Source organism: Myotis nattereri (assembly GCF_964212035.1).
Source record: "Myotis nattereri genome assembly, chromosome: 11".
NCBI classification, from domain to species: Eukaryota; Metazoa; Chordata; class Mammalia; order Chiroptera; family Vespertilionidae; genus Myotis; species Myotis nattereri.
Genome location: NC_138086.1, coordinates 68,988,156 through 70,141,588, shown reverse-complemented (window position 1 = coordinate 70,141,588; position 1,153,433 = coordinate 68,988,156). Strand labels below are relative to the sequence as shown.

Sequence of the window (1,153,433 nt, the reverse complement as noted above, 5' to 3'; positions counted from 1 at the left end):
ACACTGAAATGATCAAAAATCTTTTGTTAGCATTTATGTCATGTTAATCAGCCAGCAGAGGGAGACATGGCTATAGCTTTTAGCAGCTCTATTTTTCATCCAACAATAAGAAAGATACCTGTCTACAAGTACTCAGATACTCAAGATCACACTATTTTCAGATAAGGAAATGAAACCCAGAGCAGCAAGTTGACTTGAGCCAGAGTGAGCAACCTTTGAGTTCTGTGCTTTTTCCTCTATACCTGGGTTCTCAAAGGAGGCAGCACCGTCCTCTCAGCGTTTTGAAAATGTATAAGGATGTCCTCAATTGTCACAGTGATTGGGCAGTATTACTGGCATTTTAATGCATGGAGGCCAGGGACATTCATGCCAACTGAAGTCTTATTCTTCACCCCACACGACTTTTAAATGTCCTATGAGATCTGGGTAGAAAACCTGTTTATATATCTGAGCCTAGGAAAAAACCCTTTATTTTTCAAGTAAACACGGGAATTTTTAATATATCCTGAATTTTCCAAGAATGCAATAATCATGTATATGAAAGGAAGATTTGACTGTTACATTCTGAACTCCAACAAGAGTTTTCACCATTTCAGAAAACCATCTCACCTATGTCAGCACTGTGCCGGGTGTTTAACTCACCACACAACACACCTATATTACTCTGCTTGTAGCTGTTACATTTACTGTGGTTCTACATGAAGATGCAGGAATCTGGTTATTTCCATTTTTTAAAAACAATTATTTATTGTTGAAACTATGACATATGTCCCCTTTTCCCCCACTGACCCCCTCCAGCTTGCCTCCACCCCCACCCCAGGCCTTCACCACCTTATTGTCTGTGTCCATGGGTTATGCATATACGCATACAAGATCTTTGGTTGATTCCCTACCACCCACCGCACCCCTCCCCACCTTTCCCTGCCTTCCCTCTGAGAAGGAATCTGATGATCTCATTAGCCTTCTTGTATAGTCATGTCTGGACATTTGGATATTGAAATGCCTATTTTCTGTATTTCTGCTTTATAATAGTGGGAGCATTATATTTATCCTATATGAAATTATATTTGAGGAGAAGTTACATAGTCAATGATTTCATTTACAGAGAGAATAATAAAGCAGACATTATAAAATATTTGTAATAACAACATTGGGCAATAATCCCCAAATAGATTACAGATCCAATGTAATCCCTATCAAACTTCCAATTGCCTTTTTTGTAGAATCGTAAGCTGTTCCTAAAATGTATATAGAGTCGAAACCGGTTTGGCTCAGTGGATAGAGCATTGGCCTGTGGACTGAAGGGTCCCAGGTTCGATTCCGGTCAAGGGCATGTACCGTGGTTGCGGGCACATCCCCAGTCGGAGATGTGCAGGAGGCAGCTAATTGATGTTTCTCTCTCATCGATGTTTCTAACTCTCTATCCCTCTCCCTTCCACTCTGTGAAAAATCAATAAAATATATATTTAAAAATAAAATAAAATAAAATGTATATAGAAACACAAAGGACCCCAAGTGGCTAAAATAATCTTGTATGAGGGTTCTATTTCCCTCTCCTTTTCTCTCTGAAATCAATACAAATATATTTTAAAAAATACATGCATATATGTAAAAATAATATATTCTAAAATGGCAGTGTTTTTAAAAATCTAATTTTAAATATTGTAATAGGTGAAGTTCTGTTCTCCAACTACATTTATTTAAGGGCAGATAGTCTTTATAATCTTCAACCAAGACAACATACTGCAACAGATTGAATGCGAAAGCAGATATGAGAATGCAGCTATTTTCTATTAGACCAGACAACAAAGAGACGTGGAGAAATGTAAAACAATGTGATTCTTCTATTTTTTTTTTTTTTTGTCTTGGAAAAGAGGGTTGTTTCCACACAAATATTATATGCAATGGGCTTATTATTATTTTTTAATTTAAGGTAAAATTCACCATTTTGAAGTGTACAATTCCATGGTTTTTATTTTATTCACAATCTTGTGCAACTATTACCATTATCTAATTCCAGAATATTTCTATCACCCTCCCCCCGACAAAAGAAAAACAAAAACCACTATAACTTCCAATTTTCCTTTCATTTATTTCTGGCAAACACTAATATACTTTCTACCTCTATGGACATTTCATTTATTTATTTTATTTTATTTTTAAGTATATTTGATTGATTTTTTACAGAGAGGAAGGGAGAGAGATAGAAAGTTAGAAACATCGATGAGAGAGAGAAACATCGATCAGCTGCCTCCTGCACACCCCCTGCTGGGGATGTGCCCACAACCAAGGTACATGCCCTTGACCGGAACCGAACCTGGGACTCTTCAGTCCGCAGGCTGATGCTTTATCCACTGAGCCAAACCAGTTAGGGCGACCATTTCATTTAAATAAAATCACACAATATGTGTGGACTTTGGTGTCTGGCTTCTTTCACTTAGCATTATGTTTCCAATGTTTATCCATATTGTAACATGTAACAGTACTTCATTCCTTTTTTTTTTTTCTTTTTTTTTTCTTTTTTTGAGAGGGGGAGGAGAAAGGGAGGAGATCACTTCATTCCTTTTTATGGCTGAATACTATTACACGTTTGAATGTACAATGTTTGTTTATTCATTGATCTATTCATTGGCATTTGTGTTGTTTACACTTTTTGGTTGTAGTAAGTAATGCTTCTATTAAAATCATGTATAAGGGTTTGTGTGAACTGTTTTTTCATGTCTCTTAGGTATAACGCTAGGAGTGGAAAAGTTGGAGGACTTATACTTCCTTATTTCAAAACCTGCCACAAAGCTACAGCAAAATACCACACAGGCAAGTGTGGTATTGGCATAAGGACAAACATATAGATCAATGCAATAGAATTCAGAGTCCAGAAATAGGTCCATTCATCCATGGTCAATTGATTTTTGGCAAGATCTCAAGCTCATTTAATGGGAAAAGAAGAATCTTTTCAAAACATGGTGCTGGGACAACTGGATACTGACAGGTTCTCTCCTTGACCTAACTCCAGTTTTGGGGAGCCACCCATTGTCTTCACAGAGAGGTGTGGACAAGGAGCCCGGAATGCTGGTGAACTTTGAGCCCTGGCAAAGGTCAGAGCTATGCACCCACTGTTTAGCGGAGACAATGGTAGCTGAAGCAACTTCCCCACGAGATAGTCATGTAAATCCTTACTGATAAGATAGTCTGTTACTGGAAATTGCCTGCCTAAGGGCTCTAGGTGTATCCCAAACCGAATAAAAGGATGACAAGGCCTGAGCAAAAGTGGAGTCCTTCTTCTTGTGTAGGGCTCCCTCCTGGCCCCCCAATTTCCAAATTATTATTTCTTGTCTCATCTCTGTCATTTGCGCGCGGCCCTTCTCCAGAGCCCAAACCCTGAACCACAGGGGACGTGGGTCATCACATCCAGTCAGGCTCCTCTGATCCTCTAGGCCTCAACTTTCAGTGTCCATTTTTGTCGGGTCTACATTTCCCAGTTTTAGCGATAATTTGTCCATTCAGTTTAGAAAGAACCCCTGAAAGGGCGAGGACTACGCCCTCCATCTTACCCTGGATCCTCCATTTATGGGCAGCCATGTGCTTGGCAAGGCTTCTTCCCGGAAGCCCAAGCCTCTGCTAGCCACACCCAGGACTTCTTTAAACTAACCAATGACAATCAAGGGAAGTGCACACCATAGATATGACCACATCCTGTGTAACAAGACACGGACTTGCGCCTGGCCAATCGGCAGGGCCCACAGTCCTTTCCTCTCCCCTTACTCCAACCCCCTATAAAACCCCTTTTCCCACAGGGCTAGCTCTCTTGCCACTTGCCGCTGAGTCGGTAAGGAGGGTAGGGGAACCAAACCTGGGTTTGAATAAAAGACTCTTTGCTTTTGCACCGAATACGGCTGGCTTCCTGGTGTGGTCTCTTGGGGATCCTGAAATCTGGGCATAACACCCCCACTCCATATCTAATCAAATTCCTCTTTCTCCATCATTCAACAGGTAACATCTTATCACTTGGCCTGGCTTCAGCAAGAATCACCCCTTTCCCTTGCAGTTTCCTTTTAGTAATGTTCTTTTCATTTTTAAAAATAATTTTTTATTTTTCAATTACAGATGTCATATGATATTATATTAGTTTCAGGTGTACAGTGTGGTGGTTAGACATTTATATAACTTACAAAGTGATCACCCCAATAACTCTAGTGCCAATCTGGCACCAAACATAGTTATTACAATATTATTGACTATATTCTCTATATTAGTACTTTACATCCTCATGATTATATTTTTTTTAAGAGAGAGAAAGGGAGAGGGAGAAGGGAGAGAGAGATAGAAACATTGATGAGAGAGAAACATAGATTGGCTGCCTCCCATGTGCTCTGACCTGAAATCGAATCAGCGACCTCTTGGTGCATGAGGTAACACTCAACCACTGAGCCACACTGGCAGGGCCCTCATGGACTATTTTGTAACTTCCAGTTTGTAATTCTTTTTTTTTTTTAATATGTTTTTAACAGCGGAAGGGAGAGGGATAGAGAGTTAGAAACATCGATGAGAGAGAAACATTGATTACCTGTCTTTTGCACACCCCCACTGGGGATGTGCCCGCAACCAAGGTACATGCCCTTGACTGGAATCGAACCCGGGACCCTTCAATCCCCAGGCTGATGCTCTATCCACTGATCAGGGCAACCAATTTGTAATTCTTAATCTCCTCCCTCTTTCTACGCCCCTCCCTCCTGGCACTCCTATCTGGCAACCATCCGTCTGTTCTCTGTATCTATGAGTCTGTTTCTGTTCTGCTAGTTCATTTATTTTGTTTTTTAGATTCCACAAAAAAGTGAAATCATATAGTACTGTATTTGTCTTTGTCTGACTTATTTTACTCAGCATAAGAGCCTCTTGGTCCATCCATGTTGTTGTAGATGGCAAGATTTCATTTCCTTTAATGGCTGAGTAATATTCCATTGTATATATGTACCATTTCTTCTTTACCCATTTATCTTTTCTTTTTTTTTTTTTTTTAATTTCAGAGGTGAGGTGTTGAGTAAAGTGGGTGTGGATATAAAATGACTATATGAGGGATCCTGGTGGTGATGGAAATGACCTCTTTGTTGACTCTTATCAATCACTATCCTGGCTGTGATATTGTACTTTAGTCCTGCAAGCTGTTACTGTGGTAGTTGTCAGACAGACATGAGCGTATGGGCCAGGATGATGGGCCAGGTACAGAAGGTCACCAGGGCGGAACGCCCCAGGGGCCTGGCAATGGGAAAAACTGGGAAAGCAAGAACCTTGCCCCCAGGTAACCTTTCCTCCCCTAGCATATTGCTGGCCATGCAGTTTAGAACCCCTGACTTTTCATAACGATAGTCATGCTCTTTGGAGCTCCCCCTGACTTTTCTTCCCCTGGCATGTTGCTAGTCATGTGGGTTAGACCCCCTTAGCGGGATACTGAACAAGGGGTCCAGGGAATAGTCCTCAAGCATTAAGTCTCAGGACCAGGTTCTGACCTGCATCAAATGCATTTAGGCTGCAGCTCCAGGCTCAGAAAAGCAGCAAAGCCAGACAAGCAATGGCATGGCCAACATCAGGACCAGCTGCACTGATTAATGACCTCCTGCCCAGGTGCTGACCAATCCGTGGACACCACAACCCTGACAGGACACACGTGGAAAACTGATGAATATTCTATTGAGATCCTCTCCTAGGACATCCCCTAAAGTCCCCACCCTCATAAGGCCTTAAGATAGAGGACCCGGCGTGCTCTCCCTCAGGATAAAGCCTAGCCTTTCCTGACACTCTCCTCTTCGTATCAGGCGTGTTCCTTTACCCTTCTCTCTCCTGAACTCCAAGGGTCCCTTTTTTTTTTTTTTGCCTTGGTAACTTGTTCCCTGAGTCCATTTCTTCTAAGACTCACTTCCATCTCTGTGACTTTCTAAGTATATTTTCTCTTATAGTTTGAGTCTTGGCTCTGAATTATTTCTTAGTCAAAACTCAAGAACTGAGGTGGCTGAACCCAGGTCCAGTCTGACTCTACTCTTCTGACACCTGGTCCAGTCATTGCTTCCAACATTACCATTGGGGGAAGCTGGGTAAAGAGCACACAACATCTCTCTGTTTTATTTCATAAAACTGAATGTAGAGGTGCTTCGGGAGCCTGGAGTAGCAGAGCCTGCCAGCGGCCTCTTGCCTCGGGAGCCATCCAGGCCAGAGGAGCAAGCTAGCCTGGTATCCTCGGCTCTTGTGAGGATGGTGGAGTAGGTGGAAGCTACACTCACCTCCTCCCAGGATCAAACTGGAAGTACAACTAACATATAGAGCAATCAACCCGAGTAACCAGCTGAAGACTGGCTGAAGAGAAATTTTATAACCAAGGATTTGCAAAAGATGCCACATCGAGAGTGGTAGGGCCCTAACTGGTTTGGCTCAGTGGATAGAGCATTGGCCTGAGGACTCACGGGTCCCAGGTTCGATTCCAGTCAAGGCATGTACCTTAGTTGCGGGCACATCCCCAGTAGGAGGTGCGCAGGAGGCAGCTGATCGATGTTTCTCTCATCGATGTTTCTAGCTCTCTATCCCTTCCCCTTCCTCTCTGTAAAAAATCAATAAAATATATTTAAAAAAAAAAAGGACTGGTAGGAAGGGTGGAGACGTGAAAAGGGCTGGCCCCACTCCCACATGGTGGCTGAGGTTCTGGATGGATAGCTGAGCTGTGGGAAAGTTCCCCCTGATAAGTGTGGGGTCTCAAGCCCAAGCTAGCTCTCCAGCCCAGAGTATCAGAGCCTGGAAGAGGTGCCCACATAACATCTGGCTGTGAAAAGCAGTGGGGAAAGACAGGAGTCCGCTAAAAACTCAGGCACCTTCTTAAAGGGCCAACATGCACAATTTCATTTGCAGTCACTTACCCTGGGCTCCAGTGGAGAGAGGGAAGACTAGAGTTGTAGTTTTTTGGTAGAGTCTTTAGGGTTTTTTCTATGTACAATATCTCACACCAGCAAATAATGACAGTTTTACTTCCTCCTTTCCAATTTGGATGCCTTTTAGTTTTTCTGATCACTGTGGCAAGGACTTCTAGTATTTTGTTGAAAGCAAATGTCCTATCTTTCTCCTGCTCCTAAGGGAGACACTTTTAGTTTTTGCCCATATAGTATGATGTTGGCTGTGGGTTTGTCATATTTGGCCTTTATTATGTTGCGGTGTGTTTCTTCTATTCTCACTTTGCCGAGAGTTTTTTGTTAAAAATGGGTGCTGGATTTTGTCTAATGCTTTTTCTGCATCTATTGATATGATAATGTGGTTTTTATCCTTCATTTTGTTTGTAATGTATCACATTTATTGATGTGTGAATATTGTACCAGCCTTGCATCTCTGGAATAAGTCCCACTTGGTCGTGGTGTATGATCTTTTTACTGTATTGCTGGATCCGATTTGCCAATATTTTGTTGAGGATTTTAGCATTTATGTTCATCATGGGTACTGGCCAGTAATTTTTTTCCTTTGTAGTGTTTTTATCTGGTTTTGGAATTAGGATAATGCTGATCTTGTAAAAAGAGCTTGGAAGTCTTCTCTCCTCTTGAAAACTTTGGAATAGTTCGAAAAGGAAAGGTACTAGTGTTTCTTTGGATCTTTGGTAAAACTCATCTATGAAGCCATCTGGTCCAGAACTTCTGTTTGCTGGGAGGGTTTTATTTTTATTTTTATTTTTATTTTATTTTTTTTTTAATATATTTTATTGATTTTTTACAGAGAGGAAGGGAGAGAGATAGAGAGTTAGAAACATCGACGAGAGAGAAACATCGATCAGCTGCCCCCTGCACATCCCCCACCGGGGACGTGCCCGCAACCCAGGCACATGCCCTCGACCGGAATCGAACCTGGGACCCCTCAGTCCGCAAGCCGACGCTCTATCCACTGAGCCAAACCGGCCTTGGCTTATTTTTATTTTTTATTACTGCTTCAATTTCATTAGTTATTATCGCCTTTTTCAGGTTTTCTGATTCTTCCTGATTGAGTTTTGAAAGATTGTATGTTTCCAGGAATTTGTCCATTTCACCCAGGTTGTCCAGTTTGTTGGCATACAGTTGTTCATTCATGTTGTCGTCTTTAAGTAATATGAATAATATTGATCTTCAGGCAGCTTCTCAATTTAGAACTCAATTCAGAATATAGTCCTGTTATATAGTCATTATAATTTTTAAATGTTCACAACCTTTATCCCAAACTACCTGCTGTTGATGTAAGAATATCCAAACCTGTAGAGAATTTTTATAAGAATTTATTTGAGCAAAACTGATGCATCGCCAAGAAGTGTAATTTTTTTTTTTTTTTTTTTTTTTTTTTTTTAATTAAATCTTTATTGTTCAGATTATTACATTTGTTCCTCTTTTTTCCCCCCCATAACTCCCCTCCTCCCAGTTCCCGCCCCACCCTCCGCCCTCACTCCCCACCCACTGTCCTCATCCATAGGTGCACGATTTTTGTCCAGTCTCTTCCCGCATCTCCCACACCCCTTTCCCCCCCAAGAATAGTCAGTCCATTCCCTTTCTATGTCCCTGATTCTATTATAATCAACAGTTCATTCTGTTCATCGGATTATTTATTCACTTGATTCTTAGATTCACTTGTTGATAGATGCATATTTGTTGTTCATAATTTGTATCTTTACCTTTTTCTTCCTCTTCCTCTTCTTAAAGGATACCTTTCAGCATTTCATATAATCCTGGTTTGGTGGTGATGAACTCCTTTAGCTTTTCCTTATCTGTGAAGCTCTTTATCTGACCTTCAATTCTGAATGATAGCTTTGCTGGATAAAGTAATCTTGGTTGTAGGTTCTTGGTGTTCATCACTTTGAATATTTCTTGCCACTCCCTTCTGGCCTGCAAAGTTTCTGTTGAGAAATCAGCTGACAGTCGTATGGGTATTCCCTTGTAGGTAACTGAGTTTCTTTCTCTTGCTGTTTTTAAGATTCTCTCTTTGTCTTTTGCTCTTGGCATTTTAATTATGATGTGTCTTGGTGTGGTCCTCTTTGGATTCCTTTTGTTTGGGGTTCTCCGCGCTTCTTGGACCTGTAAGTCCATTTCTTTCACCAGGTGAGGGAAGTTTTCTGTCATTATTTCTTCAAATAGGTTTTCAATATCTTGCTCTCTCTCATCTTCTGGCACCCCTATAATTCTGATGTTGGTACGCTTGAAGCTGTCCCAGAGGCTCCTTATACTATCCTCGCATTTTTGGATTCTTTTTTCATTTTGCTTTTCCGGTTGGGTGTTTTTTGCTTCCTCGCATTTCAAATCATTGACTTGATTCTTGCGCTCCTCTGTTCTGCTGCCGGGAGTCTGTATGATATTCTTTATTTCAGTCAGTGTATGCTTAATTTCTAGTTGGTTCCCCAATATAACATCGAGGGTCTCATTAGTTTTCTTGTAGATCTCATTAAGTTTATCGGCGGCTTCTAAACAGTTCTTGAGAGACCTTAAAAGTGTGGTTCTGAACTCTAGATCTTCCATTGACAATTTTGTCCTGTTTCTTTGTCTCTGCATTTTGTTATGCTTCCTTGGTGCACCCCCTAGTGGCCTTTGTGTGCAGTCTTGTAGCTAATTCCAGGGAGGGTTTGCCCTCCAGGCCAAGTGGCTATGAGAATCAGCTGTGTCAGCAGTGAGAGAACTTCTGTCCTCTAGGGAGGTGCTAATCTGGCGTTTGCCTGAGGCTATCCGGCAAATGCCTCGGTGCAGGGCTTGGGCGGGGCGGGTCGCACAGGATCAACAGGGTGGGCCAGAGAGAGCAGTTATGGCCGCTCTCAGTCCTGTCCCCAGGGGCTCTGCCTCTCTGAGTCCCAGCAATGGCTGCAAAGCTCGGAGGGAAAGCTGCACTCGCTCTGACTGAAGCCAGGCGGTCCCGCTTCTCCCGTTTGAGTCTGGGTCCCTAAAGACTCGCCCGGATCTGGAGCTCAGAGTCTGCGACTCCCTCCCGATTGAAAACGCCAACCGCACCCTCCGCCGCCAGCCCGCTCCGCGCGCGCACTCCGCACCTCAGAATTTGACTTCAGCACTGCGCCTCCTCTGAGTGTCCGTGTGCGTTTCTCTTTACTCCTAGCTGTAGGACTTCCACTCAGCCAGCGTTCCAGTGGTTCTGGGTGATGTCCCTCTGTCTTTTAGTTTCACTTTTGAAGTAGTTGTTCAAAGCAGCAAACTCCGGCGTTAACCTATGCCGCCATCTTGGTTCTCTCCTCCCAAGAAGTGTAATTTTAAACGTTTCAGAGAATGACAGTTTTTCAGGTTTTTAATTTTTAAATATTTTAATTCACTTATTTATTTTATTTTTTATTTATTTTTTAAATATATTTTTACCTGCCTGGTGTGGCTCAGTGGTTGAGTGTCAACCCAGGCACCATGAGGTCGCTGGTTCAATTCCCGGCCAGGGCGCATGCCTGGGTTGCAGGCTCGATCCCCAGTGGGGAGCGTGCAGGAGGCAGTCAATCGATGACATTTCTCTCTCATCGATGTTTCTATCTCTCTCTTTCTCTCCCTCTTCCTTCTTCTCTGAAATAATATATATATATATTTAAATATGTTGTATTGATTTTTATAGAGAGAAAGTGATCTCCTGGTTCATAGGTCCGTGCTCAACCACTGAGCCATGCCTGCTGACTTAATTGACTTTTTTAAAGAGAGAAAAAGGGAGAGGGAGAGAGATAGAAATATCATGTCTGGTTAAAATGTTTTAGGCCTCTAAGAATTATCTAAGTATGTATCCATTATTTATTTATGGCACAAAGAAGGTACATTTATGGAGCATATTACTAGTAGGGATAGTTTAATTATCAAAATTCCATATAAATTTAAGAATTCAGGGAAATTAACTAATAAGAAATCCCAAACTTTAAACCTGTAAATGTGGCCAACCTTTTGGTGTAAAGTCATGGCAAATGTTTCATGTAAAGGTTTTGCTGCCCACTGTTAGGAAAAATTTTCTAGCTAGCCAAATGAGTCATTGCTCTCAACTTGTATGGCACTTTAGGAATTCACATCTTGTCTTTAAGCTTTACTTCTAGTTGAATTATTACTGCTATTAATAACTTCCTATTATTGACACTTACTATGCGTTAAACACTGTGCTAATCCCTGTCACATATTATCTTTATTCTTTACAAAACCACCAAAGCCCCATGAAGTAAGTAGTATTAGTCTCATGTGACCAAGGAGGAGCTTAAGACCTAGAAAGATTCACTACTAGGGAGTAGCAGAGCTGGGATGGGAAATCAGTTGGCCTTCTACAAAGACCAGGTTTCTGACACAGTGTTGAATTCAATATGATTGTTTAAATGACACTTTCCTCCTAATTTTAACTATCATTTTATTATGAATATACTTGTGCTATGAACTTATTAAGTAAATATTTAATGCAGTATAGACTTAAAAATGAACAGAGCAACAACTACTTACAGGAACTCATCTGAATTTACTTACCCTTTTTACAAATATTTTTATTGATTTTTAGAGAGAGAGGAATGGATAGGGCAGCCGTGGGCAAACTACGGCCCGCGGGCCGGATGCGGCCCGTTTGAAATTAATAAAACTAAAAAAAAAAAAGACTGTACCCTTTTATGTAATGATGTTTACTTTGAATTTATATTAGTTCACACAAACACTCCATCCATGCTTTTGTTCCGGCCCTCTGGTCCAGTTTAAGAACCCACTGTGGCCCTCGAGTCAAAAAGTTTGCCCACCCCTGGGATAGGCGGGGAGAGAGAGAAAGAGAGAGAGAGAGAGAGAGAGAGAGAGAGAGAGAGAGAGAGAGAGAGAGAGATATCCTGCCACCAGAGATGGAGCCGGACACCCAGGCAGGTGCCCAGACCAGAATGGAACCGGCCAACCTTCTAGTGCACAGGACAACCCCCAACCAACTGAGCGACACTGGCCAGGGCTTATTTATCCTCTTTGACAAAAAGTTTAAGCTTAACTGCACATAAAATTATCAGAGATTTGGTTTTTAAAAACCTTTTTAAAGACTTAGTCCAGCTGGTGTGGCTCAGTTGGTTGAGCATTGGCCCCAGGAGGTTGCTGGTTCGATTCCTGATCAGGGCACATGCTGGGGTTTCAGGCTCCATCCCCAGTGTGTGCGGGGGCATGCAGGAGGCAGCCGAACCATGTTTCTCTCTCATCAATGTTTCTCTTCTTTCCTCTCTCAAATCAATAAAGACACACACACACACACACACACACACACACACATATATATTTAAAAATTACACTTAGATATGATATATTCTAAATAATGAAGTCATTTAAACCATTTAAGCCACTTTGAAATGCCCTAAGGAAAAAAAATAATAGGTAAACATTGTTATCAGGTGGAAGTGTTTGTACTCAATTTTATTGATTAAAAAACCTTAAATTAAGTCAATAAAAGCCAAGTGGATTCTCTAAGCTGCAGAAATATAAGGCTCGCTGTGATATGGATCCTTTAGAAGACTTTTCTTATCTCTTACATTAATTTATTATCTCTGTTACATTAAACAAATATTTCCTGGGGCCCCACAGTTTTGGAGAGTCACAACCGATATGTTTGAAATACATAATAAAGAATAGATTTTTGTTTAGGAGCTGACAAATAGAAGCAGGATAAAGTGAATAATTAGTAGATAAATTATTAGTAGTGTCAAAAAAATAAAACCACTTTAAAATGGAGTTGGAACTGCCATCTTCGTGGAACTGCCTTGCATGTCTATGCCTCAGCTCTGTGGAATGTGAAGACACCTTTGGACTGGGCCAACATTGTATCCCAAAGAATTGTGTACAAAGATTATGAGAAAGCAGATATGACCAGCAGACTGATAACAACCAGACTGAAAATTAAAAACATTTTTTAGAATAAACATCACGATGTCATCTGCACCAATAAAAATACCTTCCTTCTATTGTTGTAATCACTCCCCTTCCCTCTCTCATAAATATTCTTTGCCTTCATCTCCTAATTGAAACACTATTTGGGCTTCTGCCTGAATCAGTGCTTCCAGAATAGCTCTCTCTCTCTCTCTCTCTCTCTCTCTCTCTCTCTCTCTCTCTCTCTCTCTCTCTCTTGATCTCAAATAAATGCTAGTTACCTCTCACACTTTTTTTTCCCTCACTTTGAAAGGCCTTGTATTTTTAGGTTAACAGTAGGATAAAGAAAATAGAAAAATAGATTATTAATATTAGTTGCTCAGAATGTGACATAGAATTAGGAGTTGTGCCAGTAATAAATCTTGAAAAGCCAAACTGAAGAACAGTGCCTGAAATTTGTCTCCCCCGGCCCCTGTTCAGAATTTGTTCTCAAAGACTCAAAAGACCTCTTTAACCAGGAGCCCTTTACTTGTTTCCTAGGGCTGCTGTAACAAACCGGGTGGCTTAAAACAACAGAAACGTATTCCCTCACAGGTCTAGGGGCTGCAAGTCCAGAGTCAAAGTGTCGGCAGGTCCACGTAGCCTGTGAGGGCTCTAGCGAAGGGTCCTTCCTGGTCTCTTCCTAGTTTCTGGCATTTATTGGCTTGTTATGCTCTAGTTCAATCTCTGCCTTTGTTGTCACGTGGCCTCTTCTCCAATAAAATATTGATCCCATAATTTAGGTAATAGTTGTATAGAAATAAGTAAAGGTCATATTGAGAGTAATCTGTTCAAATGTTGTTTATTGATGGGATGCAATATCAAAAAATGTTCGACTATCAAGTTGGGTATTAAAATACTCATCCCCCAAATAGAACCTACTGAACAAGGTTGGGTTGGGGCCTGATATATTGCATTTGAAGCTAAACAATATGTGCTTCTAATTAAAGTGTGAGAGTCTGAGCCAGGGATGGTAAACTCAAGTGCTTACAGGAGCCCGGAAAATGATGCTGATGGTGATCATGATGATTACAAACATATACAAATATATAGCCCTTACTATGTGCTCAGCACTCTTCTATGCACTTGAAATATTTTGACTCATTTAATCCTCTCAATGACTCATTGCTCATTGACATAGATACTGTTGTAATCCCCATGTTATATAGATGAGGACATTGTGGAACAGAGATAATGAATTACTTGTTCAAGGGCACAAAGTAGTCCATACAGGATTCAAACCAGAGCAACCTGGCTCTACTATCTATTCTTACCGGATGTTGCTGTCTGAAGCAAGCTTTGTGAGGTTCTGGCAAACCAGAGAATGTACGTGCTGCTTGTGGAGATGAGGTTCCAATGTGGTCAGATCTTATGCCCTTAACAGAAGGTGAATATCTGAATTCATTTACATAAAATCTTTGCATGTAGATAAAATAACTTTATGGATATTAGTACACTCAATATACATTTTAGTTATCTTCTATTTAGAAAGCGAAAACCATATTTTCCAGATTCCTTGGCAGCTAGAATTCTGGCTGTGAATCAGGTTCTGCCAACTAGATGCAGTAGAGAGAGGACAAGGTGAAAGAAAGATGGAAACCATTTTCCTGTCACTGAGAAGGCTGAAGTGGTGAGTGCTTACAATGGAGTCTCAAGTCTCGTCAGTTTTGTGAGAGGCAGTTGTGGCAGCTTCCGAATCTTTGAATTGCAGCTACAGGGATGTGATATTGAGCCAAGTCCAGTGGCAGCCCCTGACATCTGCTCTCCAGCCCTTTCAATGACTTTCCAAGCATCTCATATTCTGTGTTAAATCCCTTTATGTTTCATATACTTAGAATAGTTTCTAGTCTTTTTTTTTTTATCCTCACAAAAGGATATGTGTTTTTCCCCCCACCAATTGAGAGAGAGAGAGAAGAGAGAGATTGAGAGAAACATCAACGGGGATCGATCGGGAATCAAACTGGCAACCTACTGGTGCATGGGTTAATGCTCAGCCACTGAGCCACACCACACTCTCTCTTTTTAAGGGCAAAGAAATCTTTCCCAAAAGCCCTCTAGAAGCGGTCCCTTCATGCCTCAGTAAGAACTAGGTCACATGCTTTCCCTGAGGGCTCACCATGACTGGGGCGCTCTAGAGGCCAGTTTAGGTAGTCTAGACAATTTTCCTATTTTCCTTTTCATTCTCATTCTCTCAGGAGTGGACAGTGGAGGCTTCCAGAGGTCACATGATATGGCATAGCGATGGCTTGACTGTAGATGTAGATATGAGAGGCTGTCCTCTATGAAGTCTGAGATTAGAGAGAGTTGGAGAGTTGCAAAAAATGTAAAAACAGTGCCACTTTTCTGATATTTTATTTTTGGAAAACATTTTTTTTTTAAAATATATTTTATTGATTTTTTACAGAGAGGAAGGGAGAGAGATAGAGAGTTAGAAACATCGATGAGAGAGAAACATCGACCAGCTGCCTCCTGCACATCCCCCACTGGGGATATGCCCGCAACCCAGGTACATGCCCTTGACCGGAATCGAACCCGGGACCCCTCAGTCCGCAGGCCGACGCTCTATCCACTGAGCCAAACCGGTCTCGGCTGGAAAACATTTTTTAAATATATATTTTATTGAGGTTTTACAGAGAGGAAGGGAGATAGAGTTAGAAACATCAATGAGAGAGAAATATCGATCAGCTGCCTCCTGCACAACCCCTGCTAGGGATGTGCCCACAACCAAGATACATGCCCTTGACCGGATTCGAACCTGGGACCCTTCAGTCCGCAGGCCGACTCTCTATCCTCTGAGCCAAACCAGTCAGGGCGAACATAGTTATTTTTTTTAATTACAATATGTTATTTCAATTAACACATAGTGGGTATACTGTTATTTTAAAATAAATAAACATTTTCTGGTTTTAATTTCTAATATGAGTAGTGATAGATAACACAAACTTTGAAGTTCTCAACCATTTTTAAGAGTATCAAGAGATCCTGGAACTTTGGAAACCACTGGCTCAGAGCAGTCAAAATGTCCTCAAATCCTGGAGGGACGGCGGACACAGAAACAAACACTAGAGCCCTGCCGGCATGGAGGCAAAGGAAAATGGTTTCCGGGTAGGTGTCCAGTGATATCTGCAGCTGGAGGGAGTTGTTGGGATCTGGTACAGGACAAAGGAGCGGAATTGTAAGGTGGCTCAAGGGAAATAAGAAGAGGTAGCTTTTTCTTCCACTAGGGCCAAGGAAAGCAAGTTTCTAGAAGGCTGTGATTCACAGTGAGAAATCTGAAGCAGGGAATGGGAAAGTCTAGTTCTGGTGTTAGGAGCATCGGATAATTGTAGTGAGGAAGGCTGGGTATTAGGAGACTAGCTACCCACTGAGAAACATTCTAATCTTGCAACTTAAGTGTGACAATGTTTTTACCTGTTTTCCCTGGCTTAGACATTGACATTTTTAAAAGCCTTAAGTTTATATAATTGAACAAAACAATCGAGGGGGAAAACTGCTTAGAAGACAGTTTTTCTTTGAGGTTTAAGATGAAGAAGTGAAGGAGCATGTTCTTAAACCTTGTAGGGTCTAAGAGAATCCTAAGCAAGACTCCGGAAAGCTGCCGAGGCTAACGGGAAAACAGAACAAAACAAAAAGTAAAAGTCCTAAGTTCTGTCCAGGGTGCTGCAAGTGAGAGAGGCTCCCACTGCACTGGAAGTGAAGGTGCAGGGTGATGCTCTGTGACTGCAGCTTGTCCGCACAGATCTACCTTGTTTGTACTTTGCGAAGACATTGATCTGCTCTTCAGACCTTATCCCACTAAAAATATTCATAGTCGGCATTTTTTTGTTTTGTACATCTCAGCATAACTAATTTTCTGGACACTTCCAGCATCATTACCTCCACTAAATTGATTTTAATGCTTGCCAGGAACTATTAGCAGATAAGTTTGATCTCAGGATATTCAGTTTATTTGTTTTTAGGAAACTTGGGTACCTCATTTCCAGCAGCACTTTATGTGTATATATAGAAATGCATGAGTGTCAGCTCAGTTTTCTCCTTGGAACTGGGGATTGGGTTATCAGAGCTTTGATTCCCTCCAGAAATTGTTGCTGCAGCTGGAGAGTCTGCCTACTGATGTGGCTATGTTGAGAACTCCCAGCTTCAGATACCATTTGCAAGTCCAGGAGAGACCACATGTGCTTTTGGCTAGCTATAAAATAGGGGTTCCCAAACCCCCTCCTCAGATTTGATAATTTGCTAAGACAGCTCACAGAACTCAGAAAGACATCTTATTTGTTATTATAAAGGATACAGTTCAGTAACAGCCAAGTAGAAGAGCTGCGTAGGGCGAAGTATTGGGTGGTGAGGCATTCAAAGCCCCCATGCCCTCTCTGGCACACCAACCTCCCAGCACCTTGATGCTTCACTAGTCTGGATGTTCCAACCTTGTTCAAGGGCTTTTATAGGGCTCAACTCTAGCAGGTCAGTGCTAGGGCTCCAAGCTCCCACCTTCTCATCACTTGGTCTTTCTGGTCACCAGCCTCATATTGACGATATACAGGGGCCCTATTCAAAATGGGCCAGCTATGATCTAAAGGGGCTTATTATGAATAACAAAAGACACCCTATTACTCAGGTAATTCCAAAGGTTTTAGAAGCTCTGGGCCAAGAACTGGGAAATACAAGTCAAATATACCTCTTGTTATACCTCAGGAACATATACCCTAACCCAGTGGTTGGCAAACTGCGGCTTGTGAGACACACGCGGCTCTTTGGCCCCTTGAGTGTGGCTCTTCCACAAAATACCACATGTGGGCGCACACGTACAGTGCGATTGAAACTTCGTGGCCCATGCACAGAAGTCGGTTTTCGGCCTGGGCGAGTCTATTTTGAAGAAGTACTGTTGATATTTGTCTCTGTTGACTAATGACTTTGCCAACTACTGCCCTTACCTATTTCACAAAGTGGTTTTAATCCTCACTGCTGGATATGTTTTTATTGATTTGAGAGAGAGAGAAAGGGGTAGATAGGTAGATAGATAGATAGATAGATAGATAGATGATAGATAGATAGATAGAGAGACATTGATCAATTGCCTCCTGGCGCCTCAACTGGGATCAAATCTGCAACCTAGGTATGGACCCAGACTGGGGAATTGAACCCACAACTCTTTGATATATGGGATGATGCTCCAACTGAGCCACACTGATCAGGGCTCACAGGGTGTTTTTTTTATTTTTTTTTTAAATATTGATTTGGGCCCCAGCCAGTTGGCTCAGTTGGTTGGGTATCATCCTGTATACCACAAAGGCTACAGGTTCAATTCCAGGTCAGGGTACATACCTATGTTTTGGGTTTGATTTTCAGTCAGGGGACATACCTACGTTGTGGGTTCAATCCCAGTTGAGATACCAAGAGGCAACCAATTGATGTTTCTCTCTCACATGCATGCATCTCTCTCCTCTATCTCTCTCTCTCCCTTCTTCTCTCTAAAATCACTTAACATATCCTCAGGTGGGGATTTAAAAAAAAATAGATTTGGCTGGTCTGAGTGCAGTGGTGCCTTACAACTAATTGATCACAGCCAGTTACAGATTTCTTTGTTCCTTCTCCGTTCCCACTGCTTCACTTGACTAGCCTTTAAAAAAAAAAAAAAAAGATTTGTGTCCTGGCTGGTGTGGTTCAGTGGTTGGAGTGTCAGCCCCAGCACCTAAGGGTCGTGGGTTCGATTCCCGGTCAAGGGCACATATGTGGGTTGCAGGTTCAGTCCATGGCTCCAGTCAGATCTGGTGCACATGCCGTAGACAACCAATTGATGTGTCTCTCTCACAGCAATGTTTCTCTTCCCTACCCCACTCTCTCTGAAGATCAATGGAAAAGTATACTCAGGTGAGGATTAACAACAACAACAAAAAATAGATTTGAGCCCTGGCTCGGTAGCTCAGTTGTTAGAGCATCATCCCCATATGCCACATTTTCGGGTTCAATCTCTGGTCGATGTGCCAGACACAAGGCTGCCCTAGTCCATAAGTAAACCCTCTGCCACTATGGTGTTGGATCTATTCCTGTATCAATTCATTTAAGTGGACTGTGAGGAGAGAAATCAGTCTTGCCGGGCAGTAGAAGCAACCTACGGACACTGAGGCCTGTTAATTCACAGCTGCCCAGGGGAATGTATGCTGGGATACTGAGTGTCTCCCAGGTAAGACTGACCCAACTTACATTACCATTTCACGTTAGTTCAAGAGAAGAGATTTAAACTTTTTATTCTTTTTTAAGAAAATATATTTTTATTGATTTTTTACAGAGAGGAAGGGAGAAGGATAGAGAGTTAGAAACATTAATCAGCTGCCTCCTGCACACCCCCTATTGGGAATGTGTCCGCAACCAAGGTACATGCCCTTGACTGGAATTGAACCTGGGACCCTTCAGTCTGCAGACCGGCACTCTATGCACTGAGCCAAACCAGTTAGCGCTAAACTTTTTATTCTTATTATTTATTCAACATCACCTACTATGTGCCAGGTACTAGAGGAATTAAGGATACAAAGTATGTCCTCAAGTAACAGAGTCTAGGTTTTTTTTTTAGCATTGCAACATAAACACTTAAAAGTAGAGGTTACATTACAATAGCGTAATGTAATAGCGACTTTAACCTACATTTTAGAAGTTCTGAGAATCAGGTGTGAGATCCTGGGAATACCTTAAAATCAATGTAATTATTGTTACAGCCACTCTGGGAAGCTTTTCAGCAGTATCTGCTAAAACTGAACACACACATACCCTATAACTTAGCAATTGCTTTATTAGGTACATAATACTAACCAAAAGGCACGAACAAGAACATTCATAGCAGCACTAGTCATAATAGTCCAAACTGAAGACAACCCAATCACCCATTACTGGTAGAATCATGTATCTATTACAGTCTAGAGAGAAACAGAATTTTTAAACTTTTTTAGTGCTGTTAGCTCGGTTACTAAAAGCAAGCGCATATACCTATACCCTCATTTGGTTGAATAGGTACTAGAGAACTAAAAAAGAGCCAAGGGGACACTGAAGTAATGGGCCTGGAGAACAAAGTACAGAAGTGGGTTTATGGGACCTCAGAAGCATAGAGGAGGGACGCAGGCCCCGTGTGTCTGAGGAGAAGTGCTGTCTGGCATTGACTGTCCTTTTAAGGGGACACCTGAGGCTGGTTTGAGCAGCACTATAAAACCTGAGACTGGAACAAACTGCAGCTATAAAGGGCCTGTGCTGAAGGGATGGTACTGCCAGCAGGAAGGAACAAGTCCCTTCGCACTTGCCCAGTCTTCAGGTCTCTGTCTAGTGCCCCCAACTGGCAGAACTAATTGGAGAAATGTTAGCTGGATCACACAGCTCCCTCATTACAAAGCTGAGAATAAAAGTGTAAATTTGGGGTTGAGAGACAATAGTGTAATACATGGAATCAGTGGGTTAAAATAAAGTGGTATATTAATACAATGGAATACTATACAAGTAAAAACATTACTATACTCAGCACCTCGCTCAGTCTCACTAATATCGAGCAAAAGTAGCCAGATGCCAAAGAGTACCTAGTGTATGATTCATTCCCACAGCACTCAAAGCCATGAAGCACTAATCAGCTGAGTCAGAACAGGAGTTCCTTTGTGGGAGTAGTGAATAAGGATGGACCAGGTGGGGCTTTTGAGATACTGATAAGATATAATATTTTATTTATCTATTTACTTATTTATTTTTAAAATATATTTTTATTGATTTCAGAGAGGAAAGGAGAGAGAGAGAGAGAGAGAGAGAGAGAGAGAGAGAGAGAGAAACATCAATGATGAGAGAGAATCATTGATTGGCTGCCTCCTGCACACCCCCTACTGGGGATCAAGCCTGCAATCCAGGCATATGCCCTGACTGTGACCTCCTGGTTTATAGGTCAATGTTCAACCACTGAGCCATGCCGGCTGGGCAAGGTTTGATATTTTAAAACACAGCTGTCTTTCCTTTATTATCGTATCCTGATGATTTATGCATGTTTCTAGATAAATATTATGTAACAATAAAAATGTTAAAAAAGAAATACAATTAAACTCTTTAGTAAAGATTATAAGGCTGATTTTAAATGGTAAAGTATATTTTATCTCCATATGTAAGGCCTATACCTACCTGAAACTTACAAATATACATTTTTGAAGAGCTGATTTGAATTATGCTAGAACAGAATACATGTGGAACTGTGAGCAAAATTGTATTCAGTGGCAGTTAGTACATTTATAGTGTCACCACCATGACCTCTATCTAGCTCCAAAACATTTTCCTAACTACAAAATAAAACTCTATGCCCATTAAACAGTTGCTCCTCACTTCTTCCCCCTGACATTGGCCACCAGCAATTGGCTTTCTATGGATTTGCTTATTCTGGATGTTTCATATAAACAGACTCCTACAATATGTGGCCTGACTTCTTTCACTTGGCATAATGTTTATTTTTTATTCTTATTGATTTTTTAGAGAGAGAGAGAGATCCATTATTCCACCCATCTATGTGTTCATTGATTGACTCTTGTATGTGCCTTAACTGAGATGAATCAAACTTGCAACCTTGCACATCAAGATTACAGTACCCCAACCAAGGGATCTACCTGGCCAGGGTCATCACTTGGCATAATATTTTTGAGGTTCATCTACCTTATGGCTTGTATCAGTACATCATTTCTTTTTATGGCTGAAAAATATTTCATTGTATGTCTCTATCATTCATTCACTCATGGATATTTGAGTTGCTTCTAACCTTTTGACTACTATAATTCATGCTACTCCAGAAAGTTGTGTACAAGGATTTGTCTGAGTACCTGTTTTCAATTCTTTTGGATATACACCTGGGAGTGGAATTGATGATAATTCTATGGTTAGCTTCCTGAGGAACCTGAAACTATTTTTCCACAGTAATTTTCCAAAGTGATTGCACCATTTACATTCCCACCAGCAATATACGAGGATCTCAAAATCTCTACATCCTTGCTATCACTTATTTTCCATTAAAAACATTATAGTCATCCTAGAAGATGTGAAGTGGTATTTCATGTGGTTGTACTTTTCTCTAATGATGTTGAGCATATTGTCATGCCCTTGTTGGCCATTTATTTATTTTCTTTGGAGAAATGTCTATTTCTTGAGTCTCTTGTCCATTTTTTTTCACACAGATTATTTTTTAAATACAAAGGAAAAAAGGTGCCTTCACCATGAAATGATTAAATGTAACATCACTGATAATGAACAAACTGACATGATACCCGTCCTGACGCAATGTAGCAAGAAAGACACAGTATCATCTACATGTGTAGTGTACCCGACACAATTATTTAACTTGAATCTAATGGGGAACAAACTGAGGAACATTCTGCAAAACAGTAGAATTGGATTTTTCAAGGTAGTTGATGTTATAATAGAAAAAAAACAAAACTAGTAATTATTCTAGACTAAAGGAGTTTTAAAATACATGACTACTAAATGCAATGCATGATCCTTGATTGTATCCTGAATTGGAAAAAAAAGTCAGCTAAAAGGAACATTTTCAAAATTTGAATATGGCCTCAGTATATTATAGATAATAGTATTGTATTAATATTAAATTTTCTTGGAGTGATAATGGAATGCTGATTATGTAGCAGAATCTTTGTTCTTAGGAGATACTTATTGAAATACAATATTTAGGGATAAAGGGTAATGTCTGCAAAAAAAACTAAAATGATTTAGTAAAAACAAAACAACCCCTCACCCCTACATTTACACAGGGAAAGCAAATGTGATGAAATGTTAAACTTTTGTGAATAGGGGGTTAATATGGGTATTCATTATACATTATATTTTTCTTGTAACTTTTCTGTAGGTTTGGTATTTTTGAAAATAAAATGTTGAGAAAGTAAAAATCTCTTCAAGTCTAATTAGTGCGTTCTGACTTGGTGTATTTAGCATCTTTAGAATAAAGACAAGCTACTTTGATCAGTTAAGAATACAGTTGTGTAACCAAAGTGAGAGTAAATGGTCAGGATGACTATCTTTCAAAAATATTATAATTATTGCTGAAACCGGTTTGGCTCAGAGGATAGAGCGTCGGCCTGCGGACTGAAAGGTCTCGGGTTCATTCCGGTCAAGGGCATGTACCTGGGTTGCGGGCACTTCCCCAGTGGGGGATGTGCAGGAGGCAGCTGATCTATGTTTCTCTCTCATCGATGTTTCTAACTCTCCATCTCTCTCCCTTCCTCTCTGTAAAAAATCAATAAAATATATTTAAAAAAAATATTATAATTATTTAAAGAAACAAGGGAACATTGCAGTTCACATTTTGTCCTACTACCAACTTGATTCACATCTTTATTAGGAAGCATGATGTGTGAAAAGAGTTTGGGGTCAGGTAGGCCTAAATTTGAATCATACTGGGCAAACTGTTTAACCTCTTTAGGACTCAGTTTCTTCCTTCCTTCCTTCCTTCTTTCTTTTTTCTTTTTTTTTTTTAATATACTTTTTATTGATTTCAGGGAGGAAGGGAGAGGGAGAGAGAAAGAGAAACATCAATGAGAGAGAATCACTGGTCACCGGGGAATCGAACCCATGACCTCCCGGTTCATAGGTCCCCGCTCAACCACTGAGCCGAGCTAGCCAGGCAGGACTCCGTTTCTTCACTGTAAGTTGGAGAAAATAACTACTTGTTGGTCTTGATCGTTGTACTCATGTATCTACTCAATATATTTAATTCAGGTGCACAAAGCTTCGTTCTACTTTGCATGCTATTGGCAACTTTTCCTTTCTTTAAATCCAAGCAATCCTGTGGGATATCGGTACCGGTGAGATGATGAGATGACTTCTCCAAGGTCACACAGCCAGTGAAGGACCCGGGTCTCCGGGCTCTGGGGCCGGTGACCTTTCCACACCCGCCAGACGGGAAGAAGCGGCGCTCATGGGCATGCAAGGATGCAGGGGACCCAAGGGGGAGAAGAGGCCGCGCGAGGAGCAGCGGTGTGAGCCCCGCGGAGGCGCGGGCCACGGCCAGGCGCATGGAGAGGCGGGCGGCGCCCCCGGCCGGGGTGCGTAGCGGTGAGACTGTGGCCGGAGGGAGGGTCGCGCGGGCCGGGTCCCCGGGAGAGGCTGGAAGCCGCGGGGGCGCAGGAGACGGAGGCCCGGCCGCGGGCTGGGGCGGGGAGGCCGAGGCCCGAGCGGCGGGGGTCGAGGCCGGGAGGGAGGTGGGGGCCGTCGCTTCTGCACAGGTGGGGCGGGCAGGTGGATGCGGGCCGCGCGGGAGTCGCCCGCCGCCGGGGTCTGGACCCCACCGGGCCGGGGGGGGCGGGGCCGGCCGGGGGCGGGTCTTGCTGGGACCCCGCGGGAGCGGCGGCGGCGCAGGCGCGGTTCCCGCCTCCTCCCGGCCGGCGGAGCGAGTGGAGGCTGCAGCCCGGCTCCGCTCCGGCGTCGCTCCCGTCGCCGCCGTCGCGAAGACCCCCGTCCCGCTTCCGCTGCGGCGGGATGAGCTCCCGGAAAGGTGAGTGGCCCGCGGCCGGCCCGTCTCCCGGCCACGCGGCCCCGCAGGCCGGCCGGCCCGACCGTTAATGTGTGTCTCCTCTTTCCCCAGTGCTGGCCATTCAGGCCCGAAAGCGGAGGCCGAAAAGAGAGAAACATCCGAAAAAGTGAGTCCACCCTGGATCCCCGCCCTGGCCCGGTCCGGGCAGCTCGGGACCCCGCTGGGGAAGTTGCCCGAATTCCCGGGCCGGCGGGCGGGCTGGTCCCCAGGGACCCGGCGCTCGCCGCCTGCGCGCCGGGCGGGCGGCCGGGGGGAGGGGCGGCTTTCGGGGGAGGGACGCGCGCGATCCCGGGGCCGGCCGGCCAGCTGCCCCCGGCCCCCGGAGCCCCGGGCCCCCCGTCGCCGTGGCGGTCGGGGCGGCGGTGAGGAGGCGCGGGGCGTGCGCGCCGCCCCTGCGCGCGGGGCTGGCCCTGGGGTCGCGGGCCCTTTCTGGGAGGGGCGCCGGCTCCCGGCTCCCGCACGCCTGGCGCGGGGGAAGGCGGCCTCGCCGCTCTCACCTGGACACGGGGGTCCGAGAGGAAGGGGCGCCGAGCGTGCGGGAGACGAGAGTGATTGTGCGCGCGTGTGTCCGTGTCGCCGCCCCTGCTCCCCGGCTCCTGCCTCTCGGCTGGTCGGCGGAGAACCGGAGCGGGTGGGCGAGAGGCTCGCCTCGGGCGTGTGCCCGGCGCCAGCTCCGCGCCGAGACCCGTGCGCGCGGGCCCGCGGGTTTGTGCGGGAAACTTTGTGTGCGGGCCGAGCGTGCCCGCCGCGCGGGGCCGGTGGGCGTGTGCGCTGGCGGTCCCGGCGCGGCTCCCGGCCTCCCTCCCTCCCTCCCGGTGCCCGGGGCCGCCGGGGAGGGCAGTGATGTTGTAGACGTGCCCGCGGCCGGCCCCCTCCAGCCTGGCCGCGGCCCGAGCGGCAGCGGCGCCGGGGAGCCTTTCCTGGAGAGCTGCTCCGAGACCGCAGAGCGCCGCCACCTTCCTCTTTTCTCTTTTCTTAAATTAAAAAAAGACACACACAAAAAACCTGCCAGCGTTCTACACACCTCCTCCTGGATTTGGGACCTTGCTGTCCCCTTGGTACTGTGGGGAATGGTAGTCCACGAGCATCTCTAAATAAAACCACGAAGCATCTGTTGGTGGCTTCCTTTGGGGGACTACCCGGCAACATTTCGAGGCTCTTCTGCCCTGGTCACCTTGGTCTCTGCCGAGGGAATTTCGTACTCACTGGTGGCATCTCTGAAAACTGCCTAAGGCATGGTATAGCATGACAAGATTTTTATTCATTCAGAATGGAGTATAATTTGTAAGTTCAGGATTTCACAAAATGTGATATCGACATGATGCTTTCCTTAAGAAGCTGGGGGGAATGGAATATTTGGTAGTTTTAGATTTTTTTTTTTAAATTAATGCTAGCTTGCAAGTCAATCAGAACCTCAAATTTGGTATTTCCTTTGGTGAACAATGTGAAAGTTTAAACAATAAGGAGAACTGTAATGTTTAGGATCCTGAGTATTGGGTTTTAATCATAGCTGTTATTTCCCCGTAGCCCATTATGTTCAGAAATGTGAAAAGGAATTGAAAAAAGCATGCCCTGGGGCTGGGGGGTGGCTCTGGATGTGTGTGTTTTCAGTAGATACATATATTTATGTATTTATGTATATGTATATATGCACATATAAATAAGATATGTGTGTTTTATATATATGCATACATGTGAAAAAGCAGTTTGTTAAGTAAGTCAGTGTATGTTTCATATTTTCATACTTAAGGATATGACTTTCCTAATGGCCAGGAGCCTTTTTTGGTGTACTTCGGTTTGGATTTATGTGTTATGTTTATAAAGAATTAGCATACATCCACAATATTCAACGTTTACTCCCACAGATTAATCAGTCAGTTTCTTCCACTGTCTATTGTATTTATGTGTTAAGTTTTGAGGCCAGAACTCCCAGCAGTGCCTAAAGAACTGGTTGATCTGCAGGTAATTAGCAAGATTAGATCAGCCCAATTACATAACTGTTTAGTTAAAACAATGTCATTTTTTAACTTAATTCTTTGGTTCAAGACATTGTTTTAAAGGGATGCTTCATATAATTTATTTATGCATGTATTCAACAGCATTACATGCCTTTCCTAGGGGGTGGTGATAGCTTTGAATAAGAACAAACCTCCATTTATATGGAGGTTTGGGGAGAACCCCATAGAAGATGCCAAATAAAAATGCCAATTTCAGATAGTGCTAAGGCATAGGGAGAAAATTAAGATGGGGTGCCTGAAGCAGTAGTGATGACATTTGAACACTACCAGTCACTGTGCTGGTGACTGTACATGTAGTTATCCCTTGTGATAACCCTAGGAGGTAGACGTTGTTATCACCATTTTACAGACAAGGAAATGGGGACACAGCATGAGTAAGTAACATGCCCAGCTGCTAAATTGAATCAAGGCAGCCTGGGACTAGAGTCCACACACAGCTGTTGGAGGAGGTGACATTTGAACCAAAGCTCGACTTAAGAGGAGGAGATGGGAGTGTGGCAGAGGCCCTAGGGTGGGCTGGGCTAGGAATGTTGGAGGAACCCAAAGGTCAGGTGGCTGGGGTGCTATTGAAGAAGATGGTGAGGGGGCGGGCCTGGCCTTTTTTTAAAACCCTCACCCAAGGATGGGTGGGTAATTTTTTTTAAATTTTTAAAAAAGATTTTAATTGATTTTTAGAGAGAGAGGAGGGGAGGGGGAGAGAGAGAAACATTGATTGACTGCCTCCAGCACTCCCCCCACCCAGGTTTGAGCCTGCACCACGGGCATGTGCCCTGACTGGGAATAAACTGACCATCTTTCAGTGGCCAGGGCTCGAGAATATGTTTTTATTGATTTTAGAGGGAGAAGGAGAAGGAGAGGAGAAGGAGAAGGGGAGAGAGAGAGAGAGGGAGAGAGAGAGAGAGAGAGAGAGAGAGAGAGAGAGAGAGAGAGAGAGAGAGGTGTGAAAGACAAGAGAGAGAGAGAGAGAGAGAGAGAGAGAGAGAGAGAGAGAGAGAGAGAGATGTGAGAGAGAAACATTGATTGGTTGCCTCCTGTTTGTTCCCTGGCTGAGGATCGAACCCACAACCCAGATATGTGCTCTGACCGGGAATTACACTCGAAACTTTTTGGTGTACAGGACAACACTCCAACCAACTGAGCCTCTTGGCCAGGGTGGGTCTGGCCTAGTAGGCCCCTGGGAGAATGGGTTGTGTAGGGGCAGGCAGGGGAAAAGTAGAAAATAGGAGCTGGCCCATTAGTATGTGGGAGACCATGGTGTCTTGGTTTAGGGTGCGTTGAGTGGCCCTGGAGGGAAGAGGTGGTGGAAGGGGCTTTAGTGCCTGGGAGTCTCAGAGGTATACTCCTCATCTTACAGGCAGCTCTGACAGAGGTTAAGGCCACACAAGTAGCTTCGTTTGCATCTGAATTCAGGTTTCCTGATGCCCAGTGTTTTTGCTTTTAGATGAACTCTCTAGAGGAGGACAAGGTGTACTAGGGCTAATTTTAAATTGTATTAATCTAATAACTGGCAATATTGAATTTTACTATGTGACTACATGGTCCTGGTTTGATGTAATATAATCTACTTTTGTCATAAACTACTTATATGTGCAAGCTGGCTCTTCATTTTAATTTAGTTTAATTCTGTGAGCTTTTATGAATAAAGCCAGTTCCATTTTTTAGTATTGTGGAATTTGTAGTTGTCAGAAATAAGATTAAGATATCTCTGATTAGCCAAGTCAAAATTTTAATCTAGTTAAAATTGTTCCGGTGAGTTTAGTTTGCCAATTATTAATTGTGCTGATTGTGAGTAATAGGCAGTAGGGAAGGACTACAGTGGCATTCAATTCTGAATCTTAAGAATTGGCTAAATCTCTTTTTAGTTTTAAATTCGAAATAATGTGACTCAAGAAGTTGTAAAAATAGTAGTTTCTTGTGCACCCTTCATCCAGCTTCCCCTAGTGGTGATATCTTGCATAACCACCAGGACATTGTCAAAACTGGTAAATGACATTGGCACAATACTATGAACTCAAGTAAAATTTCACCAGTTTTTACATGCACGTTTTGTGTGTGTGTGTGTGTGTGTGTGTGTGTGTGTGTGTGTGTGTAGTTCTGTCAAATGTTACCATTGTGCAGATTCATGTAATCATTACCAGGACTAAGGTTCAAAACTGGTTTATCACCACAAAGAATCTCCGTTTTGTTACCCTTTAATAATCCTACCCTCCCCTCAACCCCTAACCCCTGGCAGGCACTAGTCTGCTCTCCACTAAAATTTTTACCGCTTTGAGAATGTCACATAAGTGGAATTATACAGCATATAACCTTTTGAGATTCAGTTTTCACTCAGCATAGTGCCCTTGAGACTCATCCCTGTTGTTGGGTGTGTCAGTAGCTCATTCCTTATTTACTGAGTAGAATTTCATGGTGTGAATGTACCATGGTTTCTTTATCCATTCACTTGTTGGAGGACATTTGTGGATCATTTTTAATTTTTACAAATAAAGTTGCTGAACATTGGTGTACAAGTTTTTATGTGAATATATTTCTATTTCTGGAGGACAGATATATAAGAGTATGATTTGGAGGACTTATATATGTTGTTTGATTTCTAGCAAGTTAGCAACTTGGTATCTTGGTGTCTGCCTGCCCCTCTCTCTGCATGATATCTGTGATCTGTGTTTGTGCTGTTGGTGCTGAGGTTCTGCACTGTATCCTTTTGGGCTCTTGACTTTCTATTGGTAGGTGGACCCTGTAGGTTATTGCTTATCTGTTTTCTGTAGTGTGGGTTCTGACTGCTGCAGAAATGGGCATGCGATTGGTGGCACTGGGTCAGTGAATCACAGATGCAACAATTTAGGAATGCTGTGGTACAAGCTGATATGTTTATTAGGTAAGCCTCAACTGTTCCCTATAGTATCAACTCAAGATCACAAGCCAGTGACTTTGAAATTCCTCCCTCAGAAGGCAATCACTTATTTTTGACTTACTGTTTTGTTAACACGTTTGTTTATTCAATAAACATTTGTGCTATCAGCAGTGCAGTTCAGTACAACAAAGACATATGAAGCATAAGCTATGGCACATATCTAGTGCTAGGCAGTGTGTTGGATGCTAGGAAGATTAAGATAAGCAGAACTGTACTAACTGGCAAGTAGGAGAGATTGCCTGGTCGACAGACTTGCAGGACAGTGTGATGAGTACTGTAAGACTTAGGTACAGTGATGCTTTGATTAGAAAGGCAAGGCTTTAGGAAGAGACCTTGTTTGATTTTAGCATTAGTCTTATTTTAATAAAATAGCTTTATTATTTTATTTTTTCTCTTTTATTGAAATACAAAATGATTTTAAAAATCATGTTGAACTGGCACATTTACTTCAGGAAGTATATATACAAGGGCTGAAGACTCCTTGAGATTTCTAATTTGAATTGCCTGCAAAGAGGTCAAAATATCTGGATGGATGGATATATATATATTCCAAAAACACCATTTTTCTTCTAAGGAGGTCATTTTCAATAAAAGAAAGGCTAAAGGGAGAAAACCAAGATGGTGGCATAGGTAAATACCAGAGATTGCTTCCTCGCACAACCACTTCAAAAATACAACTAAAAGACGGAACGGACATCATCCAGAACCACAGGAAGGCTGGCTGAGTGGAAATTATACAACTAGAAGGAAAGAGAAAAGCATACCGAGACTCAGAGGAGGTGCGGTGTGGAAGTAAAATACAAAGGTGCGGAGGTGCATGTGGAGAGGGCTGGCGGGTTTGGACACAGTTGTCTTTTTTCAATTGGGAGGGAGTCTCAGGCTCTGAGCTCCAGTTCTGGGTGCGTCTCTGGGGACCCAGACTCATACGGGAGAAACGGGACTGTCTGGCATCGGTTGGAACTCGAGGGCAGCTTTCTCTTGGAGGTGCTCGCAGAGATTGCCGGGACACTGAGAAGCGGGGCCTCTGAGGGCAGGACTGAGAGCAGCCATAACTGTTCTCCCCACCCTGTTGATCCCCTGGGACCCCGCCCTGCCCAAGCTGTGCATGGAGGCTTCTGCATATGAAAGGCAATCTGAAAATTACTTAACAAACTGCAGCTGGCCCAAGGCCCCAGGGCATCTTGCATTGCTCCCCAGCTGGCTTCTGCAGGGTAGCCTCAGGCAGAGGCTAGATTAGCACCACCTTACAGATCCAGGAGCCAGTGTGCCCGGTGGTCAGAGTGGGACCATCCAGATTGCAGCTCTTCAGATCCATAAAGGACACACTCAGGGGGCAGACTCAGTGAGCACCAAAGCCCTATTGAAGCAAGTCTTGTCCCAGAGGGGTGTCTCTAGCACAGAAGTCCTCCCACTGCAGAAACAGCTGATTCTCACAGCCAATTGGCCTGGAGGTCAAGCCCTCCCAGTGTTACCTACAACAATCAAGGCTTAACTACAACAAGACTGTGCACAAAGCCCACAAAGGGGTGCACCAAGAGTGTCTACCTTAGGTATCTGGGGAGGCTGAGCCACTGGGCCCTATAGGACACTTAGCACAGAAAGCCACTCTATCGACACAGCGAAGCATAAAAAATGCCGAGACAAAGAAACAGGACACAAATAACAGAAATGGAGGAAAGCAAACTACTGAATATAGAGTTCAAAACCACACTTTTAAGGTTTTTCAAGAATTTTTTAGAAACCGCCGATAACTTAATGAGACCCTCAAGAAATCTAGTAAGACCCTCGAGGTTGTGTTAAAGGACCAACTAGAAATTAAGCATACACTGACTGAAATAAAGAATACTATACAGACTCCCAACAGCAGACCAGAGGATCGCAAGAATCAAGTTAAAGATTTGAAATACGAAGAAGCAAAGAACACCCAACTGGAAAAGTAAAATGAAAAAAGAATCCGAAAATACGAAGATAGTGTAAGGAGCCTCTGGGACAGCTTCAAGCGTACCAACATCTGAATTACAGGGGTGCCAGAAGAAGAGAGAACCTACTTGAAGAAATAATGACAAAAAACTTCCCCTACCTGGTGAAAGAGACTTACAAGTCCAGGAAGCGCAGAGAACCCCAAACAAAAGGAACCCAAAGAGGACCACACCAAGACACATCATAATTAAAATGCCAAGAGCAAAAGACAAAGAGAGAATCTTAAAAGCAGCAAGAGAAAAAAAGTCAATTACCTACAAGGGAGTGCCCATACGGCTGTCAGCTGATTTCTCAACAGAAACTTTGCAGGCCAGAAGGGAGTGGCAAGAAATATTCAAAGTGATGAATACCAAGAACCTACAACCAAGATTACTTTATCCAGCAAAGCTATCATTCAGAATTGAAGGCCAGATATAGAGCTTCACAGATAAGGAAAAGCTAACGGGGTTCATCACCACTAAACCAGTATTATATGAAATGCTAAAAGGTATCCTTTAAGAAGAGGAGGAAGAAGAAAAAGGTAAAGATACAAATTATGAACAACAAATACACATCTATCAACAAGTGAATCTAAAAATCAAGTGAATAAATAATCTGATGAACAGAATAAACTGGTGATTATAATAGAATCAGGGGCATAGAAAGGGAGTGGACTGACTATTCTTGGGGGGAAAGGCGTGTGGGGGATGCGGGAAGAGACTGGACAAAAATCGTACACCTATGGATGAGGACAGTGGGTGGGGGGTGAGAGCGGAGGGTGGGAGGGGAACCGGGTGGAGGGGAGTTTTGGGGGAAAAAAGAGGAACAACTGTAATAATCTGAACAAGATTTAATTAAAAAAAAAAAAGAAAGAAAGGCTAAAGACGGAAAGATGAAATGAGGGAACGTTATTTTTTTTTTTTTCTTTTTTTTAAAATATATTTTATTGATTTTTTTTACAGAGAGGAAGGGAGAGAGATGGAGAGAGTTAGAAACATCGATGAGAGAGAAACATCGATCAGCTGCCTCCTGCACATCTCCTATTGGGGATGTGCCCACAACCCAGGTACATGCCCTTGACCGGAATCGAACCTGGGACCTTTCAGTCTGCAGGCCGACGCTCTATCCACTGAGCCAAACCGGTTTCGGCGGAAACGTTATTAAAGAGCAAAATAACACACATACACACACACAGAAAAAAGAAAGAAAACAGAGAGAGATCCCTGCCAGTAGAAGAACCTTAAATAGCTTTTCTCTTTATTCTGGTGTAGACCTGAAACTGTTTTGGTAGTAGATAGTATACTTTCTAGAGCTTTGGCTATCAATATCAAAAGTGCAACAATTCTCTCCAAAATTAGGCTGAGAATATATGTGCTACATAGGATGTTACTAGATATTTAATTATGCCTCCCTACTTTTAAAGCTAAAAGTTGTGGCTAACTTTTGGCTAGGAAGGAAAGTTGTTTCAGATATCTAAGTTTATTTATGTGATTTGGGACAAGGTAACTAGAATTTTAAAAATCTGTTTAGCCTGGCCAATATAGCTTAGTGGTTGAGCATTGAGCCCGGAATCAAGAGGCCACCAGTTCAATTCCTGGTCAGGGCACATTCCCAGGTTGCAGGCTCAGTCCCCTGTCAGGGGGCATGTAGGAGGCAGCTGATCAATGATGTTCCTCTCTCATCGATGTTTCTATCTCTCTATCTCTCTCTTTTCCTTCTGCTCTCTAAAAAATTCAAAAGGTCAAGAAGCAATACCAGCTTAATTTATATTTTATCTATTTTTTTAAAATATATTTTATTGATTTTTTACAGAGAGGAAGGGATAGGGATAGAGAGTTAGAAACATCAATCAGCTGCCTCCTGCACACTCCCTACTGGGGATGTGCCCGCAACCAAGGTACATGCCCTTGACTGGAATCGAACCTGGGACCCTTGAGTCCACAGGCCGACGCTCTATCCACTGAGCCAAACCAGTCAGGGCGATTTTTTTTCTAAAATATATATTTTTTAAACTGTTTAGCCCGGCTGGTGTTGCTCAGTGGTTGCACATCAACCTATAAACCAGAGGTCACAGGTCTATTCCTGGTCAGGGCACATGCCCGGATTGCAGACTTGGTCTCTAGTGGGGGTGTGTGCAGTAGCAGCTGATCAGTGATTCTCTCTCATCATTTATGTTTCTATTTACTATCTCTCTCCCCCTCTCCCTTCCTCTCTGAAATAAAAATATATTTTTTCAAAAATCTGTTTAATGAGAAGCACTGAGGGCCTCAAGATATAGCAGAAAGAATACTGCCTTAGAAGTCTTGGCTTGACTTCAAAAGCAGGTAGGAGATCTTGGGCAAGTCTCAGACTTTCCTTATAAGATAGGGAATGCAGAGCAGGTTTGGGAAAAGCTAATGATCTTTGGTCAGGCCATTGGAGTTGTTTTGTGGCTGCCAGTTAGTGATATCAGTCATTGTTTGTAGCTGAAGCATCTGCCCTGACCTGGCATCGAACCAGCAACCTTTTGGTGCCCGGACGGCGCCCAACCAACTGCGTTACACTGGCCAGGGCATGTTACACACTTTAAATTTATACAATTTTATTTGTCACATACCCCAATAAAATGGAAAAAGTTATCAAAATCTTGAAATTGCAGTATCTGAGTAATTGGGGATTCACTATCTTCTCTGCTTTGTCTGTTTATAAAAATAAAGTTTTAAAACATGTTAATAATGCTTTTTGAATCAGTTACTAGTTTTTCAGAGCACATGATACATGTTTTTAAAAGCTATTTCTTCCCCCACCCCAGTTTCATTGAGAAAAAAATTGACATCACTGTATAAGTTTAAGATGTACAACATGATGGTTTGACTTACATATACTGTGGAATGATTACCACGGTAGGTTTAATTAAAATTTGTCATGTTATATAGATACAGTAAAAGAAAAAAGAAAGAAAATTTGTCTTTGTGATGAGAACTCTTAGGATCTATCTACTACTCCCTTAATTTTCCTATTAATCATACAGCAGTGTTAGCTATAGTCGTCATGTACATTACATCTCTAGCTTGTACCTTTTGACCACGTGCTCTAATTTCCCCTCCCCCATCTCTGGTAACCACAAATCTGATCTCTTTAAGAATTTAATTTTTAAGAACCATTTATTTTTTTTATTTTTATTTAATATATTTTATTGATTTTTTACAGAGAGGAAGGGAGAGAGATAGAGAGCTAGAAACATCCATGAGAGAGAAACATCGACCAGCTGCCTCCTGCACATCTCCCACTGGGGATATGCCTGCAACCCAGGCACATGCCCTTGACCGGAATCGAACCTGGGACCCTTCAGTCCGCAGGCAGATGCTCTATCCACTGAGCCAAACCGGTTTCGGCAAGAACAATTTATGGAAAAGCTGTGAAGATAGTACAGAGAGAATACATGCTGTTTATTTTAGTCTAAACTGAGATGCTTTATTTTTGAATCTATATATGATATTTTGTCCAAGCTATAACTAATAGTTTGCAAAAACAATGGCACATTACCCCCAGTTGTTATATGGAATTACATTTATTATTGCAATCTAATGATTTACTTATTTTTTAAAAATATATTTTTATTTAATTCAGAGAGTAAAGGAGAGGGAGAGAGATAGAAACTTCAATGATGAGAGAGAATCATTGATTGGCTGCCTCTTGCACGCCTCATACTGGGGATTGAGCCCACAACTAGGGCATGTGCCCTTAATTGGAATCAAACCTGGGATCCTTCAGTCCACAGGCCGACGCTGTATCCACTGAGCCAAATCAGCTAGGGCTTTACTTACTTTCAAAGCAATTTTTAAAGTATATTTTTATTGATTTCAGAGAGGAAGGAAGCGAGAGAGAGAGACCGAAACATCAGTGATGAGAGAGAATCATTGATCGGCTGCCTCCTGCATGCCCCACACTGGGGATCGAGCCTGCAATCCGAGCATGTACCCTGATCGGGAATTGAACCGTGACCTCCTAGTTCATAGATCCACACTCAACCACTGACCCACTACGGCCGGGCTAAAGCAATTTTTTAAAAAGGCTCTCTGCGGCCTTAATGAGGTCATACCTTGAGGAATAATCCCATAAATGTGTTGAATTAATTTGCCTCCTTTGAAATTGATTTAGTTGGCTTGAAGTCTAATTAGTATTGACTTCAGACAGTTCCTGCAAACAGTTCTCAGTCAATGAAGAACATTTCATCCCTTCTTCCCTCTTTTCTCAGTCTGACCAGGACTTCTCTGGGCCATGCTCCTCTAGGAATGTTCTTTCTCTTTCACATTACATAGGTCACTTTTGTTACCATCTGTCATCAAGACTAGCTTTATTGTTCATTTCCTCTTGTCTTAAATAATTTTTTTGCCTTATATTAAAAATAAGATAATTGAGAGAGCAGACTATCATAATAAAAGCTTTGTAAGGATTAGAATATAAGGAAATGACTCCTTTTTTCAGGGATAATTTTGGAAAAGACTATGGCTTATATTTAGGCATATATGATCTTTTATATTTCTCCTTAGCCTTACTAGATAAATCCTGAAAAATGTATATGTAATGTGTTGCCTCCAATATTTAAATTTAATTCCACATTGAATATCTTTGCAGTCAAACTGCTTTGTTAATAAGTTTAAAATTAATAATTGGTTTATTATCTCCAGAGTACATTTATTTCAGTTATCTCTTGTATAAATTAATGTAAATATTTTTAGGCATTATAATTCTCAAGTCAGGGTCTTAGAATGTGGAGATTAAAAGGATAGGGATAGAAGGGAACATCAGGATGAGGTTGTAAAATGCTTTAAACTTAGATATGTTGTAACACAAGACTGTTATTCACCTTAGGTGAGCATAGAATGCAGATGCCTGCATCCCCAGTACTACTAAAATTTAGTACATGTGACCCTGGACAGATTGTGAGAACTCTGCAGATTTACTAGGCAGGGTATGAGAGGGAGTAAAAAGAGACTTCAACTCGGGTACCATTTTAACCTCAGGGAGCAAAAGTTTAATTGAGATATAAAAGATGGACAGTCGGAGGACAACCAAGATGGCAGCATAGGTAAACACCTGAATTTGCTGCCACGCACTACCACATTAAAACTACAGCTAAAAGACAAAATAAATACCATCCAGACCATGGGAAGGCTGGCTGAGTGGAAATTCTACAATAGAAGGAAAGAGAAAAGTGCATTGAGTCCGGTAGGAGGTGCAGAGGTGTGGAGCTATGGAGGTGCGCGCGAAAGGGGCTGGGTACGCTGTTGTCTTTTTCAATCGGGAGGGAGAAACAAGCTCCTGACTGCTCTGAACTCCAGTTCTGGGTGAGATTTTGGGGACCCAGACTCATACGGAAAGAAACTGGACTGTCTGTCATCGGGCCGGAATGTGAGGGCAGCTCTCTCGCAGAGGTACTTGCAGCAGTTATTGTTCCTGCACGGGGCCCCGGGACACAGACCCCGGGACCTCTCCAAGCCATAGCAGACTGGAAGCCATTGCGGCTTGCTCCTCCCTGGTGATTCCCTGAGACCCCAGCCCATCCAGTTTATACAACCCCACCCAAGCTGTGCACAGAGGCTTTTGCATATGAATGGCCTGGCCTAAAAACCTGGGCAGACTCAGTGAATGCCAAAGCCCCACTGAAGCAAGTCCTGCCCCATAAGGGTGTCTCCAGCACAGAAGTTCTCCCACCATAGACAAAGCTGATTCTCACAGCCAATTGGCCTGGAGGTCAATTCCTCCCAGTGATACCACAACAATCAAGGCTTAACTACAACAGGACTGTGCACAAAGCCCACCAAGGGGTGCACCAAGAGTGTCCACCTCAGGTAATTGGGGAGGCTGAGCCACTTGGGCCCTATAGGACACCTAGCACACAAAGCCACTCTATCAACACAGGGAAGCAGCCAAAATGTGGAGACAAAGAAACAGGTCACAAATGACAGAAATGGAGGAAAGCAAACTACTGGATATAGAGTTCAAAACCACGGTTATAAGGTTACTCAAGAGTCTTCTAGAAACCTCTGAGAAATATAGTGAGACCCTCAAGGATATGAAAAAGGACCAATTAGAAATGAAGCATACACTGACTGAAATAAAGAATAATATACAGAGACCCAACAGCAGACTAGAGGATGCCACGAATCAAGTCAAAGATTTGAAATACGAAGAAGCAAAACATATGCAATTGGAAAAGCAAAAGGAAAAAAGAATACAAAAATATGAAGATAGTGCAAGGAGCCTGTGGGACAACTTCAAGCGTACCAACATCCGAATTATAGGGGTGCCAGAAGAAGAGAGACAGCAAGATATTGAAAACCTATTTGAAGAAATAATGACAAAAAACTTCCCCTACCTGGTGAAAGAAATAGACTTACAAGTCCAGGAAGCACAGAAAACCCCAAACAAAAGGAATCCAACGAGGACCACACCAAGACACATCATAATTAAAATGCCAAGAGCAAAAGACAAAGAGAGAATCTTAAAAGCAGCAAGAGAAAAACAGCTAGTTACCTACAAGGGAGTACCCATATGACTGTCAGCTGATTTCTCAACAGAAACTATGCAGGCCCGAGGGAGTGGCAAGAAATATTCAAAGTGATGAATAGCAAGAACCTATAACCAAGATTACTTTACCCAGCAAAGCTATCATTTAGAATTGAAGGTCAGATAGAGTGCTTCACAGATAAGAAAAAGCTAAAGGAGTTCATCACCACCAAACCAGTATTATATGAAATGCTGAAGGGTATTCTTTAACACATTGTATGTGGGAAACGTATTTATACGTTTTACTTATACATTTTACGTTGACTGGTAGTAGAGTGCAGGACACGTATTAATACGTTTTTTATAGACTAGCGGTAGAATGTGGGTAACGTATAAATACGTAAACTAAAGTTATCGTAATTTTACTGAACGTTGCCATTTGCGCAAAAAATTAGCAAACATGGCCCGTGCCACCTGTTCGTGTGCCATAAAAACTACCCGCAAACAATGTGTTAAGAAGAGGAAGAAGAAAAAGGTAAAGATGAAAGTTATGAACAACAAAGTGACAACAAATACATATCTATCAACAAGTGAATCTAAAAATCAAGTGAATAAAAATTCTGACGAACAGAATAAAGTGGCTGATAGAATAGAATCGGGCATAGAAAGGGAGTGGACTGACAATTCTCGGGGGGAAGGGTGTGAGGGACGCGGGAAGACACTGGACAAAAATCGTACACCTATGGACGAGGACAGTGGGGGGTGTTAAGGGCAGGGAGTGGGGTGGGAACTGGGTGGAGGGGAGCTGTGGGGGGAAAAAGAGGAACAACTGTAATAATATGAACAATAAAGATTTATTAAAAAAAAGATGGACAGTCCTCTTAGAAGAGATTCCTGACTCTCTGGTACTGTCACTGCTTTTGGCATCTAGGGAACAGAGTTGTAACTGCTGTTTCTGCTGCCCGCTAGCTATTGCAGCCACTTATCTAGAAATTTTATCCTATTGATTATTTTTATTTCTAGAAGATCCCATTGAAAGTTTTTTTTGGGGTGGCATGGTATATTTTATGATAAAATAGGGTATAACTGAATGTTAATTGCAGCATTAATGTAAGATTGACTACATCTTTCACAGAGGACATACAGCATAAGGCTGTGGTTCTGAAAATGCAATAAAATGGCAGGGACTTGAATGAGCACCTAGACAAGTGTTTTTCACCCTTACTTTGTAGTAGCAGAATGGTTTTAAAATAAAATTTTACATAATCTCTGTTACATGTAAAGTGGAAAAGTGGCTCCATTCTGGGAGAATTGGCAGGTGAGTGCTTGGCCCTTCCCTTCCTCTGTCCTAAGTTCTCCCAAGGCAGCTTCTTGGGATGCAAGTTAAAATTCTTTAGGCCTTCATTTATCCATCAGTGGAGAAATTTCAGTCAAAGAGAAATGAAGGCCTGCCTTGGGTGGTGTGTCTCAGTTGGTTGAGTGTTGTTCTGTGCACCAAAAGTCGCTGGTTCTATTTCTGGTCAGGGCACATGCCCACGTTGTGGGTTCCTTCCCCATTTGGGGTGTTTTTGGGAGGTAAACAGTAGATGTTTCTCTCTCACACTGATACTTATCTCTTTATTTCCCTTCCTCTCTCTAAAATTAATAAAAACATATTTAAAAAACAGAGCTCCCTTACTGGTTTGGCTCAGTGGATAGAGCGTCAGCCTGCAGACTCAAGGATCCCGGGTTTGATTTTGGTCAAGGGCATGTACCTTGGTTGCGTGCACATCCCCAGTAGGGGGTGTTCAGGAGGCGGCTGATCGATGTTTCTCTCATTGATGTTTCTAACTCTCTATCCCTCTCTCTTCCTCTCTGTAAAAAATCAATAAAATATATTTAAGAAGAAACAAACAAACAAAAAAAACCGGAGAGAGAAATGAGGGCCTGAAAAAGTAAAGCTACTTGATTAAAGTCAACTATCTGTTTAGTGCCTGAGCCAGTTTAGAGTGCTGGCTTGAGAGTCTTGGATTCTGATTCAGTCTTTGAAACTACTATTTAATCTGCAGAAAGATAAGCCATTCTGGGGCTGATGCAGAACATAGAATTTTTAGCCCCCAAAGAGGTTATTGCAAGAACTTTTTATTTATTTATTTATTTATTTATAGTACATTTTTATTTCAGAGAGGAAGGGAGAAAGAGAAAGAGAGAGAAACACCAATGATGAGAGAGAATCTTAAAAGAACCTTATTTTTTAAATTCTTCCCTTTACTGTCAAAAGAAAAAAGTGAAACCTTAGCCGTTTTGGCTCAGTGGATAGAGCGTTGGCCTGCAGACTGAAGGGTCCTAGGTTCAATTCCGGTCTAGGACACATGCCCAGGTTGCAGGCTCGATCCCCAGTAAGGGGCATGCAGGAGGCCACTGATCAATGATTCTTTCTCATTGATGTTTCTATCTCTCCCTCTCCCTTCCTCTCTGAAATCAATAAAAATAAGAAAAAAGAAAAAAAAGTGAAAATATTCTGTTTCTCTGAATGGAGACTACTCTTAACGTGTCACATGGTCTGGACTGTTTTATCATGTGCATATATGGTAAGAGTGGGATAGAAGGTGCTTTATGTAGAAAATTTTGGCATACAGTAAGTCAGTTTACAAAAAAGATGTAATTGTTTTGTCTTAGCTTTATAAAAACTTATTATATATATATATATATATATACATATATATATATATATATATATATGTATATATATTTAGTTGCTATAAGGCTAAGGCTTTCAATATCCTTTACATAGTTACCAGCACCCTATAGGTATAACAGTAATAGCAGAACTGTTCTCCTCTTTCCCTTAGCTCCACTGATGCCTGCTACTTGCAGTGTCTTTGCTATCAAGTTAAGGGACATTCGAGGATTAAGTTTACCTTTTAGAGGATATTAGGCTTTGTAACTTTACTCTCTTAAAGTTTGAATACTGTTACTTTGTGTGGGTAAAGGCTATTTTATTTTCTGAACTTACCAGAGAAGCTGTAATAGTTTTCCATCTTTCTGAAGTCTGATTATCTTTGAATAGTCTTTGGTAAGGGTGACTGATATTCCTCTCAGAGGCAGCTGACCAGGGTTCAAGTTTTTTATTTTTGTGTGTATGTGCTAATCCTCACCCGAGGATACTTTTCCATTGATTTTTAGGGAGAGTAGAAAAGAGAGGGAAAGACAGAGAAACATTGATATGATAGAAACATGTCTATTGGTTGCCTCTTGCATGAGACCTGACCAGGGCCCAGGCTGGGGACGGAATCTGCAACTAAGGTATGGGCTTTTGACGGGAATCGAACTCAAGACCCTTTGGTCCGCTCTGTCCACTGAGCCAAACCGGCTAGGGCAGGGTTCAAGTTTTGAAGGCATCACTTTTATCAGTTGTGTTGGATAAGTTATTTAATTTTTCTAAGGCTCAATTTCTTCATCTTAAAATAGAACTAATAGTATTTACCTCTCAGAAAGTGAGAATTAAATGAGGTGATACTTATCCTCTGGTGGTGTGGCACATAACAAACACTCTTTAAGTGGCAGCTATTAGTTATTTTATGGTGTTTCAGTTGTATTTTAGGATTTAAAAAAAATATATATATATATATATTATTGATTTTTTTTTTTTTACTGGGGATGTGCCCGTAACCAAAGTACATGCCCTTGACTGGAATTGAACCTGGGACCCTTCATTCCACAGGTCAGCGCTCTATCCACCAAGCCAAACTGGTTAGTGCTTTAGGAATTTTTACAATAGGAAAACAGGAAAGCAATGGATTTATGATAAAAATTTCTCAAACATCTAAATGTGCCTTTATTTACTTTGGCCAGCATAAATCTATTTTTCCTCAATAACTTCTGTAAGTTATTTATAGGAGATATGTTGTCTAAGCATAGATCCTAAAGTTAATTAGAAATTACCTCAGATCTAGAAATCATGCTGGAGATATTCATTGGTGATGGCAGATGATCTCTATTCGGTCTGTAATTTGAAACTAGAATAAAGGGACAGGGAGGAGACTATCCTGTATAATAAAGAGGTAATATGCAAATTAACCCTTATGTCCTCACAGGATGGCTGCCTACTACCAGGCTGGCAGGGGGGTTAGTGAAGGACGACCAAATGATTGAACAGCAGGCTGTGTGGGGCGACCAAGCCAGTGGGGGGGCCATGAGGGGTGACCAGGCTGGCAGGGGGGTAGTTAGGGACAACCAGGCTAGCAGGGGGGGCCAGTTGGGGGCGACCAGGCTGCCAGAGGAGGGCAGTTGGGAGTGACCAGGCCAGCAGGGGGGGTAGTAAGAGGTGACCAGGCCGGCGGGGGGCAGTTAGGGGCGACCAGGCTGGTGGGGGGGGCAGTTAGGGGTGATTAGGCTGGCAAGGGGGGCAGTTGGGGGCGATTAAGCTGGCAGGGGGGCAGTTTGGGGTGACCAGGCCGGTGGGGCGGGCAGTTAGGAGAGACCAGGCCAGCAGGGAGGGGGCAATTGGGGGAGACCTGGCCGGCATGCAGTGGCAGTTAGGGGCAACCAGGCAGGCAGGCAGGTAGGTGAGTGATTAGGAGCCAACAGTCCAGGATTGTGAAAGGGATGTCTGATTGCCGGTTTAGGCCTGATCCCCGTCAGACATTCCCTAAGGGATCCCAGATTGGAGAGGGTACAGGCTGAGCTGAGGCGCCCCCCCCCCCCGTGCACAAATTTTGTGCACCGGGCCTCTAGTGATGCAATGAAAGGAATGAGTGATCCCAGTAGTAGTTTTTAAAATTTACTTTTTATTTTTCAAACATGTTTAGGCAGAGTCTAAGAGGGATATAAACATTTGGTATCTCTTATTGGACAAAATAAATGTATTTAGGGCATGATTGAAAAATCACTTTTTGTAAAGGCAATTCTGGCTTCCTCTTACCTTGTATTAAAAACTCAAAAGATATTTTCTCATGAAAAGATTGACTTGGGAACTTTGACTAATAAAGGAATAAGGTGGCTAGCAGGCCTGAACCAGAGTGATAGGGTAGGAAATGCTTTGCAGCACTACTGGTCTCAGAGACCTCCCTCTCCCATACTTTGCCTCTCATGTTTTCTATAAGACCAAAGAAATCACTCTTAAAGTAGGGATCCATGACTCTATACCTGAAGTTTTAAATATTTTGAAAATAAGTCTTCCTTCCTTCTTTTTGATACAGATGCAGTCTTATGTCTTACTGTGAAAAAGCAAGTGGGTTAAACATGCCTTGATTTTTAAACTGAGCATATATGACATTGAGCTGTATAAAACTAGAGGCCCAGTGCATTCCGTGCACAGGTGGGGTCCCTCGACCTGGCCTGCAGGGATTGGGCCGAAACTGATCTCTGGGCCCGGTGTGCAAGTGAAGCAGATTCCGGGCTGACAGTGCCCCAGCAGCATCCTAACCCACAGCCCATTCCGCAAGGAATCAGGCATCCTCCTCTACTGGTTCAAGTGTCTGCCCCCTGGTGGTCATTGCACGTCATAGTTACCAGGCGAATGGTCGGACGGTTGCTTAGGCTTTTATATATATAAACTAGAGGCTCGGTACACAAAAACTTGTGCACTCGGGGGGGAAAGGGGGGTCCCTCAGCCCGGCCTGTGCCCTCTCGCAGCCTGGGACCCCTCGGGAGATAACGACCTGCTGGCTTAGGCCTGCTCCTGGGTGGCAGAGGGCAGGCCCAATCCCTAGGTGCAGCCCCTGGTCGGGCTCAGAGCAGGGCCGATTGGGGAGTTGGGGCGCCGCCCCCTGTCATGCACAGGGCAGGGTGGATCTGGAGGTTGCGATGCCACCCTCAGTCACGCTCAGGGTAGGGCCAATTGGGGGGTTGGGGCACCGCCCCTGTCACACTCAAGGCAGGGTGGATGGGAAGGTTGTGGCGCCACCCCCTGTCACGCACAGAGCAGGGCCGATCAGGGAGTTGGGGCGCTGCCCCCTGTCATGCACAGAGCAGGGCCCATCAGGGGGGTTGGGGCTCCGTACCCTGTCACGCACAGAGCAGGGTCGATCAGGGGTTGGGTAGCTCCCCTGTCACTCACAGAGTAGGGCCGATAGGGGAGTTGGGGCACCGCCCCCTGTCATGCACAGAGCAGGGCGGATCAGGGGGTTGGGGCGCCACACCCTGTCACACTCAAGACAGGGTCGATAGGGAGGTTGCGGCACCACCCCCTGTCACGCACAGAGCAGGGTCGATCAGAGGGTTGGGGAGCTCCCCCCTGTCACGCACAGAGCAGGGCCCATCAGACGGTTGGGGCGCTGCCACTGTCACACTCAGGGCAGGGCCGATGGGGAGGTTATGGTTCTACCCCATCACACACAGAGTAGGGCCCGTGGCGGTGGGCGGGGGTTGGGGCGCCACCCTCTATCACCCACAGAGCAGGGCCGATCAGGGGGTTGGGGTGCTGCCACTGTCACACTCAGGGCAGGGCTGATGGGGAGGTTATGGCTCTACCCCGTCACACACAGAGCAGGGCCTGTGGGGGGCGGGGGGGTTGGGGCGCCGCACCCCATCACACACAGAGCAGGGCCGATCAGGGGGTTGGGGCACCGCACCCTGTCACACACAGAGCTGCAGGGCGATCAGGGGGTTGGGGAGCTCCCCCGTATCAGGCACAGACCAGGGCTGATCAGGGGGTTGGGGCGCCTTCCCCTGTCATGAACAGAGCAGGGCCGATAGGGAGGTTGTGGCCCCACCCCCTGTCACACACAGAGCCGCAGGGCGATCAGGGGGTTTGGGCACTGCCCCCTGTCACGCTGATCCCTGTGCCGGGAGGCCTTGTGAATCCGCTGATCCCAGTGCTGGGAGGCATATTACCCTTTTACTATATAGGATAGAGGCCTGGTGCACATGTGGGGGCTGTCTGGTTTGCCCTGAAGGGTGTCCTGGATCAGGGTGCGGGTCCCCACTGAGGTGCCTGGCCAGCCTGGGTGAGGGGATGATGGCTGTTTGCAGCTGGTCACACACCCTTCAGGGTGGGGGGTCCCCACTGGAGTGCCTGGCCAGCCTGGATGAGGGGCTGAGGGCTGTTTATAGGCTGGGACTGAAGCTCCCAACTGCTCCTTTCTTTCTTTCTTTTTTTTTTTATTCTGGGCCAGCTTTAGCTCTGAGGCTCCAGCTCTTAGGCCTACGCTCCTGAAAGCAGGTATCTGGTTTGTTTTGGTTCTATAATCGAAACTCTGTATCAACTCCAGCTCTGAGATCCCGGCTCGCTGAAAGCAGGTTTCTGGGGTTTTGTTTAGCTTCTATATTTGTTACAATGTTTCTTAAACTGCAGGCTCAGAGGCCGGCAAAGCAGGCGGGGAACGTTGGAGTCCTCTGTCACTGAAGCAAGCAAGCCTCATGTTAGTTTCAAGCTGCCTGGCTGCCGGTGGCCATCTTGGCTGGCAGTTAATTTGCATATCTCGCTGATTAGCCAATGGGAAGGGTAGCGGTCCTACGCCAATTACCATGTTTCTCTTTTATTAGATAGGATATATATATATATATATATATATATATATATATATATATATATAGGCTTTTTTTTCCTTTAAAGTTAAATTCCATCAAATTTCACATGCTTCATCTAATACAAATAATAGCTAATATAGTTGCTAACATTCTACCAGATGCTTAATATGCATTTATCATTTTTAATTTTCAAAACAGCCCTTAAATTGGGCTTTTTGTGTTTTCAGTTGTTTGAAATATCTCTTACTGGAGAGAGTCCTCTGTTTTTATTTGGGGATTGTCTCCTGTCTTTTTTGGTTCACGTCATTGGGGTCCTTCCCTGTTTCCTCTCGCCCTTCAGGGGTGGGGCCTAGCTTGTCTCAGACAGTACTTTCACCAGAGCTAATCCCAGGTCTTTCGCTTGAGGTTCTGGAAGAGGCTTTTGCTTCTCCAATTGGCTTGACTGTGAGGATGTGAAATGGAGTTATCAAAGCCATTTGTCACCACACAGATCCTGAAAATGAACAGAGAATCAAACCTAGCCAAGAAATAGAGAAAACAGTCTTGATGATGATGTTCAAACCCTGACTGTGCTGAAACAAGGGCTACATCCTGGACTTTTTAAGTTATTTGTGTAAACCAGATTGAGTTGAATTTTCTATTACTTAAAACTGAAAGAGCAGCATTAATCATAGTGGCTAGGTGGAAACAACCCAAATGTCCATCAGCTCATTACGGGATTAACCAAAATTTAGTATATCCACATATTGGAATATTATTCAGCAACAAAATGAATGAAGTCCTGTTACATAGTACAGCATAGGTGTACCTCGAAAACACTGTGCTAAATGAAAGAAGCCAGTTATAAACAACCACATATTATTCCATCAATATGAAATGTCTAGAATAGGCAAATCCATAGGGATGGAAAGTAAGAGTAGTGGCACCTAGGGCTGGGGAGAGGGGAAATGGGAGGTAATTGTTGATGAATATATGAGTTTCTTTTTGGGATGATGCAGATATTCTAAAATTGTGGTGATAGTTGCACAACTCTGAATATACTAAAAGTTAATGAGTTGTATATGTTTAAAAAATATCTCTATTGATTTCAAAGAGGAAGGGAGAGGGAGAGGGAGAGAGAAACATCAATGATGAAGAGAGAATCATTGATCAGCTGCCTCCTGCATGTTCCACATTGGGGATTGAGCCCACAGCCTGGGCATGTGTTCTGACTAGGAATCAAACCATGATCTCCTGGTTCATAGGTTGATGCTCAATCACTGAGCCACTCTGGCTGTGCAAGTTGTATACTTTAAGTAGATGAATTATATTTGACTAAAGTTGTTATTAAAAAATAATTAAAAAAACTGCCCTAACTGGGTTGGCTCAGTGGATAGAGCGTCAGCCTGCAGACTCAAGGGTCCCAGGTTCGATTCTGGTCAAGGGCATGTACGTTGGTTGTGGGCACATCCCCAGTAGGGAGTGTGAAGGAGGCAGCTGATCGATGTTTCTCTTTCATTGATGTTTCTAACTCTCTATCCCTCTCCCTTCCTCTCTGTAAAGAAAAAAAAAATATATATATATTAAAAAAAAATAAAAACCTGAAAGAATTCTAACGGATAACACTTCTCATTTTGCAGATGAGAAACAGGCACTGAAATTTCGTCTTATTTTTTACTAGAGGCTCGGTGCACAGATTTGTGCACAGGTGGGGTCCTGCTGGCCCCCCTGATGCCGATTGGGCTGGGGTAGCCAGGGGGAGGGGCCAAGGGAGGTTGGCAGTCTGGTCCCGCCCCCTGGTTGAACTCCCTGTGGAGGGGACAATTTGTATATTAGGCTTTTATTATATAGGATTCTTATATTAGTGTTTTTATTGATTTGAGAGAGAGAGGAGAAAGGGGCAAGGGAGATTGAGGTGTGGACAGAGATTGAAGATTTGGAGATAAGTTTTAGCATTTTGTCACAGTGATCCATGTGTGAGAGGATGGGTGATTGTGTTAGGAATGGAAAGGAGGGGATGGATATGTAAGTCTGCACAGGTGGAATCATTAGGACTTGGCAGGTGACTAGAAGCATGTAATCCTGGCACCCGGCACAGTGCCGAATACATTTGTTGAAAGCAGAAAGGGGAGGATTTAATATGATTTTGGACATCTCATTCTCTGACTTTGAACATTTTAGTCTGTTAATGACCATAGAAGAAGCAGGGTTGGGTATAGGAAGAAGGGGGGGAAAGTAAGAGTAAGTGGGGGAGGCAAAACATTCAGATTTTGTTGAGTTTGAGATACTTGGTGAGACACTCAGATGGGCTATTGAGCTGGGAAATCGGGGTCTGTGACTCGCAGAGAGGGAGAGTCTGTCATACATTGAGGAAATCTAACAAGTGATTATTAAAGTTACGAGAACTAAGAGATAAGGAAGGAGCAAGGAGAAAACTTCGAGGTTAACCTACATTTTGAAGGGGCAGGGGAAGTAGCAGCAGTAGCAGACCCTGGAGAGAACCATATTACTAGTTTATTCTCTGAAAGCAAAGAAAGGGGGAGGACAGTTTTAGATGAGTGTTCTGTGCAGCAGAGTTTGAGTAAATGAAGTAAGTGGAGAAGTTAAAAAGACTCGGACAACTTAGGTGGGTAGTGGAATGTTCACTGTTAAGAATTGTGAATTTTTTTTTTAATACATTCTATTGATTTTTTACAGAGATGAAGGGAGAGAGATAGAGAGTTAGAAACATCGATGAGAGAGAAACATCGACCAGCTGCCTCCTGCACATCTCCCACTGGGGATGTGCCCGCAACCCAGGTACAGGCCCTTGACCGGAATCAAACCTGGGACCCTTCACTCCGCAGGCCGACGCTCTATCCACTGAGCCAAACCAGTTTTGGCAAGAATTGTGAATTTTTAAAGCATGGCTGTATATCTGGGGTAGGCTGCTGATGAAGAGCAGATTAAAGAAATAAGGTAACAGTGAACATTTATTGAACCTTCAGTGCCTGTGAGGCATCATGCCAAGTTCTGGACACGTTCTTCCATTTAATCCCAATAGTGACTCTGAGAGTTAAGGTAAATGGAGAGAGTGTTGTAAAATGTGGAGGGTACTTAAAATGGAGTTATTATCTGTCATAGATGACAAAACTGAATCTGAGAAATTGCTCCTTAGTTCAGCTTTTAAGAGGTGATCTGTGGAGCCTATAGTCTTTAATGTTAATTTTGATGGCATAGTGGATTAATGTCTAGGATGTGCACTTTAAATATTTTACTCATCAAGCTAAAAAACCAACAGCACCCAAACAAACCCCATAGTGGCTTAATACAACTAACATTATGAAACATGATTTCTGAGGTTTAGGAATTGGGAAGCAGTGCATCTGGGTGGTTCTGGCTCAGGGTTCAGCCATTTGAGACTGCAGGAACCACTTCAAGCTGGCTGACTTACCTGGCAGTTGGCAGGAGGCCCTACTTCCTCATCCTGGGGACCTCTCCGTGAGTGTCCTCCCAACACGCAGCTGGCTTCATCCAGAGGGACCATCCCAGAGAGCCAGGCAGAAGCTGCAGTGCTTTTTATGACCTGTTCTGGGAAGTCTCACACTTGTCACTTCTGCCACATTTTATTAGTTAGAAATGAGTTACTAGGGGAGAGCTTAGGTTCTGCCCTTTGAAGAGAAGCATATTAAATCATTTTGTGAACCTGTATTTAAAATCATTACACAAGTCATATGCAATCAGGAGGAAAAGCACCGGGTGAGGAGAAGACTTGGGTTCCAGACCCAGCTCTGCTGCTTGCTCTCTAAGGGACACTGAGGATGAACTTTATCCTCCTGAGCTGTTTTCTCTAGCAGCATAGGGGTCTTGAAACTGCAGCTTACTTCACAGTGAGTTACGATAACCCCACTGATGGGCTCGTAAACGTTAAAGTGGCATGAGCTTTGGTGACAGATGCAGCCTCTTGTCCCAGTCCTACTGCTTAATAGCTGTGTAATCTTGAGCATGTTTTTTTAAACCACATTTGTACCTTAGCTTCCTCATTTGTAATACAGGATTAAAATGTCTCATGGAGTTATTGTGATGATTAAATTAGAAGTTATGTGATTATTTAGCATAATACCTGCACTTATTAGGCCAGGCATCCTATCTAATAATAGCCAAACATGGTAATTGACCGTACCTTCGCTACGCCTCCCATCGACTAATCAGCGAGATAAGCAAATTAACCACCAACAAAGATGGCAGCTAATTTAAATACTGCAGGCAGGGTGGGACAGCACGAGCCGCCATCCAGGCCCCCGTGGGCGACGCCAGAAGCCACTTGCCTGCTGCCCGGAACCGAATCCGGTCCCAGGCCACAGGCACGCCAGCCCCACAAGCCCCCGGAGCCGCCTGCCTGCTGCCTGGATTGGATCAGTCCCGGCTGCTAGCGGCCCCGGAAACCCCAGAATCTGCCAGATATGGCAGTAATTCTATCAGTAAGCACTCTGAAAGTCAGTGGCATAAATGCACCAATTAAAAGACAGATTATGAGGGTGAATCAAAAACAAAACCCACTTTAAATATAAAGACACATATAGATTAAAAGTAAATGAATTAAGCTGCAGCCTGTTTTGCTCAGTGGATAGAGCATTAGCCCTTGGACTGAAGGGTCCCAGGTTCGATTCCAGTCAAGGGCATGTACCTCAGTTGCTGGCTTGATCCCCAGTCCCTATCAGAGCATGTGCAAGAGGCAACCAATCAATGTGTCTCTCCCTTTCCCTTCACGCTCTCTAAAATTCAATGGAAAAATACCCTTGCGTGAAGATTAACAAAAACAAAGTAAATGGATTAAGTAACATTAAAGAGATTACAAGAAAAATATATTCCAAATTTTGTTAGTTGTATAATGGTTATGTTTAAGTTAATAACACCTAAGAAATTGGGTGAAAGGTACATATAATATGCTGTAGTATTTTATAGTCTTTTTTACATGTATGAAATTATTTCAAATTAAAATATTAAAAAATTAAAAATTAAAATATTAATTGAAATATATCTGCATTACATGAAAAATCTAATTGCTTCTAGCAAAATTTATTAAATTGTGCTAAAATTTACAAGGGTTCAATTAAAAAAATCTTAATTCTAAATGATATAGTAGAAAATATATATTAGTGCAGTTATAAGCACTTATCTGAAAATACAAATTTAAAGAAGTGAATTTAAAGAAGGGATTAGCCAAAGAAAATATATGCACAACCCATGGACACAGACAACAGTATGGTGATGGCCAGAGAGAAGTGGGGGGCAAGAGCTGGGTAGAGGGGGCCAAAGTGGGGAAATAGGGACATCCTATATCCTATATAATAAAATGCTAATATAAAAATCGAATGAACAGCAGAGCGATGGGTCGCTGACGTGTACTGACCACCAGGGGGCAGACGCTCAACACAGGAGCTGCCCCCTGGTGGTCAGTGTGCTCCCACATGGGGAGTGTCGCTCAGCCACAAGTCAGGTTCACTGTGGGGAGTGGGCCGATGCCCTCAGTCAGACATCCCCTGTGGGCTCCCGGACTCCAGTGCACGAATGTCATGCACCGGGCAGATGCTCAATACAGGAGCTGCCCCCTGGTGGTCAGTGCACTTCCATATGGGGAGTGCCACTCAGCCAGAAACTGGCTCATGGCTGGCCAGCGCAGAGGTGGTGGCAGGAGCCTCTCCCACCTCTGTGGCAGCACTAAGAATGTCCAACTAACGGTTTAGGTCCGATCCCTTGGGGGCCTAAGCCTTTAGTCGGACATCCCCCGTGGGCTCCCTGGCTGCCAGAAGGATGTCTGACCGCAAGCTTAGGCCTCATCCCCCGGGGAGTGGGCCTAAGTCAACAGGTGGACATCCCCCAAGGGGTCCTGGACTGCAAATGGGCACAGGCCGGGCTGAGGGAGTACCCCCCCCCCCCCGCACAAATTTTTGTGCACTGGGCCTCTAGTTACTTAATAAATAGTAATTTAAACCTCTTTTCTTTCTGATAGTATTTCTTCTGTTATTCCTTTCTTGGGCTTTAGCTAGTACTTGGTCCTAGACTTTCACATGGATATTTATGTAGGGTTCCTGATTATATAGGGCATTAATATATGATTATATTTTACTTATTTATTTACTTACTTATTTGAGAGAGAGACAGACAGACACATCTATTTTTTCTACTTATTTATACATTCATTGGTATGTATGATTCTTGTATATGCCCTGACAGGAGATTGAACTTGCACTCTTGGCATAGTGGGATGATGCTGTAACCCAGTGGTCGGCAAACTGTGGCTTGCGAGCCACATGCGGCTCTTTGGCCCCTTGAGTGTGGCTCTTCCACAAAATACCACATGCGGGCTCGCGCATACAGTGTGATTGAAACTTCGTGGCCCATGCACAGAAGTCGATTTTCGGCCTGGGCGAGTCTATTTTGAAGAAGTGGCATTGGCGTGCGATTCATGCACAAGTTGAGGATGTCGGAGAGTTGGAAGGGGTCAACCTCAGCGAACGTACCTCAGTCAGGTTGAGGACGTTTTTAGCAAAGGCCAGCTTAGGAGTACCCTAATTAAGTTAATAACAATGTACCTACCTATATAGTTAAACTTTAAAAAATTTGGCTCTCAAAAGAAATTTCAATCGTTGTACTGTTGATTATCTGGCTGTGTTGACTAATGAGTTTGCCGACCACTGCTCTAACCAACTCAACTGATTACCAGCCAGGGCATTTAAAAAATATATATATATTTTATAGATTTTTTTACAGAGAAGAAGGGAGAGGGATAGAGTTAGAAATATCGACGAGAGAGAAACATCAACCAGCTGCCTCCTGCACGCCCCCCACTGGGGATGTGCCCGCAACCAACGTACATGCCCCTGACCGGAATCGAACCCAGGACCCTTGAGTTCGCAGGCCGACGCTCTATCCACTGAGCCAAACCATCCAGGGCCAGCCAGGGCATATTTTAATGGTACTGTTATGCTCAACCTGTACACCCCCCCCCCATTATTTTATATGTTTTTGGCAAGCTCAAATATGTTTATTTTTTTTCTGTATTTTTAAAAATCCTCACCTGAGGATATATTTTTATTTGAGAGAGGGAGAGAGACAGAGAAACATCGATGTGAGAGTGAAACGTTGATTGGCTGCCTTCTGCACACCCCCTACTGGGGATCAAGCCTGCAACCCGGGCATGTGCCCTGGACTGAAATCGAACCCGGGGCCCTTCAGTCCCCAAGCTGACGCTCTATCCACTGACCTAAACCAGCTAGGGCAAAAACCTTTTGTTTTTAAAAATATATCGCCTGATTGTACAGAACTATTTTGGTTAGAAAATATTTCAAACTATTCTGTACCAAATAGTGACATCAGATTTGTCAAGCAGTTATAGTTTCATACTATTAATACACTAGAGGCCTGATGCACGAACTTTGTGTAAGAGTAGGCCTTCCTTCTCCCGGTTGCCGGCACCTGAAGGATGTTTGGAATGACATCCGGAAGGAAGTCTGGTCTAATTAGCATATTACTCTTTTATTATTATAGATGTCCTTTGTATGGAATCATTTGAAAATGTTTTAGTTTTTCTAAAGTTACGTTTTCAAGGAAAATTTTCAATTGTGATGTAATTTGATATGTTTGGGAAGAGTTTAGTTAGTTGTCCATGGCAGGCAATAATTGAATGATACTGTATCATATATTCTTCAAGTTGTTTACTCTAAATAAGCATACACTCAGGAAGGATAGCCTTTGGAAAGAGATCATTTAATTATGTCTTAGAGTCCAGGAAAGGTTTGATAAAGAAATAATTCAATGTGGGTGCTGTATGTGCTAGTAGTTTGGCAAGGTATATGCCTAATTACATCTCTGCATGGTAATTAGAAAGAAAGGAGGAAATGGAGGATTGCTAAGAAATTGCACTGCTGTCTACTTTCTCTTGTGTCACATCTTCTTGGTGTGGTTTTAATGTTTTAGGTCAAAGATTTTGGATGTCCAAGATATCAGTCACAAAAATCGTCTGTTTCAAAACAGTAACTTCACAGGTGGGCATGTGTTGTGTCTTTGCTGTTCATCATTCACTTCATTATTTTTTGAAAAGAACACCCTAATTTCATTTTTTAAAGCATAGATTATTGTTCGAGAATGCCAGTGGAAGTGCCAGTAGTGGGATGGAGAATATCCTCTGTTCTTCTTTAGTCAAGAGGCGGGCACCTGACAGTAAACCAGTAGTTTCCTTCCTGGGATTTGAATACTGTGCCCAGTGATTGGAGAACCGCCCTCCAGGAACGGGGTCCAAATGAGGCAGTGAAGATGATCTGGAGCTATTTATACTTACCTCCTAGCCTTTTTTTAAAAATATGTTTTATTGATTTTTTTACAGAGAGGAAGGGAGAGGGATAGAGAGTTAGAAACATCGATGAGAGAGAAACATCGATCAGCTACCTTTCAGTCCTACACTCTAACCATTGAGCCACACCGGCTAGGGCCCTGCGGCCCCCCCCCCCCCTTTTTTTTTTCTGGATGAGGTTGGCTATAACAAATAGATGTTAACCTTTCTCCCAAGTAGCTTAGGTAAAATGTGTGAAGGGTCAGAATTGTTTGAAAACTGATATGTAAGTGTGTACTTTTCATATATGTTATTTTGATTGTATTTCTTCAATTTTCTTTCTAGTGGAGGGTTTTGTGAATATAAGTCAGGTCTAAAAAATGTCATTTGTTAATGTCCATCCTCTTTGAGGGAATTTTCATGTCTGTTCTTAGTGCTAGCAGCTTTGTAATTTTAACAGTAATAAGCCAGAGAGTAGGAAATGTTTTTTTTTTTTTTTAAAAAGAGGGGTTTTTTTGGTTTGTTTTTTTAAATATATTTTATTGATTTTGTACAGAGAGGAAGGGAGAGGGATAGAGAGTTAGAATCATCGATGAGAAACATCGACCAGCTGCCTTCTGCACATCCCCTACTGGGGATGTGCCCGCAACCAAGGTACATGCCCTTGACTAGAATCGAACCTGGGACCCTTGAGTCCGCAGGCTGACGCTCTATCCACTGAGCCAAACCGGTCAGGGCAGGAAATGTTTTACATTCTACAAATCTTCACATTTCCCAATTTAAAAAGCTGTTGTTCCCTCCTAGTCGAGAATAGTTTTTGTATGTTTAGTTGTAGGGATGAGCATTTTTATTTTTAATTTGAATACCATGCAGATGTGATAGAATTCCAGGGTTCGCCATGTCAAACTGACTGGGTCATTTTCCTCTCTGTCATGGCTGCAAGTAGCCTTTCCGGATATTTAGGAGATTCATTATGATTGCCTGATGAGAATCAGGCCCAGAGATAGTTGAGGAATTGCAGTCTTGGAAAGTAGATGAAGTTAGGTAGAAGTTGGTGGGCTCAGTCTGGTCCTCTGCATATTAATTAATTGTCAGGTTTCACATACTACTTTATTTAGATGAGAAGTAAAGTACAGTACTGTGCTTAAAGGATCATGTAGCAAAAGATATACTTAAAGCTTGCTTATTAGGAAGACACTTTATTGGTGTTAGGAAACTAGCATTTAAAGTGTTAGTGTTTCATCTATTAAGATTATACACTGAATGGCCAGATTATTATGATCACCTGACGTTTGTAGGCAAATTAGCTATAATTTTGCGCTGAAGTTGCTTGAGGTCCAGACCATTATCAATAGGGAAGCAGGTTGTTTACCATGACAGTAGAAGTGATTTTTTTCTGAAGGTATGGGTAAACAACGCGATTTAACAGCCTTTGAACGTGGGATGATTTTTGGTGCTCGGAGCCATGGAGCGAGTTTTAGCAAAACAGCTGAAGGCCTGTTCGAACACCTTTGCTGTCTGCAGTTACCAAGATAAAACGTCTCCAATTCGCACAGGAACACAAGGATTGGACAGTCGAGCATTGGAAAAAAGTCATGTGGTCTGATGAATCACGTTTCCAGTTGCATCATGCAGATGGCAGAGTGAGAATTTGGCAGAAACAGCATGAAAGCATGTACCCCACACGCTTGAGTACAACCCTTCAAGCTAGTGGGGGCAGTGTTATGGTTTGGGACATGTTTTCCTGGCATGATTTGGGCCCTTTAATTCGTGTGGAACAACGTCTGAATAGCACAACATACCTAAGTATCATTGCTGATCAAGTTCATCCTATCATGTTGATGGCATATCCCAATGGAGATGGCTTCTTCCAACCAGACAATGCGCCATGCCACGGTGCTCGTATTGTGCAGGAGTGGTTTCAAGAACATGAGGGAGACTTTACCTTGCTTAGGTGGCCCCCACAATCACCAGATCTCAATCCAATTGAGCATTTGTGGGACGAACTTAAAAGAGCCATGAGGCAGCTGGTTCCACAACCATCAAATCTCACAGAACTGGACAGTGCTATTCATCTGGCATGGTGTCAGGTTCCTCGCATCACCTTTCAACATCTCGTGGAGTCAACGCCAAGAAGAATCGCCGCAGTATTGAAGGCAAAGGGTGGCCCAACGAAGTACTGATGGGGTGGTCATAGTAATCTGGCTACTCAGTGTATAGTACAGTTTTAACTTTGTTCTTTAAAATATAACTGTACTTACACTTTCATTTATTTAGTTAATATTCATCTGAGGGTATTTTTCCATTGGATTTTTTCTTTTTAAAGAGGGAGTGGAAGGGAGAGGGGGAGAGAGAGAGAGAGAGAGAGAGAGACAGACAGACATTGATGGGAGAGAGACACGTCCATTGGTTGCCTCCCGCATATCCCCCGACCAGGGCAGGCATCGAGCTTGCAACCCAGGTATGTGCCCTTGACGGCCGACTCTCTATCCACTGATCCAACTTGCTAGGGCTGCCTTTACACTTTCTTCTGTTCACAGTGTAAATGTTTATTTAATGTTCTATAACATCCTTAGAAATTTTTCACCAACATCAAGGTTAATTTTTTAAAAATTTGGTTTGTTGCCCTAGCTCAGTGGTCGGCAGACTGCGGCTTGCGAGCCACATGCGGCTCTTTGGCCCCTTGAGTGTGGCTCTTCCACAAAATACCACGTGCGGGTGCGCATGTCCAGTGCGATGGAAACTTTGTGGCCCATGCGCAGAAGTTGGTATTTTGTGGAAGAGCCACACTCAAGGGGCCAAAGAGCTGCATGTGGCTACCGAGCCGCAGTTTGCTGACCACTGGCCTAGCTGGTTTGGCTCAGTGGATAGAGTGTCAGCCTGTGGATGGAAGGGTCCTAGGTTTGATTCTGGTCGGGGGCACATGCCTGGGTTGCGGGCTCAATCCCCAGTGGGGGGCATGCAGGAGGCAGCCAATCAGTGATTCTCTCTCATCATTGATGTTTCTATCTCTCTCCCCCTCTCCCTTCCTCTCTGAAATCAATAAAAATATATTAAAAAAAATTTGGTTTGATTTGGTTTACGATTGGGAAATTAGCATTGAGAATATAAGTTTCCTGAAAATATCATCTATTGTAACTTTTTAAAAGGGGGTGGGGTTGTTGAGCTTTGCTTATTTATTGATTAGAACTATCTGGAAATCCTAAGATCATCAACAGGTGATCTCACTAGAATACGCCTACTGTTAAAATTCAGTTATGCTTTTATTGATTTTTAGAGAGAAAGAAGAAGTGAGAGGGAGAGATGGAAAGATTGGTGAGAGAGAAACATTGATGGGCTGCCTCCTGCATGTGCCCCTACTGGAGATCAAGCCCATATCCCGGGCATGTGCTCTGACTGGAAATCCAACCTGTGACCTCTTGGTGTCACACTGGCCAAGCTAGCCACTGGGTTTTAAATGGACACCTCACGATTGTTTCTTTTATACTTTATTAGGGCCCCAGTGCACGAATTCGTGCACTTTGAAAAGAACTGTGAGCCGTGAGGCTGCGGTGGGCACAGGGGTGGGTCTCGGCCCACCACTGTGCCTCCTCCAAGCCCCTCCCACCATGGCCTCTGGTCCCCTGTCTACTGGCAGCCTTGCAGCTGCTGCTCCCATGGGATATCGGCGTCAGCTCTGCTTGCACCCGCTAATGGCGCAGAGCAATTAGGGCTCGCGCCAGCAGTGAGTGCAAGCAGTGGCTCTGGCAGCGGGTGTGGGTGGGGCCGTTGTCAACAGAGGGTGTGAGAGGCTGCTGCTGGCCCCGATTGCCTCTCAGGAGCAGGGGGAGGTGGAGAAGCCCTCAGGGGCAATAGGGGCTGGCAGTGAGTGCGAGCAAGGCTGGCGCTGGCAGCAGGTGTGAGCACTGGGAGGGACCCTGGTGCACAGGAGCAAACAATTTTCAGTAAAGGAACCGTGGGCCGCAAGGCTGAGGTGGGGACAGGGATGCGTCTTGGCCCATCCTCCGCGCCTCCTCTTGGCCCCACCCACCGTGGCCCCTGGTTTTCTGTCTGCTGGCAGCCCTGCTCCTGCCACTCCTGCTCCCATATGCTGACGGTGCCGGCCTTGCTTGAACCTGCTGCTGGCGCCAGCCCCAATCTTTCTGCACCATTAGCATTGGGTGCTAGTGGGGCCAGCGCCATCAGTGGGTGTGAGTGGCAGCTCCAGTGTTGGCAGCAGGTGTGAGTGGGGCCGGCGCTGGCAGCAGGTGCAAGCACCAAGCTGGACCGTGGTGCGTGGGAGCAAAGAATTTTCAGTAACTACCAGAGGATCGCCCCAGTGACAGCGACCAGCACCCCACTTTGGTCTGGTACCCCTACTCACCTCCACTATCCTGCCACGGTTGATGCCTGCCATGTTCCACACTTTGCCGCCTGCTGCTGATGCCTGCTATATTCTGCGCGTGCCCCCTGGTGGTCAGCACACATCATAGCGACTGGTTGTTTGGTTGTTCCGCCGTTTGGTCTATTTGCATATTAGGGTTTTAGATATAGAGAATAGAAGCCTGGAGCACGAAATTCGTACACTCTGCGTCCCTCAGCCTGGCCTGCGCTCTCTTGCAGTCCAGGAGCCCTTGGGGGATGTCTGACTGATGGCTTAGGCCCGCTCGGAGGGACATCCTTAGTGCTGCCCTGGAGGCGGCAGAGGCTCCTGCCACTGCCACCATGCTCGCCAGCCGTGAGCCCAGCTCAGAGCTTCTGGCTGAGCAGTGACTACCTGGGGGCAGCTCCTGTATTGAGTGTCTGCCCCCTGGTGGTCAGTGCACATCATAGCAAGCAGTTGAGCAGCCTTAGCATATCACTAGCATATTACACTTTTATTGATTGAAAGGCCAACCAGACGACCCGACACTTAGCATATTAGGCTTTTATTATATAGGATAGGATTATTAGCCACATATTAGATCTGTGGAATGTTGCAGAATGGTTTGGGATGGCTGGGGATGCATGTACCAATTACAATGAAAGATAGAAAAACTGTTCTCTGTGTGTTGTAACCTGTATTTGAAATTATTTTACTTCTTTTTCTTTAGCTTGTTATCAGCACCACGCTCTAACCAACTGAGCTAACCGGCCAACGTCTTTAGCTTGTTTAACAGCAATTCTCAGGGTCCCTTTTGCACGTTAAAATTTATGGAGGACTCCCAAAGAGCTTTTGTTTATGTGGGTTATACCTATCAATGTTTACTGTATTAGAAATTAAACTTAAAAAGTTAAACATATTTATCAGTTTATTGTTAATTAAATGTGTCTCATAAATAACATTTAAAAAAATGAAAAATAGTCTTTTCCAAAACAAATATTTGAAAAAAAGTGTCATTGTTTTACATTTTTGCCCGTCTCTTTAATGTCTAACTTAATTGAAGACAGTTGGATTCTCATATTTACTTCTTCATTAAATGTCTTGTCATGTCTTATTTAAATTTAAGTATGTGAAAGAGATGTGGCCTTGGACAGTTATGTAGTTAGAAAAGAGTATTTTAATATCATTTTCAGGTAATCATAAATATCTTTTATTACTACACTAAAACTTGGCAAGTGTTAGAAGAAAGGTTGTATTGTGGAACATGAACCCATATTGATGAACTTCTTATACTTTAGGTGACTCTCCCCTTCCTCCTACATGGTTTTGTAACATCATGCATTGGTCATTTAGAAAATACTGGCTTACAAGAGTTACTTATGCAGGTCTTCCAAATGTTGATGCAGGTCATTATATAATATCTAAAAAATAACTCATTAATATCTCATCAGGAAAATTTTTTTTTTTATATATTTTATTGATTTTTTACAGAGAGGAAGAGAGAGAGAGAGAGAGAGAGAGAGAGAGAGAGAGACAGAGAGAGAGAGAGAGTTAGAAACATCGATGAGAGAGAAACATCGATCAGCTGCCTCCTGCACATCCCCCACTGGGTAAGTGCCCACAACCCAGGTACATGCCCTTGACCGGAATCGAACCCGGGACCCTTCAGTCCGCAAGCCGATGCTCTATCCACTGAGCCAAACCGGTCTCGGCAGGAAAATTTTTAAATATTGAGACCTGCAATGCTTATGGTGGTAGACAAAAGTTTTGCAAAATTTGAATGTTCTCTTGAATTTTATTATTTTGGCAATAAATACTTTTTTTAAAAAAATGGTTTTATTGATTTTTTAAAAATCTTTAGTGTTCAGATTATTACAGTTGTTCCTCTCCACCCCCCCCCTCCCCCCACAGCTCCCCTCCACCCGGTTCCCACCCCACCCTCTGCCCTTACCCCTCCCCCCCCACTCTCCTCATCCATAGATGTACCATTTTTTTCCAGTCTCTTCCTGAACCCCCCACACCCCCTTCACCCCGAGAATTGTCAGTCCACTCCCTTTCTATGCCCCTGATTCTATTATATTCACCAGTTTATTCTGTTCATCAGATTATTTATTCACTTGATTTTTAGATTCACTTGTTGATAGATAATGTATTTGTTGTTCATAATTTTTATCTTTATCTTTTTCTTCTTCTTCCTCTTAAAGAATACCCTTCAGCATTTCATATAATACTGGTTTGGTGGTGATGAACTCCTTTAGCTTTTTCTTATCTGTGAAGCTCTTTATCTGACCTTCAATTCTAAATGATAGCTTTGCTAGGTAAAGTAATCTTGGTTATAGGTTCTTGCTATTCATCACTTTGAATATTTCTTGCCACTCCCTCTGGCCTGCATAGTTTCTGTTGAGAAATCAGCTGACAGTCATATGGGCACTCCCTTGTAGGTAACTAGCTGTTTTTCTCTTGCTGCTTTTAAGATTCTCTCTTTGTCTTTTGCTCTTGGCATTTTAATTATGATGTGTCATGGTGTGGTCCTCTTTGGATTCCTTTTGTTTGGGGTTCTCTTCGCTTCCTGGACTTGTAAGTCTATTTCTTTCATCAGGTAGGGGAAGTTTTCTGTCATTATTTCTTCAAATAGGTTTTCAATGTCTTGCGCGCTCTCTCTTCTTCTGGCACCCCTATAATTCGGATGTTGGTACCCTTGAAGTTGTCCCAGAGGCTCCTTACACTATCTTCATATTTTTGTATTCTTTTTCCTTTCTGTTTTTCTGGTTGGGTGTTTTTTGCTTCTTCGTATTTCAAATCTTTGACTAGATTCTTGGGATCCTCTAGTCTGCTGTTGGATCTCTGTATAATATTCTTCATTTCAGTCAGTGTATGCTTCATTTCTAGTTAGTCCTTTTTCATATCCTCGAGGGTCTCACTACATTTATCGAGGATCTCACTAAATTTATCGGCGGTTTCTAGAAAATTCTTGAAAAACCTTATAAGTGTGGTTTTGAACTCTATATCTAGTAGTTTGCTTTCCTCCATTTCTGTCATTTGTGACCTGTTTCTTTGTCTCCACATTTTGGCTGCTTCTCTGTGTTGATAGAGTGGCTTTGTGTGCTAGGTGTCCTATAGAGCCCAGTGGCTCAGCCTCCCCAATTACCTGAGGTGGACACTCTTGGTGCACCCCTTTGTGGGCTTTGTGCACAGTCTTGTTGTAGTTAAGCCTTGATTGTTGTAGGTATCACTGGGAGGAATTGACCTCCAGGCCAATTGGCTGTGAGAATCAGCTGTGTCTACAATGGGAGAACTTCTGTGCTACAGACACCCTTATGGGGCAGGACTTGCTTCAGTGGGTCTTTGGTGCTCACTGAGTCTGCCCCTTATGGATCTGAGGAGTTGTAATCTGGATGGTCCCACTCTGACCACTGGGTACACTGGCTCTTGGATCTCTAAGGAGGTGCTAATTTAGCCTCTGCCTGAGGCTACCCAGCAGGAGCTACAAGGAGATCTGCAGATTCCTCTTCTTTGTTTGGGGTTTGGAGGTACCCAGATGAGGCCCAGCTGTGAAGCAATGCAAGCTGCTGTGGGGCCTTGGGCCTTCTCTTGGAAGTTCTGGGTCTCTCTGACCCAGCTGCAGTTTGTTAGGTAATTTTAGATTGCAAAGCACCAGCCTATTCATATGCAAAAGCCTCTGCCCACAGCTTGGGTGAGGCGCGGTCTCAGGGAATCAACAGGGTGGAGCAAACATCTGTGGCTGATCCTCAGTCCTGCCCTAAGGGGCCTCTCTGGTCTCAGTGTCCGGCGGTGGTAATCGCTGCAAGCACCTCTGAGAGAAAGCCGCCCTCGAGTTCCACCTGCTGCCAGACAGTCCAGTTTCTCCCCGTATGAGTCTGGGTCCCCAGAGACTCGCCTGGAACTGGAGTTCAGACCAGTCAGGAGCTTGAGACTCGCTCTCAATTGAAAAAGACAACCATGTCCTCAGTTGCCAGCCCTTTCCACGTGCGCTGCATCCTCAGTTGCCAGCCCTTTCCGTGTGCGCCTCCGTACCTCTGCATTTTACTTCTGCACCTCCTCTCTGAGTCTCAGTGTGCTTTTCTCTTTCCTTCTAGTTGTAGAATTTCCACTCAGCCAGCCTTCCTGTGGTTCTGGATGATGTCCGTTTTGTCTTTTAGTTGTATTTTTGAAATGGTTGTACAAGGCAGCAATTGCTGGTGTTTACCTATGCCGCCATCTTGGTTTCTCTGGCAACAAATACTTTCACCTGTTTTTCTTTACACAATAGTCTCCCTTTATTATTTTTTAGAAAATGCCTGCCACATACCCAAGACTGAATAAGCATTGTTTGCATAACTGCTGTTCTTTCAAGTAAAAATGATGTTTTGTGAGAAAAAACGTGGCTAGTTTAGCTTACAACTCTTTCTAATCACCCAAGTGCTTTTTCTTGAGATAGCCATCATATTTTGGTGTGCAGCTGCTGATCTTTATGCTCATTTCTTATTTTGTCACGAAGAATTTTAAAGAGATGTATGTTTAAGGGTGGAGATTAGTAAAAATAATTTTTACTTCATTAAGGTCATTCTTAAGCGGAAAGGGCTATTTCTTTTTAATGGTGAAGAATACCACTTTCTCCCTTTTTCTCTCTCTTTGTTACCCCTCCTTACTCTCACAATCAATAAACTTATCCTCAGGCGAGCATTAAAAAGCCGGGAAACAAAGCTATTCTTTAAAGAAACAAAACAAGCCCTAGCTTGTTTGGCTCAGTGGATCGAGTGTCAGCCTGCGGACTAAAGGGTCCTGGGTTTGATTCAGGTCAAGGGACATGCCCAGGTTGCTGGCTCGATCCCCAGTGGGGTGGCGAAGAGCATTCAGGAGGCAGCCAATCAATGATTCTCTCTCATCATTGATGTTTATCTCTCTCTCCCTCTCCCTTACTCTCTGAAATCAATAAAAATATATTAAAAAACAAAACAATGAAATGTTATATATAGAATTTTTTTTGGATTCTGTTTTGTAAAAAGATGTCAATATTCTAAGTTCTGAAATCCCAATATTCTGGAAAACTGGCACATATAAATATTTGAATTGTAAAGAAAAACAGAACAACATTTTGAAAGCATTTTGTTTATTTATTTATTTATTTTTAAAATATATTTTATTGATTTTTTACAGAGAGGAAGGGAGAGAGATAGAGAGTCAGAAACATCGATGAGAGAGAAACATCGATCAGCCGCCTCCTGCACATCTCCTACTGGGGATGTGCCCGCAACCCAGGTACATGCCCTTGACCGGAATCGAACCTGGGACCTCTCAGTCCACAGGCCGACGCTCTATCCACTGAGCCAAACCGGTTTCGGCTTGAAAGCATTTTAATTAAATATTTGTTTCTCAATAATGATATTTTAGTTTTAAAACAGTTACAATACTAGTATATTAATGAAAATTTTATGTAGGGTCTTGTTAAAAGTAAAAATATCATTAATTCATAATGTAGTTTAAAAAACCTCTCCAAAGCTGCATTTATCAAAATAGTGTAGTAAAATTTTAATGAACGGCATTCATAACATTTCTGACTGTTTTATGTTAACTGTAGTTGATATTAGATATGAGATGATAATGTGCAAATATGATTTTAACCAGTAGGTGGCAACAAATCAATATCTGAATTTATTTTTAAGAACATTTGAAGAAAAATAGTATAAGTCATAAACAAGGTACATTTCATTCCTTACAAAAATAAACATTTTGTGTTGATGCCCTTTAGATATACTTCTTAACTTGAAAAGTTGATAGATTTTATTTTTATGATCTTTATAATTCATTTAAAAGCTATAATTTAGTTTTGATAGTTGGATGACTAATTTGTAGTTGTAGTTAAAAACCAAGTGATTTGGTTTATTACAAATAATCATTATTTGGGGAATTATTTTTTGCCTTGTTTTATTATAAGTTTAATAATCATCTGGTTAATAAGTAGTAGTATTTAACTTAATAAAATAAACTAATACTTGAAAAATACCCAGGCCCTGAGTGGTGTGGCTCAGTTGGTTGGTGCATCATTCTGGTACACTGAAAGGTTGAGGGTTTGATAACCGGTCCGGGCACATACCCAGGTTGTACTTGTGACCCTGGTCAAAGATAGAGCAGGAGTCAGCTGATCGACGTTTCACTCTTAAATCAGTCTTCCTTCCTCCCTTCCTTCCTTCCTTCCTTCCTTCCTTCCTTCCTTCCTTCCTTCCTTCCATCTGTCCATCTCCATCTCCATCTCCATCTCTCTTTCTTCCTCTCTCTCTAAAGTCAGTTAAAAAAAATCAAACGAACCAGTAACTTTGTAGCACCATATTGTAGAAAAAAATTGGGAAAAAAACCACCATTTACAATGTGCTTTGTATGGGCATGTTGTAATGTTATAAATGCATTAAACCCATTGGTATTTATGTCAACTAGACAACTTTACCCCAGAAAGTTTGATAAATGATAAAAAAAAAAATACTGTTTGTAAAAGTTTTCCTGTGCCACATATTGTTGGTAAATGTGTACGTCTTCCTTTCCTGCTTTCTTTCCCCTTCTGCCTCCTCCCCCCTTCCAGCGTTTAATTTTCCCTAAGCGCCCGGGTTCGGAATCTTCTCTAAGTCTGCCTCAGTCCAGGAGAACTTCTTAAAATGACTACTCTTTTTCCCCCTCTCTCTGTCACACTATCAGAACTATTTTAGTAATGCATGAGATTTTATTTCCTTTATCTTTTCAGATCTATTTGTATTTTATTGATTTTTTTTTTTTTTTAAGAGAGAGGAAGGGAGAGGGATAGAGAGTTAGAAACATCGATGAGAGAGAAACATCGATTCAGCTGCCTCCTGCACATTCCCCCACTGGGGATGTGCCCGCAACCAAGGTACATGCCCTTGACTGGAATCAAACCTGGGACCCCTCAGTTCACAGGCCGATGCTCTATCCACTGAGCCAAACCAGTTAGGGCTATTTGTATTTTAAAAAGAGATTTATTGTAAGGTGAGGGAATAAATTAGATGACTAAGCAGTGTGACATGATGAAATATGTAAAGAATCAGGCACTGTGGGAAAAAAAAATTTTGGAGGGGTTGGTTGAAACTGGGGAGCAGTCCATCCTGTAAATTAGTATTATGTAGATTCACACCTGTGCTTGGGACCCTAAGTTATTCCTGCTTTTGTTGTTGTTAATACCTTTTACTACCGGGTTGCAGATTAATTTGAAGCTCCCCCCCACCCCTTCCCCTCCTAATTCTCCTGTCCTGGACTTAACCATTTTGTATGATGTTGAGGTTTATGAGCTATGAGCCAAGAGAGTTATTTGTATGACTTAGAAGTCTGATAATCTGTATTTCTGATGTCTTCTGGAAGAAACTCATAAGCTCAGCTCATCCAAATTTTGTCCCTCTGACCTTTCCTTTGCTCAGTAGTACTGGGCACCTAGTATAACTGCCCATTGCTAGGCACTGGGATATGATGATGAGCAAGCCAACGTGGGCCTCACCCTCCATCTTGTAATGTAGTTGTGGAGTCAGATATGTAACATACAGTTATACATCTCAAAGTGATGGGAGAAGAATCGAGAGCTACAGTCAGGGTGAAGATCAGGGAACGTTTCTTGGAGGTCAAGATGTTGAGCAAAGGTGCAACATCCGAAAACTATGGCAGTATTTGAAAAACTTTCCTGTAAAGGACCAGATAGTAAATATTTTTGACTTCTCTGGCCACATGATCTCTTTCGCAATTATGAACTTGTAACCCTGCCATTGTATTGCAGAAGCAGCGTGGATAGTAAATAAATGGATAAGTGTGACTGTTTCAACTAGACTTTATTTATGGACACTGAACTTTGAATTACTTATAATTTTCAGGTGTCATGAAATATTATTCGTTTGATTTTTTTCTCCTAGCTATTTAAAAATGTAAACATTTTATCCCATATATTTTATTTAAAAAAAATGTTTTTATTGATTTCAGAGTGGAAGGGGGAGGAAGATAGAGATAGAAACATCAGTGATGAGAGAGAATCATTGATCGGCTGCCTCCTGCATGCAGGAGGATCAAGCCAGAAACCCAGGCATGTGCCCTGACTGGGAATCCAACCCTGACCTCTTGGTTCATAGGTCGATGTTTAACCACTGAGCTACACTGGCTAGGCTAATCTATCTTAATTTTCTTATCTTGATGATCTTGTAGTTAACTAGACCATTTTTGTTTTTAGCCCTTGGTGATGATGATGCAACAGATTGGCAACTAATTCTCAGGTAATTTTTGGGAAAAAGTTCCTTGTACTATACTTTTCTGCAATTTTGTTGTTTCAAAACTGAAAAGAGACAATGGATTGTAGAGTGGCAGGAGTGAAGGCGTGCAGACCAGGGAGGTTGCTGCAGCAGTCTAGTAGTTTCAGTGGAGTGTGAGGTGGTTTGCCCGGAGGAGGTGAGGGTGATCAGATTGGGACTTATTTTTGAGGTTTGTTGACTGAATTTACTGATGGGGTATGAGATAAGGAAGAACTAGGGAAAGATGATGCCATTAATAATATCATGAATTCATTAAAAAAAAAAAAAAGACTTGTCAAAACACCCGGTTTCTAGTCTTAGTTCACCCCTTGAGATGGTGTGTGAACTTAACTTCTGTCTTGACATTTCTGGCTCTTGGTCGCCTCACATGGACAGCATGGTGTAGAATCTTTACAGTGGGACCAATGTGCTACTTGAGCCGTACCAGGTCTTTTAGCAAGGCATGTGATAGACTCATGACACTTTGTTGAAGAGCTGGAGAAATGTTCATGTAATTGCATATCTAGATACTTTAGCATCTGTTCTCCAAAAGTATGAACTAATTACTAACTTCCAAAGAGCTTCTTAGTGGTGAGAGAAAGTACTTTGTCTTTGATCCTATTTTGTTAAATGTTTTTATCATTGACTTGGATGAAGACATAATAGATCACTTGATTATCACTTTAGTATCTGTAGGGACGTTGACAGCTGCCCTTTTAGGAAGGATACATTTGGGATTTGCCAGTCTCACTTGAATGGAACCACCTTTAAATAATGGTTACTGATGAATAGCTTAGTTAATTTCCTAATTAATATACCTACTTCAGTGTACAATCACAGTAATGGAATTATTGGGTATTAGTTGGTAATAGATGTGAAAACTACAGGCGTGATGTCTGATGGATGTACCCTGTAAATGTCAGAAGCATTCCTCCTCAGTCAAAGGGTGTACCAGCCTTGCTCATTCATGCTGCACATTGATTTAGTTTTTGAGTTAGGAATTGTTTGGTCAAAGTACTTTTAAGGAAAGATAGTTTGAATCATTTAAAAAATTTGTATCTGTTGTGCATACTTTGAGTTGACATTTCTTACCATTTAGAAAAGCTTTTTTAGGTGAAGTTTTCAGCCGGTTAGCTTGGCTCCACTGAGGGAAAGGTGTGCGTGATGTGCCCTCAAATCATTAATGTAGTGTTAAAGATATAGTTATATAATATTGTACACACTATAGATATATTTCTACTTTTTGGAAATTAATGTACAGTTTTCAGCTTTGTCTTTAAAATATTCACTCTAAAGGCAAGAAACACTGTTCCCCAAAATTCTTTATTATATAACATCTTGTACACGTTGTTGCTGAATAAGTTACATTATAACTGAGAAGAAAGACTTCATTGTTCTTAACATTCTGAACAGTGCCAGTATTATAATTTTATTTGCATTAAGACCCAGTCCTTGAAAAAGTAATAGACTGTCTGTAATGTTTCAAATATGAAATATAGGTCGGTGTTCCAGAGAAATTTCAGTGCAATTGTGACTCGTGGTTTGAAGTTTGAAACTTACAGGAGGAAGTTGTTTCTAATGCCTGACATTTTCTAATGTTGGTGGTGGTAATTCAGACTTCAGTATTTGTCACTGTTTGTGTTCACAAAAGGTTTCACCTTTATTTGTTTTTAAAATTTTGTTAAGGGAGTTTTAGTATATTCTTTTCTCTAGTGTATCCCCCCCACCCCCCAGCATAAAATTTCAGTCTTTATGTAAATACTATGTAAATGCACATTCTTACTGTTTCTTTTCATAGGTCATTTTTGACCCCGTGTTTTGTCTCTAGCTGTATCCAGGCTGAGCCAAAGAGTCCTAAGATGTTGAGAGGGGACCACTGAGCTGAGAAGAGCATCCCTGGCTGAAATGGAGATGTATAGCATAGCAAATGAGACATCTGTGCAAACTTATAAAAAAAAGACATTATTATAACATGAATCACTTTAAGGTGAACAGTTTATTGGCAATTAGTACATTCACAATGTTGTGTAGCCACCAGTTCTGTCCGTTTCCAAGATGTTTCATCACTCCAAAAAGAGTCTTCATCCATTAAACAGTTGCTTCCCATTGCCCCTCCAACCCCTGGTGGTACACTACCGATCTGCATTTTGTTGTCTGGATTTGCCTATTCTGGATATTTTATGTAGTGGAATCACACAATATGTAATCTTTGCGTCTGACTGCTTTTCACTTTGCATGTTTCTGAGGTTTATCCAGTTATAGCATGAATCAGTACTTCATTCCCTTTTAAAAAATAGTATTTATTTTTATTTATTTTTTAAACATATATTTTTACTCATTTCAGAGAGGAAGAGAGGAGAGAAAGATAGAAACATCAATGATGAGAGAAAATCGGTTGCCTCCTACATGCCCCCTATTGGGGATTGATCTGAAAACCTGGGCATGTGCTCCCACCTGGAATCTCAAACCATGACCTCCTGGTTCAGAGGTCGCTGCTCAACCACAGCCACTGAGCAACACGGGCCAGGCCTTCATTCTTTTTATGGCTGAATAATAAAGCACCAATTTGTTTATTCACTAATCCATTGATGGCTGTTTGGATTGTTTTCACCTTTTAGGTATTGTGAATAGTGCTTCTGTGAACATGTGAATATGTATTTGTTGAGTACCAGTTTTGGGCTGAGTCATATTGTGATGCTACATTTAACTTTTTGGGGAACTACCAAACTGTTTCCCCCCAGGCAACACCATTTGATATTCCCTCCAGCAATGCGTGAGGGTTTCTCCACATTTTTGCCAACACTTGTTTCCTTTTTCTTCTCCTTAAAATTGTAAAAATTGAAGTTCAATTGCTTTGTGTTTTCTTTTGTTGCACAGCCTTTTCTTTGTATTATTCAAGAACCTGTTTCCAGATTTAAGGCCTGGGTCTTTACCCCTAGGTTTTATTCTTATAGCATTATGCCTTTAGCTCTTATATTTAGGTTATCCATTTTGAGTTAATTTTTATATAATAAGTGAAGTATTCATTACCAACTCTTTAACACCAGCTCAAGAAAATTTGACTCTCTAGCCTCCATAGTCTTACATTGCACTGGTCCTGGAGGTCGGCCAGGGGTGAGAGCTTAGGCCTTTGTCTATCTTTCCTGGGCATGCAAATAGCCATACACATGCCTGTGGACTTCTATATTCCCTGGAATATGTCAGAGCACTTCAAAGTCCCTGTGAATTTTCACCCACCAGTGTTTCTTTCTAAATTATGGCTGAATAATAAAGCACCAATTTGTTTATTCACTAATCCATTGATGGCTGTTTGGATTATTTTCACTGGAGAGCCTTAGATTTACTTATGGCCAGTCCCAGAGAAACCTGTCTTAACTTACAAGAAGAATGTTGCACCCTAGCCAGTTTGCTCAGTGGCTAGAGCTTCGGCCTACGGACTGAAGGGTCCTGGGTTCTATTCTGGTCAAGCCCGGGTTGTGAGCTTGATCCCCAGTGGCAGGCGTGCAGGAGGCAGCCAATCAATGATTCTCTCACATCATTGATGTTTCTATGGTAAATAGGGACTTTTCATTTGAATGCAAAATTAGTTTTGTAAATATAACTTTATTTTAAATTAAATGGTTAAATTATTGCTGATTTTATTTTGGCATTTGAGTCCTTTATAAGGTCTGTTATTTTGTTCCCTGTTGTTAGTTCAATACTGTGGGTTTCCTGGTTGCCTTTTCTGAAAATTTAGAGTTTATTCTGAAACTTACTCACAAGATAATGTATTTTAAAAAATGAGAAACACTAAAGAAATATTGTTAAATTTGCTTTGTATTGTTTAACAAACATTTTGCATGTATATTTTTTTTTTCTTTTACAAATGATTAAATTGGCAAAATTTTTATGTTAGAGGAATTAAGGGAATCACGGTGAGAGGTACTGAGCAAAAATGAATGTTTGCTTCCAAGGTTTATTCTTATACCTTGTTAGGGACATGTGTGGGTGTTTGTGTGATTGTGAGAGAAAGAGAGAATGCGTGTGTGTAGGTATTGCTTTTACTCTTTTGAAATTAATTTGCCTTATAAATACAGCAAAACCAACCTATAGACAACACTGAAGCTCAAAAGAAAATATAACTAAAGATGTGATGAGCTGGATTACTAGAAAAAGACCCCTGATTATTTGGAAAAATAACTGGAAAAAATTAAAAAGCAGCCTATGCTATACCTCTCCCCCCTCCTCTCCTGGATTAAATGTAAGAGTGGGTATTTAAAGTATAAACTAAAGCTTGTTAATCATTAATATATTTCTTAAATAAGTATTCTACATTCAAGATTGTATACTAGAGAATAGGAAGGTAATTTTAAGCCTTAGTAATTTTGCTAATGAATGTTTTAAAAAAGTTCAGAAAGCCATAAATACCTGGAGGCTGTTGTACTTAAGCCCCTATTTTCTGAGTGAATAATGTTTAATAGTAGATAATTCTCTTTTGATTGTAACTCTTTGCTTATTGAAAAGGACATTTGCAGTAATTAAAAATTGTGAGTCTTTAGTTAGCAAGTGTAGAATTTTAAAATAGTATAATATATTAGTAACATTTTCGCAGAAATTAGCGATGTAAAGGGTGATATTGTGAACGTATGTTTTTGTTAACTAGGACTGCCAGTCAAGTTTGAAATATTGAGTAAGCACTATTTTATGACATTTCATTTTCACTCTTTTGGATTTGTGTTTATTTTAATTTGGTTGTGACTCTGGATCTTTGGTTTACTTAAAAATATTTCCTGGGTTTTGTTTTAAAACATGAATTGTACTCATGCATACAGATTAATGTTTTATAAGTTGGCTTATAATAATTAGACTTGTGGCTTTCTTTGGAGTACAGCACATAGATAAAAACTAGACACACTAAGTACTGAAACCTCAGTGCTCTCCATTGCCAGGATTTGTTATTTTATTTTCCTTTTTTGTTAATCCTCACCTGAGGGTATTATTTCCATTGGTTTTTTAGAGAGAGTAGAAGTTAGGGAAGAGGGGGAAGAGAGAGAGAGAGAGAAAAAAAAAGAAACATGGACGTGAGAGACACACATCAGTTGGCTGCCTCCAGCATGCATCCCCCCCGGGCCGGTATGGAACCTGGTATGTGCATTTGACCAGGAATCAAACCTATGACCTTTTGGTGTGTGGGCTGAGGCTCTCACCATTCAGAGTTGTGGGTTTGATTCTTGGTCAAGGGTATGTGCTTGGGTTGCAGGTTCGATCGATCCCTGGCCCTGGTCAGGGCACATGGGAGGCAGCCAGTCGATGTGTCTCTCTCACATTGATGTTTCTGTCTCACATGGATGTTTTTCCCTCCCTCTCTCTCTAAAACCAACTAAAAAGTATTTAAAAATTTATTGGGGTGACATTGGTTAATAAAATTATAGGTTCCAGGTGTACAGTTCTATAATACATTATCTGTCTGTTGCATTGTGTGTTTACCACCCAAAGTCAAATCTCCTTTTTATCACCATATATTTGATTCCACCCTTTACCTTCTACTACTTTCCCCCACCCCTACTTCCCCTGGTAACTATCATACTGTTGTCTGTGTCTATGAGTTTTTGTCTTGCTTGTTCATTTGTTGCTTTCAGATTTATATCCCACATGAGTGATATCATATGGTTCTTTTCCATCTGACTTATTTTGCTTAGCATGATATTCTCAAGATACATTCATGCTGTTGTAAATGGCAGTATTTCATCTACTAAAAGACACTTTGGTCGTTTCCATGTCTTGGCTACTGTAAATAATGCTGCAGTGAACATGGGGGTACATATAACTTTACGAATAAATGTTTTCAGTATTTTCAGGTAGATACTCAGAAGGGTTTTTTTTAAAAAAAATATATATTTTATTGATTTTTTTACAGAGAGGAAGGGAGAGAGAGAGTTAGAAACATCGATGAGAGAGAAACATCGATCAGCTGCCTCCTGCACATCTCCCACTGGGGATGTGCCGGCAACCCAGGTACATGTCCTTGACCGGAATCGAACCTGGGACCCTTCAGTCCGCAGGCTGACGCTCTATCCACTGAGCCAAACCGGTTTTTCAGAAGGGTTTTTTGGTCGTATGGTAACTCTATTCTTAATTTTTTGAGGAACCTCCATATCGTTATAGTGGTTGTACCAGTTTACATTCCTACCAGCAGCGAATGAGAGTTCTTCTTCTTCACAAACTCCCCAACACTTGTTATTACTTGTCTTGCTGATACTAGCTATTCTTACAGGCATGAGGTGGTAACTCATTGTTTTGTTTTTTAAAATTTATTTTATTGATAGAGGAATGGAGAGGATAGAGAGTTAGAAACATGGATGAGAGAGAAACATCGATTCAGCTGCCTCCTGCGCACTCCCCACTGGGAATGTGCCCGCAACCAAGATACATGCCCTTGACCGGAATTGAACCTGGGACCCTTCAGTCCGCAGGCCGACGCTCTATCCACTGAGCCAAACCAGTCAGGGCATGTTTTATTCTTTTTTAATTTATCTTTATTGTTGAAAGTATAGCTCTCCCCTTTTTCTCCTCATTAACCCTCTCCACCTTGTGTACCCCCCTCCCCCAGGTCTTCCCCACACTATTGTCTGCGTTCATGGGTTATACATACATGCATATAATTTCTTTGATTAATCTCTTCCCCCCACTCCCAGCATCTTTTTATATATCTGTTGTCCACTTATATATCTTCTTGGGAGAAGTGTTTGTTCAGGTCTCTGCCCATTTTTTTAATTGGGTTGTTTGTTTTGTTGTTGTTCTCAGGACTTTTTTAAACACTTAAAAATTATTGAGAAGACCAAAGGACTTTTTTATGTGGTTTATATCTATTGATACTGTATTAGAAATTAAAATAGAGAAACTTAAAAAATGTTAATCACGTCATTTAAGAGAACAATGGTAAATCCATTGCATGTTAACATAAATAACATCTTTTTAAATAAAAAAGTATGTTTTTCAAAATAAAATTAGGGGAATGGCTTTGTTTTATATTTTTTGTAATCTTATTAATGTCTGGCTTAATGAAGCCAAATTCTTATATTTGCTCTGCCTTCAGTCTGTTGCAATATATTATTTTGGCTGAATTATGTGAAAAAAAAATTTTTTTTTTTTTTGCTTAACTGCAAACCCCCGCCCCCCCTAAAACTCCTTAAACCCATCATGTGTCCTTGCATCAGCTGTGTTCTTTAAAGCAACAGCTTCATTTCATTCATCTTGAGAATATGTCTGCCAGATACCAAGTTGGAATAATCATGGTTTATCAGTCAAATAAGAAAGGTGTTCTCTGGAAAAACATAGTTCTGCTCACAGCTGAAACAACTGTACACGTGTTTTTCCTTGAGATATACAAGGATGGGCAAAGTAGGTTCAGAGTTGTGAGTACATAAAATAGTTTATTCTTTTATTTTTATTTATTAATTATTGTATTATTTACCATAAGGACAACTGTAAACCTACTTTGCCCACCTCTGTGTATACATTGTATGCAGCAGAAGTCCTTCTTATTTTATCAGATGGAATGTATACTCAGGGCTGATAGTTAATAAAACTATGTTTTACTGCTTTATCAAGAACTAGAGGCCCAGTGCACGAAATTCTTATATGGGTGTGGTCTCTAGGCCTGGGTGGCGAATCGGATCGGAGTGCGAGTGTCTGGCGTTGAAGGGCAGAACCCAGATGACCTCTGGGCCCTGGGCAGCACCTGGGCCCCTGGGCCCCTGCATACCCACCTCCGCCTGAGTCATCAGGCCCCCACCCGACTCCCTCAGCGCCTGGGAGCCAGGTGGTGGCCCTGCCCCCCACTGCTGCTGCTGGTCACAGTCTGCAGGGCGATGGGTGGAGCGATCAGGCCCTACTTGCACCCACCTTGGCTTGGTGCTGCCCGCTCAACTGCTCCACCATCCCACCATGGTCCCGCTTGTTGGGGCCCACCGGGCCTGGCAGCTCCTCCACTGCCACCTGCTGCCAGCGCCGTGTCACCAATGCCCACCATGTTCCGGGCCACCCCCTGTGGTCAGCGCACCTCATAGTGAGCAGTTGAACTCCTGGTCTTTTTGGACAATTTGCATATTAGGCTTTTATCATATAGGATACTCTTAAGTGAAACTGGCATTATCTTAACTGCAAGTCCTTGTCAATACTGCTAGTTCAGTTTGGGCCACTACCTTGATTAGTGTTAAGGTATCAGCACTTTTATCCACCATTACTTCCACATTGTTAGTGCAAATGTCAACACAGTGAAAATGGCAGATAAAGCCTTTGAAAATAGTTTTGATGTTTTGAGATTTGTGAATCATACTTTGAATTTCTGGGAGGGATGGACACTCCCACTATTTAATTGCTGCTCGAGCTCTTCTTCCCCTCAGATGGGAAAATTAAATCAGAGTCAAATTTTCAGATAAAATGGAGGAGAGGGAACAAATGTTTAAATTTTTCCTATTATTCATTCTCATTTAAGCCTCATGACTGCCCTGTGAGCTAGGTAATTGTTGTCCTTTATTTGCAAACAAGTTAAATAGATCCTATGATGTTAAATAGCTTGCCTAAGGTAAGAGAACTGGTAAAGAGTGGCTTGTGGCCTGGAACTAAAATCTGCATGAAATCAAAGTCCAGATGCTCTTTCCCTAGCCACACTTGCTTCCAGATGGATGTAACATCCTGGAATGAGGAGTCTAAACCAAAGGTCAGGTTAACTTTTGCCTTGTCCTTGTATAGCCTTTGTCCTTGAGGCAATTTCTTCCTTATCTTGTCACTAATCTTTTGCTATTGAGAATAATAGGGGAGCCCTAACTGGTTTGGCTCAGTGGATAGAGCGTCGGCCTGCAGACTCAAGGGTCCTAGGTTCAATTCCAGTCAAGGGCATGTACCTTGGTTGTGGGAACATACCCAGTGGGGAGTGTGCAGGAGGCAGCTGATTGATGTTTCTCTCTCATCGATGTTTCTAATTCTCTATCCCTATCCCTTCCTCTCTGTAAAATATCAGTAAAATATGTATTAAAAAAAAGAATAATAGGGGGGAGGAGAACCAAGATGGCGGCATAGGTAAACACCTGTACCTGCTGCCTCCCACAACCTTATTAAAACTACAACTAAAAGACAAAACAGATATCATCCAGAACCACGGGAAGGCTGGCTCAGAGGAAGTCTGACAACTAGAGGGAAAGAGAAAAGCGCATCTAGACTGGTAGGAGGTGCAGAGGTGTGGAAGAGTGGAGGTACTGAGGTGCACGAAATGGGCTGGCAACTGGGTATGCTGTGGTCTTTTTCAGTCGGGAGGGAGATACAAACTCCCAACTGCTCTGAAATCCAGTTCCGGGCGAGACTCTGGGGACCCAGATTCATACGGGGAGAAACTGGACTGTCTGGCATTGGGCCAGAACGTGAGGGTGGCTTTCTCTCAGAGGTGCTTGCAGCGATCATTGTTCCTGCACAGGGCTGTGGGACACAGAGACCCAGGGACCTATCGGGCAGGGCTGACAGGCAACCATTGCTGTTTGCAGGGATGCGTGATTCCCTGAGATCACGCCCCACCCAATTTACAACCCCACCCAAGCTGTGTGCAGAAACTTTTGCATATGAATGGTGTGGCCTTTTGCAACCTAACCTAACAAACTGCAGCTGGGTCAAACCCCAGAGCTTTCAAAAGAAGGCCTAAGGCTGGTCAGCTTACTGCATTGCTTCACAGCTGTGCCTCATCTGGGCACCTCCAAACCTCCAAAAAAGAGGAGGAATCTGCAGATCTTTCTGTACCTCCTGCTGGGTGGCCTCAGGCAGTGGTTGACTTTGCACCTTCTTGGAGATCCAAGAGGTGGTCAAAGTGAGACCACACCAGATTACAACTCTTCAGATCCATAAGAGACACACTCACGGGGCAGACTCAGTGAGCACCAAAGCCCCACTGAAGGAAGTCCTGCCCCATAAGGGTGTTTCCAGCACATCAGTTCTCCCATTGCAGACAAAATTGGTCCTCACAGCCAATTGGTCTGGAGGTTAATTTCTCCCAGTGATACCAACAGCAATCAGGGCTTAACTACAACAGGACTGTGCACACAGCCAACACAGGGGTGTACCAAGAGCGTCCACCTCAGGTGACTGGGGAGGCTGAGCCAATGGGCCCTATAGGACACCTAGCACACAAAGCCACTCTATCAACACAGGGAAGCAGCCAAAATGTGGAGACAAAGAAACAGGTCACAAATGACAGAAATGGAGGAAAGCAAACTACTAGATATAGAGTTCAAAACCACGGTTATAAGGTTACTCAAGAGTCTTCCAGAAGCCTCTGAGAAATATAGTGAGACCCTCAAGGATATGAAAAAGGACCAATTAGAAATTAAGCATACACTGACTGAAATAAAGAATATTATACAGAGATCCAACAGCAGACTAGAGGATCCCAAGAATCTAGTCAAAGATTTGAAATACGAAGAAGCAAAAAATATGCAATTGGAAAAGCAAAAGGAAAAAAGAATACAAAAATATGAAGATAGTGTAAGGAGCCTCTGGGACAACTTCAAGGGTACCAACATCCGAATTATAGGGGTGCCAGAAGAAGAGAGAGCGCGCAAGACATTGAAAACCTATTTGAAGAAATAATGACAGAAAACTTCCCCTACCTGATGAAAGAAATAGACTTACAAGTCCAGGAAGCGAAGAGAACCCCAAACAAAAGGAATCCAAAGAGGACCACACCATGACACATCATAATTAAAATGCCAAGAGCAAAAGACAAAGAGAGAATCTTAAAAGCAGCAAGAGAAAGACAGTTACCTACAAGGGAGTACCCATATGACTGTCAGCTGATTTCTCAACAGAAACTATGCAGGCCAGAGGGAGTGGCAAGAAATATTCAAAGTGATGAATAGCAAGAACCTACAACCAAGATTACTCTGCCCAGCAAAGCTATCATTTGGAATTGAAGGTCAGATAAAGAGCTTCACAGATAAGAAAAAGCTAAAGGAGTTCATCACCACCAAACCAGTATTATATGAAATGCTGAAAGGTATCCTTTAAGAAGAGGAAGAAGAAGAAAAAGGAAAAGATAAAAACTATGAACAACAAATACATATTTATCAACAAGTGAATCTAAAAATCAAGGGAATAAATAATCTGATGAACAGAATAAACTGGTGAATATAATAGAATCAGGAGCATAGAAAGGGAGTGGACTGACCTTTTTTGGGGGGAAAGGGGATGTGGAGGATGCGGGAAGAGACTGGACAAAAATCGAACGCCTATGGACAAGGACAATGTGGGGGTTGAAGGCATGCGGTGGGGTGGGAACCGGGTGGAGGGGAGCTATGGGGAGAAAAAAAGAGGAACAACTCTAATAATCTGAACAATAAAGACTTATTTAAAAAAAAAAAAGAATAATAGGAATCTTGCCCTGGCTGGTGTTCTCAGTGGTTAGAATGTTGGCCTGTCCACTAAAGGGTTTTGGGCTTGATTCCCAGTCAAGGGCATGTACCTGGGTTGTGGGTTCACCCTGCACCCCCAGTTGGGACATGTGCAGGAAGCAACCAGTCGATGCATCTCTCACTTCGATTGGCCCCCCCCCCCCGCCCCCCGCCAAAGCAATGGAAAAAAAATCTTCAGATGAGGATTAAAATACAAAAAAAACCCCAAAAAGGAATCTTGCCCTGGCCGGTGTGGCTCAGTTGGAGCATTGTTGTCTCATGCACCAGAAGGTTTGATTCCAGGTCAGGACACATACCCAGTTTGTGGGTTCAGTCCCTGGTTAGAGCGCATTTAATAGGCAACCAATCGATGTTACCTCTCTCACATCAATGTCTCTTTCTCTCTCCCTCTTATCCCAACCCCCCTCCCCTCTCTATCTCCCTTCCTCCTTTAAAAATCAATAATAAAAATAAAAATTGGAATCTTGATTAGAAAGATGGTCATGGAAACTGATATTTTCTTAATGTTGGATCTCATCTGTGAAATTGGAATAAGGTCAAGGAATAAAAATATTGCCAAGCTATCAGTCAGGGACCTAGTTTATTTGGTGAGCTCTATGGTTTTAGGATTTTTTACTAGTTTGCTGTTGAAATGCTTAGTTGATTTAATATAGAGGGTAAGTAGTACACGTGAATCAAGACTGCTTTACCTAGTCCTTAAGAGTGTCTTGATTTAGTAGTAGACTAAACTAAATTATTGCTACTTCCCTGGCCTTTTTTGTTTGCTTAAATCCTCACCTGAGGATATGTTTTTGAAAAAATTGATTTGAGAGATAGAGAGAGAGTGAGAGAGAGAGAAAGAAACAGGGAGAGAAACATTTATCCGTTGCCTCCTGTACGAACCCTGACTGGGGATTGAACCCACAACCTAGGTATGTGCCCTGACTGAGAGTCGAACCTACACCCTTTTTGGTGTGTATTGGACAACACTCCAATCAACGGAGCCATCCAGCCAGGGCTCCCAGGCTTTTTTGAACAGTAATTTAAGAGGTAGTTTCTGCTGCTTAAAGAACTCTTTCCCTTCAAGTTAAAAGGCACATTTTTAAGGTTACCTAAAAGATGTCTTTTCATTCAGTGCACCATTTTGCTTTGTGTAAAAAGGCTCAGCCCATGCCAAACCGGTTTGGCTCAGTGGATGGAGCGTCGGCCTGTGGACAGAGGGGGTCCCAGGTTCGATTCCGGTCGGGGGCATGTGCCTTGGTTTCGGGCACATACCCAGTAGGGAGTATTCAGGAGACAGCTGAATCGATGTTTCTCTCTCATTGATGTTTCTAACTCTCTACCCCTCTCCCTTCCTCTCTGTAAATAATCAATAAAATTTTTTAATCAATAAAATTATTTTTTAAAAAAGGCTCAGAGTTTCAGGATATCAAATAAAAAGTAATTTCAGAAAATGTTTAGTGACTCATATCCATAATTTGAACATGGGTTAGGATGAAAACAGTCTATTATGTAGTATATTAGAATCATGCCAAATACAGTTAACCTTGATAAATCATTTGTGTTCACTGAGAATATTTCTAAACTTGTGAAAGGGATGAAGATATAGATGTGTAATATTTAGAGTGACATAATACTGCAAGGGACTTTAGGGACCATCCAGTCAAGTAGTTCTAGAACTTTAAAATGGCAGAACTTTTTTTTTTTTAAATTGAAATAGTATCCTGGAGTCTAGTAAAGCATAAAAGGTGAATGGTTGAAATGAGAGTTGTAGATCTGGACTTCCCCTGCTTCCTTGGTAGGTTATGTTTGCCATTGCTATGAGCCCTGGGTTAATAGGAATAAACAGCGTTAACATGTGTTGCATGTTCATTCTGGTCCAAGTACTAAAATACTTTACATGCATGATTTCAGTTTCAAAAACACTCAAGTAGTTCAGCTTGCGAATTTTATCTCTGAAGAAACAGGCCCAGAGTGCTTAAATGAGTTGCCCAGGGTTTTGGTAGGATTAATGTTTTTAAAATCTGTTTAGTCAGTTTAGCTAATGGCATGTGTGGTGTGTTATTTTTCCAGATGCAAAAGTAATACGTGTTCATGGCAAGAAAATGTGAATTTACAAAGGAGTATAAAAGGAAAAACACAACTTCACTAGTTGGGGATTGATAATATTTTGGTGTTGATTTTTCTAGTTTCCTTTATACATCTTTATTAGAAAATTTACATACCCTATTTTGTTAGGAGTCTTTTTTAAGGTTCCAATATATTCCAAAGTGTATTCCATTTTTCCTGAATATTCTTTGTGAGAATGATTATTTGGTGAAATCTTACTGAATTTAAGTAGTTCATTTAATGTTTCACATTGTTGAACATTTATGATTGTTTTCAGGTTTTTTTTATTAAAGAAAACATAACTATTTTATTGATTTCAGAGAATAAGGGAGAGGGAGATAGACACATCAGTGATGATGAGAGAGAATCATTGATCAGCTGCCTCCTGCACGCCCCCTATTGGGGATCGAGTCACCAACCCAGGCATGTGCCCTGAACGGAATCGAACCCGGGACCCTTTCTTTAGTCCACAGGCTGAGCCCTCTATCCACTGAGCCAAACCAGCTAGGGCTCAGGTTTTCTTTTTCTGTTTTATTTAATGCTTTAATAAACACTTAATGAGCATAAAATTTCTGGAACATGAACTTCTAGATTTCAGATTACTGGATCAACAGGTATTTGAAAAAAAAAATATATATATATATTTGATTTCAGAGAGGAAGGGAGAGGGGGAGAGAGATAGAAACATCAATCATGAGAGAATCATGGACATGCCTGTGTTGCAGGCTCAGTCCCCAGTAGGGGGCATGCAGGAGGCAGCCAATCAATGATTCTCTATCCACTGAGCCAAACTGGCTAGTGCTAAAGTATATTTTGAAACATTTCCAAATTAATCTTTGGAAGGTTTTGCCAGTTTATACTTTCCCAAGTCATGTTATTAAACTCTTGTGAGTTCTGGACAGTGCAGGTAAAACAAGTAAGTCATTATTTTAATTTACTTTTGTTTGATTATAAATAGCTCAAACTTTGCCCTTTTATATTTTTTAGCTGTTTCATACCCCCCCCCCCCCTTTTCATTTATAAATACCTAGTTTCTTTACTTTGCCTGTTTTGGTATTTGCATTATTTTTCTTTTCTTTTTTTTAATTTATTATTTTTTTAATAACAATAGTCAAGAAACACATTTACATGACTCTCCACTCTGCACCTCCTCCCACACCCACAGTCCCTGTTTCACATGTTGTCACTTTTTACTCAGGTTTTAAAAAGTTTTAAATTTTGGGCAGAAAGAAAGTTTAACTTTCTTATCTTTCAGTGAGTATAATGTCTGATCATCTCTCTTGTGATGTTATCGGCCACTGATGACCATTGCGTACAGGCGTCAATCCATTAGGTGTTCCAAAATGTTGTTACTGTAATTTTATCATTTCTTCTTTTCTTTATTCATTTCCTGGCATATTTTGTAGAGAAGCTTCCCCATATCAGCTTTTTGGGTACTTCAGGTGCAGTTTGTGTAGGAAACTCAGTGTACGTGCTTGATTCTTTCTTTTATTTAGAGGATTTTGTAGTTGATTTACTAACTTCTTCCACAATGACTTAAACAGTGATGGCGTACCTTTTGAGCTCGGCGTGTCAGCATTTTGAAAAACCCTAACTTAACTCTGGTGCCGTGTCACATACAGAAATTTTTTGATATTTATTTGCAACCATAGTAAAACAAAGATTTATATTTTTGATATTTATTTTATATATTTAAATGCCATTTAACAAAGAAAAATCAATCAAAAAAATGAGTTCGCGTGTCACCTGTGACACGCGTGTCATAGGTTCGCCATCACTGACTTAAAAGTTACTTAGGGATTTAAACATGTTTGTGCTATTGTCCTTTCAGATGCATCGTAGTTACAGTTCCATCTGTGGCCAGCAGTATTTCCTCCAACAACTGCTAATAATAAATGACAGGGCTGCATGCACTGCTGGACCTCAGCTCATGCACATGCACTCTGTGGAACTGAGCCCTGTATCCTGAGGTGCCTAGAAGAGAGGGGAGGCTCACTGAAGATTTCTGGGGAGTATTGTTAATTATTTTGTTATTGGTCAGCACCACAAATATTTGATTAACTTTTTATTCAATGTGCTTAGGGATACAGTAGTTACCATGAATAAATAATTTTAGATAAATGCTCTGGAGAAAGCAAAACAGGGTGATATACTACTGGTGAAGGTACTAACTAGGCATCAATGAACAGAATAGTTTGTACCTGGCATCTTTGTAAAATAAAAATCTTGCCTTTGGATTATGGACCAAAAACAAACCATGGAAGCATCATGTGGGCCTGAGTTACCTGAGTTTATGGGTAGAGAACTACTATCTCCTGAAAGAGGAGCTCAGATAAGGGCTTAATACTTTAAGATGGAATTAATTTTATTAAGATTTGGGAGACTGTGCACATGTGATAATAATGCTGTGGTTCAAATGGCAGCCTATCCTACAGTGACACCTGCAGGAAAAGGTACTTCTTGCTGTGAAGTAAAAGCTTCCAAATTTTCAATCCCAGGCGTTTCTGGTCTTTGAGGAAGCAGCCCCTCCTGCTTTCTTCCCTGAGATGAGGGCTGTAGAACTTACTGGGGGTGAGAAAGGAGCATGGTGTGGTACCTTTTCTGGGGGAAAGAAAAATACCTTTTTTATCATTTGGTGGAAACATCACTTGTCTTGCTACGTCTGTATCTCTAACCATGAAGAGCTGAAATTCCTTTTTAGAAGTAGCATGGTCCCAGACTCATGCCATGAATTACAATATACATTTCTAAAAGCTCATCATTGGCATTTTGGGCAGTGCCTGAGTCAGTGGACTAGGGCTCAATACATTTTTTAATAAAATTACTTTAACCCTGCCAAAGTGGATTCTGAAGTTCACAGCTTTAGTCCTCCCCTCCCCTCCCCTCCCCTCCTCTTCCCTCTTCTCCTCCCCCCCCCTCCCTGTGGAAGAGAGAGGGAAAGACAGAGAAATATCGATGTGAGAGAAACTTATCGATTGGTTTTCTCCTGCACATACCCTGACCAGGGAGGAGACTGCAACTGAGGCATGTGCCTTTGATCAGAATCGAACCCAGGACCCTTCGGTCCTCAGGCTAACACTCTATCCACTGAGCAAAATTGGCTAGGGCTAGTCTTTCCCTTTTCATTGGCTTTTTTTCTTCCCCCCTGTTCCTGTCTTCTCATTTAAAAAGAAAACTAAACCCAAGAATCTTTGTTTCCTTCCTGCCTTGTACCCTGTAGTGACTGACTCTCTCACTCCCTTCCTTGTCTTGACGAGGATAATCAGATGCATACCTTTTGGGGGATGGGGTCCACTATTGTTTGCTATATAATTGTGCTATATTTTTTCCTCTTTATTGAATTTTATTGGGATGACACTGGTTAGTAAGGCTATACAGGTTTCAGGTGTACAATTCTACTACATACCATCTGTACACTGTATTGTGTTTACCACCCCAAGTCAGGCCTCCCATCACTATTGATTCCCCGTGTCTCCTCCAACTCTCCCCTTCCCCCAAATCACCACACCGATGTCCGACTCCATGAGTTTTTTTCATTAAAAATAGCTGTCAGCCTGCTCTCTATCTATGAATCTGTCACTGTTTTGCTTGTTAGTTTATTTTGTTCATTATGTTCTACATATGAGTGAAATCATATGGTACTCATCTTTCTCTGCCTGGCTTATTTCACATAGCTCTCCAGGTCCACCCATGCTATCACAGAGGGTAAGATTTCCTTTTTTTTTTTTTTTTATGTATACGTAGGGGTGAAATTTTTGGGTCATGGGACAGTTCTATGTTTAACTTTCTGAGGAATTGCCAAACCGTGTTTTGCAGTTACTAAACCATTTTGCACTCCCACTAGAAATATATAAGGGTTCCAGTTTTTTCACATCTTTTACAACACTTACTTTTTATATTTTTGATGATAGCCAGCCTAATAGGTGTGAAAGGAGTGTCTTGTGGTTTTTATTTGCATTCTCCTAATGATTAATGATGTTAAAAGAACTCTGTAAGAGTTCTTTATATATTCTCAATAGTAAACCCTTATCAGATATGACTTGTGAATATTTTTTCCCATTCTATAGATTGCCTTTTCATTTCTTGATAATGTCCTTTGATGGGTAAAATAGCTCTTTACTTTTATTGAAGCTACTAAAGTCAGCTAGAGCAGTCAAGCTGGGTCATACCCCATGCAGAGTCAAGCCCCTTCCACAGTGTGGGTTCTCTAATGGAAAAGAATGGAGGTGTCTCTCTTTCTGGCCTGTGCTATATGAAAAGGCTGAAGCATTTGACTCAATTATTGTGTATCTGTGAAAGGTGTGTTTGCTTTTTATTTATTTTATTTTTAAAATATATTTTATTGATTTTTTTATAGAGAGGAAGGGAGAGGGATAGAGAGTTAGAAATATTGATGAGAGAGAAACATCGATCAACTGCCTCCTGCACAACCCCTACTGGGGATCGAGCCTGCAACCAAGGTACATGCCCTTGACTGGAATTGAACCCTGGACTCTTAAGTATGTGGACCGATGCAGTGTGGATTGAGGTTTAGAGAAGTGAGAGATAGTAGGGGCCAAGATGGTGAGGGCTTTCATTAGAATGAATGATTAGGGAGGGAGACATTTTCCCTGTTTGTTTTTGATGATGTTATAAGTCATCTTACTTAGGTTAATTATGAAACTACTTTTCAGGTAAAAATGAGTGACTACTGGGAATACTATGGTGGATAATAAGCTGCCGGGCAGATTGAGTAAAGGAAATGGTAAGATACTCTCAAGTTTCTATGTAGAAAAAGAATTGGTTGGTTGAATAAGCAGAAACTCTTTCTTGATTACCCTTTTCTCCCCTCTGATATGTTTAAGATACAGATTTCAGGTGCTTTGGGCTCCACAGAAGTGGTCCTGCTGATCTATCCTATCTAATAAAGAGGAAATATGCTAATTGACCCTCACACTGTCGCAAAGATAGCGACGCCCACAGCTAATAAGGAGGGAATATGCTAATTGACTGCCACACCCTCAAAAATGACAACGCCCACAGCCACAAGATGGCGGCGCCCAGTCCCCTCAGCTCCGCTAGGGCAGCAGGCGCGCGACAAGGCCAAGCCTGCCCCCAGGCAGGCCCAGCCAGTCCTTGTCCCTGCCTCTAGAGAGTCCCCCAGTCCCCTCAGCCCCCAGCCGCCCAGGGCTGGCTCGAGGCGCAGGCAAGCCTCGGATGGCAGGTGCCCAGCTGCCCAGGGCCGCTGGAGACTCAGGTAACCAGGGCTGGCTAAAGCTTGCGCTGCCGGTAGTGGCAGCAGCAGAGGTGTGATGGGGCGTCGCCTTCCCCTGATCTCTGGGTCGCCTCCTGCCCCTGAGGGCTCCCGGACTGTGGAGGGGGCAGGCCGAGCTGAGGGACCCCTCCTCCAGTGCGTGAATTTTCATGCACCAGGCCTCTTGTTTATATATAAAAGCCTAAGCGACTGTTATGGCAGAATGACTGGAATGACTGGTGGCTATGACACACATTGAGCAGGCAGGCAGATGAGCGGTTAGGAGCGAGCAGGCAGGCAGGCGAGTGGTTAGGGGTGAGCAGGAAGGCAGGTGAGCAGTTATGGGAGAACGGTCCCGGATTGTGAGAGGGATGTCTGACTGTCTGATGTCCGACTGCAGGGATCAGGCCTAAACCAGCACTTGGACATCCCTCGAGGGGTCCCATATTACGAGGGGACACAGGCTGGGCTGAGAGACCCCCCCTCCTGGGCAGGAATTTCGTGCACCGGGCCTCTAGTAGGAAATAATTATACCAGCTATCAAACTGAGGCTAGCCTGGTGGTTAAAAACAAGAGATCATTGTCTGGGTTTCAGTATGAGATTAAACCACTTCCCCTTTCCATACTTCAGTTTTGTTAACTGTACCTGGGAATCCTAGAACCTTAAAGGGCTACATAGAGTAAATAAATAATATGTAATGTTTATAATGTCCGGTATTTATTTACTCTTACTGACTTTTAGAGAGAGAAGAAGGGAGAGGGCGAAAGAGAGAGAAAGAACCATCAATGTGAGAGAGAAACATTGAACAGTTGCCTCCTGTACTCGCTCCGATTGGGGATCAAACCTGCAACCTTTTGGAGTACAGGACAACACTCCAACCAGTCGAGCCAGGACTAATGTTTGGTGTTTAGTAAGTACTTGGTACACATTACTTCTGCTATTACTACTTTAATTAATGGAGCTATTCATAAGAATTCTTAGGAAATTCCTGTTATCTTATGTTTAATTGTTTTAAGTAGAAAACTTCAAAAATAGAAGGGTACCATTTAGCTTCACATCACAATGAGAATTTTGCATTATAGCTTTTTAGGTGGTCATCAGAATGAAAATTAAATTCAAGTCTGCACAGTTAAATGAAAGTTAATACATGTCTACCATTCCTTAAGCTAAGCCCCTGCCCCTGTTGGTTGCCGTGAATAGAAGTTCTCATATATAGTACTTTACATATAAACTGTATGAACATTTTTACAAAGAAAAAGAGACAGCATGGGTTTTCTAGAGCTCTCTGAGAACATGAATGCTTGAGAGGTGAAATGGGAGAAGGGAGAGCAAAAGAAATGTTAAGCTGCCATCTCAGTCTGTTTCACAGCTGGTTCTTGGCAAAAGGAGAACAGGGTTTGTTTGTAGTGTATTTTTTTATTCCCTTTGGTGCAGAATTTTCTATGAAAACAGTATCATAAGCTGTTATGACCTCCAGGTAGAGCAACAAAAGCCCTAACCCCAGACTTCTAACTTTGGGACCTGTTTGACCTGTTCGGGTGATAAGGCTACAACTGCAGCAGTGTAGCTGTTAGCTGTTAGCACGGCCTTCCTTGGCCAACCACTTTAAAGCACTTCTGCATGTATTATCAAGTGTCCTTTGCACTGCAGTCTTCGGGGCTATTCCGTTTTGTAGGTGATGGTTGGGGGTACTAAGTAATTTGAATTTTAGGGACTGTCATTTAGGTCTAGGCCCTTATGGCGAACCTATGACACACGTGTCAGAGGTGACACGCGAACTCATTTTTTTGGTTGATTTTTCTTTGTTAAATGGCATTTAAATATATAAAATAAATATCAAAAATATAAGTCTTTGTTTTACTATGGCTGCAAATATCAACAAATTTCTATATATGACACGGCACCAGAGTTAAGTTAGGGTTTTTCAAAATGCTGACACGTCGAGCTCAAAAGGTTCGCCATCACTGGTCTAGGCAGTTAGCCAGAACCCATACTTTTACTCACCATGGCATATCCCACTTTATTGTTAGATTATTATTTTGATTATAAACAATAGAGTATATATTCTGATTATAAAATGTACATGTTTAGCTCTATTAAAATAGCACTAAATGTATTAGTTTAATTGACTACACATAGTCACCAGCCTTATTGGGGAAGTTATGGTTAATTCTCCCTCTAAGGTAGTTAGTTATCTGTTTGCCATTATACAATCTGACCCTTAAATGAAAACCTTTTGAGCTGAGGCCTTTGTGTTTCCTGGCTATGTTCTGTTGCACCTGTCAGACCCAGTCTCTTTATTCACTGAGTAGAGTTGTGAAATAAGAGAGAAATGATTGTATTTCCTTTTCAGAAGTAAGGTGGTTTGAGACCGAACTGTAAATGTGAGTTTGCACTTTCATAATCAAGTTGTAAGTTTGTGCTCAAATGTTACTGTTTTCAGTGTTGTAGTCATAGCTCCCCCTTCCTGGTATTTTCTTTTACATAAATGCTCCTGTGATAGTGTTTTAGTTCTGAGATAGTTATGACATTTGTTCCTGATTTTCTCCTTAAAAGTTGTTCTCTACTTAAGCTAGAGATGTATACAACACTAAAATGGATTGCAGATAGCCTGGCTGCTCTGGCTCAGTGGTTGAGCGTTGACCTATTAACCAGGAGATCAAGGAATCCATCCGCTCAGGGCACATGCACACCCCCTACTGGGGATTGAACCCACAACTCTGCCATGTGTCCTGACCGGATTGAACCGCAACCTCCTGGTTCATAGGCTGTCGCTCAACCACTGAGCCACACTGGCCAGGCTAGCTCTCTGCTTTCTTACTTTGTGTCTAAAAGCAGGACATAAGTTTTTTCCTTTCACATGTCTGGAAGAGGAGAATGACTCTTACCTGAATAAAAAAACCTACCAAGCAATTGCTCTTCACTGTACATATCGTAGTCACCTTTTCACAAATTCTTCCAACCTCCCACCCACAGAAGCCCTAAACCCCCTTTCCTTTGGTTAGCTGTTTGTCCGTACTTTATCGCCTTTTGTTAAGATGGTATATAAGCCTGACATTCTGCCAACCTTTTTGAGTTACTTATCACAGTTTTCCTGTGTATATGCATGATGTATGTGTGAGTAAACTTTTTTTTCCCTTCTGTTAATCTGTCTTGATCAGTTTGATTTGCAGGCCCCAGTCACTGAACCTAAGATGGTAAATGAGTTTTTCTTTTCTGCAGTGTACATAATCTTCTTTTTTGTAATTTGGCACTGACTCTCTGCCAAATTATACAAAAGACAATTAAAATAACACAAGAATAGGGAAGAGAGCATAGTTTATCTGGAAGAGACTTTATTTCTCTGAATAAGCTAAGTATTAATTCTTTTTCATGATTTTATGTATACTGCTATACTGTGATAAAGTAATAGGCAGCAGGACTTTTTGTAATTTATATTCTATCCATCTACAGCTTTAGAATCCCAGGGAACATAGAAATCCAATAAAGCAGGTACATGACCTAAAGCATTTTGAGCAATAGTTATTTATTGCCATAGTCTACTTGTAGAGTCTATACTGGAGTGATACTTTGTATTTTCAGTTGGGTCAGGGATTTTCTTTAGGTATGTGGTGGTAGTTTGGTTTTAAAATCTTATACTTTCTGATTTGTCTTTAGGAAGGCTTTTAGTTTTTCTTTTAGAAAGGAGGTGGCATAGTCTTTGAGGATCTGTAGGCAACATATAGCCATCAGTAATAGCAAGCTGGGGCCAGGGAGGCCCCAGGTGCCCAGAGTGGATTGCTCTATATGTCATTAGTCTCAGGATTCGTATAGTCACAATACTAAAATGAAAAGTTAGATCAAATATTTTGGTTCGTTAGTTTGTCAGTTTTTCTATTAGTCATCTAACTAAGGGTTAGGATATTACTTAATGAGAAAAGAAGGGTTAAGACAAAACTCAGGCTCAAGTTTTTGGGCAAGACATTTTTATTTACTTTATTATGCATGCATATCCTGCCTTGCTCCAAAAATAATGTAAAGTGGCACTTCTTTGCAGTTTTTGTAGTCTCAGTAAATACTTCTTTATAAACACACTTCCCAGTCTCAAGTAGAAAGGAATCTGGCATTTAAATGGTGTGTATTTACTCCAACAATGCTGCCATTGTACCTCAAGGTCTTTATACCTTTAGGGCTTGAATATGTTCACTGGTCATACATTTTTATCCTTTGATGTTAGAATCAATTTTTGGCATTGGCCAATAGTCCTTGAGTGCCAGGTCTGGTGAATAACCTGGATAGGCAAGCTGGGTTGTTGGAGCTTTTGGTTTATTGTGTTTGACGCATGGACTCTGAGCCAGAATGTTTTCACGATGATGAAACCAGTTTCTGAGCCACAGTTAACTCCTTGTTACATCTGGCTGACTGGAACAATGGGCCCAATTGACTCTTGATCTTTGTGGGATACTCCTACGGTGGCAGTGCCATGGAAATAAAGTAAACAAGTTAACATTGTCCTCACATGTGCTTTTGATATGGGTGTTTTCTTGGGTTTGTACTGCAGAGTTTTCCATTGCAAACTTCATGTTTTCAGGTCACAATGAAAACTTTTATCATTAGCTCTTCTAATTTTCTCAAAAATGTTACTTTTTTAGCTATTCATGAAAGACCCCAAACAGAGAGCAGGTTCTTACTGGTCTTTATCAGTTAGTGAAAATGTTTGAAACAATCTTCACAAACTTTTCATATATTTCTTTGCCGCCTCCTCTTAACCACCCAGTCCTTGCCAGCTTTTCTTGTGGTCTGATTTTCCTGCATAATCATTCAGTTGGATGAATCAAGTTATTATTTAACAGCACTTTATAGATGAGGAGGCAGACTTATGGAAGATGAGACAGTTACTTTAAGGCAGTGGTTCTCAACCTTCCTAATGCCGTGACCCTTTAATACAGTTCTTCATGTTGTGGTGACCCCCAACCATAAAATTATTTTCATTGCTACTCCATAACTGTAATTTTGCTACTGTTATGAATCTGATATACAGGATGTATTTTCATTGTTACAAATTGAACATAATTAAAGCATAGTGATTAATCACAAAAACAATATGTAATTATATATGTGTTTTCCGATGGTCTTAGGGGACCCCTGTGAAAGGGTCGTTCGACCCCCAGGTTGAGAACCGCTGTTTTAAGGACTCAAATACTAAGGAGTCAGTTTAAATCTCAATTTTCTGGCTCTAAGTTTGAGGATTTTTTTTAGTACATACTTTCAGTCATACTTTCTTTACAAATTTTATGTAGTAATGTAAAACTAAGAGCTCCCCCTCTTTATTTCCATTATATTTCACTTGTGTATTTAACACCACAAAATAAGATCATTTAAAATTTTACATCAACATGGTGCTTATACACTCATTCATCTCAACTGCGATTGTATTTTGACCTTGAAAATAGTGTTGCACTTGAAAAAGTTACAGCACATTCTTCCTGTGCCTGTTCCTTTGTTTTCATAAACGATTCCTAAAAACTTACATTTTATAGTCACATTTCTGTTTGTGTTGAAACATTAACTTGTCCTAGAAATGATGTAAGATGTAACTATAAAAGTCACATTTAAAAGATTACTATTAGTTTGTATTCTAATATTTTTGTCTCTTAATTTTTACATTTAAGTTAGGTTGAAACACAGAGTTTCTCTTATTTTTAAAAATTATGTTTTTATTGATTTTTAGAGAGGAAAGGGGAGAGAGAGAGAGAGAGAGAGAGAGAGAGAGAGAGAGAGAGACACACATTGATGTGACAGAGAAACATCGATTAGTTGTCTCCTACACATGCTCCACTAGGGATCAAGCCCAAAACCTCCTGGGTACATGCCCTGACCTGGAATCAAACTGGCGACCTTTCAGTGCCTGGGATAACACTCAGCCAACTGAGCCATACTGGCCAGGGCTTTCCTTTATGATGGTATCCTCATATACCTAATGGCTTGAAGAAGTGATCATTTTTACTTTTGAAGTATTTTATTTATTTACTTTATTATTATTTATTTTTTATATATTTTATTGATTTTTTTTACAGAGAGGAAGGGAGAGGGATAGAGAGTTAGAAACATCCATGAGAGAGAAACATCGATCAGCCGCCTCCTGCACACTCCCCACTGGGTATGTGCCCGCAACCAAGGCACATGCCCCTGACCGGAACCGAACCCGGGACCCTTGAGTCCGCAGGCTGACGTTCCATCCACTGAGCCAAACCGGCTAGGGCAGTATTTTAGATATGTATAAATGTTTGTGTAGTATTCTAAGATTTATTCAGATGGGAGTAGCTTAGGTTATCTGCTACTGAGTTCATTCCTTGGGGGATGTGATATAGGCTTTCCTTGGAAGTGTGAGTGTTGGAGAGGAGTGGATCCCTGCACCTCCTCCAGCTCTTCACTTAGAGGATTCTCCTCAAACACTCCATTATTCTACACTGTGGATATTTTAAAAAATGTCCCCTTGTTGTGGGCTAGGTATTCCACTTATAACTAGAGCAAACAGAAATTGTTCTCTGAGGAGAGTTCCAGGAATTGTTAGATCTTGTGGGAAAGGGGTTGGTCCAGACCACGAGTTTCCTATGGCCCATCATCACTGCCTGTTGATATGCAAGCGTTTACTAACTGAGCTCCAGGTTATTATCAGCAAGTCTCACAATAAACTCTCCTCCACACACAAACTCTTAAAAGCTCAGTGGAGCCCTAGCTGGTTTGGCTCAGTGGATAGAGCATCGGCCTGCGGACTGAAGGGTCCCGGGTTTGATTCCGGCCAAGGGCATGTACCTGGGTTGCGCGCACATCCCCAGTAGGAGGTGTGCAGGAGGCAGCTGATCGATGTTCCTCTTTCATTGATGTTTCTAGCTCTCTATCTCTCTCTCTCCCTTCCTCTCTGTGAAAAATCAATAAAAAATATTTAAAAAAAAATAAAAGCTCGATGGAAATAAATGTTAATATGAAGGATTGCGTGATGGGCATGCAATTCATTCATCCTGCCGTATTCTGAAATTTATGAATATATTAAGCTAAGCCATTAAGGCAACTCACATTCTTGGAAAACATTATATCAAAATGGGTTATACTTCTTGTAGGATGAGGGGACTATTATATCTCTCTGTGCCATGGTGCAGTGTAACAAAAGTTTAAAAAGCTCCTCTTTACAGTAATCAAAACGTGCTAATTTTTCTTAACTAGAAGTAAATATATTAGGTGTAGTGTTTTTTTAGGTTTCAAGTTTTTGGGTCAGCCTTAAAAATTGAGGAAATAAAGGGTAATATCAGAAAGAAACATTATGATTTAGTTAAATAGAAAAACTTTAGAATATTATGGCACCAAATCTCAAATTTTAAAGGTCAGAAAACAGGCTTAAACAGGTTTCAGCATATTTCCCACAGTTTGCAAAGCTAACAGGGGCTTGGGAGTGGACCCAGGCTTTAGGACTCCCAGTCCAGTGCTGGGCGCCATGTGTTTTTACTTTCCATGAAGTTTTAGGATTCGGAGATTATTATTATTATTTTTTAAAATATTTTATTGATTTTTTTACAGAGAGGAAGGGAGAGAGAGACCGAGAGTTAGAAACATCGATGAGAGAGAAACATCGATCAGCTGCCTCCTGCACATCTCCCACTGGGGATATGCCCGCAACCCAGGCACATGCCCTTGACCGGAATCGAACCTGGGACCCTTCAGTCCGCAGGCCGACGCTCTATCCACTGAGCCAAACCAGTTCCGGCAAGGATTCGGAGATTATTGAGAGAAGACGTGAAAGGAGGAATAAGAGCCAGAGGAGAATGGTGTGTGTCAGATGCTACGGAATTTAGGAAGAATGGTGACAGAGAATTACCCATTAATCTTCATAGCAACTTTCATTGAGTGCCTGCTGAATCAAGGGCATTTATTGTGTTTGAGGAGGACCTTGCCATCAAGGGCTGTGGCAGGTAAAAGGTAAGGAAAGATGGATCTTTGCAAATATAGATGTGATGAACAGGATCAGATAACCTCTGAGGTCTCCTTCAACTCTAAAAATCTGTGATTCTTTAGCAAACTATCACCAGACTATCTCCTGGGCAGAAACTGTGGGAGTATGTTTTGGGTTGTGGGCAGAGGGATAGGTGAGGTTTTGTTCAAAGTTAGGGATATGATAGAAGAAAGTGGTAGTGTTTGAGTTAAAGAGTTATAAACAACAAATGTGAAGCTTTGCTGTGATAAATATAGAGTTTCATCCAGATAGCAATTGACTTAAGCTTATTATCCTTTATTCTTAATTTCTGAAAAGTTAACTCACCAATGCATTTTTTTCAAAAAGGTTAATAAACTGTGAAATTCTTAAAATAGAAGTTTTATCCTGAATCCTACCTGTGAGCTATATGGGAGATACATCACTTATAAAAATTATGTAGGTGGAAAAATGTTCTTCAAACCATTGAGACGGATGAAGCCTTTAGTTGAAATGGAGAGTTATGGGGACCTTGAACTTTACTTGGGAAGTATCCGGCTTTCCTTCAGGAACCCTCTTATCAGTCTTAAGAATGGGAAAGGGAGACTGTGAGGACATGAGCATAGTCACCCCCCTCTATCCAGGCCCTGCTGAATGAGGGCCGTTAAAGGGACAAGGGCCCCTGTTCCCACGGCCCGCGGGAGAAGTCCTGTCCTTGGGCAGCCTGTCCAATTAGGGCAAGAACAGCCCTTTGCAGACTGGGCTGTTGATACAGAAGGTGGGTAAGCTGTTCAAGCTGAAAGGTACTGTTGCTGGTTCTCTTGGCGAGAGATCAGTGTGATGGAGGCCAGGTGAAGGCCTCCAGGAGGTAACAGGCTATGTTGGGGATGGGCCTGTGCCTCCTCTCTCTCCTGCTGGGCTGGTGTGGAGTTAGGTGGCCAAGGGCCACCTCTTCTAGGCTGGGAGTTGGCAGCTTATGCTGAGCACAGTATCCTAAAGGCCATTATATTGCAGTATAATGGATTGAGTTTTGTTCTTACTTGTTTAGTGGGCTTTTTAGCTTTTTCGTTCCCTGAAACATTCTGCCAAAAATGCTAGCATGCAAAAGTGTCTTCCATGAATATAAAGTAGTCAAAAAGAGTCCGCGCCCCACCCCCCAATTTCCTGAACAGCCTTATGTTTTCACATCTTTGCATATTGCTGTGGTATTTCCTCTTCCTACAATGTTATTCTCTGCCTGGGTAACTGTTGCTGCCTCACTGTTAGCTGCTGAGTCCCTTCTCCTGCCATTATATACTGGACTTACTTTGTTTTTACACTGTTCAGATTGCATTAGTGAGTTGAGTATGTTGCTGTTTCCTGTATTAGTCTATGTCCTTTTATTTACATTTACATCCCTAGGCCAAATATAGGTGCTCAGAGAATGCCCAGCCTTTTCTAGGAGTGCACAGCCAAGGACTGTGCGGCCTCAGGGAACATTATTTAACTCTCTGTGCCTCTGTTTTCTTATCAAAGAACAAGGGTGATAATGACAATACTGACTCCATGGAGGGTTTTGGATTAAATGAGTTAATAAGTGGAAAGCCTCCACAGCAGGTAGTATACAGTGAGCTCAATATCAGTGTTAGTGGCTATTACTATTCTTCTGCATCAGGGAATAACCTCACAAGCCTTCCTTAAATGTTTAAATACAAGAATGACTATGATGTGCTTCTCCTTTGGCTTCCTGAGACTAGATTTTTTTACTTCTTGTAATGCCATTGGACTTACATATTTTTCCCCTCTCGCTTGTTTCCCTGTAATTCCTCTGTCTTATATTTATTGGGTGTTTGATTTTTAGTAAATATGCTTGATACGTGTGGAATCAGTCTTTTGAAGACTCACAAACTAATTGGAAGTCATTTGTTACAACATACCCTCTTTTATGTTCAGAAGTACAAAACTGTTTCATCGACAAGAAATACGAGACAAAACTAAATGTATCTCTTAAATTAGAAGTGGGGTGGTGTGGGGTGGGGTGGTTATAAATTGAGATTTGAAATCCTTGGTAAATTTAGAGGACTGAATGTTCTAAATAAGAAAAACCGTCACCTTGTTTGCTTTCTGTGTACTATGATACTTTTGTGAAATTGTTTCTTTTATACAGGGAAGTGCTCTCAGCACAAAGCTTATTGTGCTCAGTAGAATATTTTGAAGATGCTTGTTAAAAAGCACTTGTGGAATGGTTGTCAGAAATGACTGTGAGGTATAGAGCGTTCTTGTCATCTTCAGATTCATTCTTTAGTAAGAAAAAATAAGATTTGTCTTTTAAGCCTGATATACTTGACTTTTCTCCTTGTGTGGTTAAATTGGGTAGTGTTCCTTAGAGGTGATTTATTAGCAGTGTTTATCTGTATACTATAGGCCCTCTGCCCAAATTTTGTGCACCAGTGGGGTCCCTCGGCCTGGCCTGTGGGATCGGGCTAAACCGGCTCTCCGACATCCCCTGAGGGGTCCTGGATTGTGAGAGGGCGCAGGCCAGGCTGAGAGACCCCACTGATAATAAGCAATTGGGGCCGGGGAGAGACTCGGGAGGTTGGCCAGCCAAGGAGAGACTTAGGGAGGGCTCCAGGGCGGGTCTGGCCTGTCTCGCTCAGTCCCAATTGGCCGGACCCCAGCAGCAAGCTAACCTACTGGTTGGATTGTCTGCCCCCTGGTGGTCAGTGCATGTTATAGTGACTGGTTGACCGGTCGACTGTCTGCACCCTGGTGGTCAGTGCATGTCATAGCGAGCAGTTGAGCAGCCTTAGCATATCATTAGCATATTACGTTTTCTTTGGTTGAACGGACGACCAGACAACCAGACACTTAGCATATCAGGCTTTTATTATATAGGATAGTGAAGATTTGAGGTAATTTTTGCAGTCTCTCACTACTTTAGGAAGGTTCCTTCACCTTAGAACCTGAACTGTGACTCCCATTTGCCCTTCCCACAGCCCCTGGTAACCTCTGTTCTGTTTTCTGTCTTTATCAACTTGCTTATTCTAAGTACTTCATGTAAATGGAATTAGACAATATTTATCCTTTTGTGTCTGGTTTATTTCACATAGCATGTTTTCAAGGTTCATTCATGTTGTAGCATGTGTCAGAAAAAAAAAATTTCATTCTTTTTTTACAGCTGAATGTCTCATAAATATAATAATATATTTAGCTCAGTATGTAAAAGATAGTAGCCTATAAAAATATAATCTGTATGAAAATATTAATGAAATACTTTTCATTCTAATTTTGTTCTAGCCCTGTCTCTGGAATGTCCGTTTTTTTTTTTTTTTTTTAAAATATATTTTATTGATTTTTTTTCTTTTTTAAAGAGAGAAAGGGAGAGAGATAGAGAGTTAGAAACATCGATGAGAGAGAAACATCGATCAGCTGCCTCCTGCACACCCCCCACCGGGGATGTGCCCGCAACCCAGGTACATGCCCTTGACCGGAATCGAACCTGGGACCTTTCAGTCCGCAGGCCGACGCTCTATCCACTGAGCCAAACCGGTTTCGGCTGGAATGTCCGTTTTAAGTGCTAAGGAGCTGAATATGACTAGTGACTACTGTACTGGACAGTGTAGGTCTGGAATTAGGGAAGAATTATTTAAAATTATTAACAGCACTAAGTTTTTAAAAAGTAATAATTTGCTGAAAGACAGAACTATCGTCATCAGCCATAGTAAGAAGGAATTTAAAAATGAACAAAGATACAAGCATAGCATTTCTCTTGTTTCAAACTTCACAAGCAATAGGAGCCTTCAGAGGAAGAAAATTTCAGTATGAATGTCTCTTCACCACAGTCTCTGATGAGAAGACCACAGGAACTCTTTAAAACAATGTGTGTTTTTTTAAATTGATTTTTAGAGAGTGAGGAAGGAAGAGGGAGAGAGAAACATTGATTTGAAAGATGTGAGAGCATAACATTGATCCGCTGCCTCCTGCTCCCCCCATGGGGGATCGAGCCTTCAACCCAGGCATGTGCCCTTACCTGGAATTGAACTGTGACCTCCTGGTTCATAGGTTGATGATCAACTACTGAGCAACACCGGCCGGGCAGGACTAGAACTCTATATATAAACCTTGATGTAAGACTCATGAACATTCAAGTGTTATAGTTTAAGGAAAACTTTATGTACAGTGTAGGAAACTGTCTGTTTATAATTTCCTTAGCTGGTTAGAATGAGTCAATTGGTTGTGCTCAATATAGAAACATATGGCTGACTAAGGGACAAACAGAAAGCTAATACCAAGCAAAAAAAAAGTCCTAATCTGGAGCCCTTTGTGCAGAAGCAGACCTTCAGCTACCGTTCAGAGGCCCTGAGAAAATTGAAGTAGCCAAGAAACTTCAATTATGCTTACATTACTTTCTCTTCAAGTGTGAATGCTTGAGGCCAGTCATCTTTCAACTGTCATGAACACATACTTGACTGTCCAGAATCACTCATTCCTTGAAGTCCTGGTAGCTGAGGTTTACCTGTAGTTTAGAGGAGGAAATGAAGAGACCATGTGGTGAGAGTATTGGAAATCATGTTAGCATAAACAGTGTTCCATTTTTGCCCTGGCATCTCTCTCAGTTATTCTTCTGGTTTAAAATATATTTTAAAATTATGAAATATATTGTGTACACAATGCATGAAATATGAATGTAAGTTTAAAGAATAATACAATGGGACCTGACTCTCTAACTCAATAGAATACCAGTCCAAATAACTCCCCTCCCCCACCATGTTCTTGTAGCCTCAGTCCAAATTTTAGGCAGTTAGTCTTAGAAAAAGAAAATGTTGGGTACTTCAGATGAGTTAAAGGCTTGTATATTTCAGTATAAATCAAGAGACCATTTTGTTATTAAAATAGGTAATGATATGACTGGAAGGAAGTTTTTCGTTTTTTTGTTTTTTTTTTTTTTTTTTAAGCAAGACTAGAATTTCTGAAAGCTCTGATTTCTCGAGCCATTTTATACTTACCTCTTTATTGCTGTGGTTCTTTTGTGGGAAGTGTTTCTTGCTATGCAATTGCCCTGGCATTTGATGCTAGCAGCTAGCTTCTTTAAAAATTAAAAAAAAAAGTTGAAATAAGAGAGAGGGAGGAAGGGAGAGAAACACTGATTTGTTGTTTTACTTACGTATGGATTCATTGGTTGATTCTTTTTAAATGATTTAAAAAAGTTTTTATTGACTTTTTTTTAGAGAGACAGAGGGTAGGGAAGAAGAGAGGGAGGTGAAGAGAGAGAGAGAGAGAGAGAGAGAGAGAGAGAGAGAGAGAGAGAGATCGCTCTGTTGTTACACATATTTATATATAATTCATTGGTCACTTCTTGTATGTGCCCTGATCAGAGATCAAACCCCATAACCTTGGCATTTCAGGGTGACACTCTTAACAAACTGAGTTACTCGCCAGGGCTGATGGTAGTTTCTTGAGTACATGTCTTTCTCCTCTGTAGGATCTGACGAAAGAACCCTAATATTCTGATGGCACGCACTATTTACAAAATGTAATTTTTATCTTAAACTCCATCTATGGGATTCTCTTTCTACAGCATTTGCCTATCTTTATTAAGCACACTCAATCCATTAGTTGAGACTTAATCACTTTTGGGCTGCTAAATTAATACCTATAGGTGTTTTTTTCCCAAGTCCACCAATTTATTTCAACTATTTAATTTTGTTCTAAGAGCCTAGTCATGATGCAATTGAAAGGGGCAGACTGAATTTAGTTTTTAAAGCTAGTTTTAAATGCCAGTTTTACAACCTCCCTTACATTCCCTTTCTTATGATAGAACAGTTAGAAGAACTTAGCTATTCTTTTTTTCCCTTTTTCTGTATAACTCTCTCAAAATTCCAACAGAACATTGCGTTGACCTTGATTAAACTGTGAATTTTATTTGAAAGTGAAAATCGGCATTTTAGAGGCTATTTATAAAATGGTGTGATGGCAGTCTTTTTGCATTTGAAAGCTGCTTAACCACAAAAGGAATTTGTTTTAAATGGCGTGTCCTTTGGTAACACTTAACTTTATTTAAGAAAATTACTTTTAATTACACAAGTAATACCTATAAAAAATATAGGTGCATATAAAGGTAAATCCCCTCTGACTACCATTCTTCATTCCACGCCCTATCTCCAGAAATAAGGAAGACCTCTTTCCAGTTATTTTGGAGTTTCCACCCCCCCTCCCCCGAACTTTATTTTTTACTTATGTGTGTGTGTCTCTGTATATATGTATGTATATATGTGAATGTACCTATGAAAATGTATATAACAAAAATAGTATATTGTGTGGATAATGCAAGTTGCAGTTTTTTCTTAGTTTTGGAGATCAGTCAGAATATGTAGATAGATCTACCTCATTCTTTTCAAATGTTGTGTATTATTGCCCTAACTGGTTTGGCTCAGTGGATAGAGCGTCGGCCTGCGGACTCAAGGGTCCTAGGTTCGATTCCGGTCAAGGGCATGTTGCGGGCACATCCCCGGTGGGAGTGTGCAGGAGGCAGCTGATCCATGTTTCTCTCTCATCGATGTTTCTAACTCTCTATCCCTATCCCCTCCTCTCTGTAAAAAAATCAATAAAATATATTTTTAAAAAAATGTTGTGTATTATGAATTACCATAGTTGATTTAACTGTTGGGTTGTTATCCATTATTTGCTGTTGCATACAGCATTGTGATGAGCATCTTTGTGTGATTCTCCTAGGACACATGTGAATGTTTTTCTGGCTTAGATTTGGAAGAAGTGGAATTACTGGATTGTAACTATCTAGTATGCCCTATATTGAAGTCAATAAATAGAATATTATTTGGCATGATTGGCTAATTAATTGTGCTTGTGAAATGAATTATGTGTTTGAAATATTGTCATTTTAGTTATATTGGGAGAACAGGGGCCAAGTGTAAAACCAGTGATTCTCAATACTGGCTTGTACGTCAGAATTACCTCTGGGACTTTTTTGCATTATCACCTCAAGATAGTGATACAGTATGTCTCTGAATCAGTACAAATGGCCTTTTGTAGGAAGATGAAAATTAAATACAAGAGACACATCCTGAGATTTTCTTAGCGTGCCCAAATTGCTCAGTACCAGTCCGGCACCTAACTTATTCTGTAAAATGTAGTCAGCTATAGCAAAATAATTTAATTTTCTCTAGACGCTTAATGTAAGTTAATGACTTTCTTTTTAAGTTAATGACTTTTGATTCCTCTCCTCCCCCAAGCACTCAGCACAGTGTATAGGTGTAATAAATATTTGTTTTAAGGTTGATAGAGAGGAAGAAAGATATTTTTAGGGAGAGGGGACAGCAATATTATAAACATGAAGTCTGAATAGGACTCAATTTGTAGGATTGTATTATAACTTTTATAAATATTAATATAAATGAGTGTTTAAGTTCTTTATTTATGGAAAAATTTGAGAGCATTCTAAATCAGAAACCCATAGCCCTGGCCAGGTAGCTCAGTTGGTTAGAGCATTATCTCCAAAAGCCAAGGTTGTGGGTTCGTTCAATCCCTGGTCAGGGCACATACAGGAATCAACCAGTGAAGGCATAAATAAGTGGAACAACAAATCAGTGTTTATCTCTATCACCCAACCCCTCTCTTAAAAAAAAAATTTAAATCAGACATGCATAGATCATAATGGTTGATGGGCCAGACGCTATGCATAGGCTTTCTGAGTGCAGATTCCCTTTTTACCAGAGTGGTTCTATGAATCATGGCAAGTTGTGTAGCCTCTCTGTACCTTAGTTTTCCTTTCTGTAAAATGGTGATAATAAGAGTATTTATCTTATAGGGACATGGGAGTATTAAGAGAGTTATATATAAAGCAAATAGAAGAATGCCTGACACATTGTAATTGGTATGAAATGTTAGCTGTTATTGTTATTTTTGTTGTTGCTATTTATTACAAATAGAATTATTATTATTCCTAATGGCTTAATCTTTTGGCATTATTTTATGCTTAAAATGTTTTCTAAGTGACCAGAAACCAGCAACTTAATGCATGTTTAAAGATGATATGGATAAAGAACTTGTGCTCTGGAGTATCAAAATCACTTTGATATAACAAAGAAAGCTAAGATATTTTTTTGTATGTCCTTGCTATGTTTAAGGCCTTGTATGTTGATTGTTGCATATTATTATGTTTTGATTGTTGCATATTAAATGGAGAACTAGTTCACATTTCATGTTTATGTAATTGGTGGGAAAATTCACAGACAGCAAGACAAGAATAAAGTAGCTTTAGTCACTTTTTGCTAAAGTGTTTGCTGTACTTCATAACATTTTATAAAGCAACAAAGCCTTGAAAGTAGACTTTACTATTGCTTGCTACTGTTAAAGATTTTTATAGAAATAAGGGATGACTGATGCTTGAAATGAGACTTTTAGGATTTATAAATGAAAGAAGTGATAATTGGCAAAGTTCCTGAGGGGATAAATACTGTGTGGGTGTACAGACACAAAATGAATTGTGGAGAATTAATGAGCCTTATAAATAGCTCCATGAAGTTTAATATTTCCTCCTCAGCATGATAAAACATTTAAAAAATTTGCTTTTAAATTCCATTCACCTGCTGAATCTCTTATTTCAGCTTTGGCTGTATAGTTGGTCATATTTCTACTCTGTAAACCAGGACTTGTGTGGCATGTAGATGCTCCAGGAACAGACCCTGCCAGGATCTCTGGCTTCCTTTTCTGTTGGTACCTACCTCATTCCTGCCAGTCACCAAAACAGCTTGGGTGGCCCACATGATAATGTTCTCTATAGCTTGTGCCATTTTCTTGTTTGGAATGGGGCATTTCTTCACTTGGCAAAGTCCTCCTAACCCTTGTAACCAAGCCCAAATACTTTCTCTGACCATTTCCTTTCTCCAGATGGACTGATTACTTCTTCCTTGCAGGCTTTGCAGCATAGCTGTGGAGCTAGGCTTTGGAAGCTAGACTGCCTGGGTTCTCATCCTGGCTCAGCCACTGACTAGCTCTGGAATCTTTTTTATTTTTATTTTTAATGGAAATAAAAATCACTTAAGTCACCAGTTTACCCATTTAAAAGTGTACAATTCATTGGCTTTTAGCATATTTATAATGTTGTAAAAACATCCCCATTTTCAGTTCCTGAACATTTTCATCACCCTAAAAGGAAACAAACATTTTCATCACCCAAGAACTGCCAGACTGTTTTCCAAAGCAGTGGTACCATTTGACATTTCCACCAGCAATGCATGAAGGTTCAAAATCCTCCATATCCTTGGCAGCACTTGTTAATGTCCTTTTGATTATAGCCATCCTGGTAGGTAAAAAGTGGTATTTCATTATTTTGATTTTCATTCCCCTAGTCCTATCTAATAATAGAGAAACATGGTAATTAACCATAACTTCGCTACCCTCTCCCATTGGATAATCAGCAAGATATGCAAATTAACTGCCAGCCAAGATGGCGGCAACGGCCTCAGAGCTGGAGCCGGCTCTCAGCTCCAGTGACAGCTATAGAAGGTAAATAAATCCCAGAATAAAACAAAAAAAGAAAAAAAAAAGAGGCTGGGAGCTTCAGTCACCCACTAGCCTGAAAACAGCCCTCAGCCCCTCATCCAGGCTGGCCAGGCACCCCAGTGGGGATGCCCACCCTGAAGGGGGTGTGACCAGCTGCAAACAGCCGTCAGCACATCATCCAGGTTGGCCAAGCACCCAAGTGGGACCCCCACCCTGATCCGGATCACCCTTCAGGGCAAACCAGCCGGCCCCCACCCGTGCACCAGGCCTCTATCCTATATAGTAAAAGGGTAATATGCAAACTGACCCTAACAGCAGAAAGACTGGGAATGACTGGTCACTATGACACACACTGACCACCAGGGGGCAGACGCTCAATGCAGGAGCTGACCTCTGGTGGTCATTGCGCTCTCACAGGGGGCAGCTCTGCTCAGCCACAAGCCAGACTGACGGCTGCCAGTACAGCGGTGGTGGTGGGAGCCTCTCCTGCCTTCTCAGCAGCGCTAAGGATGTCTGACTGCATCTTAGGTCTGCTCCCTGCTGGCAAGTGGACATCCCCCGAGGGCTGCTGGGCTGCCAGAGGGATGTCTGATTGCCGTCTTAGGCCCAATCCCCCTGGGGAGCAGGCCTCAGCCAGAAGATGGTCATCCCCCGAGGGGTCCCAGACTGTGAGAGGGCACAGGCCGGGTTGAGGGACCCCCCTACCCCCAAGTGCACAAATTTTTGTGCACCGGGCCTCTAGTCTTTATATATAAAACCCTAAAATGCAAATAGACTGAATGGCGGAACAGTTGAACAACCGGTTGCTATGACATGCGCAGATCACCAGGGGGTGTGCACGGAACATGGCAGGCATTGGCAGCAGGTGGAAGAGTGCAGAACATGGTGGGTGCTGGCTGTGGTGGGATGGTGGAGCAGGTGAGTGGGGGGCGCCATACCAAGATGGGGCACCTGTCGCTGTCATAGGGGTGAGCCTCTGGTGGTTACTGAAAATTCTCTGCTCTCTCGCGCCAGAGTCCCACCCAGCGCTCGCACATGCTGCCAGCACCGGCCCCGCTTGTACCCACGGCCGGCGCCAGAGCTGCTGCCCACATCCACTGCTGGCACCAGAACTGCCGCTCACACCTGCTGCTGGTGCCAGAGCCACCGCTTGCACCTGCTGTCGGCGCCTGGCACCAGCCCTGATCACTTGAGGCCATCAGTGGGTGCGAGTGTCGGCTGCTGGCCCCAGTTGCCCCCCAGGGCTTCTCCACCTTCCCCTGCTCCTGAGGGGTGATTGGTCCTGCTAGCACCCACAGCCAGCGCCGGAGCTGCTGCTCACACCCGCTGACGGCACCCGGCTCCGGTCCTGATTGCTTGTTGCCGACAGCGAGTGTGAGGGGCGGCTGCCAGACCCAATCACCCTGAGGGCTTCTCCACCTCCCCCTGCTCCTGAGGGGCGATCGGGGCAGCAGCTACTGTTCATACCTGCTGACAGCGCCAGCCCCGCTCACTCCTGCTGCTGGCGCTGGCCCCAATCTCTCTGTGTCATCAGTGGGTATGAGCAGGGCTGCCAGCAGACGGGACCAAGGGCTGCTGTGGGAGGGGCTGGGCGGGGTTGCGGAGGATGGCACAAGACCAGCTCTTTTGCCCACCGCAGCCTTGGGGCCCACAGTTCCTTCCAAGGTGCATGGATTCATGCAGTGGGCAACTAGTAACAAATAATGTTGAGTATCATTTCATGTGCAGGAGTACCTTTTCATGGCCATTTGTATTTCGTTGGAGAAATATCTATTTAAATCCTTTGCTCATTTCTAAATTGGGTTGTTGGGTATTTTACTCAAGTTGTAAAAGTTATTTATATACTCTGGATGCTAGTCCTTTATCAGATGGTTTTGCAAATATTTACTCCCATCCTGTGATTTGTCTTTTTTCTTGACAGTATCCTTTAATGTACAAAAGTTTTAAATTCTTATGATGTTTAGTTTATCTATTCTTTTGTTCCTTGTGCTTTTGGTTTTATATTTAAGAAACTCTAGTGTATGTAATCCAAAATCATAAAGCTTTACAGCCATATTTCCTTTCAAGAGTTATAATTTTAACCTTTATAGTTAGGTTTTTGATCCATTTGGGTTAATATTTGTATTTGGTGCTTGTTTGCACAGGAATGTATATGCAGTTATTTAGCACCATATTTTGAGAGATTGGTCTTTTCTCATTGAATGGCTTTGGCACTCTTGTTGAAAATCAGTTGATTGCAATGTGAGCTTATGGACTCGAATTCTATTCTGTTGATGTGTATGTCCTTATGCCAGTTCCACACGGTTTTGGTAACTAGCTTTTAGAAGTTTTGAAATTGAGATGTGTGAGTCCTCCAACTTTGTTCTTTAGTTTTGGCTACTCAGGGTCCCTTGCATTTCCATATGAATTTTAGGGCAGTTTGCCCATTTCTACGAAAAAGGCAGTTTTTGGTGGGGGGAGTATTGCCATCTTAATTATAGTAAGTCTTCCAGTCCATAAGCACAGATGTCTTTCCATTTATTTAGCTCTTTAATTTCTTGCAATTGTGTTAGTCTCTCACTTTGGTTAAATTTATTCCTAACCAAATAAATTTATTCCTATTTAATTTTACTTAAAAAAAAAAAGGAATTATAAATGGAATTATTTAGCTCTGGAACCTTGAGCAAATTTCTTAAACTTTCAAACCTTCAGTTTCTGCACAGGTGAGACGGAAATTAAATGCCCATTTTCTCCAGTTGTTGTGAAGATTAAAGGAACTCATTCATTTAAAGGACTTGACGTTTCAAGCTAAATGTTAAATGTGAACTCTCTGAGTGAAGGGATTTTGTCTTACATATTTTTGTGACACTCTTCCCCTTGCTCAGGTATCACTTAGCTGAGTACCTGTTAGACTGAGGGAATGTAGAAGGGCGGAAAAATTGTAGTATATCACATCAGTTTCAGTTCTTCAGTTTGAAAGTTAATGTGAAGTGGGAATTAGGGACATTAATTCCTCTTTATACCCACATATTTTGATATGGATTGTTATACGTGTGAATAAACCTTGCATAATAATTTTGCCTCTTAACATACTGAAGTTTCTTTTAAGATGGTGGAGTGGTGGGCCTTGACTTACTAAATGGAAAGGAGGCATTTATTCATTGCCTAGGTCAGCGGTTCTCAACCTGTGGGTCGCGACCCCTTTGGGGGTCGAACCACCCTTTCACAGGGGTTGCCTAAGACCATTGGAAAACACATATATAATTACATATTGTTTTTGTGATTAATCACTATGCTTTAATTATGTTCAATTTGTAACAATGAAATTGGGGGTCACCACAACATGAGGAACTGTATTAAAGGGTCATGGCATTAGGAAGGTTGAGAACCACTGGCCTAGGTGAACTCAGTCTTTTTTTTTCTTTTTTTTTAATATACTTTATTGATTTTCTTTTTTACAGAGAGGAAGGGAGAAGGATAGTGAGTTAGAAACATCGATGAGAGAGAATCATCGATCAGCTGCCTCCTGCACACCCCCAACTGGGGATGTGCCTGCAACCAAGGTACATGCCCTTGACAGGAATCGAACCTGGGACCCTTCAGTCTACAGGTCGACGCTCTATCCACTGACCCAAACCGGTTAGGGCGAACTCAGTCTTTTATATGCCAGAATTATACATGAAATTAAAACATCTTAATTCATGAAATTGTCAGTCACAATAGTAGAGAGCTAAGTATTTCAGTTGTATATTAACATCTAGTATGAAAAATCATCTTAAGTTAGAATTGTTAAAATACTTCCTTTTGCTGAATATTCTGTGATGTGATTTCTAAAATCATATATTGTTTCAGAAAATACACAAGTGGCATTTGTTTCATAATGTTAAACAGAGATAGCTTTAAAACTTGGCCTCCTGACGAGCAGAGCGTTGGATCTCACCCTGAGTGTAACAGCAGCTCGGTTATCTAAGAACCTGTGTCACTTCGCTGTCCCCCCCACAGCCTGGGCAAGAGCGTCTTTGTTCTGTTCAGTGGCTGGTTAACTATTAATGACACTGCTGTGGTGAGAAACCTGTACACAGTTTTCAGGGGTTAGTTTCATTACATTTCATTGCTAATAGAGGGCAGTGATGTGAGGCTAATGAAATTAGGAACTTATTTAAACATTCGTATTTTCATACTTCAGTGCATTTTTGTATTTAGTTGTTTCTGAACTTTTTCAACATCAAAATAAGAAAACTACGGCAGTACTGTATGATGAACTGTAAAGTTTTCACATGCTCCCTATGGTGATAGGATGGGTGATCTGGGGTCTTGGGCCTAAACAACTGTCTCTTTTTTTCTCTGCCTTCTTTTTGGCTGGCTTCCAGCGGGGTGGGTGAGAACGGGAGTCCCAGTTCGAGGGGATTGACCCACTTTTTGCTAGAATTTGAGAATCAGTAACAAACCTTTTTTTTTTTTTTAAAGACTAGTTTTTGTGATTTTTAGAGAGGAAAGGAGGGAAACATCGATGTGAGAGCAAAACATTAATTGGCTGCCTCCTGCATGCCCCCCACTACGGAAGGAGCCCACAACCTGGGCATGTGCCCTGACCTGGGAACCAAACTGGTAACCCTCTGCTGCACAGGACGGCGCCCAACCAATTTAGTCACACCGGCCACGGCAACAAAACTTTTTTTTTTAAAAAAACTAGTGTTTCTTTTGGGTAATAAATTGCATTCAGAATAATGGTTTAAAAGGTGACAGAAGGAAAACATTTCCTCTAGTAAATGAACTTCCTGAAAAGTGGCAGCCGCAGCTACCTGGAAAGCTCTAAACCGGAAACATAAGCAGCCTGAGGTGACCTCTTCCTCCTTCAATCCCCCTCCCCACCTCCGCCCCATTGTGGACTTCGGAGTGAACTCATTGTAGTCGCCTGGCACTGTACTGTATTCAGGAACATAAGTAGTTCTGTTTTGGAATTATGGCAGGAGGAAATTTGATACTGGGAAAGACTACTCTTAAGCAAGGGGGAGTGAAATTGAGATTTTTATCTGGGGATATAAAATTAGATTCTGGAAGTAAGCTTAAGTTGTAATTGAAAAATATGTACTGAGTTTTAGAATGAACAAAGAACGTATCATGTTGATTGTTTTTGGCATACATTTTTATACTAATTATATGATTGGATAATTTTTAAGTAATAATGCAATTGTAATGAAGGACATTTTTGCAGACCATTTAAGAGTGTTATCCCCCCCCCCATTGTCTTTGATAATAAAATAATTATCATTTTTGAGACACTTAGCATATTATTTTCTTATTGATTATTCTCATTAGTTACTAACTTCTAACTCCTTCTATATCCTCATTTGTCAGTGGGTTTACTTGAGATTCAAACTTTCTTTAGTATCTTCCATCAACTTTGTCAAATGTTGCATCTTTTTTATAATCCTCACCAGAGGATATGCTTATTGATTTGAGAAAAAGAGAGAAAGGGGGGGGGGGAGAGGGGAGGGAGAAAGGGGGAGAGACTACAAAGCTAGTTATCAAAACTGTGGAACTAGCATAAGGGCAGACATACAGATCAGAGAGAATGAGAGCGAGAGAGAGAGAGATATCAATTGGTTGCCTCCCGTCCTTCCTCTCTCTAGAATCAATAAAACATATCCTCAGATGAGGATTAAAATAGAGTATAATGAGAATAAAAAGGTGTCATGAAGGTAGATTGGATAGAAAAGAATTACTGGGGAAATCCCAGTGAATTGATTTTTCTTTCTTGGTATATAAAGTAATGAATAAGAGTTACCAACCAATTATTTTAATTAAGAAAGCCAATTAATAGTTATGATTTGAATTTATTGGAGATAGGAGAATATAGCATTTAAGAAATTGACTTAAAAGAAGGCTGAAATTTGCTTGGATTACTAGGTCCTTGGAAATTTAGCTATAGGTCTCAGAGACAGTAATCTTTTGGAGAAGGTAATGTTATTGCCACCAGTTTATTTTTCTCCTTTAAACTTCTTCTTTATAAATTCATGTAGTTCATCTAGGTGATGGCGTGTATCATTTCAGCTCTGCAGTTGTTTGAATCTCTGATTAACTGTACCTGGAAATATATATTTAAGGACACTAACTCTGCTAGGTTGTAACTTTAACACTGGCTAGACTAGAATAGGCTAAGATGACTATAAAAGTAGCAACAAATAAGTGTGAATTGAAATGAAAATTCAGCTACTAGTTCTTAAGGAAGCTATGGTCTCAGTGGGCAGTCAAATAAGTAACATATATATTTTAGTAGTTCTGTAATGTGTGTGGTCCATAGAGAGGCAGAGGCGGAGAACTGTTTTTGGTCTGGGAAGATGTCAGGGAGGAGGTAACAGTTGGGGTGAGATGAGGGAATTGAGTTGGGTGTGCAAGGGAAACAAACTGGACATGGCATTCTAGGGAGAGGAAACTGAGTAAGAAAAGACTCGGTAGTGTGAGAAAACATGATGTGTTTGGGGAATCGCAGAGTAGAGCTCAGCATTTCCAGAGCATAAAATATAATAAAAAGGAGAAGGGCAGTAATGATGTTTCAAATGAGGCAAGGGGATCAGTCTAGGATCCTTCAGAAATGCCTGGCGTGGAGGGGCGATGCTGCTGCTGCTCACTGAGAGGAGGACAAAATGAGGCATCAGAGCAGCGGTTCTCACCCTGTGGGTCGCGACCCGTTTGGGGGTCGAACGACCCTTTCACAGGGGTCGCCTAAGACCATAGGAGAACACATATATAATTACATATTGTTTTTGTGATTCATCACTGTGCTTTAATTATGTTCAATTTGTAACAATGAAAATACATCCTGCATATCAAATATTTACATTACAATTCAAAACAGTAGCAAAATTACAGTTATGAAGTAGCAACAAAAATAATTTTATGGTTGGGGGTCACCACAACATGAGGAACGGTATTAAATGGTCGCGGCATTAAGAAGGTTGAAAACCACTGCATTATATGGAGAAGTTGGTGAAGTTAGTGTTAGTTAGATGTTGCGTTTGAGGCATGTAGGGACCATCTAGGTCAGTGGTTCTTTTTAAAAAAAATATATTTTATTGATTTTTTACAGAGAGAAAGGGAGAGGAATAGAGAGTTAGAAACATCGATCAGCTGCCTCCTGCACACCCCCCACTGGGGATGTGCCCACAACCAAGGTACATGCCCTTGACCAGAATCGAACCTGGGACCCATGAGTCCGCAGGCCAACGCTCTATCCACTGAGCCAAACCGGTCAGGGCGGTCAGTGGTTCTCAACCTTCCTAATGCCGTGACCCTTTAATACAGTGCCTCATGTTGTGGTGACCCCCAATTTCATTGTTACAAATTGAACATAATTAAAGCATAGTGATTAATCACAAAAACAATATGTAATTTTATTTTTTAAAAAATATATTTTATTGATTTTTTTTTTTACAGAGAGGAAGGGAGAGGGATAGAGAGTTAGAAACATCGATGAGAGAGAAACATCGATCAGCTGCCTCCTGCACACCTACTGGGGATGTGCCTGCAACCAAGGCACATGCCCTTGACTGGAATCGAACCTGGGACCCTTCAGTTCACAGGCCGGTGCTCTATCCACTGAGCCAAACCGGTTAGGGCAACAATATGTAATTATATATGTTTTCCAATGGTCTTAGGCGACCCCTGTGAAAGGGTCGTTCGACCCCCAAAGGGGTTGCGATGCACAGGTTGAGAACCCCTGATCTAGGTGAAAATGTCTAGTGGGGTCAAAGGATATATAGTTCTGTGGTGCAGAGGAGAGTATTGGGCTATAAGTTCAGATTTGGTCATCACTGCCCTTATGGTTTTGAGTTTCAAGGGTGTAGATAGATGAGTCAGTGAGTCAAAAGAGGGTCATGCCAGAATCACCAACATTTGAAGGTCTGGTGAAAAGAGATGATCCAGCAAAGGACCCAGAGTTAGCAGGAGAATCGTAAAAACAAAAAAACATTTAAAAAATCCTTATGTTGTTTTGTACTATTATTTAGAAATTAAAGCAAAATAATGACTAAAAATCAAGTTAACCATAATTTTAAATATGCTCTTCAAATTACACTTGCTTATTTTCTTTGTGAAATAAGGACCTGTGGTCTCTTTTGGTACTCATTGGCCTGAATGTATGAAATGGAGATAGTGGGTGTTTGAATAAATATATATTTACAAGGTTGTAAGTACTGCTGCTTTGGAAGGACTGAGGAGTGGTGGTGAAGAGTAATTGAGAATTGGGGGGGTATGGTGGGGTATAAGGTTTTAAAATGTGACCATGAAAAGCATACTGGAAGTCTTCATCAATTTATAGACAAAAACAAATTCTGGAAGGGTCCAATATTTACATGTAAAATAAAATTACAAAGCATATTAGAGGACAGTATGATGACAATTCTAAAAATTTTGGTGTGGTAAAAGACTTAACAGGAAGACATAATTCATAAAGGGAAAGATTACTGGACTTAATTGAAGAAAAATAAAGTATAGGGTCCTGGATACTGTGAATAAAATAGAAAAACAACCAGCTAACTTTGGGGAAGTATTTGCAGTGTGTGTAACAGCATACTACATGTGGTCATGATGTAGATGATTCAAGTGATCAGAGGTTCAGGAGACTACGGGAACTGCTGAGGAGGCCACTGTTCTTAGCCAAGGGTTTTCAGAAGTCACACCAACATGGACATCAAAGTTGCCAAGGGTTATGGAGGAATTGTGGTGGAGTGAAACTCAGTGGCATAGCTTTTGGAGTTCTTAAAGAGACTGTAGGAGTAATCAGACCCATGGTGGTATTGATAAGGCATCCTATATAATGAAAGGCTAATACAGTCCTCAGGCTATGTCGGACTTGATGTAAGTTGTTTTGTGGTTACTTCGCCGTCTCCCATTTATTTAAAAATAAAAGTTCGTCATTTTGATGTATGTACATATGTGCTTTATGTTTTTTATTATTTACCACAAGTAAAGGCCAGGAATTGTTATCTTTCTTTTAAATTTTTTTTACTGTTTCACTTCATTACTGCTGTGTATGTGCTCCATGTGTGTGACATAGGTGCTTATGTAGGTGGGTTCTGACTTACAGCGAAAATCGCGTTACATTGTGCCGATGTAACTCAAGGACCTACTGTATGTAAATCGACCGATTGGTGGAACGACTGGTCACTGTGATGTGCACTGACCACCAGGGGGCAGCTACTCAATCCAGAAGGAGCGCTGCTCAGCCATAAGCTGGGCTTATGGCTGGCAAGCACAGCGGCAGTGGCAGGAGCCTCTCCCACCTCTGTGGCAGCGCTAAGGATGTCTGACTGCAAGAGGGTGCAGGCTAGGCTGAGGGACCCCCCTGAGTGCATGATTTTCATGCACCGGGTCTCTAGTTGAGTAGGTAGTAATGTAGATGGAACACATGGGCCTGAAAGGATGTGGTGTTAACACAGTATTTGTGAACATTCTTGAACCTTTCAATCCTTCTGGAGCTATAAATAAATCTGAAGGTTTGATGAAAATGTGAAAATGATTTGAAACGATTTGGTTTGGAGATCCCAGAGTCACCAGTCAGAAAATGGTTTAGAGCTTTAACTTTTCTTTCTAACATTACAAGGTGGGCATAAACTTCATTTGAGCTGTGTAGTTTAATCTTGAGGGTTTTCAGGTTCAGCGCACAGCTTTTATATAGATACCCTGAAGTGTCAACTTTTTGCAATGAAGAATTGCTACCATGAAGACATTCCGGTGTAAGCTCATTTCTGAAGTTGCTACTTGATTAACTGGGAATACTTCTCTAGATAGGGAGACTGAGATATAGGTTAAAGTTAAATTTCCACATATAATAACACTCTAGTGATAAAAAGGTAGATGTTGAGGCTTGGTAGTAAGAGAGAAAGGGTGGATTAAAGCTGTGGAAAGGCTATTTAAAATGGGACACACCTAGTATACCTCATTAATACATCCAGCAAATATTTAGGATGACTGTCCTCTGCTAGGCACTACCTGCCTCGTAATAAGCACAGAGGGCTTATGTGCCAAGCATGACACTACACGACTTCCATGGATTATTTCATTAAATCCTCACAACAGCCCCTCACATAGGAATTATCACCCCCATTTTACAGGAGAGGAGATAGAGGCTTATGGTTTTTGAGTAATTTTCCCAAAATCATATGGCAATTAAAAATGATGGAGGTACCTGCTTTTGAATCCAAGGCTACTTGGTGGCAGAGCCTGATTGAGCACTTACACACTGGCTCTTTTTAAACTGGAAGGAGGGACATCACTGAGCATTCACTCTGATACCAGGTGCCAGGCTTTGCCACACACGTAAGAATCCTCAAGGTAAGTTTCATTATCATCGTCTCAGTTTACCTCAGTACTGTGTGCTCTCCCCCGTGATTAGCCGGCTTGGCTACAGCCTGTGGTAGGTTCTGTTCTCTCGTTAGACATTCATGCCAGTTTTATAGTGCTCATTGGGTGAAGTAAGCTTAAGCAATTTAGAAAAATCCTTATTGTAACAACATGAAGAGGATATTCCTGTATAGGTCCATTGTGTTTTATGCAACTAATTTTTATTCCTTTTTCCATTATATTTTTCATATTCCTTTGGTTTCCATAGTCAAGATTTGTAAAAATTAAAACTTGTTTTACACTAAAAAACAAACAAACAAAAAAACAAAACCCAAACTATTGAAGTATATTTTGAAATCCTGAGACTGCCTAAAGCATTTCAGTGGCAGTGAGTTTTATTTTTGGTGTGTGGACTTTTAATTAGGAATAGGAAAACCCATTTACAAAAGGGGAAAAAAACACCAAGTGTACATGTGAAATAGTCTGGGTAATAAGACCATGTCAGTTTTATTCATGTAAAATTATGAGCATTAGGTTAATCATTAATATTTTAGTGGAAATGTGTTAGTTTGCCTTTTCTTTTCCCATCTCCCTCTTTTTTTTTTTTTTTTTACCTCTTTTTCCATTTTAGTCTGTTATCTTTTTTGCCAAATTAGTATCAGGCAGTTATTGTTTAATTGAACTGAATTGGTGTGTACCTTTCTGTTTGTGATGGCATTGTCAGGCCTTTCCTAAAAGGAGAAGTAGATTCTGTGCTAGGTAACTGGGTGTTGCTGTTCACTTGTGCTGTATGTACTGGGAAGGAGGAGGGGGAAATTAAGGTGTAAAATACAAGTCTTTCTCTAAAGGAGTAGGGAGTACATACTACATATATCTTTAATTAAAGACAACCAGGAAATTATAACAGGAATTTATAATCTATAAATTGGGGTTCTGGTTTACTATTTCATTCTTAAGTGACAAAAATGATTCACTAAGCCATATTTTTCAGGACTGGTGAAATAGAAGTAGCCAAGGGTTTTATATCTGTTCATTACAGCCTGTAACTTTATTACCCAGGCGTCTCAAATGATCTAGTATGTTGGATCTAATTGTTAGCACTTCTTGTTTGTATTTTAATTTGTTGCCTTTAAAATCTCCTTGTAGGGCCAGCCTAGTTCTACCTTAAAAAAAAACAACACACCCCTCTACTTAAAAGAAATGGTACTTCCTGCTTTCATAAACAGTCATGTGCATAGTTTAGCAAGGCCTGATGCCTCTGGAGCGTTTTCCCTTTATAGCACCATTGAATCCCAGTCCTAGCAGAAGTGCTGCGAATCTTGTGGCCTCATTTTGAACAAAAGGGATTAGAGAAGAAAAATCTCTTGATATAAGGCTTGAAAGCAAGGGCAGGCAATCTTGGTTGTGAATATTTTCTGATTTTTCCAGAAATCAAGCAGAAGATTGAGCTGCTGATGTCAGTTAACTCTGAGAAGTCGTCCTCTTCAGAAAGGTACAGCTACATCTCTTGCATGAACAATTAATGGTGTAGCATTGCTAAGAAACAAACCAGGACATTTTATTTTCTTGTTAAGTTTGCTATATAATGCGTTGTACTGCATGCTGGTCGTTGTGCTGTATTGAAGATGTGTATTTGGGCAGGCTGTTCTGCTTTTACAAAGGGTAATTGATTTTTTAAAAAATAGTGAAGCCTGATCAGCTGCAGCATGCACACCATAACACAGCAGACCACGGGTTCCTGTGTGACAGCTGTTGAAGGCTTTAAAAATAATTTACTTAGCTAAAAACAAACAAATTGTGCTTGCTTTAAGGAAATGCTAGCATTAGATTTTCTTCCTATATTTTGATGTTGCTGTAACACAAAATTACCGACACTATCTATAAGATCTAGGTTAAAAACATTTGACGTTGGTTGTAATAAATATTTTCTTATGTGAAAAGGGAGTGCCATTTGTAAATAGCTTAGGAATTGCAAACCCCCAGATTAGTCACATTATGAGAGAGAGATATGATGCTTCTTCAAGTCTGTGCTAGGAGATGGAACAGTCACTGCATGCAGTAATGGTTCATGCCTGCAGGTAAGGACAAAATGACTCAAGTATTTTTAAAGCAATTATTTTATATGTCAATCAAATTATTGTACCTGTAAGGCGATATTTCCTTAAAATGGCTACTTACTTAATACATAGAAGTAAAGGTATTTTTATCTCAAGTCAGAAATGAGGCTGTAGTTGCCTATTTTGCTATGTAAATATTGTGTTCACTTCTGTTTACCAAAATTTTGTATACTATATAATGTTTTAAATTGGGGTTCTTGGGTGTATACCTTGATGCTTACCTTTCTCTTGACAACCTAATAATAGTTTATACCTAACGTTGATATTTTGTATTTTAGGTGTGTTGGTTTTTCTTTTCTGTGGTTTTCAGGGTTATCTTTTTTGTTCATAGATTTAATATTTAGGAAAACATGATGGAGAAATAATTTGGTAGTAAGGAATGATATAGGAAAAACACCGGGAAAAAATATGTGAAGAACCTAACATGGTAAAAGGGATTTAATTAAAGTACACTAGTGTATGGAGGACATGATCTGATGACAAAATGATGACATTAAATCGATTTATTAATATAATTAGGTGAAAGTCTCCTGGCTATAATTCAGGGCATTGCAAATATGGAAGATGTTACTGCTTTCTTTAGAGATTGAAAATAGAAAAATTTAGGCACATTTTGTTTATTTTTATGTAGCTAATAACTTCTGATTTGGGCTAGTCATCCGTTTTTAAGCATTCTGTTTGCTGAGATGAACATAATCTTCAGCCTTGTGAATGTTCTGCCAGTAAAATGGTTGTGATGGGAAGGGGAGAGGGTGGTGGTGTAAATAGTGAACGGTCTGGGTGCCAACTGTAACCTTTGAGTTTTGTTCCTAAGAAGAACGTTCTTAATGAGATGACAGCAATAATTATGTTGGCTTTTTGAGAAGCATGAATTCTCTATTGATAAATTGAGGGTTGAATAGAATGGACGCAAATTGTTGAGAAATTAGGAATGGGTGAGGTTTTTAATGGTTAAAATACATTTTATAAGGGAAGATTCTAAAATATTTTGGTGATCATATTTACTTATTTTATTATTATTTTTAATTTTTTACCTAAGCTCCTGTGGTTAAATTTGATGGAAAGGGAGGATGTATGTGGCCATGATTTTAAAGTTCAGAAATCAGCTGCTGTGCTTATAACAACTTTGTATACAGAGTTTTACCAGAGCTTGCTTGTTTTGTTTGTTATTCTTGCTTTGCTTGATATTTCAAATGTCTTACATATATATTTGTAAGTTAAGATATGCTGACTTAATGGGTGATAAATGTGGTTTATGGGTCAGCCAACACTTTGCAAACATAGAAAAATTGTTTTACTAATATAAATACGTTAAATATAGAGGTCACCCCTTTTCTTACCCCCTTTTTAAAGTCATATAATGATGAATAGTCAAATCATTTGTCTTTTTAATTTGTTTGGAAGAACTTGAAAAACACGAATCCCATGTTAAAAAGAAAATTTGGGCCTAGTAACACTATATTCTGCCCAGGAGTTTAATAGCTTGTAGTGCCATGTAGCAATATTTTTTTAATTCTTTGTTTTAATTTTTTAATTCTTTGTTTACCATTTACCTAAAATTTATAAGTCTTTGACTAGCATTTTAAAAAAAGTTGCTTGCTTGAGGCATGACCCGAGTCGTAAAGATATTTGGAATTTACGAATGGTCAGTATTGCCATTTATTTTTTAGTGGGAAGGATGAAAAAGAAACCCGGTCTTCTTTCTTTAAAGAGAGGAAAGCTACTTGTTTGTAAGGAACCAAGTTATCATTCGCCACAGCTGATTTTGCTCACTGTGTGCAGTACAGAGTGATCTTTAGGTATTTCAGGAAACCAAGTGGAGAAACAATACTTCTAACAGCAGTTATGTGATGTTCCTAATAATTTTTCCATGTCTTATATGTGACCCCCTTAATGGGAATTTCTAGTCTTGTGACAGCTAGTATTCATTGAATTATTGTTTTTTTCTAGACAATTTTGTGAAAAGCAAAACAACAAAAGAGAAAACTTATTTTTGTAGACTCTTAAAAATCTGTCATTGAAAAATACAAATATGATTCGAAGTAATCTGATAATGGAATTTTGAAGGTTTTTATGTGGGGCCTAGATTAGAAAATGTTAAAATAATAGTTCTCAATGCCACCATGAAATTTAAAATTCTATATTTATCTTTAATAGAATAGTGGAGGTCCCAACGAATGTCGTTTTGTAGGGGAGGCATGGAATACTACTGTTTTGTTTAGAATGGCTGACTCATAGGACAAAAGCCAATGGAAGAACAAAAGGTTACTTTTTTATGGTTTTATATTTTGGAGAGAAATGAAAATCTCAACTTAAGCATTTGTAAAATTAGGAGCAGAGAATATTATTGAATGAATTAAAACAATATGATGCCTGATTTGTATGTTATTGCCAGGTAAGAGGAAGGCATATCTGTTTCAAGAGAGTATCCTTCTTACAGATTTAATTTAAGAGTAAATTTTACTATTAGTATATTGTTTTTAATTGAGTGCCTGTTGAATGAAGCAGTGTATTCATCTTAAATATGATAGGGACAGAGCCATGCACAGCTTTATTTCCTCATCTACCCCATTTAATGTAAAAAAAAGCGTATATTTATTTGATGCAAAAACTGGGTTTTCAAGTTTTGTTCTTTTCCAATCTAGAACACTCCTGGGATTTGGAAATTTATGGGGTAGAGTAGATGGGGAAGAGGAATAGTAATAATAATAGCTAGAAAAAAGGTATTAATAATTTATTAAAATTTTTTTATTTTTAAAAACTTTTTACTATTTTAAAATTTTTTATTTATTGATTTGAGTGAGTGAGAGAAACATCTGTTTCACTTATTTATGCATTCGTTGATTGATTTTTTTGTTAAGACTTGTTTTTATTGATTTCAGAGAGGTAGAGAGACATAGAAACATTAATGAGAGAGAATCATTGATCTGTTGCCTCCTGCATTCCCCCTACTGGGGATTGAGCCCATTACCTGGGCATGTGCTCTGACCAGGAATTGGACCATGACATCCTGGTTCATAGGTCAGTGCTTAACCACTGAAACACACCAGCTGGGTTGGTTGATTCTTTTATGTGCTCTGACCAGCGATCAAATTCGCAGCCCTGGCAGATGGGGACAGTGCTCTAACCAACTGAACTATCCATCCAGAGCCTTATTGAACATTTTTTGAATTCCAGTTCTATGTGAGTAGAGAGAGTGAGTGCACACATTTTGTCCACGCTGGGTGGCTCAGCTGGTTGAAGCATTGTCCTGTACATCAAGAGGTTTCGGGTTCAGTCTCTGCTCTGGGTATGTATGGGAGGCAACTGATTGATGTCTGTCTGTCTCAAAATCAATAAACATATCCTTGGGTGAGGATTAAAAAAAAAGGCTGTTGGGAGGATTCAGACAAATCATCTCAGAAAGATCCTGAGTGAACAGAAAGCACTTTGTTGTACTGTAATTATTGTCAGACTGTACTAGTACTTCTTCAGTTAACTTCTTCAGTTAACTCATGAGCAAAATTGCTAACTCTCTTTTTAAAAATATTTTCATTAATTTCGGAGAGGAAGGGAGAGGGAAAGAGAGATAGAAACATCAATGATGAGAGAGAATCATTGATCGGCTGACTCCTGCACACCCCACAGTGGGGATCGAGCTGGTAACCCCAGCAGTTGCCCTGACTGGGAATTGAACTGTGACCTGGTTCACCAGAATTGAACCGTGACTTCCTGGTTCGTAGGTTGATGCTCAACCCCTGAACCACACCGGCTGGGCCAAAATTGGACAACTCATTATACAAGTGGTGAGCCCAGAGTGCACAGACCCACGGTTCCTAACCCATCTAGACTGACTGCAGTGAGGGCTGAGCAGTTTGCGAAGTGAGGGTCCTGAGAAGCTGAGGATCTACATTCACATTGAGCCTGCACCTGCTATGCTTTTATGTAAATGTATATGGATGTTTTTGTAATTAATAAGCTTCACAGTCAAAAGTTAACTAAATATTAGTGCCTACGACGTTTGCATTTTCTCAGGGAACAGATACTAAAAGGAAAAGGGTCCATATATTGGAATAAATAAGAAATGATAGCCTAGGTAATTAGCATCCCACATAGCTAGCATATATTTGAATTGACAAATTGCTAGCTACCTTTTTTAGGAGAAGGGAGAAAGGGAGAGAGGGAGAAAGTATAAAAATATTTATGCTGTGGCCTATATTTTAACAATGCTGTATAATCGGGGTTGGTGTGAAGTAATAAAGATTGTATGTTGTCCCTCCCCCAATATAAGGATATATGAAACACGTAAAGAACCCATGCTATTTTTGCATGTGTATTTTAATTCTTTTTCTTATTTTGGATCCTCTTAAGTGAAGAGAAAAAGGGCGTATGATAATAATGCGTGGTTGCAGAAAGCAAAAGGAGAAGCCTGGAAGAATAAGGAGAAAATAAAAAAATAGGGATGGGAGATGAAGAGGGGAGGAAATAAAGGATATTCAGTGGAAGAGGATGTAGGACGAAGGTGTCTTTTATTTGCTCTTATGTTCAGTGTGCTTTCCTCCGTATCTCTGTGGTGAACGAAGTAGTCTTGGGAAGAGTCAGATTTTATAGAAGGGTCTCCATTGTCCTTCCCCCTCCCCTTCCAGCCTGAAGGGTAGGGCATTTACTGATAACTATGTTTACCTTTTCCGGCCCCCCACTCTGCCTCTGTTGGCTTTGTTTCTTGGTTTGTAGGGTAATGTATTTGAGTTGTATGTAGTTTTCCTGAGTGGTGAGATGACAGTGGCTGATTATGTTGTCTTCCCTCCTTATGCTTTATTTTTTTAAAATTTAATTTTTAGTAATCTTTTTATTGAATACATAAGGGAAAGTACACAGATAATGTAAATCATTATGAGATTCAACTTATTGATTTTTTTTTTTTTTTTTTAGTAGTTTATATTCTGTGTGTATCTAAGAAATCTTTGCCAAGCCCAAGGTCACTAAGGTTTTCTGCTAGGTTTACTTACAGGAGTTTTTGGCTCTTAATATTTATGTACGTGATTCATTTTGGGTTTAGTATTAAGGTAAAGATTGTGATTATTTCCACAAATGACTTCTGAGTTGTGTCTGTTTTTGAACATTATATATAAATAAACTGTAGAGGCCATTATATATAAACTATTCGTGCACTCGGGGCGGGGGTCCCTCAGCTAGACCTGCACCTTCTTGCAGTCCGGGAGCCCTCGGGGGATGTCCGACTGATGGCTTAGGCCCAGGGAGCCAGCCTGTGCTGTCAGTCAGACATCCTTAGCACTGTTGTGGAGGCAGGAGAGGCTCCTGCCACCGTAGCTGCTCTTCTGGCTGAGGGGTGTTCCCCCTGTGGGAGAGCACTGACCACCAGGGGGCAGTTCCTGCATTGAGTATCTGAACCCTGTTGGTCAGTGCACATCATAGTGACAGGTCATTCTGCCGTTTGATCAATTTGCATATTAGCCTTTTATTATATAGGACTAGAGGCCTGGTGCACAAAAATTTGTGCACTCGGCGTGGGGGGCGGAAGGGGGTCCTTCAGCCCGGCCTGTGCCCTCTCGCAGTCTGGGACCCCTCAGGAAATAACGACTTGCTGGCTTAGGCCTGCTCCTGGGTGGCAGAGGGCAGGCCCAATCCCTAGGTGCAGCCCCTGGTCGGGCTCAGAGCAGGGCTGACTGGGGAGTTGAGGCGCCGCCCCCTGTCATGCACAGAGCAGGGCGGATCGGGCGGTTGCCATGCCACCCTAAGTCACGCTCAGGGTAGGGCCGATTGGGGGGTTGGGGCACCGTCCCCTGTCACACTCAAGGCAGGGTTGATGGGGAGGTTGCGGTGCCACCCCCTGTCACGCACAGAGCAGGGCCAATCAGGGGTTTGGGGCGCTGCCCCCTGTCACTCACAGAGCAGGGCCCATCAGGGGGGTTGGGGCTCCGTACCCTGTCACTCACAAAGCAGGGTTGATCAGGGGTTGGGGAGCTCCCCCCTGTCACTCACAGAGCAGGGCCCATCAGGGGGTTGGGGAGCTCCCCCCTGTCACGCACAGAGCAGGGCCCATCAGGGGGTTGGGGAGCTCCCCCCTGTCACGCACAGAGCAGGGCCCATCAGGGTGTTGAGGAGCTTCCCCCTGTCACTCACAGAGTAGGGCCGATAGGGGAGTTGGGGCACTGCCCCCTGTCACACACAGAGCAGGGCGGATCAGGGGGTTGGGGCGCCGCCCTCTATCACCCACAGAGCAGGGCTGATCAGGGGGTTGGGGCGCCGCCACTCTCACACTCAGGGCAGGGCCGATGGGGAGGTTATGGCTCTACCCCGTCACACACAGAGCAGGGCCCGTGGGGTGGGGGTGGGGGTTGGGGCGCCGCACCCTGTCACACACAGAGCAGGTCCGATCAGGGGCTTGGGGCGCCACCCCTGTCACACACAGAGCCACAGGGCAATCGGGGTTGGGGAGCTCCCCCCTATCAGGCACAGAGCAGTGCTGATCAGGGGGTTGGGGCGCCTTCCCCTGTCACGAACAGAGCAGGGTGGATAGGGAGGTTGTGGCCCCGCCCCCTGTCACACACAGAGCCGTAGGGCAATCAGGGGGTTTGGGCACTGCCCCCTGTCACGCTGATCCCAGTGCCAGGAGGCCTCGCGGCTCCGCTGATCCCTGTGCTGGGAGGCATATTACCCTTTTACTATATAGCATAGAGGCCCTGTGCACGGGTGGGAGCCGGCTAGTTTGCCCTGAAGGGTGTCCTGGATCAGTGTGGGGGTCCCCACTGGGATGCCTGGCCAGCCTGGGAGAGGGGATGATGGCTGTTTGCAGCTGGTCACACACCCTTCAGGGTGGGGGTCCCCACTGGGGTCCCTGGCCAGTCTGGGTGATGGGCTGAGGGCTGTTTTCAGGCTGGCGGGTGACTGAAGGTCCCAACTGCTCCTTTTTTTCTTTTTTTCTTTTTTTTAAATTCTGGGCCAGCTTTAGCTCTGGCTCCAGCTCTGAGGCCTCTGCTGCTGAAAGCAGGTATCTGGTTTGTTTGGGTTCTATAATCGAAGCACTGTTTCAACTCCAGCTCTGAGATCCCGGCTGGCTGAAAGCAGGTTTCTGGGGTTTTGTTTAGCTTCTATATTTGTAACAATGTTTCAAACTGCAAGCTCAGAGGCCGGCAAGGCCGGCGGGGAACGTTGGAGTCCTCCGTCACTGAAGCAAGCAAGCGTCATGTTAGCTTCAAGCTGCCTGGCTGCCGGCCGCCATCTTGGCTGGCAGTTAATTTGCATATCGCCCTGATTAGCCAATGAGAAGGGTAGCGGATGTACAGCTAATTACCATGTTTCTCTTTTATTAGATAGGATAGGATGAAAACTCTCTGTATACTCTCTTGGTCTGTCTTCTTCCTTCATTACCTATGTGGGATTCATCATGTTTTTGTTTGTAGGTGTAGTTGATTTAGTCTCATTGCCGTATTCATCATATGAATATATCTCATTTTCTTTTCCATTCTACTTTTGATAAGCATGTGGAATGTTTGCCATGTGTGGCTATTAGAAACAGTGCTGCTAGGAGCATTTGTATACATGTCTTTTGGTGATTAGACCTATGCATGCATTTCTGTTATGTATATTCTAGGAGTGCAATTGCTGAGATTTTGTGGACATTGCATTGCAACTCTTCCAACATGAATGTGCAAATCTACACTCCCACCAGCTGTGCTCCGGGTCCTTGCCACCTTGCCACCCCTGTATTCTCTCTTCCCTTCTCCCTTCTCCCTTACCTTATTCCCTCCTTTTTTCCCCTTTCTCTCTTTTAGCATTCTGCTGGATGTGCCAGTGTGACTGAGAAGTGGAACCTTTTTGAGGAGGATTAGAAGCAGATAGGGGCCTGTTTCTGAATACTGACTTTCATGAAGGAGATCAGAATTAGAAGTTTAGACCAAACAGGAACCATATGGTGTAGTCCTCTGAGGCACTATGGTCCCACCAAAGGATTCTGATCTCTTAACTGGTTTCTAGAGGCTGCAGGTGTTTACACTGGTTTTCTGATGTGTGGTTTTAATAGCAAAACTATTTCTTCAGTTAAACCTATTAGAAGGTTATCATGTAAAACATAAAAGAAAGCTTGGGTTGGGAAGCGGTAAGTAACCAGAGCCTCAGTTCTTGGTACTCAGCCATCCACCCTGGAGAACTCCTTCAAGAGCTCATTCCTCTTTACTCAAAAGCCCTTGAGGTAGGGAGGCCACCTGACGTATAACCAAGAAATTATGACTTTTCTGATATGTTCCAAGGATTAAGTTTCATATTGTTCATAGTCTATAAAATGTTTGTATTATATACCTAAATAAAAGTGTAGTGTTATCTTTTGATTTTTGCTTTAAAACCAGATATTTACTTGAGCTTCCTTCCTGTTGATCATTATTTATTTGGTATAGATTCAGGAGTTTCTCAATTATTTGTTATTAATTTAATTTTTGGTTCTGTTTTCTGATTCCTCTTTGGTGGGTTGCCACATGGTAGCTAGAGCAAACCTTTCAGAACACAGATCTGACCAGGAGGGTTGCTCTGCTGTGAAAGCTCTTCAACTGTCTTCCCATTGTTCTTGGCATAAAGGTAAACTCCGTATCTGTGACAGTGAGCACCCACACTCCCCAGCCCAGTCTCAGTCTTCTGACTTTGGTGATGTCTCTTGTACCTTGTTGTTTTGCTGCTGACATCCTCTCATCACAAGGAAGCCTGCCTAGGTCAAATTACGCCTATTATAAGCCCTTACAAAAACATGCACCTCTCCTTTGTAGCATTTGTCACAGCTGCTGTTTGACAGTGGGGAGTATCAATGACATTTGGTTCATTTACTGGTTTACTTACTATTAGCCCTAACTTATGATTTTAAATATAGAAGTGCTTTCATCACAAAATATTTTTATTTTATTACCTTTATTTGTTTTTGCTAATCTTTACCTGAGGATATTTTTTCTATTGATTTTTAGAGAGAGTGGAAGGGGGGGGGAAGAAAGGGAATGGGGGGAAGAAAAGAGAGAGAGAGGAGAGGAGAGAGAGAGAGAGAGAAAGAGAGAGAGCGAGATAAGGGGAGAGAGAGATTGCCTCCTGCACACACCCCAACTGGGGCTGGAGATTGAATTTACAACCCAGGTATGTGCCTTAGACTAGGAATTGAACCTGCAACTCTTTGGTGTACAGGCCAACACTCTTAACCACTGAGAAACACCAGCCAGGGCAAAATATTTTTATATTATCATTTAAAGCTTACAAATTATGAAATCTGTGGTAAGACTTTTTGGTAGTAGGGAATTTTCTATTTTTATGGTATTGGAATCGGTTAATAAATTATAGCCATATATAATCATAGTCTATGTACATAAAATTGTATGTAGTCAATTATAGTCATAAGTGAATTTAACTGTTATAAGGTGTTAAGGTTACAAATCGTAGGGTTTTTTTTGTCACCATAAAAATGCAGTTTGTTATTACATATATTTTTTACATTAGTTTTAATGTAAGATGGAAATTAAATTTGAACACTTTCTATCTCTGTGCTAAACTAGTGATGCCATACCATAGCCATTTATTCCCCAAATGTCAGTATTTTCTATATCACCTTGGTGCTTTTGGTTATGGCTGCATTCCACCCTCCGCTATTATTTACTTAATACCATGCTTTTTTGTTTACTTTTAATTGTGGTAAAATATATATAACAAACTTTAATAATGCCTTCAAAAATTTTCTCAATTGCAGTTAACTTTTAATATATTAATTTCAGGTGTACAGTATAGTGGTTAGATATTTATATAATTTATGAAGTGATTCTACACCCCCCAAAAAGTCAGTTTCCCTCCTCATAATGCCTTGTAAAAGTTAATTTTCTTTAAAATGAATATTTGTATCTCTACCAGAACTGAAGAATTAGTATCATTTGCCTTAAAAAACAATTACTATTAAATCCTGTCTGGATTCTGTTGTCTGATAAAGGCTTCAGCCTTGAGCCATATGCTCCTCTGTTTACAAGGGAAATTAAATTGGCAAGTTTCATAGAGGGGCTTAAGAATGTGTTAGCATCAAAGTGAGACCTGTTCTTTGATACACCCAATGGAAAGAACCTTGGGAAAGAAGTAACTTTCTCATTATGTGATTCATTGTAATTCATTTCCAAGCCCCAAGTACAACCTAAGATCATTTTGTATACCAGCAGTGGCACTTTCTTTTTTTCAGTTGGGGGGACCCCCCCCCCCCGCACCCTCCCTCCCCTCTTACCACAAATGGTAGATCAGGGAAGTTTTGAACAAATATGAGCAGGTAGGTATAGCAATGGCTACAATAAACACACACACATTCCCTCCCTCCCTCCCTCCCTCCCTTCCCCCCTTCCTCCCTTTAACTGTCATATTGCAGATTTCCTTTGTAGCAGAATTCTTTATCTCCTAGTAGCTGGAAGGAGTTAACACTAATTTTAGTGTAGATTGCATTTGTCATCCATCCATCCTACATTTATCAGCAGTTGCTATGCGCTAGCCACTCAATGATTTGGAAATTTGGGAACAATAAAGGCAGCACAAAAACGTAGGATCTTTGGTGGATGGCTTACCCCTGATATTATTTGACCAATTTCTTGGTATGAGTGCTGAGGTACTGTATCATTGGCACTCTACAGTGGGAGGCCCTTGGCACTCCTTGAAAGAACTACCCATAACTAGTAAGTTGCATTTTGGGGAGCTTTCATGGAGACTAGAGCTGTGGTGAAAGGGTTACAAATACAGTTGCCTGCCAGAGGCCACTGTCAATGAGTGGTGTGGTCCAGGAAGAGACTCTAGAAAACTGGAGTCTCTCCATCCAAAAAGGTGGCTGCTGATGAGCTCTTGCTGTTTACTGCCATGTCAGATACAGGCCAAGTGTTGCCAGCTCTTGTGATTTCTGGAGCTAGAGAAGTTTTGTTGTTTTTATGTCAGCTCTCTCTTATTTTACTAGTAAACTAGAGGCCTGGTGCACGGATTCATGCACCGGTGGGGTCCCTTGGCATGGTCTGTGGGGATCGGGCGAAACTGGCAGTGCAGCACCACCTGCTGCTCTTGCTCATCCCGGCCCCGCTGCGCCTGCCACCGGTGCAGTCTCCAGACTGTGGCGGCCAGCCATGAGCCCTGCGTCTGGTATTTGTTGGTCAGCTGAGTGACACTCCCACTGTGGGAGCACACTGACCACCAGAAGGCAGCTCCTGCATTGAGTGTCTGCCCCCTGGTGGTCAGTGTGCGTCATAGTAATCAGTCGATCGGGCATTCGGTAGTTTGGTTGCTTAGGCTTTTTTATATGTAGGTGACGGTGCAAATTAAACCAAAACAAAAAGTCATATGAGCCTTAAAAAAAAGAGTATCTGCTATCTAAATTCAGCTCATGGTAAACATTTTCTGCTGTACTATAGCACATTGACTCACAATTTATAAGCCACAGTCCTTTGCAGACTTAAGACTTACTGTAAAGGAATTTAAAATCCTAAGAGTACTAAGCATTATCTATAGATTGAAGGTATACAAATCAAAGTTTATCATGCTAAAGAGTGGGTCTCTGGGTTTTTGTGACATTTCAAATATGCAAAAACATGAGTGATGACTGCTCTAATAACTACATACTCCAAAACCAAAATTTAATAAGATACCAATTGTGTGGAATAGGAAGGGCCCCCCAAAAGATACTCATTTCTCAGACTGGGAAGTTGTTATTTTTATTTTATGACTATTTATTAAGTATCCACTGTGGTAGAACTTAAACTTTAATAAATTATCTGAAAATAACAGAGGTGGAACAATGTTCTGTTTGCACAACTGCCACCTTATCCTTTTTCTCCCTTTCCCTTCTTTATCCACCTTTCTTCCCCTCACCCTCCTTTACATACCTCTTCATAAAATTTTTTTCAATCTAGTTAGAATATCTACAATGCAATAGCAAATGTGTCAGACACAATGCAGGTCAGGGTAGAAGGCTATGATGGAGGACAGCCAGGTGCACACTCAGAGCTGCATTTGCCTTGCAGCTCCTGAGGGTGACTGACAAATCTGGTTTTCACTTTTCTGTCGGCCAAACTAAAGGGAAAAAGTAACATTGCTCTTACTATCTTTAAGGAGAAAGCACACTAGTTTCTGTAGGAGACTCAAACCTTCTCTCTAACTTAATTAATGGTTATTTAACAACCTTTTTTCACATATCTTAGAAGGTGTGTTAATTTTAGAAAATTCAGATTAAGAGAAAATAAAAAAACCATGCTTTTATCATGAGAGGCCAGACATTATTCTTACTTTTTTGTTTTAGTGTACGTAGATATATAAAAATGGAGCAGCTTATACTGTAACATCATCACCAAAGAAAACTCAGAATCATACTGACAAATTATTTTAGAATTGGTTTTTTACCCTTAGCATATGCAATTTTTTAATTAATCTATAGCATCATTTAAAAAATAGTATCATTTTTAAAGGCTGAGTAGGATTGAGTCCATGCTATGGATAGATGTACCATAATTTTATGTATTGAGTCTTAGTCTTAGACATGGAATCACTTGCAATGACAACTTGTAAGTCTTTTGATAAGGGTATTAAATTGCCTCCAGAATAGTACAGTTTTACACATTCACTGGCAGTATATAAAGGACCCTTTTGCTTACACCCTCAACTGGGATTCTCAAAATAGTCTCTTTTTGAGTGTTATAAAGATGACACTGAAAATATGCTAGACAATGTTGACTTTATTAGTCCCTCTGCTCCTTAGCTCTTCCTTCTGATAAAGCCAGATGCCATTGTGGTACCTTCATTGTTTCATTGAGTATGTATTAATGACAGCGAAGCCAATATAATCAACTTTAACAAGATACAAGGCACAGTAGATTCTGGTCTTCAGTCAGGCATTTATGAACTGCCTAAGGTGTACTTAGTGTTTATACTGAACTAATGAATCTTAATTTTATAAGGTATTTCAAGAAGTTATATGATCCAAACTTCTCACACCAGACAGATGACAAAACATTCAACATAGGTGGCTGGTTTCCTTTTTTACTAAAAATGTGCAGGAATTAGTATTCACTGACTTTATTGCAAAATTTAATCATCTTTTTAGTCAAGATCCTCCTTTTGGCAAAATACATTTTTCTTGCTGGATTTTGAGTCTTTTTGGAGGGCATGGTGGCAGAGGGTTGTGTGCTTTGTACACAGGAGGACTGGAATCTTAAGTCCAAACTCTCAGGTTAGCATTACAAGCTGAGGAAACAGCACGTAGGAGAGTGAAATTCCATAAGGGTAGGAAAGAGGTTGATGAAAGGATGGGAAAATAGGTGTGAGAGAGATGTGCCTGTGGCAAGGATTCAGTGGTAAGGTTTTGAACTTTATGCTGAAAATTTCCAAGAGCCACTGAAAGGTTGTAGCAAGGGAGATATTACGCCCATGTTTAAACATGCACATGCTCCTGTGCATGAAGGAAGGTCTTTCAGGAAAGCCTTAGCCAACTGCATTTTCCCCTCTAGAATGAATGGGTTGCAAGACACGCTGCAGAGTTGGTGGTAGAGTGTTATTCGTTTGCTCTGGAAATGGGTGGAAAAATTATGGCAGTATTTCTTTACCAGTTGAATGACAGAGGGCAGATGCATTCTTTGGTGCTGTATTAAACATTGAAGGAGATTACCAAGATAGGCTGTGAAATGTATTTCTCTCCCAGGCTTTAAAAAGAGTGTGGCCCCTTATTTATTTGGATGGATAGAGATGCTCCTTTGGCTGCCTCCTGCACGCCCCCTACTGGGGATCAAGCCCGCAACCCAGGCATGTGTCCTGATCAGAAGCGAACTGGGGACCCTTCAGTCCCAGGCCGACGCTCGATCCACTGAGCCAAATTGGATAGGGCTACCTTCAGTATTTTTTAATGTTACATATGCATAATCATGACAGGATTCCCCATTTACAGTTAATAATTTGAAATGTTTGTCTCAAAGTTTCCTATAAACAATTTGTGATAAGTCTCTGCTCGAATATATAAAGTATTACTTCTATAAATTGTTTAAAATATTCTAGGCCAGTGCTGCACCATAGACTTTCTGCAATGATCTGGAAGGGTCTATAATATAGACAGCCTACTGAGCATTGGAAATCTGGCTACATGACTGAAGAGCTACATTTAAACTTAAAATTTAATTGTAATTTATAATTTAAAAAACATTGACTTTCTTTTTGAAATAGGAGAATGCCACTGAACAGTTACTTTAACCTTTTCTTATTTACAAAAGAGTACTGTTTTTTTAAAAAATACGTTTTTATTGATGAGAGAGAGAGAGAAAAAGAGAGAGGGAGATATTGGTTGCTTCCCATATGCACCCTGACAGGGACTGAACCCAAAACCCGGGCCTATCCCCTGACTGGGAATTGAACTGGTGATCTTTTAGTGCATGGCACGATGCTCAACCACTGAACCACACCAGCCAGGGCAAGAATTGTTTTCTTCTTTTTCTTTTTTTTTTTATTTCTTAAAGTATTGCAGAGTATTACACATGTCCCCTTTTTTACCCCCCTTGACATTCCCCTGGCTTCCCCCACCCCCCAGTGTCTTGTGTCCATTAGTTATTCTCATATGCATGCATATAAGTCCTTTGGTTGATCTCCTACCCTCCCCCGCCAACCCTCCCCGAGTATTGTTTTCTTTTCTTTTCTTTTTTAAAAAAATATATTTTATTGATTTTTTTACAGAGAGGAAGGGAGAGAGATAGAGAGTTAGAAACATCGATGAGAGAGAAACATCGATCAGCTGCCTCCTGCACATCTCCTACTGGGGATGTGCCCGCAATCCAGGCACATGCCCTTGACTGGAATCGAACCTGGGACCCTTCAGTCCGCAGGCCGACGCTCTATCCACTGAGCCAAACCGGTTTCGGCTTTTTTTCTTTGTAGTTCTTTCTCTTTCCTGAGCTTCACCTATTTCATTTAAAAATTATTTTTCTCTTCCTATGCTGACAGTATTATACTGTATGAGTAAAACACTTGATTTTAACTCATATTGGGTAATTTGAAGGGAATTGTATTCTGTAGTTATTTGTCCTTTGATAAAATTGTTAGTTCTCCCCTTTAAGGGAGAAGAATGCTGCTTAATTATCTGCCATCACATCACTTAATGAATTTTAAATCTTTTTAATGTTCTGCTAATTTAACAGCATCTATTAATTATAAAAACAATTTAGTTTTTAAATTTTTGCTTTTAAAGAAAAAGAAAATGATATAGACAAATTTCTAAGTGTATTATATCTGATAAAAAAAAGATAGTAGCTGAATTATAGTTTATGGTATTCAACATGTGATTGTATGTGTGTGCGCGCGTGCGCACACACGCGCACACACACACACACACGCACACGATTATTCTCACTTTGTTCTTCTCGTCATCCTGTTTTAGCCAGAGCACACAAACACATAAAATCCAAATACTGACTTGAAATTCAGTTCCTGTCCCCTCACCAACCCTTTTATTTTTTTTCCTGACAGTTTACTAATAATTACTATTACACTCTTTGGACCCAGAATCAAACGGACACCTTGTTCTTGGGGCTAGGATAATCCTTAGTCTGCTGGAGGAGCCTCTTTAATGCAAGGCTAAACAAGGTTCACACAGTTATGTTGAGTTTTGTTATATTTATTTATTGAAAGGGAAGTCTGATGGAACTAAACATAGAATTGAGAAAGAAAAGTTTTGTTGTTGTTTAACTCAATCATTTTCATTTTCTTTTCTTAAGAGATTAAAAATGCTTTCCTTTATTTTATTCTTACTGGGTATTCAATTATAATTTGACGGTCTGTTTGAATAAATGAAAGACTATTTTAGATGAATCCTTGGCTGCCCATTCCTATATAATAAAAGCCTAATATGCTAATTGCCCGGTCGTCCGGTCGTTCAACCAGTCAAAGCGTTGAAGGCTAATGATATGTTAAGTCCGCTCAACTGCTTGCATGTTGTGCATTGATCACCAGGGGGTAGACAGTCGACTGGTTGACCACTCACTATGACATGCACTGACCACCAGGGGGCAGATGCTCCAACCGGTGGGTTAGCTTGCTGCTGGGGTCCAGCTGATCGGGACTGAGCGAGATGGGCTGGACCCGCTCTGGAGTCCTCCTGCGGCCCCTCCCCAGCTGACTAACTTCCTGCATTTCTCTCCAGCCCCGATTGTGCACTGGTGGGGTCCCTCGGCCTGGCCTGCACCCTCTCACAAATGGGACCCCTCAGGGGATGTTGGGAGAGCTGGTTTCGGCTGAATCCCGCAGGCCAGGCCGAGGGACCCCACTGTTGCACGAATTTGTGCACCGGGCCTCTAGTGATACAATGAACACCTTGTACTGTTGAATGTGATATCCTGCTCAGCTTAGGACTGTCATTTTTTCCCTGGGCTTTTGTAGTTGGAGCAAGAGAGTGTATTGATTTACTGCTGTGGTGATATCTTGGTACACATCCATTTCAAAATAGATGCAAGTGTTTATTTCAGAGTAAACAAGTCAAGAAATTGTGTTTTGGTGTAATGAGTTGTGCACTGTCTGGTGGTTCATCCTTACATCCAGTCCCTTCACTGCAGTAGCTTCTGCTGTGGTTTCTTCCCTGCTGTCAAGCATGGTCCCAGCTGCAGCTTAGGTCCTTCTTAGCAGTCCATTTGGCTCCTGAAGAAAAAAACAGTTGGTTTCCTCTGCTTTGCTCAGAGTTGCTATAAAATATTTAACAGCTAGTGACGAAAATTAAACTGTATCATAGTAGTAAAACTTCCTGTTTATCCAACCAATTGTTTAATGAAATCAGATTTTATAGAGAATATTAAAAAAGGTCTTTTTCTGATTCTTAGGATAAGATTATTTTGATGGATTTGTTTGTAGAAATACTTCTATTTATTTTTTAAAAATTTGATTTTAGAGAGCGGAAAAATGGGGAGGGAGGGGAGAGAGAGGAGAGAGAGAGAGAGAGAGAGAGAGAGATTGAGATTGGCTGCTCCAACTGGGGATTGAACCCCGTAACCTGGGCATGTGCTCTGATAAGGAATTGAATCCGCTACCCTTTGGTTCAACATAAGTGAACTTGTTCACACCAGAGGGACAATGCTCCAAACAACTGAGCTACACTGGCTATAAAAATACTTTTAGATTAATGTAAATCAAGCATTTCCCAAGAAATTTATTTAAAACTTAATGTTTTAAAAGTGGATCTTCTAAAGTTAACTTTTTCTAAAGATGAGGTTCTGTCTGGCGACCTGATTTGAAAGGGTATTTTTTGTAGTTTTGACCTTTAAAATTGCCACTAAGGGTTCAGTGGCACCACGCCTTGCCACTGGTGTATCTCCAAATGTGACTGACATTGTATTCCCCAGCAAGTCCAGCATAGCCAGCCTCTCCCCAGTGATGCAGCACATCAGTGTTTTGTTTTGTTTTTCTTGCATTTAAGGGCATGTGATAACAAAATAACATATATTTAACACTAGGAAAACATTTGCTCAATTATATGGTGATTCCTTAAAAAAGCACATGGGCAGCAAAAGCTTTTATAAAGAAATAGAAGATTTACATCTTGTCTCATACCATTCACTAACCATAGCTTTTAACTAGTTCTTTTGAACAGGCATATATAGATGAATAGATGATAAAAACATCACAGCAAGACTGGAATTTGAAGGTCCAGTTTGCCCCCCACCCTTGTTTATTCATGATGAAAACTGATACCCCAAATAGTGAAGTGATTCCAGATAGGATTGAAATTTAGAGTGTTGGAGCATTGGTTTGACCAGCTATCTTTCTCTTTAAGAAAACCAAGAATGGTTACTTTAAGTTATACTGGTATTGTTCTTTTGGCACTGCTCTAGACAGAGCATGGAAGAAATGCCTTTTGTTTTATAGCGTGTTCTCCTGTTCACTACTAGTTTAGTTTTTTAAAAACCCTTGCAGGTGTATAGGATAGATGTTTCTAGTCCCACTTCATGGGTAAGAAAAACAGTATGTGCATGATTTTATAGTGACACATACCTGTTACTGGTCAAGGTACCCCAAAAGCCATGTTTTGCAGCTCCTACCCCTGTGCCTCAGGTTCTGGATACCAAAAGATGTCGAGTGTTTTCACGTACAAGGTGTCCTGAGTCAGGCTTGCATGCATTTAATGGGCCTGTGCTCTTCAGGTCTTCCTCCAGTAACTTCAAGGTGTAAGCGTCAAGAAGGCAAAGAGATGAGGAGTGCCAGCCTTGGCCTTGAAACAGAGTAAATATAACTAGCACACAAGGACAAAATTCCCATTTTTTGCTCTCTTATACCCTTTTCTCTCTTTATTTAAAAAATATTTTTATTGATTTCAAAGAGGAAGGGAGTGGTAGTGAGAGATAGAATCATCATTGATGAGAGGGGATTACTGACCAGCTGCCCTACTGAACCTCTCCCCCCTACTGGGGATCAACCAGCAATCTGAGCATGTGCCTTGGTCAGGAATTGAACCATGATCTCCTGGTTCCTAGGTTGATACTCAACCACTCAGCCACACAGGGCAGACTCTTCTACCTTTTTCTTGCCCATCTTGGTTTGATATAAAGATTTTTAATCCCAAATCTCTGTTTAAGAGAACTATGCAATTTCTTTGACAAGAAGACCAGGGTTTAGATATAAATGTGACTCTGATCCCCTGGGATCACAGTATCTGCTTCCTTTACGTAGCAGCAGCCTTTTCAGGAGATGCTACAAAAGGTCAAAAGCACAGTCAATTCAGATATTAAGAATTAAACTTCTTCATTTTATTTGCTGTTTAATACATTTTGTTAGTTAAAAACTTTGAACAATTAAACGAGAGACCAACAAAAGGTTAGCTTTTTTTGTGTGTATGGCACTTGTGATTTTTATAGCTGTGTAGACATTGATGACACTTTGATATCAGTGATGTAGCTAAGAAAGATTATCAGCCCTGACCGTTTTTTCTCAGTGGCTAGAGCATCGGCCTGAGCACATAAGGGTCTAGGGTTCGATTCCCAGTCAAGGGCATGTACCTGGGTTGGGGGTTTGCTCTGCACTTCTAGTTGGTTGTATGCAGGAGGCAACCAGTCAATCAATGTGTCTCTCTCACATGGATGTTCTCTCTCTCTCTCTCTGTCTGTCTGTCTGTCTGTCTGTCTCTCTCTCTTTCTCTCCTTCCCTCCTTTCTTTTCACTTTCTCTGAATACAATGGAGTAAATACCCTCCAATGAGGGTTAACAACAACAACAAAAAAGGGTTTTCATCATTTACTCCATATCATCTCCTCTTCTTTCCTCATCTTTCATGAATGCCTAATGTTCACTGAGTCCAGAGCCTTTTTCAAGTACTCTTTCAGTTACTCCTCATAGCAATATCATCTCTGTTTTACAGATGGATTAGAGATAAGTTACCCAAAGTCATAGAGCTGATCAGTTTAAAAAGTGCCTCCTTTTACAACACAGTGTATTTACTTCATCTGTAGAGAAAAATGGTTAATGGCAGGAAGAAAGACTTTGGTGATATAAATTTAAAAAAATATGTTAGCATGCCACCTTGTGCTATGGTTATGAGCTCATGGAGACATGGGTTTTGATTCCTACTTCACATGATATTGCTGGTACCTGGGCTTCTGTTTTCTCTATAAAACACACTGAATTTGAAAGCCCATAAGAGAGGCACAGGCCTACTCCAGTAGAACCAAGACACAACGATTATTGTTATGCATCTTTTTTTTTAAAATATATTTTATTGATTTTTCACAGAGAGGAAGGGAGAGAGATAGAGAGAGTTAGAAACATCGATGAAAGAGAAACATCGATCAGCTGCCTCCTGCACATCCCCCACCGGGGATGTGCCCGCAACCCAGGTACATGCCCTCGACCGGAATCGAACCCGGGACCTCTCAGTCCGCAGGCCGATGCTCTATCCACCGAGTCAAACCGGTTTCGGCTGTTATGCATCTTAATGCTGCACACTCACCTAGCTGATTCTTGATGGCATTTGAGCTGCAAAACATTCACATACAGGGAATAACTTCCTTTGTCTGGAAATGTCCTTCATCAGCAAATGGCACTTAGGTGCAGTCAGTCCCTTTTTTCCTGATAGTCCTAGGCACATGAAAGATGACTTCTTATTACCAGTTGAAATTGGTAAAATTTATAGTTGTTTACAGTATTAAGGTGATCTGGCACTAGAATGCATAGGTCTGGTGAATACAAAAGGTTTTTTTTTCTTAGGAAAGAAGTTGGGATAGAAAATAAACTGAAAGTGATCCTTCAATTTCTTTGTTTGTCTATCTTTTATCCACATATCGGCACCTCCTCAGGGCCTCTGTCCTAGGTCTGCTGCTCTTCTCCATGGTATTGAATATCATTTGTGTGCTGACGACTCCCAAATTTATATCTCCAACTCTATTCTGAGGTACAGATTATCCAGCTGCCTAAATATCTATTGAGACCTTAAATTTAACCTGCCCTAAACCAAACTCATTATCTCCTTTAGTCTTTCCTGACTGTGCTAATAGATGGGTTATATGGCCAGTCTGTCCAATGGCTAGTTATAGTAGAGGGTGGGAGAGAGAATAAGTAATTCCTTTGGTTTGTGGCTACCCTGAGGGACTCTGGGCGAAGGACAAAAATTACCCTTGTATAACCTGCCTCTGTGGATTTAAATAGGCATCTTAAATATCTTCAAAAGAAAGTAGAAGGTAACAGGAAACTTTGTGAGGTCTCTATAAGGATAGAAAGAAGTTCCCTTATCTAAGTCTAGCAAATAAGTGAGGATTTTTGCTGATGTGTATTTGTAACCTTCAAGCTTTCTTTTGCTGCAGCTGCTGGATCCACTGCCATCTCTGGGCCAGACTCATTGTTTATTTTGCTTCTTCCCCTGCAGGCTCTGTAACAGTGGGCCCCACCACACCTGGGAATGGCCCTTCTGCCTCTAAGGGTCAATCTGCTTCTTTTAATTTTACAAAGTGAATGTTTACTAGTAAAACTCTATAGACCAAGGGTCCTCAAATTTTTTAAACAGGGGGCCAGTTCACTGTCCCTCAGACCGTTGGAGGGCCGGACTATAGTTTAAAAAAAAACTATGAACAAATTCCTATGCACACTGCATATATCTTATTTTGAAGTAAAAAAAACAAAACGAGAACAAATACAATATTTGTATTTGCATGTGGCCCGCGGGCCGTAGTTTGAGGGCCCCTGCTATAGACCCAAAGCCTCAGTATTACCTATCTCATTTTTCCTCTCAGTTCTCATCTACTTGATCCCTAGGTCCTATTGACTCCTTTTTAGAAGTCCTTCCCAAATCTGCCTGCTCTGTTCTGAATTTGTTGTACTGCTTTTATCCTGCTATTCCTCACTTGCAGCTGCCAGTGCTGCTCAGCCTCTTTCCTGACTGCCACTAACCTCTCCCCTTTGCATTAGGAACACTTTCCTAAAAGAGCCTTATTAAGTGTAGCTGAGAGCTCCACAATCTGGAGCTCCTAATCTGGAGCTCCAACTGACCCACCATTGTGGGTCCTATCAACCTTTTTATCTTCATGACAGGCTGTTCCCTCTGCTTGGACCTCACTATCTCAATTTTGTGCGCTGGCTCCCACCCCCCTGCAGAGGGCCCCTCTCCTGTTTTTTGCCTCCCAGTATGCCATTTATACATCTGTAGTGAGAAGCTACCTGTCACCGTGCATAGTTGATACAAATGTTTATTTGTATAAAGGCTTTTTGTTCTTTCCCAATTGGTGTGGAAATTTTCTTTAAGAAAAAATTATGTCTTGCCCAGCTGGTGTGGCTCTGTGGTTGAGCATTGACCTATGAACCAGGAGGTCATGGTTCGATTCCCAGTCAAGGCACATGCCCAATTGTGGGATCAATCCCTAGTAGGGGTGTGCAGGAGGTAGCTGATCACTGATTCTCTCTCATCATTGAAGTTTCTACCTCTCCCTTTCCCTTCCTCTCTGAAATCAACAAAAACATATTAAAAAAAGAAAAATTATATCTTTCTATTTGAGAGAGAGAGAGATGAGAGATGAGAGAAAGGTGAGAGAGAAACATAAATCGGTTGCCTCCCACACACACCCTGACCAGGGATGGAACCCACAACCTGGGTATGTGCCCTGACTTGGAATTGCATTCATCACCTTCTGGTGTACTGGATGATGCTCCAACCAACGGAGCCACACTGGCCAGGGCTATTTGTCTTTTTTTTAAACAATATTTTATTGATTTTTTTACAGAGAGGAAGGGAGAGGGATAGAGAGTTAGAAACATCAATGAGAGAGAAACATTGCTCAGCTGCCTCCTGCACACCCTCCACTGGGGATATACCCACAACCAAGGCACATGCCCTTGACTGGAATCGAACCTGGGACCCTTGAGTCCGCAGGCTGACGCCTCATCCACTGAGCCAAACCAGTTAGGGCTGTCTTTCTTATTAGAATACTAGAGGCCCGGTGCACGAAATTCATGCAAGGAGGGGTGTATCCCTCAGCTCAGCCTGCACCCTCTCCAATCTGGGATCGGGCCTAAATGGGCAGTCAGACATACTTCTCACAATTCAAAACTGCTGGCTCCCAACCGCTTGCCTGCCTGCCTGCCTGATTGCCCCTAACCACTCCCCAGCCAGCATGATGGACGCCTAACTGCTCCCCTGCAGGCCTGGTCCCCCCCAACTGCCCTCACCTGCAGGCCCAGTCACCCCTAACTGCCCTCCCTTTCAGGCCTGGTGCCTCCCAACTGCCCTGCCCTGCTGGCCTGATCGCCCACAACCGCTTTCCCCTGCTGGCCATGTTGTGTCCACATGGGGGCGGCCATCTTGTGTGTTGGAGTGATGGTCAATTTGCATATTACTCTTTTATTAGATAGGATATTGGGCAGTATCTTTCATTCTCTTCTGAAAAGCTTTGCCAAATGATTATTTTTGTAGCTGTTTTACCCAACCTGCTTGGGATAAGAAAGTTTAAAGGACTCCCATTGCTTTCATTGGGGCCTCCAGCAGCTTCCTTTTGGTAGTACTGTGTCCTTCTAGAAATACCTGCCTGATGTTTGAATTGCCTGTGAGCCATGAGCCCTGGAGCCTTGGAGGCGCACGGCCAATTAATGGCGGAGTTGGGACTTCGGTTTGTCTAGTGCTCTTTGCCTTGCATCTGAGTGATGCCAGCAGCTGGAATATTAGGCAAAACTCCCTGGATTGGGTTGAGAAAATTTTGTTTATACTTGTTCTCTCATTTAAATTTAGGTAGTCTGTTGAACTGCAGGTATTTATTAATGTGCTGTAGTTTAGAGATAATATATTCTTTACAATTAAAATTGAAAACTTTGTATCTTTCATCAGATTTAGAGTGTATTAAAATTCTCAACTTTGTTCACAGCCCTAAATTCACCATTTATTACTTAAGGTTGTTTCACAAGTGACTTTAGGAGTTTAATTTTAATCTTGCCAATTTTGTTCCTTTGTCAGGTTTCTAAACTGTAAAATGAGTCATCTAGACTTGGAGAATTAAGATTAGAATGTGAAGATGTCCAGGCTTTTTTGAGCCTTAGCCATACGTTCTATCAGAATCAGTAACATACTAAAGTAGAATTATGTATTTGAAGTGCTACTTCCTTGGCATGCGTTAAGCCTTCATAGCTTTCTGTCCTTGTATTCAATTTATTTTTGTAGTCAAGCCAAGGTTACTTTTAAGGATAGGAGTTCCAGTTTGCCTGAGACCTACCAGTATTAGTGAGCCCATACTACAGACCAGTCTTCTTCCTCTCGAGTGGATTTGAGCTAAAAATAGATGATTCATTTTGGGATGGCAAGGTATAAACTCTGGACTGCTTTTGTTGCTTGTTTCAGATAGGACTTTGTGTGTGTGTGTGCTGGTGAGTAGATCTTTGTGTATACACCAGAACCTAATGGTTACTTTGCTTTACATACTGTGGGGTTTTATCTACTACTCCCTAGCCCCTTGCCCAATAAATTTCCAGCACTTCCGCACAAGCAGGCAAAGGAAGAGCGGTGTGTGTACATCAGATAACTGAGAGCTCTAAAATGGAGGGTCATTCGAGAGCATGTTGTTTATTTTATAGATGAAATGTCAGACCTGGAAATGTTGCTTGTCATCAATCAGCTGATAATGACACAATATGGAAAGATTTAATTTTTTATTTTAAAAAGATACCAAACTTGATTTGGTGTTTGGGTTTGTAGTAAGATTATGCAGAGTATGGCAGATTGTTGACAGTGGTCCGGATGACTACTTCCTGGGGGGCAGATTACCTTCTAATATTTTTCAGCTTTTTCACTTACCTGTTTGAAAGGGATTGATCGTAGAGGAAGTGACTGAAAATAATGTAAATCCTTGAGGGGTTGTCTGCCTGGGGGAGATGACGGGAGCATGTGAAGGGTAACAAAAGATCATGTCTGACTTGATCTTCATCCTGTACAGAATCACTGTTTCCTTCAAAGGAAGGGGTCATCTTGTCATGATAGAATTATAGAAATATAGAACAAAAGTAGCATGGTATATTGAAAAGAATATGTATATGGATTTTGGAGCCATGTACCAGAAGCTAAATCGTGACAAGCTACCTGCTTAAGTCTTAGTTTGCCTTATCTTTAAAATAAAAGTGATAATGCTGACCTCATAGGGACTGTTGAGGACTTAAGGAAATAATGTATGTGAAATGTATGTTCAGGAGGTGGTGGGTGGTACTGTTTTGTGAGAGGGAATTTGGCATAGAGAAATGATCACATGCTTTGGAATCAGACCAGATTTTTGAATGAGCTGGATCACTCAATTGCTTCGTTTACCTTGGGCAAGTAGGCAATCTTGTCTGGACCCTAGTTTCTGTATCTGTATGAAGCAAATATATGATAATGCATACAAGATGGGTAATCATGAGATTTAACTGAGGTAATTGTACATAAAGTTTTTAGGACAAGATAACCATTCAATAAATGACCTAGGTAGATGCTGCAGCGAAGGAATGTCTAAATTTAGTCCAACAGTCCTGTTTGTATCCCAGTTTGTCATTATCTAATTTTGGTATCTGAATTAAAGTCCTTTAGAAGTAAAATTGCAAGAAGAAGTTTGCATTCCTTCCTTACATACCATCTCTTCTTAAAAGGTTAATTTCTTTTGTATTCTGACACCATTTTTATATTTTCACTTAGAATTTTTACATCTCTTTGCCTTTAAATTCTTCCAGTTTGGCAAAAAGGCAAACAAACAAAATGATAATAAAAATTCCAGGCTGTGAACTGAAATTGTATTGACAAAGGTTACTTTAATTAAGCATCTGAAACACGTAGGTAAATATTTGGTAAATAAATATGTATGGTTAAAAATATTCAATAAATATTTTGGTAACTATCAGGTAGATATTTTTATTTGTGGCAATTAAAGGCCTACAGTAAATAAATCAAGAGCATATTTAAAAAACAACACATGGGAAAAATACATTTTCAAAATTGCTCTTTTAAAGTAGTAGTTTTTCTCATTGCCCAGAAATCTTTCCATTTTCAGAGACAAGTGGTGTTCAAAGGCCAGCTGCTAGTTCACCCTATACTTTCTGAAACTATATCTCTGTTTTGGCTTTTAAAGTTAAAAAAGTTTTTTCCCCTCCCTCCCTCTCTGCCTGTTTGTGATTTCTGTCCAGGATGTATACATAGAGAACTTTATAAACAAGGAATAATATATGGCACCTCACATGACTTTTTAAAACCCTTCATGGGACTCAGTTTAAAGAAATGTTTTAAAATATGATCATTCCACACTGTTTCCAGATATAATTATTTCACTATCATTTCATAAAAGGATAAAAATAAGTTTATAGGGTATTTCCTTTTGACCTTTTTATGTTGCACTCAATGTATTTGATCTAGAGATTGAATTTAGTGTACTGTAGGTGAAATGCAATCTGTAGAGATGAGGAATGTAAGCAGGATTCATCTTAAAAAAAAGTACTACTATTTTTTTTTTTTTTGAGAAAAGAGGTGAGGAAATAAAGCGCAGTTGGTGACTAAGGCAAAAAATATGATCTTAGTTTAAAAGGTGGAAAAAAATTAATCTCAGGGAACTCTGACTTTCTTATTCTTATCACCATATAGCACTGCATTTAAATCTGTACTGTAATTTTCATACTTTAAAGGTTTTTCTGTTGTTGCTTTATATTGTAGAGTACTATTCCTATATCTGCTTCTAATCAGATTTTGTTAGATATAATTTTAATTATTGCTCTCTTCTCATCACATGTTCTCTAATCCTAAGAGTATATTTGAAACGATATACAGGGGTGGGCAAAAATAGGTTGACAGAGGTTAATATTTGAAACGGTTTATTCTTGTATTATTTATTAATTATTGTATTATTCCTTTATAGTACAACTGTAAGCCTACTTTTGTCCACCTCTGTATTTTGATATTCAGGCAGAGGCCACTGTCGTGCTGCTGGAACAGTCTTGGGACATTGTGGCTACTGGAAACACCCCAACACTGTAGCCAGGGTCCCTCTCCCACTATGAGCTTGCTGCCTGGCACCTCGAGTGACTCCTTCAGATGGGAGTCATCCAAAGTGAGCCTTGGCTGTGGGCTTGGGCCTTGGTCTCCCACGAGCAGGGATAGACCACATCTCCATTTCAGGATGCTTTATGCTTTATTACCAACTTTATCCTTACAACTAAGGGATGAGAAAAATAATGATGGTCTAGTTACTTTGATAGCCACCTATTAGGAAATTGGATGAGGCAAGCAGTGCCTCTAAAGGGAATCTGCTTTGACTTAAAAATGGTGTTAATTGCCACTAGTTAGAATCCTAAAGAATATTGCTTTGCTGTTATTTACCCAGCACAATTCAGCCATTGCTTAGAACCTCTTGTCATTTGTCTGGTTGGGGGAATAGTTACTGACAGAGGGGTTGATTTAGCTATGTGCCTTGCCTTTAACTCTGGGTTATTTTGCTCATAAGCTATGTCAAACTGAAAAATACTGTGGCTTTTTTAATGCTTTAATTGTCAGAATGTACCGCTATTGTTATTGGCTGTTAACATTTAAATGCTTTTCCCCGAAATCAGTCCAAGACTTTAACATTTGTAATGAATATAACACCAAGCAGTCAAAATAGAAATATCCTGGTCAGTTGCTCTTGGTGTGCTTTCTTAGGTTCTTCAGGTTCGACCTGCAACCTTAATACAGCACCTGCGGGTCTCACATCTGGCATAGACACCACCTGTGACAGCTCTTTACTTCAGTCAAGGAAGTCAAGTTTTTAAACATAGATGAAGGTTACAGCAAAAGTTTGTGGCCACTTTTAAGACAGTTTGCATTTTTCTAGTCAGAAGTTGAGTGAGATTTAAGTAGTATATTTAGAGTTCCTTTCAGAGATGAAAACTATTTGGGGCCCAGGGTAATTTATCAACTCAGATAGTTCTCTCCTCAGAATGTTTAGTTGTTTTAGCAAGGGAGGTTTGTTTGAGGAAGAATATTTGCACAATCCTAATAGATAATCACGATTAGAACATTTAAACCAGCGGTTCTCAACCTGTGTGCGCTACCCCTTTGGTGGTCGAACGACCCTTTCACAGGGGTCGCCTAAGACCATCCTGCATATCAGATATTTACATTACGATTCATAACAGTAACAACATTACAGTTTGAAGTAGCAACGAAAATAATTGTATGGTTGGGTCATAACATGAGGAACTGTATTTAAAGGGCCAGAAGGTTGAGAACCACTGATTTAAATGATCCAAGTAAAGGTATAAGTATGCTTTCCAGGATGTGCTGAGCAGATTGCATGGTTTAGTAGATCTTTCATTAGTAGTCTGGCAATAGGGAGTGGAAATATATAGGATGTTATGACAAATAATATTTGTTAGATTTTTATTCCCCTTTATGTTTTAGAGTTAAAAACTATATTAGCAGCCTACAGAATGGTATTTCAGAAAGTTACACCTTTTCCAACAAATGTGATCAAATGCATACAATAATTTGTTTTTTCTGAGAGTTGCTGCTGTTGCTAAAATGTCGTGGGTTTCTGGTAGTCTCTTAGAAAGCTGATGGTGCATGGCATTCTGGGGGCTGTTCCATCAGGCCCAGGACCCATCTTGGCACAAAGCTGATTTCATGGTATCACCTACTATTATTTAAAGTGAATCTTGAAACCATTGCCCAGCTCATCAGAGACATTATGCCATCTTTTGTATCTTGTAGCACTGTGTGAAGCAGTGTTCCTAAACTGCTATTTTTTTTTTCTTTAAAATATATTTTATTGATTTTTTACAGAGAGGAAGGGAGAGAGATAGAGAGTTAGAAACATCGATGAGAGAGAAACATCGATCAGCTGCCTCGCGCACATCTCCCACCGGGGATATGCCCGCAACCCAGGTACATGCCCTTGACCGGAATCGAACCTGGGACCTTTCAGTCCGCAGGCCGACGCTCTATCCTCTGAGCCAAACCGGTCACGGCCCAAACTGCTGTTTGATTCTATCTCCACATGTGTGGAGGTGGTACATTTGGTGATTTTCATTTATTTATAGTTTCTTTTCTTTTTTTAAAAAATATATTTTATTGATTTTTCACAGAGAGGAAGGAAGAGAGATAGAGAGAGTTAGAAACATCGATGAGAGAGAAACATCCATCAGCTGCCTCTTGCACATCCCCCACCGGGGATGTGCCCGCAACCCAGGTACATGCCCTTGACCGGAATTGAACCCGGGACCTCTCAGTCCGCAGGCTGACGCTCTATCCACTGAGCCAAACCGGTTTCGGCTATTTATAGTTTCTTAATAAAAATCTTGAAGCGATTCATCTTAATTGCTTAAATTTGGTATTTTACACCTGGTACCCATAAAATCTTTTCTTGGCTCCTGTTGAAGTGTTCTGTTTTGTTCTCATTTCCTTCCCTTCTTTCTGCAACCAACCTACAGAACATTATTGTAAGCAGTGTCATGTTAGGCTTATTTGTCAAAAATTTTGGATTTATAATTTTGGACCTGTTGTTTACTAGCCATGTGATCTGAAACAGAGGCTGGATCTCTTACAATGTCTAAAATGGAAGTAAAGCGTGCTTTCCCTCTTACAGTAACATTGTATAATAATGATATTGTTTTTTAGTGAATTAGCCATCTGTAAATTATAATACACACCATTATTTTATTTACCACTGAGAAAGAAAATTCACTGCCTATTAAACTATGAAACACCATTGGTTGCAAGATGTATCCTGCTATTAGGAATTATACATGTGAAAAGTACACATATTAGAATATATGAAATACATTATATGTGAAAGCTCCATTGTCCATATTGCTGTCACACTGATATATTAAGAATCACAAATCTTGTAATATCATTTCCCAGCTTGAAATTTCTCAATGACTTCCCATAGCCTGAGAATAAAATCCAAAACCTTAACATGATGAACAAGGTCTAGAATAATCTGGACCAAAGTGAGGTCTCCGGGCCAGCAACATCATCACTACCTGGAAACACTTCAAGAATGCCACTTCTTGCCGGAACCGGTTTGGCTCAGTGGATAGAGCGTCGGCCTGCGGACTGAAAGGTCCCAGGTTCGATTCCAGTCAAGGGCATGTGCCTGGGTTGCGGGCCATCCCCAGTGGGGGGTGTGCAGGAGGCAGCTGATCGATGTTTCTCTCCCATCGATGTTTCTAACTCTCTATCTCTCTCTCCCTTCCTCTCTGTAAAAAATCAATAAAATGTATATATATATAAAAAAAGAATGCCACTTCTCAGACTCTCCCTGTTCCGTGGGATCAGAAACTTGGGGCAGGTATCCCAGGAGTTGGTGCTTTAACAAGCTCTTTGGGAGATTATGATACACAGCAAATTTGAGAGTCACTGGTCTAGGTTAGACCTTTTTTTTACCATCCCCCCCCCCCCCCCCCCCCCCGCATAGAGAAGTTAATATAGAGGTACTGTGTGATTAATGGAATATAAGGTGAGCACTCTCCTTCCTAATAAATCATCCACCGGAGAAAAGCATGTAAACATCTCTCATCTTAGAGGCAGCTATCTCAATGGCTTTTTTTTGAATAGCCAAGAATTCTTCGTGATGACATATTGTAAATAAACGTGATTTTCCATCATTGTTTAGTTTCAGATATTTTCAGAATTCACTAGTGGAAGTAATAGGAAAGGCAAAGGCATTTTTAACACCAATTTTGTAATTATGTTTACCAGATCATGTGTGCGCATAAAACCAGTGCACGTAAAATCAAATGGAAAAACTGACTTAAGTAAATAGCTTTTTTGCACTGGGGATAGGTAACAATTCCAGTTGCAGTATCATGTATATTTAAATAAAAACGATAATTTATCTCTAACAACCTAGAAATGAAGATGCTGTTTTAGAAAACTGACTTTAGACTAAAGAAGTGACTCTACTGATGAGTGGAGTGTAAAAAGATGTGAGTGAATCATTTGAATGAATCATTTGAATAAACTTTTTTCACAAGATTGAGAAAAACAGTCTTTCTAAATAATATTTGATAGCATGGATTTAAATATATACTTACATTGAAAATGAAATATTATAGCCCAGCCGGCATGGCTGAAAGGTTGAGCATCAATTTATGAAGCAGAAGGTCATGGTTTGATTACCAGTCAGGGTACATACCCAGGTTGCGGGCTTGATCTCCAGTGTGGGACTTGCAGGAGGCAGCCAACCAATGTGTCTCTCTCATCATTGATGTTTCTCTCTCCCTCCCTCTTTCTTCCTTTCTGAAATCAATAAAAGCCTAAGCGACCGAACGACTGGTTGCTATGATGCGCACTGACCACCAGGGGGGAAGACACGCAACGCAGGAGCTGCCCCCTGGTGGTCATTGTGCTCCCATAGCCAACCTCCTGCAGCCGGTCAACCTTCTGCGGTCCCTCCCCCTGGCCGGCCGCCCCGATCAGGACTGGGCGAGAAGGCCCTGATCACCGGCCAGGCCAAGGGACTCCACCCGTCCATGAATTCATGCACCGGGCCTCTAGTAGATATATAAAAAGAAAATTAAGTATTATTAGTAAACATTTGACTGTCTCATCTCTATACCTAAAAGTTCACCAGTTGTTAAATAATATTTGTAGTTTCCAAAAACTACATTGTCATCTCTGCCTTTTTTTTCTCCCTATTAGGTTCTCGTGTTCTGTGGAACTATTATTACCATCTTCTCCCCAGGTCTGCCAGACCTATTGTCTTTCTCACTTTGAGGTTAAGACTACCTTTTTTTTTCTGCCTCCTGAAGCACTCAGTGCATACTACATCAGTGCACCTCTTTTCATTGCTTTGGTGCTTATTTCTTCTAACGTATAAGTTATTTTAATTCTCTTTAGGATAATGCATAACTAAATATAATGAGGATGGGCTTTGTAGACAGTCTTGGTTTGAAGGATGACTTATCTATTATTTAGTTTTCTAACCTGGGGAAAGTTACTTAATCTTAGTCTCCAGAAATTTAAGATAATTATTAGGTTGTGGTTTATATTATGTATTGAATGAAGTGACATATAGTAAGCATCAATAAAACTTATTATTCAATTTTGTCTCAGCACATTATAGGGATCCAGATATATTTAAGTGAGATAGAGGTATTTTTATTTAATTTGACTCCGTTATCTCTAGATGGGTCAAAAAGCAATAGTAATAGTCCTAGCTGGTTTGGCTCAGTAGATAGAGTGGTCAGCCTGCGGACCAAAGGGTCCTGGATTCGATTCCGGTCAAGGGCCTGTACCTTGGTTGCAGGCCCCTCCCTGGCCCGGGCCCTGGTTGGGGCTTTTGCAGTAGGCAACCAATCCATGTGTCTCTCGCATATCAATGTTTCTCTCTGTCTTTCCCTCTCTCTCTTCCACTCTTCCTGAAAATTAATGGAAAAATATCCTCCGGTGAGGATTAACAACAACAACAACAACAACAACAACAATAATAATAATAAAACAAAAATACTTGGGAAAAAATTATATTGTTATGTGACTTATGTAGTTCGGTCTACAATGATTGTGTCTGTGCTGAACATATACATACATGTTTTTCTTGTCATTCCCTAAAAAATACAGTATAACAACTGTTTACATAGCATTACACCATATGAAGGTATTATTATATAACAGAAATAATTTGAAGTATATGAGAGGATGTGCATAGGTTATATGCACATAAAAGCATAATATGCTAATTAGATCAGACATCCTTCCAGATGAAGCCAGGGCTGCGAGGGAAGGCCTGGGTCCCAGGTGCCTGCTGGCACCGAGAGGGAAGCCCGGGTCCTGGGTGCTTGCTTGTGCCCGGCGGCCGGAGGGAAGCCTGGGTGCCTGCAGCTGGGGGAAGGAAGGCCTACTCTTGCACAAATTTCGTGCATTGGGCTTCTAGTTTTATATAATGGACTTGAGCATCTGGGGATTTCAATATCTGTTGGGTCTTGGAACCCATCCCCCTCAGATACCAGATACCTAAGGACCCCGTACCTATTTGGATAGTAATGGAAGTACTTGAAATGATGATGATAGAGAATTGGATTTGCCTCATAACACAATTTATAAATGTTGGCAGAACCTTTAGTTGTACCATTAGGTGTTGGTTGTTGTTTTTTCCTTTTATGAGTTAGCTTTCTGAAAATTTAAAATAATTTTTAAAGTAACACCACCATTTCCTAGGTCTACAATTTTAACTTCTTTTTTAGTTGCAGCTGCATTCAGGAAACCAGCTTTGCGTTTATTCTTTCCTTTGTTGTCTTCCTTTTCACATGAAAGATATTTGATAAAACCCAAAGTTGACAATTCCAACTGACACCATAAACAAACCATTTTCCTTTAAGAACATGCTGGATATGTATCTGCTAGTGGAATGAAAACCTAATTTGCTTCTCTATATCCGTCTTTATATGTTCTAGCTGTTGCTTAGAGATCTTGAAAGAGGGAACATGTTAGTAGTCATTAATGCAAACAAGCATGGCTGTCCTATGTTTCATCATTGGAGATTCTGTACTCTTATTTCTAAATCAGTATAGTGCCCAGCACAATGCATGGCACATAGTTGGTTTCTAATAAATATTTGTTGAATGAAAGTATTTACCAACATATTGAATATTTGAATCCTTTACAGTTTTTAGTACTTATGAATGTCAGTTACTCCTTTGTGAAGATAAATCATCACTCTTGGAAGATATTTTTGTAAATTTAATTTGATATTTATTTATTGATTTTTGCAAAGAGAGAGTGAGAGAGAGAAACATCAATGTGAGAGCAAAACATCAGCTGGCTTCTCCTGCATGCCCCCTACCGGGGATTGAGCCCCACCACCTGAGCATGTGCCCTGACTAGGAATTGGACCAACAACCTTTCAGTGCACAGACAACGCCCAAACAACTGACCTGCACCAGCTAGGACTTAGAAGCATATTTTTACATAGAATAAGAAAGTAGTGTTTCTCTGTGTGCAGGATTAAATTAAGTGGTTTGGAATGCTCCTTAAAACAGTTTATGTGTTGGCATGAGCTTTGTTTGTGTTGAACCCTTCACTCATCAGGCACTTTTATAAAGTACTGATGGGATTTCCAGAAAAAGCTTTTTACTTTTTAAAATTCACATATATGCTCTGTCCAGTGTTGATTAGTGGTTAGAGCACTGAAGGGTCAAAGGTTTGATTCCCGGTCAAGGGCACATACCTGGGTTGCAGGTTTGATTCCTGCCCCAGTCCAGATGCATTCAGGTGGCAACCAATCGATGTATCTTTCTCACATCAATGTCTCTCTCTCTCTCTCTCTCTTCACCCCTCCCTTCTTCCTTTTCTCCCTTCCACTTTCTCTAAAAATCAATGGGGAAAAAATATCCTTAGGTGAGGATTAACAACAACAACAACAAAAATTCAAAAAATATTTCACTTATACATTATCCAAAATTATAAGGTAAATAATTTTATTGTGTTTGACATTTATTTTTAAAAATTAAGGTTAGAAAAGGATTTAGTGGCTATTCCTTTAAAATAAAAAAGTAATTTCATATATAGGAGGGGCAAAAGTAGGTTTACAGTTATAATACAAATAATACAATAATTAGTAAATAATAATACAAGAATAAACTTTGTATATTCACAACTGTAAACCTACTTTTGCCAACCCTGGTATTTAAATTAAAGAAAATAGTTAAATGTTTGAATGTTAGCTGTCTTCTTTATGTTACAGATTAAATATCTGTTTAGCAGGAACTAAGTTTTCCAGAGTTCTTTTGTTCTTCATTTCAACTATCTGAAACATAGGCAGCAGTAAGAATACAGAGTTTTGAAATTTTGTAGTGTGCAAGGCACCGAACCAGGAATTGGATGGTGTGCAGGAGGTGGTAAAGCCTGTCGGTGAAAGAGGAGAATGTGTATGCTGTTAGTCAAAATGCACAGGGACTGCAGGAAGTGTTGTAGCCACTATTTGTGGAAGACAGACACTTCAGAGGACAAAGAGTGTAATTTGGCGAGATAAGAGTAAGGAATGGCATGGCTTTTATGAGGCAGAAGAGCAAGGTTGAGCTGAGATGAGAGATAAATTCGGGCAGGGAGGTATGGCAGGGAAGTACTGAAGGACAGGCTTCAGTTCTGTATTCTGCCTGGGTTATGAAATGTGGATGGAGAGCCTGTGACCAGCCAGCATGTTAAAAGCCTCTTCAGAAGAAGCTTTTTCATTTTTGCTGATGTTACAGAAGGATCTGGAAGGTGATGGCAAAGATTAGCTGTTGGAGTTTTTTTATTTATTGTTTTAAACTGAAGAGATTCACAGATTTTTTGGGAATTGCTGCCTTTGAGCCTATTCTGGGCAGGTGGAGTCAGGTTGTAAAGTCACCTTTTCTGTACTGAGAGGCCCTGGGCTGTCAGGTGCCCTGGGCGGTCTCTGTGTAGTCAGTGGCAGGCCCACCACTTTATCCTACACCTGGGTTATTTTCCCCAAAGGATAATTGCATTAATAGCGAACATTTATTCTATGTCATTTGTGCCTTTAAAAATTTGTTTAAAGTTTTTATTTGAATAAATGTGAAAGCATTTAGATAGTCTGGCTCATAGCAAGAACCAGAGTTGAACTGGCTTTTTCCACCAGTGCAATTATAAACTTCCCTGTTCTGATTTCAGATTCATTCCAACATAATACTTCATGAGGTTAGGGGTTATATCATCACTCTTGTTCATGATGAAACAAACACAGAACTATGTAATAGGTGGCAGCAAGGTTATAGTTGCACACAAGTGCAAATATTTTGGAAGTATGTTTTAAAATTCAGTTATTATTGATTCAATTCAGTACTTACACCAGCATGCTCTTTTTAAAAAATGTAACCAATGATGGGAAACTTACAAGGAACGTGTGGGATAACAGGATTTAAAAAGTTAGCAATACCCAGAATAGTTACTGAAGTAGGTAACTAAGAAAATAGACATTTTTTAGCTTTTAATTTTGCTGTTAAAAAAACTGTCTGCTTACATTGTCTTCAGTTATTGTTTGATCAAATCTTGAGATTTTAAGTTTCATACTTGACTCATTATAGTGAATTTATTAATTTATAGCAAGGAATTAGTAAACTTATGAATCACAGTAAAGAAAGGATCCTTTCTTTGTTGCTGGGATGTTCCTAGTATAGAGCATGCAAAAGCCCATCTTAAGCAGTTAAACTACTAATAAAGGATAACTGGCACAGATTTTTGTATAGCAAACTGGCAATATGCTGGCTTTTAAAAACAATGTTCACCAAATGCTTATTGACTTTTATCTTTTTAAGAAAGGGAATGGGGAAAGGGAAAAAACAAGTGGGGATTGGAACCTCAACCTTTTGCCGTTCTGGACAATGCTCCTACCAACTGAGCCACTGGCCAGGGCATATGTTTGGTATTTAAATGTGTATAATCTTTGACCTGCTAATTTATTCCTGAGACTGTGTCCCAAGAAAATAATTTGTAAAATACAAGCAAAGATGTGTGACTGAAGATGTTTTTCATAATATTATATGCACTTTCCCAAGACTGAAAAAGAATGGTTAATTTTGGTAGTTCTGTATGATGAAGTCATCTTTGTCTATTAAAATGATACTTAGAACCTGGCCAGCGTGGCTCAGTGGTTGCGTGTCGACCTTTGAACCAGGAGGTCACGTTTTGATTCAAGGTCAGGGCACATGCCTGGGTTGTGGACTTGATCCCCAGTAGGGGCATGTAGGAGGCAGCCAGTCATTGATTCTCATTATGGATGTTTTTACCTCTTTCTCTCTTCCTCTCCAAAATCAATAAAATATATTAAAAAAATATAAAATGATACTTAGAGAAAAATGCTCATGAAAAGAACTATCTCAAATTATGTGAGATATACCTGTGTAAAAATTGGTAATAAACAACATGGAGATAAAATGATATGTCTCTGGACACTAAGACTGTAAGCAATTAGTTTTTTTTTTTTTTTTAACGTACAACTTTTTTTTTAACTTTTATTTTTTATTATATATTTATTGATTTCAGAGAGGAAGGGAGAGGGAGAGATAGAAACATCAATGATGAGAGCGAATCATTGATTGGCTGCTTCCTATACACCCCACACTGGAGATTGAGCCTGTAATCTGGGCATGTGTCCTGACTGGGAATCGAACCGTAACCTCCTGGTTCATAGGTTGGTGCTTAACCACTGAGCCACATGGGCTGGGCTTACCTGCCTTTTAAATGAGGAATTATATGGAATAAGAATAGTATATATTTAATAGTGTACACACACACACACACACACACACACACATATAGTATAAGATATGTATTATATAATAATACATAATTTTGTGGTTTCTTAAACCTCTTTCCGTGATTTGGAGTAATATGCTAATTTATTGAAAGTTTCCAGGTACCTTACTTGGTCTCACTCTTCATCAGAACTGTTTCTCGGACTCTCATAGCCAGTTGGCCTGGAGGTCAAATCACCCCCAGTATTGCCGACAACAATCAAGGCTTAACTACAACAAGACTTCGCTCAAAGACCACAAGGGGGTGCACCAAGAAAGCATAAAAAATGGGGAGACAAAGAAACATAACAGAAATGGAGGATATAGAGCTAAAAACCGTAATTTTAAGGTCTTTCAATAATTTTCTGGAAACTGCTGATAAATGTAGTGAGATCCTCAAGAAATCTAATGAGACCCTCGATGTTGTGATAAAGAACCAACTAGAAATTAAGCATACACGGACTGAAATAAAGAATATTATACAGATACCCAACAGCAGACCAGAGGAGCGCAAGAATCAAGTCAAAGATTCGAAATGCGAAGAAGCAAAAAACACTCAACTGGAAAAGCAAAATGAAAAAAGAATCCGAAAATACGAAAATAGTCTAAGGAGCCTCTGGGACAGCTTCAAGCGTACCAACATCAGAATTATAGGGGTGCCAGAAGATGAGAGAGAGCAAGATATTGAAAACCTATTTGAATAAATAATGACAGAAAACTTCCCCCACCTGGTGAAAGAAATAGACTTACAGGTCCAGGAAGCGCAGAGAACCCCAAACAAAAGGAACCCAAAGAGGACCACACCAAGACACATCATAATTAAAATGCCAAGAGCAAAAGACAAAGAGAGAATCTTAAAAGCAGCAAGAGAAAGAAACTCATTTACCTACAAGGGAATACCCATACGACTGTCAGCTGATTTCTCAACAGAAACTTTGCAGGCCAGAAGGGAATGGCAAGAAATATTCAAAGTGATGAATACCAAGAACCTGCAACCAAGATTACTTTATCCAGCAAAGCTATCATTCAGAACTGAAGGTCAGATAAAGAGCTTCACAGATAAGGAAAAGCTAATGGAGTTCATCACCACCAAACCAGGATTATATGAAATGCTGAAAGGTATCCTTTAAGAAGAGGAAGAAGAAGAAAAAGGTAAAGATACAAATTATGAACAACAAACATGCATCTATCAACAAGTGAATCTAAGAATCAAGTGAAAAAATAATCTGGTGATTATAATAGAATCAGGGACATAGAAAGGGAATGGACTGACTATTCTTGCGGGGGAAAGGGGTGTGGGAGATGCGGGAAGAGACTGGACAAAAATTGTGCACCTATGGATGAGGACAGTGGGTGGGGAGTGAGGGCGGAGGGTGGGGCGGGAACTGGGAGGAGGGGAGTTATGGGGGGGAAAAAGAGGAACAAATGTAATAATCTGAACAATAAAGATTTAATTAAAAAAAAAACTGTTTCTCATCTCAATACCTTACTGTACGCTCTGTGTCTCATGTTTCCAAAATGTCCAGTCTTCACTTCAGGGAAGATGCATTCTGACTGCACTGGGGGTCGGGTGTGTGGAGAGGGAGCCATGGCTCCATCCAGATGAGCTCTGTGTGTTCAGCAGCATCCCCATCCCCACCCTGGCACCTCCCCAACCTTTGGGTGTGCTGTTGCGGCTCTGGATTCCAGGGCGGACAGTTTCTGGTCGGTGTCTTCTTTCTGTGATCATTGAGCTGCTTATGTTCTTCCTAGCTGTTGTCTCCTCCATTCACTTTGTTTTATAAATATTGTTGAGTTTCTTGTTCCTTGATTTTAACTTTCCAGTCATCTTTGAAGTAGCTGACTGAAACAGACTGTGATTAGTGTAATAACTTTTTAAAAGAAACATACATTTATTAATGTGGAGATCTTAATCCTGCAATCTTTTGGAGCATTAAAAGTTCTAATTTGTATCTGCATATTTTTGCCTTTGTCTGTTGTATCTGCTTTTCTTAGTTCTATTTGAATCACAACCACACTTTAGCATATTTCTGGATGTGTTCTTTTAGAGCTGGTAATGACTCCCTTCTTACAGCCTTGATTCTTAACCATGGGTGTGTATCAATCTCCTAGTGCCATGTTCCCAAGCTACATTCCAGATCTACTGAGTCAGAATCTCATGGGTTTTTTTTTGTTTTGTTTTTTAAATAAAAGCTTCTATATGATTATAATATATAGTCCTTTTTAAGAACTGTTGTGTCATGGCTTCTAAAATAAATTAAAATTTCCATGGCATTTTGTATGCTGCCAGAAACAAACTCCAGATTTTTCATTCAAAGGTATCCAAATCTGGTCCCAACCTTTTTTTTCCCTGGCATTTCTGCCAATATTCTCGTGATCTACCTTGTATAGGTCAGCAACACTGGACAATCCCTTTCCAGCTGCCATGCCTGTGCTAATTCATGCAGTTCCTCTTGCTTCAAAAGCCCTTTCCCAGATAGAACTTTTTCTTACTCATAGATCAACCTCAGTAGTCCCTTTTTCTAAGCAAGCATTTCTTGGAACTCAGTTAGAGAGAACATTTCTGCCTTTCTGTGTATTTTTTTTTCTTGTTATTGTATCCTGTGGACGTATAACAGTGCCAGAAACTGTATACCTATAATAAATGTTGAGTTAATTAAGGAAGTAATGTTTTCAAGCTACTGTCTGCCTTGTTTTCCAACATTTGTATACCTCTCTGACCTAATCTGTTGGACCCCTGGTTCCATGAATGAAGACCCATATTTTACTCATTTTAGCAATTAAAATAGTGTTTGGTAAATATTTTTTGAACAAATAAGTGAGGTGTCATCTCTGTACTTGGGTACTGAAGCAGAATTTGGAACTGTAGGGTAGAATAATAAAATTTATGACACAAAGGAAGGAGAGAATGTCAGTCTCTGAGTTCTCTTTTCCAGAAATTGGTGGGATACTCGGGCTGGTAGATTACTTTGGTCCCTGGCCCTGCCAGAGAGATGGACTTGGTGTTTCAGGACAGTCTTAAGTTGGCAGATAAACTTGCTTTGACAGTATTGTGTCATCTGTGAATGAAAGAGTAATTTGCAGTATTGTGTTTCATGGGTGCTAGTCTGAGTACCAGCATAGGCCTTGAATTTCTCTTCCACCTTAGGTAAGGCTCTTTTTATGTTCAGTTCTAAAGCTTTTGTTTTATCACCTGTTCAGTACTGCCCTTGAAAGGTAGTGTGTGGTTTAAAACTAGGCCATAAAGATCAGGACTGAATTTTTCATGTGTTGTTGTATTATCAATGACTTGAGGAGGGGTTTGCAGGGTTTTACATTTGATAGTTGAAAGTATTGGACCTTAACCAATTGGAATATGATGACAGCATGTATTAAGAGCACCTCACAGGGGAAAACTCACTAGTGGCTATAATGGTCTTTTTTTGAGTTAGCTTTATTAACTTATAATTTACATAAATAAAAATTCACCAATTTTAAGTATACAATTCCATGAGTTGTGACTACACACACCTGGTGTAACCACAGCCATAATCACAAGGTAACATTTGATCAGTACCCAAAGTTCCCTTATAATCAGTACCCTCCGCCCACTCCTTAGCACCTGGCAACCATTGATCATTCCATCACTGTAGTTTTGCCGTTTTTTCCTTTTAAAGTTTTTATTTATGTTAGAGAGAGAGAGGAAGGGGTTGGGGAGAGAGAAAAAGAAACATGATGAAAGAGAGAAACGTCAATGAGAGAAATATCGATTCATTGCCTCCCATATATGCACCCTGATTGGGGACTGAACCTGAAACCTAGGCACGTGCTCTGACCGGGAATTGAATTGATGACCTTTCTGTGCACAGGATGATGCTCAACCCACTGAGCCACACCAGTCAGGGCAGCTTTGCCTTTTTAAAATGGACACCTACTGTGTAGTCATTTGTGTTTGACTTCTTTTACTTAGCACAATGCTTTTGCCTTCATTCACATAGTATTTATTATTTGTTTTCTTGTTATTGTTGAATAGTTAATACATTGTTTAACTACAATTTATCCTTTTTACCATCATTTTTTTGGAGAGCTTGAAAGTGGCACATTGTGTAAACATTTTTTTGACACCTAATATGCGAACTCTACATGACCATGATTTTTCTTGTTAAAGCTCATTAAAGGCAAATAGAAAATTACACTTAAGGACTTGTATGTAATGGTTATAATGGTTACATGTGCATGTAGAGTCATTCCTCAGTATTGGGGGATTGGTTCCAGGACACTGTGGTTACCAAAATCTGAGGATGCTCAAGTCTCTTATATGTAAAACTAGAGGTCAGGTGCATGAAATTTGAAGAGTTTGCTTTTACAGATATTGTTCACAGAGGGGTTCACAGGAGGGGCGGGCGGGGGTCCCTCAACCTGGCCTGTACCCTCTCGCAGTCCGGTACCCCTCTGCGGACATCCCTCTCGCAGTCCGGTACCCCTCTGCGGACATCCCTCTCGCAGTCCGGGACCCCTCTGTGGATATCCCTCTCGCAGTCCGAGAACCCTTACTCCTTATCACCTGCCTGCTCGCTGCTCCTTACTGCTCAGATCGCTGTTCCTTAGCGCTGCTGCGGATGTGGGAATGGCTTCCGCCACCGCCACTGCACTCTCCAGTTGTGAGCCTGACTTCTGGCTGAGCAAGCTGGGCTTGCTGCTCCTTAGTGCTTCTGTGAAGGTGGGAGAGACTCTCGCCACTGCCACTTTGCTCGCCAGCTGTGAGCTCGGCTTCTGGCTGAGTGGCGCTCCCACAGGGGGAGTGCACTGACCACCAGGGGGCAGCTCCTGCATTGAGTGTCTGCCTCCTGGTGGTCTGTGCGCATCATAGTGTCAGGTTGTACCGCCGGTTGTTCCGCCTTTCAGTCGATTTGCATATTAGGGTTTTATTATATAAGATAGGATGGTATAGAACAATGCACTTAGTAGTAATGTTTCTTCAAACATAGCTTTTGGGGCTCCTACATCAGAATCTCCTGGGGTGCTTATCAAACATGCATATTCTGGGCCTTCTCTCAGGCTTAGTGAATCACACTCGGTGATCGGAGAAGTCTGAAGTAGATATAAGCCCAACAGAGGACTCCTCTCATGTCAATGGGTGTGCTTCCTAAATGTTTCTTTTTCAAACTCACCTCCATTGTCTGCTGTCTACCACCTACCCTTGTTCTCTGCACTGAGTACTAGTGCAGCAGGAGATTTAGTCCCATGGGAATGTTGGGTCTCAAAGTATTTCACTGCTTCCAATTGCTATCCAGTAGGGCAAGTTTCCTTTTGGCTCTCCACTCTCTGGGTGTGTGAGTTTGAACATGTTATTTACCCCTGTTCCTCATTATCCTCATCTGTGAAAATGTGGTCAACAATAGTACTTATCTTACAGTTGTTTAAGGAGTTAAGTGAGTTAATATGAGTAGAGTGCTCAGAATAGTACTTATATTGAAGAGTTTGCTTTTACAGATATTGTTATTTTAAGTCGTGTATTTATTGCCAGCTGGAGCTACTCATGCACTATTTGTTCTGATTTACTTATGTTGACCAATTTGTTATGAATCACCATTTTCTCTTATAATTTAGACCTTCCTAATCATTTTCTGTATTCCTGAAATATAGAAGTTTATAAAGAAACATTTATAAAAAAGTTTATAAGAAATTTAGAAGAAGTCTGTTGAATGGTAAACTTAAGTTTTTATTGGTTTTAAAGTATTTTTATTTGCTTAATATATATGTATTTTCCTTAGCCAGATATATAGCTGAGAGTGTCAGTTATTGGTCCTCAGTACTATAATGATTTTAAACTCCAATTGTTCGACTTCCATTCTTTCTTTTGAGCGGTCCAGTGGTAGTGTAATTGTCATTTTTGTATAGAAAAATCTGGTTGTTCTCTATACTCCCCCCCCCCCCCACCTATTTTTTTTCTATTTACTTTGGAGTTCTTCAGTTTTGCTGTACTGAGTATTTCTCTTTATTTGGCATATTTCATGTTCTCAGAATTTGAGACACATGTTTTTCATCAATTCTGGGCAGTTCTTAGCTATAATTTCTTCTAATAGCCCTCCAACCCCATTTTATACCTTCCTTAAGAACCCTAAATAGTAGCTACGTTAAATCTCATTCTGTACTTCAGTTCTTAATCTCCACCCCCCCCCTCCCCATATTTTCAACTCTTTATCCTTCTGCACTACATCCTAGATGATTTCTTCAGGTCTATCTTACAGTCTCTTATTTGTTGTCAAATCAACAAATTTCAGGTCTTTCTCTCCCCCTCCCCCCTCAGGCTTTAATTTTCACTTCTATCAAAATTATTATCATACTTATTTTGTAATCTATATTTCATATACTGATATCTTTATCTACCTACCATGTGCACATCACACTCTTTTGAGTTTTACTAGAGTCCCAAAGAAGTTGTCACTGGCTGGAGTTTTCATGGATTTTTAAGCGATAATTTTGCTGTTTATTAATTTCTTTGGACTTGCTCAGAGGGTGGTGTTTCCTTGTTTATTTGGTAATATGAAAAGACATGTTTAAATCACATTTGCCTGCTCTCAATTGCTTAGATTCCCAAGGAGCTCTGATTGAGAATGTATTTCTCCTAAGAGGGTTTGCTTTTACTTCTTCCAGAATCTGTGGGATGGCAGTGGCCCAGAAACACTTAAATTAATTTCTTGGCTTGGTGGGGGAGCGGGGGGGGGGGGGGGGGCGGGAGAGGGCGGAGGCAGTTCTCATTATTATTATTATAATATGTAATAACATAATAAATTCAAATGCTAACTCTGCTTGAGGGGAAGCTTGAGTTAGAAAATTCTTAGGGCAGATTTCCCCTTCTCCATTCTGAAGAAGTACAAGTCTGACTCCCTGGCTGGCCCTGGGTGCCTGGTGCCTTAGTCGAGCCTGTCCTCGAACACCAATTCACTTATTTGGACTCTAACCTGCTCTCATCTTACTCTTTTTTTTTTTTTTTTTTTAAATATATTTTTTATTGATTTTTCACAGAGAGGAAGGGAGAGAGATAGAAAGTTAGAAACATCGATGAGAGAGAAACATCGATTAGCTGCCTCCTGCACATCTCCCACTGGGGATGTGCCCGCAACCCAGGTACATGCCCTTGACCGGAATCGAACCTGGGACCTTTCAGTCCGCAGGCCGACGCTCTATCCACTGAGCCAAACCGGTTTCGGCTCTCATCTTACTCTTGAGTTCACCCTCAGTGGGACTGGATTTGGCGCTTCCAGATCTTTCTCATTTCCTTAGAAAATGTTTTCCTAATGGCTCTGCAGGTCGCCACCAATCTCTGAAAATGGCCACTCTTAGAATAATACTAATGTGTTTCAGCTTCTTGGAAAAACTATGTACACAATTCGTATAATAAGGTTGGCATTAGTGTTAATTGAAACAACAATCTCAAAAAAATGAAGCTGTTTAAAATTTAAGAATATGACCCTAGCTAGTTTGGCTCAGAGGATATAGAGTGTCAGCCTGCAGACCAAAGTGGTCCCGGGTTCGATTCTGGTCAAGGGCATGTACCTCTGTTGCAGGCTCCTCCCCGGCCTGGGCTCTGATCGGGGTTAGTGCAGGAGGCAAGCAGTTAATGTGTTTCTCTCTCATCAGTGTTTCTCTTTGTCTTTCCTCTCTCTTCCACTCTCCCTAAAAATCAGTGGAAAAATATCCTCGGGTGAGGATTAACAACAACAACAAAAATCAGTTAAAAAATAAATTAAAATGAAATTTAAGAATATGGATGAATGAAATTTGAAAGTTTCCAAGAGGCAGACTATGTTGCAGAGGACTAATAAATCTTTAGTTGACCAAAACTCTTGCCAGCAATTACAAGTTTTGTTAAGATGGGAACAGTTTTGTTGTGTAACACCCATTCTGTGAAACCCTAGTTCACAAAAAATTCTTTGAAGACTGGGCTTAACTTTGGGCTTGTCAAAGAAAGACCTCGTTAGAACAAGTCATACATTATTACAGAAATTTTATTAAGCTATCTACTTGCTTGTTAAGTTTTTAAAAATCCAGGTTAGCGAAGGACTTGTCTGCATGCATATAAGCATAACCAATGGACATAAGACACTGGGGGGGGGGGGGTAGGGGAGGCTAGGGGACTGTCAAGGGCGGGGGGGGGGGAAGGACACATATGTAATACCCTTTGTAATACTTTAAGCAATAAAAAAAATATATATATCAAAAAAAAAAAGAATATTGCAGGAGTTGGCGGGGAAGGGGGCCTGGGCCTGGAAGTCATGTGGCTCCCATCCACCCACATTGCACTGGTCAGAACCCAGTCACGTGGTCACAACTAAGTAGAGAAGAGGCTGGGAAACATAGGCTAGTCGTCTGCCCAAGAGGCAACAAATGGATTTGGGTGGACACACAGCAATTTTGCCACAAGTCTCTATAGCCTTAGCAGGAACATGAGAGATTATCACTTTTTTCTTTAAATTGTATAATAAATATAAACGCTATGTAGTAACACTTAAAGAACTATTCCAACTAAAAGGTATTATGTAACCAAAAGCAAATATGATGTTTAATTGTCTTTGTTTTGGTGCCTCTTCAAGGAACATGGATTCTGTTTTGTTTTTTAATAAAATTTTCTGAATCTCTGAAAAAAAAAAAATCCAGGTTAGATACACTTTTCTTCACCCATGTTGTCATATTGCCTTATGGGAAATAGGTGATAATGAACAATAGAGATCCTTGTGAAACTTAAATTTCTTAGCTAAAATAAGTGGGTTTAGAAACAGAGGGGTTAGGGGTTAGAACTGATGTTGACACTCACAGATGGCCAGAGGTCTGGGCGTATTATGTGTGATCTATTACCGTGTACTCATTAGTCATAACTGGAGCCCCGAGGAAACAGATTCATTGTAACCACACACCAGGATGGAAAGGTGAGGATTAACCTTTGTTGACTGCCTACCACGTGCACATCACACTCTTGAGCTTTACTAGAGGCCCAAAGAAGTTGTCACTGGCTGGAGTTTCATGGATTTTTAAGCGATGGAACTAGTATTCAAACCTAACTCATAGCCTTTCTAGTAGAAATTTGCATATTGTTTGTATTTTAACTTTTATTCTAGCTCTCTAGTTCCAAAAATAGAGTTAGGTGTGTTTTGTTATATCCTAGGCAAGCGATTTTCAACCAGTGTGCCCAAGAATTTTTAAAAGATTCAGTACCTGACTATTTAGGGAGGGGCACTGACCTCTTTCCCCTTAGATTGTCATACCAAAAATTGACAACAGCCCTAGCTTGTTTGGCTCAGGGGTTGGAGTGTTGACCCACATATGGAAGGGTGGTGGGTTTGATTCCCAGACCCTTCAGTCCGTGGGTGTGTGTGGGAGGCAACCAATCAATGTGTCTCTCACATTGATGTCTCTCTCTGTCTCTCTCTCTCTCTCTCTCTCTCTCTGTCTCTCCCCCTCCCTTCTACTCTCTAAAAGTCAATGGGAAAAAAATATCCCTGGGTGAATATTAACAAAACAAAAAGAAACAGCTAACAAAACAGTAGGTGCCCAGTGTGAATAAATTAAAATTATATCTAATTTTTTTCAGGTCAACAAAAATTATTATTTTTTGGTCTGCCACAGAATTTTAGTAGTTTGTTTGCCATGAGATGAAAAAATTGAAAATTGCAGTCCTAGACAGCTTACTTTGTTGTTCTTTAGTAAATTCTCCCTAGGTGCTGTGGGAGATGGGGGTTTGGGGGTTATAGATAGGAACCACTTTCCCAGAAGGTCTTTTCTCTCGTTTTCCTTTCCTGTCTTTAGAAATTAATTTATTTCAGCACTCATACACATGTACTAAATTTAAAAAGTATGATCACTAGTCATTGAGTTTGTTTTCCTGAAGAGCATTATTGTCAGTTTTCTTACTGCTCCCTAGAGATATGCTATGAACATGGTGCACATGTGTTGTGTGTCTATAAAACAAATGATACGTGCCATACACAAATGCTCTGTGTCTTTGTATTCATTGGTGGTATGTCCTTTATATTAGTACATAGAGAATGGCCTCTTTTGTGTAACAACTTTATTGACAAAAAAATCCGCATTTCATATAATTTACCCATTTAAATGTACAATTCACAGGTTTTTTCAGTATACTTACATAGTTATGCAGATATCACAACTACTCAATTTTAGAATATTTTCATCACCCTCAAAAGAAATTCTGTACACCGAGTAGTCACCTTCATTTCTTTCCACCCTCTTGACTATAAGCATCTATTAATCTGCTTTTTGTCTATTCTGGGAATTATATAGTGTAATAGAGCCATACAGTATGATCTTTAGTGACTGACTTCTTTGATTTACCATATTTTCAAGGATCATCCATGTTGTAGCATCTGTCAGTACTTCATTACTTTTTATTTTTATTTATTTTCATTGTTGAGTAATATTCCATAATATGGATAGACCACCTTTTTATTTTTATTTATCTACTAGAGTCCTGGTGCACAGATTCGTGCACTGGTGGGGTCCCTTGACCAGGCCTGTGGAGGTCAGGCTGAAACTGGCCCGGTGCATGGATTCATCCAAGACATGTCTGGCCCATCTCACCCAGTCCTGATGGGGGCCAGCCAGCCGGGGAGGGACCACAGGAGGTTGGCCAGCCGGGGAAGGATCATGGGAGGGCTCCAGGGTGTGTCTGACTGTCTCACCCAGTCCCCATTGGCCGGACCCAGCAGCAAGCTAACCTACCATTTGGAGCGTCTGCCTCCTGGTGGTCAGTGCGCATCATAGCGATTGGTCAAATGGTGGAACAAATGGTCAGACACTTAGCATATATAGGATTAGTGGCGCGATTTATGGATTCATGCACATTGAAGGGAAATTAATTAGAAGAAATATTTTAATATCACTATTCACCCTTTCTCTATAATAGAAGTGTCAGATGAAAGAAAATTAGTAAAATGTATATGAAAATAATATATAAATTGGTTAATAAATAAACAATAACAACATGATATAACAACAACAAAGACATGATATAAAAACAACAAAAACATGATATAAAAACAACTTTGATAAAAACAATGGCTGATAAAGTGATTAAACTTATTCTAATACCTCTGTGTATACCACATTAAAAGTAAAAACACTTTCAGAGTGCTTGACTAATTTACCTTGTGATGAAGTATTTACAGCTTTAATTGTAATGTCACATGCTCTTCGAACTCGAGAGAAAGCAACATATAACTGACCATGACTGAAAACGGGTTCAGGTAGGAATATTCCTACTCTGTGTAGAGTTTGACCTTGTGATTTATTAATAGTCATTGCAAATGTTGGCATCACAGGAAACTATCTTTGATTTAATTTAAATGGGAGGCCAGTGTCCTAGGGGGTCAAATCAATTCTTGGAATCGGAACAACCTCTCCTTCCACAGATCCTGTTAATACTTCAGCTTCGATTATGTTAGGTTGCAGTCTTTTGATAATAAATCTAGTACCATTACAAAGACCCCATTTACTATTAAGATTTCTCAGTAGCATGATGATTGCACCTACTTTCAGTTTTAATTTATGACACGGCATTCCTGAAAGAGTGACACTATTAAGAAATTCGATGGGAGCTTTATATGTATCGCGCATGTGTGAGTCAACGTTTATTTTTAAATTGCCAGTGTACCGGCCTATCGGTCAGACAGTCGGATGTATGTAAAGTTGGTCATATGTATGGTTGATCACTTAGCCTTTTATATATATGAATTCCTTAGTTAATGGGCATTTGGATTGTTTCTACCTTAGACTATTATGAGTAATAATCATATAAACATTTATGTACAGATTTTTATTTTGGTATATGTTTTCATTTCTCTTGGTTATAGACTTAATAGTGGAATTGTTGGTAACTGTTTAACCCTTTAATACACTATCTCAAGTTTTTCAGAATGATTGCACCATTTTCCTTTCTCATAAGCAGTGTATAAGCATTCTGATTTTTCCATGTCCCTGCCAAAACTTATGTCTTTTTTATTATTGCCATCCTAGTGGGTGTGAAGTGGTATCTCATTATGGTTTTGATACTTTCTTTTTCTTTTCTTTTTTTTTTTTTAAATATATTTTATTGGTTTTTTTCAGAGAGGAAGGGAGAGAGATAGAGAGTTAGAAACATCGATGAGAGAGAAACATCGATCAGCTGCCTCCTGCACATCTCCTACTGGGGATGTGCCCGCAACCCAGGTACATGCCCTTGACCGGAATCGAACCTGGGACCTTTCAGTCCGCAAGCCGACGCTCTATCCACTGAGCCAAACCGGTTTCGGCTATGGTTTTGATACTTTATTTTTCTGATGGCTAATGGTGTACATCTTTTCTGGTATATATAGTTTTAGCTTTTAACATTTAGGTCTGTGAACTATTATTAATTAATTTATGTATATGGTCTTAATTAAGAGTCCAATTTTATTCTTCCGTATGTGGATATTCAGTTGTACCATTACCATTTGTTGAAAACACTATTCTTTTTCCACTGAATGGTCTTGGCACCACTGTAAAAAAAAAAAAAAATCAGTTGACTGTAGTGTAAGCATTTATTTCTGGATCTTCGTTTCCCATTGATCTATATGCCCATCCTTATGCAGTACCACATTGTCTTGATTACTATAACTTTGTAGTAAGTTTTGAAGTTAGGAAGTGTGAGTTTTCCAATTTTCTTCTTTTTCAAGATTGTTTTGGCTATTCTGGGCCTTTGCATTTCCACATGAATTTTAGGAATGGCTTGTCTTTTCCTGTAAAGAAGCCAACAGGTATTTTGATAGGTGGTGAATTGAATCTGTAAGTCACTTTGGGACATATTGTCTTTTTTTGTTGTTGATGTTAATCCTCACTGGAGGATATTTTTCCTTTGATTTTTAGGGAGAGTGGAAGAGAGAGGGAAAGACAGAAACATTGATGTGAGAGAAACACATCGATTGGTTGCCTCCTGCACAAGCCCCCGTTTATCATTTTACAACTTACTTTAAAACTTCCAATAGTGATCTGTATAGAAAACTGTTTGAAACTCTTCAGTTAATCTTATTTACTATTAAAAGTAATGGATGCCCTGACAGGTTTGGCTCAGTGAATAGAGCATCAGCCTGCAGACTGAAGAGTCCCGGGTTCGATTCCAGTCAAGGGCATGTACCTTGGTTGCGGGCACATCCCCAGTGGGGAGTGTGCAGGAGGCAGCTGATCGATGTTTCTCTCTCAATAGAACTTTCTGTGATTATAAAGATGAACTGTATCTGCACTGCTCATGCCACAGCCACCAGCTGCCTGTGGCTTTGAGCACTTGAAATGAGGCTACAGTGACTGAAGAACTGAATTTTAAGTTTTATTTAGTTTTAATTAATGTGGCCAGTGGTCACTGTATTATATAATTATAGTTGCTTTTAGATTTGAAACTTGTAGAGGTTTACAGAAGCCTTGTTCAGAGGGGAACATTTTGCATTATTTCCTGAGGAGCATGAGGCAATCATTAGTGGTTATAGTAAGTTTCATCAACATAGAGGTCTCAGTAAATAGTTCTTATTTTGTTCAGTATAACCTGCACCCAGCTGTCTTCTGATGGCCTACAAACAGAGCTTTTAGATAGAAACACATATGGTCCTTAGTTTGCTAGTTCTTTGTTTTATGGCCAAAGCATCTTTAAAAGAATTTTTATTTACTTATTGATTTTAGAGAGAGAGAAAGAGGAAGGAAGAGAGAAAGAAAAAAAGTTTTGTGGTTCCACTTATTTATGCATTCATTGGTTGATTGTTGTATGTGCCCTGACTAGGGATTGAACCTGCAACCGTGGTGTGTCGGTATGATGTTCAAACCAACGGAGCTACTCGGGGTGGGCACTAGTTCTTTTTATATGTATATCTCATCCTAATGTAAAAGGTTGGCTTACATGAGATTTTATACATACATTTCTCTAAAACCTGTATTTGAAATTCATGAATCGATATTGGTGTTTATCACATGAATCATTGCCTGTACAGCTTAAGCCAGGGAGTCTAGATTTTGTTGGTGGCTTGAATAACCTTGTACTTTGGCTCTGAAGGAGGCTCTGCCCTTGGCCATTTCATTCCTTATTTCTCCTGGGCACCCAAACATGATTGGAAAGGCTAACAGCTGCTTGCATATGACCTCTGCTTGTATTTGCAGCTCAAACCTCTATTTATTAGCTATAGATTCCATATATCAAGCAATTAATCCATGGTATTTCTACACTCCTGGGAGTCCCATATGCTCCTCAACTCATATCAGCTTAAAACAGAAGTTAGGTTTTCTCTGAAAACCCTTCCTCCTCCTCTTGCTTTGTTCTCTGTCCTAATTAATGATAACACTATCTCACTACCACAAATCTAGAAGATAAGCACCCACCTCCAGCACATGAACTACCAGGCTCTGAGTTCAGGCTCTTATCTCCTTCCTAGCCTCCTCACTAGCTTCCCTGCTTCTGCCTTATTTATATCCTTTCTACACGTTCTCACAACAGTTCCATATATTCTTTCCAGAAATCAAATGTAGTCCTAAAATTGCATTTCAGTAGCTTCTGCTTGCCTTCAGGATAGAGCCCAAACTCCTTGAAACTGTGGGTCATTCCTTTGTGAGCTGACTGCTGCTGAATGTCTTACTGTCTCCAGGCACATCAGGCAATTTGAGGCCTTCATGCTTCTGGTCACATTGTTTGTTTCCTGGGCCTTGTGTTTACTGGCATTTCTCTCCTCTTTACATCTCTTGGTGCTGTGCTCTTTTGTGCCCTGGTCCACTTCCTGGTATTTAGTAGACACTATTTTGAGTGTTTGAAATCAGTGGGAGTCATTTTCATGCCTTAGAGCTCTTTGGTTTAAACTTTTTTGTCGATCTTTCTTTCTCCAGTTGAGTAGTAGTAAATTTACTGCCAGGTCTCATAACAGTTTTATAAAGTACTAGGGGCCCAGTGCACAAATTCGTGCACCTTGAAAGGAACTGTGTGCTGAGAAGCTGTGGTGGGCACAGGGGTGGGTCTCGGCCCCTCCTGTGCACCCCCGCCCAGCCCCTCCCTCCATGGCCCCTGGTCCCCTATCTGCTGGCAGCCCCGCTCCTGCCATTGCCGTTCCTACGCGCTGATGGCGCTGGCTCTGCTCACATCTACTGATGGTATGGAGCTATTGGGCTGGTTTCAGCAGCAGATGAGAGCAGGACCGGCACCATCAGTGGGTGTGAGCGGTGGCTGCTGCCCTGATCGCCTCTCAGGAGCAGGGGGAGGTAGAGAAGCCCTCAGGGGCGATTGGGGCCGGCAGCTGCCGCTTGCACCTGCTGACGGTGCCAAGTGATTGGGAGCGGCACCGGCTGCAGGTGCGAGTGAGGCTGGTGCTGGCAGCAGGTGTGAGTGCCAGGCGGGACCACGGCATGCCGGAGCAAAGAATTTTCAGTAACCACCAGAGATCACCCCGATGACAGTGACCGGTGCCCCGCCTTGGTCTGGCACCCCCACTCACCTGCTGCACCATCCTGCCGTGGCCAATGCCATCCATGATCCGTTCATGCCCCCTGATGGTCAGTGCATGTCATAGCGATCGGTTGTTCTGCCGTTTGGTCTATTTGCATATTAGCCTTTTATTATATAGGATTAACAGTACCAGTGGCATAAGATATAGCCATGTCATATATGTGTTGTTAGGAGATTAAGCAGTAAGCTAGTCAATTGTCTAAAATGTAGGTCAGTTGGGAAGCAGGTCTGGTTTACTTACATCTTCACTAACTTTTAATTGGCTATGTTCCATATTCAAAAAAACAATGCAGTTTTAGAAACTAGGAAAGTCTAAAATTCCTGTCACTCTGTTGGAATTTGGGGAATACTTTAAAAAACTTTTTTTTTACCTTTTTGTGCTCAAAAGGTATTTGTCTCTCAATCCTGATTACCTAGCTTCTTAATTCCTCTGAACAAAAACCCAAATTGAGATCCCACTGCTGAGGCCAGAATCTGCTAACTTAACATGAACTACTGTGTTACTTATTGAGAACTTGATATCTGTATTTATTTTCTATTGTTGCGTAATAAATTACCACACATTTAGCAGCTTAAAACAGTACCCATTTATTATCTCACAGTTGTGTGGGTCAGAAATTAGGGCTGCATTATGTGGCTCCTTACTCACTAGATAGAAATGAAGCCGATGGTGGAGGCTACGTTCTCATTTAGGGCTCAGAGCTCTCTCCCAAGATCACCTGTCATCGACAGAGCTAGTTTCTTTCATTAAAGTCCTTGCTATCCAGCCCTGGCCTGATAGCTCAGTTGGTTAGTGTCCCCATATACCAAGGTTGTGGGTTTTTCTCCGGTAAGGGTGCATAAAAGAAGCAACCAGTGAATGCATAAGTAAGTGGAACAACAAATTTCTCCCTCCCCTCCCTCCTTTCTCCCTCCCTCTCTCTATCATATCAATAAATACAATAAAAAAAATTTAAGTCCTTGCTGTCCTTAGCTGTTGTCTGGGGCCCTTTCCCACTCCAGAGCCAACTTGCTCTGTGGCCCTAATGAATGGGCAGTTCACACATGGGTGTTTGCTTTCATCCAGGCGAGCTGGAGCACATCTCTTTGACTTCTGTCACCAGTCTGAGAAAACGCTCTATTTTTAAAAGGTTTATGTGGTTAGGTCAGGCTCACCCAGTGTAGCTGCCCTTTTGCGATATAACAGTATAATTATGAGAGTGATATGACATTCACAGGGTCTGGTCTACCCACACTCAGAAGAACAGGGGATTAATTATACAGGGCGAGGATCATTGGGGTTCATTTTAGAATTTTGCCTACTGCAAGCAGACACTGCACATTTAGGTTTGATTTACACAAAATTTGGAAATTCTCTTTTCATTAGAGAGGAATGCAATAAATCATTGTGACTTTTCCCTCCCTAGCTGTGTGGCTGTACCTAGTGTTATAGCAAGCCTTTTGAGAGAGAGTATATATTAATTAATTGATTCTATCCTTAAGTAGAAATGCCAGATTATATATTTCCCAGGTTAACAGTTACCATCAAGAGGGGGACAAGGAGGGAGGAAGGGAGGGAGAAAGAGAGTGAGTTCTAGATGAGGTGGTGGACATGTGGAAGAAATAAAAAGAAATTAGTTTATATGAATGTCCCTAGAATACTACCTGAAGCGATTCAATTGGAACTCCTTTTCTTTTCATTTTGGTTAAATACTAATTGAATGAATGAATTTGTGTCAGTTGCCATTTAGGCTGTTAATAAAGGAAAGGACTTTTTCCCCTGCCAAATGTGAAGTTTACGTGTCCCTTTCTCTGCTTGAAAGAAATAGCAGCTGGAAGGGAATCAGAACTCCCATTCGGCTGCCATGGCAATTTAGAGCCGATGATGCATGCATTTTGTTAGGGTTATTTAGGTTTTCCTCCCTTTTTTGATAGAGTAAATGTATACCAGAGATACAGTATGAAGTAGATAAGAATGATAGAATAGTCTTAGTAATATTTATTTAAAGAAAAATATTTTGTGATCTTTTTTAAATTGCAATTTTATGCTAGCCCTATTTGGGGTATTGATTAGTTGTGTTTTTTGGGGGATAAAATAAATATAGGTCTTTGTGAAAAATATAAACAACTAGTTGGAATTTCGCTTTCTAAATTTTTCATTCCAGTAGCTGAGGTGGTATATTTCTTGTTGCCTGAGAACATGTTCTGAAACTCGTGCCTTGTATAAACTTTGGTCTATTTTATACAAAATTGACAGAACTTGGTCATCGACAGAACTAATTTCTTGCATTAAAGTCCTTGCTATCCAGCCCTGGCCTGATAGCTCAGTTGGTTAGTGTCCCCATATACCAAGGTTGTGGGTTTTTCTGACAGAGCAGTTTGTCAGTCTGCTTTTTACAGAACTATATACTACTTCCACTGTGAATATGGTTGAGGCAGTTGTAAAGGAGACTCTATGCATACAGATTGCTTAAATCTAAATGTAGATATTTCTATTTTTTTCTTGGAAACATATACTTTATAAAGGTATAAAATGGCCATTAAAATAACATAGTTGTATAAGCTTTTGCTTTTTAAAAACAGCCTTTTGAGGTATCATCCACTTACCATACAACTTACATGTTACAATGCTTTTTTTAGTATGTTCATGATGTTTTGTAACCTTCACCACATTAGAACATTTTTATCTCTCTTAAAGAAACCCTGTACCTATTAATAGCCACTCCATTTCTCTCCTTTTTTCTCATAACGCCAGCCCTAAGCCAGCACTGATTTATTCTGTCTCTATAAGTTTGCCAATTCTGAACATCTATAATAATAAAAGCGTAATATACTAATTAGGCTGGATGTCCTTCAGGATGAAGCCGGGCATGTGAGGGAAGCCCGAGTCTCGAGTGCCAGAGGGAAGCCGCTGCTGGCAGCCGGGGGAAGGAAGGCCTTTCTTGCATGAATTTTGTGCATCAGGCCTCTAGTCCTATGTAATAAAGAGGAAATATGCAAATCGACCCTCACCCCCTCACATAAGATGGCCACCACAAAATGGCTGGCAGGGGAGGGCATTTGGGGGGAACCGGGCCTTCATGGAGGGAGAGCAGTTGAGGGGACCAGGGCAGTTGGGGTGACCAGGCCAGCAGGGGAGGGCAGTTGAGGGCGATTGGGCTGGAAGGGGAGCAGTTAGGCGTCCATCAGGCTGGCAGGGGAGTGGTTAGGGGGTGATCAGGCTGGCAGACAGAAGTGGATAGGGGCAATCAGACAGGCAGGCAGGCGAGCGGTTGGGAGCCAGCAGTCCTGGATTGTGAGAGGGATGCCTGACTGCCCGTTTAGGCCCGATCCTGGTGGGCAGTGGTCCCAGATTAGAGAAGGTGAAGACTTGGGCTGAGGGACACCCCCGCACAAATTTCGTGCACCGGGTCTCTAGTTTCAATATAAAATGGAATCATATAATGTGGTCTTTTATGACTGGCATTTTCACTTAGCATGTTTTCAAGGGTGATCCATCTTGTAGCATGGATCAGTACTTCATTCCTTTTTATTGCTGAATAGTAATGCATTGCAAGGATATACTACTTTTATTTATCAGTTGTTGCATATTTGGGTTGTTTCTGCTTTATGTCTGTTACGAATAATGTTGCTATGAATGTTTTTGCACAACATTTTGTAGGGACATAAGGGGTAGCAAAAGTAGGTTTACAGTTGTTTGTACCAAAAAAGACATTACTAAAAGATGAATCATAAGTAAGGATACAAAATAATAAGACAAATAATACAATAATAAATAACAATACAGTAATAAACTGTGTTTCGCGTACTCACAACTATAAACCTACTTTTGCCCACACTGTATGTTTATTCTTCTTTTGGGTATATACCTATAAATCAGTGGTTCTCAACCTTGGCTGCATATTAGAATCACCTGGGAATCTTTTTTAAATCCTGATTTCTGAGCCTTATCCTCTGGAAATTCCGTTTCTATGTTATCGGGTGGGGCCACAACATTAGTAACAAAGAAATAGAATTTCCGGAGGATGAGGCCCAGAAATCAGGATTTTAATAAGATTCCCAGGTGATTCTAAAGTGCAGCCAAGGTTGAGAACTGCTGCTATAAATGGAATTGGGTCACATGGTAACTTGGAATTCATACTTTTTAGGAGCTGCAAGATAGTCCAAAAGAGTAATGTCACATTACACCTACTGTGACATATGAGGGTTCCAATTTCTTCATTCTTGACAGTGGTGTCTCATCACCGATTTCCATTTCCATTCCAATGACTAATGATATTGAACATCTTTTCATGTGCTTATTGGTCATTTGTATATCTTCTTTGGGGAAACGTCTATTTTAGTCCTTTCAAAAATTTTAAATTGTTTTTATTTTTTTTTATTGTAAGAGTTCTTTTTATATTCTAGATACAAGTTCCTTATTGTATGATTTGCAGATATTTTCTTCCATTCTGTGGTCTGCCTTTACACTTTCTTTTTTAAAAAATATATTTTATTGATTTCAGAGAGGAAGGGAGATGGAGAGAGAAATAGTAACATCAGTGATGAGAGAGAATCATTGATTGGCCGCCCCCCACTGGGGATCAAGCCTGAAAACGGGGCATGTGCCCTGACTGGTAATTGAACCGTGAACCCCTACTTCATAGGTTGGCACTCACCTGATGAGCCACACAGTCCAGATTGTCTTTCTTTCTTGATGATGCCCTTTGGAGCACAGAAGTTCATAATTTTGATCAACTCTAGTTTTGTCTCTTTATTTTTAATTTTTATATATTTTAATATATCTTTATTGATGTCAGAGAGGAAGGCAGAGGGAGGGAGAAATAAAAACATCAATGATGAGAGAGAATCATTGATCCTCTGCTGCGTGCATGCCCCCTACTGGGGATCAAGCCCGCAACCCAGGCATGTTTTCCGAACAGGAATCGAACCCTGACCTCTAGGTTCATGGATCACCCTTCAACCACTGAGCCAAGCTGGCTGGACTAGATCATATCCTTTTAAATTGCTCATGCTTTTGGTGTCATATCTAACAAACATTGTCTAACCCAGTGGTCGGCAAACTGCAGCTCGCGAGCCACACGCGGCTCTTTGGCCCCTTGAGTGTGGCTCTTCCACAAAATACCGACTTCTGCGCATGGCCCACGAAGTTTCAATCGCACTGTACGTGCGCGCCAGCACGTGGTATTTTGTGGAAGAGCCATACTCAAGGGGCCAAAGAGCCGCGTGTGGCTTGCGAGCCGCAGTTTGCTGACCACTGGTCTAACTTATAAAATGATGAAAGTTTACTTATGTGTTTTTTTTCCTGCAAGGTTTATAGTTTCTATTCCTTTATTTAGGTCTTGAACTAATTTTTGAATCAATATGTATGTGTGCTCAGTTGGTTGGAGCATCGACCTGATGAGCCAAGGTTGCAGGTGTAAGCCAGTGAATGCGTGGATGGGTGGAGCAAGAGGGCGATGTTTGTTTCTCTCTCCTCCCCCCCCCTCTCTCTCCCCCCCTCCTTCCCTCCCTCCCTCCCTCCTTCCCCCCCTTCTTTCTCAGGTCAATACATAATTTTAAAAAAACCACAATTTAATGGTTTAAAATATATGCGTGTGTGTGTGTGTGTGTCTGTGTGTGTGTGTGTGTGTGAGGTAGGGTTACAATTTTAGTTTTTTGCATACTGATACGCATTTTTCCCAGTACAGTTGAAAAGACTAGTCTTTCGCCATTTAATTGTGTTGGCACCCTTGTAAAAAAATATTTGTGGGTTCTCCTCCTATGATGTCTTAAATGCTTTTAGTAATTCTTACATAAGATAACTTCTTAAAAAGATTGATTAAATATGTTTTATGAGTACGTACTTGGTAAGATAACCTGTCACCTCTTGATTTTTAAACGGTTGAGATTTAATCAGGCTTTGAAGTATTATAGAAGCTCCCAGAAACCACTTTGAAGAAGCCAGCCTTAAAGATGGTGTGGCACTGTTCGCTCCTGCATACATATTCCCTAATACAAATTTACTTGTGTTTCTCCTGTGTGGTAGGCAGTAACAAGGATGGATAGGATGAACAAAAATCGGTGATTGGGATTATAACACTTGACAATTACATTGTATTGAATCTTACTAGGATGAATTGAGTGATTTGAGAGTTGACGATAACGGATGTGAAGATTAGTAGGAGAAGCCTTGGAAAAAATAATCATCACTGGTGTGACCAGGTGTCTCTGATTTCTGAGGCCAAGCTTTTCCTTTTGTATCGGTGGATCTGAAGAGGCTAGAGTAGTGCTATCCAGAAGTATAGTGTGAGCCTCCAGAGTATTCTAGTAACCACATTAACAAAAGTAAAAAGAATCAGGTGAATTAAAATTTAGTAAGATATTCTATTATATTTAGAACATTATTTTTAACATAATACATATAAAATTATTAATAAAATTTTGCATTTTTTCTTAGAAATTTTACACTTAGAACATATCTCAATTGGGACTAGCCACATTTCAGTTGCTCAGTACCCACATGTGGCCAGTGGCGCCTGTGTTGGACAGCACAGTTCTAGATGTTTTGATAACCAGTTGAAATATTGCATCAACATTACTCAACTTCCTGTGCACTTCAAGGTACCCTGACTCATCCCTTTGACTTGATACATGTGGCTTTGGGGGGAGCTTTTTCCTGTTCATTGTAGCCCTCACAGGTGGGATAAGTGCCTGCTTGCTGAGACAAGATGGTCTGGGAATTTTGTTAAGCGACATGGGCAACTCACTAAATGGATAAAGAATACTATTACTTTGTTAATCCTCTCATGAGGATATTTTTTCCATTGCTTTTCAGAGAGGGGGGAGGGGAGGAGGGAGGGAGATTCTAGAGAGGGAGAGAGATAGAAACATCAATGATGTGAGAGAATCATTGATTGGCTGCCTTCTGCACGCCCCCTACTTGGGATCTAGCCCACAACCTGTCATGTGCCCTGACTGGAATGGAACCATGACCACCTGGTTCATAGGTTGATTCTCAACCACTGAGCCAAATAGGCCAGGTTATTTCAGTCACCTTTTGTGAGCTATCCAGGATATCTAATCATACTCCTACTATTTCTGTGGGAAAAGAAACTCTGATTTTAAAATAATGGAAAATAAGCCCCTTTATAAGTACAGGACTACTTTCACATGTCTTTTTATAATCTCTGTGGGATGTGTTTGTATATCATGGGGAAGCACTCTTTTATTTCACTTGTATTTTATAATATTGTCATGAATTAAAAAATATTAAAGCTCTGGGTGAAAATGTGCCTGCAAGAATATGCCTTGGCTATTAAGGATAGTCTTCCCTCCTGGCCTGTATGTTGAAACATCACTTGAATTCAGTTAAAATGGATGCAGTGACATTACTCATCGTTTCTTTTTAGTGTATGACAAGTTCTATTTTTTTCCATATTAAGAAACTTTCAAGAATATCCACAATGCAAGATTTGCTTCTAAATAAGTACGAATTTTCCTTCTGCTGTTTCAGGCCGGAGCCTCAACAGAAAGCTCCCTTAGTTCCTCCACCACCACCTCCACCACCACCGCCACCTTTGCCAGACCCCACGCCCCCAGAGCCAGAGGAGGAGATCCTGGGTTCAGACGATGAGGAGCAGGAGGACCCCGCAGACTACTGCAAAGGTGCCGTGCTTGCCTTCCCACTGAGCCATCACATAATTTGTTTTGTGGAATAGACAAGAGGGGTTAATGATGCAGATTGTTTGGTCTTTATTAAATTAGCCTCTTAGTGTCATTATTGTTTTAAATTCTTAGATCATTAAATATAGAATGATCCCAGAAACTGTAAGCAATAGCCGAAGGAAAATTGTAAGAGATAGAAAACATACATAATATGTACATGCATAATCTGGGTACGTTCAAGAGGATTGGAATGTGATCATAGAATTAAAGCTGGACAATCCGATATAATAAAGAGCTAATGTACAAATGGTCATCACGCCCTCATGCCATCACACCAAAATGGCTCAGACATTCAACACTGGGGAGAGAGGAATGGGGACCAGCCAGGCACAAATGAGCTCACGAGAGAGGAATGGTGACCAGCCAGGCTGCCGCCCGGGAGAGGGATAAGCCACCCGCCCCATGGTCTCAGGTGCCAGCAGCTGTGTCTGCACCTGCGGCCCAGGAGAGGGACAAGCCACCTTCCCCACAGTCCCGGGTGCCAACGGCTGTGCCTGCGCTTGTGGCCCAGGAGAGGGACAAGCCGTCCACCCTGTGGTCCCTGGCTCCTGTGGCTATGGCCCGGGTGAAGCTGGCCTGGGACCTGAGTACCTGCAGCTGGTCAGAGGGAGGGAAGCCCGTGTCCTGGGTGCCTGTGACTGGCCGGAAGAGGGAATCCTGGGTCCCAGGTGTGGGGCAAGGCAGAGGCGGTTTGGGTCAATCAGGCCAGCAGGGGAGCAGTTAGGGGCGATCAGGCAAGCAGGCAGAGGTGGTTAGGGGCAATCAGGCAGGTGAGTGGTTAGGAGCCAGTGGTCCCGGATTACGAGAGGCAGTCAGACATCCCCGAGGGGTCCTGGATTGGAGAGGGTGCAGGCCGGGCTCAGGTGGACCCCCCCGCCCCCCCCCTCACGATTTTCGTGCACCAGGTCTCTAGTTAAGTATAAAGGTATAAAGGCCTGGTACTCGTCCAAGAAGAACTTAGAAAGTAGAAGGTATCAGGCTCCTGAGGGGAGCCAATGTAATTATTGTTTACTGAATTTGACTTTAACTTTTCTGGCTGCTAAGACTAACAAGGAACTGCTCCTTTGTCTGTATAGCATTGAATTACATAGTATTCATTGTCTGTGGAAAGAAAGCCTGCCCATTTGTTTATACAAACAGACTGTTTCCTGGCATTGTACTTAATGAAAAAGACTTTCTGTAGGTTCTGCTATTATGTGACATAGTGGGTTATGTTTTCACAGAAGACATAGAAATTATTCTGTTGAAGTGCTCTTGTAGTGAGGATTCATAAAGACCAAGAGCATATAGTTAAACTCCTACAAGGCAAGCATGTTGTGTGGCAAAAATTGAGAACAGTATGATCCAGACTCAATACTCTGTGTAGACAGGACTCTGAGAGTCCATGAGGAAGGAAAGTAGATGTGTCTAGTCAGCTGCCTCTTTGTTATTTAACTACTCCTTTGGACTTTAATTTGCTCTAATAGAAAATTATCACTATCTGGAATTCTGAGGTTCTAAACAGTTGAGACATTTATTTACCACAGATTAAGGAAAATGAGGTCATATTCTGTACAGCATAAGATAGATAAGTTGGCAGGAGATGCACACATTCAAGCCATAAAGCACTAATGAATCTTTGACTCTCTAATATCTTGGTATGAATTTATTTAATGATTCCAGGCCATTTGTGTGTTGGTTAAGGAACAATAACTTTTTAGATACATGTTAAGAGGGAGACAAAGTAATCTTCCACTCAACTCATTGTCCCATAGGTGTGGGTTTCTACACACAGAACCAATGTTGTCCTTAGAAAAGCGATTGCAGATCTTTAGCATTTGTATGAATAGTGATTATGACCTTAAAGGTCTATACCACGGGTGGGCAAACTTTTTGACTCGAGGGCCGCAATGGGTTCTTAAACTGGACTGGAGGGCCGGAACAAAAGCATGGATGGAGTGTTTGTGTGAACTAATATAAATTCAAAGTAAACATCATTACATAAAAGGGTACGGTCTTTCATTTTTTTAGTTTTATTCATTTCAAACGGGCCAGATCCGGCCTGTGGGCCGTAGTTTGCCCACAGCTAGTCTATACCATCTAAAATGGAAAAGAAGGTATTGAGATGAAAAGATGTTTTCCATCCTCCCTGTTAATCTGCATTTCTTGGTTCCGAAATTAAGTTGTTTGAAGACAGTTGTCTTTTGATTTTGCTGCTTATGCAAAGCATTAGGGTGGCCTGTTATAACTGTTTGTTATCTTAAGCACAAAGGCTTCACCATGTTGGAATGAGCACTGTTTGCTTCAAACCTGGTGGGAAATGGGTCAGGAAATGTAACTAGTACTCTCACCCTTTACCACCTCTGCAAATCAGCCCTGTGGATGCTCCAGACCGAAATACAGGGCTATGAATGAAGGATTCCACAATCAGGCTGATTCTAGGTAACACTCACTGAACTGTAAACATCTTGAGAGTATTAAAGTCAGCCTCAGTAAGGCATGTTATAGATGGTAAGGTTCTCTTCTTACACCGTCTCTCTCACATACTCACGCTTCTCTCTAATTTTGTGACGGATTTGTCCCTCTAGTCAGCATTACAGTCAACAGATGCCATTCTCTGAATTTTGTGGTTTCTATCCTCCTATATAATAAAAGGGTAATATGCAAATTGACCGAATGGCAGAATGACCAGTCGCTATGATGCACACGGACCACCAGGGGGCAGGTGCTCAATGCAGGAGCTGCCCCTTGGTGGTCATTGTGCTCCAACAGGGGGAGCACCACTCAGCCAGAAGCCCAGAAGCTGGGCTCATGGCTTGCAAGTGCAGTGGCGGTGGCGGGAGCCTCTCCCACCTCTGCAGTAATGCTAAGGATGTCCGACTGATGGCTTAGGCCCGCTCCCCAGGCCTAAGCTGTCAGTCAGACATTCCCTGAGGGCTCCTGGACTGTGAGAGGGTGCAGGCCAGGTTGAGGACCTGGCCCCCCCACCCAAGTGCACAAATCTCATGCAGCGGGCCTCTAGTATATCTATATATATAAAAGCCTAAGTGACCATTACGACTAGTTGACCAGTTGCTATGATGTGCACTGATCACCAAGGGGCAGGTGCTCAATGTAGGAGCTGCCCCCTGATGGTCACTGGGCTCCCACAGCCAGTCTCCTGCGGCTGGCCAACCTCCCAAGGTCCCTCCCCCCGGCTGGCCTGCCAACCTCCTGCAGCCCCTCCCCCCAGCTGGTGGCCAACCTTCCACAATCCCTTTTCCTGGCTGGCCAGCCACCCCAAACGGCCCCGATTGCCTGCCAGGCCGAGGACCCCCCCACGCGTGCACGAATTCGTGCACTGAACGTCTAGTACAGTGGTTCTCAACCTTCCTAATGCCATGACCTTTTAATACAGTTCCTCATGGGGTGACCCCCAACCATAAAATTATTTTCGTTGCTACTTCATAACTGTAATTTTGCTACTGTTATGAATTGTCATGTAAATATCTGATATGCAGGATGTGTTTTCATTGTTACAAATTGAACATAACTAAAGCATGGTGATTAATCACAAAAACAATATGTAATTATATATGTGTTTTCCGATGGTCTTAGGCGACCCCTGTGAAAGGGTCGTTTGACCCCTAAAGGGGTTGCGACCCACAGGTTGAGAACCGCTGCTCTAGTACATATATAAAAGGCTAATATGCTAAGTGTCCAACCATCCGACTGGTCACTATGATGCGCACTGACCACCAGGGGGCAGATGCTCAACACAGGAACTGCTGAGCTGCAGTTCTTGGCAGTGGTGGTTATCAGGTGACGCACGCCAGAACCAGAGAGGCAGGAGCCCGGTTTCTCACGGGGCCGCGTGATCCACCTTCGGCTGTGGGTTATGTGTTGCTGGGGCACTGTCAGCCCTGAATCTGGTTTACTGCACACTTCCATTTGCGTTCCACACCCTGTATGACAGCAACTTTGCAGAGTGCCCTCTCGCACTCTGAGGCCCCTCGGGGGATGTCGGAGAGCCGGTTTCGGCCCGATCCCTGTAGGCCAGGCTGAGGGACCCCACCTGCCAGAGGGTTCCCGCTCACTCTGCAGAGGCCCTTCGAGTGGCCGGCCAGGGAGAAGCCTCGGGAGGTTGGCTCCAGGGCATGTCCAGCCCGTCTCACCCAGTCCTGCCCCACTGGCCACCTTCTAATTAATTTTCTTTCAATGTGAACAAATCTATGCACCGGGTCACTAGTAAACCATAATAGTTTGTCCAAGATAATGAACATAAATGCATTTAAGGAGTCCATGGAATTGGGAATGTCTGATTCAGGAACTGTGGCCATCTTCCTCCTCTCCAATAGAAGAGGTAACTTTCCCACCTGAAACCAGTTGAGTTTAAGTTACCAACAGGATGCTCTGTCACTCCTGAGTACTTCAGTATATTTTGCCTACAATCAAGTACATTTCTCCTTTGTAATCACAATACAGCCATCAAGATCAGGAAGTTAGCATTGATATATTTCTACCATTTAATCCTCTGACTCTATTCAGGTTTTTCCAGTTGCCCAATAGTGTCCTTGATATGAAACAGAACCTTTGGAAAGTCTTGTTACTTTTTTGTTTGTTTGTTTCTTTAATCAGTTCCTAAGTCTTTTCTTGACTATCACAACTGACATTTTCGAACATTGTAGGCCAAGTTATTATTTTGTATAATGTTTCTCAATTTGGTATATAAAAAACTCTTTTCAGGTAGTGTATGGTTTTGATTTATACTATTACAGTTGATTTCAGTCGCTTGTTTAAGATGGTGTCTGCTGGATAGCTCCATCCCAAAGTTATCCTTCCCCTGGTAATTAATGAGAATTTTGCTGGGAGTTATTTTGAAACTATGTAAATATCCTCTCATCAACAAGTTTACTTCCTTCTTCCTCTTCTTTCTCTCCCTCTATCCCAGCGGTTCTCAACCTGTGGGTCGTGACCCCTTTGGGCAGGGGTCCTCAAACTACGGCCCGCGGGCCACATGCAAATACAAATACTGTATTTGTTCCCGTTTTGTTTTTTTTACTTCAAAATAAGATATGTGCAGTGTGCATAGGAATTTGTTCATAGTTGTTTTTTTTTAAACTATAGTCCGGCCCTCCAACCGTCTGAGGGACAGTGAACTGGCCCCCTGTTTAAAAAGTTTGAGGAACCCTGCCTTTGGGGGTCGAACGACCCTTTCAAAGGGGTCGCCTAAGGCCATCGGAAAACACATATATAAATACATATTGTTTTTGTGATTAATCACTATGCTTTAATTATGTTCAATTTGTAACAATGAAATTGGGGGTCACCACAACATGAGGAACTGTATTAAAGGGTTGCAGCATTAGGAAGGTTGAGAACCACTGCTCTATCCCATCCTTCTGGTCCATCTTTCTGTCTTTCTGTCTATCTCAGATGGACTCTTTCATGGATTGCCTCCCCCCCTTCTCCCACTGAGTTATAATTCATTATTTTCCTTATTTGGCTTGATGTTTAGATTTTCCCCAATTTGGTCATTAGGAATCCCTTCAAGTTGGTTCTATGTCTGTTCTTTGAACACTTTATTACTTTTAAATACAGTCTTGAATTTTCCCAACTCCAGCCCTGGAATCAGCTCTTTTCCCAAAGAACCCCTTTTAGTAGAGAATAATATTTAGTATGATACTAAGTGCAAAGCATTAGGGTGACCTGTGGGAACTGTTTGTTATCTTAAGCACAAATTACATGTGATTATTACTATTGGAGTGTCATTGCTTCCAGATCCCTCAGAGTGAGGGATACACATACACACACCCTTTATGTTTATATGTATTTCTCTATAGTTATTTCTATATTTATGTATATATTAAAATCCATGAGCTTAATCTGATATATCTAATTCTACTCTAGTACCAGAGGATTCATCCCAGTTTTCTCCCTTTCAGTATTTGTAGTTTCTTTGACAGTGATTAGGCTCTCATTTTCCTCATTATGTTTACTGATTTGATTAGTTTCTTTGTATATAATGAGCCACCTGTTGCTGCCACTGTCATGTTGGGCATCTTCCCCCTGTCCTCCTCACCAAGCTGTGCTCAGACATACTTTGTTGCTTGGCCCTGTTTAATGGCTGTAGACTGAATTGTTCAGGAAGGGGGAAAGGGCGGGATGGCTTTCACAGTTTAGGGGTGTGTTTTACTTGTCTCTTGAGGTGTCTTACCTGTCACTTTATCTGGTTTCCTTGACCTCATTTCTGGAGAACCTTTGCCCCCCAGCCACTTCTCAGTACTCCCAAAGTAGAAAACAACAAAACACATCATATATTTTTTAAAAATATATTTTTATTGATTTCAGAGAGGAAGGGAGAGGGATAGAGAGGTAGAAACATCAGTGATGAGAGAGAATCATTGATTGGCTGCCTCCTGCATGCCCCACACTGGGGATTGAGCCCGCAACCCAGGCATGTGCCCTGACTGGGAATCAAACCATTGACTTCTTGGTTCCTGGGTAAATGCTCAACCGCTGAGCCATGCCGTCCAGGCCACACCATATTTTATTTCTTTAAAAAAGAAATATTTCTTTATTATGGGAAATATAGGTATGTTGGGGGCGGAGTATGGAATCCCAGGCCCACCAATAGCTGCAGAAAGCATTTGGGGCACTGCCATCTGAATCCTCTATGACCAGCTAATTGCATTTAACTTTTTACCTCTTTATCTTTACAAGTCTCTTCCTTTTAAAACTTGTGAAACCTCAGGCATTTTAACAAAAAGGCCACTATTTAGAGTTCTAATATTGCTAAAGGTTGTTAGCTGCTTCTTTCTACTTGCCTTGGCTTACCCTTTGGCGTGGAACTCTTCCTTTCTTCATAGCCAGCTAGTTCATGCCCATCTTCCTTTTGGCTCTCCCACTGAATCCAGGAGGATTAAGGACTTTGGTGTCTGAGAGAACGGGGTTCAAAACTGGCTTCCCAACTCTGTGTCCTTGGACTAGTTCAGCCGTGGGCTAACTACGGCCGGCGGGCCGGATTCGGCCCGTTTGAAATGAATAAAACTAAAAAAAAAAAAAGACCGTACCCTTTTATGTAATGATGTTTACTTTGAATTTATATTAGTTCACACAAACACTCCATCCATGCTTTTGTTCCGGCCCTCCGGTCCAGTTTAAGAACCCATTGTGGCCCTCGAGTCAAAAAGTTTGCCCACTCCTAGACTAGTTCTTACCCTCTGGCCTTTAGTTGCTTCATCTATGATGTAATCTCTTTAATATAATGTATAACAACATCTTACCACCTAAGATTTTTATGAAGAATAAATAAGACAAATATGTAAGTTTGTGGCATACTTCCTGATGCATAGAAGCTTTTTAAGAAATAGGAATTTTACTTTCTTCTGTGCTGTTTTTGTTCCATTCTCCCCTCAGCTTTGTTTCCATCTGTACTTTGATGCTACACCTGTTCATGCTTGCTCCCTTCCTGGTCTAACTGCCTCCCTTGTGTTGGGTTTGTTTCCCCGAGCCTCTGCAAGAGAAAGCGCTGTCAGCATTGCTTTCCTCCCTTTCTGTGTTATTTCCTTATAATGGCCTTCATTTAATCCCTAATCCCACTTTAAGTAGGCTCCTCCCTTTATCACTCAAATTAGTATCTACCACAACACCCCATGTATAATTATATATCTTTGTGTTCATTAGTGATTTCTGCCTCAGTCTGAAAGATTCCCCGTGGTCATGTGCCGGGAGCCGGTCCATGCTTGCTGTTTCAAGGGACCTGGCATATATGGCATACTGTTCTTAATATGTTTGCTCACCTTCTTGGCACTATGTGTTTTAACCAAGGTCTCTGAGAAAGGTTGTTTCCCCAGGTAGGGATTTTCCCCTGAAGTTAGGGAAGGAATAAAACCTCTTAACTAAGTGCCAGGTGGGAAATTAATCACTTTAAGTACGAACAATCATGCTTAAGCTACATAATCTTTACTCCCTGGAATGGAGATAAGAAACGCCCTAACCTTTGAAATAGAGATTGATAGGATTGGAATCAACTGGTATAAATACAGATGTAAGAAGACAGAACGGAGAGAGACAGAACCTAGGCACAGAACCTACACAGAACGTTCTCTAGAGACAGAAGAACTTCGCTGGAGAGAACATGGCAAAAGATCCTGGACAGAAACTGGCCTCAGAACCTAGCGAGAGAACCTAGCGAGAGAACATGGCAAAAGATCCTGGACTGAACCTGACTACAGAAATTGGCAAGAGAACCTGACTAGAACCTGGTGACTGAACCTGGCTGGAGAACCTGGACAGAACCTGGCTGGAGAACCTAGTAAGGGAACTTGGCTACAGAACCTGGCTAGAGAACCTGGAGAACCTGGCTGGAGAACCTAGCAAGACAACATGGACACAGAACCTGGCTGGAGATCCAGAGCAGAACCTCTCTGGAGATCCAGACCAGAAGTTGGCTGGAGATCCTGGCTGGAGATCCTGGCTAGGCTGCTGATCAACTGAACACTGTCTCCGTGTCCTTCCTTCTTCGCCGACTCCATCCACACCTTTGGGGACCCCTGGACCCGCTGGGGTTGGACCCCGGCAGTCATGGGCTGTGTATTTTGTTAACCCCACTGCATTTGAACTATCCACAGTGCAATAAGTGTTTTTCACGGGATGAAAGAATTATCTCTAGAAGTTGGCCAAAACTGAGGCATGGGCAGCGCTGATCCTGCCTGTGTGTCTGGAGGGCATGTCAGGTGAGGAGGTTGATATGCCATGAAGAACACAAATCAGAATACAGATCCTTTGTTTCTGCCTTAAAATCATCCATAATGCTCCAGATTTCTAACATATATGTTTAAGTGGACTAAAGTTTATTTCTTTCAAAATTTAGGTACATTTTTAAAAAAAAATTTTAAAAAATATATATTTTATTGATTTTTACAGAGAGGAAGGGAGAGAGATAGAGAGTTAGAAACATCGATGAGAGAGAAACATCGATCAGCTGCCTCCTGTACACCTCCTACTGGGGATGTGCCCGCAACCCAGGTACATGCCCTTGACCGGAATCGAACCTGGGACCTTTCAGTCCGCAGGCCGACGCTCTATCCACTGAGCCAAACCGGTTTCGGCAAAAATTTAGGTACATCTTCTTCAAAACATAACATAATCAGTATGAATGTTCACACACTGTCTGAATTTTAACAACTCAAAATGTAAAGTTCTCCTTGGCTTTGTCTTTAGAATCTCTGACTTATTACTGTTTTATAGCTTACTTTTTTTCATTTTTAAGAAAAAATACACCTTTGCAAGGTTGTCTCCGCAACAGTGTCATGCCCCTCACGTGTTTTATGTAGTCTTTAGTATCAATTCTTTTTGATATGAAACAGATAACCTTTATTCATTCATAATTATTTCCCTTAAAACTGCTAATGCTGTATACATACTTAATTCATTATGTTGCATGTGTTTTTAAAATTAATTGGCTTAATTTGTCTTCCTTGAAGCCTTACGAAGAAACTTTCTGTGAACGAAGTAATAGATGCTCTTGAATTAATAAGGCCTCATTACATTTCTTTCATGGAGACTGAGGAGATTCTGACTCCTCTTGGTGCTCAGAATTGCTTTTGACTCAGGTATTGATGGATTGGGTTTAGTTAGCATGACAGGTGAACTCTTTGAGGCTTTACTGTGTGTGACTCCTTGGAAATTACCAGAGGAGTTAGAAAGGTAACTGAGAAACAGTCCTTACTTTCTGGGAGCTCCTGGCCTCATGACTTTGCCATTAGCATATGAACTACCTAATGGCAGAGTCTTTCCCCCCTGGATCTAGTACCTGGATAGGACAGACAGTCTGCGGCCTCTTGAATGGTGACTGAATGATAAATAGACTGGATTAAGAAATTACTTAAAGATATTGCTACAACAAATGTCTGCGATTTTGCTGCCTATGGCTTCTACTAAGACCAATACAGCTCCTAGGGCAACAGAAACTAAGGAGAAAATAAACAAATGGGACTACATCAAAATAAAAAGTTTCTGCACAACAAAAAGAAACCAACAAAACAACAAGAGAGCCCTCTGCATGGGAGAACATATTTGCCAATGCTATCTCAGATAAGGGTTTAATCTCCAAAGTTTATAGGGAATTCATGCAACTTAACAAAAGGAAGATAAATAATCCAACCAAAAAATGGGCAAAGGACCTAAATAGATACTTTTTGAAAGAGGACATACAAAATGCCAAGAGACATATGAAAACATGCTCAAAGTCACTAATCATCCCAGAGATGCAAATCAAAACGACAATGAGGTATCATCACATATCTGTCAGAATGGTTATCATCAACAAATAACAAACGACAAGTGCTGGAGAGGATGCGGAGAAAAAGGAACCCTCTTGCACTGCTGGTGGGAATACAGACTGGTGCAGCCACTGTGGAAAACAGTATGGCGTTTCCTCAAAAAATTAAAAATGGAACTGCCATTTGACCCAGTAATCCCACTTCTAGGAATATATCCCAAGAAAACAGAAACACCGATCAGAAAGGATATATGCATGCCTATGTTCATAGCAGCACAATTTATAATAGCTAAGATTTGGAAACAGCCTAAGTGCCCATCAGCAGATGAGTGAATTAGAAAACTCTGGTACATCTACACCAGCCGTGGGCAAACTACAGCCCGCGGGCCGGATCCGGCCCGTTTGAAATGAATAAAACAAACAAAAAAGACCGTACCCTTTTATGTAATGATGTTTACTTTGAATTTATATTAGTTCACACAGACACTCCATACATGCTTTTGTTCCGGCCCTCCGGTCCAGTTTAAGAACCCATTGTGGCCCTCTAGTCAAAAAGTTTGCCCACCCCTGATCTACACCAAACTATGCTTGATCTACACCAAACTATGCTTGATCTACATAATGGAATTCTACACTGCTGTAAAAAAGAAGAAATTCTTACCATTTGCAACAGCATGGTTGGAATTGGAGAGCATTATGCTAAGTGAAATAAGCCAGTCAGAGAAAGATAAATATCACATGATCTCACTCATATGTGGAATATAATGAACATCATAAACTGATGAACAAAAATAGATACAGAGACAAAGAAGCATCGAACAGACTGTCAAACTTCAGAGGGAAGGCAGGGGAGTTAGTGTGGGTAAGAGATCAACCAAAGGACTTGTATGCATGCATATAAACATAACCAATGGACACAGACACCAGGGGGTGAGGGCATGTGCCCAGGGCTGGGGGTGGGCGGCTGGAGGTCAATGGGGGAAAAAGGAGACATATGTACTACTATTTGTAATACTTTAAACATTAAAAAAAAGGAAAAAAAGGAAATTACTTAAATATCCCCCTTTAACCTCTATTGTGTTATTAATTAACTATAAGAGTAAAAAAGAGGGAATTTGTGAGGACTTAAAAGGAACGAGGTTGTATTTGGTCAGAGGTAAAAGAGAAGACTTCATAGAAAATGTAATGAGGGCCTTGCCACTTAAGATTAATTGGAATTTGGCTAAATCCTGGAGGCAGAGAAAGGGGTCTCTGAGCAGCTCTAAGTGCTTTTGTTTTCCTAACAACTGGGCTAGCTAAAAACTGATGATGGATTAGGTTAAAGAGTAGTTTGGGAGCATCATAAAGAAGACGGATATGAAGATAAGAAATTAAAGCATCCTTAGTAATATACATTTTAAAAAACATGCTCGAAATAAAACAATAGTTTAATAGACTTTAGATTTTCTGCACACACATCATTTATCATTTCAGTGCAAATAGTTTTTCCTTTACATTTTGTGTGATTTCTGTTTCTTGCTTCATTGCTCTGTGCCCAAGGTTGAAAGAAATGATAAGGTGGACATCCTTGTCTTGTTTCTGATCGTACAGTAAATGTGTACATTTTTAAAGGATGTCTTTACCAGGTTGTTATGGGTCACAGATTTAAATGTACAGCTAAAAGTATAAAGCTTATAAAAAGAAAAACATAGAAGATCATCTTGACAACCTTGGAGAAGGGGAAGATTTCTTAGAGAGTATACAAGAAGTATTAACTGTAAAATAAGAAAATTAATAACTTGCACTTCATAAAAATAAAAAAAAAGCTTTGCTATTTAAAATACTTTTTTGGCTGCATTTTCTGTTTATAAATATTGAATCAGCTTTACCTTGAGAGAAGCAATTATATACTCTTGGAGTTTATGGTATTTGAATTTTTATCAAAGCATTGCATTCATGTATCTTAAAAATTGCCACTTTAACAGTGCTGGTGACAAAAAGCAGTTAAAAGACGTTTTAGAAAATGGAAAGACCACTTTAGACCAGGAGACGTGTGTATGTATCGCTGAAAGAGCATTCCTGGCGGAGAACATCAGGGAACTCTGTGAGGTGCTGGAGAAATGTTTTCTTGTATTGATTAGAGCAGCGGTTGCCATCCTTTCGGACCTCACGGACCACCAGTGGTCCACGAACCACTGGTTGGCGACTGCTGGATTAGAGCATAGACATTTGTCAAATATCAGGGAATTGTGTACATAAGATACCTGACTTTCATTCTGTGTAAATTTTATTGCAGTTTAAAAAACTGCAGTAGCTACCCCTCGCTGGTGTGACTCAGTTGAGCGAGCACTGAAAGGTCTCCAGTTTTATTCCAGGTCAGGGCACAGGCCCAGGTGGTGTGCTCAATCCCCAGTAGGAGGCATGCAGGAGGCAGCCGATTGCTGGGGTTTTTTTTCCATTTCCCTTCCTCTCTGACTCTAAATTCAATAAAAAACAACAACAAAAAAACATACAAAAAAGTGCAGTAGGTAGTTATATCTAGATTATGGGATTTTTATAATGTGTGTATACTTTTATCTCTGTCTTGTTTTCATGTTTTCTCTGTTGAGCACATACTTCTTTGTAAATAAAAAAAAGAAATGTTTAAAAAAGAAAAACTTAGCAGTGAGGAAACACTGTAGATTTTGAACAGGGAAGTGATTTATTTAAGAAAGATTAATTTGTGAATCTTGGCCGGAACTGGTTTGGCTCAGTGGATAGAGCGTCAGCCTGCGGACTGAGAGGTCCCGGGTTCGATTCCGGTCAAGGGCATGTACCTGGGTTGCGGGCACATCCCCAGTGGGAGATGTGCAGGAGGCAGCTGATCGATGTTTCTCTCTCACCGATGTTTCTAACTCTCTATCTCTCTCCCTTCCTCTCTGTAAAAAATCAATAAAATATATTTAAAAAAAAAGAAAAGAAAGATTAATTTGTGAATCTTGAATGATTGGCTTTGGAGAGAATATAGATAGAGATAGAGATAGAGATAGAGATAGAGATAGGAGAAGAGGACAAACAAATTAAACAGCATCACAGCGGTAGCATTTTATCATTTGATAAACAATTGAATGTAGAGAGTGACAATGAAAAACTTAATTCTTGAACCCTGGGGTGACTAGAAGAAGGTAGTGATGTCTTCTGTGAATCTTTTATTAAAAATAGACTTTGAATTTTTAAACTGATGATCATTTCTTTTTTGTTTTGGATATTGTTCAGCTACTAAAAAGCTCAGAGCCAAATGTACAACCCACCTCAAACAAGTGGACAATAACTTACAGCACTGAATTCTTCGTCCTAACTTCCCCACAGCGTTGTTCCATTTTATTTTTGCTGGGCTACTTTTTCTTTTTGCCCCAATTTCCTTCTAATTTTGAATCTTGTATTGTGGTTGTATAAACTGCCTCAGTTCCTTATTGGAAAGAAATAGATTTGGCACTATTAACAGGGACAGTGAAATCACAGTTGGTCTGGGGAAATTTTGATGAGTTTGACTTTATTTATTAGAGTTTAAAGAAAATGGTGATGATAGGAAAAAGGCAGCTAGAAATATGAATCTGGGGCTCAGAAGAGAGGACAAGCAAATGGTGTCGTAAAGAATTTAGCATTGCTTCCAGATAACGTCCTTGGAAGTAATCTCGAAGTCCTTGAAATTTCCTGCCTTTTAAGTGTCCTTTTTAAAAATATTTTTTTATTGATTTCAGAGAGGAAGAGAGAGGGAGAGATAGAAACATCAGTGATGAGAGAGAATCATTGATCTGCTGCCTCCTGCACTCCCCCCACTGGGGATCAAGCTTGCAATCCAGGCATGTACCCTGACTGGGAATCAAACCGTGACCTCCCGGTTCATAGGTTGACGCTCAACCACTGAGCCACACTTGCTGGGCTTAAGTGTCTTTTTTAACCCAAGGTGGTCATGCCAGATAGTCTAAAAAGGTGATTTGTGGTAGGGGCTTTTGGACGGTGTGTGGACCGAAGTCAGCCACGTTGCTAGTCCACTCTGTTACATAATGGAACCCCAATAAGAACTGTGGACTCCACGGCTGGGGTGAGCTTCTGGTTGGCAGTACTCCGTGTGCACTGTCATATATCATTGCCTAAGGAATTGACTGTCCTCACCTCACCTGGGAGAGGAGGACTGTCTGCTCCACATTTGGGACCCTTCTGATCCTGCTTTGCATCTCTTCCCTTGACTGATTTTAATCTGTAATTCTTATGCTATAATAAACTGTAACCACGAGTATAACAGCCTTCGGTGAGTTCTCACAGATTATTACTGATTGAAACTGAGCATGATGTTCAGAACCCCCAAACTTGCAATTGGTGGTCAGCAGTGAGGGTAGTTCTTGGGACTCCTCAACTCTTTAAAGCCACAGTTATTTTGACTTTTGTTACAATAGCCAGACCTGTTTACTAATGAATACCAGTATCCATTGTTATACTCGTTGTGCAATGAGAATAGAGACTCAGAAGACAAATAATTTGCCTGAAACTGCTTATGGAGCAGGCTCTTCAAGCAGCTCAACTATGATGCTTTCTCTTAGCATTCCTCTCCAATATGAAATCATTCGGCTTTCTCCACACCAAAGGAATGCCCAAGTCTGAACCAAGTGTGCATCCTGGACCATCTGCCTGGCTGAGCAGAGGTTAACCTCCTTTTTGGGACTCCAACCTCATCAGAGGCTGAGTTAGTTTGGGATTCATGTAACCTATATGGTAGGTCAATAAATCATAAAAATACTCATCCTCAGTACCAACTTGGTTACTAGCATTTTGCATTTAAAGGCTTATGTTTGAAACTTTACATATTTAATACAACATTGTTTAGCATCAATACAGAGGATATGTTCCACGCTATTTTATTTGTTCATCTAAAATTTTTAAATATTGCAGTTCTGTCAGAAGTGGGGTCTTGTGGACTCTTCCTGAACCGTACACAAGTATTACAGATTTGATAGGAAACAAATCGTAGGTAAGGGCTGGGTATTAAGTGAATAAAAGAGATGCAGAGAGGCTGTTCAGTGACCAGCCTTTGAGAAATTTGATGGAATACAAGAGGAGAAAGAACAAGTTGAAAGAAACAGACCTAGCAGTCAGGGACCCAGTCTCTCCAGCCACCCCACAGCCCTTCTCCCTTCTCCACTTTTCCCTGCAATCTTTGTTTTTTGTTTGATTGTTTTCATTTTTAAGTCATTTTTATCTTTCAGTTACAGTTGACATACATTACTGTGTTAGTTTCAGGTGCACACCCCAGTGACTAGACATTATATAACTTTAGTGATCATCCCAATCAATCTTACACCCATCTGACATCGTATGTATTTACTCGAACATTATTGACTATATTCCCTGTGCTGTAATAAAGAAGTTTCAGATTTTATTAAGAGTCTGTTTTTTGGGTTTTTTTTTTAAACCTGGCCTGGGGTGAGGGAATGGGGTCCATTTATATTGACTAGGCAGCAGTAATTGAAAACTTGCTATTTTCCCCCTCATACAGTTTTTTTTTTTTTTTTAAATAATGGCCATTCTCAAGATCATTTGTATTTATTTATTTATTTATTTATTTTTTTAAAAATATTTTATTGATTTTTCACAGAGAGGAAGGGAGAGAGATAGAGAGAGTTAGAAACATCGATGAGAGAGAAACATTGATCAGCTGCCTCCTGCACATCCTGTGCCCGCAACCCAGGTACATGCCCTTGACCGGAATCAAACCCGGGACCTCTCAGTCCGCAGGCTGACGCTCTATCCACTGAGCCAAACCGGTTTCGGCCATACCGTTTTTTTTTTGTTGATTATGTGAAATTAAACCCTTTAAAATGTACAGCTCACTGGTTTTTAGTATATTCAGAGAATTGTGCAACTACTGCCACAGGGTATTTTTATTACTCCCTCAGGAACAACAACAACAGCAACACATGTTCATTAGCGGTCACTCCCCATTTCTCCCTCATCCCAGTCCCTGGCAAACACCAACATACTTTCTGTCTCTATGAATTTGCTTATTCTGGACATTTTATATAGCTAGAATCATACAATATGAAGTCTTTTGTGGGTGAGTTCTTACCACATTTTCATATTGTCCCGTCTTGCACCATGTATTAGTATTGAAACCTTTTTATACTGAGTAAATTGCTATGGGTGGATATATCACATTTTATTTTATTTATCTATTTATCAAATAATGTACATTTGGGTTGTTTCCACTTTTGGCTATTATGAATGTGCTATTTATGAACATTTGTGTATGAGTTTTTGAGTGGGCCTGTTTTCATTTTTCTTTGATGTTACACCCAGGAATGGAATTGTTGGGTTGTATTGTAACTCCATGTTTAACTTCTGGAGGAAATGTTTTCCCAAAGCAGCCACATCATTGTATATTCCATTATCTATATGTGAGGGTTGCTTTCTCAAACTCCTTACCAATACTTACTCTCTTTTATTTTAGCCATCCTAGTGATATCTCATTGTGGTTTTGATTTCCCAAATGATTATTGATGTTGAGTAACTTTTAAAATGCTTATTGGCCTTTTACATATCTTTTTTGGAGTTGCTGTTTGTGGTATGTGTGTATGTGCATACACACACATGCACATACATACAGACTCACATGCTCTTATTGCTGAGGTTGTGGTTCATGATAACACACGTTGTTTTACTTATGAGGTTCCATGAGAGAGAGTTTTCCTCAACTCTCAGCACCTGGAAAAGCGGTACTGCTCCTAATTTGTTATTAATCTTCTTAACACTGTGAATGCTATGTGCCACTATTTCCTTGTTGGCATAGTTTGAGATGGGTAAAGGCTGAGAAAGGGCCAGTGAACCTATGTATGGGGAGGGTTCCTAATGACCCATCAGTTGGGGCCAGTCATGCTAATATCAAGGTGTATTTGAGAAAGCATAATCGATTCTTTGGTAAAGTTTAGCAATGGAATGAAAACTGTAGCTTGAGGGGCGTCAGAGATGGACAAGGGAGAGTTGGTGTTAGGGCAGGATACCTGAGCTTATTTCTAGGCAGAAGAGAAGAAATCTGATGAGAGTTTGAAGGACTTGCAAGGGAAGGAATTAAATGAGTCGGTTTTGGAGATAATGGGCTAGTCTTGAAAAAATTGAGATCACATCTTTTTTAGAGAATGATGGAGGAGATTTTGCATAGATGCTGTGGAAAGTAAAATAAGGATTGTTCTGGTTATTGTTGCATAATGAATTATCCCAAAACTTAGAAGCGTTAAGCCAACTTTTCATTTTGCTTATGATTTTATGGATCAGGCATTTAGAAAGGGCAAAGTTTGTGTGGTTTACCTATGCCTCATGATATCTGGGGCCGCCACTGAGACCTCTCAAAGGCTTGAGGTGACTCAGTGTCTGGGGACTAGCATGATCTGAAAGCTCACGAACATGTCTGGCCCTGGGTTTGAAGGGCTGGAAGAGTAGGACTGCCAACCGCAGGCCCTCCTTACGGCTGTGCTTCTTTACTGCATGGCGTCCTCAGAGTCAGAGCCCCAAGTGGATGCTTTGCTGCCTTTTACAACCAAGTCTCAGAAACCACAGTCGCTTCCACTACATCCTGCTGGTTCGAAGCACAGCAGAAGCCCGCCACATCTACAAGGACGAGTGCAGTCCTTTTTTCAGTAGTAGAAATCCAGGCTTCTAGGAAAGCAAGTGGTTTGGAAGATACAACAGTTGCGGCCTTCTTTGGAGAATACAGTCTGTCAGAAGAATGTCACAAGAAATTAATAGAAAGATGTTGCAGATTCCAAGTATATTTAGGTATGTTTAATTTTTTGTATAATTATGTCACTGATTTTCCTATTAAAAGTAATTACCTGTAATACTCTTCTTGGCTGGCATAGATTATGTAAGCCCTAAGACCAAAGTTCACTAGCTGTATCTAAATTGCTTTGTTGGGTGCCTAACATAGGATTATGCACAAGTTGGTACATGAGTTACACTTTCTGATGATGATTAAACTGGAAAGCTATAATTACTCTTGGATTGTAAAACTAGGTGGGGCTTTAGAATGAGGCTCAAAAGTCAGTTTTAATTTCCATATATATATATGTAGGAGACCTTTACTTACTGCATTTGTAGTCATTTCTCTCTAAGACCTGTGTTCTTTTACCATTTTTTTTTATTTCTTTAGAATAATTGAGAATTGGATTATTGACAGTGGTATTATTTTTCATTTTTATAGAAGATGTAACATACCTGGGAACGTGCCTGTAATTGTGTGGTTGAATAAGACATTGCTATGTGCTGTGATACACCCTTGTACCCTCTTGATCCCATGGGAGCCTAAAATTACAATAGGTCTTCACTTCTTGAAATAAGTTAATCTTTCAGTTATGTTTTTATGTCTGAGTGTGTATAATTATGGCCTTTGGTTGTAAGTAGCCAGTGAACTTCTTTCAGAGTTCTTTTAGTTTAGCTACTAAGAGAATTTTTTTTTTAGTTGTAAAAGAGATCTCAGTATTTTTCAAGTGTCTTCTGACTTCTGAATTTTCCATATATCCAACTAAGACTTTCTCATTCTAAGATCAATTGTTTCCCAAGTTTATAATTTAATATATTGTACTTTTACGTATCCAGAATATATAAGAATCAGGAAATGAGTCCCAGTCCTAGCTGGTTTGGCTCAGTGGGTAGAGCACTGGCCTGTGGACTGAAGGGTCCTGTGTTCGATTCCTGTCAAGGGTACTTGCCCTGGTTGAGGGCTTGATACCCAGTAGGGGGCATGCAGGAGGCAGCAGATCAATGATAACCTCTCATTGATGTTGCTATCTCTCTCTCCCTTTCCCTTCCTCTCTGAAATCTATATATATCCCAAATCTTTGAATACAAATGAACACTGTCCAAGTTCATATACTGAAGCTCATGTTTACTATGGAGAGAACCCCCATTTAAAATCTTAGATGTCTATTTACTCTTCCCTTGCTCACAAAGCAAGTAGAAGGCTTAAAACAAAAAAGAAGAGCATGTTCTCCCTCCTAGAGCACACCTGTGCCTTTCCCTCCCCCCTCCTCTTCCCCCACAGGCATCTCCTAAACTCCAAGGGTCCCCACGAGACTTGTAACCAGAGGAGCAATGGGCAGCAGCAGCTTGTCTGGGCTTACCCCTGAACCTGTCTCCAAGGCTCCCTTTTCTCTGACTTTCCGGTAAGCTGAAGGCAGCCCCACTTTGGCTCACTTCTGTCACCGTGACTGTTTCTCAGTGAGCCAAGGCAGTCCGCCTAGGCTCTCTCCTGTTGCATCTTCTGTCCTAAGCCCTTCCTTGTTTCACCATCCCCAGCTTTAAAGCTGAGTCAATATGTTTGTATTCATTCAAACTGACCTTGATTTCTAAACGTCATATATGTCAGTGGTCTCCAACTGATGGTCCATGGACCACTGGTGGTCCATGAGGTCCGAAAGGTTGGCGACCACTGATAGGTATAACTAACTCTTATATATATGAAGCCCTGAGGAATATTTTTCTCATGGGCCCACTGAGAAATCTGTTAAAAAAAAAAAAGTTCATACAATTAAAATCAATGCAGTCACTGATATAAAGACTGATTTTAGCCCTGGTCGGTGTAGCTCAGTTGGTTGGAGCATCGTCCTATACACAGAAGGGTCTCAGATTCGGTTCCCAGTTGAGGCACAGACCCAGATTGTGGGTTCGATCCCTGGTTGGGGTGCATATATGAGGCAACCTCTCAATTAATGTTTCTCTCAGATCAACAAAAATATATCCTTAGGTAATGATTTTTTTTAAAAAAGGACTGATTTCATTAATAGGCAAAATTAAATCTCTGGAATATTTATTGTACAGCATACTATTAAGTAGGAATATTAATTAGACAACCAGATGGACTTTAAACAATTTGTGTATAGTTTCGATAGACTGCATTTTTTCAGTTTAAAGGTAAAATTTTTATAACAAGTGATTTTAATGGAGCAATGGTCTAGATTCTTCTATCAAAGATATACCGAAGGAGCAAAATGGCACTGTATATTTAAGAAACAATGCAGAGTGTTGGTAATGGATACAAAATGGGTCCATTATCTCTCTTAGTTGTGAATTCTGAGATTTGTAGGGTATTAGTATGTTCAAAATAATTTCAGTGAAATTGGACTTTTAGTTGTTGGTATATGTATGAGAAAACTTGTGACCCAGGTTACAGAGTCAAGTACATCGAGACTTGGTCTCCTGAAAACAGCCACTAGCCCCTTCTGATCTGATGTTAACCTCTATGCATTTTAAGGACTTCACTGCACACCCCCCCTCGCCCCCCCCCCCCCAGGTGCATTTAAACCAGATTGAGAAATGATTCAGGCTTATTCTAAAATATAGAAATTAGGCTTTTAGATTCTGGCTTGCCCCAGAGAGTAGTGTGACTTGCATTTCCACTGTGGGCTCAGTCAGTCTTGAGGGAATCTTCTAGAAAAATAGGAATGTCAACATCAGTATATTTTAGAAAAATTTTGCTGTAGCTATAAAGTTATAGTACTAAAATGACAAGAAACCTTGATTATTGATTATAAGGCAGAAGAATTCCTTTATTTTTATTTGATTTTTGTTTAGAATCAGATTCCAACTTTGTAAATGTATGGAGCTATCAGTGTACTTTAATCTCCTAAATGTTTGTGGGTCCCATGATTGCTGTGTTCAGTATTTTATAAACATTCCTCTTCTTACCAGCTTGCCTTAAGTACACACATTTTAATTTTGCAGTATAATAAAAGTATAATTGTTCTGTGCACTTCCCTTAGCAGTGTTTTTATATGATACTAAAAGCCCAGTGCACGAAAATTTGTGCACTTGGGGGTCCCTCAGCCCAGCCTGCACCCTCTCGCAATCCAGGACCCCTCGGGGAATATCCGACTGCTGCTGAGGAGGCGGGAGAGGCTCCCACCACTGCCACTGCACACGCAGCTGCAGCCTTCATCCCAGCTTATGGCTGAGCGGAGCTCACCCTGTGAGAGCGCACTGACCACCAGGGGGCAGCTCCTGCATTGAGCGTTTGCCTCCCTGATGGTCAGTGTGCGTCAATAGTGACTGGTCGTTCCTGATCGTTCTGCCTTTAGGATCCATTTGCATATTACCCTTTTATTATGTAGGATTACTTGAGTTGCATTTAGATTATTAGTTCACTTTTTCCCCCATCTGGACATGATAAATTAAGGGAAATTGTCTTAAGGATATACTGTATTGTTAAAACTTTTTCACAATTCACAATGAAAGTCTAAACGTGAAACTCTCCAAGCTCCTCACAGTTAGATCCCAATGTGCTACTGTTCTTGTTTTCTTTCTTAGCATCAAACAGAACTCTATATTTTACTGTAAACATGCTTTCTCACTATTATAATTTTCCTCGTATTATCTTTTTTCTTTTGTTTTTTTCTCTGTTTTTCTGTTAGAGTTAACGTAGATTAATTTTAGCCCACATTTTACACAAGTAAAGCCTTTCCCACTTCTCCCTCACATCCTACCACGGAGTAGAGAACCACCTACCTCACATTCATTTCTGTCTGTCTTGTGTCATGTTCTTGTGCTTTCTTGTGTATTTGTTGCGATTCAGGTCCTATATGCTAGGAATACTGTCCCTCTCCCCAAAGTGCTTATAATCTCCTGGGAAAGACAAATGAGAATATGAATAATTAAAATACATTGTATGGTGTTGTGTAACAGAGCATAAGGAGGCATTATGGAAGTGCATAAGAGAAGCACAGGAAGGAGGGAGGCTCCTCCTCAGCCAGGAAAATCAGGAAATGTTTTCCAAGAGGGAGCCTTGTTTGAGCTTGTTTATTGTGAGGGATTAGTACTGTTATTTGTATCCTAACACTTTACATACTTGAGACATTTTACAAATAAATATATAGAATACAATAAACAAATAGATGAGGAAAATATATAGTAGAAATAATTAAGTAAAATCAGATTAAGGTTAATACATACAGATTTAGTCATAAAGATATGTATAAATTGGGAGTGTTGCAAATTTGCCTCTGGGTTTCTTAGTCATCAAAGCAAGGAAGGAAATGCAGTGATTTTAAGACTTAAGAGTTTTCATAAGATGAAAACAAACCAACCACTCTAAACAAGACTGATTCCAAAGATAAATTCATCACAAACCAAGACTTTTCTGAGATTTTTAACCTTCTTGCAAGCCAATAAGTTAGTTGGCCACAGTTTTGTGGGTGCTTAGATGGGAAACTCCTGGGTCAAAGACAAAGGACTTGATTACTCACAGCACCAGAAGCAGCCTGAGCTTCATGTTCATACTGGTTTCCCTTGCCCTCCAAATCCAACAAGAGCCATGTGGAGGCAGGCCTAGGTGGGTGCTTTGCTCACCGTGGGTTTGTATTGTAGCTAAGGCACTCTAAACATAGGAAATCCCAATCCTTTATGAGCCAAACCTGCCCACCTTTATTCACCAGGGAGATGTTTATTATACTGGACAGCAGACCAGCCTCTTCTCTTCTCTAGAGAATGATAGTATGTCTCTTTTCCAAGGTGATTCACCTTAGAAACCTTTGAAAAATCATTTGTAACAAAGGCCATCGATGTCTCTGTTTAAAAGATTTGCAGAAGTATGGTGGGTTCTGGATCAGGTTCTCTCCTGAGGTTACAGTCCAGCTGTCAGCTTGGGCTGCAGTCCTCTGAAGGCCTGACTGGATCCGAAGCATCTGCCTTCCTGCTCATACTGGTGGTTGTGGGTTCCATCCCTCACTGCTGTTCACTTGACCCTTCAGCGCCTTGCCACAAGGGCCTCTCCATAGGGCAGTCTGCTCACAGCAAGGCAGCGGGCTTATCAGAGAGAGCACCCAAGATAGAAGCCAGTCTTTATCACCAGTCTTTGTATGTCTAGGGAAGTGACATTAAATTTGAATGTTGAAAAGTCTTGATTCTCTTATTTTAATGTTTGGCTAAATCATTGATAAAGAAAAGTTAATTTCTTTCTCTTCATTGATATTTGACAACTAAATCATTATCGTATGTGGAATATCAAAAACCTTTTGTTAATTGGGCTATCCTGATTAATTAGATTACACTTTGGGACAGTTTTACTATTTTAAATAGGAATAGCCAGTACTCTCAACCCTGGCCTGCTGACCCCTTAATCACAGTGGGGTGGGTAATGACAGAAGAAGAGTAAACACTTATGAGGGCACTTAGTATGTCCAGGTATGGTTCTGAGTGAGGTAGGGGCAAGTACCCAGAGAAATAAAGTAATTTGCTCAAAGTCTCCTAGCTAGTAAATGCCAATGCTACGATTTAAATCAGCATTCCTGAATTTAAGTACCAGTCTGTATAAGTAATTGACAGTTGGCAAAAGCTTGAAATTCTCTGTTGGCCTTTATTAACATTTCAAATATGCAAAGTTTCTCAATCTATGAATTGAACTTAAATCTCTGTAGCCCTCCTGCAAAAGTTGTTTTTTGCATACATGATATTTATCTTATGTTCAAGTGATTTTTGTTGTTACTTCCTTAGATTCTAGATAATGGGAATCCTGTCTTTTGGAGCATTTCCCTTTGCTCTGGTTTTTCCCCTAGAGCTCTCTCTTACTCATTAGTGTTACAGGAACATTAGATGAAGGAGAGATTAATTTACACGTAAGAATTTTCAATGACTATTTTTCTGACTGACTGCTTTTACCCCCCCCCCCACCCCCCCCCACACACACACCACCCCCAAGCCTCAGTCCTCTAGAGTTTAATAGTTGTGTCTGAGGATTCATTATTGCTAATTTTTTTTCAGTGGATTGTAGGGCTTTTTTCCCTGCTTTTTTTTTGTATTTAGTATTGTTAATGTTTCTACTGGGGTGTGTGTGATTTAAATTGCACTTTAAATTACTAATAATGAGAATAGTGTATTCTTAGATTTCAACATTTTTATTTGATCTACAAACATTTTTCACAACTTGAGATATGGCTGTCAAATTTTAGGAAGTATATATGATAAAATTTTAAATCTACAACATATCCTCATATTTGTTTTGTAACCTAAATTTTGGTTACTGAAGACTGGTTGTAAAATTTTGTTTATGAAGGCCAATTACAATAGGTTCTTATGAATCATTGATAGTCAAACCATTTTCAACTTAAGCAATACTTTAGCTGTTTTCTTTTTTTTTAATCTTCACCTGAGAACATATTCACTGATTTTTTAGAGAGGGTGGAAGGGAAAGGGGAGAAAGAGAGATCAATGTGAGAAAGAAATATAGATCTGTTGCCTCCCACACATGCTCTGACTGACCAGGGCTAGGATTGAGCCCGCAACCTAGGCATGTGCCCTGACAGGGAAATTAACCCAGAAACTTTGCTCCAACAAACTGAGCCACCTCTCTCCTCCCCGCCCCCTCCCTCACCTCCCCATAGGTATGACCACTTAGTTCAGTTCCATTTGTTCAAAAGTCTGTTCTTTTCCAATTTAACTGCCTTTGCACCTTTTAATGAAATTAGTGCTTTATATTTTTATATGAGTATTCAAATTAGTTGTCACTTTCTACAACAAACCCTGTTGGAATTTAGACTGAAAATAAAATGAATCTAAAAGTCAGTTTGGGGAGTGCCGGGAGCCGGTCCGTCCTTGCTGTTTCAAAGGACCTGGCATATATGGCATACTGTTCTTAAAATGTTTGCTTACCTTCTTGGCACTATGTGTTTTAACCAAGGTCTCCTCTCTGAGAAAGGTTGTTTCCCCAGGTAGGGATTTTCCCCTGAAGTTAGGGAGGGAATAAAACCCCTCAACTAAGTACCAGGCGGGTAATTAATCACTTTAACTACGAACAATCATGCTTAAGCTACATAATCTTTACTCCCTGGAATGGAGATAAGAAACGCCCTAACCTTTGTAATAGAGATTGGTAGGATTGAATCAACTGGTATAAATACAGATGTAACAAGACAGCAAGAGACAGAACTTAGAACACAGAACTTAGAAGACAGAACTTAGAAGACAGAACCAAGAAGACAGAACCTACACAGAACCTAGAGACAGAAGAACTTCGCTGGAGAGAACATGGCAAAAGATCCTGGACTGAACCTGACTACAGAAATTGGCAAGAGAGCCTGACTAGAACCTGGTGACTGAACCTGGCTGGAGAACCTGGACAGAATCTGGCTAGAGAACCTAGCGAGGGAACATGGCTACAGAACCTGGCTGGAGAACCTGGAGAACCTAGCAAGAGAACATGGACACAGAACCTGGCTGGAGATCCTAACCAGAACTTCGCTGGAGATCCAGAGCAGAACCTCTCTGGAGATCCAGACCAGAACTTGGCTGGAGAACCTGGCTGGAGAACCTAGCAAGAGAACATGGACACAGAACTTCACTGGAGATCCAGACCAGAACTTGGCTGGAGATCTTGGCTGGAGATCCTGGCTAGGCTGCTGATCAACTGAACACTGTCTCCGTGTCCTTCCTTCTTCGCCGACTCCGTCTACGCCTTTGGGAACCCCTGGACATGCTGGGGAGAGTTGGCATCTGAACAATATTGAGATTTCTAACCCATGAACTCTATTTATTTAGGCTTTCTTTAATTTCCTTTAGCAGTGTTTTGCAAGTTTTCATTGTTCAGGTTATTCTCATATTTTTGGTCAGGTTTATCCCTAAGTATTTCATATTTTGTATGCTATTATAAATGATATATTTTTAAGATTTCAATTTCCCACTGTTTATTGCTGGTATGTAGAAATACAATTGGTTTTTATATCTTGAGCTAATATTTTGTTACCTGACTTTACTTACTTATTAGTTTAAGTAGGTGGTTTTTTTTGTTTTGTTTTTTCTTTTGCAGATTTCTTCAGCTTTCCCTTTTAGACAGTCCTGTTGTCTGTGAATAAAGATAGTTTTATTTCTTCTTTTCCAGTCTGGATTATATTTATTTTTTTTGCCTGATTATACTGCCCAGAACTTTTAAGTACAATGTTAAATAGAAGTAGCTTCATTCCTGGAATAGACCTCACTTGGTCATGAAATTTTATCCCTTTTATATGTTGTTTAAATTAGATTTGATGAAATTTTGTCTAGAGTTTTAGTATCTACATCATGTGGAAAATTGGTCTATAGCTTTCTTAAAATGTCTTTGCCAGGCTTTGGAGTAAAAAGTAATGCCAAGTTCATAGCACGAGTATGGAGTATTTCCTCCTCTTTAGTTTTCAGGAAGAATGTTACTACCCCCCTCAACCCCCCAGTAAATGTTTGGGAGTCCTGCCCAGTGTTGCTTAGTTGCTTGGGTGTTGTTCCATGCACCAAAAGGTTGCCAGTTCAATTCCCAGTCAGGGCGTATGCCTGAGTTGAGGGCTTCATCCCCAGTAGGGGGCATGTAGGAGGCAGCTGATCAATGATTCTCTCTCATCATTATGTTTCTCTCTCTCTCCCTCTCCCTTCCTCTCTGAAATTAAAATAAAAAATAGTATAGGTAGAACTTTACAGTTTTCTTGGGTGTGCTAGGGGACTAGGAGTTGGAAAAGTAGCCAGGGCAGTGAACTTAATGATTACTTAACAGTCCATTCTTGTTCTTTCTTGTTTGTAATGCAATCTAATTTTTATTCTTTAAGAAGAAAAAGAAAACTTATAGGTAATAAAACATCAACTCAAACCCTAAGTCGTCGTATTCTTCCAGTGCTTGATGCTTTCTGGAGTTCTGCCTGATGCCCTGAGCAGTTCCGGGCCAGCACTGTGGTTGTCCTGTGTCCTGTACTGCCCTCTGGTCCTGCAGGAAGGAGAGGAGGGGGTCTTTGTCTTGTCTGTGACTGTTCTCAACGTTCCTTATGTGCTGGACACTGTGGTGGGCCAGGGGCTGTCCACTGCTAATAGTCATTCTGATGTACATTGTTTGCTAATCTCAGGGGATTGGAGAATTTCTGAGCGTGATTGGAGTGTCTGTTTTCTCTGATTTCTGGGGTGTTGGGTACTTGTGTGGTCTGCCCTGGTAGCATGAGTGTTCATTACCATTCTGTGAAAAGAGATTGAAAAATGGTCAGAGGAGACTTGTTTTCTGTTGTGATATGTGAGTTTAAATATAAAAATTATAAAATATAAATTTGTATGTCAAGTTTTCAAAATAGAAGGATATTTATTTAGCACTTTGAATTGTTTTTATATTTGTATTTAAAAATTTTTATGTTTCTCTTGTTTAGTTGTCCTATTTTTAGGCACAATATTCTTAGCTATCTTGTGGGCTTCTGAGGTAACTGGACTAAGTAATTTCTTTTGTTCAACTTTCAAAGTCCCATTGAGAAAAGGAGCATTTGTGTGATTACATTGAAAAGAGTGCTCTTCTATTTTTGTTCACCTCTACACACTGTGGCTGTTTTAGAATTCAAATCTGAAACATACAATAGTGATAGAAGTTTCTTTTCTTTATGTCTAATTAAATTGTTTTCACTCATGAGTGGGGGATGTGGGGGCAATGGGGGGATAAGGACACATATGTAATACCTTAATCAATAAAGAAATTTAAAAATTTGTTTTTAAATTTAGACTGTAATGTTAGCAATACTATACAGTTAAGTATTAAACGGCTTTTAATTAAGCTATCAAGTGTTCCTTGTGGACTAAGACTGTCCTCCAGTTGTTAAATATGTAGTGCATTTCTTTCTTTTATTTTTTAATCCTCACCCAAGGAAGAAAGAAACATTGATACATCGATTGGCTGCCTCCTGTATGTGCACCGACCAGGGATGGGACCTACATTTGGTATATGGGACGACTTGCACTAACTGAGCCACTTGGCCAGGGCTGGAGTGCATTTCTTACTGGTGAACAGGCCATGGACTTAGGAGTCAGCCATTTTCCAGCCCTAAACTATTGCTTACTGTCTCTGAGATTGTGTGTACTGCATCAGTGTAGAAATAACACCGTCTGCACTGGCCAGTGTAGCTCATTAGTGTGTCATGCCTTGCACCAAAGTGTTGTGGGTTTAATTGCCAGTCAAGACACATACCCAGGTTTTGGGTTCAATGCCCCGTTGGGGCATATATGGGAGGCAGCCGATCTCTCTCTCTCTCTCTCTCTCTCTCTCTCTCTCTCTCTCTGAAAGACATATCCTTGGGTGAAAATAAAAGAAGGAAGTAGGTATTATTTCCTATTTCTTTGTGCTGTGAAATGTTACTAGTTCTTTGGAGAAATGGGTTCATTAGCAGATATGTCTGGAATTGGCAGCCCGCTCTCCTCTCAGAGGCTCCCGCTGTGTGTTAAGTGGCTCTGAGAACCACTTTGGTCAAGAAATCTGCTTTGTTTAAGTTCTTTCTCATTTCCCAAACAATTTCTCCTTTCTTCCTTTCCCCTCCTCTGCTTCCCCTGTGGAATACCTACAACATATTTTAGTTAATTTCATTATTATTTTTTTCAATCTCCACCTGACGATATGTTTTTATTGATTTTTAGAGAGAGGAATGCAGAGAGATGGGGAGAGAAAACATTGATGTGAGAGAGGAAAACTATTGGTTGTCTCCCCCACACGCCCTGCCTGGAAATTGAACCGAAACCTTTTGGTGTATGGGATGATGTTCCAAGAAAGTGAGCCCCAGCCAGGGCTATTTTAGTTTCATTGAACTTGGTTTTGTGTGCCTAGGAGAGTGCTCCTAATTCATACTTGAAAATGATAGTTTACTTTTCTTCCCTCTTAGTATTAATTTTAATGGTTTAAAAACTGTAAATTCAGAGCCTATTTTAATTTTAGTTTAACCTTCTAAGGAGGTAAGCCATTTTTTCTTTCAGTTTTATTGAGATACTAGAGGCCCAGTGTACGAATTCATGCACAGGTGGGTTCCCTCAGCCTGGCTGGCGATTGGGGCCAATTGGGGTATTGGGGGCTGGCCAGCCAAGGAGTGTCTGGCACTCTCGCCCAGTTCCAATCAGTCAAGACCCCAGCAGCAAGCTAACCTACCGGTCGGAGCGTCTGCCCCCTAGTGGTCAGTGCACGTCATAAAGACTGGTCGAGTGGTTGACCAGTCAACCGATTGGTCGGACACTTAGCATATTATGCTTTTATTATCTACATATATATAAAAGTCTAAGTGACCATCACAACTGAATGGATGACCGAACAGGCTGCGTGGGGCGACCAGGCCGGCAGGGAGGTTAGTGAGGGGACGACCAAATGACTGAGCAGCAGGTTGCAAAGATGGCGGCGCCCACAGCCAATAAGGAGGGAATATGCTAATTGACTGCCACGCCCTCAAAGATGGAGGTGCCCAGTCCCCTCAGCCCTGCCTCCAGATCCACCCAGTCCCCTTAGCCCCCCAGCCGCCCAGGGCCGCTCGAGGCTCAGGTAACCAGGGCCGGCTGAGGCTTGCGCTGCCGTCAGTGGCAGCAGCACAGGTGTGATGGGGTGTCACCTTCCCCTGATCGCCTGGTCGCCTCCCACCCCTGAGGGCTCCCGGACTGTGAGAGGGGGCAGGCTGGGCTGAGGGACCCCCCTCCAGTGCATGAATTTTCATGCACTAGGCCTCTAGTATAGGATAATTGACATACAACATTGTGCAAGTTTAAGGTGTAACAGCTTAATGACTTAACATGTGTGTATATTGCAAAATGATTACCACAGTGTGTTCTGTTAACACCCACCCTTCCATTAAATAATTTCCTATTTTCATGTATAATTTACTACCTTTTAGTTCATATTTTTTTTACCCAAAATATTGTTATACACTTTGATATTAAAATCCAAGGAAAACAAGTACAGTGGTATGAGAGTAAGAATCTTAGAAAATGTGTCTACTCAAATTTTTGCTTCATTAATTCAACACAATTTAAGTATTTATATTCATAGTATTTCTTGAAGTATTATTCCTAGCCCTGTGAAAGTTACAGATGGATTAAAAGAATTGGCTTAGGTACTTCCTGCACCTGCTTTGAGCTGCTCAAAAATAGGCACAAACCATCTATGTCTTCTTTTTAAAATTTGTTATTGAATTTATAGGGGTGACATTGGTTAATAAAATTACAGGTTTCAGGTGTACAGTTCTATAATACATAATCTGTATATTGTATTGTGTGTTCACCATCTAAACTTGTTTCTTTCTGTAACCGTTTATCCCCCCTTTATACTCTTCTATCCCCCTCCATCCCCACCCCTCTTTCCACCATACTGTGGTCTATGTCTATGAGTTGTTGTTTTGTTTCTTTTTGTTAGTTTGTGGGGTTTTTTCCATAATCCCTTCATCGTTTTCATCCAGACTGTCCTCTGATAGCTGTCAGTCTGTTCTCTGTACTTCTCTGTCTTAGTGATTTATAAGAATTTTGCAGATTTAAAAAAAGGAAAACAAATTTAAAAAGGGAAAATAGCATCTTTGCAATAAAGAAGTGGTAAATGCTAAGAGAGTATAAAATAGAAAAGTATTATGTTTGTTTCAGAAAAATATTGAAAAAGATACAGAGAATAAAATATAGATTAAAAGAGTGAAAGCAATTTTATATCAAGCTGTTTGTTGCTAACATCGTCCTCCTAGTTTTTTTTTTGTTTGTTTCACAGAAATGCTATATTATACATGCTACTTTGTAGCCTCCTTATTTTACTTACAAATGCAAAGTGAAGGCCTTTTTATGCCAGATGTCTGTGAAGGACCCTTCCCTCCCCAAAAGTCTACCTTAACATGATACAGCCTCCCTCACTCTCTAACCTATTTCCAAGGCAGGAGTTTGAAGTTGGAGGAAGAAGGGCGAGAGGAGCAAGCTATGTTGGAGGGTGAATTGCACCAGTGGGGTCCCTTAGCCTGGTCTACAGGATCAGACCGAAACCGACTCTTTGACATTTCCAGAAGGGTCCCGGATTGCAAGAGAGTGCAGGCCAGGCCAAGGGACCCCACTGGTGCATGAATTTGTGCACTGGGCCTCTAGTGGACGATCGAGGCTGGGAAGGGATGCGGGAGGTTTGCCAGCAGGAGGGGGTGGTGGGGGTTGCGTGGGAGGGTTCCAGGGTGTGTCCCGATCAGCCGGACGCCAGCAGTAAGCTAACCATTCGGTTGGAGCATCTGCCCCCTGATGGTCAGTTCACATCATAGTGATCAGTCGACTGTCTCCTGGTGGTCAGTGCACATCATAGCAAGTGGTTGAGTGGCCTTAGCATATTATTAGCATATTACACTTTGATTGGTTGAATGAATGACCAGACACTTAGCATATTAGGCTTTTATTATATAGGACTCCTTGTTAGTGTATGCAGAATTATGGAGGATACCCAGCCTTTATTTTGGTGAGTTATATTGTACTGACCTAACAAGATTGGTGTTTAACTTATAAGGTTGTTTGGAAATGTCAGGAGCTAGTGTGCATATTATTTACACCTAGACTTAAATATAAAACCTTAAGTAAGTGTTATGAAGTGCTGGGTGGTTTCTTGCCTTTCTAATTAACTTAGTAGAAAGGCAAAGGACACTTTTGATGAAAATTCTTGAAAAATGTTACACTATTAAATATATTTTAATCTGATTTTATTATTTGCAGCTTTCTTTAATGGTATCAAGAACTGACAAAAGAAGAGATGATATTCTGTTACTATTTTTTGAAATTATTATTTTTTTTTTAAATAAAAGGTGGATATCATCCAGTGAAAATTGGAGACCTTTTCAACGGCCGGTACCATGTCATTAGGAAGCTAGGATGGGGACACTTCTCTACTGTCTGGCTTTGCTGGGATATGCAGTAAGTGTTCTTTGTCATTTGTTATCTTGATTCCTGGCGTATTTGTCATCTTTATTTTACGACAAGCTATGGCTGAGGGCACAGCTGCTTCTATTGTGCAGTGTTAAGTGCTTCGCACAGGCCTGCCCTGTCCTAGCTAAACATTTCCCCCCTCAGTTTGAAGTTCATTTTCCTGTTATCTTAAAATATTAACTTTCCTCTGCCTTTATATCTGAGGCTTATTCATTGAAATTATAGCAGGATCATAGTTTTTCCCAAAAATTTATCCATACCAAAATACCCCACAACTCATTTACATATAAATTAACATATAGACCTTCCAAATCAGTGGTTTCTGATTCCTTTTTAAAGCTATGACCTATAGCATGAAACGCCATTGCAACCCAATATAAATATGCATTTGTGTTTGTGTGTTTTGTTTGTTTTGTTTGTGTGTGTGTGTGTGTGTGTGTGTGTGTGAAGTGAAACTAGTGTTACAAGATACTTACTCTCATTATATGTGATGAATGACATTTTCTAGTTTACCTCATTTTATGAGGAAAAAAACAGAAACAATTATAAGGGATTATTCTCCTGCTGAATTATTGATCCACAATTTGAAAAGCACTGTTTTAAAGGAAAGCTTATTAAAACTTTGAATATATTGGGTAAATTTCATTATAATGATCACTTCTGCTTATATTTTTTAAATTTGCATTTTCCAAAGGGGGAAAAGATTTGTTGCAATGAAAGTTGTAAAAAGTGCCCAGCATTATACGGAGACAGCCTTGGATGAAATAAAATTGCTCAAATGTGTAAGTACTGTAAAATCTTGAATGATAGAAGACAAATTAATAACTTAAAATTTTACAAAGGGATTTTTCTGGGTTTGATGAAATTAAAATTGATTTTATGTTTTATAAGTTCAAATACTGAATATTTTGTTTTAAAAAACACATCACCTACATTAAAACCATTTTGGTTGGTATAATGGAAATCATTTTCAGTCATAAACACTTCTGTTTTTGACTTATTTTTCTTTCCATAGGTTCGAGAAAGTGATCCCAGTGACCCAAATAAAGACATGGTAGTACAGCTAATTGATGACTTCAAGATTTCAGGCATGAATGGAATCCATATCCTTTCTGACACTGCTGTTGCTTCCTAATGGCTGAATTATACTGTAGTCTTTCTTATTGCTTTTGAAAAATTGGAATGTGTAAGCCCGCTTAAACTTGTGCTTGCTCTGCTTTGTGGTTCTCCGCATAAAGCCTCTCATATAGTCCCGGAGGGCTGGACAGTGATATGTCTGGAGTGCTCTTCTAGGGCTTTCGCGGGTTTTGGTGTAGTAACATTTTATAAAATTATTTTACATCACTTGACCTGATTCTTGCATGGAATTATTAATCTTTTTTAAATAATTCTAGTGAACTTTATTTTTACAGTGGTAGGTGGAAGCATATACCAGCATTTCTTTTTGCTTGAAACTGTAAAAAATTCCATACCCAAGGGCTCGGTATCCTTCAGAAGCTGCAAAGAATTCATTGAGGCACTAGAAGGAAAAATGCTCCGCTAATGTCAGCATAGCAAAGTCACACCTGATCCTGCATAGTCTCATCTTTCTGCCAGGTAAATAGGGAAATATGTTGGTTTTGTTTAGTTTAGTTTGTCTTCTTTGGAAAAGTCTGGTGAAAGTCAAGTTGTTACTAGATAGTGGACCAGCCTGGAGCAGGTCTGCCTCGGGCCGACCTGTAGTGTGTGTTCTTGATTTCCTTCAGGAAAGATTTCACAACACAAGTGTGTGTGATTTTGAGAAGACATTTATTAAAGGTGGGGACAGTGAAACAAGGAAGGGCTTAGCATAGGAGAAGCAACAGGAGAGCCTGGGTGGGGCTGCTTTGGCTCTCGAGCAACATAATAGGAAAGAAATTAGCCTAGTTGGGGTGGCTTTGGCTCACTGGAAAGTCAGAGCAAATAGGGCCTAGGAAAGAGGTTCAGGAGGTTAGCCCAGGACAGCTGCTGCTCCCCTGGTTGCAAGTCTCATGAGGACCCTTCGAGTTTAGAAGATGCACACTGTGGGGCAAGAAGGGCATATGCCTGCTCCTGAGAGGGAGAGCGAGGCCTGGGTCCTTTGTCTTGAGAGTGTTAAAGGCTGGGTGTTTAGGGGAGGTCTTAGGAGGCTCTCAATACAATAATCAGTTTTATGCTGATGCTCCAGAATTAGATTCATTCCCTTTATCTGTCCCTGGTCGAGCTCCCAGTTGAACTCCCGGTTGAACTCCTGGTCAAGGGGACAATTTGCATATTAGCCTTTTATTTTTATACGACGGGGAGAAATTATAGAATATGTGGGGTTTGGTACTGCATGCAGTTTCCAGCATCCACTAGGTGTCTTGGAACATATCTCCTCGGATAAAAGGGACTACTGTGTCCTTATTTCTCAGGGTTCAGGAATATTTGGGCACTGCTCAGTACCCTGTGACTTATGATTGCCAGGGTGTATCAGAGCCAGGGTTCTCCTTCCCCATCTTTAGCTGTTTGCTTTATATCATCTTTGGAACAGATCCAACATTTTGATACTTGTTCTGCTCAAGCTCCAGAAGCCTGAGGACAGAGTTAAATTTCAGTTCAAATCCCAGAATAACATCCTGTTCATTCACTCACTAAGTCTTCATTTCTTAGGGAAGCACTCTCCTCATACTCTATATTTTTGAGGTTTTTATACAGGCATACCTCAGATAAATTGCTGGTTCAGTTCCAGATCACCACATAATCTTTTTGTTGGTGGAGGAAGAGTCTTGCCTCCAATTTATAAAAAACTGAAACATCTATGAAGTGCAATAATATAGGTATGCTTGTATTTCCTCTAGAGTGGATTTGGAGGTACTAGCACACACCCTTGACTGCTAAAGCCACCTCTCTGTTTCTCTCAGTATCATTTCTGCTAATTGCTGAGTGCATTTTCCCTCGTGATAGATAGGAAGGTAGAGCTGGTCCTGACCTGCTCCTGTTCTCCAAATGACTGATGGTTTATGGGCACGCAGGGCAGCCCCTCCTACATCAGATCTGCATGGCAGCTCCTGGGACAGCTGACAGGGAGATGGCTTCTTTGGAGAAACCGGCTGATTTGTAGGTAAATGGAGTTTTGAAAAATACTACATATACATTCTAGTGACTATTTTTACTGTTAAATGGTAAGAAACCATCATAGTTCAGATTTGTCAGTGATGTAAAAATCATTATGTAGAGATCTGGGTGTTGCTTTGTGTGTTCATAAGTACAGTTTTTGATTTTTTGTAATATGCCTGGGAAACTGGTTTTACATTATCTACGCATAAATCTGTAGCTCACATGTTCTCCAACACTGTAGAAATCTTTTTCTTAATATTTAAAGCAGTAGTTATTGTGATGATGTGGTAGATGCAGATATTGTAAAATATATTAAGTCAGCCCTAGCTGGTTTGGCTCAGCGGATAGAAGGTTGTCCTGCGAACTGAAAGGTCCCAGGTTCGATTCTGGTCAAGGGTACGTGCCCAGGTTTCGGGCTCCATCCCCAGTAGGGTGCTTGCAGGAAGCAGCCGATCCATGATTCTCGCTCATCATGGATGTTTCTGTCTCTCCCTCTTCCTTCCTCTCTGAGATCAATAAAAATATACTAAAAAAAAAAAAAAAAAAAAAAAAAATATATATATATATATATATATATATATATATATATATATATATATTAAATCAACTAACCTGTCTATAGGCCTCCAGGGGTGAATAAAGTATTCTCAGATGGTTTCAGAATCATTTTAAATCTTCCAGTAGGAATGACATAAATATATTTATATGATGGGCCATCGTTCTGGAGTGTTGGTGTTTGACTAGAATTTCTGTGTGTTTTTTTTTAAAAACCACCCAGATTCCTGAGACTTCATTATTATAGGTTGGTCTTAATGCCATGTCTTATATTGTGATCATATATTCTTGAAAACTGCCTACAATATTAAAATTGATCTATTTACACATTTGAAGATATGAAGGAAAAGATTAAATATCTTCACTGAGTTTGTTTAATTTCTATTTTATAAAGTGTTTTATGTAACCCATGAAATAGAAATTTAGGCAGGCAAATAGGACACTTTAGACAGGGTAGTTCTTTTTTCTCGTTAATTGCTCATGAGGTTCTGGTCTTGCTCATTTTCATTAAGACTGATCATCAAGGAAAAGTGTGCTAAAATGAGTGAAAGCACAGATAAGTGTGGGATCGAGTCCTGACACTGCCACCTTTGGACTGTAACGCAGGATAGTTCTTTACTTGGCTCTCCCCGTTTCTGTGTGGGGATACATATATTATTTTCTAAGGTTGTTACAGGTACACATTAATAATCTGTGGGACTTAATAAGTACTTAGTAAATGTTCCATCATTTTATTTAGGTGAGAAATAGGAAAGGACCACTTGGGTATTATTGATAGTATTAGAGGCCTGATGCACAAAATTCATGCACTTGGGGTGGGGGTGCCCTCTCGCAGTCCAGGGGCCCTTGGGGGATGTCTGACTGACGGCTTAGCGTTGCTGGTGAGGCAGGAGAGGCTCCCGCCACTGCCGCTGCGCTCACCAGCTGTGAGCCTGGCTTAGGGCTTTTGGCTGATTGGTGCTCCCCCTGTGGGAATGAAGTGACCACCAGGGGGCAGCTCCTGCATTGAGTGTCTGCCCCCTGGTGGTCAGTGCGCATCATAGTGACTGGTTGTTTTGCCATTCAGTTGATTTGCATATTAGCCTTTTATTATATAGGATTGTTGCATGTTTTGAAGAAGTAAATGTTTTGCCACGTGCCACAGTGCTGCTGCTTTTAGTAATTGCATCACTTCAGGAAATGTATGCACAAGTGATCCTTAACCATGTCCCAGATGTCTGCATGGTCTTCGAAGTGCTTGGCCACCATCTCCTCAAATGGATCATTAAGTCCAACTATCAAGGCCTTCCTTTACGTTGTGTGAAGAGTATCATTCGACAGGTGAGGCTTATGGGGCAACCCCCAACCCCTAATACCTAACTGGCTAGGCTTTCAACATAAATTACTATTTTGTTTTGTTCTTTCAAAAAACACAAACATATACATACATGTTTCTTGATATATACTAGGTGTACTGGTTAATAAGGTGGATTTTTTTCAATAGATGGAGTTACACATATGTTGATACATATGCTATTTCATATGTATGCTGTTTTATTATATTGACAATAAGATTCAAAACTTCATATATCAAATTTGCTAAAGGTATTAACATCATGGATATTTTTACACTTAAAAATGTTGAATTTCGTGCCCAAAAAAAAGAGCATTTGCAGGAAGTTTTAATTCATTACTTTATTTTGAAGAAAAGTGCTGCTGAATACTTCGTGAAGCTTATGGTGAAGATGCTCCATCTCAAGATACGTGTGAGTGCTGGTTTAAACGCTTTAAAAGTGATGATTTCGATGTGAAAGACAAAGAACGTCCAGGTCAACTCTAAAAGTTTGAAGACCAACAGTTACAAGCATTATTGGCTGAAGATGCGTGTCAAACTCAAAAATAACTTTCAGAAAGATTAAACATTGCTCAGCAAACAATTTCTGATCGTTTACAAGCAATGGGAAAGATTTTAAAGGAAGGAAAATGGGTGCCACATCAACTGAATGAAAGGCAAATGGAAAACCGAAAAGTCATCAGTAAAATGTTGCTTCAGTGGCACAAAAGAAAGTCTTCTTTGCATCGAATTGTGACTGGCAATGAAAAGTGGATTTATTTTGAGAATCCCAGATGCACAAAATCATGGGTTGATTCAGGTCAACCATCAACATTGACTGCAATTCCACATTGCTTTGGAAAAAAGACAATACTCTCTGTTTGGTGGCATCACGAATGTGTGGTGTATTATGAGCTTCTAAAACCAGGTGAAACCATTAATACTGATCACTACCTACAACAAATAATCAATTTGAACCACGCTTTCATCGTGAAATGACCAGAATGTGCCAGAAGATACAGCAAAGTAATTTTGCTTCATGATGACGCACCATCACACACTTCAAAACTAGTTAAAGACACGTGAAAAGATCTTACCTGGGAAGTATTAACCCACCCGCCGTATTCACCAGACCTTGCTCCTTCAGATTACCACTTGTTCCGAACGATGGCACACGCACTTTCTGAGCAGCACTTAAAAACATACGAAGACGTGGAAAATTTGGTCTCTGAATGGTTTGCCTGAAAACAAGAAAAGTTCTATTGGGACAGTATCCACAAATTACCTGAAAGATGGGGAAATGTGTAGCTAGCGATGGACATTACTTTGAATAAAGCACTTTTGATGTTTCTCTTGAAATTACCATGTTTTCTTTAATTACAAGATCCGCATTATTAACCGGTACACCTAGTATATAATTTTTGTTTTTAAAGCGTATGCATATGTTACAGTATATAATAACTTGGAACATTTTAAGTCAGTTTTATATTTAATACTATGCCATTCTGTTTCTTAAGGGAGCAATATGTAAATATCAGGCATACATTTCTTTGGGCATATTGAACTTTTTAAAGTAATGATATGATATAGTGAAAATTTGTTTTATCTGATATTATTATAATAAAATGTCCTCCTTTGTTTCTCAGAAAATAATTCAAAAGAAATAATTTGTGTTTATTTGCTGTTTTTAGGTATTAGATGAAGGGTAAATGAACGATATAATGAATGTTTGTTATATAGGGAGTATTGTATTAGAATTATGCTTTGTTCATTTGTCTTGACAAAAGAAAATGGGTCTGGCCCTAACCGGTTTGGCTCAGTGGATAGAGCATCGGCCTGCGGACTGAAAGGTCCCAGGTTCGATTCTGGTCAAGGGCATGTACCTTGGTTGTGGGCACATCCCCAGTAGGAGGTGTGCAGGAGGCAGCTGATCGATGTGTCTGTCAATGTTTCTAACTCTCTATCCCTCTCTCTTCCTCTCTGTAAAAAATCAATAAAATATATTAAAAAAAAGAAAATGGGTCTGGGTCTGGTTTGGTGTTCATGTGGTAGCAATTATTTATAAAATGAAAGTATACCTACATGAAAGATCTCTTTCTGATTAGAAATGTTTACCGGATTTCATTTTCTGCACGGAATATATTGCTTTGTATCCCACTATTCCCTCACAGCCTAAGTTAGGAATGTTGCAGATATGACTTATTCTGGGTTACCTATTCTGATAGAATGACTGTGGGTATTTCTTCAGAGTAATTTATATATCAAGGAGATTATTTGGTTTTCTTGCGACGAAGACTGAGTGCTTGGGAGCCTTGCCCTTTCCCCTGGTCCAGATCTTGAACTAGATTTGCCTGAGGGTTGCAGACCTGAAATATAAGCTATGGTCCAGAATTCTTAAATAGGAAATAATCAGGGAATTGAAGAATTGTACATCCTAGTGATTGGGGCCTGAAAAAGAACCTTCCTACCAGTTGTATATAATAATTGCATACATGCAAATCAGTAGGTTCTAAAACCATTTCATAAAAAATTTGATGTTTATAATTGTTAGATTTTCCTTTGAAATTGTGTGTAGTTAACTTAGTTTATTCAGCCTGTGTATTTATCTCTTCTTTTACCTTCATCCTCTTATGGTGCAAATTGACAGCTCATCTTCTAATATTATAGACCAACCCAGCCACCATGGCTTAGTGGTTGAGCATTGACCTGTGAACCAGGAGGTCACAGTTTGATTACGGGTCAGGGCATGTGCTCAAGTTGTGGGCTCGATCCCCAGTGTGGGGCGTACAGGAGGCAGCCAATCAATGATCCTCTCTCATCATTGCTGTTTCTGTCTCTCTCTCCTTCTTCCTTCCTTCCTTTCTGAAATCAATAAAAAATATTTTAAAAATATATTATAGATGTTATTTGAGGAGAGAGGTTGGTAAGAGAAGGGCTTTCTATAGTGTCTTACACATGAGATACTATATATTTTTTTAAAATATATTTTATTGATTTTTCACAGAGAGGAAGGGAGAGAGAGAGTTAGAAACATCGATCAGCTGCCTCCTGCACATCTCCTACTGGGGATATGCCCGCAACCCAGGTACATGCCCTTGACCGGAACCGAACCTGGGACCTTTCAGTCCGCAGGCCGACGCTCTATCCACTGAGCCAAACCGGTTTCGGCGAGATACTATATTTTTACGTAGTATTATGTTAGGTATGCATATGTACCATGTATGGGTTTCTGGCTAGCTTTTATTTAGTATATTTGTTCTCTTTTAGGTTTTAGATAGTAGCATTTTAACTCATTATTTTAAAATGGTTAATTTTTCATGTGAAAAGACAATGCTTTTCTTTAGAAGATAGGTGATGAGGGGGAAAATTAATACGTTCATTGGAGTTATTTGATTCCCAAATGCTGCTTTAGTATTTATATCTTAATTATCTCTGCTAAATCCTGAAAATATAAAATGACTTACATATTATAACAAAAAGTAAATAATTTCAGAAGTACCATTTTGCCTATATTCCATACAGGTTCTGTCATTTCCTTTGACCCCACACTTTCAAAGATGTAGGCTGTTGCCATTGTTAACTGACCATGTCAGTACTCAGGTTTGGCCATGTAAGGGCATTAGCAGATGAACCATTGACATTTATTTTGTATTTCAGAATGGGAAAACAAAATCTAGCCTTTCTTAGCGAGTAAAAGAGTCTGTAAATCTAAAGATGAAATCTAGCAATTTAGTTGAACTTTAATGCATACTTGATGATTGAAGAAATTATCTTCCGAGTGTATTATCCTCCTGTTACACACATACACTGAGCTTTGGAAATTAAAGAGCTCTTATGTTTTATTGTTCTAGGAAAATTTCAAGATGAAATCCTGATTTTATATGGTCTGTACTTTGTTCTTTTAGGTTTTGTGAGTAGAAGTTTTGTTTTAGTGTGAAACCTGTCTTTAAGTTTATTTAAGAAAAATGTTATCATGGAATCTGGATTTTTTCTCCCCTAAACTTTTAACTTTTAAAAGTAATAGGTTATTATATATCCCAGTTAATAGCCTATGTACCTGAGTTTCCCTTCATCCCTCCGAGTCAGCATATGAGTTTAGTATTTTTGACTTGTAAATAGTACTGTGAAGATCCTTGATTAACAGACCTGCATAGTTACATCCCTCCCCGAACAAGACAGGCAGGGCCAGCTTTCTAATATTCTTGCCGTGTGTCCTCCTTCACCTTCATGGTCAGGCATAGCTGACCTTGTTTCAGTCATCCCTGTGGCTCTGCCACTTGCTGTCCTTCGCCAGTCACCTGGCCTTTGGTCCCTCCTGAGCCGTGTCTTTTGCTCTTGATGTCCCTTCCATTCTGGTGCCACTGTCCTTGGTCCACAGGCTCCTCTCTGCTCTTTCAGAGTCCAGCCCAACTTCCTCCCTATTCCAGTTCGTTCTCCTTTCCATTAGCAGTTACCTCTCTAAGTAAAGCTTTGCTTTAATAATTTATATTTTCATTTAAACCTCTAGTGTTTTTCCATTGCTTATTGCCCAAAGCTTAACATTGTTGACTTTCATGAAGCAATAGATATAGCGATAAAGAGCTTAGATTTTGGCGACAGTTATACCTTAGTTTAGCTAAAGGACTTTGGCCAACTTAATTAACTCAGGCCACAATTTCATCATAAATAAATGGGAATAATAAGGGTACCTTTCTTATTAGATTAAAGGGATACTGCTATCAATAAATACAAATATTTACTCAGTGCTTACTGTGTGCCAGGCATAATTCTAAGTACTTTGCAAATTTTAATTCATTGAATCCTCATAGTAACCCTATGAAATAGCTGTTTTACTCTCCTGATTTTATATAAGTGCAGCTGAGGCATAGAGAGGTGAAAGAACTTGCCCCTGGTCAGGAAGTAACTTAAGAAGGATTAAGTGGTCTAGCAGGAATTCAAATCCAGATAGTCTGGATTGGAGCTCATGCTTTTACTGGTTTGCTGAGCAGCATGTAATAACTTTGGAATTGTACTGGGCTTATATCCAATAAGAGTTAAATCATTGTTGTTCTTCCTTCTGCCATCTGGTGTCAGCCCATATTTTCCCCTTACAAACCTTGATTCACCTCTTAGGTCCTGTCAGGTAAATTTTTGTCCGTTAATTAATTAATCTTTTAAATAGGTAATATACATAACTGTTCTAAAATATATGTCTTTCAGGTACCCACTTTCCCTCGTGGAGTCAACCAAGTTACTAATTTCTTAAGAATATCTAAAGATGTCCCTAAGCATTTATGAACATGTGCTTATTTACCAGAATTTTTATTCATAAATTTTTACTAGTTTTCTTTGATAGGTATTTTATTTATTTATTTATTTTTATTTATTTATTTTTTTTAAATATATTTTTATTGATTTTTTACAGAGAGGAAGGGAGAGAGATAGAGAGTTAGAAACATCGATGAGAGAGAAACATCGATCAGCTGCCTCTTGCACATCTCCTACTGGGGATGTGCCCGCAACCCAGGTATATGCCCTTGACCGGAATCGAACCTGGGACCTTTGAGTCCACAGGCCGACGCTCTATCCACTGAGCCAAACCGGTTTCGGCTCTTTGATAGGTATTTTAGAGTGTACTTGCCTTGCTTTTTTTTTTTAGCTTCACGTCTTTGATCTTTCTTTTGTCTTAGGCTGCTGAAAAGACCCTGCTTTCTTTTGTACCCATGTTTTAGCTAAAGACCCAACCAAAATACTTCTATGATGAAGGCTTCTCATACTCCCCCAGTTAATAGTGGTGTGTTCTTTCCCCTCAAGATACCTGCGGCCTGCATTTGGTTCTTTCCTAATGCTTTGCAGGGTCTTATAAGCCAAAGTTTCTCAACCCTGGCACTGGATTGATATTTTGGACTGGATAAATCTTTATTGTAGGGACCTGTCCTATGACTTGTAGGATGTTTAGCAGCATTTCTGGCCTCTACCCACCTCCAGCCACCACCACCTCCAGTTTTGACAAAAATTACTCTGGCCCTAGCTGGTTTGGCTCAGTGAATAGAGTGTCTGCCTGCAGACTGAAAGGTCCTGGGTTTGATTCCTGTCAAGGACACATGCCCTGGTTGCTGTCTCGATCCCCAGTAGGGGGTGTGCAGGAGGCAGCTGATCAATGTTTCTCTCTCATTGATGTTTCTCTCTCTCATGCTCCTTTCCTCTCTGAAATCAATAAAAATATATTTAAAAAAATTACTCCAAACTGTATCACATGTCCTCCAGGTGGCAAGATTCCCCCTCACTGAGAACCACTAGAATAGAGGAAAGTACAATGGGTGCATGACTTGATTTAATTTTAAATTCTAATTTTGGCACTTAACTGTTTGATGATGATCAAATTCCTTAGCTTCTGTGAGTATGTTTCCTCATTTGTAAAATCGGGATGATGATACATAATTTGTGGCTTTGTTGTGGAGATGCATTCTGAGGGACGAGGAAGTGAGAAAGCATCCAGCATTGTGAGCAATTTTCGAGTCTCCCATCTGCACTGTGAACATTGCGCAGGTACAGGTCATGTATCCATGACACATTTTCTCGCCACTTCCTTCATGTAGTAGCTGATCAAGAAATGTCTTTTCTTAAGTGAAAGAAGAGGTTTATGTTCCTCTTAATCTGACTTTGTGATTTGACTGACCTATGGTTTGACAGGCTTGAAGGTAATTAACACTTGTTTATTTTCTAAAAGTACTGACAATCACATTTCTAGGGTTTCCTATACTTACACTATTATCAATCCTTTGGTCAGGTCTCAGCTGTCCTCACTTAGCCATGGTGACCTTGTGCCCAGTCGGATAAGGGCATCCTTGTTGCCTGTGGGGAGGATGCTGAGTGCTGCAGCAGTGCACCTCCCCCACTCTCCGCACCAGGCTGCTTCTCTCGCCCCAAGAGTGGAGTCTTGTGGTTGTCTATTTGACCCACAGCTTTCATTTCTCTTTTTTTTTCTTTTGAAATCAGCTTTATTGAGGCCTATTTTATGTCTAACTTTTATTTCTGAAACTGAAAGAAGAATAATGGTGCTTGTTGGCAGTATTTGTTATTTGTGGTGCAGTTTTCTTTAAATGTCTTGCTGTTCTTTAAACATAGCTTTGACTTTCTTATGTAATTGAAAGGGTGGCTGACATCTCACATTTTAAAACTTTATGGTTTAATTTATTGCCCATTACAGAAAACTGGTAAAGAAGGACTTCTTGCCATTAAATGAAGGTTGTTAAGAGCAAGACCCTAATTTTGGTGACTTTTCTAACTGCTAGTTTTCCAGTTTTGTAGCAAAGTCACCAGATTTTTAAATTATTCTATTCTGTCATCATTATTGTCACTGACATTGATTATCCTCTTTTAGGCTCTCACTGTTGTAAGTGCTTTTTTTGTGTGTGATGCTGTCTAGTCCTCATCACAGCCTCAGGAGGTCAGGGCGGTTGTTATGTCCACTCTACAGAAGGCCTTTCACAGATAGGATAAAAACTTCCCCAGGCCCACAGTTACCCGTGTGGGCATCGAGGTCCGAATCCAGGTGGTGTGATTCGGCTCACCTGCAGGGTATGAAATGTCTGTATAGAAAGATTTGGGAGCATTTCAAATTGTAGCATGTCTTTATGGAAGGTGTGCGTTCAGGTCTCTATTTGTAGTAGGTGGTTTGTTTTTATTTTTTCGCCTTAATAGAGATGACAATTAGATTGTTTAAAAGTATAGCCATTGGGTTTTATTTAACAGGGAATTTATAATTTGTAATATGTGCTGCAATATATGTAAGGGGACTTTAAATGCAGTACTTTTCACACCTGCCTCTGTGGTGGCGATCCCGTGGGCATGCTAGGAGTGGGGCCTTGCCGGCAGGCTGACTCAGCAGTCCCTGGACCACGCTATCGACATTTAGTATTTATTTACCATTTTAATTATTTCACTTCTCCTAGTCATTAATGCATTCATTATGGTCACCCCAGTATGTTGAATTTTAGCTCAGAAGATTAATTTTAAATTGGTAAACATTAATATTCTTGGAATTGTTTGGTGTGGTGGTGCACATGATTGATTCTGTATTAACTTGGAATTATCCTCAAAATGTTGGGTCCTCAACTCGGAAATACAGTGACACATTTCCAGGTAGTGAAGCCTCTTTCCCAGTTCATTACTCTGTGCATCTAAATGCAGGGCACAGAGGATTTACCTTTTGTCCTGACTGTATTCAGAAGTACAACTGCCGGGTTTTCTCATCAGTTCTCACTAGTCACTGTTTGAAAGAGCAAGGAGCCGGGGCCTATTTCAGTCCAGGGTGGATAAGGACAGTGTCTACTGAGACTGGTTTGAGTATCCAGTTCTTTCCCCACACTTCTCCATTCTGCTTATCGTTGTGCTTGTCAGAAGCAGTTATAGGATTTGCCTCATATCTGTCTTAGTGAGGAGGAGAAAGCCAGTGGGAGTGTTCGTTTCCTAGTAAGAGAGATTCTGGGCTAGAGAGAATCCCTTTGGTGTCACGTCCACACTTACAAGAAGTCTGTCTCAGGGAAGCACCCTAGGTCAGGGCCAGCCCGCTCCGATCTGCCAGCTCGTCTGGCTGTGGTGGTTTCCCTTGGAGCTGCATTAGCAGGGCCTTACCCACAGAGAGGGAGGCAGGCGAAGTCTTCACACCCTGTGTCCTTTGTTCAGGTGGGAAGGAAGAAAGTCCCCGAGTTGTGACCGGAGTCATAAAATAATTTGGAAAATTGCTCTCATTCTGTTTCTCTCTTTTAAAATCATTTATTTTTCAGTTACAGTTGGCATACGTATTATATTAGTATTATATTAGTTTCAGGTGTACATCCTGGTGATTAGACACATGACTTTCTAAGGGACCATCCTGATATTGTACCCACTTGACACCACAGTTATATTATTGACTATATTCTGTCTGCTGTACTTTACATCCCCATGACTATTCTGTAACAACCAATTTATAATTCTTAATTCCTTCACCTTTTTCACTCATGCCCCCAAACCCCTCTCCTCCCAACCTGTTTGGCAACCACCAAAGTAGGCTGTGTATTTATGAGTCTGTTTCTGTTCTGTTTATTTTGTTTTTTTATATTTAATTGTCAAGAGATAGGTATTTATTAACATTTTGTTGTTTGTATTTTTATGTGTTTTTCTTCTTTTTCTAATCCTCACCCGAGGACATGCTGGCTCAGGGGCCACCTGGCACAAGCTACAGAGCAATCTGCAGATTGCTGCTACTTGTGCTGGGCTTGGAGGTACCCAGGAGAGGCCAAGCTGCCAACAAGACAGACTGCTGCTAATGTTGGGCCTGACCAGGCCACTTAGCAAGAGGTATGGGGTACACCAGGCCAGATGTTTGTTTGTTTGAGAGATTTTTAGGAAAGTCTAAAGCATGAGGCAAGAGAGGTCATTTGTGTGGAAAAGCCACTGGAATGGGCTTGGGGTGGGCCCACAAGGTGTGTTGTGTGGGCGTCTCAGAAAAGGAGTTGGGCCTTTGCCAGCACTTCTGTCTTAGAGAAAGCTGCCCCTGACCCACCTTCAGCTCTTGCCGTGATGCTGCAGAATTCAGTTCCTCCCTGTATGTCTCTAGCGCCTTACAAGCTGCTGCCCCAGCTCTGGAGCTCAGAGTGAGTGAGTCTGAGTAAGTCTGTGAGCAGGCCCTTTAAGAGGAACTGCCTGGGACTCCAGCTGCCGTGTCTTCCCTCGCAGCCTCAGTGCCTGCTGGTTTTTATAGCCAGAAGTTATAGGGCCTTCTCCCCCTGGCCCTGGAATCCTGGGCTGGGAGGCCTGGTGTGAGGCTTGGACCCCTCGCTCCTCAGGGGGGACCTCCACAACCGAGATACCCCTTCTGATGTTTATGTGAGTATGGGTCCCGCCTGCTCCACATCTCTGCCCCTCCTACCAGTCTCAGTGTAGCTTCTTTAATTTCATAGTTGTAGGATTTCCATTCAGCTAGATTTCAGGTGGTTCTGAATGATGGTTCTGTAGTTTAGTTATAATTTTGATGTGGTTGTGGCAGGAGGTGAGTACCGTATTTACCTACACTGTCATCTTGACCGGCAGTCTTCATTCTGTTTCTCTTTGCAGTTTAGGATTTTGGGGACAGCATCAGTGTGGGTGGTGCATGCGCAGGGCCAGGGAGATGCCTTTGAGAGAAGTCTCCACATTACTGAACTCTCAACTTCTATTTCCAGCAAGCCATGGTGGATAGGAACGCCAGTAATAGATGAGCTCCGACATGTTTCATAGGTGTACAGAAAAAAGTCAGAGGCAGTCCTGACCAAACCCCTTACTTTACAGCTGAACTTGAGAGAAGGGAATTGCTCTGAGCCATGGGTAGTTAGTTCCTGACTGAGAACTGGGGCTTCTCTTGCTCTCAGCCTTCACTTCTGTGCTGCTGCTGACCTGTGTGCCTGACTCCTGTGGAGAAAACTGGCCCCTGCTCCAGGAGGGTGTGTGGGCTCCCTGAGTGGCTGCAGCCCTGTCCCTGGCCCATGTGTGGCTAGATGGAGCTCAGCTTTCAAAGAAGCCCAAGGATCTGTGCAGCCTCTGCTGCCTCCTGCTGCTGAGGCCAAATGTGTGTGTGTGTGTTTTTTAAAAAATATATTTCATTGATTTTTTTTTTTTTTTTTTTTTTTTTACAGAGAGGAAGGGAGAGGGATAGAGTTAGAAACATAGATGAGAGAAACATCGATCAGCTGCCTCCTGCACGCTCCCTACTAGGCATGTGCCCGCAACCCAGGTACATGCCCTTGACCAGAATCGAACCTGGGACCCTTGAGTCTGCAGGCCGACGCTCTATCCACTGAGCCAAACCTGTCAGGGCAGTATGTGTGTTTTTTTAGGCAGGAGAGAAATACTTAAGATTTGACAAATGAAGGCAACAGAGGGGAAATTAGTAAAGGCTCCTTTTAACTATTTTTCAGAATATGCAAGGGGAGACCTATCCTTGAGCAGGAAGCTTGCTTCATAGATTTGTATTTTATTTTTTGCATCATCATAGTAACTCTGCACAAATGGTTGTAAGATTGCCATTATTGTTGGATTCTGGGGTGCTTTATTGCTTTAAACCTCAGTGGCTGAGAACAGAAATGACTTTTTTTTATATATACATTTCAGAGAGAAAGGGAGAGGGAGAGAAAGAAACATCAACGATGAGAGAGAATCATTGATCGGCTGCCTCCTGCAAGCCCCCCACAGGGGATTGAGCCCACAACCTGGGCATGTGCCCCTGACCAGAATCGAACCTGGGACCTTTCATTTCGCAGGCTGACGCTCTGTCCACTGAGCAAACCGGCCAGGGCAGAAATGACATTTAAAAAAAAATAAAACTATTGTTCTTAGCTTGCAGCTAAAGGTTTTAAAAAATAGTAGTCTAGAATTAAAGGAAACTGCAGAATCAGATTATGTAACTTTATTACCACAGAGAATATCAAGTAGAGCCCATTCATGTTAGCTATGGGAGAATTGAGCCTAGAGAAGTTTAAGAAATGACTTAGTCAAGTTTTAGTTATTTAGTCAATAATACAAGTCTTCTGGCTTAGTTCAGTTATATCACTTATTTTTGAGCTTCCTGCAAGCTAGATCTTGTTTTTATGATTTCCACAGATTATTTCTAATTCTCACTATGTTTTCTAACAGATATGAAAATGGAAGCTCAGATACCTTGCCCAGTGAGTGAGTGAGTGAGCAGTGTTTAGTAACAGTGTGACCCCCGAGGTTGTGTTTTAATGCTTCATCTCTTAACCATTTTCTTTCCTTTAATGACTTACATAATCTTAATTAACTTAATTTGTTCCAGTGGTGAAGTCTTTTGCTTATTTTCATAGTCAGATGTTACAAACTATGCTTCTTAAAGAAAGTTAACCCAGATGTGTGCAATAGCAACATTTAAAAAATCTGGACTCTTAACTTCTTTCTGAGAACACTTTGCTCATCTTGATAGCCTCATTGTCATGGGGAACTCATATGAACACATTTGGGTAGTGAATCTCATGAACTCATTACCTGTGCAGCCTCCCACATGGTAAAACAACTTGAGAATGTGAAGGACCTGAGGTAGAAAGATAAAAGCTACTTGAGGATGAGATGGTGGTGAAAGATCTTTTAGGAAAAGTGTTGACATTTACTGGTACTATTACTAGGAACTCGTCCACATTCTAAATTGTGTTTACTGTCCCCATGATTCAACTTGGTTTCTCCTTGGCCAACCCTTCTCTCCCCTGGCATGAAGCAGTAAGCTCTGTGATAACATGAGGACGATGTAAGCCCATGAAGCCAGGGGACTTTGTTTATTGCTATGTATCAAACACATAGTCTACTGTGTGGCTAGAAAAGAGGGGTAAGACTCGATGAGGGATTTTCATGCTACTTGAGAGACAGTCATTCTGTTTTCTCTTTTTGAAATCTCTGTATCTGTACCCTCACTTCCTGATGCTCTGTTGTCTGCTAAGGTCGTTTAGCAGATTCTCAAGGTAAACAGAAGTGTTAGGTTTTTACTGCTAACTTTCCAGAGTTGAGTGATATTATATATCTTCTGCTTGTCTTTTCCCCACTTGTTTATTGTGGACAAGACCCCTAAATGACTTAAAATGGTTTAATGATATTTATTAAATGTTAATATTCATTGGGCATATTGAATTTCTAATGTATAGGAACATGATCTGTATTTTAAAAATAATTGCTTATGGAAATAATTTATAAAATTCCTCTCCCATGGAAGTAAGTCCAGAAAAACTTTGACCTCCTTTCCTGCGTAATTAAAAATATATGCACATTATTATTCATCAGTGAGATATACCCTTCCTATCCACTACAGTCACTGAAATGAAAAAGACAGAGAAAGCACTGGCTATGAGGAAGACATCAGAACCCTCACATGTGGCCACTGAGAACGGAAAGTGGTGTAGCCACTGTATAAAACAGTCTGGCAGTTTATCAAAGGGTGGAACATAGAGTTACCCAATGATCCAACAGTTGCACTCCTAGGTATATACTCAAGAAAAACAAAAACATATATCCACACAGAAACTTGTATGTGAATGTTCATGGCAATTTTATTTGTAGTAGTCCAAAAGTGGAAAAACCCCAAATGTCCATCGAGTGAATGGCTAGACAAATATGGTATATCCAGTGGAACATGGTTGAACAATGAAAAGGAGTGATGAAGTGCTGATACATGCTATATTTGGATGAACCACTTACAAAAGACCACTATGTATGATTTCACTTATATATAAAACTAGGGGCCTGGTGCACAAAATTTGTGCACTGGGGGGTGGGGGTAGGGGGTCCTCTCAGCCCAGCCTGCCCCCTCTCACATACTGGGAGCCCTCAGGGGATGTCCTACTGACGGCTTAGGTCCGCTCCTTGCTCCCTTTGGGGAGTGGGCCTAAGCCGCAGTCCGGCATCCCTTTGTGGGAGGCAACTGGGCTAATCAGAGGAAGGCACCAGCCCCATCACCCCACTGCTGCAGCCACTGTTAGTCACCACAGCCACCAAGGCGTTTTCATCAACACAGACTCCAGTCCCTTCACCATGAAAAAATGACAACTTTCTAAGCCCTGGCTGGGTGGCTCAGTTGGTTGGAGCATCCTCCTGTACACCAGAAAATGACAACTTTCTTATAGGCATTTTCAAGATGTGTGTTTCATAGGATATGACATTTCTTTCTTTCTTTTTTTTTTTTTTTTTATCCTCACCTGAGGATATGTTTCCATTGATTTTTAGAGAATGTGGAAGAGAAAGGGAAAGACAGAAACATCAAAGTGAGAGGAACACTTTGATTGGTTGCCTCCTGCATGAGCCCTGACTTGGGCCCTGGCCAGGGAGGAGCCTGCAACCTAGGTACATGCCCTTGGTCAGAATTGAACCCAGACCTTGCGGTTGGCAGGCCGAGGCATTATCCACTGAGCCAAACGGCTAGGTAAGGATATGACATTTCTTAGCACTCCAGCAGCGGATCTGTGTTTTTTTTCTCCAGAGTGTGGTGGAAAAACCCTAGGTCACCTTCTTGGATTCTTATTACCCAAGTTACTTATTACCCAGTGGCATACAGGGAGCTTAGCCAATGAGCGGTCAGAAAAGGTGTTTCCTCTGTAGTTCACACTGATCCCTGGCTTGGCCCCTGCCCAGGCCTAAAGCTTTGGGGCCTGGGCAGGGGACCCCCAACTCCCTCCGATTGCTGGCTCTGCCCCTGCTTCCCTCGATCACGGGCTCCACCCCTGCCCGCTCGGCTCTGATCGCAGGCTCAGGCCCTGCCCAGGAGCCTCCGGCTCAGGCCCTTCCTAGGCTGCTCAGGGCCCACACGGGGCCTACCTTGGAGTGACCTGGGTGCCCGATGATGTTCCTGGGACCCAGGCCGCTGGGCGCCTATGTATGCAAATTAACCACCATCTTTGTTGGGTTAATTTGCATACTCTCCTGATTGGCTGGTGAGCATAGCTGAGGGACGGTCAATTTACATGTTTGTCTATTATTAGGTAAGATTATTAGTAAGATGTCCAGAATAAGAAAGAAAGTAAGTTAGTGGTTGCTTAAGGTGGTTGCTTAAGGCTGGAGGGTTTGGAACATAAGGAGAATGACTGCCAATGAGTAGTGTTTCTTTTTGGGTAATGAAAGCGTTCTAAATTAGATAGTGGCTATGGCTGCACATCTAAATACCATAGACTTATACACTTATAAGGGTGAATTGTTTGGTATCGAAATTACATTTCAATAAAGTTATTATAAAAGTATATATAGCCCTGGCCGGTGTGGCTCGGTTGGGCATCATCCCAGGCACCGAAAGACCGGTTCGATTCCTAATCAGGGCACATGCCTGGCTTGTGGGCTTGATCCCTGATGGGGGGCATGCAGGAGGCAGCCAATTGATGTCTCGCTCTCACATGGATGTTTCTCTCTTTCTCCCTCTCCCTTCCTGTCTTTCTAAAAATCAATTCTTTTAAAAATGTATGTATAGATGTATGTATAGATGCATTTGTTTGCGTGAGCATAAATTATCTCCAGAATGATACACATTGGTTGCTTGTGGGAGGAGATTTTTACTAAATATCATTTTTTGTCTTTTGAATTTTGTGCCTTGTGACAATATTACCTATTTTACAAATAAATATTAAGTAATAACGGTATAAATAACTTATCTCCTCTCTTAATTTCATTGTGATCAGGTACTTCAGGGGTTAGATTATCTACACAGTAAATGCAAGATCATTCATACTGACATAAAGCCGGAAAACATCTTGATGTGTGTGGATGATGCATACGTGCGCAGAATGGCAGCCGAGGCCACGGAGTGGCAGAAAGCGGGTGCTCCTCCTCCGTCAGGGTCTGCAGGTGAGGGCCAGGCCAGCTCTGTCTCAGCCAGTTTGGGAACATTGAGAGCTTGCAGGGTTGCATGCTGAGGCAGCTGTGTACGTATTAGGAACTTTGGTAAGAACCTGATGGATAGAAATAACTATTTTTTCTTAAGAAGGAAGATGCTTCAAATTACACTTTCACATTTGAGTTCTTTGTTCTCGCTTAAAAGGTCATTTCAGTTCTTACCTTTGCACATTTCCTTCTGTCGCCCACTTCTCTGTAGAAGAATATACAGCAGCAGGGCCTATGTAGCTGACGTGTAGTCATCAGTTTTTTCTAGCTTCAGGCTTGTTAGCATGCCTCCTAGTCTCCAGTCAGCATAGTTACATCAGTCATAGTCTACCTAGTGGATTTGGAATCAGTTACAGACCCCAGGGGTGTGGGGGAAAGACCAAGTGACTTGAGTATTAGTATATCAAATTTAATTTCTGGTTTTCCCTGACTACAAAGGTGGCAGTGAGGGGTTGACTGTTCTCTCCCGTCCCCTCACAGTGTGTGTGCCCCAGGCTGCCAGGCAGGCGAGTAGGCTCAGGGCTGCAGCCCTGTGACTGACGGGGGCTTGGGAGATGCAGCACCTCTGAATCTGATTTCTACCATCTGTGTTTTCCTAGATCATGGACTCTTTTAGTCTTTCAAGCTTTTGAGACTGGCAAGGTCTGGTCATTTGATTTGTAGAATATTTGCTGCAATATTTGATTTACTTTAGTTGTACAAACTTGCTAAATAATTTTCAAACATCTCATCTAAATTGTTTCATTGTTTATAAAACAAGTTGGTTCAATGACTTCATTTGTGAATCTTCCATTTTCTTAAGTTATTAGTCAGTGCTTTTGGATGGCACTGAAATGGACTTTTGGATATTTCTGAAATGAATGGTTATTTCATTTCATTTTATTTTTAAATGGTTATTTAATTTTAGATAAACAAGAGAAATGGTTCCATATTGAACAGCTATTGCTATGATTTTTAAGAACCATTCATTTGAGTTGGGTAAACGTTCTTTAGACTTAGATCTCTTTGATTCAGAAGCTCTAGTATTTAAATTGTTGAAGTTGGATAGCCATTAAAAGACAGTAATTATTTCATTTTACAATTTAATAAGGATATGTATCAATTTCCCTCTAAACTGTCGTTTTTTTGTTTGTTTGTTTGTTTTAGTGAGTACGGCTCCACAGCAAAAACCTGTAAGTACTAATCTTAAAAGCATCTGCTCATTACTGAACTTTTCGCAGTGTAACAGTAGTTTGTTTCTTTCTGCAACAATTTTTCATTTAAGGGTAGGTTGAGGGAATTGGTCATATATTGTTTTGGTTCCTTTCTCAGTCACAGATGTCCTAATATATAGTAATGTAATGCACAGGTACGTTTACAAATGCTGTGTATCCTGGAATATATAAGACTTAAGCTGTTTTGGTCAGCTGAACCGAATTTCAGACTTACAAATAGTTAGAGCGGCTCCAAGTTTGATCTCCATCTTCCTTGCGTGCTTTCTGGAGTGCTGTTGGCCGAGCGTGGTGAAATAGGTGATAGAAATAGAGTTTAGAGTGTGATTATTCTGAAAACACTTCACCTTATTTCTCATTGGCTTCCAAGTTACCTGTTTCTCTAATGCAGCTCTAAATTTTTTCCCCTCGCTAGCAGTTAAATATGGGAGGGATGATCTTTTTTGTGGTCCTGAGAAACCACTGAGTCCAGTCAAATGAAGCAGGCTGCCGGGAAAGAAGCCCTGCCCAGCAGCCCTGACCCCAGCTGGGTCCAGGGGACGATTGAATGTCTCTCTCTCGTCGCCTACAGATTTTAGAGCTTTGAAAGGAAATGCCCAGGAATTCCGGGTGCCGCCACAGCCCTCAGTTTGGAATGGAAGTCCCCGTAGAAGAGGAGTGGTGCTAATTGCGCCACCTGGTGGCCGTGCCGTTCTCCGTAGTTCCCCACGACTCGAGCGGCTGGCTGGCTTTGCTCTGTGAAAACTGGAGGCTCTCATGGCTAGTAGCTTCCAAGTTAGATGCCGATCATTGGAGGCGCTTTTCTCTTTTCTCCTTTCCTTCATGGGCTCATTTCCGGCGTTCGTGCAGTCTTGGCTGTTGGTAACAGCTCAGTGTGTGAGACCCAAACACAAGCAGTGCTGTTGACGCCCATGAAGGAAACACCTGCTTTGGCAGGCACCTTGGTAAGGTAGGAAGGAGAGGGGACTTTGTTACTTTGTGTACAAGCAGCAGCACATACAACTGGCAAGTGGTGCTTCTTGTTTTCTCAGCATATTCAGTACTTCTCAGAGTTTCAATGGAAAAAACTTAATTGGATTTAAGCTACATCCCTCTGAGGGTAGGACCTATTATTTGATATTACATTGGTTCCTTTTTTCCTGGTTTGACTGTAACCCTAGCCACCAGGTAGGTCTCAGGTCTGGGCATGTGATTTTAATTGAATACAATCGGAAAAAAAACCAGACTTCGTTAGTATTTGCTATACTTCCAGGCTTTATACTATTGCATAGTGCTTTCAAAAGAAGCAGAATGACCTGTGGTATTTTCTTACCATGTTGTAGATAGGAAAAATTTCTAAAAACAAAAAGAAAAAACTGAAAAAGAAGCAGAAAAGGCAGGCTGAATTACTGGAAAAGCGCCTGCAGGAAATAGAAGAATTGGAACGCGAAGCTGAAAGGAAAATAATAGAAGAAAACGTCACATCAGCTGTACCTTCTAATGAGCAAGATGATGAATACCGCCCAGAGGGGAAACTAAAGACAGCAGCGCCAGAGGAGACTGCTGAGGGAGAGCCTGCGCTGGACAACGGTCAGTCGCTCGGAAGACGGGCTGCAGAGAGGGCCCCGAGCCTCACTAACAGGGCCCTCCCCCGGGCACCACAGAGGGTGGCTGTGCTGCCTCAGAGTGAGGAGGGTTCTCTTTAACTCCTTACTCAGGAATATGGGGAACTGTCTGGTAATTCATTTGTAAAATGGATGCCAGAAATATGTTAATATTTTCACAAGTTTTTTAAAACATGGGAAATATCTGAGAAACTCCATGTTTCTATCATGCTGATGATTGTCTTTTATTTTGTAATTAACCTTTTACGTAATAGTACTATACCCACAAACCTTCCCTGAGGGTTACAGAGGAGACGGTAGAAATGGAAATGCAACTATTAGATCATTTTCCCCCAGGAGCTAACTCTTTCTAATAAGAGAAGGCCAGTTACTTAATAAATGCAAATTAAGATTTCGGAAACCTGAGAGCCAAGCGGTGTTTGCTATGTAGTGCATAAGTTGAGCACATTTAGAGTTCTCTCTTGTTGGAGGAGATAAGTGCTCAGTGCCATTGTGGTAAGGAGGTAACAAGTTCTAATTCTCCATTCATCAACCTTTGAAGGTGAAGCTGAGGACCAGGAAGAGAAAGAAGATGCTGAGAAGGAAAACATTGAGAAGGATGAAGACGACGGTGAACAGGAGCTCGAGAACATAGACCCCACGTGGATAGAATCACCCAGAACCAATGGCCACATTGAGAACGGCCCGTTCCTGTTGGAGCAGCAGCTGGATGACGAAGACGATGATGAAGAAGATTGCCCAAACCCCGATGAGCCAAACGCAGAAAGTGATTACACGTACAGCAGCTCCTATGAACAATTCAATGGTGAATTGCCAAATGGACGACATAAAATTCCCGAGTCACAGTTTCCAGAGTTTTCCACATCATTGTCCTCTGGGCCCTTAGAACCTGTGGCTTGTGGCTCTGCACTTTCCGACGGATCCCCGCTTACTGAGCAGGAGGAGAGCAGCCCGTCCCACGACAGGAGCAGGACGGTTTCGGCCTCCAGCACCGGGGATTTGCCAAAAAGTAAGTGTCCCTCCCCATCAGGTACCTGCCTCAGTGGTCTGAGTCACACTTGACAAAGGAGGGAATTGGCTGGAGGTGGGAAAGCCATGTCTGTCTGCTGCACCACTTCCATTTTATCTGTGTGCTCGTGAATAACTAATGTGACATAGAGTATAGTCTGTGCCACTTTCTCTTGCTCGCTACGTCTCAGACCCATTTCTTTTTTTTTTTTTTTAATTTATTGCTTAAAGTATTACAAAGGGTATTACATATGTGTCCATTTTATCCCCCCGCCCTAGACAGTCCCCTAGCCTCCCCTATCCCCCAATGTCTTATGTCCACTGGTTATGCTTATATGCATGCAAACAAGTCCTTTAGTTGATCTCTTACCCCCCTACCTCCTGCCCCCCAACCCTCCCTGGCCTTCCCGCTGCAGTTTGACAATCTGTTTGAGGCAGCTCTGCCTCTGTATCTATTATTGTTCAAAAGTTTATAATGGTCTCTATTATCCATGAATGAGTGAGATCATGTGGTATTTTTCCTTCATTGACTGGCTTATTTCACTTAGCATAATGCTCTCCAGTTCCATCCATGACGTTGCAAATGGTAAGAGTTCCTTCCTTTTTAGAGCAGCATAGTATTCCATCGTGTAGATGTACCACAGTTTTCTAATCCATTCATCTACTGATGGGCACTTAGGCTGTTTCCAGATCTTAGCTCTGGTGAATTGTGCTGCTATGAACATAGGGGTGCATATATCCTTTCTGATTGGTGTTTCTGGTTTCTTGGGATATATTCCTAGAAGTGGGATCACAGGGTCAAATGGGAGTTCCATTTGAAGTTTTTTGAGGAAACTCCATACTGTCTTCCATAGTGGCTGCACCAGTCTGCATTCCCACCAGCAGTGCACAAGTGTTCCTTTTTCTCCACATCCTCTCCAGCACTTGTCGTTTGTTGATTTGTTGATGATAGCCATTCTGACAGGTGTGAGATGGTACCTCATTGTTGTTTTGATTTGCATCTCTCGGATGATTAGTGACTTTGAGCATGTTTTCATATGTCTCTTGGCTTTCTGAATGTCCTCTTTTGAAAGGTGTCTATTTAGGTCCTTTGCCCATTTTTTGATTGGATTGTTTATCTTCCTTTTGTTGAGTTGTATGAGTTCCCTATAAATTTTGGAGATTAGGCCCTTATCAGATATGTCATTGGCAAATATGTTTTCCCACACAGTGGGTTTTCTCGTTGTTTTGTTGATGTTTTCTTTTGCTGTGCAGAAGCTTTTTATTTTGATGTAGTCCCATTTGTTCATTTTCTCTTTAGTTTCAAGTGCCCTAGGAGCTGTATCAGAGAAGAAATTGCTTCAGCATATGTCTGAGATTTTGTTGCCTTTGAATTCTTCTAGAATTTTTATGGTTTCCTGTCGTACATTTAAGTCCTTTATCCATTTTGAGTTTATTTTTGTGTATGGTGTAAGTTGGTGGTCTAGTTTCATTTTCTTGCATATATCTGTCCAATTTTCCCAACACCATTTATTGAAGAGACTATCTTGGCTCCATTGTATGTTCTTGCCTCCTTTGTCTCAGACCCATTTCTGAGCTGGTCCCATTCTCTCTATATTTAGTGACATCGTCTAAGAACCTTCCCAGTTTAAGAACTTACACCTGTAGCTTTCTAGAATGTGTAGTTTAATTTATACGTCCATCTGTAATATTTAGTTTTTGGTTTGTTTTGTTTCTATTCGGAGGTAGGTGCCTGTTCTTTGTCTGATTGAGAAGGGGTGCCTTTATTTTGATACTTATTCCTGATTATAGGACTTGGTTGCTGCCATTTTAAAGGCAGTGGCAAGGATTTCAATGTGAATGCCACGTGACACATCTCTGCCGTGACCTGCCAAGGGACTTCAGTAAGAAACCCTGGGCACCATGGCTGGTTCCATTCTGGCCTCACAGACCTCCTCTGCTCCCCCTGCTGACAAGTGTTTAACAGACAGTCCGTGGGCGCGCCAGCCGCAGATAGCTCAGCCAGGTCTGCAGCCCTTCCATTTCAGCAGGTGGGAAAGGCCTGCAGAGCCGCCTTGCTACACACAGTCTGATCCTGTTTACCTTTACTCCGAGCAGAACCTTTTAAAGGGACTTACAAGGTGCTTCACCTGGGATGTCGGTTCATCCAAGGACGCACTCACCTCTGCGTGTCGTACTCACTCTCAGGCTGCCAACACTGCTGACTGCTGGGCACCAAGTGTCGCATAGCCCCTTCCCCTTTATTTTCAAGACACGATAACGAACATCTGTGTGCACCAGGCCTGTTCGCTCGTGCTCTGTCCCTTCACTATGCTTCCCGCTGGCCTGGAAGGTTTCCTCCTGTTTATCCATTGTCCATGCTTTTGGCAAACTTTCGTTGTTTGGTCAGGTAGCAGCTCAAACACGAGTCCTGTGTTCCCCCGCTGGCCTGATCCTTTTCCCCTCTTCCCTACTGGTCAACTTTCCTTAAGTGCATGGTCATTGTTCATCTCCATTGTTTTTCTCTTCACTAGGATGTAAAATCTCTTTGAAAGGGCTATGTATTTTCTCTTTATATCCTCAGCATCTAACTTGATTCTAAGATAAACATTTGTTGAGTAATGAACAAACAAATCAGTGATACTTGGTTACATTCTTCTACTCTTTCCTTTCTCCCACTTTTTTCTACTCACAATCAAAATTTTACTCTGTCCAACAACACACATTCCATCCATTCCCAGCACCCTGTCTGTTGCATGAGTGCTGGGAGAGGCAGGGAGAACTATTAGGTCTGGTTTTTCCCCATTGATCTTTTAGAGAGAGTGGAAGAGAGGGAAAGACAGAGAGAAACATCGATGTGAGAGAAACACATCAATTGGTTGCCTCCTGCACAGGCCCTAACCCGGCCCAGGCTTGGGAGGAGCAAGCAAACAAGGTACGTGCTCTTGACCGGTATTGAACCTGGAACCCTTTGGTCTGCAGGCCAACGCTCTATCACCAGCCAAACCAGCAAAGGCGAAGTTCTTTTTTTCTTTTTCTTTTTTCATTGAGCCTAGTCTCTTCTTACCAAACAGACCTTTTGAATATTGTCACATTCTAGGGACATAGCAGAGACAGGATCTCCTCATCAAGGCATGTGATGGGAGGTCCTCATTTTGGTTTTCAGCTTGGCTGTTTCATAACCATGGCCAGCACCCCACCGCTCCCCCTATGGGAGGTGTTTTCTGCAAGAAAGGGGTGTGATCTAGAGGCTGGTGGGTGCCACTTGGTACTTAATGAATACGAGGCAAGAGAAACAAGCTTTTATGACGAAGACGATGATGAAGAAGATTGCCCAAACCCCAAGGAGTATAACCTTGATGAGCCAAACGCAGAAAGTGATTACACGTACAGCAGCTCGTGTGAACAATTCAATGGTGAATTGCCAAATGGACGACATAGAATTTGTTTAGATCCTTTTCATTACGGCAGAACGTGGTTGAAGAGGCCAGGCCAGAGTGAGAAGTCTGAAGGAAGGCACACACACCAGGCTGGAGAATGTGGGAGCCTCGAAGGTGGAGGGAGGAGGCAGGATTCCTCTTGGGTTGTTCGCTGCTGGATCCATAGACTAGACCCTGGCTCATCACGGCCGAGGGGCGGAGACTTGAGGCAGCGTGGTGTCGTCTTTCCCTTGCAAGTATGTTGGTCTGTTTTGGATCCTTCCCCTCTCACCTAATGGTGACCGTGTCAGTCCTGCCTAGGCTGGTGTAACTAACACAGGTCCTCTGCCATCTCACTTTGCTCTCACTCCCTAGCCATTCTCTGGAGAGCAGTCCAAAGAGAGAGCTTGTTGAAAGCTTATCCCGTCCACTGAGCATGGCCCCAGAGGCACAGTGCTAACGCTTACAGCTCTATGCAGTCTGCTCCCTGCCTGTCATTTCCCTAACATCCCCTGGGTCTACTTCCTGGGCTCATTCTGTACCTCCCACACTAGCTTTGTTCTGAAGTTTCTCAGAAGTACCAGCAGGTGTGTTGGTGCCTCTTTGCACTCCACCTCCCTGGCCTAGAGCTCCCTTCCCAGACTCCCTTTCCTCAGGCCTCTCCTCAGGCCTCCCCTGAACACCCTCCATTATCCAGCTCCTTTCTTTGCTTTGCTTTTCTTCACAGCATAAAGAGCCACCTGACATGGTGTGTGACCCATTTTATTTGCTTTATTGCCCATACTCCCAGCTGGTACATGAGTTACCTAATTTGGGGTGTGGTGGGTGAACCTCATTTGTCTTGTTTATGCTGTTTCTTGTGCCAAGACAGCACCTAGAACAGATAATGGGTCGGGTTTGGGCACTAAATCTCCTAGTTTTGCTCCTTGCATTTGGTACTGAATCTGCATATCGAGAGGGCATTCATGCCTCCTGTTACAGATACTTTAAACTAAAGTATCAATGTGGTTTTTCCCAGTGGTTAGAGTATCGACCCATGGACTGAAGGGTCTCGGGTTCAATTCCCGGATTCCCAGTCAAGGGCATGTACCTTGGTTGCAGGTTCCCCAGCCCCAGGTCAGGGCATGTGCAGAAGGCAACCAGTCGATGTGTCTCTCTCACATCGATGTTTCTCTCTCTCTCCCTTTTCCTCCCTCCCTCCCTCCCTTCCAATCTCTCTAGAAATCGATGGAGGAGATGTCCTTGGGTGAGGATTTAAGATGAATGAATGGATGAAGTATTAATCTGGGCCTAGAATAGAGCCTTGCAGTGCAGTGATGGCGGCTGTTTTGTCACCTGTAGGCCCCCTGGCTGTCGTCTTACTAGTTTCTAGGATGGTTTCAAGTGGAGGGAACACAGTGTCACCCTGAGACCAGTTTATCAGGAATGGCTTCAGGACTGCAGCCCTTCCTGGAGTGAACTCTTTCCACTTGCCACTCTCTCCTTGGTAGCAGTAAAATGGGTGTGACTGTGCAGCAAGCATGATTGTACCTGTGTTTGAATGACTTTTTGTTTAGCATAATTCTCTCCAGGTCCATCCATGCTGTTGCAAATGGTAAGAGTTCTTTCTTTTTCATAGCAGCGTAGTATTCCGTTGTGCAGATGTTTAAATGACTTTTTGAATATTACAGTCAGGTACTCAGAAGAAAGTTCTCTTTTACCTTCTCTGTGCTTTTATACAATTACATGTTTAAGGTAAATTCCATAGTGCCGTTTGTGAGGTGGTCATTGCCTCACACCTGAGCCAGGGATGTGGTCCCTGGAGCAGGCCCTTCCCCCGCCACTGGCAAGGGGAGCCCCAGGCTCTACAGGCCAGACACTGCCCGCCTCCGGTTTACAGTCTGTGTGTGCATGTGTGTGCGGGTGCGGGGAGGGGTGGTCCCTTCCCCTCCCTTCGTTTCACTGAGTCTCAAACAGCTTCAGTCATTGGCCAGAGTCTTAGAACTTGTAGGTGTTGGAACTTAGATTTTACTCCAGTTTTGCAGACCTCAGATTCCGGTTTCCTGCCTGCTGCCTCTCCTGTCAATGCCACACGGACTTGTCCAGCCTTTGCGTGCTGCCCATGCATCCATCAGGGCAGCATTTTTGTTTCTCCTGGAACTCTCTTCTCAACCCATTCTCTGTTCGGGGTGTACATTGTGCCTTTTTATGGGCTGCTTTCCTTCTTATTTTTCTGAGTTTCCTGTGTTTCTTCTTAGCTCAGATCTGGCCTTTGATGGGGCCCATGGTGATCAGTCTTTTTATAAAGAGGAACGTGGGCATTGGCAGTCAGCAGGAAGGGAACATGTGAGTCTGCCCGCCCCAGTGACCCACAGCCTGAGGAATGGGTCTTGAGGGTCAAACCAGAGCGCTCTCCACCTCCGCTGGCCCCTCCTGAGGCGCTGTGTCGGTGTTCTGGGTTCCAGGCACCTCACCTACCCACGGCCCTGTGAACAGTGAGCACGGCCGGCCTTGCTGCCCTGGGTGCTGAGGCGTCAGAGCCTCCGTCAGTGCCATGGCTTCCTGGCACAGATGCACCCACAGGAGGTTTGGTTCATTTCGCAGTGCCCAGCTTTGCCTGAGCAAAGGGTATTTAATGTTGTGTTTAGTCTGTAAAAACCATTTCAGAATTCTACAGTAAAAGCCATGGCTGTACCTCATCCTTTCCAGAATTCCGAGCTTGTAGGTCAGTTGAGGTTTGCTGCAGATGCTGACTGAGCTCCAGGATTTGCTGTCTGGGCCTCACCAGGTTACTTCCGTGGTCACTGGCCCGTGGTCACTGTGCGTGATGCAGGCATGGTCTGGACTTGTCTGAGACGCTCTTCTGTCCCGAGCCCTGAGGAGGCTGGCCCTGTGCCGACCAGGAGGTTCTCTCAGGGTCACCCTGGGGCTGAGAGGGGCCGATTATTTGGCAAGACCATCGTGAAGGACCTCAGAGGTTGAGAGGTTTGCCTTACAAACCAGGTCTTCTCAGGAAATCTATCTTCTGCAATATTCCTTGTCCAAGGCTAACCAGGCTGATGAGTCCTGGCCTTTAATCTGTTTAACCATCATCTAACATCCCAAGCAGAGGGGGGGCGGGGGTGCAGGGACAGTGACGCTCAGAGTGGCGCTCTGCTGCCATGCTCTGTAGTAATGCACAGATGGGCTAGGTGGGGCCCACCAGGGAATGTGCCCTTACACAGTGAGCAGCCAGAGACACGCAGGAGGGAGCCGCGCGGGGCTGGTCCCTCGCACAGGGCTGACCCGAGGGGCGAAGGAATTGGAGGCAAAGGAGAAAGGGCGGGGCGGTGCCCGAGGGGTCTTGGGCAGCCTAGTTTGTTCCTTTTTGCAAAATGTTTTCCAGAGATAGAGACCACAAATGTTAAATTCTGTTGAGTTCAGCTTACAGGGTTCCAGGCCTAAATGACCATCCTATCCCTTTTCTGGAAAAGGAGGCTCTGTGCCCGGCAGACGTGTGTGCACACCTGCCAGCCACTTCCCCCATGCACTAACTGTCGTGCTGTTTGCTCATGCCAGCCAAAACCCGGGCAGCGGACTTACTGGTGAATCCCCTGGATCCACGGAACGCCGATAAAATTAGAGTTAAAATTGCTGACCTGGGAAATGCTTGTTGGGTGGTAAGTAGAATTTTCTTTCTAAAACATTTGGTTGTGGCCATGTAGAAGACAGGCTGTTTTCTTTTTTTAATGTGTCCTCCCTGGTAATGCAGTCTGTTCCCTTTCAGCACAAACACTTCACAGAAGACATCCAGACACGTCAGTACAGATCCATAGAGGTTTTAATAGGAGCAGGTTACAGCACCCCTGCTGACATCTGGAGCACGGCCTGTATGGTAAGAGCGGCGTAGGGCGTGGCCACCTTCCTCCCGGCAGAGGCTCATCACCTGGGTGCCCGTGACGGGCAGGGTCTCGCTGGTGCTGCCGTCCGCACCGTCCTGACCATGGAGGTTGTCCACTGTGGGCAGGGGAGGGGCAGGTTGCAGCCTTAAGTGTCCTAAGAATTGGAAGAACCCTTCTCGGGCATGTCCTGGGCGTGGGCTGGGTTGGGTCTGGTCTTGTGAGAGAGGTGTCCTCTCAAGACCCTGGGCAGCCAGCCCTGAGAACCAGACCTCCACTGTGGTGGCAGCGACTTCAGCTAATTCCTCTGGTTGCTGAGAGCCTGCAGGTTGTCTGCAGCCTCATGCTTCACTCACACTGTGGCCCAGGGGATGCTTTTCTGAGTGTGGAGGCCCCTGGCCGACCCTATCTCTTTACTGGAGAGGAAGGTCAGCCATCTACCAGTGTTTTGTCTCTCTTTTTCTATAAAGTCAAATCTAGAGAATGTCCTGGCTTCTTGTTCAGGGCTGTCCATTCGCTTCGTAGACAGCAGTAGCTGCATACGCTCCTGAGACCGGGTCTTCCGTGGGGGGACCACGGTGAGCTTTTCCTCGGGCCTCAGGAGTCCTCTTCCACCCGGTGTCCAGTCCTTTCCCGCGGCCGGTCTTGTGCATCAGGAGTTTAGTGGTGTCTAAGCTCGCCCCAGGCCCCACCAGGGCATCTCTTTCTCACTCCCTACATGTGAACTGATGAACGTGAACGGTCCGTCATCCATAAGCCGGTTTCGGTTTCTCTTTCTTGGCCCTCTCTCCTGGCCAGGTCAGCACCTTCCTCCTCGTGGCTGTACTGGGGAGTCCTGTGTTGGAAATGGAGTGGGTGTGTGTTGGTTAGAGTGGTGGTTCATGCTTTCCTTATTTCATATCCCCCCCTCACCCCCCAATTCTCCTCTGACCTTGAAATGCAAGGGCATGTGTGCAAAGCTAGGCACTTGTCTCATTGAAAAAATGCTGAATAATTAGATTTACTGTTATTCAAAGGTGAATGTAACAGTTGAGTTTATTGGATTATTTGTTACCGCTGCAGCAAAAGCATTGTTAATAGCACTAAAACGATATGAAAAAAGTAGATGTTTCAGGTTAGCATGATCTGAGGCAACAGATACGGCAAACAGAACTGAAACTGTGCCTTTCTATTCCCGCGTGGCTCTGATGGATATTTCCAGATAATTCTGAAAATTTAGTTTCTCAGTAAGTATCAAAAACTAAGGCATTGCTGTGACTGGGTATGGAAAAGAATGGTTAAAAGACTTGGTGGAAATGTGGTGGTTCCTTTGAAGCTCGAGATGCTCTGTGTGGCTCCCGAGGGCAGGCGGGGGCGGGCGGGGGCCGGGGGGGGGGGGGCTGGGGCAGGAGAGGGGAGGCTTTGAACAGTGGGAGCTGCGGGGGAGGATGCTTCAGGACGGGCTGAGGTCAGGCCTTGCTTGTCCCAGCAGCACAGAAGGGGCCACGTCAGAGCCGCCCTGAAGAGACTCTGAGAACTTTTTTAACTCTGATATCCTGTGCTTCTAATTTTGGATGTTAAATGTTGGTGATATAACCAGAAAAATAGGACAAGATCACAGATATGGCAGAATAATGGCAGAGCAGGCAGTACAGGCCATACCAGGGTGTCTGTCTTCCCTCCATTAGAGAAGAATTGGTCCGTCCACACAGTCTCCTGCCCGCTGACTCCTGCTGCTGCTGCTGTAAATGGTGGCCTCAACTTCAGCCACCCCTGGGGAAGAGCATTCACTCGTCTCCTTCCAGCAGCTCTCCCCCGACCTTCTCGCCCCTCCTTTCCAATAAATTAAACACACTCTCCCTCAGCACTTCTAGGGCCACTTATGAGGCTATGAAAATTTTTGCCAACGGTGATTTTTCTAGGAGGTGCAGTCTTCATTCTCTCCCCCCCTCCCCACCCCCCTTGTCCCCGAAGGTCGTGACTGAGAGCTCCCTTTTGTTCTAAGTAGAGAACCTGGTAAAGATGAGGCAGTGTTTCCACATGCCCATCCTTTTATCAAAGTTTAAAAATGTAACAGTGTATTACATTCATAATTCCAAGCTGCGTTAAGCTCCAGCATTCTTGGAGGAGAAGCCCAGAGTCCTCTGGGTGTTAGGTGGCACCAAGCTCTGCGGAGACTGCAGTGGGGGTGGCGCTCCTGCGGGGTGGCCGCACCATCCTGCTCATGAGCCCTCAGGAAAGGACAGCACAGTGAGCGCAGCAGCTGGAGGTGATCAGGTGTAAGTGCATGGACCTGTCACACTGTGCGGGTCGAGGCGTGGCTCCTCTGTACCGGTCAGAGCCCCCGAATAGGTAGCTTTGTGTGGACGCCATGGTGAGTTTGAGTCTGTGCTCTAGAAACAAGAAAAGCCATCGGACAGATTTCACTAAACTTCTTTAGCACTGGTCACATGGCAGAACTAACAGGTGTCCTTACCTATTCAGAATGGGGCACTTTGGCATGAGAGGCGTTTCAGGAAAGAGATCTCCCCAGAATCTGAGAACAGAGGTTGGTCCAAGGGAGGCCCTCTGAGGCATCAGGCCACGTACAGAGGAAGAATCCAAAGTTCCCAGTGACTGAAAATAAATAAGAATTATGAAGGTTGTGTTGGGAGTCACTTAATGAGTCAAAGGCAGAAGCCTCATGGTTTCATAGCTACCGGCAGGTAAGGAAGTCGCAAAGTCCAGATGTTGATGTTTTCTTGGTCGTGTGTGTTTGCCCTGTTATGCATGTCTTGTTTGTTAAGAAAATCTCGTCACTCTCCAGAGAACCAGGACCAGATAACATGAGGAGCCCCTCTTCCTTTCCTCTTGTGAACCATTTCATCAATAGGCTTGTTTGACTTAAGGATTTCCTTGGAAACATGTGGGTACTATCAAATAGCCATCTTTCCAGGAACACTCAGCGGATATACCCCAGTGTTAGGCTGCACGCAGTGCACACAGCTGGGTTGAAATATTTTTGGAAATTAGTTAGAAAAGTGAGGACCTAAGGGAGGGCCAGGGGCAGCTGGCACTCTCCTTGGAGCTCCCATCTGCAGCCTCGTGGGTCTTCCTGTGAGGGCTTCACCGCTCCCTCTGGCCTTGTAGGTACTGAGTTGATTGTGTCCTGGTCTTCCCCAAGTAAGGCCGTTCAGTGTGAAACCCAATTGTTCCTCTTGGCACTTGAGGCCAAATGTGAGGTTTTGTGTCCTGACCTGGGATCGGTTGTTTACTGGCTGGAGAGGAGAGGCCCCGTCCTCGGGCACTGCAGCGCTGGGGCAACGCTGTACTCCAGGTCCTGCTCAGACCCAGAGCTAGTTTGGGCAGGGACCCCAAGTTCATGAACTAGTGGTTCCAGGCTGAGTAGGCCAAACTGTGGTTTTGAGCGTCGGGAGAGATGCCCCAGCCGCAGGCCAACAAGTCTTCCCCAGGTTGCCTTCCCCATGGTATGGTCATTGACCCAAGAAGATGGGTCAGTGCAGTTGGCAGCTCATTGAAGGGGGAGTGGGGAGGGCAGTGCCTTGAGACAAGTGGGAGTTGTGCCACAGTCAGATCCACAGCACCTTTCAGAGCAGCACAAGCTAATACAGAATAGAAGTAAGTATGGTAAAAACCAAAAATGGGATTTAGCTTATCCTGTTTTGTTTTTAAAACATGTGTATTTGATCAGCAGAGCAATAGTAGTTGCTGCCTTTATATATTATTATCACACTAGAGGCCTTGTGCACGAAATTTGTGCACTGTGCGTGCGGGGGGGGGGGGGGCCTGGGGGGGTGGTCCCTCAGCCTAGCCTGCACCCTCTCCAATCTGGGACCCATCGGGGGATGTCTGACTGCTGGTTTAGGCCCGATCCACTAGGGATCGGGCCTAAACTGGCAGTTGGACATCCCTCTCACAATCCGGGACTGCTGGCTCCCAACCTCTTGCCTGCCTGCCTGATTGCCCCCTAACCACTCCCCTGTCAGCCCGATCGCCCCCAACTGCCCTCTCCTGCTGATCATCTTGTGGCTGTGGGTGCTGCCATCTTTGAGGGCAGGGCAGTCAATTAGCATATTCCCTCCTTATTGGCTGTGGGTGCTGCCATCTCGGTGGGCGGGGCAGCCAATTAGCATAGTCTCTTCTTACTAGCTGTGGGCGCTGCCATCTTTGAGGGCAGGGCAGTCAATTAGCATATTCCCTTCTTATTGGCTGTGGGTGCCGCCATCTTTGCGACGGTGTGAGGGTCAATTAGTATATTCCCTCTTTATTAGATAAGATTATTAAACTCATAGTTCTGAGATGGTGTGTGTGTGCACGAACCTGGTGGAAGTGGGAACAGGTGGCCTCCTCTACACAGGTGTGCTAGGGGCAGACAGTGGCCACCGAGGCAGCCAGCTCTCCTTGCCCTCCTCGGAGGGCTGCACAGGGATCAGGTTCCTCCCAGCCCCAGACACAGGGCAAGAGGGGCTTCTTAGGTTCTAGGTCAGTGATGGCAAACCTTTTGAGCTCGGCGTGTCAGCATTTTGAAAAACCCTAACTTAACTCTGTTGCCGTGTCACATGTAGAAATTTTTTGATATTTGCAACCATAGTAAAACAAAGATTTATATTGTTGACATTTATTTTATATATTTAAATGCCATTAAACAAAGAAAAATCAACCAAAAAAATGAGTTCGCGGGCCTGAGTGGGGCGGCGGAGCCGGGATGGTTCTGCTGGAGAGTGAGCAGACGATGGCCGAACTAAACCCATTCCGAGGAAGGGCTCAGTGGAGGGCTTCAAGCCCTCAGACAAGTGTCTGTTAAGAGCCACTGATGGGAAAAAGAAGATTAGCACAGTGGTGAGCTCCAAAGAAGTGAATAAGTTTCAGATGGCTTATTCAAACCTACTGAGAGCAAACATGGACGGGCTGAAGAAGAGGGACAAGAAGAGCAAGAGTAAGAAGAGCAAGGCAGCTCAGTGACGGTCCGGGTTCCCCGCTTTCACCAACTCACCACCACATTGCTGTTTTCCTTCGGTTTTTACTTTTGGCCACAAAACTAGGTTTCTGGTTCCCCGACATTAACTGTTTTCATGTGAGATTATGTTCGTTTTGGACGGAAGAAGAGCTGTGATGTTTACAGGGTAGTTATAAGAAGCCAGTTTATTTTAGATCTGGCTAATTGGTCTGTGTTGCCTACTTGTGTATTCCTGGATTTTAGTTATAGAATCTGTAGGCATCTGTGTGAAGAACAATGCATCATTAAACCTGTCTATTTATCAAAAAAAAAAAAAAATGAGTTCGCGTCTCACCTCTGACACACGTGGCATAGGTTCGCTATCACTGTTCTAGGTGTTCCTTTGGTTGAGTCAGAAATGAATGACATGATGAGATGTTGAAAATAGCCCCCTTAGTTACTAAGACATGAAGGTCTTTGCTTCAGGAGAGTGGCAGCAGCCAGGGGCCAGGTTAGCCTGCTGGTTGAGTGCAGGCTCTGGAAGCAGAGAGACCTCGCCGGGATCGAGTCCTCCTACCACTCGAGGCTGAGCAGTGTTCTGGCCAGCCCTCCGCACAGCTTGTGGTGCCAGGGCATGTCTGTTTACTGCCAGTAAAATAAGGACAGTGCACAGCCCTTTCGTCTTCCAGCAAAGGAGGTGCAAGATTACTTCTGGGGCTTTTTTGAACTTTTTGAAAGGGAGAAAAAATTTGGAGTTGAGGCCTTTTAAGGAGGCTTTTTGGTTTGATTGAGATCCTTAAAAAAATGTAGGTCTCTGTACAAGGAGGAGAACTTGGGGCCAGTCTCTGGAGTGCTTAGCCTGTCATCTGTTGTGTTTTAGGCCTTTGAGCTGGCGACCGGAGATTATTTGTTTGAACCGCATTCTGGAGAGGACTATTCCAGAGACGAAGGTGAGTATTGCTGCCTGCTGGTACCGTAGTGTGGGGCTCCTGCCCGCGGGTCCTGAAATTCTGGAGAGTATTATATCTTGTTCTGAAATAGAACCATGTGTTGGTGTTTGAACACCAAGTTCAGATGATTTTCTTTTTGAGCTTGAAGCCCCTTCAGTGACAGGGAATGGGCAGAGCCTCCTGGAGCGCCTTCCCTCCTGCTGCCCACAGGCCCCGCCCCCCCGCGCCCCAGCCGCCGGGAGAGGACAGGCTGCACAGAGCCGGGGCCTCTGTTCCTTTTGTCCGCTGATCCGCTACTTGTTTTCCTCTCCTGTTGGGGAGCTGAGCTGAAACCCAGGGAATTCGAGCTTGAACCCCATCTGTGAACCTGGCCCTCTCTGTGCTGAGTTGCTTGTGATGCTGGGTGGTCTGGGATGTGCTGGTGTTCATGACCGTGAATGCTCCAGATGGTGCTGAGGCCTGCCAGTCCCAGAGCCTCTGCATGGCTGTGCTGCAAACATTGTTGATTTGAATCTGTTTCTGAGTTTTTACTAATTTGTTTTTTCCCTCTTTTACCCCCTCCTTCCCTCTGTCCCGCCCATTCCCATCCCTTTTTTCTCTCCTTTGTAGACCACATAGCCCACATCATAGAGCTGCTAGGCAGTATCCCAAGGCACTTTGCTCTGTCTGGAAAATACTCTCGGGAATTCTTCAATCGCAGAGGTAGTACCTCTTCTTTTTGGAAAGCGCCACGATGCAGACAGAAACGGAATAGCAGCTACTGGTTTCAGCATTCATGGTGACAGAGGCGTTTCTCCTAAATTTATAAAGCAGCCGGCAGAACCCGGTGCTGGTGTCAAAGCTGGGAGGGAAGTCACGTGGCCCAGTGCTGCGTCCCCTGTGCACCAGCTCCTCCGAGGTGTCCTGGGCCCGGCGCCTGCGTCCAGCACACGGCGGAGCCAGTGCTTTTGTTGCTCTGGCCGCTCGGTTTCTGTCTGCACAGGCGGTGGCCGTGTCTGCATGCAGCGTGCTGATTAAACTGTCGCGTGTTTCTGTTTTGCTGGTAATGTTTCCCAATGCAGATCACATAGCATTGATCATTGAACTGCTCGGGAAAATCCCTCGAAAATTCGCTATGTTGGGGAAATATTCCAAGGAATTTTCACCAGAAAAGGTAACAGTACTATGCAACACTAATTTCAGCATAATCCTCTCCCTAAAGGAGAAATTAGGCTTTTGCACTTGGGCATTGGAGAAAAACCTGGACTTTCACAACTGGGGAATTCTACTGAAGGAAGCTCCCAAGAAATAAACATGAGTGAACCATCTGATACCTGTGGAATAAGAATTTTGTAAGAGACAACCTTCCTAAAATCTTTTATCTCCTCCACACCTCCTCTCTCCTGCTCTGAGTACCAATCTGTGTATTAAAGTATTTATAAGAGGAGTGAAGTGATCGTTAGAAACCAGCTAAACTTACCTTTACATTTTCTGTGCTGTTCATGGAGCTGGAGTGACCTGCACCGGAGCAGCGGCAGACCAGAGCCTTGCCTTGTGAACGCCCACTGCTGTCCTCTGGGACCTGTCGGCGGTTCATGCAGTGGGCAGGCCTGTGACACCCATTGAGCTCCATTCCTGCAAACCCGCCCCTGTTCCCCCATTGCCGGATCTCACACTGTATTATAAGTGATTTTATTTTAATATTATTGTTCTGATTGATCCTTCCTTGGCATGACCTGTTTCTTTGCCCTGTATAGTCAGTCCCCTTATTAATGATCAGTTTTCAAAAACTCCAGGGAATTATTTTTAAAGAGTCCCTCCCCAGTGCTATAGTCTTTTGTGTGAATATAATTCTCTTAATTCATGATTTTTCAGCTTAATTTTTTTATTGTTGTTAGAACCTTTAAAATTGGTGTGAGCAGGACATGGAGTTATAGAAATTCCTGAAAATCTCAGATACTCTCTGCCCCCTGCCCTAATCTGATTTGTTGCACCAATTTGACATTTTATTTTCCTATGAGATAAAGGAATTCTTAGAGTAGTTACCCCCCCCCCCTTTTATTGTTGTTAATTCTCATCCAAGGATATTTTCTCATTGTTTTTTAGAGAGAGTGGAAGGGAAGGGGAAAAACATTGATGTGAGAGAGGCACATCGATTGGTTGCCTCCTGCAAGTGCCCTGATCAGGGCCAGGGATTGGGGATTGAGCCTGCAACCAAGGTACATGTCCTTGACTGGAATTGAACCCAGGACCCTTCAGTCCACAGCCGACAGACGCTCTATCCACTGAGCCAGACCAGCTGGGCTAGAGTAGTTATCTTTTATTATACACTTGATGCTCAGCTCACCAGCCTTGTTTTGTCCTGTAGGTTTTATTTCCCTGTTAAATATACGGGAAAACCGAGAACTAACCATGGGAAGGTGTTCATGTGTTCCACTTCCTGGAGCACATTGACCACAACCGATCTTTTCTGGGACCACCCAGTGGGCAGCCTGTGACATGTGAAACCAGATGCAGTTGTTTTTTTACTACCTTTTTACGGCTTATCACAGGAAAAAGAATTGCCAGGGAAAACGATTTACCAGTCAACCTGTATTAATTTTGGTTCTGAGATTCTGGTCTTCAAGTGTGGGTCACAGGAGTGAGATGGAAAGTTCCCCTGCCTCACCAGCAGGCTCACACCCAGGACCCTGAGCAGCCTGAGGCCACCTGTGCTCGGGGTGGTGCTGCCCTGAGGCGCCCCGCCCGGCAGGCTCTGCCGCAGGCCTGAGTGTCCTCCAGGCACCGCACTGGAGAAGACCAGGCAGCAGCAGCTGAGGGCCTGCACCCTCCTCACCTGTGTGGGTTGCCTTCAGAGGGCAGGCTGATGAGTGCTGCCTTGTGAACTGATGTCAGATGGTGGTGGGTTTCAGCTCAGAGCTCTCTGTTCTGGGGCCCTTCGTGCTGGAAGCTGGCTTTCTGGTTGGCCTTTGCATCAGCACCCCGGCACCTGGGTGCTCCTGGTCTGTGCCCTTCCCTGCCTGCGCACAGGCCAGTGTAAGTTCTCCATTGTCCCGGCTGCGCTTAGGGCTTGCATACGCGGTTCTTTTTGAGGCGCTTGTTTCAAGGTGACCTGTGGAGTCTTTAGCATTCTTGGTGTAAAAACTCATGCTTGTCCCAGGATTTGCCTTCATAGTCCCCGTATGTGGTGTAAAAACTCATAATTCTGGAATATTATAATTTTATGGACAGAATAACATATTTGCCTTCACAAATCACTTAATATTTAAGAGACATAATGGAAGTACTTCACTTTTTTTCCCTAAAAAGTCACTGGGACTGGCAGATACAGTCCCAGTCCCAAAGCCTGCACTCCGGGGGAGCGCTCCCGCAGGCCTTTCCTGGCAGCTTTCTGCGGCTCTGTCGGGGCTGCCCTGGGCTGGTGAGGGCGGCCTGTCAGGGCTCCCATCCAGAAAGTAGCCTGGCTGGTGTTCTGTTTGCACACACAGTGTGTGAGAGCGGTGACGAGGAAGGGAGAAAGGCTTCAAAAGTGAAGACCATCACCATGAGGTGTCATTATGTCCGTACTTGCAAAATTTGTTTCAGCAAAACCTATCTTGGTATATTTTCTTCAGAGAAAAAATTGTCAGGGCAAAAAAATTCTTTTTTTTTTTTTTAATAAATCTTTATTGTTCAGATTATTACATTTGTTCTTCTTTTTTCCCCCCCATAAAAAAAAATTCTTTAACTTATGTGGGAGCCACTTATGTTCTTACTTTATTTTTATAGTGAGTGGTGGCAGTGCAGGTGCTGTTTCTTGTGTTTTATATGCGGGGCTGGAGCTGGTAAGGGGACTGGAGGCCCTGACTCCTCCGATGAGCCTGGATTTATCGTTTCTGCCCGAGGCAGATCTGCAAGTTTGGGAGCTGAGGGTTTGTTTTTAACCTTCGTCAGCTGGTTATCAGACAGCATTTCTTATTGTTGAGTTAAATGCAAGAATGTGTACATACAGTCATAGGGCCTGGGCGAGTTTATTTCACGTTTTTGTTGTAGTTTTTTGGCATCATGTATTCTTTCACCTAGCCACATAATCCACATGTTCTTTTTAGAGGCAGTTCAGTACTCTGTTATATTGCATTGTTCTTCTGTCTTCATTGCCTAGGATTATTCTGCATATTCTTCATTGTTTAGGATTATTCTGCATATTTCCCTGTTATAGGCCATATATTTGCACATACAGTTTTTTATGTGCGATTTACCTGGTCAAAGTATGTTAGATATTTTAGACTGGGGATATTTTTATCAGTTTGTGATACTAGTTAGGTCTGAATAGTTTTCACAGCCTTTCAGCACTGAATTGTTATGCAGACTTTAAGTCACCTTTGGGGTAATCCATATTTTCACTAAAGAGTGTACATTCATGCCTTTTGATGGATTTTTGTTTGTGTAAAAACTGGCATCCTCGGGACTACATGTCTCGGTTGTTCTGGGCAGACAGTGCCTCTGGGTAGTTTCATTCATTTCCAAGCCTGGAAAGTATTTCTTCCAAGTCAGAATAGATGAGTGTAAATAGAGTCCGTCCCCCCCCCCCCCCCCCCCCCCCCCGCTCCCAAACAGCTTGTAATAGCCTGTTGTGTGTGAGCTTTCTCCCCTTGCTTGGATGAGATCAGTAGTCACTATAAAATCAGTAGAGCTGCATTATAGAAAATACAGGAAAAAAACAATCTTATTACAACACTGATGTGTGGGGGGCACCTGTTATATCTTTTTTTTAATTTTCTGTTCCCATAGTCCCTTTTTTTTTTAAAAAAAACATATTTTATTGATTTTTTACAGAGAGGAAGGGAGAGGGAGAGGGAGTTAGAATCAATGAGAAAGAAGCATCGATCAGCTGCCTCCTGCACACCCCCCACTGGAAATGTGCCTGCAACCAAGGTACATGCCCTTAACTGGAATTGAACCTGGGAACTTTTAGTCCGCAGGCCAACACTCCATCCACTGAGCCAAACCGGTTAGGGCCACCTGTTATATCTTTATGAGCACTTTGAAGATAACTCTTGTGATCAATGTATAGAACATAGTTTTCACATTCATTCTTTTACTACCAAACATTTTACCATATAATTCCATGTTATTAAGTAGTATTAAATAATATTCATTCAACAAACCACGGTTGTTGTTTTTAAACACCATTCTCCTATTACTGAGCATTTGAAATACTGCAAGTATATATACTTTTGCAATATGCATATTTAGGAGGTATGTGTGTGTGGGGTGGGGGGAGGGAAGGGTGCCAGGGTTTATTTTCTTAGGCTGGCCCCTAAAACTGGAATTTTGGTTTAAAGGAGATGAACATTCATGATTGCTCAGACTTTGAGGGTGGCTTCCCCTGAATCAATAGACCTGCCCGGCAGACTGGAGGCTCCACTCCGTCCCCAGTCCTCATAAGGGAGCCAGAAGCTGTAAGAAACGTGTGGATAGATATATTTTTATTGACTTGAGAGAGGAAGGGAGAGGGAGAGAGATAGAAACATCAGGGATGAGAGCGAATCATTGATGGGCTACCTCCTACACGCCCCCCACTGGGGATTGAGCCTGCAACCCCGGCATGTGCCCCGAGCGGGAATCAAACTGTGACCTCCTGGTTCATAGGTCAACGCTCAACCACTGAGCCACACCAGCTGTGCTAGATGTTTTTATTCAGAATTCTGTGCACATCGTGGTTACAACTCTGTAGACATAGCAGCTCATAACAGTGTACATTGAAAGAGTATAGACTAGAAGAAAAGGTCCCTGTGGGTGGGATTACAGTCACTTCTGTGTTTATAGTTTTTTGAGATGTTCTTTTATTTTCTTTACGATTAATGAAAGAGGAAGAGTGTTTCTAAATTGAGTTGAATAAGTGGGTGAAATAGACGAAGCCTTCTAAGACCTCTGTAAGCACAAAACTGGATGTCTGTTAATGCATATCATGAGAAAATTCACCATGTTGGTTAAACTGTGAAAGGGGAGAAATCGTCCCTGGCATGAGGTGTGCCTATAGGGTGCCCGCAGGACTCTGGCTTGCCGTGGGCCTGAGAGGGTGTGGGGTGGAGTGCAGCTTGTCTGTGTGCTCAGACGGGCGCCCACGGAGGCCTCTCTGTGGGCAGGGGTGGGGTATCCTGTGAAGATTTCTAACAGGTGGAGAAAACAAGTTAATCATAATGTAAGCTTTCCGAGGGCAGTTTGGCTTAAAGGTAACTTTTTCTCCTATTATGAAAAAGGCGTTTACAATTACTGCCCGTTTACTAGCTTTTTAGTCATTCTGTTATGTCCACGGGGCTGCTTGGGTTTATACTGCAGCCAGCACAGTTTGAAAAGAATAACTTCAAAGTTTATAAATGTATGCCCTGATATCTTAGATTTTACAACAAGTGTGTAGAAAGGAATGGTATCTGATACAGGTTGGCATCTAGAGCTGTGCTGCCCTGTAGAGGAGCCACAAGCTACTTACATTTAAACACATTAAAGCTGGAATTCCTTCGCCACACTGACCATATTTCAAGTGCTCAGAAGCCATAGCCAGCCTGCAGCTGTCCCCTGGAGTGCAGATGAAGTGCATCGTAGGCTACCATCACAGGGCATTCTCAAATCGCACTGTTCTAAAGGAAGAGATGCCTTTTTCTTTTGCGTGGTAACATGTAAAATAGTGGCCCAAAGTGTTTAAATAGTATGTATCTTAAAGCTTTTTCTAAGCAAATTTGCAAGTTGCAAAAAATTCCAAATGGCAGTGGGAGTGCCTCCATCAGTTTTGCAAATGGGAACCTCTTAGATGCACTCACCAGGCCCTCCTCATGTAAAGAAACCTAGAATCGATGTGAACGAACTAGTCCCTGTTAAATTACTGCCTGTTTACATTGGCCAAGCTTACTTGTAGATGACACACTCATGTACATTTAATGATTATTCTTGAGGAGAAAAGCTGGCCTTCTTTGTTGTTTCATAGTGTTAAGCAGGTAGGTATCTGCTCATTGAAAAGAACCTGCCTAGAACAACAGTAGGAAATGCACACTTGGGGCTTTCTTGACGTGTCTGTTCTCCCTGCAGGAGAGCTGCGGCACATCACCAAGCTGAAGCCCTGGAGCCTCTTTGATGTACTTGTGGAAAAGTATGGGTGGCCCCATGAAGACGCTGCACAGTTTACAGATTTCCTGATCCCGATGTTAGAAATGGTTCCAGAAAAACGAGCCTCAGCTGGCGAATGCCTTCGGCATCCTTGGCTGAATTCTTAGCAGATTCTACAAATATAGCATTCTGAGCTAGCAAATGTTTTCCAGTACATTGGACCTAAACGGTGACTCTCATTCTTTTAACAGGATTACAAGTGAGCTGGCTTCATCCTCAGACCTTTATTTTGCTTTGAGGTACTGTTGTTTGACATTTTGCTTTTGTGCACTGTGATCCTGGGGAAGGGTAGTCTTTTATCTTCAGCTTAGTAGCTCACTGACCCACTTTCTTCTGGGAACAATACCATGTCCCTCAGCATTGATTCTTGTGTTGTGTGACATTCAAATGTCAGGTTTTTTTTTTAAAGAAAAATACTTTCCCCCTTGTGTTTTGGCAGGTTTTGTAACTATTTATGAAGAAATATTTTAGCCGAATACTATATAATTTACAATCTTAAGAAATTATCAAGTTGGAACCAAGAAATAGCAAGGAAATGTACAATTTTATCTTCTGGCAAAGGGACATCATTCCTGTATTATAGTGTATGTAAATGCACCCTGTAAATGTTAATTTCCATTAAATATAGGATGGGAACTCCAATTTCAGAAAAGTTACCAGGTCTTGAGTGCTTTATAGCCTAAGTTGCATGTAGTGGACTTAGCTCCAAGGAGTTGTACAAACTTCATTCCATAACGGTCCTTTATCTGAGGATTTTAAGCAGAGTGGCTCTGGGTTATGTCATTCCCTATATGGCACCTAAAGAGAGAAAAAAACATAGTTCCCATTCTAAAGTACGTTTTATAGTTTAGCATTCCTTTTCCTGTTTTTGCATATTTTAAAAGTACTTTTAAGAAGAAAAAACAACAGCAGTTTCCCTTTAAAAATGAGATGGCCTGGTACCATGTGGTGTTGCCTCCTCCAAACACTAAGTTGAAGTCTACGTAGATTAAACTGGACAAGAGAAACATGTTCAGTGTGTGAAATGAAAAAAATACATATTTTTGGAAAATCTTGCTTGTGTTTGTCTAGAAACCAAGGTATGGTATATGCAATTTGCAGTGTAATGGGCAGAATATTAACAACTCAGAGGTAACAGTGATCATGTTCATTCTGTAGGCATTTTTTATGTGTGACTACAACAAATTTTACTAGTTTGTCTTTTCGTGCATTGAAGTTGAGAAATTGATTTTCCCTTTGCAGGTTGTACACAGTTTTGTTTATCATTTCTTTAAAATTGTAGAATCCAGGACACAAACCATAGTAGGCAATACAGTTTTAGGATATAATATACAAGAGGTCTATTTAGCCTCTTTTAGAAGTCAGTGGATTGAATGCCAGTTTTTAGTTGTTTTTTTTAAATTTTACATTTAAGGTGCCTCCTTTTTCTTGACTTTGTCTATTAACATTTATCCATATGCCTTTGCAATAACTAGATTGTGAAAAGAGAACAAGTGTTGTAACAATAATCCATTGTTTGAGGTGCTTGCAGTTGTTTTAAAAATTAAAGTGTTTTTGGGTTTTTTTTTTTCCCCCCCAGACGCCTTGGTCATTGGCCTATATTTGAATCCATAGAATGAACAAACATTTGCTATCCTTTTAGTGTAGTGTACCCAAAACTAAAGTAAGTATCAACATTCCTGTTGCAGGAAATGTAGTTCTATAACATGAATTAAGGCTTTATACAAGGAAGTCACTCATTGTTTTGTAAGGGTATAGAATATGGATTCAGAGAAGATGCTGCAGTATGGATTTAATACCTAGGATCTCAGTGATCCCTTTTCATTTATGTTTAATGAAAAACATTACTTATACTTTGAGTGAGGGAACAATACATATAATTCTCTTTGGAGTGAGCATTATATCACCTATTACTGTGAGGTGGAACATACTGTTCATTTATGAAATGTGCTTGTACGTTTTTCTAATGAGGCTATAGGTTATCATACAGGTTCTATGACAGATGGTGGCTGTAGACCAGCGATGCTATCCAACATTTCCATAGGAACCATAATAATTTTTATCAGGGCTATAGCACACTTGAATGAAATTTCTCTAATGCAATTTTGGCTGTTTGAAAATTAACTAAATTATGAATTTTGGAAGGATCTGTCCCTCATGATAAAATAGTCTACCTAGTTTACAATGTAAAAAACAATTATTCTTGCCCTGGCCAGGTGGCTTGGTTGGTTGGAGCGTTGTCCTGTACACCAAAAGGTTGCAGGTTTGATTCCTGGTCAGGGCACATACCTAGGTGTGGGTGTGATCACCAGTCAGGGCACGTACAGGAAGTAACAGATGGATGTTTCTATCTCACATCAATGTTTCTCTTCCTCCCTCCCTCTCTCTGAAATCAGTGGAAACACATTTTCAAGTGAAGATTTTTTAAAAATGAAACAACTGCTCTGTAAGGAATATACATTTGTTTTAGGTACAGTGTGGTTTTTAGCAGATTCTTGGTGGCTTAATGATAATGTATACTATAAGCTAAAGAACTGCCGGTTATGCAAAACACTATAGCCAGTGATTTTAGTTGAATGTTCTATCTTTTCCTCTAGTCCATGTAAAGTCTTCATGGAAAAATGACAAGCAGTGGATTATAGCAGATTCAGAAGCTGGCTGTCTGGAAATTAGAACTTCCCAAAGGCAGAGAAAAGGTCAATATAAGAGCTTCAAAAAAGTATACATTTTTAAAGGTGAAAACTGATTTACTAACTTGCTTCTTCCTGTACCTGGATCATATATATATAGTTAACATAACTACTGGTTTCTGCTGGGGTAGAGAGCTTTAGTTTATATCTACAGTTGAAATTAATTCCTAAATTCCACCTTTTTCTTCAATTTTTTTAACTTTAATGAAATTTTGAGTATTTTGAGAGTGTATGCATCCTTCATTATCAAGTCAATTAATTATATAAGATTCTGCAGTTGACAGAAAAGATTCTATATACATTATTTAGTAGACATCCATGAGGAATTAAAAATCCTTTAAAGAGATGAAGGTGTTTCACTATGCTTAGTTAACTTTGTTCTAGTGTTTGAGACTGTCGGGTTGGATAATGTGAAGCCATTTCTCCTTGGACAAGTGTTTCTTTTGGTAAAGTAGAATTTTGTTCGATAAAGGCAAGGGTAGTAAAGTTGACCCAAGTTCTCCTAAAACTTGAAGCTGATTAGGATTGATCTCTAAACGCAGCTGTGTTAATGTACTATCATTAGCTATTTGGAAATGGACATTAAAATGTATAACATGACTTACAGTATTGCCAATTCTTAGTCATTTTAGTCTGTTCATGTTTTTCTTCAATGCACAGAATTTGTATGCTGTGCCAAATTATGTCAATTGGATGATGAAAAAAGTGTTGACAAATAGTGTCATTACTATTGGTTGTGCTTATCAGTTGCCTGAAAGGTAGAGAACATAAGAATAATTTTTTATTTTTCTAAAATAACTAGCAGTTTATATTTCAGCAGTAAAATGTTCACTTTGAGAGGCCATTTTCATTTTACTTGGGAGAACTAAGAATAATGCCTTTTTCCTTTAAATTTTGTACACCCAAAACAAGTTTTTTTAATTTCCTATTTTCTAAAATTCCAAAACAAGACAGTAAATGTTAAATTAACATTTTTCAAACAATTTTGATAAATCAACAGGACATTGCAATCTTGTTGTAAAATGTACAAGTTAGATGCTCCTGTGTGTTTAGGCAAATACTCAATATTGTGAAACAGTTGTAAATTACAGTCTACTAGAGGCCTGGTGCATGACATTAGTGCACTAGGGGAGGGGCGAGGTGTTGTAGTCTGGGACCCCTTGGGGAGTGGGCCTAAGCTGGCAGTTGGACATCCCCTGAGGGGTCCTTAGCACTGCCACAGAGGCGGAAGAGGCTCCCACCACCACCACTGCACTAGCCAGCGGTGAGCCCAGCTTCTGGCTGAGCAGTGCGCCCCTTAGGAGTGCACTGACCACCAAGGGGCAGCTCTTGCATTGAGCGTCTGCCCCCTAGTGGTCAGTGTGTGTCATAGCAACCGATCTTTCCGGCGTTTGGTTGATTTGCATGTTAGCCTTTTATTATATAGGATAAGGGTATCTGTGCAATGCTTTCATGGTATGGGTTCAGTCTGTGTGAGATCAGATACAGTGTACAGAGCATTTACATAACCTAGTTTCCTGTGGCTCCTGCTCCTGAACACTGACCAGCAGAAGCATTACAGGAACAACCTTTACTGCTGCTTGACGCTTGCTGCAGTCCCCCTGAGGTAGTATTTGCTAAAGAAAACGGAAGGCTCCTTATAAACTATATAAAAACAAACTTTTGTAAAAGCACTTGTTTAAACAGACCCCAATCTCAGAAGTTGTACAGGACAATTTGGTAAAACGGACATAATTGTGATTTATTAACATGAATTAAAATGCCCAACCAGTGCTTCAATGTGACAGTATATTTAAAATAAAAAAGAAATTAAAGGCCATATACTGTACTACTTTCACGAAGATCACACAGTTTTGCGAAGACTTGTAATATGTACAATGCTATATATCAAATGAGAAAAGCTGTAAGCAATTATATATGCAAAAGAAATGCAGTATTTACAGTTTGTCAGGAGACATTAAAAATCATCTATACATTAAATTACATTTTGCTTGCAAATAACCATAAAACAAAATGAGCCATGTCCACATCAAACTATAAAAATCTGTATTGCATTTTTTTATATCTAAGATGCACTCACAGAACTGCTGACAGGAAGAAAAAAAATAAAATCCTCGTAGTGCCATTGCTTAGCTCTGTACGTAATGCCTATGTATAAAATAATATAGAAAACATTCACTAAATGAATTTAACTGCAACAATAAAATTTAAAGATCATGTAGCATCAATTCTGCCAGAAAAACAGCTGGAATGTTCCACTTACAAAGTAAAGGTAACTAATACTGGCTTAATAGCACATTTTTAAAGGAATTTTTAAAAAGCAAAGGTGGGAACGATACAATGAAAGAGCACTGGTGTTTTTTTGTTTGTTTTTTAATACAAAGTTTCATGTACAAGCTTTAAAAAGTACCTTAACAGGTACATATTATACAGTTTATCTTACAGAACATTTTAAAAAATGTTTTGGGAGTCCATTTTAATGCCACCCTGAACCGTGGTAATTGTTCTGAAACGTTGGCGGCACCTGTGCTCTGTGAACGGGAATCTGTCCAGGCACTGGAGATGCCTGCTGAGGTCCTTGGACCCCGTGTGGCAGAGCCACAGAGCCAGGGTGAGGACAGAACCCGGAAGCAGGTGTTGGAATACTGTTTGGTCCTTGGGGCTGGAGATGAGGACCTGCGACTGGTAATGGACAGTGTGGCCCTGTTCCAGAAGGCTGGTGTTGGGCTCCCGGTCCCAGAGCGGTGTGATGTGTAGCTTGTGAGGGATATGGTGGTACAGCTGGATGAGCACTTGAAGGAAAGAGTGGAGGTCCTTGATGAGGTGGATGGTGTAAGGCTTGAGCTGATGTGTTGTGATGCCCAGAAGCCAAAACACTGGAAGGTGGAGGTGGTGGAGGTGGTGGAGGTGGTGGTGCTGAATTTACAACATGCTGGTGTTGTGCTTGTAGACCTTGGAGTCCTGTGGAAGGATGGGGCGGTGGATGGTGATGAGGGGCAGGGGCAGGAGGTGGAGGGGGTGGTGGCAAATGGTGTCCAACAGTTTGGGCATGAATATGTGACCCGGGGGTGACAGCGTGAACAGGTCCTACTACATGTGCCACAGAGTGTTGCTGATGGGAACTTGGCTGTTGTACAAGATGTGGTCCTGGAGCAGGTGGTGGTGGAGGAGGGGGTGGGACGACAGTAGCAGAAGTTGGATGATGAATAGTAGGGTTCTGAGAAGGCAAAAAATGCCCTGGAGTAACATGGTGTCCTGGAACTGTTTGCTGGCTTGTGGTGCCAGGAAGTGCTTGATTTGGTCCTGATGTAAACACAGTCTGTTGGGAAAGACTACCTTTAAGCTGATTATAATTTTGAAAGTTTGCAGAGGGCTGCTGGTTTTGATAATAAGATGAAGAAGAAGGAGGCGGAGGGGGCGGAGGGGGTGGTGCCGCACTGTTCAGACTTTGTTGGTTAAACTGACTGTATGTTGCCGAAGATTGTCCTGAGGGTGTCTGTGTAAATAACGCTCCAGGAGGTGCCTGCTGAGTACTGGCCTGAAGGTTCTGTGCTGCTGGGTAAAAGTTTCTCTGAGGTTCTCGCTGAGGTGTTCCAACTTGAGGTGACTGTGAGTGGTGAGGCCTATAGGGAGACCCTAACTGCTGTGAAGGAGGCTTTGGTGAAAGATAGCCATGCTGGACAGGCGTGTGCGGCGTCGACGACTTGGGAGGATTTTCTATGTGAGGTGATGGAGGACAGTGTAACTTCACTGGTGCAGGAGGCAGCTTTTGTGAAAGTTGCTCAGATGAGTTACGAACGAGTGGCTGAGGAGGAGGATTCTTTGAAAGTGCTTGGGGGTTATTTAATAGCTGTTTTTGTTGGAGTTCTGTTTTCAGGTGAACACCATTCTCAGCTTCTGACACAATACCTGTTGCCTCCCATTGGGAATCTGGTTTTGTGAGTTGTTGAACAGGAATTATAGGTCCCGGTGAGTTAGGCTATGAAAAGAAAAACAAATCATATAAACTATAAATTTAAGAAACAGACACACACATATATATAGGCTTGTTATATTGGTATTTATTGCTACTTAAATATCTAATGCTATTTTAAAAAGAGGTAAGGAGTAAGATTGGTTTGAGGACTCAATTTTAAACTGAATCCCTTCAATTAATTTTTATTCAAGACAAGTTAAGGAAATAATGATCTTTAAATTTAATCTGCTTTTCCCCTAAGTCAGTGGTCAGCAAACTGCGGCTCGCAAGCCACATGCGGCTCTTTGGCCCCTTGAGTGTGGCTCTTCCACAAAATACCGACTTCTGCGCATGGGCCACGAAGTTTCAATCCCACTGTGCGTGTGCGCCCACACATGGCTCGTGAGCCGCAGTTTGCCGACCACTGCCCTAAGTAATGAAACCTGTTTTTTAGCCCCATTATGAAAGAACTCTAATCACACTAAACACTTAGCAAGTTTCAATTCCATGATTGAAATTTCTACACCCAATCTAATAATAAATAGGTTGGGTAAATAAAGTTGCTCCCCCAAAACGATTGTGGTTGTAACACCTTTTACATTGCTCAAATATAATCTGAGTTCAAGGCTACTTAAATAATATATTGATGTTAAGGACAAAGAAAAAGGAAGTCAATCTCAGATGCCTCCTTTTTAGTTTCCAAAGTTACTGCCACATTAGATGATCACCTCTATGAATTTCCTAGATGCCAATCGAATAGGGGTGGGACTCTTAGGGGAAATGTCAGTTACTGTAGTGTATTTAGCACATTAGATAGTTTGGTCAAATTTTTATAGGAAAAGTGTCCAGAAATCATAAGCTGGTATTTGATACTGCAGAAAAATCTCTGTGTACATTACCACCCACTTTTCTGAATGGCCATGTTCGAAGGTCAACATTATTACCTTGCTCATTTTTGAAGGGCTTTTACAAGCATCTGGGGATGGACATTCATTTGTAGTCATGGGTTCTAGATTTTCAGGATCAGGATCTATAATGCAGAAGAAAAATATAGTAAGTGCAAAATTCCACTATATATGTTGCCTTTTACTAACCTTCCAAAGTAATGTGCATTCCACTATTGAAACCAACTTTTTATAAAGGCTCTCTTCTCTCTGATTTAAAAAGGTACGATAGGTCATCTGCTTACTGACCTTCCACAAGTTCACTGAAAGAAGGGACTGGGCCCTTGGGTTGCAACTGGGGAATGTGATTTGAATGAGATGGAGGTGAAGACGGAACATGACTCGGTGAACATGGGACACATGGTGATTCTCCCCCTAGAGATGAAGCAGAAGCAGACCCAAAGAGAACATTAGAACTGCAAGAACAAGGGTGCAGAGTGATTAGCTGACTCCACTTTTTGGCAAAGGAACAAGCTCACTTACCAATATCTTTATCTTTTCGGTGATCACTGAGAAGTAAAGCTCTCTGGTAACTCCTTTCTCTCACCTGCTCCACTGAAGTTGAGGCAGTCCTTTCAAATAAAATCATATCATCAATTCAAAGAAGCTACTACTAGCCAGACTTTTCTTTGTCACTTAATAGTCAAATATGTCCTCTCAGAGCAAGTCTTTAATCTTTTGGGAAACCACTTTGGTATTAAGCTTTGGGAACAGTTTTTTTCCCCCCTTTCTTTTCCTCACAGCTTTCAAAACAGATTTTTTTTTTATCCTCGTCTCTCCGAAGTACTCAATTGGACTCGATTCCTTTGTCTTAAGCAGTTTCTTGGTGAAAATGAAGGGGGAGTTGGAGGGTTGTGTATTAACATTCAGAATGTTACTTCAGATTACCAAAGGTACCAAATACACCCTTTACAATTTACCTTGTGTCCGGATTGTAAGGTTAGCAGGAAGCTCTCTGGGGCAAGGGGACCAAGGAGCAATGTCAATGTGGCCTCCTGCCCTTTGCCAAGACCCATCCTATTTCCAGCTGCTTATCCTACTGAATAGTTGATGATTCTTTCCAGGTAACTGGTAAAGAAATTGGAGGATGTTGGCTATGATAGAGGTTCTTTGGAGAGGAATATTTATGTGAAAACTATCAAGGAGTGACCACAATGGACCTTTAACAACACAGGCAAATATATAGCTGTTTTACAACTCATTTGCAGAGAGGATCTTTCAAAAGTTATGTCCACAAACCTCTATCGCTTAGCCTTGGGAGAACAACAAAAATGAAGACAGTTTATTAACAAAACCTTGTTCTTATCAGGTTAGCAGACTTCAACACTTTACAAATAACAAAGACTATTTTCATTATAAGGTATACTATTTGTAGTTATAAAGCTACTAATTAGGTTTTTAGACAGGCTTACCATTGAACTGGCTCATTCTTCTCGGTGGCAGAAACTTCCTTAACAGGACAGTTATTGCTGGTTTCTTCCGAAGAAGCATTATAACCTGTAGCTGGTGTTGCTAAAGGTAGGCCAGCAGTGCTTTCTACTGACTCCCCGTTTTCACTCCTGTTGCCACACCCATCACCATTGTTGCTCAAGTTTCCACTTGCATGAAGTGACACACTGACCAGTGGGAAGTGTTCTGTTTTAGAGCCACTTTTCCTCGCTTCACGTTGTCTTTTACGGTATTCTAATAAAGAAACCTTAAGAAAGGTAAGGAAAAGCAAATCTTTTATTCTTGTTTTATATGTCAGAGTCCATCTATTCTTTTTTTTCTAAAGAGAATTACTATATTTATATTAGGAAAATTATGTAAAATAATTTGATTCTGAACAAATAATTACCAAATGCCTACTATATACTAGGCATTGTATTTAATGATTTACATACATTATCTCATTTAATCCTCACAACAACCCTATGAAATAGGTATATTATCATCCCCATTTTACAGATGAGGAAATTGAGTAACTCACTCACTCAAGGTCACACAGCTGGTGAGTGTTGGAGCCGGGATTCGAACCTAGGTCTTACTTGAAAGCCCGTGCTCTTTCCACTATACTACATTGCTTCCCACAAAGTTGCCAACTGGATTCTGTTATAAAAATTAAAAGCACACATCACTAAAATTCTTTGACTTATAAAGCAATAAGCCTATTAAACAAATATAATAAGTGTAGTTTCTCCCATTCCTCTGAAATAAGGCATTCTAATCGTCTTGCTATGTATGCCAAATGAATAATGGTGGTAAATCAGATAATATTATTTATATAATACTTATACTTTGCAAAATACAAATACTGAGGAAAGGCATTTCTATGTAAGGCTACTTATTCTATATAAAATAAGGGTAGTAACAAATATACAACTTTGTTTTTTTGGTTGGGAAGTGGTTATCATTTTTAAAAGTTACTCTTTTGGTGAAAATAATCATCTCGAGGTTTTAATCTCTGAAACCATGCTTCTTATAAGAATTTTCCATATGACTAGAGTGTTTGTTTTACTCCTTTGTCAACATTTTCTAATTAACTTGGCATTTACAAAAGATATGAAAATGTACATAACAAAAATTCAACTTGAATACCTATATGAATGCCTTACACATAATACATACTATACCTACTAATTACCCTCAGGAGTATGAAAAAAACACTATTAAAAGGTCTATAAATCTTTAAAATTGTAACCTTTTTCTTTTGTGGTGGATTCTGGGGTGTGCAACTTCCGTCGATCAAACTGTCATTAATAGTCCGTCCGAAACCAGATACAAGCCCATCTTCTGAAGTGCAAAACACAGGTGTTTTCATAAACATGCCTCTAGTATCATCCTGCATCAGGCATTTTGACTCACTTATTCGGAAGCCTCCTCCAACCTCCAACTGATGCGAGGGTGTCAGGTCCCTCAAGTTAGAGTTTACTGAGAAGTTAACACCTGTTCTGTCAGGACTCTTTACCCAGGAAGAATATATTGTGCCTCGTCCAGAGTGAGTACATTCCAGTTGGCTGTTAGAGTCAGTCCTGTCATGTGTAGGTGTTTCCATGCTTTTATGCAAGGCAGTTTGCTCGGCGGCATCGAGTCCCAGGTGAAGGTCTGCGGCAGAGTCCTTTTCTCCAGGGCACTGCCTGGTGACTTCATTCCTACTCCTAGGGCTGGTATAACCAATAGTCTTTATTTCTTGCAGACCCAGTTCAGTTAAATTAGAATTTCTAAAAGGCCCCAATGTTAACATGGTTGAAGATCTTTCATATCCCTGTTTAAAGAATACAAACAAAATTACACAACCACATCTTGGGACTAATTTTGAAGTCTACTAATAATTGTTAAAGCAAAATAATACTAGGAAAAAGTCACCAATTTAACCTTTTTGAATAGTTGAATAATCCCTTACCTCTTGACTGTAAGTGCGTCTCTTAATTTCTGGAGAACTTTCTGGGGAAGAAATATTCTATATAAAAACATAATTAGAATTGAAAATTAAAATATGTGACTAAATCCATGGTATTTATAGAAATGAAAACTTAAAATGAGAAATTAATTACACAGAGTGTGGTTTTAAACTGTCTTTTTTGTTTTATTTCCTTTCTCATATAAGGTCATTTGCTTTAAGGTCAATCTGATATATAGTCATTTAGTATAACTCATAAAATTGAAGGTTATGCTCATTTAAATAAAAAGTTCAAATTATATAAATGCATGTTCCAAAATATTTTTTAGTTTCTTAAAAACTTCTAATCTCAGTAAACCAGTTATTAAAGGGGGAAAAGAAAAGCTATTAAAGTAACACCATCCCCATGAGGTTTGTTTTTGGGGTTTTTTTTGCATTTAAATTTCTCACCTCAAAGTGCATGGTATTTCCTGGTGTGCCAGGAGTTACTGGGGTAACTGGTGAGTATATGGGCTTATAACCATTTCTACAAGCTTCATCATCTGATTTTATTCGTGGAGGAGTGGCAAATGATGGGTCCGTAGAAGTAATATCTATGTGAGTTGGTGTAGCATATGGTGAAGGAGTAGGAGTGGAGGTTTCTGAGTAAGCAGAATCTAGCAACTGATAAAGTCTTCGTTTTTTTAGTGGTGTCGTTAAATCTGTTGGGTGAAACAATTCATAAGAAATTTTACTGCTGGTATTTAATACAAAGCTCAAAATATCAACTACTACTAATGAATTTAATCCCCAAACAATTTCAGAGTTTTTAAACGTATTACTAATATAAAGCATTCTCTCTCCATCCTACCCCACCCCACCAAACTTAATTTCACTATTAGCATGCATTATCTTGCCAAAAGGCTTACAGACCTAGGGCTCTGAAGAAATCTTAGAAGTAGATATGTTAATTTAACTGAATTGTAAGAGCCCTTTTGAATCTGTTTGAAAAGCAGCCAACCCAAAAGCCAAAACTAATCCAAAAATTCAACCATTCTCACCAACATGGCACTGCAAATTAAGGTTTTCATTTCTATCTTCATCCAAAAGGTTGGAGGACAGAAATGAGAAAAAAATATGTAACGAAGTACTTCTTTTGTAAGGCATGTCATAATAACTAGAATATTACTTTGTTATATACAGTGGTACACATCTGGCCATATTTTTCACATTAAAACAGTCCCAAAAAAAATGATACCTGGAAGGGAACAGCTTTCGTTTAATAGTAGAGGACTTTTATTTTCACCATTGATTATAGGACTTCTGGATCTTTCTTGACAGGGTAAAATAAATCTATGTAAAATTGTTGAGTTTTCTTCTTCTAGAGCTTGTTTCAACCATCGCTGAAATACATCAAACAATAAATGAACAGAAATCAGTTTGTCGCTGTTTATGGAGCCTATTTATGTAGAGCCGATTCCAAAAGCATTTCACTACCAGGAATGGTAGTAAGCAATGAGATTGACATTTGGCTCAGCCTAGATTTTTATATCCAGAAAAAGTTTACCTTCTTGCATGAGCCAGAAATGTTTTCAGTAGGTTCTTTTCTCCTCCTTTTTTCTGAAAGGAATGGTGAAGTGAATCTAATATAGTGCTTAGGAGTAGAGTACACATGGGGGCTGTAAGTGAGACCTGGCAAAGAATTTAGTTGTGTAGCTAACACTTCAGGATCTGTGGTTATGCGCAGAGGCCTTTCGGAAAGGCTATCTGAAGGTTTTCCTGTCTTCTCATTCTTCTCACTTAACCATTCATTGACCAAGTGCTAGAGAAAAGAAAAACTTTGATCACTATATATGCCATTACAGATTCTCCTATAGAACATTCTAAGACCCAATTTATAATTGGTGTATTACCTAAAATGATAAATTAAATAATTCAAACATTCATATATGATTCCCCCCCCCCAAAATCAATGTCATTCTACGTTTCCTTGGTTATCACTAGTTTTATGCCTAATTTTTTTACACAATAATACTTTGTAAAGAAACACCATAACTTTTGTAAAATAATAAAATCTAGGAGATTTCAGCACCATCTTATAAACACAAACACTAAATAAATTTAGGTTACTGCTTCTATTCTAGGTATAAAACGTTTACTTTGTTAGAAAAATGTGATTTGGGGCAGTGCTTTTCTACCCTGGCTGTTCAATATCTTCAGATGAGACCAGTGCATGTACATTAAAAAAAAAAAAACGGTCAGCATTGACAATCACTATTGATTTGGCATTTGACCAGGAATTTAAATAAATTTATAGCACTGCAATCATTTAGTCAAGTAATCTATAATAATAAAAGTGTAATATGCTAATTAGACCGGACAGCCGAATGACCTTCCGGACGAAGCCGGGGCTGCTAGGGCCGAGGCAAGCCACCGAGGCTGCAAGGGCCAAGCCCCTTGCACGAATTTCGTGCATCGAGCCTCTAGTACAGGGGTGGGCAAACTTTTTGACTCGAGGGCCACAATGGGTTCTTAAACTGGACCGGAGGGCCGGAACAAAAGCATGGATGGAGTGTTTGTGTGAACTAATATAAATTCAAAGTAAACATCATTACATAAAAGGGTACGGTCTTTTTTTTTTTTTTTTTTTTTTAGTTTTATTCATTTCCAACGGGCTGGATCCGGCCCGCGGGCTGTAATTTGCCCACGGCTGCTCTAGTAACTAATCAGGGATGATGTCATATTTGTAATCAAGAAAATAGGTTCTTTTTTAAACATGAGTTTTACCTTTAATCAAAATTACAAAGATAGAGTTGTATTATTTTTGTCCTTCCAAAGTGGGCAAAAATAACTGCTCATTCTTAAGGCAATGGGTTGTTTGCTCAAGATCTCACAAATTTCAAATTAAACAGAACTGTGTTTCAATCTTATCTCTAACTAACCCTCGGATTCTCCATTAAAGTATACTCCAGGGTCAGTCCTAGATGTTTACTAGGTGTACTTCTTATGGTTTCACAGTACTGGCAAACTACTGAATGTGTTAAGAACAAAGACAAGATAAATTAAATTTCAAAGCATTTTAAAAATATATTTTTATTGATTTCAGAGAGGAAGGAAGAGGAAGAGAGACAGAAACATCAATGAGAGAGTCACTGATTGGCTGCCTCCTGCACGCCTCCCATTGGGGACCCAGCACCCAATCTGGGAATGTGCCCTGACCGGGAATCGAACCTCGACCTCCTCAAGTTTCAAAGTATTTGGACGTAGAAGTTATGAAAGGATACATTTATGATCTACCCCCTCCCCAAATTGCCTAAAGATTACTACTTTAGGATCTCTGCTCCATCCAGTCTGCTGTACTATATTCAAAAATGGGAGGAAAGTCCTAACCAATTTCACTCAGTGGTTAGAGCATCCATGCGCTGACTCAAGGGTCATGGGTTCGATTCTGGTCAAGGGCATGTACCTCAGTTGCAGGTTCCATTCCTGGCCCTGGTCAGGGCATGTGTGGTATGTTTCTCTCTCTCTCTCCCTCCCTCCCTTCCCTCCTCTCCCCCTCCTTCCCCCGCTCTCTAAAAATCAATGGGAAAAATATCCTCGGGGAAAGATTAACAACAACAATAAAAGTGGGAGAAAAACAGAAGCTTCATTAAGGATGTTCTGTTATTTCTTAATTCAGGTGGGTTTATCTCAGTGAATAGTTTCCCATACTGCTTCATTAAATTTAATGGTAGGTTTTCAAAGATTTTTATTAACTGATCTAAAACTATCCTTATGAATTTTTACACATTCTATGGAAATCCACAATTTCTTCACATTTAATTCTTATAATCTGCCTATAATGTGGAATTCATAAAAAAAAAAATACAAGATCAAAGAAAGAATAACATCTAAAACCAGTTATTTTTCTCAAGTGTAAACTTAGTACATAGAGTACGCAAAATTATTTAAAGAAATCCTAAATCACAATACTAAAAAAGTAGGTCTTGATAGACTCAATTGTTACTGTTTTCATAACAATAAACATTTATATTGACTAATTTTATAGTCTTGCAATTCTTTAGTTAAAGTATAAAAACTAGCAAGTATAAAAACTATGCCTCTTATTCTGTTCCTTATGAGGTGTTACAGGCTGAATTTTAAAAATAAGTATATTTCACATAAGACAGGAAGCTGTTCTTACATTCATTAACTGCCATACCTTCTTTGTTTTGGGGTACTTTGTAGGACATTTATTAAGTGCTGGAACTTCAGATTCGGTAATTATTTCTGTTAGTGCAGTTTCAGTTTCCGGCTCTACTGCAGGTACAGTATTTTCAATATCATTTTGTTGTGAAGTAACTTCCAAATCAGGAGAAGATGGCTGGATATCTGAACACATGCTGACAGTTCTGTGTCTCCGACGCTGCTGTCCAATGTGAGTCCTACTGCGAGAAAAACTTTTTCTCTGTTTAGTTCTATTCACTTTGGCAGGGGTTGGCTTGCTAGCAGTTTCTTCTTTTACTTGTTCCTAATTCAAAATACAACAGAATGGAACTTTTAATACTATGTTTACATAAGTGAGAAGTTGAAATCTAATAGCGCTAATCTACTTCAGAAGCTAACTTCCCCAAGTTTCTTTATGAATTCCAATATGTACTAACTGACATAATTAAAATTTTCTTACTAAAAAACAAAACAAGTAGAGTCTTTATCTCAAGTCTAAATTCTCAAAGGATTTGAGAAATGCTACTGAAAGGCTAATATCAGACATTAAAAATTCTTTATAAATGTAATTAAATCGGGTATAAAGAGTTTAACGGTGGAATATAACTGGACCTGAATAAGAATGAATACCTGAATAACTTCAGCATCACTGACAATCTGTGTATCTTTACATTCTGTTTTAACTTCAGTTTTGGCTGTGCTGATCCTTTCCAAAGCTTGTTCTCTTCTTTTCTCTCTTTTTTCCAGTCTGGCAAAAGCTTGCAGAATTGCTTCCATTTTCCTTTCTTCTCTTGTCTATGAAATTTAAATTTTAAGTGACATAAATATCACAGCTCTAAAGTAAAATTCAAAAGTCCCAATGTTCATGGCAAATTTAGAAAAATTTTATGATACTGTTAGCAAAACACTTCTGATGGTAGATAATGGGGGAGCACAATTATATTTATTCGAGATCTTTCAGAATCCCGAACATCTCGGTAAGCCTGACATTACAAATATATTTCATGAAAGGACACTTGGATGATTATGGGTAAAGCAAAACAAAACCAAAAGGCTCAAAAAATAAACTATATTTTGCTTTAACAAAATAAAAACGTTTTTTCTCAATAGAAAAGTCAGCCTTTTAAAATATGAATCAAAAGTTCTATGATGAAAAAGTTAAATTCATATAACCATAAGGAGTGAATATATTACTGACATGTGACAGCAGGATATCCTGTGGTGTGGTCCTGGGTTCAAATTATGACTCCACCAGTCATTTACTATCTCCGTGACCCTAGACAACTTAACAACCCTAGTTAACCTTTATTTAGAGCCTCTTATTACAATACTTACACTTCAAATCATTACTGATTTCAAATAGAAAATAGCTGTTAAGGTTTTTAGCAGTACTTGGAAAATGGTAGGCATTCCATGAGTGTTAATTATTTCTACTTTGGCTCCATTGCCCTCCATTATAGTTCTTATATGGCATTCCTCTACCTTCTGCTCTTCCTGTCTTACCCTGACATTCAAGGCAGGGACTGTGGAACAGCAATAGTTCCTGTGAGCATGAATTCTTTTTGGAGAGAGAACATTAAAACCAAGACCTAGCGCCTTGGCCAGTGGGTCTGGCAAATGCTTCAGCTTTCAGCCAGAAACAGGAAGTAAATCCATCAACTGTTCATTTCTCCAAATCAAAGAACCAGGCCATGAGGCTCAGATCCGTTTGTGTTTCCTTCCCTATTGCCATCGATGTGGGGGAAGAAAGAAAAATCAGAAACTCGGGGTCTGGCTGAATGGTCTTTTCAGTTGGAACTTTAGTTCCAGTAATAAGCAAACACCTACACTCTGGAATCTACTGCTACTCTTTCCTGTATTTGTTCCCTTACTGAATATAACAAAGGAAGGGAAAAAGTAGTATGTCAACAGAATTTCTCAGGGCATACTTATACGTTTCTAAGTAGTTAAAATTGCCATACTGTGAACGTGTCAGTCTCACAAAATGTGTTATCCTCACCCTCTTTATTTTACAGGTAAAGAAACAGGTCCAAAAAGGTAAGATTACTTGGTCATAGATACATTATCTGCATCTTTTTACTAGAAATGGGAGTTTTAAAGCTGAACTTTTTCCTTAGATAATTCATCCCTAGTCTTTTTAAATCACTTCACTCAACCCCCTTTTATCTACGGCTCTCTATAAAAACCCTGGTCTCCGTATTTCAGGGCTTTTCTAAAACCCCACATTTAGAAATCTGGAGCAACTGGAAAATATAATTTTCATAATTGCTTCACCTGTTCAACAGGGATGGGCGGGGAAGGAAAGGATAATTATTAATGTGTTTATTTAAATTTTAAAAAAAATAAATGTGGGAAAAGTACGTTCTTTGAGAAGAAACAAACTTAAACTTGCCTTAGCAAGGATTGTTTTGTGTTAAAAATAATTACCCATAAGCCAGGCACCCAATGAAGATACATTCTATATCATGATTATAGAGGGTTTTCTAAAATGAATATGAATTTATGCCTAAATAAGTTTTCTTTGACATAGTCCAATATTCACTTGTTTAGGATATGGTGTGAGGGTCAGAGATAAAATTATTTGATGTAAAGACTAAATTCATTCAATTAAAAACTGAACTCCCTTATAAAGAATACAACTACTTGATAGTCAAAGCAAAATCCTTTATTTAGAGATGACTAATAATCTTTCTGAGCTGGTCAGTATCTTAAAAAATAATCTAGTGCTTTGCTGCATAAGAAATCTAAGCCCAGTCCGGCTGGTGTGGCCAGTGATTGAACATCAACCTGTGAACCAAGAGATCCCTGGTTCGATTTGCCGGTCGGGGCACATGCCCGGGTTTCAGGATTGATCCCCAAGAAGGGGCTTGCGGGAAGGCAGCCGATCGATTCTCGCTCATCGTAGTTTCTGTCTATCCTGTTCCCTTCCTCTTTCTCTAAAAAAATCAATGAAATAATTAAAAAGAAAAAGAAATGCAAGCACAGGTATATTAAGTGACTCGCTGAAAGGCAGTACTATAATTATTATCCAAGTTTCCTAGTTCCTGATTCACTCTTTACAATTAACCACTGGCATTCTGCATAAAGCATAACTGCTCCTACATTTACTACAACTGTTAAATATCTTAATAGCTTTAACCCAGCTTCATCTTAAAACACAAATGTTGGAAATGTACAGTGTCTGATATTCTACATGAGAAAAAAATCAGCGCAGATCTACTTTTATTTTAAATTAGATTCATGTCATTCAGCTTTTATATTCACCACTACAACTAATGCATTCTTTGATACATTAGCCAGCTATGCAGTATTTAAAGAATGAAAATTTACTAGCCATGTGAAAAAGTAACAATTTTGTGTATAGCTTGAAGCAGTGACAGCTGTTTAAGGGATTAGAGAAATTCAGAGTCCTAATGAAACCCAGCAGACAGTCAATAGACTTTAACATCTGTGCTTGATATAGTTTAGATCATACTTGTCATATAAGGCTACTACTAATACATGTATATTCTATAACCATGACTCATTCCAGGCCTATGTCTCTCCAAACCTCAAAGTCATAATCTGTGAGCTGGACAATTGATAAGACTCATCTATAATTAGAATCAGAAAGGGTTGCCTTTCAGGAATATTACATTATTTCTAGTCACACTATTAATGCTGGAGTGTCAGGTGCTAAGCTAAACTATGAGGGATCTCTGATGAGATCTACCTAGATAGCTTTTATTACATACTAGAGCAGTGGTCGCCAACTGGTGGTCCACGGACCACTGGTGGTACGTGATGTCCAAAAGGTTGGTGACCGTTGAACTAGAGGCCTGATGCACGAATTCATGCACAGGTGGGGTCCCTTAGCCTGGCTGGCGATCGGGGTGGCCAGCCAGCCAGGGGGAGGTACAGCAGGAGGTTGGCTGTGGGAGCGCACTGACCACCAGGAGGAGCTCCTGCGTTGAACGTCTGCCCTGGTGGTCAGTGTGTGTCATAGCTACTGGCCAGTGGTCAGGTCATCCAGTTGTAACAGTAGCTTAGGCTTTTATATAGTTTCTAGGTATACAAAAGCAAATATAGAGTATGCCATTTACCATAAGCAAAAGAAATGCTGCTTAATGTCTCCATAGGATTTTATCACTCGAAAATTTTGAGAATTTTTATTTCAACTTTCTGCTTCAATGAAAAACACATTGATATAATTTGATATCTGGAAGAGACTATGGAGATCTTGTCTAAGCCTCCTATTCAAATGTGGGAGACCTACTGTCCATATAGTTCAAAGCTACATAATAAAGAACATGAATTAAAATTTTATATAATATTGCAACTAAAAACATGCACTTCACTGAGTAAACTGTTATTATTTACCCCAATTAGAGATATTGAGTCATTTAAATTGAGTAAATATAAGCTTATAAACTGTGGATGCTCCATCATAGTAGTTTTTGCAGGAAATTTGCTAATCTAGGGACTTGTGACTTAATTTTTGCTAATCTGGAGACTTGTGACCTTGCTATCAGGTAGGAAGGGGCTTTTCTTAAAAACAAAACAAAGAAAATCTTGTCTTTTAAAGGAAAGGGGAAGGGTAGAGCCAATCTGCCACCCTACAGCTTTGACTTAGAGAAATTAAAATATTCCTTACTGCTCTAACTGGTTTGGCTCAGTGAATAGAGCATTGGCCTGCAGACTGAAAGGTCACGGGTTCGATTTCTGGTCAAGGCACATGCCAGGTCGTAGGCTCGATCCCTAGTAGGGGGTGTGCAGGAGGAAGCCAATCAATGATTCTCTCCCATCATTGATGTTTCTATGTCTCTCTCTCCCTCTCCCTTCCTCTCTGAAATCATTAAAAATATATTTTAGGGGAAAAAAATTCCATACTCAAGTAACTTTCCTTATCCTTTTGAATAGGAATTAGAAATTATTAAAATTTATTACTTTAAAAAAAAATAGATAAGACTGGTTACCAATAAAATCATTTCAAAATAGCAAGTATGGCTCATGGTGATATCAACATTTCTTCTCTACCACACGACAATTTCGTTTATCCTTATGTATTGTTTCGTACTTGATTTTCACATATTTCCTACAGTCTATCCTCCAAAAGGACCTTTGTCTTCTTTTTTTTTTGTTAAGTGACTAAGAATTGTGTATACATTATATAAAGCACGTGCCACTGTTATTTGAAGGCATATAACTTGAAGTATTTAAACAAACTTTTAGAAATCTTTATTACAAGACAGCTAAAGCTAAATGTCCTTATTCTGTTTGAACCTATAAAAATAAAAGAGGTTTCCTTTTGCTCTTCCTACAATATCATTAATTACTCTTCTTTAGAAACATAATTCCTAAACTATGATAAGAGAAAAAAGGACTTCAGAAAATTAAAATTAGTAATCAACATCAATTTAATCATGCTATAAGGAGAGGAAAGTGAGGTGGATAGTATGTCATCAGATAATTTTTCCGGCAATAAATTTACTCTCCCTAATTTTACTATTAAAATTTCTTTTGCATCTCTGATCTTAAGTCACTTTCTAGAGGCATTAGTAACAGCATGGAATCTGTATAGTGTTTTCTCTGTATTCCATGGAATAAAAATCTGGGATGTCAATATGTCACCACAAAAAGTTGCAAGGGTGTACAAGTTTAGGAAATGCTAACAGTTTTGTTTTGTTTTTCAAATCCTCACCTGAGGATATGTTTTTATTGATTTTAGAGAGAGGAAAGGAGAGAAAGAGAAACATCAGTATGAGAAACATTGACTGGTTGCCTCCTGTACACACCCCTGACGGGATGGAACCCACACCTTGGTATGTGCCCTAACCAGGAATTGAACCCGCAACCTTTTTGGGTGTATGGGACAATGCTCCAACCGAGCCTTGGGGCCACGGCTAACAATTTATTGAGTTTTTAAGCATGGCATGTATACTGGGAATCTCAAAGTTTGGGACATGGTATGTGGTTTACTAAACTCAAATGGCCACAGAGATTTTTTTTTTTTCACAAAACATCTTTTACTTTAAAAATATTTTTTTATTGATTACAGAGAGGATGGGAGAGAGATACAGAGATAGGAACATCAATGATGAGAGAATCATTGATTGGCTGCCTCCTGCACGCCCCACACTGGGGATCAAGCCAGCAGCACGGCATGTGCCCTGACCAGGAATCAAACCCTGACTTCTTGGTTCATAGGTTGATGCTCAACCACTGAGCCACGCTGGCCAGGCCTTCAAAAACATCTTAAATCTGAGTTCTGTGGAATACTTTTATGTGAAGGATGAGGGCTGAAAGAATAATGAGGGATCCTGTATCCTGGCAAGGTCTTCAGGGCACAACTTGAGCTATAAGGAAGCCTTTAGTTCATACTCATGAACCTATATCTTTCCTTAAATGCTTGTCATAAAACACTTAGTAGGCTCATCTGTTGATCATCTACTTTTATAAAAGGCAGGCCTTCCCCTCCCCACCTCAGGAGCTGGATCTATGACAATGAAAAACTGGAGATTCTTGCTCTTCCATACTTTTATATCCTAGTGATATGTAATTCTAGATTATCCTAGCTGCTTGACAATTCAAGACTCTCATACCTAGGTGACTATCCTTTCATATCCCTTTTGTTTCTGTAATTTCTATCCTCCTGAACCATCTTCCACAGACTCCAGTTAAATCTGAGTATAATAGGCCATGAAATATTAATAAGACTCTATATTCCCAAGATAGTCTTTTCATAAGATTATGGGAAATTATTTTGAAATTTGAAATATACTAAAGATATTTAAAGATATCATATTAGAGATATTTAATATATTAAAAATACTATAAAGGTTATTTTCATGAATTTTAAATGGGGAGGGGGACAAGCCTCCTTTTTAATTTAAATCTTTCAATGGCTTTGTATTTTAATTGCTCACTTGTTAATTCCAACTAAATAAGGTGACCTTCCCAATTATCTAATTCCCTTCTGGCACACTCTACCTCTGACAAGGTTATAGCCACTAACCTCACCTCACAGCAACTGTCGTGTACCTGGGTGAGTCTACTCAGTAGTGTCCCTGTTTGGACTCAGGTGAGTATAAACAGCCTACTATGTTTCAATTGCCATAACTTAACTGGGCTGACTGTAAGAATCTCCCAAATCGATCCCAACCTACTGCCTAAGAAGTACTTCTCATGAACTAAAAAGGAAATGTCTAATACATTTATTCAGTTACATACCATTTAGCCCTAAGTTTGATTTTATAAGCAGGTAACAACTTTGGGGGGTGGGGGGAGACAAAATAAATGGAGGAAAAGGGAAAATGTTAATAATTAAGAACAGCTTTCTACTTGGGCCCCATAGTAATATTTTAATAAACTTTCTTGAAATCATCAACCAACCAACCTTATCTCCCTTCCCCCCAAAATAATCAGCCTATAATCCTATGTAATAAAAGGCTAATATGCAAATCGACCGAACAGCGGAAAGACCGGTCACTGACGCACACTGACCACCAGGGGGAGCGCCACTCAGCCAGAGCTGGGCTCATGGCTGGTGAGCGCAAGGGTGGTGGTGGGAGCCTCTTGTGCTTCCGTGGCAGCTCTAAAGACCCCTTGCAGGATGTCTTAAGCGGGCAGTCGGACACCTCCCGAAGGGTCCCGGACTGCGAGAGGGATACCCCCACCCCACCCCATGAATGTCATGCACCAGGCCTCTAGTACCTAAATATGATTTACCATTTATCACATTTATAACTACCTCCAGGCTTTTTCCCCTGGAGAAATAACCATCCATTCAATTCCATACAATTTAGCTATAAGCTAATCTGCACTTTATACCCTATTCATAAGGTCCATCATGAATACTACCTAGTTCGTGAATGGTGTCTGATCCCCCCAGCTGTAAGCTATATTTCTAACTCCTATACCACACTTCTTGCTGCATTGCAATTGTTTTGTAAATGCCCATGAAGGCAGAGACATTGTCTTTCATTCTCACCAAAAGATCAAGCCAGCAATGAAAATACATAAATCCCCTGGTGCAATTTTTAGAGACTGGGCAAAATGCTAAATAGTAGGTTGTATATAAAATTGCCATCTGTGTAGGTAAAAAATGGTCAAGTCAGTAATTTCACATGGTTCAAGCTATACTTCAAAAGGCTGTGCTCTAGCATATTTGAATTTGGAAACTACGTGGTATTTATCTGAGAGGAGAATATGACTGACTCCTTTTTATATTCCAACTTCATGAACACACATAAAAACTAGTATTTCCTATTATAAGGATAAAGTTTGACCTGTCACAGAAGAAAATCTAAATCAGTTTGCCATAAGTTCCTCAGGAGTTAACTTTATCTTTCCAACTACTGATGTTAACCTAACCAATATATAAGGTAAACAGTAGAAAAGTAAATGCTAATTAGTCTTTAAACTTTTCAAAACCAACTGTTTTGTCCTCACAAATACTAATATCTTGGCAGTGGGAAACAACCATACCAATTAGAAATAGCAACATTGCAATTGACTTTGAGGTCAAAAGCCGAAGATTTTAAAATATTTCATATCCCTTTAAAATACCAGACAAATTCTAAACATTTACACTTTTTCAATTTTTCCACATTTTAGTCCTATGAAAAATAACCCAGCTGCACAACTGAGAAGTTAAAATGAATATGCTAAAATTGATATAAAAATGAAGTATTCTTATATATTAATATAGCATGCTAATAGGCAAAATCAGTACCAAAAATGGATTTCTAATAAGCTTTTTTGTCTGTCTATCCAAAGTTCTGCCATGTTCAACATCAGCAAAAACATATCACTATTTTCTTCTGGGTCAGAAAATGAGGATGTTCTAAGTATCATTACCTCTCTCAGCTTTGGTAGAAGGAGATATTTTTAAAGTAGCCCATAGTCATAAAATTAGAATGCAATCTGAAAAAAAGTATGGGCACAGAACCAACCTCCAGGTGTTTTTTGTTTTTTTAATTTAATTTTTTTTTAAAGCAGTTGTAAGAAAGGTCCTCCTGCCAGACACATACTTCATATAGAAATCAGTAATGCCCTAAATTGGCATTCTGAAAGTTTCCGCAAAATTACTGCAAATACAAAGCTGTGGAATTGTGGAATGAACAGTCCAATATGAAAATCTAGTCAAGAAAGGGTAATCTCGTTAGGTACAGGTAATTTAGATAACTGAATCTTACAAAAGGTTCAATATTGATTCTTTTAGGTAAACGCAGAACTTAAAAAAAAAACAACCTCCAATATTTTTCTTTTCTCCCATCTCTCTCTGAAATTCTGAAGCTATGAAAGAGTTCTACATTTCTTTCACAATTTTGAAGATCACTAATGAATCCTAGAGAAATGATCAAGGCAATGAAACAGACTTACATTGAGTAGGCCTACAATGATCTGATTCCAAAGACCTGAGATTCCATGGAATATACCATGTAAATCAGTAAAACAGGAAATAAGGGAGTATATGAAATAAAATGGACTACAGAAAACCCACACAGATCTTTAGTTGTATAAAGTCATTTTCAAATCTTAGGGCAAACTATATAATACTTTCCTAAGTGGCCTAAATATTGTATCAATTGCTAAATTAGCATGGATGGTAAAAATAAATATTGTCCTAGTTTTTACACAGATATTAGAGGCCCAGTGCATGACATTCGTGTACTGTGAGTGTGTGTGTGTGTGTGTGTGTGTGTGTGTGTGTGTGGCGGGGGGGGGGGGTGGGTGTCCCCCCCCTCGTGCTGTTGCGGAGGTGAGAGGCTCCTGCCACCGCTGTTGTGCTCACGAGGCTCCTGCATTAAGCGTCTGCCCCCTGGTGATCAGTGCATGTCATAGCAACCAGTCATTCTGCTGTTTGGTCAATTTGCATATTAGCCTTTTATTATATAGGATTCTATAGGATTTACAGATATAGTACAAGGAATATAAGTATTAACCATTTTAATGAAAACCTTATTTCATGATAGCTGTATGAGATACAGAAATAGTAGCTACCAAACAGTAGTGGTTTTTGTTTTCATAAGCCATTTATTTGATGCTATTATAAGCTTTAAAATTCCATTTTTGTTTTACATTAAATTATGAAGAGAAAGGATACATTTAACTAATGAAAGACATTTTGCAACAGTAATTCTGGCATTAAAATTTATTAATAGTTCTCAGCTTCAAAAATGTTTAAAAAATAATTTCTTAAAATTTCATACATTCTAAAATGTCTAATGAACACACAGTAAAAATACAAAAGCTTAGTATAATTAACCTGAATGGTAATGACAAAGCCAAGCAAATGCTCAGTGGCACATGGTGTTTGGTAACTTCAAACAAAGAACAGGGTAAAAACCCTCCTAAAGGCAGCAACAATTACTATGAGAAGATCAGCTATCACTAAGCCCAAGTGACAGCAAGAAGCAGCTACTAGCTTCCCAACTTACCATCTTCCTTTTCCTTTCTGCAATCTGTTCCTCTGATTCCATTTCTACTTCATTGCTAATGGGAGTTTTTTCTTCTATATCATCAATAAAATCTGGTTCCTGAGAGATGGAAAGAGCTGCTTTATGAAAACTACCACTCCACATATAATAGGGGCACTGAACTATTTTAAATGTCTTTCAACTACAATTAATTCAACATAAACATTACAAGCCTACAAGTCCATTTCAAATAAAACTGGTTTCCTAATTCAGGAAACTTTCCAAAATCAATTTTGCTAAAGATCTAATGAATAGTGTTCTTATCCATACAGCCTAAAACAGTGGTTCTCAACCTTCTGGTCCTTTAAATACAGTTCCTCATGTTGTGACCCAACCATAAAATTATTTTCGTTGCTACTTCATAACTGTAATGTTGCTACTGTTATGAATCGTAATGTAAATATCTGATATGCAGGATGGTCTTAGGCGACCCCTGTGAAAGGGTCGTTCAACCACCAAAGGGGTCGCAACCCACAGGTTGAGAACCGCTGGCCTACAAGGTCAATATGGGAGGATAGCCTTATGTTTATATTCTTCCCAAAACATAAACATAAATTATTTCACAAAACCCAGTGCCTACAAATACCAAGGGCTCAAAAAATTTTTAATTTGAAACTTACAGAAAATTATTCCTAGAAGATAAGGTATTGGAGATGACTAAAATGTTAATTTTTATGATTAAATGGTCCCTCCTAATTTCCATTTGTTTAGAGGACATACAACAAAGTGTTTCTTGGAAGGGCAAAAGTATAGGCCAAACCTTTTCCCAAAGTTATCTTGTATTTTTAAGACAATTTCCCCTCAAAAATATTGTCTGTCATCCATATATAATTAATTTAACTATGTCCCAAATATTAAAGGAAAGGAAATTTTACAGTTTAAGACTTTGAATAAGAACACTTACTATGAATACAAGGACAGTGCAATCTGGAAGAATTGTTAAAATTACCCAGCCTTAGGAAAATCTTATATTCAATTCTGCAAAGATTTGCTGGGTGAGTAGTTTCTTTGTAGTTTAACAAATACTGTACAAATTCTAGCAGAACCTGTATTTTATGTGTATAAGTACTTCATTAAATAACAGAATGGACTTGACTTAGAAATTTTACACCATTTTACATAAAACATTTATAAAAAGAGGCTAATATATGCCAAATTACTTTTCTTTGTTAACTTATTAAGAACCAATAAACCAAAGTTCAGTACCTGATTATTTGATACTGACAGTCTCAGTGGAGAAAGCTTTCTCTGTTTAGTTTCTGGGCTCTTCATTTTATTTGTTGTTCCTTCACAATCCAAAGTAATATTCTGATTTTGCGTATCTTTGTCTTTTGAAATATCCTTTTCTTTTTTTCCTTTTTTCCTTCTTGTCTCATAACCACTATTGATGTTTTCCGTAGACTCAGAACTACGTTTTAGAACAGGGCACTCTGGATTTTCTTTGAGGCATGCGCAATCCACCTTGTACTTACTGGAAAAATAACCAGTTAAATAGTTATTCAAGACATTTTTAAAAACTTGTAAAATTTTATAATTCATTTTAAGCTGCAACTCCACAAAACTGTATGCTATTACTAATTATAAGTAATCCTTACTTTTCACAAATTTGCATTCCTAGTAACTATCTCAAAGAAATTTTATTTTCTTATAAAAACAATGTAATAAAAGTTCATTTCTAGGCCTTCAATCACAAGGATAATTAGTAACAGTTTGCAGAAAAAAAACTCCAATAAAAATTTTTTAAAGTACAAAGATACTGTGGCTCACATTAAGACAAAAACTGTATTTACTTGAGAGATTGCAAAGTGTTTTAAAGTATGTATACAAATAACAAATACCCTAAATCTGACCTAAATAAAAAAAAAATGCTAGGTATAATAAATATCAAACCTTAATTAGTTTCTCTTATACTTTACAAATGGTCTCAATGACCAGGTTTCTTTAAAAAACTACACTGGAAAAACTTCAAGTAGTGCTTCCTTTTGCCCTTCAGTGTTCCCTCTTTCAAATGGGAGCTTGAAAAATAACTATCTTTCATCTTCACAGTAGTGATAATTATTGCTCTCATTTTACAGATGAGATTAAAACTCAAGAGAGAAACAGTATCTTGTCCAAAGTCACACAATTAATAAGTGGTAGGGATGGTATCCAGATTCAGGTCTGTAGGAGTTCAAAGCCCACATTTTTCATCTCAATATTTCTTAATGTTCTGATCTCTTTATCTCTACCACCAAGATTTAGTTCATTTCTAGGATAAATGTCCAAATGTAGGTTAAATAATAATAGAAACTTCCCACCTTGAATGTTTTAAGTAGATTCAAAATTGTTCAAAATAAAAATAATAATTTGCTAAGTTTCTAATACTCCTATTCATTCACTTTCAACACCAGCAGAAAGGCACAGGTCAAACTGCCTGACTGCCTAATTCTCTGAATCGGGTAGAATTCAAATATTAATGGTCTACCTCCTACCTCCCCAAATCAGGTTTAATAGGAACTAGCTTGAAACTCTTTCTAGATGTCTTCTTTGATTTCAGGATAACAGAATTGCATATAATAATGATGGCAACACTAAAGCGTATTAAGTACTTATTTTGTGCAAGGAACTGTTTTAAACACATACTACTCATTGAATCTTCAAAAAATTTGTTAGGAGAGTATTATTATTCTCATAGTATACAGGAGGTACTGAGGCACTAAGAGATTAAGAAACTGCCCTAACCGGTTTGGCTCAGTGGATAGAGTGTCAGCCTGCGGCCTGAAGGGTCCCAGGTTCGATTCCGGTCAAGGGCATGTACCTTGGTTGTGGGCATATCCCCAGTAGGGGGTGTGCAGGAGGCAGCTGGTTGATGTTTCTCTCATCGATTTTTCTAACTCTCTATCCCTCTCCCTTCCTCTCTGTGAAAAATCAATAAAATATAATTAGAAAAAAAAAGAAACTGGTCCAAGGTTATATAGCTAATAAGCGATCAAGCTAGGATTGGAAACCAGTCAGGTTATTAAAAACTTATATGCTTAACCACTGTGGGATAGTGTCTCTTAAAGTAATGAGCAAAGAGCCATTTTTGCAGTATTTCCAACTGTCTTGGGGAGAAAGGACCAAAAAGGAAACATGTAAAGTATCACGATAAATCTGACTCAACAATCAAATAGAAATGCATGCTAAAGTAAGAGGGTTTTCATTGACAAAAACCAAAATGACCATTAAAAACTTCTGCATTTCCATAGGGTACCACACAAAATTTAAAAAGTAAAATACAGAATAGGAGGAAATGAACTGAAATACAACAACCCCTCTCCCTTTAAAAAAGTCAGAAAAAGACTACCCAACAGAAAAAATGAACAAATGATTAGGCAATTCATAAGAAAGGAAAGCCAAAATCACAAACACATTAAAAGATCCTTGGCTCCATAAAACAATTAAGGATAATGTAATCTATAATAATAAAAGTGTAATATGCTAATTAGACCAGACGTCCTTCCGGATGAAGCCAGGGCTCTGAGGGAAGCCTGGGTCCCAGGTGCCAGAGGGAAGCCCATGCCGGCAGCCAGGGGAAGGAAGGCCTACTCTCGCATGAATTTCGTGCATCGGGCCTCTAGTTAAAATATAAAAGGGATGCCATTTCACATGGATTAGCATCAATTTTAAAAAAGATGTGGTACGTGTACACACACACACACACACACACACACACACACACACTGGATTATCACACAGTAATAAAAAGAATGAAATTTTGCCATTGGCAACAACATAGATGGACCTAAAGTCAGAGAGAAAGACGAGTCAAGTGGAGCAAGGAAGTAAAACGGAATACAAACTGGTTATTCATCTATGTTTAATATAAACTGAGGCTGTGCACATTCTACAACACAGCAATTCTACCCTTAGGTCCCTACGATGGAGAGAACATGTACACATGAAGACATGCTCATAAAGTCATAAAAGCCTTTTTTGAACTCTAAAGCTCCACCAATGGAATAGATAAATACCATCAGTGAAAATAAATGAACTGGAACTACACATAACAGAACTGAACCTCGAAAAGTAATGACAGAAAAGATGGAATGCAAAAATCATACAGATTCTAATTTACATATAATTTAAAAATATACAAAATACTAGATCCTATTTAGGGACAAAGGAGGCAAGAATATAAAATGGAGAAATGAAAGTCCCTTCAATAAGTGGTGTTGGGAAAACTGGACAGGTACATGCAAAAAAATGAAACTGGACCACTCTCTTATCTCATATACAAAAATAAACTCAAAATGGATTAAAGATTTAAATGTAATGCCTGAAATCATAAAACTTCTGAAAACAGAGGTGGTAAACTATCTGACATCAGTCTGAATGTTATCTTTTTTAATATGTCCACTTGAGCAAGTGATACAAATCAAAATAAACAAAGGGGACATCATCAAATTAAAAAGCTTCTACACAGTGAAGGAAACCATCAACAAAACATAAAGACAACAAAATGGGAGAAGATATTTGCAAATGACATACCTAATAAGGGGTTTATATCCAAAATATATAAAGAACCCATAAAACTCAGTAACAAGAAAATAAACAATCCAATCAAGAATGGGCATTAGAAAGAAGATATACAAGTGGCCATCAGACATATGAAAAGATGCTCAACATCACTAATCATAAGTGAAATGCAAATCATAACCACAATGAGATAACACCAGTCAGAATGGCTGCTATCAAAGTCAACAAGTAACGTGTGGGAGAAGATGTGTCGGAAAGAAGGACCTTTACACTGTTGGTGGGGCTGCAAACTGGCACAGCGACTTTGGAAAACAGTATGTAAATCCCTCAAAAAAACGTAAAATAGGTCGACCATAACAATCATAAATACACTGAGTATCAGAGGAAAATGAAAACACTAATTTGAAAAGATACATGCATCCCTATGTTCACTGCAGCATTTACAATAGCCAAGTTATGAAAACAACCTAGGTGTCCATTGATAGATGAATGTATAAAAAAGATGTGGTACACACACACACACACACACACACACACACACACACACACACTGGATTAACACACAGCAATAAAAAAGAATGAAATTTTGCCATTGGCAACAGCATGAATGGACCTAAAGGATATTACACTAAGTGAAATAAGTCACAGAGAAAGACAAATATTCTGTGGTTTCACTATGTGGAATCTAAAAAACCAAACGAATGAAACAAAAACAGACCCAAAAGGGATGGTTCAGGGAGAGGAGGAGGGTAGAGGGATAGGTGAAAAAGGTGAAGGAATATAGAAATATATTTGATATTTGCATGATAGATATTAAAAGAATTAGTGGGGTAATTAGGTTGTAAGGTATAAAAATGTAGAATCACTATATCAAACTGAAACTAATATAACTGATATAATATTGCATAGCAATTACACAAATAAAAAATAAAAGTGTGGGGTGCGGTTACGGTGTTTTGGCCAGGTTCAAGCCTCGGACTAATGAAAGGACAGGGTCCTCTCATTGCCACGTGCAAGTCCCAGCACAATTATAACCAACGGCTGTGGTTGTAATCTTGAACCTATGGTCCAAACACGTAGCCCCACGTGCACTGTGCTAGAATTCAGGTGCATATAATTGAGTGAGGTTGGAACTCACTAGAATGCTGTAAACAACGTGATCACGCCCCTACTTTGCCTCGTGGCATCTGCTATAAAAGAAAGACACGGCTTGTGGACGCTGGCGCTGTCTCCTCATCAGGGAGCAGTGTCCCACCGAGACCCAGCTTTCATTCTCTTGTCTGTCTTTTCTCAATGCTTTCACACACCCCTCCCCCCCAACTCAGGGTCACTGAACCTGGCTGAGCTGGCATGGCACATAAGGCGCCCTGGGGCTGAGTATGCCATGGCCGTGCCAGCTCACCACATAAAAGAAGGGGAAAATTCTTACATAAACAAGGTCAGTGTTGTAGTTTTAAAAAGGGAAAGTTTGTTAAGTATATTTTACTACCTTTTACAGAATAATAAAACAACTGCATATTTAAAAAAATAAGGTCAGTGTTGTATGGCTGAATCAGGATTACTAGTCATAATTACTATTAGCATTTTCATTACAGTAGTAATTAGGAATGTATGGAAAAGAACTAAGCAGCTTTGCTGTAATGGAAGCTGATACCAAAATGCTTGTAAATAAAAATAAAAAGTTGTGGACATTAAGGAAATATTTTGAAAGAACAGATATCTTATTTACAGATTTGAACTTACCAATTCCCATAGTCAAAATCAAAGGCAATAGTAATTTCAGTTCCCTTTGGAATATTTTGTATAGAATAAATGTAAAGATGTATGGTTCCATCTTCAATTTCATGCCTCACCTATTAGTTAAAAGAACAATTTTATATTTCTATAGATTACTTTTTACCTTTAGAAGCATCTCACCCTACCATTTTGAAAACCATTCAAAGTAATTCACAAATACAACATGGAAAATAATGGCATTTAATTATAAGACTTGTAACTATAAATCAGTGGTTATCAACTGGGAAAGTGGTACATCAATGAAAGTCTGATGCAAGCTCTACAGCCCACCATGTAGTACTGAAAAGAAAATACCGTATTTTATCAATTCTACAATGCAAATTTTTTCACCTTTTAGCATCTCTGAAATAGGGAGTTTTTAAAGTGATGGCATCTTTAACCTGATGAAATGTAGTAATGGTACAGTTAACACTGTAGTTTTTCTATGACAGACACTGCTCTAGGTACTTTACATGACCACTTTAGTTCTCATAACACCTTTTTACAGATAAAACTGAAGCACAAAATTATAAATCTAGCTGGTCAAAGAGAAGACATGAATCTAGTAAGTCTGGCTTCAAAACTTACATAAGTGTAACATTATATAACAATAAAATTAAAAACTTTTATTTTTCCATGAAAAACAACAAAACCAGAAATATACTCAAAATTAAAACACAATTTTATCGTAGCACATAATAAAATCATTTTAGCTTTCAGCGTTGTCATCTACCTTGATCAAATTAAAACATATATTTGACCCATATATACAGAATCTTCTAGGATAAACAATCTAATATTTCCTCTTACGAGAAACATCAAAATTTCTTCAATGTGTAATTTTTAAGACCTCAAAGCAATATCACCTAAATTTTCACAATGGAAAGATGCTGGAGTATAAAATGCATCAACAGTTAAAAACTGCTTTTAGGCTACCATACTTCTGTGGTTAATACTCAAATTCCACATACCCCTCCAACCCCTGCCTCCCAAAAAGATTTCTATAAGCTTACCTCTGCATTGGGTGTACAAGAACGCCTGATGAACCGAGCCTCATTCCCAAAAGTCCTTGCATCAACACACATTTCTAGCCCATGAAATTTAGAATAGAATAAAACAAAAGGGTATGGTCTACAAAGAAAGAAATGCATTATAAACCATTAACATTTTGAGTTTAAGAAACTTCTAAAAGACTTACAGTAAGTAGTGAAATCAAGAAACTGAATATAAAAAAGCTTGATACCAAAACCTACTCTTAACCACTAGGCTAGTTCAAGCTAATAAGGTTTTTACCTATTCCTATATCCTTACATAAGTCGAAGATAATTAACTGGATATGGAAATTCAAGTTTACAAAGATAAGAAGGGAGTGATTATTACCTTTACAGGACTTATAATTGGACTAATTGGACTAGAAGCCTGGTGCACAAAATTCGTGCGGGGGGGGGGGGGGGGGGTGCGCCATGTATGTCCCTCAACCCAGCCTGCACCCTCTCCAATCTGGGACCGGTGGGATCGGGCCTAAATGGACAGTCAGACATTCCTCTCACAATCTAGGATTGCTGGCTCCCAACCACTCGCCTGCCTGCCTGCCTGCCTGCCTGCCTGATTGCCCCTAACTGCTTCTGCCTGCCAGCCTGATCACCCCCTAACGACTCCCCTGCCAGCCTAATCGACACCTAACTGCTCCTCTGCTGGCCTGATTGCCCCTAACTGCCCTCCCCTGCAGGGCTGGTCCCCCCCAGCTGCCCTCCACTGCAGGCCTGGGTCCCCCCCCAACGATCCTACCCTGCAGGCCTGGTCACCCTCAACTGCCATCCTCTGCTGGCCCAGTCACCCCTAACTGCCCTCCCCTGCAGGCCTGATTGCCCCCAACTGCCCTCCCTTTCAGGCCTGGTCCCTCCCAACTGCCCTCCCCCGCAGGCCTGATCGCCCACAACTGCCCTCCCCTGCCAGCCATCTTGTGGTGGCCATCTTGAATGTTGGAGTGACAGTCAATTTGCATATTACCTCTTTATTAGATAGGATGCTTTGAAAGTCCCTATCTCTTTGTGCATTTAAGTGTTTGAGTTGTAGCTCTGTTTCAGTCAAATTTGCTATATAAAAGGGAAGGATTCACATATATCTTTTGTATTTTAAATAAAAGCTCAAGTTATAAACAAATATTTTTAATAATTATAGCATATAGACTGAGAATGTTATCTCTCTAGAGATACACACATACTTCTAGACTTCAGGGAAGCAATGGCTATGAAGGAACACATCAATTTCCTCCCAAAATCACAAACCATAGAAGAGGCCTCCAAAGCTATTTCATACCTAGAGTGTGGGAGTTTATAATGGTGGCAATAATGTAAGATCAAATCTATCATCTAATAAAGAGGAAGAGGTTTTGCCGGTGGTAGGCACCAATGGTCTTTTCAGGTTCTAGCAATTATATTACAAGGAATTAGGAATGGTGCTGGATGGAAATTACCTTATAATCTCAGGTAATCGAGTTTTTAATTAATATCCACCTACATTGCTATAGTTTATCTTTGAAGTAGATTGTTTTAGTGTCAGCAAGATAAAAATGGGTAAGAGACAGGAATATATCTGCATTTTTATATTTTATTCTAGTTCAAAAATTATTAGTTACTGTTCAACTACACTACTGTTTTAAATACTAAAATGATCACTTAGGAAAACAAAATACATATAAAACACAGCATCCTGGTTAAAAACAGCAAAAAATTCAATACAGAACAATAGAAAATATGGGAAAATAAATGCATATACCTCTTAAAGAAATATCCATTTGCTTCAAATTGTTCTCTTAGCATAAATTTTCCTCTATATTCAATGATAAGTGCATCAGGAGGCAAATCTTTTGCAGATTTCAGAATTTTCTTATTTTTTTGTATATGGCTCTAAAAATTAGAGAAATGTTGAGATTAATTAAACCTTAATGCTTTTAGTCTAACTACTTTAAGATATAGAGTAGAAAAAATAAGGTTTTTGTTTTATAACATTTTGGCAAATGATATATTTACCTCTACAGGAGGCTTGAAGAGCGAATTGTTGGTATTCAAATTTGATTTATTTATCTCTTTTTTGTCATTTCCATTGCCTAATCTCAGAGCTAATCTTTGTGCCTCTCTCTGAACACCCTCGCTATACTGGTTATTATTTGCCTCTTCATATCGATCCATCCATGCTTTGATTTTTGTCTCCCATCCAAAATTTGAACCATCAGATGAAGGATCAATCTCTGGAGCTGAACCCTAAAATCACAACAAACTAAGCATTAATATCTGGACTTCAAATATTTATACATACATATAAATACAAAATCAATGACTATATAAGATATAAACTAGACATTAATGTTAGGCTTTTCAAGTTGGTCCTAGTAAAAAATAAAAAGAGCGCCATAAATGAGCGGTTTACTACATTTTTATACTACATGCCACACAAATATGAGTTAGAAAACTGAAGGAAGCCGAGTTAAGTCAGAATAGTAGAAATTCAAGTTTCACCATCACAACTGCAGTTAAATGAAGGCTATCAATAAAATTGCAACTACCCAAATGTTTGGAGTCATTGTCAGCTAATGTTTAAAAAAAGAAAGCATATGAAATTTTTTATTTTAGAAACTGCCAATATCTACTCTGTCCTCACAGCTCTATTTAACCAGAATAAATGGGATTATTATGTAAACTACACATATTACATATTAAGTATAAACATTTTATATACACTAAAATTTTAACAGTTTATAACAAAAATATTCTTGATATCTTAATTAGTATAATTCCAACTGTCCCCATAATAAATCTGACATGAGAATAAAATGTTTCATAGAATGTGAAATACCCCAATGGTCCATGGCCTAATTTCAAGGGTCATAATGAGGGCAAGAACTTTCAAGCTGAAGTGCTTGCTCCTCTATAGCCCCTATTAAAACCTGTAAGATAAGATTCTAAATGCCAAGTAATAAAAAGTTAACACCTCTCTTCTTAATGTTACAAAAAAAAAAGAGAGAGAGACATTTTTTTCCCACTGGAATGCAATTTATATAAAAGCACAATTACCATTCATTTAAAAAATTTATTAAAATCTGAACTAGGTCAGGATTCCATTCCCAGTCAGGGTACATGCCTGGGTTGTGGGCTCGATCCCCAGCAGGGGGTGTACAGGAGGTAGCTTATCAATTATTCTCTGTCACCATTGATGTTTCTAGCCCTCTCTACCTTCCTCTCTCTGAAATCAATAAAAACATTTTTTAAAATTTCCTGAACTCCTACAATTTTTATTTGCAATCTTAGGATGAAAATCAATTAATGCAGATAATAAGAACAAATATTTTACCTTATCATTAGAATAATTCAAATGTATAACAAATTTAATGTAAAATTTCAATTTAGTTGTAAATGCTGTTCTTTGTTTTCTTTCTACAATATTAAACTTTGATAAAAGATTTTGTCCATATGTACAATCTAACAGAACTGAAATTTTATCATATATAGATATAATAAAAATCCTTTTATGTCCTGTTAGACATGTAAATGTATACAGAAACACTAAAATTTACCATCAGTCAACCTTCCCTATACTTGTCTACAATAAAACAAACTACAGTTGAACTGTGAACACAGGTTTGAACTTCATGGGTCCATTTATATGCGGATTTTTTTTCAATAACTACCTGTATTATTTTCTATCTGTGGTTGGGAGTCCGCAGATAGAGGCCTAGCTGTATGCATTTATCTAAGCCATTTTATATAGGGTACTTGATATCTGTGTGTGTGTGGTGGGGGGCGTGTTCTGGAACCAAGCCTCCTTGGACATCAAGTGATAACTTAAGTTTTGGGGAGTCAAAAGTTATACTTGAAATTTTAACTGTGCAGGAGGTTGATGCCCCTAACCCTGGCATTGTTCAAGGGTCAAATGTATAGTAAGTTGCTCAACTATTTGATTGGGATAGATTTATTTCACTAATTGATATTTTATATACGTACATATTCTACATTATAATGACTATTTGATAAAGAACAGATTTTTATACAAATGAGACACTACATATTTAAGGCTTTCCTCAGCATTTTAAAAGAAATCTATCCGTTTTCGAATTTTTCTTTGTTTTGCATCTTCCCCTCCCCATTGCCTCAGAAAACACTCTATACTGAGCTGGTAATCTTTAATACAGCTCTTTTGTATCTCTTGAATCTTATAAACACTACAGAATTACTTAGTAGAGTTGTCATGATCTTAAAGAGATATCTTCAAATTAAGAAAAAGATATCTTTAAAAATGCACAAACTCACTACGTCACATAATAAATGAAAATATTTCAGTTAAGAAAAACACTCCTTCCTCATTAAGCCTCCTTTAAACTGATTAGATAAATTGTGAAGAAAGGAAAAGAGCTGGAGTATCAGTTGTACTAACAGCTTAATCCAAAATCTTTTTCAGACCTCCATTTTTGGTGTCAGAGAAAATACCATAAATCCAGATTTAATATACTACAGTTGAATTGTGAAAAACAGTATGAAATTCCAATCTCAATATATAAAGAACATTTTGTGAAACTTTGGACTTATTAACATTTTTGAGAAAGAATTATAAAAGTACATAATAATAATTGGACAACTGCTTATCCTCCAGTTATGTGGAATTAATGAATAATTATTATTGAATAATAAATAATTATTATAATTACTATTAAATAATGGTAATTATTACACTACATGGACAACAGATATACTGTACCATGCTGCCCACATCCTATTTCAACATCTGACAACTTGGAAAATCCATTATCCTTTACTGCCTAATTTAAAAAGCTATAGTAACACTGTAAAGCTGACCTCTATGATCCAACACAAACCTATCTCTTAAGGGGAGGCAGAGCTGGGGAGCCTTGCTTCTCTCAGCAATCTTGGCATCTACAAAATTGAGGATTTATTCTAATTAATTCAAGGTACAAGTGACTAGTTTGTACTATTATTAATATGGTGGATCTATGGTGATCTTATAGTATTTTATAATAACTGATGACTAAATCACTAGAATCCCAACTATGCAAAGCAGTAAAATTTCAAATTCCAAATGTGATTTTGCATACAATTGTCTAGTATATTAACACCAAGTGTACTAGAGACATGGAGTGAAACAGTAACTGCAATTCAGTTTTCTTGAAATTTTAATATTAGAAATTGTTTGTGTATCTCCTCCTTTTGGCTATTTTAACAATAAACTCTAAGAGTGGCATATTTATCCAATTAGAATTCTCTATGTCCCAACTTCTGATAAAGATAATAAGCAATGAAATGACACATAGTGAAGAAAGCATAAAGATTACGAACAAACAACAACTTAGTAAACTCTTGAATAATGGACAGTTGGTAACAAGGGCTTAAATTTAACATATTTACCTTAACTCTTGATGACTTCCTAGATCCTTCACGAAAGGCCTGAAATAAAATGGAATTCTGAGTTTTGAATATAATTAATATTTAAGAATCAATCGGTTCACTGAAGTCTCATAATAACAAAAAGTCGGTATAACCACCAGAACTAAGAGAATGTTTAAGTTAGAACGTAAAAAATATATATGATGCAATGCTAAGAAAAAGTCTAAGTTTTCTGTGTGATCAATATTACAATAATGGAAAATTATTTCCATTGCTTATTTCCAAGTACTGTTTGATAAAAATTAGAAGGATATAAAAAATATTATAGTAATTCCTGTAAAATTCAGCTCCCACCACTTTCTATCTTACTCATCAAAAAAAATGAAAAACTTACTTTTTTACATTTTGAAATGTTTTGTTCTTTCTCCCCACTTTTTTTCCTTCTTTTATCATTAACCTTAGAAACTCTTGAAGTAGTTAAAGTAATAGATGTTGGGGTATGCTGAAATGCAGTATACAATTCCACAGGAACCTCATCACCACTCTCAGTTGCACTGGTATCACCATCTTCAAGGCAAAATAAAAATTACTGCATGTGTAATATTTCTATTTCAAACAATAAGACAGCATTCCACACAAGAAACTATTATATATCCATTTTTCTGAAGAATACACATTTTTTTCACTTCTTCACTTATATTAAGATACATTTAAATGCAAGCTTCAGCCTGGCTGAAGTGGTTCGTTGTTTGAGCATCGACTTATGAACCAGGTGGTCACAGTTTGATTCCCAGTCAGGGCACGTGCCAGGGTTACAGGCCAGTGCGGGGCATGCAGGACGCAGCCGAGAATGATTCTCTCTCATCATTGATGTTTCTATCTCTCTCTCCCTACCTTCCTCTCTGAAATCAATAAAAATAAACTTTAACAACAAAAAAATGCAAACTATGAATGTCAGTTTTCATATTTAGGCTAGAAAGGCTAAAAAAGTTTGACAACACACTCAGATGGTGAGACTGTGGGAAACACGCAGTTGCATGCATTGGCAAAGGAAATTTAAAATTCCCTGCAAAGGGTAGCCAAATCTAGCAAAATTCTATATGCACTCAGCCTTTCACTCAACAATCCCTTTCCTAGGGATCTATCCAAAGATAAAATGACAAAAGCACACAAAAACATATGCAAGAGAGTTTCACTGAAAGTACTATTTGTAATAAAAATAAAACAAAAAATGAAAACAACCCAAATGTCCATGAAACAGGAATAGTTCAATAAACTATGATTATCAAAACCAGTTGTATTGGTATCAGCATGTTTTAAACCAAAATGGAAGTTGTAGCAATGTTATACTTCTAAATTCTGTTCCTAAAAATGAAAGAAACACTATTCCAAATAATAAACTAATGAATCCACATCTTTTCAAAGAGCAAACATATTTAACTTCCTTAAACCAATAGATTACCTATGTATTTTCCTATACAATTAAAATTTTTTATTTATTTTCCTCTACTTTCCATATTTCCTACATTCTTATTCTATAATCTGTAAAAAAGAATATTTAAAAATCTTTATCTGAGATTGTAAATTATATACAATCAACATTCAGCAGTAAGGTATTTCCATCCGACTAAAAATATGCAGGCCACTTATTCTCTCAATCACACTAATCCTACTTACTATAGATCTTTTTCACCCACCTGACAAATTTTCCCTTTTTCGGCGTTGTAGTAGCACTGCTCTCTCTTTATCCAAACTCCTACATTTAAAATATTAGCATGATTATTATTTATCAAACTTCCATAAATTTAAATATAAAGCAGATTTGTTTTAAATGTGACAAACTTACAATTTCCTTAATGTTCTCACTGAAAAATCAACAGTATAAAATACATGTATTGCCCCTTGCCTCACATTAGATTTCATTTAGCATCATTAGCATTATATGCCAGTTTAGTGACTATAATTGCACTGTTAAGAAAAATCTTTTTTATCGTAGGAAACGAGTATATCTTTTTTAAAGAAATTTTAATTGAATATTTAAAGCAGTCTGGAAAAGAATGTTAACATGTGTAACAAAAGTTATAAATTAAATTTCTTAAAAGAAATGAATGACACTAAATTAAGAGTCTATTTGCATTATACCATTTGCCTAAAATTATTTCCACTTTTGAAATAATAAACACTAAACATTTAATTAAGTAAAATATTTCATTAACTTCCTTCAGTCTCCACTCATGAAGTACATTACATCATCAATAATAATTGTTTTACTTTATTTCCCCCTATATTTTACTGTCTAACTTATTAGTCTAGAGGTCAAATAACACTAGATAGTATTTTGAGATGGGAGAATAAGCACTCTAGATCAATAAGGGCTGTAGACTAAGCCTACAACTTAGTAACAGACTTGCCTTAATGTCTACTAGGATATGCAACAATCCTATAGCACCAATGATAACTATCTTAGTCATCACAGAATGATGGCAGTTATTGCTCAATTGACTGCCTTCCCTAAAGGTCAGTTTTTAATCAACTCTTATTGATTAAAATAACATTTAACAACAGCTACTTATCCCATCAAAAAATAGCCCTAGCCGGTTTGGCTCATATATGATAATTGTTTTGTGGTTATGGTTATTTTTAAAAATTCTTTTATGTACATACACATAAATACATATATCTTGAAATACATAAAGATACATATGAATAAAATAATATATCTTGAATTTACATTAAAATAGTATGTGAAGGGGAGAAGAAATAGCAAAATAAATGAAAAAGGTTGTTGATAATTGTTGAAGCAGGGTGGTGGAAATATGTGGATTCAGTATACTATTTATTTTTATATAGGTTTGAAATATCCTAATAAAAATATTTTTTAAAACATACAAAAGGACCAGTAGGTGTGGCTCAGCAGTTAAGCGTCAACCTATGAACCGGAGGTCATGGTTCGATTCCTGGTCAGGGCACATGCCCGGGTTACAACTTGATCCCCAGGAGGGACATGCAGGAGGCAGCCAATCAATGATTCTCTCTCATCATTGATGTTTCTATCTGAAATCTATAAAAATATATTAAAAATACAAAAGAAAAAAAAGAACAAAAAAGAAAAAAAGAGAAAGAACTCATGGACATGGACAACAGTGTGGTAATTTCAGAGGGAGGATGGTAAGTGGAGGTGAAAGAAGATAAAAGGGGGATAAGTGGTGATAGAAAAAAGAAAAGAAAAAGAAAACCTACAAAGAGGTATCACTTCACACCTGATAGAATGGCTACTATCAATAGATCAACAAACAAGTGCTGGGGTGGATGTGGAAAAAAGGGAACCCTAGTGCACACACAATGACACACAAAAAAGAAATGGGAGAAAAACACATGACTGCAAACCTATAAATTTCTGTAACTAAGGCAATGTCCTCTTAGTAACTCTTGAACAGAGTGCATTCCAGTGAAAAAACATGGCATCACATAGAAGATGCACTATTATTTCATGCATCATTAAAAAAGTAAAAATGCTACTAACTATAACATTATCAATAGATTCTTCCTGATGTTAGGATTGTCAGAATACAAAAAAAAACAACAAACATTTTTATTCATACATAAATTTCTATTAACTAAAGATTATATCAGTAAAATTATGAGCAATCTTATTGGTATGCACAACTTACCGAGGCTGACAACGTTCACATAGATATGTGTCAGGAATATGCTGCCTATCAATCCCCATGCAGTCAATATGTTGCCAAACACTTAAAAAAAAAAAAAAAGCAAAAAGCAGAGCATATAAAGTATTTTTTAAATCATCCTTAAATTAAGATTTGATACTCCATTTAACTATCACTTAAGTGCCTACTTTGCATTTAATACTGTAAAAGTACTAAAAAGTGCTGTGAGGAATTTATAGAAATATGTCCTCAAGGAGATGTAAAAACAAGAGGACAAATACATTATATAGAATATAAATTTACAAAGCAAATATAATTTTAAACTGCAAAAGATATACATTATAAATATTATTAGCAATCACAAAGTAGAGAGCTCCACACTACTTGGAGTTAATGGGAAAAGCACCCTGGAAAACAATGAGCTTGAACAGAATCTTGTCTGGGTCTTTAGGAAGAAAAGATTAATTACTATAGCAATGCTTTCTTCAAGTAGGCAGATATGAGGAGCAACAATCAGAATATGGTTAATATCTATGAAGAGGAATGTTCATTTTGAAAAAGAGAGAAGGCTAAACATGGATTAGTAATGTATAGTCAGATTATATAGGACTTGGAATGTCAGGATATGTGTAAATTTTTTCTAATTGGCAACAGATAACAATTAGAGGTGCTTTGATGGTATAAATTAATTCAAAGAAGAAACTGAAAGCAAAAAAAACCAACCCATAAATAAGAGGCTTTTCCAAAATTCCAGACCTGAGTTAAAGGAGAACAGAACTAGAATGATGGCAGAGATGAAGTTAAAGAATCCAGAAAACATTCCTGAGGTCAGAGATTAAACCTACTCTGTTCTCTATTTTTAATAGAACACATGGACCAGCTTGAGGCAAACTTTTCAATTTGTGACTTTAATTGGTCTAAAGTTGACATATATGCCTATTTCTAAAAAAGTCATTTTTACATAATTAGCTACTTCTAATATATAAAGCTATGAAATTAACAACTATCATACTGTTGTTCTTCACTTAACCGAAAATCTTGGGACAAGAACTAGTAGAAAGTGGAAGGCAATGGAATATATGCCTATATATATCAAAGATGTGGGGGCAGAGGGAGGAAAAAGAACAAACAAAGGCATGCCCGGCCAGGGTGTCTCAGTGGTTGAGTATGAAACAGAAGGTCAGAGTTCGATTCCCGGTCAGGGCACATGCCCAGTTTTCAGGCTCAATTCCGAGTGGGTGGCATGCAGGAGGCAGCCTATCAATGATTCTCTCTCATCATTGATGTTTATATCCCTCTTTCCCTCTCTCTTCCTCTCTGAAATAAATAAAAATATTTATTTTTTAAAAAGGCAGAGCATTTTAAAGGGAGGGTTAGAATAACAAATTAAGTTAAATTTGGGGGATAAGCAATGATGTCATACAGAAAACAGAACTAGAAAATAAATAATCAGAGCTCTAGATGTCAAATTTGAAAGAGATGAGAATGAGCAGTAAGAATGAGCATTGAGTATATGAAAATACAGAGGCAATAAAAAAACAAGAATAAAAGAGAAATGCAATACACTACAAGTTAAGCAGTAAAAAAATAGAATGATAAAAAAGATTCATAACAAAGACAGCAGTTGCTGAGAAGCAAATACCTTGAGTAATACAAAAACTGTGAACTGTTCCTTCAAGATTTTGTAGATAGGTATAAATCCTAGGGACTATTTCATTATTTTCTAATAGGGATTATTCTATATTCTATATAGATCAATGTAATTAAATAAAAACACTTTAGATTATGCATTAAAATAAAAACATTGCAAATGGTATGTAACTTATCACAGACAAAATCAGCTAAAAGAAAGCTATTTTATATTACTGGTTAAAATATGAATTGAAAGATATTCTAGTAAGTAGCTAATAAAAATAATGAGGATAACAAGTTATCACTAAGGTTATTTTTAAATTTTTTAAATTTACTGAAGTGATTGCTCATGGTACTGATATGTGTCACAGGTTAATGAGAATTTATTTTTAAATTTAAAAATGTTTTTATTAATATGTTTTTATGAGTATTAACTCAAGTATTAAAATTACAACTTTCCATAAAAATAATATCAAATTTCACATTCCACTTAAGACTACCTTTTTCCCCCTTTTGGCAAAGTTAAACCAACTTTTTGAAATATAACCCTAACTGCATGTTTATATAACAATAACATCCAAACCTTAATCACTTAATCTAATAAATGGTAACAATATTACAAAATAATGCAAAGTAATTTACATTTGGCTCTAGGATGCATATTTATACTCACACTGGACTATTTCAAATCAAATAACAAAGCTATGACATAAGCACCAGACCCAGGGAATTCTGTAAAACTATCAAACTTTCGAACCCACTACAGTGCACTGCTTAAATACTTTGATTCCCACACTCTGCAGGGGATGGACTCAGTAACTTTCAGGCTGAAATCCTACTGTTCCCTCTCCATCCTCCCCAACTCCCTCCCACCAGGAAAAAAAAAAAAAGAAAGAAAGAAAGGAAAAAGAAAACAAAGCCCCACTTTCTGTCCCAATCACACCTTCTCTAGGGGAAGAGGCCTTTCTTGGTGGTTGAACCAGGGTTGGGGGAGGGGAGACTGTGGTTCTGGTTCAAGGAGACTCCAGAGTGCTGCAAGGTTCAAGTCAAAAGGAGGTGAGAGAGTCAGGTCAAACAAACATCAATCAAAATGTATAATTTCCCCCAAACTGGAAAATCACAGTTGACTATACAGCACAAATAATTCCAAAAGAAATACACAGGACTCAATTCTCTTCTCATTTCTATCTTGTCTACTACTTTATGTTTTTATATTACTATTAAAAGAGTGACAAGAGAGATGTGATCCTATATGAATAATGATCAAAACTGATTGTCTAATAATTAATAATGAGGAGTTCTAATCAATTTTAAGATAGATTTTTCCCATAGGGGCTTTTTTTTTTTGGAGCAAAACAGACTGCACTGATAATAGCAGAGGTCTCACTTAAAAATGCTTTCATAATTCCCTCAAAAGTGACTTTATCTTTTCCAACATTAACAATCAAAGGTAGCAACAGTCAACAAAAATAAACTAATGGTGTGAAATATTTTACCTGCATTTGTCACAACAGATCATGTATCCATCATCATGTGTAAAACCGCATATGCACCTGGTTACATCAGTACCATAACTTCCATCTTCAGATGTGCTGATTGTAGTAGCACTGGAAGTTTCATCAAAATTAGGAGTGGTAAATATGCCTACTTCATTTTTGCTAATAAGAACTGATGGAGGAGGTGAGGCCGGAGGTGTTGGAGGAGGACGAGCACCGTAATTATGGTCCTGGATTATTGAACACAAATACAGCACAATATAATTTCAACAATAATATGAACTAATAAGCAAGTTAAAATTCAATCCTTAATTTGAATATTTAAGATATATGAAAATGGCCTATTTCTTTCTTTCTTTTTAAACATTTATTTCAGAGAGGAAGGGAGAGGGAGAGAGAGATAGAGAGAAACATCAATGATGAGAGAGAATCATTGATTGGCTGCCTCATGCACACCCGCCACTGGGGATCGAGCCTGCATCCCAGGCATGTGCCTGTACCTTGAATTGAACCTGGGACCGTTCAGTCCGCAGGCCGACATTCTATCCACTGAGCCAAACCAGCTAGAGCCATTTCTTTCTTAATAGCTCTAAAATAATGACTTGGTGAAGCTAAATATTAAACCTTAGTAGTGAGTGAAAATGTCAATCTATAACTTTGATCACCTTCACAATGATTTCCCTCAAACTCTACCCTCTCATCCCCCAAATCAGAAGATATCTTCACAGTCCTATTGGTTACATAGCTTCGCCTTCTAGGTAAAATCAGGTGCAAGATGTGAGAACAGAAGTAAAAAGAACTCAGGAATGTGAAGGCTAAAGAATAACAAAACAACTACAAAAGACATATTATCCCTATAAAGTATTAACAGGAGATTTTTCTAAAATTGGGTATTTTTTATTCTGGTCCAAATAGTAAAAACCTTTCATAATTGTACCTTAATATCACAAATGTGTCCAGTTCTGCAACTGTTCTGATCTAAGCTCTGCCCCTTACTAGCTATGTAACACTGAGTAAGTCAAGTAAGATAAGCTTTCATTTTCTTAGCTATGAAACAGAGATGAAAATTACACCTTATCTCATGAGGTTGTTTTTGAAGATTAAATGAGGTATATGCAAAAATACTCACCACAGAGTCTGGCACGTAAGTGCTCAATAAATAGTAAATATATAATTTACTATATAAATTACTATATAATTTAGAATTAACAGTAGATAGGACAATTTTACTTAGTCTTTTTTTTCCATCACCATTTATACCCTCTATGCCCTCTTCCACCTCCACCCCCACAATCACCACACTGTTGTCCATGTCCATGAGTTCTCTATTTTTCCCCCCCTCAATCTTTTCATCACTCCCAACAGCGTTCCCCACCCCCCACCCCCAAAAAAGCTGTCTGTCTGCTCTGAGTCTGTCTCTAGTTTGCTTGGTAGTTCAGTTTGTTCATTAAATTAGACATATGAGTGAAATCCTATGGTACTTGCCTTTCTCTGACTGGCTTATTTCACTTACATAATGTTCTCCATTATGGTAACAGTAGAGGAATGTGCCCTAGCCAGTTTGGCTCAGTGGATAGAGTGTCGGTCCTTGGACTGAAGGGTCTCAGGTTCAATTCTGGGCAAGGGCATGTACCTTGGTTGCAGGCTCAATCCCCAGCCCTGGGCGAGTCCAGGAGACAACCAATCGATGTGTCTCTCTCACATTGATGTTCATCTCTCTCTCTTTCTCTCCCCCTCCCTTCTACTCTCTCTAAAAATCAATGAAAAAATATCATCGGATTAACAAAACAAACAAAAAGAAAGAAAAGAATGTATTTTAACACCAAGCTATTAATAGCATAAAATACAAAATAACAGTAATAATAACACTTCTAAAGAATTCCTTATAGAATTGTAACTCCTTGAATATAGTTAGATCAATGAAATATTAAGCTATTAATTATGTACCTGTTTAAATAGTATAAAACAAGTATGTTTTCCAAGTATTCAGTTTTAAGTACAATGCCACACACATCTACTTTCAACTTCACACACACACACACACACACACACACACACACACACACACCCTTCTTAAGAAATGCTTGACACTTACCGCATAGGGCAAACCAATGTAACTGTGTGAATGATGCGAGCTGCTGGTATACAACTGGTGGGGATAACTGTTGGATTTCTCAACTACCACAGGGCTAGCTTCTACGGATTCTGGTCTGGAGGGGAAAAAGTTGTATCAAAGAGAATTCCATTCATTTTTTTTTCCTTTTAATCAATTTAAAATTATAAGCACTTAGTTTATTGGCTATACAAATAAAATGTCTTGTTGTAACTGAGAGTCATTATTTATTTTGCCATTGCCAATAAAATGTCTTTTCGTAGTAGACAGACACCCTGTGGATAAGATATATCCTATCTAGATTCCATATGATAAAACTTTTGTTTAATTAAAATAAATGTCCTGTCTGCTGCTGTGGCTCAGTGGTTGGGTATTGACCTATGAACCAGGAGGTCACGGTTCGATTCCCAGTTAGGGCACATGCCTGAGTTGTCGATGTCCAGTGGTGGGGGGTGTGGGAGGCAGCTGGTCAATGATTCTCTGTCATCATTGATGTTTGTCTCTCTCCCCCTCTCCCTTCCTCTCTGAAATCAAAAAAATACATATTTTTAAATTACATAGACGGAAGAAGTAGAATTTTAGCAATTCCTGATCTACATTACTATTATTAATACAACATGTAGGAATTATGGCTAGAGTAGAAACTTTTTTTTTTTAAGCAGCAGAGTGAGGGTTTATTTACAAGGAAAGGAAATACACTCCCATGTAATGTGATGGGCAGCTTGCAGGTCGAAGTGGAGCCATGTGACTCTTATTTGGGAGTTCAGAAGGTGACACCCCTGCCTACCACCCTGGGCAGGAGCACAGCCCCCTTCTCGGGTCCCACACACACCTCCTCACGCTGCCAGGCTGCCCGGGGCGCTGGGGGGCTGGTCAGACCACACCCTGGGGGTCCTGTCCCCACTCCGTCATGTGGGCCTGTGTTTGCTGGTCTGGGTTTGTCAAGTCTCCCATGTACCCTCCAGGCCCAGCGGCCTCTCCCAGCCCCTGGCTATCTGGCTGACACACTAACACTCCTAATGTTAATCCTGAGGAGAAATCTTACAAATTTAGGGAGTGGTGATGTTGGCAAGGTCGACACAGTGGAGGAATTTCCAGATTAACTCTTAAGGATTTAGATTAAACTCTGAATATATTTCAAATAAGTACTGCCAAAACTTTTATATTTTGGAGTTAGAAATAAAAAATAAAGCTTTTAGTACAAGCATGTAAACAAATCACAAATACTTTGCATAACCTCATGATTCAAATTAAAGCTGCAGCACTGATAAACTGCCAATGTAAAAAGGCAGAAATACTTTATCAACATCCTCATTTCTTGATTATGGTATCTTCCCTGCCAGGTAAGTATAAGATCCTTATTTCTAATAACACTTCTTACTAAAAGTAATTTTTAAAAGGTTAACAAGTTGAGCATCATGCTATGAACCAGGAGGTCACGGTTTGATTCTGGAGGCACATGCTTGGGTTGCGGGCTCCATCCCCAGTGGGGGACGTGCAAGAAACAGCCGATCAATGATTCTCTCTCATCACTGATGTTTCTATTTCTCTCCCTCTCCCTCTGAAATCAATAAAAATATATTTCAAAAAACACATTAACAATTGCTGGACAACAGATATACATAGAAGAGTTCTTAAAACGTCCCATGATGATAGATATCCTCAAAGCTCTTCATTGCCAGAACACCATAAATTTGAAGACAATGTGACCAATACCAAAAGTCAAACATCCTTTGGTCCAGTAACACCATCTTCGGAAATTTATCACAAGAAAGTAATCTGAGATGTTCATTGAGATACTCTTCATAAAACTAGATATAAGAGCAGAAATCATTCAAATGTCCAATCAATAGAAAACAATAATTAAATCTGAGCAAACCTACCATGTTTACATATGTATAACAGTTCAACAGAAACTCATACTAATAAAAATCACGATATTAAAGTCAAAGTTGTTTTCCTCAAAACCTCCTGAAATATTATCACAAATCTTTAATAAATTTTTAATGACAGGACTAAATGTGCAATAATAATTTTTGTCAATAGTTGCTACAGTGCTCTGTTTAGCCAGTTTATGTATATTCACATAAATACTGACTTAGTATACTGGTATAACATTTATCATCAAGTAACAATCTGCAACCCCTAAGAGATCATGGATTTAGGCAAGAGATAACTATGGAAGCTAAAATCTTGAAAGATTGAAAGCTGATGAATAGATAAGGTTAACAACAGCCTGTTGATCACTTATCACTACCAAGCTAGACAACCAAGTTTATTATGTGCCTCTTCTAATGCTATGCAATAGAAATTACAAAGTCCAACACAGAAAATATCACGCTAAAAAGAAAAATAAGAGGAAAGTGGGGGGTGGAATTTGAGGCTAATCACATCTCTAGTTCTAAATGCCAGGTAGAATATTACATATCAAATTCAGAATGTTGAAACTTTTACAGGCCAAATGACCAGTTTCTTCAACAGGGTGTATATGGTGTCAAATTTAAAAGGTTGTCACAGATGAAAAGAGATTCAAGAGACATTTCAATCAAATACAATGTATGGATCTTGTTTGGATCCCAATTTGAACACACCAATTACAAAAAGCCATTTTTGAGACAAGTGAGGGAAAGCTGAAGATGAGCTGGTATTTAAGGGTACTTTATATTAAGGAAATATTCTTAATTGTTATAATACTGAGATAATCGTATTGTGGCTTTTTTAAAAAAAGTCCCTATCTGTTAGTGATGTACACTGAAGAATATATAGGTGTAAGGATTTGCTTTAAAAGATGTGAGGATTTGCTTTAAAATACTTTAAATAAAACTGTAGGATAGAGAAAACAAGGTTGGCAAAACTGTGAATAATGCTAAAGCTGAGTAAGGGCCACTTGGGATAATTATACTGTTCTCCCTACAGCTGTAGGTAGTTTTGTATTTCTTCACTAAAAAATGTTTTTTTAGGTTCCCCAAGTTACTTTAAAATCTTACATTTAATATATTTTACACAATGGGTACCTGGAAGAATGGCATACTATCTCTTTTCCTCCCAACTCAGGAAGATGTCTTTAGCATTTCTAAACATCTGTGTGTGGAATCTCTCTTAACCCTTTAATTTCAACACATTTCTCAAGGCTTACTTCAAAGTGCTCTTTAAGAAGCACTTTCCTGATAGCTTCAACTCATCATCTATAATAATAAAAGCATAATATGCTAATTAGACTGGACGTCCTTCTGGATAACCTCCGGACGAAGCTGGGCTGTGAGGGAAGCCAGGGTCCTGGGTGCCTGCCGGCGGCTGGAGGGAAGCCCAGGTCCTGGGTGCTGGAGGGAAGCTGGTGCTGGCAGCAGGGGGAAGAAGGCCTACTCTTGCACGAATTTCATGCATCGGGCCTCTAGTAATTTTACAAAGCCTATGGGTACGTATAGCACTTATTTACTGTATTGTTAATGTATTACTTTTTATGTAATATTTTTGTATGCTGCCCACCACCTTCTCACATGCATTTATTTTCTCTCCCAAACTCCATCAAAATTAACACGTTTTCTCCAGTAGAAAGAATACAGAATTGGGACTTAACATGTCTGTGGCTGGCCATTCAATAGATATTTCTAAATTTGAGTTTCTTATTTGTAAAGTGGAAATAAATATACCTGTACTTCACCTTCTTTCCAGCAATATGAATGAAGCGCAAATGATACATAGAATACGAAAAAGAATTTTCTCAACTATAATGCATTATACAGATGTGTAACACTACTTATTTGATCAGAAATGCCCAAATGTAACTCTGACTATTCAGTCTGAAGTTGCTTTTAAATTATTTTAAAAACTTAACTCCACAATAATTCAAACTTCTAATAAAGTGGTTCTAAGTGGTCCTGGCCCAGTAGCTCAATTAGAGCATTGTCCCGATAAATCAAGGATTCAGGTTCAATCCCCAGTCAGGGCACATACTAGACTCGACCAATGAATGTATTAATAAGTGAAACAACAAATCTCTCCACTCTCAACAAATGGTTCTAAATATGAGTCTAGCTGGACATATTCTAAATAAATCACTAAATATGTAAGATATCAAAACATTGTTAATATGTAAATCATTTAATTAAGCAATAAATATGTAATGTGTACTAAAATAAACTCCTTATAAAGTTTATTTTTTGAACTATACTCCCATAACTTCCAGAATTATGTTGAAATAGGTGCCTTGAAATAAAATGGTTCCTTTGTAAAGCAGATTTTTAAAATATATTTTCTTAAAGTTGAGTCCATACATATATCTGAATTTTTCACATCCTAGAATAAACTTTACATCAAGAAATATAATCTGTAATCATAAACCTGTAATGTTGATATAATAATGTTTTAAAATTCTAAGTTGGTAATCCAGGACATTAAATTAATCAGGAAAACAAAGCAAGTTTTATTGTTACACTGAACATTTATGTATCATTAATCTAACAGGAATACAGAGCAATATACATACATACATCACTTTTCTATACATTACTTTCCTTATTTCTTTTATTGACATTATAAACTCTAGGAGACAAGGACTTATTACTGCAGAAAAGATTATTTACTATAAGCAAAATAGAATATAGATAGAAAATGGTGTAACATAATGGGATTAATGTTCTAGTTTTAGTTCCAATTTCTGCTTAAACCATTCATAATTTCAATACAAAAGCTATTAAGCAAGGAATCAGTGTCATTGGCAGCAGAAAAACTATAAATGTTTAAATTGTTTTTAAATTAATAATTTTAAAGTTTCTGGTTTCAAATATTTTTAAAAGGGCTATATAAAGATATATTTAGCCTTAAGCATGTCAATGAAAAATCCACACAATTTTATGGAATACTTAATACTATATATATGTATGTAAGGTTTACATATATTAACAAGATCTGACACAATGCATTAGATTCATTGCTCACACAGTCTAATATCCAACATGTTAAACCAAAAAGTAGTATGTGAGTTCCTTGGAGAGAAGTGACTATTTTACTCAAAACCTCTGTAAAGGGCCCAGCTGGTGTGGCTCAGTGATTGAGCATTGACCCATGCACCAAGAATCGAACCCGTTCAGGGCACATGTCTGGGTTCGGGCTCCAATGAGGTCTGTGCAGAAGGCAACCAATCAATGTTTCTCTCTTATTGATTTTCCTATCTAACTCTCTTCCTTCCTATCTCTGTAAAAATCAATAAAAACACATTTTTTTAAAAAATCTTTGTAAGGGAACAAAGTTCATCCCTACACTTTGTTTCCATCTATAAATCCCATTCACATAAATTTTTGTCTCAGTTTTTTGGTGGATTTAACTTACAGTCAAAGGAGTACACAAACTGTAATTCAACAAATAGTTCTATGATAATGTTCACTACATGTTTAAGGTACCTTCTTAGATGCTGGAGAGAATAAAAAAATATATAAAACATACTCATATCTCTCAAAGAGATTCTGATCTTGGAAGGAGCAGTAAGTTAGCAAAAAGAGACGGGTATACAAAATCCACCAATAGGATAATGCCATGAAAAAGGTATAGATGGATAAATGATTAACAAAACCCTTTCCTCTTGCCCTGGCCAAGTGGCTCAATTGATTAGAGCATCATTCTTTGCATCAAAAGGCTTTGGGTTCGATCCCCAGTTGGGGCAGGTATGGGAGGCAACCATTCAATGTTTCTCTTTCATGTCGATGTTTCTCTCCCCCTTTTTTTCTCTCTAAAAATCAATCAAAACATATCCTCAGGTGAGAATTTAAAAACAAAACAAAAAACCCACCTTTCCTCTTCAGCATGAGACTTTAAAATATATTTTTTATTGATTTCAGAGAGGAAGAGGGAGGGAGAGAGAGAGAGAAACATCAATGATGAAAGATAATCACTGATCAGCTGCCTGCTGCATGTCCCCTACTAGGGATCGAGACTACAACCTGGCATGTGCCCTTGACCAGAATCGAACCTGGGACCCTTCAGTCTACAGGCCAATGCTTTATCCACTGAACCAAACTGGCTAGGGCGAGGCTTTGATCATTAGTTAACTTTCTACCTCCGTTCACTAAAAAAAACCTGATAATTTGCTGTATTGCTAGGTACATTAATAAAAATAGCCCTTGATTGGGAAATTAATTGTAACTGGACTGGAAAAACTATAAATACTTGATGTAGATGCCACAGAACAGAACTTCCCCAAAATGCAGTAACTACTAACTGGCATGTCCCTTGAAGGAACCTAGAAGTCTATGTTTGTGGCAAGAAATACTGGCTACTAAGGGACATGAGACTTCTAAATCTGGGAGACTCTCACACCAGTCCAATGTGGATCTTGTCTCCTTGTACCTGACTAGTCACCTTGGGAGCCAAAGAAAATAGTTCCTGGATGGCGGGCTGTATTCCTACATGGTCTCACATAGAGAGCAACATCTGATATTAATCTCTGACAAGTTGTGGCTCTTGTCCTATATACCATGTAGACTAGTGCTAAGTATGGTTTATGATAGTTTTGTAAGTCTGAAATGTTTAGTTGAATCTAGAAAGATCTCCTTGAAGGAGTTGAAAAGGTCAAATTTTAGAATCTAGTTTCTAGGGGGTTCAAGAAAAGGATACATCTACCTGAGTAATAGGAAAGATAAGAAATAACATTGAGGTTTTGTTAAAGGTGAGAATGCTTCTGAAAGATATATAGGACTTTGAATATTTGAGTTTTATACCAGGAATATCTTCTACTGAAAAAAAAATTAATTAAAAAACAGGTAATGATGGAGAAAGACAATATCCATGCATATGCAAAAAGACAGAAAAAAATGGCATGGGGAGTCTTCAAGGACCATAAGTCAGTTAGACTTCAGGGTAGTGTTTATTTCGCTGTTTTTTAAAAAATTAAGTAATATACAAACCCCTATAATAGAAAGAGATTTTTCTTTGTAGATTTAGAAACATTATGTTAAAGTAGGACGTTAGGTGTTCTGTGTACCAAAACCACTGAATACAAATTCAAGAACTTGCACAAATTTCATGGCAGTATTCCATATGAAGTGGCGGTTATCCAGGATGATTCTAAACATAAATGTTTTCTAGCTCAAAATTAAAATAGCAAAAATTTTTAACTTCTTATTACTCAGAGCCCATTGGGAACTACATCATAGACCTCAGTTTGATTTGCACTGATTAAACAAACATAATAAAGGGCCTAATGTTTGCCAGGGACTATAAGATATAAAGATAAGACACTGTCTATCTTTAAAAAACTTACAATTATACAGTTTTCATTCATTCTATAAACATTTGAGCACACATTAAGTAGAAGACACTAACATGCTGGAAATTAAAATATAAAGATGTGAAAGAAGTGGCTCTTTTCAAGAAAATAATGTATGGGGAAAAAGTATATCAATGATTACAGTAGTGACATCAGAGGTAGGCATAGCGGCTCTTCATAATAGTAGTCATATTTTTTAAAGTTTTTTTTAAATTTTTTTTAGAGAGAGAAGGAGAGAATAGAAACATCAATGAAAGAGAAACTATCAATCAACTGACTCTTGCACACACCTACTGGGGATTGATCAACCCCACAACACGGGCATGTGCCCTCATGGGGAATTGAACCCCAACCCCTTGGTGCATAGGAACACACCCAACCAACTGAGCCACACCAGCTGGATAATAGTCTCCCAGACTTCGTCCCCTTTCCCCATTTACAAACAAGTTACCTTTGCTCAGTTCTTTGCTCTACTGAAAAGCTCAGTATTCTGTCTAGTTTCAAAGTGATCCTTATGAGTGTATGGTGGCCAGGGTACAAACTGGTTACCTTTTTATCTAAGAAGGGATTATTAAAATGTGCAACTTGCTATTACAACTAATAATTTTGTAATTTTATCCTTAAGTTCCTTCCACTTGATCTTAGTCAAAAGGCCAAGAACAATCCTTAAGTTCCTTTCATTATCAAGTACAGGACCAACCCACCTTGATGATTTATCTACATTAATTTTTATTAGGTACAGAACAGTGCCCATTAACCACTCTTACATGCATCTGACACTGAGTTGCTTTCAATGACCATGTGGAAATGAAAAACTAAAATATTTTATTACTAAAAGAAGACTTAACTCTTGGTAATCTCTGAATCTATTAATTACACTACCAACAAGAAGCTCCCAATAATCCTCTGGCAGCCTTCCTTCTTATAATGTGTTTTGTAAACTTTACCAAACTAGTGTCATTTGCCAAATATGCTTCAAGCTATCTTTTCATCCACTGAATTTCTAGTTATTAAATGCTAAGCCAAACTTCTTTGAATCTACTTTTCCCCTTAATAGACTATTCTGAATTCTGAAAGAAACCTTTTAAAAAATATATATATATTATTGATTTTTTATAGAGAGGAAGGGAGAGGGATAGAGAGCTAGAAACATCGATGAGAGAAACATTGATCAACTGACTCCTGCACACCTCCTACTGGGAATGTGCCCGCAACCAAGGTACATGCCCTTGACTGGAATCGAACCTGGGACCTTTCAGTCGGCAGGTCGACGCTCTATCCACTGAGCCAAACCGGTTAGTGCTGAAAGAAACCTTCTATTTGGTTGTTTTCTTTATAACAGAATCTTTTATTTGGCTCTTTAGCCACACAAAGCTTGAATCAGCTTCAAGTGCCTATTTTTCACATTACCATACCATATAGCACATTACCATATAGCTTCCAAAGAGTATCTTTACATAGGCTCTAGAGTTGAGAAAATAAAATCATATTTTAAACTGTTATTTTTTAACTATATGATCTGGGAAATTTCGTTTCAAATAAAGAGAATGTGACTTAAAATATCCTAGTCAAAATATAATCATTCAAAAAAATACCACCACTTGTGGTATTTCTATGAGAAAGTTGGTTTTTAAAAAAATATTTTTTAAACTGATTATAGAGAAAGGAAGGGAAAGGGATAAAGAGATAGAAACCATTGATGACATGGATCGGCTGCCTCCTGCATACCCCCTACTGGGGATTGAGCCTGAAACCCGTACATGTGTCCTGACCGGAAATTGAACCCTGGTTCATGGGTTGATGCTCAGTCCACTGTCACACCAGTCAGGGATTAAACTTCTTATATAGAAGAATTTTATATCCCTTCTATTTCTACATTGTCCTAATGTAGTCTATTATGGTCAGTACATAGTCAGTTACTCAGATAATGTATGTAATAAACTTCAATTCCTCTCTAGTTGCTCTTTTCTTTCTTATTAATCCTCACCTGAAGATATTTTTTCCATTGATTTTTAGACAGAGTGGGAGGAAAGGGAGGGGGAGGAGAAGAAGGGGGGGGGGAGGGAGCATCAATATGAGACACATTGATTGGTTGCCTTCCTCATGCACCCCCTACAGGGGCCAGGGATCAAACCTACAACTCAGGAATGTGCCCTTGACTGGGATTCAAACCTGCAACCCTTCAGTGCATGAGCCTACCACTGAGCAACAGTGGCCAGGGCTCTAGTTCCTCCTACTTTCCTACTACCTTTTAGTATTTCCCAGCTTCCTGAAAATAGGTACTAACTAGAACTGCTACTTTACTAGTAAAGAACTATAACATTGAACTCACTGAAATCCCACCAATTGTGTAAGATTTTTTTTTACATACAAGGGACATTTTGTTCAATAACCCTTTACACCTTTCTGCAATGAAGCTGTAAAATATAGGGTGGGGCAAAAAAGAGGTTTACAGTTGCTCATATGGAAAATAATACAGTAATTAATAATAATACAATCCAAGAATAAACTGTCCCATATACTCACAACTGTAAACCTCCTTTTGCTCCACCCTGTATACCTAGCTTTAGTTTTCTCTCTCCTAAACAGAAATAAATTAGCTAAGATATGAGCATTCAACAATCACTCCTGTAAAATAAACCAAGAGACACTCAAGCAATATAATTTATGACTCAATAGTTGCTATATGCCAGGCTGAAGATATAGTGACCTACTATAAAACAGGTAAGGTGTTTGTATTCATAAAGCTTGTATTTGAGTACAATGATAAAGAAAAAAGAATAAAATAAAACAAGATAATTGCAGAGAGGTTATTCAGATACTATTTTAGACAGTGTAAAGATAAAAGGCTTCACTGTTAATATTTGAGCTCAGCTAAGATTGTGCTAAGAAAAGAATACTCTGGGCAGAAGAAACTGCAAATACAAAAGGCCCTGAGGCATGAACAGAGAATGTTCAAAGAACAAGGAAAATATTATCAATATGGGGGAAATAGGTTAAGAGAAGAATATTGAGTAAAGATTAGAGAAGTGGGGCCTTTGGGACCAAAGGAAGTTAGGATTTTAAGTGAAACAAAAAAATCCCTGGAAGGTTTTCAAGTGAGAGAACTATATGATTTGGTTTAGGTTTCAGAAGAATCACATTAATTTCTACATAGAGAATGAATTATAGGGGCACAAAAGAAACTACTGCAGTGTTCAGACAAGAGACGGCAAAGACTTGGACTAGGAGAAGAAAGAACTGTACTAATCCTAAATGAGTTTTGGAGGGAAATATAGGATTGACCAATGAATTAGATGAGGAGGGTGAGGGAAAAGGAGCAATAAAGGCAAGGCAGGTGTGGGTAGGTGGGAGGAGATTAACCAAAGAACTTGTTTGCCTATGGCATAACCCATGAAGGTGCACCCTCTCCCTCCTCCATTGCTGCTGCCTCCTTCTTCTGCAGCTCCTTGTGCTTCTTCGGTGTGGACCTTCTACCTCTTCTGTAAAGCAGCAGCTGAGGAGACTCCTGAGCTGGCCATGGCTAACAAAAAGCCCAAGGAAGGAATCAAGACTGAGAACAAAGATCATATTAATTTTAAGGTGGTGGGGCAGGATGGTTCTGTGGTACAGTTTAAGATTAAGAGGCATACGCCACTTAGTAAACTAATGAAAGTGTATTGTGAACCATGGGGTTTGTCAATGAGGCAGATCAGATTCTGATTTTGACGGGCAGCCAATCAATGAAACAGACACACTGCACAGCTGGAAATGGAGGATGAATATATAACTGATGTGTTCCAGCAGCAGATAGGAGGTGTCTACTAAAGAGAGAACCTGCTACTTTACTCCGGAATTCTGTTGCTCCAGACCAAGAAGACATTCTCTATTAGAAAACTGCAATTTGATTCCACCACATTCTGAACACTATAGTATAGTGTTCTCAATTCTTTCATTTTTCCCTTTCTCTTACATTTATTGTAAAGTAACTCATGTAGGTGCACAAACATTTGCATTTTTTAAAAACTAAATGCCCAATGGTATATTTTGATCTGCATCTAATGGAGATGAGTGGGGAAAAATACTTGTTCTGTGAATGAGTATTTAGTAGCACGCTCATTCAGCACTTATCTTTATATTCCAGGAAGCTATTTTGTTCTTACTGTTTAACAAAAAAAGAACAACATAAAAATCCTTGCATACCTGTGTGGAGAATTTTAATGTTTTTCTTTTTTAAAAAATCTTTATTGTTGCAAGTATTACATATGGCCCCCTTTTCCGCCCATTGACCCCTTCTAGTCCACCCCCACCCCTGCTCCACAGACCTTCACCACACAATTGTTTGTGTCCATGGATTATGCATATTTGCAAACAAGTGCTTTGATTAATCTCTTACCACCCACCCACCCACACCTGCCTTCCCTCTGAGATTTGAGTCTGTAAAACCAAGGTCAATCTAATAACTTTTTTGTATACAGCTGTTATATGTAGGCCAATCTGTCTTTCAGTAGGGATAAATTACTCTAAAAGAAATGAATCCTAGATAGTTTTCCCTTCAAGTCAAGGTTCTTATTGTTTAAATAAACTTCTTATTTAATAAACAAACAAAAAAATGACACCTTAGGGTTTTGGCTTATGCAACTGGATAGAGATGGAGTTATTTAAAGAAAAAGATGAGCCTGGTGGAAAAAACAAAGCAAAACCAGATATGGGGGAAATCAAGCAAAAAAATTAGAGTCTGGCCTTTAAGTGTAGTACCCAGAAAGCCAACAGTTGTCTTTCTATTAGGAGGAATTGATTATTTCATCAAATTCTGAGAAATCTATATAAATTATAAAAGACTACCAATTACTACGACAACATGGGTAGTTATAGTGGTGTTGTGCAGCCTCATGTTGAGTGCAAACAACTCTATCAGGGAGTTTGCTAATAAGAGGAACAGAGAAATGAAAGAATAAATAAAAGGGCAGGAGTTCTGTTTTAACATATTTATATGTAACGGAATGATCTAATAGAGCAGCGGTTCTCAACCTGTGGGTCGAGAACCCTTTGGGGGTCGAACGACCCTTTCATAGGGGTTGCCTAAGACCATCGGAAAACACATATGTAATTACATATTGTTTTTGTGATTAATCACTATGCTTTAATTATGTTCAATTTGTAACAATGAAATTGGGGGTCACCACAACATGAGGAACTGTATTAAAGGGTCGCAGCATTAGGAAGGTTGAGAACCACTGTAATAGAAAGAGAAACTGAAGATACTTCATCAGGCAGGAGTGAAATATCAAGATCTTGAAAAGGTGAGAGGGGATGAGATCCAGAGGGCAAGTTTAAGAACAGGATTCCAATAAGGAAAGTTTTCCATTTTACAAGAAGAAAAACAATCTGAACATAAATACAAGATTTTAGATATGGAGTTGTGTTACCAGCACCTAAAAACAGTAGCTGGTATATAATAAGCCTTCAGTAAATATTTTTTTAAAATATATTTTATTGATTTTTTACAGAGAGGAAGGGAGAGGAATAGAGTTAAAAACATCGCTGAGAGAGAAACTTCAATCAGCTGCCTCCTGCACACCTCCTACTGGGGATGTGCCCGCAACCAAGGTACATGCCCTTGACCGGAATCGAACCTGGGACCCTTCAGTCCACAGGCCAACGCTCTATCCACTGACCCAAACCGGTTAGGGCAGTAAATATTTTTAATAAATTCTTATCAAGTTGTTGTTACAATTTTAGCTATTTTTAAAATTTGTTTTGTTGTTTTGAATCCTCACCTGAGGATATTTTTCCATTGATTTTTAGAGAAAGTGGAAAGGAGGAGGAGAGAGAAACATCCATGTGATCAATTAGTTGCCTCCTGCACTGGGATCAAGCCTACAACCAAGGTATTCAAACCAGGAACCTTCACCCCGCGGGCCCATGCTTTATCCACTGAGCCAAACCCACTGTTGCTATAATTTTAAAGCAAGTCATACCACTGAACTAGTAATACTTGCTTTATTATGCCAATGAAATCAGAGAAAAATGGTATTCTTTATTAGAAACTGTACCTCCTCAAGATTCACTCTCGTTAAACAAGACGTCAGCAAACTAGGATCCCCCTGCCCAGAGCCAAACCCAGCCTGCTGCCTAACTTTGTAAATAAAGTTTTAATGGAACACAGTCATGCCCATTCATTTGTACATACTGTGTGGCTTTCCACTACAACAGAGCTGAGTAGCTGCACGGAAACCATATTGTTCTAAGTCTTACATATTTACTCTGGAAACAGTAGTGATAGCTGCACAACACTGATAGTACTTAATGACACTGAATTGTATACTTAAAAATAGTTAAACTGGTAAGTTTTATGTTATGTATATTTTACTACAATTAAAAGAAAAAGGAAACCACTAAAGCCAAAGGTAAGAAGAGTCAATAGTATCAAATCCTGCTAAAGAAAACAAGCAATAAAAGGCCTGAAAACTATGCATTAACTCCAGTGTGATAGTAGCATGGTTAAAGTAAAAAGCCAAATTATATGCAGCCTATAAAAGAATTAATAAAAGGAAGAACAATGAAAGAATTCAAACATCTGAATGGGCCTACAATTTAGACAGTATCCAAGGAATTATAGGAAAGAGAGGCACAGATAATACTGACAAGGTTAAGATTTAATCTAAATTAGTCATTCTCGGGCCCCACCTCTGATCCCTAATGTTGGGGTCTGAAAAAGGTGGTATGATGTTACAAAGATGTAGTAAGTAGCGCAGGTAGAACAAAGATGTGGTAGGACTGCTTTGCATCTGGCCCCAAGGGAGTGTTCAGGATATGGTTTCTTTTCCTCAGACTGGAAGTAGATTTGTTCTGGCCTAGAACAGGTGGTAGTATATCTGTTCCTGCTGAGTCTAGATAGGTTTAGTGTGAGAGCAGTTTCTGGACCCCCCCGACAATGATGTCATGAAGCTAGGGGTGAAGGGTCAGCTGCTAAGTCCTGCTTGGTGTAGGACAGAGTAGGACAGGAACTACTCAGAAAACAGAATCTATGCTGCTCCGAAGTGATGTTCAGGCACTGCCCTTAAAGGTATTTTAAAGATCATGTTGTCCAACCTCCAGATTTACAGACAAGGAGATGACTGATCTAAGTGTCACAAACTCTAGATTCAAGCCCTAACTCTACTACTAACTCATTGTGTATCCTTGGGACCTGCCATATAAACCCTCTAAGTCACATGGTGTTATAACGGTAAAGAAAATATTAAGCCCAGATCTCTTAGGTTGGTCTAGCACTTTTCCCACCAAATTGTCCCCACTATTTCTGTAAAATTGACTAGAGTGCTATTTATGCCTGTGGATTAGCGACATAATGAGGAAAATAGCTTTACCTCATTTTTGTATTACAAAATAGTAGTATGTGTTACTTTATTAGAAAGTTACACAAAGCCTTTGAGTTCTGGTAATCCTGAATATATGCCATTTAATTTTCATTACTTCACAAACTTAACAAATATGGAGAGCATTTTTGGTCATTAAAATTTTTATGCAATATTTCCATTCTTAAAAATGAAAATAAGTATTTTCAAATGTGTTTTAGTTCTAAATTATTGTCAAGATCTTAGAAGACAAAACAACTACCATTCTGTTTACAGTAATCTACGTAATGTTGCCACGTTTTTCTGGACCACTTTACAAATTTAAAATCTTATTTGTTTATATCAAAACTAGAGGCCCGGTGAATGAAATTCGTGCACTTGGGGAGGGGTTGGGGGGGAGTCCCTCAGCCCAGCCTGCGCCCTCCTGCAGTCCAAGAGCCCTCAGGGGGATGTCCGACTGATGGCTTAGGCCTGCTCCCTGCTGCTGCGCTCACCAGCCATGAACCCGGCTCAGGGCTTCTGGCTGAACAGCGCTTCCCCTGTGGGAGCGCACTGACCACCAAGGGGCAGCGCCTGCATTGAGCGTCTGCCCCCTGGTGGTCAGTGCACGTCATAGTGACTGGTCATTCCACCGTTCGGTCAATTTGCATATTAGCCTTTTATTATATAGGAGAATATCCATTTTCTTTAAAAAGCCATCGGAAATGATCATCCAAGCCACATTATACATTCTTAGTTCAGACATTTAAGTAAGTTTGGTGAACTTAATTTAAGATTTAAAAAAAAGAAAAGTGCTAATCATTAAATAAAGAGTGGCATTTAGAGAAAAATAAATTTATAGAATAATTGAATAAGCTCTGATACCTCAGAAATTGGACTTTTATAATTCCTTCTTCCTCATCAAAAACTTATTTCTTTCCTGTAATAAACCTTCAAAATATAGTTGAATTTTAATAAGAAGTTTATACCAGTATTTTAGGCAAAACCTCTAATTTTACTTTTAATGTTAAAACATTCAATAACACACACTTGGATATCAGTAATGGCATGTAGATAAATTGGCTCCCTAAATGTTAAATAATGGGTGTAAAAGATCTCCGTGAGTTCTCCACATGCTCCTTCAGATTTGTGATCAAAACTTTCCATTTCTTCCATCCTTGTTATGATCTATTATTTTTCAAAGACAGTAAATTAGACACATTGCAATAGTATACAAGAAAACTTTTTAAATGGAGAACAGGTTTTGCAAAACAACTGTCCTCATTTTATCACATGTGGCATTTTGCTTCATTTCACTCATCTTTACAAAATCTGGCTCTTTTGATCTATGTGGCAGCATGAATCTAGAGCTAAGCAACCCTGGGTTCAAACCTAACTCTAGTTTTTATTAATTACGTAGTCTTAGATAAATTGGTTAATCTCCTTGAGCTGCATTTCTTTTGTGAAATGGGAATCATGCCTGCCTGAATTTTTGCTGGGAAGGTTAAGAGATATTATGCAATATGTTATAGAGAATTGTATGGGTATAGTGTCTTCTGTATTCAGTATCACAAGTGAAAAAAATTATATAAGTATGAAACAAATGAGAAATTCAGCATCATTCTAAGAATAATTCTAAACAATGCTAGGATAGCATTTAAAGTAGGTTTTTAATATTAAAACAAAACCACACTTAAGTGAAAGTACTTCTGAATTAAGATAAGCAAATCAACACTTGAAGAGCAGCAGAAAAGTATTAGTTTCTTGATAGTGGATTAAATGTAAAGCAACCATAAGCAAAAATGTTAAGCACTAGCCCTAACCCGTTTGGCTCAGTGGACTGAGTGTCGGCCTGTGGACTTGAAGGGTCCCAGGTGCGATTCTGGTCAAGGGCATGTACCTTGGTTGCGGGCACATCCCCAGTAGGGAGTGTGCAGGAGGCAGCTGATTGATGTTTCTAACTCTCTATCTCTCTCCCTTCCTCTTTGCGAAAAATAAAATATATATTTTTTAAAAAATGTTAAGCAATAGTGAAAAATCTATAATAATAAAAGCACAATATGCCAATCAACCAAACGGCCAAACAGCAGAACAACCGTCCAGACAACCTTCCGGATGAAGCCTGGGCTGCAAGGGCCAAGGCAGCCGGGGCTGTGAAGGCCTACCCTTGCACAAATTTCATGCATCGGGCCTCTAGTGAATAAATAAAAAGCTACTGAAAACATTTCATTATATACAAAACATTTCAGTACCTTCAATAATATAAATTCAGGCTAATAGTGCCCAACCAATTCAACAAATTAATAAATTCTGTCAGCAGGTGGCTCTAGTGACACTGAAATTATTACCAAATACTACAGCAAAATACAGGTGGTAAAAATGTAATCTCAGAAATTGGGAGTCAAAAAGAATCACATTAACACTTCAATCCAAGCCCTCTTTTACTTTCTTTTTTGTTTGTTTTTTAATTAAAATTTTGGAGGGTGACACGGGTTAATAAATTAGACGTTTCAGGTATACAATTCTACAATACATCATCTGTATGTTGTATTTTGTGTTTACCACCCCAAGTTGAATCTCCTTCCATCACCACTTATGCCTCCTTTACCCTCTTCTACTTCCCTCCACCCTCTCCTTTGCTGTGGCAATCACCATACTGTTGTCTGTGTCCATTATTTTAATGCCTCCACCCATCTCCCCCAGTCCCCTTCCCCTGCCCTGTGACCACTGTCAGTCTGTTCTCTGAATCCATGAGTCTGTCTCCACTTTGTTAGTTTACTTTGTTCATTAGATTGCACATACAGGTGAAATCATATGGTACTTGTCTTTCTCTAACTGGCTTATTTCATTTTAGCATAATAATTTCCAGGTCCATCTGTGTTAAATTTTAAATCAGTTTAATTCATTAGTGATATACTATATTTTAACTGTACAATCTTTTCTCTTTAAAGTAACTAACATATAATTAATAACAGAATATAGCCACCTGAGTACAATAAAATGTAATTCTCTTTTTAAAAAACATCTTATTTTGAAAAAATTATGTAGCTTCACACTAGGAAAACAAAGAAATGTACAGGGAAGTCCCATGCACCCTTCATTCAGCAGACTGTATCTTAAACAACTATAATGTCTTTTGATTATGTATTTGAAATTAAAAGGAAGCAACATGTTAATTATATCAAAAGTTCTTATGAAAACAGTTCCAAAAGCTTTATGTTTCTGTGGGAAGGGGAAAAAATGTGATTTAAGGCTCTTTTTAAGCTTCCAGGTTTTATACTAAAGAAAAGAGAATTCAAAAATTTGAAAATCAAACCAAAAAACACACTAATGGTTGTCCTATAATAAAAACTGGCACCAGCTATACTTTCTATGTCCACTGAGTGGGGGAAAATATACCCAAATGATACAAACCTGTATGCGGAATAAAAAAATTTTTTTCCCTAAAATAACTACTTCAAAGACTGTCATTCTATCATTACCTAGAAACTGATAATTTTTCCATAATAAAAATGGCCATATTTATACCAGAAAAGATTTGGCTCCATAACATAAATCATACTTATATTCTATACATTATAAATGTATTCAGTAAAGAACATAGGCAGGAAGCTATCCTTGACATTGCTTTCTTTCAATGTATTATTCATCCTCTTTTAACTGTGTAATTATGTGGTTTTCATAATTTCACCATGAATTGCCTTATAGTACCCATATTACACATTCAAACAAGGTACAGATAGATATATCTCACATTGTATACTAGACAAATCCCTATCTAGTATATAAGTAATATTTCATAAATTATATCTTGTATTAATCGCTTAAAAGGCTAATTTAAAAGACAGTTGAAGTATTTTTAATAAGTCAGGAATCTTTTATTATTACCCATAAATGCATATAACTACTATCAAATATGGATTTGCATCTCAAAGATAGATGTTTACATTAAGATAGACTAGTACTTTAGACTTGGAATCCCTTGCCTCTCAAGCCCTGCTTCTAGGTTCTTTCCTTTCTCAGTAGTGTCCCTATTTGGGCAGCAATTACCTGTTACAAGAATGCCTTGTTTGGGAATTTATTATTTTACAACAAAAGTAACTCATACATTTTAGTACAAAAAAACATAATGGCTCTTAAAAACTATATTATAATAATCATACAGTTAAATGGACTGTATAGTATTAGAATATTAGAGAGCACCTGTCTTTTCCAATGGCAGAAGGAGTGGTAAAAATACTTCTAGGCCACTTGAAATGCCAGCAAAAGAACAATAAGTTCTTTTCATCCTTTCCAAATACCAGTTCTAACAGCCCTAAAATAAATTTCCTTAAAACTTAAATTCCATTAACTTCCACTTTCTGGTCAAAAAGAGTCCCATTCAGCAACTATGTATTGAATCAGAGAACTAACATATGCATCTTTTCATGCTTCAGCTTCCAATATTTGAACCCCTTGCAATTCCCAAAAACAAATAACCACTCAATCTTCACAGCAATAACTTAGTATTAAAGTGGCTGCTTATTAAAAAAACAAAACAAAATCTGTCCACACAACCACCTAGACCAGTGGTCGGCAAACCGTAGCTCACGAGCCACATGCGGCTCTTTGGCCCCTTGAGTGTGTCTCTTCCACAAAATACCACGTGCGGGTGTGCACATACAGTGCGAATGAAACTTCGTGGCCCATGTGCAGAAGTCGATTTTCGGCCTGGGCGAATCTATTTTGAAGAAGTGGCGTTAGAAGAAGTGGGGGTACATTCGCTGAGGTTGACCCCTCAGATTGAGGACGTTTTTAGCAAAGGCCAGCTTAGGAGTACCCTAATTAAGTTAATAACAATGTACCTACCTATATAGTTTAAGTTTAAAAAATGTGGCTCTCGCCGAAACCGGTTTGGCTCAGTGGATAGAGCGTCAGCCTGCGGACTGAAAGGTCCCAGGTTCGATTCCGGTCAAGGGCATGTACCTTGGTTGCGGGCGCATCCCCGGTGGGGAGTGTGCAGGAGGCAGCTGGTCGATGTTAATCTCTCATCGATGTTTCTAACTCTCTATCTCTCTCCCTTCCTCTCTGTAAAAAATCAATAAAATATATTAAAAAAAAAATGTGGCTCTCAATAGAAATTTTAATCATTGTACTGTTGATATTTGGCTCTGTTGACTAATGAGTTTGCCGACCACTGACCTAGACCAAATAGTCTAGAGACAAGGTAAGAACCTTTCACTGAATCCATGAGAAATGGCTCCCATAAAAGCAAAAAATGTCAAAATAAACATACAGCAGGAAACACTCCCTTTTTCTTATTTAAAAAGAACTTGAATTTTGATTTTTACTCAACTTTTAAAAAAACACAAAGCAAACCCCATGTTTAAATGGATATTAAAGATTAAAATTTAAAACTAAATTATATTCCAATATAAACATGACAAACCTTATAATCTAAAAAATAATAACCAATTATATATTAATTCTTGATGTCAACAATTAGCAAATGGAAAAGACAAAAATAATTACAAAAAGATACATCATTTTGATTCAAAAGTTATTTATGAAAGTAATTTTAGTTAAAGGGATTTTTGCCTTTACCTTCTGATATTTTATTTTAGGCAAGAGTCTAAAGTAATATAAGCATAACCAATGGACATAAGACACTGGGGGATAGGGGAGGCTGGGGGACTGTCTAGGGCGGGGGGATAAAATGGACACATATGTATTACCCTTTGTAATACTTTAAGCAATAAAAAAAATAAATAAATAAATAAATAAAAATAAAAAAAAGAGTCTAAAGTAATATAAATGCAAACCAAGCACTGCTTGGTTGTGCTAAAATAACTGTATGAAATATTTTGCCTTGCCCTATCCAAAAATCTTTAAATACTTACTCTGAGCCTGCAGCCATTTCCAAGTATGACGTTTCTGCTGTATCAACCCCCAATGGGATCACTATGCTCATGACGTTCGCCTCTGATAAATTCGATTACTATGGAGTCCTATGCATTGGTATCCAAAACACTGGGGCATGCCAGCCACAGTGCTCATTGCAAACATCTAAGTGCATCCACAAACCCTGTTTAAAAGAAAAGAGAACAAAAAGTTAAGAATCCTCTGCCTAGTCCTAGCAACAGCCACATTTTAACAATTAACAGTAAATAAAACACATGAGGAAAGCATTCTTTATTAAAATATTGAAATAAATTAGAATTTGCTCAGGGAGACTATTTCATTTATTTTTCTGGAATTAAGCTATGTGATTGTGATCAAATGAAAGTTTCTGCGTCATAATCTTCCTTAGGAAATGAACTTAGAATGCCAAAAGAAGGATTACTATTTATATTCTTTAGTGAAGAACCAACAAATATTATTCATTTTAAAAGACAAAATGGAATTTCTTACAGCACTAGTATCCAAAAATAAGTCGTCTTGTTCAGTGTGATCTAACAATAAACTAACAAATATTGAATACTCACTATGGACTAAGTAGCATCTAAACTTTCACGTGGATGATCTATTTAATCCCCACAATGCTGAGATACTAGTAGGAATCTCCACTTTACCACTAAGCGACACAACAGCAAAAAAAGTTAAGTAACTTAACGAAGTTTGCTCAGTTTAAGAGAGAAAACCAGGATTCTAATCAATTCCACTCTGTATATATATATACAAAGGTAAGCTATGTTATTTGTAATAAAATCAACTGTTTTACAGTGGTTAATATTTTCCATACTACAGAAATACATGTACATTGAGGGGGTTGAGTTCTCCATGTCTTTTTACAGATCACTAGTAGAGAAAACGAATATTCTTGAAGTGTGTCTTTTTAAACAAATTTACCATAGTAACAAAAATATATTCAGTTTCAACATCAATCTTTTAAATCTAAACTCACTGTATAAAACCTGCTTTATATATTTTTTGTGGAATATCTACTCAAAATTTTTTCAGCAGTGACAACTCAGGAACAAAACAGATAATCCTATAAACAGAAAAAGATCAAGTCAAAATTGTCCCTGTCATGTTATACCTGAAATAATGAAAAGCAGTTTATTCAAATAGTAATTCTTATGTTTCTCTTTAATTTTTTATAAGTAAGCTTGAGAATACTCAGGGTTAATTCCTATTTAAAAGATGACGCAGTTTTGTGGGCTCATACCTTATGGGGGAAAATACCAAAATAGGGAAATAAGGTGATAATGGTGGCTTCAATTCTCCAAGAAAGCTAGTCTTTACTTTTAAACTAGGGAAGAGCTAATAAATTACAAGTTATTATAATAAAAATCCTATATAATAAAAGGCTAATATGCAAATTGTCCCCTCCGGAGCTTGACCACTTGCTATGACATGCACTGACCACCAGGGGGGCGGCGCAGAACAAAGGAACCCCGGCCGGCAGCCGGGGAAAGGAAGGCCCTGATGGCCGGCCAGGCCTAGGGACCCTACTGGTGCCCAAATTTCGTGCACTGGGCCTCTAGTATACAGTAACAGGCAATTGTACCTAAAAGTTTAAAATGTAAGCACTGAACCTAAGCATCAGGTTCCTTGTTTATAAACTGGGGATTTAATAGTGTTTCTGTGAAGAAAAGGAAATAATGAATGCAAAGCACTTCACTAAACACATTTAGCAATCAATAGGGGTAGCCACATAAGAAAAGCTGCTCTTATATCATCATACACAAAGAAAGTGTGGATAGAAAAACTCTCTAGTTCTCATTTAAAGAGAATGTTCTAATTATTTTTGAAAATAAAGTAATTATGGTTTTCTACTTGCCATGTTTGTTATGTGTTTTTTTTAATTAAATCTTTATTGTTCAGATTATTACATTTGTTCCTCTTTTTTTCCCCCATAACTCCCCTCCTCCCAGTTCCCGCCCCACCCTCAGCCCTCACTCCCCACCCACTGTCCTCATCCATAGGTACACGATTTTTGTCCAGTCTCTTCCCGCATCTCCCACACCCCTTTCCCCCCCAAGAATAGTCAGTCCATTCCCTTTCTATGTCCCTGATTCTATTATAATCACCAGTTCATTCTGTTCATCAGATTATTTATTCACTTGATTCTTAGATTCACTTGTTGATAGATGCATGTTTGTTGTTCGTAATTTGTATCTTTACCTTTTTCTTCTTCTTCCTCTTCTTAAAGGATACCTTTCAGCATTTCATATAATCCTGGTTTGGTGGTGATGAACTCCTTTAGCTTTTCCTTATCTGTGAAGCTCTTTATCTGACCTTCAGTTCTGAATGATAGCTTTGCTGGATTAAGTAATCTTGGTTGTAGGTTCTTGGTATTCATCACTTTGAATATTTCTTACCATTCCCTTCTGGCCTGCAAAGTTTCTGTTGAGAAATCAGCTGACAGTCGTATGGGTACTCCCTTGTAGGTAACTGAGTTTCTTTCTCTTGCTGCTTTTAAGATTCTCTCTTTGTCTTTTGCTCTTGGCATTTTAATTATGATGTGTCTTGGTGTGGTCCTTTGGATTCCTTTTGTTTGGGGTTCTCTGCGCTTCCTGGACCTGTAAGTCTATTTCTTTCACCAGGTGGGGGAAGTTTTCTGTCATTATTTCTTCAAATAGGTTTTCAATATCTTGCTCTCTCTCATCTTCTGGCACCCCTATAATTCTGATGTTGGTACGCTTGAAGCTGTCCCAGAGGCTCCTTACACTATCTTCGTATTTTCGGATTCTTTTTTCATTTTGCTTTTCTGGTTGGGTGTTTTTTGCTTCTTCGCATTTCAAATCTTTGCCTTGATTCTTGCGCTCCTCTGGTCTGCTGTTGGGAGACTGTATAGTATTCGTTATTTCAGTCCGTGTATGCTTAATTTCTAGTTGGTTCTTTATCATAACATCGAGGGTCTCATTAGATTTCTTGAGGATCTCACTACATTTATCGGCGGCTTCTAGACAGTTCTTAAGAGACCTTAAAAGTGTGGTTCTGAACTCAATATCCTCCATTGACAGTTTTGTCCTGTTTCTTTGTCTCCGCATTTTTTATGCTTTCTTGGTGCACCCCCTAGTGGTCTTTGTGCGCAGTCTTGTTGTAGTTAAGCCTTGATTGTTGTCGGCAATACCGGGGGTGATTTGACCTCCAGGCTAACTGGCTATGAGAGTCCACTGTGCCTGCAGTGGGAGAGCTTCTGTGCTGGATCTCTAGGGCGGTGCTAATCTAGCCTTTGCCTGAGGCTATCCAGCAAATGGCTCTGTGCAGGGCTTGGGCGGGGCAGGTCCCCGGGGATCTACAGGGCGGGCCAGAGCGAGCAGTTATGGCTGCTCTCAGTCCGTCCCTAGGGGCTCTGCCTCACAGAGTCCCAGCAACCGCTGCAAACCTCGGAGAGAAAGCTGCCTTCGAGTTCCGACCGAAGCCAGACAGTCCCGCTTCTCCCGTTTGAGTCTGGGTCCCTAGAGACTCGCCCGGATCTGGATCTCAGAGTCTGAAACTCCCTCCCGATTGAAAACAACAACCGCGCGCTCCACCTCCAGCCCGCTCCACATGCGCTCCACGTGCACTCCGCTCCTTAGTATTTCACTTCAGCACTGCACCTCCTCTGAGTCTGGGTATGATATTCTCTTTCCTCCTAGTCGTAGAATTTCCACTCAGCCAGCCTTCCTGTGGTTCTGGATGATGTCCGTTCAGTCTTTTAGTTGTTTTTTGAAGTGGTTGTTCGAGGCAGCAATCTCCGGCGTTAACCTATGCCGCCATCTTGGTTTTGATGTTTGTTATGATTTGCTCCATCAAATTAAAATTGTCCTTTAGCCCTAGCTAGTTTGATCAGTGGATAGAGTGTTGGCCTGCAGACTGAAGGGTCCCAGGCTCGATTCCGGTCAAGGGCACATGCCCAGGTTGCAGACTCGATCCCCAGTGTGGGGCGTGCAGAAGGCCGCCAATCAATGATTCTTTCTCATCATTGATATTTCTCGCTCTTTCTCTCTCTGTCCCTAACTCCTTCCCTCTCTGAAATCAGTAAAAAATCTATTTTTTAAACAAATTGTCGTTTAAAAACAATTAAATACAAGCAATATACAAAACTGTAAGTTTATTCTATTCAACTGCCATTCTATATATCTTTAAAATGCTGGAAACTTGGACATAATAACAGATAACAATTACAATTAAAAATATTTTTTCTTCCTCTTGGTAACAACTAGTTGGTAGATGTTTTCTTTTACTTTTATGTTAAAATAATAGGAAATCTTATATTTTAGGTAGATGCTGTTAAATATCTAGCTGCTTTTTTTTAAAACCATAGGTATACCCGGCCAGTGTGGCTCCGTGATTGAGCGTCAACCCATGAACCAAGAGGTCACTAGTTTGATTCCTGGTCAGGGCTCATACCCGGGTTGGGGGCTCAATTCCCGATTGATGTTTCTCTCTCATCAATGTTTCTATGCCTCTCCCTTCCTTTCTCTCTCTAAATAAAATCAATAAAAACATTAAAGCCAGACAAAAAATGGGAAGCAGAAAGCTAATGATTGTGTATTCTTTTAGGTAACTATTTCCAACTTTTTTTGAATATTTTTTGAGTATGTACTTAGTAGCACACCCTATTTTATATAAATATACAATCCTCAATAAACACTACATTTAAGCTGTTTTTAAACATCAGTAAAGAGTTTGTCATAAGCCTATTTCAGACAATAGCTTATATTTGTGTGAGTACTGCCTGTCTCTCAAGCCCTCGTGCAGTTTTTGGAACATAAAAGCTATTCTACAAAATATTGGTGAATGAATTAGAGCACCAGGGGTAAAATTGCAGCTCTGGCCTCATTAATCAAATGAGCTGCCAATCTATACAATTAAGTGCTACAAAAACAACTATATGACACCTTTCCCAGAAAAGCATCTCTCTAAAAACACAGAAGCTCATCCCCAGGACAAAGACACATCACCACATCTGAAACAGAATCACAGACTCTGAGTTTGAGTCAATAGAGAAGAACTCAGTTATTTGCTCACAAGAGGGTCAGAAGACAAGAGGTCATATCTATTGAGACCCTAAGTTGGCAAATAACTTCACTATATCAAAAACTCTATACCCAGGAAACTCACAGTTTAAAAATCCAGTTGATACTTAATAAAATCATAAATTCATTAGAGTCAAATAATTGTGCCTTAAAAAAATAAGGAAAGAGAAAACCAATGTAGTAAGCAGAAAAGATGTGAGCTTATAACACAGTATGTGTAACTAGAGGAACAACAATTCAATACAATCCAAACAATTAGCACAAAACTTTCACATCTTATATGTGAATCAAAAAAACTGGTTTATCCAACTGGCAAGTAAAATATATACAAAATACACTGAGAATAAATGACAACCTTTAAAAAAATAATATAAAAGGAAATACCATGAGATGACTGGTAAATCTGAGGTCCAAGAAAGAATAAATGTCTTCACAAAACCTGCTATCCAGAATAGACCTAGAAACCAAGTGAACATAGGAATATTGAGCTGTTTTTAAATGGCATAAAATTATAGGTACTTTTGTCAAACATGGCACCTAAAACCGAAGGGACTCACACAAATATAGCAGCTAATTCTTAAGGAAATAAATTTGTTCTTTACTTTTTTATACATATAAATGTAAACACAACTAAAGGCAACAATTAAAGCTGGAAAAAAAACCAAACTAAAAGCAAACTGGGAAAATACAATATTAAAAACAGACTTAGCAAAAACAATGGCAACAATACCAAAACAAACAAAACCCTAAAGTAGGAAAAACAAGATAAAAGGCAAGGAAAAGCCATTAAATTAGAAAACACTCTTATCAAAAAACTGGATAATTAAAGCTGCTTTTAAGACTAGGTTAAAAAGTTCAGAAAACAAAAAGTACTAAAAGATGAATATGATACTCAAAGGCAGACAGGATGAAAATACGAGGAAATCTTTCCTCCAACACTACAAATAAAAGTGCCCAATCTAAAATAATCTCTTTGAGGAAAGGGTCATTTATTATTACCTTTCTGTCCTTTATAAGCACTTTACACAATGTTTATATTTTCGGCATGTATTACTAAGAGAATAAAGAGATGAATTTTGGGCTGAAATTACTAATAGAAATGAATTAAAGAAACTTGAAAGAAATTGTAAGGGACCATAAACCAGATTTCATTATAAACTAGAGGCCCAGAGCATGAAATTCATGCACGGGTAGGGTCCCTAGGCCTGGCTGGCGATCAGGATCAATCTATGGTGCAACCAGTGGGGCGATTAGTGGGCCCCAACCTTGGCTGGTGTGGTGCCGCCGGCTCACCAGCCTGGCTGCCCCACCCGCACCTGCCAGTTGCCTCCCACTGCGGGGCGACCAGCAGGGCAATCAGGGGGCTCCCACTGGCAATTGCCTTGGCTGGCCTGGGACCTGCGGGCAGATCCTGCATTGAGCATCTGCCCCTGGTGGTCAGTGCGCATCATAGCAACGAGTCATTCCACCATTCAGTCGATTTGCATATTAGGCTTCTATTATATAGGAGGGTTAGAAATTACACTGCCCCCATACTCATTTAAGATTTTTTATTTCTAGCAGTTGACTAGGGTATCCTATCTAATAAAAGAATATATGCAAATTAACCATCACTTCACGATAAAGATGGCGGCGCCCACAGCCAATAACGAGGGAACATGCAAATTGATGCAACAAAGATGGTGGTGCTGGCCGCCACGGAGCTGGCGGGAGGCTTGGCTTTCTGGGGCAACCAAGGAAGCCAAGCTGGCCAGAGAGTGGGGAGGAGGCTTGGCTTCCTTGGCTGCCCCAGCTATGGTGGTGGGGGCCAAGGCAGAGGCGGTTAGGGGCGATCAGGCAAGCAGGAGAGGGCAGTTCAGGGCCATCAGGCTGGCAGGGGAGGGCAGTTGAGGGTGACCAGGCCAGCAGGGGAGGGCAGTTGGGGGCAATCAGGCTGGCAGGGGAGCAGCTAGGCATCGATCAGGCTGGCAGGCAGAAGTGGTTAGGGGCAATCAGGCAGGCAGGCAGGGAGCCAGCAGCTCTGGATTGTGAGAGGGATCCCAGATTGGAGAGGGTGCAGGCCGGGCTGAAGAACACACCCCCTCCCATGCACAAATTTTGTGCACCAGGCCACTAGTAATAAAAATAATACTGATTGATCAAGACCTGTTACCAAGTTACTACCTATGAAACTATGGGCAAGTCATTCCACTATTCTAGGCTTCAACTCAAATGGAGGTAGGTTAGGTTGATAATCTTACAGTTTAAATCTTAGTCCAAGTACATTAACAGATTATTCCTGATCACTGAAACAACAGAATAAGTATCAGATTCTAAACGGCTTTAAAAAAATTGACAACAGAATCAATTATGTATTTCTCCCACTGGGTTAGTATTAGTATCAGACAGTGCTCCATTAGCATTTACCTGATTGACACTCAACTGAGGTTATAACTGTTTTAACAAATACTGATTGATTACAATGCTTAATCTTTACAAAGAGTCTTAATCCTTACAAAGAGTACGTATATTTATTATCCCCATTTTATAGATAAGGCAGAGAGGTTAAACTTGTCCAAAGTTCCATAGCTAATAAATAGTACAATCAGGATTTGCTCCCTAGCAGTCTGATTTCAGAGCCTACACATTAGTTTGTCTGAAATTAAAATTTGCCAGATAATTAGTCAAATAAATAATCTAGAATTTACACTTCAGGGGGAAATTGACAACTGTCTCTCTCTCTCTCTCAAAAAGAGAAATTAAATAAATATGTAAGAGTCTCACTTCAGAACGTCTGGCACACTAAATGAGAGAACATTATCAAAACCCACCTTGTTCTTTTCCCAAACCTGGTCTACTTATAAACATGAATCCATTTCACAACAATGCATTTAAAACACTACCAAAGTAGAGATGCATGGGTTTAAAGTCTAAAATTTGTGCTTAAAATATTTCCGGGATGGTATAAAGCACATAATAAAAGAATAAATATATTCAAATTCCCCAATGTTTTCACAGATACCTCACTAGTGAATTGAAAGCAACCCATATATTAAGGGAACCACGCTCTAAATTTGAGAGTACCAATGCATGCAGAAGTATATTCAATTCCTTATAAACAGAACTATTTGTTAAGCAAAGACTACCTATCTACCCAGTTACATTTTAACTTGGAAAAAATATTTTTAACTTGGGTCTCCCTTAAATAACCATTTGGTTCCTGAAAACAAATTCACCAATTCAACTTACACTAATATTTTCACAGCAAATAAAATATCTAGAAAAATCTGTCTTTTTGTAGTCAGGGTTAATGTTGGTGGACCTACTTGAAAAATGGAAACCTATATATAAAATTAAATATTCAAAAAGCACATGTTCATGCACTAACAGAGAGTTTCACAGTTTCACTGTCATATTTAGTACAATTCCACCCAACTGTACCACAATGATGAAGAATTGAAGAATGTTGATGGTGGGCAGGGCTGTGCCTGTATGGGAGGAGGCATGTGGGAATTCTATACTTTCCATTCAATTCTGAGGTGAACCTAAAATTGCTCTAAAAAATAAAGTCCATTAATTTAAAAAATACATGTATGAATATAATATAGTGATCTATTTGTTTGGCATTATTTAAGGGGATACCATTCTTTTTTTTTTTTTAGTCCTCACCTGCAGATATTTTTCCATTGATTTTTTGGAGAGAGTGGGAGAGAGAGGCAAAGACAGAGAGAAAAATTGATGTGAAAGAAACACATTGGTTGGTTGCCTCCTACGCACAACCTGACCAGGGCCCGAGCGGGAAGGAGCCTGCAATAGAGATATTGGCCGGAATCGAAACTGGGACCCTTCTGTCTGCAGGACGACACTTTATCCACTGAGTAAGGCGGCACCATTCTTTCTACCCGATTTTTTGGGAAGGTATTCTAAACATCAATTCTGCAACTAGCTAAAGTACTTGTATACTCCATCACCACTCCATGACCTTCTCAAATTAAAATATTTAATTTCAATACTATTCAGTTTTTTAATGCATCATTGCTATCTTTTTAAACATATTTTTACTGAGTTCAGAGAGGAAGGGAGAGGAAGAGAGAGAAACATCAATGATGACAGAGAACCATTGATCAACTGTATCCTGCACACCACACATTGGAGATCAAGCCTGCAACCCAGGTACATGCCCTGACCAGGAATTGAATGGTGACCGCCTGGTTCATAGGTCCATGCTCAACCACTGAGCAACGCTGGACCAGGCCCATTCCTATTATTTTTTATTAGTATCTGTCATGCCCCAAAGTGTTAGAGATCACTAACCTCTGGTGTAAAATCTAGTAAAATGTGGCCTTTTATACCAGGGGCAATTCAGTGGTTGAAATCTGATTAGATCAGAGTCTACAGGTATAAATGTACGATATCTTTTTCCTACACACATAAAACTGTTCTTAAAATGAGTTTAGTCTTTGTTCATACCAGAGAATAAAACAAAAGCGTTTTCATTTTAAAAGTTACCTATTCCCTTTTTTCGCTTGCCATATGGCCTACAACTATATATCTTAGAATGTACTGCTCAATGTACAAATGCAGAAAAAGAATTTTCAAACTTATAATAATCACATAAAATTTTTTATGTAAAAAAAATGTGAGCACTTTAAAGCATAATACCACGCATTTCAATGGGTTCTGAAATTTCTGGTAAAAAATACTGTTATTGCCCTTTCTGGTTTGGCACAGTGGATAAAGCATCGGCCTGTTGACTGGAGGGTCCCAAGTTCAATTCCGGTCAATAGCACATGCCCGGTTGTGGGCTTGATCCCCATTAGGGGGCGTGCAGGAGGAAGCCAATCAATGACTCTCTCATCACTGATATTTCTCTTCCTTCCTCTCTGAAATCAATAAAAATGTATTTTTTTTTAAAATACTGTTATCTACATGAGTAACTTTTAAATTGTGATCTCAGTAGTCCTGGGAGAGTTGGGGATTGAGATAGTAGGAGAAAACAGAGAAGTTAACAAAAGAAAATGAGAGACATGTTGGTTTTTTTAAAAATATATTTTTATTGATTTCAGAGAGAGAGGGAGAGTGAGAGAAAGATAGAAACATCAATGATGAGAATCACTGATTGGCTGGCTCCTGCATGCCCGCTATGGGGATCCAGTTAGCAACCTGGGCATGTGCCCTTGACCAGAATTGAACCCAGGACCCATCAGTCCACAGGCTGACACTCTATCCATTGAGCCAAACCAGCCAAGGCAACAACATGTTCTGAAAGGAAAATTCTGAAGCTGCATATTCTATGTGGTAACTACCAAATAAAAACATAACATTAAATGGAACACTACTTAGCAACATAAAAGGAACAAACTCCTGATAGATGTAACACACTGGATAAATCACGAAGAAATTATGCTGAGTAGGAAAAAAAACACCACTCCCCAAAGGTCATATACTGTATAATTCCATTTATATAACATTCTTGAATGGCAAATTATAAAAAAAGAGAACAGATTAGTGTAGTTATAAGAGGGCAACATCAGGGATTCTTGTAGTGATGAAACTATTCTGTATGTTAATTATGGTAGTGGATACCAGAACCTACAGGTGATACACACACACACACATAAAAGTTAAAATGGGGACACCTGAACAAAAATGTGTGGATTGTATCAATTTCAATATTTTGGTCATGAGAGCAAAATAGAAACAGAGGCATGAATACATGGTACAGTATGACAGTTATCAGAGGCAAGAGGAGTTGGGAGGCTAGAAGAAAAAAGGCAGAGATTAAGGGGAAAAAAGCGCACGCACACACACATATATGTATATCTATATATGTATATAACACAACAAATAAACACATATTCCCTCTAGTAATAGCCAGAGGAAAGGGGGTTGTGGGTAAGTGGATATGAACAAAGGGAGAATAAATGGGGATAGAAAGAGACTTTGCTTTGGGAGATAGGCGCATGATGCAGTGTGTAGATGATTTGATTTATTGAGTTGTATCCTTGAAACCTATGTGGTTTTGTGAAGCAATGTCACCCCAATAAATTCAATAAAAAATAAAAAAACAAAATATCTGGGCACAGAAAAAAATAATTCTAGTCACGAAACTGTATTACAGCTTTACAAGATGCTATCATCATTGAGGAAAACTGGGTAAAGGGTACATAGAATTTCTCTGGGTAAAGGGTACATAGAATTACAACTGCATGTGAATCTATAATTACCTCAAAAATACACATTTAATTTTAATTTTATAAATTGCATTAAAATGGTGACCTTCAAATTTTGAGTATTGACAGAAACTTTCCTACAGATCAAATTGTACACAGACATCTAAGCACCTATTTTGTTCTAGAATAAAAAGAATTGTTTTAATCTCCTATAGTTTTCTCAGTGATTGCTAGTGTCAACATGATGTGTTGTGTTAAGGAGGCCACAGCCAGGTATAATGAGAGAAGGCCACAAGTAATGTCTGCTAATGGGCACAGTAGGCATTTGTTCCTCATATTTGCTATGACATATTTTTCTGTCTGTGGTTAAACAGGGTTGTAAGGGTATGTTCCTGCTTGCGTATCAGTATATCATCCACATACCAGTTAAGTTGCATGAAAACCCTAAGGCTTTCTGGAGAATAGTTTGAAACATCACAGGCTAAAAGAAAATAATTACTGACTCAACATGTAACGTAAGAAATTAATTTCATTTGTAAACTCCATTTGTCCAAAGGAAGAAAACAATACTCTTCCAAAAAGAAGTGTTAAAGTTTGTTGTAATTAAAAATCAAACATAACAACAAAGCTCCTGCATTTCTTTTAATCACATGTATAGATACATAAATTACATTTTTATTGATTTTTTTTTTGAGAGAGAGATAGAAACAGCAATAATAAACATCAATCAGCTGCCTCCTGCATGCCCCCTACTGGGGATGGAGCTCACAGCACATAAACCAAGCACATAGACCGGGAAATGAACCAGAGGGACCCACCAGGCGGGCATCGCATATATATTTTATATACTACTAGATTATTAAGTTGGTTCATTCTTGTTTTTATTTTTTGTTTTGTTAATCCTCACCCGAGGATATTTTTTTTTCTATTGATTTTTAGAGAGAGTAGGAGGGAAGGGGAGAGACAGAACAAGAAACGTCGATTGGTTGCCTACCATAAGCGCCAACTGGGCTTCAGTCCTCAGGCCAATGCTCTATCCACTGAACCAAACCAACTAGGGCTTGCTTTATTTATTCTTTTAGCATTCAAAGAAATATTCCATCAGATAAGGCATCCTTTTTTTTTTTTTAGAGAGAGAGAGGAAAGGAGAGGGATAGAGAGATAAACATCGATGAGAGACAAACATACATCGGCTGGTCCTGCACACCCCCTACTGGGGATCAGCCTGCAACCCACGCAACCTCTTGGTTCATGAGTCGATGCTAAACCACTGAGCAACACCAGCCAGGCATATCACTATTTTGAATCATTTCTTTTATAATACAGCCTAGTTTGTGTGGCTCAGTTGGTTGAGCATCATCCCAAGCATCCAGAGATCTCAGGTTCCATTCTGGGTAGGGCACATGACTGGGTTACAGGGTCCATCCCCCAGTAGGGGCGGTGTAGGAGGCAGCCGATGTTTCTCACACTAATGCTTCTCTCTCCCTAAAATCAATAAAAAACACATTTTAAATAATAAAAATAATGGGCACCAACTCCAATTAACAGGAATTGAACAAACCTTTCTGATCCATCTACATTTTATCTCAGACCTAGTCTACCAGAATAATAAAAGAAGTGTTAAAGTCTGTTGTAATTCTCCCTATTTTCACTTGACCTTTAAACCAGTGGTTCTCAAACACAGAACCACAAACTGCTACTTTTCATATATCTGGGGTTGGCAGTTGAAAATGACATATTCCTGCCTTAGGTGGTTTGGCTCAGTAGACAAAGCATCAATCAGCCCGACCCAGGTTCGATTCCAGTCAAGGGCACGTGCCTGGGTTGCAGGCTTGATCCCCAGTAGGGGGTGTGCAGGAGGCAGCCGATCAATGATTCTCATCATTGATGTTTCTATCTCTTTCCCTCTCCTCTGCCTTTCTCTCTGAAATCAATAGATATAAAAGAAAATGACATATTCTTAAGCCTCACCCCAGAGATACTGATTTAGTAGGTCTGGGCTGTGACACAGATGTCTTATCTCAAAATAAAAGAGAGCGGGGGGAAGTGGGAGAGGACATTCACTCCAGTGCTCTATTCTAGAACAATTACTTAAACATTAAACAAAATATACTTCAAAACCCACTAGTTTCCTAACTTTGACCTCTTCAAAAAAGCATAGTAGCTCATAGTACTTACAGTCAAGTTCCTAATCTTGGAACTTACCAGGTTACCTTATTCCATACTAACATTACAATATATAAATTATGCCAGTCTCTTTCCTATTGTTGGCATGTCCTTGCTCATCCCCTTCAAATTTTATAAAGTTATTTTTCTTTATTTATATCCATCCCATCAAATAAGTATCTCATTAAATCTTCAAGGATCATTTAAATAACAGTGCTTCCTTGAAGCCTTCTCAACTTCCCAACTTTAAACATCTCTATCACAAAACTAGCTTTTGAGGTCTCAACCTCCCGAGGACTGTTTCCTCATCTATAAACAAAAATCTGACCAGGTTAACTAAAAAAACTGTTCTAGCTGTAAAACTTATCCCCCTACTAACCTCTTCCCTTTGTAACCTCCAAAAAAATGTATGTTTTTTAACCACTAACTTATATTTTTGACACATTATTTTGAATCAGCTGTTAGATACATAACTTTCACAATTAAATCATCTACTTCACCCTACAGCAAGCACTAAGATAGTTTACATATTAGCTCTCAAAGCCCATAGTGGCTAAGATACTGCTTAAAAACAAAACAATACAAAACAAAATACCTGCCACTGAAGAATGTTAGTGATTGATTTCCTTCTGGAAACTTTATTTTTTTTTCTTATTGCTTCCCTTTCCCTTATTATGCTAAAATGTGGCTGGCCCTCAAGGCACAATCCTCCCCAGTATTACTCTCCATCCATCTTGGTTTTTTTGTTGTTGTTTTTTTAAATCCTCATCCAAGGATATGATTTTTATTAACTTGAGAGGGAGGGAGAGGGAGGGGGGAGAGAGGAGAGGAGGGGAAGGGACAGGCGGGGAGGGGAGGAGAAAATATCGATGTTAGAGAGAAACATCACATTGGTTGCCTTCCTTACTCACACCCCCCCTCTCCCCAGACTAGAGGTGGAACCTGTAACCTAGGTATGTGCCCTAAAATCAAACTTCAAACTGAATCTTTTCCACACAACTTCTTCCATTCCATTTCTTATTTGGACTCATTAGTACCCCAGTTCTTTTTTTAATCCTACTTTTTATCTAGTCTCCTATTATATTTGGTTATCCAAGTCTTCTGTGCCTTCCCAAGTGTTTCAGATTCATTCTTCCTCAGTTTCCATGGCCCCCACTATCATCTTCATTATCTGAATAATTTCTAACAATCAATAACCCTTCCAGCTTATCACCATTAAGTTCTGAGTACCTTGTCTCCAAATATTATAAGAAATCTTGAGTGTTATTTAAGCACCACCACCACCACCCAATTATGGCAACTATTCTATTATTTCATATTTATTGAGCATATATTATGTTCTGGATACTGTTCTAGGTGCTAGGGAGTAAGCTAATGAAATTAAGTTGCTTGTAAAGCATTTAAATGAGGTAGGCCAGGGCAATCTAATTAATCAAGGGTGGAGTAGTCTTCTTAAGTAACTGCCTTTGATTAATGAGTTCTGTATTGTTATTACCTTGCCTAGAATTAGTCTTTTTTTTTTTTTAAATAAGGATGTTTATTAAGGACATTTCTAGCCAACAGCTAGGGCTCATACTCTGTTCTACAAGCCATTGTCAGACCTCATACCCATTCAATGTAAATGACATTAGGGAGGCCGGGCCACATGTAGATTCCATTAATCCCACAGTAAGGGGTCCCTCCCATAGCCAGGTATAGCTATACTTGGGGGATGAAGAGGGTAATCCTTTGATTAAAACATTCCTCTATACCAGTGGTTCTCAACCTTGGCTGCACATTAGAATCACCTGGGAATCTTTTTAAAATCCTGATTTCTGGGCCTCATCCTCCGGAAATTCTGTTTCTTTGTTACTAATGTTGTGGCTCCACCCCATAAGAAAGAAACAGAATTTCCGGAGGACGAGGCCCAGAAATCAGGATTTTAAAAATATTCCCAGGTGATTCTAATGTGCAGCCAAGGTTGAGAACCACTGCTCTATACCCTGCCTCTAATTCCTTCTTACCTTCTAAGACAGCGGTTCTCAACCTGTGGTTCGCGGCCCCTTTGGAGGTCGAACGACCCTTTCACAGGGGTCGCCTAAGACCATCGAAAAACACATATATAAGTACATATTATTTTTGTGATGAATCACTATGCTTTAATTATGTTCAATTTGTAACAATGAAAATACATCCTGCATATCAGATATTTACATTACGATTCATAACTAGCAAAATTACAGTTATGAAGTAGCAACAAAAATAATTTTATGGTTAGGGTCACCACAACATGAGGAACTGTATTAAAGCAGCGGTTCTCAACCTGTGGGTCGCGACCTCTTTGGGGGTCGCCTAAGACCATCGGAAAACACATATATAATTACACATTGTTTTTGTGATTAATCACTATGCTTTAATTATGTTCAATTTGTAAGAATGAAATTGGAGGTCACCATAACGTGAGGAACTGTATTAAAGGGTCGCGGCATTAGGAAGGTTGAGAACCACTGGTTTAAACCATTTACTTCTACAGCATTTTCCCCAATCCTTTAATTACAAGACTTACAGTATTCAAAGATCACTTCTTCTTCTTTATATATTAATAGAAATAAAAAAACAAAAATCTGGAAGTCATTAACTTATTCTGCATCTTGTTGAAAACAGGCTTTTAAAGTAGCCTATCTTGCACAAGGCATATAATCACTGAGAAAATTTACAATAAAAGGAAAAATATCAAGAATGAAGTTAGTAATTACAATGAGTGCTATAAGTGACGGGTATATCTGTTATGAGAGAAGCTTACACCCTCTTTCACTTTCAAACTTCATTTAAAGAACTTTCTATGAAGAGGTTATGTGTTAATAAAAAAAATAATCAACATGTACTGAGCTAACTAGCCACTCTTATTAAATACTTTCCCCCAAATCCTTAATGAACCATTTACTTTAGGAGGTAAGAGGTGTAAACTTTTAACTCCCTGTAAGTGATAAGTTTAGGCTGTATCAGAAGAAATTTCTTTTTAAATATCAACCATCACTCTAGATTAAACTTAAAGAATAAATATCACAGTATCTCAGATTTGTATTCTGAAAGTAATTACACAAAGAACTTTTGTGTTTTGGCACAATCATGCCATTTCCATAATACTTTGGAATTCCAAGTTAAAATTACCAGTATTAACTTGGAATTCAAAATTAAGCAATTACTGCATCACTGTATAATAGGTTACTACTAACATATAGCAACTAGGTTATAATACACCAAACAATTATAGGCTAAAATTTAAAAACTCTACAAACTGATCCTATATAATAAAAGCCTAATATGCTAAATGTCCAGTCGTCCAGTTAGCCATTCAATCAATCAAAGCGTTACTATGCTAATGATATGCTAAGGCCGCTCAACCACTTGCTATGACATGCACTAACCACCAGGGGGCAGATAGTTGACCGGTAGGTTAGCTTGCTTCTGGGGTCCGACCGATCAAGACTGAGTGAGACGGGCTGGACATGCCCTGGAACTCCCCCGCAGCTGGCCAACCTCCCACGTCACACCTGGCCCTGATCATACATCAGTGGGGTCCCTTGGCCTGGCCTGCACCCTCTTGCAATCCAGGACTCCTCGGGGGATGTCAGAGAGCCGGTTTCTGCCCAACGGCAAAACAACCAGTCACTATGATGCACACTGACCCCCCCAGGGGGCAGATGCTCAATGCAGGAGCTGGTGGTCAGTGTGCTCCCACAGCGGGAGCGCCACTCAGCCAGAAGCCGGGCTCATGGCTGGCAAGCACAGCAGCGGTGGCAGGAGCCTCTCCCTCCTCCACAACAGCACTAAGGATGTCCTAAGACATCAGTCAGACATCCCCCAAGGGATCCCGGATTGCGAGAGGGCGCAGGCCTGGCTGAGGGACGCTCCCCCACCCCTAAGTGCACAGAATTTCGTGCACTGGGTCTCTAGTCTATATCTATATCTATATCTATATCTATATCTATATCTATATATCTACATCTATCTATATCTATATCTATATCTATATAAATAAATAAAAGGCCCAGCGACCTGAACAGCGGAATGACCGGAATGACCAGAATGACCGGTGGCTATGACGTGCACTGCAGTAGCCAACCGGTCTGATCCAGGCCCTGATCGGCACCCCCGCTCTGGCCGGCCGGATCCCTGATCAGCCCCCAACACCCTAATCGGGCAGGACCAGCCGGCCAGCCTCCCATGTCCCCTCTCCCCAGCCAGCCCAGCCCGATCAACCCCAAACAGGGCGGGCCAGCCAGACTGCACCAGTGCACGAATTCGTGCACTGGGCCTCTAGTTTAGAGATATTAGCCAACACAGTCATCAGTTACTTCACTTAGGACGTACATGCAAAATCAGCAAGCCAAAATTAGTAGCTATCATGATACTTTCACATAGAGGGCATTTAACTATTTGTCAGTAAATGAATCTAGTTTATATTATTAGAGTTAGAATGGTCCAAAAGAAGAGAACAATTTAAATCTCACAAGATAGCAAAAGTTATTGAACCCTGACACTTGAATGTATCTGTTAGATTCCAAATAAAACCTGTCATTTTATCTAGATATGGTCCCCACTAGACAAACCAGAGTCAGATTTTACAAAAGAATTTTCAGATTCCCAAAATACTAAATGAAAAAGACAGTTACAGAATATCAAAGGATCCATCCCCTTTTAGTTTAAAAAAAAAATAGAAATTTACATATTAAAAATAGGAGCTAGGAATATGTGAGTTCATTAAACAGTTAACAAAGAATCATAAAAAAATTATGATTTTTGGTTTTAGAGTATTTCAAGGCAGACAATCAATTAGACACTTGTAGAGTAATGTGAATGCAGACTTCCTTCCAGATTTTTATTATTTTTCCCCATAATCTTTTAGCTATCTTACCCATATCTAACTTAAAAAAAAAAAAAAAAAGCCACCATTTATTAAGTGCCAGGGCTAAATACTTTACCTAATACCATGAATCACAATATCCCTACACTGCCATCTGACCAGAAGCTTACAGATACTTAACAACAATTTTCTTCAGTAATTAATTTATTTAGTTTCCCAAAGCATTTAACTTCATTTTTATTTAAACAATTCTCTCTTCACACTCATACCATTGGTTTATGTAATATCTAATTAAATAACATAAACACAATATAAGTACAATAGGATAAGTTAATTTAGGAACAATCATATGACTTTTATAAGCATTCTATTCAACAGTGGGAACAGCAAAGATTAGTTTGCATCATTCAACATGCAATGGGCATTTGTGGGTGTTTTTTTTTTTAAATCCTGGAGCCAGGCATCAAACCCAAAACCTAGGTATGTACCCTGACCAGGAATCAAACCCGCTCCAACCAACTGAGCCACACTAGCCAGGGCAGGCATTAGTATTTTTAAAAGAAGGAATATTGAGCCCGGCCAGCATGGCTCAGTGGTTGAGCGTCAACCTATGAAGCAGGAGATCATGGTTCAATTCTGTCAGGGCATATAGCCCAGGTTACAGGCTCGATCCCGTGTGGAGCGCTCTCATAGTTGATGCTTCTATCTCTCTCTCCCTTCCTCTCTGAAATCAATAACAAAATTTTTTTAAAGGAATATTAGTCCTGTAGTTTGGTTAAATGAAGGGTAAGGAACTTCTACAGTATCTACATAAAGCACTATAGGAAAAATATATAAATACTATAAATAGAGATCACCTCAGTGCCAGGGTCACCGAAGGAGGTACGCACAAAGCCAAAAGTGGTAAGAATTTTATGTTTATTACATCATCTACAAAACTAGATGGGCTGAGCCCCAAAATGGCGCCAGCACACAGGGATGAGAAGGTTTTTGGGGAACTCTCTGGGCTGTCCAGATCCTGGGAAAGTCCGGAGGAAAAAGATAATGGTCTTAGCAAGTGAAATGTGGTCTAAGCGAAAGGGAATGTTGTTGCAAAATGATCTAAAGGTCAGTTTCTCAGGGGAGGGGGTATCGATTCAATTATTTGATCAGACCTAACACCCAGCATCTGAGAAACATTAGGGATGAGAATCAGAGACTCACTTTTTTCCAGAAACAACTACAGCTCTACAAATTTTACACAAATTAACTAGCTGAATTTTCAAAAAACTCTGTAAGGAAGACTTTATTATCATCTCCATTTTGTAGATCAAAAACTAAGGCACATAAAGTTAAGTAACTTGCCCAAGGTCACACAGCAGTGCAACCTGATTTGAGTGCAGTCAAACCAAAGCACCGTGGTCCTACAGTTTCTACTCTTAAGCTCTTTGCAATACTGCCTCTAAAGTACTGTTTGAGTTTTTTTAGTAAATTCTTGTAATTACTTTCATAATCTTAAGAAATGGGGGGAGGGGCAGGATTATCATGTCACAGTATATCACTTCCTGAAGCAGATTTTTCAGTAGTTTTCCCAGAGTCCATACTCTTATCCTAGCATTCAAGGCTCACCACAACTTGACCCAATTTGTATTGCTATAATTCCAATCCAAGACTTTAACCAAACAGCACATGGGTTGTGGAAACCAGTAGATCAGATCATCTTAAACTGGGATGTACACAAGCACTAAATATATATGGTCTATCGCATGATATTGCACAAAGATCAGTGTTTCCTTATTCAGAAAATCCAAAAATAGTGTCTCAAGAGGAGAGTCAACATGGTTTCTTAGAAAAGTATAAAATACCAACTAGCAGTACCTAAATTTTAATCCTCAACCAACCACTTTCTAACTACACAACCTTGGGAAATTTATTTAACTTCCCTGGGGCTTAATCTACTTGTAGCATAAAAGGAAAGAGCTGGAACAGTATAAAAATCAGCTGAGACTAAAATACCAATTCAAGACCCCACTAGATGTGATTATGCAGGTGTGGAATGGGGGCCCAAGAATGTTCATTTTTAATAAGCACTCCATGTAAATAATACATGTCCCACAATGAGAAGTATTTAACTAAAAGATCTCAAAAGCCCTGGTTAATATGGCTCAGTTGGTTGAGCATTATCCCATGCACTAAAAGATTGCTGGTTCAATTCCCAGTCAGGCCACATACCCAGGTTGCAGTTTCGATCCCAGTCGGGTCGGGGTGCATATGGGAGCAACTGGCTGATATTTCTCTATCACACTAACGGATCGATCTCTCTCTCTCTCTCTCTCTCTCTCTCTCTCATCAATAAAAACATTTTTTGGGGGGGAAAAATCTCATAAATCAATTCTGACTCTAGTTTTTCCATTTCACTTAACAGGGTGCTACTTTCCATGTCCAAGACACAAGTTCTGGCATAAAAAGAAAATTCTCTACTTCATCATGGGATTTGTTTTGCACCTTTCACCCAATACTTTTTTAAAAAAAAGAAACAATGGATGAGATTTGGCAGTCCTACAAACTGAACTTTCATTCTCTAAAGACAAATACAGTTGAATCAACTAAGTTTTATTTAAATAATTTTTATTGATTTCAGAGAGGGAAGGAGGGATAGAAACATCAATGATGAGAGAATCGTTGATTGGCTGCCTCCTGACCATTTCACACGGGATGGAGCCCTCAGCCCCAGGAATGTGCCCTCGACTGGAATCGAACCCGGGACCCTTCAGTCTGCAGGCTAACACTCTATCCATTGAGACAAACCAGCTAGGGTGATTCAACTAAGTTTTACACCAATTTAAGCACCTACATAATGCTAAGAATCTGCTGTATCATAATACTCACTATTCTGAAATATGCTTATCTTAATTTTCTCACAAAAACATCTTTAAATTTGTTTTCCCCACTTCAAACAGGTAACAAGGTCATAACTAGGTTTAAGGGAGGCACATCTCACAGAAGAGCATAAATACCCAATCATCACATTTATGAACTGCAGAAGAATCCATTTTAAATTTGAGAGACTATAATCTCTACTCTACAAGTATTCACAATTCTCAAAATTTTCTTCTCCTAGTCTCTGAAAATTTCCAAAGAAATTAAACTAATAATTTTTATTCAATATGTTAGGCAGGGCCTGAATCAGTATAAAATTCAAATTACATCCAAATTAACTACTAATACTTTGCTATTACTGAAAGAAATGTCCCAAATTGATGAAAGTATCATTATAACATAATTAAAATCTAAATAAGTGTTTTCCTTGTTTCTTGTCCCTTTCTTGTCCCTAACTTTTCTCCAATGGGTATGTATTTCTTTACATACAAGTTTCAATAAACACAATGCTTTGTCCTAAGAGTAATAGATGTTTGATGCTCTGCTGTATTCAACGTACCACCTTAACAACCCCTTTTTAAAAAGTAATGTCTTGCATATATATTAAAAACAAACAAACAAAAACACCTGTCTCGCCCTAGCCAGTTTGGTTCAGTGGATAGAGTGTGGGCCCTGAGACAGAAGCGTCCTGGGTTCGACTTTGGTCAAGGGCATATACCACGGTTGCAGGCTTGATCCCTGGCCCTGGTCAGAGCGTATGCAGGAGGCAACCAATTGATGTGTCTCTCTCACATCACTGTTTCTCCCCCTCCTTTCCATTCTCTCTATAAATAAATAAATAAATAAATAAATAAATAAATGAATGAATGAATGAATGAATGAAAATTATCCTCAGGTAAGGAGTAACAAAAACAAACAAAAAACACCTGTCTCAATCATTTCAGAAAAGTGTATTTTATTTAAAAAAAAAAATTACCTTAAGTTTTTAATGACAGAAGGGGAATAGCACCAGAATTAAAATACTTATTTTCAGCTTTGTCTAAAAAGTCAAACTACTAGCATTAGTAGCAAATCATAAATCTAAACAAGTGTAACAGGGCTCATTTAGCAGTAATTCTGAAAACTAAGTGAGGAATTAGAACTACATCATTAAAAAAATAACAGTCTAAATACTTAATTTCTGTGTTCTGGATTTCAAATAAGACCAGCATTCAAGAAACTATTCTAAATCCCATTTGTGTAGAAAGCCATGCAGAAATACTATTTGATACTATCTAAATTATCAATACTTCCCCTCCCCTCAAATTTTCTTTTATCTGTTGTGATTACACAAGCAACCCATATGCATTACAGAAAAAACAGAAGAGAAAAGAAAGTAAAACTTCCACAATTCCAATTACCTGGAAAGAAACCACTGCAAAAACCATGTCCTATTCACAATCACCACAGGAAAAATTTATTCAGGAAAGAATCATCAATAGATGCTAAGTCTCTGAGAGGACGGTCTGATGAGGAACAGAATATTTACACAATTTCAAAATATCTCTCCACAAGTTACTTAACCATGACAAAATGACAAACACTAACTATACAATGGAGAAAATACTTAACACCTTAACTAAGCAATCAAAATAAACTTCCTGGTTAAGGTGTAAAAAAAAAAAAAAAGCATCAAGTGTCTCCAGATGATAGAAAAACACATATTACTTATCTAGTATTCCAGTCAAAAATGCAAAATCTGAATCTAATCATGAAGAAATCTTAAACAAACCCAAAATGAGGGGCACTTATAAATAACCAGTCTGCCAATGTTACAAAAGATAAAGACTGAGGAACTCTTCCAGATTAGAGACTAGAGACCTGAGAATTAAATAAAACCTGTGATCCTGGAGTGGCTAGTCAGGCAGTGGTCGGCAAACTGCGGCTCGAGAGCCACACGCGGCTCTTTGGCCCCTTGAGTGTGGCTCTTCCACAAAATACCGACTTCTGCACTATGGGCCACGAAGTTTCAATTGCACTGTACATACACGCCCGCACGTGGTATTTTGTGAAAGAGCCATACTCAAGGGGCCAAAGAGCCGCATGTGGCTCGCGAGCCGCAGTTTGCCGACCACTGGCCGCGAGTGTATCAGGGAAAGGAAAAAAAAGCTAATAAAGAGCATAATTGGGACAACTGATGAAAACGGACTATGGACAATATTAAAATGTTGTAGTTTAAATACTACATCAATGCTAAATTTCCTGAATATAACCACTCTGGTAACCTAAAGAAAAGATATTTGTTCTTAGGTAATGGATACAGTACTTAAGTATTAAAGACTGTTGCCGAAACTGGTTTGGCTCAGTGGATAGAGCGTCGGCCTGCGGACTGAAAGGTCCCAGGTTCGATTCCGGTCAAGGGCATGTACCTGGGTTGCGGGCACATCCCCAGTAGGAGATGTGCTGGAGGCAGCTGATCGATGTTTCTCTCTCATCGATGTTTCTAACTCTCTATCTCTCTCCCTTCCTCTCTGTAAAAAATCAATAAAATATATTTAAAAAAAAAAAAGATTGTAAGAGGGCATGATATGTGCAATATACTCTCAAATGGCTCAGAAAAAATTTACATATACATACATATATATACATACATGTATACATATATGAGAGAGAATAATAAAGCAAATATGACAAAATGTTAAAAATCAGGAGATCTGTAAGGGTATAAAGAAGTTTTGTACTATTTATGTAACTTTTCTATTAAGTTTGAAATTATTTCAAAATGAAAAATTGAAACAAAAAAACTGGGTTATTTTAAAATCATTCCGTGTGTGTGTGTGTGTGTACTAGAGGCCCAGTGCATGAAAATTCCTCCAAGAGTAGCCCTCCCACACCCCCACCCCCCCCACCCTCACCCCCGACCTCCCGCCTCCCACTTCCAGCACCAGCTTCCCTCCAGCACCCGGGACAGGCTGGCTTTCCCCAGCCCCGGCTTCATCAGGAAGGACCTCCGGAATGACGTCCGGTCTAATTAGCATATTACCCTTTTATTATTATAGAAGATTCATTCATTGGTTTGATTTCAATTAGTTTTCGGAGGCCCTCTCAAATACATCTGTGAAAAAAGGCAATTGTTTTCAGATGAATTAGAAGTGTCCCTCTCTTGCTCTCCACCCTCCACACACACACAACATAAATACTCACCCTACCCCATCCAGTCACAGCTAATTAGAAGGATCAAGGTGGAGAATAGTGGCTCTCTGACCCCTTCTCAATTCCTGTGAGGCCCAATTGTACTTTCCTTAAATAAGTTCTGTGAGAATTCCCTATAGCTTTATAACAAATCTTTTATTTAAGCTAGTTGGGGCTGATTTCTTTTCCTTATAGCCAAACAAACCCTGAAACAAGAGGCTTTTGAAAAGTAGAAATAAATGGTGCAAGACAAATAATTAAATTAATCTTTTGTCTGTGCTTCAAAAATATTATTTTTTTGTATTGGGGATAAATGGTGGTGGAAGGAGACTAGACTTTGGGTGATGAGCACACAATACAATATAAAGATGATGTGTTATAAAACTGTACACTGGAAGCCTATATAAATTTTATTAACCAGTCACTCCAATAAATTCAAAAATATTGTTTTAGTGGGGGCTTAATGGTAAGATGTAATAAGGCTGTGTCAATTCAACCAATTATACACCTTTAAAAGAGAAGCAGAAAAGCAAACATGGAACAATCTTATCTTCTGGAGAATAGTATGTAGCAGATTAAATCAGACCATCCTCCCAATTAATTTATGGCTGCTGAAGCACAGTCCCACCAGTCACATCAAGAATCTTCTATCTTTTGCCACACTATTGAAAAGGAAATGGGTTTTCAAATTCTGTACTGTCTTTCTTTAAACAACATATAAAGCAGCATAAAAGAAATTCAAGAGGTCTCTCAAAAATAGAAACTATTAAATTTCATTATTATTCTGAAGTAGGAAAAATAGTATTAGAAGATTTTATCTTTCTCATATATAGTCTCCTGATATGTGAATTTCTGAAAAAAGTAAAACTGTTTTTTTTTTCTTGATAATTATCCTAAGTGATAATGGTTAATTCTTTTAACCAATCATTCCTCATTTTTTTTGCTAAAAACCATTATTGATACTAGGCTTTACCTTACCCTTGGACCAACAGTGAAAAAAATGGAAATCAAGGAAAATTCTGTTTGTCTTTAAATTAAAAAAAATGTCTTAAATATCTTTTGAAAACAAGTCAACATAGATTAAAATTTTTATAAATTTTCTGGTCTCAGATAAAATGCTAGATAATGTAATTATGTGAACTTCTTTAAAATTATCTTATAGATACTACAAACCAAAACTAACTCAATCCCACTAATATATTACTTTGCTTTCTACCATTGGATCAGACCTTAAATGCTGCAGCCACATTGGCTATAACACAGGTGTGATTACTCAATATAATCTTTCTCAATAACAAACTTCAGGACCAAGAATGTTTATTACTTTGGATTAACTCTAAATTGAGCAATCATCTAATAGTTGCTACAAAATTATCTCTCTTCTTCAGTTTAGAATAAAGAAAGCTGCATCATCACTTTGTTTCTCATGTTGATCTGTATAGTAGGTCCTTTCTCAAACCCAGATTTCACATTTGAGACCGTTTTAAAATGCAAAAATAAATATTTTAATTAAAAATAATCTGTGACTGATCTGTTATATTCAAAATGACCAACATCACAAACAGTTTAGGTAAATAACCAAATCAGATTTTCGATAAAGCTGTAAAATTCACATAAAATACAAAAATGGCTTTCCCTAAACCGTCTAAAAATAAAATTTGATTTATGAGCTGTCCATGAGGAAAAAACAACTGATTTCATATTAAGTGAAACATAGGACTACTGTTCTCTTGACTCTAAGTAAAAAGCATATGTTACCAATGATTAATAAAAACTTTTTATTCTTGAAGACACAAATAAATCTAATTGCTAGCCTGAGTCAACAACATTTGATTTATAAATGTAGCACTTAGCAAAAAGGTTCACAATAACAAAAAAATATTTCTTTTGGTTAAGTTCTACCTCTTTATAAAATACTCATTGTTTGATTGCAGTAGCAAAAATTTTAGTTAAATACAGTCTAGTTCAAATGTAATGCACTTAAAAACAATTTCAACCACAAATATTACTCTTCCATACTAAATAAATATTTAGGTAATACATTATCTTTCACTAATAAAAAAACAAACAAACACGAGACTCCTCTCAACATGTGTACATTGGAAAAGAGACAGTAAAAAAAGAAAAAAAAGACAGTGAGCCACTCCAATTTCAACCCAGCCTAAAAGCTAACTTTTGTACAGCAACATCTCAAAAAGTATCCTTTATATTTTGCCAGTAAACACACAAAAATAATTTTATCATAAAGTAAAAGTAATTCTATATTCAACATTAAAAAGTCTCTCTGGATACAAGTATTTAACACTTATTCTAATATATGACATGAAACAGTCCCCTGATCACTGAATATTTGAGATGTAAATGTGTTCACTTAAATAAAAGCTTTAAATTCAACAAATAATTGGCACCTACCATCTGCTAAGAATAAATCCTTTGACGATAAAAGCTGTTATACACTATTAAATTTTTAAATAAATGTAGCATCTTTTAAGAAAATTCCATTCTAATATTTCTTAAGAAGTTTTTAATAGCTCTTCAAAGTCCAATTGATTTTATACAACATTTTAAACACACAAGGGTAGTACACATTAAAGTCCCAGTAGTAACTTCCAGAGAAGCTGAGTTGTTAGGATTTATATAATATAGTTTTAAAAATAAAACCATAAGTTTAAAGGTCTGATGCATGAAAGTAGGTACTTAACTCTTAGAAATAAATACCAATTTAATAAGTTATCATTTTGCTAAGACCACTAAGGTATGGATTAAGGGAAATAATTTCTCTTAACTTATTAATTGGCTTTTTTTCCTCACTTCCTCATTTTTAAATCCAAGAAGTCTTAAAATTTACTGTGGTATATATGGTAAGCATTCTCTGGCTGGAAGCTGTGAGGAAGACAGGCAAGCCAAAATTGTAAGAGAGTTATCAGAGACCTAAAGAATTGAATGGAAATGAAGAAACCCCGTAAAAGGTTCTAAACTTAAATTCAGATCAAAGGGATCCTATAACTCACACTGACGACAAAAGGGAAGTATGATCAAAATGTAGTCTCTAAAAATAAAATTTGCTCTCCAATTAATTATGGTTTTCTATAAACCCAGTTAAACAGATAAACAACTAATCCCTCAAACTCAGCTATCCTAAGAACAAAGACCATTTGACTAGTTTTCCCCCCAAGGGACCAAATGTTTCAAAACTCTGGAAACAAAAATTATGCCTAACCTTTTAAAAATCTGCCTCGACAATCCTAACTTAAAACTTAGTCAACTGGGATGTACAGTAATAAAAAACAAACATTGATAACCATGTTATTTATAAAGGAACCACTTAAAATAAAGTGTAATATACAAAAAAAAAAAAAAAAAAAAAGCCAGTCTGGTTTTATAGGAACCACACATCAAAACAAAAAGAAGCAAGCAAACAAACAAAACCCAAAGCAATGAAGCAGGCCAGTATGAAGAAACCTATTCAAATGAAGGCAGCTTTTTTTTATAGTAATTTCTAACTTGATATTGTTTGTTTGAAGCTAAATTAAGTCCACATGCTTTATGTGTCTATAAACAAGGTCACTATCAAGAAAAACCTGGGTATAGACAATGTTTCCTCCTATGGCTACATAAACCAAATCTCCCTAGGAGTATACTGATTTCCTACATTAGATAGTAAGTTAAAAGTACCAACCTTCTTAACCACCGTTATTAATCACTTAGTCTTTCAAACAAATGCACAATCTTTACACAGGAGTTAAGGATCTGTACTTATATGATCACTCAGCATACTACAAACCCCTCCACAAACTCTCCCACTACCCATCAACAATTCACTTTATAATAAAGTATTTCAGAGATTCTAAGTAAGGTTGATTGCTCAGTCTTCCATGATGAAACTCCCTGTGTCAGTTATTTTTACGATTATTTTGTAGAATAGAAACTTATCAATCTAGTTCAAATATGAACTTTATGATTCTCTTATTCTGTTGTATAGACTTTAGAGCAGAATTTACAATAGAATAGGAGAATCATGAAAGCGAATATACTCTCCAACCCTTTTAAGTACTGCTGGATTAAAAGGCACTCATCTTTCAGTTACTTCTCAATCAGAATGGTCATTAAATGCCATTAATTGCCCACTCATATCTCACTGCTTAATTCAGGCCAAAAAGATCAACCTCCCACTACAGAGATGAAATCATCATTCACACTTTAAAAAATAAAGCTAAATTACACCACTTCATTTTCTGCATCCATCTATAAGATTCTGAAATTAGCACAAAGTGAATTCAAGACCCTATTATGGTGTGGCTTTCATTTAAAGTCTATTAGGAGCGACTAAATTTCACATCCTATAACAGATAAATGGGCACGTTGAGGGGAGGGGGACCATGAACTAAAACCATACTTTTTTACCTACGTAATTATGATAGTGTGCCATAAGACAATATTAAAAGGCAGCAAGACATGGAGCTTCCCTTTATTAAATAAAATACACAGTTAACTTAGAAAATTCTTAAGGAATTATTAAATATATGGGGGAAATGGATGCAAAATTTAATAGTGAGAAAAACAAGCATCTCCACACCCTGTGAAGTAACAGGTTTGGGCTTGCTTGTACAGCTCCCTAAAAATTAATCTGAGAGAGTACAAAAACCAAAATTCACAAAATTGGTCAAGACTTGGATGGGAAACATTTCACTCTAGATTAAAACACCTAGTCATACAAACCAGGTTGCACTTAGACACTTATTAATCATTTTAATTTACTTTAGCATACTGACTAAAAGATGTTTGGATTAAACCGAACAAAGCTATTATTTGTCCCCAAAGAATTTTTTTTTTAACGTTTAAAAGAGTACCTAGCTTCACCATTAAAATTTCTAAGGCTACTACCTGAATGTTATTTTTTTTCTCCAAAGTGGTGTCACTTTATTTGCCTCTCAGGAAAAACCAATAAAATCAATCAGCTAAAACACAGCGTTGTCATTTGCAGTGAAGTCCGCATATTCTTGTTAACAGTTTAAGGAAGAAAAAAGCCCAGTCTTTCCATGTAAACATAATAAGCCTGTAATATGCTGCAGACAAACGCACTGCATGGGGTGTGGAGGACCCGAGCTGATTAGATTACCACAACATCAGCCTGGGGCCGCCATTTTTAGAATCTGTAAAGGACAAAAGAGGGAAATTTCACTTTTTACTTCCCATCTCGGAAATTAAAGGGAAAAACGGGCTATTTTCCAGTTAGGTATTGATGTCTCCAGCCTAGAGCTGAATGCATCTCCCTTAATTCTGCCCAGGGTTTCCAGAGCTCCAAATACCTGACAGAGAGTCCCATCTCCAAAAAGGGGGCCAACGGGAAAAACGGGGTTCCCTCCAGCGCTAACTCCGGCGCCTTCTCTCTGGAGGGGCACCGCACCGTTCCGAAGGCAGGGCAGCAGGAGCGGACCGCGGCGGAGCGAAGGCCGGGGCAGCGAGCACAGGGGTTGTTGTTTCTCTCCCTCCTCCCCCGTGCAGCACAGTGAACCGTTTGTTTCTCCTCCGTGTCTGCTGCCAGTGTCTGTGCCAATCCCCGGGTCAAAATAAGCTTTTCTGAAATGTGCCATATTGTGGGTCCTAAGCCTCCGGCGCAGCAGAGGACGGCGATCCTGCCAGAGACGTGGGGGAGGAGACAGCAGGCTGGGGCCCGGGGTGACCACCCCCGGGGCGGGTTTCCCTGCCCCCGCGGAGGGCGAGAAGCTGTCTCCTGCCCCCACAAAGGGAGCTAGAGACCCAGGCCGCTCGCTCCTCGGCCCCTGCCCTGCGGACGATGGCATTATACCGGGGGCTGCCGGGGAAGGGATGGAAGCAAACGAGGCCTAGGAGGCTCAGCACCTGAGCAAGATGCAGCGGAGGGAGGCGAGGGCCGGCCGGCAGCCCCTGGGACCACTGGGACCAGACCCTTCCCTTCCCCAGCCGCAGGCCCCCCGCCCCCGAGCAGCCCTAACCTGCCCAGGAGGAGGGCACCCCTCCCTCACTGCCGCTCGCAGGGGGGTTTAACTGCCAGTTTCCCCTTCCCCAGCCTTAAAACCCGCCATAATGCTCCCTTCCTAGGGCAGGGGAGAGAAAGGATGAATTCTGTCCCCCAAAGCAGCGTCCGGCCCCAACCAAGGTACCAAGAATCAGCGTCTGCTGCCCCCCACCGAAGGACTGAGAGGCGAGGACCCCCGGTCCCCCCCGAAACACGTCCCCCCACCCCGCAAGCCCCGTGAGCTCCCAGAGAGACGACAGGCACTGACCTGTGATGTTCACACACCAGACACCCGAGCCCCGTTATTTGTTCGACCCCCCAAGGAGTCTCTCCACACCGTCACGGTCAGACGACCCCCCGACAGCAGCCACTGCGGACACAGGACCCGGCTCCACACACCCCCTCCCCACACAGCAGCGCGCAGCCTCTTCGGCAACCGAGGACGCGGGGAGGGGGCACGCAGTCCGTCCACAGGCACGCGGAGGCGACGGCGAGGCTGCTCCGAGCGTCTACGGCCCCTCTGCTGCCGCTCCCGAACTCAGACGCGGTTTCCGACCGGGCCCCCTGCGCTCGCTCAGTGTCACTGCCTCTGGCTCGGGGAAAATGGCGGCACGGCGGCGGCGGCCGCGGCGGCGGCGGCGGCGGCGGCGGCGTCCGCGGCGTCCAGTGCACGGGGCTTGCCCGCCCCGCTCCGCAGGGGCAGAGGGGGAGGGGACGGAGCTGCCGGTCGCCATTTTGCTTGTGGGCTGCCACCCTCCGCTGTTGCCTCTCCAGAGGCTCCAAGACAGGCACCTGGAGGCCGAGAGGGGGGACAGAATCTCCGTCTTTTTTCACAAAAGATGCATTCCACAATTCACCCAAGGTTTGGGGAAGTTTCCGTGTCTGGTGGGATGGATTCTTGACCCCTTTCCCCCGAGTAGCCTCAAGTCTGGAGGTCGGTGAGCTTGGGCATGCCACGACTGGATGGGAGCATGGTGCCTGCAGGCCCCGGGGACGACCACCTCCTCCCAGCACCCTCCCAAGTCAGGGCACTTTCTCCCACGCTCCGTCCCGGCCTTCCGCTCCCCCCACCCCATCTGGCCTCCAGCGCTAGGTGAACTCGGGGTGTAAAATGACACCCGCTGGGGGCCGAGGCGGCTCCAGTGCGCAGGCTCTGGGCACAGGATAAAAGCGGAGCTGGCGAGTCCAGCGCCGTCTCGATGGAGGAGCGAGAAACGGAAGAGGTCGGGGGGAGCAGTAAGAACACAGCCACCGTCAGCGCCGCCTCCCTGCCACCGGGTATCGGGGTAAAACGCTGTCGTCGCTGTCGGTGCAGTTGCTGTCGCTGCCTCCTACTTCTCTTAGCCCCGGGGAAGGATGTCCCCGCCGCGGGACAACGCGGGGAAGGGAGCGGGAATTCCTGTGTGTGGCGGTGATTCAGTGGGGGAGGGGCAGACGGTTATCGCGAAGAAAAAAAAGGACAAGGCCAGAGAAGAAAACATGGGTACCCCGCACCCCCCTAAAATGGCACGGTGATTCCCGCTCTTGTTTTCGGGGGGTCTTTCCCCGAAATGGCGGTTTCCCGTCTTGTCCTTGCCTCACAGCGACCCGAACGTCTGGGTAAACCGAGTGGGGAGAGGCAGGGGCGGTCCATGCAGCCAATCAGTGCGTGGCGTGCTCTGTCCGGCGCGCTGTGATTGGCTAGCGATGACTTCATGCTGCAGCAGCGGGTGGGGCTAGAGCCCGGAGGGAGGCTGTTGCAAAGGCAGAGTGCGAGCAGTGACGGCGGTGTTGGTTGCTGCCGCGCCGATGTGGAACCCCACGCAGTGGCGAAGGGAATCTCAAGGCTCTTCCCTGACATTTTCTCCTGTCCCTGCGCGAGGTGAGGGCCCCGGCTCGGCCTCTGCGGAACTTTGGGGCGCTGGCGCGGACGAGGAGACACAATTGCCCCCATGACTTTTGTAACTGCGTCAGGGCAAGATGGCGCCGGGCCTCCTTGGGGCGCGGGGAGTGTTGGGGGGGGGAGAGGCACGTCCACCGCCGTCGCAGCGCATGTGACTGGGCTGCATTCCTGTGGGGTTTGGCCGGGACCCAGGCCGGGGCGGGGAGGGGAAAGGGCTGGGGCGGAGGAGACGGGCGCGGGTGGCCCTGGCGACCTGAAGAGGAAGAAATGACTGTTCGCGTGCTTCCCCTCCCCCGCGCGGCTCACAGCTGCCGCAGCGGGGGGCCGGGGCGGCGTTGGTGGAGGAGGTTTGGCGCCCTGTTTTGTTATCGGCCCGTCTCCTTGCACAGCATCCTTAGCAGGGGGTGGCAGGTCCCTAAGGTGGAAGTTTGAATCCCCTGGGAGCCCTTGGAGCCGCCAGACCTCGGCCACCACGCAAGGAGTATCGATTATTTTCTGGAAAAAAAAAGTTTTTCAGACCGAATAAAAAAAATAGTCCCTAAGTTTGGGAGCAGGTATAAGTAACACCCAGGAACACTTTTAATTTTATAAAAGTTACCCAAAAAAACGGGCTGTCTCTGAACTTTGAGGGCCCCCTTTCAAACGTTCTGTACCTTCCACCTGTACTTTTCCCGTATCTTCCCTGTCTGTATATTCGACAAGAATGTGCAATGTTATCAATGGATTTGCTTTTCTGTTTAAATTTAAGCATGATTAGTGATACAGAATAAAATCTGCTAGTGTAATCTGAAGTTTTAAGGCTGTTTTCAATACTTGTATGTTGTCTTTCTGTCTCCCTCTTCCCTATAGTTTTTTTAAAATAATGAAGTTGTCAGTTGGTGAATATGAAGATTCCTGCACCACTATAAAACATTAAAGCCTTGTTTAAATCACTTTTGTGGAGGTGTGAATTTAGTTTTAGAAACCTTGCTAGGTGAAGGTAAGGTCTCCAGCAATTTAAAAATTCTTAAGGCTTAAATTGGCATATCAATAAGAAAGACTCACTTTGTTTTTTATTATTCCCACTTGGCCAAACTAGTATAGTAGCCATTACCTAAACTAGTGAAGAGTTAAAAGACTTCTCCTTCCGATGGAGTCCACTGAGAGTTGGGAGTTACTCATGGAATACATGGGCACGTGAACCCTCGCTTGCTTTTTGAGGGCACCACCTCTGTTTGATGCCAGTGGGAAATGTCTGCGGAACCTGAAAAGATAAGTGTAACCTGGACCTGAGGTTGTGCTGTTTCCTTTAGTCTTACTTGTAGACTTAGTAGTTTGGAAAGAAGATTGATGCTTTTAATTAATTTGTGTATACATAAATCCTTACTAGTTGTGACTTTTTTTAGTGAATGTGAATGAACAGAAAAGGCAGTGATTAATTGTAAATATTAAGTAATACAAAGATTTTAAAGTTCAAAGCTTTTTTGTTTTCACTCCAAATATAAAATGGGTATTTTGCCTATGAGGACTCACAAATAGTTTCAATAATCTATTTGTTATGTATAAGTTGTCGCCATCATGAAAGTTACCATCATAGCAACTTTTATTCTCGCTTAGAAAAGAGGGTAAACATGAAGTCAGTCGATTTTAAGGTAATTTTTAGAATGTTCCTAGTTTTTTGTGCCTTAATAAGGGAAAGAGGCGGTTTATCAAGCCAATGGAAACAAATCCTTGATTTGTACTTCTGGTAAGCATGTATCCTTATTGTTCCTACTCACCCAATCCATGAGCGTCATAAACCCTAGTTTTTCTTTACATTCCTGAAATTTTAAATACTATTTGCAATTACTTCCTTTATCTGACTACATTTTGCATTTTATGTTCTCTGGGCAATTTCATTTGTGCCTATTCCCTGATAATTCCCACACTTTTGTCTCAAAGCTGCAGGTGGAATGTTAAGGTTTACGGGGTGGGGGCGGGGGGCGGCGCACATATAAAAACACTAACCTTAGTACTTGATTCCTAAGAACTTTCTTCACTCATTCTCTTAAAAAAATTATTTCACCTCTCATTCTACATTTCATTATCTGAGTAAGTCATACCCCAAACTGATTTCCCTATTTCTGTTCAAATCTAACGGGGTTCATATAGCAGACATCCCCTGATGGGCTAAACTGAACACCATAACCATATCGAAATAGTTGTGCTATTTCAAACCTTCATGTCTTTGTTCACAACTCCCTGAAGTGTGCCTCTTCCTGCTCCTAGTTAATACAGCTTGAGCCTTTGCCTCTGAAACTTTCCAAGTAAAATGAGCCATTCTTTACATTGGTGACCCAGGCCACTTTGTAGATGCTTTTTAGAGATTGATAACGCTTTTTTTTTATTAGACACAGTTTAAAATACTTTTATTTAAAAAACAATACATTTTTGACCACTAGAATTTGGAGAAGAGATGAAAGGTTAGGATTGCTTTGAAGCAAGGTTTCATCCTCTTATAAGGTGGGGGGAAACAGGTCCAGCTGATGGGACAGATGGTTCTGCCTCCCCCCTCCCCCACCCACACGCACAAATGGAAAGAAAAAAACTGGCCTTATCGCTTCTAGGCCTTTGCTGAGGTCGTGTAGTATCTGTTCTTATCTATTAAATATCTGATGTGTCCTCTGAGGACAATATGTTAAATGTATTTTTGGAGCAGGGAGATGGAATAGAGCTTGCCTCGTCCACTCCGTGCATTGACCTGGTATTGCAGTACTTCCGGGAACAGTGCACCCAAAAAAACCCACAAAACTGGCCTTAGTTTTAGTCAATATCCATATTTCTCAAATCTAGAGGACATTGTAACCTGTAAACTTCCAACAGTATATAAAACCAGTGACCATTTGAGTTTATAATTATTTGATGTGTTCAGGGTTTATCAAGGTGTATGTAGTAGTGCTTGCTCTGATACTGGAGGACCCAATTTGTGCCCTTGGGTTTAATTATTTTTGTCTCTTGCTGTCAGTTTTAAGGGCCAGTGTGCCAGCCTTTAGTAGCTATATGTGTTTTATGTGTCATGAGGTTGGCATTCCAGTAACAGGGCTTATAAAAATATGTGAAAGGAAATTTTGCAAATACGAGCTTTATAGCATAAACATTAATGACCCTTTTGTCTACTCTTAACACTTTTGGGGGTATTTTTCAGTAGTCATGGTCTATTTCACATTTGTTGAAACTCAAGTTCAAAGTAAGAAAATACTCTGAATTACCTGTGACTTTAACTGGATTTTGTTTTTATATGAAATTTTCTTCTGCCCCACCCCCACCCCTGACTTTAGTGTCCTCTAAGTGCAGAATGAAAAGATATCTGAGAATTGTTTGAACTTTAAGGTATATTAAATATACCTTAAAATATTAGGGTAAAACAACACACACAGCCTGATAAATTTAACTTTCTGAAAAATGAGTGAAATGCTATCTCTTCATCAGCAAGAGATTACTTATGTTAACACCAAACCTGAAATCCATATTTGCAAATAGTAGTCAAAAAAAACTATCAAGGGTGTGGATACTTTAAATCAACTTCAATTATTATTCTTAAGAAAAAGCCCTAGCCCAGGGGTGGGCAAACTTTTTGACTCGAGGGCCACAATGGGTTCTTAAACTGGACCGGAGGGCCGGAACAAAAGCATGGATGGAGTGTTTGTGTGAACTAATATAAATTCAAAGTAAACATCATTACATAAAAGGGTACGGTCTTTTTTTTTTTTTTTAGTTTTTTTCAAACGGACCGGATCCGGCCCGCGGGCCGTAGTTTGCCCACGGCTGCCCTAGCCCAAGCATGTCAAGCCCACGGACAGCATGCCTGATTTATTTGGCCTGTGTTAGCGTTTGAGTTTGACATGCTTGCCCTAGCCGGTTTGGCTCAGTGCATTGAGTGTTGGCCCACAGACTGAAGGGTCCCAAGTTCAATTTTGGTCAAGGGCATGTACCTCTGCAGGCTCAATCCCCAGCCCAGGTTGGTCGGGTGGAAGTGGGAGGCACCCAATTGATGTGTTTCTCTCTCTACCCCTCCCTTCCATTCTCTCTTTAAATAAATAAATAATCAATGGAAAAATATCCTCGGGTGAGGATTAACAAAAAACAAACAACAACAACAAAAAACGAAAAGAAACGGACATGCACATTTTAGACCTAGGAAAAGGACTGGTTCCCTTTGTTGTTGTTTTTAGATAGCTAAATTAAGTGCTGGTACATACTTAACTGAGTCTGATTAGCCATAATAAGATTAGTAATATTGTTTTATTTTTTTAGTAATATTCGTAACTATTCTAAGGAATACCTTTTACTAGATTATTCTCTAATGCACAAAAATGAGAGGTAGCATGTATAAGTCCTTTTTAAAATTATTAAATGATTCTTTCTCCTTAGAAAGTAACATAGTGTAATCAATTCCAAAAATTGTGAAAACTATGCACTTGTTTAACTCTCTCAAACCAGACTGCTTCTGTCACCAGTAACTTGATTTCCTAAGGGGCAAAGTAACAAATGCTTTGATACATGAAGTGGTTTAACTCTGAATTCAAGGAAATTGCTACTAATTTGTTAAATAGTTGAATATTTATAGCAAGGTTAGAACTTAGCAACTAAACTCCTAGTAGGAATTTATAAACCTCTCCATCACATACTTTCCACACATTATGCCCAATGCCTGGCTCCTAATGTCTTTCTGATAAACTTTAATGTTGTTATGTAAAGTGAGAGAGAACCTGTTCCTTCAGTTTCGTCTAATCCCTGTATTTAAGTTTTTAATGAAAGAAGGCTATGCTAAGGTAACAGCTCATTCTCGAAGAAAACTTATTTTGGATAAGCAAGAAATGCCAAATTATTTTTTCTCATTCTGTACAATAGTAGAAACCTGAAAAGGTAGCAAAAAATATTCATTCTTCTCAGGTTTGTGTGATAACAATGATATGGTATTATCTAGGCATCTCTCCTATGTCCTAAACACAACTTATCTAACCACATCTCTGCAAGAATTTCTGTGGCTACTTTCTGTTTTTATTCCCATGCTCTCACTTTATGACCAGTTAAAGGGCAAATGGGAGTAAAAAGGATAAGAGGCTATATCAAATGAATGAAAAAATACTTTAGAAAATTAAATGGCTGTAAGAAAAGATATTCTACCAATAAATCTGAAGTCAAGGGTTCACTTGTGCCATCTCTGGATTTTCTAAGTGTCTAAAAGTTAACTAACTCCCTTTTTCCACAAACTCAGCCTTTTGTGTCCATGTTGGTATTACTGGAAAATAAGACTATATGCAGTTATTTGCCTTTAACATTTTGTCAAAGTTCTGTATGTTTATGTGTTCCAGATGGGAGGGTCTTATATGACCTATAATATTTGATTACTAAGAATATTCCTTCTTAAAACTCCTTGGTTTATATGCTAAATATCCTTTGCTGGTTGATACTTCTGCCCTCCTGTTTTCATTAGTTGCTTTCTTCAGCTTTTAGTTTGGTAGTTCTCAGTGTTAGGTCCCCAACCACCTTTTCACCAATTGTATTAATCAGTTTTCACCCCTTTACCTATTGATGACTCCAGAATTTATAATCTCTGAACTCAAATAGAACTATTAAATATGGGTACTTCAAACTAAACAAATTCAAAACAACTTTTCTCTCTAAACTTTTCTCCTTGTATTTCCTTTTCTGGTTAATGGTTTTTTACCCTTCTAGCTTATTCATGTGATCAAACATCTTTTCAGAACAATCTTTTATGCTTAAAAGACTTAATTCGCCAGAGATTTGAATATCAAGTCCAAACACTCTATAACATGCAAGGTTTTTCATCTAACCCCTCCTTATGAATCTCATGGACACCACTGAAATTAAAATGACCCAAATTTGAATATTTGCTCTTTCATTTCAAGTGAGACCTTAGGTAGCTTGCTTTCTGGGCCTCAGTTTCATATCCCATAGAACAGGTAAAATACTGTTTCATTATAGTGACTAGGGATTAAATGGGAAATAAAAGCTCTAGGAGCATTGTTGATTTGTAGTAAACTCAATTATCATCTCCTGAAAATGAGACATTTCTCTGTTACTTCTGTATCTATCACAGTCATGTTCATGTTACTCTTTTCTGTGAGCCTGTGAGATGTTGATAGCTAACGTGCAAAGTTCCTGGCATACAATAGGCACTCAGTTTTTGTTGGGCAAACAACAGATAATCTGATTTGATGCCAGATATCTGAAAATTTTGCTGTAGCATGAGTTTATGGTAATGATAGCAAGTCAGTCGGATACATAATTGGATGCAAAATATTTTGGTTGATTCTGTCATATTATAAAAATTTGGGTATTTTTAAAAAATACCTTTTACCAGTATTGTTAGCCCTCAAATTAGTTTCTGTCCATCATGTTCCTTTTTTCCTCAAATATGTGTGCCTTTCTTTCATTGTGTGAGGGAACACTGGACCCTATTAATTTATAATGTAGTTTGGGGTTAAGCCATGTGGGTATAATTATTCAGCCAGGAACCCCAGTTCACGGGTTCTTGTGTTTTACAGTGGAATAGAATTTTTAGACTAGGAGGCAAAATATTTGTGGATTTCAGTGAAAGGGTAGGGGCAGTGAAGTATTTGCAGTAAGCGTGGCTTTATGTGCAAAGGCATAAACAGGAATAAAATTTTTATTGAACTTATTGGGGTGACACTGGTTAATATAATTATATAGGTTTCAGGTATACAGTTTTACAATACATCATCTGTATATTGTATTGTGTGTTCACTACCCCATGTTGAGTCTCCTTCCATCACCATTTTCCCCCTCTTTACCATCTTCCACCTTCCCCTACCCCCTCTTCCCTCTGGCAGTCTGTGACTACTATAGAAAGTTCTAGTGATGACCTAGCTGGTTTGGCTCAATGGATAGAGATAAGCCTGTGGGAAGCGTCCTGGGTTCAATTCTGGTCAAGGGCACATGCCTGGGTTGCGAGCTTGATCCCCAGTGTGGGGCAGCCAATCAATGATTCTCTCTCATCATTGATGTTTCTCTCTCTTCCTCTCCCTTCCTCTTTCTGAAATCTTTTTTTTTAACTAAAAAACCATGAGGTCATGTTCCTTGGAATAAATGTTACATTTATAAATAAGAGTGCAAGTTTTTCCGTGCCATGCATTTTTATGAAATAACTAATTCATATGAAAATTAAAATATTTTAAGATATGAAATGAAGGGGCCAGATTACAAAATCAAGTTATGGAGTGAGGCTTAGAGAGATAAAAGAACAGCTAAGTATCCATTTGTAGTGTTTTAATTTACTTCTTTGAAAGAATTCTCAGTGAAAGGGGTTTCTTCATAATTGTCATAAAACGTGATGATATTTTAGAACTCACTAATTACGGCCAAACCAATGACCTTTTTAAAACTTGGGGTCTAGAATGTTCAGGTGAAGGTAAATGTATAGGATATTGACCCTTTTTGATTGAGTGAGTAAGAAGAGTTTTGATATCATAGGCTATTTGGACTTAAAGCTATGAAAATTTGAAAGTAGTTTCATCATTTAGGGTTTAATTTTCATGCCCTTTCCAGTGTCTCTCTCTCTCTCTCTCCCCCCTCCCCTCCTTAGCAGAACTTAACTTCCTTGCTTGCTCTTTATGTTGTTGACTACACATCAAGGAGGCATTGGGTACCGGAAGGCTTTGAGCTGTTTGGAAGAAAGGTACTCATAAGTACAGGATAATTATTAATTGTAATAAACAGTTTTTGTCAAAGGCGCATGTGTAACTCCCTTATATATTAGCAACTAGATATCTTTGCAACTAGATATCTTTGCAACAAGCGGGTTATATTTGTTCCTTCTAAATCGAGGTCTGCTTCATAAATTAGGTCTGGAGTCTTATCAGGAGCCTTTATAACAGAGTGGTTAAGATGGGAAAAGCTCACATTCTGTATCCCTGGAATACAGAGCCATTGTTTGAAGATAGGATAACTTCAAAGATATAGGACAAATCAAACAATGCATGTCGGTATAGACCTCTAGGGTATAAGTCAACAAAGCTAAGTAATTATGAAACTCTTCTGGGTCTTGGTAAGAATGTAGTAATCCAGTATATTATGAGTAACAAGCTAAGAAGAGTTGGTAGGGCTTTAGAGCTAATCAAATCCTTTGGTTCCCAGACTTTGGGAGTTCTTGCATGAATAAAATTGTAAGAAATATGGAAACCAATATAGTTGCTAGTTTTAGTTCTTTAAATAGCAACATTATACCTAACACTTGGTTTTTAAAATGGTTAACAGCAAATAAGGACATAGTCAAGTCCATAAATACAGTACTTAAATTATTTTCAAATAATTATTTCAAAGCATTACATACTACAAAGAAATGGTAAAAATATGAAAATACTATTACAATTTTGTGGAACTTTTGTGCAGGGTATTTCCATAGAAATGGGTCAAAGAAATAAAGTAGAATGCTTTCACTGGTTCTCTCTAGGTTTGCATGTAGGCTTACAGAAAGATTTTCTACAATAAGTATGTATTACCAGAGAGCAGCCCCCCCGCGAAGATGTTCTAGTTTGCAGTGATATGAGAAAATGCTTGCATGTAGATTAACTAAAAATGGAATACAAACTATCCTTTAACACCCATGTCCATTATGTTCCTAAGTAATGTCCATTCTAACTTTGTTTTGTGGTCTACTTCCCCTCCTGTTCATCACCACTGCCTCTACTTTAGTTCAGGCAGTTGCCTGAAAAATTATATTATATATAATATATATAGTGATCTCCTGGCTTACTCTAGCTTTAATTTTACTCCTAATCCATCTGTCATCCTTCAAGGTGATTTTATTAACATGTGACTCTTACCTTGAAATGCTTTAATGGAGTGCATGCTCCTTAAGATGGCATACTAGACCTTCTGTAATCTGGTTCCTGTCTCTTTCCAATGTAAGATCCAAATAGTCCTTCTTGCTTCCACCCATATTATTACTGCTTTCAGTTCCCGAAACTTACCGTGTGACCTCTGACCTTTCTTTTGTAAAATCATCTCTACATGGAATACCTCCCCCCATCCCCCCTTGAGAAGGAAGATCCTTCAGTTCAAGTGTTTTCCTCTATGAAGTTTTCCCTGGTGCTCTTCTAAGAAGTCCATTGTTCTTTATAGTTCCATAAACCTTTTCCTGAGCTCTATTATAGCACTTAACTGCAGTTTATTTATAACTATATAGAATCTCCTCACCCTGCTGGAATATGAGCTCCTGAAGGCCAGTGTTTAACTTGCATTGTCTCCCTCAGATGAATGCATAGTTCTTGCATTAACACCTAGGACAGCCTGGCTGGTGTGGCTCAGTTGATTGCACACTGTCCTGTGCACCTAAAGGATGCTAGTTCGATTCCCGGACAGAACATGTGCCCAGGTTTGGCGCTTGATCTCCTGTAGGTTATGTGCAAGAGGCAGCTGATCAATGTTCCATTCTCCCATCGATGTTTCTCTCTCTCCCTCTCCCTCTTAAAGTCAGTTTAAAAAATTTTTAAAAACACACCTAGGACATAGTGCTCAAGTAAATATTTAAATTAAGTAGGTCTCTTCACTCTTTAGTGTAAGTATAAACCTGCAAAATAGCTACTAAAATTGTGAACAGGGTTAGAGATGTATTTTTGTAGTTAAAAGTTAGTTAGGAAACCTAAAATTACTAATGATGTGTGCAGAAGAGCAAAACCATCCTTATTCTAGAAAAGAATAATACGAAGAAAATAATTGGACATCTGTTCTTCTTAGGTTTCACCCCTCACAATTGTCTTGAAAGATTTACAATGCCCAGTGAAACATATCCTGGTACTTTGTCCATTGCAAATAAAAGCCTCCCTTCAAAAGGTGTTAAATTGTTTTGAACAAAATGAAAAGTCCTATCCATCTTCTGATGTTTGTTTATAGATTCTTATTTTTCAGGTTTAACCTGCCTTTTCAATGTATAATAGTAATTCTTATTACTATTATTATGTATTTTATTTCAATGTATAATAGTAAAAGCATAACTATAAACATAAATTACACTAGAGAGGAGGACTTTCCCATAGCTAATTTTTCTAAACAGTTGAACAACCCTATTAATAGGATGGAAGTTCAGGGCTAAGTGCTTATCTGTATGGGAAGTTATTTAGCTTCAATTTTTAATGGTTTATAATCAACAGATTATTTTAATATCCATTTTTATAAAACTGAATCCATTAATGTGCTAGCCAATTCACACACACAACACAAGCAATTTTATATTCTTTGGGAAGGTTTAGTGCACTAAGTTAAAAATCACTAAGATTTGCAACATTAAATGAGTTGATATATTCTGTTATACAGATACCAACAAATGTCTTTTTCTAAGTGTTAGTTGAAGGTACTTACATAAAGAACTAATAGAAATATAATGTGTTTGTTTATCAAGCCAGAACTTGGTTGGTCATCCATTTCTAACAACTTAAATTTTAATTGGAGGCAAATTTCTTATGCCTAGAGTCATAGCTACCAAGTCTTTTTTTTTAATCCACTTTTTAAAATTAGTTTCTCTGCTATAGGCATGGGGTTCAAGTCAGTGGTTCCCAAGCCAGTTTTATCACCATAATTATCTGGGAAGCTTATTAAACTAAACATTCCTAGCCTCCACACCCAGAGTTCCCCAAAACAAGATGTATCATCATTCATTATTTTCTAAGAATGTAGCAATTCCTGAAGACCCATATGCTGAACTACTTAGTGTGGCCCAGGAATCTGCATTTTGACAAGCCTCTCATACTCAGGTACTTTTCATGAATACGCAACTTTAAAAACATGGTATCAGGCATTTCACTAAAATGTCTATATAGAGCCATAGTGCAAAGACAGTGCTTTTTCATTTCTATTTTGGGCAGTGTTATGTAATATTTACCTCTCCAACCTGAGAGGCTTGGAGGTACTATTGCCATGAACCATTTCTTCTTGGAGATTTTATCAGAACAGTAAATTGTTTTCTAGAAATTTGGGATATTCTGGAGTTGTCTAAGTTTGTTGTGAAAAAGAAGTCTTATTTCTAAACTCATCCCCACTCAATATATCTGAACATCTTAAAAGGGGAGGAGTTATCAACTGTTAAACAACTGACATTTCATCCTAATTTTTTAAAAAATATATTTTTATTGATTTCAGAGAAGAAGGAAAAGGGAGAGAGGGATAGAAATATCAACGAAGAGAAAATCATTGATCAGTTCCTTCTTGCACGGCCCCCACCTCCCATCCTCGGTGATTGAGCCCACAACCCGGTATGTGCCCTGACCGGGAATTGAACCATGGCCAGGCCATCCTACTGATTTTACAACTAATTATTCTAAGATGTTTAGACAATGTGATCTTTTGTAAGGTTACTGTTTTCCCTTAAAGGTGAAACCAGTAACTTTAAACCCAGAAGTGCAACTCAGGAGTAGAAAGAAGCATCACTTCATTTAGAATTAGTAACTTAAGAGTAGATCTTAAGAAATTTAGATGTCATGAGCTAGGACTTTAAAGATCCACTTCAATATAAAATATTTTAGTCCTAATGCCAGAAAATATAGTATTCTAAGAATTCCACATATATATTTTGGTTTCATGTTCACCAGGCAATTTTATTAATATAATTAAACTTACTATAGTTAACCTCCTTGGAGGTAATGTACTGGCCAAGGAGATATGTCTTTTTTTCATAATTGGATGACTTTTTTTTTTTTTTTTAACACACCTGTGTCTCAACTTGGTTACTGTGACTTTAACCTTGAGAGACATCTACTTGCTTATTAATAACAAAGTTAGGTGTCTTCTTATTGGGAGATCACCTCATAAGTTGTATAAGTCTAGCCACAATGCTATACACCTGAAACTAATATAATATTGAATGTAAACTGTAATTAAAAAATTTTTTAAAACAAAAATACATCATTCAGCAAAACATTTTTTAAAAGTCAGGTGTCTTGCCCTAACCGGTTTGGCTCAGTGGCTAGAGCGTCAGCCTGTGGACTGGAGAGTCCCAGGTTCGATTCCGGTCAGGGGCGTGTGCCTTGGTTGCGGGCACATCCCCAGTGGGGGTGTGCAGGAGACAGCTGATCGATGTTTCTCTCTCATGGATGTTTCTAGCTCTCTGTCCCTCTCCCTTCCTCTCTGTAAAAAATCAATGAAATATATATTTTTTTTTAAAAAGTCAGGTGTCTTGATACCTATGTTTGAAATCCCCACCTTTGATTGGTGAGTAGGCATTCTTTTGATTTTTAAATTATTTATAAAAGCTAAATATAAAGAACTACAAATTAGTTCAGCAAGTCAATAATAACCAAAGTATGTGGATATACATAGGAAAAACATGGGAAATTCAGTACAAAAAACTCACTTTTCATCAAGTTGGTAATAAACTGATTTTGTGGGTGGGCATGATTGTTTCTAAGAATACTGACATACCTTTTAGTCTTGAATAACTCCCACAATGGTCACTATATTATCCAGAAGATATTAACCAGGAATAGAAAATGTACAATTTAATTTCCCCTAGATCAAGGTTACGTCCCACCAGGTCTTTCCCTGCTGATACTGCTTAGCTAGTGGCCTTGGCTGTGTTTTACTGGTTACTAGGTATAGACAGTGGGAATCTCCTTCATTCATAGGAAACCAAAGTAGTGCACTAGTGTAGCCATTAGCTATGGTATTTTATAACCTAAAAGGCATGAAGACAACACAATTGCATTTAATATATACAGGAGTTGGCAAAAGTAGGTTTATAGTTGTGAGCACATAAAATAGTTTATCCTTGTATTACTTGTTTTATTATTGTTATTTTGTACCCTTACTTATGATTTCTCTTTTAGGTAATCATGGCTGGGAATTTAACCATTGACCAACGAAAATGGATACTTAAACAATACTGGAAGACGGAGAATGCCGAAAAGGTTCGACAGAAATGGGCTGAAGAATTTGATACACCTTCCCCAAGTAGACAAACAATTTATAGAATACGTGATAAATTTGATGAAACTGGGTCCATCTGTAATGCTCCAAAAAGTGGTCGACCAGTCAGTATTACCACCCAGGAAAATGAAATGTTAGTGAGTCAGGCATTTACAGAGAGCCCCAAAAAATCCAAACAACGAGCTTCTGTTGAATTGGGCATTTCCTGTAGATCTTTGAGTCGTATTATGCAACGTTTAGGTTTGAAAATGTATCGGCCAAGATTGCTTCATGGATTACTAGAGGATGATCCAGATCGCCGTTTACAATTCTGTGAAGTGGTTCTGAATGAAGAAAGACAAGGCAATGGCATCATTGATAAAATTACGTGGTCCGACGAAGCTCATTTTAAACTTTCAGGTGCTGTAAATCGGCACAACTGTGTCTACTATTCAAGAGAAAATCCCCATGTAATGATAGAAGGACAATTGAATCAGCCAGGGATTACAGTTTGGGCGGGTCTTTCCTGTAAAGGGGTACTTGGACCTATTTTTTTCCATACAACTGTTACACACGACCTATATCTCGACATGCTAAGGGGCACTGTTTTGCCACAATTACAGAGACAGCATGATAATGATGATTTCTTCTTTCAACAAGACGAAGCTCTTCCACACTGTGCTGTAACAGTACGTGAGTTCCTTGATGAACAATTACCCAACAGGTGGATAGGTCGACGAGGGCCAGTGGAATGGCCACCACGATCACCAGACCTCACTCCAATGGACTTCTTCTTTTGGGGTGTTGTCAAAGATAAAGTCTTTTCACGAAAACCACATACTATGGATGATATGATTCGTTGCATAAGAGAAGCATGTCAAGAAATTGATGACAATAAAGAACTCTGTGTCAAAGTGTGCTCAAATATAGCAAGTCGGCTACAAGAATGTGTAAATAATGAAGGCCGGCAATTTGAGCACATACGAGATTATACTTAAGTGCATTGTGACATTCTTTTGAGTTAATAAAGCTGTTGTAATAATCATAACCTGCATGTCTTCCATATGAACAACTGTAAACCTACTTTTGCCTAGCCTGTATGGATATGAATTGTTATGTGGGAAGAAATTTTATTCATGGCAGTAGGGACAAATGAGGTGTGGCATTTAGTCCGACATTCCATTGTGTTAATCATTCTTACTATTCAGGAGGCACTGAGGAGTAATTTATAAGTGACTGCAGTTATAAATAAGATGGTATATAAGCACCCAACAGCAGAGATAAGGATGGAATTACAGCCTTCATTTTTTATTTATCAAATCATTTTGTTTCTATTATCCCTAGAGACTCAAGAATCACTATTCGTAGAACCAGAGTTTACCCAAACGTAAATCTTGAGACTAGATGTATTTGTAGGCTATCACAGTGGTCAATCTTGGACCATTCAGCATTAGTTTATTAACAAATAGTGGAGACTGATAGAATTTAGGATCAGCCGAAAAACCAAGGTTTTCCCTCTATATGCATGCATTAGTTTGCCCAACAAGTAACTGGCCTCTTATTTAAATAGCCAGCATTATTAAGGTTGTTTGCATCTTTGGACAGCCTTTTCTTCTCTTCAGTCTCTAGAACAGAATACAATATCCTAAATTTATTTTGTCCCACAAAACGAAGGATTGGGTGGATAGGTGACAAACAGCATAGGTTATTTGGAATTGCTCATTCCATAAGCAAACTAAGCAAACAAAAAGCTGTTTAAGAAACAAATGGCAACTAGTAAGAGCCTGTTGATCATCAAGGGATCTGTTCATACATGGAAAAGAGAGAAGCTAGTTTAACCAGGGGGTCAAAATACAAATATTAATAACTGGCCAATGAGCAGGCAAATAATTAAATACAATTAGTATAGGTCTTTATATCTTCTTGACATATATGTAGGAAGAAAATGTAATTCAAGAATATATATCAGCCCTGACGGTTTGGCTCAGTGGATGGAGCGTTGGCCTGCGGACTGAAGGGTCCCAGGTTCGATTCTGGTCAGGGGCATGTACCTTGGTTGCGGACACATCCCCAGTGGGGAGTGTGCAGGAGGCAGCTGGTCAGTGTTTCTCTCTCATCGATGTTTCTGGCTCTCTCCCTCTCCCCTCCTCTCTGTAGAAAATCAATGAAATATATTTTTTTTTAAAGTTGCAGAGAATTAAAATATATATATATATATATCATAAGAACTAGCAAATACTAAGTTTTATTTAGTACATCTAGTATGTGTTTTACTTAATCTCACTCTTACCTGCTGAGTATTAGGGGAGTTGGTTGTACAACATTCTCTGAAATATGTTGGCAATATTCTTATTATAAAGAGAAACAAACTAGTAGCTTCAACTGTGAGCCAAAGTCTCTGTCATGCTCCATATTCAAAAGGAATACTAAGAGGGTATGTGACATCAATAAATGGAAAGATATTATTTGCCTCCTCACTCGGAAACAACCTTCAAAGATGGCACTACTAAGTCAAAAGTTTTAATGCAATAGGATCACAAATTATGAATACTTTTTATTACTTGACTAATAAAGATCAGACATAAGATTTTCAAGATGATGGACTCTTCAATAAGGTGTTAGCATTTTATAAATTATCAAACCTATATTAGACTTAGAAATGGTCATCGAGCCCTGACCGGTTTGGCTCAGTGGATAGAGCATCGGCCTGCAGACTGAAGGGTCCCAGGTTCGATTCTGGTCAAGGGCATGTACCTTGGTTGCGGGCACATCCCTGTTGGGGGGTGTGCAGGAGGCAGCTGATCGATGTTTCTCTCTGTCCCTCTCCCTTCTCTGTAAAATCAATAAAATTTTTTTTTTTAAATGGTCATCGATGCATGTACATCCCATAGGCAAAACTCATGCGAAAATTTAAAACAAGACTGTATACTTAATCATGTTCCCCCAAAAGAATTTACTTTGTGGGGCATTGGTAAGTAAATGTGTATTTTACAGTTTCACAGGAGAGACTGCATAGGGAATTTACATTGCAAAAATACCTTTTTGTTTACAAAATCCCATGCATTTATCTTTAAAAAAATTTTTTTTTGTAAAAGAAACATGAGATCAACCCTCTCAGTTTTAAAGTTTACAAAGTACATGTTCCTCCTAAACTTATGTTTCTCACTTTCATCTGGTGAGTCTCAAAAACTTGCTCCTTTTTAAGTTTTTTTTTTTTTCTTATGCAGAGTCATTTAGCAGTTGTGGGCAATATACAAATATAGCATGCATATAGATAGATTTTAGGGAGAGAAACATTGATTTCTTGTGCCACTTATGCATTCATTGGTTGCTTCTTGGTGCCCTGATCAGAGACCAAACCCGCAACCTTGGTGTATCAGGGTGACTCTCTAACCAAATGAGTTACCCAGCCAGGACCTAGACAAGTATATTTTCAAACTTGTTAGGGAGTGGCAGATAATTGGATTTTATGTTCTACCATATGGCACTGGTTCTTGGTGCAAGGTCCCACTAAGTCTTATACAAGAACTCTAGCTGCTTGTCATAGAAGCACATAGACAGCCTCTGTCTACATCTTTGGGGAGCATCTCACTGTATTTAGCCAACAAATTTGATCAGGTATTTGCCAAAGTGTGATTGCAGTACAGTTTCTTTTCTTTTTTTAACAACTTGATAACTTGATTCAGGTCCTGAGCCTGCAAAGGTTCTGTTTGCCAACTCCGACACTTTTACCTCAGCCTAGGCCTTTAGTCGACATTAACCAAGACAACAGAGAATTGTAAGTTTTAATCATAAATAACAGTCATAAAGCATTTGTGAAACGTTTTTCTCCATCCACATTTCATTTGGTTGTGATGCTCCTTTCTAACACAACAGGACTTCAAGAATTTCAAAGCAAAAGTATGATTTTGTACAAATTACTCAATTTGGTCTCTTGTTATACCTCCATAGATATTTTCCATCTGATTCTACAAAATCTTTTTAGTTGCAAGGATAACCTGGGACCAACCAAAGAAAGCTTTATGTATTTGTCTCTAAGCCAATGGTCCTTAAAATGTGGCTCTTGGGTCAAATGACCAAGTCAAAATCGGTTCAATCCTGTATGTGTTTTTGAAAAGGTAACTATTATCAAGTAATGTTCCTTTTTTGAGAAACTGAAACTGCAATGAAGAGATTGTCCGCTTTTAAAATATGACAAATGATACCATAACATTAGACTCCTCATTGATGGGATATTTGATGAAAACCAGTTCAACATTTTAACAAGCCTTTAGGAATGCAATTTTATAGGGCATATAGTATGAACAACTGTAAGAAGGAGAGTATTTGAACAATCACGGATTTTTTTTTTTTAAGGAGCTATGACTTTACAAGGCAATCCTACAGGGAAAGGAAGGGGAGAGAACTATTTTGAGCTGCACACAATAACTGTGTCACACCTGAGATTTGTTAGTCCCGTTCCTCTATTCCTATTGAATAGGAAAATGACATGCTTAAAGGCAACCATATAAGCTATTTCATTGTTGGGTATCAGCGAATAGCACTTTCAAAGATTAGTTTTGGGGGAGGGGACTTACCTGGTCAAATGAATTAAGGGAATTAAATTTTTTTTATCTAAAAAGGAAGTTACCTATCTGTATAATGGGTTTAACACAAAACATACTATTAGCCCTGGCTGGTGTGGCTCTGTCTAGCGTTGTCCCATGCACCAAATAGTCACCAGTTAAGATTCCCACTCAGAGCATGTACGGAGATTTCCGGTTTGATCCTTGGGGTTCGTGGGGGAGGCTACCAATCAATGTTTCTCTCCCTCTCTCTAAAAATGAATAAAAATATTTTTTTAAAAAAACTAACACTGCTACCCAAATAATTTGTTGACAGGCTTTAAAATTTTTTTAGCAAGTTACATTAGTATCCTGTGAACCCAGTCACAACTGGAAACTAGTTCAGGGGTTCTTTGTACATAAGGAATACCGCTCTAAAAAGCACAGTGTGGATTAAGATAGGGACTGGTCAGAATCCCTCCTTTTCTGATGGTTAATGGAACCAAATTATTTGCAGTAAAGAGCCAACATCTGATTCCCAAAAGAAGATGGAAAATATGGACAGGCAACATGACAGCTTAATTTCTGGAGCAGACCTTTGAAGTAGGACTTATAATGAGTGTACTTTTTCCTAGGACAGACTTTACTGGCCAAAACAAACTGGTTGTTTCAAGCTCCCAGAAAATAAGCGTAAATGACCAACCAAAGTGGCTTGCTTCCAGAGATGCCTCCCTCACCCCAAAATACGCAGAGATTCTAAACTACTTTTGTGCCACGGGCCTATTGACAGCCCCATAAAGCCTATTTGTAAATCCCTTGTCAGTGTTTGGACGTGTATTTTGTAGTGCATACACAAGTCACTGCTACCTATGGACCCTCAGCTAGGAATCGCTTGACAGGTGTTGAAGTTTTGATAGAAGACTCAGTAATGAGGTCTGTGACTGATGGCATGTCTATGGGCGTATGTCCCTTCCAGCTGCAGCGGACCCCTTCCCTCAACTGACCTTGAAGAAACTTGCTCCCTTCAAAGCGGCTGCAGGGAGAAGCCAGCAGGAAGGAAGGAGTCTTACTCTAGGACAGCGGTTCTCAACCTGTGGGTCGCGACCCCTTTGGGGGTCGAACGACCCTTTCACAGGGGTCGCCTGAGGCCATCGGAAAACACATAATTACATATTGTTTTTGTGATTAATCACTATGCTTTCATTATGTTCAATTTGTAACAATGAAAAGACATCCTGCATATCAGATATTTACGTTACGATTCATAACAGTAGCAACATGACAGTTAGGAAGTAGCCACGAAAATAATTTTAGGTTGGGGGGTCACCACACCAGGAGGAACTGCATTAAAGGGTCGCGGCATTAGGAAGGTTGAGCACCACGGCTCCAGAAGAAGCACCAGGAGAGCCTGAGCCCTCTTCCCACCGTCTGGCCAGTTAGAGGGGCGCTTTAAACTTCTGCGGACACGGGCGTCCATTGTCTCTGATAAGTCAAATCTACGGACACAACCAAGACCCCATTAAGGGCCCGCCAGCCACTTGGCACTTAAGGAGAAACCTCGCCGCCGCGACCTCCCTCGCGCTCCCGGTGCGGTGGTACTTCGCCCTCGTGAACTCGACCCAGCGCTGGGCCGCGGGCCTGGAGGACAAGGTGCGGCGGCTGCGCAGCGGGCGGCCCGCGCGCTGAAGGGCGGAACCGGCCGCTTCCGGCGTCACAAGGGGAGACGCCCTCCCGCGGGCGGGGCAGGCGCGCCCGTTCCGCCGCGACCCAGCCGGAGAGCGGCAGCCCCCGTCAGGGGCCAAGAGCCCCTCGTGCCGGCGGCCGGGAGAGCCGCGGGGCAGCGGGGGGCAAAGGCGGGCCCGGAGGGGTGCGCCGCGGGAGCTGCCACGCCGGCCGTTCGGTCTCAGGACGAACCCCGAAACGCACTTCCTCCGCGGCGGGGCGCCCGGGCGGCGAGGGCGCCTCTGCCCGCCCACTTCCGCCCAGCGCTTCCCGCGCCCCCTTCCCCCCTCCACCCCCCACCCCCACCCCCCACCCCCCGGCCGCAGGGCGGTCGCCTTTTTGTTGTTTAGGGCCTGACTCACTTCATCTCACCCGCTCCTCGTTTTCTCCCCAAATAGCAGAAGGCCACTTGCAACTGGCTCCGACCGTGAGGCGCTCCGCTCAGGCCCGGAGCCTGGCGAAGCCGCCATCTTCCGGCAACGCCCGGAAGCCCATTGTCCTGCGGGCCGGGGGAAACGGCTGCTCAGTGTACGCGCTGCGCTGCCAGGGGCCTGCCTTGGGACTGACCTGTGTTTGAATTCTGACTCCCCCACCCCTTAACAGCTGTGTCCAGATTGAAAACGTTAATCTCTCTTGAGCCTCTTCGTTAATGGGTCAAATGAGGTAAGCCATGCAACGCCCGTAAAAAATGCCTGGCACAGCGTGGTATCCAGCATAAAGGTTAAGTAAGAGTAAATAAAAAGCGATGTGGATTTACTGGGCACCTGTTTGCTCAGTGCCATGTTGTGTTGAGTTAGGGAAGTGTTTTTGATTCTCCATCCCCATGGGAATGGCTTTCTCCCACCTAAATGAGCTGGTGTTTGATGTCTCTTGAGCATGTTTTCCATCTCCCAGGCTCCTAGTTCCTAAGGAATTTTATGCTTTTTTTGAACTTGACCCCTCTTTTGTGCAAAACTTTGTACTGGATGAATATTCTGTTGGGATGATGGGCAAGCCCAAGTTATGTGCAGTTTTATTTCACAGGGAATGTAGAGATAGACTAGCCTCTTCCCAGGTTCATTTTAGGTTGCTATCTGACGCCAGGCCATACTGCTTTCCCAAAACTTGCCCCCTACCGTTTGGAATCAGGCAAAGGGGCAGAGACGGGTCTTATAGTTTTGGGAATTTTTTTAGTTGCACTGATGACTGTAGTACTTGTCTGTACTTCTTGTGATAATTTATAAGGGAATGAAAAAGAAACATCATGAAAGAGATTATCTTCCACTGAAAAATGGACAAGTTCATTACTTATAAAACCTATAAACTCATGACTGACTGACTCATTCATGCTCCACTGAGTCTTGAGATGTTGAAGAATAATTAGAACTTTTCTTTCCAGACTGAGTTCTTAACCTAAGTTTCAATTGATTTCTACAATCCCTGCAGGACTCTCTTAAATTCTTGCCCCTTCAGACACAGTTTAACTGAGGTTGGATGATACCATCAAACACAATTCCCTCTGTGCAGTGAAATTATCTGATTCCCAATCCAGTTGAAGATCTGGATTCCTTATACTTTACAAAAGATACCTTTTGTGTAAGTACTAGAGGCCCGGTGCATGAAATTCGTGCATGGTCCCTAAGCATGGCTGGCAATCAGGGCCGATTGGGGCCTTCTGGCTGCCGGCCCGGGCCTTCCTTTGCTCCGCGCTGCCCACTGGTGGTCAGTGCATGTCATAGCAAGTGATCAAACTCCCAGTCTCCAGTTGAACTCCTGAGGGGACATTTTTCATAGTAGCCTTTTATATATATACTACAGGCCCGGTGCACAAAATTCATGCATGGTGTGTGTGTGTGTGTGTGTGTGTGTGTCCCTCAGCTTGACCTGCACTCTCTCCAATCCGGGAGCCTTCAGGGGATGTCCTACTGACGGCTTAGGCCCGCTCCCTGTGGTTCTCTGCTCTCTGTGGGGCCTGCCTACTCTCTACCGCAGTGACTGCCAAGCAGGCCGTGTTGGGTGCTGCCTGTGGGCTGTGCTTGCCTGCCCCTAGGTTGCCGTGGCAACGGCCAAGCAGGCTGTGCAGTGCTGGGAGCTGCCTCCTCCCTGCTGTCAGTCTCCACAGAGGTGATGGGGTTAATTTGCATACTCACTCCTGATTGGCTGGTGGGCATTGTGAAGGTATGGTCAGTTTGCATCTTTCTCTTTTATTAGTGTAGATAGAAGATACTACAATAAAAAAAGGGAAATGGGAGAATATTTAATGACATAAAAAGATGAGCATCATATGCTTTAATATATAGTGCAAAAAATGTGTAAGGATATGCATCAAAATGTTAATTTCCTCTTTATGTTTAAAATGTTCTGCAATGATGAAATATTGTTCATGTAGTAGTGGGAAAAATAAAAACTATTTTGTAAACTGTCTTTGTGACTGATTTCCACAAAATCACAAAGAGGTGGATATTCTGTTAGCTAAGTCCTCAGTTTTCATAAAGGAAAAATAATGTCAGTTTGATAAATCAAGAAATAGAATCAAACATTGTTTAGGAATCTAGTTACCTGTAAAAGTTGTTCCCTCTTGAATTTAAGGTTGAGGATAGGGTTGCATTTCTATTCATTTTAAACTCCTAGGTATGAGTTTTTCCTTTTAAAAATATATGCAAATGTTTTATTTTGCTAAATTTTAAAAAATAAAATATATTGCAGTGCAATTTTTAAAAATTTATTTCATCCAGGTTACCCTACTCTGACCAGATTATTCTACCCTTTCACTTTGCCACTCAGCAGGCAGAGCAAAGAGAAATTAAACACCTACCTGAAAGGCTCTTTGAATAACACTCAGTATAAAGTAGAGACTAATTATAAGTTGCTCAATATAAAGCATGAGTTTCTTTTTTTTTAATTGAGGGAATAGAAATGTAGCCTCTTAATTATAAACTGCGTCATACACTTTTTGGGAGGGCCCTTTGGCTTGAATCCATTACTAATTATATGTCTTGTATCACTGGGAACTGTATTATCATTTTTAAAGTCACAGGTTGTGTATTTGGCACCCTCTAGTGTATTATTTTTTAATGACAAAAGCATAATTTATCTTCACAGAGCTGTTAACGAGAAGAGGATAAAATGTAAAATTCAGTCCACCTTCCCAGTGCTGCTTTTCTTGACATCCAAAGAGTCTCCTCTCTGCACCTGCCCATGACACTAGGCTGTGACCTTGCACTAGTTCCTTAATCTCTAAGCTTCCATTTCCTCATCTGTAAAATGAGGATGGTGAATATGTGAACTGTAGTGAGTGTGTTCCTCTTAGGATTAAATGAGCTAATTAATACATATAATGTAGAAGCCCTGCACACACTAGGAGCTCAATAATTGGTAGCTATTTTCCGATTATATATGTATATATAATATATATGTATATGTATAATCTCCAGTCAATATCTAACCACTTATTGAGCTATTGTATGCTTGGACACTGCTAGGTATTTTACAAGCACTATCTATCACAATCCAGTAAGATAGAAGGTATTATCCCCATGTTCCAGAGGAGAAAATTGCACCAGATAACCCAGAGAAGTGTCAGAGCCAGGCCTCCAACCTGAGTCAGCCTCTAGAGCCTATGACCTCAGCCCTGTATCAGAAACATTTGCCAAAGAGAATTTTGAACTATGCAGCTTTCAGATGTGCAAAGAGAATCTTGCAACTCCCTTCAGGAGCTAAGCCAGCAGTTCTGAGGTTTCCTCCTTTGCAAGAACGCCCACCTATCTAGCCCTCTCCCATTAGCTTAGCACCTTGCATTTTTTAAAGGTTGGCCTGCAGGGCATCTCATTTTCTCTTCCAGAAAAACTTGCTCTCATCATCCACTCTACCTCCAAGCTGGGGCATCAAGCTCTTTTCTGGCAGCTGCTATTTACTCCTCAGGGGATAGACTGCAAAGCCCAAGCCTTCTATCTGGTCACACTGAGATCTGGCAGTGCAAGCACATAAAAGAAATCTTGACAGGGGAGGGTGTTCACAGCTGGCCATCCTCGTCACAGTGCACTGGGCAGTGAGCTCTCCCACTGGAAGCTATACCACAAAACCAAAGGCACTGTCTTGGCCTCCAAAACCACACTCAGCGGGCCTTCCATCTGCTGGGCCTTCCCAACACATGCTCATTCACTAAGCCAACCGTGGGATCTCTTCATTGCTTTTCTTTTCATCTTTCTCCCCCACCCCCAACTCAGTTTTGTCCTTAAAAGCTTCTTTCAGGGTTACACCTTCCCCTCATTGTAGGGTCCCGGTGAATGACAAGGCTTGTGTGGGTGGAAGATTATCAGTCGAAGCGGAAGACACAGGCAGTAGGGCAGGGGCCACCCTGAGGACGGAAGGGCCACAACCTGAAAACAAATGAATCTCTCTCATCACAGTGGGATTTTCTTGTTTTTCTAAAGCCTGCTGCTCCAGTAGAGCACTTGACCAGAAGCTCTGGTTTCTGGGATTTTTTAGAAAGATTAAGCACTAACAACAGAGTTGCCCATATATGTGTCCTCTTCAAGAGTTTCAGCAAAACTTGGGGGCCTGGAGAGGTTCTGTTATTTCAATGAGCCTCAGTTTCTCCCCTTAGAAAAATAGGTTTCACTTTTTTTTTTTTTTTTAGGAGAAATAAACTTTTGTTTTATTTTATACTAGAGGCCCGATGCATGAAATTCATGCACTGGGGGAAGGGGGATTCCTTAGCCCGGCCTGCACCCTCTCGCAGTCTGGGGCTCTCACAGTTCAGGACTCCTTGTCTCTTACCGCCCACCTGCCGCAGAGACCGGAGAGGCTCCTTCCACTGCCGCTGCGCTTGCCAGCTGTGAGCCCGGCTTCTGGCTGAGCGGGGAGGGGAGTGCTGCTCAACCAGAAGCCAGGCTCGCTGCTTCTTAGCGCTGGCCCCACCCCCACCCACTGGTGGGGGGGGCAATTGAGGGCAGGCTGGGGAGGGGCCATGGGAGGTTGAGGTGACACGGTGGCACCCCATCCTGCCTCTGCAGAAGCGCCCCCTCTGCCACCACCTCTGCAAAAGGGGGAACACCAGGACCGCCATGGCTGGCCTGGCAGCACAGGCTCGCTGGCCCCGCCCCCTGCCCACTGGTCATTCCAGAAGGTCATTCTGCCATCTGGTCTAATTAGCATATTAGCTCTTTATTATATAGGATTGATTCAAAAGACAATGAGCTATTAGTTATTTCACCCATCCATGCATTCATTGGTTTCAGAGAGGAAGGGAGAGGTAAAGAGAGATAGAAACATCAATGATGAGAATCACTGATCAGCTGCCTCCTGCTTGCCCACTACTGGAGATTGAGCCCACAATCTGGGCATGTGCCCTTGACCAAAATTGAACCCGGGACCATTCAGTCCGCAGGCTGACGCTGTATCCACTGAGTCAAACCAGCTAGGGCTCCATTGATTTTTTAAAAGCGAGTAGAAGGGGTGGAGCGGGGGGAGAAACATCGATGTGATGGGTTGCCTCCCACACGCATCCTGACTGGGGCCGGGGATTGAACCTGCAACCCAGATATGTGCCCTTGACCAGGAATTGAACCTGCAACTCTTTCTTTGTGCTCAGGCCAACACACCAATCACTGAGCTTCCAGCCAGGGGTAATGATGTTAGGATTTTGATGTCTTTCCTGATAGACTTGTCTGATACAAATGTAGACATGAATAACACAGAATTACAGGGTGGTAATTTACATTACAGCATGGTGGTGATGATAAATGATCTATATTATTGGGTGGGGTGAGGTAGGGAGAGGACTTGAAGTCTAACCTGTCCTATAGTTGAAAGAAAATAGAAATTGGGAGATTTGGATTTTAGTTCCACTTCGTAATTGACCCTTGTGTGACCCCAGGAAGTAACAAATACTTAAGTGTTCCCATTTGTCCACCATAAAATGGAAATTAATTACATTTTATTTTCTCAATCCTCATAAGATAGTTATGAAAATCAAGTATTGATAGTTTTGAAAATCAAGTATTCCTTCCTGTATTCCTTCAAATACTCTTCGGTGCCCTTTATGTGGCAAGCATGAAGAACAACACAGACATGTTCCCTGCTCCCATGGATAGAATCTAATGAGGGTTGCATATCAACATGTTTTGAGACATACTAGCTGGGATACATATGTCAAGGACTACTATCACAATGTTCTGGGCCCTTCATACCTCTTGCCAAGGCCAGAGTGGGAGAGGAGGTAGGGGATAAAATGACCAGATGGGAGGATGTGGTCTACCATTTTACTCTCCCCTTCTTCCCTCCAGTGGTTCTCAACCTTCCTAATGCCGCAACCCTTTAATACAGTTCCTCATGTTGTGGTGACCCCCAACCATAAAATTATTTTTGTTGCTACTTCATAACTGTAATTTTTCTACTGTTATGAATCGTAATGTAAATATCTGATATGCAGGATGTATTTTCAGGGGTCGTGACTGAATCAGTCCTAACTCTATTGCTATGCTAATCAGCAGTTTCTGGCTTTATCTAGTCTCTTCTACTTGCCCCACCCTGTGACAGGGAAGTAGGAAAATAGAGATTTGCAGAAGTTGGTAAAAACTAATGTCAGAAGGCAGAGTTCCATTTCTAGATCCAAGAAAAACTTCCTGTTCTGTGAAGACCCTTCTTAGGAGCGGAAACTAGCTTATTCAAATGAAAACCACAGTGAATAATTTCACTAATTTGTACCGTCTGTTTAGCAAGCTTAAAACCCCAAGAGAAGGCTGGTGAATAAGAAGAGAAACCAGCAGAAGGGAACTGTCACATATCAAAGCCCAACTGCCCAGGGCTCTTTGTCACTCCCTCAGTCGCCACACCCTGCAGGAACTGTGGCAACTGAGGGAGTGAATGGAATAATTTTGGGGGCACACGAGGCAAAGGCAACCTGGCAGAGCCTCTGTGGCTTATTCAAGGACTCCATAATTCAGATGGCTCATCCTTTTTCCAGATGGACTTTCCTTTTGTACAAAAACATCTAGAAAAGCAGTTGTATTCGCCTAAGCTATGCTGCAGTAACAATTTAAACCCAGAATCTTGGCTTATCACAATAAACATTTATTCTTGCTTTCATTTTGTGACCGATGCAGGTGGGAGGGGGAGGGGGAGACAAGGGAACTCTGGTTGTTAGAGGCTCTGACATCCTGACATCTTAGGTCTCCACCATCCTGGCAGTAAAGGAAGAGAATGCATGGAGCATTCACACCTGCTTGTCTATGCTTCAGCTTGTGTTCACTTCTGTTCAGTGGTCAGACAGAACAAACTACAGAGGGCTGGGGTTGATTGGGAAATACATAGATAGTTGGTGAGCAATGAATGCCTCTGCCATACAACACCTTAATGTTAAGTGCATGCTACAACATGTAAGAGCAGCTCAGAATCCCAGACCATGAAAAGATCATTTGAATCCAGGTCTGCTGGGCTATGCCCTCTAAGGGTCTTTCTTACAGTTTCCTGAGTGCCTAACAGGCAGCTCTCAGGTCAAAAACCACCATTTCAGGTGGTTTCTACATAAGGGCTTTACCAACCTCATTATTTATTTATGTACCTAATTAGCTAGTTCTCAGAAACTAGCCTCTCCACATGGCCTCACAACATGTTGCTGGGGAACTGACATATCTGGGTGTTCCTGACAGACTTGCCTAATACAAATGTAGACATAAATAGCACAGAAGTTCAGGGAGGTAACTTACATTACATGATGGTAAATCAATCATTGGAATCAAAGCTCTGTTTTTAAAAATCATGGAATTTTAAGCTGTTCACATTAAATTCTACATAAATGACAACATAAAACTGGAGGATTGTTCTCTGAAGGATTGTTGACCAAAAGTGTTCAAAATGTGATTCCCACCTCCTCTTGCAGATGACTCATGTCTGACTCCTGTCCAATGTTTTTATGCTAAGGGAGCATGGTGAATGGTCCGTATTCACCATCATTAATAAATGTACGTACAAGGAAGATGGAGTTCTCTGAAGTGAACTTGTAAACCCTTGCCAGGAAGTGAGGGAGGGGGTCACTTTGAAAGTGATAGTTTTCCAGGACTTGAGATTCACTGCCTTCTCCCTTGCTCCTTGCTCCTTGCTCAGGGACATTCTGCCATCCCCCAAAAGGGCAGGAGAGAAGCAAGGGAAATACAGCTCACTTCAGGCAGACTGACTTCACAGGGCGATTCTCAGTCATTTTGTTTTGCTTGGCCTGCTTTGGAGCTGTTGGGGACATATGAGGTTCTCCAACTGCTAGTCCCTTTCCAGATCTGATTTCCCCTTGGAATAACACATTATCCTCCCTTCTCATGTGGCCATTGTAAATTCCTGCCTGGGGAGCAGCAATTGCTTTGAATTACACACTATTTGAATAAACCAGTATGAGATTAACAAGGCCTTATTGTTCTGCAATCCTTTACTGAAACTTGCTATAGTAATTCCTGGTGACATATTTCCCTGCCTAGCATTTGACTATGCAAAATAATACTTTTTCCACACTTTAACTGGTCATTTTTAGTTGTATGTAATGAAAACCTTTTTACCATTTTACCAACACTGAATAGGAAGAAATACTATCAGGTCTGAAAAACTGAAAAGCTTACTTTTTCCCCCCCTTTCCCTCTTTTTATATCTCTACAAAAATTCCACATCTTAAAAATGTGTCCCAAATATTAGTTCATGACTGCTGGATACACATGCAAATACACACACAATTTAGGATTTTCTCCTTTATAATATTTATATATTTTATATTAAAAATAGAACTCAGGAGCCCTGGCTGGCTTAGCTTGGTGATTGGAGCATTGGCCTGAGGACCGAAGGGTTATAGGTTTGATTCCTAGTCAAGGGCATATATCTCTGTTGCAAGTTCCCCAGCCCTGGGGCACATGCAGGAGGCAACCAATCGATGTGTCTCTCTCACATTGATGTTTCTCTCCCTGCCCCCCGCCCCTCTCTTCCACTCTCTCTGGAAATCAATAGAAAAAATATACGTGGGTGAGGATTAAAAAAAATAAGATAGGCCTCAGGAGCACAGAATAAAATCAATTATCATCCCTGGGTTGTGCCACACTCTCATCATTGGTCTGGAAGTGCTATTTTAAACATGTTTTTATGATGACACAAGGAAACAATTTACATTTACTCTATTCAATATTTAAAAAATATTTGTATTGATTTCGGAGAGAAAGAGAGAAGGAGAGAGAAAGAGAAAAGCATCTATTTGTTGTTCCACTTATTTATTCATTCATTCATTGATAATTGTGTGTTCTCTGACCAAGGCTCAAACCCAAAACCTTGGCTTATCCAGATGATGCTCCAACTGAGTTACCCAGCCAGAGCTCCCATTCACTTTTCAATCATCTGCAAGTAAAACTCCATAACCAAGAATAAATCTACCAATATTTATTTCCTAACCAAAATTATTTCTAGTCAAATCAAGAGGGAATCTTTTTTTTTTTTTTTTTTTTTTTTTAGAGGAATGGGAAGGGAGAGAGAGAAACATCAATGATGAGCAAGAGTCATTGATCAGCTGCCTCCTGCACACCCCATACTGGGGACTGAGCCTGCAACCCAGGCATGTGCCCTGACTGGGAATTGAACCCTAACCTGCTGGTTTATAGGTCAATACTCAACCACTGAGCCACGTCGGCTGGGCAAGAGGGAATCTCTTTATAACGACAAAGTTGAAAGGTAGGACTAATAAAAACCTTGAGACCAAGACATTGTTTACCGCTAAAATAAACCTTTATAAAAGCTTCTGATTCAGTGGGCCTGCTTGCTCTTCCTTTCTGATCCTCCATCTGTGATGGGACTGCCACCAAGATGCAGATTTTCATGAAAACCCTTGTAGGGAAGACAATCACTCTCAAGGATACAATAGAAAATGTGAAGACTTAGATCCAGGATAAGAAAGGAATTTCTTCTGATCAGCAAAGACTGATCTCTGCTGGCAAGCAATGGGAAGATGGATGTATTTTGTCTGATTATAACATTCGAAGAGTCCACTCGTCATCTTGTGTTGAGCCTTTGTGGTAGTGCTAAGCAAAGGAAGAAGAAGTCTTACACCACTGCCAAAAGAATAAGCATAAAAGGAATTAAGCTGGCTGTCCTGAAATACTACAAAGTGGATGAGAATGGCAAAATCAGTCACCTTGGTCAGGAATACTCTTCAGATGAACCTGGTGCTGGAGTTTTATGGCCAGCCCCTTTAACAGACAGGATGGCATTCTGTGGCAAATGTTGTCTGACCAAACTGGAGGACAAGTAATTGTATACGGGTTAATAAAAGACATGAACTGGAAAAAAAAAAAAAAAAAAAAGCTGCTGATTCAGCAAGTGTGGAACCAATAAATTAGAGCTATAATGGCGTCTTTTCTAGCTAGTTTTAGGCCACTTAGAAAAGATCTGTCTTTATGATCTTTAAATCAAATAAAGATCATGAACACAGAAAGCTAACTTGAAACCAAAATAAGAGAACATTTTGTATTCTATTATAACAGATAATAAAATTAAATCTATGTGCTACTGAATGAAAATGTAAGTTATAATTTTTTAAAATATAGTTTTATTGATTTCAGAGGGGAAGGGAGAGGGGGAGAGAGATAGAAACATCAATGACGAGAATCATTCATCAGCTACCTCCTGCTCGCCCCCTACTGGAGATTGAACCAGCAATCCAGGCATGTGCCCTTGACCAGAATCGAAGCTAGGACCTTTCAGTCCACAGGCCGACGCTCTATCCACTGAGCCAAACCAGGTAGGGCAAGTTATAATTATTTATATAAAACTTTAAGGCCCACATAACTATCACTCCAAAAACAATAGCTTAATAGCACAATATTTTTAAAACAGGCTTTGATGAACTATACAAAGAAATTATCTTTAACCATTTGTCCCCAAACCATCTTCTCACATCTTATACCTAAGTTGAAGTTTTTGTGCCAGAGGGAGGTGGAAGATATTTCAGATAGAATTATATTATCCAAAATATGATAACTTATTTTTTAAGAATCATTAGATGATGACTATGAAAAAACACACACCCAAGTGTGCAGTCCACATTGAACAGATTTTAATCTATAAAGACATGAACCAGCTTCTCCCATTTTTCAAACCAGAAACTTCTTTAAAGCATTTCTTTTTAGAAAAAATAAAAGGAAATGGTTGTTGCTGCTGCTATTAATAATTTTATTAGCAAGAAGATGAGAGAGCTAATTCCTTTAGAGAACTTGTTTCGAAGCTGAAGTGTAGATGAAATCCTATGGCACACAACTGAAATAGACCTTATATACAAGAAACCTCAACAAGCTCAACAAGGTTAGGGCCAAAAACATGTGACTTGAAGAGGAGTAGTAGATATTTTAAACTGTACCATAAGGAGATGTTAAAGGAAATTAAGACATCAAAATTACAACTGAACTATGAAATAACCATCACTCAGAACCACCTGAAATCTGGCTGAATGGGAGTCCTACAACTAGGAAATTAAAGGGGCCACATCGAGACTGGTAGGAGAAGTGGAGATTCAGAACAGGCTGGTTCCACACCCACGTGTGGCAGATGAAAATTGGGAGGGATATCTTGACTGCAGAGTTACCCCCTTGAAGAGCAAGGAGTCCCAACCCCACACCAGGTTCCCCATCCCACGGTTCCAGTGCCAGAGAGAGAAACCCCTAAAACTTCTGGCTGTGAAAACCAGTGGGATTGAGACTGAGGGAGATGGAGGCTGCTGGAGTCCCAGGCAGTTCCTCTTAAAGGGCCTGCATACGAACTAACTCTGACTCCCCTCCCCCTCTGAGCTCCAGCACTGGGAAGCAGCTTAAAAGGCATCAGAGACATATGGGGAGGAACTGAATTATCTGGCTTCAGGGCGAGAGCTAAAGGAGCAGCTTTCTCCCTGACAGAAGTGCTGGCAGAGGCCATTGTTCCTTTGTTGAGCCCTCCCACCAAAGAGCAGCCAGGTGGCTGTATCTGAGACTCCATCAACCTGGCTCACACTCTTCACCTGGTGATTTCCCTACCCCACCCAACTTTCAGGCCCATCCACGCTGGTTCCATATGAATGGCCTGTCTGGGCTCATGCTTCAGACTTTCCTAAAATCTTTTAAACAAGCCACATCTGGCCTTAGCATGTACCTCTCATTAAGTGGCCCCAGCCCCAGCAATAGCAACAGCCAGCCTTGTATCACAGCTTAGCCTGGCCTGGGCACCTCCAAGCCCAGCACAAGTAGCAGCCATCTGCAGTTGCTTTGTAGCTCCTGCCAGGTGGCCCTGGGCAGGACAGAGGCAGCAGCTGACCTTGGCCTGCACCTCCCAGGAGGCCCCAGAGCCAGCATACCCAGTGGACAGCTTCAGATCATTTTGCAGTATCACCACCAAGCCACCTCCACAAGCAGCACACTCAAGGGGCAGACTCAATGAGCACCAAAGTCCTGCTGAAGTAAATCCTGCTCTTTAAAAAGTGAAGTAAAATGATGGTTGTTTTGTAGTTTAGTTATAATTTTGGGGTAGGGCCTGTACCAATAGCAATTAAGACTCAACTATAAGCCCTGGCTGGTGCTTCCCAATGGTTAGAGCATTAACTTCCATACTTGGGGGTCATTGGTTCGATTCCTGGTCAAGGGCATGCACATACCTTGATTGCAGGCTTGATCCCCAGCCCCTGTCAGGGCGTATGTGGGAAGCAATCAGTTGATGTGTCATTTTCACAATATTTCTCTCTCTCTCTCTCTCTCTCTCTCTCTCTCTCTCTCTCTCTCTCTCCACTCTTCCTCCCTCCCTTCCACTCTCTTTTTTTAAAAATCAATGTAAAAAATATCCTTGGGTGAGGATTAACAACAACAACAAAAGACTCATCTACAAGAGGTGAATATACACAGCCCACACTGGGTGGGAGGGTATACCTTGAGTTAGGGTGTTTGGGGAGGCTATGGCACTGGACCCTACAGAACACCTACTATATTAGGCCACTCTACCAAGCCTGAGAGATGTGGCAGCTCTACCTAATACATGGAAACAAACCCAAGGAGGTTGCCAAAATGAGACAAAGAAACATGGCCCAAATGAAAGAACAGAACAAAACTCCAGAAAAGAGAACTAAACAAAATGGAAACAAGCAATCTACTACATGCAGAGTTCAAAACACTCAGCGAACTTAGTGAGAACCTCAACAGCATTAAAAAAGACCCGTCAGACACTAACTGAAATGAAGAATAATTTACAGGGAATCAACAGTAGAGTAGATAAAGCCAAGAATCAAATCAGCAATTTGGAATATAAGGAAGCAAAAAACACCCAGTCAAGACAGTAAAAAGAAAAACAGAATCCAAATAAATGAGGATAGTGTAAGGAGCCTCAGGGACAATTTTAAGTGTCCCTGGAAGGAGAAAAAAGAGAGCAAGAAATTGAAAACCTATTTGAAAAAATAACAGGAAACTTTCCTCACTTGATGAATGAAATAGACATACCAGTCCAGGAAGCCCAGAGAGTCCCAAAACAAGATGAACCCAAAGATGCCCATACCAAGACATATAATTAAAATGCAAAAGCTTAAAGACAAAGAGAGAATCTTCAAAGTAGCAAGAGAAAAGCAGTTAGTTATCTACAAGGGAGCTCCCAAAAGACTGTCAGCTGATTACTCAACAAAAACATTTTAGGCCTGCAGGGATTGGCAAGAAATAGTCAGTGATGAAAAGCAAGGACCTATAACCAAGATTACTCTACCAGCAAAGCTACCAATTAGAACTGAAGAACAGAAAAGAGCTTCCTAGCCAACAAAAAGCTAAAGGAGTTTATCACCACCAAACCAGTATTACATGAAATGCTAAAGGGTCTTCTTGAAGAAGAAGAAGGGGGGGGGGGGGGGAAGATAAAAAATATGAAAAACAAAATAGCAATAAACACATATCTATCAACAATTGAATCTAAAAAATAAAAAACAAACATGCAGAACAGGTACAGACTCATAGATACAGATAACATTGTGATGGTTGCCGGATGGGAGATGGTTGGGGGATGGGTAAAAAAGGTGAAGAGAATAAAATGTACAAATTGGTTGTTACAGAATAGTCATGGGGATGTGAAGTACAGCATAGGTAATATAGTCAACAATAGTCTAATAACTATGTATGATGTCAGATGGGTGCAAGATTCACGGGATGGTCTCTTAATAAGTTATGCAATGTCTAATCACTGGGGTGTACACCTGAAACTAATATAATAATGTATGTCAACTGTAATTGGAAAATATAAATGATTTAAAAATGGGAAAAATATAAATAACATAAAGTAAATTAAAATATTATGAGTAGGTAAAAACACTAAGAAATTTAGAAAAACTTCCATTTATCCCAGATGTTTACCCCCACACCACCCCCGTTATGTTGGTAGTGCATGACTACAAACAAATGAGCAAGAAAAAAAATGACAGGAAATTTGAAGTGTAAACTTCCAGACTTCTGGTAACACAGTTCATAACAGGGTTTAAGTGTATTCAGGGTTGCTTCTAAATTAAAAAGGAAAAAAAATCCCAACTTGAGCCTAAAATATTTCATATTTGGTAAACTATTTGGGGAAATTCCACTGAGTCTGCAGGCCAAGTAATTTTATTTATTCTTATACTCCAGTCTTTCCATTTTGTTTTGCTTCAGGAGTTGTTAAAAAACTGGTTAGAGTAGAGAGCTGGGATAGACCCAGGCACTCTCTTTCCCAAGCACAAACTACATGCATATCCGAGGCAGGTAAGAAGAGTCTTTCTCTTCCAAGCTCAGATCTTTATCATGAGGAATGTTCTCCTTACTCCTATCTCCCTCAAATTGCTGTGCAGTGACCACTCGCCTTCCTGGACACCAGGTAATTATATTGCTGGGAGCTCGGTTCTGAGTTCTGGAGTCACTGGTGGCCATGATTAGCTGGGTCAGTAATGATATCCTGGTTTACAGTAGAGCTCCGAGAGCCCATGAGGTCTCCTCCTTCACAGTTTTCCTCTCCTTCCTTCCTCTATTTGATATCCAACCTGCAGTGGCCTAGATCAGTGGTCGGCAAGCTCATTAGTCAACAGAGCCAAATATCAACAGGACAACGATTGAAATTTCTTTTGAGAGCCAAATTTTTTAAACTTAAACTACATAAGTAGGTACATTGTTATTAACTTAATTAGGGTACTCTTAAGGCTTAGGAAGAGCCACATTCAAGGGGCCAAAGAGCTGCATGTGGCTCGCGAGCCGCAGTTTGCCAACCATGGGCCTGGATCATTATACTGCCCTTGTGCCTCAGCTTCCCTCATTAGAAGTGAAGAGCTGCCCCTTAGTTAGCTGAGGTTCAATTACTCTGTCTTGCTCTTTGCTAGCTTTATGCCTTCCTATCCATCCCTCCACAGCCCCTACGGGCTGAGACTCTACCGGGAATAAGTCAATTGTTTAAGAGTAATGACTCCTTCATGACTCTATTCCACCATCTAGACACAGTCATTCCCCAGTTTTCTTTGCTCTCTGAAGATACTAATAATTGCCTGAATCAAATCCCAGCTTGCCTTATGTACTGAGCCCCTCACTGATTACCTTTTCTAGAGCCAGCCTGCTGACCAAGTTAGTCCCCCTGTCTCCCTCTTCCTATCAGCTGACACTGCTAAGATGTTGATGATGGTAAGAGTAAATTAAGACATAATCAGTGGACACAAGACATTGCGGGTTGGGGAAGCCGGGGGAATGTCAAGGGGGGGAAATAAAAGGAGACATATGTAATACTCTTTGTAATACTTTAAGCAATAAAACAAAATTTTTTTAAAAAAGTAAGTTAAGAGCTTAGTCTATCTTCAACTAGGTGTCCTACTACTCAATTCAATTCTGATGCTATCTACCTGCACAGAGCATCAGATCCCACAGGTTAAGGCCCCAGCCCTACAAGAATGCCCTCCCTCACTCTCCACACACATACAACTTCAGGTGCCATCTTAGGTACAAGTTGTCAACTGTGATTCTGAGCAACTGGCTATAGACTGGAGGTTTCAACGACTGTCCTCCTTGGGTTCCATTAATTTGCTACAGTGACTCACCGAACTCAGAGAAACACTTTACTTACTAGATTATGTGACGCAGAAACAGCCAGATGGAAGAGTTGCACAGGGCAAGGTAAAAGTTAAAGGTGTGAAGCTTTCACACCCGCTCTGAGGATGCCACTCTCTGCTAATCTCCACCTGTTTACCAAGCTGGAAGCTCTCCAAACCCTGTCCTTTTGATGCAGGCTTCAATACTTAAGCATGATTGACTAAATCATTGGCCTTTGGTGATTGAACTCAATCTGCAGTGGCTTTTCCCTTCCCTTGAGTCAAGGGGTTGAGACTGAAATCAGAACCCTTTAACTACAGGGTTGGTTCCCCTGGCAATCAGCCCCCATCCTTTAGGTAGGGTTCAAAAGTCACGTCATTAACTTAACAAAAGACACCTGTATCAGTCTCATCACTCATCACTTAGGAGGTTCCAAGGTTTTGGGAACTCTGTGTAAGGATCAGGGACGAAGACAAAATATATATTTCTTGTTATAAATCACAATATCACACCAGGTAAAATACTCTTAACCACAGGCCTAGGGTTCTCAAAATTCACTTTGCTTCTACATCGTTCTGAGTGTGTTCGTTGTGCGGAGCACCCTCTAGCTGTACAGAATCTTAGCTATGTTGTCAACGTAGCCCTTGGACACCAGCCTTCGAAAACTACCTCTCCTTTCTATGCTTCCACTAATTCAGTTTGGAAGCCAGAAAAAATGTTCATAGGTGTAGTCTCATATCACAATCTAATTTATACCACAAGGCAAGAGCAAGTTCATGTTAAGAATAGCAACTTTAGCCCTGGCCAGTTTGGCTCAGTGGATAGAGCGTCGGCCTGCAGACTGAAGGGTTCTGAGTTCGATTCCAGTCAAGGGCATGTACCTTGGTTGCAGGCACATCCCCAGTTGGGGCGTGTGCAGGAGGCAGCTGATCAATGTTTCTAACTCTCTGTCCCTCTCCCTTCCTCTCTGTAAAAAAATCAATAAAATATATTAAAAATAAGAATAGCAACTTTAATTGAATATTTATTATACACCAAAACCTACTCTAAGTAAGCACTTCAACTGTATTAACTTAATCCACACAACAACCCTATGCAGTGGGTGCTTTATCATCCTCATTTTATAAACAAGGAAACTGTACTTTGCCCAAGATGCCGCAGTTAGGAGGCAGAACCAGGATCTAGATGAGGCTGTTTACTTCTAGCATCCATACTCCTAGCCCCTGCACCAGACTGGCTTCCATGGGAAACGGGGAATGGACGTTTTTGAGGACACCTAGAAAGACACAAGAATATGAAATGTTTGTTTCATAAGAGGAGCAAGGATCGGTTATCATAGACATCAGTACTCCCAGGTTCAAGGCTCACCTACCCACTGACAGGGGCCATGTATGACCTTCATAGCCTGCAATTAGCTTCTCAGAGCTGTTTGCTTTGCTCTAGGAGACTGTTATCTAGCCATTCTGGGCTATTCTCAGAGTGCTTTATAGTCCCTGAGTTTAAAGTTCAAAGCAGATAAAGGTGCACAGAAACATAGAAAAGAGAACCAAATAAAACTACCAGTAAAATAAAAGTTTGGCAACTTCCAAATCTTGTTGTGTAACTCCTTGCTTGAGAAGAAATGCTTAAAAGTCAACAAAAGGAGGAAAAAACAGGATGTTTAAAAGCACTTTTATTATGTTTTTAGACGTTTACTGCCAGAATAAGTCTATTTCTGCCAAAAGCAACATACCTCATCCATATAATCTACATGATTTTGGGTTTGCTGGAAATTTTGTGGGATTTTTTTGGGGGTAAAACTGTAATTCCCACCAAGTTCATTTTCAAAAAGAAAGTCCCAGAAATGAACACATATACAGAGAGAGAGCCTCCTGGGTGGAAATACTGGCCCCGCAACCCCTACAGGGGTGAGGCATCCCGTGAAACTTTGGCATCTACCCTGGGTCTCCTTAGTGTACTCACAGTGTTGTGGGTCTCCTTCCGAAGGTCTCTGTCCCATGGGCTTGGGATGCAAATTGACACAAGACCATGAAGTTGTGGAAGGACTTGTTCCCTTCTATACTCCACGATATACTTGGTAGGAGCAGATAGAAGATTCAAGAAGAAAAGGAAACATTATTTTGCACTATCCAATAAAGGTTTTTCAAGCCCTAACCGGTTTGGCTCAGTGGATAGAGCATCGGCCTGCAGACTGAAAGGTCCCAGGTTCGATTCCAGTCAAGGGCATGTACCTTGTTTGCAGGCACATCCCCAGTAGGAGGTGTGCAGGAGGCAGCTGATCTATGTTTGTCTGTCATCGATGTTTCTAACACTCTCTTGCTCCCTTCCTTTCTGTAAAAATCAATAAAATATTTGTTTTTAAAAAAGAAATGTTTTTCAAGTACTTAAGCACCACTCTTCCAAATTAAAAGCATTACAGCCAAAACCGGTTTGGCTCAGTGGATAGAGCGTCGGCCTACAGACTGAAAGGTCCCAGGTTCGATTCCGGTCAAGGGCATGTACCTGGGTTGTGGGCACATCCCCACTAGGAGATGTGCAGGAGGCAGCTGATCGATGTTTCTCTCTCATCAATGTTTCTAACTCTCTATCTCTCTCCCTTCCTCTCTGTAAAAAATCAATAAAATATATTTTAAAAGCATTACAAAGGGGTTGCATTATTACTGAAAATTTTCCATTTATTGAGTGGTGGGCTTTTCTTGATGTTTTGAAAACATTGATTTATTTTTTTGTTGCCCAGATTTCCTTTTTCCCCTTTGCAGCATCTCCCCATTTGAACAGATAAGTCATTCTTTGCTCATACCTAAGGGATGTGACTTGAGAGCAGAAAGCACAGAATTTTGGAGTTTCAAAAGCCTGGCCAGTGGTTCTCAAAGTGCAACCCTCAGATCAGCAACATCAGCATCACCTGGGCATCACCTGGGTACTTGTTAGAAAGACAAATTCTTGGGTCCTACCCCAAGACCTACTGCCTCAGCAATTCTGAGGATGAAGCCCAGCAGTCTGTGTCTTAACAAGCTCTCCAGGTGACTGAGATACAGGCAACATTTGAAAACCGTTGGTGTAGGGCAGTGATGGCGAACCTTTTGAGCTCGGCGTGTCAGCATTTTGAAAAACCCTAACTTAACTCTGGTGCCGTGTCACATATAGAAATTTTTTGATCTTTGCAACCATCGTAAAACAAAGATTTATATTTTTGATATTTATTTTATATATTTAAATGCCACTTAACAAAGAAAAATCAACCAAAAAAATGAGTTGCGTGTCATAGGTTCGCCATCACTGGTGTAGGGCCTACCCTGTAGGCCTTTAGTGGACTGGAGAAGATAGGCAACAGTTTTCAGAGGAAACATCAAGAGCAGTGGTTCTCAACCTTGGCTGCACATTAGAATCACCTGGGAATCTTTTTAAAATCCTGATTTCTGGGCCTCCATCCTCCGGAAATTCTGTTTCTACGTTATGGGGTGGGGCCACAACATTAGTAACAAAAGAAACAGAATTTCCAGAGGATGAGGCCCAGAAATCAGGATTTTAAAAAGATTCCCAGGTGATTCTAATGTGCAGCCAAGGTTGAGAACCACTGATCAAGAGTAACAGCAAAGCTCTCCAGACTGAGAAAGTATTTATTTCCCAGCCTGAGGCATCAGGGCAATAGAAGGGAAGTGATGAGAGAGAGGTGGTGGGGCCAGGAGAGGAGAATGGGGTTTGAGTGCCAGCCTGCGTCTAAGTAAGCCCTATATTTTGCCTGTGCCAAGGGCTATGCTAGTTGCCTCCCGGCAGGTCTCTCATGAGGACTTACTTACACTTGGCAGCAACCAGGCGTTCTCTATTGCCTGACAGGCAGGAGAAATTGTTTATTCTCTGTCCTCTCTGTTCATATGGACAACCCCTCCTTGCAACATCCTGAAATGCTCATCAGCCTTTAAGAAGGAAGGTGGGGCCCTGGGTGTGGCATGGGGGATGGGAAAGGGGAAGGACTTGCTCTTGGGTGGGGCTGAACGGGATTACCCCCGAGACAGGGAAAGGATAACACCGGTCCCTCAGTAAGTGCTCCAGTGATGCCTGAGCTTTGCGCAGCAGTTTCAATGACAGAGACCATGGCTTCTCCCTTCCCTTTCCTGCACATTTATGTAAATCTCAGGGTGCTTCATAGGCCCCTGAGAAGGTGCCAGATTGCCTTCTCTGATAGCCCACACCTGGCCCAAGAGGACTGAAGAAAACAAATCACTCAGTTTAATCAATGAACCCGGCAGACGAACAAAGGGTTGAATAAAGGAGAAACTTGGGACATGGTCATTGCTGTACATACAAAAACACGGAACATGCTCAAAACTTACAGTGTTTTATAATCTGTGTCTCCCCGTCTGCATTTTAATCCTGAAGGTAGAGAATGTGCATTTTCCTTTTGTGCTGTCACTCACTGTGCCTGGGGACAGAGCGCTCAGTCACTTAGGCTGGTGGTTTGAAGCAGGGAAGGCACACAGTGATATAAAGGGGAAGAGGCAAAATTTCAACAAATTAAAAAATCAGCTTGCAAGAAATCAATAGTTAATTGTAGCACCTTGGAAATCTATTCCAAGACTCAGAAGTATTTTATTAATTAATCCCATAAAATGCACATTTTAGCGAATGAAAGCAAAGCCACAATTTATAAGGAATTTATATTCTAACAAACATTTCTCTTGGATGGGTGCAAAGCTGTTAAAGAAAGTTCAAAGACCAGCGAAGAAAATACAAAAGTCCTATGTTGAAGAAGAGTTTTCTCATTCTGGGAAGAAAAAAAAAAAAAGTTAAAACACCAGAAATTCATGCTGCTTTCTAAGATGCTTCAGCCAAAGAAAATAATTCAGGTCTGGGCTGGATTAACTCAGATGTCTACAAAATAGTGAATGTGTTCAGATGTGGGAGATTATGAGAAGTGGAAGAACCACTATCTGCTCAAGGAGAGAAGGTTTGGTGCCATGACCCAGAATGAAGAGGTTTGTCACCAATCCGTCTTTGAACTATAAAAACAAAAGGAAAATGCAAGATAAATTCAAAACCAAAAGTAGAAAGTAGAAATTGGGGATTGGAAATACTGACCTTATAAACTGCAATGTTTAAGTTGACCCTCCCCCCAGGTGTGGCCACCTCTAATGGACGGGCCATTCTTAGTCAGTGGTTCTCATCTGGAGTGCTCCAGAGAATGACCTGGAGCATTTAAAAAGTCAGAAGCTCGGAGGCTGGACGAGGTCAATGGGAGAAAAAGGGGAAACGTAATACTTTCCACAATAAAGATTTTTTTTTTTTTTAAAACGTCGGAAGCTAGGGCAAGGTTTCTGATACTGAATTATTGTTTGAAAGTTCAACAGTTGATTCTGATGCAGTAGGGTCTGTGGCCCATACCTTGAAGATTCACTGAAGTGGACCATTGCTATGGATTGTGCCCTCCTGAAATCCATATGTTAAAGCCCTAACCCACAACATGATGATATTTGGAGATAGAGCCCTTAAGAGATCATTAGGTTTAGGTGATATCATGAGGATGGGGCCCTCAAGTGGGGATTAGAGAAAAGACATCAAGGTACTCTCTCTCCCCATGTGAGGACATAGCCAGAGGCTGCTATCTAGGAGCAAGGAAGAGAGCTGTCATCAGCAACGGAATCAGCTGACACCTTGATCTTGGACTTCCCAGAACTGTGGAAACCAATGCCTGTTGTTTAAGCCACCCAGTCATGGTATTTTGTTATGGCAGCCTGAGCTGACAAAGACAACCATAAAGTAGATACATGAAGTTGACACTCTCTTGTGTCAATGTAAATTTGAGAAAGTCGCAGCCATCTTAGCACATAGAGTTTTTCAAATAGTGGAGGTCATATTTTGCATATAAGTTCAAACCTATATCATGCTAGGCCAGTGATGGCGAACCTATGACACACGTGTCAGAGGTGACACGCAAACTCATTTTTTTGGTTGATTTTTCTTTATTAAATGGCGCTTAAATATATAAAATAAATATCAAAATATAAATCTTTGTTTTACTATGGTTGCAAATATCAAAAAGTTTCTATATGTGACACAGCACCAGAGTTAAGTTAGGGTTTTTCAAAATGCTGACACGCCGAGCTCAAAAGGTTCGCCATCACTGTGCTAGGCTATGGTTTAGATGTTGAGTAAAGCATCTTAGTCATTGTTGGGTGGAAATGGATTCCGCAAAAATAAACTCTTTATTGAAACTTTGCCCTAGATACACAGCCTATTTTTTTGTGTGATACTTGACATTTTTTCTCCTTTTACTTCATTTGTGTACTGTACATGCTTTATTTACCACTAGTCCATGAGCTTCAAGGGGCAATACCATGACTGATCCATTTCTGTAGCCTTATGATTATTCTGACAAAAAAAAAAATCTGTATATCATTTTATCTATATACTTCAGCATCTATATCTTTTAATATAACCCCAACATTATCAAACTTAAAAAGATTAACTTTAATTTTAACACCATCAAATATTCAGTAAGCATCCCAATTTTCCCAATTGTACCATAAATAATATTTTTGTTTTGAATTGTCTAAATCAGGGTCCAAACGAAGCCCAAATGTTGAGTTTTGCTTGGTTTGTCTGTCTCACCAGTCTTTAACCTCAAATTCCCCTTCTTTTTTCTCTTCTTGCAACATTGTTGTTGTTGTTGAAAAAACCATTTGCCCTGCAGACATTTCTATGTTCTGGATTTTTCTGATTGTATTTCTGTGGTGTTATGTTCCCTTAACATGTTTTTTAATCCTGCACTCGTAGGTAGAATTATGTGCTGTATTTAAAGGTTTGATAAGATTCAGATTCCCCCCCTTTTTTTGGAGGCAAGGGGAATGTGCCTCTAACTGGTTACTTATTGTCACATGACAAATTATTGCCTAACAACAGCTTAAACAACTTTTTAATTTGCTCATGGTCATTATTATTTTTTATTCATTGATTTCAGAGAGAAAGGGAGAGGGAGAGAGATAGAAACATCAATGATGAGAAAGAATCATTGATTGGCTGCCTCCTGCATACCCCCTACTGGGGATCAAGCCCGCAACCTGGGCATGTGCCCTGATTGGGAATTGAACCGTGATCTCCTGGTTCATAGGTCAATGTTCAACCACTGAGCCACACTGGTCAAGTTGGTCAGGAATTTGGGAAGGGAAACAGGCATGGCTTATCTGTGCTCCATGGTATCTGGGGCCTTGCCTGTGCCTAAGACTCTCTCTCTCTCTCTCTCTCTCTCTCTCTCTCTCTCTCTCTCTCTCACACACACACACACACACACACACACACACACATACACACACGCCCCAGTACCAATATACTACTGCAATATAGTTTCAATTTCTTCACACTTTGTTATGGGCTGAATTGTGTCCCTCAAATTAATATGCTTAAATACCTCAGAATGTGACTGTATTTGGACATAGAGTCTTCAAAGAGGTAATTAAGGTTAAATGAGGTCATTAGGGTGGGCTTTAATCCTTTATGACAGGTGTCCTTATAAGAAGAGGCAATTAGGACACAACCATGCACAGAGAAAAGACAACGTGAAGACTCAGGGAGAAGATAGCCATCTACATGCCATGGAGAGGCCTTGGAAGAACCCAGCCCTGCTGACCCTTTGATCTTAGACTTCTGGTGTCCAGAACTGTGAGGAAATCAATTTCTGTTGTGTAAGCACCCAATCTATGGTACTTTGTTATAGCAGCCCTAGCAAATTAATACACAGTTCCCTTTTCCCTAATAATATATCCTAGGAGGGATATAGTCAATTCAAGGAAGAATGTCATTATCTTCCCAAGAGGAACACCAAACTAAGCTTCCCCTCATTTTATGGACAATGATGGGAAAAGGGGTCTAGATTGTGGATCAGTGGGAGCTATTGCTGTAATTCTAATGGAGCCTTTCCTTTACATGCCTCTTCTAAATCAATTATGTCTCAGTTTTAATTTTGCTCTAGACTCCCAAGTTCTTTTTATAACAGCAATAGTCACCGTTGAATATTTACTATGTTCCAGGCACCCTGCTAAGTTCTTTACACTTAAATCATGTAGTCCTCCCCATTATAGGGTAGGTACTATTATTAATGCAGAGGATGATACTGAGGCTTAGGGAGCTTAAGTGACATGCTGGGGGTCACACATTCGCTAAGGGCAGACATTATTAGAGAAGTCACCCTGGTGAAGGTGAAGTAGTCTCTGGTGTTATTGACAGGCTATAGCCAGAATCCTAATAGTAACAGCCAACTTTTATTGAGCACTTATTATTGTGCTAAGTGCTAAGTGCATTACACGTACTTATTAGAATGAAAAAAATCATCACCACATAGAAGATTTCTGACTTCTCCCTCCTCTATGACTCACTCCTCCCCAGGAGTGGGGAGGGACAAGAGGCTGGAAGGAGGAGGAGGAGCAACTTTTCAATGATGAGTATGGGAGTAGGAACCCAGATACATTGCTCAGCCCCTCTCAGATACATAGCAGCAGCCTCCTCTCATACTATTGGCTCTGTTTTCCCAAGATGCATGGTTTCCAGGGACAGATTTAACTGGGAGGCCTGCCCTAGCTTGCGTAGTTACCCTGTTTAATTCTGGGGTTCACTTACCCACAAATACAAACCACTGACTCCAATAAAAAATTATTCAGTGATAAAGTTGATATTCTAATCCCATTTGTTGCCCATCCCTTAATTATTCAGAACTCTATGAAGGAGGTGGCATTGTGGCCATGGTGAGGGCGAGTAGATCCAACTTTCCTGCTGCCTGAGAGGTGTGGAGGGTCGTGATGTCCAAGAAAAAGCAGCCAGTAGACTTGGGTCTCCTGGAGGAGGATGACGAGTTCGAGGAGTTCCCTGTGAAGGCGGGACTGGTTTAGATGAAGATGAAGATGCACATGTCTGGGAGGGTAATTGGGATGATGACAATGTAGAGGATGACTTCTCCAATCAGCTAGGAGCTGAACTAGAGAAACATGGTTATAAGATGGAGACCTCATAGTATCCAGAGGAAGTGTTGAAGCCACGTAAAGTGGAACTATTTACTAAATTCTAGGGCACAGAATTCAGGATGGATAAACTTAAAAAATGTTTATTTTAAAAAAAACCACTTGCCCTAGCTGGTTTGACTCAGTGGATAGAGCATAGGCCTGCGGACTGAAGGGTCCCAGGTTTGATTCTGGTCAAGGGCACATGCTCGGGTTGTGGGCTCCAACCCCAATAGGGGGTGTGCAGGAGGCAGCCAATCAATGATTCTCTCTCATCATTGATGTTTCTCTCTCTCTCCCCCTATCCCTTTCTCTCTGAAATCAATAAAATATATATTAAAAATACCCACAACTCTATGAGGGTTGAGGGGTGCCCTTTATTATATCCACTTGAATCCCAAAACTATTAACTCATTGAAGCCTAATATGAATTCCATTAGAAAAGTATTCTCCTCCTCCCAGATGAGAAAACTGGTAGTTCTCATGTGGCCACTCCATTGAAGGATAAATATTTGCTCTCGGTTCAGGGTCAGATGAAATTAAAGCACTAAGGGTGTTTGCAAACTTAAAGGCCATAGGGAGGTGGTTCCGGCTTTGACATTCACTGGCAGCAGAACCTCGATCAAGTACTTTCCAACTTCTGGTTCCTTTCTCAGTAAAGTGAGGATTGGCTGTTTATTTCTGTTCCAAGGTTCTGTAACTGTGAATCCATGATGACTAGCCTTTGACTGTTTCCCCTGGCTTCCCTTTCGTCACTGAGGGCTTTTGATGCTGACTTTTCCTCTAATTGAGCTAGGCCCAGTCCCTGGGGGACCCAGGGTGTTTGAAACTCCCGGTTGTTTGATGGGCTCTGCCTTCTGAAGTTTGCGCTCAGTTGCCTTTGGTTGCCACAGCAACATAACATGCCCACGCTTCCCTTTCTGAGAGTGATAACTGCTGATCTGCTGTCAGACTGTTATACACGGGGTTCCACCCAGGCCCAGCCGCTCTGCAGCTTTTCCTTGCTTCCCCACAAGGGCCAGCAGACAGGGGAAGAAGCTCCCAGTCATTCCTCGGGAGCTGTGGGGGCTCAAGTAAAATCATGCAGATACTTTCCTGGGAAAAGTGCACAGGTCAGCGTTAGGAAGAGAAATCTCAAGAGATTCAGGCTCAGTAGTAAGAGCCTGATACAGAGCAGTGAGTCCAGCCATTGCAAAGCCCGTCCTTTGGTTGATAACCACGGAATTGAGTTTAGTCACCAGGTTATGGGGTTGATGGAGGCCTGGTGGCAGGCCTTCACTAGGAGGAGTTTCATCTGATTCTGAAACCCGTGGTTTAACACCAGAACAAAGCAAAATAGCAAAGAACAGGAAATGGAAAAAACAGTTTGTGTCGTGGAAACTCCCTTTCGTTCACCTGCATTCTTCCAAAACAGCAGTCAAAGGAGCCCAGATACTTACCCTTCTGGGGGGTATCCCCAGATGGTGCATCTCCTGGAAGGAGGTTGTCAATACACTTGATACCCCAGTTCTGTTTTAAAAAATTTCTTTATTGTTGAAAGTATTACCTATGTCTCTTTTTTCCCCTCTTGACCTCTCCCCACCAGCTCCTGCCCCCAACACAGGCCCTCACCCCCCTACTGTCTGTGTCCATTGGTAATGCTTATATGCATGCATACAAGTCCTTTGGTTGATCGCTTACCCACCACCCGCCCACCCTCACCTGGATACCCCAGTTCTTTTGAAGAATGTTCTCGAGGTATCATTTAGGGAAGGAAGTTGAGGTTGTGTTTCCCCACCTTCAAGACAAGATAACTCACTCTCTTTTGCATTTTCTGAAAAAAGAAACTGCAGTGGAGCCAGGAAGTAAGGACAGAGCAGAGCCAGTGACCCGGCGCTAGGGACACCTGCACTCACGAGTGCTGGGACAGCTCCTCCGTAGGGAGGAACGGAGATGGGTGTTGGCTCTGGACAAGGAGGACAAGAGGGCTAAAACAAATACAGGTTTTGAAAGTCCAAAAGGATGGGCATGTCAGTGTGTACCAGAAGGAAAGGGGCCCGCAGCCAGGATAAGAAAGACTCCTGTCCTTCTGACCCTTGCCCTCACAAGATCTGCCACCACTCACAACCAGCAGACGCTTCCTCACTTAGGTGGGGGAGGGTGGCTGTGGCCACTGGTGGCATTGTTCCCAGAATGAAAAATGTGGGTGTTGGCAACCATATCAAAGCCCTTGAATTGTTCAGAAGCCCTTTTCCCTCTGATCACCAGACCAGAGTCCAACGGCCTTTCAAGGCCTCTGGAAACTTTGGAACAATAGACTTGGCCCCCTGCCTATCTGTTCGCATGGCTTTCTGAAAAATGTAAGTGGGCCCCCGCTAGCTGTGCTCCAGACCCATCACCATCCTGCCAACTTCCTTCAAGTTGATTCTCACAAGTTAAGTTGGTGCTAAAGCGAGCACCAGTTGGGACACTCTACTCTTGGAAGGCAAACTAGAATTAGGTGAGGGGAGGACTAGTACATGTCCCAGCACAAAATTAAAGGGGGTGGCAAAAAACTCAGTAATCACAATAAATAATGTTTTAATGCAATCTTTAACATTTTTTTTGATATTTTGTTTACTGTGGATTATTTTGCATTAATTTTGATTTATGAAACAATGATATAAAAATATTGTTTATCTTGACTACTGAATTTTTTTATTTTTTTTATTTTTTTTATTTTTAAAATATATTTTATTGATTTTTTACAGAGAGGAAGGGAGAGAGATAGAGAGCCAGAAACATTGATGAGAGAGAAACATCGATCAGCCGCCCCTGCACATCCCCCACTGGGGATGTGCCTGCAACCCAGGCACATGCCCTCGACTGGAATCGAACCCGGGACCCTTCAGTCCGCAGGTCGACGCTCCATCCACTGAGCCAAACCGGTTTTGGCGACTACTGAATTTTTGATACCTCCTTAAAGTTTGCGTCCGATGTGAGTGCCTCACTTGAGAAATGGTGTTGTTCTCAAACATTCAGAAATAGGAGACATGAACAAGGCCCCTGAGGATTAGCCAGGAGGGAGATGAGGGTCCTCCAGAGGTGGGGAAAGGACAGCCCAGGTAACCCAGGCCATGTTTCATGTACATATTGAAATTTTGGGTGGAGATGTGAGAAAAGTCAGGTTTGCCACAGGCTCTAGATTCCTAACAGTTCTGCCAGGGAATGCCAGTCAAAAGCCACCTCCAAGAGCCCCAGTCTGCCCATCTGAAATCTTGCACAGGGAGGCTGGGGAGTGCGCTAGCAGTAAGCTATTGCCTACTTGGTATTTTCTTAAAAGGATTAGAATGGCTCCTTTTCCCTAAGGGTCACAGCTGGTATGCCATCAGCAGAGTGGTCAGTCCTTTGGCTCTTGAAATCATTTTGGTTTTAAAGAACCTTCCTTTAAAATACAACCATCTCTGTGGGAAACCATTATCGGCAGAGATCTTACATAGCAGAGACCTACCCATTAATTAATTAGTTAGTTAATTAATTCAGCAAACATTTAGTGAGTACCACACACCAGAGAAGAGTAGGATCGACCCTGCCTAGTTTAATGGGAGTGAAAGGTAGAAATGTCAACGCAGTGGACTAAGGTCAGGATAAAGACCAGGGCAGAATGGTGGAAGGGCCCCTCATTCAATTTAGATTCCCTTCCAAGCAGATCTGCAACTGAGGGAGAGCAAGACTCGGGGTAGGCTCCTGCTTGGGATTACTAGAAAGAGGGGAAGAAAGGAACAGAGAGCATTCTCAAAACACTCCTCACCCGTGTCTCAGATTTGCCGGGGCCAATGCGGGACTGGAGGAGGAAGCCAGCTGTCTGCTTTGATTCAAGGACGTCCGGTTGCGCAACCCCAGGGGTACATTCTCATGGAATACAATGCAGGCTCAGTGCCATTGGACAGGATTTGGAGGGTTCTGTCCTGGCACAGTGAAGACCATCTCTAAGAGAGGGGCGAGTTGTCCCCTTAAAGGTCTGTGGCTATGCATCTTGGGGACCCGTGCACACGGAATCCTGACCCTGGTGGGGTGGGATGGGAAGAGGAGCCCAGAGGGCCCACACCTCTGGGATTTCTTCCCAGGGCTGGCCTGACACATGGGAGTCTGTTCAGCTTGGTGGCTCTGCCCAGCTTCTCCTGTGAGAAAGGGGCTGTGACCCCAGGGGGTAGCCTCCCTGGGAGAGCAAAACCACAGGTGCTGTCTCGGATGTGCTTCCCAGGGGAGGCGGTTCGAGAGCCAATCATTGATGCAGCAGCCCGGGAAATGACAAGAAAGGGGAGGAGAGGGATGTGTCTGGATCCCGAGCCCTCTCACTCTCTTTATAAGTGATCAACATAGGAACATTGATTCAGGGCTTTTAAACACATCAGTCTATTTGTTTTTCATGACAACACTCTTATTACCATTTTCCAGATGAGGAAATTGAATCCTGAGAGATGACATAACTTCCGTAGAACAGTCAGTAAATGGAAAAGTTAGGACCTTGACCATGACATCGGTTCCTCATTCCCTGAGCTGAAATGAGAATAGCAGCACCCAAAGCGTTGTGCTAAGGATTGGGTCTGATGCGTGTTCAGAGCAGTTCCGAGAGCAGTGCTAGCCAAGAGAAATATACACGGGAGACTCATGTGTAATTGAACCCAGTCACCCTATTAAGAACAATAAAAGAAAGACGTGAAATTAACTTTAGTAATATAATCTATTCCACACAATGTATACAAAGGATATCCATTTACTATATAAGCCATATTTTAAAATAGTTTTCATATTTTAAAAATGTTAATGAGATATTTTATATTCTTTTTTCCATACTAAGTCTTCGCAGCCCTGTGTGTATTTTGCATTTACTACCTATCTCAGTTTGGATTAGCACCTTTCAGGTGTCCAGTAACCCCAGTGGCCAGTGGCTGCTGTCCGGTGTAGGTTTAGAGTCCTCAGGCACAGGCCCCGGGCAGGAGGGTTCCCTACTACAGTGGTGGTTGTTCCATGGCCCCGGGTCCCAGGCAGGTGGCTCCTTCTGAGCTCATTGCTCGTTCACACCCTCATGCTTTCCTCTTGTTTTTCCCTGCCTACTGCCTTCACCACAGGAGGTTATGGGGCTGACTCTAAGGAGGCAGACACTCTGGCTTGCTTCCCACCAGCAGCCAGCCTTAATGTGACGCTCCTCATGCCTTAGTTTTTCTGTCTGCTAATGGTGAGCCCTTATACTTCGCCAACCTAATTATATGGACTCAATCTTAATGTAATTAGCATGTCTGTTGGGGCTCCCCAGAGGTGGGAGGACATATTTTGGGTAAGGAAGGTTCAGAAAACACCTCTCTGAGTCAGGAGGAAAGGCATTGCCACATCCTGGCTCCCCCGCTGAGGAGGAGGGAGGCTCCAGGAGCCACAGTGGAAGGTGGTAATTAGGGAGGAGTCTCCAGGACCCCAGCAAGGAGTCTCTAAAGTGCTTATGAGGTTTCACCCCCCCCCCTTTTTTTAAAAAATTTCAAGAGTTTGGGAGCATCTGGAGCCTGGAAGGAGGGTCTGCCCTTCAGTGGGAATTGCCTGTTCCTCCCCACCCCTGACCCATACTCCACCCCCATCCCTACTGCCAGTCTCCCCTGCCCAAATGCAGAAGCAAAACACTCTCTTCAAAAAGCTATGTCAGGAGGGCTAACCAGCCATTTCTGCTCAGCTGCTGGCTCAGGCTAATTGCTGCCAGGCTATGCTGCTTCCCTGCCCAGAGCTTCTCCAAGACTTGGCTTTGCCCTCCCATGTTTCTCAGGAACCCAGCTATATTGTTGGGCTGCCCTAACAAAGCACCACCAACTGCATGGCTTAGAACAACAGAAATGTAATGTCTCACAGTCGGGGGCTGGAAGTCAGAAATCCAGGTGTGAGCAGAGTTGATTTCTTCTAAGAGCTGTGAGGGAAAGATCTATTCCAGGCCTTTCTCTTAGCTTCTGGTAGCATCTGGAGTTCCTTGGCTTGTAAAGCATGTACCTTCTGTGTCTGCGCATTGTTTTCACTTTGTATTTCTGTCTCTGGACCCACAAGTCCCTTTCTATAAGGACTTCAGGCAAGTTGGATTAATGACCTCATTTAACTTGATTACCTTGTTAAAGACCGTATCCTATATAATAAAAGGGTAATATGCAAATTGACCAAACAGTGGAATGACTGGTCGCTATGATGCATACTGACCACCAGGGGGCAGACGCTCAATGCAGGAGCTGCCCCCTGGTGGTCAGTGCGCTCCCACAGGGGGAATGCCGCTCAGCCACAAGCTGGGCTGACAGCTGGCAAGCACAGCAGCCCGCCTCCACAGCAGCGCTAAGGATGTCTGACTGGGCCTAAGCCGTCAGTCGGACATCCCTCAAGAGCTCCCGGACTGCGAAAGGGCACAGGCCAGGCTGAGAGGACCCCCTTCTTCCCCCCCAGTGCACAGATGTCATGCACCAGGCCTCTAGTGTTCAAATAAGGTCACATGCTGAGGAACAGGGGGTTAGGACTCAAGTGTGTGAATTTTGGTGGGACACAATTCAACCCATCACAGCCTAAGCTCCCTTGGCAGGTTTTAGGCATTTGCTCTCATGCCTGGTAATCCAGGAGGTGGTTGAGACTCAGCCTTCCAGGGCCAGTGACCACATCTTCAAGTGTACAGTGTATCCGATGGAGCTGCCAGCGTAATTACCGGTGATTACCAAGCCGGCTCACATAAACTCAGAATTTCCTGGGGCTGCAGGCAATACAATGACCAGCAAAAGTCAGCCTCCACCTTTCAGGAAATGTAATCCAACAGGAGAAATAAAACATTAACCAGATAATAAATACTGGGCCTGAAAGGCACAAATAATAAAGCCATAGAAGAGGGAATGCTTTCTTGTGGTTGAGAGATTAAGTGAAAGATTCATGCAGATTAGCTTTGAATGGTCCTTCTGATCCCAGAGGTAAAGATGAGAAAGGCTAGGCATTTCCCGGCGTTGGGGTCAGGGTTAGGGTAAGGGAAAGGTGAGCATGCATTCCAGGGAAGACTAGGTCGCTTGGCTAGTTGGGAGATTTGGAGATGGCTGGAGGCAGGAGAATGAGAAAAAGGTGGGCAAGCAGGAAAAAGCCTAATTGTGATGGGCTTTCCCCACCAGGCCATGGGGACACATTGAGAATTTTCTAGCAGGAGAACAACATAAGCAAATCATTAGGGATACTAATTTTGTTGGTAAGAATGGGCTGGGCGGAGTTAAGGAGGTGAGTGGGGAAGACAAGACACATAGGAGGCTTTGGTAGTTGTTCAAAGGTGAGGGAAAGACCTGAGTTAGGGCAGCTGCTATTGAAATAGAAAGGAAGGGGGAGTGGGAAAGTATTTGGGAAGAAAGCCCACAGAACTGATAACAGTTAGGTGTGAAAGGAGAGGAACAGAAGACAAACTGGTTTCAGGTTTTCAAGTCTGGGCAGTTGGGAGGGCGGGTGCTATTAAAAGAAGGGAACAGGGAAGTGCAGGGTGTGGCTGTGCAGTCCTGGCACTCCCTGCAGAGAGGAGAGGCTGGGTCCTCCCCTTCCTCCCGCCTCCCTCTGATGGCCAAGAGCAGGCGTGGCCTCCCCTGATTCCTACCTCATTTCTTTTTTCCTTAGAAGCTGTATCTTGATCATTTAAGGCACATGGTTGTTTCAGGGGTGTTCTTGATGTCACAGTGAAGAAATGAGAAAAGTGAGAGACCTTAAAGCAGTGTCATGGAGACGAGCAAAAGTGAGGCGATTGCAATGCTGTAAAATATATTTCTGAAAATGTCATCTTAGACAAAGCTGAGATTTACGCCCCCAGACACCTGTGACAACAGCATCCCTCCTTTTGGGTCAAAATAGATACCTGTATGTAGTCCTTGGTTCTCTCACTCTGACATGCATAAGATACAACTTTTATCTCCTATGAAAGCCTCTCATCTCCTCGGTGTGAGTGCTCTGTTCCCTGCTTGGCAACTCTTCCTCCCTATCCTGTCCCAGGCCTCTCTCACTGCAGGAGCTTTGGAACCCTCTGCTAGCCAGTTCCAGAGCCTGTTGTCTAATCAGGCAGAAACTCTGATGTGGGCGAGGTGATTTCACCAGCATAATTGGGAAGTGACCATCACCAATAAAGCACAATATGCCAGAAACAACATTTAGCTAAAGCTATCTTCTTTGTGATCTGTTATCTCCGAGGGCTCAGAGGAGGCAGTCTGAGTAAGAGATGATGCTTTGGTCCCTCCAGCACATGTTTCTGGACAGGGCTCAAACAGGAAAACATCTGGAAATGTCCTGAGGTCTGATGTGAGGGAACACAATGTAGAAATGCAGAGAGTCAGAATGGAGTGGGATGGTGAGTCATAGAAGGCTGTGATATCACCTCCTCTGGTCTCATCATCTGCCACTTCAGAAAATAATTTAAATTCCACCAGAAACAATCCAAATGCACAACACTGGGGCATTGGCTTAAACCATTATCTTTTATCCATACACTGAAACACACTACAACTATCAAAAGGCAGGGGTAGAAGTGGCTCTATTGAGGTGGACAGATGTTTGTGATCTATTGTTGATATCTAGTTGTTTTTTTGTGTGTTTGAAAATCATATATATATATTAAAGGTTGAAAGTGTTATGTCCTAGTTGTATTATGGGTAACTTTTCTCTCTTCTTTTTATTTTTTTGCAATAAAAATACATTACTTGTGAAAATTTAAATTTAATAAGTATTTTTTTGGATTTTTTAAAATTGGGTGACATCGGTGAATAACGTTATACAAGTTTCAGCTATACGACATTATAATTTGATGTCTATATACACTATAGCACACTCACCACTAAAAGTCTAGTTTCCATCCATGACCATATACTATTTAGGGAAATGCAAATCAAAACCACAATGAGATATCACCTCAAGCCTCTTACAATGGCTATTATGAAAAAGACACCAAACCAATAGAATATTGAATGTCAACAGTAACTGAAAAAAAATTTTTGAAGACAAAAAATAACAAGTGAATAAAATTATTTAACAATAACATAGGCCCTCAGAAATACTACTTTGGTGTTAATTGGAGAGTGGCATTAGATGACTGCCAAAGTCAGCTGCGGTCCTCCCCACCCCTCTCTTCACTGCTTTCCACCACAAAGCTCCTGTCAGCGGGACTGCTCTTCTGAGCCCTGCTGGGGAGGATGGGGCTGTGATAAGCATCACTGCCTTCATTAGGGGAGGGCGGGGACCTTAAGCAGGTTGAGTAGCTCTTGCTCTGAAATCCCCAGTTAATGGAATCCTGTAGGAGGTAGAAATTGGCCTTCCTTTTTTTCCTCCTTCTGTTTTCCAGCTGCCAGCTGCTCCTCTCATGAAAAGATTTTTTTCTGGTTCCAATTCCATGACTTTGCTTTCCAGCTGCTATTGTACCCAGGCCAGCTGGTTGGCAGGGCTGGTTTTTAGGGGTATAGAGTCTTTCGGGCACACAGGGGTTAAGTGTCAAAAACAAAGTAGAAGCTCACCAGGAAATCAGGGGGCAGGGAAGGGTGATGAAGGTGGGCCTCCTTGTGTTGCCAGTCAGTTTGCTGGTCAGTCGCACCACACTGGGGTCCAGTAAGTGGGCAGGGCATTGTTCAGAACTTGAGTGCAATATTCCTGCAGCAAAACTCTCAGGGCCAAAAGAATGTCCATCCAAGTGTTCCGCAGACAGCTATGCCGACTTTTGCCACTACTTGGAAGAGTTAAAATGGGTCAGATGCACCTGTTCAGCCCTGCATCGCCCTCCAAGGGGTGTCATGGCTGCCGGTGAGCGGCCTCTTGAGGCAGTTGCCACAGTGAGGAGAGTCCAGAACCATCGTGCAGCCTTAGAAAGCTGCTTGGCTGCAGGACTGCTTTGTGAGCAGTGTCTTCACACGGGGAAATGGGAAAAGGGAGCCCTGGGAACACCCAGGCTTCCCAGAACCAGGGCTGCAGCCTCTGCCTTATTCTTGGCTCCTCTGCTTTCACCTCTGCTAAGGATTAAAGCATTCTGACATACCTCATCCAGGGGCACAGCCAGGAAATATGGAGCAGTGGTTACAAACTCTGCCCCGGACCTTGAGCTAATTACTTACTAGTAATTTCTCTGAGCTTCAGTTTCTTCCGATGTAACAGGACATACTCATTGTATATGCTTTGGAGTTGTGAAATAATAGAAAGAATTTAGAGGATGGTGCTGGGAACATACTTAGCAAGCATGTAGCAACTAGTATGGGCAGGGACAGCATCCTTCCTACCAGAGCTGAGGGCAGCCTGTGCTGGGGCTCGTTCTGGAGCACCTTTGGGTGTCAGGCATTCACTTGTTAGCTGCTGGACGATGGAGTTTCCAGAGAGGGCTGGGTGGCAAGAAGGGTAATGCTATGTACCAACAAGGATGAAGTTACTTAAATATTTAACAGTCAAGTAAGGCAGCACACCAGCTGAATATAAATTGCAATGTTAAGTGTTAAATATGAATTCTTATTAGTATAAATGAGTGTTAGCTAGAGGGCTTTTACGGCTAGATTTTATCTTCCCCAACGCATGCACATACACATACACATACACATGTATACACGAGTGTGCACATGCACACACCCCTTCTGACTTTTTAAGAGGAAAACCAGAAAGCACTCAGGAAAGGTAAGGGACCAGCAGGTGTCAGACCTGGATTGCAGATGTTTGGATGCGTTGTCTCTGGGAGCTGGCGGTGTGTGCGCCAACAGCCTGCCCAGGACAGTGGCTTCCTGATGAGTCAAAGCTCTGTTTGCTGGTTGATGGGGCCTCACGGTCATGCTCTGCCCAGTGTGGATTCTGTAGTTCCCAGATTGCAGTGTCAGGGGCACAGGGCTAGGGTGGGGATATGGGAAAAGACCCCTGGGCTTGGTGGCAAATCAGTGAGTTCCGTATTAGTTTGCTAAGGCTGCCTTAACAAAGTACTGCAGACTGGGTGGTATGAGCCACAGAAATTAATTTTCTCAGTTTATTCTGGAGACTAGAAGTTCGAGATCAAATTGTTAGCGGCGTTGGTTCCTTCTGAGGGCCTCTCTTTTTAGCTTACAAATGGCTGTCCTATCCCTGTGTCTTCATATCTTCCCCGTGTGTGTCTGTGTCCAAATTCCTCTTCTTATAAGGATACCAGTCAGATTGGATTAGGGCCCATCCTAATGACCTCATTTTAGACCTCATCTCCAAATACGGTTAAATTGTGAGGTTCGGGGGGGGGGGTGTTTAAGACTTCATCATATGAATTTTGGGGCACACATAATTCAGTCCATGTCCATAACAAGCTCCTTCCTCCCAGCCTGTGTGCTCAGTGTTGTCTGCAGGCTTTTCTCTCTGGCACATGTAGGGTACACGCTCCTCTGAGATTTCCTGGTGTCTTCCTTTTCTCACTTCTTCTTCTTCTTCTTCTTTTTTTTTTAATATATTTTATTGATTTTTTACAGAGAGGAAGAGAGAGGGATAGAGAGTTAGAAACATCGATCAGCTGTCCGCAGGCCGACGCTCTATCCACTGAGCCAAACCGGTTTCGGCCTTTTCTCACTTCTTATTGTGAAAATATTCAAACATGTGGTAGAATATATACCAACCCATCTATCCCTCACCTAAGTTCAATACCGGTTAGCACTTTGTCAAATGCCATTCATTTACGTGTGTGTGTGTGTGTGTGTGTGTGTGTGTGTTTAGTACCATTTCAAAGTTACCTCGAAATACTTCAGGATACATCTTCAAAAATAAATGAATAAACAAAAGGACCTTTTTAAAACTTAGACATAATACCATTATCATACCTAACAATAATCGCTCCATGTTCAAATTTCTTAGACTATTACCACAATGGTTTCCTTCACTAAGATTCATTATTTAAAATGGCTATGTCGCTTCAGCATATTTTTAATTTTAAAAACTCCCCCCTACTTTAATTTTTCATGATATTGACTTTATTTTTTTAAATATATTTTATTGATTTTTTACAGAGAGGAAGGGAGAGAGATAGAGAGTTAGAAACATTGATGAGAGAGAAACATCGATCAGCTGCCTCCTGCACACCCCCACTGGGGATGTGCCCGCCACCAAGGTACATGTCCTTGACCGGAATCGAACCTGGGACCTTTCAGTCCGCAGGCCAATGCTCTATCCACTGAGCCAAACCGGTTTTGGCTATGATATTGCCTTTAAAAAATGATTTTATTGATTTCAGAGAGAAAGGGAGAGGGAGAGAGAGATAAAAACATCAATGAGGAGAGAGAATCATTGATTGGCTGCCTCCTGACACCCCCTACTGGGGATTGAGCCTGCAACCGGGCATGTGCTCTGACCGGGAATTGAACCAGCAACCTCTTCGTGTGGGATGATGCCCATGCAACTGAGCCACACCAGCCAGAGCAGGGAAGGGACTTTTTGATTTTGTTTTTCTCTGCCTCCTTTTACAGGTAAGATGACTTATTCTGAGTATAAAGTGTATAAGAGCAGATTTTTAGTTCTCAAACTGCTGAGTGTCTTATGGATTTCTAGTCCTTGCTGGGAGTTAGAGCCACAAGCTGTTTCTGGATCTGGCTTATCTTCTGCTTCACTGGTTCATTTCAGCTGCATCTTAGTGTTAATCAAGAGGCATCGAAGTTGTTCCACCCACAAATGAAAATTGGAATCATGTGCTCTTTTCTGACAGTTCCCTTCTTTTACACCATAACCTTGACTTACCAGGCCCAGATGGCCACAGAAGAAAAGAAGGGCCTACGCTGGAGTTAAAGGGCCATCGTCACGCAAGCCCTGGTATCGTTCCAGGATTGTCTTTGGCCTCCCTCCAAATGTCAGAAGGTAACACAAAAAGGTGCCTGTGTGTGAGTGTGTGTGTGTGTGTTTATAGCGGTGGGGGACTCAGAGGCTGTGGGGACTCTTTTATATTTATTTATTTATTTATTTATTTATTTATTTATTTATTTATTTATTTTTGTGGGGCCTCTTTTAAGTCCTTGTGCAACCTGCATAGGATCCTGTCCCCGGGGTGCCCAGGGCTGCTCAGCCAGCGTTTGTAAGTAATGAAGGTAGAGAGTAGGGAAGGGGAATGCGTGGCCAGGGCTCAGGCCCAACCTGTCTTCTTTTATTGTGGAAAGGTACATATAACGTACACACTTTACCATTTTAAGTGTATGATTCAGTGGCATTAAGTATTTCACACTGTTGTGCAATCATCAGCACTATTTCATATCCAGCACTTTTTCATCATCCCTAACTGAAGGGCATAGGAGAAGCAACAGGAGACCCTAGGCTGGGCTGCTTTGGCTCACTGGAAAGCCAGAGAAAAGGGAAACTTGGAGACAAGTTCAGGGGGTTACCCCGGGACAACCTGCCACTGCCCAGTTCTCCCCTGGATGCAAGTCTCATGGGATCCCTTAAAGGTTAGGGGATATATACCTGTAGGGCAGTGGTTCTCAACCTTCTGGCCCTTTAAATACAGTTCCTCATGTGTGACCCAACCATAAAATTATTTTCGTTGCTACTTCATAACTGTAATGTTGCTACTGTTATGAATCGTAATGTAAATATCTGATATGCAGGATGGTCTTAGGCGACCCCTGTGAAAGGGTTGTTCAACCGCCAAAGGGGTCGCGACCCACAGGTTGAGAACCGCTGCTGTAGGGGAAGGAAAGGGAGAAGGGAATGGTACAGGACATGCTCCCTGGAGGGAGAGCACCACATTCTACAATTTTTAAAATTGTTTTTATTGATTTTAGAGAGAGAGGAAGGGAGAGGGAGAGAGAGAAAAAACATCGTTTGGCTACCTCCTGCATGCCCCCTACTGAGGATCAAACCCAAAACCTGAGCATATACCCTGGCTGGGAATCGAACTGGTGACTTTGTGGTGCATGGGACAATACTCAACCAACTGAGCCACACTGGCCAGGGCTACAGTGTTTTTAAGGATAACCTTGTGGACCTACAGAAATTGTAGGTTGCTGAAATTTGCAATAAAATGTACCACTAGATGGCAGTATAAATAAAGTTTTAAAACCCTTTCTAAATTTGTATGCAGGTATCTCCTACTTTTCCAAAGTTTGCATTAGGCCACTTTGATTTTACAGAAGACCTACATTAGTACCTGTTTTCGCTAATAAAGAAACCCGAAGAGGATTTTTGCTTTAACAAAAAAAGGTGAAAAGGGAAAATAGGGCTCAGCATTTGTTTTGCAGCGAGTCCTCACAGAGACAGTGCCCATCCAGAGCAGCAGCAGTAGCCCAGCCAAGCTGCTTCCCAGGGACTACACTCAGGACCCATAGCTTTGAACTGTATCTGTGAGGCTCTGTGCTTAAAATTTTTTTAAATGTATTTATTGATTTGAGAGCGAGAGAGAGAAAGAGAGAGAGAGAGAGAGAGAGAGAGAGAGATCAATTTGTTATTTATGCATCATTGATTGATTCATGTATGTGCCCTGACCGGGGATCGAACCCAAAACCTTGGCGTATTGGGAGGACTCTCTAACCAACTGAGCCACCTGGCCAGTGCCAACATGTGTACTTTATCTTGGTTTATTTTGTGCATTGTTAGCAAGATGTGTCCTAAGGTAACTGCTTTGTTTTATGCCATTTTAGCTTACAAAGGTTTCATAGGAAGGCTTTACTTTTGAATAGGGGGAGAAAATTTGTAGTAAATTATGCTCTAGGAAAGCACCTTTGTCATTTTCATCACTTCATCACGTGACCAGGGCCACTGTTATTTAACTCAAAATGGTTTTCAATCACCTAGAAGAGAATTCACAAGTTTTTCAAGGTCAAAAGACCTGAAAAGTATAAGGGTTTTTGTTGTTGTTGTTGTTGTTGTTGTTGTTTTGTTTGTTTGTTTTTTTAATAAAAAAAGCTTCTTCAAAAGTTTTAGAAATTCCACCTTAGGAGGAAGCCAAAGATGTAAGTAAATGTTTAAACTTGGGAAGCTGTATCAGCAAGATAACATCACACCCTCTTACTTCCAGGATTCTTTCAGTTCATTATCTTGGTTTGGCTAAGACTCAGCCTTTAGTCCATAATTGCAAATACAGCTGTCAATTTAGTCCTTGGGGAATTTTCTTTCAGTTAATGTCAGAGGAAAAGTCAGTATTTAAGTGATTTGGGGAGCTGGGATTGACCCACAGGTTGGTTTGACTACTGAGACCCTGGGCCTATGAACTTAAGGTTGAGATAATGAAATAGATTTCCCCCATCAGAAGGGAATTCCCAGCTTTTTCTTTGGGAGAGTGAGTGGCAGGCCGTCAGAGGTGAGGGAAATGCATTTCCTCATCTCAGTTCACCAAGATTTGACTCTCACAGGATGAATTTCAATGATTTAATCCGTGGTCGGCAAATTGTGGCTCGCGAGCCACATGCGGCTCTTCGGCCCCTTGAGAGTGGCTCTTCCTAAGCCTTAGGAGTACCCTAATTAAGTTAATAACAATGTACCTACCTATATAGTTTAAGTTCAAAAAATTTGGCTCTCAAAAGAAATTTCAATCGTTGTACTGTGATATTAGGCTCTGTTGACTAATGAATTTGCCGACCACTGATTCTAGCCGGTATCCTGCCCAGGGGAGAGAATTAATGTCTTATTTTAGAGAAGGCTGTGCATGTGTACCTGGATGCCAAGTGTTCTCAAAATAGAAAACTGACTTAGAAATAGATTCTTCCTTTCTTTTACTCTAGCTATCATATGCAAATTATTAGTCTCTTCTAGAAAGATCATTGGAAACCAGCCAGGATCAAAGAAATGGAATCCAGCTAATCCCTTCAAGAAAATGACGTTTTAGAACTTGACTTTTGAAAGGCAAACACAGGCTGACTCCTGCCCACAGACCACCAAGAACCCAAGTGCATCTGAAAGCCATTGTCAAAGTATGGAGTGAGGACATCTATGGCTAAGACAATCCTCTGCCACCTTATGAGCAAATCATTTAGCCTCTCGGAGCCTCAGGTTGCTTATTTGTTAAATGGGCATAATAATACCTCAGAGTGCAAATGAAATAATGGATGTGAAAGCACTTGTAAGCTATATGTTGCTATCCAAATATTGGTTATTTTATCATGTCTGCCCACCTAACCCCATTGTTACCTCGCCCACCTCTAATAATGTAGACTGAGAACTGAGCATCATTGTTGTTTTCTCTCTCTTGCTCTGCACCCAGTCAGTCTTCACCTCTTCGTGTCCAACTGGAAAAGTCTCCCTTGTTCAAAACCTTTCAGTGATTTCCCATTGTCTGCAGAAATAAGTCCAAACTTAAAGGAGCTGGAATTAAAAGCCTTTAGCCACTGAGCAACACCAGCCTGGTCTCCTATCTAAATAACATCAGTGAGAGGTCACATAGCCGTCAAAAGGTGTTAGTGCTGCCCTACCAGAGTGGTTCATGGGTGAGGCATGGACCCATGAAACAGGGGGTCATCGCTCAATTCCCAGTCGGGGCACATGCTTGTGTTGTGGGCTCAATCCCTAGTGTGGGGCATGTAGGAGGCAGCCGATCAATTATTCTTCCTCATCATTGATGTTTCTATCTCTCTCTCCCTCTTCCATTCACTCTGAATCAATAAAAATATATTTTTTAAAAGGTATTAGTGCTCTAGCTTGTTTGACTCAGTGGATAGAACCTTGGCCTTCGAACTAAAGGGTCCTGGGTTCAATTCTGGTCAAGGGCACGTGCCTGGGGTTGTGTGCTGGAGGCAGCTGATCAGTGATTCTCTCTCATCATTGATGTTTCTATCCCTCTCTCTCCCTCTTCCTTCCTCTCTGAAATCAATAATAATAATAATAATAATAATAATAATAATAATGATAATAATAATAGTAATAAAAGGTATTAGTGCGGACCAATGCTAGATTGGAGAAGCTATGTAGGCTATGTAGCCACATGCGTTAGCCAAAAATTTTTGCTTCCCACTCCCCAAATCTTGGCTTTGAGAAAGTCCATTTGAGACTTGCCTTCCTCTCTGTGACCATTTTAAGTGGATCTTACCCAGCTTTCTATGCATTCCAGCCTTCCCAAGGGTTCCTGTGCTCACTCTCCTGTCCTGTAGCCTGTTCTGACATGATATTTAGTGACTTTTTGAGAGTATGCCACACCAGCCATGTCAACAGTCTCCCAAATTTACTCACCTCTTTCCATCTCCACGCTGACTATTCTAGTTTAAGCCACCATCTCCTCTCACCTTGACTACTACAGTAGCCTTCCCCCAATCTCCCTGCTTTTCTCATAATAGTCCATTCTCTTTTAAAATAGCAAGTTAATTTTAACTTATTTCATTGGACAATATTATATATATCTATAATAATAAAAGAGTAATATGCAAATTGACTGAATGGCTGAATAGCGGAACGACCATCCAGATGACCACGCTATGACACCCACTGGCGCCAGGCCAGCCAAGGCAGGTGTCCCCGCCATGGCCCCACGATCACCCCACAGAGGGAGGCCCAGGCCACTGGCCAGCAGGGCAATCAATCAGGGGGCTCCACGATTGCCCCAAAGAGAAGGCCCAGGCACCAACCAGTGGGCTGCAGTGGGTGGGCGGGGCCTCCCTCTACGGGCGATCAATCGCGGGGCCCTAGGACTGCAAGAGGTCACAGGCTGGGCTGAGGGACCCCCCCACCCCGAGTGCACAAATTTTGTGTACCGGGCCTCTAGTATGTATGTATATATATGTAGCATTTAGGAAGCATGAAACAAATGAACCTATGAACCCTCCACTCAACAAAGATCTGGAACTATTGAAGTTGCCTGTACACTTTTCCTTGTTACAATCCCTCCCCACTCCCTAGAAGTAGCCACAATCTTGAGATTTGTTTTTATAATTCCTTTTCTCCTATCTTTTTAAAAAGTTAAATTTATTGGAGTTACATTGGTTAATAAGATTATATATGTTTCAGGTGTACAATTCTATAATACATCATCTGTGTATTGTATTGTGTGTTCACCACCCCAAGTCATACCTTTTGCTTCCATCTTTATAGTATTACCACATAGGTATTTATCACTAAACATTAGATAGTTTAGTTTTGCTTGCTTTTGAGATTTACAAATGAAGCAATAGTGAATCTGCTGCAACTCTCCCCCTCCCCCAATGTTATATATATAATCATTTATGTTGGTGTTTGTAAATTAGGTTTATTCATTTCCATGCTTATAGTAGTATTAAATTAACTAAAAATAAATTGTGCATAATCTATTATTTATTTATCTATTCTCTGTTGATATTTGTGTTTTCCATTTTCATGCATGTGTTTTGCAAGAGTTTCTCCAGCCTATATCCTTAGGAATAGAATTGATGAATTTAGTGTTGCTAATGTTCAATTTTACAAGATAATGCCAAATTGTTTTTCAAAGAGATCATACTAATTTTTATTCTTACCGATAGTATTAAGAAATTCTATTTCTGCACAACCATACCAATGCTTAATATTTTTAGACTTATATTCATACTAGTACAATGGGTAATATTATCATTGTGCAATAAACTGACATTTTTTGATTACTAATGAAGTTGAGTATCTTTTCATGTTTGTCATTTGTGTTTCCTTTTCTGGTAAATTCTGTAAATAACTTTCAGTCAATTTTTCCTTTTTTTGGCTCTTAAGAAATTGATTTTTAAGAGTTTATTATATTACTTTGTATTGTTATCCTTTACCAGTAACCTATTTAGCATATACCTTCTCCCAATTTGTGGCTTTTAGTTTTTGTTTTATAGAATATTTTGGATGAACATAAATTTTTTATTTGAATCTAGTTGAATTGATCAATTATTTCCTTTATGATATTGTTTTGCTCAATAAGTCCTTTCCTTTTCTGAGATTATATTTTCTTTTACAATTTAAAATTCTGCCTTTCACAGTTAAGTCTTTAATTCATTTGGAGTAGGTTTTTGTGTACCATGTGAGGTAGATATTTAATTTTATTTTTTCCCCCAAGTAGATAACCATGAAGAACTGTGAAGAGTCTGATAGTTTATCCTACTTGCAAACTAAGAAGCTAGCCTGCCAGTCTATGGATGCTGGCAGAACACAAGACCCCCAGGCCAGCACAGCGAGCAGCAAGCTGCTGTTGGTTCCCTTGCCACATTCTCAGAGACCCTACGAGAAGAGGGCTGCCTCGCACTTGCGTTGCACTGGGTTGCATTATGGGAGAGGAACACTGAGCTAAGGGACCCTGAATCTTTTATAATAGCAATGAGCCAGTCTGATCTTTGCCCGAGAGGGACACGTTATCTTTGTTACAGAACAGTGAACAAACCTACTCTTTGCTCTGGAGGGAGAGCTTGTTTCTCCTGTCCCAGGCTGCTTGCTACCTAAAGAGTCTTGAAAACAGCCGGGAGTAGAGGAAGTCAGTGTTTCTGCTCATAAGATGTTCAGAAACAGAAGAGGCTCAGACTTTGTTGACCTTATTTGGCGAGATCTATGTTGCTTCCCCCTGACAAGATGTGTGTTTGTGCTGCCAACTACTGGGCTCTAGCAGGCTCTTTAATTTTTTTTAAAAAAAATATGTAATATCTATGGAGCATGTAAGATTGAATTCTAGAATTTAGGGAACCAAATCCATGGGTTAAAAATTTCAGGAGTGAAGCGCTGCCAAAACCGGTTTGGCTCAGTGGATAGAGCGTCGGCCTGCGGACTGAAGGGTCCCAGGTTCGATTCCGGTCAAGGGCATGTACCTGGGTTGCAGGCACATCCCCAGTGGGGGATGTGCAGGAGGCGGCTGATCGATGTTTCTCTCTCATTGATGTTTCTGACTCTCTATCTCTCTCCCTTCCTCTCTGTAAAAAATCAATAAAATATATTTAAAAAAAAAATTTCAGGAGTGACTATTCCTCTTTTTCTTTATTTTTCCCCCCCTCCATCTAGAGCCAGTATGGAGATAAGAATTCTTGCTACACTTCTTTTGTTGCTAGCATGAATATTTTTCCTGGGCCACCCTTGTCTGAGGTTATGGCTCTCTTCAAGTGTCCAGGTTTAGGGTGGGATTCTCAAATTTAGCTCATCCAGTTCCAATGGCCCAAGGCTGCTTCCCATTCCCGACTCTGTATGGGAATGCCTTCAGGCACGCCTAGTGTTTGCATTTGCTTACACTTCACACTCAGTTTCCACTTTACTCTTCTTTTTCTTATTTTACGCCCATTGGGATTTCTCTGATTTTGCTGCAAGCTAAGCCGTGTATTAAAAAAACAAGCTCACTGTAATTATCCAAGACCTAGTAGTATTGTATAAGGAAGGCTTTTTGGAATATCTAGTTCATATGGCTACAAGCAGAAGCCAAGAGTAATCTTTTAAAAATGTAAAATAATTTGCATGGCTCTTCTCTTAAGGCTCTCAAATGGCTTTTTCTCACACTTAAAAAATGTACCAACCATCTTGGCCTCCAAAGCGCAGAGCTGTTCACATCACCTGCCTCTGTGTCTGGCTGCTCCTCAAGAGCCTTTACACTGGTGCTCGTGTGTGGCATGATCTTCCCCACTTCTTCACCTGGCTGGTTCATTCTTCTCATGCTCATTTAAGTGCCACCTTTTCATAGCAGCTTTCCGTGAATTAGCCTTCCCGTTTTTTTCCATTATCACCATTTTAATTCTGTCCAAGGTACCTAGTGCGTATTAGCTGACACTTTCCTGTTCATTGTCTCTTTTCCTACTAGAACCCAAGGCCTTGTTTAGGTTCAAGGGACCTTGCTTATCTGGTTTACCACTGTCTTCTCAGGGTTTAGAACAGTCCCTGGCACACAGTAGGGACTCAATACTTGTTTGTTGAGTGACTACAACTGAACATGGATTACTTAGTTCTTTAGACAGGACCTAGGTTCTCCAGTGCCCGCTACTTCCTATTATGTCCCCAACCCAGCCTGCTTCGCTTTGTTGTTATTTACCAACCTGGCCCCGTAGGCATTTAAATTTTTAATCCCTGATCATAAATGTCACTCTAATTATCGTCAGCATTTTGAGAGCAGAGGCTGTGTTTTATGTTTTGTTTTTTTTTTCCTTCTTCTTTTCTGGCTTCAATGCCTTGCATATGGTAGGAGGGGAAGGAATGAACAGTCATTGAATATCTCCTACCTGTCAAGCACAACACCACCACTATAATTTATATCCTCAAAACACCACTATGGGGCCAGGTATTATTATTTATGTCCATTTTATAGACAAGGACACTGAGATTTAGAGTTGTTCAGAGTCGTATAGTAAATGAAAGATCTGGCATTGGAACCCACCCAACAACACATACTCAGGATGAACTGTTGACAAAGGGTTGCTCATGTCTGAGGAACAGGTGACTGCTTTCAATGTGCAAAGTAAAGATCGAGCAATTAATTCAATATTTCAGGTCAAGCTTTACTTGGATAGCCTGACTTTTTACTTACCAATTTTATTCCAATGAGTATATGAAGATTTAGCTTGAGGCATGTCTGTCTATATTTGGTTAGAAGAGGCTTTGGAGATGCTAATCATGTCTTCTAAGGGTCCTCTATATCTAATAAATGTCTGTTGGTAGCACATATTATGGAATCTGACAAGATTTTTTGAAGACACCTATTTCAGTCAATTCATCACCTGTGGGTGACCACTTTGTAAGTTATATAACCGTCTAATCAGGGGATTGTACACCTGAAACAAATATAATATTGTAATTGAAAAGAAAAAGAAAAATAAGAAATAAATGAAAAATTCAGTAAAAAAATCATCACCTGACCCTGGGTTACTGGACAAAGACAGACACTGAATGCACTGAATGTGTGCCATGCAGCCAAGCAATGTTTAAAATAACAAAATCTTATTTTTATTTTTTTTTTACAGAAATTCAGGTATTCCAACAAATTTCTTTACATTTCCTGGACCTTAAAAAATTACACACAACTTTTGGACGCAATACAATGGAACAGAATGAGAAAGGGAGTCACTTTATTTTTTAAAAAAAGATAAAAACATACTTCTTATACGTAACATTTAGTGATTTACACGTGTATTACCTATGTACAAATGGTACATCATCACTGACTGATTTTCAGAGCACTGTGGTATGTATGCTAAATTACACTTAGGTTTTATGGGAAAAAAAGTTTAACAAAACATTTGCATGTGGATAGAAAACACTTTCAATTTTTTAAACACCACTATTAGTGATGAGAAACTCCCAATGGAATCTGTAATTTACATGGGTTAGAGAGAGCCAATACCTTTTACTTTATTGCAGATAAAGTAGAGAGGTACTTCCCTTTAAATAAAAGATAAATTCTTGAAAAGTTGTGTGTAATTAAGTTTATTAAGTAGGGTGTTTTGAATGCACCGGGAGAGCTAATAGCTAAAACAAAAGTAACTCCCAGAATGGCTACTTTACAGATAAAAAGTAGTCCCTAAATTTAGTTCTTTAGAAAACCCATATCTTTGTGAATTGGGTTTCACTGATTTGAGCATACTTGTAACATACTCTTAGCCATTTGAAACATAATCTTGTTTATGGTGAAAAGATGGCGACTGCCAGAAATATTTGTCAAAAATACGGGTGTGGCCCTAATAGAGAGAAATCAATTGTGATTTGTATCACTTCTTGTATTATCCTCCACCGCTGCTCCAGCGACATATATGCCAATTTTATCTTAATTTTGAATCTAAAAATGAAGGCATGTTTTCTGCTCAGGTACAGAATATGGTTTGGCTTACACTGATTATCCCTGCATGTACATTTTAGCTTGTGATCTTTCTCAAGCAATTGACTACTTCATTATTAAATATTTTTTCTGTTGTTGCATTTGGCAGGCTACATGGTGAGGGTGCTGGTGGGGGAGACCTGGGAGGGAAAGATTGTTGAAGACAACTGATCAATTGTAACTACCTTCAGGTGCCAACCAACTGAAAAAATTGAGTATTTTTGAAACCAACGTTAGTAAACAAAAAGGCAATTTACTCCTACCCAGTTTCTTTGATCTGTATAAGTATATATTCATTTATTTCTAAGGCTATTAAATTATTATTTATTTAGTACCACTTACTATCATTTAGAAATAGGTTTAATGGAATGATTTGTTTGTTTTTAAAACAAAAATGAGTGTGTCAGTAAGGGAAAGAAAGGAGATGGATTTCTCATGACATGTGTGGGAAAGAAATAGGGAAAAAAAGGAGGAGATATTTCATATGCCTATTTAGAAAGTATGTTAAATTCTTATGGATATACTAGGAAGAATTAGAAAAAGTATTTATCTGATAGCAGCCTCTATATTATATGTGAGCATCGAAGGTGAAAATGAGCTTTCTACATTTTTCAGAGTTCCTTGATGCTGTTTCCTGAAAGGTGGGAAATTTACTATGTTTCTCGGGAACCTGTGATGTGGATGTACTTCCTGTAATATACAGCTTGATGGAGTCATAGTATACGTCAGAAACACTTTCTCAGTAATAACTCGTACAGACATTAAACTGAACACAGACTCGGTAAAAACTCTGAAGCATTACATCTCTTAACTGATTGTTCCTAATTACACAGTGGAATAAATGAACAGCAGAGATGGGGAAGCCAAAGGTCATGGCCCCTATGAAGATATTCAGAGGCATTTTCTAAGACGCTTCCTCAATAAATGATGCTTGATTAGTCTCTTGACTACTGAGATAGAAATACTTTAGGATTGACTGCCTTTTTATATATAATGTTAAAAGATTAAAGCTTTTTGTTTTCAGTTTGGTTAAAAAAGGACAGTTTACAAACCTCAGTACATATATATTTAACATGTTAATTCTAGCATGTTTATATTCCTCTTTCTTGAAATATTTCCTGAATATGATTTCTTATGAATGTAATTTCTGGTGAATGTATCTGATCTTATACAATGATAGTTTCCTATGAGCTGGTGTTTAATCCATAATCACATCTCCTTTTAGAAAATCACTACCATCTCTGATCTGATTTGACAAAGTGGGTGTTTCATTCTTGTTCATATCCATCTCCATATCCAATCTCTCCCCAGTGTCTTCTTTCTTGATGTTGATGTACAAAAGCTGTTATTCGATTTGTTTAGCTTGTGCTCATTCTAGAGAATATTGGCTTAGCAGAACTGCAAGTGGGTGGTGGGGAAAAGAAAGAGAAAAGAAAAAGAGCGTCATTTTTTAGCAAGATTTTTGTGCATATTTATCACAGAAAAACCACACTAACAAATGGTTCAAATGCATTTGTCATCAAAGAAGACTGAAGAGGTTTCTGTTCATTAAACAAACAGCATCGTGTTCTAGCAAGCACCTCCCTCTTCCTCCCATAGCCCAGACATGTGTATTCCCTACATCTGCGTGAAGATTACAGGCTGCTTTGAAGGAGCAAGGAAGAATGAGAAATGATCCCAAGCATCACCGATTTATTTATTTATTTATTTATTTATTTATTTATTTATTGCCTGACATAAAAAAAAAGTCTCATTTGAGTGTTTTCCTTTTTCCTCCAAGTTTCATTTATTTATCATACAATCAACATTATAACGTTGAGGAAAGAAATGATTATAAAGATAAATCATTCACAATCCAATCACATTGAGATCCCAACGATTTTACTTCCATTCCTTATCTAAGTGTGCACTTATTTTATATAGTTGGAATCATGGTATAGATGACACTGTTAACATATTTAAAACAATTTTCTACATTTCCACTCTATGCATCATCAGCATCAATTTTTTCATGGCTGCATAATATTCCACTCCATTCTCATTTCTTTTCATTGCATGTTCAACCTTCCATTCTCACTATTTCACCATTGTCAGATATGTAGGTAGTTTCATTTTTTAAAAATTATTGTCAATAATGAATATCTTTGCATATAAAGTTCTATTTTTTGTTCTTTTACATTCTTTCAATTTTTAAATTTTTAATCCTCAGATGAGGGTATATTGTTAAATTTTATTTTAGAGAGGGAGGAACGGAGAGATAGATAGATAGATACATCGATAGACAGATAGGTAGAAACATTGATCAGTTGCTTCCCATAAGTGCCCCCACTGGGATTGAACCCTCAGCCTGGGTATGTGCCCTGACCAGAATTGAACCTACCACCTTTTGGCATTGGGGATGATACTCCAACCAACTGGGACAAAGGGAAATGGGACCTTGGAAATTCAGGGTTTGATTCCAAAGAAATAAAGCTTTCTCTAATACCTCATTCTCCCATGTGATTCTCAGAAAATCCCTTTTCTTGTGACATTGCAAGAAGACCACTTCCTATCACATGATCTCACTCATTTATGGAATATAATGAACAACATAAACTGATAAACAAAAACAGATCCAGAGACAGAGAAGCATCGATCAGACCATCAAACCTCAGAGGGAAGGTAGGGGAGGGTGGGGGTAAGGGGGAGAGATCAACCAAAGGACTTATATCAAGCATATAGGCCTAACCCAGTGGTTCTCAACCTTCCTAATGCCGTGACCCTTTAATACAGTTCCTCATGTTGTGCTGACCCCCAACCATAAAATTATTTTCATTGCTACTTCATAATTGTAATTTTGCTACTGTTATGAATCATAACGTAAATATCTGATATGCAGGATGTATTTTCATTGTTACAAAATGAACATAATTAAAGCATAGTGATTAATCACAAAAACAATATGTAATTATATATGTGTTTTCCGATGGTCTTAGGCGACCCCTGTGAAAGGGTCGTTTGACCTCCAAAGGGGTCGCGACCCCCAGGTTGAGAACCGCTGGCCTAACCAATGGACACAGACAACAGGGGGGTTGAGGGCATGAGTGGGGGGTATGGGGGGTAATGTGGGGATAAGGACACATATGTAATAACTTAATCAATAAAAAAAAAAGACCACTTCCACCACCAACAGGTGAGGACAAAGAGGGCTCCCCACTGATAACACTACCAGTCTCAATGCGGTTTCTTCTTTAAATCCCTAGTTGTAGGGCTTCTATTCAGTTAGATTTCAGGTGATTCTGAGTGATTGTTGTTCTGTAGTTTAGTTGTAATTTTGATGTGGTTGTGTGAGGATGCAAGTACCGAGTTTACCTACACTGCCATCTTAACTGGATATCCTCAACCTTTCCTTCTTCTTCTTTTCTTTTTAATATTTTTATTGATTTCAGAGAGCAAGGAAGAGGGAGAGAGAGAAACATCAACAATGAGAGAGAATTATTGATAGGCTGCCTCCTGCATACTCCTGGGGATGGAGCCCGCAACCCGGGCATGTGACCTTGACCGGCATTAAACCTGGGACCCTTTAGTCCGCAGGCCAATGCTCTATCCATAGCGCCAAACCAGCTAGGACAACCCTTCCTTCTTAAAGCTCTCTTCATTGTTCAATTGTTAACATTGGGACTATACTGCCAACACATCATGTCAGTCTTGGGCAGGAAGTTGAGGAGTGAATGGAAAAATAAGAGAGTGAAGTCAGTGAACCAGGCCTGGATTGGGTGAGGTCAGTGAGGCTCCAGGGCACAAGATTTAAGAAGGTGCTCACTGTCAGGGTTGTGCAAATGTAGGGTGAGTGCCTTCTTAGAAATATCAGGGGGAACACTTTGTCTAGGTACCTCATTGGCCTCATCCTGGTCCCAGTCCTGCTGGTGCACACAGGCTGCTCATCATAAAGCCTCCTAGGGATGTCTGATTGAGGTTGAGTTACTTAGACACTGCTACCACTGTGGTTTTTTTGTTTCCTAGTGCATGACACCACTATGCAATAGGAGCTCCAAGGTACGCGAGAATTCTGCAGACCAAGGCTGGCTAAAAATAACCAGCATATTTGTCCCAGCAGTGATCAGAACACAAACACTCCCCACACAATCTCAGGAAAACACTTTGCTGTGGGGAGCAAAATTAGAATGCCGCTACAATTACTTAAATGGCATGCACAATGAGGAATTCTCCACCTGAAGCTGTGGTTCTCAACCTTCTGGCCCTTTAAATACAGTTCCTCAGGTTGTGACCCAACCATAAAATTATTTTCGTTGCTACTTCATAGCTGTAATGTTGCTACTGTTATGAATCGTCATGTAAATATCTGATATGCAGGATGGTCTTAGGCGACCCCTGTGAAAGGGTCGTTCGACCGCCAAAAGGGTCGCGACCCACAGGTTGAGAACCGCTGAAGGCTTGGAAAAGACTGGCCCTTTAAGTGAAACCAGTAGGTGAAAGGATAAAGGCAGGGTTTTCCTCTGCGGATGTTGCCATTACTCCTCCAGTCTAATGACTATGAGACACAAAGGCAGTTTGAGAGTCTAGTGGGAGCATTAGTGTGGTTACACTGTGATCTTCGCTTTGTAAAACATTCTGCTCCCCTGCCCCCGCCCCCCCCCCCCCCCAAAAAAAATTTAGCTTAACATTTCCCGTGCACCATGGATATTGCATCATTCAGGGGAGGCAATTTAAAAGATGTCATATTCTTCCATGTTTGTACAGAGCAGGACGGAATAAAAAGTCATTTGGTGATGCTTTAGATCTTTGTTCAATCAGGTTTGTCCTTGTAACACGTCATGGGCTCTGACTTGCCTATGTTCCAATTCCATGGGGATCTTTGCAAATCCTTTTGAAGCTGTCACTTGAACCACTGTGCATGAGAGCAGCATTTATAATGGCCACCTTGTCTTGACTATGTAAATGGTTTGTTGTTGAATTTTCTATGTGTTCGCAGACTCTGAAAGGTCTCCTGGGTCAGCTTCTGCTGGTTGTTTCTATCTGACCTATTCAGTTAGGGCCTGGAGTCCCCAAGGTCATGATAGCTTGGGGAGGCAGGTATGGTCTCAGTGGAAAAAGTATTTGGTGGGAATATCAGACTTTTAGCAGAATGGCTTACAAGATCTTTGTTGTGGAAGTAAATAAGTCAGAGAAAGACAAAAACCACATGATTTCACTTATTTGTGTAATCTAAAGAATAATATAAATGAACAAACAAAACAGAAAAAGACTCATAGATACAGAGAACAGACTGATAGTTGCCATTGGGGAGAGGGATTGGGAGACTGGGCGAAAAAGGTGAAGAAATTGAGAAGTACATATTAGTATGCACAAAATAGCCACGGGTACAGCATAGAAAATGTGGTCAATAATATTGTATTAACTCTGTATGGTGTCAGGTGAGTACTGGCAATATTGAGGGCAACGCTTTGTGAAGTATATGATTGTCTACGCTGTACACCTGAAACCAATAAAAAAAAAATACTGAATGTAAACTGTAATTGAAAAAACAAATTTAAAAATGAGTATAGGAAGAATTCCAGGCCATTTTCCCCCCTCATTGGCTGTATAGGCTTAGTCATTTTATCCTATTCTCTTGTTTCAGACTGCACTCACCTCTCACAGGGCCTTCTGACACCCTTTATCTCTGGGAGATTGAACAGTGCCTTGGCAATAATATCCCACCATCTACATCCTCAGGTGCTTTAGACATGATGTGTCCTGCAGTGGGCGTGGCAGGTTAAAGATGGCTGCATGATTCTTTTCCATTTTTCCCATTGACAAGTAGGGTCTATGTTCCCTACCTGGGTGCTAAGCGTATATATAGGCAGTTTATTTTTTATTGTGGTAAAAATCACATAAAGTAAGATTTACCATCTTAACCATTTTAAAAAATATACATTTGTATTGATTTCAGAGGGGAAGGGAGATGGAGAGACAGAAACATCAATGATGAGAGAGAGTCATTGATTGGCTGCCTCCGGCATGCCACCACTGGGGATTGAGCCTGCAACCCGGGCATGTGCCCTGACCTGGAATTGAACCGAGACCTCCTGGTTCATAGGTCGATGCTCTTTCTGTTTGATTTGTTGTTTAGGGGGCTCAACCACGGAGCAACGTTGGCTAAGCTGATCTTCACCATTTTCAAGTGTTCAGTTCAGTAGTGGTAACTATATGTACATTGTTGTGGAACCGATCTCTAGAACTTTTCCATCTTGCAAGTGTGAAACTCTACAGCCACTAAACAACACTCCTCCTTCTCCCCTCCCTCATCCCTTAGTACCACCCCCCCCCACCATTTTGCTCTCTCTTTCTATGAATTTGATGACTTTAGATAGCTCCTATATGTGGAATCATACAGTGTCTTTTTGTGACTGGCATATTTCACTTAGCATATAACATACTCAAAGTTCATTCATGTAGCATGTAACCAGATTCTTTTCTTTTCAGACTGAACACTATTCCATTGAATGGCTATAACATTATATCTATCCAGTCATCTATCAATGGACACTTGGGTTGCTTCTACCTCTTAGCTGTTGTGAGTAGTGCTGTTATGAATATAGGTGTGCAAATATCTCTTTGAGACCCTGCTTTCATTCTTTGAGATAGATATCCAGAAGTGGAATTGCTGGATCATATAGTAGTTTCATTTTTAATTTTTTTGAGGAAAATGTCCATAACGTTTTCTATTGCACCATTTTTATACTAACACTCGCAGTGCACAAGGGTTCATATTTCTTCACATCTCTCCACCACTTGTTATTTTCTTTTTTTTTCTTCTTATTGCTTATTTGGAATACACACTTCAAATAACTCTCCAGGGTTTTGTAGGCACCAAGGATGACATCCAAGTGCTGGAAATACAATTTCATTTGAGAAAAGCCTTTGGCTGGAAAAAGAAGGTAAGGTGCCAACAGACTTAACCCTGGGGGAAGACTGTTGTTTTATGGATGTGGTCATACATTAGTCAAATCATGAACCCAGTAAGGACATTTCTGGAAAGCTTAGAAATCAGCTGTGGTCCTAGTTCCCCATAAACCTATTTGCTGGGATTTTAAGGTTTCTCTGTGATGATGATAATAGCAACCTTAATGCCTCAATTAAGAAATTGAATAAAGAAATTTCATACAGCCACTTAAAATGAATGTGGATCTGTATAAAATGAGTGGCATCCATGACATAGTAAATGAAAAAAGCAGGTTATTAAACAGCATGTAGAGTGTGATCCCATTGTTAAAAATGAAATATATTCATATGTACATAGAAAAAACATGGATGGATTTACTTCATAATATGCAATTGAACTCTGAACAACAGATTTAGAATGTCACTTTCTGTATTACTTGATTGATTGATTTTTTCCCTCTTCTTTCCCAGTGAAATGAGCAAGCATTAGTTTAATAATTAGAAGAAATGTGCTATCATCATTTTGAAAAATTAAGTGCCTTGGAAAGAAAATGAAATTAAACATTCTACCATCGTCAACAGCTTCATGGATTTGTGTTTGTATCTCTGCGATTGTGATTAGGAGATAGACTGAGCACACCAAAGGGATATCCCTGTGGGTATTTCTAAGCATACCTTTTGCCACCTGCATAGATACTCAATGCATTCCTTAATACATCACACCATGCACTTTAGTTGAATGAATAAACACTGAAAAGTGAGACTGACAAGCAAAATATTGCAAAAGATGAACAGTTTCATAAGGACTGGAAGAAGTCATAACAATGAAAAACAATAACTTCCAATTTCTTCTTCTTAGATTTGGACTAACTTGTGTTCAAGGTGATTCAGTGGATCCTAGAATTAAGGCAGAGCAGGGCAGGGGCTAAGTCACTATGAGCAAAGTCCCCAAAAGGTGTTTCCCATCAGCTTGTCTACACCATCTCTCTCCTCTTCACCATTGTTGCCTTTGGTGGCTGTCACAGATAGGAGGGCTGAACGATGCTTCCCCAGAGCACACACCATTGCTTTCTTGTCCGTTGCTTGTTCACGGTAATAGGACATTCCTCCACAGATACGGAACAGATTACTGGTTCTTAGACAGGTTTCCCAACCTCCAACCTGGCTTTGATGACTTTAACCATGATTCAGGGGAATTGCTCTTGGTCCATACAAGACTATGCCAATTCAGGGACCATTCCAAATTTAGCAATTGGATGTCACTCATACGAGAGGAAAGTTGGGAGGCAAGAAGGCAAGGCACCCAGATTAGCAGGAAGGCTGAACAGATTTGTCCTGACAGCTGCAACAGGTGCCTCAGGAGCCATGTGACAAATAGGAATGATCTAGCATTGGATATAAAAAGAAAATTAAACAAACATTCAGTGATCACCTCCTCTGGTCCTCAGCAGGCAGGGTGTGAGGCAAACAGGGGCACTGCTGGTGACCTTCTGGGCACCACAGCCCATCTGTTCTCATGCCCCTGAGAGGCAGAGAAGCACCAGCAGCAACCCCATAGGCCTTCTTGGGAGCCACATTCAACCTGGATGTCAGGTAAACAAACAGACTAAAGAACAAAACACAAAGGCAGTCCGGTCCTCAACCTAAACCTGGTTGGCTGCTGAAGGTGTTTTGGCAGAGCCTGGCTTCCTGGTTGTTCCTTCTGTAGCCTCTGGCCTGAATTCCTTTCCTTCCTGCTAGCAGCTTATTCCAGCTCTGGCACAAAGGTTTTATCAGGCAAGTGTTTAGATCCCACAGAGGAGGAGGGACTGACTGTTCATTCTAAAGGGACAAACACAGTCAATTTAGGGGCTTAATTTCAGCCCCTACATGTGAACATCAAGCCAGGAGCTGTGGAGCAGGGCCTTTGGACAATTTTTTCCTTGAGATCCATAGGGAGCTGAAATGGGGGGAAGAGAGGGATGGAGAACAAATTCAAAAGATGAGCAGGTCTAACAGCCTGGTGACTACTTAGCCCAGTGGTCGGCAAACCGCGGCTCGCGAGCCACATGAGGCTCTTTGGCCCCTTGAGTGTGGCTCTTCCACAAAATAGAACGTGCGGGCGCACACGGACAGTGCGATCGAAACTTCGTGGCCCATGCGCAGAAGTCGGTTTTCGGAAAGGAGATAGATGAAACAAGTATACAAGACGAGTGTGGATGGGAGAGTTGGAAGGGGTCGACCTCAGCGAACGTACCTCAATCAGATTGAGGACATTTTTAGCAAAGGCCAGCTTAGGAGTACCCTAATTAAGTGAATAACAATGTACCTACCTATATAGTTTAAGCTTAAAAAATTTGGCTCTCAAAAGAAATTTCAGTTGTTGTACTGTTGATATTTGGCTCTGTTGACTAATGAGTTTGCTGACCACTGATCTAGACGCGTCTCAACAGGGCTGACTGGGCACTTCAAGTCTTTGCCACGTATCTGTTCCATGCCAGTAGCTACCTCAGGAATGTCCTCATGGAGATGACAGAAATACAAGGAAGAGCAAGGCCTCTCGAGGTGTAGACTTAGAAGCAGCATACTTGCACTTCTTCATTCTATTCCCCAAAGCCAGGCACATGGTCAAGTCCAGAGACAGAGGCAGAGGACACTACAAAGTTAAATGCCCAAGCGGGTGGATGCAGAGAGGGTAAAAGATCATTCAACCCATCAGCAAGACCTACCAATTCTACCTTAGAAACACTTTCCACACCTGCCCAATCCTCCTTCTATCTTATTGCTCCCACCACTTCAGTTCACCGTGATCTCTCTTACCTATCACCACCTGACTGCTCTGTCCAAATCTTTCCTGTCCATTCCTTCCCAGACCATTCTCAATGCAGCAACGAGAATAAACTTAAAAAGAAAACCTGCTCTGACCACTCATTTAATTAAGTCTGCCAAATGGTTTCCTATTGTTCTCAGGATACAGGTGAAAATCCTGAGTAAAGCCTGAATTGTTTTCAGTTTTCAATTGAGGGGTTATTTTAAAGCAAATAGGTGAACCTGGTGAAAGGGAGAAAGAGTGAAGAGGGAGCGTGGGAAAGAGAGGCTTTGTAATGACTTCCATGTGAGGACAGCCTGGGACCCCTTTCTCCAACCTCATCTCCTTCCATCCTTTCTTTCACTTTATGGTTGAAACACATCATAATTCCCCACCTTGTACACTATTTCAAGCCTCTGGGGTCTTACTTGGACTGCTCTGTGTCCAAGTAGAGAAGTAGAGTTCTTTGTCCCTCCATTTGGTACGGCTTAAGACCCTCTACCTTATGCCCTAAAAAAAAAAAAAAAAAAAAGAGAGAGGAGAAGAGCGCAGATTGGTTTGGCTTAGTGGATAGAGCGTTGGCCTGAGGGACAGGCTTTTTGGACAGGAGAGGGGGGCAATATACTGATAAGACATCTCCCTAGGTCACCTGCTGCGATTGTCTCCTGAAGAACTAACAAACTACAACCCCCCTGATGTCTGCTCAGTTTCAGCCTCCATGACCCCCTTCCTCCCTTGTCACCTAGCAACAGCAGCCATTGTCCTTTAAAAGAGCAGGCCTCAGTTTATTTCTTGCCCTTGTATTGATTAGCAATGCACCAGCCCTTTCCCTTCGGGGAAAGTATAAATAAACTTTCTCTCTGCATCTATCCCTTTGTTGGGAGCACAGGTCCTCAGACGCCAGGTATTAGACGAAGAGATGGGAAGTTGTAGGCATATAAAGGAGAGACTAGTGTAGACCGAGTAACCATTGCTGCTACAGGAGCCATCAGGCAAAGTAGCCCCACAAAAGTAGCCCCATAAAGGCAGCCGCGCAAAGTGGCCCAGCCCACCTAGCTGGTCAGTGGTAACTTATATACACGCTCAAACAGAAGAGGCCTCCTGCCAATTCGAGATGCTCGTGCTATATTAACATAAACAGGTGACATCCTCGCCTGCAGGCAAGCATATGGCGAGTTTGCCTTGATCGTCTGGCGTACTCTGATTAGGGTTCCCACACTCTTTTTTTAGTTAAGAATTACTTCACAGCCTGCATCACGCGCCAAAAAACAAAACAAAACCCCAACAAGGAGAAAGGTCAACAATGGTAGGGCAAGTCCTGAACCACGTAAGGTGTTTTGATTTTTTTTTTTTTAATGCAGTGGGACGCCATTGAAGAGGAGGGAGGTGATGTGAATTATGTAATAAAAGGTTCAGCTATGGCTGTATAGGGCACTGAGATTGTGGGGGTAAGAGTGGAAGCAGTGGGTACCATTAGGAGACAATGAAGGCGTCTGGATGAGAGGTGATATGTCTCATACACGGCTGGTAGTACTGGAGGTGGTGAAAGGCAGTGAGATTCAAATGTGTTCTTAAGTCAGAGCCAGCAGGATTCGGTGATCTGTTGGATGAAAAAAAGAGAGAGAGAGAGAGGGTGGGGACAGAGACTCATGGATGCCTCTTAAGTTTGTGATCCATTTGGGTGAGTCCAGTACTACTTCACTGGGGGAGAAACATATTATTTTGGAGGAAAATCAGTTTAGGTGTGTACATGTTAAAGTTTGAGCTGTCTGTTAGATGTCTAGGCCCTGGGGATGAGATAGTGAAGGCAGTTAGACATAAGGGTCTTCAGTGCAAGGGAGAGGTTGGAGCTGGGAGGCATCTTGAGTCATCAGTTATATAGCTGGTATTGAAAACTGTGCAATCAACCCTGGCTGCTTTGGCTTAGTGAATAAACCGTCTGCCTGTGGACTGAAGGGCCCCAGTTTGAATCCTGTCAAGGGCACAAGCCCAGGTTGCGGGCTTGATCCCCAGTGGGGGGCGTGCAGGAGACAGCCAATCAATGATTCTCTTTCATCATTGATGTTTCTATCTCTCCCTTCCTCTGTGAAATCAATAAAAATATATTAAAAACAAACAAACAACTAAAACTGTGCAATCAGAAGAATTCCCTGAGGGCTGTAAAAGGGGAGGGGAAAGCCCAAGCACGGGCCTGTGCCACACTTAGTCTCAGCAGAGGGAGCAGTGGTCTGCCTGGCAGCAGCAAAGAGGAGTGAAGGGGCGACTCTCGCATATGCATATTAAAAAATCAAACGGCACAGCAAATAAAATAGAAGCCGCCATTGTGACGGTCTTTGGGATAGAGTGGAAGGAGAGCAGCTGGGCCATTTTCCCATCAGTCCATTCTGCATCTGGACAAGCTAGGAGCACCAAATGTTATGGGGGTGGGGGTATTTGAGAGGCTTCTCCTTCCTTCCCCTATTCTCTGCCCCCCCCCCCCAACCCCCCATTACTCCTTTGTTAACCTTTCCTAAATTTCCCATCTTCCTCCTTTGCCTTCTACTTCTCTCCTTCCCTCCTCTTCCCTAGTCAGCAGGCTTTGGCTAAATTTTAGTTGGTAGTGGTAGGAGAAATGGTCTGCTAAGTCACACACTCTTCCTTTGATGGGTATATAAAGGCTTCCCCTGAGGCACTGGTCACAGGGAAGGTCGGGTTTTTCTTTAAACATCCATCCCACACATTTCACTAATTGGAAATTCATTAAGGTTTGCAAAGTGTCAGAATGTAAATTCTCTTAAAAGGGGAGTTTGTTCTTCACAGTTCAGTGTGAATTGCTTTAACCAGATAATCAGCTAATTTCCCTCCTATCAGCTGATTGAAATCAATTTCTCTCTCCATTATATTCCTTCTCCATTCAAAACAAAACAAAAAACAACTCACTAAAACTCGGCAGAGATTCTCAAGCTTTACCATGCACAAATTCATGTAGGAAACTCATTAAAATGCAGATCCCTAGGTTCCATTCCCAGAACTTCCAACTTCCTAAGTCCAGACGGTTCTGATGCAGGCGGCTTGTGAACCACACTGGGGAAATACTGGGACACAGCGGACTGGCCAGAACTTGGGCAGTCACAGGGCATTTCTGTGGAGAACATGCCTGGCGCACGGCCAGAAGAAAGGCCTCTGACCTGACAGCAATGAAGGAGGCCTCGGTGTCCCTGAGAAAGGAGAGAGGAAGCGGGGAGAGATTGCAGAGTAGAAGGGAACGGAAGGACGCTAATGCCTTCTCTGTGCTGCTGTTAGCACCTGAACCCACCCGACCGCTTCCAGGGTCGTGCTGTGCTGTGAAACCGAGCACCAGGCATTATCTCATTTAATTCTTTTTAAAAAATACATTTTTATTGATTTCAGAGAGAGGGAGGGGGAGGGAAAGAGATAAGAGAGAATCTTTGATCAGCTGCCTCCTGCACGCCCCCCACCGGGGATCTAGCCCGCAACCTGGGCATGTGCCCTGCCCTGGAATCCAATGGTGACCTCCTCGTTCATAGGTTGACGCTCAACCACTGAGCCACGCTGGCCGGGCTCATTTAATTCTTACCACCTGCCTCTGATGGAAGCAATTTATTATCATCCCTGTTTTCTGATTAAAGCGGGAGTGCCAGATCCAGAACCCTTGTCTGGGTGACTCCAAATCCACGTGCTTAAACCACTGTGTTGCATTGTTGAATAGAAGCTCAGAGGTGGGACAGGCTGATTCAGTGCCCCCTGGTGGCTGCTAACCTGGTGCGCTTGAGAAACCACAGGGAGAACAATGGAGGAACCGTCAGCTTCTGATGACAGATACACTCAAATAATTCTTAAAACACCGCGCCTCTTCCCGGATAAAACACGCAAGTCCTTTACTCCCAGTACCTCTCTCCAGGGAACGCGCGTTGGAGCTGTGCCCCTCATCTTCTGCCTCAGTGACACATGACACACCAATTTTCAAAGTATAAACCACAGCTTTTAAACCTGTTAGATCACGGCTGCACCCACCTTCCCTCCAATCATTTAGGCTCAGAGAACAGGCTTCATTTTCAGTAATCAGCAAGGAAAAGCTCCCTGATTCTTTACTCCACTGGGTCTGCTTCTATTTTTAACAGCCTGTCTGCCAAAGCACTAGCGGGCTAAAAATAGACTTACTTGTAATACAATTCATCATGCACTCAGCTGCCAGGGGGAAGCTCAATCTAAGCTTCACCCAAGATGAAATACCTTTGAGAAAACACAGTACCTAATGTCACCATGTATTAATATCTTTTTTTTGGAGTCCTGGAAATGAACCCTTTGCTACAGACCTGGGGAATGAGAGAACTTGAGTCGGAAGGTTGCGAAAAGAGGTTTCCGGAAAACTATCTTGCCATCGTTTTGGCCACGGTTATAAAATGCATAAGGAGCTCTTTTTCCTAATTTCAAACTCCTGTGGTCCCTCTTTGCTTTTCAATCTTAATTCTCTGCTTCACCTTGATTTAGGAGAACTGGGTCATCTTGTAAAATTGGAGTTGCCAGATTTAGCAAGTAAAAATATAGGATGCCTAAAGTTGTGATAAACATTGAATGGTTTATTCGTATAAGTATGTCCCCAATGGTCTGCCTAGGATTTTCCTGGTTTTACCACTGAGAGTTGTGTGTTCAGGAACGCCTTCAGGCCCAGAAAATGAAGGCAGTTAGTTACTCTAAACACAACATAAACCATACCCCCATCTTGAAGATTTATGATGCAATAACCTATGGGAGAGAAACATTTAAATAAAATAATAGTATTCTTGAGATGTAATTTGCTTACTATAAAATAGTGTAAAATTCATGGATTTTTAGCATATTAATAGAGTTGTGCTACCAGAATATTTTCATCACCAGAAAAACCCAGACTTCTCTATTCTCCCCTCCTGGAAATACTAATTTACATTCTGTCTCTCTGGATTTGCCTACTCATGACATTTCATATAAATGAAGCCTTGCAAGACGTGGCCCTTTGTGACTAGCGTCTTTTAGTTGGCACAATGTTTTCAAGGTTCATCCTTGTTGTAGCATGAATCAGCGCTTCATTCCTTTTTATTGCCACTGTATGGGTATACCACATTTTTAAAATTCATTCTTTAGCTGATAGTTATTTGAGTTGTTTCCATCCTTTGGCTATTATGAATAATGCTGCTTTAAACATTTTTTGTGTAAGTTTTTGTGTGGAGATATATTTTCATTTCTCTTGAGTATATATACCTAGGAGTAGAATTGCTGGATTATATGGTAACTCTATCTTTTTGAGAGAGAAATATTGATGTGAGAGAGACACATCAATTGGTTGCCTCCCACATGCACCCCGACTGGGACACAGGGATCTAACCTGCAACCCACCAGGCAGGTGCCATTGACCGGGACCATGACCCTTTGATGCTCGGATCGATGCCCTAACCACTGAGCAACAGTGGCCAGGGCAAAAATAATTACTGTTTACAACCCTCTTTATATATTTTTTGGAGATGACATTTCTGACTTTCAGAAATTAATGTAAAATCAGGAAACAAGATCCCATATGAACTCTGGACAGCTGATCAGCTTTATCTATAGTGCTTTGGTCTTTAAACAGTGTGATCGTACAGTATTTCAGACACATATGTAAGACTGTTTCCTGAACATTAAGATGTATGAAAGAAGCAGAAATATTTTTCTAATAAAAAACAACTTTTTTGTCTATTTTTAAAATGGGTCACTTGTCTTTTATTGTTGAATTTTAAGAGTTCTTTATATATTTTGGAAATAAGTCCCTTATCAGGTATATAATTTGCAAATATTTTTCCCATTCTGTGGATTGTCCAAGAAAGCTCTTTTGAATCCAGTGTTCTCCAAATGTTAAATCAAATGATTCCAGGGAGAATGGGAAGGGGAAAGTTTTGTAAATACAGAGGGTGTTCCTCTATCTCTAGCCTTTGGTGCCTGTGGGACACACAGTGATGACTGGTAAATATTTGAAATAAAGATTGACCGAAACACCAATCAGAAAGAAGGTATGCACCCCTATGTTCACAGCAACACAATTTACAATAGCTAAGATCTGGAAACAGCCCAAGTGCCCACCAGTAGATGAGTGGGTAGAAAAGCTGTGGTACATTTATACCATGGAGTACTATGCAGCAATAAAAAAGAAGAATCTCTTACCCTTTGAGACAGCATGGAGGGACCTGGAGAGTATCAAGCTAAGTTAAATAAGTCAGTCAGAGAAAGACAAGTATAACATGATTTCACTCATATGTGGAATCTAATTAACAAAATAAACTGATGAATGGAGTGGATCCAGAGCCATGAAGCCATGGAACAGAGTGCAGGATCTCGGAGGGAAGGTGAGGGAGGGAGGGTGAGTGGGTGGGAGGTAATCAACCAAAGACCTTGTATGCATATAAGCATTACCCATGGATGCAGACAGTGGGGAGGTGAGGGCCTGGGGCAGGGTGTGGGGGTGGGCTGGAGGGGATCAATGAAGGAAAAAAGGGGACATATGTAATACTTTCAACATTAAAGATTAGAAGAAAAAGATTGAATCAGTAGCTGACTAAACTGGGGATCCTCCTGTCTCTCTTTATTGTGTGTATGGAGTTTGTTTTTATTTATCATGTAATTTAAAGAATTCTTAAAGGCTTTTTGAGGTCTAAAAAAAAATCTCCATCTGCTACTTACAGGCAACATTTCCATCACCATTGACCATGCATAAGGCTTTGAAGGTCTAGGTTAAAATGAGCTATATTATCTGGGATCATCTGAGGGCTATTATCAGTCAGTTGATATTTTACCATGAGTCAATTCCCCCAGATGGGTTCTCATGACTTGCCAGGACTCAGGAAGAGTCAATTTGGAAGGACTCAGGCCAGGGAATGCAGAGCTGGCTTAGGTCTGGTGGGCTGGAGGGAGGGCAACCCACAGCGTGATGATCTGGGGGTGCACTTGCAGGAGGCACTGACAAGGGAGTCAAAGAAAGGACCATGGAAGAGCATCAGAGACAAATTTTGACTGCACAGTTGTGCCTGGGCCTGCCCTGTATATGGGTAATGAGCACTTCACCTTATCAACAGATGAGAATTCATGTAAAATTATTCTCTGCAAGAACCGTTAAACTACCGGGTTTTAAAGTGGGATTAGGGGCAATGAATGGCCCTGAATGAACATGTTTATACCGTGACTCTGAGAGCCTCTTGAAACCCAACTCATTTGAACTTAAGAAAGAATTACCTTAGCGTTAAAAGGCTTCCTTTTAGGCACTAAAATGTTGTCAGCAGAAAGACACTCTTAAGTTGTTTTTTTTTTATTATATATTTTTATTGATTTCAGAGAGGAAGGGAGAGGGAGAGAGAGATAGAAACATCAATGATGAGAGAATCATTGCTGGGCTGCCTCCTGCATGCCTCCTACGGTGGATCAAGCCTACACCCTGGGCATGTGCCCTGACTGGGAATTGACCGTGACCCCCTGGTTCATTGGTTGATACTCAACCACTGAGCCATACCAGCTGGGCAGCAGGCAGACACCCTTGAAAAATTTCTCCCATCTCTTTTTATATAAATCAAATATTAATTAAAGCAAATAAATTAGATTGCAATTATGTGCAATTGTGAATTGCAGTACTAAGAGGAAATGCTCTTCAGTACAGTTAATTGGCATCAATTGTGATTTGTCCAAATTAATTTAGTAATATCCAGAGTGAGGTTAATATTTTGAATATTCTAATAATAAAGAGAATTAGAGCAATGAGATTAGAGCAGCTGCCAGCTACATCTGGATGGCATTTCTATGGGGTCCTATCACATTTCCTGGCTCACTTCCTGCTCCTCAACATCAGTGTTCACATTAGTGAGGGAAGACCCCGGGCCAGTTTCCATTAGGAATCTCCAAATTCTGGCTTAACTGCTCACCCTTTCTCCTCCCCTCCCATTGTCCCCACAAAAGCACTTAGATTTTACATTCCGAGGACAACCAGGACTGGGTTTGTAAAACGGGTCTAACTAAGCATCTTGCCGGGGGCCTTGCATCCCATTCTGAGATCTGCTCTGTGAAGGCCAACAGTGTGCAAAGGCCCTCGGCTGTTAGTATCTGAAATCCCTTTGGAAATATACAGAAAAGCAAGTAAAATGTACGCGTGAGAGTGTATGAGCACATTCATATATGGTTAAAAATCAGGATTTAAAAAATTGACATATGGTTTCATTTTTTTTTCTTAGTAGGGTTGTCTGCCACTGTTTTTCTTTTAAAATAATCTTAATAACAACATATTTGACACATTTCTTTGAGGAAGATGAGTTAAAAACCAAAAAATGTGACTGACAATTACACACCCACACACTTTATCTTCTTTTGAAAAGGTTAAGCAGCCCACTGCTTCAACCTGCGCCAGCTAACAAAGGGGTCAAAACCCCCTGGTCAACTATTTGGGGCCGATCGGGCTGACGCTCAGTCAAGGGCTGTTATCTGCTTCAGTTCCACATTGAACTGGAGACCTGGGACCTTTCAGGACAGATACATCCACTCTGTCTGCAGAGTGCCAGCCTCTTCCTCACTGAGGTGAGGAAAAGACATCACAGTTGAGACCCTTTCTTCTCTTTGGGATGTGCTTGAGGATGCTATACCTTCCTTGTTCACACAGGTAGACTTTGGGTTCTCCAGACACCCAGATCCTACGCTGCAGTTTGTTTGGATCTGCCTCGGCTGGGCATCTGGAGGAAGTCAGAGTCCACGAGAAAACTGCCCGGAGTATCTTTCCTCCATACATCAGCTGAAAGCTGAAAGCTCCATGGAGTCTGTTTCTTGGACCTGTGACAGCACCGGCAATAACATCAGCTTTACCACGGATCTGCCCTTGCCATGCGTGACACAGGCGCTGTGCCAAGAGCCTCCTATTGTTTTCACTGTGAGACAGGTATCACTATTCTCATTTTTACAAGCGCAAGTGGGCTCGGAGAGCACAGGTAACTTGCTTGTGGTCACAGGCTGGTAAGTGTCAGAGGTGGGATTTGCACTTGACACCAAGCTCCATGCTCTTAGCTACTGGCCTATGTTGCTTCTTGGTATTCAGTGCTGTCTCCTGCACGGATCGTTTACACAGAGGGGGTTCCACAAACATTGGTTACGAAGTGAAGAAGAAGAATAACAGCTAACAGTTATATGGTGCTAACTTTGTGCCAGGCAGTGATCTAGGTACTTTATGAACATATACATCCAAGAGGTAGGCACTATTATTAGCCCCATTTTATGGATGGAGAAGGGGCAGTGTGGAGAGGATGTATAACCTGTCCAAGGCCCTAGAGTTATCAGCTGGTGGACCTGGGATTTTTACCAGAGGCAGTTTGGCAGCTCCAGAGTCTGTGATCTTGAACACTGCCCACACGACCTCTCTTGAATGAACATAAGCACATTCGAAGAGTGATGGTGAGACTTGTTTTTTAAAACTGATTTTAGAGAGAGAGGAAGGGAGAGAAACGTCGATGTGAGTGACACATTGATTGGTGCTCCCCTACCATGGATCCTGCAACCCAGGCAGTGCCCTGACCAGGAATCAGTGCACGCCCAACCAACTGAGCCACACTGGCCAGTTGTTTTGTTTGTACAGGATTCTGTTGGTGCCAGGGTGGTTATCCTGGGTGAGGAAACTATTCTTGGAAGCTTTCCCGACCCCTGCAGGCCTGCTCAACCACTTCTTCCCTCTGTGTTCCAGGAGCAGCCAGTACTTCACCATTGCTTTTCTTGTCTATCTCTCCTTGGCATGTAGTAGGTGATTCAATACATGCTAGGTGAATAATGAGCTAAATGACACCCCACCTACCACTTCTTGACTGGGCAAGAAATCAGCTGAGAGGGAAAAGGGGAAGTTGAGAAATGATTTTGGAGGTGAGAAGGAGAATGATAAAGGTTGGGAAGAAAGATGAAGACGGGACTGTGGGATAAAGAATCAGGCTAAAACTAAGCATAACCCTAAGTTAAAAAAAAAAAGGAGATATTTTTCCCGCCCAAGAAATTAATATGTCTGCATCAGGGTGATACCTGCTCAGCAAAATATGAGAGTCTTCCTCTGCAGGGCTGCTTGCCTATCATGAATGACTCATCCCAATTTTATGGAGTTCGGTGCCTGATTCTCCCAGGGATGAAATGGAGTGAGGAACATGGCAGAAGGAGGAGAAAATGGGCTTTTTAATCAGAGAGAAATGGTTTTAAATCCTGACCCAGCCAGTGGCTCACTCTGTGAGTAGTCTGTGCTGTCACCTCGCCAATGAGGACAATGAATCCTACCCTTAGCGTTGTGGTAGAACTAAATGATGGTAATCGAAGGAAAGTGCCAGGCATGCAGTAAGCATTCAGTAAATGTCAGTTGCCTTGCTGGCTGTACTCTGCCATCCTGACCACAAGCCACCCTCAGGCAACTCAGGACTTTTGCTAAGCAGATCCCAACAGAAGAGGGGCTAATATAAGACCCTAAGCACCAGCACTTGTATTTCGGATAGCCTTTGATGTCACTGAAACAAACAGAGGTTTAAACTTTGTTGCTTTATTCGCTCTTTAAAAATGGAGGCAGGAGAGTCCATTCTGTTCAGCCAGAATGAAATTCAATACACCCATAAGAAGCAATCGAAATGTTTCCAACCAGAAGATCAACCTCTACCCATCATTTCTGCATTGTTCACTTTATAGGATTTTGAGATGAAGAGAGATAAGACAAACGGAGGTCAAGGAAAACAACACAAAATATAATCTGGAATCAAAAACACAGAACCGATTCTATCGTTACTTTCTTTTTGGGGTGGGGATGGTGGGTGGGGGGTGGGGATTGATCAGGGATCTAATTAGAAAAAACCCACTAAGCCAGATATGCAGGGCACCTAACAAAGCATCGCTCCAGCTCTGTGTAATTGGGCTACACTGTCTACATCTGAGAGAGCATATGGTCGCTGACAGACACCCAATTTCTCAGCTACACAACATCTTCCCACACATGTTCTCCTGGGCCTGGGCACTCCACGCAGCTGGGCTCTTGTCCCAGCTCTGATCCACACCAGGGGTGTGTGTGTGTGTGCATGTGAATGTGCATGTGTGTGCGTGTGTGTGTGTGTGTGTGTGTGTGTGTGTGTGACAGGTTTACCACTTTGACTCTCCTGTAATGAGTTTTATCTATCTGGTTGTTGTGAGGGCCAATGAGAGACATGGATAACACTCCTTGAAAAGCTGGCCCCAGGGGGTGGCGGGTCCACACCTGTTCCGTTTTGGGCTCTGGGCAGTTGTATCCGGTATCCAGTCAGGGACATGGGACTCAGGCAAGACCAGCAGTTCCTACACGGGCAGCCAGGGAGCCATGACCTCCAAATCACAGAGGCCAAAGCATCAAGGCTTCCGCTGTTTGGAGCGCCCGTGAGCCCTGCATGAGTCAGAGGAAGCTAGGATCAAATGCAGCTCTATCAATGTGTGACCGTAGCCAATTGCATTATCATCTCAGAACCGCATTGTCTAATCTGAGAAATAAAATGCAGATTATCACCTACCTGAAAGGCAAACAGGGAAGACAGAGGTTGTGTTTTAACTTGCCTGGCACCTGGAGGTGGCAATAGGTGGTAGCTCCTACATCAGTTCCTTTCAAGTCCACCCCTGAAGTCCATTTTCATCTCATTTCACCTGCATTCAAGTTCAGGGATAGGGGATTCTAACCAGTACTGGTCTGTAACGCTCACAAAAGGTGAGGGGCAGGTTCTTCTGGCTGGCAGACTGTATGGCATTGTGGGGAAGTTGTATTTGAGGTTTAAGCTCGAAGGAGTGAAACTGGGAGAGTATTTTCTACCCCAGTTCCCAACCTTTAACTCCTTGATAGTTGAAAACAAATCGCTGGAAGACGACAGGAAAGGCAGTGCTTAGTCACATGCCTGACTGAGTTCCATCCAGCTGCCTGTCAGGAACTGGCGGCACCATGAATGCAAGTCACAATGCTGTCAAGATCGATTGTCAGCCCAGCCCTTCTGCCTGCTGATCTCGTCCTCAAAGTCCAAGAATTCCCTTTCCGCAGTCAGCAGCGTCTGACCCTAGCACTCACTGCGGGCCTTGATGGAGAGAACAACCTCCAGGTACCTGCCAATCCAAAGCCTGCCTGACAGACATGCTACTCAGGGAGATGGTCTCAAAGGGAAGGACTCTCTCCTCTTCCCTCAGGTCCACCTGTGACACCGTTAGAACACCAGGAACTTTATGCCTGGACCGTTATCTTAACTCCTCCTAGAATGACCTTCATGGAGAGGTACTCTAATGTTATGCCCGCATTTCAAGAAACAACCATGGAAAACTCTCATTTTTATTAGTTATAAAACTGTTATCAAGGACACTGTCCATTATGTCACTCAGTGTCTTACATCCAAGGGAGCTTCCTCCACAAGAAACCCATTATAGAGTGTTCCCCCACCCCCTTCCCAAAACATTTCCTTTTTTTCCTCTGAGAAAATAGTATGTTGCTTCTTTCCCAATAATGAGAATTGTGTAACTTCTGTCAAGAAGCTCAGAATTTAATTCCATGCTCAGCCACGGCCACTCGAGTACCTTTTTAAATTAGCATATTTGAATTGAGCTCCATTCACTGGTTCTGATTTTCTCTTTCTCTTTTATTAATATAGGTATTTTTGTATATATGTCCTTTATTATAAATTACATATGTGCATATATACTATACACACCATATAGTCTTTATTATAAGTGGAATCAGATCATTTTTGTGGAGATGCAACTTTGTGCCTGGATGATGACAATGCTTGCGACCCATTAGTTTACTCAAAGGGTTCATCTTCAAATAACCTTTTTAGCATCACTATTTCTGGGACATCTCACAAACCTAATGAATCTGGGTTATAGCCTTGGACCCTCTGTGATCTTGGAAAAGTCATTTAATCTCTTAAGCCTCAGTATAATACCATTGGCCCAGTTTACCTAAGAAAGTGCTACGGGGATCATGTAAAACAATAAATACCCTTTGAATTGAAGCTCTTTGAAAAGGTAAAAGAGTGGCTAAAAAATTTCCAGTTTACAGCTCAGCATTGCTTGTTGAGGAAAAAATGCAACTGGGAGGACTCAGGAAAAAGACTAAAGTTTATAAACATCAACTTTGGTTGATGTTTTCCCATTGTCCTTCCAGATCCATTCTCCACCCTCTCCACCCACTTCTATGCCCCAGGGGGCTGACCCTTAGACTGCATCAATGGGACTATTTTGCCCTATGGTTTCAGCTGATAACAGATTGGCAGGAGTCTGGTGGGGTATTTTCTCTCTTGACAGGCTACAGGCCCAATGGCAGTATTCTACTGAAGGCCACAGGTCCTGTGATGTGGCCTCTCCCACAGCCAGTTACAGAGACAGCTACACCTACACCCACATTTCTCTCCACGTTTTGGTAATCATTCTCTTAGGTAAAGGCTCCCTCTGTTGCTAACCTCGGGCGGTTTCATCATCCCTACTGGGTCTCCTTCGTCCTGCCCACACCTTTGTCAATAGTTGCTTCACTAAACTCTCCTAAATTACCCTGATTGAGGGCACAACCTGGTTCCTCTTGGGGTTTGGTTGTGCCCCCAGAGGCACAACCCTCATAAAAACTCCTTGAGGTAGATGAGGTTGCTCATTTTGTAGATGAGAAAAAGATATGGTTAAATAATTTCCCAAGGTCATACATATTGTAAGTTATAGAGCTAGGTATCAAACCCAGATCAGTCTCATGCCCTTTCTATCCATCTTATGTTCTCTGAGATGGGTGAGGTATTTTTGATACTACATTAGGACCTCCAGCAAAATGCTTAATGGTAGTGGTGGTAGAGGCATCTTCTCTTGTTCCTGACTTTAAAGGGAGGACTTTCCATGTTTCATAGCACCCCCATGGCTATACTAGTAAGAATGAACATTGGCTTTTTAACTTTAATATGTTATGTAGTGAGTTCTAGGCACATAATCAAGGATCCTGGTGGTGGCAGAGATTTGAAGAGAGGAAGCTGGAATTTCCATCTCCATCTCCACTGAATTTGGAAATCTGCCCTGGTTACACTACCTCCCCAAAAGTCCTTTCCCTGATCTGCAGTTCAGAGTTGGATAGGTCTTCATTGGCCTGGGTTGAATCATTGTCTTCTAGTGCCTCCTACTGGTGCTGTATTATATGGAGCTACAAAGAGCCTGTCTAGTTTCTCTTCTTCTGGATAGACCTTAGGACCCATTTTAGATACATTCAAGGTCCCAACTGTTCTTTTTTCAATGCCCACCAAGTTTCCTATAGCCTTGCTTTGACTGTGGTTCCAAGAGCTAAAATCAGCACTGTACGCCTCAATCAAACACCAGTAAACTGAGGAACTCTTTCTTTACTCTAGATATTTTATCTTGACAGCCTAAGATTCCATTAGCTTTTTTCACACTATAACCTTGTCACTTAACTAAATTCCTTGTTTTCCCACCCCTGCCTAGACTTTGGAGGGACTACAGGGGAGGATATTAAGAACTCAGGAGGCACAATAGCAACTCCAGTGTCCATTGATGGATGAATGGATAAACAAAATGTATATACCGACAACGGATGATTACTGAGCCTTAAAAAAGGAGGACATTCTGACACATGCTCCAACATGGATGAATCTTGAGGGAAGTATGCTAAGTGAAACAAACCGGTTACAAAAAGACAAATACTGTGCGATTCCACGTATATGAGGTATATAGAGTAGTCAAATTCATAGAGACAGAAAGTAGAATGGCGGTTTCCAGGGTTTGGGGGACAGGAGGCTGGGAGTTATTTAAAAAAAAATAAAACAACTCAGGAAGAAAAGTAGGTTCTGGGACAGAAACAGAAATGAGGGGAAGGAATAAAAATAAGTGAAAATAAAGGAAAAACTTGAGGTGGACAGAAAGGAACTTGAAGTTGCCATTGGATGAGCTTCATCTCAGCAGAGGGTCTGGTGGGGTCCGCTGAGGTTGGAGGGGTGCTGCAGGCTTGAGCAAAGAGAACGAGGTTTGGAGCTACTTCTGGAAGGGACGTGTGTGGGACCAACAAAAATGAATGAAGAAGGTGCCATGTGGCAAGGTATGCTCAGTGCAGGTTGCCCGTATCAGGGTGTAGTAGATGCATCACCATGTTTGAGTCTATCTAGAAATAGAAGTGGAGAAAGCAGAAGGGTGTTGGTGGTGATCCTGGACTCAGGGTTCTCAAGGTGGGGTGGGGAGAAGCAGCTTGAGGTGTTGACAAAGTCTGAGCAGGACAGGGCGGGACACACTACTCTCTGTCTTTATTTATGTTTGGGAGGGGGTCTCTGGAGGTAGCTCTGCTTTTGAGGACCAAACTGTGAGGGGGCAGGGAGGCCAGTGGTTGTTATTTGCTGTAAGATCTGTATTGTAAAAAAGGCTGAAGAAAATTCTTATGGATTGATTGGTTGGGGTGAAGGAAATCTGCAATGCTAGCTTTCAGAGCAAGTCTAAAGGGTTTTCAAGACATTTTTAAACAATTTTCGTATTGACAGTGAGATATTCTGGTTTGTATTCAGCCTTCATAGCAGGAAGTAGCCTGGGACACAGCTAGACTTGGGCAACTTATTTTAACGAGACTTTAACTGCCGCAGAAACTTCTATGCAGTAATGATTGCAAACCTCATGCCCTATTTCTCTCCTGTAGAACCTTTGGCTACAACCCTCCTGGCTGCTCTTGTGCATAGCTTTGCTATTTATTGTTAGGGATTACATTGAGGAGGCCAGTTCTGAGAGCTCAGGAAATTCTACCAGCATTTGGGAAGGAGGAAAAAGGCTGACGCTAACACACTGAAAGGTGTTAAAAATCGTAATTCTCCAGACTGCATGACAAAGAGGGTTCAGTTCCAAACTTACTGCCGTTTGGAGTGGCTGTGCTTGATTAAGAACAAATAAACTGGAAGTTGTTTGGACATCCAAAAAATGCAAGGCAGTTGGAGACTACTTCTTTGGGGGAGGCGGATTTCAGAAAGGCAGGCCAGGCAGTCTAATGGTTTCAAGATTACTCAAGGAAGTTGGGGGTTCTCCGTTTTAATTCTGACTTTCTTTTTTATAAAAATCCTCACTCAAGAATATTTATTTTCCCATTGATTTTTTTTTTTTTTTTTTTAGAGAGAGTGGAGGGGAGGAAGGGAAGGGAGAGATGTGAGAGAGACACATTGATCCACATGTGCCTCAACCGGAGCCAGGGATCGATCCTGCAACCGAGGTATGTGCCCCTGACCGGGAATCAAACCTGCAACCCTTCAGTTTGAGGGCTGACACTCCAACCACTGAGCCAAACCAACCAGGGCTAATGTGGACATTCTGTATGACTGACTGTCTTAGTAATTGGGAACCTCTTTTTTTAATGAAATTTATTGATTTGAGAGAGAGAGAGAGAGAGGGAGAAGCATTGATTTATTGTTCCACTTATTTGTGCATTTAGTGGTTGCTTCTTGTATGTGCCCTGACCGGGGATGAACCAGAAAATGTGGCATACTGGGAGGACGGATGCTCGAACCAACTGAGCTACCAGGCCAGGGCAGTAATCGGGAGCTTCTTGAGGCACACATTTATTTACCTTGTATCCCCACAGACTGGCATATATGTGTGCTTCATGGATTTATAGAAAACAAATCACCATTGGAATAGAAATTAGGTGGTGACAAGAGAGTACAAATATTCACAGTTGATAGCCTCACCTCCTGGAAAAGGAAATGACCATGCTGGTTGGGATAGTGCTGAATAAGAGCCTGCAGACAGCTGGGAGTGAATCCCCACTCCACTGCTTACAAGCCAAATAGCCTCTCTGAGCTATAGTGTCCTCATCTGTAAAATGGCGACCATATACTAGTACTCATATCTACTTCACAGATTATTGTATGGATGAAATAAGATAATACAGGCAAAGCCCCAGCATATAGAAAAATTACAATAATGCAAGGAAGTGGGGAGTCTTTTAGCTGTTATTATTACCTTTCTCCTAATTCTTTCAAAGATTCACTTCTCAGCCTTCTCTTGCAGCCCCAGTCTTTCCTAAGTATAGCAAACCTGCAGGTGTCACTGTGCATAGAGAAGCTGTGGAGATCTGTTAACTTAGGAAAGTGAGCACAGTGCCCCAGTCTTGTACAGCTCAGTACACACTTACTGAAAGAATGAGTGCTGAAAGAAATTTGCTCTCAACTCTAGGAATTACAAAACATACCAATTAGTCTTACTAAGCAAGTGACCTAAAGATTCTCACATGTGCAATAGAATTGTTGGATTTTGAAAACACGAGTCACCAAAATTAATGAAAGTGTCTAGAGGTCAGTAGTTCCCAACTTTTACTACATAAGAGCCTCCTAATTAACTAAAAAAATCCCCAAAGAGTCAGAATTGGTAGATCTGGCAAGAGTACAGGTGACAGCATGTTAAGCTCATCTCCCAGATAGTTCTGATGCAATACTTTAGGGAAGCCTGAAGGCCTCTGTTGAGAAAACTCAGGGGTTACTTGAAAATGTGATGGGTGCCCATCTAAATGCAAGAATCTCTTGGTTCTTTAGTACTTTTAGGTTTCCTTTTTTTTCTCTCCAGTGGGTAAAATAATAGGATTGAAATGACCGTCACTCACAGACTGAGCTGGGAGAATCTGGGCTCATGTAAGTTCTGAGGATGTACAAACACGGACATGCTTAAAGGATTTGCCATAAAGATCTAGTTATTTGGGCACACTATACGCCTGCAAATCATTTGGAAGGATTGTTAATCTAGGAGTCTATCTATTTCTCAGTCTGACATTTCAGGAGGATTGTATTTTCTCCTTCAGGATTAAAGGAAGAAATATTTTTTTTTATAGCAGTGCCACTAGAAATAATTCAAAATCTAAAAAGCTTTAATGTGAACTACAAGAATATGACTTCTAGTCACACTCCATGTACAAGAGGAACGCATTTAGATCAACACTAAAAGTGTATGAATGGGAAATAAATGGTAGGTCTTTGTGTCTGCAGGGGAGAAGTTTCTGTGCAGTTCTATGATTTTTCTCAGAAATTAAACTCCCCCAGAATCTAGCCTCTGCATTTAACCTCCAGTTAAGGTCATTAGTCTGTTCCACCACGACATGGTGCTACATGGCATCACTCTCCCTTCCCCACTAATCTGTTGTAAATGTTGCTTTGAAAGGATCTTCATATTCAATTATTAATCAGAATCAATTTAACAGGCTGTTGATGCCAGGAATGAAATTTTCTCAATTTGCAAAGCTGGGATAAGCTGATCAAGAGAATGGTATAATTTCATAGGAAGTAGATTAAGCTTCCCACGCCTGCCTAAAGAGCTTACAGAGGCTCATAAAGGTGAAGAAAAAGGTATGTCTGGGTGGCTACATCATGAGCCCATGAAGAGTAATTTTGAGGAATTTATAAACCATAGCAACCTCAGTTTAGATAAAGTTTCCTTAACCTGGAAGGGTCAAGTTGCTATCTTCTCTTTTTAAAATCTCATTTAAAGTGTAGCCTGACAAATTTTAAGTAGAAAAATGGTGCTACAGAAATGATAATTTCTGCACTTAAATCTGCTTTATTCCCTGTTTTCATACTGGAGCTATGAGGAGCTACAAGCTTATTTTCTTTCGAGGTTCAAGACTTCAAACAGGAGGGTGAAAAATGACCTAAGTTATTTGTAATATGCAGGAAATATAGACAATCTTTGTTGAGTGTGAGAAGCTGTGTTCTTTTTTAAAAAATTTATTGGGGTGACATTGGTTAATAAAATTACGTAGGTTTCAGGTGTAAGAGTCTATAATACATCATTTGTATATGATATTGTGTGTTTACCACCTCAGGTCAAGTCTCCTTCCATCACCATTTATTCCCCCCTTTCCCTTCTACTATCTCTCCCAACCCCTTTTCCCTCATCATCACCATAATGTTGTCTGTGTCTAGGAGTTTTTTCCCTTTGTTTAATCCCTTCACCTTTTTCAGCCAGTTTCCAACACCCCTCTCCTCTGACAGCTGTTAGTCTATTGTCTGTATCTATGAGTATGTTTTCTATTTTGTTTGTAAGTTCATTTTATTCATTAGATTCCACATATAAGTGAAATCATGTGGTACTTGTCTTTCTCTGACTAACTTATTTCACTGAGTATAATATTCTCCAGGTTCATCCATTCTGTTGCAAAATGTAAGGCCTCCTTTTTTTAAAACATTTTTTTTAGCTTAGTATTCCACTGTGTAAATGTACTCCCTCTCCCCCTTTTTTTAAAATTCACTCATCCAATAGCCAAGATTTGGAAGCAGCACTTGGGATGCTTCCAAATCTTCACTATTAGAAATAATGTTGTAATGAACATATATTCCTTCAAATTAATGTTTTGGGCTTCTTTGGATATATTCCTAGAAATGGAATTGCTGGGTCATAAGGCAATTCTATTTAAATTTTTAAAAAAAATCCTCACCCAGGACATGTTTTTGTTGATTTTTAGGGAGAGATGAAGGGAGGAGGGGGAGATAGAGAAAAAAATTGATGTGAAAGAGAAACATCGATTAGTTGTCTCCTGTACATGTCCTGATTACCAAGGGATCAAACCTGCAATCTGGGTATGTTCTCTGGAAATCAAACCCATGACTTTTTGGTGTATGGATGATGCTTCAACCAACTGAGCCACACTGGCCAGGGCTACCCTATGTCTTTTAATTGGAGCATTTAAGCCATTTACATTTAAAATGATTCTTGACAGGTACATATTTATTGCAATTTTATTCTTTTAATCATGTTTTTCTGTTTTTCTTCTTTTTTCTTAAAGAAGTCACTTTAACGTTTCTTGTAACACTGGTTTGGCGATAACAAACTCTAGCTTTTTCTTGTCTGGGAAGCTCTTTATTTCTACTTCAAGTTTAAATGCTAGCCTTGCTGAGTAAAGTAGTCTTGGTTGTAGGTTCTTACTTTTCATCACTTTGAATATTTCATGCCAATTGCTTCTGACTTGAAATGTTTCTATTGAGAAATCAGCTGACAGTCTTATGAAAACTCCATTGTATGTAACTAACTGTCTTTCCTTGTGGCTTTTTTTTTTTTTTTTTTTATTAATCAAAAATGTCTTGTTTATTATTTTCTTTTTTTTTTTTCTTTTTTGTGGACAACTTTTGGTTTTATTTTTTTTTCTTTTAATTAAATCTTTATTGTTCAGATTATTACATTTGTTCCTCTTTTTTCCCCCCCATAACTCCCCTCCTCCCAGTTCCTGCCCCACCCTCCGCCCTCACTCCCCACCCACTGTCCTCATCCATAGGTGCACGATTTTTGTCCAGTCTCTTCCCGCATCTCCCACACCCCTTTCCCCCCCAAGAATAGTCAGTCTATTCCCTTTCTATGTCCCTGATTCTATTATAATCACCAGTTCATTCTGTTCATCAGATTATTTATTCACTTGATTCTTAGATTCACTTGTTGATAGATGCATATTTGTTGTTCATAATTTGTATCTTTACCTTTTTCTTCCTCTTCCTCTTCTTAAAGGATACCTTTCAGCATTTCATATAATCCTGGTTTGGTGGTGATGAACTCCTTTAGCTTTTCCTTATCTGTGAAGCACTTTATCTGACCTTCAATTCTGAATGATAGCTTTGCTGGATAAAGTAATCTTGGTTGTAGGTTCTTGGTATTCATCACTTTGAATATTTCTTGCCACTCCCTTCTGGCCTGCAAAGTTTCTGTTGAGAAATCAGCTGACAGTCGTATGGGTATTCCCTTGTAGGTAACTGAGTTTCTTTCTCTTGCTGTTTTTAAGATTCTCTCTTTATCTTTTGCTCTTGGCATTTTAATGATGATGTGTCTTGGTGTGGTCCTCTTTGGATTCCTTTTGTTTGGGGTTCTCCGCGCTTCTTGGACCTGTAAGTCCATTTCTTTCACCAGGTGGGGGAAGTTTTCTGTCATTATTTCTTCAAATAGGTTTTCAATATCTTGCTCTCTCTCATCTTCTGGCACCCCTATAATTCTGATGTTGGTACGCTTGAAGCTGTCCCAGAGGCTCCTTACACTATCCTCGCATTTTTGGATTCTTTTTTCATTTTGCTTTTCCGGTTGGGTGTTTTTTGCTTCCTCGCATTTCAAATCATTGACTTGATTCTTGCGCTCCTCTGGTCTGCTGTCGGGAGTCTGTATAATATTCGTTATTTCAGTCCGTGTATGCTTAATTTCTAGTTGGTTCCCCAATATAAGATCGAGGGTCTCATTAGTTTTCTTGTAGATCTCATTAAGTTTATCGGCGGCTTCTAAACAGTTCTTGAGAGACCTTAAAAGTGTGGTTCTGAACTCTATATCTTCCATTGACAATTTTGTCCTGTTTCTTTGTCTCCGCATTTTGTTATGCTTCCTTGGTGCACCCCCTAGTGGTCTTTGTGCGCAGTCTTATAGTTAAATCTTGATTGTTGTAGCTAATTCCAGGGAGGGTTTGACCTCCAGGCCAAGTGGCTGTGAGAATCAGCTGTGTCTGCAGTGAGAGAACTTCTGTCCTCTAGGGAGGTGCTAATCTAGCCTTTGCCTGAGGCTATCCGGCAAATGCCTCTGTGCAGGGCTTGGGCGGGGCGGGTCCCACAGGATCAGTAGGGTGGGCCGGAGAGAGCAGTTATGGCGGCTCTCAGTCCTGTCCCCAGGGGCTCTGCCTCTCTGAGTCCCAGCAATGGCTGCAAACCTCGGAGAGAAAGCTGCACTCGCTCTGACCGAAGCCAGACAGTCCCGCTTCTCCCGTTTGAGTCTGGGTCCCTAAAGACTCGCCTGTATCTGGAGCTCAGAGTCTGCGACTCCCTCCCGATTGAAAACGCCAACCGCGCCCTCCGCCGCCAGCCCGCTCCGCGCACTCCGCACCTCAGAATTTGACTTCAGCACTGCGCCTCCTCTGAGTGTCCGTATGCGTTTCTCTTTCCTCCTAGTTGTAGGACTTCCACTCAGCCAGCGTTCCTGTGGTTCTGGGTGATGTCCCTTCCGTTTTTTGGTTTCACTTTTGAAGTAGTTGTTCAAAGCAGCAAACTCCGGCGTTAACCTATGCCGCCATCTTGGTTCTCCTCTTTCCTTGTGGCTTTTAAGAGTCTCTCTTTGTCTTTAACCTTTGATATTTTACTTATGATGTATGCTTGTTTGGGCTCATCTTGTTTGGGGTTCTCTGTGCTTCATGGACTTGTATGTCTTTTTCCTCTACTAGATTAGGGAATTTTTCAGTCATTATTTCTTCAAATGGGTTCTTGATCCCTTGTTATCTCTCATCTCCTTCTGGTACCCCTATAATGTGGATGTTATTATGCTTTATATTGTCTCATAGGTTTCTTAAACTATCTCATTTGAAAACGTTCTTTTTTTCTTTTTGCTGTTCTGATTGGCTGTTTTCTTATACCTAATTTTCCAAATCGTTGATTTGATCTTCTGCTTTATCCAACCAATCTACTGCTTATTCTTTCTGGTGTAGTCTTCATTTCAGATATTGCATTCTTCATTTCTGACTGGTTATTTTTATGGTTTCTAAGTCCTTTTTTGATGCTGTTGTAGTTCTCAATTAGTTCTTTCTGATCCTTATAACCATTTCTTGAACTCCATTTCTGATAAATTGCTCTATTTCATTTCACTCCTTCTCTAGAGATTTTTCCTGTTCTTTCATTTGAGGCATGTTTCCTTGTCTTCCTATTTTGGCTGAGACTTTGGGCTTGTTTCTATTTATAATGGAGATCTGCTATGTTCCAGTCTTGGTAGGGTGGCCTTATGTAGTAGGTGACTTGTGGGACCCAGTGGGACACTCTCCTTGATTACCTGAGCTGGGTGCTCGAGGAATGCCCTCTGTGTGAGTTATGTGAGCCCTTCTGTTGTAATTGAGTCTTGATTGCTATTGGCCCATTTATGTATGGATCAACCCTCAGGCTGGCTGACTGTGAGGATCAACCCTGACCACAGTGTTTGAGCTGCTGTTCACATGCTGAATACATGAATAGGAATTTGGCTTAGAATATCTGGTGCCTCTTGCGATCTCCTTTGGATGGACCACTTGTGAAGCTAATTGGATTCTGCTCTGATGTTGTCTGATGCTGGCCTCTGGGTGTCTTGGGAGGAGCTCTGGTGCAGGTCAATGTCAGATGCTGTCTATGACTGGCACTGGGAAACTGGTTTGGAGCTACAAAGTGGTCCCCAGTTTGTGGCTGCCTCTGCTGGGCCTGGGTGCATGAGAAGGATCAAGCTGCACACCAAGGATGGCTTACTCCAGCACTGAGCCCAGGGGCAGGTCAGTAAAAGTCTGAAGGAACCCCAAGATCTGCCTCCATTTGCCTCTATCTGTTGGCTGCTTGTTAGGTTCGGTCACTGAAAGAGCATCTGACGATACTCGAATTACATGAGGTAAGTTCTCAGTGAGTCACCAGATAGGAGCAAGTGGTGTTCACCAGATTGATACAGGTTCAAACTCGGTGCCAGTGCTGGGTCTGAGGTCACTCAGCTAATGTCCTAGTATATGCTAAGTCTAGTTGTCACCTGCTGGGTGTTTGTGCACCTTTGTGGTGGGGCAAGGTCTTAAGGAGTTGTCATGGTGAGGCCAGCAGAGTTTATCAGGTCCAAACAGACCATGATTTGGCCATGTGAAAGGGGGGCTCTTCACTGGTTGGGCATGCAAGGGAAAATGTCCCCATCTTAGAGCCACACAACTCAGTTTGTCCCAGATTCTGCCAGGAGCCTGATCTCAGCAGTGTGGGGCCACCGGGAGGTAGGAGGATGGCTCTCCTATGAGGGGGAGGTGCCATTCAGGCTTGGGGTAAGGTAGGGTGAGTAGCTCTTGACTCAGAGCCACACAACTTAGCCTGTCCTGGATTCTTCCAAGACCTTGGCAGGGTGGAGCCACCTGGAGTTGGGTAGTAAGGATTGTGGGGTGCATTGCAAGTCCTGAGAGTGGGGCTAGCAGATCTCCCATGACGGGGAGGCTCCAGTCAGGTTCATGGGAGAGTGGGGGAAATGGCCCCCAAAAGCCACACAACTTAGTCACTGATATCCCCTGAGGTCTGCCTAGACTTCTACACCCTGGACCATGCTGCTGACTCCTCAGTAGGGCCCAAGCTCCAAAGGGTGGGGCTACAGAGAGTTCAGAGAGTGGGGCTATTGCATTTCCCCAGGCTGGTACCATAAAGAAGGGATTGCTCCACCCAAGAAAGATGGTGTCTGTGGTGTGGGAGAGGGACTCAGCACAGGTATCACGGAAGTTGTCCCTTTTAATTCTCTCTTCAAAGCCACAAACCTCAGTCTCTCCTCACACAGCCCCACCCTCCCTCTGCTGGAGCCCAAGGTGAGTGGCTGTGAATGAGATTTTGTGCATTGGCCATTTAAGAGGCCAATGTGTCTCTAGCAGTCTGCTGTCTCTCTCTGGTGGCCAGAATTCCTGCCGATTTTCAGTCAGATGTTATGTGGGCACCTCTTCCCAGCTCTGGTGCTATGGGCTGGGGAGCCCAGCTTGGTGTTGAGAACCCACGCTTCTCAGGGAGAACCCCACACACAGCTGAGATATCCCTCTGAAATCTCAGCCACCACCATTGGGAGCGAGGCCAGCCCTCTTCATGTCTCTACCCTTTCTACTAGTCTCCATGTGGCTTATTCTGTAAATCCTTGGTTATAAGACTTCTCTGTAGCTAGTCTTCAGTTGATCATTCAGTTTGATGGTTCTATAATTTAGTTGTGATTTCACTTTGGTCCGGGGAGAGGTGAGTGTACCTTCAACCTACCCCACTGCCATCTTGGCTCTCTCTGAGAAGCTGTGATCTTGAAGAGGGTCTCATAACCAATGAACTGACCACATCACGGAACTCTCTCTCTACCCTGTGCATATTCGAGGTCACCTAGGAATGAGATGGGTGCTCATATAAATGCAGGAATCTCTTTGCCTTTTCATTATTTTGCATTTTCCCCCCTCTTGTGGATGAATAGGTACTAAGATTGAAAGCAGCCTCAGCCATAGATTGGGAATATCCTCCCATAAGATTAGAATTTCACCCCAGCATCAGGGGAGATTGTGTGGTGCAGGCAGAATCAGCTGCATAATATGCAGGCCCAGTAATAGCTGAAAATTATCCAAAAAGCAGGAAAAAGTGCCATTAAAGGTACTAAAATACAAAGCTTTCCCATTTTTTTCTTGTGATCTCTCTCTTGCTTTGTCATGTTATTTGTTTTTATTCTTTTTGTTGTTGTTATTGTGGTAAAATACACATAACATAAAATTGCCATCTTAACCTTTTTACATTACACATTACAGGTACATCTTGCTCATTAAGTGTGCAGTTCAGCTATACTAGTATTAAATATATTCACAGTTAAAGATACCAGTCATGGTGTCTTTTATTTGATATTTAATGCCATTCTAAGTAAATTAGAAATGTAAATTATTAGCATGAATTTTACCGTTCATTTGTGCAATGCCAGTTTAAATGCAAAGGTCAGAGCATTTAACACATTTCTGCAATCATCGAAAGCATACTTCATATTTTTGTCCCTGGAGGATGCCTCAAGCTGGCTAGAAAAGACAAACACAGGCAGCCTCAGAAAGGTTGGAAGAAGGACAAGAAGGTTCCGCAGGCACAGACTGGGCTCGAGGGAGTTGGCTGGAGCACTCCATCTGGCACAGGGATATTCAGGACCTTCACAGGTGCTAAGACCCACCTTGTGTGCCTACTCAGGCCTGCTGGCTGCTGGGATCTCCCCACCCCCAGGCCCCGGATTGACATGTTGTTCCCTGGCTTGGGATAGGCCCTGGGGAATCTCCTTTCCCATGTGGTTTCCCCAAACCCAAGGAGGACAGATGACACTCCCCGCTGGTTACTGCAACGTCTGTATCTGGACCGGGAATGAGCAGTCAGTTTGTCCCTCATCGAAGCTTCCTGACTGATGTCCACCAGGCACAAGGCCAGTCCTGGGTGGGATGGCAACTGCTATGCTGTGTCCCAAGAGGCAGCAGGATAGGTGCAGCCAACTGTGACCTTCCCCACCTATACCCAGGCCCTTGAGGGCAGTGGTCACTGGATGGGCACAAGGAGGGGAGAGTGAGCTGAGAACCCACCCTCCACGCCCCGGGGGAGCTGGGGACATGGGATGGGTGTTGGGAGAGGGAGGATGGAAGTGGAGGCAGCAGGAAGCAGGACATCCTGTGCTGTCTCCAAGCCTCCCCAACACACTGCATGCTCCAAGGCCCCACTGTCCCATCAGACTTCATGCATAAGACAGTGTCTAGTCTGGGGCTGCAGAACATTAAGCTCCAACCACAGGGGCTCTGCTGAGCTGAGATCCCCTGTGGGGCTACATGGGCCTTGGTGCAGGGGCCAAGAACAAGTAGGGGAGGGCGGAGGAGAGCCCGTGCTTCCGGTGAGCAAGACCGGCCCTGCCTCTCCTTGGCTCCTAAACAGGGTTTTGACATTTTGATGTGAGGGGCACTTGTTCTCCTTTCAGGATTGCCCTCACTTCTCATGCCCACTCCGGATTTTAAGCAATGGGGATCTTCCTCTGATGTCCTTCCCTTTCTCGTTGCCCTCTGTCTGACTGAGAGGAGATGGGAGCTCTGTCTTTTAATTGCACTTCAAGGATAAATTAAGGTATTCCCTGCCTGGTAGGATGCATGTGGCTGCAGCCGTGAATGCTTGTGAGTCTCTTTGAGCTCCTGGGTGGGGGTGCTGGGTGCCTGCTTTTCAGGACTGTGTGAGGCCCAAAAGGAAGAAAGGAGAGGGAGGGAGGAAAGCTGGAGAAAAAAAGCTGGAGAAGCTTAGGGAAGGTGAGAAAGAAAGCATGAGAAAATGGTTAAGGGGAAGATGGAAGGCAAAGGTGGTAAACAAGGGAGAGGGAAGGGAGGGACTCCCAGCATTTTGCTTGCTCTAGCCACATGGTTTGAAAGAATAGAGGCTTCACCTGATAAAGCTGTTGTCCCCAGCAGACAGTGTCTGCACAAGCTGGTGCCTGAACAAGGACTTGGGAGGCCCAGGTGGCAATAAGAGGTGTCAGGCCCGAGTCTCTTGCTCTGCTCCTGTCAGATCTTTGAAAACGTGACTCAGCATTTTAGCTTTCTCAGAGCACACCCCAATGAGCCCCGCGGAGGCGTGGGTCCTCTGAAGAGAACTGTAGGGGTGGGGTGAGTAGATGGGGAAATTAAATGGGCCAGAAGAGCAATGGAAAATCCCTTCCGGAGCTCCCAGTAGGACCCAGAGTGGCACTGAGGAGAGTTAGGTCTTTGCATTCACAAAAATGAACTCTATTTTATTTTTCAGGGTGAAAGCAGAGGCCATATGAGCCAAGTGCATTCATAACCTCAAGCCTTGAAAACCCTTCCCTCCTAGTGGTGTTATAATGAACTAGCTTCTTGGGTCCCGGTGGGAAGGCTCCACTGAATCTCTGTTTGAGAAGGAGAAGAAAGAGCAGCTCGCCACCTGATGGACTTGCAGCCTGGAGAGGACACACGGCTGTGTGCCCGGGCCTAGCTCAGCACCCCAGACGCCAGCCTCACAAGAAGCCCCAGGTTCCCTGCGCTTTCTGTCCTCTCAGTAATTATCTCTTTCTGGGGGAGGATTTCACGTTTGGATTATGATGCAGACTCCACTGAGATTTTCCTCACTGTGGCTGCAAACACCGATTTGTCAAGGGAACAGTATGACCCCCTCTAAAGACCCAGAGTGTTCTGATACACGTCCTGAAACCTCTTTCATGACTGCAGAGATATGAGGACAATCTTTATATCTAATTCGAGAGAGGAAACTCAACTGTGCTTGCAAAGATGGCCCCGCTCTTTCTAGAGCAAGATTTCTCAAAGTGGTGATGGGTGGGCCTCCCACATCAGAATAACATGGGACAATGGGTTAAAAATCAGATTTCTGCATCCCCACTGTAGAACTACTAAATCTCTGTGGGCGAGGGGTCGGTACCTACATTTTAAAGAAGCTGAGAGTTCGTGCCCTGTGTATACTGACAGTTGTGAGTCCACGCCTGGAGCGGTGGTTCTCAAACTTGACTGAGCCTTGGAAGCACCGGGAGGGTTTGTAGAACACGGACGGCTGAGCCCCACTTTGAGAGCTTCTGATTCAGTGGGTCTGTGGAGGGGCCTAAGGACCTGCATTTCTAATAGGTCCCCGGGCGATAATCATGCTGCTGGTCTGGGGACCACACTTTGAGAACCACTGGGTTAAAGCAATGACAACAATTCAGCCGTGTGTCTGTCAGGTGTAAGCTGTTTACCGAGGGCCAGAGTGTGGGAGGCAGTGGTGTCGGAGGGTTTATTTCCTCCCTCACTGGGAGGCAAATGTCTGGAAAAGCAGTGCAGGCCACTGGCCCCAGAGCCAGGCCCCTAGGCAGGGCCCTAAGGGAGCAAATGGTATGCCTGTGCCAAGTAACCAGGTGTGCTTCTGGTGGCTGGAGCTTTGGACTCCCAGGAGTCAGCTTGGTTTCAGATAAAAATGGGGTTATAAGTCTGTTCTATAACCTAGACAAGAAGGATTGGCTAAACCTAGAACTTCCAGTAGATCCCTGAACTAAGCAGGAATAAATGAAAGCACAAAAGAATGCAGAGTTCTCATTACCATGAATAACCATGGATAACCCAGCAGAGATAATGTTTAATAAGCCAGGCACCTTTTGGGGGGTGGAGGTGGGGCGCTATATTCACATACTTCAGGCCACCAATCCTCTGGGGATATTTCAGGGGTCTCAGGACACAGATGCTTCCTTTCTTCTATCTAGAAAGTATTTCAGGCTGTGGCCTCCACAGACCACTGTGGCGTGCTTGGCTGTGTGGTTCCGGGGCTGCCCACAGTATCTTTGGTTCCTCCCCTGGCCTCAGACGCCTGCAGTTTTCAATATGGCCACTAGAGGTCTCAGCAGGACAATGATTATCTTAGGAAAGGGACAGGAAGGACCTGGAAGAAGCTGGAAAAGTCCCCCCCACTCTTAAAAACAAACAAACTTATTATTATTATTAGTGATTTCAGAGAGGGAGGTAGAGGGGAAAATAGAAACACCAATGATGAGAGAGAATCACTGATTGGCTGCCTCCTGCACGACCTCTACTGGGGATCTAGCCTGCAACCCAGGCATGAGTCCTGACCAGGATCGAACCAAGACCTCCTGGTTCGTAGGTTGATGCTCAACCACTGAGAAACACCAGCCTGGGAGAAAGTGCTCTTTCTATTTGATTTGTTGTTTAGAGTTATCCCCATTTGCACAGCCCGACTATAACTTTTTTCATAATCCTATAATGTGGAATGAATGCTGCTGGGAGGAAATGGTGTGAAAAACAGACCGAGGTTAGAAACAAAGTTTTTTCATGTACTTTTTGAAATCAGCTGTTCTCAAATACATATCACACACGAAGAGCCTGGGGTCCAGAGAGGCACAGTAACTTTCCCAAGATCACCCAGATATTTCATGACAGAGCCAGAACTGGGACCCGCATCCTTTCTTGGGATGTAGGCTCCTTAACTTAAACAAAAAACTCTCCTGGCTGTGTATGTGGGTTTTTAACCAGAGAGAAAGGAGCTGGGTCAATACACTGATAAGATGCTATGATGGAAAGAGAAGGACTGAGTTTTAATACAGTTTCTGCCCCATTTTGGACGGGTTAATTTCTCTCTTGAGACCACAGTGATTTTGTATGAACCAATGGGTTTGGAGTGAAGGAACCATTTCTTCAGCCCCAGAATTCTGTCACATCTTGTAAGAGCCCCTTCAATTTTAAGTTCTTATCATCTCTGACAATTTGCAAAGTTTCCTCCCAATAAATTCCCATTCAACACACACTTGAAACTTTGAGATTGAAAATAAGAGGCAGTTACCATCCTGAAATCATAGTCAGGTGGGGGAGGCACAGTAAGGTAGGATCTTATTTTCAAGGGTCCAGGTTTACTCTTGGTCAGGCACAAATTCCTCCTCCCCAAGTTATTTACCTATAAATCTAGTTTTTCACATGTTGATTCACTCAAAGTAGAAACAGAGTTCATATAGAGTCAAGGAACACCAAAACAGACTGTGGCTGTGTGCGTCTGTGTGTACAGGGAAGGGCCAATAGGGCCCATATCTGATTTAATCACCCTTCATAATCTCAGGTTTGTTCAATATATGTGTGTTCACCATATGTATACTTACAGAGAAAATAATAAATGTAAGCCCTGTTTCTTGGCACCATGGTACCTGTTTTCACATGGCATCCGCTCCTACCGAGACTTACAGAGCAGTAACCTGTGGAGGCAGGTGGCCCAGAAGAGCACCGCATGGCCGAGGCTCACTATGGGTGACCATGGCCTGGACAGAGGCCTCCCCAGGCTTCCGCACGGTGGAGTCGTATGTTGCAGTGAGAACACAGACACGTGATTAGAATCCTAAAAGCTGACAATCTGAGGGCTCATTGTCAGAGAACAATACCCAAATGCATTCCCAGGGGCCCCAGCTCCTTCCTGGGGAGGTGCCAGGCTGACAGCTGCAGGTGCTCTGGCTCCTGCCCATGTGCCGGGGATTGTAGGGAGAGAAGCACAAATATAAACTCAGGGACAAAGATATCAGATCTAGGCTTAACAGCGACGGTTCATGCGGCCCAAGCACCAAGCGGCGGAAGCAGGAATCCGAGCACACGGAGAGGACATGCGGGAATGTAGGCAGAAGCGCACAGAACACAGGTGGGCCCGCAGGAGCCATGCTCGCACTTACATGGTGTGGTCTCACACTACCTTAGTTTGCTTTAAGCATTTCCATCATCTGAGAGTTTGGGAGGGAAAAACAGAACAGTTAAAGGTAAAATACATTGAGAGCTTGCACTTTACTCTTAAAAGTTAAAAATAACATCATTCCTGGCCATGCCATTCATAGCGAGATAATTCACAGTGATGAAGAAAAAGCACAGTTCTGAGAGTCAGACTATGGTGTCACATCTTGGCTCTGCCACTTGCCAGCTGTGTGACTCTAGGCAAGTATCTTTCTGTGCTTCAGTTTCCTCATCTGTTAAATGGGTCTGATAGTATTACTCAACTCATCAGGTTGCAACGAGGGTGGAATGAATTAATACGGAGTGAACTACTTGGAATAGTCTATTCCATTATCTATTATCACTGTTGTTTTATCTCTGGCTTTCTCAGGCAATACCGCCCACAATAGACGATAAAAAGTTTTCTACAGAAAGTCAAGGCTCGGAAAGAATCATAGATGCTCAATAAAAAAAAATAATAGAAGAAATCAAAAGGTTCAGGAGGAAAGAACAAAGTTAAAACTACATGGGGTGAGCAATATTTTCATGTGTTGTTATAACTCTTGAGGGCATCATTTCAAATACCAAAGCAATTCGAAGTAGCTTTAAAAGAAATCTTCACCTGAGGGTATGTTTATTGATGAGAGAGAGAGAGAGAGGGAGAGAGGGAGAGATGGAGAGAGGGAGAGAGGGAGGGAGGGAGGGAGAAAGAGAGAGAGAGAGAGAGAGAGAGAGAGAGAGAGAGAGAGAGAGAGAGAGAGAGAGAGAGACTAAGGAAAGAGAGACTAAGGAAAGAGAGAAACACTGACTTGTTGCCTCCTGTACGTGCCCTGACCAGGGATCAAACCTGCAACCTTGGCATATTAAGATGGCATTTCAACCAACTGAGCTGGGCTGAAGTAGCTTTTTAAGAAAAATGAATACAGTTTCTCTCCATATCCTCCGTTTTGCATCTGTAGATTAAACCAATTGTGGATCAAAAATATTTTTGTGTGAAAAAACTCAATTCCAGAAATTTAAAATAAAATGAAATCCATAGCATAAACACAGATCAACGAGACCCCAAGGCCTGGTTCACGTTGGACAGGTCAAGGCTGTGTACACATCACCAACCCTTCGGATTGACAGCACCTTTCATTTGCTAACTGGCTTCCATCCAGGGCCTCATACAGATAACAGCTAAAAGGTTCCTGTGCAAGGACGGGGTGGGTCTTGACGACCAGGTGGTTGACCAAGTCATGCAGGAGGATGGACTTCTCTCCCCCATTCTTTCCCTAACCCATTCTATCAGCTCTGACCTCATGTGGCAGGATACTGCAGTGAAGCCCGAAAGAATGGGATCTAAGCCTGAAAAGAACCTGCAAGTAAAGATGACCAGGACTGAGCCTGCCTTTGCTAACCAATCACTCCATGTCCCTGGCTGGCCAGTACCAGCGCCCAGGCGGTTCTTCACTTTCCCTCAGAGTGAATCTGCCCCTCACCCTGTAATAGTGCATTTGCACAGGTAGATGGGCCAACTGAGACAGGCCTTGTTTAAACACACGTGTCTTTCCAGAAAACCCAGATGAATGGGCTGTCCTCGCTTCTGACCAGGGACACCCTTCCCTCGAATCTGATTTTATGGCCTCTTGCTTCCTGCTTCCCATCTGGACCTCTTCTTACTTCTCTCCCTTGGTTGTTACCTGACTGTGGCATTTCTTACTCATTGCTGGCCCCAGAAAGTTCCGGGATAGAAGCTCAAGGCCGCTCCTCTGTCCCTCTGTCTCCTCATGCCCTTTCTCAGTTTCTCAAAGGCATGAGGGCTGGTGTTGGCCCTCTTTGGGATGTGAACGTTTGGATGAAGCAATTTGCTTATTCAAGTTGGAAAGTCAGGTACTAAAAGCATCATTTCACATGAAAAATATAAGCAGTATTGGAATATAGAAGGAAGAATGACAAGGAATGGCAGCGTTGGTTTAGTAGCCTCGCCTAACCGATCTTTGCCAGAAAATGTGAGTCGGCTGCCTCCCTCGATAGGCACTCATCCCCGCAGAAACCGCAGTGGTGCTTAGCTTCCTGCTCCTTGCATCCTCCCACCAGGCAGGGCGTGTGTTTGTGTGTGTGTATCTGAGGTGCCCAAGCAGTGGTTGCTGTGCTCTGAGAAGGCCTCTGCTTAGAGCAGAGTTTAGGTCTGGGTAATATTCTCAGGTTCAGCTGCCAGTTGGGCTGCAGGATCCTAAAGGCTGGGCGAGGGCTTTTCTTTCTTGGGCAGCCTCTTACGATGTCAAGGACAGCAGGAGGGGGTCAGGGCTGCCAGTGGTCGCAGCTTCATCTGTCTGGCAGGAAAGCTGGCTTTTTAAAGACACAGTCTTGTGTCTTAGATCCCAATCACAGGAGCTGTTTCAAGGACATAGATCATGGTGCTTGGGCTCTGGAACACAGAGACACCTTGATCTGTTCGACATTTTTTTTTTTTTTAAGGGATGCTATTTATGGCATCAGAATGCTGCTCCAGCCAGAGTGCAAATGGGAGAGGATAGTTGGAGAAGCAAAGGGATTTCCAACCAGAAAAAGTACTCTAATGAACGGATGTTTGCAGAAGTGAAGACAGTTAAACAGAATCATTAAGCAATTATCCAAATTGTAACTAGGATGGGAAATACAAGGTGATTTCAAAGGGCATCATTTCAAATAAGTCATTCTCTTGCTTTGGAGGGCTTTCATTCCACACTGTGAAGAAGGTCCTTAGTTTCACAGAAGTGATGAAGGCAGTCGCATTTTTCCTGTTGATGGGACAAGCAATGCCATGTCTCTTGGAGGGTCAATGAGTCCTTCGGGCCTGAGGACCACATTTGGAGGGCTGAGCCCTTGATGCAGTGAAGGCAGCCATGGCATTCTCATCCTGTACAGTGTGAGTTTTATTAAATAGTTCAATGGCAGCAGCTTCTAAGTTCTGCTCTGGGTCCCAGGGCCCAATTCTTTCCCAAGCTGTACAGATATCCCCAGGTGCAAGCGGTCAGTGGTAGCCATGTAGGAAAAAGGACAATCCACAACAACCATTTTGGTGTTCTGTGCTCTGTTTTAGCTACATACCAGTAGTCAGGTTTCAAGGCGAACCTCTCCTGGATTCCTCTGACCACAGGTATCACATTCCAGTCAAGGCTGAGGCAATGGGACATGCTTTATGTGCATCTTTCCATAGATCGGGAGAGGACTCCTTAGAGAAAAGGAATAGCCTTATCCCACCTTGTTGGGGGCCAGCTGAGGCTCAACCCTGTCAGGCTGGCCCTGCCACCACCTGGTGGTTCTGTGCACACGTGTGTGCAGCACGCTTTTCTCTTGCTATAGATGCAGACAGGTCTTGTATCATTGCCATGCATACTGGCCCCTTTGTTCAGAGGGCTCGCTAAGTATATGAGTCACTCTTAGTGGTAGATCAACTAACAGGCTGAGATTCTACTCATTAAATAATTTCATCTATAATGCTCAAAACATAAAAACAGACCTAGCCTTTATGTTTCCATTTGATTTACTCACACTTGAGTGAACAACTGTCTCATTTATTCAAAACTTTATAAAAGCCCCCCAAATGTCCCCTTAAGGCAGTTTTTCTTTTACTGGGTGATTTTCACTAAGCCCTGGGAGTTTGGGTTCTATGGTTTAATTTCCCACTTCCTCGCGGTAGTGGATAATAGGTGGAATGCTGAGTGTTGACTGATTTTTCCTTCAAATGCATCACCTCCTGGGCCTTCAGAACTCCATGGCAGAGAGTAGCAATGAAAAGAACATAAATGAAATATAATCCTAGTGAAAATTATTTTTAGTTGAGAGGCCTTTCAAAGAAGAAATATAAGTTGGTACTGTAATTTATTGTTAGAATCAAATAAATCTAGGCTGGATGTGACCTTTGCAATTAATTATCCAGCCCACTGCTTCATTTTATGGATCAGGACACAGGGCTCTGAGAAGACAAGAGACACAGCCTGATGGAGGCAGTCAGGGTTAGTGGTAGGTCTGACTCATGATCCAGTACTACCCCACCACGCTGTTTCCATTTTAAATACAAGAATGAAGCGTTCTAAGCAATGACTCCCATTAGGAATATGAGTAACATGCCCAGCCTGCCATCTGAGTTGGGAAAGGTTTAATCTCTTCATAAGCAAGCTAAGGGCAATGTTAGCAAATGGCTTGAACTTCTTCAGTAAGATAAAGACCAAAGGATGTCTGTGGTCTACCTTTAGGCCACTGATTCCGAAATTTGAATAAATTATAGAACCCTTTAAAAAGAAAATAATCCCCCCAGGCCTATGGTAAATTTTGTTAACCAGCATTTGAGGAACATTTACTAAAGGAAGCTAACATTTACTAAAGAAAGCTAAAATCTTGTCCATTGAACATGATTTTCAATTGAGAAATCTCACTGAAAAAAAGACAAGTTTTATCTTTATGTTCTTATTAAACCCAAAGACCCCCATGTCCCCACAAGAATATGCCCTTGAAATCCATTTTGAGAAACACTGTCCTAGCTCAGATGGAGTCTCTGCTCTCTTCTCTGGGCCCATCAAGGAACTTCTTCAGTTTATATCCCCTCCTGCCTTTGCTCCTTCAGTAGCTATGTCTTTTGTATTGAATGGATTTTTTTAGTTCATTCACATTTTTATATTGAAGCCTGTGTGTCCTGTATTCCCGTTAACCTTGTCACCCTAGGTGTCTCTGAATCCTGGGTCACTGTGATTTCCCTAATATTTGCTTCAGATGAGAAATTTCAGCACAATCCTGCCCTAGTGGTATGGTACTTTTCATGGAAATGCTAGTTTTCTAGAACAAAAGAGAAAGAGGTTTCCAATCTGTCATCTAGGCAGCCTCAGCCGCTGTCTAGACTTCAAGAGTGAAGTTCCATCAGTTAAAATGCACTTTATCCACCTCGGCTGGCCTTGTACAGTAGTTAAGTTCCCTGTTTTACAATCTTACGAATTTAACACTGTCATCCTGTCCTCCTTCTGGGGTGGCAGGTGGCTACAACCACATTTAGATTTTCCTCTGAGGGGGAATTCTCTCTCCCTGACAGCCTCTCACCACTCAGTGTCTCACAGACCACGGAGAATGTGTCAGGGAGCTCCCTTGGGAATGCCTCTTTCCTGCCTCCCTGCTCTCTTCTATTCCGTGGTCAGAGTTCTCTTTTTCGGGAAGAATTCTTTCCCCAGTGGAAATGTAAGTGGGCTAGAATTTCTTTTTGGCTCTTACAGTGTTGTTACTAGTATTTTTGTTTTGGATTTTATGGAAAGTGATTTTTTTAAAAAAGATTGCAATGGGTCCTAGTTCTACATTATTTTGGTTAAAAAATAATGAAAGGATGCTTCTCTATACTTGCATGTTGCAATATGGTAGGTACTAGCCACATATGACTTTAAATTTAAATTAATTAAAATGAAGTACAATAAAATTTTTAGTTCCCCAGTCTCATTCGCCACATTGCGCTCAAAAGCCACGTGTGTCTGGGACACTGTATTGGGCAGAGCAGATGTAGAACATTTCTGTCATCGTTCTGTGGGCAGTGTTGCTCTAGGACATTTATTATTCTTTAATAAAATTCTAACACACGCTGTGCACTATGCTTTAGAAGTTAGATTTGGAAAAAAGATACAGTGAAACATAAATATGCAAGTCATCTTCAGTTAAAAGCCATCTGGAAAGTGCTGAGAATAATTATTTGATAAACAATACTGTTGGAAGTCTGGTGTCTTTATGTTCAAGTCAGAAACACATCAACACCTCATCAATTAATTTAGATTATAAGAAGATCAGCCTTTATTTAATGACAAGATAGAACAGACTTGCATTAAAGTGGTGATTCTTCTCAATGGAGCTGTGTATGAGGGGTTGGGAGTGGTTGAAATGCCTGGGGAACCATATCAGAAACACCTGGGAACTTGCATCCAGCTAAACATTTCCTTCCCTCCCCAAGTAGGGTTAGAATGCACTGGGGGAGGGGAAGTGCTGCAGGTGGAACTCTTGTGATTTGAAAAAGCTCCTCATGTGGTTCGTATGTGTCTTCTCCACCTCCATCCCTCTAGGTGGGAACCATTGCTCCAAAAAATGGCTAACCCGGTTGGGAGACGTGCCTAGTTTCAGAATGTCAAGAACCATTTATGTAAGTTAAGTGCCTAAGAGTTTATAGAGGTTGTATTAGTCAGGGGTCTCTAAAGAGGCAGAGTCAATAGAATATATAGATATAAAATGTACTACATACATATGACTTATTATAAGAATTGGCTCATGTAATTATGGAGGCTGAGAAGTCCCATGATCTGCTACCTGTAAGCGGAAGAACCAGGAAAGTCAGTGGTGTAATTCAGTCCAAGACCAAAAGCCCGAGAACCAGGGGAGCTAATGGCATTAAGTTCCAGTCTGAGTCCAGATACCCTAGAATCTGGGGGCTGATGGTGTAAGTCCCAGCCTGAGTCCTAAGGCCTGAGAGCCAGGAGCTCTGATGGCCAAAGGCAGGAGGAGATGGATGTCCCAACTCAAGCAAAAGAGCAAACTGACCCTTTCTCCAACATTGTATTCTATTCAAGCCCTCACAGATTGGATTAGTAATCCACCTGCATTAGTAAGGGTGATTTATTTTTACCGATTCAAATGATAATCTCTTCCATAAATGCCCTCACAGACACATCCAGAAATAATGTTTTACCAGCTATCTGGGCATCCCTGAGCCCAGTCAACTTGATTCATAAAATTAACCATCACAGAGGTTAAGTTCTGCTTACTGGGGCTGGTCTCATGGACAATTCCACACAAAGTCTAAGTAGAATGAGCACGCCTTCTGGCTAACAAGGCTATACTGCTTCTCCAAAGCAGCATGACTAAATATTGAAGCAATTTAGCAGAGCATAAAACATTTATTCATTCAAGAATCACTTATTGAGCATCTAACAATGTATATATATTGTGCAATATGGTGAAATAAGAAAGTGACGGCACTGCAGTGTGGCAGCTGAGTTTCCCTGGAGTCAACCTGGGTTTAAATCTTGTATGCTCTAGCCATTCTCAAATTACTTAACTTCTCGAAGCTTCAGTTTCTTATATTAATTTTTTAAAAACTATAGCATTATTATTATTACTAGAGGCCTGGTGCATGAAAATTCATGCACTGGAGGGGGGTGTCCCTCAGCCCAGCCTGCCCCTCTCACAGTCCAGGAGCCGTCAGGGGCGGGAGGCGACCTGGCGATCAGGGGAAGGCGATGCCCCCATCACACCTCTGCTGCTGCCACTGCCGGCAGCACAAGCCTTGGCTGGCTCTGGTTACCTGTGCCTTAGGCCAGCCCTAGGCAGCTGGGCAGCCGCCACCTGAGGCTTGCCTGCCCCTTGGGCCAGCCCTGGGCGGCTGAGTAGCTGCCATCCAAGGCTTGCCTGCACCTCAGTCAGTGGTGGTGGTGGTGGTGGTGGGGTGCTGCCATCTTGTGGCTGTGGGCGCTGTCATCTTGTGAGGGTGTGACAGTCAATTAGCACATTCCCTATTTATTATATAGGATTAGTTGGTAATCCTTACCTGAGAATATTTTTCCATTAATTTTTAGAGAGAGTGGATGGGGAGAGAAACTTAGATGTGTTCTCATATCAATTGGTTGCCTTCCACATGTGCCCCAGTGAAGGTGGGGGATTGAGCCTGAAAGGCATGTGCCCTTGACTGGGATCAAACCTGGGACTCCAGGCTGATGCTCTATCTACTAAGCCAAACCGGCTAGGGCTAACCACAGCATTATTAAAAATGATATAGTTTAGTGAGGAAGAAAACTCACTTCATCTGTATTCCTCCTCACTGTAGAGATGGCTGGTTCAACTGATAATGACATGATGCTAAAGAAGTCAAAAGTATAGGTTTAACTCCTCTATGGTTCAATCAGCTGTGGGGTAAACCAGATGCTCCTGCCTTATCCCTGCTGTCTCACAACTGTGGGCCATTAGAAAATCTGGATGATGGTATCTGTACAATCAAATGTGAGAGCTGAGAATGATCCCAGATGGAATCAGTCCAATTTCCTTCCTTCAGAGATGAGCAGACTTCAGAGTCAAAATACTCTGCCAAACTTTAAACACAACACATTTGTGGCCGAGGTGAGGTCAGAACCTGGGGTTCCTGAGTCCATGCCCAGTGTTTGTTGTACACACATTGATAGTTTCCTAATGGGACAAAAATCTTTATCAGCATGAAATATTAGGAAAGATGCTTATTTTATTCTCATTGGGATTATTTCCAAATACATTTGCATGAGTTCCAGAACCCAGACACCACACTGGGTGCAATTTTCATTTGTTCTCAGAGGTAAATTGACATTCTATGAGACATAGCTCCTAGAAGGGACTCTGTGTAGACTCACAATCTGTAACAGTCACGTGTTCTTGGGATCTCGTTTGTGGTACATCTCAAAAATTAACCTGACTCATCTCTCTGCTCAGCAGGGGTAGAATATCAAAATGACTGGGAGGGCACAATGAACTCATGAAAAACAGGTTGCTGGAAGGTAGGACTCATGTTCATTGCAGTCTTTTAAAAAATATTTTTTACTGACTTTAGAGATAGTGAGAAGGAGAGACAGATACAAACACTGATAAGATAAACATCGATTGGCTACCTCCTGCATGCCCCCTACTGGGGGTTGAGCCCCCAACCTGGGCATGTGCTCTGACTGGGAATCGAACTAGAGACCTCTTGGTGTATTGGACCTTTCAATCCAATAAGCCACACTGGCTGGGCATTCACCACAGTCTTGATACTGTTTTTCTGGTCTTTAATTCTCAGGGCAGACGGTCAACTTCTTGCTTCAATCACTGTTTTCATCTTGTCACCTTCTAAAAGCACAAATGGTGAAAGAACCATGGGCTTTTCAGACCAGCATGCAATGGCCTCTTGGACTTCTGAGCACTTTTTTCTGTGCAGCTGTGTGGGATAGCTTCTTCCAAAGACAATAAATTCCTCAGCATATGGGGCCAGACATACATACTGACAGTAAAGACAGTGGCAAGACAGCCAGGAAGTGTCTTTAAAAACTTGTCAGATTATATCGCTTCTTGTCCACAGCCATCCAATAGCTCCCCTCACAGTTGGAATAAAACCCAAATTCCTTTCCATAGCTTATAAAGCCTGTAGGACTTGGCCTTTGCCTACCTTCCAGATTCATTTCATACCCTTCTTCCTCTTACTACTGTCCAGTCACACTGGCCATCTTTCTGATCCTCATTCCCATCTTTGGATCTCTGCACTTGCTTTTTCCACTGCCTGGAATTCTTTCTCAGTGATTGTTCTTATATCAGTCTCTCCAGATTTTCCTTAAATGTCACATCCTCAGAGTCCCTCCCTGAACATCCCACCTGAGGGAGCCACTTGGTTACTGCCTATCATATTACCCAGTTTAAATTCTCTGCAAAGCACTTTCCACTCTCTGATACATTCTTGTCTTATGAATTTATTTATTGTTTGTCTTTCCCCATTAGAAAACAAACTATAGGAGAAGTGGGATTTTGTCTACACGGTTCACTACTTTATTTCCATCTCCTAGAATACAGTAGGTGCTCAATAAGTATGTACAGAATGAAAAAAATGAATGAACTAGTGACTACCCTACTGCTCGAGGACCATAGCTCATCTAATATTATTTGTTTGCTGGTGCTGTTTGTGCCTACAGCAAATCTCTTAGGCTCTGGATGTTGGTTGCCTAGATGCCAAGAGTGGACCATCAGGGAGAGAAAATTTAAAAACCAGTCTTAGTAGCAAAACACACAGCAAATGTTGGCTGATTGAACAATATTTAATGAGTGCTTACTGTGTCTGATGCTAAGGCCTTTATGAGAATTAACTCAATTAATCTCAATAAGTTAATCAGATAGGCACTATTCTCATTTCCATTAGACAGGATCAGTAAACTGAGGTCCTAATGGTTAAATGCATCTCCCATGGACTCATAGACAGTAAATTAAAGGGTCAATATTTGAACCCAGGGCCTCTGACTTCAGAGACAAACTGTTAAGAGTGATAGAAAATTTCTAATGAAGTCTATACAAGTGAAAGGAATGCAAGGAAAGAATGAATGGCAAAAAGGCAATGCCAGAAAATAGGAATTGATATTTGTTTAATGAATATAAATCTGGCTGACAAATGGTCTCCCACCTGCATCAACATAAAAGTTCTCTCTACCTCTCCAAGGCTACAATGGCCTTTAATGATCTGAGAACGTCAACTGAGATGAACAAACTTTTCAGCACTAAAGAGATTTAATAAAGGAGTTCCATGGGCACGTACCATCCACATCATCATGAAACTGAAGGTGCCTTCTCTGCCTCCAGGACCCGAGCAGGCCACGCTGAATGGATTCTGCACACGTGGCGTGTTGATTGGCCGTGGAGTGATAGAAGTCTGTCATCTGGCTTTTGGCCCTAAGTCTTCCTTCTGCCCCACCCTCATTTGTGCAAATGTTTGTCTCTACTGGACAACGGCAACGGCCACACCTTATCTGGCATCTGGGCTTGCATCTTGGTTGTTCTTGCCCAGCCCACTGATGTCTAATAGGTATAAACAGGTGATTTCCGGAAACAAATGATGCTACAAAATATTTAAGGTCAAGAGGCAACAGCACTGGTGATAGCCAAGGGCATCCAGGACACACACACACACACACACACACACGCACACACACGCACACACACACACACGCACACACACACACACACACGCAGGTGAGGTTTCAGAAGGAGCTTGAGACTGAACCCTGATGAAATCCAGAGACAGAAAAGTCCTCCTGAGGATTTAGTTATTCTGGTCTGACCTTTGCATCAAGCAGAAATACTGAACAGAAAGATCCTAAGACAAGGTGATGAGCCATGACAGGGAAAGAGCTTTCTGAGACAGATGAAAGAGTGCTCTAAATGAGAAATATCAGAGTAAAAGAAATGCTTTAGGACTCAATTTGCTAGGTTAAATATGTCTTACAGGAATATTACTCCGTGACACATTTGTACAGAGTGAACATTGGTTATAAAGACAATCCTCTCCTCAGATGTATGTATTCAAGCCCCGAGAATGAAAGTTACTGAATGTGTAGCTGGGAGAAAACTTTGGTCCTTTATAGGTACCCATTTTCTTTATGTTCTATGGGGGATGTAATGCCATGTAATATTGCCAATAGAATGATGGACAACACAACCAACTTTAGTTTTTCCACCAGAAAGGGCCAATGACAACAGTCTGCATCTAAAGCCCCAGATATTCAAGTCTATCTTCTGTGCCAAGCTCTTTTACTGGAGCAGAAAATAACAAAGAACAATGCTGATTTCTGTAAGTTTCATTCCATTTCAAAGTTTTCTCACTGTTCCAGCTTGACCTTCATCCGTACACATGGAAATAGCAAAGACAGAAAAACAGAAGAGGAAGAGGGCTGGAAATTTTTACATAGTACACACGTCATCAGTCCCCAGATAATTGAAGGGCTAATCAGGGAGAGGGATGAGACTGTCTACTGTATGACGGGCATTTCTTGTGCCTCTTAGTCCATTTCCATGACATCCTTTAAGGTGGGTATTCCTAATCCTCCTTTTACAGAGCAGAGCAGTGAGTACAAGTGAGTCTCTCCCCCAAAGTCACCTCATTAGACAGCAGTAGTGCAGATTCAGCAGGGACTCAAATTCAGGTCTAGCTGCTCTGGGCACTACACTCTCCCTAGTATCCCGGTGAGTGGTACAGAATTCTGAAAGCATCTTCTTCTGATGTAAGGTGTTCTATGAGATGTTACCTCATTAATCTCCACAAGTTTTTTTGTGATTGAGGAAAATCCCCTCCATCTCTTTATTTTTTAAATGAGAAAACTTCTGTAGGGAGACTCTCAGAGAGTCTGGAAATCTTATTGGGGTGTCTGGTGATTTGATGTAAGTCGGGTACAGGTGGGGGGAGGGCGCTCTCAGGGAGGGGAGCTGCAGTGCATGACCCTCAGTCTTTCTGATAGGAGACCTGCTTACACACAGGTTGATACACAGCTCCAGGCTCTAAATGTTGCTGCTTGCTTAGTCCTTTAGTTTTTCTTGTTTGTGTTTCATTCAAAAGTAACAAACCCAGTACTGGATAGTTTTGAGAGCATGGCTACTCTCTCTCCAAAGCTCTCTTTATGGAAGTTGGAACTGCCTGCATTGAATTTTCTAGCAATCAGTGGCACAAAAAACTGCATCCACTGCACCTTCCTCAAACTCTTTCTAGTTGATTTCAGTATCACCATTATGCATGGATAACATGTTTTAAAAACGAAGATAAAACTGCAGCTTGAACCCTAGCCGGTTTGGCTCAGTGGATAGCAGCTGTGGGCAAACTACGGCCCGCGGGCCGGATCCGGCCCGCTCGGCTGTTCTATCCGGCCTGCGGAGCCGAAAGAGCGGAGGGTTCTCTTGCTCTCCCCTCCGCTCCTTCACCAGCAGCAGTGTTAACATGGCAACGTCAGGAAACACGGCCGCAGCTCCTTCTTCTGAGTCCAGTTTAAGAACCCATTGTGGCCCTCGAGTCAAAAAGTTTGCCCACCCCTGGAGAGTGTCAGCCTGCGAACTGAAAGGTCCCAGGTTCAATTCCGGTCAAGGGCACATGCCCGGGTTGTGGGCTCGATCCCCAGTAGGGAGCGTGCAGGAGGCAGCCAATCAATGATTCTCTCTCATCATTGATGTTTCTATCTCTCTATCCCTCTCCCTTCCTCTCTGAAATCAATAAAAATATATTTTAAAAAAGTGCAACTTGATGACATACTACTTTAAGATAACTTGGCTTGGATAAGAATGTAATTAAAATCATGTGGTCATATGGTAAAATGGCCAGATTCCAGCTATAAATACAAGTTATAAGAGAAAAGTTGCCAAAAGAATAATTTTTTTATACTTTCCAGTCCCTCTCCAATGTAGAGTCACCTTGTCATTTGTTGTCCAACCGGGCCACTTCTGAGAGCGAAAGTGGGTGCTATGAGTAATGGCGACAGGCCAGCAGGTGTAAACTGGACTGTCCTTGGTAAACCGGGATGGACACCCAACGCATCCAAAGGGAAGCCACGTTTTCCTCTGTATATCCCACAAGCAGCCCCGTATTCCATGACTTAAAGGTACCCATGACCTCTAACACTCCCCACTGCACCAGTAGGTCCTTTTGTTGCTTTGCTTCATTTCTGCTTGCCCTTGATAGGGGGCAAGCCAGGCTGTGGACTCTTGATCAGTGAGGGTGGCACCCCTCAGGGACTCTCAATGCGGGTGCTCTGTCTCCTCTGAAGGGAGAGCTGGGACTAAGTCGGGGGACCAAACCACAGCCTGGGCCTCCTAACTTTGGGACTTGGGGTCAGTATGTTTAGGGATATCTTTTTCCTTTACCTTCCTACTTATGCCATCTGTTTGTCTGACTTCTTCAGCTTCTCTGGCCTGAGGAGCCTTCACCCAACACCCCTGTTTGGAGGACAGGAGGGCAGCTGGCTGCCTCACCCCTGGAAAGGGCTGTCAGGCCTGTACTCCTGGGACACAGCTCCTTTGCTGGAAGGGTACCGGGGCATCTAGGTCTCCTGGTTCCAGACAAGGAGCTGGAGGAAGGAGCTAGATCTGAGTTACTGAGGTCTCTGCTTGCGGGAGCAGGGGCTCTTGCCCCCCATCCTGTGAGGTTCTCCCTTGGGCCTTTGCGCCTGTGAATTCAGTGAGCAGGCAACACCTCCTGCTGGTCCAGGGAGTTTGCGGAGGTGGGGACAGACTCTGGGGCCCTGCCTCTCTGCGCTGAGGGCACCAGAGCCCAGGAGGGTTAACTGTGTTTCTTAGACTGTCCTATAGAAGGAGGGCTGGGCTGTCTCAGAGTCGCTGCCAAGAGTCACAAATGGCAGGAGGGAGCTGCAAGGAGCACATCTATGACTGGGGCCTTCTCTCGTTCCTCTTGGGTCGCCCATACGTGGATGATTACGCTCTGCTGTGGGAGCCCCAGCTACAGAGAGATTAGTTCAGAGAAGCACGCTCAGGACTTCTGACAGCACTGTCTGACTTGAGGTACCTGGGGGCAGTCTCTGGGGCTGAGGTGTCCTGATGAGCACAGGACAGCTGCTTTCAAAACTATAAAGGCCTGTGGCCTGGAGGAGGGTCAGCCTCCTCTGTGAGGTCCCCGAAGTGTGGGAGGCCTAGGAGGGGTGGACCTCGTCCCAAAGACGGGAGAGGCCCTCTGTGGGAGTCAGCATGGTGAGAGGGCCAAGCATTTCCAAAATAGCGTTAAGGATAATTAATAGCTATTAGTTATTGAGTACCTTCCATCTGCTAGGTGCTTTACATACTGTGAGAGAGATCACTAATTAATCACCAACCATCCATCCTCTTCCTTTGCTTTAATCCTCTATATACTGCCGGGGCAATGGTTCAGCTAAAATCCCAACTTTTCCAGTCTCCCTTGAAGTCAGTCAGGTATGGCTATGGAATTATAAATAAAAATTATTTGGTGGGGCATCTAGAAAAACTCGTTAAAGACTTAGCTGAGAGGCAGGTTTCTTCTTGTCCTTCCCTCTTCTTTCTTCCTGTCTGAAATGCAAATGTGATGGTTGGAGCTGCAGCAACCATCTTATGCTCACAAGGTAGTCTTGAGGATGGAAGCCACATGCTAAAGATAATACAGTGAAATAAAGAAGGAAACTGGGACTTTCTTGATACATGAAGTCCTCTTGCCAGCTCTTCACTGCTACCATTATACTTCATAATATCAGAAGGAAAAAACCAACCTCTCCCATGTTTAAGGCACTACTAATATAATTTGGGTTTTCTTATTCACAGACTTAATCCTGAAGCACACATTATTTCATTTAATCCCTTCATGGATGACAGGCCTTATCACACCCATTTTATAGATAGAAAAATGGAGCCTAACTTGTCTAAAGACACACATAGAAAGGGGTAGAGCTAAGATTTAATCCTAGGTCAATCTGACCCCAAGTCCATCATATTCCCATGTTGCTGCTCTTCTCACAGAGCAGCTAATGGGTGATAGCAAATTCTATACCAATCTGTTGCATGGACATCTCTAAATACGCTCCAGTACATCAGGCTCACTGTTGCTATGCTTGATCCAGGCTGACCCATGAGTGGGGAAGTTATGCGATCATTGGTATCCTTCTGACCTCAGTTCTAGTTCCTTCTAAAACCCTTGCATGTTAACACATTTCCTCTCTCTCTCCTCCACTCACACATACCAGCTTGAATGGATAATCAAGGTTAAGTACTGTTCTGTCTTGAGTTACTGGACCGACTGTTTCCAGTGGCCATTCTGTGTGTCTACACAACCTGAGCCACATGAGCATGAGTAATTCAAAGAAGGCAAGTCACAAGTAATTTAAAGCCCTGTGTGTTTCAAGCCTTTAAATCTTGTTTGAATAGTTTATTAGCCATATTTCCTTTTCTTTCTCTCCCAGCTTAGTGGCCACATCAGCAAATGTGGAGGCTGATTTACAGCTTGTACTTTGTGCACTCCCTGAAGTGGAGCGAAAAATTGAAAGGCTTATGTCAAGCTCATTCATTCACAGACACATGTGAGATCAAATTAATTTTGAAGCACTTATGGGCTATTTAATGTTTCCGAATTTTGCTTTACAAATCTATAGTGATCTTTATGGCGTAATATATATTTCAAGCTAAAGCAGGCTTGGAAAGACCATTTTTCATCTAAAACATTCTGGGATGAAATATGTCACAGGATGAGAAATTAAGCTCAGAAACCCAAAACTGCTTAAGAAATACAATGACCTGGGCATAATCAATGAACAGGGCCCAGAGTCACAGAATGTTGTAGCTGGAATGGCTGAGAGATCATCTGGTCCAGTCATCTCATTTCAGAGATGGAAAAACTGGGACCTAGAGTAGTTAAGTGGCTGTCATGGGCCACACAGCTGCTTAGGGCAGGACGAGGCCTAGAACTTCCAAACTTTTCATTTGGATGAAGGATACTTACGTAATTAAAATGTTTTGCAATAAAAACCTTTTGCATGAACTCATCTTCTTTCTCTGAATTTACTTATAGTCTGGGGAGCGTTGATAACATTCTCCACATCCTGGAGAACCCTCTCATGTCCTACAGCATACACTGTCAGGCCTCATTATTAATATTTATTATTTATTTATTCATTTATTTATTTTTTAGGCCTCATTATTTTTGTGCACTGCATATTGTTATGGACTGCAGTCTGACTGTTGAATTTCTTTCTGAGCATTTCCTCATGCAGACTGTGAAGTTCTGGAGGCCTGGGATTCCATGTTACTCTGGTTTTGTATCCCTTGCAGGTTGTATGCCCAAACAAGTCATAGAGTAGACACTCAACAAGCACTTCTTGGTAGAATGAACAATGAAAACAGAGCAATCTATGGCTATCAGTCCATCATCCTTTAAAATTCCACCTTTACTTTTATTCTCCCATCAGTGTCCTTTCTCTCTGAAGATCACATCTATGTTGAACCTGTATTCCATCTGGGATTCCCTGACGCTGATATAGCTTACTTGGTCCTAGGGGTGGACACCTCCTTAAAGGGATAAGGCCCCATTTATGGTCCTTGGACATGAATCATTGAAAGATTTTTCTCCCTTCCTCCTCCTGGTGATATTGTCACCAGACTCTAAGTTACAGCCCTCATGCTTCACCAAATAGGCTCTTTCTCCCCCTGGTGTGGACGCCTTCTTTATCTATGCAGGCTGCTATCATCTCCACCCTGTAATTCAGGGGAGCGAAGTAGCTCTCTAAAACCCTTGGTAAATTTACCAACCTTTGATTACAATACTTAATCTGTGTTTGCAAAGTGCTTCACCTACATTCTTATTTGTGCAATTTATTGTATCTAAATGAGATTTCACTTGGAGCTGGGAGACTTGATTATTTTACTCATTTTTCTGTGAACTCTTGCTTTTGCAACCCTAGAAGCTCTGCTACGTTAGGCCTTGAAAGATGGCAGAAACAGGCTATACAGCAGCAGAGTGAGGTGGTCACACTGTAGGGCAAATCAGATGTCCTGAATTCAGTGCCCCACCCTATTCACATCACATGAAATGGCTTTAAATGGGTCCAGTCTGTGTCTTCCAGAACCTTTGGCTCTCATGATTATATTTCCTGGAACACAAGGATTTGGCTCTATTCGAGGAGCAGGGACAGGTAAATGTACTTAGGGCACAATCAGGGTTTCATGTAATTTCTTCACGCCCCTGCCTCTTCTCATGCAGTGGCAGCCCTGACACACTACAAGGCTGATGCTCTTAGCAGGGAGCCCATGTCGCTCAGGAGGGGTCCACGAGCCTTGGAGACGGAGACACGGGGAAGCCCACCCACCTTCCCTTTCACTGTGTCCTCATCACTATGGACCCTTGTTAAACCCACGAAATGGATTTTCTCTGACAGGCACATTTATAACAAATTCAACACACATAATGGTATGTTTTCAAAGGTAGGAAACATGCAATAAAGATTACTCAGCATATGCAGGAAGAGTGATGTTGTCAAGATGGCTGAGTAAGATGCCCATTGTTAGTGTCTCCCCCTCAACAATAACCTGGCATTCACCCGCAGACAGAAGTGCCCTTGTGGGAGCTGTGTGATCCAGGAAGGGGACTGAAACCCTGGTGCAGTTTAAGGATGAGGAAAGCGGTTTTAGAAGGCAGGTCTGCACCCAGGCAGCTGACTTGCTGACGGTGGTCCTGACTATAGACTCAGAAACAACTCTGTACCCGTGAGAACTAGGCTATGTACCCATTTGGCTTTGATTCTGTAATCAGCACCTTAGACCAAGGGATCAGGGAGGGGTCTTGCCTACCTATGCATTGAGCAGTACAAGGCATATAGACCTGGGTACTGGTTGTGGACCCTGAAGTGCCATGAACCAGCTCTAGCCACTCGTGGTGTGGTCCAGGAGTGGCTAGGCCAGTGGTCGGCAAACTCATTAGTCAACAGAGCCAAATATCAACAGTACAACGACTGAAATGTCTTTTGAGAGCCAAATTTTTTAAACTTAAACTATATAGGTAGGTACATTGTTATTAACTTAATTAGGGTACTCCTAAGGCTTAGGAAGAGCCACACTCAAGGGGCCAAAGAGCCCCACGAGGCTCGCGAGCCGCAGTTTGCCGACCACGGGGTTAGACCATCACCCATGGATGAGAAAGCCTTTGTGGAAGTCCAGGAATCCAGCAGAAAAGTTCCAGCACACCAACGGAGCAAAAAATTTGGTACTGGACACATTGGAGGGGGTAAGAAGAACAGTGACATTACCCACATCACTCTTTCTCTGAGATGGCACAGCTCAGTGAAAAGAGAGTCCTTCTTAGCCTATGACTTCTTCATGGAGGGAGGTGAGAGTGTGTGAATTAAGTGCCCAGCTGCCCCAGCTGTGTGGGATGCTACCAAGGAGGCCTGCTGCTCTCTTGTGAGTCATGAACTGCATGCATGGGGGGCTGGACTGTATCAAGGGGGTGCAGATCCTACTGACTTCATGGGGAGGCCTGCCCATGCGCCACTGGGGATGCCTCACCTGCAGATCTCTCCAGCGGCCCACAGGTAACCCCCTAGAGCCCCATGTGCCTCACCCACACAAAACCTGCCTGACTCAGTGTGTGTGTTTCTGGTGACAGCAAGAGCGAGCTTTTGCAGATAGCTAATGAGACTGAATCTGTGGACCTGGGAGAGACCACAGCTTAGCACCACTCTCAGGGAAGCAGAGGGGAGGTTGTCAGCACATGGCCTGGCTCTGCAGGATCAAGAGAAGGCAGACAAGCTTAAGAATTCTGTCACAAGAGGGAGCAAGAAGCATGGAGCATGTATAGCCATACTAGGTCTGAGAAAGCCTCAGATCCCTCCTCGCAAGACTGACAGAAGCTAATTCTCTCCTGAAGTCAGTTAGTAAAGACGGGGAGATGAGTGCTACTTCAAATGCTAAGACTTCAAGGGACATGACAAATCAAGGACACGTGATACCACCAAAGGAACACAAGTCATTTTCCAGTAACTAATCCCAGAGAAACGAAGATCTGTGATTGCTTGATAAAGAAGTCAAAATGAATGTTTTAAAGAAGCTTGATGAGCTATAAAGACAACATGAGAAGGAAAGTCAACAAAATCAGGAAAATGATACAAGAAAAACGGAGTTTAGTAAAGTCCCCAGGGGAAGGGGAAATGCAGTCTGAGTTTAAGGGGGGGGCACCTCTGGGGGTGTTTCTCTGACTCTTGTCTGGGATCAGGTCATGAAAATGCTGGAAGCCAAGGTCAGGATAAACTGACTGAGAAGTTATCTGTGTTCCTTTCCTTGGTAATGGGCTCACTGCAGAGGAATGAGAGGCATTTCCCTCCTCCTCAGGCCCTCGTAGCATCGAGGTGTCTGCCTGCCTAGTGGGGAGGTACCGTGTCTCCCATGTTGGTGCTCACTGAGGCAGAGAGGGTCAGGCTGATGAGAGTGAGGAGAGCCGCTGACTGAGGGAGAAATGGGTCCTGAGTGATGTCCGGAGGACGCTGGTGTTACAAGTTCTACACCTGCCCTGCTAGTGAGCGGAAGAGAGCTGGGCACGAGGAGGGCTGCTTGGGAACCTTGGCAGAGACCCCTGGAAACAACAATTCATCCGCCTCCTGATTTTGCCAGTGGCTCAGCCTGGCCAGCAGCCCCTGCCAGCATCATCTCTGTTACTGGGTTGACAAGGTGTGGCTGGCTTCTGAAAATGTTTCCCGGGCATGCAGCTCACATCTCTTTAAGTATCTTCCTTTTCTTAATCAAAAACCAGAGGAGCATTTCAGCTGCTCAGATGCTGAGCAGAAGCACTGACACTTTAATCTGGATCCACGGCACGTTATTAGCACTCTGCTCACCCTTTCATTCATTTGCTTCTCTTGCGGAAGAAGCCGCCTCTACAGTTTCACTGAGAATGATAAACGAGCTTGGCGTTTCCCACTCTCATTTTTGGCGTGGTCTGTGCAGGCACTTGCATTTTCCAATTTGCAGACATAACATGTCCAGACGTGTGTGAGTGAGAAGGTGCGACCGTCCCAATGAGCCCAATTTTCCTGGAGAGAATTCTGCAATAATACAAATATGAAGGCCGAGTTGTTAAACACACAAGGAAGTAGCATAGAGATGGAGCTTTCTCTCTTATGAAAAAAAGTCGCAATCAGCTCATTCTGTGCATTGCTTTGATCCGAGTTCCCCTTCCACCAGAGGCCTGGTGACATTGGGGACTGCTGTGGCAGCTGATACTTCTCTGTAGCCATGTTTGTCTCTTTGTAATTTTTAAAACTGATTGTTCCTTGCCAAGCTTTCAAAAAGACAGTCTGCAGTGGTGGATTTGTTAAAGATGGCGTGGAATCCCTATTAACGTATGCAAATGCCAATGAGCTCTGATATTAAACAACTGAAATCCTGAATGGTCATGATTACTTCTGAGCAAAGGGCTTCCCTGTGAACAGCACTTAAAGTGATTCGCATGGCTGCTAGGACATGGGGTATTAGTACTGAAGGACATATACTTTATATTGCAGGAGTAATACAACTGCTGCTTTTTATGAGAGGAGAAAAAAAAAGGCACAGGTTTGCTATGGCAAAAAATGTTCTGCTGGGATACTGAGAAATCGTTCAGGAGCAAGGGTCAGAGTTGTTATGTGTGTAATCACACGGAGGCTCCATGCAAGGCTAAATGTAAGCAGCCGAGAGAGCAGCCCCCACACCCCCATCCAAACGGACAAGAGGAATATATTCTTTTGGAGACAGATAAAAGGTAGCAGAAGATGTTTGCATAAAACTGAGTTGTGGTGAGCCATGGTGTAGTCCTAGTGGTTGATATGTTCATTGTAATGGTTGTAAATAGAGACGAGCTGTTTTGGAATTATTATTAGAAATGCAAGCACATTCCCCATCATTCAAGTGATTTACCACTTTCTTAGCAGGGTCAAGATGAAAAATTTTCTGTTGCTATTACAGGGATCAAATTAAGCTGGTATTAAATCCATTTAGTAATGCTTGGGATGGTTTGGGTTTTTGCCCAATGCTTAAAGGCATGTAAAATAAACACTGCAAATACAAACAGGGGGCCACAATATATCTTCTCATAAAATTCTATGTAACTATGAATTGTACAGGCAGTTTCTTCTATGTAGTAGACATATGATGAGACAAGAGAATCTCAATGTCAGTGATGGTATTACCAGAGATTAAAAAAGAGTAAGAAGCCTAAAAATGAGCACTGAGGGATGAAATCTCAAAGATTATGAGTTTGTACAGGAACTGGTACTGCTTCCTTCCTTTTTATTTATTTTTAAAATGCATTTGAGTGAGTGGGAGAAAAAGAGAGAGAGAGCTGGAGAGAGAGAGAGTAGAACAAGCGAACAAATTCCCAAACTCAACCCATATAAATAACCACATTATAAGGAAAGGTGAAATATCTTGTTTGTTTCTGGTTCTGCTTCAGTTTCCCCTCTGAAATTTAGGTTATTAGTTATTTTACTTATAAACTTGAGTCCATAATGATATGCTCACCCCAGGGTCAAGTAAAATAGAATCTCAGTGGAGTAAAGCATAAAATTGAAAATGCAATGCCTGGCAGAAACAAAAATCAAGAAAACAGATATTGAAAGATGCACATACTGTCTTTTGGGCTGCCCAGGTCAGCCGCCTTACGCAGGCAAGGAACTCCATGAACAAGATTAGACTTCAGGGAGAACTTCCTGGCTGTGTTGATAGTTCCAGGTTTAATAGATTACCCAGAGGGTTGCGAAAAGACTCTCCTCGAAATCGGTAGAAAATAAAACAGAACGGGAAAGTAAACCACCAAATTCCTCAGAGAAATTTAGACACACTGGTCCCCAGGAGCTCTGAAATGAACTAGATGACCCCTGCTGGCATTGGTCAATCCTTTTCCTCCTGCTCTCTCATTACTTCTCTTGCTTGCTCTAAGTGCACTGTCCAATAGAACTTTCTGTGACGTTGGAAATATTGTGTGTCTGTGCTGTACAATATTGTAGCCACTAGCCACGTGTGGCCATTGAGTAATGCAGCTTGTGTGATTGAAAAAATAAGTTGTTTTTCATTGTCATTAAATTGAAATAGCCAGGGTAGGTCTAAGTGCTTGGCATTGGAATGATGTTTTAACTACAGACTTTCTGATGAGTCAGCAATGGGAGGATTTCAGAGGACTGTTGATGATGTGGTCTGAGGGAGGAACTGTTTGGAGCAGGAGGGTGTAATGGTGTGGCTAAGGGGTTCCCTGGGAATAGAATGAGACAAACGGCACTGTCTGAGGGAGAAGGCTTCTGTGAATCTAAACCTAAATCTGTCCATCAGCGAAACAGGAAAGACCTCTGAGATCCCCTGGATGTGCAGCCCTTGGGACTATATAATAAAGCACTGACATAGTTTTGTCCTCAGGATTCTCCTAGTATAATGGAGAGAGATGAAAGAGAGTAAAAATTATGCTATTGACCCAACCACAAACAAATATATATGGCAAGAGATTAGGAAAAGGATGGATTCCAGAGCTTGTGTGGGAAAGTAAAGTTGTTTAAAAAGGTGGCATTTACATGAGAAAACTTCCAGGGAACAAGAAAACCATGTTCTTTTCTGATCTGAACGTGGGGTGGGTCAAGGCAGTGGTTAGAGAAGATGAATCATGTGGGCTGAATGAAGATTAAGGGGTGAAGTTAAAAAAAAATCAGAGACTTTACTGAACGCTCAGCATGGTATAGACATCATTTGTGCACACAAAGGGTTCCACTCTCAGGGAAATGATAACAGGGACTGGCAAACCAGCTCCATCTAAACAGAGACCAACAGCAATACAAAGCAACACTTCAATGAAGTAAGTTGTCAGAGAAGCAGAGACAGGGAACTCCCAGCTTCAGCGCAGGGAAAGAAAGGCCCTTGTGGATTGGGGTGGCCAGGGTGCAATGGGGCTTGGGCTGGGCCCTGAAGGGAATGACTCAGGAAAGCCAGAAGACAGAGGGTTCAAGAGACTTGGAAAGCACATTTTCTTGACCAATGCAGTCTTGGGAGACCAAGGGGAGGCAGTAACTGCAGCAAGATGAGATGTTTTCAGATCAGGATGAAAATGGTTTAGGCCTGAGCCCACTACCACGTTGAGTGGCCTAAAATGGAACTGCTCAGCCACTGTCTGCCTTGGAAAGCAGGGTCTGAAGTTCATTTTTTAAGCGAATTGCCACTCAGACCAGTGCAGAAATTTCAGATGGGGTTTAAGAGATTAAACCCAGTATCTCCTTTATGCAACTGCTCACAGTAATTGAAAGGAGGATTCTGAAACCATGGTTACCATAGAAAACTAAAATTAAGATCAAAGGTGATGATTTCAAATCCAAGCAAACAGAATAGGTTCAAGCTAGAGCTCACAGTTATGCTTTGTACAGACTATCTGATTATCTTTGGCAAATGCATCCTTTTGTGAAGCAACCTCACGGGACAGGGTAGTGGTTCATGCAGCCCTGAAGCTTAGTACAGACCCCAAGTCCTGGGTAGCAGGATGGAATCCTGTGAGGCTAAAAGGAAACCAGGGTTGTCACAGGCATGAGCTTTTTAGACATGATTCTCACCAGACTGCTGATTCTTTTAAAAAATATATATATATTTTATTGATTTTTTACAGAGAGGAAGGGAGAGGGATAGAGAGTTAGAAACATCGATGAGAGAGAAACATTGATCAGCTGCCTCCTGCACACTCCTCACTGGGGATGTGCCCGCAATCAAGGTACATGCCCTTGACCAGAATTGAACCTGGGACCCTTGAGTCCGCAGGCTAATGCTCTATCCACTGAGCCAAACTGGTCAGGGCCAGATTGCTGATTCTTGTCAACTCTGGTGGGTCTAGTTGGGAAAAAGCTCTAAGAATAAAGATTGTCCTATAGGGTTCGGTTTTTCAAACTGTTCTTTCCGTCAGGGGTCTTTGTCTCATACTCATAATGAGGGTCAAGGCTGTTGGAGAATGTCCTAGAGCAGGTGATAGGAAGAACACTATGGTGCTAATTCTCCTCATGTGAAAGGGAGTGCTGGCCTACATGGAAAGTTGGGGTCAGCTAGGAGGAGGAGTTTGGCCTCTTCATTCTGAAGGAGCAGTTCCATGCATAGATTCCTCATTCTTCAAAGTGGGGGGCGGGGTGGTACACTGTTAATTTTGTAAGTAGGGCAGGAGGCCATTCTCACTGCTGAACCTCTTCCCCGGGACTGCTGTGAGGCACTGTGGCAGCTTTCCTATGTTCCTCAATCGCCATACCAAATGGTGACCTCTTGTTGTGTCAGAAACCAAGAGAGGTCCAAGGTGTGAGACTCTACTGCGGGTGGGTTAGGGGCAGGGGAGAGTGGGATTAATAAAGGGAGGTGGCCGAAACCGGTTTGGCTCAGTGGATAGAGCGTCGGCCTGCGGACTGAAAGGTCCCAGGTTCGATTCCGGTCAAGGGCATGTACCTGGGTTGCGGGCACATCCCCACTGGGAGATGTGCAAGAGGCGGCTGATCGATGTTTCTCTCTCATCAATGTTTCTGACTCTCTATCTCTCTCCCTTCCTCTCTGTGAAAAATCAATAAAGTATATTAAAAATAAATAAAGGGAGGTGGCATTGGGAAAGAGCTCTGAATAGAAGGAAGAAAAGACAGAACTGGAAGAATTCATGTTCCCCTGGAATAATTCATTGTAATTAGAATTCTAAAACATACAGATTTAGGTCCCTCCATATTACTGCTCTAGTAGTCTTATCTTAAATACTTTTTCTTTGTGAAGTAGAGCACACATTCAGGCAAATGCGTAAGATACAAACACACAGTTTAACAAATAACTGTAAAGTGAACACCTATGCAACCAGCAGCCAGATCAAGAAATAGGATACTGCCATCATCCTGGGAACCCCATGCGTCCCTCCCCAGACACACACCCTTCTTTCTCCCTGGGGTAAACACTGTCTTGACTTTCATGACAATCACTTCCTTGCTTTTCTTTATGGGGTTATCAGTTATGTACACATCTCATCTTTTAGGTCCAATCTTTGGTCCTAGAATAATACTGTATGTGTTCTTTTATGTTTTCTTCTTTCACTCAGTATTGTGCATTTTAAGGTTCATCCATGTTGATGTGGTAGCTGTGGTTCTTTCATTCCCACTGCTGCATAGTATTCCACTGCACGAATATACCAATTTATTCACCCATTCTACTAGGGATGGCCGCTTGGGTCATTTCCCTTTCCTTTTGGAGATCATTTTCTCAGCAGCTGTTGGCTCTCTGTCAGCAGTGGCTGTGCCAAAGAAATAATGAATTGGAGTTCTGATGGAGACTGTCTAGATTGCCATGCAGGTCAGTCAGTGAGAAGGTGTTATCGATCACTTTCCAAGTAAGACAGCACATGCAACAAACAGAGGTCATGGTGGCGTGGACACTGATAGAAGCCCGAGTCTCCACCTGGCAATTCGAATTTTCACTCACCGCCATTTTGTCAGCATTAGAGAAGTAATTCTCCCTATTATCAAATAATTATCAAATGATAATTGAAACCTTTGATGTTTGTGGGATATTAATTCTGCAGACATGCTGTACAAATCCTTCATTGTTGAGCACATTCTCTAAAATAGCTTTCTCTTGTGATGATATAATCAGCTAGTAGGTGACAGCAATAAATGTCTTCATGTTATTTCAGGTTTAGCCTTCAAAATGAGAAAGAACTGAAAGTGGAAAGAACTTTAATATATGTATTCATTTGTGCTAGCATTGACAAAGACTGATGCTTAGCATTAGCATGGCATCTGTCATAATAATAATGATAATTGCTAATGATTATAACAACCACAGCAACAACATGCTGTCATCCACATATAAAATGATGCCACTAATCCAGAGTTAGTAGATGAGCTTTCTTTCCCCCTGCCAGGATTGGGGATATAATGTGTGTTCATACATCCTTGCTTTCTTAACTGACCTCTATTAAACGTCTGACCTCAGGCAAGTTGTCTTTGATCACCTTTCATCCTGACTCTAACTTCAAGCTGGAGACAGTTCTCCTGGGCACGCCCAGGGGCATTCCTGGACCACCTGATACACCATATACTACTAGTATAAGGAAAGGACAGCAATCCTTAGCTGCCAGTTTATTTTGGCATCTACAGTGACAACAGTCATAAAATGTGTCTTAATTAAACATCATAAAGCAATTGGAAAGAAACAACTTCCTTAATTGTTTTCTTAGTAGAAAACTCTTTGGCCAAGAATTTCACCTCAAGCTCAGACACATATACCTGCTGCCTACTTGATATCTTATTGGCACCTCCAATCTCAACATGTCCCCAAACTAGTGTGACCATATGTCTGGTTTGCCAGGTATAGACTCAGTTTATGTTGTCGTCACAATAGTACCAATAGAGCCTCCTTTTATTTTCAAATGTGCGCCAGTCTAGACAATAAATGACACAGTCATTCTACCCAAAAAGAACTCATGCCCCTCCTTCTCCAACCTCCCTCTATGTTTCCAACTCACTACTCCACTGATGTCCTCTTCCTCTGCTGCTGGCACCATCATCCTCCCTCTGGCTCAAAGCAGGCAGAAGAATGACCCTTGTTCACAGAGGATTCTACCTCTGAAATCTCTCTCCAACAAAGCACTTCTATCTCCCTGTCTCTGTATTTCTGTACCTACCACCATCTTCTGCTTGGGATTTACTGTGGACCCCTGTCCCTAGACTTGTTCCTCTGCAACTTGATTTCCACCCTTAAACCCAGAAATCTGATCATGTAACCCATGCTTAAATCCCTGCAATGGCTTCTCATTGCTCATGGATGAAGTCCATGGTTACAGGGCCCATCACAGCTAGCCCTCTGGTTGCTCCATTTGGAATTCCTCATGTTATCTTTTACCTTCCAGGCACTCAAAGCTTCAGGTGCTAGGAAGCAGTGTGCCCACTTTCTCTGTGAGTTTCTGCACACACAATTCTCCAGTTGGGCATACTCCTCCCCTTGGCCTGGTTTGCTTCTTGAGATTTCAGCTTAGTTGTTGCTTCCTCCAGGAAGCCTTCTCTAACGCTTCTAGACTAGATTCAGCATTTCTGCCAGATGCACCCTGCACTCTATTCTAATTGCTTTCAAATAGACTACATGCTCTAAGTGGCCAGGAACTATGCTCACCTTGCTCATCATTGTATCCCCAGGACCTGGCTCCATGCACAGTACATCACTGGTGCTCAGAAAAGATTCATCGATGAAATGACAACATTCAAATCCAGGGTGTCTGAACTGCAGTAGAATGAGCTTCCTCTGTGCTATCTGGGTCAGACTATTCTCTTGCCTTCCATAATAACCCTTTTAAGCTATTCATTTGGTACTACATACATTATGAAACTTATATAAGATTTTATATATAAGAAATACTATTTGTCAGTAATTCAAAAGTATTGTTTCTGTGAGAGCATTGGTAATGCAGTTGAAGAAAGAAAAGGTGTCAAGAACTAGTAAACACAGCTGACCTTGGATCAAGGGCTTTGGGATTTTTCCCAATAGAAAACCTATCCTGTGCCCAGGCCAAGCTCCTGAAAGGCAGATGTGGACGGTCTGCACCATTCACTAATCTGCTCTCCTAAGTGGAAATTGGAAAGAGCGCCTCACATTTTGTTCAGTCTCTTCTGCACATGTACTAGGAAAGGAATCTGAAGGAACCTCATTTACCTGTCTCAGGAAGCTGACATTTAGGAAAAAGATGTTAAATGATTTATAAACTTCTGGAAAGATATAGGCTGAAAGACCTGCACCTAATTAAAAAATGTCACAAGCTTTATTGAGATATAATTGACATATGACATATAACACTGTGTAAGTTTAAGGTGTGCAACATGTTTATTTGGCACTCTTATATATTACAAAATGATTGCCACCATAGTTCATGCCTCCATCGCCTCACATAATACCATTTATTATTTTGTGGTGAGAACTTTTAAGGTCTACTCTCTTAGCAACTTTCAAGTATATTATACATTATCAACTATAGTCACCTTGGTGCACATTAGATCCTCACACATACTTATAACTGGAAGTCTGTGCCCTTTAACCACCATCTCTCCACCCCCTTACCCTCTGACAACCACCACTGTACACTGTTTCTATGATCAGCTTTTTTTAGATCCCACACATAAGTGACAGAATGGAATCTCTGACTTCCTCTGAGTTGCATTTTAGATGTTTTCCTAAAGTCCTGGCAAGATGATTCAAGGTCTGTGAGGTTTGTGTGAGAGGACAGCAAATGACCAAATAGTAATTGGTTAAATAAGTGTTTTGTGAGGGATTATCTTAAAGTCCAGAGATATTCTAAATGATAAGTAATCTTTTGTTGTTATTTACTTGTTTTTAAGAATCACTGGCCTTATAAATATTGCCTTGCAGTGTGTATAATTACTACAAGTTGGTGGAACCAGCAACTTGTAGTAATTATTTATCTTAATATATCCAGACCCCAGAGCTTTGGTCTAGAGCAGTGATGGCAAACCTTTTGAGCTCGGCATGTCAGCATTTTGAAAAACCCTAACTTAACCCTCGTGCCATGTCACATATAGAAACTTTTTGATATTTGCAACCATAGTAAAACAAAGACTTATATTTTTGATATTTATTTTATATATTTAAATGCCATTTAACAAAGAAAAATCAACCAAAAAAATGGTTCGCCATCACTGGTCTAGAGTTTCTATCTTCTCCGCCTCTTCTTTTCCTGGTCTAGAGATTTTCCACTACACTGTGGAAAGAGTGCAGGTTTTGAAGTCATTCAGGCCACAAAACATTTGAGCATCTACAATGCACCAGACACCATTCCAGGGACTGGATCCTAAGCAGGCCAGTCACATGGGAGTAGGTTCAAATCCCAGCCCTGTCACTTTCTAGCCACCTGTGAAATGGGTAGTCCTTTTTGAAATAGGAATAATAACTCTTCCATTGTGGAAGTGGGGGTTTGTGGGGTCAACTGGAATACTGAACATGAAGTAAGTGTCTGACAGTGTTTTGAATCTCTATCAGATAGTTGAGAAATGGTACCATTTGAAATAATGGGCACTCTGGTTCCTGCAGGAGGTGGGCGTAGTTTACTGTTTTATGCCTCCTCATTCTATCAGAGTAAGAGTCTACTAGTTGAAGGTGAGAAGAACAGGTTGAGAGTCAGATTGCTACTTAAGTCACAGGCACAGCCTTTGTGTGAAACGTATCACACTACCTTTTCCTCTTCTACTTGGATGAAGTATAGTGCTGGCGAAGGAGGCAGAGCTCCAGACCACCTGACCACAAATGAGTACTTTTATGGATTGCACAAAAGAGCCAGGAACTATGATTTCCTCTCAAGGGTGTCCACTTGTGATTAAATACCAGTGTCCATCAGTGTATTCAGTAAGGACAAACATTCAGAAGATTCAATAGTGAGTCTGCTTTATACCCTTCGTACAAAGATAGAAAAAATGTTCTCGTGCTGAGACTGTTTACATCTTTTGTATTTCACAGAGGGCAGCCAGGTTCCATGAATTCATTCTCTTCTTCCTGTTGCTGCTGCTTCTCCGTTTCCTTCTTCTGTCACTTCCTCAGCATCATCATAAATTGTCAGCAGAACTTGTTATGGTCCAGGCATTGGGCTAAATAAGCCCTTTCCATAACTTGGAGAAACCTGTGTATCCCTTGTCAATCAGGCAATTTAGAAGAGGGGTTTAAGCTGGAGATAATACAAGGCTCTGTATTAGTTTTCTGGGCTACCATACCAAAGTATCAAAGTGGCAGAAATTTATTGTCTCACAGTTCTGGAGGCCAGATATCTAGAATCAAGGTGTTGGCAGGTTGGTTCCTTCTGAGGGTTGAGCAGAAGAATCTGTCCCAGGCCTCTCCCCCTGGCTTCTGGTGGCCTGCTGGCAATGTTTGGCATTCCTTGGCATCAGCAAGGAACCATCATTCAATCTCTGCCTTCATGTTCACATGGCGTTCTCCCTGTGGGTGTCTGTTGGTGTTTCCAAACTTCCCCTTTCATAACAACAACAGTCATATTGGATCAGGGCCCACTCTATGACTGCATTTTAAAGTTCTGCCTCTGTGGAGACCCTATTTCCAAATAAGGTCACAGGCTAAGGTACTGGGTGTTCAGATTCAACACATCTTTTTTTTTTTTTTGGGTGTGTGTGTGTGTGGGGGGTGACACTGCTCAACCCACAACAGAGTCATAGTAATAAATGAAATAATTAGGAAGAACATATGGAAGGAGGAGAGGACTGGGAAAAAAAAGAAGAGATTTCCAAAAGTTGTGTTTAATACTTGAGAGGTATTGGGAGTAAAATGAGGCCATTGGCTCTGCTAATTGAGAGCGTGAAGGCAGATGCCTGATATCAGGCATGGCCCACAGCAGGACTGCTGGGTGCCCTTTGCTGACTCCAGGGCCCAGCCCTACTATGCTTGAAAAATATTCTGTTTGCAACTAAATGAAAGCAAAAGGAGCTCTTTGTACTAACAAGTAATCTTCATTCTAGAAGTGTTAATGGAATTGAATCAATTTGATATTTTTCATGCTGAAATATTCTGATGTTCAGTTCGAAGAACATAATGGACAAACATCCTAAAAAGACCCTAAGTGCTCTTCATTTTAGTAGACCCTCATGTTCACAGTCACCGAGAGCACATGCATCATTACTGGAAAGAGAATTTGATACTTTGGTTCCCAGAATGTACAACTTGTATTTGTATCAAAAACAACTTTGAGGTCATTGTAACCTCTTGATTAATTTGGGAATCTGCAGAGATCAAGGACCATTTGAGGATTCTTGGAATAAGCTATCAAAGAAAAACTTCCCCTAACAGAATGCGTTTTATCTTGAATTAATAATTCCAAAGATAAAATGCATTTGTAAACAGTCTATGAATAGCTCCATTTTGAACTAATTGAAATTTAAGTATTAGTGAATCATTATGTTTTGTAGCATAGAGCATCAGAACTCTGAAAAAAACATCCCCCTCAACAAACCCAAAGCAAAACAAATACTCAGAACATCCAGGTGGTTATGACCCAAATGACCTCAATGTCAATTAGAAAAAAAAATTAGTGAGCTTTTCCTTCCTAATCCTGTTCTTTGTCTGAAAGCGTGTGTGTAGCAACAGCCATGTGACAGGCAGAGCTGTTTCTTCACCAAGGATTGCGGTGATTTCTGCACTGTCAGCCTCATGCGTTATAACACAGCCTGCGGCAGGCTTTAATTACCCATAAATGTACCACCTGTCGCCTTTTCAGTGCTTAATCACGAAACACATCATGGTTTACTGTGTGAAGTGACTGAAATGCTGCGTTGACTTACAGCATCACAGAATCACAGAGTCCACAGAAGGTAAACCCGGTAAACGCTATTCCCAGAGGGGTGAGGGACTGTCTAACAACTGTGGATCAGATTGGGTGGAATGGGTGTGAGCATAAAGGGGATGTAGGGTCAGCCTAGAAATTCCCACAGGAAAGAGGAAATCTGACTCTCCATGCAGAATGATGGTTCTCCTGAGAGCGGGGAGACCCTGGAACCTGACTGAAGGAAAGGCTTTGTGTGTTGGTGGCTGGCAGCTTTTGTGCAGCCCTGTGAATCCTCCTTCAGTGCAACTGCAGTCTGGGCTCGATGGTGCTGCAGCTGTGCGTCCCAGGAAAGAGAGAAAGGGGCAGGGGAAGAGGAAGGAACTGAAGACAGAAAGAAGGCTGGTGTGGGACCATAAAGGTCAGCTCTGGCTATTCATGGTAACTCCAGATAGGAGAGGACTCAAACAGTAACCAGTGACAATTGTGCACATCATCACAGGCAGTCATAATCTGCCATTAACAACAATTACATATTTATTTGAATCACCTCTCTCTCAAGGAACAGGTGTTTTGTGTGTGTTGTGTGTGTGTGTGTGTGTGTGTGTGTGTGTTTTGTGGTCTGAAGTGCTTCCATACCCTTGGGGCACTGGGTGAAAGAGGTGAAGGGACTAAGAAGCACAAACTGGTAGTCATGAGGAAGTAAGTGCAGTATAGGACATAAGTCAATAATATTGTGATAACCATGCATGGTGCCAGTTGGGGTACTGGAAATATCAAGGGAACACTATGTAAACTATATGATTGTCTAGGCCAGTGGTCAGCAAACTGCAGCTTGCGAGCCACATGCGGCGCTTTGGCCCCTTGAGTGTGGCTCTCCACAAAATACCGACTTCTGCGCATGGGCCACGAAGTTTCAATTGCACTGTACATGTTCGCCTGCACGTGTATTTTGTGGAAGAGCCACACTCAAGGGGCCAAAGCGCTGCATGTGGCTCGCGAGCCGCAGTTTGCCTACCACTGGTCTAGGCTGTATATCTGAAACCAATACATAATAAAGTTAGGGAAAAAAAGTACAAATTGGCAGTTACAAAATAGTCACAGGGATGTAAAGTACAGCTTAAGGAAGGAACAGAGTCAACTATCTATCTATCTATCTATCTATCTATCTATCTATCTATAAAAGCCAAGCAACCGGAATGCCGGAACGATTGGAATGACTGGAATGGCTGGAATGGCTGGTTGCTTTGATGCGCACTGTGGCCCCAATCAGCACCCTCGCCCTGATTGGGGGTGGGGCCAGCCGGTCAACCTCCCGTGGTCACTCCCCCTGGCCAGCCTGGCCCCAATCGGCCCCAACCGGGGTGGGCTGGCCAGACCCCACCTGTGCATGAATTCGTGCACGGGGCCTCTAGTATTGTAATAACTGTGTATGGTGTCAAGTGGGTACTGGAGTTATTGGGGTAATCACTTCATAAGTTATACAAATGTCTAACCACTATACTATACACCTGAAACTAATATAATATTGAATGTTAACTGTAATTGAAAAATAAAAACAATTTTTAAGGAAGAGAAAACAAATAAAAACCCCAAAGTACTTCCTAAGGGATGCCAGAGAGGCCCTAGTATCATCAACAAAAATTTCACTGAGTGTCCTTTCCTTTGGGTTAAGCCCTGAGGAATCTGTGATAACTGGCCCAGTCAGATGCTTTCTCAATAGAACAAATTGAGGTCAGTGCATAGATGAGTGAGGGAAATGCGTGGGGACCATGGAGTGCTAGGCGTCTGGTTGCTCAAGCCTGGCACTGGGTTCTGGGCGGGGAGACCGCAGCAGATCAGGGAGAGATTCTGAAAGGGATGTAGGAGGGAAAAGGGAGTGCATTGGTTATCAATTGCTGTGTCACAATATGGCCACAAACCTAGTGGCTTAAAACAACACACGTTTAGCTTTTCTGTGTCTTCTGTCTCAGTATCTCTCACAAAACTGCAGTCAAGGTGTTGGCCCTAGCTGGAGTATCATCTGAATGCTCAGCTAGGGAAGGATGCACTCCCAAGCTCATGTGGTTGTGTGTGACAACCACAGCACAATCCAGTACTTTGAGAACTGCTGGACTGAGGGCCAAACGTTCCTGTCTAGATGCTACCTTCAGTTCGTTGCTACATGAGCTTCTCCAACATGGCAGCTTGCTTCATCAAAGCATGCAAGCCAACAAGGTTACAGAAAGAATCTGCTAGCAAGATGAAAGTCACAATTTTATGTATCTTAATCATGGAAGTGACATTCCATCACCATTGCCATATTCTATTGATTAGAAACAGGTTACAGTTCCCATCCACACTCAAGGAGAGGTTATTACAAAAGGGCAGAATACCAGGAATTAAGGATCACTGCGGGCCATGTAGAGACTGCCTACCATAGGGAACAAAAAGGGATCGCAGACATCTATTTTTTTTTTATTCTGCTTTATGTCTATTCAACTTTCTTCTAGTAATTATACCAAGAATTTCCTTGGAGGAAGTTCCCAAAGGAATTCTGGCAGTCCCAGCTTCAGAGGTAGACATGTGACTCAAGCCTGGCCAATCAGAATATCACATGTCTGGTGATAGGGACTGGCTTAGAGTTAGACACATGATTCAACAAGAGCTCACGGAAAACATTGAAACTTGCCTGGGAATCCTGCAAAGATATGCCCCATTTTTCAGACTGACTTAAAACTAGAAAGGGACCTATGGCCTGAAGCTGCTGCCTCCACCTACTATGACATAAAGCCCAAGACTGAAGGTAACATAGCCGAAGGAGAACCAAGAAGAGATAATGAGTCCCGATGCTATTTTTGAACAAGACTTTAATACAGCTGTGCCTTAAGTAAATTATCCTAATGTGCTCAATCCAGTTTGGATCAAGTTGTCTGTGATCTGCAACTGAAAGGGTCCTAACTGACACAGAGGAAGAAATTAACATTTATTTGACACATTTTAGGGTTGTGAAGATCCCATATCTCATCTGAAGGCAACTTTTGAATCCTCTACAGTTTTACTTAAAGTTGCCAAATTATTTTACCTATAATAATAAATATTTTACCTACAATATTTAGCCCATAGTGAATTATCCTACCTTGGGAACAAGGTTTGAGATAAAAGGTTCCATAATTGTAATTTTCTTTCATCTTTGATTTTGTTGTATCTTTGGGAGCCCAGAGAAGAATAAGGGTACCTCATAGAAATTTATAGCTTCTTCTAGAGCAGATTTATGGCTAGTATGCTTTATTTAAAAAAAAAATCAAGGTGTGCTATATAGTACAATGCTTTTATTGACATACATGTGTCCTTTGTAGATTCTAAAATCCTATTAGTCCCTTTCCTACTCTCACTCCAGAAACGAAGGGGCATATGTTAACATTTCAATTTACCTCAATTTGCACCAGAGTCTTTTGTTGGCTTTTTTTCTGGGCTCTAAGTTAGCTTGAAGGCTGAATGTGTGAATAGGCTGTGTGGGATGTGGGGGCACACACTGAATGGTTGGGTGTTAAGAGATATTAGCAAGAAACAAACATATCTATCTTTTAATAAGCCACCAGTATTTTACCCATGTTCAGGTCGCTGTTATGTTTATGATATAGTCACTTGGTACATAAAATCTATTCTCTGAATACAGTTCACTTACTTTAAAACACAATGGGGTAATAGTTATGTTGCAGCCTTTAAAGGGATTGCAATACAACTTTAAATGTTAATGTCAGTTTTATTTAATAGTATATTTTGAGTACCTATGCTGAGTACTTTACAAAGTGCTGGTAAATAACTTTTCAATGATGTTGCAAATATCATAGGCTAAGATTCTGTGGCTAAACCTGGCATTGGTTTATCAATGGCACACTGAGGAATATTTGATTAGTTGATATAATGTGATACCAAAACTATGTAAACGACAGGCACACAGTTCATATAAGAGGGACAGAGGTAGGGGATGTTTTTTAGACAAGTTCATTCATCAACAAAGATTTATTTTGCATGTATTACATCTTAGACCCAAGGGCTGTGGCATATAGCTAGGCATTTTGTGCACTGCACAAAAGCAGCTAACCAAAGGGGTGAGTGAGAACTGAAACCGAGTCTTCTTTCTATTTGCCAACCCTTTGCCCTGTTCTGATGTTGGATAACCTGGTCACGGTTGGAGGAGGCAGAGGTTGGGTGGGGAGATAAAGGGACAGTTAGTTCAGTTAGAAAGGTTGAATTTGAGGTGTCTAAAGTATTCCAGGACATCCTGGATTCGGCAGTTGGAAATAGGGTTTGGAGATGAAGAGTGCTTGCGGCCAGAGTTGCTGGTTATGGGTGGTTAGAACCCATAATGGGAACGGTTGACTTTAAGGAGGGCAGAAGAAAGAGGAGAGGGAGGAGGAGAGGCTTGAGGAAGAGAAGCTGGAGCACCCTGGGAAGGGGTTTTGGAGAGGCAGGAGGAGAGAGTTCTTGTTTTCTCTTGGGAACAAAGCCTGAGCCTGCCACACACTGATCCCGGCGAGTGTGAGGCCTCCTGGAAAGCTCACAAAACTGCACTTGAACAGCAATACTTAAAGCTCATCTTGCTTTTCTTTTAAAAAAATATTTCCATCAATTTCAGAGAGGAAAAGAGAGGGACAGAGAGATAGAAACATCAATGATAAGAGAGAATCACTGATCTGCTGCCTCCTGCACGCCTCACACTGGGCATCCAGCCTACAACCTGGGCATGTGCCCCAACTAGGAATCGAATACTTGCAGTTCAATTTGCTTTTCAAGTAAGAGAGAAAAATATTAGGCAAGCTGAGATGTAAACTTAGTTATTGATGAGGCAGATTTTCAAAGGGAAGGCAACATCATCCTTAGGTTTAAGGACATCTCTGGTTTAGGGACAGCAGTCCCTTCACGACCTGCCTTTGCAACTATTAAACCTTTCAGCTCACTTACCTAACAGCAACAAAGGGCAAAGCCTAGACTTGGTGTCTTGTATTTGCACAAAGTAAGGTCACCTGGAAGAGCAGAACAAGGGGTTCCACCACCTACCAGCCTTGGGTCAGGAGGAAGAAGTGCGGAGACAATGCCAAAACAACTCCCAGAGACCAGGACAGCTGAGTATATGCCCAGGCAGAGGTGAAGTCGTGGAAAGGTGAACTTATGAAGGGCTAAAGCAAAAGGAAAATGAGGTGCTTTAGGTCACAATGTGTGGGAAGCGACAGCTTGATGGAAATCATTAGGGGTGCCCATGACTTCTCACCCAGCAGGCCCCTTTGTCAGCAGAGTATCTGCTTCCAGCTTCTAAGGAGGGGGAATGGGAGAGGCCAGATGCCATGATGATAAATGTCCAAGGGTGATCCTGGGTGAGGCCGACCCTCCCTGGCTACTTCCTGACACAGAAGGAGGCCAGGGTTTGGGGCACTGGGATGTTTTTCTGCGGAGACTGTTAGAAGAGAACTGGGCGGGGCATGGGCAATGCTGGTACTTCATCTTTCATGTTGACCAGACAGACCATGAGGGTAATTTGTCAGAGGAAAGGATCTCTTCTCGAGGTGAGGCTGGTATGGCTGCCTGAACGTAAATGTGCCAAGCATTTTCCCATCAACAAATGCCTGAGACTCTGTTCCTCTCCAGACTTTGCCGTTTCGAGCACCAGCCAACTGGGATTAGAACCTAGAGCCCAGGTCTTCTGGCTCCTGGGCCAGTGACTTTTCACAAGTCAGCAGACAACTTAAAAACAATTTCTGTGCTTTTGTATATTCATCTCTAAAAAGGATAGTAAAAACAGCCCTCTAGTTGGGAATGATGACTGCATTTTAGGACATGAAAAATGAGCATCTTGTCACTGTGCAATCGTAGTGTGTTTTAAAGATTATGACCTAATCAGTCTAATCATTACACAGGTATTCTGTTCCAGAAGATCCCAATAATCAGGTAGGATGTCTTCAAATGCAGTAATAACAACATCTACAGGAGAAAAAGCACACAGGGAAAATAACAACAACAAAACTCCAAATTTTTCTTGGGTTATACCAAGGAATTTCATACAAATTCATTTTTGTTGAGGTGATTAGAAAAAGTTTATAATATACACAAACCAGAGTCAATCTAAGAAAGCAGCAGCAAAGATAGTAATTGGTTTAAATTTTTTAAAGAAAATACGGATGAATAAATGGAAGAGTATTTTAACTATCAATTACTAAGAAATGAGACTTTTTCTATTTTCATTTGAGAACAAGGCTTTCAAGAATCAGAAAATAATCTAGGATAATCAACATTATATATCTATCAGGAACAAGACAGGGATGTCTGCTTTCACCACTCTTATTCAACACAATACTGAAAATCCTAGCCACAGCAATCATACAAGAAGGATGAAGAAAAGGCATCCAAATTGGAAAGAAAGAAGTCAAACTGTCATTATTTGCAGATGATATGATACTCTATATAGAGTACTCTAAAGATTCTACCAAAAACTACTAGAGCTGATAAATGAATTCAGTAAAGTAGCAGGATATAAAATTAATATTCAGAAATATATATATATATATATGTATATATATATATATACCAATATTGAGCTGTCAAAAAGGGAAATTAAGAAAACAATTCCATAAAAAATAAAATACTTAGGGATACATTTAATCAATGAGGCAAAATACCTGTACTTGAAAAATTATAAGACACTGAAGACAGAAATTAAAGTGGATACAAATAAATGGAAACAGATACTGTGTTCATGGATAGGAAGAATTAACATCATACTACTCAAAACAAAGTATAGATTCAACACAATTCCTATCAAACACCAATGGCATATATATCAAAGAACTAGAACAAATATTTCAAAAATTTATGTGGAACCACAAAAGAACTGGAAAGAACTTTTTTTTCTCAGTGATCTTGAGGAAAAAGAATAAAGTTGGAGGTATCATGCTACCTGATATAAAGTATACTACAAGGCCATAGTAATAAAAACAGCATGATACTGGCATAAAAACAGGCATGTAGATCAACGGAACAGAATAGAGAACCTGGAAAAACCCCCACACCTATGTAGTGAATTAATATATGAGAAAAGAGATAAGAACATACAATGGGGTAAAGATAGTCTATTCAATAAATGGTGTTGGGAAAATTGGACCTATACATATAAAAAATGAAACTAGAGCACTTTCTTACACCATACACAAGAATAAACTCCATACAATATGGAGAAAAGACTTAAATGTAAGACTCGAAACCATCAACTTCTAGAAGAAAACATAGGCTGTAAAATCTCTGATATTTTTCATAGCAAAGTTTTTTTCTCACATATCTCCTCTGACAAGGGAAACAAAAGGAAAAATATACAAATGGGATTATATCAAAATGAAAAATTTTTGCACAGCAAAGGAAACCATCAACAAAACAAAAAACCATCCTATTGAATGGGAGAAAATATTCACCAATGATACATCTGATAAGGGGTTAATATCCAAAATTTATATAGAACTCATACAACTCAAGACCAAAAAAACAAACAATCCCATTAAAAAGCGAACAGAGGACCAGAATAAACACTTCTCCGAAGAGGACATACAGATGGCCAGTAGACAGATGAAACGATGCTCAATGTCACAAATCATCAGAGAAAGCAAATTAATGCCACAATAAGATATCACTTCACACATGTCAGAATGGCTATCATTAATAAATCAACATATAACAAATGTTGGCGAGGATGTGGAGAAAAAGGAACCCTTGTGCACTGTTGGTGGGAATGCAGATTGGTGCAACCACTATGGAAAACAGTATGGAGATTCCTCAGGTAATTAAAAAACGGAATTGCCTCAGGACCCAGCAATTCCACTTCTGGGAATATATTCCAAGAAACCGGAAACACTAATTTAAAAGAATATACACCCTTATGTTCATTGCAGTGTGATTTACAATAATTAAGGTATGGCAGCAACCATCAATAGACGAGTGGATAAAGAAGATGTGGGCCCTAACCGGTTTGGCTCAGTGGATAAATGCTCAAAGGTCGCAGGTTTGATTCGGGTCAAGGGCATGTACCTTGGTTTCGGGCACATTCCCAGTGGGAAGTGTGCAGGAAGCAGCTGATCGATGTTTCTCTCTCATCGATGTTTCTGGCTCTCTATCCCTCTCCCTTCCTCTCTGTAAAAAACCAATAAAATATATTTAAAAAAAAGAAGATGTGGTACATATATACAATGGACTATTACTTGGCTATAAAAAAGGAAATCTTACCATTTGTGACAGCATTGATGGACCTAGAGCAGTGGTTCTCAACCTTCTGGCCCTTTAAATACAGTTCCTCATGTTGTGACCCAACCATAAAATTATTTTCATTGCTATTTCATAACTTTAATGTTGCTACTGTTATGAATCGTCATGTAAATATCTGATATGCAGGATGGTCTTAGGCGACCCCTGTGAAAGGGTCGTTTGACCGCCAAAGGGGTCGCGACCCACAGGTTGAGAACTGCTGACCTAGAGGGTATTATGCTAAGTGAAATAAGTCAGACAGAGGAAGACAGATACTGTATGATTTCACTTATATGTGAATCTAAAGAACAAAATAAATGAATAAGTAAAATAGAAACAGACTCATAAATACAGAGAATAGATTGATGGTAGCCAGAGGGGAGGGTGTTAGGGGGCTGTGTGAAAAAAGATGAAGGAATTAGAAATATTAATTGGTAGATACAAAATAGTCACAGGGATGTAAAGGTCAGCATAGGGAATATAGTCAATGATATTGTAGCAGGTAAGTACTAGAAATATTGGGGGATAACTTTGTTAAATATATGATTGTCTAACCACTATGCTGTACACTGGAAACGAATACAAAATAATATAGAATGTAAACTGCAATTGAAAAATAAAAGATGGTGAAAAGCCAGAAATACTTGGTGAACATATTAATGATCTAGTCACTCATGCAGTGTACATCTCTTTTTCCTTCCTAGGAGAATGCTGACTCTGATTAGTTATCTGTCTGTCTCCTATGCTGCCCATTAAGTTAGGTAAATCTGATCTTACTTATTGTTCTAAGGATAAGCCTTAATGTATTTAAGTCAACCAAAATAATCTAAACTTGGTGGTAACTGATTCAGGAATAAAAAAGAGATATAATTCAGGCCAGTGAGATGCTGTGAGAGGTTTGTGGAGGCTTTAGTAAAAGTTTTTTCTCATTCTTCTAGGACAGCTTTTAGGAGTAACTTCCCTGATTTCCCTGGGTGTGGGGAGAAAGCATGGAAGCCCAAATGCTACTCACAGCCATTCCGTAATCAGTAGAAGTTTTCAGGATGGAGCTGATAACATGGATGGTAGACCAGAGATAGAAAAAATTCGGGTCCCTGATGAAATGATTGGCTGGTAGATCAGCCAAACCTAAAGCCTGTTCTACCTTTGGGCTTCCAGTTCTCCTTTCCAAAAATGTCCTTGTTGTTTAAGCTGCTCTGAGTTGGATTTAGTATCTAAACTAATATATCTGCTCACTTAGGTTTCCTGTTATGTCCTTTTTGCTTTATTGTACCCCCTGACTCATACCCTATTGGCTGCCTCTCCCTCTTGTCATATTTCCCTTGGATCTAGACTCTAGTTTTGCTTCAAACATGCAGTATCATATGAATTCTTCCCTTTGCTTACTGACTTCATGGCCTTCAAGTATGGCCACTGACCTGCCTCTGACTCCTTGTTCCATTCCTGGCCTATCTTGATTGGCAGTCCCCACACCCATGCTAAGAAGGAGACCGACTTCTCAAGGACATTTTTGCTTCTTGAAAACATGTCCTTTGTATCAGTAAGTTGTATCTTGCCTACACACTGGTTGAAACTGAAGCAGCCCCCGTGGTCAAATGCTATAAAATACAAAAGGTCAGTGGAGCGGTCTCTCCACCCACTCTATCTGCTGCACATACTATCACTGAGCTGTGAGCTTTGATATTTACTGACTTGCTTGCTTGAGTCCTAAATTGGGCTGCACTGCTGAAGCCTCAGCAAGCTGGTTTAAAGCTGCCACTGAAACATTCCATCACATCCAACACATGAGGGTGACAGTAGAGCCCATTTCTATGGCACTTGTCAGAGCAAAAGGCAGAAGCCCCAGCACTAATGCGGGCAGGGGTGTGCTATTTAGGTCCAGATTTTAATGGGCATATTTTAGGTGATTTTTAATAGGCATGAAGTTAACACATTTTGTATGTCTCCCAGCCTGGCTCATTTACCACCATAAATATAAAAAGCTATGTCAGGTTAACTTACCTCAAATAGTTTGGGAGAAGTCAGGGAGAAGGCAAAACTGTGAGTAATCTAAGAAATAGAAATATTCTAGGAGCTATGTGTGGGCAGAGGGCACCGTGTTACTGATGTGACGGACAGGTGGAGTCTGAATTGGCCCTTTTCTGAATTATTCCTATTTTCTAAAACCTTCCCATGGAAGATCTGGACCACTTAGATTTGCTGCCCTTGTATTTAACAAGAATGATTCCAGAGAGATTTCTGGCAGGTCCTAGGAAAATATTCTGAGGCTGACAGTTGCTTTGGGGAATAAAGAGACAGCATGTGTCTGCTTTTCCCCCTCCTCCTATTCCTTTCCTTAGCTCATTTTATCAAGTCATGCAAAGCTTTCACTAATACAATTGAGGCTTACAAACTGTTAGAAGAATCGCTCTCTTAATGAACATCATTTAAGGAAGAGAGGAAGAAAGAAAGGAGGCAAGGGATGGGGAGAGAGAACAGAAGGCTGTTATCTAGCTGGTTTGGCTCCCTGGCACCCAGAAGGCTGACTTTCCGGCAGTGGGCATGAGGATGGGTCAAATTATGGTAATTAGGATCTTATGTGGCAGCTCATGATTTGCATTTCTTTCATTTCATTGTCTCCCTCCATGTTTGCTGGAAGACTAAATAATACACTTCTCTGTCTGTACCAAAGAGTTATTCTTGGGATTCAGAAGAGAAACGGCCATCAGAGAGCATGTCTGGCCTGGTTTTCCATAATGATTTTCAGGAGGACAAAGGCAGGTGGCTTAGTATTTTCAGATGACCCATCTCTAGGTAACTTCAGAGACTTCAGAAAAGGATCCTAAGATTTTAAGAAATTTCCCTGTGGTGAAATTACCCAGGTGCTGATTACCTAGTCTGATTGTGCAGTGGATTATCAAAATCATTTATTTTCCCCTTCTGCGTTCTACTAAACATATTAAGAGACTCAAGTTATAGAAAAAGACTGCAGGGAGTTAGGCATAGCTCATTTTCTCAGCAAATGGAGGTCACAGTAATTTCTCTTATCTGTCCAGCATGTACCCTGTAGCCAAGGCCCAGGACTTCTCCCAGCCATTGTGAGGTATGATTGGTAAATTCTCACTGATGGTAGAGATGCTGATTCTCCTTAGCTGCCAATCAGTCACTGTACAGGTCACTTTTAAATTCACTTTATACTAAACAAGAAAGGAAGGGAACTGCTTGAAGCCCCCCAACTGCAGGATTGGTTAGAAGTTCCTGGAGTGTGTTTTAACAGACTCATAATTTCCAGCAGCTACTTTTGAGAAGAAACTATTAGTGAAGCATTGGCTCTTGAATTTAATGTGATCATGCACATCATTAGGTATGTGGTGAACATCTGCTTTTAAAGTAAGGGCCCACACTGACAGCCGCCCTAATTCTACTTCTTTGCTATCAACATGTGCCCTGTAGTTTTGATTATTCTACATCATTCTGTGTGTGACAAATTCACACAGCCTTTCATTCTTTGCCTTTTCTGGGAAGGCCTGTGGCAACTTTGCCCAGGTTCTGATTATTATTCAAGTCACTGATAACAAGAATATCAATGCTACGCATTCATTATGTGCCAATGATGACAGCACTGGGAATCTTCAGGGCTGGGATCATCTGGTCTACCTTCTCATTTTGTAGAAGAAACTAGGGCTCAAGTGACCTCCCCCAAGTATGTTGGCTATTTAGAGCAGATCTGGCAAGAGAATACACAGACTTTTTAATGTTATATTGAAATATAATGTGTATAACACTTCTGTTGTATATAGAGAAAAATAAACATATCACATATCTAAGGTCAGTGAATTCGCAAAGTGGGAACATTTATTTAGACGGTACCCTATGCAAGAAATAATCAGTACCTTTATGCTCCCTTCCCAACTGTACCATGCCCCTCTCAGAATGACCCCATCTTGACTTCTGATACCTTTGACTAATTTTGCCTGCATCCAGACTTTATATTAATGGACCCAAAAATCCTTTATTTAACTCAGCCACCTTTCCACCACAGTTTCTTTCCATGCACATTCTTCTAAGGGAGATGACATAAGAGAGTTCAGCCGTTTCAAAAATGAGGCTGGAAGGAGAATAAAATTCTATTTTAAAGTCATATTTCCATAATGTTCAAATTGGCAGCTCTATAATCTTTCAGTTAGGGACAAGGCCACTTCATTGGAGCCAAGTTGCTAAAAACCAAAGCAAAACAAACCAATTTCCTATCTGGTCAGCTGTAAGTACGGGCCACCTAGTTTTGATACCATTATAGTTAGCTAGTTATTAATAATAGGAAAGGAGCAAAGGGAAGGCCAGACATTATAGGCATGATATTTGGGCAGCTTCACCAGGAAGCTGCAACTTTTCACTCCCCAGGAAACCACTGGCCCATTATCTGCAAAACACTGGTGGAAGGGGTCCAACAAAGGGGAGACAGATGCATGCACAGTGAAGTTGGGGGGCCTAGGGAAGTATTTGTCAGTCATACCTGGGAACAAAGATCATTGGCCAGACTGGGCATGGCCACTGAAAGTCCGCAAAAGTTTGGGAATACATAATCCCCTAAACAAAGGAGTTTGAACTTTTGTGGCTCTCAATGCTCTTGGTCCTTGTGGCTCTTGGCTCTCTTGCAATTCTCCCATATGGCCCATGGCCATGTGGATCCAAGGGAACACAAGCTAAGCTAGCCTGATGCTGGACTGGACACTCCTCCAATATGGAAAAGAAGCTCTGGACACTGTCTTTGATTCTAACCCTATTGAAGGCACAGCTACATTTTTTTTCTTGGCAGGACAAAGGGAAATGAGACCTTGGAAACTCAGGGATTTAATTCCACACAAATAAAAATCACTCATTCTCCTATGGGAGTCTCAGAAAATTCTTTTCTCAGGATATTACAAGAATTCCACTCCCATGAGCAACAGGTGGGGACCAGGACCTCTTCCTATTGGTAACAGCTTCTTCTTGGCCACTTTGATGACAGTTACAATCCGATAAGCATGAGTTCCAATCATTCCTTAGAAAAATTTATTACCTTTCTGTGACCACTATTGATTTTCAGCCTGACATATTACTATCCTTGACAATATTGCTTTTTCATCACTGATATTCTAGATTCAGAGACAAAAATAACACTTGAGTACTTCCTAAATTTCTTCACAATGAACAATCAAATTTCTACATGTCATTTTCTAAAATTGTAATGCTAATCTTTCTGTTTGTGTGTTTTCATTTTGATTTAAACAGTTTTCTATGACAGAATTTCCCATCTCTCCTCTGTTTTCTCTCCTTTCTCCAGGAGGAAACCTACATGCTTCATTTACTATCCAGTCGTGCAGTTGCCTGCATATTATAAATGCTAGCAAATAGAAGGACCCAATACAGATTAATGGCAAACTCACAGAAGATCTGTGAAATTTGCATGTTTTGGTCACACATATCTCTTTGCATAGTCAGATACTTTCCAAAGCAGTTTCTTATATACTGAAATATGTGACTGCCAAATCGGGTGTACTAGCTGTCCGAACTCTTTCAGGATCTTATTTTTCTGCTCTACAAGTAACTGAATATGAAAAAGCAGACTAGATCCTCCTCATCTAGTAAAAGAAGTCACAGCGGTAAAAACCAGGTATAGGAACAAAGCACTTGGGTTTTCTCTCAAGAGGGCATTTTATTCAGCCAAATGCCTTCTTTCCAAGAGGCAGCAGAATTCTTTTGACATTTGAATATTGAAGAATGGTGAGAGCCAATAGAAAAAAAGCTATTCGTGGTTCTGAATAGCACCATGTCAACGTGAACCGTAATAAGTAGCCTTGACAGAGGTGATAAATTCATCTGGATTCACAGAGAATTCTAGCAGTTTTTGGATTCAAATGGGAAAGAAACATGTTGCGACCTTCAGGAAAGAACTTTGCCATAAAGAGATAATCTCTCAGATAAAAAGAGTTATGCTGGTGGGAATGCAAAACTGGTGCAGTCACTGTGGAAAACAGTATGGTGTTTCCTCAAAAATTAAAAATGGAACTTCCATTTGACCCAGTAATACCACTTCTAGGAATATATCCCAAGAAAACAGAAACACCAATCAGAAAGGATATATACTCCCCTATGTTCATAGCAGCACAATTCACTATAGCTAAGATCTGGAAACAGCCTAAGTGCCCAACAGCAGATGAGTGGATTAGAAAACTGTGGTACATCTACACAATGGAATGCTATGCTGCTGTAAAAAAGAAGGAATTCTTACCATTTGCAACAGCATGGATGGAATTGGAGAGCATTATGCTAAGCAAAATAAGCCAGTCGGAGATAGATAAATATCACATGATCTCACTCATTTGTGGAATGTAAAGAACATCATAAACTGATGAACAAAAATAGATACAGAGACAAGCATCAAACAGACTGTCAAACTCTAGCGGGAAGACAGCGGGAAGGCGGGGGCAGGGGGCGGTAAGAGATCAACTGAAGGACTTGTATGCATGCATATAAGCATAACCAATGGACACAGACACTGGGGGGAAGGGGGGTGTAACACATGCCGGCGGGAGGTAGGGGAGGCCGGAGGGAGGTCGATGTGGGGGGAAAAAGGAGACATATGTACTACTATCTGTAATACTTTAAAGAATAAAAAAAGAAAGAAAAAGAGAAAAAAAGTTATAAGCTATCAGCATTCTAGATAATGAAGAAGCTGGAGGCATATACTTCTATCCATTCTACTTTCCAAGACATATACCTTAGTGTCTCATTATCCATTGGATGGTTGTAGGCAGCAAACCCTTGCCTTTGTGGAGTGAGAGAAAGAGGAGAAAGGACGTGGGAAAGAGGGAGGGATGACACCAATGGAAAGCTATCTTTGAATTTGAATGGGAATGTGATGTTTCCCTTCTATCACCAGGACTGAAAATTTTTCATTTTGAACTTCTTAAAGATCCAGTATCTCTCCACAACCTATGGAGAGACTGGGTGTAAGCAAGCTCTCCCAGCAAGCTCTCAGCTTCCTTAGAGCATAGAGCATCAAAAATGAAAAATCCTAAATCATCCTCCAGCCACCACTAAAGATCTTTTAAAAGCTGACTGCCAGATGAGGTTGTCCTAATTTAATAGGCCAGGAACATTATTTGCATCAGGCAGAAAATGCAACCCTTAGAATCCCTGAAAATCAGAGTCTATCTTCCATCTGCTCTAATTGGCAGAAGAGGCAATATCCCAAAGAAGTTGATAGTCCCAAATGGCAAGGCAATCAGCAGTTCCAGCCACACTTCCAAAGATGCTGGTGGTGTGGGTGAGGGAAAGGGGAGAGGACCCCTGAACTGTAGAGATCACATGGTTGGAGGCTAAAATTATCAAGGAACCTGTGATGGAAGCCTGTCAGAAACCCTTTCTCTATACTTAACTCCATGATTAATTAAACCTTTTTTAATTATGCCAGAATTAGCTCTGTCAATAGAAATGGTGCCCACAGGCTTGGTTCCCAGCCTTTTGAAATGTCCTTTGTACTTTCCCTGTTTGTTTTGCGAGCAATCAGAAAGTGTCCTGAAGCCAATGACACCCTCCCCATCCTTAGGTGAGATCATAAAGGTGAGAGCTTGGTTACTAGCGTGGAATCAGCTCAGAAGGACAGTTTCATTTATACCAACAAGAAGCAGAAAGGAAGAGGGGGGTAGGTTATGAAAATAAGAGAATATTAATCACAGAAAAAACTGATAAAGTCTAAAATTTGTGGAAGATTTTCCAGAAGGTTTAAGACACTTTATCATGCTTTTTACTTATGTCAACAATGTATAGAAAGACCAAATGACTTAATAATAAAGTCATACATTTAAGTAGTATTTTATAGCTACAAATTGCGTTTGTTTATCTTTTCTTGCTTGATCTTTATTCTATCGTGGGAAGTAGAAAGCTATATGTATAATATATTAGTTTTGTATACAAGGAAAGAAAAAAATGCAACATAAAAAGGTTATGTGACTTGTTCAAAGTCACGAATGACTAGGAATCTGGTCATCTAGCAACTGGTCACACATGAATTTCAGTGCACTACAATGTCCCGTTTAACATATTTCAGGAGGGTGATTTCTAGAAGATGGGCTTGGCACCCTGACATAAGTCAAATAATTACTAAGATTACTATAGCCTGTTTTAGGCACCAGGGACTTCAAAAGGAAAATAGGATGTGGTGCTGCCCACAGGTGTTTTAAAATCTGGTTGGGAAGAGTGGCCCTGGAATAGAGATAAATAAGCCATTGAAAAACCGATGACACACAAAAAAAGTGCAAGCAAATTTCAGAAGGGAGACATAACAAGATCAGGCAATGCTGGGGATGCTTTCAGATAGGAAGCAGGATCCAAATGGACTGAGCTTTGTAGAGAAGCAGGCTCTGCCTGTGGGATGTGTAAATTGGATCTGGGAGCAAAAAGGTTACTCAGGAAACATCTTGATTTTAGTTATGTATGAAAAAATTTTGGAATTTGTGGGGAGAATTGTCCGGGTCAGTGAATAGGTGAGGCCATGAAGACCTAAATCACGTGAAGGTTTAGAACAAATTTCAACACTTGAAATGGCATTTGGAAGCAACCAGGTAGCCAGACTGGAACACAGAGCCTGGTGAGCACATGGGGTTCATCTGGTTCACACTACCCAGCAGAGTGCTATCACCTGCTTTCTTGTTGTTTTGCAAGACAGTTTTGGATACAAAAACCTAGTAGGATAAATCAGGAAATTCAGAAACCCAGAGGCAGACTTGCTTGGCAGGTAAATTCTACAATATATCATGTTAATTTAGTGCCTTGATTACATAGTAGGGAGAGAAAAAACTCTGAAAACCTGAATGTTGACAGACTCTTGTAAAGTCTTTACCCCTCCATTCATATGTGTATAGAGAAGAATTCTCTCAAAGAAAATCTACTAGTAAGTCACCCACATGAATCCAGACTGGAAATGATCAATGTTGAAGACTAATAGTGGGGGGAAAAATCATAGTTTATGAGTGATTGCCACGTTAGGTAATTTATCTGTTTCCCTGCTACTATTTATGTAGTCCAAACCCATATTAAGGCGCATATAAATTTAGTATAAAATGGTGGGGGGAAAGGGATTGATGCCTGAGAATAGGAGCCAAGGTTTCTTATTCCTCATAGGTTGGGTAGTGATACAGGAAGCTGGAATCTATGTTTCCATGTTAATTTTGTTTCCAGTGCAGATAGATTAAGGTTGGTTGGAACATTAAACCTTCCAGAAACACATCCCGTTGAGAGGATGGCCCCTTAGCATTCATCTCCACGCCAGGAGTCTGTTGGAGTTAACAGTCCTTAAAACTCACTTATTCCCTGACCTCTGTTTCCAGGACTGAGTTAAGTTCTGTCCACATATTCACCCCAAACACAATGTACTTATCAGGGGAGAGAGAGAGAGAGAGAGAGAGAGAGAGAGAGAATGAATGAGAGAGAGAGAGAATTTCAACAGTGTAGATTGGCTATTGGTCTTCATTATAGTTAGAAGATATGGAAGGTCAGCTATCAGTGAGTATGTGACAGACACTGTGAATTCCATTCTTTCCTCAGTCCTTCTCAGTTCCCCATGTGCTTTCCACACTGTAAGTTCTTGGTCTTTGTGTGTTTTATAGTTTAATATATTTATTTTTTTAAAAAGCATAATACATAAATGCAAGAATGGTGTTTAATCAAGAAGCATCAATTGCTTCCCACACTAGTGGGAAAGAAAAGTTTGATGTGTTGGACTTAGAGAAAATGGTGGTTCTTTCCTAAATGGATTTTCAAGGGTAATTCTGGTTACACATAATTTTTGCCCTGCCACAGCCTTTAACTGCAACTCTTGTGTGAATGCAGTCTGTTGCAGATGAGAGAATAAATGAAGGTGATGAGAAAGACTGAGGAAGTGGCTAGTATGATTTGGATGACTCTTTCACCAACACCTCAGGAAAAGGTGTTCATAAATGATGACATGCTCTAATTGTTGATGGCATCATCTTCTGGCTTCAGCAATTCTCAGCTTTCACATGAAGGCTGGGAGAAGACCATCTTCTCCTCATTTAGAAAGCAAGAGAGCCATGGCCTCAGTGAGAAAGCATTAAATTTGAAATCCAGACTCAGTCTATCTTACCACATGTGTAATTTAAGCACAAAAATAGAGCACCACACGCTTTCTCAACAGAGCGAGAGCAAAAGTAACAAGGAAAGATTTTTATAGCCCCTTTGGATGAAGCCCTACAATAGATTGAAAAGATAAAGTGTGAAATGGTATGTGAAGATAGAAAACCCTAAAGACTCCATGAAAAACTACTAGAACTAATAAATGAATTCGGCACTGTAGCAGGATACAAAATTAACACCCAGAAATCTATGGCTTTTTTTATACACCAATAAGGAACTCAAAGAAAGAGAAACTAAAAAAACAATCCCATTTACCATTGCAACAAAAAAATTAAGATACCTAGGAATAAATTTAACCAAGGAAATAAAGGACCCGTACTCAGAAAATTACAGGACACTGAAAAAAGAGGTAGAGGAAGACATAAACAAATGGAAGAATATACTGTGTTCATGGATTGGTAGAATCAACATCATTAAAATGTCCATACTACCCAAAGCAATGCACAGATTCAATGCAATCCCCATTAAAATACCAACGGCATACTTCAAAGACCTAGAACAAACTATCCAAAAATTCATCTGGAACAAAAAAGACCCGAATAGCTGCAGCAATCTTGAGAAAGAAGAACAAAGTTGGAGGGATCACAATACCAAATATCAAGCTATACTAAAAAGCCACTGTTCTCAAAACTGCCTGGTACTGGCACAAGAATAGACATATAGACCAGTGGAACAGAACAGAGACCCCAGAAATCGACCCAAACCACTATGCCCAATTAATATTTGACAAAGGAGGCAAGAGCATAGATTGAAGTCAAGACAGTCTCTTCAATAAATGGTGTTGGGAAAATTGGACAGATACATGTAAAAAAATGAAACTAGACCACCAACTTACACCATACACAAAAATAAACTCAAAATGGATAAAGGACTTAAACATAAAATGGGAAACCATCAACAAAACAACAAGAAAGCCCACTGCATGGGAGAACATATTTGCCAATGTTATCTCTGATAAGGGTTTAATCTCCAAAATTTATAGGGAACTCATACAACTTAACAAAAAGAAGATTAACAATCCAATAAAAAATGGGCAAAGGACCTCAATAGACACTTTTTGTAAGAAGACATACAAAAGGCCATGAGACATATGAAAACATGCTCAAAGTCACTAATCATCTGAGAGATGCAAATCAAAACAACAATGAGGTACCATCTTACACCTGTCAGAATGGCTAACATCAAAAAAATCAACAAATGACAAGTGCTGGAGAGGATGTGGAGAAAAAGCAACCCTCGTGCACTGCTGGTGGGAATGCAGACTGGTGCAGCTACTGTGGAAAACAGTATGGTGTTTCCTCAAAAAATTAAAAATGGAGCTTCCCAATTCTAGTAATCTCACTTCTAGGAATATATCCCAATAAACCAAAAACACCAATCAGAAAGGGTATATGCACCCCTATGTTCATAGCAGCACAATTTACAATAGCTAAGATTTGGAAACAGCCTAAGTTCCCATCAGCAGATGAATGGATTAGAAAACTGTGGTACATCTACTCAATGGAATACTATGCTGCTGTAAAAAAGAAAGAACTCTTACCATTTGCAACAGCATGGATGGAACTGGAGAGCATTATGCTAAGTGAAATAAGCCAGTCAGAGAAAGAAAAATATCACATGATCTCACTAATTTGTGGAATATAATGAACAACATAAACTGATGAACAAAAATAGATAGAGTCATAGAAGCATCAAACAGACTGTCCAAACTATGAGGGAAGGCAGGGGGTGAGGGAGTAAGAGATCAACCAAAGGATCTGCATGCATGCATATGAGCTTAACCAATGGACACAGATGGGGGGTGGGTGAGGGCATGTGCAGGAGAGTGGGGGCAGCCAGGGGAAAAGGAGACTTATGTAATACTTTAAACAATAAAGAATTTAAATTAAAAAAAGAAATGGTATAGAAGAGAATGAGGTAAGTTAATGGAAGGATCAGTCTGAGAAGCTGTAGCCAGGATTTAGGATGGAACACCATGGATGCCTTCTGGAAAACACAGTCTTGAATAGCCCAGTGGTATCCCCAATAGTTAGGATGATGTCTGTACTGTTTATTAAATTATAAATTAGTTGACCTACATCATATGTCAAAGATTATAAAAGCAGTACTAGGAAATCTGCTGAGAACACTCTTCATAAAGGAATTAACATTTTTTCTCCCATGTGTGAACAGGAAGAAATAGTTTCTACTCCTCCTATGGTACTCCACACAATTTGTAAAAGGACCACAGGGGATAGGCTGCATTGCACAGGGATTAAAAATTCAGTGAGAAAGAATGCAAGAAAGATAACCGCTCCAAATCTATTGTTCTCATGTGTTCTATTGTTTTAGAACATGTGACTACACTGAAATACGTTAACATTAATTTTTGGCCTCACAGCTGCTGCGTTCCAACAAGTCACTCAAATGATACTTAAAGCAATTGCCAGACTTCCCTATACATGAAAGGCAGAGAAGATAAACTAAATAACATGAAGCTCTAAGTGATGTTAAAAGCGTTTCTGGGTGGTACCCCATGCAACTGTGAGAATAAACCCATTTTGGAAATGGAAGGATATCTGCCACAATGCCCAATGATGAGAACATTTAAAAGGAAACAATACAAAGCATAAAGGTAAATGGCTTGCAATACCCAAAGACCTACCTTAATAATTACAGCTTGTAAGCCTAGTCATACACAGGGCACAATAAGAGAATTTTTTAGAACTGTCTTGTTGGTTCTGAACAATTTGAGCCTTTAGTAAATACATCACATTGTTTCTTTAAAAGTTATTCTCTAGTAATACAAATACATTCATGTGAATGATCTGGGTAATTAAACGTAATTGTGTAATTAGAACAAATGAACCAAATTAGATTACACTAACCATATGCAATAACATTATTAGGTATACAAACCTTTTAAGTTTTATATGGAACACACACACACACACACACACACAGTGTAGTCTTATCCAACAGGGCCACATGGAATTATAGAGTGATGCTAGAGATGTTAATGAGGTCTGTTGGTGAGAATGCATGCCGAAGCAGCAGATTGAGAAAGTTGATTCTATGATGATAATAATACCTACAATTTATTAAGCATTACATTACACCAGGTATTGAGTTAATCACTTTATATATCGTCTCATCCAAAATTTGAGAACTCTGTGAGGTAAGTGTTATTCTTATCCTTATTTGACAGATGAGGAGGCTGAGCAAATTGCAACCCAGCTGCAAATAATTCCACAGCTTGGCTCCTAACCATTATGCTACTCTGACTTAAATAAAATTGACTATTTTTAATTCTAAATACTGCCTGTCAAAGCCTCCACTCTCGGCCCTTATATTTTCCCTGTGGATAGCTGAATTTTGTATAAACATTTCAATCTGTAACCAGTAGTTAAACTGGTTGAACCAGTGAGCTGAGGTAAGAAATTTTTCAAGGTGAAATTATTTCCATCATAGCTATATTGCTCCTTGCTGAGTGTACACTTAATACCCAACAAGAATGAGTTGTTTCCAGGAGAAGTTGGAAGAGTCAGTCTACCCAGAGGGCCCGGTGGGGAGCTATGGAAGAGCCTGGTGCACCAAGGGAAGTGTCTCTACAAATCGGTGGATTGGGGGTCAGGAGCAAGGACTGGCAGGACAGGTGGGAGCCCGAATACAGGGGCATTGTGGGTCCAATCAGTGCTAATGAATTAAACTCTACAGGAGATGGGAGCCTATGGAAGAGCTAGTGGGGTTAAAGCTTAAGCAGTGTTGCAACATAATGAGAGTTGCCCTTTAGAAAGAAAATCTAGCACTAGTGTAGAGAATGAACTTCTTTTTTTTTTTTTAAATATATTTTATTGATTTTTCACAGAGAGGAAGGGAGAGAGATAGAAAGTTAGAAACATCGATGAGAGAGAAACATCGATCAGCTGCCTCCTGCACATCTCCCACTGGGGATGTGCCCGCAACCCAGGTACATGCCCTTGACCGGAATCGAACCCGGGACCTTCCAGTCTGCAGGCCGACGCTCTATCCACTGAGCCAAACCAGTTTTGGCAAGAATGAACTTCTTGACGGAGTAAATGGAGAGAGAAAGAAAGCTACTGTAGTAGTCCAGTTGAAAGAAGCTGAGACCCTGGGGAAGGAGAGAAGTGGCCAGGTTCTCAAGATATTTCTAGTCAAAGACTAATAGGGTTTGTATATTCAGTGAAAGCAGGCTGAAAGAATAAAAAACAATATTAACTAAGATCACAAGGAGGAATTTTTTTATTTCCCCTAGGAGAGGTTAAATAAATTAACTTTTGGCTATGTTGAATTTGAGAGTCCTATGGGACAGTCAACTAACTGTCAGAGAGTAGATGGAAATACAGTTTTGGAGCTGTGATTTGCGTAGGAGCTACAGACCTAGATATTTATTTACTTAAAATATTTATTGAGTACCTACTAAGTTCCAAGTCCTACTACTTTCCAAGTTCTAGTTAAGAGACTTGGGCTAGAGCAGTGAACAGTCATCAACATGTAAGTGGCTGGCAAAGCTGGAGGAGTGGCAGACATCCTTGGGAGAGTGAGAGCAAGAAGAGTACCAAGGACAGAACCCTGAGGAACCTTGTCAAATGAAGGGCAGAGGGAGAGGAGGAGGAGGGAGCAAAGGAGGCTTAGACTGAGTGGTGAGAAGGGCAGCAGCACACGGTATTAGAAGGAACAAAGGGATGGAATCGGGTCCACTTTTTTAAATTAAAAAATTACTTTAATGTGGTAAGAAACACATAACCTAAAATTTACCATCTTACCCATTATTTAAGTGTGCAGTTCAAAAGTATGAAGTAGGCCATCTTGGGTGATTGTTGCCGGCATCCAGAGACCAGCTACTAACCTGGAAACAAGGGATCTCAAGCAGCGTGACTGCGTGAACTCAGACGAGCACTGCTTCTTCTCACGGAAAGGTTGGACATCCCCTAAAGGTGTGGTTTGCAGTTCGGGTTGGAGAGAGGACCGAGCTCGCGCGCGCGGGGCGGAATCTGCGCCCCACAGAGTCCGCAGCCGCTGGGACCAGCGTGACCCGAGAGTGGGGAAGGGGCCCCACAGGGCTGCTGGCAGAAGGGAACGCGAAAAATGAGCCCATAGCTGGACTGGATGTAAAGGAGCAGCCTTGGACTTTGCCAATCTGCTGGCTGCTTGGTGCCAGGGGCGAGTGGGCGCGCGGAGACTGCGCGCGCGGAGACTGTGCGCAGACCTGGAAGGTGGAGGCTTGCGAATTCGCACAACTATCAGGCTCTTGTTACAGTTCCCCTTAGATCCGTGCATTTGATTATTAAACCCAGCGCATGGGATTCCCCAGTTGGGGTCATTCGCAGAGCCTGTAGGGGAAAGTTCTTTTTGGGGAGCCTGGGAAACAGCGGACAGTGGCAAGGAACCAGCTCTGGGCAGTGGTCTTTCCCGAATCAGTTTCAAATACCATAGAGGACAAAACCCTACTGATAGAGAGGACTTAGAGCCTCGGTGGTAAATCCAGACACACTGCCACCCAGAGGCAGAGCCATGAACTGTCTCTTTTGCGATCACAAATAAAGGCAGTCTGGTAAAAAAATACAACCTGCCTTAAAATCAGGTCTGTGGTTTACTGCACGGAGGGACAGTGTATCGCAGGGAAGTTCAACACTCCCCTGAATGCCTGGCAGGACTGAGGCGTGCCAAAAAGAAGAGTGGAAGATCTGAAGCACCTTCACTTCTGAATATTTTTATATATATATTTTTTTAATTCTTTTTTCACCATTTCATTAAGAACCTATTTTATTTATTTTTATTTTTTATTTTTTTTCATCACCTGATTTTACCTTTTTAATTACTACATTTTTTTAACCAGTATTACTGCTATCCTTTTACCATTTTTTCAAGTGTCATTTTATTTTTTATTTATTTTTTTTATTTTTCTTTATTTTATTTTGGGATTAGTGTTCTACACTCTATTTTCATCGTTCCTTTAGCATCATTTCTCTCTATTTCACATTTACCCTTAAGCCAAAACTCTCTTCCTCACTTTTCCCCTTTTGTTGTCCTGTTTCTCTTACCCTATTCCTGCTTTGGATTTTACCTATTCCTTCTTTCTACCCACTGTCTAAATTTCACCCTACTTATATATCTAATTTCCAATCCCTCGCTCTCCCCATACAAATAGCCTCTTCCCCACCTCTATTTCATTCTCTTATTTTTTTTTTGTTTTTGTTTTTGTTGTTGTTGTTTTTTTTGGTTTTTTTTTTTTGGTCTTTTTGTGTTTTTTTTTTTTCTCTCCCTTTTCCCAATCTCATTTCAGCACTCCTTTTTGTTTTTTATTTTTCTCTCTAATATTTTTCTCTTTTTTCTTCTTTATCCCCTAATTCTCTTCGCTCGGGGGGGTCACCTTTATTTGGGGTTATTAATATTGTGAATGCATTTAGTTCGGTGCCTTGTACGTTGTGCCTTGTTGTGTTGTATTTTGTGCCTTTGAATCAGCGCAACAGAGAGAGATCTACATAACCAAACACCTTGAGAAGAGAAATCATGGTGAAACAAAGAACCAACCCAAATATGAAAGAAAAACAGGCATCATCAGAAAAGGAAGTAAACGAAATAGAGGCAATGGAGGCAAGCAACCTGTCAGAGAAAGAATTCAGAGTAATGGTCATAAGGTGGATGAAAAGAATGGAAGACCAATTCAACAATATGTGTAGGAACCAAGAGGAAATGAAGAAGAACCAAGAGGAAATGAAGAGAAACCAAGAAGAAATGAAAAACGACATCACTGCCATAAAGAACTCAATAGAAAGCATCAACAGTAGACTAGAAGAAGCAGAGGACCGTATCAGCGAGCTAGAAGACAAGGTAGAAAAAAATACCCAAACAGAACAGCTTCTAGAAAAAAAAATTAAAAAGCAGGAAGAGAGCCTAAGAGAACTCTGGGACAATGCTAAACGAAACAACATCCGAATAATAGGGGTGCCAGAAGGAGAGGAAACTGAGCAAGGAATAGAAAACCTGTTTGAAAAAATAGTAACAGAAAATTTCCCTGATATAGGGAGGAAAAAACTCACACAAATCCAAGAAGCTCACAGAGTCCCAAACAAAATGAACCCGAAAAGACCGACACCAAGGCACATAATAATTAAATTGGCAAACACCAACGACAAAGCAAGAATCTTAAAAGCAGCCAGAGAGAGACAGAAAGTTACCTACAAAGGATCCCCCATCAGACTAGCGACCGATTTCTCAACAGAAACACATCAGGCAAGAAGGGAATGGAATGAAATATACAAAGTCATGCAAAGGAAGGGTCTGAATCCAAGAATACTATACCCAGCGAGGCTATCAATCAAAATTGAGGGTCAAATCAGGAGCTTCACAGACAAAAATGGTCTACGGGAGTTTATTACAACCAAACCAGCAATGCAAGAAATGCTAAAGGGTCTGCTGTAAATAGAAAAAACAGGAAACAAAGAAGGAACGCAGCGGTAAAGAACAAAAATGGCGACTAACAAGTTTCTATCAATAATAACTTTAAATGTAAATGGATTAAATTCCCCAGTCAAAAGGCATAGGGTAAATGAGTGGATAAGAAAACATGACCCATATATCTGCTGTCTACAGGAAACCCACCTCAGAAAAAAAGACGCACACAGACTGATGGTGAAGGGATGGAAAAAGGTTTTTCAGGCCAATGGAAGTGAAAAAAAAGCCGGGGTAGCAATACTTATATCTGACAAATTAGATCTCAAAGTGAAGGACATAAAAAGAGATCAAGAAGGCCACTTCATAATACTAAAGGGAGCAGTCCAACAAGAAGAAATAACTCTGGTAAATATATATGCACCCAATATAGGAGCACCCAAATACGTAAGAAAGCTTCTGGAGAAGATCAAGGGAGAGATTGACAGCAATACAATCATAGTAGGGGACCTTAACACCCCATTATCGCCACTGGACAAATCCTCTAAACAGAAACTCAGCAAAGAAACATCAATCCTAAATGACTCACTAGATCAGATGGAATTAATTGACATCTTCAGAACATTTCACCCCAAAGCCACAGAATATACATTCTCCTCAGGTGCACATTTGTCATCTTCAAAGATAGACCATATATTGGGTCACAGACAAAGTCTCTTCAAATTCAAGAAAATTGAAATCATATCAAGTATCTTCTCAGACCACAAAGGCATAAAACTGGAAATCAACTACAACAAAAATAATCCAAAAAAATCAAACACATGGAGACTAAATAGCATGCTATTAAACAACGACTGGGTCACCAGTGAGATCAAAGAAGAAATAAAAAACATCATGGCAACGAATGACAATGAAAACACAACAATCCAAAACCTATGGGACACAGCAAAAGCAGTCTTGAGAGGGAAGTTCATAGCTCTACAAGCCTACTGCAAGAAACAAGAAACAATGAGAATAAATGACCTAACTCTACAACTCGAAGAATTAGAAAGAGAGCAACAAAAAAAGCCCACTGTAAGCAGAAGGAAGGAAATAACAAAGATCAGAGCGGAGATAAACGACATAGAGACCAAAAAAACAATACAAAAGATCAACAAAACCAAGAGCTGGTTCTTTGAAAGGATAAACAAGATTGATACACCTCTAGCCAGGCTCACCAAGAAACAAAGAGAGAGGACCCAAATAAACAAAATCAGAAATGAAAGAGGAGAAATAACAACAGACCCCATAGAAATACAAAGGATTGTTAGAAAATACTATGAACAACTCTACTCCAACACACTAGACAACCTGGAGGAAATGGACATATTCCTAGATAAATACAACCTTCCAAAACTTAACCAGGAAGAATCTAAAAATCTCAATAGGCCAATAACTATGGAGGAAATCGAAGCAGTAATCAAAAAGCTTCCAGCAAACAAAAGCCCGGGGCCAGATGGCTTCACAGGGGAGTTTTACCAAACATTCAAGGAAGACCTAAAACCTATCCTCCTCAGACTATGTCGAAAGATCCAAGAGGAAGGAACACTTCCCAGCTCATTCTATGAAGCCAACATCACCCTAATCCCAAAACCAGATAAAGACAATACAATGAAAGAGAATTATAGGCCAATATCCCTCATGAACATAGATGCCAAAATCCTCAACAAAATCCTAGCAAATCGGATCCAGCAGTACATCAAAAAGATCATACACCATGACCAAGTAGGATTTATCCCAGGGATGCAAGGATGGTACAATATCCGCAAATCAATAAACGTGATACATCACATAAACAAATTGAGAGAAAAAAACCACATAGTCATATCAATTGATGCGGAAAAAGCATTTGACAAAATCCAACACCCTTTCTTGATAAAATCTCTCAGCAAGATAGGAATTGAGGGATCATACCTCAACATAATAAAAGCCATATATGACAAACCCACAGCCAACATCATAATCAATGGGCAAAAACTAAAACCATTCCCCCTAAAAACAGGAACAAGACAGGGATGCCCCCTCTCACCACTCCTGTTCAACATAGTACTGGAAGTACTAGCCATTGCGATCAGACACGAAGAAGAAATAAAAGGCATCCAGATTGGAAAAGAAGAAGTAAAACTGTCCTTATTTGCAGATGACATGATACTGTACATACAGAACCCTAAAGACTCCATCAAAAAATTATTAGACTTAATAAATGAATTCGGAAATGTAGCAGGATACAAAATTAATGCTAAGAAATCCATGGCATTTCTTTACACCAATAGTGAACTTACAGAAAGTGAAACTACAGAAGCAATCCCATTTACCATTGCACCAAAAAAATTAAAATACCTAGGAATAAACTTAACTAAGGAGGTAAAAGACTTATATGCTGAAAACTACAGGACACTGAAAAAAGAGATAGAGGAAGACATAAACAGATGGAAGAATATACCGTGTTCATGGATTGGTAGAATCAACATCATCAAAATGTCCATACTACCCAAAGCAATTTATAGATTCAATGCAATCCCCATTAAATTACCAATGGCATATTTCACAAATCTAGAACAAACTATCCAAAAATTCATCTGGAATAAAAAAAGACCCCGAATAGCTGCAGCAATCCTGAGAAAACACAAAGTAGGTGGGATCTCAATACCAGATATCAAACTGTATTACAAAGCCACTGTTCTTAAAACAGCTTGGTACTGGCACAAGAACAGACATATAGATCAATGGAATAGAATAGAGACCCCAGAAATTGACCCAATCCACTATGCCCAATTAATATTCGACAAAGGAGGCAAGAGCATACAATGGAGTCAAGACAGTCTTTTCAATAAATGGTGTTGGGAAAATTGGACAGATACATGCAAAAGGATGAAACTAGATCACCAACTCACACCATACACAAAAATAAACTCAAAATGGATAAAAGATTTAAACGTAAGACGGGAAACCATAAAAATACTAGAGGAATCCACAGGCAGCGAAATCGCAAACATATGCCGAAGAAATTTCTTCTCTGATAATGCTCCTAGGGCAATGGAAACTAAAGAGAAAATAAACAAATGGGACTACATCAAAATAAAAAGCTTTTGCACAGCAAAGGAAACCATCAAAAAAACAACAAGAAGACCCACTACATGGGAGAACATATTTACCAATGATACCACCGATAAGGGTTTAATTTCCAACATATACAGGGATCTCATGAAACTTAACAAAAGGAAGATAAACAATCCAATAAAAAAATGGGCAACGGACCTAGATAGACACTTTTCGAAAGAGGACATACAGAAGGCAGAAAGACATATGAAAACCTGCTCAAAGTCACTAATTATACGAGAGATGCAAATCAAAACGACAATGCGTTATCATCTCACACCTGTCAGAATGGCTATCATCAACAAATCAACAAACAACAAGTGTTGGAGAGGATGTGGAGAAAAAGGAACCCTTCTGCACTGCTGGTGGGAATGCAGACTGGTGCAGCCACTGTGGAGAACAGTATGGAGCTACCTCAGAAGACTAAAAATGGAACTCCCATTTGACCCTGTGATCCCACTCCTAGGAATATATCCCAAGAAACCAGAAACGCCAATTAGAAAGGATATATGCACCCCTATGTTCATAGCAGCACAATTCACCATAGCTAAGATTTGGAAACAGCCTAAGTGCCCATCAGCAGATGAGTGGATTAGAAAACTGTGGTACATATACACAATGGAATACTATGCTGCGGTAAAAAAAAAGGAACTCTTGCCTTTTGCAACAGCATGGATGGAACTGGAGAGCATTATGCTAAGTGAAATAAGCCAGTCAGAGAAAGATAAATACCACATGATCTCACTCATTTGTGGATTATAGAGAACAACATAGATTGATGAAAAAGGACAGACCCAAAGACTGAGAAACAGCGATCAGGCTATCAGTCCCTAGAAGGAAAGTAGGGGAGGGCGGGGGTAAGGGGAAGAGATCAACAGAAGGACTTGTATACATGTATATAAGCCAAACCAATGGACATGGACAACGGGGGGATGGGAGCACGAGTTTGTGTGTGTGGGGGAGGTTGGGGGTTAAAGGGGGGGATGAGGACACATTTGTAATTCCTTAACTAATAATAAAAAAAAAACACCAAAAAAACCCAAAAAAAACCAAAAAACAAAAAAAAAAACAAAAGTATGAAGTATATTTATATCATTGTGCAATAGATTTCCATAACTCTTTCATCATATAAAACTGAAACTCTATACCCTTTAAACAACAACTCCCAATTTCTCCCTCCCCCAGCCCTGGTAACCATTTGCTTTCTGCTTCTATCAGTTTCACTACTTTATATACTTCATGTAAGTAGGATTATACGTCATTTTTCTTTTTATGTGACTGGCTTATGTTCATAACATAATGTTCTCAAGGTATATCCATGTTGTAGCATATGATAGGAGTTCCTTCCTTTTTTAAGGCTGAATAATACCCCATTGCATGGATATACTGTATTTTGTTTACCATCGATAGACATTTGGGTTACTTTCACCTTTTGGCTATTGCGAATAATGCTGCTTTGAGATGGGTGTCCAAAAAGCTTTTTGAGACATTTTCAATTCTTTTGGATATATTCCCAGAAGCAGGGTTTCTGGACCACATGGTTGTTCTATTTTTAAGTTTTTGAGGAACCACAATACTGTTTTCTATACTCCACTGGCTTTTTAATATCACTGTCTAATTCTGACTAGGAAGAATAGAAATAATAGCTATTTCTATTATTTTGCATATTAGCTTTGTGTTCAGCAGAATATTTGTATTATCTTATTTAATCCTCAAAACAACGTTCTGAAGAGGTATTATGACCACATTTTACAGCTGAGGTACAGAAATGTTACGTGGGCCTCAGGGCTAATCAGGACTTGGAACTTGAACTCAGGTCTCTCCAGATTTTCAGATGTAGCCATTTTGCTGTTTTATTTCTTATGAGAAAGGTTCACTCTCCCACGTTCCCTAGTGATTCATGAAGTGTTTTTCATAATTTGCAGAGTATTTTGCTAGTCATAAGGTTACATTTAAGACGATTGAGTCAGTAATTATTCTGCCACGCTTTGATAATTCAGTCCCAAAATCTTAAATAGTCATAACTTTCCATGCAGAAAATAGAAGCAGTTCATTCCTACACATCACTAACAACTCTGGTGAGCACTACACTGAGCCCTCAGCTTAAGCTTGGTGTCTGCATTGTACCCAGTTGCTGTTATTGTATAGAATTAATGAATAGTTTGCAAACTAGCATCACTTCTGTGAAAGTTGATGGACATGTTAATTATACCTTATTTAGATTTCACAGTTGCATGACCCAGATTCTTCTTTTCTGCCAAATTTCCAAAGATTCAATGGCATTTTAAAAAATCCAGTAAACACAGTTAGCAGTGCATATTAAAATGCAAGCAATGAAGAAAGTGGCCATGTAGAAATGGCAAGATGATATATTTGGTTTATCTGACTTCAGGGCCAGAGTCAAGTGGTCCATTTTCAGGGTTTTAGGTTGATTCAACAGTGCCTATCTTTCCTCTCTGTGGTTTTATTAAAATCTTTCATAGGCACTATATCTACGCAATGTCTCCTTACTATTATGCAAAAATAGAAACATTTATTTGAAGCTTGATCCCAGCTGCTGGTTACCAATATTCTCAGTGCATTACATCTCTTGTTTTTGGAGTTTGTAATCTACCTTTCTAGGAAATTGGGATGTATATTTGGGTTTAAATCTTCGTTTCATCACTTTATGTTGAGCTACTGCTATGTGAATGCTGGGAATACAACAATTATTTAGACGCTGGGGATACAGCAATAAACAAGATACAGTCCCTGTCTATGGGACCTCAGAGAGAGCCCACTGGAGTTAAACAAAAAAAGTATGCAATTATATTACCCTGTGATAGGGATATGATCAGGGGAAGTATGAGAGTCTGTGGAAGCACATAAAAGAGATCCCTATCCCAGAAGTTGGGTGGAGGGTTAGATTAGAGAAAGCTGCCTAGGAAGAAGTGTTATCTAAACCAGTGTTTCTCAGACTTATACTGTGCATCAGAATCACCTGGATATTGTTAAAATAGACATTTCTGGGCCCCATCTCTGCAATTTCTGATTTAGTAATTCTGGGGTGGGGGTCTGAGAATTTTTTTTTTTTAAACAAGTTCCCAGTTGATGCTGAAGCTGCCTGTCAAGGACCACATTTTGAGAATCACTTGTCTATGCCAAGATCTGAAGGAGGGTAAAAGTGAAAATGTATGTATGTATGTATGTATGTGTATGTGTGTGTGTGTGTGTGTGTGTGTGTGTGTGTGTACCTGTGCTCACTCATAGGAGGTGGAGCACGGGACATGCTGGGTAGAGGAGTATTCCAAAGGGAACAGATGTACAAAGGCTTGGAGATAAAAGAAGGCATGGCATGCTTGGGGTCATCAATATTGTGGAGTGTAGCATAGAAGATGTGGTGAGAGGGAAAAGGTGCCAGTATCAGCAGTAAAAATTCACCAAGGACCTAGTTGGCCATGCTAAGGAGTTCAGTCATGGCAAAGACAAGCTATTTAGTCAGGAGAGTGATGTGATGTGATATGCACTATTAGAAGGTTGCTCTGAATTCATTGTAAATAATGGGCTGAAAAGCGCAACCTGGGAGCAAGGGGACCAGTTAGAAAGGCATTGCAGTAATCGAGGAGAAAGATGGTGGCTGTGTTGACTGTGTTTTGTTGAAGAGAAGAAGGCTGTGGCAGATTGATAATGGCCACCAATTCTTGGATCCCTCTTCCCATTGAGAAATGGGGTCTATGTCTCCTTCCCTTGAACCTAGGTGGCTTATAACTAGTTGACATATAGAATGAAGCAGAAGTAATGCTGTGCCAGACTCAGGCTCAGGCTCTAAGCTTTCTCTTCCTATCTCTTGGAGCACTTGCTCTTGGATCCCTCACCTGCCTTGTGAGATGACTGACCACCCATGGAAACTCCTGAGAATCCATGGAGAGGGATAGGGCCCAAGCTTTCTGGTACCAGACATGTGAGCGAAGACATCTGGGAACTTCCAGCCCAGCCCAGACCAGCCACTAGCTGAATATCATTGAGTGACCTCCCGTTGATGCCACGTGGAACAGAAGAACTGCCCTACTGAGCCCTGCCTGAACTTCTGACCCACAATATCATGAATGAAATAGAATAGTTGTTGCTTTAAGCCATTAAGTTTTGGGGGTAGTTTGGTCTTCAATGATAGATAATTAGAACAGTTTTAATAATTAAATCACAAATAATATTAATATTTAAAGGGCAAACAGGGGAGGAGAGACCTTCAAAGAAGAATAAATTGTAAGAAAGGAGGAAAACAAGGCAGCCAAAGGAGGAGAGGATTCGGATAGGAAGAAGTGGTTATTAGTGTTGAATGCTCAAGAGAAGTAGAAAAAGATAAGGACCAAACAGTGTCCTTTAGATTTAATGGCACTGAGGAATGTCTGGGAAGCCCAGAAGACAGTTTGTGGTGAGGAAGTGGCTGAGGAGACAGAAGGTGAAAGTAACTCTGTCAAGAAGCTTCATGACAAAGAAAGAGGGTAGATCTGGGGGTATGTAGGGTTAAGAAAAGGTTTTTATTTTATTTTGTGTTTGTTAATCCTCACTTGAGGATATTTTTTCCATTGATTTTTAGAAAGAGTAGAAGGGAGGGGGAGAGACAGAGAGAGAGAAACATCGATGTGAGAGAGACACATCAACTGGTTGCCTCCCGCACACGCCCCAACCAGGGCTGGGGATTGAGTTTGCAACTGAGGTATGTGGCTTTGACTGGAATCAAACCTGGGACCCTTTAATCTGAGGACAATGCTCAATCCACTGAGCCAAACTGGCAAGGGGTATTTTTAAATTACCAGACTTGCATCTTTTTCTGTGTGCTGAAGTGCTTTATGCCTTCCTTAATTCCTACACGTACCCTCTGAAGTGAGTCCTATTATCCCCATTCCACTGAAGAAGCAACCAAGGCGTGGAGATCAGATAGCTATGAAGTGGGTTAAAAGCCAGGTTTGGAACCCAGGTAGTCAGGCTGCAGAATTCATGCTCCCCAGCATCTAGCCACCTATAATTACAATATATGTAAAATACGAGGCCCATCTACTGGGAAAAGAGGGAAAGAGGGATTCCTAGAGGATACATGCGACATTCAAATTGGGTGTTGAAGAATAATGATAGCTCACATTGATTTAGCCAGACAGTTTGGCAAGTACTCTACATAAAATAATTTCACTGGATGGAGTCCTCCTGGCATGCCCCTGCAGTAGGGTCTGTTAGTATCCCCCCCCTTTTTTAGGGTGGTTCCAGAGTTTATTATTTCAACATTGTACACCAATACCCTCAATCACTCAGAATCTCTCCATCTTACCACTTTGCCATATTTTTTGTTTTAATGCTTAAAGTATTACAAAGAGTATTGCATATGTCTCCTTCCCCCCCCCCCTTGACATTCCCCTGGCCTCCCCTACCCCCCAGTGTCTTATGTCCATTGGTTATGCTTATATGCATGCATACAAGTCCTTCGGTTGATCTCTTACCCGGCCCCCCCCGCCCCCCAACCCTCCCCAGCCTTCCCGCTATAGTTTGACAATCTGTTTGATGCTGCTCTGCCTCTGTATCTATTTTTGTTCATCAGTTTATAATGGTCTTTATTATCCATAAATGAGTGATATCATGTGGTATTTTTCTTTCATTGACTGGCTTATTTCACTTAGCATAACGCTCTCCAGTTCCATCCATGCTGTTGCAAATGGTAAGAAGTCCTTCTTTTTTACAGCAGCATAGTATTCCATTGTGTAGATGTACCACAGTTTTCTAATCCATTCATCTGCTGATGGGCACTTAGGCTGTTTCCAGATCTTCGCTATGATGAATTGCGCTGCTATGAACATAGGGATGCATATATCCTCTCCCTTTTAGAGAAGAGGATCCTGAAAGAGGGAATGGTTTAGCACTTGCTGCACGTGTGGGAGCCTGGATTTTAACCGGGGCAGTCTGGTGCCAGAGCAGGGGCCTCGGGCCCTGAGTTGCCAGTGCCGCAATCCAGGAGCTCTAATGGGGAGAAATGGCAGGTGATGATGGGAGGCAAAAGGGGCCCTGGGGCAGAGGGAGTGTGCTGGCCAAGGTAGGAGAAGGTGTGTGTGGGCAGTGCAGTGGATGTTAGTGGACTCAGCGAGTTCCTGCAGGGTGCATGCAATTGTAGAAAAACTGGAGACAGAGTGAGGGGTGATTCGTTCTGCTTGTGGATCAGCATAAATGCTCCTTCCATGTGAATATGTAGAGCTCGGAGTGCTTCGTGGGCATATTTGTGGAGTGGTCAAGCCTGCTTTCATGTGCTCCTGACCCCCCTCGCTCCACACCAGACATATATCCCAGACTCTGTGCAACTCGGCCATTCCAATAGTCAATGACCCTGCCAGTGAGGTAACAGCTGATCAAGGCACTTGAGCTGAGGTGCTACCATCTCCACACAAGGTTGTGGGAGAATGAAAAGTAGGGTTGGGCTTTAGATGAGTCAAGAAGGTAGGGACCATTGAGAACTCATAACAACAACAAACCTAAACCCCCTCAATCTCTGGCTCGGAAAGCACATGAAAGAAATCAGAAGTACGCGGGTCTCAGGACCTATCCAGTTACAGCACCTTTGGCTCCACTGCCAGATAGGGCCTGGGTCTACTTCCTTCTCAGTCCTGCTCCTTCTGGGAAGGCAGGGCTCTAGTTCCAGCAAGCTCAGCCCAGGAGCTTGGGTTTGCACTGTTCCGGGGAAGAAGAACAGATTAAATACATCCCAGATTCTCTCCTACACTTCAAATCCTGCACGTGCCAATGAACAGTGGGTGAAGCAAGGCTGCCAAAATGATCTCTTAAATTATAAGGGATCCCCACCCTCCTCTTTCCCTTCATTTGCAGGAATTTCTCAAAAGAATGTGATTTGTGCTGTGTTCCCATTCCAACTCAGACACTCAGATAGGGAAGAAGAGGAAACAAGTGGTTCATCTACAGCCCGAGAAGACAGTGAAATGGCCTCCCTGGTTTCTGCGGAGTAATTACTGCAAATAAGACAAGCTGTGTTCTGTGAAGTGCTGGTGATCAGGCACTGGGGCGATCTCTGGGAATGTTGCCTTTGGGGGGTTGGGTCAGGCCAAGGAAGTAATTAGCTGCAAAGGAAAATGAGGAACTGCAGACGTGGCCACCAGAAGGTATCCTCAGGAAAAGCCTGGGGCTCCTCATTTCCATCAGGCTCTGGCCCGCAGCATTCTCTGACTTGGTACCATGACAGCAACAGAATCAGGACTGTGGGCCACTCTAGGGTGTCTGTCAAAGGGCTCACAGCTTATTAATGTACCATTCCCCGCTAAGCCCTTGGGGCCTGTCTTCCATGGGCGGGAAACACCAAAGTGCTCAAACTTGAGTGTTCATCTCCAAACACATCAAAGAATGTGCCATTAAAAACCATATGGGCAACAACAGCAACAAAAAACCCTATGCAGGACACTTTCCTTTCAAGGCAGAAAAAGAAAGACAGGAGAGGCAGCCCCTTTCTCCTAGGGCCACACCATGGTCTTTGAGGCTACGGTTTAGCTCCCTGCATCTCTTTCCCATGTCGCAGACAGCTTGAGACTCCCAGAGGTCACGACACTCAGAACCGGACAGCACTGTGCCTTCTGGACGACGCTGGAACATGATGTTCCATTCCAGAGAGAAGGTCTCAGGACAGAGCTCACCCAACTGAGCATCATTTTATTTCTCAAGTGGGCCTTTTTGCAGAGGGCAAGGGGTTCTCAGCCACGACTAGGTATGCTTGTTCCGCTTGTCGCAAGAGCCTGCCACCGTTTTTTACAATTTGGGATCAGTTAGCTTTCGGTCTGGCAGCCCAGGCACCCGCTGTGATCCGTACAGTTCTACATGCTGCAAAATAGGAAACCAAACACGGGAGAAATATGCAATGAAAATAAAACATCTAACATTCGGGAGGTGGGAGGGGAGTGATTAACCAGGGAATTGTTTAAGGAGATTGCAAAGAAAAGATCCAAATGTCAATATAAATATTTGGGGCATTAAAATGGCACTTCCTTGTTAGTTTAAGATCAGAGGGTCTCCAAGTGTGGTCCTGGGTTGGCAGATTCACATCACCTGGGAGTTTGCTAGAAATGCACTTCTTTGGGCCCCACCCCAGACTTTTTCAATCAGAAACATTGGGGTGGGGCCCAGTGGGGTACAGGCTTGGAAGTGGCACTGAGGCACTGCTGGGTGCGAACACTGGATTAGATTCAGAGAAAAAGGGAACAGTCAGGGGCTCTTGAACCTGGTCTAGAACTGTGGGTGTTTCAGATGCAGGATGTCTTCGCCAGAGTTTGGGAGGAGGGCCTGAGGAAGAGCAGTGGGGGTGGGGAAACGCATAGTCACCTTGGTAACATCTAGATTTTGGGTCTGATTAAAAAAAAAACAAACTTGCTGTATTTGGCATTATAATCATGGCAATAGGCTAATATGTCATATTTCAGAATGCATCTTCTCATCAGTGTGGGCAAATAATTTCTGTTGCAGCCTGAGTGACTTTGGACTCTAGTTCTTTGTATCTGTGGTGTTCGCCACAGGAAGCTTCGCTGTTGTTAGGAACAGGCTTAGTTTAGATCCACTAGATCTATACTCTTCGTTGGCTTTGGTCTGGTGCCCTCCAGTTTATAGCTTAAACCCAAACTAGGAAATATGGACAGAGGTGATTTTTGGAATCACACTCTCCTTTTCTTCTAAACAATGCGATCCAAGTTTCTGATGCAAATTGAATGCATTTTAGAGTACACGTGCAAATCCAAGACGTAAGAAGAAAGTGTGCACACACTTTTTATACTCTGATTAGCTAAGAAAAAGAGATGGAAAAGAAAGTTAGAGAATCTAGAAGAAAAATAAGCCTTGTAGAGAGGAAGGAAGATGGTTAGTTTTTGGCTATATTCAGATTTGCATTTTTAAAGTTAATGAGTAATGTAATAAAAGGTTCCAGTTACACTATCACAGTGGCTGTTTGCTTCAGGGCAAGCAAAAAGTCTTTGAGGTTTTAAATCACATTTTTCAGTCTGGCAGGAGACAGTATTTTAAATTTTTGTGAACTATTTCTTTAATCTCTTAACTTTTTTTTTTTTTCTAGCTGGCAACCACTCCTCACACACCTGGCAGGAAAATGAAAAAATAATTGTTGTATGTGTAGACAGAAGGGTTGGTATTTGGGCACAAATAGGTCATATTACGAGACTTGAGGCTTCCTTGGAAATATTGTTTGGTTAGTAACCTGTGAAAATTAGTATCTCTATTTAATTGCCTGAAATGTATCATATAATGTTTATCCTATTTTTCAGCCTTGGTGTGATTCAACCTTTATTTTTAAAAAATATATTTTATTGATTTTGTACAGAGAGGAAGGGAGAGGGATAGAGAGTTAGCAACATTGATCAGCTGCCTCCTGCACACCTCCTACTGAGGACGTGCCCCCAACCAAGGTACATGCCCTTGACCGAAATCGAACCTGGGACCCTTTAGTCTGCAGGCCAATGCTCTATCCACTGAGCCAAACGGGTCAGGGCTGATTCAACCTTTGATGTGTGCGTTGACAATGGGTCAGGACCCTTGAAATCAAACCTGCCCCAGAAAAGCCGGTAATGTGCTGTGACTGTAACACCAAAGCTGATGGCTCAGCATTTCCCTTGCATCAAAGAGAAAAGGCGAGGGGGAATTTCACAGTGTGGTTTTGCTCTAATGTAGAAAGATGCTAAGACTCCTACACTCTGCCCCCTGAATGAGGCCTTTAATCCAGCATGCTCCTTGTACTGCAAACAGAGATCCTCAGAGCAAAGCTCCGTACAAGGAACACGATCAGGAAGAACTGAATATACAAAAGTACTTGAATAAAATGAACCATATCTTGATGCTCAGAATATAAATAGCCAAAGCTCTCTTTTCTTACAAAGCCCGAGTTCTGGAAAAACACTGGGACACAGTGACAAGCATTTGTTAGACGCTTTACTGGGGTTTAAGCACTGGAAAAACCAAAGGCTTTGTTTGGCCTCTGGTTGCAAAGACCCACCTTATCTGAGGAAAGGCATAGAAGTGTAGAGCAAAGAGGTAAGGATTGGGTTCTGGGATCAAATCCTGGCCCTGTTGCCTATTAGAATGACACTGGACAAGTTATCTAAAAATCTTTTGGTTTAGTTTTTTTTTTTTTTTTACCTCTACCATGGGAAAATAGCCGATCTAACTCATTGTTAGGGTTAGGAGATACACACACACACACACACACACACACACACACACATTATTTAAAACCATGCCTGGCACATTGCAAGAGCTCAAGAAATTTAGCTATTGCTGCCAATATCATTTTAATTTTATTGAGAGCCCTGGAAAAGGAGGACGAGAAGTAGAAGCCACACTTCCTTCCTGTCTTTTCTCCTTTTCCTTTCCTTCTTTCTCTTCCTATTTCCATTTCTTTGCCCCATTCCAAAAGGAATCTGAAGCTGAGGGATAAATGTGGAGCCTGTTTAGTGTTATGTGGTGGACAGAAAAGGGCTGGGTAAGGAGCCCACCCTACTCCAGTGACTTCATCTAACTAATATCTGCAGCGACTATTTCCAGATAAGGTATTTGGGGGTTAGGACTTCAACATATGCATTGGAGGTGGGGCGTGATTCAACCCGTAACACCAGGGACATTTCTGGGTCTTCTCGATATTGCCGTGCTCTGCGATTTCCCAAGAGGGGCATAAAGTCTGCATGGAATTCCTGAAACTTCTCTAACTTAAGAGCACATTTGTTCTGCGGTGGAGCATTATGATGGCTCTGTCCTATGACTGGGGTCTTTTGGGTGACATGAATGGGGACAATCAGGGTTGATCATAATGAGGCACAGGAAGTCCTCCCTCCATCTCAGGGCAGAGCCGCCCTGGCTCTCCCCCAGAGGCACCCTGCCTGTCCCTGATTACCTCACTGGGATGATGGGTGCAGCCAGCACTCCCCTTTGCCCTGTCGGTTCCCAGCAAGAGACCCCCAGGGGACCTCTTTGGCTCAGAGGCAGGTGGTGTGGATGCCAGGAAGGCTGGGCAGCTGCATTTACATCCAAGCGGCTGCGGTCCCATGCAAACGAGAAAGAAATGCCCACAAAGGAGAAAATGACTGAAAATTTTAATAAATAGGTTACAAGAGAAACCTGCCTCAGCTTCTCTTTGTGTTGCTGTCAGCAAGCACCCCTCCCTTGGCAAGCTGATGTTCTTGTTGACAGCGTCGTTAACAGTACTCTGAAAAAGTAATTACCCAATAAAGTTAACGTTAGCCAAATTGCGCAGAACTGGAATTAAGACTATATCTGATTGCAGGATTGAAGCCTGAGTCATGTGTCTTGCCCACTGAACCTGTGGCTTGTCTGCCTCGAGAGCAGGAAACATCCTGGGAAGGAGGCTGCTATTTATATTCTGAAGGTGAACCCACTCTCGAAGGAGGAGCCCCAAGGATGCTTTTTTCTCTCCCTGAGGCAGCAAGGGAATGAGATTTCTGCTTTCTGCTTTATCTCTGTGTGAGGTTGCTGTTCACGTTGCAGAGCAGCAGCTGAGTGCAGCTGCCCTTTCCTGGTGAAGATTGTGAGCTGAGCTGACATCAGAACAGGAGAGGGCGCTGCTCTGCGGGGTCCCGTGTCCCGGTGGGGCTGGTTGAGGAGGCAGTCAGAGCTCCTTGTCTCAGCTCTCCCCTCTGCATGCCCTGAGACGCTTGGCTGTGAGACGCTTACACAAAGGCCATTAGACTTGAGCAGAAGGAGTGTAGGCCCTGGGGTCAGAAGAACTGGGTTCCAAAAGTCACTGTCATTAGCTGATTGAATGATTCTGGGCAAGTCAGTTCCCTCCTTTACGCTTCATTTTATCTGTCAAATGGGGGTCAAAAAATTCACTCTATCCCTCTCTAGAGTGAGTGAATAAAAAGAATAATAGACGTGGAAGTATCATGAATAGGAGTAGTTATTTTTAGCCTTAAACAATTGGCCAGCAGGGAAGTTGTCATTTTAGGATATTAAAAAGACAAAACAAAAAATAATAAAAGTAAAATTAAAACTAAGGAGAAAAATCTAAAGTGTCCTATTTTCTTCAGAGAGGGCTGTAGGGTAAGCAAATCACTCAGGGATGAGGGTTCTGAACAGTATGAGCATTACTAATTAGTAACTACAAAATAGAGCCAAAATATCAATATTCATTGGGCTTAAAAAACTAGTTTTTTAAGAAAACATTTATTGAAATACTCACACCATAACTACAACTATATAACTAGTTTATATTTCCAAACGTATAGAATTGGAAAATATGAATATATTCTCAACTGAAGCAAATGATCTAGTAGAAAGAGCACTGAGTAGACAGATGCTACCTCCAACAGGAACAAATCATGGGAAGCCCACTTCTGTGCCTTTGTTCGCTCCGATAAAATGGAGATAATTTCTGTTCTATAAATGACATGACCTAAAACATATATCCAAAAAAAGTGAAAGTGCCACACACCTGGGAGGTATATTATTTTAGTTATTTAGTCAAATCTCTTCTTATTCTAACTTAATTCAACAAACATTGATTGAGCACCTACAGGAGGTATAAGTTTGGTAAAGCGTTTTCATACTGTGTGGCTATGTGAAGTGAGAGGAGAAATTGGGGGGCTTCAGGCTGGAAGGACTGGGGAGGGTTCAATACAGAGGTGATGTATGAGCTAAACAAGCAACGATTCATTCATCCATTCATCCATTCCATCGATATCTGTTAAGCTCCATTCCCATGCTAAGCACTGTTCTAGAGTCAAGGGAGTTTATCAGTGAAGAGAAGGAAGGTATCTGCATTTAAGGAAGTCACATTCCATGTGAGATGGCAGATGATGTTGGGTGGGAGGGTGGTAAGGGCTGGGTGAGGCTGAAAAAGTTTCGAGGGAGGAGAGATCAGCGGTTCTCAACCTGTGGGTTACGACCCCTTTGTGGGTCGAATGACCCTTTCACAGGGGTCACCTAAGACCATCGGAAAACACATATATAATTACATATTGTTTTTGTGATTAATCACTATGCTTTAATTATGTTCAATTTGTAACAATGAAAATACATCCTGCATATCAGATATTTACATTATGATTCATAACAGGAGCAAAATTACAGTTATGAAGTAGCAACGACAATAATGTTATGGTTGGGTCACCACAACATGAGGAACTGTATTAAAGGGTCAAGGAATTAGGAAGGTTGAGAACCACTGATCTAGGAGGAGATAGCAGAGTTAACAAAGGCACAGAAGGGGAACCCACAGTGGCCCTGGAAAATAGGCTTTATTTTTGGTTTTATTTCTTATTACTTGGTAGAAGCTTCCCAAAATCTATTTTGAGTAGGATACTGAGACTTCCTTCAGGTTCATATGGAAGAGTGCCAGGATCAATTAATGAGGTCTGCAATGGCTGTGGGAGGGGAGAATTGTACTATGTGTGCCAGACGATTGCCATTCCCGGAGAGGTCCCATCTGAGTAGATTATACCTGTATCATTATGGTCTGTGCTCTTCCAGTTTCCTGAGAATGTTATGAACTCAATAAGCAAGTATTATTAAGTCCAGCATTTATGTGCACATGAACAATTATTTGGATATTTTCAGAGAAAGGTTGTCCTACATAAACGCAAGTGTTGCTGGTTACTTCTCCAATCTTTAACCTCCTCTACACTGAGTCCCCAAGTAGTCCTGCAACTCAACTATGTTTCACAGAATCTCTTTCTGTTCATGACTCCACTTTTTTGCCTTCCTGGATCCCAACTCAAAGTTAACATCAGCCTCTTAGATTCTCAGAACTTTTTATTGCTTATTTGCTATTCTTGTCTTCTGTTTGGAGTAATCTAATTCATCTCCCTCACAGCATTTTAGAAAACACTGACCTGCCTCTTTCCTTTAAGTCTCCTGAGAAAACTATACAGCTCTCCTTGCTGACTCGCCTTCTTTGCCTCATATCTCTTACAGTGCATTGAGGTTCCAGAATATCCCGTAGTAGGCTGACTCCAGCTTTTTGGCTGGGCCTTAAAGGTAGATCAGGGTTTGAGAGAAAACCCTATTACTTAACCCTTCATATGTCAAATAAATAAACTTAGAAATTCCTTTCTCTGTTGAGACTGTATTGCTTTCAAGCCATCATCTTGGAGCAAACTTCTACTTTGTATGTAAAAAAAGTAAATTGTTAGTTTTTTGGTATTAGAGTAACTGTAAGAAATTGCTATTTTTTAGGTAGACTGTTGACAATTTCCTAGGGCTCAACCTAATATTTGTGTACCTTCTTTAACAATCCCAATCTTGAGAATTTGAACTTTAGGCTGCTCAGGGAGAATGTTTTGTACTTAGAAAGGCAAAAGAGAAATGAACATTAATATTTATTTTAGACATGTCTCTCTGTCCTCAAAGCCCATTCTTCCTGTTTCCTCCTTAATGACAGAAAGAAAAGCTGCTAAAGGCCTCTCTCCCCTTACTTGAAGACTTGGACACCCTTCAACTCAGCTTTGATAAATTTGATAGATTACACAAAACCAGAAGGCAGCTTGTCCCTTTAAATATTAGATGGAAATATTGGTTGGATGGAAAAAGGACATATTTAATGAGAAATGCATGGGATGTTTGAAATGATAGCCACACCTCTATTTGTTTCCCAAATGACTGAGGGAAATTTGGTTCTTTCATTAACTACTGAATAGCATCTGTACTTAATAGCTGATGGAACTTGCAGGAAGACTAGGCCGGTGTTCAGATAAGTTTTGTCCAGGCATCCCATTTCATTTCACTCATACAATCCAACGGTTGTGTGTACATGTGGTGAGGAAACCTGAGTGTTCTGACTGACATTTGTATGAAGTATTGCAGTGCAACAGAATAGGCCAATTGGGAGAGGGCTGTTTCAGTTTGATAAAAGGTGGTAACAAACTTGTCTTCTCAAAAGGAGATGCTGGGAGTAGTGTTTTGCTCTGGGAAATAAGTCAAACGAATCTCTTAGTGATAGGGACCTTAACTGGTGGCCCTGTTTCTCATCACCTGAAAATTGTCAGTCATAGAAATGATGTAACCGGCTGGTTAATTGGCAAGGATTCTGTTGCCAGGAAGGGGAGCATCTATAGAGACAAAGGAATACTAAGAGACCCTAGGAGTTCCCTGCATGGTCATTTCATACTGTTTAGTCACATAGTACCTCTAGCTGTGTGGGCGAAGGAACAGGCTCAAGCCCAACTCTGCTGACTTCACTAATAGTATGGCAACACAGAGAGTGTTTTCACTCCCCAGGGACAGGAGTGTGAAGTCAGTTCACAGAAGGCCAATGAGATGTTACCCTCTGGTGTTAACTTTTTCTCACTGAGCGAAGAAAAGTGTTTTCAGCAAATTCTCAAACTTCCTCAACCAACTGACCAGGTCACTGTACTTAAAAACAATACTATAGAACATGAAGATTGTGAGAAGAGAGAGAGTCAGAAGCCACTGAACTCTCGGTTTTATTCTCCAGTCAGCCTATGGATTTGGTGATATACTTTTGCCAATCCATTTAACTTTCATGGTTTTTTCCCAACAATATCATTTCCCGCCTCATGTGCAAGTTGCAAGGTTGGTTTAAAAGGCTTTGTACTTTGAGAGGCTCAATGAAAAGGGGCTTAAAAACACAAGGTAGAATAACAAAGTAAGCTGAGGATTCCTTATAAAAGTAAAAAACATACACAGGGCACTAAAACTCATTTGGGAGGAGCCTAAATGCAGACTTTACCCAGAAACTACATGAAGACCAGCTGGAGAGAATCAAACCAGATTCATGGGTCTCATAATATCAGAGATGGAGGTGATTCTGGTGATCCTGTCGCTCTGGTGTTACCTGAATTTTCATATGTTCTTTCTGTGTCCTTTCCATCTGCCAGGGTCACCTCTGAATTTACAGATCCTCCAGCAATCCCGTTTCATCCTCCGGAGCTCATTCCCTGATTGCAGAGCCAAATGACCTCTCTCAGCTCCATCTGACAGCTAGCGGCTTTGGACCTGGCAGTTTCTACTTGATCACTACTAGTCTCCTCACTGAGAGGATTAATGAGAAGACTGCAGAGCATGTTCATGATGGTCACCTGAACAAATGCCATCTTCAGAAAGCCCAAGCTTACTGTGTTTGATTACAACTTTAACCTTTACTTATTGGTTTGGATTATAGCTGCATCATTTAAAATTTAGAGATGTTCAGTGATTTTTGTTTTTTAGCTTTTTAGAAAGAAAATCCAAGTTTCTTAGGATAAAGACAAGCAATTACAATGCTTCCCAGTATAAGCGCTGCTAAATGCAAATAATAATGGAAATAGAATGTATACGCTTGGTATGAAAACCAAGATTAAGCTACTTTAGATTTGGTGCCAACCAGAGATACTGACTAAAAACACCTGAAGTGGGTTTTCTTTCCCAAAACATCATTTTTGCGTGTGTTTTGAGTATGACTTTTATGGGACACCTGGTATACTTCTCTAAACCCATAGTTTGAACTTTTTCATACCTTGGTAAAGTGGTAGAGGAGAAAAATTGAGGAAAGGAGGAAATTAGAACAGGGGGAAAAGGGGAAGGATGGGTGGTGAGGAGAGAATGAAAGAAGAAAGTTATTTTTCTCTCTTTCTCACCTTCTGATATCAGACTTCTGTTACTCATCCGAGGGGTACAGAACCACAGAATCATGCACAAAGCTACAAGAATGACAGCGTTTTCCAACTGTGCCAGGGAACTCCAGGGGTTCTTTTTAGGGGCTGCCTCATAGATGTAGAGGGAAAGAAAAGCTCCGTCCTTTCCCCCCAGACCTTCAGTGGACTTGGCAGTAAAATGGAACCCTAAAAAGAGCCAATTATAGTTTTCCAGGTGAAATGAACCCCATTTAGTGTTTTAGTTTTAAAATTATGATCATAAAATGAACAAGGTGAAGAAAATCAGCAAAGATCATAAAAGATTCAAGTGAAAGATTCTCTCTGTTATTGATTCATGCCTCCCACTGCTGAACTTCCTAAGCTCAGGGCCTTGACAAAGAGGATGCTTCTCCCAGCGGCCTCTGCCAAAGCCTTGGGCTCATGGCACTGGGACTCCAAGAAAATACAGTTTAGCTTTTGATCACCCCACTCCTTGCTCTCCAGATTGTCTCCCATGTCTTCCACGTTTCTTTTGTTTCATTTAGAAAGCCAAGATGACAACAAAACTCAGCTTCACCTTTCACAGAAATTATTACAGGGTCATCGCAGGCCATCATTATGGACTTCTGTGTCAACTCAGGAACAAAGAATTTTGTTATATGACGATGACATAGCAGAAAAGATATTGAAACAAGCCATAGAGTGAGGTCTGGAGAGTGAAAAGAACTAGCTATAACATAGCAAAGAACATACTGGAGTTTTAAAATAGTTCTTCAGTAGTGGTCAGAAGTGCAGTGGGTTGGACTGAGCCAGGGAGGAGCTGCCAGAACTTTTCCAGGAGGGCAAGGTTTCTGCACAAGTGAGTGCAGCCTGGACTTCCATCACTGTACCACAAGTAATCAGAGATCTGCATTGCACACAAACCGTGGGGAGTGGAAACGCCTGATGAAAGCTCTGCGGAGAGAGAATTACAATAATTGAGCCTTCTATCATGGGGTTCTGCCCTACTGCCACAAGGTCAGCCTGGGAGAAATAATGGAGCTGCTCGCAAAAACCCAGAAATACTCGGTCCATTGCCTGCCCTGCATTGTGCTTTGTACACGACAGCAGCTCAATAACTATTAGTTCAAGACAGTGCAGAAAATGCCTTTGTAATTTCTCTTGGGAAATGCCTTTCTTAGCAAAAGTTAGATTGAAGGGAAAGCATAACTACTTCTAAAAGTGATGACGAGAAGCAAGGATATGTGTTTCATGCTAATGCTGTCCCTCCCCAATAGAAATAATTTCCAAGATGTATTAACATTGGAAGGTCATCTAGATATCTCTTCAAAGCACAAATTAGCAAGACACTTTAGCAAGGTCTTTGGCCAAATACTGAGCTCAACAGCATTCTGCAGTCGTTGGTGATCTTTAAATTCCTATTTCAGGTGTGTTTTTTCAGTTCCTTAGTAATCTGCTAGTGTCATAACCTTTCCTATTATGTTTAGAAGGGAGTGGAGAGAATCTTCCTTGTAGCCAGGCTGTGCTCCTTTCCTTAAAACTGCCATTTATTTAGATTTCTCAGAGTTTTAGGGTCCAACAGATTTCCCCCATCACTTCATCAAAAACAAAACAAACCAAACAATATAATCTTTTTGCTGCTTCTCTTAGAACCCATTATAAGCAATGGTTTTGAGATATCAGATCTGACATCATAGATTTAGCTCCATATATATTTTAGCTTCTCCCATCCCCACCTCAACATTAATTCCTGTAACAACCAGAAGATGGAGCTTTGAACCTTGGCACCATCTCTTATGAAATGTATGACATTGAACAAATCATGTTAACTTCTGTGAGCATCAATTTTCTTGTCTGCAAAATAGGAATAGCAATGATAATGGGACTATTGGAATGATTAAATGAGAAAGAGGATATAAAAACACATTGCAAGTTGTAAAGCACTGCATGGATATAATTACATATGCTGAAGAGGCAGTGATGGTATAGTGGAATGAACATTAAATTTGAGGTCAGGAGACATGGTATAAATCCTGAATCTTCTGCTTAACAGTAGTGTGATTTGGGGCAAGTCATGTAAACTGCCGAAGACTCAGCTTCTTTAATTGTAAATGTGGATTATTAAACAACTAAAAAACTTAAGAGGGTTTTATAACTGAAATAATAACCAACTGAATTGGGGGTAGGCATCCAGCCTAAACTATGCCAAGCAGATTCTGTCCCTTAGGAATTTGGGATTAGGATTCAAGGACCATCCATCATTTCTGAGCAAGTATATCAGGGAGAGAACTCAAAGTGCTGATTAGTAGAGAACGGAGATTTACTGAGAAGGAAGAATGAAGCAGGTGAGAGAGATACACATACACAGAAAGGGAGAGGGAAAAAGTACTCTCTGATTTCTTAATACTCCATTTCTAGGTGACATCCAGTATCCTTATTGTAAATTCCTTCTGGATTACTCAAGGTTCAGTTGCCAACAAGAGAATTCATTCTAACTAGTTTAAGTAGAAAGGGATTTAATTCAGGAATTTGGTACTTACAAAGTAGTTGGTAGAGAGAGGAGCAGGCTCTAGGCCAAGCTTTCAGGACTACTCCCCAAACAAGCCCACAGAAGTGGCCCACGGAGGGAGTGACTGCCCCTCCCAGAAAGCTGGGAAGCACAGAGCTGCTCCCACAGCCACTGGCTTTACAACTGCACTGCTTTTGCTAGGATCTACAGCAGGGAGATTCTCTATACTGTAAATACAAGAACTGACCATGGAGATATCTGCTACCACTAGCATCCACTACCCCATCGATATCCCCTCACCCACTGTGACTTGTGGCCTCCAGCTTTTGAGGTGACCTCTGCTTGTTGCTGCAGCATGCAGCAAACCATGCATGGGATTGAGTGGGGTTCAGGAAGGTAGTCTGCATATGCCCACCATATCCACCTTGACTTCTTTCCCCTCAAACTAGGTCCAGTCAGCTTATGCTGACTACCAAAAGTAGTCATTTCAACCAAAGTACTCATCAACACACCCACATGATTGACAGGCTCTTGCATATGCTGCAATGGAGCCACTAGGCTTCTTTCAATGAGAGTTCCAGGGACAGCCACCTCAGAGACCAATAGAGAAACAAGGACAAGGTCTGGCTAAAGTTGGGACAGAGAGGTCTTTACAATGTCTCTCCTGTCCTTTTTCTTTTCTTTTCTTTTCTTTTTTAAAATATTTTATTGATTTTTTTTACAGAGAGGAAGGGAGATGGATAGAGAGCCAGAAACATCAATGAGAGAGAAACATCCACCTCCTGCACACACCCCACTGGGGATGTGCCCACAACCAAGGCACATGCCCTTGACTGGAATCGAACCTGGGACCCTTCAGTCCGCAGGCCGACGCTATATCCACTGAGCCAAATGGGTCAGGGCTCTCCTGTCCTTTTTCAACACTTTTCCTGCTCAATTACTTGCAACAGGCCCAGAACTTAAGATATGGGTGCTTCCTATATGAACGGAGATAACTGTAGAAGAGTTAACAAGAGACTGGATTATTTCTTGTATAATCACAATTCTGAATTGTAGTCTTGGGCAACAGCAGGTCTTTACTATATCATGCAATGCCTGGGACCCTACCCTTCCCTCCCTCTTTCATCTTCAGTTCAGGCCACTTGCCTCACTGAAGGCCCACCTCTTCCCTGGATCTGGGGGCAGATTTCAGGAGCCATGAATTAGCATTAGGTTACCGCATCAATGTGTTGCTAGGCTGTGTGGGCTCATGGAAAGAGGAGCATTGAATATGAATCCTTTGCTTTGCCACTTATTAGTGAGGGAACTTAAGCAAGAGCGGGATCCCTCTTAACTTTGGGTGCTTGTCCAAAATGGAATAATAATGCTTGCATAGATATTGGTGAGAATTACCGTGCCATCTACACTAATAAAAGAGAAATATGGTAATTGGCGTACGGCGATACCCTTTTCATTGGCTAATCAGGGCTATATGCAAATTAACTGCCAACTAAGATTGGCAGTTAACTGCCAACTAAGATTGGCAGTTAACTGCCAACAAGATGGCGGCTAATTTGCATATGTAGGCACAATGCAGGGAGGCGAAAGGGAAAGCAGGAAGAAGCCCCCTGCCACTGACAGTGATGGGAAACCCAGGGGGGAGCTAAGAGCTGGGGGGCAGGGCAAAGGCGGCCCTGGGGCCGCCTTTGCCCTGCCCTCCAGCCATGATCGGAGAATCAGGCGCCTTTGCCGCCCTGGCCAGTGATAGCAGGAAGTAGGGGTGGAGCCAGCGATGGGAGCTGGTCACGGTCGAAGCTGGCAGTCCCAGGAGCTAGGGGTCCCTTGCCTGGGCCTAAAGCGAAGCCCATGATCGCGGCGTCCCCCGCTGCCACTGCAGGTCCCCGCTGCCTGGGCCGGACGCCTAGGCCAGAGGCGTTAGGCCTGGGCAGGGGTGGAGCCTGCAACCGCGGGGAGCTGGGGGTCCCCTGCCCAGGCCTGACACCTCTGCCGGAGGCCTCAGGCCTGGTCAAGGGGCCGATCGGGTGATTGGTGATCGGAGGGTGATGAGGGTCAACTCCTCTGGCCGAGGCATCAGGCCTGGGTGGGGGGCGGAGCCGGGGATTGGGGGGGATATGATGGTCCCCTTGCCCAGGCCTGAAGCCTGGGTCAGAGGCGTCAGACTTGGGCGGGGGGTGGAGCAAGCGATCAGAGGGAGAAGGGGGTCCCCTGCCCAGGCATGATTCCTGGGCCAGAGGCCTCAGGCCTGGGCGGGGGCCAGAGCCAGTAATCGGGGGAAGATGGGGGTCCCCTGTCCAAGCCTGACACCTCTGGCAGAGGCGTCAGGCCTGGGCAAGGAGCCGATCAGGCGATTGGAGGGTGATGGGGGTCAACGCCTGAGGGCTCCCAGTATGTGAGAGGGGGCAGGCTGGGCTGAGGGACACTCTCTCCCCCCACCCCCCCAGTGCACGAATTTCGTGCACCGGGCCCCTAGTAATAAATACAAAGCCCTTTGCAACAGTGCCTGGCACATGGACAATGCCTATTAAATATTAGCTCCTTTAGGCCTGAGTTTTCATATCTGTGGGCTCAATCATGTTTCTGAAGCTCCACTTTGGCTAAATTGATCCTTACCTTATTGTCCTTGGTATAGCTCTGTGTCTCAGTTTCCCACCATCCTCTTATTCTCGCCAAGACCCTTTTCCCCCTCTCCCTCTACCCTTCATCTGCAATACTGTATTTAGTTCTATGACTAGCTATCTGTTACTCAGCTGCCTGCCTGCACAGATATGGGACATTTTTGAGATTCCCCATTGCACACATCACTGTTTCAATGATCATGACATCATAGTTTGCTACTGCTTGCCTGAGCTACCACATGCTATTTGTCATATTACTTTCTGGACACCAAGTTCCACCTGCCTTTTTCTTGTCACTTATAGTTGGGTTTCTGTTTTCCCCTCCTGCTACTTTCCATCTCCCCCTTGTCCCCCGCCCCCTTGCTCTAGTGAATAGAGCTACTCCCGGGCCCTGGATATTATCCCCTCATGCCAGGTACGTTTTCGGATATGAAACAGATACTTAGAGGTCCTTGTTGCTCAGTGTGATGCACTGACATCACCTGAAACTTATTCACAATAAGAATCTGCATTTTGCACGACCCCTAGGTGATTCATCGGAACATGAACGTTTGAGAAGCACTGTGTGCAAGGCAATGTGGCCAGGTTAGAAAATCCGTTGGTCTGTCTGGCAAAGTCTATTAACCTTCCTCCTTGTGATATTCTAGAGACAAATGGCTGCTTCCTAATACGGTTTGCTGGCTGTTCTATCAGAAAGACTGCACAATGGCTTTCTGTGTCTTTTCATCCAGGGCACGGGCTTTGTGTTTTAAGGAGGGAGTCTAGGCTTGTCTCAAGATGCAGTCAAATAAAAATTCCAGTAGGCGATGTGTTTAAAGAAATCCACTGCAAGGCAGTTCTACTTGCTTCTGAGTCAAATGAAATGAAAGGATTCTGCATGTATGCACTGCACTATAACAAGAACTCTTCAAGTCTGACTTTTAATCTTACGGCTTTTCCCTCTTTCCACTCCAGCCTTCCCCAAGCCTTCTTCTCACCAGTTCTCTGAAACCAGTACTGAGGTACGGAGCAGGGCACAGTGTCCTGGAGGAAATACATGGTGGGGGGAAAGCTTCGAGAAATGGCAGGTATTTTTGGAACTAGTGATGGAACTAGTGGCCTTTCCTCCTAACGTTTTTGTTCAAAACATGTCTTTGTGTTATTGGGGCATTACAATTCTTACTCGTTTTCATTTATATAGATACACCAGACTCCACCAGTTAGCATTAGGTTACCTCATCAATGTAATCTAATGCTCACCGTTTGAGAACCACCCTTTCCCTTTTTAAAAACATTAAGTGCTACAAGGACGAACTATTCTCAAATTACAAACAAACACCCACATTAATGAATCCATATCCAGATAAGGAAACAGGCTTAATGCATCTGCTATGAAAGGTGGAGGCTGGGAGTGAAGTTGAGAGACCCAGTGGTCTCTCCAGCCTAATGGCCCCACACCACCTTACTCCCACGTACACTGTCATTAGACTGAACACACCCGCAGGCCTGCCTCTCGTGTCTGTCTCGAACACCCAGATGTCACCCACATTCCTGATGAAGGCTCTAATGAAGATGACTTCCATTCTCGGCACCAGTAACAGTTTGACCTGCTCCCACCCAATCAGCACACCTGGGTTTGCTGTCATCTCAGGAAAATGATGGGCTCTATGATGTGCATCAGGTAATCTGTTGTTTTTCTTCAGATGTGACAGGATTGGGGAGAAGGGGGGGCTTAAAAGTCATTAAATATAAATAAGAGGAATGAAAAGGACCCCCTCTTGCAAGAATGAAAAGCACTACAGGTCAATGGCTAGAAAAATTGAAAGTGCCCTCACGTCACTTAATAAATCAAGAGATGGTGGAACTTACAATTAGGTAAAAAAATGTAAATCATTTCTTGCTTCTTGAGCACAGAAGTGATGGTTAAGATATAATAAGTTAAAATTTAGACTCCAATCAGGGTTTTCTAAGCTGTGATGAATACACAGTGACTGTCACTTGCCTTTAAAAAATGCCACCAAGAAAACATTTGATAATGTAGCTGCATCTTAAATAAAAGATACTACATACATTTTTCAAAAGCAAGTAGTGATGGTTTAGAAGTGTGTGTGTTTTAGAGAAGACTACCAAATGTATGCATGATATAAGACATTCACTTGTATAATTTCCTCTTCCCTGCAGGAACTGAGTGAGGAGGTAAATGCCTCCCTACTTGTAAAAAAGTACTTATGTTCAAGGATTTATTATAAATGAATCAAAAGGTTCATAATGAGTGGATCTATCCCAGTCCATATATGTGGTAGCCAACTTTAGCTGACGAAGAGAACAACAATGGGAAAATTTATAAGTCAAAGTTTGGTTTTTGGCCCAACCAGTGTGGCTCTATGGTTGAGCATTGATCTATGAGCCAGGAGGTCACGGTTCAATTCCTGGTCAGGGCACATGCCAGGGTTGTGGGCTTGATCTTCACTGGGGGACGAGAAGGCAGCCAATCAATAATTCATTCTCATCATTGATGTTTCTATCTCTCTCCCTCTTCCTTCCTCTCTGAGATAAATACAGAATATATTAAAAAATAGTTTGGTATCTTGGCAGCACAGGGAAGCATCATTATTAGCGTAAGACAGATAGATCCCTATTAAAGGCATCAAATCTAGTATATACAGTGGAGGTTCTGAAAGTGTGGTCCCTGGACTAGCAACATCAGCATGCCCTGGGAACTTGTTAAAATGTAAATTCCCAGGCCCCACCTTCATTTGCTGAATCATAAACTCTGGGAGCAGGCCCATCAACCAGTGTTTTAACAAGACCTCCAGGGGATTTGGATGTTCACCAGTTTGAGAACTGCTGCTTCCCAGAGATGTCTAAGTGGAAAACATGACACACTGGAAAGCGCCAGGACTCTGGAGCCCAGCCTGAGTTCCCTCCCACTTTGCCAAGACCAGCTGTGTGACCTTGGCAAGCCCTTGGTCCTTCCTAAATATTCATTCCCCCCTGCAAAATGAGAACCACTTCCTCTCCTGCTGTAGGGCAAATGAGAGGACCTAAGTCTTTGTTCATACAGTAGCTCAGAAAGTTTCCCCTCTGTCCTTCCCTGTAGCTGGGTTCCTGCTGGGTGGTCCAGCAGGTGAGATTCATCAGTATTTGTGGAGACTTAAAAGCATGTTCCCATCCCATGGACGTCACTCAGCGGAAGTTAGGCATCTTGTATTAGGCGGGCTGCCCGCTGTGTAGGCCTGTGCGGTCCTATCCAGGAGCCACTGGCCATGTGTGGCCATTGAGCACTTGAAATGTGCACCTGAATTTGAGGTGAGCTGCAAGTATAAAATACACACTGGATTTTTTTAAGACTTAGTATGAAAAAAAAGTAAAGTATTTAATTTACATTTTTATATTGATTACATGTTGAATTGGACGTTTGGATATATTGGGTTAAATAAATATATTCTTAAAATTAATTCCATATTTTTTAAAAACTTAAAAGTGTGGCTATAAGGAAATGTGAAAGTTTATATGTGGCTCATAGGACATTTCTGGTGGACAGTGCTGGTCTAAACACTCTGAGGGCCACTGTATTGTCCTCATGCCACACCCAGGGGACAAGGGGAGAGCCTTCTGCTAAAAATTGCTTATTACCTTCTTTGCTACAAAATCTACGACTTCTGTGGGATGAATTATTCCTCATTATCATTTTTGCATCATTTTGTAGCTGCAAAGGAGTCCACAGTGTTTTCATTGGTTATTCCTAACAACACGTCCCTGCTAAACTGAGACACATTAGCGTGATCATTATTTAAAGGCCAGTGGAAGCCTTCACAGACACACAGCCTCACACAGTGGTGAAATGAGATTGCAAAGGGATAACAAGAACAGCACACCAGAAGGTGGGATGGGGAGCCAAGGCAAGCGCGGGGCTAACTCGGACTAACTCGGGCTTGTTAATAATGTCCACGCCTGAGGCAAGTTCACGAAGCGGCCCCAGCCCATCCGGCATCACCCTCTCCCCCTTCCCACCATGCTTTCTTTCAGGCAGAATCTGAGGCTGAGACTTGATGAACCCTTCAGACATTTTTAAAAGTCAGTTTTCAGAAATGAGAGCTCTTTAAGCATCAGCCCACTCTCTCTTCTCCTGCTACCAAAAGACAGCAAAAGGCAACTTCCTCAGATGTGTATTTGTCTTCAGTTCCACTTAAAAATCAGCTCAGGAAATCAGCTGTCAATGATCTGTATTAGAGAGAAACATTCATGGAATTACCCAAGTTGAGATATCTTAAATGGCCATTTTGTATTTGCATCTCTTAAATTATTCAAGACAACACAAGCCTGCTCTAATCGCTAAAAAGATTTTAGGGTTAAGGAAACTGGGCACTCTGTACTTTAAATATTTAGTCTGATTTAAAAAACCCAACTCTTCCAGGAGACACAGAGAGCATTCTAAGAACAGAAAGAAGCCCTCAGTGTGAGCATCCAGGAGGATTATGTGCATGTCTGATGCCTCTTTTGGGTGATGTTTCCCCATTAAAAGCAACCAATGACCCAAGGAATGGATCAGGTGGTAAAAATAGATGAATCAATGCCTGTCAAATTGCCCTTGCAGTATGTGTAATACCTGATCGTGCTTTCATTTCAGGTTTTTGGTTTTTTGTTTCAGTGGGGTGCAGAAAGTCCCAGTTAGTTAAGTTCAAGTAAATATTAAGCTCCTGCCATTGCCAGGCACTATGCCAGGCACTGAGGGTGCAGAACTGAAAGAGACACAGTCCTAGTTCCAGCGTGGACGGAAACGGAAATAAATGACAACCTCCTCAATTTTGTATTTAAATTTTATCGATGCCAGGCTGTAGCTGTTGATCTTAGTATGGGCATCAACATTAGGCTAGTACAGCGGGTCCTTGACTTACGAGTGTCCCGACTAACGAGTTTTTCGAGATACGAGTCGTCTCTGCCGATTTTTTGCTTTGAGTTGCGAGCTAAAATTCGGGTTACGAGCCAGCTTCAGATACCCCACCGCTAGTTGGCGCAGAGAACGTCACAGTGAACGCCACAACATCAGCCCAGCATCACGTGTCTCACTCATTCGCTTTTTGATTTGACATACGAGTAATTTGAGTTACGAGCTCCGTCACGGAACGAATTAAACTCGTAAGTCAAGGCCCCACTGTACAGTGGTCGGCAAACCCATTAGTCAACAGAGCCAAATATCAACAGTACAACGACTGAAATTTCTTTTGAGAGCAACATTTTTTAAACTTAAACTATACAGGCAGGTACATTGTTATTAACTTAATTAGGGTCCTCCTAAGCCGGCCTTTGCTAAAAATGTCTTCAATCTGAGGGGTCGACCTCAGCGAACGTACTCCTACTTCTTCTAACGCCACTTCTTCAAAACAGACTCGCTTAGCCCGAAAACCGACTTCTGCGCATGGGCCACGAAGTTTCAATCGCACTGTACGTGCGCGCCCACACATGGTATTTTGTGGAAGAGCCACACTCAAGGGGCCAAAGAGCCGCATGTGGCTTGTGAGCCGCGGTTTCCTGACCACTGGGCTAGTAAGTCTATCAAAGGTTCAGAGTAAGGTATGGTTACGTAAAGGTTAGGGACAAATTTTGCAAAAACCTGTGATTTCATTTCAGTCCTTAGTTAACTTCTCCACATTTGCTCTGGATTCAATGAAGTTGTTTTTTTTATATCCCAAAAAGCACTATCTACTTTAAGGACAGATAGACAACCCCCTGTACCTCCCATGCCCAGAGTCCATAGTAAAAGACTTGTCTGTCCTTTGTTACCAACTGTATTAAAGCTCATGCTCCTCGAGGCTTCTGCCATAGTGTGTGCGGGTATTTCCGTCTGAGAGAAGGGGAGTTCCCTGGGTGGGCATGCTGGTTTGTCCCCTGGCATTCAAGCAGTTTTTCTGTTTTTCCAGGTAGGATGTGCTTCCTCTTTCTTGTCATCCATTAGTATGTGGCCCATAATGACTGTAGGAATGGTCCTAATTGTTCTTCTTTCCTATCCTTTGGCATGTAATTTTGCAGTGCCTTCTTCCTGTGGGTGGGGTATGATTTCTCATGGCCACAGGACTCACTTTGACTAATGAGACTTTAGCATGGTGGAGGCTTCAACCATCCTTGTGTTACTGAGATTGAATTTTCTGTGACCGTCATCACCACAGGAAGGACATTCTAGCCCAGTGGTTCTCAACCTTCCTAATGCCACGACCCTTTAATGCAGTTCCTCATGTTGTGGTGACCCCCAATTTCACTGTTATAAATTGAACATAATTAAAGCATAGTGATTAATCACAGAAACAATATGTAATTATATATGTGTTTTCCGATGGTCTTAGGCGACCCCTGTGAAAGGGTCATTCGACCCCAAAAAGGGTCGCGACCCACAGGTTGAGAACCACTGTTCTAGCCTATTCATTCCAGGAAGATGAGAGACACGTGGAGCAGAAACACCCCAGACAGATCTAACGCAGATGCTCTAGATGTGTAGGAACGATAAATGATTGTCTCCTTGAGCCACTGAGTGCTGGGATGGTTTGTACACAGCAATAACTGACTGAGATACTCCCTCTCCCCTCATCACCACAGGTCCCAGATCCTCCCTTTTCTATTCCATAGGCTTCTTTCTTACCTAACGTCACTCTGTCCTAGCACCTGATGGCAAAAGTGGGACCTTCTGCGGTACTGAGAAAATGGAGGAGAATATAAGGGGAGGAAACAAGGGCAGAGAGAAGACTGCTGCCAACCGTGAGATTTTCATGGGAGCGATGGAAAACTTAATCGTCACCATGCTCAGCCTGCTCCTATATCAACTCCCTCATCTCCTTTCTCTCCCCCAGGCCTTATTTCCTACCCTTAGTTCTTTATGTTCCCACAATCAATTATAATTATTGCTAACATGTACTGAATGCTAAACTATATATATGCTAGACACTGAATTAACTGCTTTACTTGGATGCTATCCTTTAAACCTCACTATGATGCTGTAAGATACATAATATGATCTACATTTTACACTTGTGGACGCTTAAGAGACATCATGTGATTTGCCACAAATCCACAGCTAGTAAGTGGTGCAGCTGAGGTGCTAATCTAGGCAATTGGATGTCAGAGGCATGCTCTCACCCCTATACCACACCTCCTCTTCTTGTTGGATCTCCTTTACTTCCATTTCCCAGTGTCATTCTTCTTCCCCATCCAGAAGCAACCATTCATGTATGTTTTTATTTGACTATATTTTTACACAATGTGGATGGTTGTGGGGGGGGGGGGGAGATGCATTATATTTAATTTACATATGATATTTTATTACCTATCTTATTGTTTCCTTTTTTCACTAAGTATCCATTTTTAAGATCCATCCATGTTGCTATGTGTTCATTTAACTTGTCATCTTTGACCTGCTACATAATAGTCTATGATTTCTACTCACCTAGAATGGTTGCTCCCAACCACACCACCCACAAACTGAGCATGGAGGCGAATCCCTGCCTGCCATCCTGTCTAATATCTGCCAGCCAAGAAGGTGTAAATTATGCTGTTTTACTTTATGTTTCTCTAATTAGCAATGGTTTGGGGGCATTTCTTCACACACTGTTGCAGTTTTTGAGTTTCCTCTGCTACAAACTGTTCATAATCTTTGCTCATTTTGTAACTGGGTTATTTTCTCTTATTAATTCAGAGGAATTCCTTGCTTATTCTAGATACTTGTTGGTTTAAAACATTCCAAATAACTTCTAATCTTTCACTTTGGGTTTGTTTAAATTATCCTTTATAAATAGAAGCTCTAATTTTTTTAAAAAACACTTTAACTGCATATATATAATTCAGCCACCTTTTGGGTAAAGGACTGAAGAAGTGAGCAAAGCAGTGGGAGAATCAATAGTAGTTACTTGAGAATATAGGCTGCCTGAGGATCAGGACACATTATCCCTGTGAAAAGCAACTGCTAAAATCTACCATTAAGCTCTAATGTCAAGCAACTGATTACCCTCACCCCAAACTGAGCTTTCCTCCATTATCACCCCTCTCCCAATGATAAAGCCAGCTGGAATATAACCGAGTAAACAGGTGGTGGCTTTTTTTAAACATCAAGGACCTCTCAGAGACAGAAATAAGCAACCTAAAGGCTTCTGAAACACCCCCACAAAATATATAAAAAGTGAGTCCCTCCCTCACTCAGTTGTCAGCAACATGGCATGGAAACCACTTCCCTTTTGCTCACCACCCTGTGCCCTGTGCACCCAGCAGGCACTCCATAAATATTTATGGGATAAGATGCCTTTGTTAATAGTTTTTGTAATTCCTTAAAACAGTCAGCTGCCCAGACAAAAGCTCACAATATCATTGCACAGAGCAGGCTACTGATAGGAACTCATCAACTAAAAGTCACATTTCAGTAGGGATGAGAAGCGTGGTGTCTCTGTATAGAGTATCTCCACTGCCTCAAAGAATAAATAAATCCCTCCCCCACATTGTTTTTCAAAATGCTTTCTTGAAAAAAGTGCTTCCTTTCCATTAATACAATTTATTAAAAAATAAAAGTGAATTGACATAAATAAAAAACATAACTGAGAGTAGATTGCCTAGCTCAATCCTTGAAGGATCTCATTTATTTAGCAGGTCACGTAAGCAAAAGGGTGATTATCTATGGCTTTTGTGCAAATACATTTCCTTCTTGAAGGGTAGAGATTTTAAATTCCTGTTAAGGCATCGCACACCCACACACTCATTAATAAGCCCATGGTTCTCCTCTCCTCCGTCAATAAGTGTTATTTTTTTTTAACCAAAAACTCTGCAGTCAGGAGTCCATCAGGGTAAAATGAAATAAAAAAGATTTGGGAAGATTTTGTTTTCATTTATATGGTTTAACACATTGGCTTCAAAGGAGTTGGCCAAGTTCCTTGAGCAGCACCCCATTCTGGTCTCAACTCTCCCCTAAGAGAGGGTTCAGAGACGTGGTCCCAGGACTACCTGGCCAGGAGTCCAAAGCCCTGGAGGTTCTGGTGGTGGTGGTGGCGGTAACCAAAGTCTCCAGAGAACAGAAGTCCTACTTTGATGTAATTCATTTATATATATATAACCCCCCCCCCCTTTGGTTTATGTCTTTAAAGTTTTGTTTAAAAATTCTTCCACACTTCAGTTGTCAGAGTTTTAAAAAAAACATTTTTTGTCTTATTAACTCCATGGGTTTACATTACTATTGCTTCCTTTAAAAATTTTTATTGATTTCAAAGAGGAAGGGAGAGGGAGAAAGAGATAGAAACATCAGTGATGACATAGAATCATTGATCGGCTGCCTCCTGCACGCCCCCTACTGGAGAATGAACCTGGGACCCTTCATTCTGCAGGCCATTGCTCTATCCACGGAGCCAAACCAGCTAGGGCTCTATTGCATCCTTTTAAAATGCTTTGCTGAATCAAAACAACAATGAGGTACCATCTCACACCTGTCAGACTGGCTATCATCAGCAAATCAACAAATGACAAGTGCTGGAGAGGATGTGGAGAAAAAGGAACCCTCCTGCACTGCTGGTGGGAATGCAGACTGGTGCAGCCACTATGGAAGACAGTATGGAGTTTCCTCAAAAAACTGAAAATGGAACTCCCATTTGACCCTGTGATCCCACTTCTAGGAATACATCCTAAGAAACCAGAAACACCAATCAGAAAGGATATATGCACCCCTATGTTCATAGCAGCACAATTCACCATAGCTAAGATCTGGAAACAGCCTAAGTGCCCATCAGTAGATGAATGGATTAGAAAACTGTGGTACATCTACACGATGGAATACTATGCTGCTCTAAAAAGGAAGGAACTCTTACCATTTGCAACAGCATGGATGGAACTGGAGAGCATTATGCTAAGTGAAATAAGCCAGTCAATGAAGGAAAAATACCACATGATCTCACTCATTCATGGATAATAGAGACCATTATAAACTTTTGAACAATAATAGATACAGAGGCAGAGCTGCCTCAAACAGATTGTCAAACTGCAGCGGGAAGGCCGGGGAGGGTTGGGGGGCAGGAGGTAGGGGGGCAAAAGATCAACCAAAGGACTTGTATGCATGCATATAAGCATAACCAATGGACATAAGACACTGGGGGATAGGGGAGGCAAGGGGACTGTCTAGGGCGGGGGAAAAAAATGGACACATATGTAATACCCTTTGTAATACTTTAAGCAAAAAACAAAACAAAACAAAACAAAAATAAAATGCTTTGCTGAAATAACCTTGTTTCTATAACATTGTGAGTGAAATGTGCTCTGGTGGGCAGATCCAAGAACTTTGTTGTATACATCAACTGTTTCTATGAAAAATATGTGGTGTGAGTTCCAAAACACAACCTACAAGTGAACTTTTGGAGCAGAGTCTATTTCTGCACTGAAGATTGCCAGGTTATGTATGTAAAGAAATTCTGAAGTAGTAGCACTGGTCTGGCTATGACCATTGGCCTCAGTCTCATTACACTAGAATCACAGTTACTCTGATTATAAACGACCCAGAACAGTGCTGCTCCAAGTGTGACCCTCAAATCAATTGCATCACATGTACTTGAATGTGCTTATTAAAGCTCATAGAATGTACAGCACCGAGAGTGAACCCTAGTGTAAACTATGGACTTCAGTTGATAATAATGGACCAGTGTTGGTTCATTGATTGTAACAAATGAGCCACACTGATGTGGTGTGCTGATAGTGGGGAACGCTGTGTGTATGGGGGAGGGGGCCTGTGGGAACTCTGTACTTTCTGCTTAATGTTGCTGTAAGCCTGAAACTTCTCTAAAAAATAAAGTTTATTAATTAAATAAATACCAGAGCTATTCCTTAGAACTTCATTTCATTTAAAATAAACATCCCAGGTAAATACTATTAAATTACTATTGCTTCCTTTTTAAATTTTAGAAATTTGATAGCTATTACCTGACAATTATTATTTAAATTTAAAAAAATAAGATGCTGTAGGTGTTACCTAGTGGGTATGAATTAGCTAATAAAGAAGGAATCAGTACAGAGTGCATCAGGAGAGAAAAGGGTTTTTGAACAATGGGAAAGGAGTCTCCTGTGATTTGTTTTAACTTCTAATAATTGTATTACTCATGTTTGTTTGACACATGAATTTTATTTGTCATGTTTATGGTGAAAAAAATAAAGATGTGTTCTAACCAAAACACGACAACCTGGCGGCACTAAATTTTTATCTACCTGCAGAATGAAAGTGATCATATCCTCCTATACTCAGGGGATTCTTGTCTTTATTGCCTCCTCTGCCTGGGTAGAGTCCCTTCCCTCCATCCCTTTTGAAGGACACTTCTCAGAGACATTTTTTAAGGTTCAGGGTTGTCCCTCATCTGTCCAGCAGTGCAGTGACAGAATTCTTAGCTGGGTTGAAAATAGTAACTTTTTAAGGAGCATGTCACGTGTCCATCAAAGGCTCATGGGCTCTCCTTGGTGACTCACCGAATTTAAAGAGCCAGCTACACAGTTTGAGCTCTCTGGATGGGATTCCCCCACACACACCATGCTCCTAATCCCAAGATATAGGCATTTGTAGAAAGATTGTTAACAACAAAACCAAACCCTCAACCAACAAACGAAACCTCACCAGTCTTATTAAAAATATTTGTAAAGGTACCAGATGAAAAAATCATATTTAAGCATGGAGAGGGAGCAATCTCTTGATCTTCATGAGGCCTCCATTATGATGCAGAGTTGCAGGAACAAAGGGAGACAACAGGGCAAAGTTGTTAGGGCATGGGCTCTGTGCCACATGAATCATGACATGTAAACAACACTATATGTGTCTGCCAAGTAAAATCAAAGCTCTAAAAATAGCAACAGCTGCCCTAGCCAGGTTGGCTCAGTGGATAGAGCATTGGCTTATGGACTGAAGGGTCCCAGGTTCGATTCTGGCCAAGGGCACATGCCTGGGTTGCGGGCTCGATCCCTAGTAGGGGGCATGCAGGAGACAGCCTATCAATGATTCTCTCTCATTGTTAATGTTTCTCTCTCTCTCTCTCTCCCTCTCCCTTCCTCTCTGAAATCAATAAAAATAGATTAAAAAAACAAAATAGCAACAGCTGATATGTGCCAGAAATTGTGACAGTTTACATGAGTTATCTTATGCTGTTTTTACAAAATCTCTATGAGGCCGGTTCTATTCATGTGCTTACAGACAAGAATGCTGAGGCTTGGAGAGGTTTGCCCAAGTTCACAGAGCTAGCAGGTGGCAAAAATCAATTTCCAGGGCTGGCAGCAAGCACTTGTTTCCATAAAGGGCAGCAATGGAACTATATCAGAAAGATGACTATTTAGTCTATTACTGAATGAAACTTGACTGTGTGTCAAGTTTCTAATTATAAAAATTCAGACTGAGGAGGTGTTCTTTATTTCTCCTCTCTGTGCCTCAGCTTCCTCATTTGTGCTGGGTGAACCCACTGGTCCTATTCCTGGCTGCACATCAGAACCTCTTGGGGAGTTTTCATACCTGCATCCACCTCACGCCGACTGAACTAGACTCTCTGGGTGGGGATCAAGCGCTGGAATCCTTTCTTTAAAGCTCCCTAGGTGACTGTGAAGAACAAAATGATTTCTGGCTCTAAATGTCACCACTCTGTGATTGTACTTCAACATTCCTTTCGCTTGATCCTCAGTGGAGATGAGAGGAGAGAGCTGGTCATTATCACCCCAACATCTGAAGAGTAATTAAGCTCACCACTAAGATTTTTCTCTAGGCTGACCCTTCCCAAAACAACAACACAGGTACTCATGCTTTTAGAAGATTTTCCTGAAAAAGGAACTTCAAGAAGCTTCATCTGCTACCATGTACCGACGTCTACAGCATCTTTGGGCCCCACTTACCAAGGTCAGGACAGATTTGAAACAGAGAGACCAACTGCATTTCTCTTACCTGGACAGTCACAGCCTGTCTGGCTCGGTTTGCACTTTGGCACAAAAGTCCAGGCTCTGGTGAAGAACTATCAGGCCAGCAGATGGAGTTTGCTCTGTGACTACTGGGCTTTCCACCTTCTCTGGGACAAGGGACAGTTGTTTTAGATTTCCTTTGGAAGCCGCCCCCATATGAGGGCCCTGGGTCAGCTCCTGCTTTCAGGGAGTGCTGCTGCCTCATCTGCAGCTCGGTGGGCTCTATCCACCTCCCCCCTGGGCTTCTCTCTGGTGACCCGTCTATCTAGTGGTTTTGTCAGGACAGATGTTGGGGTGGCAGACATTAACACCACCGTTGCTTTTCTCCCTGGTTGAATTCTGCCCTCCAGATCTCTTGACAACATCGTCACTCTCGCTTTTGTGGGTTTTGACAGCACATCGACTTGCAGACAGCATCCAGTCATCGCTGCCAGGATTCACATGTAAGTTCCTGATTATTCCAGGCACATCATCAAAGGTGACATGCTGAAGCTGGGTTAGAGAGATGATATCTACTCAGGCCAAACTGACTCTTCTCCCCAGATTTGAGGCCCAGATAATCCTGGGCAGTAAAGCAGGAAGAAAAAAAAAAAAATCAGTGAAATGCATACATACAGTGCTTGCTGACTATGAGCTGGCCAACTGACTGTGAAGACATGGTTCAAGGGTGATAATGCTGGAATTACAGTGACTTTTCCCCCAAACATTTTCTCCAGTTTAGATTTTAAATAGGCTGCTCTAAAATGAATGCCTTAGCAACAAGAGGACCCCTCCCTCCTATCATTCTTCCTTGTCCTTACACCACACGTACTTACTGTATATTTCATTTCTTCACAGTTTTGTTCTCCTTTGTTTAATATTAATACTGTTTTTCCCCCATAAGCTGATATTTCTAAGGCCTTCCAGCAGATGAAACCTTCTGTCAAATTGTCCTTGGGATGTAGTCTTTGCTTATTATAGCATCATCTTACACTGGTGCTAGAGTAGGTCGGCTGCCAGGGAATGGCATTCACTCATTTTACACAGAGGTGACACCAACCAAGTGTCCTCATGAAGCCACAGATGTCAGAACAAGACTGGATCTCAGAAATATGACCTAGTACCTATAGCACTAAATGCCTTCCCTAAAGAGACTTGGGGCAAACCCTGTGTCACTCATTTTGGAATCCCCGCTGCCTGTCACTAGGCGTGGCATGCTTGAAGCACACAAGAAATGTTGGGTGAGTTGAATGCCATAGTTTTACCCATTGATTATCACATAGTTAAGTGCACAGTACTTTTTTGTGGCTGTTGAAATAAGGCCTAAAGAGGTGCAGTGATTTGCCTAAAATGTCAGTGACAGTATATTGTTCTAACATACCACTCCCCGATGCTTTAAAAATATGTGTATCTATGTATAATGTGCAGGTAAATTTATTTCCTTTGCCATCAATGAAGGGACAAATTGCTTCCTGTACAGAAGATACTAAGTGGGGACACGAATTAGATATTCACATATTTTTTTCATGAAACAGATTCAATAAGAACAATAACAAGTGCTCAACTATATTAAGCGCTTACTAATATATCCTAGGAATGATCACACTAGAGATAACAGGTAAGATATACTCCTTAGAGAAAAAAATAAAATTTGTAGGACTTTAGGGGTCATGTTTTGTGAAGCTCTAGTAGACAACACATATTTCTGTGAACTTAACCCCAACACATTCATCTCAGCTGTATTTTGCTGGGCACTGTGTTCTTAGCAGCATTCCAGAAGTTTAGAACATGTTTCTACACTGTGAGAGGTAAGTGAAGTGACAGGTTACATTTTCATTGTGTTCTTTGACCTCACAATGGCATCACTGAACATGTAGCAAGAATGTAAAGATCCACTCTGCCAAAACAGTTCTATGTACGTTAAAAAACAAGTCTGAAAGGGAAGCTGAGGCCTAAGGAGATTTGACTAGAATTAAAATAAAGACTTCACATAGAAGGTGTTCTCCTAAAGGGCACATGGACAAGAACCAGAGATTCTATGATAAGTAGGAGAGAAGCTAGAGGTGCTCATTGTTGGGACACTAACCAGATGCACGAAGAAAATGAACTACTTTGGAGTACTGATGGGGGAGAACATTTTTTTCATAGGCTTATTTGGGGTCTAGAAGTTGAAATGTGTAGATGAAAAAACTAGAAATGACAGAGTTGCCCTGAAATCAAAAGCAATTTAATGAGCAAGTTTGTATTGCCTATTAAAATAAAAACTGTAATTTTCAAAAGGCATAATTGATCACTAATTAGCTTCAAATACTGAGGTATGTACCAATGCTATCCAGAATGTAGAGATATGAAATTAGACTCAGTCTTATAAAAGACAAAAGAATTGGCCACAGATGAGTAATTTAGTAAGAAATATAATCCATAAACCTCAGCTGTGTCTTATGAAGGTCATGATACTCCCTGTTTTCAGTTCTCATGATGATTCTATTAAAAGGGAGAAGGCAAGGGATGGAAGAGGTGAGAGATGAACGTGATAGGTTTTAACCAAACCAGAAGGCTTCATAAAGTTATGCTGAAAGGCTGGCTGAAAATTTACTGGTAGGGCTAAATCTTGAACATCATGACTTTGTTGTATAAGGTTTTTTATTTTTTATTCCTCCCTCCTTGCTTTCTTCTAGCTGGTTTGATATTTACCCAGAGATCCTTTCTCAGGGACTGAAAAGATCAATCCGCATCTCAAGGACTGAAAAGATCATTGAAATGTCAAAACTACTTTGGCCATTGAAGTAGAGTGGATAATAGAGCATGTGACAACCATTCAAATTCAGCATTGCCTTTGCCCTCACATTCCTAAACCACATTTGACTTTAAGTCCACTAATTGGAGAAAGCTGAGAGGAAGATACTGACTCTGAGGATATCATTCGCGGTTGGGTACAGGTTAAAGAGAGAGCTCCCTCTTTGAGTGCACCATGGTGCATTCATGATCTCAAGGTGTATTTGTTGAATGGACCATAGTCAATCTCAGAAGTTCAGATGTTCTCCAAGTTACCTCTAGACCTGGGTAAATTGAAGGAGACAATCTCCAGCAATGCATCCATGAGTGACTCTTGTAAAGTTCTCTTCTTTCCACCACTCCTTTGTATGTCCTCTCCCTCTGCCTCTTTGCCACCAGGGATGGCCCTCTACCCTGATTCTTTGGGTGGGTAGTAGACAATACTGACAACATGGGGGGCCCCAGATGCCAAGCAAGACATGGAAACTATGCCATTTGATAAATGTGTAACTAACCATTATAGATACAATATGTGTTTCTAAAGAAGTCAATAGCTTAAGGTAGAAGAGGGAGTAGCAATGAGTGGACATTAAAAGCAGGCATATTTCAACTTAAAGGAAACAAGAACTTTCTAAGATCTGTGCAACAATGAAATGATCTCATGAGAAAAACATTAGAATAGATTCATTCATTCATTCATTCATTCAATAATTCACTCATTCAACACATCATTATTGAGCTCCCACACAGGCCAGACATTATTCTAGGCCCGTGATTTTCAACTGGTACACTGCAAAAAAATTTTTTAAACATGCAATACCTGACTATTTTTACTGGTAGGGCTGATTGAAAATTTACTGGTAGGGCTAAGTCTTGAACATCATGACTTTGTTGTATAAGGTTTTTTTTTTTTTTTTTTATTCCTTCCTCCTTGCTTTCTTCTAGCTGGTTTGATATTTACCCAGAGATCCTTTCTCAAGGACTGAAAAGATCAATCCTCATCTCAAGGACTGAAAAGATCACTGAAATGTCAAAACTCCTTTGGCCATTGAAGTAGAGTGGATAATAGAGCATGTGACAACCATTCAAATTCAGCATTGCCTTTGCCCTCACATTCCTAAACCACATTTGACTTTAAGTCCACTAATTGGAGAAGGATGAGAAGAAGATACTGAGGGTCTTTCCCCTTAGATTGTCAAATAAAAAAAAATGACAACAGCCAACACAACAATAGCCATCTGATGTGAATGAATCAAACTCATACCTTTCTTGGGGGGTCAGATTGCCAAAAAATATATTATACTTGCCACAAGACTTCAGTAATTAGTTTATGTGTGCCATGAGATGAAAAAGGTTGAAAATCGCTGTTCTAGCAGTAGTGAACAAAAGAGGCAAAAATCCCTGCCCCTGTGAAGCTTTTCTGGGGGAAGACAGACAACAAGAAAAAAGAGGTAAAATATATCGTGGGTTAGATGAAATAAATGTAAAGCCTGTATACATATTGACTATATATTGCTCCCACACACATTCTTTTGCTGGATTCTTACAACCCTAAGGAGGAGGCAGGACTTGGTATTATTCTTCTTCCCATTTTAAAGATGGTGAAGAGGCTCTGAGATGCTAAGGGACTTGCTCAAAGTCATGTGTCTCATATGTGCCGGAGTTGAGATCAGAAACAAAGTTTTTTTCTCTAATCTGGGGCTCTGTACACTGTCAAGGTGTCCACATGGACACCACATGGTATGGGAATCTAGTGAGGCAAGGAGGCTCCTCTGCTGTGGGTCAGAGTTTCTAAATTTGACTAATTTTACTCCTCCCCCCCCCAACATATTTTAAATATATTTTTATTGATTTTAGAAAGGAAGGGAGAGGGAGAGAAAGAGATAGATATATCAGCAATGAGAATCACTGATTGGCTGCTTCCTGCACGCCCCCTACTGGGGATCAAGCCTGCAACCCAGGCATGTGCCCTTGACTGGAATTGAACCCATGAAATTCAGTCCGCAGGCTGACGTTCTATCCACTGAGACAAACCAGCCAGGACCCAAAAATATTTTTATTCATTTCAGGGAGGAAGGGAATGGGAGAGATAGAACATCAATGATGAGAGAGAATCATTGATAGGCTGCCTCCTGCATGGCCCCCATTAGGGATCAAGCCCACTATCCAGGCATGTGCCCTCACCAGGAATTGAACTGTGACCTCCTGGTTCATAGGTCAATGCTCAACCACTGAGCCACTGCGGCCGGGCTTATTTTACTCTTGGTGATGTGAGTGAATGGGGCTGTGACAGCACGGTTCCGTGGGTAGGTATATGGTTGAGGGAGAAACTCTAGACAGACTTCCGCTTGAACTTTATCTTTCCCTTCCCTAGTCACCCATGCATTGCTAACAAGTCCCTAAAAAAGCCTTTAGTGTGTTCACTGCTCTGAGGATAGGAGCTCTTTCCACCCTTGGAGTGTACTCAAAGGACACCTTCGAAGGTATTCCCCGAATTGAAATATTTTACTGCTGGGAGAAGCCCCAGATGCCATTTAGACAGCCTGCACTGAGGAAGCTTAGTTCTGGGCTAGTAAGATGTGGGTGCAAGTAGCAAGGCTCCGCAGGTCTGTCAGAGAGAGAGCACTAGCTCTGGGTGGTGCACGCTCTTCCCACTACACCACGCTGCCACTCACAGTGGGGGCCTGGCCTGGCACAGCACAAATTCCGAAGCCTTTCTCACTTAGTGAAGTAAAATAAATTTATCCTAACTCCCTTTATTAGAGCATTAAGAAGAGCTTAAGCCACTTAATAAATAAACGGTAGCTGGAGCCACCTCTTGATGGATAATCATGTTTTCTCATTTGCAGTGTAAGTACCAGAAGACAAAGTGACTTTAAAATGGCTGGGAGAGTCCCAGTGGTCTGATAACCATTCCAGAGACCACATACACAAGTGAAGAACAGACCTCTTTAAAAGTGGTGTCTGACAAGGTAAGAGATACGTGTGGCACAGAAGCTATGGAGAATGTAATTATTTACCCTTTTACAACTAATGCAAGAAGTTGAAAATGGAGCTTTCATTTCAAATCCTTTGTATCTGGATGAAACTTTAATTTTACATTATTAAACTGACTTCACAGTTCAGTGTGTTAAAATATGCAATTAAGCAGCATATCAGGGTTAAATGCCTACTGCGGCTGGCTCATTCAGAAATCACGCTGCCGAACTCCCAACCAAGAATGAACACCTGCCTGTCCACTGTTATCCCCAGAGCCAGAGGCAGCATACAGCCCGCAGGGTGACTCCCCAAACTCAGAGTCGGCAGTAGAGTTTGCATACATAAGCTCCTACGTAAAGTTAGTTGGATATTTAAAGAGTTTTCACTTCTCTTTGTTTTTCAGTGTTTTTTCTTTCATGAGAAAATATCCTGGGACTTGAAGGAGCATCATAGATGATTAACTTTATCTCTTACAGAAGTTCCTTCTAAAACAACACTGCATCATCAAAATTGTTGCTTTCTGTTGTTGTATGTTCAAACTCATTCCAATTTTGCCATTTCACATTTTGGGATACATTTCAGCTAAAGACCTCTTTTAATTTAACTTTGCACTCCTGGAAAAGGAGGGCTTAAAGAATGTTGTGGGAGGTGTTGAAGGGAGACACTGAAATGGTCTTGGGGTGAGTTCACCGGGAATTTATCTTAAGGAGCAGTGGTCTATATAGATGGAATCATTCACAGGGTACCTCCCCCTCATTTTCCCTTTGAATAGCACCTCTGTGATGGTTAATTTATGGCTCAGCGGTACCCTATATTCCCTTTCATTTTAACACTCTGAGTGGAAAATTGTTCAATTAGAACTGTGTTCTCTTCCCTTCTTTAGTATATTCTGGAGTTCATGTAACAGTGATTCTTGTTTTGTCCATTGGGTGGTTGTCGGGAAGGACTCATCAACCTAAGCAATATCCTTGCAATGACACATGGGAAACCTGAACCCATTTGGTGGCTTCTCTAGATAAATGGGGAAGTATGTTGTTGCTACATTAATTGTAAAAACCACAAAAAGAATATATGATCATGACATGAGACCGCATAAGACATGAGACCACAAAGACAAAGTTCTTTGAATCAGGGGCATACGCAATATTTGTAGGTTTATTCTCTCTATGCTGCTCCTATTACTTATTATAGGATTCTAGAGGTCTGGAACATGAAAATTCAAATTCATGCACGGGGGGGGGGGGGGGGGTGTCCCTCAGCCTGGCCTGTGCCCTCACACAGTCTGGAAGCCCTCAGGGGATGTCTGACTGATGCAGGATCAGGCCTAAGCTGCAGTCTGGCCTCCCTCTGCATGAGGCAACCAGGCAGGCTATCAGGGGAAGGTGCCGGCTGGCAAGTGGCTGGCCCCGCCGCCCCCCTACCACCCCTTTGCCTCCACTGGTTGCCGCCCCCCCCCCCATCGCCATCCCCTCCCTCTGCCCTCTGGCATGCGCCTTGGCTGGCCTGGCACCGCCTGCTCACTGGCCCTGACCCCCGGCCGAACGGTCGTTCCACCATTCGGTCTATTTGCATATTACTCTTTTATTATATAGGATAAGTTGCTAGGATGATCAACAGACCATAAAACTGAAAGACTATAAAAGATATTACAGAGTGTATGGTGATATAATGTATATAAAAATGCATGATATTTTACTCTTTTGCTGCAAGGCTTGAGATATGGTGTTATTTGCTTCCATGATACCAGAAGGCATGATGGAGTTACAAAACTCTTATAAAATTTTGTGAGTTTGATTTGCCTCTGTCTCATTGCATTGCCTTGGAACCCAAAAGAAGCCTTGATGACCAAGGGATATCTTTGTAGTTTTATCAGAAAAAATTAATAGTGAAAAAGAATGTTTTAATAAGTTAAAAGTTATATTACTATATCCACACAAATCGTAGACACACCCATTTATAATCAATTTCATAATTACAAATTATTCTTATCTTGTCAGCTATTTCCTTCCTTATAATCTATAGAATATTAATGGTATTTAGTTTGGGTTATTGCATGCACTTGAAAGCCATAAATTACTGTTTAGTGAAACTATGCTTATGCAAAAACATGCAAAATCACTGATTGGTCTTCCCTCAAGGAATCTAAGTTTGGAAGTTTCAACAGGGATCAAGCGTTTAAATATTACCAAATAATAAACGCTACTTTGCACAGCAACTATAAATCTTACACCATTTCTCAGACACATGCATATTTGATTTTCTACAAGGCTTAGAATTCTGGTCTCATTGCATACAGAGCCTATTGTACAAAGATCTGAGCTGCCTGCAGAATAGAGCTACTGGTATCTCACAGAGTTCCAGGTAAAGGAATTCTAGTTGTGAAATAAAAGTGTGGCACAATTGAATGCTTCACCAGTGTGGCCTGATACTCTCTGCTACTTTATTAAATCTGATTTGATACCGCTACTGATTTTAGTCCTTGAGAACCAAATGGAATAAACTACACATACATGCAAATGTGACCCGCACAATGGAGAAGATGATGAACACAGGAAAATCATACACTGTCCCCAAACCTTACAGTGGCCTCTTAATTTTCTTTCCCATCCACCCTTTTACTAAAGGGTTTCCAATATATCATTGAATGGAACATGATGCTTTCTTTGATGAAAAGCTAAACAGAAAGGATTAGACATCAACATTTGACGGAGTCATCCAGAAGAAAAGACCCCTTTTGAAAACTGGTGAGTGTTTTTCTATAAAGCTAGCTGTTCCTTTCTAAAGCATGAATTCAGATTTGTTGTCACTCGTCCATGTGGACAGGAGTTAGAATTCCCAATCGCCAAGTAAAAATCGTCCTGTTTCTCTTTTTTTGAAATTTCTTCTAATTTGTGGTCAAAGGATGCCCGGAAAGTTAAAGGTTCTCAGTATAACTTTGAGTTGTGCGGTGAATAAAGAGCATGCTGGTACATTACTGGGTAGTGGTGGAGAGCAAGAGTATGTGGACCAAAGTGGTGTTTTCTTTAACTCATTTTCTAGGGCAAGGTAACTGATTTGAATACTGAGCTGTCCTTATTAACTTTGAAGTGACATTACGGACAGAGCCCGTGTACATCCAACAAATCCAAAGATAACAGAGAAGGTCCCCAAATTAATGAGCACACACGAGAGCACTTTAAATTTGTTAGATGCTTTATAAAGTATAATACTTAACTTCATATTATCCTTTTTTTACTTTGAAAGTAGTTGCATTTTTAAGAAGTTGCATTTTTAAGAAGTAACTTGCTGGTGAAAAGGTTATTTTTGTGTTTAGAATATTGTTGACAGAACCAAGTAAACTAATATGTGTTCTGTCTATATATCAGGGAGATAAAGGGTTTGTGGATGAACCTTGCTGCTCTCCCAGACGTCTCAATTTTCTCTCCTCATAGTTCGTAGTTTATAAGCATAAACAGTGATGGCCTGCATGCTACACTAATATATGCTTGAGGCTTGTTGAAGCAGTGAAGAGTCTCTGATGGTAGCAACTATTTGAAATGAGCTAAATTTCATAATTCAAGGATGGATTTCGTTCCCAATTAGAAATAAAAGCCAGAAGGCGGCACTCAATTGAAGGTACTGATATAAGTTTAAAGTATTAAAGTTAAAGATAATATAAATAGAAAACAGTTAAATGAATCTAAGTCTCTACAGAGACAGTAAATTATATCCCAAGAAATTGGTTTAGAAATCTGGAAAGAAAATTAAAAGATTCATCTTGAATAATGAGTTGATGATACCTTATTGGCCTACTGTAATGTTTCTGTATCATTCACTAGTCAGTGTCCTGTTTTACATCCTAATTTCCTTGTGTTTCAGAAGGTATTTTATTTTTGAGAGAAATCTGAGGACTTTTGATTATCCAGACAACACATTTAAAATTCAGCTAATTAGGTAATTACTTAAATATCTAACTGTAACTTGGGGGCCAGTATCACTACTTTTCACTGAGAGAATGAGTCTGAATTCAAATAAAGTGATTGTGAACAGTTTAGTCAAATAGACAAAAAAAAAAAGTGCTATTCATAGCCATTAACTCAGGAAGAGAAGAAACTGGAAAAGAAATGTATTTAAATAATAATAGTGGACTCAGAGAGCCTCAGAAAGGTAAATGTAAAAATGTAATATTTTCATTGTGGAAACTTCTTGAGTTGAGTCTGGGGAAAACTAGATAGCATTAAAAGATGCAGCAAATTAGACCCACAGGGGAAGCACTGATACTTGATAGGAAATAATAGAAAGTATTGTTTTTGTGGTTAGCCGTCCAGGTAAGAGCTCCCCAAAGCAATCTTACCTTTGTTTTCAGCCTTCAGTTCCTCAGCCATCAAGCTGTCTTGTCGGTTACCAAGCACAAATGCCAGAAACGAGAGGATCAGGGCATCCAGAATCCCAATAATAGCCAGGATGTACGCCCAGCGGACAGAGCAAGCCCCGAGGGTGTACTTGTCTGTCTTTTCTCCACACATCCGTTTTACTTCTTCTGAATCCCAGCCATCGGGGAAGATCATACAGCCAAGCACAAGGCAGGCCGCTGAGAGAGAGGGCAAAAACAAAAAGAAAACGAAAGGAGTTAACATAAATTAAAAAAAAAAACCCCACACATTTTAAATGCGCCCTTGACCGAAATCGAACCTGGGACTCTTCAGTCCGCAAGCCGACGCTCTACCCATTGAGCCACATGAGCTACATTTTATTTTAGCATCCTACCTGGGATGGATATTCCCCCGCCCCTTACTTTAACTTAAAAGCAGCCCCTCGCCACCCCCAAAGGGGACATCTGGCCCAACTGGCATGGTTCAGTGGTTGAGCGTTGACCTTTGAACCAGGAGGTCATGGCTGGATTCCCAGGTTGCAGGCTTGATCCCTAGTAGGGCTTGTGCAGTAGGTAGCCGATCAATGATTCTCTCTCATCATTGATGTTTCTATCTCTTTCTCCCTTTCCCTTCCTCTCTGAAATCAATAAAAAAGAATATATACATAAAAGGGGGACATCTGTAATACTTTCAACAATAAAGATAAGTTTTTTTAAAAAAAAGCAGCCCAGCGCCCTGTAGGAGCTGTAGGAATGCACTTCAGAGCGAGCCCAGGCATTCTGAGAGAAGTGAAGGGATTTTGATCTGTAAGAAAATACAAAAAATATTGAATTTTGGTGCTTATTTGTATAAGGCTTCCATTGTAAATAGGAATCATATGTAGAAGAAATCATAACACCACAGAAGGATAATTCAACGCTGGCTTTGAAGAGCTGTGACAGAGCCAGATAAGGGACTAGGATACCATGGACAATGCCAGAGGGTATATTGACTTTGAGTCACAGCAAAATATAATTTTATGTTGTGATCTCTGGAACACACACACAGAAAAGATTCTTGAAACCGTAGTTTCCACATGCAATTTTACTCTGATATTGTCTATCCTATTCTGTTCTATTTCATTTTTTAAAAGGCTGAAAAGCAGTACAACATGGTGTGGCACCACTGAGTTTTATGGGAACTCAGAAATTTAAGGATAATACTTGTATTCTTTAGCGTGTCTGTGGGGTTTCCCAACCACCTCAACAAACAGTACCTATACTCTGACTAGATGTCCCACAATTCAACTCAGTTCTGACACTATCTACCTAGAGATAGCACCAGATTCCACAGGTCACGGGACTGCTCCCCGCTTCACATGCCAGCCTCAATCCCAGATTATTACCTGTGTTCTGATAACTGGCTACAAACTGTAGGTTCCAATGACCCCGCCAAGGCAGGATGCCAATGGGAAATCTAGGTCAGTACTTCTGACTCACTGGCTATATAAATCAGAGGTTCCCAGGACCCCTTTCTCATGTTCAGTTAATTTACTAGAGCAGCTCACAGAACTCAGAGAAGCATTTTACTTACTAGATTACTGGTTTATTACAAAAGTATCTATTTAACTCAGAAACAGCCAGAACAGATGTGTAGGGCAGGGTATGGGAAAGGAGCAGAGCCTCCATGCCTTGTCCTGGTGCACCACTTCCAGCACCTCCACATGTTCACCAATCCGGAAGCTCTCCCAACTCCATCCTCTGGGGCTTCTATGGAGGCTTCCCAGGCATGATTGATTAAGACATTGTCCATTGGGGATTGATTCAACCTCCAGCCTATTCCCACTCCAAAGAGGACAAGGGGATGGGACTGAAAGTTCCAACCCTCTAATCCCATGTTGTTTCTCCTGACAACCAACCCCCATCCTTAGGTGAGTTCCTAAAGTCACCTTATTCACATAGCAAGAAACATCTTTTAGCAGCTCTGTGCCAGGAACAGTGGAATAAGACCAAATACATGTTTCTTATTATAAATCACAATATCGCAATTGCCCGTTTTTGAACTCTCATAGCTGTTGACTGTACCTACCTTAGAATCCCTGTTACTTTTTATATTTGTTATTTATTTGCAAATATTATCTCAATTAATAGACTATAAGCTTTCTGAGCAAAGAGTCTTTGGTCAGTCATCATATTCATTGCACCTTATACATAGTTGGCATTAAAATACTTTTGAATGGGGGAGTGAATGAACGAATAGATGAATTGTAATGGTTAGATGGTACACTCTAAATATAGTTTATAGAAGTCAATATCACAACTACTCAAGGTCACAAAAACTAAAAGGTCTAGTTACAGAGACAATTTTGTTATGACTAGACAGCGGATTATAAGTACTTGGAAGAAGAATAATTAGAAAAAAGTGAAGTTAATGATATAAAATATTTTCAAATTCCTGTTCTCTTTGAATCTCTCAGCACTCTATACCAACATTCTCTCTAAGGCATTGTCTAGCAATAACAATGTATGTATTTAAAAAATATGTGGCAGTCATGAGCAAAAATTCATTTTATTTGAGAAGACATAGAAGATCTTTGAATCCAAACCATGGTTCAGAAAAATCACCTCTAAGGATGCTATGCTCCTTGGAATACTTAAAAAATATATTCTAAATGCTTTTTTACATATTAAATAATTTTGTCTACGAGAAAATTAGTTTCTTATAAAGAAAAAAATCAAATATTTTTCTCTTATGAATGGGAATCTCTTGGAGAATGACTTATAGCATTAGTAATAGAAATCTCCATTGACTAGTTTAGGCAAATTATTGGACATCACAGGACAAGTTCACTGGAACAGGATGTTTGTGGAATGGTGACATCAACAAAGACATCTTTTCTCAAAGACATCTTCTTTTGCACTCAGGGTAGACTGACTCTATTAGAAGTTTCCATTTATGGAAACTTAGAAATTGGGATAAAAAGAACAGAGGCAGAATTAGCACTCTGAAACTAAAACTATAGAACAATGGCAATTCTTTGTTCCCTATCTTCAAAGTCTATTTTAAGTGAAGAATCTGAAATAAAAAGACATAATACACAATTGTGCTTAGTTTTATGTTGTTATAAAATTAGAATTTTAAAAATGAAGTTCTTATTTTCCATAGTCTAAGGGTGTTGGCTGTTCAGAGAAATCTTAATATAAGAACTGGGCTAACAAGGTCTGGGTTTGGTCTCCTGGGGAAACCAAACCCAGGGTTAGGCCTCTCCCTCACCCCCAGCAGCCGTGAACTCCAGGTGTCCTTCTGCCCACAAGGAACTGGAATATGTGTTGGACTCTTTGCTCCCTTTTTGTTTGCCTGCTCTTAACGTGACAGATATAATATTTTTATAATTTATATGTTTGGAAAATCTCAATGCTTATATAATAGGGTACTGAAAAATAAAACAATTGCATTAAAAAGTGTTCAAAACATGCCCTGACCAGTTTGGCTCAGTGGCTAGAGCGTCGGCCTGTGGACTGAAGAGTCCCAGGTTCGATTCCGGTCAAGGGCATGTACCTTGGTTGTGGGCACATCCCCAGTAGGGGGTGTGCAGGAGGCAGCTGATCCATGTTTCTTTCTCATGGATGTTTCTAATTCTCTATCCCTCTCCCTTCCTCTCTGTAAAAAAATCAATAAAATATATTTTTAAAAAAACGTAAGTGAAATCTCTGATTAAAATCCAATTTTAAAATAAATAAATCCTATCCTTTTAAAAGCTGTGTTTCTAGATAGCTAAAACACATTTTATTTTCTGACAATGTATTATCAAAATATACATTTTCTTCCTTCCCCTATCCAAACTTCTTCTACTTGGCTATTGTGTTTTATTTTTGAAAGGCTGAGGCCCCTGAAAGTTATAGTGTGTTTAAGATTAATTTAAGCCATTAAAATAGCTTAGGCTCTGTTGGTTTCTTTGGAAAGGTATTATTATGCTCTGCATTAATGCTTGAATGCTATAATAAATTCTGTTTTCTGGCATTCGATTAGCCAGAACCTTATTAACCTGCACGATTTGTATAGCCACTGAAAACAAACAGCTCTTCCTAATCCTGACTAAGAAGTACCTGCAAGACCTAGGCTAATGTCTCAGTCAATAAAATATTAAATACTATTCCTCTTGGCTTTATAATTAATTGCCTCTAATTCTTTACAAATTATTCATCCTGTGAGATGTAACACCATAGTTACACTAAACAGTAGACTATACAAAGCACTGGAACATTTGATGAATTTGGACATGCTATTTCCTGACCACGAGGGATACTGGAGAATTAGTTCCAATTGGGCTATTATCCAAAATTGGGTTTCTTATTAGAATGTCACCTAGGAAATGACTACCTTACGTGCAGCCATATATATTCCTTCATCTCGGCAGCAGGTTTTCTGCAAGTATATCAGAGGGACATTCTTGAATGTTAAAGAATAATGAGAGCCAAGTTGGAGGTGAGCAGAGAAGAAGGATGAAAAGAAAACCGTGTCCTTACTGTATGATTTCATGACGTCTTCTAATCGAAAATACATAATAAAGACATCCTTGTGAGGGCATGATTGTGATCACAATTTTAAGCACATCCCAAATGATTAGGAAGCATTTGCATGCTGAAGGGAACCTCTGTGTAGAAATTGATGTCCACAATAGGTTCTTACCAAATAGCACACAAACAGCTAGTGGTTCCCCAGGGCCACTAATTGCTCTGGGATTTGTTTTTTAATCCCCCTCCCCTGCCCAAAAGAGCTGAATGTAAGCTCTGTGAAGAAAACACCCTTAGAAACATCCACAAATGTTTTTAATTGGGTCTTACCCCCCCCCCAAAAAAAAAAAAAAAAAAAAAAGAAGCGAGATGAAAAAAGCAACAGGGGGAGCCCTGACCGGTTTGGCTCAGTGAATTGAGCGTCGGCCTTCGGACTGAAGGGTCCCAGGTTCGATTCCAGTCAAGGGCGTGTACCTTGGTTGCGGGCACATCCCCAATAGGGGGTCTGCAGGGGGCAGCTGATCGATGTTTCTCTCCCATCGATGTTTCTAACTCTCTATCCCTCTCCCTTCCTCTCTGAAAAAGAAAATCAATAAGATATATTTTAAAAAAAGAAAAAAGAAAAAAGCAACAGGGGGCCGGCCTATGGTTTGGGTCACTTGGGTCTCCTGATTTTGCTGGTCCAACTGTCCTAATCAGGATTGTTAATGTTGGGAGCCTGAGAACTGCTTATTTTTTGGATGGAAACACAAAATCTAGATTCATTCTTTAAAAAGTCTATGCCCTGTTGCACAAAGAGCATGATAAACTGCCTCATGCTGCTGAAACACTCAAAGGGAACTTGATGAACAAAATGAACCTGCACCCACTTAACTAGCAGTTATTCGGGCATACAGTCATAGAGGGCACTGATGCCCTCACAGCTGCCAGGCTGTGGAGGGGGAATGTGCACAGGACTCTCACTCTAAACACCTGAGAAAGGGGACACAAGAGTCATTCCTACAGCTTCTTCATTAGCACATGGCCAGCAAACTTGAGCTACGTATGGTATTTATATATTTGGAAAAGGTATTATATTCATACCTCAGTTTACCTCTGGAAAACTGAGTCACTAGACAAGCCAGGACATGACTTACTGTGGTTTAGAGTCCAGTGGAGAAAACAAATGGTCTCCTGATAAATTTTGATTTTAAACCCAGTATCATTTTATGGGCATTTAACATGGGGCCATAATACAAAAGATACAACATACCTTAGAAAGGGGGTGGTGGTGGTGCGGTGTGTGTGTGTGTGTGTGGGGGGGAGGGTAGTGTGTAAATAAACACTGGGGTCTCAAAGGGAAGAGTTAGAAAGTTGTGTGTGATAATTAGAGCGTTGCTACTCTGCCCAGTCAGCCCTAACTGCCGGAGCAAAGGCATCTGTACCTGTGCGGAGCGAGTCTGCACCCCGAGCACAGGTTTCACCCCCTGCAGAGAACTCCCTTTTATAGAATGACTAGAGGCCTGTTGCATGAAAAGATTCATGTAATAGGCCTTCCCTTCCCCTGGCTGCCGGCACCGGTTTTCCTCCGGCACCCGGGACCCAGGCCTTCGCTCTGGCCGGAGCCGCCTTCAAAGCCTTCGCTGCTCCAGCCGGAGCTGCCTTCAGTGTTTGCTCCGCTGCTTCGTGCCTACATATGCAAATTAACCGCCATCTTTGTTGGCAGTTAATTAGCATATCTTGCTGATTAGCCAATGGGAGGCGTAGCAAAGGTATGGTCAATTACCATGTTTGTCTATTATTAGATAGGATACTAGACACAAGGAAAAGCATTCAATTGTAAACCTCACTTGCTAATTTGCTCAAACTTTGAGGGTTAATAGCCAAATATAATACAAATCAGAATTTAGAACTTAAAAATACAATGCAGTTCTGATCTCTAGAATGCTACTAGCTGGCCTTTGATATATGTCTCAGATCCAATAAAATTCATTGACATCTCGATAATGACAATAATACTCACCACGAATGGGGTGCACCACCCACGCACAATCTCATTTAATTCTCAAACAAAGCGAAGGGCAACATGAGAACACTTCTTCCTGGCTCCTCTAGTTTTCACAAAGAGGGATTTTTCCTGAAATACCCTTGACCCTTTATCTCATTCCTTATTCCTCTCCATGGAGATGGGGTGAGTTCCCTGAGAAATATCTGGTGGAGAGGAACTGGAGTACCAGCCGAGCCCCTTCCTTCCTTTAGCTCAGGAGCTGTTTGTTTGTGGGAACCTATGTTCCACTCCCCTGTGAGGCAGATTTTATACAGCCTGGGCTTGGGTTTCCAGTGCTGCCTGGGGAGTAGGAAGATAAGCATGCCAACTTCTGGGGGTGCAGATTAAGAAGCCCTTTTGGCTAAGAAACCCAGATCCATATTCTTCAGCCTTTCTCATAATAAAGGGGATATTTTGGTCTCCATCTGCCAGCTCTTCTCTCTCTCATCTGGTTGAGAGCTTGGGAGGCTGGAAGTCTGAGATCAGAGTACCAGCATTGTCCATTCCAGTGGGGCACCCTCTTCTAGGTTGTATAGAAGGTTGACTTCTTGTCCTAACCTCACATGGTGGAAAGAGCCAGCTGACTCTCTGGCCTCTTTGTATAAGGGCACTAATCTCACTCATGAGGGCTCCACACTCATTACCTAATTACCTCCGGCTCCTACTACTGGGATTAATGTTTCAACCTACTAATTTTGGGGGAACATAAGTATTTAGGCCATTGCAGAGGGGGAACAAAGGGTTGTCATTCATTGCTTTATGCCAACCCAACATTATTTTCTTTTGTACAGATGAGGAAGCTGAGGCAGAGATATTTCAAATAGTGGCTCAAGGTTATACAAAGCCCCAAAACAATAGAACCAGGATTTGAATTCAGGCAGTCTAGCTTTGGAATCTACAGTTTTAACACCATCTATGCTATTATCTTTTACTTATCAATAATAGTGATGCTTGCTATAATCACTTTAAAGTAGTTTTAGTTCAAAGAACACTCACAGAGTCTTGGCAGTGCTTAACATATTGTTTATAAGTTAGACATTTATTCTTTGAGTATAAGAACTATTACTTAAAATAACACTTAGGCCGAAACCGGTTTGGCTCAGTGGATAGAGCGTCGGCCTGCGGACTGAGAGGTCCCAGGTTCGATTCCGGTCAGGGGCATGTACCTGGGTTGTGGGCACATCCCCAGTAGGAGATGTGCAGGAGGCAGCTGATCGATGTTTCTCTCTCATCGATGTTTCTAACTCTCTCTCTCCCTTTCTCTCTGTAAAAAATCAATAAAATATATTAAAAAAAAAATAACACTTAGAAGCTGTTAGCTTTTGTATGTATAAATATTTCTTTTGTTTACATTAGTATTTCGCCTAATCATAATTCTATCTTATATGTAGTGCCAAGAACATTACAGTAATTATTAATTCTAAATGTGTGGGATGGGAATTAATGAAGTTTTACTGCATAAATATATGTAATTTAGTTTTATACACATGTCACAAGAAAATCATCCCTATCTTTTGGATTGATATTTTAAGTTGGCTATAAAGGCCCCTTCCCCTGGCTGGCCCTGCCCCCAATTGGCCCCCCTACCCTGATTGTGGGTGGGGCCAACCAGCCAACTGCCTTCAGCCCCTCCCCCCAGCTGGCCTGGCCTGATTGGCCCCGATCAGGGTGGGCTGGCCAGACCCCACCCATGCACGAAATTGCGCACTGGGCTTCTAGTATGTAGAATAAGTAATTCCTGCTTAAGGTAAAAATTCATGTCATTCATGAATCAAATAGGTTGTATTTAAGTTTTGTGAAGATTTCTTTCTTTCAAAAGACAGTGTTTTAATGAACAATTCAATAAACATACAACTGAAAGTGCTGGTAGGTCACAAACATGTCTGAAATTTGCAGGTGAGCCCTTGACTTAGGTAACGTTTTCACTTGCTCTCCACTCTGACTCACCATGGGACTCAGGGAAAGTCACTGTTGGCTAGAGTTAGACAGAGTTGGAACCTCAAGCCAATTTGTCAGCATTTAATTTCTCAATTGAAGGGGTGGCTTTAGGAGCCACTGAATTCCTCCTCAGATGATGAGCTCTCCCCAGCCTGCTAGACCCCAGAAATAGGGTGCCCATTCCAGACTCTTTCCTGAAAAAGAATTTGGCACCAATGATGGCAGCACAGTTTTCTTTTACACAGGCTGCTCACTTTTAATTTGATGCCTTTGAAGTAACATTTTAATGCTTTAGAAACTTCAAATGGCAAAAACTGTTCAAAGAAAACACATGGAAAAAATACATAGTACACTAAAAATATTAGAGTGGAACCAAGTTCAAGAAAAGAGTGCTTCTCCAACCATCCTTATAAGGAAGGGCCTTACTTTCAAGGAGGCATCAGATGCCATATTTGCACATGTTTAATAGGCTCCCAGGTTATACTTTCCCACAATTTGGATGATTATCTATCATCTATCTATCTATCTATCTATCTATCTATCTATCTATTATCTATCTATCTATCTATCTATCTATCAATCATCTATCTATCTGGCATCTATCTATCTATCTATCTATCTATCTATCTATCTATTTATCTATCTATCTATCTACCTACCTACCTACCTACCTTTATCTATCTATCCCTCTGCCTCAGTCCTGGTCCTCATTTAGTTTAAAGAAAAGTTGCATAAGGTATGGAGTGCTGTCAATCTCTTGCAGGGAGAACTTATAATATACTTCAGGACAGACATAATCTAGATGAGGCACTGAATTATTTTCCACTGCAATGAAAAGAGCAGCACAGCACCATGGGGCCCTGGATAGCAAATCTTCAGGGTTGACTGTTCCTGATGCCTAGTGTGCTCCTATTCAGTGTTATTCCCTCCATTTGAGCATCTCGTCCCTTGGATACGTAAGATCAAGGTTACATGGACTCCAGGGGCCTGATTTATTACATTTAAAACAAAAACTACTAAAGAGAAAGACCATTATTTGAGTTTTTAAATTTCTTGCTCCCTGCCCTCATCAGATTTCCCTTAAATGTTTGTTTGTTTTTTCAGACTTCCATTCTTTTTGCTGCTCCTTGAAAAAATTTATTCAGACTTGGGAAAATAATTTGAGATATGTTAGGCTTTGACCAATCTATGGTGAAAATTTCCAGTAATTTATATTTTTATTGAGAATACTGCTGCTTTAGAACAAGAAACTGCTCCCAGAGAAACCAAATTGGAACTGTCAGTAGTTATCAAAAAAAGGTATAGGACAAAATCCAGTTCAAGAGATGGTGAGAGAAGTCAGTGTGTTAAACGTTCTGTCAAAAGATTTCCACACATCTTTCAACTTCAAATTCTAAAAGCAGTAGCCAAAATGTTATAGATAAAACCTTGACTAATATGACATTTGAAGAATAATGCCTGAACAACAATGCCTTCCCTTGGTTAAAAGGAAACTTAACCCAGTCTTAACTTGCCAGTGAAATGCCCAGAAGGTATGTTAGTTTTGAACTTGGGCACTAGAGTAGCTGTGGGGAAGGTTCTAGAAATCGAGCAGGGAGCTTGGGCTTTTGCTCTTTGTGTTAGGGATCTTTCCTCCCCTTGAGACTCTGTACTTTCATCCTTTAACCATGGCCCAGGTTCCTTCTTGGTATTAAAAAAAAAAAAACCATTGTAATTTATTTACCACTCTTACCTGAGGCCTGGGTATGCTGATGGAATTATAGTACTTTGCTGATCTAAAGCACTTTAAATTCTGGGGTGGTGCTCATATAAATTACTGATGAAATGCTTAGTTGGAAACATTTAATACAGTGATAGGACAGTACACTTGTTCAAATGTTCCACTAAAGAATTTCTTTGCTTCTTCCAGGTTTGTCTGTTTTGTTTTATCACTATTTGAATCCAGAAGCCCAGTTGCATGTTCACCCAGAGTAGGGGATATTAATTCTTGTTGGAGACCAATATATGACCATGAGAACTTAAAACTTCTGAATGGAAATTAAGAACAGTCTAGACTCTGGTGGTCCATGAGGTCTGAAAGATTGGCGACCGCTGGTCTAGAGCAGCCATGATCTGGGCCTTGGTCCTGGTCCCTATTTTTATATGAGCCCAGCTCTAGGGGATAAAAAGATGAACACACATTATCCAGCCTACAACACTGTGTGCTCTCCCTCGTCAAGGTATTGTTTGTAGTCTTCAAAGAGAAGCTGATTTTTATATATAAAAGAAATATCATTTGGCAAAAATTGTAATTTTGTTGATTCTAGAGTCAAACACAATCTAGATTAGACATTTCTTCATTTGTAATGTGTATTCATTTTCTATTGCTACTCTAATGAATCACTACAAACTTAGTGGCTTAAAACAACACAAGCTTATTATCTTACTGTTCTAAGATCAGAATGCTGATATGAGGCTCACTGGGCTAAAATCAAGGTATTGGTAGGATTGTATTCCTTCATGGAGGCTCTAGGGTTAATCCATTTCTTCGCCTTTTCCAGTTTCTAGAGGCTGCCTGCATTCTTTGGCTAATGACCCTTTTCCATCTTCCAAAATCTGCATGGAGTCTAGTCCTTTTCACATACCACATCTCTGACCCTCTCTTTTGCCTCTTCTTCTATTTTTAAGGATTTGTGTGATTGGATTGAGTCAACTCAGATAATCTAGGACAATCTCCCCATCACAAGGTAAAAATGATTAGCAAACTTAAATGCAGTTGCAAATGTAATTCCCCTTTGTCTTGTAATTTAACACATCCACAGGTTCCAGGGATTAGGGTGTAGACATCTTTTGGGGAGGAAGCAATATTTTGCATACCACATAATGTTACACAAAAGTAGTGTGTTATATAATATTGTTCCTTATTTCTTTTTTTTTAAAATATATTTTATTGATTTTTTACAGAGAGGAAGGGAGAGAGATAGAGAGTTAGAAACATCGATGAGAGAGAAACATCGATCAGCTGCCTCCTGCACATCTCCTACTGGGGATGTGCCCGCAACCCAGGTACACGCCCTTGACCGGAATCGAACCTGGGACCCTTCAGTCCGCAGGCTGACGCTCTATCCACTGAGCCAAACCGGTTTCGGCTTGTTCCTTATTTCTGATTTGTAGTTAAAACAGCCCAGATCAAGGGGAGTAAGTCAGTTGTAGATCTCCTGTGTGGCATAAACACTGAGCACTTGTGCTTCCCAAGTTTGGTTCTCCATGGATCTCTGCTGGCTTTTCTCAGCTTGTGACATGGTTCTCTCTTGGCTTCCTGCTTAGCTTTACAGTTTCATGTTGGGACCAACATTTTCTTTTTAATATGTTTTTATTGATTTTTTTTTGAGAGTGATATAAGGGGGGGGGAGGGAGGGAGGGAGGGAGGGAGGGAGGGAGGAAGGGAGAGAGAGAGAGAGAGAGACACACTGGGGATTGAACCAGTGACCTGTAGGTGCACAGCACAGGATGATGCTCAGCCAATTGAGCAACCTTGGCCAGGGTGGGACCAACATTTGGTATTATTTTTAGCCTGCTTGTCTGGAGCCTTCTATCTTTCCTGGTTTTGACTGTGTAACATTTTTTTTCTTAAACTCTTAAAGGCAAGCTTGAATCATATGCTAAGGCTGGATCACCTTGACCAAAGCAAGCAATGTCCATAAAGGTCATGACTTGGGGGCCTTCTTGCTGCAGGACCCAATTCACTGCTTGCTCACCTCCCTGACCTGAATATTGCCTCCAGCTTGAATCAAGTCTAACTTTGGAATAAGTTGGGACTGAATACTGGCTATTCCCATTAGTGACTCTGTGTAAGGTCAATCTTGCTAGTCCCAACTTTCTCCCTTTCAGCATTGCTAATTCTCCCAAACAGCATTCTATTTTCCTGAACCCATCCAAACCGCAGTAAACAAGGCCACCACATCAACCCCAGTCCTGTAGAGGCTGTTACCAAAAACTTTATTGTCTTCATTCCTCAAAATGTGGGTGATCAATGTGAATATCTCTGCTATCTGCAGAATGACAGTGCTAAGTTTCCCAATGCTTTTGCCATTTGTCACACTTGGAAATTTGAATAAGATTGCATCTGGGTCGTGCCCCTTACATCTAGGTACTGATGCACTCAATCTCTGGGCTCAACCTTCAAACCTATCTTCACAAAGATAGGCAACATATTCAAAGGTCCAGGTGTAGTTGAATGTAGGTGGAGTTTGTTATGGGCCTAATGTGTAGGAGGAGCTCAATACCTCAATTCTTATCCATTATTCCCATGTTATCAATGCTGATCCATGAACACTAATGGTATTATTTTTATATCAAGCCAGAGTCATCAATTAGGTGTCTGAGAGTTCAGAATCCCCAGTGAGATTTTTAGTTTGAGCAAATGTTAAAGAAAATAAAAAATTTGTCAGGGAAATAGTAGTAACAACTAGCAGTGCCTTTATTTTTTAAAATATTTTGATTATGTATAAATAATAGCTAACATTATTGAGCACTTGTGCCAGGCACTCTCTTCTAGGAATCAACTCCTTTAAACCTCATTCCAACCCTATAAAGTAGGTGCTATTATTACTCCTATTTTATATAAGTTGAAATAAGAATAGAGAGCTTAAGAAACTTGAAGAATGTCACAGGTAGTAAATTAGGTACCAGGATTGACACCTTGGATTGTTTGACTGCGGTTATATCTCTTAACCATTATAAAATTATAGAGTTTAACTTTTACTATTTCAGGAAACTACAGACCTTTCCTCTCACAGTAAAATTAAAACACCAATAAAGACATATTCACCTAACAACTGGTGAGACTGATATAGATAATCTGACAAAAGACCAGTCTTGACTTAATTAGAGTCAATAATTAAGGTTGAAGCAGGTTGGAAAAAAATGTAAAAATATTTGTGTTGCAGTATATGGCTAGAAGGCCATTATTAAGGAATGGTCTTTTTTGGGGGTGGGTGGGTGGGTAAGAGATCAACTGAAGGACTTGTATGCATGCATATAAGCATAACCAATGGACACAAGACCCTGGGGGGTATGGGAGGCTAGGGGAAGGTCAAGGGGAGAAAAAAAGGAGACATATATTATATTCTTTGTAATACTTTAAGCAATAAAACAATTAAAAAAAAAAGAAATGGTCTTGTGGTGGAACAATATAAGGATTCCCATGAACATTAAGAAATGGGCCAACTTATCTCAAAGTATTGGCATTCTGAGTTGTCAAATTGACATCTCTAGAAATAACTGGTAACAAAATCTCAGTAAACTAAAATGCAGAAACTTCATTGATTTTTGTTGTTGAACTTTAGAGTAATATATTCCTAGTTAAGGGAGTTGCTGTCAGCATCTGATGAGTCTTAAGAGGTGCCATTTTTTTGTATGGCCGAAAATGAAGCCATTTTACATATCCAATAGCCTTTTCAGTCAGGCAACTATTACTTATATCCCATGTCTGGAGACAGTGGTGATCAAGACAAGTCTATTTCCTTCTCTCAATGGACTTATAACCTAAAAAGTACCCAGTTTATCTGCTGTAATGACTAATCAAGTGAGAAAAAAAAAAACCCCTGCAAACATAGACTACTGAGTGTAATGCTTTGGGATTTCAAAAAGTTCACTGAAAGGGAAAATTAAAGATTTTTAGTCCTGAACCATTATTCGTTCAATCAGATCCAGGAGTTGGAAGAGCACTGGGGCACAGAGGACTGAGAGTTGGAGGAGGGAGGTAAAACAGTATGTGTGGTCATGATTTTTAAATTATAGCATATAAATATTAAAATCTAGATATACATATAACTATTAAGAATAGGAAGGTAACCAGTATCAAAATAGAAATACACAAAACTTAAAATTACCAGTGCGGGCAAGAGGGATTTTTCAAAAGGTAATAATTCCAGCAAAAGGAAGGTGAACTTAGCCTATAGTCTCAAGCTGAGGGGGTTGGGAATGTTTCTTTTATATTCCAATAAGATTCAAACTTATGCTCCTTCTATCATCAATAGTGTGGTATGTTATTCATCTCTTCTACTGGAAGCATAGTAAATATTGATATTTCCAGAGTGAAAGTTATGTTTCCTTGAAAGAGTCCAAATAACAAGAAAAATGATTTACCATTACCGTATTTGGGATGAGAATACATCATATCTTTTTTCAGTATCAGATTTTAGATGGTGCCTAGAGACCTGAGTAATCTAAGGACTGTAAAAGCAGACGAGAACCTCGCTCTTGGATCTTTCTACATGACGATGGGTGTTTGGTTGTTTCTACCAGCCCGCCATGCTGGGCCTTGGAAGTGAGGGGAAGAGTTCTAGGCACTCAGACTCCCGTTCCCCTCTCACCTTTTATTTATTTCCGAACTACAGGTTTTTGATGTCCTCTCTGATGTCCCTCTGGACTTCTCCATCACTCTTTTGGGAATTAAGTATCATTTCATGATTTTAGATTACTCTTGCTTGGTTTGGCTAGTAGTATCATGACTGAATATGTCCCCTCAAATCTCATCTTTTCTTCTTTTATACATCTTCATTCCTGCACTAGGTGTGTGTGTGTGTGTGGGGGGGCACATTGGATCCTTAAATCCTGCAGGAAGTGTTTTCAGTCATACAGATGCAACCAGTGGAGAACTCACCATAATGGAGCCAGTATTCAGAAAGATATTGAAAAAGTACTAGAGCCCTAACTGGTTTGGCTCAGTGGATAGAGCGTCGGCCTGTGGACTGAAGGGTCCTGGGTTCAATTCTAGTCAAGGGCACATGCCCGGGTTGCAGGCTCCATCCCCAATAGGCTATGTATAGGAGACAGCTGATCAATGATTCTCTCTTATCATTGATGTTTCTATCTCTCTCTTCCTCTCTGAAATCAATAAAAATATATTTTGAAAAAAGTGCTAGAGAAAATAGAAAAGATAGCTCTGTATTCCAAATTCCTCATGGGTCAGTGGAGGAGAAGGAACGTCCTCCTTGTGGAGCCTGGAGGACCTCTTTCAGGGATGGTTAAATCCTTAAGTTCACTGAGGTTCCCTGAGGTTCCAGTTACATGTGACTATTGCAGACTGGTCTTCCCATGATATCAATTACTGCAACATTATAGATTATTCTCATTTGGTTTTTGGCCAGTGCACTTTTTGGTTCCTATAGGGTCCAAATTTTGCAGGTGAAGTTTCCTCACCTGGGGCACAGGAGCTGGGGATATTTATTTCATTTCTCTCAGGCTGACACAATCCTAAATTTGACAGAATATATTTTTCAGTGAACTGGTTAGAAACTCTAAGCTTCTGGCACTTCCCTGACTGAGTACTATGTACCCTGGGAAAAATGGTGAGCTCTGGAGTAGATTAAGTCTAATGGAGCATGAACTTGGGTCTCCATCCATCTGTTTTCAAGCACATTCATATACTGGGTTTGACTGAGGTAGCATTTTAGATATGGCTGGGTGATAATGCAAATTCTCTTTTGGCATACCTGGGATGTTGAATGTTGGGTATTTAATTTAGAATAAAGATATAAGGCTTCTTTTTGTTTTCTCATCAGCATGCACTGAGGGACCAGTATACTGGTCAGCATCATATATTAGTCTAACTGGGCATCAGATCTTGTAGTTATCACCCCTCTTCTCCTCTGGAGTCTCACAATTGAAGCTACTCAAGTTAGCCAATTGTTGTTTTCTAAGGATGTTGCCAAGAATGAGAATTGTGGTTGGGCCATGTAACCTAAAACAATATTAAGATCAATGATGACCATTGATATTTCATCACTGAGACAAACACCACCCATATAATTGAAGGTTAACAGATGAGGAGGCCAGCATAGAGCATTTTGTAAGATATGCTCTACCAACCTGAAAACTGACTTCCATTGAATGGTTAATCCTTACTTTTGCTACCCTAACGCATATACCCTAAGTTCGTACCTCCTCAAACAATGTGGTTCTGGGATGCACTCTACCTCAACCTGGAGCAAGAGCTATATAGTGGATACCAACTGTCTTACGTACATATGAGACCTTAATGGTCAGGAAATGGAGAATACGGCTCCTCTGGCCCAACTGGTCTAGCTCAGACAACGTACGGAGGTGCTGGTGATCCTCTTACCTAGTGGTCTTTGGGATGCTGAACAAGACACTGTGTAGCAGTGCCCTTGTTGATGTCTGTCTATGTCTGACATCCCTGTCTGGTTCACCTGCCAGTGGTTCTCACTGGCTGGCAGCAGTTGATAGCCTGGATTTTTTGAGGTAATGACCAGTATCTTTGGTCTGATAATGTCGAGTAGTTACTAGAACCATGAAACAGAGTTAGACTGTAGGTCTATACATAGTCAATTATTTTGGGGTGAAGACTCCATATTTCCTACTCCGTGAAGGGGACAGACAAGCAGAAGACTGTTTGTATGGGCTGCCTGTGCTTCTGGGAGAAGCTTTCAGGCCTCATGGGTTAGAGGAGAAATATTTCTCTAGGTTGGGCTGCTTTGAGTCCCTTACAGGCAGAGGACTGCTGCTTTTTCCTGGAGAGGCATTCTTCCTACCTCAGCATAATTTCTTATGAATTGACATAGCATGTTTTCATGCTCAACATCATGGCCTGGGGAATCTCAAAATTCTGGTTGGATGGGTACTGAAGGTCAATAAACCATGAGTGGCAAAAAAAAATTACAATTTGTTTAAGGGGCATCAGAGACCCAAGAGAAAAAGAGCTGAACTGGACTGGGGGCTCCTAGAGCCATAAAACTGAAGAAGGAAGTGGGCGAGGATGCTAAGAGAGTATTGATGCTCTTTGAAAAGATGCAGTTAGAACATACAAGACTTCCTATAGCTGAACATAAGCCTCAATTAAAAAGAACAAACAACTGAAGAAGATGGTTGTTGCTGAGAACTGAAATAGTTTAGAAGACCTGGTAGGAAAAATGGCACAAAAAAAAAAAAAACAAAATCCCAAGGATATGAGGGGGAAAAAAAACAAGAGATCTGTTAGTTAGAGACTTAAAATATCCGGTGTGGCTCAGTTGGTTGAGTGGCGTCCCATGAACCAAAAGGTTGCTGGTTCAATTACCAGTCAGAACACATTCCCTGAGTTGTGGGCTTGATCCCCAGTAGGGGGTGTGCAAGAGGCAGCCAATTGATATTTCTCTCTTTCTCCCTCTTCCTTCCTCTCTTTCTAAAACCAATAAAAACATATTTAAAAAAATATAAATGTTAACAGCTCTGAGAAGAGGAAAAGGAATATATGGAGAAATAATTTTTTTAAAAAGGGAGAAAATTTTTCTGGAGAACAGAGAACTGACCAAGCCAGAAAATTAAGGAGCCAGGACTTCTAGTTTCCTGTCTGTCATGTGAGGAAGTCACTACTCTTTCCTATCTATAAGTAAAATGTTGAACAAACTATAAAAAATCAACAACTTTCCTTAGCTCTGTCAGGGAAGTGAGGTTACAGGGCTAATTGCTGCCCCCCAAATTGGAGAGACAGAGAGGTGGGTACAGAGAGAGGCTCACAACTCAGCGGAGCAGAAACCCACAAGCCATAAGCCTGCTGGGGAACCAGTACTGGGGTAGGAAAACCTGAACTGTAATTGACGAGTTGCTGGAGGCTCAGTAGGACAAGACTGAGAGTTAAAACCTCCAGGGGAAGGCAGTCCTAGGGCGGCTCCCACACTTCTGTGAGTGTTACTTCCTGGAGCTCTGCCAGGTCCTCAGAGTGAAGGTGGGAGAAAAATCTGCTCTTGCTTCCAGCAGGGGGAGGGGAAAAGGAGTCGTTTTTAAATACACCAGAGCATCTGTTCTTAACCAGGCCTGCCAAAGGAAATGGTTTTACCAGAGCCTAACCAACTGGGAGAAGGGAAATACCCAACTGCAGCCCCCTCCATCATCCTGTCCTCCTAAGGTGGGGGAAAAGTGAGAAGCACTTATGAAGAAAAGGAAGAAGAGGGAAAAAGAAACATGAAGCATGTTAAATATTAAACATGAAATAAATGGAAGGAGTAACATAAAGAATATCAGTTACCATGATAAATATCTAACGTCTGCATCTCCCTATCAAATTACATTATCATAGTCAGTTAGACAAAAATCCAACAATAGGCTACCAACAATCACAGTTAAAATAAAGTGACAAATCAAGATTAAAATAAAGATATGTGCAAAGATAAACCTAGTTAATGCGAACAAAGAAAGCAGGAGTAGCAGAATTCAAAGTCAAAAGCATTTAATGAGACAAAGAATATAATATAGTGCTGAAGACAATACCCAGAGAAACACAGCCATGGGCCTTTGTATACAGGGTTATGCACAAACATAGCAGACACATACATAAGGCAAAAGTTGCTAAAAATTTGAGGAGAAAATGCTAAACCACAGTGGAAGGTTTTAATAAGCTTCTTTTGGAGCTTGACAGATAAGAAGTCTAAAAATAAAACAAACTAAAGGGATTGAATAACATAACCAACAAGGTCAAGTTAATAGACATTTATAGAACTTTTACTCTACAAACAGAACAGATAATTTGAACCTATAGAGCACTTACAAACATCAATATGGTGATGAAGAGCCTAAATAAATTCATCAAAGTTGGGATTTAGAAGCTACATCTTGATTTGAAAAGACCAGAAATCAACAATAAAAAGATGATCAGAAAAAGTGCTTGGAAATTAAATAAATATTACAAATTAAATAAAAAGATCTAGAAAAAATGGAAAGGAGGGTTCTTTATATCAAAATCTTTAGAACAAAGTTTCCTTTCAAGATAGCAGACTGATAACATGTTTGTTTCATTGTTCTGAGACTCTAATTACATTGACTATATAGGAATAAAGATAGAATCCTACAATAAACAGGAGAGTAGATGGGAGGGGAGCGTTGATATTGGCAGCTGAGACCTATCAGAATTATACTGAAGCTTGGAAGCAGACGGAGGAGCAGTAAATGATCAAACAAGTTGGAAGAGGCCACAGCTTAGAATGTGAGATGAAGGAGCAAGGGCAGAGGAGAGACCCTACCTCTGGACACTAGATGAGCCAGGTAGGATTGGGGATGAGATATGAAGTAGAAAACAGGGTTTAGTTGAAGGTGTCTATATGGAACAGTGGCCCTCCTCCCTTCCCAGGTGCATAATGCTCATCAGTCAGGAGTTTATGTCAAAGGCAAAACGGAGAATCTCCTCTAAAAAACCCAAAACAAAACAACTCTTTGAGAAGAACGAGTCAGCCAGTATTCAAACTGGTTTTCAAGAGAAGAAAGCCTCCTGTTTGGGTATTTTTTTAAAATATATTTTATTGATTTTTTACAGAGAGGAAGGGAGAGGGATAGTGAGCTAGAAACATCGATGAGAGAGAAACATCGATCAGCTGCCTCCTGCACACTCCCTACTGGGGATGTGCCCACAACGAAGGTATATGCCCTTGACCAGAATCGAACCTGGGACCCTTGAGTCTGCAGGCTGATGCTCTATCCACTGAGCCAAACCGGTTAGGGCCTGTTTGGGTATTTTTGTTTCTTAGTCTGAAGGCCAGCTTACTATCTGCTCATCCTAAAGTGAAGTCTACCAGTTAGTAAGCCTTACTCATATATGCAGTTTCATAATGAGCTTGTTTTTGCCTCATTCTGAATTGTGAATGAAAAATTAAGGATTAGTAGATATTTCAGGAAAGCCTATGACATGAGAATAGACAAAAAATGACACTGAGGGTATAAAAAGTAATGTAAGGAAAAGATCAGAATTAAAAAAGAAGACAAAACACAATCCTACCACTCCCCCTTGATATACCGAGAAACTTCTTATTAATATTCTCTAAAGCAGCGGTTCCCAACCTGTGGGTCGCCACCCCTTTGGCGGTCAAACGACCCTTTCACAGGGGTCGCCTAAGACCATCCTGCATATTAGATATTTACATCACGATTCATAACAGTCGCAACATTACAGTTATGAAGTAGCAACGAAAATAATTTTATGGTTGGGTCACAACATGAGGAACTGCATTTAAAGGGCCAGAAGGGTGAGAACCACTGCAAGAGAAAGGATGGAATGCCACAAAGAGTAAGAACAAAACAAAGATATCAGAAATAGAAAATTTCCCAAAGCTGAAAGATGTGATTTGTGGATTGAGAAAACTCACTAAATGCTGAGCAGGATGAGTAAAACTAGACAGCACATCAGTGTAAACTTGTAGAATGTCAAAGATAAGAAAGTAATGCTAACAGCTTCTAGAGAGAAAAAAGTTCATGTAAAAAAAGACAAGCACAAGACTGACACCAAGCTTATCAGCAACATTGGATGCTTGAAAACAATACAGCAGTTCCTTAAAAACTCTAAGGAAAAAGAATTTGCAGTCCAGAATATTATATAAATTTTTCATCAAGTGGGAGAACAGAGTATAGACACAGACCACATGATTCAAATTTTACTACCCACACATCTATTCTTAGGAGATACTTGAGGACATACTCCAGAAAAGTGAGAGTATCAACAAAGAAAGAGGAAGGCATGGGATACTGAAACAGTAGATCCAAACCAGGAGAGCGGTAACGAGAGATTCCCAGTTATTGAATGTTCAGCAGACCTGGAGGCAAATTGGTACAGACTGTATAATGAGAGGGAGGGGTCTAGAAAAAAAGGATTTGACAGAATAGAAAATATAAATGGGAAAACATAGAGGATATTATAAAGTCAAATAATGCAAGGCAAAAAGGCAATTAAAACTAGGAAACTCACAACTACAAACTAAAATATGGCATGATTTTAAACAACTGATGAAATGTAATAAAAGTGAATCCATGAACCTCAATGCTAAAAATATTATTTGTTTTGCCGCAGCTGCGCGCCAGGCCGCCGCCACCCTCGGGCCCGCGCCTGCGCCCGCGCCGCTCAGATCTTCCAGCTGGACACTGGAAATAGCTTTTGATGGTTTAGGGACTCTCTCACTTGACCCCAGGAAATGGGCTTTGACTGTTAGGCACCTGGATGAAGAGCCTTGAGTTCAGCTTGTCAGCGACCTGTAACCTGCAAAGACCCTCTGGTTGCCCTAGGATCTTTCAATTGAGGCAGACGCATCCCAGGTTGTGTCCCGGAGCAAATGGAGTGAGCAGCTGAAACTAGTAACATCCACCCTGAATTGGCGAAATTGCTCAGCTGGTGAGACAGTTTGCAGCCGGGAAGAGCAGAACTCTCCTGGAAAGGTAAAAAAACCAGGGATTTGGGCAGGAAAGTTTGCCAGACCTCTGAGCCCAGAGAGTCGGAGGGAGACCGCATGGCAGACAGCCGCGTCCCTTGGGACAGGCACAGCCCCTGACAGGGGAAAGGAGAACCGCGGGATTCCTGGCGCTGCCTGGGGAATTGAGAGCTGGGTTCTGTGATCACAGAGGACTGAGCCTAAAGGGGGCAGCCTGAAGAGCTGACCAGACCATGCAGTCCCGGTAAGAGAAGAAGCTTACAGAAACCAAGCCTTTCCTGTTTCCGCGGCCAGCGTTTGTTTGTTTGTTTTTACTGAATCCTGTTCATGGGACATTTCGGATACAGACACTCACCTGTGCTGAAGAGAGGGAGAGTGTGCGGAGGAGTGGAATCTGGGGAGAGACTGAGAAGAGAAGGGGGGCCGGGAGAGGAGGCAGTGAATTGAGTGCTGAGACACTCCTGAGCCCAGGACTGGGGCAGCCATTCTCTCCGGAGAGTGAGACTCCTCCCCCCAGCCCCCAGGCAAGGAGCACAGCCACACCCAGATTCCACCCTGTAGGAGATCAAGGATTAAAATAACCTGATCAGTCCCTGGGAGTTAACAGGGTCTGGCCTATAGAGGGATTTTCAATCCCAGCAACAACACAGCACCGGTAACTAACTATTACGCAGCCAGCTCTGGGCAGTGAACCTCCACTGGACAGAGAGGCCCTATAGCCTCAGAGTCCAACCCCAGAACACTGCCACCCAGAGGCTGACCCACAAACTGACTCTTTGCTAAACACAAAATAAGGCAGTCTGGGAAACAAATGCGGCTTGCTTTAAAATAAGGACTGTGGTTTACAACACAGAGGAACAGTGTATCGCAGGGAAACTCAACACTCTCCTGAATACCTGGCAGGTCTAAGGCGAGCCACACTGAAGAATAGAAGAACCGAAGGACCTTCACTACTGCAATTTTTTTTTTCTTTTTTCACCTTTTAACTAAGAAACCAATTTTTTTTTCTTTTTCTTTTTCTTTTTTTTTCTTCTTTTTTCCATCACCTGATTTTACCCTTTTAATTACTACCTTCTTATTTTTAACCAGTATTATTACTGCTACCATTTTACCATTTTTTTTAAAGTGCCATTTTATTTTCTCTTTATTTTATTTTGGGATTAGTGTTCTCCATTCTATTTTCATCGTTATATTATTGGTTGTTTCTAGTTTGCATTCATCTCCAGGGAGCTGTTGCTGGAATTTGTTGGGATTAATGGCTGTTCTATAGGAGTATTCTCCTCATATAAAAAAGTCTCTTCCCCTCTTCCACTTCATTCTCTCTTTTCGCTCTTTTTTTTTTTCTTTTCTTTTCTCGCTTTTATTTTCCCCCCTCCTTTTTCCAATTTCATTTTTGCACTCCTTTTTTTGGTCCCTACTTTTCTTTTCTTTTTTCTCTTTTATCTTTTTCTCTTCCTTCTTCCTTATCCCCTAATTCTCTTAATTCAGGTGGTCACCTTTACTTGGGGTTATTAATATTGTGAATATATTTGTGTATAGTGCCTGGTACGTGGTGCCTTGTTGTGTTGTATTTTGTGCCTTTAAATCAACGCAGCAGATCCAAGCAACAGCAACCTCCTGAGCACCAACACCCTCTGCTGAGGAACAGCAACTGTATGTGAAACCTCGCCCCACCAGCCAGAAGAGCCACGACAGCTGTGAACAGCACCCACCAGAGGAGCTGCTGCCAACTGAAGAGCAGCTGCTACCACAACTGCCCGAAGAGCAACCACAGACCAAGGAGTCACTGCCACCAAGGGAGCAACCACTGAACGACTCAACGTCTAGATATGTCAGTGAGATCAAACATGGGTAGACAAAGAAACCCCCAAAGGAAAGAGAAGGAGGACTCTCCAGAAAAGCAGCTAAGTAATACAGAGGCATGCAACATGACAGAAAAAGAATTCAGAATAAGGGTCCTAGAGTGCATAAACCGGATGGAAGAAAAAATCGACAACTCTGCAAGAAGCAAGAAGAAACAGATGAAAAAATCGATAACATATGGAAGAAGCTAGAAGAAACAGATGAAAAAATCAACAACTTAAGTAAGACTCAAGAAGAAATGAAGAGTGACATAGCTGCAATGAAAAACTCCATTGAAAGTATCAACAGTAGACTAGGAGAAGCGGAGGACCGAATTAGTGAATTAGAAGACAAGGAAGCAAAACACACCCAAAATGTACTGCAATTGGAGAAAAAAATTAAAAGACAGGAGGAGAGCCTAAGGGAGCTTTGGGACAACATGAAACGAAACAACATACGAATAATAGGGGTACCAGAACAACAGAAGGATGAACAAGGATTAGAAAACCTATTAGAAGAAATAATATCAGAAAACTTCCCTGAGGTGGGGAAGAAAAAAGTCACACAAGCCCAGAAAGTCCCAAACAAGGTGAACCCGAAAAGACCCACACCAAGACACATCATAATTACCATGGCAAATGTTCAGGACAAAGAGAGAATCTTACAGGCTGTAAGAGAGAGACGGAAAGTTACATACATGGGATCTCCCATTAGATTGTCAAATGATTTCTCAACAGAAACACATCAGGCCAGAAAAGAATGGACAGAAATTTACAAAGTGATGCAAAGCAAAGGACTGAATCCAAGAATACTCTATCCAGCAAGGCTATCATTCAAACTTGAAGGGGAAATAAGAAGCTTCACAGACAAAAAAAGGCTAAGGGAGTTTATCACCACCAAGCCAGCAATGCAAGGAATGCTAAAGGGACTGGTATAAAAATAAGAAATAAAAAGCTCAGAAAGAAAACAGCCACACAAAAACAGAAATGGCTACAAACCAGTACCTTTCAATAATAACTTTAAACGTAAACGGACTAAATGCTCCAAACAAAAGACATCGAGTGGCTGAATGGATAAAAAAAACATGACCCATACATCTGCTGTCTACAAGAAACCCACCTCATTAGAAGGGACTCACACAGACTGAAAGTGAAAGGATGGAAAAATATCTTTCAGGCAAATGGAAAGGAAAAGAAAGCTGGGGTAGCAATACTTATATCGGACAAAATAGACCTCAAAGTGAAGGCCATAACAAGAGATAAGGAAGGCCACTTCATAATACTAAAGGGATCAATACAACAAGAAGATATAACTCTGGTAAACATATATGCATCCAATGCAGGAGCACCCAAATTCATAAAAAAACTCCTGGAAGATATCAAAGGAGAGATCGACAACAATACAATCATAGTAGGGGACTTTAATACACCACTGACATCACTGGATAAATCCTCTAGACAAACAATCAGCAAAGAAACAGCAATCCTAAATGACTCACTAGATCAGATGGACTTAATAGACATCTTCAGAACACTTCACCCCAAAGCCAGGGAATATACATTCTACTCAAATGCTCATAAGACATATTCAAAAATAGACCATATATTGGGTCACAAGCAAAGTATCCCCAAATTCAAGAAGATTGAAATCATAAAAAGCGTCTTTGCAGACCACGATGGCATAATATTAGAAATAAACTACAATAAAAACAACCCAAAATACTCAAACACCTGGAAGCTGAATAGCATGCTATTAAATATTGATTGGGTTACCAATGAAATCAAAGAAGAAATTCGAAACATCCTGGAAACTAATGACAATGAAAACACAACAATCCAAAACCTATGGGACACAATGAAAGCAGTCCTGAGAGGGAAGTTTATAGCTCTACAGGCCTATCTCAAAAAACAAGAAAAAATGGTAGTAAATCAGCTAACTCTACAACTCAAAGAATTAGAAAGAGGGCAACAAGAAAACCCCAGAGTGAGCAGAAGGAAGGAGATAATAAAGATTAGAGCAGAAATAAATGACATAGAGACCAAAAAAACAATACAGAAAATCAATGAAACCAAGAGCTGGTTCTTTGAAAGGATAAACAAGATTGACAAACCTCTAGCCAGACTCACCAAGAAGCAAAGAGAGAGGACCCAAATAAACAAAATCAGAAACGATAGAGGTGAAATAACAACAGACCCCACAGAAATACAAATGATTGTTAAAAAATACTATGGACAGCTCTACTCCAACAAACTAGACAACCTGGAGGAAATGGACAAATTCCTAGAAAAATACAACATTCCAAAACTCAATCAGGAAGAATCTAAAAATCTCAGCAGGCCAATAACTATGGAAGAAATTGAAGCAGTCATCAAAAAGCTTCCAGCAAACAAAAGCCCAGGACCAGACGGCTTCACAGGGGAGTTTTACCAAACATTCAAGGAAGAACTAAAACCTATCCTCCTCAGACTACTACAAAAAATTCAAGAGGAAGGAACACTTCCAAGCTCATTCTATGAAGCCAGCATCACCCTAATACCAAAACCAGGTAAAGACAACACAGTGAAAGAGAATTACAGGCCAATATCCCTCATGAACATAGATGCCAAAATCCTCAACAAAATCTTAGCAAATCGGATCCAGCAGTACATCAGAAAGATCATACACCATGACCAAGTAGGATTTATCCCAGGGATGCAAGGATGGTACAATATCCGCAAATGAATAAACGTGATACATCACGTAAACAAATTGAAAGAAAAAAACCACATGGTCATATCAATTGATGCAGAAAAAGCATTTGACAAAATTCAACACCCATTTTTGATAAAAACTCTCAGCAAGGTGGGAGTAGAAGGATCATACCTCAACATAATAAAAGCCATATATGACAGGCCCATAGCCAACATACTCAATGGACAAAAACTAACACCATTTCCCCTAAGAACAGGAACAAGACAGGGATGCCCCCTCTCACCACTCCTGTTCAACATAGTACTGGAAGTGTTAGCCATTGCAATTCGGCAAGAAGAAGAAATACAAGGCATCCAAATTGGAAAAGAGGAAGTAAAACTGTCCTTATTTGCAGACGACATGATATTATACATACAAAACCCTAGAGACTCCATCAAAAAGCTACTAGACTTAATACATGAATTTGGCAATGTAGCAGGATACAAAATTAACCCCAAGAAATCTGAGGCATTTCTATACACCAATAGTGAACTTTCAGAAAGAGAGATTATAAAAACAATCCCGTTTACCATCGCACCAAAAAAATTAAGCTACCTAGGAATAAACTTAACTAAAGAGGTAAAAGACCTCTACTCAGAAAACTACAGGACGTTGAAAAAAGATATAGAGGAAGACATAAACAGATGGAAGAACATACCGTGTTCATGGATTGGTAGAATCAACATCATTAAAATGTCCATACTACCCAAAGCAATCTATAAATTCAACGCACTTCCCATTAAAATACCAACGGCATACTTCAGAGATCTAGAACTAACTCTCCAAAAATTCATCTGGAATAAAAAAGACCCTGAATAGCTACAGCAATCCTGAAAAAGACCAAAGTAGGTGGGATCTCAATACCAGATATCAAGTTGTATTACAAAGCCACTGTTCTCAAAACTGCCTGGTACTGGCACAAGAATAGGCATATAGATCAATGGAATAGAATAGAGAGCCCAGAAATCGGCCCGAACCAATATGCTCAATTAATATTTGACAAAGGAGGCAAGAACATACAATGAAGCCAAGATAGTCTCTTCAATAAATGGTGTTGGGAAAATTGGACAGATATATGCAAGAAAATGAAACTAGACCACCAACTTACACCATACACAAAAATAAACTCAAAATGGATAAAGGACTTAAATGTACAACAGGAAACCATAAAAACTCTAGAAGAATCCAAAGGCAGCAAAATCTCAGACATATGCCGAAGCAATTTCTTCACTGATACAGCTCCTAGGGCACTTGAAACTAAAGAGAAAATGAACAAATGGGACTACATCAAAATAAAAAGCTTCTGCACAGCAAAAGAAACCATCAACAAAACAACGAGAAAACCCACTGTGTGGGAAAACATATTTGCCAATGTCATATCTGATAAGGGCCTAATCTCCAAAATTTATAGGGAACTCATACAACTCAACAAAAGGAAGATAAACAATCCAATCAAAAAATGGGCAAAGGACCTAAATAGACACCTTTCAAAAGAGGACATTCAGAAAGCCAAGAGACATATGAAAACATGCTCAAAGTCACTAATCATCCGAGAGATGCAAATCAAAACAACAATGAGGTACCATCTCACACCTGTCAGACTGGCTATCATCAACAAATCAACAAACGACAAGTGCTGGAGAGGATGTGGAGAAAAAGGAACACTTGTGCACTGCTGGTGGGAATGCAGACTGGTGCAGCCACTATGGAAGACAGTATGGAGTTTCCTTAAAAAACTGAAAATGGAACTCCCATTTGACCCTGTGATCCCACTTCTAGGAATATATCCCAAGAAACCAGAAACACCAATCAGAAAGGATATATGCACCCCTATGTTCATAGCAGCACAATTCACCATAGCTAAGATCTGGAAACAGCCTAAGTGCCCATCAGTAGATGAATGGATTAGAAAACTGTGGTACATATACACGATGGAATACTATGCTGCTCTAAAAAGGAAGGAACTCTTACCATTTGCAACGTCATGGATGGAACTGGAGAGCATTATGCTAAGTGAAATAAGCCAGTCAATGAAGGAAAAATACCACATGATCTCACTCATTCATGGATAATAGAGACCATTATAAACTTCTGAACAATAATAGATACAGAGGCAGAGCTGCCTCAAACAGATTGTCAAACTGCAGCGGGAAGGCCGGGGAGGGTTGGGGGGCAGGAGGTAGGGGGGTAAGAGATCAACTAAAGGACTTGTATGCATCATATAAGCATAACCAATGGACATAAGACACTGGGGGATAGGGGAGGCTAGGGGACTGTCTAGGGTGGGGGGGGGTGTAAAATGCACACATATGTAATACCCTTTGTAATACTTTAAGCAATAAATTAAAAAAAATAAAAAATAAAAATGGAACTCCCATTTGACCCAGTAATCCCACTTCTAGGAATATATCCCAAGAAATCAGAAACACCAATCAGAAAGGATATATGCACCCCTATGCTTATAGCAGCACAATTTACAATAGCTAAGATTTGGAAACAGTTCAAGTGCCTGTCAGCAGATGAGTGGATTAAAAAACTGTGGTACATCTACACAATGGAATACTATGCTACTATAAAAAAGGAACTCTTAGTATTTGCAACAACATGGATGGAACTGGAGATCATTTTGCTAAGTGAATAAGCCAGTCAGAGAAAGATAAATATCACATGATCTCACTCATTTGTGGAATATAAAGAACAACATAAACTGATGAACAGAAATACATTCAGAGATAGAGAAGCATTGAACAGACTGTCAAACTTCAGAGAAAAGGCAGGATAAGAGATCAACCAAAGGACTTATATGCATGTATATAAGCATAACCAATAAACACAGGCACTAGGGGGGTGAGGGCATGTGCTGGAGGGTGAGGATGGCTGGGGAGAGGTCAATGGGGGGAAAAGGAGACATATGTACTACTATATGTAATACTTTAAACAATAAATAATTTAAAAAAATACAGGTTTCAAGTGTGCAACTCAATAAAACTTCATCTGCACACTATATCATGTACTCATCTCCCCAAACAAAGTCTCTTTCTGTCCCCATTTTACATCCCCCCTTTGCCCACCTCCACTTAACCTCAACCTCCTTTCCCTCTGGCCATTACCACATTGTTGTCAGTGGTTATGTGTTATGTATATATATATATTTTTGGCTAATCCCTTCACTTTCTTTTATTCAGTTACCCTAAGTCTCTTCCTCTCTGATAGCTGTTAGTCTGTTCCATGTCTTCAACCATTTTTAAATTGGTTTTCATTTTTTTTTGAGTTGTAGGAGTTCTTTATATATTCGGGGTACCGATTCCTTTTTGATATCTGATATGCAAATATTTTCTCCCATTTATTGGACTGTTTTTTCACTTTGTTGATAAGTGTCCTTTGATGCATAAAAATTTTGAATTTTGGTGAAGCTCAACTTATCTATTTTTTTCTTCGGTTGCTTGTGCTTTTGGTTCTTTTGGTTTTACATTCTGAATTACTGAGGCCCAAAAGAGTCTAAGTCAAACCTTAATGGACATAAAGAGAAACTGTTAACTTTAATTGATAAATTTATGACTTTTTGTTTTTATGTTTTGCTACTAAGAGCTCTAATGCAAGATAAAACTTCATGTACTCACAGAAAAACAATATTTGCATATCAGATCACTTATAGAAAATAAACCTTACTTTTTTATTCTTCTTGCACATTTGAATTTTAGTGTATACGTTTTTGACCCTTGCTTAAAAGGATGGCAGAAAATTCAGAAGCAAAATGTAACAAGAGCCCCATGAAAACTTTGATAGAATAATGTTCCTCACCCAGAACCTGTCTGAAATGAGACCTGGCCTGAGTGCACTTTGCTCAGTACTGGAGAGTTATACACCAAGGCCCTGTGATTTGGACGAAGATTTGGAACTTAATTAGGTTAGTTTGTTGTTCCTTCTGAAGAACATGAAAACCATCAAACAAGGAAAAAAGAAGCCTGTAATATAAACCACGGTAAAGATGGGAATTTAAATAGAAAGCCATACAAAGCAAACCAGAGTTTCAGAAGGAATCAATGTGCTATCACACTCGTTGCCTTCCACCAGGTTGGTAGGACACAAATTCATAAACTGGGTGTTCTCTCTGTTGCTGATGCTCCATGGGCCCAAGTTTAGAGAACTGACAAGCTGGCGTTTGTCCCTTTATATGTAAGAACATAAATATTGTATCAGCACTGGGACAAAACTCAATTATAAAGTCAAGTTAGAGAAAAGCTCAAAATAAAAGTTGTGCTCTATAGTTCTGTTGTACTTCTGAAATCAGATATGGAGAAACTGTTCCAGTTTTCAGAGTACATTACTTATTATTTTTGAAAAGGCAAATGAATTACTATACTTATTCTGTATTCTTTGATCTAATATGCAGTGAATCTAATTTCTCTTCTATTAGTGCTCCAAAGAAGGCTATAAACCTCCTTTTGGCAGGAAACATCACTCTATATTTTATTGATTTTTTTATTCATGTGCTATTAATTCTTGTAGGCAGTATATTTCCTCAATCCTTGTTTATGGATTCTTGCAACACATAAATTATGTGACCCTCCTCATATATCTGCCAATTTAAAATAAATTGCAGGTTCTCACATAGATTCTCAAAGAACTTGAACTGTTTGCTAAGCCCTTTCTCTGAGCATCTCTTACTAGTGGTTAATGCTTGCCTTTAATTTTGAACATGATTTTTTCTTCTTGTATCAAAGGTGTCTCTGACATGGAACAGAGAAATCCTACCCAGAGTGACTAATTCGTTTTCCTTCCATGACCCGTTGATGGAAATAGTTTCTAACAAAGGGATGAAATGTTGAGTGTATTTTATTTTACCGTCAATAGCTGATATGGCTTAGACCACATTGATCTTTATTATCTTATGGTTCGTATTCACTCGTTCCTAAGTAGCGTCATTTTTTAAGTTTGTTTTTGTGCATCGAACTCCCTTTCCAATCATTTTGTTTGCTGCTCTACCTTTATTTATTTTTATAAAGCAGCTCAAATGCCAACTCCCAAGCAAATTCCTGGTGTAGAACTCTGCGGGGAGTTCTAAAATATCCTCAGAGCCATCACCTTCTTATCTTTTGTGGCATGACCTTGAATTTTTCAGTTTTGCTGCGAGCAGTCCTCTTCTCTAGTGATGACAAGGCAGGGATTTACACTTGTTTATATCTTCCCTTCTATTTAAGACGTTTCCTTCCCACTCCTTTAGCTAAGATAACCCACATTCTCAGTGCCCTTTATAAGGTGAACTTTGATACATTTTACAAACGGAACACACACACACACACACACACACACACACAGCTTAGTGACATGTTATCTTTTTTCGTTTCATCCTTTTAAACCTTCACTCACCTCTTTATTGAAACTCCCATTGGCTGAGCACACTTATCAGACACTGGTGCTGTGCAGTTCACCCATTCTCACTAATCCTCAAAACATTCTTGCAAGTAGGAATTCATCTTGGTTTACAAATGAGAGGTTTGAAGCTCAGCATTGAAATCACCCCACAAAGGGCATACACATTTAGAAAGTAGGGGAGAAAGGATGTGAACCCAAATCCTTTTTCTCTTTCTGCTAGAGCCTACTGCGTTGTCCCTGGTTTTCTGCACAACTTCCAGCCTTTTCCTTATTGCTTAATGCCCTTGTCCATCTAAGTTAGGTGTGTGCTAGACATAGTAAATGTATTGCTACTGCTTCTAGCCCCTTGGGGAGGTGATGTTTCCGCTGGACACCTTCCATTCCTCCTGTCACTGAACATCCTCCACATGGACTTTGCCCAGCAGAAACATGTGCAAATCTTCCACATCTGAAATACCCAGATGCAAAGCTCTCTATTTTCCTAGTCTTAGTAGCTTCGTTGGCCTTGTTTACAAATTAGGATATTTGCTCCTGTTCATATGGCACTTCTTGCCAGCTAATTGTTCTTACCACAATACTGAGAGTTCAAAAAGCTCAGAGACCCAACAGATAAGGTTGTACCACTTTGATAAGGGCCTCATCTGTCTTCTTGCTTCCTTGTTGCTTTGTAACTTTTATTATAACACTTTTAGATCTGGTTAAATAGAGATGGCTCGTCTATGGCCATTATATTGGATCAACATAGTTAATTCATTCGCATTCAGTTGGAAACCTGACAAACTACTTCCTTTTTCTTTTTTGGGTGGGATGGTGATGTAAGCTTCCATAGAACTCTGAGTTTTTCACTCTAAATTGATGTCATGCGCACAAAGCTTTATACAGATTTCTATCACCAACACTTCCACTTCCGTTTGATGGATTAGTTATTAACTTTTCTGCCTATACAATTTCTATGCTTAACACATTTCATCAGTAAACCCTATTTCAATAGGGCAAGACATGCCCCACCCTTTTGAGAATTAAGTGTTCAGTGAGTGTAGTTATGATATGCCCATTTATATCTTAAATGCATAAGCCACCTAAGAATCCTTCCCTTCCCTTTCCTTTTCCCTTTCCCTTTCCCTTTCCCTTTCCCTTTCCCTCCCCTCCCCGCTCTCCCACCCTCCCGCCCTTCCTCCTGAGAACCTGCAGTGCTACTATTTGGGCTTTTAACTTATACTTAGAATCTAGGCCTTGGAAGCACAGACCCCTCAGACTGGGGCGTAAAATGATGGTGAAGGACCTACTTGATTCCATTTGCACCTGGTCATTCTTAGAAGTATTTGGAGAGGGCAACCGAGGAAGAAACAGACTTTCTGTGGTTCAAGCAACTGGGGAACTTGGAGTATCAAGGTTGAGGCTAAGAGCATAATGATGACCATTCCCATTCAGAGCTTGGTTCAAGTCTTCAGAGACATTTAAATGGCTAGTCTCAAGGAGCAGCTGATCTTCATGTGGGAACACTCCTACAACCTCCCTGGGCAGGTCTGAGAAGTGACCATTATTAATAGGTGTATCATGGACTCTGTGACATAACACTATGTAGAGTCTCTGGTTGAAAACACAGAATCTCACAGGTGAGGGTCCTACAGTTCTGATGCTTGACCTCTTCTGACTACAGGTACCTGGTTACACCTTCGGGAGGCTTCCCGTGATGAGTACCCATAGGAATATCTCTTGGGTGCTCTCACCCTCTGACTTTTAAAAATCTAGTTAGTTGAGTAAGGCCAGGAAAATGCATGATTGAGGAGATGATGCGGCAGAGGACAAAAGAGTGCCTGAATCTTTATGGGCTAGGCTTCATCTGAAAAAGTGAACAGCTGAACTAGAGCGGCATAGTCCTAAAATCCTAGATCTCATTCTTTACTTAGTGGTCACAATAATAAATACACGAGTTTCTCTTGGATAAGGACACCTATTTCTCTTTACAAGTTACCCATGAAGGCAGGATAATGTGAGATGACTAATTCATATTTTGTTTTTACTGATGCCAAAGAAATAGAATGAGTCTGATTTTCCCTCTTACCCAAAAGAGGGCAAACGGGGCCTTGCGTGCTGGCAACCAAAAGTATCGTAAATTCTGACTTTTCAAAAAAGAATAAAAATTATCTAAGAAGTAGGAGCCAGACAGGTCTGAGCTGGATGCACTTCCCCCAGCAGAGTGGAGTGCCCAGGGCTGCCTGGAGGTGGGTGCCTGGGCTCTAGCCTCGCCAACTGCCTTTCTTCTGGGTTTTGCCCTGAGCATATCAGTGGCATCCAGTGTGAACAGAAGACCAGAGTGGGAGTCAGAACACCATACAGCCTGCTGCCTAGTTTTCTCTGTTTATGTATGTATAGTTTATAGCTGGTTTCTACAATGTTAGAATTGAGCAGTTGCAATAGTGACCAGTCTGGCCAGCAAAACCCAAGAAATAGAATTTGCTATCTGGCCTGTTACAGAATATGCTGACTCCTATACTAGATAGCCTTTGGAGAAACTTCTGGATCTTGTAAGAACCTTTGGGACTTTCATTAGATCAATGAGAGGAGGCCCATAATGACTGAGGTGAAATTTCCCACCACTTGGGGTTCATGGTAGACCAAACTGGATTTAGAAAGATGAAATAAATGTGATGTTTATTATATCAGTGTTGTGGAATAAGACGTCTACATAAGTTTTCTTCTTGGCTTAAAGTGCCTTCTTCTTGTATTCAAATTCCATCTCTGGGTAGGGTGGAGCATGATAGAATCTCAACCAACTAATAAACCTGCAAGTTCTAAAAAAAAAAAAAAATCTACCCATGTTACATTACCAAATTGTAAAGTGGAAGATAGATATATATATTGAAAATATATCTCTATCAAACCTATTCTTCAGAGAAATATTAAAGATGCTTCAAAGAGCAAGAATTCAATTCTACCTGGGAGGACAAGTGACATTGTATTTTATTCCATTCTATCCCACCCCTTCCATTCCATCCCATCCCATCCCATCCCATCACATCCCATCCCATCCCATCCCCTCTCATTCTGTTTATTTATTTTACACACAGGCTTCTGTTCAAAGAAAATCTAAAGCAGAAGCATGGTATGAGAAACATAAAAAGCTGAGCTGAGCTGGTTGAGCTGGTTGATGGGGAGATTGAAGGTTGGTCAGGGGAAGGGGTATCCAGAATCCACCTCTTCCTCATCTTCACCTGAGAAGTTCCCTTAGAAGAGGGGGCTTTAGGGCCCCAATTTTGACAAACTCGGATCTAATATAACCTCATTGTTTATATGAGGATTGAGAGATTCAGCTTAAATCTCATTTAAATAGGAGAGAATTCTTTAACATGTTTTAATTTTATACCACAATAATATGGGAAATGAAAGGAAATCAATAGAAAGCAAGACTTAAATCCAGAGTTGTTAAGCGCTAATGTATGTTTCAGAAACTAAAGTTTTAAAAATAATCCTGGTATTTTCTTTATTATAAGACAAAGAGGGCCAATTTATACTCTAAAATGTAGCTATGCCTTTTCACAAACATTAGATAATTGGTTTTTATCAATAATTGTAGTATATACTAAAGCCAACTAAAAAGTTTGAGGTGTCTAATTTGAATAAATGGAGGGGAATGTCAAGTTCCTGGCTAATAGGATTAAAAATTGTATGAGCACCAATTCTTCCCAAATTGAATGAAAGGACTGTGGAATTTTGATTGTTGTTTTGACTTTGTAACTCAGTGATACTATTGAAGTTTACTAAGAAATGCAAATCAGAATAATTATATTGCCATCAATATATTGCCTCTCGGTTATAGTAGAAACTTTAAAACACACTAACTCCAGAGTTTGTTTTGTATTTAGATTAGTACTTAGACTGCTTTTGGGACCATGCATTGGAGTTTTTCTGGAAGCTGACATGTATCAAAGTAAAGGAATCAAATACCCTCTGACTCAGTAACTTTTGGAAGCAATGAATTCTGAGAAATCAATTGTGGACAAAGATTTATAAAGAAGAATGTTCAGCCCTAACCAGTTTGGCTCAGCGGATAGAGCGTCAGCCTGCGGACTCAAGGGTCCCAGGTTCGATTCTGGTCAAGGGCATGTACCTTGGTTGCGGGCACATCCCCAGTGGAGAGTGTGCAGGAGGCAGCTGATCAATGTTTCTCTCTCATCGATGTTTCTAACTCTTTATCCCTCTCCCTTCCTCTCTGTAAAAAATCAATAAAATACATTTTTTTAAAAAGAAGAATGTTCATCATAACATGATTTAAATAGTAAACAAGCCCAGAAACTACATATACTTTTTATTAGAGGTTAAATTTTGATATAGTCACAAAAGAGAATAATAGAGATCCATGTACTTATCTTCAAATCACATAATGTGGGAAAGTGTTCAGGACAAGTAAAAAAATCAGGTCACAAAATTCACCAGTGTAATCCCACGTTTGGTCGAAATGAGACTGGTAAGAAACACACGTGCCAGCAGCAGTGGTGTATGTTTTCTAACTTGTCTACAATAGGATGCATTGCCTTTACAGTCAGATATAAATAAGCACTGTAAGAAGAAAGATTCCATCTAATATAAGCTTGAATTCACACTGTTGCATATTAAAATTAATGTCAAAGTACATGATACCATCAAAATCTAATAATGGCTCAGCAGTTGAGAGGATAAAAATACACTTGCAGATACATGTTAGAACAGAGGGAGGGAGCATATTGATCCAAAAGATTGTTTTCCAGTTGGCACAGTCCTGCTCTCGCGCCCTCTAAAGCCAGGCCCTCGCCTTGACTCTGTAGCACCAGAACACTTGGGTTGTCCCAGAGGTTTCAGGGTTACCCCTATGGTAGGGGGTTGGGACAGAAGGAACATAATCCTGTCGAGCACTGTCAGGCACTGCGTAGGGCATTTTAATTCTCACACTTTACCAGATGAGGTTACTGAGGGTTACAGCTGTGCTTCTCAAAATTCAACATGTTTCTGAGTCACCTGGGGCTCTGAAAATGCAGACTCTAATTCAGTGGGTCTGGAGTGGGACCCAAGATTCTGTATTTCCCATAGGCTCCCAGGTGAAGCCTGCACTATGGTCCTCAGAGAACTCTCTGAGGAGCAAGAGTTTACAGAGGGAGGGCTCTGGTCCAAGGTCACATAGCTAGTAAAGTATGGGCATGGAAGTAGCTTTCTACTCTTTTGGCTGTTTTTAAATAAAGTGAAACATTATCTTTTTCAGGATACATTTTCTTAACTAGTTAGGCTGCTAATCACAATGCTTGGCAATTACATGGTTCATTATATTTTCAAGGCTTTTTTTTGAACTTTTAATGTGCTAATCCACCAACTATGATAATCTGTGCACTGTGACCCAGTTAATCATACACAGCACCTCCAAAGCCTGTCCAGTAAGCTTTGGCTAGATTTAACTTGAGCTATTTAAGTATCATGTACAAGTTACATAGACATGTATGAGGCTCTAAACCAGGATCATGTGTGTGGGGTCTGGCCTATATGTGCCCTAGTGTTGTCTGTGAAAAGTTAGGAGAATGACATTTGTTGAGTGAATGCATGTGAGAATCATGTCCATTGTTAACTGTATGGTTTAGGCAAGATACTTAGCCTCTCTAAGCTCAATATCCTTATTTGTAAGATAGAAATAACAAGGTCCTATAGGGATTAAATGTGATAGTTTCCTTTCCTTTCCCTCTCTTCCTTCCTTCCTTCCTTCCTTCCTTCCTTCCTTCCTTCCTTCCTTCCTTCCTTCCTTCCTCCCTCCCTCCCTCCCTCCCTCCCTCCCTCCCTCCCTCCCTCCCTCCCTTCCTTCCTTCCTTCCTTTCTTCCTTCCTTCCTTCCTTCCTTCCTTCCTTCCTTCTTTCCCCTCCATCCCTTTCTCCCTCCTTCCCTTCATTCCTTCATCTTTTTTTTCTAGTTTATTAAGATATAATTGATACATTGTGTAAGCTTAAAGTGATGATGATTTGATACACATATATATGGAGAGATGATTATCATAGTAAGCTTAGTTAACATATTCTTCACCTCACGTATTACCATCTTTTTGTTGTTTTGCTGCCAGAGGACTGGGACACAATTCCTCCACATCCTCAGTGTGAGGAGCAGCACAACCTCTGGGGGAGGCAGGCAGGATATTGAGGCTTAGAGAGGTTAAGTATCTGGCCTAAACCACACAGTGAACAATAGACGTCACCAGCACGTGGCCAGGAACGGCCAATCTTCAGGGGAAGCAACTAGGGCTGAGCGTTCGGCATGCTGATCTCACTGCTTTTTCCTTTCCTGTGACTCGTCTAAAGAAACTTTTCTGCGTTGGACGTGGTAGGTTTGAGGACCCAATTAATCATCCCAGCAGAGATGTTGTGTAGGTAGCTGGATATACAAGTCTGAGGATCAGGGAGAGGTCTGGGCTGGAGATAAAAATTTGAGCCTTACAGAATTGCATGAAGTCACCCAGGGAAAGAAAGCAGACGGAAAAGCAAAGAGCAGGGAGTTATTTCAAACGGAATGTCTTCCATCTGCGAGAGCAAAGCTGCACTGCACCCACTACTATACTTTTCTGCCTTTCTCCTTCAGAGTTGAGAGACCACCTGAGTTTTTTCTGAGCTCCTCTTTCATAACAAGCCTAGCAGAAATCTTGGAAAGCAGGGTAGTATGCAGTTTTTGACTTTTGATCTCCCAATGAGAGATCAAAAGTCTTAGTGGGGAAAATGTATCAGCCATCAAATTACAATTATTGCACAACGAAACTCCAAGCAACATGGGGAGAAAAAGTATATTGTAAATCTGACATTTGGCTATGAACCTCAGCATCTAAGTCCTACTCAGGTTCTAAATATGGTGTTGCCTTCTCCTATTTGACTCTAGTAAAATAAAATAAAAAAAATACGCCAATCAAGGTAGTTTACAGCCTAAAGCTTTCCATGTATTTTGGCCCTAAAGGAAGCACACACATTTTGATACTACCCTATAGCCTTCAAGAGCTAGAGCCTCATTCCCTACCTCTCCAACATGGGTTGGACTTAATGACTATCTTCTAGTGAACAGGATAAGGCAGAAGTATGGCTCTGTGAGTTCCAGGTGGGCCACGAAAGACACGGAGGCTTCAGGCTTTCTTGTTCAGATTCCTAATTCTGGAAGAAGTCAAGTGGTGCGTAGTGAGGACGCTCAAGCAGCCCTATGGGGAGGCCCATGTGTTGAGGCCTCTGTTTCTGCCAACACCCAGGAAGGATAGACACTTCTTTCCAACAGCCATGTTGGAGGTGGACCCTCCACTTGGAGCTCAGGTTAAAGCTTCCGACAACTGCAGCCCTGGCCGGCAGCTTGACTGCAATCTCCTGAGAGACCTTGAGCCAGAACCACCTGGCTAAGCTGCTGTAGAATTCCTCACCTGCAGAAACTCTGTGACTAACACATGTTTTAAGCTGCAAAGTTTTGGTTTAATTTGTCACACAGAAATAGATAATGAATGCAACTGAATGTACAATTATGAACTGTAATAACTTGAAGTATATTTTCTTTTACTTTTTAGAAAATTTATTTAAATTTTGATTAAATTTTCCAGGAGTCTTCTCATGTGAAAAAAAGAAAAAAAATTTGATGGTATTTTTAAAAAGCAAGAAACAAGTGAAATAGATGGCCACACTAATGTGAGTGTTCAAATGCAGAGTTAATTGCAATGTAATGAAAGCCTAATTGAAATTTTTATTATGGCTATATAATTATATCTAAATGCTTCTGCCATAATTTCATTATTTTTAAAACATCATTCCTCCATCAGAGTCTAGCACTTACATTACCTTAAGTGCTATTAATTTAGTAATCCTGGTTAAGAAAAATTAAAAATTGTGCCTTTATCTTCTAGTTAAAAACAGTTGATTTTTTTGGAAGCTTTTATACACATAAAGCAGAAAAAATAGCTCTTAAAGTATCAACCATAAAACAAAATATCAGAAAAGATAGGCTTTTATGTAAATCTAACATGCAGCACATGCAGACAGATATAAGCCATTTATTAAATATGTTTTTATTGTTTTGTTTTTTTTGAGAGAGAGAGAGAGAGAGAGAGAGAGAGAGAGAGAGAGAGAAACACCAATGTGAGAGAGAAACATCAATTGACTGCCTCTTGCATGCAACCTGAGTATGTGCACTGACTGGGAATCCACCAGTGACCTTTCGGTGCACCAGACATTGCTCAACCAACTAAGCCACACCAGCCAGAGCAAAGCAACATTTGCTCAGTTAGTTGAGCATCATCCTGTGCACTGAAAGGTTGCAGGTTCGATTCCCAGTAAGGGCACATGCCTGAATTGCAGGTTTGATCACAGTTCGACGCTTTGATCAGGAAGCATGAGGAAGGCAGCCAATTGATGTCTCTCTCTCTCTCTTTCTCTCTCTTTCTCTCTCTCTCTTCCTTCATCTCTCTAAGCATGTCTTCAGGTGAGGATTAAAAAATGTATATATCCATATGCTCATAGATACATGCAAAAAGAAAATGAAACTACATATCTTTCTTTAAAAAAATGTTTTTATTGATTTTTTATGTGTGTGTGACAGGAAGGGAGAGAGAGAGAGAGATAGAAACATCAGTGAGAGAGAAACATCTATTGGTTGCCTTCTGCACACTCCCTACTGGGGATCGAGCTGCAATCTGGGCATGTGCCCTGACTGAGGAATTGAACCAGCAACCTCTTGGTGCATGGGACAACGCTCAACCAATTGAGCCACACTGGCCAGGCTTTCTTTTATAATCCTCATTCAAGGATATGTTTGTATTGATTTTAGAGCAAGAGGAAGGAAGAGAGAGAGAGAGAGAAACATCAGTTGATTACCTCCAGGGATGGAACCCAAAATCTAGGTATGTGCCCTGACCGGGAATTGAACCTACAGCCTTTTGCTATACACAGTGACACTCCAACCAACTGAGCCACCCACTTTCTTAAACCATATACAAGAATAAACTCAAAATGGATTAAAACCTTAAATGTAAAAGCTAAAACCATTAAACTCCTAGAACAGTGATGGCGAACCTATAACACGCGTGTCAGAGGTGACACGCAAACTCATCTTTTTGGTTGATTTTTCTTTGTTAAATGGCATTTAAATATATAAAATAAATATCAAAAATATAAGTCTTTGTTTTACTATGGTTGAAAATATAAAAAAATTTCTATATGTGTCACGGCACCAGAGTTAAGTTAGGGGTTTTCAAAATGCTGACATGCTGAGCTCAAAAGGTTCGCCATCACTGTCCTAGAAGAAAACATAGATAGTAAAGTCTTTGACATTGCTCTTAGAAATATGTTTTTTTTTGGTTATGTTTCCTTGAGCAAGGGGAAAAAACAAAACAAAACGAATTATACTACATCAAAAAAAGTTTTGCACAATGAAGGAAACCATCAACAACACAAAACATAACCTATTGAATGGGAGAAGATATTTGCAAATGATACATCCAATAAGGGATTAATATCCAAAAAATATAAATAAGTCATACAACTTAATACTAAAAAAACACAAAAAACAATGTGATTGAAAAATGGACAAAGGACCTGAATAGACACTTCTCAAAAGAGGACATACAGATGGACAACAGATATATGAAAAAATGCTCAACATCACTAATCCTCGGGAAAATGCAAATTAAAACCACAATGAAATACCACCTCACACCTGTCAGAATGGCTATCATCAATAACAACAAACAGCAAGTGTTAGTGAAGATGTGGGGAAAAAGGGAACCCTCATGCTCTGTTGGTGGGGTTGTAAATTGGTTCAGCCATTATGGAAAACAGAATGAAGGTTTCTAAAAAAATTAAAAATAGAACTATCATATGATCCAATAATTCCACTTCTGGATATTTATACAAAGAAACCTAAAACACTAATTTAAAAAGATATACACACTCCTATGTTCATTGTATCATTATTTACATTAGCCAAGATAATGAAAGCTACCTGTGTCCGCTGATAGATGAATGGATAAAAAAGATGTGGTACATATACACAATGGAATATTACTCAACCATAAAAAAGAATGAAATCTTGCAATTTGTGACAACATGATAGGCCTAGAGGGTATGGTGCTAAGTGAAATATTCTAGACAGAGAAAGACAAATACCACTTGATTTCACTTACACATGGAATCTAAAAAAACCAAAAAATACAAATAAACAACATAAAAATGAATTCATAGATACAGAGAACAAATTAATAGTTGCCAGATGGAAGGGGGTTTGTGGGGTGGGTGAAAAGGGGAAGGGATTAAGAAGTACAAATTGCCAGTTATAAGATTAGTCATGGGGATGTAAAGCACAGGGAATATAGTCAGTAATATTGTAATAACTATGCGTGGTGTGAGATGGCCACTGGACTTAGTGGGGTGATAACATCATAATTTACATAAATGTCTAATCACTATGTTGTTCACCTGAAAATAATATAATAAATATAATATAATCTATAATAATAGCATAATATGCTAATTAGACTGGGCATCCTTCCAGATGTTCTTCTGGATGACATTCAGGACAAAGCTGGGGCTCTGAGAGAAGCCCGGATTCTGGGTGCCAGAGGCAAGCCGGTGCCGGCAGCTGGGGGAAGGAAGGCCTACTCTTGCATGAATTTTGTGCATTGGGCCTCTAGTATAATAAATATAATATAGTATAGTATAGTATAGTATAGTATAGTATAGTATAATATAATATAACATAATATAATATAAAAATATAATAAATATATTGACTAATTGAAAAATTAAAACAATTACAGAAACCCCCCCAGGCATCCATATACTGAGGACTCCCAATGTCTATCTCTAGTCCCATTCTTTCCTCTGAACTCCAGACTCATATATCCAACAGCTCTGGAGGGACACCTGCAATATAACATGTCTAAAAGGGAACTCGCGAGTTTTTCTCCTAAACCAGTTGTCCCCACAGTCTCCCCATGCTGCAAATCACTGACCCATCCTTCTAGCTGCTCAAGTAAAAAAACTAGGTGTCGTTTGAGATTCCTCTTATACCTCACATTGGATCCTTCAGCAATACCAGTTGACTCTGCCTTCAAAATATGCCCAAACTTTGATTATTTCACACAACTCCTTTGTTATCCCCTAGTCCAAACTACCTTCATTTCCTACCTGGATTGTTGCAACTGCCTCTTAACTGCTTTCTCTACTTTACCCTTTGTTCTCGCCACCCTTTCCCCACACAGCAACCTGAATGATGATCCCTTTCATACAGTTCCTCATGTTGTGGTGACCCCAACCATAAAATTATTTTCGTTGCTACTTCATAACTGTAATTTTGCTACTGTTATGAATCGTCATGTAAATATCTGATATGCAGGATGTATTTTCATTGTTACAAATTGAACACAATTAAAGCATAGTGATTAATCACAAAACAATATGTAATTATATGTGTTTTCTGATGGTCTTAGGCGACCCCTGTGAAAGGGTCGTTCGACCCCCAAAGGGGTCGCGACCCACAGGTTGAGAACTACTTTTTTAAAGCTTAAGCCACATTATGTCACTGTTCTGATCACAACTTCCAAGGGCTTCATGTCTCACTCAGAGCAAAGGCAGGGAGTAGCAGGGAAGACCCTGCACAACCTGCTCCAAATTGCTGGTTTTCTGACTTCATTGTGCATTGCTCTCCTTTCTGCCCACTGTGCTCAGCCACACTGTGGCTCTCATTTTGAAGACACTAAGTATTCTCTAACTCAGGGCATTTGCATCTGCTATTCCCTCTCATGGAAAGCTCTTCTCTTAGATATCTAATTGGCAAGTGCCTTCATTTCCTTCTGCTCAAATGTCACCTTCTTAGGTATACAGCTTCCCAAGCCCTGGAGTTTTTTTTATTTTATTGCTGGATTCTACTTTATTTTTCTGCAAAGTATTTATCACATCAGACATAGTATATATTTACTTACTTTCAAAATTTGCTTATTGCCTGTCTTTCTACATTAAAAAAACCCATTTTTTTTCCCATGAAAGTGGAAACTCAGTCTTTTCTGTATATTCTATTACCTAGAAGAGTATCTTGCCAACACAGTTGGTGTTTGTTTAATGAATACATTTGTATTTTTCCCCTGTGAATCGTTCAGATCTTTGATTCTTTTTTCTTCAAGTTTTTAGGGTTTCTCTTATTGGTTTACAAGACTGATTTATATTTGGGATTATTTACCCTTTGCTGGAAACATTTTCTCCTAGTTTTGATTTTCATTAAAATTTTACTTATGATGTCCTCTGAAGTATAGACATATTAAAATTTTATATTGTGCTGTGTGTCAATCCTTTTCCCCATAGTATATTCCATTGCTTTTATGCCTTATAAAGTCCTTTTCTTATTTCAAATTAAATAAAATGATCACACACACTTTCTTGTAGAATGTTTTTAAATTTTTTAACTTTTCAATCTCTCTGGGATCTCTTTTGCTATGTAATGTGATTGACAAGTAACACTGAAGTATGTGAGAACTGACCAGAGTAGGATGAAGAAATCAGAGCTTCTAGAACACATGGTTTTGATACAGTCATGCACCACATAATGATGTTTTGGTCAGTGATGCACCATGTATTCAATGGTGGTACCATAGATTAGAACGGAACTGAAAAACTCCCACTGCCTAGTGGTACAGCCATTGTAACATCATCGTGCAATGCATTACTCACATGTTTGTGGTGATGCTGGTGTCAACAAACCTGTGCTGCCAGTGGCAGAAAAGCATAGCTCATACAATTATGTACAGCATATAATACTTGATAATAAATGGCTATGTTACTGGTTTATGTATTTACTAGTACTATGCTATATTTTTTATAGTGTACTCTTTTTCCTGATAAAAATTTTTTGTTGTAAAACACTATGCCATGTCACGCCGGCAACAGCCTCATAATCTTGTGTTTACCGTGTCTCTTGATTGCATCATTTTCTCTTGTGCTTGATAAAATCTTGGGTTATTTTGTCCAGTACCTTGCTATACAGGTTTTGGCCAAGGAGCGATACGCTATACCATATCCCCTACTTGTGCGGCAGGCTATACCACCCAGGTTTGTGTCAGAGCACTTTATGATGGCCATACAATGGTGAAGTCACCTAATGACATTTCTCAGAATGTGTCCCTACTGTTAAGTGGTGCCTGACTATATTTCAAAGAGCATGTATTCTGAGTTTTTTCTAATCATGGATAGAGCAGAACATGCCAGAGTCCCTCCCTGCTACCGGGACTCTCCTCTCTCTAAGCTGATTTTGGAAAAGTCAGACAGGACCTGATGAAGAGCTGAGCATGTCTAACTGGGCTCTTCTCACCAGGGATCTGAACAGTCCTGCAGAAGTCCTCTTCAGAAACCCAGTTTCTTTCTTCTTAAACGGGTTGAGCAATATTATTTGATGAATATTGCTGCAGATGGGCAACAAGTATCACATAGATACAGCTCCAGCACAGAGCTGTTGAAAGGGCTGTGCTTTCATTGCACTCCCAGGTGTACTGAAGCTCCACCTTCAAAACAAATGAACATCTGTCTAGATCTCATTCACTTCTGAGCCCTTGCCACTAACGGAGGATGGTTTGACTTCAAGCCATGAGATGCACGGCTTATGATGGGCAATGTCTGTAAACTCACATGGCACTCATGGTCTCCAGCAGGCGACTTTGCCTTCCATCATAGTCTCTCTTCTGTACTGTTGTCTCATGTCCTATTCCTGCCGTGTCTTACTTCCCCAAAGTATAATTTTTCAACCTAATGCACACTGCTTTTGGAAGACATCAGAAAGCATCGCATCTGGCTAAGATCTCACACAGTGCACGTGGCAAAGGTGCAAAGAGGAGGAGCAGAGTCCCTGCATGTCGCCTCTGATTAACAAGATCTCTGATTATGCACCAGTCATTTCAATCATAAGATTACATAAAATCAGTGGCCAAAAAGTGTTAGGTGAGAAGACATAACACAGATAATAGCAAATAATTTTATGTTTAATATTCTATTTTGAAAATCCTTAAGGCAAATCAACAAAAGAATCCTAATTTACTGTTTCCTAAGAACTTCATACTGTGTGTGGCTAAGTCACTTTGAACCTGTGTATAAACCCTTTTTATATTTTGCTCAAGTGTTTAAGAAATTAAGTTCTGATTTAGTTCAGATTTCAAGTCATTCCCAGCCTTTAAAGATATAGAGCCTACATAGAAGGCAGGCTGTGATTTTTCCTTGTGTTTCTTTAATGACTCCTCTAAAGTTGTAAGTTGCAGGGGCTCTGCAGGATGCCATAATGGATTTGTACATAAATGTAAATTAATCAGTAAGTGAGCTATCACCGCAAAGGATAAACATCTGGGGTTAAGTGAAAGGGGGTAACATTATTTCATCCAGATCAGCAATAAAAACAGTCTTAAGACAGTCATGCAGGGAAATGACCATATTTTTTCCTTTACCGATAGGGCAGAGAAAAAACGATACAGGAACCCTGAGGGCTCAGTTGCTGTAAAGAGGAGAGCAATATGAAGCCATTCCTAGGATCAACTAAAATGAGGGAGAGGAAGACAGGTAAAGGAACTCCACAGGAACTCCACAAGGGTTCAGGGTGAACTAAAAGGCATGCTTCCTTGACTAGCTCAGACTAGATTAAGTTGTGATTTAAAAATGAACATTTAGGACTGAGACACCTAACGATAGTTAAGTAGAGAAGGGGGGGATTATTCATTTCTCTGTGCCTTGGTTTCATGTCTCTCATTCTTTAGTCACTTATTCACTCATCCAAACATTTATCGGTCACATTCACTATGCCAGCTGCTGTGTTTGGGACCAAAAAAACAGAGGTGAGTTAGGGTATGGACTTTGACCCCAAGAAGTGTTGTCTGGAAGGCGGGGGGGATGCATACTTGTCAGCTAGATTACAAAACAAGAGGGTTAGTGCAACTAGCAGAGAGGGGCTTTTATCTAAATTAATAGCTTTGAGCAGAGATAATTTATCCCGGGATAAAATTCAGAATACTTAACATTTCTGCTAACATGGTCCTGGTCAGAAAGGATGCAGCCATGATAAACCATCCCATTGACCCACCAGTTCAGCTCTGCCTGTGCCAACTGGCTGAAAGTTAGGAAGTTTGCATGAGTAATTATTGCTGCAGCAGCAGCAGCAGCAATAAAAAGTATACTAAGAAATAAAAGTGACTTTTCTAAGAAGGGAAAAGATATTAGAGAAAAATTAAACATTCCCTCTCTTGCTTGTATCAATAGCTCTTTAGTACTATCATAATAATCTACAGAAGTAATAAAAGGAAAGAATAATTCTTTCAAAAGAAATAGGCCTGTTGAAAGTAGTAGAGAAAAAAAAACCCATGGAACACTAATTTTTCAACAAATTATAAAATAGGAATGATAACACCTTGTTGGGTTGTTATTAGGAATTAATTGAATAACAGATGTAGAGCAGCTATTTTTGTGCTTAAGCGCCTAGAGCAGCGGTTCTCAACCTGTGGTTCGCGACCCCTTTGGCGGTTGAACGACCCTTTCACAGGGGTCGCCTAAGACCATCCTGCATATCAGATATTTACATCACGATTCATAACAGTAGCAACATTACAGTTATGAAGTAGCAACGAAAATAATTTTATGGTTGGGTCACAACATGAGGAACTGTATTTAAAGGGCCAGAAGGTTGAGAACCACTGGCCTAGAGAGTCCTGAATAAATGGGGACTGTTAATGTCTTTCTCACAACAAGGAAACGGAGACTGAAAGAGGTTAAGTAATTTGCTAGTTAATGACTAGTTTCCATAACTAGTTAATGTTGAAGCCAGAAGTTGATATCACTGTATGACCATATAGTGGAAAAGTCTATCATTTTTCCTTGTGTTTCTTTAATGACTCCTCTAAGTTGGAAGTTGCAAATATAATAGAATGTTATTACTTTTCTTTAGCTGTTTTGACAAGTTCAACATTGTATACTAAATGGATAACTAATACTAGTTATGCTAACATGTGATCAAGTACAAGGCTTTACGGGAAGACTGGCTAAGCGGACCACAAGTTTATCACCTAGACTAGATGACACCGATCCTGCCGGGGCAGCTAATTTAAATCACAGGCAGAAGCACCCAGTGGGATGGAAGCAGCCGCTGGGCTGTGAGCCTTGAAAAGTCAAATCTATAAAGTGACAGCAATGGCTCACAGCACATGATATTTAATACAGGCCGCGAGCATGAAAGTGAGTTGTGATTATAAGAATGTGGGCACAGCCACCATAAAACACCTTTATGCTTTCATTTGTACCAGGTGCTATATCAGCCAATTAAGGATTCCCGCCCCCCCCCCCCCACACACACACAAAATGGATAATTATAGGAGGGGTGTTTGCATTGGGAATTTGCACTTTTAAAAGGTTTCACCAAAAAAAAAAATAATAATTTAAAAGCTGTAATGGAATATCTTAAATAGAATTTGTAAAGGTGAAGCAAGATTATGCCCAGAGAGAACACTAGTCGGAGATGGAAGAGAGAGCAACAGAACTCACACTGAGTTAGGCAGTTCTCTCTGACAGTTCAGAGATTATGAAGACTCCTGTCCCAGGCACTGTTTTAAAGACAAAGCAGAAGATCAATCCTCTCCTCATCCACAGGTCCATTATAGACAGGTCATTCTTTCCTCATGCATCTAAAATAACGGCTTTGAGCAGAGATAAAATGTGTAAAGCTTCATTGAAAAAAATCGCATTTTCTTTCAGACAAGTTATGAACAGGGGATACATGTGCATTAGAGTGTCCATAATCATGGCTCTTGCTACCTGGCTCTTGTTATAATTGCTGTATACAAAGAAGGGTTTATAAACATAGAAGAATCAAAGTTACTGTGGAAACTACAGCTCAGAAATTCCTGTCATTTTTTTTTTACAATTAAAAAAATTCAGTATGGTTTTCTTTTTTTAATTGAATGGATTATTATAATTAGAACTTGGCTTTTAAATCTGAATAATGTTTTCCCCATCTTTTCAAGAAAGCACTTCAACTATAGAAACAATTCAGTCTGATCTTCATGGATGGACTCATCTGCTGAGTGTGCTGCTGAAAAGCCACCACTTCCCAGTGGATGTTATACTTGTAGATAACAATGTTCCAATAAAAACATGACATATTATTTCTAACATAGAATGAATGATCTCTTCCACAAGTTTTAGTTTAATAATAGCAGTCTGGATCAAGAAATTCATAACCAGTAAGTTGGTGATTAAGTGCTAAAATTCATCTCCATGAATAGTACTGCTTTTAAGAATTCTGAAATTCAACACGCATTCCTCCATTTAGTGGAATGGTTGCCAAATGTCTACCAAGGGCTCATGTTTCTCTTCCATAATGTAGAGGTGTTGCTGGGAAGTGGCTTCCAAGCCAAGGACTACATTTCTCAGACACCCCTGCATCGAGGTGAAGCCACGAGTCTAGTTCTCACTTTCTGTGCAAGGTGACTCAGAAAAGAGATGTGTATCCTCAACCTCTTCTGAGAAGATTGTGAGACCCAAGGTCAGAGGTCAGCAAAAGATAGCCTGTGGGCCAAAGCTAGCCTGCCACCTGTTCTTGTGAATGAAATCTCATGGAAGACAGCCATGCTTAGTTGCCTTTGGCTGCTTTCTGCACTGCAGCTATGGGGTTGAGAAAGTGCCAGGACTATGTAACCTGAAAAGCTTAAAATATTGACTTTCTGGCCCTTTAAAGACAATGTCTTCCAGCTCTTGCCATGAGGGATATTGGAAACAGAGCATGGAAGGAGCCTGGGTTCTTAAATCACTACGATGTGGCAAAGTGCCAGGTCAGGGACACCCTGTTGTGATCTGAAGGAGTGGGAAAGAAATAAACTGCATTTGAGGCATCTTAAATTTTTTATTTAAAAAGATCGTATTGTTTTAGTGTCTATTCAAAGAGAAATGGAGAGCCAAAGTTTTATATGGCTGAAAGAATGCTTGAATAAAATTTCTAATTTGCTACAAAACTGGCTAATGTCACAGGGCAATAAAAATGTAACCTTTGAGTTATCTTTCCTATGGGACAGAAATTATTTCTATCACCACTGGACAAAATTCACTGGACTGCTGTCAGACTAGAATCATTTCCATCATTACCAGTTTTTTTAGAAGTCATTATCTATCTACTAAGAAACAGTAAATTGCAATTCAAACAAAGGAACACAGCCCTAACGAGTCAGACGATTCCCAGCTAGCATGTCATGGAACACTAAAATGCATGCAGCAATATCTCCTGGCTATTCCAAAGTTTTAATGGTCTCATAGGCAAGGTGAATAAATACGGTCCGAGTGACGGAATTTACATGGATTCAATTCTAGAATCATGGGATCCTGTGACAGTAAGTACAAATTTATCTTTGTAATACACCATAAAGTCCTAGTTCTTTTAGCTTTTCTGTTGTTCTCTTTCTGCATAAAATATGTAGCTTCCCAAACTTGCTCTCCCACACAATAACCTGAAAAATTTTGTCAAGTACTCTAACTCACTTTGGTTTACTCATGACAGTAAGGCTGCTAGCAGGGAGTGGAGTCTTCACAGCTCTGCACCGTGTGTATGATTTCTCTAACCAGATGGAGAATGTTCTGTTTGTAATCAGCAGCCTGGGTCTACTACGCTCAGTGAAGGAGGAGTGAGCCTTGGTTCCGCCCGCAGACAGAGTTCCAGCTAGAACCAATGCATAGCTTTCTTTAGCTGATTCCCTTCAGATAAAAGGTCAACTCTTCTTTGATGGAAATGCTCCACAGGCTGCCCAAAGATGTTGAGGAAAAGGGAGGAACCCACAATATTCTTTTTATGTGTCCCTATCTGTTACTGCTGGTGCGTTTTCCCTCTCAATGTATAAGTTGGTCTTGTAGTTGAAATAATTTGTTTTCAATATCCATAAAGCATTTCATATTAATATTCATGTGCACTGTAAACAAGTTTGACTATGAATTCAAGAGGCTGAACTAGAAAACCTTCAAGTTCTTGAGTTTGTGATCAAAGTTATTATTTTATACTAGAGGTCCGATGTACAAAATTTGTGTTGTGCATGGTGGGAGGGGTCCCTCAGCCTGTCCTGCACCCTCTCACAATCTGGGACCCCTCGAGGGATGTCCGACTGCTGGTTTGGGCCTGATCCCAAAGGCAGTTGGACATTCCTCTCGAAATTCGGAACTGCTGTCTCCTAACCCCTCTGTCTGCCTGCCTGATTGCCCCTAACCACCTCTGCCTTGATCCCCACCTTTGTGGCTTAGTCCGGAAGGACGTTCGGAATGACGTCCAGAAGGTCGTTTGGCTGTCTGGTCTAATTAGCATATTATGCTTTTATTATTATAGATACTGAAGTTAACATTGGCAGAATAGGAATTCATATAAACATTTTTTTTAAAAAAAAATGCCAAGTCTGGTCAGATTTGAGAAGAAAGGCTACATGAGAATTTTGGACTTAAATTGTGGTGAAGAGGAAAGTATTTTTAAACTCAGATAAGCATGACATAAGTATGAGAGAATCAGTTTAAAATGTCTAAATTAAAAAACAAACAAACCACAACAAAATGTCTAAGTAGTGTTTCTGGAAAATCATACATTTTGATTTAAAAACTGACAATCTAATGGTAACTTATAGAGCTTTTGTTTTTATTAAATTATTTAAATCAAATATTTGGGAATGCAGTTTTCATCAACAGTAACTACCCACAATACTCCGTTTTCTTTTTGGAAAGCTTGTTGAATATTCATCATTTGTTTGTTCACTCATTCAGCCAACAAAGTCATTAAGTGCCTGTAAAGCATCCTCATTGCTCTGGGAGCTTGGTATTGCCTCCCCCCGCATCCCCCCTACCCCATAGGGCACATTGTTATAAGGGAGAGTTGGCTCTGAGGCCAAACTGCCTGAATTTGACTCTCGGCACCTCAACTTATTAGCTGTGTAACCTTGAGCAAGTTATTAAAGGCTGTCATGCTCAGCGTCTTCATCTGCAGAAAGGAAATGAGTAAAAATTCCTACATCACTGGGTCTTTGGGAGTATTAAATTAAATGCTCTATGAAAAATTCCTGGAACAGTGAAGACAAATAGTGAGTAATAATATACTTCTGCTATAAGCAGTATCTGTAAAATGGTTCAGTTCTAACATAAAATATCACAAACTGTATATTATAAAGGAAACACATTTACATTTACCAAATATTTCTCCTTGTACCCATCCCCAAATAACATAAAGATATCTTTTTTCTCCTTTCAACCAAGTAAACGAAGACAAAAGAGCGAAGACAAAGGCATTTTTGCTTCCTGATTTAATTGCCCATTCAGAGAAGGACAGTTCAGGTGGCCGGCTTTCTCAAATGGAAGTCTACATGAGTCAGCTCAGTTAGTTCATGATATTGCCATAGGCATTGTAACTATTTGGGGAAATGACTCCAGGAAGAGAATGCGTGGGTGGGATGGACAGAACAGCCACCTTTCCACTCCTCCGCCAGCAGAGCAATGCTTCTAGAGGCAAAGGAGAGTCTATGCATAGGTTTCATCTTTATATCCAGTTGTCATCACCGCCTCATGAGAACTTGCATTTCCTTCCATACCGTCTTAATTAATCTCACTGTGCTCTGAGACCAGCAACCTCATGGACAATTGCTGCACCATCCCTAAGCCTGCCTGTTACAGTGCTCACATGATCTCAATGCAGAGGCATCCATCTCATCAAGAAAGTTAGTTGTATCACGAGTAATAATGTGGTGTCTCCATGACCACCTTGCCAGCCAGCAGCACCCAGTTTTAAGATTCAAGCACATTCAAATGTATGAATAATATGAGGATGTGTGGCATCTATTTTTAGGGGATGTGCTCTATGGCAATGAGCAGAAGACCAGACACAATGGTATACAATGGAGCATGTAACCTTGGGAAAACCATTTGATGTCTGTGTGTTATTCAAGATGAGATGAATATTGATTCCCAAAGGGCTGTTGTTAAGCCAAATGTAGAAATCTTTGAAAAAGGAAAGAGCTATGCAAATGTGGCTAATAATAGAACCTTCAAAACAAAGATGAAAGTCTTCAAGGATGATTTAATTGACAATGACTAGAGAGTAATCTGTTTCCTTATGCCTCCACATACAACAGAAGGTGACTAGGAAGTTCACATTGGGTTGTTTATACAGCAGCTTTCTAACCCACTCTGACATGCAAATCATGGACCTTCTGCTAAATTTGTATCCAGTTGACAGAAATAGACAACTTGGCAGAGTCCAAACAGGTAGCACTGTATGACTAACATTCTCGCCCACAATGACTTTGGAAACGCCCCCCCCCTTTATTTATTTATTTTTTCTCCAAGCCACAATTGATTGGAAAGAGGTCTCAGCCTGGAATTGGAGATGAGCAGTTCTGAGCTTGTTGTTCTGACAAAGCAAATGGTAAACTGATCACTTGCTATACATCAGGTTCAATTAAACAAAAAGGGTTGCTTTGAGGTCCACAAACGAATCATTTGGAACACCTCATTGATGACAGGAAAGAAGTGACAATGAGCCCTTCTCCGGGCGCAGAGTGCCAGCAGGGCCCACCAGAGGCCACTTCTAACTAATATTTCTAATATTAGTGTTAGTTGCCTCATAAAGAGGGTCTGTGCCTAAACCCTACCAAAGCAAGACAGCTTCCTATGGTAGCAGTCCAGTTTCTTCCTGGATTTCACTGGTTGTGCAGTTTTGAGAGGTGGCAAATGATGTACTAGTAAAGACCTTCCACCATGCAGTTCGGTTTCTTATTTGGAACGCTGCACTAAGGTACCAAGTTAATGGTTTTAATGTTTATATTGAAGAGTAGTCTCTTTGGTCTGTTTCACGGTCTCAAATCATTACCCTAATCCGCTACGATTTCACCTTAAGAATTTAGGTTTCAGAGCATCCGGAGAAGCATGTGGCTATGCTGTGTATTACAGACACTCCTGGAAGGCAGCTAAGAGTTCATGATCTGCTGGGGCAGCTGGAATTTCCTGTGAGGAGGTCCAAGCCTGGCTCTTCAATCTGGGTGCCATGTTTAGGAGGGGTCTCCACAGTCCCAGGCACCAGGGGAGGCACCTGAGATGAAGCGTGTGACGGAGGAGGTGACAATCTGGAGGAACACAGACAGGTGTAGAATCAGCCACCTTCAACGTGGTAGCTATCAAATGTGCAGAGCAACCCGAGGGCTCTGTGAACAAGGACAGGATGATGCGCTCTGCCCACTCAAACCTGAGCCCCGAGGGCCAGTGGGGTTTCAGCAGCCCGCAAGAAAAGAAAGGGGGCTCAAGAAATGGGCAAGTCATGTGCAAAGGTACATGGGGTAGTTAGGGAACCAGATGGTGGAGGTAGTAGGACCTCACTGAACCTCAGATTCTGCACTGTAAATGTATGCCACACAGGTCTGTCCTAAGAATTCAATAAGGTGTTGCTATGCTCGTTCCTTTATCTCAAAGTACGGTTTGGGGATCACCTGTGTCAGAGTCATCTGAGGTGCTTGTCAAAAATCCCTATTACTGCACCCCAACTCTGACATCCTGAATTTAATCTGGGGTGCAGCCCAAGGAGGCGACTTTTTAATAAGTACCTAGGTACTAAAGATGGAGAACCACTGGTGTCATGTATAGAGATTCTGAGCAATTCAGAGGTGACCTGAACTGATTTCACAGAACTGCTGTGTAGTGAAAGGACTAGGTCAGCATGTTTTCAAAGTTGGACTGAAGTGGAAAAAACAGAACAATGTATGTGTACATATACTGGGAAGAGATCTTTCCCCTGAGTCTTTCGTCTTGATCTATATAGAAATGCACTTAAAGAAGTCTGAACTGAGAACTTGCAAGGATATATATACAGATCTATATACAGATACTGCATTTAATGGTGCATAAAGTGCTATATACATATTATTTCACCAAGTCAGCATTAAATATCAAGCAATTCTAACTGCAATGCAGCAAGAAATTTGATATCTCTCCATAATTTTACTTGAAATCATATATTATTTTCCTTCAGTGAGTACTTTATGATTTAATATTATGACCTGATTTTTTTCTGCCAAAGCCTTTTTTCAAAGGCTTAGCACTGAAAATAAATGTACTAGTATCTATGAAAAAATACTTGGTTAAGTGGGCCTACATATCACTGTAATTGCTTTCTACTGGCAAGTTAGTAGCCAAATAAAATGGGATATTATTCAATTGTTAAGACTCAGGATTTACTATCATTAGTATAGTTCAAGTTGAATGTGATTGTGCAAGTTTCCAATACAGTGCAGAAGAGTGAGTTTAAAGCGGCGACTTCTGAGCTGGAAAGGGGAAGTCTGAAGTAGGCCAGGAAGGGAGTTTCAGGGAAGGGAGATGGCAGGAAAAGGGGTGGGTGGGAATGAAATGTACATAGAGAGAGCCAGTGGTACTGAAAAGGGAGGATTTGGAAACAGACTTGTATTCACATCCAGGCATCTTCACGTACTTCGCAAATTAATTAGCTATGTAATCCTCAATTTCTTCAGTAAAGTGGAAATTTTATTGTCTATGTCACAGCGTTGCTATGAGGATTCATTCTCAGCAGAGGTAACTATTAAAATTAAACACATTAAGCTAGAGGTAACTATTAAAACTAAACACCAGGTACATCTAACAGCAACTTTAAAACACACACACAGATTTTCTTTTTATTCCTCAGACTGAATTTCAGCCATAGATTTGGCATCTGAAGAATCAAACATAAACTCTGCCTTTCCAATGTCATTAGCCACACAGGCTGAGAAGAGTTGAACCTTCAATGGGCAGGCTTGTCAGAGAGCGCCTTTGGGAAGCAGGGCTCCTTTCCACAGCATCTCATTTGGTCTGAATTCCTCAAAGATGAGATTGTATAAACAGCTGCTGATTTTAAATACACAGTTGGAATGCATGTTGGCGCTAGAATATTTTGATGCTTATAAACCACTTGGAGAGGGATTCATAACATCAGCTGGTATGTACACAGAGTGCTCAGGTTACACGTGGTTAAAAAATAAAAAGGAGAAGGTGGAGAAAGTGAGTCAGGTCAAGCTCCTAGTCATGCCTTTTAAACAGAAGAGAACGGGAGACCACGGCTTTGTCTCCGGTCACAAGTTCAGAAAATGTAAATAACAAGGGCTCCAAAGAAAAACGGTAGACACCCATGACCCTTCTTTAAAAGGGCTGTAGAATGTGAAGATGCTCACTTGGGGAATTAGAATTTCTATGTGAAGTCTTAAAAGGAAAATAAAATATGACTGCAAATGGTCTTACAAACAGCAGGTTTCCAGCCCGACAGGCCCACAGCCCCTCAGCCCATGGAGTCCTGGAAAGGTCTGGAGAGAAGGCTGTGAGGATGGCGATCCGAGTAATTTTGTGGTGCATGGGCTGTGGATTTCCTCTGGGCAGGGCCTTCTCCGGTTAAGCAATGTCCAAAGAGCCAACCTCTTCAGGAAGCCGGAAAGGGGAGGCTGCCTATGTATGTTGTCTCCCCAACTCAGGATCGTATATCGGCCTCTGCCAGCAGATCTGGTCCCTAGGTTCCAGGCAGCATGGAGGGCAACTAAGAAGCAGGGGCGTGAGCAAGAAGTCAGCAGTATCACATCCTAAAAGCAGCACCCAGGTTGCACAGACACTTATTTCCTAGCAAGGCCCACTTCAACTATTGTTTGCCTCCTCATGGCTTGCACTGGGCCTCACCTAGTGTAATCTAGTGGATTCACTTAGGTTAAGCTAATTTGAATTCACGGTTACCTAGAATTGTACTTAGTAATCATGCAAAAAATACTTTTCTTTTTTTTGGAACAGGCTTTTCATCTGCAACCCCTAATTCCCATCTTACCTACTTACCCCTAAAATCGTCTAAAGCACATTTAGCCAATTCAGGGATGTTAGAGGGAAATGAAAAAAATTAGCAGCAGTAATTTTGTTTAATTTATTTAAGTGGAAAACTCAAAGTATTTTTTCTCCAACCAGATTGATTATATAGAGTTTTAAATCAAATGTCAAAATTCTGAAATCTGTGACAACAGAAATAAAACCTCTCCAGTGAAGGAAACCCCCATGAGTCATTTTCAATTCTTTTGTTATTGTAGTCATTTTATTGGGAAAACAAAATACAATGCTTTTCTGGAGACAAAAGCACAATCCCTAGTTCTAAACCTCTGTCAATGCAGCACAAAAGCACAGAGATATTTTGCTTAACACCAGAAACCTGCAAATGAAAAACTGAAAGTCATTGGTAACCAAGGAAACTAACAATGAACAGTTGGGTGTCACTGGGACTCTTTCAAAGGAAGATAAGAAGGTGCAGGGGGAAGAGAATGCGACATAGGTTAAATCCCAGTGTGAGGAAAGATGCACTATGCCAAAGCATCCTGTAAATACCATCTCTATTTGCATTTTGCTGATTTTTTTTTTTTGTAAAAAAATTCCCTGCTACAAACAATTCAGCACAAATAGCATGTGTTTTTGGTCTTAGTCCACAGAGTTGTGTTAAAAGACAGCTCATGTTTCATCTACCTGTGACCCTTTGGGTTGCCCTAATTTTGCCCTCAAGGGCTGTCACCCCAAAGTACATACCAGACATTTCCTGACAAAATATTTATTTGCTGTTGTGATTGCCAAGTTATCCTTCCTGGAATATAACATTGTCAACTCTATCTATCATGATGCACACCCAGATATCTGCCTACACAATCATCTCTCTCCATTTTAAGTCACCAGACACACCCACAGGATGGCAGCCCTGGACCTAGAGGAAAGATAGAGGGAACAAGATGCAGAACCCTGGGGCAAGAAATAGACAACCAAAGAGATAGGACAAATATACAGAATGAAAAAATGAAAGACACCCAATTGGAAAAATAGCAAGAGAAAACACAGGAATTGTATTTTCCCAAAGTTAGCTGCACAGCACGACATGTGGGAAAGAGGGAGGGAGTGGAACAAGAGTTGTCATCACTCAGGGCTGGCTTTCTAGACCAGCTGGACCAGGAGGCAGAGAGGGAAGGGGCCACAGGAGGCTTCTGAGGTAGGGAATGCGGCAGGTGCGACTGTTCGAAGGTAGGAGAGAACAGTTCCTACTTGGACTAAGCAAGTGATTGTGTGGGTGCCTGTGTGTAATGGGGCTTGCTCAGTTTGAACAAGGAGTATAATCTGCAGTGTAAGAAGGGGATGGTGGGTAAGGATGTACATGATTAGGAATCTGGAGTTTATAGAATTAGAACTGAAAGGGACTTTGAAAGAAAAAGTTACACTGCTCAGCCGTTCCTCTTCAGGCAGATGAATATCCACACCATTGGGCATCTACTATGGGACCTTTATTTTTATATTTTCCCAAAGGAGACTTTATGACCTTACAAATATTATTACTGTAACCATTTCCTAAGTGCTTTCTGGGCACCAGATGGCTCAGTTGGAAGTTTATAAGTACTATGTCTAATCCTCGTGATAATCCTGTAAGGTATGCATGGTTATCCTCATTTCACTGATGAGAAGTCTGTGGTTAGAGAAGTTAGGTAACTTGCTCAAGATCACACAGTTATTTGAATCTGGGATTCAGATCCTAGTCTGAATCCCCAATCAGAACATCCCACTACAGCTGCTTCTTTTCTCAGAGGTGCACTTCAGAGGGCACACGAGTCAGGGAATCATTTCTGCATGTAGCCCACCTCAATCCTCTGGGCCTGGAAACATGATCAAATGTTTAAGACAGATAAATATTTGACATTATCATGAACTGAAAGGAGCAAATTCCTTTGGTCATCCCTTGGTTTTTCTACCAGTGATATGGGGTAGAAGTACCAGCATGATACCATGGGCAGGTATCACATCTGCTTTCCTATTTCTGTTCTTGGGTAATGCAACTGACTAAGAAACCTATAAATTAAATTGCTTGTAGAACTGTATGTAGTCCAAGGGGACCTGAAACTGTCTACTTATGGTTTCTCTTTGGAAGCAAGCCAGGAATTTCTTGGCAGGGAGCGAATGGTCAGACCTTAGGTACCATCCTAAGATATTTTTAATGTGAGCTTTGTCATGCAGGAAGTTGCTTCCAATTAGGCTTAAGTAGTGGGCAAAAAAGTGCTGTCTCCAGGGAGGCACCATCTGAATGGAGGCTCTGAATGGAGGCTGCTTGATGGAATGAATCAGGCTTCAGGACTTGGGGGGAATGCCAAGCAACAAATTAGTTCTGCATCTAGTAGATGGGGTTCTAATCTCTTTTTTGTTGGCTGGGAGGAGGGGATGAAATTTTGCAGGTGAATGTTCTGAGGAAGTCCCCGTAGGCAGGTGGAATGTCAAAGTGTTCGATGTACAATTGAGGGGTGAAAAGGGTGACCTCAACACATACATGGGGTCAAACCAGAGCTTAGAAAAGGAGTTGGAAAGTGGTGGCTGGTTAAATCAGGCTTACAGCCCGTTTTGTTAGGAACAGAATGATTGTTGCATTTTAAAGGGTTAAAAAAGAAAGAATATTAAACAGGCGCCATGTATGGCCTGCCAAGCCTAGAATATTTACTATCCAGCCTTGTTTTGTTGACCTCGGCTTGAACACTGCCAATGGGATTTTAGGGCCCCTCCGTGCCTCATGGTTCCACTCTGGGTGTTTGATCACTTGTGTTTTTTACCCTGTACTCAATTTCTGGTTCAAGCTTTCCTCTCTCTTGGATCCTTCCACTCAGCTTAAAAATACCTTTATGTTTCCTCAGATAAGGACTTTCTCCTTGACCACATTCAGGCTCATCTGAGCCCTCTTCTAGACGAGGCCTCAATCTTGGCCTTCAAGGACTGTACCCCCGCCACTCTACTAAGAGCCTTGAACAAACTCTAGCACAGTTTCTAACAGCTCAAAGCTCTGTGTCTGCATTGACCTCCCTGCCACCCCCCCGCCCCCGCCCCTTAAGTTCATGTCTGAGAAAGCTCAAGGCTGCTAAAAGAATTCACTATTTGTTCCAGCTAACACCTGAAGAGAGGACCCCTATCTCTCAGTCTCTGTGGGACCATAGGAGCCTAATTTTGATAAGGGTCAAAGTTAAAAATCCCAGAGGGCCTAATCCACTTCCTGATGCTACTTGAACCCCCTCCCCCTTCATTCCTTTGTATCATTCTCTCTTTTAAAGTACCCAGTCACCTCTGCGCGGATCCAAGTTGAGTTCAGTTTGTATGGACTCTTTTTCATAGAGATTATTGAATAAAATCAGCCTTTAACTAGTGTCACCTTCTTCTCTGACACCTCCCACATCTCCCACATTTGGTCCCTTGTTAGAGTGGCTTTCATTCACCACCTCTGAGCTCTTATCTCAATCCCGGCCACCAGGGTGCTACCTCCGCCCAATCCCCACTGACCTCCCAGGGGCCTCCTTCCATCTCATCATCCGGGGCCTTGGCAGCTCTTTTTCCTGAAACTGCCCAAGAGACCAGGGCACTGCCATCAAATGGTTCTAGTCCTTCTCTGACGAATCTGGCTTTCCTCCAATCCACCTTCAATGTTGGTGCTCCCTGGGGTCTTTCCCTGGCCATGTCCCACACTCTATGCACCACACCCTGTTAATGGCTTCAACCAGCACAATCTACTGTCCCAAGCTTACTATCTTTTGAGTCTCTGGACATCTCCTCTCAAACTGCATGCGCCAAACCAAACATCCCACCCCCATACTTCCTCCTCCCCTTATATTCCTTTTCTCAGTTTAAGCAACTCCAGTTGCCTAGTTGCCAAGCTTATAAACGAAGAGACACCTCTCTCCCGCTCCTTCTCACATCTTATCTCAAAACCCCTACATCCTATGGAGGACATAGAGAAGATAACTAACATTTCCTGAGTATCTATTATCAGAAAACCATGCTAGAAAAACCCACGTAGGTGATATCACTAAATCCTCACAACCCCTGTGAGACTGGAATTGTCATCACCATTTACAAATCAGGAAATTGAAAGCCAGAGAGTTGCGACCATCCCCAAGGCCTCACTGCTAGTGAGAGGCAGGTGATTCCAGAGCGCATGCTCCAGTGTGCTACTTGGGCAAGTTAACGTGGTGGTATACCCTGGAGGCAAAGAGGGTGAGACCAGAAATGTATCTTTGTACCCGGGCTTGGAGACAGAAGGAAGAGTACATGGCTCAAGTCGCTTTTATTTCTTGCACACATCCATGAAAAAGTCATGATGCTGTGCCTCCTATATCCAAATCAGCCCTGCCTGCATGAAAAACAAAGACAGACACCCCGCCTTCCTCTCTTCACCAACTCCCCTGTGGAGGGCATGTGCCAGGGTGGGCATTTGATCCGGAGCAGGTGCCAAGGCCCCGAGGCCCAGGGCTGCACACAGGCGTGTTTCCCCAGAGATCCTTATTGAGCCTTCCTGCACCTCGGGCTCACACAGCTCGGTGCATTCTGGCCAGCTAGCCTATGATTTAGCATCTTTATTTCAGAAGAATGGCAATAAGGAGCCCAGATAATCAAGCCTTTGTTCAAATTTCTGCCAGCTTTAGAGCTTGAGGAGGTTTGGATTTTAGCTTACAGAAGACAAACTACATCGCCAGGGTAGGTGCTTCTCCATGCGGCCCATTAAACTGCAGCCCGTTTCCCACTCATTCAAGAATCTGACAAACTTCCCTCCATGGCTTGTTGGTTCAAACTCGCCCTTGTTCCGTACCCCATGCGGTGTTCTGCAGTCTGACTTATTCTTTTTAAAAAATACATATATTTTATTGATTTTTTACAGAGAGGAAGGGAGAGTTAGAAACATCGATCAGCTGCCTCCTGCACACCTCCTACTGGGGATGTGCCCGCAACCAAGGTACATGCCCTTGACCAGAATCGAACCTGGGACCTTTCAGTCCGCAGGCCGACGCTCTATCCACTGAGCCAAACCTGTTAGGGCAGTCTGACTTATTCTTACATGGCTGCTTCTTCACCCCATCTGACACTCACATGAAGACAGCCAGTTAGATTCTCAAAAGTCCTTCAGAGGAAGCCGTCTCTTATTGAAGCAAGTTGTTGTTGAGTCTGAATTTTTTTTTTTTTAACCAGGCTCTCTCTGATAACACGAATCATTCATTTTAGAAGTTTCACTGTGATGCCCCATAGAAATTTTGAATCACCTTAAGTGATTGTCCACTTTGCTTTTACAATCTTGTCCCCCTTTCCTGCCATTCACTTCTTTGGCCTCTCTCCACAATGTAAGGACAGCCTTCCCTCCACAGTATGGATCCCCCACCTCAAGTTTGTATTGAAATGAGAAAAAGGGTAATCAGCAGTTTGTAGCATTCAAGTGCTCTTTCACCTCGGGCTGTAAAAGCTTTCTGCAGGTTACAAACTCTAGGAGTAGTCAGGTGCAATGAAACAGTGCTTTCAGCAAGGAATTCACCAATCTGAATGGAATATTTTTTTTATTATGTATAGTATGCATTGTCATTACCAGTCTTGTGTGAGAAATGTTTGTCTAATATTCCAGATTCATTAAGTCTTAAGAACATTTAACTAGCTAACTCTTGCTAGAAGGGGCTGTTTGCTAAAGAGGAAGAAGCAGTGAGAACCATGATTTTTACCCTTATTATCTGGGAGTTGTCTGACGAAGTGCCTCTCCTTGCTCCCCCTTGTGGGTTCTCCACCATCTGCTGAGGCTGCTGGGGATGTGTGCACCCCCTGCCCACACAGAGGATGGTGTAATCAGTCCCTGGAGAAGCCAGAGCTTCACATAACAGCATCCTGTAACTATATACAACTTCAGTTCACTGAGCCGGAGCACGTGGCATCCGATCTCGGCATTTTGGGCTCCCCTTTCGCTCTCACTTGGACAACAACTACTATCTTCCCTCATGTAAAGACCTTCTATTGGGAATCACTGTTGGATGGGATTTAAAACAAACCCCTTGATAAAGATCTCTTTCTGCCTTTATACCAGAACCTAGAGCAGGGGTGGGCAAACTTTTTGACTCGAGGGCCACAATGGGTTCTTAAACTGGACCGGAGGGCCGGAACAAAAGCATGGATGGAGTGTTTGTGTGAACTAATACATGTTAACACTGCTGCTGGTGAAGGAGCGGAGGGGAGAGCAAGAGAACCCTCCGCTCTTTCGGCTCCGCGGGCCGGACAGAACAGCCGAACGGGCTGGATCTGGCCCACGGGCCGTAGTTTGCCCACGGCTGGCCTAGAGCCTTGCTTCTCAAACTTCAATGGGCACGAGTCACCTGAGGATCTTATTAAAAATGCAGATCAAGCCCTAACTGGTTTGGCTCAGTGGATAGAGCGTCGGCCTACAGACTGAAAGGTCCCAGGTTTGATTCTGGTCAAGGGCATGTACCTGGGTTGCGGGCACATCCCCAGTAGGGGGTGTGCAGGAGGCAGCTGATTGATGTTTCTCTCTCATCGATGTTTCTAACTCGCTATCCCTCTCCCTTCCTCTCTGTAAAAAAATCAATGAAATATATTTTTTTAAAAATGCAGATCAAGTCAGCAGATCTCAGGTGAGGCCTGCGCTTCTGCATTTCTAACAAGCTCCCAGGCACTGTCAGTGTGAACCACTGACCACACTTCTGAGGATAAGGTACTAGATAGATTCAGTGATGCTGTGATAGCATCTTCCCCTCACCCCCACGATCTTCCTTTAATACAAAGTCAAGCTTCTTTAATACAGTCAATCTATCTACATACACAGAGGCGAGAGAACCACCCAGCTGCTTCCGTTGGAATAAACAGTGTTGAGAGCAACGGCAGATGCGCTCTGGTATAAACAGAAAAACTCACTTGCCCAGGGGCTGGGGGATACTGTCCTTTCTGCTTTTGCCCCCAAACTGCCCCATAGTCCCAGAGGGAAAGGCCCCCTGAATCTGGGCACAGGCCATCTGTCTCCAAAGAGATGGAACCTCCTGTTTTGTCCATTCTTCCTCCTCGGGGGTAAGTGATGGGGGCTCAGGTGGCAGGAGAGGCTGGTTGCTGCCATCTTGGGTGGCAGTGCCCTCCCTTTCACTGCCCCACCTCAGAGCTGTCCTTGATATGTCTGAGAATTTAATCTTAAAAAGACAGAAAAAAAGGAAGAAAAGAAACCAAGAGCAAAAGGATGCCCTATTCTTTTTTTTGCTGTTGTTGCTGATCCTTACCCGAGGATATTTTTTCCATTGAGTTTTAGAGAAAGTGGAAGTGGGGGGAGGTAGAGTGGAAGAGAGGTAGGGAGAGAGAGAGAGAGAGAGAGAGAGAGAGAGAGAGAGAGAGAGAGAGAGACAGACATGTGAGAGAGACACATGGATTGGTTGCCTTCTGCATGCATCCCGATCAGGGCTGGGAATAGAACCTTGACCAGAATGGAACCTGAGACCCTCTGGTGTGTGGACCAGTGCTCTAACCACTGAGAACACCAGCCAGGGAAGGATGTCTTATTCTTGAGGGAGGCATGGCCTCTGGTGGCAGAAAAAAGCCAGCCACGCGGACAGCTGCCTGAGTGCACGCTTGTGGACAGGGCCATCACACATGAATGTGTGATAGCATCTTAAGGAGATCCCACCCCAACGCCCGTGTTCCAATTAGGGAGGTACAGGCACTTTCCCTGCTCCTACTGCTCCCCATCAATTCACACATCTGTACTAGCTACCTGCAAATCCATCCTTCTGCCTGGACTTCAGTGCCTTCGGCAGTCTTGTGTCCTCTCAACAGGAGCTTGCATTTAGTTCGTTAAAATCCAAAATCTAGCAAACATCATGGTTTGGCCCTGTCTATTTTCCTGGGCTGGTCTCCTGCCTCTTCCCTCAGCCTAATCACCTTCTAAATAGCCAATACTGGCTGAGAGGTTGCTGTGGGCCAGACTCTGTCCCTTGGACCCTACAAACTCCCCAGGCTCTTTCATTCCTTAGGGCTCTTAACCCCACAGCCCCATTACCAACAGCTGCCCTGTGACTACTAGTACTAGTGAGTACTAGTCAAGAAACCATGCTCTGAAAGCCAAGTTGCTTGCTCAGAGTAAACCCAGGTGGTCTGATACCAGACAACATGCTCTTCATCACAGGAGATACTGCCTTTCGAGTAACCCTCGGGAATGCTTACGTTTGTTGTATTTGATGTGACGTGTCTACTCTCCAACCCAAACCACAGGGATGTGTCTATGGACTCATCTTGGCCTTCAGACCTTATAAGTGCATTTCTCCTCCCTTTTTCTTCACTCCTTGTGTTCCAGGATAGTGATCCACGGACAGCATCACTTTGATCTAGGGCTTGAGAGAGGGTTTGACTGTTCTGAAGAGCAAATACGTTAGCTAGCAGAATTTGCTTTATTGCACTAACTTGAGAGGCAGTGAAAGGCACTGGGGTTGATGATCGGATTGACAAGATACTTTGTAGGCCCTTAAAGAACTCATAGTCTGGAGGTGCGTCTGGGGAATAGTGACAGGCAAATGAACAAAGTAAAACAGATCTGTCTGGAAACTGTGAGAGCACAGAGAAGGGTGTAAGCAACCCTGCCTGGGGGAATCCCAGAGGAGGTGGCATGGGCCTCTTACCGCTCATCAGCCCCAACTCGTTTTCTTGGAGGTTGAATGAATACTTTCCTTGGGCAAGAATCACTTGCTCAAGCCAAAGTAAGCTTCCAGAGTGACCCTGGGTTGAAAACACTTCAATCTGGACTTAGTTCAGACCATTTTAGTTGGGGTGTTGGGTGACATGAGACTTTATGAACTTAAGAAGAAAGGTTTCTAGAGTTGGTTCAAAGAGAGGAATTTCCTCCTTTGGAAACCCTCATACACTTTAGCAACTATGCCACAAATAGTAAAAAACAGGGAGACTTCCAGACTGTTCTGAGGTATTAAAGGTATTTCTGATATCTTTCACTGGCCATAGGATGTGACTTTGAGATAATCAATGCCTGTTTCTAATGGCTGCCATGGTACTGAACAGACTGAATCAAGATGCTCATGTTCACAGCTCCATGGGGGTTCCTGGGGGTGGGGGGTGGGGGGTGGGGCAGGCACTGTGCTTATTCATCTTCGTATTCCAGCACTTGGCACAGAATATGCTATTCAATAGAAGTGTGGTAAATACTGAATAAATAAACAATTTCTATTAACAGTGAGTTGGTAATTCAAATCTCATTGCTGTATTCTAAGTGTCTTGTACTTGTAGAAATCAACTTAGTGACTAATGATTTAGGTTATATAAACAGTATCCTATAATTATGTTTATGCTTGTTAGGACAAGTACAATTTGTGTCTGCCCGTTTAATCTGCTTTAGTACAATACACATTAGAAGTAAACTTGGAGAGAATTTCTGGTTAAAACAATTTTCTTACTGAGTTTTAGAATCTATTTTCCCAATGGAAACCAGAGAATGCAGCCAAAAAGGTTTCAGATCTCTTTTCTCTCTGTTTGCCAATTTTTATATTCTATTTGACAGAATTAAACTCTGAATCATGATTCCTCATTGTACACACATATAGGATTATTTCTCTTTGCTTACAATGTTGATGACCATTTAAAGAATGTAGTGGCACACAGCATGTGCTACAGAAAATAAAACCTAGAGTGCTTAATGAGCAACCAGCAACCCACATAGAAGTGAACCAATGTTTTAAAATACACATTTGCAAATTGAACAACAAATTTATTGACCGCTTATAATGCACCTAGCATTGGAGTCGTTGCTATACATAATTTACTTAAGCCTCCTGTTGGCATTGAAGATCAGGATATGCCATGCCAAAATATGCCTTTTGACATAAGGATCATTTTGAACTAAAGGCAATTAAGAATCAGCAGAGACACAGAAGCATCGAACAGAATGTCAAACCTCAGAGAGAAGGCAAGAGAGGGTGCGGGGGAGGGGTAAGAAGAGTTCAACCGAAGGACTTGTATGCATGCATATAAGCATAACCAATGGACACAGACAGTAGGGGGCAGTGAGGGCAGGTGCTGGGGGGAGGGGGGGAGGGGCCAGGGAGAGGTCAATGGGGGAAAAAGGAGACATATGTAATACTTTAAACCAGTGGTCAGCAAACTGCGGCTTGGCAAACCGCTGCTTGCGAGCCACATGCGGCTCTTTGGCCTCTTGAGTGTGACTCTTCCACAAAATACCGGCTCTTCCACAAAATACCAACTTCTGCACTATGGGCCACAAAGTTTCAATCGCACTGTACATGCGCGTCCGCACGTGGTATTTTGTGGAAGAGCCACCCTCAAGGGACCAAAGAGCCGCATGTGGCTTGCGAGCCGCAGTTTGCCGAGCATGGCAAAAAATTTAAATTAAAAAGAAAAAAGAATCAGCAGATATAGGAAGAGTCTCTGCCTTCCCTTCTCTGCCTAAAAGCAGGGCACATATTCCGCCCCCCTCCCCCCTCAACCCCCCTTCAGTATGGGCAAGAGGAGAGTGATCCTTATCACTAGAAACAGAGCCTGCACTGAGATGAGTTTGCATAAACAAATCTTACCAAGGTAACCCTTATCTTCCATGATTTTCCCCATATACAGGGGTGGGCAAAAGGAGGCTGACAGTTGTGAGTATGCAAAGCAGTTTCTTGTATTATTTATTTATTTTTATTTACTTATTTATTTACCTACTTACCTACTTTTGTCCACCCCTGTGTTTTCTAGTCACTTCTCTACATCTTATCATCTCTTAAAGCTCAAATCTTTCCTTTGTTAAGAAGGGTTTATAAGCTCCTGAGTCTGTTTCTTTGAGTTGCACTTCTTTTCTGTGAACCACCGTGTACGTAAAAATATCAATACATTTTTATTCTTTTTCTCCTGTTCATATGTCTGTTGTAGGTTAAATTCATGATCCCTATTCACTGAACCTAAGAGGGCATAGGAAAAGTGTTTACTCCCCAACAGCAGTATTACCCCTCTGTTCTGTAACCAGGGAAAATGAGGCCGGTCTGGGGTAACGCCTCATGTCCTCCTAGGCCACTGCCTGGAGGGGGCGCGGGAAACGCCCCCTGAGGCACAGCTCTGCTTTCTGACCACGCAATCTGCCCCAAGAGCCCCTGTGGAAAACCTACCCCCCAGGGCAGCAGTGTCAGGAGAGAGCCTCAGCAGTTAGACATGATTCCTTTAGGAACATGCTGCTGTACGTATGCATGATTTCTTCCACAGAATTACTTCACATTCTCTTTTTGTCAGGAACAAAATGTGAAACTCTGGTATCGTGAGGAAACACAGCATTCACCAAGGAATTTTTATTTTTGAGTCCTCACCCAAGGATATGTTTTACTGACTTTAGAGAGAGGGGGAGAGCGAGAGCGAGAGAGCGAGAGAGAGAAAGAGAGAGTGAAATATTGGTGTATGAGAGACACATTGATCGGTTGCATTTTCCCACCTCCACCAGGTATTGAACCCACAACCAAGGTATGTGCCCTGATCAGGAATCAGGGAATCAAACCAGCAACCTGTTGGTGCACAAGACGATGCTCCCTCCAACCAACTGAGCCACAATGGCTGGGGCTCACCAAGGAATTATTTTTAAATTCTTTTCACTGGGCAACTGTATTTCATGTGGTAAGGCCAGATGCTTTTCAGTCTAATTTCTTATTTCTAAATATGACCAAATGAAGGATGTACCGATTTGTAAAGATTCCAAGATTGAGAACTGAGGTTGAGAGGTTTTAAGCTATCCAAAGGGGTCAAGGCAACTATTAAATAATAAAAAAGGTCTCCTGTTTTATATTTAAATTTTAGGCAAATTTTGTATTTTAGCCTAACATGTTTATTTTAAAAAATGTATTACAAGTTTTGACCATATAATACATTCATGTGGTCAGAAATAAAAAAAAAAAGTCTAAACAGGTTAACATGAAATCTCTATGTCTCACCACTCTCCTCATCTCTCCACTTGTTATCCTCCTACTAAATAGGTCACAGAAAGTGTTAGTCACTGTCTATCCTTTCAGATATGTTTAGAGCATAACCGAGTAAATAGAGTGCACGCGCGCACACACACACACACACACACACACACACACATTCTTTAACCCCCTTCACAATATGTTCTATATTTTATTCTGCATCTTGCATTCCCCCCTCCCCCCACAGTTGCTTTGTATTCTGTTGTATATATACATACCAAAATATATTGAACTGGTCCCCATTTGATGGACATTTAGTTCCTAATTTTTTTTGTTGGAACAAATAACCTTATACATACATTTTGTACACTTCCAAGCATTCTATACGATAAATTCCCAGAACTTCAATTGCTAGGTCAAAGGGTGTATGTAAGCATTTACAATCTGACAGATATTGCCATATTTCATTTATTGGAAACGAGCCAATTTGCTCCTTATAAGCTACACAGAAATTCTATTTCTCCATGGCCTCACCAACACAATGAGTTACCAATGTTTTTGAACTTGTGTTAATTTGGGTGAAAAATGGTATTTAAGTGCAATTTGAATTCTCATTTCTCTTACTATGAGTTAGATTGAACATCTTTTCATTTAAGTAATTTGTAATTCCTTTTTTGTGACCTATTTTTAAAATATCCTTTGCCATTTTTATTCTGCCTCAATTTTTTCCTTTATTGATTTCTAGGAGCTTTTTACATCATTAATAAGTTTAGCACTTTGTGAGGAAGAAAGTTTGCTTGATTTTTCATTTTGCTTAAAGTGGGGTTGTTTTTGCCACTTAGGAAGTTTTTGACCTTTATATGTTTGAAGATATCAATTTTTAATTATATTGCTCTTTGATTTTAAGTCACCATTGGAAAGGCTTTTTTCACTTTGATATTATATAAAAATTCTTTCCATATCTTCTTGTTTATTCATGGCTTCATTCTTCAATTTATAATCATGCAGGGTGTAACATATCAGTCAAATTTTGTTTTTCCCCCCAACTGCATTCAGTGGTTATATTACCATTTGCTGATTAGTCCATCCCCACCGATATGCAATACCACCTTAGTCATATATAAAATTGCATCTATATCGAGGTCTATATCTGAACTCGTTACAGTTACATTGGTCTGATTGTTTATTCAGGGCCTAGTGCCACACCATTCTACTTAAGGTTTTATAATGTTATAAAATCTAGTGGGGGCTAGTACCCCATTATTGATCATTCTCAGAGTTTCCCAGACTATTCTTGCTTATCTATTTCTCTATGTTAACCTAACTACTTGTCTAGTTAAAAAAAATGGAGAGAGGGAAAGAGAGAGAGAGAGAGGGACTGCTCTCAAAACCTTTATTGATTGGGCTATATTTGAAAATAGACTTAGAGAGTGTTGACATCTTTATGAAGTTTGAATATTCCCATCTACATACAACATGGTGTGCTTGGTCATCTGTATAAATAACTATGTCTGTTCAAATATTACATAAAATTATTCCCCACCTCCAATCATTTAGCAAAATTGTGCTTCCAGGGAGAAACCACTACCGTCGCATTTCTGAATCATCTCTGAGGGTATGCAAACCTTCATTAGAAAAGTTCAAGTTCTTCAACAGGCCAATAACTATGGAAGAAATTGAAGCAGTCATCAAAAAGCTTCCAGCAAACAAAAGCCCAGGACCAGACGGCTTCACAGGGGAGTTTTACCAAACATTCAAGGAAGAACTAAAACCTATCCTCCTCAGACTACTACAAAAAATTCAAGAGGAAGGAACACTTCCAAGCTCATTCTATGAAGCCAGCATCACCCTAATACCAAAACCAGGTAAAGACAACACAGTGAAAGAGAATTACAGGCCAATATCCCTCATGAACATAGATGCCAAAATCCTCAACAAAATCTTAGCAAATCGGATCCAGCAGTACATCAGAAAGATCATACACCATGACCAAGTAGGATTTATCCCAGGGATGCAAGGATGGTACAATATCTGCAAATCAATAAACGTGATACATCACATAAACAAATTGAAAGAAAAAAACCACATGGTCATATCAATTGATGCAGAAAAAGCATTTGACAAAATTCAACACCCATTTTTGATAAAAGCTCTCAGCAAGGTGGGAGTAGAAGGATCATACCTCAACATAATAAAAGCCATATATGACAGGCCCACAGCCAACATCATACTCAATGGACAAAAACTAACACCATTTCCCCTAAGAACAGGAACAAGACAGGGATGCCCCCTCTCACCACTCCTGTTCAACATAGTACTGGAAGTGTTAGCCATTGCAATTCGGCAAGAAGAAGAAATACAAGGCATCCAAATTGGAAAAGAGGAAGTAAAACTGTCCTTATTTGCAGACGACATGATATTATACATGCAAAACCCTAGAGACTCCATCAAAAAGCTACTAGACTTAATACATGAATTTGGCAATGTAGCAGGATACAAAATTAACCCCAAGAAATCTGAGGCATTTCTATACACCAATAGTGAACTTTCAGAAAGAGAGATTATAAAAACAATCCCGTTTACCATCGCACCAAAAAAATTAAGCTACCTAGGAATAAACTTAACTAAAGAGGTAAAAGACCTCTACTCAGAAAACTACAGGACGTTGAAAAAAGATATAGAGGAAGACATAAACAGATGGAAGAACATACCGTGTTCATGGATTGGTAGAATCAACATCATTAAAATGTCCATACTACCCAAAGCAATCTATAAATTCAACGCACTTCCCATTAAAATACCAACGGCATACTTCAGAGATATAGAACGAACTCTCCAAAATTCATCTGGAATAAAAAAAGACCCCGAATAGCTACAGCAATCCTGAAAAAGACCAAAGTAGGTGGGATCTCAATACCAGATATCAAGTTGTATTACAAAGCCACTGTTCTCAAAACTGCCTGGTACTGGCACAAGAATAGGCATATAGATCAATGGAATAGAATAGAGAGCCCAGAAATCGGCCCGAACCAATATGCTCAATTAATATTTGACAAAGGAGGCAAGAACATACAATGGAGCCAAGATAGTCTCTTCAATAAATGGTGTTGGGAAAATTGGACAGATATATGCAAGAAAATGAAACTAGACCACCAACTTACACCATACACAAAAATAAACTCAAAATGGATAAAGGACTTAAATGTACAACAGGAAACCATAAAAATTCTAGAAGAATTCAAAGGCAACAAAATCTCAGACATATGCCGAAGCAATTTCTTCACTGATACAGCTCCTAGGGCACTTGAAACTAAAGAGAAAATGAACAAATGGGACTACATCAAAATAAAAAGCTTCTGCACAGCAAAAGAAACCATCAACAAAACAACGAGAAAACCCACTGTGTGGGAAAACATATTTGCCAATGTCATATCTGATAAGGGCCTAATCTCCAAAATTTATAGGGAACTCATACAACTCAACAAAAGGAAGATAAACAATCCAATCAAAAAATGGGCAAAGGACCTAAATAGACACCTTTCAAAAGAGGACATTCAGAAAGCCAAGAGACATATGAAAACATGCTCAAAGTCACTAATCATCTGAGAGATGCAAATCAAAACAACAATGAGGTACCATCTCACACCTGTCAGACTGGCTATCATCAACAAATCAACAAACGACAAGTGCTGGAGAGGATGTGGAGAAAAAGGAACACTTGTGCACTGCTGGTGGGAATGCAGACTGGTGCAGCCACTATGGAAGACAGTATGGAGTTTCCTTAAAAAACTGAAAATGGAACTCCCATTTGACCCTGTGATCCCACTTCTAGGAATATATCCCAAGAAACCAGAAACACCAATCAGAAAGGATATATGCACCCCTATGTCCATAGCAGCACAATTCACCATAGCTAAGATCTGGAAACAGCCTAAGTGCCCATCAGTAGATGAATGGATTAGAAAACTGTGGTACATCTACACGATGGAATACTATGCTGCTCTAAAAAGGAAGGAACTCTTACCATTTGCAACGTCATGGAACTGGAGAGCATTATGCTAAGTGAAATAAGCCAGCCAATGAAGGAAAACTACCACATGATCTCACTCATTCATGGATAATAGAGACCATTATAAACTTCTGAACAATAATAGATACAGAGGCAGAGCTGCCTCAAACAGATTGTCAAACTGCAGCGGGAAGGCTGGGGAGGGTTGGGGGGCAGGAGGTAGGGGGGTAAGAGATCAACTAAAGGACTTGTATGCATGCATATAAGCATAACCAGTGGACATAAGACATTGGGGGATAGGGGAGGCTAGGGGACTGTCTAGGGCGGGGGGATAAAATGGACACATATGTAATACCCTTTGTAATACTTTAAGCAATAAATTTAAAAAAAAAAATAAAAAAAAAAGAAAAGTTCAAGTTCTAAGGGGTTGTATTTGATTAAAATGGAAAATATTTTCTCCTTACAATATAGTTGGTTCATAACATGAACCATGATCATTGAAACTACAGATTTAGCTGTGTCTTCCAAGTTGCTTAATGACCCTTCTCAACGTTTCCTTTGTGGCTCTTCACGTCCCCTCACCCATACACATTGGTAGGTGCTCAATGATCATTTTATAAAACATTGCTTCACCCTGGCCTCAGTGATTGGACATTACAAAATCTGACACCTGTACCTAGAAGTTTAGAGTTGGGATTGAGAAAACAATTTTGTTTCTTTTGGTGGCTGGACCTGTTGGCAGCTAAGCTCGGCTCTATGTTTGAGGAGGAGAAAAAGCTGGCTTAGAGAAGATGGAAGCAGATGCACAGAGAATGAAATGAGAGCAAAGACAGGGATTGCAGAGAGGTCCCTGGCGTTAGCCCTTTCCAGGCTGCCTTCCTGTCCGTGGATTCTATTAAACCTCTTTGTATCCTTGTAATAATTCAAGTTGCTTAAGAGAGCCAGAGTTGATTTTTGTTCCTAGCAACCAAAAGTAAATTAATACAGCCAGTCAATGCCTCCATGTAAAGTGATCTATCTTAATTCCATAATAATATGGAAAAAAACACCCTTTAAAACCTTCCAAATTGAGAAATGCTCTTAAATACCTAACGATAGCAACAACGAACACTTATTACATGCTTACCGCGTATTGAATTTGAGCACTTAAAACACTCTCTCAGTCAATCCCCACAACGAGCCCATCCTATTTTATAATGTGGACGCTGAGGCACAAGTATGCCAAGTAAATTGCCTGCTCACAGTTTTGAGAAAGTCAAGATTTAAACCCAGAACCTGAGGCACCACCTGGGAGCTCCCCCGCCTCAAACCCTGATGCTGCCTCACAAGAAGCCATGGGAAAGTTTAAGCAACTCACTGTCAAAGCTGGCCCACGCTTTCCCAGCTGGGGCTGCCACGCTTCCCTGAGCAGTTCTCCGATGGGAGAGTTGGGGCCGAAGAGTAGGCCTGCGTTTGAGAATTACCATGTACTTCCTGGAGAGGCAGTGCCCGCCGGCCCCTGGCTGGGTGGGAAGGCCCAGATTGGAATCTGGACACCAGGTACACTGTGCTCTGCTGGAGAGCTGCTTATTAGGAATTGGCTTACGTCTTGAGAAATGGGGCCAAATGAAACAGAAAACGGTTTCAAACGCCTGAACTTTAAATACAGAAATTATGCCATGGGCGTAACTGTTCAATATTAGTAAGAGCTTTGCAGGTCTATATTTTCTTCCAAACAAATACGTGATTCCATTTTTCAGGTGTGCACACCATATTTACCTTGAAATGTAATGGAGTTGATTGACAAAATATGTTAGAAAAAAATGTTGAAAGCCAAGTATGTTGCAAAAGAAGCCTTTGCCGTACCTTTGGGACTTCTCATCCTCCGACAGTCACCTCTGCCGAGCACGATAGGCCGAGGGGTGTTTCTGCGCCGCAGCTCTTGCTTCAAACACGAATTCCATTCACTAAGGTCTGGATTATACGCACACCATGCACCGTGTCCCAGTTTTGCTCGTAATTCATTTTTTGGGCCCTGCTTTCCTTTTCGAAAAGAGGAGTAACTGGGGTTGCTCTGCAGGTATGGAAGCAGCAAAGCACAGGCTGTGTCCGCATGGGCAAGGCAACAGGGAGAATCTAGATCCAATGGAAAAACCTGGGTGACTGCCTCTTTGTTATGGTGCGAACCGTCTTATAGCGAGATCAGAGCTGAGACAAGGTCTTGTGGAGGGAAGGTGGATAGGCAGGGGGGTGGAGAGGAGTGGGTGATGGACAAGAGACCCAGGTGAGTGGTTTCCAACACTCACTACATATCAAAACCTTGTGGAAGCTTTTAAAAACCATCAATACCCAGAGTTTTTGTTTTGTTTTGTTTCATTTTATTGATCTGCCATGGAGCTTGGGCCTCTATAATTTAAAAGCTCCTCCAGGTGATTCTTATGCAGCCAGGGCTGGGAAACCACGGTGATAGATGATAGACACGTGGGAGTTAGGGGAGGGGGAGAGAGAATGTCCCAGAGGGAGCAGCAGGCACTGGGAGGGAGGGGAGGCTGCCCCAGGCCTTTCTCACAGCTCTGACCTGGGCTGCCACGGCCAAGGATAAAGCCATTACTTCTGCTGGAGGTCACACACTATCAGATATCAAGGACCCTTTCTACCAAAATAACTCAGCCTTGGTCACCATAAAGTGCCCAGCTTGGCAAAAGAAGAAAATGCTACTAATCCAGTTTTATTACAACTGATTCTAGACGTTGCTTTCCCAAGAGTGGGCATAGGCGCTGCGAATTAATCCATGCTTTTTCTTGTGTGTCAGCTTTCTTATAATCACCCAAAACTATTTTATGCCATTGTTACAGGCAGTGTGTAAAAAAGAGGTTCCTTGGAAACTGATGGGTTAAGGAAAGTCAGTAAGGAACTCTCACAGTGTTGGCAGGGTGAGCGTGGGTTGGTGTTTCAACAAGAGTTCTTCTGGATGAGAGGATGTGGGAAGTGCATGAAGCTTGCATCCACAGCCACAGAACTGATCATTCTACAGACAGGTCTCCGAGTCTCTCAGAACAGCTGAGAAACTGCCGTTGTAATTTATGACGCATCAGTGAAACATTTCTCTGGTGAGAAAGGAGGACCTTGGTAATTAGTGTTTTGATTATTCTGTAAAATCAATACGTTATTTTGACTACTATTAATTAAACACTGGGAAATGTTTTATCAGTGGCTACAGTCTCCTAGTAGAGAACCAGTAGCTGACATCCATTAATGACCCTGGGATTTGAACTATGTTCACGTATAGGGGCTCATTAATGGACTTCTCAGAATTTCTCATGGGTAAGATCACAGTTCCATAGCCAGCCAAAAAAATCTTTGCAATTCTTTCCACAAAGGGTGGAGAGTTCCGTTGTGAATGGGCTGTGCGCTGCACTGAGGAAGCTGTTCACTGAAGATTAAACCCCCAGCCCCAGCCCCTGCCCAATAGATTTTGCGCGGGTGGCTTAAATTTAAACAAAAACAGTCGTTTTTAGCCTTGGTTGCCCATGAGAATCATCTGGGAAGCTTTTCAAAGGCCCAGGCTGTGTCCCAGGCCCAGTAATTGAATAGCTCTGGGGATGGGGCCTGGGAATCAATAGTTTGTAAAGCTCTCAGGTGATTCCAGGGTGCAATCAAGATGAAGCACTGCTTACCTCCAGCTCTCCACAGGGCATTCAGCTCCTCCTACTGCTCTAGCTTTACCCTGGAGACTGCAGAATAAACGTACACTTACCTAGGGACGTTTCAAGAAAATCTATACAAAAGAATCATAACGGACGGGATAATAATGTATCCAGAATGTATATGATTCCACCTATAACAGAGCGTAACAACAACACATAATATTATGGGTTGTCTCAAGCAATCATAAGAGAAACGATATGAAGTAAAAATGTTACAAATAAGAAAACGGAGGCTACGGAGGCTACGGAGGCTGCAGGAAGGCTGAGAGACGCTATCACGTATGTTCCTTTTTTATTTCCTTCGCAGGAACAGAGAAGGGAGTCAGAAAGAAATGAGGCCAGGGGAGCTGCTCGCCTGCAGACAGAGCCAGATGAAGCCACGGCTCTACCACAGAAGAGGTTTATGGGTAAATGCTTCCCTGATGAGCCAGTTGTATCTGAAGTTCAGACTTCAGATCCTGCGACATTCATGCCCCTTCTGGAAGCTGTTTTTTTGGGAACATATCTAAGACAAAAGAACTAATAAGTCATGAACTAAACACACCCTTAGCTAAATATCACTGAAGTGAGGTTAAAAAGGAGATACGCTTTTAACTTCATAGACCTGGAGAAAATTACGGAGGGAAATCACTGTGTGTTATAAGATTTTAAAAACAAGAGCTTAAGAGGCAGGTGCCAGGTGATAGCTGGGTAATCCTGTAGCATTCAGAATGCCAGCTGGTAAAGGGGAGACCGTCAGTGCCGAGACTCCCACCAGATGTCACAATCAGGTCTGGCAGCAGATGGGAACATGCTGCTCTCCAATCCTCTCCTGTCACGCCCCACATGGGAGAGTGGGGGCCCAGGTTACGGGAAAGGATGTGGGAGGAGGGTAAAAAGTGGCTTTTCTTTCCACACGGAGGGAAACAAACCCTCTACCTATGACTAACAAGGAGAAAGAAGAGAGAAATTTCATAAGTGAGAGGCTTTCTTTTGTGAAGATGAAATGTACTAGGCTCTGGAAATTAAAGGGAGGAGTAAAATGAAACTTTGCAGTTGGAAACATCCTTACTTATGTTTGTTCTATAGCATATTTTGTCTACCATATGTTCTCTACCATATTTTATACCATGGTCTCTATCCTAGATTACTCTAGGGGAGGAATAGAAAATCAATTTGTGAAATTAAAGTTATGGGCCAGCAGAAAAATCTCCGTGTGAAGCAATTTAAATATTGCTTCCAAGCAATCTTTAAGAGCAATAACCAAAATATTTATTATTTGTAGAGTCTATGTTGTTATGTCTGGTTATCAAATTTTGGCTGTTTCTCATTATTTATGTATTACTTGAAAAACATTGTTTAATGTAATAAGGTGCAGATAAACTGATACCTATCATGTTCATGAGGAAGTCTTTTTAAAAATATTTTTACTGATTTTTAAAGAGAGAAACATCGATGCGAGAGCGAAGCATCACGTGGCTGCCTCCTGCATGCCCCCGCACAGGGATCCAGCCTGAAACCCGTGCCCTGACTGGAATCGAACCAATAACCTTTAGGTGCACTGGATGACACCCAACTAACGGAGCCACACCTGACAGGGCCCAGGAAGTCTTTTTGTAAAAAAATGTAAATAATAGAAAAGCTCTGATAATCACAGTATTGCATGTTAATTATGTCTCAATAAAAAAAAAAGTGCATCATTGAAAATAAGAGAAAGTTCTGTTAGAAGCCAATCTTCTGAGGATATGAACGAATAGTTGTAAATATTTTAACATTGGGATTTTATAATTTCTCCCATTTATTTATCCTTTAATATAAAGCTTTCCCCACTCAATTTAAGGCTTTTGTCACTAAAACCATAGGTACATCAGTAAAAAGGAGTGGTTTAGCCACCAAAGAAACCATCTCATATTTTACTTAAAGGAAACTGTTAAGAAAGAGAAGTAACTTGGATACTACCTGCTCTCCAGAATAAACCAGTTCTGATTCCTAAGTTTACCTTGTGAAAGAAAAAGAGCAAAATAAAGTAGGTATTGTCAAGAGAGAAATCTAAAACGGAACTAGGAGGCCTCTGAGAAGTTGAGCTAACACTCTCCCTTCATGTGAAACTGAAATTTTGAATTGGGCTATACCAAATGACTATATCCTAATACAGATCCTGGAACTGGCTCTGCATCACTGAACACAGTATTAAAAAAATAACATCTTCACCTAGCAATAGAAATAAGCAATTAATCATGTTTTGCATAGTTAAGTCTGCTCACCAGCACCAATCACAGTTCTTTGAAAGCAACTTGTGTAACCCCCTTGGAAGCTCCCCTTTTTCTTTTTCTTCTTCAATTTTTTATTTTTATTGTTTAAAGTATTACAAATAGTAGTACATATGTCTCCTTCCCCCCTCTCCATTAACCTCCCCCCAGCCTCCCCCACCCCTTGGCACATGCCCTCACACCCCCTCCCCAGTGTTTATGCCCATTGGTTATGCTTATATGCATGCATACAAGTCCATTGGTTGATCTCTTAAGCTCCTCTTTTTCTGTCTTTATTAACTCTGTCTCTTTCCCCCTCAGAGTTGGAGTTTCTACTCAAATCCGTGCCTCCAAAATTGCAATTCCTAAAAGACCCTCAAATAAAGCTTTTGTTTGCCTTGTAGTTCTCTGTCAAAATTGATTGACAACCTCAAATGAAAATGGAACAAATGGAGGCTACTTACTGAGAGATAATTATTCCATGAGCGATCAGCCAGATCCTCTTTTAATAACAAAATTATCCTCTCTACATAATTTACTGAGCATGTTATATTTTCCACGGTGCATTAAGGGAAGGAGTAGCATGGTCGCATTCAAGTGAAGCTAATTTAACTCATTGGTTGATGATGTAAAGTCTGATATTGCCACCTTTCTCTATCATGTGCATTGCTGGTGACCAAAAGTAACACATGGTTTAATTTGACATTCAAACTTTTACCACTTTTGATTCTGCTCAAGTTATTTGGCATCCTACTTGGGAACAAGATAGACTGACTCAGAAATAATGTGGTACCAAAACACAGTTGAATACTCTTACTTATTTCCTGTCCTACTTTCAACCTAGTTTGCCTTACTTCTTGCTTCCCTACCCACAGGATATGTTCTCTTGGGAGAACAGGTCTTTTATATGAGTCTACCTTAGGAAGTAGCATATAAGGGGTAAATAAATATGCATATAAAATCATGTACTATGGTTCAAAACCAACCATAAATATTTTTTCATTCAATGTTTTAGATTATCTGGGCAATTGCTTCCCCCATTTGCAGGATTAATCAAGAGTTAACTATTAAGTGCTTAAGATAATTGTTCAAATTTTCATTATTTAGGACATACTTTTCTTTGGAATTCATATCTATACTGCTCCTTATAAATGTACAATTCTTAAGAACTCTGTTTCTATAGAAAGCCCCATGTAATTTATAAATGGCAAGTTCTCCAACTATGCTGGAGAGGAGAGAGGAGAGACTGCATGACAGATGCTGGTGCCGGACATTATGAATGAGGCTCATTGGCCATCAGCCTATTTATAATCTAAAATATTTTCCCCAACACCTTAAAACTGCAAAAATATCATAGAATAAGGAGTTCTGACATATGGAAAATTCAAGTACATTTCCAAATGTACAGTTTTGAGTAATTATTTTATGTCAGTGGTTTTATAAATGTTAATTAAAATGACAACCCACCTGAACTTGGCATATAGATAAGTAAATTTTAATCACTGATGTGTGTGGTTCTTGGTCTCCTTCCAAGACCCAAATGACAGTTTCCATTGCACTGCTTGAAAAACATTCCATCCCATCCTCAAATATTGCCTTGTATATGAAATGAGAATTTTATACACTTTTCAAATAAATCAAATATTACTTTAATAAATATATTACATGTACAAATACTTTAAAAAGTCAAACAGTACTCCAAGTCTTATAATAAAAAATAGCAGTTTTTGTATCCCGCCTTATCTTTTCCCTACACCTCAAAGGTTGGAGCTATTTCTTTTGGCATTAACTTCTGTATTTCTAAGTAATATACATCTTCTGCTACTTCAATGCATTTGTTTTAGACACTCATCAGTAAAGAGGTTTAATTTTCTTTATGACAAGTGAATATTCTTCCTTTCCTCCTAATATAATTATACTTCCAATTTGGTTAGGTCCATACATATTCAGTGCTTTCATTACAATGAGTATATAAGGATTATTCACTGCTGAGTCAGAAAGTTGATATGATGCCATTTCCCTTCTTGAATTACATTTTATTGTTCCTAGAGTTAATAATTGACTTTTTAATGCACTCATTTTTTTTGAACATCTGATTAAGTCTTCCCCACAACCTCCAACAGCTCTATAAAATGCCTCTCATATAAATGACAAATATATGGTGAAGGAAGATAATTTGATGTAGGGTGATGGGCACACAATGCGACATACAGATGCTGTCTCATAGAAATGTACACGTGAAACCTAAGTGACCCTATTAATCAATGTCACCCCAATAAATTTGATAAAATAAAAATAGATAAATTAAATAAAACGTCTCTCAGTATGAAATTCTACAGCGTCGCACTTGTCCTTTAATGTATTGGTCTGTTTCTCCCCCGGAGACATGCCTCCTAGGCCCTCTGGTTTTCTGCTCCAGTGTTGACTGGCTGTGCTGGCCTGGAACAGAGCTGCCAGGCTGGGCCTTCTTTTCACTCTCACACTGGAGGCTTCCTTCATCTCCTTCCTGTATTTGATCTCCACTTGTCTTCTTCTCTTGGTTCACTCCTTTGGTTCTGTGACTTCCTGAGTAATGGTGCACTTAAGTAAATTTTTTTTTCGCTTGCATGACTGAGAAGGCATTTTTCTACCTTCCTGTTTATGTTAGTCTGGCTGGATACAGAATTATCAGTTAAAGACAACGTATTTTCTTTTAATAGTTTGAAGTCATTGATCTATTGTCTTCCAAGTTCCAATGTTTCTATTAAGAACTCCAATACTCTTTAAAAAAATTATTTTCTCATTTCAGAGAGGAAGGAAGAGGGAGATAGAAACATCAATGAGAGAGAATCATTGATCAGCTGCCTCCTGCATCCCCCACATAGGGGATTGAGCCTGCAACCCAGGCATATGCCCAGACTGGGAATTGAACCATGACCTCCTGATTTATAGATCGATGCTCAACCACTGAGCCATGCCAGCTGGGCCCAATACTCTTTTATTCCTTTACCTTTAAATTTTGTCCATTTGTTCTCTCCAGAAGCTTTTTGGCACCTTCTTTTTCTCCCTGGTGTTCTAAAATTTCATTATGATGTATTTTGGATTATATCTATCTTCATTCATTATCTGAGTACTTGGTAGCCTTTTCAAACTAGAAATTAATATCACCCTGTCTTAGGAAATTCTCTTTTATTTCTTTAAAAATACCTTCCTCGCTCTCTTTTAAGTTCTCTCTTTCTATAATTTCTATCAGGTGGATGTTGGGCATTCTAGACTGATACTCTATTTTCTTACCTCTCCCACCCCCATATTGTCTGTCCCTTTCATGTTCTATATTCTGGGAGATGCTTACTTGAAAAAAATTATTTGGCTAGACAATTTTAAATATTCAAGTGTTCTTCCTTAATCTTTATTGTTCCCTTAAAAAAACATATAGCATAGTATTATTGTTGTGTGCTTCTTTTAGCTTTTGAGCATTTGAATTATAATTTTTTTGAGATTTGATTTTGTTCTATCCTATTTCTGTTTCCCCATGGGCTCTGCTTTTTGTTTATTTGTTTTAGTTTCTGAATCTCATGTTGGAGTCTCCAAATATCACATGATCATTTTCTATCTATCCATTTACAGTGGGGCCTTGACTTACGAGTTTAATTTGTTCCGAGACCAAGCTCGTTAAGGAGCTCGTTAACTCAAATTACTCTATCAACTCAATGCAAAAAATTGGCCGAGAGACAGCTGGTATCTCAAAAAACTCGTTAGTTGGGACACTCATAAGTCAAGGTCCCACTGTATATTAAAGAGCGAGGCACAAAAAGATGCTTGGAAGTTCTCTGTGTATAGGTAGGAAGGTGTACTAAAGGGCTTACTGTAGGGCAACTAAATGTCCAGCTGGCATTTGTGGAAAGAATATCCAGATTTCAGGACCTGTAGTTCTTTGATGTAGTTCAGTTTCTTCAGAGAAGAAACCTACAATCTTCTGCTTAGGAGGTAGGATTCTGGATACGAGCATACTGGAGTGGGGAAGGGAAGAAGACAGTGAGAGTCTCACTGTTCACCCACAGAGTTTCACTTAATTGCCCTATTTAAAGCCCAATCCTCTTTCTTCCTTGGTTCCTGGTGTCCCCTAGTCATTTTTTTTTCAGGGCATAAAACTTTATTTTCTATGGAAGTGGGGGTAGATCTGTCTCATGATTGCCCAGGGTGGAGGTAAAATTCTGAGAGGTTCTATCTAGTCCTTACATAGTCTTTCAAATACCCTTCCCTCTTTTCAGCCACAGCCTTTCTTCTCCTGTGGTGCTCAATGTCTCCAATTCCTAAGGCTCCTTAAAAGTTCCACAAAAGAGAACTTTCCTTTGCTTGGTATCTCCCTTACCTGTGGTATATAGGATCAACTCCACTCATTGGATAAGTTATTTACCATTCTCCTATTTGCTTTCTCTTTCCATATATTATGATTTGGGATGGTATGTACCTCTTTGTTCAATTCAAGAGGAAGTTTGTGCTTTTGCTTTTGTTCTCTCTGTTGCCTTCACTTGGAGTGTGTGTGTGTGTGTGTGTGTGTGTGTGTGTGTGTGTGTTTTGAGAGAAGGGGCATAAGTTATAAGATAAAAAGATCAGAGCATACACTTACTCAAACAGTCTGTATGAATGTGTCAAAACAGCTGTTCAACTCATTGAATAGAATGCTAGTCTAATAGGTTGTTTGCTCATTTTATATGGACTCACAAAAATGTTGACAAAGTGTTTTCTAAGGCAATATGGTATAGCTGAAAAGAGCATAAGTCTGAGGTTTGAAGGACTTGGGTTTGAATCTGAGCTAGTTTTCCTAGCTTTCTCATCTTGGAAACTTACTTAACCTCTTTCACCTTAATTTCTCTATATTATTACTAAAGTGAGAGTTGTAGTAACGATTAAGTGAATATGTGTAAAGTTTTTGGCACAGTACCTGGCACTCTCCAGGTTAATAGTTTAAAAATCCTGAAGACATAGCTCTATGGACTGAATTGTGTCCTCAACCCCCCAACCCCCAACAAAATTCACATGTTGAATTCCTAGTCCCCAATAGGACTGTATTTAGAGATAGGGCCTGTGAGGAGGTGATAACTGTTAAATGAGGTAATAGGGGGGCACCCTAATCCAATAGGGCTGGCGCCTCTATAAGAAGAGGAAAGACACCGGAACTCTATCTCCACCATGTAAGGACACACACACAGAGTAAAGGCTATTTACAAGCCAGGAAGAGAACCCTAACCAGGACCTAAATCTGACCATACTGACATCTTGATCTCACACTTCCAGGCCCCAGAACTGAGGAAATAAATTTCTGTTGTTTAACCACCCAGTCTATGGTATTTGTTATGGCAGCTTGAGCTGACCAATGCACATAGTGACCACATATTTTGTGAAAAAAATGTTTATCAGCTGTTAGACATACCTACTGCAGAAAATGAAGACATCAATGAGGACACACAGATATTTCTTATATATTGTTATACAAGTTTAGGATGATCATGGTGCTTAACCAGTGCAGTATTAGAATCACTGAACTATGTAAGTGAGTAGCATGGGTGGTTGATACTACCAACGTAGTCTTTATATCCAACACCAGCTGTTGGGTGTCACAAGCGGGCTGGACCTACAAGGTTGGTGCCAGAGAAATGGGTGGAAGGTAGGTAGGGAGAAAAATATAGATACCCCATATTGAAATAAGTCAGCTTAATGTTGACAACTTTAGCAATAACTTTAATAAAGATGAATATGTACAGATGGCAAATTCTTCCCAAGTGAGAACTTTTACATTTAGGAAAAATTAAAAAGACAAATAGCCTCCACTAATGCAATTATGTAACATAATAACAAATTATTCATATTGAAAAATGATCCCTCATTACCATATTATAATGAACATGTGGTTACTCATAACATCAAGCTTTATGAAGAAAGCTCTAAAAGACAGTAATCTTAAGTGGTTCTATCCTCATACAAACAATGTTATTCCTGGTTCATTTTGGCTGTAACATTTAGCCAAACTGATGAGGCATAGAGGCCACTTGTCATTGCTCTATGGAAAGGCCACAGGTAGGCTGCTATTTTTCTTTTTAAATGATTTCTTATTTTTCAATTACAGTTGATATACAATATTATATTAGTGTTAGGTGTACAACCCTGTGATTAGACATTTATATAACTTTCTAAGTGATCGCTCTGATAAATCTAGTATCCATCTGACACCATACATAGTGATTAGAATATTATAGATTACATTTCCTATACTGTACTTTATATCCTCGTGACCATTCTGGAACAACCACTCTGAACTTCTAAATTCCTTTACCCTTTGAACCCATTCCCCCATTCCCCCTCCCATCTAGCAACCATCAATATGTTCTCTGCATTTATGGATCTGTTTCTGTTCTGCTTGTTCATTTATTTTGTTTCTTAGAGTCTACATATAAGTGAAGTCATCTGGCATCTGTCTTTCTCTATCTGACTTACTTCACTCAGCACAATACTCTCTAGGTCCATCCATCTTGTTGCAGATGGCAAGATTGCATTATTTTTTATGGCTGAGTCATAGTCCATTGTATATAGACACCACTTCTTTATCCATTCACGATGGACACTTAGGATGCTCCTACATCTTGGCTATTTGAAAACAACAGTGCAATAAACATATGAATGCATATGTCTTTCGACTTAATTGTTTTGAGTTTTATTTTTATAAATACCCAGAAATGGAATTGTTGTATCCTTCTTTATCTCTTCCTATAGCCTTTGTTTTAAAGACTATTTTGTTTAGTATAAATATGGCTACACCAGTTTTTTTGTTTGTTTGTCTCCATTTACATGAAATATGTTTTTCCATCCCTTTACTTTCAATCAGTATGTGTCTTTCATTTGAAGTGAGTCTCTTGTAGACAGCATATATAATGATCTTGTTTTGTTATCAATTCAGCCACCTATGTCTTTTGATTGGAGATTTAATCCATTTGCATTTAAAGTAATTGATGATAGATATGCATTTACTGCCATTTTATTATTCATACGTATGTTTTTATTCCCCCCCCCTTCTTAAAGAAGACCCTTTAACATTTCTTGTAGTACTGGTTTGGTGGTTATGAACTCCTTTAGCTTTTTCTTGTCTGGGAATTTCTTTATCTGTCCTTTAATTCTAAATGATAGCTTTGCTGAGTAATCTTGGTTGTAGGTCCTTGCTTTTCATTACTTAGAATATTTTGTGCCAATCCCTTCAAAGGCCTGCAAAGTATCTGTTGAGAAATCAAGTGGCAATTTTGTGGGAACTCCTTTGGAGGTAACTAACTGCTTTTTTTCTTGTGGCTTTTAAGATTCTCTCTTTGTATTTTATCTTTGCTATTTTAATTATGATGTGTCTTGGTGTGGGCCTCTTTGTGTGCATCTTGTTTGGGTCTCTCTGCACTTCCTGACTTGTGTGTCTTTTTCCTTCATCAAGTTAGAGAACTTTTCTGTTATTATTTCTTCAAATAAGTGTTCAATTCCTTGCTCTCACTTCTCCCTCCAGCACCCCCATGATGTGAATATTGGTATGACTGAAGTTGTCACAGAGGCTCCTTAAACTATCTTCATATTTTGGAATTCTTTTTTCTTTTTGCTGTTCTGATTGGATGTTTTCTGCTTCTGAATATTCCAAATCACTGATTTGATCTTCTGTTTCATCCAGTCTACTGTTGATTTCCTATAATGTATTCTTCATTTTAGTTATTGTGTTCTTCATTTCTGACCGGTTCTTTTTTATATTTCTATATCCTTTTTTATGTTTCCCATCTCTTTTTTGTTAGTTTTTTTTTTTTTGTTAGTCCTCAAATGAGGATATTTTTCCATTGATCCATTGATTTTTTAGAGAGTGAAAGGGAGGGGGAGAGACACAGAGAGAGAAACATCAGTGTAATAGAGACACACTGATTGCTTGCCTCCCACATCCATCCTGACCAGGACTGGGGATGGAGCCCACTACTGAGGTACGTGCCCTTGACCAGAATTGAACCCAAGACCCTTCAGTCAATGGGCTGACACTCTATCTACTGAGCCAAACCAACTATGGCTGTTTTCTATCTCTTTATTGAAGTTTTCACTAGGATCATTGAGCATCCTTATAACCTGTGTTTTGAGTTCTGCATTAGGTAGATTGCTTGTTTCCATCTTTAGTTTTTTTTTTTCCTCTGGAGTTTTGTTCTGTTCTTTGATTTGGGACACATTTCTTTGTCTTCTCATTTTGGCTGTCTCCTGATGTTTGTGTCTATGTATTAGGTAGAGTGGCCTTATGTAGCAGGTGTCCTGTAGGGCCCATTGGTGCAGCCTTCATGCTCACCTGAGCTGAGTGCTCCAGGTGGACCTAACCCCTTTGTGTGGACTGTGTGCACTCTCCTACTGTAGTTTAGCATTAATTGCTGTTGGCATGTCAATTGGAAGGATTTCATCCCAGGCCAATAATCAACAGTGGAGGATCTGCTGTGCACGGGCCAACCACATGTAGCAGGACTCTTTTCAGTGGGGATCTGGTGTCCACTGAATCCACCCCTTGAGTGTGTCACTCATGGAGGTGGTTGATAGTTCTCTATCATAGTGTGAAACTGTTCACCAGGTATGCTGCCTCTGAGGCCTTCCAGGATGTGCAGGCCAAGGTCAACCTCCACCTGAGCCCTGCCCAGGGTTACCCAGCATGAGCTACAAAGAGATCTTCATATGGCTGCTACTTGTGCTGGGCTTAGATGTGCCAGGGAGAGTCCAAGCTGTGAACCAAGGCTGGCTGCTGCTAGTGCTGAGCCTGGGGCCACTTAGCAGGAGGCATGGGGTATGCAGAAGCCTGATGCTGCTTGTTAGAGAGATTTTAGGAAAGTCTGCAGCATGAACCAAGACAGCCATTTGTATAGAAAGCCATTGGAACAGCTTGGGTAGGCCTAAAATTTGGGTGAGGTGGGGTCTCAGGCAATCACCAGAGTGGGGCTAACAGTGTTAGGTTGATGGAGACTCAGGTCTGGTGACAGCCTATAGGCTCTGTGCGGGGAGGGCTCAGCAAAGAAACAATGGCCTCTGCTAGCACTTATGTTGGAGAGGAGACTACTCCTTCAGCCCTCACCACAATGCCAGACAATTCAGTTGCTCCCTGTATGTCTCTGACACTTTGTGTGGTGCTGCCCCAGTGCTAGAACGCGGAGTGACTGAGGCCTAGTAAATCCGTGTGTGGGTCCTTTAAAAGGAAGCCCTGGGACTCCAGAACCCTCTGTGTCACCCAGCCACAGTACTGGTTTTTACAACCAGAGTTATGGGGACTTCTTTTCTTGGCACTGGATCCCTTGGCTCGGGGCCCTAATGTGGGAATGAGGCAGCTCTTTCCTCAGGGGGACCTCCGTAGCTGAAATATCCCTTCCAATTTTAACCAGCAATTGTGGGGGTGGGGCCAGCTTGTTTTGCTTCTCTATACCTCCTACCAGTCTCAGTGTGGCTTCTGCTTTATATCCTTAGTTGTAGGATTTCAGGCGGTTCTGAACGATGGTTGGTCTCTAGTTTAGTTGCAATGTTAATGTTGTTGCTGGAGTATGCAAGTACAGCATTTACCTATGTGGCCATCTTGACCAGACACCACACGTGGGCTCATTTATTTCCAAATTATGGTTGGTTTTAGAAACAAGCAATATGCCTGTCATAAGAAAGGTGCTCATTTATCATTTGTGGACTGGAATGAATGTTCTTTCCCTAGAAAGTTGTAACTGTTTAATACAATCTAGGAACTTGGAATGAAAGACAAATCACTAAATTATGCTTCTAAATGTTTCACTACCACTCAAGGTTGACTGATGTTTCCAGAGAGTATCTGACATTGAGAAACTGAATAACTTTCAAGAGACCAAAATAGAAGCACTAGCCTGGGTTAGGAAGGTTTCAAAAGCCTCTCACAGCACTAAATATTGCCTCTAGTCATCATCATCATCATCATCATCATCATCATCATCATCATAATCCTTTGTACTTACTGAGAAGCACTTATCAGAGGTACTCAAAGCATTATTGAGACTATCCAATTAGTTGTATAATATTCATAGTTTTCATATCTATACCCCTATCATTTAACCTCTGTGTTGGTGTCCTGCATTGTATATAACCATAAGTTAATTTAAAAGGTTTGTCTGTATGGAAAACTAGAGGGATTGAATCAAGTTTCTGAGAAAACATTGATAAAATAGTCATTGTTTTCCTTGTAAAATGCAATTAAGTTATTTCATAATAGTTATATATTAGAAATTGCTTCACATTATAGGACTGTAATAACCTTTATGCTAAGAATTCATATAACAGTTTAAAATGAACCATCAAGTCCTTTCCTTTTATTATAATAATACTGTCTATACCTTGAAAAGCATATTCCAGCAATGGTATTGGTAATGGTACAATGCAAGTTAATTATGTTCAGGAATTTAAGTATTTGAGTCTCTAGGACTGGGATGTTATTCATTGTTTTCTTCCTCAAAGAGATGTTGGTCATCAGGCACAAATAACTTAGAGGATGAGTTAAATACAATGTTTGAGCCTGTCTCTTTGAAGGAATATTAGGATAAGCAGGACTACCATGACCTGTTCATAGAAGCTTATAAAGAACCAGAAGAAGAAGGAAAGTCCTTCTTAGATTGGATCTCAGGTTCTGTCCCATAACTTAGTCCTGATGGTCCCTCTTCTGCCTTCTGGGATGATCATGACTAAGTTTAAATTATCTTCCAATATGAAAGCACTTATAAAGGTTGTAACCGGGTCTTGTCTATGCCTTCCTTTTTTTCAGGCTAAAATCCTCAGGTCCTTTCATCATTCTCAGTCTCTTCGTCATACTATTTTGGAAGTGCGGGAGTACTTCACTGTCTTTCTTTAAAAGGAGGTGCCTGGAACTGAAAGAAATATTTAGCCATAGCAAAAGCTGAGCAGATAAAAACTAGGTCAATGTATCTATTGTTCTGAACCCTACTAATGCATCCTAAGATTGCATTTGTGGTTTTTTAGGGGTCACATGAAATTATGGTCATAGTGTATTTACAGCAAACTAATCCCTTCTTCCTCCCAACTTTTTCACAAAAAATGATAAACCCATTCTTTCTCCATTCTTTGTATGTAGAGATGATTGATAGTCTTCCTATATAATAAAAGGGTAATATGCAAATTAACCCTAACGGTAGAACGACTGTTGGACCAGTCACTATGAGGTGCAATGACCATCTCTTGGTCCCTTCCCCTGGCTGTCAGGCACTGATCACCCAATGGTAAACGGGGAACAGGGATGGGTGCTGGCGGGGGGGGGGGGGGGCGGCTGCGGGCAGCTGGGAAGATGGCTCTGATTGCAGGCCAGGCCTAGGGACAGTACCAGTGCATGAATTTCGTGTGCCGGGCCTCTAGTATAGAATATAAGCATGTTAGTTTAGACTACTGATTCTCAATCATGGGTCAAGCTTCTTCTAAGGCTCAATCAAGATCTCTGGAAAAGGTGAAGTTGGGTGGGTGGGTAGGACACTAGTGACTAGTTTAAAAAGCATGTTCAATATGGTTTAAAAGAGCATATTGGTAAACTCTCAAGAAATGAGAAGTCAAGGTGCCCCAGTCATTCATTAATTTATTACCTGAGTTACAAATCATAGTTCATCACCTGCTCTGCAAAAATTGAGACAGATCCTTTGTCAGCTAGTATGTTGTGAAGCTTTGTCAGCTAAGGGCGTTGCAGAGATATTGTAGGAGATGAGATACCTCCTGTAAACAGCTTTTTCTGGCACCCCAGGGCAGATTTCCAGCAAGTTCAGCTACTGTGGCACCACCATGACTTTCTGCCATCCAGTGAGTCACTGCTCTTCCTACTCAATCCTGAGGTTGGGATGGAGGAACCTCTTCTCTTGGACATTCCAAGCTCTAAGGATAGTGGCTATTCCTTATATATGATTTTCTTTTCTTCTTTACAGCTCTTTACTTTTTCATTAGCCAGTCTCTTATTGTTTCAATGTCCCCTGTTATAAATAGTAATTCTTTATATTTAACTCTCCCTGTTCAAGTTACTATATGGTTTTTCTCTCCTAGTTGTACCTTGACTGTCCACAAGGGCCATGAGAAAGAACTGGCTCCAACTGTGAAAGATCAGGTAGGTAACTAACTCCACAGTGTCTGCAAATGCAAAACGAAACAGTGGAGCAACGCCTGCCAAGCATCATCTGGTGCTGAGTTACTAGAGCCACCTCCTGTGCACGGTGTTCCTGGCCTCCCATTGATGCTCTCCATCTTAGAAATCTCAGTTTCCATCTTCCTCCTGCCAGCACTCTTTACCCAGACAAATCTGCATGCTGCCCTCCACAAGGCCACCTCTATTCTCACAATCACCCATGCCTTTTCCACATGTGATTACCTCTCTCTTGAATGCTTGTTTTCCTCTTCTGAACAGGTCCTACCATCTGGCTTAATATTCAATTTCTCTAAAAAATCTTTCTAGATGAGCCTTATCGCATACTATTTGCTCATTTGTCCTGTATCTGCCCTTGGCACTTCTGTGGCCTTGGTGTACACATGCAATATAAAGCATGCATTTTAAATGTTTGAAAATCCTTTTATAAGTCAGTTGTGACTCTGAGAGTAAATCACCAACTCCTCAAAAGCAGGGACCTTGTCTTTCATTTCTCCCATATGTCGTCCTGGAGGGACCTGGCATTATGTTCACAGGAGGCTTCCTACTTAGCTGGAGCTAACTGAATCACTAGGGACAGCTAGGCTTCAGTTCTTTGTCAGTCATCTGACAAATGATGTGCTGACAACTGCTGCAGGAAAATAAAAATGCACAAAGACATATCCATACCCTTGAGGCATAAGTGACATTAAAAAATGCACATGGTGTGGTTTATACATTTTCTACTTAAGAGTAATGGACAGAGTGAACCCCATCAAGGTGGTATCAACACTGTGTCAAGGTGAAGAATTAGCTAAAGGTTACAGAGTAGTGACCATGTTTAAGTATTCATATGTCTGGGACACAGGCTGGCTATAGTCACTATAGGTAATTTCTTTTTAAATTTATTATTATTATTTTTAATCCTCAGTTGAGGACATTTTTTCATGATTTTTTAGAGAGACTGGAAGGGAGGGAGGAAGGGGGAAAGAGAGAGAGAGAGGGAGAAAATAGATAGAAATATTGATGTGAGAACTAGTGATTGAACCTGCAACCCAGGTATGTGCTATTGACCAGGAATCAAACCCGTGACCCTTTGGTCCATGGACCGATGCTCTGACCACTTAGCAATGCTGGCCAGGGAAAGTAGCTTCTTAAACAGTTTTCTCAACACCTCTTAGGCATCATTTGGCAAGCCTGGGTCACGAGCAGTGAGCTGGAACATAGCCACTGCATGAGCACTGAAGCCACGCTTCGAGCAGCATCAGCTCTACAGGGTTGGAAATGTACAATGACAGAAAACAGAAGGCCTGCTAACCAGCTTCCATGTGGAGATGGAAAAGGCAGGCAAAGAAATGTGGTGAAGACTTCTTAAGGAAGACCTAAGGTGTTGCTACCTACACTACAAATACTGCAGAAGTAGCAAGCTAATCAACCTGGCTTGTGGCCTTCAGAGGCAAAATGAATCATTTTGATCTGTGGGACCACAAAATTCTGGAGAGTAAAGAAGCAGAAGTGTGACCAGTGATCAGGAGCAGCTAACTTTCTAGAAGATTCATAGTGAGTGGGGAGCTTCTGACCCCTCATCCGTCTTTATCACCATGGGAAAGCACATGAGCATCAGTGATGTCAACAGCATCTTTCTAGGAATATAAAGGGCAGCAAGTGAGACAGGTCTAATATTTCAGACAAAATAAGGGAGAACAAGGAGACTGTAAAGGAGAGAAGGACTTTTCTGGTCATCAGCCGGCACCACATATAAAATGTATTTGGTGGTAGTGTTACAGTTAAACTAAAAGAACAAACCCCCCCCCAAATTTATTTGACCGAAGAATAGATGGTATTTTATTTAGCAATATCCTCAGACACTTTGGCAAAGAACATTTCCAAGCCATCTTAAGTTAATGTTGATGTGACTTGTGCCGAGGACAGTCATTGATTCCCTAAATTCAAGACATCTGCTTCATACGTGACACCAAGAAACTTCCCCACTTAAGGTGTAGCCTCCCAAAATTATGGTTCAACTGTCCAAAGACATCATTATTAATCAATGAGGCTAGAATTGGGGAAAGTATTTAAAAAGAACTTTTAATTAAAATTGCATAGGAAAATCCTATGAAAGTGGTACACAATTTTAACTGAAACCTCCCCCCAACTAAATTTAGCTCTAAGGAATCTTAGTAATATCAGTCAATAAATCTCCTTTTCTCTCTCTACACACACACACACACACACACACACACACACACACTGCCACTTATTTCCAATGGTCAGAAAATTCTGCTACTGGTTGTAATAATTTAGCAATTCTGCACATGCAGTAAGATCCGTGACAGTTTTCACCCGATAGAACAAGGGGAAACTTATTACCAAATTTAGTATTCCCACAACACAAGCAGGTTCAAAGTAAATATTATTAATGTCATAACTGAAACCTCCCCAAGATATATTTTGTAAATATAAAAGGATCATTGTAAATCATCAGATTTTAAAAAATCACTGAGCATTTTATTTTTGTTGCTTGTCAAATTCTACAGCTTGATTTGCCAGTATCTGAGGATTATGTATGCCAGGGAAGTGCTGTGTTTTGATTTCTGGTGCTTTATCTTAGCTGAATATGGCAGTGGTTCAGGGAAGGCTTAGTGTAGGGTAATAGCTGCAGCAATAAAGTACTGTTCCATTTAAGGCTTGCTTGGTAATGTACCTAATGCATCACCTCCAACGAGATTCCATACCCATGCACAATTACCAGCATTGATGTCAAACAGGAGTGGGCCACGCGTATCTGATTGTCAGTGGACAGAGAACAGCTGTTATTGTCATACACCTTAGACTTGTGCTTCACTCTGTCTGTTCTCCCAAGTCTTTCCATCCAAGGCTCTCAAGAGTTATCTGTGGGCACAGCTCTCCTGACCCCAGAGGAATGTTAGAGACCCTGCTCATCTTGATGATTCAAGATGAAAAGGGTCATAATTTACGACATTTAATGGAAGACAGACATCTGGTTTGGTTAATTCATGGTTACGGTTATTTACTGATACCCTTTTATCAGAAGAGCAGCAGTCAACTGCAGAGGAGAAGGTTATAATTTTTAATAACTCTCCCTATAATACCACATAATGAGTCAAAAGTACTTTCTTTGGATCCTGCCTTAGGGGCAGTATAGTTTGGCAGCTTGATCATGGATCAAATCTTAGAAATTCAGAGTTCTAATCTTAGATTCTCAACACAGAGCAGCTATACTTTGCAAGGAACTGTCTTAGGTGCTGAACTCTTTTTCCTTTGTTCGTTATTCAGTACAAATAATGAAAGGGATCTTATCTTCATAGGGACCTAACAAAAGTAGGAGGGTTTTTGCATTGGAAGAACAGCCCAGGAGGAGACCTAACTTTGTGGATAAGCCTGATCACCCCAAATCTGTCTGCTATTGCAGTATCTTCTAGTTCCTCCTGAAGAGGTCCTCCCTTCCATCACCAGAACAGCTTACACTCCATACTTTGGTTAAAAAACAGTGGGAGCCGTCTTCCATCAATTAAATAATTCAGTTTCTATATGTTCTCAACCAAGGCTTCATAATAACTAAAATTCTTTTGTATCCTCACAATGTCCAGCATCCATATGTCAAAAATCTAAATTACATAGATTTGTATACTAGAGTCAGGGCATGAGGTCACTACAAAGAGGGCCATAAAAGTGCTCAGTATTAACATAAGTATTAAAGTGTTTAAATGAGAGACAAAGAAAGGACATTATGCAAATCAGAGCAATTCAGCTTACTATAGATTCCTATTTGGGAAACTAAAAAATTAAAAAGGAAAAGAAAAAAATGCAAGTTGAAAATCTTCTGCCTCTCATATTAACACATATAACTGAAGAGTTGGACTCTTGAGACAGGAAGTCTGATGTTCAGAGCCTAAACGTCTTTGGGGTTGATAATAAGTCACACATCAACTTCTCTGGGAAGCAATCTTGGAAAGAACAGGCACTCATGTCTAAAATGTTAGGCCCTGAAGCTCTGTGTGCTTTGATTAAAGTGAAAAAATTACCTGGGTTTGGAGGGTCCTCCCCATAATGTTAATCTGATTTATATGAAAGAAACAACTACAGTGCATTGCGTTGTTTATTCTTATGGAGTATATGTCAAGTGTGAGATTGGAGATTATTAAGGCCTGCCAGGCAAATAGGCTCTGACATGGCATTGGGAGGGAAGATGACAGCTGGCTAGATGGGGTTCTATTTTGGAAACTTTGATGAGTTTCATAAGGTGAGTACCACATAAACATTTGAAACATTGCCATCTTTGCGAGGTTAACCATGATTATATTTGGTAGGTAAACTCACATTTAGTGCTTGAAAGCCTCCAGGGTAGAGTTCACAAATTCGTAAAAATTTCCTCTTGAAGTGGGCCATTGACCACTCAGTGACTGAAAGCTGTTTGTAATTTGGAGGTGGAGGACAGACAATGAGCAAGGGAAGCTAGGGTTTATATCACAAGTGATTGGTGATATTAGTCTCAACAGAAAGACCAATGATTAAAAGGATACTATGGCCTTATCTTTCCTTTACAGATAAGATATAGAGGTAAAGAATTAAGGGAGGTGTGGTAGACACCTTGAAGACAGACACTGCCAAGTGTTACTTCTCTCTGCTGGAATGCCATGTTTATTACTGCTGCCTGGTTTTTGCTCATTCATGGGAGGATTTGGGTCTCACATACTGTGGAAATGAGATGAGCCACACTTTGCGTGTAGAACAAAAAGGCTAATTTGTAAGTTTGTTGTTTAAGCTGGCTGTGTTCTGTGATAGGTTCCAAAATGCCAAATGCAATTACAGTCATTGTTTTCAAATAAATGTCATAATTAATACAAAATGGCCACCTTCTTTTCACACTTTTTGTTTGGTGCAGGACAACAACATATTCAATTTAATTGGTGTCTTTTAAATAATTTCACAATACTTTAAACTATCCAGGTGCAGAATTACTGCAAAAACCATCTCAGTGAAGAGTTTATTTGACTATATATGATTTGCAGAGATGTTTTTAAAAATTAGAAGCAGGAAGGGCTCTCTACATACCACAGGCAGGTGTCACCTAAACAATAGTGAGAAGAATATAGATGAATATTTAATTGTTCATAGTCTTTAAGGAGATGAAAGCATGATGCTTATAACTTATAAATCCTCTCAATGTTTAACATCCCACATGATCAGAAAGTACTTTTTATACCTAAACCCAGATTTATTCTCCTTTGCTCTTTAATGAATTCTCTGGAAATAAAGGTCTCTCCTATATGATAAACCAAAGGCACATCAGCTTTTTCCACTAGAGAAAGAAGAAAAGCATACCATTTATAAATCCCAACCTGTCATTTTTTATAATGCTTCAGAGTTTTGTTTTTTTTTGAGTTGAAGGGACACCACCACTAAATAATCTCTCAAAGATTATCATCCATCCATCCATCCATCCATCCATCCATCCATCCATCCATCCTTTTCTCTCTGGGAGCGCAGTTGGAACTGTTGGCCAGGGGCCTCGGTCTCCGTCCAGTGGATCTCTCCACATGGCTGTTTGGGCTTCCTCACATTATGGCAGTTAGATTTCAAGAAAAATAACTTTTTCTAAATCTGAAGGCATAACCTGAAGATCTCTTAAGAAACAGATTCGGAAGTTACTCAGAGTCACGTTGGCAACACATCCTTGATCTAACAGACAAAAGGTCAGCCCAGATGGAAAGGGAAATGCCGGAATCACATTGCCAAAGAGCACAGGGAGGAGAAAATGTTTGCTAGGCATACGTCTGATTGGTAACTGGGAAACATGAAGGACGCTTACAGCTTAATCATAAGAAAGCAGGCTGAAATGGGCAAATAATTTCAATAGGCATGTCTCCAAAGAAGATATAGAAACGGCCAATAAATGCATGGAAAGAAGCTCAGCATTCTTAGCCACGAAGGAAATGCAAATACTAGCAAAAGCCACGATGAGAGAACACCTCACGCCCAAAAGGTGGCTATAAGAAAAAAAGACAGACCATAACAAGCATTGGTGAGCATGTGGAAAAACTGGAACCCTCATTCACTGTTGGTGGGAAGGTAAAATGATACAGCCACTCCTAAGCAATTCCACTCCTAAGTATCTACCAAAGAGAAATGAAAACACATTTGCATAAAACCTTGTGAATGAAAGTTCAGAGTAGCATTATTCATAATAGCAAAAAAAAAAAAAAAAATGAAAGCAACCCAAATGTCCATTAACTGATGAATGGATAAATAGAATGTGATATATCCATACAATTGTTTGACATTAAAAAGGAATAAAGTACTGGTGCATGCAATACCATGGATGAACCATTGTGTTAAATGAAAGAAATCCCTCATTAAAGAACATATATTGTACAATTCCATTTATATGAAATGGCCAGATTAGGGAAATGTATAGAGACAAAAAGTAGGTTAGTGGTTGCCTAGGGTTGTGGGGCAGAGTGAATGGAATTGGGAGAGTGATGCTTTGAGGTTTTGGGGGAGAGTAATGAAAATTTTCTAAAATCAATTGTGATTGATTCGTGAATCAACTTGTGAATATACTAAAACCATTGGATTATATCCTTTAAATAGGTGATTTTTTTAATTTTGTGTATTATATCTCAATAAAGCTGTTGGGAAAATTTGGGATATGTTGTAGACATCTTTGGAAACAACCTATCACACTCAGAGGATTCATTGTTTATGCCACAATAAATAGAAATCATGGACTTTTAATTAATTGTAAACACATATGTTTTATCTTCTAAGGTGAGAAGAATATTTTTTGATGGGTGGACCATGATAGTGTTTTTTTCCTTTCTCCTTTTTTCTGCATCAATATCTATAATAATAAAAGCATAATATGCTAATTAGACAGGACATCCTTCCAGATGACCACCCAGACGACCTTCAGGATGAAGCCAGGACTGCGAGGGAAGCCCCAGTCCCCGATGCCAGAGGGAAGCTGGTGCCGGCAGCCAGGGGAAGAAGGAAGGCCTGCTCTTGCACCAATTTCATACATCGGGCCTCTAATGCAATATATAAAAGAGAAGGGGCTCTACACTGCTGATTCACATCTTGCAGTTGTTCATAGAGCAATGTGGCATTCAATTCTTTATTTAACCTTCCAGTGCCTAGTGGATTAATAAAAGACCAAAGGACTAGGCATGAGAGGCCTATTTGCTTGTTGAATTCTTTGGAGACCTAAAAATTTATGGCTCAAAGTTGCCATCAAGTTAAAGTTTTGTAATCTCTATTTATCAGTGGAGGAGTCCTCCCTTCCTGCCCTCCTTCCTTCCAACAATTCTATGGTAAAAGGAGAGGACTGAAGTCCAAGGGTACACGCTGCATCTCCCTAGTTACAGGTACAATTAAAAAGCCAATTACAATCGCCTTTCAAAAGAGATAACAATTCCCTGGTTTGTCATTATCTTCACAGATGGTAAGAAGATTAAGTGATCTTCCAGCAGCATGGAGGGAAAGGTGTCAATGTCAGCACCTCTGTTTGGAAGTTCAGGGGGGAGGGGGGCCCTATTGCTCACTCCTTAGTGGTTTTTGTCATTCATTCCAGTTGCAGCTGCTTTTTTTCAGTATGAGTCTGCTGGAGTGGGCAGTAATTCAGTTTACAAATATGTTCAGTCTGGGAAATCGCATGTTAGCATTCTGCTTTTAGGCAAGACCATACACAAAAATATACTTATGCTTGTTTCTAGAGTGGCAAGCTAGTTCAGTGAAACCTCTCTCATAGAACATTGGAGTTTTCTACTAATCCATGAAGAGGGAAAACCCACCTGAAGTAAGCCGCAAGAGCCAACAAAATTAATTTTCAGGTCCAGATCTTATTCCACTTTTGGATGGGCAGCAGAGGTGTCATGAGCTTATGGGTAGGGTTGGAGACTGAAAATGGGTCCACAGATTTGGGAGGTAAAGAAATTTGAAAATCTGAGTCTTCATTTTGCCCCATGGATTGCATAGGACAAATGCCTGAACAGAGCCAACTCCTGGGAACAGGGGATGGAGGTTTTCCTAAAGGGGGGCCGAGATTTATACTGTAAAAGGTTGGGGAAAAGGCTTTCTCTGCGAGGACGGAAATGAGACAGTTCCCTGACCTCATGTCATTGAAGGCCAGCCTCCGTCATGACCTCAGGACGTCTTTATCGGCAGCAGTACTGTGGCTATCAGAAAGGTATTTGGGTACTTCATTTAGCCTTCTTATTCATCATAGCCCCCCTGACTGGGCTCCTATACACAGGAATTACTGCCATTTCAATGCTGAGTTAGAGAGCTCTGGGCCATTATGTGCCTAGAGTAAAAAAATCACTGGAGGAAAAAAAGTGCTGCACTGAAGATAGAAAGTATTTCCATTTGGCTAGAGTTGCTGCGTGGAACAAAGGACCACCCTAGAAGCTTAGACAGGATTAACACTGATAAAGAGTTCCTGTAGGAATGAAGTGGATGTTGATTTATGAAAGTATTCAAAGAATTGCAGCTTTTGAGGAAAAAAGCAGAGACTGTCATGCAGTGATAAATGGTCAAAATGAAAAGCAAAAGCTGTACACGTTGACAATGAAGCAAAGGTGAGGTAGCAGCAACAAAATATGAAGCCCAGCTGCTGTGGCTCAGTGGCTGAGCACAGACCTATGAACCAGGAGGTCATGGTTCGATTCCTGGTTGAGGCGCAGCCCGGGTTGCTGGCTTGGTCCCCATTGGAGGGCATGGGGGAGGCAGCCAATCAATGATCCTTTCTCATCATTGATGTTTCTCTCTCTCCCTCTCCTTGCCTCTCTGAAATCAATTATTTTAAAATATGTAATATAATCTCTATAGATAAAAGGATTTGTTCATCATCATTCCACCTAAAATTCTTGATGAACACCTTTATAAATCTATAGTAGAGTAATAATTGTTTCCAATAACAAATCTAAAGCACCCCAAAGTGCTCTCTGAATCGTTCAAAATCAAATTAGGGTGAACAAGATTCACCTGCTTCTCTGATTTCCCAAGGTTGGGTCCCAGGTTTCTGTAAAAGTCCCCTATATGCTGTGTTTTTACCCTCATCCTGAGACTTGAGTGATACTTGTCTGGCTCTACTCCTTGGGGAGTTTGACATTGTTATTTTCCCAGCATCTAGAACATTACTTGATCCAAATAATGAATGTTTTCTGATTTAAAGAATAAATTAATGAGAATTAACTGGTTAAGAATATGTAATTTGAGTGATTTGAAAATTGGTATATCAGACTTTGATTGAATAACTATGTAATATTCTATAAATTATAACAATATATATTATCCTATTAACCAAATATATCTCACCCAAATTATTCAAAAATAATAAAATCTCTAATTGAATTACATTAAAAAAATGATGAACACTGGCAAGAAAATTCTGAAACAAGGAAATGGGACTATGCTCAGCCAGTGTGGCTCAGTGGTTGAGCACCGGTCAGGGCACATGTCCCAGTTGCAGGCTAGATCTCCAGTGGGGGCATGGAGGAGGCAGTCAATCAATGACTCGCATCATTGATGTTTCTATCTCTCTCCCTCTGAAATCAATAAAATATATATTTAAAAAAAAGAAAAAGGGACTATAACTATAAGCTTGTATATAACCTTAAAATGCCAGTGGCATTATATTAGACATTTAAAAATAAGTCACAGTAAAAGGAATATGTGAAAAATAATGGAAAAACAGAGAAGGGATAAAGAAAAACAATGGAATTAATGATATTTTCCACACTGTGGTCTAAAAATAGTATCAGAAATAAGCATGAGAAAACATATGAGAAACTGTATATTATTTTTACTGAAGTCATTTATATATAAAGAAATCAATTTGTATAGTTTTAGAAAGCTTTCCCACTTTCCCACTTGTCAAAGTGAACAAGGCATGCTGTCTCATTTCTCATGGAGTCCAAAGAGATGGTGTCAAGCCTGAGCAATGTTCCTGATATAATCACAACTAATGGTTCTGTTTGATCATTGAGTGAAAAATTACTAGGTGGGAGATGAATTGAGAAGCTACAAAGGGGCCTGCCCTACATTCTAGTGAGCTACTCTGTTAGTGCAAAGGGCATTACATGTATCTTGAACTTAAGGTATCATCTCCAAACTCAGCTAAGCAGCTGGCAAGATATATGTATATTAGTTCCAGCTCTACCATTAAGGGGCTGGGAGACTTTGGCTAAGTCATGTGACCTTTCCGGATCTTCTAGGTAAGTCATGTGACCTTTCTGGATCTTCTAGTTTCCCATTTCAACCAAATAATCAGAATCTAGTGATTTTTACACTACTCTTCCCTTTCAAAATCCTAGTATAGAGTTACTCTCCCTGGAAACAAGAACCATTTTTAAAAGAACTATTATGTCTCTTTAGGTTATTCAGATCTATAACACAGCCCACGTAAGGTTTTAATTAAGAAGTGGGAAGATGTAAAGTAAGATGATCAAAGAATGCACAGTGGCCCCCCTTATCTACAATGGATATGTTTCAAGACCTCCAGTGAATGCCTGAAACCATGGATAGCACTGAACCCTACATATACTGTTTTTTTTTCATATACATACTAGAAGCCTGGTGCACGAATTCATGCACTGGTGGGGTCCCTCACAATCCGGGATCCCTTGGGGGATGTCAGAGAGCCAGTTTCGGCCTGGTCCCTGCAGGCCAGGCCAAAGGACCGAGCTCTAGTATGCATATAAGATCTTTGGTTAATCTCTTCCCACCCTCTTTCTTCCCCTCCTCCCTCTGAGATTCATCAGTCTGTTCCATGTTTCCATGCCTGTGGTTTCCACTCCTGTGTTGAGCATTTGCCTCCTGGTGGTCAGTGCATGTCATAGCTACTGGATGGTTGGCCTGGTCAGCTGGTGGGCCGGTCGCTTAGGCTTTTATATATAGAGATACCTATTCATTTAAAGGAGGTACTTTATGGCATATCCAAAGTCACTACTCTTGCATTTTGGGGCCATCATTAAGTAAAATAAGGGTTACTTGAATACAAGCACTGTGATACTAGGATATGTGATCTGATGACTTAGACATCTAAGTGAGTAATGTGTAGGGAGTGAATACAGTATCATACACTGGCAGGACAGAGCAGGATGATGTGAGATTTCATCATGCTCCTCAGAATGGCACAAAATTTAAAATTCATGCATTGTTTATTTCTGAAATTTTCCATTTAATATTTTCAGACCACAGTTGACCATGGAAGAGGTAGGGCCTTTAAAATTGGGTAAATTGAGGCAGCAGAGCTTGGCCGTTAAGGACGTGAACTCCAGCCTGGCCAGCATGGCTCAGTGGTTGAGTATAGACCTATGAACCAGGAGGTCACAGTTCTATTCCAGGTCAGGGCACATGCTTGGGTTGTGGGCTTGATCCCCAGTGTGGGGTGTGCAAAAGGTGGCTGATCAATGATTCTCTCTCATCACTGATGATTCTTTCTCTCTCCCCTTTTCCTCTGAAATCAATAAAAATATCTTTAAAAAAGAAAAGAATGTGAACTCCAGAGCCAGACTACCTGGATTTGAATCTTGGTTGTGGCATTTACCAGCCATGAAACTTGAGGCAAGACACTTACTCTTTCTTGCCTTAATTTTCTCATTTGTAAAACAGGGGAAAAAATAATAGTACCTTCCAACAAGGCTCTGGTAAGGACTATATGAGTAGGTGCTGTGAAGACTGTAGTAAGCACTGTGTAAGTTGGTGGTGGTTGTTAATCAAGTACCTGTTCACTGAAGCCCTGATGATATTTTCTTCATAAGAGATTTTCTTTATCCTCACTTTTTTTTTCATGGTTATAAAGCATACTATCAAAGTAGAGTAATAAGTATTGTATACTCCAGTAAGCAGTCAGAGTGAAAAAGTCTCTGGCTATATTAAAAAAAGGAACAGGTGTTTTAGGGAGTGAGCATGGAAAGAGATTATAGGAAAAACATTAATAACCAAGGGCTGAACATAATCCTTTTTACAGTCCTACCTGGGAATCCTGTTGTGAAATACCCATGTATTCAATCAACAAACATATATTGAAATCCATTTTTCTAGGTGCTGGGATACAATAATGAATAAAATGGGTGGCTATAAGAAAATAATGACTTTTGGAATTGTTCATGAGGTTCGGAAAAATAGAATACCTGTCAAAACAACAACTACCAACATTACCAAATTAGATGTCCATTTCCATCATTCTATCAACAAAGACTCTTCTCTTTGTCAAGGTCACCAATGTTGCTAAATCCAGTGCTCAGTACAAACCTGTCTCTGTTCCTGAGACTGATCCCAAGTACATCCTCCTCATCTCAGTTAATGGTGAATCTGTCCTGGTTGCATAGCCCAAAGCCTCTGGAGTCATCTTGCATTTTATTTCTCACACACCATGTCCAATCCTCCATTGGCAGATCCAGTTTGCTCTATCTAAAAAAAGTATCATGAATGCCACCACTTCTCACCCCCTCCACTAATATCATGGGCCAGGCTCTTCATCACCTCACACCTGGAATATAACAATGGCATTTCTATGTACCTATGGCTCTTACCAACCTAGAGTCCATTTTCTAAAAATGTAAGTCAGATCACATCACTCCTCTGTTCAAACCATCCAATATCTTCTCATTTTACACAGAATTACATACCAAGACTCTGTTCAAATAAAAGCTTATCAGTAATACCTTCCCCAAATGCCCCATGTAATATAATAATATCCCCTACCCCTTCCCCCTTGTGCCACGCCAGCACATCCAAGGGTGAACCTAAGGAGGGGTGGTGAAGGATTGAAGAAAAGACAGACAAGACAATACAGCTGGGGCTCAGTGGATCTCCCATGCCTGGATGAGGACACAAAAGACCCAGCCTGCAAGCCGATGCTTTATTTTATAGTCTGATTAAAACAAGGGTAGATTAACATGTATACAAATATTCTTGTTTTGGCAACACTTGCTGCACCTCCCACAGCCCATTAGCTACTTAGGAAGGAATTAGGGAGGGCTACAAGGTCAGGCTTAATTATGCTAGGAGAGCTCTGCCCTCCAGGCTGGGACTTGTTTGTGGCCCTGCCACAGGTCAGCCCAAGGCTTGACCCTCGAGCTGCTCCCTACACCCCTATACAGGCATGTATACATACTGCCCTCAGAACCACCTTCCATGGCACTTATCTCTTTGACTGTTTGCTTTTTGTTTCTGTTTTTATTTTTAAATAGTTTCGGCCTCGAGACTGTAGCTTAATGTGGGCAGGGCTGTTTGTTGTGCTCACTGCTCTATCCCTAGGGTCTAAAGTAGGAACTCAGAACATGGTTGCATATGAGTAAATGATTGAATGAGCTGTAGGGATTTCAGAATATCCTAGTGGTTACCTTCCCAAAGGCATTCTCTCCTTCCTTGACTGGTAGAACCTGGCTTCATTTGGGCATATGACTAGGGAAATACCGATTATTCTGTATTTCATGATAGTCTCATTCTTGTCACAAATGACTGGTTTAGGCCATATGAGTAAATAGTATGGTATAATAGAAAGATTGCTGGGAAAGGTTCCTTGGCCGATCAAAACAAACCTGTAGTAAGGTGTCCCTTCTCTTCAACACGCAATATCTGCAGCTGAGGCAGTTATCTTTTGGTTCTGAGGACAAGGAAGACACCCGGAAAACTGCAGAGCAAAAAAAATGAACAGTGATGATACTGTCAAGCTGCAGATTCAACCAGTCTGGAAGTGCCCCATCCGTGAGTTCTCAGAGCGATAAATCGATTTCTTATTGTTGAAGCAAAAGGCCTAAGATACTTTGTTTTCTGTTACTTGTCAGCTGCAAGCATTGTAACAGACACAGCATGCAGAGATTGCAAATTTCCTCTAGATACACAATCACGGACTCAGATTTTGTCCTCAACAAACTAGGGAATTACTATTGTCATGAATATATTAAAGAAAACCCCATAAATCGAAAGTCTCAGCTTGAAGTCATTATTGAGCCATTGAGCAGTGAGGTGTGGGGCTACTTTAAATTAGGACATTTGGATGACGTTAGAACATTCATTTAAAAGTATTTGTTCATAGCTATGTGTCTCTGTGTTCAAGGCATCTGGAAATAGCTGGACATTAGATATGAACTAGAAAAAAACAGAAGTCCATTAATTAGATTTTCTCTTTGTATCCGGATGGTTTAGCATTATGTGAACATGAATTATATCTAGGAAAAATAAAGGAAATGTAAGATGCCTCCCTTTTCTTAGAGCATATACATTAGAAAACTTGGAATTGCACATTCTTTCTCTGCCCCTCTGAGATGTAGATCTCTTCCCCACCTCTTGCCAGTTTTATAACAGAAAATCTTTCTCAAGGACCAGGGAGCCATCCTTTAAAGTTATAATCATCCAGAAAGACAGTCTCTCTCTCTCTCTCTCTCTCTCTCTCTCTCTCTCTCTCTCTCTCTCTCTCTCTCTGTATTTGTGTGCAGGAGCTTAATTTGAGTGCCAATTAGCAAACACAGTTGACCTAATCTCATTGGCCAACATCCCCTCTAATGTTCTCCAGTATTTTCCCATTACCTCACCCAGGGCTTAAAAACTCTCAGCCCTTTTCTTTCAACATAGTCCTTTTCCCACTATTGTACTAATCGTACATAAAGTCTTCCTTGTGTGTTTAACTTGTCTAGTGCAATTTTCCCTTGTCAACTCTAACCTAGTTTGAGTGGCAGAGTGTTGAGGACACTTCACAGAGGAAGTGATGATGAAGCCAAGATCTGAAGTTGGAGATATCTAGGAAAATGATCTAGGGATAAGTGGAGGCTGGGAAGGCTGGTGTTAGGGATGGGGTGTGCAAGGCAAGAAGGGATAAATTGTTGTTTATCACCACTTTTCATCATCCTACAGGTTCTGAAGAGTTAATTTCAAAAGCTGATTCTTTTCCAAGCCCTTGATTTCTTTCCTTGACAGTAGCAATTAAAAGGCATTGAGGACTATTTGTAATTATACAGGAAAAGAATTTTAGGATTTAAAGCAATAGAGTTTTTGTTCTTCTTAAAATTCTTCTTAAATAGCTCAAGTTGCTTTTAAGTAGACCTGCCTTAAGCTGATCTGTGGAGTTTGCACCCGGGCACTGAGCTTTAAAAATGTCTGGGGCTCTGGCATCTTTTTGTACTGACTCCTTCCCCACCCCACACCCGCACCTGATGGAGGTATGATTGACAAATAAAAATTGTATATACTATTTAAGGTGCAAAGCATGATGTTTTGATATACATACACATTGTAAAATGATTACCACATTCAAGATTTCTATGTCCACCACCTCACATACATTAAACATCGATATAAGAGACTAATTCAGGTGAGGGGGTGTCCATTAAAGCTGAAAGTCCATAATATAACAAAGTAGGTTTTCTGAATGGGTATGTTAAAAGTTGACAAATTAGTTAGTTTGCCTGTTTTTACTTATATATACACGTTTGTGTAATTAAAAGTAAGTATGTATGAAAAGTTCAATTTCACAGAAAAGTTTTCTACATGTATTACTGTAATTTTAATTTTATACTGAATAGGTTTAGTAAATGGGTGCATTCATCAGTCACTGTGAGTAAACAAATGCACACGGGTGGGGCGTGGCTTATCACAAATGGGAACATCCCTGGCCCGAATTACAACTGCTACAGAAAGTCACGCCACACGACAATAGAATCAATTACCATGTGCAATGCAGTGTGATCACGTATGAATCACTTGCTGAACATTGTTTCTGAGTGGTGACTCGGGTTTAAATATGTAGACTATAGTTGTAGATATGTAATATTTATTTATGTCGATGAAATTATTACAGTGTTTTCCCCAACATATGGCCTATTTGCTAAAATTTATTAAAAATAAGAGTGAATTAATAACAAAAATACCTGTTCATTTAATTTTAAGCAAATCTTGGTTAAAAGTATTTTAAAATTAGTAGGGTGTTAATTTTCACGTATGACATTATGGACAGAAAATTTTGTGGGTTAAATCTAAAGTCCATTAAATAGAGGTCTGCAAAGTTGAGGGTTTACTATAGGTAAGTTACTTTTTTGTTGTGTGTCGTACAAAACTTGAGATCTACTTCCTTAACACATTTTAAGTATACAATACATTATTACTAATTACTAGAGGTCCAGTGCATGAATTTGTGCATGGGGGAGGCGGGGTCCCTCCTGGCCAATTGGGGCTGGCCGGCTGGGGGTAGGGACCGCAGGAGGTTGGCTGGCCACGAGAGGCTGGCTGTGGGAGCACACTGACAACTAGGGGGGCAGCTCCTGCATTGAGCATCTGCCCCCTGGTGGTCAGTGTGCGTTATAGCTACCAGCTGGTCGCCCGGTTGTCCAGTCATCAGGTCATAACAGTCACTTAGGCTTTTATATATAGATAGATAGTCACCGTGTTGTACATTTTCTCCAGAACTTATTCATCTTATAACTAAAAGTTCGTACCCTTTGACCAACATCTCCCCATTTCCCCTACTCCCAAGCCCTTGGTAACTACCATTCTACTTTGTTACAAGTCTGACAATTTTAGATTCTACATATAAGTGAGAAACCTTCATTACAAGTGCTATGATTATTAAATACATTTCTTTGCATATTTGTTTCCAAGTGAATTATTCCAATTCCACCTCTTAGTCATAAACATGAGAGCTGAGTGTAGCATGGAGAAACACTGATATGAAAAATTCTGGAACAAGGAAGCTATGATTAATGCCATAGCTTAATTCATAACATTTGGATTCTCAGATAGTCTGTGGAGTAGAAGGAAGAGAATCATTTGGAAAGGCAGTTAGGAAAATGAAATGTCAATCTCTCTGAGCAAAGCAGTGCCATCATCCTTCAGAGCTCTCCACCTCACAATTACAGTTAATCAGTTGAGAGGTGTGAAGGTTTAAAGCTCAGCCCAGGAACTTGTGAAGCTTTTCTGAAGAGCTCTTTGTAAGAATTTTAATTCACAGTCAAATTTTAGAAGCCAGGGAAATTATGTGGGCATTCAAATACTTCTAAAACTACTAGCAACTATTACAGAGGTGGTGGTACCCTCTTAAAATCCATAGGGCTTCTCTATTCCAAATCCTGGGTATTCATAAATGCACTCATTTCTTTTTGAAACATTCACTATTTTGTTTGATTTTGTTTCTTGGCCATCCATCCATATCACTATTTATTGAGGTATTAGGATAATACTGGACACATTGTATTAAATCTGCAACCACCTGAAAGATGGCTTTAATCAGCATGAGTTTATAAATGTGGAAACTGAGGCTCAGGTGGATTAAATAACATGTTTAAAGTCCTAGATTTAGTAGGTGGAGGACCTGGGATTGAAAACTGGGTTTGACCACAACGTCTCTATTCTTAATCTCTGGTCTTGAAATTCTAAACATATTTGATGTTTCCTACCCACATAATTCCAAAAGAAAAAACACACAGAATTGGACCATTTCCTACTAATAGAAAAGTAGTTTTTGTGATAATCATCCAAGTCAATGTGGGAGAACTTACTGTAGGCAAACTGCTGTGTCAGAAGTGGATGACATGTTATCTAAGAGCCTACACACACCAGCCTGAAGTGTACAGGCAGACCAGGATTGTATTATCTATTATACAAACCACAGCACTTATGTAGTATCTTCTTTCTTTCAAGGACCTAAATTGGAATTTAACTGACATACTTGTTACTACTCTAATTCTATTGTTATTCCTACATAGAAACCCATCTAAATTTCTTTTATGCTACTATTTTCTGGCTTTTAATCAACTGTCTTATTTTTGACCTGATGTTTCTTATTCTCCTTATAATTAATTTTAACCTGGGAAGAGGAAGATTGAGCAAAGATGATTCTATTGCTTTCTTGCCCTTCCTTTTCTTCATTTGCTGCATCAACTATCCTTACTGCCAACTTCTCTGAGTTGAGCTAAACAAGAAGCCGCAGGCTGGGCTGAGGGACTGGAGGATTAGTGCCATCATTAAAAATTTGAAAGATGCAAATGGTGGTGATTCCCATCACATCTGCCTGTGCAGAAGACAGATGTGTCTTGGAGAATAACACTGGGTTATTGTAAGCTCAACCAAGTGGTGGCTCCAGCTGCCAGGGCAATACTTCATTGCTTGAAAAATTAATGCATTTCTTGAGAATTGGTATAAAGCATTGACCTGGCAATGCTTTTTTCCCCCTAGATATCTGTTAGTAGAGACCACCAAAAGCAGTTTGCTTTCAACTGACCAAGCCAGCAATATACTTTCACTGTCCCATTTCAGATGTATATCAATTCTGCAGCCTTAGGTTAGTTTGCAGGGATCTAATTGCCTTTTTCTCCCATAAGGTATCACATTGGTCCATTACATTGATGAAATATGTTGCAAAGATGTAGTGAGCAAGTAATACAAACCATTGTAGACTTGTTACCAAGACCTCTGTGTAACAGAAGGTGAGAAACAAATCTGGAAAAAAATCTAGAGGTCTCCCACCTGAATGAAAATCCAGGGGTCCAGTAGTGAGAGGCATGTTGGGGTACCCCTTCACCTTGTCAGGTGAAGAATAAGTTGTTGCATCTGGCCTCTTCTACAACCAATGCAACTATTCCTCATTTGGGTGTATTACTCTGGCCCATTTACTGAGTGACCTCAAAAGCTGCTGTTTTGAATGGGGCAGAGAACAATAGAAGGCTCTGCAACAGGTCCAGGCTGCTCTCCTGCTTGGGCTGTGTGATCCAGCAGATCCAATGGTGCTTGAAGAGTCTGTGGCAGAGAGAGAAGCTGTTTGGAGCCCTTGGCAGGCCTCTATAGGTGAATTACAGCACGGGCCTTTTGGATTTTGGCGTAAAGCTCTGCCATTCTCTGCAGGTAACTACTTTCCTTTTGAGGGCAGTTCTAACCTGGATATGTAGGCCAGACCTTACAGTGGGGACTTGCAGTAGGGGCTGAAACATGGGCCACCTGGTTATCATGTGACCTGAGCTGCTCACCATGACTGGGTGTTCTGTGCACTGTCAAGCAATACAATTGGGCATGCACAACATCACTCCACATGTGTGGTTGGGCTTGTGCAGGCCCTGAAAGCATAAGTGAGTTACATGAAAAAGTGGTCCAAATGTCTATGGTCCTCCCACCCCCACACACCTGCTACACTGCCTCCTCTCTCCCAGCCTGCACCTATGGTGTCATGAGGCGTGCCAGAGGAACAGCAGAGTTAAACTGGGTTTAGAGATGGCTCTTCACTGATATGCAGGCATCATCTGGAAGTCAATAGCTACAGCTCCTTTCTGGGACATCCCTGAAGGGCAGTCATGAATTCCTTATAGTAAATATCTCTATCTCTATCTCTCTCTCTCTCTCTCTCTCTCTCTCTCTCTATCTCTATCTCTACATCTACATCTACATCTACATCTACATCTACATCTACATCTACATCTACATCTACATCTACATCTATATATCTCTCTCCTATTGGTTTTTTCCTCTGGAGAGCCCAAACTAATACAGACCCCATAGGATTGAATTGTGAGCAGAATCCATTGACCAATGGGGAATTGGCAAGTTGATGAGGAAAATATTAAGTAGAATCTCTAAGGAGCTTTAAATCATACTACCTAATGTAGAGGATTGACCTTGTTTTAATCAATTAAAAAAAAAACCTGACTAATTCAATCAGAGATGCCCAAATATTTAGCGAGTCTCTTAGAAGATTGAGGATATAGGGAGGATTTTTAATTTACAATTCAGAATCCAACATTTACTCCCAAGTTTTAATTTACTGTATTGTATCGCTAGTCACAGGAAATAGCACAGCCAACAGGAATCAATACTAGAATAGGGACCAGCTAATATAATAATTGGATATAATTTTGGTTTTAGCAACAACTATGTGAAGAAACCAAGGCAGTATATTGATATGTCTAGCTAAAGTTATTTGTAAGAAAAAGGCGTCTTCTATTATTTTTGGTACTTGTATTAGTTTGAGTAGTTTCATAATGAAAAATTAAAGGAGAAATAATTATGCTTCCCTCATAAGCCCCAAGTGTCTCTCCACTTGCAGTGTCTAAAAATGCAATACTGTGCCTCCCCAGAACAGTCACTTCCTTGTATCCCTTCAGAATTGCATTATTTAATTACTGTACTTTTTAACTAAAATATTTAAAACCTAATTAGACACTGTTTTGTTTTAACTATTTTTCCAGATGTCTTCCTTGCTCACCAGCCAAATGTAGGAAATGATGGCCAACAAGCTTGGCAAGAACTGCATGTTTAGCTGTTTTATGGGCACTGTGTAATACAAATATTGTCATTTTAAATGTACTTTACTGTTCTCCTGGGGTTTTATAGTCTCTGCATCACTTTCATTACCAGTGATTCTGTACCTCTTCCCGCTCATTTAAGCTGAGACCCCTTTTTGCGTCCAACTTCTTAAACCAAAAAGAATATTTCTTTTGAAATTCATTTATTTTAAAAAAAAATATCTATGCATGTATCTCAAGACTTACCCCAATTACTGAAAAAGATTCTCTACATCTATAATATGGGTGATTGCTTACATTTATATCATAGATAGACAAGTAAGAGTTTAAATTTCAATTAAGACAATGAAAAATAAAACTAATTGCATCTAATTTCTATCGACAGATTACTATGTTTCAGGCACTGTTGTGTTTTATTTCCTCATTTAATCCTTTAAACAACCCCACTAGATGTGCATGGTTACTATCTCCATTTTACAAATCGTAAGACCAAAGCACAAAGAGGGTATGCAACTTGCCCACATGGGTGAATCAAACAGAATTCACTTTTTAAACTCTGTACTGGACTGACTTAATCACCATGTCTAGATTTGAACCCACTTTCTTAACAGATTGCTGCCAGAGTTGTCCTAACTAGGCCTATGGTACTGACACAATGTCTAGAACAGTGTCGGTCTCTTTTACTCCTCATTCTCACCTCGAGGAAATGAGGACATGCTCCTAAATGCCAGGCGTGGTGCCTTTGGTATCAGGCTTGTCACCCTGTGGGTGCCAACCCTCTGCAATGAGACCTGAATTTTCAGTCTTGCTAGACCTGAACATGGTGATGGTTGACATAGGGAACATCACACAGGGAGTTTTGCAAAGCCTTTGGCAGACTTACCAGCCACTCTGATCTGAACACAGGGTTCTACACATGGTTAAGCTTTCAGGATTACTTGAAACATGTCAGGCAGAAAATTCTTCTGAAGACATCAGAATGACACCGTACATTTGTGCAGCACTTTATGGTTTTCAAAGCCCCTTATCAGATAGATCTCCTCCTGCTTCCTCCCAACCCTTTGAGGCAGGCAGAAGCAGTAAAATCATTATATCTCCTTTTTACATTTTTACAGAAACCTGAGGTGCAAAGAAGATAAATGATTAGCCAGGCTCACAAAAAATGGGGCATTTCAAAAACAGAGTCAAAACAAATCAGCCCCAGACACCTGTCAAGCTGTTCAAAAAACAAAGCTAGTTGTCTGTGGACATGGCTAAATGATAAATTTGCAAAAAAAAAAAAAAAAAAAAAAGTAAAAACAATAGTGTTTCCGATATCTCTATTTTTTCTGCTTCTAAATCTCACTCACTACTATCTGGCAAAGAGCCAAGCATACTGAGGTGATACAATCAATAAGAAGGATAATGATGATAGGAGTGTGGTTGATATTGCAAGTTTCTGGTTTCATCAGCTCTTAAGTTCTGCAATTTAAACGTGTCTTCTTGGTTGGCTCTAACCAACACCTCTATATTTACAAATAAGAGCCTATCAAAATCTGCAGTAACTTTTCACTATTTTTAAAGATGGTTCTTTTTTAGAAACTATCATTTTGGTTCTCACCAGTTTCACAAAGGACTAAATTTTTCTGCCCTCTTAGTATGGGAATAAGTCTGGGGTGTTTTCTGTAGTGGTGTCAACAGTGGTAAACACTGCTTTATGCAACAGGGATGTTCTTGAAAGTTATCTGTAAACTGAATCACCAAAAATGTGACTTGATACTCTTAAAGTAAAGATTGCTTTTATAAGAAAATAGAGGCCTGGTGTACAAAATTCGTGCATGGATAGGGTCCCTAGGCCTGGCTGGCAATCAGGTTCGATCAGGGCCTTCGGCTGCCGGCCAGGGCCTTCCTTCATTCTGTGCCGCATGTCATAGCGAGCAATAGAACTCTTGATCTCCCAGTTGAACTCCTGCGGGGACACTGTACATATTAGCCTTTTATATATATACTAGAGGCCCGGTGCACAAAAATTTGTGCACTCGGGGGCGGGGGGGGTCCCTCAGCCCGGCCTATGCCCTCTTGCAGTCTGGGACCCCTCGGAGGATGTCCACCTGGGGCTTAGGCCTGCTCCCTGGGGGATCGGGCCCAAGCTGGCAGTCAGATATCCCTCTGGCAGCCTGGCAGCCCTCGGGGGATGTCCACTTACCAGCAGGGAGCAGATGTAAGCTGCAGTTGGACATCCTTAGTGCTGCTGAGAAGGCGGGAGAGGCTCCTGCCACCACCACTGTTGTGCTGGCAGCCATCAGCCTGGCTTGTGGCTGAGCAGAGCTCCCCCTGTGGGAGTGCACTGACCACCAGGGGGCAGCTCCTGCATTGAGCGTCTGCCCCCTGGTGGTCAGTGTGTGTCATAGTGACCAGTCATTCCCAGTCGTTCTGCTGTTAGGGTCAATTTGCATATTACCCTTTTATTATATAGACTAGAGAGAGGCCTGGTGCACGGGTGGGGGCCGGCTGGTTTGCCCTGAAGGGTGTCCTGGATCAGGGTGGGGGTCCCCACTGGGGTGCCTGGCCAGCCTGGATGAGGGGATGATGGCTGTTTTCAGGCTGGTCACACCTCCTTCAGGGTGGGGGTCCCCACTGGGGTGCCTGGCCAGCCTGGATGAGGGGCTGATGGCTGTTTGCAGGCTGGCTACACCCCCTTTAGGGTGGGGGGTCCCCATTGGGGTTCCTGGCCAGTCTGGGTGAGGGGCTGAGGGCTGTTTTCAGGCTGGCCAAGCCCCCCCAGTGATGGAAGCTCCCAGCCTCTCCTTTTTTTCTTTTTCTTTTTTTATTCTGGGATTTATTTACCTTTTATAATTGAAACTTTGTAGCCTTAAGTGAGCGGGAAGCTGGGCTTCCTCCATTGCCAGGGGCAACCAAGCCTCCTGCTCGCTCCAGTTCCGTGGCCACGGCCCGCTGAAAGCAGGTATCTGGGTTTTCTTTGCCTTCTATAATTGAAACTTTGTCACTTTAAGTGGAGCTCAGAGCCGGCCGTGGCAGGCGGGAAGCTTGGCTTCCTCCATCATTGGGACAACCAAGCCTCCTGCTTGTTCCAGCTACGTGGCTGCCGGCTGCCATCTTGGTTGGGTTAATTTGCATATAGTCGCTTTGATTGGCTGGTGGGCATGGCTTAAGGCACAGCGAAGGTACGGTCAATTTGCATGTTTGTCTTTTATTAGTGTAGATAGTTACCACTTACTGATGTTTGTGAATTTATAATCTCACTATTGGCATGTACAAATCAGAGTACATCTTGGAATTGCTATGTGTGTATGTGCATGTTTGTGTGTGCAATTTGTAATTACATATTGATAAAGTATTTTTCATTCATTACTAGTCTTAAGTTATAAATTTGTACTACCACAGCAGTAATGAGTGAGGATAATTTTGAAAGACTTAAAGACAATAAGATAGTCATAAGAAAAATTAAAATAAATACCAACCGATGTCACTGAAAATGAGAAGAACTGATCATTTTACTCAATGCTTCAATAGGAGAAAACTTCATTTCTTTTATTCTATTAGTAAGAAGGTAATTCTTCACAAATTCAGATTATTAGAAAAGAGAGGGAGGTTAAGGGATTGTTCTTATGAAACAAAGAAAAACTCATTATTTTTGGTTGAGAATCATCAATCAAAGTCTTAAGAACTTTATTTTAAAGTGAAGAACTTATTTTATGGATTAAAAAAAAATAGATGTTGTGTTTACACTACCCAAACAGAGGTTACTTGAATATTTAGTTACAGATATCTTCTTTTGACAGCTGAAAAGGACAGAGCTGTATTTATTGAGTCATTTCAGAATCTTGAAGGATGAAGAAGATGGTGGTAACTTCTAGTAGGAAAATAACTATTTTCTCCCAATAAAGTACATTTAGTTCTGATGGTCCTTTGTGGCCATTTTGAAACAATTCCCAGGCTCCCCAAAGACTGACAACCCTGATAGATTCATCTGGCAGTGGAATGGTTTTGAAACCAGTTCCACATGGCCCAGCAGCTTTGACAGCTGAATAATTGACTGGAAAAACCCATTATTGCAGGAATTTGATTTCCTTGCTATTTGCTTTCCCTAAAAGTAAAAAAAAAAAAAAAAAAAATCATAACACAGAGACAAACACAGATCATTCTGTTATCCAGGAAAAGCTTATTTCAGAGTTTCTGCCAACTCAGGTAGATTCAAATTAGATATTTAAGCACTTGAAGTTACAGAGATCTCAAAATTAAATCATCAGGACTTATACAGATTTCAAAAGTGGTAAATGTTATTTTTAAGTGTGTATTTGAAAATCTCTGAGAGGTAAGCTGATCAGCATAGCACAGGAGAATGAATGCCTGCTGAAAGAATGAATAAACGGGGCTTATAGTCCAACCCTTACTTGAGAAGCTTATCTTAGAAATTCAGAATTTTGACCAGACGCATCAACACAAAAAAAATTAGGAAATGTCTCAGGGCCTGAATACAAATTTTATTCAACAAATCTTCAGCATCGTTGTACATGGCACTGTGAGACTATAAAAGTGAAAGACATCTGTCTGTCTTCACACTGAGATGGGAGAGACAGCATGAATTACAGGTAAGTGCAGCATAATACAGAGGAGCCACTGTAAACATACCGAGTGCTGTGGAAGGGTGGGAGTGTGTTAATTCCAACTTGGGGTCATCAGCGAAGGCTGTGCAAATTCCGAGCCTGAACTGATAGCTTCTACAAGTTACAATTTATTTCAAGGTTGGCTTTGTAGAAACTCTCTTCCAGTAGGTTCCAAAACTTTCTTTCTTCCAACACAGACCATGAGTGGCAGAGTATGATGACAATTGTCAAAGGAGTGATATCTCCAGGGTCTGCAGCATCATTTTTTACATGGGGAGAAAGACATGTTAATTTTTTAAAAAGTCTCCAGGGGTCCTATGTCTTCTTTAACCTGATCTTTAAGGTTAGGGTTTTTTCAAAAATATATATTTTATTGATTTTTTACAGAAAGGAATGGAGAGGGATAGAGAGTTAGAAACATCAGTGAGAGAGAAACATTGATCAGCTGCCTTCTGCACACCTCCCACCAGGGAAATGCCTGCAACCAAGGTACATGCCCTTGACCAAAATCGAATCTGGGACCCTTCAGTCTGCAGGCCGATGCTCAATCCACTGAACCAAATCGTTAGGGCAAGGTTAGGTTTTAAAGGTTATTATTCACTTTTATACAAACACAAACTTGGTTTCCATTCAATGTAAGTCCTAGACCTATCTATTTCAGTGATTGGTTTATATGAAACACTTCTACTAACATAATACCATTGATTCTGTGTCCTTGAGGTTTAATTATGGGAATTTCACTATAATTACCCACAGCCAGCCTCCCTCTGTAATCAATATTGAATAGAAATCTAGTTGCCAGTCACGTTTATTTCTAAAGTTACAGGACGTGGGGTATAGTCATGTAAAGCAAGGAATCGTGAGCCAAGTTGCTTTCCAGAACCTTCCAGGACCCACCTACTTTACTAGTTGCCTTGTTTCCTGCTTATATGTCTTCTCACATAGGGCAGGAAAAGGAAAGAATGTGGGTCCTTAACAAAGACAAACTGTTTATATAAAGCAAAACTGCTTATATAAATGTTTTTCAGCTTTGAAAGGACTGACATTTTGAAAGTCAACTCTCATGTGAGTCAGGGGCTCTGTCTGTGTAGGACCTCACCCTTGCTGAAGATGGAATAAGTACTCCTCTGAGTTGGGTAGCTAGGGGACAAAGCACAGGGCAGGCAGTGATTCCAGGTCATGTGGACCAGAGCCAGCCCCAGAATTTGGCATAGAGAGAGGCTGGCGAGGACCAGGCCCGACTGGTGCTTTTGGCATTCTGGCTCAAGCTAGGAGTCAAGTAGGCTGAGTTTGCGCTTGGTACTTTTGTGGGATAAGGGAAAGCAGTGTCAGTGCCCACTGTGGGCAAGAAAAGTGTCCAAGACCTGATTCCAGCTCTTTGCACAGCTGGCTGCTTTTTGCTATTCAGGTCTTGATCTAAATGCTTCTCCTCAGAGAGGACTTCCCTGATCACACTATCCAGCAGCGACTCTCTCCTGTGTGTGTCTCATCATCATGTTTACTTTCATTCAGCAAACTTATTACTGTCTGGAATAAATGCTTCATGAGTATGGGAACTTCATTGATTTTGTTCATTGCTATATCTTCAATACCTATAATACACTTGGCACTTGTAGGTACTAAATAAATTTTTGTTAAAAGGATAAAACAGAGATAAAGCTGGATTTGTAAAAAAGACTTCTATAAGGCGAAGAGATATAGTTTAATTACTAATTGGGGAGAAGATGAGTTCTCAATTAAATTATCCTTTCTCCTGGATGGCCATCTTTCCTCCCCCTTCTCCTTTCAGCAGAATATGATATATCTCCTAGGGAAACAAAAATAATTTTGTAATGAAAAAAAACCTCTGTTGTGTAAGAATAGATATTATCAATGAACAAGTGGCTCTGCTAATAAATAGATTGAGAGGGGGAAAAGGCTCAGAATCTCTGGCTTAATGGAAAGAACATTAGAAAGAAGTTTAAGAATGGACTCCACTACCAGTAAATGGAGATCTGGGTGATTAATGGTTTACTGTTCCATCCAATATGGGTAACGGTAAGCTACCTCATAGATTGTGAGGAGATAAGACATTACATACGAATACACTCAACACAGTGCCTGGTCCAAAGTAGCCCCTAATTCAGTGATGGCGAACCTATGACACGCGTGTCAGAGGTGACACGCGAAATCATTTTATTGGTTGATTTTTCTTTGTTAAATGGCATTTAAATGTATAAAATAAATATCAAAAATATAAGTCTTTGTTTTACTATGGTTGCAAAGGTCAAAAAATTTCTATATGTGACACGGCACCAGAGTTAAGTTAGGGTTTTTCAAAATGTTGACACGCCGAGCTCAAAAGGTTTGCCATCACTGCCCTAATACCTCTTAGCTGAATGTGAATAGGTGTGCCCTTGGGTAGCTATATCACCTCTATGTACCTCAGGTTCCTTATCTGTAAAAGAATGGTGACTCCAACTCACAGGGACACTGAAGGACAAATGAAATAACATTGTACAGCCACTTAGGAGTTGATGAGCATTATTCAAGCATGGGACTTTCTGTTGCTGGCTTCACTCCCAGCTAAGTGACTAAGTCAGTCTTAGGTGCCTCTAATTCTTTATTGATAAAAAGAGGATTTTATCAGCATTATTTACTTCTTCACTGTGAGGATAAAATGTGATAATAGTTTGGAAATGTTGTGTGAAAGTGGAAAGCATTATGAATCATAAACTTTTTGTCATCACCATCAAAATGATGGCTCCAATGGCTATGGTGATAGCTCAATTGAATAGTAAAGGTCCCATTAGAACCTGCGTGACAATTATCTTTCATTCATAGATCAGCTTGGTGATGTGGAAAGTATATAGAATTAATGCTAGTTCTTTATAGTCCTGTTTGTATTCTCCACAGAACAGGGCTTAGATCTCAATAAATATTTGTTGAATAAAAAAAAAAAAAAGGATTAATTCTCAAAAAGTAGCCAGCTCAGAAAGTATTCAATAGTGAAGTATGTTATGATGATAAAACCCACTTAAGAATTCTTCTATTCTGAGTTCAGATACTTCCCACTCCTCAATATTTCCTGTGAGTCAGTGGTCCAGGAGTATCCCAGGTTAAGTTCTAAGGGTTAAACACAAAATAAAAGAGTGGTGAGGATGACCAGGTGCACTAGTACCATCCACAGACATCTGGTCAAGAGGCCTAAGTCCTTATCTGAGGCTCCTGGCCTAGGACTGGAGTCAACAACCCTGGTTGGGATGGAGCCAAAGGGCTCCGAGGGCCTGCAGTTGCAGGGCAAGGGACTCCGCGGGTGGTGTCTGGGTTTTAGAGCTTTAGGGCTTTTACGAAGTTATAGCTAGTACAGTTCAGAACTGCCTCACATCAGCCATTGCTGACATTTGCCTGGTACCTGAGGCACTGTGGTTGATTGCATGGGAAAACTAGAGAGGCCAGGTCTCTGGCCCCCTTCTTACCACTGCTGCCACAAAGAGAAGCCTGGTTTAGGTTCCTCGGTGAAGTTTCCCTAATGCTGGTGCACATTTGAATCATGGACCTTCCCCACTGTGTTTGTTAAATTGTGGATGTTTCCCCATTAGACAGTGATACGTGCTTGGCTCATTCTCCTATCCCCATTGCTATGACAGTCCCTGGCATCAATAAGATACTAAGTGGGTTGAACAAACAAGGAAAGGAATGGATAAAATACATGATGGGTTCTTTCACTCTCAAAGCCTAATGCAGCTCTTCCTGTATAGCAGTGGTTCTCAACCTTGGCTGCACATTAGAATCACCTAGGAATCTTTTTAAAATCCTGATTTCTGGGCCTCATCCTCCGGAAATTCTGTTTGTTTGTTATGGGGTGGGGCCACAACATTAGTAACAAAGAAACAATTTCCGGAGGATGAGGCCCAGAAATCAGGATTTTAAAAAGATTCCCAGGTGATTCTAATGTGCAGCCAAGGTTGAGAACCACTGCTATACAGAGAGGACAGAGGATTCATTGACCAATAAAGGACCACCTAACATCATTACTCTGCCCTATTACTTCTGTCTCCATTATAGCCAGTCCCAGAAACTCAATATGCTTACAAGGAAAATTAAGTTCCAAAATGGAACTTGAAGGCCAAGTTTAATTCCAATGAAAATGTAAAGGAATTAAATATAAAAACACTTCTGGAATAGAGACAATTAATGGTGATTATAGTTATTCTACATGAATGGATTTAAAAATCACATAAACTAGTAGAAATCTATAGTAATAACTCATTTATTGGGTCACTAGTTCTCAACTTGTGATCATTCAGATGGGAGCCACAGTAAAATTTTCTCCTCTGTTATCTATAAAAACAGTAAGTGGACATAGGTGGGAGAATGTTTACTTATTTAAGAGAAGAAACCAATATTGTCACTATACAAAGCAATTTTACATATTGATTGAAAGAAAATAATTCTAGTCAAAATTTTGGCAAAGATAATTCTAGTTCCTTAAAATATAGTCTATTTCAGACTTTAATTAAGATTACATTTCCTCTGAATTGATGCAAGTGAGTAACCACATTTTTTAAAACCACATATCTCAACAGAGGCAGACTCTACTTGTGTATTTATATAGTAGAATAGACTGGAATAATCTAATGAGAATAATAAGCATTTAATTCTTTCTGGTATGACTGAATTATCAGAAGCCTACAAACTAGCTTTAATCAAGGGGGATCAATTTAAAGATGCACCTGCAAGTCTTAACTAAAGTGTTTAATGATTCAATTGTATCGAAGCTTGAAATGTAAGGAGTGGAAACAGAAACCTTATTTTGTAGTTGGCTCTAAAGGCAGCTTTAATGAATATTCACAGAAAGAATAACTGAATTGAATTAAGTAGTATGCCAAAGACAAAAAGAAAGAACAATTATCAAAAAAGAACTTCAAACAGAAAGAAATGCCTTAATATGCTGTATATACAAATTAATAAAAGAATGTTATTCCTATTAGGCCAAGTAGTATTGTTGTGAAATCTTATACATCCATTTATCGTTCTATAGCTATGAGACTTAGAAAGAGACATTGCATCAGTTTATCTGTGAGGCAGATGACTACAGCTGCTTTCAGTGGGGAGGAAGAGAAGAGAGTGCATTTGTGAGCTCCTGTTGTTCAACAAATGCTCATTCAGCACCCAGGAAGGGGTCAGACATAGGGGTTAGTGCTTGGGGATAAAGCAGATGAATAAGACAGGGTCACCAATTCCCTCCTAGTCACTTGGGGAAGATGAACATGTAAAAAGATAATGATTTAGATTTTCATTAGTCACTCTAATAAGGAGTTCAAAGGTGTAGCCACTCATCTTCTGGCAATGAACATGGGATGCTAATAGGAGGAAAGCTGGCCAAGTCTACTAGTGTAAACCTTCGGTTGCATGATCAGGTAGTTAAATGAAACCTCCACCCTACAGCAGTAGATATATGATTACCAAAGGCAAGTATAAAGCAGATCAATGAGCTTTCTGTCATTAGCCACATTTTGTTATTCATGTGCTATTAATCTATCTAGAAACAAACAAATATGAACAGAGTGATTTTAATTTCCCAACTTTCAATAAGATCCAAAAAGATGCAGAATTACTCTTTGTTATTGCTACTTCAGGTTGGACAAAGAGCTGAAAAATGCTCACTTAGACCTCTAGCTACCCATCAGTCATACTGCAATTTAAGTCACAAATGGAGAAAACTACTTCATGAAAATGCTGCTGTTTTTGAGGAAAATTTGTGTGATTTGTCTCAACACATCACTTACATATTTAAATATGTCATGGGCTTATCGTGGAACCGGAGTTTACAGTGAAGGTCTTCATTGGCACCTCTTGACTACACACCTCTATGAGCCTTGAGAAGGTCCTAGACAGGGAGACTGCACCCCATGTGATAAAAATGAAAGGTATGGTTTGATGTATGGAGACTGCCACAGCAACTGGCTAGAGCGCTTGTCGGCAGTCGTGGGGAGCTTAGGAAGGCTTGCTCCTGATCATTTGCAGAACCAGTTTTGATTCCTTGAGTGACAGAGTAATACACAGAACTTTTTCAAGTTCATATATACCAACCTTGTGCATAGCAGAGTCAGCTTGTTAAATGTTTAAACTGGTGTACAATGCTTTGATTCAACAGTAGACCTTAAGAACTGTCTTCCTCAACCCTCCCACCCTTCCTTTCATGGCAATTCTCAAAATGGAACTGTTGCTACTCCTAATGCGTCTTCTCACTCTTTTGTATGTGAAGATGGTGAATGCAACAAATGAGTTTGACGTTGGGAAGGGGCAGGGAAAGGTCAAATGTGGCTATGTGAGAAGGAATGAGATTATGATTCTTCAGGGGTCATGTCAGGTTCCAGATAGACTGATGGGGATGGTCCAGTGAATACTTTGAGGGCAGAGAAGATGAGTTATTTTTGTCTCACAATCTCTAGAGCCCACCAGAGGATGAATACATTTGTTGAGCAAGGTGTGAAGAAGCAACAGAAGTGGAGACAGCCTTTGAGCTCCTAGGCGGAGACAACGGGACCATCTGAAAGAATGGCTTCTGCCCTCTGTGGTGGTGTTATGACCTGTCCTCCATGTCACTCAGATGACTTTCATGATGCAATTGCTGAGTGTTTAATTTCTGGTAAAAATAAAATATCTTATATTTGAGTCCTACTTCCTACCACCAAAGTAATCTTTATAAACTATCAAATCTGATTGTATTACTCCTGCTTAAAACCTCCAGGACTCCCAAATGCCTTGTAGATAATGTCCACATTCTTGATAGAGTTTGAGAGGGCTTCCTTAATTTGGAACCTACCTATTTCTCCGACTTGTCATCTTCTAAAGTGATGTGACTTGTTGGCTAAATTTCGTTCTTGTACTTTCCACAAGTGGCCCAGGCTTGCTTCGGTACCTGTCTCCTTTGCCTCCTTCCTTTTGCCAAGCAGTTGGACATTCATTCAGTTGTAAGACTTTATTCTGAAAAACATCTCTGACCTCATCTCTCTCTATGCTTTTATATATCCTTCTATCGTGGCACTCAAAATATGTTGTTGCATTTGTTGGTATAGATATCTCTGCATTTCTAGGTGCCTCCCTGATGGCACACCTTCATATTCATTTCTGTATTACAAACGCATATCACAGTGTCTGTAACATGGGAAATGTTCAGTAAAAAGACTAAATGAATGAATGAATGAACGAATGAACAACTCAATGAGCATTTCCCTCTTTATTATTTTTGGCATTACAATAGGGCATTTCTGTCTTTCTCTTTTTCCCTCCACACTTATACATCCTAAACTCCTAATTTATATCTCAAAACTGGAGGACAGCATGGATACAATCTTTCAACAGACTACATCTGAAAGAAGGGCCTGCTCAACAGTTCACATGCTCCTAGAAATACCTATTGACTTCTCCAGAAGTCCTCTAGTCACTTGTTAGGGGTCTACAGATTGGATTCATGTGCTCAGCTAGGGAGGGGGTCTTATAACCATTTACCCAACATGCCCACATCTGTTTACTGAGTCAATCACTTTTTTTAAAAGTTACTATACCTTTTATAATAATGCAGTGAGCAGGTAATGCTAATTATAAATAAGATGTTTTCATCCATTAAAAATCTTAAAATAATATTTAAAGTAAATCCCATTAATAAAACAATACCTTTTCAACTTTTAAGAAAGGGCATCTGGGCAAGGTAAGATGAATTAAAAGAAAATGTATTTTACTTGAGCTCATCTCCATTTTCTCTTTTCTAATGCTTTGTACAGTCAATTATCTCTTTGAGCAAGAAGGATAATGTATACACTATGATATCTCTTCCCTTAAAAATACAGAAGAGAAATAAAAGGTGTGTGTACAGATGACATCAGGGAGAAGAATCTTGTGGGTGGAAGTGGTAAGGGAATTATAATAGCTGTTCTCAGCACACTAAAAAATGAAAGAAGCAGGTATAAGGAAAAATAATGATCGATTTTCTCTAACTTGCTTTCCTGTCCATTCTTAACTCCTCTCTCCTTTTCTCCCCATTAACTCTGTCCAATCCTTAAAATTTCCCTAGGTTCAAATTCCAAAACACCCTCTTTTATTTCCTCCTTCCACATGAAGGTAAATGAGTTTTATTTTCATGGTTCACCTTTCCCACAATTTATGCACGTTCTGATATCCTAATTCAGAATTTCATTCTATTCACTTTTCACATTAATTCTCAACTGACTGACCCTCTTTATCGGTAATTATGACCACGAAGGTTTTGAATATCATTAAACTCTTCTCACCAACTGAATTGACTTTAAGGTAATTTGATTCATTTGGCAAGTCACTGGTAGATGCAGATTTAACACTTCGCAGAATTTGTGCATTATTACACGAAATCCTTGGGGACTGGTTGTTTCCCTGTGAGATTTTAAGTATTTTTGTTAAGCTTTAAAAAGTATGCTCTAAAGTGTCTCCCTGGAATTGCAAACAGAGCATCCCTCTGCATTCCCCTGCAGTCTTGGTTTAATAACTTTTCATTTACGTGGAGCATGTATATTTCTAGCACTCAGCCAAAGGTTCTTCACTTGGGAGTACACAATGACTAGGAGGCAGCAAAAGTTATCTACTGATAAACTGTAGAACAATGTAGCTTGCCCAAAGCCTCCCCATGCAAAGGCTTGCGCTCTCTCCAACACTTACCAGGACAAAGCCATGTTAATGTCTATGTGTGTTGTCTCTTCCTCAGTGTCTGATTCCACTGCCACTGTTAGTTGCATCATATTCAAATAAGGTGTCCGTGGATTGAAATAATGAGGGGGGGGGGGATGATGAAGAATGCTGAAGAGCTCTATGCCGATTTTGAGAAAAGCAAAACTTGTTCATGATATATGTCAATATCTTCCAGAGGAACAAAAGTTAAAAGGTTTTCCTGAGTAGAATTCTGGTAGGCGTAGACCTCCCTAGGCCAGTGGTTCTCAACCTTCTGGCCCTTTAAATACAGTTCCTCATGTTGTGAGCCCCAACCATAAAATTATTTTCATTGCTACTTCATAACTGTAATGTTGCTACTGTTATGAATCGTCATGTAAATATCTGATAGGTAGGATGGTCTTAGGCGACCCCTGTGAAAGGGTTGTTCGACCGCCAAAGGGGTCGCGACCCACAGGTTGAGAACCGCTGCCCTAGGCAAAGTAGCCCCTGTGGGAGTCACCAGATAGCACAAGAAGTTGTGGCATGCCCATGGCACAGGGGAGACAGATGGCAGGTAGTAAAAGGAGAAAAGGGAGGACAGATGGAAGACTACACAGAAGTCTTAGAAATAGGAAGGAGAGAGGACCCAAGAAAGAAAAAAGTCCCAATCATGGCAGAAATCTGTGAGGCTCAGGTGCCACTGAAAAACCTCGGTGTGATAGAATGGCCCCTCTTCATGTATGTGCATGAAGCTTTAGTGTAAATATAAAACATATGAAAACAAAAAACCAAAAATAATTCTACAGATGCCCCTTATGTTGGTAAACTTATTCAACACTTCCTACTTGATTGAGATTCGTTGGTTCACTGACTTCTGTTTATCCTGTGGATCATTATGACCAGTGAGTTTTTTCTCTTATGACTATGTTTCTAGTGATTATATTTTTTTATTTTGATGAGTTCTGGGTTTTACTATTTCTTTCAAGTGGTAATATAAGCACATTTCTTTAAGGAAATACAGTCTTTCAAGATATTCAAGATTCCATACTAAGAACAGACTTTCTTTTCTTTTTTTTATATATATTTTTTTATTGATTAAGATATTACATATGTGTACCCTCTACCCCCCCCCCCCCCCCGCTCATCCCCTCACCCCCCCGTTGTCCGTGTCCATTGGTTAGGCCTATATGCTTGCATATAAGTCCTTTGGTTGATCTTTCCCCTTGCCCCCACCCTCCCCTACCTTCCCTCCAAGGCCCGACAGTCCAATCAAAGCCTCTCCGTCTCTGGATCAGTCCTTGTTCATCAGTTTATGTTGTTCATTATATTCCACAAGTAAGTGAGATCTTGTGGTATTTATCCGCTCTCCAGTTCCATCGATGCTGTGGCAAATGGTAAGAGTTCCTTTTTCTTCTTCCTCTTCTTAAAGAATACCTTTCAGAATTTCATATAATGCTGGTTTGGTGGTGATGAACTCCTTTAGCTTTTTCTTATCCGTGAAGCTCTTTATCTGACCTTCCATTCTGAATGATAGCTTTGCTGGATAAAGTAATCTTGGTTGCAGGTTCTTTCTATTCATCTCTTTGAATATTTCTTGCCACTCTCTTCTGGCCTGCATGGTTTCTGTTGAGAAATCAGCTGACAGTCGGATGGGTACTCCCTTGTAGGTAACTGACTGTCTTTCTCTTGCTGCTTTTAAGATTCTCTCTTTATCTTTTGCTCTTGGCATTTTAATTCTGATGTGTCTTGGTGTGGTCCTCTTTGGATTCCTTTTGTTTGGGGTTCTCTGCGCTTCCTGGACTTGTAAGTCCATTTCTTTCACCAGGTGGGGGAAGTTTTCTGTCATTATTTCTTCAAAAAGGTTTTCAATATCTTGCCCTCTCTCTCCTTCTGGTACCCCTATAATTCTGATGTTGGTACGCTTGAAGTTGTCCCAGAGGTTCCTTACACTATCTTCATATTTTTTGAATCTCTTTTCTTTTTTCTTTTTCGGTTGGGTATTTTTTTGTTTCTTTGTATTTCAAATCTTTGACTTGATTCTTGGGATCCTCTTGTCTGCTGTTGGATCTCTGTAAATTATTCTTTATTTCAGTCAGTGTATGCTTAATTTCTAGTTGGTCCTTTTTCATGTCCTCCATGGTCTCACTATACTCCTTGAGGGATTCATTAAATTTATCGGCGGTTTCCATAAAATTCTTGACAAACCTTATAAACGTGGCCTTGAACTCTATGTCCAGTCGTCTGCCCTCCTCCGTTTCTGCCAACTGTGACCTGTTTCTTTGTCTCCGCATTTTGGCTGCTTCCCTGTGTTGATAGAGTGGCCCTGCGTGCCAGGTGTCCTGTAGGGCCCAGTGGCTCAGCCTCCCCAGTTACCTGGGGTGGACACTCTTGGTGCACTCTTGGTGCCTTGGTTGTTGTAGGATCACTGGGAGGAATTGACCTCCAGGCCAATTGGCTGTGGGAAGCAGCTGTGTCTGAAGTGGGAGAATGGTCCCCCTCTGACCACTGGGTACAGTGGCTCCTGGATCTAAGGAGGTGCTAATTCAGCCCCTGCCTGAGGCCACACAGCCGGAGCCATGAAGAGGCTCAGCTGTGAAGCAATGCAAGCCGCTGCGGGGCCTTGGGCCTTCTCTTGGAAGTTCCGGGTCTGCTTGGCTGGGCTGTAGTTAGGTACATTCACATGCAAAAGCCTCTGCTGCAGCCTGGGTGGGGCGGGGTCTCAGGGAGTCAAAAGGGCGGAGAAAGAAGCTATGGCTGATTCTCCGCGCCCGGAGTCGCGCGTCTCAGTGTCCCGGTAACGGCTGCAAGCACCTCTGAGGGAAATCCGCCCTCAAGTTCGCCCACTGCCGCCTGACAGAGCAGCCTCTCCCCGTATGAGTCCTGGGTCCCCAGAGACTTCCCGGAACCGGAGTTCAGAGCAGTCGGGAGCTTGTGATTCAAAAAGACAGCCGCGTCCTCAGGTGCCACCCCCTTTCCGCACGCGCGAGCCGCCGCCGTACCTCTGCACTCAGCCACCGCAGCTCCTCTGGCTCTCAGCGTGCTTTTCTTTTCTTCTAGTTGTAGAAATTACACTCAGCCAGCCTTCCTGTTGTTCTGGACGATGTTTGCTCCGTCCTTTGGGATATTTTTCAATTGTTGTGGGAGGCGACTATTTCCCGGTGTTTATCTATGCCGCCATCTTAGTTTCTCTTAAGAACAGACTTTCTTACCTTTGTTAAATAGTCTTCTAATTTGTTATATAACAACTGAATTGTACTACTGAATAATGGCTTAACAGTTGGTTTACATTTAGATCAAATTTTAGTTAATTACTGGAGAACAAAATGAAATCATGTTAAAACTTTGTTAATAAAGCATATGACTGATCTCTATTTTCTATTTAAATGCTTGACTACAGGGGGGAAAATGGATGTTTGCAATGTTTCAGAGAAGTCTGTTTTGGAAGTACTTTAAGCTTTACCTGTCTAGGTACTATCTGAAGTGGCTCCAGAAGTGCCAGACAAGCTACACAATGATTTTAAGTTTTTTATCTAGTTTCATTAAAAAATAATATATATTAAATCCAAAAGTTCTTAGCAAAAAATCAACCATTGTAATTCATCATATTAGCAATCTAGAATATACAATAATCTCTATAGATACAGAAAAAACACAACAAAGTCAAACATCCATTCATAATAAGTAATAGCAAAATAGGAATAGAAGAAAATTTCTCAATCCAGTAAAGAGTACCTATGAAAAAGTTACAGCTAACATCATAGTCAATGGTGAAATTCTTAATATTTTTTCTTAAGATCAAGAATAAAGCAAGGATTTCCATCCTTACCATTAATATTTAATAGTGTTTTAGAGATCCTAGTCAGTGCAATAAGGTAAGAAAAATGAATAAAAGGCATATAGATTTAAAGAGAGAAAAACTGCTTCTACTTATCAATGGCACAATTAAGTAGGAAATATAAACTAAGTAAAAGATAATTACTAGAATTGATAATTAGAACAAAGTAAGTTGTCAGGATAAAAGGTCCACGTAAAAAAACAGTAACACCTATATATTAGCAATGAAAAATGAAATTTAAAAATCTCATTAAAAATGAAAACGAAGTAATAAAGTATTAATTCCATTATTATAATATTAATGTCAAAAACACAAAATAAAATTTAAAAAGATATTTAAAAGGAGGAATAAAAACTTAAAAGATATACAGACCTCTCAGCTGAAAACTATAAAGAAATGCTGAAAGAATTAAGGAAGACTAAGTAAGTGGGGAAGTATACCATGTGTTTGGATGGGAAGACTCAGTGTAGTTAAAATATCAATTTTCCTGAAATTGGTCATAGATTCAATGATGCTCTACTAGTAATCCCATCAATACTTTGTCTGGTAAAAATTAACAAGCTGGTTTAAAATTTTATATTGAAATGAAAAGTATCTAGACTATCCAAAGCAATCTGAAAAAGGGGAACAAAGTTAAAGACTTTAATACTTTACTTTAAAACCTACTATCAAGGTACACTAACCAAGATAGTGTGATACTGGCATAAAAGTAGATAAATAGATAAATGCAACAGAATTGAGAGCCCAGATAAAAACCCAGATTTACATGGTTATTTGCTTTTTGATAGACATGCCAAGATAATTCAATAGGGGGAAAAAAAGTCTTTTCAACAAACGGTGCTGGAGCAATTGTATATCTATATGAAAAAAATGAACTTCATCATACACAAAAATTAATTTCTGATAGATCATACAGCCAAATGTAAAAGCTAAAACTATAAAGCTTCTAGAAAAAGATAGAAGAGAATATCTTTATTGATATATATATATTTATTGACGGTAGGAAGGGTTTTTAGATAGGAGATAGCAAATAGGCATGATACTAAAAATGATAAACTAGTCTTTATCAACATTTAAAAGTTCTGCTCATCAAAAGACTCTATTAAAAATTGATGAGGCCAACCAGCTGGTGTGGCTCAGTGGTTGAGTGTCGACCCATGCACCCAGAGGTCACCAGTTCGATTCCTGGTCAGGGCTCATGCCTGGGTTGCGGGCTTGGTCCCCAGTAGGGGTCATGCAGGAGGCAGCCAATCCATGTTTCCCTCTCATCGATGTTTCTATCTCTCCCTCTCCCTTCCTCTCTCTGAAATCAATAAAAGTATATTTAAAAAAAGAAAAGAAAATGGAGAGGTCAGCCACACAATGGGGAAAATATTTACAAAACATATATCTGACAAAACACTTATATACAGAACATTAAAAATCTGCTACTAAATAATAAAGGCAAACAAATCAATAAAAATGGAAAACATTTGGACAAACACTTCAAAAAAGAAGATAGATGAATGGCAGTAGCACATGAAAAACTGCTCAACATCATTAGCCTTTGGGGATTTGAAAAATGAACCATAGTAAGATATCACTATACATCTGTCAGAACGGCTAAAACTAGGAAGACTGGCAACATAAAATGTTGGTGAAGATGTAGAGCAACTGGAGCTCTCATACTTTGCTGATGGGAGTGTGCAATAGTTCAACCACTTAGGAAAATGTTCTGGCAGTTTCTTATAAAACTAAATATACACCTACTTTGTGACCCAGCAATTCCCCTCTTAGCTTCTTACTCAAGAGAAATGAAACATATCCACAAAGGACTTATATAAAAGTGTTCATCACAGCTTCATTCGTAACATTCATTAACTGGAAATAACCACAATATCTATTAGTAGGAGAGTGGGTAAACAAATGGGGTGCATCTATACATTGGAATACTACTCAACGATAAAAAGATCTAAGCATACAAGAACATAAATGGACCTCAAAAGTATTGTGCCGAGTGAAAGAAGCCTTACACAGAGTTTGTTCAATTTATATGAAGTTTTAGAAACAGTAAAACTAGCTTGTGTTGGAAAAAATCACAACAGTGGTTGCCTCTGAGGGGAGAGGTAGGGATTGACTAGGAAGAGTATGGGTGAATTTGCTGGAGTGAAGGGAATGTTCTATATCATGACAGGTATTTGAGTTACAGGGGGATAGCATTTGCCAAAATTCAATAAATGGTACACTTAAGATTTGTACTTCACACTATAATGAAATATTGAACTCTAGTTAATGATATGCACACTGAAGTGCTTAGGTGTTAAGATCACTGATGCCTGAAACTCACTTTGAAATATATAAAAAGTAAGATGGATTGATGAATAGATAGGTGGGAAGATATATGACAAAGCACAAACTTGTTAACAATTCTAAAATCTAGGTGGTAGATACATGGGTGATCACTACATAGTTCTTTCAGCTTTTCTTATGTTTAAAAAATTCATAATAAAATGTTCGTGCAAAGGAAAAGACAGCATGTACTACAGTTGTTATCTTTGACAGACTGTATTCCTGGGCCTTGACAAATAGTCACCGATAATTTGCATATATCAGCACTTCCGAGGGAACATGACTAGCCAGCTGAAAGGAGTTTATTAAGCATGAAAATATTCTCAGAACTTACTCTGACTAAAGATGAGTGAGTGTTTTAATTCCTGAAAACCTCCTGAGGGTCTTTGTGAGCACACCATTGGGCATCTCACCTTTCTAATTTAGGGCTGAACATTGGAAGATCTTATATTTGTAGCATAAAGTCTATAATCAATAATTAACAATTTAAATAAGGAATTCATTACAAAAAGCTGAGTTTTGAGTTGTAAGTCTTGCTATCAACCAGGAAAGAGACTTAACTCTCAACCCCCAAGAGTTATAACATGCCCAGTGAGCAAGATCTAGCTCTAGATTAGCTGCACAGTAAGCTCCAGAAGGATGGAAACTGTCTTAACTCACTACCATGTCCCCTGTGCCAACACAGTTCAGTGCACATGGTAGATACTCTACATATTTATCACATTGAATGGCAGGGTATTATTTTTGGATGGGTTCAGTTTTCTTACTAGAGTTATAATCTGGTTTCTGTAACTTACCTCTGAATGGTTTAAGGTATCTATATATACAAAAGCCAAGTGACTGAAACGCCGGAACGATCAGTCGCTATGACGTGTACTGGCCCAACTGGACCAGTTGGGGGGGTGGCCCCCCCTCCCAGCTGGCCCAATCCCTGATTGGGCCCCCCCACCTCAATCAGGAACAGGGATGGCCAGCCAACCTCCCGCATCCTCTCCCCCACTGCCAGCCCAGTCCCATCAGCCCCCATCAGAATGGGCCAGCTGGACCCCACATGTGCACGAATTCGTGCACCGAGCCCCTAGTGCAGGGGTGGGCAACCTTTTTGTGAGTGCGTGCCAAAACCAGCAAAATCTCTGATTCAAAATTCTTCTGCGTGCCAACCCTAATTTTTTGAGAACATGTTATGCCTACTTGATATCTCTTAAGGTGTACGTATGTGAAGAACCTTAAAGAAATAATAAAATTCATTCGAACGACAAAAACACAGTATATGATGATGAAAAATACATTTATTTTTTAATGTATACATGTACACTGATAGTCCAGAAAACTTTATGACTCCATTTGATATTATCAGTGGGACTTTCGCTGCTGCATCACTGATGACAGATTTTATAGCAGGTTTATATTTCGTGACCTTCAGAGATATGCACGAGCTACTACTTCATCCATCAGGCTACTCCTATTACGAGACTTAACAAAAGTCATCACTGAGAACAAAGATTCACAAGCGTATGTGGATGAAAACATGGAGAGTAACGCTGTTGCAAAGTTTTTTAAACAGAAAAAATTTTCTGGAATGGCATTCCAAGTTCTCAATAGTTCGTTTTCGACACTTCTCTCTGGTACTCCTGTCTCTAATCGCTTTTTTCCCCCAATGTTTTCCAAGTCAACTCTAAGGTCAATAAATTTCTGCTTCCAAATTTAGATAATCTGAAATTCAATCAACTGCATTTCAAAGTCAGCCATGTCTATCCATGAAAACATTTGTAAGTTTAGTTCCTCCAGTTTCATGCTGTCTGGAAACCTCATGAATTTTGCTGTCTCTTCCAGTTCTCTGAATTTCGCAAATCTTGAGAAGAACTGCTCAATCGTTGACTCGATGATGTTTATAAACAGCTTTTTAAGGCTTTGACAGTCCGTTCTGTCATCTTTTGGGAGGTCTTTGATGTGCCTCTTGAGGTTTGGGAAATATCTAAATCTCTCACCATCCACATCCCTCTTAAAGACTTCCAGTCTTCTTTTCAAAAGCCTTTATGTAACCAAACATAACATCAAGTGTCTTGCCAGTTCCTTGTAATTTAATATTTAAGTCATTCAAATGTTCACAAAAATTGTAAATGGAAGATTATAAGAGGGTTTCGTGTGCCAGCAAAAGTCACTGGCGTGCCATGTTTGGCATGCGTGCCAGGGGTTGCCCACCCCTGCTCTAGTGTAACTATAAAATACAAAGTAAGTGCTTCATTCTAATGACAATTAACAACAGCCAATGTTGATTCACTGGCTGATTTATCTTTGGAAATGCGTAAGAGATAATCATAAGTTAAGATCAGACAATGCAGGTTAGCCCAGTAGACTTCTTAAATGCTTCCAAAATGCATTATTAAGCATCCTCAGTTGCTCAAATAATGAAGATGCTTCAGGAAACAGATGGTCAGGGTCCTAAAATCAAATTAGGATAAGGTGTAGAGTGCTCCCTACTGGTAGATAGGTACAGTCAGGTAGCATCCATCATGCCTAGGGTAGGGGCACAATATTAAGGATGAGACACCAGAAGAGCTGGAGCAAGGTTAGTAGTGCAAAATAGGAGATTATAATATAATATGATTTGATATGACATAATGGGATTTAATACAATATGATATCAAAACTTTTAAGGCTTTAAAATATTTTCAGTTGTTCTACTTGATCCTCAGAACATTCTTGCCTGGCTGCCTTGAGGCCAGGAATCCACAGGTGATAGCAGGATCTATCCTAGCTAGAGAGGGAGATTGTGTATGTGGCAGCCAGAGGCAGGATTTGTCTCATGAAGTGGGATGGAAAGTGACAAGGACTATGATTGAAACAGGCCTATTGCAGGGCAGTTCCACAGAACCTCCTCAGCAGGGGGCTCACTAGGAGTTCCTCATGCCTGGAGGAAACCTTTCCAGAATGAGTCTATAATACTGTGAATCATAAAACATAAATCACAGTGACTCTTCCAAAAACTCTTTCTTGGAAAAGCTAACTGCCTATAACTTTTGTTTGTTTGTTTGTTTGTTTTTGTTTTTGCTTTTTATACTTGGGACAAAAACAACCAATAATAAGGTACTTAGAAAAATACCTTAATTGTCCTCTACTGCATTTCTTTATCTGAGGTACCATTCTCCCTGATGTTCTATATATGCCACAATAAAAAGATGATAACCCGACAAAATTTCCTTCCAGAATTTATTTTTGTTCTTCCACAGAGAAACAGACCCAAGCGTATTTTTTTCACTTCCCCATGGTTGAGGGGGAAAAGAGTGTGTATTACTGCAGAAATGTTTGAAGCATTTATTAAAGATGCCAGATGCATTCAGAACCTTGGGACAGAATGGACACAGTGATGGTTTTCTAGAAATGCAAGATGATTATGGTAGTGACCACTCACAGAAACCACAGCTCAGTATGCCGCACATTATGAAGAATAAACTTCATCTCCTGCTTAGCAATCAGCACTTATAGAAGGCACAGTTTATGAAATCAGAGGATGTCAGGAAAAACAGTGACTATCAAAGGGACACTAGAAGAAACATCTATGGATTTAAGAACCTTTATATGAAATAAGAATTCATTTTGCTCAAGGGGAATACACACACACACACACACACACACACACACACACACAGACAAACACATATCTATTTATATAAAAGGCTAATATGCAAAGTGTCCCTGTGGGAGTTTGACCAGCAGACTGGGAGTTTGAACGCTTGCTATGATGTGTGCTGACCACCAGGGGCAGCGCGGAATGAAGGAAGGCCCTGTTCGGCAGCCAGTAGGCCCCAATTGGCCCTGGTCACTGGCCAGGTCTAGGGACCCTACCTGTGCACAAATTTTGTGAACCGGGCCTCTAGTACATTTATAAATATAAAACATATATATTCATACTTATATTTATATATGCTGGAACTTAATCCACTTAGCCCATCTCCCCAAGCATGGAACATTATATACTTTAAAACAAAAAGTTTAATGGACTACATTTAAAAATTATCCCAACTTAAGTAAAAGCTTGAATAATTTTTAGAAGCTATATTTAAAGAAACAACAGCACAAATTCGATTTACACTGGATTGAAGCCCATTGAGTGTGGACCCAAGAGGAAGCACGCAGCTACTTTGCCTATATCCTGCTCACCTGGATAATCTTTCCCAGAGGTTGGTTGGAAAGACCCTCTAAGTAGTTAAGAAAATTTCATCTGCCTCGGTTGCATAATTTTAGTTGCCTCTAGAAATACCTTTACAGAATTAAGAATTTATTATCACAATTATTAGTATCCCTTTTATGGGCACTTAAATTATTGCCACCTTGGCTCTGCCGTGTCAGTTGTCACTCTGACATCTGTGCTGCTTTCTACCTTGTGAAAATACCTTGAAATCTTTCATCTATTGAAATGGTCTTTCTAATTTCTTGGGGGGTGGGGTAGGTGGGAATTGTACTATTTTATGCCTGCATTTCTGTTCTACTGGACTTTCAGGGGGAGTTGCCATGTTTAACTGGTATCTTACCTATAGGTTTTTGTTTTGTTTTGTTTTGTTTTGTTTTAGAAAATCTAAGTTTGTAGTTTCATCGTAGCAACTAGCCATCACTAAGCTTTTTTCCTCACAATTATTTTGCACCTTTAAAAAAAATCCTATCATAATTATCCCCAAATACTTTACCGGTATTTCTTCCTATCTAACATTATAAAACATTATTCTAAGAACCTCTAGGCAAGAAAAATCACTGACAATTAAGCTATGAAAAAATGCTAAGATCTGTTGATTTTAAGATGCACACTGATCTCAGAGAGATAAAAATGAAAAAAATGCATTCTTAGACTTGAAAAAAATTGGTATCTGTCTTGTATTGTTTGCTCTTTGAATCCTGTTTAGAGGCAGGGGAAATAATGTTTATAATGAATGAGTGAATGAGCTCCACACTGCTTTGGTCGGGTGAGCTACTGACAAAAAGGGCAGCTGACAACACCTCTGGTCACACAGGGAACACACTCACAGACTGGCAAGTCCCTGAGATGTATATAGTAAAAAGCTTTCTCTTCTTATGTCTGTATCTTTTTTAATAACATTTATTATTTTTCCATTATATTAGTTTCAGGTATACTACATAGTGATTAGACATTTATATACCTTGTGAATTGATCATCCCATATAAGTCTAGTACCTATCTGACACCATGCATAGTTATTACAATATTATTGCCTATATTCTCTATGCTGTACTTTACATCCCAGTGACGGTTTTATAACTGGCAATCTGCACATTGTAATTCTTTCCCCTCTTTCAGCCTCCCCCTACCTAATCCCCTTCCTACCTGCCACCAACAAAATGTTCTCTGTATCTATGAGTTTTTTTCTGTTTGTTTGTTCTTTTTTTTAATTTTTATTTCACCCTTTGGGTGTGCTGCTTGTGGAACTAATCACATGGTACTCTGTTGTGGTCTGAAGCTGGCCACCGGGTGTGTTGATTCCAGGGCCTCTTTGAAGGGGCTCCATGAAGGCCATGGTTAGCTGCTGCCTGTGACTGGCCTGGTGCTAGAAGCTACAAAGCAATCCCAATTAGTAGCTGCCTGTGCTGGGCCTAGAGGCCTGTAGGGGAGGCCATGCTGCCAACTGAGGCCCGCTGCCACCAGCACGGGGCCTCAGCCACTCTGCAAAAGGCTCAGGGTACCCCAAGGCCTGCTCCACCTGCTGGCTGCCCCTAAGGCCCAGCCACTGAAAGTGCCTCTGGTAGTATGTCAGTTGGGTGAGGCAGGATCTCAGGGAGTCATGAGGGAAGGTGGAAGAGCAAGTGGTATTTATCAGATTATTGCAGATTCAGATTTAGCCGTATTAGAGTGAGGGCTCAATACCAGAAAGATGGTGTCCACCTGTTCCCTGTGTTGGAGGAGGGATCAACACAGGGACAATGGCAGCTGTCCCTCCAGCCCTCACCTTGAAGCCACACAATTCTCCCTGTAAGTCTCTGGAAACCCCTCCCCTCAAGCCACTATACCTCCACTGGAGCCTGAGTGCCTATAAGCCAGTGAGTCTGTGTGTGGGCCCTTAAAGAGAACACTTGGGTCTCCAACAGCCTTCTGTGTGGACAGACCAAATCCCTACTGATTTTTATAGCCAGATGTTGTGGGGGCTCCTCTTTCTGGCATTGATGCTCTGGAGTGGGGAGCTTGTTATGGGGTTAGAATCCCTTACTACTGGGGAGGAGGACCTCTGCAGCTGAGATATCTTTGTAGATCCTGAACCACCACACATGGGTGGCAATCAACTCATTTTGTGTCTTTGCCACTCCTACCAGTCTCTGTGTGGCTTCTTCTTAATATCCTTACTTATAGGACTTCTGTTCAGCTCATCTTCAGACAGTTCTCCAGGTTGATTGTTTAATGCAGTTTTGATTTGGCCCTATGTAAACTTTAATTGGATACTTTTTAATAAGATGCCAAGTTAAATGACGGATTAAATTTAAGATATGTTTTGTTATTATTTAATAAGAATAAATAAGGTACCAAACACAATGCTTGCTCCAGAGTAGGTCTTCAGTGAACATTAGCAGAATAAGTAAACAAATTAACTAGATCTTTCTAAAGTCATCATGAAATAGAAATTTGAAATGTGAAATGGTATAGTTGAAATAGACAAAACACCTCACTTAGTTCGGTATGATGATTCTATGGTCTTGATTCCTGTACCTGCATCTTGTACCTGTAGTTTCACAATGCTACACGAATGGTTTTTTGTAAGATTAATCAATTTAGCATAGAATTCAAGATCAGGTTCTGGTCTAAACTACTGTGTGACCTGGGCAGAGAGCTACAGCTCAGGCTCCTCATCTATAAAAGGAAGAAGCTGAACTAAGTGCACTTCTAAGCCCCTTCTAGCTCCTACCGTTGATTCTTTAAAATGAAATTATTTAAATTATTTAAAATAAAATCATGAGGATATCCATTACTGAGTTACCATGCAATCCTGTCCCCTCTATTTTTGGATAAACCTCCAAGGACAGATCTTCCCATCTTCCAAGGATGCCTCTTCTCATTAACATTCATTGGAAAGACTCTTACTAAATACTCTTCCTTTGATTATCATTGTAGTTTCCCTGAAAATGGATCTATCAAATAAAAAATCAACAGTAATGTTTTTAGGTGAGTGAGTGCTATATAGCTAATAATGAGGACTGGGTTTAAACCAGAAAAACGATTTAATCGGTGGTGTTTCATTACCCTGACCACTGAATATCTCCCTAATGGAATCCTCTGTTGTTTTTCTGATATGACAGCCTATTTTTTCCACTTTTCTAAGCACTTCATAAGGATACAGTCACATGGAAAATACCTTAATTGCCTATTACTACTCACAATATACTTTAGGAATACAAAAATAAATTTCCCTGACATAGCCAAAACAGAAGCTAATGACAGTACTAGCTTATAAGGCAGAGGGGATATATAATTCAATTTGCAGACACTGAACAGAAAGAAAATCTTTAGGAAAGATTAAAATATTTGACAGCATTGACAGAAAATGTTACATGTGGTCCTATAATGAAATGTAGTGGCTAAAAGTTTAAGACAAAGGTTAAAGTGCACAGTAGAAGGATATGATTATTTCCCTCACATACACCAAACTAACCTGAAGTAAAATATGGAGCTTTCAATGTCAAAGGAGGCAAAAAACTTGGTGTGAATTCAAAGAACATCAGCAGAAAGTGATTAACACAAGGTGATTGAATTATGAGACAAGGTTAAGAGAACTTGTCGTGTTTAGTGGGCCACGGGAACCTAATAACATAGAAGAGAAAGGCAGGGAGAGGATTTTACCTAAGACACTAGAGGCCCAGTGCACAAAAATTTGTGCACTTGATGGGGAAGGGTGTCCTTCAGCCCGGCCTATGCCCTCTCGCAGTCTGGGAGCCCTCAGGGGATGTCCACCTACTGGCTTAGGCCCACTCCCCAGGGGATCGGGCCTAGGCTGACAGACATCCCTCTGGCAGCTTGGGAGCCCTCAGGGGATGTCCACTTGCCAGCAGGGAGCAGGCCTAAGCTGCAGTTGGACATCCTTAGCACTGCTGAGGAGGCAGGAGAGGCTCCCGCCACCACCACTGTACTGGCAGCTGTCAGCCTGGCTTGTGGCTAAGCAGAGCTCCTCCTGTGGGAGCACACTAACCACCACAGGGCAGCTCCTGCATTGAATGTCTGCCCCCTGATGATCAGTGTGTGTCATAGTGACCAGTCATTCCCAGTTACTCTGCTGTCAGGGTCAATTTGCATATTATCTTTTTACTATATAGGATAGAGGCCTGGTGCATGGGTGGGGGCTGGCTGGTTTGCCCTGAAAGGTGTCCCGGATCAGGGTGGGGTCCCGCTGGGGTGCCTGGCCAGCCTGGGTGAGGGGCTGACAGCCACGCCCCCCGGTGACCCAAGTTCCCAGCCTCTCCTTTTTTTCTATCTTTTTTCTTTCCCCCCCTGGGATTTATTTATCTTCTATAATTGAAACTTTGTAGCCTTCAGTGGAGCCGAGGGCAGGCGGGAAGCTTGGCTTACTCCATTGCCGGGGGCAACCCAAGCCTCCTGCTCACTCCAGCTCCATGGCCGCCGCCATCTTAGTTGGATTAATTTGCATATTCACTCCTGATTGGCTGGGGGCATGGCTTGAGCATAGCAGAGGGACGGTTAATTTTCATGTTTCTCTTTTATTATATAGGATGAGAGTAGTAGTTCCATTGTTGCTTCATGTGTATACAATAGAGAAAATGAGGCAGAGGGGGAAATTATATGATAGATTGGAGAGCTTCAATCAGTGGTGAACTGACAATAAAAAATTAGCTCTGATTTCCAGTGCTGTGGGTGTCCAGTCAGTGGAGATAATCAGAGGAAGTCTAGTCCATATCAGCAGTTCTCTCACTAAACTTTGAGGGGGAACTTGGAATCTTGAATTTTTCCTCATTGCTCTGTTCCTGGACTGGAGACGATACTATTGGTTCCTGGGTAATATTAGCCAAGTGTTCATGAGTCTTGACTCTGAACCATTTAAATTCCCAAGCAACGATAAGCTTTACAAAACAAATCTGATGGTAGCACTGTCACCTTCTTCTCTTACTGGCCCCATCTGATTTAGGTGCCCCAAAGTATCCTACTGTCACCATACAATGACAATGATGGGGCACATCTCAGTCTCCATGAAGGCACTTTTGTGCCTTACTTATCTTTGTAACCTCTTCCCCATGTGGAACAGTTTGACACATGATAGGTGTTCATAAATGTTTGCTGAATGATAGAGCCAATAGATTTTTCAAAGAGGACGTTTCAAGGAGGAGTTTATCTAATGGAAATACAGTCTAAATGGGTGGAAAGTTCCCAGATCATGAGTTCCAAAGGTGAGACGCCAAAGACTGGTGGAGCTCCCACTCTTCTCTTAGTTCCAGAGGTTTTTAAATATGAGCCAAGGTGGCTGGCAACACATTTTAACTCTGACTTGAAAAAACCTTCTCTACAGTGATAGTTATCCTTGAGCATAACTGATGTGTAAACTACAAAAATCAACAGAGCTGGTGATTCCAGATTTCTCAAATATGCTCAGAGGGAGAACTGTTCAAGCTAAACAGTTTCATTGCTTCCTTCTGTATTGGAATCCTACCCACTGAGTAAAAAGTGTCTCTGACATACTAGACACTGTTCTATGTCAGCAGCTTCCTAAAGAATGGTGTCAGCAAGGGAGTGTGGTGTGCTAATTCTAATAGCTAAAATTTTTAGGTTAGGACTGCTCTTGGCATTTACATGTATTAACTCATTCGAATATCATAGCACTTATTGAAGTAGTATTACTATTACTCCCATTTTATATTAAGAATTTTGTTGATACTTAAGCACAGTTTCCTTACCTATCTCTGAGTTCTCAATGAATTGAGAGATAAAACATGAAATGAGAGAAGCAGAAATCAATATTGTTAAATATTGTTAAATATTGATAAATATTGATAAGAATAAATAGCTTGATAAGACTCATATTTCCTATTACGTTCCTCCAAGTTCAAATGTATGCATAAATAATACCATAAGAAATAAATACGTACTATGAAGATTTTAAAAATATTCATATTACTAACAAACTTCCTCCACTGATATGAAACACCATCTGTGTCACATATGTAGTTCCCATCAATTATTGGATCTGCTTCTGAGCTTTTGTTCCATTGTATTCTTGGGCATATTCCACACTGTTTTCATTGCTACAGTTTTAAAATATGTCTGAATAGATGATAGGATAAATACAATTACATTCTTCTTCAAATTATCTTGGCTGTCCTCTGTTCTTATTCTTCCATTTGGATTTCATAGTTGTCTTGCCAAGTTCCTTTTTTTAAGTTATATACTTTTTAATCAGTATTAAAATATACTTACAGATTAATTTTAAGAAAACTGTGAACTTTGTGGTACTTCTCCAGTAATTTAGGACTTATTTTATGTTCACATTCCCTGCCCCCCCCCCCCAAAAAAAAGCGTCTTGCCAATCTTTTGTTATACTTTTCTCTCATTCCTCAGATAAATCTTTTCTTGTTGCAGAACTATATTTTTTACTACTTTTTAAAGTAAGGATATTAGTCTTTGTATGCTTGGAATGATGCTTTTTCTCCCTACTTTTGAATAATGGTTTTGTATCTTATGTTAAGACTTGTTTTTCCTCAGTGTGTTAATGTTACTCCATTGTCTTTGTTCTTTATTGCTGTTGATGAGAAGTCTGTTATCAAACTAATTGTCATTTTTGTACATAATCTTTCTATATTTTTACTGTTAACTTTAAAGATTGTTTTATATTTGATATATCTGAACATGAACTTACTTGTCTTTATATTATTAGCATTGACGCTCACTTTAAATATGAGACTCATAACTTGGTGAAAATTTCTTGTCCAATATATCTTAAATAATCTTTTTGCAGCATTTGTTTTAGTGTTGTCTTTTGCAACTCTTATAGGACATCTATACCTCTATAGGGCATGTATAGGATATGTTGAAGACTTTCCAATCTATCAAACATTTTTCTAAGTTATATTCATAATTTTTCTACACACTCCCATAGCCTCTCCTAGCGCACACTGTCTTTGATTATCTATTTAATATATCTAGCCCTCCCGTCTGTATACTGTGTCCCTCTCCTGAGGGCAAGAACTGAGGGCTTATATCCTTAAAATTGCAGTTCCTGATTCATTTTTGATGTTTAGTAAATTATTGAATGCATAAATCAATGAAATGCTGGATTCTTTTCATGAAATACAGGAAAGCTGAGGGTATATATACTCATTTTATTTTAAAGTGTTTCATAAGAGTAGGAGTTATTGGAAGGCAATTGATGGAACAGAGGATTGAGTTAGAGCCCAGAGCCCAAGGAAGGTAACAAGAGAACATTTGGGGACAGATTCACTGTGAACACTGACCCAATGAGAGCCTATCAGAAACTAAAACATATAGAGTAAGGATCCTCAGGAAGTGATGGCAGATAAGATGATGGCTTTTGGAAGTTAATTACTTTTCTGTTAGCCTTACCCATGCTGTAGTTATAGCTATACTTGTTTGTTTCTCAAAGGACGTGGAGGTGAAGGTATAAGATTGCTGACTGAAGGGCAGTGGGAAATGAATGGTCCATGAAACAGTGTAACTCATGGCAAAAAAGGACAGCAATCTCTCCAGTAAGACAGAGGATCAGTAGGTCTGCTCTGGGAGGAACACCTATGTTCACCATGGTTGGGGGCTAGGCAAATCCATCCTTTGTTTAGACAGAAAGGCAGTCTGAAAGGCTAAGGACTAATGCCGGGCATTGGGTGGATATTGGAGGCACTTGAACCCACTTATAATCTCTATCAGCTCCCTTCCCCAAACTACTCAAAATGAACAGTCTAAATATAAACAGACTGTTTGCAATCTTGGCTACAAGATGAATTCCTTAGCGACCCATTCCAAAAAGATTGCCTCTCTCTGTATGGCAATTCTGAGATGCTGATTTCAGGATACTGGAAGTAGGGAAAGCAGGCTCTCTCTTCATTTCTAAAGGGTAAAGTGAAGGAGCCGACCATGGGGACTTTCTGGGCAGATTGCTTGCTTCTGTGTTTTAAAGCTCTGCTATTTCATCACTCACTTCCCACATGTTAAAAATAGGCTTATTTGTCAATAACATTAAAATGCACGTAACACTTTCAATGAAATTTACAGTTAGAATTGTCTAGCTAGTCAATACTCAATTGCTATTATTATATTCTTAAAACAAACTAATCTCCAAGTTTCTTTTCAAGGTTGATTCTTTTCAACATAATTAGGGACATATCATAGACTTTATGCAAATCCTTAAAGAAAATTCATAAAAAGCAATGGAGAAAGATAATGTTGCAGGGGAAAGAGGAATAGTTGGAGAGGCAGGGGTCTTGATATCTAGTTCTGATTTGAGGGTTAAGTGAGTTAGGCACAATTTCTCTAGGTTTCAGGTTTCTGCTTCTCCAACCTAGAGAAACTGAATTCCCACTAAGGCTACTTCCAACTCTCAAAAGTAAAGAATTAGTAATATGCAAAATATTACTTTTCATTTATTTTTTATTTTTGTTAATCCTCATCTGAGGATTTTTCCCCATTGATTTTTAGAGAGTGGAAGGGAGGGAGGGAAGGGGAGAGAGAAAGAGAGAGAAACATGGATTTGTTGTTCCACATATTTATACATTCATTGGTTGCTTCTTGTATGTACCCTGACCATTCGAACCCAAAACACTGGAGTATAGGAACGACATTCTAACCAATTGAGCTACCTGGCCAGGGCAATAAATAAATTATTAAAGTAAGATTTACAAAGTAAAAAAAAACGATCCTGTATTACATATCACTTCAGAATAGGTAGTTAGGTTTCTATTTATCAAGAAAATGTGTAAGATAGATGGATTTTTTTTTTTTACAATATCTATGATTACCACCCTCAAATTCTTATAGCATTTTTGCATTTTACTTTTTAGAGGGCATCTTGCTATTTTACCTCTCCCTTGTCCGCTAAAAGACTTCAATAGGATTAGGAACTCTGAAAGCTGCTATTTGCTTTGAGCAGTTTTTCCTAGATTTAGCATTTGCCAGACACTTTAAAAATATAAAGTCTTTGCCGAAACCGGTTTGGCTCAGTGGATGGAGCGTCGGCCTGCGGACTGAAGGGTCCCGGGTTTGATTCCGGTCAAGGGCATGTACCTGGGTTGCGGGCACATCCCCAGTAGGAGATGTGCGGGAGGCAGCTGATCCATGTTTCTCTCTCGTCGATGTTTCTGACTCTCTATTTCTCTCCCTTCCTCTCTGTAAAAAATCAATAAAATATATATTTTTTTAAAATATAAAGTCTTTTAAGGGATTTTCTGAATAAAAATATGAGTTATTTTCAGCATAATTTTATTTAAGCGTATTTTCTCTCTTCTAATTCTCTAAAAAGTATTAATCAATTAATGATATCATAGGGCTGTTATGTGTGTGCTTTTTTATGCAGCACAGCTTGTCCTGTCCCTGCCTCTGTCCCCTAATGAAAGTTAGTGTATGAGAATACATGGAAATGGACTGACATTACATGTTTCTGTTCAGCGGAAGCAATGGTGTCTGAGTAGATAATTAAACTCTCTCTTAGTTGGACTTTCTTTGGTTGACAATCTTTAGTGGTAAATATAATTGGAAACCTCATTTGATGTGATACTTAAAATTAATGACAACTTCTACAACTTCTTAAATTGCTGGGGTTTTTCATAGTTAGCTATTTTTCAAGTCCACTTGTTTTGCTTTGGAGACTATCAAGAGTTCTGAATTAGCATAAATATTTTCAAGCTGTTATAAAATACTCTTTTTTTTTATTTTATTGATTTTTTACAGAGAGGAAGGGAGAGAGATAGAGAGTTAGAAACATCGATGAGAGAGAAACATCAATCAGCCGCCTCCTGCACATCTCCCACCGGGGACGCGCCCGCAACCCAGGCACATGCCCCTGACCGGAATCGAACCCGGGACCTCTCAGTCCGCAGGCCGACGCTCTATCCACTGAGCCAAACCGGCCCTGGCTATAAAATACTCTTATTGCAAATGTCAATCATTTCATTCTCTGCCTCTTCCAATCCATTCTCCTTTGTGGATGGATGTCATTCTCACTGACACTAAAATTAAAGTAGAATACTAGTATTCCTTTTTTTAACAAAGACAAAGGAGAAAGCTTTGATGGGGAGCCCTTAATGCAGTGGTTCTCAACCTTCCTAATGCCGTGACCCTTTAATACAGTTCCTCATGTTGTGGTGGCCCCCAACCATAAAATTATTTTCGTTGCTACTTCATAACTGTAAGTTTGCTACTGTTATGAATCGTAATGTAAATATCTGATATGCAGGATGTATTTTCATTGTTACAAATTGAACATAATTAAAGCACAGTCTTTAGTGTTCGACTAAAGGGGTTGCGACCCACAGGTTGAGAACCACTGATATATGTGTCTTCCAATGGTCTTAGGCGACCCCTGTGAAAGGGTCATTCGACCCCCAAAGGGGATGCGACCCACAGGTTGGCGACCCACAGGTTGAGAACTGCTGCCTTAAAGGGAGAGGAACATGCAGCATCAGTTGTCCAATGCAAAGTACCGTGACCAGAGTAAGTAATGGTATTGACTAAGAAAGGGAATGTTACCCACCAGTCACTTTTTTTTTTTTTTTTTCAAATCAGGAAGGGCTATTGAGAAGAGCTTATTGAAGAACAAGTAGCATTTTGTTTTTAAAGCAAAATATAGATTGGAATCGGTGAGGAAAATACTAAAAATACCACCATACTTTTTGATCTGGCAAATTTTTTTCCCCCAAAACTCAGGTGGTACATCTCTTGAAGGGAACAAAATTACGTAGTTAAAATCTGTAGTTTAAGAAAGACTGACAGCCAGAAAAATATCCACCAAGTTACTGAGTGGTTATGTCTTGGGGAGAGAGTGTTAAGATTTTTAAAAGGTTTCTACATTCCACTTTCCATATTGCATATTGTTAGATTTTTTAAAATAAGAAAGGAATAACAAAAAATATTTTCACCAAAATGGAGTGTATCCAGAGACTCATCAGGGTGACAGATACACTGAACACCATGACTCTGAAGGAGGAATGAGAGTAAGAGAATGCTTGGCCTTAAGAAGATGTGGTAGTCTGCAAATATCTACAGGGTTGCCAGAGGGGATAAAGATGAAATGCATGTAGTGTTTCTTCTGAAGGCAGAATTCAGGTTAATTGGTGGAAATAGGGAAGCAGATTATTATTATTTTTTTTATCTCTATTCAATGAGCATTTTTCTTATAACCTGAGTCACCCATCAGGACCCATCCTTTTCATTATATGTGCTAAGAAAAGGCTTGGGAACCACTCATCAGGGGCTCCAGAGATGAGACAGCTGCACTGTGAGGAGGCAAAGGATGGAGAATGGAGGAGCTTCAAGGGTTTTTCCAAATGAGAGATTCTCTGATTTGTGCGGAAACATAGAACTTCATTCCACACTTCATATTTTACCATTGACTGAAGATTGAAAAACAGAGAGAACAGTTTGGCTTAACGGAGAATCATTTATAGTCTCTTGACTGGATGAAATGACAAATTCTGAACAAATGATAACTTCTGGCCTTTTTATTATACAGTCTAAAGTAGACACTTCAGGGCATCATGTAAAAGTGAGAAGTATAAATTACTGACATCATAAACCCTTTAGGGTGAAGTTGCTGAAAGAGTGTTTAAGAGGTTTTTAATATTGAGGCAACATGAATTTAAGCAGGGTGTAAAATATAATCAAATTAACATTTTAATTCAGATGCTACTTTTATTCACATTTGCTTGGTTTTCCAAAAGAGCTCTTTATACAAGGTGAACACTAAAGGCAGGATGTCTGAGTAATGTGAAAATGTTTGATTCTTTTTTACAAGATAAGAACAGCTAGCTTTCCAAAATAATTATTAGAAGGAAAAGCAGGATTGTTTAGGTAAGTTGAGTATTTAGGTAATATGAGCTCATACGAAAGCAGCATAGAGCTGATTAGAAATAGTTGTGTTGGTGAAAACTGATGATAATAAAGACAGTGGAGCTGCTAGACATCCATTCTACCACAAACAGGGACAGGCACTGAAAATAAATTTGCTCCTTGCTATCAAGGAGACTGAAGTTCGAGGCTATTGTTCCATATTTTTTTGGCTTGTGACATAATAAAAAATGCAAATCATACCATCAAGTCCAAGTTCTGATCTGAAACTTGGTTTACCTAACATATTGGCTAAGTAGATGGTGTTGCTGAGGACATAGCCAGGTGAGCTCCTGAAATTCCACAGAAGAAAGTCATTCTTTTGGGTGAAGCATTCTCATATACGGAAGTCACTCAAGGGAATGCTAATGCACGAGGTGTGTTTAGCCAAAGTGTGGTGCCACCAGGAGGAGTGTAGGCAATGCTGATGGCTGCCCAGCAGGTGGTAGGGCTGACAAGAGCAGGCAAAAGGTGGAAATGAGTAGGCTTCAATCAATCAATCAAAATTGACTGGGTATTTACTCTATAATGATAAATGACACCCAGCCCACAATTTTCCAATGGTTGCTGGCAAGTACAGCTTTCTTAATGCAGACACAGACTAATTTAATTGTAGCCATCATTTTAAACATTTAAGAGCAAAGATATTTTGGAGAAATTAGCATTTTCATATAAGACCCTGGTGCTCTGAAACACAATGAGGCCTCTCTTTGTTATAGCAAATACTTCTGATTCTTATGAGTTTGTCTTAAGATTGTCCTTGAAGATAATCAGGAAAATTGGGTGGTGGCAGGAGAGGGAGGGCAGTATAGCACAGTAGGTGAGAAGATAGTCTTTAGTGTCAGAGTTGGGTTTGAATCTAATTTCCATTCTTTACAGACCATGTAACCTGGGGCAAGTTACTTAACTTTACTAAGCCTATTTTGTATCATGTAAAAATAGCATCTACCTTATAGAGCTTGCTGCCAGAATTAAATGACATAATACTCCCAAATAAGCATATGCCTAGAACATAATAAACCTTCAATAAATGTCAATTCTTTCTACTTTTGCCATGAAAGTAAGATTACTTATCTTATGTTTGCAGGTCAAATGTCATTCATTCATTTTAATGTACTTGTTGAATATCAGCAAGGTGCTAATCATACAAAAATAAATAAGACATTTCTCTGCCCTTATGTTTCTGGAGTCTAGTAGAGGACACAGGCATAAAAACAAATACTTGTAGTACAATGTCATGGGTGTTACACTAGTGATAAATATGAGATACCGTGGCTCAAGGGAGGCAAGTAAGGACACGGGAAGACTTCATTCTTTGATTCTCTGTACTTCAGTTACTGTTATTGTCTATAGTTGGACATCTATCCAGGGTTACAACACAAAAGATGAGTTGAAAACATAATTTAATAAAAATATGGTAGCAGAGGCTTTGAACCCACTAATGAAGATTAATCACAAGACCTATTAATTCTTTGAGGATTTTTTGATTAGATATATTTGTTAGCCTGTCACTTTCACATATGCTCAATATATGCTTTAATATTTAGTCAATATAAAGCTTCTTTCCCCATTAATTCACATAAATCAAAAAGAGCTCGCTAGAATTTTAGTAACTTTATGTTATTTTACACGCCAAGAAACAGAGTCATGCAAAATTTAACAGCAATTGAGGAACTGATTGAAAAATTTGGTTACTAATTTATAATGCTTTACGAGATGAATTCTTGTTTCTCTGGCCTCTGGGAGGGTACCACCAGTATATTTTTGGGGGGGATATAAAATAATCTTCACTATATCGTGGGTAGTAAGATGGCAGAGAAACCTGGAAGGGAACAGGAAAGCTGCTATTAGAGAGAGGATGTGTAGATATTGTAAGATTAGAGGGTAAACTGCCGGGAGCCGGTCCATGCTTGCTGTTTCAAGGGACCTGGCATAGATGGCATACTGTTCTTAATATGTTTGCTCACCTTCTTGGCACTATGTGTTTTAACCAAGGTCTCTGAGAAAGGTTGTTTCCCCAGGTAGGGATTTTCCCCTGAAGTTAGGGAGGGAATAAAACCTCTTAACTAAGTGCCAGGAGGGTAATTAATCACTTTAACTACGAACAATCATGCTTAAGCTACATAATCTTTACTCCCTGGAATGGAGATAAGAAACGCCCTAACCTTGGGAATAGAGATTGATAGGATTGGAATCAACTGGTATAAATACAGATGTAACAACACAGAACTTAGAACTCAGAACTTAGAAGACAGAGCTTAGAACACAGAACTAAGAAGACAGAACCTACACAGAACCTACAGACAGAAGAACTTCACTGGAGAAAACATGGCAAAAGATCCTGGACTGAACCTGACTACAGAAATTGGCAAGAGAACCTGACTAGAACCTGGTGACTGAACCTGGCTGGAGAACCTGGACAGAACCTGGCTGGAGAACCTAGCGAGGGAACATGGCTACAGAACCTGGCTGGAGAACCTGGAGAACCTAGCAAGAGAACATGGACACAGAACCTGGCTGGAGAACCTAGCGAGGGAACATGGCTACAGAACCTGGCTGGAGAACCTAGCAAGAGAACATGGACACTGAACCTGGCTGGAGATCCAAAGCAGAACCTCTCTGGAGATCGAGACCAGAACTTGGCTGGAGATCCTGGCTAGGCTGCTGATCAACTGAACGCTGTCTCCGTGTCATTCCTTCTTCGCCGACTCCGTCTACGTCTTTGGGAACCCCTGGACCTGCTGGGGTTGGACCCCGGCAGTAAACTTTAGAATCAGTCTTGGAACAGTGAACTGAAGTGAGATGGTCATAGCTTTACTGTCAACTGTGCAAAGAACTCATTATGTGCAACCTTGGCTAAGTCACTTAACATTCACCAGCCTTGGCTTTCTCGGCTGAAGAACTTCCTGTCACTTCTACAAATACCATACGATAGTGTCAAAGAGGAATAGAACAGGGTCCCTGCCTTCAAGGAGCTCACAGTTCGGTGAGAGAGATGAGTAAAACATTAAGTACCTTTAGCACAAGAGAAAGAATGCTACATGGTATTAGATGCTTAATCAAGTCTTCACATCAGAATCACCTTAGAAGGTCCACCTTGCAACTGCCAAGTCAGTTGCTCTCTATGGAGCCTGAATTTGATAATTCTTCCCAGATGAACCTCAGGTACACACCTATTAAGGATCCTATTAGAAGCGCTTTGTCTCCAGGGTTCCCTGCACGGCCATAGGAGGGGTATGGGAATGGAAAAGGAGAGTAATTTAGTAATTTAAACAAGGGTATGAGAATCCGGCCCCTGCCATCTCTAATATATATGAATCTACACAACCTATAGTACCTACATCGTGGTACCTGAGACCTGACTGAGAGTGCATCAGCCATGCCTCTGAGTCCAGGGCTCAGAGATTTGGGAGGGAAAGTATCTCAGGGCTGGAAGAGGTGGGAGGGTTACGTACAATGCAGCTGCATGACCACTGGTTCAACCACAGGGCTTGTCTATCTGTACTGAAGGCATGTCCGGTACAGAATGAGGCAGGGATCCACAGGAACACATGGAAGTCTGCTCTGAGTCCATGGAGACATCTTCATGGCACAAACTAAGATGAAAAAGTCCCTTTCCCTTCACTGCAGCCTCAGTCACTTTCTTCATGGTGGGCAGGTCTCTGGAAAAATGGCTTCCTTATACTGTCTAAAATGATTCTAGAACAATTAAAAAAGAGGAAAAACTAGAGGGAGGCTTTTGTCCTAGATGTTTGTTGGTTTTGACTCTAAAGCTTGTCGAAGTCTTCGTTTAATGCCATAGATGGGCTGACACACCAGCATTGGGGGTGCCAATAGAGTCAAGGAGAAGAATATAAAATGCCCGCATCTGACACAATGTGGGTATATATGACCAAGCTGAATGAAAGCTGCACTGGTCCCTCCTGATGAAGGCTAATCAACTCAGTGACATCTCCTGAAAATGATTTATTTTGAGGGCCTAACATGTTGCTATGACTAAACACTGCTCTGTTGCACATGTGTTCCTTTGGATATAATTATTGAAAAAAGTTTTCAACTCACTGGTAAAGGAAATAAAATGTGCATGGTCTCTCAATCACTAGAAATCACCTTGGAAACTGCTTTCACAAAAGTTAAATGAAAGATTATGCCACCTATAAACTTCGTTTGATATAAAGCTGACTTTATTTTGAGAAAATATAGAAAATGAAGACAGTCCCCAACTTAATGATGGTTTGACTTAATGATTTGACTTTATGATGATATGAAAGCAATATACAGTCAATAGAAATTGGCTAGGTTCAGCTATGATATTCAGTAGGTTAGCTGTATTAAATACATTTTCTACTTAAGATATTTCCAACTTATAGTGGGTTTATTGGGATGTAACCCCAGTGTAATTTGAGGAGCATCTGTATATAGTTGGTTGGGAAGAAGCTATGCAAATAAAACCAAGTTTGCTAAGAATTACAATAGTCATTGGGGAAGACTGGCACAAAAGAGTGTGAAGGGTGAGCCATAAGCATATTAGTTGGGAGTAGAGAAACCTTAACTAAAGGTCAAAAATAATTTTTAGTTTTATTCGAAAGGTTATAACATTTTCTCCTTGTGAAGTACTTTATACAACATAGTTATTAAACAAAGAATTTCATTTAAGAAAAACATAATGTTTTCCCTTGGTGCCTGAATAAACGAAGACATAAATGGCACAGGGGGAACTTGGCTCAATCACATGTAGTATTTCCTCAAAGCTTTTCCTCTTAAAAAATGCCAATTAATTCTCATTAAATAGGGTGCACAACTGCTCCAGTATCTTCACAGGGAAACAAAGACTAGATTTCTGGAGCCATAGACTGACTAGTGGGACAGAGACAACAACAGGGCTTTAGGCACATGTTGTGACCCTCTCTACATCTCTCAGATTTAAAAATATGAACAATTTTGGACCTTACTAGAAAATCCATTATTTTTTTCTCCTTAATATTAAAAAGAAACTTTGGAAGCCCTTGAATAAATATTTATTATTCACAGCTCACTTTCTAGACATGCATAAAATGACTTGCCATGAGATGTCAGGGTATTTGCATTTCCAGATGTGGAAGCTGAGGGTAGTTGGTAACTGTAGGGAGAAAGTGCGTTCTGAGTCACAAAACTGCTTTGGACTTACCTCCCAATTCCTACCTCTGTTTGGCTCTTCAAGTTGAAATGCCTATTCCCTCTGGTGAATGGATGACTGTTGGACTTAACAGTGGACCATTCTTGTTGGCCCTGTCACGAATGGTCATCAGTCATTAATGGTTGTCTCAGAATGGGAGCCTAGAACATCTGTTGACTGATAATATAAAGCCTACTAAAAGGGAATATCAAAAAGCAGGCTTCCATCCTTGTACAGACCCAGTTTTTGTACAAAAGCTAATTATTATCATATTTTCTGATGCATCAAGATGCAACATGAGGCACACCCATGACTGCACTTGCCTCAGAATTGATCCTTCGGAATGACGGGCCACATGGCAAGATTGTTGGGAATTATGTATATTCAGGAAGATAGAGTGTGATGCCACTTATGCAAGCTTGGGGACATTTGAGAAATAAAGAGAGGATAACTGTTATTCAACCAGATGAAGTACATGCATTTGCTGAATGGCCTTCATTAAAGGACCAAGCAATAAGTAATCTGTATGTTAAATCAGTATTTTCCCAGTTTAAACATTCAGAGAGCTTTTATTTCTCCTCTATTTCCTGTCAGTTCCTTCTCTTCTCCCCTCACTTAACTTTCCATCTCAAGTTTACGGAACAAACCTGTTTTGGACAAGTTCAACCAATTTAGCCAATAGGCCTGTTGAGTCCTGATTCTTAAATACATTTTTTAAAAGAGTGCCCTAGTAAATAGTAGCATGTCATCTTATGCATTAGTTTCTTAAATGTATTATTTAAAGCACAGAGCTTTCAGAACAGGAGATAGACTTGAAATTATAATTTTCTGGAGGGTTTTAGTTTCTTTCAAAAGATCTATGAACCGTGGCACTAAATAAGGTTATCTCCACAGGACTTATGTTTGTAAATAAATCTGTCCCATGTGTTTGAATGCTTAGGTGATTTCAAAGACTTACTTTTACTTTATTAAAGTCTACTGGTCAACTATAATTTTAACTCATTAATAGTATTTCCTGTTGATATTAAAGCTATTTGAAAAATGACTCCAGATCAATGTAGGTCATACATTGTTATTTAAGATTCCATCACTGACTTCCTTTAGCTTATATTTCATTGTCACTAATGGAGAGTCGTCGCTACTGGGAGCAATGAGCATGGGTAATTCACGTTTACCCAGCCGACATCAGAGCCTGTGCTCCAGCACAGAATGCCAGTGGCACTCTCCTCCCCACCCTTCTCAACCCCACGGGCACGTAGGCACTTCTCTCACACAGGTCTCCCTAGGCTTCAGAACCAGAGAGCTCGGTATTTTTCTGTTATTTCAAGACAAACCTTCTGATCCCTAGTTCCTTCCTGCTACCTTCTGAAGTGGAATGGCTACACACTCACATCTGATTGCCTCAGTCATAAGGCATGACCAACAAGACAGGCATTCAGGAGAACACATTACCCTATGTCCAATTTTGTCTGTTTAGTTTCATTCTCATGTAAAACTTAATTTTTATATAGATGATCGGATTCTATGAGGTATCTAAGTAAGTTAATTATTACTCAAATATCTTTGTATCCTTTGCAATAAGTAGCTTTATATCTTACACAACACAGGCTCTCAATAAATATTTGTTGAATTTAAAGAATAGAATGGAATGCTATCAGTTCTTACTGCTGGCTGTTCTACCTATCTTAGTGCAAGGGAAGATTATATAATTCAAGGAAAGATTTTCTAAAAATGGTATCACTACTGAATCTTGGCTTTGACAAGCTAAGCTGTGACCCTAACTTAGGCCTCTGAACATCAGTAAAAGTAGAGGCAATAAATCCCATAACTAAAGGTAATGGCCACAGGTTTTAAGAGAGAAAAATGTAGGTATAAATCCCGACTCTATCAGGTGTGTGACTTTGGCTGGGTTCCTTAATCTCTCTAGCCACACCACAGGATTGTTGAGAGGATCAAATGAGATACTGCATGTAAAATGTTTAGCATAATGCCTGGAATATAAAATGTAATAAATGGTAGCTACTGCTATTGTTATTGGGAATTTTCTATGGCAGAAAGATCAGCCATAGCAAGTCCATTTGCATAATACTAAATCACCAAGTCTTTGATTAAATGCCAATTTAAATATTTCTGCTTAGCCAGATGATTTCTTAATTTACATTTATTGAGTTTTGAAGGGGATAAAACATATCCCAAGGATCTACCAATCAGATTGTTGGCTTGAAATCCAGTTAGTTGTCTTTCAAGATAATAAACTTGATAGCAAATGAGCTTTTAAAATCATCTATTCTAGAATGTATGATGAGAGAAATAATTATAATCCCTTTCCTACATGAAGATAAGAATTTCAAATCAACTGAGGTTGGTAGGAGCATTCCAGAAACAAAAACATATTGCCACAAAAAATAATGAGATATTTATCAAAATCAAAGAGACAAGGATGACCCATTATAAGATTGATGGATAAAATAAAGTATGGTACTAAAGATCAGAGATTCCTTATTGATAAATTGTCATCAGCCAGCAATATTCACATCATGAGGAATCCTCGGTATTATAGGAAAAGAAGTTTGGGAAAGAGAAATCATGAGTAAATACAGGGGGGCAGACTACAGCAGACGAATCCACAATCCACAATAATTTACATTCACCTAAGCCTCTGAGCAGACACTAGTTATTGGGAAAGGAAGACTCCTCAGGTCTGGATTAATTAAGCTCCAGTGTTTACTTCTCAGCATGGAATGTCAATAACAGCTGGGATGTCAGTATGGCAACAGAGGGGACGTGCTTATTTGTAGGGTGTGAAATGATCTCAATATTCTGTGGTTTTAATTTGTAAATTGCCTTAGGGCTCTTGAGAAATGTGATGTAGATCAGTAAGGCACAGAAGAAGAAAAGTTCAACTGAAAAGAGAAATGGGAACAAGGTAACGTTGAAACACTTGCATTCATATTTCTAAATTCACTGGGCATAGAGGCAGTTGCATATCCAACCAAGAGAGTAGGGTTACACTTTTCCAGGAAGGTGCTCAGAGATTAGGGAAGCAGCAAGTAATCTCAAGTCATTCCTTCCACCTCATTGTAGGCAAAAAAGAAAAAGAACCTAACTCTATCTAGGTTGAGAATGTTGGGTCCTTTATAACTTACTATCAAAATAGAGAGAAAGGTGGCAAAGCAGCAGAGGAGAGCGCATTTTTGTGTCTTACAGCACAGCTTGTCTCGCAGCACTGTCTTCTACCCTGAGTTATTCATCTGAAAGCCAAACTCTGGCATCAATTCAGGAGGTGTAAACTCTAAGAATGTGAAATGTTGCTTCTCGTGGGCAGGGATATTGCAAAACATGTATAAGGTAAAACAAGACCTGGATTCTCATTTTAGATCCAGGAATCAAAATAAATGGTAGAAAGCTACACACTGGGCTGGAAGTGTGGAGAGATACCTTACAATAAAAAAATCTAATCTTACCTAATTATAGACAAACATCTAAATTGACCATCCCTCTGCTACTCTCACCAACCAATCAGGAGAGTATGCAAATTAACCCAACAAAGATGGTGGTTAATTTGCATACATAGGCGCAAAGCGGGGAGTGAAGACTGAAGGCTCCAGCCAGAGCTGCGAAGACTGAAGGCTCCGGCTGGAGCGAAGGCCTGGGTCCCGGGTGCCGGAGGAAAACCAGTGCTGGCAGCCAGAGAAAGGGAAGGCCTATTACACGAATCTCTTCGTGCAACGAGCCTCTAGTATGTAAATAAGCATAATCATAATACAGATTAACACTTAATGAGGAAGCATTCTAAGTGCTTTATGGATATTAATCCATCCAATCTTCAAAATAGCACACAAAGCATGCACTACTCATAGCCTCATTTAAAGAGGGGAAACCGAAGCTAAATAGCATGGCCAGGTCACACAGCTTATAAAAGGCAGAACCAGGATCTGAAACCATAGGCTTAATTCCTACTTTCTATTTTCAGATCGTAAAAATCTAGATTATAAAAAAGGAAAATTAGGAGATAGCAATTTCCTTCCCCAGATTAATTAGGTTACAATGAGATAGGTTAGCCAAAGATTAGACAAAGAACATATAGGCATACCCCCTGGACATGGACAATAAATAGTGTAGTGAAAGCCAAGGGAAGGGGCAGTGGAGGTGGGTGGAGGTGGGCAAAGGGGGAGGGGAAAGGGGAACACCTGAAATAATGTCAACATTAAAAGTGTTTTAAAAATAATTTTATTGCTTTTTAGAGAGAGAGAGGAAGGAAGAGGGAGAGAGAGATAGAAACACTGATTCATCAACACTAATTGCCTGCCTCCTGCACACCCCCTGCTGGGGATCAAGCCTGCAACCTGGGCATGTGCCCTGACCAGGAATTGAAGCTGTAACCTCTTGGTGCATGGGTCGATGCTCATCCACTAAGCCACACCAGCCAGGCAACATTAAAATTTTCTTAATTAAAAAAAAGTGATTAGAAAACTGAAGCACAAGGAGGTTAAATCTTTTACCCAAGGCATATAGCTAGTAAGGAGTGAAGCTGGATTCAAACCCAGTCAGACTAGTAGCAGAGACCACACCCTTAACCTCCACATGCAACCAGGCTTAGGTAGGTGGTACTCTACCGAAGCAGGCAGGAAGATCCAGGCTGTAAAACTGAGCATTCCAGAAAAGGGAAAGTGGCTGATGAGCAGAGAATACCATGAAATAAGCAAATGGCCCAAAAGGAGTCTTTCTTCCCATTCTCACACCCCCACCTGGGAGAACTGTCCAGTATTTCCCGTGATTATTATTTTCCTTTATTTTCATTTCTGAAAATCAACTTTATTTTAAATAAGATTGCCAAGTTTAGATTAATTTTTGAGTAGCTGGTTGCCCAGGGCCTGGAGGACATGCTTGGTATCAGCTCTATAACTAGTATTACTATTAATACTACAACAGTAAATAATAGAGTGAGGCATTTGTAAAGGAACTTGATTCTGCATTTAAAGGACATTGAAAATATGATAGAGGTTTCCCTGAGCAAAATCAACCCAGAGACTGCGAAGCTGGGGTGCGGGATGAGTACAGAAAGGAGGGGAAGGTTCGTGTTCCTAGGAAGAACACTACACGCTTATTGGCCAGTCGTATAGATCCTGCGTGCAAACCAAACCAAACCTGAGAAGGAGAACCCAACGGAGAGCTATTCAAAGTAAGGGTTATAGCCACTAGAAGCATGTCAACATTATTCAAACAGAATTTTTTTAAGGAAAGGAATGCAAATCTATGTTTTCCTTAAGCTCAAAAAAATAAAGCCTACTTCAAACCTATGTTGTTTGTAAATTTACAAAACATATGTTATCGCCTGGACCAACTTAATAGCTCTTTTCAGAAAGACTCCAAATATGAATGAGTAGAATATGTGTGTGTGTGTGTGTGTGTGTGTGTGTGTGTGAGTGTGTGTGTGTGGTGTGTACAAAGGTGGGTTGGAGCCACTTACCTCATTCAAAACTAGTAAGAAATGTTCCGATTAGTGCATCATGTTGTGCATCTATTGAAAAGGTCAAGGCCTATGGCTGAGCTAAATATAACCTGGTGAGAGAGAGCTCAGAGAGCTCTGGAAAATTTTGAGAGGCTTTCATACTGTTTGGGAGATAAAAACATTTTTTTAAAGGGATTTCATTCGTTTTTTATGAAGTGTGTGATTGAAAAAAAGAGATATCAAGGACGACTATAACTTCTTATATAAATAGCTTTAAAGAGAAATCTACAATAATTTCTCACTTTAAAAAAATCATCAAAAAAAATGCCATACATTTGTCTGTCTTTTTTCTACGAAACTTAAAATCATTTTCATAGGCTTAACTAGACCTGGTGATCTTGCTGCTTTTGTGAGAGCAGAGGTCAGAGTGACCTTCTTAAGACACACAGCTGACCAAAAAAAAAATACTTTGCTATTTAAAACCCCTATTACTCCTCATGGCCTATAGGAGAAAGTCCAAAACCCCACTGTCTGCACTTAAAGGGCATGGCAGAGGTCCTTTAAAGCAATCAAGGCTTCTGATTTTCTGGCAAATGATTATGTCTCCAGCATCCTCTGTTTACCTCCTGAGTGGTCCTTCAAATGACCTGGGATGTAACCGTGTGCCTTTGCACAGAAGGTACTCTCCCACATTGCCTGGAGACTCTTTCTCACCCCTGAACTGTTAGTTCCCCAGTCAGACCAGCTGATGGCCTGACATCCCCGCCCCACCTCCATTCCTCTCTCCAGGACAAAAGGATTGCCTCTTCTCTTTGGCCTCCGCTATACCTTTTATAGGCCTATGATGTTTATCATATTTGCTGGTTAACTCTCCATCCTTCCCCTGGCTGTAAGTTCCAGAAGGGCAGTGCCCACCCGGCACACTGCCTGGCACATTATAAGTTGAATTACAAACAATCAATATCTCCAGATACATACAGAAATACAGAAGTTAAGTAAAAATTTCCTCATTGTGTAAAGACATTCTCAGATTAGTCAAAGCCATTATAATTTTTCTTTTCTAATCTCATCTTTTCCTCCCCATTATCTGCCAACTATAAAAGTAAAACCCTGATAGCAATATCCCTTGTGGGTTCCCACCACGTCCACCATATTTAGGCAGAGAAAGTGCATGCCACATGTGTGTTGTATATGTAAGCATATGTGTGTATGGGGAGGGGCGAGTGCTGAAAAGAGTATATTCTAAAAAGTACTAGGCTAGCGACTCCTCTAGCCCTATTTTAATTAATTTTTTATTATTTGTGCCAAGAACTAATAGCTACTATGTGCCTAACATTGAAGAATATTAAAAACAGTTCCACCTCACCCTGGCTGGGTGGCTAAGTTGGTTGGAGTGTTGTCCCATGCACAGGAAGGTTGTGGGTTTGGTCCCCAGTCGGGGCGCATATGGGAGGCAACTGACCGATGTTTCTCTCTTTCTCCTCTCTCTCTCCCCCTCTCACCCCCTTCCTCTCTCTCTAAAATCAATAAAAACATATCCTCAGGTGAGGATTAAAAAAAAAAAGTCCCACCTTCATTTTATACCATTTTTACATGGCAGGAGGCAGATCTCACTTGCACAAGGTTACTTTTATCAAGACTCCTCAAGTCTGCTGGACCAATTTCCTACTCATTCCCTTGCATTAAACTAAGGTCAGTGACAGGAAAATCACACTTAATGTTCCTTTCAGCACTTCCTTTCAGGAGCACTATGAGGTAGTGGTTGAAAGTGCTCTCTGGAACCAACTGCCTGGGTTCAAATCCTAACTCCATTCCAAGTTAGCTATGCAATCTAGGACAGTTTATTTAACCTCTCTGTGCTTGAATATATTTATCAGTAAAATGGGAATTAACAATATCCACTTCATAGGATTGTAGCGAGGGTTAAATGATTTTATATATAAAGTGTGCACGTGTGTGGCATGCACACATGTAGAACAGTGTCTGCCATGTAGTAAGGACTAGAAAGTATCCTTCCTGATCCACAGTTTTCGTCAGCCTACCTTGATGATTGCACCAAGTGTGGACTTACACATTACTTTTTTGTTTGTTTGCTTGCCTGTTTTTATTAATCTTCACCCGAGGCTATTTTTCCCATTGATTTTTTTTTATAGAAAGTGGAAGGAAGGGGCGAGGGCGAGGAGAGGGAGAGAGAGAGAGAGGGAGAGAGAGAGAGAGAGACATCAATGTGATGAGAGACACATCGATTGGTTGCCTCTGCACATGCCCTGACTGGGATCAAAGCTGCAACCCAGGCACTTGCCCTTGACCAGGAATGGAACCCGCAACCCTGTGGTGGAAGGCTGACACCCTCACCACGGAGCAACACCAGCCAGGGAACATTACTTTTTAAGTCATATTTACTATTTTACTCATTTTTCCATGGATGCACCAGGCTCACCATTATTCCCTGAATAGTCTTATGAACTTTCATCTCAACATATGAAGGTTACTTTTCTCCACAAGTCCAGTCACTGGATTCTTCAAATTTAGTGGTTAGATAATCACATACTTTACAAAATGTTCCCCTCAATATTTCCAGTAACCCAACTGGTATCACACATAGTTCTCACAATGTCATTGACTATACTTCCTGTGCTGCACTTACTTCCCTGTGGTTATTTTGGAGCTGCCAATTTGTGCACCTGTCAGAGTGGCTATCATCCATTTGCTCCTTTTCTTCTCTTACTTTCACTTTATTTAACACAGTCCTTTTACTTCTTTCACCCATCCCCCCATCAAATAGTGCTGGGAAAATTGGACAGATACATGCAAAAATATGAAATTAGACCACCTCCTTACACTACATACAAGAATAAACTCAAAATGTATTAAAGACTCGAAACTATAAAAATCCTAAAAGAGAACAGGTAGTAAAATATCTGACATTTATCTTAGCAATATTTTTTCTGATACATCTCCTCAGGCAAGGTAAACAAAAGAAAAAAGAAATGTGATTACATCAAACGAAAAGGTTTTTGCACAGCAAAGGAAACCATGAAAAAATGAAGAGACAACCTACCAAATGAAAGAATATATTCACAGATGATACATTTGATAAAGGGTTAATATCTACAATTTATAAAGAACTCATACTACTCAACGCCAAAACACACACAAATAATCCAATTAAAAATGGGCAGAGGACCTGAATAGACACTTCAAAGAGACATACAGATGGCCAATAGACATATGAAAAGATGTTCAAAGTCACTAATCATCAGAAAAAAATGCAAATTAAAACCAAACCACAATGAGATATCACCTCACACCTGTCAGAGAGGCTATCATCCATTCGCTCCTTTTTTTCATTTACTTTCATTTTATTTAACACAGCACTATTTCTGTGTTCATATACACACATGCAACTGGAGAACGTATGTTCCAGAAGGCCCCTGGAACTTGGAAGGGTATAAATCTCTATTTCATTCTCCTACTTTTCCTCATGTCCCATGCTATGAGGAAGGCCAATAAACTGGCAGGGTAATGTGCTCTCTGGGGATATAATGCAGACACATGGCCTGCTGGACAGCTGGAGATTCTGTCTACTCTCACCATAATGACTTATTTGTACAGGATGCATATGCACACCAATGGCTTTTATATTCAAGAGGCAACCTTGAAGGACCACCCCAGGACCATGTAACTATTGATTACTGAGACTCTTAATAATTCTCATGCTCCCAAGTCTAGATTCCAACCCCCAGAATGCACTATTGAAAAAATAACCAATGCAAGCATCTTCACTGGCAGGTGAACAAATTAGTTCCACCCGGAAGCAGTGAGTTAACTGACATAGATTGTACTTATTTCAAGCCATCATTTGTTGAGTTCTTGTTCACACCTGTGCCACAAACCTTACATTTTTCTAATTTAATCCTCTCAACAACCCTGTGAGAGATGTTCAAGTTATAACCCTCATTTAAAAAACAATCCTCACTTGAGGATATGTTTACATTGATTTTTTTTCGGGGGGTGGAGTGGGGTGGGCAGGGATAGAGAGGAAGAGAGAGAGAGAGAGAGAGAGAGAGAGAGAGAGAGAGAGAGAGAGAGAGAGAAAGAGATAAGAAAGAAATATTGATCAGTTGCCTCCTGTATGCACCCTAATCGGGCATCAAACCTGCAACCTGGGCATGTGCCCTGATCGGGAATCAAACCTGCAACCACCTTGGTGTACATGATGACACTCCAACCAGACTATCCTCATCTTTACAGATGAAAAAACTGAGGCTCAGAGTAATGACCAAGGTCACATATGCAGCTTTTTGAGAGTAGGCCATGGAGCCAGGATCAGAACCCAGACCTCCAAATCCAAAGCAAGAACATTCATAACTCAGTTGTGCAGCCTCTGGTGGACCTAAGAATTTATTGTAGGTGATGAGCCCATTATATGATTCTCTATAGCTACAGTGGATCTTTAATTCAATGTGTCAATAAGAACATTAGCAATAGTAACAATTTGTACTACAATGAAAGAAATCTACATTATACTTACAGTACAGTGAGGGACCCATTCATTAAGAGAGCAGCCAATTAATAGTTTCATTATTTGACTTTCTTTTGAGTGTCTTTTGTCACCCACCCCCCCTCCCCAAAGTTACATTTGTTATCTAGTACCTTATAAACCTTCATTATGTAAAATGTGGCTGATAGGTAGTTGGCGATGAGTCTTGGCTACATAATCAAGGGAATTTCAAAGATAAATTCGTTTACTGATCCAAAGGTGCTATATTAAATATTTTTAATGGATTCACGTATTTCCACTAGATATATACAACTAAATATAAACTACAAATGATGTGTTAAATCAAATTCCATGTATTTCCCTGGGAAATTTCTTTCAAAGTCACACTGCAAACAGGGTGTATCCACTAAAGACCCATTAAGTATATTTTGGTTCAGAAAGTTGTTAAAATATTTATGACGTAACAAAACACACCTCAGTAGCTCAGAAGCAGCCTCTGAAACAAAAATTTAGTTTGCTAACACCAGGCCACAAATATTCCCCTTTGTAATTTTTGTGTTTGTGTCAACTCTGCTTTGTAAGATTTTCAGCTCACAGTGGGCTCGTAGACAGCCAACATCCTTTACGTTTTAGTGTCTGAAGTTTCTCACACAAGTTGAGAAACAAAGGAACATGCTTATCTGCTCCATGTAGAAGAGCAGTTCTTGGCCGTTGTGCACTTTTCAGTTTGTAGTGCCCCATGTGGAATTAGGGCTGGTGGAGGCAGGAGGCTGACCCAGGAAGGCTGACAGAATGATGTCCTTGCTCTTAGACTTTTCAAATAGATTTGCTGAAGCAGCAAACTCCAATTAGGGGACCCTTTAGGTTGTGGTAGGAAGGAGCTGATGGTTGGAAGGATGCAAATGGCTAAACTAAGTCCCCTGGGCACAGGAGCATCTCTAGGGGCTGTCCAAGCAATTGGAGGGAAGGGCGTGGCTTACACAGTATTCCTACAGGAGCCACCACATCAAACTCACATTGAAGACAGCCCTTGGAAGACTAGAGCCCCTCTTCATACTCTACTCAGAGCAAGCAGGCAGAGATATAGAAGAGCTGACTGGTAGTAAGATCTGGATATTCCCTGGAGGCCGATACCAGATGAAGGCAAGAACTAGGGAGTGATTCTGTGGGATGGGAACTGGCAGAGGGGAACGCTGGAGAGGAGGCCCACAGCAGGTCACTCAGAGGTAAAAAGCCTGGGGCAGAGCAGGGCTGATGCCATCTGCTGAAGCTTATTTGGTATCCAATCTTTCCTCCCTGACAAATAACAAAGCCAGAGACAGATAAGGATGGAGAGGTAGTGACTGTGAAGAAGCATGTGCTTTCATAGGAATGATGTAAGTGGGAGTGATATTTCTGTATTATTCAGTTGGCACTATTCACACCAAAGGAACTGGAATACTTTCAAAGTTAAAAATGATCTTAGAGCTTATTAGGGGAGAGGGGAGTACAGAGGCTTGAATTCAAGGTGAGATGAGGCAGTCTCCATCCTATCTAATAAAAGAGAAACATGGTAATTAGTGTACAACCGCTACCCTTCCCATTGGCTAATCAGGGCGATATGCAAATTAACTGCCAGCCAAGATGGCGGCCAGCAGCCAGGCAGCTTGAAGTTAACATGAGGCTTGCTTGCTACAGTGATGGAGGACTCCAATGTTCCCCACCTGCCGCTGCAGGCCTCTGAGCTGCAACTCTAAGCAACTATGTTACAAATATAGAAGCTAAACAAAACCCCAGAAACCTGCTTTAGTCCGCCAGGCTTCAGCCAGCAGGATCGCAACATTGTTTCAAATACAGAAGGTAAACAAAGACCAGAAACCTGCTTTCAGCAGCGGAGGCCTAAAGGAGCGGTTGGGAGCTTCAGTCACCCGCCAGCCTAAAAACAGCCCTCAGCCCCTCACCCAGACTGGCCAGGCACCCCAGTAGGGACCCCCACCCTGAAGGGTGTGTGACCAGCTGCAAACAGCCATCATCCCCTCACCCAGGCTGGCCAGGCACCCCAGTGGGGACCCCCACCCTGATCCAGGACATCCTTCAGGGCAAACCAGCCGGCCCCACCCGTGCACCAGGCCTCTATCCTATATAGTAAAAGGGTAATATGCCTTCCAGCACCGGGATCAGCGGAGCCGCAAGGCCTCCTGGCACCGGGATCAGTGTGACAGGGGTCAGCACCCAAACCCCCTGATCACCCTGCAGCTCTGTGTATGACAGGGGGCGGGGCCACAACCTCCCTATCTGCCCTGGTCTGTTCGTGACAGGGGAAGGCATCCCAACCCCCTGATCAGCCCTGCTCTGTGCCTGATAGGGGGGAGCTCCCCAACCCCCTGATCGCCTTGCGGCTCTGTGTGTGACAGGGTGCAGCACCCCAACCCCCTGATCGGCCCTGCTCTGTGTGTGACAGGGTGCGGTGCCCCAACCCCCCTCCACGGGCCCTGCTCTGTGTGTGATGGGGTAGAGCCATAACCTCCCCATCAGCCCTGCCCTGAGTGTGACAGTGGCAGTGCCCCAACCCCCTGATCGGCCCTGCTCTGTGGGTGATAGAGGGTGATGCCCCAACCGCTCCCCACGGGCCCTGCTCTGTGTGTGACGGGGTAGAGCCATAACCTCCCCATCGGCCCTGCCCTGAGTGTGACAGGGTGCGGCGCCCCAACCCCCTGATCTGCCCTGCTCTGTGTGTGACAGGGGGGAGCTCCCCAGCCCCCTGATCGGCCCTGCTCTGTGCGTGACAGGGTACGGAGCCCCAACCCCCCTGATGGGCCCTGCTCTGTGAGTGACAGGGGGGAGCTCCCCAACCCCCTGATTGGCCCTGCTCTGTGCGTGACAGGGGGTGGCGCCGCAACCTGCCCATCGACCCTGCCTTGAGTGTGACAGGGGGCGGTGCCTCAACCCCCCAATCGGCCCTACCCTGAGCGTGACTGAGGGTGGCATCGCAACCTCCTAATAAAACTAGAGGCCCGGTGCACACTTTCAATACCACTTCCAATCCTTTTCTCTAAGGCGCCTACCAATCCAGAAATCCTAAATTTGAGGTTGGAATGAGATTGCCCATTTTGAAAGGCTACAAAGACACTTCATTTCTCTAGCACCTGCTTTATGACAACAGCTCCACTTCTGGTGAGGGGCAGGAGGAGGACCTGCCATTTCAGAGAGTTGCACAATAGCATACTCCTTTACCTCAAAGCATTTCTCACTTGCCATATAAAAACACATCTCTGTTCTTCAGAAGTCATCTTTGTAGATAGAGATGCAATGTGAAGGAGAGAGGGCAGGAGAACTGACCTACAGGAGGGGAGGGGCGCTATTTTTGTCTTTGTCAAGAGCCCCCATCACTGACACTGAATGGCTCTCTCCAATCATTTTTCAGCTAAAACTCCTGGTTGTCCTAGAAATAACTGAAAGATAAATGACTCCAGGGCTTGGGGTTAATGGGAAAAGAAAATGTTACATTTCTGAGGGAGAAGACAACAGATGTCCCATCAAAATGCATCTGACCCTATAATGTTCCAAATTTCTGTCTTTGTGAAGGCAAATTATAACCTTGTGGTTGCTAGCCTCATCACCACTTGTTACACAAAGTGACTGTATACATGGTGAGCTTATAGTCTGAGATGACCTTGGAGCCATACAAAATTTCCCCCAAACCTACACATGTGAGTTCACTACTTGAGTTACTTTCCTTCTCTAAAACTGAGATCTTAAAATGTACTGGAAAGGGACTGATAATCCAGATATTAGTGATGTTTTATAGCCATCAGCATTTGAATTATAGTACATTGATTTATTTCCATTTGCACTGACTGTCACCTAGGTTAGCTAGAATTAAAATCAGATAATTCTGTTTTTCCTCTCCCACTTTTGTGTGTTGAATGAATGGAAAACTCCTAATAGCAGGTATTTCTTAAAGGGCTCCTGCATAGAGAAAAGTAAATAAAAAAAGGAAGCAATATCAATTGTCTCCTCACTCCCCCATGCACTGAGTGGTACCTGGGATGGGTATGTCTCGGAGGCCTGCAAGGGTAATGCCTTATTGAAGACCAGGGCTTGTCTGGGAAGGGACTCAGCCAAAATTCCATTTGTGGGGAGATGGTGCAATAGAATGGGATATCAGAGCACACTCTGTATAGGACTAATTTGGGAAGTCGCAAAGAGCAGCCTGGGTCGGTGATCAGGTCCCAGGTTTTTTATGGCAGACCCCACCTCTGCTTGTGTTCATCAGAAGATGGGACAGCTTCTCACTGGCTCATCCATTCAAGTTATTGAATAAGCCATTCGGTGGTTCCTTAAGACCATTCAGACAAGTGCAGGGCTTTCATCTTCGTTAGCAGAATTGCCTTATCTTGTTTAGAGAAACAAGGTCAAGTGACGTAATGAATGAAAACTGTTAAGGACAGGTCTGGATGACCAGGTGCTGAAACTGGGGCCTCAGAGAACCAAACTGTTACCTCTGCTCCTCAGTGTCTGCGGGCACTCCTGGTACTTCAGCTTACCAGGAAGGGAAGCTCTGTGAAACCGTCACTTCTCTCCCCATCTTAGTCCCTCTGCAGCACTGCACTGAGATGACCACTCCTTCCTTTAGACACTCACCCCTCCCAGCTTTCACAGCCTGCGCTCACTCTTCCACATTTCTCTCATGTTTCAGCAGCTGCTTTTTTGTCCCCTTACCAGCCTTCTCCTTTAATAACCTATAATTGTGGGTCTTCCTGAGCTTGATCCCAGGCTCCTTTCTCTTCCTTGACAGGCATTCGCCTATGGCTTTAAATACCAACTATATACTCTATTTGGATAGTTCTCAAATTTAAAGAGAACCATTGAAGTTTATTCATTCAACATTTACTGAGAATTTGTAGCATAGAAGAGTGCTTCTCTATTATCATTTATGCTATCTTAGTGAGCATCCTGGTCCCACACTCTTACAAATTCTTTCTAGTTATCTTGCTCCATCATTCCATATTGTCAATCTGTCAACAAGTCATAGACTTGTTTCTTGTGAATTTCACATCTTCCCTTTCCTTCTCCATGGTCAAAACCTACTGAAGAGCCTCATCGCCTTGTGTGTAAGGGGAGAAAACAGCCTTTTATCTGGCCCTCCTGTGTCTCAAGAATGCTGAACCCAACTCAACATGCATACGGGGTTGAGGGCGGTATTTACTCAATATGCATCATTTGACACCTACTGCATGCCTAGGGTTGGGGATACATATTAGAATCACTCAGTCCTTGCTCTCAAGTTGTTTACAATTAGGTGGAAGAGACAGACAGAGAAGTGAAGTACTAATGCAAAGGGTGGTAAAGGCAATGGTGGGATCTGCACAGGTGCCCCAGGAGCGCATGGGGAGGACACTGACCTCAGCCTTGGAGATCAGAGAAGCTCTCCCTCTGGAAGTGAGTTCTGAAGGGACTACAGCAAGAGTAAGTAAGGTGTAGGTGTGTGTGTGTGTGTGTGTGTGTGTGTGTGTGTGTGTTGAGGAGGATGAGGATATGAGGAAAACAAGCAGAGGCAGAGTGAAGTAGAGAAACTGCCAGTGCCTCCGCACCTCAGGACTTTAAGCAGGAAGGTGATAAGGTCAGAAGCAGTCTTTAGAAAGCTCTCTCTGACTACAGACGGGAGAAGAGATGAGAGGAAAGCCAGTAGGAGGATGTTGCATTCAGTAACACAGGCAACAGATAGCAATGGCTCTGAACTAAGATAGTGGCAGAGGGATGGACAGGAGTGGGATAATCAATAACTGACTGATAATTCTTTGTTGTGGGAAGCTGTCCCATGTATTGTGGGATGGCTTTTACCCACTAGATGCCAGTAGTATGCTAACCCCAGTGATGACAATCAAAAGTGTCTCTGGGCATTGCCAAATGTAACCTGGAGGGGAAAACAACCATGGTTTAGAATCGCTGCTCTAGGCTCTAGAATTTTCTGTCTGTCAACCACACCTTTTTAAAAATATATATTTTTATTGATTTCAGAGAGAAAAGAAGAGGGAGAGAGAGATAGAAACATCAATGATGAGATAGAATCATTGATCGGTTGCCTCCTGCAAGGTCCCCAGTGGGGATCGAGCCCACAACTCGGGCAAGTGCTCTTGACCGGAATCGAACCTGGGACCTTTCAGTTCCCAGGCCAATGCTCTATCCACTGAGCCAAACCAGCTAGGGCCGTGGTCGGCAAACTGTGGCTCACGAACCACATGCGGCTCTTTGGCCCCTTGAGTGTGGCTCTTCCTAAGCCTTAGGAGTACCCTAATTAAGTTAATAACAATGTACCTACCTATATAGTTTAAGTTTAAAAAATTTGGCTCTCAAAAGAAATTTCAATCATTGTACTGTTGATATTTGGCTCTGTTGACTAATGAGTTTGCAGACCACTGAGCTAGGACAAGTCAACCACACTTTCAATACCACTTCGAATCCTCAATACATTTTTTTATTACTTTCTTCTGTGAACTACCACTCTAGCCAGGTGAGGTGTGCTACAATCTCATTCTCACCTCCCACCACATAATTGCCCCAAACAATACCTAGAACACAGCATTGAATGCCACAGAATGATACATTCATCAGCTCTTGGTGGTGAAGCGAATAAAGCCCAAACTCCTAATATGGCAGTCAACACTACATAAATCTCTCCAGCTAACTCTCCAGTGATTCTCATTATACCTATTATTCCCCCCAATTCATTCTTTGCTATGATACTCTGCCCTCTGGATTCCTACATTCATGGCAGAGACCCCCATCTCCACCTCAGCATACCCACACAAAGAAAACCAATCTAAGTTTGCCATCTTTTCATTTTTCCAGATAACATTTCAATAAAAACAGCAATAGCAGCCACAACCACCCCACCACCATTTTGTTAAAGGGAATTTTAATACCAAAAATAGAAAGGACATAATCTCAAGATAAAAGAAAGGAATTTAGGTGGAATGAACTTAGCTTTAAGAAAGGACTCACTACATTGTTCTTGTTTTCCTCAGTTCTGAGAAAACACTGGTGTTTATTTCATCATGAAGCAGCATTTGGGAAGCACTGGTCTCATTTCCAGGCCAACTAGACCTGACTAGGTTCCTTTCTTCCTTGACCTGAACCTCTTGGCCCATGGGCTATCTGTCCCTATACCAATACACTCTTCCCACACATCCCTGCCTGGAAAACTTCTAGTCCTTCTTCTAAGTCAGCATGTAAAAAATTGTACCCAAACCAGACGCCATCTTTCTTCCCAGTTTGCTTCTTGGGGTACTTCCCGTATTCCAGCTACTGGAGTTGTTTTTATATAGGCCACAGCCAGCAGCACCTCCTTACCTTTGTATAAAAGGGACTTACATGTAAATAGTGAGCATCCAATGAAAGTGTGCTGTACTTAGTGGTTGAATTGACTCTGGCTTTGGATTTTCCATTCTCTCCACCAGGAATACCTACTCTACAAATCATTACCACAAATTAGTGGCTTAAGACAATACCAATTTAAAATCTTACAGTTCGGTAGGTAGAAGTCTGACACAGGTCTCACTAGGCTCAAATCAAGATGTTGGCAGGGCTGTGCTCATTTTTTGAGGCTCTAAGGGAGAATCTATTTTATTGTTTTTTCCCCCCAGCTTGCAGAGGCTGCCTGAATTCCTTGGCTCATAGCTTATTTCCTCCATTTTTCAAAGCAACATTGCATCTCTCTGACCATTCTCCCATAGTCACGTCTCTCTCCGACTCTGACCCGAGTCCGGATAGGTTCTCAGATTTGTAAGGACCCAGGTGATTACATTTAGCCCACTTGGATAATCTTGGATAATCTCCCCATCTCAAGTTCCTTAAAGTAAGCACATCAGCAAAGTTATTTTTACCATGTAAAGTAACATATAGTAATTCTCCTTATCCACAGTTTTGCTTTTTTGCAGTTTCAGTTACCCATGGTCAACCTTGGTCTAAAATATAAATCGAAAAATTCCAGCAGTAAGCAATTCATAAGTTTTAAATTATGCACTGTTCTAAGGAGCATGAAGAAATCTCTCATCATCCCACTTCATCCTGCCCAGGATGTTGAGCCTCAATAAATTCAAGAAGACTGAAATGATATCAAGCATATCATTCCTGACCACATGGCATAAAACTAGAAATCAACCACAGGAAGAAAACTTGAAAAAAGACACAAACACATGGAGATTAAACAACATGCTTCGAAACAACCAATGAATCAAAGAGGAAATCAGACAGAAATAAAAAAACTACCTTGAGACAAATGAAAATGAAAACACATCCCTACAAAGCATATGCACTCCACATCCATTACCCACCTACTAGTCACTCAGTACCCATCTCAGTTATCAGATCGACTGTCATGGTGTCTCAGTGCTTTTGCTCATGTAACCTTTATTTTACTTACTAATTGGCCCCAAAGCATGAGAGTACTGATGCTGGTAATTCTAATATGTCAAAGAGAAGATGTAAAGTGCTTCCTTTAAGTGAAAAAGTATGTATATATATAGGGGGGGAAAGTACATATAGGGTTCAGTACTATTTGAGGTATCAGGCACCCATTGAGGGTCTTGGAACACATCCCCTGAAAATAATGGGGGATGACTGTCTTCAGAGGATCTGAGGATTAAGCTGTAGACATCTTTTGGGATCGTTATTATGCTGGCTACACCCACCATTACTGTTCTTTATCAATCCACAGTCCTCTTCTTTATTCGTGATCTGAAAATTTGCCCAAGATCACAAAAATAATAAATGATAGAATTAGCATTTGAACCCAAGTCTATGTGGGTACAAAGCCCCTTTTAAGACCTTTGTGATAAGGAAGGCAATGGCAAAATATGTGCCCTGTGCCATGGACAGCCATCATGTGACATGGACGGTGACGTAGTGAAAATGTTTTATTCTGAGACACCTTTTAGATGGCATTTGAAAAAGCTTTCCTCCAACACCCAGGGTGTGTATGATTCTGTGTTCAAAAGTCAGTGTTCATGACCACACATGATATCTGAAAGACGATCTTCTAACTTGGACTCCTCCAGCTTTTGTAACTCAGTTCCATGTGGCCGGGCGACACTCATCCCTAGGTGTCAGTGTATTTTTAACATCTTGGAACCTTACACAGTTAGGCATCCTGAGCTTTGATCTAAGAACACATTTCTCACAAGCTGCCCATTAGCTGTCACAGTGTTCAGATTTGCAAAGCCTGTGTGGAGTAGAAAGGGCTATTTTTGTTTAAAAATTTAGCCTTGATTATGCAGTGGGCACTTCAAAGCTTAATTAATATCATAGGCATGGTAAGTAAGGTCTTAGTGGCAGAATTCATCACATGAACCGAAACCTGGAGCTCAGAATTCTATTTGCTCTAGCAGGACTCAAGAGAGACTGTTTCTTGCAGAAGAAACTTTGCCTTATTTCCATTTACTATGACCTACAGTCTGTTGACATGGCCAGATGATGCCTAAAGCTGCCCCTGGCTTCAGAATAGCCTTTACCTTCCCAAGGAGGACCTTGATGGCAAGGAATAAAAAAATCATCTGTTTATAGGCAGGTCTGTACATAAATTATTTTCTAGACAAATCTCTTCAACTTCCCTCATCCATTTGCATTGGAAACCACTAGGGAAAGAGTGCTCTCTCAATTTTCTCCCCATCCAGCATTATTGAGGTATAATTGACAAATGGAAATTGTATATGTTTAAGGTGTACAACTTGATGTTTTCATATATGCACACCTTGCAAAATGATCAGGACAATCAAACTAATGAATATATCCAACACCTCACATAGCTGCCATTTTCTTTCCATCTCATTGTGTGTGTGTGTGTGTGTGTGTGTGTGTGTGTGTGTGTGTGTGTGTTTTCTGGTGAGAGTGCTTAAGATGTACCTTCTTAGAAAATTTCAAGTATATAATACAGAACTGTTAACTATCATCACCCTACTGTATATTAGATCTCTAGAACTTATTAATCTTACATAAATGAAACTTTGTACCCTATGACCAATACTACTCCATTTCCTCCACCCTTCAGCTCATGGCAACCACTGTTCTATTCTCTGCTCCACGAGTTTGACTATTTTAGATACTACAGATAAGTGAGATAGTTGTCTTTCTCAGTCTGGCTTATTTCACTTAACATGTCCTCCAGCTCATCCATGTTTTTGCAAATGGTAGAATAAAAGCCTAGGTATGTGCCCTGAACAGGAATCAAACCTGCAACCTTTTGGTATATGGGATGACGCTCGAACCAACTGAGCCACCTGACCATGGTGAGAGTGTTGTCTTGATTTAGTTTATTGAGAGGAGTGTCACTGATGATAATCCTTCATCTATATATGATTATATTCATTTCAAATGTTCACATCCATGAAGTAGGGAATCCAACAATTTTATCCATGTTAATCAAAACTGACAGATAAATCATGGATTTACACATATAACCTTTATCAATCATGAACACAGATAAAACAGCTAGAGAGGTTGGGTGATGGTTCAGGCTTAATGAGATCACCCTGTTTCATTACATGTGCCTCAGATGTGGGCAATGTACCTAGGAAAGTCAAACAATGGTTGGAACCCACAATTGAGTAGGAGGGGTAACAAACAAGCAACAAGCAAAACCAAGGTTGCCTAACTGAGGATAATTTAGCATAAGGATATCTTTCTTATAAATAGTCTAAAGAGTCTACGGATAACCTCATTTTCTAAAAGTCCTTCATGGGAAATGGAAGTGTCAGAAGTAGGAGAAAACATGAAGAGAAGCTGAGAGCTTTTATAAACAATTACTGTTAACTACAAATGTCACTCTCCCCATGTCCCCAAGTCTCTTTTTAGATTAGCCAGCAGCCGTGACCAGATGGAGACTGTGTTGAAATGCCTTCTGTGAAGCGAGCCAAACAGTTGCAGTAGTCCAGCTCCTCGAACAGATGGGCCACCAATTTATTGGGTTAAAGATCAGCTAGGCTCATTAAAGACGCTGCGAGGGTTCAACAGTTAAAATTCCTTTTTAGCCTCACAACCTGAGTGACAGAAGCACCTTCTGCAACTGAAAAAAAAAAGGTTAGTTGCCCATCTGGTCTGGCTCAGTGGTTGAGCGTCAACCTATGAACAAGGAGATCACGGTTCAATTCCTGGTCAGGGCACATCCCTAGGTTGTGTGCACGATCCCCAGTGTAGGGCATGCAGAAGGCAGGGGGCAATTATTTTATCTCATCCTTGATGTTTCTATCTTTCTCTCCCTCCCTCTTCCTCTCTGAAATCAACAAAAATATATTTTTTTTTAAAAAAAAGGTTAGCCAAAGTTGGGAGATTACATAGTCCACAACATTGATAGCAAGGATTACCTAAAAGTATATAGGAGAAGGATGAAATTAATGGTCAATTAAGCCTAATGCTATTGCCAATTATTGACATTCTTTGGTACTTTTGGTACATTCTATTATAAATGTATTGACTTGAAAGAAATTAGTGGAAGAGTTTTTGTGTATATGCAAGCTTAATTTGTCACCATTCTGAAATAAACAGTATAGGCTATAGAGGGGAAATAAGCAACAGAGGCCTCTTATCATCAGTGTAAAATTATTAAATTAAATAGAAAACTTGAGGCTGGTACTCGAGGGGAAAGATGTGAGGAGCCAGAGGTCAAAAGTTATGTTTTATGTTTCCTGAGCAAGATCAGATCACAGAAGATTGGATCCATAACTTCCTCTGACAGAACTTTAATTGATATTGAGAAAGAGCCAATTATTTATTCTAACTTTAGGGGAAGATTTGATGTAATGATCTGGGAAACTGTACTTGGGGGGAAAATTCAAATTGGCTTGGAGATGAAATCACAAATATTCCTAGGGTTAATCATTTAAAGATACGTGGATTTTTAAAAATGATATATGGATTAATCAAAATTTGACTTCATTGTCCGCTAACATACACCTGCTTTCCATCTTAATTTATTGCAGCTTGGGGTTACAGTGTCTGCACTTTCAGTAAAGACTTAGTGTGTTTCTGTTTTGTTTTTCTTGTTTGAGGATTTATACTAAATATTTTTAAAATTAGAAAATCTTTTAAAATTATATATATATATAATTATAAAATTATTATATATATAATTTAAAATTTTATATATATATATATATATATCAGAAAAAAACTAAATACCATTTTATTTTATTTTTATTTGCGTTTGGATCCTCTTCATGATTATGTATAATTTACTCTGCTTTCCATGCAGCTATGGCTGCAGACGAGTGTATAGATGGTATGGGCCACAGAAAGATGATGTAGCTTCTTAAGGAGGTCCTTTAGGCGCAGGGATGGTTCCTCCAGATGCCAGAGCTGCACTAACTGTGCTAATGAACACACACAGCTGGCTCCAGGGGCCACTAAGATGTGTATTGAAGCCACTTCCTTCCAACTTTCCGACAACCTAACTATACTCTTCTCTCTTTCCATGGCTTCCATCCCAACATCTATAACAAAATTATGAATTCTACAGCTTGGTATCCCTATTGCTTTAAACATTCACCACTCTCATGTCTAGGCATTCCTTCTCTCTTGTCTTTTCAGATATCCATTCTTCTCCCATGTTCCTTAGCTCTCAAAGACTAGTCTGATGCATCTCTCCACTGGCACAGGGCTTTTTTCTTTCTAATATGCCTAACAACAAATCACAGTGTTCTCTGTCTGAAATTTAGGTGTTCTGTGGGTTTCACTGTTGCAGGTCCCAAGGGTTACTACCATTCTGCTGGTAAAAACCCTTTTCCACTTACACCTGTATTGAGAGCAGAACTGGTTGCTTGAGGGGGCTGTTGGTGCAGAGGTGTCTATGAGTTATCAAGGATTTATTAAAGTGGGTCCTGAATTATTTCAATCAGTAATAGAAACTTAATGAATATTTTCCAGCTACTACATGGGCATGCACAGAATCAAATGAAGGGTACAGTTCTGACAACTTGGAAATTGCATTTTGGTACATTTCATTAGATTGTAGCCAAATGCAACTTCTTGTATTACAGACTGAGAATGACAATTTATTTTACTTAATAGAGGCATCGTTTGGATTTTTGGGCAAATTCTCAAGTTATATGATGTAATCAGTCCTTTTCCAGAGCTGCAAAAGAATTCAAAGCATTCCATTTTCTCCTAGGTTTCCTATTACCAAAGAATAAGGCACCCTGGATAAGCTTATTTACAGTTCAATCGGAAATACTGATAACTAAAACAGCCGGTGGTAGGAGTAATGAACATCTATACATGGGTCAACAAGACAAAAAAAATGACACAAGTGGGAATATTGGTAAATCTTCTTTTCTCTCCTTTGCCCTCACTTCCTTATATTTTATGCCCTGATCTGGGTCAAGCAAGGGAATGATAACAATGAAGCTGAAGTCAAAATTGTAAGTCATAATTGCTATACTCAATGGGCTTACACTCTAGCTATTCAAAGCAGAAAACCCAGCATTTAGGAACTACTAGTACATAAAAGAATGGAATAATTCAGGTTCAGTTATCACCTTATAGAGAAATGGCTTTCTAAATTAATAGTGTGGAAGCAAAATGCATACCGCTTAGTTAGGTGATGACTAAGTGAGGACATAAAAGCACTCCATAAATACTTTAAAGGTGTAAATACAAAGTAAGGTGAGGAATTATTTTGTCTAGTACCCTGCAGAAATAGCACTGAACACAGAATTAAGAACAGGAATGCACTGAATTACAGTTTGAACAATGACAAAGGAATTCTTTAAGTTATAGTTCCAGGATGCTTAATGACCTCAAAAATAGCTCTGGTTCTTTGATAATACTTGCTGTCATACTGCAGTTATCCAGTTAATGTCAATGAACATCAAAGCCATAACAGACCCCAGGATACAGAAAGGGAAGAGGCACCCTCAGGTCTCCCAGAGCAGGCGGTGAGATGGGAATGTGGCTAGAGGCAGGCCCTAGTGGACCTGGAGGGCCATGCTAAGGAGGCTGCATGCACATCACAGTTCCCGAAGGCCTCTCAGCACACTGATGCAATAGCCCTATCTCAGACCCACAGAATTACCACCTCTGGAGTTGAAGCCAAAATCTATATATTTGAAATGTTTCATGACTTATTTTCTGAAGATATATCAGGGTTGCAAATATTTGCTGAAGAATGTTAAGCAAAGGAATGATCAGCACTGCATTTTAGAACACCATTCTGGCTACAATGTGGGGAATAAACTAGGAGCTTGGAGACCATGTGGAAGTTTGAATAATCCAGGGAAGAGGGGATGAGAGCTTAAGTGAAGGCAGTGTCAGCAGGGGTATAAAGGAGAGTCCGGAACAGGTTTGATGATAGCTTTGTGGTTAACTCCATGTGAGGAGGTGAAGGAAGGCAAAGAGCCAAGCAAAGTCTGGAAGTTAGGAGGTTGGCTCATCGTTCACCAGTGGAGGGCAGACCACATAGCCTGACAGGATGAGGAAGTTTTCTTCCAAAATTGCAGGGGACAATGCATTCAGAGAGACAGGGTCAGGTATTAAAGTTGAAGTCCAAGGAGCAAAAAGGAAGACCAAAGATTACCAAACTGTCTGGATCAGAAGTACAACTCCAGTCAAACCTGGAGTCCCAGAGCCAGCTGGATGACAGTAATAACAAGGAGATGGGGAGTAAATCTGGAGCAGCTGTAGCAACTACTTAGCACTGGTGTTGATTTTTGTGCCAGGGTAGGGCTGGTCAAGGTTAAGGAGCAGGGATGTTTCCATGCTAAAAAGGCCCATAAAGAGGGACGCAGGCCAATGGGAGAGAAGTTGAGGCATTCTGCTTTGGAAATGTTGAGTGTGAGGTGCTATGGAGCACACAAATGGGGGTGCTCATGCACATGAAAGATTTCAAGGAGGAGAGATGACAAAGGCAGGAGAACCATGAGGAGCACTTCTACGGAATCCAAGGAAGAAGATCATTTCAAAGAAAAGCGGTCATACAAGTCCAGCGCAGACAGAGGCCAGGAGAAGGCTCATAGTTCTTTTGTTCCTATTTATAATTATGGACCTCCATAAAAATGTTTTAATGTAGAGGATTAGGCTAATGCTAATAGGTTAAAAATGGCTATAGAAGTCATTGAATTTTATATAATCATATGGGTAAAACAGTATAATTGGTAAGTATAATCACAGGGTCCTTGGAAGAATTCCAGGAAGCTGATCCACTCTCCACCCTCTCTCCTCATTGACACATTAAACCATTTCCCTTTTACCTTGGACACTGTGACAAATTCATAAATTACTTAATGTATAATATCTGCAGGTCCTATTAACTAGTTTTTTTTTCTGCCCAGTGCAAAAATGAATCAGTCAGGCATCTGCCTTTGAGAATGTATGCATATGTCTATGCTAGGATAATTGTCTGTGAGAGTCATTTATCATTTTCACAGTATACTTTCTCTTTCTCTTCAAGGAAAGAAACAAAGAAACTTCCCTTCTTGGCTTTTGTTTCCAGAAGCAAAAGCCCATTGAGATTAATGGAGTATAAGGAGATAAGGGTACTTATGAGAAGAAAATATAAAAAGAGAGAAGGATTCCCTAAGATAAAAATAGATTCCCCAGGGTTAGAGGAAGAAGAAAGGGACGTCTATGTGCAGGCTTCTAATGGGAATAGGGAGAAAGGCAAAAATTCTCCAAGGCTAAAACCAGATGATCTGGGCTGGAAAGGGGAGAGAGAAACATGGTTCCTCGTGCATTCGAGTCTCTGAGTTAGTCCCAGGCAGTGCCAAGAAGAAGTGGCAGAACCTAGGAGAAATCAAGGCCCAGAACTCCCAGCCTTGACCGTTTCTTGGGTGCCCAGTGTTAAACCAAAACCAATCAATGTATTGATGACACGGACTGGGATAATGTAGGGACAGATGCTTGAGAGCTACAGGGCTATCCTGACTCCTAGCACCTTAGCAAAACCACGATGGGCAGAGCTCCATGGATAGCTGAGGCTATAGTTCAGCAAAATGTGGTGTATCACAAAGTCAGAACTCAATCATTAACAGAAAAATAAAGAAATATGGTATTTCCTATACTCTTAAGTTTGTAGCCCTTATGAATACCCACAAAATAAATGATTTTCCTTTGTTATACATATGACGGGATCCCTAAAAAATATGCTTGTAGATAAAGGGTGAACCAGGCTACCTCTATATGGGTCTCAGGTTTCAGGAAAAGAAGAAACAATTGCCTTTGAAGCATTTCTGAATGTAAGATTCTCTTTTCAAGGCAATGACAGAATTATATAAACACTGCACCACAAAGTTAATCAGGATCCTGATTGTGTTTATCAGCAGAAGTTTAACCCTCCTACTGGGAAAATACTCAGTTCAGACCCAATGGCCCTTGCCCACTCTTATTTTATCTAGTGGTTAACTGATGTTTGGGTTGTTAGCTTGTGATAGGTGCTTATATCTTCACTGGAGTCCTACTGCTCACTGAAATTCTCAGCAGACAAAGTGAGCTGATCTGTCTAGACATCACTGTAGAAGAGGAAAAAAGGAATACTCAATACCAACAAAAATAAGACCAAATAAAAAGAGATGCAATAATTGTCATAAGAACATCCATCAGTGGTATTTAGCGCAAGAAGCAAATGTTAAGTGGGCATCCTTCGGTGCTGACTTTGGCTTTGTAACTCAGACCTATTCCAGGCCCTGCTCCAACTTTCAGAACTGTTATTTTTTAAATGCAAGCAATATTTTTGTTTCAGACATCAGATAATTGTAAAGCACTTTCCACTAGAATAACGAAAGAATATTATGCCACTGCCATGGAGAGAAAGTATAAATGTAAATCGATATCATGTACTATAAATTACTTTTTATTACAAGACAAGTAAATGACTGCCTCTGACTCGGACTTGCTTGCACAGTGAAGGATTAGAGAAATGATTATTGTTGCCATCTAAACCTTTAAAACAAACCCCTTGGAGGTAGAAAGACAGATTTTAGTACTTCTATTACGACTCCACAATACACTGTTAAATCAGCCCCTTTTCTTAAAGCAGCTAGAAAGTTATTGCCCAAAATATGTTGCAGTCGTCATCTGTGAATTCAGAGTCACACAACTGTTAAGTTTAATGAACTATGTTTAAGAAATGAATGGTTATGAGCTTCACAAATCAAATTCTCAAATCTACATTTTGCTTTTCTTGAATTCTAAGTGTATTTACAACAGACACAGCTCCACCCCTCATTGGCTTGTCATGCTCAATTTTACAAGGACAAGCAAACACCAGCCGTGTTAGCTGTCTGCCAATTACAGCGGTGGCTGCACTTGGCCTTGGGTATACTGGAAATATAACTGCTGGGGAGGAAAGCACTCTGTAGGCCATATGCTCACTGTTGTGGTCGCAAAAATCCACGTGGCTGCTAGTGCAAAGTGCTTTGGGTTATATTGGAGTCATCGGAAAATAGAACCAATATCTCATCTTCTGCAATTCTATGAGAATTAACTTGTTTTCACTTCGGTGGGATGTTAATGACGTAGGTCTAGAACTAAGAGCCCAAGTGTCAAACTCTGAGTTGAAGTCATAATAACGATTATTCAATATCTTTTCTTTTCAAATATCAGGGCCAAACTCCCGCCCCCTTTCAGATGTTGCACTACTTTTAACATTCCAACAGAGGCTGTACAAACCATTTAGACTAGGAAGATAAAAACACAGTGCAGGCATATTTTTGGGTGATAAACAGTCAAAGCAATACCTTCACATAGGCCAGTTTTCTGCCATGCTTCTTCTTGCCATGCTTATCTTCAGAGCATGACTCATTCTACCTGAGTCTCAGTCTCAGATTGGCCTTGCTAGTTCACCCCAGTTTGGCTTGACACTAGGCTTCCACCCAAGATCTCCATCCTCTGTGGTGAGTCAGCCTTTTCTGGGATGACCCCACACAGATACTGACCACTCTTGTTCTGATTCACCATGCCACTCTCCAGGCCAGCGGAAGAACCAGCCTGGTCCTCTCCAGCTACCTCCCCAATTAATCCGGCCCTCAAACTGTGGGCCAAATCTTTCAGCATGATTTTCTGCCTTCTCTAGAGAAAGAGGGATGGTCACAGGAGATGAGGTATTATTGTGCCCAGATTTCAAGGTTCCCAAGACCCCCAGGGAGTCAGTCAGTCCGATGCAAAAGCAAAGAGTCCTTTATTATGCAAGCCAGCTTGCGCTCCCCGTTCACCAGACCCACCGACACAGCGGAAAGTCCAGTGGCCGAGAGAGGGAGGCCTGATGGGACAGGGGGTTTTATAGGGGGGGTGGAGTGAGGGCAGGAGAGGGGACTGTGGGCCCGCCGATTGGCCAGGCGCGAGCTGGTACAGGATGTGGTCATAGTGATGGCGTGCACTTCCCTTGATTATTATTGGTTAGTCCAGAGAAATCCTGGGTGTGACTAGCAGCGGCTTCCCCTGCGAAGAAGCACATGGCTCTGTCCCAAGATGGAGGACCCAAGGCAAGATGGAGAGCGCAGTCCTTGTCCGGCTCCTGCTGCTGCCGCTCGAACACGCTGCAAGGCAGGATGGCCCTCCCGCACAGCACCCGCAGCCGGCCCGCGGGCGGACTGGGACTCCCGCAGCGGCGCAGGCCTAGCACACGGGGTGCGGCCGCGGAGCGGCCCAGCTCCGGAAGAGCAGCATCCGCTCGGAGCAGGCCCGGCCCACAGGGCTGGTGCACCGCAGCACGGCAGCCTCCCCGGGCCAGGGCATGCGCCCCACTCCGCTGCCGCCGCAGCCGCACCAGGGCTGGGGATCCACGCGGCCCGCGCGGACGCCCGGTCCGGGGGGCAGCGGGCGGGTGGCAGCCTGTGCTGGGCTCCCGCTGCGGGCCGGGGAGCCAATGTCTCACGGGGCCCGGCGGCCGGCCCACACAGGCCCCCCTGACCGGGCCCGAGGGCCGCATGGACCCCCGGCCCCGGTGCAGGCAAGTGGGGAGCCGACCACGGGGGAAGGGAGGAAAGAGCCAGGCGGTGAGGCCTTCTGCTCCCACGACCTCCCCCGTGGTCGGTCGCCGCCCGGCCCCACCCCTCGGCCCGCCGCCGGCCACGCAGCCAGTCGGGACACTCGACCCGCTCCGGGGAGGCCAGGCCATACGGCGGGAGCGGAGGGATTTCAGAGCCCAGCGGCCACACTCCTCCTCCCCCCGCACCGCCCAGAGAGGCGGGCGGCGCGCCTTTCAGTATATCTTTAAGTACAAATGTTTTGGTGGATTTTAGAGAAGAAGGGAAAGGGACACAGACAGAGGGAAACATCGATGCCAGAGAGAAACATCCATCAGCTACCTCCCACGCCCGCCTTGACCAGGGATGGAGCCTGCAACCTGGGCAGGTGCCATGACCAGGGATCAAACTGGTGTCCCTTCGGTGCACAGGACGATGCTCAACCAACCGAGCCACACCTGGCCAGGACCGATATATGTTCTTAATCACATTCCCTGGAGGACCCTTTGCCAGCTCAGGTCAGGCAGGAACTGGATCTTGAACTATGAGACAGAGTTTTTCTGAAGAGAAGAAATGACATCACAGGCCATGGGGACTGCATAGACATGAGCTCTTAATCTTGAAAAGGGCCTGGGGTTCTTAGGGAACAGGAATTAATTCCTTGTGATTGAAACACTGGAGGCTGAATAAGGAATTGCAAGAGATGAAGCTAGGAGCCCTAGGCCCAAGTGAGGAATCTTGTTTTTTAGTTATGTTGTTTTACTGACCTAAAGACAGCACAAGCATCTCCAAGGGGAGCCATGTTAATAAGATCTGGCCAATCATAGCATCGCATCCTTTTGACTACAGTCACTGGTTCAGACATGGACGTTCAATCCAATCGGAAACAAGAGATGCAATGAACCTTCTGCCGGGCCCCTGGGGAAGAAAGCTTTTTGTCCACTGGGCCTGTGAGCCTGGAGCTGTCAGGAGCTAACATATAGAGTCTGGGACTGGAGGCAATGCAGGAGAAGGCTTCACTGGGAGCTTGGGAGAAACTGAGCTCCTAGATCCAACCATGTATAAAAATAGAACCACCCCTAGATTGGTTACATGAGTGAATATACTAGTATTTCCTTTTCTGCCAAAGCCTGTTTGAACTGGGTTTCCTATCCTTTACACCACAAAACAATCTTCAGCCATACATCTTGGATGCTACACTAAGGTGTTTGGACTTTGTGCTCTAGAATATAAGAAGACAGGGAGTGAGGGTATGGAATCTACATAACTATGACTCTCTTAATTAATATGTTAGTTGCAACTGACCTTTCATAATCCTGAAAAGGCCTGGTATTCCCAGGGAACAATAAATAACCCCATGTGACACTGGAACATTCTTTAACATATTTTGCTGCACATGGTTTACCCTTCATTATACATTCCCTTAGACTGTTTATCACTGATTCTTCTGTGCTCAACTTGTTCACTCCATCAGCTCTTCCCTTGTTGATACAGAGAGAGTGATTCTGCCTGCACCACACAGTCCTGAGCATGCAGTAGGTGTTTTCTATATTGCTTATCTGCCTGGGGCAAAAAGGATGTAAAAAGGAAGGCAAAATCCTTTTACTGATGCCTGTGAATCCTTCTCAGCAAATTTGGTTTCAATCCCCTTATTCTCCCAGAGGAAGCTAAATGACCCTATTTACATAACTGCAAAGTCCTCCTGCTCCTGTATATGTTTCTACCAATCATAGCAATTGCTTTGAAATATGTTGAGAAATCCCCTGATGACTGCTGAACCCAAAAGGAAAACACCAATCCATTTGAAATGATCAAACCAACAGAATTCCTGATGTAAAAAATGTGAAAAATGTATCACAAGGTCTAAGGAGCTATTAATTTAATTATCAGCCTTCTTCATGAACCCTCTGCTCTTGAGAGTTTAATTAATTTGAAACAACCATTTCCAAAAGATGGAGGAAAATACAGATTAATGTCCCTAAAGATAACCACGCATAAACTTTGATTTATGATTTTCATTTAAGTAAATATGGTCACCCTTTTTGGATATAAAAAGTACAGTTTCTGCCCTGTTATAGTTTGAGTCCCAGGCTATCCTGTATTGGGTGGCAAGTCAGAAGTAAATTAATAATCCTTAAAGAGTTCAGAAGATGAGAAGTGAATTTTCCTCTGCATTCAGACTTATAATTGAGGACAAAGTAAGCTGCATAGTCTAACTGAGGCCAAGACTTTCAAAGGAGTTATCTTGGGTCTGTTGCCTGACCTTCCTCATCACCCATCCTTCCCTCACTCCTTTGCTGTCCTGCTCTCTTCCCAACACTCTACATACACCTCTCTCAAAGATCACTACTGATATTCTTACTTATATTTAAAAATAGAAACTGACCCATTGTCCAATTCAAGGCCTTTATGGTCTTCACTCGCCCTATTTTAGGGATTCTTAACAGTAATTATTACCCTCTTCTTATTGAAACTCTCTTCCCCCTTGGCCTGCAATCCAGTGGATTGCCCTTCAAAATGTATCCCAAGCTTGTCCATATCTCACACCATCTCCACTGTACCACATGAGGACAAGCTATTATGAACTCCTATCCAATCATTTAGCTCCTATTCTGGCCATTCAGTCCATGACAGAAACAGAAACCGGAGAGATCCTATACAAGTTTGAAACTAGATCTCACCACTGCCATGTCCTAAGTCCTCCCATGGCTCCTCACCACATTTATTTTATTTATTCTCTTCACCTGAGGATAAAAATGTTTTTACGTTTTTATTTTAGAGAGAGAGAGGGAGAGAGCCCTAGCTGGTTTGGCTAAGTGGATAGAGCATTGGCCTGAGGACTGTAGGGTCCTGGGCTCAATTCCTGTCAGGGGCACAAGCCTGGGTTGCGGGCTCGATCCCTAGTAGGGGGTGTGCAGGAGGCAGCTGATGGATGATTCTCTCGCATCATTGATGTTTCCATCTCTCTCTCCCTCTCCCTTCCTCTCTGAAATCAATAAAAATATAAATAAATAATAAAGAGAGAAAGAGAGAGGTGAGATGCATGCCCCGACTGTGGATCAAATATGCAACCTAGATATGTGCCCTGAACCACAACCTTTTTTGGTGTAAGGGATGACACTCCAACCAACTAAGCCACCCAGCCAAGGCCCCATTACATTTAGAATACAACCCTTGCCATGGACTACAAGACCCTACTGTATCTGCCCCTGCCCACCTCTCCAACCTCACTGCCCACCACTTGCTTCTGTAGACACACTGGTGTGAACACACCAAGTTTTTCCTCACCTCAAGCCCTCTGACTTGATGTTCTGCTCCCAAGGTCTGTGCACGGCTGGTGCTCTCATCTCCTCCCAGTTTTATCTCCTTGGAAAGGCTTTCCCAGACTCTTCAACTAAAGTCACACCCCTGCTACTCTTTTTACCCAGCCTCTGCACCTGCAGGATAAAGCCAAGGAGAACAAGAAGAGTCAAGGGAAGTTAAAGACAGAGGTCTCCAGGCCATTCCTCTGAACTAGTCCCTCAAGCCTGATTCCTTAAGCTTTTCTTTCAATCTTGTGAATTACCTCAGCAGTCTTCTCTGATACATGAACCAACACTTCCTCCGTTTGCTTAAATTCATTGACTTACTTCCAAAAGTATCCTCATTGCCCTAGTAAAATAATGTCCATGAAAATCATAAATCCAGGAGGTCCAGAAGGCTCCTTAAATAGTTTTCATATATGTTTACACCAGTGGTTCTCAACCTTCTGGCCCTTTAAATACAGTTCCTCATGTTGTGACCCAACCATAAAATTATTTTTGTTGCTACTTCATAACTGTAATCTTGCTACTGTTATGAATCATAATGTAAATATCTGATATGCAGGATGGTCTTAGGCGACCCCTGTGAAAGGGTCGTTCGACCGCTAAAGGGGTGGCAACCCACAGGTCGAGAACCACTGGTTTACACAGAGGCTGCTAATCTTCAGATTTCCAATGCCTAGTAGACGTCAGTATGTTCCACTAGGAGTGGAATAAGTGCATAGAAAATTGGTGACATGAGCAGTTTGGAAAGGGAAGGAATTGCTCCTCTTGGGATGATTTGAATGTGGTGGGTTTTGGAGCTAAAACAGTGAGCAGCATATTGAGATTTAAGAAGTGTGATACACATTAAGGAGCTCAACTCTTGAGTGGGAAACAAACACACCCACCACTACTTTAAGTGGAGCTGTTACTCCAACACAAGCTGCGGGAGCTGTTAAATCGGCACCACCTTCATATTTCTACAACGATGCATATGGCCACAGCACATTCTGCCTCTGTAAGAAGCCAACATTACAGCAGAAAAACTGAGTGTCTATAATTTGCAATGGTATGAAGCACTGCAGAAGCCAAACTTGGAAAAATGAATAAAACCTTTTTTTTTAAAGCATACTGCTGAGAATAAAAAAGAATAATTAGGTTGAGATGAATAGGGCTGCAAGAGTATTTTATGGAAAGCATAGAACCTACAAATTTTGGAAGAAATCTGAAGTAGTATAGGCCAAATACAACTCAGAATTAAAACATTCCCATTATTCTTGGTCTCTATTCAAAGTAGTGTTATAAATAATGTTCCAAAAGTAAAAATGTACCTTTTTTTCTTGTTAGGCCTATGGATACAGCAAGAGATGGACGCCAGGTTTGCCCTCTAGATGTTCCAAGCTGGGTGGAAGAAATAGATCTATAAGCAGATCATTTCATTACTGTTAGGACCAGAAGGGCCACTTCCTGACTTCCCATAAAATCACTAAGTGAACTGGCTTTCTCTGAGGTAGAGGCTGTAAGCTTCAACTTCTTGGGATAGAGATCTCCTTAACTCAGGGGCTTTTGCCTGGCCTTCCTTAGCTGTCTTCCTGTGAACTTGATTCCTTGGGTCAGTGTGGGCCATGCCTCAGCTCCAGGGTCTGTCTGTGTTAGGTACATATCCTGGCCCCTTCATTGTCACTAATCTCCTTCTTGGTCTTTACTTGCCTTGTTCAACTCCTGTCCTCATCCGTGCATCTACCTCTGCTATATTCTGTGACAAGACCCTACATCCGTATCTGTAACTGCTATTTAACCCAATAGAAATACAATACTGCTGGAGTATTCGGGAAAACTAGAAAAGCAGTCTTGTTAAATTCACCAAGGTGTTATTATATTAATTGGTAGAAAGGGTTCTGAAACACCTGTTCATAAACAGCTGTTCTGATTGACTGCATCAGAACCATTTGAAGAAAAAATTTAAGCCATTGATTTCTGAGCTGGATCTGGGGGACTCTTCCTTAATAAGTTTGGGATGAGTGCCATGAATCTGAATGTTTTAAACTCTTCTCAACCATGAAGCCAGGTTGGAGGATTATTACCACTTTAGACACTCTGTTACTCTATTACCAAGCCAGAATAAAGACAGCAAAGTCCTGGACTGCCAAAGAGCAACAATCTACCTCCATGTTAGAGGGTATACTAAGTGGCTATGTGTATATCAAACACTCATTATAATAAACTAGAGGCCCGGTGCACAAAAATTTGTGCATTGAGGGGTGGGGGGGGGGGTCCCCTCAGCCCAGCCTATGCCCTCTTGCACTCTGGGACCCCTCGGAAAATGTCCACCTGCTGGCTTAGGCCTGCTCCCTGGGGGATCGGGCCCAAGCTGGCAGTCAGACATCCCTCTGGCAGCCCGGGAGCCCTCAGTGGATGTCCACTTGCCAGCAGGGAGCAGACCTAAACTGCAGTTGGACATCCTTAGTGCTGCTGAGGAGGCAGGAGAGGCTCCCGCGACCACCGCTGTGCTGGCAGCCATCAGCCTGGCTTGTGGCTGAGCAGAGCTCCCCCTGTGGGAGCGCACTGACCACCAGGGGGCAGCTCCTGCATTGAGCATCTGCCCCCTGGTGGTCAGTGTGTGTCATAGTGACCAGTCATTCCCAGTCATTCTGCTGTTAGGGTCAATTTGCATATTACCCTTTTATTATATAGAATAGAGGCCTGGTGCACAGATGGGGGCCGACTGGTTTCCCCCAAAGGGTGTCCTGGATCAGGGTGGGGGTCCTGCTGGGGTGCCTGGCCAGCCTAGGTGAGGGGCTGATGGGTGTTTGCAGGATGGTCAAGCCCCCCAGTGGGGACCCTCACCCCATGGGGGTTTGGTCAGCCTGGGTGAGGGGCTGATGGCTGTTTTCAGGCTGGTCACACCCCCTTCAGGGTGGGGTTCCCCACTGGGGTGCCTGGCCAGCCTGGGTGAGGGGCTGAGGGCCATTTTCAGACTGACCAAGCCCCCCAAAGACCAAAGCTCCCAGCCTTTCCTTTTTTTGTTGCTGTTTTTTTATTCGCTCCAGCTCCGTGGCCATGGCGACTGGAAGCAGGTATCTGGGGTTTATTTACCTTCTATAATTGAAACTTTGTTGCCTTGAGAGGAGGCAGCAGCTGACCGGGAAGCTTGGCTTCTTCCATCAATGGGGAAACCAAGCCTCCTGCTTGCTCCAGCTCTGTGGCTTCCAGCCGCCATCTTGGTTGGTATAATTTGCATATCATCGCTCTGATTGGCTGGTGGGCATGGCTTAAGGCATAGCGAAGGTATGGTCAATTTGCATGTTTGTCTATTATTAGGTAAGATTTTATGGGAAAATAGAAAATATGCCTGGACTGCAGACTAGAGGATAGAAAGGGGAATAGTGAGAGCCAACACCAGCTTTGGTTAATGGGTTATGAAATAAGTTGTACTTTATACATTTCACACTGTTATAACACATACAATATAAATGTAAAGGAAAAACTAATTAATATTACAACTTTTTCTCCCTAGACCTAAGAAATGTCTTCTTTCAGTATAAAAGAGTTGGAAAACACTATTTCCCAGTTTTATTGAAAAATAATCAACACACATTACTGCATAAGTTTAAGTGTACAACATGATGATTTTTTAAAACATATTTTTATTGATTTCAGAGAGGAAGGGAGAGGGAGAGAGAGATAGAAACATCAATGATGAAAAAGAATCATTGACTGGCTGCCTCCTGCATGGCCCCCTACTGGGGATCAAGTCTGCAACCCGGGCATGTGCCCTGGACTGGAATCGAACCTGGACCCTTCAGTCCACAGGCAAACCTTCTATCCACTGAGAAGCATGATGGTTTGATTTACATATATTGTAAATGATTACCACAACAAGTTTGGTTAATGTCCATCATCCCATATAGATACAATAAAAAAAAAGAAAAAAATTCTCCCTGTGAGAACTCTTAGGATCTACTCTCTTGACAACTTTTCTATATGTCATACAGCACTGTTAACTATAATCGTCATGTAGTACATTACATGCCTAGTACTTTTCTTATAACTCTAAGTTTGTCCCTTTTGACCACGTTCCTCCATTCTCCTTCCCTCCACTTACCTGCCTCCACATATCTGATCTCTTTTTCTACATGTATGGTGTATGTGACATCATACAGGTAAGTGACCTCATCACTATCTGTCTTTCTCTGTCTGACTTATTTCACTCAGTATAATGCCTTCAAGGTCCACCCATGTTGTCATAAATCATAGGATTTTCTCTTTTTGTGTGTGCCTGAATAGAGGCCCGATGCATGAAATTCGTGCACGGGTAGGGTCCCTAGGCCTGGCTGGCAATCAGGGACAATCTGTGGGGCAACTGGTGGGGTGATTGGGGCCCCTACTCGCACCTGCCTTGGCTGGCCTGGCACTGCCAGCTTGCTGGCCTTGCCCCTGCCGCCGCAGCTGGTTGGGGCCTGCAGGCTGGGGGCACCTTTTGCATTGAGTGTCTGCCCCCTGGTGGTCAGTGCACATCATAGTGACCAGTCATTCCACTGGTCATTCTGCTGTTCAGTCAATTTGCATATTAGGGTTTTAATATATATGATATTCCACAACTTCTTTATCCATTCATCCAACCATTCATTTATGGATACTTAGGTTAAGAAAAGACAATTTTTTAGATTCTCTAGTGCCGTGGTCTGCAAACTGTGGCTCGCAAGCCACATGAGGCTCTTTGGCCCCTTGAGCGTGGCTCTTCCTAAGCCTTAGGAGTACCCTAATTAAGTTAATAACAATGTACCTACCTATATAGTTTAAGTTTAAAAAATTTGGCTCTCAAAAGAAATTCCAATCGTTGTACTATTGATATTTGGCTTTGTTGACTAATGAGTTTGCCGACCACTGCTCTAGTGTATTTGTTTTATATAGCCCATAGACAAATTTACTACATGATATCATTAGACTTACAAATAATGCATTTACTTAAAGGGCCTACTGCAGCACCTGGCATATAGGAGGGGCTCAGGAATAGTAGGCTATTATCACTCAGGAAGGTGCAATAAACCAGGATCAATTTGGAAAGCATACTTTATATAAAGTTGAGTTAACATTTAGAAAGTAAGCTCACATATATATGTATATACACATATACTATATCTATATATCTATATATCTATATATTTATATCTCATCTATATCTATATCTATATCTATATCTATATCTATATCTATATCTATATCTATATCTAAACTTTGCAGATGATTCTGTCCTGACCACTTCCCCTCAAACTCACTGTGCTAAAAAGCCTGTTTAATACTTATTCCCTGAAGACTCTGTGAGCATTTTTCTGTTACTTGGAAAATCCCGTTGATTCTCCACTTTTATCAGTCCTACCCTTGTTTCAAGGCCCCAGTCAAATCCGGTACATTCCATAAAACATCCCCTGTGGGCCTAGCTCCAAATGAACGCCTCTTCACATGAACTATAGCACAGGACAAATGACAATAAAGACTTGTTTGTACTGCCTCTCATTTTTTAAAGACCAAATCCCTCTATTTAGGTGGATTTTAGGTTTCCTGAGGCTAGGAACCATATCTTATGTTACATATAATTATTTTCACCTGGCACACACTATTCCCTCCCCCCCCCCCCCCCCAGTAAGCTGATATCTTAACATTCAGCAAGACCTTGACAAGTGCAGAAGTCCAGACAAACAGGAAGGATGGATTCCACTATTGCCAAGAACAACCACATTTATAATTTACAATGGTGCATTTGTAAAAATGATGCTCCTGACCATCCCTCAATACATCATCTACAGCTGTTTTTCCAGGAGCACATGGAGGCCTCTGTGCACAGCTGGCTTGTCTCCTCTGCACCAAGTATTATCTTTGGCTCCCAGGCAACATAAAATTAATAGTCAACATAGACATTGAAGCCATGACTTTGTCCTGCTTTTTGTAATGAGAAAACACACACACCGAAAGTATTTTCTTGACACAGAGCTCTTTTGGGGGAGGACTCGGTGCAATGTAAAAAAACAAACTTGCTTCCCTCCTCTACTCCTACCTAAACTAGTTTCAATCATATTTTGGGTGTATATGTATATCTAGCACAATACTGTAGTGGGCACTGCCAGGAATACCATGAAAATATAAAAAGCAACACATATCTAGTGAGTTTAATTTTCTCAATCATGAGTTTAACCCAAATTCTATTTGACCCACCGAGTTGCCAGTGCCTGATGCCTCTGTTTGGGCTCTCCTGATGGTCCAGGATTACCTGCAATCACAGAAGCTTAGCAGAGCTCAAAACACCCAGGTGACTTCTACATTTTCCCTCTTACTTCACATGCCTTTGTTCATGGCTGAAAATCCTCACTCTAACACCATTCTTGTAGGCCGTATTATTATTTCCAGGAAACCCTTGCACAACACAAAGCCTTTTGGGAGGAGTAAGTGATTAACAGTCACCCACACCAAAGTGAGCACTAGCATGTCAGTCTGGGAGGGAGCAGCAAGGGTCCTGAAGGAACAGGAGGAGAGTTCTGTTGGGAGAGAAAGGGAGGCTCTAAGACAAGGGTCTCTAAAAGATTTTGGCTCAGATATTACAGCCTCTCAAATTTTGAAAAACTCTGTACCCCACTGCACAATTTTCAAGTTAACACTTAAAATTCTTTATTATGAAATTTAAGAGTTGTAAAGGAAGTATATCAGTATTCTAAGACAAAACTCTTACCACTCTTTTAAACATATCCACAAATCCAATGGAATTTAAATAGTATAGAGTTGGATACTTATTATCATTCATTAAAAACAACAACAATCCCAAGCTATTCTTAGTTGAAATAATTATACTATTCATTTGATCCTTTAACTTGTATGTGCTTTCCATTTCCCCCATTAATTGTTATTCAAACATAATATATTTTCATTCTTGAAAACCTTACTGATTACTCTATCATAATTATCTGAAACAAACAAGCGAGTTTATAAATTAGAATTTTTTAAAAGATCCCGTTAATATAAGGCTGCATTAAATTTAAATGTTTTCTTCTGAATAAGAAAATTATAATTATTAGTAGTAATATCTAAATATTATTAGTAGTTTACAAGTAATCAAAACAACATATGTAGATTATAAATTGTCAAAGTAACTGTTCCTGGAAATTCAGCTATGAATGCTTTACTGTTACTCTCATTGTTAATGTAGCTCATCTATTCCTAGATTAATATTTATTATTAGGACGGCATGGCTCATCATCAATTCGATTGCTATTTTTCACCTATATAGACATAAACTGAAATGTTGCTCACATAAAAGGGTAGATGGGATTGTGTCATAATAATGCCAGCCAATTACTTGAACAGATTTTGAGTTATTCACCAAAATCCAGAGGGTGACCTATAACTGAAAATTACTTAATAATTTAATTAGTAAAATTTTATTTCATCAAAAATTGTGTCAAAGAAATTAAAAATAATATTAATAATTATTAAAATTAATTTTAATGTTTAGATCTTTTAATTAATTTTTAAAATGGAAATGTAACTGACATGTAACTAATTTCAGATGTCAAACATGATTTGATATTTGTATATACTGTAAAGTGATCACTACAAGAATAAGTCTGGTTAAATCCATCACCATACTAAATACAAATATTTTTCTTATGATGAGAATTTTAAGACCTACTCTCCTAGTAACTTTCAAATATAAAATACAGTATAATTAACTACAATCACCGTTCTGTACCATCTCAGGCCTTATTTTATAACTGAAGTTTGTGTTTTTTTGACTCCCTTCACCCATTTGCCCACCACCTCTAACCCCCACCTCTGGCAACTCATTTTGGAAAACAGAAACCTGTCTTGCAAAAGCAACTGATACTCATTCATTAGTAGCATTAACTTTATCAAGTTCTGGGAATTGTACAAAAAAATTTTACCAAGATTTTGCAAATGACTATTCATTATACCTGTTTCTCTTTCACTTAAAGGCATCTTATTTAACTAAATATGCTTGTAAGGTTGGGAAAATAAAACAAGTGTTAATTTCAATACTAATTTTCCAAAAAAGGGTTTTTTTTTATAATGACAAATTTTTATCAAAACTTTGGAGCTGCAGATATAGCTTATTCAATTTAGGGAAAATGTCTTTCCTATCTTTGATAATTGGCAAAGCAGTCCTTATTGTCAAACAGTGGACTTGACAACCTCACTTTTTGTTATAGTTTGGCCTCATGTTTCAGTTCTAATAAATGTGTTAATACGCATCTTTATGACAGCCACCTCACTTCAGATAGAGAGGTAGATAGGATATGGAGCTCTACCAAGGGTTTGTTGCAAGGATGAAATAAGTGCTGTCATCTTCGATATTTCTTTTTATGCTTTGTAATGTTTTTCTCTTAAAGAACTCTCCCTCAAGAGCAACACATTCTTTGAAAATAGTTGGAAATAAGAAAAATGAGGTCATTAAAGAAAAACTGCCTTCCCTATGGGAATTCAGAACATCTCAACAAGAACTAACATATATACTTTCTAACATCATGCTTGGGCTATACTAGAAATGTGTCCAAGACAAGCAAGACACATGCCCCACCTAAGTGCTTTGATGAAGGGAGGCCTACCCAACTTTAATATTTCCAGTTGTCCCTTTGTTTAACATTCTGGAGGCTACCATAGTGAGACCTGGGAAGAGTGAGGGCCTTTCTTTTGGAAAGCAGGGAAAGGGAAGTGGTAAAGAAGAACTTGTGTAAGACCTTGACCTGTTGATTGCAAGTTCCCTCTCCAGAAATCAGTTTTAGGAAAGACACTGAGGATTTGAAAATGGATTGGAAGACAGAAACCTGTCTTGCAAAAAAGTCTTATGCTTTCTGTGTGCCTACTGTACGGATACTCTCTGTGGGTCCTGGGAACACAAGAATCCCAGCGTGGAGTTCTCTGGCCTTAGGGAACCAATGGAAGGATGGAGGGTAGTACTACAATCTATTCAAGTCTCCAGATAGACTGTGAAGAAAGTTGGCTACACACTGACCAACCTCACACATCTTCCTAAAGAAGTCATACTTCCTAATTTTTAGGTATACTGCCTACAGCAATATATATACCCAATGTAGCAGGAAGTGTATTTTTCATGGCCACATAGTTCAATGGCTAAATTTAGGCCAATGTACAAAGTACATAAACCTTATTTTAAATGGCTTCTAGTCTGCCCTGTCTATAACACCCCTCACTCCTGGACTTTACTCCTATACTCAGGCATTACCAGTTCTCAGACTGCTTCTAACCAAATATTTGAAATCCCCTACCCTGGACTCCACTCACAGCTTCTTTCTTTACGCTCTGAAATCAACCTCACTCCTCATCTAGCCAGACTCTCAGTCTCTCTTTATGGCTGACTTTCCTGAGGAGGAAAAGTGACCTGATTTTCTAATTTACATAATTCATACCAAAGTGTGAATGGTCAAAATGTTTAATTCTCCCCAAGGTCACCTCCATTCTGAAAGAGGAACTATTGGTGGATTATGGCCAGAGCTATGTTCTGAAGGATGGACGTGAAGAGAGGGGAATTTCTATCTTGTACTCTTCCTTCCCCAATACAGAAGAATAGAAAGCCAGTCACTTGCCTGCCCCCCTCCAGACCCCTCATTGAAAAGCTTTCTCTATGCCTAACCTACTGCAAGTACATTCAGGCCTCTGTAGTTTAGTAGTTCAGTTCTGCTCAGGGAGGCACCATGTAAGTAACTGAGCCACTAAAAAATGTGCTCAAAGAGGACTCTTCTGGCTGCAAGAAGTAAGTATCGGAGTGACACCGGCAGAGAAGGAGATGTATTTGCCTACATTGCTCAAGAATAAACCAGGCAACTCTTCTTGCCCAAGACTTAAATTGTTCTGGTGTTTTCCACACACGGCTCTCACACATCCTGTGAACGGACCACTACTGAGGTGCACTTAATCTCCTGGGCTGCTGAGAGGTAGATGAAAAAAATTCTCCCTCCTCACCCTGCTTTTGTTTCTCACGCTAACAAATTTTCTAGCAGAATAAAATCAAATTCCTTTGAAGCACGATTTCTTAATAATTCCAGTTCTTCTACTTGTCAGCTGAGGTTTATGTCCCAACCCTAGTACACAACAGGAAAAAGTAATAGAACGTGGAGGAAGCTGGGGGCCGCCTGGCCTTTAACTTCCAGAGCAGCCTCTCTCTCAGAGGCCTGATAACAAGCTCTCTCCTGGTTTGCATTTCGTGATCCCAGTGCTTTGAATAGGGTTCTGCTCTGTTAGGAATAACTGTCACAGGACCCAGCGAATCCTTTCATATCTTAGAGCCAATTACAGCTAAAAAATGACAACAAAGGAAATTTGGCATCAGACTTCATTCTTAGGCCCGAAAATTAAAAACCAAACCAGGAGACTGTTAAAGAGTGAAATATCTCAGGGAATTAATCTTCAGCGCAGATTAATCCCTCTGGGCATTTGCATGGGAAATGTGTTTTTAAACTGCTATTTTGAAAATCAGAAAGTTAATAATCAAAAGAGCACATTTTTGCATGCCCTATCTTTAAGTCTATAATTAATTTCCAATTTACTTGGACCTCACATAGCACCATCCCACAGTCTCACTCCATAGGGTGCCCACAGAGAGGGCAGGGTGAACACCGCGACTATTGAAAGTGAAAGAAGTGTGTGTGTGTGTGTGTGTGTGTGGGGGGGGGGGTTTGATCAGGCAGGTTACAAATAGCTTTCACTTTGTGTCTAGCCCTGAGTTATCATGGGTGTGGTATCCTTCAAGTGCAGATTATCTGTGGGAAGAGCTCAGGAGATTTATCTCAGTGCAGTGGCAGATGCAATGGCCTGAGCGCACTCCGCCTATACAAGCTTCCTCGGCACACCGGGAAGTGGCAGCGCCCGCCTGAGCAAGCCCCCTAGAGCCCCTACATAGTACCCTGATCTTTCCTACCATTGGTTGCCCTAAGGATGGTGTAAACTTCTGATTGGTCTGGAATGTTATATATGTTGCTGCACTTAAACAATAAACTCAGATCTGCGTCTTGAACCGGTCTCCGGAGTCGGGCATGCTTCGTTAGGACTCCGTCGGCCTCACCCCCGCGGGACCCTCTGCCTCAATTATCCTAACAGAAAAGGAGAGTGGACCCAAAAGGAGGTGGGTTCTTTTATATGGTCCTAAAATTCTATAATTATGCCAGCTTTTAGACTTCATTGAGCCCAGTCTAGTGGTTCTCAACTTTCACTGCCTATTCAATCACATTTAAAAATGTCTCCTGCCTGGGTTCCACCTCAAACCAGTTAAATGAGGACACATGTATGGGGGCCCACTCCTTCTTGTGCAGCCAAGTTTGAGGACCATCCTTCTTTCACAGATACATACACTGAGCCCCAGGGAGACTAGTGGTCTGCCCAAGGTCACATTCACTAGCTTTCAGCTGAACCATTCCTAGTCAACTGCTTTTATGACATCCTCTACCTCTGCTGAACATTCCCCAAGTTTCTAAATAGAGACTGGCTGTGGCTGGTTCATTCCGGCAACAAATTCTATATAGAGCACCTGCAATACATCAGGCTGCAGGTTGGTGGCTGAAGATGAAATAGTGAGCAAACACAGGTGAGATTTCTGCCCTCATAGAGTTTACACTCTAGTGCAGTGGTTCTCAACCTGTGGGTCGCGACCCCTTTGGGGTCGAACGACCCTTTCACAGGGGTCACCTAAGACCATCAGAAAACACATATATAATTACACATATATAAAACACATATATAATATTGTTTTTGTGATTAATCACTATGCTTTAATTATGTTCAATTTGTAACAATGAAATTGGGGGTCACCACAACATGAGGAACTGTATTAAAGGGTCGCAGCATTAGGAAGGTTGAAAACCACTGCTCTAGTGGGAGAGACAATGAGATAGGGATAAAATAATGGTAAGATTATAACTGTGGTAAGTACTGGGAAAGAGAGGTTCATGGTAGCATAAAAGGACTTCTCTGAGGAGGTGAAAATTGAAAGAGGTCTGAAGGAAACTGATGAGGCAAAGAAGGGACAGAAGACTGGGGTTGTGCGTGAGACAGAGAGAGAAAGAGGAGCGGGGAGAGCCTTATTGACCTGTGCAGGAGAATGGCATAGGTTAGAAAGCTCTATGGCAAAAAATAAAAATTTAAAAACCATGGAATGTTCAGTAGCTGAAAGGACAGGAGGCAGGCAGGAAAGTCTGAGGACTTCCCAGTGTTGGAGGACTAGCAACCAGGTTAATTGCTTTCATGTATAAATTTAACCTCTACCTTAAACCATGTACTTAACCTCATTACTGGAGGCACAGGGAAATGATTTACACACAGCACACCCTGGTCTCTTCACTTTCAATTTGAAACAAACACATGATGTGTGCCCACAAATAAGGTTCCAACAGGCTGTGGACTTCCACTTGGCCACTGGTTCTCGACCTTGGCTACACTTTGCAATCACTTCTAGACTTTTAAAAATGCTAAGGCCCAAGAGATAACCTTAGAACAATTTAATCAGAATCTGTGGGCAGGGGGTTGATCCAGGCATTTTTTTTTAATGCCCTTGATGATCCTAATGTGCATCAAGATTGAGAACTGCTGTTCTAGGATGAGGGCTTGATCAGGAAGAACACAAGGAGGGAAGAGATAAATTGTGTTTGTACTTGTCACTCTCCGTCTTTAATTACTGCCTCCACTTGATGCATTAGGACTCACCATGTAATGGAGGTCTCCTCTCTTATAACTTCTTAATAAACAGCTGGGTTGGAATTGAAACTGCAGGAACACCAGGGAGAGCTCCCAAGTGACGAGTAAAACTCCCTGTTCCGGTTTCTCCCCCACATTCTTTCTTGTCATCTTCAATTTTTCCCTTTCTACTGGCTCTGTGCATTTTACTTTAAAAGATGTCTTTTGGGAGTACTAGGGATTCATAGGCAGTTGTAAGAAATAATGCAGAAACCCCCTGTACCCTTCACTCAATTTCCCCCAAAGATAACTTCTTGCTAAACTATAGGACAATATTACAACCAGGACACGGACATGATACATTCAAGACGCGGACCACTTCCATCACTACAGCCCGTCCCCTCCACCCTCACTTACTCCATCTACCTGTCAGCCACTACTATGTAATCTATTTCTACACTTTTTGTTGTCTAAAAAATGTTATATAAATAAAATCATTTAGCATCTAATCTTTTGGGATTGGCATTTTTCACTCAGCATAATTCTCTAAAGATGCATCTAAGTAGTTGCATGTATCAATAGTTTGCTCCTTTTAACTGTTGAGCAGTATTCCCTGGCATAAATATACAACTGATTTTTTTTAACTGTTTGCCTACTAAAAAAACATCTGGATTGTTTCTGATTATTGGCTATTATGAACAAAGTTGCTATGAATCCTTGTGTACAGGATTTTGTGTGAGCATATGTCTTGTCTGGGATAAATATCCAGGAGTATAAGAGCTGGATCTTAATAGTAGTTAAGTGTTTAATTTTTAAAGAAATTGTCAGAGTGGTTGTACCAGTTTAGTTTCCCACCAGCAATGCATTAGTGATCCAGAATTTGGTGGTGTCACTAGATTGTTGTGTCTCATTATGGTTTTAATTTGCATAGTAATAAAGGCAAATGATGTGGATGGAATAGCTTCTCATGTGTTTCTTTGCCATTTGTATATCCTCTTCAATGCCTTTTCATGTTTTTTGTTTGTTTTCTTATTGGGTTATTTGGATTTTTGTTGTTGACTTTTTAAAAAGATTTTTTATTGATTTTTAGAAAGAGAGAGGAAGGGAGACGAGAGAGAGAGAAACATCGATTGAATGCCTCCTGCACAGCCCCTACGGGGGGTAAAGCCCACAATTCAGGCATGTGTCCCAACTGGGAATCAAACTGGCAACCCTTTGGTGCATGGGACAACACCCAACCAACTGAGCTACACTGGCCAGGGCTATTATTGACTTTTGAGAGTGGTTTATATGTTATAGATATTAGATCTTTGTCAAATATGTGTTTTTCAAAATATACTCTCCCACAGCTTGTATTTTCATTCTCTTTACAAGGTCTTTCACAAGAGTTTTATATTTTGAAGAAATCCAATATGACAATTTTTCCTTTCATTGCATGATGATGTCAGGTCTAAGAACTCTTTGCTTAGCTGTGGATCACAAATATTTTATCCCGTAATTTTTCCCTAGAGGTTTTACATCTAAATCCATATCTATTTTGAAATAATTTTTATATAAGGTGTGAGACTTGGGTCAAGATTCATTTTTAGCCCTGGTTAGAGCGTTGGGCTGACGGTCGAGGGTTTGACTCCTGGTGAAGGATGTGTACCTGGGTTGTAGGTTCAATCTCTGCCCTTAGTCGGGGCTTGTTTGGAGGCAACCAATCCATATGTCACTCTCACATCGATATTTCTATCTCCTCCTCCCCTCTTCTACTCTCTCTAAAAATCAATGGAAAAAATATCCTCAGGTAAAGAGTAACAACAACAAAAAAGATTCATTTGTTGAAAAGGTTATCTTTCCTTCACTGAAATGCTTTTGCATCTTTGTTCATTTTGGTATTATTTTGTTCCATTAATTTATGTGTCTATCCCTCCACTAAACAACTCCAACAATCCACCTGTTATTTGTTGTGTTTAAGCCATTTACTTTTAAGGTAATTATCGATAGATTGAACTTAAGGCTGTCATGTTAATTTCTGTTTTGCTTGTTCTCTCTAGTTTTTGTTTCTCTTTTATTATTACAATTTTTTATAGTTGACATTATTGCAGGTGTCCCCATTTCCCCCTTCCTCTTTGCCCACTTCCACCCACCCTACCTCCCCCTTCCTTGATCTTCACCACACTACTGTCAGTGTCCATGAGTATGCATATATGCTCTTTAGCTAATTCCTTCACCCCCTTTATCCAGTCACCACTCCCACCCCTGCTCCCACCTCTGTTCCATGTATTCATGCTTCTGGTTCCATTTAGTTCATCAATTTATTTTATTCATTAGATTCCATATATTAGTGAGATCATATGACATTTGTCTTTCTCTAACTGGCTTATTTCACTTAGATTAAGTCTCCAGATCCATCCATGCTGTCTCAAAGAGTAAGATTTCCTTCTTTTTTATAACCGCATAGTATTCTATTGTGTAAATGTACCACAGCTATTTTTTATTCACTCATCTACTGATGGGCTCTTGGGCTGCTTCCAAATCTTGGCTATTGTAAATAACACTGCAATGAACATAGAGGTGCATATATTCTTTCTAATTGTAATTGATGTTTCAGGATTCTTAGGATATATTGTCAGAAGTAGGATCACTCAGTCAAATGGCAGTTCCATTTTTAATTGCTTGAGGAACCTCCATACCATTTTCCACAGTGGCTGCATCAGTCTGTATTCACACCAGCAATGCACAAGGGTTCCCTTTTCTCCACATCCTTGTCTGCACTCGTTGTTTGTAGATTTAGTGATAGTGGCCATTGTGGCACGTGTGAGGTGACATCTCATAGTAGCTTTAATTTACATCTCTCTGATGACTAGTGGCGGTGAGCACTTTAAAACTTTTATTAATCTACTTGAGAGGGATTAGCTTTTATATTATAATGACATGCTCTAGCAATTATAACAGTCGGGGCACTTGCCCCAGTTGTGGGCTCAATACCTAGGGGTGGGCATGCAGGAGGCAGCTGATCCATGATTCTCTCTCATCGTTGATGCTTCTATCTCTCTCTCCCTCTCCCTTCCTCTCTGAAATCAATAAAAATATATTTTTCTAACAAGAGCAAAGCATGCTAAGCCAATTGCATTTCTTTTTATGATATTGCCACCTAGAAAAAACATAAGGCTAGTGACTCAAGTAATTTACCTTGAAATATGGCTAAGGTTTTAATGTCATTACATACCATGTCTCATAAACAAGGTAGGAAGTAAGGTGTTTATTGTCCTATTGTAATGTGGGCAGATAGTCGAATCAAGGTTGCAACATGAAAGAAAAGGTGATGTGGTGTGTATTAGAGTCTGCCCTAAGGCCAATGTACTCGTATTCAGCATTTATAACTCAGAATTAGGAATGCACTGACCAGATCTGTGGAGAATTATCAATAAAAGGGGTTGTTATTGCCCTTAATACCACATGACCTTGACATTTCTGAGACATTTTAGTATCAAAAGCAATTTAATGCCATAAAAGTAAGCACACAAAGGAGAAAATATTGGAGACAAAAATCTAACAGCCGAAGAAAGCATTTCTTAAAGCACCATTAAAAGTTGGAGTAAAGTGAAAGAAGATAAAAATGGAGCAAAAAATGCAAAGCCCTGGGAAACGTTTACTGTTTATAAGTGTAAAGTGAATACTAAATTAATTATGACTATTAAAAAGAAGTTACCATTCTCTTGAGTAGCTAAGGATTAAGGACAACTCCTTCCATTGCAGTCTATCCTAGCTACATTTTTCTATGATTGTCTCCAGTTTGGTCACTGCATATTAAATTCTATGTGAAGAAAGTAGAGAACGTTCAGAGATGAACAACAAATAGAGATGAAAGGAATAGAAAATTGGCTCATGAAGAAAGATGAAAAGAATGAGGTCTTCTTAGGTCTGGAGAGAGAAATGAGTAACAGGTGAGTTGATTACTATCTTCAGGCAAAGAATGGTTCATGTAAGCGTGCTGAACAGTTATTTTCCCTTATCAACCAAATAAAAACGAAACAACACACATAAAACAAGAGCCTAAAGAAAAGAAATGGGTTTTACATGAAGCTACAGAAATGTTGGTTGAACTTAAAACAATGTCTTAAATATGGAAATCACACTTGATAACATTTTGAAAATTATTGCCTTGAGCATATAAAAATGCTTTTCTACTTTTTATAAAATAAACAAACATGATTATAGAAAATACAGAAGAAATGGGTAAGAAAAAAAGGTGACTATAAAAAGCACCTATAATTCTAGAAGCCAGAGAAACCTAAATCCCTTCTAAGCTTTTCCTCACGGATATGTGAATATATGTGCTTGTTTCTACCAAAACAGGATAGTTTCATTCATTCTAGATTTTAATGTGATCTTATCGCTTAAATTATATGTGAATACCCTTTTATAGCATCAAAGTATTCTGCTGTCCTATAAAACAATTTATTTAACAAATCCCTTATATGGGGTATTTAAATTGTTTCTAGTTTTTCTTTTTGACAAACATGTCATGCACATTTATATAATTACATATTTGCAAACATATGTAATTACATTTTTAGCATAAATTTCTAGAAAAATTGCCAAAGATTTGCAGAATACTAAGTTATTTGTAACTATTTCTTAATTCTTATCCAGAAATTTTAAAATGATTCATTTTATCACTGATAGTGTGAAAGAATGCCCTTTTCTAAGGATGCAGATAAAACTGAGTATTTTCTTTTTAAAACATATAACCTGGGACTTCCGGTCAAGATGGCAGTGTAGCTAAACGCTGTACTTGATCCTCCCACAAACATGTCAAAGTCACAACTAAACTATAGAACAGCCATCATTCAAAACTTCCTGAAATCCAGCTGAACAGAAAGAAGTCCTATCACTAAAAATATGAAGAAGCCACCTGGAGACTGGTAAGGGGGCGGAAATGTGGAATGGGCTGGTCCCACAACCACGTGTGGCAGGTTAAAAATCAAGAGGGATGATCTCAGTTGTGAAGGTGTTCCAGCCCCACACTAGGCCCCTAATCCAGAGTTTCAGTGCTGGGAAGAGAAGCCCCCATAACTTCTGGCTGCGAAAAACAGTGTGAATTGTGGCTGAGTGAGATGAAGGGATGCTGGAGTCCCAGGTGTTCCTCCTAAATGGGTAAAGAAGTAGTGGTGTATATATACAATGGAATATGACTCAGCCATGCATGAACTTACTCAGACTCCATTTGAACCCTGCGCTGGGGCACCAGCTGGAAAAGCACTAGGGGGAACTGAATCATCTGGCCTCAGGACAAGGGCTGGAGGGGCAGCTTTCTCCCAGACAATGGGCCCCCACAAGCCATGGTTCCTTTGCTGAGCCCAACTCCAACAGAGGGAGGCACCATATCTGAGTCTGGCACCATATCTGAGTCTCCATACATCTGATAAACACTGTTCTTCCTGCCTTGGTGATTCCCTGAGACATCACCCTATCCAACTTTTGGGCCCACCCAAGCAATTTCCAGTGGCTTTTCCATACAAACAGCCTGTCTTGGCTCATGCCCCTAACTTTCCCAAAGCTCTCAAACAAGTAGCATCAGGTCTCAGCATCCCCCATACCTCTCGCTAACTGGCTGCAGGCCCAGCACTCGTGGTAACTGGCCTCTCCTGGGTACCTCCAGGTAGCAGTCACCGGCAGCTTGCTTTACAGCTTATGCCAGGTAACAACAGGCAGGGCACGGGTGGCAACTGACCTTGGCCTGCACCACCTGGGAGGCCCAAGAGTCAGTGCACCGTCTTACACTTTACGCAAGAATAAATACAAAGTGGATTAAGAACTTAAACGTGAGTTTGAAACCATAGAAATTCTAGGGGGGAAAAAGGCAGTAAAATCATGGCCATTGCTTATAGCAATATTTTTTCTGATGTACCTCTTCAGGCAAGAGAAACAAAAGAAAAAGTAAACAAATGGGACAAACAGCAATGTTGGCGAGGATGTGGAGAAGACTGAACTCTTGTGCAGTGTCGATAGCAATACAGATTGGTGTAGGCATTGTGGGAAACCATATGGAGTTACCTCAAAACATGGAACTGCCTTATGACCCAGCAATTCTACTTCTGGGAATATATTTGAAGAAACCCAAAACACTAATTCAAAAGAATATATGCACCCTATGTTCACTGCAACAATACTTACAATAGCCAAGACTTGGAAGTAGCCCAAGTGTCCATCAGTAGATGTGTAGGTAAAAAAGCTGTGGTACATTTACACAATGGAATATTACTCAACTTAAAAAAGAAGGCAATTGTACCTTTTGCAACAGCATGGGTGGACTTGGAGAGTATTATGCTAAGTGAAATAAACCAGTCAGAGAAAGACAAGTACCATATGATTTCACTTATATGTGGAATCTAATGAACAAAGTAAACTAACCAACAAAATAAAAACAGAGTCATAGATACAGAGAACAGACTGAGAGCTGTCAAAGGAGAGAGGTTTGGGTGGCTGGTGAAAATGATGAAGGGATTAAGCAAAACAAAACAAAAAACAAAAACCCACAACTCATAGACATAGACAACAGTATGGTGATTACTAGAGGGAAAAGGGAGTTGGAGGAGGTAGGAGGTAGAAGAAACTAAAGGGGGATAAATGGTGATGGATAAAGACTTGACCTGGGGTGGTGAACACAATACAATATACAGATGATGTATTATAGCATTATATACCAATAGTCTATAAATTTAATTAACCAACGTCACCCCATTAAATTCAATTAAGAAAAAATTAACCCAAAAAGGCACACACCACAACACATCATAATTAAAATGCCAAAGGTTAAAGACAAAGAAAGAATATTAAAAGCAGCACAAAAAGGCAGTTAGTTACCTATAATGGAGCTCCCATAACACTGTCAGCTGATTTATCAACAGAAACTTTGCAGGCCAGAAGGGTTTGACATGAAATATTCAAAGTGATGAGAAGCAAGAACCTGCAACAAAGATTATTCTACCCAGCAAAGCGATCATTTAGAATCAAAAGACAGATAAAGAGCTTCCCAGACAAGAAAAATCTAAAGGAGTTAGTCACCATCAAACCAGTATTACAAGAAATGTTAAAAGGTGTTCTTTAAGATGAAAAAATGATAAAAATATGACTAACAAAATGCCATAAATACATATCTACCAACAATTACTTTAAATGGAAATGGATAAAATGCTTCAATCAAAAGATATAGGATGGCTAAATGGATAAGAAAACAAGACCCTTTAGGTACCCTGTCTATATGAAACTCACTTCATGTTGAAAGACACTCACTGACTGAAAGTAAAGGGATGGGGAAAATATTTTATGAAAATGGAGACAAACAACGCTGGAGTAGTAATATTTATTACACACAAAATACACTTTAAAACAAAACCTATAACAAGAAACAAAGATGGATACAGTAATTTCACTTCTGGGTATTTATCCAGAGAAAGCCAAAACACTAAACTGAAAAGACATAGATAGGTACAGAGAACATTTTGACAAGTCCCAGATGGGAAAGGTTTTGGGGAAATGGGTGAAGCAGGAGAAGGGATTAAGAAGTTCAAAATGGCAGTTACAAATAGTCATAAGGCTGTAAAGTACAGCATAGGGATTATAGGCAATAATATTGTAATAACTATGTATGGTGTCAGATAGGTAATAAAGTTATCAGTGTAGCCACTTCATAAATTATATAAATGTCTAATCATGGGGTTGTACACCTGAAGCTAATATAATATTATAATCAACTATAATTAAAAAATTAAGTTATTTAAAAAATTTAAAAAGATAATGCCCTGAAAACCTTACCTATCAAAACCATCCTATTACCCAATTAGTATGGAATAGAGTTGAAGAAACAGTAAGAAATCTTATTTATCCTTTAACAATACTAATATTGGAAAATTAAATGTTATTAGAAACCCTTTGGGTTGTAAGGTTGGAAAAGCACTTCAAGCAAGTTACACTATGTAAGTGCATTTCACTTTCCTTGCAAGGAGCATACACAAATAACTCCGGAAGTGATGTGCATGATGGTGGCAGATTAAGCACAGCATCTTAGGTCCACCCTGGGTAGCATGTACAGTCTTTTCTATCTTAATGTGTAGCAGTAATAATCCATGCCATTAGTGTCAAGACCTCTCTCTGCAAAAACTTATTGACAAGATGGCTTAGCCAACATGTGGACTTTTCCTATACATCTTTTTGACATCAAGTAAGAAGAGTGTAAAACCATCTTCTCCCCATAATTTGATGGTAAGCATTACATCTTTTAAGAACTGAAGTATTTTTTGAAGTATTTAACGCTGACTTCTTCCCTCTTCTTTAGGTAAAGCTGGAAGTTATTTCCAAATTCCAAACCATTGGACAAGGAGAACAAATTTTAACTAGTTCAGATGTTAGCAAATAAATTATGTTTTGCACTACTGTCTCTCTCTCTCTCTCTCTATATATATAAGCCTAATATGCTAAGTGTCTGACCAATCAATCAGTCATTATTATGTGCACTGACCACCAGGGGGCAGATGCTCCAACCGGTAGGTTAGCTTGCTGCTGGGGTCCAGTCGATCGGGACTGGGCGAGACACCCCTATCAGCCCCAATGGCTGGCCAGGCTGAGGGACCCCACCCGTGTACAAATTCATGCACCAGGACTCTAGAATGTAACATAGAAAGAAATGTGCTATACAGTTAGGATACCACTTTTATGGATATGAACAACTCTGAATTTATTGTTTCCATTTCCATAAAATCTCAATAATGATATGTGAAGGATTGCTGATTCGTGTCTATTTTCATGAAATAATTTTCCTTCTAGTTATCTTTAGGAATCTAATTTCTACCCCCTTACCAAATGCATTTACAATAAGCAGACCACAATTTGATTATTTTGAAATTCCTTTCAGTTAATTTGATTTCCAATACAGTACAATAGATTTAATTTATTGTTCAGAAATCCAGTTATTAGAGCCAGAAAAAGGAAAAAAAGGGACAACCACCAAATCAACTAATCTATAGCTAATTCAATAGCAGAGTCTAGACATAGCTGCAGAATATATTTGGTTTCCTTTGAGATTTTCCTTAAGTTATAACCTTCCCTTTCCCCCTATTTCTAGAATTCTCTTTCACTTCTTATAACATACGTGAGCCCTAGGCTGTATCAAGGCAACTGGATCAGAATCTTTGAACTCAGCATTTTATGGTGGATGTCAGAGAAGTGCAGGGCTTGAGGAATATAGCCCCGAACCTCCTGGAAGAGGAGTGAGTGGCTTGTCAGTATGACTCACCATTATGTTTAGGGGGCAAACTGTATCTCTTCAGTTCTACATTCACAACAATAAGACCACATGCAAATATTTAGATGGAATTCCAAATTTTATTAACATCCTATTTGCTCTTAACTTCAAATCTGAAAATGTTTGCCTTTAGTTTAAATCATGTTACCATTGTACAGAGCACTAACTGCTCCCAAGTAACTGGAGCAGTTTAGTAGAGACTAGATTTGAAGGCTTCATCTGACTTAACAGCTTTTAAATTAGTAGGACAAGTGTTGAAAGAAAGGCAGCATGAAGAGCGGTATATGGCACTGGCTTATTACACTATGAAGAGTCTGTGAAAAGACACTTATGATTAATTTAAGAATAATATTTGAGATTCAAAAGGATATACCAAATCAGTTAGTTTGTTCTTTTATTCTTCCCTTCCTTCACTCAATGATCATTTATGGAGCACTTCTGCCAGACCAAGTTTGGGGATCTAGCAATGGTAAGGATGAAGAGGCAAGAGGTAAATGCAAAGTTGCAATATAAAAGAACAAGGTGAGCGACAGGTAAAGCTGCCTCGAAGCATAGGGGAGATGGGATCGGTTTGAGCGGTAATCTCAGGGACACATGGTCCTTGAGGGACAAGAAAATTGAAAGGGCAACAGGGATGACCTTGGGTGAGGAGGCTGGGAGACAGGGAAGATCAGGGAGCCTGAGAGAGCAGCACGCTAGGAGAGAGAGTGCATTCTATGGCTGGTGAGTGATACTGATGCGTTTAGAAAATTCACTCAGTCTTCGTGGGGAGGGAAAGGTGTGAAACTGAGAAAGATCTGAGGCTTGCGGACCAAAGGGCCTAATTACAATGGTCTAGGCGAGAGGATGAAAGCCTGAATCGGCCTAGAAGAAATGAGGAAAGAGAAGATGAGTGGATTTAAGAGACAGCGCAAAGACCATAGTTGTGGTTTTACATATATAATTATCCTTTGTTACCTTCATAAAGGTGAAATGTTAACAAATTTTCAGCTATATAGTGTAAAATTTAGTAAGCAGGACTTTGTAAAAACGAAAACTAGGCGATAGCAAATTCCTTCCATTTTCTTTTCAAAATATCTGGTATTGATCTCCAGTTGAGTAGAAGGGATCACGAAGGTACTGATAAAATCAGCAGGCTCCTTAAATAGATTCCCAGAAATTGCTTAGTCCTCTCAACTGTCTCTGAGAAGAACAAAACCCAGAAGAACTATGTCACCATTAAAACAGAAGGCTCTAGTTACCTGTGAAACCTAAGAGTCACTAATATTTACCCACATTCCCATTTCTTCTGGGACTGAACTGGTCATGGAAACAACCATTCAATCAGGATGACGAGTAGCCAATGCAAACATTTACCCATCCAGATGCACTGTCCTCATCTCTATAATTCAATCCTCTGCTAAAGGGATTGTATTAGCAAACCCTTAACATTCTTTAACAGAATAATACATTTCTTGCATTTGGAAAAATAAAAGTTGCAAAACATCTTTCTAACCTGTTGGTTCATTTTGTTATTTTCTTTACTTCTGGCAATATTTTCTTCTCTCTTCTACTACTGAGAAATCACTACTAAAATATAATGGAATATTTTCAAACAATTTACCAAATTCTGTGTAGTTTTTGGATTAAATGTGATTATAACTGCATGTGTTTTATTATCTTGCTTCAAAATATGGATGAGGAGATCATTAGTTTAATGATTTAAACCTCCCAATAAAAGAAATTAACGTAACAGATTGAGCTAATTCATCTTATTACTAGTCACCAGGCCTCTTCGGGCAGGGAAACGCTGTGTAATTAATGATGCAATATTGGTGCAGTGAAAGCTAATGCAAACACAAAGATTTCCCTCATTCTCTTGACAGCCTTTCTCCAAAGGCCTGGGAGCCACTGACCCTGGCTTGGGGTAGACTTTCCAACAGAGCCTGCACAGGGCGGCACTGTGGTTGCAACTTGAAGGATAAAAGCTGGGTCAAGCTCCTTTGTAACCTTAATGGGTTTCTTCCTTTCAGAGCAAACACTAACAAAAATGTGAGCAATTCGGGTTTGGGATAGCAGTAAAAATATATTTTTTTTCAAAGCACATTGACATCAATCACTTCATTTTATAGCAAGATCTCTGCTAGAATTACTAGGGAAGGTGTGATTCATTTTGCAAATAAGGAAACAGGTAAACAAAGGGTTCTGTGGTTTTCCTAAGATCACCCATCAAATCGATCCCCTATTTCCTGACCTTTCCTCCTGTATTCTTCTTTTCCTCATAATGTCGTTAAAATGATATTAATTCTGCCAGGAATAAGGTTAAAGCAGTAAAAAAAAAATCTTACTAGCCATGTTAGGTGCCATGACGTTTGGAGTAAGAAATGGCGTTCCGTTATGCTTCACTTGATTTGCGCTTCTATGAGTTACTGTACCTGCAAATGTCCATGCTCAAACCTCAGACCCACGGTCATCTTTGAAGGACATCCATTGAACATTTTTGGAATGGGTCCTCAAAGGAGAAATAGATGAAGACATCTTTCCATTAAAAATTTTACTAAAGTGTTCTATTTTTAGTTTAGAATTGATCATGGACCCATTTTCACCCTAACTGCTGGCATTTATAATCATTTTTATGGCCAAAGAAGAGAAAGTGCTATTGAAAATCTTTTTCCATGCGCAGGGAGTGAAACATAAGTGAATGCAACAAATGAGGATTAAAATCCATTTCAGATTAAAAGTTCTTGGATCAATTATCTTCTAGGGCAAAGGTACAACGTCTAGAACAAAGGGCAGAAGCGTGTGACAGGAGAAGCCTCGGGGTCCCATGTTTTGATAGACTGCATGGGGATTTTCTCCTAGTCACGTTAGTCATGGTTGATTTTGTTGTCACAGTAATAACCATAACCACAGTGATTAAAAACGGCATTTTTTAAATTTTAAAAAAAACTGCAGTGTGATTATCTTATTTAATTCTCACGATAACTCTATGAGGCAAATATCTTTTTGTTGCTGTTCTCATGTTAGAGATTAGGAAATAGGATCAAAGATAAATCTGCCTTAAAAACTTCGCAAAAACCATTCAGGCCTGGAGCACCTATGTCTGTCTCACTCACAGGCCTAGGTTTTCTGACTTCCCAGACCTTTGATGGATCCTGGCTTCTCACCTGTCACCTATGCCAGGCGATGACAGGTTAGGACACTGTCACGCAGGTCTCCAGACTCTGATATCACAACAAACCAGGTCCGGCTCTGCCTCTCCACCCCTCCAGGTGTCTGCTGCCTTCCCTGGTGGCTTTGGAGATGGGGTTAATGGGCAACACTGGGCCATGAGTGGCAGAGATTTCTGATCAGGCTCCAGGCAGGTTCCCAGCAGCGGGGCCCTCTGGAGGGAAGAATGGCTGGCGCTGTCCTCACCCCAGCAAATCTTGTATCTGGTTTTGCATTCTTAAGGAAGGATTGAAATTTATGTTTGTGCTCTCCTTTCCTCCTTTTTACTGTAGGATGGTAACCATAGTAACAGCAGAATAAGAGAAATGAGGTTTCACCCCAAAAATGCAGATCATCGACTGTTTACTAAAAGTGGCAGAACTGCCAACTCTCACAGATGAAGACAAAGACCTCCAATGTGGTTTCCAGTTGGCTTTATTGTTCTACCTTTAATACACACACACACACACACACACACACACGTGTGTGTGTGTGTGTGTGTGTGTGTGTATCTCTTCACTTATGTATGTGTGTATATTTTTATTAATAATGTTCAAGAGGAAATTTTACTTTTGAGGTCGAAATCTAAGAATCTTCTTTACCATGTGAATTAGCGATGTTTTGTTCTGACACATAAATAAACCTTATAAAGGCATTAAACATGCTCTGGGAAGAATGCTTTTGTTTCTAGTCAATCACACTTGATGCCCATAACAATGGTAATCAATTATCTCCTCTATTGTCACACCCCAGCTACCCAGCAAATCACCTATAAAACCAAGGCTGTTCACCATGAAATGGGCTGTGGAATGATTTTCCCTATTTCTAGGGAAATTGGGGGCTGTTTAAGGCAGGTTTGATAGTGAGCAAAAGTGACCTTGTTCTTCATGGATGCTTTTAATTTTATATCGTAAAGATGCAGAAATGACATCTGAAAAATAATCTGGGAATGTTCATAAGAATGAAAAGTTCATAAACACTTAGACTAAAAACTGTTTAGGTTTCCTTCCCAGAAATGCTTTATATTCACATTCCATATGCACTGCTCTGCAAGCACAGCTCCTACCCTCAGTGGGTTTAACATCTAATAGTGATGATGAGATACATATTCAAGGGCATGTATCCAATTCCACTTAAGCTGAAGTAATGCAGGTTAAAAGCTAAACACAGACTTTGGAATCAGCCAAGACTTTGTTTAAAATCCTGGTTCCTCTATTTACTAGCTGTGTAATTTCAAACAATTAGCTAATTTTCTCAAAGTGAAGTAATAAGTGAGGATTAAATGAGATAATGCACACAGAGTGTCTGGCATGTACTGAGGACAAATGAAGTGAACTTTATTCACTGCTCAAATAAAGGTTCCATGAAGTCCAAAGAAGGTATTAGCTGTTTGGTAGGGGGTGAAAGGGAGGGGTTGAGTTTTCCCAGAAGAGGAGATAGTTGAACAACAGAAATGCCTTAGAAGAGATGGAAGTACAGAGAAAACAGGGCAACATATTGGGAAACCAACTGCAATCTTGGCTTCTGCCTTTTGCGATGGATTTTTAAAAAGGAAGGGGATCAAGCAAGCATGATCTTTCAGAGGATCATGGAGCAATCTGCACCTACTACACAGAGCACTGGAGGAGTTGGGGAGATAGTTTTCTGGAATGGAAGAAGCAGGGAAGATTTTATTAAAGGCTAGACGTGCACGAAATTCATGCACTGTGGGGAGGTTCCCTCAGCCCTGCCTGTGCCCTCTTGCAGTCTGGGAGCCCTCAGAGGATGTCTGACTGATGGCTTAGGCCCACTCCCCGTACCTAAGCCGGCTGTTGGACATCCTTAGCGCTGTCTTGGAGGTGGGAGAGGCTCCTGCCACCGCCACTGTACTCATCAGCCATTAGCCCGGCTTCTGGCTGAGTGGTGCTCCCCCTGTGGGAATGCACTGATCACCAGGGGGCAGTTCCTGCATTGAGCGTCTGCCCCCTGGTGGTCAGTGTGTGTCATAGTGACCAGTCGTTCCACCGTTTGGTCAATTTGCATATTAGCCTTTTATTATATAGGATAGTGAAGGATGGAAGGATATGGACATGTGAAAATGAAGAGAAAGTTTTAAGTGGTGGTGGGAACAAAGAGAAAAAGTTGATTTCAAGAATTATTGCAAAAGTAAAATCGATAGCACCTGACAATTAACTTGACAATGGGGTTAAGGCAGAGGGAGGAGTCAACCCTGATCCTGGTGGCTCCAAGAATGGGAGGGTGGGGGCATCAGCAGGACCAGGAACAAAGCAGGAGCAGCTGACTTGGGAGATAATTTGATTGGTGGGTTCAGTTTTGAATTTATCTGGAGGACATCCAGATACAAAAGGTCAGCAGGCTCTCTGAGATGCAAAAACTCTACAGAGAGAGGATGGGAACTAAAAGTTGGGTCAGGAGGTTATTATACAGAGGAGACACTGAAACTGATACAGGGTGACATTTCGGAGACAGGGAGCTTTAAGTGATGGAGAAAGGAGCTAAAGATAAAAATAAGTCTCACCTACACTAGGACGTAGGTTGGGGGAGGAGGAGGAGATGCAAAAGGAACAATCAAAGAAGTCAAACGGAAACTGGGAAAGCCCTGTGTCCAAGAAAGGAGGGTGTAAGATTCTGCAGAGAGAACGGGGGTGATGAGCACCAAGACCTGGGAAGGCTTTTAACAAGGTCATGGTAACCTTGGAGAGTCCAGGGCAGCGTGGGAACAGCTGACTACATAGGGTTAAAGAGCATGTGAAAAAATGAAGTGGAACTATGCATATAGATTACTCTTTTAATAGATTTAAATAATAAATAAATGTGGAACAAAGGAGAAGTGCTTGATGGAGAAAGTAAGGTTTTTTTGTTTTGTTTTTTAAATATATTTTATTGATTTTTCATATAGAAGAAGGGAGAGGGATAGAGAGTTAGAAACATCGATGAGAGAGAAACATCGATCAGCTGCCTCCTGCATATCCCCCACTGGGGATGTGCCCGCAACCAAGGCACATGCCCCCGACCGGAATCGAATCCGGGACCCTTGAGTCTGTAGGCTGACGCTCTATCCACTGAGCCAAGCCGGTCAGGGCAAGAGAAAGTAAGGTTTTGATGCTTTGTCTTTTAGGATCAGTGAGGCTTGTCCCTAATTACAGACTCAGGAGAACGATCTGGGGGAAAAGGAGGGATGAAAGTAGGGAATGATGATGGGTAGATGAAGACCCTCAAAGAGGCAGGAGGGAATGGGATCAAAGATGCAATGGGGGGAACAAGTTTAACATCTATATCCTCCTCTAAGACAGGAAGGAAAGAAGAGAGGGTGGGTTAAAATGGAGACATTTTAAATGGGAAAAGCAAGGAGTTTGAGCACTTTCACAAGTCAAGTATCTTTTAAATTAGTGGGCAGGGTAGCTATAAAGAAATGTAAAAGCAGAATATGTTTTCATAGAATTAACCTAAGAACCAGAACCATTTGTCTTGAATATTTATTGTACAATATTTAAGTCAGTACTATGCAATTTGGGGCAAGTTAGTGTCCTTTTTGCCCGAAGGTCCATTGCTTCAAGAGAGTTACTATCCTATTTCCATTACAGAGATTTTGATGTTGTTTCCTGTGAACTATTTGTAAATAAGAATAGAGAGGCCCTGGCCAGGTAGCTCACTTGGTTAGGGTGTCATCCCAATACACCAAGGTTGCATGTTTGATCCCCAGTCAGGGCATATACAAGAATCAACCAATGAATGCATAAATAAGTGGGACACAAATCAATGTTTTTCTCTCTCTCTAAAAATCAATAATTTTTTTAAAAAAGAGAAGCAATTATTTAATGCAACATCAAATTAAACTCAACATTTTAAAATAAGATCTAATTCATAATAGCATTGTTATTTAAACAGTTCTGTAGCTCTCACGTATTAGTTGATAATTTGTGCTAGAACTGAAAAAATTCTTTAATACTTTCATTTTATTTTTTAAAATATATTTTTATTGATTTCAGAGAGGAAGGGGGAGGGAGGGAGGGAGGGAGGGAGGGAGGGAGGGAGGGAGGGAGAGAGAGAGAGAGAGAGAGAGAGAGAGAGAAACATCAATGATGAGAAAGAATCATTGATTGGCTGCCTCCTGCATGCCCCACTGTGGGGATCAAGCCCACAACCCAGCATATGCCCTGGTGGGGAATCAAACCTTGAACTCCTGGTTCATAGGTTGACGTTCAAACACTGAGCCACGCCGGCCAGGCTCCCTAATACTTTTAAAATTAACGGTTGGTGAATCAGCACATGCTAAAGAAAAGAAACATTCAAATCCAAGTAACTTTTTCCATATTAATATTCCACATTGGTATACACACACACACACACACACACACACACACACACACACTCTTCCTTAGAACACTGTCCTAATTTTTGTGTGACTTTTTAATGAGAATATTTATTCTTAACTATTAAAAAGGTATTAAAATGTGATAGGAATGAAATTGAAGATTATAAATAACAAGTTTTAAAATTGTTTCTAATTTGTATGTGGTGTTCTGTGTTGGTCATTTTAACTTGGATGGAAAAACTTTTTATTGATTATTTTTGATAGACTGCACTGTTTAATTTGGATCATATAAACAATCTTCAACTTGGAATTGAGGCACACTAAATGATGAGGACACAAAGGTTAGAGAGGGCATATTTGCAGGTTTGAACTGAAATCTAACTAATAAACAGGAATTCCCTGGGCTCTATCATGAATTACACATAGAACCTGCTATAGAATTTGCAGGGCTCACTGAAAAGGAAAATTCAGGGCTCCTTGTTCAGAAAGTATTAAGAATTTCAAGACAGTGACAGTAGAGCCGTAAGTCACCAGGGGGCCCCTTCTGAGCACAGGACACCGTGACTGCACAGATGACATGCCATGAAGCCAGCCCTGGTTACACAGTCTTGTCCTGTTTGCCTAAAGTTCCAGTCTCCCATTAATTTGGGACCTGCCTTTCCCACTCTCTAATCATCCTCAGAGGCAAAGTCTGGATCCTACCAAGTGCTGACAGACTTTGCTGCCTGCCTGAAACTTTGCTGCATGCTCTGGACTCTCCATATGCGGTGTCACTCAGTTGGGGATCCCTGACACCACATTCCTACCTGACCTAGACCTGCAGTCTGCTGCCGTATGTCTGGATGCCCTATGCTGCCTGGTCAGCTAACCCTCCTCTCATGGTCAGCTGGACTTTCTCTCACCCCTTGACCATCTGACACCACCCTCTAAGGGGTGGAACTGTAGGAGTAATTCAGGTCCTGGACTTTCCAAATCCTTAGGATCTGGAGGTGAGAGGGGCTGTGCCGTCATTCCTCTATAGCAGAAAGAAATGTCCCAGGATCCCAAACTCAAGGACCAGATGAAAAGCAGTGTGACTGCCCTCTTGGCCCTTGGTATTAAAGATCTTACTCCTCTCCAAGGAAAGTAGACCAATGAAAAGAGCACTGCTCCCTGAAGGATTCAAAATTCAGCAACTATGCACATGCTTGTGTAACTCCGCATTTCCTCTTTCTCCTCTTGAAAATTCTCCAAAAGCACACTCAGTTTTTGGCAAAACTAGGAGGAGAAACTACAATATTTGTAGAGGCTGCCAAATGTAATCAAGTTCACCCAGAAGCTGCATGGGGGACACTGGAGAGGAGCCAAGCAGAGATTTCTATGGCAAGAATTAGGCTGTGGGAGATCTCAGGAAAAATGACAAAAATATACTTTCTGAAGTTAAGAAGCCCATTCCAAGAGGACCTTACCTGTAACGGGGGTGTGGAAATGGAAGTGAGGTGGCCTGGTTTAGTTCAGAGAAGCAAAGGAGAATGGACTGCATGATGAATCTCAGAGACAAGCCACATTTGCAGGAAGCAGGCTATCTTGGTGGCAGCCAAGAGGAAGAGAGCCTCAGGTTTGTGTGAATCACAAACAGCATTATCCTTCCCCTCCCTGCCTTCAATTAAACAAAAAGTGATAGAAAATCTAGTGTCTGATTTCCATAGATAAGCAGAGAAAGCTATGAAAGGGAATCTCCCCATCCCTAAAAAGTGTCAGGCCAAGATGCCTTTACAGAAAAATTTTACTAATACTTTAAAAGGAATATAATTACAATGCTGTTTAAACTGTTGCAAGAAAAAACAATAAAAGGAACATTTATAAACTCTCTTTATGTGATAAGAAATTAATATCAAAGATAAAGAGTACACACACAAAAATTCCCAAACTACAGGTCAATATCATTTATGGATATCAATGTAAAAGTCCTAAATAAAATACTGGTCAATGGAATCCAACAGTACATTAAGGAATAAAGACAAAAGAATAGTCCAATATTTAGAATTATGTTAATATAATTCACTATACCAGTAGTTCCAAGAAAAGAAAAACATTTGGCCATCATCATTTTAATTCTTTTTAAAAATGAACACTCCGTAAAATGAGAATTAAAGGCTACTGTCTTTGCATGATAAAATATCTTTCTCTTAGTGCAAACGTCAACAACATGCCTAGGAACTGAGAGGATGGGAATAAGATATGGAAGACAGAGTTGGTGTTGTATATTTTTCTATAGTTCACAATGTTTAAACCACATGGAAAAATTACCTATTAAAATTTCATGAATAATATCTTAAAAAAGAAAAGACCTTCTCATCAGGCCTCATTCATCTGCCCGTCACTCCATTTTCATCTCTGGAGAGTCCTTCCTATTCTGTTTGTGGTACCTGAAATCTTTTGCATCACCTGCCTGGGGAGAGAAGAGAAACTTCAAGAGCGTAAGTTCAAGAGAAATCGAGAAACCAAAGAGATCAACAGGAGCACACTCTCTGTGGACCCCAGAGCCTTTAAGTTTCTCCCTTCCTTTCCCCATCATGCTCTGTCCCCAGCACTTTGGCACAGAGATGCCCAAGCTCTGAGAGATGGAGTGAAGGAGGGAAGGAGATGGAAGGTGTCTCCATGTGAGGGTGGTCTGAGTGAGGTAGGGAGTGGGTCTTGAGACCCACTATGGGTTGAGGTGTGTCACTAGTACCTGTCTGCTCAGTCCTGTTTCCCTTGATTTTTCAGAGCCAGTGACACCATTCAAAATTGGATGGAGGAAGAAGTGGGATGCAATCATAGCACAGCTAGATGAGATCCTTTTTAAATAAAGAAAAGGGCATCAGAACTTAAAGGACCTCAAATCACTGAAGGAGAGGAAGGGGAAAAGAAAATCTCCAGGCCTATTATGATAAACTAGAGGCCCAGAGGCCCAGTGCATGACATTCGTGCACTGTGGGGGGCGGGGAGGGGGGGGCGTGTATTCAGCCCGGCTGCATCCTCTCGCAGCCCGGGACCCCGAATGGCCCTTAGTGCTGCCACGGAGGCAGGAGAGGCTCCTGCCCGCACCACTGCACTCACCAGCCTTGAGCCCAGCTTCTGGCTGAGCAGCGCTTCCCCTGTAGGACTGCACTGACCACCAGGGGGCAGTTCCTGCATTGAGCGTCTGCCCCCTGGTGGTCAGTGTGCATCATAGCAACCAGTCGTTCCTCTGGTCGATTTGCATATTAGCCTTTTATTGTATAGGTCCTATACTATAGGATAAGACTTGAAAATCTCAAGTTTAAAAACACTTCATTAAAGTTGACATATAAGCTAACTCTGTTTATTTACTTGAATCCATGTATTACATAAAATGACTACATCTCTAAAGTTTACGGATTATTACTAAGTTTCTTGGAAAAACTATAAATATTTCGAAATGTGTCAAGAGCATCTCACCCCCATATTTACTTTTACATCTCCTTTATGGGCTATGGTTTCTTCCCCCTTGAGGAAAATATTAAAAATAACTGATTATAAGTCTGTATGTCATTAATTAAAAAGCCTTGCTCTTTGGTTAAGAAGGAAAATCACAACTAACTCAACATTTATAAAATAGGGGATTCAAGTGGCAGCCATAATGGCCCTTTAAATACAGTTCCTCATGCTGTGACCCAACCAGAAAATTATTTTCATTGCTACTTCATAACTGTAATGTTGCTACTGTTATGAATAGTAATGTAAATATCTGATATGCAGGCTGGTCTTAGGCGACCCCTGTGAAAGGGTCGTTCGACCGCCAAAGGGGTCGCGACCCACCGGTTGAGAACCGCTGATTTAAACCTTTCCTGTTTAATCTCAGCTCTCAGAAACAGTTTATCAACAATTAATTAGGCACCACCACTTGCTGGATATTGTTTTCCAATCTACTTTCAGACATGAAGGGCATTTAAGGAAATAGACTCAATCTTGCAAAACAAGCCAGGACTAAGAATGAGAACCAATGAGTGGCCCCCATCCTCTGATCAGTTGGTAAAATGGTTCCCAAACTTTTGTTTTTATTGCACTGAGTACATTTTCACAGAATTTAATGACCTCTATCTATTGTGGAGTCAATACCTCAATTCTGCTGTCACTTCAAGCTCTGCAAAACCAAGATTGGAAGTATCTCCACATGGTTCCTCATGTGTCCACATCATCAGGGCACAAAGTATATCCAACATACTCCATGTAATCCTGTGTGCATTTCCATCTGGGGAGATAAGAAACACTGCCCAACAAACTAAAACCCAGACGGAGCCTTGGCTTTATGAAGAGATATGCTAAGCATATCTTCCGATATCTTCTCGATTCCTCTCAGTGGACCACAGCCAGCCTGTGAGCTGCCAGTCAAGAGAGAGAACACCTGGAGTGGGAAAAGGCAGCATATGGCACACTGGGCAACTTGCCGAATGTCTTTTCGATTCTAAATTGTTCAATATTCATGAGACGTAAGCAATTGCTGTTTTAGGGTTCCAGGAGGTGGCAGGGAGAAGCAACAACAAGAAAAGCAAACCCCGGGAAGGCAGTATCTTCTTTTAGCCCCACTTGTGACAAATGACTCACTCTGCCTACTACCCACATTGAAGCAGGGAGAGAGTCATAGGAGTGTAAATACCCAAGAGTCTAAAAAGACAGACTTGACTTAAAGAAGAGCTTTGCTAACTACCCCACTGACTGGACATCTATTCAGGGTGAGAAGAGTGGCTTGAAAGAGGCTCCATCTAGGCAAATACCAGATTGACAGCAGCCCTCGGGAGTTCTTGCATGGAAATCTGGCTCCATGAGAGGGCTTCCAGACCACCTGCGGGGTTAAGACTGCGTGGCTAGAAGCAGAGCCCCAGCCAAGTCATTTTACAAGTGATTTATGGAGGGAGTGTTCTCAAGAGATAAATTTGTAAGGAAATGCAGGAAAAGGGAGATGACAGGGGAAGATAATAAAGCAAGGGTATGATTCAACTGAAATCTAACCTCAGCATGACTCCCTGGGGAACTCGAGAGTGTGAATTCTGACACAACAGAATTCTTTCACCTAGAAAAAAAGGAGCTGGGTTTTTGTACTCCTCTATTAATCAGTCCTCAGATGCAGACCACCTCTGAGGCGAAGGAAGTGGGTAACTACTCAGGCAGAGCAATTACTCTCCAATAAGGGCAATTTTCCAGTGAAAGGTACGAATGTGAGCCCATAGCAGCCAACACACAGAGGGTGGGAGGAATCGGTGGGTGCACAGTTACAGATGTGGGCAGGGCACCAACAGCTGCTACCACGCAGTGACATATCCTAGATTGAAAGGTCAACTGCTCATATCCTCTTATATCTGTTGAAAAGAGCTGTCTTCATTAGCATTGGTTCTTATTAACACTAAAAAGTGCTTGGGGTGGGCTATTGTATTTAGGAGACATTTAAAAATTTCAACTTCCCTTTATGCATAATAAGACTCTGAGAGGAATAGAGAGTTAGAAACATCGATGAGAGAGAAACATGGATCAACTGCCTCCTGCACACCCCCTACTGGGGATGTGCCCGCAGCCAAGGTACATGTCCTTGACCGGAATCGAACCTGGGACCCTTCAGTCCCCAGGCCAACACTCTATCCACTGAGGCAAACTGGTTAGGGCTGTATTATTTTCCATATGAACAATTGTAAGCCTGCTTTTGCCCCATCCTGTATTTTTATGAACACACTGGATACCCTCATCCTTTTTTCTGATTCCCAGTCTCCAACTATATTTCCTTTTCCTTCTCCTTATATACCCGAGAGTTTCCATGCCCTGTCCTCACTGCTCCTCAATGAGGGCATCTGTGCTTTATAAGGAAACACAGGTGACCAGAGCTCAGAACGGTCCTCTCAGAAAACAAGAACTCTGCCCAGAGAGTCTCTTCGGTGCCAGTGATCGCCACAAAATTAGCTGAATTTGGTCTCTGGGTTCTGAATTACCATTTTTTACTACAGGCAGAATGAGCTTTTTGTGTAAGCAGCCTATGTCTATAATTTAAGAAGCACTGAAAATAAAATACCCTTTTGATTGTCTCGTCTGAAATCTGAACCATCAATATTCATTCATTCTTTCTTTCACTAAATATCCAGTCTCGCTATGTGTCAGGCACAGCGCTGAGCACTCGATGAATCAGTCAGAGTTCCTATGCGTAGGGATTTAATTTATTACGGGGAGACTACACAATAAATAGGGAGAGAACTCGATGCAGAGAGAGCAGTATAAGCAAAGTTAGAGAGGCAAGAAGTATCCAGTGTGTTGGAGGCCTACCAGTAATGTTGTGTGGCTGGAGCCTAGCGTGAGGGAAAGGGAGAGATGAGGCCAGAGTGACAAGTGGAGAGCCTGATTATGGAGGGCCTTGTATGCCACATAAGTCCTCTAGCCTGAGACTAATGAGAAGACACTGAATGCTGGAAACTTAGGATGTGACTTGAGTTTGGTAGTTCAGAAAGATAATTCTTTCTGAAGCAATATGATGGCTAGACTTGAGGCAATGAGACTAGAGGCAGGGAACCCAATCAGGCCTATTGTAATCATCTGGATGAGAAATGCTAGGACCACGAACTAAGGAGGAGCAGTGGAACACACATGGCTTTTCTGTTATTAAGGAGTGTCCTTATTCATAGAAGTGCAGAATGTATGGGTTAGAATAGCTCAGTATTTAACAGATGAGAATCATGTTGCCCAGCAAGGCTAAGTGACATGACTGACCAGTGGCAGAAGAGACTAGAACTCTGTCTCCTTGTTTCAACCCAGCATTCCCCAACAAGTGGTCCATAAAAGGCCAGACTTAGTGCTTTAGTACATGAACAAATGAGTCTCATGCTTCTCTAAATACATCAGAATTCCCACTACCCCATTCTCAACTATTCTAGTTTAAATGCCAACTGTGAATCTCTACCAATATAAATTCCTGATTTTGCCCATGGGTTATTCAAAATTTTATTACTGTTAGCTTATTTGCATACCAAATACCTGTTTTATGCATGGCCCTGTTCTGGCCACATTTTCAGCTCTGGGACAGTCTGTGTGTAGAACAATAGTAGGAAATGTTCCATAATTTATTTTTTTCAGGCACTTAACTTTCTAATGAAGTGGTTCAAAACACCTTACAACAGAGAGCTGTACAAATAGGCAACTCTCGACTTGGCAACTGGGCATAAATAAATAATGTTCAAGCATCCCAATTACATATCCTTGAAATATTCTGAGAACAGCCTACTTCAATTGTCCAAGTAAAGTTGTTTATTCTTTTTTCTATTCCAAATACATTTTCCATTTCATGGAAGAGCATTTTCTCTGTAATTATACAATCCGCAGTTGGGTAGAGCTATCTGCGACTGGCTAGTCACAATTAAGTGTTAATTTGAGTATTTATGCCTTTTGGAAGTGGTGGGGGTTGTCATTTGTTGAGCACTGGCTATTAGTCAGGTACTGAACTAAATGACTTGCACATGTAATCCCATTTTATCTCCACAACAATTCTGTGAGGTAGAAGCATTATTCCTATTTACAGTTACGAAGAGAAGCTCAGAGGGACTGGATGATTACTCACAGGTCCCCCAGCACCAGGGTTCATGCTGGGATCTGCCTTCCTCCAAGGCCCTGATTTACCCTTCTATGCAATGCGTTCTTTTCTCCAAACTTGTATCCATGATAAAAAGCTTCAAAATGTTGTTTAGTATAAAAGTGTGTGATGTGTTAATACCACTTAAACTTTATAACCATCATCTAAGTTTCCATTTTCTGTTCTGCATATGAAGATAATGAAACTAATTTTGCCAACCTAACAGATTAATCATGGGGAACAAATGAGGTGATCAACACGCAAGTTCTAGAAAATAATAAAGTACTACACAAGTAGGAAGTATTACTCTCTGTGTGGTATATAGCAGGCCTACCTGTGGGCGTTGGGAAGAGAAAACAGATGCTGCGGGAGTGAGGGCTCAAAAACCTTGCAGACATGGGAAGCCTGAGAACTGAACATATTTCCCCCTTGGAGCTGTGTAATCATCTGTCCCCTCCATATCCTGTGTTGGTCCAGAGGTGGTATATGACTAGCATACCTAAGAGTCCCTAAGGGGTCCTTCTGGATGGCCATTAGAGAATTAAGTGCCTGAGGAAAATAATAAGTCCTTAATGAAAATTGTTAGTGCTCACTGTGAAGGACACAGGGTGACAAGATTTACATAAACCTAACCCACTGTTTTTTCTCCTTTCAGATAAGGGTTCTGTGGGCTCTCAAATACTTCTTTCAGCACGATGTCCTTTCCCACCATGTGAGCAAGAGCCAAAGCCAACACTAGCCTCAGCCGACCCCAGCCTCAGCCAGCCCCAGCCTCAGCCAGCCCCAGCCTCAGCCAGCCCCAGCCTCAGTGAACCCCTGCCTCAGCCAACCCCTGCCTCCGCCGACCCCAGCACACTGCAGACTCCAGTCTAGTCAGATTTTCTCGGAAGTGGTTTTCCTCAACAGTGGAGGAAGATCTCCCACTACAGAAGACTGTGTGGTTTCACCGATCACTTTGCACAGCTCTCAAAAAACTATTTTAACCAGACTACTGTTCCCTAATTTGGTTCTGGGGCACTGTCCTGTTACCAACCCACCCTCAGTCAATACTATCTCCACAGGGCATTCTTGCTATCGTCAGGGAGGGTTTTATTTGTGCGCAAGAGGTAAGACTAATAGTTGAAAGCTCACTGGGCAGCAGAATACCAAGAAGTGCCTGAAACTTGGTAAGGCTCCTTTATTAGTAGCCTTTTGAAATTTATCTGGGTTTCCCTGAGAGAGACATTTAAGATGCAGGGACAGAATGCACAGGACACACTTGTAAGTAGTACCCTGAGGACACTAAATTCCTGCTCCTGGGGATCCTTACACCAGGGCAATGGGTGATACAAGAACAAGTAAAAGCTAATACTTGATAAATATATTCTGACTGGCTGAATAAACCACTGGCCAGTGGCAGATCAAGAGGAGCTACCTTGGTGGTTCCCCACCACCACCACCACTCTGCCATTTTCCCTCTGGAAAACTCCATGCCTCATTAAGACTCTCTCTGTCCAGGTGAGTGGAGCAGTGGAGAGAAACGGAAGGACTAAAGATGCAAACACCAAAACTGTCCCAAGAGCCCCCAAGATCCATGATCTTTGCATGAGCTCATTCAGAAGCTATGATTTCCAGGAATCCCTGGTGACTGAAGTCCCAGAAACCAGCAGACGACACATCTTCCTAAGCCAGTTAATGCTTCATTATTAAAAAGAGGATTAAAAACAGGTAAAAAAATATATACAAACACAGCACTCACATTTAACATTGTAATGCTTATTCTTCCCATCTTTGCTTCATTCAAAATTAGAGACAGCTTTGAAGACTTCAGGAATTACTTGCCACCAAATGGGGTTTAACATGGACCAGTTCTTAGTCCTTTTCATAAGCTATCCATAGGTCTGGAAAACATTCCCTTCCCTCAGCTGGCTAATGTCTGATCATCCTTCAAATCTCAGCTAAGTGCCACTTCCATCGTGAAACCCTCTTGGACGCATTAGGTTCCTTTGTTAAATCTTGTGTTAGGACAGCATTTCTTTCTTTAAAAAACATCACAATGTTCATAATCATCCACTCATTTGCGTGATTATTTGATGAATGTTTATCTTCTCTTAATAGCAGGATGCATGACAGCCGAGACCGCACTGGAATTGTTCACCACTTTATGCCTATTGTCTAGCACAGTGCTTGGCAGGTAGCTAACACTAGATAAATATATACTGACTGACTGACTGAATAAACGAATGAAACTACCTATAAGGAATTATGTTCGGTAGAGACCACGATCACAATGAAATGTTCAACACAGATCAATAGTAATTTATCAAACAGTCCCTTTTCTGCCTTAAAGTAGCTAACATTGCTCCAGATGTGTCCTGCTCTGGAGTATATTTGTTTCTAACTCATTTAATGTGAAGATTTTAGTGAAAATAATTCCTCCAAAAAACCTCTTTTCCTTTTTTTTTTTGTCATTTAGCAAGAAAAGAAAGAGGAAGCTAAGGAGTCATTCAGGCTTTCAGTAGATGTCATTTATATATTCCCATTTCCTCCAACATTTGGCTCTTATATTACTTAAGGAGTGGCAGAATGAACATCGTCCGAAATCTAGTTTCCCAGTCCTTTTACCAGGACAGTTTTGTCACATGATTTTGCTATTTTTCAGGGTTTTTTTGTATTTTTCTTTGTGTGATATCTCCAAATCAGAATATTTCCGATGGGATTTTGTGTTTGTTTTATTTTTCTATAATAATTATTGACAAAGAGGCTCCTTTGGACATGCCCACTTTAGATGGAAGTATCCAAATGTCTGTCAATGAAAAATGCTTGAGAGAACATCTAAAACAGCGGTTCTAAACCTGTGGGTCGCAAACCCTTTGGCGGTCGAACGACCCTTTCACAGGGGTTGCTTAAGACCATCGGAAAACACATATATAATTACATATTGTTTTTGTGATTAATCACTATGCTTTAATTATGTTCAATTTGTAACAATGAAATTGGGGTCACCACAACATGAAGATCTATATTAAGGGGTCGCGGCATTAGGAAGGTTGAGAACCACTGATCTAAAAAGTGTTTTCAATAATAAACAAGTGTCACCATTCTAATATTCTCTAAGCTTAATAAGCACAAATTCAAGACATGCTACACTCAGGCAAGATGAAAAAGTTACTTCTAAAATAGACTAGTGTTACTGACAATATCTGTTAAAAGTTTTTCTCAAAATTAAGAGACTAAAAACTGATGGTCAAAACCACTGTTTGATGAATTTCATGTTAGTCCAGTCAAGAAAGAACAGAAAACAATTTATTTACTATTTTCTAGCTATAGAGTCTAACAGAAGTTTCCTACATTGTTTTGAGAAAAACTAGGGTGGAAATTTAGGCCTAAACAAAGTTAAGTGAGGTGGTTTTTTTAATTGCAGGACTTCTCAGAAGCTCGTGAACCCTAAGTCACCAAAATGGAATTATAAGCATGCATGTTTCACAAACATACTTGACCACAGCACTCTCTGTAAGATGATTTTTTTACCTAAAAAATGTAATTGTGATTTAAAAAACATAAAATTTAACAGTTTAAACATTTACAGTTCAATAGTGTTTCATATATTCATATTATTATGCAACAGATCTCCAGAACACTCACATTTTGCAAAACTGAAACTCTATACTGTACTCACTGAACAACTCCCCATTTCCCCCTCTCCCCAGCCCTGGCAGCCACCACTCTACTTTTCATAAGATGCGATTTTTAATATACCAAAGAACAAGAGTTTTCAAGTAATATGTCAAAGAATTCTGGATTTGGTAAAAGATTAAAACCACCATGACAAAGATGTTCTCTCAAATGTTCTAATTGTTCAGGGATGACCCACATCAGCACCTCTCAGAAGACACGGGATGAGCTAAACTGGGCTGCAATGATGTTCTTGTACGACGGTGAATTGGGGCAGAAGCAAGAGGTTTTAGGATTTATTCTACATGACCACTCTGCTGAGTAGATCATGCATGCCTTTTGGCTTAGGATGTTTTCCTGCTTCATGGAAAGGTGTGAGGGCTGAGTGGTGAGCCTGTTGGAAATAGTGTACACTGAGTGCCTGTGTGTGTGTCACGGTGGGAGAAGAAAACGTGTATCATGCAGCTTATAAATACTTTCCCCCAAATGAATGTTTTACATGTTGTTTTTCTTATTTATTTCAGTGAAGGGTGAACACCAAGGAACATTTTTCAGAGCAGTGCCTTCAGATACCATTAGTCAAATTCAATTTTTAACAAACTTACTGTAAGATTTATTTAGTGCTTACTATGTACCAAGCACTATTTTTTTAATAAACATTGTAATGAATTGTTAAGTGAAGTGTTTGTTTTTTTTAAATATATTTTTATTGATTTTTCACAGAGAGGAAGGGAGAGGGATAGAGAGCTAGAAACATCGATGAAAGAGAAACATCGATCAGCTGCCTCCTGCACACCTCCTACTGGGGATGTGCCCACAATCAAGGTACATGCCCTTGACTGGAATCGAACCTAGGACCCTTCCGTCCGCAGGCTGATGCTCTATCCACTGAGCCAAACCGGTTAAGGCTACCAGGCACTATTTTAAATGGATATCTCATCTAATCCCCACAACAATCCCATGAGATAGAGGCTGTTTTATTCTAATTTTACAACCAGGGAAAATAAGGCACAGGGTGGTTATGCAATTTGCCTAAGGCCACACAGTACAGAAAGGATTTAAAAACAAAGAGGCTATTCTGACTCCAGAGTCTTCGTTTTTCACCACAATGCACGGAGAGTACAGGCACAAAGTTAGCAATACCTGTTTTCGTGGCAAATAGTAAAAGCAATTGATGAGATAGGAAGAAGATTATAATAATTAAGGCTTTTGTATTAAAGCTTTTATGATGTCAGTTGACTTGCCCACCATTTGCTATTTATTCTGTAGTAGACACAAGTGAAAAATTATAGAATATGTAAGTGTTCCACGGAGAAGTCCAACTGGGAAGAATCTGCATAAAGAAAATCTTTATTGTCATTAAGCAAAAACTTCAGAAAAGGCCAACTACATATTGTACAGGAAAACCTTTTAACAGTTATAAACTTATATTGGAAAGAAGCATTATTCCCTACAGTACTCTGGTAGTTGTTTTCACCATTGACAATATGTTGGATTTATATTTCAAAAAATGTCAGTATAATTCTGAGCCATTGGTTTGAAAACAGTCTCTATTTCACTGCCTATAGTTCCACAAAGAATAAAACTTCAATTTCATTAAAATTACAGCTATTTGAAATTAGGAATCTCTTTTATTAGTATCATTAATATTTTTTATCAGTCTCCTAGAGGGTCTAATGAAGGAGATTCCTTTAATGCCACATCAAACTTTATTTTGATCTAGTTTGAAATCCTAAATCCAGGATTGGATTTTGACATTTTACAGTGAAATTGCATTTTTAACAGTGTCATAAAAAAGAGCTATGTTAAATTAAAAGAGACTAGAGAGATAATAACCAAATATAATGATACTGGTTTGAGCAAACCAAATATACTGAAAAACACTGGGTCTGTTAAGGAAATATGAATTTGGATTTGATTTAGAAAAAAATTCATCTAAATGAAAAGAAAATCGTTGGTTAAAAAACAGATTATAATGGTGAATATAATAGTGAAACATTTTGATTAGTTAAAAATGAATATTTGCAAATAGTCATACACATATGTGCATACGAAGAGATTTTGAAAGATATGCCAGAGAATGCTATCATTATAATCTCTGAGTGGCAGAAATATGTGTGCGTGTTTTTTAATCTTTGCTTTCCCATATTTTCTTATACTCTACAAAGCAAATGTATTTAAAGGTAATTCAAAAAGAATGAAATGGCTTTTGAGGACAGTACTTCATATTCCCCATTTGATGAAAAGTGAGGCTGGATTCCTAAAAAATGTAGCTTTATCTACCTCTCATCTTTCCTTCTTAAAAGCAAATAAAATTAATCAGTGGCATGAAACTAATATATCTTGTTTTTTCTCAATTACAGTCACTAAAATAGTTTATATTTATTAATTTTGAGTAATGAAAATTTTACACTAAGTAAAATATTTGATCAAAGCATTAATGATCCAGCTTCAGTGTGAGATTTCTCATAGTATCTGTAAACATTTATTAATGTAATTCAATTTCAAGGTATGACTCCAAATGGAAAGTACTAAATGTGAAATTATATTATGCAGCCTTCTGATTCTACTAATTACAATAAAATATAGCCAGGGAAAATGAAAATGGTTATGTAACTTGCCCAAGGTCACACAATAAGGAACCTTTTATCTAAGTTTCACCGAGGGTTATATAAGCCATAAACGGTAATTTTCAGGACCATCAATTCTAAAGTAATTGTCAGTTTTAAACCCTAGCATTGCCATATATGAACGAGGGCAGGTTACCTAAACATATTGGCTCCTGTGTAATATACAAGCGTTGATACCCAACTTATATTGGTGATGAGTATTGAAAGAAATAATGTATGATCAGAACTGTAGCTGGTGCACTATTAAGCACAAGGTCACAATGATGGAGGAGAAAGAGGAAGAGAAGAGAACAACAAGGGAGCCATTTCACTTGGTTTCAACAGCAACAGCAAAATATCACTTTATCATCCTGCAAATGAGTATTGTCACCATCGATCACAATTATTATTGCCATCAAAGATATTTACTAAGAATATTCCATGGGATGCTCTGAACTGAATTACAAGTACTGTTCCTGACTTCTAGGGTCTAAAAGAACATGATCACAAACATGGAAAATATACCAAAAGTAGATGAGCGTAACCTATGAAGAGAAATATTTGTCTTATTGTGTATAGTGTAATGAACATGCATCAGGAATACGATGAATGAGAAACCATGGGAATTGTCTTCAGTGTTTATAAAGAGAAATTGTCTTCTTATTGGCCAGGAATGTCTTTGTGGAAAGGCTGAAATTTCTTAGACTCAAGAGAAACTGAGAAATTTTCAAGAAGGCAAAGGGTGGAAATGTATCAGCCGGACTGGGAACAGGTGGGAAGGCAGTGTTCTGCATGTCACGTGTAGGCTGCACACAAAAGCTCCTACTAGATCCAGATCATGGAACTGAGAGTTGGATGAAAGGGAAGAGATGGAAAAGCCTGCAGAACTGCTGTGAAAAGAAAGCACTGATGAAAAGACTGTGCCTGTGGTTGTGTGGGAAAGTCAGGGTGGTTAAGGACATGGACTCCAGGGCAGTGTTCCTGGGTTCAGATTTCAATCTGGGACTCACTACTTATAAATCTTGGTCAAGTTCCCTATCCTCCTTGTCCCTCAGTTTCTGCATCTGTACAACAGGGAGCAACAGGGTTGTTATCAGAGTTCAGGGAGTTAATAGCTGTAATTGCCCAGAGTGAGCACTAAAGTGTTGGATAAAGGGAACAGGCTGGTACTGTTCCTGGGCCAGACATGAGGATGGTCACAGAGGTGATCTGCTCTGTCTTAGCCAAGGTTAGCATGAGTTGAGATATTAAAAATGCTTTAATATCCTGTCTTATACACAATATGTTACATGACTGTAACCGTGTGGTAAATGGGCTCACAAAGAATGAGTAGTTATTAAAAATCAGAGGAGGAATGTGGATTAACCTCTGTTTGTGAAATAGAAGTGGAATGGCATTATCAATAAAAGCTAATTCTGGCTAAGGCCACTCTGATTATTTTTCCCTTTTCTTGCTTTTGAAAATATGAGACCAGAGCCTGAGAAACATGGGGGTAGGAGGTACAACAAAAGCCATTTTCTTCTTCTCTCAGTATCTCCCAACTGGTCTGTTTTTCAGCCTCTCATCATTAATTTTGTTCTTTCCTTCCAGACTGAAACACAAGGAAATGCATATCCTAACCTAACACCTAAACCCCATACAGCAAGCATCCTTCCCTGGGATTTGGGCATTTTCAGAGTGTGGCATTTTCAATGCAGTCACTTCCTTCCTTTCACTTTTCTATACTTGTGCTATAATTCTGCTCAGAGGAAATGATAGGTTAGGGGTAAATATTCATACATAATTTGTCTCACATTTAGGATGGCAATAGTACATTATGCATGTTCTGGCAGTTAAGTAATGGCACCTTTGTCCAACCAAGAAAATAAAAGATACATGGATTCAGATTGATCTAGGGTTCTCTGATAACCATTTTTCATGGACTTCTAGAAAACAGAATTTAATGTTTCCTATCTTTACATTTGAGGGGCTTCCCAAGGAAGACAACTTTGATTCACTCAGCTCTTGTGTCATTCATTTCAATGGGAGACTTCAGTTTAACAAGCTCACATCAAACCTCTGCCCTGGGGACCTGTGGATGGATGGATCCAGCATCTGGTCACTAGAGTAAATAAAGTGAGCACGGACAGTTTCAGAGCTGATGGATTTATTTCCGAATTGGCTACTGCGGATTATTACAAGTGCTGTCTAGAAACAGAAGCAATGTCATGCAGCGGGGCTAAAACCAGACCTTCGTTCTAGTCCCAGATCATCAGCCATGTGTCTTGTGTAGTAAAAAGGAACAGGGTCTTTTTAATCACCAGCCACTTTTTCTGGCATGACCCGTGAAATCAGCATATCTGATGATATAGCTTTAAAATACTATGCAGCAGTATTTATTTTGTGAATACTTCCTGGTAGGCATTAATTGGGAGTGATGACAAACTGGGTTTTGTTTGTTTGTGTGTTTTTTCTTTTAGGAAAAGTTTCCTCCCTAAATAAGTTGCCTAGTAATGATTAACTATTCTTATTCTTTTTTTTAAGATATATGTTTTTATTGATCTCAGAGAAGAAGGCAGAGGGAGAAGAAGGGAGATAGAGATAGAAATATCAATGATGAGAGAGAATCATTGATCGGCTGCCTCCTTCATGTCCCCTACTGGGGTTCGAGTCTGCAACCCAGGCATGTGCCCTTGACTGGAATCGAACCAGGGACTCTTCAGTCCGCAGGCGGATGCTCTATTCAGTGAGCCAAACTGGCTAGGGCTTAACTATTCTTATTCTTAATATTATTTACCAGATTTAGCTAACTCATAAACTTGGTATAAATCTTCTCCAAATGGTAGTGGTGTGCCTGAGGTAGCTAACTTTAAATTTGTATTTCCTATTAGTTTTCCTGCTTGCCCCCACTTGAATTTAGCTCTTGGAGACTTCTAGTATTCATGGAGATTCCCCTTCTAAATTACCTTTAACGCTGTTCCCTAATAGTAAACATTAAATTTTGTTTTCTAGAAGTCCATGAAAAATATAGGGTATCAGAGAAACTTAGATAAATCTGAATCAATGTAGCACTTTTTTTGTCGTTGGTTGGACAAAGGTGACATTTCTTAAATTTCAGAACATGCACGATGTACTACTGCCATCCTAAATTATGTATTAACTAGAGGCCCAGTGCACAAAAATTTGCACACTCGGGGGGGGGGGTCCCTCAGCCCGGCCTGTGCCCTCTCGCAGTCTGGGACCCCTCAGGAGATAACGACCTGCTGGCTTAGGCCTGCTCCTGGGTGGCAGAGAGCAGGGCCGATTGGGGAGCTGGGGCGCTGCCCCCTGTCACGCACAGAGCAGGGCCAATCAGGGGGTTGGGGAGCTGCCCCATCACGCACAGAGCAGGGCTGATCAGGGGGTTGAGGAGCTCCCCCCTGTCACACACAGAGCAGGGCCGATCAGGGGGTTGGGGCACCGCACCCTGTCACACACAGCCACAGGGCGATCAGGGGGTTGGGGAGCTCCCGCCTATCAGGCACAGAGCAGGGCTGATCAGGGGGTTGGGGCGCCTTCCCCTGTCACAAACAGAGCAGGGCCGATAGGGAGGTTGTGGCCCCGCCCCCTGTCACACACAGAGCCACAGGGCGATCAGGGGGTTTGGGCGCTGGCCCCTGTCATGCTGATCCCGGTGCTGGGAGGCATATTACCATTTTACTATATAGGATAGAGGCCTGGTGCACGGGTGGGGCCAGCTGGTTTGCCCTGAATGGTGTCCTGGATCAGGGTGGGGGTCCCCACTGGGGTGCCTGGCCAGTCTGGGTGAGGGGATGATGGCTGTTTGCAGCTGGTCACACACCCTTCAGGGTGGGGGTCCCCACTGGGGTGCCTGGTCAGTCTGGGTGAGGGGCTGAGGGCTGTTTTCAGGCTGGCGGGTGACTGAAGCTCCCAACCACTCCTTTTTTTCTTTTTTATTCTGGGCCAGCTTTAGCTTTGAGGCTTGGCTCCAGCTCTTAGGCCTCCACTGCTGAAAGCAGGTTTCTGGCCTTTGTTTACCTTCTGTACTTGAAACAATGTTGCGATCCTGCTGGCTGAAGCCCGGTGGACTAAAACAGGTTTCTGGGGTTTTGTTTAGCTTCTATATTTGTACCATTGTTGCTTAGAGTTGCAGCTCAGAGGCCGGCAGCGGCAGGCGGGGAACGTTGGAGTCCTCCGTCACTGAAGCAAGCAAGCCTCATGTTCGCTTTAAGCTGCCTGGCTGCCGGCCGCCATCTTGGCTGGCAGTTAATTTGCATATTTCCCTGATTAGCCAATGGGAAGGGTAGCGGTCGTACGCTAATTACCATCTTTCTCTTTTATTAGATAGGATGATTATCCTTACATTTCCTCTGAGCAGAATTATAGAACAAGTATAGAAAAGTGAAAGGAAGTGACTGCGTTTAAATGCCACACTCTGAAAATGCCCAAATCCCAGGTGTTAGGTTAGAATATGCATTTCCTTGTGTTTCAGTCTGGAAGGAAAGAACAAAATTAATGATGAAAGGTTGAAGAACAGACCAGTTGGGAGATACTGATAGAAGAAGAAAATGGCTTTCATTGTATGTCTCACCCCCTTGTTTCTTAGGCTCTGGCCTCATATTTTCAAAAGCAAGAAAAGGAAAAAATAATCAGAGTGGCCTTAGAAAGAATTAGCTTTTATTGATAATTCCATTTCACTTCTATTTCACAGACAGAGGTTAATCCACATTCATTCTCTGATATTTAATAGCTACTCATTCTTTGTGAGCCCATTTACCACACATTAATCCACATTCATTCTCTGATATTTAATAGCTACTCATTCTTTGTGAGCCCATTTACCATGTTTGTGATCATGTTCTTTTAGATTCTAGAAGTGAGAAACAGTACTTGTAATATGTTACAGTCATGTAACATATTGTGTATAAGACAGGATATTAAAGCATTTTTAATATCTCAACTCATGCTAACCTTGGCTAAGACAGAGCAGATCACCTCTGTGACCATCCTCATGTCTGGCCCAGGAACAGTACCAGCCTGTTCCCTTTATCCTACACTTTAGTGCTCACTCTGGGCAACTACAGCTATTAACTCCCTGAACTCTGATAACAACCCTGTTGCTCCCTGTTGTACAGATGCAGAAACTGAGGGACAAGGAGGATAGGGAACTTGACCAAGATCCATAAATAGTGAGTCCCAGATTGAAATCTGAACCCAGGAACACTGCCCTGGAGTCCATGTCTAACCACCCTGACTTTCCCACACAACCACAGGCACAGTCTTTTCATCAGTGCTTTCTTTTCACAGCAATTCCTCAGGCTTTTCCATCTCTTCCCTTTCATCCAACTCTCAGTTCCATGATCTGGATCTAGTAGGAGCTTTTGTGTGCAGCCTACACGTGACATGCAGAACACTGCCTTCCCACCTGTTCCCAGTCCGGCTGATACATTTCCACCCTTTGCCTTCTTGAAAATTTCTCAGTTTCTCTTGAGTCTAAGAAATTTCAGCCTTTCCACAAAGACATTCCTGGCCAATAAGAAGACAATTTCTCTTTATAAACACTGAAGACAATTCCCATGATTTTCTCATGCATCATACTCCTGACTCATTACACTATACACAATAAGACAAATATTTCTTTCCACAGAGTATGCTCATCTACTTTTGGTATATTTTCCATGTTTGTGATCATGTTCTTTTAGACTCTAGAAGTGAGAAACAGTACTTGTAATTCAGTTCAGAGCATCCCATGGAATATTCTTAGTAAATATCTTTGATGGCAATAATAATTGTTATAGGCTTAACCTCCAAAATTTACAGAGAACTCATACAATTTAACAAAAGGAAGAAGGTAAATGATCAGATCAAAAAATGTGCAAAGGACCTAAATAGACACTTTTTGAAAGAAGACATACAGAAGGCCAAGAGGCATATGAAAACATGCTCAAAGTCACTAATCATCTGAGAGATGCAAATCAAAACAACAAGGAGATACCATATCATACCTGTCAGAATGGCTATCATCAACAAATCAACAAACGACAGTGCTGACAAAGATGTGGAGAAAAAGGAGCCCTCATGCACTGCTGGTGGGAATGCAGACTGGTGCAGCCACTGTGGAAGACAGGATGGAGTTTCCTCAAAAAGTTAAAAATGAAACTCCCATTTGACCCAGTATTCCCACTTCTAGGACTATATCCCAAGAAACCAGAAATACCAATCAGAAAGGATATATGCACCCCTATGTTCATAGCAGCACAATTTACAATAGGTAAGATTTGGAAACAACTTAAGTGCCCATCAGCAGATGAGTGGATTAAAAAACTGTGGGACATCTACACGATGGAATACTATGCTGCTATAAAAAAGAAGGAACTTTTACCATTTGCAACAGCATGGATGGAACTGGAGAGCATTATGCTAAGCCAAAAAGCCAGTTGGAGGAAGATAAATATCACATGATCTCATTCATATGTGGGATATAATGATCAACATAATTTAATGAACAAGAATAGATCCAGAGACAAATGGGGGGGACAGGTAGAGAGCAACCAAAGGACTTGTGCGCATGCATATTAGCATAACCAATGGACACAGACGCTGGGGCAGCGAGGTCTTGCTCAGGGTTAGAATGACTTGGAGCGTGGGGACGGGGGGATCAAGTGGGGAAAAAGCAGACACATGTAAAACTTTAGACAATAAATAAATAAATAAATAAATAAATAAATAAAAATAGTAATTTTCATAGACAGTGACAATACTCATTTGCAGGATGAGAATGTGTTATTTTGCTGCTGCTGCTGAAACCAAGTGAGATGGCTTCTTTATGTTTCCACAAGTCTTTCTTCGTTTTGGGAATTTGTTATTCTCCACAGAAAATGCTTCATGCTGAAACATGCCTGTACAACTCTAAGTCTGAGCAGATATTCTCGTCTTTGCTCCCACTTTCAAGGGTGCAAATGATGCATGCAATTTATTGGTTGTTTATAACCCAGTCATTATTCTCTCCCTTTGTTTCTGGAAACTTCCAGATGATCTGGCAATATAAATCGGCCAGCCTCCCCAGCTGAACCTATTGGTACTAGCTTCCATTCTCACCCCAGTCTTGTAATTAAAAACTGCATTTTTAGACTTCCTAGCAGCTAGAGTTCTGGATGCAATACACATTCTTCCAATGAGATATTCCCATGTGAGTTTTTGCTGGCAAGATAGGTAGTTAAGACCTCAGTTATTGGGTTCCATATGTCAGTGTCAGTCACCAGCTTTAAAGGTGCAAGCCAATTGAGGCAGGGAGGTAGGGAGAGCAGTAGAAGCTTATTGACCTCTGGGTTGCAGCTATGCTAGTTTAATCTTGAAATCAATAGTCCAGATGATTTCTGCTCCTCTAGATCTTTCAATGATTTTGTAAACACTTAATTTGCTGTAGTAAGTCTTTCTGTTTGCAATATCTCAAGTGCACTAAATACTGACAGATCCATCTCTTGTGAGTGAGAGCTGGATTAAGATTTACCCCTTACTACTAATGTGGAAAGGCAAAAACACAGAACAGTAAGGAAAGGCATGGGTTAGCCATCAAGTGAAAGGCTAACCCATAATGGAAGAAACTGACATTCAAGGAGACCTCATGTTACTGAGTTGTAGAGATGTGAGTTAAGCTGAAGTTTTCTGTCCCTCTCAGAATCTTAGGTTCTTTCCATGAACCGTTACTGCCTCCAATCTACTCTTGTTTCACTGTCGCATCAACCATGTGAGGCAGGTAGTAGAAGGAATGCCTCCCCTCCTATCTTTCCAACAAATTTTACTGACACCACCAAATGACAAAAAACTCAAAGTCACTACCCTTGCCCTGTCTTACAACTAGCTTACAGCACTGGACTTCATAGATGCAAAAGAAAACAACCATTTTGTTCTACAGAATATTTGGGGAAAGGGATGCCAGCATGCAACGAAAGAGGAAATTGATGTTAATAATGGAGTTGACCAGTGGAGAATCATTGTGATGAGTTAATTCCTGACAGTGATGAGCACTTTGGAGGGAAGTATAGATAGAATTAAAGGGGAGGGTTGGAAATATGGTTCTCGAGAAAGAAAAAAAAGTGGAAATAGGAACTAGAACTTAGATGGTGATTCTGGGCAAACAGTATGTTGTTGGAACATATGGAGTCCCTACAACATGGTTTCATTTGATTCTCAACAGAAGGTTTCCATGACAGCTAAAATCCCTTTTAATCCATAGGCAGGAATTATAGCTAGGTTCCATTTATCTATAAAGTCTTGGCCCAACTAAAATCAACAACATGAAAGCCAGTTTGCTTCAGTCGGGTGGACTGATGGCAATGCTGGCAGAGCTGTGGCTGGACGAGGGCTAACAGCAGCATGTGGACTTAACTAGACACTGTAGATTTGCAGGAGGAAAATATGCTGGTCTCTTTTTAGCAGTGGAGGAGCAACTTGTCCCAAATTACCTGGGTATTTTTAGTAGTAGCATTATAATGCTATAAAATGACTGTGTTCCCCCAAAATTTTGAAATTCTAACCCTTAGGAGATGGGGCCTTCAGGGGGTGACCAGGCTCTGCCCCCATGAATGCAATCAGTGCCCTTTATAAAAGAAACACCAGACAGCACCCTCACCATCTGCCATGTAAGACACAATGAGAAAATGACAGCCACGAATCAGGAAGTTGGCTTTCACCAGAGATAGGATCTGCCCATGCCTAGATCTTGGACTTCCCAGTCTCCAGAATTGTGAGTAATAAATTTCTGTTATTTATAAGCCACCCAGTCTAGGTACTTTGTTATAGTAGCCTGAATGGACTAGGATATACACACTGTTGTCTCAAACATGGTAACACCATCTACTTATTTCTCCTGTCTCCAATGTTGATATTTCCCACTCCCTTGGGAAAGGGCAAAGATGTTAAGTATTGTCTAAAACCATATTTATGTGATGATTTCTGCAGTTCAATTCAAATTCAATTCAATTCCCTTTCATTCAAATGTATCCCTAGCCTCTAAGAAGTCTTCCAAAAGCATGGTTTTAGAAGAGTGAAAACAGAAACATACCCATAGTTCCAATAATATTGAGGTTTTTGTTTGCTTTTTGCATACTCTCAATAACAATAGTTTAAGATATATAAATTTTCAGATATGTAAACTGTTGCTGGGTAAAGATGTGATTGATGTAATTTTTGGTAAATCTGTTTAAGCAATAAAAATGGATTCTTTTTTTTTCTTTTCTTTCTTTTTTTGGTTAACATTTCCATGGAAAATCATATGCAAAAAGGAAAATACCATGTTCAGATATTAGATCCATTATTAATCCTGGAATAAAAAGACAAGTAAATAAGCCTCTAGCTACATATTTCCTCTCCAATACCAGTCACTAATGAGAGACTTCTGCCAGTTTTCAGAACTATAGCTCGGGGATGTATGATGCAGTTAAGAACAAGATGGGTAGAGCTAGTCGTAAAAGTACTTGGATCCCTATAAATTCTTGCCTTCTAATTCCTCTATAGCAAAACATTAAAATAAGTATTCTTTGGAAGGTCAATGATGGCAATTTATACCATGAATTTTGATCTCAGACCAATATTTCTGCCCACTTCATCTTTGAAGAAGACTCAGAATAAAACTTAATGCCCAAGGCTAAAATTTCACTTAGGGCTTAAAGATGTTATTTCAGATAAAATTTACAGAGTACATTAACATACTAGAATTTAGACACCTGGACAGATGATGAGTGGTATTTAAATGTGGTGTTGAACACAGTGCCTTGGGAACTGATCAGAAAACAGGGACCATTCTAGATATTTTTCAAAGAAATTTTAATAGATGAGCTGGTTACAGAAGTGTTGGAAGCACTTACAAAGCCAGCGTGGACAAGGAAAAATTACTCAAAGATTAGTAACCATAGGAAACCACTGCTGCCTGGGGCAGGAGGAGCAGAGGCACCCTCAGAGCCGTGGCTCTGTGCTGCCAGGTCCTGGCTGCTGCAGCCTGTGTGGGCACAGGAGCCCAGGAGTCTCCTGCTGAGGGCTTTGCTGCCCGGACACCCTCCTGCCCCCCATCCCACCCCGTGGCTAAGGCCAACCATGCTGTGTTACCTCTAGTGCACTGTTGTAAATCCTCCAGAAACCAGACATCTGCCACCACCGTACCTCCTAATCCCTGAACACTGCCTTTCATTAGCAGAACCTAATGGAAAGCCCACAGACATCGGGATGTGAGAAATATAGTCAGAGTGCTGGGACCTAGCCAGCACAGGACGGCTGAGAGCAAACAGGCCAATAATAGCACAAAAGTTTAAAAAAACAGAAGAGATATCCTTTAAAAATGAGTTGAGGGTAAAGCTGAAAATGATCTTAAAGCTAAAATGGGAAGCCATTGTATAATTATTACCATCTTTGGCAATATCTCCTAACTTAGTTTTTACATATTGGGATATTTTAAAAAAATACATTTTTATTTGTTTCAGAGAGGAAGAGAGAGGGAGAGAAAGAAACATTCATGATGAGAGAATCATTGGTCGGCTGCCTCCTGCATGCCTCACTCTGGGGATCTAGCCTACACCCCAGGCATGTGCCCTGATGAAGAATTAAACTGTGACCTCCTGATTCATAGATCAATGCTCAACCACTGATCCATGCCAGCCAAGCCATATTGGGATTTTTTTTTTAAACTACAGTCTGAACACACTTTTGTTGTGTATCTATTCTTTCAATTTCTTAAGTATCTTTTTATTTATAAAGATGTATATCTTAGTTCTCATCTATGCATTTCCCCCTTCCACCCTTCAATCTTACAGGTAAACTTAAAGTTCTTCTCAGAGCTACTTATTAGCTCTTTCTCAAATCAGTTACTTTGTCATAAGTTTTGAGTTTACAAAACATAAAGCATTACATTGTATAAATATAACTTTATAAGTTAAATGTATGTGCAAATTTAGATTATTTTTTATTCAGAGAGTACATACTAGTAAAATTGCAAAAGATACTCTGTTTTCCCCCAAAAAGATACCCTTCACTTATATATGCAGAACTGTAATAGTCAACTTACTGAAAATTAACTCTATAGTCACAGTGACAAACACAGGTCACAAGAGGATTCCTGGCACTTAGTTGCTCCATACTGTTTTGGACAACAGAAAAATAGAAGTAGGGCGGGGGGATAAAATGGACACATATGTAATACCCTTTGTAATACTTTAAGCAAAAAATAAAATAAAATAAAATAAATAAATAAAAATAAATAAATAAATAAATAAATCCTCTGTCTCCAAAAAAAAAAAAGAAAGAAAAATAGAAGTCATAATCAACTAACTAAATTCCCATTGTGAACACTTAAACTATAAAATAATTACCAATTAATAATTGCATGCAATGACATATGAAAATAAATATTGCTTTAACTTTTCCAGTATTTTTTCTTACAAATAATCTAAATATTTACACAATCTTATAAGGAGTATATTTTGTCATTTTCTTGAACTGCTAATTCTTAGCAGTTTGAGAGAAATAAGTACTAAATATATAGAATTCAAAGTCTAAGTCCCTCTTTTCTTATGACTCAAGTTTTAGCTTGTTTTGTAAAGTGCTTGCCATACATTGTCCAAATTTTAAGGCAACAAAATTTTCAATTAATTGTGAATCAACTGATGTGCACATTATAGACCCGAGATAAGCATTTTGCAACTCAATTAATTTGCCCCACCAATAACCCATTAAAAGCAAAATACTAATTAATGTACATTTTTTAAAACATAAGATCCATTTTTGGTGAACAGAGCTGCCAGAAGTAAACGTTGATACTGGCGATAAAGTAAAATCCTGCAATCCACACATAGTTTGTGCACCAAAATTAAATGAAACTACAAAGGAAAAAATATTGAGGAGGCTCTAAGGTGAAAAATAACAGAGGCACAATAAGGAGGCCAGCTAATTGATCACAGCTAATAAAACAAGAAGGAAGAAACAGGTTTCATACCTCATTTCCTTTCCATTCAGCATTCATAGTCTATAGACTAGACCATGAAACCAAAGGATATGGTTTCCAAGTAATTTATACATTTTTAGATGAGCCCTATAGGAATTAAACAGTTAGGCAATTATGGCCCTCATGTCTTTCAGCGAAAGCAAAGGAGAGGCACTTATGGGTTAGAGAAGCAATGTGGTAGAAAAGGAAACAAAAATTAATCGAACTCATTCTATGAGAAGGTCTTGGACCAGATATTTTGCATACATGGCCTCACTGGGTTATCCCAATAATCTTGAATAGAGTTGCTATCCCCATTTTATAGGTAAGGGCACTGAACCTCACAGAGGTTAAATTACTTGTCTACAGGGGTGCTAACAAATAATAGAGCTACGGTCAGAACCCAGGCCTACATGTGGACTCTGGCTCTTCCTTATGGAATGGATACTAACTCTAGATATTGTTGACAGCTACACTTTGTGGCAGGTGAGGATGCAGTGAGTCAAGCAGGAACTAGCAGAATCCCAGTTCTGAGTGCCCAATGACAGTAATTCTTGTTTCTCACAGGTGAAGACCAATCTTGCAACGTATTTTGATTGCCTGCTTTACTTACCACAACTTGACCTTGGTGGAGGGTTTCAGGGAGACAAACAATGAGTCCGCCTAGCAGTGGTTCTCAACCTGTGAGTCGCGAACAATGAAAATACATCCTGCATATCAGATATGTACATTACGATGCATAACAGTAGCAACATTACATTATGAAGTAGCAACTAAAATAATTTTATGGTTGGGGGTCACCACAACATGAGGAACTGTATTAAAGGGTCGCGGCATTAGGAAGGTTGAGAACCACTGGCCAGGGACTGTCTGATGCTCCTCCACCTCCCCCAGGCTGCTTTCACTCTGACCATTTGTACATGCATGGCATAAGACATGGGTCACTTTTATCAAAACAATAAAGATATTTTAAACAGAATATATACTCTACAGCCAATTTTTGAATATATATTTAGGCATAGGGGGAAAGAAGGACGATTTAACCAAAATGTTAAGTTATCATCTGTGTGTACTAAGATGATTACCAATCTTTATTTTCTTCATACTTTTTCTGAATTGATTGTTTTCATATATATATTACTTTTAAAATCAGAAAAAGCTATTTCACTAGAAACAAACAGAACAAAACAAAACTCTTCATCACCAGCATGGAGGCATGCCTCCTTCCCTCATACCCTAGTACTTTATAAGTCGATATGCTCAATCAACTTATAATTGGTTGGCTTGCCTCACTGACTCCAATTCCTTCACTTGTCTTAACTTTGAATAAGGCAGCCAAGCTCATTTTCCAGTCTTGCCAGCTTATCGCCAGGAAAACATTTTAAAATCTGTAATTTTACAGGATTTACAACTTTTAAAATTTGTAATCTGCGTGAGTACTGTCCTCTCTTCTCTGACACTCTCTATGAAAAAAACTAACTGGCCACTACATGCATATGATATCCAGAAAAGCAAAACCTAGATCTACAGTTCCAATTCTATTTTTGATTCTCTCTGGCCCTAGTTCCACTGAATTTTTAGAAGGAGCTATGGGCACCTTGCTCAGGGCTCTGGTCCACCTATGAGTCTCCCACCTCCGACGACCTTCCTACATGGAAAGGTAAGGGGAAGAAATAAAGGTGGGTTTACCAGAGCCTTGTCCATTCATTTCCACTCTGTTTGTCTCTGTAGTGAAGGCTTTTCGGAGAGAATGATCAAGAGCTCACTGCCGAATGAGGAAAGGACATACATAAGGAAGTCATGAGGGCAAACACAGTGCACAGACCACCATCCTATTTCTTTTTGTTCCTATCTAGAAGAGGAACTTCATTTCTTGCAACTACTTTTTTAAAAGGCGCCATCTAAAATTCAAGAGTCACAAAGGTCTCTTATTGCTAAACATGGCACTATTGATGCAAGCTCCGTAAGTGAACCAATTTTTTTCCCTTTTTTTTTTTTTTTCTGTGCTCTCCCTATTCTCTAGATTTTCGCTGATCAGTTTGGGAGGTTCTTTGTCCTGAGAGTCCTCAGGAAAACTCAGAAGACAACCTGTTTTAAGGGTGAAAGAAAAAAAATCACAGAAAACCAACTGCCATATAGGATCATTCATAAGGTTTTCATTTGGTTCTTCTCTTTGAATATTTCCACTCAAATGAGAGACGAAAATGTAAAAACAAAGCCAGAAAGTTATGAGCTAAGGGAAGCAGCTGAAGTGTGAAGGAACTGTCCTTCTCTGGTGCCACCAACCAGGAGAATCCGGGCAGAGACACCTCTGATTATCACACAAATGGTCATCTAAGATAGAAAATGTTACTAACATTTCACCATTCTTAGGGAAGACAGCCTAGAGTCTCTAGCTGGAGAGAGAAGGCAGACTGTGAGGTTAATGTCAGCGCAAGGGATGATGGGAAACCACCATGGAGAAAAGCCCTTTGTCCTCAAACTCAGTTCTGCTGCGATTAAATCACATAGATCAGCAAGGTGGACTGAAGAAATTTTCTGAAGGCAAATCCTCACACTGAGGCCTGAAAAGACACATTGAGATAGGAAGCACTGTTCATCCATATGTGAGGAGCAACCAAGATTTTATTCTTTGCCCTGTTTTCCTGGAGTTATTGACGACAGCAAGGCTTGATGTGGTTTGTGGGACTCCATTTCAAAGTCCTCCTGTGCACGATTCCCTTCTAAATTCCTACGCCCTGCAGAAATTTGTTAAATATATTTAAGCTGTCACCCCTGTGCTCAATATCATGCTATCAGGGGGAAAAGCATGGGACGATATGACATTTTTCACCAAGGCCCAGCACCACAGTGTTTTTGTCTCTCCCGGAGGCGGGACGGGGGATCGTGACAGTGGGTAGGAACCCTGCCTACATCCTAATGTATTGCTCTGTTAGAAAGCTTTGCATGAAGCATCACCACAAAAGCAAATGAGCAAAGATTCCTTACCGCTGTCTCTATGGAATTCTCTCTTTGACTTCTAAGTCTGTTTCTAAGCTCCTGTCCCTCAGGAGAAAATACCCAAAGCCCACAATGTAATTTTATCCTGAAGAAAAGGAACACTTTTCAAAAATAAGTATAGACATCATCTTGATTTTAATCGGGAAGGCATCTTGGTTTTTGAAACTAACTCTGTATTAAAGCCGAGATTCACTGTGCACACCTGGTTTCAGACAGCAGCAACAGACACTTCAGCGTATCTTCTTAAATGGGTTGTATAATTCTGTCATTAAGTTATTCCAGACTTAAATGATCAAGTAAAACTTGTGAAAGGGTCTAAACATTATGTGGATTGCCACAATGGAAATCATTTCTTTCCATTCTTTAAAGGCAATCAAGCCATTTTCTTTTCCATCAAACCAATTCATACTAATAGTCTGGGTGCTGTGTCAGTATCCCTTAACACTGAGATACTGTTCACAATAGAAATACCTATAAAAACAGTCGCCATGTGACCTTTACATTGAAATAGAGCACTGCACAGTTTTCATACCGTACAGTAATGCTCTTCAAAAAGAGGTTCCAAAATAATCATAAAGGGTGATAGGGAATTAGCTATTTTGTTGATAGTCTGTAGGTTGACAGACTATCAACAAAATAACACACATTTTTTTTCATATAAATAGCTAAATCACTATTTACTTGATGAACTGCAATGTAATGGTCTGAAGGAACCATTTTGCTGTATTGGCTAAATAATGCGTGTTTACCAAAACTGGGTAATTATAGAGTCATCATATAAAGTACCGTCGGTGCCTGCCAAGGAAGGAGATGAACCTGCTACAGGGTGAGACCTTGAAAGTTGGCTATAATTATTTCTAATTCTGGCACTGCAGACAGAAATGAATAAACTATAGGCTGGAAAAAAAACCAGGAGGAAGAGAGTTTCCTTTTTTCACTACTCAATACTCCTCAGAAGACAAAAAATCTGCTAGTTAAGTCTATGATTCTAATAAATTATTTTACTGAAAAAGAACTCAAGGATATCATATTCGTTTGCAATATTTATACCATATCAATTTTAATAAAAGTTACCTACATGACTTGAGGAGGAAAATACAGTATCATAATAAATCAGTTTAGTTGAAAATGAAATTTTTTTCATTAAAATGTTAGAGAGCATAAAGATACATGATATCTCAATTTATACGGCAGAAGATGTACGTGCTACAAAATGGTAGAGAAAGCAAATAAAAATACAAGAGAAAAAGAAGAAATTGCCAATATTTGAACACTTTTCACCTACAAAAAGAGTAATTTCACACAGTCCAACATAATATTGTACGTATCCAGAACACCTACTTTCAGATAAGTGGATATTTACATTTATTTAAATTGACTGATAGAAAGATGTAAGATAACATGTAAAGATTTTTTTCAAAAATATTTTTTTTAGAATAGTTTATTGATTTTTAGAGCGAGCACACCATGGATTGGCTGCCTCCTACTCACCCTCTACCAAGGATTGAGCCTGCAACCTGAGCATGTGCCGTTGACCAGGAACCAAACGGGCAACCTCCTGGTGCATGGGACAACACCCAACCGAGCCACGCTGACCAGGGCTTTCAAATATTTTACATTCAATTACTGTTGACATACAATATTATATTAGTTTCAGGTATACAACATAGTGGTTAGACATTTATATAACTTATGATCACCCTGATAACTCTAATATCCATCTGACACCATACATAGCTATTACAATATTATTGAGTATATTCCCTATGCTGTACTTTACATCCCCACAACTATTTTGTAACTACCAATCTGTACTTCTTAATCCCTTCACCTTTAGTGCCTACCCCCCTTAAACCTCCTCCCATATGACAACCATAAAAATGCTTTCTGTATCTTTGAGTATGTTTTTGTTTTATTTGTTAATATTTTTAGACTGCACATAAAAGTGAAGTCATATGGCATTTATCTTTCTCTGTCTGATTTATTTCACTTAGCATAATAGCCTTGGTGTCTATCCATGTTGTTGCAGATGGCAAGATTTCTTTTTTTCTTTTCTTTTGAGGCTGCATCATATATATGCACCACATTTTTTTTATCCATTCATCTATGGATGGACACTCAGATTGTTTCCATATTCTGGCTATTGTAAATAATGTTGAAATGAACATATGGGCGCATATGTCTCTTTTGAATTAGTGTTTTGGGTTTCTTTGGATGAATACCCAGAAGTAGAATTGCTGGCTCCTTCTTTGTCTCTTGTTATAGCAACTGTTTTAGTCTATTTTGTCTGGTATAAGTATTGCTACCCCAGTTTTTTTCTTTCATTTCCATTTCCATGAAATATCTATCTCTATTCCTTTACTTTAAAGTCTGTGTGTGTCTTTCAACCTGAAGTGAGTCTCTTGTAGACGCATATATAAGGGTCTTGTTTTCTTATCCATTCAGCCACCCTATGTCTTTTGATTAGAGTATTTAATCTATTTATACTTAAAGTAATTGTTGGTAGATATGTAGTTATTGCTATTTTATTATTCATATTTTTTATCTTTTCTTATTATTGTTCTTAAAGAAGTCTTTAACATTTCTTGTAATAATGGTTTGGTGGTGATTAACTCCTTTAGCATTTTCTTGTCTGGGAAGCTCTTAATCTGTCCTTCAATTCTAAATGATAGCTTTGCAGAATAGAGTAATCTTGGTAGTAGGTCCTTGTTTTTCATCACTTTGAATATTTCTTGCCAATACCTTCTTTTTTAAAGAAATGTATTTTTATTTATTTCAGAGAAAAAGGGAGAGGGAGAGAGAGAGACTGAGAATCATTGATCAGCTGCCTCCTGCACACCCCCTACTGGGGATCAAGCCCACAACTCAGGCATGTGCCGGTGACTGGAATTGAACTGAGGACCCTTCAGTCTCCAGGCCGACACTCTATCCACTGAGCCAAACTGACTAGGGCTTGACAATACCTTCTGACCTGCAAAGTTTTTGTTGATAAATCAGCATACAGTCTTATGGGAACTCCCTGGTAGATAACTGCTTTTCTCTTGCTGCTTTTAATATTCTCTCTTTGTCTTTAACCTGTAGCACTTTAATTATGATGTGTCTTTGGGCTCATCTTGTTTTAGACTCTCTGCAGTTCCTGGGCTTGTATATCTATTTTCTTCACCAGGTTAGGGATTTTTTCCATCATTATTTCTTCAAATAGATTTTCATCATTTGCTCTCTCTCTTCTCCTTTTGATCACCCTATGATGCAAATGTTGGTTCATTTTATGTTGACCCAGAGGTCCCTTAAACTATCTTCATTTTGGGGGGTTATTTTTTTCTGTTTGGATTGGGTATCTTCTGCTATCTTCTCTTCCAAAACATTGATTCAAACCCTCTATTGTATCTTTTCATTTTAGTTATTATAGTCTTTATTTTTCACTGGTTCTTTTTTATGATTTCTATCTCTATTTTTATTTTCCTATCTCTTTTTTGAAGTTCTCACTAAGATTATTGAGCATGCTTATAGCCAGTGTTTTGAACTCCACATCTGGTAGATTGCTTGTCTCCATTTTTAGTTCTTTTTCTGAAGTTTTGTTCAATTGTTTCATTTTGAGATATGTTTGTCTCCTTATTTTGGCTGCTTCCCTGCATTTGTTTCTATGTATTAGAACTGCTGCATCGCCAAGTCTTGGTAGAGTGGTCTTATGTAGTAGGTGGCACCCAATGGCTCAGTCTCCTGGTCACCTGAGCCAGGTGCTGCAGGTGTGTTCTTCCTATTGTGGTTAAGCCTTGATTGCTGTTGACACTTTAAAGGGAGGGACTGCCCCTCTGGCTGATTGGTGGTGAGGACTGGCAGTAATGTGTAGGGGACCACCCTATGGAGCAGGATTCATTTTAGCAGGGCTCTGGTGCCTGCCAAATTCATCCTTTGGGTGCGCCATTTGTGGCGGTGGTTGGGTGGTACTCTGGTGTGGTCCCTTAAACAACACTTCATTTGTGTTGGTTCTGGGGCATCCTAGGAGAAATATTGGTGGTGCAGGCCAAGGTCAGCCTGGGGCCACTTGGTATAAGCTACAAAGTGATCTGCAGAGAGTTGCCACTTGTGTTGGGCTTTTAGGTACCTGGGAGAGGCTAAGCTGGGAAATGATGCCAGCTGCTGCTAGTACCAGATTTGGGGATGCTTAGCAAGAGGTATGGGGTACACCACGGCCAGATGCTGGTTGCCTTGGGTTTATGAATCTTTGGGAGATTTTAAGAAAATCCACAGCATGAGCCAAAACAGGCCAATTACATGAAAAAGCCATTGGACATGGCATGGGTGGACCCCCTCAATTTGGGTTGAGCAAGATCTCAAGCAATCACAAGAGCTTGCTAGGTTGATGGAGACTCAGATATGGTGCCAGCAGGCTGGCTTAGGGGAGGGCTCAACAAAGGAACAATGGCTTCCGCCAGCAATGACTTATGTCTGGAAGAGACTTATCCCTCCATCCCTTACCCTGAAGCCAGATAATTCAGTTCCTCCCCATACGTTCCTGGCGCCTTTTGGCCTGTTGCCCCAGAACTGGAGCTCAGAACCAGTAAGTTTGTCAGTAAGTCCATGTGCAGGCACTTTAAAAGGAACACCTGTGACTCCAGCAGCTCTCCGTCTCACCCAGCCATAATCTCCACTGGTTTTCACAGCCAGCAGTTATGGGGACTTCTCTTCCCAGCACTGGAACCCTGGGTTTGGAGCCTCATATGAGTCTGGGACTTTTCAGTCCTCATGGAAGACCTCTGCCGCTGAGATATCCCTCCTAATTTTTATGTGGTTGTGGGATCAGTCCATTCCACTTCTCTACCCTTCCTACCAGTCTCAACTTGGTTTCTTCTTTATATTCTTAGTTATAAGACTTCTATTCATCTAGACATTAGGTGCTTCTCACTGATGGTTGTTCTGTAATTTTACAGAGAGGAAGAGAGAGGGATAGAGAGTTAGAAACATCAATGAGAGAGAAACATCAATCAGCTGCCTCCTGCACACCCCCTACTGGGGATGTGCCCGCAACCAAGGTACATGTCCTTGACCAGAATCGAACCTGGGACCCTTCAGTCCACAAACTGACGCTCTATCCACTGAGCAAAACCGGTTAGGGCTCACTGTAATTTTAATGTGGTCATGGGAGGAAGGGAGCGCAGCATTTACCAACTCTTGACTGGAAGCAAAATTAATATTTTAAAAGCATTTTTATAAAAATAAATGTTTCACGCCCTAACCAGTTCGGCTCAGTGGATAGAGCATTGGCCTGCGGACTGAATGGTCCCAGGTTCGATTCCGGTCAGGGGCACGTACCTTGGTTGCGGGCTCATCACCAGCGTGCGTGGGGGGGGGGGGGTGCAGGAGGCGGCTGATCGATGTTTCTCTCTCATCGATGTTTCTGACTCTCTATCCCTCTCCCTTCTTCTCTGTAAAAAATCAATAAAATATATTTTTACAAAATAAAAAATAAATGTTTCAGAGAAAATAGATTATGCCTCAGATATGAATCTTGAAATTTCTATTTAGAGAATACAGAAGTCAAAAAAGTAAGAGGAGTACCAGCCTAGGGTTCCCAGAATAAGGGTAGTCACTGGTGCTAAACACTACTGAGCGCTAAAGAAATCAATAATAAGAGAATATCATTGTACCTTGGGGTGTAATGCAGTGTGGAGATCATAGCTAATAATACTGTATTATATATTTGAAATTTGTTAAGAGAGTAGATCTCAAAAGTCCTCATCACAAGAATAAAGAAAAAAATCATAATGCTATACAGTGATGAATGTTTTATTGTGGTTATCATTTTTCAATATATACAAGTAACAAGTCATTATGTAGTATGCCTGAAACTCTTATAATGTTATGTATCAAATACATCTCAATTTAAAAAGAAAATACCTTGGATTTGAAGATTTAGAGAACAAAGGTGGTCTTGCTTTATAAAGAACCTCACTACTTTTTGCCTTGTAAGACTAATTAGATGAAAATTCTCTTGAAGTTAAGAAACTTGTAATTCTGTAAATCACTAAGATAGTTCAATAGTTTTCATTCATAAGTGTTTTGATTGACCAATTAGCAAAAGCATTGTCTTTTTAAGTTCAATATTGAGAAAATGAATCCTAAAGATCACTGGAGAGGAAGATTGATATACTTTCTTTTGCTCAGATTAAAGCAAGGTATCAGAGTTTTTAGAGAAAGAACCCAGCTTCTTCCTAGTGTGTAGCCCAACAGTACGAGAAGTCCCCACACTGCAGTTTCAGACCAAAGTTCAGGCAATTTGGTATTCAACCACTAGAAGAATAGTTGTAGAAAAAGGACAAAATGTAGTGGAAAGTGGCAATCAAGACCCAAATGCAAAATAACAACTACAGATTTCAATACTGTCCCTAATGTGACAGTTTTTCCTGTGTTTCTGAAAATTAAAAATCTTCTAAGGTTAAGAATTTACTTATCTATTAGTATGAGTTAATCAGAGCAAGCATGCTATTTTGAATTGATAGTCTGGAAAACTACGAAAAAAAAATTTCATACTCTAACGGTGGTTAGTCCTAGATGTAATATGATTGCCAGATAAAACTGTGAGCTACAAATAGTGCTGTTGAAGAATCTCTCTACTCAAAGGGTGTATAGATAAAGAACACACACAGCTCTGCATGATCTTCTGGTGATCACATCTTCAGTGATTATGTTTTTATCTTTGTTTTTCCACCTGGACCCTTCCTCCTTGCATTACAGGAGGAAGAGGCCAAATGATCAGGGAGCAGAAACCATAACCACAACTGATTTCCCCTTAAGTCAATTTCTACTGAAAATTACTTCTCAAGTCCAAAGAATTTTTTTTTTTCATTTTTGCAGTACTTCCCAGGCCGCTTGAGGAAAAATTCATAGAAACTGACCTACAAGGCATTTTATCAAATAAATATCCAGCTTTGTCCAATTACCCTGTGTCCCCCTGCGCGGGCACTGACTAATAAACCTTCCTGGTGATAAGAACAATGTCTTATAACAACTGACTTTCATTAGCACCTCCTGTAGGAGATGAAATATCCTACTTTATGGAGCAGGGTCACGAGGCTCAGATTAAATCAAAGGGCAGAAAAATGGTCTTCATTCTCTTCTCGCTTTGCTGCTATTAACCTGCAGGGGAGATAGTAGGAGGGGTGAGAGTGAAAAAATTGGTGGAGTTTTACAATGTGCAAAACTCCTTTTTAAAAGACTTATAAAGTAAAGAAATTAACAGTTTCTAAATTTTATATCTTCAACTTTGCCTGACCATAAATTTGATTGTTAAAAGTGAAAAAGTATCTATATAAAAGAGAAAACACTAGGCTAGAAGTCTGGCCATTTTATCACTTCCTTAAAATAAATACAGTAACCAGACAAGGAGAATTAACTCTAGGCACCATTTCTCAAGCCCATGCGAATGTTAATAGATTAAATAATAAAAGTTTATTGAAAATTTACTGTGTGCTGGGCCCTATGTTAAGTGGATTATTTCATTTACTCTTCACCGTAACCCTATAAGATAGATATTCTTAATATGCCCATTTAACAAGGAGGGAAACAAAGATTAGAAAAGATTAAGTAGCTTGCCCAAGGACACACCTAATAAGGAGGGAAGCTGGAGTTGGACTCAAGAACTATGATTCCTAAACCAATGCTCTTATCCATTGTGTCATACCATTTTCCTATCCATGAAGCTTGGGGAATTGATGTTTGATTTCTATAAAACTCCAACCCGTGTTTTAATAACATAAATGTTATTAAGTGTTGCTGAGAACAAATACATACACAAGACCAACATATCTTGGCCAGATGACCAATATGGTATTAAAAACAAAAACAGAAAAACGTGGTTTTCCAAAGTCCCTGACAACTTGAAAGTAAAGTTTACTAAATCAAAAAAACAAACAAACAAACAAAAAAAAAAACACACAACTATCACCAATAAATAAACCAAAAGCTGCCTAGGCAGCAGAAAACTGCAGATCAACTATAGAGTACATTCAAATTAACAAATATTAGAAAGATTCCTACATCTATGACATCCTTTAAAAAATTACCAAGCTACCCAAATCAGGTTTCTCGCAATTACATCCTGCCAGTCCATATTTATGATTCAATACACATGGTGACTGCAACTTAGAAATCATGGTTAAAAATTATTTTAAAAGAAGAATGCTAGGTTGACAAAAGGCATTCTATAACCAACCCAGAACAGGTACCCAGATAAAATTAAAATTTAAAATGCCTTTACACATAATTCAAATATAACAAATCTCTACAAATACAGGGGAGTGGCTTCTCCCACACGCAAAAAGTAGTTGTCAAACTAACGCTCAGTTCAAGGGATTTCAGAGGATTCATAACCTAGCACTTGCTTAACTAACACACATATTATTGTCCTGACAACACACACACACACACACACACACACACACAACAATGCTACTATTTGCTTTCCACAGAGATGTGCACCTGGCCAGAGTCACCATGCATGGATTTCCTTAATGAATGAAGTCACTCTGCAGGCACGTTACAACGGCTCTGCTGGTTAGAAATGTCCCCTGGCTGGTATGTCTCTCCACTATACTGATCACACCTGAGAAGAGAAACTCACCAAAGAAATCCAGTTTCATAGTAAGTGTTTAACTGCATGAAAAATGATACCCTCTATGAAATGTCCAAAGATTGTGTTAATTTGAAAACAACCCATATTATGTGGTGATAATACTGCATTAACCTACATTTCAGTTCAATAAGTCCATCCAGATGCTAGATTTTGATAAATCATCTTTTTATCACAATAATTTCCCTGTATGCTCCTCTATTACTCTTTCAGTTCCCAAAAGAAATGCACTCATTCTTCTTCTGATCACTGAAGAATAGCTCTGTGATCACTTTCATGAACCATCTGCAGAAGTGTAGGCCAAGAGGAGCCAGAATATTGTTAGGACAGCCTTAGTTGGAAACAGAGGTGGGGTTCCAGACCCCTCACTTAGACCACATACCAGGGGTCAAGAGTCATAGCCGCTCTGGGATTAAGGAATTTTATAGTTACATGTCCTTGTTGGTTAAAGAGAAGCACCTGGGGCCAGCCTCCATTCCTTTTGTCTTGTATGCTTCTGAATATTCTCTTGGATGACATGGTAGGTATTTTTAAATTTTAGGCATTTTTGAGCCATTTGCCTGATGTATGAGTGGTAAACTTGGTGGGTAGAGGGGGTCATGCCAAGATACCTAATGGTGCTTATATGCTTCAGTGCTGATGGGTAGTCCAAACATGACTAGTGCTCATAGGAGAAAAGCAGACCCCGGAGCCCAAACATACATGCATTGAAAATAATGGTCATGGACCCTTCCGGACTCCTTTGACAATTCATTTACCCTCACTTGTGCTGTCCAGTGTGGATGTGATCCTGGTATGTTGGGTGTTTTGGATGGTGCTAGTATTCTGTGATACTGTTCGTTTTTGGGATAGGGTTAGGGCTATGTCTTACCTGTTTTCCCTCCCCTTCAGTGGCTACACAGGACCACAAATTCACCCACAATGTTTCTGCCAGCCACACTGATCTTTGACTTCTTAAGTTACCTAACCACATTCTGAAAATGGGGTCCTGACCAATGGTTAACAATTTTCAGGTATAAACTATTGGTACTCTCCAAGATAACCCAACTCAATGAGGGGATTCAGAGTTCAATCACCCATCACTAGATCACCTATGACAATCACTCCAAAGGACAACTCCAAATATTGCAAACATAAAGACTCAGGCTTTAAAAGTCAAAAGCAGTTAAGATAGGAGTGCAGTGAGGTCCAAAGGTAAGGAAGCCCTATTCTTTGACATGCTTGTGTAGTTACCTCTGGCAGCCCCAGCGATATACTTGAAAAAATAAACAGCACCACAATTCAGGAGTTTGCCAAGGAGACACTTTAAAAAGGTACAATATGTTGCCAGAGAGAGCGAGCTTTAATAAACACACAATTAAATAATCTCACTAAACATTGCCTGGTCAGATGGCACCCAGCCTACAGAGCCATCTGGCTGAAGAAAGACTCAAGAGATTCAATAAAAATGGGGGCGGGGGCGCGGAAATACTCAGAGAATCATCAACCTAAAAACCCAGATTCTATGCAGAAAGCCACAAATCTAGGTTCCTAGATATAAATTGCTTCATAAAAAGATGATTCACAAAACCTGTTTTCCTTCTAGATATTGTTAATATTTCCTTCAATCTCCATAAATTTCTCATTCAGTTCAATTCAACAAAAAAATATTATTTTTATCTTTTAAAAAGCAAGAATCCCTATATCAAAGCTGCGCGTGAATATATATATATATATATATATATATATATGTGTGTGTGTGTGTGTGTGTGTGTGTGTGTGTGTGTGTGTAAGAGAGAGAGAGAGAGAGAGAAAGAAAGAACAGGCTGGCATGGAGAAGAATTACAATAAGCTAAAATTTCCTTAAAAGAATTGAAACAGATAAGAAGTTAATATCTAACATATATAAGGAACTCCTATAACTCTATAGGAAAAATGCAAATAATCCAACTTGAATAGATATTTCTGCAAAGATGGCATGCAAATGGCCAAAAAAAATATATGAAAGTGTGTTCAACATCATTAATCATCAGGAAAATGCAAATGAAAACCACAATAAAATATTCTTACACCTCTTGGAATAGCTATTATCCAAAAAACAAAAAGATAACAAGTCTTGATGAGGATGCAGAGAAACTGGAACCTTTACACTGTTGGTAAGAATGATGTAAAATGGTGCAGCCACTATAGAAAACAGTATGGAGGTTCCTTAAGAAAATAAAAATGGAACTACCATATGATCCATCAATCCTACTTCTGGATATATATCCAAAAGAACTGAAATTGGAATATTAAAAAGAGACATCTGCATTCCCACATTAGGTGCAGCATTATTCACATTAGCTAAGATAAGGGAGCAACCTAAATGTCCACTGACAAATGAATGGATAAAGAAAATGGGATATATACAGGTAAGGTAAGACATAGCCCTAACCCTATCCCATAATATTCAACCTTTATAAAGGAAATTCTGGCCCTTTCCACCATCCTTCCATAATGGTGTGCATGAATGTCCTGGCTGATGTTCTCAAGAACATCAACAACGCCAAAAAGGGAAGCAAGTGCCAGGTTCCTGTTAGGCTGTGCCCCAAAGTCATTGTCCATTTTCTGTGATAATGAAGGGTGGCTACATTGGCGAATTTGAAATCATTAATGACCAAAGAGCTGGGAAAACTGTTGTGATCCTCATGGGCAGGTTAAACAAGTATGGAGTGATCAGCCCCAGATTTGATATGCTACTCAAAGATCTAGAAAAATGGAAGAACAACCTGCTTTCATCCTATCAATTTGGTTTCATTACACTGACAACCTCCGCAGGCATCATGGACCATGAAGAAGCAAACCCACACAGGAGAGAAAATCCTGGGATTCTTTTTCTAGGGATATAATGTGCATATACAAATAAAATGCCTCAGTGGCCAAAAAGGAAATCCTGCCAAATGTGACAACATTGATTAACCTTGAGGACATTAGGCCAAGTCAAATAAGCCAGTCACGGAAGGACAAATGTTGCATGATTCCACTTATATAAAGTATCTAAAATAGTCAAATTCGTAGAATCAAAGAGTGGAATATGGTGGTTGCCAAGGGTTGAGGGGAGGAAAAATTAGAGGGGTATTGTTTAATGGGTATAAGGTTTCAATTATGCAAAATGAATCACTTGTACAGGTACATTGTACAATGTAGTACAACACAATGTGGTAACATGTGCGCTTAAAAAAATTGAAGAGGCTAGATCTCATGGTAAGTATTTTTACCACACCCTCAAAAAAAGAGGCACAAGAAAACTTTTGGAGGTGATGAACATGTCTTATTACCTTGATTATGGTGATGGTTTTTATAGATGTATACATATGTCTAAACTCATCAAATTGTATACATTAAATAAATATATACAGTTTTTGTATATCAATTATACCTCAATAAATCTGCTTAAAAGGAAAATAATTGAAACAAACCATTCATATGACTTAAGTCACCAATCAGATATTAGTGTATGTAAATATCTCCCTCAAGTAGATAATCAACCTTCCTTAGAATTGGTGATTAATTGGTGTAATCATACAATTCCTTAGAAGTGGAATGGGGAGGGTTGCGGGGGTGGGGGGGATGGGTAAGAGATCAACCGAAAGACTTGCATACATGCATATAAGCATAACCAATGGACACAAGACACTGGGGTAGGGGAGGGGGAAAAAGGAGACATATGTAATACTCTTTGTAATACTTTAAGCAATAAAACAAAATTTTAAAAAAAGAAAGAAATGGAATCACAGCCGAAACCGGTTTGGTTCAGTGGATAGAGCATTGGCCTGCGGACTGAAAGGTCCCAGGTTCGATTCCGGTCAAGGGCATGTACCTGGGTTGCGGGCACATCCCCAGTAGGAGATGTGCAGGAGGCGGCTGATTGATGTTTCTCTCCCATCGATGTTTCTAACTCTCTATCTCTCTCCCTTCCTCTCTGTAAAAAAATCAATAAAATATATTTTAAAAAAAAGAAAAGAAATGGAATCCCATAGTTTATAGAATCTCACTTCAACCAACCAGAGGTCTCTGTGGTGGTGGTCTCTCCTGACCTCTGTACAAAGCATTCTAATTCAGTCCACAGGCAATCAAGTTTATGCAGCTAAAAAGGATTACCTTCTCTTTCTTGTTCCTTCTCCTCCAGCCATTTCTGTGCTAATTAGTAATACTCTGAAAGAAGCTATGTCAGAGAAAAAACAAGCCAATGATCTGTTCTCTTTCATTTGATGAGTAGTATGCTATATGGCAGATATTTTGGAAAAAGAATATAATCAAACTTAATCTGTTGCTTCAAAGATGTCATATTTAACAATGAGAGCACAAAGATTTAAAAGATAAACATATGGAAATGTTTAAACATATGAGATTTTAAGGATAAACATGGAAATGTTTTCATTTTTCTGCATAAGAATTGTGTGTCACCTCTAAAAAAGTCTCAAATCATTTAAAAACTGTTTAAAAATCTTTGAAACAAAGAATTTTAGTAGGAACCACTTGATAAAAATGCAACATCATCCAATTAGTTTGCAAGAACAATTTAATGACATGAGGAGAGATAGAAATGCACTAGCTGAATTTCAATAAAAACCTTTGCATAATTAATGAGTGAATAAAAAAAACGAACACCTGAGCATCCTGATTTAGAAAGTGCAGTCAATGATACCCTTCCTCATATGATAGACATATTGTTGTGAGGTATATAGTTCAGCCATCAGATCAATTAAATGCATGAATTTAAAAATGAATGACACCTTCAAATTCTTTATCACAAAATAAGAAAACAAGATTTTTTAAAAATAAAGAAGCATATTTAATTACATTGCTGTCACCAGTAGCAAAAAAAAAAAAAAGGACTGATGGTGATATACTATCACAAAGGTTAGAAATACCTACTGGTTAGGAGTACCAATTGGGTTTGAGTACTGAATGACCCCTGGGATAGATATTTAATCTCTCTGGTTATCAATTTCCTTTACTGAAAATTCTGAATATTAAAAATACATGCCTCATACGATTATTGTAAAGGTTAAATAAGATTAAAATGAATAGACATTTAAATAACTTTATATAATAAAGAATATTATGTAATAAACTGTATATGTTACTATTATTATTAACAATTATAATAACTTACATTAATAGTTATTATAACAATATCATATAACTTTATATAATAATAATATAATGCAAGTCATTTATGTAACTTTAAAATATTCCAGCAGCCTCATTAAAAAAATAGGTTAAACTAATTTCAATAACATATTTTATTTAACCTTATATCTCCAAAATATTATTCTTTCAATATGTGGTACTGGTCATACTTCAAGTGATCAGTAACTACATGCAACTAGGGGCTACCATATTGGCTGGTGCAGGGCTAGAATAGAATGAACATGTATAATGGCCATTATTTGAAATTTTTTTTTAGTAATATAATTCTCAAGACAACAGACATCCTCATATTCAATACAAATCCAAAACATATTACTAAACCAAATATAATAGCATTATCATTGCCATGTCTCTTCTAGAATCTTGGAAATGGCCTTATTTTTGTTGTTTGAAAATCATAAAGAATCCAGTTGACCTTAAGAGATTGAATCATAGGCCATGTGATCAGTCTATACAAAATCACTTCTTGTATAGTTACCCAAAACATTAAATGAATGCAAGAGAAAATGTACATTTAAACTTAGAAATTTAATAAGAAAGACAGACTTTGTAAATAGAGAAAAGAAAAACAACACATATTGAACAATTCATTCAGAGCCATTGACATTTACTATGCTCTAGCAAATCCAGAATATGCCCTATCATAAATAGTACAAGTGTGTACTATATCTTGGGTGGAGAAAGGTGATAAAAATAAGAAAATAAAAATCTGGCAGTAAAATTATCCAAGTCTAATGCCTTTAAGCAAATGAACATTAAAAAAATATTATGGAAAACATTTAATCCCATTTTTTCCAGTCATTTTCACTTTAAAATGTTTACTTTTCCTTTACTTTAATGCTGTTGTAAATAAGGGAGTCACATCTTAACAAAAAAGACATTTCCCAAATACAGACAAAACACTTAATAAGTATTTAACATAGTTAATAAATCATTGATAATATATTAATAAATTAATAATTTATTAATTAACTGAGTAAACACCTAATAAATCATATTAGTGAGTATGTGAAAAATATTGATGGGTTTTTAAAAATTATTTGTCTACATAACTGATCAGCAATTGAAATCTAATCTTACAAAATAGCTTTCTGAGCTTAAGGCTATCTCAAATGTGATTTATTAGCATTAGACTGAATTTTAGGACTGCATTTACCTCTAATTACCTTTAAAGTCTATTTGCACAGCAGTTTGATTTACAAAGATTCACATCCTCAATTTGTATTACATATAGAACAGAACTCTACACATTCCATCAAGAATTCCCACGGAGTCATAGTATGTATAAATATGCCATCATAAAATGGAACCTGGGACACTGATCTTATACCTCAGTTCACTCCTTTTCATAAAAAATAAAATAGCCCATTGCACACTGAAACCAATTCATTAATCATAAAGTGGTTCTTACCCTTTTTTGAATCCTGGACCCTTTCAAAGGTGAAAGCTATGCATCTCAACCCCAGAAGAATTCACATATGCAAAAGCTTTTGTATGCAATTTCCAACAGTACTGAATGAAACAGGGAGAGGGGGGTTGTTGAAGCAGAAGGCTCATTTGCATCACAGGTGAGTGATGACAGTGGCATGGAACAAGGCTTAAAGTAGGAATAGAGAAAAGGGGATTCGAATCAGATATGTTGAGGAGGTAGAATCAAAATGATTTGGTAATTAATTAAATGTAGAGCATGAGGAAAAGGTCAAGAAGAACACTCAGATTCTGGCTTTGAATGTCGAGCCTCACAGATAGAGGCAACACAGAGGAGTTGTCAGGAGTAGGATGAATATACCTGTGGGTGTGTTTGGCATCTATTTGGTCATGTCCAAAGATGAGTCTATGTGAGACTAGAGGGCAGCAGAGTTTAGAGTTAGAAATGGACAGTTAATACCCTCAGCATGTAGGTGGTAACTGAGGTCTTTAAAGGAGATGAGGTCATCGCCAGAGAATGTGGAGCTAGGAAGAGAGCAGGACTTGGAAGAGAACAGGAATAGGCAAAAGAGGAGGAACCTTTGAAGGAGAAGAAAAAGCAGCACCCCATAAATGCACTACCAGGAACGTAAGGCAAGAGTGTTTTAGGCCCGGTTGATGTGATTCAGTGGTTGAGCATGGACCTACGAACCAGGAGGTCATGGTTCCATCCCCAGTAGGGAGGGTGCAGGAAGCAGCTGATCAATGATTCTCTCTCATCATTGATGCTTCTATCTCTCTCTCCCTCTCCTTTCTTCTCTGAAATCAGTATACATACATATTTTAAAAAGAGTGTTTTAGGAAGAAGGCATGAGTCAACTTGGTAAAACATTGCTGGGGAGTCTCAGTTCCTGACAAGATGGGAAACCAGCCGTGGGCAAACTACGGCCCGCCGGATCCAGCCCATTTGAAATGAATAAAACTAAAAAAAAAAAAAGACCGTACCCTTGTATGTAATGATGTTTACTTTGAATTTATATTAGTTCACACAAACACTCCATCCATGCTTTTGTTCCGGCCCTCTGGTCCAGTTTAAGAACCCATTGTGGCCCTCGAGTCAAAAAGTTTGCCCACCCCTGTCAGGTAAACCAAACCTGGCTGCTGGCTTCCTTCCCCCAAATTAACATCGGAGAAACTATAGGCACCGCAGCGGTTCTCAACCTGTGGGTCGCGACCCCTTTGGGGGTCGAACGACCCTTTCACAGGGGTCGCCTAAGACCATCGGAAAACACATATATAATTACATATTGTTTTTGTGATTAATCACTATGCTTTAATTATGCTCAATTTGTAACAATGAAATTGGGGGTCACCACAACATGAGGAACTGTATTAAAGGGTCGTGGCATTAGGAAGGTTGAGAACCACTGCACTAGAGAATGCAGAGACAGAAGGTACCAGTAACATAAAAACTGAGGAACACCTGGAAAAGCCCAGGCTGTCATGAATCAGCAAGGTCAAGTTCAGTCTGGTGCAATGGGAGAACAGGCTGAGGCAGGGCTTCTAAATTCCGCTCTAGTGGCCACCTAGCACTGCCACAGAAGATCACAAAACAGTAGCAGTAGCCTGTTCTCATGGTACAATGATCAGACAGCCCAAACAAAGCCCAGTAGGGCAGGGAGCTGGATGATAGCAGTGAGGCTGACTGATCCCTAGGACGTTTATTCCTCCACCTCTTCTCCCCTTCAAATCTCTAGGCCCAGAAGACCACAATCCAAGACAATTGACATGATAATGAAATGTAAGACACGAAAAAACTCTAAAAGCCTTGCAGAAAGAAAGAGCTTATCATCTATCTCCAAAGGGATAATAATCTGAATGAAATCCTATCTCTCAATAGAAAAATTAGACACAAAAAATAATATGGTAATTTTTAAAACATCAAAGGGGAAAACTTTGAACTTACAATTTTATGCCCAACAAATTATTATATACATATGAAGGTGAAATAAATATACTCTGTCAGGCTTATAAGATCTCAGAAACTTTGCCATGTGATCTACTTTGGAAACATTATTAGAGGAAGTGCTTAAAAGAGACGATAAATAAATTCAGGAGAATCCAGAAAGAGATACAGTTAATAAGAATGATCAAAGAAATTAGAATAGTGTGCCTCCTCAAAAAAAAAAACCAAAAAAAAAAAAAACAAGCACCAAAGAAACAGAAAAATATGACTCAAAACTGTTTAGTTCTAGATACCAGTAGATGTCATGAGGGTGTTGGGCACTGGGGCTAAAGGATGCAAAAGTCTCATTGGGGAAACATTGTAGATGATGCTAAATTAGGGGTTCGATAACAATGATTAAAATAAGAATGGCACAATTATGGCAGAGAGGCCAAGAGGAAGTCTGAAAAGTGTCCACTGAAGGAGGTTATTCTTGATTGGTACAAAAATTAATTTAAGAAATTAGTCAGAACTAAAGCCAGAAGCAATAGATTTAGGAGAGACAAAGAAATGTCATTATGCGGCACATAACTGTACATATATTTCATTTAAGCTTCAAAACAACCCTGCTTTGTATCATTATCCTACCTTTATAGATAAGGAAAAGTAAAATCAAAATAATTTGCCTGAGTTGCACTGCTTAAGCCCAAGCAGCACTGCTGAGAGTCTAACCGTTTTTGTAAGAAATAATGAAGTATTGACAGATAGAGCCCTAAGTGAGTATCCCTGGATCTTTCTCTGGAGCTTTATTTTTTTAAATATGTTTTTATTGATTTTAGAGAGAAAGGAAGTGAGAGGAAGAAAGGGAAACATGGATGAGAGAGAAACATAATCACCCCCTACTGAAGATTGAGCCTGCAACCTGGGCATGTGCCCTAACTGGGAAATGAACCAGCGACCTAGTATATGGGATGATACTCAACCAACCGAGCCACACCAGCTGGGCGCTCTGGACCTTTAAATGGCTGTTGCTCTGCTCTGGTATTTTCTATGCTATTTTGTTTGTGAGCATTGGATTTTGTGTGTGTGTGTGTGTGTGTTTTGTTGTTGTTTTTTAGTTTACGTCATACAGGGATGGTTAACTCCTAGCTGGGAGAGCAAATCTATTTCAGAGTGCCTAGTAGGACTATGGAGGGAAAACTTTGATCCCCTGGCTGTTTCAGAGGGCAGTTCCTGTTTGCTTCAGAAAGCTGAGGGAAGAAGATCCTGGGAGCACATTAATAAGGGATGACAACTATTTCTATAGGAAAGAGTGAAACCTTGCCCCACCCTTATGTATGATAGAACATGAAGTATTTTAATACGTACTCCATATAAAAATAACCTAGACTGCTATTTTTAAATATGGCAGATTACTTCTCATGAGTTAATTTTTAAATGTTGTCCACCAGCAATTTCATCAACAAAAGCATATATCTCTAAATAAAGTGAGAAATACTTGGGCTTGAGGTAGAAGCTCTGTGAAGATTTGATTAAATGCAAATTTAGATTCAACATTAATCAGATAATATAATCAGGACAGTAATTGTTACTATGTCAACTAAATTGTCAAACCTGAACAGCAAGTGCTTACATTTATTATCTCCCAAGTCATCAAGAAGATTCAATTGTTCTCAACCTGGCTGGTGTGGCTCAGTTGGTTGGAGCACTGTCCCATACATCAAAAGGTGGTGGGTTCGATCTCCAATACAGGTACGTGCAGGAGGCAACCGGTCAATCTTTCTCGCTCTCGCTCTATTTCCCCTCCTCTCTCTAAAATCAACTTTAAAAAATCTTTAATCAAAAAGAAGATTCAATTGTTCTCATCTCTGAAAAATAGGGTATTAACTACCAGAAAATTTGCTTAGATGATAGCATGAGTTCTTAGATATAGTGAAACAAATTAATGATTACTATCTGGCCATGTTCTCTTACATGAATAATTGTTCTGATAGTCTCTTTTAAATGAGGAAAACTTGATAGTATGGGACCACACTACCAGATTATCCTATATAATAAAAAGGTAATATGCAAATTGACCCTCACGCCCTCACAAAGATGGCTGCCTATGACCAGGCCAGCCAGGGGGATTAGTGAGGGATGACCAAACGACTGAACAAGCAGGTTGCATGGGGCGACCAGGCCGGCAGGGGAGGTAGTGAGGAACGACCAAACAACTGAACAGCAGGCTGCACAGGGCGACCAGGCCAGCGGTGGGGCTGTGAGGGGCAACCAGGCCAGCAGTGGGGGGAAGTTGGGGGCAACCAGGCCAGTGGGGGGGCAATTAGGGGCGACCAGGCCAGTAAGGGGGCAGTTGGGGGCAACCAGGCTGGCAGGGGGGATCAGTTAGGGGTGACCAGGCCAGCAGGAGGGGGCAGTAAGAGGCAACCAGGCTGGCGGGGGGGGGGGCATCAGTTAGGGGTGACCGGGCCAGCAGGAGGGGTGCAGTTGGGGGTGACCAGAATGGCAAGGGGGCAGTGAGGGGTGACTAGGCCAGCAGGGAGGCAGTTGGGGGTGACCAAGCAGGCAGGCAAGTGATTAGGAGCCAGTGGTCCAGGATTGTGAGAGGGATCCCGGATTGGAGAGGGTGCAGGCTTGGCTGAGGGCGCCCCCACCAAAATTCGTGAATGGGGCCTCTAGTATACACACACACACACACACACACACACACACACACACACACTTAAGCAACCGTTATGATGGAACAACTGGAACAACCAGTCGCTAGGATGTGCACTGACCACCAGAGAGCAAACGCTCAACACAGGAGCTGCCCCCAACCTGCAAGCCCCAATCGCCGATGGGGCCTGCTGGCCAACCTCCCGAACCCTCCCCTTGGCCAGGCCCCGGGCTGGGACGGGGAACCAGGGGTGGGTGGGGGTGGACATGGGCGGCGAGGGAAGGAGGAGCCGGGGGGATGTGGGGAGACAGGGAACCACACAGTGGCAGTGCACGGGCAGCAAGGGAAGGAGACAGTGGGGAGACGGGGAACATGATCAGCCCTGATCGCCGGCCAGGCCTAGAGACCCCACCCTTGCACGAATTTCATGAACTGGGCCTCTAGTTTTAACATAATTTTGGACAGACATCTACAAAATCATTTAGGATTCTATTAGGCAAAGACAGTATGATATGAGTGCAGTTCTAAGTGGCAAAATGACCATTTAAAACTAAGTGAAAAAAGTGAAATGGTACCATTACCTACCCGATGCATTGTGACACTGAGGTATTACCTACTTTATTGGAATAGCAATTTCCATCCATTTTAATTAGACAAGTTCTATCCTGGCATATGTTATATAATCTCAGATTTCATGTTTTCCAGAAGCAATTGGGACTGCTGGGGATAGTTCTCATTTCTAATGTTCATCACAGGAAAAATGGATACATGAGGTGTTTCAAGTTGCGATTGCTTGAACTGAATAATCCAAGCTACTTTGTTCATGACCCTGAGTATAAAAATGTCAAGTGCCCGAAGAACTAGACAATTTGAATTTGAAATAGGGTTTAGAACTTTAGATTTCACATAAGCCACTGGTCTGCTCATAACTCCGGATGAAGACAGAAAACTATTTTAACTTCCAGCAAAGGAAAGCACTCATGTGGACCAAATCAGCCAGGGAACGAGCCAGGCTTCATGAGAACAAAGCCTAGTCATAGAATTGTTTTCAGATATGTGGCTTGCTTCTTTCAAATTCACACAGTAATTTAAAAATACATGTTGACAAAACATTTTCAAGCAAAGACTCTGCCAGGCGTTCTTTAAAGAATGATCTGACACTGGCACCATCCACTGTTACATAAATAATTAAGAGATTTTTTAATTGCTTCCTTTAGGAAGCAGAAGGGAAGCTTTATGATTGCTTCACCTGTTAATTTCGTCACAGACTCTTCCACCTAGATCATTTAGCGTAGGCTGGAATGGATTTTGGAATAATAAGATTTCACTCATCTTTTCAAGTTCACAAAGGTTTCATTTGAGAACTGGACTGATCTCCTTAAAGATATTTTCCTCCCTTCCTCCCTTATTCCACTTTGCCTTCCATCACTCCATAAACATCACTGAGGGTTGACAATGGACAAGTCTCTGCTGGATGTAACGAGACTCTTAACACCTTGAGATACAATGTCTTTGAGTCCCTAGAACTTAGCACAGTATGCAGAACACATTAGGTACTCTATAAATGTTTACTAATTACTCACTAATTCCGTTGTATTCAATAAACATTTTTGAATGTTTATTATGTGTCCTACATTGGGCTGGGGGTGCTGGGCTGGCAGTGAGAGTAATGAATAATACACAATTCCTCTTCTCTCAAGAAACCATACCTAGTAAAGGAGAAAGACCATACAGATCATTATGAAGCATTGTGGAAGGTCAATGCTAAGACATTCCTCCAAGAGCATTTTTTTCAACCCAGGAATGTAAATGAAAGCATGAGGTTGGTCCAAACAATAAAGTATGTCTTAATGAAATAAAATTCTTAATAAAACATATATAAGGCAGAGAACTATCAGGACAAAGTTACACCTGGCACACACATTTTCAAAACCTCTGATCTGCTCTTCATGTGGTAAAAATTGACTTCATTTTTTTAAAGAGCTTCCCTATGTTTTGGAACACAGTGTAGAACACTAGAATAAAACTTTCACATATAAATCAACCTAAGATATGTCAATCCTTAACACGCAAGAAGAATTAAAATCCCGCCATACACTAAAAGAAAATGCCTAAATGGTCACTGTAGGAAACACCTTGCCAATAAACCAGCAGATAGCCTCATGCCAGACGGCATCAGCAGTGGGATGGAAACATCTGACACCACTCCATGGGCGCTAAGCTACAGCTCTGCCACTGCGAACAGAAGTAATAGGTAGTGTTGACGGAACAACAGTTCAACTGACACGGGAGACTCCCTGCAATTTATCTTCTACGTATAGCAGTTTATTTTAAGAGTATTCGGCCCAATACAAGGGAGAGCTGAGAAAGGATAAGAACCTATCTATTTTGTAAGTAAAAGGTAAAATGCAAAGATGAAAGAAAGACTTCATTTAGTCCTCTCTCTCAAAAAGCTTCAGAAACACTGTCTAGGAAATAATTTCACCAAATCATCTCCTCATGGAGTTAAGAGAATGCCTCAGGTATTCCCACCTGTAAAAATATAAATACAATTTCATCACTGAAAATAAAAAAATAGCAATCTAATGAATCACATACAGATGTGATATTAGAACTAAGAGAAAGTTGGATCTTCAAGAAACGTATTTCAGCTGAAACTGTTCGTTTGTTTCTCCTTTTTCTTTCATTTCTTGTCCCTTCTTTCCTTTTAGGTGACAACAGCAATAACCACAATTGTCTGTCTAATCATCATCATAATGGTATTAATAAGATCTAACATTTATTGAGCACCTAGGACGTGCCAGGCAGTACTATATTAAGAGCTTGCTCAGAAAAAACTAAAGATCACAAAGCTACTACACGTTGACCTGTTAGGTTAAGCAATATTTGAATTTGTTGTTGGGAGGTGAGGAGGGGCCTGCCATGTATTTATTTAGTTAGTCTGTACTTTCATCATCTGTCTTTGGTCTTACATAGCCTCCTCAGTGAGCATTTCTGAAATGAATTGAAAGGCTGTCTAGCTCTGGTGTGGATCCTATAAGAGCTCTTCTGTGCCTCAGTAGAAGGCCTTTCTTCTTTCTGCACCTTCATTCAGCAGCACTTCTGTGAATTACAAAAGACCGTTTTCTCATTTCCCAGCAAAAGTACCCTGAGCCAAGCGGGGCTCTGCTGTCTCCTGCACAGCAAGTGCCTATCAAGAGACAGCTAAGTCAGAAAACCAATTTTATTGTAATAATAGCAGTAAATCACATACTTGGTAAAGTAGTTACAGTTTAAAGAAACAATATGAAAAACACTATAAACCATAGTCTGCCTCCTCTCCCCCCCCCCTTTTTTTTTAAGGACTGAAGGATTTATAAGATAATTTCTTGTCTAAAGCACTAATTGGGTGTGTGTGTGTGTTTAACTATGTTCTGTTCTAGGAGAGGACATGAGGACACTAGGGTGTATCATATTACACTTTAATAACAAAGCTAAAGCCCAGCCCTGGCCATTCCCTTTCCACAGACCAATCCTCTGCAGGCTATTTTTCTTTCTCCCCACCTCCCAGCTTCTTTGAAATACAATTGATGTATAATATACCATTGTGTAAGTTTCAGATATGCAATGTAGTGATTATATATGTGTATTGCAATAAAATTCGTTAACATATGCTCTGGCTGATGTAGCTCAGTTGGTTGGAGCATGATCCCATGCACTGAAGGGTTGCAGGTTCAATTCCCCATCAGGGTACATGCCCAGGGTTCCGGGTTGCACCCCCAGTGGGGGTGCAGGCAGGAGGCAACTGAACAATGTTTCTCTTTCACATCAATGTTTTCGCTCTTCCTCTCTTTCCCTCTCCCTTCCTTTATTGCTAAAATCAATGAACGGCCTGTCCTTGAATGAGTGGAGGGAGGCAATGGGGGAAAAACAGGGGACATCTGTAATACTTTCAACAATAAGGATAAATTTTGTAAAAACATTAAAAATAGATTACTTAATATATCCATCACCTCACAGAGTTATAATTTTTCTATGTGTGTGATCAGAACTTTTAAAATCTACTCTCTTAGCAACTTTCAATGATAAAATACGTATTATTAACTTTAGTCACCATGCTGTACATTACATCCCCAGAACTTATTCATCTTATAACTGAAAGTCTGTATCCTTCGACCAGCCTCTCCCAATCTACCACACCCCTCCATCTTTGGCAAACACCAGTTTGTTCTGTTTCTATGTGTTTGGTTTTTTAGATTGTACATATCAGTGAGATCATACAGTGTCTGACTTACTTCACTTAGTATAATGCTTTCAAAGTTTATCCATGATGTTGCAAATGATACAAGTGGTATTTACTGCCCCATGACGGTGTGTCCCCAGTACAAGCTGCACTGTCCAGTGCTTGGTAGCAGTGGACACCTTTACTCCTCATGCTCATAACTGATGGGGGCCTTGTTTGGAGGTCTCTAGCCAACTATTGCCCTCCTGGAAATTCTAGATGCTATCTAATATCCTTTAATAATTCTTTTTCTACTTAAGTCAGCTATATTTCTATTGCTTTCCCCCAATAATACTAAACAACTATTTAAAGGTACAAAAATATTTATGTACTTATGGGTTTTGATACATGTATAATAACATATATCCACGCTTATGGTATCAGGCAGAATTAGTTCACTGTCTTAAAAATCCCTGTATTCTACCTGTCAATGTCTCTCTTCCCCCCAACCCCTGGCGATCACTAATCTGTTTTACTGTCTCCATAGTTTTGCCTTTTCCAGAACGTCATATAGTTGGAATCATACAGTATGTAGCCTCTTCAGATTAACTTCTTTCCCTTAAAAATATGCATTTGAGTTCCCGCCATTTCTTTTCTAGGCTTGAGAGCATTTCTTTGTATCATTGAATAATATTCTATTATCTGGAGGTACCATAATTTATCTATTCATCTATTGAAGGACAAATGTACAACACAAAGAGTAAACCCCACTGAATACTGTGGACTTTAGTTAATAACAATGTATTAGACCATCAATTGTAACAAATGTGTCACACGAATGCAAGATGTTAATAGAGGAGACTATGTGTGGTGCAGGTGGAGGGAGGGAGGGATATGGGAATTTACCTTATGTCAACTCTTCTGTAAACCTAAACGTTTTCCCAAAACAACCTATGAATTTAAAAATATATATGTAAAAAAGTAACATTAAAAAATACATATTTATGTGTCACATTAAATGAAAAAGACAGACTAAAAAAATGGGATGTGTTTTGTGATTGTAAGCATGTGAAAATATAAACGTAGGGAACCATGAACTGGAAAGTAACATTAGAAAAATATTGTATAGGGGTTGGGGTGAGGGCATAGCTGTGGGTTATTATTTTTTTTTATAATTGTCTTTCGTATCATTATATAACTTTTTCAATTTTCAAAAATTCCACAAGAGGTGGGAAGGAAAGAAACAATGACCCCCTTATAATAATATAATTTATTTTCTTAGTAGGAATTTCAAAATAGTGTTTAGTGATAAAGAATCCATCTAGCACAGCGGTTCTCAACCGTCTGGCCCTTTAAATACCGTTCCTCGTGTTGTGACCCAACCGTAAAATTATTTTCATTGCTACTTGCTAACTGTAATGTTGCTACTGTTATGAATCGTAATGTAAATATCTGATATGCAGGATGGTCTTAGGCGAGCCCTGTGAAAGTGTTGTTTGACTGCCAAAGGAGTCGCGACCCACAGGTTGAGAACCATTGATCTAGCACTTTGGTATTAAGAATGTTACCTAATAATAGACAAACATGCAAATTGACTGCACCTTCGCTATGCCTTAAGCCACGCCCACCAGCCAATCAGAGCGACTATATGCAAATTAACCCAACCAAGATGGCGGCCGGCAGCCACAGAGCTGGAGCAAGCAGGAGGCTTGGTTGCCCCAATGATGGAAGGAGCCAAGCTTCCTGGCCGGCTACTGTCTCCTCTCAAGGCAACAAAGTTTCAATTATAGAAGGTAAATAAATCCCAGATACCTGCTTCCAGTCGCCATGGCCACTGAGCTGGAGCGAATAAAAACAAAAAACCAAAAAAGGAAAGGCTGGGAGCTTTGATCACCGGGGGCTTGGTTTGTCTGAAAACAGCCATCAGCCCCTCACCAAGACTGGCCAGGCACGCCAGTGGAGACCCCCACCCTGAAGGGGGTTTGGCCAGCCTGAAAACAGCTCTCAGCCCCTCACCCAGGCTGGCCAGGCACCCCAGTGGGGACCCCCACCCTGAAGGGGGTGTGACCAGCCTGCAAACAGCCATCAGCCCCTCACCCAGGCTGGCCAAACCCCCATGGGGTGAGGGTCCTCACTGGGGGGCTTGACCAGCCTGCAAACACCCATCAGCCCCTCACCCAGGCTGGCCAGGCACCCCAGTGGGACCCCCACCCTGATCCAGGACACCCTTCAGGGAAAACCAGCTGGCCCCCACCCATGCACCAGGCCTCTATCTTATATAATAAAAGGGTAATATGCAAATTGACCCTAACAGCAGAACAACTGGGAATGACTGGTCACTATGACACACACTGACCACCAGGGGGCAGATGCTCAATGCAGGAGCTGCCCCCTGGTGGTCAGTGCACTCCCATAGGGGGAGCTCTGCTCAGCCACAAGCCAGGCTGATGGCTGCCAGCACAGCGGTGGTCGCGGGAGCCTCTCCCACCTTTTCAGGAGCACTAAGGATGTCCGACTGCAGCTTAGGTCTGCTCCCCGCTGGCAAGTGGACATCCCCCCGAGGGCTGCCGGGCTGCCAGAGGGATGTCTGACTGCCAGCTTGGGCCCAATCCGCTGGGGAGCGGGCCTAAGCCAGCAGGTGGACATCCTCCGAGGGGCCCCAGACTACAAGAGGGCATAGGCCGGGCTGAGGGACCCCCCCAGAGTGCACAAATTTTTGTGCACCGGGCCTCTAGTCCTATATAATAAAGCAGTAATATGCAAACTGACTGTACACCCTCGCACAAGATGGCCCCCATGTGGTCACAAGATGGCTGGCAGGGGAGGGCAGTTAGGGGCTACCAGGCCAGCAGGAGAGAGTAGTTGGGGGCGACTGGGTTGGCAGGGGAGGGTAGTTGGGGGCGACTGGGCCAGCAGGGGAGCAGTTAGGCATTGATCAGGCTGGCAGGCAGAAGCAGTTAGGGGCAACCAGGCAAGCAGGCAGACTAGTGGTTGGGAGCCAGCAGTCCCAGATTGTGAGAGGGATGTCCCAGATTGGGGAGGGTGCAGGCTGGGCTGAGGGACACCACTTTCCCCCCACCCCCAACCCCCATGCACAAATTTCAGGCACCGGGCCTCTAGTAGATAGGTAGGTAGGTAGATAGATAGATAGATAGATAGGAAGCATCATTCACAGAATCATTTAGAGTAGTGGCTGCTCAACCCAGCTTTCAGGCAGAAAGTGTATCTTAACTATTTTGGTGTTAGTACATAGCACAGGTATCACAAACAAAATATGCTTAACAAATATTTGTTGTTAAATGACTAAATTATTGATAATTGCATGAGTAAGCAAGTGTCCTTGATATAGGATTAAGAACTTACCCTCCCACTTTTCTGTTTTTATCTCCATTTTCTAGGCTCTGCTCAAACCAATACCAGTTGATGATTTTAAAAAAAAAGTTATGCTCTTAAATCAATTTCTGTACTCATTGTTTTTTCAGCATGATCTCAATTATATGCTAATCAGAATTCACATTTACTGGTAGCATAACTATATGGGGCAATTTGTTTTCTTCTCCAGCTGACCTGTGAACGAATGCTAGCGGCCAGTGAATCCAAACACACCCTGAACAATGCCATTACTAAACACTGAAAACACACTCATTTGGAATGATGGATAAAATTTTTAGATAGCAACATTCTCTGAATTTGTCAAAGTTCTTTAGAAATCAGTAAGAGATTTCAACCCTTAAAACTGAACTGATAAGATGGCTGGGTTGGCAGCATGAAATTGAGTGCAATGAGCCTGTTGTGGATCACTGCTTGGCTGCTAAGGTCAATAAGACCTTGTTTGTGCCATCTACAGTTTGTGCATAAATCCAACAGCATAAACAGATACTCCAGCCAATTTACATTCTCAACAGCAACTCTGCATTTACAAGTTGTTTCTGTCTTCCGAAAAGGGGGGAAAGAACAATTTAATTGATTGCACAGTGTCTCCCTTACAATTTTCTTTAAAATATCAGGACAGCTGTGTTTTGTTTCAGAATTCCCTGCCCTCAGATCTGGGCACAGTCTCATGATGCTCAGAATATAGCGGCTCCTAAGAAAATTTATGAAATGCCTAACAATGTTCTCCTTTTGCAGGATCTTGTCAATACTCCACAAAGAAATTCTTCTGCTAGGGATCCTGAAAAACTCACCAGCTGCCGTTTCCTCTTATTCCTGAAGCCCTGGATGTTTCTTAAAAAGCAAAAGGGAAATTCTAATTAAGAGCATATTTTTACACGGATGAAATATGAAAGCCGATGTGACTGCCGGTTAATCATTTTCAGTATAGCTTTGATTCTCCTTCTGCTATTCATACTAAATGCCAACGAACAGGTTTCAAAGAAAAATTAAACTTGGTGTAACCCAGCTCTTTTTCACTGAAATCATAAAGAAATATAGTGCCATATCAAGAAGAGACGAAGGCATTCATTTAAATATTCCATCCCTACTGCAATATTTTTTAAAAGTCTGTCTTTTCTAATGAACATAAGCTTTTAAATTTGTAAATCACTTTTTCTACAGCAAAGAAATTATTCTGGCCAGTGGGTCCAATAGAAAGTAAAAACGGGGTTCCTGGCACACACACACACACCACGAAAACAAAACACAGGTGATCCCATATATTGGAAGACTTGCCTGGTGTTTGACTGTGATGGGACTAGAGAGGAGCCATAAACAATGACCTTAGGATACACAAAACCATGAGAGACGACATTTCTATTAGACCACACTCCCCAGAGAGGTCCTCTTAGAACAGGAGCACTGTGGTTCTGCAGCCAGACCACCTGGGTCCCAATCTCCCCTCCACCTCCGAGGGACCTTGTGGCCGTGGGCGCGTTATCTTACTGCTGTGTCTTAGTTTTTCATCCTCTCCATGGGAGGGTATGGAGAAGCAGAACCACAGGCGCACCCTAGGCAAACACAAACAAGGTGGGAATGTGATGCCTACATCGCAGCCTTTAGTCAACGTTGGTTTAATGACACCAAATTCATCTGAGGGAAGAAGCAGGCCAGTACCACCTGGAGGGTCTCATTCTATTGGCTGATGCTAGCCACCAACCTGTCTGGTCTGATGGGAAAGAAATTTGCAGGTGGCAATAAGCCAGAACCCATCCTTTTCCCTCCCTTTGCCCAACATAGTATTTCTAAGCCAGCAGTTGATTGAAAAGAGACCAGCAGGAAGTAAAGCAAGTCAACAGCAGGTTTGCAATCCATCCTCTTCCTTTCCTGTGTATGACAAGCGTGTCAAATTCGCGAGGCATGTGGCCCACTGGCCGCCAGTTTGACATGCTTGGCGTATAAATGATGAGGTGGACTGGGAGGGGATGGAGAACTTGGGAAAGAAAGAAGGCAAGTGACTCATTCAAATCTCTTTGTTAAAATGCTAATAACATACTTCTGGCAAACAACTAATGATATTGACTAGTGGAAGAGTCCTTGTCTAGAGAATGCTTTAGTAGGATCTACCTGTTCTAGCTAGGATTGCTTATGGTAAATGCATCTAGAATCTATAAATTTATGGGACATAAAATAGAAAATGTCACATAAGCTATGGAACTAACTCTCTAGCATGAAATGGAGATCCTCCTGTGTTAATCTTGGCCCAGAGTACACCCTGCCGCAGCAAGAAAGGAAACAGAGCATTGTGGTGCCAGTCCTAGACCACGCTCTGGTTTGCCTATCCCCTGCAGTTCCCGTACCCTTAAAATTGTTCCTGAAGCTTGACATTGGATCAGATCTTTACATGTCTGCGTATTTCTTTATCTGGTGTTTTGTGTTATCTAGGCTTATTTTGAGCAATTCTAGTTTCATTTGCTCCCTCTTTGTGATCACCGTCTGAAAGCAGCTATACCCAGGGAAGCAGGGGAGTGGAGTGGATTGGTAAAGACCCGCGGCTTTGGGTGTGCCTCTCCCACTCACTGTTTGCAAAGCTGCGGGCAAGTTGTTTAATGTCTTCACTTCAGCCTCCTCACTTGTCAGCTGGAGAGAGCCATGGCCCCTCAGGGATTGCTGAGAGGATTAAATGAATAGGATAGTGTATATAAAGTGCTTCTCACTGTTTAAAACTACAGTAAACACTCACTAAATTACAGCTCCTGTTAAAATTAAGGAGAGATCTTACTGAATGTTGGATTAGTGCCTTTTGCTGGTAGACAAGAGTGGGGGGAGGGGGAGTAAAATGAGAAAGATCTTACTCTTTCACCTTAATTTTATGGCAATGTTCTCTTTATTCTAATGTGAAGAATCATAACATCTCCTGAAATAGATTTTTTAAAACCATTTAAAATATTGGTTCTTGCTCTGTGTTTTCTGAAGTTAGCAAATCAAGTTCTACAAATTGCCACCAATTTAAATAAATGGCTTTGTTTTTGTATTACTTTTTAACAGCTGAATTGCAATATTGCAGTATTATTTCTAAAAGGAAAATATCTCTCTAGTTTATCTTCAATATTGCCCTTGTCTGAACTTTTTTCATGCGTGTGCCATTTGTCCTGCTGATATTCTGATAGCCTGAAATGAAATTAGAACAAGCCTACAACCATTAAAAGAGTTGCAAAGAGCAAATTTTGTTTTTGAGGACATCTTCTGGGTACCCTATTTCCAGTGTTCTAAAATTGTTGTTCTAAGCCTCTATTAGATCTATGATGGGTGATTTGGGAGAAAAGTGGGGAGCATCCTTGAAGGGCATACATGCTACCTGTATTTTTCAAAAACTGAGACTATTAAATTCCTAAAATAACAAAAACTACATAAACTATATTTCCCCTCCTATTATCTTTGGGCAAAAAAATTATACCAATAAGCCTTTCTGGTTTTTCTACTGCAAAAAAACTTACCTAGCCAAAATAACCTGCCTTCTGAGGAATGACTTCAAGGTATTCATAATACAGTCAATGGCACTGTAGCTATCTATCATCTTGTTAACCCTTTCACATATAAAGATAAGTAATCAACATTATTACCAGGTAAAAACACAACACTGGGATCTAGAACTGAGCTTGTAAGTTAAAAATGAAGAGGTTAACACATTCCAAACCCAGTGACTGCCAGCAAGCATGAGAACAGTTATAACACGTTCCACACAACTAAGCCCATACTGCCTTTTAATTAAAATATCCTGGCTAAAGTTCATCCAGTTAGAAAAACATATACTTTCATGAGGTCATAGTCCAGCCGTGGGCAAACTACGGCCTGCGGGCCGGATCCGGCCCGTTTGAAATGAATAAAACTAAAAAAAAAAAAAGACCGTACCCTTTTATGTAATGATGTTTACTTTGAATTTACATTAGTTCACACAAACACTCCATGCTTTTGTTCCAGCCCTCCGGTCCAGTTTAAGAACCCATTGTGGCCCTCGAGTCAAAAAGTTTGCCCACCCCTGTCATAGTCAATAAGCTTTCTCAATTCTGCTGTGTTTATATCACAGAAGGTGTTTTTCCATTAAAATAATATCCGATTGGGTCCTGGTTTTTCCTGCATGATTGAGGAAATGAACCACATTTCTGAAAATCATGCAGAACCACATGGAAGCATTCAAGATATATCAGCATGAGACATTTTGCTTTGCCACTCCATCCTTCAAATGTTTTCATTTACATGCTTCCTAATGTTGTTCTTAGCTGTTTCCTTGTTGGGTTATTAGGATCGTTTGGTGATTATCTTTGTATGATCCGTGTTAATCAACACCATATTAAGTACATTATTACACATATTTTCCTCATGGCGGCAAAGTAATGCATTATTTATATCCTCTGCATGACCTTACTTTAATTTTTAATAAGATGTGTTATAACTCACAAATGATTTAGTGGATCAGTTTAATGGTAAAATATTTCAATTTGTGGATTATTAATCCCTTTCATCACTAACACATAAATTTATGTTACCTTGTTTTCACACTCACATTACTTTAACTTGTTTTCACATTAATTATTTGATGTTACTCAGTCGATTCTTAAAGCAACCCTATAAGCAGATAAGATGGATTCGTCAATTGATAATATAGGCACACAGATGTGAGATAAATTGTTCGGATCATACAGCTTATTGGCGAAAGACTCTGGACCACGTCTCCCAAGCGCTCTCCCCCTAATCAGGAGACATCACGTCACACCTGATAGAACGGCTGTTATAAATAAGACAAGAGACAACAACACCGGTGAGGATGTGGAGAAAAGGGAAACCTGGTACACTGTTGGCAGGAATAGAAACTGGTATGGCCACCATGGAAAACAGCATGGAGGTTCCTCAAAAAATTAAAAAGAGAACTACCTAGGAATTCTACCTCTGGGTATATGTTTGAAAGAAATAAAATCACTATCTTGAAAAGATATCTGCACCCCTATGTTCATTCCAGCCTTATTTACAATAATCAAGACAAGAAAACAACATAAGTGTCCATCAAGGGATTAATGGATAGCGTGTGTGTGTGTGTGTGTGTGTGTGTGTGTTATGTAATATGATATTATTCAACCAGAAAAAGAAGCAAACCCTGCCTTTTGTGACAACATGAAGAGGGACCTGAGGGCATTATGCTAAGTGAAATGTTAGACAAAAAAAGGACAAATATTGCATGAGTTCTCTTATATGTGAAATCTAAAAAAGCAAACTCATGCCCTAGTCGGTTTGGCTAGGTGGATAGAGCGTCGGCCTGTGAACTGAAGGGTCCCAGGTTCGATTCTGGCCAAGGGCACATGCCTGAGTTGTGGGCTTGATCCCCAGTAGGGGGGATGCAGGAGGCAGCCGATCAATGATTCTTTCTCATCATTGATGTTTCTATCTCTCTATCCCTCTCTCTTCCTCTCTGAAATCAATAAAAAAATATACATTTTTTTTTAAAAAAGCAAACTCATAGAAACAAAGAGTAGAATGGTGGTTGCCAGGGCTTGGGAGTGGGGAAAATGGAGAGTGATTGGCCAAAGGGTACAAACTTCCAGTTATAAGATGAGTACGTTCTGGTATCTAATATATAGCATGGTGACTATAGTTAACAATACTTTATTATATATTTGGAATTTGCTAAGAGAACAGATCTTAAATGTTGTCAAGCCCCTCCCCACATATATATACAAAGCTGATTATGTGACATGATGGATGGGTTAACTAAACTTAGTGTGGTAATCAGCTCACAGTAAAAAGCCCAAGGTCTTTCTAACTTGTGACCAAAGACATATACATGATCAAGCACAGGTTCCCAGGAAGATAGAGTATGTAGGTTCCCTGGAATGTCCCCTAAATTACAAATTCCCTGAACGCAGGGTGTATGTCATATGTCTTTTTGAATCCCACTGGTTTGGACCACAGGAAGAGATCAGAGAATATCTACACTGTCTCCATGGCATTTGCTGGTCAGTCATTGGAGTCACCACTGTTCAGCAGCAATGACACTCACATTTTCTCCCTGCACATCTCTTAGGCAGAAAGATTATGGGCTCTGAAGATTATGGGCTCTGATGGCCTGGGTTTGAATTAGATTACACAACTATGAGCATGTTATTCATCCTTTGACTTTAGTTTATGTTTCAATTAAAATAGAGGTAGTTATAACAATATCCTAGATGATTTTGAGGAATCGGTGATAGAAAATGTTAATTTCTTGGTACACAGTAGACAGGCTGCTAAACAGAATACTATAAAGTGGGTGACTTATAAATGGCAGAAATGTACTTCTTATAGTTTGGGAGGCTGAGAAGTCTAATATCAAAGCACTAGCAGATTAGGATCTGGTAAGGTTCTGATTCCTAGTTCCTAGAGTGTCCTCATATGATGGAAGGGGTGAGCGAACAATCTGGGGACTCTTTCGTAAAGGTGCTTATCCCTGGCTCTGTCCTCATGACCTAAACACTCTCCAAAAGCCCTACCTCCTAACCATCACATTGGAGATTAGGCTTTAACAGATGAATTTGGGGGACACAAGACACAAACATTCAGTCTGCAGAGGTAATACATGTTGGTTATCTCTCTGATCCTTTCTCAGACAACCACTGCTAGTGTTCGCTCTGAAGCTGTTCTCTTAACATGTCCAACCCGACCTGCATCCCATAGGTAAACACTCCTTCTATCTCCTGCCTACAACAAAGATGCTTTGCTGATCCAAGTATGTGATCTTTGGACTCACAGTCATATCCAGACAAACAGGAATGTATCTGCAGCATAATTACACCTCCATTCATTTGGGTCCCAGTTACTAGGAAACTCCCAATTAGCACGGATCTGGGTAGAGTGGCTGCATTACAACTAGAAAGCTTCAAATTTGTGATTGACTATGCCTTAACAGTATACTTGTGAAAAGCTATGAATCCTCATTTAAAGGACAATTAAAGAAAAAGAGACTCCCAGCCAGATACATGCAGAAATGAGCTACTCGGTTAGAATTCTAGCGGTTACTTTACCTGTGTAACTCAGGGAAACCTGCTAACCCCTTAATGCTTCCATTTCCTATTTTATAAAACAGGAATAATGAATCCTACATCTCAACACTCTTGTGAGGATTAAAGAGAATTATAGGAAGTAAATGCTATTGGCCTAGGGTCTAACATATAACAAGCACTTAATTAATACACGCTGAATCCAAATCTTCTCCAACATAGCCATGCTTTAAATGTTCTGTTTTGTCCCAAATTTCTAAAAGCATTACAATTAAAAAGTTGCCAGGAAGATAATGATTGAGACGTAGGATGCATAGTGGTTAAAATCATAGTCTTTTGATTTAAAGTTTAAACTTGAATTCTGAATCCACTGTTACTATGTGACTATAGACAACTTACCCTCCCTTTGCCCTGTTTATAAAATGAGGATAATCAGAGTACCTACTGCATTAGCCTGCTGACAGGATGAAGAGAGAAATGTTATGTAAAGCATTTAGGAGAATGCCAGGCATGTAATAATTTCCCAGTAAATGTCAGCTATCATTATTAGGAACATCTGGATTTTATTTTTACTTTGGTGATCATCTGATAAATTAAGTATTAAATGTACTACTGAAGTCAGCAATGAAAAACATTTCTTTTTGTTCAATTCTACATTATTAATAAGTAAAAGCACAGGAAGGAGAAATAATAGTTTTATGCCAGAAAATATTATGAGAAAATAATATTGCAAAGGCCATTTTTTTACTTCATTCTACAATTGTACTGAAATTGTTTTGCTAAGCTCAAAAAAAGAATCATTGGAAAAACAGACTAATAAATCTCATCATGATTTTACTTTAAGTTAAAAGTAATAGCTCTGAGATAGAATCAATGCTATTAAAGGACTACCTAACTGAATTTATTAAAAACAAACCTCTCTCTCTCTCTCACACACACACACACACACACACACACACACACACACACACACCTCCTTAAAAATCCAAGTAACTAAAGTAGATGTAACAACTTGATGAGTAGGTTTTATGGATCTGATCAATTAGTTGCCAGATATCAACAATAGACCAGGATGCCCTAGTTGGTTTGGCTCAGTGAATAGAGCGTTGGCCTACAGACTGAAGAGTCCCGGATTCGATTCCAGTTGCGGGCTCGATCCCCCGTAGGAAGCAGCTGATCAATGATTCTCTCTCATCATTGATATTTCTATCTCTCCCTCTCTCCCTTCCTCTCTGAAATCAATAAAAAATATATTTAAAAACAAAAACAATAGAGCAGGGTGAAACAACAATTTTGACAACAACCTAATGTTCACCTCCTTTATATAGGTAATTCCACAGACATTTATTTTTGTTTAAACTACCAGGATAATAAGCTATGAACTCAAGGCATGCACAGGTCATAAAAGGCAGCATAGGATGAAAATACAAAATGGTTCAATAAAAATATAGCTAGGCTCATAGGGAACTGGTTACTGGAAAGAAAAGTGGTACCACCTACTTACCTGAGTTTTTTAGGTCAGAAACATGGAGCTCAGCTACTCTGTTGCCTAACGCAGACACAGGCAGAGGTGGAAGACCAAGGAGACAGAACTATTAGTCTGAACTAGTGCAGTTTATCTTACACTTTTATGGTTCGATTCTGATTCATTTTATGACTGGAGAGGTGACTACTGTGATTTACTATTACTAACCAGAGTAAAAAAAATCAGAAACCTTGATTCTCAAGCCAGACTTTACCTCCCAAAATACTCTCTCTAAAGTACAGCAGCATTTCTCAAACAACTTTACTTCAGTAAAAATGGGCCTATATCAAATGATCTTTCATGAATCATACAAGCAATTTAAAAAAGTCTCTCTTTTAGCTAAGAGTTCAACTGTAAAGATGTTGAATTAAATGTAATTATATTTTGAAAATGAAAAAAAATGTTTAGTTTCAAATATTTAAACAATGACTATTTCACCAATACTTAGTACAGAAAGTAGGCAAACCAGAAACAATTGTCTAAGTGACCTCATTAGAATAACTGAAGATTTAGCTTATTGAGCAAGACACAGACACCATGCTTTGCAACAGTATGACAGAGCTCTATTATTTCTCCCGAGCAAGGTCAGCAATCTTTTTCTTTAATGGGCCAGAAAGACACTCTAGGCTTACAGGCCATATGACTCTGAGCTCCTCGAATTATGCTGTTGTAGCACCAAAAAAGGCCATAGACAAATAAATGAATATGACTGTGTCCCAATAAAAATTTACTTATAGACACTCAAATTAGAATTTTATGTAATTTTCACATATAAAATATTATTCTTTTGATTTTTTTCAATCACTTAAATATGTGAAGATCAACCTATATAATAAAAGGCTAATATGCAATTCAACCAAATGGCAGAATGACCGGTTGCTATGAGGTGCACTGACCATCAGGGGGCAGATGCTCAACGCAGGAGCTGCTCCCTGGTGGTCAGTGCACTGCCACAGGGGGAGTGCTGCTCAGCCAGAAACCGGGCTCACAACTGACCATCATAGCAGCGGTGGTATGGGCCTCTCCTGCCACCGCAGTAGGGCTAAGGATGTCCAACTGCTGGCTTAGGCCCGCTCCCTGAGGGGCACGGGCCTAAGCCGGCAATTGGACATCCCCTGAGAGCTCCCAGACTGTGAGAGGGCACAGGCCAGGCTGAGGAACTACCCTGAGTGCATGAATTTTCATGCACCAGGCCTCTAGTTCTTAGATAATGAGCCACACAAAACCAGTTGGTAACCAGTTTGATCTCTGCTCTAGCCAAAGATCAGGAACCCCCATTCTAGGCTTTCTGTCCCACGAAAGAGTGAGAGCACCTTTGCTCCCTGAGGACAACTTTGATTCCCAGTGCCACCAAAACCACAACTCATCTTAGCAGGATCCTGAAGATCCACTTTATATTCTTCCTTCATTCTGTCCCCTCCAAAGATACCTGAAAACACACTTTTTAAAAATGGTATAAAGAATATGAGAATTAAAAACTTATCCAAAGATCAAAATAATGCATTCAAAAGAATTGAATTGCTCCATCAATTGTATCTTTTTCTTAGTCACTCATGAACAGAATTTTTTGAAGTGCCTACTCTGCACAATGCCTTGAGGATGCAGAGATGAATAAGACATGGTCCTTGCCCAGAAGGAGCCCAGAGTGGACCTTGGCAGACAGACAAGTCTTCCATCACACTGTGCTGTGCCAGCACCCTCACCTTGCCTCAGGAGTACCCAAGTCAAATGCCCACTCCTTGCTTATGAGGCAAAAGTTTCTCTAGGATGATATTTGAGTCTCCAAGAAAGAGTAGAGTCTGCCAGATAAGGTGAACTGAGCAACATAAGCAAAATCTATTGGCAAAGCCCTTGGCTCTAAGTAAGCCAGATACAAGATGCTAATTTAGACTTTTATACACATTTACATTACTTAGGTTGTGGCATCTCCCCACCACCCTGGAATTTGGGTCTGGGGATGTTAGTGGATTAACTGAGGAGACAACAAAGTAATAACAAAGAGGGCCTTTTAAAACCTGCAGCACTTCCAGTGGGAGTAAATATTCAGCTAACCAAACTAGTCACTGGTCGGAACCCTTTTTTGATAATCTTTTTGAGTTTATCCTGTTATCTCTGATTATACCTCGTGGCATCCTGCTAAATAATTGCTCTTGCTTCTCTGTGTTTTACAACTTCTAAATGTTTGTAGACTGTTATTATCATTCTGCCCAAGTCACTTCAAAGCCAAGCTAGGCATTCTTTGCTACTTTAATCTTTCCTGGTAAATTAACTCCATTATTTCCTTCATAATTTGTATTTTTTTTCTTGTCACTGGATTCCTTCTTTAATTTTCTGAATCTTTCTCTTAATGAAAGGTCCACAGCAAGCCACTCAAATACCACTAGCAAAAACAGAGAATGTGCAATTTTATTTATGGCTGTTTTTAGTATAAATCTAGTTTGTCTTGACTTATACTTTCTAAATATTCTCTTTCTGACTTTGAATTTCTGAAAAATCTCTAACACCAAATACCTTGTATCTTCTTTTCCCTTAAACAAAATCTATTTGAGTTTGGGATTTCTGCTTTTGTTTTTCAAATTTTAAATCATCCAAAAGGTTACACTGATTTGGTTTTCTTCTCCATTGACCTCTGTCCTTTTCTATTTGGTAAATACAAATTATTTTCTGGTCTTCTGAACTCTGCTGAAATTGATTTGGCTGTTTTTATGTAATGAAAATGTTAGCTTGAATATTATGCCAAGTATATTTTTTAATTCCATTCTACAGCCTTTGAAAAATGCACAAAAATATTTTCTCTCAGATTTTCTTTTCCTCCAAGAATCTCAAGGATCTTTATAACTAATTTGGGATAAGTGGTAGAAATGGACCTAGAGCAGGCATGTTCTATTGTGCTTAGAGTTTGCCGCTGAGAATCTTGACTTTCTCCTCACATAATTCATTACTTGTGCTATGTCAGATCACTAGGCGGGGAGTGAGAGCCCTTGCCACTGGCAGGGGAGAGGTGAGGTGACCAAATAGGGCCCAGACTGAGCTGGAAATGGCCCCAGGCCTCCTCTCTAACAATCAGGAAAACCATATGCATGTTGTTATTTCTATAGGACTCCAGTACAAATGCCAATATACTCCAGTGTAAATTCAATCGCTCTAAATAACAGCAATGTGATGAGGCACACTGAGAGTTCACTAAGCCTTTACAGATGGTGGCTGTCCTCACCAATGGGGAGTCTTTATAAAAATAATCCCAAATGATGATAATGCAAACATTGTAGGAAAGTTTTAGAGAGGGAGGAGATTGAAAAATTTGAGGTGAAGATATCGAGAAAAATTTTGAAATGTCTGGTTTTCACAGAAATCATGGAGACTGGGCCCATTGAGATAGTGACAAAGGGTATTTGAGTTTGTTAGTTTGGCTGAGTAAAAAGAATATTGTCTCTGGGGTCAAATTTCTAGATTGTTTTCCTTTACCTCCTATGAAATCTAATAAAAAACCAGATGACAAGTAATAAAACACTGGAACTGTTAGGCAAGCATTACTTATAAACGAAAGAACCTCAGTATGACCGGTATAGAATATTTTCTTTTCCTCAGCAAAATGGTAACTAGATGGCTTCTCATGAGTAACCTTAAAAATAAGCTCCTGGGTAGCTGAAAGAATTGACCTACCAGATAGGGTTAATTATGCTCTTCCATTAATTAAAATCTGCCAGATATAACTTGAGTTGCAATATAATTTAAGCCAAATTGTAGTAACAATAGTTAATTGGCAGGTTCAGACACTTCTGTATCCATTATCACAGCTCAGAATCCATGTCTTCTTTGAACTTCAGTAAGTAACTCGACCCTGGATGACTGCTCAGAGATATTAACCCATGAAAATACATGGCAGATTAGTTCCAATTTTCTCATAGAGTCTTTATATAGCCTCTAATACCCTTGACTATCTTGGGTAGCCACTCCACGGTAACATAACTGCCCGAAGAACAGAAGAGCATAATGGAATTCTCAGACAATTTACTCTGATCTCACCCAGTTATAAAGTAGATGTGGAAAAATCATCAGAGCCAAAGTAAGTGATAAATAAAAATCTTAAATTGCCCAGCAAATTTAAAACTCAACCAAACACCAACACTCTCCAATTTCAAACACCTGAGTTCCTACCTGCTTACTCTAGCACCCCAGAGCTGCGCCAAGGCCTTGCCCGCCTGAGGACCCCTGATGTCCTCTCACTCTCCTGGACATCAGGACCCGATCACAGAAACTCTCTACCCCTCAGAAAACTCCACAGTAAGTGACATCTTCCCCCCAATTCTGCGCCACCTTTTAGCAGCACACAGAAGCACTGACATTAACCTCAGTCTTTAGAAATGGAGCTGACTGTGGAAAGCACTCATTGCAGAAACTGGGGATATCAAACAAATAAGACTTCATCCACACTCTCAAGACACTAAGACCAGCAAGGGAGGAAACCAGGCAGGCCAGTCAGTGTGAGAGGACCTGTGATGGACGAACATGGAGCTTCTACGAAGAGTACCAGGGGACAGTTTTGTCAAGGAAAGTTTCCTGAAGGAAGGAAAATAGAAAATTTTCAGTGATGAACAGAAACCTAAGAGTGAGGAACAGCATATGGCAGTTGTCCAGGCAGCTTAGCATTGTGAGGCTGTAATAAAGTGTGAAAGGCAGGAAGACTTCAGCTTGTAATAAAGTGTGAAAGGCAGGAAGACTTCAGCTTGAACTCCTTGCTAATGGCTGGAAGATACTGAGAAGTTAGTTACCTTATTTCTCTGTGTCTTGCTTACCTCTTCTGTGTAATAAAATAATAAACACATGGTGGATGTGAGAATTAAATGAGACAAAACATGGAAATGCTTTGTAAATTGTAAAGCATTAGACATGTTAGTTATGCTTTCACTGGGACAATATTTCACCTGCCTCCCCACTTAGTCCTAGTTTCACCACAAAGTGAGGAAAAAGAAAATCCACAAATTACATGAATAAAATGATCCAGATAGAACAGCAATAGATTACTAACTCTGACCAGGAGTAGTTTGCATATATGATACCTGTTCAGGAAATGATATCTGAGAACAGGAATGACCCTTGGAGCTCTTTCTCATGCTTTTCACATGGAAGGTAATACAGAACTGCTTCCAGGGGAAAGGATCTAACTCAAAACAAGTGGAAAAAGCACTGTGAACTTTTTAAAAACCGACAATGACTCACTTACTTCTGCAGTTCACTCTAGACTTCATGACTGGCAAAAACCTTCACAGGAAGGTTTTATAGAGCTGTGATATGTATGTTTTTTAAAAGTTGAGAAGAAGCTTTCGATAACAAAACAAAACAAAATAGGTAAATGAACAGAAAATACTACCAATGTTAAAAATTGAAAGGAGTTGGTTTCTCATCCTGAAAGAGAGAAATTTAAAATAAAGTCTCACCCTATCTGACAAGAAATTGCACGTTTAAGTGGTTCTGCTTTTTGCTATCTCCATGGAGCTCAAGATAAACTTTTCACCTACAGGAGCCTTTACGGGTGCTATTAACATGGACTGCCTTTTCCGTGTTCGCTGTCAAATTCTCACTTTCCCTTCAAGGCTCAAGCTTATTTTCCCCTCCTTTTTAAAACTAAACACTCCTTGGTTTACTCCCTTTGTACACTGCTTCTTTTCTAGTTGTCCACACCCCTCCTTCTGCCTGTCAGGTAGTAGATATTCAGTAAGTATGTGAGCAGACAGAAGAATCCAGCTATTACAATGACAGCTAAACTGCTCAGAAATGTAAAAAAAAAAACACACACAAAAAACCCCCACAGGTTAACTTTTTTAACTGACTATGGATACACAAATTAGAAATAGATTTAATCTTAAAAATCTCCATTTGTTAATCAGGTTAAAATGAGCTGTGTTTATTTACTAAGCTATCCAATACTTAATAAAACAACTATAAGCTTCTTGTAAATCTAATCTTTAGAATCCCTTCCTCCTCGGTGACTTTCAGGCAATGAGGCGTATAGTAGATGTTGGGTAATTGTGATATTAAAATGAGCTCTCTAAGCAAGAACCAGTCACAGCATATGGCAGTGTTGATCCTCAGAAATGATGGCTAGTAATTATAACTAATTAATTTCAATTGTCTTACTAATGCTAACCAGAATGTTTAAAAAGGAAATATGAATGTATATATTTAAATTTTCACCCATAATTTTGTTTTAAAATTAATTCTCCTGATAAAAATGTAGGAAAGTAAACTAAAACTAGCCAAAAACAAATATAACATGCTTGCAGGGAACTTCTTTACCCTTTTTTTTTTTTTTTTTTTTGAGAAATGGCTATTTACTTCTCTCTAATCATTAAAAAATAAAATAATTTTCAATGAATCAGAAAACTTAGAAGGATATAAAAAAGAAAACTTAAATGACCTAAATTATACCACCAGGCCCACTAACTGATAGTATTTCTGAAGTTATCTTTCCACACTTTTTTTTGACAAGTCTATTAGTTTGAGGACCAGAAGCATCAACATTATCTGAGACCTCTTGAGAAATGTATCTCAGGCCCCATCCCAGGCCAACTGAATCAGAATTGCATTTCAATAAGATTCTGTAGGTGAGTTGGTGTATATTAAAGTTGAGAACTACTAAATCAGTTTTTTAGTTTACTTTGCCAAAACATTGAGCCAGAATTTGTATAACAGTTTTATTGAGATAAAATTCATACCGTAAAATTTACCCTTTTAAAGTATATAGATCAGTTTTTAGTCTATTCAGAAAGTTGTATAGCCATTGCTACTCTCTGATTTCAGAACATTGTCATCCTTCTCCCCCAAAACCCATACCCATCAGCAGTCGCCCTACTCCTCCTACCTCAAGCCCCCCAACAACCATTTATCTATTTTCTGTCTGTAAGGATTTGCGTGTTTGGGAAATAGCATATAAATGTGGTCTTTTGTGGCTGGCTTCTTTCACTTAGCATAATGTTTTCAATATTCATCATGTCTTAGCATGGATCTATACTTCATTTATTTTTATTAAGTAATATTCTATTGTATGGCTGTATGATATTTTGTTTATTCATCAGTTGATGTACATTGTTTGGTATTTTCCCCACTTTTTGGCTATTATAAACATTCATGTACAAGTTTATGAACATATATTTTCTTTTTTTTAATGTATCTTTATTGTTGAAAGTATTACAGATGCCCCCCCTTTTCTCCGACTGGACATATATTTTTATTTCTTTATGGTACATGCCTAGGAGGGAAACTGATAGGTCATATAGTAACACTATGTTTAATTGTTTGAGGAGGTCTAATTACCCTGGCTGGAACCTCCATACAATGTTGATTAGCAGTTATGAGAGTGGATATTCTTGTCTTGTTTCTGATCTTAAAAGAAAAGCATTCAGTCTTTTGGTGCTTTTAATAGTCTCTTAGCTGTGTGTTTTTTATATATTTTTTTTATCAGGTTGAAGAAATTTCCTTCTATTCCTAGTGTGTTGAGCATTTTCATCATAAAAAAATATTACATTTTGCCAATGTTTTTCCTGTGTCTATTGGAATGATCATGTGGTTTTTGTCCTTTATTCTATTAGTAAGTTATATAACATTGATTTTTCTGATTTCAAATAAACCTTATATTGCCGGGATAAATCCCACTTATTCATGGTATATAATGTTTTATATGTGACTACATTAAGTTTGCTAGTTTTTAGATGAGAATTTTTATGTCGGAATTTATAAAGGATATTGGTCTGTAGTTTTCCTGTGATATCTTTGTTTGATTTTGGTATCAGGGTAATACTGTTCCAATAGTGTGAGTTGAGAAGTATTTGCCTCTTTTTTTCTTTTTACACAAGTTTATGAAAAATTGGTGTGATATTCTTCTCTTTGGACACTTTATGCTGCCTCTTGGTTAACAGTTTTAGTGAAAAGTCAGCTTTATAAGCATCTCTTATACATGATGAATTGTTCTTCCCTTGTTACCTTCAAGGTCCTCTGTCTTTCAATGGTTTGACTATAATGTTTCTAGGTGTGGACTCCTGAATTTAGCCTACTTGGAATTAGCTGAGCTTCTTGGATGTTTAGACTGATGTTTTTCATCAGTTGGGGGCAGGGGGCAATATTTCTTCAATATTCTTTTTGTCCCTTTCTCTCTCTCTTCTCTCATACCTCTCCCCTAGGACTCTTGTTATGCATATATTGATAAGCTTCATAATGTTCACAGGTCTTTGAGACTCGGCCTTCATTCTTTTTCTTTCTGATCTTCAAATTGAATAATCTTGATTGAGCTTGTTTCTCTTTTGCTGGTTCTTTCTTCTGCCAGCTCAAATCTGCTTTTGAGCCCCCAAGTGATATTTTTATTTTGGTTTGTGTACTTCTCAATTTCAAATTTTCAATTCAGTTCTTAATAATTGATCTCTTTATTAATAGTTTCTATTTGGTAAGACATCATTTACTTTTCCTTGACTCTTTACACATGACTTCTTTTAGTTCTTTTAATATATTCATAACACTGATTTAAAGTCTTTGTCCAGTCTTGGCTTCCTTGGGTGTAGTTTCCACTGACTCCTTTTTTTTTTTCTTGTGTAGGGCCATACTTAACATATAATTCTTTGTTGAAAAGTGAATATTTTTTCTAACCCTAATATAATGTGCCAACTTTGGAAATCAGACCCACCCCCGCTCCCCCCCCCCCCCACAATATCTGTATTCTAGGTTATGTGTAGCCGTAGAAGTCTTGGCTCAGTTAGCTTAAAGGTCAGCTAATGGCTGAACAAATATTTTACTAATTGCCTTGAGCCAACTGTTTCCCAGCCTTCTCTGAGGGGCTCTATGTGTGCTCTGGGCCACACTGGCAATGCTCTGAAGTTTGTAACTCTGCCTTAGTGCCTTCACTTCCTGCTGGTACAGAGCCTCAACATCAGCCAGTCTCAGGTAATCTTCATATTCTCTGGTGTTTACCGACATGATCACAACCTTGTACGTGGCCTTCTAGATCCCCAGGGCTATGTGTGGCAGAGCTCTCCTACGGACATCTTGTTTCTCACACTTTCTTTTCAGTTTGGGTGCAGGCTCTTGTTTGCCCCAATTGGTATTGCAGCCTCAGGCATATGTGATATCAAATAATTGCCAGTAGCTGTTTTTTACACACTCCTTGGGGTAGAAGTTCTGCAGAGTGAGCTCTGAATCAGATCAAATAGTAATAATGCCTGTGAACAGAGCTTTTCCATGGAACTGTGAGGCAGGTCAAAAAATAACAATCCGGAGATGGGACTTTCTGAAGCATTCCTAACCTGCTATGCCCACTCCAGTAGCTGCTAGGCTGCGGACTGCATAACTGCCTTGGTTGTCAGGTTGCTAGTACTCACGGCTGCTGCAGAGCTAGGAGAGGGAGTGGGTATAGGAACAATAAAAATGCCATAAATATCATTGTTCTTATTGAGATTCAGCTCTTTTTCTTGAATAGCTGCTTCTCAGATTTTTGCAAGGCTTTGGTTGATTTCAGAGCTCAAAAATTTGATTTGGATCACCTTTGCCACTGTTCTTATTGCTTTTATGGAAGTTCAATTTTTGGAGGTTCATTCCAGAAGTGCTCCCTCCTTTTAAATGTTTTAAATAAGTATTTTAAAACTTCTGTACTAACAGAACAGAAGAACAGAATGTGACAGTAGATGCATTAATCTTCCATTTAGAACCACTTATACAGTGCACTGCATTATAACATAGTTTAAAAAATGCAGTTACCTTAGCTCACTCTAGCATTAAAATAAAACTTTGTATCTTGAAATAATGAATGACTGGATTGTTCATGAGTGGGTGAATGAATGAATGGATGAATGAGTGAATGCATGCATAAATGATGAAAATCCATCCTCACAGGGAGCTCAAGTGTCACCAAGAGAGACAGGCTGGCTGCCTACCAAGATACCTTCTAAAGAGGTAATCAGTATCTTGGTGATCTCACCCTGGTGCCAAGTCTGGCCTTCAGCTTTGCAGACTCAGCTTAAAGCCAGTCTTGTCAGCACATAAGTGGGGCCATATCTCTTGGACAGCTTCTCATTAACCCAGCTCATAGAGATCAGAATGCCAACCTATTAATTCACAATAAGAACTATAAATGCCATGAGGACCACAATAATTATATTAGCAGGTCTAGTGCATTTTCTCCCTGTAGGTAGATCTACATGGGCAGGCAAATCCTTTTGAGAAATTTTCCAGGTGTGCCAAAAAAAAAAAAAAAAAAAAAAAGGACAATGAAAACTGTTATAAAATTCAAATGTTTAAAGATATGGGGCTACTAAAGCTTGAGAATCTATTAAATCTTAACTTCTGCCTTATTCCTGTTGCTTTGGGAATAATATGAAGATAACAGTTTAGAAATAATGTGAAGATAATCTTACCGCAAAAGGAGTGTGTTGGGTTATGGGAGGCTAGCGGGAATAAGCACCTCTTTGTGCTTCTTGGGGGCCATCCCAGCCCTTTTTTTGAACGTTGAGCCCAGCGAGGAGTTAAGGCTGCAATGCCCAACCGGGACGGAGAGGGAGGCTGATGCTGGAACAAGAAGTAGCCTGACCTGTGGAGGGTGTGAAGGGGTTGGGGGGGTTGGGGGAGTGGTTCCACAGCGGCAGAGGCATACAGTCCCTCATTCAGAAAGCTGGACATTCAGTACCCACATGCTCACAAGCCGTAGGTTTTCACATGGACCATTCCAACTACACTAAGGTAACCTGTACAACTCTTCACAGCAAAACACAACCAAGACTTAATTTCCTAACTGCTGCTTACCCCTTCGTGTGAAAGATTTCCCTCTCCTGGGCAAGTTTGAATGGTTCTCCCCAAGATCCTCTTTTCTGATTCCCCTTTTAATCTGGGCCATTTCTGAATGAACCTTTTATTGATATGTTCATTCTTTAGTCTTACTTTGGCTTCATGCAAGTCCCTGGAATCGACTTCACAGATAACTGCTCTGACCCAAGTTCTAGGAGGCATCTCAGTTTTGCTGCTACCTCTTGACTCTGCCTGCCACCCAGTTTTGTATTTATTGTATTTGAATCGAACAAGTTACTATGCCATCTGGCCTCCAAATAAGACTCCTGATCCTTCTCCTTTCCCCTTTACCCGCTGTCTAGTATTCTCTCTCTCCATTTCGTTCTTAAGCCTTTTATTTAATCTCCCTCAATTTCTGCAGTTAAAACCATTTTGGACACGCTTATTCACTAGGTCTCTACTTCTCCATCCTCAATACCCTCAGTGGTTGGTTTCATTTAGTTTCCTTTGTCATCATTATCGCCCACTATTTAACTTATTTTCCCATATACTCTCCTCTAAGTATTCAAAGTTTCTCTCTTTTCTCTTTCTTCTGCCGGTACAGGTTGCAGGTGGAAAAGGAAAAGCCAGGTGAGTCACATTCATGTCAGCCAAGCTTCCAGGATTCAAAAACCCTCCTAATTGCTGAATGAAGGCAATGCTAAGGTTAGATAACTAATGACATGCTTAAAAAGAATTCCACCAGCACACAGACATGAGCTCCACTGACATTCAAGATCCAAAACAACCTTTGATGAGGGTCCACTTCACCTGACAACAGACAAGGAAAAAAGGACCACCTCTTTCTTGCCTTAAGACTTTAAAATATATATATATTTTTATTGATTTCAGAGAGAAAGAGAGAGGGAAAGACAGAAACATCAATGATGAGAGAGAATCATTGGTCAGCTGCTTCCTGCATGCCCTCTACTTGAGATCGAGCCGGCAACCAAGACATGTGTGCTGACCAGGAATTGAACTGTGACCTCCTGGCTCAGTGATGGCGAACCTATGACACACGTGTCAGAGGTAACACGCAAACTCATTTTTTTTATTTTTCTTTGTTAAATGGCATTTAAACATATAAAATAAATATCAAGAATATAAGTCTTTGTTTTACTATGGTTGCAAATATCAAAAAATTTCTGTATGTGACACGGCACCAGAGTTAAGTTAGGGTTTTTCAAAATGCTGACACGCCGAGCTCAAAAGGTTCGCCATCACTGTCTGGCTCATAGGTCGACACTCAACCACTGAGCCACACTGACCAGACTTGCCTTAAGACTTTAAATACTATCAAAAAGAGAAACAAACTAGCAGCAAGGTCCAGGTTTACAGATGGCAACATATTTCCATCCAGAAATCAACTAAATTTACAACACTGCTCCTTAGGAGAAAAGATCATTTCCTTTGTAGAAACACTTGAAAGAGAAGCCAGGTGCTATGTATTCAATCAGCAAATGCTAATGAAAACCTAACATCTTAAGGCAAAACAGTTAAAGCCAAGTTCTTGAAATGCTGTCTCATCTGAATATCTGGTACACTCACAGGGGCCAATTAGCAGGTACATTATTAAAAATTAACGTTAATGATGACTGACAAGGCCAGCTATGTCTCAGCAGATTAGGAAGCCACTAATTTGTAAGAGGCACTGGCAGTCCTGTGACCCAGGACCCCACTCATCATTTGTCTTGGCCCCTGAAACCTCCGCATCAGTTACTGTATTAGACAGAAGCCTCTGTAAGAACGGACACTAAAAGATGCACAGTTCAGGGGAGAAAAGGTACAGCACTACCAAGCGTTCTACATTTGCTAGTACAGATGATCCTCACAAAAATCCCACGAGGTCATTATGATGAGGCATATGGCATGGTGGTCAGGAACATGGTCTAAGAAGTAGGCAGCCTGGACTTGCAGCCTGGCTCTGTGAGGTACTAGTGCCCTATGTGCTTCAGTTTTCTCATCTGTGAAAGGGAGCAAAGAGTGTATATACTTACCTCATAGAACTACTATGAACAATGCATTAATTATATATATATATATATAGCTAATATGCAAAGTGTCCCCTTGGAAGTTCGACCGGGAGACCAGGAGTTTGATTGCTTGCTATGACATGCGCTGACCACCAGGCGGTGGCGCAGAATGAAGGAAGGCCCCGGCCGGCAGCCAGAGGCCCAAATAGGCCCTGATCGCCGGCCAGGCCTAGGCCTCAAGTTGTATATAAACTGCCTTTAAGAGTGGCTGGCACATGGTAAGTAGATAACAGGCATTTTGATTAACACTTTTCAGATGAAAAAACTGAGCCATAAGGAAGTGAGATAACCTGCTGACAACCACACAGCAGGTAAGTGCTGGAGTCCTGAACAGTAATCAGGGCCATCTGTCTCCAAGCCCTGGCAAGCACTTTGCATACCACCTCACCATAATATGATAGCTAATGAAGCTGGCTGTTTCGTTTTTCAGATTTCTTTGTGGAAATAGGACATAGGGTATGTAAAATGGGGTCAGAAGTGGGTTATAGAGAGAATGACAGTCTGTATAGATGGAGGCCAGTGGTACTCAAACTTCACTGCACAAGTTCAGAGCTCTTGATGCTCAGGCCACATCCAAGAACAATTAAGTCCAGCATCATGGGAGGTGGGGTCTTGGCATCAGTAGTTACAAAGCTCCCCAAGTGATTCCAGTCTGCAGCAAGCTTGAGGACAGACAGATCGGAATCAGCTGAAGAACTTGTCAAATGCAAACTGTTGGGCCTCACTCCCATAGTCTCAGACTCAGTAGATATGGGATAAGGGCTCGAGAATTTACTTTTCTAACAAACTTCATGAGTGATGCTGATGCTGCTATTCCAGGCAAGACCCTGAGAACTACTGCCCTAGACAATCAAGATTTCTCTCTGCAACCATGTGCCTGAATGAGTCTGAGGAGCCAAAATCTAGTAAGAGGATGAATTATGGTGAGGTAAAGGGGATCCAAGTATCCCAGCATGGGGCCCAGGAACCCACAGTGGGAGCAGGAAATAAAACACTTTCTCCACCTGACAGCTTACTTCCTAAGGCTAATTCAAATAATGAATGAGGGTGTACTCTTTAATGCTCATCTTTGGCAGTTTTAATCAAATTAGTGTCTCATCATTCCAAGGCATCTATTCTAGTAGAAGCAACAATATTTTACCCAACACCGACCTTTCAATGAAGGAGACTGGATTTTGTTTTCAAGTCAAAATCAACTTACCATTACTCATTTAAAAATGTTTTGTAGTAAATGGATGAGCAGATATTTATCAGGCAAACAATGAAAACAGGAATTACAATCTTAATTTGTCATTAGATTTTAGGCTCCATGAGAGCGGGGACCATGTCTGTTTTACTTACAACTTTATATCCAGAGCAAGTGCAGTGCCTGTTACACAGTAAACATTCAATACCTGCATGAGGGTCAAAGGAAAGGAGGAAGGAAACATTCAGAGCAGAATGCAAGGAAGGCAAAAAACAGTCAATGGGGAAAGGGGTTAAATAAACGAGGCATGTGGCCCACCGGCCGAGAGTTTGACATGCTTGAGGGTATGGTCCATAATAAAAAGATAAGAGTCATGGATCTTTATGTATTGTACAGAGTAACATGGAAATATTAAAAAGAACTTTTAAGCATAAATGAGGAAAATGCTAGAAGCTCAACAGTTGTAGACCTTTTTGAGTCACTGTATTTAACATCTGCTCTTACATTCAGCGTTCTGTTAAACTCTCTTGTTAGTTAATTGACTTGATCTGTAAATCTTGGTCAGTACATAGAGGAGTAGCACTCATTTTAACTTGGAGTCGTAACCCGAATATAGTCATAAGTGAATGCTGGGTTTTAATCTCATCGGCATGCTTTATGACTTTTTATTTTGTATAGTACCTTACTCTTTCCTGTGTAGTTTATCTTTTGCAACATAAATTATATTTTATTTCTATGCTTTTAATTCACCTGCCATACATGCCAACTTGCAGTTTCTATGCTTTATGGAAGGTATAGTTCTATTTCTAATTCCACTTATAAATACCTCTCAGATTTAAAGTACACATTGAGCCCATGAGTAATTATCAGTAGGAGAGTGAAGCAGCACTTATTCACATCCTCTCTTGAGGTTAAAAAATTAATATATTTACTATTTTTCTCCTTACTACTCCTAATACTTACTGTTTAAAAAAATATTTAGGATTTTCTACCATGTTTATAAATACTAAACTAGTGTTTATCTTCTCTTAAAATTTTTTTATTGCAACTACATTCTATTCAGTAAACAAATTTTCAACAGTTAAGAATTAAATCTACACAACTGATTTCAATGTTCACAATGATTCCTTTTGAATTCTCCTTTCTTGCTCTCTGTTTTTATTCACTTCTTTCTTGGCTAGAGAATACTTGTAAGTCAACTTTTCATGATTGTATATAAATGACATATTTTCTAAGCCCTTCTAAATTTGAGAATGTCTTTCTTATTTCTTCAGGCGTATACAGCTAAGAATTTCTCAGTCACAAACATTTCTCCTAAAAATTTGTTGGCACATGGTCTTCATCTTACGGAGACGTCTATGCCTGACTTGACTTTTTATTTCTTTGTAGAAAACTATTTTCCTCTTATTAAAATGCCTGCCAGAACTTTTCTTTACTCTTGAAATTCAAAAATATCACACAGATATGTTTAGATTACAGCTATTTTCATTATCTTCCTGAAATATGGTAAACCCTTTTAATCTGCTATTCATATCTATGAATACTGTTTGTGTTCCATTTGTTTTTAAGCCCTCCGCAGAAATGCCAACTACCATGCTCTGGTAATTATTTCCCATTTCCATATCTAACATCTCTTAATTTTTATCTCTCAATATAGCTACATATATATTATTTTTAATAAAACAATAGTTTATATTTATCAAGGACTCACCATATGCCAGGCACATGGCTTATTTAAATGAATCTTCATAAGAAAACTTTTTAAGATGGATTCGTTATTGCCCATTTTGAAGTTGAGAAATTTGAAGCTCAAGAAGATACAATTACATATTCAAGGCCATATAGTTTTAAGTGATGGAGATATGAGGGGAAAAGGATCAATATGATCTTAGATCCTTTGCTCTTAACCACTATGCTTACTAAGAAGAATATGATATATATCATGAAACAGATAAGACTTTATGATACCAACAAATGCAAAGTAATATTTTCCCATAAAATCTATGCCAGCAACAGAATTCAATATTTCTGTTCTAATCAGAGGATTTTCATATAACCTGCCCCCAAAATACTCAACTATGGCATTTCCCATCATGACAGACAAGAAATTTGGTAAAACCGGGGATAACAGGTTTAGAGTGATTGAGGGTTCCTGACTGTGGCTCCACCCACGTTCATTATTTCTGCTACATGGCAGAGCAGTGTCTAGGCCAGTGATGGCGAACCTTTTGAGCCCGGCGTGTCAGCATTTTGAAAAACCCTAACTTAACTCTGGTGCTGTGTCACATATAGAAATTTTTTGATATTTGCAACCATAGTAAAACAAAGACTTATATTTTTTATATTTTATTATATATATTTAAATGCCATTTAACAAAGAAAAATCAACCAAAAAAATGAGTTCACGTGTCACCTCTGACACGCGTGTCATAGGTTCGCCATCACTGGTCTAGGCTAAGAAGCCCTTTTCCCACTATTTCTATTTTCCGTAAGTTCAAGTTGGATCTACACATTTACCTGAAACTTTGCAACTTCCTCCCAGATAGTCTGGTGGCTTTCTGCTTTATTAGATCTTGTCCTAAAAGCATTAACGAGGATACCAACAGGAAAGTTCATAAGTCAGTGTATCTATTATACTACTCTCCTCCTTGGATGTCCTGCTTCCTTACTGGAAGCAGTTTGGACAATTTAAATAGTTGACTTATCCAAGATTTAAAAGAAAAGAAGCACTTTGTTATTTCAGAGACGGTACTAGCCTCTTAGAATAAGGGAGTGACACTCTTTTCATGTTCAAGAAAACTTCAAAAAACGGACAGGCCCACTTTAAACTCACAAGGTAAATTCCCTCGTGTTGGCAGTTTGCTCTGGTTCAAAGGGGTCTGCCCTAAGGAAGGCCCAGGAAGCGTGGACTAGTCACCAAGGTTACACTGAATTCCCTGAGAGACCAATTTGGAGACCTGGCTCCATCTTGTAATGGTACCAGGGATCTGCCAATCAATCTAGATTTCTAAGCTTGCCCTAGAAGTGAACCTGGTTGGACTGAAGTTGGCAGGAAACAGCAAGGTCTGTATCTCCAGACCATTCAGCTCTATTTCTTTCAAAATTTCTGTGCTAAGTTTATAAAATTAAAGTCAGCAATCTCACCTGATCTGACTAGTTCCTGTTTCAGAATTTAGGAGTAATACATTGAAATATGTATTGGAATATTTAAGGATTGAACCACAAGCATTAAAAAAAAAAAACCCAAACATTAACTGAACTCATAGAAAAACTCAATTAAGAAAAAATGAAAAGGCAAATCACAGACTGGGAGAAAATATTCAAGGTCTACATATACATCAATGGACTGGTATAACCGATATATGAAGAACTCTCATAGGTGATTGCGGGGTAGGGGGTGTGGAGGTGAAAGAGAGCATAGAGGGGATACATGGTGACAAAAAAAGTAAAATAAAATAATAAATAGGAAAAAGAAGTCTCACACCAAACTCCTAGACAAGATTTGAAAAGATTTCACTGAAGAAGATATACTGGTGGCCAATAAGCACATTAAAAGATGCAAATCTGCCCATTTGGCATGGCTCAGTGGTTGAGTGTCGACCTATGAACCAGGAGGTTCCAGGTTCGACTCCAGTCAAGGGCACATGCCCGGGTTTTGGGCTCAATCCCCAGTAGGGGGCATGCAGGAGGCAGCTGATCAGTGATTCTCATCATTGATGTTTCTATCTTTCCTTCTCCCTTCCTCTCTGAAATCAATAAAAACGATGCAAATTAATGGCAGTTACAAAATAGTGATGGGGATGTAAAGTACAGCATAAGAAATATAGTCAATTGTGCCACAACAGCACAGCCAAGGGTTCAGTGAGCCTGAGGAGGGGCAGTGAAGGATTAAAGAAAAGACAGACAAAGAGAGTATAGCTGGGGCTTGGTAGATCTCCTGTGCCTGGATGAGGCCACAGAGAAGGATCCAGCCAGCAAGCTGAGGCTTTATTTTATAGTCAGAGAAAAACAAGGTAGTGGTCAACATAGTTACAATGTTCTTGTGAGTTTCACTTGTTTCAGTAGCACTTGCTGCACCTCCCACAGTCACATATAGAAATTTTTTGATATTTGCAACCATAGTAAAACAAAGACTTATATGTTTTATATTTTATTATATATATTTAAATGCCATTTAACAAAGAAAAATCAACCAAAAAAATGAGTTCACGTGTCACCTCTGACACGCGTGTCATAGGTTCGCCATCACTGGTCTAGGCTAAGAAGCCCTTTTCCCACTATTTCTATTTTCCGTAAGTTCAAGTTGGATCTACACATTTACCTGAAACTTTGCAACTTCCTCCCAGATAGTCTGGTGGCTTTCTGCTTTATTAGATCTTGTCCTAAAAGCATTAACGAGGATACCAACAGGAAAGTTCATAAGTCAGTGTATCTATTATACTACTCTCCTCCTTGGATGTCCTGCTTCCTTACTGCCAGTTTGGACAATTTAAATAGTTGACTTATCCAAGATTTAAAAGAAAAGAAGCACTTTGTTATTTCAGAGATGGCACTAGCCTCTTAGAATAAGGGAGTGACACTCTTTTCATGTGGAAGGATCTAGGGGGCGGCCATAAGGTCAAGCTTAAGTAAGCTAAGAGGGCTCTTCCCTCTAAGCTGGGACTTGTTTGTGGCTCTGCCACAGGTCAATCCAAGGCTTAACTCTCGAGCCGCTCCCTACAGTCAGTAATATTGTGAGAACTATGTATGGTGCCAGGTGGGTCCTGGATATAGTGGGGGAACCACTTTGCTGTACACCTGGAACCAATGCAAGATAATTCTGAAAATAAACTGTAATTGAAAAATTTTTGAAAATATTTTAAAGATGCAAATTAAAACAAGATACCAGCATACATCCATTAAAAGGTTATAATCAAAGGCAATGCTAAGTGTGAGCAGAGATGTAAAGTGGAATTCTCATGCATTGCTGGTAGGAATGTAAAACAGTACAGCTGAGGCAGGGGGTCCCGCGGGGGTGAGGCCGACGGAGTCCTAACGAATCATGCCCGACTCCAGAGACCGGTTCAAGACGCAGATCTGACTTTATTGTTTAAGTGCAGCAACATATATAACTTTTTGGACCAATCAGAAGTTTACACCATCCTTAGGGCAACCAATGGTAGAAAAGATAGGGTACTATGTAGGGGCTCTAAGGAGCTTACTCAGGCGGGCGCTGCCACTTTCCGGTGTGTCAAGGAAGCTCGTATAGGCGGAGTGCGCTCACACCATTGCATCTGCCACTGCACTGAGATAAATCTCCTGAGCTCTTCCCACATACAGCCATTTTAGAAAACACCTTAACAATTTTAAAGAAGCTAAGCATGCACTTAACCTATGTCCAAAAAATTCCATTCTGAGATATTTACTCAAGAAGAGTTAAAACATGTCAACGCAAAGACTTGTACATGAATGCTCATAGCAGCTTAATTCATAATAGCTAAAACCTGGAAGCAACATAAATGCTCAAGTGGTAGCAAGTGTAGCACATCTATACAATGGAATACTATTCAGCAATGAAAAGAAATGGACTACTGATAAACAATAATTTTCATAAATCTGAAAAACATGTTCTGCAAAAGAGACATAAGACAACATGCTGAATATTTCAATTCTCTGAAATTTGAGAAAATGTCAACTGATCTATAAAAACAGAAAGTCATGGTTGCCTGGGTCAAGGGTGAGGGGAACCACTATAGAGGGGCAGGAGAAAAGTTTTGGGGGTGGTAGAAAGAGTCTATCTCAACTGTACACTTGAAATGAGTGCATTTTATTATATGAAAATTATAACCCAATGAGCTGATATTTTTAAAAGATTAGGCTGAAAGGAAATTCCATTTGGGTAAGTTCCAAAGTTTAGGGCAGTGCTGTGTCCACTTAACTTTCACAAGATGGAATTTTTACAAGAATTGAAGAAGCCACGGGCAAGTAAACTCTAGGTTTCTCAGTGAAAGGCAAATAAAATCGTAGCTATTTTTATTGCAAAGACAGGAAAATTTAGGAAGCATTATTAGTTTTTTTCAATATGCGGATTTGTCCTTCTCAGAGGTTATGTAACACTAAGAAGACACTGCCGACAATTTGGAGTGGAAGTGAAATGTGTAACAGTCACTGTTTTGCCAACTGTCATAGAAAACGGGGAGGGTCAACTTATGTTAATTGACCCAGTTCCTCACAGGTGCAAGCTGATTCTTCAGAAAAGCCAATGGATGGTGTTAAGTATTCCAAGCAATGAGGTTTCTGTCATTACTTTAAAAATTGATTCCAAAGAATAAAAAAATACTCCGATGAAGAGATGCTTTCCCAAGCATTCAATTTGAAATGCTCCTTTCCTTAAATGCTTCCTTTTCCTCCTACCTATGTGTCCCTTGGTGAGACATCAAGACCTGATATCCCTCCTTTTCCTATAAGGAATGGAGCTGTATGTCTCCCTCCACAGATCAGCAGGGAAATAATACATTTTAACAATTAAGTGTGTTTTGCAAGAGGTAATCAGCATCTTACAGCACCCCATGATTCCTCTCAGTCATCTTTCCTACGGATGGTTTAAGCCAGGCACCTGAGAGGATGCTAGTGAGTCAGCAAATTCTTGCCTTCTGTCCTGATTAAACAAGGTATGGAACTTTACAAGATGTCACTATTAATTCAGTATTCTGCCACTCACAGCAGTTTGGGATATTTTCAACCTTCCTGCAGTCCCAACAAAGTTAGTTGGGAACTGAAAACCATCCAGATAGTTGGGGAAATGTAGCCAATTTGTGATTTTGTGTTTTTGACCTCACCAACAAAGCATCCAACAAGAAAATTAAGATTTATATTATATCATATATCAAAATTTTAAAGTCATAACATGGGAATACTGCATACCAACAACAATGCTTGGCAGGACTCCTAGAACTTTCCAGAAAAAAATCTATATATTCTGAATTGTAGATGTATAAATTTTATTGGTGAAACGACTAAAATAACATATTTCACCATACATCCTAGCAATGAGGAGGAGTATAGCCACGCCTCCCCTGCCAGCCCAGAGTAATAGAAATTGGCCTGCAGACACTTGGCCAACTTTACTCCCTTCTTGATGTCCACCATGGAGTATGTTTCAACAAAAGCTTTCATAGATCAAAAATTCATTCTCACTAAGCAACTTTTCACAACCTCCAGCCAGTTCAGCCTCATCTCATCATCATGACAATCTACATTCAAGACAAGTAGCAGGGACATTACCAGGAGAATCAAAAGAAGAAAACTTCCAGTGTTATCCTTGCCCCTCCTGGAAAGATGGCCGACTTCAGAGACCTCATCTAGCATCTCCCTTCCTGTGACAGGCTCTGGGCATTTGGTGATATACTAAAAAGTTCTACATGAAAACTTCCTTACACTTTATTCATTGAAATTATCTACCTGAAAATATTTACTTTTACTTGTGTATAGTCAGTTTTTCACACTAAAATGTAAATTTAATGAGAATAGGGTTTTGATCTTGTTGAACACCTCCCATTCTACACCCCCCTCCCTAGAACCTAAGACAGAGGCTGACACATAAATATGTCAATAAACTATGTGTTGAATGATTGGATTAATCAATGAATAGTTGATTTTGTGCTGTCCTTACATCCTGCCACCAACAGTATTGTTTGTGTCCTTTCCCACATCTAAAATCATGAATCCTACATATTAACCAGTAGTTCCCAAACTTTAAGCTGCATAAGGATCACCCCGTGTACTGTAAAGATGCATATTCCTAGGCCAAGCCCTATAGATTCAGATTCAGTAGTGTAGGGATAGCACCCAAGAATCTGCATTTTACCTAGTATTCCAGATGATGCTGGAGCCCTTTGGGGAATAGGGAGCTGGGGGGTAAATGATGGAAACAGTTTAATATGGAAAATGAGTGCAGATAGCTACGATAATGGTAAAAGAATGCCAGATGCTAGAGAACTGTAATAATACAGTCCCTGGAAAATAAAGTGGCATAGAGGTTGGTCCCCAGAGACCCATTATTGAAGTGGATGATCCAGGATAGTGTCTATGAGGTTTCCTTTGCACCCATTGTTTCTACCAAATTTATTTTTCTGGGATCAAATCTTGCAAATCTAAATGTTGTCAAAATTTCATTCTGTGAACTCTTGGCCAATAAGAAATGTAACCATGTGTAATTTTGAGTCTTGTTAGTTTTATGTTACTTTGATTACTTTCATCAAGTCCAATTTTTCCCAGGCCAAGTTTTACAAATTTCAATTTACCAAACAGATGTGGTTTTACAACCAGTTTGCCAAACATATCAAATTTTACCTGTGCAGTATTTATCATCTTCATTTTTACTTTGCATTATTATTTGTATAGATGAAATTCATTATGAACAGAATTTAAAATCAACTAATAGTCCGTATTTATTGTTTGAAGCAAATAGCATTAATATGGCAAAGAAATATTATCTGAATGACAGGTGGAGTCAAAACATTCTGCTCTCGATTCTACTAGTTCGTTGAAGATGCAAAAAAACACACACACCAATTTCCTGATTATCATGGACCTAGCACTGTGCTAGGACCTAATGACACAAAAAACACACAAAGTCTGTACTATGTGGCTGGTGAAGGAACCCATACTTCCAGTGGGCTCCAAAATTATTTGCAATAACAATAGTCCCGTTGACGCCCTTCACCTGTTACCAAAACCATCCATCAAGGCAGGGCTCTCTCTGTGTGTGTTTCTAACACCCCAGGAACATCTACATAGTACTTCCTGTGCTGCACCTTAATTTCCATTTTTATATGTGTCTTCCACCCTCCATCCCTAGTCTGCAAAGAAACTTTAACATCCATTCATAGATAACAGAGTTATCATCCAAATCAACAAATATTCAAGACACGTTTCTTTCCAGATTGGGAGTTGAAAGGTAGGCAGGATATGACACACCATCAATAAATAAAAAGCAAAAATAATTTCAGAAATATTAAAACATATATAATACTTTTGAATCAAGTGTTTCCTAGTTTCATCCAACTAAAAATTCTTCATTTATTTCAAAATTTTTCCTGAAATGTGACAGCTGCTGTGCAAATAAGAACGACTTTTTTCCTGTTATTTCCAAGTAAAATTCAATCACCCGTTGTCTTGAAAAATTTGCTTAAAGAAAAATGTACCAAATGGATACACTATTCCATTAGATACTTGGTGGAAAGGGCTAGTAGTCAAGTAAGTAGAACATGTTGGGTTAACAAAGTTCATCAGCATTATTTATTGTGGGACTTCTCGGCACCTGTACTAACGTTCATGTGCTCTATGGATCTTTGGTAGAGACCTAGAATATCCAGCATTTCAAAAACTTATTTGCCTGCGGAAACCGGTTTGGCTCAGCGGATAGAGCGTCGGCCTGCGGACTGAAAGGTCCCGGGTTCGATTCCGGTCAAGGGCATGTACCTGGGTTGCGGGCACATCCTCAGTGGGGAGTGTGCAGGAGGCAGCTGGTCGATGTTTCTCTCTCATCGATGTTTCTAACTCTCTATCTCTCTCCTTTCCTCTCTGTAAAAACTCAATAAAATTTATTAAAAAAAAAAAACTTATTTGCCTATGAAACTGCTTTTTTCTTTAAAGTATCTCTTGGGAAAACTTTGGGAAATTCATGTTTAAGCCACAGACATTTTCCTTTACTTAGAAGTATGGTCAATGACAGGCACCAAGTTTTTATTTTGATTAATTTATTATCCCACCGTTCACTGGATGATGTGTAATAAAATCACAACCAGCTGCTCCGAAATATAGAATTCGAACAGAATCCTGGGAACACTGAAGCCACAGATGAATCAAGAACTATACTAATACCAAGATGCAAGTACCAGATTTACTGCCCCTATTGGTCCCAAATCAACATCATATATTCAGAACTGCAACCCTGAATTTCAGTCTCACAGGCTCCCTGACCAGAAAATGACAAGAGCCTAAAAGTTAACGTATATGTAAGAAAGTAGCTTCCTCACCAGCACTCAGGCTGTTAGAGGCTGGATTATGTTGTGGGTGGACATGTACCTCCGGCTATAAGACTGAAGTCATGTTTAGGTCCTGACAACTGCAGCTGAATTCGGACTGTTTTTAATGGCTGCTTGGAATAGCAGCAAATTATCAACAAAGAGGCAACAGTTCCTAAAGGGCTAGATTATTCTTAAATGGACTGTAACTTTCACTAAAAAGAAAAACAAATTAGCCGGCCACTAACAATCCACCCACCTAAAAATTTTATCCTCTCTGAAGTTCTCAATGTGAAGTGAGATCATCTGGGTCCAGACTTTTGGTCAGCATTAATCTGTCATGGAAAATATATATCTCCTACATGCATATTCATACAATGGGGGAACACTCATATGTTATGTATGCTATGTGCATATCCCAGACAGTTCACATTTGTTGGTGGTGTTATTATTGTTGCAACGCTATTTGTTTATGTAAAATTATGGACTTATATATTCTTTTTTTTTTTTTTGCCTCAACAAGGATTGATTGATTTTACATAAAAAATTGCTGAATGAAAGTAGCCCAGAGCTGGTATTTCAGCAACGACCCAGGCTCCCACTAGCTTTTTGCTCCCTGTCCTTAGGGGATGAGTTCCAGCCATCACATTCAAGTTTTAGGCAGGAAGAAGGGAGAAGATGAGGAAGGACTCCATCTGTCACGTGAACCCCCTGTTAAAGGATCTTTCCTAAAAGTCTCTCCCAACATCATTCACTTACGTGCCATAAAAACTACCTATCCTTGTGTGCTATGAAAGCTAGGAAATATCTCTTGTCTAGCCCATTGTCCTCAATAACACTGGGGGAGTGAGTAAGAAAGCAAGGAAGAATGGATACTGGGTGGGCAACTTGCAGTCCCTGTCAGAGCCACTACTCAAGCAGGAGAGATCACTATCAAAACCTCAACCATGGTCCTAACCGGTTTGGCTTAGTGGATAGAACGCCGGCCTGCGGATTGAAAGGTCCCAGGTTCGATTCTGTTGCAGGCACATCCCCAGTAGGAGGTGTGCAGGGGGCAGCTGATTGATATTTCTAACTCTCTATCCCTCTCCCTTCCTATCTGTAAAAAAATCAATAAAACATATTTTAAAAATAAACCTCAACCATGGACTGCAGGGAGGAAATCCTGTGAGAGGGGGCCAACAGTCCACTGGCACTGCAAGCAAAGCCTGTTTGGTACTTCTCAGCCCTACTCTAGGTTTTCCACTTCCACCTACGGTACGGCGGGCGACGGGGACTGGGACGTGTTTTCAATACACATTCCTAGCTGTTGTTGTTTTTATTTCTGTAATTTAAAAAAGCAATCCTGTGCTTGTTAGACGGGAAGGAAATCCCTTGGGAGTTCATCTCCCAGTTCCAGCCCTAGGCTCACCAATGTTACAGCCCATTCTCCCAGGAATCTGAGCTGCCTTCCTCCTGGTCAGAGACCCTCTCCCCAGTGACTGAGGGTGGGAGGGAGGAAGGGACTCAACCACTGTCTTGGGGCGCTGACTCAAGGAAGCTAGCCAACAGCTGTGTGCGCTGAACACAACTTGGAGCAGACTGTGCGGGTGGGGCTCAGACTCAGCAGGTCCCTGTCGCCTCTCCTACTTCACAGGACACAGAAATGGCGAAGAACCCGGGCTGCCTGACCCCAGAAGGGGCTGACACGTCAACCACAGTCAACTATTAGGACTGTCCTCTGGACTTGGCTGAGCAAGCCTCTGGGGATGCAGAATATAGACATCTAATTACACCAGCTCCTCCTCAAAGGTAAGCCCCCCACTCCCCCCGCAGGCAGTTTGCCCTCGAGCCTGGGGCGCAGGGGACTCAGAGCCTAACCCCGTCCAGCCCTCAAGCCACTAGAAGCACTGTGCACTAACAGATGGAAGAGGCTCCTTCATGCTCAGAAAGCAACAGCCACAGGTGAACTGCGGCAGTTACACAAAGTGGCCTAGATCTCCTAACAGCTCCCTTCCAAGGTTGGGCCAAGTCCAGACATCGGGCTGATGCAAGACCAGAAAGAGAACTTCTCCTTGTGGAGGAAGTTCTAAATCCAGCTATGGAGGCCTTATACAGCACCCCACCTGGTCAGCCACTGGAGGGCGCCACAAGAGCAGCTGGTGGGACAGAGAGGCTGCCCGGTGGTCACAGCCTCTCGAGGGCTCCAAGCTCTGTGAGCTCCTACCAACCAGCTCCCATTGCCCCTTCGTGCTGTGGGGACAATGGCTCCCTGCTATCTTGTCCCTGACCTCTGTCTGCCCCATCCCTGAAAAGTCCTGCACTAAACTCTCTAGTTAAACCCTCGGCAGAAGGAAAACACCAAATCTGATGTCACAAGACCTTTAGTTGACATGCACCCCACCTGGCCTTGCCCCCATGTGGGGTAAAAGATGATGATTTTAGCTTAGCAAGAAGCTGCTGAACCTTGCCCAAGGCAAGAGGCTTGTAGACACCCTGCTTGCAGTCAGTTCTTTCTGCTCACCAGCATGTCCTGACTCTCATTTTCTTTGTTGCTGCTTCTACCAAAGCCCCCTCCCCCACCTCCTCCCCCCACTCCCAGCCTCAGCATCCCTGTCCACTTCCCAGACAGGGTGTGAGTGTGCACATGTGTGTATGTGTGCATATGTGTATTGTTTTGTTTTGCTTTTCTTTGCATAGCTTTTCTATAGACCAACAGTTCTATGGTTCCCATGACAATACCTCACACCTTTCAAAAGAAACTGGACAGAGGTTTTAACCAAAAGGAAAATGTTATTCAAATCCAAATTGTCCTGCTGAGGAAAATAACGTGCAGGATCCACAGCAATTGCTTGGTGAAACCTCCTAATTCAGCCTCCTAAATTCCAGGGTGCACCTAAATCACGCACACGCCCCATTAATGAGCTGACAGCTTCATTCCACACTGCTCTCTACTGATAAACAACCTAGCAAGAGCACTAGATGTCCAATGAAAGGAAAGCTGGGTTCATAGGCAAGAAACAATGGCCAAAGAATAACAGTGACAGATTCTCAGTGCTTCCGGGCAAAAGCTTAAAGTTCAGAAGCACAAGAAGAAAGCAAGCCTGGGGTATATAGCTACTTCTAGTTAAAGGACCATTATATGCATGCAATTTTTATCCTGTGCCTTTAGATAAAATAATAATAAAATTACTGTGAGATACTCCCCCCTCCTTAAGTCCCAGTAATCCCTCAGCAACAGCCACTTTTATCTGCAAGTCACACATAATTTTATTTACCTGGGTATCCCAAAACAGTACAAATAAACCAAAATACGCACACTTTTTTTTTTTTTTTTTTTACTAATACTGCATGAATAGATCTAGAATCTCCAAGTTGGAAAGCACACATCCATTATACTGATGTTTCCAAATCCACTCGTTTAAGCTGCAGTCATCAATAAGACTGTAGTCTCCCTCTTCTGCCAGCTTAAAATCTGATCATTTGTGTCCCAAAGCCATCAACAGCCCCTTTTATCTGACCCAATATTAATACCAGATAGGAGTCAAAACTGAATCCCATCTTAAGACACAGAAGCGTAAGTGTGACAACATACTAATTCTCTAATTTAAAAATGGGAGCAAAAGGAAGATGTGCACTCAGAGTACAAGTTCAACGCAAAGTATCTAATTCCTAAGCTGTAAATAAAAGGATTGCACTGACATTTATAGCCCATAAGATAAGCCCCTCAGATCTCAATACCAAAAATAGTTCTAATAATCAAATGCATTATTTGTATGCTGTAAAAGTAGGAACTTTATAAAATCTCTCAAAAATAAGAACGCCTCTCTGGTATTTTAGTTTGATCGTGAGAACCCAGCTAAATCACCCCAATATAAGTAATCCACAAACTCCACGGCAAAATTAAACCACTTCTCAGAAAGTTTAACAGCAGAATAATGGAGCAAGAGGGCCCCATGCAGTCCAGACTTCATTACATTCAGAAAACATGCTCAGGACACTCATAATTAAGCTATAAAGTACTGTCATAAATACATAATTAACAACCATCCACACTTAGCAAAATAAATGGAAAGAAAAGCCCTATATTCGGCAGTGCTGGCTGTTTGATTTATTTGTTTTCTCTTTGCTGGCTATTTTACAAAATTCAGTAATCTGCAAATGGGCTCACCCATCTCTAATACAAATTAGCTGGGTTCTCATTTCTGTTTCATTTTCTCTGTATTATATTTACTGAATTTCTAGGAATGACTCTATATCAAGAATGTGGCCAAAACCATGACCATAAAATGTATTCACACAGGCAAGCAGAAGGAGATAACTTTATATTAAAATGATAGCAGAAACCCTTCCTATGGAAGTAGGAGGCACAGCTGGTATAGTTAGGGAAATTACCCCTTATTTGTGAAGCCAGTTGTGAAGAGAGCAAAGGAAAGCCCTCAATGGGGTGCTTGGCAAGATAAACTAGGTCACTTCCTCTGAATGAGACGAGAGCTGCACATGCCAACCTGGTCTACGGCCCAGTCACTGTAGAATTTTTTCCCGACTGCATCTTTTGCCATCATCCTGGATAACGTTCAGCTGAATTTACTTCTATAAAGATTGATTGAGCATCTCTATGTGCCCGACAGCATACTAAGCACTAGGATATCAAAATAAGGCTCATTGGACTCAAGTCCAGCACTCTGTCTCCCTCTTCTACAACCTTCTCAAAAAGAGAATGCAATTCCTACTCCATTTCAACCACTCACAGGTATTAGTACATCTTTTCTGGGTATTGTTTTACCTCCTGCATGTCCAAAACTTCCTTTCTTCCCATGCTAGTCTGCTTTGCCCAGCACTGCTCTACTCCAGTCTTCAGTGGAAAGGGAAAGTGTGGCCCAGCCAGGGTGGCTCAGTGGTTGAGTATTGACCTATGAACCAGGAGTCATGGTTCGATTCCCCGTCAGGGCACATGACTGGGTTGTGGGCTCGATCCCCAGTGGGCGGCGTGCAGGAGGCAGCCAGTCAATGATTCTCTCTCATCACTGATGTTTCTCTCTCTCTCTCCCTCTCCCTCTCTGAAATCAAATATATATTTTCTAAAAGATGGGGGTAGGGGGAAAGTGTGCTCTCAAAACCAGAGGAGAGCTGACTTATATAGACAGAAGTCCCCGCCCCTGGTCCCCAATTGGTTCATCCTCATGCAAATGAGGACTCTAAATCCTCACATTTTGATTGGTCCAAAAGTCACTGTTCTGATTAATCAGAATGGATCTGCTTTGATTGATTCAGTGAAGAAGCTAATGGAACATATGCATGCAGCTCCGATTGAATGTGGAAAGCTCAGTACTATTGGTTGAAATAGGATCCCAGGAATTTCTTTATAAGAGCTGGCTCACATGGCAGAAACAGTGCAGGCAGGTAGTTCAGTGCAGAAGGAAGTATTTCACTTCAGGCTTCTCCCTGAAGTGCAATTTTCATGTGAGTTCCCTGTATAGAAATGGCTGCTAGGATTTGTTTTTATTGTTGTTGTTTTTTGTTTATATTTTTGTGTTGTTGTTAATCCTCATCAGAGTGGGGAGGTGGAGACACTGATGTGATAGAGACACATCAATTTGTTGCCCACCCCTCAACCCCAGTGCCCCAACCAAGAATCAAACCCAGGACCCTTTAGTGTGCGGCTGACACTCTAACCACTGAGTAACATTGGCCAGGACTATTTTAGCCCAGTTAGCCACTGGGAGCCCTTTTTAGTGGGTAGCTTCTTTCTCAGTGTTCACACTCCAGTACCCAACTTAGGAGGAACTCACTCCCATGGTAAATGCCGGGATGGCACTTCCATGACCCTGAGGGTGAGTGCCAGTGGTGCCTCAATTACCTCATCCTAGAGCCAGCACTGCCAGATAGCATTGCCCCATCAGCCTGGATCCCCGAGTGCGGATGGTATCAGCATGAAGCCACCCTGACAGCCACATGGACATGTAATGAAAGAAGTAAGTTGCCGAAACCGGTTTGGCTCAGTGGATGGAGCGTCGGCCTGCAGACTGGGGGGTCCCGGGTTCGGTTCCGGTCAAGGGCATGTGCCTGGGTTGCGGGCACATCCCCAGTGGGAGATGTGCGGGAGGCAGCTGATCGATGTTTCTCTCTCATCGATGTTTCTAACTTTCTGTCTCTCTCCCTTCCTCTCTGTGAAAAATCAATAAAATATATTTAAAAAAAAAAAAAGAAAGAAAGAAGTAAGTTGTGGTTAAATCACTGAGGTTCTAGGAGTTGTTACTGCAGCAATAACCTCCTCACATACAGCCATCTTCCAACATTACAAATTAGAAACAACTTAAATTTTAATCCTCACATTTTGGTTGGTCCAAAAGTCACTGTCCTGATTGGCCAGAATGGAGCTGCTTTGGTCGGTGAAAAAGCTAATGGGGATATAGCGGACAGCTCCAACTGAATGTGGAAAGCTTCAGTCCTATTAGGAGGCAACTACATTCTTTTATAGCACAGAGGAAAGAGCATGAGCTTTCCTTCTGCTAGACAGACCTGGATCTGTATTCTAGCCCTAACACTTACTAAGTGACTTGATATAATCTATACTAACTCCTCAGTTATCATTGTTAAATATTACTAAATATATCCTTCCACACTTTTTTTCAGAATTAAACAAAACTACTTAGGCAAAGCTCCTGGCACAACATTTGACCACAAAGCCTGGCAATGGGTCATTTTTGTCATTTAATGAATTCACTAATTCCAACCTCCTTTGGAAGCACAACCTGAGGCTTCATTTTACACAGTGCCTGAGAGGGTCCCCGCAGATGGAGCCCGGTTGTCCACAGGTTACCCATCCCAGAAATACATCCACCATTGGCTTTTCCCTTTCATTTTCCTACTCTCCCTGCTTCCTCGCTTTTATTTTTCAGAAGCATCTGCCCAAAGTCATCTATTTTAAAAATCAAGACAGTTATATATCTTGAAACCACAATGGTCTCTCTCTCATTACTCCAAGATTTTCTTGCTACTTTGGCCCCATTACAAACATGCATTTAGTCATCAAATCTAAATTGTTTTAGTAGAAACCTATTTCGTGAGTCAGAAATGAAGATCATTACCTCCAGACCCTCTGTGTGTTATTAATAATGTCTTGTACTTTTGTGGCACCTTTCCTTGAGAAGCACAAAATGCTGCCTACACATTATCTCATTGATTCTCATGGCAGCCCATGAGGGAGCATAAGGCCACGGGCTGTTATTACCCATCTCACCCTTTCCCCTTAATGTTCACTCTCAAATGGAAAAGTTCAAAAGCAATTTAAAAATTAAAGCTGCTTCACCAAAATCAATCATGAGAGATTTTCCAGACGCTATTTAGAATGTACCTTAAGAATGTACAACAGTTATTCCAGGCCCTTCATGACAACACAGATTAAAGTAACAACAAAAATCAATAGAAATCTATAAATGAAATCAATATGTTCTGCAAGAAGGCTCCTGAAACAATGGAAACAAAGCTACTCCGTTTTCCTACCAGCCTTAAAAGAGAATGACATTATCATGGCTTAGAGGAGAGGTTGGCAAACTTTTCTGCAAAGAACCAGATAGAAAATATTTGAGGCGGTGTGGGCCATATGGTGACTGTTGCACCTATACAACTCTGCTTTTGTAGCACGAAAGCAGCCACAAATAATACATAAGTGAACCAGCGTGGGTGGGTTTCCAATAAAACTTTATTTATGGGCACTGACATTGAATTTCATATTATTTTCAGATGTCATGAAATATTCTTTTGTTTTTTTCACCAGACACAAACACACAAAAAAAAGTAAAAATCGTTCTTAGCTCAGTTTTTGTGCAAAAGGCAAGAGGTATTTGGCCAGCAGGCTACAGTTACCCAATCATTAGCTTAGAGGCCGAAATGGGGATTTCTGAATCTTCGAAGCATATGGACCTCCACATTTTCACTCTCTGAAGTCTCTCTGCAAGTTATTTCCTTGTGTACATCTCGGGCGAAAATGCATGTAAATGCATATACACACACAGGAATGAAAGCACTTAATTTAAAAAAAAATGCACTGTGGAAATCAACCTTCCCTACAGCTGAAAACACAATGAATAGAAAGCCTGGATTTTATCAGCAAGTCTGTCACTGCATTTATATTTCAGGGCCTGCCGATCCATCCTCAGCAAACACAGAAATAGGGGGCTCGTCTTCAAGTCCAGTTAGCTCATCCCGGGTCTCCTCTGCCCCTCCCATTCTCCGAGATGTTCCTGGATACCTTCACCTGATTAATTCAATAAACACGCATTAAGGTCTTGCTCTATGCCAGGCCCTGTGCCAGGCATCATAAAGTATGACAAGTGTGACTACAGACATATAGGCAATGTACAGTGAGCACAGAGAAGGCATGGTGATCTGTGAAAACAGGATACGCGGAGTCAGGTTCCAAAGCCGGGGCTATGCTTAAACTGTGCTTTCTAAGAGAACAAAAACGCTTTAAGTGAATTTCTTGCCATTATCCAGGTTTTCTTATCTGGAAACTTCTCTGGATCACCCTGTGTTCTTTAAAACTGTAGGTGTCCTAGGCCCCATTTTCTGGTGACCAGCTGCTATGGTCTAAATGTTAATGTTCCCTCGAAATTCAAATATTGAAATTCTAAACCCAAGGTGATGGTAATTGAAGGTGAGGCCTCTGGGAGGTGCTCAAATCATGAGATTGGAGCTCTCAGGAATGGGATTAGTGCACTGAAAAAAAAGACCCAAGACCTTCCTAGTCCCTTCCACCACATACGGACACAAGGAAAAGTCTGTGACCATGAAGAGAGCCCTCACCCAACCATGCTGTCGCCCCCATCTCAGATTTCTAGCCTCCAGAATTGTGAGCAATAAATGTCTGTGTTTATAAATACCCAGTCTGTGGTATTTTGTTATGGCAGCTCAAACAGACTCAGACATTAGGTCTGTGGCTAAAAATCCTAAAATCCCTTATTTGCAAGGAGCAATGGAAAATGGCAAGGTTTGAGGATCAGACTGTCCTGGGTTTGAAGTCAACCCTGTCACTTACTCTCTGTGTGACCTTGGGCAAGTTTGTCACCTTTCTGAAGGTCAGTTTTATAACACATACCTCACAAAATCGTTTTAAAAAAATGAAATCATGCCCTGGCTGGTTTTGCTCAGTGGATAGAGCGTCAGCCTGCAGACGGAAGGGTCCCAGGTTCGAATCCGGCCAAGGGCACATGCCCAGGTTGCGGGCTCGATCCCCAGTAGGGGGCATGCAGGAGGCAGCAGATCGATGATTCTCTCTCATCATTGATGTTTCTCTCGCTCCCTCTCCTTTCCTCTCTGAAATCAATAAAGAAATGTTTGTTTGTTTTTTAAAGAAATCACATGTAGAGAGTGCCCAGCACCTCTCAGACAGCTAACATATTACCCCACACTCATAAATAATTGCCTTTCAACAGGTGTCTTCTAGGGACCGGCAAACCTGAAACAGGAGTCCTAACAGTGGCCCTTTGAACATTGTGTGAGGCCGTTGGAAGACACATTTAGGCAGGACTATTTTTCCATAAACATAAAGCTACTCTTATGTTCCCATGTGCAGGACTCAGGGACCCGAAGAAGTTAAAGGATTCCTTCGATGTATAAGTTGAATGATTCAATTTTGTGTAAAGAACCACATCAAATTATCCTTAGCCTTTTTAATATATATTTACTGAGTCATGAAGGATGGGAACATTCACACCTCAAGAAATTAATTTTGTCTAAAATATGTGTTTAAAGGCTAAAATCATCTATATAAGAAATCAGCACACATAATGGTTAATAGTCATTTTTAACTTTTATCCTTAATTTGTAAAAGTGCCATAAATGAAGTTCAACGTAGGACCTCCCAAAGATGCTTTCAGTTATCTGAAGTCCCACTTACGCCAAAAAATAGGTCCTTCCTTAGCGACTTCAAATACTTAATGTTGCTGAAATGATTTCCAAGGAGAATTCTCTGTCACGTGCTGTTTCCAGGTGAGAAGGAAGAAGCATGGCTGTAAACAGGCCACTGCGCGCCGGCCCTCCCTGTGCAGCTCCTCACACTGGCTCTGAACGGCTGCCCCACGTAGCCACTCCCAGGGAAGGTCCGTTCCACTCCCCGGCTCCAGGGCACTGTCAGAGCCCATTTTCCTGGTGATCCATAACTCTAGTTGGGAATTCATCTATGTCTGTCAGTAGCCACCAATTTGAAAAACATTTCTCTAAACTGTCACCGCTGTAAAAAGATCATTATGCTGACATCCACCGTCAGCCGAGCGCGAGCTCATGCTATACACAGAGGAAAGGCCCCACATATCACAGTTCCCAATAAAGAGCAAGTCTGAGCAGCATTTATGGAGAAAAGAGCCATGGCAATAAAATATTCCCAGGAACCCAAGCACAGCAGCCAAGCTAAATCTCGCTTTTCTTTCTGACAGGCCAGAGATTCATGACCGTCTTCCCAGCAGGCACACGGGAAACAAAAGCTCCCCGCATCTGAAGATCTCCATCGAGGGCTCTGTGAAAGCCACCGATCCTGTATTAGCTTTACTACTCAATATACTTCCAAACTGTCTAAGCAAAGCCTGCCTGTGCCCTCCCATTATAAACTGGGGATTCAGAACAATAGATTTTAACAATGTCCATCTCAAGCGTATAAGGGCTGAGGCTGTCACTTGTCAAGGACCTGAATCCCCAAAGGTAAACACACTAAACTGGCCTCTTAAATGACACCCTACTGACCCATAATGAGAGGTGGGTTCCAATCTTGAGCCCATAGCAGTCAGCTTTGCAGAGCACTGTTTAATGACAGTTACATTTGATTATTAGAAAAAATATACATAACATAAAATTTACCATTTTAAAGTGTACAATTCAGTGGCAGTAGTACATTCGCAATGTTGTGCAGCCATTAGTACTATCCAGTCCCAGAATATATACATCATCCCCAAACAGAAACCTCTACTCAGAAAGCAGTCACTCCCCATTTCCCACTGCCCCCAGCCCTTGGCAACCGCAGATCTGCTTTTTGTTTCTGTGGACTTGTCTATTCCACATATTCACATATGTAAATAGAGCCACATAACACGCAACAGCTTGTATCTCTGATTGAGTCCCCTCTGCCATTGTTGTAAGTTACCTGATCCCATTATTAATATAACCTGCCCTCACCCTAATGTCAGGCCTGGTCTATGAGAGGTGTGATATTTTATATGCCACTTGGCTAGGCTATGGGCCCACTATTCAGACAAACATTAATCTAGGTCAGTGGTTCTCAACCTTCCTAATGCCGAGACCCTTTAATACAGTTCCTCATGTTGTGGTGACCCCCAACCATAAAATTATTTTCATTGCTACTTCCTAACTGTAATTTTGCTACTGTTATGGATCGTAAGGTAAATATCTGATATGCAGGGTGTATTTTCATTGTTAAAAATTGAACATAATTAAAGCAAAAACAATATGTAATTATATATGTGTTTTCCGATGGTCTTAGGCGACCCCTGTGAAAGGGTCGTTCAACCTCCAAAGGGGTCACGACCCACAAGTTGAGAACCGCTGATCTAGGTGTTGCCATACGGGTACTCTGTAGATGTGATTAAAGCCCACAATTAGAAGGATGGCGTTAAGAGCAAAACAGGCTTCCCTGACAACCAAGAAGATGAAATTTCACCTACGATCAGCAGCTTCAGCTCATGCCCAAGAGTTCCAGCTTGCCCTTCCTGACAGCCTGCCCCCACAGATTTCAGACTTGCCCAGCCAGTCCCCACAATTGTGTAAGGCAATTTCTTGAAATAAATCTCTTAATATATATCTCCTATTGGTTTTGTTTCCCCAGTTGAACCCTGACTGATACAGAAAGGAAGAAAAGGCTTGAATACATAGCATCCTGCTTGTTTCTCGTCCACTGAAGTTGGCTACCTGAGATTTAGTACTTACAGAGCTTTAAAGATGCCCTATCTTCAATGGTAGTTTTAGATAGTCATTGACACAGATGCCCTAGTCAATAACTATTATTTGCCATTAAGAGGAGGAAAAAAGGCCTGATTAATGACTAGAAATTAAAGAGTAGAAGATTTTAGTTTAATACAAGAAGAACTTTCTAATAACCAGGCAGGCATATCTAAAATTTTATAAACAATGTAAAGTATTTTTCTGTTAAACAAAACTTTACTTGTATTAAGTGACATTTCACTTCAATCATTGAAAATTTGGAACCTGAATTGAGATGTATTTTCATTGTTAAATACGTATGGGATTTTGAAAACTTGGTATGGAAAAAAAATATATATAAAACATCTTATTAATAATTGCTTTATCAATTACATATAGAAGTGGAATAATTTATATTTATCGAATTAATAAGATGCATTGTTAAAATTAATTTCACCTCTTTTTACCTTTTTAATGTGGCTACTAGAAAATCTGAAGTTGCATATGTGGCTTGCATTATATTTCAAATGGACAGCGCTGGTCTAGAGAAATGGGCAGCACTCTGACCAGGACCTTCAACCTCTGAACTTAAACACAGAATAGCAGTAGAAAAAGTTCAACTAACAAGCATATGAAAAGATCATTTTTTTAAACATTAAAAATTTAGAGAAATGCAAACGAAAACATATACACACACATCCTTTACACATATAGACTGACCAAAATTAGAAAAATGAGAAAACTAGAAGCTTTCTCAGTGGGATGCGGAGGATACAGGGGTGCTCCTACACAGCTGGCGGACATGTGGACTGGAGCTGCCAGCCTCAACAGCAAGCTCACCCAATGCAAAGTCAGCATATGTGCGCCCTGTGGCTCAGCAATTCCCAAACACTCCCACATAGGTTCATCAAGAGAGGTGAACAAGATGTTCACTGCAGGGCTATTCGGCGTGGTGGGGATCTAAAAGCAATCTGGGTGCCTGTCACCAGATGAATGTGGTGGGTGCTATTCGGAGTACTGCGCAGCCATCAGCAACAATGGGCCAGAAGTACATACAGCCACATGAATGGGTCTTCAAAACCTAGTGCTGCATGAAAAAAAAATGTTTAAAATAAATAAACAGATAAGAAAAAGAGAAATAAATCTATAGCAGAATACCATTTACTGAAATTAAAAATACAGGAACACAAATAAGAAAGATATTTTTATAAGAATTCATACATACAAACAAAAGGATACACATCAGACTTGCTATAATGGTTTGTCAATGGGTGAGGAAGACAATGGGAGTGGAAATGAGGAAAAAAGGGACTAACTAGAAAAAATAAATAAAAGAAGAGAGAGAGACACAGAATCAAGCTTTGCTTTTCCACCTAATGGGGGCTCTCTGGACAAGTCACATAATCTCTTTGCGTTTTAGTTACGTCATCCGCAAATAACAAAATCTTCCTTGAAGGAGCGTTAAGAAAATAAAGGTGCTATGTATAAAGTACCCAGCACAGCATTGTAAATCCCAGGGTTCCTTCCATGGAAACAACCATTATCAACTGAATTTTATGCAGGTTCACCCTTTGAAGCACATCCTTCCTGCTCTATTAGGCATGGGTGCTCATAGCTTATTTAACACCAGGCTAATTGGATACCAATGAAGAAAATAAGGCACCATGCTGCAAATTTTAGGTAGCTATTTAGGATTATCCTTTATCTTATAGGAATTTCTCTCCCTCTGCAAATACATCTTCCATCCAGCATCTGCTGTTTATTTGCATACAAATGAATAATTTACCACTGTATCTATCAGGAACACGGACCCAAACTAAGACTTGAGGAAACATAAATAAAAAGGACTAATTCAATGACAGAATATTAAGAAGTTCTAAAAAAAGGTGTGATCCCCCCACACATTACCTTCCTCATTTGGTCTCATCTAATATGCAACATGGCACACCTTATTTCACTCCTCGTCAGTATAGTCACCTATAAACCCAGGGAGTTTTAATATGGGAATTCCTCCCAACACTGGTTACTGCCAAATATCTTACACTTCCTCACAGAATGAACTATAGTGTTATTGATTACACATTATAGATATATAGAGATAGATATAGAGATAGGTATAAAATGAACAAAATGCCTGGTTTCCTAAACATGTCAGAGCTTTTAATGCATTCTCATAAATACACTGTAAACAGAAATCAGTCCATTTCAATCCATTCAGAGCATCTGAGGCATCCGGAGCTGTGGAGGGAAAACAGCCTTTCTGCATCGCCCTCACAGGCTCCCCACTGAAAGCTGGCACCTCCCAGCAACAGAGGAGAGTCACCCTCTCAGCCTACCGCTCGGAGCTTTTCTAAACTGTTTTTAAATGGGGGGCCCTACTGTTACTGGAAGATTAGCCAGGAGCAAGCGGCTGGTTCTATCTGGATCCCACCTACACCTACTGGACCCAGACTCTTGGCTGAAGACTTGGAGGGGGGGCCCACATGATTCACCCTACACTGAGGGAAAAGGAGAGAAAGCTGCCCCCCTGGAAATCAGGCTTAATATCCTCTGCCTTAAGGGTCCTACCTCCTTTTAGATTACAAAATGCTCTGGTGAATACTAGGCAAAGTCTCAGCAGTGCCTAGTATAAGATTGTAAAGGGTGTTCAGGGTACAGGAACTCCAATATTAAGGGAAAATTAGGAGGATTAGGTGGGGAAGTTGTGCTCACCAAAGGAGACATGCACTGTGTCTCAACTGTCTGGGAGACATATGGACTACAAGGAACGGTAGGATGCTTTGAGGCAAGACCTGCTTAAATTCAGCAGGGAAAGGGATTAGAGTGCTGGGAACAATAATGATAACAAGTCACATTTATGCAATTCTTATCACGGACTTTGTACTACATTAAGAACTTGACCTATAAAGTATTTCATATGTAAAATGATTAGAATATAAACATAAAAGTAATAATTACATCTAGTAATTCATTTGTCTTCACAAATACAAGCAAAAGGGAGTAGTGATTTTTAACAGAAAAAAGGAAAGCCTAGACTTACAGGATGTAGAGACCTAGGGAGGAACAGTGCCACAGTCATGAAGGGAGGATGCATGGAAATTTGTAGGTATTGCCTTATGAGTCAAATCTTTCCTAATGTTAATGGCAAACAAGAAGGTAAATGTATCCTTATGGGGAGTCAATGTAGTTGCTATCTTTAAATTTTTAAATTTCACTTATCTACAATAAATATTCCAAAAATTTATATGGAACCACAAAAGACCCCAAATAGCAACAGAGATCTTGAGAAAGAAGAACAAAGTTGGAGGAATCATGTTACCTAATATCAAACTATACTACAAAGCCACTATAATGAAAACAGCCCAGTACTGGCACAAGACCAGGCATATAGATTCATGGAATAAAACTGAGAGCCCAGAAATCAACCCATGCCTTTATGGTCGATTAATATTTGACAAAGGAGTCAAAAGCATACAATGGAGTAAAAACAGTCTCTTCAATAAATGGTGTTGGGAAAATTAGACAGACACATGCAAAAAAATGAAAATAGACAACCTTCTTAGACCGCACACAAGAATAAACTCAAAATGGGTTAAAGACTGAAATGTTAGACTAGAAATAGAAATCCTAGAAGAAAATATAGGCAGGTAAATGTCAAACATTTCTCATAGCAATATTTTTTCTGATCTATCTCCTTGGGCAAGGGAAACAAAAGAAAAAATATACAAATGGGACTGCATCAAACTAAAAAGTGTTTGTACAGCAAAGAAAACCATCAACAAAATGAAAAAACAACTCAATGAATGGGAGAACGTATTCGCTAATACGTCTGATAATGTACACAATTTATAAAGAACTTATAAAACTCAACACCCAAAAAAACAAACAATCCAATTTAAAAATGGGTAAAGATCCTGAATAGACACTTCTCCAAAGAGGACATACAGATGGTCAATAGATATATGAAAAGATGGTCAATGTCACTAATCATCAGAGAAATGCAAATTAAAACCACAATCAGATATCATACCTATGAGAATGGCTATCATCAATAAATCAACAAACAACTGTTGGAGAAAAGGGAACTCTTGGCAACTGTTGGTGGACATACAGATAGGTCACTGTGGGAAGTAGTATGGAGTTACCTCAAAAATTACAAATGGAACTGCCTGATGATCCAGCAATTCCACTTGTGGGAATTTATCTGAAGAAACCCCAAACTCTAATTCGAAAGAATATATGCACTCCTATGCTCCTTGTAGCATTATTTTTAACAGCCAAGATTTGGAAGCAGCCCAAGTGTCCATCAGTAGATGAGTGGATAAAACAGGCATGGTATATTTTCACAGTAGAATACTACTCAGGCATAAAAAGGAAGAAGATTTTACCTTTTGCAACAACATGGGTGGATCTGGAAAGCATTATGCTAAGTGAAATAAGCCAGGCAGAAAAAGATAGATACCATATGATTTCACTCATAAGAAAAATTTAATGAGCAAACTGAACTAATAAGCAAAACAGAGACAGACTCATAGGTAGAAAGCAGGCAGGTGGCTTGGGGGAAGGAGGAGTATTGGTGGAGGGATTAAGCAAAAAAGAAAAAAAGCCCTAACCAGTTGGGCTCAGTAGATAGAGCATCGGCCTGTGGACTCAAGGGTCCCAGGTTCGATTCTGGTCAAGGGCATGTACCTTGGTTGCGGGCACATCCCCAGTAGGAGGTGTGCAGGAGGCAGCTGATCGATGTTTCTAACTCTCTATCCCTCTCCCTTCCTCTCTGTAAAAAAATCAATAAAATATATTTTTTTAAAAAGAGAGAAAGACAACAGTGTGGTAATTAGGGGAAGTGGAAGGGTGTACAGGGAACCACAAAAGACTCCAAATAATAAAATAAAACACTAAATTAATAAAATTTTAATTTACTCAAAAATGGGATTCATTGTCTATGTTTAGTCAAACTATTAACAATTAACAATTAAATTCATAAGACTATTTCTTGAGTCTAAAAGTAAAATTTTAGACCATGATTTAGTTTCATCTTAATTTTCTTCTAAAAATAATTTTATCAGCATGGCTTTACATATAGTAACTTCTGAACTGGTAAGCTAGTTTCTGTTTATTGGGGAAAGAAGGCCATGAAAAGCGAAAGAATTTTCAAATAAATATGATCCTGTAAATCCCTTTAAGACAATCATGAAAGGCTGCTAAGATTTCTTTATGTTCTAAGGTCTGAAAATGACAAAATTAATAATATTTGCATGAGAAAATGCAATCAGCTTTAATGACACAAACGAAGATATATAGGAACTGGGAAAGAAGGGGATATCCCACCATAGTCAAGAAAGGCCACATGAATGAGATACGACAATCAGAAAGAGAGGGAATTTCTGTGGACACCTGCCATTTTGTGTGGCACTGAACGTGTGAGCTCACCTCACAGACCTCTGCCTCAGGCCTCTGCACTGCTGTCCCCACTGCCTGGCTTCTCCTCTCACTTCTCCGTGTTTCCTCTCTCCCCCCAGGTCTCTTCTTAAATGCTGTCCTATCAGAGAGACTTTCATCAGCACTCCCTATCATCCTTACCCTGCTGGGCTCTCTCCACAGAACTTATCATCACCTGACATATTATGTATTTAATTATCTGTGTTTGTAAGTTCTGTGAGGTCAGAGAATCTGTGTTTGGTTCCATGCTGTATCAACAGCACCTAGAACAGTACCTATCACTCTGCAGGTGCTCAGTAAAGATTTGTGGAATGAATGAATGAATATCCCATTCAGGCTTTAGTCTTTAGTCTTGCCCTTTATCCTTCAGGTTAACCTCAACTCATAGACTCTCAATGCTAGTCCCTTTAGAGTTAATGGAGGAAGGGGAATAAGACAGTTAGTTCCATGTAGTAGTATGAGTATGGATCCTAGAACCACACCACCTCGGTTCAAGCTTCGCTATATTGCTTCCTCAACGGCATTGTCCAATAGAACTTTCCATAATGATAGAGATGCTCTGTTCTGCACTGTCCAGTGTGAAAACAGCCATGATCCCTGCCCTCAAGAAGCCACCAGCCACATGGACCTATTGAGCACTTTAAGTGTGGCTAGTGTGACTGAACAACTAAATTTTTAATGCCATTTAACTTATTTAAATAATACCATTTAACTTATTTAAATAGTCGCATGTGACCAGAGTTTACTGTCGATTGGACAGCACAATTCTAGATGTATATTCCTGGCAACATTTCTTAATCAATCTGTGCCTCCATTCCCTCATCAGTGAAATGGTAACACTAACAACAAGAAAAATAAATAGCACCCCATAGATTTTATGAGGATTGTATGAGGTCATATGTAGCACACTAGAACAGTACCTGGTCCATAGTGAACTCTCAGTAAATGCTACTATTGTGGGCAAAAGGAGCTGGCTTTGCAATAACACTGAATCCTTAGCTATAACAACAATATTAATCTAATATATAAATAAACATAAGGAAATATAGGCATCTCCAAAATGTAAGATTACAAGGGCAGGGGGGTGGGGGGGAAAGACACATATGTAATACCCTTTGTAATACTTTAAGCAATAAAAAAAAAAACACCTGACTATACATGATAAAAACTAAAAGAAAAAATAAATAAATAAATAAATAAATAAATTAAATAAAATAAAAACAAAATGTAAGATTATATCAAATATGTGATAAGTCAGAAAATAGAATAAATATAAAGGAAATCTAAAGTAGCAAGCCAACAAGTTGACAATTTTAGTTGATTATCAATGTAACTCTAATAAAATAGCAGTTGCCATAGCAGCGAAAGATCAAAAAGTCATTTCAAAATCAAAGACAAGGAGCATCTTCCTAAAGAGACCTTGTGAACAATATAACTGAACAATATCATGAAATGACTCCATTTATGTCTGGAGTTTACCATAGAGAATAATTCATTTCCCAACACTGTTGCCCAGCTTTCAGTACCTACTTTACAACTGCACTCAAGATTCTACATATTTTTCTTATATCTGAGGGTTTAATTTATGATTTTTAAAAACTCACCACAGTGATGGAGTGAACAGGGTAAATGGCGGGGGGAAGGAAACATCTATAATACTTTCTACAATAAAGACTAATTTAAAAAAAAACAACAACCTCACAACAGTGAAAAAGATAAAACAATTTTTATAAGAAAAAAATGATTAAGAAATATATCTTGTGACACCACTTTATTACTGCCCTTGGAATCAGCAAATTGATGTTATTGTAGTTTGAAGGAGGCTTGAATTAAATTTTTTTGTATTGTCTTTTTGTTAGCCTCCAAATAAAATGTTCTTTCCCTACCTATACAGGTTTTTTGTTTTGTTTTTTTGTTTTTGTTTTTTTTTTCATTTATAAACTCCATGCTTTTTCTCCTTCCCAGAGAATTTGAATGTCAAGTCAAATTTGCAAAGAAGTAGAAGGAGGCAGGGAAGGAGGAGGAACAAAAAGGTTTTTGGGCTCCCTGATTGGATGGTACCTGATCATTCTCTTGCAACCTTTATATAAATGTACATAAATGGAGCAGGGACAGTGGAAACTGCGCAAGATTACTGCTGCTCTGTCACATGCCAGTCCCATCTGCTTAGCTCCTTGAATTATACTGCTCTCTGTCTTTTTGTCTTTTCCTTTGTCCTCTAGATCTTCCCACCTTGTTCTACTCTGATTGTATGGTTGTTACTTTTAAGGCTGAGAACTAAAAGAATTTCTTTTGGATAATAATCTATTTGAAAACAAGTTTATACTCAAATATGTTAGTGTCTACTTGGTTCTCTAACATTTTTATTTTTTGTGTTAGGGTCAAAATTATTAAACCATAAAAATAAAACCTGTTTTCTTCGGTAGAGTTTAAATCACACAGAAATAATAAGATATTCAGTTGCACTAACTCTGTGGGGAAATCACCTATGTTGACCCCTTCTCTAAAAAGAGCAGAGAATTTGTCTTTATACCAGTTCCTAGAATAGAGCTTTGAGTTGTGGCTTCAGTTAGTACATTGGGAGATAAGGCAAATTTACAACAGGCATCCTAGGCATGAGATGTACAACGGTGGTGAAAACAGCCATGACCCCTGCCCTCAAGAAGCTTCCAGTAAGAAGATCAAAAGGAGCTGCAATTGCGGACTACACTTCCTGTGTGAGCCCTATTGATATCATTCTACAGATCCCATCTCCAACCCAAAAAGAAGGCCCAAAGGGCACCCACTCCAGGAAGTTCCACAACTTTCTCTCTTCTCTCACTATTATCAATCCCCACACAAACCTAGAATGGGAAGAGCTTCGCCCAACAATAACGCAGTAGCAATGAAATGACAGCTCCAAAATGTACATGATTTCTTTTCTAGATTAAAAGAGAAATAAAGTAATGAGGTCATAGGGGGTTTATATAGAACAGTAACCTACTAGGTCCTTTACATTGTTGTTGTTCTTTCTGGGACTGCCTTTCTACAGTGATGATGATGATGATGATGCCAACGATGATGATTTGATGCTAATACCAAATTTTTGTGAGTGTTTTCTATGTTCCAGACATGGCATAGGTACTATATTTATTCAGATGAGGAACCTAAGGCACAGACAGGCTAAAAAACTGTCCCTAGGTCACACAATGAACTTGTAAATGAAGCAACCACCACACAAACCCAGATGTTTCAGAGCTTATGCACTTACCTATTGTGACCTAGCTGCCTCCGCATGTTTCTTATTAGTGATACAAAATTCTTTCCAAACCTAGGAAGACCAATCATGAAGCGATCCTAAATATTAGAAAGTATTTCAGTCTCCCGATCTTCTCAAATACACATCATATGCACCCAATAAGTAATGATAAATTAATGATTGAAAGAATTGAAAAAGACCGAGAACCCAAATTACAGTATTTCTGTGATTTTGTTTGGTATTTTTATATTAAAACTAAAAGAAATTAATTACCTTATATGCATATGCCATTGAAAGTGGAGTCCTTCATCCCTTTGCTCCTAATATATAGTCCAGCTTAGAAAAATATGACATAACTCACTGTGGGAGAGTCATGAGTTTTGAATAGTAGGTTCAGAAATTATAATTAGTTTGCATACATCAATCCACATTTTTCTGATCCTGTCCCTCTTTCAGCAATGACATAAATTGGTGACTTGGCACTTGGAAGTTTAGAGTTTATGTGGCCACAGAACTAAGCAAAGTGAACTGAATATCATCCATGGATTTACATTTTAGGCAATATGGCAGATCAGGTGACAAAAAACAACAACCACACATACAAACAAACAAACCCTCTCAAATAGAACACCTCGAAATTCTGCATAAATATCCAGAACATTTTTTAATACACATGGCTGAGCTCATTGTGAGAGAAATCCTTAGAGGTAAGAAAAAAGACAAAGCAAGAATCCAAAGTAACAGCTGAACAGTAAAGTTGACACTGACATTGGCTGCACCAACTGAATGGTAGTGTTTAGAGTTCCTACTCGTCTTTTTCATGATACACATTTAAAAATTATATTATTACAATAGCAATTACTAGAATAAATGGGAGAGTATTTGGGAGCATCTATATGTAAACTTTGCAAAAACGTTTATTATATTTACTTCGTATCAGAAAAGTAGAATATTAAATTTCACATATATTGGATATACATTCAAGATTAAATATTCTGACTTTGTATAAACGATGCCACCATAATATTTGTAAATATTTTAACAAGTAACTTGAACTTTCTTTCATGAACATCTATTTTCTTTCCTTTTAGGTTATGCTTGAGATGGTTACATGCAATTCCTAATTCAAATTTTTAATGATGATGTCTTTAAAAGTCTCACTCTATATAAGCAGTTTTCCATAAGTTTGTAGCAGCTAATAATGAGTAGAAAAGAATTAAGACATTAGAAAAGAATAAGAGAATAAACCTAAAGCGAACAGAAAAAAGGAAATAAAAATAAAAAGCAAAAATTAATGCTATGAAACAGAAGGTAATGGAGATGAACAATGAAGATAAAACTGGCTCTTATAAAGTCTAATAAATCTGACAAACTTTTAGCAAATTGATATAAAGAAAACAAAGATGACATCTACAACTTATATGCTTATAAGAGTAGGGACAGTTATATGCCAATAAATTTAAAAATGTAGATAAAATGGAAAAATTCTTAGAAAAATGTATCTTTACAAATTTACTAAAGATGAAATTAAAAATCTGAATGACTCTATAACCATCAAACAGCTGTAATCAGTAGTTTCAAATTTTCCTACGAAGAAATATGAGACCCAGTTTTATAAAATAATTCTATAAAACACAAAGGATCAGACTATTCCAATAGCACATAAATGCTTTCAAAAACTCAAAAAGAGGCTTCTCAACTACTTTTATGAGTCTTATATAATCTTGATACCTAAACCAGATACAGACAGTATGACAAAGGAAAAATAAAAAGACCAGCCTTACTCATGAAGATACTTTTTAAAATATTAAATAAAATATTAGAGTCTGAGACTCACAGTGTATATCAAAGTAGTGTTGTTTTTAAAATGCATGATTATTTCAACATTAGAAAATCTAGCATTATAATTCATATTATCAATATATATTAATTCAGAAAAGTCATTTGATCATCAGAAGAGATCCAGAAAATGCATTCAATAAAATTCAACATATATTTATAATCTAAAAACTCCCTATCAATGTAGGAATATAAGAGAACTTCCTTGACGTAATAAATAGTATTTGAAAAAAATCTACTCCATATGTCATACTAAATGGTGAAATATTAAAAGCATTTCCTTTAAAAACAGAAAGACCAAAAGTAAAGAATGTGTTACTCAGGAATGTGTATACTACTGTACATATTATATGTATATATGCACATTACATGTATATTTGCATTAGTATTATAAGGAATGTAGACTAATAACGCAAAACTCAGTAAAGTGGCTACATCTGAGTGGATATAATGAGGAAAGTGGGTGGCAGACATACAAATGGTCATTTTATTGTTCTTCTTTACACTATACACACACACAGGCACATACACACAAATGTAAAATATATTATTCATAAAATGTAAAATATGTTCTTCATAACATGTTTGGAAATGAACTGAAATAATTCATTTTGCAAATATTAAACAAAATCAGAATGATGGCTAGGCTAAGTAACATAACTACAATAGAAATGTAAATCACCTTCTCTTTCATTGTACAAGTTCAAGCTTGCCTTCATATAAGTCATATTTCTCCACTAAACAGATAATACTTTACACATTTGAGAATAAATTCTCATGTCATCATGAAACTTGGAGAAGGAAAAATCATATATGAGACTCATTCTATTACTTGAATAAATCTAACACCATTAAAACTTTAGTTTTAGGGACCACCTCTCAGTCATTAGGCTGGTTTTCTAGAGCTTTTGTGTAAAAAAAGAAATCAATTCTTCAACAGTGCACAAAGGAAGAGAACAGCCCTTGTCAAGTGAATGAACTCATATTGATTGCAGAACTTTTCTCCTTTGTTCTACGCACATTAAATCAGTCCTGGTCTTCTAAGAGTCCCACAGCAATGCTAGGGTGCTGTATTGAACTGCAGGACCAGTACAGGTTTTGGCTTTCTGGCCTGTCCAGGCACAGACACTTCAGTAGACACTGGGGCCAGAGTCAGGCACTGGGGTTAATGAGGGGGACATTTTGTGAGGGTTAAAAATAATGTTTTTGAGTGTGAGATGGAAATAAAGGCTTGATGTTAAGCTGGAAAGTGTGCTTTTTGGCAGTTTTTCTCTAATGAACTTTCTGCACTTCAGGGTCCCAAAAAAATAAATTAGAAACCAGACTGAGCTGAGGTCCCATGTTTTGAAAGGAAAAAAAAGAACAGAATTTGTGTGTTTTTCAAGTGGGTTCTACTGACAAAAAGCTATGTGACAGTGTACAACTGTGCCCAATTGCAACAGCTAGGAAGAAAGCAGTCACTCATTCCTTCTTTTTGTTGTTATTGTTGGGTGTGTTTTTTTGTTTGTTTGTTTTTGTTTTTTAAGGAAATGGAGACTCGAATAAGATAAGTTGGAGCTAGTGATGAGATGAGATGCAATTTTTTATTCTGATCCTATGACACATTATTTGCCTGTGTTATTCTGAGTTATTTTAAGTATTATTTTTAAATTCTGAAAAGTCCTTAAAGTTTCCCAAGAAATGGAATTTCAAGTTCTACTTTTTTTCATTTGCAAACATGCTTGGGCTGCTGCAGAGATGCAATTATAATGCATAGTTTATGGCCACCAAGATCAAATGGCTGTTTAGAATCCTGTAGTTCTGAATTCCTCAACTTCTTTTGAATTCTCCAGTGATGTCCAAGTTATACAAACGTGTCCATCTCCAGGCTAAGAAACAAGTCAAAATGTTCCAATGGAAGACCATGCCAATGGGTCCTCTAAAAATGCAGGCCCCTCAAGTCACAAAAGTTTCCTAGGTTAGGTAAGTAATAGAGACTAATTAAAAGAATTTACATCAAGGCAATGCGTTACAGGAGGAGTTGGCTTTTCCCTTGTAGGTAAAAGGAGCTTTCCTCCTACTGCATGCGTTCTGGATAAATCCCTTTTCTCATTCTTTTTCAAGCTTCATATTTTATCCTCTACGCTCCTTCCTCTAAATGTTACAAGTACTGTCAGGGTGAAAATGGCTGTGGACCTGACCCTATAAAAGGCGACGTTCTGAGAAGCACAAGATGACAGGGCTGGAGCTCCCTCTAGAGCCCATCCTGCAGTGAATGGAGGGGTCTTCAGCAAAGAGAACTAAGATTTGGGGTGGATCTGCCCATTTCCCCATCCTCGCTCATCTTGGACAGGTCTCAGGAGACTGAAAGGTCTAAAAGAGCAGAGCTGTTCACCATGACCTACAGGATGCATGGGGGAGACCGTCTCGCTGTGCTCACCAGCATCTCTGCACCTGCACCTCTCAAGATACTTAGTTCATAAGTTCTCTTGTCAACATCAGCGCTGGATATTCGCCATAAAAGGGATACTGGTAATAGGTAAAGCAGAGAATGTTCATTTGTTCAGTTTTCAATCCAGTGGTTTAGGTCACAGTCATAAATGTAGTAATAGCTGATACTCTCATTTTATAATAAGCTGATGTTTTTAAACTTGAAATGAAAATTTTAATAACAATCAATGATGGGGTTTGTTTTTTTAAGCTTCTTTAGAAAAGCTACAGAAATGGGCATGTTAATAAAAAAAACAGCAATATGATTGTCATTTGAGCATAAATCGGAGAATCTTAAATCACTGCTTTCTTTGCTTTGGGAGAAAAATAAAGATTCGCAGATGTAATATTGAGAAACCATTTTCAAAACATTACAGCTACATTTAAAACAGTCAGGAAAAAATGCTGCTTTGGATTTGTTCCTGTTGTTATATGATGTTATTACATATTGAGAATATTCCATTTTGCTTTTGGTAACTGTGAAGAAAAAATAATTTAGGCATTTCCACATCACTTGGGGGAACTTAAGAATGCCTAAGTACTTAGGTCTTAACATAATCAAAAGATTGGCTCACAATGCCTTTAAAACATGGCTTCCCCCCACCCACCCAAGTTTGTTCAGTTGAAATTATTAAGCAGTTTAAAATTATCTAAAAAATACATTCTTATTACTTTGAGTCATTACTCTAGACAAATAAAATGGAAGAGCTAAACCCTGTTAATACAAAATTAAACCCTTCACTGAATATGGTGTTTGTTAGTAATGTACAATGTCCATTATAGAAATCACAATGGCATTTATACAATACTGTGTGATTTCTAAAATGATTCCATAGCCATTATCTTTCTTGATCCTCAGAACAAGACAGGTCTGGCATATACAAGTAGTGAAACAAAACTATCCTTTAACTTGTATATTGTGAGTTTGATCTTTCTGTCTACTAAGTTTTCTGAATACTAATCACTCCTCCAGCCCTGTTCTCTTTAATGGTAGCAGCATTAATAATAACAGTAATCATAGCTAACATTTATTGAGTGCTAGCTCCACTTTTAAGAGTTTTACATGGATTAATTCAATAATCCTAGAACACAGAAGATAGGTATTTTATTTAAGGTCATTATATTGAGGAACTCTAACTCTGGATATCTATGTGTTTGTCTAGGATTATACCATATTTGCTTTCTGCTTTAATTTTACTCTATTTTTTTATTTTTCCAACGTTTACTTTGTTGGTAAATGCTCAGAAACACTTGGGTAACAGATGATATCTTTAATATCCGTGACTTGTAATCTCTTTGTATGTATCTTGAATACAATTACATAAGACTTAGAAAAATAACATGAAAAGTCAAGAGCAGTTAGAGAACTTACCCAAAGTCATCCAACCAATAAGTGGCCAAGCCAAGACACAAATCTTACAACCACTTCCCAACTCTGATGCCTCCAGAAGCTGCCAGGTCTATCATTACCTTCTGTGTGACTTGGTGATCCCATCCACCATCACCACTTTCACCACCACCATCAACAAGCAAGTCTATTAAGAGCATTTCTGCATTTGATTCAGGACACAACAGATGATACAGAGCCATTAATGCTGACATGTGCCCTTGTCCTGTAGGATTCCCAGTCATAGATTGAAAGCAATGAGATCAGAGATATAACCAAGGGGACAGTGTGGGCAAAGAACCACACAGGCTCTAGGTTCAGGAACTGGAAAGGATGGGATGAGGAGTACCTTGTCACACCTAAGCATGTTGGAAGAGGGAAATCTGGTAAACATGTAGGCAATTATTTTCTCTGTAAATAGCAGTCCCTTCCTTCTGTATCACGTTGATGCAGAATGGTGAACGTGCATATTGAAGACTTATACTAAATAACTGTACATTAAGTTGGGAGGCAAAAGAAAGTGGTAGAAATAGTGCTGCACTGGGAATCGGATGTGTGTTAGTCTCAATTTTTCCAAGATGTAATTTTGGCAAGACTCTTAATTTCTTTCAGACTCCAAGGCAGGAGTCTGAGTACAATTTTTAAGCTTCAATTTCTTCATCCTCAAAAATGGGCATTATAATATTAAACCTGTAGGATTGTTGAAAAGGTTAAACATAATAGACTAAAGCTTTTGCAAATAGTGGTTCCTCAATAGTATTTACCATTATTATTTATAAGTAAGTTTTAATATCCACCCAACTTATAAAAGTGTATGAGTCAATATCAATTTGGCACTTGTTTAAATGTTTGCTTGGCTAGACTGTTGCTCAGAGATGGACCATGCCATTTTCTATAGCATGAATGCCCAATAAAATCACACCTGGAAAAATAATTATTTTCAATAAATCCATAATCTAATTGGGGCGTACTAGCAATAAAAGTCATTAATGGAGGTGAGAAAAGCAAAGCAAAATGTCTCAAATTGTTTTGGCTACATATATTTTTCCTACTCTACACTCTAATATAAAATTACCTATAAAATGGTACAAAACTTTCACAATTTTCCAGAAAAGAGAAAATTATTTTTCCAAATTCATACTATGTCTTCATTTTTCTGGACTAGTGTCTTTCAAATATTTTGACTGCAGCCCACAGTAAGTACTACATTATACATCGCAATCCAGTGCGCACACACACACGTAAATATTTTAGGAAATAAAGGTTTCATAAAACCCTTATTATCTATATTCATATGTTCTATTTTGTTTTAATCCAAGTTTTAATGCTGATCACTTACATACTGAATTGATATCAGGACCCATCAAAGTGTCACCAACTATATTTGTAAAACACTGCAGTACAGCATTCCTTTTCCTATAAAGATTTTCAAAAAAATACTAACTAGTCAGTACTACACCTTGTCCAGTTAACTGGTTAAAATGTGAATATTCAGTTAACTAATATTTGGTATTCCATAGATCCACAATATCCCTGGTTATTATCTGAATCTTAGATAAATTCAATTAATCTAGCTTATACTATACATGTTCTTAAAATGTTCTGTAAATATATTTACCCTAGGTGCTCATTGTCAGTTCCCTTTCCCCACTAAACACACTCTATAAATCAATTTAGCTTCACAATCTGTAACTAGATTTCCAAAGAGAAACTATAGAACGCTTTTTATCGAATTTTACAATGACCTTTCTTTCTTAGGTTTGCTTATTTTAATCCTCCATTCCCATCTACCATACAAGAAGTTCAATCATCTCTCCCTTGAATACCTTGATCTTAGAATCCATTATAACTCCCAGCATGAGGGAAGGGGGTGGAGCCATAATTTTTCTTTCTTGGTAATTGAGATTTGCACACAGCTTTGCACTGTAATACGCATTCCAGCTTTCTGCTTGTCCTGTGTAAATGCATTTTTAAGCATTGATTATATCAAATTCAACAGGCTTTTGATGTTATCAAATTCCACAGGCTTTTCCACCTTGAATTTTTTCCAATCTTTTTTATCCATCCTTCATTTATTTTTGGTGTCACTCTTCTAATCCCTGTCATTCTTCACAGCTGGTTTTCAAATACTGAGCCTTCTGACAATGATAACAGACATCTCCGATTTTGATTTTATGTCTCACTCTTAATCTTCATTAAAACAACAAAAAAGGGGGCTTTACAGAGCACTCCCCTCATAGACTATGTGCACCTATAGTAAATGGGCCTAAGACGCATTCGGTACTAAAGCGAAAGGTGAGTTCCCTTCAAACTCCGGTTTGCCATTCTTTTCTAATAGGGAAAAAAAATATGGAGAATACTCTTGATTAAGTTATGCATGAAATCTTTTCTGATCAACTATTATTTATCATTCATTTTACTACCTTTCACTATTCTTCCACTAGCTCTTTCATTGATAAGCCATAATCTCAAGACTTCATGCAATTAGTCTAACTTCACTCAGCCTGTCATTTGCAATCCCTTCTCCTATGAAACACATATATACAGTCCCTACCCTGCCGGAGACCTGGTTTTATTAGGCTGGAGAAGATGTCAGAATCCAGGTTTGTGAGACCAATTCAACAGTTTCATGCCAGCAACTCTATTTCAGAAAGGTTTGCTTTCTTCTTTCACCCTGTCCAAGAGAAGTTCAATAAGATTCATGTCTAGACTGATCAAAAAATTATTTATCTTCTTTTTGCAAGCCACTCATTTTTCTGTTCTACTTTAGGAAAAGAGATGAGAAATGTGCTCAAGATTATAGTTAGGACAGTTTAACTATGAATGGTACAATGATCCTGTGTAGAAGGAGTGTCATAGAATCGTGGCTATAATTTGAGAGCTGCATGATATTAATTATGTGAACATTTAGCATTCTGAAAAAGATTGTTTTTTGTTAATTTCTTTTTACAAATGCCTCAGTGACTTTTCATAACAGCTTTATGTCTAAGTCATCAAATACTTTATCTACTATTTGCTAAATGCACCAGCCTCTTGTTTTCCATTGTTATTATTTTTTTGTTATTGTTAAGAATAAAGGTCAGTTCCTTGGTCTTTCCTCGTATCCAATAAAAATTCCAGTTTACTCATTATAAAGAAAAATCATATTAATTAAAGCTGGTAGTGACTCCCAAAGTTCAAATCTATTATGCAAATTATACTTTAAAATTCCCCTAGTGCCCGGCCAGTGTGGCTCAGTTGGTAGTGTCATCCCACGTACCAAGAGGTCGCTGGTTCGATTCCCAGGGATCTGAAGTTCTTTCTACTCCTCTTTGCTCAGTTTATCTCATTGCACCACACACAAAAGTGCGTTGAGCCACATACTGCAACTATAGCTATATGCTCTGCTGTTTCTTTTTCTTTATTTTTTTTTAAATTTTGTTCACTTTGAAAGATTCTTAAGGTATGCACATGAAATGTAATATACTGACCTGGCCATCTGGATTTTCTTTACTGGGTCAGAACCTCATACCATACATAAGCAACAATCACTGAATAACTGTTTCATGTTAAGCATCTGATACCACATTCTGGTTAGGTATGTAAGTATGTGTGTATGTATTTATGATTTATAGAAGTATATAAGTATCTTGTTAACACTTTACAGTGGATAAAAGCTGTTAAATATGCAGTCTTGCACTAAGGAAAAAAAATCAACTGATAGTATATATTATGAGTTATATGGATCCTGTCATTTTTCACACAGTCACTCAAAATCTCACTGTTATAAAAATCATTTGTTTTGCCTGGTCAGTGTGGCTCAGGGGTTGAGCATCAGCCTTTGAACCAGGAGGTCACAGTTCAATTCCCTGTCATGGCACACACCACAGGGTGTGGGCTCGATCTACAGTAGCGGGCGTGCAGGAGGCAGCCAATCAATGATTCTCTCTCATCATTGATGTTTCTGTCTCTCTTTCCCTCTCCCTTCCTCTCTGAAATCAGTAAAAATATTTTTTAAATCATGTTTTGACATTCACATTAATGTATTTTCCCTCTACTCTTTGTCATATTCCTGTCGCATGACATAAAAACAAACAAACAAACAAAAACCCCACCAGTTTCTAAATTCTCATTTTCAAATAATTTCCCTATAAGTTTGACTTAGTAAATAAAATATTCTTAAAAGTAGAATGTGTTGTTAGGAAATGAAAACTGCCTCTCAGTGGTGGTATACATTCTTTGCTCTGCATCTGGGGAAGTGTTTAAAGTACTCTGGCAGGGGAACCTTCCCCACCCTCACCCCCACTCCCCAAAAAATGGTCATTATGTAACGGAATTTGGGATGGATTAGCAGCTCTTTGAGGCAAGATCTTGCTTCCTCATACTGCTCAGCATCAGCCATTGCTAAGAACTGGCGTTGGTCCTGAATGCTGAGTTTGCAACTTGAGTAAATCCCAACCTTGTTCCCTTTTCAGAGCACAGGCATCATAACTCCACACACACAGGGCCACCCATTTGAGCAGGCTTGGCGGGCTCCCTGACACGTCAAAGAAGAGCACATCTGCCCAATGCCCAGAAAGGAGAAACGGGGAAACCTGGAGGACACATACTCCTCCTTCTGGATTGTTCCTGAAAGCACATGTATTATTTTTATGTCGTCAGTCTTTATATCAGGCATGGCCCCTAAGTATACGACCATATCCAACAGTAGTGCGACTTTAGCTCCTAGTTCTGAAGTTTCACTCCACTGAGGTTAATAATGAGTTAGAGGGGAGAGCAAGAGGAAGAGGGCAGATGTTCATAATAGCACCGTTAATTATATAGAAGAGCAACAGCATTGTCAGGTCCAATAAACTAAGTACTTTTTCTAGTTTATTGTTCAGAATCAGAAAAAGAATAATTCTTGATGTTGTATTGCCACAAGAAAATCTCCTGCCTCATCACCTTTGTGTATCATTTCATATGGGATTTTATATTCTGCCTGACTTTAATTAATGATGCTACTATATTAAAATGCCTACATAACTAAATACACAAGTTAATCACTTGACTTTCAATGAGAGTTAAACAGTCTCTAAAGAGCAAATGGTACATTAAGTCTCTTTCATAGCTAGCACATTACACTTGAGTTAGCCTTGGGACAGTTAAAAGTATGAAAAGTCTCCTTAACATTAAAAAGGAATAGTCTAAATGCTAGAAACTAAACTTTGAAAGTAACTTATAATACATTATGTTAAATTTCTTGTTAGTGTCACGAGATTTAAAAACAAAACTACATTAGCCCTATAGGTTTGGCTCAATGGATTGAGTGTCGGCCTGTGGACTGAAGGGTCCTGGGTTCGATTCCGGTCAAGGGCACATGCCCGGGTTGCAGGCTCGATCCCCAGTAGGAGGTGTGCGGAGGCAACCCATCAATGATTCTCTCTCATCATTGATGTTTCAATCTCTCTCTCCTTCTCCCTTCCTCTCTGAAATCAATAAAAATAATAAAATAAGATACATTATCTAATATATTAAAAAAACAAAACCACATTAAATATGACATTCTTCATAAATATCTTCTGTAAACCATTCCTCAGAAAAATATGTGGATATAATTGACTGATTCTTAACTGCCCCATTGTCATTATCCATTCTTTTTAATTAATATACTTCATTAATAAAGTTATGCCTTTCTGTGGTTTATCTAGAAATAAAATATCAAATAAATTGCAAATAAAGGATTTTAAAAGTATGTCTAGAACTTAAGGACCTATATCATTCCAAAATGAAGTAAATGTCCTTGTGTCATCTTTAGTACAAAGGCTACCATCACATTTTGCATTGACATATAGGAAACAAGGTAGTATATTTATGTAAAATTTCTAGGAAAAAGACATTATGCTTCACTACCGCAGAACAAATTATTTTTGTGTATTCTATTCCAGGAAGAGGAAGGAAAAACTATTGTAATAGTTGCAGTTTGTATTAACTTTAAAGCTGGTAATTCTTTTCCAAAGATAGCTTGCTTTCTTCTTAAAAGAAATTTTTAGAAAACCCCTTTGGTTTAGAGTACAAAAATCTTATTAAAATAAAATATTTAGAAATATGTTGTTGAGAAATCACTTGCAAATTACAGTCAGACCTTTGAAAATCAATCTAATTTGAATCACCAGTCTAAATAGGTCATTTAACTTAGAAAAATTAAAATGAGTTGCACAGGGTCACCTCTTTTTCTAAAACACCTGCATCCTCATGTCCTATTGTCTTCAAAGTCCAACAAGAAGTAAGTGTCAAGAACAACTATAAAACACTAATTTATTCCAAATCTCAATGTTAGTCTGCATGTGAAATGGCCATAAAAGTTTACATTATATATGAAAACAGTGGGGGGTGTCGGGGATGCTTCAAGAAGTTTGGAATGGAAGGACAGAAGGCAAAGCAGAGAACTCTTACATTTCCGGAGGATAATGGTATGTGTGTGGGGGGGCCTCTACTGGTGCTCTTCTCTTGCCTTTCACATGGGGCACATTCACAGTTCATGGCAAATCACATGCAGCTCATACAAACTTAATACAAAGCGCATACTTCCTTTCTCGTTGAGTCTCCCACAAGCTTCTCTTATATCAAACTGCCAATATAAGATCATGAACCTGATCTCTCCTGTCCAGCACCTTTAAAGACTTTCTCATTCTAGGACACTCTGGGAAACTCAGGGGTCAAATCCCTACTCCCCAGAAAACCTTCCAGAGCCTAGAAATAACTGCAAAATCTTGAAGGTAACATCTTTGAAGTGTGAACGCCATCAAATAAAACAAAATACACATGAGAAAAAATTGGCTGCCTGAGATGGCCTTGGTCCCTCCACGCCAGACCATCCATAAAACCAAAAGGACCCCGACAATGCTGGAAAAAGAGGGTGTCAGGTGTCTGAGAATGGAGTCTGCCTGCAGAGGCAGGGCACCCCAGGTGGCTGGCAGAGAGGGAATTGGCTCCATGGCAGGTAGAGAAAGGAGTCAGTTTTGTCTCATGACTCTCCGAAGCCACCAGGAAATGCACCACGTCCTTTCTGGGTGAAAAGTAACTTTGATGCTCAGAAGGAAAAAAAAAGAAATACTTTCATATTCTCCAGCTAACAACCATCTATCCCCAACAGGCAAAGAGTGACCAGTGATGCTAATGAAACAGGTTTTCCTCTCTGCCCATCTTCCTAAAGCCAATTCCCAAAAATGAGACCTTGATTCTCTCAAGACCCCTCTCCGTGGAAAGATGGAATGGAAGCACCTGTGCTCTGACAAGGACGCACACCCAAGACTTGACCTCGGGGAATTGCCAAGGAACAGCTCTAAGCCACCGTTTTCTTAAAAGGGTCAAACCCAAAACAACTCGGATTTATTCGTCTCCAGATGCATGATAACATTTTTGTAACTGCCTGGACCAGAGAGAGAAACAATTCCACTCCAGCCACCACCATTCCACACACATGGACCAAGGACAGCAACCGTCCCGGAGAGGGGCAGCGCAGGCTGACTCCTTCCACGGCAACCTCTCCAAATCGGCTTTCCGCCCCGCCGTGCCAGCCCCTCCTTGGGGCTTCGGTGCGCGCCCTGAACTCGGCTTCTCCCCATTCTCAGTTCGGAGTGGACTCGGCCCTGCGCACGCCCTGCCTCCGGCGGACCCTAAGGGGCGGCGTCCCCGCTCTTGGGAGGTTCTCAAAAGCCCCAAGACAAGTCGCTCGCGCCGGGTCCCGGGAACCCCGGGTTTCCGGCCTCCCGGGGTTCCAGCTACCCCGGATCCCCACGTCGGAGCGGATTAAGTTGCTCGGCCCCCAGCGGCGAGCACAGCCCGGGCCCCTCCCACTCCCGCCCCTCCAGCTCCGGCGCCCGGGGGTCCCCGCCTCGGCGGAGGTGAGCGCGCACTCACCGGAGGTGAGCTGCATCCAGGCACAGATCTTGTACACGGTCGCCGTGTTGCAGAAAAAGAAGAGGGTAAAGCAGATGATGCAGGCGATGATGAGCATCATGGAGAGGCCGATGAAGAAGGAAGCGGCTTTGAAGGCGCCGGAGGGCAGCGTGGAGAAGTCCGTGAAGCTGCCCCTGCAGGTCAGCTCCCGGGAGAAGCCGTTGCCGATGCAGTAGTGGAAGAGCCCGAAATACCCGGCTTGCGGGGTGTCCACGCCGTCGCCGATCCAGTAGGGCTGGATGAAGCACACCACGTTGACGATGGCAAAGCAGATGGTGAAGATGGCCCACAGCACGCCGATGGCCCGCGAGTTCCGCACATAGTTGGTGTGGTACAGCTTCGCAGCCTCCTGAGCCGGGAGCATCGCGGCGGCGGCGGCGGCGGCTCCGGGCATTCTCCCCTCCGCCTCCTCGGGCGCCGGTCCTCCGCCTCCCCCGCCTCTCCGCGCGCAGGAGACACACTCACCGAGCCGCGCGCTGCAACTCCCGTGCCTCCGCCTCAGCCCAGCAGCGCCAGTTTCAGAGTCCGCATCCTCGCTCCCGGAAGGAGGGCGGGGGAGCGCCGAGCACCCCTCCGGCTGCCCTGGCACAGCCCCGCGGCCCCCCCTTCCTCCCTCCTGGCCGGGGCGCCAGCCCTTCTCGCCACCCGCCGCCCCTCTCCCCTCCGCGGCTGCAGCTGCTGCAGCTGAAGGCGAGAAACCCCGCGCGGGGCAGTGTGGAGCGCGAGCGCCCGCACCCCCACCCCGCTTCGCGCCTTCCGCCCCTCCCCCTCCGCTCCCGGTTCGCGGTTCGCGCCGCCAGGTGCCCCGGTGCCCGGGGCGAGGAGGACTTCGGTGACCCTGGGATGCCCCTCAGGTGGCGGGCGGGACTGGAGCCGGCGAAGGGGAATCGCGGGAGGGGATGGGAACACCCACTGGGTCCTGGTTGGTGTTAGGGACAGGGCGCGCGAAGCGGGATCGGAGCATTTCAGCCCCGCACCGCAACGTGCTTCGACCTCTGCATCTTTGCAAAGGCGCTTGGGGAGCCAGGCAGGTGCTGGCGAGACACGCCGAGGGAGAGCGGACGTGCTGCCGCCCCTTAACCCACCCCTACCCCCCCGCCCCCCCCCCCCCCCCCACACACACACACACACACCACGTACAGACTCCAAGACACTTCCCCTTTAGGACCACAGAACTGCCTCTGGCTAACTCCTAGGCGGCCTCCAGTCGACGAGGTGGAGACCAGAAGTTGGGCAGGAGCTGGCAGACAATAATGTAAAAGACACCTCAAGGGTGGTCTCAGATCTGTCCAACTGGGACCCACCTCTCTGCTTTCCCACCTCTCTGCAGCCAGATGAGCTGTAGCCAACTCATGCCCTATACATTCTTTTCAGTCAGGCCACTTTCCCCACAAATTCTGCCACAGACCCGCCACAGAGGGGCTTCTGAGGCATGGAAGTGACACAGTCACGGAAATAGTTTGACTGGAAACATTGGGTAGTGTGGCCAGTGTTGTATTTCTTACACATGTGCTGTGCTGGGTGCTAAAGATACAACAAGGAAGATAGGTGACTTTTCATCTTCCAGGTATTTCTCCCTGCCCCACAACCCAAAGCTCCAGTCATCACAATTGTTTTCAGAGTAATTTCCCCTGAATTATCCATAACACAGCTCCTTACATTTGCATGAGGCATTGTTGTTTTATACCTGCACTTGGTGCTGTTTCCTTAGCTTAATGTTTTCTCTTTCCAGTCTCTCTATTGCTCTGTTAATAACCACTGCCTTTCAAACTCCATTTCTTTATTACCATGAGTTACTTACTGGTTCCTTCTGATTCTAATTTAAAAACAAAACAAAAGCATGTAATCCCCACTCAAAACAATGGAACCAGAAGGCTCGATAGCAGCAGCAGATTTGGGTAACTAACTCATTTTGAACCATATGACCACTAAATTCTCTGAGCAGAAAGGAGAGAATTCTGTTAGAATTTGACCCCAAAGTTTACACTTAATTGCACACTTTATTATAATGCAAAAACAGATGTGAACAGAGTCTTGCCTTGGTGCCCAATCTGCCTACCTCCTTACTAGAGCAGTGAGAGACATGAGATACCAGGTGGAATATGAAACTACCAGGAATGAGTAAGAAAGCTGAGAATGGTTCAGTTTGGGGGGGGAGAGGGAGTAAGCTCCAAAAGGCATTCAGCTACGTAAATTACTATTATATGGAAGAGGGGTCACACTCTAAGGCAGTGGTTCTCAACCTTGGCTGCACATTAGAATCACCTGGGAATCTTTTTAAAATCCTGATTTCTGGGCCTCATCATTAGTAACAAAGAAACAAAATTTCTGGAGGATGAGGCCCAGAAATCAGGATTTTTAAAAGATTCCCAGGTGATTCTAATGTGCAGCCAAGGTTGGGAACCACTGCTCTAAAGGATGAAGATTTGAGATTGTATGGGGAGAGAAAGGGAGAAAGTAGAAAAAAAGAAATATGGGGCACACAAGATAATGAAGGGCTGAAACTTGGAAAGAATTTTTAAAATGGAATCTTATATTCAGCTTTTCCTATAGGTATGAAATGTGGATATTATAGTTCAAGGCAGGAGTCTGGAAATCAAGAGGACAGAATTAAACAGTAGCATGAGACATGGAAGTTTAGGTGACTAAGAATTTCTTGCAAGTATGGTTGTAGAGACTCGGGTCTTTTAAAAATCAAGGCATTTGAGAGAGGTGGGAAGGATGACCTAAATATGAGCTGGCCCAGTATAACACCAGCAAGTCTCTAAAAATATAATTTGTGATGATGCATCATTAGTGCATTGGTGGCAATGGAAGGTCAGAACTTCTGCTAAGTTTCATTAGTCTTACCTCCCCTAAAGTTACCGGTAAATCTGAACATCAGAAAAGTTTTAACATGGAGGGAGAAAGAGGGAAGGTGATAGTAATCGGATATATGGGGCCATCTGGCAGGTCATGTGTCCCAGGCTCAGAGACAGCTTAACAGCATGAATGACAGTAATTTCCAGTAACTCTCCCAAGCCCTCACATCTCCAAACCTGCTTGTAGGAAATGGTCTTTCTTCAAAATCAATACTTAAAAAGAGATCTTACTATTCCCATGGGGTGGTAGAGATGGCAGTTTGCTAAGAGGGGAATGGCTGAGAATCAAAAAGCCCACTTTAGACCTCAGTGCTTAAATTGCCTTTATAGGACAAAGAAAAGACTGGCGAGTGACTCAGATTCAAATGCTGTGATTCAAAGAGCTTTTCTATTTGAGTCATGCCCAAGGAGAGCCTTATTCTTGTTCTAGGTTTGGAATTGCCTCTGGGTTCGTGCTTAGAATCACTATGCCAAGTAGCAGACTCAAAATGGCTCCTCTTTTCAAGAGCAACTGGGAGCAGATCAGTGTTGGTGTGTTCCTGATCTAAAGTGACTCCTCCCGAGGTGAGGAATCAGTCAGGGATACACTGAACCCTACCAAAGGCCCTTCTTCATTCCTTTATCCTGCCCTGCACCACAGCAGATTTCCAGAATGAAGCAGGATTTCCCAAGACTTGAGATTAGAGATAAGCAGAACACCTGTAAACGTTTCGGTTGTCACCAATGAAGGCAGATTGTTCTACATCTTCCCACACTCCTCCGTTGCCCATCTCCAACTTTGGCCTTGGCAACCAGGAACCCCAGGAGTCAACCTGCCCCTACCTTTACTCTAGAACTTTCTCTGGCACCAGGCAGACTTGAGGAGTTCAGGCAGCTAAGCATCTGGACAACTAATGATATTCATCAAATATGATGTGACCAACCAGGAACACTGTTTTGGGCAAGAGGAAATAATCAAACTCGCCTGATTCATGCTAAGAAGTTACTATTGATAGAAAACTATTTTGAAACTATAACGTGATTCATATGTGCTACATAACTAGTAGAAGTTAGTGTCATTGAGAGTATCAAATTAGAAACACTCAAATCTCAAACTTCACTGTTAAAAATGTTTTTCTCTCATTGCCACAAAGAGTCAGTAGTGAGACTCGCTCTTTCCCCTGTGTCTTAATGCATGTTAGTACTATAAAAGAGAAAACAATGGAAACGTGGACTGTGTGACACTACTAAAAAGGTTCTGGATGAATTAAAGGACTAAGTGTTTGTGTCCCAAACTAATCTGGGAAGTGTGAAAGCCATGGAGGGCAAGAGACTCCAGATCCAGACCCAGCGCCATCTCTGCACAACTGTAAGAGCCTAGGACTCTCGGGGCTCCATTTTCTCCTCCAGAATTACTGCAAGGGCGAGGCCACATCCGATGAATTGCAAAGTCTCTTCTATAGTAAAATTCTATTCTCTTCTGCAAAGACTATTCCAGAGTGACTTTGCAAAAAATGACAAAACCCAGTACTTGAAAAAAAAAAAAATGAGGCAAAACCTAACAAGAAATATCAGACTCCAGTGGTGCAGAATTTTTATTTAAAATCGAAAATCCCTTCGACCCTAGCCAATATTGCTCAGTGGTCAGAGTGTGGGCCTGCATACCAATGGGTCATGGATTCCATTCCCAGTCAAGGGCACAAGTGCCCACCAATCTCTTCAATGCCCCCCTCTCTCTTTCTCTCTCTCTCTCTCTCTCTCTCTCTCTCTCTCTCTCTCTCCCTGCTTCCCTCCCTCCCTTCCACTCTCTCTAAAAATCAATGGGGGGAAAAAATCCTCAAGTGAGGATTAACAACAACAAAAAAAGAAAATCCCTTCTGAAATCCTACTGTTATTTTTTTTTTCAGGCAATGGGTGCTTTGTGTTCTCAGGTGAGTCCTTGCTATGACCTTGGGAAATGGAGAAAGAGATGATTTCTAAAATCTTTTCATTGATTTCTGGTGCTATCACCAAGGTCAATACCCGATCCCATTCCAGAATATAAAGATTCCAATAATGAAGCTCTTTTCACTTGCCAAGGGTTTCCTTCTGTCCCTCTCCCACTTTAGTTTTCTTTTTACAGCTTTTCAGAAACACCTTTTAGTTCATCAGTCACTAGGTTAGCAGTGGCAATCAGACTCAGACAGAGTGAGTGTTCAAGGTCCGTGCAAATCAAGATCCCGATACAAGGCTCTGATTTCATTGCACCTCAGTCTATACCCCTTTGCAGAGATGTTAGCGCCACACGTGAAAAGAACTGGGAAATAGGAATATCAGTCATTCTCCTTCTTTCCCTTTTTCCTCTGTTTTGAATTGGATTCCGTGTAAGAGGCACCCCTTTTATAAATTCTTTTCACTCTCCCAGAACCCAGCTAAGAGCATAAGTTGTTTTCTCATAAGGCTGATCACCTCCACAGGCTATGCTAGAAAAACCATCTCTCTGTTAACCTGGTAAGTCCTTGATTATTTCAGAACAATGCTGTCTGAAGGTAAGTAGTGATCTCTATTGAATAAAAAACGATGCAAACAGGGTCATCACTTCAGTATCATTTTTAAGTCTATAATGGAGCCATATTATATTAAAGTTTTAAGTTTAATGTGTAGGTTTGTTCTCTAGTACTAGATAATTGTTCTGATCTTTTACAAATATATATATCTGCTGTTCATCTGAACCTGCTTCATGAAGTTTCCCACTCAAGGTGTACCTTGGTTGAAAATCAAAGCCTTCATTTAGAACAGTGGTTCTCAACCTTCCTAATGCCGCGACACTTTAATACAATTCCTCATGTTGTGGTGACCCCCAATCTCACTGTTACAAATTGAACATAATTAAAGCATAGTGACTAATCACAAAAACAATATGTAAGTATATATGTGTTTTCCGATGCTCTAAGATGACCCCTGTGAAAGGGTTATTCGACCCCCCAAAGGGGTCGCGACCCACAGGTTGAGAACCGCTGATTTAGAACATCTGCCCTAGTACCTTCAAATTGGGACTCATATTTTAAACCACTGTCTGGATTGTCAGCTGAAGACATCTTTATCCACAAAGCTTATCTTTCGAGTCACTCGAGTCTCCCAAACCTCAGTTTCAGCTTTTCTGAGAATCTACCCAAGCCACAGAGCATATATTTTAAGACTTATGACCCTAAACATCCCTCTATATGTGAAACAAACCCATCTAGATGCCTTCCTTTACTGCTATAGTGACACAAAAGTATTAATCTTGATAGTTCAGTGCTTTTGTTGAAGAGGCACATTTTTATGCCCATATTAATCAGTGTTTGCTGCAGAAGCAACACAAATGCTGAGTGGCTTATGACCACAAGCATTTACTTCTAACCCACACCACATGATGGTGCTGGTTGGCTAGGATCCTACTCCAGGCAGTGGATCTGACTGCAGGTCTGCCGATATTGTCATTCTGAGGTCCAAGTTGAAGGAGCCGCTCAATCTGGGACACGCTGTTGGCTTAGGACCGGCATATAAGAGGCTGAGGCAAATTATAAAACTTTATCTAAAACTTCTGCTGAAATATAGCATGCAGCATGTCATCTCATATTCCATAGGGCAAAGCATATAATACAAAGAAGCTAAAAGTGCTAGGGATATAAAATCCCTTTACGGGAAACAAATGAGTGAAGAATCAAGAACTTTAATCAAATTTATGACATGCATTCTCTGGCAACACTTTCACCCCAACTTACTTTTCAAATGTTTTCTGAAAAGAACAGTTGATTTTCGCTTAAAGACCATCACATTTTGAATAAATACTTCATCCTCCTCACTCTTTTATTGAGGATTCTGCGTCTACTTGGTGTGGGTTTTTTCCCCCGTCCCATGGAAAAATTAATAAACTGGAAAAAAAAATGTCCCCTGAGAAGCTAAATTCAAAATGAATTTAACTTTACACTATTCAGATATGATATATGATTCTGCCCAGGGAAGTGTGTTTGATCAGAAATGGCATTTAGTTTCAAAATGGAGTAAATTTATGTTACCTTCTCACAAGCCTACAGTATTTTCCACACTTGAGTGTACATCCTCACTAGGATGTTTTTGTTTTGAAGAACAAAAACACCCTAGTGGACCCATAGTAATGACTTATATAAGTATTATTGTGATGTTACTTAAATGTACAGAGTAAATATTATAAGCATAAAACTTCATTATCTAGACTTTCAGTCAGTGCTTTCTCTTCCCCAAAACAACTATAAAACTGAATGAAATTGTCAAAAAAGCCATTTCAAGGCCCTGAAGGTTGACCAAAAGCAAATAACAAATTGAGAGGTGTTTATTCATGAAGAACTTCTGAAATTTGCATAAGAAAAGTGAGAATCAGTGGTTTTCTTGCCTGGAGTAGATCCCTCCCTACTTACCCCCAGCTCAGTCAGCATGTTGTATTAGCCGGACAGGACAAGCAGTGAACATCATCAGCTTCTGCCAGAAGGGAAAGGCTTCATTCAGAGTAGAGGACAACGTCCATGCCAAGCAACACCCCGTCGCTGAAATTAACAAGCAGAATAGGGAATGAGTGTGGAAAACCCATCACTCTCCCAGCCTGAGGTCCCACTTGGGACAAGCAGTGGAGTAGTCAGAAACTTAATGGACATGAGAGAGCCATAGAAAAGCTAGATAAGCTCTCCCCTGAAGAATGACATGCACACTCATGGGAGCCAAAAACAGGATTTGGTGGAAAGTAAAACCTGAGGAAGGCTTGAGAAGTACCTGAATCCACTGTCAGAGGAAGGAAACGTTACAGGCTTGATGTATTTGAGCATAACCATTGCCCCAATCATTGCCTGAGTGCTAAGTGATGCAGACTCAGAGGAAACCAGGTTTAAAAAAATCTACAAAAGAATAATAATTTAAAAACACACCATGAGGGAAATAAAACACACCATGAGGGAAATAAAACACACCATGAGGGAGACAGACTCTGAAGGTTAGTTCAGGCAAACTACTGGGGAGGGAGAGGGGAATCCCTCAGGAGAGACAAATTAGGATCTAGAATTGCTATAATTTAGTATCTTTAAAATGTTCACTATTGATGAAAAACATTGGAAATCCAAGTAGGTCAACAAATCTCAAGTAGGATAACCACAAAGAGATCCCTACCTAGATATATCATAGTTAAACTACTAAGAAACTGAAAACAGCAAGAAAAAGATTCATAGAACACTAGAATGACAGTACAATTTATGGCAAATTTCTCATTAGAAACAATAGAAGTCAGTGGCATTGGAATGACATATTCAAAGTGCTAAAAGGAAAAGTAATTGTAAACCAAGAATTCTATATTCAGGAAAACTGCCCTTCAAAACTAAATATCACTCAGCAGTTTTTTAAAAGGAGCAAATTATTGATATGCTAGGAGGCCTGGTGCACGTGGGGTCTCTCGGCCTGGCCTGTAGGGATCAGGCGGAAACTGTCTCTCCGACATCCCCTGAGGGGTTCTGGGTTGCAAGAGGGCATAGGCCTGTCTGAGGGACCCACTGGTGCATGATTGGGGCTGGGGAGGGACTGCGGAAGGGCTCTAGGGCATGTTCGGCCTATCTCGCCCAGTCCCAATTGGGGCAATTGGGGCCGTGTTGCCCAATCCTAATTGGCCAGACCCCAGCAGCAAGCTAACCTACTGGTCAGAGCATCTGCCCTCTGGTGGTCAGTGCGCATCGTAGCAACTGGTCAAACAGTCAAATGAATGGTTGAACACTTAGCATATTAGGCTTTTATTATATAGGATGCAATAACCTGGGTGAATCTCCAGTGAATTATGCTGAGTGAAGAAAAAAAAAGTCTATCCCAGGGCATATACTGTATGATTCTATTTATATAACATTGTTAAAATAACCAAACTATAGAAGTGGAGAACAGTTAATAGCTGCTCAGAGTTAAGGAGGGAATGGGTATGGGAGGGAAGTGGACATGGACATAAAAAGGCAACTGTGGGAGGGAGAGGATCCTTCTGCTGATGGAAATGACCTGTGTCTCCACTGTATCAATGTCAATATCCTTACTGTGCTACTCTACATAGTTTTGCAAAATGTTACCCATTGGAAGAGACTGGGTAAAGGGTATACAAGAATACTCTGTATTATTTCTTATAACTGTATGTGAATCTATATGCCAACATAAAAAGTTTAACTTAAAAAGTTATATGCAAAAATAAACATATACATATTTTAAACTTAAACAAAATTAGAGAATGGGCCAAACACTACAATGAAATTATGGTGCTTGTCAGACTGGCTGGAAAACAATCCATGAGCTGGGAATGGATAAACAAAATGCATTTTATCTATACAGCAGAATGTCTTCAACCACAGAAATGGGAAAAAAAAAAAGAATACAAGCTACAAGATGGATACATCTCAAAAGCATTATACTGAGTGAAAGAAGTCAGACACAAAAGATTCCATTTATAAGAAATTTCCAGAAAAGAAGAACCTTGAGAGACAAGATTAGTGATTGCTAGGAGCTGGAGGTGGAAGCAGGGACTGACTTCAAATGAGCACAAGAGAGCATTGAGGGGAACATTTTTAAAATTTTTAATGTTGACACAATTGCAGGTGTCCCCTTTCCCCCACCTTTGCCCACCTCCACACACCCCTGCCTTCCCCTCCCTTGGCCTTCACCAAACTATCGTTCATGTCCATGTCCATGGGGTGTGCATATATGTTCTTTAGCTAACCCCTTCACTTTCTTTTGGGGGACATTTAACAGTTCTCAAACTAGGTTATGGTGATTGTTGTACAACTGTAGAAATTTACTAAAAAATTATTGAACTACGTGCTTACAATGGTTACATTTTATGACATGTAAATTATACTTCAATAAGACTGTTCAAAAATTGAGTTTAAATTCCTAATTCTTATACCTCTTTAAAAACCTGCTCATGCAATGATCAATCCAAAAGAAATTTACAAATTAAATATGTCAAGCCACTAAACTAATAAAATTCGAATTAACATTTGCAGAATATAACTGTAAAATTTAAAGATACTACCTAATAAACATCTTTTTCTTAAATATTATTTATTCACTAATACTAATCAACTGTATGCAAGTTGATATGCATAGAAACAAGATAAACTCAAGTAAGTTCTCTCGCACTGTGAGTGTGGCCATGGTTGCTATGATACAGGCTTTGAAGAGGCTGCAGTGTTTAGACTACAAGGTGCTCTGTGGCGATTCAGTCCTCATCACTTCTTAAAAAAGAAAACTACTGTAGAACTTTCCTTTGCACAGTTGGACAATACTGTGCTTTGGCTTTCCTTGGAGCCTAGCATCACACACTAGAATGTAAGCTCCACAAGTTCAGGAAATTCTTTCAGATGCCATTGGAGGGACAAAGGGGAACCATCTAACTAGCCTGAGATTCAAGAAAGCTCCCTGGGTGAGGAGATGGAGAGAAGTAAGAACAAGCAGAGAGAATATTATAAGAAGAGAGAATGACAGGAATAAGGGCACTGAGGTAGGAGAACTTAGAATCAACTAAGAGGTTTTCTTATTCATTCTTCTGTTCGTTCATCCATTCATCCTTCCAATAAACATTCATTAATTATCTCTAAAATTCTAGATGCTGGGCTAAGTGGTATGGACTCAAAGGTTATTAGGGTTTGACCCCTTTTACTCTAGAGGGACTGAAGTCCTGTAATTCTGGAGAGATCCAAGTAAATGTCAGACCTCCTATCTGTTTCTTGCATCTGTTCCATTCTCTCCATCTTTTCCACTGGGCTGGTCTAAGTTATTCATTACCTTTTGCCTGAACATCATTTTCCTCCTATCTTTCACTCTCTCCTATTTATCCTTCACACCAAGGACAGCATACTTTTTGAAATGCAAATCTGATTATGCCATTGCCTCTGCTTAAAGCACTTCAAGGCTTCTCATTGCTCTGAGACTAAAAGCAAAATGCCTTAGCATGCGCCTGCCTGGACACTACTATCAGCCTCAACTTATTCTAGTCTCTTTGTCACTCGCTTCTACAGCCACACAAGCCTTCTTTGTGCCCTTGTTCTCACTATGTCCTTCTGCTATAGCATCTTTTCACATTCTGTTCCCTGGGCATGGAATGCTCTTTGAGAAATTTATATTTCCTTAAAATCTAAGTTTAACTCATGTATTTTTCCAGAAAGAAGCCTTTGCTGACCTCTTATACCTCCCTTGTGATCCTCCATTTGCACAATGTATCACCGTTATAATTATACTAGAGGCCTGGTGCACAACAATTTGTGCACTTGGGGCGGGGGGCGGGGGGGGCATCCCTCAGCCCGGCCTGTGCCCTCTCGCAGTCTGGGACCCCTCCGGGGGTGTCCGGCTTGTTTCGTTCCCGCCTCCCTCCGCTGCCCAGCCTGGGTTGTTTCGTTCCTGCCTCCCTCCGCCGCCCAGCTTGTTTTGCTCCCGCCTCTGCCGCCCGGCTTGTTTTCGACCGCCTGGCTTGCTACGCTCCCAGCCGGTATACACAAATTAACCGCCATCTATGTTGGCAGTTAATTTGCATATTGCCCTGATTAGCCAATGGGAGGTGTAGTGAAGGTACGGTTAATTACCATTTTGGCTATTATTAGATAGGACTAGAGGCCCGGTGCATGAATTCTTGGGGGGGGGGGGATGGGAACTGGGGGAGGCGGGACCATAGGAGGTTGGCCAGCCAGCTCCGATCTAGTTGTGTAGATGTGCTGAGGTAGCGGCAAGCAAAGGCCACAGACAGAGCGCCCACAAATGGCCTGAACACCAGCTATGCTCTGAGGTGGAAATACAGCTCTACTTCACTGCCTGCACTTGGGCTGCCTCACTCTCCCCAGGGCAGAGTGCTGACAGACAGACAGGTCATCTCTCCTAGCTCACCTGCACATTTTCTTGGGGCTCCGCCCCCAAGCATGATAGTAGCTGACTTCAGCCAACAGTGGCACACTGCCTATAGGAGCGCTAGCCAGTCAGTGGTTGGGAGCCGGGAAAGGCATGGGGCCAAGCTAGAAGTGGCTGACGGGGGCAGAAGGGTGAGCGGAGCGGTGGCAGAGGTAAGATGGCGGTGGTGCTTACTTTACATCTTTGCAATCAGGCTGTTGCCTTGCCCCTTCTGCCCCCTCTGAGCTGCTACTTGTCTCGATCAGCATTGGGGGTGCTCTCCTCCTACAGGCTTCCCATACCCAAATTCTCCAGTGCCTGGAGCCTTAGCCAGGGGCGGGACGAGCCAAGGGGAGGGGCCACAGGAGGTTGGCTATGGGAGCACACTGACCACCAGGGGGCAGCTCCTGCATTGAGTGTCTGCCCCCTGGTGGTCAGTGCACATCATAGTGACTGGTAGACTAGTCATTCGGTTGTAACGGCCGCTTAGGCTTTTACATATATAGACTAGAGCAGGGGTGGGCAAACTTTTTGACTCGAGGGCCACAATGGATTCTTAAACTGGACCGGAGGGCCAGAACAAAAGCATGGATGGAGTGTTTGTGTGAACTAATATAAATTCAAAGTAAACATCATTACATAAAAGGGTACGGTCTTTTTTTTCAACAGTTTTATTCATTTCAAACGGGCCGGACCGGCCCGCGGGCCGTAGTTTGCCCACGGCTGGACTAGAGGCTCAGCACACACAAAATCGTGCACAGTTAGGGTCCCTAGGCCTAGCCTGGCCTCCATCTCATGGCCTCTGCCACCCTGCGACGCTATGTGAAGCTCCCTGCCCCAGGACACTCCGCAAGGCTCCCCCCCACCCCGTGACTACTCCACGGAACGCCCCCGCCCTTCTACTGCTTCTCGAAACTCGCTGCCACCTGGGTGACTGCTTCCCTAAGCTCACGGCCACCCTGCGAAGCAGCCCGCCACTGCTGCCCCGCCGCCAGCCCCCCTCATGGTAAGCAGCTTGGGGGTTAGGGGAGGGGGGGACCTAGAGGTGCTCCATGAACTTCATGGGGACTGGTCGCCGTTTGGTTGTGACGCCACCTAGCTCTTTATATATATTAGGAAATCTAAGTATGTAACTATTTGAATAATGTGTACTTCCCTCACCAGACAGTAAGTGTATATTCTTCTTCACCATTGAAAATATAACTCCTAATTTAGTGCTCAGTAAATATTTATTGACTGAATGAATGAACACATATGGTGTGGCAGGTTGCACTTTCCAGAAATGGTCATAGCAATAGCTCCCATCCCACATGCTCTTCTTAATGTGTGGTTTTAATGCTTCTGTCGAGAGGTGGGAACGACCCGACTTGTGATGACAGTAGAAGTGATGCATTGTGACTTCTGAGGCCAGGCCATTAAAAGGCAACAGCTTGTATCTGGTTCTCCTGAGACCTCTGTTCTTGGAAGTCAGACACCAAACTATGAGGAAGTCCAAACAGCCTGTGGAGAAGTCCGTAAGATAAGGAACTGAGACCCTTTATTCCATAGTCCTGGCTGAACAGCAAGCACCACCCTACAGCCCTGGCTGTGAACCATCCTGAAAATGGATCCTTCAACCCTTAGTTGAGTTTCCCCAGCAGGGCTGTGGGGAGCAGTGAAGCCACCTCTGCAAAGCCCTGCACACAAATAAATGATTGCTATTATTTTAAGCCATGACGTTGTTGTTGTTATTGTTGTTGTCTGGGGTGTGGGGGGTGGGGCATTGTTACATGGCAAAAGATAACTGGAATATATAGTAATGAGATTTGTACTTCACTGAAAAAATATCCAGATTAGGTTGTCAAGATCACTAAATCAGATTGAATATTTGGTCACTCACAAAGTCTTTTTCAATCAACCATTTTAACAATTGAATAGAGCAGAACAAACCATCAAAACAGCACATCAAAGAGTCACAAAGAAAGGGATTTATGCCTTTTTACCTAGTCTACATCCCAACTATGTATGCTTTATTTCTGTCCACTCCTTTATTCTTATTGAGTCTCTTCTTCCTATCTTTATTTCCCATTTTTGTGCTTTTGAAATCTACTGCATTGCCTCGTTCTAATCTTTGTGATGATACTGGGTTCAGGCCGATGATAATTAAGTGATTATTAGAGAAGCAGCTTAGAAGACTATTACAAGGATAATAGAAATACCTGATCAAAGGGTTTTCAGTGACATCTCTTCTGAACAAACGCGTCTAGAATGGCTTAGGGTCTTGGTTGTACTTTTGCATGCTTTGTGGTGTGTCTTACTGGATATGTAGAAATCAAGAGACTTTATGGATTCACTGTGACCTGGCTGATGATTAAGCTGGTGAGGTTATCACGGTTGTGGCAGGGGTACATAACTATAACTAATCTCTCTCTGAGTACACCTTGAGAAGCGCTGTTCAAGTCTTCTCCAAAAGTGAAGTGTCTTCTGACAGAATGCAAACAGAGCAGAGTATATTTTGAGTAAAGAGTGCCAGACCTTGAGTCTGGCTAACGAGGTTTGAATCCTGGCTTATTATTTATTGATTATGTGACTGTGGTCAAATTATTTATTCTTTCTAAGACTCAGTTTCTTTAGCTGTGCAATGGGTACAAAATGGTACTCCTGGAGGACTGTTGGGAAGGTTAAAAGAGATAATTCACATGAAGCACAGGAAAGGTGTTTGGCTGTGGAACATGCTCAGTAAATACCAAGTCATACATTGCATCCATTGTGACTCATTGTGTCCAGTTTCATTCCAGATGGCCAGTCTCTGCATGACCTTTATAGAAAGATGGTGTGTGTGAAACAATATTGAAAGCATTGAGTCGGTTTATAATGTTTAAGACCACCCTCACAATATCAACTCATTCCCCTTCCCACTTTGGTTGTCTTCATGTTTGTTTTGGTTGTATTACAAGTTCACTAGCTAAACAACCCTAGTTCTCAGTTTGCCCTAGTATCTTGGGGAACAAGAGTATCATTTAAAAATCAAGACCACAGCACACTGATTGATACCATAGTGTTTTCAGCAAATTCCCAGAAATGCCTACTTTACTTCCAGGGAATTGTTTAATGAAATTTCAGGTGAATCTAGATGAACAAGTGTTTAAATGTGATGACAAAAATGTTTCCCCAGTGATATTAAAGGGAGGATAATAAAGTACGTGGGGTTTTTATCAACAAAATATCTACACAGTGCAGTGGAATTTCACTGAATTAAGCATAACTAACATGATTAAACATGAAATTGGGGTAGACAAATGAAGATTTAACATCAACTGTGCTGGCAAATCAAGTGCTTTCTAGTCTTATAGATTCTAGACAGTGAGAAAATTCTTTTCTTCTCCACTCCTGATCCAGGCCTGCAGTGCACTATCAAACAGCACCAGGAAATTATGTTTCTATATTGAAGTTAATATGAACAAATTAATTATATTTACCCCATGATATGAACCTTTTAAAATTGTAGTTTTTTAAAAAAATATATTTTATTGATTTTTTACACAGAGGAAGGGAGAGAGATAGAGAGCTAGAAACATCGATGGGAGGGAAACATCGATCAGCTGCCTCCTGCACACCTCCTACTGGGGATGTGCCTGCAACCCAGGTACATGCCCTTGACCGGAATCAAACCTGGGACCTTTCAGTCCGCAGGCCGACGCTCTATCCACTGAGCCAAATCGGTTTCGGCTAAAATTGTAGTTTTAGTACATGGATATTTTAACAAGAAATAAAATGATGAGTAATACATTGATAATGATGTGGAGCATAATAACAACAGTTTTCCTACCTAATAGTGTTCTAAGGGCTTCACACAAATTATCCTATTTAATCTTCACAGCAGTGCCATGTGGGAGATGAGATCACTATTCCCATTTTATAGATAAGGAAATTGAGCTTAGAGAGATAAAACAATTTGCCCAGGTCACACAGGTTAATAAGAGTCAGAACTGGGGCCCTCGTCGGTTTGGCTTAGTGGATAGAGCGTCGGCTTGTGGACTGAAAAGTCCTAGGTTTGATTCCAGTCAAGGGAACATACATGGGTTGTGGGCTCAATCCCCAATAGGGGGTGTGCCAGAGGCAGCCAATCAATGATTCTCTCTCATCATTGATGTTTCTATCTCTCTCTCCCTCTCCCTTCCTCTCTGAAATCAATTTAAAAAATTTTTTTTTAAAGATTCAGAATTGGGATTTTAACCTACATCTGTCCAAATTCAGAGCCTGCTTTCTTAACCACTATGCCATTGATCAGTTGGACTGCATTAGAACTAGGACTTCTATTGTTCAAAAGGCACTGTTAAGGGAGTAAAAATAAAACCCAAAAACAATGTTTGAGAGAAGATATTTGCATTATCGATATCTGACAATGGAATCACATCCAGAATAATTTTTATATATTGTTAAAATCAAAAGCCAATAGGGACCAGCCTTGACGGTTCCCTGAGCAGATGGGCCAGTTTAGTCACACAAGCAAAGCTTAATGTAGCTTATATTGCAAGACTAATGATGGCATTCAGGGCAGGGAACCCCAGAATATGCCACTTTGGCATATTGATTATTTTGAATTAAAGTTATTTAAGAAACAGTCAGTGTAAGAAGGATAAACTGACCCTCCTTTGCAAACCCCCCCCCCCCATGTGAAAGTTACCCTTCCTGTAGCAAGAGAAAGAGAGGTGTCCTTATCACCAGAGATGGAGAATTCAGGGTGGTGAGGTTGTACAAATTGTGTTACTTCAGTAATGTGCTACCCCAAGACCAAACCTTTTTTTGTAATCCTTCACAAACAATTGTTTCTTTGTTTAAAAAGTATAAAACCCGTCTGCTTTGGTCACTTCTTTGAACCTCATTTCATGTTTTGGTTTGAGTGACCCTAATTTATAAACTGTCTTTTTGGTGTGAGCACAGAAAAATGTTCACTACTTGGTACTCCAGTGATTCATTGGTTTTATTTTGGCTATTTATGAACCTTTGAATATATATATAATGTTAATAAATTTTTACCAATCGATACGAAAAACAATACAATAGAAAAATGTGCAAAAAGTTTGGACAAGCACTTCACAAAAGAGGATAACCAAATGGTCAGTAAACATGAAAATATGCTCAACCTTATTATTGATCAAGAAAATGAAAATCAGCCAAACTGGTTTGGCTCAGTGGATAGAGCGTCGACCTGTGGACTGAGAGGTCCCAGGTTCAATTTGGGTCAAGGGCATGTACCTTGGTTGCAGGCACATCCCCAGTGGGAGATGTGCAGGAGGCGGCTGGTCGATGTGTCTCCCTCATCGATGTTTCTAGCTCTCTATCCCTCTCCCTTCCTCTCTGTAAAAAATCAATAAAATATATTTTTTAAAAAAAGAAAAAAAAGCAAATGAAAATCAAAACCATAGTGAGCTAACACTGCACACCCACCAGTAAGGCTAAAATTAAAAAGACAGACAGCCGAAACCAGTTTGGCTCAGTGGATAGAGTGTCGGCTTGTGGACTGAAAGGTCCCAGGTTCGATTCCGGTCAAGGGCATGTACCTGGGTTGCGGGCACATCCCCAGTAGGAGATGTGCAGGAGGCGGCTGATTGATGTTTCTCTCCCATCGATGTTTCTAACTCTCTATCTCTCTCTCCCTTCCTCTCTGTAAAAAATCAATAAAATATATTTAAAAAAAATAAAGACAGACAGACATACCAAGTAAGAATGGAAAGCATCTGGAAGTCTCATATATTACAGTGAGAGTACAATTTGGCAAAACCACTTTGGCAAAATGGAGATACTGGTTTGCAAAATGCAGGGGATTTTGTATAACTGTATACCAACAGACAAGTATAAGACTTTATTGCAGCACCACTTGTAAAACTCCCCAAATGGAAACAACCCAATTGTCCATCAACAGTAAGAGGATTTTTAAAATTTTTGTATGAGAGAATACTATATAGCAATGAGAATAAACAAACCACAAGTGTACACAACATGGGCGAGTTTCTAAAGGTTCTGGTCACCAGTTCCAATGTGTTCAGAGGGATATATCCCCACACCACCAAGCAATTATATAACACCAGCTGGGTGTCCTATAATTCAACTCAATCCTGATACTATCTACCCAGAGATAGCGTGAGGTCCCTGCCCCTTTGAGATACCAGTCACAAGTCTAGGCCATTACCTGTGCTTCTAACCGACTGGCTATCTATTAGGTGTTCCAACAACCTCTTCCTTGAGTTCAGTTGATTTGCTAAAGCAGATCATAGAACTCAGAGAAACATTTTACTTACTAGTCCACTGGTTTATTATAAAAGTATATAACTCAGGAACAGCCAGATGAAAGAGATGGGGAAGGGGCATGGAACTTCCACGCCCTCTCTGGGCACACCACTCTCCCAGCACATCCACCTGTTCACCAGCTCAAAACCTCCTTTGAGGGTTCTATGGAGGCTTCATTACAAAGTCATGACTGATTAAATCATTGGTTATTGATGGTTTATTCAACCTCCAGCCCCTCTCTGCTCCTTCTACCCCATCAAGTTGGGGGTCTGGGACTGAGAGTTCCAACTCTCTAATCACTAAAGTCGGGTCCCCTGGCAACCAGTCCCATTCTTAGGTTACCTCAGGGCTTTCCAAAAATCACTCCATTAACAGAAGACACCTTTATCGACCTCACCGCTTAGGAGATCTCAAGGGTTTTAGGAGCTTTATGCCAGGAACAAGGTCAAAGACCAAATCTATATTTCTTATTATAAAGTACTGTCTCACATCACAAGAATATTGTTGATGAAAAGAAATCAAACACAGGATTATATATTGTATCTCTGTCTAAAGATATGTAAACTATTTACCAAGTAAAAAGATAGACGAAACTAATTGACAATAATAGGAAAGCAATGGCTGGGAAGGGGCCTAAGGAAGGTTTCTGCTGTGCTGATAATGTTCTATTTTTTTACCTGATTGAGTAGTAGGTCCATGAATGTGTTCACTTTGTGAAAACACATCAAGCTGTACACAAAACTTCTGTGCTTCTATAGGTCTGTCTGTCATGGTAGAAAAATATTTGTGTGAAACTTAGTGTGACAAACACCTGTGTGATGTTTTAAACATTTCTAGAAAAATCATGTTTGTGAAGTAACTTAGAAGAGTGTACCCCCTAGATAAGGGCTTGCTTTGAACTTACTGTGGTTGAAAACATGTTTTTAAGTGCATACCTGTGGCACGTTGATAGAAACTTGTTTTGCATCCTAATTGATAAGCACTGGACTGCCGTGGGTAAACAACCTGGCTATATAACGGGGACTCAAACCAGAGATGATGATTCGCCTCCAGAAGAAGCCCAGATTGACTGGCCATCCACACTCGCTCCCGTCCTGCTCCACGCCTAAGGGCAGAAGACGGCTAATACCCCCCATCCAGCCATGACTCAACTCCCTGACCTGTTGGAGACGAGGTTGAGTCAGGAAAGAGTCTGCGTGAGATCTCGGGTGGTAAAAGCCATGGAAACCCATTCCTGACCTGACTTTGCCAGCCACCAGACAGCACTATAGCTGCCTCCAGAGGAAGCCACGCTTTGGGGACCCCATTAAGCCTGTACCCACGGCACCAGGAATTGGTGTGAGTAATAAAGTGCTGTGTGTTTTGCAACTGCATATATTTATGTGGCGTAATTCCTCCGGCAGTCGTAACTATCTAATATAATAATAGAGGAATATGCAAATTAGCCAGGATGCTGTAACTTCACGACTAATCTACAAGCGGCAGAGAGGTACAGGAGGGCGGGGCAGTGAGCTAAAAGCGGGGGAGAGCTGTCAGTGGCTGTGGACGGGGTGGCCAGCTGAAGCAAGCGGCAGCGAGCTACCCGTGCATGGATTCGTGCAGAGGGCTACTAGTATTAATATAAGGTCCGATGATGCTGCCCACCGTCAGTCCGGCTTGTTTAGAGTAGTCTCTGATAGCAACTACTTAATGTTGCAACAACTGCATGGTTAAGTTTATCTCAAGAGACGCCTTGGATAACACCCCATATATTCTACTCAGACAATCTCATACTTCAATAATAATAATAATAATAATAATAATAATAATAATAATAAAAGGCAAGCAGCATGGCTCAAGTTTGTATTCCTAACCCATAGCTGTTAGCTGATGGTCAAAGTTTTATTTTGGTGTCAAGAAACTCACTCTTTGTTCTCCAAATCCTTCTCTGTTGTACTACCAGAATTCCTTGGACCAAATGAATGGGACCTCAGTTGGCTGGTTATGACCTTTCTTTGCCTATAGAACGAGTGGACACAATAAGCCTTACCATAATCCTCTTCTATTTATCAGACCTTACCAGCCTTTTCTGCATGTTTTTAACTAAAATTTTTAAAAGTTTATTTTTAAATTACAGTTGGCATACAATATTATATTAGTTTCAGGTATACAACATAGTGATTAGACATTTAACTACTTTATAAATTGATCGCTCCAATAAGTCCAATACCCACAGGACAGCATACATAATTATTACATTATTAACTATATTCTCTAAGCTGTATTTTACACCCCAGTGACTATTTTTGTAACTGGAAATTTGTACTTCTTAATCCTTTTCACCTTTTTCATCCCCCCCAACACTTCTCCCAGCTAGCAACTATCTAAATGTTCTCTGTATCTATGAGTTTTTTCTGTTTGTTCATTTATTTTGTTTTTTGGATCCCACATATAAGTGAAATTATATATTTGTCTCTCTCTGTCTGACATTTAACTTAGTATAATACCCTCAGTCTAGGTCAATGCACACTTTCACAAAGGGCAAGATTTCATTCCTTTTATGGCTGAAGAATATTCCATCATATATATGCACCACATCTTCTTTATCCATTCAGACACTTAGGTTGTTTCCTTGGCTGTTGTAAATAATGCTGCAATGAACATAGGGTGCATATAGCTTTTGGAATTAGTGTTTTAATTTTTGCCATGGGGTTGTCATCTCACATTATTCTTGAGTTCATTATTCTTATTGATTTTAACATTTTGCCAGCTGTTGCCCAATCTTCTATGTTTTTTATCTTTACAGATGTGACATATGTATATCCTTTATTTTTCTTACTTACCAAACTATAGACAAATAGGAATTAAGATGAGCCTGTCTCTCAGAACTTGCCACTATTTTTTTTTTATTATTGATTTTTTACAGAGAGGAAGGGAGAGGGATAGAAGTTAGAAACAGCAATGAGCGAGAAACATCGATCAGCTGCCTCCTGCACACTCCCTACTAGGGATGTGCCCACAGCCAAGGTACATGCCCTTGACCAGAATCAAACCTGGGACCCTTTCGTCCGCAGGCTAACGCTCTATCCACTGAGCCAAACCAGTTAGGGCAGAACTTGCCACTCTTAATTATGAGTAAGATTGGGATCCAAGCAGAAGCATAATAAAGCAGAAAGAGCTCCAGAGGAAAGCTGGCCAAATTGTCTTGGAGTAGTACTTCCAAGTATTAATTGAGAAAATAACGACACCAAATCAGGAATAGAAACGGAAGTAGAATGAAATGGCTGAGATTACAATTCTAAGAACTTCAATTTTTCTGTAATTTAAAAAATTGCTTAAAATATCTATGCCTATAGGTCATGAGCAGTACTTTATGTATAATAAAATTTAATATTTATGGTGTTTAATATGTACCAAGTGCTTTTATACACATTATCTCACTTAACCCTCACAACATCTTATAAGAGGGATTATAATTATAATTATAGTTATCTCCATTTGACAAATGAGGAATTTGAAAATATTCAATAAGTCACCAAAGATTGCCCAGCAAATGAGTGGCAGTGTTGGAATTTGAACTTAGGTCTATCTAATCCCAAACATCACTATCTTAACCAGTGTATTATACTACCTATTATGTGTATGCTGATTGGAGACCAGGATTACGAAGGCTGAAATTAGATGTATTACAGTAAAATGTCATAAAGATTGTGCAAAATTCAGCGCTTGAAACTACACATGATGCTAATCAGGTTTGATATGGAGCGACCAGCAGTAAACCCAACCATATGCCATATTATTATATTTTCTTGGAACTGGATGCATTGTAAACTCATCAGAGATGTCTCTTCTCTCTTTAACATTCATCAGCACATTATTTGTTTAGAAACTCAAGGTTGTTGTACGAGTTAACTGAGGCTAATTCATAAACATTGTAGGTTTTACACATCTTCTGGGACTATTCTTTGGTTTTTAGTGTCGGCACTAGCAAAGCGAAAAAGGAAACTTAGAGGCTAGACACTCACTTTCCTGTATAACTGGTGCCATGGCAACTCCTAGGCTCTTCTCTGATGAACTGCTGCTATCATTAAAAAAAAAAAATTACTAAGTTTTGCCTTTTTATTTTCTGTCATTGACTTTTTTCAGTGTGTTTTATTATTTCTTATGACCCATGACCAGACAAACTACAAGGCATGAACAATCATCTTAGCTGCTTGGGGATTGCATACATTGGTTTGTATAATTCAAAAATTTTTAAATGAAAATAATTATTATGCTTTTAATTTAAATTTAAGATGTGTTATGGTTGCAGTAACAGTAATGATGGTTTGGTTGTTCTGAAAGATTATGTCGAAATCAATAGGCAGCTGCATAAATGACAAGTACCAGGTTTTCCAGTCTAGTGAGGTAGATTGAGGAGGGCAAGGTTGCCTGTGTGAGTAGCAGAGTAAACAGTTGGGTATGTCATGTGGCTGAGGGGGACTATGGGTCTACCCACCTTACCTAAAAATATCTTTCCTGCTACTTGTTAGACACAGTGCCTACAATGCAGCCCTGAGAGCTTTATTTCTTTGAGTCTTGAAAAGTTTTCTTAAAAAAAATGTTTGGGTGTGAACTATAGGATACATATTTAGAAGTGCAATTACAGTCATTAAGTGAACACCTAAGTAACCACCACCTAAATCATGAAATAAAACATTGATAGTACTTGCCATGTAGCCCATGCAATTCACAGCCCCTTCCCTCTTTCCCAAAGGTAACAGTAAAACTTTCTTTTCTTTATGGTTTTACCAGCTATGCATACATTCCTAAACAATGTAATTACATTTGGCCTGTTTTTAAAAACTGCAAAAATGGAGTTGTGCTAGAGGTGCTCTTTAATTTCTTCTTTTGCTAACATTATATGAAGGATTCATTTAGATTGTGGCATTTAGCCATAGTTAACTCACTATCATTGGTGTGTAATATTCCATTGAACTGTAATAGTGCATGTAAGCTATATTTATCTTTTGAGTTGTTCATATGATTTTTCTACTTCAACTTTTTTTTTTAATCTTTACCCAAGGATATGTTGAGAGAGAGAGAGAGAGAGAGAGAGACATCAATGTGAGAAACATTGATCAGCTGCCTCCTATACATGCCCCAACCAGGGATGGAACCTGGTTGGGGCATGTGTCCCCTGACTGGGAATTGAACCCGTGACTTTTTGGTGTACAGGATGATGCTCCAACCAACTGAGCCACTTGGCCAGGGCTACTTCAATCTTTTGTTGTGATGAATTACATTGATTGATTTTACTGTTAAACTAATCTCACATGCCTGGGTTTTGCAACTATTTCCATAGGTTGAGATTAGCCTCTATTTTTCCTTTGGAATACTAGTCTTATTGAGTTTTGGAATCAATGATACACTAGCTACATAAAATAATTTGGAAGATGTTCCCTCTTTCTAGTCTCTGGAAGAGTTTTTCCAGAATGATTTTTGAAAGGTGAACATGGTGGATGGTGTGCACAGATAGGCTACTAGTAAATAGTCATCTCAGATGGTGATGAAAGAAAATTGAATTTATTTAAAGAAAGGGAACGGGGATAGGACATACCAAGGGAAACGCTGCATAGCACTGAGCCACGGGGACATTGGGTCAATGATGGCAGCACCCAGGGGCTGGAGTTTCATCCTTATATGCAGTCACTGGCGGGAAACTTGTTGTCAGAGGGTCTGGGGGCTGAACTGGTGGGCTTGGAATGCAGACGGAATGCAGGTGTGCGATCAGGCGATCAGGTGCCTTCAGGACAGGTTCCATTTCTTCTATGGTCTGACTCCTGGTGTCCAGCCAGTTTTTCCTGGCCTTTTGTTTTCCTGTGGCGGGAAGCTTACAAATGGCCATGAAGTATTGTATTGCCCTATAGGCCTAACAATTTTATCATTGAAATATTTCATTATTGAATGTTGGGAGAATTCTCTGGTGAAGGACTTGATTTCTGTCCCCCTACCCCTGAGGCTGCTGAATCAAAGCTTCGTTTCCTGGTATCTGGCCAAACAGCGGCAGATGCCCTTGGGCACAGTTGGTACTCAGTGACTTTCCTTAGCTCCCTGGGATCTGACTTTCTCTCAGAGTTTGTCTGGCAGTTCCCCACTATTTTGTCAAGTGTTCAATGTTTAAAGGTACATTTTTAATATTTTTATTTGTTTTTTTAAGTCTGCATTTTTGTTTGTTTTTAAGTCTGAGAAAGGTAGGTCTGGATAAATGTTTAATTCTATACAAATGGAGTTATAAAATGCTAATGTGCTTGGGAGGGTAAACTCTTAGTACCTGATTTGAGCTCATTCTGCTGCAAATATATTCCAGAACTAAGCTGGGTAGGACTGATGGGACAAAGGTGAAGGCTATAAGGCTCTGCCCCTATGTAAGAAGGACAGACTACGAGAGTGACTCTTAACCTCCCATGCCATGCCAGTACAACTTCCACTGGAAGAAGTAGATATCACTGCTGTCTTGTGACTCACTTGCATCACCATTTCAATTCTGACTCCGACATAACTGATGCCACCTGCTGCGCCCACTTCTGGTTCCATGTCTGCTCTGTTCTCATCTCTTCCACACCTTCAATAGCTAGTGTATCACAGTTCATTGGTCTCTGGAAACTATGAGGCCACCCTGCCTTTGAACCTAAGAGATTTCACTTCAAAAGAAGTAGGTCCTTGAAAAGATTCAGGTGACACCATCAATTGGGACAGACTCTGAAGGAAATGAAAATTCCAACTCTTATGCCTCCCATGGCATGAGCTTAGGCCTCACAGCTACCTCATAGATCAATTTCTCCTTAGTCTAATCCTACTTCCTTCACTACCTTACAAGTGTTGCTCCATAGTGCACTCCCCAATAAACTTCCTGCATGCAAATATCCCAGACTCTGTTTCATGAGGAACCTAAACCAAAGGTAAAGTTTTCAAATAATTAGGGGGAGTCAGTGGGTGATACCAGCTAACGAGGTAGTACATGACAAATTCTGATGACTCAAAGTCTAATTGATATTTGCTGGAAAGGAGGAAAGAGGAAGAACGGTCTGTAGGAGGCAATGAGAAGCAAGGACCATCTCCACTCCCAATGAGAGAGAAAACAGCCTTCGTTTGAGAAGGCCAAAGTACAAGCAGAGTCAGGAGGGGATTGCCACCTTACAGTGAGAGCAGGACAGTGAAGAAAATGTCCATGAAGACTGAGATTTTCTGATGGTGGAACATGAGTTTCAAAGAACTGGTGGAAAGGGAAGGACTAAGATAAAATCTAAAAGTAGGATATGCGGAATTGCTTGGGATTAGTGTGGGTGGGAGGAGAGATGACCTGGACTCATATAAAACAAATAGCATGATAAAATTAGTGCTGGGGTTGTCAAAACAGAGCAGGTGGGAGAGGCTAGTCCTGTAGGTGAAGAGGACGGGTGAGGGCTGTTGCCAGAATGCAGAGTATTGGAGTGGCATTTCCTTCTACCAGAGTTGATGTGAAGGCTGGGATGGAGTGGCTTATATTGAACATCGATACTCTGAGGCTCTCTCCCCAGTTCTGCACAGGGAGAAGCGGTATTTGTTTAATTTAAAACTTCTAGCACATTTATGAGATCAGGTGAATGAATTTATTCTCTTTCTCACAATCACAACAGTCTGAAACTATGAGACATACACTTCCCATCATAAAAATTTGCTCTTCCTAATCGGCGATATAGCATCACACTAAAGATGTTTGGGGGAAAAAATTTTAAAAAAATAAAGATGTTTGCTTTTAGTAAGAAGTTTTAGAAATTGGAGTAGTCAAGTAAAAATACCCATTAAACATACATATACAGAGGAAAAAATGATTATCTGACAAGTGGAAAGGATAAAATCATCAAGAAATAAAAATATGTTCATTTATAAGAAGCTGAGGTGAGGAATAGATATAGGGGGAAAAATGGATGAATTGAAAATCTAATTTTGCTGCTCTTTTAAAGTAAGAGTGTTTATGTTTGTTATTTGGAAAAAAAAATTCTTCTGACAACTTCAATGACTGCTGAACAAAGAAAGCCTTTCCATTTTGTCCAAAGAATTGGTTAAATGCTTGTTGAGAAACACCTTAATTCTAACCCCATCTTTTCCCTGAATAACCTGGGGGAAAATCACTGATTTATTAAATCATTCACACACATAAAAATATTTGTTTTGTACCAATTACGTTCCAGGCACTGAACTTAGTCTTGAAGATAAAGCTATAGAGAAATGAAGACCATCCTTCTCCCTCATTGAACTGGGATTAACTAGTTGGATACAGACAAACAGTGTCTCAGAAGCTCATATTATTTCCATTCTCCCTGGTTCTCTGGGAGATTGAAAAAGCAAGAGGACCAAGAATGGAATCCTGGGAAAGAACAATACTGAAATGGTGGGTGGAGAAGAGGTGCCTGTGAAGTGGGCCATGAATGAGCGGTCTGAGAGGAAGGAGGTTAGAAAGGGTGGTGTCATGGAGGCAGTGGTGAGGAGAGAGTCAAGATAAAGGAAACTGTCAATGGGACCATTGCAGCCCTGAGATCGAGGACAGAAAGTGGCTGTTAGTGGTCTCAGGAGAGTGATCTCAGTAGTGTGGTGGCAAATTGCTGGTGCCTGAGGCAAAACTTAGATAAATAATCAAAAGCAGTAAGTGCAGACAACTCCTTTTGGGAGTCTAGCTGTGAAGGGAAGGAGAAAGATTGAGTTATGTACATATGCAGGAGGCACTCAGGGTTCAGGTAAGACTTTTCTTGTTTATATGATTAGTTTTGACATAAAGAAGTTGATCAAATTCTGCACTGAGAAGGACCTAGTGGTCAAAGAGAGGCTTGGTGTGTATAGGAGATGGAGATTATTTTTTATTAATTTTTTTTAAATATATTTTTTATTGATTAAGATATTACATATGTGTCCTTATCCCCCACGTTACCCTCTACCCCCCTCCACCCCGCTCATGCCCTCACCCCCCCCCCCCACTGTCCGTGTCCATTGGTTAGGCCTATATGCTTGCATATAAGTCCTTTGGTTGATCTTTCCCCCTTACCCCCACCCTCCCCTACCTTCCCTCCAAGGCCTGACAGTACAATCAATGCCTCTCCGTCTCTGGATCAGTCCTTGTTCATCAGTTTATGTTGTTCATTATATTCCACAAATGAGTGAGATCATGTGGTATTTATCCGCTCTCCAGTTCCATCCATGCTGTGGCAAATGGTAAGAGTTCCTTTTTCTTCTTCCTCTTCTTAAAGAATACCTTTCAGCATTTCATATAATGCTGGTTTGGTGGTGATGAACTCCTTTAGCGTTTTCTTATCTGTGAAGCTCTTTATCTGACCTTCAATTCTGAATGATAGCTTTGCTGGATAAAGTAATCTTGGTTGTAGGTTCTTGCTATTCATCACTTTGAATATTTCTTGCCACTCTCTTCTGGCCTGCATGGTTTCTGTTGAGAAATCAGCTGACAGCCGTATGGGTACTCCCTTATAGGCAACTGACTGTCTTTCTCTTGCTGCTTTTAAGATTCTCTCTTTGTCTTTTGCTCTTGGCATTTTAATTATGATGTGTCTTGGTGTGGTCCTCTTTGGGTTCCTTTTGTTTGGGGTTCTCTGCGCTTCCTGGACTTGTAAGTCTATTTCTTTCACCAGGTAGGGGAAGTTTTCTGTCATTATTTCTTCAAATAGGTTTTCAATATCTTGCCCTCTCTCTTCTTCTGGTACCCCTATAATTCTGATGTTGGTACGCTTGACATTGTCCCAGAGGCTCCACTATCTTCATATTTTTGGAATCATTTTTCTTTTTTCTTTTTCGGTTGGGAATTTTTTGTTTCTTTGTATTTCAAATCCTTGACTTGTTTCTTGGGATCCTCTTGTCTGCTGTTGGATCTCTGTATATTATTCTTTATTTCAGTCAGTATATGCTTAATTTCTAGTCGGTCCTTTTTCATATCCTCGAGAGTCTCACTAGATTTATCGAGGGTGTCACTAAATTTATCGGCAGTTTCCATAAAATTCTTGAAAAACCTTATAAACGTGGCCTTGAACTCTATATCCAGTCGTTTGCTTTCCTCCCTTTCTTTCATTTGTGTCCTGTTTCTTTGTCTCCGCATTTTTTATGCTTCCCTGTGTTGGTAGAGTAGTTTTGTGTGCTAGGTGTCCTGTAGGGCCCAGTGGCTCAGCCTCCCCAGTTACCTGAGGTGGACACTCTTAGTGTACCCCCTTGTGGGCTTTTTGCACAGTCTTATTGTAGTTATGCCTTGATTGTTGTAGGATCACAGGGAGGAATTGACCTCCAGGCCAATTGGCAGTGAGAATCAGCTGTGTCTGCAGTGGGAGAACTTCTGTGCTGAAGACACCCTTCTGGGGCAAGACTTGCTTCAGTGGGGCTTTGGTGCTCACTGAGTCTGCCCCCTGAGTGTGTCCCTTATGGATCTGAGGAGTTGTAATCTGGATGGTCCCCCTCTGACCACTGGGTACACTGGCTCTTGGATCTAAGGAGGTGCTAATTTAGCCTCTGCCTGAGGTTACACAGCAGGAGCTATGAAGAGAACTGCAGATTCCCCTTCCGTTTTTGGAGTTTGGAGGTACCCTGATGAGGCCTAGCTGTGAAGCAATGCAAGCCGCTGTGGGGCCTTGGGCCTTCTCTTGGAAGTTCTGGGTCTGTCTGGCCCAGCTGCAGTTAGGTAATTTTCAGGCTGCAAAGGGTTGGGGCATTCATATCCAAAAGCTTCTGCCGCAGCCTGGGTGGGGCGGTGTCTCAGGGAATCAAAGGGCAGAGCAAGCAGCTATGGCTGATCCTCAGCCCTGCCCTAAGGGGCCGCGCATCTCAGTGTCCCGGTAATTGCTGCAAGCATCTCTGAGGGAAAGCCGACCTCAAGTTCTGAGTTCTGCCTGCTGCCAGAAAGTCCAGTTTCTGCCCATATGAGTCCTGGGTCCCCAGAGACTTCCCAGAACCAGAGTTCAAAGCAGTCGGGAGCTTGTGACTCCCTCCCAATTCAAAAAGACAGCCGCGTCCTCAGGTGCCAGCCCCTTTCTGCGTGTGCGAGCCTCCGTACCTCTGCACTTTACTTCCGCAGCTCCTCTGGCTCTCAGTATGCTTTTCTCTTTCCTTCTAGTTGTAGAATTTCCACTCAGCCAGCCTCCCTGTAGTTCTGGATGATGTCCATTTTGTCTTTTTGTTGTATTTTTGAAGTTGGTGTGAGAGGCAGCAATTTCCCAGTGTTTATCTATGCCGCAATCTTAGTTTCTCCTGAGATGGAGATTATTGATGGAATAAAGTTTGTCAGGTGATAGGAGAAATCTCATTCTGGAGAGAGATGATAGCCTACACCTTAGTCTCCAAATTTTTCCCCTCTGTGACCAGGAAAGTGACCTCTGTCTGGAAAGGGACCTATTTGGTTCCATCATTCTTTATGTATGCTCTTGAAAACAATTTGAGATTTCAAAAGTCTTCTTCTGAGGGGGAAGCACAAGACTACTAAAAGAAGTTCTAATATGATTTCTGGCTCTACCATAAATGTCCTGGGTGACCTTGGTTTTAGGAATTTTTCCTTCCTATTTCCTTAGATATCTGAGATATTGTAAGGATTTGAGATGTCATTGTGTTCATTTTTATATATTTCCTAGCACTCAGCACAGTTGTGTGCACACAGTGGGTGTGTAATAAACACATTGGTTTGCATGGACCTTGACAAAATCAGGTCATTAGAAACCTCCTAACGAAGATTTGTATTTGTCTTACACAGGAGGAAAACATCTCAGTATTTAATCTGTATAATCCACAGGCAAGAGGTGAAGTCATATAATAATATCTAAGCAGTCTTTGTTATATTTTTTACTAGGGAAAATTGTTATAACAACATCTAAATAGCCTGTGATTTAGAGGTAAACAGTGCCTTTGCCAGAAGCTGCTGGCTCCCCTCTCCTTCAAAGCGTGGAGATGCCCATCCCTCAGCATGCAGGGACAGAATAATTGTTCATTCTATATGTATCAGTAGGTAGTTTGCAGGTGCATTACCAAAATGAATGAATTATATAATAGCATGACAATAGCTAGTTGATGTAGAAATTTGTCCCAGAGACAAATCCTTTAACATGTTTCTGCTTGTTTCTAATTTTAGAATTCTATCAGATTAAGGCAAAATTGAGTCAAATTATCATTAGATTCAACCTAAAGTGAAATCAAGAGGCTGTTCTTTTTCATTTCTATCTGGAAACCAATTCTATCAAGCATTTAAATTAAATGCAATATAATAAGCATATGGTTAGTACATACAGGATGATTGAGCTGCCTTGTGGATGCAGAACAAGTTCACATCTGGGAGAAAGGAAGGCATTCTGATCTCTATCCAAGCTTTTTTTCTGTATAGTGGTGGTCTTTGTTACTCTCTGTAAGGCTGCTTTGATACTGTGTAGTCACTCTCTTCAAATCATATCTCTATCTATAGATGAAACCCTGACCCACCTCAGTATTCCTTCATCTTCAGCAGCAATGAATGTAAAAATCACAGAATAAAGTGGTCAGAATGTTTTCCACTCCCTCCAGACTCAGAATCAAGTTGAATGCAAGTAATGTCCCCAAACCCTGGGCAAAAGAGACACTATAGCTGTATCACTTACATCATATTCTACTTATGTGGACAGTCTGGTGGTCAAGCCCTGCTCTGAGCCCTGTGGTAGGAGAATAAGGAGTCAGGGGTTGCCTTTTTGAAGTCCTGAAGAGCATTCCCAGCTTTGTTGTGAATTCTCACCACTGGAGCATTTGGAGGCCATGTGCCTGAGGGGACTGCCCATCAGAGAGACATCAAGCAGTGTTCTTGGCTGCATGTGATCAATAAAATATCCCTTGGCCCTTCTGTGACTAGCAGGGATGGTGGCCTCAGTGTCACAGAAAAATTTCTAATTTGGATAATTACATTCTGCCTCTCTCTGTTGCTCCTGTAGCTTAAATAGAAAATAGAATTCTTCATTTTCTTTTGTCAACTATTGCTTAAGTTGCACCGCTGTGAGGTGTCACTGTGAGCTGTTAAACATCTGCTGAGCCCTACTTCAGAGGTGGTTGCATTTTAATTGGATTTTACTTTAATTGACTGGATCACACTATATAGGTAATAAATCTGTTTGCAAAATGCTTTTGAGTCTATTTAGATAGAAAGGTTCACATAAATATTAAAACAATAATTAGCTTTATAAAAGATAGTTTGGGGTCACATTTTTCTTAAAAGATTTTTGTGAGCCTGGCCAGCATGGCTCAGTGGTTGAGCGTCAACCTATGAAGCGAGGGTTACAGTTCGATTCCCGGTCAGGGCACATCCCCAGTGTGTGGGCTCAAACCCCAGTGAGGGATGTGCCAGAGGCAGCCAAACAATGACTCTCTCTCATCATTGATGTTTCTATCTCTCTCTTCCTCTCCCTCTCCCTTCCTCTCTGAAATCAATAAAAATATATTTAAAAAAATATTTTTGTGAAACAAAGTCTATTCCTGAGTGTTTTTGATGAATGTACATAAAATGCACATGATTTTTGATTTATAAAAGCTAAGAGTTTTCAATTAGCAAATCAGTCCATCAGAGAATATGTCCTCACCACCTGCTTAGCACAGGGCAAGGCTCTGGCTCCCTGTAAAGAGGCGCTAATAGATCTAAGAATAAATTGTTTCCACTAGGGGTCAGGTCTGTCTCACTAAGGCAAGCCCTGGGGAGGATACCAAAAAGGGGGGAGTGGGGGAGAGATACTGATGCTCTACCTGACCTTTCTCCCCAGTCTCTCACAAATACCAAAAAGCTCACTATTAAAGTTCTGTGGGAAAATCCAGAACTTTAAATTCTGTGAATTTATGGCCTGACACGACTACCAAACTATCAAATATTCTTACAAGTTTTCTTTCAACATCTACCGAGAGCCCTCTGTGCACAAGAAACCTTGCCTGCAGTATTATCAGTGCTACTGGGCAGGTGAAGACATTCTGTTGAGAAGAAAAATAAGGGGGGCAACTTTGGGGGCTTAGAGCCTAGCTCAGTATCAAGTTAAACAGTAATTGTACTTCCCCATTCTAACTGACTTGGGCGGAGCTGCAAAGCGCACCCCGAGAGCACCGCCACAAGAAGATATATGTATATCAGAACCTCCCCACATTGGCAGTTCAGGTTTTTTGGATCAAAGTCCCTGGACTAGCAGCGCTGCGTAATAAAGGTTTACTTTCCTGATTCCTCTGGGTGCTGGCTGTCACTTCTTCTGGGTCATTTACCATCACACTGTGAGGGGTAGCAAATTAGCCAAGGTTGCATGGTTAAAAATAGTATAAATGGAATTCAACTTTTGGCAAGTTGTTGCTATTTCAGCCTCCTTGCTGGCCTCCTTGTGCTGATGAGTTAGATGTGGCCCTTGTCCCACAGGGTGAGAAGGCGGACATGTACCTACCTACAATAGTGTGATGAGAACTACCACAGAGAGGTGTTTACTGTAATACTAGAGCTCAGAAGAGGGAATGATTAACTCTGCCTTGGGGATCAGAAAAAGGTTCACAGAGGAGGTGGCATTCTAGACAGGGTCTTGAAGAACACAATGAGGATGATCTCTAAAGCACAGACATTTAGTGAAAAGTGCTTGGGCTTTAGAATCAAGGAGACTAGAATTTGAATTCAGGTTCTAGATCTTAATCATTCTATTAATTTGAGCAAGGTTTTAAAAAATTTTCAGTTAGGAGGCTGTTGCAATGGAATGATTGACAAGTTTTGAGACCCAAAACCTAGGTCGTGAAAGTAGAAATGGAAAAGGGATACTCAGTTAATGGGATTGATGGAAATATTTGGCTGATATAAATTAAAGGTGACTTAAGATTTTTAATTCATGGGTCTATGTAAATGATGTTGATGCAAAACCAGTTTAGGGGAGTGAAAATGCTTTGGGAGGAAAGATTACTAATCTTATTTTATGTGATAAACAGAATTTCAGGAGCTGTGAGACATACCAATAAGCATTTTTTGTAAGTAGTCAGAAGTTTGGTCTGATGCTCAGGATAGAGATCTTAACATAAATGTTAATGTTATCTCGGTGGAAGTTGAGGTCATGAGACTAAGGAAAGTTACCCTACGAGAGCAGATAAAGGGAGGAGGCCCATGGGAGAAACTGTGGGAGAGCATAAACATTTTAAGTGGGAGCAGGAACTGTGAAGCTGAAAAAAAGCCCAAAGAACTATCAGCGAAGTTGGAAGAGATTTGCACACGCCAGGAAGCCAAGAAACCACAAAAATGTCCTCCACTGCAGAGAAGAAAGTTCCATAAGGACTGGAATTTTTATTGTTGCTGTGTTTCACTGATATTTATCCAAGCTTCTGGAATATTGTAAGTGGTCAACAAATTTATTAAATGAATAAATGGTAATTGACAAGATAGGGAAGAAGGGAGTTTTAAGAAAGAGTGGCCAGTAGCATCAAATGTTGTGAAGAGATCAAGTAGAATGTGAACTGAAAAGATCAGCAATTCAAAAGTCATTTGAGACCTTTCAGAATAGTGTTCATATCTCAGTGGGTTATATTTTAAAAGAAAACAGTATGGAATTTCCTGAAAATACTAAAAATACAACCTAAGCCATTATGCTCAATTAATATTTGACAAAGGAGGCAAGAGCATACAGTAAAGTCAAGACAGTCTCTACAATAAGTGGTGTTGGGAAAATTGGACAGATACATGAAAAAAAAAATGAAATTCGACCATCAACTTATACAAAAATAAGCTCAAAATGGATAAAGGACTTAAACGTAAGATGGGAAACCACAAAAATCTTAGAAGAATCCACAGGCAGCAAAATATCAGACATATGTCATAGCAATATCTTTACCAATACAGCTCCTAGGGCAGTGGTTGGCAAACTCATTAGTCAACAGAGCCAAATATCAACAGTACAACGATTGAAATTTCTTTTGAGAGCCAAATTTTTTAAACTTAAACTATATAAGTAGGTACATTGTTATTAACTTAATTAGGGTACTCCTAAGCTGGCCTTTGCTAAAAAAACGTCCTCAATCTGATTGAGGTATGTTCGCTGAGGTCGACCCCTTCCAACTCTCCCATCCACACTTGTCTTGTATACTTGTTTCGTCTATCTCAGTGGTCGGCAAACCGTGGCTTGCGAGCCACTTGCGGCTCTTTGGCCCCTTGAGTGTGGCTCTTCCACAAAATACCACGTGTGGGCGCATACGTACAGTGCGATTGAAACTTCATGGCTCACGTGCAGAAGTCGGTTTTCAGAAAGGAAATAGATGAAACAAGTATACAAATCAAAACGACAATGAGGTACCATCTCACACCTGTCAGAATGGCTATCATCAAAAAATCAACAAACTACAAGTGCTGGTAAGGATGTGAAGAAAAAGGAACCCTCATCCACTGCTGGTGGGAATGCAGACTGGTGCAGCCACAGTGGAGGTTCCTCAAAAAATTAAAAATGGAACTCCCATTTGACCCAGTGATCCCACTTCTAGGACTATAACCAAGAAATCAGAAACACCAATCAGAAAGGATATATGCACCCCTATGTTCATAGCAGCACAGTTTACAGTAGATAAGATTTGGAATCAGCCTAAGTTCCCACCAGCAGATGAGTGGATTAGAAAACTGTGGTACATCTACACAATGGAATACTACGCTGCTGTGAAAAAGAAAGAACTCTTACCATTCACAACAGCATGGATGGACCTGGAGAGCACTATGCTAAGTGAAATAAGCCAGTTGGAGAAAGATAAATATCACATGATCTCTTGCATTTGTGGAAGATAATGAACAACATAAACTGATGAACAAAAGTAGATCCAGAGACAGAGAAGCATTTGAACAGACTGTCAAACCTCAGAGGGAAGGCAGGAGAGGGTGGGGGTAGAGGTAAGAGATCAACCAAAGGACTTCTTTGCATGCATATAAGTATAACCAATGGATACAGACACTGGGGGAGGGGTCCCTGGGGGAGAAAGGAGACATATGTAATACTTTAAAAAACAAAAACAAAAAACCCCACAAAACTAAAAACAGAATTACCAAATGATTCAGCAACTGCTCTTCTGGTATATACTCAAAAGAAATTAAATCAGTACCTCAAAGAAATATCTGCATTCCCATGTTTGTTAAAGCATTATTCACAGTAGCCAAGACATGAATACAACCTAAGTATCCACTGACAGATGAATAGATAAAAGAAATTGTGGTTTGTGCATACAATAGAGTATTATTCAGCCATTCTGCCCTTTGCAACAACATGGATGAATCTGGAGGATAGAAGGGTAAAACACCAAAAGGGCCCTTTGGGAGAGGGTGAGAGGTTGAAAGTTCAAAAAGGAAATGGTACAGATGTTCTTAGAATCAATAGAACTTTGAATTGAATAGGAATTTTAAAGCCATCAAGTCAAAACTCTCATTTATAGAAGCATGGTAACACTTACTATGAGCTTGATACTACGTGAACCATTTATATGTGTAACCTAATTATATCTTAAATGAATGTGTTTTTCTCTTTTGCCTTTCTATGTACTTAACCTTCACTCCATTGAGCCTGAATATCTAAATGTGTGTGAGAGAGTCTATGTCTGAGAGATTAGGAACTTTAAAGATGGAATGCAGAGTAAGAGCATGGCAACATTGTGAGATTCAGCTTCTGACATGTAAAATAGGATTTGGCAACAGCATAATAGCTGTGTTCACCAGGTTTTTTCTTGAAAGAGGATTTCCTAAATTTCCTCCTCCCCCACATTGTCAAATTTACTACTGAGCTTGGAGGACAAAGCTCCATAATGTTATAATATCTGAAGAGTGCATCATCCAGTGGGCCAGAGGCAAGGTGGAAGACATGACAGAGATGCTGTTCTTCTCAGAGTGGAAGGGGAGGAGGAGAGCACGTCAATCAGGAAGCCCAATTGGGTGCTGGCCTCGTTCAAAGAGACCAGACTATGAATTACACATTGCAGAGACAAAGCTTTTGTTTAAAAATTTTTTAAGTGAGGTACTCTGGTATTTTCTATTCAGTTCTACTCTATTCTATATAATTTTAATTTTTAAAAACACTGGACACAAGATCTACATTGGTTACACAACCTACTAATGGGTTTCAATCCATTGTTTGAAGAACCTTGCTTTAGGTTTTGTAATGAGGACGTACACATTCTTTATTTTCATGATGGCGTTTTACCATGTTCTAATACCATTAGAAAACATATTGGAATGTCAAAGAGGCTAGTGAGGAAGACAAGAAGACAAAGTGAATTTAGAAATCAATGAAAAACAATATCTCTGGATTAAGAGCCTCATACCAGCCCTCTGTACACCAAGCCAGAAGTCTAGATGTTAAGGAAAGTAAATATGGAATAGAGCTGGAAGATTATGAAGAACATTGAAAGTATAGGAGAAAAGATGTTAGAAAGCTTTAATGGGGGTACATTTGGCACTCACATAGGTGGTTTCCTGGAAATTGCTGAAGGGAAATCTCCCACACAAGCCTGCCTGGTACACAGTTTGCTAGAGAGAAACAGGAACCATCCCTGAGAACAGTAGATGTGCAGACTTTTCTGTCAATCTGCCAGGCGCTTTATTTGAATTGCTGATGGTCCACGATAAACATCTTTATTTGAATTGCTGATGGTCCATGATAAACATCTGTATTTGAATTGCTGATGAAGTAGGATCCAATTTTGGAATTATCAGGGGTTCCAATGTGTAAGGAGTACCTCCAATCTAAGGAAAAGGAAATTTGACATCTAAAATACTAAGTGTTTGTTATTAAAATCCTTACTTGTCTCTTTTCCTGTTCTTACTATATTCTCCCGAAGAATTGGCACTTAACAGTCCTCATGTCACTCACTAAGTGTCAGTTAGAGATTGTGAGGAGAGTGGAATAAATGGAGAAGATTCGCCTTGGGGACAGGTATTCCAGAGAGAAAGATTTTACAGGCTGAGAAGCTGTTAGGGTTCTTCATCTGTAAGCAAGAGGGGGAAAAAAATAGCTAATTTAAGCAAAAGGGAGAGGAAGAATGTTGGGGCAACTTGCAAATTTAAATTAGCAAGTATACAGTAAGGACAGGTCCAGAGCAGGTCTGGAGACCTCGATAACAAGTACCAAAAGACAATCTCTTCTAAGCACCGTCATTGGAATGGGCCAGCCCCTTGGATCAGTCTCAGGTCAAGAGTCAGCTTCCCAGAAGAAAGCCTCTAACGGCCTAGCTTGGGTCATAGTCCTGCCCTTTGACCAGAAGACCACAGGTCAGCTTGATTTTCCTGCCATCAAGTTTGCATCTAATGAAGGAGGGAAAGATAATTTTCCAGAGCAAAGCTGAGACAGAAATGACAGATGAGAGGCTGGCTGGTAGGCAGGGGAACATCACAGTGTCCACCACTACTGACTCCAGGGCACAATGCTGATAAAGAAGGCAGCCTCAGGAGACCTTACTAGGTCCAGAGAGGGCAGAGCAACTGGCATGGACTCTGAGAGGCCTGGGGTCCTCACATGGCTCATATGCAGAGCAAAGGTACTTGACTGCCTCCACTCCCTTCTATGACTGAATTTGGAATTCAGATCAAATGCTATTTGGATGGAAAAAAATATGACTTCACTAGGCTGTTTCAAAGAGCACATCAAAGAAGCTCTTTGTAAATAAATCGTCCTGCTCTCTTACATAAATCGTAAAGGACTGCAACTTCTCTTCAATATGCAACTGGGTTAAGTTATAATTAATGGCAAATGCCAGTCTATTGCTAAATATATATTTTTTTCACTTTTCCTTTAATCCTTTCAAGAGGTAGAACTGTTGATTTCCAAATCTTTGGGATTTAAGGATCAACCCAGTCTATTTTCCACATCACCTGCCATGCTAGTCCATGTTTTAATTCTCTAAATGCAAATTTGGCTTTTTCCCCATGCAAAAACAGGTCTTTACTGAGAACACTAGATTATTTTCAAATCAATGGAGAACACAGATTATGGAAAGATAAAGTACTGCTGTAATGCCACTTTCTTAAATGAATAAGCTTCACACACATGTGGAGATATATCTCTTCTGAACGTTTAAATAACATACCACTCAGGCACCATCGTGCAAAACCACATTTGTGTTACTGCTGCTGCTACAGCTTCCACCGTTGCTACTTCCTGAGTGCATGAACCCAGCTGAGTCCAAAAATATCCATTTGTGATCAGCTCTTCTTTCCCCCACAGAACAGAGATACACCATAGGAAAGACTGCTGGTTACAGAGCTTGAATAAACTAAAATACATATTCTTTGCCCCATGGTCTGCCTTTACTAAAAACTTTCAGCAATCTTCTGATTGCCATTCAATTTGTGATCCCTGCTGCTGCTCTTTTCCAATAAGTAATAGCTTTGGTGTGAAGACAATTCAAATTATAAGCAAGATAAGCAGTATTTTAATGCAATATTATAGAAACTTATCCAGAAGTTTCCATAAGGTTTAGGAATAAAGAACTTCCAGATTCCAACTCCTGGGCCACTTGCTTAATGTTGCATAAGATACTTGTGACTCTATTTGGTGAAACTTATTTACCCTGATAGAAATAACCCAAAGACTGATATCTGACCAGTTTCTATGAGTCACATTAAAAAAGAAAGAAAAAAAGTGTAAAAGCTAATATCATAGCAACAGAAACAGTTTAAGAAGGCCACCATCTTTTAAAAAAAAATGTTTTTATTGATTTTGAAGAGAGAGGAAAGGAAAGGGAGAAAGAGAAACATCAGTTGCATGCCTCCTACTGGAGATCCAGCCTGCAACCTGGGCATGAATTGAACTGGCAATCTCTGGGTGCATGGAACAATGCTCAACCAACTGAGCCACACTGGCCATCTTTTTCAATCTATCAATACTAATCCTAGTTGGGGAGAAGAAAGACAACTGAGAGATAGTGAGGAATCTGAGAAGGCGATCTGTTTTATGTAAGTGAAATTAGATATGTCAACAAGTCATTCATTCATTCACATTTGGTCACTAGACAATTTGCTACCTTCTGACAGAATACCAATTCCACTGAAAACTGTACTTGCATATGTATATAACGGGTTTCATACCTTTCTCTGGTTTCAATATCCTTGAAAATATGCTAATATAAATGAATGAAGATAAATAAATCTATGTATGCAGCTCCTCCCTACCATTCTAGGGAAGGTCATTTTGAAAGAATTTGTTCAAAATGTCTAGGCAAAAAAAATTTGTGAGATCCACAGAAATTCCAGCATCATCTGAGCAACCAACTAATTCTTCTTCCACTAATGTCATCCTTACTAACATACCACCTCTTCAACATGTGAAGTGTTAAAAGTTCAAATTTAATTTTACCCAATGAAATACTGCATTTTTCATGACTTGAATCAATTTTAGAAATAGGCTAATTTTTATAAAAGAAAGATTATATTCATACTTCCCTGGCTTTCTCTTTCCTGAATAAAATTGGTCTTGTATGAGGAATCACCAATAACTTATCATTACATAAAGTGCTACTGTACTACAGTAAAATATTTAGTTGAAAGTATCATCTTTTAATCTCCAACATGGCTACATGTCAGATGAACCAATGTTTTTCAATCTAAGCCAATCTCAAGAAGAGCCATGACTTAATCATTTTTATCAAAAATTATAACTGAACTCATGTGGACTTGTTCTTCCATTAGGCATATACAGGGATAGGGAAAAGTAGGTTTACAGTTTTTTGTTTGGAAAAATAACACAATGATTAATAAATAATAATACAGGAATAAATTTTCCCATACTTAAAACTGTAAGCCTACTTTTACCCACCCCTGTAGAATCAACTTTTGTTAACTGCTGCTGAACATGTTATTCAATAATTCATTGGCTTGTGAAGCAAAAATACAATTTCAATATGGTTACTGAGTTCTTAAAGGGATTAAATTATAGTCCTGAAAGTTATGAAAGGGGTATCTGTTGTTTCATTCCCTTTCGGCTATTTCTGAGTTTAACTGGTAATTTCTGTTTTCAATCTACCCTAGTGATCTTTTACTACGTCTTATATTGGACCTCTCTGTAAATTAAGGTAACTGTCAACCTAAGAATGACACAATTAGTCAAATTTATGGCTACATATGGCCAATTTGGGGGAGGGAGGGCTGTTTCTTTTCCCCAAAATTTTGCCCTGTAGTTTTCCTGAAATAGTTCTCTTAAGGGATTGGCCCAGACTCTCCACTGCCCATTCTGACCAAGGCCCCCTTTATGTCAGGCACCCTAAATAAAGGGCAAAAGGGGCTTTACTGTCATAGTTAGCTGTAGACATAATCTGATTCAGGAGCAAGAAGAAAATAACTCTCCCCACCAGAAGCAAAACTCTCTTTTACCTGCTGACAATGGCCTGAAATTATTTTCACAGGAATCAAAGTGTCTCCTTTCACAGCTAGAAGTCAAGGGCAAACACTTAGAAAATTTAAACTTAATTGTAGATGAGATTTAATATAACTGCAAATGCTGCTCATGGGGGTCAATTATGTAGGCATGGAAAGACAAAGGATGGACCAGCAATAATGAGGATGAGAGATTGTCGGTGATGAGCAAAGGACAGTAAAAGAGAAGTTCAGGGAAAATGCCGCCTGCGAGTATGTGGTAGGAAGGCTAAGAGAACAGCTAGAGTTCTTTTGCTCTACTGGCTAAGGCCCGAATGACAACTAGGTGAAGGGAAGTTAAGAAGAGGCAAAACTGAAAGATGATGCTATTTGCTTGACTAAGACACTTCTGGAAAGCTGTGAAAATTGGGAGGAACAGATTCTCAACCATCAATTTTGAAGCAATATTTTAGAATGTGAAAGAATCTTGAGGCTGAGCATTTATACTGCAATCAAAGTGTTTGGAATGTTTGTAACTGAGTGTGAAACAAACCCTTGATACAGCTAATCAGAATTTCCTAAAATACGTTTATATTCATGTGTCTGGGATTAAATCATTGAATGAAAATCACACTCTGACTCTTACTAACATACTTAGGAGACATTGATATGCAAAGGATAATGAAAGCGTCATCTTTATTTTGGGGGGAACTCTTGTGTGACACAATGGTAATGATACTTTCAGAGAAGTATCCATATAGAGAGGTTATAGAGAATTTCTCATCACTGTGACAAACCAAGCTGCAGAAAAATGTCAGCAAAATACTCTAGAACAATGAAGCAATTCCTAACAAAGAAATTCTCTCTGGTCAGTGGCCTAGCCTAACTACTCAAGACAAGTATACAAATGAGAAAGGAATAGGAAAGGCTAATTAAAATTAGTCTGAAAACAAACATAAAAATCAAGATAAAAAGAAAAATTTTGGACATATGATAAAATAGAGTATTTAATGACAAATGTAGTGGTCATTGGCTACAAAAAACAAGTTCAGCAAGAACAATCATATTAAAGGAAACTTTTCTCCTTTGGATAAAACTTAAGGTCTAGTGGAACACAGCACCATCACAGACATTTAATGTATCTTAATTTTAATAAATTTTTGATGAAGGTTTTCACAACAGCCTCCTGGATGGGCTGTTGACATGAAAACACCATTGGTGAGTTATGGAAGCTTGCACAAACACAGTTGGTGTTTGTGAATGACATCGTGTGGGTCAGCCCACTTTCAGAGCAAACCCTGAGTAAAGCACACAGCAATGCGGTGTCTTCAATAAAATGTGAGAGGTTCTTCCTGACTTCATTCTGTTCAACAATATCAGTGACTTGGAGAAAGTCCCAGAAAGCAATATTATTTAAATTTCAAAAGGTAAAATTAGAAATGATTTATTCAAAAAGAAGATTGAATTACATAATTACAATTTGTTGTTTCTATGAGCTAGAATAGTACATAAAGAATCTGTGGCGTGAAACTTAATGGAAATAAATGGTAATTTGTGTATTTTTTTTTTTATTAAAAAGAGAAAAACCCAAGTGTGCTTTGGAAGTGTGGTTTGGAAACAAGTTGTTTTTCATGAAAACACTTTGTAAAAGACCATTCTATCTTAAAACAAATAGTGTTCACATGAGACAAATACTTCCTTTACTTGTAAGGTATTGTGTTGATTTTTTAGTGGCAGATTTTAAGAAAGAAATTGAAGTGAAGTATCCAAAAGTCTTTGGAGCATCCTGGAAACCATACTTACTAAGGAGCAGTAGAAAGAGAAAATTAAGAAAATCCATTTTCGAGATTTAAGATATATATATATTTTAAGAGTTTATCTTTGGTCGGTGTGGCTCAGTTGGTTGGAACATCGTCCCGTACACTAAAAAGTGCGGGTTTGATTCCTAGTCGGGGCACATACCCAGGTTTCCTCCGGTGTGATCCCTGATCAGGGAACATTCGGGAGGCAACTGACTGATGTTTCTCTCATATCAGTCTCTCTCTCTCTTCCTTCTTCTCTCTAAAAATCAATTAAAAATACATTTTTTAAAAAAGTTTTCCTAGATCGCCAGTACAAAGCTAACTGCTAAATGTTTTCTTCCATTTCCTCTACTTTTGATTGGCATGACTCTGTCCTAATGTAGGGCAGGAAATAGTTTGACTAAATGTCACTGCCTAACAAGGGTCACCAGCTCTCCAGTCTGCAGTGGCTAGGGCCTCATTACGACCATTTTGCCTCTTCCAGTCCATTGATTCCACAATTTAGAGTTAAAAAAAAAAAAAGTTTTCCTAAAGAGGTGAAAGAATAAATTTGTTTTATATTTCCACAAAGGGAAAGAGCAGGTCAGTAAGGAGGCAGATTTTAATTCCATCTGAAAACATACTTGTTTAAATAACTAGGACGGTGATACAGGTTGCCAGGCCAGGCAGGCAGCTCCTTTCACATCATGGACAGAGAGGTACAAGAGTGAGTTATAACAGCACAGAGGCAGTGATTAAGACACGAAGTGAGTGGAAGGAGAGGATATAATTACAAAGAGAAGAGCCAGGAATGGAACCCTGACTTTGGGGTCCCTGAGGAAGGCAATCCGAAGGAGACTGAGCAGGAGAAACTCTGGAACGAGGAGGAGCCAGAAGACAGCATCATGTCTTGGAAGCCAGGGGAAGAAGCCAAGGAGAAATAAAATGTTCAACAGCACTGGACATTCAAGAGACATAAAATCAGAACTAAAAAGCAGTATTTGAACTTAAATATTAAGGTCGCTGATGATCTTAATTATTTCAGTCACATTGTGAGGAAAGAAGCCAAACTGTGGAGATTTATGGGAAAATGAGAGGTGAGGAAGAGGAGCAGGAAGTGAACGTTCTTTTTCTAAAATGTGATCAGCAAATTTCCGGAGGAAGGAAAATGGGACAATGTGATAAAATGAATGTGTATGCCCCTACCCTAATTCATACGTTGTGATGTGGCGTGCCATCACAAATACATCAATGTGATGGTATTTGGAGATAGGGTGGTTGGGAGATAATTAGGGTTAGATTAGGTCATGAGAGCAGGAACCACATGATGGGATTAGCGGGTTTATAAGAAGAGGAAGAGAGAGAGATCTCTCTTTCTCTGACAAGTAAGGACACAGTGAGAAGGTGGCTTCCTGCAAGCCAAGAAGGAAGCTCACCAGAACCCATCATGTTAGCACCCTGATCTTGATCTTACAGCCTCCCGAACTGTGAAAAAATTAATTTCTGTTGTTTAAGCCACTCAATCTATGGTATTTTGTTATAGCAGCCTGAGCTAATATAGGCAATAACCAAAATAAGGTTCTGGATCAAGGGAAAGGCTTTTGATTTTAATTTTTTTAGGATGGGAAAGATTGTGTATCTTTCTAGGCTAAGAGGAAGAAGCCAATGAAAAGGAAAAATTGAGATGGAAGATAGAATGGATAATTCGAAGAGCAAATATCCTGAGGAAGCAGTAGGAAGTGGGACAAAGAGCATGACCAGGGATTAATCTAAAATAGGAAAACCACTGACTGGGTGTGTACGAAGCAGTTTCTAGATCATTACTCATCATCGGTTGTTGATGTGTTTAATATTCTTCATTTAGAAAGTGTTTGAAGAGCATAAAGTGCCATGTTGGAGAAGAGTGAATTCCACAAAATGCTTAATCAGGAGTTGTGTTGGTTTCCTACTGGCCTTCCTCCAATTATAGGAACCTCCACCTATTTTTAGGGATAATTATTTTCATTGTAGCTCTGTGGTAAAAAGACCTGGTAACAAAACAAACAAACGAAAAAGCAAAGATTAAATAGCTGCTTCTAGGTGGAGTTAGTAAAAACTAGGGGCATACACATCTATAGTCAATGAAAATAACACATTATTGATGCTCAACAATACACAGCCAAAGCATTTTGTAAAGATTTACAATGAAAATCTGAGAGTCAGAACTATTTTTCAATGGAGAATAATTTCAACTCTCCTGGGGTTTCTAAATTCCTATGATTATATAAGATTTAAGCCCCTACTTCAATATTGTTTGTTTGGTGTTTTTAAAAAACACATTTAATGTTACCTGGGCTCTATTAGTATCTGCAGAAAACCATTATTAGCACAATTTAACCATGCTTTTCCTGCCTCAGGAAATTTCATGTACTCAGGGAATTTCATGTACTCCCCAAGTAACACCTGGCAACTCTCAAGTACACAAATAATGTTTGTTAATTCAAGTTGTACTGCTTTTTAGCATTTGCCCAGGAAGTAACAAAGGCGAAAACCAAAGCATGACTGTTTTGTATAGACTCATCTATATATAATATAAATAGCCTGATTAAAGACAATTATCCAATCATCCTGAATTGCAAGTGGAGGAAGTTTTAAAACACTGCCATCTATTGCAATAGCCATACATTGCATAGGCATTTTATGAACTGAAAGTAGATACAAGAGAAACTGTTTTACCATTCCATCCAGAGGGATATCATTAAACTATTGAAGATTGTTTAAAGTAATAACTAAGTTTTTGTTCTTAACTATTATACTATGAAAGGTAAATTTATATGTGCACTTCTATGATACTTTCTAGAATAATTGGGCTTTTATTCAAAAGCAGGATTGGGGAGCACTTGTGGGTTCTGAGATGAGAAACCTGGTGTGAAATAGCGTGTGTAGTATACTACTTCAGTGAGTGGCCAAGAAATTCCTGATGTGAGTCACTAAGTAATAATTACCTTGAACATTGAATACTGGCTTGGTTTAAAGGGGAGACATATAAACCCTTCAGTGAAACGAAATAGTTTTTGTCTGATTCTCAGAGTCCTTAAAATTCTCAGTTCAAGGGAGGTCAAATAATTATATCATAATGCATAAAGTTAGTTCATCTTTTTCTGCAGGTTTTTATTATAAAAAATTTGCTTTTAACAGAGCAATTCACTGATTCTTTTTATATCTCATTCGAGTGTATATATTTGTCAGAGAAATTTTTATGAGAATATTATCTGCAGGACCTCTATCATCCTAACATCATGAAAAAATAACCTTGACCAAATTAAATAAAAAGAATATACTATTGTTGTTAAGTCTCCATTTGTCTAGGGAGAATCTCAATCATCTTTATCTGTTTGCCTTTCACTGAAGTGTATGATCTATTCTGTGATTTTGCAGTTATTTTCTAGTAATACACATTAAGGTGACATATCTTAGGATTTCCATTGGTAAGAGAAACATAAACAAGCAAGATCAATAGTCTGATGACCCCATGGATCAGAACTTTGGAGTCTAATGTTTACTCATTATCTTTCACATGCTTCTATTTCAGTATGTGTCATGAATACCAAGTTGACCTGCTTGGGATCTCTGAATAAAGCATATTGACTGAGAAAAAAAGAATTGAGAGTAAGCATGATTTGTGCCCTCTTAGACATTAACCATTAGAACAACCAATTTTTAAAAAGTGTATAGAAGGGAATTCTGTAGCATTTAAATTCAACATTTTAGACTGAACTGAAGTTACATTGTCCTAGGCATTCACTTTTCAGGTTACTTACAAAAAGGCCAAATACAATCATCTAGTAATGATTCTTCATTTATAATGCAGATTTTCAGTATTCTGATAAAAAGCTTTATTTACCTGCTGTGATGGTTAATTTTATGTGTCAATTTGGTTGGGTCACAGTGCCCAGATATGTGGCTAAACATTATTGTGGATGTTTCTGTGAGAATGTGTTAGATGAAATAAACATTTAAATAGGTAGACTTTGAGTAAAGCAGAGTGGCTTCTATTGGGTGGGTCTCAACCAATCAGTTTAAGGCCAGAATATAACAAAAGATTGACGTCCCCTGAGCAAGAGGATATTTCCTCAGCATATAGCTTTCAGACTTGAATTGTGACATCAGCTTTTTTGGGTGTCTCCAGCCTCTCAGCCCACTCTGAAGATTTTGGACTTGCTATCATTCATAATAGCATGAGTCAATTCCTTAAAATAAATAATTTTAAAATACATTATATATTTATACATATATATAATTTGAATGTATATATTTGGATTAATATACCTTGTGTTTAAAATTTTTTAAATTAAATATATATGTTGTATTACAGTCTTTAGTTTCAAGCAACAGATTCTGACTGTGGCTAAGTTAGTTATGTTTTCCATGAGCCCACTGAGTAAACAAGACTTGGACTGTCAGAGGAGTTGTCTGACAGCCTCTACCTACTGATCCAGGGACTCTCTAGAGGGGCATTTGATAAGCATTCACAGCAGGCACTACTACTGAGTCTAGGTTTCTGGCAACCAACCATGTAAACAATGTTTATGTAATTCTCTCCAACATAATCCAGTAACTCTGCTAAGTGCACTCATATTGATATATTTAACCCAATCCAAAATTATTGATTCCCCCCTTCTTGTTCTATCTCTTTTAGAACAACATATTCTTTCTTCTTCCTCCCCTCCCTCCTTTCTTTCCTTCCTCTCATCAACACAAATTAACAAAATCTTGCTATTATTTTGGAATGTGAGTCTTTGATTCTTGGGTTTGATTTTATGTTTGCCAACTTTGGGCTTGATAGGGGGAACTGACTCCAGGTAAAGATGTGGAGACAATGGGAGATGGTCCAAGTGGCAGGAGACTTGCCTCCCTCCTTGCAGGGAAACAGGTGAGATAATCACAGCATTTTTAAACAAGTCAGGAGGACTCACCTCAGACAGAGGGAGAGGTGGTACTTCTGGAGAGAGGGTGCAGGAGAATTTGTGAATTTGAAATACTCTGAGTCACTCAAATCTTCCTTTAAGTCCTCATTCCAAATCTTGGGGTCCCATTCTTTCCTTTAAATTTTTTTATAGAGAACAGGCACTGATGGCTGTGAATTCAACTGATACAATGAAGCAATCCAGAAGTCACATTTTGAGTTTGGTTTTCTGATATGTTATCCTACAAATACTTTTGATAAGAAATTGTATATCATAATCATAGCTATTCCATTTTTTTTTCCTGTGAGCTGAAATTTTAATAAATCGAGGATTTAATTTCTTTTCTTTAAGCTATTCAGAATAATTAGAAGCAAGCAGCTTATCATACAGCCCTTAAATTCCTCACAACATTCATGTTTTTTCTGAGGTAGCAGGCACTTGGTCACACAAAGACTTGCCTTTAATGGGCCCTTTACTCCATGAGGCTGTAGGTGTCAATTGTATTAATTAGCTCTATTGTCACTGTGGGTGTGCCATGTGATGCCAGAATCTATCTCTTAGTAGTAGGTAGATTTTAGGCCCCGCCAGCTTCAACCAGTTCAGATAACCCATTCCAGCTTTACTCTATTTCCCTGAGGTTATGTATCATTGACCTACTTCTATAACCAATTTCTGTATCTAGAGTTCTTACCCAGAAGAAGAAAAAGTTGTCTTGGTTGATTAAGCATAAATTATACTTTACATTAAGATATTAAGAAGCTCATGGAATTGCCCTAACCGGTTTGGCTTAGTGGATAGAGCGTCAGCCTGTGGACTGAGGGGTCCCAGGTTTGATTCTGGTCAAGGGCGTGTACCTCAGTTGCAGACACATCCCCTGTGGGGGGTGTGCAGGAGGCAGCTGATCGATGTTTCTCTCTCATCGGTGTTTCTAACTCTCTATCCCTCTCCTGTCCTCTGTTAAAAAATCAATAAAATATATTTTTTTTTAAAAAGAAGCTCATGGAATTGTAGGGATAATGAGGCTAAGCTTCTAAGAAAATGTCCGCAAGCACACATTAGAACTGATCTGATAAAGAAACATTCACAATAGCCCTCATCAAGTACTGATGCCAAGACCTTGACTTTCCTACAACCTTTGCTACTTCCCGGGACTCAACCTTATAGCCAATGACTTCTCTCAAAGCTGGATGCCTCTTGTGTTACTCTGGGTCCTAAGAAGACACTGAGACGCAGTTACACATGCAAGGGTTTTACTAGGGGAAAACACCCAGGTGAGATAAAATAGAAGGTACTGGAATAGGAAAGGAGAGCCATCAAACCTTCAAACAAGTGTGACCCTAAATGGAGGGAAAAGAGAGGTAGGTGAGTAGAGGTGTGGTAGACTGCTACAGTCTAAGGAAGTTTCTGGAAGGTCCTTCAGGGAGTTTTCCGGCTGAAGTTGGTCATCAGAAAATAGAAATGCCTGCCTAGGTATTCCTGCCTCATTCATTGAGCAGCTATGTAGAAAGTGTGGCCTCCGTTCAAATGCCTCGATGGCTCTTAGGGGGCAGCAGCTGGTAAAGCATGCTCCCCATTGTTGGATGCACTCTCATGGTTGCCACACCTTTGCCGCCTTGCCTTGCCAGCATGCAGACTCTCCTGCTCCAAGCTACCTGCTTCCAAATCTTAAGTGTTATCTGGTGGAATCTAATGAAGTTATAGGCCTGTCCTTTGTCTGCAAAGAAGGCTAGGAAGGGGGCATTGAATTAAAAGCTGCAAATTCCTCAAACATAGCAAGGCAAAAAATATAGTTGCCAAATAAGTTGGGCAACAAGAGAACATGACAAATGAAAATCACAATACTTAAAATGACATTAATGAATGACATGAAACTGGGTATACTTAGCTATTTTATTAACATTTAGTAAATTGGTCTTTAAAAAGCAAGCTTTGTGAATATCTTTCAGAAATAGAAGTAGGAAGACAGGACAACAATGACTAGGAGAAAGAAAAAGAGGAAAAAACAGAGGGCAGAGATGAAAGGGGGAGAGAAGCAGGAAGGAGAGGGGAGAAGTTAAAGGACATTTTGGCAGAAAAGAAACTGGAGGAGGGTAGGGAGAAGAACTGGGGAAGGAAAAAATGGAGAATATTCAAATCCAGGAGCTGTCCTCCAGAGGCCACACTTTTAAACATTATAATCCATGATTACACAACTAATAAATGGCAGCTGGACTTGAACCCAGATCTCTAAACTCCTCATTAAAATGCCCTCTGGACATTCAAACATACTGAAAGAACTCTATGCAAATGACTTTTTTCATTTGATTTGGTGCATAGAAAATTATAAAAATCATGTACAAATGAGGAGGGTAACCCATTACTTGAACCATGCAGTTTACTCCAGCCAGTCAACTCAAAAAATACTGATTAGCTCTTTGATTCTGTATTTTTCTTTGCTTTTTGAGACCTTGCTCCTATCTGTCCTCCTTCCCAGAAAGGTTTGTTTCTTGTTAACCAGATATTCCCACAGTAGAGTACCTTTGTTTTTACAGAATTTTCCAACTTTAATTGTAGGTCGGGGTAAGATGGCACCTTCGTTGGTGCTTCCATTTTCTTCTATAAGCACACTTCTGATAGAACTATGTGATGCATAATTCAGATAGGAGGTATTTGAATTATATCAAATACAAAATGTGGGTAAAGGAATTAATTTTTTTCTGGTACAAATTCTTATTTTATTTAGGCAGGTATAATGATTTCAGATTATAATTACATTACTGTGGTAATCCTGAGAAAGTCAATTGGATTTTATATACTAGCTATAACAATCAGCACTATTTTATATGTATATGATGCTGTTATGAATATTAATTTCCACTATCCACTGTTCCTGGACCGCCACCATTTATTCTCTATTCCTTTGACTCTAAAATAAGGCTTTATAGCAAAATCTACTTATTGCTACCTGTGAAAAGCAATGTTTTAAAATGCCTTTAAAAATATTTTGAATTTCTCTAATTCTACCTTCCTATTTTTAATAAATGAATATTGTAGAAGAAGAATATTTTGGAGGGAATTCTGATTTTACCTTTCTATTACTCATACAATTTCAGCCAGTCTTTATCCATACACATAGAATATATTATTTTCCAACTTTTCTAAATGAAGATTTTTTTAATTTTAGTGGATACAAGAGTTTACACATAAAAGAAATAAATCAGAAAAGTCTGGATAATTAGGTAAATTTCAGAATAAAATAGTTATGTTTAAAATTAATAGTTATGTCTAAGATCTACTTCAATAAGACCTGGTTAACAATACTTTGTGAGAACTCTTTACTGTATATTCCAAGTATGACCATACTCTTTTGGTTAAAAACTTTTGTCAAAAATATACTAAGAATTTTTAAAACTCAAACATAAGAAAACCAATAATCCAATAAAAAACTTGAGAAAAGATGTGGACACTTCACCTGAGAATATATACAGATGGCACAGAAGCATATGGAAAGATCTCAACGTCATTTGTCATTAGGGAAATGCAAAATAAAACAGCAATGAGATACCACAACACATCCTAAAAACTGGCTAAAATCCAAAAAACTGGCATTGGTAAACAGTACTACACTGGCAAAGATGTGAAGCAAAACACTAATTCATTGGTAATAGTGCTAAATGGTATAACAACTTTGGAAGACAGTTTGGCACTTTCTTACAAAGCTAAACATCATCTTAACAAGCAATTAAGCAATTGTGCTCTATTTATTTACCCAATTGAGTTAAAAACGTATGTTCACACAACAACCTACACAGGAATATTTACAGCAATTTTATTCATAATTGCCAAAACCTGAAAGCATTCAAGATGCCCTTTAATGGTCAATGAGTAAATAAATTGTGGTACATCCATACAATGAAATATTATTCAGCAATAAAAAGAAATGAGCTGTCAAGCCACAGAAAATATGGAGAAAGCCTTAAAAGCATAATGCTAAGTGAATAAAGCCAGCCTGAAAAGACTGATTCCGATTACATGGTATTTTGGAAAAGGCAGTAGAGAGACAGTAACAAAAATCAGCGGTTATCAGGGGTTCAGGGAGGAGCAGAAAGAATGAATATGTGAAGGATAGAGGTTAGGGGATCTTTAGGGTGCTGAAACTATTCTCAAACTTACAGTTCCGTGGGACCAGGAACACCAGCTCCCCTGGATTCCAGAGCCAGGCGCTCAAGAAGGATTTCCTAGGCTGCGGCGGCAAACACCTCAGGGCTCCAGGTGTATCTAACCTCTCCCTTCTGGGAGCAACTGCAAAGGCAGTGTGCGAAGATGGCCTTTGCAAGTCTTCGTCCTCAGAGAGAGTACGAGCAGACTTCTACAGTAGATATATGTGTTAAATAGAAGCCTGCCCCTCAGGCTGATGCTTTAACATAAAGCAGGTAAGTCTGGATGTGATTGGCTACCTCTGAGCTGGGCCTGGAGCAGGTGAATCCAATCTCAGGACCACTTTAAGAGCCATTTCTCAGGTCGCTTCAGTCTTGTGGGTTTTTCAAAACTAGATGATTTGGGAGTTCCTCTTCCAAGTGTATGTCTTAAAAGTTTGGGTGCCCTATGTGAGGTTCAAACTCTTTGCTCTGGAGGGAGAAGTTCTGGGTTTTGAGTTTCCTCCCCGTCATGGGTCTCCACACTGGGGAGTTTATGGCAAGATTGTGTGTGGGGTCTCTCCTGCTTGGCTGTGATTTTCTTCTTGTTTGTCCAATGTGCAGCTGTTACTCAGCCTTTATGTTCTCGTAAGAGGCAATTGTTCCATATGTAGCTGTAGATAAGTGTGTCCATGGGAAGAGGTGAGTTCAGGGTCTTCCTAAGTCACCATCTTGAAAATGCTTGTTTTCAAATGATCTCTCTGCATCTATGCTGACAAACATACACATGCCTGGGTGTTACTTGATTCATACTGGAGCTTCAAACATTGTAAAATTCAAGTTTACATGTGTTTTCAAACAACATATTTTAAATAAAGTTATTTTCAACCAGAAGAGGGAGCTCGTTTATTCCTCATTCATTGGAGTAATATCTGTTGAGCATCTCCTCTGTGGCATTTTGTCTGTCCACAGACTCAGATATGAAACACCTATGTGAAAGAAACTGCTCGATGCCGAATCCTCTGGTTGGGACAACTTGGCTGACCGCAGAGACATCCCTAGAGCTAGAAGGAACCTTCAAAATTAGTCCAAATTGGATCAAGAAGGCCAAGCTTTATACTCCTACATTAATCAATTATCAGGTGGGGGTGGCCCAGAGACGGGAGATAGCGTTGGTAATGGCACTCTCTGCAGCTGAGGCAATTGTGCTAGCATGTCAAACCCACGGCTCGAGGGCTGCGAGTTTGACATGCTTGGAGGCTATAATATATTTAATCAGTATTTCTGAATGTTGATTCTGAAGCTCACAGAAATAGCTGGGCTCGTCCTCACTGGTTTGGCTCAGTGGATAGTGTCAGCCTGCGGACTCAAGGGTCCCAGGTTCGATTCTGGTCGAGGGCATGTGCTTTGGTTGCAGGCACATCCCCGGTGGGGAGTGTGCAGGAGGCAGCTGATCAATGTTTCCCTGTTCCTCTCTCTAAAAAATCAATAAAATATATTTTTAAAAAGGAAGAAATAGCTGGGCGCTGAAAGAAAAGAAGCATGTAATGTGTGAAAAACTAAAGACTCCCGGGCTCTTGGGTTAGTCTCCCGAGGAGGAAAATGCTAGTCCAGCACATTTTTGTAAATTCTTTGGAAAAAAGACTTAACTCTGTAAATTCCCAGATGGTAGCTTGGTGTTTCTGTTGCAGTAGGTGAACACCTACTAATAAACATTAGTTGAATTGTATTTCCTTTTCTGGGTGATCTGTTAAAAGAGGTATAACCCCTGTCCAGAATAGTAGGGTATTATTCCAAGGCTCCATATCCTAATAGTAGTCATGCCAGGGAAGTGTGAATGATTAAAGTTGGCTGAGAGAAGATGCCAGGCCATATGGACTTGTACCTGGAAGAGGACCCCATGAGCTGAAATTAAGGGCTTGAGATTCCTAAGTCAGACTGATTCCAGGCATGAAGTATTGATAAACAGTAATGTGAAAAGAGCCCTAATTCAGGAAAAATGATGTGATTAGTCATTAGGGAACTGTCACAAGTTGGGCTTCTTGGGGAACAGAATCTGAGTTTGGCTCAGTGAATAGAGCATCGGCCTGCGAACTGAAGGGTCCTGGGTTCGATTCTAGTCAAGGGCACATGCCTGGGTTGTGGGTTTGATCCCTAATGCAGGGTGTGCAGTTGATAGCCAATCAATGATTCTCTCTCATCAATGATGTTTCTCTCTTTCCCTCTCCCTTCCTCTCTGAAATCAATAAAAATATATATTTTAAAAAATCTTTGAAATCAATACCTGTGGAAGGTAGAGGAAGGAAGCAGGACTGGAAGGAGAACAAAGTGGAGCTGCAATCAGCCCAATGACAGCCTTGGATGACCTCAAGGAGAACCCTAGAGCTGGAAAGGACCATCAAAGTTAACTTTCCCAGCAACTGGGGCAGCAAATCCTTCACGGAGGAGGGACCTGGGCCAGGCATCACAGTGTCTCCCACAGTAAATGATCTGTGCTACTTGGAAACATTCCTTCATTTATATTCTTAAAGCAGTTCTGCCAGGATTCTAGCTGACTACTGTTCCTGGAGGAACTTGGCAGAGAAGATTAGTGGGTTGAGTTATGCCCCTGCCACTCCAGTTGGTCTTAAAGCTGTACCAGTTCTCATCATTTCTCTTCCTCATTGTCCATTCTGGATTCTCCTCACCCTCAGCTAGCACATACCTGAAGGGTCAGACCCTAGTCACCATGATTTACGCAGGACAAGGTTACTGTACTTCTTTTCCATCCACCATAAAGATTGGGCATGGAAGTACCAAGTGATGCCCCAGTGACTCACCTAAGTGTCAAACAAATTCCTTCCTGCTCCCATTGTTCAACCCTGCCACTTCTCAATGATCAGGGTCAATTATCACTGTCAGAATGATGACTCCCCTTCTTAATTCCTCACATCGGAAGCAATGGGAGTCACTTGGGAGTAACAGTAAGCAGGGCCACTCCTGCTTTCACCTTTTGGTTTTTGGACCCATCCATTCTTCCTACTAGAGACACAGAACTTTATTAAGTTTTTTTATTCAGAGTGTATACTGTGTCCTTACATTCTTGTAAAGTATTGTCTCCAAGTTTATACATCAGTTATGCCTTTAACAGGATCTTTCAATGTCCTGTCAAACCGAATCATGTTCTATTGCATGAACAGACCACATTTTGCTTATCCCTTCATCATCAGCTGATGGACAGTTGAGTTGTTTCTTTTAGTTTGATGAATAATGCTACTATGAACATTCATGTGCATGTTTTGTGTGGACACGTTTTCAATGCTTTTGGGTAACAAAGAATGATAGGAGCAATGGATCCCGCAGTCAAAGACCTAGTCCCACTCCTCCTGTTGTATAAAGTGAGTCCCCTGATCTGAGATCATATTATGTGGGATCCTATGACCGTGGATCAAACATTCTGCAAGCCCTTGCATAGTGGCTCTGGCTGAGGCCTTGCCAGGAGGAAAGGCAAAACCTCTGAGAGAATATGCATAGATTTCTGTCAGAATGACTTGCTGGCTTTTCCAGAGTGGAAGAATTCCGATGTAGTCAACTTGCCATTAGGTGATAGGTGGACTCTTCAAAAAATAATCACATAATGGGATCTCATTGTTGGTTTCAGTTGATAGCAGATTAGATATTCAGCAACAGCAGCAGCAGCAGCAGCAGCAACTAGATCAGTCTTATAAGTGGGAGCCATGCTGCTAGGCCCATTCCTCCATCCCTACCACCATGGCCATTTTACTTATGGGCCTTCCTATTCAAACCATATTTTTGCTTAACTTCTAAGATATAAGGATTTCCTGATTTTCTCCCAACTCCCTGTCTACTCCTTCTCAAGTAATTTTTCCTGATTGATTTTCTTCAGCTTAACTTTTAAACATTACTGACACCCAACTTTCTGCTCTCTGCTGTCTTTTCTTCTCTAGTCACATATTCTCCCTGGGTGAACTCATCCATTGACAAGGTTTTTTAAATCAATTCTGAGCTGTTTCTTGCCTCCAGAGTGACCACAATCCTGAACTCTTATTTATATTTTAAAAGAGAACTCTTGAGACATTATGGAAGATATGTTTACCTAACCACACACCTTCATTTTTTCCCCCCAGTAAATATTCATTGAGTTCCTATTACCCCATTGGAAGTGGCATGGGGTGGGGGTGGGGTTGGGGGTGGAGATTGAAAGCAGAGAGACCAGAATTCAGGCAGGTGGTGAATGAAGCCATGGATAAGAATGGATAAGATCATGTAGAGTCTATAGGGTAAGACAAAGCAAGCAAGAATCAAACCCTAGGTTTTACCAACATTTAATAGACGGGTAGAACATGCACTACTGAACTGGGATGAATTGAAGAGAGCTCAAAATCAGCAGGAAGGTTTCCAAAAAACCTTCATATCTCTTTTATGTACCTTGCTTTCCCCCTTCCTCTTGTAACCTTTAGTCAGGCATCCCAGTCTCTCAAGCTGGAAACCTGAAAGTCAATATCTCACTCTCATCCTTATCTTCTGCACTTAATTGATAACTAAGTCCCATTATTTTTCCTGTGACACATCTTTAGTCCCAAGACCCCCCATCTTTGTTTAGTCTTGTGTCACTTCTCACCTAGAGGTGACATTAGCCTCCTATTGTCTTGGGCCAACTCATGGAACTAAAGAAAATCTAGTATGTGCAGCCTGTGAGAAACATATGGGAGGTCTTGAGGCTGTGCTAAAAGGGTGTTTGTAACCAAGCATTACTCTGTGAGATTTCCTGAATAATGAGTGATCTTAATTAGAATCCAAACAGTGGATCAAAAGGTCATGAGTCAGGAAAAAAGTTATTTGGCATAATAGGTGAGAGAAGCTTGCTAGACTGAAACCAGAGAAACACACATACCACTTGTTTCCTGAAATCTTCCTCTCAACTGTGTTTTCATTTCCTACAGGAGTGAGAGCCAGATTTTAAAGAAGCTGAGTTGAGTGAGATGCTAATGGATTTCTTAGCTGCCAGTCTGCCCCTCTTCAAACCTGGTACATGTGAGGTGATCAAGTAACTTTCTCCACACTGCTGTAAGTGTAGTCTTTCTAAACAATGAATTTTACTTTATCATTCTCTGACTTAAAATATTTTAATGACTCCTACTGCCTATAGCAGGAGTTCTTAACCTAAAGGTAGTTGGTGGGAAATGGGAGAAGTGAATCTATGTCATGTTGAATTTTCTTGCAGAATGGTATGTGTTTCCTAAGGCTAAGAATCACTGGCCAATTGGACAAAATGTAAACTCCATATGACAAGACAATAGGAGGCTAATGTCACCTCTAGGTGAGAAGTGACACAAGGCTAAACAAAGATGTTTCTTGTCTCCTTACCTTTAGTTAATTTTTTTCTAATCGTATCTAATTTATCAATCACTATTCTCACTAAGTTAACTAATTGCTACTCCCAAACATTCATGTATAATAATCCATGCCTTTGCACGGGTGCTTCACTTTTCTGGAACACTCTTACCTGCCTGTGAGATTTCTAATCATCTCTCATGATTCAACTCAAACGTCAAATACTCTCTGAAGCTTTCTCTTGACCTGTGGCAGAGTTAGACTCTCTTAGCATTTGGAAATATTTCCATGTCTAAACTTAATACACATGTATTTGTAAATCTCTTCTTGCCTAAATTTTGGGCTTCTTGATGGTGGAGACTATGTCTCCTTCATCTTCATTTCCTCAGCACCTCTACCCTGGTGTCTTAATGAATGTTTGAGGAATGAAACATTCCCCATGTTTTCAGGTGGGGGAATCTTGCAATTACATTGAGCTATGTGCAGTGATATTGTCACAGCTTCTTAATGAGGCATCAATTCAACAGAAATGAAACTACTCGAAAGTACTTTGTACCATGAGCCTCTCTAATATGATTGGAATTATAAAGAGCATCATTTTTCACTTCTCTTCTTTGTACATAATTAACATTTCTATTTGAACCAGAAATGTTAGATTTTTAATCAACTCATTAGGCTGCCAGCAGTTTAAGCTCTAGCTACTTCTCTTTTTTGAAACCACAACCATAACTATCATTTTATCATCAGTAATGTTCATCTAGCTCCTCCTGGACGTACCAACAGGTAATAATTATCCTTGGATACAACTGAATACTGGTTTTGGTATTGCAGGATGGGGCAAAAGTAGGTTTACAGTTGTTCACATGGAAAATAATACAATAATTAATAAATAATATAATAATAAACTCTGGGTTTCACGTACTCACAACTGTAAGCCTACTTTTGCCTCACCCTTATTGGCTCAAGCCCAGGATGAAAACTGGTCTCCATTATACTGAATATTAAATGAAAAGGGGAAAAGCTACATATGTGAACAAACACCTTCACTCTAGCCTAGTAGATTGAAATCTTAATGCTTTTCTTTTCCTTTTTAAACCTGACTGTTAAAATCATTCTTACATCCAGACTAAAATACGATGTTAGTATTTAAAGATCACATCTATTTGTGGGTGATGAATAAAGCTTTCTTAAACAAAAGTCCATTTTAGTGTAATTTTCACACATGCTTAGAGTGAGTTCAGATCCTAAATATAAAATGCAAAGGAAAGAAGAAAAGAAAAAAGGAGGAGAAGGAGGAAGGGAGACTGTTAGCAGGCTTTGTGGGAAATTTAAAGTTCCTTGGACTTTTCTTATATTCTGAAAATCATTTTAAACATGTGATTGCACAAAAAGCTAAAGGTATGTTTTTTTTCCCTTGAGTTCCTTTTATTGGTGTGGTAAGAATCAGAGAGATATTTCTGAATTTAAAAACACAACAAAAACCACATAAAATTATGTATGCAATCATTTATTCTTATCACGTGCCTTTATTAGAATCCGAGATGTCTACTTGGGCACCCATAAATCTGAACCAGATGCCTGAAGGTGGCTTCACCCAACGGCTTCTCCTGTTTATGACTGGTGAAGACTATATCTCTCCAACTAGTACCTTAATTCATACATATTTGTTTTCTACACGCTTTCATGGGTGAAGTTTTCTCATGTTTCCAACTGGTGAGGTAGTTAAGATTTTGGCTCAATGCTTATAAAAACATTGACTACTTAGACAGTGAGCTACCTCACTTTAACATTTCATTAGATTTACACATGACCAAAAATGGATTCCAACTGTATTATGAGTCTGAAGAGTCTTGTTTCCCCACTCAAAGCATTCTTTACTCCATTAACTTAAGACAAAAAAATAGGGGTGTAAAAGTCTGACTAGTTGGTGCGTAGGAATTTAGTAGGCGTCCCCTTTGTGCCCTCCCTTCACTTCTATTACAGATTCCAGGACCAGACTGCTCTGTCCGGATTTGCTTTAATGCGGGTCCGTGCTTTCAGGATGACAGAATGTCTTCTCCTGTCATGGATGTGGCTATAGTCTTCAGCTTCGGCACCATCGTCTGACTGTTCTGACTTTATTAACCTTTTCTATCTGATGGCTGCTCTCATGGCTCTATTTGAGGTGCCTCTAAAAAAGACATATTTTGTGTTTCCCTAATTACAGGACTATCTTGACAATGACAGTTACTGCCTGTAATTACTCATCCCAGTTTCCTCCGAATGTGAAAAATAAAAAAATTGTCAAGGCTGACAGACTAACATTTCAAAAATAGTTATTTCCTTAGGTGCAAAAATGTCTCCTATCTTGCCTCCCCTACTCTCCCTATTTGGTTGTCCCTATGCACCCTCCTCCTTCCTCCCAAAGGTCATCATCAATCATTCAAGAACAGACCTACATACACATATTTCTCCCCTCTGTGCCCATAGCCCCAGAGACCCACAAAACACTGAATTGAATATGTGCATTTGACGGCATTGTATACATTTCTGCAGTTATCTCATAATTCACTGCATTTTCCACCAAAGGATGAAAGTGAGAGGAGCATAATGAAAATTTACCAAGACATCAGTCTCTTAGACAAAGGATTTCAAGTCTGCTAGTTTTGTTAGTGCTCCTATGAAAAACAATGAACACACTAATGAATTATCTTGAAGCATACTAAAGAGGAAAATAGACACAAATCTGTAGTGGTAATGAGACTTATCTCTGTGTGTGTGTGTGTGTTTTAATTAATGAGAGAAGTATGTCTTTTCTATACAGAATGAAATCGTTAGGCAAGAATAACATGACTTAAGAAAGACCACTGAAGCCATTGTATCATCACTTAACTCACATCTCTAATTTACATTTGTGCTCTCACACAGGAAAAGACCGAAATGTGACACTTCTGGATACTAGAAATATTTGCAATGACACATAGCAAAATTAACCATCTGACTTTCTTGCACTTATTATTATTTTTTTAATTCCATATTCCTTCCCTGAGCCTCAATTTTCTCAGGGAAAAAAAAAGGAGTTCATTATGATGGCAAACCAAACTGTGAGTGTATGCACTAAGAGAAAGTGATTGATGCATTGATGTTTCTTCTCTATAAGGCCAATTAAGAATAGTGATAGCACATCTTAATTAGTAATTGTTACCATTTACATTGCATTATTCATCTCATGCCAGTCCACAAAAGTAGTGTGAATCCAGATTCTGCATTCGTCACTATGTCAACTGCTGAAAATTTAATCAGACTGTGTGATCTGGGAGGAACCACAGAACATTGAGTATTTAAAGGATAGAAAACGCCTTAGAGCAGCGGTTCTCAACCTGTGGGTCGCGACCATCGGAAAACACATATAGCATATCAGATATTTACATTACGATTCATAACAGTAGCAAAATTACAGTTATGAAGTAGCAACGAAAATAATTTTATGGTTGGGGGTCACCACAACATGAGGAACTGTACTAAAGGGTCGCGGCATTAGGAAGGTTGAGAACCATTGCCTTAGAGATTACCTACTCCAGCACTTATCCATGGTGGGCTATGTGGCTATACATCAGAATTACCTAAGGTCATTTAAAAATTATAAATGCCTGCCTAGGCCACATTCTTACAGATTTTGATCAGAAAACCTAATAGGGAGCTTAGGCATTTGTATGTTTTAAAGCCCCACAGGGAACTCCTATGGCCAATGACGATTGTGAGTTACCATCTGATCCACTTCTCGTATTCCAGGGGAAAACTGAGACCCATACAGCTGTTGAGATTTTCCAAGAGCCACATATATAATGTGTGACACTTTTATGCCTACATTCAGCTTTCCCCCTCATCATTCCGTGCTATTTTATAATGGCGAGTTTTCTTTTGGTTGCAAAGGGCAAAAATCTAATTTAACGACCTTAAGCCAAAAAGAAAGTCTATTGGCTCATGTAATGAAAAGGTTCAGGGGTAACACTGGGATGAGGGGCAAGTTCTCTCTCTCCAAGTCCCTCCAATATGTCCGCTGGCATCCTTAAAAGTGTTTTCTATCAATTTGGCAACTCCAGGAGAAAGAACAAGTTTTTCCTGGGAGCTCTAGAAAAACAGACAAAGAAACAACGACAGAAAGCACTTGATTAGACTGGCTTGTGCCACTTGCTTCTTCCTCTTCAGCCAAACACATTGCCAGGGGATGGACAAGGCCCGTGGGTGCGGTAAACTCTATTCTAAAGAAGCATGGAATGAAAGTGGTTCTGTTGCTAGAAATATGGCTAGAGAAGATATTAGACAAAAATAATGTCTAGCTTATTTATCTAACCCACTCTGAAATCTAATTCATGGCTATAAACTTTTTAACCATGACCTACATTGATCAAAAATAACTTGATCCTAAGACCCCCAACTTTTGTAAAACGTAAGTTTTACAAAACCACTGTTTTTGCAATGCACTCCTATTTTCCAAATTCTACTTCATTTTTAAAAAATCCTTGTCCTGACTCACCAAAGTGTTTTTATGGCCACAATTGATTCTATTTTGAAAAGCAGTATGGTTGATTTCAATTTGTCAAATACTCAATGAGCAATTAATATTGTCCAGCCAAAAAGAGAGGCATTATGCAGAATTGAAATGACATATATGGCAGACTCTGATATCTAAATGTGTAAATAATCAAGGAGAGGATGAATAACAGGGTGGCATAGAAAAAGGAGGCTAATCAGAGGGGAAAATAATGCAGCATCTCTCAGGAAGAGGACTGAGGGAATGGGGATACTGAATCTAGCCAGAGATGATGCTGGGTGAGAACCATATAAACAGGTAAAATGGATGGCATCCCAAAGCCAGGAAGTAAAACACAAACCAAGGGTGAACAGAAGGTAATCCCAGGAGGCAGCCAAGAAAATGTGTGAGAAAACAGTCAGAAGCTGAGAGTAAAAACAATTGGCAAGATGCTGGAGGTAATGTGAGATGAGAACCAGCAGCATGTGAAAGTTGGACAGCTTGTGCTAGGAACCTGCCAGTGGACCCCCAATGAGACAAAGGGGTCCAAGACCATGCTGCCACATCTGGCGAGTAAATCAGCCTGTGAGAATGGCACCCCTCTTCCCTGGCCTCTTCATGAGAACTTGCATTATGGAGCAAACATTACTCTAGTACAGACGGTTGACAAGGATCTCCACAGGACAGACAGATTGCCAAGCCTCCGATGATAATGAAAGATTCTAAACAAAAAAAATCCTGTGGTGAGCTCTGTAAAACTCACAGTAATAGTATTATGTAAGGACACACTGAACATCTCCAAGATATTTTATAGCTGTCTGCCATATGGTAGACAATTTTATATTACACTTGTTTATTTATTTACGTAAGCCTCTTTTATTCAGTAAAACATTTGAACTAGCTCATATGAATGTTTTCTTATATAATAAAGTCTTCACATTATGGATGCTTTCTCAAACTGTGAAAATAGCCCCCAGATGTCTTTTTACACTATAAAATAGCTGCAAGGAGGCCCACATATGTCAGTACTTTACCTCTTGATTTTCTTTTACTCTTGTCTGCACCTTTACCTCTTAGAGAATGTCCTCTTTGTGCAGCTCTGACCTCATGAAAAGAAATAAACCATTTCCTATTGAAGTGCCTTCCTATTTCATTTTCTTTACTGCTTTCCTTTTCCCAACCACATCTTCTTTTTCATATAAAACTAAGATCTAATAAGCATGTGGTTGCTACTCAGCAAAATCCCTTGGTAAGTTGCAAGACCTGGATTTACGTTCCCCAAAAGGTCCCTTTCTGCTAATAAGCTTCAGGCTGGGTAACAGCGACTGCACTCTCCGCTCTCCTCTTACCTTGCACCTCCATCTCAAGGACCCAGAACATAGCTTCAGCTTCCCCTTTAGTTCCCAATAATATGTGTGAATAAAGGCCAGCCGAAAGGAGGGAGTTACTGCTATGGCAAACTTATTGCTTCCTTGGCCAGCAGACTTACACACCACATAGAGAGCCAGGGAGTCCCAGCCACGTGCTACCTCTCCTCATGTTTCATTGCTCCCTATCTACCCTCAGGAGAGACTAGACATTCAAATTAATCAATCTTGAGGGTGATCTGCTCTGATGTTGTACTAGTATTTCCCTAGAGTTGGATTAAGTGACTTGAGGAGTCTTACTTGCAACAGTTATTCTGTGTGTGAGTCAGTAAGATTAAAATACACAAGTTCCACAATCATTTTTGTAAACCCTTGTGGTTTAGTCTTCTGGAATTCAGAATTTTTCAGATTTTATAAAGAAAATATGGTGCATGGGATGTATATTATTTACTATCCCCAGCAAGTCTGGGACAACAACCTATTATTAAACATTAATTTCTCTCCAACAAGACATATGACTATTCACACAAAATAAGACAAGTAATAACTATGAATAGCTTCAAGTCAGATCAATCCAGATACTGCTTCCAAATAATTACCCAAAAAACTTTCATTTTCCAGAGCTTTCTACATTTTTGAACTGTGGACCTGCAGTGCCTGGTTATTTACTCAGGGGTGGCCAATCACCTGCTGAGGATGTTGCATTTCTAGCACTGTGATCAGCAGTCTTCACTCTACTTTCCCCATTCTTGAGTCTGGGAAGTGCAAGGACCCATTCCTAGGCTATGTTTGTTGCCTAATCAAGGTACTGAGTCTAGCTGACAATACACAGGTTCTTTGACTTTAATGTGAAAGGGTAATTTGTTGAGGTATTAATTTATATTATTTCTTAGTGCTTTCCCTAAACCCCTGGTTCCAAGGATGTTCCTTTGCCTCTGTGTTGACAATCTCCTCCTCTGGCATTTGTCCCCCAAAGCCTGAAATCCTTGAGGAAATTATACAAGGAAGAAATGGAAAGTGAATTGAGAGAGAGAGAGAGAGAGGGAGAGAGAGAGAGAGAGAGGGAGAGAGAGAGAGTTTTTTTCAAAGATTTGGAAGAGTTTTGAGGTCAGCAGTATCCACTGATTGGAGACTTGAGACTGGATTGGGAAAGTTGACAGAACTTGGGTGGGAAATTAGCTACATGATCACTGTTATAGATTGAATGTTTGTGTCCCCTCCCCAAATTCATATGCTGAAGCCCTAACCCCTGGTATAATGTATTTGGAGGTGGAGCTTTGGGGAAGTAATTAGGTTTAGATGAGATCATGAAGGGGAGGCCCCATAATGAGATTAGAATCCTTATAAGAAGAGAGACCAGAGCTCATTCACGCTCTCTTTGCCATATGAGGACACAGCAAGAAAGGTAGCCATCTGTAAGCCTGGAAGGACTTCACTGGGAAACAAATCTGTGCTTGATCTTGGACTTTCCCACCTTCAGAACTGTGAGGAATGAAAGTCTATTTTTTAAGCCAGGGGTGGGGAACATCTGGCCCTTAGGACATATAAGGCCCAAGAAACCATTTGGTCTGGCCCTACCAGGCATTAGGGGTGAGTTAATTAAATGTTTGACCAAATATAGCAAGCTAATTTTTAAGTTGATAATTTTGTATGGCCCTCAAATGATGTCATAAAGATCTAAATACCCTTTGGCAGAAAAAAAGTTCCCCACCCCTGGTAAGCCACCCAGTCTATGGTATTTTGTTAAAGTAGCTCTAACAGACTAAGCAGTCACCTAGAATTAGCAAAAATTCACATACCCAACAAAATAGAAGATCCTTCAAAAGTCTACCAAAGACAATGGAAATATTAGTCATAACTAGGTTGGCCTGGAAATGGGAAGTACCACCCATAATATTTTATAAGTTTCTGGAGTCCTTCATAGGATTGAGGTAAAGGGTAGGGGCTTATAATATGATTGAGATTGTACTTTCTGTCGACCTGGTTATAGGAATTGGGACCAAAGTCATATTAAATTATATATATATTTTTAAAAATAAAGTAACAAGTTTATGCACCTGAGTGTATGGATTCATATCTGCCATCATTAATTTTCCAACATTTTTCTCTTACCTTTCTTATCTTGGCTGCTTTTTTAGATATAGTATTACCCTACTCCTGATTACCAGAGATTGATTTATATTCTTTATATTTTACATTTTTAAACTTCTTCACATTTCTTCCTTACTACTCCATTTTATTCTCTTCTTTTCTTGATGAGAAAGAATCTCTTTGCAGAATATTTTGAAATGACCAAGAAGGAAAAGAATAAGCATTTGGGAGCTTGAGTGTGACCTTCTATAAAACAACATCAAAACAAACACGTAGGGAGACCGTGCCATCTTGGGTGACTGTCGTCGGCATCCAGAGACCAGCTACTAACCCGGCAACAACGGCTCTCAAGCAGCGCGACTACATGAACTCAGAGGAACTCGGCTTCTCCCCACAGAAAGCAGATCCAAGCAACAGCGGCCTCCTGATCTCCACACGCTCTGTCTGAGGAACAGCTGCTGTGGGTGAAGCCTCCCTCCACCAGCCAGAAGAGCCACAACAGCTGTGAACAGCACCCATCAGAAGACCCGCTAACAACAGAGGAGCAGCTGCTACCACAACCGCCCAAGGAGCAACCACAGCCCGAGGAGCCACTGCCACCTAGGGAGCAGCCACTGAACGACTCAATATCTATATACGTCAGTGAGATCAAACATGGGTAGACAAAGAAATCCCCAAAGGAAAGAAAAGGAGGACTCACCAGAAAAGCAGCTAAGTGATACAGAGGCATACAACATGACAGAAAAAGAATTCAGAATAAGGGTCCTAGAGTGCATACACCGGATGGAGGAAAAAATCGACAACTTATCCAAGAAGCAAGAAGAAACAGATGAAAAAATCGACAACTTAACTAAGACCCAAGAAGAAATGAAGTGCGATATAGCTGCAATAAAGAACACCATTGAAAGTATCAACAGTAGACTAGGAGAAGCGGAAGACCGAATTAGTGAATTAGAAGACAGGGAAGCAAAACACACCCAAACTGTACTTCAGTTGGAGAAAAAAATTAAAAGACAGGAGGAGAGCCTAAGGGAGCTTTGGGACAACATGAAACGAAACAACATACGAATAATAGGGGTGCCAGAACAACAGAAAGAGGAACAAGGATTAGAAAACCTATTGGAAGAAATAATATCAGAAAACTTCCCTGAGGTGGGGAAGAAAAAAGTCACACAAGCCCAGAGAGTCCCAAGCAAGGTGAACCCGAAAAGACCCACACCAAGACACATCATAATTACCATGGCAAATGTTCAGGACAAAGAGAGAATCTTACAGGCTGCAAGAGAGAGACGGAAAGTTACATACAAGGGATCTCCCATTAGATTATCAAATGATTTCTCAACAGAAACACATCAGGCCAGAAAAGAATGGACGGAAATTTACAAAGTGATGCAAAGCAAAGGACTGAATCCAAGAATACTCTATCCAGCAAGGCTATCATTCAAAATTGAAGGGGAAATAAGAAGCTTCACAGACAAAAAAAGGCTAAGGGAGTTTATCACCACCAAGCCAGCAATGCAAGAAATGCTAAAGGGACTGGTGTAAAAAGAAGAAATAAAAATCCCAGAAAGAAAACAGCCACACACACAAAAAAAGAAATGGCTACAAACAAGTACCTTTCAATAATAACTTTAAATGTAAACGGGCTAAATGCTCCAACCAAAAGATATCGAGTGGCTGAATGGATAAAAAATCATGACCCATACATTTGCTGTCTACAAGAGACCCACCTCATTAGAAAGGACTCACACAGACTGAAAGTGAAGGGATGGAAAACTATCTTTCAGGCTAATGGAAAAGAAAAGAAAGCTGGGGTAGCAATACTTATATCGGACAAAATAGACCTCAAAGTGAAGGCCATAACAAGAGATACGGAAGGCCACTTCATAATACTAAAAGGATCAATACAACAAGAAGATATAACCCTGATAAACATATATGCACCCAATGCAGGAGCACCCAAATACATAAAAAATCTTCTGGAAGATATCAAAGGAGAGATCGACAACAATACAATCATAGTAGGGGACTTTAATACACCACTGTCATCACTGGATAAGTCCTCTAGACAAACAATCAGCAAAGATACAGCAATACTAAATGACTCACTAGATCAGATGGACTTAATAGACATCTTCAGAACACTTCACCCCAGTGCCACGGAATATACATTCTACTCAAGTGCTCATGACACATATTCAAAAATAGACCATATATTGGGTCACAAGCAAAGTATCCCCAAATTCAAGAAGATTGAAATCATAAAAAGTGTCTTCGCAGACCACGATGGCATAATATTAGAAATAAACTGCAATAAAAAACAACCCAAAATACTCAAACACCTGGAAGCTGAATAGCATGCTATTAAATATTGATTGGGTTACCAATGAAATCAAAGAAGAAATTCAAAACATCCTGGAAACTAATGACAATGAAAACACAACAATCCAAAACCTATGGGACACAATGAAAGCAGTCCTGAGAGGGAAGTTTATAGCTCTACAGGCCTATCTCAAAAAACAAGAAAAAATGGTAGTAAATCAGCTAACTCTACAACTCAAAGAATTAGAAAGAGAGCAACAAGAAAACCCCAGAGTGAGCAGAAGGAAGGAGATAATAAAGATTAGAGCAGAAATAAATAACATAGAGACCAAAAAAATAATACAGAAAATCAATGAAACCAAGAGCTGGTTCTTCGAAAGGATAAACAAGATTGACAAACCTCTAGCCAGACTCACCAAGAAGCAAAGAGAGAGGACCCAAATAAACAAAATCAGAAATGAAAGAGGTGAAATAACAACAGACCCCACAGAAATACAAATGATTGTTAAAAAATACTATGGACAGCTCTACTCCAACAAACTAGACAACCTGGAGGAAATGGACAAATTCCTAGAAAAATACAACATTCCAAAACTCAATCAGGAAGAATCTAAAAATCTCAACAGGCCAATAACTATGGAAGAAATTGAAGCAGTCATCAAAAAGCTTCCAGCAAACAAAAGCCCAGGACCAGACGGCTTCACAGGGGAGTTTTACCAAACATTCAAGGAAGAACTAAAACCTATCCTCCTCAGACTACTACAAAAAATTCAAGAGGAAGGAACACTTCCAAGCTCATTCTATGAAGCCAGCATCACCCTAATACCAAAACCAGGTAAAGACAACACAATGAAAGAGAATTACAGGCCAATATCCCTCATGAACATAGATGCCAAAATCCTCAACAAAATCTTAGCAAATCGGATCCAGCAGTACATCAGAAAGATCATACACCATGACCAAGTAGGATTTATCCCAGGGATGCAAGGATGGTACAATATCCGCAAATCAATAAACGTGATACATCACATAAACAAATTGAAAGAAAAAAACCACATGGTCATATCAATTGATGCAGAAAAAGCATTTGACAAAATTCAACACCCATTTTTGATAAAAACTCTCAGCAAGGTGGGAGTAGGAGGATCATACCTCAACATAATAAAAGCCATATATGACAGGCCCACAGCCAACATCATTCTCAATGGACAAAAACTTACACCATTTCCCCTAAGAACAGGAACAAGACAGGGATGCCCCCTCTCACCACTCCTGTTCAACATAGTACTGGAAGTGTTAGCCATTGCAATTCGGCAAGAAGAAGAAATAAAAGGCATCCAAATTGGAAAAGAGGAAGTAAAACTGTCCTTATTTGCAGACGACATGATATTATACATACAAAACCCTAGAGACTCCATCAAAAAGCTACTAGACTTAATACATGAATTTGGCAATGTAGCAGGATACAAAATTAACCCCAAGAAATCTGAGGCATTTCTATACACCAATAGTGAACTTTCAGAAAGAGAGATTATAAAAACAATCCCGTTTACCATCGCACCAAAAAAACTAAGCTACCTAGGAATAATCTTAACTAAAGAGGTAAAAGACCTCTACTCAGAAAACTACAGGACGTTGAAAAAAGATATAGAGGAAGACATAAACAGATGGAAGAACATACCGTGTTCATGGATTGGTAGAATCAACATCATTAAAATGTCCATACTACCCAAAGCAATCTATAAATTCAATGCACTTCCCATTAAAATACCAACAGCATACTTCAGAGATCTAGAACGAACTCTCCAAAAATTCATCTGGAATAAAAAAAGACCCCGAATAGCTGCAGCAATCCTGAAAAAGAACAAAGTAGGTGGGATCTCAATACCAGATATCAAGTTGTATTACAAAGCCACTGTTCTCAAAACTGCCTGGTACTGGCACAAGAATAGGCATATAGATCAATGGAATAGAATAGAGAGCCCAGAAATCGGCCCGAACCAATATGCTCAATTAATATTTGACAAAGGAGGCAAGAACATACAATGGAGCCAAGATAGTCTCTTCAATAAATGGTGTTGGGAAAATTGGACAGATATATGCAAGAATATGAAACTAGACCACCAACTTACACCATACACAAAAATAAACTCAAAATGGATAAAGGACTTAAATGTACGACAGGAAACCATAAAAATTCTAGAAGAATCCAAAGGCAACAAAATCTCAGACATATGCCGAAGCAATTTCTTCACTGATACAGCTCCTAGGGCACTTGAAACTAAAGAGAAAATGAACAAATGGGACTACATCAAAATAAAAAGCTTCTGCACAGCAAAAGAAACCATCAACAAAACAACGAGAAAACCCACTGTGTGGGAAAACATATTTGCCAATGTCATATCTGATAAGGGCCTAATCTCCAAAATCTATAGGGAACTCATACAACTTAACAAAAGGAAGATAAACAATCCAATCAAAAAATGGGCAAAGGACCTAAATAGACACCTTTCAAAAGAGGACATTCAGAAAGCCAAGAGACATATGAAAACATGCTCAAAGTCACTAATCATCCGAGAGATGCAAATCAAAACAACAATGAGGTACCATCTCACACCTGTCAGACTGGCTATCATCAACAAATCAGCAAACGACAAGTGCTGGAGAGGATGTGGAGAAAAAGGAACACTTGTGCACTGCTGGTGGGAATGCAGACTGGTGCAGCCACTATGGAAGACAGTATGGAGTTTCCTTAAAAAACTGAAAATGGAACTCCCATTTGACCCTGTGATCCCACTTCTAGGAATATATCCCAAGAAACCAGAAACACCAATCAGAAAAGATATATGCACCCCTATGTTCATAGCAGCACAATTCACCATAGCTAAGATTTGGAAACAGCCTAAGTGCCCATCAGTAGATGAATGGATTAGAAAACTGTGGTACATCTACACGATGGAATACTATGCTGCTCTAAAAAGGAAGGAACTCTTACCATTTGCAACGTCATGGATGGAACTGGAGAGCATTATGCTAAGTGAAATAAGCCAGTCAATGAAGGAAAAATACCACATGATCTCACTCATTCATGGATAATAGAGACCATTATAAACTTTTGAACAATAATAGATTCAGAGGCAGAGCTGCCTCAAACAGATTGTCAAACTGCAGTGGGAAGGCCGGGGAGGGTTGGGGGGCAGGAGGTAGGGGGGTAAGAGATCAACTAAAGGACTTGTATGCATGCGTATAAGCATAACCAATGGACATAAGACACTGGGGGATAGGGGAGGCTGGGGGACTGTCTAGGGCGGGGGGATAAAATGGACACATATGTAATACCCTTTGTAATACTTTAAGCAATAAAAAAATTTAAAAAAAAAAAAAAAAAAAAAAAAACACGTAAATTATATTTGCTTCTACCTGAGACCACTGACCTATTTGTATCTTCTCTTAGGTCAGCAGTTCTCAACCTGTGGGTCGCAACCCCTTTGGGGGTCGAACGACCCTTTCACAGGGGTCGCCTAAGACCATCGGAAAACACATATATAATTACATATTGTTTTGTGATTAATCACTATGCTTTAATTATGTTCAATTTGTAACAATGAAAATACATCCTGCATATCAGATATTTACATTACGATTCATAAGAGTAGAAAATTACAGTTAGGAAGTAGCAACAAAAATAATTTTATGGTTGGGGGTCAGCACAACATGAGGAACTGTATTAAAGGGTCGTGGCATTAGGAAGGTTGAGAACCACTGTCTTAGGTAAAGCTCTGGCTCAGTCTGGGATGTGGGAGCAGAGACTGACAGTGGGAATGCTTTGAACACTTAGTAGATCTATCATCTTTGCTGCTGGGCTAACAGAGCTTGCAGTGGGCAAGTATAAGTACATGTGAAGTGCCTTGAACAAAGTCCTCCATAACTGCAACAATTCTCCAGGACTGACTCCACTCAGGTTGTGTCATGTCTCTGAGAACAAAAAAAAGTGAAGGATGAACCTTAGGAGTTATATATCTGTTGAGTGTTTCCTTCCACGACTCGTGTGGAGTAGGGTTCGGTATCTGAAAGAGGAGCCGCACAGCAAATGAGAGAAAAAGACACGAGATAATTTTGCAATATTGGGGGACCAGGCAGCAAGTCCCGAAGGACTTCTCTCAATGCTCAGGCCGCTCCAACCTTTTATTGATCTGGGATGCCCCCATAGCATAGCCCTAGGCAGGTGACCCCCTGCAACAGGCAGACTAGCCCATCAGCAAGGATTTACATAATAATAAATGGGCCGAAACCGGTTTGGCTCAGTGGATAGAGCGTTGGCCTGCGGACTGAATGGTCCCAGGTTCGATTCCCGTCAAGGGCATGTACCTGGGTTGCAGGCATATCCCCAGTGGGAGATGTGCAGGAGGCAGCTGATCGATGTTTCTCTCTCATTGATGTTTCTAACTCTCTATCTCTCTCCCTTTCTCTCTGTAAAAAATCAATAAAATATATTAAAAAAAATAATAATAAATGGGGGAGTAGTTTCAGCTACCACTGTCTGGACAAACAGAGGTGGCACCTAGCTCCGACCTTTGGGAGGGCTTCAAAGGCACCCAGCCTTCGGGGGGGTTCTCTGTCTATGCTTATCAGATAGTGAAGGCAATAAACAGTTTCCCACATATATCAAAATGTTTAGGGACTAAGAAGGGCTCCCCAAGATGTGGTAGAATGTTGCTTATGAAGAAGCACTAGTAGACTCTTCAGCTATCGTTCCACATTGTGAGTGAGCCATAGTTGTGTGGCTGGGAGGTACTGTGAAAAAGGACTTCCCCAACCGGACAAATATCCATTTTCTTATTAAGCCTTCTCAGTATCCTCCCTCCCCATCCCCCAGGGTCTTCCTGAAAGTGGCCCTGGGGATTTTGCCAGTGTTCCTGCCAAGTGACTGGAGGTGGGACAAAGTAGCTCAAAGCTCTCACACTTGTGTATATTTTTAAAGTGACAAGCTTGTGGTTGTTTTAAAGTCTTGCTTATTTTTTTAGATTTATTGCTAAAAACTTATTGTTATTGCTTTGGTAAATAATTTTTAAATTAAAATTTCATACTGTCTATTATTATCATTTTTTGCAAACAATGTTTTATATTTGTCTATGTTCAGCACTTCCTCACCATTTCTTCTTGCATTTCAGACCTTCCTTCTGATGTAATTTTCCTTCCTTTTACATGTAACTTAAATGTTGATTTGTAGTAGCAAATTCTCTAAGTTTCTTATCAAAATAAATTTATTTATTTCGTTCTCATTCTTTAAAGATTTTCTGGGCACATAATTTCAGAGAGCTATTTTCTCTCAGCTCTTAGTAGATATTTTTCCTCTTCTGGTCCTCCTTGTTGAGTGGGTCTACTGCCAGTCTATTTGTGGTTTCCTGTTAGGGTTCTCTGACTTTCTCTTGGGCTATTTTCATAATCTTCTGTTTGTTTCTGCTTTTCTGCAGTGTGCTAAGGTGAATAAAGGTAAATCCTGCTGTATCACCTGGCAGGAGGAAAGAATAGGTTTCACTGGGGGACATTCATAAGCCAAGGGCACCAAGCAAGGACCTGAGTGTCCCAGTTCTTCCTCCACCCCAGGGATATCTATGCCACCAGGAGCCACACAACCTAGCTGCAGTGAAGAGTCACCCGTCACCTCTCTGATTTATTGAGCAAGTCTGCGAATAATTGTCAGTGGAGCAACCACTGAGATTCCCTAGTTTCCCAGAAATGATGACTTCAATATCAGCTGTTTACAAGGAGTTTTCTGGGAAACCCAGCTTCCCAGCACCTTGGAGCTTTTGGAGCCAATAAGAAGTTGCAGGCTCTCCTAGCCCAAACTAGTTTATTGTCCAAGCAACAGAGAGATTCCTGGAATCTTGTTCAGGCAATTCAACTCCTGTGCCATTTTTCCAGCTTCTAACCTCTAGTCCCCTCATATATCTGACCCTGGAAGAGTAAGAGCAGTTATTTGTCCCTCACTCCCACCCCCGCAGTTTTGGGGTTGAATGTGTCTAAATTTAACCAATTAGGGTTTGCCATTCCCCCAGAGGACAAGGTAGATTCAGAATCCTTTTCTTGGAGCATTGTGTTCTCAGGGATACAGTTGTATTCTGATTCCACGAGCGACATCTAGGGGTAGAGAAGAGTAGCTGCAGAACTACCTGAAGCCATCTGGATATAGTCCTTCCAGCACCCGCTGAGATCCTCTTGCTCCAGTGACCAGGGCTCCTGCCAGGGTAGAGTAGCCGAGATTGTTCCCTGTCCATAAATGCATGCTTTTCTCTAGAGAAGATATCCATTTCCTTCTGTCCATAATTACGGTGGCATTATTGGCTTGTGACCACCTTTTCAGTCTCTCCTATTTAATCCAGATGTTCCAAGTTTAGCTAATTGAAGCAAATTACTAGAAGAAAATTTGGTAGGTATATCAAAAGTCTTCAGACGAGAAACCAAGATGGCGGCATAGGTAAACACCGGAAATTGCTGCCTCCCACAACAACTTCAAAAATACAACAAAAAGACAAAATGGACATCATCCAGAACTACAGGAAGGCTGGCTGAGTGGAAATTCTACAACTAGAAGGAAAGAGAAAAGCACACTGAGAATCAGAGGAGCTGCGGAGGTGGAGTGCAGAGGAACAGAGGCTCGAGTGCACATGGAAAGGGGCTCCTGGCACTTGAGGACATGGCTGACTTTTTGAATCAGGAGGGAGTCACAAGCTCCTTACTGCTCTGAACTCCAGTTCCTGGAAGTCTCTGGGGACCCAGGACTCATACGGGCAGAAACTGGACTGTCTGGCAGCAGGCAGAACTCAGAACTTGAGGGCGGCTTTCCCTCAGAAGTGCTTGCAGCAATTACTGGGACACTGAGACACGCGGCCCCTTAGGGCAGGGCTGAGGATCAGCCATAGCTGCTTGCTCTGACCTGTTGATTCCCTGAGACCCCGCCCCACCCAGGCTGCGGCAGAGGCTTTTGCATATGAATGCCCTGGCCCTTCACAATCTGAAAATTACCTAACAAATTGCAGCTGGGCCAGACAGACCTAGAACTTCCAAGAGAAGGCCCAAGGCCCCACAGCAGCTTGCATTGCTTCACAGCGGGGCCTCATCTGGGCACCTCCAAACCCCAAACAAGGAAGGGGAATCTGTAGATCTCTCCATAGCTCCTGCTGGGTAGCCTCAGGCAGAGGCTAAATTAGCACCTCCTTAGAGATCCAAGTGCCAGTGTACCCAGTGGTCAGAGTGGGACCATCCAGATTACAACTCTTCAGATCCATAAGGGACACACTCAGGGGGCAGACTCAGTGAGCACCAAAGCCCCACTGAAGCAAGTCTTGCCCCAGAAGGGTGTCTCCAGCACAGAAGTTCTCCCACTGCAGACACAGCTGATTCTCACAGCCAATTGGCCTGGAGGTCAAATCCTCCCAGTGATACCAACTACAATCAAGGCTTAACTACAACAAGACTGTGCACAAAGCCCACAAGGGAGTGCACCAAGAGTGTCCACCTCAGGTAATTGGAGAGGCTGAGCCACTGGGCCCTATAGGACACCCAGCACACAAAGCCACTCTACCAACACAGGGAAGCATAAAAAAAATGCAGAGACAAAGAAACAGGACACAAATGATAGAAATGGAGGAAAGCAAACGACTGGATATAGAGTTCAAAACCACGGTTATAAGGTTTTTCAAGAATTTTCTGGGAACCGCCAATAAATTTAGTGAGACCCTGGAGGATATGAAAAAAGACCAACTAGAAATTTAGCATACACTGACTGAAATAAAGAATAATATACAGAGATCCAACAGCAGACAAGAGGATCCCAAGAATCAAGTCAAAGATTTGAAATACAAAGAAGTAAAAAACACCCAATGGGAAAAGCAAAAAGAAAAAAGAATCCAAAAATATGAAGATAGTGTAAGGAGCCTCTGGGACAACATCAAGCGTACCAACATCAGAATTATAGGGGTGCCAGAAGAAGAGAGAGCACAAGATATTGAAAACCTATTTGAAGAAATAATGGCAGAAAACTTCCCCTACCTGGTGAAAGAAATAGACTTACAAGTCCAGGAAGCACAGAGAACCCCAAACAAAAGGAATCCAAAGAGGACCACACCAAGACACATCATAATTAAAATGCCAAGAGCAAAAGACAAAGAGAGAATCTTAAAAGCAGCAAGAGAAAGACAGTCAGTTGCCTATAAGGGAGTACCCATACGACTGTCAGCTGATTTCTCAACAGAAACTATACAGGCCAGAAGAGAGTGGCAAGAAATATTCAAAGTGATGAATAGCAAGAACCTACAACCAAGATTACTTTATCCAGCAAAGCTATCATTCAGAATTGAAGGTCAGATAAAGAGCTTCACAGATAAGAAAAAGCTAAAGGAGTTCATCACCACCAAACCAGCATTATATGAAATGCTGAAAGTTATTCTTTAAGAAGAGGAAAAAGAAAAAGGTAAAGATAAAAATTATGAACAGCAAATACATATCTATCAACAAGTGAATCTAAAAATCAAGTGAATAAAAAATCTGATGAACAGAGTAAACTGGTGACTATAATAGAACCAGGGGCATGGAAAGGGAGTGGACTGACAATTCTTGTGGGGAAAGGGGTGTGGGGGTGCAGGAAGAGACTGGACAAAAATCGTACACCTATGGATGAGGACAGTGGGAGGGGTAAGGGCAGAGGTTGGGGTGGGACCTGGGTGGAGGAGAGCTATGGGCGGAAAAAAAAGAGGAACAATTGTAATAATCTGAACAATAAAGATTTAATTAAAAAAAAAAAGTCTTCAAAATCTATAGACATGTTGACCTAATAATTCTGACTCTAGGATTTTAACCTAAGGAAATCTTTAAACACATGTCAAGATCTCTGTATAGAGATATTTATAAAAATATCCATAAGAGCGAAAATTGGGAATGGGTGATTGGTTAAATAAATTATGGTGCATTCATACAATTGAATTATATGTAGCAGCTACCGAAAGGAATTTTAGGGATAAAATACGCAGGTTTAGGAATAAAGAGGGCCATGGGGGAGGAATGCCTAGGTGAGGGCTGGGAGCCGCTAGAAGGCATACATTCACAGAGGGTAGAATGGTTCCACAGGATAAGGGGAGAGGAAGACATACATTCACAGAGGATAAAGAACAGTCACAGAGTGCGGGGATAAAGGACACATACCTTCACAGAGGACAGAGAAATGTCGACAAATGATAGAAAAAGGGAAACATGTTCACAGAAGACAGATGAATGTTGCAAGATAAGGGTGAGAGAAAAAAAGGGGGGCACCATGTGGGTTTTGGGCTTTAAAGCTGATATTCTGCAAAAAGGGTGACCAATTAGTAAAGCACAGAGTCATAAAATGGGGGAGGGGTCCAATTAGAAGGGAGCATGAAGGGACAAAGAACTACAGCCTTTATAAACCTTAGAAAAAAAGGGGCTTAGTGGGTTACCCTCTTGGGAGTCTGTATTTGTTTCCAATAAATTTCCACCCTTTGAATAACAAGTCCTTTTAGTCTGCAAATTTTATTCTTCAAACTTCATGAGACAAGAACCCACAAGGGAGAGATCCGCTCCCCGCACCCCAGGCTTCATTACATTGTAGCTACTTTAAATTACAATGCAGATCTATAGTTATTGAAATGAAAAAAAAATGTTTGCAATATCTTGTAGGAAAATAACAGTCTACAGAACAGCGTAGTATATCAATATGTATTCCCTTTCTTGAACTGTTCTTAGTTTCATTGACATTCTCACCACTTCTAATTTTCATTCTCTCTCTCTTTCTCTTGTCTCAATCAATTCATCTGAATGTAATGTTTTTCAGACTTCCTTTTCCCCCTTACTTTTATTTATTTTTTATTTTTTTTAATATATTTTATTGATTTTTTACAGAGAGGAAGGGAGAGGGAGAGAGATAGAGTTAGAAACATCCATGAGAGAGAAACATCGATTCAGCTACCTCTTGCACGCCCCCTTCTGGGGATGTGCCCACAACCCAGGTACATGCCCTTGACCGGATCCAACCTGGGACCCTTCAGTCCACAGGTCGACGCTCTATCCGCTGAGCCAAACCGGTTAGGGCTCCCCCTTACTTTTAGAAGCATGGAACAGACTGATGAATCTTACACAGAGTGAAGGCCCCCTATATTCTTCCTCAAGTTCCCTGGATGCTGAACTGGGGCTAAGCTTTAATATGGCACAGGATCTCTGGACATTAACTCTATTTCTGGCCCTGATTTTCCATGGTAGAACAGACAGAGATGGAACATCTGATGGGGCATCTTTTTATTTTGTATCACAAATATTACCTTTAGACCTCATCCTTCCTTGTGGGTTCCCAGAAATGCTTTTCCTCATGACACTGCAAGAACCCCACTTCCACTTCCACCAACAACACTAGTAGGGTATGGGGTCCCAGGGAATCCTCAGAAACTTCAACCTTACTGGCCCAAGATTATTGACTATCTGTTATGTAAGAACTAGAGGCCTGGTGCATGACATTCATGCATTGGGGGAGTGGGTCCCTCAGCCCAGCCTGCACCCTGTCGCAGTCCAGGACCCTTCAGTGTACATCCCGAGGGATCCTTAGCGCTGCTGCGGAGGCGGGAGAAGCTCCCGCCACTGCTGCTGCGCTCACCAGCCATAAGCCCGGCTTCTGGCTAAGTGGCGCTCCCCCTGTGGGAGCACACTGACCACCAGGGGCCAGCTCCTGTGCTGAGCTTCTGCTCCCTGGTGGTCAGTGCGCATCATAGCGACCAGTTGTTCAGCCGTTCGGTTGATTTGCATATTAGCCTTTTATTATATAGGATTCTACCCTGCCCCACCAGCGTGGCTCAGTGGTTGAGCATTGACCTATGAACCAGAAAGTCGCAGGTTCAATTCCCAGTCAGGGCACATGCCTGGGTTGCAGGCTCTATCCCCAGTGTGGGACTTGCAGGAGGCAGCCGATCAACGATTCTCTCTCATCATTGATGCTTCTCTCTCTCTCTCCCTCTCCCTTCCTTTCTGAAATCAATAAAAATATTTTTAAAAAAAGAATTCTACCCTGACCCAAGAAAAAGATGAACTTGATAAATGGTACCAGGAGACCAAAGATCTTCCCTGTTTTGTTCTGAAGAAATAATTGATATGTTACTGCAAGGAAAATACAACAAAACATTAGATGTTCTTGATATTCTTATCTTACTTGGTCTTGATGTTAAAGAAAAATCTATTTGCCTTAATTAAATGATTAAGCATCATCTCATCTAGTACATAGAGGGGGCAGGACTCTACATGAAGATTTTTATAGGAAACTGGGTTGGACAAGGGAATAATTAGCAAAAGAAAAAAAATGGATTGTTTCAGGCAAAGTGTTTGGGGGGGGAAGGGCAGCAGGGTCTTTTCAACCAGATTATGTCTCTAGTATTGATCAAGAAACAAGAAATTCCAGATTGATTGGTTGAAAAGTCACATTCCTGGTGAGAAAGGCTATTAAGTCAGGACAAGTGGAATAGGGAAACTGAGACATATGGTTAAACAGCCAGTTTCCAGCCACATAATAAATTGCAAAATCTTATCTTCCCTAACCAGGAACACTTAAGAGTAAATTGGGTTCGTTCTAAGGCTATCCAATCAGATCTCCTGAGTTAGAATTAATTAATATGGATAACCTCTTTTTACTCTTACCTCGTAAAACTAATCCCAAGCCTTTATTTGGGGAGACAAATTTGAGCCTTGTTCATTGTCTTATTGGGCTTTGATGCATGCAGGCAAATGGACCCCTTTAGTTCCATAACAATGGTCCTGAAAAACGGTCAGTCAGTACCTTGTTCACAAGACATGCAGAAATATGAGAGTCCCATGGGAAAGTGTCTCACAACATCTTGAAGATAGAGCCAGGATTTATTATGGATTTGTGAGGTATGAAGAAAAAAGGAAATAAATATGACTTCAAAATTGTTGGCCTAAGCAACTAAAAAATATAGAGCCATTTTACTGAGATGGAATGACTATGGGAGCAGGAGTAAAAGAATTAGAAATTTTGTTTGGGTATTATATATCAAATACAATCTTTTATGATATATCAAATATTCTTTCTACCATTTTATATTTTTTTAATTTTTGATTCCTAGTGTTTAGAAAAGTTATTGGTCAAACACCTGGGAAGACTTCAACAAAATAATTATAACCATAATATTTATCGGGCATTTGCCATGTTTCTGGGTAGTGTGTTAAACACATCACATGCAGTTATTCAAGAAATATTAATTGAGCACCTTATACATGCTAGTCACTATTCTAGGAGCTGAGATGCAGTATTAAACAAAGGCAGCAAAATCCTTGCCTTCCACTGTGGTGTTGGCATGCTAATGAAGGACACTCAAGCTGCAAGGAAGTACAATGTGGGTGGAGAAAACCTCTCCCTGGAGATACAGAAATGTCAATCTTGTGAGGTAGTATTATTTTTATTTCCCCCCACTTCACAGGTGAGGAAACCAAGGTTTACAAAAGGAATATGCCTAAGGTCACAGTTAACAAGCATTAGAGCCAAGATTCTAATTTAAGTCTATTTAACTCTAGAGCCTATTCTTTATTATTTATTGTTTGAATAAGATTATATTCCTAAATATTCACTAGTAAAAGTGACTATAATGTTTTTTAAGCAGTGTCAAATTAGCTTGTCCAATAAATTTACCTTGAAATGCAATATTGAAAGTTTTAAAAGAATGTAAAAATAATGGAGCTGGCTATTGCCAGTGTGAAAGTTAACTGAATTACTTTTTCAACTTAATATTGATCTAATTTCACTCTGATATTGGATTTTCTTATATTTTACAACATAAATTACTTTTGAATATAGTTTCTTTACATATCCTTATTACTTTATTTTTCTTCTGTGGTATAATTTTAAAAATTATCAAATTGAAATAAATTTGAGTTTAGTTGAATTTCAAAATATCTGTCCTACTTAATGTAATATTAATAAAAACATTTACTGTAAGTTAGTAGCTTCCAGAGAGTATGAAGCACTAAAACTGTGGTCCTGTAATGAAAACCCAACACTTAGAAAGAGCTACTTTTGATCATTTATCAAAGAAAAAGCTTTGTGAAAAATATTTCCTGGGGCTATACATAGCAAAATTCTCAAATAATGTGATAGGGACCATAAGAAACATATTTTAGGCTAAAAGTAACATAAAGAAGAGAGGGAGAAAATTGTGGAGAAGGGATTATTATTCCCACATTTATTCAATCACACATCTATGTATTATATAAGGGTTGATACTCATTATTACTATTTGCTGAGATTTGGCATTTGTAGCACTCAATAAGTTTCTAATGACATCTTCATTTTCTTTTTTCTCCAATAGATTGTACGTTTTATGCGGGTGAGTACAATGTCTCTATTGGTCACACTGCATCCCTGGCACTCAAGCATGAAAGATCCTCAATACATGATAGCTATTGAATGGAGTTAATGCATCTGGGAATGTTAATCCAGTTGGTGCCCAATAGACCATAAGCAAAAATATTCAGAATACAAGGTTGAGAGTTTTAGTGCTATGAAAGTGTAAAAAGTAAATCTTATGAAACTTCAGAGATTGGAAAATTTTGTGGAGAAAATTAGGGGAGTTTCATAACATTGGAGATTAGATTTAAACTAGGGGCCCGGTGCACGAAATTCGTGCACTGGGTGTGGGGGCGGGGGGGGGGGGAGAGTGTCCCTCAGCCCAGCCTGCCCCCTCTCACATACTGGGAGCCCTCAGGCGTTGACCCCCATCACCCTCCGATCGCCTGATCGGCCCCTTGCCCAGGTCTGACGCCTCCGCCAGAGGTGTCAGGCTTGGACAGGGGACCCCCATCTCCCCCCGATCACTGGCTCTGGCCCCTGCCCAGGCCTGAGGCCTCTGGCCCAGGCTTTAGGCCTGGGCAAGGGGACCATCATATCCCCCCAATCCCCGGCTCCGCCCCTCACCCAGGCCTGATGCCTCCGCCAGAGGAGTTGACCCTCATCACCCTCCGATCACCAATCACCGGATCGGCCTCTTGACCAGGCCTGAGGCCTCCGGCAGAGGTGTCAGGCCTGGGCAGGGGACCCCCAGCTCCCAGTGGTTGCAGACTCCGCCCCTGCCCAGGCCTAACGCCTTGGCCTAGGCGTCCGGCCCAGGCAGCGGGGACCTGCAGTGGCAGCGGAGGGCGCCGCGATCGTGGGCTTTGCTTTAGGCCCAGGCAAGGGACCCCTAGCTCCTGGGACTGCCAGCTTCGACCGTGCCCAGCTCCCATCGCTGGCTCCACCCCTACTTCCTGCTATCACTGGCCAGGGCGGCAAAGGTGCCTGATTCTCCAATCATGGCTGCCCCCCAGCTCTTAGCTCCCCCCTGGGTTTCAGATCACTGTCAGTGGCAGGGGGCTTCTTCCTGCTTTCCCTTTCGCCTCCCTGCATTGTGCCTACATATGCAAATTAGCCGCCATCTTGTTGGCAGTTAACTGCCAATCTTAGTTGGCAGTTAATTTGCATATAGCCCTGATTAGCCAATGAAAACGGTATCGTCGTACGCCAATTACCATTTTTCTCTTTTATTAATGTAGATAGGCAGATGTCTTAGCTTTGGTTTCCTAGAAATACAGCCTGAGTCAATGGTGAAAGTCTTTTAGATGGAAGGTTCAAACCAAGGCTAGAAAGGATGAGTACAAAGGGAAATGAGGTAAGAGAATATATGTGAGTTTAGATCTAAAATTAAATAGTTGAGGCCTTGGTCAGGTAGCTCAGTTGGTTAGAGCATCGTCCCAATACACGAAGTTTTCGAGTTTGATCTCTGGTCAGAGTACATGTATAAGAATTAACCAATGCCTGACCGGTTTGGCTCAGTGGATAGAGCGTTGGCCTACGGACTGAAGGGTCCCAGGTTCGATTCCGGTGAAGGGCATGTACCTTGGTTGCAGGCACATCCCCAGTGGGGAGTGTGCAGGAGGCAGCTGATCGATGTTTCTAACTCTCTATCCCTCTCCCTTCCTCTCTGTAAAAAATCAATAAAATAAATTTTTTAAAAAAGAATTAACCAATGATTCTTTCTCAAATCAATAAACATTTTTTTTTAAAAGCCCCTTTGCTGGAGGCAAAGACCAACAAGTAGTTAGCATAATAAATTCAAGAGGTCTGTCAGAAGGCTGATGGACATTGGGGCTTTAGCAAGGGCTAAAAGCTATACACAGATTGTTCTGTGGAGACAATGGTGGCTCAGGGCGATCCTGTAACCTGATAATCTTTTACTGTTTACCAAACCTTACCTTTGATATGTCTGTTTGGTTTGCTAAAGGGCAAATGTATATTCTAGTAAATAAAAAGCAGTGGGTCCGGAGATTTGGGGAGCCAATCCATTAGAGAGTAGGTTTCTGCCTGGCTACCCCCAATGCCTTCTAAATTTATATTTCTTATCTAGTATATCCATTTGCATGTGGACCCTTCTCCAGATTCTGAATCCTTGCTGCAAAAGGTTGCAGCACCCCTTTAGCTCTAGCTGGTTTGGCTCAGTGGATAGAGCATTGCCTGACCACTGAAGGGTCCCAGGTTCAATTCCAGTCAAGGGCACATGTCTGGGTTGCAGGCTCCATGACAGTAGGGGACATGCAGGAGGCAGCCAATCAATGATTCCCCATCATCACTGATGTTTCTCTCTCTCCTCCTCCTCTTCCTTTCCTCTCTGAAATCAATAAATAATATATATATATATATATATATATATATATATATATATATATATTTTAAAAGTCCCTTTAGAAATAACTAGTTGAGCTCTACTACTAACTAGATTGTAAAAATCTGAAAAGAGCATTACTCTCACACTGACCAACAAAGCTGGAGAAAAGGGTTTCCCAGACCTAATCCTAGTGTGTGTGTGGAGGCTTCCTCATACCACCAAGCACTGGACACCAGCAGGGTCCCTGTCTGAGATTTCACAGGTCAAGAGCTCGGGCCCACAAGTTGTTCTCCACTTCAGAATGGCTTATACAGCAGAACTCCTCTAGTTTGATTAACTTGATTAATTTTCTAGAACGGCTCCCAGAACGAAAAACCTATTTATTTACCCATTGGATTACTGATTTATTACAAAGGATATTAATGGACATGAATCAATAGCCAGAAGAAGACACATACAGGGTGAGGTCCCACATGAAGAAGCTTCTCTCCTCCTGAAGGTTGGGCCCTAGTGATGCTGGGGGCACCCAGGGAGGCCTCGACCTCTAGCTCCGCGGGTGCATGTTTTCTATAGCAGACTGAACAACTTACAGTTCTTGCTCCCTCTGGCTCTCAGGCCTTGACATATAATGCTCCCTTTGCTTGGAATAGTTACCTTGGATTCATTCACTTGGCCTCTACTACCCTGTTGCTTGGCAAATGCTTATGTACTTTGCTAGGTTTTCTTTTACTTACACCTTGGGAAGCTGCTCTTGACACTTAGAATATGCTGCCATTAAAGGTCATGCATAATACACAGATAGATGAGCCCTGGAACTCAGACAAAAATACTTACTATATTTGTTATTAAATAACTCAGTATTAAATATTTCTAAAAATCTTATATTTCTTATTTAACTTATTTAAAAGCATGTTTTCAAATTCTCAAATGTATGGATATTTTTTATCTTTTAATTATTGACATCGATTTTGATTGCATTGCAATAAGAATATGATCTTTTTGATACCAAGCCTTTAAAATTTGTTTAGTTTTGCTTTATTCCCTGGTACATGTTGGTCAATTTAAGCAAATGTGCTGCACATGCTTAGAAAGATGAATTCTTCATATTATTTGCTGTGTAGCTTTGTCTGATTCAGTCAAGCTTGTTGTTTCTCAAACCTCCTATATCCTTACAATTTTTGTGTGCTTAACCTAACAATAATTTAGAGAGGTTCTGTTGAAATCACCTGCTTTGGGAGAAACTAAGATGGCGGCATAGATAAACACCGGGAAATAGTCGCCCCACACAACAATTGAAAATTATCCCAAAGGACGGAGCAAACATCGTCCAGAACAACAGGAAGGCTGGCTGAGTGTAATTTCTACAACTAGAAGAAAAGAAAAGCACGCTGAGAGCCAGAGGAGCTGCGGAGGCTGAGTGCAGAGGTACGGCGGCGGCTCGCACGCGCGGAAAGGGGGTGGCACCTGAGGATGCGGCTGTCTTTTTGAATCACAAGCTCCCGACTGCTCTGAACTCCGGTTCCGGGAAGTCTCTGGGGACCCAGGACTCATACGGGGAGAGGCTGCTCTGTCAGGCGGCAGCTGGCGAACTTGAGGGCGGCTTTCCCTCAGAGGTGCTTGCAGCCGTTACCGGGACACTGAGACGCGCGACTCCGGGCGCGGAGAATCAGCCATAGCTTCTTTCTCCGCCCTTTTGACTCCCTGAGACCCCGCCCCACCCAGGCTGCAGCAGAGGCTTTTGCATGTGAATGTACCTAACTACAGCCCAGCCCGGCAGACCCGGAACTTCCAAGAGAAGGCCCAAGGCCCCACAGTGGCTTGCATTGCTTCACAGCTGAGCCTCTTCCTGGTTCCTGCTGTGTGGCCTCAGGCAGGGGCTGAATTAGCACCTCCTTAGATCCAGGAGCCACTGTACCCAGTGGTCAGAGGGGGTCCATTCTCCCACTTCAGACACAGCTGCTTCCCACAGCCAATTGGCCTGGAGGTCAATTCCTCCCAGTGATCCTACAACAACCAAGGCACCAAGAGTGCACCAAGAGTGTCCACCCCAGGTAACTGGGGAGGCTGAGCCACTGGGCCCTACAGGACACCTGGCGCGCAGGGCCACTCTATCAACACAGGGAAGCAGCCAAAATGCGGAGACAAAGAAACAGGTCACAATTGGCAGAAACGGAGGAGGCCAGACGACTGGATATAGAGTTCAAGGCCACATTTATAAGGTTTGTCAAGAATTTTATGGAAACCGCCGATAAATTTAATGAATCCCTCAAGGAGTATAGTGAGACCATGGAGGACATGAAAAAGGACCAACTAGAAATTAAGCATACACTGACTGAAATAAAGAATAATATACAGAGATCCAACAGCAGACAAGAGGATCCCAAGAATCAAGTCAAAGATTTGAAATGCAAAGAAACAAAAAATACCCAACCGAAAAAGAAAAAAGAAAAGAGACTCAAAAAATATGAAGATAGTGTAAGGAACCTCTGGGACAACTTCAAGCGTACCAACATCAGAATTATAGGGGTACCAGAAGGAGAGAGAGGGCAAGATATTGAAAACCTTTTTGAAGAAATAATGACAGAAAACTTCCCCCACCTGGTGAAAGAAATGGACTTACAAGTCCAGGAAGCGCAGAGAACCCCAAACAAAAGGAATCCAAAGAGGACCACACCAAGACACATCATAATTAAAATGCCAAGAGCAGAAGATAAAGAGAGAATCTTAAAAGCAGCAAGAGAAAGACAGTCAGTTACCTACAAGGGAGTACCCATACGACTGTCAGCTGATTTCTCAACAGAAACCATGCAGGCCAGAAGAGAGTGGCAAGAAATATTCAAAGTGATGAATAGCAAGAACCTGCAACCAAGATTACTTTATCCAGCAAAGCTATCATTCAGAATGGAAGGTCAGATAAAGAGCTTCACGGATAAGAAAAAGCTAAAGGAGTTCATCACCACCAAACCAGCATTATATGAAATGCTGAAAGGTATTCTTTAAGAAGAGGAAGAAGAAAAAGGAACTCTTACCATTTGCCACAGCATGGATGGAACTGGAGAGCGGATAAATACCAGAAGATCTCACTTATTTGTGGAATATAATGAACAACATAAACTGATGAACAAGGACTGATCCAGAGACGGAGAGGCACTGATTGGACTGTCGGGCCTTGGAGGGAAGGTAGGGGAGGGTGGGGGCAAGGGGGAAAGATCAACCAAAGGACTTATATGCAAGCATATAGGCCTAACCAATGGACACGGACAACGGGGGGGTGAGGGGATGAGCGGGGGGAGGGGGGGTAGAGGGTACACATATGTAATATCTTAATCAATAAAAAATATTAAAAAAAAAAAAAGAAATTGGGGGTCACCACAACATGAGGAACTGTATTAAAGAGTCGAGGCATTAGGAAGATTGAGAACCACTGCCCTAACCTGTTACTGATCCGTGTACTCCACTGGTGTTCTCTCCGGGGAGTGGTGGGCTGGAAATCCAGTGGGATGGAAATAATGTGCGATGCTTGGAAAGGTAATTTTCTAACCTAGCAAAGCTACAATGCTGCTTTAAAGATAGAAATTGTGAAAAATCACCATAATAACTACATTTTACCCTTAACTAGCTTTCTATCTGATTGTTGAAGGTGGAAAGGACTTTTAGAAGGTGCCTGCAAATATATTGTAGTTTTAATAAACTTATTCTGTAAAATAAAATAAAATTAAAAAAAAAGAAATCACCTGCTTTGGTAGCGTACTTATCAACTTTTCCTTGAATTTCCACCATTTTTTGCATTTTACATTTTGATGTAATTTTAATATAGTTCTATATGTTGATACAATAAGAAAGTTACAATACTTCAGAGTATATTGTACAATGAGCCTCTCTTAAAATCTGAAACAAATATCCTTTTAATCATTTCAATATCCTTGAAATTTTTCCAAACATATTATGAAAACTAATCAATATGAGTACTAATCAGTGGAGTGTATATAAATTTTTGTACAGAAAGATCAGAATAAATTCTAATGCAACAGGTTGTATATTAGTTTTCTATTGCTGCTGTAACAAATCACCACACAGCGGCTTAAAAACAACACTCCCCCCCCCCCCCCCCCCCCGTTATAGTTCTGGAGGTCAGAAGTCTGACATGAGTCTCACTGGGCTAACTCAAGGTTTGACCAGGGCTGCATTCCTTTCTGGAAGCTCTAAGGGACCATCCTTTTCCTTCCTCTTTCCAGCTTCTATAGGCTGCCTGCATTCCTTGGCTCATGTCCATCCACTTCCAAGCCAACAATGTCAGGCCAAACATTCTCACACTGTCAGTCACTTTCTGGTTCTCATCCTCTGCCTCCCTCTTCCACTAATAATGACCTATGTGATGATACTGGGCCCATCTAGGTATTTCATCTCCCCAGCTCAAGGTCAGCTGATAACCTTCCTCCCATCTGCAAGCTCAATTCCCCTTTGCCATGTTACCTAACATATTCACAGATCCTGGAATTAGGTTATGGCTATCTCTGGCTATAACTATGATAATCAGACTACTGAGGAAGGATGGGATGCCATATTTAACAACACAGACAGCGATCATCCTTGCAACTAAAACGAAGACTCTGGGGTGGATTTCTTCTTCTTCTTCTTCTTCTTCTTCTTCTTCTTCTTCTTCTTCTTCTTCTTTTGTATTTTATTTTATCAGTAATTTCCCCTTAATATTCACTTCATTAAACAAATAGGGTTAAACACCTGCTCTGTGCCAGAGCTCATGCCAGTCACTGGGGATCAGTAAAGTCATTCATTAATTCAATACATATTTATTGAGTGCCTGCTACTCAATAGGAACTCAATACAGCAGGAACTCTTCTAGGTTATTTAAGCTCCTAAAACACCTTACATTTTAGTGGGGGGAGACTGACAATAAACAAGGAAAATATACAGATGATGATAAATACTGTGAACCAAAATACGGAAATAAACAACAACACAGGAATGGGGCATAGCAGAGACTTAAAGTGGTCAAAGAAGGCCTCTTTCAGAAGATGACATTTGAGGAGAGATCTGAAGTTGAGAAGTGAGCCGGCATATGAATAAGGTTGAGGAAAAGGGTCCAGGAGGAGCAGCCAGTGCAGAGTCACAAAAAGCTGGAGCATGCCCCGCATCTCCCTGACGGGGAGTGGGCTGCAGGAAGAGAAACAGAAGATGAGTAAGGGGTGCAGCAAGGAGCAGGAATCCCCACGGTCTTATTCATTTCGAGGCTCTGGTTGGGAGGGGAATAAGATAAAAGGGTCTGCGCAGGGAGTGACAATACAATTAAATTACTTTCATAACATCCCATTATTAACTTGCCAAAACAAAACCTTCCCGAAGCCTGGCCAGCTCAGTGGTGGAGCATCAGCCTGTGAACCAGGTCACGGTTCGATTCCCGGTCAGGTGGCAGGCTCAGTCCCCAGTGCGGGGTGTATCTTCCTCCAGGTGTCAGGCTCCCGGGTCATCAGAGTTTCTAAATTTGGGGCCTCAAGCAGGGAAAATGGAAGCCAGGGTTCCGCGGACCACGGGGAGCCCACAGAGCCCCCTGCGCTCTTTCAGTCCCATCTCTGTTCGCCCACCCCCGCGTCCTCTCCTAGGCCTTTCGGATGGCAAGGGTCGCGGGTAGAAACGCGCACCCCAAGCAGCCTGAGCCTCCGCGAAACCCTCCCGCAGGAAACCACACGGGAGCCTAAGGCGGGGCCAAACTACGCGCGCGCGCTGACGTCACGAGGACGCACGCGCGCGCCGGCCCCGCCCACAACCCGGCCGCCGGTTTTCCGGCGGGAGCGGGGCCGCGGTGTGGGGGTGACACCGCGGTTTGCTCCGTGAGACCCGCTGGCCGCGGGCTGCGCCGTCCCCGGCAGCCGCCAGAATGCCGCACGTGGAAAACGTGGTGCTTTGTCGCGAGTCCCAAGTGTCCACGTTGCAGTCCCTGTTCGGAGAGGTATTGTGCTCAAGCTCTGTTGTCCAAGTCCCGGAGGCAAACGTTTCCGTGGTCTTGCGATGTGTTTCTTTTTAAAACACATTCCGCGTGTGGATCGAGGGTGACTAGACCGTCGGTTGCGTTGAGATAGGGCGTGCTGTCCGTCCCCCCCCCCCCCACCCTTTTCCTTCGCACTAAAGAACTTGTGTTGGACCCTTTCACTCGAGAACCGGAAGGACCGGCCTGCGCGGCAGGATGTGGGTGCGGGACCAGTGCGTTCCCACGCGCCACCCTCGGGAGAACTCAGAGTAGCCAGGAGCAGTTGCTTCTTCTTCTTTTTTTTAAAAAATATATTTTATTGATTTTTTACAGAGAGGAAGGGAGTGGGGTAGAGAGTTAGAAACATCGATGAGAGAGAAACATCGATCAGCTGCCTCCTGTACCCCCGCCCACCCCCCACTGGGGATGTGCCTGCAACCAAGGTAAATGCCCTTGACCTGAATCGAACCTGGGACCGTTAAGTCCGCAGGCCGATGCTCTAGCCACTGAGCCAAACCGGGTAGGGCGAGCAGCTGCTTCTTATCTCCCCGCCGCTGAGCAGGGTGCTATCTTCTCTACCTGAACAGGAGCGTTTGCAGAGTGTCAGTTACTCCAGTGCAAGTTCGCACGTTCCAGTGGTGCACTCGGTATAAGTCCGGTGTGGGTAGATCCCCGAGGGGCCAGGCGGTGCTTCTGGTTGGAAAGCTCAGCGGCTTTTCCAGGATGGTACCAGCCCCGAGGAGGCCGGGGCTACCCTGGCAGGCTAGCGGGCAGATGCTGTCGGACAGAAGAGGTTAAGTGTCGTCTTCTCTTGGGGGGGGGGGGGGGGGGACACAGCCAGGGGAGTCCTTTTCATAGGCAGGAGGTAGCAGTCACCAGTGCAGGACTTCATCTATTTTTATTATGTGCTCACCTTTGGGGAGGCCTTTCGATTCCTACGCATCCTGTAGACGTCATGAATCAGGCTTGGATTTGATTCCTTTTCTTTAAAGGTGAAATATAGTATTTGACAGGGTTCCTGTTCCAGCCTCTAGAAGGGTTCAGCAATCTGGAGAAGGGCTGTGTGTAACTTAATAAAGAGTCCAGAGACGAAATATAATTTTGAAAGGCATTATAGGGAGTCAGAGGAGCCTAGCTAAAGAAACTAAGATCTCCTTGTCTCAGGACCCCTTGCTATTTATTAACACAAATTGTCCTAAGGCAAGGTGGAGTTATACACTTCAAAGGGTAGGGTTAGGTGCAGAATCCATTATTGAATGAATTTGCCTACGGCTGTTCAGGTGTTTGGCCAGTAGGAGGCAATAACATGTAGCTTAAGATGCCCTGAGCTATCTGGCAGCAAGCAATCATCCCTTTTCAGGTTTGGGGAAATGCCCTCAGCCATTCCCAACAGGTGACAACATATGTGACCCAGCCCTTGTTGGGTCCCCAAGTTCCATCAACCTTTTGATGAAACTCTTGCAATTATGACATGCTGGAATTGGCTTCTGGCATTGTTTGTATAGTGACAATTCTCAGCAAGCGTGTGTTTAATTATTGGGACAGGATTTTTTTTTTAATATATTTTTATTGATTTCAGAGAGGAAGGAAGAGGGAGAGAGACAGATAGAAACATCCATGATGAGAGAGAATCATGGATCAGCTGCCTCCTGCAAGTCCCCCACTGGGGATCGAGCCCACAACCCGGGCATGTGCCCTTGACCGGAATCGAACCTGGGACCTTTCAGTTCTCAGGCTGATGCTCTGAGCAAAACTGGCTAGGGCTGGGACAGAATTTTTGAGCCAGTTAATGTACAAGATTGTTAGATACATTATTAAAAAGGGATTAATATATTAAAATATCAATTTTTAGTTTATTTAGAAATTTTTTTTCTGTATACATCTGATTTTCAATTTGTCTTGCAAAAGGAAATGTATAACTTAGTGGCTAGAATCCTATATAATAAAACCCTAATATGCAAATCGACCGAACGGTGGAATGACCAGTCACTATGATGGGCACTGACTCCCAGGGGGTAGATGCTCAACACAGGAGCTGCCCCCTGGTGGTCAGTGCGCTCCCACAGGGGGAGCACTGCTGAGCCAGAAGCCGGGTTCATGGCTGTCGAGTGCCATGGCCAGTGGCAGGAGCCTCTCTTGCTTCTGTGGCAGCGCTAAGGACCCAACAGGTGGACATCCCCCAAGGGGTCCCAGGCTGCAAGAGGTCGCAGGTCTAGTTGAGGGACGTATGCCCCAAGCCCCCGCCCCTATTCCTCCACCCCCACCCCCAGAGCACGAATGTCAGGCACTGGGTCTCTAGGGTAATAAATGTTTTTTATGACTATTGTAGTGCTACATGATGATCATAGAGACTCATGAAAATGGCATCATCCAGTTTTCTTGTAATTTTTTTTAAAATGTATGTCTTCTCACTAGACTCTGAACTTCTCCAAAGCAGATTTTGGCTTTAACTGATATTTATTTATTTACTTATTTAAAATATATTTTATTGATTTTTCACAGAGAGGAAGGGAGAGGGATAGAGAGTTAGAAACATCGATGAGAGAGAAACATCAACCAGCTGCCTCCTGCACAGCCCCCACTGGGGATGTGCCCACAACCAAGGTACATGCCCTTGACTGGAATCAAACCCAGGACCCTTCAGTCTGCAGGCCGACGCTCTAGCCACGGAGCCAAACCGGTCAGGGCTTTAACTGATATTTATACTCTTTAGTGCATCATTGTTTTCAGCATTTAAAAGGTTTCTAATAAATATTCATTTTATCACTGAAATATATTTGTAGTATTACTTTTTGCTAGGCAGTTGACTCTTAATGTCCTGCAGGAGAACCTTGGAAATATGTATTTTGAAATGTATGCTATGTAAATTTTATCTTTTTTGATGAGGTAAGTTTAATATGCATAACTTGAAAGTATCCTGTAAGTATTTTTTAAGAGAGGACCCTTGATGTTATTCTAACCCAGTGATTACATTTGTTTAGTTTCAAAGCTTTAAAATGTATAATGAAGTTGCAGCTTATGTGGGATTATCTTATCCTATATAGTAAAGAGGTGATATGCAAATTGACCCTCACACCCTTACAAGATGGCTGCCTATGACCAGGCCGGCAGGGGGGTTAGTAAAGGACGACCAAACGACTGAACAAGCAGCCTGCATGGGGTGACCAGGCCTGCAGGGGGCTTAGTGAAGGACGACCAAACGACTGAACAAGCAGGCTGCATGGGGCGACCAGGCTTGCGGGGGGGGGGGGGGGGGGGGGGGGAGGCGGGTGTGCAGTTAGGGGCAACCAGGCTGGCAGAGGAGGGCAGTTGGGGGTGACCAGGCTGGCAGAGGGGGAGTTAGGGGCGATCAGGCTGGCTGGGGGGGGTGGGGCAGTTAGGGGTGATCAGGCAGGCAGGCAGGTGAGCGATTAGGAGCCAGCCGACCAGGATTGTGAGAGGGATGTCTGACTGCCGGTTTAGGCCTGATCGGGGCCTAAACCGGCAGTTGGACATCCCCCAAGGGGTCCTGGATTGGAGAGGGTGTAGGCTGGGCTGAGGGGACCCCCTCCCTCATGCATGAATTTCATGCTCTGGGCCTCTAGTAGTCTTTATAAAAGGAATTAGATAAAAATGGATAGCCTGGCTGGGTGGCTCAGTTGGTTGGGCATTGTCCTGTGTACCCCAAGATGGTGGGTTCATGCCAAGCACATGCCGGGGTTGCAGGCTGATTCCAAGTGTGGGGCATGCAGGAGGCAGCTAATGGATGTTTTGCTCTCACCTTAATGTGGTCAAAATTATCCTTGAAAAATCTCTTAAATATCCTATAAAATCTCCTTTGAAAATATAAGAGTTTTTATTATATATATAATAATATAAAAAGTATATTTAGTATATAATAAGCCAAATATAATTTTTCAGAAATTTTAATTTCTTAACAGAGAAAGTGCTTAGACTTGAATGCAAGTAAATTCGAAGTGTGGTGATGACACCACTTTATGCTCACTGCTAAAATAATTTGAATTGAATATTTTACTTTACCACATAAAACTTTCTTGCGAGCTAATAAATGTTTATTTTCTGTTTTGTATGTACAGTCTGATAATCATCTTTTCTTCTCTAGAGACATCATTTCAGCTTTCCATCCATTTTTATTTATGGACATACTGCCAGTGGAAAGACCTATGTCACACAAACTTTGTTAAAAACTTTAGAGGTAAGAATAAATCCCCTCTCCCCCCCAAAAAAGAATAACCCTAAACTCCGTGTTAATTGATTTGTGCTCACAGTCTTAGAAATGGAAGGGATCTGGGAGATTATTTAGTCCAGTTTACCTTTCTCTGAAGGAATATCTATCTATCCTATCTAATAATAGAGAAACATGGTAATTAACCATAACTTCACTACCCTTCCCATTGGCTAATCAGCGAGATATGCAAATTAACTGCCAACCAAGATGGTGGCCGGCAGCCAGGCAGCTGAAGCAAGCCAGGCTTGCTTGCTCCAGTGATGGAGGAAGCCAAGGTTCCCTCCTGCCGCTGCTGGCCTCTGAGCTTGCACTGTAAGAAACAATGTTGCAATTATAGAACCTAAACAAACCCCAGAAACCTGCTTTCAGCCCTCAGAGCTGGAGCAAGCAGGACCGCAACAGTGTTACAATTATAGAACCCAAACAAACCCAGATACCTGCTTTCAGCAGCCGAGGTCTCAGAGCTGGAGCCGAGCCTCAGAGCTAAAGCCGGCTCTCAGTTCCAGAGACAGCCATAGAAGGTAAATAAATCCCAGAATAAAAAAAAAAAAAAAAAAGAAAGAAAGGTAAAAAGGAGAGGTTGGGAGCTTCAGTTACCCACCAGCCTGAAAACGGCTCTCAGCCCCTCACCCAGACTGGCCAGGCACCCCAGTGGGGACCCCCACCCTGATCCAGGACACCCTTCAGAGAAAACCAGCTGGCCCCCACCCATGCACCAGGCCTCTATCCTACATAGTAAAAGGGTAATATGAAAACTGACCCTAACAGCAGAAAGACTGGGAATGACTGGTCACTATGACACACACTGACCACCAGGGGGCAGACGCTCAATGCAGGAGCTGCCCTCTGGTGGTCAGGGTGTTCTCACATGGGAGGAGCTCTGCTCAGCCACAAGCCAGGCTGATGGCTACCAGTACAGCGGTGGTGGTTGGAGCCTCTCCTGCCTCCTCAGCAGCGCTAAGTATGTCCGATTGCAGTTTAGGTCTGCTCCCGGCTGGCAAGAGGGCTGCCGGGCTGCCAGAGAGATGTCTGATTGCCATCTTAGGCCCAATCCCCCCGGGAGCGTTCCTAAGCTAGCAGGTGGTCATCCCCTGAGGGGTCCCAGACTGCGAGAGGGCACAGGCTGGGCTGAGGGGGCTCCCCTTCCCCACCGAGTGCACAAATTTTTGTGCACCGGGCCTCTAGTCTATATATAAAAGGCTAAGGGACCATCTGACCTGCTGGTAGGTATGATGCGCACTGACCACCAGGGAGCAGATGCTCAACACAGGAGCTGCTGAGCTGCAGTGACTTGGCAGCGACAGTTCTCTGGTGATGCACCTTGAACCAGAGAGGAGGGAGCCCGATTCCAGGGTGTGTCACCCAAGAACTGCCCTCACAATCTGGGACCCCTTGGGGGGTGTCGGAGAGCCGGTTTCGGCCCCATCCCTGCAGGCCAGGCCAATGGACCCCACCTTCTGGAGGGACCTTGCTCACTGCACATATGACCTTTGAGCCGCAGTGCCACCCCAGGTGCGGCTGGCTGGGGAGGGACCTCGGGAGGTTGGCTCCAGGGCATGTCCAGCCCATCTTGCCCAGTCCCGCCCTGCCCAGTCCTGCCCCGCCAGCCACCTTCTAATTAATTTCCTTTCAATGTGCACAGATCTGTGCACTGGGACACTTGTCATCTACATAAAACATTTTTGACAAACTTTTGTTTGAATACCTTCAAAGACTAAACTTCAGAAGGGATTGTTAGATAACTTGAGCCTTGATGTTAATTATTTTTTATTTTTAACTTTCATTGGCTGATAATATTTGGGGAAAAAACACATGAAGAAAAATTCTTCAAAAAATATTAAAATGTTTCTTTTCCATTGTTGTTTTTATAATATTGATACTGATAATTCTGAATCTCCACATATACAAAACCTACTATATCTTCTTTACCACGCCTTTTCCCCCATATTGTCTATCAGAGTGAATGGTCTCAATATTAACATAGTTGTCAAAAAACTTTCCCTTTATTCCTTACTCATCCTCACTCTTTCAGTAAATTGAACTGGTAAATGTGTTCTATTCATTCTACATTATTAATGTCTTGACTTCATCTACCTTTAATTATAGCCATAACTAATTCAGTTCCATGAGGTCTGAAAGGTTGGCGACCTCTGGTTTAAGGAAACCTTTGGAAAATGGTCGCCAACCGGTGGTCTGTGGACCACTGGTGGTCCGTGAGGTCCGAAAGGTTGGTGACCGCTGCTCTAGGAGGGTTACTATGGTTTCTAACTCAAAATCCTTTTTTAAAAAAAATCTAGGTTCATTCAGCATTAATGACATTATCTAAAATTCTAAATGTGAAATTTCTACTAAAAATTTTCACATTCAGATGTACTTGGGTTTCCTTATAAGAATTCTGTAGAAGAAAATACAAGTTTACTTTGAATCCCTGTAGGAAACAAAGGGCAAACTTAAATAATTAAGTTTAATAAAGAGACTATTTTACAAAGGTTGAAGAAATGTTAAGGAACCAATAAGGAATGGTGAAGCAGTGATAGTCTTTACCCCTCCCAGACCTGAACTAGCCAGAGAAAGGAGTTGTTACCAGACCCCAGCAAGAACTGTAGCCTTTGCATATGAGCTGCCCAACTGGAACTGTGGCCTTTGATAGGAGGTCATAGCCACTGTCAAATTGTGGGCCTCTGAGGCGTGGGGCTGGGAATCAAAGGAATAAATATTCAACTTCTCTCTCTTACTCCTCTACTTCCTTCAGTCTCTTGCTGGTTCTTCCTATTGGCTGAATCCAGTCGGTGCTAGAAAAGAAGAGAGAGTCTGGGTGATGCAGTGTGTAATGTTCAGACTCCTGGGTCACAGAGTAGGTTGGAAGATTATGGGGTATTGGTTCTGAAGGGTAAATGGGAAATATCTAGCAAAGCCATACTTGTGTATGTGTTTTCTTTTCTATTTATACTTTTTTGTTTGTTTTCAGCTCCCACATGTCTTTGTGAATTGTGTTGAATGTTTTACGTTGAAGCTGCTTTTGGAACAAATTTTAAACCGGTTGAATTACCTTAGTTCTTCAGAGGATGGATGTTCTACTCAAATAACCTGTGACACACTTAATGACTTTGTTCGCTTGTTTAAACAAGTAACCAACGCTAAAAGTCTCAAGGATCAGACTGTATATATTGTAAGTATTTAATAATTCCATTATATCATCTCTTATTTTCATGTTCTCCATGAAAATACATATATATACTATATCTATTTTACATATACCTACTATATATGTATATCACATATATGTCATTCTTAAAACTTTATACATGTACTTTTCTCTCTATATAGTGTATATACTATATATCTCTAAAAAATAAGTACCTTAAAGAAAAACCAGTCCCAATAGTATTGTCTTCACACTGATCAAAAATTTTATCTTTTTAAACATGATCTGTTTGCCAGTTAAACAGGATTTAGCATGCAGTTAAAGTTCAAGCAATAAAAATTTCACATGATAGCCCGGCTGAGGTGGCTCAGTGATTGAGCATCAACCTATGAACCAGGAGGTCAGGGTTCAATTCCCGGTCAGGGCACATGCCCAGGTTGCAGGCTCAATCCCCAGTGTGAGGTGTGCAGGAGGCAGCCAGTCAATGATTTTCTGTCATCACTGATGTTTCTATCTCCCACTCCCTTCCTCTCTGAAATAAAAATATATTGGGAAAGAAAGAAGTTTTACATGATGAAATTCAGAATTTTCTGTCTCTCCCTTGCTTGGGTCAAAAATAGCTGTAGTTTTTGCTTCATGGTAGACATTTATCTTTTTATCAAATGGAATAAAAAATGCACATGATTGTATTTCTTAGAAACCTAAGAAAATGTCCTTAGAGCATCTTGCATCCTTATCTTTTTTATAATATACCTGTAAAATAAACCTTTTTAATGTAGGTCAAAATGACTCATTTTCTATTTAGAAATTTGAGTTAAATATGTTATAAATAGTCCATTTTTTAAACTTATTTTACCTATTTAAAATGTCTTCCACAAATGTAAATAGCAAAAATTAAATTTTTTCTTTTCAACATGGTAAGTTCAAGTCTTGAATTGTATATTATCAATCTTTATAATATGTGTAACATAATGGTAAATGTTTTCTAAAGGGCTTTGCAAATTGATTGATCCTGCATTTTTTTTATAAGGTTCTAGATAAAGCAGAATATCTAAGAGATATGGAAGCGAATATTTTGCCTGGGTTTCTTAGGTTACAAGAATTGGTAAGTAATGTTTGAGATCTTTTTCCTCTATTGCCTAATCAGTAGACTGTATTGTCAACTTTTTTCCTTTTGCCAATCTGATAGGTGAGAAATGACATCCTATCTAATAAAAGAGAAACATGGTAATTAGCATATGACCGCTACCCTTCCCATTCGCTAATCAGGGCAATATGCAAATTAACTGCCAGCTAAGATGGCGGCTGGCAGCCAGGCAGCTTGAAACTAACATGAGGCTTGCTTGCTTCAGTGACAGAGGACTCCAACGTTCCCTGCCTGCCGCTGCAGGCCTCTGAGCTGCAACTCTAAGCAACTATGTTACAAATATAGAAGCTAAACAAAACTCCAGAAACCTGCTTTAGTCCGTTGGGTTTCAGCCAGCAGGATCGCAACATTGTTTTAAATACAGAAGGTAAACAAAGGCCAGAAACCTGCTTTCAGCAGTGGAGGCCTAAGAGCTGGAGCCAAGCCTCAAAGCTAAAGCTGGCCCAGAATAAAAAAAGAAAAAAGAAAAAAAGGAGCGGTTGGGAGCTTCAGTCACCCGCCAGCCTGAAAACAGCCCTAAGCCCCTCACCCAGACTGGCCAGGCACCCCAGTGGGGACCCCCACCCTGAAGGGTGTGTGACCAGCTGCAAACAGCCATCATCCCCTCACCCAGGCTGGCCAGGCACCCCAGTGGGGACCCCCACCCTGATCCAGGCGGCGCCCCAACCCCCACCCCACGGGCCCTGCTCTGTGTGTGATGGGGTAGAGCCATAACTTCCCCATCGGCCCTGCCCTGAGTGTGACAGTGGTGGCGCCCCAACCCCCGGATCGGCCCTGCTCTGTGGGTGATAGAGGGCGGTGCCCCAACCCCCTGATCTGCCCTGCTCTGTGTGTGACAGGGGGCAGTGCCCCAACCCCCTGATTGGCCCTGCTCTGTGCGTGACAGGGGGGAGCTCCTCAACCCCCTGATCAGCCCTGCTCTGTGCGTGACAGGGGGGAGCTCCCCAACCCCCTGATGGGCCCTGCTCTGTGCGTGACGGGGCAGCACCCCAACCCCCTGATTGGCCCTTCTCTGTGCGTGACGGGGTGGCGCCGCAACCTCCCCATCGACCCTGCCTTGAGTGTGACGGGGCGGTGCCCCAACCCCCCAATCGGCCTTACCCTGAGTGTGACTGAGGGTGGCATCGCAACCTCCCAGTCCGCCCTGCTCTGTGCATGACAGGGGGCGGCACCCCAACTCCCTAATCGGCCCTGCTCTGAGCCCAACCAGGGGCTGCACCTAGGGATTGGGCCTGCCCTCTGCCACCCAGGAGCAGGCCGTTATCTCCCGAGGGGTCCCAGACTGCGAGAGGGCACAGGCCGGGCTGAGGGACCCCCCCCACCCCCCCGAGTGCACAAATTTTTGTGCACCAGGCCTCTAGTCTATATATATATATATATATATATAAAAGCCTAAGCAACCAAATGACCGGTTGACCAGTTGCTATGATGCACACTGACCACCAGAGGGCAGACGCTCAATGCAGGAGCTGCCCCCAAGTGGTCAGTGCACTCCCACAGCCAACCTCCCATGACCCCCCCCCCCCCCCCCCCGCGGTCTGGCCAACCTCCCATGGTCCCTGCTCCACCTCCCCCCTCGGGCTGGCCAACCTCTCGTGGTCCCTCCCTCCAGCTGGCTGGCCCTCCTGATCAGCCCTGATTGGGGGAGGGCTGGCCAGCCAACCTCCCATGGTCCCTAACCCCTGTGGCCAGCCAACCTCCTGTGGACCTTCCCCCTGGCTGGCCAACCTCCCGTGGTCCCTCCCTCTGGCCATCCGGCCCCCTCAGCTCCCCCATTGGTCCCAATTGCCGGCCAGGCTGAGGAACCCCATCTGTGCACAAATTTGTGCACCCGGCCTCTAGTCTTAATATATTAATTTGCATTTCTCTATTATGAGTGAAATTAATGTTTTTTCAAAATTAAAGCAACTTGTGACTTGATAACTTCACTTTCAGCTTTTTATTTGTAATTGTGACTAACACTGCCTTCTAGTAAAAGATTTTAGGTGTTTGCTAGACTAAATGGCAGTGGACTTAACTTGGAACTTCCTGTAAGAATTTTAAAAGTTTCTTTTCATTTCAGTAATTTAAAAAAAGAATTCTATGTCTAGTCTGGATCACCTTGAGTTCAGTATCATGGTCACTCAGTGTTAGAACCAGCTTTGTATTTTAATTTACAATTATGTTGTCACTGAATAGTAATAGTAAGGGTCATGGCCTACATAAAGAGCAGGCATCTTTTTTCATGTGCATATGTGTCGGGTGAAAGCCAATTATTATTGCAAAAAACAGGATCTTACAATAGTTTAAGTAAGGAAAATTGGTGAGAAAATTCATTGTTCACCAATACCAGTTATATAGGAATGCTCAACTCAGAAGAACTTGCTGATTCCTATTGGAATTGTGTTCACAAAGTGAGCAAAGATTTAGTTTGAACAAACAGTATTATTTATCATATTCAGTTAATGTCAATTTAAATTTTTTTGCTTTTCTAAATTTTTCACTAACTTACACATTTATGTTGATTTTATATTTTCCTTTTTTCTAATGTTTTTATTGATTTCAGAGAGAGGAAGGGAGAGGGATAGAAATATCAATGATGAGAGAGAATCATTGATCGGCTGTCTCCTGCACACTCCCTGCTGAGGATCGAGCCCACAACACTGGCATGTGCCCTGATGGGGAATCAAACCAAGCATGACCTCCTGGTTCGTGCTCAACCACTGAGCTACACCGGCCAGGCTGATTTTATATTTTTCTAAGTGCTTTGAGCATAAGTAGTTTATATTTACCTAGTTTTATATCTGTATTATTTAAGTATTAAGTAACATTATAACGAAAATTAAGTAAGTATTGGGGGAGATAGTGCTTAGAGCATTTCCACCTTGAAAAGTTAAATACATTACTCACATTTGAGAAACTGCTAGAAGTACAGAGAAACTTTCCAAAGGCCACTGAAATTATGTGCCTAAGGCTGAATCCTGAAATTCACAGTTAGTAATAGTATTCTAGGGCCAATCTGGAGAGGACAGGAGGAAATTAACTATAGTTCTTGGTGGCCTATCCTGGAAGTTTCCTCACACAGTCCAGCCTTTCCCAGTTTGATTAATTCTTGACATTTTACAGCTGAGATCAGGGACCCATCCTGTGTGAGCAGATGTCTCCTGTCTTCTACTATTTTGTTGTGTTTGCATCCCCATCCACTATTTCCCATTGCTTTGGTCTAGAACTCCCTGTCTGCTATCCAGAGTGCATTCCTGCTGTCTCTTGCCTTTCCAGTATAGCTTACCCCATTTCCCCCTCATGTTCAGTAATGGTGATTACGCTTCCCTTTACAGCAGGCAGGCCTTTCACTTTTGTTTTAGTTTTAATTATATAAACTGAAGGAAATGAAAAGATGCACAGTAATGTTCATCTATCAGAAAAGATAATCGCTATTTGACATTTCTGAAAACATGCTTGATTTTTTTAAAAAGAAGTATTTCATTTCAGAGAAATATAGCAAAAGCATTTCCCAGTTTTTATATTAAATATTTGAGTAAAATGAATGGGTATTGTATATTGAAGTACTTTCAGATGAACAGATGAGGACATTACCAATTTAAAATCCTTTCATGCTGACAAATACAATTCTTTAATCTCAATATTTCAAACTGATTTTATGAAATGCTTTTTAACTGATTTTATAAAATGCTTTTGAATAATCATTTTAAAGCAAAAACAACTCAATGCTTTGAATCAAGATTATGTTTAGAGCATGCTTTTTTATCCCTATAGAAATAAATTCAAGGATTCTTAAAAATTAATGCGTTTATAAGATAAAAATAGCATTTGAAAGTAAAAATATTTTTCTTTCTTGCATAAACATGCTAAATTTTTGTGGAATTATTAATTTGTTGAACTTAGCTGCTTTTGTTAGCCAAAATGATTTTTTCTAAATAATGAAAATTGGAAAATGAGATTATACATAAGATAGGAATCAAGCCTTAGCCAGTTTGGCTCAGTGGATAGAGTGTCATGGAAGGGTCCTGGGTTCAATTTTGATCAGGGTAGGTACTTCTGTTGCAGGCTTTTTCCCCAGCCCTGGTCAGGGCACGTGCGGAAGGCAGTCAATCGATGTGTTTCTCTCACATAGATGTTTCTCTCTTCTCTAACTCTTCCCCCTTCCAGTCTCTCTAAAAATCAATGGGAAAATATCCTCAGGTGAGGATTAACGGGGGAGGAGTGAATATAGGAATCAATAAAAAGTAAATCACTATCAAAGTATAGTGTAATTTGTGAGATAGTGTCCTAAGAATAGTTATAGAACAATACAGCGTTCACTTTTGTTTTAGTTTTAATTATGGAAACTGAAGAAAATAAAAGATGCACAGCAATTTCCACTCTACCAGAAAAGAGAATTGCTGTTGAAGCTGCTTGTCAACTTGGGAGATGTCAAAAAGAATGTGGGAAAAATTAAAATTGGTGTTGAGAATGCAGAGGTATCTACGGATAAGTTCTAGCGAGCATGCATAGGGCGTTTGTGGCCCCTTTGTAGAAGGATAACAATCACAGTGGCTGTTCTCAATGTTCTTTTTGTATACTAATTATAATTTCTAAGTATACTTCAAAAGATATCTGTTTACTTAACAGTGGTGTTTTAGATCAGAATTGTTTGTGTTTTTAATGTATATGCAAAGTCAATTTTAGTAATTTGTGTGAAAATATTCTTTAAAACAACTTTTAAGTTTTTCTAACAATAATATGTGGTTACATAATATGGCTTAATCTGTTTTTCTTCAACTCATATTTCTTTTTTCTGAATTACTGTAGCCATTTTAATGATGAGAGATGTTAAGTTTTGCCTTTTTTTGATTGTTTATTAATTGAAAGCTAATGATTTCTTTGAAAATTCCCATAAAAAGGTTTTGTCTTAACTATTTATGCGTATGTTTCTTAATTTCTATAAAATAAGTCCTAGCATTCATGGATAACTGAAATGCTGATTAACCTAAAAGTTTTATGGAAATTCCCATGTAATTATGTATAAAAATTTGCAAGTAGATGAATTCCTTGATTAGGTTTTCTAAATATGGTGTGTTAATATGCAAATAATTTGTTACATGTTGGAACTTTGTCTGATTTATTTGAAAGAAAGATTCAAATGGAATTGCTCTGATTAAGATTTTTAAATGCCAAGTTAATTTTATTACTTTTTTCTTTTACAGACTGACAGAAATGTGACTGTTATCTTTCTCAGTGAAATTATTTGGGAAAAATTCCGTCCAAATACTGGATGCTTTGAACCATTTGTCTTGTATTTCCCTGATTATAGCATAGGTAAATTTTAAAACATTGTTTTGACAAGCGATATTCAGTAAAATAGTCTGTGGAAGATTAAGCTAGCATGTTTAAATGGGAATACTCCCAAGTCTTAATCTGTTAAAGTTTACATCCAATCTCAAAATGTTGCTTGTCTTTCTGCATTTATAGAGGTTTTATTTTGGAACTCGGAGGAGTTATTTTTCTGTAATTACTAAAATTTTTTAATAAGCACTTCTCACATATTTGTGCTAGTGGTTTGTTTTTACATTTTTTAGCTAGTACATTATGATGTATATATTGTCCTAGCAGGTTTGGCTCAGTGGATAGTTCGTGGACTGAAGGGTCCCAGGTTCGATTCAAGGGCATGTGCCTTGGTTGCAGGCTCGATCCCTGGACCTGGTCAGGGCATGTGTGGGAGGCAACCAATCTATGTGTCTCTCTCACATTGATGTTTCTCTCTCTCTCTCTCTCTCTCTCTCTCTCTCTCTCTCTCTCTCTCTCTCTCTCTCTCCCCCTCCCTTCCACTCTCTAAATATCAATGGAAAAACATCCTTGGGTGAGAATTTACAACAACAAAACAGATGTATCTATTGCATTTATAGCATCCATTCAAGAATCAGACTAGGTTGGCAAAGCACATTAAAATTCTATTGAAATCTTTATTTACCATGAAATTGCCTTAAGTACAGTGTGAGATGCATTTTTTGATTTTGTAAATCTCATTTTTATTACTGTAACTCTTGGAGTACGAATTACTAGCCCTTGTGTTTATTTCTTTTTGGTTTATCTTTAATCTTAAACTTCATAGATCCTAATGGTTTTATCTTTGGAAGAAAAGAAAAGCTTTTTGTATTCTTGAATACTTTTATAGATTAATACTGTGATATCACTATACAGACTCAATATTTCTGATTCAGAGATTGTAACTGTAAAGCATAAGGTGGTTAGCACACTCTGAAAAAATAGCATTCCTTGACTTTGGTCTTATCAACACTATCCTTCTGAACTAATCAGCTGTAAATATTCATTGTTAAAATCAACACATTTTTGCTTATTTTCACAAGAACGGCAATAAAAAAAAACCCCACCAAAAAACACCTCCAGTGTTAACTAATTAACTGATATATATATAGTTCTGATATATATAACTGATATATATATATATATATATATATATATATATATATATATTTTTTTTTTTAAGAAACCCAAAATAGGCTGGCTGGCTCTGTGGTTGAGCATTGACCTATGAACCAGGAGGTCACGGTTCAATTGTGAGTTTGATCCCCAATGTGAGGCATGCAGGAGGCAGCCAATCAATGATTCTCTCTCATCATTGATGTTTCTCTCTCTCCCTCTCCCTTCCTCTCTGAAATCAATAAAAATACATTTTTTAAAAGAACCCCAAAATAGATGCAAGGAGTCCTTATTTTCAATAGGTTCTCTTTCATGAAAATTACAAAATAAGGAGAAAAGAAATGGGTAGGAAGAAAAGAATAAATCAAAGGATTTAATTAAAAAGTTTTCTTTGTAGCTATGTCATCACTGAAGTTAAATGTTTTCATGACCCATTTTAGCCTTTAGTATTGAAAAATTATTTAGAAATTTAAGATTATAAAAAAATCCTGGTTTTCTACATTGTAGTGAAGTTGGATTAAAGTATGGTATAATGAATTATAGAATTCAATTAAAATTTTAAAACATGAAAAGATACAAAGTAGCATAGATGGAGATAATTTAAGGACATAATTAACTAAAGCAGTGGTTCTTAACCTGTGGGTCGTGACCCCTTTGGCAGTCGAACAACCCTTTCACAGGGGTCTCCTAAGACCATCATGCATATCAGGTATTTACATTACGATTTATAACAGTAGCAAAATTACAGTTATGAAGTAGCAACGAAAATAATTTTATGGTTGGGGTCACAACATGAGGAACTGTATTTAAAGGGCCAGAAGGTTGAGAACCACCTGAACTAAAGTGATCTTAACAATTTTAGAAAGTGTGAGATAATAGATTTTTGAAAATATATAAAAACTAGAGCTAAATTTAATCTGATTATTAAATTCAAGTGCCTTTTACCAGTACATTGAATTTTTTTTTTAAGCAAATACCATAATCACACAAAAAGGCTTTCAGAAAGGAAGCATTAATTGATAAGTCAAATTGGAGTTAAAATGAGTAAGCATGGAACCAGGGCAGGAAGATAATCTTAGTGGTTAAATCATCTAGTTATGATTTGATACATATTGTCATCTTTAGGAATATGGTATCTGATATTGAGGGCACCCTCTCCACTCAGTAGTGACACTGGGTCACAATTTGGAATTGTTGTTTTTTGATCTCTGTCACATGAATATTATTCATGGAAATGCATTTTATCTTCAGGTAGATTATAATGCAGTTGATCAGGATTTTGGTTTAGTTATTGTATCAGCATAAGTTATGTTTTAATAATAACAGTTTGAAAATCTCAGTGACATAATTTTCTCACCACCTTTATGCTATTATTGTGCAATATTTTTCTTCTATATTTACTATAATCTCAATAATACTTTATTATTTGGGCTTCAAAGAAATAAGACAAGGAAAATGTCTTTTGTTGTTTATTTTACTTGAGATTTATTGAGCTTCTTGGATATATAAATGTATAGTTTCATCAATTTAGGAAATTTTTCAGCCATTAGTTCTTAAAAAACTTAGCCATTCTTCCTTTTTTCTGGGATTGAACTATATGTATCTTAGACCACTTGATTTGTCCAACTGAATTTTTTATCTTAACTGGAGGATATTTTTTCATTGATTTTTATTTATTTTTATTTTTTACTTTATTTTTTATTAATCCTCACCCGAGGATATTTTTCCATTGATTTTTAGGGAAAGTGTAAGAGAGAGGGAAAGACAGATAAACATTGAGATGAGGGAAACACATTGACTGCTTGCCTCCTGCATGTGCCCCGACCAGGGCCTGGGCCAGGGAGGAGCCTGCAACCAAGGTACATGCCCTTGACTGGAATCAAACCTGGGACCCTTTGGTCCACAAGCTGACAGCTATCCGCTGAGCCAAACCAGCTAGGGCTTTCATTGATTTTTAGTGCGAATGAAAGGAAGGGAGTAAGGGGAGAGCAAGAGAGAGGAGAGAGAGAGAGAAAAAATCATCATTGTGTGAGAGAGAGACATTGATTGGTTGCCTTCCGTACATGCCCAGCCCCGGTCGCGTATTCAGCCTGCAGCCCATGTGTGTGCCCTTGACAGAGAATTGAACTGCGACCCTCTAGTGTTCAGGCCCAACCACTTAGCAATACTGGCCAGGGCCCAACTGAATTTCTATTTTTTAAAATTTTAAATATGTTTTCTCTGTTTTATTTGGGATAGTTTTTGTTTCTGTGTCTTTAAAAGTTCACTGATCTTTTTTTTCGTGTGTCAGATCTGCAGTTAATCCCATTCATTCTTTTCATATCTCATTATACTTTTGTTTTCCTTTATATCCTTGAGCATATGAGCATATTTATAATAGTTTGAATGCCCTTGTCTACTAATTCTATTACCTCATTTATTTTGGCTTTGTTTCTTTTGACTGATTTTTCTCTGTTTTCCGGTATTCATTATGCTTCTTCATGTGTTTAGGAATTTTTGATTGATATTGTGTTTTTTATTGCATGTTGGACTTTTTTCTGGTAAGCATTTAAACTTGAAGCTATCTATATTTGATGCTTTTAAGGCCATTCTAAAGCTTTTTTTGGAGATAGGATCTTGAGTAGCCTTTATTCCACTGCTAATTTTAGCTCCATTTTTTAAGATATAGCCCTTCTGGGATCTCTGCTAAATGCCCCATGTATTCAGCAGAGTTTTTCCCTTCTATAGGTGGCAGCATGAATGATTCACATGTGTGTACTCTGGGAACTGCTTGACTTGCAGCTCTCCAATAATTGTTTTCCCCCAGAAGTTGTTCTTGTCCTTAGGGGGTATTACTCTTTTCATATACAGATTGGTATTCAGCCAAGACTCAAGGGGAACCCCTATGCAGATTTCTGGAGCTCTTTCTTACGTACTCTGCCCTGCAAATGCTAGCTGCCTTAGCTCCTTCTACTCTCATCTCTGTCTCTTTAACTCAGTGAGATGAGTGGACTTCTTTTGAAACTCTAATAAAATTACCTCTAGCTGGAAAGACAGGCTGACGATGGGACTCATTTGGTTCCCTTTTCTCAGGTATCACGCCCTATAGTGCCTATTATATGATGTCTAAAAATAGTTGTTTTCTATATTTTGTCTAGGTTTTAGTTAATTTATTAGTGGGTAGTATTTCTGAATCCTCTTACTTTCTCATGACTGGGAGCAGAAGTTCCTCTTGAGTTCTTGAGTATTAGTTCATACTTTGATAGCGAAATTTTAAGGCACCAGAAAACCAGTCAAATGATTTTTCATTTCCTTTATTTACTACCTCTTAATGCAGTTTTTAGCATCTTGTGGAGATGAAATATTTTTTAATAAATTTGATGAGTCCTGATCTTTTGAGCTGGCATGGCTTACTTAGAGTTGCACTCTGGGATTTTGTCTGTAGTCTATAACTGAGCAGCTGGTTTACCTTTACAGAAACACAGTAAGAATTCTAATTCTTTTCAGACTTTCATCAGGACTGGAGACTTCATTGTTTTCCAAATTTCCTTATCCATATACGTATAGACCGTCTTTTTTGCCTAAGTATGTTCATCTATCTGACAATTTATCCTTTCTTTCCTGCCTTCCTTCCCTCTCCTTCCATCTATCCAGTTATTTGGTGACTTTCATATAAAAATATCTTTATCTCCAAGTTTGCACCTTTGTACATTTTCTGTATATCAAATATTTTCTCATGCATAGTTTAAAAAAAAAAAGCTTAGTGACATTACATTTAAATTTTGCTATTAGATTATAAAAATACATAGACTCCAAAGTCAAGTTTTGACTTTTTTTTTTTGGTAGTTGTGACATAAACATGCAAATCAAGTAACCGTCTTCCGTCTGGAACCTGTTAATGATAATATTCTAAACCTAAAACTAGACTTTGAAAAAAATATTTTTTTGGATAAACTGCCCTGTTTAAAAGATCCCCTGGATATAGCTACTTCTAAATTTCTGTTTATGAACATCTGTTGATAATCCACATAAATTGTTTGATCTCATACCTGTATCTAACTTATTGTGAGGAACAAGAGAATAAGAGAGTGCTTAAAGGCAGGAGCTGTTGTTAAATGTCGTAGTAGCTATGGTAAAAATGCTCATTTAATCAGAACGTTAAATAAGGAAATTGACATGATCAGAACATCCTAAAAGAGTTTTTACTTGTAAGTATTGCAAAAGTCTTGAACCCTGTGGGACTATGTTTAAAGTATAAGTCTTATTCAAAAGGCTCTTAACTGAGACGTGTAAAGAAACCATTGCACCAAGAAGTCAGAGGGAATTGCAATAAGGATTCATTACTGTAACTGGGAAATTTTGAATAATAGGTGATTGTTTCTCTATAACTGTTTCTACAATATGATATTTCTAGCAAGATTATAAGTTTAGGGACTCTAAATATATAATATTGTATAAAGACTTTAAGATAGAAGAGAAATAAAGATGCCAAGATTGTAGGAAGAAAACGTTTTTTCAAAAGGGGAATGACAAAGTATGATGACTTTCATTAAAATATTTATAAATTCTTTTAATTTATAAAAAACTGAGCATTTTCCAGTGTGGTGGTAGTAGCCTTAGTTTATGTAGTGCCCCTTTTTGTTTTTGCAAGTTGATATATTTAATAGGCAGGAAAAGAAAATAGAATCTATGTTATTTTTTGTCTCTGATAATGATTTTGCCAGTAATAAGGATCTTGAAATTTTCTTTAGATGTCATTGTTTAATATTTGTGTTAAGCAACATTTAATTTTTTTAGAACATTAGATTTATAATTGTTTTTACCTCAGTTTCAACTTTTGTATTACTTTTAAAATCTTGTAATGAGTTTTATTCTTTAATTATTGCTATTTTAAGCCTTTGTTATAAAATGTTGGAAGCTATAAGTAGGGTGCTGTATTAATCATTCTACGTTCATTTGTGTCCTGGGAACAGGGAACCTTCAAAAGATCCTGTCCCACGATCATCCTCCAGAATATTCAGCTGATTTCTATGCTGCTTACATTAATATTCTTCTTGGAGTATTCTACACTGTCTGCCGGGATTTGAAAGAGCTCAGACATCTGGTGAGTGAGCATTCTGCTTAAAAAAAAAAAAAAAAAGTATGCCTTTTAATATTTTTCCATGTAGAAATGATGTGGGATAGGTTGGAAGCTGACAATTTATTATGGAAATTTTGATTTGGCCCTTTGAGGCTAATACACCATAAAATGGAAGAAATCTGTGGGTTAGTACACATTTTGAACCGATTAGAAAACTTTCATTTATCTTTACTTAGGTCTTTTCACTTGGCCTCGAGAGTGTTCCCCCCCCCCCTTTTTTTTTCTAATTGTAGAAAATTTAGAACTCTGTTAAAATAAAAATGAAGAGTAACAGAAAGGTATAAAAACTTAACAAACACTAAAGAGGAAAGGAAAGGGAGAGACAGATAGGAACATCAGTGATGAGAGAGTCATTGATTGGCTGCCTCCTGCAAGCCCCTACTGAGCATCAAGCCTGCAACCCAGGCATGTGCCCTGACCGGGAGTTGAACCGTGACTTCCTGGTTCATAGGTCGACACACCACTGAGCCACGCCAGCCGGGCGAATAAATATTCTTTTAAAATACAAATAATTTCTGAGAGGATCATTGATAATTGGCAAATTATTTTAATAAAGTAGCATAGCTGCTTTTTGTAGCCAGGACCCAGCCTTTTCTGGGGTTTTGATTTTATTTTTTAGCATGGGGCTAGGTAGATGGCTCCTGGATGTTGAAGAATGGGAAGAGTGGGTATTAGGCAGCAGGGCAGAGAAGGATCTGGCACAGAAAAGCTGCATAATATACAGGAAGACTTTTGATGCCTCACTCATAACTTAGCTCTCTCACATGCAACTGACCAACTCAAGGTAATCTCTGACTACTTCAAATGGCATCATGACATTCTTAGATTTCAGATTTTTTCATGTATTTTTAAACTGTTTTTTGATGAGGAAGAGATTGTTCTGAAATGGTTGCATATCTGTCCTTCAGCTGTCAGTGGATTCATAAAGACAGTATATAATATGTGTTTCGGTACATAGTAGTTATTTTTGCTTATTTTCCATGTGATTGTATAATAGGAAAAAATGGCCCCTGAGAAATAAAATTTAAAAGATTGTAACATTTTATGAATAAAGAACCATGGTGTCTGGCTCGATAGCATATGTTCACAACTATTATACTATTTTACTTCTTAAATAAGATCCAGCCTTGATTGAGTACATCCTGTGTGCCAGGCACTGTTATGAACCTTTTTTACTATTATTAGTTCAATTAATGAATTTTTACAACAACCCTATGAAGGAAGGTACTGTCATGAATCCTCATTTTACAGATGAAGAAACTTCTTCCTTTGCCAGCTCTGTGATCTTGACCAAATTACCTAACCTTTTTGAACATGAGTTTTCTCTTGTGTTAAGTATATATAATACTTACTTCAAAGGAATTTTGTGAAGTAAAAAGAAAGGAATACATGTAAAATGCCTGATAACCTGTTGGTGATCTGTTAATTTTAGTTTGCTTTCTTCTGCTGAGCAAAAGTTTATGGGCTTAAAAATAGATTGAGATCTGCAAGAACATAAACCAGAGCCCAAGTATGGAGACTGCTAATACCTACTGTAGGTTTATATCAGAGATTGAAGTCATATGAAGTCTGAGGCAGAAGAGTTGTCATCCTATTGACTGTCAGAGTTAATCTGACAGATAGCTGGGTGAATGGTGTCCTTCACCAATCTTTTATATCCTTAGGAGGCCCAGTGCACAAAATTCATGCACGGGTAGGTTCTCTAGTGGCTGCTGGCTGCTGGCCTCCCTTCCCCTGCTGCTGGCTGCCCTCCAGGGCCTTCCTTCATTCTGTGCTGCCCCCTGGTGGTCAGCACACATCATAGTGAGTGATCGAACTCCCAGTTGGTCAAACTCCTGAGGGGACACTTTGCATATTAGGCTTTTATATATATAGATAGAAACTGATTGCTTTATGGATGAGGATGACTTTTTCACAGATAAGAGCTGTTCTTTGGTTATGGGTACTTAAGGGAGAGGTGGAGTGTTTAATTAGGACAAATAATCTAGTTAGCTTTGTATTTCTTTTATTTTTTATTAGCTTTTGATTAAAGTACACTATACCTAAAGAAAAGCACAGAAACCATAAATATTATCACAGAGTGAAAACACTTCTGTAAATATAATCCAGGTCAAACAGTAAAAATTAACAGCATCTCAGGAGCCTACTTCATGCTTCCTCCCAATTTCTGCCTCTTCTTTCCTTCTGAAGTAATCACTGTTCTTACTTCTAATTTCACAGATTAGGTTTGTTTGTTTTTTAATTTTCTTTAAATGAAAACATACAGAATGTATTCTTTTTTTTTTTTAAATCTATGTACTTTTGCCCAACATTTTACTTGGTATATTCATCCATGTTAAATGTAGCTGTGGCATATTCTTAAAAGATACATAGTCTGTAGACATGGGAAAAACAGAAAGTGGTGTTTAAGACAGCTTTTACAGGGTGCTTTTACTTATGGCTTTGAATAATTAAGAATTCTTTTTGTATCACAGTCACATTCATTGGTACTGACATGCTAATAGTTCTGATTATTTTTTATATGTGGTATTTACAAGAAGGTGAGAGTATTGGATGTTTTTAAATTTTATTTTAAAACTAGAGGCACAATGCATGAAGACTCATGCAGGAATGGGCCTTCCTTTCCCTGGCTGCCGGCACTGACTTCGTTTGGCCCGGAGCCGCCTTTCCACCTTCCCATGCTGCCCAGAGGCCCAGAGCGGCTGGGGCAGTCCTGAAGGCAAGCGTCCCACCCCACCCCCGGCCACTTCGTGCCTGTGTATGCAAATTAACCGACCATCTTTGTTGGGTTAATTTGAATACTCCTGATTGGCTGGTGGGTGTTTCAAAGGTATGGTCAATTTGCATCTTTCTCTTTTATTAGTGTCTATTTTTGAAGCAATTTTAATTTATAGAAAAATTGCAAATATAGTGAACTTTTCCTTTTCTCCTCCCAAACACTTGAGAGTAAGTTTGTGACTTGATCACCCTGAATCTTAGTGGGCAGTTTCTGCAAAGACATTCTTTTTACAAAACCACAGTACAACCATCAGAATTAGAAAATTGATTTATTGCTTCAATCTGATACTCAGACCCTATCAAGATTGGCCAGTTATTCCAATAATGTACTTCAGAGCAAAATAATTCAGTTCAGAATCACATATTGCAATTAATTGTCATTGCTCTTGAACTTTCATCTGGAACAGTTCCTCACTCTTTGACTTGCATGATCTTACGACCTTTGAAGATTGTAGGCTATTTGTTCAATTTGTTTACTGTTTCTTCATGAATAGATTTAGGTTGAGTATCCGACAGAAATATCACAGAAATGATGCAGTGTTCTCATTGCATCCTCTCAGGTTACAGGATTTGATTTTATCTCATTACTGATAATGTTCCCTTTGATTGTTTGATTAAGGTGGTGTTTCCTTGGTAATTAATGTGTATTTTGTGTGGAGGCACTTTGAATCCTTGTAAATATCTTATTACTCATCTGAATTTTATTTATTTTTTCATATCATCTGGCTTTAGGATATCCTAAGACAGCAATATCAAGGTGGTTCTCATCTAATCACATGAGTCCTTTAGAAGGGCGAGTTTTCTCTGGCTGATTAAAGAAATGGAAATCAGATATTTAAAGCTTTAACTTTTCTGTAAAATGGGAATAATAATGTCTACTTCATAACATCATTTGAAGGATTGAATAAATTAATGCATATAGAGCACTTAGAATAGTAAGATCTGGCACACAGTAAGGCCTCATTGCTTGATTAAAATTTCTATAAATTAATGTTAATGTAAATGTCCTCAGTTCTGATCTTTGTCCTGCTAATGTTTTTGAAATAAAATGTAGGTATTCTAAAAAAGGCAAAAAAGTTTAGAAATTACTTGTACTTGGCCATGGAATATGTTTTTATACTTATACTTCATTGTACGTATTAGTTTTCTATTGCTGCAAAATAAATTACCACTGATTTAGTGGCTTACGACAACACAAATTTATTATCTCATAGTTCTGTAGGTCAGAAATCCAGACACGGTGTTGCTGGCCTCTGTGCTGAGGATATCACAAGGCTAAATTAAAGTTCTGGTTGAACTCAATTCGCATCTCGAGCCTCTGGGGAAAAACCACTTCCAAGCTCTTTTAGGTTGCTGATGGAATTGAGTTCCTCTTGGTTGGAACAGTGAGGTCCCAAGTTTCCTTGTTTGTCTCTCTCAGGCCTCCTAGAGCCCACCCACATTTTTTCCCACGTGGCCCTCTCCATCTACCTGCCAGCAAGGGCATGTTGAATCCTTTTATACCGAATCTCTTGACTTCTTTGACCAGCCAGAGGAAACTTTGCTTTTAAAGGGTTCCTGTGATAGGTCAGACTCAATCATCTCCTTACTTTAACTCTCCCATAAATAGTATAGTTTTTAGGGAATTAATTGCATCTAAAAAATCCCTTCACAGCAGTGCCTAAATTAGTGCTCCACTGAATAATAGAGGTATGTGTACTCTAGCGGCCAGGAGTCTTGGGGTGTATCTTACAATTCTGCTTATTACAATGTATATGTATCAGGTTATTGTCTAACAAATTATTTCAAATGCAACAGTGAAGTCTTTCTGAAAATCTCACTGAGAAGTTAGAAAAGCTTCCCAAATTGCCTATCCTATTTTGTGGCAATCTACTCAGTATTCATCGTAGATTCTTTTGTTTCTTGAAGTAATGCAAGTTTTTCTTTGCTGTATAAGCAAAATACAGGTACACAGGTTGGGTTTCAGATCACCATCCTATCTAATAAAGAGGTAATATGCAAATTGACCATCACTCCAACACACAAGATGGCCACCCCCATGTGGACACAAGATGGCTGGCAGGAGAGGGCAATTGTGGGCAACCATGCCAGCAGGGGGGGGTCAGTTGGGGGTGACCAGGCTAGCAGGGGAGGGCAGTTAGGGGCAATCGGGCCAGCAGGGGAGCAGTTCGGCGTTGATCAGGCTGGCATCGGAGTAGTTAGGGGGTGATCAGGTTGGCAAGCAGAAACAGTTAGGGGCAATCAGGCAGGCAGGCGAGCGGTTGGGAGCCAGCAACGGTCCAAGATTGGAGAGGGTGCAGGTTGGGTGTAAGGACACACACACACACACACACACACACACACACACCCTCCCCCCTTGCACAAATTTTGTGCATTGGGCCTCTAGTACTTAAGTATTGCAGTAAAGCAAGTATCACGATAAGTCAAGTTGTAACTTTTTTGCTGGTAGAGGGTCTTACCTTCAATTTGTAAAAAACACAACACCTGTGAAGTGCAATAAAACTAGGGATGTGTGTAATTTTCTGTTTCACCAGAATCAGGCTTTGATAACATGGCATCCTTATTGGTTTGGAAGCAAATTCCCAGAACATCTCAGATCCACAATCATAAATTCAGGCAGTGGAATCTCTGTGTGCCTGTAGGCAAATTATATTTTTCTTCTCTTCCTTCAGCTGATAAATGGGCATAATGAAAGCTTAGTTGTCTTGAATGAGGTAACAGATGGTTATAATTAGCTGTTGTTAATTACGCTCCTTCTGTTATTATTAGGAATACTATTGTTCCCTGAGCAATTGGTCATTTTTTAATAAAGTTATGGCTCTCCTCCCTTCCCTTTACATTGATGAGATTAGTTAAGAGTAAATTATATACTTAAATGGTAATGAATAATGGGAAGTTATATGGGAGAATGTACAATGGTTGTGAAAATTTATAATATAAAAAATTCATCTAAAATTATTTTTGCTTGGGCTTTGGAATTATTTTTGTGATTTTGTTAGTAGCCTTTATATGTATTTTTACTCTCTGGGTAGTTTAAAATACCAGTGGGCTTGAATTTAGATTTGTTGTGTATAACTCCAATACAATTAAGTGGGAATTTGCCTATATTTGAGGATTAACATAGGAGAAGTGGGCATAATATTGGAGAGCATATTTGAATGTTAATAGTCAAAGTTGTGAAAAGTATTTCGTATTTGACAAATATTTTGTTTTTAAAATTCTACTTCTTAGTAAGGGCTCACTTTTGTAGGTGTAGTTAAGTATAGAGACTGTGTTTGGACAGTTACATGTACTCAATTTGCTTAAACCACCTTTCAGTAGAATTCAATGTTGATTCATGGAAAACTACTAAGTGATTATGATTAATCATTGCTTCTCAGACTTTAGGATACATGGAATTCCGAGTGAGATTGTTAAAATATAGATTCTTGGGTCTCATCCTCAGTATTCTGACCAAGTGTGCCTGGGAGGATGCTAAGAACCTGGATTTGTAACAATCTCAGGCAGTGCTGGCAGTCGAAATAGTTTGAGTTGTACTGCACTAGAGGTTTAATTTGTGAGAATGATCAGACTTTGGAAGTTAACAGGTTAATTCTTTGGGCTAGGGGTATTTTATTTGTGTTTTATGTTCCTTGGTAACATTATTATGACTTAAAATTACAAATTTTGCTTTGTTGTATTACTTTATATCTAGGGGCTAATAGGCAGGATTTAGCCAATTAAGGAATATTTTTCATATTGTTTTACTGCTATTATTGATATTTGCTGTTTTATTATCCTATATAATAAAAGCCTAATATGCTGTGTCTGGTCTTCTGGTCGGTCATTTAACCAATCAAGGTGTAATATGCTAATGGTATGCTAAGGCCACTCAACTGCTTGCTATGATGGGCACTGACCACCAGGGGGCAGACACTCCGACCAGTAGTTTATCTTGCTGCTGGGGCACGGCCGATCCCCTGCTGGCTAACCCCTCGCATCCTTCCCTGACCCCAATCATGCACCAGTGGGTCCCTCGGCCTGGCCTGCGCCCTCTCGCAATCTGGGCTGAGGGACTTCCCCACCCCCTCCCCATCCCCCAGTGCATGAATTTCATGTACCGGGCCTCTAGTTGTAGTAATAAGCTTTAATAACGTTTTACCTGAGAAATTAAATCACAGTAAAATTGCTTGAATAGTTTAAGATTTTTACCTGAAAAATAATTCATAATTGTGGTAGATAACTACTATTTTTCTTTGTTTCTAGGCAGTACTTAATTTTCCTAAATATTGTGAACCTGTGGTTAAAGGAGAAGGTAACTATATAATTTTATCTATTAACTTTTAAAAAGCTTTTTATAAGCTCTAAATTATTGAAATTTTCTTCATTTTGGGTAGCAGGTGAACGTGATACTCGCAAACTCTGGAGAAATATCGAACCTCATTTGAAGAAAGCCATGCAGACTGTTTATCTCAGGGAAATATCAAGGTAATTTTTTGTTTAGTATGTTTATATCTTTTATTTGGTTACTTATTGTACAGTTTCCTTTACTTTCTTCACATTGGAAAAAACTAGAGGTTTGAATTACTTCTTGTGTTTTGGGGAAGGACAGACGATTTTTAACCAGTATGCTACACACTTTGGAACAATTGCAAAATGTAAAATATCTGGGTAGGTACAGCAAAATCAATTTTAGCCTTTTGAAAATATGTTTATGTGAGATATTTGAATGGTATCTTGAAAATTTGATTATTAAAGAAATATGTAAATCAAATCATAAATCTACATTTGTCTTTTATTAGAATTTCATAGTAATGAAACACCTCAGGTGATAAGGTGGCACCTAGTATAGTGGGAAGTACATGGTTTTGATTTCCAGCTCAGCCATTTTTTGTCTTATGGGGTCTGAGCAAGTCACTTAAAAATGCCAGTCCTGCCCAGCTGGTATGACTGGGCATGGTCATGGTTTGATTTCCGGTCTCACACCCATCTTTACCCTTTTCACTCTTTCTAATCACATAGAATTTCTGGTGTATCCTCTGTGTGTGTGTGTGTGTGTGTGTGTGTGTATTTATTTCTCTGTATCTTTAAAAAAATTTTCAAATATGTGCATACATAGTTTTATATATGCAAAGGCAGCTACTTCCCTTTGCAATTAATATATGGTCTGTAATATGTTTTTTTTCACAGAAAGGCGTAGAGCACAGAAATAAGCATTGCTAATCTGACCTCCTGCCTAACTGAAGCATTTTGAAAACCTTTTTCTTTAATGAGTGACTTACACCCATTTGTATTTATTGATATAAACTGTATTTGTTTTATTAGCTTTGTCGTGTTAATTTGCTAAATTCCTTTAGTAATCATTTTCTTTGTCATTTTTGAAAAAAATTGTTGGTTGTTAGGATAGTTTGCATTTTTACCTCAGGTGGTTACTTTTCTAGTCATATTATATATAACTAGAGGCCCGGTGCACGGATTCATGCACCGGTGGGGTTCCTCGGCCTGGCCTGTGGGGATCGGGCCGAAACCAGCTCTCCGACATCCCCCGAGGATTCCCAGATTGTGAAAGGGTGGTTCTCGTGTGACACACCCCGGAATCGGGCTCCCTCCTTTCTGGTTCTGGTGCATCACCCAAGAACCACAGCTGCAAAGTCACTGCAGCTCTGCAGCTCCTGCGTTGAGCATCTTCACCTTGGTGGTCAGTGTGGTCTTAGCTCCCAGTCAGAGTGTCTGGCCCCTGGTGGTCATTGCACATCATAGCTACTGGTCTAACAATTGCTTAGGCTTTTACATATATACTAGAGGCCCAGTGCATGGGATTCCTGCACTGATGGGGGGGTGTGGCCTAGGGGATTGGCCCGCTGCGGAAGCACCCACTCATCCCAGTTAGTTGAGGGGTGGCCCCACTGTGGGAGCGCACTGACCACCAGGGGGCAGCTCCTGCATTGAGCATCTGCCCCTTGGTGGTCAGTGTGCGTCATAGCAACTGGTCGACTGGTCGTTCTGGTTGTTACACTGTTTGGGTGCTGGGTTTTTATTATATAGGACTAGAAGCCCAGTGCGCGCAATCACGTGTCCCCGCCCACCAGAGTGGCCTCACCGTGCTCGCAGCCCCACCCACCCGCACCAGTCTTTGGTCATTACAGCATTAGGGCCACAGGCCTTATATAATATAGATAGTTGTCCTCCCTTTTTTCTCACAATGTGGCATAAAGGACCAGTAAGACTTTGCAATAGGCCGAAACCAGTTTGGCTCAGTGGATAGAGCGTTGGCCTGTGGACTGAAAGGTCCCGGGTTCGGTTCCGGTCAAGGGCATGTACCTGGGTTGTGGGCACTTCCCCAGTGGGGGATGTGCAGGAGGCAGCTGATCGATGTTTCTCTCTCATCGATGTTTCTAACTCTCTATCTCTCTCTCTCTTCCTCTCTGTAAAAAATCAATAAAATATATTTAAAAAAAAAAAGACTTTGCCATAGTATAGTAGAGAAATAGCATTCTAAGATTGGTGATATCTACTTATCCATTTGAAAGTGCTCAAATTGCTACAAGTTAAATGACTCATTCATTTCTCCCCCCTCCAATATCCTTGACCCCCTTCATCCATGTAAAGTAAATTTTACTAAATTAAAAAATAATAATCACATATATCATATTTCCTAATTGAGATTAAATACTTCGGATAAGCAGAATAAAGTCATAGAAGGCTAGATCCGGACTTATGCTGTTTTTGTTGAAATGTATGTTAGTTTTATATAACTTTTATAAGCAGTTTGTACAATTACGAACTATGAATTCAACATGGTTTATCTTAAAATTCTAGCCTATTCTGTGGCAATTAATACAACTACTGTGACTCTGTCTCATTTCTGGAAAGTGATATTTATTTAGAACATGGAATGACGTTTTAGTCAGGCAGATCTCAATTGAAACGTTGGTTCCACCACTTAGAGCAGTGGTTCTTAACCTTCTGGCCCTTTAAATACAGTTCCTCATGTTGTGACCCAACCATAAAATTATTTTTGTTGCTACTTCATAGCTGTAATGTTGCTATTGTTATGAATTATAATGTAAATATCTGATATGCAGAATTGTCTTAGGTGACCCCTGTGAAAGGGTCGTTCGACCGCCAAAGAGGTCGCAACCCACAGGTTGAGAACCGCTGACTTAGAGGCTTGCAGCCTTTGCAAATTAGTTAACCTCTTTGACCCAGTTTTGCCATTTGTAAAAAAAAGAAAAGAAATACAGTTTATGAGTAGTAAAAGGGATATGTTAAGGGATATGGTTCATAGTAGTAAACATTTAGTAAATATTATAGTCTCTTTTCCCATTAAAGGTGGTCAGTTTTTCCCTGGTTGTTCTTTGAGAGTTAAATAATAACATTAAATGGGTAATTACTATATAAGAAAAACCTTATGACTTTAAACTATCTCAAAGGAATGTGAATATGCCTTCTAATCTGAAGCACCATCAACTCTAAGGTGGAAGAAATGCTCTATTTTGAAAGTCAGCTTGTTAGACTAGGTTTGCTCTGCCCATAGGTTACTAGTAGCCTATCAAAATTTCCTACTTGCTGTATTCCCAGAATTTTCAACTATGCTTATAGATTTGAAAAACCATATATTTTGATTTAATATATTTAATTGTTCTGATCTGGCATTTACTTTTAAATTAGCATTTTAAGAGCTTTTTAAGAGACTTAGAGCTGGAGGAGGTCCTTACAGATCATTGCATCTAATTACCTTACTTTTTTTGTCACCTGAGAACATGCTTTTTTTTGTTTGTTTTTCTTTTTTTTTGTTAAGGGGGGAAGGGAGGGAGAGCAAGAGAAAGAGATGGATAGATTGCCTCCCACACACTCCCCAACTGGGGATCAAACTGGTACCTTTTGGTGTATGGCACGACACTCCAATCAACTGAGCCTCACTGACCAGGGCTAATTGCCTTATTTTTTGATGAGAAGATTATTGATTTATTCAAGGTCATACAGCTAAAACTGTGGTCTTCCAGGACAGTCTTTACACTATGGTGTGCTCCTTATGAATTCGATTTGACTTATCATAATTACTTCATAGTCTTAGTATTTGGGGCTGTTGGATAGTGTTCATTACAAGTAAGAGCAGAGTGGGACCGCTAAAATAGCATAGCTCTGCAGACATCCACAAGGACTCGGTTCTTAGCTCCGGTGCTGGCTGACTGGGTGTCCTGGGGCAGCCTAACTTGTAGGCCTCCGTTTTCCGGTACAGTGATACTTATTTTAACACATTGCGGGCAGACCATGAGAATTCGCATGTTTTCTGTTCTAAGGCTTGTGGCCAATCACGAGAATTCTTTTTGTGTGTGTGTGTGTGTGTGTGTGTGTGTGTGTGTGTGTGTATATTAGAGGCCCGGTGCACGAAATTCGTGCACTGGGAACAGAGGGGTCCCTCAGACTGGCCTGAACCCTCTCCAGTCTGGGACCACTTGGGGGATGTCCGCCTGTCAGCTTAGACCCAATACCTCTGGGGATCGGGCCTAAGCTAGCAGTCTGGGAGGGTCGGGCCTAAGCCTGCAGTCAGATATCCTTCTCACAATCTGGCATCCTTCACTCCTTACCGCTTGGCTTACCACTCGGCTCGCTGCTCGTAAGCACTGCCACAGAGGTGGAAGAGGCTCCCACCACCTCAGCTGTGCTCGCCAGCCGTGAGCCTGGCTTCTGGCTGAGTGCCGCTCCCCCTGTGGGAGCGCACTGACCATCAGGGGCAGCTCCTGCATTGCGCATCATAGCGACCAGTCATTCTGGTCATTCTGCCATAATGGTCACTTAGGCCTTTATTATATAGATATATTTTATTGATTTTTTTACAGAGAGGAAGGGAGAGGGATAGATAGTTATAAATATCGATGAGAGAGAAACATGGATCAGCTGCCTCCTGCAACCCCCTACTGGGGATGTGCCCGCAACCAAGGTACATGCTTTTGACTAGAATCGAACCTGGGACCATTCAGTCCGCTGGCCAATGCTCTACCCACTGAGCCAAACCAGTTAGGCACAAGAATTCTTTAAAAAGATATTATCTTGTAAGAACATGTAATAAATAACTTCAAAATGCAATGGGTATTTAATTTTAAAGCGTGCATTTAACATTCTATTGTACTCGTTCAATAGAAACTTATCTGGCCCCTGGGTAAAGCTAGCAATAAAACCACTGGTCCACAATGTGTTAAGAGATTGTTACTGAGTTTAGAAATGGTGTATAACAATTTTATCTCATATGGTAACTGGAACATTGGGTGTTTTATTGAATGACAGATGATATTATTTATTTGTTGGTACTTTTTGATAGCTTTACAATTGTGATCAGAGGAAAAAAGACTTAAGAAAATTAACATTTGGATCTCTCTCTCTCTCTCTCTCTCTCTCTCTCTCTCTCTGTGTGTGTATATATATATATATAAAAGCCTAATATGCAAATTGTCCCCTTGGGAGTTTGACCGGGAGTTCGATAGCTCTCTATGATGTGCACTGACCACCAGGGGGCGGCACAGAATGAGGTGAGGCACTTGCCGGCAGCTGGATTCCAGGGAAGGGAGACCCCGGTGGCCCTGATCGCCAGCCAGGCCTAGGGACCCTACCTGTGCTTGAATTTCGTGCACTGGGCCTCTAGTTGATATATAAGATACATTGTTCTGATATATACTTCATGATTCCGTAGAGTATAAACATGTATATTGCATATATACATCTTGTCTTGTTTATAGGGAAATTGAATCTATTTTGTCAATAATAAATTTTAGTTTTTCTAGGGCTCTGTTTTAAGTATGGTATTTTGATGTAGTATTTTTTTAATCTCTTAATTTCTATTTTCTTTCAGTTCACAATGGGAAAAGCTACAGAAAGATGACACAGATCCAGGACAACTGGAAGGTATCTAGGAAATATTGAGACAGTTACCAGAAACCCTATTTTATTACTAATAATTAAGATACTAAAGTTAATGCCACAGATAACATTAGTCAGTAGTGTTATAAAAAATAAATTTACTCTTTAAGCTATAATGATATTTTAATTGATTTTCCTTTAAGTGAAACTCTAATATGAGGAAGTAAAGTTTGTATACCAGTTTTCTGAATGTTGGATTGTATCATGTGAAAATCAAGCAGTTTTTATTTTATTAAATGCTTTTGTTAAAACAATTACATTACATAATTTCATCTCAGTATGTATGTATTTCATGAGTTTTAATGAATAAAATTCAATTTTTAGTTAACCCAGTTTGTAGGATACATTTCAGTTGACTATGTTTTAAAAGCTTTGTGCTTTTGTTTTCTTTAAAGAAATTATTACTTTGGATTTATCCCAATAGAACAGCTTTTACTTAAAAAATAAGCAGATACCTAAAATATTATTTTAAAAATAGATCAGTGCCTAGTAGTTGGGGGAACTGGTATGAAATGAAATGGTGCTGAGATTCTGTTTTGTCTGTTTTGGTTTCTCAGTGCTCCTGATGCTATACAAGTGATTTTTAGTTGTGTGTTTTAATGGAAGGAAATAGATGTTAGAGTTAGAAAGTCTATAATAATTGGTTGATACTACTCCCTAACTGTGTGATCTTGAGTTCAACGTAGTGCCCTCATCTAAAAAATGGGAAGAATATCTAGCTTTAAGTTATAGCAAATTCAGAGATGCTTAAGTAAAGTACCTAGCACAGTGTCTGACATATACTGTATTTTCATTAACTATCAGATTCCTTATTTCCTTGTAAAAATCAGTGCTGCCTGAGTGATCCAGTTGTTTTATTTATCCATTCATTCAATTATTTCATTTGTGAAAGGCACTCAGATACAAAAAGAAAGAAAAAAAGGAAAAATTAGACATTAGACATGGCTCTTTCAGTGAACAGTATAGCTTGGTAAGAAATATAATTTTAGCCGAAACCGGTTTGGCTCAGTGGATAGAGCATCGGCCTGCGGACTCAAGGGTCCCGGGTTCGATTCTGGTCGAGGGCATGTACCTGGGTTGCGGGCACATCCCCAGTGGGGGATGTGCAGGAGGCAGCTGATCGATGTTTCTCTCTCATCGATGTTTCTAGCTCTCTGTCTCTCTCCCTTCCTCTCTGTAAAAAATCAATAAAATATGTTTAAAAAAAAAAAAGAAATATAATTTTAGTATAATAACTGTTCAATCTTATATAATAAAAGCCCAATATGCAAATCGACCAAATGGCAGAACCACTGGTGGAACGACCGGTTGCTCTGACGTGCACTGACCACCAGGGGGCAGGCACTTAATGCAGGAGCTTCCCCCAGCCTACAGGCCCTAGGCCAGCCAAGGCGGGTGCCAGCAGGGAGGAGGCCTTCCTCCACAGATTGGCCCTGATTACCGCCCAGGTCTAGGGAGCCTACCCAGGCATGAATTTCGTTCATCGGGCCTCTAGTCTATATAATAAAAACCTAAGAGACCATTACGGCGGAATGACCGGTTGCTATGATGCTCACTGAACACCAGGGGGTAGACGCTCAATGCAGAAGCTGCCCCTTGGTAGTCAGTGCACTCCCATGGAGGGTGTGCTGCTCAGCCGGAAGCCGGTTCACGTCTGGCGAGTGCAGCTGCTATGGCGGGAGCCTTTCCCAACTCCGTGGCAGCACTACCGAGCTGTAGCTGCAGGCACCAGCGGGCCAGGATGAGCCCGAGTGGTGCCTGACCCCGATTCAGGCTCCTCCCTGTCCGCCTGCCGCTTGGCGCACTGCTACATCCCCCCAAGGGATCCCAGACTGCGAGAGGGATGTCCACCTGTCGGCTTAGGCCTGATCCCGGTGCCGTTCTCTGTAGAAGGCAGTCAGTCTGAATAACTCAGTGACTCAGGGAAGCACAGAGAACTCAGGTTGAGCCTGGCCCGGCGCTTGACTCATCCATTCGATGATGTTCACAGGACAGACCGTGGTGGCCCAGCCTGTGCACATGCAGCAGCTGCTGAAGTTCAAGCAGCAGGCTCTGCAGCAGCAGAAGGCCATCCAGCCACAAACCAGCAGGCGGACATCCCCCGAGGGATCCTGGACTGTGAGAGGGCAGAGGCGGGGCTGAGGGGAACACCTTGACCCCAAGTGCACGAATATTGTGCACTGGGCCTCTAGTGTAATTATAAGTAATGATTATAGATATAAAGTTATGTGGGCCATAAGTGGATAAAAAACCCCACAAACTAGGAATTAAGAGTAGAGAGGTTTTTCTATTTTGGTGTGATAGAGGAGCATCAAGGGAATGTTTAATGGAGAGTGTGGCTTTGAAGGGCAGGTTGGGTAGCATTTAGACCAGAATAGGAGCCAAACAAAAATATAGTGGGGCCTTGACTTACGAGTTTAATTCGTTCGAGACCGAGCTCGTTAAGGAGCTCGTTAACTCAAATTACTCTATCAACTCAATGCAAAAAGTCGGCCAAGATACAGCTGGTATCTCAAAAAACTCGTTAGTCGGGACATTCGTAAGTCAAGGCCCCACTGTAATAGAATGATCAAAGCATATTGATGATAATGTTTACTACCACCACCACCATTATCATGGCACTTTACGCTCAAGGAGTAGGTCATTTTGACTAGATAACGTGGTATGAAAGTAAAAAGATAAGAGATGAAAATAAAAGAGATACTTAAAATCTAATGGTAGCCTGTTAAATACCTTCATGAAAGTTTTTTGTTGTGTAGGTCTCTCAGCATATACTCATGTGGAACTTCCTTATTACTCTAAGTTTATTTTAATTGCTGCATACCTTGCTTCATATAATCCATCAAGAACTGACAAGAGGTTCTTCCTTAAGGTAATAATTACTTCTTTTTACTTTATTTTTAAAGATCCCACAAATAGTTTGAAATTTCTCAGTATCTAAATTTCTAAGGGTCAGAGATTAGAATAAGGGATTGCTAAATATGTATTTAGGATTCATCCTCTAAGGCTTTAAATTAAGATCAAAACCCGAGTGGGAAAAATAGTTTCAAGGAAGAGCTCAGGTATATCATAGGTGATAATTCTATATTTTAAAAATGCATCATGATTTGTTTAAAGTATGAGAGATGGGAATAATTTTAAGGATACTAACTTCTTTGTTGTTCTAAAGCTCCTGCTGTAGTGTCGTGCACTCATACATCATTATCTAGGCTATTCAGGAACCTCTTCTGCATATACGTTAACTGAATAAATCCCATTTTAGAATTATGTTCTTTTTGAAAAAATATAATATGCAATTTTATTTATTATTAAATGTACTTGTAATAAGCTTTTATATATTTATTTTTGCCTACCTTTCCCTCCAGTCTTTTGTTTCATGAGGACAAGGACCACATGAAGTTCTTTTAGGAAGTATCACTATTTTATTTTAAAAGCTTCTTCTTTACATACCAAAGTAATCTATACATATGAAATCTAAATCAAATCAAGGCTAAAATATGTTGATATTTTAAAGTGATATTTTAGGTGGGCAAGTAGAATAAAATAAAAAAAAAAAGCCTAAGATACATAAATTAGTGTTATCTGTGCCATGTTTTAAACAAATTATGTTTTCTGTTTTTATGGAATACTATCTTTATTTTAATCTTAAAAATTATTTTCCTTAATTGCAGCATCATGGGAAAATCAAGAAAACCAATTTTCTAAAGAAACATGAAAAGGTATTTTCATTTTAATTTCTCTAAAGGGAAAAACTCATGAATTTAGGACACTATGGGAAGTGGATAAATTCATACCTTTATTAGTCATGTGGATATAAGAAGTTACTTTTATTGGTATGGTACCATTATAATATTGTACTAATATTCTGTTACGCTGAATACAGTGATTGAAGGGCACATTCAAGGGAACTGGTCCTAGAGATGAAAAAGTCTGTGTTTTAAATTTATATTTTCTCTAGCTGCTTTAAATTCTTTTCTCCTTTTCCTTTAGTGTTTTTAAAGTTTCACTGTGGTGTGTCTGGGATTGTGGAGGAATATCCTCACTCACCAGTTCCCTAAGGGAAGGAAGCACATCCATTCACCTCTGTATCTCAGCGCGTGGTGATATTTGATAGATACTTATTTAAAAAATGAACAAATTTAATGAGTGAATGAAGAAAATCAAAGAATGAACAAAAAGCTAAGAATTTTATTTTTTAGACAAAATCAATTAAGAAATTTGAGAAGGGAGATATATATGAGTCCTGCTGATGAGAGGACTGTGAACGAGCTGGCACTTTAGACCATCTTTGTGGAATCAGTGGGTTTGTGCAAATCTAGGAAAAGGACGGTGTTGAGAGAGCAGCTGCCATCATGAAGATGTCTCTAGTTCTAGATGAACTCTAGTTCTTCTGATGTTATTCTTAGAGATTTGACTTTGACTTTTATAGTAGTAGCCCTTTGGTCTTTCATTCATGTTGTTTTAAAATGTGAACTGTAAGTAATATTTTTAGAGCTATTAATGTTGAAGAAATACATTTTCTAGTCTGTGGCACAAAGAGGAATAGTGAGATATAGGTGATAATTTCTAGGCTAGGAGTTAGGATCACGACCCTGCTTTTGGTTATGTACTATCTTGACAAATGTTTGGCTGTCGCTTATCATCTGGTTACAACAGTAAAAAAGGGGTAATATTTAGGACAAGGCTGGATGACTTGTGAATCCTTTAATATTTGTTGATGTTAAGTCAGAAAATCTTGAAGAAAATATTAAAGGATAAATCATGATTATATCAGATAAAGTTTTTGTGTAGAGACTGCAAGTTGGATTTGTTAGCATCTTTGGGGAACTGTAAATATTGTGATACGGGGAATTTATAGTACAAAGAGTGAGTCCTCTGCTTTAAGAAGAAAATCCATTTTCTTTTTTCTTACAGACAAGCAATCATCTCCTCGGACCAAAACTGTTTCCACTTGATAGATTATTAGCAATATTATATAGTATCGTGGACAGCAGAGTTGCTCCAACAGCAAATATATTTTCCCAGGTAAGCTTTGTGATAGGCTCTTATCTATCATCTTTATCTTTATGGAATTTTTCAAGTAGAATAGTTGGTAGAGTTCCAGGCATTTAGAGGTTTGATCAGCATGAGTAAGTAATTTGGTCTAGGTGAGTAATTGAAAATTCCAAATCTTTAAGGATATCACTGAATTTGCATACAGGTATAACCGCATGATCAAAACAGTTTAATTTTCTATTTTTTTCTTTTTTTAATTACAGAATTTTTAAATTAAGCAATTATAATGATCTTGATGATTAAACAAAAGGCTTCATGATTATTGATGAAGTATAATATAAAAATATAATTTAATGAAAACAAAAATATTAAAATTTTATTTGCAAATAAATAAAATTATTCCTATTCCTCAAATAGACCTTTTAGGTTGACATGCATTTTTACAAAAATGCTCTTATCTTCCGAATGATTAAGTTCTCAAATTTTTCACTAGATGGCAGCAGTAGCATTAAAAATAGGAACCATGACATATTTAATAAAGTTAAGATTTTTTAGTTGCCATTTAAAAAAAAACTTAATTATTAAAAATATAGTCATAGTACATTTCTTATATGGCCCAGAAAAACAATCCTGATCTCATGGATATGAACGGGTAGAGGAGAAAAAGAATGTGACTAGTATTTATTGAAAAACAAAGTCACCTGACTTTGTTGCAATGTTGCAATGTTGTTTTATGTATAAGTTTTTAGGTTGAGAAATCTGTAAATAATAGCATTTACATTTTTATTCACTGCAAATAAATTTGGTTCCTGAATGGATGTTAGACTTTGTAATCAATATCTGGTGGAAACTTTTAATTCTTCACTCAAAGAAGCCTTTGAGAACCTATATGTTCTCATTTAACTCAACATTTAAGTTAGATAATTTTTATGTCAGCATTTATAAAAAATTTTATATACCTTTACTGTGTTCTTGAAGAAAGGTAGTCAGTTATTAGGCTGTGCATATAACTAGCTAAATAGGTAGATAGATTGGCAGCCCTAATGCCAATAGTTTAAAAAACCCAATTCAGTTTTAATCTTTATTGCAGGGAATTTTTTCCAATATATGTTTTAGAAATGCTTTGTCTGAAAATAAAGTAATTTTAATCAAACTTTAGATTTTATTAATAGCTTTCTACATACAGTACATTTTATGTTTATTTTTGCTGCTGCAAAACTATAAAATAGGTATTATGACAGTGATGGCGAACATTTTGAGCTTGGCGTGTCAGCATTTTGAAAAACCCTAACTTAACTCTGGTGCCGTGTCATATATAGAAATTTTTTGATATTTGCAACCATTGTAAAACAATGATGTATATTTTTGATATTTATTTTATATATTTAAATGCCATTTAACAAAGAAAAATCAACCAAAAAAATGTCATAGGTTCGTCATCACTGTATTATGATCTTTATCTTAAAGAATTGAGGCTTAGAGAGGTTAAGTGTTGTTGCCAATCAATGTGACACATATAATTCTTTGAGAACTAAAGCCTGGGGAAGTGAGGTACTTCTAAATAGAGCAGGGAGGCATTTGATCACATGTAATTGTACCTCAGGGATCCCAAAATTACCTTTGTGTAAGATACAAAGAAGGATGATCAGTGGTTTTCCCTTTTAGAGAGCTTATAATTTATTTTGGGGGGGGGGGTGTGGTACAAATGTACATAAAAATAATGTATAGCTGTAAATGAATGCTAGTGCTGCTGAGAAATTTACAGCAGATAGAGATCACTTCTGGGTTGGGCATGAATATAGGAAGTTGACTTCATAAAAAAGGTGAAAAATGGAGCTGGGTTATAGAGAATGAGTAGGATTTTTTTTCCTTTAAATATTTCTAATCTACATAGTGATCCATTTTTATTGTACAGAAATGAGAAAAATGGGTAAATAAAAAGGAAAAATAATAGATAAAATTAGCTGACACCTTATTTCTAGTGGATAGAGTTTAATAGACTAGAAATTTATGATGGGCAGGTAATATGACTAAAGGGAGAGGACTAGGAAAACCCACAAAATTTTTGTGACCTGCACACTGGTTTAGTTGAAAGTGGATTATATTGTGGTAGTGGTAGTAGTCATTGTTAACAATCTAGTAAGTAGTACTACTGCCACATCATCCATCCTACCTTGCCTTTTGGTATCTTACATTGGCAGGGCATTTTACATTTTTAGTCTTGTCACTAAGTTAATCTTTAAAGAAAGGGAACTGAAGCTCAGAATGCCTAAGAGATCTGCCCAGGGCCACATAGCAAATCACTGGTAGCATCCAGACTTGAAGAAGATTTTTCCAGCAACAGGCTTTGATTAGAGAAACAATGTAGCCCAAATGCATCTTTATTTTTTAACCAAGTTAAATTGTTTTCCACCTTAACAACTATGAAATTCTTTTCAGCCATAAACTTAAAACAATTTTTATTCATCTTCTCATTACCAGTAATCAAAATGATAAATTTTGTATATTTAAAACATGGCTTAAATGAATTTGTGTCCATTTGATGTCAAATCACTTAGGACTTGATCTTGCTTTATTTCCATTTGTGATACAAAGGGTGGGGTGCTACAAATGGATGATGCATCTGACCCTAAAATATCTAACACAGTCAGGTTACATATATACTGTGTGTAAGAACAAAATGCGACAGAAATCACATCATAGGAAGGGCAATTCTCCCATATGCCTTTTCTTTTTCTTTCCATTGGCTCTCAGTGACTTTTTCTGTTTTTCTCTCCTGTTATGCATCCATGAAAACTACTCTTGTCCGTAGGAATGACAGTTTGTATTTAACCTATGCACATATAATTTTTTAAGTGAAAAACAAAAGTATGACTTGTATTGGAAGTGCTTGTTTGATATGAACACTAGATGGCAATATTGTTACATTACAGCTTTAAGGTAAACTAAGAAACAACCTGTTAATACTGTTTTTGATATTTAGAGAAAGCTGTTTGTTAATTTAACAAATTGGTTTATTTGAATATAATAAAAATTATCTGGAGATATATAATGGTATACATGTGCATGCTGTACATGCTTTCATGAATAAATAAATAAAATTGGTAAGGTATTATGTTACACTAGAGCAGTGGTTCTCAACCTGTGGGTCGCGACCCCTTTAGGGGTGAACAACCCTTTCACAGGGGTTGCCTAAGACCATCGGAAAACATATATAATTACATATATATACATAGTGATTAATCACTATGCTTTAATTATGTTCAATTTGTAACAATAAAATTGGGGCTCACCACAACGTGAGGAACTGTATTAAAGGGTCGTGGCATTAGGAAGCTTGAGAACCACTGCACTAAAGGCCCAGTGCATGAATTCGTGGGTGGGGTTCCTCTGGGTGGCCTGCAGGGATCAGGCTGAAACCCGCAGTCCAATGCCACCTGCAGCTCCTACCTGCCGCTCCTGCTTATCCCAGCACTACTGTGCTTGCCGCTAGCTCGTGCCCAGTCAGTCCCAATTAGGAGAGGCTTATGCTGCCGCAGCAGCGCTCGCCAGCCATGAGCCTTGCATCTGGTGCCCTCCCAAGGGGAGTGGCCTGTCGGATCAAGCTGAAACCGGCTCTCTGACATCCCCCAAGGGGTCCTGGATTGTGAGAGGGTGCAGGCCAGGCTGAGGGACCCCACCGGTGCACTATCGGGTCAGGGAGCAACCATAAGAGGGGTCCAGGGTGTGTCCAGCCCATCTCAGTCCCAATCAGCAGGACCCCAGCAGCAAGCTAACCTATCGGTCAGAGCATCTGCCCCCTGGTGGTCAGTGCACGTCATAGCGACTGGTCGACCAGTTGACTTCTGCCCTCTGGTGATCAGTGCACATAATAGCAAGCAGTTGAGCAGCCTTAGCATATCATTAGCATATTACGCTTTGGTTGGTTGGTTCTGCTGTTCGGTCTATTTGCATATTACCCTTTTGTTATATAGGATGAGTGTTTTCCATGTGGAAGTAAATTTCTTCTTACTGGCTGTAATGTGTTTATATGCAATGATTATTTTTTCTATTTATTTACTTTATGTCACCTGTTTTAAGGCTTTATTTTTTAGTGATATGCCATTGTATAGCTTGATTTACCAGTTACATAATTATTTACAATTTTTCACATAACAGTTTGATCAGATGTTTTATATATGTTCAAAGTTCTCTTGAAGCAAAAGTTTATTTCCATTGCATTTCATTTAAATCTATTCTGTAATAAAGTTATAAAAATAGTAGTTTAAGGAATCTTTAAAGTTATTAAAATTGTAATTGAGAATAATCAAATTAACAACAGTAATAGTATGTAGTTGGTATTCTTCCGAATTTCAATATTTTTTATTACATTTTGAATAAGATTCTACTCATTAACTTTAGTCTCAAGATGAGTAAAAGTATTAGTACATTTAACATTTTACATTAGAATAATGCTCATATTTATTAAATTGAAATAAGGTTTTTAAATTTTCTTAGATTTGTAAGAGAATTTAGCCTTATGCAATTTACTACAGTTTTGCAGTCATAATCATGGGTTGTTTTTAAATTTTTCATTCAAATAAAATAAATGTAGTGCCATCTACACATGAACTTTGTGAATGACAAAGCTTTAATTCTGGTATTTCCATTTATTTAGTTTTCCCTCTCAGCATGGATAGAATATATAAGCTATACCATTTACATTCAGAAAATGGCAAAGATTATTACTTTCTAAACACTTTGATCAGATATGTTATTGAAGACCATTTATCATCTTTAAAAGAAATACTATTGAATTTCTTTAAGAAATTTGTTTACAAACCTTTGGTTGACCTATTCTATTTGTGTGATTTTCACTTACTTATCCTTGCCTACCCCCTCCATAGTCTTGTAGTTCTACATGAAGGCAGTAGAAGATTCAGTTCTTTAAGACTGTTATCAAGTATATCACTTATTTTAAAATATTAAGCCATAATGCTTTATCTTCTCCCAGATGATAAAATTGTAAAGAGTTTATTTCTAAGATAATTGCTATAAGTTTCTAAAGTGACTTTGAAAAGGAGAATTATCTTTTAAAAAAATTAGGGACATTTAATTACATGTATGTATATCATGTAATTGTTGCATTTGATCAGTTAGTATTTTGAAGAATTATTTTTGAAAGCAATTCATTGAAATTCTATAATTTAGAAGTTTTAAAATAGTATAGTTATGATACTATCAGAAACAGTGTACATGGAATTAATATTAAAAATAACTGGAGGAAGAGGAGCATAGTATCTTTAAAAAATAGTCCTTCGTACTATATTGACAATTTGCACTGTTTAGTAATTAATGTCTAGTTTGTGAATGGCTTCATATTTAGTTGTACATAATTTAATATGGAAAAATTAAATGTATCATTTTTTAGAAGTATAAAAATAATTTTGGATTAAATTATAGTATACAAATATGTTTTTTTTAAATATACATTTCCATTTATGATTGCTCTTGAACTTAAATCGTGATATTGGAATATATTTGGACTGTTTTTGTTATATCCGTTTAATTTTCAGTCATGAATTGACTTGATCTTCTCTTAAAAAGGTTGCATTAATTTTAAAAGGTTGCATTTAGATAACCTGTACTCATTTGGATGTTGGTTTATGAGCCATACAGTATATATTTATTTAAATGAATTATTTTTATTTTTTCAAACAATTTATCATCAGTCAGAAAGAATGATAATTTTGTTATTTTATCTAGGAGGGTTTTTTAAGCAGGTGCTTCATCTCTATCATAGCTGTAGGAAGATGTTTTTGTTGTGCTAAGGGCAGCCAAAATTTTATTCAACATAAAAAACAGGGTTTTGCCATTTTTTTCTTTAAATATAGGTAGATGTATATTAAATTTATATACTTTCAATTTTTTAAAAGAAGCGATTTTGTGAATATTATTTAATTCAAAACTGTTTTAATATAAAATATTTTAGTCTAATTCAAGCTTCAAAATTCAAAGTCATTACTTAACCTTTTTCTCTAATTGGAATTAAATTTTTGTTTCTGTGCTTAAAATTTTATTTAAAAGATACTAATTAAGGGTCTACTATGTTCCAGGCTCTGTGTTGAGTAAAGAGAGTACAGTAGGTCCTTGGGTTACGTCGGAGATCCATTCCTACAGCGTGACGTAATATGATTTTCGCCGTAAGTCGGAACCCACCTATATAAGCACCAACGTCACTCACATGGAGCACATACACAGCAGTAATAAAGTGAAAAAGTAAAAAAAAAATTAAAAGAAAGATAATAATTCCTGACCTTTATTTGTGGTAAAGAAATATTAAAAAACATAAAGCACATATGTACATACCTTGAAATGACGACTTTTTGTTTTTAATAAATAAATGGGAGATGGTGACGTAACCATGAAAGGACGTATGTCAAGTCCGACGTAATCTGAGGACTGCCTGTACAAGAGTGAGGAGAATGCAGTTCCTCCCTCAAGGACCTTACAGTCAGTCTGTGGCTTCTATTGCCCTTCATTTGTATTGGGGTGGTTGCCAGGTTCTAGCTTATACTAGAGTTGTTAGTAGTGCATGTGTGTATTTACTAGGAGGACATATATGCTGAAGGAACTGTTTTGAATACTTAAGTGAAAGCTAAAACTTAAAGTGAATAAATAGAAGTAGGATTTTTCTCATTGGTATTTCCTGTTATTTGATAATATAGGTATTTACGTGTCGTCTTCTGAGTAAAATAACCTTTTTGTTGAATGTTTCCTTCTGACATGTCTTGAACTTAGTGTTGTGGATGGAGCATTATCGTTTGATACCTATGTCATAGCTAAATTATGCTAATTATCCATTATATTTAATTATAGCTAGTTAGCTATGTTTATTGGTATCTTAATTAAGAACTTAAGTTATGGACAGATAAGTAGTGTATTGTGCGTGGCCTGTTATAAACTAAGTGACTTTTACATAGTTACATGACTATACAGTAAGCCCTAGATTTTGCAGACCTCGATTTAATGGACTTCAGATTTAATGGATAAAATTTCCGGTCCATATTTCATGTGTGAAAATTGACACCCTGTTAATTTTAAAATGGTTTTAACTAAGATTTGCTTATAATTAAATTAACAGGTTATTTTTTGTTATTTTTAACAAATTTTAGTGAATAGGCCTTATGTTGGAAAAACACTGTAGTCATTTCACCAATATAAATATTACATATCTACAACTCTAGTCTACATATTTAAACCCAAAAGTCACTTCTCATAAACAATGTTCTGCAAATGATTAGCAAGTGTTCATGCCACATCACTTGCGGTAATTGGTTCTGTTGTCAAGTGGTGTGACTTTCTGCATCAGTTTTTAATGTGAGCTGGCGATGTACCCATGTGTGCTAAGCCACACCCCAGCTGTGTACTCGAGGTGACTGGTGAATGCATGCATTTACTAGGTCTATTCAGTATAAATTAAAAATAACAGTAAATCATATAGAAAGCTTCTGTGACATGAAACTTGTATTCCATACTTAATTTTAATTACACAAATGTATCTAAGTAAAAACAAATAAACCAACTGATTTGTCAATATTTTAATGTACACATTAGGAATATCTACTTTATTATGTAACTTTTGGCTTTAACAGATACCCACCCCCTTGCCCGAATTAGTTATATTGAGGTTTTACTATATTTCAAATACTTTATGATTAAATGTTATATTCATTATAGCACTCTTTCATACACAATATTTCAAACTACTTTTGATTTTTAACCAAAAGTACTTTAACCAAATAACTGATTTTACAGATTTCATTTATAATTATAAAACCTCTTTGCCTTAAAAATTATTATAATACATAATATTATGGTTGATTTATATCTGTATATATAAAAGCCTAAGCGACCGAACGACTGGTTGACCAGTTGCTATGAAGCGCACTGACCACCAAGGGGCAGGTGCTCAGCACAGGAGCTGCCCCCTGGTGGTCAGTGTGCTCCCACAGCCAACCTCCTGTGGCCGGCCAACCTCCCATGGTCCCTCCCCCAGGCCAGCTGCTCCCCTCCCCATTGGCTCCAATCGCTGGCCAGGCCAAGGGACCCCACCCATGCAAGAATTCGTGCACCGGGCCTCTAGTTTTATAGTAGAGTAATAACATTTATCAAATGCTAGTTATATTGCATCAGAAATCATAGTTGATGATGAAATACTACCCAGTGCATATGAATTTGAATCTCATAAACACAAAGTGTGTAACATCCTAAAATCTAGCTATAATATATTCATATAAAGTGATTTGGATATGAGGATTATCTTTATAGATATTAAAGTTGGTGAACAAATGGGACAGTTTTCCTAAAAATAAATTTCTTGGATACTAGAATATTAGAAAATGTGAAAAGCTATTTCTTCTTTTTCAATTTCTTTATGCTTTATTAGGTTTGTGCCAGCATTCCAGTGTGTCTATAATATCCAACTTAAATGCTTGATGCTATTAAAGTAAATTATGTAAATCACAGAAAATATCTTGAATGCTAACATTTTCTAATAATCCTACTATGTTTTTTCCTAACCACAACTGCGACTGTGAGGCATTCCATTCCAAAGGTGATAAGGAAGCTTTACTTAATACCTACTTCGCTGACAAATAGGTTAGCAAGGGTGCTGTTTAACAGAGGCAGCCCTTTTCTAGCAGCAAAAGCCATGATGCTTAGTCTCCTCTGGGGCAGTAAATTAGATTCTCAAACCTCCTACTGTCCCTGGTGTGGATGCATTACTATTCTGCCATCTTGTCACTATGCAGCAGGTACCTGTTACAGGAGATTTTTAAACACTGTTTTGGGATGCTTTGTATTTGAAAAGAGTAAAGTTGATCTATAGTTTTTCCCTAATTGCACTTTTGTTGTAAAGGATATTAATATTAATCAGTAGTGGGCTGGTGCATGAAAAATCATGCACTGGAGGGGGGATCCCTCAGCCTGGCCTGCCCCCTCTCACAGTTTGGGAGCCCTCAGGGGTGGGAGGCGACCCGGCGATCAGGGGAAGGCGACACGCCATCACACCTCTGCTGCTGCCCCTGCCGGCAGCGCAAGCCTCGGCCGGCCCTAGTTCCTTGCACCTCAGGCTGGTCCTGGGCAGCTGGGGTGGTGAGGGGAATTGCCACACGCCTGCTGCCCCTGTAGGGCTGAAGGGACTGGGTGCCGCCATCTTTGAGGGTGGGTCAGTCAATTAGCATATTCCATTATTGGCTGTTGGCACTGCCATCTTTGCAATGGCATGAGGGTCAATTAGCATATTCCCTCTTTCTTAGATAGGATTACCAAAGATAATAAAAAGGAGGGTATATTTTACTCATTTGCCTGCAGTAAGGATAAAAAGTTGTCGTCTTTTCATTTTTAAAAGAATAGTGTTTACCCCTACTCTTTTCTTACCTTCCCCAAATCTGGTGGTGTTGTTTCTTCAGTTTTACCACTTTGTTTTTGTGAGTCTTATCAGCCTAGCAATAGGCATTTTTATTGAACTCTAGAAAAATGCATAAATTAGGCTTTTGACTTTTGAATAAATAGTACACTGATATCTTATTTTTGTAGGCAATATTTTATAACTACCTTTCTTAAAGTTACTATTGCTTCTAAAAAATATACCAAATGTATACCTTTTATTAACGTTTTTGAGGAAATGTATTTGACACCGGTACATTTTATTTGACTTGGCAGATCTTTTGCTGAAAACACAAAAAAAGTATGTGTGGATGTGCTTGCTCGTGCCTATTGAGGAAAATATATACCATCAATATATAGTAAATATAGAGGCAAATGCACACCTTAGCTATAGCGTTATGACTAGAAAAGGAGTTTTAATAAAATGAGTTAGGGTGATAAATGATTTGGAAAAATCTGCATCATGGAGGTGTGATTATTAAAACAAATGTTGATGCTTAAGGGAATGGTTTCCAATGAAAAATTATCTTGATTCCTTGTTAGCTCACAATTAATTGGAGTTTTTTGGAGGAGATTAGCCTCACCTGCTTATACACAAACATTTCAGAAACTGGTATTGCAGAAAAGCTCTTGTCATTTCCCCTAGATGAGAAATTTGGGTCCTCAGTCCCAGTGTCACTATGGAACTGGATTGCTCCCTCACCTTGGGTACGCCAGTGATAGAGAGCTGAGTTCTTAGAATAGGAAGTAATCATGTCCATGTAGTTAGGAATAAGAAAGCAAACTTGGCTTATCTGAAACTGCCTTATTGACTTCCCTTGCTTCAAATACTGTGTGTATGCTAATATCTTTCGAATTCTTTATTCTAGCCTGTGTCTATCTCTAGACCCAAATTGCCAACTGAACAGTAATACTTGAATGTGTCATATCCATCACATACTAAAATATATCCCAAACCAAATTATTACCTAAACCTTTTCCCCTTTTTTCAGATTTTAAAACTAATTCATTTATTACTCATTCTTTATTTATTTATTTTTTAATATATATTTTATTGATTTTTTACAGAGAGGAAGGTAGAGGGATAGAGAGTTAGAAACATTGATGAGAGAGAAACATCAATCAGCTGCCTCCTGCACATCTCCTACTGGGGATGTGCCCGCAACCCAGGTACATGCCCCTGACCGGAATCGAACCTGGGACCCTTCAGTCCGAAGGCCGATGCTCTATCCACTGAGCCAAACCGGTTTCGGCCATTTATTACTCATTCTTTAATAAGCACATACTTTGTGGCATGTACAATGGTAGACTCTAGAAAAAAGGGGACTTCTGTAATCTTATATAATAAAAGGCTAATATGCAAATTGTCCCCTTGACTGGGAGTTTGCCCAGGAGTTCGACCAGAGTACGGGGCCAGCCAGTGAACTGTCCGTAGTCCCTTCCTCCCGGCTGGCCCCACCTCCATTCCCCCCCCTCCCGCCCCCCTCCCCCGCTCGGCTGGCTGGACCTCACCTGTGTATGAATTTGTGCACCAGGCCTCTAGTACTTTAAATAATAAAGATTAAACAAAGATAATATATGGTTTCTAGTTTTTTAGTTAGTGGAGAAATTATCTCAGTACCTTCTTTTTTGTTTTTACTCCATTTAGTTGGTCAACAAATCCAATCTATTTTTCCTCCTAAATACAAATGTCTCTTGAACTTATTTCTTTCCACCCCCACTGCCAAATGCCTTAAATTCATAACTTCATTATTTCTTAGGCCCAGCATGTCAAACTCACAGCTGGTGAGCTGCATGCTTCGTTTATTTTATTTTATATTTTAATATATTTTTATTGATTTCAGAGAGGAAGGGAGAAGGGAAAGAGAAATAGAAACATCAGTGGTAAGAGAGAATCATTGATCGGCTGCCTCTCACACACCCACCACTGGAGGTTGAGCCTGCAACCCAGGCATGCGCCCTTGACTAGAACCAAACCCGGGACCCTTTAGTCCACAGGCTGACACTCTATCCACTGAGCCAAACCAGTCAGGGCTGCTTCATTTATATAAACGAGTCATGCGGCCTAATGGCCGCGAGTTTGACATGCTTGTCACGTCCTTAACTGCTTTTCCTGTCAAAAGATAACTTTCAAATTCATCTTCCATACAGTTATCAGTATAAATCATTTTTAAAAAGTTGGTCTCATTTTCTGCTTATACTTTTTAAATGAATTACATTATCTATAAAAGCATGTCTACATTCCATAACATTTCTTGTGAGGTTCTTTACAAACTGGCCCCGTTTTCTACCACTTCCTCCATTCACCCTGTGCACCATTCACAATAAGCTGTTCCCTAAAAGCACACCAATTTTTCTTTTGTATCGTTACATGTGTTGTTTCTCTATCACTGTTGTGCTCTCTTTTATGCTTCTTGGTTTATCCCCCAAATGTCATTTTTCAATGAATTTACATTTGCTTCCCTTCTTCTTGGTTATTCCCTTCTCTGAATCAGATAATTGCATTTATACATATCACTAGCATAGCTCTCATATTGTGTTGTTACCATTTTATTGTGTGTTTGTCTCCCCAGTACCTTGAACTCTTTGAGGGCAAAAGCCTTGTCCTTTCATTTTTGTGATTCAGGCCCAGTGCCGTGAACATAGGACTCTCTCACTCAGTGAATTTCCGTTCCCCTGCCCATGCAGCTACGGTCTCTCTGGATGCTAATAGAGGCTTGCAGTCATTTTTGTACCACACGGTTCTAGAGAGGAGAGGCGCTATCTTTAGGTCCTCTTTGTATAAATACACATTTCACTTTTTGTCTGTCTGAGTATATTTGAAGACTTTCAATCCACTTCCTGCCTTTTTTTGGGAAATAGAAATTTCTAGAGGTGATGATTTTAAGTTGAATAGCTTTGACGGCATTTGCCTCTCTTCCATTGCTGCACTCATCACCTTGTGTGTGTAAAAAGGTCCGTTGAACTTGGTTGTTATATGCCACATGCTCAGGAACTATCACATCACCTGAAATCAGATCAAATGTAGTGCTTGTTGGGTGTGAACCTCATACACTGACATACCACTTGTTAAGCTTTTTTATTTAAATAATTTTATATGTTTCAGATTGTAAAGCTTCTCCAGGGCAAGCAGGATAGGCTATTTCATGAATCAGTTAACATATATACCAGCCTGTGAAAGTATAAAAATAATGAGCATGTTAAAAATTAATTACAGTTGTAAATTGATTTTCTTTTGTTGGCAGAAAGAACGTAGTGTATTAGCCTGGGAACAGGTTCACACTGTTTTAACATTAAGCACTTCCAGCTGAAGCTTGTTAGTGACTGCCTCTCAGATTAAGGAAAAAAAATCCTCACCATGGTACATGAACTCCTATTGTTAGGACATAAATAATCAGCTCATCCCCCACATGGATGAGAACAAAGAACATAATAGTACACAGAACAAAGATTAAGCAAATATTGCCAACCCCATTTAAGAGGTAAATTAAAAATATCATGTCATGCCTTAGGAGCTAGTCAGGGGAAAATACTTTGGCTTTGAATTAGATTGATTATTTTAAGTTAAAGTAAAATGAAATCTTTTAGTTAGTGTCAATATGCTGGTAATACTGAAAGCTAGGGAAGTATCATTCTCTTGATAACAAGATGCTTCAGATTTTTTGGAGTTTATTTTCAAACCAAGAACTAAAAATTAGAATTTTTATTTTGAGGGAAAACACCAGTGGAAGCATAACTAAATTTTAGAGGTGAAGACACTGACTTTTAGTACAGCTTTTATAAAGCACAAAAAACTTCATTCGGATTTTCCTAGCACAAACTCTAAATCCTGACTTTGAAAAAGAACATCTACACTCTGGGCTACTTTTTTATTCATTTGAGTTTCATTCATTTGAATTTGGCACAATAGACAAGCAGCTGTGGAAAAGAGTATATATACCCCCTAAAATCTGAATATTATTGGCAAAAGATTATATCTTCATAGGTAACAGAAACCAAGAAGGGCAGTAGTAATTTTTCCACAAAATCTTAAATTTATTTAAATAATTAAAATTATTCCAGTGTTTTAGGAATGACCTAAAGCAGTGTTTTTGCCTTTTAAAATGTTAATGTTTATCCTCAGTTTGTTTAACTATTAATACATTGTATATGATTTATAGTCATGAATTTTTTTTGCAAATGACCTTTAATCCACAAATGCATAAGAAGTTTTGCATTGGGAGACTATTTTTAGTGTTGTCTAATTTCAGATTTTAAAAAATTATGCCTTTGCCCCCCACCTCGAATTATTTATCTCTTAAAAGTTAAACCTTAAAAACAGTAATTTTATGTGTAATATAATATATAACCTGATTTATGAAGTTAATCAATCTTTAGGTTAATAAATTCCACATTAATATTTTACTTTGGTGACATCAGACTCATCACATCTGATAATTTTGTTCACAGGGTTGTCCCTGGACAGGACATTTGCCTATATTGCAATACTTCTTTTTTCCTTTTTGCTGCAATTTTATTTAATTTTTTTTCTCTGTCTTCTTTGCTGCTGGATTTCTAACCTCCAGCATATTCATGATACCCCCTTTCAGTGTGGAATATTTCCAGAGTTGTCATTTTACTCACTTCTTCCATAAAGCTTTCTTTAGTCTCTCCCAACTCTTCCTTGAGTGCTGCAGCTCCCTGTTTGGGGTATTGTGAGGAATATGGGCTTTGATTTTAAATTGTATTTAAATCCAGAGCTGCTGTTAGCTCAGTGACCATGAATATTTACTAACCTCTCTGAAGTTGTTGCATCATCTGGAAAAAGAGGTTTATTTTTATAGTACCTAACTCACGGCAGGGTTGTTATGAGGATTGAAGAAATTACAGGTGATGATGCTTGAACAATGCAGGGGTTTAGGAGCATGGATCCTCACACAAATACACCCCAAGTCCCCCGCGCCCCCCCCCCCCCCCATTAAAACGCATGTAACTTGACTCCTCAAAACTTAGCTACTAGTAGCCTACTGTTGACTGGAAGCCTTACTGATACCATAAACAGTTGATTAACACATTTTGTGTGCTATATGTATTATATACTATATTATAAGAAAGTAAGCTAGAGAAAAGAAAATGTTTAGAAAATCATAAGGAAGAGAAAATACATGTATAGTATTGTACGTATTTACTGAAAAAGATTTGTATATAAGTGGACCTGCGCAATTCAAACCCATGTTCTAGGGTCAGCTAACATGCCTACAAGCACATGTCTGTATCTATGATCTATAGATAGAGCTCTGTCAACGTCTATATCTGCTCTATAGAGCCTGGATTAAATAATAAGTTCCAGTCTCAATACCACTAATGTAACATATCTCTATATCACTGATATTAACTAGTTCCCATAGCTCTTTACTCCCTCTCTCAAATTTTGTCCATATCCTCTGCTAGAACCTGAGGGAAGGAGTGAATACCAGATTACATATGTGTCATCCTCCTGAATTTTGAAGGGCAGTAGAAGAAAAGATAAAAGCACTGACAAAAGTCTTCATTCCAATAGTTAATTGTCTTGGCAGACCACCTTTGATATTTATCACCACCCAAAATGAGGTATTATTTTGGCTAAAGATTTTTAATATGTTAAACATTCTGAAGATTAAGACTTTAATTTAAAATTTGTTGTTATAACTGCAAAATGTTTTCTTGTAGACCTCTAACGCGGTGAATGTGCTATATTTTTCCTGGGGACTTTTGGATTAAATAATTTTGAAGCATCTGTTTAAGTGTGCCTCAACCTATTTATTTGGGGTGACTGACGAGGGACTGATAATGTCATTCATCCTTTTATGATGTGTGTTTTCTCATCCATAAAATGAGGCATTGATTTTCAATCCTGGTAGGCTAGCTCTGAATTTTATTTTGTAATAATTTTTACATTGGGACATTGTAGTTTTCAATAAATGAGTGCAGTTTGTTTCTGTAGCCCATAAACAAAAATAAAACTTTCACCATTTAAAAATAAAAAGTAGCATTTGGGAAAATGTAGAATACTTAGGTTATATTTATATAATAGTTTTGCTATAATTCTATTCTATTCTATAGATGTAATAAGCTGTACAAGGCACATGTTTGTAGCAACCTTTTGGACTCAACATGAAACAGCAGCTACAAATCCCTCTTGTAGCTGAACCATAAATCAGAAGTAATCGTCTGACTTTTCAATAAGAAAATCTGTAAAATCTATAAACTTTTAAAAACCCATATCACCTCACCCCAGTAGCATATCAATAGGAAATAATTCTCTAATAATAATTATCTAATTTGCCTGCTTTAAGCAATATTTTATCAAGTACTTTCTTTAAAATTCCTGTAAATAAGGGTAAAAAATGTTTTTATTTCTAGACGTAGATTTTTGTAACTTCATACGTACTTAAACATTTTGAGATAAAATTTATTCTGGCAGTTTATAAGGTCTTTCTGAAAGTGCTGTGTATTTTATCAGTTTATTTATGTTTTTATTGAGGTATAATTGACAACATTGTTAGTTTCAAGTGTGTAACATAACGGTTCCAGATTTTTTATATTGTGAAATGATCATTTCCGTAAGTCTGGTTAACCTCCATGACCATATATAGTTACAAATTTTTTCTTGTGTATTTATTTTTTAACTAAACATTTTTGGGGTGGTTGTAAATTCACATGCAATTTTAAGAAATACATGGGCTATCTCTTCCTATGTGCCCTTTACTCAGTTTCCCCAATAACTGCAAAACTGTAGTATCACAACCGGGAAGTCAGAGTTTATACAATCCATGGATCTTGTTCACATTTCCTACTTTTACATGTATTCATTCGTGTTTGTGCGTATTTGGTTATGTGAAATTTTAGTGCATGTGTAAGTTTGTATATTTTCCACCAGTCATGCATGATACAGACCGGTGCCATCATCCCCAGGACCCCTGCTTTGATAACCATACCCACTTTCCTCCTGCCCCTTCCCTCAATCCCTGGCAGCCATTAATCACCACCTTTAAAATTTTGTCATTTCAAGAATTCATATAAGTAAAATTATATAGTAAGTAAAATTTGAGGTTGATGTTTTCTCAGTATAATTAAGTCCTTGAGATTCATCCAAATTATTGTGTATGCTAATAGTTTATTATTTTTTATTGCTGAGTAAGTATTCATAATATGAACGTATCACAGTTTGGTTAACCTTTCACCCATTGAAGGACATCTGGGTTCTTTTCAGTTTTTTGGCTCTTACAAATAAAGCTACTGTGAAGATTCATGTACAGATTTTTGTGTGAACATGCACTTCTTTGGGATAAATACTCGAGGGTAATATGGCAATTGCATGTTTAGTTTTATAAGTGGTATCAATATTTTAGCACTTTCAGTAAAGTATGGTAACCTTGTTTCCATTTAGATTCCTTTACTTTTACACTTTTTAAATGTCATTGTCTTTGAGTATCAGGAAGTGGTATAATTTTTAATCAAATATGATTTAGAAAAATTATGAGGAGATAGCCTATTTGATTTATCTATATTTCTACTCTTCCGACCAATCTGACTTCCTTCTTAATGCTTAAGGTTCTTTTATCATTTCCTTTTTTTTGAAGAACTTCCTTTAGGTAAGTCTGCTAGTGACAAATTCTTTTTTTTTTCTCACTTGACCATTGTTTTTCTCTATATTATTCATAAAGGATAGTTTTTTGAAAAGCAGAATTCACAATTTCCATTTCTTTTTGACACTGTTCCTGTTCAGTCCAGGGGAAGGATAAACTTACCCGGATAGCTTTCTTTTCTGGATTGGGGATTGGAGGATACAGGGTCCCGGCTATCTTCTGCTGTTGGGTGGGGAGTCAGAATATTCCTTGCCCCTATATTGTTCATCCAGTTTTGCATCCTGTGCAGTTTACCTTCCCCTTGCTACCTTGTGCAGCCCTCCTTTGGTTGTCTCTTACGTTAGTTCCGGGGTTTACAGTTGTCCTTAGCAGGGAAGAACAATAAATATGAATCTATGTCATCTTGTTTGGAGAAAAAGTTCTCCTGTGTTTTTTTATTCTTTCTAAACATTCTGTTTAGGTTTACTGTTAGCATTTTTTGATGAAGTATCTTCGCAGTGGTCGGCAGACCGCGGCTCACAAGCCACACGCGGCTCTTTGGCCCCTTGAGTGTGGCTCTTCCACAAAATACCGACTTCTGCGCATGGGCCACGAAGTTTCAATCGCACTGTACGTGAACGCCCGCACGTGGTATTTTGTGGAAGAGGCACACTCAAGGGGCCAAAGAGCTGCATGGGGCTCGCAAGCCGCGGTTTGCCAACCACGGTCCTAGGGTAATTCAAAGCTCAATTGCATGAGAAGCCTTCTGTAACTTAGTGCCAAAAAAGATTTCAGCATATTCAAGTATATTTTACCATTATTTAGAGAGCTTTTCTCCAACAAAATTGTTAGTCTAAGACATTAATTTTATGGCTATAAAATATTTCAATTTAGTATGTATAAGCCATGGACACAGACAATAGTATGGTGAAGACCTGGGGAGGGGGCGGGAGCAGGGTGGAGGGAGGTTAATGGGCGGAAAAGGAGACATCTGTAACACTTGAAACAATAAAGATAAATTTAAAAATATATATTTCAATTTATTCTTTGCCGGTACTAGAGCCTTACTCTAAATCACTTTCTGCACTTGGGACCCTAACAACAGGAATGGCTACTGCAGCAGATGGGAAAGACTCTGGTCCCATCTCCACATTATACATGCACATGCATGTATACAAAACCGAGACACCACTATGAATCTGGGCCATGAATACCTTCACTGACTGAGACTTCTGTCATTTGCCCACTGACCATATCAAGCTATTTAGGTACTAATGCCAGTGGGGAGATATGACTTCATCATTTTGTCATGAACATTTAAATTTGGGCAAGGAAATAAATCAGTATTTTCTGTGATCTTATTCATCTTTGAATGCACAGTACCTAGAGCAAGTCCTCAAGAGTTTAATGAATATGCAATTGCAAAAAAAATAAGAATAGAATAATGGAGAAGGTGGATATTCTTGAACTTCTACATGCATAGAAATAATTTTCCCAAAGTTGTATATATTTTTCCAGAACTTCTTATTTAGGTATAAAGTAATATGTCAGATTCACAGTGTTGGTGAATAAGTTAATCTTTGTACTTGATTTTTTTTCAGTTTTTCTCTAGCAATATTTTAATAAACTGGCAAAGTACTTTTAAATTGTTGGTACAGATCTCTCAGCACAGTAAACACATCCTCTCTCCCCACACTCCACAAACACATTTGTTTTGTTCACGTCTTTTGCTGTACTTCACCTTTGATGCTTCCATCAAACAGGAAAGGAAGGTCATTTCCAGGGCTTCCTTCCCAAGGTGTTGCATTGAGATGCAAGTGAGAGGGCAGGGCAGGGAGAGGAAAGACAGCTGCTCCCCTCCTTAAAGTGTTTTTTACTACAAATCTACATGGAGTGCATCTGAGGGACAGGTTTAGGTGAGAGAGGGCTTTACCCTTTTGCTGATTAATAATACTCTATCCAATCATGGCTTGACAACATAGCCTTGCCATATCTTACTTAATAGTAATGCACCACAGAATCTACACTTTGTAACACTGAGCAGTAAGACTCAGCCTACCATTTTTAAAAAAAATTTCTTTATTGGTTAAGGTATTACAAATGTGTCCTCATCCCCCCCCCCCCCCCATGCTCTCATCCCCCTGTTGTCCGTGTCCATTGGTTTGGCTTATATGCATGCATACAAGTCCTTTGGTTGATCTCTTCCCCTTACCCCCACCCTCCCCTACTTTCCCTCTGGGGATTGATAGTCTGATCACTGTTTCTCTGTCTTTGGATCTGTCCCTGTTCATCAGTCTATGTTGTTTTCTATATTCTACAAATGAGTGAGATGATGTGGTATTTATCTTTCTCTGACTGGCTTATTTCACTTAGCATAATGCTCTCCAGTTCCATCCATGCTGTTGCAAAAGGCAAGAGTTCCTTTTTCCTTACAGCAGCATAGTATTCCATTGTGTAGATGTACCACAGTTTTTTAATCCACTCATCTGCTGATGGGCACTTAGGCTGTTTCCAAATCTTAGCTATGGTGAATTGTTTAGCCTACCATTTTTTAAAAAATTGTTTAGCCCTAGCTGATTTGGCTCTGAGGGTAGAGCGTCTGCCTGAGGACTGAGGGGGCCCAGGTTTGATTCCAGTCAAGGGCACATGCCCGGGTTGCAGGCGAGATCCCCAGTATGGGGCTTGCAGGAGGCAGGCAGTCAATGATTCTTTCTCATCAATGATGTTTCTATCTCTCTTTCCCTCTCCCTTCTCTGAAATCAATAAAGATATATAAAAAATAAATAAATAAATTGTTGATGCATTTGTACAGTACATTGTGGAATGTTCTCCTAAACTTTGCATTTTGTTTTTGTGTTCATATGATAAAGTCAGGGAATAACAAAACAAATCTTTGAAATTGTTGTTTTTTTTTTTTAATATATTTTATTGATTTTTCACAGAGAGAAAGGGAGAGAGAGATAGAGAGTTAGAAACATCGATGAGAGAGGAACATCGATCAGCTGCCTCCTGCACATCTCCCACTGGGGGATGTGCCCGCAACCCAGGTACATGCCCCCGACCGGAATCGAACCTGGGACCTTTCAGTCCGCAAGCCGACGCTCTATCCACTGAGCCAAACCGGTTTCGGCTGAAATTGGTATTTTTTAATGTGAAAAATCACAACCTAATTTACTCCGTTTTGGCTTAAATTTTTTTTGTACTAGCTTTTCCTAGATCAGATCCCTTCCCCCCAAGTTGAGCAATTATCTTAATATTTTGGAAATGCCTTTTGACTGCTACATCTTGAAATGATACTGTATTTTTTGCACAATTTACATGATTAATTTATCCATGAAATCCTGGTAGAACTGAGTGACTTTAAGGAGCTCTCTGGTTCAACTTACTGCCTTTGGAAATTTGTTGTAACTAATGTGGTTAAAGTAATATAGTACTGTAAGGTACCTGAAAATATTCTTGAAATTTTAACTCAAGGGCAGATTTTGTGTTTTTGACAAGTATGAAAGTAGAGTAATGTAGTATATTATTCAAGTTAAAGAATTGATCAAATATATCAGGGTATTTGGAGCACAGGAAAGTAGAAGTTATAATACTATCCTATATAATAAAAGCATAATATGCAAATTGACTGAACAGCTGAACAGCAGAATAACAACAACCATCTGGACAACCATCCGGGACCACGCTATGACACCCACTGGCACCAGGCCAGCCAAGGCAGGTGCAATCCGATTGGTCGGGAGCCCAGCCATCACCCCATGATTGCCCCGCAGAGGGAGGCCCAGGCAAATGGCTGGCAGGGCAATCAATCCGGGGGCTCCACAATCACCCTGTAGAGGGAAGACCAGGCCACCAACCAGCAGTCTGCAACAGGTGGGCAGGGCTTCCCTCGCAGGTCCTAGGTGCTGGCAGCCGGAGGGAAGCCCAGGTCCTGGGTGCTGGCAGCCAGAGGGAAGCCCGGGTCCCGGGTCCAGGCAGCCAGAGGGAAGCCTGGTTCCCGGGTGCAGGCAGCTGGGGAAAGGAAGGCCTACTCTTGCACGAATTTTGTGCATCAGGCCTCTAGTTATAAATAAATGCCTTGGCAAAGTAAAAGGTAATCAGTAATTTCTTTTATATTAAAAGAAAAAGAACTAAAGAAACCTGCCATCCTATGTAATAAAAGGGGAATATGCAGATTGTCTCCTCTACTGGGAGTTCAACGGGAGTTTGTCCAGGAGGTGGGGCCAGCCTGCCAACCGTCAAGGGCCCCTCCCCCTGGCCAGCCTGGCCCAATCAACCTGGGGCCGACTGGACCCCACTTGTGCATGAATTTGTGCACCAGGCCTCTAGTTAATAAAGGGAGCCCTACCTGGTTTGGCTCAGTGGGTAGAGCGTTGGTCTGTGGACTGAAAGGTCCCAGGTTAAATTCTGGTCAAGGGCACATGTCCGGGTTGTGGGCTTGACCCCCAGTAGGGATGTGCAGGAGGCAGCTGATCAATGCATCTTTCTCATCATTGATATTTCTATCTTTCCCTCTCCCTCTCTGAAATCAATAAACATATATTTAAAAATAATAATAAAGGGAGATTAATGTATGAGTTTCAAATGCTATTACTAACCTACTTTATTTAGCAAATGGATAGAAGTTAATGAATATATTTTGCCATAGTAGACTATTATAAACTCTTTTCTGTATCTCTTACTTGTTACAATTTCAGGCCTACTTTTATCATGATTCCTACCTGTTTCTAAACTGGGAGGGATACGAGGTTGTCTTGACTTTCAGCAATACTTTCTTTCCCCCAAAGACTCCAGTATCCCTTGGCTCCCCATTCTGTTCTGTCTCATCCCTTCATACTAACGGTCTCAAGCAACTCATATTGTAAGAGATATGAGCTCAGGGCCTTTCTTTAAACCTCTTTTAAAGTCTGTTTTAATATATCTTCATTTTTCTTTTTGTTAGTATTTGATGTGTCTATTCTGTCCTTTGACTTTTAACCTTCTTATAGTCTTCTGTTCTAGATGTATATCTTCTAAGCAGTATATAGTTTGGTTTATTTTTTCAATCAATCAATCTTTTTCTTTTATTTGTAGTATTTCATTAGTTTACTTATAATTACTATTGTAATTTTGTTTATATTATCTTGTTTTATACTTTTTATTTGTCCTACCTGTTTTTGTTTTCTTTTAATTTTCTTCAGATTGATAATCTTTATAATTTATTTTTCCCCCACTCTACTAATTTAGATGTACATATTCTTGTTTCTACTCCTACTTGCTATGTAAAAAAATTATAATATAAATGCATATTCATACTTGAATTACCAAAGTTGAAAGTTAATGAATACTTCTATTTTTCTCTCAGATGCCACAAGACCTTAGAACATTTCTATTTTATTTTCTCCACTTCTAATTTATATATTACTGGTATTGTGTATTTATCCTGTTTTTACTTATTTTTTTAGAGAGAGGGGAAAGGAGAGGAATTGAGAGAAAGAGACATCGATGAGAGAGAAACATAGATCGGCTGCCTCTTGCACACCCCTTACTTGGGGATCGAGCCCGAAACCTGGGCATAGTGCCCTGACCAGTAATCAAACCGGTGACCTCTTGATTCCTGGGTCGACACTCAGCCACTGAGCCATACTGGCTGGGCTATCCTATTTTTAAACCCATAATACGTAATTATTGTTATTAGCTACCCAGGAAAATTTATTTAGATATACCACCATATATACTACTTTATTCTTCATTCCTTACATTTCAGACCTTCTAAGTGGTATCTTTTTCTCTTGAAGGTACAGTTTAGGAATTTCCTTGAGTAGGGATCTTGTGATAGCAAACCTTTGGTTGTTTTTAGTTTGGGGTAATCCTTCTGGTATTTTCCTGACTATTTAATTGGTGATAAGTTTTAAAGCAAGACTAAGCCCAGGTCGGAAGGATGTATTTCTTATTGCTTGTCTAACCAGCTACCCAACTCTGAAAAAGATCCATATCTACATAATTTGATTCTCAAGGGAGTGTACATTTGATATTCTGAGGTATTTAGAAACTCCATACAATTGTTAAGTAGAGAGAAGGAATGTGATTTTTTTGGTAGTTTTTTAAAGGTTAACAGCTGTATATGACTTATTAATGGAACAAAGCTGTCTCTCATGGAATCCTTAGTGATTGACTGTTAGTTTGGTTAGCTAGGACATTAAGCATATCTACAGATTTGTGTACATTTCAAAGTAGTAACATTCTTCGTACATACTCTTGTAAACTCAGTTATATGTTTTTCTCAAAGTAACTATAAAGTGTTTTAGAAATAACGACATGATGTACTCATTGCTACATTTTCTCATAAAAGTGCTTTCTTACATTTAGATTACCTCTCTAGTGACCCTGCAGCTGTTAACCCTGGTTGGCCATGATGACCAGCTTGATGGACCAAAGTACAAATGCACAGTATCTCTAGACTTCATCAGAGCTATCGCTAGGTAAGCATAGAGTAATTGTGAACATAAAATGTCTTGAATTATGTAAATTATATACTAAATGTAAAAATTAATATGTCATTAGTCATTTAAGCAAGGAAAGATTATTTAAGCACCACGAGGATTAAGTTTCACTGTAGAATGAACCCTCTCATCGCATTTCCAAATGGCATAAAATTGGGAGAATTAGCTATGATGTTGGATAGCAAAAATCAAGATTCTGAAAGACAACAGAATGGAAAAATGGTCCCATAGTAGCAAGGTCAGATTTAACGGACAGTTAACTACAAAAAAACTCTCCTATGTAATAAAACAAGGTGGGAGAGACTTGGCTTACCTTCTGGGTATTTGAGCTGACTACATGGTTTTAAAAATCCTGGTGTCTCATTTAAGAGATGTAATAGGTCTGTCTACTCTGTGTTGCCTTAGGCAGGCCAAATCTGGTGTGCTGTGACTGGAGTTCTAAGAGGGGCGTTAACAAATGGGTATATGCTGAGGAGAGGGCAGGAGGACAGTGGTCAAATGAGGAGAACCATGTCTGACTGAGGGACAGGGTGTGAGAAAAAACCTTATGACGGATAGGGTAATCGTCTCAAGTATTTCAGGGGTTGTCATGTACAAAATGGATGGAACTAATTCTGAGCAATCGTAGAGCATTAGAAGTTCTAGGAAAGAACTGTTTGTCGAAATGAGAGCTGTCTAAAAATGTACCGCGTTCTCATAAAGAGGTGTATTTGCTGTTAGGGAAAATGTTCCAGCCATTTTATATGAGTAAATTACTTCATCTCATGGTTGCAGCTGGATAACAACCTGTTAGGACTTGTAGTGGAAGGGGTAATGTGAATGTAGACTGGCATGTGGCAAAAGATAATCCATAAAACAGTGCTTCCCAGCCTTTTTGAATATGAAAATTTTATTTTAATATACTTTTAAAATTAATCATGAGAATATGTACATTTATTTCGAATTAATAACACATAGACATGAAACATTATTTATTCAGGCTAAAAACAGTGCTTGACATTATAGATCTGCAGATCTCTAATGAATTCAAGTTCTGAAGTGTACAGGTTAGCAGCCTGTACTCTGAAGTCTCTTCTGAATTAAAAGATCTGTGATCATATGATGCAGGTATTTGAAATATTTTGATGGCATGTATACTCTAAAAAATAAAATAAGGTTTTTGAAATGTGTTGTTACAAAAAAATTGGGCAAATTTTTACACAGAAGAAATTGAGGAAAATATTTTTTTGACTGTATTCAGTATGACCATAAGGCTATAACTTTCTTTTTCCAAACAATGATATTAATAATTCTATATCTAAGAGCCTATATCAAAGGCATAACTTTTGATGCAGCACCTTTATTTCAGCAATTTTGTCATTGTTTTAAATGTGTTGGGTCGTGCCCCAGCATAATGAACAGGACAGAGGTTTGTGAGTGCTCAGTATGGAGAATGTCAGTGAACCAAACTGAATTGGGCATTACTTAATCCACAGTGTCAGTGACGTTAGACCCAGCCCGAGAAATGCACTTTCATTTCCCACTTCAGAGGGAGCAGGAATTTTGCCAGAGAACTTGGCAACTCTGTAATTTGCTTTGTTACCTTTGTTTTCTTATTCTTCCTCACTTTCTATGGACAGTGTCCAAAGAGTAACTACCTCTGTCTTCCCACATCGCACCCTTCCACTCTCCTAACATTCTGCCATAATGAAAACCTGATTATTACCTGGGATGTTCCTTCCCCCAGAGTTCTCTGTAGTGGTAGCTATTTATTTCCCAAACCCCAACCAGGGCTGCAGGCACTTTTTTTAAAAAAATTTATTGGTTTTTTTACAGTGAGGAAGGGAGAGGGGTAGAGAGTTAGAAATATCGATGAGCTGCCTCCTGCACACTCCCTACTGGGTATGTACCTGCAACAAAGGTACATGCCCTTGACTGGAATCGAACCTGGGACCCTTGAGTCCACAGGCTGATGCTCTATCCACTGAGTCATCCTTTTTCCTTGTTGCCACTTCCAGATTGTTACTAACCCCAAATTCTTATAAAAATGTGGGCTTTTTTGAGACTCATGCAATCTGGCTCTATTTCCCTCTTGTCCTATGGTTGATGATTATCAACAACCTCCCAGCCATTCCACCTCATGTATTGAAGACAGGAGCACATGGTTCACAGACTTCTTTTCAACCTAGATTCTTGACTCTATTCAGACCACAGATGCTAACATCTGTATTCACTTTGTTCAGCATTCACTGTGTTTCACAGAACAAATTAAGACCAGCAGTTGAGAACTCCTTCAGCTGCCTGCGTTGGTGCCAAACTTCTTTCCTTCTTCAGCAGGGTGGGTCTCTTCTTCTCTGAGGGGATTCTTCCCCTTCTGCTCTCCCTGTTTCCCCGGGACACTTTTGCTTCCTTAGGCTCTTTGTCCACTCTGGGGCATCTAACACTGTTCTCTCTTTCTTAAAACGGTCTTCTCTTACAGCCCATGGTTCCAGTCTCTTTATTCTTTGGCTGTTGGTTTGTTTTTTGTTTTTTTTATAAGGCACATTTGTTAGTTTATCCTATCCACCCTACCTTAAATGTGGCTGGTCCTTGAGGCTTGGCTCTTTTTTCATATCCTTTTTTCCTAGTCAGTTTTAGTATACTCATGATTTCAACACCATCTATAGATTAATAATTCCCTAATTGTCAAAGGCCAGACTTTTCTTCTAATATTCCTTACCTTTATTGGATGTTTCCCAGTTACATTAATACATTTCCAAAACTGAACTCAGAAATTCTCATCTCTGCTTCCTTCGGCCAACAAAAACGTAATGATCCAGCTTTCTTCCCATGTCCTTATTTCAGCGATCAGCACTGTAGTCTGCCATGTTGCACAGGCTGAAATCAGGGATTCTTGATATTGCTCTCTCTCTCTCACACTCTGCATATCCAAGCATTAGTCCTGCTGAGCCTAGAAGTCCCACCTACTGATCTCAAAGTCATTCACTTTTACCACTTGTACTGTTACCCTCGACTCTAGACCAAGCCACCACATCTCTTCTCTAGTAACTCTTAATTAGTCTCCTATCTACTTTAATTTGTTGTCCACACTATAGCCAAAATGACCTTATAAAAATTTAATGTCACCCTCCTACTTAAGTCTTTAATAGTTTTACATAACTCTAAATAGGAATAAAAACAAAATCTTTGAAATAGCCTACAAGGTCCCAGTGATCTGGTCCTGGCTTTGTGCCCTGCCATGTCTAGCACACATGGCTTCTTTTTTAGGTATTTGTACTTCAACCTGTCTGGCTTTTTCAGTTCTTCATATTCACTTTGTGATCCCCATCTTTGCATATATGTGGTGAAGATGGGAATCCAACTCCTCCTCTCCTTTAGCTAATGGCTGAAGAAGCCTCAAGTATACCATGACAACCATCCAACCTCCAGCCCCCCACAGTTATACAGCTCCCATTGTCATGTTCTAATATCATGTTCTAATACTAATTTTAACTAATTAGCTTAATAATGAGAATTCATCTTTCTCCAGTATAAGTACACAAAGCTCAAACAGACTGTGTTTGTGTCAACCCCCGCTTTACTTCAAACCCAGCACAATGCTTTAAACTTAGTATATGCTAAATATATAAATTTTGCATGTTTTCCTATAGTGATTAGCAATAAAACTTCAGATGAAAGGGGACCATTGTGGGCTTGTCTTTTGGGAGCAGCAAGAGGGAGCTAAAGAGGCAAAGTCTCATTCCATATTCGAGGCCTGGTGGAGAAAAGAGATCCCAAGTATAGTTACCAAAGGAGAGGTAGGTAGGCCCATATCCAGACACCTGTGGCAGAGAAGCAACAATTAGATCACAGGACACAACCTAAATGTCCAAAATAAGGGAATGGATCAGTAATTTATTGTAAATTCGTACTTAAAAAAACACTATGTTATTAAAAATCATGCTTTTCAAGGATAAAACCATGGAGTTAAATGGTTAAATATGAGCTGAAGTGGATAAAGCAGTTATTTATAAAGTATATACAAGGAAAACCTAAGGGAACAGAATGATGGTCAAAATTGTCAGTTGCTACCAAGAAATAAAGTGGAGTCTATCCAATTTAACAGTACAGCAGTCATTTGTGTCTTTATCAGGGAAACTCTCAAAAATACAGTGGGTGGATGTCAGATTATAGTGTATTTAAACAGTACTTATAAGAAAGTAGAAGCAGCAAATAGAGAGGAGGATATCTTTATTTAACATTTATTGTGTTATAATCATTGTGCTAGGCTTTGGGGATATAGCAACAAGTATAACAGATCTCTGTTCTATCCCTGTGAGCTTATATTCTAGAATGTTTTGCCATAAAGAGGAAGAGAGAGGATTATTACCTATTAAAGGTATTGTGAGAGGGTCATTATTTTTTAACGATTTGAGCATATTTAGATGGTGATGGGAAAGGACTGCTAAGGAAGGAAAGTTAATACACATCAAAGAGAGATTAATTTAAAGCATCATAAAGTCCTTGGAATGGTATATAAGCATGGGGTTTAGGAAGAAATAGCCTTAGCTGAGGAGGAGAATCCTTTTGCATTAAAACAAGAGGAAAAGTGTATTCAGATAGAGTTGAGTGTCTCCCTTTGGTAGTAAAAAGTTGAGGGAATTCTGATCTGAGGTTCCTATTTTACCTGTAAAGGAAGGGGGGAAATTCAGGCTAAATCCAGAAGTGGTAGCAGTTTGAGAGGAATATAGATATTTCGAATAGCTGCTGTGGGGAATGGAAAGAAAGTGCTGACAAGGAAAGCAACTTGCTGAGAGCGTTGAGGCCCCAGTTGTGGTTCCTGACCTTGAATTTACAGTGGCACCGATCTGTGAAACTTGTGATCTTCTCCAACAGCTTCCAGAAATATGCTGGGTACTGGGACAGCAAAAGAATATAATTGAAATCACATAAGATTGGGGTTTTGCCAGGTGATTTCAGCGAGTGCTAGCTGGTGAACACTTGAAGTGGCAAACCATGGAGTCTACGCTAGGAGAGGGAGGGAGGAAGAAAGTAAAGCTACTAGACGGCTAAGGGCCTGGCACGTAGATACTCAGTATTTGTTGATCAGGAGAAAATAAAGGGGTTTATGAACTGGTTTTCTGATAGGTGTTCCAGAGAGCTTAGAGGAAGAGTTTGGAGGTCTGAGGGTAGAATGTACAAATATGTTCTTAGAGAAGAACATCTCAGTTTGATCATGGATCCTAGAAGACCATTGAAGGTTAAAAAAGACAAGTGTGCAGTGCAGTCATTAAGGCTGATGTAGATCTTGGGATGGAAAGGTAATCTAAACTGGATGCTACCTTATTCATTGAGTAAGAATGATGATAAAGGGGCTGGCAGTGGTTCTCAACCTTCCTAATGCCGTGACCCTTTAATACAGTTCCTCATGTTATGGTGACCCCCAACCATAAAATTATTTTTGTTGCTACTTCATAACTGTAATTTTGCTACTGTTATGAATCGTAATGTAAATATCTGATATGCAGGATGTATTTTCATTGTTAGCGACCCACAGGTTGAGAGCCGCTGGGCTAAAGGATAGTGAATGGAATGGTCTGAGTGTCGGAGAAGTAGAGCTTTTTTGTACAAGGACTTAACCCCTCCTAACAGGACTACCTGGGGTGCAGGAGAGAGTCTAAACTAAACCTCATTGGGAAGAGCTAAAGAAAAGGGTTGGTTCTCATGAGGAGCCAGTTTAGCTAGCCCAGAAGAGAAAAAAAAAATCCATGGAAGAGATAGAGGTCATAGAGAACTTTATTGACCAAGGAACAGTGGAAAGATTTGGACAGAGAAGCAATAAGAGACTGGTCCTAGAAAGGGAGACCAGGATACAGAGGTAGAGTATGGGGGAAGATAGATGACGGAGAAACTTATTAAATATTGTCCTTGGACTGTTCCTAATATGAACGGTAGTTCTAGGTTTCCAGTTTGTTTTTCCTCCATAGTCAGTGTGAAGGCACAACAAGATAATTTAAGATTACAAATTGAAGTTGTACAGTTGCAAAGTGTCAGAAGAACCAAACTAGAAAAGAATTGAACTGCCCACCAAAGTAAAAGGAAATAAAATAGCACCCCATTAGAAAGAAGTATTTTGGTGTTATAAAAGAATCAACAAAATGAAATGAAAGGATAAAGGCTAAATTAAATCCATAGCTGTATACCATGTAATTAACTTGTATTAAAATATTGCAAATTCTGATTTAAGAATTATTCCTAGGCTAATTGTCACCAACACTGTTTGTGTTTATCCTGTTTCCTTTTAGATGCTTACTTTAGAAAATAATTAATTTGGATTCTATGAAAGAATCTCCTGTAGTATATAAAAATTATCCCAAAATCTTAAAAATGTCTTTATATGAATCTAATATACATCTGAAACCATGAAAAACGAGAGAAAGTACTTGCAGAGTACATAACTCCCTTTGTAAGTTAAAGCTTTCTTTAGGCCAGCTGGTGGGGCTCTGTGGTTGAGCGGTGACCTTCAACCCCACGTTCCAGGGTTGTGGGTGCAATCCCCAGTAGGGGGCATGCAGGAGGCAGCCGATCAATAATTCTCATCATTGATGTTTCTATCTCACCCTCTCTTCCTCTCTGAAATCAATATAATTATATTTTTAAAAAGCAGACAAACTTTCTTTAATGTGAATTGTTTGTCTCCAAGTTCTTAAAGCACAAAGTTATCTTTGGAATATGTTACATAATTTTCGATGTTGCCCTTGAGGCTATTCTATCAAATTCTTCCATGTCTTAGAATAATATATGTGGGGATCAGTTGCCAAGTGATCTGTTTATATTGGGGGATGGTGGGACGATAGAGACAAGGTAGTCATACATGTTGAGCAGCAAATGTTTTTTAAAGGAATGATCTTACATATCCTTTTCCTGATTAATTTAGTTTTTAATAAAAAGTTTTTAACTGTGTTATTCAATTTGCTTGAATACTTCCCAGTGGCAAAGCAGAGAAGAATATAATGCAGCTTTTATAAATGAATACATTTAAATGCTTAGTATTTTTAAATCAGTTCATTCATTCTATTAGAAAAAATTTTATTGCACAAACTATGTTGTAGTTACACAAATAGATTACTAAGTAAAATAAGGAGTCCTACCAGTAACAAATATTTTAATTTGTTTATGTTCTCTTCTAGTTTTAGTCCATTATACAAACAATTATTCTTAGCTGTCACAACATAGTACAATTCTCTGTTCTCCTTTCCCCTCGTATTGTAGGTATCTCTTCATATTGATTATTTTGTATGGCTATGTAATATTCTACCAAATGTCTTCTAATCCCATAGTATTGGAAGTTAAATTATTTTAATCTTTAGCTTCTTCTAAACTTTATTTTTCACCCAATGTCAAAGAAAAATGACATTAAAACAGCATTAAGTTTACCTTATCACTTAAGGTTTATAACCTTAAGACACAGTCATTACGGGGAATGGTGCTTGAGAGATGTACAAACTTCACTCCCCTTTTTACCTGTGGTTAAAAATAGCTACTATGTTTTCTTCTAAGATCCTCTGAAACACATCTTTTCAACCAATACCATGATTAAAAAAAAAAAAATGATTTGTTAGTGGTACCTTGTTGCTAGTAATTTTGACGGAGGTAGGGGTTGAAGGTGTTCTAGAACTGAATGAAAGAAAAACACATAAAACTAAAATAGCTTTTATGATATATAACTATATCTTTTGTGTTTTTATGCCTGAGATAAGATTTAAAAAACTTTAGTACCTATTTTTAGTTGTTTTATTACTGCTAGTTATAATAAAATTGTTTTGGCAGTGTTTTTATGCATTTGGAAAGGTTAAGTATTCTTCAGAGAGGCACAGTTGTAATAAGACAATTAAGGTATTTTTCAGTCCACCATTAGGTACCACAATATCCATAGAATCTCATTTCAGCTATTTTTAAATGTGTTTTCGTAAGCAGTATCTATAATTCCACATTCCAAATTTTTAAAAATATTTGATATGTCAGTCATTTGCTTAGAAACATTTTTAGAAAGTATATTATAAAATGATAGACAAAAACATTAATTGGTGATTTAATAAATAAGAGCATGCAATTAGTGAATCTTTAGAAGGCTATTCTCACACGGATGGTTATTTTTGCAGAATTGAATACTTTAAGGCTTTAATTTTATACTCATTGCTAGATCATTATATCTAATTATTTTGACCATTTATTCAAATAATAAACCTCTAAGTCTGAATATTTATAGTGAAGAATGAGTTTGGAGAAAGGAAAATAATTATATGTCTTTCTCTTTCTGCTGTTTTATTCTGCCTGCTACCAGAGTACAAAAATATACATTCACATCGTCTGTTGTAGTGTATTCTTGGATCATACAGATTTAGTTACAATACACACACAGGTCAGCCAGTGTTAAAAGATTGAAAAGAATGAAAACTACAAATGAGGACAGATGAGCTATGCATTCTGTAATGATAAAACAGGTGTTTTGGAAGATAAACAGTATTCAAAAGCAAAGAAGATTTAAATACTTTTGCATCTCTAATTACTTTATTCTGGTTATTAGACAAAAAGCAAATAGCTTTCAAATGAAATCTAAACTTTCTGTAGTATAATTGAAATGCAGAATGTTGAATAGTTCTAACTTCATTTCCTTTTTTTTAGAAAAGCAAACTTTATGAGAGGGAAAATGAACTTTTTAAAGAATCTCTTTTCCTAGTAACATTTTGAAAAACTAATGTCAATTCTTTCATGGTGCTTTTGACAGCACCATAGAATTATTCACCATCAGTTGTGAATTATTTTGCATGTGCTTCCCAGAATCATACATGTAAAGCTGAGCAGAGCAGTCTGCGGGTGAGGATGCTAACCTATTATCTGTTTTTGTTTATAGGACGGTGAACTTTGACATAATAAAATACTTGTATGATTTCTTGTGAAAACAAGCTTCAAAGCCATATGGACACTGTGACAATGACTAAGCCAAGCTGTGTTCATCCAACTACTTAGCTGGCCAGGGAGAGGAGTTCTTTGGCTCTACTGGATTTGTCCAGACAGGTGCTGGCCCAGCATGGAATCTGATGAAAATACTCTGATTGGTCTGGGTGGATGTGAGCAGAAGACTGTTTACCAGGGGCCCTGGAGTATTTGGAAGCAATGTGTTAATTATAAACAGCAGGGTTTGAGCACAATCTGTTCTGCTCTTAATGATGTTATCTTAACACTGAAATTGCCTGAAACCCATTTACTTAGGACTACATTTTGCTGTGAACCATCCCCTGCGCTTTGAAGGTGCCAGCAGCCCTTGTATATAAGCCCAGTCTTTCCACTTCCTCTCCACAGGAGCCTCTGCAGTTGCTTGCCAGAGCAGATTTTCCTAAGGCCACTGTTTTAAAAGATCATAGTTGCAAAATATAATAAATAGAGGCGTGCTTTAAAAAAAAAAAAAAACAAGCTTGTATGTGCGTATCTTTCACCCTGCTTTTCTCAAAAGGCCAAGGTAGTTTGATCAGATCTAGGCCAACTTTCCATCTCTAAGCCTACTTTAACTAGGGTGCTTGTATGAGGTTTATCTGGTCATTCTTGCAATTAACCACCCAACCTAGCTTTTTAAATACTCATGATAGTTTTCTTTTTTTAATCATTGAACTTTAAAGTTCCACAATACATTTTTTCCCTATTGCATCAATGAACCTTAGGGCTGATTTTTTTTGTCTGTTTATATTTTTAAAGAAGCTTTCTGTTAGCATTTGAATATTTGAATTGTTTTACGCAGATTTAAAGTGCCTAATTGCAGAGCCTAGTTTAAATTTTTGTGGCATTTTACTCTCTCATTCCTTTCTTTTTTATATATATATATATATACATATTTTATTGATTTTTTACAGAGAGGAAGGAAGAGAGATAGAGAGTTAGAAACATCAATGAGAGAGAAACATCGATCAACTGCCTCCCGCACATCTCCCACTGGGGATGTGCCCGCAACCCAGGTACATGCCCTTGACCGGAATCGAACCCGGGACCTTTCAGTTCGCAGGCCGAGGCTCTATCCACTGAGCCAAACCGGTTCCGGCTCATTCCTTTCATGAAGAAAAAGGCTCACAGTGAGCACTCCCAGATAGGAAGCCTTTTAAAAATGTAGTGGTTATCTGACACTTTCTGAATCAAAAGAAGTAGTTGTCTACTTACATTTATTTAGTGGTAATGAATAGAGGGGGAAAAACTGGACTTCCTTTGTGTCTCCCTACATAAGACAGCAAGGGTAGGCTTTCTTGCCCAAAAGATGACATCCACAATGAGTGATAGAGCACCCACACCCTGAGTCTCTTGTTCCCCAGAAGATGGTGAAATTTTGTGTTCCACAAGATGTTTAGAGAAGCCAGAATCAGGGCAAAGCCATGTGCATTGCAAATGCAGGCGTAGATTTCCTGCACATAGAAATCCATGTGTCATTAAAGTAGTGAGAAAAGAGTCAAGAAATAAAATGGAGTCATTATAGTCAAGCTGCTAAATTACTAAAATGAAGTAGGTTGAGGCAAGAGAAAATGATTGTATCCTTGCTTTAACTAGCCTGCGGACTTAAAATTTGAATTTTTTAGTAGTCTATCTATCTATCTATCTATCTATCTATCTATCTATCTATCTATCTATCTATCGCCTGTAGATCATTCTCTGAAGAACTTAGGAAAGAATGTTCATGTATCCAGACCGCCTGACACCTGTTATCCACATCACCTGACATCCAGTATCCAGACCACCAGACGAAGATTACCATCTCGGACCAATCCAGAGCAAAGAATACAGGACTGATTTTTTTTTTTTCTTTCTTTCTCAAGAATATACTTTTTACTGTTAAGAGCTCTCAATTTTTCTCTTTTCTTTGAAACACTCTTGATATCGTTATAATTTAACCTAGTTATTAATTAACTGGAAAGGAAGAGAGGGAAGGCCGAATATTATATGCTTGCCCAATAAAATCTAAAGGGGAGAGGGTGCTTGTCAGTCATACCTGGGAACAGAGCATTGGCAAGAGTAGGCATATAGGCATGGCACTGCAAGGGCCGGAAGATTTAATATTTAAACTCCTAAACAAAGAGGTTCCGTCTGGCTCTTGCTGCTGACGCCTGACTCCTGGCTTGCAGGGCTGTTAAAGCTCTGCACTTGCCCAACGGCCTACAGCCTTGTGGACCCCACACATAATGGACTGATGGACTGGAATTAGCCTAGTGCTCTGCCAGACTCTCCACCATGGAAAGGAAACTCTGAACACTGGCTTTGTGTTTAGTTCTGCTGGATTCCCAGCTGCACCTCTTCCGGGACTGGATTAAGGTAAATGGGACTTTGGAAACCATGGGATATAACTACTTGCAAATAAAAATCATTTATTCTCCCATGTGAGACTTAAAAATAATTTTTTCCAAGGTCCCATAAAAACCCAACCCCCTACACCCAGTGGGGAAAGGGATCCTCCACTTCCACTGATAACACTCTGGGCATTACCTGGTAGTGTTTCCAATTTGCAAATCCTTAAATAAAATTTTGCCGTTTTTAATTTTAGCAAAGTCAGATTCATTTATGCTTGGTTAACAGTTTGGGTAGCTGATTCCAGAAAGAGCAAGCAATGCCATTGGGAAAGTGTTCAGCCCTCATAGTTTGCTATAAAGTGGTAGGTCTGCTGTGCAGACTTTTTGGATAGGCTGGGACTGATCTCCATAGAATATCAGGATGCGGGGAGGGGCAGAGATTGTCAAATGGAGAACTAGGGAGGACAGAAAGGCAGCTTCTTGTGACTCTCCATGGCTTTTCCTCACTTTTGGCCACCTGTCCACTGCCTAGCACATTGCCTATCCCATATGCCCCACACTGAGCTACACTGCAAAATACCTTGCAACCAGATTTCCTCTGCCCCTGACTAGGCCCACTCAGAACTTTGCTGTTTTGTAATTTACTTCTAATGGCTGCTAAATAACTCACTAATTTGATTAATTTATTTAAATGAAGACTAAAAGAACATAATATGGATATTAGCATTTTACAAGGGTCATCTGCAAATGAATTCTCTATGGGAATTATGCTGGTGGGTGGGTCAGATATTTCCTTTAAGGGAGGAAGTTCTTAAATTATACTTGGCATCTATTCTACCTAGCTGAAAGTGACTAAGGTAGTAGAAGAAGGTTACCAAGCTGTGGGTTTTTAGATTTTTTTTTTTTTTGTACGTGGTTAATCCTTTTTAAAGTGTCTTCTTTCAATTACCATGACCCAGGCATACATAGTGAGGTGGAGACATTGCTTCCTCTTCCCTTTATTGGGTCAATTTCAATCCCTGAATTCACCGCTGAAGCAATTCCTTTTTAATAACTCTGGAGGGATTGTGAACCAAAAAGCTTCTTTTTAAGCCCTAAAGTCAGAAAGGGACCAAGTTCCCAGGGCAGCAGTTAAGAGGGCTCTTGGAGTCAGACTCACTTGGGTCAAATCCTGGTTGTATCTCCTACAGGCTGTGTGACTTTAGACAAGTTATTGAATCTCTGTGTCTGTTTTCTCACCTGTACAGTGGAGGATAGAACTACTTCGTGGGGTTGTTAACTAGAGGATTAAATAAATTATCTATTTAAGGCAATAGTTCTCAACTAGGGGCAATTTGTCATCCAGGGAACATTTACAATTTCTGGAGACATTTTTGTCACAAGTAGGTGCAAGTGGGGAGGTTAGAGGCCTGGGATGTAGCTAAACCTCTTAAATGCATATCCCACAACAGAATTATCAGGACAGTGTCAACAGTGCTGAGGTCAAGAAATTCTGAAATAAGGTAACTGACATAGTAAGTGCTTAATAAATGTTAGATATTGTTATGAAACATTTATTTGTGGCCTAGAATGAATGTGAGAATGTGGTAACATTTCAACTAAAAAGAAGAAGTACTCTTACCTAACTGTACCTATAAAAATCATTTCTTGTTTAAAATTTTGGAATTATTTTTTTTATGTTTTTTTAAGAACTTTTGTTTTTCCCCATCACCATTTTATCCTGCTTTCATGAAGTTTACAATCTAGCAAAGAACCTTCAGAGGATAAAAGAAATCCTCATGTTTTTGCCAGTTGATTCTACAAATCAGTTCCAGTGAGAAAAGTCAGCTTCCACCTTCATACATAAAAATAAAAATGTCATCATCTCTTGTGTATCCAGGACTCATGGCACCCAAGAGTTTCAAGGCTGGGAAAGAAGTTTCTAGAAAGAAACTCAAATCTAGTTTTTGTCTCCAGAAATTTCATTTCTCTGATATCAGATGAATCCAGCTTCTATCTGGGATGAAGTTGAACTAGAGGATCTATCAACTAGCATCATCTCTGCCTTTATAGTCCTGTTAGCCTGTAACCATTCCTACTGAGAGTGTCCAAATCCAAGCCCACTGGGTTAGGCAATCTGCAGCAGATGTAATGGAGGCTTTCAAATAACACTTCTGGGTTAGCGCACAGGGTGCTGAAGAGCCAGGTCTTTCTTCTTCAGTGGATCCCATCTTTAACCAATCTATTGCCAACAGGAGAGAGAGCAATTTTGGAATTATTTAAATCGATATAGTGCTTGGTATTGTTATTTTTGGAATGGAAGGATTATGTAGTGGGTTCTAATCCATGTGCAGATTTCATTACTTCTTTTTCAGGATCTTGTTGAATAGTCAGAAACCTCATCTGAGAATGATTGAATCAAAGAACAGGTGACTGAAGAATTACATTGTTTGCCCTCAGGTATGATGTCTAGATAATTAGTGATGTACCTCCAATGGATTTATTGTAATTAAGGTGGTTTGGGGCATGAATCCTCAGTGAGAGAAAGCCTCCTTAGCCCCTCCAAAGTCTGCACCACTCAACTTTACTACACAAAGAAAAGTAATGAACCAATTCCAGGAATAATGATCCTTTATCGCATTAAGTACTTAGTAGTTCTCTAAAATAGTAGATGAAGTGCAGCAACTGCCCATGTGTGCAGTCAGGGCTATGCTAGTGTCCTCCCTTGCTACCTGATGCCGCACACTATTGTGTACCATAATTTTTTGCATTTTATGCCTTCAGTTATGAACAGAGACTTGGAGGTAATTAGGCCAGAGGTTGATATTATTCAGCTTCATTTCCTACCTTCTTGAAGGCTTCATCTGCTACTAAGTGTGACTGCCTATCATATGTGAATAGTCTAGATAATTTTGCATGTAATTTCAGTCTGCTGACACAAAATTTTTAGTAGAGCTCAAAGAAATCTTTTCTATCAAGACAACAACATTTCACTCAAATTTGCCATTAAATGCCCTGAATACACAGTTAGTGTTCATTTTTCAGCAGTGACACATTCAAGAAGCACAGTATGAGAACTAGAAATTTGGTAGAGCAGAGAAAATTATAATCAATTCATTCATTTAACTGCATGTTGATGCACAGTAATCATGGGAATTTTAGAAGGCATTCAACTGTTTGAGTAAATACTGGTGGCTTTGGCATGATGGAAAGAGCTTGGATTTTTAAAGCCAGTAAAGATCAGCTTGGGTTTTGGATAAATCATTATTCATTTCCTTGGTCTGTGAAGGAGTTGAGAGTCTGATTTAACTGCAGTTTCCATACAAGTATTCAATAATCTTTCAACAAATGCTAAGTACTGGCTGTGAGCCAGGCATTGCGTTGGATTTAGGAGATACAGATTTCTGGCCTGGACAACAGGTACTATCAGCATTGGTATAGCCATTCCTGGAGATGGGAAATCCTGGGGGAGAAGTTACGTCTATGGCGTGAGAAAGACCATGAGTTCAACTTTAGACATTTTGCCTCATACTTGAATTGTGAGTTATTCAAGTAATAATATTAAATAGGTGGTTGGATTTAGGTTAGAGATCAGAGTTACTACGAAGTATAAACTAGGAGTCATCAGAATAGAGGTGGCCATTTAGTGAGTTAAAGGTCTTAGTTTTTATAATGTCCATGACGTGGTGAGGGAGAAATCATCTGGAAATAATTGAAAGGAAATATATATAAGGTGGTTATAACTATTGCACTTCAACTGAAAGTTAACTTAAAATTTTAAAGTAACAATTCACTTCAGTGCATGAAGCAGCAGTAAGAGGCCAACCTGGGCTAGGTGCCATGTACTATATGGTCTTAAAACAAAAAACCAAGCCCACTTCGAGTTTTAGTTCTGTGGAGAATGTTAGATCCAAACACAATTTCATCACTTTGGGCTGACTTTCATAGTACAGTTGACCTTTGAACAAAATGGGTTTAAATTGCACAGGTCCACTTATTTGTGGATTTTTTTCAATATATTGGAAAAGTTTCTGGAGATTTGCAACAATTTGAGAAAAAAAACTTGCAGACAAACTGCACAGCCTAGAAATATTGAAAAAATTAAGGAAAAGTTAGATATGTCATAAGTGCATAAAATACAGGTCCGCATTTTCTCTTCCTTATGGTTGTCTCAATAACATTTTCTTCAGCTTACTTTATTGTAAAAATACATTATATAATACACATAACAAAAATATGTTAATCTACTGTTTATGTTATTGATAAGGCTTCCAGTCAACAGTAGGCTATTACTAGTTAAGTTTTGGGGAGTCAAAAGGTATGTTTGGATTGTCAGCTGCATGGAATGGGAGTAGGGAGTTACTGTCTCCTAACCCTGCGTTGTTCAAGGGTTAACTGTAATAGAGATGTTACTCTGGCTCAGGTGTTTCTGGAATTTCTTCACTCTCTTTAGATTCACATAATGGGACTTATTCACTTGGCAATGAAGAGAGCCTCAGAGGAACTGAGATGCACTAACCCCGTAAACATCCATGAGAAAGGATGCTAAAATAGAACTCCTGCTGTTTCTATATCAGTCTTTCTTTAATTGAAAAATGTTGACTATGTATTAGTGCAAGTTTTGGCATATTTACTTCTAGTTACTATATTGTTCTTGTAATTTAAAGAGAAATATAATTGTCTTTCATGCTGAGAAAGAGAAGACAGGTCAGGTGGGGTCCAGTGGCAACCATAGCAGCCTGTGAAATAGGATTAGTAGGAGAATTAAGATTGAAGTTTCACCAAAAATGTTTAGAGTGAATAAAGTTTTTTAAAAAGTCATTTATATACAAGTAGTTGAAATGTGAAGCTACATCAACATAATGAAAAACATCAAAAACTAATTCTCAAATATGTGTGGCCAATATGTGTTTTTTAAAGAAATGCTTATCATGGTAATAAAACAGGCGGAAGAACAAAAGAAACTCTAAAGTGAGGAAAGAGAGTAAAAAAACTTGAAGTATGAAAGGAGGAGGACAGTGAAATAGATGCTAGCTTACAGAAATTTGAATCAAGATAGCACGGAAGCAGAATGTTCCATTTATCTGTTGCTGAATAACAAACCACCCCACTCTTAATGGCCTAAAAACAACAATCATTTATTTTGATCATGAAACTGCAGTTTGGGCAGGACATGGCTCCAAACAGAAACTTGACAATGGAATTGGAATCATGACATGAAGCCTGGCTCATGTCTGGAGGCTGATGCTGACTGGTGCCTCTCACCTGGAACACCAATGTGTGGTCTCCCTGTGCTCCCTCCACTTCCTCTTGGTATGATGACTAGATTCAGAAAGCCAGCATCCCAAGAGAAACCGGCAGATACTGTATGGCCATGTCTAATGTAGCACCCGAAGTTACATAGCATCACTTTGGCTGCACTGTGTTTAAGGCAGTGATTGTGGCCTAGTTATATTGAAAGGGAAGGGAATTAGACCCACCTGTCTATAGAAGGCGTGTCAAAGAATTTGCAAACATGATTTAAATCACCATACAGGACATATAGGCTGAAAATAATACTTTCATGTGCTATAGAGGGAATATATTTTATGTCATTTCAAAATTTGAATTGGTGTGGCAGTGACCGCTGGTTGTCCTTCTACCCCACCAAGTATCTCTGCTTCCTTCCTAAAGCTCAGGAGCTGTGGCTATAAGAAAGTCCATGTCATTGGAGCACGAGAAGCAAAAGCAACTGTGGTAGGAGATGGGGTCAGAGAGGTAATGGGGGCCAGGCCACGAGTGGCCTTGCAGGAATTGAAGAACCTTGGTTCTTTATTTTATTTTGTTTTTTTAGTAAATTACACTTACATGAATTTATTGGGGTGACATTCATCAACCAAATTATATAGGTTTCAGGTGTATAGTTCTATAATACATCATCTGTATATTGTGTTGTGTGTTCACCACCCCAAGTCAAGTCTCCTTCCATCGCCATTTACCCCCCTTTATCCTCTTCTGCCTCCCCCCATCTCCCGTTCTCTCTGGCAATCACCATACTGTTGGCTGTGTCTATGAGGTATTTTTTTGTTTGTTTGTTTTTTGCTCAATCCCTTCACCTTTTTCACCCAGCCCCAAATCCCCCTCCACTCTGACAGCTGTCATCTGTTCTCTATCTATGAGTCTGTTTCTATTTTGTTACTTTATTTTGTTCATTAGACTCCACATATGAGTTAAATCAAACGGTACTTGTCCTTCTCTGGCATATTTCAGCTTAGCATTGTGTTCTCCAAGTCCATACTGTCGCAAAGGATAAGATTTCCTTTTTTGCAGCTGAGTAGTATTCCATTCTGTAAATATACCACAACTTTTTATCTACTCATCTACAGATGGGCACTTGGGCTGCTTCCAAATCTTGGCTATTTTAAATAATACTGCAATGAACATAGGGGTATATATATTCTTTCAAATCAGTGTTTTTGTTTCTTTGGATATATTCCTAGTACTGAGGTAACTCCATACTGCTTTCCACAGTGGCTGCACCAATCTGCATCCCCATCAACATTGCACTAGAGTTCCCTTTTCTCCACATGCTTGCCAGCACTTGTTTGTTGATTTATTGAAGGTAGCCATTCTCACAGGTATGAGGTGATATTGTGGTTTTCATTTCATTTCTCTAATGATTAGTGACATTGGGCATCTTTTTATATGTCTATTGGCCATCTGCATGTCCTCTTTGGAGAAGTGTCTATTTAGGTCCTTTGACCATTTTTTAAATTGATTGTTTTTTTTGGTGTTGAGTTTTATAAGTTCTTTATAAAATTTGGATGTTAACCCATATCAGAGGTATCACTGGTGAATATATTCCCCCATTCAGTGGGTTGTTTTTTCATGTTGTTGATGGTTTCCTTTGCCGTGCAAAAACTTTTTAGTTTGATGTAATCTCATTTGTTTGTTTTTTCTTTTGTTTTCCTTGCCTGAGGTGATATATCAGAAAAAAGTATTTCTAAAAGAAATGTCTGATATTTTACTGCCTTGGTTATTATTCTGTGTGAGATGGAGAGAGTTTTGAGCATAGAAACCACGTGATCTGGTTTTGATTGGATCTGTGATCTGGCTCACTGAGTGCTACACTGAGATAGGCTTTTGGGGAGATGAGGGTGGAGGGAGGAAGAGCGATGAGAAGGCTATTAAAATAATCCAAATGAAAGATAATGGTGGTTCAGTAAGGGTATTAACAGTGGAGGTGGTGAGAAGTTGTTAGATTCAGGATATAATTTGAAAGAAATAGCTATAGAATGTACTAATTAATTGGATATTGACTGTGAAAGAAAGAGCAAAGGTAGACTTCAGGGCTTTTGACCTGAACATCTGGAATACTGGAGGGGAGAAAAGATCAGGGGTTCAGGTGTGGACTTGGTAAATTGGAAATTACTAAATATCTAAGTGGAGATGTCAAGGAGGCAGTTAGATAGACAAAAATGAAGTTCAGGGTAGAAGTCCAGACTGCAGATATCAGTGTGGGGTTGTCAGTATCTAAATGGAAGCATGTAATGGAACAGTGTATATAAAGGAAATATGGTTGGCTCCTGTGGATTAGAACATTTTTCCTATTTGCTGGCTGAGCTCCTGCCCCCAGGTTGCTGCTAAACCATAAGGAACCTTGGTCAATCTTTTCTGTGGGAGGATGGGCTTCACTTAAATACGAAAATTTCAAATACTAAATTTTTATTGCAAAAATTTCAACTGGTCCTTGAAATATTGAAAAGAAAAATGACAGGAAAGGACTGAGTGTGTCATAGATGTAGATAGAACAGTTAAATCATGCCCACCCTGCACAAAATGGCCTCTAAATACTGAATTGACAGATAAAATACGCTATTTAAATTTCAAAAGTCATTGTTTTAAAGCTGTTCTTACTACATTTACTTTCCCTTTCAGAATAAATAAATAAGTTTATATGCTGAATCTTTCCATTTTATATATAAAAATTTTTTCTAGATAGATCTAAGTGAATAGTATTTGGTTATTAGTAACTAACTCTCCCCCCTTCCCCAGGAAACAGACATCTATCTTTTGTATTTTTACCCTAATCATGACACATTCACCACTGAACCACACTCAGTAGAGGACATGCTTGGAGCTTTGGCTCCAGATGTTGGATTGCTTGGCACTGTTTTAAATTTCCATTGTGAACAGTGGCCGTTATTAGCAAGACAGCTGTAGGAGGCAGAACAGAGTGCAACGGACAGCCCTGTATAAAGATTAAAACTATCAGTATGGTTCCATCATTATCGTACAGTGAATAAGAGCTGCCTGTGTAAGGAAGATGAGGACAAAAGTTAGATTACTGGACACATATTGTCCTTTGAGATGGAAATTGCTTTTCCTTTTCCTCATTTCTCACTGCTGAAACTATATGATAGTGACAATTATAACTACCACTTGGACCAATTGTACAGGTGTCTGCTGCATAGTGCCTGGCACTGTAGTAGACAATTCCCATGCTAGTATATTCTGTGTAATGCTTCTATAGTTTGGATTTTAAAAAAAGTATTCACCCAATCATTGACAGCAGAATGCCTTTTAGGGAAGAAAAAGTTTGATGGGTAGTTAGGAGGACAAGTTGAGGAGGAAGATGAGATCATCAGAGTTCCTTGGAAGAAGTAAGGCAGCAGAAAGATCGGTAAACTCTCCTGTATAACAAAATAATCATTTTTTTTTTTTTATTCTGAGGATCAGGGCAAGAGTGCCAAATGGCCTGGGCTACTGTATGGGTAGGTGGTATAGCCAAGCAGAAATTTTAGCTTATTGCTTTACAATTCAAGATGTGACCATTTGTTAGAACCCTTAAATTTTGTGTAACAGTTGCATGCAATAGCCATGCTTTCTGAGAGATCATCAAAAGAGGCTGTTTCCTACAAATGTGTTGACACTAGAGTAAATTTCTTTTAACGTTTGCAAAATACCAAGTGGAAACCACAAAGTTAGCTATGTAAGATATTGGTTAGAAGTAAGCAATCCAAGCAAAAATTTACATGCTTTATTATTTATAACTAAATTAACTTCTGAGCCCCCACTTCTGTTGATGGTAGAAACTAACAGGCTAATTCAAGATTGACTCAGTCACTTCTAATTTGAACTCTGTCTCCTAGGATTCTTTTCCTCTCCTTCCACCCATATTGTTAGGCCCAGGCATAGCTGGACTCTGTTATTCATGAGCATATTGTGCAGGCACTGGAAAGCTGAGGACAGATGCTAGCTGACATCGTCTGACCCAGTCTTTCTTTTCATTTGGTGAATTAGTGCATCTTCTGCAGTGGGTACAGAAGATCCTCACAGGCTGTGCTCATTCTCATAGGGCTGTCCACATAACTCTTCTGCAGACCTTCTTGTCCTTGAGTTTCTAATCTTGTACTTTGTAGGCTTCTGACCAACTAGCCAAGCCATTCACCACTGCCCCTAAGTCTGACTGTAACCTTACACCTGGGTCTTCTCTCTGACCACTCAAAACTGTACACTGGGAGGATTTCATTCACCACCACCTTTTACTTCCACTGAGTAGGGCTCTAGTGCAACAACAGTCTATTTTCAATTTGCAGCAACATACAGAGCTTACCCATCCATGAAACGAAACCAGCGTTTTTGTCTTGCATCAGTTGATCCTGGGGAAACCCACCCTGAAGTCATAGTCATGACCTGAGGGAGAGACATTGCAGCAGTGGATCTGGGCCACTGTTCCTGTGCTTTCTTATGCTTTCTGGACCTATTTGAGATTGATTTCTGATGTATCACTTCCATTTAAAAATGAATAGGTGTTTGTGAATTGATGGGTCAGAGGGTACCCAGTTCATCACAATGGATAATTTTGGCCATGTGACACTTGATGTCCCATGGTTAGATGCTTAGCTTTTACCAAGACAATGTAGCATGCCAAGAGCTATTTGTTTCAGCAAAGGGAGACGTCTGCTATTGGAACTTGACAGACAGCCTCCTTCTCTCTCATACATCTCTTATTACTATGGGGTCTACTGGGTGGTATAGCCCATAAAATAGTGTTGCGTGTACCACAGCCTAGATCCACTACAGATTTCTTTCCTGCTCTGCTCCCCACTCAGAAATAGCAGCCCTTCATATCACTTATAAATGAGTAGGAAGAGTATATGTTGCCTCCAGAATCTGAAGAAGCCTATATGTAGCAATAGGAGATACACTTGCAATAATTTACCTTTGGATGGGATGTCACATCATGTCCCAGATCACCAACTGCACCAATGTGGAAGGCTTCCGAATTGTCATGTGGCTTATTTCCTATCCAGCACCTGGAGACATGTATTGTCATACCAAGGCATCCAGATTCCTTGCAAATTCTTGCTTAATAGGCCTAATTAATAACCATGTCATCAAACAGTGGACCAATATGTTTTATGTAATATCCAGATGGTTCAGGTCCCTTTGGATATATTGTAACAGAGCAGGAGAATTAGCATAGCCCTGAAATTCTTATTAATTGTCCATTATATATAAATCAGAAATGCATGTGTTTCTCCTTCCTGATGGGTATTGAAAAAATGCATTTGCTACATCAAAAGCTGTGTATGAAGAAAGAGCATTTCAGCCTTACAACAAGAGAAAAATTAGTCTACAAAAAAATGACATCTCGAGCCCATCAGAAAGATCAGGAGGCAGAGCAACCAAGTCGCTTGAGATCTTGGAAAGACCAGAACATGAGCAGTTGCTTAACCTGCATCAGATGCTGGGTGTCAAATAAGCTGGTAAAAATAATACAGCTAACAGTCTTAACAAATTGCTGAAGATTGAGTGTGGGCTGTTATGAGAGTTAGAATTCCTGGGAGATCCAGACACAAGGTGTGAATTTCCATGCATTCACAGGCTCTTATCCAGGTGTTCACAAGAAAAATTGAGGGCAGGGCAAGAGATGGAAGAAATCCACCTTCATTGTGCAGACCTGGGAGAGGAGAAACAGCTACTGTGGAAAGGCATGGAACTCCACTCATATGTCTCTCTCCTACCTGTCTATTATGAGCTATTATGAGAACTCTTCTCTGTTAAGGAGAAAAGTAGCTATATTACTGTATACAGATATTCATCAAGCACCCATTTCTTCAGCCAGGCACTGCAGGGCATACACAAATGAATGGGACCTCATTCTTGCCTTTGCGGAGTTTCATCTACTAAGGGCAATGGGACCAGGATGCACACACCAGATTATGTCACGACCTAGGAAAGTGCTGAGGGGCTCAGGAGACAAAAAGGTCACATTCACTTGGGGGTTAGGGTAGACCTTGCACCTGGTTGGTGTAAGTGCTGCGATAGACACACAAGGGGTGGAGGAGTGGGAAGGCAGTTCACCCAGCTGAACAACATAGGGACAGTTCATTACGTGGGGACAGCATGTAGGGGCGACAGTGGCATGTGGTCTGGGCACTGAAGAACTGGCCAGATGTTACGGAGAAGAACCAGTGGAACAAAGCCGGGAGGCAAGGAACACTTTCTTTAGGAAGAGTGGGGGAGGCGCCTGGCTGGCAGAGGAGCCTCGCATAACTGGCATCACAGCACTTGGCTCACGGCTCCTGAAGTGAGAGGACCTGGTCCCCTGGTTTTGACCTCCCTGTACTGTTTCTTAACCGCTTGTGTCACTGTGGCCCAGGGAGCTGTTCTCTTGTGTTAAGCTGCCTCCTCTGTTGACCTTTTTAACTCTTATTTTCACTATTATTTTTCCTCCCATTCTCAGTCCTCTCTGTGCTACAGCTCTGTCTTCTAAACTTCAACTTCCTGGAACACTTAGTCCCTCGGGTAGTTCTGCTTTCGGTGAGAGGCACATCTGCATTCAGCCACTCTGTCTTCTGGGGAACAGCCCAGCTCCGGTGCTAGGCCACAGTGGGGAAGACGCGCTGAGGTTCGTGGAGTGAGAAGGGCTCACACAGGGCTCTAGCCAGACAAGGAATCCCAGGAAGGCTTGTCTTGGGAAACCCATGAGGAAGTGATGGTGCAGTGCTCCAAGTCCAACTTTTCCCAGGTTTTAATTTTTCAAACGTGGATAGATCAGCAAAATAAAAAAGATTTGGATTGGGATTAGGATTTTTTTAAAGGTGGGAATCTATTTTCTAGAAGTTATAAGTGCATCAAAAATGACAACTTCTACCATTATCAACTTCCTTCTTTGTTCAACTAAACAACCCAATTTTTCAAGTTGCTTGTTCTCCTTGGAATTTATCTCCAGTGATGCTGCACAGTTAAGAGCAGGTTTTGATACGCTGTATCCCAGGAACAGTTTGACACTTCCCTTACTGGTTATAACCTGCAGCTCCCTACAGAGGCCTCCTCTCCACTGCAGTCTGCCAAGTGGCTGTCATGGCATTATTTAAACTGGAAGAATAAAGGCATTGCATGTCATTTTCTATATTGGATGCCTTCATGTTATGGACGTATCTCCATAGAGAAATCCTGTACATACACTGAAAACAAATGCCTGGTAACTACAAAAGCTCAATCAGGGTATTGTTAAGAGGAGAAAGCACAGTACACTGAAATATGAATTCTGTTGCATGTGTCATATTTTTTAAATGTCTAGAGAAATATGAGTTCACTGCCTTTTTATTTTCAAAATTATATTTCAACTTACTCTCTCAAAACATATTCAGTTTTTAAATGGTCACATCTTTTTTATGGATGCAATTCATATTATTACTGTTTCCAGACAATAGACTATTCACTACTGTGTAATAAGGGAAATATATTGTTCACTATATTTATACATATGGATAAAATTTTAAATTTATTTTTGAATGATTCCAGGTACCATATACACAAACTGTATTAGGCATGTTGCATTTTAGGAAATGTTTTTATTAACAGCATAATAAAATGTAAGATAATCTTTTAAATGTGGCTTTGCCACTCCCCAATAGAAGAGTAAACCATTTTAGAAAGATAAGGCTTTGTCCCACATTTCAAGGTCAATTCACTGGATTTCTTTAAACTAGAATTTTCAAGGATTCCATAGCAGGCCTCTAGAGGCCTTCCCAGGAAGACATTGTGGTCAGAGGTTCCAAAACACATTGGCTAATCTACTGTGCCTGCGGGCTTGAGAGGGGGAGCATGCTGAAAGCTTGGGAGAGGCAGGAGAGAGGAGTAAATTCTGAAGCAGGGTCTAGACTGGTGCTCCTCAAAGTGTGTCTCTTCAACTGTTGTTACATCGATACCATGACATGAGGGTAGAAATTAAGAGTAAGTGTTGGAAATTTTTATAGCAACTTGACAGAGTAATTGTGTTCCCATTGATCCCTGTAATACTGTCCTATATTTTATTAATTTGTTATTATGTCTATTTAAAAAATTCATTTCTAGTATTTAATTTTTGTTGTAATGTATAAAAGTAATGGTCTATTGGAGATTAGAATTTTTTTTTAAAGTTTCTGCACTGCAGAGAATTTTAGAAGCACTGGTTGACATCAGGTTGAACTATGTGATTAAATCCATTGCTCAGGAGTGCAGTCTTAGCAGCACTGAATTTTGAGCATAGAAGTACAGACTGTCCTCAGTTTGTGTATTAGATACATCCTGAGAAGTCTGAGGAATGAGGTGGGAGAGGCCAGATTATTTCTAAAGTATCTTCCTACCCTGATTATGTGATTAATTCATCCATTTAATAAATATTCATTGTTAAGTGTTCCAGGTACTTAAAATACAGTAGTGAATAGCAAAAGTGTAATTTACATTCTGGTGGAGGAAAATGAAGAATAAACAATAATAAGTGAGCAAATCACACAAATATAGAGCAGTAAGTAAATGATAGAAATGTAAGTTAGGTGTACCAGAGTGCTAGAGTTGTTGTTGTTGTTGATGATGGTGTATGTTTGTGTGTGTGTTTGTGGGGGGGGGGGGTGAGAGAGAGAGAGTCATGATTAAAAATACTGTGATAAGGTTAAGCCTCATAGAGTAGGTGACATTTGAATAAAAGTTTGAAGATCATGAAGGGTTCGTCACATGGCTTTATGGGAAAGAATGGGCCAGACTGAGGGATGAACCTGTGCAAAGACTTTGGGGGAAGGTAGCTGGGATGATGGGTGAAGGAGCAACACGGAGTAGTAGAGCAAGAGAGGTCAAAGGAACGTGATAGGAGACGAGGTCAGAGAGGGAATGGGATCCCAGGTCTATTAGGGCCACTGTGAGGACCTTGTCTTTTACTCTGAGTGAAGTAGGAAGCCATAGAGCATAAAGCCTGTGCATAGGAGTGGCATAGGGCCACCCAGTCTGCAGTGTTTAGAATCATGTGATGGGACACCAGTTAGGAGGTTATTCCAAGTGAGAGATGATAATGATGGTTTGGTCTCGATGGTAGAGGAGAAGTGCAGAGAAATGGTAGATTCTAGTTATATTTTTGTGGTAGAGGTAACAGGATTTCCTGACTTAAGGGATGTAGTGTATAAGAGAAAAAGAGAAATCAATTGTTTTAGTCTCAAATCTTTTTTCCTACCATTGCACCCTCAGAGCTGCACTTCCTCAGAGAAATATCCCTGAATTCGAACACTGGATTGTGGCTCCTTTTGGGAAGAGGTTTCTTTTCCCATATCTAACAACATAAGACATGATTCCAGGTACAGGCTCTAAATAAGTGTTTTATAACAAAAAAGATATTAAGCTTTTATTTATGCACAAGATACATGCATGTAATTCTCCCATACATCCTTTGAGACAATAATCATCAAAAAACCCAAGCACTCGAGAGAAACTAAGATGGCGGCATAGATAAACACCGGGAAATAGTCGCCTCCCACAACAATTGAAAATTATCCCAAAGGACGGAGCAAACATCGTCCAGAACAACAGGAAGGCTGGCTGAGTGTAATTTCTACAACTAGAAGAAAAGAAAAACACGCTGAGAGCCAGAGGAGCTGTGGAGGCTGAGTGCAGAGGTACGGCGGCGGCTCGCGCGCGCGGAAAGGGGGTGGCACCTGAGGACGCGGCTGTCTTTTTGAATCACAAGCTCCCGACTGCTCTGAACTCCAGTTCCGGAAAGTCTCTGGGGACCCAAAACTCATACAGGGAGAGGCTGCTCTGTCAGGTGGCAGCGGGCGAACTTGAGGGCGGATTTCCTTCAGAGGTGCTTGCAACCGTTACCGGGACACTGAGACGCGCGACTCCGGGCACGGAGAATCAGCCATAGCTTCTTTCTCCGCCCTTTTGACTCCCTGAGACCCTGCCCCACCCAGGCTGCAGCAGAGGCTTTTGCATGTGAATGTACCTAACTACAGCCCAGCCAAGCAGACCCGGAACTTCCAAGAGAAGGCCCAAGGCCCCGCAGCGGCTTGCATTGCTTCACAGCTGAGCCTCTTCGTGGCTCCGGCTGTGTGGCCTCAGGCAGGGGCTGAATTAGCACCTCCTTAGATCCAGGAGCCACTGTACCCAGTGGTCAGAGGGGGACCATTCTCCCACTTCAGACACAGCTGCTTCCCACAGCCAACTGGCCTGGAGGTCAATTCCTCCCAGTGATCCTACAACAACCAAGGCACCAAGAGTGCACCAAGAGTGTCCACCCCAGGTAACTAGGGAGGCTGAGCCACTGGGCCCTACAGGACACCTGGCGCGCAGGGCCACTCTATCAACACAGGGAAGCAGCCAAAATGCGGAGACAAAGAAACAGGTCACAATTGGCAGAAACAGAGGAGGGCAGACGACTGGATATAGAGTTCAAGGCCACGTTTATAAGGTTTGTCAAGAATTTTATGGAAACCGCCGATAAATTTAATGAATCCCTCAAGGAGTATAGTGAGACCATGGAGGACATGAAAAAGGACCAACTAGAAATTAAGCATACACTGACTGAAATAAAGAATAATTTACAGAGATCCAACAGCAGACAAGAGGATCCCAAGAATCAAGTCAAAGATTTGAAATACAAAGAAACAAAAAATACCCAACCGAAAAAAAAAAAAGAAAAGAGATTCAAAAAATATGAAGATAGTGTAAGGAACCTCTGGGACAACTTCAAGCGTACCAACATCAGAATTATAGGGGTACCAGAAGGAGAGAGAGGGCAAGATATTGAAAACCTTTTTGAAGAAATAATGACAGAAAACTTCCCCCACCTGGTGAAAGAAATGGACTTACAAGTCCAGGAAGCGCAGAGAACCCCAAACAAAAGGAATCCAAAGAGGACCACACCAAGACACATCATAATTAAAATGCCAAGAGCAAAAGATAAAGAGAGAATCTTAAAAGCAGCAAGAGAAAGACAGTCAGTTACCTACAAGGGAGTACCCATCCGACTGTCAGCTGATTTCTCAACAGAAACCATGCAGGCCAGAAGAGAGTGGCAAGAAATATTCAAAGAGATGAATAGCAAGAACCTGCAACCAAGATTACTTTATCCAGCAAAGCTATCATTCAGAATGGAAGGTCAGATAAAGAGCTTCACGGATAAGAAAAAGCTAAAGGAGTTCATCACCACCAAACCAGCATTATATGAAATGCTGAAAGGTATTCTTTAAGAAGAGGAAGAAGAAAAAGGAACTCTTACCATTTGCCACAGCATCGATGGAACTGGAGAGCGGATAAATACCACAAGATCTCACTTCTTTGTGGAATATAATGAACAACATAAACTGATGAACAAGGACTGATCCAGAGACGGAGAGGCTTTGATTGGACTGTCAGGCCTTGGAGGGAAGGTAGGGGAGGGTGGGGGCAAGGGGGAAGGATCAACCAAAGGGCTTATATGCAAGCATATAGGCCTAACCAATGGACATGGACAACGGGGGGGTGAGGGGATGAGCGGGGGGGGGGGGGGGGTAGAGGGTACACATATGTAATATCTTAATCAATAAAAAAATATAAAAAAAACCCAAAAAACCCAAGCACTCTATTTTTACTATCTATTAAGCATCTACATCAGTATCCATATGATACTTTAAAAATATATTTTTATGGATTTATATGATACTTTAAAAATATATTTTTATGGATTTATATGATATTTCCATCTCTCTCTTCCTCAGAGAGGAAGAGAGAGATGGAAATATCAGTGATGAGAGGGAATCATTGATCGGCTGCCTCCTGCACGCCCCACACTGGGGATAGAGCCCACAACCTGGGAATGTGCCCTGACCAGGAATCGAACTGTGACCTCCTGGTTCATAGGTTGACGCTCAACCACTGAGCCATGCTGGCCAGGCAGTATTTACATGATATTTATAATTATTCAGTGAGTTTTACTTCCCTGTGGGAGTGTAAGCAGTGTGAGCTGCTGTATTGGCTAAGTTATTATTTCTGATTTTTATTGAAATTTCAGCTCAAAGAAGCACAAGGAGATGCTTCTTTTAGCGGCACTTCTCTATCATTCAAGGTCTGGGTCCTGGTGACAGCTTGGTAATGCCGAAAGATCCTTAGACTCTATCTGTTGAGGTAATGGGACCTCTGGCCTTCCATATGATCTGTTCATCAGACATGCAAACCAGAGAGCTGCAACCTCCAATGGGACCTGAAATCTGGCCTCTTCCAAAACCTGCCTTTTTTCATAGGGCCTGACATCAGCAGGCTTCTGCATGTAGTCCCAGAGCATCCTCTGGTTTTAAAACAATCCTATCCAGGGAGATAAAGACACAGCTCACTGTGGGAGCTGTGCCAGGCCAGGCGCCAGGTCTTTCACGCACATTATCGCACCGATTCCAGCCAAGCACCTGCGAGGCCTGTTCTACCATCTCAAGTGTAAGACTGGTGAGCAGCCTCCGAGGTTAGACGGCTTGCCTAGGGTCACCCAGCTACTCGATGCAGCCAGGATTTGAACTCAGATGGTTTGATCCAGAGCCCTTTGAAGTTGGCCATCTCCATGCTCTGCTGCACAGTAGTCACCTTCTGTCCTCTGAAACTGCAGCTGGAGGGAATCTGTGTGAGGCTCTCTCCCAGCTTCTATAGTTGACCAGTCCTCGGCATTCATTTTGACTGGATTGAACTTAAGCCAGTTCATTTTCAGCCAAGTCTCCAATTTAGGCAGCCAGTGGGGAAGATACAAAAACCACCCTGTCGGAATCAGATGAAAAAAACACAGGCTGGTGCTTCTTCCATCATGATGAAGTAGGAGGTCCGGTCCCTTGCTGGTATTGTAAATGGTCTCTCATTGATGCTGAGCATTGAGCTTCCCTCTGGCAGGAGACACAAGAGCAGCCTCCCCTCTGTGGACCAGCAATCACCACAAACCACCTTTTGGGTTTTCAGAGAGAAGGGTGGATTTATAGGACGCAAAACAAAACAAAACTCTATCCATACACCAACACCGAAACTGAATAGGGCTTGGTGATAGAACAAGGAACACAATAAATATTAAATCAGCTAAACCCAATTCAATTGACCACAGGACGTAAAGTGGGAAAGGAAATAGAATTGATTGAAATGGGTTTGCCAGTCTCTTCTGTTCATCCTCCAGCCACGTCTACCCTTCCTTTTATCTTCCCTTCCACCTGCTTGGCCGTCAGCCGTCGGCTCGGCTCCCAAGTGTGCTGTGAGCCCACTAACCCTAAGGAAGGCACAGGGGAAGGTGAGTGGGCAGAGCAGTTGAGCATCAAGAGCACAGAAGCTTTAAGCTTTTGTTTCCTCTCACCCTGGAAGCAAGGGTCACTCAGGAGAGAAGGATCCAGAGAAGATGTGGGGGAGACTAAGAAAGAGGGGAGAGGGAGAGGAGAATCCAGAGGCGGAGGGGATGTAGAGGAGGCCAGGGATAGATAAAGTTTAAAAAGGAGGAGAATGGAATGAGCTGAAAGGGAAGGGCCCCAGAAACAACCCAGAAAGTCTCTCCAGAATAATATGTCCAAACAGCACTATCATGCCTTCCTGCTCTTTTTCCAAGTCCTTAGATAATTTAAAAATGTACAATAGGTATCAAGAAACCTAAGAAGTCTTTTTATTTTACCTACTGAGCCCGAGTGGGACAGAGCCCCATTGGCCTTGAGACCCACTGTCTTTCTTCACAGAACCACTAACAAGCACCTGCCCCCGTCTCTCTGCACATCGGTGCCCTCACCCCCCAGTGAAAGACTATCGGGCGGGTACTGTCTCTAATAAGCCCTTCCAATTCCTGCCTCATGGAAGGTATTTAATAAATAAATTATAAACCTGAGTACCACTGAAGCCAAATCTTTGAGTAGACACAAGAATACAGCCTGTCTGCCCTAGCTGGTTTGGCCCTGTGGATAGAGTGTTGGCCCTTGGACTTGAAGGGTCCTGGGTTTGATTCTGGTCAAGGGCACATACCTTGGTTCTAGGCTTGATATCTGGCCCTGGTCAGGCACGTGTGGGAGGCAACCAACTGATGTGTCTCTCTCACATTGATGTTTCTCTCTCTGTCTCTCAATCAACGGGAAAAATATACTGAAGTGAGGAATAACAGCAACAACAACAACAACAAAATACAACCTGTGTGACTGCATGTATAGAAAATTCCAAAATAGGCAAAACTAATCTGGGGTAGGGAGTCAGGATGACTTTTTAAAAAAAAATATGTTTTAATTAATTTCAGAGAGGAAGGGAGAGGGAGTGAGAGATAGAAACATCAATGATGAGAGAGAATCCTTGATCGGCTGCCTCCTGCACACCCCACACTGGGGATGGAGCTAGCAACCCGGGCATGTGCCCTGACCGGGAATCGGACCACAATCTCTTGGTTCGTGGTTCAATGCTCAACCACTGAGCCATCCTGGCCAGGCCAGGATGACTTTTGAGTAATAATGGGTAATTTTGGGTAATAATGGGAGGTGGTGTGAGCGGTCTCCGAGGAGTGGTGATGTTGTGCTGCTTAATCTGAGTGGTACATTTTCTGCTTCCATTGTGAAAATTATTGAGCTGTATACTTATGATTTGCACACTTTTCTGTATGTATTTATGTATGCTGCAATAAAAAGTTTACTAAAAAGAAAAATCAAATAATTAACTACTCCAGTCAGTAAACCTCTCAAAAGAAATTTAGGTGGATGCAAAATTCCAATTATACAAGGAGCTGCTTCTCCCCTTCTTTCTTTGGCTGAGTATAAATTAAAATAGCTTGCAAATTATATGACAAGTCTCACCAGTACTTCCTAAGCATAATTACTCAGCACCATATCTTATTTCACTGCTAATCAATCATTGATCCTTAACAGGTCAACAAAAAGAAATGCATCCATATGTATGTACAAATTACAATTTAATTAAGGACCTCAGTAGTGCCACGTCCTATATTTTTGATTCCCCAAAATGTTGTTACACTGGAAGGAAACCAAAAGGCTTTTCTACATCAGTAAGCTTTCAGGATGTCAGACACTGAGAAGTGAATTGTGCCTCTGATTAATTGACTTTAATAATAATAATTTTACTTATATAGAGACCTTGCCAAGGCATTCAGGGAGCTGTAAAGCAACTCATAATCCATGATTAAAGCATTATACAAGCAATATATAACAAGCCTCCCTCCTAAAGTAAAACAAAGGGAGGAGATGGATGGGCCGAGATATGAAGGTGCAGGAGAGGGAACAGGCTGTAGATTCACTGTGGAGAGGGTGATAAATGCTTCATTAGGGAAAGAGGGGAGTTTCCTGGGATTGGCGAGGGAGTGTAATTTAGCAGAGTTGAATTGAAATAGTGGCCTATGGGGAGTCAGCGCTAGCCCTGCTGAGATGTGTGCACTTCCTCCTCTCCGAGCCTGATGGAGGACACAGATAATAATCACATCTCTCCTGCCAGCTACATCCTATCTAGGAGCAGGATTTTTCATAATGATCCAACCAGCAGAAGCTAAGGAAATACTTATAAATTATTCCTCACTTCTTGACAATGACAAAAGATCTAGGTAATTTTCTTTTCATCAACTCTTACTAGCAAAGCCCTGGAAAATATAAACATGTGAAAGTGACAGCAAAGGTGTCCAAGTGTGCAAGTTCTGAGAAAACAGCAGTGGGAATGGAGATTTAGGTATGACTAGTTGAAACGTCCTTCCTTTGCAGACTTTTCCCCAGTCCCACCAGCACTCCCTCCCCATCCCACTCCCCCTGCCTATCTGCGGGTCTCATGGCTTCTCATCACCATGGCCCCTCGATTAGTCTTTTTCGTTTTTTATTTTCTTTTTTTGCAACTTGCAACCAATGCATGGACATTATAAAAAGTGTGGAAAGGAGAGAAAGATGTAAAGGAGCAGGACAAGAATTATCCCTAATCCAATCACCCAAAGGCAGCTGCTTTTGAGATTTTTAAAAAATATTGTATTAGTGTGTGTGTGTGTATGTGTGTGTGTGTGTGCGAGTGCATGTGTGTGTGTGTGTGACATGTATATGAGAAAAGCCTCCATGGATATGTACCAAATAACCACATTGTCAGTGATTATTTCTAGGTGGTGGAATGATGGTTGACATTCACTTTTATTTTTATACCTTTATATAATACTAGAAAAATTATATATGGATATTTATTAGTTAAAATCAGAGCAAAAGTAATAGAGTAAAAAGAGTCAAGTAAGTTATTTTTTTATTGAGCTTTGCCACATGGTATTAAATATTACCTAGATCATCTTTTTTAGATGGAATAACAAGATATGACTTCCAAAAAGATGATACGGCAGATGCTAAAACATTTATTTTTAAATATATTTTATTAATTTTTTACAGAGAGGAAGGGAGAGAGATAGAGAGTTAGAAACATCGATGAGAGAGAAACATCGATCAGCTGCCTCCTGCACATCCCCCACTGGGGATATGCCCGCAACCCAGGTACATGCCCTTGACCGGAATCGAACCCGGGACCCTTCAGTCCGCAGGCCGACGCTCTATCCACTGAGCCAAACCGGTTTCAGCCTAAAACATTTTTTAACAGAGCTACTTCACTGTAGGTTTCAAGTTTAATTAATGTTTAGTTTCACTAAGTAACAAGCAAAGAATGATTCATTGTAGGAAAAGTTAAAGTAATTAACAAAACCCACAACTGATGAAATGGAAGTTTAAAAGTGAGGCCGCCTCACTAATAAGGTGATATGTGCAGTGAAACAGAAAGGCTGAACTACTAAAGGGAATTTTCCTCTGGCCAGAGCTGGAGCAGGGAATTCCCTATGGGTCAGTTAATGTCACCTAATCCCTGGGTAAATCAAATAAAATGCTTATCTTATGCTGGGTAGATACAATGACTAATATCTACCCAATAGACAACGATGCTGTCTGTAATGAAATAATTTTTCAAACCCCTCTTTTGTGGTATTTTTATCTAGGTTGGCTATGTAATCATGTGCCTTTGTTTGATGAAAGCTTACAAAGATGTTCTGGCAGGGGAAACAGGGGAGCCAGAGTTTACTGGGAATCCTTGAGCAATGAGTGATTTATTAGTGGGTGAGGAGTCAAGTGAGAACTAGTGCCCTGGATGGAATAAAAGAGCTTCCATTATTCAGAGAGTGCAAGAGAAGGATGGGGAGAGACTGCATGGAAGGCTGCCATAAGTCTAACAGAAAAGCAACTTTCTGGGAAAGAAAGCAGACATTAGGGCAAAGAAGGCAACCGTATTCTACTTACTGAGCAAAAAAATTGACAGTAGGGAGGACAAAGGATAAAAAATGAGTCTAGAGAAAGGCAGATTGCAGAGCATTAACACTGTATGTGTTTGCTTTTGGGCGACTATTTCTCCTTCAATGTGTGCCCCTCTCTTGATTGCTGATTACATAATCACCAATTTTAGAGACTGCTTTGTTCAAGATGAGGGTTTTTTAAAAAGTGTATGACTGATGCTACAAGATTGTTGGGTCTTATCTCTTTAAATGTTTGTATTTACCTACAGTACATGGCATCTGAGACTATCACAGAAGAAAGAAAACAGGAAAGAATATAAGCCGCCTTAGTCGCTGGAAGTAGGGTAGCAGCTGAGTCAAAGCTGGGGTTATCAGGTCCAATTCTTGGATTACTCCCATCTGGTAAGACTGTCTTTGAAGAGCATTTATCAAACCGCAGGTTGGGAACCATCACTAAGTTGTGAAATCAGTTGGGTAGATTAAGTTGCAATGTATATTTTTTTATGTGAGCCAGGGTCAAAAAAGATGTACATTCTTGAATAATAACAAGTTAAAAAATGAACGCATTAAAATCCCAGTTCTCTGGAAAAGTGTACTTTATTATAATAATTTTCCACAAGAATTTTGTAGTAGGGAGAGCCCAGGCTTGAGTTGTTTAAAAGCAGACTAAATAAGGATGTTCTCAGAAACACACCTAAGTGGCAGGTTAAACCTTTCAGTAAAACGGGTGAGGGTGAATATATCTGTGTGTGAATATATCTGTATATAAGTGGGTATGGGTATTGAACTTAATACGTGTCACCCTTTGAAGCCCAGTCATGTTAAATCTACATATGTTCTTCTTTTGGTAATTTAGGAAAATTCATGGGAAGCTAAGTAGATCATTGAATTAAAAATACTAGATAAGAAAAATATCACGTGTATTCCTTTTGAAATATAATGCTTGAGTTTTCTTTCTAGATTTACTTCACTGGTTATATTTTCTATGTAGTTGTATTAAAATGAATTTCTTTCTCTGAACATAGAATCTCTGACATTGGAGGAAAGTGGGTGATTTAGAAGCAAACTGAGTGATTGAAAATTGCCACTTTGAGATTAAAATTTGCCTCATGTGCCCTGGCTGGGTGATTCAATTGGTTGAAGCATCGTCCAGTACACCAAAAGGTTAGGGTTCTATTCCCAGTCAGAGCACATACCTAGGTTTCGGGTTCGATCCCCAGTAGGGGAGAGTATGGAAGGCAACCAATGGATGTTTCTCTCTCACATTGATGTTTCTCTCTCCCCTCTCCCCAGTCCTTTCTCTCTAAAACTCAATAAAACATATTCTAGGGTGAGGATTAAAAAAAATTATGCCTCATATAATCCATAAATTAGACATTTTATAAGATTTTTTGCATCTGGCAAAATTCACATTAATGATATATATATATTTGAATATTTTTTTTTTCTATTATGTAGTATTTGCAAAAGAGAAAAAATTAATTTGTCTAGTCAACCTTGAGTCCTATTGAAGATGAATTTGCTTTAGAAGGATCAGAATTCTTTTATTAGGAAATTTTGCACCTAGAGTCAGTGGAATGTGAATAGCATCATATCATGTTATTCACGTGCACACTCACCTGAATTGATCCATTCTCTCCCCAGCCCAGTCCCTGCTACTTTTCAGGATGTAACAAAGATAGTTTGTTATAGATTGCCAGTAGTGCCCTGGATGTCAGAAAATCAATTATTTATCTAATATTATATCTTAACTTTATTTTAGTATACTTTTTAAAATCCACATGTGAAATTACCCCAAGAAGGAAGCACTTGGTAAAGAGATGTGGGTAATGATGAGGGGCTTGAGGAAGAGAATAAGCAGTGATGAAAATCAACTGCAAGGGTTTGGCATGCAAACTCATGTGGGAAGCATTTAAAAATCTTTTTCTATGACAGTATCACTAACTGAAATCCTAGGCAATCAGACTTCCAGAAAGTAGTATTTAAGAGCTTACAGCAACAGATTGAAGTGTGGTTATTGCTTTTTGAATTTTCATTTGCTGAAAATTCATCTTTCAGTCTGTTCCTCACTTAGTTATTGGAGGTTTGTAGTACTCTCTTTAATAATTAGCAATCAGATTTCTTCAAAAGGGAAAAGTATCCCTTGCAAAATTATCTTTTTTTAAAGTTGCTGATTAAAGAGCACTGGTTCTTGGTAAGAGTGCTGAAGATTACTTAGAAGCGCAAATCTTTATTCATGAATACCCTTTGAAATTCAGTTTTGCATCTACTTAATGTCATGTTTCTTCAAAATGAATGAAGCTATTTAAAAACAGGAATAAATACCCCGCATTTAGTCCTTTCAAACAATTAAAATAGTTAAAAGTGATTGTCCTCTTTGCTTAGAAAAGCTTACCACCTAAAAGTCACTCTTTGTAACTTTTTTAAACTATTAAACACAATGTCTATCAAAACTCTATACCTTTTTTGTAGAAATTGACAAGCTGATGTAAATATTGATATGAAATAAAGGGGACCCAGAATACCTGATACCTCCTACCACTCTTCCGCCTGTCAATGCTTCAATGCTTTCCAAAACAATTGAAAAAGAAGAGTAGTGTTTGAGGACACATACTTACCAATTTCAAAACTTATTGTAAAGCTACAATAATCAAGACTAGCAAAAAAATAGCATATGTTTAGACATATAGGTCAATGGAATAAAATTGACAGTCCAGAAACAACCCATACATTTATGGTCAACTGATTTTTAACAAGGGTATCCAGAGAATTCAGTGGGAGAAAAAATAGTATTTTCAACAAATGATACTGGGACAACTGGATGTCCATGGCAAAAATAAATAAATAAATAAATAAATAAATAAATAAATAAATAAATAAATAAAGCTGAACCCCTTCTTTATGCCATATACAAAAATTAATCCAAAATTAGACTATAATGTAAGAGCAAAAAGTATGAAACCCTTAAAAGAAAACATAGAACTAAATATTTGTGACCTTGGGTTAGGCAATTGTTTCTTAGATATGGTACCAAAAGGATAAATAATAAAAGAAAAAATAGATTGAACATTGTCAAAATTGAAAACATTTTTACTTCAAGAAAATGAAAATACAACTCACAGAATGGGATAAAATATTTACATATAATATATCTGATAAGGGTTGATAACCAGAATAGATAAGGAACACTTACAGCTCAAAAATAAAGTATAAATAACCTACTATTATAATGAGTAAAGCTTTTGAATGGGCAGTTCTCCAAAGGAGTAAATAAAAAGATTCTCAGTATTGTTGTCATTAGGTAAGTGCACATCAAAACCTACAATAAGATACCACTTCATAGGCATTAGGGGGTTTCAGATCAAAGCATGGACAATCATAAGTATTGTTGAAGATATGGAGAAATTGGAACCCCCATACTGTGTTGGTGAGAATGTAAAAAGGTTCTTCTGCTTTGGAAAACAGTTTGGAAGTTCTTCAAAAGATTAAACATAGAGTTAGATCCATGCAATTACACTCCTAGGTATAGACTAAAGGGAGTTGAAAACATGTTCACACAAAAATTTGTGCATGAATGTTTATAGCAATGTTATTCATAATAGCCAAAATGTAGAATCAATCCAAATATCCATTGACTGATGAATGGATAGACACAATATTGTATATTCATTAAATGGAGTATTCAACTATGAAAAGAAATAGAGTGCTGATACATTCTATGGCAAGCATGTCAAACTCAAGGCCTGCAGGCCACAAACCTCATTTATTTGGCCTGTGCTAGCCTTTGAGTTTGACATGCTTATTCTACAGCATGGACCAACCTTGAAATCATTGCTTTTGTCTGGAAGAAAGCTGCCCCTGCATTCTTGCCCTGATGCCAGACAATTAGTTTCTCCCTGTATATCTTTGAATCCTTTCAAGCTGCTGACCCAGCTCTGGAACTCAGAGGGAGTGAATCTGAGTAAATCTGTGTGCTGGCCCTTTAAGAGGAACTGCCTGGGTCTCCAGCAGCCTACAAGTTACTCAGTCACAATTCCCGCTAGTTTTACAGCCCAAAGTTATTGCAACTTATCTTTCTGGCACTGGAACCCTCGGCTGGGGGCCTAGTGTGGGGTTAGGACCTCTAGTTCCTTATGGGGGGCCTCCTCAGCTAAGATATCTCTCCCAATTAAAAACACACCACGTGTGGATGTCGAACAAGCCTGTTCTGCACCTCCACTCCTGCTACCAGTCTCAATGTGCTTTCTTCTTTAATTCTCTAGTTGTAGGACTTCTATTCAGCCATATTTCAGATGGTTCTGAATGATGGTTATTTTGTATTTTAGTTGTAACTTTGGTTGTGGGAGGATATGAGTACCATGTTTACCTATGTCTCCATCTTGGTTTCAGAGAGCAGGATGTGTTCTCTGATCAATCCTGCTCATATTCAATTTTCACTTACTCTCCATTTTACTAATTTGTACTAATAGACATGCTGCTTTGAATTGCTGTTATTTATTTTGTGTGTCTATGTGATTTTTCTTACTGGGTTTTCAAAGGATAAGGGTACCTAGTTCTTCTATTTCTGTTTCATTTTATTTTTATTCCTTCACTATTTTTAAGAAGAATTTTGCCCAAAGCCATTACTTTATTATGGTTAATCAAATATGTTGACTTATGACCTACCTGATTATTAGCAACCACAACACAATGTCATCAGGGTCTCCCTTTCCCTTTTCTTTTGACTTGAGGTCTATTATGAGTTCCTTATTATAAAAGAATTCTTCCCAATTCCTCCTGGGGGATGCCCAGGCCCTCTGATTTCTCTTTGGTTCAGTGACTAAGTGAACCAGTGAGACACTGACCAGTCAGTCAGTCAGTCAGAGATGGTACTATGAGGCATGACTTGGACAAAATCGGTTTTGTTCTAAGCTCCTGTTCCATATCTCGCCTTCCTGGGGTGTGGTGTTATTCTTCTTTCTATCCCTAAAACATACTCTCAGGGTAGGACCTAAAAATTGATCACAATAAGACACAAGCATTGATAAGATTGAAAATGTCCCCTTAGATTAATTGCAATTCAATAACCTAGCAAAGTCTTAAACTGAGGATTGAGACACAAACCATGGAATTTCAGGTATTTCTTCCTGCAAGAGATAAAGCATTTTCTGGCCAGCTTCGTTTCCTCACCCATCTCAGCACCCTTTTTAACTTGAATCTAGACTCATCGTGCTTCCAGGGGATCCCCAGTTCATATCTGAAGTTGGCTCTGGTTGTTGCCTTCTTGGTGACAACTTGGTATTTATGTGAAATGAAGTGGTAGTTTCATTTCCTGTTGCTTGTACAAAGATGCCTGATGCACAAACTCCATCTAACAAGTTTCCATCAATAATTAGCACTCTGTAGGGAACAGACACAGGGGACTGAAGAGCCTGGAGGAAAAAGCCTCTGTCCCTTGAGTGTTTCCTTTAACAAATCGTAGGCACATCCTTCAGCAAGAAAGGCTGAGGGGAAGGAGAGGTAAAGTTTAATGTACAACTTTCCAACTTTGGCTAGGGATAAATTGGGTAAGCTTTGGGATTCCCTAGAATCGGATATTCTAATCATCTTGAGAAAGCAGCTTATAAGTTTAGTATGAATGTAGAGATGCTCTTGCTAGGAGAACCAGGCAGCACACATGCCATCTTTTTGACTGACAGCTGCAACAGCAGATGCTGAATGCCTTTCAGATGATGTGATCATATTCTATCAAACTGTAAGGCTCTAGTGTAAACTCTGCGTAGATCACTTACTGATTCTCCTGATAATAAAAACACCAGAATATGAACATTTCTTTCTTTGGGAGCATAACAGAGAGACGGACACTGAGGCAGCTCTGTGACTGTATAAGCCAAAATACCATTATCAACCATCCGTAATAACCAGAGCCACTATAAAAGTTAGTTTGGACTCAGATAATAGAAGTATTTGCAACAGCATGGATGGAGCTGGAGAACATTATGCTAAGCGAAATAAGCCAGTCAGAGAAAGATAAATATCACATGACCTCACTCATTTATGGAATATAATGAACAACATAAACTGATTTAAAAAAACAAACAAACAGATCTAGAGACAGAGAAGCATTGATCAGACCGTCAAACCTCAGAGGGAAAGTAGGGGAGGGTGGGGATATGGGGGAGAGATCAACCAAAAGACTTATATGCAAGTATATGGGCCTAACCAATGGACACAGACAATAGGGGGGTGAGGGCATGAGAAGGGAGGATGGGGGTAATGTGGGGATAAGGACATATATGTAATAATCAGTAAACAAATTTAAAAAAATAAAAGCAGAGAACTAAGATCATAGGTTAGAAGTACCAAATATATGAATAGTCCTTGAAAGTTTCTATATGAGATACTGTTTTCTAAAAGAAACCTACATCTTAGAATAGTTATTTAATCACAATAACATGGAAACTCCCTATGTTGATTTCTTCCAAATAACAAGAATGCTTTTCATACATACAGTGTTTTACTCTATATAAGGCAACATGGTGCAGTGATTAGGAATATGACATTGCTGATTACTACCTGTGTGAACTTGAGTAAAATTTTTAGCCCTCTGTGCCTTGGTTTCCTCATCTGTAAATTAGAATAACAGTAGCACCTAACTCCTAAGAATCTTGTGAGGACTAATTTGTTAAGACACTTGAAGCCCTTAAATGGTGCCTGACACAGAGTAAGGCCTCCATAAATGTTAGCTCTCAGTACCATTTTCTTTTTCCTAACTACATTCAATTGTTATTCACAATAAGCTTTGCAGTGTTAAGATATATCAGTGTGGCAGCCAGTGATAGAACTAACTAAAGCAGAGAGACAACTTATTGATTCATGGAACCCAAGGAAGTTGGACACCCAAAACTGTGGGAAGGTCTCAGCTGTATCAGGTGTCCAGGACCTCTGGAATCAGGACTTGGATGTCCCCAGAACATGTTTTTTTGTTTTTCATTCCTGCTTCCTTCTAAGATCAGCTAAATTTGCCTTTCACTGTGGACTAGCTTTCTTATCATGGTATGTAACAACTTACGATTTCAACTTAGGTTTAAGTCTAATCACTTTCTCACACTGATAAAGAATTTACTACTTATTTATCATTCCCAGGTTTGGAATCCTAGAGAAGGATCCTGATTATTAGAGATTTACAGGGACCAATAGATGGGGACCAGGAAGTAGGATTTTTTAAAAACATGATCACCCTATTATATATCCCATGATGATGGTGATAGAGGGTGGGAGTTCTCTTAGAGAGTGAGGCAAGTTGAAGAACACCAGGGTTAGGGTGTGTGAGAAGTTGATATATATGCATTATATCAGGAAAGATTTTTTAAATGTTGTTGTAGTTATAATTCACATATCATAAACTCACCCTTTTAAGGGGTACAATTCAGTGGTTTTAGTTTATTTACAAGGTCGTGCACCCATCACTGCTATCTAATTCCATAACATTTTCTCACTCCCCCAAAGAAACCTTTACCCATTAGCAGTCACTCCTCATTCTCCTTTCTCCTAGTCCACTTCTTATTTCTATGGATTTGCCTATTCTGGACACTTCCTATAAATAGAATCATACAATATATAGCCTTTTGTATCAGGCTTCTTTCTTTTAGCATTGTGTTTTCAAGGTTCATCCACGTTGTAACATAGTCAGTACTTTGCTTTTTTTATAGCTCCATAATATTCCATGGACATGCCATGTTTCATTTTTTCATTCATCAGCTGATGGACGTTTGGGTTTATTCCACTTTGAGGCTATTATGAATAATGTTGTTGTGAACATTCATATGCAAATTTTTGTGGGCACATTTTCAATTCTCTTAAGTCTAAACCTAGGAGTTTAATTACTGGGACATATGTTAAGTCTATTTTTAATATTTTGAGAAACTTCCCAACTGTTTTCCAAAGCAGCTGAACCATTTTACATTTCTACCAGGAATATATGGGGTTTCAGTTTATCCACATCTTCAACACTTGGAATTGTCCATCTTTTTAATGATAGCCATCCTAACATGTCTGAAATAGTATCTCGTTGTTTTGATGCGTGTTTCCCTAATAATTAATGAGTTTGACTATATTTTCTTGTGTTTATTGACCATTTGTACATCTTCTTTGGAGAACTGTCCATTTAAATTCTTCACTCATTTTTTTTCTTTTTCGGAGGTTTCTAGAAAATTCTTGAGTAACCTTATAACCGTGTTTTTAAACTCTATATCCAATAGTTTGCTTTCTCCCATTTATTTCATTTGTGACATGTTTCTTTGTCTCCGCATTTTGGCTACTTCCCTGTGTTTGTTTCCATGTATTGGGTAGAGCTGCTATGTCTCCTTGATTGGTAGAGTGGCCTTGTGTAGTAGGTGTCCTATAGGGCCCAGTGGCTCAGCCTCCCCAGTCACCTGAGCTGGGAACTCTAGGTGCACCCCTTTGTGGGCTGTGAGCACAGTCTTGTAGTTGAGACTTGATTGCTGTTGGTGTCACTAGGAGGAATTGACCTCCAGGTCAATTGGCTGTGAGGACCAGCTGCAACTACAGTGGGAGAGCTGCTCTGCAGGAGACACCCCCATGGAGCACGACTTGCTTCAGTGGGGCTTTGATGCTCACTGAGACTGCCCCTTGAGTGTGTCACTTATGGATGTGTAGAGTTGTAATCTGGTATGGTCTGACACTGACCATTGGTTACACTGGCTCTTGGGTCTCCAGGGAGGTGCAAAGTCAGCCACTGTCTGGGGCCACCCAGCAGGAGCTACAGAGAGATCTGCAGATTCCTCTTCTTTGTATCACATTATGAGGGTGCCAGAAGAAGAGAGAGAGCAAGATACTGAAAACCTATTTGAAGAAATAATGACAGAAAACTTCCCCTACCTGATGAAAGAAATAGACTTACAAGTCCAGGAAGCACAGAAAGTCCCAAACAAGAGGAACCCAAAGAGGACCACACCAAGACACATCATAATTAAAATGCCAAGGGCTAAAGACAAAGAGAGAATCTTAAAAGCAGCAAGAGAAAAACAGTTATCTACAAGGGAATGCCCATATGACTGTCAGCTGATTTCTCAACAGAAACTATGCAGGCCAGAAGGGAGTGGCAAGAAATACTCAAAGTGATGAATAGCAAGGACCTACATTTAGAATTGAAGGTCAGATAAAGAGCTTCACAGAAAAGAAAAAGCTAAAGGAGTTCATCACCACGAAACCAGTATTTATAAAATGTTGAAGGGTATTCTTTAAGAGGAGGAAGAAAAAGAAAAGATAAAAGATATGAACAAAAAAATGGCAGCAAATACATACTATCAACAATTGAATCTAAAAATAAAAATAAACAAATAAGAAATCTAATGAACAGAATAAACTGGTCAATAAAATAGAATCAGAGGCATGGAACAGACTGATGATTCTCAGAGGGAAGGGAGGTGGGGAGGTGGGAAGAGATTAAACAAAGATCTTATATGCATATATGCATTACCTATGGACACAGACAATGGGGTGGTGAAGGCCTGGGATAGGGTGGGGACTGGGTGGAGGCGGGTGATGGGAGAAAACAAGAGGGACATCTGTAATAATCTCAACAATAAAGATAAATAAATAAATAATTTTTAAAAATTAGTCTCCTATATTTGGTCAAACATTTAATGAACTCACCCTAATGCCTTGGCAGGGACAGACCAAATGATTTCATGGGCCTTATATGGTCTGCTGGTGAGATGTTCCCCACCCCTGAGGCCCTAGAAAGAACTTTAAATGCAAATCTCTTTCTCAAACTTTAGGTTGTAGCTGAATTGTTAGAGGCCTGTTCTAACAACTCAGTGTAAGCCCCCCCTGAAACACACACTGGTATGTTCTCCTATTATAGTACCCCATTCATATCCCTCAGAGCACTTATCACTATTTGTAATTATATTTATTGAGTTGCTTTATTCAATGCCTAAAGTTTATAGGTGGTAAACTGAGGTCCAGGGAAATAACTGGACATTCAACAAGTCATTATCGAATTAAACAACTATTACTATTTTTATGATAGTTTATTCTAATTTATTAAATCCTCACTTATGCTTATTTTTCTCCATTACTATGTAGGAAAACTATGAAGTAATAAAGAAACCAAAAAAAAAAAAAGGAATTTTAGAGTACTATAATTTCCTTCTCCTCGACACCTCCCACCCATCACACACACCACCCTCTTCCCCATCCTATAGGCATCAGCTAAATTCTAGTTCTGAATTATTATGAATATACATTTTATTTGTCTTGGCCAAGGCTTAACTAAACAAAAATAAATTTACTATGTTCTTTATTCACCCTTTTTCCTCATATCTTATTGCTTCCTCCTGTATCAATGTTCCTTCTTGATGGAATACATACTCCAAGAGTTCTTTGGAAGAGAGACTTAGTGTGGCCAACTTTCTGAGACATGTAATACCTGCCAGTATTTGTATTCCATTGTTACATTTAAATGACAGATTAGTTGATTATAAAGTTCAAGGTTGAACGTTGTTATCCTTCAATGCTTGAAAGAGATTATATATCTGTTTTCTATACAGGTTTGCTGTTGAGAAATCTGCTTTTCTTTTTCTTTGATGTTTTAGAATTTCACTATAATGTGTTTAGAGTTTTTTCTTGTGTGCCCTATTCAACAGTTTAAATCCTGGAGTTTTGGTTCTTTCTTTAATTCTGGGAGACTTTTGGTTATTACTTCCTTAAATATGTTGTTTTTTTCATTTAATCCTTATCTGCATCTGGGGCTCCCACTAGATAAATGCTGATCTCTTTTTCATGTTTTTTACTTCTCTTTCATTCTCTTCATCTCTTTATCCCTTCCTAATACCTTCTGGGAGAGTTCCTTGACCTGATCTTCCAACCCACTGATTTGTTCTTGGGCTGTAATCATTCTGCTATTAAATCCATTTGGTGTATGTTCTATTGCCTATTTGTCATAATTGCTTTCCTCTGCTTCGTGTTTCTAATATATCTACTCATATCTATGAATGTTATTTATTTATTCATTTTAAATTTTTATCTGTTACATTAAGACTGCTTTTGGAGAGGCAAGTTTTTCATTATTTATTTAAATTTTATAGTGGAAATGTCTTGATTCATTTTCCACCTTCCCCACCCTGCTCAGGCTCCCTGAAGGCTGACCTGTACCAGTGACATCAACTGGCTTCCTTGTCTTCTGGCTGCCTGTTGGGTTCAGCCCACAGGGAGACCCAGCCGGAGAATGGTGGAAAAGAAGAATGTGAGGGCATTTATTCTCTCAGTTTACTCCCGAGGGTGTTGATATCATCCTTGAATATAGATCAGAACTCCTGTCAAGATAGGCCTCTCCAAATGCCCACTTGGGGCTATAGAGCATGTCTCATCATCTACCCACCTCAGCCACCACCTTTTATTTCTAAAGACATTCTCGTTATTTTTGTTTTTTATTTTTCAAGTTGTGGAGCCAGCTCTGAGCTCTTCTTTAGTGTCTTTTAGGTTCAGTTTGGGGAAGGGAATCAATCATCAGTGGAATTCCTTGGACCTGTAATTGAAGGTGGTTGCTCAAACAGTTACCCATGTTTTGTTAGCATTGATGTTCTGATTGACTAGGGCAGTGGTCGGCAAACTGCGGCTCTTTGGCCCCTTTAGTGTGGCTCTTCCTAAGCCTTAGGAGTACCCTAATTAAGTTAATAACAATGTACCTACCTATATAGTTTAAGTTTAAAAAATTTGGCTCTCAAAAGAAATTTCAATCGTTGTACTGTTGATATTTGGCTCTGTTGACTAATGACTGGGGCAATAGTTGCTTGCCCAAGGGAGCCTCTTAACTGCTACTGACTCATGATCTAATAGACAAGGTCAACCTTCAGAGGTCATTCAATCTATCCCCCTAGGGAAATTTTCACCCAACACTATCACAGAGAGACAGTTAGGAAATGTCTGTCCAAGTGAGGGAAGGTCTGGCTCTATCTTCTATGCTTATTGTACTTACCACTATCTTGAATATTATAGTGGATGTTCTGTTGTACCATCTAGGTTCGTCTTTAGGAACAAAATATTTTTACCCCAGCTCTTGGGAGTGCTGTCAGCAGATAGTCTAAAGATGTCAGTTCTTTTTGAGGACTGCTTAAGCTGAAGAGATAAGAAGAAATAGGATGATGATGATGATGATGATGATGATGATGATATAAGAAGAGATAGGATGATGAAAATTATGAAATAATAGAAGATTTGATGATGATGATGATGATGATGATGATGATCTCAACAACTACAATGTTGCTGCTGCTAAATGTAAGGGAGGAATCAAAGAACTACCAAAGTTCCCACCTTTGAGTAGCTCACACTTTTGTTAGGAAGATGACTCATAAATAAAAGGTATATATATGATAAACACAGTAAGTCAGGGATTTGGAGGTATATGCCTGATGTCCATTGGTCAAGACTACTATTGGAAGATTCTGTATGTAGGAGGGACTTGTAAAGGGTCTTGGCTGGATGAAATTAGCCAGAATATATGAAAATATGGTTGGTTTAGAGATTTCTTAACTCTATAAGATATTATCTATCTTATTTCAAATAAGATTAATATATACTTGGGAGAATTCCTGTAATGACCATGGGAGCAGTCAAAGAAAGCCGAATTTCATCACAAAAAAGTACCTACTCATCCTCGCAACAACCCTGTTGGATAGGTACTATTGTGATTCTCACCTTTTGGATTAGGAAGTGAGGCATGGGGGGCGGAGGGGCAAATGTTTAGTGACTTGTCTAAGATTACACAGTGCGCACATGGTTGTTTTTGGACCATATCCAATGCAGTATGAGCCAGAGTGTATGTTTTCCTACCCTTTTCCAAGGCAGGTACTGCTTTCCTCCGAGACACTAAAAGATGAGAATTGGCTTGAAACTATGTAGGAAGTGATAGTATGGGTAAGCTACTATACCTCTGGGGAGAGGAGCTTGTTTATCATTTCTCATCTTTCCTGCAAAAGCAATTTTTGCAGCAGCTCAATTTATATCACAAGTAAATGAAGCAGGTGCTCATTAGACTTCCAGGCTGGTATAACTCTCACGTTGCAATTACTATAAGAGGTGGAGAAGATGAACAACCCTAATGTTCACTATGGAAACCTGAACATCATTTCTGTTCATGTGGAGTTCATTACCCCAAGTTTCTTTAAACTGAGTTTTATGAAACAGGCAAATGTTTCTGGTGTGGAAGGGCAAAGTAGAGGAAGTAGGTGTATCTTAAAAAAACAACAACCAGGAAAATCAAGTAATTGATAAAGATCCATGCTCTTTCCTTTTATGACAATCTTTTAGTGTTTTTAATACCTTAATGTTTTTCATGAAAGTTAATAAGATATTTATTTCGAATGGGACAGCACCTTATCTGATGGCTGAACTATCTTGAGTTTAGCCTTTGAGGCTTTAATGAGCAGAGAATGTATGCCATTGTAAAATGTCTGAGCAGAATCCATCCAGATTGCACAGAGAAAAACGGGCTTTTACAAACATGAGGAGAGCAACGGATTGATCCAAGGGATTCCTGAAGTCACTGATTAGTTTTTAAGGACTTTTCTTTGGGAAAGTGTCTGCTGCCATTCACCTGTCAGTAAACTTGGGATCAAAGTTCTGATTCCCTCAGGATTAATAATTTTCTTCTTTATCTACATCAAAGTTCTTTGATATGGCAAAACTTCCTATTTCAGTTGAACTTGCTGTATGTTTAAGTTTCAATCAATAACAGTAAATATTGATTTGAAAGGTCATTGTTTACTTGAAGGAAAAGGGTTATCATTAGAAAAATTCCAGTTTGCCATTTTTTAATTCTACTTCTTTCTACAAAATGGGTTTATTTAAAAATCTTAGTAATCTGGGAATTTGTCCAAAATTTCTTCACTGTTTCATTATCTTATTTTAAAATATTTGGGGGAATTGTTCTAATTCTGCATGGATTTTTCAGCATAGTTATACGCAAAGTGTTTGGAGTCACAAACATGAGCTGATTTGTAGTTCTACACCTTGTCAGGAGATAATGACAACACCTACATTTTACGGTGGTTTTTACTTTCAAAACATAGTCAATATCAAGAATTTAGTTCATTGCCTGGCACACAAATGCTCAATAAATATTAACTATTGATGCTATTATATTATTTAAAAACATATATATGCAAATTATGGTGTGTGTGTGGGTTTACAAAATCTAAGTACTGCTACAGATTACAGAAGCTGAATATAATTGGGCTCAACAATTTTCTTAAAAGATCAATAGATCATAAAAATCCTTGAACAAAGATGTCATTTGTATGGAGATATCCAACATGATATTTAAAAGTTAGACATGCATGTCAAGCCAGCTTGACTTTGTAGTTTAAAATGGAGAATATATTTTTGCTTTAAAATTCAAATTTATAGGTTCACAATGCCCAATACAGTGAAAATAGTATATTTATGAGTACATGCTAATTGAAATGATATATGCTAATGGAGTATGTATTCTGTGTATCTGTACGTGTGTGTATTAATGTGACCACCAGTATTTCAAATATGGAACCATAGACCTATTAATAGTGTCGATGGCCTATTTTTCATCATAGACAACTGGGGAACTGTAAAAGAATCATTTTTACATATTTTTCCAAATGCAGATGCCTGGGCCTCATCTTGGACTTAAATGAATCACAATTTCCAGGCATGAAATCCAAATATTTGCACTTAAAACAAAAGGAAAACAAATATTTGCACTTTTAATACTGCAGTTCTGTCATAAACTACTAGAAAAGTGGGAAATATATAAAAGTATGGTTTTTAGACATACGGTAACAGACTGTGCAAGACTATGATCCACGGAAAGAGGCAAACAAATGAGGTGAGCCCTTCAGTTGCTACAGCGTTCTGCCTAAAGGCTGTTTCCAGGCCTCAGGGCAGGACGGGGAAACCCAAACAGAGCCTGAGGGTCTCAGTGGGGGGGTTCTGGGAGACTAAGGTAGCTAGGGTTTGTGGAGCAGAGTATCAGAAAGGAGGAAGTTGTACAAAGCTCTGGAGATTAGCAGAGGGTTCCCTGAGTCTGGCTGAGTAGCAACCTGTGTATACATATGTGAATTGAAGCTCCATGAGCCTGGGGAAAGACCAACCCTCCAATCTCTACTTTCTTTCTGCTTCTCCCACCCCACCAAACAACCCACTCAAGATCCTATTTTCCTATTTTCAAACTTTTTATAGATGGAGTTATATAATATATACTAGAGGCCCAGTGCACAGGCCAGGGTCCCTCAGCCTGGCCTGTGCCCTCTCGCAGTCTGGGACCCCTCAGAGGATGACCACCTGCTGGCTTAGGCCCACTCCCCGGGGGATTGGGCCTATGATGGCAATCAGACATCCCTCTGGCAGCCCGGCAGCCCTCGGGGGATGTCCACTTGCCAGCGGGGGAGCAGGCCTAAACTGCAGTCGGACATCCTTAGCGCTGCTGAGGAGGCAGGAGAAGCTCCCACCACCACCGCTGTACTGGCAGCCATCAGCCTGGCTTGTGGCTGAGCAGAGCCCCTCCCATGTGAGAGCAACCTGACCACCAGAGGGCAGCTCCTGCATTGAGAGTCTTCCCCCTGGTGGTCAGTGTGTGTCATAGTGACCAGTCATTCCCAGTCTTTCTGCTGTTAGGATCAGTTTGCTTATTACCCTTTTACTATATAGGATAGAGGCCTGGTGCACGGGTGGGGGCCGGCTGGTTTGCCCTAAAGGGTGTCCCGGATCAGGGTGGGGGTCCCGCTTGGGTGCCTGGCCAGCCTGGATGAGGGGATGATGGCTGTTTGCAGCTGGTCACACCCCCTTCAGGGTGGGGGTCCCCACTGGGGTGCCTGGCCAGTCTGGGTGAGGGGCTGAGGGCCGTTTTCAGGCTGGCGGGTGACTGAAGCTCCCAACCTCTCCTTTTTTTCTTTTTGGTTTTATTTACCTTCTATGGCTGTCACTGGAGCTGAGAGCCGGCTTTAGCTCTGAGGCTTGGCTCCAGCTCTGAGACCTTGGCTGCTGAAAGCAGATATCAGGGTTTGTTTGGGTTCTATAATTGTAACACTGTTGCGGTCCTGCTTGCTCCATCTCTGACGGCTGAAAGCAGGTTTCTGGGGTTTGTTTAGGTTCTATAATTGCAACATAGTTGCTTAGAGTGCAAGCTCAGAGGCCGGCAGCGGCAGGTGGGGAACCTTGGCTTCCTCTATCAGTGGAGCAAGCAAGCCTCCTGTTCACTTCAGCTGTCTGGCTGCTGGGCGCCATCTTGGTTGGCAGTTAATTTGCATATCTTGCTGATTAGCCAATGGGAAGGGTAGCGAAGTTACGGTTAATTACCATGTTTCTCTATTAGATAGGATATTTTGGGGGGTTGACTTACGTTGACATTATGTTTGTGAGGTTGATTCATGTGTGACAGTAGCACATTAATTGTCATTGCTACATGTTCTTTTATCATACAGAGTATTTATCATTTGGCAATTAATGGAACTTTAATTTAGCTATTCAAGTTTTTAGCTATTACAAATAATGGTGCCATGACTATTTCATACATGTCTATTGGTTCATATATGTAAGCATTTTTCTTCAATATAAACCTAGGAGAAGACTGGTTGGGTCTTACTATATGTGTGCATGTACTGTACACTTTCCCCAGAATGGTTGCCTCAATTTCATCCCCACCAGCAGTGCATAAAAGTTCTAGTTGTTCTGTATTCTAATCAACACTTGATATAGGCAGTTTTTTAATTTTAGCCATTCTGTTGGGGGTGTAGTGGTATACTGTTGAGGTTTTAGTTTGCATATTTTCCTGATAATTAATACAATTGAGTATCTTATATGTTTATTGACCATTTGAATATCTTTCTATAGAATTGTCTATATTTTTCTTATCATGAGAGATACTACTTTTTTATCTTCTGAATACAAGCCCCTTGTTATATTTTTCAAATTTCAAATATTTAAAAAACACTGTAGTTTGCCCTTCACTCTCTTATTGGTGTGTTTTCCCTTAGGAACAGGAGTGCCTAATTTTAATTTATTTTAATTTATTCATCTTTTCCTTTATGGTTAGTGTTTTTTTGTGTCCATTTAAGAAATCTTTGCCAACCTCACTTTATGAAGAATTTTCCTATATTTTTTTCCTACCATGACTGTGGGAACAGTCAGATAACCACTGAATTCTATTATCAGGTTTTTTAAAAAAATATGGATATACAATTGGCCCCGTACCATTCATTGCAAGACCATCTTCCCCTTTCTCTGCTGTGCAACCTCTCACATATATCAAGTGTCCGTATGTGGGTGGGTCTTTTGCTAGATTCTGTTCTGTTTCATCTCTGTTAGTCTATTCTTATACCAATACTACAGCCTCAATTATAGTAGTTTTATGACAAATCATGATATTCAGTAGTGGAGCTTCTCCAACTCTGTTCTTTTTCGTCAAGATTATTTTAGCTATTATTAGCCCTTTCTATTTCTATATAAATGTTAGAATCAGCTGATCAACTTCTACCTTTTGGTGCCAATTGTAGTGTTCTTCTGGAAATTTTTCCTTTTGACTAAATTTCTAATCTCTGATCATAAGCCTAATATCCTCATATTATCTTTCCTATTGTCAAAAGAATTCATGGCAATTTTCCTTTTACATTTCTATTATTGTTATTCCTGCCTTCTCTCTTTTTCTCATTGATCAGTCATGCAAAGTTGTTACTAATTTTCATAGTTCTTCCAAAAAATAAGTTTTTTGGCTTTGTTAATTGGCTTGTTTTTCTTTTTAAATAATTATTGCTTTTGTAGTTAAAATTTCTCTGCTTCTATTTTGGGTTTCATTTGGTTTTATTTTTGTAACTTCTTGATGGATACTTAAACCACTGATTTTAAGCACCTTTGCTTTTTATTTATTTATTTTTTATTTTTTAAAAATAATTATAGATACTATCTTTTTTTAAAATATATTTTATTGATTTTTTACAATAAAAATCAGGAAGGGAGAGAGATAGAGAGTTAGAAACATCGATGGGAGAGAAACATCGATCAGCCGCCTCCTGCACATCTCCTACTGGGGATGTGCCCGCAACCCAGGTACATGCCCTTGACCGGAATCAAACCTGGGACCTTTCAGTCCGCAGGCTGACGCTCTATCCACTGAGCCAAACCGGTTTCGGCACCTTTGCTTTTTAAATATATGTTTGGCTTCTAAATATTTCCCACTAAGCACTGCTTTAGTTTCATCACACAAATTTTATGTCTGATTTCCATTATTATTTTGTTCAAGTATTTTCTAATTTATGATTTCTTCTGGGTCACGTGGGTTATTTGAAATTGTATTATTTAAGTTCTAAACATATGGGAATTTTCTAGTTTTGTGTTGTTGTTTTTTAGTGGTGGTACTGCTTTAGACCTCTAACTTATTTCCACTGGGGTCAAAGAAAATGCTCTCTTATGAAATTTGTTAGAGTAACTGATGAAGAAAACATATATTCACATATATTGATAAATGATTCTACACTTGTTGAGTATATTATTCTATACATGGCTTTTAGGTCAAGTATATTAATCATCAAATTCTTAATATCAGTTATTAATAATATTAAGCTTTATCAGCTAGAGTATCTATTTCATTCTTCTTTATTATTTCTCTGCTGAAATTCTCTATTTTATCCTTTTAATTTCTTGGAGATATTATTTTGAAGTTCATGTCTGGTAACTGCATCAGACAGAACAATAAATTCTTACCATATATTTTCTTATCTTGGCTTTTAGATAAGTTTCATCTTCTTAAATACCCAGGCATTTTTGATTGGGTATCAGACATAAAATGTAGAGAGGATATTGAAGCTCTGGATAATGTTATCTTTCTTCAGAGAGATTTTTCTTTTACTTCTGGAAGTCGCCCTTGAGTGAAGGCCTCCATGTCACCTTACAATCAGAAATTAAAATGATTTAAAGTCTAATGTCAGCATCTGGCAGAGCTTGTCTATTTCCAGTTTACTCCTCTAAATGTATATCCTTTTGGGGTCCTGATGCACCTCTAAAAATAGAATTCTTTTCTTTGGCAACTCAACTTCAGTTTTTGCCTCCTAGACCCATGTCTGATAGAAGTTTTGCTCAGCTTCCTATCTACTGCTTGTAAGAATGCCATCTCTCTTGAAAGGGTAGTGGTGCCAATGCCAGACTCACCTTTGGGGTTTCCTGTGTGGTGTGTGTGTGTGTGTGTGTGTGTGTGTGTGTGTGTGTGTGTGTGTCTGTCTTCCAGTTTTACTAGTTCTCAATGGGTTATTCAGTCCAAATAACTATTTATTTATTTATTTATTTATTTATTTATTTATTTATTTATTTATTTATTTAAATCCTCACCCAAGGATATTTTTCCATTGATTTTTAGAAAAAGTGGAAGAGAGGGAAAAATAGAGAGAAATATCTATGTGAGAGAAACATTGATTGGTTGCCTGCTTCATGGGCCCCAAAGAGGGGAGGAGCCTGCAACCAAGGTACATGCCTTTGACTGGAATCGAACCCAGGATCCTTCAGTCTCCAGGCCGACGCTCTATTCACTGAGCCAAACCAGCTCAGGACAAATAACTAATTATTGATAGCCAAAAAATAGAACTCTTAGACCAGAGAATTTTTACCTAATGGTGTAAGCTCATCACATCTTATGTGTTAATTGGTTCAATAAACACCTATGATTGAAATTCTCGTGGCAGATTTGCTGTTTTCAATCATTAAGTTTTAGAGTGGCTTGCTTTATTGCTGTTGGTAGCTGATGCAGATTTTGGTACTTGTGTCTGATTTGGGTACTGCTGCCATATGTAAAACCCAAAATGTGATCAACTTTGTCGCCACATGGTTGGTGGCAGCTGGAATGGACACAAGGAAAATGTTAATGAAAACCCAAAGGACCTGAGAAGAGTGTTTGCAGAAATCTAAAAGGCCCCAAAGAAGCTGTCAGTTGAACCTAAAGTGAAGAAAGGGAAATATTATTGACAGCTGGAGAAACAGGGGCTCTTGCTATGTAGTAACAGAATATGAAAACTAGAAAATGTGATAATAAATTTGAAGATCTAGCTAAGGAAGTTTCAGGAAGAGTGCTGGTGGTTCTGCTTGTGTTTTTAGTTACCTATAATAAAATGGGAGGAGAGAGATGAACCAAAAAGGAACTGTGGGCAGGCAGAATTCTAAGATGGCCCCATGATCTACACCTCTTGGTGCTGCAACCATGATTAGGTTACATTATATGGCAGAAGGAATTTCATAGATGTAGTTAGAGCCCCTAATCAGTTAACTTTGAGCTAATCAGAAGATTACCCTAGGTGGGCTTGACCCAATCAGGTAAGCCCTTAAAAGCGACTTGTCCTTTTATGTGAAGAGATTTGAAGTGGAGCCAGGCCATGAAAAGGCCATATGGTAAGAACCTGACAGTGTCCGCTAAGAGCTGAAAACAGCAAGAAACAGGGACCTCAGTGATACAGCCCAAGGAAATGATTTCTGCTATCAACCAAGGGAGTGTGGAAACAGATCTACAGTCAAGCCTGAAGATGAGGAGAGCTGGCTGACACCTTGATTTCATCCTGCGAGGACCTGAGCAGAGGACCCAGCTAAAATATGCTGGACTCCTGATCCACAGAAACTGAGAGATTATAAATTTGTGTTGCTTTAAGTTTGTGATAATTTGTTACACAGAAATAAGAAAACTAGCCCTACCTGGTTTGGCTCAAGAATAGAGCATTGGCCTGTGGACTGAAGGGTCCCAGGTTCGACTCTGGTCAAGGGCACATGCCTGGGTTGCAGGCTCAGTCCCCAGTGGGAGGCATGTAGGAGGCAGTCGATCAATGATTCTCTCTCATCATTGATGTTTCTATCTCTCTCTTTCTCTCCCTTCCTCTGTGAAATCAATGAAAATATATTTTAAAAAATGAAATTAAAAAAAAACAAATATAGCAGTTGTTCAATTTTCAAGCAAAAGTTGAAGAAAGGAGCTAGGACTTTTTAGATTTGAAAATAAAGGTATATTTTTTCTTAATCTCTTAAGATGGCAAACTATTCTCAAATTAATGGCTTCCAAATTAAAAGTAAAAATAGCTTCTTTGGTTAGCACGTACTTGAGGCACTATAGTGTAGTGTAGTGTAATGGTTAGCTTGTTTGGGTTGAGTTCTGGTCCTGCCTTTTACTACCTGTGTGACCTTGGATAAGTTACTTAAATACTCTGCTTTAGTTTCTAAATATCTAAAATGGGTTTATTTACCTCATTACGTTCTTGTTCTGATTAAATGAGTGGATACAACACAAACAAAACACTTAGAATTTTTTACCTAGCAAGTGCTGAATAAATAATGATTACTGCCAGTACTAGCTTTGTCTTTTTCTTTTTCTTTTCTTTTTACTTTTGTCTCATTTTTTATGGGACATTAAAGGCCAAGTCTAGTTTGAGGAGAGTAGGAAATATAGAGGAAAGAACACATAAAAGGGAGAATTGGTGAAGAGGGTCAAATACATGTTGAATTATTACAGCCTGTAACTTTTGTGATGCTATTTGGGTGCAAAATAATTTTATGTTCTCAGCATGCATGGAAGGAAGGAAGGAAGGAAGGAAGGAAGGAAGGAAGGAAGGAAGGAAGAAAGGAAGAGAAGGAAATAAAGAAAGAGAAAGAAATAAAGAAGGAAAGGTTAAATCCAAGCAGAGATCAAATCTAGGCTGGGCTTGAAAGATTATTATTATTATTGTTGTTTAAAATATATTTTAATTGATTTTTAGAGAGGGAGAGGGAGAGAAACATCAATGTTGAGAGAGAATCATTGATTGGCTGCCTCCTGCATTGCCCCCCACCGAGGATCAAGCTTGGAATTCAGGCATGTGTCCTGACAGGGAATCCAACCATGACCTCTTGGTTCATAGGTCAATGCTTAACCACTGAGCCATGCTGGCCGGGCTGCAGGCTAATTATTAAATTGATCATTTTGTATGGCCCTCGAATGATGTTATAAATATCCAGATGGCCCTTGGCAGAAAAAAATAAATAAACCATAGCTCTTTTGTTAAACACAGGGCATCTATGAAAAGGGCTGCTCATATCCATCCATGCATGAGACCTGTTTTACTAATTATTCCCTCAGCATGACCTCTCCCTGGCCAGACACTTAGTAACCACACCCAGACATCCCACAAGTGGCCACTGACATCCCAGAATGTCCTCATCACTGCAGGCCCAGCCTCTGCACAGATACAGAGCAGAAGCAAGAAAATAACCCATCACGCAGGCACGTGTCTCTCAGAGACACTTTATAAAGAAAAATGGTGGCTGACTAAATTGCATAATCCTCTCTCCACACATCCCAGCAGAAAGCACATATGTTCTTGAAGTGAACATCCCTAAGAAGAAAGTTGTCTACAATGTGCTGTATGTGTGTCTTCCTTTCCTGAGGGAAAACCTGTTTAACTTTGGGTTTCACCACTCATAAATTATCACGTTATTTCTCACTTAGGGCGTAAATATCAGTCTGGTTGGTATATGCACCCACACATCAGCTGAGACAGAAGAAAGCTAAATTTACAAAACATCAAATCAATAAGCATGTGTGAATGGATAAACAGCACGAGATCCTTAACTTAATAAGGCCACAGCACTACAGTTAATCATCTGTTTTGCAACTTCTGGATGTTTTTTTTTTTTTCCCTTCTAATTTTATAGTGTTGCTAGAAGCCTAGAAGAGTGAAGGTCCTATCTATCTATCAGAAGAGAACAATGCACCTCAAAATAGGAAATGAAAATATTCCCTGGGCGGTGAACCCACGGTAATACCTAAAATGCTACAGCCAGTGCAAGATGCTGTGTTTATTAAGGAAGAAATAAGAACTATAGTGTATTTTCCTTGTTGTTTCAACTAATGAGAAACCCTGGAATAGACAGGGTTGCCAGATGTCTCAGGAAAATATCAGTCTTCCAGATGGAAAGTGGAGGAAACTGTAGGAACAAATGAATAAAAATAGCGTTTCTTCTCCCTCTTCTCTTCCTCCCACGACAGGCCTCCGAATCCACAAGAACAGACTGACTACCTCTTCACAGTGAAAAATACCCTCCCCCACTACGGGCTATCCCTTTACGTCACTAAACAAATGTGGTAACAGGCTAGAGTGGAGTATTTGAACTGCACTATTTACAAATGCCCAGAACTTTTCCCAAGGACAATGTACTGGAACGGACCACTAGCAGATGACAGATTTCATCTGGTGGAAGATACTAATTACTACAGATCAGCGGAAGCTGTAGTCCTAAACAGTTCTGTGTAAATGTGAAGGATAATAGTGTGGAGAGAGTTGAACTGCCAGTAAATGTGGGAGTGACAGGGAGATGGGAAACACGGCATTAGTTGGAAGCCCTTGTAAACACATACAACCAACTGCCTGAGAGAAGCTGCTGGGCGGACTCTGGCCTCCACCCATTCATCTGACCAGGGTATAGACCAACTCTCAGCCACTTATCCTAAAACAAATCCTTTGCACTGATACCCTCCACCCTCTTTCTACCACCATCCCCACACATAAACATAGCTCCTAGGCAGCTTTTCCACTCAGGGGTGAGAATGAGCAAGAAAGTGTGCTAACATTTGCAATGGCAGAAACTCCAAATTTGCTATCTGTAAAGAGTAATCTATCCATGTTTACAGGTTAATGGACAATAAATCACATGAAGAAAGCCAGAATCATGAAATTAAAAGTCCAAGATAAAAACAGTATCTGATCCCCAATAAATATGAGGTAATTTAGGAGAGAGAAAACAATAGGAAAAAAGCAAAACTAAAAATATATGTTCAAAGATATTCAAGAATATGTTTTAAACGTATGTATGTTTTTAAAATTCATGAAATATCTCTGAAAATTTCATAAGAAATTAATAACAAGGTTGTGTCTAGGGCTGGAAACTGGGTAAGAGCTTCCTTGTTACTTTACTTTTTTTTTTTTTTACCTATTGAATTTTGCCCCAGGAACATACATTACTATTAACAGATTAATAACATTTAATATATCCATAAATTAAAAAGAAAGTACTATAAAAAAGAAATGACCAGAGAACAAGAAGGAGCTCTTGGAAAGTAAAACCTATGCCGCCATGTTGGTTCTCCAATAAAAGCATTATTGATGAAATAATAGAAGAGTTGGGATAATAGGAAATAATACAGAGACAGCAAATCTCACTAGTATGAGCTTCATAAAAATAAAACAGAAGGGAAAAAGAAAGATTATCAAAGAAATAATGGAAGAAAATTTCTCAAGCTAAAGAGACATGGATCTTTATTTTTGAAGTAACTCCATATTGCTTTTCACAGTGGCTGAATCAACCTGCATTCATACCAACACTGCACAAGGGTTCCCTTTTCTCCACATCCTCACCAACACTTGTTTGTTAGTTTACTGAGGATAGCCAGTCTGACAGGTGTGAGGTGATATCTCATTGTGATTTTAACTTGTGTTTCTTTGATGCTTAGTGATGTTAAGCATCTTTTCATATGTCTATTGGTCATCTGTATGTCTTCTTTTGAAAGTAAAAGCAATACATATTATCAACAAGTGAATCTTGTTGATTATATATATAATCAACAATACAACTGTCAGCTGATTTCTCCCCAATGCCAGACAATCCAGTTCCTCCTGGTATAGGTCTGTGTTCCCGAGCCTCATCCTGGTGCTGGAGCTCAGAGGAGGTGGGACCTTGTAAGTTCAGTTTGTGGTGCCAGCCTTTTAAGAGGAACAGCTGGGTATCCAGCAGCCCAATCTGCACTGGTTTTGCAGCCCCTAGTTCTTACTGCCCATAGGGACTTCTTTTCCAGCTTTGGGACCCTGGGCTGGGGGTCTGGTGTGGGATTGGGACCCCTTGCTCCTCCAGGTGGCTTCCACAAATATGTTCTCCCTCCTGATTAAAAAAGAGGCACACATGGGTGCCATACCAGCCTGTTCAGCACATCCACACCTCCTATCAGTCTCAATGTGCTTTCTTCTTTACCTCTGTAGTTGTAGTACTTAGACTCAGCCAGCTTTCCAATGGTTCTGGATGATAGTTGTTCTGTATTTTAGTTGTAATTTTGATGTGGTTGTGGGAGGCAGCAAGTAGAGGCGTTTACCTATGCCGCCATGTTGGTTCTCCAATAAAAGCATTATTGATGAAATAATAGAAGAGTTTGGATAATAGGAAATAATACAGAGACAGCAAATCTCGCTAGTATGAGCTTCATAAAAATAAAACAGAAGGGAAAAAGAAAGATTATCAAAGAAATAATGGAAGAAAATTTCTCGAGCTAAAGAGACATGGATCTTTAGGTTGAAATGGCTGTTTTCATAATTCTTCTCTTCTACTGTTTTAAAGGATAACTGCTTAAAGTTATAATTATAAAACTATATTGATGCACTTAGGACATGTAAAGATGTAATTTTTATGACAATACTAGTCCCAGAAGGGATGCAGGAAGGGATAAATGTTGGGGAAAGTTTTATACAATATTGAAATTAAATTAGTATTACTCTGGAGTAGATTATTTTAAATTAAGATTGAATTTGCTCACCAAATTTAGAGCAGGGTGAATGAAAAAAGAGACACAACTAGAAATATCATTGTGAAATTTCAGAATTCTAAGAATACAGAAAAGATACTAAATACTTCCCACAAGCCTGGTAAAATGGCTGAATCCCTATTCGATATTGGGCCCTTCACATACACAGAGGCACAGATCCCTTTTTGTCTACTCTAATGCAGCAGTAGGCTTCCATCATGGAAATAAGAAGGCATATAAAAAGTCCGTGCATAATTGGAAAACATTTTGGGACATCTTTTAAAATAAAGATTTCTATGCAGGAGAATGTCTTCGTGAGTTTGCAGGAAAAAAACAAAAAACAAACACAGATGATTTTTTTAAACAGAAGACACATAAAGCATAACTTTAAGTACAACGTTTGATAAATTTGCCCATATAACTAACATATTCTATGCCAAGAAGGCTAGCATGAACAAAAACAAGAGGTTGAGGAAGATATTTGTAACTTGTATGTTAAGATAACATTTTGGAATTCAGAATATATAAAGTTCCTATAAATCTGTAAGAAAAATAAAACATAATACAAACTGGACAAATGATCTCATGAGGCAATTCATAGAAGATGAAAAATAGAATGACTATATGTGAAAATATTGAGTGGAATGATGCGTTCTAAATTACAATGATGGTTGCTTCTGAACAGACAATATCAAAAATCTAGTGAGGGAGAGGAATAGGAGAGAACAAAGGGGAGTCTCACTTGTTATATAGCTCCTAGTCTCAAAGAGGGAGAGAGAGAGAGAGAGAGAGAGAGAGAGAGAGAGAGAGAGAGAGAGAGAGAGAGATTTCTCCATCTAGATTTGGTATAAGAAGTTGACATATACATATTCCTGATTAAGACTTCTGAGTCACATGTCACAGATGGTTGCCTCTGATGAGCTACAGGCAGTATTCTTACATACACCACAGTCTTTTACAAGCCTTACAATTCTGTAATTCTGTGTCACCAAAATAATTTATGGCCAGGACTCCTCATAAGCGATTGCTTCATTGTGTTTTACCTATTGTGGTTAAGATAATGTGGCTGATGCCTTTTGCAATAACAATGAGATTTCTCCATAAAAGTCATTCTTTATGAGTAGATAGTTCATGATAGCAGCTTGTTAGAAGCGTGGGTTTCTCTGCCCTTCCTTCCTGGCCAGCCTGTCCATCCTGCGTTTGAGTCCAGGCAGTAAATATGATGTGCCCAACCCAAATAGATGGATCAAGGAAGTATGTGTCATGGAAGCTCTTGCAGGGAAGTGGCTTACCACCATTTGGATAGAAGCCGTTGGGACAGGCAGTCCGGGGACTGGAATTAGGTGTTGTTCTTCCCGCCTGCTAGTAAGACTAGGATAACAATGACTGGATAGAGATCTTTATTTTGAATACCTCTCAACGTAATTAAGATGTAGGCTGATATTTAGAAAAAGTACCCAAAGAACCTTGTGATCAGCATACTTTTAAAAGGCAATACCATAGAACTAAAATAGCTACAGAACTTACTCGTTTGATAAGGGAAAAAACTTCTTTCTAGACTTATGCTCAGGTTGATAGTGGAAATAAGATTTGTTCTTAATAGTGAGAAATCTCAGTGCCATCTGATGTTCGTGGCTGTATTATTCAGAGGAATCAATTGCAACAGACAGCCTTGAAATCTCAGGGGGTTAACACATAAAGGCTTGTTTCTCACTTTCATCACAGTGCAACGTTGGCCAGGCAGTCCTTCATCTCATCTGTGCGTGCTCTCCAAGGTTGCCTCCGCTGGGAAGAGAGTGGTGGAGAAAGCATTTCAGCGCCCACATGCCTCGGCCTAGAAGAGACAGATTCAGAGCCCACTGGTCAATTGGGTGATATGGCCCCAACCTAACTGCAGTGGGGATTGGGAAATACAGAATGCAGGTGTAGGCTTATCTTTAGGAAAAAAGTACCCAAAGAATGCTATACCCAGCATCATTTTTAAAGGCACTGCCATGGAAGGAACATATTGGTATTTGGTAAGGACAGCTCTCAGGTCATGTTTTAAATCAGTATCACTTATATTTAGGAAGGCAGTCCTACTGCATTCAGAATTTACATTTTATCTCCTTAAATCTATGAGCAGAGTAGGTATTGGCATGTCTAATTTAATCTTCAGGTATTATGGAGCATACCTTTCCCTCCAACCCCCCAACCCCAGCCCCCTTGCTAAACCTGTTAGTGAAAGCTTATTTTTATGGATAGGATATTTAATTTTAATAAGTCATTTAATTTCTGAGATTCTTTGGCTAGTGCTTTCATGTCAATTTTGCTTTAGTTAAAAGGGGTTGAAGGGCCATTGATAGTGCCTCTTAGAATATGATCCTGCAACATTATAGCGAATACATCTTTTAGATTCCTGGGTGGAGACAGGTGGTGCAGCCCAGAAGTAAAATAATCAGTGTGCCCCAGACAGTTGATTTTATATGTGATCGTAAATCTCTAGACAATGTCTGATGGTGCTTGTAAACATTCCCCACAAGCTCATCAGATGTGTTTGTCATAGTGCAACCAAGACTCGAGGGCCTCTGTCATGGTCATTGTGAGTCACACAGGTAACAGAAGCACAATACACTTGATGAAAACAGTGTTTGCTTTGCTCTAGATCGGCGGTTCTCAACCTGTGGGTCGTGACCCCTTTGGGGGTCGAACAACCCTTTCACAGGGGTCGCCTAAGACCATCGGAAAACACATATATAATTACATATTGTTTTTGTGATTAATCACTATGCTTTAATTATGTTCAATTTGTAACAATGAAAATACATCCTGCATATCAGATATTTACATTACGATTCATAACAGTAGCAAAATTACAGTTATGAAGTAGCAACGAAAATAATTTTATGGTTGGGGGTCACCACAACATGAGGAACTTTATTAAAGGGTTGCGGCATTAGAAAGGTTGAGAACCACTGCTCTAGATGGAATTGAACCTCTCAGTATATGAATCCCAAGAAGTGGTCTGACCTCAGATTGCTCAGTTTGTTTCAGTCCTCATGCTTGACGTGGCATTCATTTGCTTACCAATAGTATCTGAAGGATTTGTACTGTGCTATTTTCCAATATTTTGGGAAAAGCATCTCTCCTCTGTTGTTATAAGAGACTTTGAGTTTGTTAAAAGGTAACGAGCAACAATAGATCAGTAGGCCTTCAGCAAGACTGCTCTTAACTGTTCTAGAAATACATAGCCACCCCAACTTTGTTTTCTAAGAAACTTCAAAGAAACAAAAAACACTACCATATACACAGAGATGGAGTGATTTTACTCCCTTTTTAGATGTTGTCAGTAATGGAATATAGTATTTTGAATCTTTTTATTATACGTTTTAATGGAGAAAAGCTGATGATTTCATGCTGTCGTTGTTGAAGAGGGTTAGGATACTATTAAATTTCAACAGATTATCTATAGGTCTAGGAATTGCTAATGTGTTTGAGCTTTGCCCATTATTTTCACTGTTATCCTAATTCATCTCAAAACCTAGCATAACATGTCTTCTCAGGAGGTCTGTGAAAATTCTGCCTCTGAGGATAGGTACAAGAATAGGATGTATGGGTGTTTAGGAAGAAGTGGTTTAGCTTGAAATGGCTGTTTTACTTATTCTACCTTCCCCAACCCTTAAATACTCTTAGTTGCCAATTAATAGCTTTGTGGACACAAACTTAATTTTTTATAAGTTACATATGTAAATTTCTTTATTAATGAGTGTAACTTGAGGAAGATGAAGTTACCTACATGTAACTGACACAGTAAGTACTTTTTACATATATATTCTGTTATTTATAAGCAAGGCAGGATAATACAGTGGTAAAACATATCAGCTTAGAATAAAATTTCCTGTATTCAAATTTCATCTGAGCTATGTGATTTTATGTCTCAGAACCTTAGTTTCTTTGTCTATAAAGAGAAGAAAATAATATTATCTATCTTACAGTATCATTATAGTTAATGACATTGTGTTCATAAAACATTTAACATAATTTAGTAAGGAAAATTAATATTTTTGGATGTGTTAATATGAGTTTAACCAGGTGCTGTCCAAGGTCCTGAGGTGAGTTCTGACTCATAGTCCATTATGACACAACATGAACAATGCAAATGGCTTGCCTAGAGCTGTACAGTATGTACAGTCTATCAAGTAGATAGCTTTCCACCCGGTCAGGTTATAGCTATGTAGGACCATCTTTCTTAGCAACTTGAAGTTGGACCACTGACAAACTGCTTCACATAAGTTGTATGATGGAATTAAGTACCACCAAAACAACTAGATACTTAAGAAGAAGGCTGTTTTAATTTTCCTTCCCCTCAATTACTTTCCTTAATTGACCAGTTAATATCTTTGTGGACACATCTAAATTTTTAAAAATGCATATGAAAATTATTTTTTAGTTATATGAGTTTGATGTATGAAGGGAAATTCATGATAAGAATCTGTTTAACTTACTAGACATCCTATCAGCATTATATTTATTTATTAACTTACCAGAGGCCTGGTGCACAAAAATTTGTGCACTGGGGGGGGGAGGGGGGACCCCTCAGCCTGGCCTGTGCCCTCTTGCAATCTGGGACCCCTCAGGACATAACGACCTGCTGGCTTGGGCCTGCTCCCGGGTGGCAGAGGGCAGGCCCAATCCCTAGGTGCAACCCCTGGTTGGGCTCAGAGCAGGGCTGATTGGGGAGTTGGGGTGCCACCCCCTGTCATGCACAGAGCAGGGTGGATCGGGAAGTTGTGATGCCACCCTCAGTCACGCTCAGGGTAGGGCTGATTGGGGGGTTGGGGTACCGCCCCCTGCCACACTCAAGGCAGGGTCGACGGGGAGGTTGTGGCGCCACCCCCTGTCATGCACAGAGCAGGGCCAATCAGGGGGTTGGGGCGCTGCCCCCTGTCACTCACAGAGCAGGGCCCATCACAGGGGTTGGAGCTCCGTACCCTGTCATGCACAGAGCAGGGTCGATCAGGGGGTTGGGGAGCTCCCCCTGTCACGCACAGAGCAGGGCTGATCAGGGGGTTGGGGAGCTCCCCCCTGTCACTCACAGAGTAGGGCCGATAGGGGAGTTGGGGCACCACCCCCTGTCACACACAGAGCAGGGAGGATCAGGGGGTTGGGGTGCTGCACCCTGTCACACTCAGGGCAGGGCCCATGGGTAGGTTATGGCTCTACCCTGTCACACACAGAGCAGGGCCCGTGGGGGGCGGTTGGGGCGTTGCCCTCTATCACCCACAGAGCAGGGCCGATCATGGGGTTGGGGTGCCGCCACTGTCACACTCAGGGCAGGGCTGATGGGGAGGTTATAGCTCTACCTCGTCACACACAGAGCAGGGCCCATGGGGGGGGGGGGGGGCGGTTGGGCACCACACCCTGTCACACACAGAGCCGCAGGGCAATCAGGGGGTTGGGGAGCTCCCCCCTATCAGGCACGGAGCAGGGCTGATCCGGGGGTTGGGGCGCCTTCCCCTGTCACGAACAGAGCAGGGCCGATAGGGAGGTTGTGGCCCCACCCCCTGTCACACACAGAGCCGCAGGGCGATCAGGGGGTTTGGGCGCTGCCCCCTGTCACGCTGATCCCGGTGCGGGGAAGCCTCATGGCTCCGCTGATCCCGGTGCTGGGAGGCATATTACCCTTTTACTATATAGGACAGAGGCCTTGTGCACGGGTGGGGGCCGGCTGGTTTGCCCTGAAGGGTGTCCTGGATCAGGGTGGGGGTCCCCACTGGGGTGCCTGGCCAGCCTGGGTGAGGGGATGATGGCTGTTTGCAGCTGGTCACACACCCTTCAGGGTGGGGATCCCCACTGGGGTGCCTGGCCAGTCTGGGTGAGGGGCTGAGGGCTGTTTTCAGGCTGGCGGGTGATGGAAGCTCCCAACTGCTCCTTTTTTTCTTTTTCTTTTTTTTTATTCTGGGCCAGCTTTAGCTCTGGCTCCAGCTCTTAGGCTTCCGCTCCTGAAAGCAGGTATCTGGTTTGTTTCGGTTCTATAATCGAAACAATGTATAACTCCAGCTCTGAGATCCCGGCTGGCTGAAAGCAGGTTTCTGGGGTTTTGTTTAGCTTCTATATTTGTTACAATGTTTCAAACTGCAGGCTCAGAGGCCGGCAAGGCAGGCAGGGGAACGTTGGTTTCCTCCGTCACTGAAGCAAGCAAGCCTCATGTTAGTTTCAAGCTGCCTGGCTTCCAGCCACCATCTTGGCTGGCAGTTAATTTGCATATCGCCCTGATTAGCCAATGGGAAGGGTAGCAGTCGTACCCTAATTACCATGTTTCTCTTTTATTAGATAGGATTATGATCAGAATATAATTCCCAATGGGTTGATAAACTGTATTCAATAATCAAAATTCTTCCTGACATTATATTATGTATTATACTAGTGACCCAGTGCACAGATTCATGCACTTTGAAAATAAATTAATTAGAAGGTGGCTGGTGGGGCGGGACTGGGCAAGACAGGCCAGATACTCCCTGGAGCCAACCTCCCACGGTCCTTTCCTGGCTGGCCACACCTAGGGTGGCACCATGGTTCAAAGGGCATCTGCGAAGTGAGCGGGGGTCCCTTCAGCAGGTGGGGTCCCTCCACCTGGCCTGCGGGGATTGGGCTGAAACCAGCTCTCTGACATCCCCTCAGGGGTGCCAGAGTGCGAGAGGGCACTCTGAAAAGTTGCTGCCGTACAAGGTGTGGAACGCAAACACAAGTGTGCAGTAAACCAGGTTCAGGGCTGACAGTACTCCAGCAACAACATAACCCACGGCCAAAGGTGGAATCTCATGCCCCACGAGGAATCGGGCTCCCTCTTCTCTGTTTTCGGGATGTGTCATCCTGCGTGTCATAGCGACTAGTCAGACGGTTGGACACTTAGCACATTAGCCTTTTATATGGATAGAGAACTTTCATTTTTTAACTTCTTATCCACATTTCTTATGAGAGAATATATGCTCCCTAAAAGCAAGGTGTTGTCTCTTTTGTTCACCCCTTATTCCTAGAGCCTGGAGCTGTGCATGGCATGTAGAATATGCCAACAAATTAGATAACTTAAATGAAATGAACAAATTCCTTAAAAGACAAAAATTACTAAAATTGGCTTAAAAAAGAAAATCTGAAGAGACATATAACAAAGAGATTGAATTAGTCATTTTAAAACTTCCCCTCTGGAAAATCCCATGCCCAGAAAGCTTTACTGGTCAAGTCTGCCAAATATTGAAAGAAGAATTAACACCAATTCTTAACAAACTTCCAACAAGTAGAAGAGGAGGCACACTTTCTAACTTATTCTGAGTCCAGTATTATCTTGGTAGTTAAACCAGACAAACATCACAACAAAGCTACAGATCAGTCTCTCAAATAGATACAGCCCTAGCCAGTTTGGCTCAGTGGATAGAGCATCAGCCTGCAGACTGAAGGGTCCTGGGTTCAATTCTGGTCAAGGGCATATGCCCAGGTTGTAGGCTCGTTCCCCAGTAAGGGGCATGCAGGAGGCACTGATCAATGAATCTCTCTCTCATCAGTGATGTTTCTATCTCTCTCTCCCTCTCCCTTCCTCTCTGAAGTCAATTTAAAGAAATTTTTAAAAAAGAAAATAGATATAAAAATTTCTCAATAAAATACTAGCAAATTGAATCTGTATGAAAAGATTATAGAGCATGACCAATTGGTATTTATCCCAGTAATGCAAGTTGGATCCACATACAAAACTCATTAATATATCATATTATAGAATAAAGGGCAAAAACAATATGATAATTTCAACAGATGCAGCAAAATCATTTGAAAAATTCCAAACACTTTCACAACACACACACACACACACACACACACACACACACACACAATAGAAGGGAATTTCTCAACCTGATAAAGGGAATCTACAAAATAACCTACAGACAAATTAGACTTAATGGCAAATCACTGGAAGCTTTTCACAATCCACAGAATGGGAGAAAATATTTGCAAATCATATATCTGACAAGGGACTTGTATCCAGAATATATAAGACAAATAACCCAATTTAAAAATGGGCAAAGGATATAAATAAACATTTCTCCTAAGAAAATATACAAATGGCCAACAAACACATAAAATGATGTTCAACCTCATTAGACATTAGGGAAGTGCATGTCAAAACCACAGAGAAATACCACTCAACCATTTGAATGTCTATAATCTAAATCATGGACAATAATAAGTTTGGGCAAAATGTGGTGAGGTTGGGACCCTCACATATTGTTGGTGAGAATGTAAAATAGTGCAGCAGATCGGCAGTTTCTCAAAATGTTAAACATAGAGTAAACATATGACCCAGCATTTTTGCTCCTAAGTATAAACCCAAGAGATTGAAAACATATGTCATGTACATGAATGTTCATAGCAACAGCGTTCATAATAGCCAAAAAATAAAAACAAATTCTCATCAGTGGATGAATGGATAAATAAAAGGTGGTATTTTAGTCAGTGGATATTTATTCAGTCACAAAAAGGGATAAAATATTGATCCATGCTACCTCATGGAAGAGCCTTGAACCTATTATGAGAAGAGAAAGAAGCCAGTAACAAAAGGCCACATGATATATGATTCCGTTATATAAAACGTCCAGAATAGGCAAATCCATAGGAATAGCAAGTATATTATGGTTACAAGGGCTGGGGGAGGAAGAAATGGGGAATTATGAGTATTTCTGGGGTTTCTTTTTGGGTGATGAACATATTCTAAAATTAAATAATAGTGGTGTTGCACAACTGTGAGTATGCTAAAAGCCACTGACTTGTACACTTTAAAATGGTGAAATGCATGACAGGTGAATTCTATTTCAATAAAGCTGTTTTTAAAATAGGAAGCATATTGAATAGACACACGTACTCTTCTTACCTTACCTGCCTCTTACAAAGGACATGGAATGGAATCCAGATATATAGTTCACTTTCCATTATCCTCTCTCTATATTTACTCCGTCACTTTTTTCTTGAACTTTGCAGAAAAACATTTGTTCTTACTCACCTACCACTTCACTTCTTGCTAAAGCCCTACATTGTGTAAATACACTTAGCATTGCTCACAGTGAGAGAGAAATGCATCCTCTTCACAAGACTGAAGGCAGCAGGGAAGTATGGAAGTTACAGGATATTTGCTGGTTGACTTGAGAAAGAAATCTGGACACACTCCCACATAAAGACTTCTATCCATATGTGTTTGTTTATGTAGAAGTTTGGTATAACATACATTTAATGTTGTAATAAAGCAAATTATTTTGTAGTTGGTGCATGATAATGTAGAGTTTCCTGAAGTGATATAATATTGTGGGAAGGATTATCTCTTCCCACTCTTCATCCCTCTCTCCCCCCGCCCCTGCACAGAACCCAACTCTTCCCAATGCCTGGTTAGGGAATGGGGAATAGAAAGGAGCTCTTTCTAATGTCACCGAAGGGAAGGAGACACACACCAATGTATCATGCTAGATTCAGGGGATGTCCCAAGGGAATCAACCTTCGTGATGTGAAGTGTCTGAATTGTTGCTAGATTTTTCCACTCTCTGGTTGGCTCTTTTTTATAGTTTCTTCTGTCTTCCTATTCACTTATGGATTTGAAGCTTTCCTTTTCTCCCAGTGTTTAAGGGGAACTGGACGGAATAAAGAGTGACTATCACCATCAGCAAAAGCAGGACACAAGTCTGCTCCTTGAGGGTGGGTAGAGAAATGGTTATAGAGCCTCAGGTACTTTTGAGGGAGACGAGAAGACACAGGGAGAGGGCCCAAGGGGAATATTCTGATAATTGAAGTCACTGGGGCTACCCGAGAATCTAGGAGTAAGGTCCTGTGTCTAAACGTGGAAATCAGCGCTAACCCAGCTAGATAAAGAAAGTCAGTTGCAAGTCTTTGCCACCTCCAGGCCCCTGGGTGGATTAGAAAACTTTATTTCTTAACTCTGGTGTAATAACAGATAACGGTCCATGGGATTTTGTGCCTGTATTTAATTGGTCGAAGAAGTGGGTAGGTCACTCTTACCTTGACTCCTAGAATACCAGCCAGCTCTTTGATTTTTCAGTTCTAAGGGATAGGGGGTGAAGAGAGCCATCAGGGGGACCAACCAACATTCCCTTCCTTGATAAAAGATCTTCTCTTTTGTTTACAATAATATACATTCAATTGAGGGATGAAAGTTAAAATTTTTTTAATTTTATATTTTCCAGTTCATGGTTATTTTCAGACACATGCACACACATACACACTGGTTCTAATATTTGGGGATCGGTTTTACAGGTTGTTTTATGAAGTGGTTGTTGATTACATAATTAAACAAATACATTTAGTATTGATGAATTAATTTCAGATTTAGGGGACAAGAAAGGCATTGAATTTAGAATTAATATCTTACCCAATAGAAAAAGTAAAAATTTTTAGTAATTTTATAAAATGACTAAATGCCAATTGTACTTGATAAGCATCCCGATGAGTCCTACAAAAGGTAGGGGTCCATGAGTCTGAAATGGCCCACTCTTGTTATTAGGATAAATCTTCAGAGCCATTTGGAGCAAATATTTGCTAATAAGACCCAAAATGAAAGAGATCTAAATTCCTCTCCAGATAGATAGATGGATGGGTGGATGGATGGATGGAGAGATGGACTGATAGACAAATAAACCACTGCCTGCACATTTCAGAATTTGTAAAAAATTTAATTCTCAAACTAGTCAGGTATTCTAATGATTTAAGTGTGTCTAAGAAACAAACACAGCTATTTTTATGAGGTGAAACAAAATGACTCTTGTGTCAAAATAATTCAGCATTGTCAAGGGCTGGGTTTCTTTCATTGCTATTGTCTTAATGCCCAGAAAAATGCTTTGTTTGAAGCATATTCCAGAACAAACACATCTTTCAAGTGTCAGATTTCATATGCCTGCATCGTTTCCTAGTCCCTTACCTGTCATTATATGAAACTTTTATGACCACTGGCAGACAAAGGCCAGAAAGACAAAGGGAAGAAAAAGAGAATGGTTCCGTAAATAACAGATCAGCAATTTAGGCTCAGCTGAGGAATTTGCTCCCAGGCCCCAGACTGCTGAAGAGGCTGGATTCAGATGTAGTTGACACTGGTGAGTCATACAGATGAGCTTCAAGTGCCCTAATGTTAGTGGTGTTAACCCTGCTCAACCACCACACAGGTCACAGAATCTTACATCAGTTGCTTAATCTGCTTGCCTTTTATTTGCAAAATGAATCCACTGACATTGTACTCTCCTTTGATACACAATATAGCTAGATAATATTGCTAATGAAAAATAATTAGAAAAGAAAATAACAGCTGTAAATTAAATAAGTATAAATGAAATAAAGATGGTCATCATAGGCACAAAGAGAACTTTGATTTCTCCATAACAATAATAGCCTACATTTATGGAAGGTTTTGTTATGTGCCAAGAATTATTCTAAACACTTTACTTATTCAACCACTTATTTAATCCTTTTTGAAACCCCATGAGTTCAGTATTTCATCTATAACATGCAGAGAATAATCATTCCGCATCACAAAATTGTTGGAACAATCTCAGGCATAGAGGAAGCACTCAATAAATGTTAGCTGTTATTTGACTCACAATCACTGGGTTGTTGTTGTTTTTTTAGATGATTTGAGAGAGACTGAAAGAGAGAGAGAGAGAGAGAGAGAGAGAGAGAGAGAGAGAGAGAAGAGAAGAGAAGAGAAGAGAAAGAGAGAGAGAGAGAGAGAGAGAGAGAGAGAGAGAGAGGAAACATTGATTTGTTGTTCCACTTATTTATGCATTCATTGGTTGACTCCTGCCGGTGTCCAGACTTGGATCAAACCCACAACATATCAGGACAAAGCTCTAAACCAGTGGTTCTCAACCTTCTGGCCCTTTAAATACAGTTCCTCATGTTGTGACCCCCAACCATAAAATTATTTTCGTTGCTACTTCATAACTGTAATGTTGCTACTGTTATGAATCATAATGTAAATATCTGATACGCAGGATGGTCTTAGGCGACCCCTGTGAAAGGGTCGTTCGACCACCAAAGGGGTCGCGACCCACAGGTTGAGAACCGCTGCAAACAAATGACTACCTGGCCAGGGCTACAATCTTCTCTCTTTCACTCCTTGAAAATTCAGGCATTTGCTTTGCTCCAGTTTTCTGGCACTTTTTTCCTTCTCCATGACATCACAAAAGTCATATACACAGATTCTTCCCATGTTTTAACGCAAAATTTTTAGAGCTTGAAATATTGGATGCATTTGAAGCAGGGGTGGGGAACGTCCGATTGTGGCCTGGATAAGGCCAGAGAAATCATTTGGTCTAGTCCTGCCAAGGCATCGGCAGGCGGGACTTGAAATTCAATAAATCTAGGAGCTTTTTTCATAGCAACATACATTTATATTGTGAATTATATTGAGCAAATGATGTAATAAATATCCAAATGGCCCTTGGCAGAACAAAGGTTCCCCACCCCTGATTTAAAACCACAAAGTCCATGCTTACTTGGTATCTTCTCTCCTACTTTCCTGTTCCCTTTTATATGAGGTTTATGCCATGCTTGCCTTGAAAATAGTCCTGGTATTTAAATAGTATATTTAAATTTACAAAGTAATTTTAAATGTGTTTTCTCCGTATAACAGAGTGGTCTTTGGAGGAGTGCTTAGGCTTGTGTCCAGCTCAGCATCCACTGGGTGTATAATATGAAGTGATTCACCAACTTCAGCCTGTTTCCTCAGGTATAACATGAAATTAATAAAAATACATACCTGAAAATAAAAAAATGAAAAGCATAACTACCTTGGATCTATTTTTAAATGCTATAATACATGTACAATAGAAAGTACACATACTGTTAGTTGAGATTTTTATTTGTAGTAATAATAGTGGTGGCCTTTCAAACATCTCTTGCACCCCATAGAGTTAGACTGAGCTAGCTAGCCATGGTCATACACTTAACCTTACTGTAACCGATTGTATCCTTACCAATAGAAAAAGGGAAAAAGGAAAAAAGATTCCAATAATTGTATTAAAATGCCTAAATGCCAACTCTACTTGATAAAAAACCCCAGGGAAACCTAGAAAGCTAGGGGTCCTTGAATCTGGCTAGTTCCACTCCTCTTAATAAACTAAGTCTCCAGATCTGCTGAAGACATCTAGCGGGAATTATGTCCACAATCAGACCACAATTGGCATGTCACCCAATTCTAGACAGTAACACAAGAGATAAAGTCTGCTAGGGAGTTTCTGGGAAAGGTGTCCTTGCTGCTACAAGACAGCTGCAAGAAAGAGCTGGTCCTTCTTCCTTTGGGCATTGTCATGCCTGGATGTGATAATGGGAACAGCTGGAGCCATTGTGCTGCCAGCCTGTAGATGAAGCCAATGCAAGAGGAAGGCGGGGAAGCTGGAACCTTGGGGTACTCGGCGCAACTGCCCTATCCCTGAGCTCCTAGTTACATTTTCCTACTGCTTAAGCTGTCTGGGTTGGGGTTTTCTCTCACTTTCAGCCAAAAGCAAAATGTTGATAATAATAAATCTGATACAAAATGTTGATAATAAAAAATCAGCAACAACATATGAGAAGGACTGATGAGCTTTATATTTCTCTACCAAACTTTCAAAGAGGTCCTGCAAGTGAATTATTTAATCCAAGTGTTCACAAGAAAGACAATCTCTCCCATATAACCCATTTAAAGGTGCCATGTTCTAAGCTTATATGTGGCAAATTGATTTTCCAAAATTCTTGGGCTTTATATTTCACCCGGATATGCTAGAGGCATACTATATGCTTGGGCAAGTATTATGGTCCAGGAGATGAGGCTTGCCATCTTATGATAAAGCTAGGGTTCTCCAGTTATAGAGCTTTTGTAGAATAATGATCAGCTAATCACTTTCAATCACCCCCTTGTCCTTTTTTTTATTACCATTGCTTTCTAATGTTCATATAAACATTGGCTTTGATGTTAGATTTTCAAATAACCAACACATTCTCTGTTTTGAGAACATTTTATCAACATGATCTGTGTTTGACCTTATGTTTAAATTGATTTTTTTTCTGATAACCTAATAACCCATTCCATAGATCAGACAATTCTTTTTTCCTTTGCAACCAGTACTAACTATTATGATCGTCTGGTTCCTAACACACTGTTGCTCTTCAGGGTGGTACCTGATCTCCAGGAGGGCTTGTTAAATAGATTACTGGCAAACTTTAGGTCTGGACTGGGGCCCAAGAAGTTGCATTTCTAACATTTTCAAGGTGATAATCATGCTCTTTGTCCAGAGACTACTATTATAACACAACCTTCTAATATATGTATATTTTTATTTATTGAGAATGACATTGGTTAATGGGATCATATAGGTTTCTGGTGTGGATTTCTGTTATAAGATATGTATATTGCCCACCACCCAAAGTTTTTAATATGTTGAGTACTTAGAAGTGAATAAAGTCCACCATAGTTGGAAAATATTCTCAGGTGTTTCTTTCCTTTCAACAGATCAGTATGGAATTTATACTATTGTTGTGACCCATTGATACCATTTTTAACCTACATCTAAGAAGACTACTTGGACTTTTTTTAAAAATATATTTTATTGATTTTTTACAGAGAAGAAGGGAGAGAGACAGAGAGTTGGAAACATCGATGAGAGAGAAACATCGATCAGCTGCCTCCTGCACATCTCCCACTGGGGATGTGCCCACAACCCAGGTACATGCCCCTGACCGGAATCGAACCTGGGACCCTTCAGTCCACAAGCCGATGCTCTATCCACTGAGCCAAACCGGTTTCGGCAAGGACTTTTAATGTATTTCTTCTTCAATGTTCTTCCTTGGCCCTTTTCTTCTCTTACTTGATAATCTCACCAATGTTCACTGTTTCAACTATGGTTATTGCATAGCTATCTCTCATATTCATATCTCCATCTCTGACCTCCCTCTCAACCTTCAGGCCTCCTTTCTCCATAAGCAAGCTCTCCAGGAACTCAAACTTGTGTTGTCAAAATAAAATCTTTCTCTAAACCAACTGGTTTAGACTGCTTTTTATTTCCCAAATTTCTCTTCACTGTTAAATGAAATAGGAGTGTAAACACCAGAGATCTAATCATCATACTGTGTGTTCATGGGAAATCAAATAACCTCTCTGGTCCTCAGTGTATTCATCTGTCAATTGGAGTTGGGATTCATCTTTTGGTTTTTATGGTTTGGCTATAACTATAGCTGTGGGTGTATTGATTGTTTGGGAGTCTGGCCTTGCTCCTAGTTTCCATTAACAATGGGAGTCAGGGAGCTTCCAGGCTTGTGCCAGCCTGCTTTTACTGGCTTGGAGGAGCTGAATGCAAAATATTCAGGACTTTTGCAAGTTGGTTGTAAATCTTAATAGCTTGAAATTGGCCATGATGGGAGTATTTACTCCAACAAATTGGCACTGCTACAAATCAGAGCTCTTGCCCACTCCGTCTCAATATATTGCTGCCCCTGTGCATTGAGGAATGCCCACCCTCACCCTCACCCTCACCCTCATCCATACTAAGAAAATACTCTATAGGGATACAGAAAATGCTTGTCCTTCCTATGGCCTTCCAAGTTGTTAAGGGGCACACCATCATTTCTTAGTTGTGGCTGAAGGAGAATAAGAATGGCTTAGAACATACATTTGAGAATGTGAAACATGGACCTTAGCTTCCCAGGGTTTGTCTCTGAATAGACTATTGGAAAAATATACTTACTATATATTATGTGACCCCTTGTTCTCTCTCACTCTTTTTCTCTCTGAACCATTTATCAGCTGCCATCTTTTCTCTTTTGTTGTTTCCTTTCCTGCTTTGAGATCTTAGACTAGGAACTGAATTGCGCAGGCTGTAGGCGCGGTCATTGCCTCTCTGAGCTGAGAGGCCACTGTAGCACTGTGAGTGTGAACCTGCCTTTGTTCAAGTACTGGTTTTACCTCTTTTTAGCCATCTCATCTTAAACTATTTATTTGAACTTTCTGCTCCTTTGATTCCTCATAGATAAGATGGAGATGCAGTCGGTTCTACTATAAGACCTGTTAAATAAATTAAAACAAAAAAGAGAAAAGGGAAATTTGTTCAAAGAAGTTGAGTACAATACCCTGGTGCGTATACAAGAAACGTGATGCATGCAGAAAACTACACGCAGCTGCACGAAGGCCCAGTGGAAGAGACAGACATGCACACCCCTGGCACAGACAAGAGCCATGCCCATCCACATCTGGAGCTAGAGCCCCCCCCCCCCCATTTCTGATAGCCCTTCTCCCGCCACTTCACAGTAACCAGCACTCGGCCACACAGTCAGACCCCCTTCCCTCTCGTTGACGTTCCCTCTTTATTTTCAGCCTATGTTGTATTTTATCCCTCCATTTGCTGATTCTCTCTTCACTCTTTTCCTGTATTTCTTTTGTTCTCTGCACACAGAGTGGCAAGCTGGGAGCAGGTGGAGAGGCCATGGGACTGCAGGTGCCCACCCCCTCAAGCAAGCTGTAGGTCGTTTTCAAGGTAAGATACAGTATTTATTGTAGTAATTATGTATTTCTTAACTACTTCACATCTATAAATATGCGCTACCATTTTTATTATGGGCCCCTTTTTAAAACGTGCCACTGAAAGGTTCTGGAGTGTTCTACCCCAGCCTCGCTTTACCGTAAGCATAAGACCTGTGCTTTATTGCATAATGTTGCACAGAGTGGTGATTTTTAGGAACACAAATATCATGGATATAGAAGAACAGATATAATATCAGTAATTGCCTCTTTCATAAGGTTGATGATGATTCAGTGAGTAAATATATGCAAAACACTTGGGTTAACACTTGGCTATAGTAAGTGGTAAGTTAGCAATGGCTATTTTCACTCCAACAAAGAGGGGATTGAAGTAGATAGTATTCTCCAAAGACCTTCCAACTCCAGGATTCTATGCATGCATATGAGATGGGAAACTTGAGGCTTGCTTGAGGCCGTATAACTAGCTAGTGAGGCCATAAGAAAGCACTGATATCCAGGGCTCTTACCGTCTCTCCAAACCAGTGACCCACAGACTAAAGGCAATAACTAAAAACTAATTGCAAAGTAATTAAACATCTCTCAGATTCTAAAATACACATTAAATGTTAGTAGTTATGTTAAAATGTGTCACATGGAAGGGACTCTAAGATTTTTAGCGGTTTGGGCTGTGTCAAAAGTTATAGCTATAACTATATAGCTAGAAGGCAGATGTCTGGCCTATTCAAATTTTACTCTGAATTAGAAGCACTTTTCCATATTTGTGCCTAAAGGGAGAAAAGCATACAAGGGTAACATCCAGTCATTGGCAGAAGAACGCCTAAGGGGCAAAGGGAAATTTATTTTTATCTCTCCCATCACATTATTATCTTTTCAATAGCAATTCCCTCAACCCCCAACATTCAGAACACTTATGCCCACGGTGAAGGTTTTTTTATGTATGGCTTATGGTATACATTGTGTGCCTAACTAAGGAATATTTGTCCTTTGTGATGAAATAGCCTCAAGAGCCATTGCGACCTCACTTACATATTTATTTTTAAAATTTTTTATAATTTATTTTTCAACTACAGTTGACATACATTATATTAATTTCAGATGTAAACATTGTGCTTAAACATTTATATACTTCACAAAGTGATCATCCTGATAAGTCTAGTACCCGTCTGACACCAAACATACTTATTGACTTTATTCCGTATGCTGTACTTTATATTCCTATCACTATTTTTGTAACTGGGAATTTGTGCTTCTTAATCCTTTCAACTATTTCACCCATTTTCTCAACCTCCTCTTACCTGGCATCCATCAGTTTATTCTCTATATCTATAGTTGGTCCTATTTGTTTTTTCATTTAGTTTGTCTTTTAAATTCAACATATAAATGAAATCATATAGTATTTGTCTTCTCTGTCTGACTGATTTCATTTACCCCTAGGTCCATCCATGTTGTTGCAAATAACAAGATTTCATTCTTTTTTATGGCTGAGTAATATTCCATTCTATATATGTATTCTTTTTTATCTACTCATTAATCCATGGACACTTAGATTGTTTCATATCTTGGCTATTGTAAATAATGCTGCAATGAACATAGGGGTGCATATATTTTTTCGAATTAGTGTTTTGGAAATACCCAAAAGTGTAATTGCTAGGTCATATGGTAGTTTTATTTTTAACTTTCTGAGGAACCTCTATACTATTTTCCATAGTGGCTGCACCAGTCTGCATCCCCACCAATAGTGCATGAAGGTTCCCCTTTCCCCACATCCTCACCAACACTTGTGGTTTGTTGATTTATTGATGACAGCCATTCTGACAGGTGTGTGGCTTTAATTTGCATTTCTCTGGTGATTAGTGACATTGAGTATCTTTTCTTTTTTGAGTTTTATAAGAGCTTATTTGAGCCCAAATGAGGACATATGCCAGGGAGCAGATCTCAAATGCTCCTTGAGCATCTTTTTATATATCTATTGGCCATCTGCATGTCCTCTTTGGAGAAATGTCTGTTCAGGTCCTAGGCCCAATTTTTAAATTAGGTTGTTTGTTTTCTGGTGTTAAGTTGTGTGAGCTCTCTATATATTTTGGAAATTAACCTTTTATCAGATGTATCATTGGCAAATATCTTCTCCCATTCAGTAGGTTGTCTTTATTTTATTAATAGTGTCCTTTGCTGTGCAGAAACTTTTTTGTTTGATGTAGTTACATTTGTTTATTTTTTTCTTTTGTTTCCCTTACCTGAGGAGACATATCCAAACTAATGTTGCTAAAAGAGATATCAAAGAGTTTATTGCCTATTTTTTCTTCTGGGAGTTTTATGGTTTCAGGTATTCCATTTAAGTCTTTAATCCATTTTAAGTTTATTTTATATAGGGTGTAAGAAAGTAGTCTAGTTCCATTTTTATGTATGTACAGGTATCTAAGACATAGCTTATTTAGATGGTTTAATGGGGATGGTGGGCCAATTAATTGTACTCATTGTGTCACTTCTTGGAGGAAAGATGAAACAATAAGAATAAGGACAGCCTTATAAAGTTGTGTTTTTATTTTTCAGCCTGGATTATATTAAAATAACTAGGTGCCCAGTGCACGAATTTGTGCACCTTGAAAGGAATTGTGGGCCACGAGGCTGCAGTAGGCACAGGGGCGGGTCTCGGCCCATCCTCTGTGCCGCAGCCTGGCCTCTTCCATCACAGCCCCTGGTCCCCTGTCTGCCAGCAGCCCTGCCCCCACTGTTGCAGCTCCCACGCGCTGATGGCACTGGCCCCGCTAGCACCCGCTGACAGTGCAGAACGATTGGGGCCAGTGTCATTAGCAGGTATGAGCAGCAGCTGCTGCCCCGATTGCCCCTCAGGAGCAGGGGGAGGTGGAGAAACGCTCAGGGGTGATTGGAGCCGGCAGCTGCTGCTGCTTGCACCCCAAGCAATTGGGACCTGGGCTGGGCGCCAGCAGCAGGTGCGAGCAGTTGCTCTGGCACCTGCTGCAGGTGTAAGCAGGGCCAGCACCGGCAGTGGGTGCAAGCAGCAGTTCCAGTGCCAGCAGCAGGTGTGAGCACCCAGTGGGACCATGGTGCACAGGAGCAAAGAATTTTCAGTAACCACCAGAGGCTCGCCCCAGTGACAGCAACCAGCACCCCGCCTTGGTCTGGCACTCCCACCACCTGCTCCACCATCCTGCCACAGCCGATGCCTGCCATATGTTCCACACTCTGCTGCCTGCTGCCGATGCCTGCCATGTTCCACATGTGCCTCCTGGTGGTCACCGCAAGTCATAGCGACCGGTTGTTTGGTTGTTCAGTTGTTCCGCCGTTCGGTCTATTTGCATGTTATATATATATATATATATATATATATATATATATATATATATATAGAGAGAGAGAGAGAGAGAGAGAGAGCAAACTGTTTTTTTAGAGCACTGGTTCTCAAAATATGTCCTACAGATCCTGGGAGTCCTAGAGACCTTTTCAGAAGGTCTACAAGGTCAAACTAGTTTCATAAAAACATTAAGACATTATTTCTTCTTTGTCAGTGTCGACATTTGTCTTGATATTGCAAAAGCAAGCTGCAGCACCTTAGCCCCAATCGAGGCAATGGTACCAAATTGCCCTAGTAGTCATTGTGCACTTGCAGTTCAACAAACAAACTCCGGTTTCAATTAAGAATGTCCCTGATGCAGCAGTAAAAATTATTAAATCAATCTTTGAGAACATATCTTTTTAATCTGCATGACAAAGGTGGAAGTGCTGACAGTGCACGAAAGTCCAGTGGTTGTCTCAAGGTAAAGCAGTAGTAAAATTGTTTGACTTATGAGCTGAACTAGCCACGTTTTCATTGAACACTGTTTTAATTTGATTGAACAACTGATACATAAAATATGGCATTTTAGACTTCGCATAAATGAACCAAATACATCTTGGCTCTAACTTTAGATATTTGTTGCCAGTGATAAAATTTGAGCTTTTACGTGAATATTATAGAGTTTTGGAAAGTTTCTATCTGCCACCATAAGCTTGACAGCATTTCAATACTTAACAATTTTTATGACAATATTGGTGGTGATATTAATGAGTGTGATTTTTAAATATTGTATAGTAAAATATGTCAGAATTTGGAAGATATGTATAACTCAGTTAAACAATATTTTCCAATATGTGGTGTTACAAAATCAGGAATGGGTAAAAACAATATTCAAAATATAAGCAAGACCAATGGACTTTAATGTGACAGAGTATGAAGAGTTCATTGATATGGTTTCAGACTTATTATTGCAACCAACCTTTAAGAAACTTCTACCTGTTGGCTTCCAGTTAAGATGGCAGATGATGTAAATGGCACTTGCATCTTCCCATGCCCACGTCAACATTACAGCTGAACTAAAGAGCAATCATCACCGAGAACCACCTGAAGTCTAGTTGAGCAAAAGTCCTGTAATACAGGATATACAGAAGAAGCCAAGAGGAGACTGGTAGAAGGGGAGGAGATGAGAAATGGGGAGGTCCCACACCCACGTGTGGCACTTAAAAATCAGGAGGGATATCTTTGCTTTGGAGGTCTGCCGGGGTTCTTGTCCCAGCATCAAGAAGGGTTCAGGAAATCTGGAGAAGGCTGTGCGTAGATGTTAAATAAGAGTCCAGAGACTAATAAAGTCTGGAGATGAAATATAATTTTGAAAGGCATTGGGAGGTCAGAGGAGCTTAGCTAAAGGAGCTAAGATCTAAGATCTTAAGTCTAAGGCCATTGGTTCTCCCCGTCCCCAGAACCCCATGGTTTTTATTAACACAACTTGTCCTGAGGCGGGGCAGAGTTTTACTCATTAAAGGGTATACAGTAACATTGTCAGAATGGGGGAATTAGCCTACGGCTGTTCAGGTGTTTGGCCAGTAGGAGGCAATAACATGTAGATTAAGATGCCTTTTAGCTGTCTGGCAGCCAAGAAATCAATTTAATGTGTCCTATTCAGGTTTGGGGAAATGCCTTCAGCCATTTCCAGATGCAGCCCCTGCTGTCCTGCTGGAATTGTTCTCTGGCAGAGTTCCCTTCTGAAGATCAAGGGGTCCTAGCCCCACATCAGGTCCCCCAGCCCAGGGTTTCAGAGCCAGGAAGAGAAGTTCCCATAACTTCTGGCTGTGAACACCAGCAGGGATTGTGGCTGAGGGAGACAGAGGGCTGTTGTAGTCCCAGGTGTTCTTGAAGGGCCTATGCACTCTAAGCTCCAAGTGCTGGGGCGGTAGTTCGAAAGGCACCAGGAGCCATAGCTTAGTGTCCATCAACCTGGCTAATACCTCTTCCCATGTCCTGGTGATTAAACTCAAAGAAAAAAAAAATAAAAGGAAGCTTCTTCCTGTTGAGTTTTGTTGTATGTCAAAGAAGACTATCCACAATTATATAAAAAGAATATTAAAATAGTTCCTCCTTTTCCAACTAAGTATCTGTGTGAAGCCAGATTTTCTTCATATACTCAAAGCAACATGTTGCAACAGAATGAATGCAAAAGCAGATATGAAGATCCAGCTGTTTTCTTTTAAACCAGTCATTAAAGAGATTTGCAAAAATGTAAAACTATGCCACTCTTCCCACTAATTTTTTGTTTTGTTTTGGAAAATATAGTAATTTTTCATAAGCAATGTGTTATGTTAATATGTTAATTAATTTATTATTTTAAAATAAGTTTATAAGTAAATATTTTATATGTCTCCATTTAAAGTGAAATAAGCTAGTCAGAGAAAGACAAGTACCATATGATTTCACTCATTGTGGAATTTAATGAACAAACTGAACTATCATACAAAATAGAGACAGACTCATAGAGAGCAGACAGACAGTTCTGGTGGTGAGGAGAAGGGGTGTTGAGAGGGGTGGAGGGATTGAGCAAAAAAGAAAAAAAGAGAGAGAACTCTTGGATTTGGACAACAGTGTAGTGAGTGTGGGGGTGGGCTGAGGGAGTAGGTGGAGGTGGAAGTGGGCATAGAGAGGATAAATGGTGATGGAAAAAAAATAATGTCTCCTTTGAAATGTCTAGTATAATACATATTAATGGATATGACCTACAAAAACAAAAGCTCTTGGGGATTCTCAATAGTTTTTAAAAGTTTAAAAATTGGTTCTGAGGCCTGGCCATGGACTGAAGGATCACAGATTTAATACCCAGGCAAGGGCATGTACCTTGGTTACAGGTTGGATCCCCAGCCCTGGTCAGGGGGCATGCAGGAGGCAACAAACCAGTGATGTTTCTCTCTCAAATCAATGTTTCTTTCTCTTTCTCCCCGATCTTCCTCCCTTTCACTCTCTAAAAATCAATGGAAAAAATACCCTCTGATGAGGATTTAAAAAAAAAAGATCCTGAACCCCAAAAGTTTGAGACTTATTGTCTTAGAGCTCTGAAATGGACTTAAAGAAATGTGGTCCATGAACCACTAGCCTCAGAATTATTAGATATAATACATAGAAATATGTATAAAGATAAATGTTCCTGGGCCCTTTCCCACATTCAAGAAATAGACTCACAGCACAGGGATGGGAAAACCTTCATGCCTGAGAAGCTTTTCCAGTCATTCTGGTGATCATGCAGGACCCTGTACTGTCAGGGAAATGTACAACATTTCCAGATTGGCTACAATTTATGACATGATCTTGGGTAATTCTGTTAGTTTCTTGAAACCTCTGTTTTCATCATAATAAGTTGGACCCATGGGCTTACCACAATAAAAACTTATTCAGAGAGCCTCACATAAAAGGCTTTAAGAACACCCCACATGTTGCCATTTCTTAAATTACATGCATTAAAATAAATGACTAAAGTACATGTTGCAAAGCTATATCCTTGACTATTAAAAATAGTGTTTAAAGTAGCGTTTTAAAAAACTTTAAAAGTAGTCTGCTGATCTATTATCCATCAATTTTAAAAACTCACAGAAGACATTTTTATCAACAGTGCATATTAGCTGGGTTCTAACCCAACGTGTATTCCCAAAAAAACAGTACCTGAAAAAAGAGAGCAAGAAGAAAGCATAAGTGTAGAGTATCCCCCAAATTAATAAATAACAGCTATGAAACTTAAATACAAAATGAATCTGAAGCACCAAGGAGCCCTGAAAAATGAAATCTTTTTAGAAGGAGAGATGATCCTCTCTGCCTGGGGCTGCGGAGGGAGAGATGTACAAGCCCTTTCATGTTCCACTAAGCTCCAAAGTCCACAGCTCCATTCCCTCAAACCCCCTGAAGGCACGGGCGGGCCCAGAGTTTGTAAAGCTCACTTGGAAGCAGGGCTTCAAGAGCTTTAAACGTTAAAAGCAAAAACTTTAAACTTAATCTTTTGCTCCCAGAAATATCCGTTGAAGGAGGTGCGGCTAGGGGCAGAATGCGTCCTCTCTGCCTTCTCCGGAAATGGTGGCGTTGTCACTTCCCAGGTTCTTTTCCAATAGCAGAGACAAGCCATCCAGTAATTCCTGATAGAGGCTCACCACACTTCTTCCCTTTGTTCCTCACCTGCTGATGCACCATTTCAAGGCATATTTTCCTGAATGAGAAGCCCCTTCCCCTGGCCGGTGTGGCTAGTTGGTTGGAGCCTCCTCCCGTACTCCCAAAGGTGGTGGTTTCAATTCCCCGTCAGGGCACATACCCATATTGCGGGTTTGATCCCTGGTCATGCAGGAGGCACTCTAGAAATGGTGAGAAGAAAGGGAATGGAGCCCCTTAGTAAAGTCTTCAAAGCCCAGTAATAAGTCTTCAGAAGATTATTCTATAAACTTTATTACATCTTCTCACCTGCATTAAATTTGATTATTTTAATGTCTAGTTTAATTTGTTGCCCACTTCATTTGTGAATGGTAGAAAAGCTGCCGATTTCAGGACCTGGTGGCCCATGGTTTCTGATCCCCCCTCCTCCCTTTTTTTCTTTTTTGATGTGTCCATCGGTCAGGATTCAGGGCATGGTCACGAGTAGGGATTTTATAGTATTGCTTAAACCTTGGAGCTAATATGCTTCTTCTCTGTTCCCCAGCATCATAGTAGCTCTTATAGACCATTTCTAACCAATACGTTCTAGCATTGCTAGAGGAATGGAGGTTTGAAAAGGCATGTGTGTCTGAGGGAATCACTTTTTAGAACTCACTGTGGAGACTGTTGCTGGGTGTCCTGGAATTATGGCCTTCCTGATTTTTTTTCGTTCTCTCCTACTCTCCAAATCCGTAAGCTGAGCTGGAAACCATAGATTTTAGCTATCTCCATCATTCTTTTTCTTTGTGACCTCCAGCTCTTCCCCCAATAGAGTCTTTCTTTATATCTTATACTCTTAACATTGACATTTGTTTTTAGTCCAAAACTTACTTAAGTCATTTGAGAATTATATGATCATTGACTTAAGTTGTACAGAGTGGATGTACTGCAAAAATCTAAAGAAATAGCTTCTTTGCTCAAGGGAATGTCGACAAGGGAAACGGGGAAAAAACAACTCAGATATTTTAGAAAGCATGCAGTAGTTTCTCGGGTCTTCTTTTTTCTTTAAACCTCATTTCAGTGGATAGAAGGGATCTTTTGAGGGTTACCAGTCTGAATTTATAAGACAGTTGGATTATAGAATATGTTGTGAAAGAAGGTCTTTTACTTACTATCAGATCCTCAGAGTACTTTATCAAGGTTTGCCTAGTTGGCATGGTTAAGGTGCTTAACAGCATGCTGTCTAAAGTATTTACACAGTTGTAACTTATTTACTTAATACAATAAATAATATTTGTATGGTGTTTTTGCATATATTGCTGTTTGTCCTCACAGCAATGCAGTTCAGTAGGCATCACTGATGATGTATAGAATGTTAAAGAACTTGTTTGAAGTCAAGCAGCAAAAAAGCAGAAGAGCCAGGAGCGCTCTCCTTTCCAATAGTACTAATATAAAGTGTTAAGTTTGCCTTAAACAAACATGCTGTCACTCAGCAAGCATTTACCATGTACCTCTTAAATTAAATCACTAAATAAATTTTACTCAAAGGTGAGTAATGGGATCGCTGCCCTGAAATTCCCTATTGAGAAAAACAGACATGCAAACCAACCTCAGATGTAACATGGAATCAAAAGAAGACTGGACGTTAGGATATGAGCTGAATGTGTATTTAAAGTTGGTAAGGAGAGCTTGCTATTTCATGGAGTACTACCATGAATTATATTGTCATGTGAATATTCACCCTCTGCTTAGTTTTGTCAACCTTGAACAAGACTCAGTTTGTTTAGATTCTAAACTTTAAACTAAGATAATTTAGATTTTTAGATATCTTTCTTACATTATCCTATCTAATAAAAGAGAAACATGGTAATTAGCATACGACCGCTACCCTTCCCATTGGCTAATCAGGGTGATATGCAAATTAACTGCCAGCCAAGATGGCGGCCGGCAGCCAGGCAGCTGGAAGCGAACATGAGGCTTGCTTGCTTCAGTGACAGAGGACTCCAACGTTCCCGCCTGACGCTGCCGGCCTCTGAGCTGCAACTCTAAGCAACTATGTTACAAATATAGAAGCTAAACAAAACCCCAGAAACCTGCTTTAGTCCGCCGGGCTTCAGCCAGCAGGATCGCAACATTGCTTCAAATACAGAAGGTAAACAAAGGCCAGAAACCTGCTTTCAGCAGCAGAGGCCTAAGAGCTGGAGCCAAGCCTCAGAGCTAAAGCTGGCCCAGAATAAAAAAAAAAAGAAAAAAAGGAGAGGTTGGGAGCTTCAGTCACCCGCCAGCCTGAAAACAGCCCTCAGCCCCTCACCCAGACTGGCCAGGCACCCCAGTGGGGACCCCCACCCTGATCCAGGACACCCTTCAGGGCAAACCAGCCAGCCCCCACCCATGCACCAGGCCTCTACCCTATATAGTAAAAGGGTAATATGCCTCCCAGCACCAGTGACTGAGGGTGGCATCGCAACCTCCCAATCCGCCCTGCTCTGTGCATGACAGGGGGCGGCGCCCCAACTCCCCAATCGGCCCTGCTCTGAGCCCGACCAGGGGCCACACCTAGGGATTGGGCCTGCCCTCTGCCACCCGGGAGCAGGCCTAAGCCAGCAGGGCATTATCTCCCAAGGGGTCCCAGACTGCGAGAGGGCACAGGCCGGGCTAAGGGACCCTCCTTCCCCCCTCCCCGAGTGCACAAATTTTTGTGCACCGGGCCTCTAGTTTACCTATAAAAGAAAGAGGGAAACTTAATTCAATCCTTTTCCAAATTAGAACAAATTGTAAGTGTGTTGGGTACTAAGCACATTTTAAGAAAATTTGAAATTTGGCTCTGGTCCTAAGTGAACAGAGTCTGTGTAATATTACCCATGGGGTTATATATAAAAACATCTTCCAAATGTTGCTTGGCACAATTACTATTCTTCATAGCAATAACAATAAAATCCTGACATTTCGTCTTTTGTATTTTGGTTGGAAACAGAATCATTAGAGTGGTTTTCAACCTTCTGGCCCTTTAAATACAGTTCCTCATGTTGTGACCCAACCATAAAATTATTTTCGTTGCTACTTCATAACTGTAATGTTGCTACTGTTATGAATCATAATGTAAATATCTGATATGCGGGATGGTCTTAGGCGACCCCTGTGAAAGGGTCGTTCGACCGCCAAAGGGGTTGCAACCCATAGGTTGAGAACCGCTGCAGATCAATTAACCAGGCATAGAACCTGGAGATACTTTAGAATCCTTTGCCTCATATATTTAATTGGTTGTAAGCAATCTCATCTAAATCTCCATAATTAAGCATTTCATGCAAGCTCTGTTTGCTAGCCACCATGCCCCCTTTTAGATTATCGGAGTGCCCTCTCTCTGGTGCTTCTACAATAGCCTCTGGTTAATTCTGAATGCTAAAATTCTTCATCTCTCCTGCAATAGGTGACAACATTATGCAGGGGGAAGAAGCTCAGGATTTAGAGTAAACAGATTTGGATTAAACTTCTTCTGCCAATTAACTATGTGATCTTGGACAATTTACTTAACATCTTTGATCCTCCGTTTTCCTCACCCATGAAAAGTGGGTGATCATAATAAAACTTATTTTGCTAGGTTCTTGTGTAGATTAAAAATTATAAAGTCCCCAACACAATGTCTGACACAATTTAGACATTAACAAATGTTATTTTTATTCCTAGCGCTTTCATTTGGTTTCTCATTAACCAGTAATTCAGAATCCAACCTGAGTTATCTGAATTAGTCCCATGGTCCTTCCTTCCATCCCCCAACCACTACTATCTTCCCAGATAGTCACCACCTGGCTTTGCTTGCTTTCTTTGTCCCCTGGAGCCTGCTTATCTCCCCTCTCTATCTTTACCTTTCATTCATCTCCAGCTTAGAGTCTAACTCATCCAAGAGGTCTTCCTGTTTAAATCAGAAGTTAGCATGTTTATCAGCTTATCTTGCTAACATTTCTAACATTTGAGTTTAATGTTAACCATCTGCTGTGTATAGAATAAATACATAAAAGTATCCTTTGCCTGTTTACCCCCACTCTATAGCATATAGCAGGCAAATGGTTGGTAGAAAAATAGCTTGATCAAATGCATAAACTATTTTTGTTAATTCAAGTCATTCTGCGAGTTAAGTCAAAGGTAAAGAAACCAAGTCATAATTTCCATGCGTTTAAATCCAAGAAGCTGTGATTTTAACTGATGGAAATATCAGTTATGATTTAGTGACAGCAAATGCTATATGACTCTTAAAGGAAAACATTTCTCTATAGAAGTGTCCCCTCACTACAGCATAAATGAAATTCAGTGAGTACTGATCCACTACTGCCCCCTATAGTCCATATAAGTTATATTAGGGAGCAATATAAAATGTTTTGCCTTGACATTCTCAGACGGTTTATTTTTTTTGGGGGGGGGGGAGCATTTTATTTTTTTAAATATATTTTTTATTGTTGATAGTATCTCAGAAGGTTTTATTGCCACTAGATCTATTGATTGTCTAACCAGCATCCTGTCCCTACCTACCCCTTCACAGTGCAACTCTGATCTTACACAAGCACCCACAAAATGCAGCCCATGTGACTTAGGGAAAGATAACCCCAGCATCAGCCCCAGGATGGGCTTTAACTAACCTGGGTTGGTTTAGTAACCTGGCTTAAGCCATCCGCGCATGGCATTCTCTTGGTAATGGAATGTATGTTGGGCGAATTAGACTGAAAGTAAGGAATCTTCTTGCATAGTTGGGGGAGAAACTTTAATTTGCTCTCTGCTGGATATAAATGAGGAATCACATACCTTTGTTACTTCTGGTAACCATTCTCTGATCATTGGGAAAACTGTTGTAGCAAAAAGTCCACATTGTGGAAGGCAAAGCACTGAGATGAAAAGATCATGGGGCCTGGACTTTGAGCTGCTAAATCAGCCAACCCTGACACTCTACCTACACTGGACTTTTTATTACATGAGAAAATACATGTTATAACTGGTTAAGTCTGTCTGAAAGCATCCTGTTAGCAGTACTGAAAATGGAAACAAAGGAAATACTAATAAATCTTTAAGCTCTGTTTATCTCCAAGCTTAAGGACATCATATAAATATACACTCTGGTATGGCACACTTCCAAGGCATACTTTCTCAGCCCATCTGTAACCAGACACAGAATGGGTCTATTCAGGTTCAATTTCTTACTGGGCTCGTTAGCTTTCTAAACAAGAGCTTCTTGATGTTAAAGCCCATGAGTCTGTCTATGGTCAACCAGCAACATATGATTGCTGCATTCAGGTATTTGACATGTCTGTCTTCATTGCCATAAACTTCTTTCCCCCAAAGCCTGGCTTCTCTCTACTTAATATATATATATATATATATATATATATATATATATATATATATATATATATATGTATATATATATATATCGTCAAATCAGACCAGACCAAGTTATTTTTCTTGAGTTGCCCATTGGTGAGATGTCATCACCATATTTTCTTTTCCCCCCATTTGTCAAACATCTATTGAGTACCTGCTATGAGTCAAACATATAGAGCATAAACACATGAGGAAAACCTCTGTTCTTGTTTTCTAGATTTTACAAGCAGTGTCATGAAAATTATTTGCAATAGGTAGAAATAACACTTCACCCACATGCTAGGTGTTTGCTTCATTCTCCAAAGTGTGAAATAGTCATTGATTTACAAATGTAATATAATCCTTTTTTTAGCCAAGATTTACTCATTTGCAAAGTGGACCTAATAATATCTTGCTGTTTATTCTAAAAAGTTTTTCAATTACAGTTGACATTCAGTATTATATTAATTTCAGGTTTACAGCATAGTGTTTAAACATTCATATAGTTTACAAAGTGATCCCCCAATAAGTCTTGTACACACCATATATAGTTGCTACAATATTACTGATTATTTTCTTTAAGCTGTACTGTACATCCCTGTGACTATTTTGTAACTACCAATTTGTGCTTCTTAATCCTTTCACCTTTTCCACCCATCCCCCCAACATCAGATCTCATCTGGCAACCCTCAGTTTGTTCTCCGTCTCTTTGAGTTTATTTCTTTTTTTTTTGTTGTTCATTTATTTATTTTCAGATTCCACATATAAGTGAAATCATATGGTATTTCTCTTCCTCTGTTTGACTTATTTTACTTAGCATAATACCCTGTAGGTTCATCCATGTTGTTGCAAATGGTAAGATTTTATTCTTTTCCCTATGACCCATTAATATTCCATTGCATATAGGTACCACTTCTTTATCCATTCATCTTTTGATTGGAACATTTAATCCATTTACATTCAAAGTAATTATTGATAAGTATATACGTATTGCCATGTTATTGTTTTCTTATTGCTTTTGTAGTTCTCTGTTCCTTTCTTATTCTCTTGCTATCTTCTCTTATATGTTGATGACTTTCTGTAGTATTGGTCTGGATTCCTTTCTCTTTATTTCTTGTATACCTCTTACAGATTTTTGGTTTGTGGTTACCACATACTTCCTCTACATCATGTTATGCTTTTAGCAGTTTAAGTTGATGATCACTTAAGTTCACACACTGACTACCATTTTTACTCACCCCCTCCACATTTATGTTTTTGTCATTATTTTTTCACTTCTTTTGTTTGTGTGTTTGTGTATATCCCTTAATTTACTGTTATAATTACACATGATCTTTTTAATTTTGCCTTTTAAACTTTGTACTAGCTTCAATGTTGGTTGAACCACTGCTTTTATTATGTGTCTGCCTTTGTCAGTGAGAATTCTTTTTTTGTGTGATATTTTCTCTCTCTCTTTAAAATAATTAATTAATTTTTAATTAAATTGGGGTGACATTGGTTAATAGGATCATATAGGTTTCAGGTGTGGATTTCTATGCTATAAGATCTGTATATTGCACTGTGTGACCACCACCCAAAATCAAATAATTTTTTCTGTCATCTTATATTAGGCCCCCTTCACTCCTGCCTTCCTACCGCTTCCCTCTGATAATCACCGCACTGCTATTTGTGTCTATGATTTTTAGTTTATATCCCACATATGAGTGAAATCATATGATTCTTAGCTTTTTCTGCCTGACTTATTTCTCTTAGCATAATATTCTCAAGCTCTATCCATGTTGGCGAAAATAGCAGTATTTTGTCTTTCCTTATGGCTGAGGAGTATTCCATTGTGTATGTGTACCACATCTTCTTTATCCAATCCTCTATTGAAGGACACCTGGGTTGTCTCCATGTCCTGGCTACCATGTATAGATTTATGAATTCTTTATATATTTTGAATATTAATCCTTTGTTGGAGCTATTGTTTGCAAATACCATCTCCCATTCAGTCGGCTGCCTCTTTGTTTTGTTGTCAGTTTATTTTGCTGTGCAGAAGGTTTTTAGTTTGATATAATCCCATTCATTTATTCATCCTTTACTCCCCTTGCCTTTGGAGACAAGCTCATGAAATGTTCTCTATGACTAAGGCCCATAAATGTAGTACTTACGCTTACTTCTATGTAATTGTTTCAGATATTATATTTAGATCTTTGACCCATTTTGAATTAATTTTTGTACATGGGGACAAATTATAATCCAGTTTCATTCTTTTACATGTGGCTTTCCAATTTTCCCAGCACCACTTATTGAAGAGGCTTTCTTTACTCCATTGTGTGTTTCTGGGTCATTTGTCAAAAATTGTCTGCCCATGTGGTGTTATGTCTGTGCTCTCAATTATATTCCGTTGATCTGTATGTCTGTTTTCTGCCAATTCCATGCTATTTTGATTATTGTAGCTCTGTCATATAATTTGAAGTCAAATAGCATGATACCTCTGGCACCATTCTTTTTTCTCAGGATTGCTTTGGCTATTTGGGGTCTTTTGTGGTTTTTTACAAATTGGATGGTTTCTCATTCTATTTCTTTAAAGAATGACATTGGGATTTTAATGGGGATGGCAATAAGTCTGTATATTGCTTTGAGTGATATGGCCAAATTTTAACTATGTTGATTCTTCTAATCCCTGAACATATTTTTTCCATTTTGTTGTGTCTTTTTCAATCTCTTTTAACAATGTGTTGTAGTTTTCAGTACATCGGTCTTTCAGGTTCTTTGTTAAGTTTATTCCGAGGTATTTTATTCTTTTTATTGCAATTGCAAAAGGAATTGTTGTTTTTCCCCATTTCTTTTTCTAAAGTGTTGTTCGTATACAGGAAGGCAATGGATTTTTCACATTGATTTTGTATCCTGCAACTTTATTGTATTTGTTTATTGTTTTTAATAGTGTTTTATGGAGTCTTTAGGGTTTTCTATGTACAGAATCATGTCTTCTGCAAAAAATGACACTTTTACTTCTTCTTTCCCAATTTGGATGCCTTTTATTTCTTTCTTTTGCCTTATTGCTCTGGCTAGAACTTCCAGGGCTGTGTGAATAAGAGTGATGAGAGTGGACATCCTTATCTTGTTCAGTGTGCTCGTATTTTATTTAGGATTTTTGCATCTGTAGTTATCAGAGATATTGGTCTGTAGTTTTCTTTTTTTGTGTGTTATCCTTGCCAGGTTTCAATTTCCTTGGTAAAGTACTCTTTTTGTTCATTAATTGGTTTTCTGAGTGCATTGAATTGCCTGTCTGTGTTTTCTCTCATCTTGTTGAGTATTTTCAGAACTGCAGTATTGAAGTCTCTGTCATTTATATCAATATTTCCATGTGGTCCAGCTTGCTTTCTGGAGATTTTTCATTTTCTTTCTGACCTTCCTCGTACCATGGTTAATCATGGTATTTGCTGGTCTCCATTGTCTAGGCATTTATTGTATTGCTGAACTTTCTCTAGCAGCTTTCTCTGAAGAGGTCTTTCTACTATTTTCTAGTAGATGATGCTGAATCACAAGATTTTTACCTCTGTGAGCTCCTCGGCTTCCATCAGATAGTACAGCTGCACTGCTTCAGGGTGGGGTTTGTTTTGCCATCACTGTAATGGCAACCCTGGACCTCCATGGGTTCTCTCCTGCCCATGCACCTCGCCTGCGTATCAATAGCAGAGGGAAACAGTGATTTTACTGCAGTCGCTCTTGGTTTACAGATAACGTGCTCCTCAAACCAACACCAAGGGCAATTGGAGGGGTTTGGGGAGCCCAAACGGTGGCAGGACTCTGTGGCTACATTTCTTTGTTTGAAACACCACTGCCTGACAGTGGGGCAGAACCCCTATACTATGTCCTTGCCCAGGCATTTCTGCTGGCTCAGCCTCTGTTCATCCCGCTCCCCCTGATGGAGAGGTCACCGGGTCAAGGCTAGCCATTTGTGTGGATTAACCTCTGATAGAGGTTCCAGCTGACCCGTGAATTGGGTAGAGCAGGGGTTTCAGAGAATCAACAGGGTGTGGTGAGAACAGTATTAGTCAGATTAATGGAAACTCAGATTTGCACCTACCTGTGCCTGCCAGCTGTGTATAGGGAGGGCTCAACAAAGAAGAAATGGCACCTGCTGGCACTTTAGTCCAAGGGAGGGCTGCCCCTCTAGCCCTTACCCTGAAGCCAAATAATTGAGAGCAGCTAAGTCTATGTGCAGGCCCTTTAAGAGGACACCTGGGTCTACAGAAGCCCTCTGTCTCACACAACCCAATCCCTGCTGATTTTCACAGCCAGATTTTGTGGGGATTCCTCTTCCTGACACTGATGCTCTGGGCTGAGGAAACCAGTGTAGGGCCGGGACCCCTCACTCCTCAGGGGGCCCCTGAGTTATCCATCCCGATTTTTATCTGCCACCAGCCCAGTCTCCGTGTGGTTTCTTCCTTATATCTTCATTTATAGGATTTCTGCTTAGCTAGTAGTCAAGTGGTTCTCAAAGGTGATTGTTGTATAATTTAGTTGTAATTTTGGTTTGGTTGTGGCAGGAGGCGAGCATAGTGTTTACCAGATGTCCTCATCACCATAGTCTCAAGGTTCTTATTTATTTTATACTAGTAGACATGCCAAACCATTATTAATTTAATTCCATATTGTTCTCTTTATATTTCTCCTCCCATGAGAAATAACTGTCTTCTAGTATGGAGATTAGTAATACCTGAGCAATTTATTTATTTTTAAAATTAAGAACATTTCTTTAAAAAAAAGTGTTTCATAAAAGAGGGGACTTGAGAGTTATTCACAGGAATACTTAAATTTTGTGTTTTTATTTAAATAAAATTCTACCAAACAAATTAATTTAAACATATTTTGGGCCATTAGTATCTTTAAAAAAACTGCTTGGCAGTTTCACTGCCTGAGCTCCTGTTTGTGCTTCCAATAGAGTTGATGACAATGGCACTCCTTGAATTGTTGCCAAGTAATGAGAAAAGAACACTGGTGTGCTTTATACATTGAGGATGTCTTCTCATCAAAGGAAGGCCAAATGGTATCACAACAGACCATATGAACTAGGTTTCTCATAGTCTAATTATATAAAAACTAGTGGCCCAGTGCACGAATTTGTGCACATTGAAAGGAAATTAATTAGAAGAAATATCATAATATTGCTATTTGCCCTTTCTCTATAATAGAAGTGTCAACCAAATTCACAATTGACAATGACAGATCGAAACACATGCGTGTGATTGGCGCCAGCGAGAGCTTTATATGTATTGCACATGCATGAGTCAACTTAGCCTTTTATATATATAGAATAAGTTTGCTTAATTAGACCTGCGTTCTGATTTAGCTAAACATTTTCCAGCCCAGTGAAGCACCCCAACTTCTCTTTCAGGTGATTGTCAGCAACACAGCAGTAAATATCAACACGAAGCAGATTATTACTGTAGATCATGCAGGGAGAGCAAAGGGTAAAATATTTAACCGCAGCAGTGTTTGACTATATTCTATGCAGTGAGAAAATCTGAAGTCATTTTCAAGGTCCACCATTTCTTACTTCTTTTCAGTTGGGTCAAGTTTCTAAGCTTTCTAAATCTCCATTTTCTGGCTAATGAAAAGAAAATAGGATTCCACTGAGTCTTCTATCTACCTACTCCAGGACTTCTGTGAGGATCAAATGAGAGGAGGCATGGGAAAACACTTCACAGACATTTGGTTAAAGTGTAAAATGTCTCCACCTGGCTATAAAGCAAGTTGTGTTCCTGGCTAAAGAAACTCCAAGGAGGCTAGTTGCTAGGGAGAAGAAGCCGGGCGTTGCTATGTCACATCATTACCCAGCGCCCACAGCGACCATTTCTGGGCTGGGCTGTGGGCCACATTTTGCGCCATGGGGTCTTAGCAGTGTCGACTGTGATTTGGTGGGCTTCTGTTCTGGGGTGGTGGCAGGGCCTGTGTCCCTCTTGGGGGAAGCTGCTTTGTGGGCGCCAGGTCCACTGTGCCGTTTCTCTGTAAATGGCCAGTGTGTGTCACAGCAGCTTCTGTGTTGAGCGTCTGCCCCCTGGTAGTTAGTGTGCATCATAGCAACTGGTTGGATGGTCAGACACTTAGCATATTAGCCTTTTATATATATAGATGCGGGATATTGAGTCATCAAGTTATAGCATGCTAAACTTAAACTTTTATCTGAACACTCAATTACATAATAATGTTGCAAATAGGACTTAGTTTCAAACATCATTTATCATGTAAAATTACAGTTGGTAGCTAGCTTGTTTTTGTAGCCTTGTTTATTTATATATTTATTTATTTTAGCATTATAATATATTTAATATCATTTCTGCATCATTATTATAGGCTACAGTTTTAAATAAAGACAAAACCAAAATGTTTGCTATAAAATCACAGAAAGTACCATATGAGTAGACTGTCATATCCAATATGGTTCACTGAATGGGTAGTAAAAATAGTTATCAGCTTAGATATTGGGAGACTAGAATTCTTGGCCACGTTCTACCTGTGGAACTCTAGTCATTTACCACTGCTAGGCTTCAGTTTCCTGAATTGCCAAATGGGTGTTCTGGGTTGATAACCCCCAAAGCCCTTTTCCAGCCCTCAGGTCCTCATTAAACACATTTGAAAAGACTTTGAAGAATTCTTTTTTTTTTTTTAATATATTTTATTGATTTTCCACAGAGAGGAAGGGAGAGAGATAGAGAGCCAGAAACATCGATGAGAGAGAAACATCGATCAGCTGCCTCCTGCACATCTCCCACCGGGGATGTGCCTGCAACCCAGGTACATGCCCCTGACCGGAATCGAACCTGGGACCTTTCAGTCCGCAGGCCGACGCTCCATCCACTGAGCCAAACCGGTTTTGGCAGAAGAATTCTTAAGTGCTCAGACTTTCTTACATATTTCTTTTTAATTGATTAATTTATATTTATTTATTTATTTTTAAAATATATTTTTATTGTTGATAGTATTACAGATATCACCCATTTTCTCCCCCTTACTGGCCCCTCCCAGTCCCTACCCATTCCCCAGTCTTATTTTGTTGGTCAATTCATTTTGTTCATTAGATTCCACAGATAAGTGACATCATGTGATATTTGTCTTTCTCATTTTGGCTTATTTCACTTAACATAATATTTTCCAGGTCCATCCATGCTATCACAAAGGGTAAGAGATCCCTCCTTTTTTATAGCTGTATAGTATTCCATAGTATAAATGTGCTTTGCTTATATTTAAACAAATCTGTTTCATATAGTTAAATATATTAAAGCTATAAGCACACAGAGTTGATGCCTTGTTTACAACATTTAGTAACACATCACTATATCCATTACTAGGCACATGATCTTAGGTAAGATATATAGCCTCTTTTTTCCTGGGTTTCCTCATCTATAACAAGGGATAATAGTATTATTTACTTCATTACATTTTGTGAGGATTAAATGATTTAATATATGTAATATATTCTGAAATGTACCTGAAATTATATTAAGTACTCTATGAGTTAGATCTATTTTTACTACCACTATATATATATATATTTTAAAAAACATATTTTTATTGATTTCAGAGAGGAAGGGAGAACGTGAGAGAGATAGAAACGTCAATGATGAAAGAGAATCATTGATCAGCTGCCTCCTGCACGCCCCCTACTGGGGATCCAGCCCATAACCCATGCATGTGTCCTTGACCTGAATCGAACCTGGGACCCTTCAGTCTGCAGGCCAATGCTCTATCCACTGAGCAAACCAGTTAGGGCTACCACTATATTTTTATTACTATTACAAATAAAATTATATAAGGCAAACTGAAAGTTCACCAGGATCTTTTCCTTCTTTAAGGATATAGTAGAGTTTGATGTCTTCCCTTTCTCAGAGCTTGGCAACAAATCTGTGGCCCATGAATAACAAGAGTGAGATTATTATAATATGTCTTCTTTGGCCTTATTTTGGCTCCATTTATTTTCTATTTTCTATTTTCTATTTTCTTTACTCGTACTTCTAATTTATGTGGTCTTGTTGTACTTTATGTGTTTTTTAAAGCTATGTTGAGTCCATTTTGAAACAGAAGGTGTGGTACATAAAAATCAATAAAAATGCATATCCACTACTAGACTGTGTGGAAGTAGGGCCTTTACTAGGCATTAAGGCTCACTGGGAAACATTACCACATACAGAAAGAATCTCAGAAATTATTTCCTTGCCTGTGAGATATTTTCTCAGGAGCAGGAGTACAATGCAATTGACCACAATTATCTTCTGTCCATTCTATGAATGTTGCAAGTATTCTGTTTCCATAAAAAACCCTTATGTAGTATAGTTTTCTCATTTTCTTTTCTCTTTCACACAATGAGTTCATTTAGGACACTCAATATTTGTCTATATTTTACTTAAATTTCTAAATTTGTGATGATTTAAAATTTTTTCTTGAGAAGGAAATATAGGCAGTCATGGTGAAAATACTATGACTCAGGTCCAGAAAAATTGAATATTATTTGTGATGACAGCTATATAATTTCCCTTTCCTGCTCTCTCTCCTTTATTTTTCTGGGCCAGATTTCAATCGCAAATATTTTGTGCTGAGATCAATGAATACTCTGTAAGAGATTTTTAGCTGCTGTTAGAATTTAAGTGAGATGAGAGATAACATGATTCATCAGGTGTTAAAATTTGCTACTTATAGTTCTTGGTAAAAAAACAAAACAAAACACCTATCAGTGTATTAAGAACTATTTTGCTTTTAAGCCAATTATCACTTTGTGTTGGGGCCTGAGATGGGAGAGAGAAAGGAAGTGATAACTTCACTTAAGAAGTGTCATCCATATCCACTAAGGAGCATTATTCTCCAATTAAGTTTCCCTATTCAACCTAATATTCAACTTTAATTTCATTACTATTTTTCCCTTTAAAGATATTCATTGATGCATGGTTTATTAAGACATGTAAAGAGAAAATATTGAACCTGAGGACTTCCAAGCAATAAATAACTTTTAAGTGTTTCTCTGTGCTTCCCCACATCCAACCAATTCAGATTTTATGGCATGTTAATGATTTCTCCTCTTATTAATTATTGTAATTTCTGCCTGCTGGACTTTCATTTGGAATAACAGCAGAATATTTATTCTCTCAGTATTGCCATCTGTTCTTTATGTGACCAATGTCTACCTCTGCTGGTAATATAAAGTTAGAAAGCTACAAATGGCTTTTCACAGTGTCCTTGTGAAATGTAATCACCAACTTGAGGTTTCCTTGAAACATGTACACAACAAATAATTTTGTCACATAGAGGTTTCTGGTTCTTTCAGACCTGTGGATCAGCCTGATATAAAAACTGACATGTGGCCGTAGCTGGTTTGGCTCAGTGGATAGAGCGTCGGCCTGTGGACCAAAGGTCCCGGGTTCGATTCTGGTCAAGGGCACATACCTCAGTTGCAGGCTCCTCCCTGGCCCGGGCAACCAATCGATGTGTTGTCTGTCCTTCTCTCTCTAAAAATCAACAGGAAAAAATAAAATTCAATGGAAAAATATACTCGGGTGAGAATAGAAAAAAAAAAAAGACATATGGTGTGATATGAATAGTACTAATAGACGTATATGATGTTTGCCAATCTCTTTCTTTCAGATTACATGGATTATTATCCTAATACTAAATATCTCCCTCTCAGCTTCCTTGAAATCCTGACAGCAAAGCTTTTAAGTTCAAGAAGTGAAGTTCTATACACGAGAAGGAAATATTTGAAGAGTTGTGTGCAGATAAACCCAGTAATGGGTCTGTATGGTATGTTTTGATGTTCCTCTCCTATTGGCCTTTGATGATCTATTTGGAATAAAGCAGACTTACTCTTCCTAGATAAAAAGTTCTGAGTCATTCATTAAAATGTAAATACTTCTTGAAGGGTGACTATAAACTACTTTCAATCACTGAAATTAGTTTATCAGATTTTAAAAAATGAATGTGTTCCTTATTCATTTTTAAAAATTAATGTGTTCCTTATTGTGTGTTTAAAAAACACACAAAAAACCTCAAACAATCTAAAGAGAAAAAGTTTCTTTCCCATACTCACATTTCAGTCCATTCTTGGATATCTTCAAAAATTATCTTTGCATATGCAGGTATTTATTTTAGATTAAATTTTTCAAGTGGGACAATCCATATATTTAAAAGATAAGATTCTTTTCCTTTATAACCACACCCAGAGGAACTGATATTAACAGCATTTCCCAATGCCTCAATAAAAGCAAATAATACCTTATAATGTCTGATTTTTTTAAAATGGGAAGACACTATACACTTTACTTGCTAGTTGTTTTCTCAATTCATGGACATCTATAAAGGATAACAGATATAATCTTACTTTTTTCTTTTTAGCAGCTACACAATATTTCTTAGAATGGATATACCATAACCAATTACAACTACAACAATGCTTTAATAAGCATTCTTATAAGTGGTCTTACAACTCATGTTTTTACATCATTAAGAGAGATTCCCAAAAGTGAAACTTGTAGGTAGAAGGATATGTATATATTACATTTTCAGTGATAAGGCCAGATTTCAAAAGTGTGGCAACTCATCCTCAAATTCCTACCAGAGACTTTTTTCCCAGCATCCTTGACAGCACTAGCTTTTTATCATTGTTTATAATTTGCTACTGTTTTTACTTTTATTTGCCTAGTTGGTTGAACATCTTTTATTATTGGCCAATGAATTTACTCTTTTGTGAATTAACCATTCAAATCCTTTGTCACCATTTCTTTTGAGTTGCTTGTCTATTATTATTATTTTTTGTTATTACTAGTTTTTAGAATTCATTGTATATTGGTGGTATAATTGATAGTAATATATGTTGCACATATATTTCCCTAATCAATGATGTGAGAAGTCATTTAGTGCCCAGTTTCTGAAGCCAGACTGTCTGAGTTCAAATGCTAGGTATATTATTTATTGGTTGTGTGATCTAGAGCTATAGATTCATCATCTGAAATATGGGGAAGATAATAGTGCCTAACTCATAAGGTGAGATGAGGATTAAATGAATTTTAAAATGTAAAGCATGTAGAATAGACATGATGCACAGTAAGCTAATATTTTTTGTTTGCTAATATTATTTTTATAATATATTTTGCCCTAGAAACCTTTTAAATTGTTATACAAGATCTATGTTTATTAGTTTGCGTAATGGCTCCTGAGTTTCCTGTCTTGTAAAGATTTCCTCTGCCCCACAATTATGCAAACTAATAACTTTATTTTTCATTTAAAGTTAAATCCATATATAATTTATTTCTGTATATGTAATGAGATAGGAAATACATTTTGTTTTTCCTAGATAATTAGCCTACTATATTTACACTATATATTGAATAAGCTAAGCTCTGTTTTTGCCTGTAAATGGAATGCTACATTTGTCATTTATGTATACTTGATGAATTTTTCTTCACTCTATTTTGCTATCTATTTCTACTATTTTTATTATAGTAGCATTATCTTACATTTAATATCTGACAAGGCTAGTCCTTTATCAAAATTCTCTTTTTCAGAGTCTTCTTGGCTTTTCTGAGATGCTTTCCATTGACCTTTAAAATATTACTCAGCTCTAAAATATGTATATTTGAATGGAATTAAATTTACATATTAATTTGAAAGGATAACATTTTATGATGTTAAAATTCCTCATTCAGGAACATTTTTCAATGAGTTCAGATTTTTATTTATGCTCCTTAGTATAATTTTGTTTTTTTCATGTATATTTTGTCATGAATGATATTTCCATCTGTTATAAATATGCTACACTATTCTGTTGGTTATTGCTAGTATAAAGAGAACGAATTATTTTTGAAAATTACCTCAAATACATTCTTTTTAAAATACTATTGACTTATTACACTAGTTTCTTAGAGTTTCTATGTCTGTAATCATATCCTGCAAAAATAATAATTTTGTTTTTATTTTTCAATATTTACATGAATTTTTTTCTAATGCATTTGCTCTAAACACACCAGCCAGGGCTGGAAGTTTTTAAAAATAGAAATGAAGATTGAATTTTGATAAATCTTGTTTTAATATACTATTGTTATATTCATAACAATATTTATTTTCACACCCAATTTGTTGTTGTAGTGAATTATCTTGAAAGATTGTTTAATATTGAACTATCCTTGCATACCTGGGGTAAACTCAAATTATTGCATTTTTATTTGTTTCTAGATTAGATTGATTATACTTTACTTAGAATTTTAAATCTATGTTCTTAAGGAAAACTGATTTTGAGGTTTCTTGTTGGTACTATCTATTGGGTTTTGTCAATAAGGTTTTGCTGTCTATATAAAATGAAGATTAATGTATTATTCTAACAGCAAAAATACATCGGATGACAGAATCATCAGTTTTTAAAGACTAAATAGATCTGTAAAGCCAGCTGGGCCTGTAGCTTTTCTTAAAGGCGTATCTTTTTTTTTTTTAATTGTTTTATTGCTTAAAGTATTACAAAGGGTATTACATATGTGTCCTTTTTTCCCCCCCGCCCTTGACAATCTTCTGGCCTCCCCTACCCCCCAGTGTCTTATGTCCATTGGTTATGCTTATATGCATGCATACAAGTCCTTCGGTTGATCTCTTACCCCCCTACCTCCTGCCCCCCAACCCTCCCTGGCTGCAATTTGACAATCAGTTTGAGGCAGCTCTGCCTCTGTATCTGTTATTGTTCATAAGTTTATAATGGTCTCTATTATCCATGAATGAGTGAGATCATGTGGTATTTTTCCTTCATTGACTGGCTTATTTCACTTAGCATAATGCTCTCCAGTTCCATCCATGCCGTTGCAAATGGTAAGAGTTCCTTCCTTTTTAGAGCAGCATAGTATTCCATCGTGTAGATGTACCACAGTTTTCTAATCCATTCGTCTACTGATGGGCACTTAGGCTGTTTCTGGATCTTAGCTATGGTGAATTGTGCTTCTATGAACATATGGGTACACATATCCTTAAAGGCGTATCTTTAGTTGTCTTCTATTATTATTGGTGTTCATCCTTTTCTTAGGCTAATTTTAGTAATTTATATTTTGCTGGAAATTTTCCACTTCTCCCTAGATTTTCAATTTTATTGCGTTAAGGTTGAATAGATTTTTTCCTACAATTTCTATAATCTCTTCCATATCTGTGGTTAAACCTCTCTTTTTAAACTATGTTAAACTATATTTCTTTCCATTTTCTTAATCAGGCTTATCTTTTTATTTTTCTTAAGGACCCTACCTTTTCTCCAGATTTTTCTTCAAATAAGAATTAATTGAAACGGAAAAGGTAAGACACAGGCAGAGGAGAGCCCAGAGAAAGGCCCTGTGGTGGGAAGGCTGTAGCTCACTCACTACTTTGCCATAATGAGTACTTAGGGATTAAGTAAAGCTATTACTTCCTAGCTATCAGATTGTCAGAGGTAGCTTGGTACAGGGGCAGGATGACAAAGAGATTTCGACTAATATGGCAACCCAAATAGACTGGAGTCTGCTGCCTGCTACTCTGTGTGGAAAAGGGTACTGAAACCGTGTTTCTGACAATAGGTTTGGCTGTTAGGTTTGGGTCCAAGTTTATTTACTAGCTGTGCTTGGCACATTGTAGGCACTGAACCAATAACTGTTTGAGTGCTCTTAAACTCACTGAGCCTCACCATTGGCATCTGTAGAATGGAATGACAATACCAGCCTCATGGATTTATTTTTGAGAATTAAATAAAATGACTATTTGTGATGGCAAGTGTTTTCTCAATTATAGAATGTTATGAAGATGTAAAATTTATGACCTGAAACTGTACTAAAGTTAGACTCTTGGACTGCTAAGTCATCTACTAAACACTTACTATGTTTTTATTTCCCAGACTTATTTAATAATTTACCATTTAATAATAAGCAACTTAGGAAATAAATTTCAGCAGCAACAGGCTGCTCACTGGCCTTTAAGACTTGCCTGATATGATAAGATGTGACCTCAGGGCTTCCTTAGTTTCTGAATTTCATCTTGTATATGTATTTATTTTATAATAACAATTGAATTCTTAAAGTGACTGTAACAAAATAAATATCCCCAAGACAACAAAATCATGCCCAGTTTTACTAATAGTAAATATTGGGAGGTGCAGTCACTAAGCCAGAGCCGTCAAAACCTTTGTGGGTTTACCTATGATTTCCTCTTTAAGAGAATCAGTCATAGAGGCTCACTTTCAACTTCAGTGAACAGTTGCTTTACTAGTATATGTAGGTCAGGACAATAGTTGTCCTAATCATTATTAGCCACTTAGTCCAATTATTAGCAAAACACAAAATGTGGTGGATAAAAGAGGCTTCATCCTTCTTTTAGATGTGATATCCTAGTCTAGGCTCAGTTTATCAGTAAGCAGGGAGCGCTGATGTAGTGAGGTCATTTTGAGGACAACATTATTTTTCAACAATTAACACTTGTCACGGGGCCTCTCTTAAGTCAGCCGTTGTTGTCATTTTCCCCTCTTTTTCCTTTTCCTTTGACCTGGAAATCCCAGGGCAGGTCACTGATGCTGGGCCTTTATCAGGCTGTCCTAGAGTTAAAGCCATGACTCAGTCTCAAATTCAGAAAAAGAGAGTTCAATGATTAACAGAGGCAGGGAGGAGGCTCCATGGAAGCCCATGACTTAGTTCTCAGAAAGAGCTGCTTATTGGCATACAGAGGTTAGGGTTTTCGTGTCAGCTAGCAAAGCTGCTTGATCCCAATAACTCACCAGCCTCTGTCACCCCGTGCATGGATCACTCTGTCCACCCAGGTCAGAGAGCATGGATCCTTTAAACAGAGGGGCATGTCATTCTCACTATGGGGCACCTGGTCCCTGGGCCTTCTGACTGGGAAGAATTTCTGACTTCATTTCATGGGGAGCCTCTGAACCGTCCATTCTCTCTCAGGCACTTTAAATGACTCATGGAAGAACCTTGGTTGGCTCACTGGAATGGCTTCTGCAAAATAAAGCAGGCTGGCCAGACTGTATTTTCATGAAAGTAAAGGAGAGTTAGGAAATTAACCCTTTTACTACATATAACACATCTGATGGTCTATATTAAACATATGGATATTTTAACTCTTGGAGTATTTCAGTGCAATATCTGAGAGTTATGCATTATAAAAGCACAAAATGTGCTTGTTTTTTTTTGCCAGCTTTATCAACCCATGATATCCCTAATCATATTGAACAGAGAAAGCAGTTATAAAATGTTTAATACCTTTGACTTGACTTCTACCTGAACTGAAAAGGCAAGCAGCTAGTGTTCACATTATTGTGTATACCTTAAATTAAGTTATTAACTGTAAAAAATGGAAGGAGATTTTTGTGATTAGGAATAGTTCAAAAACGCTTTAGACAAAGGCTATCTAGAATAAACACTTGCAAGTATATTTAAAAAGCTGTAAATGCACCTTGCAGGCAGTTTAGTGAACTAATTTAGGAGTTTTACCAGAAAGGAAGAACAATGTCATCAGTAATTTTGTGAGTCTTATTAAAAGGAATTTAATAAGAGAAAAGCCATTAAAATTTGTCTTACAACTGAGAAATCTAACTTTCTGAGTTATAAAACATCACTATTAAGACATAGTTGCACACATTTACTGCTCAAGCTTCACATACTAGTACAAAATAATAATAATAGTCATAATTTTAAAGGCTTTAGTTTGGCCAATCATATGTGTGTTCATAAAGTAGTAAAATAACTACCATTTCTTAAATATGAGCATATAATTTACAGTTAGTAAACATTAAATTGGGTTAGAACTTTATTGTTGGATTCTTAGGTTTGTGGGTTCTCATAAAACAAAACTCACAAGCCCTCCAGAGTAATCAGAATCACTGAGGGCTAGCAATTTAGAGATAGTTGGTTACAATCCCCAAATCTAATGCTATAGTCACATCATTTGTACCACTTGCTTATTAACAAAAGCACCTGGATTTGAGCACTTTGGGTCATGGGTTCAAATTCATTGACATATCTTAATACTGAAGCTACAGCATTTGTCTTATGTGTCTTGTCTCATATTTTCATGTAAACTGTGTGCTATTTAACACTTCCTATGTTTATTATATAAATGATAGAGAATTGACTAAGTTAAGGCTTTTAAAATTATTGATTCCTGCATTATTGCCTGCAGCTTCAGGAGCAACGATGTAAAACCATATCTTAACAGTGACCAGTTTTATAACTCTTATAATGTTAGATTTTCAATTATATGGCAAATTTTGTCAATGGCTTTTCTCATATTAATCCCCTAATATTAATCAACAATGAAATGT

The 1,153,433-nt window shown here is 40.5% G+C and overlaps 4 protein-coding genes and 3 pseudogenes across 8 annotated transcripts; 5 read left to right on the top strand and 2 right to left on the bottom strand.

Moving 5' to 3' along the window:
- Window positions 1-114,010: 114,010 nt before the first annotated feature.
- On the top strand, window positions 114,011-252,496 carry SRPK2 (SRSF protein kinase 2). 2 transcript variants are annotated; one of them, XM_081101785.1, is made up of 15 exons: window positions 114,011-114,148; window positions 174,412-174,563; window positions 206,409-206,517; window positions 207,224-207,311; window positions 207,545-207,634; window positions 211,396-211,500; window positions 226,654-226,819; window positions 228,002-228,027; window positions 229,389-229,635; window positions 230,212-230,679; window positions 237,614-237,714; window positions 237,822-237,929; window positions 243,729-243,798; window positions 244,408-244,500; window positions 250,843-252,496. In XM_081101785.1, the coding sequence occupies exons 1-15, from the start codon at window positions 114,111-114,113 to the stop codon at window positions 251,025-251,027; spliced, it is 2,046 nt and encodes a 681-aa protein (XP_080957911.1). In that variant the 5' UTR covers window positions 114,011-114,110; the 3' UTR covers window positions 251,028-252,496. The 2 variants fall into 2 exon arrangements, with proteins under 2 accessions (XP_080957911.1, XP_080957910.1); XM_081101784.1 differs by lacking the exon at window positions 114,011-114,148 and adding an exon at window positions 114,651-114,734.
- A 2,835-nt stretch (window positions 252,497-255,331) lies between these two features.
- On the bottom strand, window positions 255,332-349,972 carry KMT2E (lysine methyltransferase 2E (inactive)). The gene is made up of 27 exons (XM_081101783.1): window positions 349,097-349,972; window positions 324,021-324,093; window positions 318,567-318,751; window positions 298,093-298,207; window positions 295,998-296,227; window positions 292,873-292,953; window positions 290,899-290,957; window positions 289,596-289,768; window positions 289,223-289,261; window positions 285,839-286,069; window positions 285,585-285,715; window positions 283,820-283,937; window positions 282,774-282,883; window positions 277,740-278,004; window positions 276,495-276,593; window positions 266,704-266,868; window positions 266,069-266,377; window positions 263,435-263,689; window positions 263,126-263,270; window positions 262,339-262,589; window positions 261,892-261,948; window positions 261,190-261,753; window positions 259,922-260,205; window positions 258,993-259,081; window positions 258,759-258,884; window positions 258,510-258,595; window positions 255,332-257,589 (listed from the first exon to the last, which is right to left on the bottom strand). Exons 3-27 carry the CDS (start codon window positions 318,635-318,637, stop codon window positions 256,087-256,089), a joined length of 5,556 nt encoding a protein of 1,851 aa, XP_080957909.1. The 5' UTR covers window positions 318,638-318,751; window positions 324,021-324,093; window positions 349,097-349,972; the 3' UTR covers window positions 255,332-256,086.
- On the top strand, window positions 308,891-309,178 carry LOC308526631 (small ubiquitin-related modifier 2-like; annotated as a pseudogene). The gene has a single exon. The product of its transcript is annotated as a small ubiquitin-related modifier 2-like (transcript).
- A 44,721-nt stretch (window positions 349,973-394,693) lies between the features above and the next one.
- Window positions 394,694-394,907, top strand: LOC308527452 (26S proteasome complex subunit SEM1-like; annotated as a pseudogene). Its single transcript has one exon. The product of its transcript is annotated as a 26S proteasome complex subunit SEM1-like (transcript).
- Window positions 394,908-417,616: 22,709 nt separating this feature from the next.
- Window positions 417,617-899,323, bottom strand: LHFPL3 (LHFPL tetraspan subfamily member 3). The gene is made up of 3 exons (XM_081101782.1): window positions 898,785-899,323; window positions 562,890-563,126; window positions 417,617-418,916 (listed from the first exon to the last, which is right to left on the bottom strand). Exons 1-3 carry the CDS (start codon window positions 899,215-899,217, stop codon window positions 418,888-418,890), a joined length of 699 nt encoding a protein of 232 aa, XP_080957908.1. The 5' UTR covers window positions 899,218-899,323; the 3' UTR covers window positions 417,617-418,887.
- Window positions 815,756-816,139, top strand: LOC308526627 (small ribosomal subunit protein uS8-like; annotated as a pseudogene). The gene has a single exon. The product of its transcript is annotated as a small ribosomal subunit protein uS8-like (transcript).
- Window positions 899,324-987,078: 87,755 nt separating the features above from the next.
- Window positions 987,079-1,057,927, top strand: ORC5 (origin recognition complex subunit 5). The gene is made up of 14 exons (XM_081101680.1): window positions 987,079-987,269; window positions 991,390-991,482; window positions 994,484-994,684; window positions 995,691-995,765; window positions 1,000,994-1,001,105; window positions 1,007,180-1,007,310; window positions 1,014,370-1,014,418; window positions 1,014,501-1,014,591; window positions 1,019,954-1,020,006; window positions 1,022,781-1,022,893; window positions 1,023,693-1,023,740; window positions 1,024,936-1,025,046; window positions 1,048,380-1,048,492; window positions 1,057,386-1,057,927. The coding sequence occupies exons 1-14, from the start codon at window positions 987,198-987,200 to the stop codon at window positions 1,057,429-1,057,431; spliced, it is 1,308 nt and encodes a 435-aa protein (XP_080957806.1). The 5' UTR covers window positions 987,079-987,197; the 3' UTR covers window positions 1,057,432-1,057,927.
- The last annotated feature ends 95,506 nt before the right edge of the window (window positions 1,057,928-1,153,433 follow it).

What these genes read in the sequence shown, in the direction of transcription:
- SRPK2 (XM_081101784.1), top strand. Translation starts at nt 114,694, where the DNA reads ATGGAACAGTCACTGCATGCAGTAATGGTTCATGCCTGCAG. An exon ending in AGAGCCTGCGCTGGACAACG is followed by an intron (nt 229,636 to 230,211) that starts GTCAGTCGCTCG and finishes CAACCTTTGAAG; the next exon opens with GTGAAGCTGAGGACCAGGAA. An exon ending in GGACTATTCCAGAGACGAAG is followed by an intron (nt 243,799 to 244,407) that starts GTGAGTATTGCT and finishes TCTCCTTTGTAG; the next exon opens with ACCACATAGCCCACATCATA.
- KMT2E (XM_081101783.1), bottom strand. Translation starts at nt 318,637, where the DNA reads ATGAGCATAGTGATCCCATTGGGGGTTGATACAGCAGAAACGTCATAC. An exon ending in ATCTGTTGTGACAAATGCAG is followed by an intron (nt 292,954 to 295,997) that starts GTAAAATATTTC and finishes TTTTTTTTTAAG; the next exon opens with TGTTTGGCAACATATTGACT. An exon ending in CAGAAAGGAAAAGGAAGATG is followed by an intron (nt 266,869 to 276,494) that starts GTAAGTTGGGAA and finishes TAAATTTCATAG; the next exon opens with ACAAGAGAAGAAAGGAAAAT.
- LHFPL3 (XM_081101782.1), bottom strand. Translation starts at nt 899,217, where the DNA reads ATGCCCGGAGCCGCCGCCGCCGCCGCCGCGATGCTCCCGGCTCAGGAG. An exon ending in CTGGATGCAGCTCACCTCCG is followed by an intron (nt 563,127 to 898,784) that starts GTGAGTGCGCGC and finishes CCTCTCTCTCAG; the next exon opens with CGGCCTGCCTTGTGCTTGGC. An exon ending in ACTGAAGGCTGAAAACAAAG is followed by an intron (nt 418,917 to 562,889) that starts GTAAGATTGCTT and finishes ACCCACTTGCAG; the next exon opens with TTCTGCTAAGCCAATATTCT.
- ORC5 (XM_081101680.1), top strand. Translation starts at nt 987,198, where the DNA reads ATGCCGCACGTGGAAAACGTGGTGCTTTGTCGCGAGTCCCAAGTGTCC. An exon ending in TTCTTAGGTTACAAGAATTG is followed by an intron (nt 995,766 to 1,000,993) that starts GTAAGTAATGTT and finishes TTTCTTTTACAG; the next exon opens with ACTGACAGAAATGTGACTGT. An exon ending in TTCTAAAGAAACATGAAAAG is followed by an intron (nt 1,023,741 to 1,024,935) that starts GTATTTTCATTT and finishes TTTTTCTTACAG; the next exon opens with ACAAGCAATCATCTCCTCGG.